Source organism: Cydia splendana, chromosome 8, assembly GCF_910591565.1.
Source record: "Cydia splendana chromosome 8, ilCydSple1.2, whole genome shotgun sequence".
Classification (NCBI taxonomy): Eukaryota; Metazoa; Arthropoda; class Insecta; order Lepidoptera; family Tortricidae; genus Cydia; species Cydia splendana.
Window position 1 is genome coordinate 7,664,759 of NC_085967.1, and position 1,123,734 is coordinate 8,788,492.

Genomic DNA, 1,123,734 nt, shown 5'->3' on the forward strand with positions numbered 1-1,123,734 from the left:
GCTTATATACATACGCCCGTAATATACATATAAATTCCGAATTCTCTCTAGAATGTTTTAAACGTACGCCGTTAATAAATTTCGTGGATCAAAATAAAATATTTACATATGAGTACTTCCTTTTAGTGGATAATAATTAACAAACAAATGAAAGATATTTGACAGTCTGTTTTAAAATGAACCGTCATATTTTCGCCCTCCCGTTATAACTTCGAAATAAGAAAATAAGGTCATCAATCAGCAAAGAGCACGAACAAAAACTGCAAATTAATCGCGAGCGATACAGACTGACAATAAAGTGGAGACGTCCCAAATTGCGGGCCACTTCGAGGCGTAAATAAAAATCGTGGGTCGTCGAAATTAAGGTTCCTACGAGCGTTGTCATTAGGGCCCGAATAGGGTTGTATCCCGGTGGTTGTAATAAGTCATGTCTGCCGCAGGACCCGACGCCCTCGACCCTGTCCCCCACGCCGTGTCTCCCCTGCGACGCCCGGAGAACATTATCGCTCGCTAAGTATCGCCAACAGTCAATTTAATGGACAAATAGCCCGACTGACCGAATGAAACAAGTTTCTGATTTTGCCCAAAATCTATCACTTACGTTAGTGCTTAAGTAGTTTAGGTAAGGTAATAATTTGTTTCGGCATGATTATGACAGGTGGTTAAGGAGAGTTTACGAAGCCGCATTGCGAACTTGCTTACTTAATTGTACACTTAAGAACATTTATAAGAATTATTCATTACCACTCAGTTTGTAATATTTGTATTTAGAACGATTACGATAAAATTAAATTGAACCAAGTAAAAAACCGTTCCCCGTTTATCTTGAGTTAGTAATTTGGAGGTGCACTTATTCCCTGTTCGTACTTATCCATGTAAATACCTCACACACAAATCCTGAGCGTAAGCTTGGGGCACTTTCCTGGGTCCCCGGTATCAGTTCGGTCCATAAACTACGTGCCTCCCGTGCCCCACTTTTCCCCCGATGTGTTCCTCTTTGCACCTCCTTCCCCCATCCGTTCTTTCGTTCGTGAACATAAGCCCGGCCATTTTTTAAAATGCGTGCTTCGGACCACGCCGTTACATGCTATATCGACTCTTTGAAGTGTTCAACTTTTATTTCTTCCGTAGGTGTGCTAGGATTCTTTTGTTTCCCACGCTGCGAGTGATATATCGAATGGCGCACATGTGAGTTCTGTGAGAACGTATATACTAGTATATAGAACATTGAAACGTTTTTAGTCCTAACGCGTTTTTTTCCTTGTTTGTTATAGTTTTGAATTTCGAACTAAAATGAACTCTCGAAACTCGTTTCGAAAATACATTACTATAAGTCTGTATCTTTAGGTTTTTAAATAAAAGTAAACAGAATCTACCCTCAATTGGCTTCGCAAGCCAGTTGCGAAAACATTACATGATCAAATAATGTAAATAGGTTAAAGTCAGGTCGTTCAGTGACAGATCCAGGCGGTTTTGTGTTTGGTTGGTTAACCAATAAATGTTATAACTACCCGAAAATGTACAAATTTTTTGTTTACTTTTATTTAAATACCTAAAGATACAGAGTATAGTTAAAGTAACAAGGTTGAAAAAAAACATATTAAACACCGGGTAAAAATATTTATTCATTAGTTTTAGGTCTATACTTTTATTTTTATACATATAAATATTTCACCTAACACAGAAGATAAGTGTAATAATATTATGAGTACGCATTATAATATTCTATGCATAAACTACACATTATCTGCCGTAAATGTTAATCGTAAACAGATTAGAACAAGCGAATCTGCCATGATACCAGTTTAACCAACATTAAATTAATTTTGGCAGCGTCATGTAACGTATGAGGCAAATAATTGCAGCGATTAAGTGGGTTCAGATAGCTGATAGGATGTCTGAACATTTTGAAAAGTTACTACTATAGCTTTAGATTGTGTAATGTAAGTAGCGTGAGAGTAATTATTTTGGTTAAAATTTTAATATTTTATTTATTTATTTAATCGTATGGCATTATTACATTATACAGATAAAGAGAAATCTTAAATCTACGTCCAGAGAATTAATCCACTTGGTAGCTCTTTCTTTTATCAGGTCTTCCGGGGGGCCTCCTCACCATCGATAAGTAAAATTAATAAGTAGAAGTTTGTTGTAACCGTATTTCAATATTTAAATATATTATTTAAACTTTATTGCACAAAATACAAATAAAATGTAGGTACAAATGGCGGACTTAATGCCTAAAGGTATTCTCTACCAGTCAACCGTAGGGCTAAACAGAGATGTAATAAAAATGGTGCAAGAAGAAAAGTAAGAGAATTTAATTTGGAATTATTTAATAGCATCAAAAGTAAATTTACAATATAATCACAAGCTAACATTAAAAACCTAAAGTTGCCTGGGGCATCGTCTCCGATTGCAAACATCTGAAAAACAATAAACTACATATACAATACACAAATAAAAATATTAAAAATATACAATTAATATACTACTACATATTCTCACATACATATTAATATATTACGATGGATACTCCCTAGGTACTCAGCAGTTGTTTCAGCAGATGTTTATGCAGCATCCTCTTGATTCTCTTGAATATCTAGATTCTCTAGGTTCGTAATCAAAGGAATTACAACAATGAACCCGTAACGCTGCCTACTTATGCATTCTGCGTGAAAACTACCAAGTAACAGGATGGAAACTACCACTAACAGCCGCGTGGTAGTTTTTGCGAGAGGTTGTCACAGGCATGACGGGTCGTGGCCTCTTGAGCCGCAGAAGTGTCGCGGAGTGTGGCAATTAAAACTTGCGAATGTCAAGTGCTTGCGAGGTCGCATTATAGTTTTTTTATTAGTAAACGTTGGGATTTGTGGGGCATTTATGTACTGTGGGTCGCGTAATTGCTGTGGGGCATTGTTTTCAAAAAGAAATGTCGGTGTGATTATGAATTTAAGTATCCACACTGGGTTATACGAATGTTTTGTATAAGTGTGCCTTATTTAGTGAGTTTGTCGCCAACCCATTCTCTGCCCGATTCGAACTTTAAGATTCGTCAAAAACTACGTCTAGATACGATATGCATTAGATATGTCAATGTCAAAAGAGACTTTTTGTTTGAAGAAACGTCACTTTTGACACTCACATATTATCTAATCCATATCGTATCTAGCCATTATATTTGACGTATCTTAAATTTCGAATCGGGCCGTAAGTTAAAACAATAATAGGTTGTCATTCTTTTATGATGGATTTCTGCTACGATACGAGCGTACTACTACTCACTACGGCGTAGCGCTACGTGTGTAGCTTAACAGAAAAAAAAACTATTACTTAACTAGGTACATTTTGTTTAATTCAACTTTATTCAACTAGTGAACAAATGAAATTATTGTAACAGTGCACGTTCGAATTGGCCTGCTAGGCATAATATGCTTTTTGATATTGGCCAGATAGTAGGGCATATGCTAAATGCAGAATAAAGGTACTGTAGCGAAATTACTAGGTATAAAACTAAAGGAAAATGTCGAGTTTTTTAATATAACTAAGGTGGTGATACTAGTGCTCGACATGCTAATGCCCAATAGATGACACCCTGTCACCTCTATTGACAATGACTTAAGTTTCACGATGACATGTACTGGGACCGCGTCGAGCACCAGTACCACCACCTTATTAAACATATTTAGAAACTGGAGCCACGATAAGATAATTTAAATAGGTACACCGTGAACACATTCTGCATTTCACCTGGATAGGTAATAGTTCATATTTAATAAAAATTGCACACATAAACTATTTTACGCTCACTTAAGTTGGTTGTATTTATATTTAATTTTTAACTCAAATAAGAGTATCCCAACATAGCTAATAAAACATCGGCCATTTTAATCGTAAGTGCAGACACAAATTACTCCCGCATTCATATATGATTTTTATGTTTGCACTACGTTAAAAAGCAATCGTATCCCAAATATCAGCATATTTTAATCCAGAAAAGCCTTTGTGCAACATGAATACGACTGAGCTTAATGGTAGGTACCTTCTTGCAATTGACACGCCAAAATAAATTAAACGTACACAGTGTCACAAAAAGTTATTATCATGCAGATTTTCGGGAAATGGGTTGAATGTTTATTATTCTTTTTTGTTCATAAAGCTTGCTTTTGTTTCTCGTTTCTTTTTCACGTAGGTATACTTAGGATATTTAGTCTCCATTTCTTTAACTTAATGATGGAGCACGCTTTTATCACATAGTAGTTAAACACCCATAACATCATTAAAATCAAATGTCAGGAGTTAATGGCTCAAATCTCAACATCTAATCTAACCCCCTTATTCATAAACGTTTACTAAAGTTGACAAGCCGATAATAATCGTTTGTCCCTTTCCGACGTATAGGTATGATGGAAAGGGACAGACGATTATTATCGGCTGTAACCAAGTGTAGCAGTTTTCCCATTACTACCTAACTTTTAAAAATGTAGGTAAAGTATATAGATGTGATTCAAAGCAACCTAGGAAAAAATGTCCGATATTTCATTTTGTCGAATGTTTTTAAGTAAGGTCTTTTCAAAACTTGTATTTTTTTGGAAAAGCCATCCATAACGGGTTTGGTTTGTTATCTTATACCACAGAATAAATAATAGTACTAGGTACAGAAGACTCACTCTCTAACAAAACGCGTCTGTTACGATCAGCACAGATATGGCCGCTAGGTGGCGACAGCGCCACGCGCGGCTTATGGCTTTCCCCAAAATTGGGGCCGAACGGATGTACTTTTAGCTACCTGTAGCAAAGCGACGAGATTGCGGAGTGAGCCACGCCTGCTTATACCTTTAAACGAGCAATTCTTGTATACTTATTTATTTATATATATATCTCGGGGATCTCGGAAACGGCTCTAACGATTTCGATGAAATTTGCTATATGGGGGTTTTCGGGAGCGAAAAATCGATCTAGTAGGTTATCTCTGGGGAAACGCGCATTTTTGAGTTTTTATATGTTTTCCGAGCAAAGCTCGGTCTCCCAGATATTCATTCTCAGAATTCGACGTTATGAAAATAAAACTCGTTCAGTCTAATCAAAATTTGGCTAATGAAATGAAACATGCATTGACAAACAATGTTTCGAGGTTGCGAATGGTAACCCTTTTGTGACTAGGCACAATTTTGATACCCCATTCGCATTGATCACTTATGCATTTGTCGATTTTCAGTTTCCTCTTCCCTCCGTACGTCGCAGTGCCTTTTTTAGCTCGCTTCATTCTTCCATTTAAATTCGAGAGCTGCTCGGTCAACTAAGTACAAAAGCCATAATCGCATAACGATTCTTTGTATTTACCATCCAATGCGGAATCAAAAGAGAAATTCGCTATAAGCGCAGGTTAATAGTATACTTGCAATTGACACAGTAAAATACGGTAATATTCAAAAGTGGGGTTTTATCTAAGGGAATCTGCGACTGGGAGTGGCAAGAATCAATTGTTCGGCTAACGGCCGAGGCGATAAGCTAAACTTACGACGCCTTTTGTACCGCCGATTCTTTATTGTGAGTGTTGTTGGGGAGCGCAGCGGAAATAATTGGAATAGGATAATTAAGTGAGTTTTATTGAGTACTTTAGAACTTTCCAAGAACAGAAATGATGACTTAAATTATAAAGTAATCGGTACTTTAATTAAGCATTCATGAAGAAAACTAGTTGGAACTTATTTTCATTAGTTCATTACAGTGTATTTAGTAAACTACAGTTTCATACATCTTTACAGTGGTAACAACAGTGGTAACAAAGACGTTAAATAATACGAAGCTCTTGATAATAAATAATGGTTTCCTTTCTGAATGTTGAATACAGTAAATTAGCATATCAACCGTCCATTTAAATAAGTACTAGCATTTTATTTCGCAACTTTTTAACTGCTGGCATTAGGCGGCCAAAAATGGTAACCTTTTGCACCCGCGGGTATCTCAGGAAGCCTCGCCGCCCGACGGGTCATTAGGCAAAAATAAACGATTATAACCATTTCAGAAAATGGTGAAAAAAAATCTTTTTGCCCAATTTAAACTCTCGTGGATACGGATTACAGCTAAATGAGAGTTTTAGACAAAGTTCGTCGATAGGCAACTCGTGCGCGTAAATGTTCCAAACTGGTTGAACTTCTGACCCAATTTTAAAGTAAGTACATACACATCATAATAATTCCCGTTATTCGGTAAACTGACTTAGTGCTAGCAGATCCGTCGTGCTCTAGTTTCGTGGCAGTATATAATTTGATAACGTCATCCTTGAAAACCGTAACATTGATTTTATATGTATTAAACCGAGGAAGTCTTTGTCGCGCATTATATTTGGTTAGTTTAGATATTCTACTGCTTATTAGGAATTGTGTAGAATACATTTTAATAATAAAATAATTAAGCATAGTGGCAAAGCTAAAGAGTAAAGGGAGATATAAAAAACAAACATCGCACTACGTAACGTCTATAGTCAACGAACATTTGACCAGAAACATATATTTTAAATTCTAACTTCAAAAATATCCACGACAGAGAACGAAAAAATCTATTTTTTTAATTCTCCGTCGTGGAATTACCCATTACTATTATTTTAAATGAACTCACTCTAAATTGACAAAAAGAACATTTACTATCAATACAATTAATCGTCAATCTGCATAAACATCAATTGGCCTCATCATCTTTATCCTATTCTCCAACCCAAACCTACTTTAAGTTCCTTCGAGGCCAAAATACATCTCTTCTCCACTTGTTTTCATACATATTATTAGTTGAATGTTATTAATTATTTATCTGTTCAATTTGTTACCTGATTACGGTTAATTAGATCTCTCATTAATGTAAATGTTATTGCATTTAACGGAATGTTTACAGGAAATGAGTCAAAGTATGTTATTTGACATAAGTACGACGGTGTACTCAGTGCTGACCGGTCGTGGTATAGTACAAGAGCAAGGTATTTTATGAGTAAAACTATTTGGTCAACAATAAATTTGACCACTATGCGCATGCATCATTTTATGTGCATCATGTGCATGCGCTTCAGTGTAATTGTATATTGTGTATCTTATCTTATTGTTTTCGGGGGCCCTTGCGGATACACTTCGACCCATAGGGATCTTTTGTGCAGTTACCCCCTAGAAGAGATCCGTCAACTACTCAAGAGCTTTTCCCACCATATCCATGTGTCGGATGATGGAGCTCATGGGTAGCGTTTTAAAGTCCTTTTGTTCCAGGTATCCTGCTCCAAAGTCCTTCATTCTTTGTCTGGCGAGGGCGTGACATTCACACATTAAGTGTCTTACTGTCTCTTCCTCTTCGCCACACATACGACAATCGGTGTTGTCAGAGTGTCCCATCTTGGCCAGAAATCCTTTGACCCCGTAATGGCCAGTAAACACCCCCGTTATGATTTGGAGTTGTCTTTTGCTAAGTTTCCAAAGCTTTTTGCTCCAGCCGGAGTCTATTCCTTGCATAAAGAGCTTTGCATGCTTTAGACCCGTCAGACTATCCCATTCTTCCTGGTGTTTGGTCTTGGTATGGTCTTTAATAGCCGTTGTGATGGTTCCCTGTGAGAGCCCCACGAATGGTTCCGGACCTATAAGGTTACTTACAGATCCGGCTCTGGCGAGTTCATCTGCATTTTCATTGCCTATGAATCCCTCGTGCCCTGGGATCCATACCAGTTGCACTCTGTTTTGCCTTCCAAGCTGGTTCAGGGCTTGGACGCCATTATATACCAGTCTAGAGTCCACTCTGGGAGCTTCGAGCGCTTTGAGAGCGGCCTGACTGTCGCTGAGTATATAGATATTCTTCCCTTGGGTTCGCCTAACTATATTCTCATGGACACAGGCAATTATAGCGAATGTCTCGGCTTGGAAGACAGTGGCGTAATTGCCCATGCTTATACTACTACTAAAGTCATTTGCATAAATGCCTGCCCCCGTACCAGATTCTGTCTTAGACCCATCTGTGTACCATATGATGTCGTTTTCATCAGAGATTGGTGCTTCAAGACCTTCGGTCCACTCAGCCCTTGTTGGAATTTTAACGTTAAAATTCTTATGGAACACAAACTTGGGTTGCATCTTATCGCAGCCCATGTTCGTAATCCTTTTCATGAAATTGTCACATTCCATGTTTGTGTGTTTGGTCTTTGGCTTGCTATCGCTCCAGAGGCCTGTTAGGGTCAACCTGTGTAGCGATTTCCGCGCCTCAGATTGTATCACTAGGTGTAGCGGCGAGAGGTCTAGCAGTACCTCCATCGCCGCTGTTGGCGTCGTTCTAAACGCGCCAGTAATAGCCATGCATGCCGTTCTTTGTATTTTCATAAGGGCATCCCTGCATGTGCTCTTTAGTGTCCTTGGCCACCATGCCAGGCATCCGTACAAGATGATTGGTCTTACCATCATGGTATAGATCCATCTTAGTACCTTTGGGTTTAGACCCCACGTTTTGCCATAAGCCGATCTACACATTCCAAACACTCTAAGTGCCTTGGTGGTTGTTAGTTCGACATGCTTTCTCCAGTTCAGCTCTTTATCTAGTGTAACGCCTAGATATTTCACTTCATTGGACATATCCAGTACCCTTCCATAAAGCTTCAGCTGCTTCATGCCATTAAGGGTCTTTTTCCTGGTAAACGGTATTAACACTGTTTTGCCTGGGTTTATGGAGAGTTGATGACAGTTGCACCATCTCTCCACTTGCTTCAGTGCTTTATTCATGATTTCCGATACTGTTCCCGGGAATTTCCCGTTTACAAGAATCACTAAATCATCTGCGTACCCTACCGTATGTATTGGGCCTTTGTTTAGTTCTTCCAACAGTGAGTTAACTACCAGACTCCAGAGAGTTGGTGAGAGAACCCCACCCTGTGGACAACCCTTCGTGGCCGTAGCTAATATTTCATCTCCCATAAGGGAGGATTTTATTAGTCGGCTATTTAGCATAGTACCAATCCATCTACAGATTGTTGGTTCTATGCCGTGTTTAGATGCTGCAATATTGATTGCCTGATACGTGGTGCGGTCAAATGCCCCCTCCACGTCTATAAAAGTGGCCAGACATAGTTCTTTGTTCTCTATCGCCTGTTCCGCTCTGGTTGTCACCAGGTGTAGTGCCGTTTCAGTCGATTTACCCGGCTGATACGCACACTGCAATTGGTGCAGCGGATGCCTCTTAAGAGGACCATCCCTTATGTGTCTGTCTACCAGTTTCTCCAGTGTTTTGAGGAAAAACGATGACAGACTTATCGGCCTGTATGATTTGGCTTCTGTGTAATCTGCTTTGCCCGGTTTAGGCAAGTACGTTACCTTTACCATCCTCCACACACGCGGTACGTGTCCGAAGGCTATGCACGCTCTGTACAGTCTACCTAAGTGCGGTATTAGTACATTGGCGCCCTCTTGTAGTAGTATGGGGTAGATTCCATCTGGCCCCGGGGCTTTGTATGGTTGAAATGTGGATAGTGCCCATTGTATCTTATCGTGATCTACTACCTTTTTAGACGTGTCCCAGTTGTATCTGGTCGTGCTGATGGATTGTTCCATTGCACCGGTTCCATCGTCCGTTACGCTCTGATGTATTATCGAGCCTGGGAAGTGTGTGTCACACATAACTTTGAGGGTTTCTAGCCCCGTTTCAGTCATTCTTCCGTCACTTCTTCTAATGGAAGTGAGTGGAACTGACTTCGTTGCAGCTAGTGCCTTTGTAAGTCTCATGCCTTCCGGTATGGACCTGATTTGATCGCAATGGTTCATCCATGCTTTCCTTTTTGCTTTCCTCACAGCTTTGCTGTATTCCGTGAGTTTTCGCGCGTAATGCTCGAAGTCGTTGGTCCTTTTAGCATCATTGAAGACAGCCCTGGTTTCCTTCCGGAGTTTTGCAATCTCCGGGTTCCACCAGGGCACCTTCTTCGCCAGGATTTTCTTTTCCGGGCAGTTGTTTGTCCAAGCTGTATAGACAGCTTGTGCTATTCTGTCTGTTTCAAGTTCTATGTCAATAATAGAGTTTAACTTGCCTTTAGGGTCTCCCAGTTCCACCTCCAGGTCGCTTTTGAACGCTAACCAGTTGGTGTTCCTGGGATTCCGTTTGCGTATAGTTTCTAATTGGATTTTAGTCTTATACCTGAAGCATATATATCTGTGGTCCGATAAAGAAATCTCCCCAGAGACATGCCATGAGCTAATCTTATTACTCGCGTTGTTGGACGCTAGCGTTATATCAATAACCTCCCCCCGCCTTGCATTGACGAATGTCGGTTCATTGCCTTTATTTAATAGTTGTAAAGAAGAGCTTACCAGAAAATCCAGTACCTTCTCTCCTCTTCTGTTGACATCCGAGCTCCCCCAGATGACGTGGTGAGCATTTGCATCGCAGCCGATGATCAGGTCGGTGTTCGCCTGGCTGCCGTAAGCAGCGAGATCCCTCAGTTGCCCAGTGATTGGATCCGCTGCCTCGTAGGGAAGGTAGGCTGATGAGATGATTAGTGCCTTACCCCCCCCCTTGTTTTGGATCTTGACCGTAGTCAGATCCTTGGAACAGAAAGCATGTAGAAGCAGAGCGTCAATGCCATTTTTAACATAGATACATGTCCTCATAGTACTCTCAGGACAAACATATAACAATGTCCCGCCAGTACCGTTTAAGCCTCTTATCTCGCCTTTGTAAATGTATGGTTCTTGAATAAGAGCAATATCGAATTTATCGCTTTTTAACAGCTTAGCCAGAAGGGCAGTGGCTGCTTTATTGTGCTGGAGATTAATCTGTACGCACCTTAAGCCCTCCATTGCGGCGTTTATTGTTTGGTGGTGCTGAGATCAGCAGCCACCTCCTGGACCGTGTCGTCGAAGGACATGGGTGACATGGTACCCTCCAGGTAGAGTTCCGCCAGACCACGCAGATCCTCTGAGCCCGCCATCGATGAAATCGGTGACGATGCTCGAGACATGCGCGGTCCAGCATGGTCCTCTCCTAGCTGCACCATGCCCCCGGCCTCCTCCGACTGATCCTCCGCCACCTCCACAGGTGCGTCACCGGCTGGTGGCGCCTCCCGTTCCGGGGCCCCCCCTGTCGCCACAGCGACCGTAGCCTTCTGGGCTACCTCCCCCCCCTCTCCCCCCTCCCTACACGGCTCGACCTCAGCCCCCCCAGGCCCCTGCTCCCGCGCTTCCTCCAGAAGCTTGAAGTGGCTGGTGTCGAGCCCTGTGTGCAGAACGTAGTCGGCCTCCTTGATGACGGCGGCCGACACCCGGTCCATCAGTACGATTCGCCTGGTGCTCAGCCCCGACCCCACGGTGTCGACTACCTTCCACTCGCTCGTGCGCAGCCTAGGGTTCCTCCTCTGCAGCACCCTGAGGGCTCTCGCCATGTCCTGAGTGCCATCGACCACCGTTCTCCAGGCCATCTTGACCGGTTTCGGCAGATCTTTGGCACTCACGACCTTCAGGCGCAGCCCGGCAATCTCTCCACCTCCGATTACCGTGCTGAGCCATGCCGCGGATTCCCTCCCCTTGCAGGTGACGTTGAGCGCGCCCCCCACGAGATTGCCGAGTGTGATGTCGGGCATTGGTTCTTCGGCCTCGTCAAGAGATAGTAGCAGAGCTCCTACGATGGCCGGCATATGCTCCTGCACCACTTTCTCGGCAGGAAAGGCCACTGGGACGATGGCCATCTTCTCGCTCGCCGTGACTTCCGCGAACGATCCCCCTACCTTCGCTCTCTTGGAGTCACCAGCTAGCAGAGATGAATCGCCACTGGCCCCCAGTGACCTCTTATTCTGTGGCCTTCCCGCTCCGTTTGTGGAGGGTCCGGCCACCGATTCCGCGTCCGTTCTAAGTCGCGCCTTCGCACGCCTCTTCTGCCTCCTGGATTTAGCGGCTCCTCCACCCGACTGCACGTCCACGCCCTTAGGCATGGCCGCGCTGTCGAGGGCGCCCGGAGCAACGCCAGCAGGATTTGGAAGCGGTGCTCCCGTTTGCCTCTTGCAGTAGGCCATCGTTCCGCTGCCTACTCCTCCGGCACCTGCGCTAGTCGGTCCCCCTGGGGGAACTTGCTCGGCGCGAGTGGTACCTTTGGAGTGGCCTGCTCCACCATGGCCTCTGCCTTTCGCGCCGTGCGCGTCCTCCGTCCTCGCGGACCGCCAAACCTTACCGCTACCTACTCTCGCGTTCCTGTCAGGGACAGGCCCACTAAGAGCTGGTGCAGCAACCTTTGCGCTATGCGCCTTTGCCTCATCCCGTACGGGTCCGGCTTTTCCTCCTTCCGTCGTTTTTGGTATTATGTTGTCCATAAACCACCAGTGAAATTTTCAGCAGCTTGGCTCCCCACCCTCCTCGGAGCCTCACATTTGGGATGCTTTGACGCATCAGGGATACCAAGCTGATATAGCGTCCCAAAGTGCGTTGCCCATGAATCCGCACGGTGCCAAAACCCTAGTCAGCTCCACAGCCGACATGGGAGTCGTGCTCCGCCGATTACAGACCCCTACACCCCAGGACACTCGCCATGCGGCCATCTGACTGGACACAACAGCCGATCGATCTTGACTGGCTAGGTCTAGACCTCCCGTGTGAGATGAATCTAGAGCCGAAGGAACTTCTTCTAACGGGGATAACGACAACAGACCCCCGCTTCGCGCCCGCTCCCAGGATCTCCTTCTCCACCCGTACGGGTCCCCGCGCACGGCACAAACACGCGGGTGGCATTCTACCGCTAATCATCCTTCTTTGTGGATGAAAAGCCCGCTGCGACATGCCACATCATCGCTTACGGCTGATTACGTGGGATATGGATCGTTATTTGCGGCCACCAATCTTCCCGCCCCTGCATGCTCGCCTCCGTCAAAGGAGACGAACCTACAGTGGCTTTTCGATGTTGGCACACAAATACAGATCCATCTGAGGGATAGGGATGGGTTGGGATTGCGTGAAGGGTGTTCTTTGCACTGGTTCACTTACCTGGCCCCGTTATAGATGAAGTCATACGGATGACATCATCGACTTCCGAGCCCGGCGTTCGATCCGTTGCAAAACTCACCCTGAGATAGTTCAACTGGTTGTTTCCGTTCTGCCTGTTTCTACGGTAGAACCAGGCAGTTAACAGGCAGTAACCTCGGGAAGGAGCACAACCAGTTTTGCCTCGAGGATCTCCGCAACTTGTGCTCCCCCCGAGACCATTCACCATGCCAACTACCGGACAGGTAGCTACCATAGAGACAGACCCATCGCAAGCAGCGACCGGCCGCAAATTATTCCTTGCATATGGACCCGCCTCCGCCCCTGTATATTGTGTAACTTAAGGTACAACTGTACCCAGCTACACATGGATTAAAAAGTAAATAGGTAAGTGGGGTAATTTTTAAACTTTAAGAAATATGTTTTTGAACGCGTTCTTCTTCTTCTTCTTTTCCTAAGCCTTATCCCATTATCTGGGACCGGCTCTCCTTGTCTTTCATCATAAATGTATTCCTGTTAAGGTTCCCAACCACATAATAAAATTCTGAAGCTCGCGTTCAAATATCAACTCTCTATTGCTCAAAAATTTATGATCAGTTTACCCCGCGAATCAAAGTAACCAAATATGGGACTGGCTTAAATCAACCAGTTGTAAGGGATGATGTTTTTGGTTAATATAGTTGAATATGAACAAATTTGTACTTTTGAAGTTTTAGTACGCCTCCTGGGTTATCAAGCTTTTCGATATCTTTAGGATACCTACGTTTACCAACCCACCTGCTAAACAATGTTCAATACCTGCATTTCCTCAGAAACATCCTCGCGTGTGCAACGACATTAGCTCTTGGTGTATCAGTGCGCAAGCCAATCGAGCCATTAGCGATATTGCACCGTTTGTTATAATCCTATCCACTAAAAGTGGACTGCATCAAATGCTGCCGCGTTGTTGATTGAAATCGAGGGATTTAGTTTGTTAACTGCTTGGGTATAACGAATTTTGTTGAGCCTTGTTTTTAACACAACTTCTTAACATGGTGTCAGTTATAATAGCAATTTTTGAAGTGAAAACATCTTTAGCGGCGCTGAGCACTTTTTGAGGTGGGGAAAAAATGATAAACTCGAGACAGCGTAAGGCGTAACGCGTCTCTCCTCTCTTTCTACCGCACGGCAAATATATGCCTGAGCCTGCTGTTTCATGTAGGCGGCGCAGGGCGCTTGCGTGACTTATGTTATGTGTGACGGACAATGTCATTGTTTTTTAATTTAAATGCCATCTAGTGAGTTTCCCTCAAACTGGTATTAATATAACGGTAGTACCAGTAGTACCCACAGTGATGTGCTTAGGGGTTTCAAGTAATGCGACGATACAACGCTAGATGGCGTTAACCTTAATTATACATAGTGCTGCAGACATTTTGCACTATATGGCCCTGTTATTAATATTTTGAGTTACAATGTCGTTGAGTTTTCACTTCTGCCGGCACTCCCGGAGTGCTACCCGTTGTTTTTTTTTTAATGGAAGGTACTTAAGGGTTTTTTTTTAAGTCAGACTAACATACAGCAACCAGGCAATTCAGTGACAGCAGTATGAAAACAGAATACTTTTTTGGTATATTATCTAAAATTATTTTATGTTCGTTACTAATTGAGTTCTACACCTAGTAACACCTAATATTCTACATCTAATATCACGGTGGAATATGATGGAATATGCATTAATTCTAATTCAAGATTTCATCAAAAAATTAAAAAAATCCTGGAACCAATACTTTCGTCATTATTAGGATTGCGTTAAATTTATGAGTTTCAAACAGCGAACGCGCGGAAAGGGATTAACTCTTTTCTAATAAAGCTAGTGTAGGAAAACGCTCGCAATTTGGAGTGTGGCGTGAAAATAAAAGTGGTGTCCGTCGCGGGATATATTTCATTTTTTATCGCGAACGCGGGCAGCCGCTAACTCACGCCGCTACTGCACACGCGGCCGAATCGTGCGCAACTATTTGTTCTAGAACCCACTAGAATCTATGCTCGTATCGAGAATTTAGATATAGTAAAGTCTGCGCGATTCGGGTAATGAATTGGAGATTAACTAGATACGATATAGTAAAGATATATTATCTTCACTTTTTCATATCTAGTGAGTCTCTAATTCATTTCCCGAATCGAGCCGAGTGAATTTTCTGTGTTGCAGCTTAATATATTAACTTGATATTACCGCGTTTGGTGTAAATTTATGGAAACAATTTATTGAGGTACCTAGTTTCATGCTTTAATCATATTTTTACACGTTAAATAAATGTCTTAATTAGAAAACGTGCTGTCAATTTGTGCGTTCTTATTTTGGATATACGTGTAACAGAATTCACAAGAGCAGCATAATATATTCGTTGACTAATTTGAGACATTTATTTAAATGAACATTAACTAAGATAAGACATTAACAGAGTTATGCAATTTATAAATTAGTTTTCTACCCAAAACAAGTGATTTTTAACTTGTAAGTACAAATTAATTTACACTTTTAAAATTCGAAACTGCTAACGTTCGATTATTTTTACGTTATAAATTATCTCCTTTCGACGTATGGCTCACACAAATCGAAGTGCTACAACAGATTCTCTTTTAACCGTGCATTTATGTGCGCGCTACGTCGTAGCATAATTATACGTCATAACGTCGGCGTCTGGATGAGAAGAGCAGGATTTTATATTATAAGATTGAAATCAGATTTTAATCAAAACATATATGAAAATCTTTTACAAATTCTAAAACAAAGTAAACGAATTTCATTTTATTTAAAACACCCATAGTACTGCGACTAATGCCGCGGCAATCGCACGGTTTGGCGGCGACATAGTTTTTTAGAAACAGTCCATATAAAGTTAGCTTTATACGAACGTTTAAGCAAGGAAAAGGATTTATGTTAAACTTGAAGTTACTTTACGGACTACTTCACTTTAAGGATTGTAAAAACAAAGCCGTATACTATACCGGCGGTTTAATGCTTTTTACTACTTGCAGCTACCTGCATAGTTCATTAAAAATAATCGCCGTGTAAAGCTTTCCTTACTTATTAACATTTTTCCTTATGAAAAGGTTTTTGAATGATTGCATACCGGTAAAAATGTACGTGCCCAGTCACAATAAAATATGGGATCTCCTAGCATAAGCCCATTACCTATATCTCTTTGTAACCACTACCAAATTGTCGTTTAATAACCGAATTGCTGTTAACTAGTATAATAGTTGTCACTTTTTTTTAAATTCTATTTATTTATTTCAAAAAGACACTTAAGACTAGGTATACTTGACGACCGGTCTGGTCTAGTGGATAGTGACCCTTTCTGCTAAGCCGATGGTCCTGGGTTCGAATCCCAGTAAGGGCATTTATTTGTGTGATGAACACTAATATTTGTTCCTGAGTCATGGTTGTTTTCTATGTATATAAGTATGTATTTATCTATACAAGTATGTATATCGTCGCCTAGTACTCATAGTACAAGCTTTGCTTAGTTTGGGGCTAGGTTTGATCTGTGTAAGATGTCCCCTAATATTTATTTATTTATACAATATTTTTGCCAAACTGAGACAGTTTGTTGGCGATTAGTGCGCTCTCAATATTAAATGTACCTACTTACTTTCTTGTTATAAATACATACAGAGTACAAAACAATCTGTAGGTATATATGTACTTAAGTTTCCTAACAATCATAATTTCTTAATACACACTTTTTAGCTATCGTGTGTACCTACTTACTTCAATCTTATTTAAATCTTGTTCAAACATATAAAACTGTGTCCTTGCGTGTCACGTACCCTTTTGCTCTAAATACCATCGCACTACGTTATCCGGTCGAGTCAGAGCACTAGCATTATCGGTAAACACCAGAAATAACAATTCAAACATAAAACATTCGTGAAATTCTACCGCAAATTCTGTGGTATTCCCACTTAGCGTACACATGCGCGGTCGAGTCCAAAACGTAAACTATTTAATCAACTCATGCAATATGCATTCGCCGAAATTCTGTCTCGTCCAGTCCATCAACTGAAGTCCTTATCGACGACGACGGCTTATCATCAACAGGTCCGCTGCCGGCTCGTGCGCTGTTATCTCCTGCTACAAATACTCACTGACTTAGCAGGCTAAAAAGCTTCTAACACCATTTTAGACACAGTCTAATTTCGACCTCAATGCGAGTCCGTAGAGCTCATAATTTGAACGACAAGTTACGATGCTCGTATAACAGTGGATAAATGTACCCTATAGCGTATGTGTGACGGGGCCAGTCGCCTAATGCGCTGAATTCACGACAATGTAGACAGGTCTTTAGTAAATTAGTACTAAAGTCTATTGATATCGCAATAAAACAGTCATAAAGTGAGTTGACTTAAGTGTATTGCATATTACTAACATTAAATAGCTCAATGAAATAATCTCAATATAAAAATTAAAACGTTTCGCGGAATTTTGCTTTGCTGTAGCACTTTGTTAGACGTATAGCGGTTGCGTTTAGAATCAGTTTATATTGATATTACTTTGCGCTCGGCTAATACTAGCAATTAATCTCGCAACATGTTAAAATTAATGGCTGCATTCGCTAATTGATTTTGTGTTAACAGAGACATAGTACTTAAATACAATGTAAAATGTCCACCTTGTTACTGGTTTATGTTCGTTTAATTGCCCTACAGCATGGGACGTTCATTACACCAGTTTACGAGAGTGCTATTTGACAAACGACCGCGCAATATTGCCTATATATTACACAAATACCAATAACATTCGATTATATTATAATGGATTCTGATGTTCCGTGTGACTGGAACCTAAATCATATCTGTCCCAGGGTAAACTATTTGAATAACTAGATTACACGAGAATGGAATGTAAGTAAAACTATCATTCATTCGGCTTTTGAAGCAGATATAACTAATATTTGATTAGATTTATTATTAATCTGCTTATATTTAGGTGGTACATAGGTACCTATACAGGGTGATTGGAAATTCGCCATATTCCTTGAAAGGGGTTATTCTATGGGTCATTTGCAATGATTTAAGTCCAGTCAACCAGGGGTCAAAACTCATTGGTTTTCAAGTTATTTCAGTTATTAGTTTATTGTTTAAAAAACCCGCCTTTCGACTAAAAAGTGGTAATTGTGAAAAAAACTACTCAAATTTGGAATTAAAAAAAAAACATTCATCTAATAGCCAATAAACTACTGATTACGAGAAATAAAAAAAAATGACAAAACTTTCCAAAATTTTCCAAAAAAAAGGATTTGAAGTCACAATTTTTTTGTAATTTTCCCAAGACTTTGTAACATTTTAAGGCATTACTTAAAAAAAAAGTATGACACTTTGCGTACAAAATACAGATATGAGTTCCTCAATTCCTCAGCTTTCCAAAAAAGTACGAATGTCGACATTTTCTCTTAAACTTTTTAAAATAATAACAATAATAGCAGAGCAGGCGGAAGATTTGACCTAGCGTACGTGACCATTAATCGGTTGTTTATGTCACTTTATTATCTCCATGGGCTTTATTTGTCCCTTAATCGGTTCGTTTATATCATTTTAGTATCTTCTTGGGCTTTATTTGTCTTCTTTACCTTATCTTATCTTATTTTCTTGGGGTAGGGGTCACATCCTTGCCTTCGGTGACACAAACTAACTAATTAAGGGTCATTAGGGTAATTAGTTTCTACGTAAGCATTTTTTATCTTCGGTACCTTATCTTATCTTATTTTCAAGGGGTGGGGGTGCTTTCCATGGAGTAGGGTTGGGACTAACCGAGCCTTATTTAATATTCGTGCAGTAAGTAATCAATCACTTAGTTTCAACTTTCTTTCCATGGAAAGCACTTCCACCCCTTGAAAATAACATAAGATAAGGTACCGAAGACAACACCCTAAAAATTTAAATCGAGAGGACGGGTACAAATTATCGTCTACTTGGGGACCAGTGATTCAAATGTTGAAACCAGCGGATATATCTTCTGACCAGTGTACGGATACTGTGAGTGTTGCGTGTCGTGCCGTGGACAATAAACATTAAACTTTAACGGGTAGCTGCAATTTCTTTGTCTTCCCGGAACATTTTTATAAACTAATTTCGGGTAGTTTAGTGTTGTTTTATTAATATCTCCGTTGACATTTGTTGGGACGTCAGTCTTTCCGTGACCACAGCTGGTGCAACTCAGCTGAAACGTCGGAATTAAAGGTAAAAACAATGAAATTATATCGCGCTAGACCCGTTTGTGTAATTAAATATGTGTACAAAACGCGAGAGTTTAAAGTGTTAAAAAACTAAAAACTCAAATAACTTGAAAACCAATGAGTTTTGACCCCTAGTTGACTGGACTTAAATCATTGCAAATAACCCCTTTTAAGGAATACGGCGAATTTCCAATCATCCTGTATGGTACGGTGGTACGTAGGTACATAAAATGCAGGTCATTAATTTCGCGTTACATTATTATTGTGCAATAAAGTTTAAAATAAATAAATAAACTTAGAAATTGTATTTAGGAAACGTGATTAATAACAACATATGTTGCATAGTTAGGGATGTTCGTTCTTTTATATAAAAGAGGATCAAAAAGTACAGATTTTACTTTGATGTGTTTACCTATATGTATTATCCGAAGTATTTAGGAACATGAGTTTCAATATTAAAGTAACTTTACACTTTTATTCGTTTTTTTTTAATGTTGATATGATCAAAACAGTTAACATTATTCAATATTGTTCGTTTGAGTACATAATACTTTCCTAACTAAAGGGAAATCTGCTCATCTATCTGTACATTTAATCTCTGTAGGTACAACGTATTTCAGCGACATTAATCGCTGACAATTGCACCTCAAGATAACCACCATAACTTCGGACCACTTAGCCAACAATGTAAGGGAATTGAAGAGTCGCCGGTGCCAGACATTGCTTTTAATTACGCTCCTTGCTCTGTTGAAACTGCACTATGGCGGATACGCTAGATTAAAGGGAACAATTAAAAATGTATGAAGTATTTTTCTCAAAAATGGACGGCAAAGTCGACGTTGCCGTATAAAAATTTGGTCGCGAAGTGCGGAGTTTATGGTCAGTCAAAAATTAAAAAGTTAAAAACATTGCAGTCTCGATTTTGGGACTGCAATGTTGCATACAAATTCCATTATTTGTCGAGTTCCAAACTTTTTAAAAGTTTAAATGGCCATATCAAATGAAGGCACAGGCCCATTAAACAGCCAAACAGATGATTAGTAATAATTATTATAATGTTGGTATCGCGACTATTTAGCTGCCTCAAATAGCTTGGCGTATTTTCGGCAGAAAAATACACTTCTATTTTAAAATTTAAAAAATAAAAAGGCGGCAAAGCAAACTTTTTCAATTGTTTCTACTTTTTTCTGTGAAAATATATATGTAAGAACGTTGCTTCTGTAAAATATTCCTATTATATTTATATTTGTTGCACCATTTTTGAGAAAAGCACTATATATGACTCGGCTGGAAGGCTACTTGCTGGCTTCGGATTCAATTAAACGGACTCCCAAGGTCGTCCGTTTAAAACGAATCCTCAGCCTGCAAGTAGCTACTTCCGAGCCTCGACAATAATGTACTATTAATACTTTAATCTTACAAGTATTAACTAGAAACTAGAATCACGCACGAAATGCATTGGAAGAAACAAATAAAAATACTGCCATTTTATGTATGGGTATCGTACTTGTAGGATTTATTTTGTAATAATTTCATTTTTTATATGTTTTCTTTGATTGAAAAAAGAAACATCTACATATGTTATAAATTTATTTACTTTGGAGAATAAATCAGAAAATTTTACACCTAACAAAGAAAATAGTTCTTTACCCATAGGTTACAGGAAAATTATAACAAGGTAAAGCCTGCGTCGATCTTCCGACAAAAAAAATCTGAAAAATAATGTGTTAAATATACAGGTACGACTAGGGACGCGAGCCCGACTCGCAGTTTTTCACACTCACTTATCGAGTTTACATAATGTTGTTATATAATTTAATTTATTTTCGAGACTCGTATAATATTGGCGTGAAAAAAGTGCAGGCATCATTATTTTTATACATTATCTTCAATTTCTGTCTTTTTTGTCATAATTCATGGTTTTGTCACTGACTGTACATATTTTCCAGAATCTCTAAGATGTCAATCAACCTTGGTGGCCCGATTGTGAGATGAGGTAAAACAAAGTTCACTTTATAACAACGATTTATTCTGACTCCAAATATATATATCAGTGTAGGTATGCGAAGGTGGCTTAGATGGCAGAGCGCTGGAGTATCGATCCAGAGGCCGTGAGTTCAAGTCTCAACCAAGACAGTAATTTTTCCACTTTTAAATTTATTCTAAGCTTAGGTATCAGAAGGTTACGAAAATAGATTTACACAAGGACAGGACCTAACTACAGTGTCCTAAGAACATTTTCGCGTAGTAGTACAGGATCTGGTAGCTGCCCTCTGTGACCTATTTAAGAAATTCACCCTATATATTTGACAATAATACAAATGTGTGTATAGATGAATTTAGTGAACCCTTCAATACCTTTCAAAGACCCCCGGTATTTACCTGTGGATTATAAATAGCATATCGTCCAGTCTATACCGAGAAGTATCACTAATTGTCGCATGCCTTTGAACCCGTGTCCTAGCACGCTAATCGACCTACTGTCAAACGCACTTGCTCCTTCCGAGCGATCGTCCAAACTGACCCAACCATTACTTGACACCTAGACAAACAAAATACATTCTTATTACCAAGGCTTAAGAAACAGCAAGCCTGCAACATTTACCTTGGCCTAGCTGTCACGTCCGCTGCGGTTGATACGGGCAAAAATGGACTTAAAGTCAACACTATTACAAGGTTACGAAGTGCTTGCTAAGTTGGTTGAGTGTCTTAAAATGAATGTAATGTCCACTACATTGCGTATCGATTTCAGTACCAAGAAGGGTACTTGTGTGATGGCATTTGTAAAAAAGTTGGTGATTCTGTTTTATTGTATCTCTCTGGTTAATGATGACGATTAGATTGTGTACCTAGGTGGTGATTGATGTACAAGGTTTGTGTAGAACTTGTGTTTGTGTTGTTTTCTTATTATGCAATTATTGTTTATGTTCTGTATTTATTCTGTCATGAATTTTGTATGTAAATAATATATCGGGATGAACATTCTCATTGGTGCACATATTTGCGGTCTGACAACAGCTGACATCGGCCTGCCAGGGCCCGCCGCCGCCGTGTACGTCGGCGATCACCTGACCCCAGCAAATAAGTTATTACTGAAGCAGGCTAGACAACTGAGGCTGGAACACAATTATTCTTATTGACCGAAGCGAAGCGAAGGTCTACGTTTTGACTCGGGCATTTTGCTTTCGTATGTCCGGATGTTCTCCTCTACAGGTCGCAATTCTTAACCGATTCTCGTGAAATTTTGTGACCGAATTTTATGACTAAATAAAATTTTTTTGTCAATCCGGTTTTTGGAAATTTTTAAAAATGGCGGAGTCGTGATACCTGGCGCCTAAACAAATAGTCGTATCGATATCATAAGACTTTTTTCTTTTTGAGACATGTTTACAGAGTTAATAGCAAAAAATGCAGAAAAAAATTATCGCTGGTTTAGGCGGTATTTAGATATTTAATTTTAACTAATTTTAATTTGAGAAGGAGTAGCTAAATTTCGTCAACCCATCTAAGAACTATTTGGCTCAGTTTGTAAACGTTCGCTTTTTCTGTTTGCACAGAGAGTCTGGGGTCTGGGTTCGATCCCCAGTAATTGTATGCTGGGATATTATAACATTTTGTATTTTTTTACACATAAATTTCGTATTGTTTTTCTTTAATTTACTTTACACCGTGTTTTTATTGAATTCCGTTAATTTCGGGGTATAGTTAAGTACGTTTATAAGAACTAAATGGCATAGTTAATTTTCAAAAAAAAATTTTTTTTTTTATTTTCATTTTTTTTTTTTTTTTTTGTTTAAAAAGTAATTAAATGTAGCATATAGCGTTGTTGTAACACGGGCATTACATTTAACTCAACCAAACAATTGAAATCTGTGACATATCAATGTCATTTCGTACATCAATCGACCGAGATTGTACTTAAGTTTAGTAGCAAATGTATGAACTCATTCTAAACACTAATCAATATGTAAGCCGGCCCTAAGGCAAGTGTACACGCTTGTAGAGGCCTTATAGTAAAAAAATAAATTATGGATTATCTCCGAAATGGACTTAATTAGAACATCGGTGTCTTTGAGAAAGTTACTTGATTTAAGCTCAGGAATGCACCCTTGAAATTAACGGAAATCAAAAAAAACACGGTGTATTTAAAGCTCTTAGCACCATGTTATTTCAAGCTCTGCTCGCGAGGTCTACAGCTCACAGAGCCACTAGTCTATGGATACGCGACTGCAAAATTTTCGTCCGAAAAACCGACCAAAGCAAAGTTATAATAATAAGTAACGAATCTGATCTCAATAGGATCAAGTGACTATCTATAATACTATCGATTATACATCTATTGTTGAACCTATATCCCTCTGTCATGTTTCACATTCTGATACATATATTCACATTCTCTACCGGTTTAAAATGCACTCAATATCATTGTATTTTCCATTATATGGCCGTTAAATTTACACTAATGCTACGTTTGTATAACACTAGTAACACTACAAACATTTTACTACGTCGATATATTTTTTGTGTTCTGTTACGTAAATACAATGCATGCACGTCTTTTAAATATATTATTCAACACTATAATATATTTTTCCTTACCTATAACAATGTGTCAAAATTAAACCCATATTTTAATTTATTACTTCTGACTGGCGTTATGTACTCAATAAATCTAATATCATGTTTAGAAACTTTTTTACTAACTGAAAATGGCTAATACGGTTTTTACTGGTTATTACCAAAATGTGAGGGGATTACGAACAAAAGCTAGTGAGTTTTTCTCTAAAGTGGCTCAGTCAGACTATGAATTTATTTGTTTGACGGAAACCTGGCTAACTCCAGATTTTTTTGATGGAGAATTTTTTGATTCGAGTTTTAACGTATTTCGATGCGACCGGTCAGCGGAGGAAAGTGGCGCGATGCGCGGCGGTGGCTCAGCGGTGGCGGTGCGCGCGCGCTGCCAGCCGGTGCACCGCGATTGGCCCGTGCCGCCGCGAGCCTATTGTGATTGTGTATGGGTGTCTGTCCCGCTCGACCCATGTAAACGAAGCGCTCACAATACACAACAACAATCCTTTTTTCATATAGCCTGTATTTATATCCCTCAAGGTACTGGACATAGGGACACACTAAAGTCATTTTTTGAAATAGCTAGTCACATTATTGTTGAAAGGCCGAATGATTTATTTTTGATTACCGGAGACTTTAATATACCGGAGGCCGAGTGGCTGGCTCATTCGTCCCCGGGAATGCTTTTAATGACGGGACACACTTACACGACAAGAATAATGCACGATTTTCTGTCATTCACTGAATTAAAACAATTTAATTGTGTACATAACGTTAACAATCGCATTCTCGACCTTATTTTTTGCAGTACAGATTGTACAGTCGCTGCTTGCGACCAGCCACTCACGCTTGAAGATAATCACCACAAAGCGTTAACTATAGATGTAATTTTAAGATTTGAACCCACTCTTAAGCCGATTCCTAGTTTTATTTATAATTTTAATTGTGGTGATTATAGCAAGATTAACTTGGAGCTATCTAAAATAAATTGGTACTCACTCTTTGAAAATAGTGATTTGACTGGCTGTGTTAATAAATTCTACGATATTTTAAATAAACTTATTAGTATTCACATCCCTAGGCGTAGGATTAATATGTCATCGTCTGTCCCGGTGTGGTACACCAAACCTTTAAGAAAGTTGCTTAGTGAAAAGCGTAAGTTTCATAGGTTATGGAAAAAATACCGTAATCCTTTGGACTACGAGACATTTAAAATATTACGTAAACGCGCAGAAAAAATGGAATTACAGTGCTACAACGGTTATATATCATACGCGGAAAACAAAATTAAATCACACCCGAATTATTTCTGGTCGTATATTAAGTCGATTAATACTAAAAATAAAATACCAAAGACTATGAAATATAAAGACCGCACGTCCTCAGACGGTGCAGAAATTTGTAACTTATTTAATGATCACTTCCACTCCGTTTTTGAAAAGTCAGATACTCATTTTCGAGTTGATACTTTGGTGCCACCAACTGAACCCTTAATTGACGCAAGTAACATATATATTAACCGTGCCATTGTCCATAGACTATTGAATAAAATCAATACCAACAAAGGTGCAGGCCCTGATGGTATTCATCCAATTTTTATAAAAAAATGCTCAGCGAACTTATCATCCCCACTCACTATTCTTTTCCAAAAATCAATTAAAACTGGTTGTGTTCCTGAAATTTGGAAAAAAGCTTTCGTAACTCCTATCCCCAAGGGTCAAGTTAGCCAAAATATTGAACAGTATAGGCCGATTTCAAAATTATGCCAATTTAACAAAATTTTCGAAAAGATAGTCACAAATGAACTGTCCCAAGTAGTCAAAAATCATATTAGCCTTAATCAACACGGTTTCTACAAAGGTCGTTCGGTAGACACTAACCTATTGACTTTCACTAGTGATATCTTAGTAGCGATGGATGGAGGCGCAAGTGTAGAGGCCGTGTATACAGACTTTGCCAAGGCTTTTGACAAAATATGTCACAATACACTTTTACTCAAGCTTTGGCACCTTGGAATACACGGAGACCTATTCCGCTGGATTAAATCATATATAGAGAATCGAAGCCAATGTGTTGTTCTAGCAGGTTACGCCTCTCAATGGAAGTCCATTAGTTCCGGGGTACCACAGGGATCTCATTTAGGCCCTTTACTGTTTACGCTTTTTATTAATGACATAGATAAATATATTAAAAATTCGAAAGTGCTGCTCTACGCAGACGATACAAAAATTTATAAGATAATTCATTCTATTGAAGATTATTATTTGCTCCAAGATGACTTAAAAAATCTAGAGACATTTTGTACCCAAAATAAGTTATTTTTAAACTTGAATAAATGTTATGTTATAAGTTTTTCTAAGAAAAAAAAATAATCTTAATTATAATTTCACATTAGGCAACAATCGTCTGAGTAGAGTAACACAAATTCGCGATCTTGGAGTTATTATGGACTCAAAACTATCGTTTATACCTCATCTAGACTCGGTTATAAAAAAGGCGTACAAACAACTAGGTTTCATTTTACGATTAGGAAAGCCATTTAAAAATAGTGTCACTTACAAAATCCTTTTTAACAGTTTTGTCCGCAGCCACCTCGAATTTGCCTGCGCAGTTTGGAAACCCTACCATAATGTTCATAGTGATAGAGTGGAGCGAGTACAAAAGAAGTTTGTTAGAACCCTCGATTTTAGAACTGGTCATACTCACCTTAACTATAATGAATCTCTGACACATCATAAACTCCAAACTCTTGCTAGTCGACGAGACTGTGTAGACTCTGTCCTACTTTTCAAAATATTGAATAATGTGTTAGATGTCCCCTCACTACTACATCAAATACATTTGAGAGTTCCTCATAGACGTCAGCGCCAATGTCAGAAGAAAAAAATGTTTTCCATTCCCTATAGTAGAACATGCTATGTAAAAAATGTATTTATGAGACGTGTTTGTAAACTTTTTAACGAAAATGAAAAACTTTATAGTTTAGATTTGTTTAACTGTTCCATAAATTCACTAAAACGTGCTTTTCGGTAATTAGTTAAGTATGTAATTTTTCATTACTTATGTCTCTTTCCGGTAATTTTAATCAATACCCATTAATTTCACTCCGACTCTCGTGAGTATACCTATATGTTCAAACTAATCTAGTACCTTATGTTTATGTTACTTTATTTTACAGACTGCAATTTTTATATACATATAATAAGGAAACTCCAGGTCTTAATTTAAGAAATATTTTTGTAAACCTATTTGTAATCGACTGTTTGTTTCTTCTTAAATAAATAAATAAATAAATTTGAATACTAGTGACCCGCACGGGTTAACAAATTATACACCTAAACCTTCCTCGAAAATCACTCTATTGATAGTTGAAAACCGCATGAAAATCCCTTCAGTGATATAACTGGTAGGTTCATCTATCTATCACCGTAGCTTACATCTAAGGTAGACGTTCGATTGCTCGTCACTCAGGCCAATTCAAACGCACATTTTGACATTTAAATGATGTCATTAGACATGAATTAGACAATTGACTAATGTTGAAACAGCTCGCCTTGTTTATTATAGTTATTTTCATAGTGTAATGTCATATGGTCTTCTGGTTTGGGGCAAAGCAGCTGACATACAGACTATATTTGTCTTACAAAAGAGAGCCATTCGTTCTATATATAATTTAAGGGTGCGTGAATCATTAAGAGAACTTTTTAAAGAAATTAATATTTTAACTGTAGCTTCCCAATACATATATGATAGTATTATTTATGTTGTTAAGAATCTAGACTCCTTCACTAAGAATTCTGATGTCCATAACTATAATACTAGAAATAAAAACAAGCTTGCTATCAGAAAGTTTCGTGTTCGTAAAGTACAGAAGTCATTCGTTGGGCAATGCATTCATTTTTATAACAAGTTACCTGAGGATGCTTTAAGATTACCCTTTCCAGCTCTTAAGAATTACTTAAAAAAGTCATTGATGTTGAAGGCTTATTACAGAGTCGAGGACTACTTGACAGACAAACATGCATGGTCCAAACCAGAAACTGTAATAACGATAAGTAGCAATTAAAAGCATTGTATTATGTGTAGAGTTAAAGGTGACTCAGCTCAGGTAAGAAAGCACATCAGATTGTATGAAAGCATCTCATAACAATCAGTCAGATTCATATAATATGTATTCTCATTTCTTTTATTGGTTTTATTTTCTTTTCCTTTTGTAAGAATTTGATATGTTTTCTGAAAGAGCTACGTATTTGTATAAAGTTATGTACTCACTGAGTATAATTGCATGAATTCTATAGTAATTTAAATTGTATTTTTCTTAATTACTCGTACTGCATGTTAATTATAAGATGTAATAATGTTTTGAAAAGATGTGTCCCGCCGAGTTTGTTGCCGGTCCTATATTGGGATACCCTCCTCCAATTGAGGGGGGATTTAAATCTTCTCGGGGCAGAGGTGTACGGTTGAAGCCGGTAAAGGTTTATTTGACGTTCATAAGCGCATTGTAATATGCCTACTTGAATAAACTATTTTTTATCTTTATCTTTATCATTTATTGATTATTGTTGAGTTTATTTCGCTCGGACTTCTCCGTGAGCAAGACGCATGACAAAATTACAATTTCGATATCTGTTCGATGTCAAAATGTAAGCTTGCATCGGCCTCACTGTCCTAGTAACATGATCTTTAAACTCACATAATTAAAATGAAATGCTCCACACAGGTGCCCCTGCGGCAGTGAAGTCGATGAATTAGGACACCACGGGCTATCCTGACAAAAAAGTGCTGGCCGCTTTTCAAGACACGCCGCACTGAATGACATAATCCGCCGGTCTCTTGCATCCGTCAACGTGCCAGCTCTACTGGAGCCAACTGGCATAGCTAGAGATGACAGCAAGAGACCGGACGGTATGTCCCTGGTTCCTTGGGGTTTGGGAAGGGTGCTAGTGTGGGACGCCACCTGCGTTGACACTCTGGCCCCTTCCCACCTCACGGGAACCAGTCACCAAGCTGCGGCGGCTAAAGCGGCCGAAAAGCTCAAATTCCAGAAGTACAGGGGTCTCGGCCCCGAGTATATTTTTATGCCATTTGGGGTTGAGACCCTTGGCCCGTGGGGTCCTAATGCCCTACAACTTTTTAAAGACCTTTCAAAAAGGCTCATTGACTTCACTGGTGACCGAAGAGCTGGCAGCTTTCTCGCTCAACGTATTAGCTTCGCAATACAGCGGGGAAATGCTGCCAGCGTCCTCGGCACCATGCCAAAGGGGCCCAATTTCTTAGACGTATTTTATTTTTATTTTATTTTATTTTGTATTAGTTTTTAGTTTTAATTTAGTTTTATTTTATAGATAAGTTAGTTTATTTTATGTATATTATTTTAATGTTTGTAATCTAATCTACCTTATAAATAAATTATTAAAATGAAATGAATTAAAATACGAGTATTTTATTGTCTGTTGAGGTGACAGCAACTAGGACGTTTACCTTATGCGATTAACGCTTTGCAGTACCGGCCCGTGAAATATTACTTATGTGTTTTAAGTTTTTCCTGAAATATTTTTATTATGTATGAATCTGGCTAACTTTAGGACGTGACGATCTAGCCAAATATATCTTTTGATCACTATCAAAAGTAATCTATTTTAGCCGGTATTGTATAAGTAAAAAAGCCATTATAATAACAAATTAAACAACACTATACTCTGTATCTTTAGCAAGTAGATGGTAGATGAAAACATTATACGATCAAAATAAATAATGTAGGTTAAAGTCACTATTCCAGGCGGTTTTGTAATTTGGTCGGTTACACATACAACAAATGTAATAACTACCCGAAAATTTTCAAATTGTTTGTTTACTTTTATTTAACTAGACCTACCTAAAGATACAGATTATAATTTGATCGCAGACCGAATTTACCGACAGTTTAGTTTACCGGTATTGAGCATTAGTAGCAATATACTAGTGAGATTGGGATGTAACCCGGAGATACTCGAACCCGCGATAAGTGTCTTTAACACTAATTAATCCGTCTAACGTCGTCCAAAGCCGGAAACGTGTCTGGGATTATTGATATACATCATGACGTCAATCAGCAATATCAACAGTAACTGATTAGAATCCAACAGCATCTTCGGAAATGGAATGTCATATATTAATATGCAAGTATATATATAAGTACTAACACGTAAGTATGTATGTAAGTCTGTATACACGGTGGCTAAAAAATAACTGCATTCCCGTTGCCAGGGAGATTTTGGGATTATACTGAGCAACTTTTACTATGGGACCGACCCCGACCCCGAAAACGCGAAAAAAAATGTGACTGGCATTTTGGCTGTTCCATATTCCATGGGAGCTTAAAAATTATTTTCACGATTTCGTGGTTGGTCCATAGTAAAAGTTGCCCAAAACCCAAAACCTCCCTGGCAACGGGAATGCAGTTATTTTTTAGCCACCCTGTATGTATATTACCTATGTTGGTATAAGGTATTGCTCCCAGTAACATCATATTTTATTATAAGTACGAATATAGTAGCAACGCAAGGTGAGCAATAAATACAGCAAAGAGCGCGTAGGATACAATAAAAGTGAATTATTTCCGCAAAACATAAGCGCATTCTTATTTTTTGCGGTGCAAATATTACCTTTCCTTTCGGATGTTGGCGAGAATTTGGGCCCCGAGGTCGCGTATGTAATTTTAATCGTCACATAATTTCTAAATTTCTAGAGGCATCCTTAAGGTTTTCCTTTCTTCAATCAAGAAGTCGTAGAATTAATAAGTAATTACAAGATTAAGGTGAACGGGTTCAACCAGCAGAGTTTTTGAAAAATCATAGGGCTTTTATATCATAATACGGTTGCCAAATATATGTATATCAATTTTGCGGCCTTTCTCAAGTATCTTCATCACAAACATAGGTCTAAAACGCACCTTATTTGTAACTATTTGTACATAAAGCTTAATATAATAGCTGAATAGAAACATGAAAATTGCTTCTAAAAATGCGTAATTTGATTTCTGATCGAACTCTTTTCTTTTGATCGATTACTTTTTCTCTTTTATTTTAATCGATTACTTTTTTTGTTAATACTAACTAAATATAACTATTCAATAACATTGGTTATCCCGGTTATCCGTGATCCTTGGCACGCACGGCCTTTCGCTCAGTGTCAGCGAGCTACGGTCGTAGAAGGACTTGGACTCTGGGCGCCTTAATTCTAATAATTCATATCTTATTTAATTTAGGACTTTATTAAGAGAACTACGAAGTTTCTTTATGCCAGTTACATAAATTAAAATAAAGGTTATATTAAAATGCATTAGTTATAAGGTACATTAGCTGAAGTTTGTCAGGTCAAGTGGTAAATTTACCAGACAAAAGCAACTAAATTTGTAAAATGAATGATTTTTTGAAGTTTAATATTCGCTGGATGTGTTTCTTTTGTTCCTTAATGTATTATAATTTATTACACAACTTCTGATATCTTAAACCGCTGAAAAGTGCACTGTTGTATTTAATGTTCACTAGTTCTGAATCGTTATTCCCATCGACCAGCGCATCGCCTCTGAAGAATCTGAGGGCCTACCGCAAACCACGTTCGACGTGTTGCCTCTCTGTCGCACTTGTAAATTCGTACGTAAGTGTGACAGGGAGGCGACACGTCGAACGTGGTTCGCGGTAGGCCCTCTGATTACGTATAGCGATAGCGGTACAACCTGAAATTCGGGAATCACCTGCAAATGGTGTTTAAAGGTATGAAAATCGGCACGATTAATCTTTTGGCCATTTGAATCAATTTGACCCGTAGCACCAAAAAAAACAAACGGTAAGGAGTTATGACGTCATCTTTTTTTGTATGAAAAAAAAACAAATTTTTGTTCAGTAACCTATCGTGTGTGGTATTAAATGAAAGGGCATTTTGAACCGGGTCTAAAAATATATCACATTATTATATTTACGTCACTTGCATTCAATTAAAATAAAAATAATTTTCAAAACATACCAAATTTGGGCTCCTCCAGATACGAAACCGTTGAATTATTTTTTGTAAAATATACCTCAAGTAATACCCAATATCCTCATAGTCATATCTAACCTAGAATAGAAAATACAAAAAAAAAGATGACTTCATAACTCCTTTTCGTTTGTTTTTTTTTGGTGCTACGGGTCAAATTAATTCGAATGGCCTAAAGATTAATCGTGCCGATTTTCATACCTTTAACACCATTTGCAGCTGATTTTGGTCAACCGCTAGTACTAGTACAGTTGTTGCGGAAGTCCGTGTTTGAAACTTGTCTACCTCTATCCCCTGCCACTCCAATAGTGCAAGATAGATTAGATAGACGAACATAAGATAAACGATGGAAATTAGTTCGAAAGTTAGTTTGGGGCTAGGTCAATCTATGTAAGATTGTCCCCAAAATGTACATAACCCCTTTACATAATCTCGGGACCATGAGGTCCCGGATATTTAGAAGGCGTGCGTGGGGCTGAAGCCAACACGCATAGTCCCTATGGAAAAGACTATTTACTTTAAAAAGTGACGTGACCATAACCGTCTAAATCATGCGATAGAGCGGTTTCGCACTACGTCCGATCCGAATCCGATCCGAACCCGTGAATCGGATCTAGTGCGTAACTTACCATAGAAATAGTTCTACGGCTACTACGGACGATATTTTCACGGGTTCGAATCGGGTTCGGATCGGACGTAGTAAAATTTACATGATTTTTCGATAATTGACATTGCGACAAGCACCACGTTTAAATATATCTGTGAATTATCTGGAAAGCTAGTTATTATCCAACCACTTTTTCTGATTCGTCTTTGCGTACAGTGTAAGAGTGAAACAGATCACTGTGTTATGTCTTTCCTGTAGACATACACAAGAGTTAAGGGCTCTAAAGGTTAATTTTCTTATTTAACCCTTATCCACGTGAAAAAGTCCTCCTTTTATTTAGAGAACTATATGATAAAATCATTGCTTACATGCCCACAAGCTGTTAACTATTGCGCACAGGAGAGAAAACTAGTGTGTTATCGCGAACAGCACATTTTTCTCTCCTGTGGGCTATAGTTAACAGCTTGTGGGCGTGTAAGCAATGGTTTTTTTCATAGTTCTCTAAATAAAAGGAGGACCTTTTCACGTGGATAAGGGTTAAATAAGAAAATTAACCTTTATAGCCCTTAACTCTTGTGTATGTCTACAGGAAAGACATAACACAGTGATCTGTTTGACCCGTAAGTGCTTTTACTACTACTACCGCCTGCGTTCTGAACCCATATATTTAGGTACGTTCAAACCTTTTACTTCTTAGAAGCTGTAAGATGACAAGAAATACGTTCCTTTTCCGGATTAATTTGACCCATAATGACCCCTATATAGTCCTCGTACCGTAAAACGGGGTGAGTAGGTTTCGCGGGAAGAGGTGGGTTATGAATGGGGAGAGAAGGTTTGAGAGGGGGGTGAGAAGGGATTTTAAGGCTACTGCTACAAAAATAATGTGTTCCAATTTAAAATGGAGCTATAGTAATACGCATAATAAAAAAAAATCGATCCAACAATCTTCCAAAATCACCTTTGTATGAAAACCCCTCTCACCCCAAATACGAGGCACTACGGGGTGAGGTGGGTTTTCCTCTTTATCGTCAAAGTTATGAAATGGAACTACCCAAAATAAAATAAAAACTAAAATACAAACGTCCGGAACACTTATTATATACACCATTAAGTTTGCATATGTAAAAATAAAATGTTATCGAGGTTTGAATTTCAGTTTTGACCCTACTCACCCCATTTTACGGTATATAGTTGTTACGAATCTCAACTATCTCATTGCCACAGTAACTAGTTATCCCGAGTCGAACGCTCGCCTGACCTTCGTGAACGCGACTCCTGAACTCAGGCCGCAAGACGGCTATATCTGGAGCCCGCGTCAGCCAATCTTAACCTAGCTATTAACATGTAAATGAAGAAGCTCGAGGAACACGCTACATTGCCACGTAATCGCTCTTGACATACTACAGACGCATCGAGTTTTATCTACTATTTTTTAATCAAGTATATGAAAAATTAGTTCATGCATGATTGCAATGTTAGTACATATATGAGTATTTGTATGTAATGCAAGTTTTACGTTGAGCAACTAACGGCTCGATTCGGGAAATGAATTAGAGATTCACTAGATATGAAATAATAAAGATATGTGACGTTCCACGGCAAAAGGTACCTTATGACGGCTGGCGCCGCGATTCGGGAAATGAGTTAGAGATTTACTAGACATGAAATAGTACAGATATATGATGTTCCACGGCAAAAGGTACCTTATGGCGGCTGGCGCTTACGTCGCATAGCGCCGCAATAATATTGGAGCGGCGTTAATAATAGCGTAAGCGCCAACCGCCATAAGGTACCTTTACCCGTGGGACGTCACATATCTTTACTATATCGTATCTAGTTAATCTCTAATTCATTTCCCGAATCGCGCCGTAACTGTCCGATTAGAACTTTAAGATACGTCAGTTAATAGATCTAGAAACGATATGGATTAGATGTGTAATTGTCAAAAGTGACGTTTTTGTTTGAAGAAACGTCACATTTGACACTGACATTCTAATCCATATCTTTTCTAGATCTATCAACTGACTTATGTTAAAGTTCGAATCGGGCCGTAAGACTACGGTGTAATTCGGTACGGTTGTTATGCGTAGTGGGGCAACATGCTACGCGCTACGACGTACCACCGCAGGAGGAGCTAATGCGTCACACTTAGAGCGCCATTCGAACGTATTGATTAGATGGTAGAAACAGATATACTCCTAATTGTACATCAGTGGACCTTATTACACAACGCATAAGGTCCACCGATGTACAGTTAACAGTGCGAGCGATGGTACTGTCAGTGTATTTCGCCAGCGACAATCACATGCACGATGGAGATGTATAGGTATCTAATGTAATGCTAAGTCAAGATCAGATTTGTTATCTCTAATGCCAATCATTATTGTACTCCACCAACAAACGTGGTCACGAACATGGTCTAATAAAACATGGTCTTCCATTCCCAGAGTGACACGGGCCTACGTCACAATAACATTGCCACTTTATTTCAACATAACATGTTACATGGGTACATTATACCTATGGTTAATAAGTTAAAATATTTCTTTATAATTTTATAATTTTTATTTATATGTATTTTAGCTTAAATTTTACAATAACACGTCATTTTTAATTACTCGTTAGCAATATCTTCCGATTCACGAGAGAAATTTCAGACTTTCGGGTAATTCTGTTTATACTACTGGCAACACAGGATAGCGCTGTGCACATTTGACAATTCGGATCTAGATAACTTCATGCCCTGACCGTCATCCTTGTCGAACGCGTGTTAATTGTTATTTCCTTCTCGCTCAGTGTCAGCAGTCGCAGTGTTTTCCAAACTTTTCACGTCGTAAGCTTGGTAATTAATGTGTAACTGTGAATTAGTTTTTCAAACGTTTGTCTTGTATAGATAAATAAAGTTTAATTTAATACATTAGATTTGTTTTATTTTACTATGTTTCTACATGAATAACTTAAAATTAATGCCGTTAAAATAATTTTCACCGTTGGTTAAAATTCTCCCACATTTCAAAGTTTGAGAACCTGTAAACAGCATGATGACGTAGGCGCGTGTCAGTTAGGTCATACGCGAATCTCGGAATGGAGTACCAGGCGGAGTATATTATTATACCATGGTAACGAAATCAATAAACATCAATTGACGACCGGTCTGGCCTAGTGGGTTGTGACCCTGCCTGCGAAGCCGGTGATCCTGGTTTCGAATCCCGTGTGATGAACACAGATATTTGTTCCGGAGTCATGGTTGTTTTCTATATAAGTATGTATTTATCTATATAAGTATGTTTATATCGTCGCCTAGTACCCATAGTACATGCTATGCTTAGTATGGGGCTAGGTCGATCTGTGTAAGATGTCCCCAATATTTATTTATTTTACTTGAATAGCATCTTTAACTGAAAATACGCACTTGTATTTTCAGTAATTGTATACTTCTTCAAGAAGCAGCATATCGCCATTCTACAGTCCCTTGCGTAACGAGGCGACGACCGTTCCAGTCCCAGTGATTGCGACTTAGGTGTCTCTCGGAAGTCTTGCAACTTTGCTATTCTCGGGCCCAGATATCGATTCCAGTGAACTTTCGACCGACTTAACAACTACCGGTGAGGACGATTGATTTGTAACATTTTAGTCGAACCGCTTGACTGTTTTGTAATACCACGATATTTACTTACGTGAAACAGTGGGTCTGCGAGCTGTAGACCTTGCGAACCACTGTAATATTTTCATCACACTCGCTCAGTAAATGTGGAATTGCACGCAGGTTTAGCGGAAGTTATAGAAAAACCGTTCTCCCTAGGGAGTTATGAAGTTTCTAGTGCCATAATCAAAAGTTTTTTGTCTTTATACTTAATTTTTTATCGCAAGTGTGATGAAAAACATTGTGTCTAACTCGGGGCGTAATAATATTGCAGACTCGAGTCTATAAATCGCTCCGGCAAGCCGTCGCGATTTAACTTACTCTCGTTTGCAATATTCAACTTACGCCCCATGTTGCACAATGTACTATTATATGCGCTCCGTATACAGTACAATAATATCTTCAGGATGTTGTTAAAGCTGCCTCGTCGCTGCAGTGCGTCAGGCATATGGATGGCTTCCATGCCATCAGACGCAAGAGGGTAGCCTCTTTGCAGCGACGAGTGAGAGACATAATGGTGGCTGGACGCCTTGACAGTCCAATATTAAAATATTGGGTCAGTATTGTGACGGGTAGGGCAAAGTAGCATTGTGATTCCTGTGGTATAATTATGTATTCACATATGTTTACTAACATGTAGTTTTTTAGTTTAGATATAAGTAGAGTAACCCAAATATGGATTCTAAAAATTTGATTTTTTTTTATATCTCCGCCATGGTGATGATGATGATTTATAAGCTTTTAGCGAGCCATAATTATACTATGAAAGAAGGCGCTCGGCAAACGGCTGAGGGAGGCAACGGGCGACCCCCGCGCGGGCAGCTTTCTCGCGCAGAGAATTTCAATTGCAATCCAGCGCGGGAACGCTGCCTGCGTGTTGGGCACCCTCCCGAGGGCACCAAATTTTGATAGGTATTTTTAATTTTTAGTTTTAGTTATTTTAATTGTAGTTAGTTTTAGTTTTATATTCTTGTTTGTCTTTTTTAATTATTATTAATAAATGGATACTATAATCATTAGGCTATTAAAAAAAAAAAAAAATTAAAGATAGTAGTATATTCAGTATTAGCAAATGATTTAAGCCTCACCAAGCAAAACTTCAACAATCCTAATTAATTTTAACTGTACATCCGACTTGATGTGAGAATATGAAAATATCACAGAAAGTATTAGTATAAAAATCGGCCAAGTGCAAGTGGGAATCACGCACAAAGGGTTCCGTACCATTACGCAAAAAACGGCAAAAAAAAAACACGTTTGCTGTATGGGAGGCCTATATTTATTCTGTTTTCAGTCATTGTTGTTATAGCGGCAACGGAAATAAATACATCATCTGTGAAAATTTCAACTGTCTATCACGGTTCATGAGATACAGCCAAACAGACGGAGAGTGGAGTCTTAGTTTTTACCCTTTGGGTATGGAACCCTAAAAAACGTGTTTAAGGACAATATGAATATAAAACCATTCTCTAAGAGACAAGATAAACTAGTTTCCAGAAGATGTTGAATTGACTTGTCTAGTTCAGTGCATATCCAACTACCTATTTTAAGTACCACGTCATAGTTGCCACGTGTAGGGGAAGGTTGTTATTATTGGACCGGCGCTTTGAATGGACCATCTAAATATTTTAAAACCTACGCATGCTAGATAGAGATAGACAAGGTACAAAGTATCCTTGAGCGATCCAACCGGCCCCACCGCTTCCTCAGGAGCGCCGCGCTTTTCGGCGACGAGTGACGTGAGCAAGTGTGTTTCGAGCGTTGGCGATGTAATAATTACGCGAAAGAGAAACGCAAGAAGTGTCATTATATTTGCATTTGTTTGAGTGTATTGACGTATGATGGTTATAAATCTATTAATCATTTAATTTATAATAATAGTTTCTGGCCAGTTATTTTCGTTATTTTTATTTTTTGTTATTTGATACCTAGTTGCTATCAATGGACCGCATGTATATCCTATCATCGGACCGGTCCAATCATGGCAACTTTTTTTTCAGTTTTAAATATGACATCTAAAGAAGGCTGCGTCATACGTCATGTACTTATCTTGCATTTATATATTTATAAATACTCTTAATAAAAAATAAAAAATATATGAATAGAAATAAAAATGTCAATTTCTATAAGTCTCCTTGATTGGACCATCAGCAAAAAAATCCTAAGTCCATTGATGGTGACTACGTGGTCCAATCAAGGTCCGAACAAGGCAACAGTGCGAAAAATCCTTTTCACGTTTTTTCTCCTAAATTATTAAACTGTATTAATTTGTCTGTAAGGTAACGAATAGATATATTTCAATGGTTCAAAATTATCAAACTTGTTTTAATTTCTTACATGAATTGTGTAAATTATAAGGCAGCGAAATTAAGTGGTCCAATGATAGCAACCTTCCCCTAAAAATAAAATCTCGCTCATCGTACCTCCTACATTTTTTATTATTAAACAATATCGCGCATTGGCATCGTAGATGAAGAACAGCGTCTCCGGAGGATCAACTGCTATCAGTGAGATTGGTCGAGTTGCGAACTTGGGAGACTTATAAGACTTATAAGCAGCTTCTATCCTACTAAAAGTTCGTATGCCATTTTAATAATTGCTATATGTCCTTTGAGTAATATAACTACGACGCGGTAAACGTTATATGTGGCGTCTGACTTAGACCGACATGTTTGTCTAGTCTACTTAATTGCTGTATGTTCATTGGAATAGATTTCTCCCAGGGATAATGTGGTCTTATCAAAGTGTTCTTGAATTATTTTGTTTAGTTTCGTAGTAGGTAATCTGGTGATTAGTGTAAAATCATATTATTTTGAGCTAAAGCCTGACCAGTAATATATGATCATTGTCAAGAGGGCGCTGTTATACTGTGACAGTTCAGTATAGTGTGAAAAAATTAGTTCCAATGAAATTCTGCAACATGGCGCGTGATCCTGGTCAGGCTTTACATTATTCGTATTGAGGATTTTGTCATGGTAATAAACTTTTAAAACTAGACGCTGAATAAAACACACATATTATTTTTACAAACAAAACGACCAGCGAATGGGAAAGGTTTTCAAATTTTTTAAATATTTATTAAAAAAATGTTTTATTGGTACTCCATATTATACACATTCATTTTAACTAATACTGAATGCGTAATTAATATTTTTATGTCCATTGATCACTATCATTGAAACATGGCGTTATGCAGATTTGTAATAAATGTAAATATTTATGGTTAAAAACGTTCCCTAATTATGCATAATAAATTATATGACAATTCCTAGGATATTTGAAGCGGTTCCTGTGTATTGACTTGTAACAAATGGTTCAAGTTTGCTCATTTATTTACAATAATTACTCTATGGTATTTGGCGACAATGCTCCGATGCTCGGGCAATATTCATTAATATTAGGGAGATATTGTATCGGTCTACCTTCAACATTAATTGCGTTAAATATTATTTAGAACCGAAATTTATGACGTCACGATAAATATTATCATTATTAATTGCTTGGTGTGAAAGTATTTTATCGTATATCAAACTAGACAAAGGGTCAAAAACGCTTTCGGGTGCTAAGTACCCAACAAACAATTAGGCGACACTTAGCACTTATTTTATCACCTAAAGACATATAACGGCTGGAGAATAGCTATATACTCTAAGCTTACAGGCTCTGGTGACATCAAGGTCTTTAAGAAGTCCATGTATAGCTTTAAGATCCACAGTAGCCGTTTTGGCCGCTATAATGGATCTTAAGCAGCTAGTGTTATAGCTCAAAGTGAATTCTACCACCTTAACATCTATATGAGTAATAAGCAGCTGCAATTTTCACTTAAGGTTCTAAACAGGCGATAAAAACTCTTTTATATCTCCGTTACTCGCAATCGCTTCTTAACTCTCTTGTCTCACTTACAGTCGAAAAGAGAAGTTATGAGTCAGTTTTATAGATCATGTAGTCGCAGACGGGCGTTATTCAATACCTTAGTACATCTTATAGTGTTATTAGAGTCTTACTTACAACCTAAGCCTATAGCGCCACGTTAATATGACCGATGAATCAATAAGCAAAACAAAAACTGTTAATTATAACGTAAATACTTAATAAAAATCGATAATTTTACTCAATATAGACATAATGTTAGTATTGTTGTATTTAAAACCGGACTTCACGTATATTGTGTAATTTTGCGAAAATTAAATACGGTGGACCACAATTTAAAAAATATTATATTCAGATAAATATGCAAAGGATCAGAGGCCCTTTAAAATTTTGTTAGTAATACATATAGCTATTGACAGTGTAATTAATTTCGCCATCATAAATCCGCAGATAACACCGGCATCGGTGAACTAAAATAATTATTTGCTTTTATTTATCCGCCATTACATTTCACTTCAAGCTGTCACAGTGCAAGCTTACAAATAATAATACAAAATGGAAACATCTGCAACCAAAGCAGTCAGGGTTAAGGAAAAAATGTGCAATTACCTTCTTGAGTGTTACAAATATTGACTTTAAATGCTAATATACCATCATTACCATCTAAAACTGAAAGTATCATCTATATAGCTCTACACTACTACTCAAACAGTTAGTAGTCGCTTATTTGGCACCCTTTTAAATCCTAAGTTGTTAATCAACGCTATTACAGCACTACTTTAGCGCTCTTCTACTACAACAGTTTGTAGTCACCTATATGCAACCCATATAGCTTCTAAAGAATTAATTAACACTATTGTAGCTCCACTATACCGCTCTTATGTCTCTTTTTTTATCCCCTAACCCTACTGTAGCACTGTTATAAATCTTACGGTGATAAAATTTGTGCCCAATCCGGGGTTAAAACGGGGTTATAGCCGGCTATAACTCCTATTTTTAGAGTACTAACAACACCTAAAGAGTAAATAGGCGCTTATATAAATCTCTTGTAACCCTTAAATTTAGCGCCTAATGTTAGTTGGGTATGTACGGTCAACTAAATGGAACCTTGGGCACAGAATAAATAATAGTACTAGGTACAGAAGACTCACTCTAACAAAACGCATCTGTTACGATCAGGACAGATATGGTCCCTAGGTGGCGACAGCGCCACGCGCGGCTTATGGCTAGCCACCAAAATTGGTGTGGAACGGATGTACTTTTAGCTACCTGTAGCAAAGCGACGAAATCGCGGAGTGAGCCACGCCTGCCTTGGGGTCCCTCTGTCAAATCGACGTTATAAATGGGAAGGAAACTATCAGTACTTCTGAACTTATAGTTCTACTAGTTTCTCCCCGCAACTTCATTTGCGTAGAGTGATAATGATTGGTAGAAACTATCATATTGGTAAGTATAAGAGCTAGCCACGGCAACAGGTATGCAATTTATAGAGCAACGAAATCCCTCTAGTTAGTATGCCATACTATCATTATTAATTAATCCGGGCGCCTGGCAGCTGTCTAGCGGTGGGTGTGGGAGTGGATGGGCAACAAAGTGGTTGTAAAATCAATTGAAGGTGTGCAATTTATAGAGCTATTATATCACACCAAACACAGAGCTCTATAAATTGCACACCTTCAATTGATTTTACAACCACTTTGTTGCCCATCCACTCCCACACCCACCGCTAGACAGCTGCCAGGCGCCCAGATTAATTAATAATTATAGTATGGCATACTAACTAGAGGGATTTCGTTACTCTATAAATTGCATACCTATTTCCGTGGCTAGCTCTCCCTCTATATGTCCTTCTCCAGGTCTCAAAATATCTCCGTACCAAATTTCATCTAAATCGATTAAATCGATGCGTGAAGAGGTAACATATAGACAGACTGATAAAACGACAAACAGTTTACTATCGCATTTATTAGTGGTGGCACAGGGTTCGATTTTGTTGCCTATAGGTAGGATGACTGCTATAGTTATACTACATAGTAACTGGACATTCCTAACAAATCAGAAAGAAGCAAAATTTGTATGGCAACTTACAAAATCGTTCACGGCTTTCCCGCATAGACGCCGTGTGAACGTTTTAGGACGTTGCCATACAAATTATGCTGTCACTACGGGCCAATTACTTTGTAGTGGCTTATGTAGTGGTGGAATTATTATAGCAGTCACCCTACTACATGTGAATGTGTAAATAGAATTCTGGGTCATTTCACATTAAAGAACTCAATTTCGTTTTCTTTCGAGCATAATACGGCCGTCTATAATTATAATGTGCTTCACTTATCCATGGGTTCGATTTTCACTCTTACAATTGTAATCAAGTCACAATGAAGCACTATGAATATGCTATTGAAAGAGCTAGCTTTGTTCAGCGAAAAAATAGAATAAGTCTGCAATAATGCATGTTAATAGCAGTGTTTGATCAATTTGTTTATAGTTTATTGTTTGAACAGCTAAGTTGAAGCTGACTGATGAATATTCTGTATATGAAGTCTGACTTGAGCTAATTATGACTCCATGACACACCCTAAAATTGTAGATTTCCATGGTACATCGACACGGTAGGAATGTTGTGGTATAATTTGCGCGTTTGCGCGCCTTGTTCATAAAGCATTAGAAACCCCAATTAGTGAATTTATGTTTTTTCCTTTTCATAATATACTATAGCTTGGCCTTGCAGCGCGTTTATGAATAACACCATAAGTCTGTAAATGTCATGCTTGTAATTCGTACCGGACTTGGTCCAACGATTACATTCAAAGAAGCCGACAGTGGATGTGGGCACTGTAGTTACGTTTTGATAACACGATACCTTCACTTCATTGGAGATAACAAATGACAGGGTACTGGTTGGATTCTGTAGTTTCTCCGTTAGTTTTACAAAGCTGGCATGTGAAAAGAGCAAAAAAAGAGATTTTAAACTGAGCATACTAAGCAGGTGATTGACAGATTTATGTATAGGTAATTTCATAATTAAAACTTTGTAAAAATATCTTGTTTCAGTTGTTATATAATTTAATTAATCGATTTTATCGGATACCACTAGGTAAATAAGCTCCTCGTCTAAGAAGTTTTTGATGTATTGTTTCTTGTCAAGATGGTAGTTTATGGGTACCATTTCGTATGCTTGTTTAGAAGTAACAATTCTACAGCCGTTCCATAATAAACCACTTAAGTTTAAGCACGATATAAGCGAGCACCCTGTGTGGCTTCTTGCGAGATATTGCGATCAAAGTTTACAACATTATTGGTACGTTAACAACAGCTGGATCTACAATTCTACACGCATCATAGAATTAATATTTAAAGAAGCGATACTTGGTATTTCTATTTAGCTTTATGCATTAATTTCTCAATTGGTTCTGAGAATTTGTTGACATAGTGATAGCGGTACAGCCAAAAATTCGGGAATCAGCTGCAAATGATGTTAAAGGTATGGAAATCGGCACGATTAATCTGTAGGCCATTTGAATCAATTTGACCCGTAGCACCACAAAAAAAAACAAACGGAAAGGAGTTATGACGTCATCTTTTTTTGTATGGAAAATAAAAAAAAATTGTTCAGAAACCTATCGTGTGTGGTATTAAATGAAAGGGCATTTTGAGCCGATTCTAAAAATATATCATATTATTATATTTCCGTCACTTGCATTCAATTAAAAGAAAAATAATTTTCAAAACATACCAAGTTTGGGCTCCTCCAGATACGAAACCGTTGCATTATTTTTTGTAAAATATACCTCAAGTAATACCCAATATCATCATACTAAATATTTTCGAAATTAATTTCTTGGGGTTAGATATGAGGATATTGGGTATTACTTGAGGTATATTTTACAAAAAATAATGCAAATTTGATTAATGAGTTTTGAAAATTATTTTTATTTTAATTGAATGCAAGTGACGGAAATATAATAATGTGATATATTTTTAGAAGCGGGTCAAAATGCCCTTTCATTTAATGCCACACACGATAGGTTTCTGAACAATTTATTTTTATTTTCCATACAAAAAAAAGATGACGTCATAACTCCTTTCCGTTTTTTTTTGTGGTGCTACAGGTCAAATTGATTCAAATGGCCTAAAGATTAATCGTGCCGATTTTCATACCTTTAACACCATTTGCAGCTGATTTTGGTCAACCGCTAGTACTAACATTCTTCATGATAAACTTCCAAGATTTTTACGTATTGCCAAATTAACTAAAACGGGACTTGATGTCGTATAAAGATAAAAGAAGGTCGAAATTACCTCCCACATTTCGAAGGGGACATTGCCTTCTTGGTCCCGGAGAGAGACTGGTTAAGTAAAGTGTTGTACCTATATGTAGTATTAGCGGCTTTATTTGCTAGTAAATAGTGGAAAAGCATAGTTAAAGTATTTTTAATGATAACATGCCTGGCGTAGTATCGGTTTTTTACCTATCTTTTAAGAGAAATATATCACCGTTGTGTTTTTGTAAAAGATTTGACTTGACGTGCCTATTAGACTTGCGATTGCGCTCGTAGTATGTGTATGTGTTTTGCATTTTCCGCTCTGAATAGTCTTTACGATCTGAACATTCGCAACTAACAAAATACAATTACAGATTACTCATTAACAAATAGGTATATCAACTTAATGGGCACATAAACAGCAGCCTGTAGGGACCGACGAACATTTATCAACAAAAAGTGGTAATTTTGTCGAACACATTTCTCGCCCTGCCAGTTACGACTACCGTACTCGACTTGCTTTATAACTTTTACGAGAAACCTAATGTTAAGTTGTTTGGTCGGCAGTTTCATTATGGGGGAAATTATCGTGATGGCAAGTTTCATTCATGACATGGTCATCAGCCTGTGGCAGGTAATGCTGGTAATAGGGAATATTAGTCAAAGCTCTGCGTAGGTGGCACAACTAGCACATACAGTAAACAAACATCAATGACACATCATGCATCACTACGTCAATCACATGGCCTACCGTGAAATACGACAATCGAAAGTTCGGTTTCTGCCTCTCTATCACTCTTGCATATTCGAGCGATAAAGAGGCAGATAACTAAATTACGATTTTCGCGTTTAGAGTCTGGCTACTGAAATATTACACAAAGTTTTGGCGGGAAATTCAAAAAATCTTGGGCTGGTCACACTTTGTGTAGTAGGAATTATAGTTTTGGTACTAAGCAATATTTTTTATTTTCTGTGCACGCGTAAGGTACCTAAGGAAATAACTTGAAATAAGTTAAATATACGTTGACGTGCACTCAAAGTCAGCTCACATAATTTCTACCACTATGTAAGGTACAGTCAACGACAAACACATATTTTTACGTTCCAATGTTTTGATTTTATTGATATTTTCCAGAACTTCTAGTTTATCTATTTCTTTACACACTTGTCCTATTTATGAGATTCAGGTATTAATAAATTCACGTACTTTATCAAAGTTATAGGCAAATGTTAGAACTAGTACTTAAAGTATCAAAATATTAATAGAGCACCAACCTACTAAATTGTTTACGACTTGTAAACATTGCAGTTTTTCGTTATACAACGCTTCACGTCGACTTCGCACATTGTCGTAATTATTTACGAGCTTAAATAATAGTTTGCGGACCTCACTCGGTACAGTCATTATTAATATTATTTAAAATAAACCCCTTAAAAACCGCGAACAATTTGAATTAATTACATAAATTGACAACTGACTTTTAGCTTTTTTTTAAATCATAGACAATTGGTGATACAACAATGAAATATCCGTCAACAATATTTGGCTAGCCAGACTCTACCGGTAGGCCCTTGTTAACAAACCGCCTTGATGCATCAATGTCATATTTTATTGTCTGTGAAAACTTGTCAAAAAATAGTTTAAGGCACAGTATGTATAAGTTGGTCTATGAATTTACTAGAGTCTCGGTAGTGCTGCACTCTGGCGACAGAACATTGCAGCAATATCCCCTATTACCATCCAGGTACCTCATACATTGCAGTTTGCAGTCAATAAATTTAGATCTGCGTTAATGAGTGCGACAAGGAAGGAAACAATGCGCATATTAATCAGACAATACAAATGGCGGGTCTTATTAGGTCTGACAGTGACAGCAGTAGAGGCGGGAATGCTGTTTTGCGTGTTGCAGCCGCATTCATCGTTTTTCTATTATGTAAATAAATAGGCGTTACATACGAGTAGGATGTTAGAACAACGTAATCGATATGTGTAACTGTGCGCTTAGTGAGCAAAACCTACTGATGTTGAAATTAAAGCGGTATCATGTTTAATTTCGTAGAAGGATATAAAATACGAAGCTTAAATTGAAGGTAGGTATTCGAATTGTCGTAACGTTGGCAATTTACTTGGAGGTACCCCATAAATATCGCAAAGAGTCAATAATTTAGGTCTGTAGAGTGCGACATGGAAGGAAACAATGCGCATATTAATCAGACAATCTCAATGGCGGGTCTAATTAGGTCTGACAGTGACAGAGCAGAGCGGGCGGGAACACTGTTTGCGTGTTGCAGCCGCATTCATTGTTTTCGCGGCATTGTCCCGCCTGCTTTGTCCTCTGTACACACTGTTTATTACTATTGACTATCTAGTTGGATATTTAATATAAAACGTGGGTTTAATAAAATTTCAACACACTTGCTAGTAACGTGGAACTTATTGAACCGCTTTTAGGCTCATAATCCTAGAATCCTAATGAAGGAGAAAGATTTGATACTAGAAGTCTACGATTAATTACCTAACATAAGGGGACTGGCGGTACCTATCTTATATTATGTAGCATTTTAACAGAGAGTTGTAAAGTTTTATCGAAAATCAATTTGTATGAATTCGATTGTTAATTGTGTGACTTAACATTTAGCTACTAATATTACTGTCAAAAATATTGTCTAAATAGGGTAGAATTGCCCAAATATAATTTGCACCGACATACAATTTGTTCGAGATATCAAAACAGAATTACACATTTTGTCAACCATACTATATTTTAATTTATTATATAATGTATTATTTATTTATAAGGTAGATACAAACATTAAAAATAAAATAAACTAACTTATCTATAAAATAAAACTAAAAACTAATACTAAATAAAATAAAATAAAATTTATTATATTATATTAAGATACTCGTATAAGTCAATACATGTAAATGTTTGTTTAGTTTTAATTTAATTTATAGTTAATTTCAATGTAATGTTTGTAACTACATATATTGTACTAAGTAAATGTGCTTTTGATTAGGAATTAAATGTATAGGCCTGCCTGTACTGCCTGTTGTCTGTTCTTTATTTAATCATTTGTGTCTTTCACTTCTCTGCTATTATTATCCTGCACCAAATTATAAGTTTCTGTCTGAGAATGTGAGAATGCATTACAAGTCCGCCATTTGTTCTTTCTGATATTGTGCAATAAAGGTTAAATTAATAATATATTTACAACAATTAATTTATCTCACAAAGGATACATTTAACAATATGTAACAATATGTAATATTTTTTTAATTATTTATTTAAACTTTATTGCACAATAAATGAAGAGTACAAATGGCGGACTTAATGCCAGAAGGCTAGGCTAGGTAATATGTCTTAAGAAACTAAAACCCGTTCTGAGCCATGCCGGGTCCAAAGGTCCCCATCACACTAGCTGAGCAGCGTTACCTCGCTGTATGGCGATGGAGACCTGTTGTTGGACAAGCCATGACTCAACTTTCTAGCTTTAGAACAAACCTATTAGACTAATAATTTTAGATATGTTAAAAATAAAGGTGCTGTATTTAATAGCCACTGTACGATTAAAATAATTAAGACTCAATTTCTAAATAGTCTGTTCTGTATAGTCATCAAACTGATTACCGATATGTCAACACACGTCAAAATCAGGCAATGTTTTGTTTAATTACTGAAAATTTAGTGATAGAGAGCACCTGCGTGAAATGCGCTTAGCAATCGCAACGCAAGCACACAATGGATTGCCGAACCAATCCGTCGCTGCTTGCGACAGACGTATAAAACCATTGTTGTAACCCAACATCATAGACTAGGAATCCTCTAGACCGAGTTTAGAGCAATTATTTCATGCAACCGATGATGCCAAAAATGCGGGGGTGTGCGGGACGAGGTGAACGAGATCCCGTGCCGTGATTGGTCCGTTCAAACGACGTACGAGTTCACGGACGTCACACAAAGACACTTTCGACTCGAACATGGAGTAAAATTACCGTATGCGTGGCAGAAGGGGTAGCGCGACTATGCTCAGTCTGGAGGATGTTTTGTCTATGCCCAACATTGAGTTAAAGCTAATGACAACGAGTGTTATCATTACTGTAAAGGAAAGGGGCCCACTGATTAACAGTCCGCCGGACGGTATCGGCCTGTCAGTTGTTCGGAACTGTCAAAATTGTGTTCTTACACTTCTTACTGACAGGCCGATACCGTCCGGCGGACTGTTAATCAGTGGGCCCCCTAAACGAGTATTAACGAGTGTTATTACTTTAGTGAATTCATTTATTTATTATTTATTTAAATTATTTGAATTGAATTGTTATATAGGTAGGAACATACAATAACCTAGGATATGTAATACTTGACTCTAATAAATAAAAACATCGTAATAACCCAGAATAAAGTGAAACGAAAATCACAAGTATGTTAGCTTGTTATCATCTATCTTCTATTCCTACGAGTATATCATATATAATCTCTACGTATAATATCATAAATATCAAAGTAACTCTGTCTGTCTGTTACCTCTTCACGCTTAAACCGCTGAACCGATTAAGATGAAATTTGGTATGAAGATATTTGAGATCCGAGGAAGGACATAGAGTTTTATCAATTAATATTACTTTGACGAAAGTGATATTAATTGATACTGATCGTATATAAAAACTTCAATCGTATCTATGCGGTTCATCATTTTTAGGGTTCCGTAGCCAAAAGGTAAAACGGGACCCTATTACTAAGACTTCGCTGTCCGTCCGTCCGTCCGTCCGTCCGTCCGTCCGTCCGTCCGTCCGTCTGTCCGTCCGTCCGTCCGTCCGTCTGTCTGTCACCAGGCTGTATTTCACGAACCGTGATAGCTAGACAGTTGAAATTTTCACAGATGATGTATTTCTGTTGCCGCTATAACAACAAATACTAAAAACAGAATAAAATAAAGATTTAAATGGGGCTCCCATACAACAAACGTGATTTTTGACCAAAGTTAAGCAACGTCGGGCGTGGTCAGTACCGTTTTTTTTTGCATTTTTTCCGTTTTTTTTTATTATGGTACGGAACCCTTTGTGCGCGAGTCCGACTCGCACTTGCCCGGTTTTTTTTGGAAATCCTAATATTCATCATGTAAGCTATAAGACATTCATTACTGCGCACAAGCATCCTCCGAGGATTATTTTAACGTCTCTCCGCCCAGAGACCTATAAAAAGGTCTCCTGTTCCATTCTAATTTCAACTTTGTGTTGACAAACTAAAATTTCATTTTGCTTGGCAAGGTTTGACGTATGGGCGGCTAGAGGTAAACCAGATCGTCGGTCGAGATCATTTGCAACCATCTGTGTTGTCTGGTACTAGTCTCTAGTACATTTCCGACATTTAAGAACTCTTTTTGCCCCAGCGGTCATCGGTTTTACGATCAATATGTGCTACTTCCAATGCAACTGGAGTCTGGCAAAGTGCTATCTAGTCTCAAAACTATAAAAAAATATAAGTACCAATATTTGATAAGTCACACTTTATAAGTATAGTTCCCATTTTTTAATTCCCTTAGACTCACTTGCTCCATCCCACTAACCCGGGGTTAAGCGGTTAAACCGTTAACACAGTGTCAAATTGTACTGGTAAACATCACACCAGGTTTAACCGGTTAACCCCGGGTTAGTAGAATGGTGCAAGTGACGCTTATTTTCACTTACCTATTTACGTTACATGTTCGTTTTTGGGTCACTGACATGTTTGTACCAAATTTAAATTAAATCGGTTCAGTAGTTTCTGAGCAAATTGAGTGTAACAGACGAATGAACAGACAGACACACGAATCGTATAGCCCGTCTAAGTCAACACTGCACCAACTTTGGAGTGACAAAGTGTGTGACAAAGTTGTCATTATTAACGCCTTATATTCATACTAAATTTGACGTTTATCACGACACTTGCACACTGTCACTGCAAAGTTAGCTTGGCCCGACTCTACAGGGTTCCATTTTCCTATTTCGAGGTACGGAAGCCTAAAAATAATGGACAATGATCGATCAAGCATTAAAACAGTATTAAAAAGCGTGTTCATAATTTTGAATCGAATCCATGTAATTGATTTTATTTATTTCACAAATTGAAACTGCCATGATTTCCTTCGTCACTGCGAAAAAGTATAAAGAGATCCAGCTTTTCCAGGTTGCATGAATCAAAATATGATTGTATGACGTGTGGGCCTAAAAAAACTTCAAAAGGACACTTCGACGCTATGCATATCCCTCTAATTCAAAGTTACAATAATCACCTGTTTGACAATCGATAAGTACATGCTATCGATGATAATTGACCAATAATTCATGTAAATTATGGCTTCAGCACATCATTTCTTTCCCTTATCGGTGAATCAACAGCCAGTGCGTTGAGATATGACACATAATCACCTAATATACATAATTCACAGCATCCACAATAGAGCATCGGCATAGACCACGGCATTGCGCATATTAATCAGCCTATTTCAATGGCTCTAATTAGGGCTGACACTGACAGAGTTACACTAAGCGGTGAACATTATACACACCACCTCCATTAGACCGGCGAATAGAAATAACACACCATTCTCCACCTTAAAGCCACGTGGTAAAAGTTATTACATTCAAAGTACGTGTAAGGTATGTTGGCACAAATTACAGGATACCTTCGTGTGGTGCGCTGCCTATAAATTCGACCGTCAGGTGTTTCTCAGGTGTCAACAATTTTAGTTACTAAGAAAGGTCCAAGATTGCAAATTAGGGCTGTTTAAATAAGTCCGTGAAAGATGGTGATCAATTGAATAGGTTAAACTGTAAATAAACGAATTTTTCGTAATGTTTTACGGTTCCGTACCCAAAGAGTAAAAACGGGACCTTATTACTAAGACTTCGCTGTCCGTCTGTCTGTCCGCCTGTAACCAGGCTGTAACTCATGAACCGTGATAGGTAGGCGGGTGAAATTTTCACAGATGATGTATTTCTGTTGCCGCTATAAGAACAAATACCTACTTAAAACAGAATAAAATATATATTAAAGTGGGGCTCCAATACAACAAACGTGATTGTTTTGCCGTTTTTTGCGTAATGATACGGAATCCTTCGTGCGCGAGTCCGACTCGCATTTGGCCGGTTTTTTCATATTATTGTGCGGCGGGTACATAGTAAATATCTGCTGGCGTGTCTTATGCTTCGGAAACCACTTCCCCAAAGGAGCCTATTCTTGGCGCCTATTTCACCAACTTGACACTGACAATTTCCTGTACATTTCTGGGTCGGATAAGTAACGACGGTAGAGCTCTGTCCCACTGAGGTCCAGTTTTTTGCGGGAACGGCTTTCTGCATGATCGCGTGAAAGTTTACTTGTTGGACCAGCAATGTACGGGAAATTATCAATGTCGGAGACAACAGTTGCCAGCGTGGTGACAGGGGCCTGGTTTTATACAAATTATTATAAATACAACGAGGTCAAAGAGATATCATATGTCCGTCTGGTGCATTAAAAAAACCATTATATATATAGGTATAGGTCTTTTTGAATTGATGATCATTTGATCAATAAATTTAAGGTTGAACAAATTTTATATGTGAAGAGTTGGTGAAGAGTCTCTCTATTATTGATAGCTCTTTACTCGTCCGGTCCGCGACTTTCTTACTAAGAGAACCCAATTAGCAATTGTAACTTTTTATTTTTAAAATAATTAACAATTCTTAGATACTTCAAAGAATTTAATCTCAGTTTATTCAGTTCTACTCAGAAATAAAAGAAAACTTAGAACCATTTTCTGATTCGTTATTTGAGTTTATAATTCAGCTCATAAACTTATCTTAATCCACTGGTTTTTGCTTTTAGTATATTATTTTCTTGTGCAGGTATGAGAAATGGTTTTGAACTATGACACTAGTGACCTGCCTTCCTCAAGAATCGCTCTATTGATAAGTGGAAACCACCTGAAAATCCGTTCAGTAGTTTTTAAGTTTATCGCGAACAAACATACAAACACACAAACAGACAGACGCGGCGGGGACTTTGTTTTATAAGGTGTAGTGATCAGAACTAGACATGAGTTTACTTCATCCTTTATTTGTCCTAGCATATTTACAAAACTTCCGGGATGTTTTATTTGCAATGAACTGAGCCCCGCTTACTTGAACAACTAATCAAACTTCAAAATGCGGCCATTAACAATTAAAGAGCTCTTCTGAACTAATTAAAAATGAGCATCGTCATTAAAACGGGCGCTTCTTCGACACAATTTGGACTATTTAAGTGCTTACGCGACCCGCTTCTGTCCAAGTCTGAGTTCAGAATAAAGAATTAATTATGAAGTGGAGAAGGCCAAGTTGGCGACGACGGGCGACTTGCGAGTTGGAACCGGTTACAATTTGTGGGAAAGTCGCAGGTGTGACTCGGGCCTGAAAACTTGGACTCCCGTACACACGCTTTGTTGCCTTCGCGGATGATAAAGTTGATTTGAATCACAGATTGTAGGTGTATTATAAACTTGCTTTGTCACACGCTTTAGTTGAAACTTATTGTCGCTGGGAGTAGGTAGTTGTTTGCTTTATCTAAGGTACCTATCTATCGTAAGTAGAGGGAACGTTAAGTCACGACACGTTTACATACGCATGGCTTTACTCTCTTGCAAGGGTAGTCAGAGACAAGTAGGCACTGTCGTGCTGTGAATAATACCTGCTACATCTGCAGCGTTTTGTACGGAATAGTAGAATAGGACACGGCGGGCGGGTTGTTCGCCAGAGCCATTCCCTGGGGACTATGATAGTGATTAAAAATGCTTACTATTGATTTTGTAAAGTTCTCCTAGAGCTTTACACTCAAATTATTTGTGGCTGCCCGCACTGAAAAAAAAACCTGGTACTGGTAACCAGAATCTGGTTAGCTGTACTATATTGTCTTGTTGTATATGTGACGACAGGACACTTTGTAAACATAACCAGAGCCTCTACCATCAGTTTTAACATTGACATAACGCTCACGTCTACGTAATTTACTTTCTGTACATCTCGCTTCCACTATTGCTCGCATATGCGAGTACGAGCGAGATGCATAGAAAGTAAGTTACGTAAACGTGAGCGTTATGTCAATGTCAAAACTGGTGGTAGCCGTACAGACCATTCTTGTTAAATTAAATTTGTTAATTCTATGAAGTGTATAGTAGTGGGTATAAGACTTTTAGTAAACCCAACTAGCCGGTCTGTTAATGGTTACTAAATAATACAGTAACATATACGTTCCTGTCCTGTTGTTATAACAAGGTATTCAGTATATGTAACTGAACGATTTGTGCGGTGTACTGGTTTTATATTGTTCACGTTACCAGAACGCACTGTGCTAATGGGGCTTCTAAGCGAGCCATATGTTCACTGCAATATGTGGCCGGCAACTATTGGTGTCCTCTTACTCACATGTTAGAGAGGGACACTAATAGTTGCCGGCCACATATTGCAGTGAACATATGGCCCGTTTAGAAGTCCCTTCAGCACAGTGGGTTCTGGTTACGTGAACAATATATAACCAGTACACTGCTCTTCTAGTAAATACAGACAAGTTTTTAAGCACACTTATTTTTATTTTATTTTATTGATCAAATAAGTAACACAGCATTACAGTAAAACCAAGGCACTGTGACACTACAAAAGAAAAAAACATTTTGTCTCCACAAAGAAAACAATAGACACAAAAATTACATGACAAATTAAACATTGGATTTGGGCGACGACGTAACAGCGTGGCTCCGTAGCGTCGTCTGACTCGGCGTAGGATTCGGCAGGTTGCCCCGGAACCGCCGAAACACCACACCCTTCGGCCAGAAGTCCGCGCTTGCGATGGTGTCCTGCAGAGGCCGCGGCACGCGCACTACAAATGAACTGAAGTGCACATAGTGACGCGACTGTAGCTGGTGCACCCTCAGCGTGTAGCCAGTCTTCCGGCGGACGTACTCCACCACCTCGTCGGCCCCGGCGGAGTAATGCAGGCGAGACACGTAGAGCGCCTTACTCGGTGTCGCAACTCGTAGGCCAGAATTAACCGGCTCCGCAGTGCCACACAGAGTTTTACGAGGCGCCCTGCGCGCCTTGCGTTTCCTTTCCACCAGTGTGAATCCCTCCTTATCCACATCGGTGCGGGAGGACTTTTCCTTAATCGGAGCCCGCACATTTCACTGTGTCAGCAACACGCAAACAACACGCACTTGTTAGAATATTGTTATTCTATGTACAAATTGTATTACGTATAAAACTGACCTGTTTCTCTTTGACGTTCAATGTTGATAATATATTACACTATTTAAACACTTAACACAACATTACTTGAATTTTACAGAATTTGCTATTTATGTGGGTAGGTACGATACGAAACCACCGTTGACAAGAGAAACAGTAAGTCTGTTAACTTACTACTTAAATTTGTAAACTACTTTGAAGTAATTATATTTTGAATTAATATTACTGATTAATAATTATGTATAACGGAGTTTATTGAAAATATATTCTAATCTCTAGTTTTATTCTGCATGATTCGATAAATGGACGAGGTACATGAGAAACTACTTCTGTGACGTCACTTATCGAATGACAAATGGCATGATCAACCAGTTGCCAGGTAGAAATTGGTATAAAAGGGACCGACCCATCCATTACTGATCATTCTGCTTTGAGCATTCTGCATTCTGCTTTGCCCTGCAGCACTGAGTTAATCATCGCCAAAGGAATATTGAAAGTTAAGTAAATACTATGTTGGTAATTATTGTAATAATTACTTGATTAATTAGATGGAATAATTAATTAATAATTAATTAAATAATCTCTTACTGAATTATAAACTAATAGTGGTTGTATATATTAGTTGTTGATGATAAGGTGAATAAATTGTATTATTCAATTTAATAAAACAGTTTTATTTTCAATTACATCTGTTTATTATTTTATTTATCTTGCTTAAAACTTAAATAGTATCCAGTTATTGATTTAACAGTTTTACATAATTAATTATGAATCAAGGTAAATAGATAACATCCTGACAAGTTATGCCTTGAAAGTAATTATTGATTATTAATTTTGAGTTTTAAATATATTTAATATTTAAAAAAAAAAATATCCATTTATCTAACACACTTATACTATACACTTGTACTAGTTTACAATAAAATTATGGACAGGATTTACGTAAATAAAACATCGACCGGCCGGAACGTAAGACGCTGGCGTAATGGCTGCCGTTCTGTGACTTGCGCAATTCCTTTCTCCGCCCCCCGCCACCCGCGCATACACCGTGGTGTTGGCACAACATGGGCACAACTGTTTGATTCGTTCAGACTACAATGCATTATAGTAACCACAACATAATAACTTGTAACGTGTACACTCGTATCTTTATTTTTACATATCAATAGTTAGTGTTACGATGCATATATTAAACGAGACAAACGTTTAATATTTACAACACTTGCATCTTTACATATACAACGAAATTGTAAGCAGTACTAAATTGCATTTAACTAGAATTAAACAGTGATGTTTAAAAAACAAGTTTTACACGATACAACATTTTTTGTTATTACTACCGGATTTTAGTAGGTATAACTATATTTTTAATTACTATACGTTCTGGTAGTATTGTAGAAAATTATTTTTTTCGGTGCGATTCGAACTTTAAGATACGTCAATTAATAGACCTAGAAACGATATGGATTAGATGTGTCAGTGTCAAAAGTGACGTATTTGTTTGAAGAAACGTCACATTTGACACTGACATAGTATCTAATCCATATCGTTTCTAGATCTAACTGACGTATCTTAAAGTTCGAATAGGGCCGTGTATAATAAATTTCATAAACATGTTGGTACAAATACGGATACGCAAGCAATAAATCTTTTTTCTTTTCATTATAGTTACAAATGAGTCATCACCTGACGAAACTTGTTTGCTGAGAGCTTATCAAAAAACATTACCCTCCTTCTGGCGCAGTCGGGTGAAAATAATACTTAAATGTAAAGCAATAAATTAGCTCTTTAGCAATATGACTGCCTGTTGTCTGCTTCTATCTTTAATCAACTATTTTTCCTTAAGTTGTATCTAAGTTATGCCAATAAAGAGTATCCTATCTATCTACATTTACATTAAATAATTGAAATCACTTTAAACGCTGACAGTTTACTCAATATAATTCAGTATAAATTCAACAAATCCTTGCACATAATTTACACACCAGAATTTACTCAACTTGTAAGAAGTTATACATTATAAATTTAATTTTAGTCTCTAGTCTATTCTAATCTAGTATCTTGAGAGGACTAGCTACACAAATAGTGAGAAACCGAATTCTGTATGAGTATGGTATAAGTCTGACAATCTGTATATTTATTTCACCTAAACTGGATGACTTCGACGTGCCTGGTGGTGAATCTGTCGCGATCCCCAGGGTTGCCTACGTTCCCGTCGGTATAATGTAATAAAACGTCATCTTGTGGAATGCACTGGAGATCGGGATGTGATGAGGATTCACTGGAGGGTTCGGTCATTTGCGTCGGACCCAACCGTTGAGGTAATTAATTCGATTAATTGCTTGTCATCTGTTGATTGTACTATGCAGACATTAGTCAAAACGAGCCTTGAGCTATGGCGCAATTGATTGTGGCTAATAAGTATCTGTCAAAAAGGGAGAGTTGACCATGTTAGTATCCCAAGGTAATTTATGTAATAATGTCTTGCGTTTTCGCTGAGCATGTAATATTAAGCCACGAATTTCAGATTTATTTCTAATATTTCCATAGCAGACTTGGTACCAAGATAAGGTGGTTAGGTTGAATCTTTAAATGGATAAAGGACTCGGACAAGCATTTACGTGTCATATACTAAATAAGCTTTTTGAGCAATACCTACCAAGACGCCTTGATAAGCGTTTCGAAGAATAAAGTGGTTTTTATTGAAAACAAATTTGTGATCTTCGAAATTACCCCGGTCTGCGAATTTGCTTCGATGCACTATTGAAATACTTATTATATTGCTATGGAATACTTATTTCAGAATATGACTGGTGTAAAAATCCATGAAATATGATTGTATAAATATCGTACGAATGGCAATTATCTACAGGAAGTACCCCGTAGATAGGGCATGCTGGCGCGGGACAACGAGCGAAGGACACACGATTACAGCTGACAGTGCAATTAATAAGGGCAGATGGCGATTGAACACGCGTCACCCGCTCGACCGGTATTAATCATAGGTGCTGGAGTTTATTCCGTGTCGATATTGCTATCATAGTTACCACTTCCACAAACCAACATGTTTTATTTTTGGGTCGCCATAAAAATATCGTTTTGCCCCTGACAACTTCTTGTACTTAATTTGATTAAATACAGCAGGTTTAAGTTTTTTAATAAAATAAAATTTTAGATTATTATAGAATTATGAATGCCTGCTTTCAAGTGATTCTAAGGAATAGATCTGGGGTAAATGACAAATTTCTTAATTAGTGATCGTAAAGGCCAAGACCGTAAGAGTCACAAAAAATTACATATTATTTTAATTTTTTGTGCAATTTTTATGAAAATAAAATAAAGCTAGGACCATTATTTCAAAAATGAATTCCTTGTCCCTAAATTATACGAAAATGATATTTGTATAAATAACTTGCCCTAATAGTTGCTAAGAGCAGGCAGGCAGGCATTTGCTGAATAAATGTTGAAGTTGAAGTTGAAGACGAGCCGACCCTTTCCTCCCTCTTTTTGGGGGGTGGGGGGTAGCCACGGCACGATCTCATGGCTACCGGGCTAGATCGGCTTGTTTGCTTGTTTGACCCAAAGAATAATTTTGCCAAGCGGTATCGCATCAGACATACTGCACTTACCCCACTACTGTTTCATTTGCATAATGCCCGCATTGAGCTTACTCCATAGTATAAAATATATTATTAGGACTATTGGTCACAAATCGACCCAGTGCCATGACTGGGTCGATTTGTGAACAATAGTCCTATAATATATTTTTTTAACGAGTAAGACTCATTACTACCTAATTTAACTTAATCTAACGATTCTGTAGTCTGCACTCAACACACCCGAATACAGAGAATGTTGACAGTCTGTGAAAATTAAGTTACCAAGCGCCCAGTCAGAGTTCGGTGTCCATTTGATCTTCCATTGGCGCTTTAAACTTTGTAATTGAACCGTAAGTGAAATGGAACAGAAAATGGACAATACTGTTGCTTAAATTTAACGCTAATAAGTGAACTCCAGTCGCAGAATTGCCGTGATTATGAGGGACGTTTGTTATGGTTATGGTATAATATTAACATAACCATCTTAACCAGGATCCAGTTGAATAGAAACATACTTCTTAGCAGTTATTAATTGTATTCGTTAGAAAGGACGAGGCAAGGGAATCAGTCTTCTTGGATGTGAATCTATGTTCTTTTTCTTTTTGCCATCGTCATTTTGTCAATAACATGCACAATTCACAAGTGAGCACATCGCAAGGCAGGGCTGGGTCAAAATGCGGTGGGGTCCTCGTGGATCCAGATCACTGGCTCGGTGTGATTAAGTACTATCGGGTGCAGTCGAATATCAGCACGCCAGGTTAGCTACCTTTGGCTATAATATATAGTGCTTTCGACGTGTTTCTGCTTTTAGCATCTAGCGTCGAGTGTTCGTACATTCACTGCGATGTGGCAGAAGCCGACCCGATCCGGCCCGGTCAGCTACCGTCGGATGCTCGCGCAGCCGCTGCGGTGCGGCGGCAAACGAGCCATATACCTATATACTATTTTAATTCGAAGTAACTTTTTCCCTGAACATTTAATACTCAATATAGGAATAGGAAAACATTTTTATATAATTATTGTCCTATGTTTGATAGCAAGGTACGCAAAAATAACCCTTATTTTGTTATACGTATCTTGCGTGCCAGCCTTGTTTGTGTGCCTTTTAGAGCACATGTGCCATTTGCTAGCATCATGCAAAAAATATGACAATGATGAAAGGATGACAAATGCAGGTATATAATAAAAAGCATATCGAGTAAGTACTTACACAAATGTAGTGCAGCGTGCACCAAGACGGTAATTCCATCAACCGAGTGGCAGTGATCTCCGCGCTTATCGGGCACCTGTGGACTTGAATAAAGCCGTCCATTTTGAGAAATGGACCACTCTGTGTCAACCATTTGCAGATTGTAACTAGATTGCTTCCGTTACATGCTCCGACTGGGCATTGCACACCAATCGTGATCGAGGGCACTATGTTTTCGCTATTAAAATTATTCAGGTAGGTACGGGTCACTAAGGCTTTTGTTTTTAGTTTGGCAGGTGATTGCAAGATCAAAAAAACTGTTAAACACTTACATTTAAGTTTAAGTCATATTATATACTTAAACTTAAACAAGTTTGCCAATTAAATTATACTATTCGGCAAATGCTTTATTATAAAATTTTAATCAAACTTGCGCTCTGAAATTCCTTCAACCATTTATTCCTAAATAGCCGCTCGTATGTTACTGCTAAAATATACAATTTCGCGAACAAAGACTAGGCTACCAGCAACATACAGGTGTTACCAACTGCGTCTCAATTCCGAGCTTTACAAGACCGCAAAATCTGTCCCCGTCGAGCGCCGCTGCCCAGCTGCACTTCAAAGTAATAGACGGCTCTGCTAGCCTGGTTTTAATTTCGGTACGTTTTGATTTACGGTGTCCATATGAAAGTGCGAGCTGTGCGTACATCTTTTAAAGTTTGGTCTACGAAGTAACAAACGTCAACCCCTTGGAGATAGGTTATGAGACGAAGTGCGAGCGGCAGGGAAACTCAACCGGTGATGGCGCTATAACTACGCCGCCTTTTCAGGTCCATAACGTAGAATTAGTTCAGCTATTCATTACACGGCGGCACGCGGTGCGATGTTGATTGCTTATTGAACTTGTTGATAGTTGACGGGAATTGCTATGAAGGCGGAAATCGCAAATTGAGGTTAATTTAGAATTCATAGAATGCAGCAGTTATGTTCCATGTCGCTATTTTAACGCTTCCAGAAATTCTAAGGTTTATCGTTTATTTGTTACGAAAAAGCTACTTTCAAGTACCTAATTCAACTCGTAGTATTTCTTTTAAAACAAAGTATGCCTTATCGTCTTGCCGGTCACGCAGGCTTTTCTAAAGGTATGTTATCTCGAAGAAAACAAATGTTCTGCATGGTATGCTGTTTATCTATTTAGAAATTTAGGTAGTGGTAGGTACTATTTATTGTGATACAGTGGTATGTTGCATTAATGTAATCAATTCCTCAGTAATGACTAAAGCAAGTTTTAGTCAGAGGTCCAAATTAAGCTACGACTCAGTGACAGGCCAATATGAACGTACACTGACATCAGAATTAGATGTAATTCTGGGGGCCAATTCCAGAAGGCACATTTGACGTTTCGATGGAATATCCAGTTGACGCGGATAATTCGTCACTTGTCGAATTGCGTACACTTGCCATCTGTCAGTGAACTATATCCTCACTAGAGGTGGGGCGTTGTACTGAAATAGTTTTTGGGACAGGTTTTTCTTAATGGACGACTTTTTGTTTGTCGAGTATTTAAAAGCACGGACTTTAATTTTCAAAATATAACAAATATGAAGTTGCCAACACCTCGTACCTCCATTCTTACCTTTACTTTAAGTAAAATATTTTTTTGTTAACTGACAGTCGTACGGGTATCTGTTGGATCAAAAAATAATGGAAATAATTTTTACATTGTTAATATGTCATTTGATTAATGGCCTTGACTCAAAACGTCACGATACGTCGGATCCCTACTAATGAAAAGTCGATATTTGCATAAATAACCCTTATTTGTAAGACGCTTAAGTACGGTAAACACTTAAATTGCCTATTTGGGGTGGTACACGTAAAACTGGTATTTTCATAGAAACGTACTTTTGGTACGCATTTTGCCAACGTGTCCCAGCTCTAGTTAGGATCGCAATGGATCGCAAGTTGTTGCATTTGACAGCGTGCGATCGTAACTGTCAATGAAATCACATCATCACTAGACTTTTTTGTCGATGGGTATGGCCGCCATATTTGGATTTATGACATTCAAAAGGGGATCCTACGGCATAGAGTAAACTGCATTCTTATTTTTCTACAATATTTTGATTCTTCTACTGGACGCAAGATGGAGTTAGCATCTTGGCGTTATAAAAATAAACCGCAAGAACATGACATACAGTTGCGTGTGGTTGCGTGGGTGTAGATCTATCATGAAAACGAACATGACTGTGACAATTGTCTATGATTAAAAAAATAATTGACAAATATCATAAAGCAATACATATACTCCAAAATGGCAAAAAGAAAACAGATTTATTATAAACATACTTACAAATGATATAGGTAAAAAGTTTGATTTGTAAACCAATGGTCGTGGGTCCTAACCCCGGCTATTATTAACAATGAACTTGTTGTAACTATCTTAACCGATTGCTTTTCGGTGAAGTAAAATATCACGAGGAAGACGGAGTAGCTACTATAAGGTATATATTTTTCCCCTCTGGGTTAGATGGCAGGGAGAGATAGTGAAGAATGCCTGAAAATAAGCATTTATTTTGTTGTTAGACTAGTTTTCTTTTATAAAATTTTTAATTGTCACAACAGCAAGCTAAAAGCCCTAAGCCATGAGCCAGGGTATGTTAGGTGCAGGCTTAGGGGCTAATCTCGAGGAAACCGGAGCTTCGGCGACTAGCTGCCAACTTTCCCAACTCACTTTTACATCAGCTCCTTTGATTAATAAATTCAGGTAAAATTCGTAAGAACTAGTGCCTGTGCCATACTCTACATTGGACGCTATGCCTAATTAGTTGTTATTAATGTTGAATTTTCAATGGCATATAAGACACCGGTCGTATACCGACTTAGAAATTTGGATTTTCTCAGTTTGAATGAATAGCAAACTGGAGAGTTTTAGATTAATTTAAAACTTTACTTATTATTCATTTTAGGTATTTTGTGAAGAAAGGTCTTCACAGACATTGACAGAAAATCGGGAAACACCGGCCAGGTGCGTCAGACCACGCAAAATATGCCTACTTCTTTTACCATGTATATCCATATATCATTAAAATACCGTCTTCGCAGCACTACACTTCAGTCCTTTTATTAGAAAAGTAATATGTTTACTTGTTTAGGTACCTATATGTAAGTAATTTTGTTCTGTGAAACTTATTGTTTGTGTTACGAGACTTACGAGTAGGTAACTTTGGCACAATAAAGCCTAGATCCCAATAAGGCCTAGTTTACCCTCTGGGTTGGAAGGTCAGAAGGCAGTCGCTTTCGTAAAAACTGGTGCCTACGCCCATTATTGGGATTAGTTGTCAAGTAGACCCCAGGCTCTCTCTTATGAGCCGTGGCAATTATGCCGGGATAACACAATAAAGAATATTTGGCTAAATAGTTAAATCCTTATTTGATTAGACTCGTGTATTTAACCTACTCGTATTTTGCCACCTAGTAGGCTCGAATTGGTTGTTATTTGTGGCTTTCCATAAAATAAGGGCACGTCTTTATGCTTCAAGTGCAATAAGGACGTTTTCATCAGAAATTCCAATAGAAATTGGACTAAATTGAACTAAAAGCCACATTTTTACAAGTTTTTATGTAGTTTCACTTTCACCTGTCCCGTTGTCTGTTTGTAACAATCAAACCTAAAGACCCACTTTCCGGATGTTCAATGAAGCTGAAAATTTGCATACATAAGTAATCAAGTTTTCACAGATGTTCCGAATAAATATAGTTTTTTCAAAGGACTGTCTCATTTCAATCGTATACAGAGACAATCATACTATCTTTGTCTTACACATTACACTAGTACTAGCATCCAAAAGAAAAGGACGACTATAGTTTTCCCGGTTCTTACTGACTGATAAATTGGTTTGACCAACTATATAACATTGATGGATCAAGGCGGTTTGTTTACAGAGGGCTTGCGGCGAAACCCGAAAATCGAAATCTCTTTATCTGCCACTCTATCGCTCGGATATGCAAGAGTGATAGAGAGGCAGTTAACAAAATTTGGAATTTTGTGTTTCACGGTAGGCCCATTGTTTGTGGTAATTTTTCCGCAAAGACGAAGTACGCACGATAAACGCCAAAAAGTTAGTATTTAAATGTTTATGATATTCATTTAAATCGTCGTTGGTGGTTCTTGCTTGTGTGAGTTCTAATGTCACTGTACTATCACCTGCGTACTCAACCTTCACGTTATATTTTTTTTTTTTAATATTAACGCTGTCATAGTAACGAAAATAATAAACACGTCAATCGAAGTAAAGAATTTAATATCCAAGAAAAAAATGCTGAATATGTAAAGCATCATTTATTATAGAATTAAAATGATATACCAATTATACGGGTTACATCTTAAAAAAGATGATTATCTTGAAAAGGATACACAGGTGAACAAAGTTAAGGTAAAATAGGTACATAATTCACTCGGCTTGCCTGGCCCACGCATGCTGCACCTACCACGACCACAGCCCGTAGAAACCTGGGGGCCCGTAGAGGCGCAAACCGGCGGAGCGCAGCGCAGATCACTTTAAAATTATCAATGTATTTTCTTCCCTATTTCAATTACCTTCAGGTATAAATTTAAATGCTTTGAGACCGACTTCGGAGCATCACGGAGGATTGTTACTCCGTGGCATCGAGGAGCACGTTAGAGGATACCGCGGCGGTAGGCGCCGGCATGCCGCGGCATCCCCCGGCATGCGCCGAGGCCTCCCGCGGCGTGCGCCGGAGTAGCGCCGGGACGACGGGGGAGAACTCGTGCACACTAGTCACTAATCCCTTGTGATAGAATACACGCGGCGGCATTTCCCGGCCTGCGCCGAAGTGCTCTCTGGTGCGCCGGCCGCCAGCGCTTGGGCTGTGCGCGCTCGCGATATCGCGGGGGATTTCACCTCGCCGGTGAGCGCTGCGCGGCGTAAATCCTCCTCGGTGATCTGCGCTGCGCTCCGCCGGTTTGCGCTGGCCTTTATACCTATATGCTTCTGGTAATGCTCTAGGTAATGGGACGAACATCCACTTTGGTGGACACGTTCAGAAAAAGGAGAATATTATACAATGAGCTTTATTTCCATATGACCCAAGACTCTTTCGAAGATTTCAGAAACCAATATCCAGCAAGCACCGTCTGGCTTTCCGCTTGGAAGATATGGAAATACAATGCACGTACCTACATATATAAATATGTGTAATCATGTGCCGAAGCATATTAAGTTATTAAGAGGAAAGGGGATGACCGGTTCTCCATACAAACGTAGTCCCCATTTTCCTTTCTGGATATTTATATTATGGAATATAGGTAGTTAGCCATCAACAAACTGTAGTGCCCAATGCATTTTGCTACATTGTACAAATTTAGATTTCAGTTTGTCAGGTTTTGGCATTATTTTCTTCCATCAATCCCACGTTCTTCAGTGTTCATGTGTACAGATTTTTTCAGTTTCAGGAACGCGTGAAAAGAGAAGTTTAAATAAAAGAGAAGAAATTTCCGATGGCTGTGGGAATGTAACAAAATTTTAAAGTAGCGATTTAAGATAATCAATCATCTACAAACACGTTTTCGGCCACAGCGAATACGTTCACCACTAAGAATGTCGGTGGTGCGCTCTCAAAGTAAAAAAAAAGAGTAAGTAAATATTAACTATTAAGCTCATTACACGAATTGTCTAACAGTTACAAAAATAAACTACATACTTATTGGGAAAAATATTTTGTTTGTCGATAATAGGTAGTTGAAATTTACTAAGCACTGTAAGTTTAGGGTTCCGTAGCAATAATGGCAAAAACGGAACACTAACAGTTTCGTCATGCATCTGTCTGTCTGTCCATAATATGTCACAGCAATTTTACTCAAAACTATAAGATAATGAAGGGAAGGTCACTGTGGGCAAGTCCGTCTACAAGGCAAGCCCGTCAACATCAAAGAGATACCTAATCACTACGTTTTAAGAGACGGGACTTCCATACTAGCGACTGGAATCAGTTTTTGTCAGTCTTTGGTTCTCCAACCATACCAACATGTACGACAAAGAACTGTCAAAGAACAATAGTACCAACATAACAGAGTCCAGGGCTCGGAACCGGTATTGATACACCGGTTAATATCGTTCATAAACCGTTATATTATTTCGTTCATTAATAAACCGGTTAATTGATGGAACGCGAACTTTAAAATTTAGTTCTCTCTTCTAACCGGTTAGTTGAGAGAACCAAATGTTTTCGTTCTCGAGGATCGATATAATACCGGTTAATCTCAGCCGTCTACAATATTAATACATTATCCGGCTACCCGCTCTAAGTACTCGATCTCGATGTTGACTTGACGGTGCTGCTTGCTGACTGAATTGTTTATTTTTAGGGTTCCGTACCCAAAGGGTAAAACTATTACTAAGACTTCGCTGTCCATCCGTCCGACCGTCCGTCCGTCCGACCGTCCGTCCGTCCGTCCGTCCGTCCGTCCGTCCGTCCGTCTGTTGAAATTTTCACAGATGATGTATTTCTGTTGCCGCTATAACAACAAATACTAAAAACAGAATAAAATAAAGATTTAAATGGGGCTCCCATACAACAAACGTGATTTTTGACCAAAGTTAAGCAACGTCGGGCGTGGTCAGTACTTGAATGGGTGACCGTTTTTTTTTGCATTTTTTTTCCGTTTTTTTTTTAATTATGGTACGGAACCCTTGGTGCGCGAGTCCGACTCGCACTTGCCCAGTTTTTCTTATTTATACTTTTTGGGCGTGTGAGTTTTGACTGTTGGTGTTGGTGGTGTTTTGTTACATTTAAAATGGATTCACAAAGTTGTAAATATATCGCTCCTTGAGAAACATAACGTCATTATCCAAAAAATGGGGTTTTTGAGTTAATAACGCCATCTAGCTCGTATGATCGTAACGCACGCAATACGAAGACACGTATCGCCCTAGCTCTATTAGAACCGCCAGAGGGCACTAATGTCGTTATGGAGAATAGAGGGAATAGGTGCCTGTCTCATAGGAACAATGTCATTAAAGGGAAGTAAATTGTATTTTTTTGCTTAGTGACGGTTTTCTATGAGATTCAATGGTAAGTACGTCAATTTACATAAGAAATAGTGTATCTATACGTACTATGTCACTTTAAACTTATAATATGGTATCAAAATCAAAACTCAATTTAAAGCAATATCGTACTTTTCCCTTTAAGGACACTTGTACTTTTGAATTTAATAGAATAGAATAACGTTTTGAAATAAGTAAAGTGACATTATACCTATAATGACGGTTTTGCTTAAAACTTAAAGCCATAATGCTGACTGAAAATAAAAACGTACTGTTCTTTTACTTTAAGTGACATTGTGATTTTAAGAAGCTGACAGAAGTTTTAGCAGGTCGATCGTCATTATCTGTGTAGTGTCAATATGCTAGCTTAGTTTACCATAGCGACAGTTGGCATGCTTAAGTGAAAAATGTCGTTTTAAGCTTAGAGCCACTACAACTGGTACAGAACGCTTATAACGGTGTGGTTAATGAATGTCACTCGTTGTTTAATGTCACTGTGTTGTATTTTTTCTATAAGGTTCATAATAGAGTTGTATTATGGGTACCTACTAGACGACTATTTATAATTAGATAGATATAGCCACATTACGAGCCCTATTGATCTAACTGTGGAACTAGGTTGGTATGTGTAAGATTCCCATATTTATTAATTATAATATAATATTATTTATGTGTTGTGTGATACTTTTTCATTCATCAAAATTAGCAAGTTATTTTTGTGATGTCTGTTATGTTCCAATTTTATTTCTGACAAGGTGACACAAAACACACATTAATTATTATTATCACTAGGTAGGTACTTACGTATTAATTACTCATAAAACTATTGTTCTCTTACAGTAGAAAATGTCTCAATGTGTCTTGAATGACAAAAAAGTTTAAAGCTATTTTAATAAAGTTAATACTACTGTTTTAGTTGAAACTGTTAATAAAGTTAATACTTATGATGATGAAGAATTCGTACCTCCTTCAGAAGAGCTAGTTCTAATAACGTAATGTGTCGCTTGTGAGTTTTTTGTTGTTTTTCCGGGTTGGTTTAATTTTGCTACTGGCTGTTTCTAAAGTATTTATAATGTTGTTATTTTGAATTTGAACTTCTGACTGTGTATTTGTGGTATCTCTTCTTGTAAGGTGTCAAAATTACTTCGTAATTCTAAGGTAAACTGATCGTGGTTACAAATAAGAGTGTGTTTCTGTTTAGGTGTTTTGCCTATTTATGAATTAATTGCTTACGGTGGATTTAAGTCTTAAACTTTATTTTTGCTCTCACGGGTCTGTGATCGGAACTAAATTTAAACCTATTGATGTACCTAATACCTACATAAATAAATATCTAATTAAACTTTTGTCAGATGAAAATATTATTATATAAGTAGTCAATTACGTGTGTGATATTCTGCCAGGCGAAGTCCAGGTCCAGCGACTTTGAAGTTTTTTTGAGAAAGAAGGAATTACTTATCTACGTTCATGTTTCGACCAAAGGCAAATGGAATAGACCTAGAACTACGGTCGTTTCTGCTGCCAAGGCCATATGTGGTCCAACTATTTATGTGTGCTTGATCTGACTTCACCCCTTGGTGGTTGGTTGTCCTTACAATGGTCCATGTTTTCTGCTTTTCATCAGTAGATTTATTTAGAGGGTCATAATCTCGTAATACTCTTCAATCTTATCATCGCAATGTGTAGATGTTGATGCGTAGGCTTTGATTGCGGTTAAGGTAGGTATATAGCTTTGGGATTTGGGATATGCTTAACGTCAACACAGCCACCTTGTCGGAGTAATTTGATAATCCGACAATGTTGTCCTGCCACTTCTTTTTGACGACAAATCGTGTGGGTATCTTCCGCCGGGTAGTTTCAAAGTAGCGCCAATAATAGAAAAGCTAACGGAAAAACGTCTGAGGTGGTACGGTCATGTACAGAGGCGTCCTGTAGACTACATGGTTAAGGTAGCGCTCGATATTTCAACGACGAAGCGAGGACGTCGAAGACCACCTGCCACCTGGCTGACGACGGTTCAGCGAAACCTGAAAGACCTCAATATAGACGCCGACGTTGCACTCAATAGTGCAGAATGGAGGAAAAGAACAGGGAAGGTCGACTTCGAGTAAATGAGAACAAGGCCTAGCAGGATGATCTTGTATCTCTTCTATCTATCTGGTATGGTAGTATGGTATGGTATCTTCCGCCCGGGGATTCTTAGCACCACTTTTACAGGGTACTTAGCGCCGTAACGAGGAGCCGTACATGTCAAATGAGATTGGGCCATAAGCCCACCATGCTGGTTCAGTGCGGGTTGGTGGATCGCCAGAGGCTTGTTTGGTATTCCACAGGGTGACCACGTGCAGGAGAGGCTGGTCTGGGGTCCGTTACATGACATTCGGGCCCCCTACATCGCATCCCCCAATTGTTTATTTACTTTGGTAATTTTTGATCGTAAAAATATAGCCAAACAAAACAAGCTAAGAATACTCTAGTTTTAAAGAAAAACTAGTCTTATTTGCTAATTTTTTAAGACTGAAAGTCGCTTACTTTAGTAAATATTAATTAACATCCATGTAAAATGATTCTATTTGCGCTTTTTCTTTGAAATAAACGTTAAGTTATATCAAATAACTGGATATAGTGTCACTGTTCCATAAATTGAATCAATATTGCGAAGTCGTCATGTGACATTAAGCAAAACTAAACGGAATAGTGACATTACAATTTTCTTTTAATTGAATTATCTTAGAAATTAAACAAAAAAAACACAGTTTACTCAAATGACTCACAAGATTAGTTTAAAATCTAACAAAATATAGCAAAAAACTCTTTCTTTTATCTCTAGTACGGCAGTTTTAGACGTTTGAAGATTTCGAAAATTTTAAAGCTCTGTACCCAAAAAACACGTTTTTCGCTTAATGACACTGTGTTTCTCAAGGAGCGATATTCCGGACAGTCAACCATTTTTCAATGAAGAAGAGACCGATAATTTCGATTCTGACAACTGTGAGTAAAATAAGTGGGTACACATTCTTTGATAATCCTAGTCTGAAAGGATATAACGCTCTGAATTGTATTATCAGCTTCTCCTCCTCTCCTCCTTGCATTTTGTATGCAAATTAAAAAGAATATGAAATGTTGGTGGACGTAATTAAGCAAACAATGCTGACACGCTGGCGTGCAAATTATTTATTGTCTATAGATATTCATTTTGAATTTTGTTAATCCTTTTTAACCGAGTTCCAAATCCCAAAGGAGGAGGTTATCAATTCGATTGTATGTTTTTTTTTTATGTTTGTTACTCCATATCTTCGTCATTACTTAATTACTGGACCGATTTTGAAAATTATTTTATGATTGTACGTATATGCATACAGATTGGTCCCGTTTTTGTCAAAACCCAGTTCTGATGATGGGATCCATGAGGAATCGAGGGAACTCCTCAAATCTTAAGGGCATACATATAGTGATTTTTGGGTTTTTATCAACAAAATAAGCATATACATCCAAAAAAGTGACATTTGATGAAGTGGAACTGCTGATGATGATCAGAACGGAACTCTTCAACGACGCATAGTTCACGTTTGGCGATTTGTCGTCTTTGTTATGTTTGTTAAGCAAGTTAAGTTTTTAAGCCACATTTTTGTCAAGCTCGAGTTCTGATGACGGGATCCATGAGGAATCGAGGGAACTCTTCAAATCTTAAAGGCATGCGTATAGAGATTTTTGTATTTACATCAGAAAATCAAGCATTTTCATTAAAAACTGTCGCATTTGATGAAGTGGAACTGCTGATGATGACTAGAACAGAACTCTTTAACGACGCATAGTTCACGTTTGGTGATTTCGAATTTCGATTTTGACTTGGACTGCGACCCGGACGCGAAACCAGAACCGGACTCATACCCGGATCCGGTTCGGACCTGGACCCGGACCTGGACTCGGACCCGGATTCGGACCCGGACTCGGACCCCGGACTCGGACCCGGACTCGGACCCGGACTCGGACCCGGACACGGACCCGGAACTGGATTCGGACCCGAGCTCGGAACCGGACTCGGACCCGGACTCGGACCCGAACTCGGACCCGGACTCGGACTCGGACCCGGACTCGGACCCGGACTCGGACTCGGAACCGAACTCGGACCCGGACTCGGACCCGGACACGATCCCGGACTCGGAACCGAACTCGGACCCGGACTCGGAACCGGACCATGACTCGGACTCGGACTCGGAACCGCACTCGGACCCGGACTTGAACCCGGACTTGGACTCGGACCCGGACTCGGACCCGGACTCGGACCCGGCCTCGGACTCGGACTCAGACCCGGACTCGGACCCGGACTCGGACTCAGACTCGGACCCGGCCTCGGACCCGGACCTTGACCCGGATAACCACTATGATACCTTAACTAAACATGGGGGCCACTTTTAGGGGGTCAATGAGAAAATTTAAAAATAAAAAAGTTCAAACTAAATCGTGTTGATATGTATCAAATAAAAGTTGTGAGAATCCAAATATATTTTTTTTATAATTTTAGGATAAACATTTTAGAAGTTATTCAAGTAAATAGGCAAAAACTGACCATTCCTCCCTTTATCTCCGACACTACTGGGTCTTTCAAAAGTTTTTTTGAAAAAAAATCATAAAATAGTTCTTTACCTATTAGATGACAGGAAAATCTATTAGAAATGTGCAGTCCAGCGTGAGGCGGACTTAATTACTTCGTTTTTGATCCGACCCTATGGGTTTTTCACTCACGTTTCACATAAAAAATACATTGTTAAAAATTGTGTAATGTTACATTTCTAATGTACGAACGAAACCCTTGCAACGCGAGTCTGACTCGCACTTGGCCGGTTTTTTTTTTTTAATTTTCAATCAGATGGGCTAATTGATGGTGGCAAATATGAAACTGATTAGTTTTCTTGTATAAATAAATAATTGGTTGATTTTAATCAATAATAAAAATAATTAATAATACCTTCTTCTATAATCATTCTAAAGCTGCTATAAAAAAAATTATTAAATAAAATTATAAAATAAAACATCTGAAACTATTATTTATTAACAAACAGGAAAAACATGTAACAAACATGCACTAATTAATTAATAAGTAGAAAAGTAATAAAAAAACAATAAACAAAAAACACATATTTCGGCGCACACAGCGTACTGCAGGACGCAAAAGGATTCCTACGCAGCGATACGCTTCGCTTTTTCGAGGAAAGCACTGATATTCTGCCGGTTACAAATAATAATACTCATTTTATCTTGCTGCGACGTTTTCAATTTAACCGGTTTATTTCGTTCCTCAAGAGAGCGTAATTGGTGTAAACCGTTATTTCAAACAAAAGAACAGTTCTTTAACCGGTAACCGCAAACGGAAACGAAATCCATTTCGTTCCCGGGCAAATGAACGAAACCGGTTTGAGCGTTGAGAACGGTTTCCGAGCCCTGTAACAGACTTAAATAGTGTAGTATGCTACATGCTTGCGTATTTTATCGATATCGATAAATTGGGGAGGGTTGAAACATAGGCCTGGTTAGGCATAGGTTAGAATCGATCACTGCGCACGACGGCCTTTCAGTCCTGCTTGTGACCAGTTAGAACTGTTTGACGGGATGACGAATAGGAACAGATTTGCCGTGTGACCAATAGCTACAAAACTATGATGTGACTTAATGACTGACGCTGACGCTTTTGTGATGATGCTGATGATGTGACTTTTTTTTGAGAACTCAATTTACTTGTGAAGAATTGAAACAAATAATTTCGCTTTTGGCGGTGTGACAGGTTATAACAAAATTTTGGTGTGACGAGTTGATGCCTGAATCCTTTTTGCATGGTGTTAGGTACTTTATTAAATTTTGATCTCATCAATAATTACCTACGTGTAATTATTTGCCAAAAAAGGTTTACCACCCCATTTTCGTAGTATATGGGCGACTTGCCTTTGTATTAGAAAAATGGTGTTTATTTCTAATCTACACCCCATATTAACAAGTTTAAAGTACACTTTTCATTGTCTTGATTCGTTCCTTTTAGGAATTTGACTACGAACATAATATACGCACCCATAGATTGGCTGATATCATTACTAGACGGACTTCCCTTAAACTGCACGGGAAGTCCGTCTACTCGCCAAATTAAAAAAAAAAACTATTGTTTTTGCTTAATTTGTGTTTGAAATGATCTGTCACTAAAGCTAAACTATTAATCGAACGAGCGAGCGAAGCGAAGTACTTACATTCGACTTTGAACACGCGGCTGGCTAGGGGCACGTCCTGGCATTTCGATGTTTTTAAGCTGAACTGGCAGAAGATAGTTTGATACTCAATAACTTAAGTAAATTTGTTCTAATTTAAATGAAATTAGGTAAACGTGTAGTCGAGGGCATTATATTTTAGTCATTAAATTATGAGCAGGCCCGATCAAGGGGTTATTGAGCTAGAAGAGCTTAGAAGGCCAAAAAGCTGTTTGTAAGAGGTCTTGCTATTCTGGTAATTTTAATTGCAAGAAACATGGTCGAGTTTGGTATCAAATGAAAGTGCTTGGTTTACACTTTTATAATATCGTTTTTAAATTTACCATTTTGGAATAATTAGCAAGATAAAAATAAAATAAACATAAGTATTTGACATTTGACAGGAAATGTTTCAGGTTAGCACAGATACAGTTTATTTTTATCTCTATGGTGGTGACTTAAGTCCAGGGGAGGGACAGCCGTATACAAAGCCCTTTATTCGAAAAAATAGCGCCATCTATATTACTTAACGCTAAACTTTTTTTTGTTAATATGGCTTCACTTTATTTCGTCAGAACGTCTTAAAAGTCTTGTATCCAGGCGGCTTAGCACGGTCGCGTTTTTATCCCTTGTCACCATGCCTGTCACGTTCTAACAAGTATGTAAGTGCGAAAGGGACGCGCATAGTGATAGTCGATAAAAATGGAACCGTGCTGAGCCCGCAGGGCATGAAACAAACAAATAAACATCTGATAGAACAGATTATTTATCGCGTTGCCATACTTGCCATGGAGGCAATTGTCACAAAAAAACAACTTTGTCGAATAAAACTCAACATATTATAACACCGTATTTATAGTCTGTACTACGACATAATTCATATAAATAAAAATACTTTCAGTTTTACAATGTTAAAAGAAACAAAGTTTTTATACGCCATCACAGTTGCTGAGAACTTTATTATCAGAAAATTCAGAAAAAATCAGGGCGGGTAGATTCACAACCTGTGCTGCGTTCAATTGTGTTTTGTGGTCAATTGTGTGTTATTCCAGCCGTGTATGATAGGTACTTTATTTACATCAACAGTCAAGTTAAAAGTACCTAATCTGTTTTCGTGTATTAATAAATATCCTGAAGCCTTTCTTCAAAGTCGAAGTTTTTTACGTTCGCAACATAGGTCCTTAGACGCTATTTATGCCCCTTCACCCCTGATATTGACGTTGATGTTTCTGGTTAAGAATTACAGATGGCGCTTCAAAATTGATGCAAAAAAGTTCCACTAGAAGTTCTCTTTGTCCTATACAGGGTGTCCCTAGCCATTGGACAAAGCCGAAATGTACATATGCATCAGGGTATTTAGAACCAGTATACAAAGTATCATAACAATCGGTGTAGCGGTTACGAATAAATTAACAAATTACAATTTTTTTACTTTGGAGCAACCTCTGTGTCAATAGCTCCTGAGGTAATAAATAGTATAAAACCTTCTTGGACCGTTTTGATTATCTTTTTTATTTATGACATTAATAAGATTCTGACTTTTGACAAATGTCATCATTGTCGCACATTTTCAAAAAAATGCCAAAAGCACTGCCAATGATTAATACAGTATGTTTCTTTTTGTTGTCGATTATTGTTAATAACTTTTGTATGATATTTTTTTTTTTAATTAAAATAATAATAACCGTTAGAGCATTTCTGCGAAGTAACCCTACGTGGGATATCAGGGTTTGTCCAATGGCTAAGGTCACCCTGTATATAGATGGTCAAGCAAATCTTGTCAGTAGAAAAAGGCGTGAAATTCAAATTTTGTATCAGACGATATCCCTTCGCGCCTACATTTTTCAAATTTTGTTCTATATATAGATGGTCAAGCAAATCTTGTCAGTGGAAAAAGGCGTGAAATTCAAATTTTGTATCGGACGATATCCCATCGCGCCTACATTTTTCAAATTTGCCGCCTTTTTCTACTGACAAGATCTGCTTGACCAACTATATTATACATACTACTCTTTGCTTAAATCTGTCAGTTGCCGCCTATAGTGCGACATAAAATAGTAGAAATTAAATAAAATGGAACTCAAAAATGTCCATACTAAATTGTTGCCATGTGTAAGCATTTTACGTCAAAAATGTGACAGTTACGTAGAAACTGGCGCCCTCATTTATTTTCTATTATTTTATGTCACTATACGAGTGCAACAAAGTCAATCGCTATATAATTTTTGGTTAACCGCGAGTTCTCAGTTCGGGGCGAACTACTAGTTATTAAATTCTTCACCGTATGCGATTACAAGCGTTAATGTAGGTTAATAATTAACGGAACTAGATCACTCCAAAGTGAAAAAAAAGTATGCCGGTCTTGCCCACAGTGACCTTAAGTATATTTAATTTTGTAAACCTCTACTTAGGTTACAAGTTCAACCGGTTGGTGGTGGTGAACCGATTTGGAAAATTAGTTTTTAGTTTGGAAGTATATACATAGTTCCAAGTTGGTCCCGTTTTTATCCCAGTTCTGATGATGGGATCCATGAGGAATCCACGGAACTCTTCGAATCTTATAGGCATACATATAGCGTTTTTTGTGTTTTCATCAATAAAGCAAGTAGGTATTTACATTCAGTTTTTATTTATATCAGTTAAAGTGACAATTAACGAAATGGAACTGCTGACGATGATTAAAACGGAACTCTTTAACGATGCATAGTTCACTTTGGCGATTTGTACTCTTGGTTAAGTTTACTAAGCCCGTAAGATTTATAAAGAACATTTTTATCAAGGTTTAGTCTGATGATAGGTTCCATGAGGGATTGAGGGAACTCCTCAAATCTTATAAGCATACATACATCGAGTTTTGTATTTTCATCAACTAAATAACTAAGCATTTACAGTTACAAAGTGCCATTTGATAAAGTGGAACTGCTGATGAAGGCTTGAAGTCGGTTTTACTTTTTTTAGGGTTCCGTACCCAAAGGGTAAAAACGGGACCCTTTACTAAGACTTACCGCTGTCCGTCCGTCCGCCCGTCTGTCACCAGGCTGTATCTCATGAACCGTGATAGCTAGGCAGTTGAAATTTTCACAGATGATGTATTTCTGTTGCCGCTATAACAAGAAATACTAAAAAGTACGGAACCCTCGGTGGGCGAGTCCGACTCGCACTTGTCCGGTTTTTTCTTAATTATCTTAAGCCTTTTTACGTAATTATATACTTTTTTCGACTTTTAAATATTTGACGCTGTCATGTTTTTCGAATAGTAAAATAAACATGTCAAGAGAAAAAATAGTGATCTTATTTATAGAAATCTACTAAAGTATGAATAAATACCTACGCAAGAGTAACATAACAACATAAAATGTACTAATTAAGGTATTTGCTTAAGTATAATATCGTGTAGGTTGTTTGTGTTATCCGCCTGTATTTTAGGATTTCGTTATCTATCCGAAACATGCGCACCCAAGTTATTTCCATGTTTTTGTCCCCCAAAACCCTGATCGTGTGAAGAGATTTTATTTACTTTGACAAATAGAGCATTTGCATTAACTACAGATATGAAAAAACGGGACCCTTTAGGTATCACTTCGTTGTCCGTCCGCCTGTCGGTGGGTCTATCCGTCCGTCTATCCGTGTATCCGTCCGTCCGTCCGTCCGTCCGTCTGTCAAGACCCTTGATCTCGGGAACGGGTGGAGGTATCGAGTTGAAGAGGAATAAAGTAAATACGAGTATTATTATTTACTAGGTATACAGTATGTCCAAAGGAAGAGTGCTATGATAAGCAGAAGTAATTTTTTAGGGTCCGGTACCTCAAAAGGAAAAAACGGGACTCTTTAAGGATCAATTCGTTTTCCGTCCGTCCGTCCGTCTGTCCGTCTGTCCGTCTGTCCGTCTGTGAGTCCGTCCGTCTGTGTGTCTATCTGTCTTTCCGTCTGTCCATCCGTCCGTCTGTCCGTCCGTCCGTCTGTATGTCAAGACCCTTTATCTCGGGAAAGGGTGGAGGTATCGAGTTGAAGAGGAATAAAGTAAATACGATTATTATTTACTGTACAGTAGGTATGTCCAAAGATTTTCAAATCTTTTATATACAGGTACTTATAGTATATTTTTTCCACGACAAAGCATGTTTTCATGAAACATTTCCCGAAAACGCGTAAAGAGGCACAATCCACCTGATGATGCCGACATGGCTCCCAGCTTCAACTGCCACAAATGCGGTCGCAAATGCCGGTCCCGCATTGGCTTATACAGCCACGAGAGACGTTGTTCCTCGCTTACAAACGCTGCATAAATCATCTGTCAAGATGTTAAAGGCCTGAATGATGATAGTATTTTTTTTAAAAAGCTTTTATTAGGTAGACCTGTATGTAACTAACTATGTAATGGAATCTAAGGTAACTAATTTAACCATCTTCCAAGGATCGTAGCGTCATGAAAATTGGCAGCTGTATGTAGTTTTGATGACAATACAATAATATTATGGTACTGTCGAACTGATCTGATGATGGAGACAGCAGGTGGCCATAGGAACTCTGTGATGAAACAAAGCAACCTAATTGTGTGTGTAGGGAACTTGTCCATGACAAGTATTTAATAGGTGTTTGGGCTTAGGCTTTTAATTATTTATTATTTATATCCTCCCGGGTGGGGAGAGACGAAGGAAGAGACATTGACCAAATTCCACACGGGCAAAGCCTTGGCCACAGCGAGTATATAATTACTCCACCTTATAAAACAAAGTCCCCCGCCGCGTCTGTTTGTGTGTCTGTTCGCGATAGACCCAAAAACTACGGATCGAATTTTCATGCGGTTTTCACCTATCAACGGAGTGATTCTTGAGGAAGATTTAGGTGTATAATTTGTTAAGGTATTGTGTAACCCGTGCGGAGCCGGGGCGGGACGCTAGTACCAAAAATGGCGTAGTTGGTGTCAATTTTACGTAGGTTTAGGTAGAGAATCTTCAAAAATAAAACAATAGATACCTACAAAGCAGTTGTTATTGGCCCGTCTTTATACACCTGTATACAGTTATACATACACCATACGGAACATTTCATTTAATTGGATGGGTGATGGGAGGCATGTTTGACCTTATAAATGACTGTGCCCAAACATTTCCGAAACATATCGAACGTTTTAGTTGCAGTTTTCAGTAGTGTAAAATAATTGGTATATTTATAGTCCCTCCTGTTATAAATGTAAGTATAATATATTATTTTTTAAGGTTCAATGGACTGGCACTGGTTTCACCAAGAACGATGAGCGAGAAGCGATTGGAGCTACAAAATAAGAAATGAGTTGGCGCGCGAGCAGCGAGAAGCGAGTATAGTTCTGGTACTTACTTCTGATAGTTTTGTCGCCCGGCTATAAAGCGAGTGGTCGAATACGAGTTTGACGTTTTAAACACTGTATTTAAGGTTAATAAGGTCTACAAGGAAATATCAGCCTTCGTGAATTAAGTATTGTAACCTTAGTCACAGAATAGAAGTACAATGGAACCTCGATAGCACGGATCTCAAGGGAAACGCCAAAAACTTCGTGTTAACGAGGTTTCGTCTTATAGAGGGCATCGACTTAGAGAGGTTCTTGTAGGTTTTTGTTCGTCTTAAAAACGCATTAAAAATTCGTATTAGGCAAGTAATTATAGAAACGTAGAAATACAGTTTCTTTTTTTCGAGTTACAGAGGTTCGTTAGTAATATCGATATAGATGTGGTAAAACAATACGACTATTTTTTCTAGTTGCATGGTCTCTCCGACCGCCAAGCGAACATCGCTTCGCGAGTACCTACCGCTGAGCGATTTTATCGTTGACAGCTTTTATCGCTGCGAGTAAAGAGTGTAATAGTGCACTGCCTTATGGGAATTTAGTTCAGATTCGGAAACCGCTACCAACTTTTAGTATGTTGTTGGACATGGCATTGGGTCTCGAAAACTGCCGGGAAACAGCGGCGCCGACCATCTACTTCATTCAGCCTCGATTACCCTTTTATAGAAGCAAATTTTAACTACGAGCGTAGCGAGTAGTTCGAAAAGTGGAATCTTGAGTGTTGCAAGGGCTTCAAGGCTGTGAAGGCTGGCAGTATTTTTCCTCTGATCCTCTGAAATACATACAGGTCAGCCCTCTGGTCATTTGAAACCTCCATAAGGCATCTTGCTAACTCATAGAGGCGACGCCCGCTAAGCCCCTAACAGTTACTCTATGGCCTGAGGGTTTCAATGTTAGAGAAATTATGTACTACCTACTGCTTTTTATTTCTCTTAGAGTCTGTGCGGAGAGAGACGACTCATAGAATGTATTGATTCCCTTATGTTCCACGACTCTTCTCTTTCCGCACAGAGTTTATAGTTTACATTTGTAGTGCCAGGCAATGATAATAAAGGTCTAATTAATTTTAATCTTTTGCTCGACTACGGCAGAATTTGCTGTCTATGCGTGCATGTACTGTTTACATGAAACTACTGAACTTATTTAATAAATGAGGTGTCAATTCATTCGTGTTTGTAGCCCAGGTGACAAAAGCCACATTTTAACCAACTATCAAAGGAGGAAGGTACAGTTCGTTTGCTTGTTTAACAAGCAAATTCAATTTATAAATTAAGATTCCAGTCGAAAATGTCGTTTTCATGTATTTTATGTAATGTCCTTTCATTTAATACTCGATAATTAGAACAATTCTTTGCATAATAAGAGCGCATTAAGATAGAATTGTACAAATACAAATACAAAAATAATAGAAATGTTGGCGCGCTTTAGTTTTTTTTCTACAACTTTCACAGTTTTTACCGGAAATTTAAATTGTAATGTATAGTTGAATAACTGGTTTCTTTAATATTATACGCAACATTTTATTAACGTTTTTAGTTTAGCCAGGGGTGCGAAACTCCTGACTTCGGCCAAACTCGGCTCCGCTCGGCTCAGCATTGCTCCGAGCAATTATTAGGGTTGGCACCACTTGACTTCCTTTTGCATGCACGACCACAGATAAGATAATCACTTGAATTTTGACAACCCTAAATAGCAGAAAGAGATAGTGCCATATATTAGAAAGGGATAGCATGATTCGACCCTGAACCGCTGTCAAACTTCGGTTTTGTAGGAAGTTTCCTTTCTGTACGATAGTACTATTATTTGAGTCGCTTAAGTTCAAACTCGGGTAAATCCATCTGTCAGATTATGCGATTTTGGTATTAAGGCGCGGTGTGTAGTAAAATGCGCTTTTTTGTCACCATATTTACAGACTTTTACAAGGATTTCATGCATTATTTTCTAGTATGTATAACTTCAGTCCTTGAACTACGTTATTGCTTGTCAGAAACACGACGGCTCATAATTTTCTCGATAGAATCTTAAGTTGAAAACATGCCTAACACTGTCTTTATTTCCTTATGTTAGAAGTACTACGACGAAAATGTATATGAAACTTACTTCAGTCGATAGCTTTTAAGTAAATCTTCATTATTGCTTGTCCTTTAATCGAAACGTTAATGTTTTCATTCATCATTTGATGAATTCAACATTTTGCTTACTAAATTACACCCTACGCGGCAATACCTTGCGCCCATTCCTCACGCCAGTACGCCCGTGACCACTGTCGGCGTCGGACCTATGCTAGTTTAGCGGACGTTTCATAAAATGGCTAATCACAGTATAAATACGCAAATATGTTATACACACAATGTTTTTCAACATGCTTACGAAGAAAAGCAAAATAATTCTTAAATACGGTGACATTTCAGACATTCGTCCGTCATATTGTCATTTTATAACAAGTTGGGCAGCAAAGGCACACACCCATCTAACCAATCCGGAATTCAGTCACGATTGATAAATTGTGTAAACATATTTTAAAAAGCTATAAAATTAATCAAATTGAATAATTTTTAAACATAGATATACAAGATTCAAATATTTTAGACTGGTCATATTTTTCATAATATCGATTTCGACTGGCAAATCGTATTACTTTTTGGCAACCGGGTTTTTTAACCTAATTAGACCCCGCTGAATCAGAATTTGCCGGTTGCTTGATCGAATTCTTGACCGGAAGTGAGATATTTGATATTAAAGGACCCTTTTTTTAGTTTTCGTAAAAACATATTTAGCAAAACATATTCTATTACATAAGTAATCTGCATAAAATTGCCTACAAGAAAGATTTAGTACAATTTTTTGCTAGGATCAATATTCAAAGAGATATTAACGCGGGAAATTCAATTATAATCACTTCTAAGGTCCCTTTTTTTAGTTTTTCGTAAATAACTCGTAAACGGTGGCCAATATCAAAAAATGTTGTAAAACGTTAATAATTTACACAAAATTTTGTACAAAAAAGATTTAGTATACTTTTCGCAGGGATCAATATTTAAAAAGATAATAAAGAAGGAAAGTTAATTATAATAAATTCTAAGGTTCCTTGTTTGTATTTTTTCGTTAATAATTTGAAAAGTATGACTCATTGCAAAAAAAATCTTATACATAAATAACAACTTACCCGCTGCTTTGTCTTTTTAGGGTTCCGTACCCAAAGGGTAAAACGGGACCCTATTACTAAGACGTCGCTGTCCGTCCGTCCGTCCGTCCGTCCGTCTGTCACCAGGCTGTACTCCCATACAGCAAACGTGATTTTTGACCAAAGTTAAGCAACGTCGGGCGTGGTCAGTACTTGGATGGGTGACCGTTTTCTTTTTGCATTTTTTCCCGTTTTTTTTTTGCATTATGGTACGGAACCCTTCGTGCGCGAGTCCGACTCGCACTTGCCCGGTTTTTTTTAATATTGATCCTAGCGAAAAGTGTCCTACATGTTTCTTGTAGGAAATTTTATGTTTATTATTTATGTATAAGATTTTTTTTGCTATGAGTCATACTTTTCAAATTATTAACGAAAAAATAAAAACAAGGAACCTTAGAATTTAATATAATTAACTTTCTCTCTTTATTATCTTTTTAAATATTGATCCCTGCTAAAAGTGTACTGAATCTTTTTTGTACAAAATTTTGTGTAGATTATTAACGTTTAACAAGATTTTTTAATATTGGCCACCATTTACGAGTTATTTACGAAAAACTAAAAAAAGGGACCTTCACCTCCCCCCCCCCCCCCTCACCCCTACACCCTCAGCACACCCACTAAGCTCGAGGACATTAAGTATAATTATCTGGACACCACAAGGTATAACTGTGCCAATTTTCAAAATTATACGAATTATTTCCGCAGATTTTTTTTATTTTCTAGAGCTATTAACAAACTCGAATGTCGAAGTAGAAGTGTTTTTTGTCATTACAATCTTTAAATGCTTGACTTTTACTCGTCAATTCAAAATTAGAAAAATAGTAAGTATTACAGTTAGAGTTATAAATTGTTATAATTCTTTCTTGTGAAGACAGCTAATTTTATGTACTTATTGGAGCTATGCATAACTCAATAGTCCCACAAATTATCTTAGCTTTGCTAGTATTCTTCCTTATTTTCACTACCTACTTGCCCGAAATTGACTGCTAGAGTTAGACCAAGTCTGCAACGATTTTGATAGCATAGGCAGTGCAAGTGTTATTCATAATTTCATAGAAGATTGACGTTTAAAATAACACTTGCACTGCGTGTGCAATCAAAATCGTTGCAGATTTTTCTTGGTCTAGCTCTATTACATTTTTAATGTCTATTAGTACAAGTACTATTTTTTGTCTCATAATAATTTGGTATCATTTGATTAGATTCTCAGTTTGTCGCGGTATACACTTATATTGTATATAATTAATAATTATTTACACTCACCGTCTTACCTACCATTTTTAATTTCATTAAGTACTCATCAAAATTCGAATTTGCTAATAAATCTTATTCAATATTAATTGCCGGAAAAAATCCCGGAACTGACAATTCAGAATACCGATGTCGTCAGAATAAGGACGTAGACGTGCTGCGCGGGAATGGTGCGGTGCGCCGCGCGGGGCGCCCGCCTGCCCGTTCTACCACGCGTCTGCTTCACCCCCTTGAAAACGTAAAACTCGAGTATAAGAGCGCCTTAAGAAAAGGTAATAGGGTAGATATTTGCTGAGAGGGTCGAATGGATTTACCCGAGTTTGAAGTTAAGCGACACATTTATTCTGTGGTTTAGCTATAAAATCGATATACACCTACTTTTTTCATAAAAAATGGTATTCCTGTGTTTACAGCTCTTAAACCATATTTTTTTTCTGCAAACAATGTTTAGGTGACTTATAATACATTTCATTTCATAATTTCCACATATTTGGTCAAATTTGGATTTTTTTGATATCAGTGTATGCCTTGAGATGTCATCTTTAATGTTGTGGTACATTTCTTTAACGTCCGACTTTTGGTTTGGTTATAAAATCCAAATAATCGAATATTTTTTTACCTCATTTTGTTTATTTTGTAAATAGCTCTTAAACTGTTGTATATTTTGGTACACACTGTATAAATGAAGTATAGAATATTTCATTAGCTTTCATTTAATACCCCACACGTGTATGTGCCATGCATAGTTTGGGTGCAATATGCAATATTCGCAACGAGACGGGAGTCATTTTGATGATATCATTCCGCTGAAGGCCTGAAGTAGATGGCCGGCGCCGCTGTCTCCCGGCAGTTTTGGAGACCCAATACCATGCGCAACAACATACTAAAAGTTGGTAGCGGTTTCCGGATCTGAGCTATCTCTTCGACTGTTTCCCATAAGGCATAGTACTTTAAAGAGAGTCCTCGTGCAATGTGAACAGCCAGCGATCAACTATTAATATACCTATCTATCTCTTTTACCGACACGGAATCTCTATCTTATCGCTTACGGGTCATTTTATTTAAAGTTGTCCCCTACACTTTTGACATTGGAAATGTCTTTTCGTTCGCTCCAGTATACGGTCCGATTTCACGAAAAAGTGCGATCCCCTTATATCTCGGAAAGTTGTGAAGATATGATATTAAAAAATAGGCTCAAAAGACGCATAATCACGAGAGCTGTAAGGTGCATAAATAATTATTCGAGAAAGTCAAAAACAAAAAAAGTTAGGGTCGAAATAGTGAAAATAAAATTCAATTTTTTCCGAATTTTTGATTTTGGTGCTCGATAATTTGGAAACGAAGAATGATATCAAAAATTTGAGAAAAACGGCTCTGGACAATTTAGTCAGCTACAATTTGAGCCTAAAACAAAGACGATCGGGTTAAGGGTTTGCCCTGTAGCCTAACCTTAAAATAGTCAAAAAGTCAGAACGACATTTTTCACAGGACATTTTTGACTTCATGTTTCGCAGAGTTCGTTATCGGTGTTTGTTGTGAATTATCGGGATTATGACGGCAGAATAACACTTGCACTGCGTGGGCTTTCAAAATCGCTGCAGATTTTTCTTGGTCTAACTCTATCTATCCTGTTTGAGACGGGCGTAGATAACGCACTATTCGACAATCTATGCATTATTGTGGTGGTGGAAACAGAAATAGAAATAGAGGCAGAGGCAGAGGCAGAGGCAGAGGCAGAGGCAGAGGCAGAGGCAGAGGCAGAGGCAGAGGCAGAGGCAGAGGCAGAGGGAGAGGGAGAGGGAGAGAGGGAGGGAGAGGGAGAGGGAGAGGGAGAGGGAGAGGGAGAGGGAGAGGGAGAGGGAGAGGGAGAGGGAGAGGGAGAGGGAGAGGGAGAGGGAGAGGGAGAGGGAGAGGGAGAGGGAGAGGGAGAGGGAGAGGGAGAGGGAGAGGGAGAGGGAGAGGGAGAGGGAGAGGGAGAGGGAGAGGGAGAGGGAGAGGGAGAGGGAGAGGGAGAGGGAGAGGGAGAGGGAGAGGGAGAGGGAGAGGGAGAGGGAGAGGGAGAGGGAGAGGGAGAGGGAGAGGGAGAGGGAGAGGGAGAGGGAGAGGGAGAGGGAGAGGGAGAGGGAGAGGGAGAGGGAGAGGGAGAGGGAGAGGGAGAGGGAGAGGGAGAGAGGGAGAGGGAGAGGGAGAGGGAGAGGGAGAGGGAGAGGGAGAGGGAGAGGGAGAGGGAGAGGGAGAGGGAGAGGGAGAGGGAGAGGGAGAGGGAGAGGGAGAGGGAGAGGGAGAGGGAGAGGGAGAGGGAGAGGGAGAGGGAGAGGGAGAGGGAGAGGGAGAGGGAGAGGGAGAGGGAGAGGGAGAGGGAGAGGGAGAGGGAGAGGGAGAGGGAGAGGGAGAGGGAGAGGGAGAGGGAGAGGGAGAGGGAGAGGGAGAGGGAGAGGGAGAGGGAGAGGGAGAGGGAGAGGGAGAGGGAGAGGGAGAGGGAGAGGGAGAGGGAGAGGGAGAGGGAGAGGGAGAGGGAGAGGGAGAGGGAGAGGGAGAGGGAGAGGGAGAGGGAGAGGGAGAGGGAGAGGGAGAGGGAGAGGGAGAGGGAGAGGGAGAGGGAGAGGGAGAGGGAGAGGGAGAGGGAGAGGGAGAGGGAGAGGGAGAGGGAGAGGGAGAGGGAGAGGGAGAGGGAGAGGGAGAGGGAGAGGGAGAGGGAGAGGGAGAGGGAGAGGGAGAGGGAGAGGGAGAGGGAGAGGGAGAGGGAGAGGGAGAGGGAGAGGGAGAGGGAGAGGGAGAGGGAGAGGGAGAGGGAGAGGGAGAGGGAGAGGGAGAGGGAGAGGGAGAGGGAGAGGGAGAGGGAGAGGGAGAGGGAGAGGGAGAGGGAGAGGGAGAGGGAGAGGGAGAGGGAGAGGGAGAGGGAGAACACAAAATAAAAACTTATACAGAGAAACATAAAAAAGAAAAAGTGCCACGAAATGGTCTCACCTCAGCATGTTGCTGGCGGCTGCTAGCAGATAGCTGATGCTGAACCCTGGCAGTACCTAGTGGAGCTCGGGTTTAATACAACATAAACACACGCTGTTTTGGTCATCGGACTCGTCTCGATGAGCACTTAGGAGAGTAGTACCCAAGATAGAGCTGATGCTAAACCCTGGTTGTACCTAGCGGAACTCAGGTTTGGTGCAACATAGGCACACGCTGTTTTGGACACCCGATTCGTCATGATGAGCACATGGTAGAGCATTACCCAAGATAGCTGATGCTGAACCCTGGTAGTACCTATTGGAACTCATAAACGCTGTTATGGTCATCTCTCGTCGCGTCAAACTGCTGTCAAGAAAATTTCATATCTTGCAGCAAATGGGCCGCTGCCGATCACCACTTCTCGAGTTGACTACGGATTTGTAATAATTTTCTTGTACTTTGAACATTAATATATCCTGCTTATTAATCGAAAAATGAAATATGTACCTATACTTATGCACCACGGCGACAATTATTCAAACTTGGATACGCGTGTGGAAATTTTGCAATTTGTTTGTTCACATGCGTTATGTCTAGGATACTTGTGTTAGTCTAAGAATAAAATAATTATCATTCAACGTTGTAGTTTTATTTTGTAACTTTTTCCTTATCCAGACTTTCTCGTCGCTCAGCTACAATATTTTTTCGAATTCCGTAGATTCATTTCCAATGTGCTCGATAGTCGTGTGAGGCACGAAATCTGTGAATTTTTTTTTAATATGGGAAATTTTATGTTATTTCTACTCAGAATCACGAGCTCTTTCTATCCTAATAGAAGAAAAAAAGTGTGCCAAGGTTTTTATTTCCATTCCGGTACCATTTTTCATAGACTTTGTATGGCAGTCACGGAATGTAAAGATCGAAAATTTTATGGGAATTTCAGGACACTTTTTTTCTCCTATTAGGATCAAAAAAAGCTCATGATTCTGAGTAGAAATAACATAAAAAATCCCAAATATGAAAAAGAAAGTGTATGGGACAACTTTAAATAAAATGGCCCTTACACGTCCTTGAACTAGTGCATATCCATCCATACTAATATTATAAAGGCGAAAGTGTGGCTGTCTGTCTGTCTGTTACCTCTTCACGCTTAAGCCGCTGAACCGATTTATTTGAAATTTGGTATAGAGATTGTTTGAGTCCCGAGGAAGGACATAGGATAGTTTTTATTTCAGAAATCATCCCTTAAAGGGGTGGTGTTTTGTATGGGGACTTAACACCAACTGCACAACAAACTTTGTCAATAGGAACTGTCCCGCCCGCGCGGTGTAGTACCGGCGCTGGTGCACGATTTAGTTGGGTATAGAATAGGGTTTACTAACGAATGGGCCAAAAACGTTTCCCAAAGTATCACATCCCAAACTATGTTTCCCAAATTATCATTTCCCAAAAAAATGTTTGGCAAAACAACTTATCGCAATTTTTCAGTTAGCAATAGTCTTTTTTGGCAAGTTATTGTTTAGCAAATAATTACTTGGACAAGTTTCATTTTACCAAGTATTATTTAGTCAAATAAGCATAACATTGCATGGCATACAGTTTACATACCAATAGATATTTTTATTTTTGTTTTATTTGAAATACTTAATCCCGACCTTGGTATTTTTATCATTTTGGTTATGTTTTACGCATAGGGGGAAGCGGGGCAAATAGGCACAAGGGGCAGTTTTGAACACCCACACTAATTCCTTAACTAAAAATTTATGTTCACCTTCTGCAACACTAAAACGTGGCTTTGTATGTGTGATTGAGGTACCAGCTTCGGCACATCTCTCCTGCCAGCCGTTGCCGCTTAGTGCGTGAAAACGTGTTTCCGCGGTCGCATAGTAAATAAATTATGATTTTTTTATCGAGTTGTGGTGCGAAATTTTAGACTTTACCGGATGAACATCATAATGAGCGCTTAGTACGTTTATTCAGTAATAGAGTAAGCTTATTATTTTAATAGTATATTTTTAATAAATTATTTTTCATTTATTTGACCATTGGGGTACTTTGGTACAATAAAGATTGGGGCAGTTTTGAACATGTCAAAGTGCCCCTCTAGTGTATCTAAGTGCCCCTGCCAGTTTTTTTGTTGTGAAATTTTTTTTTACTGAATAGTGCGAACGTATAAAGAGAAAAAAAAAAATGACAAAGAAAAGTTAAAACAACCAAAGTAGCTTTTTGTGAAAAACTGACACTGATTTCATTTTTTTGTAGTTTTGCACCTGCTTAATAACTGGTTGTCAGCACTTTTTATTTTACTTCGTGTAAAAAAACGCCGAAATAACTATATACCAACATGACAAACATAATTAACTTTAACTTACGAATGTAACATATTGAATATAAAATAACTTATTAAAACAAACTAAAACTACAAAGAAATTAAAATTAAAACTAAAATAAAAGAAACTTACCTATAAAATAAAAACCTAATTATAAAAAGAATACCCCCTCTAGCAGGTCCGCCTGTGGCATGGTACCCATTACGCTGGCGGCGTTTAATCGCTGAACCGCCAGGGCGATTCGTTGCGAGAAATACGCGCCAGCTCTGGGGTCCCCTGTGGCGTCAATCAGCCGCCCCGACAGGGCCCTCACAAAGGCCTGCATGTCGGCTGACCAAGGGCCCAGTGTCTCTACCGCGAGCGCCGCAAACTCGTAGTCCTTAAGTAAGGACGAATATTTGCGGCGCTTGAGAACCTGGGCCTGGTCAGCCGCGCCGCCGGCCTGGGTGCGGGTCGCCTGGATATGGGACTGTGCGAAGGTATCTACGCACGTTGCGTCCCACACCAGGGCCCTACCTAGTTTCCACGGCACCAATGTGGCCCCGTCGGGGCGCCTGCCATCGTCCCTCGCCATGCCCGCGGGTTCGAGAATCGCAGGCACAGACGCGGTGGCAAGCGACCGACGGACCAAATCATTGATGGTACCGTGGCGAAATAGGCGGCCGGCGCTTTTGGGGCATGAAAGGCCATGTCGGCCCAGCTGATCGACGTTTTTGCCACAGGCGCAAGTGTGAGGGACACATATTTTGGACCCAAGCCTTAAGCATATAGCTATTCTCAAGTTACTTGGGTCAAAAACGGTGCCTATTTGACGGGAAGGGAGTGCTCGTAGCCAATGGCCCGACTCGGGGGCTGATACGGCTAGAATTCGGGCACGTTCGAAGTCGTCCGGACTATCCTGAAGAAGTGTGGTATGAGCTGCTTTTAAGGGAGGGGAGTCCCAAGCCCGCTGAATGTGACGGGCGACTGGGATGTCCTCACCCGGACACGACTCACACCAGGCCTCCCTGGCCTCACTTAGATTCGCTATCTCATCGTCAGGTATCTGAGGAAGGTTTAAAATAATACCGACGAGAGATAGCGAGCCGTATACTGAGGACAGGAACGCGGGTAGAGCCAAACTGGCCGAAGTGCGAACGCCCAGTCCACCCAGCCTTATGGGTAGAACCGCTTGGGTCCATGAACTATTGTCGAGATGAATGTTCAGTGTTTTGGAAAGGCTTGCCTGAAGGGAGGAGTCTATGGAAGACAGGATGGACGGAAATTTCCAAATTGGGCAACTGCGGAGTAAATACATAAATTTGGGTGTAAATAAGCAAAAACGAATGATGAAAAGAGCCATATGGGGATTTATTTTAAATAGGAGGTCTGATGTATTATTGAATAAATTTAATTTACAGTTAATGACGGGTGCGATTGATTCGTCAAAAATTGGTGAGCCTAAAAGGGTGAGGGATGTTTTTGAATGAATGGAAATATTAGGTAAAACTGCGTTAAAATTTGTTAGTATATCTATTTTTGTATTCAATGGAACGTGATCTGGAATAAAAATTTCGCATTTAGTGAAATTTAATGCAAGCCCGATTTTCGAAAATTTATCTATGATAGATTGTATATCTTGTAGTACGGTTAGTGCGTCTCCGCCAAGGGAGCCGTCATCTAAGTACCAACAATTGAATTTTGAATTTAGACTAGAGATGATGGGGTGAATGACCAAACTAAAAATGGCAGGCCCAAGCGGATCTCCCTGTTGGCAGCCCATACTTGACAAGATAATATCATTTCCAAAAAGTAATTTTGAAGGTGCTCCGTAGCATTGCCAAATGTATTTGTAAAGTTCTGGTAGCTCTTTTTTTACTTCTGCTAACAGAGCACCGCGGTCGACCGAATTAAATGCATTTTTGACATAACTGTAGTATGTTCTAATAGCACCGCACTTAATAGACGTTTTGTAATGTTTAAAAAGTTTACTACTGGTCAGCTAACTGAGTTGATCTGTAAAGTGTGCTCTGCGGGGCAGTTTGAAACACTTACGGGGCACTTTGATTCACGTGCCAAAGTACCCCAAAACGATGTATCAAAGTGTCCCATGTAATGTATCAAAGTGTTTAGAGTTCATTTTGAGGCCTAAAATCGATTTCAAAAAAAGGTGTACCAAGCTGCCCCGCTTCCCCCTACGGATGTGATTAGTTGAACCATAAACATTATAATTTTTAAGAAAAAAAATACCGATTTCTATGGGGGCCGGTGAAAGATTATTGTAGATGGTGCACTATGTAGAAAAGGAGGTAAAACCACCCACTTTTCTAGTAGCATTTCGTTTCTGTAAGGGTCTTAGTTCTAGCCTAACCTAACCCACTTCTCTGATAGCAGTTCGGTTCTGTGAGGATCGCAGTTCGAACCTAAACAAACCCACTTTTCTAGTAGCATTTCGTTTCTGTAAACCTACCCTAACCCACTTAACGGCTTTTTTGGAATATAATATTAGCCAATAAAAATCGTAATTAAATAATTTTTTATCCTAACAACATTTGACAAAGTAAAATCATGCCAAGTGATAATTTGACCAAATAAATTATATGCGAAGTGTAACTTTGCTAAAGGTTCCTTTGGGAAATGAAACTATTGCGATAAGTTTGTTGGGAAGTGAAATTTGGCAAAAGGTATTTGGCCCAAACGTAAGTACACCATAGAATAGAGATAGTTTGACTCCCGTGGAACGACAAAGGGTTATTTTCATTCAAGAAATCACCCTTTAACTGATTGAATAAAATAATAGCTACCTACCTAAATTAATAATTCCACGCTGACGAAGTCGCGGGCAAAAGCTAGTATATATATAACAGTAAGCTACAGAGATGAGCCACTGAAAATATCATTGATACACAATTAGACACCTAACCTATTTTTGTAAGGATATATTATTATCACTGCCAAAAGAAGGTTAAAGGTGCCCTCTAGCGTTCCGGGAGTGGGCAGTCAACGTGAAATATGTTCAAATGCTGGAAAGTGCAGGGGTCAAAATGTCCATACGGAACCGGCTGTCTATGTGGCAAAAAGTAGGTAGGTTAGGTTCGTTAGGTAGCTTCAGATGCCCGAAGGGCAAACCGCCGAGAAATAGGAGCCCCGCGAAGCGGGGCTCCGTCTAGTTACGTCTAGTTGCATAGACAGCCGGTTCCGTATGGACATTTTGACCCCTGCACTTTCCAGCGTTTGAACATTTTTTAACGTTGACTGCCCACTCCCGGAATGCCCTCTAGTAGTAGAAGGTATTGTCATACAATGAATGGTATTATAATTTTTTTTTTCATATATATACTATGGACATTCCTCGATGGCATCAAGTTGCAACCGGAAAGCGATGATCACACGGCAAATCAAATCCTGAAGACTATAGCAGCCACGTCAAAGAAAGATATACCTATCTACCTACCTACCTACCTACCTATTAAAAAAAATGTTTATTCTTTCTCATTTGATATGTAAGAATGTATGTCAATAAGATGTTATTAGTTAAGACTGCGTCGACCGTCCAATGGCACCCTCATTGGGGCAATTATGATTTCTAAAAAATACAAGGCAATTAATTAAACTATCATATAAATGATCATATTAATATAATATGGGATCCTATTTGAAAGCAATTTTACAATCATGATCATACACGCCATATTTGTTAAAATTGTTGTTATTTAATTACCCTATGATTAAAAATTAAATTAAATTGATTTAAGACCAACAAAGGATCAATTTCGTCATTTTAATTTTAATCTTTCAACGAATGTTAGTAGGCATACACACAAATTTATTAACTAACTACATATTTACAGATGATGGTGTAATAACAACAATTTTGTGTGGTACTATACAGCACGTCCACGGATGATTTTATTATTTCTTTTGCGGTACATATTCATGAAAAGAAATGTACTTTTATGTACTTATGTTTTAAAAAAATGTACTCGCACGGTTTTGGCATAGCGACATACAGGTCGTGATCGTGCTGGGTAGATACTGCCTGGCACGACCACACTATATTTATGGTTAATTTAATGTCAAATGAATACAAAACAAATGTACTCAAATTGTACTATGTACAAGCAGATCAAAATGTGACAGTCATACTGCAAAAATCGCTGTCATGATTATAAAAGGTGAACCTAAGGGCTGATTTAGACGGCGCGCGAACTCGAATGCGACTTTCATTACATTTTTTTTGATCGGCTGGTGGCATCGTTTCCGCCATTATAAACGATGCTCCGATACAAATACAACGCTGCTCGTCGCAGTGCGGCGTAAACGCCATCGACAATAAGGTCCCTTTACATTGATGATCCCACATTTAGACATTATGCGCGCGCGAACTCTCATGAGATTTTAGTTATTTCAACCAGCCGATCAAAAAAAATGTAATGAAAGTCGCATGCGAGTTCGCGCGCCGTCTAAATCAACCCTTAGGTTCACCTTTTTAGAGCACCGTACAAAACTTTGTTCACGGTGCTCTTATTTAATCATGACAGCGATTTTTGCAGTATGACTGTCACATTTTGATGTGCTTGTACATAGTACAATTTGAGTACATTTGTTTTGTATTCATTTGACATTAAATTAACCATAAATATAGTGTGGTCGTGCCAGGCAGTATCTACCCAGCACGACCACGACCTGTATGTCGCTATGCCAAAACCGTGCGAGTACATTTTTTAAAAACATAAGTACATAAAAGTACATTTCTTTTCATGAATATGTACCGCAAAAGAAATAATTAAATCATCCGTGGACGTGCTGTATAGTACCACACACAATTTTAACAAATTTGGCGTGTATGATCATAATTGTAGGATTGCTATCAAATAGGGTTCCATATATATGATCATTTCTATGATCTCATTGCGGCCTTTGTATTAGAACAATAATAATCCAACCTAAATTTCGGGTCGACTATTGAGTCCAGGACTGCTGCCAAGACACTTGATGTCCTAATATTTAAGGTGAGGCGGCACCAAGCATAGGTCCCTTCGTGCATGGAATACTGCTGCAACCTATGGGACGGTTCCGCCAAGTATCAGCTGGCAGCCCTGGACTCGATAGAGCGCCGGGCTCATATACTTTTTGGCGATGGCTGTCAAATCAAAGTTACAAAGTCTTGTTCATATCATCGCCGACGAGTTACATGTCTATCGGTGTTTCTAGGGAGTGCGCAAAAGAATTGCACGACCTGATCCCAGCTTTCCCTTTCCGGACGTCCAGGCGCGAGGAGCGAATGCACCCGTTCGTTGTTAATATTCCATTTGTCCGCACAAAACGATTTGCCTCATCTTTTTTGGTAAGGACGATTAAGGAATGGAATGCGCTTCCGTCATCTGTGTTTCCTGGGAAATTTGACCTCGGTCTCTTTAAAGCAAGCGTGAATAGGCTATTACTTACTGAGCCGGTAAGCTCCATCATCTTAGGCTCTGTTTTCACTTTCCATCAGGTGTGACTAGAGCCAATGCCCGTTCAGTTTATTATAAAAAATATATATACAAAGAGTACTATTGTATTATTTCAGTAGTTAGTGCCTTTGGGTATAGTGCGACATAAAATAGTAGAAATTAAATAAACTGGAACTATAAATATTCAATACTAAATTGTTGCCATGTTTAAGCATTTTACGTCAAAAAAGGGATAGTAACGTAGAAAGTGGCGCCTTCATTTATTTTCTACTGGTTTCTGTCGCACTGTAGTTTGAGGCAGGAAATAGCCAATATTACGCAAAACCCTGCGTAGAGGGCGTTACCGTCCGTGCATTACATGACATGCACCGTCAAACTATTTGTATTTGTGCATTACCTGTAATGCACGGACGTATCGGTCCATGTCAGTAGTGAAGGAGTTAGTGTTAATAATAATAGCACAACCCAGGGCCTATCACTCTTGGCCATTCGATCGACAGAGAGGCAGACAACGAAATTTCGATTAACGCGTTTTGCGGTAGGCCATCTGTAAACATAGGTACTGTAAACAAATCACCTTGATGCATCAATATCATAGTGAAAATTGTGAAGAAACTCCGGGGGGTCAGGGCTTTGCACATAGCAAGACCGGGCCGGACCCGCACCGTGCCATTCCCGAGCCCTGCATGGTGATGACATAACGCTTTGCATAGAAAACGAAGTTCCGGAAGCTCCGGCCCGGCCACAGCCCGGTCTAACATGAGTCATCCTAAACTGGAAAAAAACCGGAAAAACTAAATTTTGTGAAATGATCGATAAGCATTTGATTTTTTCCGGGATTTTCATCCCTAATTCCACCCAGTAATAAAAAAACGGACTTTTCTAAATATGGTTAAAGTACAACTTGGTTTATGAACGTGAATAAGCATTTTTGAGCGTTCATAGGTGAATGTGTGGAGCGAGCATTATTTGACGTATAGGTGTGGGTTTAACAAAAAGAACGCTTGTCAATAAGGCGTTCGTGCTGTTAAAATTCAATTAATAATAGCCTTTATCGACCATCAACAGTGTAGTCCCCTTTTGATTGATGGAAATTGTCACGTATAGTTCCACTACTCGCCGCCGCACCGTGAATAGCGCGTTAGTTCATCTATCGCTCACAAGATGTCATTAATTCCTGTAAACGTATATACTAAAAAAAAAAGCTTTACTCTATGCTATAAAATACCCTTTCGCACGTCAAAAACTCCAAGATGGTGCCCAAGCCCATGGACAAAAAAGTCTAGCGATAGTATCCACACCTGTCAAAATTTGACATTAGCAATCCACAGTTAGGTGACAACGAAACCAAACCGACGTAACCGACATACCCCGAGTTCAAAGTTATAATAAACCGTATAGTAGTAATAAAACAAAGTTGATTTTTTCTTACTTATTTTTTCGATCGCATGTTTGCGATAGAATGCGATTCGACGAACATGCGATACAATCAACTGAGGATATGAAGTGGATTTCAAATGTCAGATAAGTACGTCTCGAATTAGGCCCCTGATATCAGTGTACATTCGTATTGGCCTGTAACTGTCTGTTACATACTGGCAAATAATATGTAATTGAATTTTTGTTAATATTTATACTACGCTACGAAGTGATGCAAATGCAGTAAAATTTTAATAACATACTATGGATATTGTATTGTATGCTATTAGGTACCCATTCTGGGTTAATTCACGGTTTTACGATATTAACTCGTCCAATTTATCTAACAATTACTTTATAACAATCTAAACAGTTTGAGAAGTATTTCATCAGCGAGGATAATATGTTTCACGGTAATAGGGTATTTGACTACTAGTCAAATCAGTTCCTTTTTCCGAATTGTCAAAACGATTTTGCTACTATGGAATTTATATGAAACACTAGCATGTGACGTCATAATCAAATTACCTACTCTTTATAGTTTTATACGGGTTTTAAAATAGAAATTGTGTCTAAAAACAACTGCTGTCTACGTTTTTCTATGAATCTTCTGGTGCTTTATTTCATGCATGGTGAAAAATAATTTATTTTAAATACAGTCAAATACCCTATTACAGTATTACAACTTTACTCACTAAAAATGCATAATGCTTATGGTTAAAATTGCGCTAGCTTAATGAATATAATAGTTAATGCATGGAGTCTGACGCTTAGTTGCATAAAATAATTGTTCGAAGTGAACATAGCATTCAGCTGCATAATAGAAGATGCAGGTTGAAACAAGAATAGAACCCTTGGCACAGTGGTAACAACGTCAGCATATTTCGATATTGGCTTGCCAAGTTTAACCTGACATCTTATTCTGGGCGTTCACAAACCTACCAGTGTGCAATAATATTGAAGATTGAGGTTTATTTGCTTTGCAGGTTCTTATAACGAGTAATCGATAATTTTATGATAAAACATGAGTTATATACCTATCTACAGCAAGATAAGAATAAATATTTTAGTACTATTCAATTTTTTATTAGAAAAACCAAAAACATAAATCTTACTCAATCAAATTAAAAATTTCATTATTTTTTAAAAGAGATTATATTTTATTACGTTTAATAAAACCGACATAAAACTCCGATCCGATATCAGTCGTCGGATGACCTTTGGAGAAAAATAGTAGCTAGAAAATGCCGTATTTTAATTTCCCTTTCTTTCTTTTGAATAACAAACAATAATGACATGTATTAAACTGGGTTACTCACGTATATTAAGTTGTCGATTGCTCGACATGTTTCGCTCCATAACGAGGAGCATCTTCAAATACGACTCGAATTAAAGTACGTGAGTGACTAGATATATTTAAACTGAAGTTTTGTTATTAAAATTAAATTAAATGTTTGTATGAAAAAATATTAAAAACCTTTTTTTATTTCTTTACTTTTTGCTGTTTTGTAATCGTATCCGACATAAAAGGCCCGCGCAGCAGCCGGTCTAGAGCGCAGTTTAATCCTCCGAGAATGACTCACTGTTACATTTATACCGGGTGTGGCCTGTAATATGAGCAAAAAATTTAACTGTAGGCTGTACTCCTCATACTGATCAACATTGGTTCAGCAACTTTTAAAAATAACTTGCGGTTTGATTTTTATACACTTTAAAGTTTATTCTAAGACGCAATGTATTGCGAATTTTGTTATGTTTAAGGCGTGACAAGCAACGTCAATCACAAATGATATGGCATGGCGATGGCGTCCATTAAAGATAATATTTATTTTGTATGAAAAATAGGAAGTCTTAATACTTCATAATTTTTAAAAGTTGTTGAACAAAAGTGTCACCGTTTGAGGAGTACAATCCATGTTTTAATTATTTGCTCGTGTTACAGGGCACACCCGGTATTTGATTTGGATTGGTACTAACTGTACTTAGGTAATGAATATTCGTTTCTGAATATAGCCCTAAAAGTACACATTTGGCTTAGCTCAGTGATTTGAAAGGAAGGATTCAAGCCTGGAGGTGTTACTGTATTTCGTGTAAAATATTAAAATGAACGGTCGGGGTGGTTATACAAATCTTTAACAAAATAGGTAGCAAAATTTAATTTTATTTGAAGACAATGTACCTACTCTGTACCCAACTACAAGAAGGCTAATGATTTTAGCAGTCTATAGTGACCACCGCAGCGTCAAAACTTGGTAAATTAGGAGTCAATTGATTCATTTTCATGACGCGGGCAAAGGCAAAATTTTTAATCAACCTTGAAAGCAAAGGAGTTTTATTATCTACTAGCTTTTGCCCGCGGCTTCGCACGCGCAGGAGAGTTTTTTTAATAATCTATGTACTTTAATGGTTTTAGGTATTTTGAATGTAAACAAACCGTTTAAGATGATAATTATTTTAATAAAACCGGGCAAGTGCGAGTCGGACTCGCGCACGAAGGGTTCCGTACCATAATGAAAAAAAAAAACGGAAAATAAATGAAAAAAAAAAACGGTCACCCATCCAAGTACTGACCACGCCCGACGTTGCTTAACTTTGGTAAAAAATCACGTTTGTTGTATGGGAGCCCCATTTAAATATTTATTTTATTCTGTTTTTAGTATTTGTTGTTATAGCGGCAACAGAAATACATCATCTGTGAAAATTTCAACTGTCTAACTATCACGGTTCGTGAGATACAGCCTGGTGACAGACGGACGGACGGACGGACGGACGGACGGACGGACGGACGGACGGACGGACAGCGAAGTCTTAGTAATAGGGTCCCGTTTTACCTTTTGGGTACGGAACCCTAAAAACGATGTTTGTGTACTGTTCAATTATTAGAAGGTATATATTTGTAATCTTATAATTTTGTAGCTCAAAAAATTTACTTTAAGGGATTGAATTCTCAAAAGTCTGGATCACGTGTGACTGTAAATCAGCGTGTATGTTACAACCGTCTATGCTATCTTCGTAATTAGCATTCCCCACCAGGGGCCATAGTTCACGTCGGCTACGTTATATTTTAATTTTGATCCCATTTTTGTAATTAGCGTCCCACAAAACCATGGAAATGATACCCATATTGATATTTTGAAATTTCAACCCAATTGCACCCCCACCAGGGGGATGATTGTTCACTTCGGCTACGTTAATTTTAATTTTGATGCCATTTTTGTTATTAGCGGCTCAAAATACTATGAAAACGATACCCATATTGATATTTTGAGATATCAACCCTATTGGGGACTTTTCCCCCTCTTAGGGGCTCAATTTTTAAAAAACCTGAAACACGTGTTTACTCATTTATCTTTAGGAATACTCCTGTGAAATTTGGAAAAAAATAGTCTAACTTATCTTGTTTCCCCATACAAACTTTGGACCCCCATTTCACTCCTTTAGGGGATGAATATTGAAAAATCCTTTCTACTAAGAAAACACCTTATAAGGTCTAAGTGTCCACTAGGACACTTAGACCTTATAAGAAATCTAGTTGCCAAATTTGGACTTTCTAGTCCCAGCGGTTTGGACTGTGCGTTGATTTAAGTCAGTCAGTCAGTCAGGTCTTGCACGTTTATATATTTAGATTACGAAACTACCATAGTCGGGTTAGGTAAAGAGTGTTCGCGTTCTATGTTGAAGACTGTTGAGCGTATGAATAAATGTTTGGTGCCACAAATTTTAAGCTCTATAATGTTTACTTTGACGTAAACATCAATGGAGAGAGCTACACAAACCTCGATATTGGCCAAAAGCAGAGTAACCAACGAACACACGAGATTTTCTGTGACTTTTAAGACCACTTATAGAATTCCATAACAAAGGTGTTTATTATCCCCCTTTATTTGACTATTGTTGTTGAAAAAATAATATAAAAACCAGTCCGTGTTTTTAATTGTCGTCTGCAATTTTAATATTAACGAGGTCTTTATCTTTTCTTCAATCATGTAATTATATAAAGTGGATTCAATTTTCTTTGGCACGTTCGATTTAAAAGGGTATAAATGACATTGATATAATTATACTCTTTATAATAGGGGGCGATGCGAAATGCCACGTTGCACTTTACAATTATGTATGGTTGTATTAAATTGTTAGGTTAATTATAAGCTACGAGTAGGATCACTTCTATTATTATCATACGTCGTCCTTTGATAGATAAACTTACAATGTAGGTAAACTAACTTTGGCACATGTCTACTTGAGTTGAATCAAGAAAAGTCTGCAACGATTTTGATAGCACGCGCAGTGCAAGTGTTATTTTAAACGTTAGACTTCTATGACATATGTATAAATAACACTGGCACTGGGTGTGCCATCAAAATCGTTGCAGACTTATCTTGGTCTAACTCTAGCAATTCTTGGAAGCAGTAGTACATCTTCGTACAGTTTGAATGTTTGCGCGTCTTGTATTTACGCATTAGGGTTCCCCTTGAGTAGCTAGTATAATCTTAAGCTTAGAAATAAATTAAAACTAAAAAATTAACTGCTCAGGCGGGCCTTAAACCTGCGATCACTAGTCCATGCTCTGCCAACTAAGCTACTGAGACCACACCCTAGGACAGCGAAGATTTCCACCATATGCACCTTAGGGAGGGCCTAGCGACATCTACCGTAAGAATATAAATTGGAAATTACCAGTAACGATGCGCCAACCCATACTACGAGTAAATTGGCAGAGCATGGACTAGTGACCCAGTGTCGCGGGTTTGATCCCGTCTGATACAATTAATTTTTCCACTCTTAATTTACCTATTTCTAAGCTTTAGTATAGTTTGCAGACGTTTCTTTTACTTTTTGCTTAATACAAAATTAAATTAGTATAAAATTTACCTAAGATCTAAAAAAAAGGAGTTTCGAAAAGGAGAAAGAGGAGGAGGAGGAGGAAAGGAGGGTTCGAGTTTTAGTTATTACTTATTAGATCTGTTTCCAATATGATACTGATTTGTCAGTGTCAAAAGTGACATTTTTCAACCAAAAACGTATATTGGAAATGGATCTAATAACTTAAACTCGAAACTCTATCTATGTATCTAAATTTAGTCTTTAGGTTCATAAATTCTTTCCAAACTCCGAGAAACATGTTAAAAATAATGCTAGAGGCCTACTTCTATTAAACTAATTGAAATTTTACAACCTGACTTTCAGATCCATATACCTAACTCGTTTACAAAACTAAAAAAACCCGGGCAAGTGCGAGTCAGACTCGCGCACGAAGGATTCCGTACCACAATGCAAAAAACGGCAAAAAAAAGGGTCACCCATCCAAGTACTGACCCCGCCCGACGTTGCTTAACTTCGGTCAAAAATCACGTTTGTTGTATGGGAGCCCCACTTAAATCTTTATTTTATTCTGTTTTTAGTATTTGTTGTTATAGCGGCAACAGAAATACATCATCTGTGAAAATTTCAACTGTCTAGCTATCACGGTTCGTGAGATACAGCCTGGTGACAGACGGACGGACGGACGGACAGCGGAGTCTTAGTAATAGGGTCCCGTTTTACCCTTTGGGTACGGAACCCTAAAAAGGTTTTTAAATGCGTTATCAAAAGCGCCGAACAAAAAATAAAACCTGCAGCATTTTAACTCGGAGTTGGGGGAATCTATTACGGCAACCACTAATTTTGGCGTGATCCCTGTAAACGTGGTCGTACCGTAAGCCCGCCAAGTCCCGGTACATCATACCGCCCTGACACACGGCTTTGCTATTTGATAAAGTACCTGTTCACATATTTTATAGTACAAACATGGGTTAAAATTTATTATAAGGTGACGCTTTATAGCGACACGCGTTGGAACTATTTGTTTGTTCAGCGAGTTGTCGGGTATTTTTTAAGACATTAGCTACTATTACGTGTGTTTACGCATTTTTACCAAAACATTATGATTAAATTGAATAAATAAATAGGTATGGACAATGTTAAGTACCTACATAAATCGATCTAGTCCCACAGTAAGCTCAATAAGGCTTGTGTTGGCTAGACGACGATACATAGTAGATAGATTTATACCTATTCGTATAAAAATAAAATATTTGTAAAAAAGGAATGGTTCAAATAAAAAAAAACGGGCTTCTATCATTTTGGCAGCATTCAGGCAGGGACACAAATATTTTTTAATTCGTTAACATTGATTGACTGCTTTGGAGATAAAATATTGGACCCGGGAAACTTAGATTCCTTAAAAAACTCGTATATTTCATATTTATTCATTTGTTTATAACTAAGTATATCAGGAACCTTGATGGTAATAATTTACATTTACAATTCTATACTATGTTGTTTGTAGTAAGAAATGCTACAAAATATTTAATAGGTAGCATTAAGTTTGAAAAGTGTTAAACGTTCAAATTCCTTGACTGTACTTTTAATATACCTACAAAAGTAATGTCAGTTTGAATTTCATTTTGAAACAAATTTGCTCAAGATTGAAATAAACGTAATTCGCCAACCCACTACTTTATTCAACAATAGAAAATTATCAAATCACACTGGCGCCTCATAATCCCTACCTAATCAACCTGACTCGCCAAAGGGAATAACTTATTCGATTTATCCGCTAATAGAGCTACGAATAAGCAAACAAGATTAAGTTGAAGTAAGCGGGCTTTATAAATTTATGAAGGAAATCCTTTAATTCCCGAAACTGATGTTAGCATTTTAAGTTCGCCTCACGGGAAGATTGTAGGAAGTTCGTTAATCCGGCTCGGTGCTTGCGCAGCGCTGGACTGGCTTTTCTATGTGAGGAAAAATTCCTTATCTAATATTTCTCGGATTGCTAATGAAATTCTATTTTTAAAATACTAAAGCCGTAGTCATCAAATTAACCGCCTAGTTTATACGTAAGTTTGGCGAACCTAAAATGTACCATACTTTTCTGAAAAAAAAAAAAAAATACGATTTTGCTTCTAAAAAAAAACGTTATAAGTACTACCGCTGTTGTAATACTTAATAGTTTTTTATATTGTAACAAATAATGTTTGCAGTTTTATATTTTATAATCGTTTAATAGCTTAAAGTTACAACCTAAAATCTAATAAACACTTCTAAATTATTTCCACGTATCTGTATACAGCAACGAATTCATGTCGGTCCTTGATGTGAATTATGATATTTCCATGCAAAACCAAGTATGAAATACAACGTAATTTAATCCAGAAGTTGTATTTCGCAGAAAATGTTTAACTTTTTGAATTATTTAACTAAAATTTAGGACATAAAACCAGAATGATGCAATTATGTAACTTTTGAATACTTATTAAATATTTATTTCCTCGTTGTCACAGTCATAGTACGGTTTGATACTCGTATACTTAAAATGATGGAGAGCCTGAAGCGTATTCTGATTGTAATAACAGGTTACGAATTTGATCTGGAGGCCAATTCAAACTTATATTTTGATATCTAGATGATGTATTTTTGTTATCATTCGCCTGTGCGTCTCGCTCACGTCAATATATGTACGGACAAGTCCCAGCAAAATACATGCGGGAATGATAATGACATCAAATGATCTGTCAATGACAAGAGTGAAATTTCTTGAACCAGTAACGAGCATCATCGCGATCGTTCGCGGAGCTATTCCAATATTTAGGTTTTAATTTGATATTTCTGTTTCTGGAAGTTATGGACTTTATTGAAACAATTGCCCATATTTTTGGTGTATACAAATATAGGTACTATGTCAACACCCCAAAGGCTTTCAGGAATGGAAGATATTTTTTTTATTTACAGTACATATGGTCCTACTTTCCCGCACTAGTACGGGAAAGAGCACTTTCCGTGCGTATGTCAAAAGTTTAAAGGGCCATATGTACTGTAAAACGTTGTACGATACACGTGCGAATAGGTAATTTGCGACTCGTGTCGATTTACAACACTCCCTTCGGTCGTGTTTTAATTTATCGCCAGTCCACTCATTTCGAATTTCCTCTTTCCCGCACTTGTATCGTAAATAACTATTTTCTGCGTGTATCTATTACCTTGTTCCGTAAAAACCCGTTTCTAGTGAAAACGTGTTTTTCCTAGTTAAAACTAGTTTTCCATCCAGCTAATAGTTATCTATAGATACGTGACGTAATGATGGTTTTGTGTTAGCGGTTTGTTTACATTATATTGATGTTACTAAACGTACCTGCTCTTTGGTTAATGTATAAAGAAACCCAAAAGGATTATCTGTCAGTATTAAAAGTGAGCAGGTACTCAAATGCAAGTTCAGTTATTTTATTAAAGTGTCGTTTTATTTCAACCGGATAATAGCGCGCGGGCGATACACGGCAGAAAGGAGATTATCTTGGATTTAGCAATACAATCCACCAGTCCAATACATAAAAGCGCAATCCATTAAATACTGGGCTACATTGTTCCGTAACTCTGTTTTTGCAGAATTGGAGTTTGTACGAGGATGCAATCGAGTCGAGCAATCTGTATTACATCAAATTTGATTATGGTCGATATTTTTTGTATGTGTTGGTTTTTGTACAAACTAATTTAGCCAATTAAATATTATTTCAAAATTAAATTAAATACGATTCGTATACATATGTAGACACGCTCGGATTACCATCATCATTACCTAGCCTTTATCCTATTTAATTGGGCTCGGCGAATTATGTTTTTTAGGGTTCCGTACCTCAAAAGGAAAAAACGGAACCCTTATAGGACCACTCGTGCGTCTGTCTGTCTGTCCGTCAGTGACAGCCTATTTTCTCAGAAACTACTGGACCAATAAAGTTGAAATTTGGAACACATAATGTAAGTTTGTGAACCAAAGACGGACCTATAATTAACCAAATGAAATTACCATTCCCATCTCCGAAACTACTGGGGCTAAATTTTTTGAAAAAATACACAAAATAGTTTTTTACCAATAGATAACAGTAAAAACCTATTAGAAGTTTGCAGTCAAGCGTGAGTCGTACTTAATTACTTCGTTTTTGATCCGACCCCTACGGGGTTTTTGAAGACATTTCACTCACGTTTCACATAAAAAAATACATTGTTAAAAATTGTGTAATGTAAGTACGGAACCCTTTTAACACGAGCACGACTCGCACTTGGCCGGTTTTTTTCTTCTAAACTATATACCACTATAGTTTATCCACCTTCTTATGACTTTGAACGTTACACATCACATGACCGGGGTGCCACGTAATGCAAATTGCCCTTGATTTCTCTACAACGGTCAAACACTGTAAAAACCATTATAATCCAGAGCTAAACAGGTTAAAGCTGCACTAACTCTATTACACCGCTCCCCGACGCAGACAACCCAGTATTTTAAAGTTATACCTATATATGAATAATAAGGTGGCTCCTAATAGGGTTGACTGGATTAGGTACCTAATGGGTTATTATTATTTGAGGCCAATTTATGTCCCTCGTTATGGTTTAGATGATCCTATTGTACGATACATGCCGTAATGGGTTATTGGAAAATTATTCACAATATAATCACTTTGTTTTTTGTACAAATGAAAATAGTATATTTTTAAAGGTTTTGTTATTAATTGGTTTTGTATTACATATATAACGAAGTAAACGTTAGTAGATCTCTTAATACTTATTGAATTTTGAATTATCATTGGAATTATTGTTTTACAATTTGACTAAAAATTTTATGTTACGTTTGACCATTGTCATCTATTTAAGCAGTACTACTTATTTAATGGGAGAACATGTTCAGAGCAATGCCATGTTTTGCCATGTTAGGCAAAGAAGAGTAACGGCGCGATTCGGGAAATGAATTAGACATTCACTAGATATGAAATAGTAAAGATATGTGACGTTCCACGGCAAAAGGTACCTTATGACGGCTGGCGCTTACGCTATTATTAACGCCGCTCCAATATTCAGCCGGGTCAATGGTACCTTTTGCCGTGGAACGTCACATATCTTTACTATTTCATATCTTGTGAATCTCTAAATCATTTCCCGAATCGCGCCGTAAGTTTATGGTAACTTATTTTATTAGGTCAATCAACCTCACAAATGATTGTAGCATAAACGTTAAGTATTAAATCTTTAATATTAACCAATTATAAATACGAATGAAGCACTAATTACAACAGTTCTATAAGGCTATAGACAGTGTTTATAAATCTTACCTTCATTTAAAATTCATTTCATAATGTGAAGTAATTATACTTAGAATACACTAAGTATATTATTCAGTACCTATTCATTTAGCTAATAATCCTCTTGTCGGTCTTTCAAAAATTAATCCCAATCTATAAAACAAATAATCCAGTGAAATTGTAGAATTTTGTAACGTGGCTCTTCTGCGTCAAATCCGGTAGTTCTGATTTTTTGCAGATTTATTTATGATGTTGGCCCAATTAATAATCCAAGTTTGTGACCTTGAGCGCCGAACGCAACTTTGTCAAAAATCGAAAAACCTGCGAAAATTTCGGTTTTTATTTAGTTTTGGGCGATTCTAACCCTAAATGACTAGTTTTTGATAGTATCTTGCTTAGACGTTTTTAAAGAAGACCAAATTTACTACAATACGAGATTAGAACTGTCTCTGTAGATTGAAAAGTTTCCGAGATAAAGGCTTTCAAAATTTAGATTTTTTTGAAATTGAGCTCGTAAGCTAAGTGAGTGCAGTGAGTATGCACTTTTGACTCAGGCGATGCCGCTTGGCACGATTGTTCCTAAGGTCAAACAAAGCTGATTTGGCCCAGTAGCTACGAGAGCGTACCGTGCATACCCCCCTAAAAGGGAGGGGAAAGGTCGGATTCCCAGGTCCAATCTTTGCTATATTTCTTCCTACTCTTAGGAGCTAGGGCACGTTATATATCATTTTCATATAATTTAGGGATGAAAACATTATATTCATATTTTTAAAACGCCAAGTTGAGTGTTTTTTTAAAGATTTTTAACTTTTGACTTTGGCTATAATTCTATGAAAATCGTCACTCAATCCGCTTCATATTTTTACAAAAAAATGTATGAATGCCTGATTTGAAGTGATACTTTATAGAATAAGGAAGCCCTAAATTATATGAAAATCATATATAACTTGCCCTAGTTGCTAAGAGCAGGAAGAAATATAGCTTAGATTGGGCCTGGGGATCCGACCCTTTCCCCTCCCTTTTTGGGGGGTAGGCACGGTACGATATCGTGGCTACCGCGCCAAATCAGCTTTGTTTGACCTTAGGAACAATCGTGCCAAGCGGCATCGCCTGAGTCAAAAGTGCATACTCACTGCACTCACTTAGGTTACGAGCTCAATTTCAAATAAATCAAAATGTTGAAAGCCTTTATCTCGGAAACTATTAAATCTACAGAGACCGTTCTAATCTCGTATTGTAGCAAATTTAGTCTTCTTTAAAAACGTCTAAGAAAGGTACTAGCAAAAACTAATCCTTTAGGGTTAGAATCGCCCAAAACTAAATAAAAACCGAAATTTTCGCAGGTTTTTCGATTTTTGACAAAGTTGCGTTCGGCGCTCGAGGGCACCAACTTCGATTATTCATTGGACCAACATCATAAATAAGTCTGCAAAAAGTCAGATCTACCGGATTTGACGCAAACGCTAAATGTGTAATTTTACTGTATTAAAAACGGCAAACAAAAATGAAGCTTTAACGAACCAACTACAAATATATACCTATTACTTTTAAGAGATGCGTTCCAGATTATCGACTCAGTACCGTCCGCACAGAGTTAACATTGGCAAAATAGCTCAGGGCATGCGGAATTGCGTAGTGAGATCAATATGCCTTAAGCCCACTACATATGCGTATATTGTAGTGTAATTGCCAACTTATGTTGTTGATGTAATCACGTTAATTATCCTCACCCAGTGGGGTGTGAACATTATTTCGACTGCCAAACGCAGAGGTCGGTCACAGAGCTAGCGACATTTAGACTGCCAATTGTAATAAAAAACATAATTATATTGGTCGTTGTATTTAGATACCTATATATATCAATGATTACCAGTACGAATATGACAGACGGACGGTCGGTCGGTCGGTCGGTCGGTCGGTCGGTCGGTCGATCGGTCGATCGGTCGATCGGTCGATCGGTCGATCGGTCGGTCGGTCGGTCGGTCGGTCGGTCGGTCGGTCGGTCGGTCGGTCGGTCGGTCGGCCGGTCGTTTTGTCTACGTATCAGCGTGTCCTGTCCTGTCCTGTCCTGTCCTGTCAATCGCACGGTGTTAAAAAGTGATATATATTTTATCACGTGGATAAAGCCATCCATAATAAACCTGCTGATTGTCAACGGAATTGACATGTCGTTGAACTAACTATAATAATGTACATTTGTGAGTTTTATTTCGTAAGATGTTATTATTGAAACACATATGTTTGATATTAAAAGCCAAGCAGCACTTACTCGTATGTCGATTTACAACATATACATATCGACGCTGGAAAGGAGAAATTGGATAAGCGACACGCAGCTAACTTTACGGGGGAGCCAAAAAACTGCAACCCTTTCTATAAAAAAAATCATTAAAATTCATTATGATGACGAATTTCTTACATGAGAGACTTTATATGGTTATAGTGATGTATTCTACATTATCCTATTATTATTTTATCTTCAAATGAGTTATTAAAGAATTTAGTGTCGCTTAAGCAAAATGATCGTAAAAATAAATTTTGGTAAATTTATCTTACCAACATGTTTCACAAGAAATAAGTCAGGTAAAAAAGTCCAAGCTAAATTTGTCATCAGAATTGATCGAGTAAAAACGATCTTATTGCAAAATATGCTTATTTTATAGTCAAGCAAAAAAGTATATACGTAAAATTTGACATGAAACACATCAAGATAAATTATCTAATCACTTTTTAAGGAGCAATTTCAAACTCGATAAGCTGCTTAAGCGACACATTCAACCTATGATACATCTACATTCTATGAGTTTTATAGTTATCGACCATAAGGAAATGGTTGTCATACCTACGCATGATAAATAAACCGGGCAAGTGCGAGTCGGACTCGCGCACGAAGGGTTCCGTACCATAATGCAAAAAAAAAACGATAAAAAAAGCAAAAAAAAAAAACGGTCACCCATCCAAGTACTGACCACTCCCGACGTTGCTTAACTTTGGTCAAAAATCACGTTTGTTGTATGGGAGCCCCATTTAAATCTTTATTTTATTCTGTTTTTAGTGTTTGTTGTTATAGCGGCAACAGAAATACATCATCTGTGAAAATTTCAACTCTCTAGCTATCACGGTTCGTGAGATACAGCCTGGTGACAGACGGACGGACGGACGGACGGACGGACAGCGAAGTCTTAGTAATAGGGTCCCGTTTTACCCTTTGGGTACGGAACCCTAAAAATACCCTTTAAGGAATTTGTATAGCTTTATTTCAAATAATAAGTTATGTAACGAGTCTTATATAGGATAACAAGTGCCAACTTAATTACAAGGTACCAGTAAGAATGGGAAATTTGTATTTGAAACTAAAATAGGAAAAAATATAATCTCGTGTATAGTTTAGATTAAAATATATGTAATGTTATTTTATCTACTTATTTCCCTAACTTGGCATTTTTTGAGTATGAAAAATAATAACAAAAAGAAAGTAAGTTAAAAATTTACTAGGTAACTTCCAACAAAATTTAGGTAAAATGGAATAAACGACAAAAGTTTTATATCTGAAATTAGGTAAATGATCATAAACGCCAAAAGTTTACATTTGACAGTCAAGTAAATTTATCTATATGACATTAAAACCTATTATTCGGCCAAGTAAAAATAGTTAACCGACAGTGAAAGGTTAGTTGTCATAAGGCAAAATTATCCAAGTTAAGGTTAAGCTGAACTGGCAAATAAGTAAAAAACTCTAAGGTTCATTACATAGAATAACTTTTCATCTAATCTCCACTTTTCAAAAATTTGTTGAAATCGAAGTCGTTTAGTAACTTAAATGTACCAGTGATTCTCCAAATCACCGACTGGATAAGCGACACTAAAGTCGTCAGACTGGTACGAAACCTAGTCCATTCGATGCAGAAAAATCGGGCGATTCCAACGATGTATATAACTCAATATCTCTGAAAATGTCGCTTATCCAATTTCTCCTTTCCAGCGTCGATATAAAAGTGTTTTAGGGTTCCGTACCCAAAGGGTAAAAACGGGACCTTATTACTACTGTCCGTCTGTCTGTCTGTCCGTTTGTTTGTCATCAGGCTGTATCTCATGAACCGTGATAGCTAGACAGTTGAAATTTTCACAGATGATGTATTATGTTGCCGCTACAACAACAAATACTAAAAAGTACTGAACCCTCGGTGGGCGAGTCCGACTCGCACTTGTCCGGTTTAAGGATGACTCACGTTAGACCGGGCCGTATCCGGGCCGGAGCTTCCGTCGCTTACTTTTCTATGACATGATAGGCGATCACGTGATGCTTTCCATAGAAAACGATGCTCCGGAAGCTCCGGCCCGGACACGGCCCGGTCGAACGTGAGTCATCCTTTATTCTATAAATAATTAATAATGATAAACTTTAAATACGAGTAGACTCATGGTACATATATTTATATATATACCTACCCACATTGAAGCTAACATTTAATTTTACGTAAGTACCCGTGGTCCCGCAAACATCCAGATTTGATAACGGTGGAGATCGTTAGTATAATTTCACTGAGCTCTGAGAAATTTCATGCAGTTTGCGTCTGGATTCAAGTGTGTTTACTTAGAATTACCATATCGACCACTGCTCATTTTCAATTTACGAGTATCAGTTTTCTATTTATATTTACTTATCGTGTATTTTTTCTATCTCCTTCACACTTATCTGCACGCTGTACAGTATGTGCCTAACTTATGTACCCACGGGGATACTTATGTTTGGGTACTGACTGTACTAAGCATAATCGTTTTTACTGTTATTAGTATGACGTACAAGTTATCTTATTATCTCCCTTCCTTTTTCTCTTTCTTCTTATTGGTATACATGCTTTGATATAACGAAGTAATGTTAAAGTTGGTTTATAAACTTATTGTGGAACTAGATCGATTTGAGTAAGATTGTCCCATAATATTTATTATTTATTTATTGACACCTTGCGAATTTATTCTACCAGATTTTTGATGAAAAACGCTACTACTAACTCATATTTTGTTATTGCCACGCGCTTCCAATATAAAAACTACAGAGAATATAGAACATAGAGAATAAAGTCAATTATAGAGAGTTTAACGGCCTTCTAACTTAGTCAGTAGTGACTGCCTGCGAAGCAGAAGGTCCCGGGTTCGAATCCTGGTAAGGGCATTTATTTGTGTGTTAATCACGAATATTTGTTCCTGAGTTATGGAAGTTATCTATGTATCTAAGTATGTATTTGTCTATATAAGTATATATATCGTCGCCTAGTACCCATAATACAAAAAGCTTTGCTTAGTTTTTGGGGCTACATCGACCTGTGTAAGATTGACCCCAAAATATTTATTTGTCAGCACATTACTCTCTATGTATCACACCAATGAAAATCGCTAGCAAGGTGCACTGCGAGGCGTATCAAATGCTTATCAAATCAATAACATTAACTAAGTTGGGAGTTTTCAACATTCGAAAAGAGCTTCTGAAGAGTAGACTAAAATTGTTAAAAAAACAATATTCACAAACAGCCAAAATCTAATTATGTGCTTTCTAAAATTAGTGTGAGAATCGATTGATCAAGTCATAGCCATAAATGAAGATAATATGGGCCCGATTCGGATTTTGAAATAGACATCTATTAGACATCTTTTAGACACCACCAAGATACGATAACGATATGTTTAAGATCTAACCTGTCAAAATTGACATTTGCGCGATTCTGGAGATACCCTTGAACGATTTCCATAGGATATGACTTAGAGATCCAATTCACATCTAATAGATATCTTACTCTATCTAACGTAAAAGTGACATCGGTTGCGCGAATTGCGCTGCAAAAGAGAACTAGTTGATATCTAAACTATAACGTAACTAGAATGGATGTAGTACGTGTCGTCTCTTGTGAATATCTTGAAGTTCGAATACGGCAGTGAGAATAGATTGATCAAATTATAGCCATAAATTAAGATATAATGTAGTTTACCACACGAGGAGTTTTGTTCACACCAGGGTAATTGCAAACCACGGAACGTCTGTTCTCTAGGACAATGACATGTGATGATAGTTTAAATTAACTGACTAAACCACCCAAAAATAATAATACCATATAAATGATAGCTTGATTAGCAGATATGAAAAAAAATTACTATGTACCTACGTGATCGCGTATTGTTATTTAATAAGTAGTTCTTAATTCCTCAATGTGAAGATTTGACGTATCAATACCGTTTATAAAATATACGTCTTAATACAGTATATAATATGTCATAACGAGCCTTTTTATAACATCAACAAAAATAAACTAAGTTAGTTATTCACGGAATAGATGCGAAGTTTGACATTAAACACTGACACCAAAACCCATAGGTAAGTAAATACAATCCCTGACGTCAATCCGCTCAAAAGCGAATAAATCCCATTGACACCGCAGACGATTTTATCAATTTCATTCGTAATACGTTCGGTTGGAATTGAGCGAAGTAGCTAATCTGATTTTGGAAATCATTGTCGGCCAGCGTGAACCGGTGAAAGCATAAATTGTGATAAAAATATGCAGATATGCTTTTGCATAATTATACATGTAGTCAATCAAAATGGTTACGGATTTCGTGGAGTTTGATTTTGTACTAATCACAGTCATTTTTATACTTACCTAGAATTTTTTCCAGCAATAACGAGGGATTGACGTAATGAAACATCGGTAAACCTGTTATCGATAAGCAAAGCAAGTCAAACATCAATATATGTATAAAAGTAAAGTCGAAATACCATTACCCTATTTAGAACCTTACTTTAAAAACGAAAACTAATGTATATATAGTAGGTACCTGTGTCATTAAAAATTAGTAATATATTAAAGAAGATACTCGTAGGCTATTACTATTTCGCGGGAGATATTTTCTTAAACGATGTAAGTTATTTTCTATTGGTAGAGTTCCACTAGAGAATTACAGTATCCTTTTTGAGGATACTGTAATTCCGGTGAGCAGTCGGGTTAAGAAACTCGGATTAGTTTTAGATTCCAACCTTTCCTGGTCTGGTCAGCTCTCGGAGACAAGTCGGAAGGTCACAGGTATACTTAGAACTCTATATAAATTTAAAAACTTTCTGCCTGTAAGCACGAAAAAAATGTTAGTGCAGTCCTTAGTGTTACCAATAATTGATTACGGGGATGTGTGTACTACTAATGCCACCCAGGAATCACTCAATAAACTAGACCGTCTACTCAATAACTGTATTAGATTTATATTTGGACTTCGTAAATACGATCATGTCTCCTTTTACCGCCGGCAGCTCAACTGGCTCTCCATCCGTCGTCGTAGGTCCTTTCGGATCCTTTGTATCCTATTTTCGATCCTGTTTGAGCCTTCTGCTCCTGGATATCTCAAAAGTAAATTCGTCTTCGATACTCCTCGTCCAGGATGTGAGCTGCGTACCTCCCGCGTTCTCAAACTGACCATACCTTCTCACCGTACTGGTTTTATGACTAATTCTTTCGCCGTCCAGGCTAGTCGTCTTTGGAATTCACTCCCTCTAAATATTAGACAAGCTCCAAGTAAGTTTTCTTTTAGGCGGTTGTTGCGTAAGCATTTGCTAAAACAAGAGTTCGAATAATATCCATCATTATTATATTTATAGTATGTATTGTATAAATATGTAGTAGTTTATATATATTTTATTTATTTATGTAGTTTATATGTATAGTTTGCTTTTTTTATATTCACTGAATAGGTATATTTCTCTCTCTGCACCAATTGTAGATGTCTGTTTGGCCCTATGGTTGACTGGTAGAGAATGCCATTTGGCATTAAGTCCGCCATTTGTACATTTTTGTATATACTTTGTGCAATAAAGTTTAAATAAATAAATAAATAGAGTTGAGGCGTAGGCGTTGTATTGGTATCGATTACAGTTATGTCGATATTTCATTTAAATATTGTCTATCTCACGATTTTTGCTAGTTACCTATTCCTATCAAAGTTATATATATTTTTTTATTTAACGGGGAAAATATCAAAATGTGCTACTTTAAGCGGTTTCCACTGAAACCAACTATACATGCAGAGATATAAAAGAGCTGGTTATTGATTTGTTTTCGCTTTTTCTCGCGGAGCCCCCACAGAGGCTTTGCGGAGCCCTAGGGGTCCGCGGAGCACACTTTAAAAATGGCTGAACTTGACTAACAGAACTTCACATAAGCCGATGAATATTTTAAACACTTTTTTAATTTATGCCACAGGGAGCCATAAAAATATTTGCCGTAAAAATCTATTTTCTGGTTTGAAATTCTTATGACACACACACACACACACACACACACACACACACAATGGCACAGCCATTGTAACTGTCGGATGTGTTGTTTAAACCTTTAATAAAATAAGAATTTAATAATTTATTTACTTACTTAAAAAAAGTAGACAATCGGCCACTAGCTTCGTCCTCTTCGCTCAAAACAATAGTCTTCGGCAGAAGACCTGAAACTACTTAGCTTTAATAGCATTTTTCGCTGACATTCCCATATATTACACGAATGCCATTACGAAGTCGGTGAATACTCGTAGTTTAGGCAAATAGAAAACCAGTAGCGAAGGCAAATGAGGTCATCTGTTTGGGAGAGGGTAGTAATTTGATCCCTTCTGTGTTAATGTGTCAGTTCATTTGTGCCTAGTGCCCTGATAGCTGGCTTTATAACCACTCCGCCATAAGTACTTTCACCTACAGTGAATAGGGAGATTACGTTATCTAGTTAGTTAATTCCTAGGTGATTGTGTCAATTACATATGGTCCAAATTGCGGTGCGTTGTTACACCAGAGAGAACATGAGCATTACAGACCGAACATAACAGTGAAATATTAAGTACATAGTACATATCTGCGATAGTAGAATAGAAATGAACTCTGTAGGGCAATTCGATGTATTACTAGGTTTAAACTGTTATTTATTTACACGTGTGAATCTCGCATGTACCTATATATAAGATGTTTGTTAGATTACGAGTAAGTGAGCTTGTATGAAAAATTGCAATCGATACTCGTACAAAACAATTTATATTTTATGGTGTTCGTCAGTAGTTGAAGTAGTTGAAGCGCTGGTGGCCTAGCGGTAAGAGCGTGCGACTTTCAATCCGGAGGTCGCGGGTTCAAACCCCGGCTCGTACCAATGAGTTTTTCGGAACTTATGTACGAAATATCATTTGATATTTGCCAGTCGCTTTTCGGTGAAGGAAAACATCGTGAGGAAACCGGACTAATCCCAATAAGGCCTAGTTTCCCCTCTGGGTTGGAAGGTCAGATGGCAGTCGCTTTCGTAAAAACTAGTGCCTACGTCAAATCATGGGATTAGTTGTCAAGCGGACCCCAGGCTCCCATGAGCCGTGGCAAAATGCCGGGATAACGCCAGGAAGAAGGTGTTCGTCAGTAGTTCCACTTTACTAAATAATACTTTCCGAGAGCAAATGCATCAGTTACTATCTATATGAAAAAATATTGTAATAAACAGTGATTTAAAGAGGTGTGTTTATAATATTTAAAAAGTGTCCTCTGTTTCTCCAGGACTCCATCATCAGATCCTGATTAGCAAAGAAAAAAACAAAACAAATGTAATAATAATAGGCATACGAGTATTGAGAATACAGTCGTCGCGTTGCGGATATTATCTTATGTGCCTATTAACTAAAAGAAAATACTTACCTGATTTTTATATGTCATAGTGTAAATTTCCAACATTGTTAGCAAGTACGTTCCGTAACTCGTTCAGTCGTTAAAACTGTCACAGAACTAGTTTACAAGCTTTTATTGAACTTCACTCCCGTGTTAGTTTAGTACACTCGGGTAACATTTTTGAAGACGATTTTCATCCACTTGCATTTTAGTTTACGTACGCATGTCAAGAGATATATAATCGTTATATTATGTGATTTCACCATCTACTATTCATAATAACATGATTTCTGTTAATTAAACATAAGCCCATAATATTAAATTAGCGTATTTTTTTATTATCCACAACAGAATGAAGAGTTAAAGAGTTAGGTATATTCCCATAATAATATTTTATACTAAAAATCAACAGATTGATTGCCACCACAGCCTTATTAATATAAGCTAACCGCATCTCGGTTTGATAGCGATTAGTATAATAATATTTACATTCCGAACTAACCGGTAAAAATTTAAGGTAGGTATTTTGAGAAGACTATAACTCAAGAGTTTAGAAACATTTACAGTTTTTTAAACGCGTTCGTTTAAGTAAATGAAAATATTGCAAATAAAACATCGGGCAAACAAATTTCAAAGCTGCGATATGATACCGGATCTTATATATATGTAATCAGTATGTATGTATGTGTTGTCAGTTAACAGTGTAAAATTATGGTACAATTATAAATAAGTCGATAGTAGAATAGAATAGAAAATAAATATTTGGACTTAAAACGCGTACCTATATCAAAGACATATGTAACTCCGTATAAGATGAATAAAGTCTAAGGAAAAAACGTGCCTCGGAAGTCAAGAAAAAGTCATTCTCGGACAGATGGCGCATACACCTTTGGCCTATCCTCGGCTAGATGGCGTGACGACACCGTTTCATATTTAACAATTTTAACACATAGGTATCAGTGAATGAACATGGGTCAAAATGATATAAAAATAATAAAATCATTTATCCATATATATTAATTTTTTGATAGTTTTATACGTTTTCATTTTGAGTTTTGGTCGTGTGTCGATAGATGGCAGTAAATTTACTGTGCCTACAAAATTTACTATGACAGGACCCCTCTATACTATCTATTCTCTTTGCCTATATGTACACTAACGCCCGTATCCGAACAATGCGATGCGACATTTTTGGTTTAAGAAATGTCACTTTTGATACTGATAAATCGATATCGTATCGCTGTGACATCTTATAAGAATTGTTCGAATACGGCCGTTGTTTACTCAGCCACTTTTAAACATTATACTAATCCATGTTAAAGGAAGTACCGTAGACCGGGGTGACTTTGGAAAATTTACTTTGATAGATTTAAAACGGCCATAGAATTACCATTGTTCATTATTTACTGAAAATGTTCCTGTAACTAGTTAGATTACTATATATTCATATTCACCTACTGTAAAAAATCTCGCATAAATATATATTATGGCTTAAAAACTATGATTTTAAAGTCGCCCCTGCATTTGAAAGTCACCCCGGTTAATGTATGTAATGTATGTAATTGTACTACTCAATAGGATATCCTGTTTAATTGATTAAAGATGTCACTCCGGTTTACAAGTACTTATGTACTAAATGGTATACACATACATACATATATATGTGGTCACAGACAGGCTCTTGACGTACATTAATATTTACTTGGCGGCTGAATTATGTAAGTAGATGTGTACGACAGTATTTTATTTGATCTGACAGTTATAAATAGTGTTAAAAACCAGACAAGTGCGAGTCGGACTCGCCCACCGAGAGTTCCGTACTAGTTAGTATTTGTTGTTATAGCGGCAACAGAAATACATAATCTGTAAAAATTTCAAGTAGCTATCACGGTTCATGAGATACAGCCTGGTGACAGACAGACAGACGGACAGTGGAGTGTTAGTAATAGGGTCGCATTTTTACCCTTTGGGTTCGGAACCCTAATTAGCATTGATTTGCCTTGAATATATAGACAGGGTGAAATTGTATCTCTGGCCATATTCTGAGGGGTGGATATGTAGGTCATACTGAACAACTTATACTATTGGGCCAACCCCGAAACAGATAGAAAACATTGACTCTGGGCCCGATTCGGATTTTGAAATAGACATCTTTTAGACATCACCAAGATAAGATAACGATATGTTTAAGATCTAACCTGTCAAATTTGACATTTGCGCGATTCTGGGGATACTGTTGAACGATTTCCACAGGATATGACTTAGAGATCCAATTCACATCTAATAGATATCTTACTCTATCTAACGTAAAAGTGACATTGGTTGCCCGAATTGCGCTGCAAAAGAGAACTAGTTGATATCTAAACTATAACGTATCTACTAATCTAATCTAATGGAATGGATCTAGTACGTGTCGTCTCTTGAGAATATCTTGAAGTTCGAATACGTCAGTCTGCACATTAACTCACATTTATAGACGGGTCTAACGCGAATTTTATTCAATTACCTTTATTTACCGACGTTTCGACACAGGTTTCACTGGTTTAAATATAACATTGACTCTGATTCACCGAAATGTATGAGACGGCAGGTTTGGTAAGAAATAACAATTTTACACTATATTTTGCATCTAGATATGGTCCTGACACTACCTGACACGTTTAAAATCTTTAAAGAATGTTGACTTAAAAGTGTATTTTATGTCACTTTGAATTTCGCAAATGAATTGCGTAGCTATCGTTGAAGCATTAAAGATGACTCACGTTAGACCGGGCCGTGTCCGACCCTTTCTTTCTACGTTCTTTAGAAAGCATCACGTGATCGCCTGTCATGTCATAGTAATAGTCATAAAGTAAGCGCCGGGAGCTCCGGACCGGACACGGTCCGGTCTAACGTGAGCCGTCCGTTATCAGTGTAAGTGGACCGTTCAGTCTGTCACTTATTTTATCGAGGAAATTGATAAGTACCTACATTACCCGTTTGCCGCTCCTGCAACGCTGCGTCGGCAATGCTGCTACTATCGTAGTGTTACCTTAAGAGTCCCCAGCAAGCTCGGCTGAATTTCACCTTTCCATACAAACGGAGTTTCGTTCTAATTTTAAAACTACCTACGTGTTGGATTGTAATGAAACTTTGCACATACAATGACAGGAGGTATATTTAGTTGTGTAATTAGTTCTTATAGCTCCAGTTTATAAAACAAACGAAATAGAGCAAAAACAAGTTTTGTACGAAAAACCTAAATTTGCTGTAGTTTTTTAACTATGGTATCTACTACATAAAGTAACTACAGGACTAGATATTATTATACCTTATCCTTTTGTAAGTACAAAGTTTCACAGCAATCTAGCTAGTAAAATGAGAGCGAAACTACGTTTGTATGGAGAACCGAGATTGCTGGGACTCTTAAGCCATTTTGACATTAACAGTCCAAATTATATTTATACCACTGCTCATGCACATTTGCAATACCCAATTTGAACACTCGTATTCGCATGATTAGGTTCTTAAACTACACAAAAGTTTGAGATTCTATTATTTTACGACAGTACCCTTATTCATCTCTTGTCTTCTTCTTAGCCCTTTTCAATCTTAGAGATGTAGGCCTCCTTAAATTTTTGCCATTCTGGTATATTTTGCTCTCTATGTACCCATCCAGCTTTTCTTTTGATATCATCATACCAACGCATTTTTGTTTTTTTTAAGCTTCGTTGCCTAAACACGCCACTCGACTGAAAAGCTCTCTATTATATCACGGTTGTATAATAGTACATTGTGCAACATGGGGCGTAAGTTGAATATTGCAAACGAGAGTAAGTTAAATCGCGACGGCTTGCCGGAGCGATTTATAGACTCGAGTTTGCAATATTATTACGCCCCGAGTTACACACAATGTTTTTCATCACACTTGCGATACAAAAATTAATAAAGACAAAAAACTGTTAATTATGGCACTAGAAACTTCATAACTCCCTAGGGAGAACGCTTTTTCTATAACTCCCGCTAAACCTGCGTGCAATTCCACATTTACTGAGCGAGTGTGATGAAAAATACTATTATCGTAGATGTTACAATATTGGGGTGAAATAAAAAATGAAACAACTGATTATTGTTTGAACAATGTCCATATTATATTTATTACCACATACACACGGCACGATGTGAACCTTGTCTTAAATCATTGTATCATAATAGGTATATGTACATTGCACAATGTGTATACATACATCGCCATACACGCGCGCCCCGAGAGGCTGTATGATTATATATCTCATAGTATTATGTACGTTATATAATGTAATATTCCCATAAGTTAAAGTGCACTGGTGCACGGAATCGGGGCGGCGGACATACCCACCGCTTTTTACAAAATGTTTTGATATCATTATTTTAGTAAAGAGATGACGTAAAAACTAATTTATTTATTTTATTCAATCATTATGATTTATATCCATATTGTATACAGATTCATGTAACATATAATACACGAAGAAATGACGAAAATATTGCGTCGACGTCGCGACGAACAGCCGCGACCCGTTCGCCTATCGTTATCCTTCTTTCTCTAATATTTTAAATGTACATGACACCAAATTCGAACGTATATAAATCCAAATTTATTTTAATGTAAAATCTTAGGTAATTGATTTTTATTGCTATAGAAAATCAGTCAGCACGCGAAGCACGCAATCGAGAAGTAACCGCGAGAACGAAACCAAGCGGGCGGCGTTGCGCGGGGGGGGGGGCGGGGGTGCCGGGTGAAGAGGGGCGGGGGGGACACAGGCGCGAGCGCCGGCGGCGGCGGCGGCGACCGTCACCGCGCGGTCGCCGCCCGGCGCGAGCTCGTGCTGCTAGCGCGTCGCGTGCGCCGCGAGCGGCCGGCGAGCGCTGGCTGGCGGTGCCGCCGCGGCCGCCACTGCCCGCTGTTTAAGTGACTTCTCATCATATATTCTATACCCATAGACACGCTCTGATGGTGCAATGAAACAACCGATCGGCTGGGGTCGGTTCGTGCGGAGCCAATGCGCATCCGGTTCTACGCGAATAAGTATACCTTTGGTCCTTGAAACATTAAGTTGGCCATCGCCGAATATGCAAAGCTACTTGATCTAAGGCCGCCACGGCGACTCTACGAACTTTACCAGTCTGTCACGTTATTAGATTAAAATTAATTATTATCTTTAATAACAATATAAAGTAGGTCAAGTGTAAAATAATGTAGAATGTTATTATACAAAATATAATAAATTATCTTTTCAATTTTATATATAAGATAAGTCGCAATATTAGGATCATATAACGAATTTTTTAAAATAAATTTGAGATCTCGCTTATTATTACGTAGTCTTTATCGTGATATAGATCACATTTCTAAAAATGATGACTGAATTAAATCAACTAACGCATATACGAGGAAGCGAGAAAGCGGTGCAGCGGCGGCAGAACGCCAGGGCACATTCATAGAGGCGTCGGTTCACGGCGCCGAACTATCAAACTGATATATACTTTATATAGGTTAGAAAGTTCGATGCCATCGTAGTCGTGTCTATGTTTGTACCCCCAGGGCATCTCCCGCGCCTTTCCGCGGCAACTAGGGTCACACTAAAGAAACAACCTCACATACAGTATCAACAAACCATTTCAACAACAATGAAACTAATCCATCGTCAAGCTAATCCTGATTGCAGCTCGAATGAGTCTAATTTCGATCAGATGGTATCGGCTAACGTCTTTTTACATGCGGCTAACTATGTAACTATATACAATGGTAAGTATCATCGTCTCGATGCATCGCGGCGAACCGATGGCTTCTCACGAACGCGGCGAAACGAACGTCTCTCACTAAAATGTTTGTTTGTTTGTACTCGTACTCGCACGGGGACAAGCGGCCGTGTGCGCTTCTCCTACATTAAAAAGGTCGGTAAGAAAATATAATTAGAGTGAGGATGTGAGAGTGAGAATGAGTCGGCCGACGGCGGAGGGGAGCGCGGCCGCGCCGCCGCCGGCCCGGCCTAACAAGTATAACATCTCATCGTAATAATTAAATATCCTAAGAAAAAATGTCTTAATTACCTATAACACCGTAAATATAAAACAAATAATTACGTTAATTTGTTAGGTATGATATCGATTTTCCGACCGTCCTACAGACTCACACCTTTCGATTTCATTATCAATTTCCTAGCTAACGTTTAACAACATAATCGCGGTCGCGTCTCCTGCGGTGCGGTGTGTGCGGCTCGGTGCGGCCCGGCCCGGGCGCGCTAGGGCGCGCTCGGCGCCGCTCGGCCAGGGCGCGCTCGGCGCCGCTCGGCCAGGGCGCGCTCGGCGCCGCTCGGCCGGCGCGCGCGGCGCTGTCACCGTCGCGTCAGCGAACCGACTCTCGGCACGAACGAAAAAACGCAAAGCGAGCGCGCCGCCCGGCGACGAGCGCACTCCGTCTAACACTCCATTATTCAATTAACTACATACTCATAAGTAATAAATCACCTTTAAAAAGAATATTGATTTATTTCGTATGATTTTCAATATTTTTTTTTGTAACAGGAAACATTTATATTTATAACGTATTTATATAATAATAGCATTTAAAAGATTGTTTATTATAATACCTAAAATTTAATACCTAGATTTATAATATTAATGTTTAATTGATGTAGATAATGTGTAATAATAGTAATTAATAGTAAATAACGAACGAATGAATGCAACCGAGTGCATATGTGTGTAGCGAGCAGGCGGCTGCGCAGGCGCGGCTGCGTAGCAGCGCGTAGCGCGTCTACGGCGTAGCGGGCTACGACGCCACCTACGCGCCTGTCTGCAGCAAACTAGATAAAAGTGGCCGATAAAAATGTCTTCAGTACCTAACGAATATGATTAATGAATTGACTTCATATTTAATCTATTACCTCGAACCTGCGCCTTTGGCCGAGTTACTTTTTGTGATATCCCTGTCTTTATTTTATTGAAATGCTTGTGTCGTGTGACTTTATTATCTGTACGAAAATTTATTGTTTATTAATAATTTGATTAAAATTGTAAATACAACTAAGTACGGTGTGACGTCACAATCTAGCGACGCCTCATTACTCATTAACAGTGGTCTTACATTACGGTAAATACAATCGTAAGAAATAATGCAATATTTATTACGTAATGCACAAAATTTTCATTTATTATAATTACAATACCTACTTTTAAAGGTACAAGATAGAAACGAATTATTATCTTAACGCGATGAGAGATATTGTGAAACGTTCCGACTTAGCTTCCCGACCGTCCTTATGAACCGTCTATGATCATTATTATCCTTAGGATAAAATTTTATATCATAATACATAAATATTAGAAAGTATGTATACGTAGTATTTTATCGTAACTAACATAGTCTTATACAGAAGTAATCGAGAAACTGTATCTACTTGAAACGGAACAGCGGTTCAAAGACGTGATTTTATACAATTCGAATTAGGCGAAAAATAATTACATTCATAGGTAAAATATGCGTAATATATAGTAGTATAATAATTATTAATATTTGACATTAATATTAAAAATAGAATAAAATATGTGTTGGTGGACGAGCTAGGAGCGTGGCGCGTGTGCGTCGAGCCGGCGCGCCTCGCTTATTGTCACGTGGCCGTCCGGGCTGCGGGCCCGCTGCGTCGACGCACGCCGCCGCCATGCTTGCGACACGTTAGAACCTCCATACAACTGCTCTTCATTTTCAAACTCCTACTCATTACAAAAGCTTGTTCCTAAAAAATTGTGACCCGTGAAACGCGCTCGGTGGGCGACGTTATAGTACATGCCAAGTAATTCTGTGTCTAGAAACGAAGGTCCCGCGCGCGTGGAGGGACATTAAGTTACATCTTAAAACTGTAATTTAACTATGAACAATAAAATAGTGAAGATATATCTCCCTGCGATTTAACTGTCTAGATGCATGTTTATATAATTATGAAATGTATTTTTTTGTAGTTTAATCCTTTAATATTCTGACAACACATCTACGGTACAGTTGAAAGCGAGAAAAGTTTGAAAAAATACCTGTTTAAGTAATAGACTATCTCTCGTTCACACGATAAAAAGTAGATTATTATTATTTACAATAGACAGGGTCTCCTCAGGGTCTTCGGGATAGGGGGTGGGTTTAAGGAAGGAGGATAGAGGGGGGTGGTGTTGCGGTCGACGGATCGGTCCGCGCGGTGGTCGGACGGATGAGACGACCGTCGCCGGCGCACGCGGGGCGCCCGAGGGGCACGCGGGGCGGCGCGGGGAGAGGGCGGCGGGGGCCGGTCGAGGAGATGTGTCGTGCGGGGCTGCCGCGGGACGTTACGCGACGCCACACCGCTCGCCACCTGCGCATACGACATATCGTTTCACATACTCTAAAGTCACATAATATTTATATAGGTACTCTAAAAGTAACCAAAAAAACCAACATCCTAGATATTAAATATTCAAAGAAAGTAATCTGGTACTTTCTTGAAAGTCAAATCCACTCGTGTTTTACAATGTCCCCCCTAATTCGGAAATACCTAATACTTAGATAACAATTAGATAATGGTAATCAATCAGTCTACTGTACAAGTTATTTGAGAATAAAAAATAAAAGTGTAAAAATAGGAGGACGATGAGTTTAACGCTAAAAATACTTACGTAAAATATTAGTGCTGAGACACTTTCAATGGTATCCATTGGTAAAAGCCGCAGGAATCAGGGGTCCCTGAAATGAGGAGAAAATGCCATCAAGTACTCTGTTTTAATCCAATTTTACTTTAATCCGAAAGGAAGATTTTTGACATTGCACTTAATGTCCTATCCGTTTCAATTCAGTTTTAAAATAAAGTCGAACTGCAAGCCATAATTGAATGGAAGTATAAAGCGTTCAGTCGAACATTATCCTCTCGGGGGACAGATTTAAAGGTAGTAAGTTTGGTGTTCGCAGTCGATAGAGCGGTAGAGGCTTGGTGGCCAACAAAATAAAAACAGTGAGCGGATGAGTTAGAGCTGCGCGCGACCGCTCGCCAACGGTAATTACACCGCTTGTTCTCCTTGATTTACTGTTATTGCCCGGGGGGCACTCCCGTTACCTAATAAGACCGTTTTACACCCGGGAACCACATGCGCCGCGGCCCGCCCGACGCCTGGACCGTTCATTCTCTCATTAGCGACATATTTGTTTTGCCCCGGCGATTACGGACGATTGAGTTAATATCCCATTTGATATATGACGCGCCTGCAACGGAAGGGTAGCTTATAGCCTCCGACCACCCGAATTAAGCGTCGAAACGTTAGCTCGTAAGTCTACGTCTACTTAAGTCAGTCCATCATTAGCAACTAGGCCGTTTTCGGTTTAAGTATCCAGCAAATGAAAGGAGCTTCCGCTCTTGAAAAATGTGTTCGAGATACGAGGACGTGAGGAGTTAAGATCTCGCCGGCGGCCGCACTGGCGGGCGCCGACAAGCAATGAAGACTGATGGCGTCTCAGAGAAGCAGTTATGGAGCGTGGTCGCAGTTTTAAAAAGCCATTACCCGCGGCACTGCACCGCGTAGATTGCCGCCCCGCCCGCTCGTCCCGCTCATATTTCGGAACACTTTATAATCGCATCTCTCACGCTTCACTCGCTCGCTAACTTATGGTGATTATGCTTTAAGAGCGACAAGGAAGATCGGTTCCATAATGAGATTGGACCGTCTCGCTAAAATTTTAGAGTGCCGTCGGCTGCTAATTGCGTCTGCGGTGCTCGGCGCGCAGCTCCAGGCGCGCGCGGCGCGTGTCCCTGCCCCGCTCATCAACACACCCACTAACTAACTGCTAACCATTTTTTTTTGTTCACAACGCCTCGACATTTTACTGGGCTCTGCAAATGATTGTGGCTATAAAGAAAATGCAAAAATGATTTCAACATCTCGAAGCGCGAATCAAAAGCCCCGAAGAAAAACAAAACAGAACAAGCATTAATTTGAATACCGTGACAGTTGAAACTTCCCAAACGAGGACAATTTTAGGAATTGCTGTCATTTGAATCGGCATTGGAATAGGCATTTTTGAACTCGACGTAATAAATTAAAAAGTTAATAACTAAGTTAACAAGTTTTAACATTTGTCCGTGATGAAAATACTAAATTGTTAATTTGTTTACTACCTTACCCAAAGGTTATTATCTAATATAATATAAGAGTAGATACTTAATATTTTATGATATCATAACTTTAAAATACGAGTATTTAAATCGTTCAATACAGTTTACCCTTCATTAAACATAATTTATTATTTTAATTAATAGCACAGTTATAAATGAAAGAGTAATAAAACTGTACACAGTTAACGTAGTAATAAGTAGCATATCCTAATAAAGTTTTAGCGCCCGAACCATTTCAGTTTGAAAGAAAGATGTTCGAAGCTTAATGATTTTTGATGCACATGTTGCACTAGTGCCAATCTACAATATTATTAATACATGTTTTAATGTTTTAATGTTTTAATGTTTATAATACATTTGTAATACATTTAAGTAAGCCACATAATATCGTTAGAGTTTGTGAAAATAGTATTGTAAGATTTGTAAGTTATCATGATCAAGTTGCAAGTTATTATAAACGAAGATATTCCGTACGTTTACCCAGTTTTCCTATCATAAATTCATAACTCATACGGCGCAATTCGGGAAATGAATTAGAGATTCACTAGACATGAAATAGTAAAGATAATATCTTAATATCTCTAATTCATTTCTTGAATAGCGCCGATAAACATAAACCAAATGAATGAATGAATGAATGCGAATGCAGCAGGATCTTACCGGGGTGTAATTGAGGGGCGCGCGGCTGACTGCGATCGCGGGGAATCCAGAGGGCTGGGGGCTGGCGGCCTGTACGTATCCGACGCTGTCCGCGGCCGAGCCGTACACGTCCAGCGCGGGCCCGGGCGAGCTGGCGGCGGGGAAGCCGGCGCGGCCGCCGGCGGCGTGTGGGGACGCTGGTGGCCCGAACCCGGCGGCTGCCGCTTGGTAGTTGTTCATCACTGTGGATGCAGAAGCACACAATGAAGACGTAGTTGAAGGGTGAGCAATTCGAAAATTGGCTCTTAGCACACTTTTGAGTGTAGTTTTATAAATTAAGAAAATTAGATTTCCTAGTTCCAAAGTTCCAAATTTATGACAACTAAGAACAATTTTCTGTATATCGATTTTTCCTTGAATAGGTACTCGATTTAAATTGCTCGTCCTGTATACTTAAGTGATCAGTTTTTTTAAAACAATTGACAAAAGCGTAAATCCAATCCTTTTTACATTATGAAAACAAACCTTCAAGCAGTCGAGGACATAATGGATATTCATATTTATGCAAGACCTTTGATTGATTCTGTTTTATGAGTACTTATAAATGCAAGGAAGATAAATTGAAATATTATAGGTTGTCATTAATAATCTGCATCGATTGGCCAATTACAAGAATATCGATTGTTTTGAAATACGGCCAACTGTTGCTCCAAACATTATATCATAATGTCACACAACATTTACATACATTATGTCTTGTTTCACTTATGGGGTTAAATCGGACAACTTATTGTCTCTTCGTAGTAACGAGTAAATTGTATATAATATTTGCATACCATGATACTGGTTCAAGTTTGTATTCAGAGATTATGATAAAAGATTGCCACGTGTTGCTAAACAAACCGAAGTAAAGAAAATATATTCGATTTAGTTCAAACATAATTATGTACTCATATTACCCGGTACACGATCATCTTATAATGGGACAACAATCTTTTTACCCCGGCGGAATTTTTATTTCAGTAAGGCCCTCAGCACACGGCGTCGTAACGTAAGAGGTGCGTAAGCGTGTCGTAATGCGCGCGTAGAACGAAGAGGAAGAAGAAGAAGTTCAAACAAGTCCGCACACGAAGCGTAGCGTATGAGATTTCTGTCGTAATTACGACAGTCGTAGTCTAATGCTGGCGTAAAAAACAAAGCGTAAAGAATATTTTATGAAAACAGTTTCTTCGTAATTAATTAACATGGGTGATAAAATACAAAAGTAAGATCGTCGATACATCCGCCGAAGACATCTGACGCCATGATTTCAACACTAATGAGATTTCACTTATAAACCTATTACGCTTATGCGACGATTACGCTTACGCGCGCAGAACTCTATGCGCCTCGTACTCGTAACGTTTTAAGATATGCCGTGTGCTGACGGCCTTAGTATATGCGGGCAATTGCACTAACCACCATTAAGCGTAAATTCGTTAGCTAGAAATGACTTGCTTTTAGATCAACTTTTAATTATGGTTTAAGTTTTATAATAATGTTTATCGTAAATTAATAACGTTTTAAAATTGAAGATTTGTATGATATGAGTTTATAGGTATACCTAAACGAGCGATTGACGAAATGTTATGTCAATATTTTATTTTATGAATCCCTCGTTTTTGTTGCGACGAAATTAATAAATTTAGATTAAACATTCTACAAAACTGTAACCATTACTTTCGACCGTATAATTATCTAGCCTCATAGCCATTGTATGGCCATTTCTAGCGTGTTTGTGTGTAAGTTTTGTGTCACATTGAGATATATAATGTGTAATATCCCCTACAGACTTACGGCCAGAAAACTCTGCTAGGTATACTGATAATTTTGGAGAATTCAGCGAATCATCCACATTCACGGCTTGTTCTCATTTATATTCTCGTCACCATCCAGCATGCATGTTTGTATGTAGGTGTAAGTGCGCCAGTATAACCATTGTAGTCTCATAATTACCTAAGCCCTAGCGACAGTGTGGTGTCATTCACTTGCCCGTGAAATCCCTTTAAAGTAAGAAAAACTCGATAGCGCCTGGAGACTCCCGAGGCCCAAATTGTTAAGACAAGGAATTCATTACATACTTCTTTCCCGGGAGTTTTGAGTCTTCTCGCCGTGAGTGTATAAAAGGTTTAAAAGAGTTCTGAAGTAATAGTTAATTTAATTACAAACTCACTACTCTTCTTACTATGTATTTAAAAATAATCAAAACTACAAGCAAAAAATTTATATGATTATGAAAATAAATAAAATAGTTTCCATTTCAAAAAGTACCTTATGGGTAATGCACAAGACCATGGCACACACTGACACTTGAGACACTTTAAAACAATTATTCTGTTCTACATAGAGCTCCACCACGAAGTTTAGGGTAGTATTATCATAAAAATGGTGTAATATTTTATGTATTATCTAAAATAATTACACGTACTAACAGAAGAAAAAGAAAAAATATTTCCACAAAAGGAACAAGAAAGACAAGTAAAGAAGTCGTTACACTGTTTCCGTTCTGGTGAGTTGTTGGTAATTATTGGACCAAATAAAGTTCGACATAAGCAGGTAACTAGTACAGAACATCTAATGTGACAAAGAAAACAGAAATGTAGAAACGACTAAAACAACATTAAAAGACACAAATACAAATACCTACAACGCTGATATCTCAAGCGACCAACGTGGTGTTATTAATGACTGTAATGAAATTTTGTGTTATTTCGTGTAAATTGTTAAACCTGTAGGTACAAAATGAGTGACTGCTTTAAGCGTCTAGTTAAATTTGGCGTGTTTTGACAGCGCTTTATTGTATTGTTGCGACAATGCGTTGCGTTAGTACAAAAGCAAAGTTTAGATTTAAAAAGTGGTGAAATGGGTGTGTTCGTGTGGTTATTGAAGTACATGCGCAGGATTGGTGGCGGACGGAGCGGCTGCTCACCTGAGAGCGCCTGCGCGAGCAGCGGTGTGTTGTTGTTCGGTGTCAGTTGGCCGTTGGTCAGGTCAACTGCAAACATACACACGGTTCGCATTCGCTCCATGTTCGAGTGACGCGCACTCTCGTTAGTGACACACACATCCATGACTGAACCATCGCATTTTTGAATTTCAAAAACTTGCCACCTCGCTCGCAACACCTCATCTTTTCTCAATTTAGCATATTGAACGGTAAAGTGACTATCGATGTAATCCCAACTCAATATTAAAGTTCTCCAGAGCGGATAAAGTTGGAGCGCGTAAATGCATGAATAATTTAGCCGTTGGAGACAGATGCCGTGCTGACGAATGAGGACAAGGAAGACTCCCCGGACTCAGATTATGTCGGAACAAAAAATATCACGTATGTCACGTGCATTCAAATGAAAAAGAGTACTCCGAGTTTCGCGGGTATAAATCACAGAGGGCGAAAAAACTTTTACAAACTATCCAGTAAATTATCCGACGTGAGTTCTCGCTGGCACGCGGCGGTGTGCTTATTGAATAGGGAAGCCATTAGCATACGGGGCACGTCGCAGCGTCTTGACGCCGCGCCCGCGCGGCTTACGCATTCCGCGGGGGTAACTTTGATACAGCTTGCCGGACTACGGCGGCGGGTGCATAACGATTGCGACGGACGCAATATGTCCACGTACCAGTGATTTATTCTCCGTCTGAGACTAACTTGTTATGCCGCTTACTAAATTAGACCAATTACGACGATTTGCAGCGAATTCAAGAAATGAAAAGTAGTCGTGATAAAATATGTATTATCAAAACGAGTGAATGTTTATTTTGGCAGAAAATCTTACTTATCAAGTAGCCGATTAATATTCGCTTGTCATTTTTTGCTTGCTCATAGTGTTACCATTAGCCCTATCGGCTTGTACGACAAATTTAATTTTTGTCAGATGCGCGAGTTATCATTTGGTGTGAAAAATGGAGGTCCGCGGTCGCACCAGGTGATTACCGGCCTGCGAGTGACTTTGCGAAAAAAGTACAATATAAGTAATGGAGGATGAATGATAGATGGCGTCGCGAGCCGGGCGGCCGGCGTGCGTCCCGTTCGTGCCCGCGACTGCGCCCGCTTCCGTTCTCGCTCGCGCTCTGCTCGGCGCGCCTCTGCTCGTACTAAAATGCTGACACGTTTTAATAACATTACTTTGCGTTGCGAGAGGCTATTTATTTTAGGGTTGCTGTGTACCAAAATATGAAGTGGAGTGTTAGTTCAGACACGTCCTTTGGTCGTTAGCGCGCCGATCAGTCAAACTTCATTTTTTCTCCATTACTATATGAAATAGGCTTTCTATTTAAGTAGCACTATTTATAACGAATACCAATATTTTTGCGGAAATAATATTTCTTTCGTCTGTTAAATCGGGAGGGCTCAAGGGACGATAAGAGCCGGTGAAACATTTGTTGAAAATGTTTAGTTACACACTGAACTCAAAATAATTAGGCGATTGAACCACAACTTCCTATTGCATGCTTTAGTTTATATTTCGACTCTCAATCCCGGACGCTAGTTATATTTGTATAGCTATATAAACGTTCAGCCTTAATAATCCGGCCGCAAAAATGGCAGTCAAGTGCCATAAATCTTTATTTATCCGTCTCAATCATAGACCATGGGTCGGTGGCGATCAAAGTCACCGCCAGGATCCGAGTCCGCCGACCTCAAATAATTTACGATTCAGTTTACAAGCACAGAGAAGCAACTCTGTTGTTAGTTCTAACGCCGGTCATATCTGCGTCCGACGTTAACTTCCAACTGGAAACTTGTGGGAATCACGATAAAATTGCGATCTGTCTTGGTTTCGAAATTGCCTACCGCGAGCAAGAAAAACACCAAACGGCGATAAGTGCACACTGAAAAAAAAATGAGCTAGCGAGCACACATTAAAGTGATTTCATTAAGATTAACTGCTATATACAATATCAACTAATGTACCTACGTACGTATGTAACGTACGAACAGTAAACTTTACTGCTTGGTTCGATAGGCTCATATGGAACTGTTTAAAGCATTAAACGTAACTGCAATTTCAATTGTTTTAAACGATTTTTTTTTCAGTGCACGCATGCATAACAATCTACATATGTACATACTTTAAAATTTGATATGAAATGTTAAGAAAAAATTATGAATGTTTTCGTTATAAAATTTTACTATATAGGATAGGATGTACCTAATAACTACATTTTACTTTATGCTGCACTCAATTAAATTAATTTGATATGTTTTATAATGCATATGTAGATATATCGTTACCTAGTACCCATAGCATATCTTAGTTTTGCTTAGTTTGGAGTTAGATAAATCTGGGTAAGATAGTCCCCAAATATTTATTTATGTATTTCTTAATAACAGGTCAAAAGTAACGTTTCTGGTAAATGAAATGTAACTTTTGACACTGACCGATCATATCCATAACAAATCCATATCATATTCATAACCTGTTACTACAATCAGAATACGCCTCCATTTTACTCGTATGATGTGTACCTACTTAGTTGACCGCATACCTATACGTATTATCTCTAAAGGGGCCCACTGATTAACAGTCCGCCGGACGGTACCGGCCTGTCAGTTAGAACAAAATTTTGTCAGTTCCGAACAACTGACAGGCCGATACCGTCCGTCGGACTGTTAATCAGTGGGCCCCTTAAAATTCACATTTAAGATCTCGCGATCTGTCAAGAGGCCGTTAATGGAAATGTAGGCTGTCTCAACTCCGCACACTTGGGTCAGCGTGTTAACAAGATGAGTGATGTGCTAATATTCGCCAAGTATGTTCCACCTTCCAGGTGAGCATACATCTATAAATTCAGGAGCCGTCCTGCGAGAGCTATTCGAACTTTCATAATTGCGAAGTTCGGGGGAAACTTAATAATTCTTCTTCAGAAGTGGGATGACGGCCGAATGGAAATATTCACAGAGCGTACTCGCGTAACACCCGCCCTTCAAGCTACTATATTACTTACAAGTACCAGCTTTTTATATCCTCCACGCAATATAAAAAGTTTTACATGAAAATATTTGGATGGTGTGTTGCGGAGTTTTTGAGTTAAATGGTGTGTGGGGAAGTTTTACTTTGAGTTAAACTTACAAATTTTTATTACGGCGTATCTATGCTTTCAAAGTGCGGAGTTAATACGTATAAAAGATGTATAATGTGCCGTACATCGCTTCATACATTAAACATATTGTACCACAATGTATAACCGCATTCTACATTTCTAAGGAGCATTAATAAAACAAAGGTATCTCGAGCAACAATGCAGTTGCAACAAAGCAGCGTAAGTTAACGCTCCCACAGCGATGCTCGTAATCGCGGAGGGCATCACTCGTCGATAACATATGCGCAATTACCGACATTCGCTGTCGGATTGAAATGTTTTATATGAGCGGTTACGGGAGGCCCATCCGCACACGTCTTGCCGTAAACGTATATTTAATAGACGCCATCAATAACTCCTCGAGATGATACGCTTTGTGGGTTTTCGCGATGGTTTAGCCGTTGGGACTTATCTCAATTGCAAATTAATCGAATTTCTATGCTGGGTGGCCGAGGAGTGGCCATCGCGCACGCGCCAACGCCCGGATTTGTAATTCAAAGAAGCATGCGTCCTTTCTTTAAATCTCTCCCCGGACTATATTTTAGTGCGGTTCGCCGCTAATTCAATAAGCTGTTTACTTTGGCGCGGTCATGCGCACCTACGTCATCCTGGTTCAGTCATGGACACGAATGTTAATCTGTACAAGTAAAGCGACATTAAAGAAGCAAAATGAAACATAGACAAACATTTTTAGTTAAAACCCTTTAACACACGCTTCAAGTACTCAAAAAATGCTACTTAATTGATTACTATCTATAAAATTGGTTAAAAATTTTCTACATTGTTTTAATACAAATTTTAACGATACTCTCCATCAATTTGGATTTACTACTACATTGTAAACTACAATAGTGAAATAACGCAGAATTATTCTAGACTAGTTTTATAAAAATAATTTGTCTATTCTAGTTGCAATTTGTAAATTAATTTTAACATTGTATTACAATTTACCTAAGGCACAACATTGTTCAAAATACAGTCTAAGTCTATGTATCTTAAAACTAAACAATAATATTCAACACGCTATAAAGAGTTTGCACCACCAATCACAAATTATGTTGACCATTTTGCTATCTAGTCATTTACAAAGAACAGCTCTACCAACTGTATCAATTACTGATAAAAGCAAAGTTTTGCCATCCTGTTATTTAGCATTAAATACATGGGGCCCTTAATACTGACACTAGTTTTGAAGCTTTGCTAAATTACATAAAATCAAATAGTCCACCATTATTTTAAAACAATCTAGACTATTAATACCGATTGAAAATCTTCTAATTTAAAATTGGTTAATTACGATAACAGATCTACAGACTTTTGATTACTTTGACACGCTTAAACGTTTCTATTTCTTAGTCTATTCTAGTTTCTATCAGAATTCACTAAAAACTAATTCAGCATTATGTTTATCTATTGAAAATCTACCACACTTGGATTTTAACGTATGAAACTTTAACAACAATTTATCCAACGATATAAACTATTCTATATTTTCAAAATGGTATAGTACCTTACTGATCAACTCGATAATGTTCAAATAGAAAATTACTCGCCCTAGTTTCGTCGTCGTCACACTCCATTCACCATACTGCTGTTTCTCTTGTTTTTCTCTCCACCGATTTTTTTGTTTATGCTCACTCATATATTTGACAATTTGTGCTATAGCGTTCGTAAATCCTCTATCCCTTGCAGGGATATGAAAGGTAATATTACTTTCGTTGTAAAGCAGCAGTGTGGAGTGTAGAGAAAGCTACGTCGACGAGTGCTATTACGACACAGAACGCCAAGGCTTTGGCTGGGGCATTGGTGTTACCAGAAACCTGACGCAAGGAGACGAGTGGCTAATGCGCACGAGAGCGCTACCGGACCGACCATGCAGGGGAGAAAGGATTTACTACGCAAACATCCCGGGTTTCTGCGCTGAATTCGTGCGCTCAACTGAACACTAACTAGAAGAGATTAGTATGCTAATAGTCACCATTATGGTCCCATGGACACACTTCCATTCGGTGAAACACTACATTAAAGTTTATAGGCGATGGAGCTCGCTAGACTAGCGTGTTTATAGTCAAAATCTATAGACATCCATAAAATAAAATAATCATCTAAAACAACAAACTAAATTATAAATTCTGACCCATCCAAACACAGCACTCGTGATCTAAGACAGCGATGGATGGTCGCCGGTCGCTATGATCGACAGCTATGTCTATATATGTACATGATGGACTAAGAATGGTCAAAAGTAGCCGGCGTCTCGAGCCACGTTCCGACCAAGCAACAAGCACTAAACGTAATAGTTACTAACACAATTAACGGTCAAATATCTTAAATTACAAATGGAGTTGGCACAGTTTGCGACACGCGGCCACTCGCCGCCTCGCCAGCTAATTATTTGGATTCAACCCGACGGCTGTGTGACCCTTTAAGGGATTTTGTTTTAATGCGCTAATTTCGCTGAAGCATTGACTTGAAACTTTTTTAAACGAATCGAGAATTTAATCCGCTGTCTTTGTAGGTACAATATATGAGCAATATTTTGTCGGAAAGGCGAAGCTGAATAATTCAGTTTTGAGTTGAAAGCATTAAAGTGGCCGAATTAGGTAGTGTAGGCGTCTTCGGTACCTAGATAGTGCATTCTGGGGGTGAACGTGTAGAATGCGAGGAATGCGGATTACGCGTGCGAGGCGGCGGCGGCAGCGGTCACCGGGCGTCCCCGGCGGTGACTAGTGCATGCACTCGGATTGCAAGTTGCACGCTTACCGGCCGGTTGCGCAGCGGCGCGCCGCGGACACCACGCTGCTAGTGCCGCATTGGATGAGTCAGAAAACGAAAGCCACCGTTAGAACACATCGAAATTACGGCCGCGGTGCGCTTTCCTGAACCCATGTAAGGAGTAATCTAACTTCACCACTCGCTAGCCAACTCCTCGCTAACACACTATCTCTTCCAGTTATTTTGGTCGCAATCGATATGCGAACGACCGGTAAATAAGTGAGGCCGTGATTGACCTGTATTACAAAACGATCAATTGGACAATAAGCGATAAACGTTTTGCTTAATACAACGGCAATTTCCTTTATTTTAAAATATAGCGACTTCACAATATGACAAACTTACGGATAATGATATATATAAGACGATATGTTAGAACAGCGATAAGAACATTTCTATTGACTTATTATTAAGAAATAGACTTATTGAAATATGAATTTGACAAGTGTTTACATTACAATGTTAAAAGTAATGCGCCGTTGACGACGCTATTTCTTATAATATAGGTACCTAATTATTTATATAAATGGTATGACTTCCTGAGGGAGACCGCAATTTCCTGATTAAATTCGAAGTGAATTTGCTCAAGTGACTTGCAACGGGCTATATGGGCGAACCTAGTCGGGCGATCATCGGCACACATCTGCGAATCCGGGCGGGCTCAAAGTTATTTATAAACCCTTAGTTTTTGCGACATTGCATTCCTGGATCCGCGGCAGGGTGGCGGAGGGAATTATACCAAAGAGATATTCGTTCGAGAAAAGTTTTATTTATGTTCTTAGATGTATCCGGGAGCCGTTAACGGGTGGTGGTGGAAATAGGGAGTGGTATAGCGACGTGGAGGGCTCCCCGGGAGTACGACCGACGATGCGCTACGAGCCCTGCCCGAGCACCACCGGGCTAACGTACTCGGCGCCGACCAAGAGCCGACTTTCCGCCGGGATAACTCCTACTACACCTGCGGCAACAAAAAATAAGGCTACAAAGCTGGTCACGCAGTCACTGACCGCTCAAACCAACTCACATGTCTGCAAATAAATCAAAATTTAAAAATAAACTGACAAAAACCAAATGTGTTTTGCAACTTATGCGCTGATCTACCTACTTGAACATAAGATGAAAACAAAAACCAACGGGTCCAAAATATATCATTACTCTTAGAAATAGTATGAAAAACGGAGTATATCGCCCGGGGCTCCACTCATCGAATCTTTATGGGGAAACTTGGAATTGATAGTTTCCTGTTTACTATTTTCGGGGTATTTAAAATTGTTTGCACGCACAGACACGGAACGATAGACTTGGCTTTATTGGGTTTTTGTACCCGTATTCAAACTATCTGCATCACGCACTGCCACGATGCGGGGAGGGGGCATTTATTGAATCAATCAAACTATCACAAACATACGGTTATTTACTAATATTTCATTTGGCGTTAGTACATCTAGACACGCACTGGGAACTCAAACGGAGTCAATATGTAGTCCAGCTGCCCGGAGTTTGATTTTTTTGGAGGACGGTTTGGTACATAATAATGGAAGTACCATTAGGGCTCCAATGATACTTCCAAGCATGACGGGCGCGAACTGATGCAACCGTTGCATGTTATAATATTGCTCCATCCTAAATAGGAGTAACTTATTTCGTCTTATGGTAATATAAACCTTATTGTTATTTATGACTAGTTTAGAGGATGGCGATAAGGACGGTCGCTCACTTCGGTGATAGCGATTTAATGATCAAACATTAACTTATAGTTATGTAGTAATTTTGATATCACACTTTAAATTTTGACAAAACGTAATTGCGAGGTTTGGTAAGCGATGGCCAATGAAGCACATACTTGCCACAAAAAATTGACAGTTAGATATATCGTAAAAGAGCGGTACATAAGGCCGAACCAAACTGGATGCGTTTGCATAGGTACTCCTAATGTGGTTCGGTCTTTACTGCCCTTGAAATTCGTTGCACCGTTACATGAATACAATGAACCACTCCATAACAACAATAACACGAAGAAGAGCATAAAATAGTAGCATTCAAAAATATCATACAACAATAACAATAAATTTTATAATTACTTCATTTTATATAGAGTCGTGTAAATATAATTATAATAGAGAAATTACTTTTCGAACAAAAAATACACAATAGTTATTAATGTAGGTATTATAGTGAATACAAGATACAAATTTAGTAATAAATTATATTATCAAGCTCGATAAAGTTTTTATTATTTATATACGATTGGCATAGGAAGTGAGAAACTATCTAAACTAGTCTAGCTACGGGAAGCTAAATAACAAAACTGCTAAATGTACATTGGTTAGAAGTACTCATCCTCTAAACTTAGTAATTTGAAATTAACGGCTAGTAAGTAACCTTTCTACTACCTATCCCTTAACTATCTAGGTCAGATTATTTTACTTATCTAACTTTAAACTCTTAGTTAAATACAAATCTAAATTCAGACTGACAATAATACTACCTACGTGTATATCCAACGTCAATTTAAACTCCATCATAGAATTAAAAAAAGAGCATAAAATAAGAATTAGAGAACGTTAAAAACTATCATTTGGTACAGAATGCGTCTTGTAATATTATTGTTGGATAATGTATGAAACAACGAAGACAATGACAAATGACTTTTATTCATTTTATTGTACGAAAGTACGGCGCGGGCTTATGCCCGTCATTTCGTATGCATGCACTGGGACATAGAAGCCCCTACTACGAACTAATACAAGCAGTCGAATATAGCTAAAAATGAGAAGCATACTTTTCTTATGCTTAGCTCACGCCCATGTCGGGTAACTGTTGGGACAATGTTCTTGTATAAATGTCATCTTCTGTACACAGTTTGTCAATAAAGTGTTTCTATTCTATTCTATTCTCAATGAAAGTCTAAAAATATAGCCCTGTCAGAGTTCCTTATAAAAAGGTCTTGTGTAGGTAAGGTACCTGATCTTTGAAATCTAATAGCAGTAGGTATTATCGTCAGTCAGGCCTAGCCTAGTTTCTAATGAATTCGAAACTATCATCTACAAAGTGAAATTGAAGATTTCCTGAATATATGGACTATTAAAAAGACTACAAAGTGCCTAATGCGTCTAGTTATTATAATATCTATTTGGTATATTATAGAGAACTACATTGATACTAAATTTAAATCTATTATTTTATATGTATATCTACGTGTATTAAGTAGTACATATCTAAGAAGTCCTGAAGAGCTATGTAAAATTTTTTTATGCATATGATGACTGCATCGTTTTAGCGTTGACTGTGACTTTTACTACATTGTACATTAGAAAAAAATAATAATTGTCTCGCCTGATGTTCAGAGATATGAAAACCAACAAGTTTCTGGCAAAATTTCATTATTCGTTCTACAAGTTTCAAATACTGGAATTAACTACTTATGTACGTATCATTAATTTAAATGTGACTGTCTTAAATGTTTGGCGCACTTTAGAAGCTGATAAATACAAATAATGAAACACTTTTTTACTTCTCGATAGCAGTTTCGCGCTCGTGGTAGCACACAATAATTTCACCGAGTTATTTGCCATCGTAGTGCGAACTATGTGTAAACTATGCCCTTGCGACTCGCATCTTTTCTGGCAACTGAGGCGGTGTATTAAAATGTAGAAGCAGCGAAAATTTCTTATTATTTTTCGAAATAGGTTTAAATCTAAAATATGTTCTAGTAAAAATATTGTTATTTTTTTCATTATCCCAGTACATATATTCGTACGTATTGCAGGTTAAAATATAAATATTCCTGTGGCAAAGTCAACATGCTACTCTATTAATGATGATGGTAAATACACACATGCCATCGATCTCATTATGATTTCAGCAGCGTAATGTAGGTATGTCTGGGGGTGTAATTAATTTATGATGTACTTAAATATCGCTGTAGATGACGTTACCAATAAGCTGGCGTGTCGGCGGAGGAATGCTAATGGCCGTAATGGACCTACATTAATTGCGGGCGGTCGCGCGGCATACGCACGTTGCGGTCGCGGGCCCGCGCCGGTCGCCGGTCGCAGACTACTGCTACCCGCCGATTCACAGTTACTGGTACCAAGAAAATGATACCTACCATATTATATAATACACGCTCTTTAAATGTCACCCTCAATAATTAATCTTTTATTTAATGTAACAGTACCGTTGGTATTATCTAATTTTGTTTTTGTAATAAGTAGTTCTTATACCGTGATCGAGCGGCTAAATTGCCTCCGTAAGACCATTAAATAAAAAAGTTCGTATGGGACACTGTAATTATTGGGCCGGTTCTATAGTTAAATAATATTTACAACTAAACGAACGCCTACAATCAGTGTCATTTTGTGAGCCAGCCTGTAGAAACGTCTGACTCGCGTGTCGTAAAACGCTCACTCGAAAGTAATTAACGCGGAACGATTTGTACGACTAATACGAAAGAAAAACTACCCTAAGCGCGGTCACCGACTTTGCTGCGATAGCATCGACCACCGCCAAGTTCTCCAAACAGACCGCAATCGAATACAAACTGAACTATGGTTTACGCGCAAATCTCTCAGTTAGAATTCTCAATTGAATTCGCGTTTTCGGATTCTGTATGCTGGGCGGTGTTGGGACCAAAAAAAGTGTAAAGTCAAAGCTTAGTGGCGCAATTATAGCTGAGTGAAGGCGGCTCAATCACGGAGTGTGGACAAATAAAGAGGAGAGTATTTTTACAGCTGTGCTCTGTTACGGCACTTATTAGGGAACCCCCACTCGCGCCCTATATCGAATCGCCTTTCAATGCAACTCACTGACCTCAAAAGTATCGTAAGAGTCAAGCAAAAATTTACATTCTGGCCTCATTTTGGGCTCTACTACCGACCTCAGGAGGACTACGTTTAATTAGTGGAAATTCTTTTTCGTCGGTTCGAGATTTACATAGAAGTCACCGCAAAAAGGACGTCACTTTTTCAGTACTTTTGTTTGAATCTGTTTAAATCTCTTTTAAAAGCTTTTGCTGTTAATGAGGGGCCGGCGATTGTGCGATACTAGTCCGGCGCGAGCGCGGGGGCAGACTTGCGGGCGGGGGTGTGTGGAGCGAAGGCAAACACGGTATTTGCGCTAGAGTGTTTGCACGACGCGTAGCATTTGAGAATCGTTAGGGCGACTCGTTGGTAAACATCGAGCGAGGTGCTCACGATTGGCCGGATTTTCTAGACAAAATTCTGGAGATAAACAATAAACATCATTTCTCAAAACATGGACGTTTTGTAATTGACAGCTTGGCAGATTTATCTAGATGGCTCAGTCGTTTTTAAGGGTGTTAAATTGTTAGTAAAGTTGTTATTAGTGAAAGTTTACACAAATGAAAGTTTTGTTTTAGAACAAGTTAGTTGAAATCACAAATTAGAAGTAGTCACCACAATTACGAGAATCAGTGCTCGGATGCGATTTTAATGACGGGATAGAAAAAACTAAAATAAATCTACGGCAACGATTCGAAATATGTATCCAACTATAGGTATCTTGTATCGAGTGACAAGTGGTCCGTTTAATCCGATATCTGACGCACTTCTCGTTGATCGAGTTACAAAACGGTCGAGATATCAAATGAAACGGGGCCGAGTGTAGCGCGACAAATGGAAGCGAATCGTTGCCGCCGGAAGTTAGCGGTTAGTGGAATGCATTGTCGCAGGCGCGAGTTCACAGATGCATGGCGTGTACATTGTAGACGCCGCTCAACTCGAGCGGATGGTAAGGCAAGAGTGTCGCCAAGTGGTGGTAGTGATTGCCGGACAGTTGGTGGTGCAAGCTCGTCAAGGGATTACCTGCAGGGTATGGCAGCCCGAAGCTAGGATAGCCCGAATAGCTCCGTCCTGCCGCGTAGGCGGCGTATGCTGCGGGGAAACCTGTACAACAAACGAAACACATTAAACAACCGCTTTGTAAAGCTCCGCCGTGAGAAGCAAAGGTTAATTGTCAGGTTGCATGCTTTCTTTGAAACTTTGGAATCGATTGTACAAATGTGTCGACTCTCTTTTCTTGGCCGTGATATTTAAAACTTGTTCTATGTTCCTAAAACTTGTCCTGGTGGCCCAATTCTAAAATAGAGCTGTCTCACTGAAAACATAGGTAAGTGTATCGTACATACTTCATCGTACGACATCGTTTTGGACAATGTCCAGCGGAATATATTTTGTAAACATCGTTTCATGTTGCGCACTGTAAGTGAAGTAACGACGGCTTTATTAAACAGCTACAGCGTCGCTAATACTGCATGTCATTAACAATCTATCTATGCGTATCGTTTTGCTAAACAAAAGGTAATTACACTATTTCAAAACATGACATTAATACTAAAACAACTAGTTATAACAATGGTACCATGGTTTCATTAACATGTAGGTATGTACTAAAAATCTACTTGTTCATCACATTTCCGATATCAACAAAGTCCGGCAAATATAAAATGTAAAATGAATGATGGCCGGACCCGTCCACAGCGGCTGATATGATTACTACACCGGATCGTTTATCATATTATTGCCAATCAAAATAGTGTATCTGTCAGGCTCCGCGATCCATCATACGGTAGATGGACGTACAGCGCGACAGGCTGATGTTCGATAATTCATTAATTAAATGTACTAACACCTACTAACACTTAAACTGACTCGCCGAGTTAATTATTACTGCCATAATCCATTTCCATAACCCCAATAAGGACAAGTTCATTAATTAACATCGAAAAGTTTTTCGAGAGACATAAAGGACGCGTCATTCCAATGAGAAATGATCTGAGAGATGCAGGGTAGCAGAATGAAGTGACTTTGGTAAAAAAATATGCAGTAAACTTACCGTCAGGAAGAGCACCCAATGACCACATGAAATCTAGAAATGTAAAAACATTTACATAAATCGATCGATTCTTACACTTAGAAATGTGTCAAATTGATATAATAAGAGTTATTTGACATTAATGTGCCGGGAGACACTATTTTGCTTGGCGAAAAGTGTTGCTAATTATTAGATAATATCAATACTGATTGTATAAAGAGTGTGGAGTTATAATTAATAATGAATGTTTTGAATAGCGTTCATTGAAAAGTGTTCCGCCACCGACTGTATGATCAGTGGCTCAGGGGGTATGTTAGTTATGTCATCAATGATGATAATATAGTAGCTAATTTAACATGTTAATCTAATCTACACATTGTTAGTCTAACGCTAAACATGTTAAACAAACAGACGTTTTCAAATATTTTGGAAATGATATTTATTAAACTAGACTACCGATTACCTACTTTAAACGTTAATACAATTAATTCTATTAGTTGACGAGAACTACGATTATAATACAAATTTCAGTGTATCATTATAACTTTACTGCTTTAAGAACAGAAGGGTCTAAAAAATCTACACAACTAAATCAAACAAATGATGAACACCTGTTTAGTCTTAAATTGGTATAATATAGCATATAATAAATAATAAGAATACTAAATATGAACATCTATGGTATTCGATATTTATCTAAAATTAGGTGACTATACATACACACAAAGATGCTTTTAAGTACGTATACTAGGTTTGAAAATCATATTATTATGACACAAGTTAGAGAAGAACAGGTAGTTCCTAATCGTCTAAGTGATAGCACAAACCGCATAACATTCAATGATAGATAATACCTCTTGTTTCCACTCATACATTTTTTTCAAAAGCCGACATCAAACTGTAAAGCTATTTATAGTAAAAAGCTAAATAATAATAATATAAGTTAGGAAAATATGGTTTGTAAGTGACTTCACCAAGTATCCGTAATTACTGGCGCGACTAGATTCTGTGGCTAGAAGGTAAGTTAATATGGATGGACATGTGGCATGGCAAGCTGGTTGAACCAAAAGGCTCTCTCCAAAATGTATATCATATTAAAAACTACATAAAAATTTAAAAATACCAGGCTCAGTATTTGTAAAATCTATATGTAAATCAAATCGAATTAAGCGCCTACTACCTGGTAGAAAAATATTGCTCTCTATCTCCCTAAAATTAAAATTGATCCCTAAAATAATGTTATTTTGTATTAATTGGATATACGAACTCCTTTCTATGGATCTTCTAAATTCTGATTAGTACACAATTCGAAAATCTGCTAACTAACTGATTTACTAATGGCATTACTAAAATAAGACACTTTAAGATATTATCAGTTTCCTTAGAATTATAAACTTTGTCGGTCGGAGAGAAAGTTGTAGGAATGTAATATATACTAGGAATATATAGGAAGTTTGCCGCAAAGGAGAAAACAAGCGGAATGATATCATCGATGTGAATTTTTTTCCCATAAATTTCAAAAGGGATGGTGCGGATGTTGCTGGAAAAGGATCGCGGATCAGAGGGGCAGAGCGGCGGGCAAGGTTGCGTGTGTCAGGGGGGAGTAGAGCGCCGGGAGGTCCAGAGCATGGGCACCCAGCAGTTCAGAGACGGAGTACGTCAGGGGAGGGATAGCGAGCTGCGCGAGCGCAGGACGCGGAGGCCGCGGGGCGGGGCGGAGAGCAGCGAGCGCACGGCGGTAGGCGGCCGCGTGCGCAGAACCTCCGCCGCCCGCGCCCGCGCCCGCCACCAGCAGCTGGGCGGGCGCTGGGAGAGGGTAAGGAGCGTACCGGATTCCGCTGGCACCGGCCACCGCCGCACTGCCTAGCAACTCACCGTACGCGCCGCGACCGGCGGCTCTCGTCTTCGCCAGATTCGCTGGTAGCATAACTTCTTTAGGTTGTGCTTTCTTGCATTCCACCTGAAACAAGTACGTATTATACATTTTAACGCTTAGAGTAAATAGAACAATTAATTGCTTTTAGACTGATGTTAGGCCGCTTAACAATTGACTTTACAGAATAGCGAAAATGCTTCCTTGGAGCGGGAGTTCGTAGAATTATGGAAGAAAAGGGGCGACGAAGCCGGTCGACAATCCGTTATGCTTCACGGTTCGACTAACAAATTGAATTTTAATTTGCTTTATCAAGTCAAGGAGCTTATCATTAACTGCTTATTATGCACTATGACAAATTTTACGAAATCTGAAGCAATTGTTAAAAATTATGTTCAGATTGTACGAACTGGTGTTTAAATTGCGAATATTACAAAATATTTACCTCTCAAACAAAAGTTAAGTAAATAAATATATAAAATAACCCCAAACAAATGCAAGAAAGCTTAGTTTATTCGTTTCATAAATTGTAAATATTCAACATTAATAATATTTATTTGTTAAGTAGTTATAGTCAAAACGTTTATAACGTTCAACGATCAACCGGGTACAACGACGAAACTTCGAGGTTCTGCTTTGGTACAATATGAGTAGGTATTTAATCTTGGTTATAGCAACTTTCGGTTATAACGACCATAATCCATCGGTCCCTACGATCGTTATGTGGTGTATTTTGCTTTAAGGAAATTAAACATCTGATAGTTCGTCTTAGTACATTACATAACCAATTAAACACAGGTTAATACGAGTTGCTATCGTGTGCACCTTTGTAGTTAACTACATTTTAATATCCACAAAATAATTAAATTCAAGCTTAATCGATCCATTAGGTAATTTTAACGAACAAGATAACTCTCTGCAGTGCTTGTATCTCCCCCTTCCGAGGTGGAGGGCAGGAGGCAAGTATAAATTACCCAATCTACGCTAACCCAAACCTTTAGCAATAGAATTTTCGCTACCAAGTAGCAGCGTTACAGAAAAGTACATAGGCTTAAATAATGTTAAAGCCAGTAGGATAAATCACTTACTTAACTCTCCCCCGATCCTGTTCCGAAGTTACGTTCCATTCAAACGCGAGTTCCTACTTGATGAATAGTTATCGTACAACGCTTGACAGACAAGTAAAAACTTTCCAGTTTCATTTTTCATAGCGGTGCATAATCGCGGTCGACTATATGTGTGTAGATGTAGCTAGGGCAGAGGCGGTGTAGGTAAGTCGCGTCCACATTTGTCACGCGGACGTCACGAGCCGACAAATGAAGGCTTTGCCACGGCGTTCGCACACTTTGTGCACTTTGCACAACTTTCTGTGCCGACGTGGAACTACGTGCTCTTGCATTAACGCCGCGAAGTGAGTGCGCCGCCGCCGCAATGAGTGTCTTTCCGCCAAGTTTTATGCCTAGATAAAGCTGATTAATCAAAACGTAAAATTAAAGTTTGTAACAACCTCGGCTTTAAGTAATAAAACGTGCACATATTACGTACCGCAATGAGATCTTAAAAGTTTATATATATTCGAGGCTTTCAGGAGTTGTATTACTTAATTATTAGCTTGGATCAAAGTTGCAACATAAAAAAAGTTAAACAATACGAAACAGAGCTAAATCGTTCCGCAACATGAACGGTATTCTTCGATCGTCCGCGACATAAAAATAGTAAGTGTCGCCATTTGTCAGGTCCGATAAAGCTTTACAAATGAACCGGCGCCTACGCCAGTGGCGGCCGCCAGCGCCGGGCCCACCCTCCATTTGTTCCCCAACACGCAACCTAGGGGACATGCCAGATAAATGCCACTCCACTTTAAAACTAAGACAACACGACTTTTGAGATTTGTTAAAATTTAACGATCCTACTTTGTTTCGTGACCTCGGAACCGAAGTCAAGCCTGGAGAATTTGAGCCCAGTGACATAACAGAACTCCCGCAGGTATGCTGCAGCATTATTCAGCGGAAAATGATTTAATTTTAAATTTATCTACAATTCGCCAGTATAGCCAAGAAGAAAATTCAGCCGGGGATCCGACGTTAATTGATGTCGCGTCGCTGGCGGGCGAGCGAGAAACAAAAGCTCACAAACAATTCGCATTGGAGTTCGCAATCCCGATCAAGCGTTCCGAGATCGCGACGCAGTTAAATGACACGAAAAATAACAAAGGTAAATTGTATTTAGCCCCCGCTAGGTAGGCGACGTATCGATCCGACACGGATCGAGTAGTCCTCGACGCTGCCGATGCCGACGCGAAAATGTCGGTTTAACCGAGCGGACTTAAGATCCGCTCCGACGCGCCCTAGCTTAATGCGCCCAACCAGGGTCTTTCGCCCAGAAACTCCGCGCTTCTAATCCCAACGATGTATGAGAAATTTAATTGTTTCGCAGGAAAACGCCGCGCTTCATGCTCTACCACACTCACTGAACATTCGCGTATGAAGGTGAATTAATACGAATCTGAAAGCAGTCATTAAATTTTCGCTCGATTTGTTCTGGTTGAAAGGCTTTTAAGGTAAAACAGTGATGTCAATAAGGTTGCTTGCAAATGATTTGGCCTACCTTTTTGAGAACGTCATTACATACGTGAATTTGAGTAAATACCAGCACAATAGGGCAGCGTTTTTCGACTTGTTACGTTAGCATTACGGGATTACGTGAGAGCTTGCGGAAGTAATCGGGCCCCGGTTGATGTTTTTTTTCATTCACCTTTATGGACCTACCATTGAACATAAAAAAGCGTCGAAATAAAACGGCGAAATAAAATACTCAGGAGTTTTGCGAATAAAAAGCCCTGGGGTGTGTTTAAGTAGATCCAGGACGGAGTCGAATTTTATTAATTCTCGTATTGGCTGTATATTGCGGGGACCGATGAGTTATTGCCGACCCTGCTCCTAACGGGGACCTCAGGAATAAAAGACACTGAGATTAAGACATTCACTGCCAGCAACCCGCTAGGCGGGTTCTATGTTCGTTGGCAAATGGCGATTTTAATGGGAAAAACCATGTTAGCGGCTATGCTCGTAGTCCGCGCTGACAGTTAACTGATCGAAAGAGATATCGTAAAACGATACAGTGGGAATAGGGGCCAAAGCAAAGTAGTAGTAGTTGTCTGTACGTAACAATCAATAGTCAAGTAGTAAAAACTAGTTAGATCCATTGCGTCGTGTGCTCTGAGTATACCGTCTAGGGTTATGCGGAGTACTACTGATGAAACAAAGTCTTGTGGTTGTGGACATTACTTGAGATACCTACCTAGCGTAGTGCACAGTAAGAACTTGTAGGATAAAGCAACTTCACCGACTTGGGTACAAGCTCACCGAACCAGTCGGCATGTGTGTTGACGTTAACTGCATTTTATAAGATTTCGTGTTTGTTTTCTTTTACTAAAATTTCTGTTTCCTTTGAAATTCTTGCGGCGGTCCTCGGGCAACCAGCCAAATAGACAACTTTTATAAAAGGATAAAATATTATGGCCATTCTTAAACGAATATGAATTGGTACACGTTGAAGTGACATTTGATAACTTCTGAGTATACATTTAAGTGAATACTCTAGGTTGTCTTAATAAACTGAAATATGTGATTTTATTCGTTGTCGTCTAAAATGTCTACTCTATGTAACAATCAAAAAGTTCGAACTATAACGTTCGAACTTTTTGATTGTTACATAGAGTCGACACACTGATAAAAAGTCAAGGAACAAGCGTCACATTCGGGGAGAGTAATGTGGTGCGGGCGAAGCGTACGGAACATACGTGAGATAAACGCAGTCGACGGGGGAGGTGCGGGGTAGAGGGGCACCGGGGAGGAGAGGGCGCTAGATAAGTTTATCAAGGAAACCTCTCGCCTTCGTATTGACAGAGCGCGTCGCAAGCGCGCCCTGATTGCCGCTAAACGGAAGCCCGAACGTGGGAACCGGGAACAGCCAGGTTTTTCCAAAATACTCGATAAAAATACTAAATATCGTCGATCATTTTGGAAGATGTTCAAGAAAACGCCTAATATTCGTATGTAGTATATAGTTATTATATTATAGAATTAATAGCGATGGGAAAACAAATAAGCATCTTCTTAAACCTTACTTCTTTTTAGTTATTGTGATACGGGAGTTTTCTGTCGCTAAACTACAAATAAATTAGCAATTATTAGTATTAAATATGCTTGTGTGAGTCTAGCTGCTCCACTCTCCAGTGCGCTATTAAATACACCGTACGTGTAAAAAGATCTACTATTTAAGATAAAGTATTATATGAGCTTCATTATATCCTAGAAATCGACGAGTCATAGGGCTTGTAGGTACATTTAAGCTACAGGCAAGATTACGTAAGAGATGACTCACAACTTGCGTTCAACAGGTCACAGCACAGATAATGAAATAGTCAGCCGCACCTCAGGAGCTCTTTCCATATTTACCTAACCGTTGTCGGATAAAATAAGACAAGCGCGAGTCGTGAATTTCAGCTCTCAACTCTGTGTTTACGGAGTGGGGACGGGGGCCCGATGGGCTGTAATGCGAAATTCAAATCAGATATAAGCGATCGACGCTCGGCGCCGATAAGCGGTAACGTTACCTGCAATGCTCCGCTGATAGCCCTCCAGCCAGTCTTATATTGAAGACGTTTTATATGGAAACGTTAAAAATAAATTTAAAATACGATAAGCAGATTTTACGCGCTCAGGTGACCTTAAACGCGTGGTGAAATATATTAGATACATATTTTTAAGCTTGTTACGAATTCTAAATCTTTAGTCTTTTATTCGTAATAATATATTAGCAGTTTTAAAGGATAAAAACCTAAAGGACTACCGCGCTTAAAGCGGGTAGGTGCAGTTTTATTGCGTAAGCTCCAAATCGGCCACCAAAGTTATGATATAATGTAACTAGATGCAAAATAAAAGAAATCTATGAGTTTTTTCAAAACTACGAAAGGAAAGTGTTAATGGATAATTAGAAATAAATAAAATAATTAAATATTATTAGCATTAATACACAAATTGACTTAGCCTCCCACTAAGCTCAAGACAACGACATTATATCACGCAGCTTGTCATTTCATAGTGTGAAATCTACTACTACAAATTTTAATATATTTTTTTAGATATTTTCTCTTATTTCGTTAACTAATACGAAATATTTTGAAAGAATGTAAGATATAATCACAATGGTAACGAGAAAGTAGGTGTTGTGGCATTAAACCGTGAGTATATAACTTTAGTTTCCTGTTCGCAACTAATAACACCTGAGGCTCGACTATCCCTAACTTCTCCGACGCTGGCCATGCAATGATTGCAATGGTTGTATTTCCTGGAAAATTATGTAGTATTCTTATCATCATCAGCGACAGCGTCGCTCGTGGCTATATAATCCGAAAAGGGACAATAAAACACATGCGCGATGGGGGTCGCCTCGGCGCGGACCCTCAATGTACTTTTATTTGGTTACAATTAATATTAGACTCAAGAATACAACATAAACTGATTCAACAAAACTCTACTTTCTACCTACTCGTATATACGAATCGCCCAACGATAGACGCGGAAATTTCCAGCGATTTAAAAACAAACTGAATAAAATCACTTCAATTATTCAACAAATAGTCGGCAATCAGTTATGGCCTCAACATCACAAATTTAGCTCGTGTCACATTAATGTTGAATTTCAAATTACAGTGGCATACTTGCCTTGCGATTCGCCGTCATATAAATGTTAGTTAGGCATTAAATATGGAGGGTGGTGTAGAACGGGGCCTGCAACATTCTGAGCAAGTGTAGCACCCGCGGCTATTCTGAGACATCGATCGCAATCGATAGCAATCGCGAGCCGCGAAGCCCTCGGCCTGCCGCGGCCGCTTCGACGCTCGCTGATTTATTTATTTTTACATTTTATTTGCGCTTTTCGAGTTATGGAGCATAAAGTAGAAGGCATGTAGTAATGTTATAAAATATTTTTTGACACAAATATTGTTGTTGTAATTTATTGGTATAAAATAAGTTAGGAATGTGAACTTCGGATTATTTAAATTAACTGTTAAGACTCTGTATAAAACTTATATATTTAAGTTAATAGTTAAGTGTTGAAGCTATGTAACGCTTTGGTGTAAACTGTAATTTTACTTATGTTTCAAATAAATAATAATAATAAAGCGTATGGGCCCTGCCCCGCTGCTGGCGGCACCCTAGTTGTATTTTATTTTAATATACAATATCCATATTGTTAAAAACCCTTACTTAAGAAAATTTATAAATGAAGCATTAAGGTATTTTTAAGGGTAGGTTATTTCACGCCAACGTAAAACCTGATTGTTTATACTTTAGCACAGGAAAATGCTTATTCCAAACAAGAAATTTAATGTGATTCAATATTCAGGCAAACTTAAAAATCCATTGAAAAAGCAATTACAATGAAAGCATAAGTAACAAGAAAAAATATAACTGGTAACCACTCAACAGTATTAGCCGTTTGCAAGTGAACATGATTACCGCGGACTCGTTGCTTAACTAATCTTAAGAGGGTACTTGGATGAATGAGAATGGGATAAAACGATGCGGAATGAATATCCGACACTTTCACGCCGATTATTCGTTTCAAATGTAAGTAATCAAATTTTGTGTAAGTATTAGCAGACTTTTATTAATGGGTATAAAAGTATTTCCATGTATTCAATTGAAATGCCCCGGGAATGAATTCCTCGAGGAGATTCAAATAAAATTGCTCCGATTGGATGCAGAACCTGCATTAGCAATAAAAGGTACTCGTTCCTGAATGCAGGCAATGCTTAATTGATACATATTGGCGCAAGATGGTGGTGGTTGGTGATACATAGTGGTGATTGAATTCAAATTACACTTATTTGTTTTCCTTTGGTGTGACTCTTGAAGTTATATGCAGGTGACGTAAGATTTTAATGAAGGTGATATTCCAGGAGCCCGCACTAAGTTTATGCCGTAGGTACCTACGTACATATCAGCTGCAGCAATTAGTTGGCAGTAATTAAGTAGGTTAGAGCAGGCGCCGCCGGCACGGCTTGTCAGCCGGTGCCGACTAGATTAAGGTCTGAAGCACGTGGCCTCACCGCTCGTAACTTGTTTTGCATGAATCTGTACGCGACTTTCATATGACTCCCGTAGGAGTCTCCGCTCAGCACCTCTAATGTAAATGAAATTGTGCGCAAGAAGCAAGAAACAAAGCAGGGCTTCTTACCCGCTATTTATCGTCGCTCGCGTCTCCTAACTCCCACGTAATGGGAATGTGGAGACGCCGAGCGCAGTAATGAACCGGCCTGCCCTAACGTATGGCCTTTATTGATGACGCCCGCGCCCTCAACACTCTCGCTACTTTATTGTCTCGCTACGCAGCGACACCGTTTCAATTACGCGCGGCTTCTTACAATACTTTATGGTGATTTAATAATTTGTCGCGAGCTCCCATTCGAATGATTCAGTTAGGTGCCTACGATAATACTGTGTCATTTGGGTACACTGAGACAAAAAAACTAACAAAAACACACTTAGAATTACAAAAATAAAACTTAATCCGGGGACAAGGAGAGTCAACTAATAGGAACAAATTGACTTTTGCAATTTCCATTTAGTAGGAAATACAACTTCTATATTTGTAATTTGAAGTATGCTAGAGTCATTTCAGAAATTTGGTTTTGTTATTCCGAGAGGTGCTTTAGCAATATCGGAGGTGATGACGTCATGGGTGAAAACTAACCGTTTTGTAATTCTAAGCGTGCTTTAGCAATATCGGAGACAATGACGTCATAGGTTTTACTAAACTGTACTGCGATTCCAAGCTAGCTGTTGTTATTCTAGAGATAATGACGTCACAGGCAAAAACTAAACTGTTTGCAATTCCTCCGCCCCTAGCAAACGGGCGCCGGGAGAGCATGTCGCGCGCGTGGTAGCTACCCGTCTCTATTTCTGTCTGTATGAATAAAAAAGCATTTGGTAGTATATCTCTGTACTAAAGAGGCACTATAAAAGCCTGTCGAGATATTCTACCCATTCCTTTCTTATTCATACAGTCAGAAAGAGACTAGTAGTTATTACGCGCGCAACATGCTCTGGCGGCGCACCTGTGCTAGGGAGGTTGGAATTGCAAACAGTTTAGATTTACCTATGATGTCACTAGAATAACAACAGCTAGCTCGAAGTTGCAGAACAATATATTCCTGTAGACCCCAACCTACACAGTATAGGTCGCGGGTTAATAAATAATAAATTTATTATTTAACTTAAGTATGTTTTAAACAAAGAAGACACGAGACACGCCCGCCCGACATCCGACACAATACTAACTCTAACCAAATGAACGTAGCAATAGCAAGTAGTCAATTTTACTAAAATCACTAACATTCGTTTCGCTGTGTTGGTATTACAAAACTCGTTTAGTGATTGGTACAACAATGAACATAAACACAACAAGTCTATCTACTAAATACCAGTAAACTTTGTAATGTCGCTATAGTAACAACTGAATTGTTATTTTAAATGGGGTAATGTTATTCCCGCGAACTCGTTTTTTAGATATTACAAAACTATGTTAGTGAGACATTTACTAAAATCATAACTTGAAATCACAGATGCTTTTTTCCAAAAATCACAAACTTTACTAGTAAAAATCGGAGAATTTTAGTAGTAATAAAAATGGATTGTAACAAATACTGAACTTTGTTTAATGCTCCATTTACTAAAGTCTGTTTGATGAAATTAGATTTAGTATTACTGAGCTGTTTGTAGAAATAAATAAATTTTACAGAAATAGTGAAACTTCCATGATTACTACTAAAACTTCATTTTTTCCCCCAGTACAGAACTGTTTATTAATTCCTGGTGATGATTTTTCTCTCAGTGTATTAGTGTGTGATTGTTAAAAGTTCCACCCGTGTCAGCCGTCCTTTACACCAGGGGTATGCAAGTGTAAGCGTATTGGATAGGTATGGCAGGTTCGTGTGCGCGATGCCGTGCACCACCTGTGATTAATTAATTTTCTTTCACGCTTCGAATTTAAGTCGCAATCGTTAACGGCAGGAAAGGCCTGTTGAGCCATAATTTACGTCTTCGCGTTCGACTGGAGTTGGTCGCGTCATTTGGAAATTGCGTGCCAGGTGCCTTATAACCATTAAATTTATATTGTACGTACATAGGAAATTAGGCAGTTGTTCAAATACTGACTGCCGTGAGATTAGAATCGAACTTGTAAATTTTCGTTAAAAAGCTTCGATTATATACAGATCAATAATGTAAGCCTAACTTTCAATTCATCGATGTATTTTTTGGATTAAATTTAGGTAGGTACGTATTTTTGGATTAATTTATATCATAATTTTATTGTGCAGGAGAAAACGGTTCTCGGATCTCATTAGCGGGAAGGTATTGCACACTGCTAATCCGACAGGGGATTCATGGTAACGTAACGCCTCTATTATTAATGATACAGATATGCTCTGGGACAATTCCCAGCCCAACTTTAACAAATGTACATATGAGTAACCAAATATTTTGCGGCCAAATATATTTGTAGACCAACGATAAATTCGTACGCGCCTTTAAAAATTGGTAGGAGCATTACGCATAGGTACTTTTCACTCATTAAAATTGTATGTTGGAATTGGTAAGTACATACAATTAGAGATGTTCTGTAATTACATAATAAGTAACTATGAAACTCGTTACTAAAATATATTTGAGTTGTGACGTTATCAGTGATCACTAGAATAACGTCAATGGACGTTATTGTCAAGGTAATCTATCTATACATATAATAAAGCTGAAGAGGGTCGAAAGTCTGTACATGGAAGATATTTGAAAAAAAGTTGGCTGGGGATACTTAGAATCGATAACAGAACACGTTCCAAAAGTTTTTAGAATTTTTGTCTGTTTGTCTGTTTATCTGTTTATCTGTTTGTCTGTTTATTTGAACGCGCATCACGTGAAAACGGCTGAACGGATTTTGATGAAAACTTTACTAATCTGTCGAGAAAATTCCCGGCCAGGTTATAGGCTACAAAAATTCAACCCCTAAAAGGGGGGGTAGCCACAACACTCGATTGACTTAAGTTTGCCCCTGAATCTTATGGCGCTACTTAGGAAGGAGGGGCAAACTTTTTGCAAATATGTGCTACCACTATTGAGTACCCTGGTAAACTAACAGATGATGGCGCTGAATTTAATACGTTGTGACATGAATAAGCCACCGAGGAAATATTTTGCCAAATTAACTCAAAATTTAGAAGAGGGGGTAAGGATATCAAAAAAAATAATTGAATAGTTGATTTAATAAATTAATAATACAACAAAATTAAACGACAGTAAATTAATTGCCCCTCATTGCACAGTGCCATCTTTTGGGGAACTGAGTAAACATTAAGTAATCAAGAAAACTAAAAATGAGTTTACATAGTTACGTAGTGGTAAAATAAACACACATATCAACATGCGTATAATTACATAATTATTTAAAATTATAAATTTTCTCCATCATCAATTATACCTAATCGTAATTATATCACACCCATATTAAATCCATATTCATACGTAGGTATCGCCTCCTTTATGCACTTAATAATGGCCACGAAGGTGGGTACTTTGAAAAAAAAAACATTGACCTCTGTCATTTGCAGTGCCGGATTAACACTTTTAGAGTTTTAAGCAAAATAAGCACTTGCTTAGGGCACCACGTCTAGGGGGCACCAAAACCGTCGGCAAAAAAACGCGCAGGCTGCATCAGCATTGCAGTCGTCGTGGAGTAGGTACCTACATGAAACTTTTATACGTGTACAAGTACCCATCTAATAACGAAGGGTCGTAGGGATCAAGTAAGAGAGTGAGGGTACGTAAGAAAATCTCCAACGTAGGCTTTCGATTTGACCTTACGAGGAGGCCCTTAAAGTCATGGAAAAAAATCTTGCTTTCGGGCTTGCGGCCAGCCGATTTTTTCGACATAGGTTACCGATTTTATAGCGAATTTTGCTCTCTTGCACGCCAGATTTGTCGGGCAAGCCGAGTTGCTCCTTAGCCGCGATCCTGAGACCTAACTGTCAAAGTGTTATAAGGGGCCCCGTAAAAGCCGAAAACTAAAAGCATCCCATCAAGTAGCGTTTTCGAGTGAAGCCAAAGAGCGAGCAGTAGAAGAGTCGTGATTACATGCATAGATTCGACTTCACGCCACTCTTTTGCAGTTCGGCGTAAGGTCTTATGCGAGGTCTTCTGCCTTATGGCAAAGTTGATCTTCTGCCTTAATTACACTTGGGCGTGGATCCAAATCCAAGCTTTCCTCTTTCGCAGCTGGGCCTTCTGCCTTGCTCACACTTCACATTCACTTGGTCAGTTCCAAGCTCTGCTTTCTTGCATCTTTTCTGTATGAGAACAACCTCGCTGAGACCCTTAAACATTGAGCCCTATGCGAAGCTAGGCTGATAGAAAACTGTCCCATCCCTTCTCTGTATGAAATCCTGGATTCGCGCCTGGTTGGGAGTAAAAGTAAAAATGTACAACTGTCTATCAAATTGCGTTTTTTATATCGAAAATTTTCGCGCTCGCTTCGCTCGCGTTTTCAATAACATTATAAGATATGATAAAGGTGACATTCGGGTGGCGACTGCAGTAGCATTACTCTGTTGCAACATTACTGCTGCAGCACTGTCGATTTTCGTAATAAAATGATGTGACTGATTTCCATACTAAAAGTAGAAATGTACAACTGTCTATCAAATTGCGTTTTTATATCGAATAATTTTCGCGCTTGCTTCGCTCGCGATTCAATCACTTTCTAACATATGGCGACTGCAGCAGCATTACTCTGTTGCAACGTTACTGCTGCAGCACTGTCAATTTTCGTGATAGAATTATGTGACTGATTTCCATTCTCAGCTGTAATGCGGCAATGAACGTGACTCAACTTAGGTACCAAAAAAATCAATGTAATCTCGATGACCCTACGGAGAGGGGGCACCATGGTCTAGAAATGTTTAAGGCATCAAAATATCTTAATCCGGCACTGGTCGTTTGCGGAGTCAAACGATTTGGGACTCGCATTTTATACGCATTACCATGCCTTCCCGAAAAAAATCGAATCATTCGCGAAAGTCTCGCAACAAGAGGCACGTGGTCTTCCTCAGGAGTCTGAAGAAGACCACGGTGAGTGGGTGTCACTCTTAGCCAGGCAGGCCGCTTCGCTTTCGCTCGCGCGCGTATACCTTACTGTATCGTCTGATATAGGTACATCTACTACTCTGTCGTTTAAATCACGTGTAAAATTTGAATAAAGGCGAAAGAAACTATTGATTTTGGAGTGTAGTTTTATTTAGTGGTACCTAATTGTAAAATATTTTATCTGGACTACAGTCCTCCAGCATATCCATCTGTCAACTTTACTTCAAGTTCCGCCTCCAGGGGAGAGGGAGAGAAATTAGGATTAGAAATTAGCCGCTTACTGACACAGACCGAATTCCACGCGGGCGGAGCCGCGGGCACAGCTAGTCATAAATAATATTTTTGATTTCAGTGACATTTAGGTATAACTAGGTATAACGGCTGTTCAAAAGTAGGTAACTTTTACAAAGAATCAAACTTTAAAAGCAGTTTTATAAACATAAAAGCTAGCTAAGCCGCGGCAATAGTGAGTCTCAAAGAAAAGGGGACTGTCACAAAACTCTTAATACTTATATAGAAAGCGTAAAAATGGCCGAATCGATAAAGCTTAGAAGAAGCGAGCCGGGTCGTGGTAAAACGGAAAGTTTATGGTAATCACGGAGCAGAGGAACCCGTGATTGATTGTTCGACGGGCCACAATGGCGGGAGAGAGTGCTGAGTCGTGATAGACGTGTCTCTCCAACACGCATATCCAGCGGCCGGCCTAACAATGGAGCACTCAGAACAAGTTAAGCTTCATTTAAGTGAGTCTTTTAATCAAAAGTTAAGCTCGGATTGGCTAGTGACAACGGCCGTATCTCCATCTTAATTTAAAGGGTTAAAGGTCGTGAGGCGTAATCCTTATCTGGGGCTATCAGCGCCGCTTAGGTATGTAGGACATTCTTTAATGCGCAGTAACGACAAGGGTGCGCCCGGTCCCGCACCAGTTAAGACACTAAGAGAAATGGCGATCGAGGATCCCAAGATTTAAGTGGCAGTTTCAAATGTGCCTACTTTTAGTGTTATTTCCTAAACGGAAACCATTTGTTTGCCTCATGCTCGATCGAGGAGAAAAATATACGCAATACCCAAGATATTCCCCTAACGTTTACGCGAGGATGGCCTAAAGAAAAATGTATTTATGTGCCACGCAGAACTTCGGTTTTAAAGTGTTAATGAATATTGAGCTTCAAAAATATTAAAAATAGTAGATTTATATGTATCGTGTGAGGCGTATCTGCCATAAAAAAACTTGCCTATGAATCATCGAGTCCTGTCACGTTGTTTTGGGAAACCATTAGTTAAACGTCCAATAAAACGCAACGCGTATAGCGAACGAAAAATAATATTTAGGGAATTCTTTTATATCGCTAGAGTTATAAAAGTTTCTTATGCTCGCAAGTTTGAAGTTATAAAACTCGTTGAACGCATGCAGCTACGAAGGAAAAATATAATCAATTTAGCTGAAAACTGGAAAACAAATTCATGAACTCGCGAAGTGAAACATATCCGTCTGGCTCTGAAAGTGTCATCAGAAACAAACGTGCCTTTCCCCTAGTATTTATGTTTGGCGTCGAATGTTTACAAAGTTGATGCGATAGTATTCCCGCAGAGGTGGAGTTGGCGTGTTTTCATTTGTACAGCAGCGCAGGTGCGACTTCATGAGGCACCTACATATGCATAAGGCGTGTCGACACTGCTTCTGCCGTTGTTGCATTGATTGCTTATCGACTACCTACTCGCGCAATAACTATGAGAACAAGAATTTTATATCATATCGGTAAAGAGTTTAACATACTGGTGTATAGGACTGAGGGTGACTTACTAACCAATGTAACATGTAACACGCGCTTAGTAATACCACAATAATTTCATAAAACACGCATTTTTACTGCCGCAAGAAAGTCACGGTATCACCCTATCACTCTCGTGCGAGGAGGCGGTGCCGCTATTAGCTTAACGACCATTTTAATATAAGAGATGACATATTAAATTTACGAGGGCAGCTACCCGTAACGCAAACCTCGCGTTGACGTGCCATGACCCCTCTGTCTCCTTTATTGCTGGAAATATAACTATCGGAAGTGTTTATGATACGCAAAAGTGATTGTTTGCATGCATGAGAAATACTTTGTCAAAATAAATTATTTGATTAACAATTTTCTCCAACGCACAAATTACATGAAAACCCAAACACATAATATTTTTCGTTAAATTCAGGAACACATTACTGTTAATGGTATTTTAGCAAACATTGTCGACATACACAAAATACTTTGTTACTTAGCAACTTTGAACATTTTATTGGAACACGACTCGGTTTTAAAAACACCTTTGTACTATAAATATTGAACTTTTACAATTCACTTGATAAAGTAATTTTATTCGTTGATAGCATTATTGATGCAAGGAAGCATTCATCTGAAATTACAATGATTGAAAATATTACCCGTAACATTTACATAACACAACACAAATAAAAAATTATATAGGGGTAATCTTTGATAATGCGACCTAGTTTCACACTAAGTTCATTAAGGTTAGTGTTGTTTATATATCGCCATACTATAGGCCCAACCCTTCTTAAAACAAATCCATGCTCATCACATAAATAATGTCGTGTTAGGCGACGATGTCTTCTTGGGTGTGTAGCTGTTAGTAACCACATACACATACTGGACGTAGTCGCATAACACGGTCCGTTTTGTCCAGTGAAAACAACGGACGTATAGGTATGGGCAGCTTTACAGTTGTGGCCAGTTGCCCTATACCACCTATTGTTATTTAGGAACACGTCTCGTTATAGGAGAAATAGTTAAGGGTGGGGTAAATCATAATGTCCCATTCCATAGATTGCGCCTTGCTTTCGAAGTGCAATGTTAGGTGAAACATTATTCGATTAATTTTCGCTGTGGCTGCGTGTGTAGGTACATTACGCGTCGCAAAAGAGCCCGATTCATGCACACCTCACGTTTCGCGGAAGCGAACCGTAATTGCTCTAAAACGCCGCCCATTTGTTTGATGTCTTTGTTCCTTGTTTGCACCACTAAGGGTACATCAGGCGGTACTGTACTCTTACGAATTCAGACCCGCGAGTTTCTACACCCATTATGGCGGAGACAATGGGTGACACAAAAAACAAGCATTAATAATCAGGAATATGCATCGGCTGGGGGCGGGTGCTGAGGAGACTTTACAGCGACAGTGAAAGATGATCCCGGTGAAAACTTTTAGTGACAATGAAGGTGGGGGTCTGAATTGCGGGTACGTTTTAATGAGTGTTCGCGGATTTTCCTCGTGAAGAGTGAAAATGTGTGGTATTGTTAACAGCTAATGCTTCTTTACACTCTCCTGTTTATGAGTACCTGTCCCGAGTTTTGTGTTTAAAAAAACATTCATTGTACGTTTGAATTTGCGTGTATGGCATTATTGCGTCTATTTCGTGATTTCGCTATACGATTGGTCGGAACGCCCTCTATGTCGCGTTTTATTCTCTAAGTAGCTCAGGCTTTTATCAGGTACTAGATGACGGGAGCTCTTAGACGCAAAACCCCATAGTCACATTTATCCCGGTATATAGTTACTTTGAATTAAAACTATCTGAGTCTCGTTCATTGGAATCTTACATATATTATTCATCGTCCTATCTCAGGATTATGCCGAAAACTTACTATATAATACTGGACAACGGTTGCGTGTTGTTACAAGTTAATCGAGGGCGAGGTTTACTGCGTCACATGATTGTAATGGTGCTGTAAAGGGTGAATGTAATGTATTGCGGACGGCTGTAGACGACAAAGTACAAGTAAACATTACGCAAAAGGTTTGGCTAATGTACGGACGTGTTGTTTCGTAGAGAGAGAGAGAGATAACTTGATTAAACCAAGAATTTCGGTTTTAATTGAAGTACTGATTTGAATTTGCAAGTTTCTAATTCTTTGTAAATATTACTAAAACATAAATAATTTAATATACATAATATCGAAAGTGAAATCTCCTTTTTCATTCAAATACAGTCCACCAACCCTTTCTATCTTTTTTACTAATTGTCACCTAGGAGCTGAGAATACTGGTCATAACATGAATAGAAAAACCGCGTTTTAATCAAAGCCTTTTAGAAAACTTGTTTTAACTATGACGCCTTTATAATGGGTTTTTAGTGTAACAAAACTGTAGTAAGTACAATACTTATGTAGTAGAGTAACGTTTTAAAGTACAATTCAAGAAAAACGTATTTAGTTGTGGTGACATCTCGAATACACGCGTCGCGCCCCTCTCCGGGAAAAATCTAAACACAGTAAAAGCTGAGTTTACTGGTGTTTTATTGGCTCCGCTTGGAACAGCGCCAGCGCACTTCTTCGCTCCTAATTGATATCTGACCGACAATGTTAACAGTGGGATTGACTTGCGCTGTGCAGACGATTGCATGTTTGTGTTACGATTCTTGAATTTAAGCAAATGTTCATGATCGTTGAAAATATGTAAATTCTAAGAAAAAAATGTGACCTTGAGTTTGACAGCTGTACTGGATGGTCAGGCGCCATATGTTTTATGGTAAAGTACGGACCCTAAGCACGCAAGCAGCATAATTATGAGCGTGAATAGAGTAGGAATAGGCGGAACGTACAAAATTCTTCGCGCTTAGTGTCCTTACTTTAACCAAATTATCAAAAACCCACTTATGACAACTGCCGGCCTAGCCAAGGTGACAATCACTATCACTTCGACAATGAAACGCTTTGTCTCTGTATAACTCTTCCATATTAGTGCGATAGTGACAGTAGCGTTACGATCGCTACGGAGCGTAAGCGATTGGCATGTTGGTTACGCGGCCAGTTACGATAAATAATGCATGAAGATTTCTGTACATCTCATCTTCATCACATTCATTTTAAAGTAAATATGTAAAAAATCTGCATACACAATTTTACATAAATGTTATTTAACATAACGCATCAAGTTGTGATACGTAAGAAATACTTACCATTTTGTTGTTGATTTCGTGAAAATGTATTTCGCACACTTTATCTACTATGTCTTCACTTTGAAACGTGACGAAACCGAAACCTGAAACAAAACAATAAAATGTTAGAACTAGGTAAGTATTATCTTTTATAGCAGTTATTGCGAGATACGTTCCAACTGCGAATATAAACTACTCGTACTAGTAGTAAAGGTAAGTTTGCGCTTCGAACATTTCACGATTCGACAAGTCGCGCTATTACCGGCTAATACCCCGGAAAATAAGTTATAAAACTTAAAGTTACCTGTGAGCACCGACAATATTTAAGTTAAAATTGTCTTATCTCTCGGATCGTTTTAATTAAGTAAAGGAAATTTGTGTCGGACTAGTTTCAAAGAAGCGCGTCAGTCGGTTTTCGACAACAGCTATCGGGTAATCGGGCGGTAGGTAGCCGCGGCGCGTGGCGCGGGCAGGCACGACCGCGTTCGTACTACCGATTTCATAAAACACCAACTACCTACTTATGACGACAAACTATACAATATTCCTTCCTTTAAACGTTCCTAGATTCGCTGAGCCGCAGCGCCGGACAACTTCGGCGATACGTTCCGCATTCGACGCATAAGATCGCTCAAGTTCACCCCCTTATGGGATTCATGAATTACAAATTGCGATTTCGAGTTTCGCACTCGACATCCGAATTGCTTTCCGATATTTACTCTATACTCTTAGATAACTTACTTCAGAGATTGAAATGTGTCACAGGAATAGGTCAACTCGACACGAAATGCCTAAATCGCGTAATCACCTGACACGGGCAAGTTTCCGCTTAAAGTGGCAAACAAAACACGATGATGAACCGGCGTGTTTCGGTCAGTTAACGATGAAGACACACACACGCAGACGTGACGTGACGCCTCCACTACGACAAATAGCATTAGCGAGCCGCTCGACAAACAGGAGGTGGCGCCGCGATTATGCTGACACGTAGGTACCGAGGGCGCGACTCCCCTGTCTCGCGCAAAAACTTTCTAGTTCGTCCCATGTCCACATGTTGATATGGGCACGTGTGAACAAGTCGCCCGCACTACACATGATGCGAGATCACCGTCTCGCTGCATCAGGAAGGGGAAAAGTAATTTTGAAACGGAGTCACATTCTATAAACAAACCATGAACCGCTGTTTTCAGCCTCGCCAATCAATACCCGTCAAATACTAACTTTCGAGAAGGGAAATATGACAATTTGATAGTCGATAATTCGGGTTTGTTAATATTAAGCCCATCACCTTTCACGACTGTTCTGCCCTAAACAAACAGCGCGAGCTCTGCGATCGGCGAAACTAGGACGCATTTGGTATTTCGCGCGCGAACGGGTGGCTTTACGATGGAATTGAGGCAAAGATAATAACACCCTGAAAAGCAAATAAGGGTTCCCGTCGAGTTTCATAGATGATGGTGTTTTTTTAATCCATCGTGCATATAAATGCATCAGAAAAAGTTCTGTACAAACTTTTTTACTGACAACTTTTTCGCAGTTCTTGATAGCTTTTTGATATTATTGATATTAATTATTTTATTAGTCATTATTTTATTTTATTTTGTTGATAAAACATTTTGAGTACAGTGAGGACCTACATATATAGCCGATGTCACATTGATGTCACAACATATATAGCCGATGTCACATTGATGTCACAACATATATAGCCGATGTCACAAAATGAAAAGAGTTGGTAGAATCGGCAAGCATAGAATCGCGGGGCGCTACGATGCCCTTATTTATGCGGGTCCGCAAACCGAATAAAGTAGGAAGCAACAACGGTCCGTCTGAACTTATCTGCGGGCCAATGGCTAAGCAAATATGAAATAGGATCTCCGAATCAAACTAAATGAAGTTTCACTAAGTACGCGAGTTAAATTCGTCAATGTCAGTGACCGCATAAAAAGTTTTGGGTTTCGTTTTGCTTTTGTGTGGCCGCTCTAGATAAATGGGCCGTTTTCAAGAAATTCGTCCGCGTCACTTCTGGTAACAATGGGGAAGATAAATATCACTGCGTAAGAAAGGCTCTCTGTAAACATAATTATTTGAACTTGTAATTGTAGCTGTGAAACGCTAATGAAAGTTCTCGAGCGGCGTCGCTCCAGGAATTAACTTTATTTTTTCCGGCTTCAATTAGACTACCTTTATTTTTTAGGAGGAATACTTTAATTAAATCCGGAAGCTTACAGGTGATTTGCGAGCAGTGCTTTGGACGTTCGGTGAAATAAATTGAGTTTGCATCACGGATCGAGATGTTCCTACTTATATTAATAGCGGGCTCGCACCTGTGCGGGTGGTATTTCCTATTTTAATATGTAAGAAGTGGGGGGGTTGTAAGGCGAAGATTATGAAAGTGTCTTCCGATATCGGGTATCTCGACACATCTGTCGGGCGGCACGTGGTGCTGACAGTGGGCGGGCCGCCCGCCCCGCGCCCTCGCCCCCTATCGGGGCCACAGGCAGTATAATCTGCCCCGGCACTGTATGAAACACCGGCCGGTGGCGTTTATGGCGCTATAATAACCGTATAAAGTGCGACTTATTGTAGGCGTCGATAACGGACGTTATATACAACCTTAGGCCTCTTGTTCGTGCCCTCTGCGCTGACGTTTTCGTCGTCGAAACCTTGTATTTTTTTATGGTACCTTACCTTTCTACAATACCTTACTAATACAGTTATGATTTTTCGAAAGTTAAACAAAAATTTAGTCCTAATATTTCAGGTTACGTTTTGAATTGCCATTTATTTACATAATTGCAATTGCCAGCTCATACAATATATAAGTGTTAAAATTAGCTAATAAATACATGGCCCCCAGAATAAGAAAAAAAAATGTGTGATGAATTCCTTTCGAGAGAATTATCAAAGTCTGTTAGGGGCCGAAAAGGTATTAGAGAACAGCGTAAGGTCAGTCAGGACAATTGTGACTATGGGGCAAATGCAATTACTCTAAAGATAAAAGGAGTCTAGAACTAGATCCACATGGCACACTTTCGCCAGTCATAAAATACAGGTAGTTAACCAATGGTGTGACTGGCTCTAGCTCTAGACTTAGTTCTTTTAGTTTTAGAGTAATTGCATTTGTCCCATAGTGAAATTGCCTTTGCTGACCATACCTATATGAAAATTTAAGAGCGAATTGCAAATTGATACTCGAAATGTTATTTTGCTGCCTACACGCAGACTATGCAAAGTGATCAAAGTAAACTAGAGCGCAAGTCATTGAGGACAGTGGACTGCGCGCGAAAAATAAAAGTAGCATTCTATGTTCGCGGTAACTAACAAGTTTTCATTAGGAGCGCGCAGAACAGCACTCAAATGAGCAGCAAACTTGCCCAGCCGCGCTCCGACGTCCAAACTTTTGTTATTGTTTCGCTTCATTATTGTAATACGAAATACGCAGCAGTATAATTAAGAGATGCCCTAGAATTGTCCTCGCCGACGTAATAGTTGGCCAAAACTTTTATCTACTAGCTCTCATCGTGACAGAATGTTTGCTGCGTAAATAATTGCCATTTTTCTTTTGCGTCCAGCTAATAATAACAAGTTAATCGTAATAGTTATTAGGAATGAGAGACTGTTAGGAGAAAATTGGCCACGCCATGTCTAAACGTCGTGGCGAATTCGGGCCTTATTATTAGATATCGGCTGATTGTCGGCGGTTGATTAATTAATGGCTTACGCATAGCTGCGGGGGAGTCGTACTGTTTGTCGCCAAGTCACTATTACTTGCTAGAGTATTCATAGGCAAATACAGAAACAAACTATAATAATGAATCTCTCTGCTTTGCCTTAAGGTTGACTGGTAGTGAATGCTTTTGACATTAAGTTCGCTGTTTGTGCTATAAGTTTTTCTTTTATGCAATAAAGATTAAATAAATATATAAATGAAGAGCTAAAATTTATAATGCAGTTCACAGTAACTTTTCTATTTTGTACCTACAAATAGCTCCAGCCAAATTAAAAATTTGTGAGTCGCGGATATTTGAATTTTATTCGAGTGTGTTCCAGCTCAAACAAAGATGGAAAGAAGCAGACAATAGATTGTTATGGAAACAAACAGTTTATCAAAATTGGAACTTTTAAGGTAGTAGCTGATTCCAAGACAAATATGTACAGAGATTCTAATGCATTCTCGGCGAAGTGAAAACTGTGCGTAAACTTTCGGCTGAGCGAAGAGATTCAGCAGATAAAAGCTGTTGTAAAAAGAATTGGCTCCTCTTCATTTTCTCTATTGTGAAGTTGAATGGAACACGAACAATCAACTTTCCCGTCTAGCTGATTGTGTGGAGACACCCTTATTGTCTACCTTCAGGTAAATAAAATAGAAACACAATTGGCCCGGTACTCGGTGCGTCGAGATGCTCAACTTTTAAATTCCCAAACTTGACTAAGTTATTTTTATTTACTTTCATTTATTTTGCTCGTTTCAGTGTTAAGTTGCTGGTACGGAATGTTTCGATGGTTAGTGCTCCCCAGTGAACAAATAAATTTTCAGAAAACTTGTCAAAACATATGAACGAAACTACTTAGGTGCCATAAATCAAGCACACGTAAAATTATTTAGAGCGATACGTTAATACACGAGAAATATTTGGTACGTTACATCGAGAGTGACCGTTAGGCCGCAGCAGAACAATTTATCAAAGGCGACGGAACCCTCGTCCAATCAGTTGATAGCAATGCCATAAATATTTACTTTAATAAGATTCTGTCCTTTCTTTCGCGACCCTGTTGTTTTACGGCACACTTTGCCCTAGGCTTTGACTTGCAGTAGCCAATATTAGAAACAAATACCATGTAATTTTCATGAAACTTTTTCAATAAAATGTGAAATTTTCGGACTAAAAATTGCCATAAATTGATTTCATAGGTATTTCTAAATGACAGTACGTCTTAATGACTTCCGACAATAAATAAATAAATATTATAAGACATTTTTTACGCAAATTGACTAAGCCCCACGGCAAGCTCAAGAAAGCTTGTGTTGTGGGTACTCAGACAACGATATATATAATATATAAATACTTAAATATGACTCAGGAACAAATATCTGTATCATCATACAAATAAATGCCCTTACCAGGATTCGAACCCGGGACTATCGGCTTCATAGGCAGGGTCACTATACTCACTAGGCCAGACCGGTCGTCAAACACAATAAGTTACGTTCTTCTTGAAAACGGCTCAAATAAAGCATTACTCAAGTTTTCGTAGTATTACGGAAATGCCAGAAAGACATCATTAATGCTATCCTTAAGCTGCTAAGACGCCAGCATTACTAGCAGCGTATGAACGTCCAGATAGTCGAGTATGATTGTTGTGGTCACCCCGGATCGCGTCTAGATCGCGCAAAGCGCGTAATCCCGCGGAGAATACGTGCCTGCAACTCAAGGGATGGGATTTGCGGGATCATCAGGCAAGACGGGAATTCCCCCGTTGGTCTCGACGTTGCTCCGAGTCTGATCTGCGTGTTCAATTGCAAGACAAACTCGATAGTGTAATCCCTACGTCAAACTATCATCCTGTTTGTTCTTGTCATATGCAGCCGGAAGAAACCCGATGTATGCGGAAGGTTTACTTTGTAGTTGCTGGTATGCTATTTCATTTACTAATGTATGTGTAATTTATTCAACTTGTCACCAGAAAAGTCCTTGACTGCATATAAAAATAATAGTCTGTCACTTCACTGCGTACCTAAAATAAGATTCATAAAGCTGGGACGCAAAGTTAAAACTGATGACAATGGTACAGACTCACATAATATTCCAATATTAATAACGTCTCACACAAATCCCACAAAGATTGGGCGTTCATATCTACATTTATAATTCAAGCGCTGCGAAAGAGAAGTGCATGATTCTGATAATATCCTTTTAATTGCGTAGCGTGGGAGCATTGTGATGCCACGAGCGTACGCTCGGGGAGGGAAGGCGCTCACTTGTTAGCGAGACTGCGGCGGGAAAACCAAATATTAACAATTGAGGAAATGCAATCTGATTAAGATTTAGAAGGGAACAGTATGATGTTTAGTAAATGTATTACATGTATTTTCCTATCAAGGAAATGTATTTTCTTTAGTGACTGTCTTAATATGAGTATATTACATTCTCTGGTGGTCTTACATAACATCATTTTTAAGTTTTCTGTTTAACTGATTAAATGACAGTAAAATAACATAAGGGAGGTACTTTGTTGTAAAAACACAAAAAATGAGCCCTAAAATTTTCAAATTTATTTTAGCTGAAAAGAAAAACTTGAGAACTGAACGTAGACAATTTAACCCATAGCGATACGTATCTCTAAAAACTTTTCACTCGAAAAAGAGTCGACCGAAAGTTGTCGGACGGGTCGTATTTCGAGTTGTCCTCGGTCGAGTTCTCGAGTGACCGGCCCGGGTCAGCCGTTATTGCGAGAACGCTTATTTGCAGAACACTAGAGAACAGTTTTCGTGCTGATTTTGGCAATATACGACTAACGGTAGTGGTCGGTGTGTGGTGTGAAAACTTTTCGGATTGTGTTTCGAACGGCTTACAAAATCGCCTATATTGTGATGAGAGTTTTATGCAGCCACATTGTTTGTCCAAATTTTCTACGACACATAACTATTAAGTAGGATAGGGTAAACTAAACTACCCACTCATTCAGCAGCAGCACTCTGCAGGGTGGATTGATAGTAAGTTCTTACAAAAATATATGCCATTGGCTAGTACGTACTTTTATATTTAACTACTACACTTAATGAAACACATCAAAATGTATGATATTTGTTTGCATATTTTTGCCGAAGTCTCCTAAGAAATGAATCAACTCGCAAACAATAATGCACGTGACTAGAAGTGTGTTACATCACGTGTCTTCTCTCCACATCGTTTTAATCACGGTAAGAAACTCCGGGCATATGTGGACACCCTAATTTCTGTAAGTACATCATATCAGCTCGACATTCACCAAAGAGCCACTTGTGAAACCACCCTTATACTTAAAAGTCGATACATTGAACGCTTTGATCCGCGCTTTGTTCCGGTAAGGGCCTGCACACACGGAGGCATAAGTGCAGAGCGTATTTGCGCGCCGCGATTACGGTGGTGCAGCCGTGTTTACAGTGGAATATTAAACGAACGTTAATGAATGCTTAGGGTTTTAAGCTTCTTTCATTTTAAAGTGATTTAGAAAAACTTCAATGGTTTTTTAAGGATTCCATCCCGTATAAAAGCTACCGACTCTTCGATCTCGATATTTAGTATAGGTGCAGTTGTATATATTCTTGTGTCATGTCAATAAATGGCTGTAACATACGGACGGACAGACAGACATGACGAACCTATAATACATCTACTAGTTACTATCACAACAAACACCACAATAAACAAATAAAATACTTTCGAGGTACTAAATTAAATAATTAATAAACCTATAACGAGAAACAATGCACTTTTCATGGCAATAAATAATTCAAATCCATTAATAATAATAACAAATGATCCTGTGATCATGACGTAAAAGTTTTGGGATTATAGTATATTTAATTGGTCGATGCTCGTCCATTGTGTTAAAATGTTTGTAGTGAAATAACGGAATTACTTACAAATGAACTGGCTCGTTTACATTTCGAAAAAATATTTTTATTTGTTTCCGTTCCTATTAAGAGAGCACGCAAAATGGCAGTTTTTATATTGAATTATTACACGTTTTTAACAAAGGCTAATGACATGAACAAATTAACTCGGAAACTAGACTATATTTGCAAGGGCAAACTCTGAGAAAACCTTAAAAAATTAAATGTGGCTCGATAGAAAAAAATCAGGAAAACATGTCTAATTTTCATTTATATTCAATTGTATATCGTTACCCTGCATACCATAGCAGTATAATTATAGTATAAAATAGCTAATGATATATCCGAGAGATTTGACTAGCAAAATTTAAAACGGAAGTTTACTTTTAGAGATATTGAGGAAAAACGTCAAAACCCGCGCGATCGCGAAATCTTGCCTTATCTTTTACTTTGCGTTGTTTTATCACAGAGTTCCCATGGCCACCTACTGTGTCCATCATCAGATCAGCTCCATGTCATCATAATATTGCATTGTCATCCGATTTACATATGTATGCAAAATTTCAGCTCGATCGAATATCGGGAAGTGGGTCAAATTTAGCTTCCAAGATTCAACAAATCAAATCCAACTCCAGAATAAATAACAGGATTAAATTAGCGTAATCAGAGTTGTAATGACGGAATCGGATAGGAAATTTACAGGTAGGTCGCAATAAAGACGCGCATAAGAGAGAGTTAACTGCGCAAAGTAATCGCGGCCGACCGTTGTTTTACGGTCCGATTTTGCATATCCCAACATCTGTTAGAACAATAAAACCGAAAGAGACGCCCGGGTGTTGTGCGGCGTTGTTACTTGTTATCCCGTCCAAAGCTATCCTTTAAAAGCTTAAAAACTTGTTTTTATAAAATGCGTTTGATCTATTTTAATGTAAATTACATACTATGTGTAATCTAAATGATTGTGGATTGAAATTACAAGATGCACCTAAATAATTCCCTTGAACTAAATCGTAACTTATACGTGTTTTTATATAACTAATACACATGTGTGTGGTAGAAGCAATGCTCAAGATTTAAAAATCATTTATATGTAACTATTTGCGTTTGAATTTTTGTGTCAAATCTTTCATTACCTTCTTACTCAACCATGCAGTTTTCTCTTAACAGTTGAAAAAATGTACCTTAAGTTGAATAAAACATTAATGTGATCAGAAGTTATATATGTAATTTAAATTTTATTAGATAGCCAAAACCTCATATCAAAATGATATAGCTTATGGCTACGCAAATATTTACGAAACTGACAGGCTGATCTGGATCTGATCTGTCGACACTGACAAAAGTGACGTTATTGTTGAAAGAATTGTCACTTTTGACACTGACAGATCAGATCCATAACTGATCCAGATCTAATTCATAACCTGTTATTACAATCGGAATACGCCTGTGACTTTACGAGAATAAAAGACCGATGCGACATATATATTATAACATAGCAATTATAAAACGAGCTATGAATGAATACAAAATAGGTTTAGCATGATCGCATCAAATTATTTAATCGTATGACATAGTCAATATGCTCAACAATGCCGATGCACGCTATTTTATAGCCATCGTAAATAGGTACTTAATAACGATGTTCCTATTTACCGACGTTCTTTGAAAGCGAGCCCTCGTTAGTAATACTGCGATAAACATTGTCTTCAATTAAATATTATTGAAAGGAACTTAAGTACATAGCCCTTTTATTTACTATAAACGCCTAAAGGAGTTTAGCTCGGGAGAAATTTAAAATAGATGTTTTTAAAAATTGCAAACTCTCTCGCATTTAAATTTGAAAAGTTGGCCGGGACCGTTCGGTTCGGTAACGGTAAAAGGGTATTACTTATGAATCAATAGTTAATGAGTATCAATGGGGGGCTTTTGAAACTCGCCAGCCTCTCTGTGTGCATTCTCGGCGCATCATTAATATTGAAACTTACTCTCCCGTCCATTGTCTCTCGAGTGGGCCTCTTTGTATAACTATAAAGCAACTTCCTTGCCCAAATGAAACTACTCATTTCCTTTGCAAAGTGCTTCTCTCAAAAATTATAATCGGATTGGCTTTCACCGAGTCTATTTTACAGTTTTTATCTGGTTTTAAGAATGTCATTCGAATATGTTTCCTTTAGGAACACAACTTTAATTGAACGTAGGTACTCTTGACATAAAAAAGATACCTAAATGATGTCAGTTAGTTATCATTTGCGCGTTCATTTTGTTCGGATTTGTCCATACATGTATTAGCGCGAGCGAGACGCACGAGTGATTTATCATCATCAGCACTAACTGACATCATTCAGATTTCGTTTTGATATCAAGTGTACGTTTGAATTGGCCTCCTTGGTTACTTTATGTTTCGTATATGACATCTATTTCAGTTACAATAACAGTTTTGAATGATTCACGGTTAGTTTCACTAGACTTATATTGACCGGGATCCCGCATTCTTCAGTTACCCGTGAACAAGATAAGACAATACAAAAGGTAATCACAGTCCATAACCCGGTCGATATAAATCTATTTCAGTTTATAATGAACTCGACTAATAATAAAATCTATGCAGATATGTAGTTCAGAAATGATGTAGTGTGTGTTGCACGTTGTTCTCATTCCTATATTCCAACAAGAAAATGTAAAAAGTAAATAAAATGCATTATCAGTTGTTTTGTAGAACACTGCAATAAAAAATAAATATATCTGCTCATTTTTCTACGAACTTTTAGTTACTACACTGCACGCAAAATGCGCGAAATGTTGGAAATAGAAAGCTTTTTTCATATCGCGTGAAATGGCTATGGCAACAAATATACTATTTTTCCCATGGAAACTATTTTAATTAAACCCGTTCGGTTGGAAGGAGTTTATAGGGGGACAGAATCGAGCGGGAGCCGATAGATTGGGAATGTTCAATTTGGGGGCCTCTCGATGAAGCTTGGTGGCAGTAATTGTCGTAGTCATTAACATTTACGATAATGACCCGGCTGGGATTGACGTCGCTATCTCCGATATCGTGCGCCGGAGATATCGTCAATCCCTGTGCGCGCAAACGACCGCGACGGATTGATATGTCATAAGTGACGCCAACGCCGACGGCGACCTATTTGTGACGAAATTAACTCTTATTTGATAATCCAATTTCCCAGTAACGACAGAAAAGATAATTATACATATTTGAGGCTTATCTACTTTACTGAATGATCACATTTTCTGCCCGATTCGAACTTTAAGATACGTCAATTAATAGATCTAGAAATGATATGGATTAGATGTGTCAGTGTCAAAAGTGACGTTACTTCAAACAAAAACGTCACTTTTGACACTGACTTATATAATCCATATTGTTTCTAGTACTACTAACTGATAACGTATCTTAAAGTTCGAATCGGGCCGTTTAGTCATTCCTTACAGAGCATGTTGCTATACAAACGAGATGTACTACGAGTAATATTTAAATAAGATCATGTAGAATAGTTTATAGCCCTCCGGCATGCTTAAATCAAAGCAGGAATCATGATTTACTTAAATAATGACCATTGTACATGGATAGGTCCTATTCTTGATTTTTCAAATTGTTTGTCTTGAAAATTGTAAATAGTAGTAGTAAACTCTTTATTTTACAAAAAGACATATTGAAAATAAGTTTTTGGCAAAAATTTCATTTTTGGTACAAGCTTTTATCGCTGACTGTACTTTTCTTACGACAGACAACGAATACTCATTGAGACAATTCTAAAAACCCCTAACACAATTAGGTTGCGTTGTTTCATCACAGAGTTCCTATGGCCACCTCCTGTCTCCATCATCAGATCAGTTCGACAGTACCATATTATTGTATTGTCATCAGAACTACATACAGCTGCCAATTTTCATGACGCTAGATCCTTGGAAGATGGTTAAATTAGTTACCTTAGATTCCATTACATAGTTAGTTACATACAGGTCGACCTAATAAAAGCTTGTTAATAACATACAATTAGTAAGACGTACAAAAGCGAACAACTTATCCCTTTGAGGGTTCTCTAAATTTATTCAAATAATAAGTAATTACAACTAGTAACAGCAAATTTTCTTATCTGTTATATTGAAATTCTGTCCTAGAAAAACAATCTATCAAGAAAAAATCACCGTATTTCCAAGAAAAGGTTTTCTCTTCTACAATCACTTTGTTGGAATCTTATTTTTACTAGCTAATGAGTAGCTGTTAAGATTTACAAATTAATTGGAAGTTTAGCATTAAAGAGATAAAAATCGCTTTTGTACCTACTAATGATGTCTGCTTTTTCCTATCTTGTTTTTCTTTTTTGTTTAATAAAGTGTTTTAGTTTTACTAGTAGTAACCGTTAAAATGTAATTATTTACATTTTTGAAGTGAAAACTTCTTTAGTGGCGCTGTGCACTTTTTGAGGTGGGGAAAAAATGATAAACTCGAGACAGCGTAAGGCGTAACGCGTATGGCGTCTCTCCTCTCTTTCTACCGCACGGCGAAAATGTATGCCTGAGCCTGCTGTTTCATGTAGGCGGCGCAGGGCTCTTACGTGACTTATGTTATTTGTGACGGACAATAGTGATGTGCTTAGGGGTTTCAAGTAATGCGACGATACAACGCTAGATGGCGTTAACCTTAATTATACATAGTGCTGCAGACATTTTGCACTATATGGCCCTGTTATTAATATTTTGAGTTACAATGTCGTTGAGTTTTCACTTCTGCCGGCACTCCCGGAGTGCAACCCGTTGTTTTTTTCTTTAAATTAAAGGGCTGTAAAAAGGAAAGAATCTTCTTGTTAAATATCATAGTCATATTTACCGCTCTAGGTCATTTATTTCAGGCAGTTGGTAAAAAAACTACGTGATTTTCTAGTAGATAGGTCTGAGTTTAGGAATTAAAAATAGTTTATACTTATTACATTTTATTTAACATTATGCAAATTAGCATAACCAATTCTTCATCAATGCCCGTAGCTGACCATAAAATACTGTCCATAGTTTATGAAATTTGTAATTATGTATGTTAGTTTATAAGGTTAGTTTATATGGGCATTGTTGCCTGAAATAAATTTTAATATTAATAACTTTACCTACCGCCGCAGTTAAATGGAAGACCAATATTTTAAGATTTTATAACTTTCTCATCCCCAGTTTTATATTTTTTTAAGGTTTTATAACTTTCTCATCGCCAGTTTTATAACTTTTTAAGGTTTTATATCTTTCTCATCGCCAGTTATAGCTCATTACTCCCTAGTCGTATGAGTATTGGTAAGTCATTAAGGCGGAGACATCTGGCGAGGCCTGCATATGCATGATTCGCGCATATTAATATCGGGCTCACGGCATCGATGCTCGTTGCATAAGACGCCGTAGTTATGAACTCTGCATATGGACATATTACAATATTCAACACTAATTAATCGAGTCTTTTTATGCTTTGAAATATAATGCACATATTAACAAGTACCTACCATATCTGACAATGCGTACCACAAATTTTATTTATGATTCAACGTGTATAGGGTACTCATAAGTACCTACAGGGCACATTTTCCTAAGGCACTTTTTTTATGAAAATCTGGGCCTCCAATTGTTTTGTATCGCGGTTGTGGCGTATCGCTAGCGTCTATACATGAACGGACAAGTACCATCACGCACCGCGATTGTTGCGCCATCTAGGGTCCTAGCTAAATTGGTTGTTCAATACTCACGATATAGAATTTCCAATTTAGCAAGAACTCTAAATGGCATAACAATCCCGTGTGCTGACGGTACAAGCGAAATGCACGCGCGACGGTTATCATTTAGATATCATTTTGATGTGACGATGTAACTGCCCTATTCGAACTTTAAGGGCCCGATTCGGATTTTGAAATAGATATCTATTAGATATCTTTTATACATCACCAAGATACGATAACGATATGTTTAAGATCTAACCTGTCAAATTTGACATTTGCGCGATTCTGGAGATAATCTTGAACGATTTCCACGGGATATGACTTAGAGATCCAATTCACATCTAATAGATATCTTACTCTATCCAACGTAAAAGTGACATTGGTTGCCCGAATTGCGCTGCAAAAGAGAACTAGTTGATATCTAAACTATAACGTATCTAGAATGGATCTAGTAGGTGTCGTCTCTTGTCAATATCTTGAAGTTCGAATACGGCAGTAAGATACGTCAATTAATAGATCTAGAAACGATATGAATTAGATGTGTCAGTGTCAAAAGTGACGGTTTTGTTTGAAGAAACGTCACATTTGACACTGACAAATCTAATCCATATCGTTTCTAGATCTATTAACTGACATATCTTAAAGTTCGAATTGGGCCGTAAGTTGGCATTGGCCTCCGTGAAATAAAATAGATGTATAATTTTTATTGTCGGCCTATGGCTCGATTCGGAAAATGAATGAGATTTCTACTAGACTTCAACAAGTTACGATACGGATAATTTAAAGATATTTGTAAGATAGATATGTCAAATTTGACGTTTCCGCGATTCTGGAGGTCCTCTTGAACGATTGCGACAAGTTATGACTTAGATATCCAAGTCACATCTAGTCGATATCTAATGTTGATCTAGTTGATCTCTAAATCGTCTCAAGATCTTGTCATTATCTCGAAATCCGAATAGGCCTGATAATCACTTAACACATTCAACACCAAGAACCCGACTGTCGGGTACACTGTTCGTAGCGACTACGCGCTACATACGACGAAACCGTGGCTACGCGCTACGAGCGTAACCCGTAGCACTTAGTGGTATTGAATGTGTTAACTGTAGTGCTATCGTGCAACAGTGCTACACCGTAGCATTTCGTAGTCTGTAGCACGTTTATGCCGTATGTTAACGGCCTTTGGGCTCTTTGGGCTCGAACAATGCTTCTAAGATGTCACAGCAATACGATACAGATCTATCAGTGTCAAAACTTTAGACCAACCAACCAACCAATCAAGTTTGGCTTCGCAAGTCAGAGCGGTCCATGTTCCTCATTAAAGCATTTGGAGGAGTCGCCGTCGTCCGACACGGCGAGGAGGACTATAAATATATACCCCTATATATATTAGTGTTAAAAATAACGTTTTTGGTTGAAGAAATGACGTGACGTGTTTTTTTTTAAAGCTCTGAATGGATTAAGGGATATTTGCATCACTAGCGCACAGAAAGGCAAGCACACTACATTACCTTAAATATATATTAACTTAAATAATATTATGCATACTATTGGCGAGAGGTCGCACAGGACCGAGAAAAGTGGCGCTGTCTTGTGTCGGAGCTCTAATTTTGGGTCGCTTAACCAACGGAGTAAGTAAGTAACTAATGGACTTTTTTTTATTAAAGAGCCACAGACTTCCACAAATACAAAGCATCTAATCAACCACAAAAGTCCACTAAAGAAAGAGGAGTAATCTTAGTCTTAAAAAACTTTTCAAAAAACTTGATAGCAAGACGGTTTTCTGTTTGAGCGTCAGAGATGCGGATCCACGTCGAGTACACCATGTAAACACAGCACCCTCAAATGAGGCTTTTGGCTGTGTACACAGTGCGCTAGCGAGCGGGTAACGCGTAAGTAGAAAATAAGGATAGGATCTACTAACACATGTAAGAGTTATATTTAATGCTCCTCCTTGTGATATATTGATTAATGATTACTATGTAATCTTAAGAATCTTCCAAAAAAGCTTTTACACAAAAAATAAGTTTTTGGCAAAAATTTAATTTTTGGTACAAGCTTTTATCGCTGACTGTACTTTTCTTACGACAGACAACTAATACTCATCGAGACAATTCTAAAAACCCCTAACACAATTAGGTTGCGTTGTTTCATCACGGAGTTCCTATGGCCACCTCCTGTCTCCATCATCAGATCAGTTCGACAGTACCATATTATTGTATTGTCATCAGAACTACATACAGCTGCCAATTTTCATGACGCTACGATCCGTGGAAGATGGTTAAATTAGTTACCTTAGATTCCATTACATAGTTAGTTACATACAGGTCGACCTAATAAAAGCTTGTTAAAAACAGAATATTCCCTCCGAATTAACATTCATTATATGCTTCTGATTTTGAATAGAATCAGGCGTTACTTTGCGGAAATCAATATTAATTAAAACTAAAATATTACTTTGCTAATCCACGAAAAGATAACGTGCTAGTCAATCAGTGCTAACCCGTTATACTTACTTGCTTATTTTTGCGGTGGGAGGATGGGAACATAAATTGCATGTAAAAAATACCCAATCATAAAACTGGGCGTTCTAAAGCTAAAGTAAAAAAATCTAATTCCGCTCCGCTCACCGCTTCCTCTTTCCCAAAGCCACCTGCCCGCTCGCCCTCGGCGCCGCATCACCCCGTAATGATACGTCTCGAGAGATGCAACTCGAGGCAGCCTCGCGAATTTTAATTACGTCACGCACGCATTTATGAACTGTGCTTTATTCTTCTTTACCAGGCTTTAATATGACATCGTGAAGTCGAGCGGAAAAAAACCGGCCAAGTGCGAGTCGGACTCGCGCACGGCGGGATCCGTATCATTACGAAAATAACGGCAAAAAAATCACGTTTGTTATATGGGAGCCGCACTTAAATATTTATTTTATTTTGTTTTTAGTATTTGTTGTTATAGCGGCAACAGAAATACATCATATGTGAAAATTTCAACTGTCTAGCTATCACGGTTCATGAGATACAGCCTGGTGATAGACAGACAGACACAGACGGACAGCGGAGTCTTAGTAATAGGGTCCTGTTTTTACCCTTTGGGTACGGAACCCTAAAAATTGATGAAAATTGTTGTAAATTACGAGGGCTGGTCCGAAAGTTGCAAGCTGTTCCGGCTCTACTGAGCGCTCTTCAACTATACAATTTCAAATACAACTACCCATACAAAATTAAGCACCTAGGCTTAACACGAACGATACGTCAGTCATTTCAACCCTCAAACTTTTCTTCAGTTAATAAATGAGTCAGTTCAACGGAATTGTGAATCGATACAGCCCATTATTACTTCACCAACTACCCATATACCCTATATTAGTGTAGGCACTGTAATTACATCTGTAGTATCAGTACTAACAATTTTACCTCTATAAATAGAGTTGTACATAATTTAAATATGAATTAATGTTACTAAGTGACGTTACTTACGTACTACGCACCGTGGTCTACTTACGTACCTACCCATTTCATAAACAAGTTTGCGATTTATAGAGAGTTTCTAACTTCATAATTATATCAACCGTTTTTACGTGGCTGTATCATTATTATTATAATACTTGTGAGCCAAATCATATTATTTAGTCGCTGGCTCAAAGTTGTTGGTTTTCCTCGCCCATTTTATTTGATTTACTCGAGCATGCCTAAGGAAGAATTTTATTCGCAGAAATATCAATGTGTACACAGTCAGGTAGCCACCTGACTTCGTGTATGGCTTCGTGTATTGATGTAGGCCCATAGGTATATTTATTTAGTAATAAATACTTACATTATAGTTTTAGGTATCACACTCATGTTTTCTTAAGATACGCTACGTAAATTGCACAAAATTTATTTTACACCAAAATTAACCATATAAGTACCTTGACGGCCTCCTAGCCTAGTCGGTAGTGACCCTGCCTACGAAGTAGGAGGTCCCGGGTTCGAATCCTAAGGGCATTTATTTGTGTTTATCACAAATATTTGTTCCTAAGTTATGGATGTTTTCTATGTATATAAGTATTTATATATAATTATACATTATATATATCGTCGTCTAGTACCTACAACACAAGCCTTATTGAGCTTACTTGAATTGTCCTATAATATTTATTTATATTTATTTATTATTTATTTATTATACCGGTTTATTCGTTGCCACGCTGTATATTGAGTGTCTAAAAGGTTATTGAGTTTATACCTAATTATAGAGATTATAAGATTATACAAAACGGTCTTGTTTTTCCTCTGTAATTAGTATAAAATCGGGTCTACAAATTGTACAACATAATATCCATAAATATATTTATTATTTGAAGATAAGTAAAAATGTTCAAGGGGTATGCAGGTGTGTTGAATCCAACTGATCCCCTCGCCCTGGGGAGTCAGAAAGAAATATCGTAAAAACTCGTGAATATTGCAAACAATTCGTGAAGTTGTAAGTACCTGAACATTTTTCTCTTTCAAGTATTCGCGTGCTGGAGTTTTGGGGCTACATTTTGTATCTAAATGTGAGATAAGGGCGTACTTGAGAGCGTGATGCACTAACGAAGGAAAAAATGAAGCTCTCCAAGCCTCTCCACTTGAAAGAGGGCACCGTCTCTCAATAACTCCAAATAAAAATATTTGGAAAGTATATGTTTATTTTGCGAATGTTAAACAATATTTGGAGTGAAATCTATGTTAAGGTGTTTTTTGACTGCATAAATACCAAGAGCATTATACAGTACAGTACAGTATTAAGATAGCATTATACAGTAAAAAGTAGGTACATATAGGTAATTATGAACGTAGGTCAATAACAAGAGCGCATATAATACGTATTGTGCAAACACAAAATAAATTCTTTCAATTTTACAGCATCAAAAGGCACAAAAACAACGTGGAAACATGTTTACGCTAGTCACAAACTTCTCGCCAAACGTTCAAGTGAAATTTGACAAAAAGAAGAGTAAGTAGGTACAGATCTAGTTTAATAGCGTGTCATTTTATTTAGTGGTTTAATGAAATCAATATATAGTAAACAACGATATTAATAATATATTATGTGATGTTAAGCAGGCCACTGACGAGCCTTCAAAATGGATGCCGTTACAATGGATTCATCCAAATGGACGGCATCCTAATATTAAACATTGTACGTTTTTGACATTCACGGACCGATTTTGGATTGCAGCCATGCTATTTGGACTGTTGGAAGGCTCGTCAGTGGCCACCTTAAAGGATGAATCCATTGTAACGGCATTCATTTGGAAGGCTCGTCAGTGGCCTGCTTAACATCACATAATATATTATTAATATCGATACTAAGTTAATTTAAGGTCGCGAACCATGTCATGCAATAAATAATGTAGGTTTACCATAATTATGTTAACTATCTAATACTACTTACTCGATTTCCAATATAAAATGCCTGCTATTTATACCAAAGCTCAAACCAACATCAAGTATGAACTATACACACGATGCGCGTTACCGCGTTACTTACACCTACGTCCCACAAATACTCTTTCGTGCTGGCATCAAAACATACAAATAATCAAATTTATAATATGTAACAGTACCTATCTAGAAAAATAAACACACTCAAGAGCAATGAAAACAGGCCGCTTTACATGAATATTTCCACATCATAGGTGACCCGAATTAAGTAAACAAATAAACGGACATACTAATTGTTTAAAACTAATATCACTACACCTTATAAGTCCCCCGGCGCGTCTGTCTTTTTGTGTGTTTGTATGTTCGCGATAAACTCAAAAGCGACTGAATGGATTTTAATGCGGTTTTCACCTATCAATAGAATGATGTTGTTGAGGAAGGTTTAATGTATAATTTGTTAACCCTGCGAAGCCGGGGCGGGTCGCTAGTATTCAATAATTTTGAAGTAACAAAGTAACATATTTGTTACTCCATATATTATTATGTTTCAGAAACATACGTGTCCTCAACAAGTTTTCAGCTCTATTAATAATTACTACGGATATTCAGGAAGGCAAATACATATCACTAACCTATTTTGTCAAGGATAAAGATCCGGAGTGTCGTAAACTTTAATGCAGTGCATAACATCGCAGTTCTGTAAAATAATTTCCACAGATGTCGCTGTTGTCACCGGCGTCATAAAGGAGGAATATGTTTACAAGCCGGTAGCTCGTCAGCAAATCCACCGTTGCGAAGGCGTCTTACAAATTGTCGCACCCGCGGCTACGCTGCGTTATGAAAACTTGCCACAGGTAAAGAGAGCTCCGGCAAACAATTTGTGCTCCGTTTACACTCTGAATAAATATACTTGCTTAAGTGTTTACCATAGCACAAAGTTCTCTGTCGATGACGATGTCCGTGATGTAAAAAAAGGTATATTTAGAGACAGTCAATATTTTCATCGAAACCAAATTATACCTATATACAATGTATAAAGTTATTTTTTTGAATAATATTCCCGATAGAGTACGCCGAATATTATATACGTACAAAAGCAAATTGGTAAAGGTGCCATGGTGTTGGCTAAATTAAAATCTTGAATATTCGACACGGACACTAAATCAAGTCACTAAATTCCTACAACAATTTTCAACAACACGCAAACCTAGATAATGTGGAAAATTTATACATTCGCGGTCCCAGCACGGTTATTATTTATCTTTATTGTATTGTAATTGCTTTTTACAAATAAAGCGGAACGTCGTACACGCATACGTCTATTTTAATCGGCCCCCGAGGAGCCGTAATGACGACTCAATTAAAGCAATCCACCGTAAAGCGTTTACTGTAATAGTCCGTTTAATACAAATGGCGTCTTCAGTAAATATTATAAACAGTTATTGGCGAGTCCTTGTATTTATGTAAATAATTATTTTCTCCTTAATTGCTTAGTCGAGATAGCTCGTATTTCACCACTAATGAACTCAAATGTAATGGATATTTACAAGGTACCATAGTGGAGAAAAGATGTTGTGTTCGACCAAACGAAGCCAATTTTGATCTATTATGGACCCGAAGCGTAATCGTGGGCTTAATTTTCATTAAGCGGAAGAATGGAAAGTTGTATAATTACTCATAATTGCTAGGAGCGAAAACGTTAGGATAAATGTCGATTTATGCGTGCTTTATAATTATGGCAATTATTTCAGCAATCCAAGGACTGGCTGAAATTGCTTAAAAGCTTTTTCCGGAACAAATGTGTACCTTTTTAATATTTGGCGGTAATATTTGTTCATTTGAACATATGGTAGCTTAAAGTAGCGTATTCTGTACAGGCCTGTTAACGTCAAATTTTATGAATAGTAGCCTTATCAGCTAATAAAGTAGAGAAAAACAGTGGAGTTTATGGCGGACTGAAGAAGGGCTATAATTGCAGGTTGAGGTGGTGATACCTGATACGTCGGCGTCAGTGATTTGTTGAAACTTTAATTACAGTGGTTGTAAGTAAATAATTAATGGGGTCGGGCGTCTTATCGTTGATCAGGAGAAGTTGCGTCTTGAGGCAGCGGTGCGTAATGTATATAGATGTATATACCTAACCTACTGAAATAAATTATTCAGCCATACGTTTAAATGACATAGGTAAGGTAGACGCAATATGATTAAATTGTTTTGAGATGGTACCTGTTGAATAAAACGTAGTTTTTTAAGATATTCCTTACGTTGTTGCTTTGTCAATTTATGTATATGCATTCTTATTTTTGTTACAGTGCTCTGCGCTATGCTATGATGATAGTATATCATAGTATTTACATCATTACATATACATTCATATTCAATCAAAACAAATTAAACTAAAGCTCAGTTAGTTGAATCAGAATCTTGATTAACAAGTGAATACATGTAATTGGATAAGGGCATGCCTCTGAGCGACTTGTAAAACAGAATCAGACTTATTTTAGTACTTTTTAATTTAACTTCATGCGCTATAATAACAATTTCGCTGCATTAAAAACGTAACCTTATAAGTAAGCGGGCGATCGAGGGTTCGCGTTATGACTGTGTAGCACGATGTAGATAATTACAGCAAGCCGAGTGGCGGAAACAGATCAAATATATACACGCACACCTCGATCCTGTCTAAAAAAAGAAATAAAATATTCAGTGAGTCGGACTCCACTTAGACCGGGCAGATTTCTGCAGTTATTGTAAACACATTAAGGTACATAAATTAAAAGGAGCTATCAATTCCAAGCAGTGTTTGTTTTCAATAACACTAGTAATATTTAGTTATTCCTTTTTCAATTTATGGCATATCTAATCGTGTTCCATTATTAAATACACACGTACCTACCTATTTTTCTTATCAAAATTGTACAAAATTAAACAACGCTCATATAAATATATACGATATACTTATATATAAATAACTTGCTGAGATATCTTAGCTGCTATAAATATGGACCAGCTTGCATGATCAAACGCGCAATAGCCAATATATCTATTTTCCACCCCTAATTCTATTTCAAATTAAACCCTTCGTACGTTTACATTACTTTTAATAAAATTGGATCACTCGACCTTTGCTTTAGTTTTATTAAATATATAGACTTAGGTACTAAGTATGTCCTGGCCTATTTATATCAAACGGCAATCCATGCTAACTCTCAGCTTAGTTTTATAAAACGTGCGTCCAAAACAGCTGCACTTTCTAGTTAAACTTTGTAAATGCTAAGGCTAAGTCCTTTTATCTTTGAATTTATTCAGCCTTTAAAACTTTTCTAAGACTCGAAAGCGATTAAGGAACTGGCAGTCGCGCGCAAGATCCTGATTATTCTAAAGTGTGAGTCGTAGAATTTTTAAAAAGCTCACGGTGCGCCGCGTTGGGTAAATAGTTCTGTTGTAATCTTGCACTGCTGTTCTTAAGCTCAAGTAGATATGCAATATTTAAAGTTGAAAGAGTTTTAGTGAGACATATGTTACAAATTGAAGGGGAACACGAAACAAGTTGATAAAGTACCCAGGTAAAACCCGATACGAAAATTATAAGTCAAAGTTGTGGCTAAATGTATACCGCAAAGATTCCGGGTGCTTGTTTTTGTTGGCGCGTCAAGATTTAAATCAATATCGGCCATAAATGCAACGTGCCGCGAATCTTTCGGGAGATCGTTTCCTTAACTCCACGACGCAATGAGATCAAAGCTGTCACACCGCGCCACTTTTACACAACTTTTGAACTCCTAATGGTTGTAACATTGTGGGAGTTCAAAAAAGCAATTTCGTGCTTGCCGGTCTAAGGTTTATGTTAATGCCGTTGTATCCCGTCTATAGCTTTGTTTAAAATTGTGCAATATTTGTTTGGAAACTACGCCCGTGGTTTTCAGGTGCCTTACACAATGGGCGTGGAAGTTAGTTCCAGAATCTTTGTTTGGATAACGGATACAGCTTGAAATAGTGGCCGGTGTATTTTATAAAGTGGTAACTGATTTTTACTTGTGTATTTTTATTTACGTAACTGTATATTGTAGTGGTGTAGTTTAAGTTTTGCAGCACGTCGAACGTGGTAAATGTGCGAGGTGGAAGCTGGAATGATGTTGTACAAGTGAGCAAGCTGTAACAATAATGTAATACAGATATAGCCTGCGGGAACGTTGGGCGGACGACGGCGGATTCCGGCCCCGCTCGGCTTATCATCGCTGATAACGCGCGCCACATACCTAACTTTCTACCTATACACGACGGTATTTATCTTGTGGATTTTCTAATATAATTTCGAAAAAATAAATTGAACGGTCGGTCCCACTTAAAATATGAGAGTTTGCATGTTTAAAATCATGTCTAATGACCATACCAAGTTGATAATAAATTATAAATATAAATTTGATGACATTGACACAAAATATTGCGTCTTAATAAAGTAAACGCAGTAATTAGTAATGTTTACATAATTGCAGCTCTGTGGTCGAAGAAGAAATGATGAGATTTTGTGTATATAAGAACAAAAGTAGGTATTTTAAATTGACAGCTAGTAAACTTAAAAATCTACACTATTTTATAGGAACACATTGGGTACGGCTTTATCAAAACTAACGTTTCTTGAGATAAAACAAAGCCTGAATGTATCGGCAAGCAACTTGAATGTAGCATCATTAACCGTACCTATTACTCGTCCGTGCATTGTTATCTTCGTAATAACAGCCCTTATAAGACCACTCAGCGTGAACCCCTACATTCGCCATAGCTTATCGTCTCATCTTATTACGAACTGATCCCCTTTTTATATACCACAAACCAGGAATACCCGCTTATTTCCGAAATTAGTTCCCAACTACAGTGTTATCGAAACTTGTACACGGCTCGATTGGTCCAATTTGTGTAATATTACATAAGTTCTTGATTAAATTTAATAAAACCAAGACGGTTAGCTAATTGCGCGCGCGAAGTTTGGTTAACGATGGTTCGATTCCGGCGCGTTTGCGGTATTTCCGATTCTTGATTTGACGACATTAAGTGAGGATCAGTGGCAGAAACATACAAATATAGAATACATTCACGCTAATACTTCTGCTTTGTAATAATTAAACTATTTATATAATAGTTTAGTTGAAAAAATATTATGAAACGAATAGATTCATTACTTTAATCTAAAAAATAAAGCATTTTTTTAATGGAAGATATGCGTCTATAGCTAATGAGGTATCAATCGCTAGTGATATTATATTTTTCACGTGTTTAGTTAGTAGTCACTAAGTCTTGCATCATTCATTACATGTCAAGTTTAGCAATCCCTTACTACATCAAGAAGCAAAACGATAACATAATATACAAATACATAGGCAACAAGAAAGGGCTACTTAGATAATATAACACTAAGCACATATTATTTTTTAAGAAAATATAATCGTTTATAATTGTTTTGAGGTACCATCACCCACACTGTTAACTGTTACAAACAAACCTTATTACAAAAGTCATAAGGTCACCGATGTTCAGATAGGAGTGTTGCTGTTTGTATTATATCGTTTGGCTGTCATTTGAATTTCAGAAGCGGTATCGTGGTCGCATTTTTATCACTTGTCATGCCATGCGTCACTTTCGCACTTACATATTTGTTAGAACGTCGCAGGAATGGTGACAAATGATAAAGAGCCGACCATCTTAGCCCTACAGGATTGCTGGCAATTTGAAAATGTTATATCGAGCGTTAAATAAAAAGTGACGTTAAAATAAAGAGTGACGGGCTAATTAGGTACCTACTACAGTTTTCTCTATTCTATAAACTTTCAGTTTGCCCCTTGTATGTAGCTATAAAATATGTAGCTAAATTGAGTCCCAGGTTTTGAAGCATTAGAGTTCGATAGACAATTGAATACAACTGACACTATTCTTGTAGTTTCAAAGTATAACCAACTGCCAGAGGTCATCTATTAATAGATTTGAAACCAAAGCATCATAATTATTTGCTCTGTTAGCCTAGAGGCTAAAATATAAACTTTCATGGTCGGGGATAAGCCAAAGGCGTTATGATTATGCAAATTAAGTTGCGCCGCGTGCTTTCAGTTTTGTCACTGAACCACAATTGAGCCAATATGATTTAAATAATACCCCGAACACTTAAGAATATTGCTAAATTTTAAAACTCACACGGGACTTTAAAATAATATTATGAGTGAAAATCGAGTTAGTTTAAATCAATATATTGAATCAAATTATTATTTTCAAATCTAAGTTGTGATTATTGAAAATCTTCTTTTTATTTTTTTTACAAAATAGCTGATTCATTGGTGCACATCGTACATTTCACAATATTTGGAATTATCTGCATCAAACCTTGCGAAAAGTGCGAAATACCGATCTCACCCTCTTTTAATTAAAACAATGAAAAAATTATTCTAAAATCGACCAACCCGATTCCGACAATTCCATTCGCGCGAGTCACCTAAGCCCAACAAAAGATCCGTTTTCCATTTTAATTCTATGTCACGTTTGCGATTGAATCATTTGGGAAATGTGGGACCGAAAATGAGAAAGCCCAGCGAGTGGATGAAATGGTACTTGCGTAAATGAGATTTATCAACGCGGTAGATTTGGCAGACGATTGCCCGTTTTAATTGCCGTACGATGTTCTTCGCAACCTTGGAAGTTCGCAAACTTGTTACACTGCAATAAGGTTGCTACGATTGCATCAATATCATGTTGTGTGTTTCATAAACACTGCCAGTTACTATTAAAGTGTATTTAATATTCTCCGACTGAAGCAATTAAATCACTTCATACTGGCGCCTGGGGATCAGAGCACTATCATGTTAATATCAGTTTAAAACACGTTGGCAACATTTTGCCTCGTACCTACACGTAAGTCTGAAACTAACACGGATAGCAACACCGGTGCGGTTGTTGCTTATTAAACTTCGCTCTACCTTCTACTAGTAATAATCTACATGCGTTTATTCTACATCCACGCGCTCCGATACTATTAAACAATTAATTAAATTGCTCGTTGTCTTACTACAGGCTATACAGTACAGGCTATAGGCTATATAAGTATAAATACAGGATCTGTAATGTTGATATTACCAGTTAAGATATCAGTGAAGAAGTTCCGAATACCTACAAGTAAATAAAAATAAAAAACTAAAATACATAAAACCTAATGATTTTGGGACTGTCTCGCATTTGATGATAACATTTATTGATATAATTATTTGAAACCTTATTTCTTTGACCTAGTTTTGCATGAGAACACATAAACCGTACAATTGAAGCTTCAAATTAGACTGAACCCATTAAGTTAATCAGTACATCACGTTGAGCGAGAGCGCATATAAATAGTTCTCTTACAGATGTTCATTAAAGCAGTTAAACAGTAGCTTCTAGAAGCTGAACAAATTCCACAAGCAAGTCAGCTCTGACTCCTGTCTAGACTACTACAACTTAGAGCACTGTAGAAACAAAGTGAAGCAAACTTTAACTAAGACAACTACTTTTACATACAATATTCTCGGGGACACACTGACTTTTGACTTTGCATGTTTAGTAAACAAATCATACAGAGCAAAGAACATCGAACACTTTGTACCTATTGTCAGATTGGGATCGCAGACGAAAACACTTTTAGACTTTAATCAAAAATTCGTGGCCAATAATCAAAGAACGAAGAAAAGAAAAAACAAAATGATGTCTTTTTCGTTAACACAAAGGCGTGAAACCGGCGGACCGTGGACAAAAACAGTAATGGATTCGAACTTATGAAGCATAATTTTATCAATTAACGTTTGGGAAGCATAGAACGGACCGTCGAAAAACCTCTCACCTCGAAAGGCAAAAGCAGAACGGAAATAAAACCGGTATTAATTTAATTGAAACTCCTCTTCATTAGTTTCAGTCGTGCAGTTGAGTGGGCAAACAAATAAAAATGTTTGATCTCACCAGTTATGCAATTGGAACGATATTCGAATCGTAACAAACGGCCGAGCGCTTCGATGGTTATGGTTTTGCGGCGGGGAGCTACTACGAGTAGGTACCAACCGCTGCTTTCATTATGCAACTAACTTTTTCCTGTATCATTTGCTAAAAGGTAATAAATACGCAAACTCAAGGTACGCTAGTTATATCATTTCTTTTAGCCAGATTATATCAGTGGCATCGAGTAACTGACCAGAAATGGTTTGATATGAAAATTTTATACATTTTAGTATAGTACCTATGTGTGCATAACGTTTTACACTTGATATTCCAAATGTTAATTCATTATAAACATGAAACGACTTAAAAGTAACCAACCAATTCAATTTAGATAGCGTTTCGCTTCCTGGCAAATTTTACTCTGTCTTCATAACTTCATGTTAAACAAAATAACGCTATAAATATCTCATTTCAATAATGTACTACTTCTGATGAACTATTTGGAAGAGATTAAGTAAATAGATAAGAGTTTTGATTTTATTATCTAATTTATAACGTAGGGTACCTATGCGTCGAGCTTAACGCAAAGATAATATTTTACAAACAAAAACCCAAATCGGCCACAATAATAATTTATAGTTAGAGAGATAGATATATTTTATTGATAAAATTATAAATAACTGTACACTTAGGTCACTTAAAACAAAAAAAAATATTTTTATAAACGATATGCTTATGAACATTGTATTTATACGGAGGAAAAAGTAAGTACCTTTATGCACTAAACAAAACATTCGTTGGCCAATATTCATCCAGCACGTTTATCGGGATCGCTCGCAGTGAATAGGCAGTTCTACCCCCGTACGTTCTATCCGTGTTCGATTTTATGCCTCTGTTATTGTTTTCATACAAACACCTATTAAAGCTTTTGACCGACTACAAAAGCTGGCCTCCGCAAAAAAGGGGAAACGTATTTAGGCATTTTCGTGAAATGTAAAACGGTTTTCTCGATTTGGACTAAGCGGTATATTCGACGGCTTTTAAAAATGAGTGTGAATTTTCAACTTTTATGAAGGGTAAATTTAATTGTGAAACGGTAGACAATGGGGTTAAAGCGTTAAGCGGTGTTTGTTTTAATTACCACTAAAAGGCTAAAGGCGTCTGAGATATTATGCGCAATTTAATGGCCAGTGAACAAATCCTAGTTGTAGGAAAGTTTGTGCTTAAATCATGAAAGCATTGTGAATTCTGGATTAAAATCTCTTTCAGTGTGTAACGAGTTCCTAGTAAACTGAAACTTTAGTTTTATGAATAATTATTATTCTCATTGAAAAATGTTGGTGTGAGCGGCTCTATCGCTAACAATGTATTCTCTAATAAGCCGAGCCGAGATCCGAAGAAGCGCCGGCATCCGTCAAGCGAACACTCGACTCCGCCGAGAGGCCTACTGCGTTCGTTAGCGGCAGCGTGACGAACTGCTGTCCCACTCTGTCCCACTCCTCGGCTCTTTTCATTAGGAAGTAATTCAGAGTGGGCACTCTTCCGCTTCATTCCTCCACGTTTGTGTCTCGCAAGAGTGCCTCGTGGCCTCGCTGATTCAGGTAAGGCTTTTGTGACGAGATTAAAGAGAACACATTTCCTTAGTGGTGCAGCCGTGTTCTCGGAGCTATATTTGGAATTAAGGTTGCTTCGTTGTTAGTGTAGTTGGGAAGTTGATAACTTGCGTCGTACGTCTCCGGTGTCATAGTCGCGAGACAAGCTCGACTTTCTTACTTGTTTTGGAGTCGTCTTAATTCAATAGTTTTACCACAAATAAATGTACGGTAGAAAAGCAACGTTAACTATTACTATGATGAAAGCAAATGTAGCGCAAGTATTATATTGGAATGTGTGTTGATAAATAATGTGCAGTGTACCTGTGCAAAACCAAATGCGCGCGAGTGCGACGATTAGGTAAGTACCGTGATTAAATACTTAAGGTTAAATGTCAGTCAAACTATTTATTTTTACATAAGAATTAATACTTCTACCTAGTTTCATTTACTCCCATCCTAAGCTTAAACTTTGTCAACGTAAAATATGATTAACAATGTTGTTCTGGAAGATCAAGTGCGTATTATACAAACCTGACGTATCTATAACAAATACTTCTTGTGTTGTAATCGTAGATCAAGTATAATAAAACTAATAAACTAGACTTATACCGACCGGAATATGAACCGTGATTACCTTTTGTATCATCTCATGTAATGCATGCATGTAACTGCGTCGAAATATCGGGAGCTCGAAAACAATACAAAAGGTAATCACGGTTCATGTCCCGGTCGATATAAGTCTTGTGAAACTAACCGTGAATCATTCAAAACTGTTATTGCAGCTAAACTGTAAAAAACGGCCTTACAAGAAATTCTATGAAGTGGGAAACGGCAGTCTCGCACGTTTCACACTGAAATTACTGAGCGAGCCGTCACTTCAGTGAAATTACTCGCTAAAGCGGCGTGTGATGCAATTTGGTAATGCACTTTTATCCCGACTGCGGACATCTATGTAAGGCGGTTAGAAACCAGCAATACCTCTAAACGACACTGCCATTACGTGTGTAAGAATTTTTCTCACTTATTTTTTTTCATATTCGGAGAGATAAACAGTTTTAAAGTTTGAAATTGAACAAAGTAACCCCATTTTACGGTAGTGTCCTAATTAAATTAAAAACAGAACTCTAGACAAAAATTGAGATTAAGAGCAAAGATATAGTTTCAACTGCACTAAAATTACTAATATATTTCATACCAAAGGTTCAGGCATGTTAGTACTTTTTACAAACTTTACCTACCTTACTTATACTTTAGTCAGTGGAATTTTACTGTACTGTTCTGAATGAATCAGATAATTACTGTTTTTACAAGACGTGACTATAACAGTAAGGATTTTTTTTCTTTGAGTAGCTTCCATTTAGATACTAGAGATAACGAATGACCCAGTAAATACAAAGTTTCAGTGTTAATAGGGCTGCATTAAAAGTAGCATAGTATTTTACGCAAGAGGCGTATCGTAGGGATCAATCGGCGGTTATCGAGGAAGAGATCGCTGCGCGTGTGTAGGGCATGTAGCGCACTATCGCGCGGCGATCGCGCGCGGTATTAGCGCCATTCGTCTTTGTCGTACCGTTACCTAATTTGAATAATCGTCGGCGACTAAGGTGAGAATACCTAGTGAATTGCCTCACACCGTACGAACCCTCCCGGCAACCTGCAAGAAGCAATATGTCTTCCAGATTGGAACTTGTTTTTCTCCAGTCAAACATAAATTCCTTATTTAGATGCCAGCTATAGAACCCCTATAACTCCGAATTCAGCAGTAACAACAGGAAAATAAGACACGTAAAAAAATACAAAAGAGAAATGACAAAAATTCGAAGTGAGAATTTTCTCATTACACCACAAATCAACTGTTAAAACAAATATTTAAAAAGAGAAAAGAATTTGCAGACTACAAAATGCTCCTCATCCCTGGCTACTGCGAAATGCGAAATCCGATTTAATTTATTTTTATCGCGAGGCTTTATAATTTCATTTTCGCACTTTCCATTTCGAGAGCGCCGGCGCCGCGGACCGCTGCTCTATCCGAATGAGATCTCTACGAAATCAGGTACAAAAGAACGATAATGAACGCTCACAGCTCGCTACGTAATCTAAATTATTATACGAGTCGAAATTCTTACTTGGCAGCGAAAGAAATCAACTTTATCTCGGTACCGGGAGATGTTTAATAAAATTAAAACGTCGGAATAGGGCTCTGTAACAGTATTCCGATTCTAATTTTCTCTCATCTCTCCGAAAACGCGTTTTATCTTCTGCTACACATAGCCAGTTCATTTCGGATGAGCAAGAAACTCTGGTGTTTTTGTTAGACAGCGCCAACGTAAAGCATAATTCATTACCTACTGTAAGGGCTGATTTAGACGATGCGAGAACTCGCATGCGATTTATAGGTAATCATTACATTGCGGTTTTTGATCGGTCGGTTGAACTGGACCTAACCAATTACAGTCCGCAATGTAACTAAAATTGCATGCGAGTTCGCGCGCCGACTAAATCAGCCCTAAAAGTAAAAATGCTTGTGCCGCACAGTGCCGCTCACTGGTGGAATGCTGCCTTTACATGCACCTTTATTGGAAATTAGTATGTTATATGTAAATATAAGTAGCTTGTACGGAATACGTAGTCCAACAGAAGTAACCAAATGTGCGTCGTTGTGTGCAGTTAAGTCTCAGTTCCCTCCCTGCCGTCGTGTTTTAACTTGTATCGTAATGTACTAATTGTGATCAAAGCGAAGCGAAACATCAAGATGGCAGCGTTATGGCGAGACGTGCTAGAAGTTGGTTTTAAAATAACTTATATCATGTAATGAAATACGATATAAGAAAGTAGAACCTTGATAGAGAGTTTTAAAAGTAATAGTGACATTACTTTACATCCAGTCGACACTTTGGCTATTACCTTTTCTACTCTAATTGCGTTTCATATTACTGAAGACGAGCTAAGTTCAGTATTTTATATCCTAAGTAATAAGATTCCGTCGGGATGCGACCAGATGATGTCTGAGCTGAACTCGAATTTTGTAGAACATAATCGGGCTGAGTAACGTAGACGTCTCCCGAAATAACCGTTTCGGTAATCACGAATTGTCACACCAGTGAACTGAGCTGTAATTAGGCAAATGCACCATGTAACGTGAAGTGTACGGGGCGGGCGCGGCCCGCTCCCGTCGCAGCTCGCTCGCTTCGCAGCCGTATTGTTCCCGTAATGATTATATAACCGTACTTTTACTACGCAATTAAAATTTAAGCGTTCCTAAAATTGTACGGAAGATTGTACTGTGCCTACCTACTCTATTTCATCTCAACCGACCGTGGCGGGGCACGAAAGGATGTACCCGAAATCGGACTTTAATGTTAAATTCAAATATTAAGAAATGCGAGAGCGAATTTGTTAAAATATGATCCAAAGACATTGTAAACCTAGGTATCATGCCATTAGCAGATGAAACTTAAGGCGCAGTAGCGAAGCTAGTGGATTATTGTCAAGGTAGCGAAATATGAAAGAGCAGCATTCTGCTGAGGGGCGACAAATCCAACAGAAAAGGTTAAAATGTTCTCGGCGGTAAGTTCGTCAGCAATACACTCGGAGTTTATAAAGCACCTTATTCGAAATAACAACGCGAAACGCTGCGGATGTCTAACTTAAATAAGATTTAATATTCCTATCCGACAGGAAGTTTCTTGAAGGAGCGTGTGTAATCAAAATCTGCACTGGGAAAGTTTGAGCGGGAATCTCCCAGCAATTGCAGAACCAAGTTGCCGGTAAAAAACTGAAATGAACTTGTCGCTTGAAACTAATTTCATTCCCAACTTTGTGTTTAGTTTTTTCATGTTTTGCAGCTTTTTTCATCCCAACTTGTTCACAGCTTAAAAATCAATTTCTTGAAAGTTAAGGAAAGGGCAAGTTGTGAGGTGTTTACTCCGGCCCGCGACACTGCTGTGTGAACGAAAACTTTAACTTACTCTACGTACAACGGAACTTTCTTTCCTAAATTAACCAACTTTAAGAAAATATTTGCGAATAAGTTTCGTTGACTTTAAAGCGGATAACCGCTAAAGAAAAAGTAAAAAGCCATAAAAAAATTATGATTGTAGAAAAACTCATATGGAAATAAAACTGTAAATTATTTTTCTATTATATCCTGTATCTGTCATATCTTTCTTTTGTTATCTCTATAAACAAGTCGAGGTTTCCTTATAATAATCCCTACCAAGAAAGGTCGCAACAAAAACTGTAGCCGCAGGATCACTGCAAGTTATAAAAGCAATCTTATAAAAAATATAAGCTGAGCAAAATTAATCCCGTTTTGTTGATTATCGGGGTCGGAGTGAGCCCTCGACTGGAAATATTAAACGTGACTAAGTACGTTTACGACAGAGCGATAGTGCCCCTTGTCCTTCAAGAGCGCAATTAGTCCGCTTTTTGCTGCACTCGGATGCTTTGAGTAATGATTGGACGCTGAGAGCTGCGGTTGTTTATGCTCGCAACAAACGCTGATTTATAGTTGTTCTAGCGAACCATTTAGGCACATGACAACATCATTACATGTAAGACCAGCACTTTTTGAACATTGTTAGTTTTCTTTCTTCAGCACTTAATAGAGAATTGCGTTTACCGCTAAAATGTGGTCCAGTATCAAACGATTCTATGAAATCAGTGTATGAATACTCCAAGGAATAGCTTAAACTGTGACGGCTAAAAACAAGAAGACTCTAGACTTTCCTTCTGCGTACACAAATATTTATCCTGGCAAACTCGTGATGCTCCGCTGTGTAGACGGATAAACAAATCGCCAAGCAAATGGGTCACCCCATTTATTACCGGCTTATAATTTTCTAGTTAGTCAATATATTGACGCTGATGAAAAAAAATATGAACGTCATAATGTTTTCGATAGTTATGCTTCTAAATTACTAGCAGGGGCTTGGAAATGTTGATATAAATTTACCATAAAAATGAGACGGAGACGCAAACGTAAGATGCAAATCATATAGCCGGACTTAAGGAACTTGGCAACGAACGTGTGGTGGTGGCAGCAAATCTGTGCGACAGGCTTATCAGCTGATTCACATCCCCGCCGCATACAGGGCATCCGGGACAATGGTAACGACAGAAGCTAGACGACTATGCGACTTACATATTACGGTATGGTGACCGCGCGTTGCATATTATTATACATATAATATAACCAATTACTGTCCTAGCGGCGCGATTCGGGAAATGAATTAGAGATTCACAATATGTGACCTTCCACGGCAAAAGGTACCTTATGGCGGTTAGCGCTTACGCTATTATTAACGCCGCTCCAATATTCAGCCGGGGCAATGGTACCTTATGCCGTGGAACGTCACATATCTAGTGAATCTCTAATTCATTTCCCGAATCGCGCCGTAGATCTTTAAAACGCTCATACTGTAGTAAACGAGTAAATCATGGTTAATAAAGGTACACAAATATTGTTTAGGAAATGAAGCTAACTCTGACAAGGCCGCATAGCAAATTTGATAATTTTTTACTGAGATTTAATAAAACTAGAACAATATAGACGAAATTGAGCTGACATGCCGATCTCGTTCACAACACAGAACATGCAGTAAACAATACCTGCGAAGGTAATGTAACAGTTAAACAGGAAGAGTACGACGTTAACAACATTTTTTCACTTGTAGGTCGTTACAAAAATACAGATAACAGCGCACGTGCCGTTTATGGCTGGAAACGTTGAGGGAGACGCGAGCACAAAGCGGCCGAGATTTATTGGTCTGCCGTAAACGCACGTAAGAGGAAGTTTGTTTACTCGCGCTCGACGAATCGCAATATCTAACGTTCAACTATTTCCATCAATTTGTTCTACCAAGAAAGGAAAAACTTAAATTGAAGCGATTAAATTGCGCGCGGCTCGTGATTGATTCCTCGGAGCGTGGCGCGCCCGCGCCGATGGACCCGCGATCGCGCCGTTGCCCCCATTGTATCCTTAGATTTATTTCTATTTCGCTGTTTTTATTGCGTACTCAGAACTTATAACGAAATAGTTACGGCTGTTAAAAGGTTTTATTGGTTAACCTTCGGCGTGTGTGGTCATAAAATAGATTCGTAACCAGAGAAGCGTACGCATACCGATAGATTTATAACTGAATCACGTGAAAAAGAAACAAATTTGCCCTAAAGAAGGATATAAAACTAGAGGTATAGAGGAAATTTATTGGAAAATTGTGCAAATCTCCGTATAATAAAATATTTTCTATTGAATATTGTATGGAAAGAGTTTTACGGGTCTCACTCATTTCACTCTATTTTACTACCTTTTTATGCAGGACCTCTGTATCTTGGAATACAAAACAGCTTAAAGCTATACGGGGGTTTAGGATGTCGCTTGGGGCTCACTTACCTGAAACAAAAGAAGGGTTCAATTAGAAATATGTAGCAATCACATTTATTATGTTATGTTACTTATCAATTATGTTAATGTTTTGGCAGCGCGCTTCACCGTAGCCATTACATTCTAACAAATAGGTATGTAAGTGCAATGTGACGATACAAGCGCAACCATCATATTCGGCCTGCTCACATCTTTTGTCACCCATGTTCTATGTTGTTATAGCAGACCCCATATATAAATAATATATGTAATGTTTAGTAATAAAACATTTGTTTCGTTTTACATATGTACGATCAAACAACCTTTAGTCTCGAGCAAATCCGATATCGCCAACCCCATAGTTACACAGGTTATTGCTATTCAACAGCGTTTGTACTTAACAAATTTATATGCTGGTAAATAATGGAGGCGTATTATCGGGAACCGAAGTCCTAGTGGTTATTAAAATCATGAATGTCACTAGAGTGATCGTTGCAAGCGGTGCCCCTAGAGCTTGCGAGCAAATTCACTTAATTTACCTCTCGCGTCGGCTTCGAGCCCTTCCGCTAAAACTTTACGCACTTAATAAACTCCAAGACGAGTTAAAATTCCGCCGGTTTAGTAACAATCGTGTCGGAACGCCGTTAACTCTGCGCTCGAGTTATTAATAAGAAACACGCCTCGCCGCTGATTGCTGTCCCTTACATTTTGTACATCTTAATTATTGTCTATTTAGACGTTTTTAACTACGTGAGTTGTGTCGTTTATTTATGAATATGGTAAGTAGTATTAACTTTATTTTACCAACACAATTTGCAGAAATCGAGGTACAAATGCGAACTTATCCCCAAAAAGGGATCTCTTCCTTCAATTAGAGAGTTGCAAATACTTGATTTGTAACTCTAAGAAACATTAAGTGGAAAATTATAATTAGATAGACAAACTTACGGAATGGAAAATAATATTTTAAAAAGTTTACAACCATTGTGTCCTAAAATCATTAAAATACTTAAATAACATTATTGAATAATATACTTACAAACTATCATGCTCGTATATAATACTACCTACATTACCTTAGAAATCCGAAAACAAGGACTTGAATAGTTAAATATTATAATCAATAGTTAGCCTTTAATAATGTATAACAATATTACTTACATATTAAAGTTCACCGACCGTTAAAACATGGCAAGGATTCTGTATTTGTAATCAAAACAAGACGAAATTAGTACTCGCGGTGCCGTGCGTTGTTTATATGCAAATCATTTTTGAGTGCACGTTAGTTCGGTTGCACTTGTTTAGCATAAGCAAATCGCACTCTCGTGTGGCCACTCTCGCGCGGTGCCAAGATTGTTGACAATATTACAGGGGCTCATTTTATTCGAAAACTTGACAGGAAGGTGACAATATGACTCCCATGTTATACCATATCGATATTTCTGTGGCAGGTAATGATATATATGAACGGCCACGTTTTGAAAGAGTATGTCGATGAGTCTACAAAATTTGAGTTTAGGGTGCTCTTGACCTGGCATTTCTTCAGGATTTCCCCAATCTGATCAGAGAAAGTCCGCCGAGGTCTACCTTTTCTAACTCCTTACATGCTTACATGTTGTAGCTGTTGTAAAATATTTAATTACACAACCGGGTCTACCGCGATATAATTTCATTGCTTTTACCTTAAATTCCGACGTTTCAGCTGAGTTGCACCAGCTGTATTCACGGAAAAACTGACGTCTGTCGTGACGTGTCGTGACGTGTGTAATTAAATATGTGTACAAAACGCGAGAGTTTAAAGTGTTGTATAATGTAATAATTATCATGAATTAATAGATATAAATAATAACATTACATATGCTGCACTTGAAACTTAATCCTCAAGTTATTTCACTTATCGCCTTCGTTCAGCTGGTAATGTTGTTCCGCCGTTCTTCTAATGGACTGCGAGAGAATTAATTGAATAAACTTACGATACCGGCGTGTTTGAAAGCAATATAACTTTGTTTTTAGTTTCCTGTCATATTGAGACATTTACTGTAATACTTGTGGTGGAGTCGCAGAGAAATAAAAATGAAAGCGCGGACGAAGATGATTATATTTTGGATTATGAATTCAGCCTATATTATACGTCCCACTGCTGGGCCCAGGCCTCCTCTCATGCGCGAGAGGGCTTTGGCTATAGTCCCCACGCTAGCCCAATGCGATATTATGCAATATTTTGGATAATGATGACATTTAGTAGAGGAACATTAATTAACACTTCTAACATTTTGAGTTTCCCTATCACTAATACTTAAGGGAACACAAGGCGATACCTTGATCTTGAAAAAAAAAAAGAAATATTTTTGATTTGTAGAATATTTTTATATAAATACTGAGACGTCTCGTTTAATGGACTGCTATGACTTCTTTAATGCCGCTGATCATTTTTAAATTTCTTGTCACATCAACACTAATGACTTCCAAAATTTTATACCGACAGAACTTCTAAGAGATAAGCAAGTTTTTTTATACCTGAACTATTAAGGAATGTTAATTACTGAATTGTATTAAAATCACTATCATACACATAACTATTAAGGAATGTTATTACTGAATTGTATTAAAACACTATCATACACATTGTTATTAAGTAAAAATAGAAGTAAGATTAGTTTAAAGTTATAAAGCAACTCTTAATATCTTTACTCATCACAATATTCAAATAAAGCAATAACAAATTAGGTTGCAAACTGAAGATTAAAAAAACCGGCCAAGTGCGGGTCGGACTCGCGTTTCTAGGGTTCCGTACATAAGTCCAACTCACGTTTGACTGCACATTTCCAATTCGTTTTCCTGTCATCTACGGGTAAAAAACTTTTGTGTATTTTTTTCAAAATTTTAGACCCAGTAGTTTCGGGTGTCATTCTGAATCCCTAACAACGTTTGTCCTAAAGTCACTTGCCCTAACTGGTTTGTCCTAATAGGCACATGCCCTAATGATCAATTGTCATAACGATTATTTTCCATAATGTAAGGTTCTGAAAAATGGTTAGGTTTTAGAACTTGCTGCCACAAAAGTGGGTTAGGTTAGGGTTAGAACTGCGACCCTTGCAAAAAAGAAAATATGCTTAATGACATTAGGATAAGTAATCAATAATTAGGGAAACCAAAATTAGGGTTTTTAGTGTTAGGACAACTGATCATTATGATAAACAATATTAGGGAATGCAAAGATAGGAGAAAAGACTTTAGGGATTCAGATATAGATCCGTAGTTTCGAAGATAAAGGGGGGAGGGGGACTGGTAATTTTTTGGCTATTTTCTTAAATAACTTCGAACTTATGTATTTTAAAATTATAAAAAAGCATGTCCATCTTTGGGTCACTAATGTACATATGTGTACCAAATTTCAACTTAATTGGTCCAGTAGTTTCCGAGAAAATAGGCTGTGACAGACGGACAGACAAACAGACGCACGAGTGATCCTTTAAGGGTTACGTTTTTCCTTTTGAGGTACGGAACCCTAAAAAGGGTGTATCATTAGTTTGGTACTTCGACTTTAACTCAAAATTTTCTTGTGTCAAATTGTGCCTTATCTCCGCAGTAAAATTAAGTAAGTTGCCGCAACTAAGATATTCTCCGCCACTAACTTAGTGTCTATAAAAGTTAAAATAAGCCCCGCTGCGGACGACTCCAAATAATAAACGAGCGGATTAAAGATCGCTTAAATATTAAGATTAATGAGATATAGCTAGCTGTTAAAACGGAGTTGATCCCTATTAATTTACATACTTTGTTAACTTTCTAATTTAAAAAAAAAATTACGTTTTCATCTTCTCAATATTGGTATTGATTTAAGCGATTATGTACAATTAAATAGGCCAGTCAAATTAGATTTATTCCAAGAATTAATTCCCAGCAAGCTGGAAACCGTCTTAATACCTTCAAATTGTTTGCTCTTTTTCAGTTTTTTGCTTGTAGTTCAAAAACGGTAGGTCCAACGGAAAATTTGCTGTAATCATAATAAATAATTACATCTGAGGATCCGAAAGGTACCTTAATATGAATGCGTAGTCAATTTTTTTTTACAATAAAAGTACGTTAACAGTAATACAGTATGATGATGATCTGCCGTATTCGAACTTCAAGATATTCAGAAGAGACGACACGTACTAGATCCATTCTAGATACGTTATAGTTTAGATATCAACTAGTTCTCTTTTGCAGCGCAATTCGGGCAACAAATGTCACTTTTACGTTAGATATCTATTAGATCTGAATTGGATCTCTAAGTCATATCCTGTGGAAATCGTTCAACAGTATCTCCAGAATCGCGCAAATGTCAAATTTGACAGGTTAGATCTTAAACATATCCTGATCGTATCTTGGTGATGTCTAAAATATGTCTAATAGATGTCTATTTCAAAATCCGAATCGGGCCCTATGTCTCAAAAAGCACTTCACAAATCTCGTTTAATGAAATCTTTAAATAACTATAGAAAATTATTAACTACCTAAAATATCAATTATTTTAGAAATAACTTACAGAAGCGATGTACCTATATAAGAACGAAATTACAATTTGATTGCAAGAAACTTTATGAGATTTATTATGGCGTGGTTTACATTAACTGCGTAGGCGACGTTAAACCTCTACGCCGTAGAGGCTACAGCTCGTAGCATGCGGATTCTAAGGCGCATTCTGATTGTAATAACATGTTAAGTAGCGATATTCGGATTTCAAAATCTGTTGAGGAGACCAATTTGATCTTACAGTCATGAAAGCAAGTTAATATTTTTTTTTAAAGGAAGCTTATTAATAACGAACAAAATGAGAAAAAATAACTAAGCATTATAATTAAAACTAAACTATACCTACAGGGCGTTTTTTGAACAACTAGCCATATTGTGCGAGGTGATTATATAAGCCATACTGAAAAACTTTTTCTATGGGACCAACTCCGAAATCTTAAAACTTTTTTTGGCCGTTTCATACATTTTGGTCGAGTGGATGTCGACGTTTTCTATGGGAAGGCCAAATCAAATTTTTTTTTAGGAATTCGGGGTTGGTGCCATAGAAAAAGTTGTTCAGTATGGCCTAAATAATCACCTCGCACATATGGCTAGTTGTTCAAAAAACGCCCTGTATTAATATTGATATGATACAATCGCTCGCACTTATACAGAATGGCCAAAAATTAAGTGCGTTGCCAGGGAGGTTGTCAAAAAATTTGGCTATTTTATACATTTTGGCTGGTACATTTTCTATGGGAGGATACATTTTTTTTCGCGATATCGGGTTGGTCCCATAGTAAAAGTTGCTCAGTATAATCCCAAAACCTCCTTGGCAACTGGAATGCACTTATTTTTTGGCCACCGTGTATATATTTTTAGTGTACGCGAGGTGTCAAAGTTACGACTTGAAGTGCATTATGCACGTGATCAATGGTGCTCGCGAGCTTTTAAAATTCTTTAGGTAGGTATATCATTCCTCGCGCCCCGCTCGATAATGTGATCAAATCGACATGAATTCGAATTGGCCTCCATATACCGTTAAAAACTCATACACTGATTATATTTTTACGATTTTTGTTCTTCTCTTGTTTGTTTACGTAAAGCTAAAAGTATTCCTAAAAGTATTGATAGTAAAATCTCGAATATAAACAGTACATGTCATTATAATTAACGAGTTGTATGTATATAATCATAATAATACAATGTACTCAACATAACAGAAGGATTACCTGAGGAGAGGATAAAATACAGGATTATTCGCGTCTCCATGCGCGGCACATTGCTTGTACAGTCGCCATCAGATATATCGGAGCGGCCAAGGTGTTCATAATATCTGAACACGCGCCCTAACGCCTTGACAATAGAGGCGTGTTCAGATATTTGTGAGCGCCTTGGCCGTTCTGATATATCTGATGGCGACTGTACGAAGATTACATGTAGGTATCTAAGACGCACGTTAATAAAATAATGCGCTGGCACATGGACTCTCCCACGAAGCCTTAAAGTAAATTATAACTTTATATTTACGATTGCTAGCTGGCTTAAACCGAGCTATGATTAACAGGCCGATTCGAACGTGCACAGACTTCGAAATGACATCGATGATGTCGTGCATGTATTGGGGCGAGCGAGAGATATAAAAAAATGACATCATTCATAGTTTTTTTTAGTCTTTTTTTAGTTATTTTTTTGTAGTTATTTATTTTTACATTTCTTGCCTTTTTATTTTTATTTTTAAAATCATTGTATTTTTATTTTAAATTATGTAATGGGTCTATTGCCTGAATAAAGAAACATTCATTCATTCATTCATTCATTCATTCATTCATTCATTCATTCATTCATTCATAGATAATTCTGATGTCAGTGTAGGTTCGTTTTTTACAAGTTGATTTCGAGACCGAAACTTTATTGATTGAACTATTGTTTAATCGTAAAACTTGTTGAAGTTCTGAACCAGTGTGAGAACTATGGTTAATACGCGATTACAAAAAAAAAATCGGTACAATTATTGTACATACCGAATGATTTCTTATATTCGATCTTGTTATACGATAAGTGGTATTTTGGGGCCCAAATTGAACCTATTTTTTGTAATGCTTTAAGGTATGCCTTAAAGTACAATATTACTTAATACGTAGTATTAACATAATATACCTATTGTAAGTATAGGTGGGTAATAAGCTTCACATATTATTAAATGAATATGTAGTCTTTCATGGTATTAAATATTTATATTAATTTACATTTGATTATACAAATCAAAACAATTTTCCCACAGGTATAAACGTCTTATTATACGTACCTATTCGGACACACACGAGCTCAGGTTGACACCCACGCTCGGCTACGTAAATGGACGGAGAAAATTGCGTTTGCATAACGTTGATGTTCCCAGAATTAAATTAGTATGTCTGAAATTGTGAGTTCAACGGGAACTCATTTTTTTACAGTGGTCTGACGTGCAAAGTTAGGCCTCTTTTTGTTAATATAATTTTAATAGGGTAACTATCTACTCTTCAATGTTTATATACACCTATAACATGTGTTATGTATGTGTATTATGGTTATTTTTGATATGAACAAAAAGATATAAATATCAGTACACTTTTTCAGAGATTACCATAAATTAAAATTAAATGTTAGGCAAGGTCTTCTAACGGTATACGGGTAATGTCACTGGACGTACTAGCTGCCTAATTTGTACTTATTAAAAAATCCAGCACATTGTACCTACATATATTGAAGCTATCTGAGATTATAATTACATAATTATATGTTGGTATTATAATTATAATCCTAAACACGTCTCTAATACGATTTTAATACACGGCTAATTTATATAACTTTTATTACAAATTGCATAAAAGTTTTCAGCCATGAATAGCAGCATTTAGCTAAACTACATTATATCTAAGAGACAAAGTTGGGTACTAAAGGTTAAGTTAAATGGTAAAGTCAAGCAATTTACGATAATTATATGAAAATTGATTTTGACAACCCTAACGAGTATTTTCACTGAAGTCCTAACGTGGTCGTTCTTGTCTAAGTGACAGCATGATAAAACGGCGTCCGTCACTTTCTATCCCGCGGTGTTAAATAGTAACAGTTATTTTATCACGTGGATAAAGATGGATAAAGCCATCCATAATACGCCGGCTGGTCCAAACAAATGCAGAATAACATTGACAACGCATCGATACATACGCGTACGCCTTATTTCCGCGGAGGTTATAATTTGCAACACACCCTGCACTTATCAAGAACCACTAATAGTGTGGTATTAAATGAATGACACATTATTAACAGCAAAGAATAGAAGCTAATTGGAAGATACGTTGATTTTAACTGTAAGTTTTTTAACGACAATTATGGTTCTTCTTTAATGTTAATTTAAGTATTGCTACTACCAAAGTTCATTCACAAAATTTTGTGAATAAATTATAAAATCCGGCCAATTGCGAGTTGGACTCGCGCACTTAAGGGTCCGTACCATTACGCAGAAAACGGCAAAAAATCACGTTTGTTGTATGGGTACATTAATATTTATTTTATTTTGTTTTTTGCTGTTATAGCGGCAACAGAAATACGTCATCTGTGAAAATTTCAACTGTCTAGCTATCACGGTTCTTGAGTTACAGCCTGGTGACAGACAGACGGTCAGCGGAGTCTTAGTAGTAGGGTCCCGTTTTTACCCTTTGGGTACGGAACCCTAAAAACAAGCGGAGGTTCTCAACAAGCGGAGAAAGTAGAACAAAACTGTCGACAGATGGAAGTATTTTTTTAATATTCGACTATACAATACGGTACGATAAACATTGAGTATATTTTTACACTAGAGCTCGCTATCTCTGACTAATAATAAATATAATAATTATCATTTTAAATACGGTAAACGGCCTAGTGCTTGACATGCTATGCCCAATAAATGACACCCTGCTGTCCTCTCTCTTGACAATGACTTTATTGAATTAAGTTTAAACATTTGTTTTCGTGTTATAAAGAAACGAGATGCAACACGTTTGTGGTATGCATTAAAAATGATGGTATAAGAAGTGCATTAAAGCGCGTTTAACCAATAATACGTGTATGCAATCTAGACATGTTAAAGTAGGACTCGGAATGAATCTATTGGTAAGTCGTCCAAATCTATGACCTCCGTGAACATAAACCAGAGAAATAAGTAAATACTGAAACAGCAACTTATACTCTGTATCTTTAGGTAGGTACTTAAATAAAAATAAAAATAATTTGTACATTTTCGGGTAGTTATAACATTTATTGATTAACCAACCAAATACAAAACCGCCTGGGTCAGTCACTAAACGACCTGACTTAAACCTACATTATTTGATCATGTAATGTAGGTTAAAGTCAGTGGCTTAAGAAGCCATTTGGGGGTAGATTTTGAGTACTCTTTTTTAAATACCTAAAGATACAGACTATAGTAAGTTCCGCCAGTATAATGCAAACTGCCGACGTATTGGAATTGAAATTGGAAAGTTGGCTCTAATTAAAGATTCCCGGATAGGGTCGCGACGGAGGGCCGCCACGTGAACGCAATTTCTGCGATTAATGGCGCGAGCCTAATCCAACTAAGCAGGCGCACAGAATCTCGATTAGAACAGTGATCTCAAATACTCGTAGAAAGCAGAATCTAGGCCTAACATAAAATATGGCTGACCTTAAATTCTTTTTTGTAAAGTTAGTACCTATGTGTGACATAATACCTAAGTAAAATATTCATTTGTTATTTTACAATACTAATAAACTAAAACCAAAACAGATGTCATTCAAAATACCTATTCATAATACCTATATCTCATCATCATTCATTTACTATTATTTTGTCGGTGGAGTACTTATCTTCCAACTTTCCCTATTTCCCTCTCTTGCGCCAGCTCGTTGACTTTTTGATACGATCTATCTGCCAAAAGATATTTATTGAGAAACAATTAGTATTTTTTTCAGTTTAATTCTGCAGTACTACATATTTTAACATGTTGCCTTGCGGAAAAGATGAGATTTCTCCACTGCAGAGTTAATGCCACTACACTCAGCTTTAATAAACATGGCGTTAATAATAATCTTAACATGAACATTCATAACAGGTCCAGGTAAACGTATAATATTTTTGCTAATCGTTATATCGAGTGCATTTAATAATAGTAGTTTATGTGACTGCTACATAATGAAAGGCATTAAAATACGAGTGTGGGTTTATGAAACGAATGAAATGAGTTTCATAATAGTATCACACGAGTGTTTTAATGCCTAATTATGTACAGTTACATACACTGCTTTATCTACACACATATTATAAACTTTCTATGATATATTCACTAACCTCATATTACAGCCGACATTGGGGCACTTTCCTCTCTGGCGGAACTCGCGGATATGAGATGGCGTCTCCGAAATATCTTTATCGTACATTTTACACGAAACTTTTGTTATAGTTACTTTAAAAACAACAAAACAAATTATTTTTTACTTACAAACTAATTAAAAGATAAACTGTACGTCAAATGGCGGCAAATGAAAACTTTTTTCACGCATGTCACGCATCCGTAGTTTTTTTTTTAATTCAGAGACAAACTAGAGTCGGGGTCGATTACCATATCGTCCGATACCAACTTACAAGCGAGATTTGTCAATATTGTATGCAATTGACATTTGATTTCGAATAAAACGTCATCTCGACTGATATTAGAATAGGGGTCAAATCAAATTGCTTTTTTTTTCAGAGATGTTCGAAATTTGAATTTCATTACCAAATCGATTTTGATATAGTAATGAAGCTATTACCACATTTTCACAGATAAGAAATTTGCTGTAACAAAACAGTTTATCGTAATGTGGGCCATTATTTACGGATTTTGAAGGCATCATAGAGAGTTTATGATATGTGTGTAGATAAAGTATATTATGTTCTTTTATCTTAATACTATTTTGCATACTTGTGGTTTACTGTGCACATCACGTATACTGTGGCTGGAGATGAGTACTACCGAAATTCGATACGTTTCTCACACGTCTATCACCTTAATTTTCTTGAACTATCGATTTCAATTTGATTCAAATCAATTTGAGGTAATTTTATTCATACAGTGGGAGTAGTCCAACGAATTTATGGACTTTTCCAGTATGAAATGCGTTGGAAATATAATAATCATCATCATCATCATCTCAGCCATAAGATGTCCACTGCTGAACATAGGCCTCATAATAATGAATAAGAATTAATTAAAATAATGATATCAACCCTTCTAATTGTATTTTTTTATGGAAACTAAAACAACATATTACAACATAAACTCATGGTAACGCTGGTGATATTCTGCTCCGTAAGGCCATATATTCGTACATAAGTGATACTATACACTGAGCATTTGTATTGGTTCTCAAAATTGGTTGTTGTTTTAGAGCAGAGTACAAATAAAGGTTATGGCTTAGTTATCCATCAGTTTCAGTCCATTACTATTTATGAATTAACTTCTTTTTAGGGTTCCGTATCCCAAGGGTAAAAACGGGACTCTATTACTAAGACTCCACTGTCCGTCTGTCCGTCTGTCTGTCACCAGGCTGTACCACATGAACCGCGATAGACAATTGAAATTTTCACAGATGATGTATTTCTGTTGTCGCCATAACAACAAATACTAAAAAGTACGGAACCCTCGGTGGGCGAGTCTGACTCGCATTTGTTTTTTTATAATTGATAGCCGTTCTTATAATCAGGATCTTCATTTAGAAAATGTGTTTTTCGTAACGTTGCTAGGTAAATAAGCGTCTTTAAAAGCAGGCTTTAAACAAATAAAATTACATGAGCTGCTAAAGCGTTCGAGGATATTTACAAAACTTTCAACAAACTTTCAACAACTTACAAAATTTCTAAAAAAATAAAACATAATACAGGGTGTTTGGTACATCGTTTGAACAAATTAAAACGACAGATAGGTTGAGTCATTTGCTATCTTCCCAGGCCTAGAAATTTTTAATATTGTGCCCGTTTTTTTTTCAGCTCTATACCAGTTTTTCTTAATATTTCAAACTTTTACTTGCGCAGTAGTAAAAAAACCGTGGTCAATTTTTTCTTCTAGGCATGAGTAGATAGCAAATGACTCAACCTCTCTGCCGTTTTAATTTCGCAAACGATGTACCAAACACCCTGTATACTTTGAGACTTTGGTAATCTCATAAAATAGAAGATGTTTCTATTGGTTATTTCTTTTATTAAAATGTTTAAAGTTCCCTTTCTATAGCGTTTATTTTACGAATACGATGGTTAGCCAAGTAGAAGCTTCGTTCGAGTGTTATGTGCTTAACCGATACGTGGTAATTAATCTTCTTTGAAATTAACTTGAACTTTGATCATGACGACGCTTATTAATTGCAAGGCACTTGCTAGAAATTTTGTTCATGTAGGTAATCAAACATATATTTTGAAATGATCACGTACAGGTAGGTTACTACCAGTTTTGTCCATATTTAACTTTATTTTTAGATTATTTGTAATAAGAATATCTGACGTATGATTCGAAGATACATTGTTTACTTGGTTAAAAAATGTGAATATATTTTATTCCACGTATAATTAATAGAATACCACTATTAACAAACAGTTGCCAATGCAATGCAAGAAAGGCTTTACTTAAGTTACCGTAAAATGGGATGAGTAGGGATTGCGTGGAGAGTTGGGTTATGAATGGGGAGAGAAGGGATGCCAGGGGGGTGAGATGGTTTTTAAAGGCTACTGCTAGCTAAATAATGTATTCGTATTAGAAATGGAGCTATAGTGATATTCATAAGAAAAAAAATCGATCCAACAATGTTCCAAAACCACCTTTGTATGAAATCCCATCTCATCCCAACTACGAGGTACTAGGGGGTGAGGAGGGATTTTGTGTTTATCGGTAAAGTTAAGAAACGGAACTACCCAAGATCATAAAAAAAACTAAAATTTAAACGTCCGGAACATTTATTATATATACCATTCAGTTTACATATGTAAAAATAAAATGCTATCGAGGTTTGAATGTCAGTTTTCTCCCTACTCACCCCATTTTACGGTACTACATTCGTCTCGTTCTGAATCTAATCCTTTTTTCTTATTTTTTTCTTACTTAGTCATATTAATGCAATTTAATCATTCCTTGTTGTACAATGTGCTTTTAAATATATTTAAAAGGTGCCTAAAACATTCTCCAAGTATCTCCCTCACGTTGCATGATGGCGGCATTGTGCAGACGTCAGCGATCAATCAACCGATTGCCTGGCTCATCTATCACGCCATGGACTTCGCACCAAATGGCGGCTAACTGACGAGAAATTAGAAAACAATTTTCACCTACTTTGCCGTGGAAAATATTTAAGGCTTTGCTTTTAGTGCGACTTATACAGTAACGAGAAAATAGGTATAACAAATATCTTTATTCATTTCCAGAAAAGGTAAAAACATGTTGATTTGATTGAGTAAAATAAGATGAAGAGTTCTTACTGAAAGTTAATCTATTTTCTTAATAAATACGCATTATTAAATATGATCACGAATTGAATTGAATATATCGAGAATCCCTTCAAATTACACGTATAGCCTGTAAATATAGATATGAGGAAAATCAGACTTTAGATGCCATATAATAACGTGGATGTACGTAATATAATTACAGTAGGTATTAATAATCAACTCCGTATAGAGGGTCGTCTCACGGTAATTTCAGTGACTCTTCAGATGTTGCTTAGTTGTGTGTATTGAAACAAATGTTTTGAAGGTAAATGATAAAGCGACGTTGTGTTTGTAGTTTTATAAAAACAAAAGCAGCGAATCGATTCTACGGAAAAATACATTTGTTATGGCAATGACGTGTCACGTAAGCAATATAATACATTGTCCTTTTGAACAATACATTACCGGGTAAAAAACACAGTCATTTGTTAATTTCACCGATTTTCTTAGCTTTACAATTTAATAGCAGAATTTGAAATGAATTGAAATAAATGTAATCATGCTCCAGTACAATTGCAATTAACATAATCTACTTAGGGTTTTGCTAGAGAACGATCTTTACTTAAAATATGCTTACCAATATTATTGTGAAGGTCAAAATACATTTTAAGAACAATCTTTATTCATAAGTTTGTGCGTTTTTTGGTTAAGAAATAAAGTATAATTATTAGGTACTACTCGTAAGTACCTATATCAAAACCTGTACACTCAAATAAAAGATAATCGTACCTACATTACATGAGAATAATGTATATGCTACTAGTGAATGACAATGGGTATTGTTTTATACCATTTAGTCGCTTTATTGCAAAACGTTTCCGGGTCATAAATTTTACCCTCAAATCCTATTTGGATAAAATGCAAAAATGTTCGGAAAAAATTTAATCACGCGCGGTAATTTCTACGGGACGTGCCTAAATCGGACGCTTTTATGATGTCAGACACTTCGCGTTAAATACGAAGGCTTAAAAAGGGTTGACAGCGAGTAGCCTTGTCACCTGGCAACGCTGGGACATACCGCTACCTTCATCATACGGCGCGGCCGGACGTTCATTGATAATTAATGGGCGATGCCACTGTAACGAAAACAAACGACTGGCGGCACGCGCACGATAACGATTAATATCTTTGCGGGCGCAGCAAAAACAAACCTACTCCTGGCCTTGGTGTGATAAATCATATCTCATCGAGGCGCAAAAATAAATGAAGCCAATGATAAACGACGACGAATTCATGGAGTACTGCAATAGTCCATTTGAAAATTTTAACTCTCGAAGACACTTAAAAACAACATTGCGCCATGGATAGAATCTTTGACGTCAGGACAAAATTAAGGGTGAGTGATGAACCGAAAAATAATCTGGGCGGATATTATCACAAACATTTTACGTTCACCGTCAAATGTGCCTCCGCCAATTTAGCTCATGGGCTAATGGAATCCATTTATTCCTTGAAAAAGCGGCATTATAGCCGACGATTTTACAGCCAATAAGAAGGTGACGTTTTGCGTTACGAACGTTGCTGTTAATAAATGTTAAAAGCGCAAGCGATGTTGTAAATTGCGAACAAAGTAAACATTTTAACATAATTCAACAAAGTAACATTTTTATCGAGGAATCGTCTCAATCACGTAATCTCAAAAGACTCTTATTTGATTTTACGATAATGGTCCCAGGAGCGAGCATCGGCCGTCCCCAGGTACCCCCTATATCCAGCCTCGGAAATTGTGTTAGCCACATTCGAGGACCAGGAAATTAGAAACGTTGAAGGATGTAATCGAATGTCCTTCTCTAGCTTTGGTATACCTTTGTTACCCTTACCACTCTGGTTATACAACAAGCTAATCAGTAAATGTGAAAATGTAAGTATTCCTACATATTTCACATTTAAAAAGAAAACTGAATATATATCGAACGGAAATTAAAATAAAATACTTTTTGGATAGGATCCATCCTACTATTGATTGAAATAGGAAATAAATAATTAAAGGTTTTTCCTCAAATCATAAGTAAAAGAGGTATTCCTATATTTATTACAAAACATTGTGTTCAATCTTGGAGCTTAATTGTATAATTTAAACAACAATTATAAACTAAACCTGGTGAATAAATTATTTTCATTGCGTTTTTTTAAAACAAGATGTCGGTTCTGATTCGACAAAAAAACCGAATGTTCGTCGTGCTAATTTCTGGAATACTTTGTGTTCGTTAGACCGACGTGACTCCGGTACGGTCGCCACCGACCGACTGTGCTAATTACGTTAGTGATCCCCACCCACCCCCCAAAGTAAACGACTCGGCTTTCAGTGTAAACAACCACTCAACTTTACCAAGAAAAATTCGCAAACCCACTTATTCACGTCTCTAAGGTATACAGCGACAAAACGTATACGTTTGAGAGTTCGTTGATGTGATAAGATAAATTTTATTTATTTTGTTTCAATGAAAACACTAAGTAAAAACTATTGTTTGAGATTTACAGAAAAAAAGAAGAGTTATCTTCTAATATGTACTTAGTTTCGTGACGTCACGTCTACGTCAATTTAGAAATTTAAATACATATCACGTTACCATTATATTTATTCTTTAATATGCAATCAAAATATTATATTATGTTTATGAAACACACAAAAGAGGAGAGAAAAAATACGAAAAGTCAAAATCTGTAACAAGACCTGTCCTGATATTATATTTTCCAATTTATTGATCCCCTAGGATATTGTGTTCGGTTTCGTTTCGGTACCTAGAAGTTTTCAATCCCTCTGCGTTTTGGGAGTTGCACTCGACAATCTTATCAGGGAGGGAGGGAGGAAAGATTTTCCAGTGTCCGGTGCCCTCTCACCTTGAAGGATTTCCCTCGGCGCAGAAAGGGGCACCGATACTATTTCAAATTATGCGTATACCTAGTCCGCCTTTGAGGGCTTTACTATTCATAACGTTGCTTTGTTTCGTTTTGTTGGAAATGTGCGTAGGTTTACTGGTGAGATTTTAGCTTCATCCCTTATTGAAGTTCAATATAAAAGGGTAACGAAATTTGTTTAATAGAAATGTCCATTCATTTTTCATCGTATATCATCATAAAATATAACCAAAGCAATAATAAAGTTATAACGTAAAATGATTACAAAACAACTTGAAATAATGAGAGTGGAGAAAAAGTTTTAATCCTCAATCGCGTTAGAGACAGCGCGGCCCTCGCCGATGATAATGCCATTGCAATACTCGAGATCCGATTGTATTGGCAAATTGGATCAAATGCAGCGTTCGCCGTGCAAAAGATAAGGCACCCGTACAACCCGTGTAGTTATACGGGCCGTAATATCAAGTCGTGCTATCGGGCCCTGACCACCGGCTCTAATCGCTACATACAATCGTTTTCTCAGTATTTTTTTATCCTACGGGCAATTCATTTGTTCTTGATAATAAACTGCTTTATCTGTTTCTGCTCTTTTATGAAGTCTTTGCACTAAGCTTGCAAATACTATGTATTATGATTTTTGTATAGGCGAGTTCATAAATATGTTTACATTTCTTCACCTTAATCCATTGCAATAAACTCGACTATTATGAACTCAACTATTCTAGTCCAGGTACTAGTCTAGTTTATTTTATTCATTTACCTTAGTTTCTTTTTTAGTGTCTTGGTATTTATGTTATATTCCCGATATAATTTGGTAATGGTGAAATTAGAATATCATAAAAAAGCATTGAAAAGGGAATGGAAATGAAGTCTCATGCTACTCCTGATTGTAATTACAGTGGCCCTATCACTAAATCTGAAGTGGCAGCGGCGATCAAAAATATTAAAACAAATAAGGCTTGTGGGCAGGACAACATTTTCCCGGAGTTTATAAAATATTGTGGCCCCCGCACGCAGCAATGGCTGGCATCATTCTTCACAAAGATGATTGAGTCAGGAAAAATCCCTGCCCCGCTTAAATATGCCAAAATAACCAATATAGAAACCGGCAAAACCAGCGGATAATCCTGAAAGCTACCGACCCATTGCACTCCTGAGTGTGACATACAAACTTTTCGAGAGAGTCCTCTACAACCGAATCGCGCCAGCAATCGAAGCGCAAATTCCTCAGGAGCAGGCGGGATTCCGCCCTGGCCGCAGCTGTAACGATCAAGTCCTGGCGTTAACCACGCACATGGAAAAGGGCTTTGACGAAAATCTCAAGTCCTCCGCGGCCTTCGTAGACCTCACCGCCGCATATGATACCGTCTGGCGCCAAGGACTGCTGTTTAAACTACTGAAGGTCGTCCCCTGTATCAGGATATACAGAATAATAGAAGACGCCCTCACCAACAGACCCTTTCAAGTATTCTTGGGTGACAAAGCCAGCCGAGCTAGAATTCTCAATAACGGATTACCTCAAGGATCGGTGTTAGCCCCCATATTATTCAATCTTTATATACATGACATCCCGGATACCCGGTCGAGAAAATTTGCCTACGCAGACGACCTTGCCCTCGTCTCACAAGATCGAAGTATAGAGGAGACAGAACGCACCTTGCAACAGGATCTTTCCACTATGAAGGATTACTTTGCCCGATGGCGCCTACGCCCAAATGGATCCAAAACCGAAGTGTGCTGCTTCCACCTCAGCAACCGCCTAGCCAGCAGAGAACTCAACATCCGATTTGGTGACACAGTCCTGACCCACAACCCTCACCCAAAATATCTTGGAGTCACACTGGACCGAAGTCTGACATATAAAGCCCACATGCATAATGTCGCAGCCAAACTGAGAACCCGAAACAGCATACTTCAGAACTTAACGGGCACCACATGGGGAGTGTCAGTGGACTGCTTAAGAACGACCGCTTTGGCTCTAGTCTACTCTACAGCAGAATACTGTGCCCCTACGTGGATAAACAGTGCCCACACCCAAAACGTGGACAGCCAACTTAACCACATCATGAGGCTAATTACCGGGTGCATGAAACCAACTCCTGGACACTGGTTACCGGTTCTCAGCAGCATTGCCCCACCACACCTCCGACGCCGCCAACACCTCCAAAAAGAAGTCGACACAATTCGTGCAAGGCCCGACCTACCGACCGACCGACTTAAGAACTTTCAGATCGCCAAGACCCCGAAATCCACCAGCCTTACTCGTGCACGAGCCCTCGACTGATTGGAACGTCCAAACCGCCTGGATAGAGGAGTGGGCAGCAAAAGACGAAACCGTAGATCTATTTCACCTCGAGCCCCGTAAATTCCCGCGTGGTTTCAAAGAGGCCCGTCGTATCTGGTGTTCCTTAAACCGTATAAGAACCGGAATAGGTCACTGCGCCTACCTGCGTAAAAAATGGGGCTGGACTGACGCTGAGAAATGCGACTGCGGAGACCCTAAACAAACCGTGCACCACATGGTTTTCGAATGCCCCATAACCAAGTATGACGGGTCACCCATGGATTTCAAAGACCTCACGAGCGACGCTATCGACTACTTACGGAATGCTAAATTTAAGTAATGATATGCATGTTAATATTTCAAAACACAGTGTATAATGATAGATATTACCTACTAGTAGAAGCAGCCGTGCGATCCCGCGACCGTCGGTTTAAGAATCGCATGCCTTACCGCTAGGCTGCCAATGCTCATATTGACTCATATGTAGTATTCAGGTATGTTGATAAAGTAAAACAAAAATGAATATTTTGTTTAAATGCATTCGATTCAAAACAAACAATTGGAATGACAGGTTTAAAAACATCGCCCCAAAATGGTATAAACATGAATAAAACACAGATAAGACAAAATAACAATATCGCAAAACATTGCAACAATTCCCTAAATGTTTCGCATGTTACAAAAAAATATATGTAATATCGCGTCGTATCAAACACAAGCGCCGACGGCGCATTCGAGCCATTGTTTTTGTAACAACGAATATCATTCAAATAAACGAGAGCGCTGTTACGCAGATTATTACTGCGCTATGGAGGCTCGTTACTAAACACGATAAAAATATGAAAAAATCAAACTCGAGCTTACTATTTCAATACGAACTGAAATTAATGCGAACCTTCTATAATGAGTGAAGTGTCGATAAAAATATCTATATGACATGTAACATAATTATGTCGGCATGTAATTGTCAGCTACTACATATTAGAAACGAATCATAATGTTTCGATGTAACTAGCTCAGCCGGCGTATTATGGATGGCTTTATCCATCTTTATCCACGTGATAAAATAACTGTCACTTTTTAACACCATGGGATAGAAAGTGACGGACACCATTTTATCACGCTGTCACGTAGACAAGAACGTCCATCATATCCGTACAGGGTGCCTTAGCTAAGTTGACAATCGCTTGCGCTACGACAACGAAACGCTTTGTGGCTCTCTGTCACTTCCATATTAATGCGACAGTGACAGTTGCATTTTGTTCGCTACGGAGCGTAAACGATTGGCAATATTGGCATGTTGGCTACGCACCCAGGAGCGGGATAAGTGGCGTGCACGTGGCAAGAAGTTTAAATGCTGTTGAAGATAATGTTCAAAACGTGAGGATCAATATGAAAAAAAAATAGAACGTTTCAAAACCGGCGACCATTTTCGGCAAAACCCTGACTTGTAATATTCCCATTTTTTAGGGTTCCGTACCCAAAGGGTAAAACGGGACCCTATTACTAAGACTTCGCTGTCCGTCCGTCCGTCCGTCCGTCCGTCCGTCCGTCTGTCACCAGGCTGTATCTCACGAACCGTGATAGCTAGACAGTTGAAATTTTCACAGATGATGTATTTCTGTTGCCGCTATAACAACAAATACTAAAAACAGAATAAAATAAAGATTTAAATGGGGCTCCCATACAACAAACGTGATTTTTGACCAAAGTTAAGCAACGTCGGGAGTGGTCAGTACTTGGATGGGTGACCGTTTTTTTTTGCTTTTTTTTTTTGTTTTTTTTTTGTATTATGGTACGGAACCCTTCGTGCGCGAGTCCGACTCGCACTTGCCCGGTTTTTTCCATATTATGACAGTAATTGTGATCAAACAGCGGCTCTCATTTGGGGGTGAATTTTAAATGTGCGAGGGTGTCCCAATCAACTATGTATGAAGAGGTCCTATCCTCGCACAGCGTTTGGTCGTTTCACGCATACTGGAAAACCTCATTGTGTCCAGGATTGTCAGGGAGGGTTGAACAGTAGAGTGGCTTCAGACTATGCCTGAACATTAACTTGTACAGTCACCTGCAATAATTTGTGACTCTTCGAAGGCCGCAAAAATATGTGACACGCTCTTATGGCTCTACAAATAAGATCGTGTAAGATATTTTTGCGGCCTTCGTTGTGTAACATATTATTGCAGGTGACTGTACATAAAAAGTAAATGTTTATAAAACTGTCACTTAAAATGAGTCGGTACTGTTTTTTTAAGAAATCTAGTTTTTGCAAAGTGTTGATTGTCACTTTTTGATATCCGCCAATAAATATATTTAGACTAGGCCCCATCAAAAAGGCATATTGCACTAAGTAACAATAAAAATATGTTTTTTTACGTAATAGTGGAGTAAACGAAGCAAGATGTTGTATGGAGACCCATGCATTAATTCCTCAGTCGATGAAATTTTGCTTGGTTATTGTATAGTATGAGCCGAAACTAACATATGAAATATCCAAAAAAAAAAACACTCCTAAGTTAGGTTTTTATACGTAAAAATACAAATCTGTTTATATGTTGAACCGAGTAATTCCTCCGTCCAAAATTAATTTACCAAATAAGTTATTTGTATCAGCATGTGATACTAGAAAAAAATCAAAAACTTTTGTCAAACATGAGAATATTTTTTTATGATAATTCCTTTTTTTGGTGCTCATTTTCATCGGAAAATTGCTCTGTCAATTTTTTCTTCTTATATGATCTTAGAATATAATTTAGCGTAGAGGGTAAGAAAATCCAAAAAAAATGCATACCCAAATTTATGTATTTTAGAACTATTAAAAACTGAGAGTGGAAAATTTCTCAGCCTGATTTCTTTTTAAATATATACTGAGTAGTCACGTATACACTTAAATCCAAAATATCCAAAAGAAATATCATCCAGGACACCGAAATTTTGGAAGCGAAGATAAATCCATCCCGCGGTTACGCAATAATGTACCGTCTTCCTTTAGCAGTTTAGTGCAGATTAGCGTCCTTGTGCTTCTAGTACGACCCGACCGCGTGACCCGCAGCCTGCACAACTTAATGGCTCCTCTACACGATGGGCCAGCACCGGCCACTCCAAGGGACGCAGCCATGCGGTAGAATGAGATAGCATCATCACTTGCTCCCTCTAACGCTTAAATGCGTCCCTTGGAGTGGCCGGCGCTGGCCCATCGTGTAGAGCTGTAGAGGAGCCATAAGAAGGGAGTTGTCGTTGTCACTAGTGTGTGATTCTTTACACTACATTTAGTGTTTTTTTGCGTTTTCTTTGTACCGAATAATAGAATTATATTAACGTAGTTTCATATAACTTTGATTAGAATAATATCACGCTATCACGTTTTTTAGTATAGAAAAGCAGCAAGCCGCCACCGCCGGGTAGTATAGGGCGAGGCGCGGCGCGCGCGCGGGCGGCGGCCGGTACCGCTCACGCACCCCGCTTGTACTCCGCTCCCTACACACTGTTCCCATTATGTTTCGTTTTTAATGCGCTCGTTATTTTTTTGGATGTTTTTATAGATGAATGGAAAGAAAACTGTGAACTTAATTCAATAAATAAAATGGATAGAGAAATTTTCCACAGCGAGTAAAAAGGCAATTTCTGAAAATAGTATAGTTACATGGTAATTTTTTTGGATTTTCATTTTGTAGGTATAAAACGGCAATAAGCTGGCATTCCAGTGAAAAAATTAGACTGAGCAATTTTCCGGTCCAAGACACACCAAAAAATTATATTTTATTAATATTGGTATTTCTGCTGGGATATTTTTTTGGATATTTCATATATTGTTGCAATACGTTACATGAATATGTCCGGTGAAGAAAGTTTGAACGGAGCATTTTTCTGTAAAAAGATATTAACGATTTGAGACTTTAGGTATTTACTTTAATTCTATTATTATTATTCTTTGGATATTTATACAATACTTATTATTTATTGATACTTTATCATACTGTAAAGTTTTTTCTGGCTGAGGAATTACTGCGGGGTCCACTACCTTTATTTACTACATTATAAATTGGTATTAACTCTGAAACTACATAGCCGAATTCCAGAAAAGTTTATAGGAAATTTTGGTCTCTAAATAGGACCAGGAATACACTGTTAAAACCTTTCAGTTAAACACAACGAATACATATAACTTTTCACCATACCAGCTCGGAAAGACTTACTTTGCACTTCAAAAACGGATAGCAAAGTTGCACATGTGAGGCAAAGTAATCAAATGCAAATTTTGAGTTGTTTTCTTATGTTTGCTGGTAGAACTGACTTTTAAATGATGATTTTGGATGATAAATATTTAATAACATTCATTTGAATTTGATTTGGTTTGATTAAGTTTGATATTTTACATTTAATATTTGCTTCGGTTGGTGTGGTGAAAAATTTTGTGTTTCACTCGGTGGCAAATTTTGTTTAACCCTCGTGCTTTGAAACCCTCGCAACGCTCAAGATTCCATTTTTCGAACCACTCGCTACGCTCGTAGTTCAATTTTGGAATCTTTCGCTTGCTCGGGTATTAATATTAGCACGAGCGGTTAAACAACAACTTTGCTCCCTTGTAAAACAAATAACTATTTTGCTTCATCTCCGCGATCTTTCTCACTCCGCGGGTGAAAACTCAAGGTAAACCGATTACGTGGTAAAAATTCATAATGTTATCTTCATGTTGAGTACCTAATGTTTAGTAAGTGGGCTTGGCTATTACGCGAGTATTTGCGTTTACGTATATGACAGAAAACAATTTTTTGGCTGATAAAAATGCCGCGTTTTTTCCTGCTAAGAAATGCTTTTGCTAAAAAAGTCGAAAATCGAAATCCGGTGTAAATTCTGTGCTTTGCTATTAAGTTAAACGTAGTTGCAATGACCAAATAAATATTCTAGAACCTATCTTAATCAATATAAAAACATTTGAATAATTTATGAAATCATCCATTTGATGACATCTTAGTAATTTGAACGAATCTTATATTTTATTAAAGTTTTTATAGAAACTGATGTTGGTATGTACATATATTATATCTGAATTCAATAAAGACCAACACAAAAATAATAACATTTTTTTACTATACCCCGTTTTTTTAGCATTAGAAAAGACTACACGATCTTGACATGTTTTTTTTTATTAAAAAACGCTTTAAAAAAGTTTATATTTATTTAAAGCTTTTTTAATAAAAAAGACTTGTGAAACCTATTACTTATGAAACCAAAATATATAAAGTTCTAATGTAGGTATACTAGAAGACGAAGCGGTGATATGCCATGTCCAAGTTGTTGTAAAATACTTAAATAGATACTAAATTCAAGAAAGAAATTAAATCTTAAAAAAAATATTTATTTATTATGTCAAATAGTTCAAATCACAATATGCTTATCCTAAAACCTACAAAAAAAAACTATAAAATGATAAAATAATTGGGAATACAATGATATTTTACATATGGACACTGCGAATGTATAAATTAAAAAGTACGTGTAGCAAACAGTGTCGGTAAGACAGTAAAAGCAAGACCCACGTTTTCACGTGATCGTTTATTTCGATTTTATCTCCCAGAGATAAGTGAAGTAATTGAATTGAAAGGAGCTCTCATGTGACAATGTTTGCATTTTTGCGATTGCAACATTTTAAGTTTCACATATTTACAATATACCTACTCATTTCTTTTTAATCAATTCTTGTACCAAATAAATATGTTAATATATTAATACATTTTTATAATAATCTCTTGTAACTCAATAATGGCAAAAGCAAATGACGCAAATATAATGAAGCCCTCAAGCACTTATTGAAAACAAAAATCTCAATAGAAACCTGGTAAACAATACGGTACCAGCTTAAGCTTATCTCCCTCGTTGACTTATGATATCATTATTTCCCTTTTTGCAAAAATTTACGGAGCAAAAACAGGCGCATGGCGTGAATACTAATTTTTTCGGTCAATATATTGATATCGGCGCGCCTCAGGCCTAACGTAATTGCCCCCTCGTAGTCAAACTCTATTCGAAATAAAACAGATGCAAGGGTTTGTGTATGTATCATTTTGCCTGTTTTTACTCCGTTTCCTAAATTATTCAGCTTAGCTGCTAAATAAACTCCGCAACACATCCGTAATGTAACGAAAGCTTGCTTAGTTATTTATGGAAAACCACGTTTCATTGTGGGTTTTAAGCCTTTGGTGGGTTTAGTATAAGGTTTTTATTTTGTTGATGATAATTCTATTTTATTATTCCATTTTAAATCACAGAATATTAAGTCCCGCTAGCTCAGGATGTATGTCTAGAATTATTAATGTACATATCGTGTTTTGTTTTAAAAAGGGAAAATAATGCCCATTCGCCGTCACCCTCACATAAAACTGGTGATTTAGTGGAAAATACCGCTTATTTGCATTGCCAATACATCTCTCCGTGGGCATAAAACATGTGAACGTAAAACCGGATGAGCGAAATAAGATATAAACGGCCGCTTGCACATGGAATCTCAGATTTTACAGCCGTCTTATATATCTTAAAGTGAAATATGGGACGGATGTCATTTTAGTCAATCGCCTGAAGTCGACGGCCCGGCCCAAGTATTTATCTGTGAAACGTCTTTGGTGTGTTTTGACTACATAGCTCATGTTTAAAGCGAATTATACTTGCATAAATTGAAAATGTCTCCTTTTATTTGGTTCATCAGTAGCTTTCAAAGTAATATCCGCGGATGATTATCTTTCATAAATATTTAATTCTGAGAAATTTGCTTTGAGCGCGTTACGTTGAAGAATTTAATAATTCATACGTACGAGCCATAAATTAAATCAAAACCTTAGGAATAGATAATGCGATCTCTTGAGGAAAACAGGATTGCCGAAATCTGTGCAAACAGGATAATGTAGACGTAATCGTGATGGACAAACAACGCGACAACTGAATAGCGCTCTTAAACGAACTGCTTTTAGCATTGTTTGTGTTTCGATTTACAGAACGAGTATTCAAATAGGAATTCTATATAAGGTTTTGAGAAAATAAAGAGTTATTTTGATGAACTCGAGACACTTATTATTTTTCTTTTTCTATTCTGGTATAAATAATTACGTATCTGTTACGTTTGTTAATTTAAGGTTTCTATTCTGTTGATACTTTTTGTGACAACTACATAGGTAAACGCGTTTTGACTTAAAACTGGTTTTAATTGCAAATAAAAAACAAGATAATTGTTGAATTATTGTAATATTGTAAGAATTAAAATAATTGCAAAATAATTGCACTGTTGTACATATTGAATTTTTTTTTAAAGTGGGCTGAATCGAAACAGTTTTAGAAAAAATCCTCCTACATCTTTGTAAGACGACAGATTTGAAATTTTCTCCCATCTAGATGTAGATTAAATTACTGAGTACTTATGTCATAACATGATATCGTATGGTATTCATAATGCGTAATGTAAATGTTACTTGTAAGCGTAAAAGTGTTGGAAATTATTGCAGTCGGGAAATTGCTGGAGAGAGTGTAATACGCATCTGCAAAGATAAATACTGAGGCCACTTATTCCCGGTTTTCATTAATATGAGGCCGGTACGTAGAAAAGTAAGCCACTTATAATGACTATAATTTGATGATTGAAGTTACTTAATATACACGATCTATAGAAGACGTATTTCAATTGATAAGTTAAAATAATGAAAACTAATGTTTTTTTATGCCACTTATCTACATTGTAAACTGTATTATTATTTGCACTCGTAAAACCAACCGTTTATTGGCTTTTGTTATTTAGTTGAAACACAAAACCAGGAATGCGACTAATAAAATTGTGATATGCAAACTCGTACATAAAACCTCAGTGGCAGTGGCAGGGATTGCTCATTGTGGATGCGCGCGCCGGAAGCATAAGTTCAAATGGCGGGATCCTGCCCTTCATACATACTTGAGTGAGCCCGCTTTAGTATCGTAAAAATTGTAATTAAAATTCACATCCAAGCGTCGTTGAGAGCCAGGGAGATAACTATCCTGTGTGTGCGTCGGTATAATACCTATACTTCCTTCTTCCTCGCGTTATCCCGGCATTTTGCTACGGCTCATGGGAGCCTGGGGTCCGCTTAACAACTAATCCCAAGAATTGACGAAGGCACTAGTTTTTACGAAAGCGACTGCCATCTGACCTTTCAACCCAGAGGGGAAACTAAGCCTTATTGGAATTAGTCCGGTTTCCTCACGATGTTTTCCTTCACCGAAAAGCAACTGGTAAATATCAATGATATTTCATACATAAGTTCCGAAAAACTCATTGGTACGAGCCGGGGTTTGAACCCGCGACCTCCGGATTGAAAGTCGCACGCTCTTACCGCTAGGCCACCAGCGCTTCTATAATACCTATACTTATTATATACAATACTTTTAGGTACTAAAGCACAGACAATATAAAAATGCAAATAATTTAAAGTACATATTATGGACGCGGCAGATGAAATTAAAATAAAGAAGTATTAAGCATATTTTTTTACAGCGATTATATTACCTACTTTGTGTCCTTTTTCCGGCCAATTCGAACGGACACTGACTCAGAATCGACAATCACAATCTTGAAATGTATACGTAATACAAAGTAGGTAATAATATAATCGCTGTAAAAAAATATGGTTAATAGTTCTTTATTTTAATTTCATCTGCCGCGTCCATAATATGTACTTTAAATTATTTGCATTTTTATATTGTCTGTGCTTTAGCTACACTTCGCTGGCCCAATGCTACATTTTCAAGATAGTTGAAATTCAACTTAATTTCACTGTGACAATGTTTAAATTTCAGTTCGATAAAAGAGAAACATAGAACCCTGTTATTGGGCCAGTGACTTATATACATATTATTTAAAGATTTGGTTCATTTGCTTGGAACAAGATGCACAAACAAGTAATGTTAATACAACCGAATTGATAACCTCCTCCTTTTAGATTTGGAAGTCGGTTAAAAACACACTTAACCGGTCGGTCGGCTTTTTAGCGATAAGACCGCCTGTTGTTACCTGGTTCTATTTTTCCGTTAAAATTTCTTTGTAGTTTTACATGTATGTAAAAGTATAACTATTGGTGCAATAAAGAATATTTACTTACTTAATTAGCATCTAATAATCAATCAAAGTGTGTGAAAACGAGGCAAAAGTAAGACATTCATCTAGTTTTATTTCCATTATTGACCCGACTGCCGCGGGCAGGGACTGCAAAACTTATATATCCATATTATCCATGTTCTATTTCCCAACACAAATTACCTGTAATAATAAAACGTTTCCATAAAAGCAAATGTTGTTTGCAATATGAAAACAATACTCAATGTAAATATAACTAATACATGTCTATTTACTCGTAAAAATTGGATAACTAACTGAGGCAGTCAATATTGTGAATATTTATTTTATATTTCAGGTTTTACTAGTCATTGATGAAAGTTTGAATAGGTAACAAAACCTGAACCGTAATAATACAACATATAATTATGCAAGTCGCACTCTTTATTTGGCCATCACGTAGGTAAATCTATATTTTGTACTTATATACTATGACAAAGCCTTCACCCTAATTAAAAGCGCGTAAAGCATTCATCAAGCGATGCTGTTGATGCGGACTTGCGCGATCTCCATGCCGACAACTGGCAGGAGATGGCACAGGATCGAGACAACTGGTGTGTACTCGTGTCAGAGGCCAAGGCTAATTTTGGGTCGCTGTGCCATTAAGTAAGTAGGAAAGCATTCATTTTGCTTGCTTAATGCTTACACTCACACCAGACATAATGCATTTAAGCCTTCAAGCGAACAATGGAACCGTCAGAACATCATTCCATTGTACGGGGCGTTATCTAAAGATACGTACCTGAAATCAAAAGTTCATGAATAGAACGCAGATTACACGTAACGTGGGCACGCGAGGCATTTAATGAAACAATAGGTAACGTTCAAAAACACAAGGCAAACAGTAATACTTCAGCGCAGCGTAAAAATACACAGATAGTTCACTTCACATAGCTGCAATCGGAAGAGAATGATATTTTTGTGAAACACCTTTCCTTTTCTTTTCTTTTTGTATCTTTGTTTAGACAAAAGCAATGAAAACAAGCGTAAAGGTGACTTTTTAATTAAAGGAATGCAGGTAGTAAGAGGCGCATTCGAACGTACAGGCCTATTCGGATTTCGAGATAATCACAAGATCTTGAGACGATTTAGAGATCAACTAGATCTACATTTAATATCGACTAGATGTGACTTGGATATCTAAGTCATAACTTGTCGAAATCGTTCAAGAGGACCTCCAGAATCGCGGAAACGTCAAATTTGACATAACTATCTTACAAATATTTTTAAATTATCCGTATCGTAACTTGTTGAAGTCTAGTAGAAATCTAATTCATTTTCCGAATCGAGCCGTTACACTTGACATCAAAACGATACCGATATTAAAATGATGTCAGTTAGTTATTATTCACGCGTTACTTTCGCTCGGAATTGTCCGTACATGTATTAGCGAGAGCGGTCTCGTGCAAATGATAACTAACTGATATCATTCAGGTATCGTTATGATGTCAAGTGTACGTTCGAATTGATGTGTAATGGCTCCTCTACACGAATGGCCAACGCCGGCCAATCCAAGGAACGCATTTATGCATTAGAGGGAGCAAGTGATATTGCTATCTCATTCTACCGCATGGCTGCGTCCCTTGGATTGGCCGGCGTTGGCCATTCGTGTAGAGGAGCCATAAGAAGAGAAAGGCTTCACCTTCAACGCATTTATCGGTAAGCGACTATATTAGAAAAGGGCAGATTCCAAGCAAAACTAGAAAATTAAAGTTGGCTCGATAAAAAACTGACGAAAACATATCTATTTTTTCTTTTTTTTTTCAGTTTTATATCGCTAACCTGCATACAATTGTAGTATAATATTAAGTACAAAATAGCTAGTGATATAGCCGAGGGACCTGACGAGCAAAATGTTAAACAGATATATATTTGCAGACTAAGGGTCACTTGCACCATCCCACTAACCCGAGGTTAAGCGGTGAAAATGTTAACCCACTGTCAAATAGTACTGGTAACCATGGTAACTTCAGGTTTAACCGGTTTACTCCGGGTTAGTGTCATGGTACAAGTGGCACTAATTGAGATAAAAGGTTAACCCCGCGCGGTGATCAGATCTTCCGTCACAAGTTTCGCGCGTCAGGCCTTATCTTTTATTTCCTTCTAAGATTTTCTGTTACCAAGTGTATTTAATAAGTTTTTTTAAACTATTATTCGTGTAATTAACTAACAGTTTGAAGTTTTAATTCTAAGCATAAACAACCTAAACACGATGCTATCGATTAACAATTATTCGCTACGTTTACTAAAACCTCAGCAACCTACTTTACACATTTTAAGGTGTGGTGGAAATCATTTTTCACGCAAGAGTCGGTTGATAGCGGCTAATGCTTTGCCGCGGGCTCGACCACTCCGATAGATAGGAAATGAAGACAGATTATCGCGTGACTGCGCACGCCTGTGACTATGGGTAAATACACAGACTTTGGACATAACAGAGAAATTAAATTTTATAAAATTGAAACACAATTTGATGATTACGAATAAATACTAGAATGTAAGGCCGTGCTATTTATTTTTATTATTGCAATCTAAGTCTTTGGTCAAACTGATACGAGATGAACCCCAGTTTTCTAAGAGTATATAGGAAGAAAAAGATATCTTGCATAGATTATTCTTCCTATGGTCATACATAAAAAAAAAAATATATACGCGTCGACTTGAGAACCTCCTCCGTTTTTTTTTTTCGTCGGTTGAAAAGATATCTTGCATAGATTATTAAATCTGTCTCTAGAACTCTAAATATATTGGTCAGTGTGTAAATCGCCTACAAGTTTTATTTCTGTTTATATTACACTAAAGTGTTGTGATACGTTGGATATACCTACTCTTGGAACAAAGCTATTGTAACATAAAATTTGATTTTACATCAAATGAGTTTGCACGAATGAGATATTATAAGAATAATGCCAAATAAAAATCAGGTTGAGATTTTAAAAGTTCAAATAAGGTTTATTATGTGACATTCTATTTATGATACTTGTCTTACTTTTTACACTGGTTCAAAATAACAAAAATATAGCAAGTATTCCACTCAAAGCATAATATAGTACAGTTTTATACAATTTACGACAACAGTTTGCTCTGTTTGTATGCGAGTTAATTAAAGCAGAAAAATTACGTCATACGAGCTTAAAAAATAAAGCTCACATATTGTAGCTTTTTACACAAAGCTCCTGTACTTTTAACTAACTGAAGTACTTGTGCGGGCGTAGTAATAAAATATGTAGTTTTATTTTTCATCATTTTTAAACTGTACAAGGGTACATGTCGGTACTATAAGTATTTACAGGCGCACAAATGCTACGATGGGATTTTTAACTCACATTTTGTATTTTTAAATAAGGGATTGGTGAATGAACAAAGCAATACCTTGCAGGGCAAGTAAATGAGATATTTAACTCACATTTTGTATTTTTACATAAGGGATTGGTGAATGGACAAAGCAATACCTTACTTCTATAGTAATTGCTATGTAATATAGCAATTAAGGAAAACGAAAAATCTACTCGTCTGGTTTAATTTTAATCTGAACAGCAAATGATATAAGCTGCCGTATTCGAACTTCAAGATATTCACAAGAGACGACACGTACTAGATCCATTCTAGATACGTTATAGTTTAAATATCAACTAGTTCTCTTTTGCAGCGCAATTCGGGCAACCAATGTCACTTTTACGTTAGATAGAGTAAGATATCTATTAGATGTGAATTGGATCTCTAAGTCATATCCTGTGGAAATCGTTCAACAGTATCTCCAGAATCGCGCAAATGTCAAATTTGACAGGTTAGATCTTAAACATATCGTTATCGTATCTTGGTGATGTCTAAAAGATGTCTAATAGATGTCTATTTCAAAATCAGAATCGGGCCCAAGGACGTCTGTTTGTTGAACATAAGCCATTTAAATATTAAATTATAAATATTCTTATTGAAACCCCGTTCTTTTAGCAATCACCATTGTTAACTAGTGACTTTAAAAAAATCTAACTGAACATGAATTAGCGAAGCTTGCAAATCCGAAGTTGATTAATTAAATAGAGTAAGCAGTGGTCGAGTCATTGTGACACACGTGGTGCGTGCGCGAGCTCCGTGCGTGCCAACAATCACGCTTAAACCAGCCTGAATGTTTACACATAAACAAGATAATTATAATTTGTCGTCCCCTATCTACCGCTAACTTATCGCTCTATTAGCCGCTGTTTTACATTTTTATTTACGTCATTCATGAAACATCGTTATTTGTAGTTTAAATTTTCAGGATATGTTGTGTTCATTAATTATCATTGCTTGGTATAATAGTTTTACAAGTTAACAAGGCATGGAATCTCGACATTTAATAAATACAATTTCACGGCTATTCTCGTTACTTTTTGAAACAAAGTGGAGTTTCGTTTAGAATATTGCTCTACTTTAGTTAGAAGCAATCATAATTAAACACCGTGCGTGTTGTTAAAAAAGGCTTCGAATAAAGAGCATCGTAATGCCAAAAATTATAACAAAACGCAAAACTCTCGTTTATTTTTATTTTTGGAATCATTTATTTTCGTCAAACAATTAGGCTGCGAGCGCTTCAAATGCCGCGGCAGCCCGGCGGAAGAAACTTCACGTCACATCGACTCTTGAAAAAAAGGGTTATTTTAAAAGCACTTTTTTGTTACGTAATCCCAGGCCACGCGGTCCATTGTGCCTTCGGATAATGCGCATGGCTCAGTCGAGGCGTGAGTTTAAAAATGTCATTTGCAGGGCAAGTAAATCCAGATTTGTTTTTAGCGGGTGACTTTCTAATTCCGGCGTCGGGGGAGAAGTTTCTGAAACGTATACCGTGTTCACGAGACCTGTGAGTGACCGCGGGTGGTCTCTAATCCGATCCGCGGCCGAGCCGAAACTTCTGCCGACTCGCCTCTCGCAGCGCCCGCTTTGTCACCGCTTTATAATCGCTACACACTATACAAAACTCTCTGATTAATTTATACCGCAGCCGGCATAAACTTTTGTATACTAAAACAGAACCGTTGTTACCTCGCTAATCCTTATAAATGCGAACGGCGTAAAAGTTTATAGGTATCTAATTTGAATCTGATATCTGATTATTTGGGAACGTTAATTTTCAATTAATACAATTAATCGTTTTAAGTAAACGGCATAGTAATAATTAATGTGGTAAATAAACATCAGCAGCTGAAGTTGAAATCGCAGAGCTCTTATGTATGTTGACTGGCCTTTAGGTACTTAAGTATACCCAGCTAACATTGTAAATCATTTTTTATGTAAAATTATATCTATTGTAAACTATTTATATTATATAATACAACATAAAAACTGCTTTTTTAATTGGTAAAATTTTAGATAAAGGTTAGCATATTGCATAACGTCGTCCAAGTATGATACATAGCATTAAAAGTTTCTTTTGCCTTGTCTCAAAACTAATAGCGGTGATATGATTCGCAAAGTAATTGGCAGAATTCGGGCGGATGGCTGGATGGGTAGCTTACCAGGCAATCAGCGGGCAGCAGGAGGGTTTATTAACCCGTCAGGGCACTGCGGGCCCGGCTAATCAATCGACGCTCGCGTGTCGACCGCGCTATCTGTCTTTGGCCGATTGGACCCAGATAACGCCGACGCAAGATTACCGACGTATACGGGAATAGCCCATTTATAAAATTAACTTCTTTTATCTTCCCGAATAGACAGCATTAGGAAGAGTAAATAAGTCTAAAGTGCTCCTTAGGAAATGGATAGGCCGATATGAATGTACTATCACCGTTATAGACGGGTGAATAGATAAGCATGTGTGTTTACTGAGATACAGCCAAGACTGCGGTGGCAGCATGGTTCCATTTTTATCGCATGTCACTATGCCCGTCACTTTCGCGCTTACCTACATTATGACATGCATGGTGACAGGCGATAAAAATGCGACCGTGCTACCGCTGCTGGAGTCCAATACATGTACATTTACTTACTCATCTATCTATTTAATACCTTTAAACTAGCAATTCCTGTTTATTTATATATATATATATCGGTGATCTCGGAAACGGCTCTAACGAGTTCGATGAAATTTGCTATATTGGGGTTTTCGGGGGCGATGAATCCATCTAACTAGGTCTTATCTCTGGGCAAACGCGCATTTTTAAATTTTTATATGTTTTCCGAGCAAAGCTCGGTCTCCCAGATATTCTCCACTAAATATGTATTATAAATGCCAACGTTACTTTGTCTGTCTGTTACCTTTTTACGCTTAAACCGCTTTAAACCGATTTAGTTTAAATGTAACATGGAGAAATATACTCATTCTACGCAATCGAAAGCGCAGGCAGACGCTAGTTTAACAAACATGTATTGTACATTTATTTTTAGGTAGGATCTTAAAAGTTAACACTATAACAACTACATAATATTAATTTGTGTTCACGTAAGTAGATATGTAACAACCTACCATTACCTTAATCTAGCCCTTTTTTTAATAAAAGTAGTCTAGTTATATTTGCTTACAACAGGAAATTGCTAGAGTATGATTTTGCTGTTTGATTTGAAAACAAAGCGCCACTGCGCAATTATTACAAAAATAGCACTGTTACCAAACGAATGAATTCGCAAAATACAAATGTTTTCACAAACAAAACGTCCAAATAAATGCATGCGATTTTCACTGCATATGTCATACCCAAAGATTACCTATGAATCGAAGTGCATTCAGACACGTCCATAAAGTTAGTTATCAAAGGAAAATGTTTATATTTCCCAGAATGTTCGACTATTCATAAATCACCGCTCTGAACGCCAGAGGAACAACTTACAAAGTAAAGTCGGATAAACTCTTCCTACAACTTTTTATGATATTTAAGTCATACTTTCCTTGATTAGAAGACATTATGTTGTCAAATACGAAACTGAATCTACTTAATTTGCGAGAAAAAATACCAGGAGAAAACGTTCAAAAGAGGGGGATGATTATATCTAAAGGAGCATGCATTTCCAAAACAGCGTAAAAGACCGCTCATTACCGTCAACGCGGATGCTGGACGACTTTATAGCGCCGATACCTTTAAGGTATTTACAGAACAGTTAAGCGGTCGCAATCTAGCTGAGCGCGAAAAAAAATCCCGCACCCACGTAATCCTGGTGAAATGCCCTTTAAGAGCCTCACAATTTAATGCTAAGTATCGCAATTTCAAGACGACGGTGAGTCGGTCCTCGGGAGAGGGTTGAAAAAATGATACACGTGGGGTGAAAGGGGGAAGGGGCAATCACGGTTAGTTAGCGGGGCAGCTGGTCCCGGGGCGCGATAACACTTAAGGTGGTTTACGGGGCGCTCCGACAGGCAGCTCGGCGCTTGAAACCAAGTTCTACCCGCATCCCACTGAGATATCGCTCGTTTACCCGCTAACCGCTTGACCGTTTACTAAAAAACTATTAATACATGCACCCGATTGTACAATACAGCACTGAAAAAGTTTTACATATTAAATAAATGTCTCCATTTGAATTCGCCCGCCCGTGTCAAAAGTGTAACCCCAATAAAGATCATAACGTAAATTTCCACTTGATACTTCGTTACAAATTCCAGTATTAACGCGGTGACAAATGACGTTTATAATCACGTAATAAACAAGTAAAATTAAAATTTACGCAGTGCTGTTAACATAATCAGTTTATTAATCAAAATGTGCATAGTTCGCAGCAATTTATTGGGCAGTCTGAACTCGTTAAGAGGATGAGCGCTAAAGCTCTCCGCTTAAATTATGCGTTTCATTTGATGTGTTTCACCGAGTGTAAACAAACAACTATCTAAATTTGAGTGGTTTCGGTATACGTTTATAACTACTATGTTGCAAACAAAAGTATAAAAGACAAATTATAGTTTATTAACACATTGAATACAGTTAAATGCAATAATGGGCGTTACTTTGCTCCTATATGACATTACCTAATTAGCGAAACGTCTAAAAACAGATTGCAGCCGTAGAGTTTAATGATTCTGTTTAGGAACATTACGCAGGGGTCGAAAGAGAAATAACAGTTGATTCAAACCCGCAGTTTAGGTTACGCGATAATCGCAGTATCGTATTCGTAGTAATGGCGGCTAGTTAATTCATTATCGGGTGCGGCAGGTGTGCGCGCGGCTTTACGGCGTCGTTACGTGCGCCCGCCCGATTGATGCGCCCCCACCCACGCCTATTCAAACGCAAATGCTATAGCCAAAAAACAATACCCATTCGATGGTACGTAATATACTTGATATTACGACACTAGGAATATCTGGGCAACACCTACTTGACAACTGGTGTTAACTGGAATGCAAATACTATCCAATTCCATTTATCTAGTATTTATATGTAATACTTATTTAAATATGGAAAACCTTTGTTTTTCATAACAATATGTGACGTCCCACGGTCAAAGGTACCTTATGGCGGGTATGGAGTTATGCATACCCCAGTAATCTACAATAAATAAGCTATCGATAACACAAAAGATCAACCTTCTAGGTTGCGTAGTTACAGAGATATGATTTTTTGAAAATAATGTTGTGAAATGAGCAACTTTACGATAGAGAAGTTTTAAGTTTAGCCGCCTAAAAAACTATGTTCCTGAAGTAAGTTACATAGTTGACTACAAATAATAATGCCTTATATATCTGAGATTAAAAAAATATTGCGACTTGTTCTGTAATGCAAATAGAAACTTTTGATATCGACTGATTTATGTGTATACTAACCAATCTCTTGAAAATAAAGTTTTATTTCATTTTCACGATTGATTGCAATGAGCTCTCAAGATTTAAATTTTATCTATTAGAAAACGACACTGACAGACAGTTTAAGCAAAAAACAATACCGATTTAGAGGTGAAAATGTATTTTCTGACTTTTTCATATAAAATCACAAAATTGAATATTTTTACTTTTAATGTGACACACAATCAATTTTTCTGAGCACATATGAAAGAAATTCTGTCATTCAAATGAAATAAATCCTAAAACCCCAACTAAATACTATATTTAACCCCTTATGCCACTTTAAACTTACATAACAATAACAGTATTTGCTCCATACATTTACGAAAAGGTACCTTATGGAAATAAATCTAATAATACATCACTACAAAATATCAATCATATTATAGTTTATCTTTTATGAATAGAAAATATTAATTTACATTAAACTGCCCCCAATTTAATTAGTTCTTCGTCATAATAATCTTAAAAAAGACCAATAATTTGTATGTAATGAAAAGGTACCTTGTGGTCAAGTTACATGATGAGGCATGATGATGATGGAACAGTTAGGATAAACTAATAATATTTTGGGGTTAAGATGGTATAAATCGTCTATTTCTTATCAATAATATATTTCGGTTGCTATTGAAGATAAGCGGCATTGAGGTTCAATGACCTCAGATATTCCATAAGGTAATGCGTCGGGTATTGGCATTTTTCAGCAAACCAATGGCTGATTTACTGCATGCGACCAAACCAAATGAAGATTATTCTAGTTAAGAAAGACTTGACGAGAGTAACTTTGGTATAATAGCAGTCTACTTGGATTTGTGATGTCGGTCTATGTACGGTTATAATATTTGCGAGGCGCCCCAACCAGAACTAAAATTATCAATTTAGTTTTGCAGAATGCTAATACAGTTCTCTACCAAACTTCTTTTCCCGTATTGACTAGTTTTTTTGGGAATTTTCAATCTTTTTTCCATAAGGTACCTTTTCTACTAAACTCTGAGACGACATTACTAGGCTTATAACTAACTTATAACAAAAATAAAAACAGGTAAACAAACGTTAGGCATTAAGGTTTCAGATCACACAATAAAAAAAAATTGAGCATTTTTTCACCTCTTTACAAAACATTTAATATCTCCGAAACTAGAAACCCTCATAAGGTACCTTTTCCCGTGGAACGTCACATATACTTGACTATAAAGTAATATAGTAGTATTCGCTGTACCTAGTTGAATTACTTTCCGAATAAATGGAGCGTAGACGAATCAATACAACGAATTCAATTTACATTTCTCCGTACATCACTGACGTATCAATTGTTCAATCTAAGCGAAGGCTGATAAACGCACAGATCTGGCGATCGCTTTCCGATGAAAAAGACTGAAGATCCATCGATAGGATGCGCGAGTCCCAAAGTGAAAAATGTACATTCGGATGGCGTTAATTCGTTTAATTTCCGGTGAGATGGAGGGGCGGGGTGATAAGCGGGCGGGGGAGAGCGGGACGGGTCTCTCAGATTAATTCCGCGCCAACGCCGCTGCGATAAGGACACTGAAATAAATTGAAAATGTTCCGAGATTGATTTGAATACTCTCGAGGATATATCGACGGCGGTCGACGCAAAATGACCACCGCACTCTTATCACATTTCTTCGAGACTTATCTGGAAAACTGCGGCTCCAATGAATAAATTAAACGCCTCACCGTCTTAAATAAGTGGAAGTTTAATTGTGTTATTTGAATATCATGGGCCACAATATTCAATTTATTAGTGACATACCAGGCTTTAATACATAAATTACACTATTACCATTTTGCGTAGGATATAACCATTTTCCGTCCGGTTATAAATAGCTGAATCTGAAGATTGACTATTAAATGGTTTATAAAATGACAAAATTAATGTAATCGGTGCGAGTGAGCCGAGATGGGACATCGTTCTAGGATTCCGTGCGCAGAATGTCAAATGAACTCGGGGTCTGCCGACCCAGGACCTACCATTTACATTTAGTGTCAATACCGATTACTAGATGGAAAACTCTGGGAAGGTAGGAAACTTCAAGATCAGAAAATTCAGTGTCAAGTAACTACAAGGTTTTACCATTTACACTTTGTGTTTGATTCAGCTGCGGTCGTAAAGGTAAATAAGACAACGAAACAACATAAACTTGCAAATGAAGACACGCCACAACGAGCATCCAGTCAGTCTCGTGTTTCTGTGAAAATCAGAGAATCAAAACGTCCGAACATGAAACAAATTGATTGCTGTGCGGAGGCGCTCGACAAGCGCCGAGCTCGCCGGCAGATTGGTAATAGCGCATGCTAAACTTATTAGCCAAACGGAAAATGGCATTAGCAGACGTACAGCCGTCCAGTCTGCCGTGAAACTTCATTCTTATTTCAGAGTTGACACAGCCGCACGTAAATGATTGTTGCAACCAATCAAACGCGAGCTAATCTGATTCCAGTCAGCTTCAGGGAACTGTATTAAGCTGACCGGTTTAGAGTTTGGAAAATATTTTCCTAGAGAATTTTAAATGGGACAATAGAGTTTCGTTTCATAAAGATTACGGATGACGTCCGGTAAAATGGGCACTTCCAAACGCTAAAACAATTTATCCGGAGTAATCCCAAAATGTCAGATGATAATAAGAATGACATTTGGAGCTGGCCGAGCGGTTAATTCTGCAGCAGCGGCCCATTGTGACACGCGCTAAACCCTGTTGCCAACGGTAAGCCCATCAGGTGTTCGTTGAGAGCCTTCAACCTCACACTTCGTTTGCAAATGCAGTCATTTAAATGTGCTTGCTTTAAAAGTGGATCAAGAATGATTGACAATTTTGGTATCGTTTTGGCAATTGACATTGTATTCGGGTAGATAAATAAGTATAGGTACAATAATATTAAATATTACCACAATAGAGATGGACGCTCATTTCGGGAAGCTATTAACAAAGAACACAAACTGTGCCATTCCATTAAAACTACACGATCCATATCCCGACAGAACGAAAGCAATTATTCGCATTCAGTCAACAAAGACGTAGTAGAGAACTGCACAAAGAGACCATTTCATAAGTCGAAGCGTCGCTGACGATACTTATCTGAGCGCAACTAGTGATGCGGTAAATCCTGAACGTACACTTCGGAACTATCCCTTGTTACGTTTCTGAAACCTACTACTTGTTCTATCCGACAGCCACTTTAATATTTTATTCTATAGTCTGTCTAGCAATATCCGTCAGTAGAAAAGAGCCACAAAAATAAAATGTATGCGCGAAGGGGTATCTTCCCATAGAAAATTTGAATTTCGCGCCCTTTTCTACTGACACTCTTTTCTACTGTTTGACCGGCTATATATATCCATTATTATTTTTGGTCCAAAAATCTATTAATATTTTTGTGTAGCTTTTTAAATAAACGACAGGAAATTATGGAAATTTATTGAGGGCGCCAATTAACTTTAACAGGCAAGGCAACACCATGCGTATATCTATATACCCATTGCATAAGTGCGTCCTATACGTTTGCTATTTGACAGTTGACGTTTGCCGTTGACACATATAACGGATATTTTCGAGTAACTATAAAACGTTACAATAGACAACGTTCTTTTTCGTGACATTGTTTTATTTATAAATTTTATAATTTTTTATTTTTTATTTTCTGTTTTTAATGTTGACGATCTTTTAGTGAAAGCCTTTGTTTTATTCTTTTGTGTAAAATACTTCTTTAAGAAATAAATATATCTAATCTAATCTAATCTACTCACCCGGAATTTCAGAAGGTTATTCATAAACATCTTTAAAACAGATCACTACCTTGCCATCTTGAAATTTTGGTCAACCGTCTTTAAAACACGTTTTATGCTATCTTCTGAGCTACATTATATTATACCTACTTTTTATTTTCTTCGAAAGAAAACTCATTAGGTTAAAACACAAGAAATTTAAAATAGAACCTTTGTTTACAAAAATCTCACAAAAAATGATTGTCGTGACAAGACAACTGGTGTTCCCATTATGATTCGCTTTTACTTCCGTTTATTTAATTTATAAAATTTCTTGTTGGACTGTAAATATGTTTTCACGATTTAATAACGACGAAACTGAATTGTGACTATAACTAGTAGTGGTAGTTGGTTTTAGTGGAAGATTCTGCCCACACAATTCCCTGTGAGGATTATGGCAGAGAGAAGAAAGTAAGAAGATTAATCCCACAAGGTAGAGAAGCGGTGGAATTTATTATAAAGCGGTTTCGTCGGAGGCTTTAGTGCGATCCCGGTTGGTGCATTCGCCTGGTTATCGATGTGGTTGCTGCATGAAATGTTTATGTTTAGTCTTCGTTTATTTAGTTTGAAAAATGCGCTCGTGTTTTTTTAACATTTTGCTCAAATTTATTTACGATATTGGAGTATTTGATAGTCTTTTAAAGGGAAATTGTGAAAGGTTGCTTCAAAAACTGTACTTTATCTACTTTCGAAATACTGTTTTATAGAAAGAAGTTTTTCATTCGGTAGATTTTGAAAAACAAATTATATCAAAACCTTTTAATTGACCGAAGCGAAGCGAAGGTCTACGTTTTGACTCGGGCATTTTGCTTTCGTATGTCCGGATGTTCTCCTCTACAGGTCGCAATTCTTAACCGATTCTCGTGCAATTTTGTGACCGAATTTTATGACTAAATAAATTTTTTTTGTCAATCCGGTTTTTGGAAATTTTTAAAAATGGCGGAGTCGTGATACCTGGCGCCTAAACAAATAGTCGTATCGATATCATAAGACTTTTTTCTTTTTGAAACATGTTTACAGAGTTAATAGCAAAAAATGCAGAAAAAAATTATCGCTGGTTTAGGCGGTATTTAGATATTTAATTTTAACTAATTTTAATTTGAGAAGGAGTAGCTAAATTTCGTCAACCCATCTAAGAACTATTTGGCTCAGTTTGTAAACGTTCGCTTTTTTCTGTTTGCACAGAGGGTCTGGGCGTCTGGGTTCGATCCCCAGTAATTGTATGCTGGGATATTGTAACTTTTTGTATTTTCTTACACATAAATTTCGTATTGTTTTTCTTTAATTTACTATACACCGTGTTTTTATTGAATTCCGTTAACTTCGGGGTATAGTTAAGTACGTTTATAAGAACTAAATGGCATAGTTAATTTTCAAAAAAAAAATTTTTTTTGTTTTCTTTTTTGTTTTTTTTTTTTTGTTTAAAAAGTAATTAAATGTAGCATATAGCGTTGTTGTAACACGGGCATTACATTTAACTCAACCAAACAATTGAAATCTGTGACATATCAATGTCATTTCGTACATCAATCGACCGAGATTGTACTTAAGTTTAGTAGCAAATGTATGAACTCATTCTAAACACTAATCAATATGTAAGCCGGCCCTAAGGCAAGTGTACACGCTTGTAGAGGCCTTATAGTAAAAAAATAAATTATGGATTATCTCCGAAATGGACTTAATTAGAACATCGGTGTCTTTGAGAAAGTTACTTGATTTAAGCTCAGGAATGCACCCTTGAAATTAACGGAAATAAAAAAAAACACGGTGTATTTAAAGCTCTTAGCACCATGTTATTTCAAGCTCTGCTCGCGAGGTCTACAGCTCACAGAGCCACTAGTTTAATTAGAATTAGATTTTCATGATTGTATATTTTACTACTGTACTTAGTATGGTCAGATAGCTAAATTAAAGGTTGCTTCAAACTTAGAAGTCAACAAAAACATTTACCAAATGCACGATCAAAGTTTATCGCGCACAGTTTTTAGCTATCGCGTGCTTAGAGCAAACCAATTCGTTTTAGGCAAGTGCCTGCGTAAAAGGTCATTACAGAACTAATCAATAGTTTCATGCTCTACAAAATGTAGTTCAGCCTAAATGCCATGTCTTCACCTGTGCAAATGTCAGTGAAGGAACTGTCGGCGATGGTGTTCAAGGTGACTTTGGGTGAAGGTGCTTATGTTGGACCTAATTGAAAGGCAATATTATTTGTCGCAACTTTATTGATACACACGTACTACGTGTTTTTGAGGCTATCAAAGCCATGTAAAAAAATTACTAGTAATAATTTTTATTTATATATAAAGGGTTGAAAGATTCAATTTATAGTATCATACCTCTTATATAATATTATATTACATAATATTATTTTTAACTAAAACAGTTGAAGAGTCGGTTTGTCAAAATATATTTTAATCTCAATCAATGCAAAGTGCGAATTCAAATTCCGACGCCGGCATGGTATTCTATTCTAATCCTGTTGTCGCTGTCACATTACAGACACTAAACCATAGGCATATCATCCGCAGTGACATTCCAACATGAGGGGAACAAATGGATCTGACGTTCAGTAAGTAGGCACCTATTTTGGCGACCTTAACTATAACGTAGAAGGCATTCGGGTTATCGCCAATTATATACGGCTCTGACAAACGCAAGAGTCTCTTACTAAAGTGACAATAGACCTCTATTCAGGGTACTAAAAGTTTGCTCGAATACATGAATAGAAATCAGGATAATATCTGTATTTTTGGCAGTTATGCAAACTTAGAAGTTTTTATCGGTTTCGCATTATTGAAATCATACGGGATAAATTAACTGGACAAAGTTTATTTTAAAATCTTTCGCACGGTTCCCGAAATACAATTTCCATAACATATGAGTTCCTTTTATGATTTTACTATAGCATTTCCCTGGTACAACAAATTCATCGGGATTCTTACGAAATAGAATAAGTTAAACGGGAATAATTTACAGTTTCAAACTATCTAGACTGAAGTAATGGGGTTCAGTTCTATAGGAGGAAGTATTCGCAGATGTGAGGCAGTAGTAGCAAGGGTAAGGGTAGGTGAGGAGGGGTGCCGTCGGCCCTGACGGTGTAAATAATTGCTCTGTCGAACACACCTGCCGGGAAAGAAAATTAAGCAAAACGCAATTTGACTGAGTGATGAAGCACCTACAGCGCTGGATCAGTTTAATGAGTTACCGGCGAAAAATTACTCCTGATTAATAAATTCATTATCTCGACTCCATTATAAACAGCTTCAATTCAACTGTAACGAATTAATTTCTAAGGAGCTAGTGTAATTTACTGTAGAAAAAATATCTAAAACATATATATTATTAAGTTAATAAACAATTTTAGACATTACTTTTACAAAACCTTAACCGTTGGACTTGTACCTAAGTTTATAACTACATAGAATCCTTAAAAACAGCTTTCAAAGAGTTATTCTTAACAAAGTTGTCTCTGCACATGATAGTACGTACTTTGTTCCGAAGCAATGATCCGATAACATTTCGACGTGCGACACACGCTGCGCGATAGCGTTTATGTGCTCATTGCATGACAACCCCTCCTTAAGACCGCGATACTTACACCAATCAAGACCCTAGACCTCGTAAAACAGACTATTTTATCAAAATTACTTAGGGATTACTTTTATTTCGGCCAAATAGCCATTTCAGATAATTAGCTTTAGCGTTTTATAGTGCGCTAAAGTAAACTTTGTCACCAATTTTGTGTTGGGTAAATTGCAGAGGTAACAGCCTTTCACTCGGGCGTTTATTGGCAAATTCATAAACATCGACTCGCAAATAAAACGGTTGCGAGTGTACTTTGGAACGTTAGCGAGCCAACACGTTCCATATTTTCATGGGATTCAAATAAAAATAAAGTGGATGACCACGGGCTGGGCGGTCTAATTTAATACAAGCGTTGCATGTTCTGTCATGCGGCTGATGTACCTGCTTTCATTTTATTGCTTAGGAGGGTAGCCAGAATACAAAAATGTTACACGGGGCGGCGCGTTTGACAGCTGTTAAACAGTTTTATTATTGCCGGACGAACATCGCAGCGCGTATTTGCATAATTGAACGCCCACTTGGAGCCACTAGCTTTGTTATACTTTGCCGTGCCATTTGTCATATTCGCCGTATCATTTATGCATGTTGCTCGTAACGAGAGCTGCGCCGTTTTTCTGGACCATTCATTATTTCTTTTGTTGTTTGCTATCCCGCCCAGTCTTGCCCTTACTCGGACGACATAGATAAAAGTAACATATGTCGACTGTCCTCCCTATTGACACAAGCAACCGCATTTTTGTAACATGAAGTTGAAAGGGCTTTAATCTGGAATTCAGTCAGGTAAAATAAACATTTGCTTTTTGTTGCGCTCCAACAAGTTAAAACGGACTGTGATAGCTTTTGTCGCTAGAGTTTAGGTAAAAAACGAAACTCTATTTTTCAACGAAATTGCTTTCGGAAAAGGTTGTGCGAAATAAAAATTATGTTCGGCTACCGCGGTGACAAAACATTGATTGAAATGTGACTGTATTGGACCCGGGGGTTTAAACGAATAAAACTGCCTGAAATTACCATTGACAAGGATAATAAATCTTCATCTATAAATATTGGACTTACACTAGACTGATACCTCTATTACATTGCTTATCATAGCCACGCATCAATTAATCCGTATCTTTCCTTGCGCAAGAACTTTGAAAGCCGCCGATCAGATCAGGGAATAATAAAAGAGCCATAAAATAGGTGTAGCCAACACAAAAAGCAGGCGTTATCTCGAACGCGTAAATGTTTAATGGAACGAGCCACTCGGAGCGTTCGTGCGCAGCTCGCGATCCGATTTTAAACTGATGACTTTTAGGAGCTGGTACGGAAATAGCTACTTAAGGTCGTGAACTGCTGAGCACTTAAAAGAAAACACTATCAAGTCATTCAGACAGGTACTGTTAATTAAAAAAGCTCTCGAGAATCATTTAATTCCAGTTATTTGTAACGAACCAAATATCCATCCATAACGAATAAAATAAATCCTCTGAGCACGTTGTTTCGAACCTCCGTTTTTTAGCTTCGTTGACTGTTTGTTATTAAAAGAACCACTTTCTCTGTAATTTTGGATACATTAATCAAGAAGCTATGGACATCAAACAGCAATGTTCATTGTCAGAGAACAAAGATTACAAAACATTCATAGAACGAATGTGATTTTTATCATTCAAATGCTCACATACGCTTATTGTGGAAAAGAGCTTTGTTGCAGGGACTTTTCTTTGTTGATCCTCTTTCGACAATATTCAGTTATATTATTAAAGGTTTCCTTATAACATTCATATATTATAAACTTTACGAACCATGTCGTGTTGAGCTAAACGTACCTATACATAGGTCTAAACTAGGGATGTACCGAATAGTCGGGAAAGCCGACTTCCTCATTTGTAGTCGGCTATTAGTCGGCGACTAGTCGGCAAAAATGGCCGATTAGTCGGCACTTTATAACTGACAGAAAAACAGGGCAAAAAGAAATAAACAGCAAATGTATACCATAAGGTTTTCATCTGTTTTACCCAAAATTCCTATTTAGGGTGCTTACGAAAACTTATGTTCGAATTATTGACCGTGTGGTCGCTTTCTTATGTCCGACTGTCCCGTTTGTCATAATTATAGTAAATTTAGCCTTAGGATTTTTTTTATCTATTTTATGTTATTTTTTAGCGTTACTCTAATACTATACGATGAATAGCGCAACGAAAGGGGTAAAACGATTGTTTTTTAAGTGCATCTGAACCTACCTTAGACGAAGCTAATGATCTGGCCGACTAGCCGACTAATCGGCCATCCGAGTGCCGATTAGTCGGCTAGTCGGCCAAATCAATAGTTGGTACATCACTAGTCTAAATTAAATGGTTAAGTTACACGTAGTTGCTACCGCGGTTACATTACGGTTTCGTATTAAACAACCTTATTATTGTCCTGAGGGCACTGCGAGTGTGAACTGAAGTCTCAGAGGTGGCCGAGCTGTCGGAGCGAGACAGCCGGCCAGTCCTCGGGGCTCGCTACACGAAACCCCTGATAGTTCCGTGGTTTACTAGACAAGTTGCAAATTTGTTGCTAGCGATCAGAGAATTGAATATCAAATAAAGTTTGTCGACGTTCAACTCTCCGTTGCATCTGCAGATTTGTAGTGCTATTGCATAACTATTTATTCTATAATATTTTTATGGCAAAATAAATAGTGATAAAGCGAAAAAAAAAGAAATTAAAATCAGATGGCAACATTCAGGTGAACAATTTTCATTTTCTAAAGCAAAGTTAAATAACAACAATAAATTATAGTTTAAATTATAGAAAACTATTCATAGCTGCTCCTTTTCTTTGTTGCATATGTAGGTGTATGACACAAGATTTCAAATAACCCCGGGCTCCTAAGTGAAAAATGAGAAGCGAAATTTGACAAATACTATTTATAGCCCACTACAAAAAATAGTTTTCTACTTCTGAAATGATATCTGGAGAAAATGAGTTTTTAGAATCGGAGAGTAATAAAATAAAAATGATTTCATATTCGACTAAGTGTTGTACGACGTTTTGGTAGTTGTTCACTTGGTAGCAGTCAATTATAACCTTCTATTCGATTTGATGCTCGCTCGGTCCCTTGGGCGGTACGGCGCTCGGTTTGGCCAGCAAAGTTTAAATTAATTCAAGATTGACACATCGCACCTCGTCCATGCTCGTATTTTTAATCCTTTAATAGCTAAGCAACTTTCATATCTTTATTTGTCAGATACTCAAAGTATTTTTTTGATTTAACATCTAGTTACGCGCTTTTTCATTGGAAGCAATAACATATTATTAAACAATTCTGTTTATTTAACTAGTATTAATTAATACATTAAGCTACGTATAAAACATGCTATTAACATGCATTGTTTACTATTCGTTGATCGAAAACTAACATTACACAAAAAAAGTGTGTAAATGGTAAGTTATTATACTGTATCAACGGAGGTAGCTAATATTTTTCGGCGGTGAACGTGCACTCGCATACAAGACAAACGAATAAATCTGCTCGTCGCACACATTCGTTGCGTGCTCCAGTCCGTCTCGGATTTATGGGCCAAACCTCTTACAGCTCCATCAAAGCTTGCAAAATATTTACCTGACTGAACCATCCCTAACTGAAATAGCAAACGGCAGACAGCGTTCATAAAATATCAAGCAGTTTTGTACTCGTCGCTAATACGAAAGTTAATATTCCATCCAAATAGTTGGCTATTGGCGTTGTTGTTTTCCAATTTTGTTGTCAGAAAATTGCGAGCCAAATTTACGTTTCCACCATTTTATTGCGATCTGTGTATGTACTTTGGCAAAGTAATTCTTGTATTTAGTTATAGAGCAAGTATTGGTCACCTGTAGAATAGTAATGGCCATAAATGTCGGAATAAAGATTATTTTCCATGCTGCAGTTGACGACGGTCATTTTAATTCCCTAAAGATTAATATGATTTTTCCAACAAAAGAAAATTATTAAAATGTGTTTCAGTTAAAACGAACTTAATCACTATGGTGGACATGACGCGAAGCGCTCGGCTGTATGTTGGGAATGTGTTTTAATGTAAATTTCCATTTGGCCGGTTGATATGCGCGAGCGAGTGAGTAAATTCGCAACGAATCACGTGTGACATTCAATTGACAAGCGAACAAAATGTGTAAATGTAGTGATGTTGTCGGCGCCAGAAAGTTTCATTCGCAGTGTTGTGACCCTCCACCCGCCGCCTGGCGCACTCGCGAACCTTCAATGACAACTTGAAATGTATTAAATTGATCACCTAAAGGGACCTGCACTCGTGGTCGTATCGAGCGACGTAGCCAATTAAATCGGTTTTATTCAGTAAATCACTGCGTCATTTAAAACGGGGCATTAATATTCTGCGGTTTTTGAATTAATGTTTTAATTAACTTGGATTGGCAGTATCAGTAGGGTCTGCGCGCGTACGCGTTGCGTTTTTCTTTCAGTTGAGCTTTAGACAGTAGAGAATAGGATAGCCAGTGATTATAATTATAAGTATGCAGCGGAGCTCGGATCGTCCCTCGCACCTGTTGCCGCTCTAAGCATACGTACGAGTTGAAAGTCCGCCTCGTAGACTTTAGTAGATATGTAGTTAGGTCTATATTTTGAACAAATTTTGTGAAGCTTGAATAAATGAAGTGTAATGAATTAGCTTATTACCGTTTTTGAAGTGAAAACTTCTTTAGCGGGGCTGTGCACTTTTTGTGATGGGGAAAAAATGTTAATCTCGCGACACGTGACCGTAAGATTCGTAAGACGTAAAACGGACACGTGACCTGATCGAAAAACTGTTACAATGTCATTGAGTTTTCACTTTTGCCGGCACTCCCGGAGTGCAACCCGTTGTTTTTTTTTCTAGTAACACGCTAAGCAGTAAGACACATATGAGTACTTAAGTGTATGTCAATGGAACTGAATTTACAAAATAATGATCGTAACTTGGGAAGAAAGGTGACTTCTATATTACAAAAGTACTGTAAGGACTTGCTGCGTAAGTTTTGAAATCCATTAAAAGTTCAAGCAATGGTTGACCTATTAATCCAAGCGAGCTGATGTGTTTAAAACATTTAAGACCCCTTTAACAATGGATAAGTTTTGATCGGTTTATTATTCAACGTATAAAATAGAGGGTGCGAGAAACTTGGCAATTTACTTGTGAGTTTTGACATAAAATAAAATGTTTGCTCACTTCAAAGTCAAGTAACGCTTAGTGTGTTGGTTTAGAAGCTTGTTCCGTGTATCGCATGTCGGTAGAATTTGTCTTACTCGCGGTGCATTGCGTTATACCCTGTTACACTTTACGGTGTTCGCTTATGGAACGGCGTGGCTAGAACAGTCGGCAGTAAAACTTTCAGTGGATTGTTACATTGAAGCCAACTAAATAAAGGCGGGGGTAGGTTCTCGCCAGAGCCTTTTCATGGGCGTCGCCTTTATGCCGATTTTATGTTGCATGAGCAAAATACAGCTGTAATTCCGACACGGGAAAATGTATATTACGGCGAATCCTTAGTAGAATCTGGCAGGCGAGTATAATACGGGGATTTCTTGAGAGACCCCCGGGCTAGGTGAGGGTAGGCGCGACTCGAGTTTGTTACATAAAAATCCCGTTACCGCTACGGAGGTCGACAGATTACTTTCTTGTTAAGAGGATGAAAACAAGAGTTAGTTCACTTTCGACAAGGAAATAAATAAGAAAGATTCTTTCTTTTAAAAGGCTCTTTTACAGCGAATTCGTTAAGTGTAGCTGAGAGGCTGTTTCTGGAATATATTCCATTTACTGTTGAAGGCTCATACAGGCCAATTCGAATAAGATATTTAACATTTCTTCAACCAAAAACATTACTTTTGACACCGACGGATCAGTACCTATCATATAGGTAACAGATCGAATAACTAAAACTCTCTCGAACTCGAACATAAAGCTACATTAAAATTCACTTATGTGGAAACTACCACCGTGTCTTACCATCACCACGACCCAGAGAGGTTACCGATGATAAAATCTCGGCGGGACTCATCATGTTTTCAAAAATATATGCCAAATCCACTCATTAGATGCTGCATTGTCATGCTGCAAGACCAATTAAAGATAGATGAAAATATAGACTTATTTATCACGTAACTGACACAGGTCAATAATTATCATCAATGGAAAAGCATCACTGATTCCGGAAAGAACCATCAAGTTCTGATTTGCATTCTACAATAGAACGTATAGAATGATATTATTACGCTACAACAGTGTTCTAGTGCATGTAAAACAATTCATATTATATTCCAAATTGTACGAAAGTAATCAGTCGGTTTATTCTGTGTTCTGGAATGATCTCCCGGCTGCGGCGGCAAACACGCAATTTGTCCTCGGCGTTAAATCGACCGCAAACAAAACGGCGGCGCCGGCGCCGCGCCATCATTCACCTGTGGTCGCTCGTGATAATGAGATGGACCTACTGTTCAACATATTAGGCTGATTGCAATTGTGCATGCCGTACGTAAATCGACAGTACCCAGCGTTCTTGCTTATTGGAATAGATTTTCATTATCCAGACGCCGTTCCGAGTTGCGTAATCCTGTTTTGTAATGTTTTTTTAGTAGGTATGTGAAATAAATGTGTGTTAGTAAGTGTAAGTACGCAGTATACATATTTAGTACTAGTAGTTTACGTAGTAAAATATTAAAGAGTTAACTTTTCATAATAAATGTATATGTATAGTAAATTATGTTGAAGCTGAATTAGTAGCCGAGACTATTAGGCCTATTCGGATTTCGAGATAATCACAAGATCTTGAGACGATTTAGAGATCTACTATATCTACATTAGATATCGACTAGATGTGACTTGGATATCTAAGTCATAACTTGTCGGAATCGTTCAAGAGGACCTCCAGAATCGCGGAGACGTCAACTTTGACATATTTATATTACAAATATCTGTAAATTATCCGTATCGTAACTTGTTAAAGTCTAGTAGAAATCTAATTCATTTTCCGAATCGGGCCGTATAACCATTGAAATATGTTTCATTTCCAGAAACCAAATTTCAACGAGATTTTTCACCCTGCGAGATATAAAAATTATATTAGAGGCCCTAAAATATGAGTAGCCTTAAATCATTCTAAGTATCAAAAGATTTCACCATAATTTTATTATGAAAAAAGTTTAGAGGAAGTCATTATTTTAAGGTGCAGTTTGAAATCCTGAACTAACTTCTTCGATAACCACAAGCGACATAAAGAGATTTTCGCGATCGCGACTTGCTACTAAATTAATGGGATAACGCTCTTTAGGCGTTAAGTTTTACCGCGTGTAATTAACTTGGCCTTAGTAATTAAGATGGTTAATAAATGGCGTAGTAAGTCGCTTTGAGATATGCCTGGAATCCTTTAATATAACCAAAACAAGCACAAATAACTCGCGTTAAAGTGTTCGTGTTAATGTGACAGAAGGACTTGGCATAATGCTTTAGTGGCTAAGTTGTCGCGGAGGTCGCTTAATTACGCGAGTGCGTGCGATTATCAACGCCTTAGTTTTACAAAAGTTTTATTGAGGAGTCCCTTAATAGGAATAAATTTAGATAGCGTTTATTTTTATGAAATGGTTTCAAATAGCTATTTCATAGTTTTATAAGTAATGCTTATAGAAAATATTGTTGAACAAACATGCTTGTTTTAAATTATGTTAACTAATAAATTTGTTCATTATATTATTTAATAACTTAATTATCTTCCGTCATTCTTTCTGTCATTTCTGATTGCATCATTCTATTCAATTCATTGTCAGTAGTAATGTCATTTCTAGTGTCATTACTCTGACATAACTCCAATACTGAAGGAAGATATTTAAATAAACTTCATTACTTGCCGTCATTCCTTCATGCCAATCCCTACACTATCACTAAAAATGTCATTCCTTCAAAGTAATGTCATTATTCATGATAGTGTCCGGCCCATATTAAAGCCTCGCATTGATGAATAAATAAAACTTTAAGTACTTATTCATAACTAATAAGTTTTCTTAACACAAATACATAAACACAGAACAAAACAGTTGATAAATACACGTCCGTACGTTCTTTGTTAACATTATTTAAGCCAGTATAGTAAATAAATTTAAAGTCTGTAAAACATATTGATACGTTACAAATTAATAGTCGAGGGGTAAAATCTAAATCGTATTTATTAGTTGATAGCCAGTGTTCCGTCTTTTGTCCTTCGGCGTGACAATGTGAAGGTTGCAGTCAATTTTCCTCGGCCCCAGAATGGATGGCTTTTCAATTGCTGCCACTTTATTTACCTTGACTCGGTAAGGATGTCTACAATAGCTATTCTACTGTGTCATTTCCCGCACTCACAATTTTTTTATCCATCCCTTTTCGATAGGAAGTGATTTGCTAAAACATACTTCTAATGTACATTGTCGAAGCGTCGGACCCTTAATGCTCCATTGACGACCAATTCGAGGTTTCGATTTATTGCTATCTATTCTTAAGGAGGCATTGTTGTACGATCCAAAGGAATTATTGGATGATAGAGTCCGACCGCGTACGTGATTCCATTGGTCTGATTACACAAATATAATGGCGGTAATGTTCGCTACTAAATAAGAATTAAATAATATTAATTTAGCTACATAAAATTGTATTCAATAACACTATAAATATGCTCACTTCAATGCTATTTTCAGTGTTCAATATTACAAACCGTAAAATCTAAATCATTAGCGAAGTTTTTACCACTAGACGTAAAATATGCACCAACTAGTTGAATAAACCACTTATGTATAACTACCGTCCGCTGAAAAACAGACTAACTAAATTCTCCAGTATTTTCCATACCACTACTCCCCGCAGGGATCTCAATCCTCCACTAACGTGTAAATTAACTTGTTACTTGTTGCAACAGGGAGATATGGCTGCCCATCGTCGAATGTACGGTCTAAGTGTGCGGTTATGTATTTCGAGGTAAGTTGGAAGTGGTTTTAGGCTGAATTTGATTTCAGTTGAAGTGTGCGGTCGAAGATTATAGTTTAATCTACCCACAGATAGAGGATTACCGCAAGCTGTCACGATTGAAGATAATATATAGTATTAATAAAAACCGAATGTGTACAACGACCTGCAAAAATGCATACCGTAAAACCACCCAGCTGTATTCTAGTCCTAGAACTATGGTCCACAAGGTCAATATGTAATTAAGTATCAATAGTGCCAATACCAATGTTTATCTTGGTTTTGTACGAGTTTTTTCTGCCATTTATACATACATTTTGCTTTCAAACTTCGATTTTCTAATAAAAGTTACACATGAACTTATTTAAGATAATTTTGGCCCGTAGTTGGGAACTCTTGGAGTATAGTTGGGTGGTTTTACAGTTAATTCCATTCATAATGTGGGTATGCACTTTTGCACCTGTGTGTATAGCTGTGTGCAATAGTCCTAGTATATCGAACGAGATAAATAAAACTATTGTCTCAATGAGGAGGTGTTTTATTTATGGACCTACAGAAGATACCAAGTCAGCGAGATTCAGTTAGTCAAAATAATTTTGAATAGGTACGTCAACGTTGTACCTAGGTATATAAGATACCACTATGTATTTAAGTTGTTTAAGCTTTAACTAAATTTCTTCGTAAAGGGTCAATATTTAAGATAAGACATTTATCATTTATTTTGTCGCCTGGTTATCACTTTAACAATAATACGCGTGTGTTTATCGCTACCTTAACTATTGTGTAGTGTGTACTATGCTTCATTTATTAAAGTACACGACCATGAACTGTTCACTGAATGAAACTTTTAAGTTTTCACTATGAAGATTCTGACCAAATTTAACGAAAAGAAAACATTCGATAAGAACTTAAATCCTTTCTACTCAGTCTTGAAAATATACAAAGAGGCGCGGAGCAGGTGATTACGGAGCGGTCCCAGAGGGCCTACCGCGAACCACGTTCGACGTGTTGCCTCCCTCTCACACTTACGTACGAATTTACAAGTGCGACAGAGAGGCAACACGGTGATCGTCGTTCGCGGTAGACCCCCAGAGCTCGCGGGCTACATCCTCTCATATGCAATGCAACGGGATGCATTCTCACTCAACCGCCGCCTTCCCGGGGGAGCCAGAGACTCGATACCGTATCAATATATCAACATTCTATTTAGAAAATGCAGAAACAAAAATGGTACGTAGTAACGCCGATTCTTTTCCGCCGTTGAGTTGAACTTCTCGTCTTTATGCTTGTACAAAACCGTAGAGCTTGCTCACAACGCACACACGTGCGTTATTTAATTGATATTGTGTAGGTATTGAATTCTTGTTTTGAATAAAGTATCGATCGAATACCTTTTGAGGGTAGCATAAAGTGTACAACATTAATATCGATAATAGTACTATTAATAACGTTAGAATGATATGGAGGCCGATTGAAAAGTACATTTTGATATCAATATGATCTTGTTATTATTCGCGCATGCGTTTCTCTCGTACGTGTTCGATAGTAAATAACATAAAGTAATAAAAGTAACCCGAACAAGCCGGTTTCCGAAAAGGCTATATTACCATAGACCACATCCATACGCTGCGGCAAGTTATACAGAAGACCGAAGAGTATAACTTGCCATTATGCTTAGCGTTTGTGGACTATTCGGTGGAAACATGGGCGGTGCTTGAGTCTCTTCAGCGATGCCATATTGACTATCGGTACATCGAAGTGTTGACAAAGTGTTTGTATAGTAACGCCACCATCCGGTCGGTACAGGAGCAGAGCACGAGGGCGATTCCATTGCGAAGAGGCGTAAGGCAGGGAGACGTTATCTCTCCGAAACTGTTCGAAGTTGTTGACTCGTACCACCTACCTAGGACAAGTAGTCCTAGGTAGATGTAGGTCCAACTTCGAAAAAGAGGTCAACCGCCGAATCCAACTCGGTTGGGCAGCGTTCGGGAAACTACGTAATGTCTTTTCGTCCGACATATCTCAGTGCCTCAAGACGAAAGTCTTTAATCAATGTGTGTTACCAGTGATGACTTACGGCTCCGAAACGTGGTCTTTCACTATCGGCCTCATCTCAAAACTCAAAGTCGCTCAACGAGCTATGGAGAGGGCTATGCTCGGAGTTTCTCGACGTGATCGAATCAGAAATGAGGAGATCCGTAGACGAACTAAAGTCACCGACATAGCCCACCGGATTAGCAAGCTGAAGTGGCAATGGGCAGGCCACATTGCACGCAGAGAAGATGGCTGATGGGGTCGAAAAGTGCTCGAGTGGAGACCACGGACTAGCAAGCGCAGCGTAGGACGTCCACAAACAAGATGGACAGACGACCTTGTTAAGGTCGCCGGAAGACGCTGGATGCGGGTCGCTTCCAATCGGCACGTATGGAGGTCCAAGGGGGAGGCCTATGTTCAGCAGTGGACGTCTTATGGCTGAGATGATGATGATGATGATGAATAAAAGTAAATAAAGAGTGGTAACTACATACATCAGTTTTCTTACCAAAACGCGCGTTATTTCGTAGTCGACATCTAGCGTCATGTAGCGGAATTATCGCGGGACTCACGGACGAATGAGCAAATGATATCATTTTGATGTTAAAATGTAAGTTTGGATTGCGCTCATGTTAATTTTCAATATGAAATACATTAACAAGTGGCTTTGTTATTTTAAGCAGATAGAATGGGTGACCTCACTGCCATGTTAATAAAGCAATAATTATGATGTATTCGCGGTGGAGTAATTTATAGCTATATCTAAATCGTCAAATTAATTCAAAACATCGGTAGGCGTTTTCGTTACATTTATCGGAATGCGTGTGGTCATTTTAATGATTATTATGAGCGGTTGTGTTTAGTACCTACTATTACAATTACTCACACAAATATTAAATAACATAATTATTTTACTTATATAACATCTACTTCTCAGTATTCGTGTACAAGCCGGTGTACTGATGTTGTAAAATGAATTAATTGTAATACACGTAATATTAACAGGGCGGTTTGGTTTCCCGCAAGATGCATCTAAGCTCGATGTGCTCGCTCCCCTGGGACGCTCCCACGTGCCGCCACTTAGCACTCGGCGAATACACACTTACGAACTTATAAGACAGCCCAAACAACTCTTATTGTACACTCATAAAGACCAATACCGCATACTCTGATTCACGGACTAAGATAGCAAACTTTACAGAGTCTGAGAGCTCTGCTCCAGAAGCTTACTCGTGTTGGAATTGCCTCGACGTGTACAAAAATAGCGAAAGTGTTCGGTGAATTGAATCCAATACGAAACAAATATAACATTTTAGTGTGTTGTGTTTGATTCGAATGCAATTTATGATTCGCAGTTACAAATACGTAACAGTCCGGATACGTGCAAGTTATTTTGTTTCATTTGTAAAAGAAGTGTAAACTAAGAGAGTTTTAAAAGAAATATCCCAAAACACGACAAACAGCGAGTAGAAGCGCTACGTTTCATACCCCTTTTTTTGAGTGAATCGAAAGCGATCATTTATGATTCATGCGATAGGCGTCTTTACCCATTGCGAACAGAGTCGAATGAAATATAGATAACACTACTCTTATGCAAAGTGAAAGGTGAAATTTTCACGGTAGCAGGGCACGCACGCGACGAAATGTGTCCCATAGGCGCGTGTTCTTTACCAAAAAACCGAATGGAATCCGCCCCACTGAGATTGGTTCCGCTAGTTCTTTTACCTTTAATATTTAACAACTTGGTGACTCACACATCGCGTTCACCTTTTATAATGGCATTTGATTCGAGCTTCACTGCCACTAACAGTCATTGCCGTAACCTAGTGGTATGATAAAAAAAAACACTTTATAATGCACGGCCTTGCAAAATAAAAACAATAATACCGACTTTATCACACCAGCTCAAAATTTTAAAATTTAATTATTAAAAAAGACAATGGATGAAGGGATGCCATTTATATTTTTTTTATCAACGAAGGTCGTAAATAAAAGTAAAGGGTGCTATTAAACGCATTATTCGCGCATATTTAACTTACTGTAAAGGTTAAAAGGATTTTATTTTACGCATTTTCTACAGCTTTACATAAAAATCACCCTACGAATTAAGTCCCTATTCAACACATGATATACAGGCAAAAAAACGGGCACCAAGCAAACAATTGGAAATCCTAAATATAAGGCAGCAGTTTAAAAATTATATGATTAGCAAATATTCGTTTTATGCAAAACGTTTGGGAGCCTGTGTAAATGCGACCATTAATTTGACTAGGTACGTTTGGTCTCTAAATTAAATACTTATATATAAATATAATACGAAAACCATTGATATATACCTACACTACATATAAAAGTAATATTACCCTATATATCCCTATATTATCCCTAAACTGTTATCCCTTAACTGGTTATCCCTAAACTGTTCGAAAAAATTATCTACGATTCACTTTTTTACGCAGTTCGACCGAAATTGGTAAATCAGCAACATGGGTTTATCAATAGACGTTCCACTGAGTCCAATTTATGTCAGTTGATTGATTTTGCGACGAATGCAATGGATAAGGGCTATCAGGTAGATGTTATTTATACCGACTACTCCAAAGCATTCGATAAAATTTCTCATTCTTTGCTTATTCAAAAATTACAAACTTTTGGAATTCACGGTAATCTTTTGAGATGGCTTACCTCCTACCTGCGTGACAGAACGCAAGCAGTTGCTATAAAGGGGTACACTTCTAGCTTTGTTCCCGTATCTTCAGGCGTACCTCAGGGATCCCATTTGGGTCCATTATTATTCAATATTTACATTAATGACGTTGTTGATTGTTTCAAATTTTCTGATTTATTATTATATGCCGACGATACTAAAATTTATAGTATTATAAAAAATAGCGATGATTGCATGAAACTTCAAGCTGATCTTGATAGACTGACGTTATATTGTTCTATGAATGAGCTGTACCTGAATGTAGAAAAGTGCTGTGCTATATCATTTACAAGAAAACGCAATAAAATACAGTATAATTATTCTTTAAATAACAAAACGTTAAGAGTTGTATCTGAAGTGAAGGATCTGGGTTTAAATTTCGATAGTGAACTACAATTTATTTCACATATTGACAAAATTTCAGCGAAAGCATACAGAATGATGGGATTCATTTTCCGCCAAAGCAAGGATTTTACACACCCTAAGACTCTGCAACTTCTATTTAACGCATTTGTTAGGTCAAACTTAGAATACGCGACTACAGTCTGGAATCCTCATTTCAATGTTCACATCCACACAATTGAAAAAATTCAGAACAAATTTATTAGAACAATGAAATATAAATTTAAATCTTTTAGCACTGACAATTTAGAGTCTCTTCAAACACGTAGAGAAATTAGAGATCAAATTTTTTTGTTCAAAATCTTACATGGCCTTATTGATTCACCTAATCTTTTATCTAAAATTTCAATTCGCTGTCCTAATCGGCGAACTCGCTCCACAAACCTTTTTGCAATTGACTTTGGGCGCACTACATATGCAAGAAATAGCTTTTTAGCTAGAGCGTGTAGAACTTATAATGAAAAATTTTCTGATATTGATATATTTCATTTATCATTACAACAGTTTGTTTCTGCAATAAAAAGTACAGTTAATGGTAAAAATAATATCCATTAGTAATTATGTTACATCATACTTTCCAATGTTCGCATGTTGTTTTTATGTGTGTTATTACATCAATTCAAGTTAGGTATTCGAGTTATGCATGTTGTAAATAAATTCTATTAATGTTAAAGTAGGTTTAAGTTTGAATTGTTTTAATGTTAGATTCTGAGCAACATAACTGTTATTATTCATTAGTGGAAACTGTGTGGCTTGTGAATGTGTTATCTGATTTACTATATGTGTTGTTTTTGCCTGTTTGTTTCCCAAAGGTTTAAATAAATAAATAAATAAATAAATATAAATCGATATTATCGCCATACCGACTGAAATACCCCAGCAAAGAAATATGTTCAAAATGACATCATCTTCCTCGCGTTGTCCCGGCATTTTGCCACGGCTAATGGGAGCCTGAGGTCTGCTTGACAACTAATCCCAAGAATTGGCGTAGGCATAGTTTTTACGAAAACGACTGCCCGATGGCAGAAGGTCAGATGACCTTCCAACCCCCTCTGGGGTTAACTAGGCTTTATTAGGATTAGTCCGGTTTCCTCACGATGTTTTCCTTCACCTAAAAGCGACTGGTAAATCAAATGATGTTTCGTACATAAGTTCTAAAAATTTCATTGGTACGAGCCGGGGTTTGAACCCGCGACCTCCAGATTGTAAGTCGCACGCTCTTACCGCTAGGCTACCAGCGCTCTATATAATATGTTACAAATATATATTATTTAAATATGTATAGGTAAGTAAACGGTATACAGTTTACCTGATCAAGCTCACGCGGAATAGGGACCACGTGAGTCACCTTTTACGCTTAGTCACAACCGTTGCAGGTCATTCAACTCGACTCAAATCACTCGGCAAGCATAAAGCTATTGTTGTGATTTATAATTCAGGCGGCGGGATATTTTGTCGTCTTGCGGTGCCTCCGCCCGGGCCTTCGGTACGAAAAAATAGATAGTAAAATGTATTGAAATGGCTGCGGGCCGGCTTATCCGGTTGAAAGTCAATGAATATTTGATTTCAATTTTTTTCCCAACGTCGCCGTGAAGTATTCACGATATACCTAATTTGATTTTCGCCATTCCGCCCGTTCGTCGGGGCAGTTTGCATTCATATTCAGTTTGAATACGCGTTTGGGTTGCCTCTTGCCCGAGTTTGATACAAATAAACAGGGATATTTTTACATTTCTTGCTAGTATAACCCGACCCAACTGATTACGTTTCTGGGATAATAACCCATCCTGTGTATGAGCCTATATCAGGAATATTTACAATAAAAAATTATACTCTTGAATTACATAATAATATTCGAATGGCTCTTTACATAATGATATTTGTGTCTCACAATCTTGCGAAGCGAGAAAGGAGGTAATTTCAATTTCAATTTCAATTTATTTATTTCATAAAGATAACAATGATCTTAATAATCGTAATGTCATTGAAAAGTAAATTGAATTTAATGACATATTTACTAACCATTTGAACACATGTAAATATTCATAACTCATAACTCATTTCTAATATAGGGAAGTACGTATTAATCGTAAGCTTTTTTAAACTAATTACCGAGTGAGGAGTTTTCATCAGGCCGTTACGCAAAAGGGGCTAAAGTTGGATTCAGAGAAAATCGTAGGTAAATCATTTTGTCTTAGCACGACAAAAAAAGGTTCGTTTTCCCTGAGCTGGGGATGAACAGGAATGGTTTTTGCGAACTTGCACAAATGACGGCGCAACGATATTTTACCCAAGCTGAATATTTGGGTCAACCTGTTTTTGCGTAATAGGGATTACAAAAGCAAATTTAACATTGTGTTTGTTGTAACTGTTGCAAGGGAACCTTCGTTGGCAACAAAAGATGGCCGGCCTTGATACATTTTCCACGGATTTTAATTAAAATCTTACGCGTTGTGGGGTTAATGAAACTGACTGAATATAAGTCCCGGCGAGTAGTAATTTAAGATAAAATATAATGAACACCGTTACACATTTAATTACATACAGTGACAGCTACGTTGAATGGTAAATTACAATGGTTGTATTATTTATTTTAAAAGTCTTTACGCCAATCCTAAAAACCGAATGTTATACTAATGGACCACGAGCAAGCAACATGTTTTCAAGACTACTTCCCCTGAGGCGCAAGTACGCGAAGCGGCAGTTGATGTTCACGAGGCTTCAATATATATTTTTCCATGCCACCGGATATCGCCCGGAAAATAAACTACTGATAGAATTAATTGTACCTGACTTGAGGTCTAAAAGCAGAAAACAAAATAAAATTACTGTTCGCAAGATAAATGTTTCAACGTTGTTGATACGGTTTTCAACCAATTTTTCCCTTTCACCCGCACTAGATACCTACAAAGAAATCTACATAAGGAAGCCATACATTTTATTCGGGCGTCGATTTGTTATTTATTAGCCGGGAATAGTTGCAATACGAGGGAGGGAACACAATACCGAAATCGGTGAGCCTATTTAGTATCGATACCACCTCGAACCTCCGTTTCGCTTCGTCTGAGCTGTAACCTCTACCAGCGATCCTTGACCTCCCTTGCCTCTCTGGGGCCCTTGGTATTGCGTGGTGAGGGAAAGTTATCTGTACGCTATAATATGTCTTACTCCACTGGCCGTGCTTCATCGAGCGTTGGCGTCTGTATTTATCCGTAGCTAGGTTACCAACGAAGACTTTGTGGCGAAGACGGCCAGTGAAATGAGGCGAGACGAGCACAAAAATGATATGTTTCCGTATGTGACATGCAAGCCTTTGGAAGATGGCTGTTTTTCTAAGGAATATGTGACATGACAGCTAAGCGCTTATGCGTAGTGATGTGCCGTTCCCGGATATATTTCCCCAATTGTGTGAGGAATATTCTCGCTTGGTTAAACATACAAATGAGGTAGGTAATATATCCAGGGACGGTATATTAATATAACTTGTGCGCTACTTTCAGATTATTATCTTTTAAGTTAAGTTTCTTTTACAACCCACAAACTTTATGTAATTAAATTATTAATACTACCCACTGCTAAACATTAAATGGTTGTTTGGTATACCGATTTTATAGAAACTACCTGTTACTTACTAAATTATATGAGCAGCCCCATTATTTAAATGTAACTTCCATTTCGAATTGCTTGTACAATTGCAGACGCAGGTCCACTCACACATGTGTAGGCAGGGTTGAAACGAAATTCAGTTGCGTGATTCTAATGGTCAATTAATTATTTGTAAGCGAGTAGGTATAAGATGTTACAACACGCAAACATACAGTTTTTGACCGCGCACCATTGAAATTACAGGTTGACCCAATAAAGGTTTTTTTTTTTTAAACTTATTTATTTTATAAACCCAATAAAGGTTGATCGCTTGAAATATTTTATGGAAGTTTGTATCGTTAGGTACTCACCTCTGTGCCTATTGGTCTGTTTGTCGAACATTAACATGGCGTCCTCGATCTGCAACAAGAAAAAAAAAGACATAAAATAAAGTTCAAATCCTGAAAAGATCGGGGGGAATACAGCGAAAAACAACGTCGTACGCGATTTTAGCCCCGCCCCGGCAATAAAACACTCCGTCGCTGTAATAACGAATAAGCACCGGTACAGAGTAAACCACACGCTGCAAATAAACTTTGATAAGCGGGGGCGAGCAGGTAATAACGTATTCATAGAGAAATAAATGGAAAGTCGGCGGTTAGGACACGAACAATACACGCGAGGAGAGATGTGCTGTCAGCGGCGCGCGCGCCGCGCGGGTTGCTCGCGCTCACCAAACTCGGCCGCGAAGGAGCATTTTTAAATTCCCTATCCGGTTACAAAACAGCAATAAATCTCTGGTGCTAGGTAGCGAAATAGCATCGTCAATATTCATGTTTAGCGTACGCATTCTACATTCATGTTGGCCGTTGTAAATTCACTGCTTTTCAACATTTTCGAGTACGTTACTTAGTCTATACATATAAACCGTTGTCATATATTTTTTTGTAACATTTTTTCCTCGTCGAATTGTACTGTAAGTATTATAGTAAAAAAACAATGTTAATTATAGCTTGATTTTGTTTCTAACGATAGTAATACCCTCCAAAACGCAAAAATACAAAGTTTCTGAATAAGGGTTTGCTTAAATTGTCTATTAATTTATTACCTACTAATGTTAAAAAAAACCGGCCACGTGCGAGTCGGGCTCACGTTCCAAGGGTTCCGTACATTAAGTTACGTTACAGTAACTACGTTTTAGTCACGCTTGACTGCACATTTCTAATAGGTTTTCCTGTCATCTGTAGGTAAAGAACAACAGCTTTGTGAATTTTTCAAAATTTTAGAAATTATAGTTTTGGAGATAAACGGGGGGGGGGGGGAGGAATGGTCGGACAGACAGACAGACATATGCACGAGTGATCCTATAAGGGTTCCGTTTTTTTCCTTTTGAGGTACGGAACCCTAAAAATGTGTCCGTGGAACACAATTGGACAAGTTGAGTTTGACAGGCGAGTACTGCGGGTCTATCTCGGCGCAGGCATTGGCGGCGGTTCCCTCGGGCCACATTAGGCGGAAGGTCGACGCTACGCACTCCCGATGATCGATGCCCAAAACCCGTAACAGGTGACCTTACCCTGAACGCGTTGCCTCCCTGTCACACTTACGTACGAATTTACAAGTGCAACAGAGAGGCAAGAGGCGTGGTTCGCGGTAGACCCTCAGGTGACCTTTCGCTGTATTATTCCTACCTGTAGAAACGTTTGTTTAGCGGTGATTTGTTTGAGTGGGAATTGCGACGCTTTTTGTTTCACATGTGAAGTGGACAACCCTTTTTTGCGGAGAAAGAGTTGTATTAAATTGTGCCGGGTCGAGTCGACTTTTGTTCTGAGTTTTGCGGTAGTTTTTTAGCTAATGTGAGTTATTACGAACCTTTGTGAGCTTTCGTAGAACATTTAATCCTTTAAGCTAATTTTACTCATGTCATAAAAGAGTTTACATAATGTATTAATCAACGGAGCCTAATTGGCTCGCAGATATTTATCAGAGCTACAAAACAACTCGTCTTTAAATCTTTGTCTTTCAAAAATAAATTAGTGGCCATTGAAACGTTTTATTAGAGAAGTTTGGCGTAAGGCAATCTTGTAAGGAAAATGAGAGAATTTGTTTCGTCAGGCGTCCGCCCGCGGGCCGCGATTCGACATCCAGTCCCTCGGGCGACATTATAAATAAAGCAGCCTATCCGACACGCCCATACTACCAAGTTTGGGGAGTGCGTTCGATATAATAAGGTACTTATGACAAGTACCGTTTTTGTCAAAATCGTAATTTTTAATAAAAACTATTCTCTGCACTTTTCTTTAGCAGTCTAGTATTCACCAACATTTCTAAAAATGCCAAACATATTACTGTTGCGTTGTTTTTCTAGAGTTAATATGGCTAACCTTTGATTTTTGTCTTAATAATAAAAGACTAGCTACTTGTTGAAGAAGAAGAGCTACTTGGGAACTAAAATAATGCAAATAGTCACAATATTAAGCTTACAAAAATTTTAAAAGTGGAAAAATGACTGTCTTGGGTGAGACATGAACTAACGGCCTCTGGATCGATACGCCAGCGCCCTGCCATCTGAGCCACCAAGACCTCATCCATAGCCAGCAAATCTTTCCATCTAATTATGGGTCAAGGAGACCCTAAATGTCGCTAAGATTCCACTTTTAAATTTATTCTAAGCTAGCATCGTTCGCAGACGTTTCACAATATCATCGGGAAGACATGAAAATGTCGATGTATATGATTATAGTTATAGTTATATTTTTTTTAAAGGTTTTAGTTAAAAGGCATAACATACTAGAGATTACGAAAGAACCGTTTCCTTGGTTTTCAATTCACCACTTTACTTCGCTACTAACTCAGCGTATATTTACACGGCTTCGATAACTCCACGAAGATTGTGATCTAATGCGGTATCGTAACGGGCAATTTGTAAGGTCTGGTACTGTTGTCGCGCTCTAGCTTGTCGGTGTAACGGGGGTGCGACAAGGACAGGTGACTGGCACGGCATGGGCCGCTCCCTAGGGTGACGTTAGAGAAATCGAACTTGGCTTGATCGACGCGGCCTCTGCAGTGTCTTTCGCGTTAATGATCTTATGTTATCTATCTAATTGATGGATTTGATTTTAAATGTTAACTTTATTCTGTGATATAACGTTAACGTAAGAGTTTTGTGGTATTATTTTAAATTTATTTAATTAGTTAATTTATGTTTTGTCCCTTTTTACAAAAATCTATTGACTTATGTATTTGTAAGACTAACGACAGATTAAGACAAACGGCGCGATTCGGGAAATGAATTAGAGATTCACTAGATATGAAATAGTAAAGATATGTGACGTCCCACGGGTAAAGGTACTTTATGGCGGTTGGCGCTTACGCTATTATTAACGCCGCTCCAATATTATTGCAGCGCTATGTGACGTAAGCGCCAGCCGCCATAAGGTACCTTTTGCTATGGAACGTCATATATCTTTACTATTTCATATCTAGTGAATCTCTATTTCATTTCCCGAATCGCGGCGCCACCTGCCGCAATAAGGTACCTTTAGCCGTGGAACGTCACATATATTTACTATATCGTATCTAGTCAATCTCTAATTCCTTTTCTGAATCGAGCCAAAACCATTAATAGCGAATTGAGGCTTGTATAGCGTTTACGAATAACGCTATATGCTACGCTACATTGCGCTACAAGGCGCTACACCGCGACACGCTGCGTAGCAAGTTGGATTCGTAGCAGCATGTTTTCGATTTGTAGCCAAAACTGCTCGTAGCGCCAAGACGTCAATTGAAATCACGAGGCACTTTCAGATTGCAGTGCTTCTCGCACGCGCTCCAATAACTGCGAATGAGATGTGTTATCATATGATATGATACTTCTCGCAGTGCAGTTTGAGCGCACCGAGTAGCGTAAGATCGATTTAAGCTGCCGTATGCGAACTTCAAGATATTCACAAGAGACGACACGTACTAGATCCATTCTAGATACGTTATAGTTTAGATATCAACTAGTTCTCTTTTGCAGCGCAATTCGGGCAACCAATGTCACTTGTACGTTAGATAGAGTAAGATATCTATTAGATGTGAATGGGATCTCTAACGGCTCTATTCAGAAAATGAATTAGATTTCTACTAGACTTCAACAAGTTACGATACGGATAATTTAAAGATATTTGTAAGATAGTTATGTCAAATTTGACGTTTCCGCGATTCTGGAGGTCCTCTTGAACGATTTCGACAAGTTATGACTTAGATATCCAAGTCACATCTAGTCGATATCTAATGTAGATCTAGTTGATCTCTAAATCGTCTCAAGATCTTGTGATTATCTCGAAATCCGAATAGGCCTGTGTGTTAGTGTAAGGCCTGAGTGGACGCTCGAAGCGGAGCGTTCGGCGGGGCGTGCAGCGTGGCGTCGGGCTCACAAGTGATTTGAGCAGCGTGCACTAAGGCCGCTCCTATACGTTTGCATTTGTTTACATGCACGCCGCACGCCCCGCCCCGCTGCACGCTCAACTAAAGCGTCCACTCAGGCCTTGCACTTAAGCGAGACATGTGCAATAGCAGGCGTGGCTCACTCCGCGATTTCGTCGCTTTGCTACGGGTAGCGAAAAGTACATCCGTTCCACACCAATTTTGGTGGCTAGCCATAAGCCGCGCGTGGCGCTGTCGCCACCTAGCGGCCATATCTGTCCTGATCGTAACAGACGCGTTTTGTTAGAGAGTGAGTCTACTGTACCTAGTACTATTATTTATTCTGTGGCAATAGACGCAAAGGCCTGAGGATGACGTGCTCAGTAGTGAATGGTAGGCTAATAAAAATGCCATAAATTCTTAGACATCCATTATTGTCAAATAAATTAAGTCGGTACATATAATACGAAATATAATATGTATAAAATGTAATAATGTACCTACTATCTTCTCTAGCTCTTAAATAAGTTATGCGCAACAATGTCTTCGCGAAAAGGCCGTCACCGCCAAGCAAACATTTCACTTAGTGAAATTTTCGGATCTAGACACGCGGCAGCGTGTCAAGCCAAGTTCAAGCAAAGGAACTGGCTAGCCAGCGCCGAGTGTATCTTTACACGAACCACTTGGTGCCACTTTTGACCCTTCTATAACTCAAAACATATTTAACGTAAACACATAAAACTACGTGTGTTTAATTATATCCATAAGGACATCTAGAAGCCTAAATTTCATGAAGCTAGCTCAAACGGTTATAAAGATATGAAGGTCAAAAAGTCGTAAATTTTGGGACTGACTGACTGACTTATAGTACCTAAACCTAACCTACTTCCAGATGACCTAGAAGGATGAAATTTGGAATCCAGCTCGGTTATTGTGTGTAAGCGTAGGAAAAAATCGAAAAATAAAAAAAAGTTAAAAAATAGGGGGGGTCCCCATACAAAAAAAACATTTTTTATTGTGACTGACATATAAGTACCTAAACCTAACCTACTTCCAGATGACCTAGAAGGATGAAATTTGGAATCCAGCTCGGTAATTGTGTGTAAGCGTAGGAAAAAATCTAAAAATAAAAAAAAGTTAATAAATAGGGGGGGTCCCCATACAAATTTTTTATTTATTGTGACTGACATATAGTACCTAAACCTAACCTACTTCCAGATGACCTAGAAGGATGAAATTTGGAATCCAGCTCGGTAATTGTGTGTAAGCGTAGGAAAAAATCTAAAAATAAAAAAAGGTAAAAATAGGGGGGGTCCCCATACAAAAAAATATTTTTTAATTGTAGCGTTGGAACCGTTACAAGCAGATATTTGAAACTATCCCAATATATGTATTATTATATTTGCTATATAAAAGAAATATAAAAATAAAGTTAAGTCAAAAAATAAGTGGTGTCCCCATACAAAAAACTTGTAATACGCGCTAAACGACCGGCCAACGGCCAAGTCAAATCTAACCTGCTTTAAGATCTCACATTTTTTTTAAATAACAGCAATTGTTATAGGTATCCAATAAAGCAAAGAAATAGAGTTTAATACTTGTTTATAATGTTATTTTGTTCTTATAAATACATATTTGGATTTTGCATAGAACTTGGCACTCATTTAGATCTCCATTCTTTTTGCGGCGAACCCCACAGCCAAGCATAATATTTGTATTGAACTTGGCTCTCCTTTTTTACATTTATGTTTTTGATGGTATCAATATACAATTATTATGTAGCTACTCGTAATAAAGGGCGCAATCCCGCTAAATGTCGCCGTTTCCCTACAAAGCTGCCGGCCCTATTATTATTTTACTTAGGGGGTAGGCCCCGTCGTCCCCTGAGATACCTGTCGCTGTAATTTACTACGTGTAGGTACTTGTTTTAAGAATACCCGCTTTAATTCTTCTCAGTTTCCCCTGTGTCACCGTGATTTAATGTAATTTGGCGAATTTTATCTCTGTTATTGTTGAGTTTGTGATGTTTTAAGACTAAGCCTTTGGCTAAATAGGTTTTGATACATTTATTTTACTTAAAAGGACTGACTGCACGATTCAAATTTTAAGATACGTCAATTAATCGATATAGAAACAATATGGATTAGATATGTCAGTGTTAAATGTGAATGTTCTTCAATCAATAAAGTCACTTTTGACACTGACACATCTAATCCATATCGTTTCTAGATCTATTCATTGACGTATCATAAAGTTCAATTCGGGCAGTAGGTATTAGATTTTCACAGCCATTTTTTATTACTATTGACATATTTATTCCGCTTAGGTATTATAAACTCAAAGAGTAATGACACTCTTTAGAGACAATCAATGAAGTAGGTAACAGACTAGTTTGGCTTGGAGCAGCACACTGAACAGTCGACTTATTGCATTAAAAAAAAATTCGATAGGTATGTAAACAACAACAGAAGCTAAGTGAACGCGTGTTTGTGCCGCAGTCCATTAAAAGCTAGCATGCGATATCGCGAAGCGCCAACATTTTGTCAGTTGAACTAATATCAAATCAATCACGGGTATGTTTGCACGCGTTTGTATCGGCACCGGTTTAACCCAGCACATGCAAGCGAATACTGGGCACTGCTTTAGCAAACACTTATCTCGAACAGTAGCACGAACGCAAAAGCGACCTTGCTCACATCAAAATAGAGTTCAAAGTTTAAATTAAGTTGAAACTTAGGTGAGATTATACGATCAACGAGAATTCGTATACAGAGTTAGTTATGTAAAATGTAATTGGTTTGTTTAATCACCATAATGTAGGTACTTTGTTAAGGGATCAATCTGATATTCAACACGACACGGCTCACTACTGAAAACTGTATTTTTTTAATTTAGCACTTATTGAGAGCCTGTACAGTCTCACTGCTGGGCAAAGGCCTTTCCCCGCTTTTTCCATTCCTTCCTGTGTTAAGCAGTCTTCGGCATTCTTTTAAAAAGGAGTCTAGCTCGTCTCAGCACGGTTACTATAGTAACTTATGTCAAAATAATATTAAAGTATTATAGAGAGATCGACAACGTAGTCTGATAACAATAACCTACAAACTTATGTAATCTTCTTATTTTATTGAATATGTATTCAATCTCTTTCAGGCCATGTGAAAATGTAGTTGATTTATTTATATTCTAAGTGGATTTTCACGTAACTTTTGTCGTATATCACTCGATATCTTTCGATTTCTAACACGCCACGTATTAGAGAGGTGTTGCTTAATATTTTTGTATCTCTTTATTTTTATATAGTTTTGTTAAATGCCACAGCGAATCCTGCACTTCAAAAGTGCTTCATACATTAAGCGCTACTTGACATAAGGATTCGCTCCAATAGCGGTAAGGCGTGCTTATACGGCACATAAAGCTGTATCATTCCTCGGTAACATTTTCGAAAAACTATTTAACCTTATCAAAACTGATACTACATATGACGCAAAGCATCCAATCGTCGGACGTAGTGCCAAGTCGTAAATAAGAGCGATTTATAAACGATGCGATGATGGCGGTCGTATTGCAACTACTTCGAACATAGATATCTAAATGTACCTTATTTATGAAACTTAAACAATTTAGTTGATTTTTTATAGATATACCTAATAATACATTTAAAATGTTACGTAATAATTCTTTGAACCGGCACTTATATTTGTTATCACTAATGGTATTACTGTATAACTAATTAAAATTAATTGATACAAAAAAATAATAAGAGGATTATAATTATAGTTAACGATTGATATACGTAGTAGTAACTAGATATCATTATTATATTCTACTCTACACGCTCCGTATTAAATGTAAAATATTATTTGATAATTCATATCCACGATTTAAATTCAAATTCAGAATCCCAAAACGCCAGCTCATAGATTTATGGTTCATAAATCAGCTTTTACATATTAATTTCCTAATATCCTGACATTTTTATAACGAAATGAGCTTCCATTACCCGGATATTACGCAATAATTCCTTATTATAATTTCAAACTGCGTTATTACATTTCAACAGAATTTTGCACGATCACTTTAATTTTGCTTAAACACTCACAGAATCAATCACTCAACGGTAATATTGCAAATTAGTGCCGGTTGTTGTCGAAAGGAACTTTCAAACTATGCAACCGTTTTCTCATGACGGTCAGTGGTTACTTTAGCAGTTTGGGTAACAATGGTCTAGTAATGGTCAGGCTCGCGTCCATCAAAATACCAACAATGTTGGGCTAACAATGCTGCTTGTCTGTTATCTTGGTTTACACTGGACGTGGATCGTCCACATTTATTAAAGCTGGATTTTAGGAGCGCCGTTTTTTAACGCTTAAGTTTTCGTGAAAATATTGTGAAAGGGTCTGTTTCACTCGTTAGTATACCAGTGAAACATAAGTACTCTTTATGTTTACGTAGTTGTTATTTTTTCAAATTTAACCCAAAAAATCAAGTGTGGAATTTTTTGTGTATTTCTTCAGCTATACAGCCTACGTTAAGTGTTGCAAGGAAAAGTTTTAATTTGTTGAATTATTTCCGCGGGGTTGCGTTCCCCGGGCGGTTCTCAAGTTTCACGCCTCGGCATTACGGAGCCCGCGGCGACCTAATGGGACAAGCCACCTGGTCTTAAAGGCGACATAACAATTAACTTGAAGAAGAAAATATTAGTAGAGCTAATAAAGCCACTCAGATACACTCCTGCCCCTGCCCTCTATAAATAACACCCTTTCCGGACAGACGCTCTAGAATTTTGTCGCATTTACTTAATGATTCTCTAAGGAGACGACTCTCGGAAGAGGACAGCGGAATTTTATCCTGTGTTTTTATAGGCGAATTGATTGGGAGCCTCACGAAATAATCTCGGGATGGGATTAGTTTTCTTAGGAAAGTTTAGGGACGGCCGTTTTCTTATTTAACACTACTGGTCGCCCACTTTGTTTTAAACTCTCTCGGCACCTTTGCTTTCTATTCAAAATAACTTAACGACTCGGGTAAGAGGCAAGTTTGAAGTGAAAATTTAAATGTAATAGAAAAAGAGTTGGAGTGGGTCTAGTGATGTAGGTAAATTCCTCCACACTTAAATTGGATGGCATAGGGTACCTGTATTTTTTTTTATTGAATATAACATGGAAATATAAAATATGCTTACCACAATACAAAGATTCGCCAAACTGCGGGGCAGTTTGTTGGCGATGAGCTCGCTCTTTTTATACATAAGTACATCAAAAGCAGGTACATAATTTTGCACTGTCCTACCGTCCCAGCGTAACCCTTTCTTATTAACTGTATGGACTCTTCATTTAACAAACGTACGCAAACCTGAACTTATTAATTAAAAATGACAGGCAATGTTATCGTTTAATTATATCATTGGGATTCTACGATCTTTCATATTTACACAATGGAGACTACAGACTATTTTAATGGTTCATTCTATAATTAAATTTATACATACGGAGAAAAATTACAGTCCCAAGTAATTATTAGGTATGTTAACGAGTATTACAAATAAAAAACTGCCTTTTTTTAATTAATTTTAAGTAGGTACAATCTACAACCTGAAGTTAGGAATATGTTCGAAACATTGTAATATACCTTATACTTTTTTTGCGATAAATGGCTGTGACATGCAGACAGACGGACGGGCGGATGGACAGTTGAACGTGAAAAACTATAATGTAAGGTGTCCTTTATTGTCCTTTTGGCTACAGAACCCTACAAATCAATATTTAAATACGTAAGTATCCACTGTAAACTGTGGCATAGAATGTTCACGGGGTCAATAAAAATCATCCGTTGCTTTTCTGTGAGCAAATAGCTGCGAAAATTCTAACAACAATTACGAATTCCTCAAACCGTGAAGAAACCAGTGAATAAAATATGAGAGAAGTTTAGGGAAAACCGAAAACGTTTTTCGTATTTGAATAATCACTTTAACAAACAAAACTCGGTCGAATCCGCTTCATTACTTATTAACCTGCGCTTGAGTACCGAGACAAGCGGGAGCGAACGGGACGACACCCCCGGGGAGCCCGATCGAACCCAAAGATGGTTACCGTTCGGTTTTCACCTATTCTGTTCAAACCACCGGGACTTACAATAAGATCTCTGTAACCTTTAAATCCGTTTCAAGCGAAACACGAAATTTTATTAGGTTTTAAGTTTAAAGATCTTTTGTCAGTTTTGGCTATTGGTAGGTAGGCTAGGTACTCTTCGCAGTTTCGTAGAACGGTATAATTTTATATTGCAGGCGTAGTACGTAATATCTTAGAGAAATAAGTAAGTAAGTAGTACCTAGATAAAAACCCACTTAAGTTTCAAGTGAGCTTTGATAATACATATTTGTAATAAGATTTAAAATAGATAAGTATTCACTTTTAAGAGAGTTTTAAACTTTATAATAAGACGTTTCACCATACCTCCATATAAATTATCATTTAATAAGTAAGGAAACTGGTACCAGAATGCAACTTTATATTCTAAGCACACAAGACCAGGTACCTACCTATGATACCTACATGCTTAAGTAGTAAAAAAATAAATGTGTTTTTTAAATGTAGCTACAATCTTGAAAATGTTTAATGATACCAAATAGGTAAATAAAACTTTCCAATGTTGTGTAATAAAAAAAAATACATATACAAGTTGGTTTCCATTAAAAACAAACTATCAATTACAGTCACTTACTGCCATTAGCTTATTTATCCTCCACACACGTTATTTTAAATCGAATAGACATCCAATGTCAATAGAATTACTAGGTATTGCTCACTCTAAACAAAATCTATAAACGGGCTCGCGTCATATTCGGTATTGATTTAATCTCAACATTAGGACGGAAGCAGAGTAGCAAGCACTTTCAAGTTTGTACCTTTTTAATTACAAAACTTCTCCTATCACGCGACCTGAATAAAAAAGTCATCGTTTTGAGCAAGCGACTCCCTGTTAATGATTAGGGCATTCTCCAAACTTTATGAACACTTCAAAAGTTAGGACGTGGTCTGCGACTCTCGCCCGATGTTAATTACCAACTTTTTAAAAACTGCAACTCATAATAGACAGGCCGGGTAAAAGATGAATGATGTGTAGGCCTTTTTGCTGGCTTTCTTTTTCCCTAAAAAAGTTAATGAATGATCAGGAAAAAATACAGCAACGTGGATTTGACAGCAATTCTGGTATGGGAATATCTAAATTCATGGCAACGCGGATTACAGAGAAAATTAATTACGTAGTTAGTGAGGAGGTATGGTTAAAATCTATCAGACATGCTCGGACGTTGATAAAGTGTAGCCACTTATTACACTTTGATATAATCCGCTAAAACTTGTACTAGATAGTTGAATTGATTTAGTATATTGGTTGGTATTTATGAGCACTCCAGGTGGTTACCAGAGCGGAGTGAAAGAATGCAACAGACTGACAGGCCTATTCGGATTTCGAGATAATCACAAGATCTAGAGACGATGTAGAGATCAACTAGATCTACATTAGATATCGACTAGATGTGACTTGGATATCTAAGTCATAACTTGTCGAAAGCGTTCAAGAGGGCCTCCAGAATCGCGGAAACGTCAAATTTGACATATCTATCTTACAAATATCTTTAAATTATCCATATCGTAACTTGTTGAAGTCTAGTAGAAATCTAATTCATTTTCCGAATCGAGCCGTGAGCATTCGACGGGCTGATACGATCGCTGAAAGCATAATGACACTACTGAAGTTTCACTCGTTAGTGTTGATGGAGACCGTTGCCAGTCATATGAGAAAACCCACATTTTCATGTGCTCGGTTTCATTTTCTAAATTACTTAATGTTGACAAAGTAAGTATCAGAGCAAAACTAAACACAATATTTTACTGTTTACAGTAAGCCGTCGTGTGTGATCGAAACTGTTTAATTCTATTTAAAATAATACCTATAAATCTTAAATATTTGAATTATATTTGTGACCGAAATAAGTTATATTTAATTGAATACTGGAAGTATGAGTTAAACAAATGACACCAACAGAGACATTAAGGACTTTTGAACTTTTAGAAGCGCAAAACAATACTTAACTGAATAATTTCCTTGTCAAGTGATTTCTCGGATTATGTCGCTGACACTCTTCATCTCGCATACTTGCTATGAATAGAATCGACTACCATTGTGATATTTTATTATCACTGAGCAAAATGCAGTAAAGCGAGAGATATTGTTAAGCCCTTACAATGGAGCTTCTGTCGTCTTAGGGTCCAGTGCGCAAAACTTTAACAAGGATCTCAGTTCCGTTGAAAATGCCGGACGTTTGTATACGAACTACAGTAGGTATCTATTATCTGTACTTTCAAATATTTACATGAAGACGGGAGAGATTACGATAAGTAGTATCGTAGCGGGTATCGTCGCTGTCAGACAGGGCGGCATCGTGAGGACGTCGTCAGTTGTGACGTCACGCTACCACGGCCGCGCCCACGCTCCTTTACTCCAAATCTGCATATAAATCGAATATCGATAATGACGTCACTATCGCATGAATCCCGAAATTCGTTCAGAATCCGATAAGCCCTGCCGGTGAAAGCCCTAATCCACAGAAGTTTGGATGACCCCGATAGGGGATGGACCTACCGTCTTCTATTATGTAAATTATCAGCCACATGAAACTTTCAACTATTTATCCACTATGGCTTCTAAGTTTGTGGGTAAAAGTTACGTTATTGACTAGCAGTTGTATCTTTTGATAGGTTAAAGTTCGGTTATAATTACGATTGAATTGATTGAGAAATAATAAGTAGGAACTGTTATATAATTAAGTTTTATAAAATTGCTATGGGTTGCAGTGCTCGGCGCTATCAATGAGTTTAGAACTACTGGTAAAAGAAATTAATTAGTTTTGTTAAACAAATTTATTTTTACGGTTCACATTAGTGGTTTTTGTCATGTAAAATGTAATACAAGCAATGCTCTATTGGTACTATAGTAAAATTTCCTATGAAAAGAAGAGGTCGTTGTGCCTGTGGCGACAACAGCTGTTGGTAACGATGGGTGCAAACGAGTCGCGTAGAAACATGACCGCCGACCGGCAGCCACTGCCCACGCCGCGCCCCGGCCGGCGCAAACTCTTGCCAATTATGGACAACGTATGACATTGCTTTAATTATTACTCGTGTGTGCTGTGGATAAGCTCCAATTTAGTTTTATATTTTATTTTGAATAATTAAGTAATTATTTAAAATAATATTGTCTTCGGTTACCGCGATACTCATGAAATAAAACTATTGAAACGGATTATAATATCGCGTACCTAATTGAATTCATACTACATCCCGACGTTTCGAACCCTTTACAGCGTTCGTGGTCAACGAGTGAGTGAGGAAAAACTACTACTATAATTAAGTAAACTTATAAAGACGAGGGAAATTGACTGTATTTAACAAAACAATACCAATGTGAACTACAATAGTACCCTTTTCTAAATTTTGTAATTATGCAAAAAAAAAAAAGAATAATTATTCATTTGCTCGGCACAAATTGACGATATTGCCAAGTTGCGGGTTGCCTTTCCCAGTGGCGTATTCTGGGAAAAGTTATTTAAGCGGCCTTCTATTGAGTGCATGTAACTTTGCTTTTAGAACCCAAGCACAGCTGGCTAAAAGTAATGCAAGTTAGTGTGATTGGCCGTTCCTTTCCACGGTTCCTGTTCTGTATAAAAATAATGTTATTAACAGTGTTACGTAGCTGGACTTTATTGCAAATGTAAATTAATGTTCTTTTTTTTGTTGTTAGTAAATAATCTTTATTGAGCACTATACAGTTAAAATTACACAGAAAATGACGTATAGTTAAAACTACAGCTAGGTAACAATAAGCGGTCTTAACGTTCAATCTCTTCCAGACAACCTGTCTATTCACGAGATTTAGTCTTATGACTAATGTCTTTATAGACCCAGATATCATCACTGAAATTATGTGTAGGTAATTAATAATTAAATATGGTAGGCGGTTAAGACGTAGTTTTGAGGCAGCTACCAACACGCTTTGTTTTCATAGGGTAGTTTTACCCTGACCCAGTTTCATTTTAATCTATCTCTTACCTATAACTTTTTATTGGCAATGGCCTATTACGACCTACATTATCAACATCATCATCTGATTTTACTATTTCCAGTCACGTAATCTTGAACGACGAATATAAACTTACGGCTGGCACACTTCTATATGCTTAGAATAGGGACCCGAATTCATATGAACGGCGAAGTGAGAAGGAAATATATTTCCCTGAAACTTTTTCAATAACACTCCCGTCGTAAAATATCATGTCATTTTGCATAGCCTCTTTAGCCTTTTTAGATTTTTTGCCTCCAAAGCTCGCACCCAGGAATCAGCCACTAAGACAAATATGAATAGGGAAATGAATTATATGGCAAGCTCCTTCGGTGTGACGTGTGAGAGATTGCGTCGCTTTGCGTCGACCTCTGAATTTAACCAGTCGTTTGTGCGCCGCGCAAAACTTGCCTCGAGGTCACATTAAGCGGATTGCCAGCTTCAATCAAAACCCGCCTTTTTTCGAGATACTATAATATACGCGTACCTATATAACAAACCTGGTAACATCGAATACGTAAATATTTTTTGTCGGTCTGCTCTACAGAATAATTTACGTAATGAACGTCCAAATTGCATGTATTACGCCAAGTACGAGCTATTTTATCAAGCATATTTGCTTAGGTACCTAATTATCATGTTCGGTGTGTATTCGGTGCACTAGGACAGAAAATAAATAAGCAGCTTAAAAGTGAAGCAACCAAAATCTAATGTTGAGCTTTAGACTTAATTTAGTATTAAAGCTGCGCTTAGGTAGATTTATTAAACGCTTCCCGCGTTAATGCATCCCGGTAAGCCTTGAAAAAAGACTAGCCTTTTTCCATGCGACTGACCATCGGTCCGACGGTCTATCGAGCCGTGGGATCCCTTGCTGATAAATTGCGAGTCTTAAAACCAGTGGCAGGTAATTCTGCACAAATTCCTGTCGCTAGCCCTCCTGCCTTGGAAAACTTTCAACGATTACTTTTACTTCTAATTTATGTCCCTGGGTACCGATAAAATGGTAGCACGGGAGCCGAGCACAGGTGAGACCCCGACCAAATTCCCCACTTTAATTAAAAAAGCGCCGATGAGAGTCACTGCTGAAAGTTTTAAATATTTTCAACTTTATAAGTAGGTATGTAATTACGAACAACGATTTTTGTTGCACTTGGTTTTACTTACTCGAAGGTGGATTGGTGGTCTTAAGTCTGAGGGCCTGAATGAGGGCTTACGTGAGGCTGATGAATTGGCACACATTTATCACGCGCGGCGCGGGCGTGGCACGCTCCGTTGGGACGTGAACTTGCGTGAGGGATCCCATTTAAAATCGAACGTCTTTGCTCCAAGAGACGTAGGTACATACCATACATTTTAAAAATATCGTAACAAAATATTTCCCTATACGACCTTGCATAAAACTTGCAACGGTAACTGAAAAACCAATTTTAATTTATCGCGTCGGTAAAAGCACCAATGATCGACGCTGCACCAATGTTCGACATGGCACTTATGTCAAAGTAATAATATAGTTTAAGTTTGAACAACGATTTTTTTTCTTTATTCAAAATTAATTCCTGTCACTTTGACCTAAAGTACTTATGTCGAACACTGGCTAAAAGTGTCGATCATTGGTGGTTTTCCCTTAGTACTCAATTGAAAGAGTTTTTCATTGGTTGTTAAGGCACTTGTGAGTAGTGGGGCAGAGAAAGCGAATATATCTAGAAGATGCTGCTTAAAACCTACCACTACTGTCAATATAAGTTATCACTTGACACGTAAATAACTTTTATTAATAAAATAGCACGTTTTTTTACAAAAGTCATCGTGTCAGACTCTGCAAGATAGATACAAAAATAACTCATTATATGATCCAATCGAAGTGAACCGATTTTCCTCATCAGGGAAACTATGACCGCAGCCCTTTTCGTACGTGATGCTTCAATGTTTTATTCCTGTTTGCCCCTTCCGTCGGACTGATTTTATCGCGGGCCCGGATAACTCCCGGTGATGCATAAGGGAAGTACACAATCACTGTAACTTGGGATTACAAGTGAACATACCCTTAAAAGATTTAACCGATTCTCCATATACCTACCCTTTGAAACAAATCCCTGTCCAAATACGTCAGTACGTTAGGATTTGTATTTGCGTAGCGGGTCATGTGTAATTTTGATTGGCATTTGAAGTTTTATTTTCCTTCTTTTCCCGAAAGCAGTACCTACCTATTCCCGTGTTATGTGTTGACGTTTTCGATTTATTTTCCTTGACAGAAGGATGATTTACGATAGGGAACATTGAAATTTAAGAGAAGAAACTTGTATGAATAAAATGTTGTTATGTTTTTTTTTGTGATTCTCTTTAGTGTTTAGTGTTAATATAGTTTTGGTGACCGAAAAATTTAGAAACCAGTCACGCTTCTTATTTCAAATACTTATTACTAATGTAAAATAGGTGTCCGTTAATAAAGACGTGATTGATGTAAGGTCTGCTATAAATACCTAAGAATTTTAGCGGATGTCATATGTAAAGTATGTCATTAATCTAAAGCAAATATTGACGATATCTACTCGTATATACTTATATAGTAAGAAAATACCGTAACGCATACTGCGAATACCGTAATTCATTTATTACAAATGAAATAAAGATGGCGAGATTGGCTGGATCAGAACGCACTTACACAAATTTTGTTCTCGTGTCTTCGGCGATGAATAATAGATGTCGGCCGCACCGGCTCGAACTCTCCGATACCATGCGTACACAACTGATATTGGTGCGGTCGAGGCGAGTATAAATACCGCTTTTTCTATCGGTACTTTTCTTACGGAAACACGAGCACGTGTAAGTATAAAATAGGCCTGTACAAGTCCATGTGAGTAAAAATCAAGATTTACGTTACGACAGTTTTAACACTTTTATAGTAAGATTTAAGTATCCATAGTGAATCTGTAGATTAAAAATGACATCATTATACTTAAGTGAATAAGCTATTGTTCTTTCATGTGCATAAATTAAATTAATCAAGTTGTATGTATCCATTTATGCATGCAGATTCTACCGGTATTGTAACACGGAATGCGTAGATAGGAATTATTTGAACATTTGGGCTGGTACTATTGCGGTGCCATCGGCTACAGTCTGTTCCGAGCGGCGGAAGAGATTTATGTACGGTATTCAATACATCTTGTTTAAATAGAATCTACGCAATTCGCGTAAATCTGGTAGCTGTTCCATTAATCTGGACATAAAGTCGTATTACGGACGTTCATAAAACAACAGAAATCGCACTCTTAAGTAATACTTAGGCACTTAATACATTTTTCATCTCATATGAAATAGTGCGAGAAATCGTTATATCTAGGAAAAAGAAATATTTTTATAGCATGCAACAAATATATTTAAAAAATGGCCCTACATTTCGTTGAGTTACTTTATAAGCGAAGCACATCGGGCCAGGCGCGGCAAGTGCAAATGGCGCGAAACGACAATTTTAAAGCACAACATTGAATATATCTGGTGTTCGCACGTGCGCGGCGATTACTCGGTCCCCGCTCGAACTGAGCAAGTTGTATGCTGCCGCTTTTAACGCATTACCATGAATAATATATACTCAAATTGAAATGTCGCATTCGTGTCGCTCGGGCTGCCTATCTGCTCTCGCCTCCCGGCTGCCGCCGCCAACCTCTTTCTGTATTCTGCCCCTCTCGATTTGCCAATAGGCTTTACCTTTTATCGAAATCCTGATTTTCTCTTTCAATTGTTTTAGGACTTCTCTGTTATAGTAATACTCCTAATGATTCTATAAAGGCTCCAAACTGCCCGATATAAATTTATCAGTCGTAGAGATTTCATGGCAATAATAATTTTAAAATTAAATCGACACCTTTAACACAGCTTAAAATAAAGCGAAAGCTCTATATACATCTTAATTTCCTACTTCTATTTAGGTTGTTAAAGTAAACCAAAATTAATTATCAAGAGATCCAAAGGCGAAGTAACAATATAATTTTGAAAATTACTTTTGCCAAATAGCCCTCTCTTCTTTACACCGCACTGAGTGAAACGGAAGTACCACAAATTGCCGCTTTAAATATTTAATCTGTGAAGAAAACGGATTAGCGAGTAATTGTGGTGAAATTAATACATACGGAATACAATACAGAGTAAATCGTGCAGAGCAAGTAGGAAGGAATTTATTACGGTCCCAATTATCAGCCTTACCCACGATCCATGCCATTCATTTTGCCAATTAGGCAAAATTTCTTTAGAAACTATTAAAAGGGACCTTCCGACATCCATCCCTAAGAAACGTATAAAGCAAGGGTCATCTTCAGAAATCAAAGCCGGGCCGGTCTTATTTGTGACCTGGACTCGACTGTCCTACTTGGGCGAGATAAGGCCGTATATTATAATATAATAAAGTTTATACTGTTAAGGACGGCTACCTTACTCCATCTCGGGGTTAAGATAAGATCTCCATTAGTTGCAGATCTCATTCATCGTGTGCGTGGAGCCAACTGAAGGAGCCTCGACCCGTAATTACACTTATAGGGGCGCGCGCAAACAACAGTCGAGCCGAGCCGCCACCGAAACGCGATATGCGGCTTTATTCCTTAAGCCATTAATTCTTCGATTGTGCAGCCTAATAATTATTCCCTCTTTAGAATAAGTAAATAAATACTGTGAGGAAATAATATGTTTGCTACAAATGGTTATGTAAGTTATGTTAATGCTTTATTGAGTAACATTTCCAGAAAGTAAAATTGCACGGAGCAGTCTAAGCTCAAAGTCTAGTGGGTTTTTAAGCTCTCAAGGAAAAGCGTGATCAAAGAGAGTCTGATGTCTTGTGTGACTTTAGTGGATCTTGGACGGGCTCGTGAGTGCTAATCTTGGGGGCGAGCAGGCTCTCTAATCCGGGCACTACCGCTGGGCAGAGGTCGGTATAATACGCAATAGGCATTAGTATTAGTACCGAGTGTTGCGGGCGCGTCCGTAATCAGATTAATTAGATGATTTTACGGGCGTTATTAAAAGTTGAGCCGACTAAAGCGCGGCTCTGTTACCTCTGCCAAGATAGCGGGCTTATGCGCTACGTACACTACTTAGCGGATATTATACACACGCCGGGAATGCTCTTTAATGTTTTAGTATTTTCGACTGAGGTTGCGAACTCTGTGCCGTTTTGTTTGTGCGCCGCAGTGGGCGGCTGGAATAATTCACTTAAGCTTAACTGGGAAAGATAATTAGGATTCTACGTCGGTTGATGCAAAATGAACGCGAAAAACATGGTGGAGGATTCTTTTTTTGCACTCATTCAGAAATTGAATTTTATATTTGTAGACCAAAGTTTTAACGAGATGAATTTTTTTGCGTTTTTTCTGCGTTTAGACATAAAATGAAACTGTGGATTCTTCTTCATAATTAGATATACCTAGAGCTTGTATTAATTACAATGTAAACGAAGTTTAAGTGTTGAGGTTGACTCAATTAGAAACTCATTTTCACTCATTCTTAGGGTTATTATACAGGGTGTCCCTAGCCATTGGACAAAGCCGAAATGTACATATGCATTAGGGTTTTTAGAACCAGTATACAAAGTATCATAACAATCGGTGTAGCGGTTACGAAGAAATTAACAAAGTACGATTTTTTTACTTTGGAGCAACCTGTATGTGTTAGTAGCTCCTGAGGTAATAAATAGTATGAAACCTTCTTCGACCGTTTTGATTATCTTTTTTATTAATGACATTAATAAGATGCTGACTTTTGACTAATGTCATCATTGACGCACATTTTCAAACAAATTGTCAAAAGCACTGCCAATCATTAATACAGTATGTTTCTTTTTGTTGTCGATTATTCGAAATAACTTACGTTTGATAATTTATTTTTTATCTTTTGTTCTAATTTAAAAAAATATTACTGTTAGTGCATTTCTGAGAAGTAACTCAAGTAACCCTACGAGGGATTTCAGGGTTTGTCCAATGGCTAAGGTCACCCTGTATGGATTATGGATCTCCAGTAGTAATAAGTAGATCGAAATTAAAAATACACGTATCGCCCTCCATCAGCTGTTTTTCAAAATCGCCCAAGAATTTAGATATCCTCGGATTATGAGCATCGGAATAGTTCACAATTGACAAAAAGTGTGGTATTTATAGACAGTTACATAGGTACAAATGCTGGCTTAAGAATGATGACTGCTTGGAACATACCTAACTGCTTTTGATATCGTGATAACCTCATGCACCGCGATTACCGCGTGTCACTCTGTTAGGACAAGGTCTAAAAAAATTACACGTCAAACTATCCATAGCTTCGATACGGTTGCAAAATTACGAATTCAGAGCTCACAGTGGTCTGTATTATGCAACACGTGACAATGTGCACAAACCGCCCAGCAGATAGGTCTCTTAACAGCGGATCACGGCCGGCTGGACTGAACGCGCGACCGAGCACGGCCCGTGTGCTGTCAATCATAAAACAAAAAAAAAACCGGTGAAATTTCAGTTGCTAACTCTCTGTTTAGTATAGACGTGCGACCATACTAGCTGGCTTTTAACGCGGCCGCAAACCCAGTTGCATAAAGCCGCTAAAAATGGCGGCCGTTCGGTGGATTTAATCAAATGTCACCAGTTCTACTATGTAAAAAAAATAGTCAAGTGACGAACACCCGTACGTTAGTTCGAACTGAGTAAGTTATATTTTATTATTGCATGATAGTGAATTTAAAGCTGCCCAGGAAATACATTTTTCTTTTTACTTCATTGACTTCATACGTTATTTGTTTAGTTAAGCTAGCATTTTATGAAACCGTTTCTGAAACATAGCTTTCAACTTTTAAGCCTGTTAATTTTATTTGTACTTGTTAAATCTACTTAATATACATATAAGAACGCGGTAAGTTAGGATAATAGGCAATTAGGCACTTACATTAGAAATACCTAGCAGCCTTGCTTAATCACTTTATCTTAACTTTACGAATTACCTACTACTAAACAAAGAATATCGGTAAAATGACTTTTATTTGTAACCTTCTGTAACTAGACCGGTGGACTTCACTCGCACATGTACGCCTGGCCTCATGTTCCAATCACTTGCCGAGCTGAACAGACATTGGTTGCTGCTTAAAGTGTGGCCTTGAGATTTGTAACAAGTATGCAAAATCCAAGTTCATAATTATACTGGTTAACACGTTCCCTGCCCGGGTGCCCCCAATGTGTGGTCAAGAAGATTTTTTTCATGAGTCCGTGCTTCCACTATGTTCACAACTTCAAAGTGGAAGCATAGTTGAACGTGTGACTTTGTCATATCATTTTGTATGGGGACAGTCGTCATCATTGGCCTGCAACATCAATAAGATGATGGTTTAAACAGCGTCCATATTAAGAGTGCGGCGAGAGGAGAATGCCGTGCCCGGTGACGAAGGTGGGAGAGCGGCGCGCTGGTATCTCAGTTCTCGCCTATTGTGAAGAAGGCTAAACCACGCTTCATCGTGTGCAGCTACCCCTTCACCCAGGGTTTTCCTCCAGTGGTCGCGATCTTCAGCCTCCCTTTCCCAGTTGGTGGGAACGATCCGGAAGGACAACATGTCTCGCTTTGCGCTATCCTTAAAACGAAGGACAGTGAACGTGTTAATATGAAGGGAACTCTCGGCAAGTATTGGGAATAAATGGTCCAGTACGAGTCGATAATGCACCGTGCACCGATTCGTCCGGCCGGTCCATTCTTTTGTTATTTCCTCTTTGTTCCGCGAAAGGTGGCGGTATTGTTTACCCACCGGAATGGCTCCAGATTGTGCTAAGAGCCGAGATTAGCGACAACGTGATGTGTGTGTGTAAGTACCTTAATTTAGTTTCGATAATGCGGAAGGAACGTAGAAAACGTTTTGTGTGAAGGTAATACTCTTATTGCAGTATGAAATTTTATCCTTGTATTTATTTTATAGAGTACATTTTGTAGGTAATTACGTGGAGTATTTTTTGTATCGTACCTTTTTGTATATAGTTTAAATAAAAAGTATGTAGGTAGGTAATAATAAATAAACTAGTAAGCGAGAGGGGCAATGAGGTTACATCAAGGCTTTTTTATGTGTACCTACTTTAAATGCAGTTTCTAACAACGACTCTCGGTTTAAATCAAATCGATTACATTTATTATTTAAATATCTTCCAAAAATCTTACTTCTCAAAATTTTTGGTTGATTTATTAGCATAGCCGATTGGACACCATCATTATTGTAAAAAGAAAAAAAAACCCATTGGTTATAAAATGAAAAGTGAAATGGTATTCTTCCTTCTACATAATGGCTAAAGAAAATTATCGCTGCGACTTTTACACAAATTTTAATTTCATCACAAACTACTTAGCTTACACACTCGCACACTAAACGTTCCATAATCTCCGTCGGCACACATGCATTCCCTCAAACTTAATAATCCCCACTATTAGTTCAATGCACTACAATTACATTGTGCTTCTAGGTGCGTACTGGGCGAGAATTATGCAAACCTTCAATTGGATTAGGCTCCCTGTTTCCTGCGTCTGGCGGCGGTGTGTGACTGGACTAAGGCTGTTACGATCACTAAGACGATCATGACTTCAGTTACGTCTATTATCTCGCCGAGTGCCGCTATATTATGGAGTAATATGAAATATATTTAATTACACAAACGGGTCTACCGCTGTATAATTTTGGGTAGTTTAGTGGTGTTTTATTTTTATCTCCGTTGACATTTGCTGGGACGTCAGTCTTTCCGTGACCACAGCTGGTGCAACTCAGCTGAAACGTCGGAATTTAAGGTAAAAACAATGAAATTATATCCCGGTAGACCCATTTGTGTAATTAAATATGTGTACAAAACGCGAGAGTTTACAGTGTTATAATATGAAATAACTGACATAATATGTGTTAGAATTCATATTTGAATGTATAAAAATGATTTTAAATTATGTTATTTTAATAACATTTGCTTAAGAGAAAAATGACTTATTAGAAGTATGTATGTTACAAAAAAGTTATCTTTCGTTAACTAAATTGCCAAATCGATTTGGAGGCAAGTGAAAAATTACATTTGACATCTGAATGATGTAATTTTGTTATCATCGCGCTTGAATTTCACTCGTACTTGTCCGTTCATTTTTAGATAGAAATGGGAACGACGATGTATTTTTGAAAAAGCCGGCTAGCCGAATTCATTTTAAATTGTCAATTTTCACAATCAGCTAGCCCACTACGCATAATTTTGTCTTTAAATACAAATAAGTGAATAAACAGAGTAAAATATGTTTTATTAATATTTGTTGTTTAATGAATGTTTTTTATTTAATAACATTTTAAAATATAATAAAAACGCTTAAATTAAAAACTTAACTATAAAAAAAAATGACCTAAGTTTTAATTGATAGCTTAACATTTTCATATCTGAATGATTCAATATATCTTCTTCCTACGGTGGTCTGCTGTAATAAATCCTCAAGTTCTCAAGTACAAAATGATGTTTTTACTGGCAATACTATATCAAAATCTTAAGACGGCAGTTACAAACTAAAATTGCGAGTTACAAGACAAACTTCGATGAACATTCAGTAAGTTAAAATAAAATACACGTTGAGTTTTGGCGGTTATGTAAGTTTAAATGGTAAGACAGATTTATATTTTTATTACATAGTTAGCTGCATGTATATTTAATGGCTGGTAAGATTAGCTGCAAGACCCGAACACAGCGTAACAGTTCCGTGAAATGGGCGTTATCACTGTCAATATTCTTGATAAAATGAGTGACGGATTGAAAGGTTTAATCGTGACAGCAATAGGTACCTATGCTGTATATTTGTGTACACCAGTATGTTCTCGTATAAAAACCTAGAAAGGTTCGGGGAAAAGCATGGGACATCATTGGAGTTTCCTATAGCCTGTGGTGTCTGATTACAGTTAGATTTACATTCTAGATGTGTCATTCAAATAAACCGAGAGTCGATATAACCCCCTGCACCTTACGTATTTCATGATGTACTGACACATTATACCGGGTGTTTCCTGTAACAGGAGCAATAAATTAAATGTAAAACATGGAAAATATTTCTATTATTTGAAATTTCCCGCAGTCGGAATTCCCCCTCTGCACCTTCGTCTAAATGCTGGGCTTGTTGCTCTGATATCTAATTATTTGAAAAGTTTGAAACTTGAATTTATAAACTCACTGCCAATTACTTGGTTAAAGAAAACCAATCGCGGACTATGAATGTTTCGTGTCTGATATTTACGCTTAATTTCATCGAAGCAATTGCCCGTGGGTATTTAATCCAAGTTTAAAATTAAATTCCATCCAAAGTCTCAGTGGAAAAAACACAAAAGGGTAGCGGATATATAATGGCTTATTTAATGTAGGTACCTATATCCTTTCCGCGTGCCACGCCGCATTATCGTCGGGTGAAATGGACAGTCCGGCCCCTTGAGAAGCCCAAAGGGTTCGGTTTTCGTAGGCACTCAATAATTGAAGTCGTTGAAATTCCGAGCGGATTGTTGCGGCGCCACCTGAGGGAGGGGTGGCGGGGCGTTTAACGGGAAACAATAACGTTAATGTTTATTATAATGCCCGATTTATTGGCGATTCTCATTTACGGTCCACGCTCGGAGTTAAATTCGCGCGGGCTTATTAACGCCGCACGCGTTGCGTAGTCGATTTTACTGCGTGGTACGGCTTAACGGCAGGCCTAGCTTAATTAAAACTAAAACGACACTGTAAATACATTGCTCTGCCCCTTGTATTCATCTGCTTTAACCAACCTGCTCCGTGTTCTAATGATCTTACAGCCGAGATTGGGTAGAGGCCCACGGAGACCGTGTGGCTCCACGATGTATAATAATTGAGCAAGCATTAAAATGATTGAGGTGAACCATTCCCAGGTAAGTAATAGAACGCGTACCGCGGTAAGCTCGCAATTATCGGAGTTCATTAGTATGGGCTATGTATTTTTCCCCTGTTAAAGTTTCTATGCGTGGTTAAACTATTTTCAGGGGTCCGCGGTGTGACATTTTAATCCGATAATATCGCGCTATGTGTTGTGCACGAGTTTGTAATGAGGTTTTGTTGTTTAACTTTACTAAGGCTATTTGCGTAACGTTTATATGCGTCGAATGCGACACAACTTAGTTAAGTCCCAGTTTTCGTGCTATTCAGATATCAAATTAGTCTCGCATCGTCGCCTCTATTCTTGACATTACACAGTGTGGCTGGTAGAAATATAACTAAAAAGTAAAAAAAAATAGACCCGAAAAGGCTATAATTTTCTTTTGCCGGTCAGTGAAACTTTTTTGGTGAAATTTCCTCGTACATAAATGCAGCACCCCGCATCGAATTGACGGGCCGCTGGCTCCTTCGGGGTGCGGTTAGCTGAATTCACGTGCAAATACATCTCGGCGTAGCCCAATGTGCTAATGAAAGGCAATACATTATTCAACCTTTGAATTATACAGTGGCATGTAAATCGATATTTGCACCGCATAACCGCAATTAGCTACTGAATGATTTGGTGAATGCCGATATAATTGAAAAGTACACTTATACGAGTATGCCGGATTTGTTTCGCACTTGTGTTTTGTTGAATCAATTAATTATAATGTAATTTTTGCCACCATTTAAATTTTCTTAATATACTGGATTAATTTAATTTTAAATTAATGGGTTTATATTTTATTCAATCATCCTTTAGGTTATTTTTATATCCACTAGTTTATCTAGCAAAAGCAAGAGGTTGATAAATAACTTACCGACAAAATTGACTATAATTATAGTGCGGAAATGTATATGGCGATTTGCATTGATTTAAGTATATTTTTACAACATTTCAGTGAGTTACAAGTTACAACTCACATAATAATTTTATTTGATATATTTATCTTTGACTTGCTTTGCTTATCGACTGGTTAGTCGATGTTTAATTTTGTCAATCTCTCTGTTTTGCTAGAAACAGTCCTAAGTATGGTTATTTCTATTTTAGCCCAAAAGTCTTTTATTTTACTTTAAATGTTTATATCCGATTTAAGTGTATATTTTAAAATCTACGTAAAAGTAATTGTTAGCAAAGACCATGCCAGAACACAGTCCGTTTAAATCAGCAGTTATGAAATCATCGGCCATCAACATTTTTCGGAAACAGTCAAATAAGCGTGGGCAAGCATTATTAAAAAAAAAGCGAATTGGAATTTCCGTTCCTCTGTTCGGGCGTTGATTAGTTCGGTAGGTAACAAAAACTATTCCCAAACGGTGTGCAACAAGCGATGTGGAAAAAATCGATATGAGAGGGAGGCCGTGCTATCTGATTGTGGGACGTAAGGTGCAATCGACGAGATGCGTTTCACAGTGAGCGCGCACCATTTTTAGGGTTCCGTACCCAAAGGGTAAAACGGGACCCTATTCCTAAGACTCCACTGTCCATCTGTACGTCTGCCCGTCTGTTGGTCTGTCCGTCTGTCCGTCTGTCCGTCTGTCCGTCTGTCCGTCTGTCCGTCTGTCCGTCTATCCGTCTGTCCGTCTGTCCGTCTGTCCGTCTGTCCGTCTGTCCGTCTGTCCGTCTGTCCGTCTGTCCATCTGTCCGTCTGTCTGTCTGTCCGTCTGTCCGTCTGTCCGTCTATCCGTCTGTGCGTCTGTCCGTCTGTCCACCTGTCCGTCGGTCCGTTTTTCCGTCTGTCTGTCACCAGGCTGTATCTCATGAACAGTATTTCTGTTGCCGCTATAACAACAAATACTAAAAAGTACGGAACCCTTGGTGGGCGAGTCCAACTCGCACTTGTCCTGTTTTTAAATGATTACTGTCCCTCCATCATCCCGGGGTGCCGAACGTAGCTCGAAACCTATAGGACTTGCGACATTGAACGTCATCATTGATTGTAAATGTGGCTGAAAACATTTTAATCAAGATTCATTCCAATAATAGGTACCTACCTACTAATATATAAATCGTCAAAGACTACATAATTATATAGGTACCTACTAGGGTGGTTCACGTTTGTATGGGAAAAATTCAAACTCTAGTTAGAAGAAGCGGCACCCCCTCATTTTGTTACACTTGTTATGTTGACAAAATACGCCAAGTTTTGTAATCTTATCTCAACTACAAGGGGGTGCTACAACACTTTGAAATTTTTCAAAGTTGTATGATATCCAAAAAAAAAAGTATTTATTATTCAGAATTTTATTTAAGTATCTGGTTTCACACTATTTGCACATGTGATTTATAAGTTTTTAAGTAGAAAAACATTTTTATTTCTATTTTTTATAATTTTTCAAAAGTAAGATTTTTTTTTTTTAGATTTTTATGTAAGTAGTGGTTTTCACATTATTTGAAAGTGTGATTTAAAAGTTATTAAGTAAAAAAAAAAATATTTCTAGTTTTTATGACTTTTTTAGGCGAAATTCAAAAAATCTTACTTTTGAAAAAATAAAAAATAGACTACCTACTATACAGAGTGCCTAAAAACTAAGTGCATTCCCGTTGCCAGGGAAGTTTTGGGATTATACTGAGCAACTTTTACTATGGGACCAATCCCGAAATTGCTCAAAACCTCCCTAGAAATGGGAATGCACTTATTTTTTAGCCACCCTGTATACATATAATAAACTGGTGAGAATATAAATAATGTTAGTCAAATCATCACTTGACTCCATAGTAATACGTTGTATGAAATCCGTAAGACATTTTACGGTTAAAGTACCTAATTTTAAAGGGAAGTATGAATAAAAACGATTTTCGTTTATTAAACCTACTAAGTTCAGCCCATCGCCTAGCCAATACCTCTCGACTCATAACCATTGATTGCTCTGCACAATTGGACCGAAGCTCGCACGCACTAGTCCGCTACAAAGAACTGTGAACCAATTACAAAAAAGAGAAAAACGACTTCGAAGATTTTCATTATGGCAATGGAATGCCAGGTCTTTTACTCTGGGCCGGTTCATAAAGCAATGCAGTTGGGTTTAGACAGGTACAGTAGACGTTGAAAATATCTTTACACTTTTGCACCTTACTCCTTTGTAATAAGGCGAAAAATGTCAACATATCTTTGGCGTCAACTGTACTTAAAACAATATGACCGTAGATATTGTTTTAAGTACAGTTGACGCCAAATATATGTTTACATTTTGTGCTAGTATCCGATATTTTTTGTTTTAATTATGTATTAGATTTTACCAAATTGTACTAATTTAGCTTTACTATTTATTACGCTTTGCTATACATAACGATAAACAAGAACAAAAACCGACAGTGCAACAAACGTTGCCTATTTTTTTTTTAGCAGAAACGTGCCCAAACAAACAGGGCCAAAACTCGTCACTTGCGAAAACGAATTCATTCGTCGGATATGTAAAATGCTAAAGCATTCATCTATTCGCTCCGCACACTGGAATTCATGAGAGAATATAGAGCACACAAAACTGCCGCGACAGCAAACCTCACTGCATCAAACAACAACCGACACATTTGATTAAAATAAATAAAAGGGAATCATATGGCACGAGTGGCGCGTCCTTCCACCCCACCCGTACCGTGCACACACCGGCGCTCCACGAATGCACATACATCACCACACACATCTAGATAAAATTTTAAACTTTACATTGTGATACTGCATATTATTTATGACAAAAAAACATTCCAACAATTCTCATCTCCTATTTCAAAACAACCTAGCAATAAATTAAAATGCATGTACGCGATGTAACAAATCAAAATTGTATCATGCAAATACGTGAAGTGCAAACCGTCATAAATATCTCGAACGCACGTCGAATACAAGTAAGACGCAACGCTCTAAAACGGCATATCTATTCTAAACGGAAGCTAGCGAAGTATCGAGTTTCAAATCGTACAGAAAATCTAGATGTTGGCCATGCTCCAATCGAGAAGTGATCATATCTGTCAATATTCTTTGAGCGTAAGATCCGTTTAGACCGTTCTCTACTACACTGTAAAGGGAAGTTAGCTAAAATAAGCTGATTCTGTGTGAACCAGGGCTTGGAACCGGTATTTTACTAAAACCCCGAAATAGCCCAATATATTGCATTATTTCATCCTCTTTAGGTAGGACTGAATCATGTATTTAGGTAACAACTTTGTATTATTAGATTGTCCCATTAAAAATTAAATAATAAACCAAAGAACGGAAAAGAACGTAATAATACCGGCATTTTTGTATGGACCAAATACCGGTTTCCGACACCTGGTGTGTAGCAATAACTGTGTGCCGAGATGTACTACATCTCATTATTAAAATCGTATTATCTTACGTAATGTCTTATCTATAAGTTGAATCATCGAGAGCGTGGAATTGCATATGTAGTAGTATTGTTTGTTTACAGGCATTCTATATTTGAATTTTCTATTTTCTTGTACTATCAGCATACAACCACTACAAATGCAATTCCATCTTCTCGATAATTCAACTATACCTACCTACCTATTATCTAAATTTTATCATAATATATTATATAGTACATTTCAATGAAATAAAACTTGATTTGAATACAACATAAAACAACGAGACTTTGTCCTCAATCTCCATCTAAATCCTAGCTGACTCCCGAGTCTCTCTTAATCTAATTATGACAATTCACTGAGTTACCACTTCACAGGGCCTTGGCAATTTCTTTTAATAAGTTAAAATTTTGAGGGCGTCCAAAACAACTTTTTAATTAAAGATAATCAGGCTGAAATGTCAGCAATAACGCGGTGTCACGGAGGCAAACGCCAACTTCATAATTTTGATGCGACTCCCGTTGACGTGCCGACGGAAGGAACACGTTTTATTGGTAATTATGGCAAGTGGTGAAACTTAACTTTGTAGCGGAGTACTTCGCTCGAGAAATGCACATTTGCGGCGTTTGTAGGACTGTAATGGCTTCTCCGTAGTTTAAAACAAGGAGGATTCTCGACGCAGTTAGGTGATTGCTCTCGTTAGACTGCGTCGCAAGGACACTCGACGGTTCCTATGCGAATTCCAGTCTCCTTACGTGGATTATACGGTACAGCCGTGCGGCAGTCGACTGTTTTGCATAGATACGTACAGTTAAGTAAGTACGTAGGGCACAATCTAAACAATTTACTGTCGTAAACTACAAACTCGCATGTTTTGGTACAGTCAGAGCAACGGCGCCCGTATATTTACGGTACTGTCGAGTTGTCAAGTTGCGCGGCAACATTTGGCCGACATTTACATACAATTTCATATTCATATCAGAATTAGGTGGCTGGCGTGTCTAGGCCGCACTCGATACGTTGCGGAGACGAGTTGCGGAACTAGCCTGTAGCCTACTGTAGACTCATTTTTATTGCTGTAGAATGTGCATTATAATAATATATTTTTTAATTTTCTAATGTCGACATCATTTAATAATATAAAATTTTGGTTGTAATTTAAAAAAAATAATTGGAGTTTTAATTTTGGTAAGCATTTACTATTTTTGGGATAATAATGATTACTTTAGTATCATTTGATTTAATAGGATAGCAAAATGTAAAAAAATATTATCTTATTTTCACATTAAAATAGGGTCTTAATTTTGGTTATCACTTACTAGTACACGTTTTTACGATACATTTTACTATATCTGGTGATCAGTTGAATACCAGCCATACAAAAGTACTTCCCTAGTTAGGTATATAAATTATTCAAAGTATAATATTTTTTTTGGTATCAAGTTAAGTAGGTAATTTTATTTAAATTACGCTTGTAACTTGCGGGCTTAAGCCCATTAACGCGCCTAATAATAGGTACCTTCATCCGTGTGAAAGCAGACCTCTGATTACATCAATCATTCAACATTGTCTGATTTAATTAAACGTAGAAATATTAAATTAAAAGGCAAACAAAACAAAACAAAGCGTGGCTTTCAATGGCTTTATTTAGCACGATAGGAAGTTACAATAACTTGTGCATTGCTGATGCGAATAAGAGAAACGGAAGATAAAACAGTGCAAGTTATATTGAATAAAAACTTTACTCTTGCATACTAATGCTAAAATTTGTATTCGACTGAGTTTGCTTGACTTTTCATTAACTTTCTCGTTTCTCGCGGGCGAGAAATGAAAATCAAAATAATCATTAAGTCTGATTAAGCGTCTTGCAAATCGCAGTTGTAATGTTTTCTTTGTTAATATTAATTAGCGATCGTTTGGCTTTATCGTATTGAATTAAAAGGAAATGGTTCATTTAAAATATGATTTCCTATTAAGATAAATTTATATTTATTTCAGGTAACATTTCATCTCACAAAGTTATTAATCATAATACTTCATCCGGACGCCCTGGCGAACCTTTAACCAGCATCAATTTAGAAATAAATTAAGACCATTCCTCTTCCTTTCTTGTTACTTAAACAAAAGATTTTTTATCTTCGTTCATTGCTCTGAAATGTTCTAAAAAGTATATTATTAAGTACTTGAAAGCTCATCAAAAACAAAACTAATAAAAACCTACTCCCATAGAAAAAAACAAGCTGTTTAAAATTCAACAACCACCGAGTAATAAACGCGTTGACGCGAAGGCATACAAACTAGCGTTGCACTTAAGAAATAGCATACAAAACCAAAGACAAGGGATGTCGTGTCATGCATTAGGCGAATTAAAAAGTTCTAGTACTGTAATAGAGCTGCCACTGAACGAAGGGGTGCAGGTGCGATCATTCTAAACGTTAATCACAGTGAAAGAGTTGTTGGAATCAAACGTTCTAAACGCGCCGGCTTCAAAGGGCGCGAAATGAGCATGTTCACAGTGGAACGAATTCGAATAAGTAGCAAGCGGGCGGGCCATGAGCACGAGCAGGTAATCGCACCGACCGGTGCACAAATAAGTTTTAATGTGATGAGCATCGAACTGCGGGATACCTCGTACCGATAACACCATTCAGAATCCATTTCATACAAATAGCTTCTGTATTCAATTGAAATTAGCTGAATGGGAAATGAAATTTTATTGTAGTGTGATATTGAACAATAAAGATAAGGTAACGGGGTTTGATCACGTTTTATGATTTGAAATATTTATTAAATAAATTGTAGGTGACTTTTGAATAACATAACAATTACGTATTCCTTACATATTTCAAACTTCCATCGAATCACAAAAGGCTCACAATCAAATCAATCCCCGTTGCGCGTCTATAGTTTGTACACAAACTATTTTGTAACTCATAAAATATTAAGTTCCGTATAAAGCCACAACGGACGAACGCGCCATACCTTTCAAAGCCGTAACTGCCTACACACATTTAGGTTAGAAAACCTCCGGCAAGAATTACTAAGGTCAAACGTAATAAATTTAGTTTTAGGCAGCAAACTATGCGGTCAGAGATTTTCGGGGGAGCTCGGCCTTTGTTTTGTCGATGCCTACTTTATTCCATGTAATCCATTAAGACACATGACGAATAGTTGGAGGGGGGAAGGGCCATCGACAGCCCTCTTAACTGCCCGATGCCGTGGCAAAGATTTGTAATGTGTTTACGAACCCCTTTTTGTAGGACAGTTCAGGCCGGGATGCGGTTTCCTAAAAGGCTATTTGTTATGATTTCAAACAAAGTCCTGTCAGAGAAAATAGCTTTTGTGTTTTATTTTCTGAGCCGGATATTTTAAGACCCTTACACGCAAACTGAAACAAATGCTTAGTGCGGGTACAAGACGGCTTCGATTCAGGGATTTGTTTGCGTATGTGGGGTAATAAGTACGGCCGCTTTGTATTTACGCATGCTTACATATTGCGCGGAAATTAAGTATTTTGTTTAATATACATATAATATATCATGCGGCTATACCTATATATAATTATATAAGAAATATCTTATATAAAGATACAGAATACTGTATCCTGGTTTAATTTGGAAAAAATATAAATTCTGAGACATCGGAGTGGGTAAGTCAGAGATGCGAAATAAAGCAACATATGAAAATCATATTACGCCTAAAAGGCAAAACAAACCTATTGCCACAAATCATTCCGATCTAAGTGAGCATGACATCAAAGAGGAGGAATATTCTTATTTTTTTGCGTAGAGTATTAAAAGGCCAAGAAAAATTTCAATTGAATAAGTATTTTGTAATGTGTAACATGTGACCCAACAAAAACATAAATGTGATATGAGAGGCAAGTTCAATCTCAACTTTATCTGGATATCTGTGTAAATCATTTAAGCTACTAGGCCAAGTTTGGTAATTGTACCGGTATCGGTACCAAACTTGGCCTAGTAGCTTAAATGATTTCGTATGATTCGGGGATGCAGCGGGCGCCGTATGGTTCCATTTCTATCGCCTGTCACTATGCCCGTCACTTTCACACTTACATATTTGTTAGAACGTGACAGGCATAGTGACAAGCGATAAAAGTGGAACTATGCTGCGCCCGCTGAATTCATTTATGGCATCTTATTGACAGCATTCCGAAGAAAAAACATAAAATATTAAGAAAAACTCTTTTTAATCCTCTTAGCGCTTAAACAGCTGAACCGATTTAGATTAAGTTTGGTATATAGATAGTTTAAGTATCGGGGAAGGACATTCCAAAAATCATCCCTTCAGGGTGTGAAAAAAGGATTGGAAATTTGATTTAGTAGACTTTGATTTAGAAGTTATATATATTGCAACCATTACGCATTCAATTATTAATAGAAAATACAAATTCATTTAAATTGTAAAAACCCAAACAAGAACAATTCTACCCAATAAGAATTGTGTTATAGATATCTTAAAAGATAAGTATGTACCAAATAATCAAGACTTGTAACTTAAATTCTACTCAATGTTGTTTTTAAGTTCTGAAAAGATGTTTCCTCGAATATAAATAAATCACTCTCAAGGAAGTTGTAAAATTGCTTTATGTTTTTCCCGAAAAGAAACAGAAAAGTAATAACTTTTCAACCAATTACAACACTCTACTTACATTAATCCAGTGAACCCGGCCATTTTTCCCAAAAAGAAAAGTTTCAAAACAACTTACCCTCCGAAAGAATCCCGAAAAAAGCATAAATATCAATGGTGAGGAGGGCTCAAAAGCGATTTAAGCCTTAAGTAAGTCGGTAGGACTGAGAGTGAGGCCTTATTAGAATTGACTGGGGCGCGAGGGGGACAAACATGCCGAGTGATACATGACATTCACGAATAATCAATATGTAATATGACTTCTCAGCGCAATGAAAACTGTTGTCCTTCACCAGGAAGTAGCCTTATGGAAAAAAATCAGTCGAGCAACGCTTCAATCATAAATTCCGAGGGATCCGTAATTTCCGCAGGAGAGGGTTGTGTGATGAATAGTTATGTTGACTACCAAGAAATTATTCAAATTTATTTGCCTTCATTGTTAGGTATGTTTTACCTGTATTTTTGGGTATATTACGAAACAAATAAGTCATTATTCACATATTGTGATTATTCACATTAATCACACACACACAATCATTTATACTTAAATAACAACAAGTTGGCACACATTGTGGGCAAAATACATGATAAAGCCTTTATTTTGATATGATAATAAATAAACGTCATAAATACCACACCAAAATTAAATTAGCGGATTATTTGCGTACGCAAACGTTGAACAAAAGATTAAGCGTTTCCAACACGCGCTTCCTCCCAAAAGACTAATACGTTGTGTGGCATAATTACTTTAGGCAAAAGGGGCGCCAGTTTAGGGCAAGATGAAGAAGAATCGCAGGTGTAAATGGCCGTCTATTGCGCTTTCCATCACCAGCACTGCGGGTCGCCCGAACCTCGGCAGGATCACCTCAAAAACAAGCTAAGCAACAAAGAGATGTGGTCGATTTTGGCACAGTTAGCGAGGTATGCCCGAGAGCGAATTCGCGCGGCGCGTTTGTGGTGGAGCTACGTTCCGGACAGCGGAACATTTAGAGCCAATTCCCGGCTGGCTTGTTGTATGAACAATTAAGTGTGCCAACCTGCTCCCGCGCGGTAAGAAACGTAATGAATGTTTACTGCTTCTAAGTGGTATGTCTAATGCTTGTAACGTTAAACGTAGTGAACTGTCCTGAACTGCCGCCACATGATACTCAGTTTGCGGTTAGGTAGACTTGATACATTTGGAGTTTTAGACTTGTTGAATAATAATTAGATACTGTTTTTTGAACCTAGCGAACTTACAAGGTTCTTAAGCTAAATTAAGATATATTAAAGTCGGTAATTTCTTGTTTTACACTCGAAAATTTACATTTAAGAACGTGTTCTTATTAAGTAAATTATAATAATACAAGGATGTCTCGCTTCAAGCTAATTAAGACTAGTAAAAATATTGCTTTGTATCCAGCAACGAGCGAAATTTAGGCTTCTAAGTAGAACAAATGTAAGACTGTGACAATGTATAAGTCAGTTAGAACTTACAAATTAATATCAAATTGATCAATTTTCGATATCACTTAAATGAACATCTTGTCGTATAAGTATGTATACCACTAATGGCGCAAGATAGATACGTTGCAAATAAGTACATAATGACAATTCAATAAAATATTATAATGATAGTAAAACGCAAGGTCTACTTATTACATATTAAAATGCATGTTTTTTATAGTTTGTATTTAAATAGCTTTCCTTGCGTTTTACTCCCATTTCAAACTATATCAAAGGAACACATCTTAAAAACTTTCTCAATAATTCAAAGGAAAATTCTCACCCAAGCATAGCTATTAAACTGGAGCTCGAACAACTTACCTGAAATAATAAAAATAAACATATTATAGGGAAGATCCTGCTCCATCGGGTTTAGAAATATGTTGTTTAAGTAGAACAAAAGCCCGTTTGGCGTAATGAGCGTTGCGTGCGGCTCCGCGCGCGTCAAACATGTAAGCAAACAATTTAGGCACGGCTGAGTAAATACGACTGCGAAATATCTTTGCTCGGGACCCGTCTGAGCAGACTAGCGCCTTGGCACAAACTCCGAGCGGATACGTTTTAAAATATAAATCTGCAAAGTTTTATTTTAACGATTATTGAGATGCAGTCTGGATTTTATGTGGTAAGTATTTGCGCATAATATATTAGTGAATACGCCGAACAAACTTACTAATTTTGCGTTCATATTGGAAAATCGGGGACTCGTGAGTATGATCTTGTAAAGTCCGGGAGCTCTAAGAATTATATTCGGTTGTCCGGTAGATGATGCATTCCTGTTATCCCTCATTAGGGACATAGGGCTCGCAGAAGAATCCTCCATTTGTCACGATCTTGAGCGGCTTCTTCCAGCTCTTTCCAGCCGAGTCCAGTTGAGCCAGCCTCTTTCTCAACTGATCGCCTCCATGTAGTACAAGGCCTCCCCGACCGCCTACTGCGGGCCGCATGCCAGCGGAGACCCTGCTTGGCCAGATGGCTGTCCGGCCTACGGAGTACGTGTCCGATCCAGCGCCATTTCCTTTCGAGGATTTCCCTTCCTATGGGCTTCTGTTCCGTCATCTGCCATAGTCTGACGTTTGAGATGGTTCGTGGCCAGTAGATCCCTAGAATGCGTCGCAGGCATTTGTTAACGAACACCTGAAGACGATTGGTGACATCTTTCCTCACAAGCCATGTCTCTCCGGTAGAATCGGACGTAATATAAAACGAAAATGCATTTTTGATTTAGTTGAAGTCTAATACACCAAGAAATAATTTAGCTTAGAATATATGTAATATTAATTTGATATTGATTGAGAAACTCATCGTGTAAGGTGCCTTTAAGTATTAATAAAAAAAGCCTTGGGCTGTTTTTAATTGGAAAAATAATTGACGGAATGTCATGATGATGGTTGTAAGTTTTGTAATTTGTTGAGTAGATACAATTATGAGATTGGTTGTATAAAATAATGGTTTTAGTAAATATTGTGTTTAGTTTAAGTTGTCCAATAATTCCGTAACATTGACAATCTGCCGTATTCGAACTTCAAGATATTCACAAGAGACGACACGTACTAGATCCATTCTAGATACGTTATAGTTTAGATTTCAACTAGTTCTCTTTTGCAGCTCAATTCGGGCAACCAGTGTCACTTTTACGTCAGATAGTGTTAGATATCTATTAGATGTGAATTGGATCTCTAAGTCATATCTTGTGGAAATCTTCTTCTTCTTCTTCTTCCTTGCCTTATCCCTTCATTTGGGGTCGGCTCTCCTGGTCCTTAGGCGCCAGGACCACATGTCCTGGGTTGTCTCTGTGTTCAGCTGTGCCCGTTCCAGATCTTTGGCTACGGTTGTCCACCACATATCTTGTGGAAATCGTTCAAGAGTATCTCCAGAATCGCATAAATGTCAAATTTGACAGGTTAGATCTTAAACATATCGTTATCGTATCTTGGTGACATCTAAAAGATATCTAGTAGATGTCTATTTCAAAATCCGAATCGGGCCCAATACCTTTAAGTTATCTCACTAGCTGGTAACACATTCATTGCCACTAAGTGCTACGGATTACGCTCGTAGCGCGTAGCCACGTCTTTGCCGTATGTAGCGCGTAGTCGCTACGAACAGTGTACCCAACAGTCGGGTTCTTGGCCCTGAATGTGTTAAAGGACCCGACGAAATTAATAAAGAGGAAAGCTGTAGAGTTTTACCGTTCCTATAAAAATGATCATCACTTATTTTCCGTACAATAAGAATGCTAATTATTTCGAAAAAGTCAGTTTTATGGCAACACGACATGAGATTATGAATGTGAAAAGGAAATGTAGTGAAATCGATCATTTTGTGACTTGCGCCTATTGTGTTCGAGGCTTAGTACGGATCACCTCGAAATAGCGCTTACTCATCTTTTTATACGTACCTGTGTTAGTAATATTGCAATATTTAAATATTTTGCTAATGTGAAACCTGACAGAGCAACGTTTGTTATGGAAAATTAAAATCATATTTATATACCGGGTGTGGCCTGTAACATGAGCAAAATTAAACTGTAGGCTGTACTCCTCATACTGACCAACATTTGTTCAGCGACTTTTAAAAATAACTTGTGGTTTGATTTTTAATACACTTTAAAGTTTATTCTAAGACGAAATGTATTGCGAATTTTGTTATGTTTAAGGCGTGACAAGTAACGTCAATCACAATGATATGGCGTGGCGATGGCATCCATTGAAGATAATATTTATTTTGTATGAAAAATAGGAGTCTAAATACTTCATAATTTTTAAAAGTTGTTGAACAAAAGTGTCACTGTTTGAGGAGTACAATCTATGTTTTAATTCTTTGCTCGTGATACAGGCCACACCCGGTATAACATACTAGCGACCCGCTTCGTCTACGCACGGGTTAACAAATTATACACCTAAACCTTCCTTAAGAATCACTCTATTGATAGGTGAAAACTGCACGAAAATTTGTTCAGTAGTTTTTGAGTTTATCGCGAAAATACAAACACACAAACAGACAGACGCGGCGGGGGACTTTGTTCTATAAGGTGTATTGATAGTGATAAAGGTAGGGTCATCAGCTTAATGTTGGGAACCTATTAAGCCATGTGGGTAAATAGACTTGAAGCGGCATTCCAAAACACATACTGTCATTTGAATTAACTTTGATATCATACACAGTGTGTGACTCGTACAATTGCTACAAAGGGGATGCGTTACCAGTAGTGTCAAAAGGTTACAGATCGGTTTGTTAGACGATAGTGGACGACCACTTCTTCATACAAACACTTGCACTGCGTGGACTATCAAAATAGCTTCAGACTTTTCTTGGTCTAACTCTAAGTCTATTTCCGTGATTAATGTAATAAAAATTATATAAAACAAATTTGAACTAATTAACTGAAGGGAACCTCAAAGGGCTCCGACTAAGTTCCGGATTGAGGCGGTTCTATTTAAGTAACAAGGGAGAGGTTTTGCGACAAAAGTGTACGCGTAAACAGATTATCTTTATAAGTTATTCGAGAGCACCGAAATTCAATCCGTCTAAAAGGTGCGTGAACCATTACATTCTCCTACAGTCACTTACGTAGGATTGTTCTACTCTTGCATTGTCATTCTTTATTGTTAAAAAAACCGGCCAAGTGCGAGTCGGACCTGCACTCGCGCACGAAGGGTTCCATACCATTACGCAAAAAACGGCAAAAAAATCACGTTTGTTGTATGGGAGCCCTGTCTAGCTATCAAGGTTCATGAGACACAGCCTGGCGACAGACAGACAGACAAACAGACGCACAGATGGACAGCGGAGTCTTAGTAATAGGGTCCCGTTTTTACCCTTTTGGTACGGAACCCTAAAAAGGCTGTTGAGATGATGTCTCACTGTTTGACGTTGTGAATACATTTTACTCTTATTTGATTTTATCAATTAGAAAATTATTTCACGATATTTAGATACGTATAGTCTAAACTAGTGAAGTACTAATAGGACTCCCACCCTCCGTACCGCAGGGATTCCGTACAGTCAGACCATCTTTTAATGTTTATCTTTATCATACCGAGGTCGAAATTTGTGTGTTTCGGTTGCCACTGTGTAGTGCAATGAATTCAGTGTTTTTTAAGTAGCTGAAACGTCGGAATTTAAGGTAAAAACAATAAAATCATAACGCGGTAGACCCGTTCGTGTAATTAAATAGGGGAGGACGGGCCTTGTTGTAACAGTTTTTTAAAAAAGGCCTGTCTTGTCTAAAATATGTATAATTTTATGATTTTGAGTAAGAGGGTTTGTAAAGTATTTATCTAGGCACTAATTCCGATAAAAAATGATTTAAAATGTTTACACATCTTTTACACCAGACACTTTTTGAAAAAATGGGAGTTGTTACAACTTACCCCATCTTTGGGGCTAGTTGTAACAGGCTCGGGGCAAGTAGTAACAACTAAAAGAATGGCAACATCTATAAGAATGAAAAAGTTTTTATTGGTTCACAGTCTTGTATTATTCATTGTTATTCGATCCTATGACACGCGACCTCCGGATCGAAAGTCGCACGCTCTTACCGCCAGGCCACCAGCGCTTCACCAAGCAGCAGCGCTTGGGCAATGTGCAATGCTAGAGTAAAGAAGAATAAAAGAATGCACCAAAAACCGCAAGTAATTTGTAATGCACTATACAACGAGTCATAATAATATTATATATGCAAAAATATGCACAATTATTAGAGAGCAATAAAAAATATACGCACACTAATATATTACAACGTGCCCCTGCTTTGTGTTACTACTTGCCCCATGGGCCCATTATGTATATTTTATTAAATATGTCAAAAACTATAAGCTATAGAAGTATTTAAATAAAAGCAAATGAAAGCCAATTAAATTTACATTGTAGCAATGAAAACACAATGAGCAATTAATTTAAGTTCAATTGCCAAAATCAACATTTTCGTAAGTATTTTTTTTCCAATACCTGTTCGAAACAGAGCTCGTGTGCACATCCACTCGCTTCGATGTGTGGCGGGGCAATAGCGGTGTTTACGTTATTCCTCGAGTTATAAAAAAGTCATTCAGCAAAAAAAAAAAATTAAAATGTTTTTAATTCCCCGTCAAAATTGAGCGTTACTACTTACCCCTGTTACATTAAGCCCCCAGCTCCCATATGTGTACAAAACGCGAGAGTTTAAAGTGTTATAACCAAATTAAATTTCGTGTAGTTGCATTCTGATTTAAAATATGATTATAGTTTAAGTAACATTACATATTTTCAAATCAGAATAACTGTTGTTTTGTCCCAGTCTGTCTATATTATCTACGGTGAAAGGATTGATCATAGTTCGAATCTAATAAGGGCATTATTCAATTTGAAGAATACTAAAATTATAATCCATAATGGTGATTAGATTAGAAATATACATAATTATCTTAAACCTTACAAGTATGTTAGCGGCTAGTGCACGTGCTACAGCTATAGTGTATCATTTCACTCCATAGCATATCATTTATGATGAATTATAGAATTTATTACATGCCCGTAGCTTCAACACTAAGCTGCATGTAATCGGCTAAACAAAACACTAACGCATTAACATACCTCAGCACAGAATTTCACTAATAACAACCGGATTCACAAATCTGCAAGTTGGGGAGCGTAAATAGAAACAGTCGGCGAAACTTCGCTGCATTAGGCCACAATACGTGGGTTGCACGATTGCGCATATATTAGCGTCTTGTCCTTTGGCGAGATATCTCTGGAAGTTTGCCGTAGCCCGCGACGATTTACATTACTTCCGAAATAGTAAGGCGCGCTCGCCAAGCCGTACAACTAGTACCCGGAGCTTGCGTTGCTTCCGTGAGAGCAAACTAATTTGTTACTACAATGTAACGACACGCTTCGTGGCCTTTGAATGACAAGTATGACTATACTTAGATGTTTTTAAGGCAGAAAGTTATAGCATTGCCTCGTTCCTGCCAAAAAAATTAGGTACAGATTTTACAAATCTGACGAATGAACTAAGAAGATTGCTGCGAAATCATGACGATAAAATGCCATAGCTTAGTTAGATATCTAGTCTAAGATACTCTTTCCATTCTTCTCTCCTTTTAATTACCTGCTACTTCTTAACTGATGGGAAGTATGTAGAAATGCGATTTGCTTAACTTAGTCATAAAACAAACTATGTTTCAAAAAATGTTTAATCTGTAACAATGAAATATCCATAAACATAAAACCCAAATAGGTATTTTGTCTGAAATCGTTAAAAACAAGTAGACGATAAGATTAAGTCGGAAAACACCGCAAGCCAACCCCAAGACCGCGGCACACACAAGAGGCGCGCCGCAAACGTACACGGGAACTATTTTACGTCGCCAAAAGAATGCGGAAAACGGCTAGTAAACTTCTGTCTGTGCGTCGCGGCCGGGAGATGGCGGCTGCGTCCGGGTCAGAAACTACGGATTATTTTACTGCGAGTTATTTGTCAACAAGGGTATTGGGGCTAAAGCCAGCGATACTTGAGGATGTAACAAATAATATGTACTCGTACTGAACATGCTGTTAAACTACGCTTGTAGCGCTACGCCGCAGCACGTATTTAGCTAGTTAATATTAGTCAAAACAGCGTCCATTCTGCGTTGAACATAATATATGAATTGAATATATATATGGCTCACGAGCCTGACGAGGCGTAATAATGTATTGGGATTTGCTCTCAATTGGTTAATATGTTAAAAGAAAGAGTCATTGTCTTTTTGAATATCTGTAAAAATAAAAATAAAATAGTAGTATGTATGATGTAAGGTAAGTTTTTTTTGTAAGTAGATAATTTAGGAATAGCTTACTTAGGTACATCATTAATAATAGTGAGCCGATTTTTGACCAGATTGCCTGTTGAATATCTCGACATGATAATGATTTTAGGCATCTTGAACTTTGACATCGTTTTTTAATAAATATTTATCTACGATACCTTCTCAGACCGACAATATTAAAAATTGTTGGAAGTCACAATAATTTAAACCCAAAGTTATTTTAAGTAACCTCTAAAAGGGGACTAGGTTAACATATAAGAATCATTCAAACATTAACAAATGACATTAGTAATGAAACTTCAACAAAACAAACGCCATTTGTACGCGTTTCAATAGTATTCGTACCACAAAATAAACGCGGTTTCAGAAATTAATTAAACGAATTATTTAGTCAACCAATGTAATGGAAGTCAACAAAATAGGTTATTTGTAAATCGAAAACAAAGATCATATTATTGTAGAAATTAAAGGTTAACAGAGCAATACTCGTTTGTGTTAACGAGCCCAAAGCACTATCTAATCAGAGCCGAGTTGCCAAATTACGTGGCTGGTATAAATGTCGGCTTACTGTAAGCTCGCGATCTGCGATACTAATACGTATGTAGAGCTGCGGCGTGTCTAAACCCAGCTCCCAACCTACTGCTTTCAGTCGCTACTGTTAACGTCTTAATATAGTTTTAGGGATAACACACAGACACAGACACAGACAGAATATCTCTAAGATGGTTTTTTGTTAGTAGAGTAAGGCACTTTATTTGTATGCAGAAAAGGTATTATCGCTTACTTTAACTAGTTAAGTTTAGTTGAATAGTTTACTATGTAGTTGTAGTTAGTTACCTATGTAAGGAAGAGCGGTGTCTCCCAACACAAGCATTTATTTTGCTTACAGGGAGACTCCATCCCTTTGATCATTTGTACGTGTTTTTATTGAATAAATAATTTTATTTTTTTATTTTTTTTAATTTAATAGTTGAATTTTTTTAAGCTGACCGTGTAGAACTATGAGCTCTCATAGTGATAAACAGTCAGTCACTTCAAACGTAAAAGAACCTGGTAAACAAAACAACTGTCATTGCTTTTGATGAGTAAAAAACACCTGTATTCTTTTAGGTATATGTGTTCGTTGTTACTGTATATGTATCACAAATCTCACGTTGAAGTTTAATAATTTAATTTATACCACGTTTCTCTGATATATTTTGTAAGGATCATTGTTGTTAAAGTTGTCACTTAGTCAGCGCACGTTTTCATAGCACTTAAAACTTTCGACATTACCTTTCTTCCGATTGACGTATACAATCAAAACACTTTCTTTAGCATCCCTTGTAATCCGTCCGGTGATGTCACGAGTTTCGACCCGGACAGGCGGACAAGCCCGGCCCCGATTGGCGGCGGCTAACTTATCACTTAGTCACGAACAAATGAATCCGAGGAGGTTACCGAATTAATAGTACGGTGCTGTTTCGATAGCTTCTTGCCGTTAGTCCTTTATCGTGCTAGTCTCGATATGGCTGTAATTTATTCCGCAGAGAGCCAAATTAAATATAAAACGTCGTTGCGGTGTATCACTGTAAGTGACTGTGATAAATGAAGCCATTAGTAACGCGAGCTGTACTTTTTTCGGTTCATCCGGCGGCGTCGACGGGCCGGGGGTTGCGGCGAGCGGGAGTTTGTGGACAATTTCATTAGAAAACGTTATAAGTGTGTCGCCGGGTGACGGGGTGACGCGGGTGACATAGAGGGGGGCGGCGGCGGGGCGGAATTACAAGCGACGCGATAAATTTTGTCGCCTCGCGACATTAGGCTCACGGCGAGATAGGGACCGGGACACACCGCACGGCGGCGGCGACACAGCGAACGGAACGCGCTGATCCTTGAAAGAAATTAAAACAAGGAGCGCACTTGGCGAACAATAAAAACGTCCAATAAATCGCAGCTGCTGTCGACGTGTGTCCTGCAGGGCTTTATGAGAAACTCTTGTGCCATTGTGTTCCGCTTTACCTGCGTTTCATGAGATTTTAAGGCTTAACAAATTTACATTTATACATGTAGCTAATAGTTAACAATTGCCTTTATATTAAAATAATGGTTATGATTTTTTAAAGTATTCATACGAATATAAAATAATGCTTTATTAATTACTCTTTATGGCGATGCACGTTTAAAATAAATATTATTTATTCTTGCATAACGAATTGCCCACGTTTTGAAAACGACTAGAGACGTTACATTCAGCTGTGGTCCACGAAGACCAGCTATAAAGTTAAAAACAAAGTAGAAATAAATAAACATTAAACACAAGTACTTAAGAGTATTTCCATTAAGGGGCTACAACGTCGCATGTTCGTACCGACAACGATTACTTTGGAGGAAAAACTAATTACGGTTGACATAGTCTGTAAAGAGGGTAGGTGCGCGCCCAGTCTTTATAGGGAATGTCGATGATCTTGCAGAGATAAAACATTTTAATACTTGACGTTTAAAATTTAATTTTTAAATTTGAAAACTTTTACGTAAGAATGTACCTATGTGATTTTCTTTTGTTTGTATAAGAGGAGGACGTGAGAGACTGTCATTATAAAATAATAATTTTCAAAACTTTTTAAATTAACTTAATGAAGTACCTAATAGAGGATTCACCTTCAATCAAACGAAGTCGTAGCACAATAATGAGCGTCTCTTTAGTGGATGCTATCCCAATCATTTTGTTTTGTTTACCTAATAAACCTACATAATTTATGTTTAAGCAATATTTTCGTCTCCACCCCTTTTGTTGTGTTATTAAGAATGAATACAATTCTACCGTAAATCTCACCAATAAATGTTCAGTAAATAAAACAATTAAAAATATATGCGTGTACATTGCTGCCTGCATGTGGCCGTATGATTAGCTCGGGCACTTTGCTTTATAAGCTCTCTTTTGAAGGCATAGAGATTGATTCTAAATTTAACAATTTGTTATGGCTTTGAACTGGTTTTGACACGACCTTGAAGATCGTCTTTCACTTCATTTCGCATACTTCCAAGGTTTTATCATAACCGTAATAAATCTGAATCAGGCTCCTGGAGGTCAGAGGAGGCATTTTGATATGAAGATGATGTCATTTTGTTGTCTTTTTGTTATCATTTGCGCGAGTATTTTTCTTGTACTGTTTATACCATCATCCACACTGTTAACTGTACATCGGTGGACCATAAGGCATAAGCCTTTTGTAATGAGGTCCACCGATGGACAGAGTTAGGAGTGTTGCTTTTTGTACATATTATTGGCGCTAGCGCGACGCACGGGACTAACAAAATGACACTAGAGTGTAAGTTTGAATCGACCTGGGGGCCGATTTTTTAATTTCGACCGCTCGATTTCGTCACTCGAAAATCGATGGAAAACAGCGAAATGCTAATTTTTTAAATACGAGCGATAGAAATTGGGAATTTTCAATTCTATTAGTAGAATTTAAATGCCGGGTACTGGAGATATTATTGTACGAAATACACTAAATCGAGCGGTCGGAATTCAAAAATCGGCCCCCTGGTTTAATTTAAGAATTATTGTGTATTTAAATCATTCATGGTTATACGAGCAGAATATGTAAATTAAAATCTTAATTGAGTACTTTTTTCATTTCTACGCATATAAACAAGGTGTACTAAATTTGTTCACGACACGATGACAACATGCAGTGCATGATTCATCTTTTCTTAGATATTTCGCCACGATATTTTTTTCTTTTTTTTTTCTTTTAATAATAAATAACTTTTTGATTTCATATTACCTAATTTGTGTCGAAAATCATGAAGGCGTAGTACCTAGTAAAATTTGTTAGTACATATCTATTTTGTTATACACCAAAAAATCAATAAATTAATGAAAATATTGCAATCATTCATCCCTATCTGTGTTATTGTCTATGTTTTTTTAACTTATGTCCGATAAATATCGAGAAATAAGAAATGATTGCATGTGCACTAGTATGTAAAATTAGTACAAATAAAAATATAATATTCTACTTATTCTATTCTATTCTATGCTTTATTTGCTTAGTGCTTGACATTTCCTTAAAAGTAAGCACCCATAATATTATTTCCTATCACTGGAAGTTATTTACTATCTATAAGAATCACAAAATTTTGATAAAACTAACCTATTTAATACATTATGTCTTTAAATAAATTACATGTTTTTATATGTAGGTGCTCGAAAATAAAATAATAAATATTCCTATTTTTCAAGATATTTTGGGTAGACGTTACCTAGGTATACCCAATTATTTAGTCCATGTTTAAATGTTTCGCACAAACACCAATCTAACTACAAAGGTACATACTACATACATGTCTTATTTCCAATAGGTAGGGACTTGTAAATACGTACGAATAGAACGTGTACAGAAAATGATTATGATTAATCAAATCCTGGAAATATAATATATTTCATATTATATTATGATGATAAGGATTCGGGTCTGGAGCCCAAGGAAATTGTAATGGTGTTATTGGCATGCATTACTGTACCCTCACCCTATCGACATTCAGGGCTCGCCCGTCCTGCTGCCAAATATATTTATCGCTTTCACCAATTAGATTTTTACTGCTTTAAACCTACAGAGAAAAAACTCTACCAAGATACATTATCTAATTCCATTGCCGAGGATAACAGTAAAGCAAGTTTTATTACACCGACGTTGATGAACGTAGGCCTTTTTATTGAGTTTAAAGGCGGCATTAGGAAGTATTTAAAGTTTCGTGTTTCACATAAAAAGTCTAAGGGCCTGGAAGTTAATTGAAATATTTTTATAGGGAGGAAATTAGGTCCGTCCGTAAATCGCATTTTGATTTTTTTAATCCATTTTTTTTTCTTTTTATATTAAATGTACATTGTAAATCTAAATAAATTTTAGAGAATTTTGTTTAGAAATTCGTGCAGTCAGCATGTGTAATTGTAATTTTTTTTGTAATACACCTTTTTAACTATAAAAATAATGATGTGTTGTGGTATATACGGACACCTTTGGTTGACTGTATTCAATGCTGACTGTATGGATCCATGCAAAAAACTCAAATAAATAAATGCTGCCAATGAGTGACGTCACAGGCTTCTTTAAGACGTACGAATGAACATAATATGAAAAAAACGCATTTAACCAATTTGTAGACCGAAGTGAACCGATAAGTGTTCCGTGAACAAAGTTTTGTACGGAACACAAAAAGGAAAAGTTACAAATAAAAAGGGCTCTCTTTACTTCTAAGTTTTGCTCATTGTCTTTCTATATAACTATTTAGTAATAAGTTATAAATTTCAACATTCAATCACTTCCCATAATTCCGTACATTGTTGCTTACCGACATTAAATAAAATGTAAAAGTTCAATTCGAATTAAATATGTCTTCTGTATTCCGACGCCACCCTATTTCTCCTGGAGGTATAGTTACCTACGTATAGAACTTGTGACGCATTCAATTTGAAATCACATTATGACTTTCCAACATGCAACTCAAGCTTTCTATTCCTTGCTTTTATATTGAATCTTTCTAAGTCTACGTTTTCAATATGACGCACATACATGGCGTAGTATAAAATATGTATCGGGATGCTACTACTGTTACGAGACATAGGGAAGGAAAATATGTATCCTGAAATTGCTGCATATTAATTCAGTTTACATCCGGGTTGTAACTGGTCGACTGTCAATTTAAATAGGTACCTACTTGGAATTGAGTTCACAATGAAATAGTTCACATAACACTAAAACTTATGATTTAAAATTAGTTACAAATTAAATATCCAAGTTTAGATGATTGCCCTGTAAGTGTAATTAGCTATATGGTTGGATGGTTGAGATGCATGTAAAAAAAATTAAAAAAAACACGCGAGGGGCGGGGAGGGAGAGGTTTTCTTTACTTTTGAGTGTAGGGTAGGTTGTTGTACAGGGACAATAATAATAAATAATTATAAATGAATGTATAGGTATTATTTTAAAATATTTTTTAATATCATCCACGAAATACATATATGTAAAAGCTAATGGCATAAACACTTCTAAGTAAGTATTACATCATATAGATAATTTCACCAAATTCCACTAAATTCAGCAAAACCAACATTGTATTATATACTTGTCGCTTCAGCTAACAGTTTTAATCCTGGCAATTCAGTAAAGTACATGATATGAAAGTAAATGAGCAAGGAGAGTTTTGCGGGCCTAGTGTCACAGAGCCGGAGTAATTCCATTAATCTTATACATTAGCATAGAGGGGACAGGTCGGCGCCGTTTGATCTGTGATCTACATAGCTTATACACTCTTAATACTACATATTAATTTTCATAATTAATTACCTATTCTAAATGCTACCCAATTAAAAATACAAGGATCTTTTGACGATAACCTCCTCGTCAACCTTTTCCTTCCCATGTTATTGTTTTTAGAGTTCCGTACCCAAAGGGTAAAAACGGGACCCTATTACTAAGACTCCACTGTCCGTCTGTCCGTTTGTCTGTCACCAGGCTGTATCTCATAAACCGTGATAGCTAGATTTTCACAGATGATATATTTCTATTGCCGCTATAACAACAAATAATAAAAAGTACGGAGCCCTCGGTGGGCGAGCCTGACTCGCACTTGGAGGTTATTTTTTATGTAAGTATCAATTTCTTCTATCGAGCTGTGCAATAAAGAGAATTTGTATTGTATTATACAACAAATAAATACAATATGCTCATTAATTAGTATCCGGCGTGCCCCTTATATGCCACAATACACATTTATGTTTACCCACGAGCGAGTAAGAATATTGTTTACGTACTAAGAGGGGACAAATAGGAATTTAAAAACTATTTCTTGTGTTAGGGTGGTATTCCACTCGTCCAATATTTGATCAAATTTTACACACAATGCACATTTGATCAAATATTGGACAGGTGGAATACCATCCTAAGTCACTAAATGGTACTCAGTCAAGGTTGCAATTTTCTCCTTACATACCTACTCGTAAAGTCATGGGTCGTAGCAATAGGTACGCGAATCACGATACCGTCATTTATATACGAATTTAGTTGTACCCAAACACTCGAATATCCCATCGAGGGCCATTCTACGTTCTCGTTTGTTGAAACGCCAAATCGAGCCGTATTATTCTAATTCTCTTTCCCGATAGCTTTGGAAGAAGCTATTTATTTGCGCCGGAAGCCCAATCTGCCCCTTCAGAGTTGAAGCAACTCTGTTTAAAACTTAAATGATGTCTTATATTATGCTTTTATGCTAGCGTGTTTTAAGAGCATACGTCGACTGTTATATAAACACAAAAACGTTGATCTTAGTACATCAGCCTACGTGTCAAATAAAATGTATAAGAGAAAAGAGAACATGATAGATGACAACACAAATTTGGGCATTGGGAATAATAAAAAAACGGCAAAAAAATCACGTTTGTTGTATGGGAGCCCCACTTAAATATTTTAGTACTGTTCTTATAGCGGCAACAGAAATACATCATCTGTGAAAATTTCAACTGCCTAGGTATCACGGTTCATGAGATACAGCCTGGTGACAGACAGACAGACAGACGGACAGACGGACAGTGGAGTCTTAGTAATAGGGTGCCATCTTTACCCTTTGGGTATGGAACCCTAAAAATCATTAATAAATAATCACACTCTAGGTTTGAGCACAGGTTGCTCTGACAATAAATTACAAGAATGAAAGGGTATAACTTTTCTTACATATCATGATAATGTAACATCGGAGCACATGTGGAATCTTTATTTCTCGCGGGCCGCAGAAGTGAAAGATATTCCAGATATAAAAACATGTGCCCAATGCTAATAAAGTTGGGCAATATCGAAAAGGTGTTTTGTATGAACGGTTTCCAAGGGAGGCCAAAAAAAGGGACATAAAACGAAAAGAAACGAATGTGGAAATATGGGCAGTATTTTATTTACTGCATACAATCGAACCTTTATCACAGAATGTATCTACAGTGTTTTGTAGTACGGCGTATTTGAGGAAGTTCAACATAAATGTTATTTTGTGAAGCAAAATTATAAAAAAAGTTGTGCCTTTTTTTTGTCATTATGCTGGCAACTACGTACTGATTAAATATATTATTGTATTCTTTAGTTTTACTATGTTAATAGTGACGGCCTATAAGCTTAGTCGCTCGCTTGATCGCTAGTGACCCTGCCTACGTAACAGGAGTTACCGGGTTCGAAACGTGGTAAGGGCATTGATTTGTGTGTTTATCGTAAATGTTTGTTCCTGAGTTATGGATGTTTCATATGTATGTAGGTATATAAGTATTTAAATAGTTATAACTATATATTATAGGTAGGTATGTACATCTTCATATAGACACTTGTCTTATTGAGCTTACTGTGGAACTAGTTCGATTGGCGTAAATTTGTCCTATAATATTTATTATTTAATGTCTTTTCCATCACGGAACAATGGTGTTCCGGATATTTGGGAGGTGTGCAGGGAGCCGAAGCCAACACGTAGAGATTCTTTTGACACTTTAATGAAATGTAAGGGATACACCGAGCAGATACATGCCTGTGTCATGTAATGCATGCATTGCAGAGGCAGCACCCGCCATTATTAATATTTATATTTAATGATAAAGTTGGCTGTGTCGCTGAGCTGTCGTCGTTTTATATTATTCGTAGTGATGATTTAAGTATTCAATGTAAACTTGAGAGCAAGTTCTCAATAACATAGAAAATATGCAACAAAGAGCCAATAAGCTGATCTAGAATTACCGAATCGCATATACCATATTACTTACATAGTCCTTACACTCGCTATGCGTTAGTGCTTGCACAACAAACCAATTTAGACAGCCTCAGTTGAGCGAAATTGCACATCCCATGTATGAAATGTAATAAAATGTACATGTTTAGTTCATATTGCCTAATAGGATTTTGTCAGGTGCTAGTATATAAAAGGAAATAAACACCTATACATAAAAAAATTATTACTTTCCAATAGTTTCACAATAATATGTGAATAGCTATTTTATAGCAAACTTAATATGTTTGTCTTATTGCATAAATATACGGAACCCTTAATTTTTGCTGTGGTCCAACGAGCGATTAGTTCTTGATGAAGTGATGAAATTTAGTACTTACCTATTCATAGTTTGACGTCCATACATATCCCTATTGCGGCTAAATGAATTGGTGTCGAAAATTACTTTACTTAAAACGAATCTGATAACAAAATGAAAAACAAACGTGTAGATTTTCAAGGAACTCAATTCGATTCCCTCGCGTTGTTCAGCCGATCATAATCAATTGTATATTAGCAACAAAGACGGCGAAGCGTTCTATCGGTAAGGCTCAATAATTGGATTCGAAGGAAAGGAATTTTAGCGAAAAAATGTTCGACAATTTGTCAGTCAGCTAGGCGGGGATCTCAGCGACATGATCGTGCTTCATCATCGTTTTTTCGTCAAAGTATCCCGCCCCTACTCGCGGTGATACCAGAGAATTCTTATTACGCACTCTGGATACATTCTGTGTATACTTTTCCTTAAAAAGAACTTTAATTCCCCTCGCCAGTCCTAAATAGGGGAAATCGAGCAGCTTTATTACTTTGGGTACGCTTGCTTTTGTTTTGTTTTACGATAAAACACGACGTTACAACATTGTGCCGTAAGTGAGGGATGTGGAGCTGCTTCATGTTATGACGAGATTTTTATAAAAATGTAGGTCGCTACGCTACTGTAACTAACACTGATGAGAAGAATTTTTGTCATAAATATCGTAGTAGGCAATTTCTCCTGTATGAAAAATTTGGATAGGCTTTTGGATTCACCTCTACCTAATAATAAAATGATGTGTTTATATAACATAGTTATAAACGTAGATATGATAACTAGTCTCTTTTTGTTGCCCTTAAACATATACAACATAATATTTAGCCAAGATTACGGTTATAATATAATAATATTATGCTTAACGCTTCTTTTATATTTTTATTATTATAGTATAGATAACTGTTATGTTTTGATAGCTCAATGCATTTATATGATTGCAAGCGGTAGTACCTACGCGAAGCGCAGCACTCTGTACCGCGCGTGAAAAATACCTTTTCATCCAGGGAATTCGTGCAGAGATGCCGAACTCTTATAAAGCGAAGCGAGAAATAAAGAAACCGAATGATGGAAAAAAGGAACGGACTGAGTCTTGCTCGCAACGGCCGTAGATCTAGCTGATTGTGAGAAACGCCGTGCCGCACCTTGAATTATTTGACAGTTTGAATTGTCACCGCTCGCCCGCTCTGTTATTTTTCGCACTTACCCGCCTCGCACGCCGAAAGGATAATGCGTAAGTTATAAAACATACCGAAACTTGTTACAATACACCCGTCGCTTCGTTTTGTATTACCACTTCGGATGGTAAGAGAATAATATATTCCCGGTAGACGCGTGGTGCAAAATACATACTTGCTTCGACGTTTTCCTGGGGCGGTCGGAATTTATGTTTTATTTATAAAATATCGTAATACAAAACGTTTTAATAACTATGATCAGTTTATACACAATTAGATAAGTCTATATGTATATTAATTGTCACTTTGCTAAACAACAATTTAATCAAAACGAAATATGTATGGGTTTTACTCGCCTTGTCTAATCGATCAATCATTCACACTAACGATTAAGTAACTAAATGTGTTTAGGTAGTTGTTCATCTAGCTTTTAGTACGCACAGAAGATAGTCCTAAAGTTGTTCGGATAAATATACTGATCCACGTAGTTAGGAATGTCATTTGCGTTAGCTTAGCTTGGAGGTCCTCGAAGTACCTACCTACATATAATTTGTGTGCAGTAGAACGATCCTCTGAGAGCCACGCAGGATCCATTAATTACCCAAGCAGCCCGCCGCGTGAGACGTCAACCTTCGCCATGCGGCGCCTGCCCCACCCCACCTCCGACCGCTTAAACCAAACCTCCCACCTAAATCCCAACACTGATCTTTTCTCAAAGAATTTTTTCCACAAAGCCGTCATAAAATGAATGAATTAGCATACCTAATTGTCCCTTGAAATGGGAACAATAAATGAAGAGCCCCTCTGTAGAATCCGAGCGGATTTCTACGAGGCAATCAAAATTTAAGAATTTTTTAACAGTTCCATCCACATGAAAATCCTGTATTTTTAAAAGGGAAAGTTAATGCGAGAACAATAAAGTGATATAGGGCCGAGATGATGAGAGTTTTGCGGAATTTAAACACTTTGTCGCGTTCTAGAACGTTCTATAACGTTAAGTATGGGAAATTATAAATGAGTAGGCAGAAAAACGGTGCAAAATAATTATTTATTATCACGACCAGCTCAGTTGGTAAAAAACGGGTAAATGTCGTGGTTCGCGCTAATACTTTACTTTATTTTAATTAGGTAAGTACTAGTTCTTAAGGTAGATTTTTATGAAACATGTAACGTATTACGTTACAACTTTGGTTAACGTCAGATAGGAAAAAATAAAATAAATATTGTGCCGGCCGCGAATCAGCTTTGCGAGCTTATAAAATCGAGTCCGCAAAGTCGACTTGGGGAATCTCCTCACACACGCGTGAAAACAACCTCTTTCGATTCTGAAAGAGCTTTGAATAAGACGTCTCGGGCGCTCTGTTGTGAGCTGATTCAAATGCCTACGTTGATTTTTTCATTTTAAAGGCGACCCTTTCTTAAGGAGTTCGGATAAGTTAAATGAAATGAATAAAACGCGTTCTTTATATTTATCGTTATTATCAATTTTGCTTAAATTTAAATAAATCATAACGGAACTTGAGTTAACAACTTCATGAATTGTTCAATTCGTATAACACATTTCCTAATTCCTAACCCTGTGATTTGATATAGGTCAGAATCACTAAACTTCTATGTAAGGAGTGCAAATCATGATTATGCAATGTTACGCATACTTATTTGTCAAGCATTGTGTTGCTCTTGGTGTTCCATTTAATTCACACTACGTAGTGATGCGCGAACATTGAATAATTGAGTACCTTAAAATTAACCAAAAGATAATCGGGCAACATCACAGCAGCTTTTGGCGGGAGTGAATTCCGGGACTCGATTCGTATTTTAATTTATTTTGTTATTTTGCAAATGATCGGCTTATGATGTCCCATCGGGTCCGAGTATTGTAACAGGATGAACTAGTCGATGCGTGAACCGTATTTATTAAATTTCACTGGAAGATTTTTTATTGGGAAAACCTTTTAAAGGATTTTTTAACCAGTCGGATATTGCGATCCGATGAATGTTTTCCAAAGAGTAGACGTTTGAGATACCTCTTTGTAACAAGTTTGCGGGAAAAATATTTTTATAGTCTTAATTTTATGGTTATTTTTCAATTACTTAAGTTATGTAATATATTATTTTCTTATTTATAGCATTATAACACAGTGTAAAAAGTAGTAGTGGTCCGTCGCCCCTCGTCGAATGACTGTATAGACCGCGGCATTAGGTACATCTTATATATATATATACATAATATATATATTTATTGAACTACATAGAAATGCAATCTAAAATATGTAATAAATGTTAAAAAATATTGCTTTACTTACATCTTAATTAATCATGTGTTCTGAGTTTACTCAAGGAAAAGTAGGCCTAAGCCTTACAATTAAATAAAAAACAAACAATCGACACAGGCGCATCGTCTACTAATGTATACTTTTATTCTGCAAACATTTACATAACCTATTTAAAAAAGGGCTTTATTTTTTCCCTACTAGAAGATCAAAATTTTATTGCCGGTATAAAAAACTAAAACAATGAAATATGAAAATAGTATGTACATAATTATTCGTATCCATAGTCCATAGGCTACGGTGACTGCTTACCATCAGGCGGGCCGTATGCTTGCTTGCCACCGACGTGGTACAAAAAAATCGATTAAAAATTCTTTGTAATCGATTACGTGCATACTATTTTTTTTTAAACATATTAATTTCCTCGTAGATGATTTGAAAAGCAGTATGTGTCACATGATAGTAGAATTAATTCCACATTGGTCGTTAACACTTGAATTTCTCACTATGCTCAGAATTCAATGTACGCCCACGCCGCAAATATGTAATTTTGCTCTCTTGTAACACAATCGACTATGTAGCTTCCCCGTTGCACTGTTAACAACATTACAACAAAGTATACACAACAGGTAAATAGGCAATAAAAATAGTGAAATATGCATTCTACCATAAATTAACAATATTTATCCGAAAACCCCAATAAAGCTTTTAGTTACCGTGACCTGTTCTCGTCACGTCCTCGAATGGCAGACGTATCGCGACGGAGCCCAGGGCGTCGACAATTACGAACAGGACGAGTACTAGACTTCTAATACAAATCGCTCGCCCCAGGGTTTATCCGTACCTCCCCACCCAACCCCTTCGGGTGCGGACGCACTTAGGACGAATCAAGAAAATGTAAGGCTTAAGCGCTCTTGTTCACTAAATTTAAGGCACGTTTTAAAAAAGTGGAAATGTTTTTTAAGACCGGCTTTAGGGATCTAAGTATATGGATTAATCATTTTAGGAGATATCTTTCTGATAAATATATTGATCATAACGTAAAGTAATTACTATCAAAATACATTTGAGAATATATTTCACTAGCTTCTGCTCGCAACTTCATCTCTGTGGATTCATAAAAACTATCCTGTCCTTCCCCGAGTCTCAAACTATCTCCGTACCAAATTTCATGTCAATCGGTTTAGCAGTTTAATCGTGAAGAGGCAACAGACACAGGCCTATTCGGATTTCGAGATAATCACAAGATCTTGAGACGATTTAGAGATCAACTAGATCTACATTAGATATCGACTAGATGTGACTTGGATATCTAAGTCATAACTTGTCGAAATCGTTCAAGAGGACCTCCAGAATTGCGGAAACGTCAAATTTGACATATCTATCTTACAAATTATCCGTATCGTAACTTGTTGAAGTCTAGTAGAAATCTAATTCATTTTCCGAATCGAGCCGACAGACACAGAGTTACTTTAGCAGTGTGTGACAATAATAATATACTAGATTCTGCCCATGACTTCGTTTGCGTAGAAATGGTATATCCATATACCAATTCCACCTCCCTTTTCACCCCCATAAGGAAGGTTTCCAGGGTGAAAACTATCATATGTCCTTCCCCAGGACTGAAAATATCTTCATGGAAAATTTCATCTAAATCAGTTTAGCAGTTCAAGCGCGAAGAGTTCACAGACAGACAGCTAGAGCTATTTTCGCATTTATACCATTAGAATGAAGTAGTACTAATTATAGTATTATATACAATCACATACCTATTAAAAATACATAATCTAAACATAAAACTAATTAAAAACTAAACTTAAATATAAATATAAACTAAATATGTATAAAATATATGCCATTTGGCATTAAGTCCGCCATTTGTACATTTTTGTATATACTTTGTGCAATAAAGTTTAAATAAATAAATAAATAAAATAAACTACGTACTGAAACCCGTCCCGGGCTGCAACCGACGCAAAGGTGCCTATCACGCTCGCTACGTTGCCGCGTAGGATTGCGATGGACAGCCTCTGCATCAGGAAAACACCGGAGCGGGGGTCAAGGCCCCTATGATTTATATATATTAAAATTGATATTGTACATTTAAAAATAAAATAGGGATTACTTGTATTATCATATTATAGGTACTAATACTACTAACTATGTTAAATATACTAGTATAATGTTTCTATTTTTCCAGTTAATCTCTTCTAGTACCGCCACACCCCAATGCCGAGAAAACTATTACATCATTGTCCCACCACATTCCGATTTTATTTCTCTCGGCGAAAGCTCTTGTATCAACAGAATATACGACAATGTAAATGTTTCGCTGCGACTTTCCGAAACTCTTTGTTTTTGGGCAAATAGAGGAACAAGACGGATTTGAATGTAATAAAAGCACTTTTAGTGACTTGTTTTGGTTAAAATACGTAATCCACGCCCGAAAACTACACTTAACAAAACAAACCTTAACGACAACAAATTTATGTTTCGCAGCGAAAGTAACCATTAAAGAAAACTTTAAAAAATGGTGAATTTTAATAAATCTTTCTTTAACCATATTACGACTATTACGAGACCACTAATGGCTATCTGGCCATGTGAACGATTTAAAAGAGTATTTCAAACAAGAAGGAGGAAATATTAAATTACACCCTAGTGAACCATATTTTAAAAGAGAAGTTCCTTAAGGGGTCATTACGTGGTCCTGTAAAATCGTTCGGAGCGTAATTAGTTCGCCATTTGCTTAATATATTGGCACTCCTGCTAGCCGACTCGCTTCAATGCCAATGCAAACGAAAAAGCAAAAAAAGAAAAGTCTATTTAGAAAAATGTGCTCGTAATCATTAGAGCCCGAGCTGTTTGAGTTCATTTTCGCAAGTGCATTTTATTTCTGAATTTTAATTTAATCTGAAGCATAATTTAAATGTTTGTTATCATTACAGAAAATAAAGACGCTACATTTAATCAATCAGGGCTGTTAACTCTCCCATTCACCTTTCACCCAAAATTATATCAATCTGTTATAGTTCGTTTTTTTAGCATTAGAAAGAAGGTATGCGATCTTGACATGTCTTTAATTTGAAAAACGGTTTTTAAAAATCAGTAACCATTACTTATGAAAGCAGAAGAATATAAGTGATCGTATTAGATTCGTAATTGTTACATATTTGCCGTGACTTATTTTTAAAACGTGTTTTTCAATTAAAAGACACATCAAGATTGTTTACCTTTTTTCTAATGCTAAAAAAAAACGAACTATAGGTATATTGAGTTCGTTTCACTAGAATTAGTACAGTGTTTTCTATCATCATTGCAGTAAGTTTGAGTTGATTCTAACACAATTAAGTATGCTACTGAAATTCTATGTGTTTGTTATCTATCACAAATGTATCTAAAGCGCACTGACTGCTGAAAGATTTTTAACTTATCCGTTTTGTGAAATCTAAACTTTGGTAATAACATGAAGTAGGTCGGTAATGTTGTAGCATTTATTTCCTACTTTATGGATTGTAGGAGTCATAAAAACCTCTAATTAGGTCGCCATTAAGTTAATATAATGCCATCGAAAAAATTCAAGTTTCTTTCTTAAAGTAACTTTGAGGCAGCCCGATAAAACTTAAGTAGGTAGACTCAATTCTTATTAAAAAGTGTTATTCGTTGCTTATGGAACGAGGTTTATTTCTGCAATTTCTGCAGTTTCTTAAGATAGAAGCGAAGAATACCATTTTAGTACTATACCTAGTATCAAACTCATGCGAACATAAAACAGTTATGCAAAAGCCTATACAAATTACATGCCACAACTCGAGTGTCGTTGGTGGCCAGGGCTTTAGCAGCCTTCGATCACCCGTCAGCGCATAACCAAATTAGAGCAATTTAAGTCAGGAAATTGGAAGCGCTATCGGCCGTTCGATGCACCGCCGTTGCAATGGGGTGCGCCTCCGCCACTGGCATTTTAGACATCCACCGTTTCAGCAACCGTGGCTAATGTCTGAACAATGCACGAATCTGGACAGACAGATCCGAACGGACCCGAAGATAAACGACAACCGTGGCGCGTTGTAACAACTGATTGATATACGGTTTGCGATGATATCGTACCTATAGAAGTAGGCTACAGCTAAGCCGAATTCCGGGCCCGCTTCAGTTACAGTTCGAATGCTGTTGACAGTAAGCTATGTTTAGTTAGTGTTGCGAGCGATAAGAGACGAATAGGGATCCAGTTACATTTGTTTTTTATAAACCTATCAGCTGAATCTGTTTACATTTTTCCCGGCAGTTGTTTTTTAAGTGCTAGTCTGTAAATGAAAGCGGAAATTGCTAGGATGTTATTGAATTTGCTTTCAGAATGGGTTAAAATTAATAAATGACTTACAGCTATGCAGAAACATTTTACTTGCGTCTCTGTTTATTGTGTTTATTTTTAAAGTCGCAGTATTTTTTTTTAATGTATTGCCAACAAAATATAGCACTAAGGCAAACTGAACACTTTAACTGATCTCTTTCAGTAAATATTTGAGTATAATATGAAAGTATAAATTGACATAATAGTATAGGTACATTAACTACAACATCTTATAACGCAAGGTGAAACAGATATGCCTAAAAGATTGTATATGTTTAAAAAAATGTCCTTCCGGGAAAATAGGAATAATTATACCTAATGCACGTATATTTTTAAGTAAATATAAATATTTATCATTTCGAGCATTAACATACCTATATTAAATTTAACATTAAATACATCACGTTGTAAGGCAAATATTACAGGCTTGCCAAAGCGGGTCGCCGTTGTTATAAATATTCATTAATATTTTTGATGAGATTGGCCGATATTTTCGCTGCATGTAAGTTTGTTACGTCATGAATATGGGTATCGAGCTGATAATAATCTGTTTGATGCGGAAAATTCCGCAAGCGGACCGGAACAGTTCGATTCGAGGAAGGGCATTGCGCGGTTGTATAGCTAATCCGGATGAATATGTATAGGCTGTGTATCCGGGTACGTTTTTATGAAATTTTGTCTTTTATTTTTAGATTGTGTGTTAATACTTATGAACTACATAAGTATTCTTGAATGAATCATAAATATTTTTGTCATTTAAACGTTTTAACATACATAATATATTATATTTATGTAGTTGCAAACTAAAAAAATACAATGACTCTCCAAGAGACGCTAGTTGTTAATTTGTGATATAATATAACTCCATCAACATATTTGATCATGGATATCTTGTTTTCTCACCTGAAACATTTTAAGTTTGTTCATAAAACTCAACAAAGCAACTCGCACAAACACCTGCTACGCCATTTGCAACTGTGTACGGAATTCCGGCATGCAGTTGCAGTCAAGAGAACATGTCGATAGCCCATACAAAGTTAAGGAGCATAAGTTAAGATAATAACAAGTAATCGTGCAAGTCGGAGCACGAGGCAACACGCTTGCGTACGAGCTCGGAGCGAGCCGGTCAGAGTTTGGACTCGCTCGACGGCTAAAACAATGGCGAATCAAGCATGCAACGGAACTTTCTCAAAGACACCCTCTTGTGCGTGCGACGCTTAGCGAACGCTCGGTCGCTAACTTTATATTGGTTAGGAAACTTCATCGTTAGCTGAGCTTAGAACCAAACATGAGGCGCCAAATTTGCAAGAAAGCAAATTTTGTTAATTATTACCAAAGTCAAGAGTAAATAGATAACTTTGCTTTACTGAAATATTAATGAGCTAAGACATGGAATATAAGTATAATATAGATAATTCAATGAAAAAGAATAACTCATTTATCATGCATCGCTAAATATAATCATAATACAAAGGGATACTCGAAAAACCCGTTACGCAGAAAGTATATTTTTATTTAAGCAGCACATCCAAAATTGTTGAGTATAAAGTTGTCCGCTTAACATTAAATAAGATCGTTTTAGTGAAGCAGATAGACAGATAAAGACGGCATACATTTTCATGAGAACAGAAAAAATAAAATGTAAGCAATCTGCGGCAAACTTGTGAGGGCTAAGAGTCTGTTGAGATTGGCAGACAAGAAGACTCGGGGAGCAATGACGCAAGCGACACGGGGTGCGCTTCGAGATGACACCTACACCCCGACCCCTGGGGTAAACATTACAAACAACAAACTTGGCTAGATAACACTTAATCGTCGCAGTCTGCAGAGATTACACCGGTCGTTCGGCTAATAAATTTTTAAGCATCTCGGAGCCGGTAACCGGCATTCGACTTCCAAATGAATTTGAACGCTAAGTTGGTACTGCTTGAATGCTTAAAACAAGTTCAAAACTTCTGAAAAACGAGTAAAAATTAATATACCTAGAGCTATTATGCGAAACACAATATACTAGAAGAATGTGACGCATGTTGTAACAACAGCAAACTATTTAATTTTGTTGGCAAACAACTTAAAGTAAACTGTAATTAAGAAGATCCTTTTCATAAGTGTAACAATTTACCCAAAATGAATTTATGAGACGAGGTTAGGGCGCGTGTTCGTTATTAAATTACAGAAATGTTAATTTCTTCAACGTCTTTCTTACACATATTATTCATAATTTCTAACGGCTATTAAAAAGCCACATGAAAAGCTACTCATAATTAGCGTACATAATTAAAGCAATTAAAAATCTTAAATTTTTTTACGGATTTGTTAATGTTTTTTATTTAGGTGCCGTTAAAATCAACCAAGGGAATCTATTTCTGTCATCTTAATAATTACCAAAGATTCATTGATGATACAAAAGTCATACAATAATTTGACAACTAATGTAGATGGCGTTGTATGGCTCCGTAGATCCGGGGAAAAGTTGACGCTTTAAAATTCAGTTCCTAGAAAATATTTGGCATCGTATTTCCTCGCCATTTTCTTTAGCTGTCAAACTGATGGGAACACGTAATGATTTTTTCTTTAACTTCACATATTGTCTTCTATATTTATATTAATGTGAGAATACACCCTCTTTTTGTATTATAGTGCTGAAACCGTCTTTATTTTACTGGACCACAGCTGTGCCGATTAAACCGAAGGCACGTTATCTCCATAACTCTTTAGCTTAACTCCTTAGTTCCACTTAAAAGTTCCAAATGGAGGGAATTTTATGGAAGGATGATGTCAAGGGAATATCTCTAGAAGCGACCGATAGTAAGCGTGCGATAACGAACACTATTGAAGGGAATGAAAGTTGCACCGACCGATCGGGCCATAAATACTACTAATACTTGAAAGGGCACTGCCAAGCAGCTTTCATCAGAAAATTCTCCATTATCTGGAGGAAATCGTTACCGGGGTTGAACCCACCCTTCGGTCCCGACCCAACGTGCTCCTTTCATTTACGGCGGCGTTGCGTGCACGCGTACCCGCGGCCTTTGCTTCAGGTGGGCGTAGTCATTGTGTTCGGTATTTAAGGGGCTCATTTGATATTCTGAGACAGTTTGCATTCGGAAAGCTCGCACGTGGGGTGGGCCGGGGCCGTATCGAGACATCGGAGCCACGGAGCACGCACACATCGCCAGTAGTGTCGGGAGCTGGCCGCACCGGGCCGGCTCTCGGTGCCGCACGTGCCGCGTCGTGCCGCCGCCGGCACGCCACCTCGCCTCGTATCGTAGCTGGGTCCCACGCACACGCACGCACCTAGATTGCGCCGAGCTACTGAGCTCATTGCGCAATGTTTATCCACAAATACACTAATGAAGGCACCTACAAAAGCGACTGGATTGTTAATTAAACTTGCTCAAAATGTGACACCCTTACGAAATGATGCCGAGTTGGGAGCACAGTGCACGGCTTGAATGTTATTGAATTAATTTGTAATCAGAATTCTCAGTGTGCGTTCTTGGATGTAATAATGGTATTAATTTATTTTGCCGCGTTGGAAGTACCCTTTAGGCTTGTTATGTAACGTTTTGTATAAGCGTTGGTTTTGATAGTAAACACAGCGTGTCAAGGTCGACCTAATTTACAATTGACCTCAGAAGCCTTGACAAAAAATGAAATCAGAATAGAAGTATCTAGAAGAAATATCCAGAAGCCGGTTTATTAAAGCTCTACCTACTCGTATGTACACCGTCCCGTTAAGTACACACCAGCTGGTTTTCCTTCCTCCCGTTTAATTAGATTAATTGCGGTTACACAATATTTCGTAGACGCAGAAAGTAATTGAAAAGACCCCATCATTAGGCCTCCGACTAAAAGGAATAACCATTCCCTTAATCATTATTCTTAAAAGTCTTCATTAAATTCCTTTTATCTCTCTCAGGATATTTCCTTCGCTCGGCATCAATCACATCGAAAAACTCGTTGGCTCGTTATTCTAAACTCTAATAATAGGTAATGAAGGTCTTGATCGGCCGGCGCGGGCGACTGGCAGGCACCGATTACTTTGAGAGCCGGCACAATGACTCCCCGGCTGTAGCCAATGTTGAATTCTGAAAAGTCCCTTAGTCTGCATCCACGATGGATACGGGGCTAATTACGACGAAACTTTTGTAGATAGACACCTGCGCTGCGCGGCCGCCAGACAAAGACCAACTTATCGCAGACTTCCAGGCAAGCAGGCGCGGATAAGGCGTTAATGGAATATTTACTTTAATGTCAAATACCAAGGCTCGGTTTTGCCCATCGCCGTGCCGCTTTAGCGACGACCGATGGTGTTAAGAAGGCAGCCTCATTCAATGTCGATCTAAGACAATGATGAGACAAAGCAAATCGTTCTTTGATCGGCATCTTTGTATTAATTGATATTGACTTCAACATTAACAATACAGTGTAAATGTTATTTTTGTACTGGTAATATAGTTATGCAACTTTTGAATTTAACAGGATTGTACGGCGTTAACTCTCAGTTTTTGCATATTTTACTCAGTATTTCATTCATCATATTATGTTCTATATTATTGGTATCCAACAAAAACTACACAATCGCGATTTTTTTTATCTGATTTGTTTATCTTCGGGACCGAAGCATAGATAGAGAGCCAACTCTATACATCAGTTATATTACTAAAACGCTGGTTATTTCGTAGTCGACATCTAGCGTCAAGTAGCGGATTTATTAGTACCGCTACTTGACACTAGAAGTCGCGAAAAACCAAAAATATAATGCTCAACAATTTTTAGCTAATATTATAACTGGATTAACCGGAACTCTATTTTCTACTCCTTCTGCTTGTAGTATTAGTTGTAAATTGTTGAGAAATACACTTTTCTTCAGTCACGACACACGACATTGTATCCATCCTTATTATTATTATGACCGAAGTAAGCGAGCATGAAATAGTCATAACACAGTTTGCGACTTTGACAGACACGCCTAATTCGAGGGTAACGTGTTTAATATTATGTGCACGAAATGATTTAGCTACGGGCAAAATTAGGGTTGGCTAATAACAACTGAGACATGACAGCGCGAATTCAGTACACTTTTCCAAAAAGTTCGATGTAAATTAAATTTCGCGAGTGAAGTTGGCATAAGTTTGCGCTCTCGACGCTGACATGTCTCACGCAACATGTCAACATTCCTGCGTCTTGCTAACACATATGAGATACAGAAAAAATATCAAATACGTAATAACTTAAACTATACAGGGTGGCTAAGGATAACATTCTATTTCTGACCGCAGCTGCACTACTAGTACGAACGCGTCGGTGTTATTGTCAATTTCCATAGTAAAATGAATGGTAGTGCTGCTGTCGTTGGAAATGGACTGTCACCTTAAAAAATAACTGCATTCCCGTTGCCAGGTTTGGTTGGTCCCATAGTAAAAGTTTCTCAGAATAATCCCAAAATCTCCCTGGCAACGGGAATTCAGTTATTTTTTAGCCACCGTATATAAAATAAATGTCGTCTTTGTTCCAATAAGTTGGCGGCACTCACCACCGGAAAATAAGAATCGCTACCAAACATTTCAAACTAAATGCAAGAAACGAAAATGTACACACTACTTTCTAAGGTTGGTATTCCACCTCACCAATGTATTTGTACAATGAGCATTGCATCTCACTCTCTCATTAAGCAAAATGTGAGACGCAAATACACATTGGACCAAGATATTGGATAGATGGAACACTATCCAAATATAGAAGCGCGTCCAAAACAAGTGATTTTAATTTGACGATTTTTACGCACTATTGTTTGAGAAAACGGAACTTAATCGCGTTAAATTAAATTTTAAAATTAGGTACCTCCGACGTTTAGAGGACTGCTTTGTCTCCGTGGTCTTGGAGAAGACTGGCTAAAGTTGACATCAACATCTTCTAACTGCCCGAGTTTTTATAACTACCCGCACTTGGTGTTGTCACCCGTACGATATTTGGTTTTTCAACCAGCGATAGAGACTTCCGGTTCGAGCGCCATCTTGATGGCACACGTCGGGATCAATTGCTTTGTTTTTTGCTCATTAATATTGTTTAAAGTGTTATATCGATAGCCTATTATACAGTAAACTAATGTGGTAGTGTGCAGTGAATGGAGAATTTATCTTGAAGCACGTTTAACCATCATTTTGGAGTCAACGGCCGGTTGTCCACGTGTTTCTTGTAAAGCCCGCTATCGCTTTACAAGAGCTATCACCGTACACTGTCTTGTACTAACCGTACAATCTCAATCGTTTTACCCTGCTACTACGACCTTGACACTGGCGAAATAGCCCCAATGGGCTGAAGCCATAATTTTAAAAGAATGAAATGAAATGAATGAACCAGCGATAGGTATACGTTTTCGCTTACATTTACTAATCATTGGATACAATGTGGATGAGATTCTAAAACCATCGTCCCGATTGAAATTGCATTGTTTTTTGAAGTGAAAGCTTCTTTAGCGGCGCTGGGCACTTTTTGAGGTGGGGAAAAAATGATAAACTCGAGACAGCGTAACGCGTTCACGTGACCGTAACGTTTAGATGGCCACTCATTTAGATGGCATTTCAATCAATAAAGAAAAACTCAATGACATTACATAAAAAAAGGTTCTAATCTTGTACGGGTTGAAATACGAGGATTTCACAGTTACATTCTAACTTTATATCACTCAAATATAATTCAATAAAGCTACATCTTGATGAAATCGCTAATAAAAGTGAACTCTAGTACTGGTGAATAAAACTCAAAATATCATGACCAAATATAATTAGATGCGAAGTCTGCAAGGTAACTTTACAATTGCTATTCGAATTTTAAACAATTAACGCTACAAATTTGAATTTCGAATTTTAAACAAACTCACTGACCAGCAATTTCGGAACTAAAGTTTTTCAATAGAAAGGAGGATGGGTCAATTATACATAGTGCTGCAGACATTTTGGACTAGTCATTAGTTTTCACTTCTGTCGGCACTCCCGGAGTGAAACCCGTTGGTTTTTTATTTCAATGGCTTCCCGAACTTTTTTACTATAGAAATGACGATCCGTGTAAAGGATTTTGGGGTTATACATACAGATCATTCCTGTGATTTGTCCTGGCTAATAAATAATGCACAACAACGGCAGAATTGTTTACTTGACGAGTTTTGACAGTAGATGGTAGGTAGGACCAAAGCGTACATGTCGCAGGTGTCAAAAATTGTCAAGTGAACAAGTCAACCGTTGCTGAGCAGACCGATCAGAAGAGTCTTCCCCGCGATCACGGGGACAATGCCGATGTCGAAACATCGGAGGTGATTTTAAATCTTAATTATACGCGATTGTTTAAGCCCCGTTTTCGTATCATTGCTTGTCGTTTTGATATCCTATAGACAACATTACCTTTAACTTTAAAAACCTATTTATTGAACCAGGACATAAAGGAAGAAAATTCACTTACCGGGCCAAACTGTTCGAAGTAATTCTTTACGTCTTCCAGCGTTGTGGGTGCTGATAACCCTCCTACGAAGATTTTCTTTGTCCTGGTCACCATCTGTAACAAAACATTTATATTCATTTAAAATATGTACCAGTGACAATAATTGTGACAAACAGATACTGTAAAACCGGTGACTTTAAAAAAATTGGTTGTCTATGGCAGATTTCAGAGAAGCGCTGGTGGCCTAGCGGTAAGAGCGTGCGACTTGCAATCCGGAGGTCGCGGGTTCAAACCCCGGCTCTTACCAATGAGTTTTTCGGAACTTATGTACGAAATATCATTTAATATTTACCAGTCGCTTTTCGGTGAAGGAAAACATCGTGAGGAAACCGGACTAATCCCAATAAGGCCTAGTTTCCCCTGTGGGTTGGAAGGTCAGATGGAAGTCGCTTTCAAAAACTACTTAGTGCCTACGTCAATTCATGGGATTAGTTGTCAAGCGGAGCCCAGGCTCCCATGAGCCGTGGCAAAATGCCGGGATAACGCGAGGAAGAAGAAGAAGTCTATGGCAGATTTCAATTATTCACTAAAGTGGCAAGATTAAGTGCAAAACGAGAAGTCTAGGGGAAAAATCGGTGTTTTTAATAGATTATATTTTGAAGGCGTCCTCGAATTTAAATGTGACCCTTACAGCTTACAGTGTGCATATTTGAGTTCAGTAGTTACTTATTGCTGTTCGCGTTGACAGTTTTAGTAATTTAATTAAAAAAAAACATAACGATAATGATGAGTTAAATATTTTAGTCGGGACCAACTAATCTGAGGGCTGATTATTGAATTTCAAGCGCTCGATTTCTTGATTTTCCCTTCAATACATCTCCACTACTAGGCATTTAAATTCTACTAATAGAATTGAACGAGTTGTCAATACCACTAGATTCCCAATATCTATTGCTCGTATATCAGTTTTCCACAGACTTTCCAGTGACGAAATCGAGAGCTCGAAATTCAGAAATCTGCCTCCTGGTCGCCATCTTCATTAAAGCTCGGTATGTTTGAGGATTGCAAAGTTTCAAGACTGTGCGCCGTAACAAGCGGGCGGACTAGAATCTTGACCTTACTTTATAAAATTGCAGTACATTTTTATTCTTTATTCTGCTAGGGTTTCTTGTGAAGTGTAGTGTTACTATGTAATAAAACTAGATCAAGAGAGAGAAACATTCTTATGTTAAATGAAATTCACTAAGCGTCATTAAATCAAAATTAAGCATACATTTAATTGCTTGTTCCAATTAAATTTGTCATCGTTAATTGTCTGCCCTATAAATTTTATACATTATATGTTACTCTATTTCTGTGAATGTGTCTATTTCTGTGAATGTTGCACTAATAAAAATGTAGAATTTTGCTAATACAATAGGGGATATTACTGCAACGTTTTGCCGCCAGAGTGCAGCACTACCGACTCAGCAAATTCATAGACTAACTTATACATACTGTGCCTTAAACTGTTTTCACAGACAGTAAAATATGACATTGATGCATCAAAGCGGTTTGTTAACAAGGGCCTACCGGTAAACGCGAAAATCGAAATTTAGTTATCTGCCTCTTTATCGCTCGAATATGCAAGAGTGATAGAGAGATTAGATAACGAAATTTAGATTTTTTGTTTCGCGGTAGGCCATGTGTCATTGTGGTTTGTTTACTGTATGTGCCACTAAGGTGCCACCTACGCAGAGCTTTGCCTAATATTCCCTATTGAAAACGAGTGGTCAATACCAAAAGATTCCAAATTTATATCGCTCGTATTTTAATTTGAAATTAGCAATTTCGCTGTTTTCACCGATATTTGAGTTGCGAAATCGAGCGATCGATATTCAAAAATAGTTTTCACCAGGGAATACGCATTTTTACTAAAAACGGGTTTTTACGGTTGCTGTATTATTATGGTATGTTTATTAATAAAGATTGTTTACTAATGCACAGTTATTTTACTGGCTCTCAGTTAAAATGGCTTTAAGATTATTTTAAGTACATATATGCATACCTACTTTAAGAGTAAAAGCGTAGACGTTTATAGCGGATTTCATTATAACGTCAATATCGTTGGCTCGTTGTCAAAGGACGAGCCTGTTTCTTCTTGAATATTTATGCCGGTAATAACGAGCAAAAAAAGCATGCGACTAGCTAACAATGGGGATTTTAGGTATTCGGCGCCGGTGATAGAGCCGGTAGTGGAAAATAAAAACAAAACTGCACAGAAGCCAACAAATTTTATAAACTTACAAAAAGCCAGTTATTTAATTTAACTTGTAACATTGTTATATTTCAATTAAAGTTTTGTGCTTCGGTAATGGTTTGTGTTTTGTGAATATCCAAAATAACGTCCTAATCCATTCATTGGTAGTTTTCGAAATTAGGAGATTTAAGTGCCTTTATTTAAATTACTTTGCTATCCCCTTGAATACAATTGCATGACTAGTCAGTATTGACGTTGTTTTGACTACCGTTGATGTACTGACTAGTATTCCCGAATACAAACGTTGTTAATTGTGACATATTACAATCAGCATGTACGGTTTAACGAATTCGCACTTCTATGTAGATATGCTCACCACTAGAAACTAGACTGAATTAACAGGCGACTGTTAATTGTACCCCACAAGTAATGTTTGTAAAATGCAACACGCTAGAAAGTTATTAAAATATGTACCAGTAAAATTTTAGGTAAATAGATTTTCTGAATAAATTGTGTTTTCATTTGTTAATTTAGCTATAAAACCCGAGTTTTACCGTGTACAGTTTTTAGATAGCATATTTTTATATTGCTGTTAAAAGATTTATTACATATATTGCGTAATATAAATTGAAAATAAAAATCAGTCCTTCTGGGGTATTTGCAATAATTTACCTATATTTATTATATTTTTTAGCGTTCTTACGATTCCACTTCCCAATATCCTAATCTCAGTAAATGAAAGTACTAAAATTCTGACGATAAAATATAATAAATGGGTAGAAATTGAATATAACAAGATTCGGAAACATAATGTAACTAATATAAGTAAGTGAGGCGCTTCGGAGTTCTGTGACGATCCCAAACGAAATCACACTCAAATATAAATGACAAGAAAGTGCCTCCGCCCGGTCCGCTACGTGTCCAAGTGGCGGTCCCCTCCCCAGCATCCCCGTCTCTCCCGTAAATCTCGAGTGTGACAACATATCCTGCTTCCCCCGTGTCGGTTTCTGTATAAACCATCGATTTTATTTTTTGTGAAACCATTTTTAACGTTCTTTTGAACTTAACCTACTTCAATTCAACTTCAATAATGTGGCGCGTAATATATGGCGATATAATTGTATTTAGACCATCGATCACTTACATAAAAATCATTTATACAAAATTTAAATAGCATAGGTACCTACTAATTCAAGAAATGATCTTACTTCAGTAACGCATATGCATTTTTTCCATTAATGTAAATGACTGTTATCAAGTAAACGATTTTGGAGGATAGTAGAACTCAATAAAAAAAATATCAGAAAAGATTAAATCATCCCACCGTAATCCCACGGATGAGATCGATGTGATATTCAAAATAAATAAACCAATGGGCGATAATATCGCGCGTGGGACCGATTTGTCCCGTATCGATAACTGGTCCGATCTTGAATGGATCACATTTCGCTTCATTCATTCGTTCAATCGATATTTGCGATTTTAATCATTGATATGGGAGCTGATACATTAAGGGTAATTAATAAAATACCTATTTGATAGAGCTTAACTGTTAATTAATTGTCAAATCAACAAGTATCACTAAATTGACTTAAACACAATACTCTCGTTGTCAAATAAGTTTAACCAAACGTGAGCCGCAAAGAGCAACTTTATTTTTTCGCTACACCGTAAATTGAGTTAAATAATTTATAAAACAATAAATAAAAATTTGATAAAGCGGCATTTATTAGTGGGATTGTAAAGGGCGGCCCCGCGGGAGCGAGTGTCAGGTTTACCGGCGCCCGTCAGCCGAAACTGTTGGCAATTACCTTAAATGTGGACAACGCAGTTTACTCCACTGGGAAAATTATTATTCACCGCATATCCAATTTTTGGCCTACCCTAATTGGGTCGCAACCTGTGATTGCCTGACGTAATCGCCTCCACAAGTCATGTTTCAAGAAACCTGGTTGCTTAAGTAAACTTCATTGCTGATTAAATTAATTACTTAAATGAGTAATATTTTTTTTTTATAATAAAAACAAAAGCGATGAATAAAATGGTTTCTAAAATTAGTCCACGTCCTAGCGTCATAATTCAAAATTTTCAAACATGTTTACGGCAGATACAAGAGCGCCGCTTGGCCAAACGACATTATCCGCCCCCTCGTTAACAGGAGTCGGTCACCGCAGTCGTTTCGTTGTGAAAAATACAACAATTTAATTTAGTCTAACTTGACCGGAGGCGGCGGCAAACACCGAACGGTCGTAGCACGACAAAAACATACACACATCAATTACAACACGACCACCCGAGCCACGCCACGAGCGTCCCTCGCGACCGCGGGATCGCAAGCGCGTCCGCGTGTCCACGTTCGCACGACATCCGTTTGCAATATCCTGGGCCATTTCCAAATAATAATTTAATACAACAGAATTCAAATGCAAACTTATATGTACACGCATGCATAATAAGGATGCTTATTTTGACACAAAACTAGATCGTCACAGCTCAGCGCATTTAATTTGTATTTCATTCTAATCTCAGTTGCCAGTTAAAAATAATAATAATTTGGTACATTGGAATTAAATTAGCATAGTTTGTGACTCATTAATTACATAAACATAAGATTTAACCAACACACTAATTTAACCCATTAAAATTTTTAATTCTATTCGGAATGAATTGTTTGTAGCTGAATACAGGCGTAATTGGTTGAACGTTGTTGGTTGTTACACATATATTACCGTCGCACTTCTGTTACTCATCGCTTGCTTCATTCATAATATTAGAGCTCCACTCTAGCCAGTGGGTGTAACAACGATGTCACTAAGAACATGTACCTCTTTTATTATTGTACTTGTCGTAACAGATATAAATGTATCGATTATATATGTGACTACTGTAACTACCCGAAATTATTCATAAGAATGATTTGAAATCAAGTTGAATGGAGCTCTCTGACTATATGTTGTAAGACTGATTGCCGTGATTATTGTGCTACGATCTGATTGAACTACAGTAGCAGGATTAATGAATATATCGGTCACATTAAAACCGAACATTCATTATAATAATAGCAAATTTATTTAATTTGTATTATACCAATACATTCTGATACGTGGGTATTAAAGTTAACAATATACATAATTCTAAATTAGTGTTTCGGTTGAAATATAGGGAAATAAATGCTTACGTGGATTTCGGATATTATTCACCTGGAAACGCGTACGAACTCTAACTCAATTCATAATGTGCCATGCACGCTGCGTCGGTGAAATTTTTATGTTTCCACCTGTATCCCCCAACGCTCTGCATCTAAAGGTATGCACCCAACGTCAGCACTCACGCTATTACTTTGAATGTAAAACCATTTTAAACTGTGAAGGTTATTTGATTAATCTCTTTTTATGATGCTTTTGAAATTAGACTCTGTATACCTTATACATTTAGTGATTACATGAATTATTTATTTTCACAGTGCAGGTTCGCTGCAATGCTGTGTAAATTTTTTGAAGCAAAAAAATAAATAAAATGAGTGCTAATATATTTTTATAGTAGGTACACTTATTTTCATGAATTTATATTTTCATAAACAAGCATGGTCATATATTATTATGATATGGATGTGACAAAGTCCGGTTAGGAGGGTATTAATTAGTTTCCGTCCAAAGACAATTTTGCGATCACCCGTCGCCACACAAAGGTCGCTCCAACGCTGACGTTGCGTTTTATTTTTATGTTTGCTCCCGGCGTCTGGTCTGCCTATCCATTCTTTGTCTTCCTGAATAAATGCGTGCTTTGAGCTACACGTTTTTCATTATTAGGTACCTACAAGATTTGTGACTTGGAACTTGACCTTTTTGAAATACAAGTTCTTTGTCATGAACCCTACCATTATAGGTACATATGTATATACTGCTATAGGTATAAGTAGTTGTACCGTTCTCCGTTCTGTATGGGAAATGTACTCGCACGAGAACTTTCCCCATAGTAGACAGAGAACGTTGTCGAAAACGGCACATCTATAACTATAGGTATTATTACAGGATGTAACACATCTATTATAACTGTAGGTAGGATGTAACAAAAATAGCGGGGATCCGTTTAAACCCCATATTATGTAACGTGTACTGATTTGGAAAAAGAAGAAGAAAAGTTTTTTTGAAGCGAATGTTTTTTTGCCCTTGTACCGTAAACCGGGGTTACTTTGATTTGCGGGTCGACTTTGATAACGACTTCCCTCCGCTATTAAAGTGCTTGTTTTGACGAGTTGGAAAATACCTTCGCAGTTGTTTTTTCTTTATTAGCAACACTGATAGTTTCTTCATCGCCCAGTAACCGGATGCGAGTGTAATATTATTATTTCGTCTTGAAAAAAAATAATAATAGCGGGTACGCATTTCTTCCTGGTTTTATTGGTTGAAAAACTTTCACTATATTTGTGTCAGTAATTAAATACATGTAATTTTATAGTGTCTTAGGTTAATCACTGTTTATTCGTGAGTTTATAAAAAAATACCTGTGTTCGACAGCCTACACATGCGCACATAGCCGGGGAATCCATGGGTCGGGGTGTCTTTGATCACTTATACGTGGTGAAATTGATCAAAATACTAAAGTAACACCATGAATTATTTTGGCAACTTACGTTATTTTTATGTATCTTTTTCAATAATAAATAGGTATCATTTGAGTCAGTGGAAGAGATAGAGGTTGTAGAATTATAAGTTTGTATGTAAATTCTGATTATAAACATTCTTTTACCCGTTTCTATTGTATGCAATTAACTTTCTGTGTGGAAATTGGCTATATTTAATCCTGCGTCTTTACTTTAGGTGTTTTATTATACGTGTGTAAGGCCACCAGCCCACCAGGGTATTAATTAATTCTACTATTAATAAATATGCATTGTTTTTTTTATAGAAACAATGCCAGAGATTTCAAAAAAATATCGGGTAACGATACTACAAAAAATACCAAGAAGAATAACTCAATGATGCACTCGCACACATAGTGGCGGGCACAAAATCTATTCGTGCCGCATCGAAAGCATACTATTTTTTATAGAACTTTATACAACAAGTATAAAGGCAACATATCAAAAACCCGGGTGCACAGAACAAATTTACTGAAGCCGTAAAGCTTGCAATTCAAAAATCAGTTGCTAAGTGAGATAATAAGTTAAAATCCTACGTTATTTAGAGTAGATAATGTAATAAGCGCTTAAAGTTATTAATTTGTATCATTTGGTATGTTATCAAAGTAACCCCACACCTTAAAAATATAAATAACTTAAAAAGTACTTAACCGATTTTTATTTTTTTATTTTTACGGGCTTTTTAGCGGGTCTACTTTAGATTGTCAGCAAAAAAATTAGTGGTTTCAAAGTAACCCCATTCTCAATATAACTTTGATCGCGTTGTTTTTATTTATTTCTGACAAAAATATAAGTCCTAATTTTTTTTTATTTGGCAGGCGGAAAGAAGAGAAAAAACCGATTATTATATTTTTATTTCATATTTTTACGTATATTAGGATCGTCAAAAAATGGTGCCAAACTCTAAAATTGATCAAAGTAACCCCGGTTTACGGTACTTAATTTAATTTCGTTTAAAAAAAATATTTTCTTTTTCGAAATTAGAATATGACACTGAATAGGCCCTTAAACAGATCCCCACTATTTTTTTGTTACACCTTGTATGATGTAGGTATATATTTTTATAAAATTAAACACATTTGAGTATGAAACTACGGTGGAAATAAAACTTGTACCTATTAACTTAACATATTTCTAAGTTCGGTTTAAGTAGAAGTTAAAGAATTTATCTACATTACAAGTTCCGACGTTTGTGTGAATATATCGCAATATATTCACAATATTACGTAAGTTAGGAACACATTTACCTTGAGCGCAGTGAGCATTCCACATAGATAGCAGATGATCCCGTCTCGTCGTGCCGCACACCTTATCTGGTTCACAGCTCATTAGGTCCGCACGGAGCGGCTGCGAGCAGACCTGTGCCATTTGTAACAATACAAGGACCGCACGGATGGCAAATGGTGATTCCCAGGGCTTACCGTGCCAGTCTCGTTACTTCAGTCGCAGTCTCCCTCCATGCGACGTGAAATAACTGCTCGGCTAAGGCGTGCGACATCAACCGACGCAAGACACTAACCGCGTACGTTCTAAATGGCAGACATTAACAAAACGTTATTGCTTCTCGGCTTCACTAGCACTTGCACAGTATTAATCTCTATCTCGTTCTGATGCTCACTATCTGACGCTTTGTAGACTAGTTAATTCCTAGAATAGCTAGACTTGGCTCAGGCACGTATTGTTATTCGAAGGTGAGACGATTTTGGTATAGATAATCGAGACTGTGAAGTGATATTAATGCAAATGTTTGTACCTAAAGTACCTACCCTTATTTGCGTATCTATTATAAGATTACATCGACCATTTTTACAATATTTTATGCTCAGTTATTTTATTAACTTATGCTGTGAATAAAATACAGGGCGTCCCACGGCTATGTCACATGAAGCGAAAGTACCCTGAATATTGTAGATGGAACATTTTACTGAAAGAAGACATTATTTTAATTTAAAAAACAATTTAAACTGCATTCATAGATTTTTAAATAATTACATGGTTGAACCAGGAATCGAACCTGCAACACGAGAAAAAAATTACCATGTAGCTTTATCATACCGATCGAAAGGCTTCATTCATCATAAGGATTATTTTTTTTCTAAATAACATAGTGTCAGAAATAAAAGGAAGACCATGAATTATAATATTTTTAATTCAAAGTTAATAAATTTAATTTATCATATGCTCAAAATGAGTCCCATTCTGTTGAATATTAAGTTATTCAATGTTAAAATTCATGGTCTTCCTTTTATTTCTGACACTAAGTTATTTAGCAAAAAATAATTCTTATGATGTAGCCTTTCGATTGGTATGATAAAGCTACGGAGTAATTTGTTTTTCTTGTGTAGCGGGTTCGATTCCCGGTTCAACCATGTACCTACCTAATTATTACAACATCTATGAATGCAGTTTAAATTGTTTTTTTTAATTAAAATAATGTCTTCTTTCAGTAAAATGTTCCATCTACAATATTCAAGGTACTTTCCTTCCATGTGGCATAGCCGTGGGACGCCCTGTATATACTTAGGGTTTTTTTTTTCAATATCTGAGAAAGCAAGCACAAACAAGTAAATACGAAAGAAAAAGCGAATGCATGTAAATGAGCAAACTTCTTAGAATTACGAGTACGTCGTGAGCTGAATAAATAACGACTGATCGATGGGTTGATAAAGCCCATGATTTTTTTAAGAAGATTCTATGCAACGGTAGAAACATATGAAGTTCGTATCTATTCTGAAGCTCAGATGTTATATTACTCTTACTTTTTGGATCTTACACTACTTGTTTCAAATTTGTAGCAATCTTTTGTAAGGTACGCTCTAGTAGTTTTAATATTTCACTTCAAATATCTATTTAGATAGGAAGATAGCTAACTTAAATATCGAAATGCTGTTGTTTAAAATCTCCTTTGATAGAGGTACACGCTCGTACACAAGGGGGACAAAACAAAAGGCACATTTTAGCCGTCTAAAACGTCATCGAAACCCATTCAAACACATTGAAATGACTCCATTTCCGCTTATGTTTGGCGTTTATATCGTAGTAGGTGTGCATGTACTTGCCTTTCTTTTTGCAGTCTCGCCCAATGAGTGGATGAAAGCGAGACGTCAAGCCGCATTGCCGCTTACTCCCCCATCTTTGCTAAATGCAAAAACCTACGCTCATGCCCTAACCTATTGTTAAGACTCGCTGAGAATGTTTTATTTCGAATATGCAGACAGGAACGCTGAATATAATATCGACACGAGAATCAAAGACCGACATAACTGCGCTAGATTCCTGTAATTTGACGCGGTACTACGTAGACTAAATTATGTCTGATTGAGTTTCAAATAAGTGAAATTCAAATAAACATTCCATGGTAGACTACACTCAAGATTTATCTTCTGAATCTGAATTACATACCAAGGTGTGTGGTAATGTTTGAACACGCAAAGCAGAAACAGAGATGGGGTTTCTGCAATTTATGAAGAACTTTGTTGTAATAACAGCGCTGAAAATCTTCGGCTTTTGTTATAAATGAATTCTTGAATATGGTTCATGAGAAGTTTTGTAAGTACCTAAGTAAATTATAAAGTAAATATTTCATCTCCATTACGAGTAAAAGGGAAAGGACATGAGGTATTTCGTGTTTATTTATTTATTTTTGCTACGCATAATCAAATAAAACTTGATTTTATGTTTCGAGTCAAATTATAAGCGGAGGGGAGAGTGAAATAAAAAAGTGAATAATGAATGCGGAGGCCGAAACCGGGACCGCGCGACCGGAGCAATTATTTTGTTTCGAGTGCCATCAACACGGTACGTTCTTTAAAATTTTCATACATTAAGCAAATGTCGAGAATTTACAACAAGGTCCTAATTGTACGAAGCCTCTGCAGATACACATTATACAATAAGCCAGGAGATTACGGGTTCAATTAAAAAAATCGCTTTTATTTTCACATTTTTGGCATACAGTTAATATGTATTACAGTCTACCTATACTAAAATCAGAAAATCTATGTAATGTTAATGTTTGACCGCGTGTAAGTATGTTTCTGAACGACTGAACCATTTATTGCTCAAAGCAATAATAATACTCTGGTTGTAAAATAGTTGTACAATTTTATCAAAGTTGCGGTTTCAACATTAATATCAAACAGTGGCAATATTACTGTTTACCCGCTCAACTTTATAGCGCTATTAAATTTTAGAGAAATTTGTAAAGTGTAGATACCATTTTCTTCTTTACTTTACAAGAAGTAATGGCGTCCCGAAACAACTTCTTGGCGTTCCTTCCACACAAAACGTGCTGGGAAATGTATGGCACACCATTCGTAAGAGTGAGTAAATAAATACAAACTACAGAAACAAGTGTCATGTATGACGGAGGCTGCCTGCAAAACATGCAATCCGTATGAATGATTGCCGTCTGACTGAACTCTATGTGCCTTGTAACCGTATTTTTTCCGAATCCCTACTAAAAGAAAACGATGTTCCCGATATAACGACTATGGAATCTGAGTCGTGTTATGTAGGTGTAAGAGTAGTATTTTGTATGACACATGAGGCATTGGGTTGAGCGTATTCGTCTCCACATGGGTCGATAGTGTTGACGAACAAAATAAGCTCCCCTAGGGTGGGAGCGGTGTCAAGAGGCTATAGGATTAAACTTAAACTGGGTTTGCCCGCAGTTTAATTACACAAAAGGTATGTATTCACGTGCGACTTGTGCAAATGTACTGTTCCCTGACACTAAGTTAGAAATTAGTTAATTAAAGTGTACTTATGCGTGGCTTCGGTGCCAGAAACCAAAATTCAAAACGAATTTAAATCTTGTTTCAATTTCACACTCAAACGAGAGAAATGGTTCATTGGGTTGTAAAACGGAACGGTATAAAATAAGTTTTGTTACGTTGAACTTAATAAAATTCGAATTAACAAAGTTGTGTACGAAAGCAGCATACGGAGTAATTGAATATAACAGTTTTGTTGTGTGTGTGCGTTGTAAAGTATAAAGGCCGCACACACTCCACGACTATACTAAATTGTGCGTGGCACGGAAAACTTTTACAATTTTATGGCAGGGCAAGAGCAGGTCAATAAATTCTTAGCGTTCCTCTCAAACCAAACTTGCTAGTATAAGACGCCGTATTTTAAGATTACGGTACCATAATCCCCATTGAAACTTCATAATTGGTCATAGGAGAATTTCATTGTATGAGATATCGCTTTGCTTTTGATAAGGCTTCGCGTGTTTGTTCTGATTTTATTTGTCAGTTGTAGAATAAACTTGCTTTGATTTAGATAAAAAAATCTCGCTTCTTTAGTAATTTAATAATATTTTCTCAAATTAATTTGAATATTGAAGTAAGAGTACCTAGATAAAGTTTCTGCTTTTCCGATTATCGCGTGTACCTACTTAAAGTTTGCAATACTCTCTCCTATTGGGACTAGTATAAGAATGTCTGAACAACAAGGTCTTTAAAAGTAATTCAACATAAATATCAAATTAGACTTATAATTTACTTAAAGTGCCCTAGACATTTTACTAAAATTACAATAACTACACCTAAACATGAGTGTGACGTCATTTACAGTAATATTATCGCATCTCAACAGAATGGACTAGACTAAGGGCTCATTTAGACGGCGAGAACTCGCTTACGAGTTTCATTATAATGCGTTATTTGATCGGTCGGCTGAATTAATGTAACCTTAATCATGGTCCGCAATGTAACGAAACTGGCATGCGAGTTTCATTACATTGCGGTATTTGATTGGTCGGCTGAATTGGATGTAACCAATAGTCCTCAATGTAACTAAAATCGCATACGAGTTGGCGCACCGTCTAATTCAGCCCTAAACGTCCAACTTGAATTTGAACTTGGTCCTTGGCAAAAACTATGTTTAAACTTGATCGCTACATAATAAAATTTCCTATTAAAAAAAACGCAAAATAATAAACTATCCTATTAAAAACACAAGGGGTTTTTATGAGTAGTTCCAACATTGCGAACATAAAAGTACCCACTGTACTTGCGGTGCTGACGACGTTTCCGACCAGCTGACACGGGGCAATATGGCGGACTTCCGCGACCGCGAATAACGTCACGTACACGGCTTCATGTTTGGGATTTTGAATATTTTTTACCTTTCGTAAGGATTTCCATTGGAAAGTATCTTCCAAGTGCAGATTGAGCTACTGCAAAGATAAGCTTTGGCTGCAAGTTATCAGTTATACACACTATGTTTCTTATACACTGTGGCTAAAAATTGCATTTCCGGTGCCAGGGAGGTTTTGGAATTATACTCTGCAACTTTTACTATAGGGCCAACCCCGAAATCGCGAAAAAAATTTACCTGTATACATCTTATATTGTTAGCTGACAGGCTTAGGGCCAGGTGCACCAACCACTTTTGACAGACTGATCAATACCGCTCAGTAGTGAACTATGAAACGTCCCAAACAATAAAATTTTGCGAACGTTTTAACGGTGACAGGCCGTTTGGTGCAACCGACCCTTAAAATTACATTTAACTTTTAAGTATCATATAATACGACATCTGTTCTGACCTGACTTAAAGGTTAAAACAAATTGTGGTACGTGTTGACAATCTTATTTGGATTCACGTTCTATTTAGCTTTTCGTAAATACCAGAAAGATCACCGCCTAATATATCGCGCGGGGTAAGGCAAGGCTCCGCTTGGCGGTAGCTTACGATAAATGCGTTAAGATCGTGGCTACATTTGGCTTTAGCGTGCTATTAGACGAAACTCACGTCACGCAAGTAAAGCCTTGGCATTATTTAGCTGAGTCTTACTCATTTATTATGTCCTAATTGTGACTAAATTATTTTCAGTTTGTCTGAAAGAGGTCGCTGATTAGCGACCTATTGCTTCAAACTTAGCGAATTTCTTTCATAAATATTAAATACATTTTTTCTTCAGAAACTTTGTGAACTGAACTTAAAATCAAAATAATAATTGTATAAGTAGGTACCTGCTTATTTACCTAAATATTAAACGTGAAGATAATACTGCAGGTGACTTAAAAATACTCTTGTTGATTAAAATTGTTTTTGTAGAGTTGTTTACCATTTAAAATGGATTTTAAATAAACGTATTTGTGCTTTCTCTCGCTTGATCTCTAGGCACATGTATGTGTGCCATTTCTATTATTAACTTACTCAAACATTAGAAACATAAAAAAGACAAGAAAAATATTAAGTCGATCCGCGTTCACCAGCTGCCAAATTGAGGCTTAAGCAGTGTTGCAGTTAATTGTAATAAGCTTCGAGCTAGATTGGGGGCCGCCGGTGTGGGAGGGGGTGGGACGTGAAAGGGGGAGGGGTAGAGTGTTGCGCAGGCGCATGGCAGCGGGTACTCGAGCACGCGTCGACACTCGAGCGCCCTCGAGCCGGTACTCGGCGCTCGCCGCGTCGAATTGAAAAGATACCTACGCCGACACCGCACTGAATATTCGCTCACGTATCAAAACCGTAAAATGCAAATCTATGCAGTGCGGTTGTCTAGAGTGCTCGCCGCTCGCGGGCGCGATTCATCAAATACCACGGATTATCACAAATCCAGCGTAGATATGTTTTCATAAATAGTTTAAATAACACTTTAAACTCTCGCGTTTTGTACACATATTTAATTACACAAACGGGTCTACCACGATATAATTTCATTGTTTTTACCTTAAATTCCGACGTTAAGCAGTTAAGTTAAAGTGTGTAATTAAATATAAATAGTTTTTGCTACTGTTTAGAACTCTATAATATTTATATTTATTAAAAGTGACTATTTTTTTATTTGAAAGCTTTGAAATGGTACTAATTAAGTAATTAAGTCTGGATTTAAATTTGATGAGTCAATGGTCAATGTTACGTTGCTATTCATAACCTATTAATTATAGTTAATAAGGCAATTTGTTTGTTTTTATTATTCTGACTAAACAACTTACTCATGTATATGCTACCGATATGATATAACATAACAGTGTTGTATTAGTTAAAAAAATTGGACCCATACGGGTTTTTATAGACAGTATAGACACAGATGAGTATTGTAATTCATACGATATGCAGTCCGTATTAGCGGGAGCCCGAATGTTACCAGAATAACTGCGTAGACTGTATGCTTAGAAATATTGATAATATGCCATCGAAAAATTACCAAATTTTCGGAAACTTCTCATATTTTTGTAAGGGAATCGAATCTATTTCGAAAGTGAAAGTTTTCTTTGTTTGATGTGAAATTTTCCTTAATTTTCCGAGAACTTTTTAAACTGTTTGGAAACTTTCTTGCACATCTGTACTTATATATAAACACGTACGCCAATACGAGCCTGCATTATTAATTAAAAAAGTTATATAACTATCTACCTTTGAACTGCGCTCATAATAGGTCGTTCTTTGTTTTTTAGGGTTCCGTACCTCAAAAGGAAAAAACGGAACCCTTATAGGATCACTCGTGCGTCTGTCTGTCTGTCCGTCTGTCACAGCCTATTTTCTCGGAAACTACTGGACCAATTAAGTTGAAATTTGGTACACGTATGTAAATTAGTGACCCAAAGATGGACATCTAACGTAAACAAATGAATTTTAAACACGAGGGCCACTTTTGGGGGGTAAATGAGAAAGTAAAAAATAATCGTGTTTTTTTTTATAATTTTAAAATAAATAGGTTAGAGGTTATTAAAGAAAATAGCCAAAAAATAATCATTCCCCCCTTTATCTCCGAAACTATTGGGTCTAAAATTTGGAAAAAATACACAAAATAGTTCTTTACCTATAAATGACAGGAAAACCTATTAGACATGTGCAGTCAAGTCTGAGTCGAACTTAATGTACGGAACCCTTGGAACGCGAGTCCGACTCCCACTTGGCCGGTTTTTTATTAGCAATTTTAATGCTTTAAACGTGTTGCATATTGTGTTGTATTATTTTCTCACTAAAAGTACCCACTTATTACCAAATTGGTGTCGGAAAGAACGTCTACTTAGCCCATTCTAATTTTATAACATTAATATTGTTAAATAAAAGTTTCACTTTAAAAAACCAATACTTATTAAAATCTTAATTTTGGTCCTCCGAATTTCGAATTTTAAATCTAAATATAAGATAACGGATTCCTTTGTACATTTATTGTATGTTGTTTATTTGGCGTATACACGAAATCAAATTACAACATCCATCTCGCTGGCCTAATAGTGTCCCGGACACGTTAATAGAAAACGCAAACGAATGCGGTGCGACATGAGATGGAAGCACGGGGTCACAGGACGCGTCGCCTGTGTTTGTACAGTACCTACCTATGTATGTATCTACGCTACTCCAATTTATAATGCGGACAAGCCACACTGAAATGGATTTACAGCTGCAAACCTGCTTGCCTTTGATGAGGGTCTATTTTCAGATGCGGGCCGAGCGCACCGCAACGTTCCGATATTTCCAGCCGATATATTATTATTACGCTCGAATCCGAATCGATGGCATGTTATAAAACTTATTACGCACTCGTCTCCCCGACGTTTCTTATTTGTAAACAGCGCTTGGGTAACTTCTCGCGAGCGGTCGATGATGTTTGATGTCTCGTTAAAAATAAAGACGACCGTCAATTGACGCGAATAAATCCGTAACTAATTTGTCGACTGACATGGCGAGGGACGTGGTAAAAATAATTTTTAGCTGGTTTCGACATGAGTTTGTATTAATAAACGTTCAAGAAGCGAGGCTTACAAAATTGGTGATCCGATAATAAAAAATCACTAAGGATTAAGCCACTGGAAGCCATTCGAAGTGGGAGCTTATACGAATTCAATATGTCAGAATTCGGCTTGAGTCTTCACCGTGGAGTTCGATGGTGTCGCAGTCAGATTCAGGTGGCATGTAAAGTTTCGTGTAATCCACTGTAGGTGAACTAAAGTCCGCAGTGTCTTTTAGGCACGCCTACTCTGTATGCAAGCGTTTTCCTGCACATCCGTTGTACGCGACCGCGGCAGGACTTCCGTACACAAAATACTATGTTTATGTCGAGTTCTTTTAGAATTCCTCGTCGCAGTTGACTCTTCGTGCCGACAGCGAACCGGAAATACACATACTTTTAACTTTTCGCTGGGATTATCAAATTCCGTACATTGTATTAAGTTAACGTTGTTTTGATACAAATGCGTACGGAGCTACCATATGAAGTTTACAATTCAAGGCTTGTAATGTAAGATATTATAATTATCTTATTTTTTACAGTTACCATTTCTTGTATGGTTCTTCTAAGCATAAGTATGACTACGACAGGTAATGTAGGCCCGCTAGTATCATTAAAAACGCAATAACCTCAGTCTCTTGGATTATCGTATGATGTGCCAGCCAAGCCGTATTCGACAAATACATATAATATATATCGCTTCACATAGAGCTGTGCTGCACCTTGCTAGTTTTCACGCAAGTGAGTACATACGCATAATATCCTTGTTTACTGACACGTAAGATTGAATACCAAACAGAGTGGAAAGGATTAATAAATATGTATTATTGTGGCTAAATGGTCTTCCAATTAACGAAATGAGGATGTCTTAAATTTAAAGTGTCACATTAACAAATAAATATGCGAAGCGTAAACCATCACGCTAATATTTAAGAAGGTACATTGTTTAAACATTATAAATGTACTTACCTACCTCGGGAAATATTTTTTGAATAAAATCTTAGCCGATATAGGTATCAATAATTAATATTTTCTCCAAAAGATCAATTTATTTGGTATAACTAATCAAAGTGTAACCTCACATTTTTCGCAATTACTAGAAACGAAGCCTATCGAAATCGCATAAAGGTTATTAGTGGAGAGGCCAATTCGTATAAATTACCTTAACTACCTTATTTACGATTTTCGTAGGACCAAAAAGGTTTATACCGACAAGTGGTATTGTTGGAATCAGCATGGTCTACTTATTATCAAAATGCATGTTGTCGCTTCTTAAAGTGGTAGAATGAGTTTTAGTGACGTCATAAAGTCGGCAGTACAAAAAATTTTAACTTTAAAGAAAACATACCATAGGGGGTACCAAATGAAAGAGCTTTGTGAGTAAATTAAAATATGTAACATAGTATAACATTTTCAGTACTTGGCCTAACAAATTGGAAGAAAAAAGAAGAAAATTTCACAATGCAGAGTTGATTTTGAACCCTGATGATTCCAACAATACCAATTGTCGGTATAAACCTTTTCAGTCCTACGAAAATTGCTCTTCTTCAACTTAGCCTCTTCACTATATTAGGTTCACGTTACTCCTGCAAATAAGCAATGTCAATATCAGTCTCTTATAAAAAACAGTGACGGATTGAACGTTGTAATCACGACAGTAATGCAATTTATCAAGGGATTTGACAGTGACATCTCCCAATTCCTGCTATTGCAACCTTATGCGCCACTGCAGCAGTAACACTGCTGCAGTCGCAGTCTGATAGTCTGAATGTTACTTTAAAACTATCATCTGCCTATCTATACAAACTTTATTGAGCTTGACTAAAGGACTCCCATAATCTTATTTATTTTATAATTGTCACAAAAACAAGCGACCAATCATCGATCGATATGTCGATATTTAATAATGCTGTCACGAAGAAAATTTTATTAAGATACTAAATTTTTATACTTCTAAACACCTCTTATTTTATTTTATTGAAGATCAGATCAATAGTATAAGTAATATATAAGTAAACCTGATATTTTTATTAACCTCATACTAAGTAAAATCACCGCCATCGCCGCTATACGTATTGTTTTTACCCACTTAGTGTGGGAGTGGCTTAACAAACGAGTGAATAGCGTAGTTCGAGATATTTGCCACACTAATCTCCATTTTAAGAACGGTCGTGCGATCCTCGAGCCTAGGATTACGGAACTTGCGTGACACTAATTAAGTTGGAATTAAGGCCGAGCCAGTATCAGGAGCCGCGGCGCGAGTTATAAATGAAAGGGTATTACGCGTGTTTACTTATTACACCGAGCTCATAGGAAACTGATAAAGCGTATAATTTTGTTACTATTTTCTACCAGAACTAAGTGTAAATTTCATTCGAAAGCGTGACGGACGTACGCGTTTGAGTTAAGTTTCATTTTGCATGGGATTTTGAACAGCGCGCCAAGCTCCTTCTTTCGTTTTTGATTTTCTCGAATAATTCTTTTTGCACCTTACAGCTCTCGTGAATACGCGCCTTTTGAGCCTTTTTTGGATATCATTGAAAAAGATTAAACTGGTGGACTGTATGATTGATGAATAAAAGAGTGAGATTTTACCTTGCAAATTATGTATTTAATTATGTTTTATGTTAGTATTTACAATGGATGAGAAAACACGTTTGACATGACTATCAAATCGAAACCAAAAATCTATGTGACAATCACCTTTTTCTTAATAAATTCGAATTTGGATAACTTAAAATAAGAATGATAATACTCTAAAGAGTATACAACATCCTGCAAATGTTTGTTTTCACTATTTCGGCCATAACTTTTTTCGTTCTTGACTTTCTTGAATAATTATTTTTGCACCTTACAGCTCTCGTGAATACGCGTCTTTATAGTTTTTATTTAATATCATATCTTCACAACTCTTAGAGATATAAGGGGATCGCACTTTTTCGTGAAATCGGAGCCTATACTGGAGCGAACGAAAAAACGTTTTGCGAACTGAAAATCCGGTACAAAATGAGACTTAACGCAAACGTGTACATCACGTCACTGTAATTTCGGCTATATATTTTATACGTCGACTGGAAGTGGCTGAATATCTTCATATTATTTTGATTCTTATTGATTATGATTTAAACTTTATGATTGAGAAATTGACCTATAGTTTAAACAAAAAATTATAAATGAACTTCCCAGAAAAGGTAACAGAAATTGCACCAAAATTAGTCACCTGCCTATTGTATCTACAAGATAAAATGACAAAATTGTATAACTTTAATATGAGTCTTTAATGATAAATGATAATATAAATACATGCATATAATTTGTTTGAAACATTTTATTCACACTAGCTTTAGTCAATTGATCTGTAAGTATAAATAATTTTAGCTGAGCGCCAGTTACGAATGTAAGGTATGTGATTTTATTTTTAGACAGCATCATATTTAATCGCTGATACCATTCAACAGATACAATAAATATATTATAAAGTGTTCTTAAATGTGGTTCTTCAAATTTCTAAGAAGTTTTAAAAAGATACACCTACTTAGAAGTTACAATATAGTTAATACGTTTTTCTCAAAGACTTGTCAATATGATATTCCCATAATCCTTTTGAAGAAGCGTAAGTCAAACACAAATCCTACTTTACTGTCACTTGTGTTAAAGTAGGGTACTCACTTTGATGGCTTTAGGGGAATCGACAAGTTTTGCAACTTCGGTATTTATCAACTTTCCTATTAAGGGGCTTATTGACGACATCGTTACGTTGTCGATTTAATTATCTGCGGTCATGTCGGTAGAATAAAATCGAGGATAAACGAAAGAAACGGAAAATAAAGGAATGAAAATAGAATAAGGCAAAGATCGGACATCGATTGAGCGTGGTATTGGGGCCTCGAGTATCCGATGTAAGCTGCGCCCGATCGCCTAATCCCTGTGCTCGGCTAACGGCAGCGGTTAGGCCCTCTACGTAAATTTGTGTAATTTGGAATCCAGGCCAAGTGCCAAGGGATCGGGCGGCTTGGCGGCAATGGTGATTGATATGACGCTGTAGTGAGCAGCGCCTTGCCCAGTCTTCGGGCCGCGGCCCTGTCAGTCTCAGACAGCGCGTTGCATTTATAATAGGTTGCTAGCTTCTAATAAAACTATAAATAGATGAATCATCTACTTCAAAAACTATACCTATATTAATTTTGTATCAAACAGAAACGTCTGCGAATGATGCTGATACTGGGCTAGCGATTCAGTGGTCGTGGGTTCAAGTCCCACCCAAGACAGTGAAACTTTCCACTTTCAATTTGTTTCTAAGTTTGATACCTACATTGTTCTAGTTTGTAAATCATGGAACTTTTTAGTAAAAAAGATTGTGCATTTTCCTGTAACTATGGATTTTTAACAAACAATATTGTCATGAAACAACCAATATTTCTTATCAATTACGAATGTCAATGGCGAACTTGCAAATACACCCCGAGTATGACGGACCCCAATCTTCATCTGTACCTATATATATAATTTTTTTGTGGGACATTTTGTAAGACAACATTACACGTTAATACCAAGGATAATTATGCGAAACTAATGTCTGTAACAAGCACAATTTTGAATCCAGCATGTGTGCGCCTAGTTACAGAGCAAAACTTTTGATGCGTCGAGATGCAAATTTCAAATTCTGGCTTCCACAACGCGTTTAAAAGCGATCCATCTCCATTTCATTCTATACAGAATTTATATTACTCGTACGGGCTCCACAGGCGATCGCTCCTCGTACCGCCACGCCACGAGAAACTGAATTTCAAATAGCTACGCAAAACCTGCGGTTGCTCCAGCGCGCTCTTCAATTTCGCCATTAGTTGCCTTCCGCTTCCCGCAAAATGTATCGTGGCCGTACATCGCCGGCCAAAAAATGGACAGAGTTAAGGGGGCTGGCGATTTTATGGTACAAAGCCACTGTAATTAACGATCGGATAAAAGAGCATTGGAAAAATGAAACTATGTAACTTACTTATTTTTGTTTTGCTAATTTATATTAATTCATATTATAGTCCTACCCAACCCGTCTTTCTCTACCCTTCACTAGCGTTGTGTTCTTTCTGTAGCTCATTACTGTTTTTTTTTGTAAGTTTAAATTTTTGATAATGATAATAAAGTTATTATATTGATAGGTGAAGGTTAAATTTAGTTTTCTTAGTGCCACTCGCACCATCCCACTTACCCGGGGTTAACCGGTTAAATCTGGAGTTACCAGTACAATTTGACACTGGGTTTACGGTTTAACCGGTTAACCCCAAGTTAGGGGGATGGTGCAAGTGGCGCTTAGTGACTCATTTATTAATGTTAATTTTTTACGTGGTTTTGTAAAAAAATTACATGAAAAAATGAGTCACTAAAAAAACTAAATTTAACAAAATAAGCAATGTTTCTATGTATATTAATGTGTCACTGATGTCTTTTTGTATTAGAGGAAAAAAAAAACAACGTGCAATTAATTTTAAAAGAAGCAGACTTTTAAAGGATTGTTCCCAGAACTATCAAAGATGCACCAACTTGGTTTGCTTTTGTTCCGTAACACGTGAATTTTTGTATATTGTATATTAAAATAATAGGGGGCAGTAAAGTGCTTGTGATACCCACTGGAGTTGCCACCGCCCGAAGGCTGGGGTGATCGCTTACAGGTAGGTCATACGCTTTTTTGCCACCGTCGCGACGTTGTATGAAATAAACAATTATATGTAGGTTGACATAAATATTTTCGTAATTAGTTAATGCATAATATGTATATGTCGTAGGCCGATCGTAAGATCAGGCAGATCGTAATGTTCCTGTGTAATGTTTTGACGATAGTCACATTAGACCAATACATAGGTAGGATAGGTTCGTTAGGTTGCTTCAGATGCCCGAAGGGCAAACTGCCCAGAAATAGGAGCCCCGCGTAGCGGGGCTCCGTCGACTCAGGGAACGAGTCAAAGATTTTCACGTTTCACGATATGCCTAGGAATTTCACGATATGCCTGATCTTACGATCGGCCGCCGAAATATATACACATTTAGTTAACTTACTAAGCGAGCATTTGTAAAACACGCAGCTGCGATAATAACAGTACACTAAGCCTAACCCTTGAGGAATGTAGTCGAGTCAGGAAACTAAATGGGAAACGAAATAATAGCAGCGAAACCACCTTCAGTTTTGTAAATTACTATAAACCGTGGAGAGATCGTGGGCAGAATTCATGATGGCGGTGCCGACGACAATAGGCTTAGATTCGGTTGGGCGGCCCGATATCTAGTGCGGATGTGAGCTCTCGCCGGCCATTAACTTAACCCGTTTTATAACGACATTTCACGACTGTTGCAATAAATACGATTAGAAAATTGACTTTAAAAAAAACGAAATAAATTGTATGCTCGAACGTAACCTTTTCTAAAATTGATTTGCTTGACCTTGTGACACATATACATTTTCGTGACGGGTACTAAAAGATAGAGATATTTATAAAAGTTATCCGACATTCTAAGAAAATCAATAAACCGATTTTCTATGACTACATATCATATTTAAATAAAAGTTAAGACACTCAATACAGTGTATTGGAGAAATTAGTTGGATGCTTTTTAAGTACAATATGTATAATAATACAACATTCTTGAAGAGTATCGGTATTTTATAGAGTCTAAATATATTAATTATTAATTTATTTGGCAGAAAGACATAAATTAGGTCAGTTAAAATCACTAATTACAGCCAATATTATGTTAAGTATACCACAAGATTTTTTTATAATGTTTTTTGATCCAGTTTTCGCAACATTAACATCACTCGATTTATCGTCGATTAAATGACAGTAATTGTACCATTCTTATTTTACCACATACTCGATACTTAACATTCACAAAAATAACCGAAACAACAATGCCACATACTATCATAGCGTACAAAAGATCGCCCTCAATTGTTACGGAATAGATTGGGCGGCGATATCGAAAGAACTACGGCTGAAAAGGACGACCTCGTTATTATTTGATAGACCTCATGATGAAAATCCACGCGACACGCAACTTCCCCGGCGTTCACTCGTCAGAATAAAAACAACAATGTATGGCATTCTGTAATCCACATCGAGCGACCTAGCCGAGCTTGAGCCATGAATACGAATAAAGAATGCTAACAGCCCGCCGAACGAGACAATTCCTTGACAAGCTATGAGGAATTGGCCTTCATCACGCACAAATTTTCGCAAAAAGCTTCGGGTATCAGCGTGAACGTACAAGCCCGCGGCGCGGCGATCGTAAACGGTGACGTCGAGTACCTTGCACTGACGGTTAAAATCGAATTTCAACCTTTTACCGGTAAACGGTGCGAAACGTTGAAGATTTACGTACCTATAACGCTATCCTATTTACAGACTAGCAAATTGTATTTGCCTAAAGGTCGAATGGAGGCAATATCGTGGACGTCGCGACGGTGTGGGAGGGGGATGCAATAAGCGGAGCGGCCAGCGGCGGAGCCGTCGCCAATTTAAAGAAAGCCCATTGAACCGAAAGACAAGCGCATTGGCGGCTCACGAGCACCGTGCCCGCACCACCCGCTTTCTAAGGCTCCTCATATAATTTTCAATCCAGCGAGCTCTAAAATCGATTGCTCTTTGTAAGTGCAAAATAAAACAAAGGAGATAACCGCACGTCGCTAAATTAACTCTTTATTTGCTAATTTCCTCGGAAAGAGCAAGTTTTTCTGTTTTAGATTCTAAACAAAAGCGCGAATACATACTCGTATACATTTCTATGTTTCTACAACACTGTGTAAGTGACTATTCTTGAACTCTAATTTATTTTGACAGTCTTAAGTAACTAAGTAATAAGTCTAATTTCCTTGTTAAATAGTCGATTGATGTGGTTTAATACCAGTCAAACCTCAACTTTCATCCATATCAGAGGGATATCGGTATTGATGGCAGAGGATTGGGTAGTTCCATTCGTAGCCATACCGTTTCATGCGAAGACCGCACTTAGGGGGCGAGTGCGTAATGTTCGGGCTTATCTGTCTCCTTGATGCCACTTTAATGAAAGGGTTTGATCGTAAATCTACATGGCTAAACTTAATAGACTGTCCTATTGGGTTTTGCTCGGCAACGGTTAGTAATTAATGTGCCGTCATAGAGTAAGTTTTATAATTAGGATAAGGTACGTACCTATTGCCAAATCTCTTTAATAACATAATAACCAGATCGTGTAATTCAAACATAAACTGTAAGACTATAAAAACTTTTGTCATATAAAAAGCTATCACGATTTAAAAGGTATAAAAGGATGACTTAATCATTTTCTATATTTAAACTAACTGAAAATTTGATTACATCTCATATTGTTAGAACCGTACAGTTATAAGTAGTTAAAATATGGGAATATACATTTTTGCATTCATGTTATACCACGATTCAAAGTAGTTTGTTACGATACTTATTCGTTTGTGTTCATTATCATACTGCCATAAATTAAATAAACATGCAGCCGAAAATTCTTCAATGTTATAAATGTCAGATAATTTGTACTGGGAGCGTTATTCAAAATTAAAAAGGTCTTAAGGTACTCTAGGTCTATGGGGTCCCAGCGCGCATAAGTTGTTCGCAGAAATCGCGAAGCGTCTGGTTGACGTAACTGGTGACCGAAGAGCTGGCGGCTACCTCGCACAACGTATCAGCATTGCGATACAGCGAGGAAATGCCGCCAGCATCCTTGGGACAATGCCTCAAGGGCCTATTTTAGATTTAAGCTAGTTATTAATTTCGTTTAGTAGTACCACTGTATATATATTGTATGTAAATAAATGATTTGATAAAAGGTCTTATGGTTTTGTATTTTATACCTATGATACGATCAGTCACGTTTATTAGTGCGATGCAATACGAGTCATATCGAGGTCATATTATAATAATATCAAAACTATTTTTACTATACGATAGATGGTTAAAATTTTCATATTTATTAGTAGTATTAGTATTCATAGTAAGTATTCAATCAATATAATTCTAATTTTGCATAAAAAACTACTATAAATTATAATAATATCAATTTGCATTTGTTTTTAGTTGCATAAAGAACAATTGGTCAGTCACGTCATATAAAGATTATATTTACAAATAAAAGTAGCTAGGACCCGCCAAATAATTGACGAAGCCCCGCTTGGCGGAACTTCTATTGCCGCTCTGAGGGATAAAAGGTTAACTAACAAATCTACTTTGGTAAACCGATGTTCAGTTTTTTCTTGCATACCATAATATGTTTATGGAGCTAAGATATTTTACAAATTTTAATCGTACCCCAATACTTATTTTATGACAGTAGATTTTAATCAAAATAAACATTCATATATAATATACTCGTATATTCACAGCAATGGTTGTAATGTGCAATGAGTATTTTATTATTTAAACATGATGTCCTATGACTTATAATTTTTTTTGTATAAAAATGGAACAGTACCCATGTTAAATAGAAGTAAGCATGTAAGTTTAGCATACAAGCCTAATCGAATGTACACTGACATCAGAATGATATTGACATCTTCTTCTTCTTCCTAGCCTTAGTCCCATCATTTGGGGTCGGCTCTCCTAGTAATTCTTCGCCAGGACTGTCTGTCCCGGTCGTCTGGGCTGGTATTTTTGATTTATTTAAGTCCCTATTTATAGAATGATATTGACATAATGGATAATATTTTTATACAATTTATTGTACGGTCAAGGAATTAAATTTCGATACCATTTTGGTAACTTGTCACAGTGACAATAGTATGCGGTCCCTAGGGACTTTTATATTGATTGTCATTGTGACAAGGTACGAAATGGTAGGTACTGAAATTAAGTTCTCGAATATTTTTCAAATGTTGTCAGCTTTCGTTAAAATATGTTTTATTTTTATTCAACTCAAATAACAAAATCTACGAAGACAAAGTCTAGGTCATTAGTTTATAAATTTAATACCACTTTTTTATAATGTTCTAATTGTTAGGTACTTGCTAGTATTTATGAATATTTAAGTGGCCCTTAATAACAGATCCACCATTATTATAAATGTACGAAATTGAACCTTATTGCAATGATATAAGATTAACTGGAATAAGTTCATTTATATTTTGGTGGTTATTTACAGTGATAGATTATTCAACAAGGGCATAAAGTGGCCCATTTTATACAAGGCAAATTCTCGGTCCGAGAGGAAGCGAGTGCTGATTTAGGTCGAGGATAAAATTGAAATGTATGCCCGATTTATATACTCTGCTTCTCACTTCAATTGCTAGGAAAATAATATATACAGAAATATCAAATATTTAAGGTTACTTTACCGTATTTATTGAAGACTAAAAAAATTTGTACTAGGGTTCGCGCATGGCCACGTGGAGAGAAGAGCACCATCTGCAGCAGCAGTGGCAGTTTGTATGGCAGATTTTGGACTTTATTATTTACACAATAAGGCTTGTAATAGATGATTTTACTTTGCGAGCATGAGAAGTGATAAAATATTATTGCTTGAGATTAAGCTATACCGTAATTATGCGTACGATAAAAAAAACCAACAAACAAAATTTAACACACTGCTCGATTCGAACTTTAGGATACGTCAATTATTAGATCTAGAAGCGATATGGATTAGATGTGTCAGTGTCAAAAGTGACGTTTTTGTTTGAAGAAACGTCACATTTGACACTGACAATATCTAATCCATATTATCGTTTCTAGACCTATTAATCTTAAAGTTCGAATCGGGCCGACAGTACCCATATATTATGCCTGAATATTATTTGAGAGATGAATTTCATGACAGCATATTTTATGTGAAAGTATTAGTAAGTACTTACTTTGTAAAAAAAGATTTCCTTTATACGTTCAAGTAATAAAATGTCATAATAGCTTTATTTTTTATAAAATCTGCCTCTGGAAAATTGAAAGCGCCGTTATGGAAGCGCAGTCAAATTTTACGATCCGTTTAAAAGTCTACGCTTTAAGCGACAGTGCGGGAGATAGTTAAAAAATAAATGACATGAGGCGTAAAATCGCAACATATTATAAACATCCAATTTTATACAAAAAAACTATTGCAGTTAACTACTAATTGCAGCTTAAAATCTCATTAAAAAGTTTATGGAAAGTTTAAATTTTTTCTCATTCATTTTTTCATGAAAGTTATTTGTGAAATACCAACGCACTTCAAAATTTTATTCATAACTTTTATTATCTTTTATATTTTACTTTACTAATTCAACCTTAATATTGTCTCTCAATACATTTCACCCTCACACTTTGAATCGACTCACAAGGGCTCAGCCTACGAGGGTCGGGCATAGCTAAAAGTATTGATAGGTAGCTGTAATAATCCCAATCCGGACGCATGAAGGTGAAAAGGCGAAGATATCGAGGTCTAAGCCGTGTAAACACCGAAAGTTGTGAATTAATAACGATAACCTCAACCCTAGCCCCCCGAGGGAGCAGTGGGCTTGTAGTAATAAGAACAAACTACAAGTAATTATAACAAGAACAACTATTATTAATTTAAAAACAACAGGTTAAAGAGCTTGTTTCCTGTTTAATCTGCATGCAACGGTCAATTAAAAACGGCTTCTTGTTACTTTTGTTGTTGACTTAAGCACTTATATTGTGTTTAATAGAAATGTGCGATTTAATAGAAATATTTCAATGTTAGTTTCATTCTAGGATAACAGTGAAAAATATACTTTATCGTTTCCATTGCAATGTTTTCATGTTTCAAAAGAATAAAATTAAGGTGTCATCCTTAGCATTTAAAACTTTAATTAAAATAAAGTTTTACAATAACTACGCGCATTTTTATGTTCTTTATTATTGAATTGCTACTCGCATTCTTTCTCCTCTAGATTTATTGTAAAATAGCAACAAAAATAACGTGATATAATTGTATCGGTTAAGATTTGTTATGAAATTTTTCCTTATCCTTTAACATTAATGCCACTATAACATGATATCTCACATCCTTCATATACCACTAAGTTAGGTGTGCGTCAGACATTTAAGTTTCATCTATCATCATTCCCTGCTCTTCAATCATTACTGTTTACTTATTACTGGAGACAAGAACACCAAATAGCTGTTAAGCTTTACTAAACTTCGTAACAGCCTATGGTATTAGGTTAGCTACTCGATGAAAAGGATTATTTGGATGATGTTATGGTTTTCCAAACTACTTATGAAGCGTAACTTTTATAAGACCTGAGAGAGTATAGGAAGTTTAGGTTGGCCTAACATGGTTGGATAATAATCAGGGATCGTACATTTTCCAGCGTTTTTGGTGCACGAAGTGTTGTTAACGGAATTGGTATAAATAATTTCAACCCTAATGATTAATTAGCGTTTATTACGTTGATATTAACCTTAATTTACCATTTCAGTTGAAATTATCTATACCAATTCCGTTAATACCACGCGAATCGATTTGGTGCAGCGGAGTGGTGTTAACGGAATCGGTATAAATAATTTCAACCCTAATGATTAATTAGCGTTAATTACGTTAATACTAACCTTAATTTACCATTTCAGTTGAAATTATCTATACCAATTCCGTTAACACCACTCTGCTGCACCAAAAATGCTGGAAAATGTACGATCACTGATAATAATAGACACCTGTGTAATATAAGAAAATGATTTCGAGGTGACACTCTTAAATTGTACAAAGTAAAATTATTTACATTATGTATAAATAAAAATAGTTATATTTTTACATTACGTTGCTGAAAGGCCAAATATGTATTTAGATCAAACTAGATAGGTATCATTTTATTTACATAAATACCTACAAAAACCATTACAAAACACGTAAACATAATTTCAAACCATTACAAAGATTTATTTTCTCTTATGATATGGCATAGTAAGATTTCATAAAATAATTAAATGAATGGGTTATATCGCGTCCAAAATAAAACATGAATTGTCGTATGAAAAAAAGAAATATATATATATACATTTTTTTCAGGCTTTTAACCTGTCAGGCATTTTTTATTCACATGTATGTATCACGAGTGCCATGACAATAAAAGCCTAAACTCCGCTTCATGTTAGATATTAGTAAAATTGTCCATTTCCAATATAGTATCTCTTTATATGGTGCTGTGTTGATAAGCTTATATATTATCATGAAAAATCACCCATAGCATACACCCTCGAGAGATCTCAATTTACTCAGACAGAGTTCAAGATCCTTTTAATGTTTATTATTGTAGTGTAGGTACCTACTAAAAGTTTTAACTTAAGTAATTTAAAGTTAGTGTAATTATAATCTAAAATCGTACTAGCTTCTAGGTTATAATCAATCTCTAAAATCAACAGGTATATATGTCGTAGGCCGATCGTAAGATCAGGCAGATCGTAATGTTCCTGTGTAATGTTCTGACGATAGTCACATTAAACCAATACATAGGTAGGATAGGTTCGTTAGGTTGCTTCAGATGCCCGAAGGGCAAACTGCCCAGAAATAGGAGCCCCGCGTAGCGGGGCTCCGTCGACTCAGGGAACGAGTCAAACATTTTCACGTTTCACGATATGCCTAGGAATTTCACGATATGCCTGATCTTACGATCGGCCGCCGACATATACACAGGAAATGTTTGTGATTTTTTTTATATATACCATGATTACGGGAAACTACAAAATATAGGGTTTAGTGGAGGAAGCGAGGGGAGGCCTTTGCCAAGGAGTGGGACAATAAATTAGGCTAATAAAAAAAATACCATGGTTGATTTTGTGAGCAGAGGCAAAATTTGATTGTAATATGGTTAAAAAAAAAGATATACTAACAATCCTATTAATTTAAGTCATAAAGTAATGTATTCAAAATTGTTATCAAAATAGTATGTTAACAAAACAATTTGACCTTCCTTTAAAATATCCATTACCTAACATGAAATTCAAATTAACTATGAGCGTAACATAGCATTGTTACACAAATCACTTGTTACTATTACCCATCTCTGTATAAAACAATTATTTCTATGTTCTCGTATTCAGGGAAGGTCACGCAATAGGAATATTACGGACAAAACGACGGCATCCAATAATATAAACTAGCATATCGTCTCATACATTTAGAATTAACTGGTTATCAATAGGAAATGTACTTTTATGTAGATGAAATATGCATTAACTAATTTGATTACATACTTGAAATTAGTATTATAGTTACTATATCAGTACCTACTAAATAAAAGTAAATTTTCACGAATGATTAAACTGGATAAATTCACCGCGCAAAATACAATGTTGATTGGATTTGGTATGTCATTAATAAAACTCATACAAGATGTGGTACATTTCTCAACTGACGTTGATAAAGTATGACTGCGAAATAATTATATTTCATTGAAGATATTTAATGATCTCTAACAATATACCGATCCACGCACTTTTATCTAGGTTACACTTGAGTCCATTCAAGAATGTCACCTACCTATATGTGTAATAACTTATACATATGTGTATTTCATATCATAGTCATACAAACTGAATGTAACTGTAGATATTTTAATGTAAGTAAAAAAAGAGAGCAGTTAAAAAGATTGTTACATGTTTCAAGTGTTATTTTCTGCTTTTTAGACGAGAATAGCAACATATCGCTGGCCCAATATTACAGGGTTCTATGTTACATTTTCAAAATAGTTGAAATTCGACTTTCGAATGTTACTATGACAATGTTCAAATTTCAGTTCGATAAAAGTGAAACATAGAACCCTGTAATATTGGGGCAGCGATATGTAGCTGTATTAAAACTACTAACTTCCGTCAAGAAATAAACGTTATCAAAACAGACGTCGACCCTCGAATTTAGTTTACCATAAAATGGCCCACCGACGTAATTTGAGAAAATAGTAGGTAAACTTGAACTGTGAACAGTTAATATCACCGTTGCATGCGATCGCACAATTTTATTTCGACCTAATAGTGTAGTTATTCTTTTCTTATCGTTACATTCGGGTATTACATAAAATGTTAGTTCATCAATTGAGATCGGTCGGTTGGATTACCTCGTTTAAATCGTATCTGTTGAAAGTAACAGGTCGATTGATCTGTTTGTTGTTTTTAATCGAGGAGGGAAGCGTCTCCGCGGCGCCGCCCAGCAGATACGAACCACTTGCGGCCGGCAATGTGCAGCGGCGCGCACTTCAACTTTACAAAACTTTGCGCTCCCGAAATAAACTTTTTCCAAACGGTACCAATCGATCACTCGAACACCGGGATGTGAATGTGGCGGGATGATGATGATACTAACCCTGATCGTCGCGCAGGTCGGGTTCTTGTGGATGGGTAGCACTGTAGTAGCGATAGGTAGCACTGACTTTAGCACTTTGGTCATGTAAAGTCGTAGGGGTGGTCACGTGTTTGCGCGGCGCGGGCCGGCGGCGCGTGTGGAGCGACGGTCGGGCGCGGGCGCGGATGGCGTGTGTCGAGCGACGCGGCCGCGGGTAGTGTGACGCCGCCGCCGCCGCGGGGCCGGCGCGCACGCGTCGCCGCCCAGCGCACGCCCCGCGCCCCCACCACCCCGCATCGACCGCCGACACCCTGCCCGCCTACCACCACCCGACCTAGGGTTGCCGATCAACCTAGTCGTACACGCTGAGCGCTCAACTTTCAAAACTTACTACCACAAAAAAAAGTTATAATCCTACGACCGACGGTCAAATTACTTCAGCATTCAAAAAAGTTTATTAATTGGGCTTTAACCATTGTTTAAATGTTTCTAAATAGTATTTATAGATATGTATATCACGCAAGATGACAGACGTGAGTTTGATCTAAGTGTCAGTATGTCACCCAAGTGCAAGACGCCGGCGGCGATAACCCTACGCCCGACCGACTGTTTTTCTCTCGGCACCCGAGCGGGGGACGCACCTGATTTTTTCCGTGATATTTTTTCCTCCCTCCTCTTCGCGACGCGATCCGTTCGCTTTCATTACGGTTTCGAGTTTGATTTATCACCGCAGTAGGTCTGAAATATTCTTACAAATAAAACTGGGTGTCGATCGCTAGCCTCCCAATTAGCATCAATTGATCAAACGGTCATTGATCGTAAAAGTAAAAAAAAAACCTGATATTTTTTTTATTAGCAAAAGATTAAAAAACATTTTACCCGATACGAAAAAAAACACTTATTTAGCTATAGAAATTATTCCATAAATCAGCCTTAATTATGAGAACGTAATTACTGCAGAAACTCTCGAAGAAGTTTTTCGTATTTGATAAAAGTTTTTCTTCAAGGGTTGTTCGTTTAACCGCGTTCCGATAGCTTTTCCGCAGCATGCTAAAGGCTGCGTAGCACATGCCACGTTCGTAGCACTGCAGACTACGGCGTAGCCGGGCGTAGCGAATCTCCCACATTATTTGACCAGTCCGTAGCCGATTGGTATTCGCCGACCACTCCGTTCCTACATCCCCTCACCGACTTAACATATTTGGCCACGATTCAATTTTAATGTTTTCATATTTGTGTCATAACTTTCGGTAAAGGGGAAAACAAAAATTACCTCCACCACAGACGTTATTTGTAAACGCTTGACGTCTCGGCATTTTTATGCAAAGTATGAGACACCCTTGTTCCATTTTGAGAAATTGTTTAGGTAGCCGGTACGGGGCTTGTAAAACAATAGCCGGTATGAGTTTTGATATGAAAAGAGCCGCGATGTTGCGCTGAGATTGTGCGGTTTCGTATACGCTGCAATAAAACTTGCGTGACACTGACGGATCTAATATGTAGTTCCACAAATCTTTTACATATTCGCTTGTGAAGTAGGACTTCGTAGTGGAGCCGGGTCAGTTTGGCGTATTTTTAATTCAGCTATAACATTTGATGGACGGAACATTTTTGTGTGGCAGAGTTTCATCAAAAAAGGGGTAGGAATTAAAAGTAATCGCCGTCAGAGCATGGCAGCAGAGACATGAAAAATAATATGCATGAGTACCGGCAGCGGATGTGGGGCGATACCGGGGTTCGGATCTCGGAGACCGCGCTGAACGCTTATGATTTAGCTTCGCTGTAAATATTTGCAAGTTTATTAATAATCCGTTATGAATAATGATAGTAATTATATATTATTACAAAAGTCTGTTACTTCATCGCACAAATACTTAGACGATATAACCAAACGGAGTACCAATTAACAGGCGTTCCCCTCTGTCGAAATTAGGCGGCCAACGGTCATACATATTGTATGGACTGATGTTTATCTGACATGGCTATTTTTACGTTACGTTTACATTTGACGTGCCCCTCCCCCGCAAAAATGGGCAGACTGTTTTGTACCGAAAATTACAGACAAGGCGTCTCCGTTTGGTTATATCCTCTAAGCAGAATAACGTTGATATAGATTTGAGTCAAACTGTAGATTATAAATTACATCTGACTTTAATTAACATAATATAACGTAAGTTTTTCCTCTCTATCACTCATACCTGACTTTCTTTAAAAAGAGGTAAAGTACAGGGGTACTAAACAGGCGGCACTTTAAAAACTTCGACAGAGACTAGTATTCAACGAAATTTAAATGTAGTTATGGTCGTCAAAAGACGTTGATTTACAAGAGGTGCCAGCAGCTAAAGGAATGAATGAAAACGTCTATATGTGTATCACATTAACCGATAAAATGGTGGCGCTGACTGTATACCGTATGAAAGTTCAGTTCTTTCCATTCTTTTAAACACTCGGCTCGATACGGAAAATGAATTAGATTTCTACTAGACTTCAACAAGTTACGATACGGATAATTTAAAGATATTTGTAAGATAGATATGTCAAATTTGACGTTTCCGCGATTCTGGAGGTCCTCTTGAACGATTTCGACAAGTTATGACATAGATATCCAAGTCACATCTAGGCGATATCTAATGTAGATCTAGTTGATCTCTAAATCGTTTCAAGATCTTGTGATTATCTCGAAATCCGAATAGGCCTGATTGTCATAGTTAACAATAATTATATTTTTACAATTGTAGTTGGATAACTAACTTCCTTAAAAATATTTATCCTGTTAACTGTTTAGACCTCATTAATGCAAAGATTTGATCATACATACATATTAAAATAACGTGGCCTATTTTCTTTTACAATACTCTTTATTTTTATTCTCCAATATTAAACGAATTAATTAATTACCTTTCTTTCTTCTTTATATACCCTACTAGTCCTTGTACTTTGGATGGTCTCAATAAACTGTATACCTATTCTTATAAACTCAAATTGGGTGCATAGGCACATTATTGATTGATCAAATAGCTCGTTTCTTTGATTAGTATCACTAACTACCCCAATACTCTTTAAAGCTCTCAGCCCTATAGGTCTGCGTCTCCACAGCTCGTCGCAAAACGGCCAGTGTTCCGTCCACTTAAGTACGTAAGCGGGTGCACAGCCGGCCCTAATTGGATCACAATCGGTACCTGTTACGTCAGACACGCTCCGTAGGGCAGAGTCCCTCGGGCGTCCCACTTGTCTTATGCCTTTTCTTCGGGTTAATTCGCTTTAGCAATTTTCGATTACATTAAGGATCTGATTTAGTAATTTCCTCAATTAATCTTCACAAACAGAATCATCATCATCATCATCTCAGCCATAAGACGTCCACTGCTGAACATAGGCCTTCCCCTTGGACCTCCATACGTGCCGGTTGGAAGCGACCCGCATCCAGCGTCTTCCGGCGACCTTAACAAGATCGTCTGTCCATCTTGTGGGTGGACGTCCTACGCTGCGCTTGCTAGTCCGTGGTCTCCACTCGAGCACTTTTCGACCCCATCGGCCATCTTCTCATGTGGCCTGCCCATTGCCACTTCAGCTTGCTAATCGGGTGGGCTACAAACAGAATAACCATAACTAACCGCAAAGCCTGTAATTAACTGAGTAACAAAGTTAAATCGGCGGGGATTACCACGATCGGCGGCTTCGATAGTGCAAAACAGATAAAACTCTCATCAAATACAATCAGCCGGCGCCTGGACACGGCTTACAGCACTAGGCCTGGCCGCCATTTCCTCCGAGAATTTCATTACCACTAGCTCGTCCAGTAATCCCCGCCAGGCAAGTGCCTTAATCTACCAGCTCTCACTTCGATTCCGACTCTAAAATACGCCACTTGTTTAATTTTTACGTATAATCCATTTTTAATTGTCTTCTCTCACTTGGCCATGATTAAATTTCCGAAGAGAAATTAATTAGAAAAACAACTTTCAAAGGCCGTCAATGTGACAATAGATTGTATCGGTGTTAATTTATTAAATAAAGCCGAGTTTAGAAGACTTTTGTTTCTGATTGATGTAATTCGTGGATTAAGATTTCAGATAAGCAAAATTCTCTGGTATTGTGGGAGAGTGGAAGTCCAATCAGTGTTTCATCAAAGTTTAAGTACTATTGCGTCGTCTACTTAATTTAAATGCTAAAGCACATTTGATAGTAATAAATGCAATTCAGTAACATCTCTGACACTGTGGTTGCTAATTATTTTGGGTTATCCGCAGATGGTCTAAAACGCAAAATGACTAGTCTGTTGTTTTGCCTAAATCGCAATTAGTCTACATCGCAAACGGTCTAGAACGCAAAATGCCCGAATATTTTTTTCCGTTTTATCTTAACTTTATAGCGATGTCGACGGAGCCCCGCTTCCGCGGGGCTCCTATTCTTTGCTGTTTGGCCTTCGGCCATTTGAAGATACCTAACGAACCTAACCTACCTATGTAAAATGTGGTGATATAAAAATTGGGCATTTTGCGTTCTAGACTGTTTACGATTTAGACTAATTGCGATTTAGGCAAAACAACACACCAGTCATTTTGCGTTCTAGACCATCTGCGGATAACCCATTATATGTAAAAGGATCAGAGTTTAAGTAACAGATTATTTACCTCACGTAGGTATAGTTGAATTATCGAGAAGATGGAATTGCATTTGTAGTGGTTGTATGCTGATAGTACAAGAAAATAGAAAATTCAAATATAAAATGCCTGTAAACAAACAATACTACTACATATGCAATTCCACGCTCTCGATGATACGACTATAGTAGGTTCGTCCATAGTCTAATAAAACATGGTCTTCCATTCCCAGAGTGACACGGGCCTACGTCACAACAACATGGCCGCTATATATAGCGCTATCGCATATTATCATATAGCGCTGTCGCATGATGACGTAGGCCCGTGTCAGTTAGGTGACCTAGAAAAGACGGGAATGGAGTACCAGGCGGAGTATATTATTATACCATGGGTTCGTCGAAGTGTCGGCGTATGATAGGAAGGGCGACACGTGCCGTCGATCGCGCAGGCGAGGCGGCGTGAGCGGCCGCGAGCCGCGCGGTTTAATCGAAGACTGCAGTTACGATTAGTCGATGATTAATGCTCGTACGGCGACGCCATCTGCTGAATTAATTGCTTCATTTCCTCTCGACGGCACCAAATGGCATTTTGTATTTCGATTCGTAAAACGTCTGCCGTTTTTGTAGGACGTACTACAGTCGTTCAGTCTGTTCAGGTCTATTATGGACTTGGTGATTTATCTTTATTTTACACCGTACTGCTATTTTTTTATAATACATATACAAAACCACCCTAATATTTACGATTAACATGTTTGTAGGTAATTACTTATGAATTTTCATGTTGTTGACTTTGATTCCATGTCTTATTATTAATTTACGGAGAAGGAAAAAACAAACAAGTGAGTATACGGGCAGTGAACAAATTTACGCCTCAAGAACGAGTTGGATCCTTTGTAGGCTTCGGAAGTTTTCACAAAAGAGGGCCCGCATGATTTGTGAATGCGTGTAATTTTTCAAACGTCATATTTTTTGTAACGGTTTTCCGAACGTTCATATAAAGTTTGCTTTTGTACCGAAACGACTTTTGGAAATGTTTCTTTCATATTTTCCGTATTTTTGGTTAGTCAAAGTTCCATAGTTTGTCTCGGGAGCACCGGTGGTTTTGCTAGTTTGAGAAAGTTTTCAATTCTATTTTATTTTTAATTCTGAAATACCTTTTTAAACTTTATAATTGAAGTTTAAGGTTACATTCAGTTTGCGCCTGCAGAAGCAGTTATTGTTATTGCAGTGCTCGCAATCACAATCAAAAAATTAACATTACACGTTAGTATAATTTTAAATTGAACCTATCCTATAACAAAATTAATCAAGAAGGAACAAACCCATAATATTGTTTTCGTATACCGCGATAGTTACTCGTGAAATAAAACTATTGAAACGGATTATATAAAAGCAGTAAAGGGTTCGAAACGTCGGGATTTAGTATACGAATTCAATATACGTGATATAATCCGTTTCAATTGTTTTATTTCATAAGGAACAAACCCATTCCGTACACCCTGGCAATAAGCTCAAGCGAACTTGATCAGTTTAGCATGTGGCTTGTCCGTGTCCATTTCAAAGCGCAGGTGACGAAGCACCGAGATGAGTTATGGCACAGAGGGGTATCTCCGAACGGGTGATCCTATGACGGCACGAGCCGCAGAAAGGCTATCTGTTGATGGCTGTCGTTGGGTGATCGACTGACTCTACGCCCGCTGTAGACGGGCTAAATGAATTTTACTGTCTGCATCGTTGAGACAGATATTGCAGCAAAATTGAATATCACTTGAGGACATTTTAAACTAAATAGTTACTTATATTGTAGTTGTATTGAACAAACTTTGGACAACTGAAAATAATGGGCATTTAAAAAAATAAGCTGAATAAGTACGTCACTTAAAACTTCTTATTCATAAAACTTATAAAGCCTTAATAATACATCATTTATTTCGAGTAAGTTACACTCATATCTTGGTTCGTAAAAAATAATTCTAAATTATGTATTTAGTACTTAAACATGGGAATATTAGTACATCTATATCTTTAACTACGAAGTACATATTTTTCTTATCAGTTGAGTACGGCATATGTAGCCGACTGCAGCGTAGCGAATAAGATGAGTCCAGCCTGTCCCCTATCATCTTCATGATGATGTTGGGGCTGGCGCTTAAGATGAGCATCTAAGGCCCACTTGCACTATTTTGGTAACTCGGTGTTAAGCGGTTAAACCGTTAACCCAATGTCAAATTGTACTGGTAACCATGGTAACTCCAGGTTTAACCGGTTAAACCTGGGTTAGTGGGTTGGTGCAAGTGGGCCTAAGAAACTTAAGGTGACAGTCCATTTCCAACGACATAAGCACTACCATTCATTTTACTATGGAAATTGACAATAACACCGACGCGTTCGTACTAGTAGTGCAGCTGCGGTCAGAAATGGAATGTTATCCTTATTTAAATAATATGCTTGGGAGTGAGTCGCATGAACGAGCGAAGAAAGATCGCATCATAAGTAAACTTCAACTAATTTTTAATAATAAAATACACGTGTTTCAAAAACCAATATCACAATCTTCATTGTAACTGAACGGTACATCTGATTGCATTAACCTCTAGACACAGAAACGACCTTGTTTGATAAAAGCACTTTCACGGTTGGCGGCGATGCACTCATATTTCCGGATTTCATTCCCCCGCGCTCACTATATTACACACAGCAAATCCAAATGTCATCATAACGTAACCCTAGCGGTGCTCCCTGTAGATTGTATTAAACAAAAGGGAATTAAATAGCAGACAGCGCGGTGCGCCGAGCCGCGACCGGCCGGGTATATGAACCACTTTATTCCGCCTTCTATGCTGTATGCGCTCCTAGTACCCAACATATGTCACACACCACCACCGTTTTATTTTTTTATGTAACCGACAACTTTTTAAGGTGACAGTCCATTTCCAACGACAGCAGCACTACCATTCATTTTACTATGGAAATTGACAATAACACCGACGCGTTCGTACTAGTAAGTAGTGCAGCTGTGGTCAGAAATGGAATGTTACCCTTAAGGTGACAGTCCATTTCCAACGACAGCAGCACTACCATTCATTTTACTATGGAAATTGACAATAACACCGACGCGTTCGTACTAGCAAGTAGTACAGCTGCGGTCAGAAATGGAATGTTACCCTTAAGGTGACAGTCCAATTCCAACGACAGCAGCACTACCATTCATTTTACTATGGAAATTGACAAAAACACCGACGCGTTCGTACTAGTAGTGCAGCTGCGGTCAGAAATGGAATGTTACCCTTACCCAACGTTTGATTAAATACGTAAAAATCACACGAATGTCACACTGTGACTTACAAAACAAACTGATTAGGCGAATCAACACTAGCAGGCGTTTTCGATTACCATCCCGCCGTTGAAACAGCAGCTGATTAATTAGCATAATCTGGTTTGGAAATAAACAAAGTTAATTTTGTATAAACATTTGCCGTTTTAAATTCGGACCGTGAAGCGACAGCGGGATTTTTTTAAAGGGTGTAGTTCACAGTATAATTATTTACACTTAATGATTGTTCGGGCGCGGTCACTGCTCATTACCATTTGTAAATGAGAGAGAAAAAGCACCGGTCGGCCATTAATCAAGAGAATGGAGCAACAACACTGGCTAATACACTTATCAAGTTTAATTCAATAATCCGGCGCTCGCGCTGCCCTCGCTGCCCTCGCCACTGGACTTTTCGTAACGTGAAAAATAAGTGGGAAATGGAACGCACGACCTAACAGACTAATCCCAATTAATTGCGCAGTACTGCCTAGCACAAGAGAATTCACCGGACATTTAATATGTGTATTAAGGTTGGGGCTCAGTAAAGTAAACGTACTAGTGACATGCTTATGACCAATAGATGACACCTTGCTGTCGCCTCTATTGACAATGACTTAAGTTTGAAGATGACATGTACTGGGACCGCGTCGAGCACCAGTACTCAAGCTTACTCAAGCTAGTTCTTATTATAATTTCTTTTAGAATAATGTTAGAGCTGCTAGGTACAACTGAAGTTCACGGCTTACTTGCTACATTTAGAATATACTACTTTTATATCAGTATTTAGAAAACACCGATATAAAGTTAGCCGGCCGAGTATGACATAGTAAACGGCTGAGCAAAGTGAGGCCGCTTAGTAACAAAAGGCTGGCAATTCTATTTAGACTGCGGCATATTTCATTATACATAAGTTTTGTTAAAAAAAAATGATGATACAGTTAAAAAGTGATTATAAATTTTACCTAAATATTAAATCAATAGTTTGTACTTATACGGCAGATGTCTGTTCTGTGTGCGCTTATTGAAACTGTATTAAAAATCGGTATTAAGCCATGTGACATACTGCCGTATTCGAACTTCAAGATATTCACAAGAGACGACACGTACTAGATCCATTCTAGATACCTTATAGTTTAGATATCAACTAGTTATCTTTTGCAGCGCAATTCGGGCAACCAATGTCACTTTTACGTTAGATAGAGTAAGATATCTATTAGATGTGAATTGGATCTCTAAGTCATATCCTGTGGAAATCGTTCAACAGTATCTCCAGAATCGCGCAAATGTCAAATTTGACAGGTTAGATCTTAAACATATCGTTATCGTATCTTGGTGATGTCTAAAAGATGTCTAATACATGTCTATTTCAAAATCCGAATCGGGCCCATAAAGTTCATAAAGGCATGTACTTATATAGTTACTGACAATAGTTAATTATTTTAAGTATCCACGTATCCAGAAAATAAAAGTGCTTTAAATTCGTTGAACAAGCTTAAAGGTGCTGCGCAACTGTGAAATTGTCCATAAATTAACTCACAAGGGGTCATCCATTAATTACGTCACACGAATTTCTAGGTTTTTTGACCCCCCCCCCCCCCCCCTTGTCACATTTGGTCACATTTGGCAAACCCCAAATCGAATTAAGTAAGTAACTAAGTATTATTAATATTTTATCAAAATATTTTTGACGATATAAATATTAGTAATTTTATAACCCAAAACTGCTTAGGAAAGAAAATTAAAAGAATAAAAACGATTATCGTTTTAAAAACTTGTTATTTAAATGTACAGCGAATAAAATAATTAAAAAAAAAAAATTCGGTTACTGATGAAGTTAAAGTGACGTCACAAAGTTTGTGTCTCCCCCCTCCCCCATGTCACAATATGTCACATTTTCTTGACCCCCTCCCACCCCCTAAACGTGTGACGTAATTAATGGATGACCCCCAAGTGATAAATACGCTAACAAAAACTATGCTAAATTATTACAAGGCATAAATAAGAAGAGTCTACGGCGTAGCACCGTAGCACCGTAGCACCGGTCTACGAGCGCACGTAGCGCCATTTAGAACACCGTGTACAGAAAATTTGGTACACTTAAACTCTTTAAAACTATTATCATAATTCTATAGTCGTATTACGTCAGCAGCAGACTTTAGAGACTCCTCGCTAGAATTTCGCAGTTATTCTCTAGTGTTAGCCATTTTCGGCACATCCTGTAGTTTATGGGTTACCTCCTGGCCTGTACAACAGTTAATAAGTAAATAGATTTAAAAATATATAAAATGAAAACATGGGGAACAATAAAATTAAGTACAGATGTTAAGTATAGATTACATGTCATAATGACATCAGCCGTGATCACAGAAAACGTGATTCTGATTTCAACCTCAACGTACATAAAGCCTTAGTAAACGTTTCATTAACAAGATGTAGTGCATAATTATTTTCCATCGTATTTTCACGGAAACGTACGAACGTGTCGTTGCTATTTCAGTCAGTCTCGGTACAAAAAGTACTGAGGTCGACTGAAGTAGCATGACAAATACGAACGTTTCCGAGAAAATACGATGGAAAACAATTATGGACTACCAGGCCTATTCGCATTTCGAGATAATCACAAGATCTTGAGACGATTTAGAGATCAACTAGATCTACATTAGATGTGACTTCGATATCTAAGTCATAACTTGTCGAAATCGTTCAAGAGGACCTCCAGAATCGCGGAAACGTCAAATTTGACATATATATCTTACAAATATCTTTAAATTATCCGTATCGTAACTTGTTGAAGTCTAGTAGAAATCTAATTCATTTTCCGAATCGAGCCGTACATCTTGTTGACTAAAAATTTACCAAGGCCTTATGTACTTGAGGTTGAAATCAAAATCACGTTTTCTGTGATCACGGCTGATGTCATAATTATGACATTTATCATAAACAAGGTGAAATAACGACAAAACACAAATGACGAAATATACCTACTGAATATTATTACATGTATGCTCTATCGCCACTTGCACCATTCCACTAACCCGGGGTTAAGCGGTTAAACCGTAAACCCAGTGTCAAATTGTACTAATAACCATGGTAACAGTTTAACTAGTTAACCCCGGGTTAGTGAATGGTGCAAGTGGCTCTTAGTGACAGATTTTAGCGATGATTACACTACTACTACTAGTACTATAACCCTCGGCGATTTCTGCCCATAAAACAGTAAATTACCCAATTTTTAATCGAATATCACAGACATTCTTAAATTTCTAAAATTCAGCAGTGCCCCAGTTCTAAGAATGGCGAACTAAGGTTTCGCGATCCAATTTCATGCCTTCCTGAACTCATGCGCCAATGGTCTACCCACTAGAGAAATTTCACTAACACAAAGTTATGATTAATTGAGGCAATAACATGAAGACTGCTACATTGTCCTGCCGAGATCCCGGAAGACAAAGAGGTTAAGGCGAAGTCGGTGCGCCGGCATTTATTCTGTTAAGTAGACATTCTGCCGTATTCGAACTTAACACATTCAACACCAAGAACCCGACTGTCGGGTACACTGTTCGTAGCGACTACGCGCTACATACGACGAAACCGTGGCTACGCGCTACGAGCGTAACCCGTAGCACTTAGTGGTATTGAATGTGTTAAAATACGTCAATTAATAGATCTATAGTCTGTATCTTTATTAGGTATTGAAATATAAATAAAAAAAAAAATTTACATTTTCGGGTAGTTATAACTTTTATTGGTTAACCAACCAAATACAAAACCGCCTGGATCTGTCACTTAACGACCTGATTTTAACCTACATTATTTGATCATGTAATGTTTTCATCTACCCTCAACTGGCATAAGGAGCCATTTGTAGTAGATAGGTTCTTGTTTACTTTTATTTAAATATAAAGATACTTACAGACTTAAAAACGATATGGATTAGATGTGTCAGTGTCAAAAGTGACATTTTTGTTTGAAGAAACGTCACATTTGACACTGACGCATCTAATCCATATCGTTTCTGGATCTATTAATTGACGTATCTTAAAGTTCGAATTGGGCCGATTGGCTTCTTTTACGGCAACCTTGCCTGTCCAATAATTAATGTATGTATGTATGTGTAAACTCTTAATCGTACAAAACATACAATACGAAATGTATGGCACAGGATAGGCTGTACAAATGCGAATTTATCCCTTTAAGGGATTTCTTCCAGTTAACCTTTGAGTAGATGAGAATTGATGAAGAACGGTAGACAAATATAGCACTGACAGGCGTGGCTCACTCCGCGATTTCGTCGCTTTGCTAAAGGTAGCTAAAAGTACATCCGTTCGGCCCCAATTTTGGGGTTTGCCATAAGCCGCGCGTGGCGCTGTCGCCACCTAGCGGCCATATCTGTGCCGATCGTAACAGACGCGTTTTGTTAGAGAGTGAGTCTTCTGTACCTAGTACCAAAAATAATAGATAGTATAGAGGGGTCCTGTCATTGTAAATTTTGTAGTCACTGTAAATTTACTGCCATCTATCGACACACGACTAAAACTCAAAATGAAAACGTATAAAGTTATCAAAAAATGTATATATATGGATAAATAATTTTATAATTTTTATATCATTTTGATCCATGTTCATTCACTGATATCTATGTGTTAAAATTGTTAAATATGAAACGGTGTCGTCACGCCATCTAGCCGAGGATAGGCTAAAGGTGTGTGCGCCACCTATTCGAGAATGACTTTTACTTGAATTCCGAGGCACGTTTTTTCCTTAGACTTTATTCGTCTTATACGAAGTTACATATGTCTTTGCTAGTACTATTATTTATTCTGTGGTCCCGTTAAGCTAACTTTGCATCGCCGAATATCACAACGTGAGAGAGTGTCATTACAGACGTCACATTACTTATAAAAAAAACCCATCAAGTGCGAGTCGAACTCGAGCACGAAGGGTTCCGTACCTACGCAAAAAACGGCAAAAAAATCACGTTTGTTTTATGGGAGCCCCACTTAAATATTTATTATATTCTATTTTTAGTATTTGTTGTTATGGCGGGAACAGAAATACATCATCTGTGAAAATTTCATTTGCCTAGCTATCACGGTTCCTGAGATACAGCCTGGTGATAGACAGACAGACAGACAGACGGACAGACGGATAGCGGAGTCTTAGTAATAGGGTCCCGTTTTTACCCTTTGGGTACGGAACCCTAAAAATAACATTAATGATGACATTTATTATTGCAAATGCCATGCAATTTCCGACTTTAATCAAAGTTATTGTATTTTCTACGCTATATTACATCTAGCATGTGATTTTTCAAGTTTACAAAGTTACTTCAATTTATTTTGTGTATTACATGTGAAATAGATTCACAAAACCATTTGTAGAAGTTTACATTTCTGAGCCTGGTTAAATAAACGTTACGGCTATATTGAAATTACTCTGAAGCATAGTTACTCTGTGCTTAGGGTTAAAATAGTTGTAATTTACGTTAACCCCCATTCCAGCGCCATATACCGGGTGTGGCCTGTAACATGAGCAAAAAATTAAACTGTAGGCTGTACTCCTCATACTGACCAACATTTGTTCAGCGACTTTTAAAAATAACTTGGGGTTTGATTTTTAATACACTTTAAAGTTTATTCTAAGACGCAATGTATTGCGAATTTTGTTATGTTTAAGGCGTGACAAGCAACGTCAATCACAATGATATGTCGTGGCAATGGCGTCCATTGAAAATAATATTTATTTTGTATGAAAAATAGGGAGTCTAAATACTTCATAATTTTTAAAAGTTGTAGAACAAAAGTGTCACCGTTTGAGGAGTACAATCTATGTTTTAATTATTTGCTCGTGTTACAGGCCACACCCGGTATATTTGACTGTCGAGAGACTCAGTAATTCATAACATTCTATGTGTGACCCTACCTTCTGTTAAACTGAGATTACTATAAAATATACAAAAGTTAATTACGCCACTAAAATATGTAACAAGATAAGCTGTTTTAGTTGAGCGCGGAGGTTATGTCGGAACGAGTTTTTAATTAGTCAAGCAGGTTTCATTACTTAACGCCGCCGTTGCCACGTGTTGCTCTCGCAGACGCAGACGAGCACAAAAGTTTAGATTTTTCTCAAAACAATAGATATACACGGCACTGCCGAGCGCTGGATATTCCTTACAGCAGTTCCGACTTTCATACCGAAGACAAAGGGACTTCCTACGTACCAACAAAAACTCATCCACGCCAGATGATGTGTCTATGGCGAGAAATTGCAAAAAAAGAAAAAGTAACTTCTACGTGCCGCTACGTACGCGTGGAATTTTCAAACGAGTCGTTTTTCCCCTACTTTTCGTTGAAGAAAACTGTACCGGATGCGAGAGGATAGACAAAAGGGCTCTCTATACTTTGTTAGATATCTGGCGCGAGTAAAAGCGAATGTAGATGAGCCTTGCCCCGCGTCCCCGCCGCGCCCCTGCTTAACTACAAACACAAAAGTCCTTACATAAATCTTGTCGTGCCGAGAACTCGCTCGGCGCCGACTCACCTCTCGCAGCCACTACGCAGTACAGTCGCCATCAGATATATGGGAGCAGTCAATGCGCTCACAAATATCTGAACACGCCTCTATTGTCAAGGCGTTAGAGTGCGTGTTCACATATTGTGAACACCTTGTCCGCTCCGATATATCTGATGGCGGCTGTACGCGCGCTCCCCTCGCCGATGAATTCGATAACACGACAAATTAGAACGTTGCTTCGCGCCCATGCGAATATAAAATGATAAAAATGTGGATTTGCCGCCATAAAGCTCTACAGTTTATTGGGTTTTACGTGAGTGGCTCCCTTATTTTTAAGACACGTTTTTCATAAAAGAAGTCTAGTGAAAAATCTTTGCAAAATTCGTGCGTAAATTTGCGTAACTACCAATTTAGAACACCTTTTATCTCAGACTTATTTCAATTCGCGCTTAAATGTTATTATATCATAAAAGTTAAGTAAGGCGATGTACCAAGACAACAATGAGTCATTAAACTAAATTAATGCGGTCCAGACACTATCAGTAGGTAAGATATAAATAATATTGATATTTTTATGTTCTTATCCTGTTTTCATATCATTTTTTTTTTCGTACCAATCACTAAACTTTCAATAGTAATTGTGTAAGTCATTATTATAAATAGTGTCGGAACCGCAAAATTACATGAGTAAAATTTGGCAGTTAATCACCAATAACACTAGTATAACTATTCCAAGTCACAATAGTTAAGAAGCGCTACCAATTTGGTCTTACAAACATGCAAGTCATGAAAAGAATATGAAAATCTACCCTATGCAGCAAGGAATAAGGTTGGAAATAGCTAGTGTAACGCAGTGCCCGTAGTTGGGTTGATTTTACACGTTCGTACTTGTGAAGTTTTATGACGGCAAACCTTACTACAAGTGATGCCCTGGTTTTAATTAACGATTTCCTTGGAACTCCCGTCACTCGTTCTGAGCAAATTGAGCGCGAGTAATGTATGCCCTCGTCTTATTATTAGGTTAATTTAGTTATTCACTATTCCTATTTGCAGTACGGTAACAAAATAACTGACTGTTTGTGCGAATCGATCTCGCGCAACCGGAGTTATGTACCATTACGCAATTGTTTGTAAGGATAATATTTATTCACGAGACAAATTTTTAGATTTTTTACTACCTAGTTATACAATATAATTTGCTTGATCACCATGTTTCATGTTCAGGTGTTTAAGTGTTTACGAGTGTATTACCGTTCTGAGAAATAACATATATACTTACAAAAGAAAACACGTTACAAGATTTTTGAAAATACTTTCTCTATAAAATACTATCAACGATAGAAAGCTAACGGCATGATGTTTTTGTTTGAAGAAACGTCTTTTTTGACACTGCCATATCTAACCCATTTCGTATCTCGACGTAATATTTGATGTATCTTAAAGTTCGAATCGGGCAGTAAGATGTGCTATGCGGTGTAAAACGCGCATTTCTCAACAAGCAGCAAAAAAATCAAAAGGTCACGAAGTAAAATAATGGAGAGAGGTAAATTTGACATTCAGTGCGTTGATTAGTCAGTAAAGGAGCTCCGGAGATTGGCCGCTCAGCCCGTGCATCAAATATTCTACAAGTTTATTTCTACTAAACGCTCACAATGAAAATGAGACTATAAACTTTCCTTGCGACGCAGAGTGATTCTATTACGAATATGAAATGTTATTACCTCGGACGGATTATAAGCAGGAGCAGGTTTTCACAAATGAAATTGCTTCCCTCCTTTGGAATCCATTTTAGGGATGAATGGTATAATTCTTACGAGTAAAGACTTTGTCAAGCGGGGCGCGCATTTGTTATAATGAAACCATCTTATTCATTGAGCCTTCAAATGGTAGATTTACTAGGCAGTGTTTTACTTAAACAATGTGTCACTTTGATTTTATAAAATAAGTCATACAGTGGATGAGTAATTAATATTGATTTAATTTAAATTATTTACCCACACACATATAAGTCAGGGTATTCATTTATACAGGGCGAAAGTTTAACCTCCAGCCATACTCTGCGTATTGACTTTATAGGTCATACTAAACAACTTTTATTATGGAACCAATGTCGAAATTACGAATAAAAATTTGCCTGTCTCATAGAAATTAGTGGCATCACATCACCCCGGAATGTATGAAACAGCCAAATTTTTTTCGCGAAAGCTGCATTGGTCCCATAAAAACAATGTACGCAGTAGTGACGGAGAGTATGTCTGGTGGTTAAAATTTCATCCTGTATATAAAAAGGCATAATACGGGTATTAGGTACTTGAAGTGTTTTTGTCTGCATTTCTTCTTGTCTCTATATACCTATATTTTTTATGATTGTTTAATTGTACCAGAATTTTATAAAGTGAATGCAAAAATAACACTATTTATATTTAATAAGACACATATTTAATATATTAATACGTTATTTAGGATCACATAAACCTTATAAAACAACAACAGCAAACAAGCCATCATGAACATTATACATACCGTGGCGAACGAGACATCATTACATCCGTAAATCGACTTACCTGAAAATAAAAATGGTTCCATGTTAATAAATTCTAATTGCAATGAAGTCATAAATTGCACTTATGTAATCCCGTATTCACGACTTGCAAACTCGAACGCCAACCGGGCGTGATTAAAGGCATAATTCGAGTTTACGACGCAGCGATATGTACTTAGTCGCTCTTACCTACGAGAACATAATTCCCTGTCACGGTTTTATTACAATTTAACTCCTCTTCACACCTGTAATGGCACGTAATGTCGGGCAGCCATTACTTCAAGGGTCGAAAATGATAAACACGTTAAGTTCCGGACGTTAAAGGCTTTCGTATAAGTGTGAAGCAGTTTTAACTGCCGCGGAGTGAGTAGGTTTTTTACTGGAGTCACATAAATGACCTCATTGGTTTTTTGGGCGTAGATATTAAGGCCATAAAATGTTTGTTTTGGACAATATTTATAAAATATATTATTGTATATCGAGCGAAACTGGTTTTATCCCACTAACATAATAATTTTAAGAGATGGAACAAAGACTGTCTCAAGTGCAGGTACTTGTCTAATATGTTTGTAAATTTAAATAGTAATTTACTTAAATACTATTAACTCAACCCTAGTATTTATTTGCTGGTGTCAAAGTACGGTGGGTACGTATCTGTTACGTACAAAAGTTTTCATATCAACAAGTTAAATAGTAAACTCAAACTAATAGAACTTACACATCAAGTTGGTGTGAAGTGTATGATAAGTTTAAGTACCTTTAGTAGTTCATTATGTCATATACATACCTGCATGAGATGTAGGTATCTTTCTTTACATCGGTTCAGTGAAGCCCCAAAATATATTTCAAAGGCGAAGTGCTTACAACTTTCTCCACCTACTTAACCCATTAAGTTTAGTTTAAGCTGCGGTTTAAGTGATGTTCGCAGGTATAGTTCTATTGTTAATGTTCATTGTAATTTTAACTGTTGTTATATTAAATTAAGTTTACCTTTGCTACTTTGCGTCGCTACATGTTGTGAATTATGCGCGTGTTTTTTACAATAATCGTTAATATATTTGTTTGTTGGGTTTGTGTATTAAATATTAATATAAAAGAAATTATGTCGATTGTATTGTAACCATTCATTGCATTTAGACCATTCTTAGGTCAGTGTGTACTAATATGATAGGTATCACAGAGTACAGCGGCCATGAAATCAAGTTTATGGAAATACACTAAGAATATACGTATATGTAAGTTCTAGAACTTTTACTTACTTACTTACTTTTAAATACTTAGAACATACACACATATTTAAATAATTACATACTTACATATTTTGGCGCTGTCTACTGTGTATTATTATTTTAAAATAATATAAAACTCATTAAAGGTTCCGTCACAAAGGCGCGTTTTTCGGGCGAGCGTGAGCGCGGTGTGAGCGTTTTATATGTAAAAGCGGCGCGCCCCGCTCACGCGCCGCCCGCAAAACGCGCCTGTGTGACGGAGCCTTTAGGAGGTGTAAATTTTAAGTTCATAGTTATCTACTATCAACTACACATCGATTTGATTACCCTTTATTTGACATTTTCACATTACAAAGTTATTGTGCGTAATTCTTTGACCTCCACTTACATTAATATAAACATAAGCTTAATCTAAATTAAGAGGCGCGCAACTCTAAAAATCTTTTCAATACACTGTTGTCTGCTTTAACCGTCATTAGATCATCATTAGAGCTATGATAAATCGCCTATCACTTCTACCATCAGCAGTTGATTACGAAACGGCCGGTGCAGTGGTGCGTGAGGAGCCCTGACGCGGCCCGCGCCCTGCGTGCCTCTGACAGCGAGAAACAAATCGCCTACAATACATATATTAGCCAGACCCCATATCTGTAATCTCTAGTAAAACCCATTTTCTAAGCACGCAATACGCTGATACGCAAAAACGAATGAAAATAAACTCCTTGAGTTATTAGGTTTTGTTCACCAACAAATCTGATAAAAATACGCTTGTTTTTTAATAAGCTGTTGAATTTTTTCTGATCACTTGTACAAAAAGCTGTACTCTAGTCGCAGCTAGTTCATAGCAGCCCTGGTAACATTGGTTGTATGTTTGTTTGTTAAGTATATCTAAGCTCCAACATAAATGTAAGGAGTAGGTACTAATCAAAAATGCTCGTTAATAATCAACGTTAAAAACTGGACCATAGTTTACTTTTAGGACTATAGTTACCTGAGTTTACAGTGACCTAAATACTAAAGCACAAATAAATATTTCAAAGATTCTTGAACCCCGTAACATTGCAACGATTAAAGCATTGTTTCTATTAGCTTTCTCATTTTTCTTCAAAATTTATGAAGTATTTTCGTAAGACGCTATTATTGGAAAATTATTTTCTTATTAGCTCTTGAATAGGCATATTAAGAAAGTCATTTCATCCCATAATTCCGCTAGCCGCATCGTATACTCTTTGACAAATTAGATTTTTGCTGAGTATTGCTGGCTAAGACGAAATTACTGCTGACTTAGACTCAAGTGCAGGCTTTTAAACGTGAATTAGAGACCGCGTCGCTCAAGCGTTAATGGCATATTATGACGAAGCGGTTGCCGCTTGTGAAAATAATTAAGTCTTTTCCACTTTTTCGATGCAAAAATCGTTACAGACAAACCGCTTTACCTGCACCCTTTTTGAGATAAATTGGAAGAACAAATTTAATTTCTCGCATCACCGTTGTTTTTCCTGGTTTGAAACTTTGTTTGTGAAATTATTTTCGTATTGAAAAAAACACAGGAAGTGTGTTCGGACGATGATACGTCCATGAATTTTAATGTATCTGCGCCGTACCCGCGCGGCGGTTTAACAAACGAATGTTGAGGTTTTGTCTGTGGACGTACATAGGTAGATAGGTCGTGTTTAGCAAGGGTCATGTTATACATTGTAGGGCCCTGTGGCGCAGCACAACATAATCGGGTGCTCGCCCGCCATCTGCCGGAAGTTTTACAATGTTTATGAGCTCCATCGGGAAGCGTACATAAATTCCGACTATTGGACGTGTACAAACGATAACGCGATACAATGGTTTAACTGTATTAAGCCGGGTAATTGCTTATGTAAGCCTAATGTATTAATGACTGTTTGTTTTGCAATTAAGAGTGTTTTCATTTGTTTGGTAGCTGCCAGTTTGGTCAGTCATATCATATGTTAGCTTGAAAGGCAAATGTATAAATTTTAAATTATATGCTGATGTTTTCTTATTTTTCTTCCATACTTGAACAAAGCTTAACGTTTCATGAATTCATTGGCCGTAGCATAAACTTGACATTTAGTTTATCGCTCACGCTATAGGAACGCATGCTTGCAGCCCAGTTAAGTTTGTCATGCACGGTATGTAACAGGAAAATATGGTACTTGCATTGAACTATAATTTTTCGCTTGCTTTTTTGAGGGAAATATTTTAACTACGTTAAAGTATTATAAATCTGGACACGGATACTATTGTCCGTATATTCATTCATTTTTGCATCTATTAACAGGTGAACGAATTCTCATTATGCCATGTTCATCAAATTTTAGTCAAAAACGATTTACAAAACAGTTGCTTTCCATTTTTAAATATTCAAACTCGTGCGATGTATTTATATGGTACACCGACTATTTCTCTGTAGTATTTAACCGCAACTTTTTCTCTTCTTTATTTTAAATCCTGAACAACCTTCGCGTCGCAACAAAGAAACAACTTCCACACACAGCTGTACTAAAAACTAAAGGTAAAACAACGGTCTCAATTTATGGACAACTCTATCTTCAGAGACGAGTCCCAAAATTATTTTATATTCAGTATTAATCCCGCAACCCGGTCTCGAGCACCGTTTCTTCCATACTTTGCAAGATTTCCGAAAGAAAGCTGCTTCGAGAAACTTCGATCTCAACTCCCGTGTAATCTTACTTATAAAAATAAAACTTTTACATTAACTGATTCTGAATCAGGGGTGAGCAAGTTTGGAAGGTAGGCTGAGGCCGCGTCGGTCGGCAGAGGCTAGATCCAATCAGCTGGAAAATGGAAACAAATAAATACGTGCTTAGTAGTTTGACTCGATAAAAGTGAGATGCAGGGTCTCAAATTTATGGAAGAGTTGGGCAGATAATGTGAAAGTTGGCAGATAAGACAGGCTTTGTCGAGCTTGAGCGCGCACTCGGTACGGTTGAATATTCCCACTCTCAGGACTTCCTGCATACACACGTTAAATGTCGACTACGAAATAACTCGCGTTTTGGTAAGAAAACTGATGTATGGAGTTACCACTTTCTTTACTTATATATTACTCTATGATACACACAATATGATACATCATTTAATATATAACTCATAGTTATAGAGAGAAAGTTATAATATAACCTATGTAGGTATGCAACACATTTGTATGCTACATCTACGACGGCTAAAGTGTATTTCAGAGAATAAAATTTATTTACCGAACCTGTGTTTTTTCTATTTCTCAATTATAACGCTTTAGAGTTAGACCGAGATAAGTCGGCAAGGATTTTGATAGCACATGCAGTGCAAGTGTTATTTTAAACGTCAATCTTCTATGAAATCATGACGTATAAATTTTATAACACTTGCACTGCGTGTGCCATCAAAATCGCTGCAGACTTATCTTAGTCTAACTTTATCGTTTTGAACGTGCTGTATTTACCTAGATTACCCACTATGCCTTCCTCTCCCCTATATGACTGTGTAGCAAAACAAGCAAGACATTAATATTGAAATCAAAAACTACTCTCGGCCCAATTCGAACAATGTTTATAAGATGTCACAGCGATACGATACCGATCTGTCAGTATCAAAAGTGACGTTTTTGGTTGAAGAAATGTTTTTACGGTGAGATATATATGTAGTACTATATTTTTGTTATTTTTTTGACATTTAGATTTTTTCCAAGAAAGAATACGGCACCATTCTGCGGGGGGGTAGTTTGAAGTTATTGATTTTTAGATTAGTTTTATTTATTTTTAGATTTAGTTTTTAAGTTTTGTAGGTTAGTTATTTAATTATGTTTTAGGTATGACTTATGGTATTATTTTGTCTCCAGAAAGAAATTAGGTTGTTATTTTTTATACCATGTTACAACAACTCAATGTGAAATTATTGTTATGAATAATTACAATAAGTCATTAAATATATATATTTTTAGATGTATAGACAATTCATAAAAGCTTGTTTCTAGGCCTACTTGAATAAAGAATATTTTGAATCTAAGCTGTTTCAATTCGAACGTAACACATACCCCGGCTTGCGTAATAACTTATTAATGTTGTTAATAAGGACAGTTTCTACAAAAACAAGTTGAAAAAAATATATATTCTATCAAAAACATCAGCAATCTGTCAATAAATATAAAAAAATAGAATAAGAATAGGTAAGCGCTTATTTTCGATGTCAGATTTTTCCCTATCTTTGGCTGGCTATACGTGTCGTACTTGTGCTGAGGCCGGGTGTAATTAAGGTGCAAGGATATCCGAAGTCTGCCGACTAGAGGGTCTCGAGGACCCTTCAGTGGTTGGTTGTGTACTCAGAACCAGCAAGTGTTGCGTAGGCCGCCTTTATTCCTCTATTTTGTGCGTTCAAAAGATTCCAAGCAAGCTTAATTGGGTTGTAAAAAGATTTTCTTTTAAAATTCTGCAATGTTACTTTTAATGCACCGTAAAATAAATCTGAAATAACGTGAGACAGTAAGTAACGCTACTAAGTTTATTTCGCTTTGTCAACATAAGAGCCAACTTTATGAATAAGACAGATAAAGTTTAAAACCTAGAGCGTCTATAATACGAGACGGTGTCGTTAAAGCCAGAGCTAACTCTGCGCGCCGTTACATAGCGCTCCTAAATAAACTAGTGGATGGAACAGACAGAAACATAGAATCCAATCTTATTACGATTGCCCAACTTATATTCCACATTACATTAATTTCTCCGGAGACGTCTCGCAAACTAACGAATAGCAGCTGCCCCGGTCGGTCGCATGTTTATTGAGAAATTGCCTAATCTCGAAGAGCTACAAAACAAAACCACATCGGAAATGTTGAACTAAAGTATTTCTTCTCTCCAAGGATGCTAGTTGTACCCTTGTCTGCGCCAACCGATCACACCCTTAAGGCTCCCGAATTACTGTCCGGGTTGATTACCGCCCCCGCCCCGCCGTCGCCGCGCGAGCCCTCGTGCCCCGGGCCCTGCGTCAACTAATATTTGTGTTCCCTACTTATAATTTGTGCGCTGGAAAAGTTCGACAAACACCAGACATTTTATTAAGTATAACAAAACTTTCCGTAAACTTCTGTAGTGCGCTCTGGGATTGTTTATTGACGTTGCCTGATCGGATCATTGCCGATCTGCAATTGAATTAGGCATCTCTAATTACCTGAGCGCGATTAACATACATTAATTTGTGGGGTAGAGCATAATAAGACGGTGTACGTTTCAGAATAATAAATCTCATTTGAATAACTCGTAAAACCTCTTTAATGAATTGCTACCGACTTTAATAAGTAATAAATATTTATGTATGTGTACGCGTTCCTCGGCGAAAATAAATTTCAATTTATCGCCTCCTCTGCTTATTCTCATTAGAGAAAAAGATGTGAAAAATATTTTATTAGCAAACATCAACGAATATTTCTATCGTAAATATCCTCTTCACACGCCATAAAGGTACACAAAAAGGCACAAGGTTTTAATGCTCTTACCTACATTCTTGATTTTTCACCAAAACGGAAAAATGTGTTCATTGGCGCGAAACGAAATCATCGTCCCAAATACGTCCGTGAACAACTGAACAACAAAGACAGCCTCGGTACGTGTTTTACATAATATTTTTCTTTAAACAGGACAGGATATTTACTGGCTCACACATATATGGGTTTAAGGGGTAAACAATGAAGCTGCAAATATGTGCTTGCTTCAGGCAAGCAGTCGATTTGACAGCACAATACAACCAATTTAGGAAGTAGTATTGTCCTTATATTTGAAAAGGTTATTGATTTTCTTTTCATTAATAGGCATATCGAGCCGACATACCACTTATCTATGGGTATGTTCTTATGGAGGTAGGGGTCATGGATGTATAATGTGAACCCTATCGTGTTTACATTGTCTTGCAAAGTTAAGTTATTTTTGATAATTATGTAAATTAACATTGATAAAAATTTAGTTTTATTTTATTTAGTATTACTTTTTAGTTTTAATTTAGTTTTATTTTATAGATAAGTTAGTTTATTTTCTTTTTAATGTTTGTACCTATCTACCTTATAAATAAATATTTCCACAATTTGAAAATTAACAAATTTGTTTATCGCGTTGAATTGATTGGCGTCAGAATAGATAAAATTATATATATATATATATATATATATATATATATATTGCACTATACCTATATGTAACTAAAAATTGAACGTTGTACTCCAGTCATATTATGAACCGGAAGTAGAGCGAATTGGAAATAATTTATAAATCCTGATGTTTTTAGTAAAACGGATAAATCATAATTCTAGTATTATATACAAATTAGAATCCAACAAAATATCGTTATACAGTATGTACCAGAACAAAAGGCCAAGAAAGAGACCCATTAATGTTTAGGTCATACTGAGCAACTTTTACTATGGAACGAACCCCGAAAACGCGGAAAAAAAAATTGACTCTCCCATAGGAAATTTCAACATCAGACCAGCAAAATGTATGAAACATCCAATATTTTTTCCGCGTTTTCGGGGTTGGTCCCATAGTAAAAGTTAGTATGACCTAAACATTAATGGGTATCTTTCTTGGCCTTTCATTCTGATACATACTGTATGCTTTCCGGTACAAGTATGTATGAACCTATTACAAATGTTTTAACTGTAGGATAATTATGAAAATATGTTTTCTAGATTGTTTAATAAGCATCTAAACAAATTTAAGATGCTACGTTATTTAGAAGTCATAAATTCTTATGACTGAGGGTTCTGATCTGTAAACTACAGTACAGTAAAATTGCAGGTTTTTTGTTACCATATTTAGCATGTATCATTCCCGGTTCATACAGGTTATTATTTAAAATTAGAATGCAGTTCGTATTATTTTAAAAATAAAATAACAGTATTTAAAATACTTCCCCTCCTTGTGGCAAAGTCGTGGGACGCCCTGTATATCGTATTCTCGCACGATAAATTTGCACGTTTAAATTGATTTTCCCATACACAACCGAATTGTTATACGTAATCGGGAAGTAGACCGTTGGCTATTAAAAGTTCGCATTATATATTTTCCGTACAATCCAGTTTTACCCCAATCAGTATCTGACTTGTTAAATTAAAAAATGGGTTAGTCATAATAACGCAACACTCGAGGCAAAAGTTCCTGTAGAACCTGTGTGTATTTTTCTATTAATCTTTAGATGTAACAAACATTTCTCAAATAAATTAATATCATAATAATATAAACTTGTCTTATCTTAGACGAATATATAATATATTTTTAGTGCGTCTCTATTGCGAAATAATTTTGTTTACCTGAATTAATACTTTACTTCTACTTGTTTACCTTTATACCTACCTACATTTCAACTTGGGAAGCCAAGGGCTATCTTCAGATGTTTGCGTGGATATTGTGAGTGGTATTGACAATCATTAATATACGTCTGGTGGGTGGTTTGAAATAGTGATTTCTAACCCGAACTTTTTCAAAGACTCTTTGTGGGGTAAGAACACATTTATTTCCCTGTTTTAATATTTTACTCTGACTCCTGATGGTTGACTGGTAGAGAATGCCTTTAGGCATTAAAGTCCGCTATTTGTACATAATTGTAAACCTAAAATAAGTATAGCCCAGTTGAGCCTTGTACTTATTTTGCATAAATGTCTATACAAAGTGACCCTTTTTTATTGCTTTTAAGTGTATAATTATCTCCTTCAATCACATAATTAATGATATCACTGATAATCTTCTTAATTATTACAGGCAAATGCATAATTAGCGAATGATGCGCAAAATAGTTTGGAACTCGTGTTAAACAGTTGGTAAATTTTGAAACATGGAATAAGACTGTATTTATTTTATGATGCATTTAATTTTGCTCTGTGCAAGTTAAACGAACACTCCGGCTTGTAGCACCAGCATTCAGAATAGAAACTTGCGAGATGCTTTCGCAAACTTATCCGTGTGATACAACTCACTTTCTTTACTCATTAAGTTCATTACCGAGGTTCGGCGTCAGGTTTTTGACGCTCAGTGCTTAATTTCAATATTGTATATACTCATTATATATACACTTTGTGTTCCGCCCCTTTCAGTGTAAGCAACAACATCTCAGAAATGCTTTGAACGTCGATGTTTTTTGTTTGAGGTAAATAATTTAAGCACTTGTGAAAACTTTGTACTCTTGAATCTTGATTAACGGGGCTCAATTAGGTGCTTCAAGTTAAACATCTTAAACAGCGCTTTGTGTAATTGTTGACGAATGTTTATCGGATACGTACTTTCCAAAAGCGTACATAAAATGTATAATTTGGAACTTTCATAAACTCTCAATTCCGTTTAAGTCTCTCTGAAGCTCTTATTTTGTTAAATAAAAATATGTTTACAGCGAAGGATACTTTTTAATTTTGAGAAGTGCATTATGAAAAAGGGACACAGGAGGAGTTTCGTAAAAAGAGTCTTAAGAAATCTTAGACACATAATACAATGTCTGAGTTTAAGACTTAAAATTCAAGATTTTAAATATTGCAATGTACTTTGTCGAACTGCAGTGCGGGCTCTGTAAATTCCATTTAGCTAAATAGCTTTCGAGAGAGATAAGAATCTAGCCATACAATGCTTCCCTGCATCGAGTGGCAAACTAAGAAAATTGAAAAGAGAGTCGCCAAGTAAAACTGCAACGTCGATAGTCCGATTTCAGGAAACCTGAGATTTCGAATTACTAACGTCGTAAAATTTGAGAGGGCGGTAAACACTTGGAGTCTTTTGAAGGTCGGGCAAACTTTTTGTGAGACAATCCCCTCGGTCTCGCAATCTTGCTTTTAATAAGTACATAACGTTCCTGAGATGTACCTGTGAGGAGGGGATTTACATAATCATTACCATATCTGGCGCACTGGCACGCGTATTATGCCCGGGAGGTTAATAATGCTATTTTCTCGCCACGTTTTCACGTTGCTATTTCACGTTATCGACCCTCTTTATCTGCGTCGTCATTGTTACTAGCCACTCGCGGGACGAAGCCTGCTTGCCACTCTAATATTCTATAGTGGTTTCATGGCGATTTACTTAATCCACTTGAATCTAACCTCTTCAGGTTCATACGACGATGAAAATCTTTATTAATATTGCACTAAAGTGCCGAAGAGTGTAGAGTCGTTGCGAAATGATTTTGAATGCAACAGAAAGGAATACTGCCTTTACAGAGGGGAGCGGAATCTGTTGAATAGAATAATGTAAGTGTTTACCGTGTTCGTAAGCATACACGGACGTGTGAGACGGTGCGTGCCTTCTCACATATGCGCGGAAGTCAGCTCCACTCGTTTCGAGTCTCGGTGCGTCTTTCAAAAATAGATACCTAAGTAAGCGCTCATCCGGATCAGTACTTCAAATTACTTTTTGTATGCTGGAATGAATAGAGGAATTGAACCGATAAAATTGTCCGCATTGTTGGTAACGAATGTGTCACTTCCAGCCGAAATGTGAACTCGAATTTTAATGCGTAAACCGCTTATTTTATTTACAATGCTGTGGAAAATAATCTTGTTCGTTTTCCGGTGGAACAATTTTGATGACAAACCGATCTTTGAACTGTTTCTGTTACTAAGAGTAGCACTATTAATGTCTACTTATCTCACACCCTACCTTCCACTCACCTTGTTTTCCTACGTCAGCAGTCGTTAATCATATAAATATGATTTAGTGCGTAAAAGTAAAAGCTACAGATTCAACTCGCACAATAGCCGATAAATCTAAAGAGAGGAATTATTTCTGTTTCTATGTTTATGCGATATCGCCGTCTCTAAAGATAGCTAGTTCACAAACTGCTGATTGCGCGCCGTGAGATGCGATATACTTAATAACAAAACTATTACAGAAACTTTATTATATTTTGACATTGTAATAGGAAAATAATAAGGCTGTCTTGAAATCGGGCTCCATTCTTTTTTTGCTGCGAAGGCAAGATTGGTATTTCGTCGGATAAAAACAAAATCTCGTAGAATTTTCACTTGGGCGGTTAAAAGCGCACTTTGTCACAGAAATAGGGAGTTTTTCAGTAGCACAGTTACCTTTATAAGGATTTAACGTCGCAGGAAACGGCCGTCTGAGTATACGAGCGCAGGGGCGCCCTCTCGCGGCTGATAACAGAATTATCCGAATGACGCCATCTGTCTCTTAAATGTGCACCTTAGTTTTGGACGCTATGGCGATGGGGCAACCATTACGAAGCCAGGGCTTAACAAAAACAAATTTAATACTTTCTTTTATAGCTACCAAATGCGTAATACAAATGTTGAGGGTTGAAGTATGCTGTGGCTAAATTATGTGCTGATATAGACTTACCTCCTTATTCATAATCGTTTACTAAAGTTGACAAGCCGATAATAATAGTTTGTCCCTTTCCATCATACCAATACATCAGAAAGGGACAAACGATTATTATCGGCTTGTCAACTTTAGTAAGCGTTTATGAATAAGGGGGTAAGAGTCTCTTTTGTCATTATCTCAGCTTTTCTCAGTTAAAATTTTACCATGGCACATCATACATACCACGACATAGCCGAAAAAAAGGGAAAAACTAGGCATGTTATAGGCACATTTCATATAAAAAAGAGACTATGAGGCTGTCCATAAATTACGTCATCGTTTTTTGACGATTTTTGAACCCCCCCCCCCTAAAATCATACACAAATCATGCTTCAAATGACCCCGTTTCCTCCTACGTCATGCTACCATCATCCGAAGTCCAGACCCCCCCCCCTAATTTGAAATGACGTAATTTATGAATAGCCCCTATCGGCCCGATTCGAACTTTAAGATACGTCAATTTATAGATCTAGAAACGATATGGATTAGATATGTCAGTGTCAAATGTGACGTTTCTTCAAACAAACACGTCACTTTTGACACTGACACATCTAATCCATATCGATTCTAGATCTATTAATTGACGTATCTTAAAGTTCGAATCGGGCAGTATTTAGCAAAGTTTTAAAATGTAATCAAACTGTAAGTAAACGTTGTGATTTTTCCACGGATATATATTTTAGCAAACATGGAAAAACCCGGAAAGAAGTCAAAATTTATTCAGTACAAAAAATAATATGTACCAAGTATTCCCGCCAACTAATTTATGTACTAGTTACAGTAAGTATATAAATTCCATGATGACTGGAAAAAACGCTAAAGCATTGCGGTTATATGTGTATTATAAACTCTCCATGTTGCAGTTTAAACCGCATAATGCATTAACTGATTACTACAGCGATCCGTCTTAATGCGTCCGACATGCTCCACCCATCGGCGAACCCGCAGCACACAGAATATTTAGTACGAAACTAAAACTTTAGGCCGTGAGGCCAATTCTGTATTAAAATTTGTTAAGCTTTTGATCTGGTTATGATATTACATTGACGATCCTTCACTGACTGGTGCACGACTTTCACCTTGACCAGTGGATCTCGCGCGTAGCGATCAAGATGTCTAATAACACGACCCGCAGTGCATTTCGTACCATAAGCCCAGTGATCGTATCGTATCAATATCATAGGGTGCTATAGTTATTGGCCGGTGTACAGAGTGGCCCATTTAGATCGATCAGTATGGGAAAATCCGAAACTATAAGACATACGACGATCTTTTCTTAGGAACCATGTCATCGATTTTAGTAACAAGAAAATCTGCATTCATACATTTAAAAAAATACGGATTCGTACGCCGCTCCGGTGAGCGGGACATTGCTATATACACACATAGCGCTGTCACCCATACAACGGAGCGACGTGCGAATACTTAACTGCGTTATACTTAGTATTCTTATTCAGCACAATCACCAGCAGACAAACTAGCACCCCTCACTTCACTCCGCATTGTGCGCTTAGATTAAATCACTGCAATTCTCATACAAAACTGTTTACTGCTGTTAAACTCTACTGCGAGCCAGAGCCCCTGTTCACTTGCAGTTGATACCTAAGTCGATTGGTACACAAAGTGTTAACACTTGCCTTGATATTGGAAAAACGTTGGCAAAGACGTAGTTTACAACGCGCTAGTCTCCGCTCGGTACGTGACACATTTCTGCTTCAAGGATGTTTGAATGCTTAATAATAAGAGCGTCTATTCGACGCAAGGACATGACGCTGCGATATTGGTAATTTCAGTGTAGTTGTTAAGCTACATTCACAACATTGTGCCTTTATTAAGCTTAGAATAAATTTAAAAGTGGTAAATTTACTGTCCTGGGTGAGACTTGAACTCACGGCTTCTGGATCGATACGCCGGCGCCCTGCCATCTGAGCCACCAAGACCTCATCCATAGCCAGCAAACCGTTCAACCTTATTATAGGTCAAGGGGGTCAGTGGCCGTGACCGCTAAAAATAAATAATAATTATGTGTTTTAGATATCAATGACGTACCATCATTTTTACATAAAATATCTGGGAGGCCAAGCTTTGCTCGGAAAACATAAAAACTCAAAAATGCGCGTTTTCCCAGAGATCAGACCTAGGTAGATCAATTTTCGCCCCCCAAATCCCCAGGAAGGTTTGATAACAGGTTGATTCTTCAGGGTTTGCAGAGTATAATCTACCTTCACCCCTTTATTTAATGTTTAAATTCGGATTAGACCTCGCAAAGATGTCGCGTGTGTGGGATAACCTGTTGTGTAACCCGCCGCTGAGAAAGTTAGAACGAGAAAACGAATATATTCTGCTACAAAATAGATAGGATAATTCGCCAGTAACTAGCCACCGGCCAATAACTGGCCACTCTAAACTAAAAGTGAATTCTATTCACCTATAAACAGAATTCATTTTAGTATAAGATTTCAATAACTGGCCAGCCTTCAATAACTAGCCACCTTATACTAAACTGAATTCTATTTATAGGAGAATAGAATTAATTTTTAGTTTAGGGTGGCCAGTTATTGGCGAATTACCCTACTCATTATTCTAAAACTGTTGTTTTTAGGGTTCCGTACCCAAAGGGTAAAACGGGACCCTATTACTAAGACTTCGCTGTCCGTTCGTCCGTCCGTCCGTCCGTCCGTCCGTCCGTCCGTCTGTCACCAGGCTGTATCTCACGAACCGTGATAGCTAGACAGTTGAAATTTTCACAGATGATGTATTTCTGTTGCCGCTATAACAACAAATACTAAAAACAGAATAAAATAAAGATTTAAATGGGGCTCCCATACAACAAACGTGATTTTTGACCAAAGTTAAGCAACGTCGGGAGTGGTCAGTACTTGGATTGGTGACCGTTTTTTTTTTGCTTCTTTTTCGTTTTTTTTTTTGCATTATGGTATGGAACCCTTCGTGCGCGAGTCCGACTCGCACTTGCCCGGTTTTTTATTTGTACAATAGTCCACTACCATTTTCAAGCAGAGGCTCTTAACAAGCTGTTCTACAGGAACTTTTGCCTCGAGTGTTGCGTTATTATGACTAACCCATTTTTTAATTTAACAAGTCAGATACTGATTGGGGTAAAACTGGATTGTACGGAAAATATATAATGCGAACTTTTAATAGCCAACGGTCTACTTCCCGATTACGTATAACAATTCGGTTGTGTATGGGAAAATCAATTTAAACGTGCAAATTTATCGTGCGAGAATACGATATACAGGGCGTCCCACGACTTTGCCACAAGGAGGGGAAGTATTTTAAATACTGTTATTTTAAAAATAAAATAATTAATTAATTCTATTCTCCTATAAATAGAATTCAGTTTAGTATAAGGTGGCTAGTTATTGAAGGCTGGCCAGTTATTGAAATCTTATACTAAAATGAATTCTGTTTATAGGTGAATAGAATTCACTTTTAGTTTAGAGTGGCCAGTTATTGGCCGGTGGCTAGTTACTGGCGAATTATCCTATCTATTTTGTAGCAGAATATATTCGTTTTCTCGTTCTAACTTTCTCAGCGGCGGGTTACACAACAGGTTATCCCACACACGCGACATCTTTGCGAGGTCTAATCCGAATTTAAACATTAAATAAAGGGGTGAAGGTAGATTATACTCTGCAAACCCTGAAGAATCAACCTGTTATCAAACCTTCCTGGGGATTTGGGGGGCGAAAATTGATCTACCTAGGTCTGATCTCTGGGAAAACGCGCATTTTTGAGTTTTTATGTTTTCCGAGCAAAGCTTGGCCTCCCAGATATTTTATGTAAAAATGATGGTACGTCATTGATATCTAAAACACATAATTATTATTTATTTTTAGCGGTCACGGCCACTGACCCCCTTGACCTATAATAAGGTTGAACGGTTTGCTGGCTATGGATGAGGTCTTGGTGGCTCAGATGGCAGGGCGCCGGCGTATCGATCCAGAAGCCGTGAGTTCAAGTCTCACCCAGGACAGTAAATTTACCACTTTTAAATTTATTCTAAGCTTAATAAAGGCACAATGTTGTGAATGTAGCTTAACAACTACACTGAAATTACCAATATCGCAGCGTCATGTCCTTGCGTCGAATAGACGCTCTTATTATTAAGCATTCAAACATCCTTGAAGCAGAAATGTGTCACGTACCGAGCGGAGACTAGCGCGTTGTAAACTACGTCTTTGCCAACGTTTTTCCAATATCAAGGCAAGTGTTAACACTTTGTGTACCAATCGACTTAGGTATCAACTGCAAGTGAACAGGGGCTCTGGCTCGCAGTAGAGTTTAACAGCAGTAAACAGTTTTGTATGAGAATTGCAGTGATTTAATCTAAGCGCACAATGCGGAGTGAAGTGAGGGGTGCTAGTTTGTCTGCTGGTGATTGTGCTGAATAAGAATACTAAGTATAACGCAGTTAAGTATTCGCACGTCGCTCCGTTGTATGGGTGACAGCGCTATGTGTGTATATAGCAATGTCCCGCTCACCGGAGCGGCGTACGAATCCGTATTTTTTTAAATGTATGAATGCAGATTTTCTTGTTACTAAAATCGATGACATGGTTCCTAAGAAAAGATCGTCGTATGTCTTATAGTTTCGGATTCTCCCATACTGATCGATCTAAATGGGCCACTCTGTATGCCGGCCAATAACTATAGCACCCTATGATATTGATACGATACGATCACTGGGCTTATGGTGCGAAATGCACTGCGGATCGTGTTATTAGGCATCTTGATCGCTACGCGCGAGATCCACTGGTCAAGGTGAAAGTCGTGCACCAGTCAGTGAAGGATCGTCAATGTAATATCATAACCAGATCAAAAGCTTAACAAATTTTATTACAGAATTGGCCTCAAGGCCTTATAGTTTTAGTTTAGTACTAAATATTCTGTGTGCTGCGGGTTCGCCGATGGGTGGAGCATGTCGGACGCATTAAGATGGATCGCTGTAGTAATCAGTTAATGCATTATGCGGTTTAAACTGCAACATGGAGAGTTTATACACATATAACCGCAATGCTTTGGCGTTTTTTCCAGTCATCATGAAATTTATATACTTACTGTAACCAGTACAGGAATTAGTTGGCGGGAATACTTGGTACATATAATTTTTTGTACTGAACAAATTTTGTCTTCGTTCCGGGGTTTCCCATGTTTGCTAAAATATATATCCGTAGAAAAATTACAACGTTTACTTACAGTTTGATTACATTTTAAAACTTTGCTAAATAGTCTCTTTTTTATATGAAGTGTGCCTATAACATGCCTAGTTTTTCCTTTTTTTTCGGTCATGTCGTGGTATAATGAGCCATGGTAAAATTTTAAGTAGGTCCTGAACTAATATTGTTCCCTCTTGACACACATTTTAATAAAATGCTGAGAAAAGCCGAGATAATGACAAAAGAGACTCTTAGTCTATATCAGCACATAATTTAGCAACAGCATACTTCAACCCTCAACATTTGTATTACGCATTTGGTAGGTATAAAAGAAAGTATTAAATTTGTTTTTGTTAAGCCCTGGCTTCGTAATGGTTGCCCCATCGCCATAGCGTCCAAAACTAAGGTGCACATTTAAGAGACAGATGGCGTCATTCGGATAATTCTGTTATCAGCCGCGAGAGGGCGCCCCTGCGCTCGTATACTCAGACGGCCGTTTCCTGCGACGTTAAATCCTTATAAAGGTAACTGTGCTACTGAAAAACTCCCTATTTCTGTGACAAAGTGCGCTTTTAACCGCCCAAGTGAAAATTCTACGAGATTTTGTTTTTATCCGAAGAGATACCAATCTTGCCTTCGCAGCAAAAAAAAGAATGGAGCCCGATTTCAAGACAGCCTTATTATTTTCCTATTACAATGTCAAAATATAATAAAGTTTCTGTAATAGTTTTGTTATTAAGTATATCGCATCTCACGGCGCGCAATCAGCAGTTTGTGAACTAGCTATCTGTAGAGACGGCGATATCGCATAAACATAGAAACAGAAATAATTCCTCTCTGTAGATTTATCGGCTATTGTGCGAGTTGAATCTGTAGCTTTTACTTTTACGCACTAAATCATATTTATATGATTAACGACTGCTGACGTAGGAAAACAAGGTGAGTGGAAGGTAGGGTGTGAGATAAGTAGACATTAATAGTGCTACTCTTAGTAACAGAAACAGTTCAAAGATCGATTTGTCATCAAAATTGTTCCACCGGAAAACGAACAAGATTATTTTCCACAGCATTGTAAATAAAATAAGCGGTTTACGCATTAAAATTCGAGTTCACATTTCGGCTGGAAGTGACACATTCGTTACCAACAATGCGGACAATTTTATCGGTTCAATTCCTCTATTCATTCCAGCATACAAAAAGTAATTTGAAGTACTGATCCGGATGAGCGCTTACTTAGGTATCTATTTTTGAAAGACGCACCGAGACTCGAAACGAGTGGAGCTGACTTCCGCGCATATGTGAGAAGGCACGCACCGTCTCACACGTCCGTGTATGCTTACGAACACGGTAAACACTTACATTATTCTATTCAACAGATTCCGCTCCCCTCTGTAAAGGCAGTATTCCTTTCTGTTGCATTCAAAATCATTTCGCAACGACTCTACACTCTTCGGCACTTTAGTGCAATATTAATAAAGATTTTCATCGTCGTATGAACCTGAAGAGGTTAGATTCAAGTGGATTAAGTAAATCGCCATGAAACCACTATAGAATATTAGAGTGGCAAGCAGGCTTCGTCCCGCGAGTGGCTAGTAACAATGACGACGCAGATAAAGAGGGTCGATAACGTGAAATAGCAACGTGAAAACGTGGCGAGAAAATAGCATTATTAACCTCCCGGGCATAATACGCGTGCCAGTGCGCCAGATATGGTAATGATTATGTAAATCCCCTCCTCACAGGTACATCTCAGGAACGTTATGTACTTATTAAAAGCAAGATTGCGAGACCGAGGGGATTGTCTCACAAAAAGTTTGCCCGACCTTCAAAAGACTCCAAGTGTTTACCGCCCTCTCAAATTTTACGACGTTAGTAATTCGAAATCTCAGGTTTCCTGAAATCGGACTATCGACGTTGCAGTTTTACTTGGCGACTCTCTTTTCAATTTTCTTAGTTTGCCACTCGATGCAGGGAAGCATTGTATGGCTAGATTCTTATCTCTCTCGAAAGCTATTTAGCTAAATGGAATTTACAGAGCCCGCACTGCAGTTCGACAAAGTACATTGCAATATTTAAAATCTTGAATTTTAAGTCTTAAACTCAGACATTGTATTATGTGTCTAAGATTTCTTAAGACTCTTTTTACGAAACTCCTCCTGTGTCCCTTTTTCATAATGCACTTCTCAAAATTAAAAAGTATCCTTCGCTGTAAACATATTTTTATTTAACAAAATAAGAGCTTCAGAGAGACTTAAACGGAATTGAGAGTTTATGAAAGTTCCTAATTATACATTTTATGTACGCTTTTGGAAAGTACGTATCCGATAAACATTCGTCAACAATTACACAAAGCGCTGTTTAAGATGTTTAACTTGAAGCACCTAATTGAGCCCCGTTAATCAAGATTCAAGAGTACAAAGTTTTCACAAGTGCTTAAATTATTTACCTCAAACAAAAAACATCGACGTTCAAAGCATTTCTGAGATGTTGTTGCTTACACTGAAAGGGGCGGAACACAAAGTGTATATATAATGCGAATATAAAACATTGAAATTAAGCGCTGAGCGTCAAAAAACTGACGCCGAACCTCGTTAATGAACTTAATGAGTAAAGAAAGTGAGTTGTATCACACGGATAAGTTTGCGAAAGCATCTCGCAAGTTTCTATTCTGAATGCTGGTGCTACAAGCCGGAGTGTTCGTTTAACTTGCACAGAGCAAAATTAAATGCATCATAAAATAAATACAGTCTTATTTCATGTTTCAAAATTTACCAACTGTTTAACACGAGTTCCAAACTATTTTGCGCATCATTCGCTAATTATGCATTTGCCTGTAATAATTAAGAAGATTATCAGTGATATCGGTAATTATGTGATTGAAGGAGATAATGGTACACTTAAAAGGAGTAAAAAAGGGTCACTTTTTATAGACATTTATGCAAAATAGGTACAAGGCTCAACTAGGCTACCAATACATATTTATTTTAGGTTTACAATTAAGTACAAATGGCGGACTTTAATGTCTAAAGGCATTCTCTACCAGTCAACCATCCGGAGTCAGAGTAAAATATCAAAACAGAGAAATAAATGTGTTCTTACCCTACAAAGAGTCTTTGAACAAGTTCGGGTTAGAAATCACTATTTCAAACCACCCACCAGACGTATATTAATTATTGTCAATACCAGTCACAACTCACAATATCCACGCAAACATCTGAAGATAGCCCTTGGCTTCCCAAGTTGAAATTTAGGCAGGTATATAGATAAACAAGTAATAGAAGTAAAGTATTAATTCAGGTAAACAAAATTATTTCGCAATAGAGACGCACTAAAAATATATTATATATTTGTCTAAGATAAGATAAGTCTATATTATTATGATATTAATTTATTTGAGAAATGTTTGTTACATCTAAAGATTAATAGAAAAATACTTTGTACATACGATTACTCATTGAATTACATGTAGAAAAACATTTTCCTTTTCTTTTTTTTATTAACATCCTTTATCAGTTTTATCACAGAAACGCAACAAAAGCTTGACAGAAAAAATTGACACTAGAAAATATTGGCGAATAACGCTAACAAAAACCCAGTCTCCAAAACTACACGATACCTACGTACTCAGTAAAATGAAATACGTAGTCGGCACCGGCCTTCGGAAAATGGTTTAATATCGAAATGTGATCACTTAGCGCAATCTCTTACCAAAGAAAAAACACAGAAAATTCACGAATGTACTTAGCTTTTACCAAAAACCGAAATATGTTTCAATTTTCATGAAACACACAAAAACAGTTGGATAGGCGGCCCAATCCATTCCTTTTTTGTATTAGATGAATGAGTTTTGCGCTTTTTCCGCTACATGCGTTGTGCTCAGGATTTTATAAAATATTGGAATATATTATTCAAATTACGAGTGTTGGCAATCCATCCGTTTTATGATTGTATGACTGTTACCAATTAACCCTTAAATCGTTTCTTTCTATTTTTTTGTAGAGTTTTAAGATATTGAACGTATTAATTAACTAAATTTGAACGTACCTATGTACATAGCTTTACCAAACACACATAGATTTATCAAACCTAGAAATAATTAAGTATTCATGGAGATACGGCTATAGAATTCTTCGACGCTGCAAAAGCACCCAAGAGGAAAATATTTACGCTTTTTCGAAATGCAGAAATCAAGTAACAAGGAATCGGTTTTAGCGTGGAGCGTCAGGGCTTGCGAATAAAACGAAAGTACCAACGGTGCAGTAATAATGCTTACCTTCTGAAATATGAGTGAGGCATCCAAGCATGCCGCAATGCTGGCGAATCATCGGAAATGAGCAAGTAATTAGTGCAGGTTTTGATATTTCGTAAGATTTTTTTTGAACCATTTCATCGTTGGTTACTTTCGCGAGTTTGATCAGAAACGCATAGATGCCTTGACTTATAACTCGTTTTTTTTTTGCATTAGAATAATGATAAATAATCTTAACTAATTAATCAATTGAAGGGCAATGGCTATAACTGGAGGCAATAGGACTACGGCAGGCAGACTGTCCCTAAAGGAAGCTAGGACAGGTGTTGCATTCGCCGTAGGATAGGGAGCCCTTGAACAGTCTACATGTAATTATAATTCCTTGCTCCTGTGGAAAAAGCTATATACTGACTAGAGACTAGCCGAAATATTTCCACCAGATTATCCGAGCACATACGTAGTTTGAGCAACAGGGATAGCCGAGACTCTGCGGTAACGGAATTAACACGTATTGGATTTGAATTCGACTCAATAGGTATATCCGTTTCGAACCGTTTTTAACCGTGATTGATGTTGATCAGTGCCTCCTGGCTGGAAAACTGTTTTAGGTGCTAAGTCAGTGTGGACTAATCTTTAGGGCCACTTTTCACTTGCGTTCCAGGGATAGCCAACTAACTCAGAGTTATCCATTTATACAGGGTTAAACTGCAAGTTAGTTGGCTAACCCTGGAACGCGCAAATGGCCCTTAGCGAGTGACGTAGTGAGTGTTGTGTGCAACCCTCATTTGACGAAAATGCCGAAACGAGGGTAGTTTCTCACCTCCCCAGCCGCCGCCTATGTCCGTGCCGAGCAATCGGTCGCGGAAAGCTGTAGCCCGCAGTCTGCGTCGGTCCGTCAACACATTCTCCCGTTAAAGCTCTTCGTTATGGAGCGAAACAAGTCGAGCAATCTTCGCCTTAAAATACGTGAGTGACTCGTCTTGATATATGATAATATATTTAATGTCTGTTTCACGGAAGTTTTCTAACTCTATGTTGTTACTCTAAGTTTATTAACTACAAAGATATTAGAACTCGCAGTTCAAATCACTTTCTATCTAATTTAATATTCAAAAATAATAGCTTCATAAGTGTAATTACACTAAAATTGTTTGCCTAAATAAATGTAGCATGAATTTCTCGAGAATATTATAATTGTGATCAACTATAAGTTTGATTATAGACGCTGCTTAATAAAGTGGTATCTTTGTTTTTATTAAGTCGCACGTTGTCGTCCCCGATCTAATCACGAGCAGTCCCGTGCGTCATTTGCCTGCTCCTCTGGTGCAATGCAAGTTTGATTTCCGTATCGGGTACTTTTATCAAAGCGTTATAGGAAATATATTTGTAAATGTCACTGAACCTTAAAAAAATACATTTAATTGTAATTGTAATTGTTGTTGTTGTGTGAATGAATACTACTAAGTATTAAAAATATATAAAGCAAGATTGTCCTCTCCCTGGTTCCAGCTTTATCTAGCACACCCGAGGGTAAGGTTGCCAGAGCGAACGAAGCCGCACTGTGTTGACAGCGAGGTACCTTCATTTGTTCCTTAAACTTTCAACACAATGAATTCTTATAGGTGGAGCTGGGGGCTTGTTGTAACAGTTTTAGGAAAAAGGCCTATATTGTCTAAAATATGTATAATGTTATGATTCTGAGTATGAGGGTTTGTAAAGTATTTATCTAAGCACTAATTCCGATTATAAAATAATTTTAAATGTTTACGCATCTTTTACACCGGACACTTTTTGAAAACCTGGGAGTTGTTACAACTTACCCCGTAATTGGGGCTTGTTGTAACAGTTTTAGGAAAAAGGCCTGTATTGTCTAAAATATGTATAATTCTATGATTCTGAGTATGAGGGTACGTAATCTAAGCACTAATTCCGATTACAAAATAATTTTAAATGTTTAAGCATCTTTTACACCAGACACTTTTAGAAAAACTGGGAGTTGTTACAACTTACCCCGTAAGTTTTTTTCAATACCTGGTCGAAACAGAGCTCGTATGCACATCCACTCGCTTCGATGTCTGGCGGGGCAGTGGCGGTGTTTAGGTACGTTATTCCTCGAGTTATAAGAAAGTCATACAGCAAAAAAATAAAATTAAAATGTTTTTAATTCCCCGTCAAATTTGAGCGTTACTACTTACCCCTGTTACATTAAGCCCCCGGCTCCCCTCTAATACCTAATGATGCACAATGTGGCACCTCTGGAGATACATAATCTTACCAAGGCGGATCATACATTTGTTTACGACACGCAAACCCTAAATAAGCTTGATCGCACTTTACCCTACGAATAAAACCTAATGCTTAGGATATAAGCTCCAAAGTAACAACTTATTTATGCCAAAAGCAAGGCATTAAATATCGCAAGTAACAATAAGAAGCGAGATCGTGGAAAATCACCGGGTAGCGAGTTGCAATTAGCGGGCGAACACCCAGCGGAAATAAATAACGATATTTGCTTCCAGCCGCAGATCCGGGTAAAAAATAAGTTAAGTATTACAAGTTACTTACCGACACGAATATTGAGTGCTCGATCAAAATTATGCTTGGTAAGTACAAGTTGCACTGAGGACAATATATTTATAATCTAGTATTTTTATTAACTTACTGTAACACTGTACGTATTTGTGCGATTTTAGGGATTATATTTCTGTGTCGATAGACCTGTAATAACAATATGACGAAATTATACCACAACGAGCAATATTGGACAAAAAAAACCGGCCAAGTGCGAGTAGTATTTGTTGTTATAGCGGCAACAGAAATACATCATCATCTGGGAAAATTTCAACTCTAGCTATCCCGGCTCATGAGATATAGCTTGGTGACACACAGACAGACGGACAGTGGAGTCTTAGTAATAGGGTCCCGTTTTTACCCTTTGGGTACGGAACTCTAAAAAAGCATCCCAAATACCTACACCAGGAACAAAAAAGTTATGTAAATGGGTGAATTAAAAAAATGTGTGCGATGTTAAGGATCTGTTATTATTCTCAAGATAATTGATTCCATTGTGTTACGACAATTAAACAGTTTCTATTTAAGGTAATTACATGCATGAAAGAAAGTGTGTTAGCATATGTTTATGAATGAAATACATTAAATATAATCTTTATTTATAAGGTAGATACAAACATTAAAAAGAAAAATAAAATAACTTATCAATAAAATAAAACTAAATTAAAACTAATACTAAATAAAATAAAATTAAACTAAAATTTCGTATCACAGTGGAAAGGAATTAAGTTAAGACTAATAAGCTTAATTACGTGCATGTTTTTGCAATATACCAAACTACTCTCATTTACCTACTGACAATATATCTAATTATTCAAAGGATGGGACCGAACGGCTACGACTTAGGTCAAGTTTGTATTTCGTAGGTTTTTAATTTTAGTATTTCTACTGTATCGATGTATTCATAAAATTATTCAAAGAAAAAATAAATTTACAGTTAGACCATGACAAGTCTGCAACAATTTTGATTGTACACACAGTGCAAGCGTTATTTACACGTCATAATTTCATAGAAGTTTGACGTTTAAAATAACACTTGCACTGTGTGTGCTATCAAAATTGTTGCAGACTTGTCTTGATCTAACTCAAGTTGTGTTGGAAAATTTGGAAACTTTATCAGTAATAAAGACAATATGGCAAACATTTTTGTTCTCAAAATAACATATACTCATAACCGCCGCATGAGAACAATGTCGTTTCCTTTACTCTCAGCTATCACTAAATACTGGACTGAAGTACTCGTATTTAGAAGTACCTACAATATCAATTAATATAAATTACAAGTAGCCACTCAATTGTGATACAATCATTGCAAAATTAATTCACATCGAGCATAGCAATCGGTAAGTTAATAACAATTTAGAGTAGGAGGCAAAAGCTTTATTATTCACGAAGATGGCGCCTATCTTGGTGCCCACTTAATAAACGCTTTAAATACATTTCGACAGAATTTAATTTACAAATTCGGTGCTGGGCAGTGAGCGTTTGACGTGGCGGGAGATTCACTAATGGCGACTACAGAAATGCAAATAGAATTGATTGGCTGGTACTCTGTACCTCACTTCCCTACCTGCCTTAACGCTCCGGATTTTCCCTACAATTCAATACATCCTTATTCAGGAGTGCTTTGAGCAATTTCGATGATCGTACAATGCATGTGAAATGATATAGCGAGAAAGCGGTGGTAGAGTATAGTGCGCCTTTAGAAAAATAACGTCTCTGTTGAATGTAATATAATAATAATAGGTAGGTAAATAGACTTAGCTCACGAGATTACCGCCATGTGGGATGTTGACTCGACGATCATTGTTCCGATAGTTGTGTCAGCGAACGGTCTCATAGCGAAGAGTCTCGACCAACACCTAGAGAGACTCTCGCTGGGTGGTTGGACCAAGGGTTAGATGCAGAAGGCGGTAATTTTGGACACGGCGCGTATAGTACGTCGGTTCCTCACTCTGCGGCCCTGACCACCGGCAGCTTGGGCAAAGCCCCGCTGCCGGCGGCACCCTAGGTTAGGTTTTTTATAATGTGTTTATATATTTTTGTTATTTATTTATTTATTTATTTAAACTTTATTGCACAAAGTATATACAAAAATGTACAAATGGCGGACTTGTTATGTTTTGTAAGTGTTTTTATATTTTACTTTTATACTCACATTGTAAAATCCTAACCTAAGACCCTAATAGAATAAAGAAATAATAATAGGTAGGTAAATAGGTCACAAAAATATTTTGTCCATATTATTTCTGAAAATAATTAAAATTAAGTATTTCTTCAGTGATTTAATACCGTACAGTCAGTTAATGCACCTACCTACATAATTTTGTAACGTACGTTCTTAGTTTTTAGGGTTCCGTACCCAAAGGAAAAAACGTATGACTCCACTGTCCGTCTGTCTGTCAGTCATTAGGCTGTATCTCACGAACGTAGCTAGACAGTTAAAATTTTCACAGACGATGTATTTCTGTTGCCGCTATAACAACAAACAATAAAAACAGAACAAAACTAATATTTAAGTGCTCCCATGCAACAAACGTGTTTTTTTTGCCGGTTTTTGCGGAACCCTTCGTGCGCGAGTTCGACTCGCACTTGGCCGGTTTTTTTAATAAAAACGTGAAAATAAGCAGGTATTAACCAAATCAGAAAACGAAAACTACATACGGGACGTAACGTAACTTAATCTGGCTTGTAATGATGGAAGCTAGACTTCCAGATTTTCCCTCCTAAGGGGCCTGCCATCGATATCAAGTTACTTTATTATTTCAATTGGCAGAAATCGACTAAGCTCAGAATGGAGGTCATTACAAGAGGAATTTACTAGCAATTTCATTGCCGAAAATGTTTCTCAGACCTACTAGCGTACCAGCAGTTTAGTATTTCATGTTGCTGTGTTACATTTCACTGTGGGTCGTGTCGTAATTCGTAGTCGGCATATTTACGCATTGCAAACACGTAGATGTTTAGCTAGGTAGACCGCGATAGCTACTAGCCCTTTGCACTGCAGTATTCAAATTATATTCAACTAGAACTCTCGGGAATGGATAAGACTAATGGAGTGATAGGTTTCGCTGGCCCTTACGTGGTAATTTTTTTTATGACATTATGTTTTTTTTATTTAATTAAATAATATAACTGTGCTACTTAAGCTTATTGTGTGGGTATTTTTGCAAATAAGTTGCTTACGTGAGTTAATTCTGTTGTTATAATTCGCAAATAAAATCTAAGAAACATAGACAAGAAATTAGTCCAGTTTAAAAACTTTTTTCATAAAAACTAATGTCGTCTATGATTCTCGTTTTTAACTGGTTGAAGATGAGCCGTAACCAATAGGTTACAGCGCTTTGAAATTATTTACCAAAGTTAAAAATTTGTTCGCGATGAATTGTGGCGCCACCTATTTAAAGTTTTTTGATGGACAAGTTTTTCATACACATAGATTGTTCTCCTTACCTCTACCCTCCATACAATAGGTGTTTGTAGCATTTCTGTCACTTTGACTACTCATTTTCACTTCATTATAATATGTTATTATTTACATGTTTGTCCTTCAATCACGCTAAAACGGCTGAATGAATTTCGATGAAATTTGGTGCACAGATAGTTTATCACTAAAGCGGTTCAATGCAGAGGAAGGGAGGGAAGCAGTTAAACGAATACATGCGGACTAACGGCTCGATTCGGAAAATGAATTAGATTTCTACTAGACTTCAACAAGTTAAGATACGGATAATTTAAAGATATTTGTAAGATAGATATGTCAAATTTGACGTTTCTGCAATTCTGGAGGTCCTCTTGAACGATTTCGACAACTTATGACTTAGATATCCAAGTCACATCTAGTCGATATCTAATGTAGATCTAGTTGATCTCTAAATCGTCTCAAGATCTTGTGATTATCTTGAAATCCGAATACGCCTGTAAATCGCGGGAAAGTTTAGTCAACAACATAGTGTAGAATTCAACACGTAAAAGCATTTATTATACAATATTTATAACTAGGTACTCGTAAATACCTTCCAGTCTGACATTTCAATAACATAATACGTAAGTACGTATAAATAAGCCTCTGGAGTACCCTTTGGGAAGGTTTGAAACCTCTCTAGCGTTTAGTATTTCCAAAACTGATAGCTTGCACTTATATCAAATGTGGACCCACTTCCATTATTGGCAGTTGCGTCTTCCTGTACAGAGACAAAGCAACGAGTTGACAAACTACAATATTGCAGTAGGTATTTGGAGAGCTTACCAGTATAATACGCGATGACAAAGCGCCGTGAGCCGTGCCGCATTTCAAGCTCCAACTTATACGGCTAAATGGGAGTAAGTAGTGATGCAAGACAGGCTATGACAAATTGATTGAAAAGCTAGAAAGACGCCTTAAAGGTTATCAGTGAGACGCCTCATTCTGCTCTCGTATGTTTCTTTTCTCTTAGTGAATGTGTTAATTACCTATACAGGTTTTTGACTCTTGGAGACCCTATACATCTCTAAGGATAATTTGATAAACTATATAATCTTATAGTTCTGACACCTAGAGACATTTACTACTCTAAATATTATAGATTTTTTTTTTGTGTTTTTGTATCTGTATTTTTTATATTATTATTATAGTTTTTTTATGTAATTCGACATTAAGAGACCATATACATCTCTAAGTAATTGTAATACGTTAGTTTGAATTGGTTGTTGCAGTTAGTTGTATTTTATAAAATTGTTGACGTGTAAAAGTGCTCTTGTGGCCTATTTGCTAAATAAATGTTGAAGTTGAAGTTATCGTTCGATTTTGGAAGTCTTTTACTTATTTTCATGCAAGCGACTGATCTGATCTGATCGAATTAGGTTATACATAATTTACATCGGCCACTTAAGATTATCTTGGGATAAGAGGCTTGTTTTTATTTTATGTTTAGAAGTTTAATCAGTTTCATAACAGCGGTATTATGAAACAGATTAAGCTTCTAAAACATGGCATGGATTTTCACCATAGCTGTTTGTAATGTTATTTACTTAATCAATAAAATTACGAATTGTTGACCTAGCTTAGCAATACAATAACTCTAAACAGCGGCAAGTAAGCTTAACTTAAAAAACAGCGCTATTTTATTGTATAAAGCATTGTTTCTAAGTTATGGCATAAAGTTTAAAATATAATAGCGTGAAGAGAGTTTACGGTCAACGAGCGACTAGAAATTGGGTTTAAATAAACGAGGTGTAGTCTCGGTATCGCTAAATCTTATTTAATTGAATGATAACAGCCGCAAGACAGTACTCTGTTTATGTAAATTTGAGTCGGTTATTAGACCCTCGTTGGAATGTTTCGATTAGTTCATACTAGTATAGAGCGGAGTGCCAATGTTTTAATCATAGTTTTAGCTGTCAATAATTTTAATATTTATAGCTCATTACCGCAATATCACAAAGCTTTTAATGCATTTTGAATTTAATAATTAAGGGAAGAGTATTATGTAATAAATGTATGCAGTCATTTATCCGATTATTACAATTAAGTGAAGGGTTATACCCCAGCCTGGTAAATAACAAAATAAATGCTTTATGCTCTATGCTTGTAGCGCTACGCCGTAGCCTGCTTTCTAGTCTGCTTGTTGTTAAAATAAAAGCAGATAGTCTTATAAAATAGAACCAAATACTTGATGTCTATTCCATATACATTTTCCCCTATTTTAAAAATTGCTCTGACTAAATCTATCCTACTTATTAACATTCTAAAAACAATTTCATCCTCACAAAAGGGGTAAAGTGTTTATATCACAACACCTATTCAAACGGCCGAGGAGAAAATTTGCATTAAATCCATTTACAGCGAAGATTATGCCTCACGGAATAGTCTGCTCTGCGGCGCCGTATTCCGTAGGCAGTATTGCAACGCACAATACACGTCGATTCGGATTACGCTATCGGCCGCCTCGTAAGTGGCTACGTAGCCTCAAATAGGCACTTACTGACACCACAATGAGACACCTCACAGCTTCCTTAGCTAGATCGCGCCCCAAGATTGTGCTATCACCACCGATACGCGTCGCTTTTACGCTATAATTGAATTAGATATTACTTACGTTAGCGCGTTCACCCATCAATATATTGCTTTAGACGGATATGTAAACTGATAATGTTAGGCGTGAATATTTGCATATGATTAGTGTGACGTGTTGAATACGAAATCATACGCATTGTTTAAGGTTGATAGGTGTATTCGTGCCTACAGACATTATTTATTAATATTAATATTTCTAAAAGTAGGTAGAATATTTTTTGCGGGTGGGTATAGGTTATACATATAAATGTAATATCATATTCTTCCTGTTTTAGTTTATTGTATTATCAATAGTTTTGGCCGATCTCATCAGCCTTGCGATATATTCAAACTACGTGCATTGAATAGTTATCTTTCGTTTGCGTTTTATTAAATTTCCTGACGACGCCGCTTTGAACGTTATTCCTGCGTCGACCGACCTAAACCTTTATAAACGCTCGTAACAATTTTCAGTTTTGAAATCGATACACGGCGAGCAGAATGCCAGGCGGTTAGCATCAAATTCTATGCACATTTTCAGGAATAGAGAAGCAATTTTCACTCAATCCCTCTCGACAACAAGTTCAAACTTACGCTGCGTACGTGCGTTCGTATCAATGGTATAACAAATAGGCTGATATTTCGTCAGAAATAACCCGAATCAAGTTTCAGTGCGAAAGCTTTGTGTGTGGCAGGTGAAAAAGTGAGAGGCTTGATTTATTCGCCCCGGCGCCGCCTAACGCTGGATGATTGAACGGAGAACGTGTTTATACATCGGCCAAACCGTGAAATATGACAGATGAAATACGTTTGCAATCCTAATGTTTGTCTATTTTGAAAAGTCAAAGTCAGAGAACTCCTTATACACTGACTGATTCACTCGTTCCGGTCCTCTACAAATTAATATAAACTGTATTGCACATGTAGACACTATACATATTATTGGACATACGGCCTGATTCTAACTTTAAGATACGTCAATTAATATATCTAGAAACGATATGGATTAGATGTGTCAGTGTCAAATGTGTGGTTTTTGTTTGGAGGAACGTCACATTTGACACTGATATATCTAATCCATATCGTTTCTAGATCTATTAATTGACGTAACTTAAAGTTCGAATCAGGCAGATACATAGTGGTATTCAAAAAAATAAATTAATAATCTTGTATTCTCAGCCTTGTTCGACGTACTACTAGAATGCCAGTTTCTTTAAAATAATCTTGTTACTTTTTGAGTTGCACTTTAGATGGCGCTGTTACACGAAAACGTGATAATTCTGAATGGCGCTATTTCAAGTTTTTTTAATAAATAAAAGACAATTTGATAGTAGAGTATCCAAAACAGACGATCTATTACAATAAGTGAACGAATTGATTTTATTGCCAAATTCTTACTTCTTCACTACAGCCACAAGTTTAATAAGACTAAAGTGTTTTTTCTTTCCGGAACATGAAAGAAAATCCTAAGAAAAAGCTACGCCTACATTCAGCGCTAGGATACGAGTACGTTAGTGAGTCAATAAGAACTGGTGTGTACATACGAATAAAAGAAAATGTATACAAATCCCGACCCAGCTAATTTCTAACAGCGCCACACAATGAATTTCAGCTTACGAAATTCACGCGTGCAAGTAAGTAATAGATGCTCGCTATAATGTGTGTGGCTGAGCGTCGACAGTCGATATCGACTTTGATAAACGAGCTAGTCAGTGTCGCCACAACCAGCCGCGTCACCTACTTTGGTGCATTGCGGTTCTTACTTCTTACCAACACGAGCCCTGCCCATGTTTACACTCCATCCTCGTAGGTTTTATGACTACTAACATAATATTACGTCCGACAAGAGTGCCTGTGGTAGTCCTTTATTTGTTTGATACAGTTTATCGAATGTAAGTAAGTAGAATGTTGTAAGCAACTTGTGATTTCTCGTTCGCTTCCTATTGCGATGTTGTTTTGGTCGTTGTTTTCAAGAACTATTAGGTACTTTAAAAAGTTAATGTATTTGTTGATTAGCTGATAGTTTCCCAATCAAATTATACAATTAGGAAAATCTTTCAGACATATTTTTTATTCTTAACATTCCGATCCGAACCCGTTAGAGTAGTCTTGAAAACTTGGAACATTAAGAGAGTTGAATGAACTGTTAAAAATAACATTTGCTTTATGCCAAGAATAATCTTTGTAGTAGTGCATTCATTAAATAATAATAATTAATAAATAAAAACTTTTTACAAAAAAAATGAAACCGACTTCGAAAAGGATGAAATAAAATATTATCCTTTTTATGTCTATGCGTTACCAACTGATATGTTTGAAGTCGGTGCCAAGCCAAATTTTGAAGCATACCATGACTTTGGTGCGATTCGATAAGGATTTACCTACGTTGGATTGCCTTACACGACGACAATGTACCTACAGAATGTACAGTCGACGTTAAAAATACGTTTACACTTTTCGCCTTATTACAAAGGAGTAAGGTGCAAAAGTGTAAACATATCATTGACGTCGACTGGACCTAAGAACACACCTCAGAACACACGATCAAACCTTCTTGGCGCAGTCCGTACCATGTTTGTCGGCACATTAGTGTAAATATAAATGCATTTTTTTGCCGTCGTATTTTTTAAAGAGCATTTCTTACTAATGCTCGAACAGTCTATAGCACGCAAGTGTGGGATTGGGACTGAGTTATTTCCCTTATCCAGAGGACTACATTTCAAAATATAAAACAATTCAAGGAATTTACCTTCTTGACAAATTTTACCTAAAGCGGTTCAGTTGTTTTAGCCATGAAAAGGCGACAAAGAGGCAGACAGAATTCTTTACACATTTATAATAGTTATTAGTACAGTTCTAATAGGATTTATAGCCATAAAGCTGATTATTTTTGACTGGTATTGTTACTACTTGGCTTGGCACCGACTTCAAACATATCAGTTGGTAACGCATAGACATAAAAAAGGATAATATTTTATTTCATCCTTTTTGAAGTCGGTTTCATTTTTTTTTGTAATAAGTTTTTGTTTTACCATTTTTCGTTTAACGCATTATTAAGAGCGCGACGCATGAATGAAAAACAAGATCATGTTTAACACTAAATTCGTGTACCTATTACTTTAGTAAATATGTAATCAGGAATTTTCTCGAGTCCGTCTGGGAAATTATAATTCCTGTCAACTAAATCCATCCGCCCGCCCCGCCACTGACCCAATCCCTCAGCCCCCCGATCACTCAACCTCACAGCACATCAACCCCTGATCCAGGAACCCCTCGATCCTGAACCAGCAACCCTTCAACCGCCATTCCCCGACCCCTTAATCCCAGACCCCTTAAATCCTAACCCTAACCCCCGATCAGTAGCCTTACCAGCTTACCACGAGTTTGAGATTGATATATTCGCTAGCATGTGTGTAACTTACTTCCTACGCATCTCGCTCGTACTAACCTTAGTGTGAGCGAGATGCATAAAAAGTTACATTTAGATGCATAAGACGTTAGCGAATATGTCAATGTCAAACTCGTGGTAAGGCTGCAGACAGTTGCAGTACATCAAATTGGTGGTTTTCGGAAGCAAATGCTCGAGTCACTTTAGAAAACCCCGAAATCACTTAACACGTGCCTTTTAAAAATTGAGGAGTTCCCTCAATTCCTCATGGATTCCATCATCAGACCAGAACCAAAAATAATACGGAAACACCTTGGAGGTAACTTCTTCCAAACAAAAAAAGAATTACTCAAATCGGATCACAGGTGCCGGAGTAATCGCTGAACATACTCACATTTAAAGAAATCATCATCATTATCATCAAAATAATCATCATCATCAGGTCTACTTCATTAAATTGGTGGTGTTCGGGAAAAAATGCTCGAGTTGCTTAAGAAAACGCCCAAAACACCATGCATGTGCCTTTTAAAATTGAGGAATTCCCTCAATTCCTCATGGATCCCATTATCAGAACAGAACCAAATTAAAATGGGACCAACTCGGGGGTAGCTCCTTTCAAACAAAAAAAGAATTACTCAAATCGGACTACGGATGTCGGAGTAATCGGTGAACGTACATAGAAAAAAAAAAATAGCCACAACCGAATACAGAACCTCCTCCTTCTATGAAATTGAAGTCGGTTAAAAAAGGGTTGTACACTACAACTCCCACCTAGCCAAATTTTCTGAACACATTTTACACTATTCTATTACACTACACGTTACACTATACTAGGGGCACTCGCACCTATGTAGGTATAATAAAAACTATTATTGATTTGTTGCCAATATTTTGTTAAACTCAGAGCATCTCACTCACACTCATTCATAAGTATGAACGTGATACACGGTCAGTAATGTTCAAAAAATCATTCGAATAGGTATCCATTTATAAATTAGGAAAAGTTATAGTTGTATTTTGATACCATTAGTTTTATAAGCAACAATTATGCCAGTGACAGAAGATCCCGCTATAATCGAGAAGAAGATGCCTTTTTAATACTTTCTGGTACCAAAATATATTCTATTCGGCGAGTTTTCGTTATCGTTGCTTAACGGTAACAGAGACGACCACCGGAGGCTTTCAGCCAACTAACCGATAGCATTTGCATAATATTGAAGCGTTTCCAATACGGTGCCCTGGGTTCATTAGCCTCATTGATCGGATTACGATATCAACCATATGTAGATATCTATTTAATACTATTGAAATTAGATACCTGCAGATAAATCGTTTATACTATGCAATTTCCTTAACGTAGTAGGTAACTGACGCTATTTAGCAACGGTAATAAATTAATAATTAAATAAGAGTTTTTTGTAAATCTCATACTAGAAATACATTTATTCCCTATATATAACTCTTCTGTGAACAGTCAAATGTCAAACCTTTCGAAATGATTCCAACGAACTTATGATCATTGTTTATTCACATATGCACATGTAGGTATCATCATTCGCTTGCTCTTATCCCATTCATTTGGGGTCGGCGCAGCATGTCTTTTTCTTCCATACCTCTCTCTCGCTCGTTATCTCATCATTCACTTGCGTTCGTTTCATATCATCTCTCACACAGTCCATCCACCTTTTTCTCGGTTTTCCTCTCCCGTTACTTCCCTCCACATTCATTCGTAATACCTTTTTCGTCACATGGCTTTCATCCCTCCGCATCACATGCCCGTACCACGCTAGGCGATGCGCTCTTACTTTTTCTACTATAGGTGCAACTTTCAGGCTTCCTCTTATATACTCATTCCTTATCCTATCCATTCTTGTCACACCACACATCCATCTTAACATTCTCATCTCCGCTACATGCAACCATCATCCGCATCTTTTCATCCGTCACCTTTAGGGCCCAACACTCTGATCCATACATGACGACAGGTCTTATGATGGTTTTATAAATTTTACCCTTCAATCGAAGAGGCATTCGGGCGTCGCAAATGGTTCACGTGACCTGTCGCTATTTCATCCATCCCGTGCTAATCCGGTTTTTCACGTCACGGTCAATATCGCCATCGCACCTGGTATAGTGCGAACTGAGGTACTTGAAGTCGGAGCAGACCGGCAACGTAACACCATCAAGTTCCATGGCAGCGAAACTGGAGAGACCGCCGAAATCGCAGAACATATGTTCAGTTTTAGATCTGCTGATCTTTAGGCCAACATTTTCCAGTTTATGCCGCCATTTCTCAAGTCTGCTCTGTACCTCGAGTCCGTCTTCACCCACAAGCACAATGTCATCAGCGAAAAGCATACACCAGGGTGCCTCCTCCTGTATGTCCGACGACAGGGCGTCCATAATAAGCAGGAAGAGGTAAGGACTTAAGGCCGATCCCTGGTGCAAGCCTACCGTGACACTGAACCTGTCGGTGGTGCCAGCAGCTGACCGGACGCGTGTACAACATCGGTTGTACATTGACTGAATTAGCTCCACATACTTCCCAGGCACGCTTTTCTCTTTCAGAGCCCACCACAAAACCTCTCGGGGTACACGGTCGTATGCCTTTTCGAGGTCCACAAACACCATATGCAAGTTCTTTTTTGCACGTCTGTATTTTTCGCACAGTTGGCGAAGTGCAAAAATGGCGTCTGTTGTACCTCTCCCTGGCATAATACCCGAATTGATTTTGTGTTATACCACCACTCTCGTCTCTCAGGCGTCTCTCTGTCACTTTTTCCAATATTTTCATGCTATGTGACATGAGCTTTATTCCTCTATAGTTGTTGCATTCCTGTACATCCCCTTTGTTGTAGGTATATTTGACCGAAATAAATACCATATCTAAATTATGGATTTAAATAAAGCGATATTTGTAATAGCTTTTTACCTTATTATACAGAGTGGATTTTTTTTATATAGAATAAAAAAAATGCAGTTTTGTTTTTCTACTTAATAATAAAAGAATGTTTCCTTTTAGTAAAATGAGCTAACTTAAGGTTCTAAGGTACTTTACCTCCTGGGTCTATACATTTTTTTCTACACTGTATACTGTTACCAAAATTAAATGTTTAAAAAGTACACACACAATTACAATTTATAATTTTACGCAGAAGCCGATTCGATAAAACAATAGTCAGTATGTTATGTCATCATAAAAATAAATTGAGTAACCTGGTAACGACTAGGTACCAGACAAGAAATATTTTGTACTGACAAATTAAAAAGAAGTTTTTTTTTTTAGATTACCGTTGCAGTGTTGATCGTGCACAGATGCACATAGATTAGTGACCACTATAAGGCTGATGGCGTGATGGCGATTGGCTTTTACTCGGTAAATAAACGCAAGCTCCTGCCCGCACATTCTCATTGCTTATCGAACACAGGCGAGCTAATAGCTCAACTTAACCACCATGTAGGTGACCTTGTAATCGATAACAATTATGCACAGCCAAAGAGGGTGTTTATAATGGATTTACTGTGCGTCCGACTTGGTTAGCGAGTCGAATAACATCTCTGCATAATATTGAATCGTCAGCGATACGGATCCTGTGCTCATTAACGTAATTGATCGGCTTTCCGCTGGTCCAGAATCAATCGCACGTCCCGTCATTGATTTGCATTAATTACTGAACACCGAATGTCACATACCGTCAATGTACTCATAAAGTAAATGGTTTTGATGAACTACGCATTTGATTATAAATGAAAGCCGCGGTGTCATATTTTTGGACATAAGTATGCCATTACAATAAAGTCGTATTTTATTCGCATAGTGCAAGCATCTGACTTGACTATTAGCGTTGTTTTCTATTGATCCTATAAAAAATGCATAAATAACTATCGATTGTTTAAAATTTAATATCTGTATTAAAATAATAACCTCAGTAATTCAAGTAAGAAAACGAGTACGAAAATGTCATCATCAATATCGCGTGAGTAACGTTAAAACATGTAGTGAACCTAATACCTTCCGTCGCGAAACAAACAAGGCAAACAACAATGAGGCTCCGTTTCAAAACATACAACTTTGACATCTGCCAAACCAGAACAAACACAATCCAGCGGAAGGCGGTGGTACACACCCGGTTTAAATCAAATAACTGTATTGCTTTTAGCTTTGTAAAGCTTCAAGTGCAATAGCGTCAGTGGCGGATGTTCCCCCGTCTCTAGTCTGTAGTCTATGATATTGCTCTCCGCCCTTTACGTGTAGCAGGGGTCTGAAGACGGCAGGCGCGAGCACGCACGGCCCGCGCCCGCTCACCGCTCGCTCTGCGGAGATATCGCGAGCGTGACGCTCGACTTAACTGCTCCAGTTTATCCCTTTAATTGCCTTTTTTCTGGAGAGCCGAGAGAGAGCCGGTTCAAGCGCGCCCGCCATATCTCCTCACGTCGTAATTACGGAGACGTCTTATGATAAATCTGCCGTAATTTGCATGAGATAGCATACGCTCTCAACTTTCACGCGGTCCTTCCTACTCTTGTCGTTTATTACATTAAGGAACGTTTCCAAGAATGAGAATGAGCTATTTAACTACTAACTAGATAGCGTTAACTACGTCTTGCGGTTTTAGTGCTGGTTGAGGATTTTTCTTGTACGATAACTGTGACATAACTGGGGTGAACGAAATTTGGAGTTGAAAATGGTAATATGTATTATGTAAAGTTTTGTTCCATGTTCTGTCAAATTATTTGTTAATGACAGCCACATTTATTGTTTTTTATATTTTTATGATGAAAATAATCAAATTTTTGGCAGTCATGTCTTGACATTTTGTCCTATCTGTTGAACTTTTGTATATTTCCGTGAGCCAATTTTGCAAGTGTTTCCAAGAGAAAGAATTTTATTAGCGCACTGTGCCTTCATACAATTTTGCTCCACGGATATAAGACGGTAAGAGGCAAACAAAACAGACGGCACAATCTCCGTGTTGCAACGTAGCGGTCGAGCTGACACCCCAAGGCTCTTCGGCAATCTCGACATTTTTTCGCAGTTGCCTGTAGGTTGGTGAGCGGTGAAAATTGTAGAGTCAGCGCTGCCTGCTTGCCTTCCGCCGCCGCCTACCGCGCCGCGGCGCTGACCGCCGTACGCTGCGGACTGCGACGGCTATTTGTCGAACGATGCGCCAAAACATCGCATCGCAATCGCCGGGAAAATTATTCCTCGCCAGATTGCAACTTTTTGAAGGTGAATTTACTTTGCAGGTTGGAGTTTTATGCTCCGCGGATTGGGAATTGAGATTGTCTTATCTTCTTGGCAACCGTTTCAATGCCATTTCACGTTTCGATAATGCGGATGGGCGAGTAAAAATAAAATGCCAACAATGTTTAAAAAAAATATGTTGCTTTTATTTATGTTTTTTTCTTAGCAACCCACTGATTTTTTGATAGCTTTTTTAATACAGCGTTACGAACCGTTTAGGATCCAAACTTGATTTGCATCACACACAAAACTTTTTCCAATTTTCTCCCAACATTTTAAACGTAGTAAAAACCGTCACACGAAGCTCACAGTAAAACCTCTGGTCGATAAACTTATCTTATTACAGTGGAGTGTTCAATGATCGTTCTAGCGGACGGGCGGGCTCTTACGATGACACGTCATTAGTACCGCTTAGCTTCTGGCCCGGGACGTACTAGGCAAATAAAGTGGAGGAATAAGACTGCTTCCAGTATATGACCTGACTACTAGTGTTTTAATTACAAAATTTGCAGTTATAAGAATGAAACATCTTTTTAACTTTGTGTTATTTTGTTTTGATCCATAGGTATGTATATTAATATATGTTTTCAATGAAATATTACAAAGTTATGTGTGACATGTAAGATGATGATTATGCACTACATTTGAGACACTATGAACAGACAGAGTACAAATACGAAAACTTTATAATAAAACGACACAACCTTTTTAATTTAAGTTCGATGGTATTTATTAGCTCTGTAAATAGTGATACCTGTGCCATTATATTAGAAAATAAAAGATTGCAAACATGGCAATCGTTGTTAAAGTTTTGCTTGCACCTAACCAATATAATTAGAATTACGTCGGTGATTCAATTTATGTAGTAATTTATAAGTAAACATATTCTGACAATATGTTTTTAGGCACCTACTAAGAGTTGGTACTTAGCCCTAAGTACCTGTACTTTAATAAAAAATAATTCATGAACTTGATGACACATTCAAATAAAAAAAATCAAAACAAATCAATATTTTTATTGTTAAACAGTACAATTTTTACATAAAGGAAATGTCTGGCGGAACTCAAACTAGGCTGAGCCTGTATCATGGGGCCCTGGAGTGCAAAGCAAGTTTGACAATAAGATTATTATGCTAGATATTAACAAGAGAGCATTAACTATAGAATTTATAAAGTAATAGTAATAGGATAAAAAATAAACGCGCATGCAACTTGTATGGTGTGTGAGCGTGTGCATGTGTATGTGAGTATGTGTGTGTGTGTGTGTGTGTGTTTGTGTTTGTGTGTGCGTATGAGTACATGTATGAGAGAGTTAGTACCGGCGGATCAACTGGCGAGAAGAAGAGACTCCGCATCCTCATAAGCACGACACGAGCCACTTTTTTACAATTGTTTTTATTTTCTATAATGTACAGTTTTGGAGTTCAAGAACATAGATTAAATTAAAACGAATTCATATTTTTCACAAAAATATTTTTCTTTAATGATTATTAAAGGATATTATATGTAAAAAGGATCGCAGACCTTCTATTGTTTACCAAAAAGTTTTAAATCATAATGTATTGTTTGTCCGCTTTTTCATTAGTCATAATTTGTTTGGTTCAGAAACGCGTAACTTTTAAGGATTGTGATAAAAAGAACCAAACTTAACCTAAATAGGACAAATTTATGAAAATCCTGATAAGTTTTACGACTAATGATAATATGACAAACAATACATTATGATTATGACTTAAAACTCAAACAAAGGGAGTCTCGCAGACCCTATCAAAAAGTTCTCTATAAAACTATAGTTTTTGTTACTTACTGTCAATTAAGCTGTTTAACAGACCATGGGTATCACAATATTGATCATAGTTTTCAAAACCGGTATCTAAAATCTAAATTAGTGCTCGTAACTCACCGCCTATATTCAGTAAAAGGAGTGCCAATACTTAAGAGCGAGAGGTAGTCGTGAGCGGGTCGCTGATGAGTCTGTAACTGAGGAGCAAGCTACCCATCATCTGCGATGACACCCTATTAACCCAACGGACTGGGCTTGCTAACTTACTTTGCTAATATGTTTTGAGACGTACACCTCGTTACCATCTCGCTGTAGGCATGTTTAGCAAGTCGGTAGATTTATGTGGAACGGACATATAATGTCTCGCCGGGCCCTGTAAACTGAGAGGCTGTGTTATAGAGTTATTTATTCACTGGCGCGTGTTCCTTCAGTTAAATGCGTACATACGATGTCAGGAGTAAATTATTAAGGCTTTTCAAAATGAGCTGAATAAATTGGTAACGATTCATTAAACTACTTTAAAGAGATATTTAATGTTGTGATTCTATGCAGTACCAATTTTAATTCAATTAAAAGTCGTTAATGGCTAAAATGTTTGTTATGTATTAAGGACCCGTCGTAAATAATAATGTTGAATAAAATGTTTAAGTGGCTTTGTCCCTTTCACATTTCGTCCTCGTCACTGGTGGCCAATTTAAGTATTAATAAGACGACAAAACGTGACCCGGGCACCGGCCGCCATCCATCAGGGCCACCCGTCAAGTGGCGGGCGAGCGATTAAAAAAGTGTACCTAACCGATGTACCTAGCGGCAGATAGGGAAAGGTATTTCGGGACGCCCGGCGGTAAATGTTTTAGACAAGGGTGAGATTAAATATTAAATTTGCGGTTAGGAATTTTGGGTTGAAAAGTAACGGCGTTGAGCATGCGCAAACTTCTCTGATCCCCGGTCGTTTCAAAATCCAGTTACCATCGCTACATCCGGACTAAAAACAAAAGCATATAATTTTAACATGTTCTAGAACGGCCGGTAGACTGTAAATTAGGTAATGATTTCCATGTGTGTTAACGAATTTAGTAGTTGGGTGAATTTTGAGCGCAAATAACCCAAACATGGGCCCCGAAGTTGGTAAAGGCACGTCGTGTGCCAACGCGATAACGTAACTAATGATTGATATACTCTTACGTCTCTGTTCAAACTAATGACAGGGCGAAGGGTGTTGACTTTCAAGTTATTAATTAATACAGCTATTATTTAGACAGAAATGATTACTTACACATTCGCTCCAGTTTGGCGTTGACGGCCCTAAAAAATTTGGATGTCAATGACGTGGCTCATTGGATTAATGTACTTAGAACATTAAAAACATATTTATATTTATTTTAAGTATTGCTAGATTTAATCGATTCTTTGCATTATACCACATTTTTCACTTAATCCACGATTTCAAATATAACTCTAGTTCTATTTAAAAGCACTCAAACGACAGATAACTCGGTGGAAATGTAATCTGGCTTAAGTAGATGCGCGTTAATCAAAAGTTGCTGAAATATCACGCACGAAATAGAACTCAATCTACATAGGATGGATTAGAAACATCGCGTAGTTTAGGTACCTATGCCAGAGATGTTTTTATACAATTCCTCAATATAATTATAGATGATCCCAATGAAATGAGATTGCATTGAGAATACCTACTTGATATACTTCAAAATTTGATATAAATCATTTATTTACATATAATATATATACAGTGGTACTACTAAACGAAATTAATAACTAGCTTAAATCTAAAATAGGCCCTTGAGGCATTGTACCAAGGATGCTGGCGGCATTTCCTCGCTGTATCGCAATGCTGATACGTTGTGCGAGGTAGCCGCCAGCTCTTCGGTCACCAGTTACGTCAATATTAGTACTGTGCTAAAGTACATATTTCTCGCACTCGAACAGCGGTAGAGAAGTATTACTATCGTAAGTTTAAAATATAAACCGTTCGCCGTAGCATAGATATGACAATCGCACGCAACAAATTAAAAGAGATGTCATTAATTATTATGGGCCACAACCTGTATAAATGTATGTAAATGATTAACTCTACGCTGGAGTAATAAAACGCAAGTTTTTGAGTTTATGTTGACATGCGTAACTTACAAAATTATATCCGTCAGTTCCGGCACAAAGGGGCGCGAGTAAAAACCTTATACGACGTTGAAAGTATTAAAGTAATAGGTTGACAAGAAGTATGTTAGGAATTCATAAAATATACGAGAGAAAGCCAAGTTATGAGAAGGTCTCAACATGATTAAATGCAATTTCTTTACAAAGTATGCTCCTTGCGCCCCGTGCTGGAACTTTTGCTTTCAGCGGGCAATGTCGAAGAAGCGATTGTTTAAGTATTAAACAGCATGTTCGCATGTTTGCGTGTGTACTTGTATGAAATTATTTCCCCGTGTTTTTTTTTGTTTAGAATCCTTTAAACGATGTAGGTAAATGTTTAGATATACTATGGATGGCGTATTGATAATTTTGTTGACTAACATCGAATCTTTTGTTTTGAAACCTTAAGTTATTCAAATAATATTCGAGTAATACTTTGAGTTATATCTAGGTATTATTTGTAAGCCGCAGTGCATTACGATATTAAGTTATAGTTAGTACATATGTCATTTGTTATACTTAATTATATAGTACTCCAGGGCGCCAAGATATTAAAATTGCAGCACAGTTTCAGATCAGCATCAATGTATAACAATGCATACGTAGTCAATTGTATATTTTTTAGTTTAAGTAATGAAAAAAATTACTAGTTTTTTTTATAACCAAACCTTGTCAAAGTTATATACGTCATAAACCAATAAATTGTATCAAGATAATCTGTTTATTTATTAGCTTTGCGGAGAATTCGTAGTTGCAAATGATATGCAGCGCTGGTTGCAGCTTCACTCTGCGGTCGCGGGACTTATGCCCCGCTGGCCGGTAGTTATGAGTCCCGCCTAGCCCGTAAGTCACTCGCCGCATCTGTCCCATTCAACAGGCTTACCTTTATTAACTGCAAGATTTTAGTACTCATTTGCTGTTTTAGATAAAGTTCAGTCTTAGTTACTGTTCAGGCCTTCTGTAATGGAGTTTTATAGATAAAACTTCTCAGTAATTGCGTAGCCTGCAAGCAGTTTTACTTGACAAAATAAAATAAATAAATTATCAGGTTTTTATGTTAACAAACATACGGTAGTATTTTGATTCTGCCATATATGATTATATTCTAGTTGGACCAGGAAAACAAGTTTATTTCTTATCAACATAGAAACAAGCATATATACAAGTTTGGTCACATGTTGTCTTCGTAAGATAAATATCTAGAAAATAATGTACTTGACTGCAGTTTCTGCTTCATACGATCATACCTCGTTTACTATTCAACGGTAAGAATTGGAAACAAAAAAAGTGCTTGCATGCGCCCAACCACACCCAATTTACCGATTCCGTGAAGCACTATCGCATAAAACCTTACAATTTCATTAAATCCTCCCTAAATAGTTCTAAAGAACTTTGTTATTTGGCTGTCAGTCAGCTTTTAAAAGCCCAACAACAAAGTTAAAACGAAGTAGTTAAAAAAGAAAACACAAAATGCTTACAAAGTCGGAAGCTCGGCTCTCTTCACTTAAATTACTTGCGATTACACCGACAAAACGTTTAATGAAACACGTTAAATCGCGCCAACTGGGCCCCGCCACACCGCGCTCGCGCCGCCTGCCGCGCCCACCGCGCCGCCGCCGCGCCATTCCGCCGCGTCGCGAACAGCGCGTCGCCGTCTCGCGCCCTCTACGCGAGCCATACTTCTCCAACTTCGCCACTTACTGCGGTAGGTGCGGGTAGTTTTTCCTCAAATATCTTAGCCGTAAGGAGAGTTGGAACTACTTCTGCAAAGTCCATTAAAGAGTATAAACTCACGCCACGGTGATTACAAATGCCACCGATTTTGGCGACCGTTTCGGGCTCGATTAAAGCTTTTTAATTGAAATGACGGTGGATAAACTTTGAGTAAGCATTGATTGCTGAATAGAAACGCGATAAGTGGGTGTAGCCACGTAAAAGGTGGCGTTGAGTGGACTCATTTAGAAAGCTTTATTTGATAATGGTACCCTTCTGCTTGAATAGAAAAAGTTTTAAAGATTTTATGAAATTATTTTATTTAACAAGCAACTCAATGCACTTTTTAAGTGGATTGTTCTTGTTACCTACCCTGTTAAATGAAATTTATTATTATCGTTCTTCAACGAACACTAAATAAGTCTGCCAGTCAGAAAATCCTTAGTATGTAAAAAAGAAAACCTAGATTAAATTTAAACCGAAGCTAACAATTTGCAGACGCTGTTAAAATTAAACGAATAGATATTATTTTATGGAACGCAAGTCAGCGCGTCGTATAAATATGTAAGCGAAGGAAACGCTGACGTCTGCGTTCCGCCGCGCCGGTGCGGAAACCGCGTCAATTAACTTGGCCGCGATGACATATTAGCCTTTGTTCCCTCTCCCTCTCCGCATTCTCCAGCTTGGAACCTCCGTATAATCCAGATACAGATATCGCCCACAAGTATGCAACACCCGCGATGCACCACAAATCTTGCTATGCATTATTTTATACCCACTCGACCTGCACTTCCCCTTCGGCCCGCAATAATTTTGCCAAAAAGTTAGCGATTATAGCAAGCAGTCACCTGCCAGATGCTAGACAAATTAAGTTTCACTGAATCAAATCTAATTGAATAGACCCACTGTGAAAATACAAAGTTTAGTGACTGTCAATGTCAAACAAAGAAGATGAAAAAAGTTTTTTCTTCCAATTCCATTTTCCTTCACGATTCCTCTTTCAGTCTCTAAAAGTTTTTAAAATAAGAGGTTTTCGCAAGAGTCTCAATTATCGATAAAGACGATATTAAAAATTCGTTTGTTTTGTTCTCAGCTTCCGCTTGAGAGCGGTGTCCCCTTTTTCCATTGTTTGCGCTAGAAGGGAAAGCAGAAGCGCCGACGATAATCAGAATTTTAAATTTTCAGCCCCCCTCAATTACTGACAACGTCATCCAATTTATGATATATGCGTATTAACCACCTAATTAGGCAAAAATAGAGTGAAAATTTACATTTTGTGTAAGCAGCAACGTAATATACTAACGCACTATTCATTTGTTACTTTACAATAAGTCCTAAATTTTTATGAATGGTATCCTTGATTTTACATGGAACGGAAAAATGTATTCAGATATGTACAACCATTTAGTTAGACAATTACATTGTACCGTACGAGTAGCTCATTGCGCCCATGGCGGAATAATTTAATATAGAACGTGTCTTTAATTTTAGTTTTATTTATTGCAGTTCATAACGAGCGCCATAGATTGCTAAAAGCAGAGTGTTCACGGCACGAAAAGGCTATAGTAGGATCTAATTTCGACCGCCATTCCGAGACCCCTCGTTATCACGGGCGATCTATACACCCCGTCGAATTTCCATACCTACATAGTTGCCGTTTGGTAGTGCTGTGATGAAGGAACATGCTCTAAATTTATTCGTGAGCATTACACTGTAACATGTACGAGGCAGTGCTCCCTTAATGTATTCATGTAATTCGCATAGTCGGCATCCCCTTTGACCGGCCACGCAACACCGCACTGGCTCGGATAGAGTAATACAACGTGATGTTTTAAAACCATCCATCACGTTTAATGTCTATATTATGAAAGAAGGAGCTAGCATGCTGGCGATCTTTTTTATATAATTTGCGGTCCCTCTTGGCAAGAAGGTTGTTTCGACTTTTGATTTTACACAATTTTGGAATGATTGTACATAGTTTAATCTACAGTTTGTGCATGTGGCAATGGGATTTGATTTGAAGTTTTATATTGTATCCCCTAAACTTGGTCCGAATTTTGCCGTTTACAGAGAATAAAAGAAGTTTTCGACATAACCTACTGGCTTGATGATTTCATAATGCTCTTAATTATTTTGAGTAACTAGGTTTCCATATTATAGTAATAAAGATGAAACAATAAATTTTAATTTGATATTTAGTACAATCACAATCCACAGATCACCCGAGGCAGAGGCAGACCAAAAATGAGATGGCGAAACGACCTGGACTCATTCTGTGGCGACTGGCGGGAGCATGCACAAAGCCGTGACGAGTGGCGAAAGACAGGGGACGCCTTTGCCCAGCAGTGGGACACAATATAGGCTACAAAAAAATATAGAACAAATTCCAGCATTATATATGAAAATAACAAAACAAAATTATCAATTACACAACACACAACAGCACTAATACAAAAGCGAAAGCCGCCCAACTACCCTTATAGGGGACAAATAAAACCTCAAGTTTCAGCTACTTGAATGTAAAAACGTTGCGATGCGGCCGAGCTAGCGGCGGCGGTCGCCAATTTACATTAAATGCGGCCAGCCCCGACCAGTGATAACTCACACTTACTTACAGAAGCTACAAAACAAGTGTCCAACCGGCTCCATGGCGAATTGCCTTGCCATTGCCAATTGGGGTCGTGATTGGGATGTTTTGGACCTAATGAGAACAACATTTAATGGGCGGTTCGCTTTTTGTACTGTGAATTTAACTCGTCAAATTCAAAATTCACTAAATATGTAGTTATTTCAGTAGAATAGACTAAAACACTTCACTAGACTTTATACAGGGTGGAAAGGCACGACGATCCTTCCCGGAAGTATTAGGTCGTTTAAGTGATACAGAGACTATTGGTAATGGTAAGAATCGTTAATTGAGTAAAAAATAAAAATTGCAAAAATACTACTTTTTAACTGTGGTGATAACCCTATAGCATGTGCACATGACGGCTAGATTAAGGATCTCCGTCGGGAAAGCTCGGGACTTTACACTTTTTTCCGATCGTTGACACTATCGCAATGATGTATGAATGACGCATAAATGTCAAATAAATCAAATGCATGCAAAAATATTACAAACAATTTTATTACTTTCTTAGATAATTACTTTTTTCCAATATTTAATACTATCTTCTTTTCACATACGGTGTTCAAATGTACCTCCGTGTATTACAACGCCGCCGCAGCCCGTACCCGAGTATGTCGATGCACATGCGATATAGTGTATGCTCTTCGTCATTTATCCTCCGCAGAAAGCACCAATTAGCCTTTGTCTCATTTCGTCCGCAGTTTCACATTCCGTTTGGTTTGGTACACCATATCTTTTACACAGCCCCACAAATTTAAATAGCCACGAGCATCTAACATTTTTATTTGAAGAATATGACATTCAATAAGTATAGTTCAATGAAAATTTAATTTCAAACATCAGACGTCTTGTCTATTTCCTACCACGCAAGAAGGTTTGTTAGTTTGGTATTGAAGAAGTATTTATTCTTGATTTATTCTTAGTATTTCATTTTTGCAAGTTCATTTGGTGCAACTAAGACAACCTACTTGTTATTTTTAATTATTTTAGATAGTTTCCAATTATTCGAAAATAATTTTGTGAAACGTGTTAAGAAACTAAAACCTTTTTATCAGTCAAGGAAACCAGAGATATTTATAAGACGATTGCGTACTTTTGAGTGGTTGTCAATGTCACCATTTGAACTGTCGTTGTAAACAATGTTGTGGTTAGTATTATTAATATTAAGGAATAACATAACTATTTCATTCAAGTATTGAACAAGTGGAACCACTAAGAAAGCGAAAATCCTGCAATGATTCTTACCGTGCTGTAAGCAGACCTAAAAATGGTTAGATGGCAACAAATTAGCATAATTTCCTGTCGAATACTGATTGTTTACAAGTAAGTTCATTGACCCTGTCACCTGTTAGGGTTAGAACAAAGTAGTTTTTTGCGTGGATGTTTAAAAGGTCATAATTTAGAAACGGTTGCCCATAATAACATAGTTTCTATGGAGAAAATATAGAGCTTAGGCTAAACTATCTCCCATTTCCGGAAAGGATCGTCGTGCCTTTCCACCCTGTATAATAAGTTTCATCTTATGTAACCATTATAAAGCAATTCAATTCTAAAATTATTTATTCACCGTTTTGAAAATCGTAACGAAGTAATAGTAAATGTTGTTATGAAGTAACTTTGCACAAAATGAATTATAACCGACTGATCCCTGTACAGCTGTCATAACCTCCATACGAATAAATCTTCAAACATTCCGCAGCTGAATTCAGAATTACCTATTTTATGCGGTTTTTAACGTGGTCGCTTTGAGGAGCCCCATTTGCAACTATGTTGAACAAAACGGAATAATACTAGACGCCGTGAGCCTTTGATATTAAATTCAATTTCATGCATTTATTAATAAATAAGCTAAAATTGAAATTCTGGAATGGATGTAAAATTTGGCACGGCGGAAACGGTTGTATATAGGGGTGGATGACATTGAGTAAGGTGCCTAGCGCATGTAAGGTGCATAGGGTTCATTTAATAAAACCGGCCAAGAGCATGTCGGGTTCAGTAGTTAGTTGAAAAAAAAAATCGTCCCTACTTTACGTGTAGAGTGTGGCTTGGCACCGACTTCAAACATAACATTTGATAGCGCTTGTAAACCTGCAGGTAGCAAATATCCTTATTGAGTTGTTGCGGTGATGATGATATCAAAACAAGCAGTTTCGTATCTCTGAACAACTGATGATGCTATTTCTAAAGCTTATTAAAAACTTTCAAGGAAAACTATAGCAAACGTGATCGGTTAAGACGTTTTTAGTTTTTGCAAAAATTCTTCAACTTATATTCTAACTTTCCTTGATGCATTAGTTTGTAATAACTACATTTGAATAATAATAAATAAGTATCTATGTGCACAGATATCATAGGAAATAGAGTTGATACGTTATTACACGATTCAATCAGGGGTCGGCCTCTGATTGAATCGCATCCAGGATAAGGATGGCCTCAAGATCACCGCCCGCATACTAAATTGTTAGCCCTTAGTTATTTATGCATCGTAAGCCAACATCTTAATAGCGAGCGAGAGTTATGTCCAGCCTAAAATAATATTTTGTGTAAATGTTTGAAAATAAACAAGCAGCGTTCAAGCGGTATACTTTACCCTCATAATATGTCGTAACTTTGCAGTACAAGGTTGCCATTTTGCGGCGATTTAATGTCGGAATGAGTTTATTTACTCTAATGGCAAGTTTAAGTTTCAATTTATTGCTAAACACAATGATATTATAAATCACTTACCTTTGGATGTGCTCTTCTGGGAAAGGCCACTTTAGGATCAATCTGGAAAGAAAATTCACCATTACATTTTATGAATATTATAGTCTTTATTATGTAAATTTGTTTCAATATTAAGCGGAGTTGAAAATGAACGTGGAAACGAAATTTTCCGTCGAATCATAACATTTTACAGCGTAATTATTTTAACTAGATCGTAAGCAGAGTGAATAAAGGGTGGGAGTCACGCAACACTAATTAATGAATGTGAACTAAAAAGACTTTCTCCTGCCAACTAATCATAGGCCACACGTCGAGTTCGGGACGAGCTCGATAAATTCGCATCGCTAGCGCGGCTGCATCGTCCAGGCTCAAAATCCAGCTAGCAAAAAATCATCGGGCTGAAAATCCTGCGCCGCGGTCCTGTCACTCGATTTCGGCCCTCGTCTTTTTCATGTAACCGAGCGCTAGTATTTCATACGTAGCACTGTTTAAGCCCTCAGATTTTCTCCGGCCGCAGCCGCAGGTCTTTTTACTCGTATCGCGTCGCCGCTGACCGTTATAAACGCAAAATATAAACCTAAAGAAGCTACCTTTGACATTTTTAGAGGTAAAATGCTTCGTTTCCACTCGCGTTGATCATTTTGTCGCTTCTGCGTACTTTACATTGCAGCGGGTTTTATGTTTTAAAATTAGTTTTAGGTTTTTTTTTGTTTAATGTATACTTAGTAACGTTAAATCGGAAAATTTTTAGGAAATATAGCTGGATAAAATATGAATCTCGCCGTCCCTGACGGGAAATTATTAAGCAAATCAGAAATAATATTGAAAGGCACGAAAAAAATGTTACCGTAGTTTGTAAAATATATATTCAAACTTGAAAAGAGTTTCTGAAAAATCTTTTAAATGCTATACACAATAGATGCGCAGGCTGTAGGCATCAGCGTCCGCGTAATTACGAAGCAAGCGTAAGAGAATAATTTAAAAGATTTTGCCCAAGAGGACTGCATTATTACAATATCAGGGAAAACGGCTTTACAGCGTCATTCATACATTCTTAATTATTTAATTATCTTCTGAGTGCGCCACGGAACACCGCAACTGCAGAAAATCTACCTCACTTATTTGATTAAATTGGATTTTGAGAACGAATTAAAATTTTCTGGTAATTTCATTATGCAGGGTATTTAACAAGCTTATTTTATTGTTCTTTGCAATAATTATGATAATTTTTCGAGTACGGGGTTACTTTAAACTGGGATTATTTATATCATTTCAGTAAAGACAGGTCTTCAATTCCAAAACATCTCTTACTTATCATTAATGTAACCAATAACTATTTCTTTATACTTGTATATTGGTAGGTTTGGAGAAATTATAATACGTATATAAAAAATAAATAAAAAAAACATACACACCGCAAGGCCCCTAATAATTCGAACTTGCCTGAATTTCAATAACTTTTAAATTGGTAGATTTTATGTTTAATAATTATACAAACCTATTAACATATTAAAAGTACCTATGTCATCGCAACTTATTAAACGCTTATTATGTGGCCACATAAACCCTCCACACAAACAAAAAGAGGACTTGTAAAATGTAGCAAAGCTTTTAACCCCACGCAAGCAATTTTGTAAACGTTGTAAAATGACCACGAAAGTACACAGAGCAAGCAGAAAAATCATAAAACCCCAGATGGTGGCGTTAAAGCGATTAAGCGGGTCGATGATAAATTTTAACGAGTTATTTTAATGGAGGCGATCGCAGTCAGTGGCTATCCGGCAGCCTGCGTCGATAGAAAAATAAAAGGTAACATGCCAAAGGATATTTAATTTCTCGATTTATTTTGGTGCGTAAATTTTCATAATAATTTTAATCGCAAATAATATTGACTGTAAATATGGAAAGAAAATCATGGTGGCCGAGTACGACTTTGAACTTTGAATAACAAACGTGCCACGTGCGATGAACGATTGTGCGATAGATCGCTATTGCAATAAACTGTTGGTCGACAGAATGTTTCCCTGTCGAACGTTTGTTCGAAAGATCGTTCGTTATTGCGAAAAACGGTTGTTCGACATATCGGATCGAATGTTTCCGACGACTCCGATTTGTCGAACAAACGTTCGTTGCAGAACCGTTCTATTAACCAACAGTTTCTCGCACTAGCGATTAGTCGCACAATCGTGTATCGCAAGTTTGTAAATTTGAAGTAACAAATCACATTCATACCCATAGTGAGAATCTGTAATCCTATTCTACATATATACACGACAGTATTGTTCTGCATCAAATTAACGCATTATTCCTAGGTAGGTATATTAATTGAAGATGGTGATTGAAAAAAATGCTAAATTTAATTTATAAATAAATTAACTATAATTAATCATATAATTTCATTTTATTAAATTGGTTCAACGGCTAAAGCGTGAAAAGGTGAAAAAAAAAAACAGAGTTAGTTTCGCATTAAATAGTCAAATTTATTAAATTGAATTGACAACTATTAGTAGAACACGATTTTACGTTAATTGTAGCAGGAAGACGGGTTAAAACGAGTAGATATTAACGTCTTCTTACTTTATGTCATATGCGAAATGTCAGGACCACTAATTATGAGTGTATGCGATTAAATATGATATCACATTACATTACGATAGAGGACGCCCTATTTTTTACTTCTAAAAAGTAGCCCCGCTTTTATCTTTTAGTTGAAGAACCAAATTTATAAAAGGCGAATTCTTTTTGGAATTAAGGATAAATGTGTACGGTCAGTCAACGAAAACCAAGTACCTAAAAATACAGATAGGAGTTAGCGGTCTAAAAATAAAATAATCAAGTGTATCATCGGACAGCAAACGAGTCCCGATTATCCCACAAACGACTAAAGGAAGTTCCTAAAACAAACATCAAGACACTCGAACTACTCCTGCGCAAAAATGACAACGAAACATCCAAACGAATGTGACATTTTGATATGGAGCCATTTGCGTGATTACAATCGACGCAGTGGCGCACCCTCCTTAGCCACCTTCACCTCCCCCTTCCTACAACTTCCCTTTGCGATAAAGATTGACATCGCCGCTTTTAAATTTTAACTTATCCTATGTCAAACACCAGAAACCAAACCAAAGTATACCATAAAATCGACTTGCTAAGACCGAGATTCATTTGCAATTCCATCGAATTTTAGCTTGTCATCGTAAGGAAAGATTGTAGGAGAAAGCACATTAGTAGGATACCACTAAGGTTGGAAAAGAGCATGTTAGCTTTATGTAGTCAGAGCGATGTCATCGACATAAAGTCGATTATGTTAAATTTTATATTGAGCAAACACAATATCGGTGTCTCACGCGGTGAACACGAACGCCCGCAAAGTGGGTGTACAAAGCGTTTGCTCACTTTTTCACGGATAATGTGTGTGAATTCACTAAACACATAATCCTATTGTACTTCCAGCGAGGTCAAAGATTACAGTTTTATTGTTATATGAAATGCTACGATTAAGTACTGTTATGCTCTTTACTGTGAATATATATTGTGGTATTTTGTCATTTACAGTCCATTTAAATACTTTCGACTTATCGTTTAGCAAGTTATTCATGGCATAGGAAATACACTATTACCTAGATGGCTCAATATAATAAATGCGAATTGTGAAGATATTAATATATTTAGGGATCCATGTTCTTTTACTTTACCTGGGAAATTTAGTAGTTTCAGTATTTAATAAAAAAAAAAATACCGAAATCCGATCTGAAGTTACAATTAAATAATATACGGATAACTTTCTATAAAGCCAATCCAATCCAAGTCCAATTATGTTTCAGTGAGTGCGAATCAGGGTAGTTTAAACTCACAATAATTAACAAGCATCCGGCGCTTCGGTCAAAATTAGGTAGCAGCTGTAGTGCACTTTAAGTTACACATGTAGCGCTTAATGACGCAGGTATACTGAGTGAAAATGTTAACTAAAATATACGTGCAGACGACACGTAAATGTCGCAGGGGCGGTATTAAGTGGGGACCGCATCATTCGGTGTTCAGTCAGCACCGCGCACTCTAACTCCGCCTAATTGGAACGAATTTGGCTCTAGGTGCAATACTCGAGTTGGCTCAAGATTAGGGCGGCGAGCTATTGCAAGTATATTCCGGACCGTTCCCTCTGAAATATTTGATGTGCAATGTGCGACTTGCGAGGTTGCGGCCCGTGAAGTGCCACCGCTTTGCTCGCGCCATCGCCCACGTGCGCTTCCACTAACTTGAATTAAATTAAGAACAATATTTACCCCCGCAGCCAAGATAAATGATATTGCACCGTTTAGCTAGAGTTTATGCTTAGTGACGACTTATTGTACCCACATTCTTAGAATAAGCTAGTGAAGTGCCTCCGCAGCGCCACGACGAATTAATATGAGCCTTGTTGAACAGAAAGAGAAGTACGAGTCTGGGAACCACCTCCAGAGGCACAATTTAACGAGCCGCGACTTTACCGTGTAGACAAATTGCCGCGTTAAGAGGCAACATTAAACTATGCCATTGTTGTAGATTTTGCGATTTTTAAATACGTATAAATTTATTTTTAGGGTATTCATGAGATAAAATCAGAAAATACTTTACGCCGATGGTTAGCAAAATCGGCTTTGGTTTAACGCTACGAAACCAAGCCATAGGTAATGACACCGCCAGGGAAGAGGCTCGACAAACGTCATTACTGGGGCACGCATAAATATGCAAGGCAGGTAACGCACATTTTCATGCGACGTCGCAAGAATTTTATCGCTCGTTTAATTCTGTAAGAAAAAAGTGGAATTCTTCCCGGTGTAACACGAGACAGGCGGCCGCGTGGGAACCGGGACACCGGCTCGAGCCTACTCCTCACACCTAAGTGCAACCGAAATATATTCTCTCCATTTTGTCAGATATTACTTTCTCTTAAATACCAACGTCGAAAGCGTAAGCGGCGGATGGGAAGAGACGTAATCTTATCCATCAGTCGAAAGCTCATTCGTCGGGCGCTAATGTGGGTGCTTCGCATACCTAGTTAGACGCACCTATTAACGTGTATTTTATTCATTGCCCTTTTCCTTCACTGTTTGTTTCACGTCGGCCACTGTGAGCACAGTGACCGGACTCTAACGAGGCTCTTTTTTCGTAATACCTTTGCTAACTTCCTTGCTATTTATTCAACAGTTGTAAGTTTATTCATTACTAAAGCGTCTAGACATTCCCAAAGACCCTCGTGCCTAATGCTGTAAGAGATTGAAATAATCTCTTTGTGGTTTTAGTTATAGGGGTTTAGCAGCAAAAGTTAGCTGTAGATATAGTTTATAGTCAAATATTGTCAGCAACAGCTGCATAAAGGCCAGTCACGACGTTAGCTAAGTCAATGTGACTTGAGAACTCTTGGGACTGAGACCACTCACTATTCCCTTCGAGTTACGAGAATGTCACCACAACGTTTAATTCTAATCGAAGTTACCTAGTAGGATTTAGTTTGTGGATTGTTTATTATTTCTACAATAAAAAAAAGAAAATTGTAATACTACTTACTATTACCAACTATTACTAAGTTATTACTTTCTATCTTTTGGAGCGTGATAAAATCGCACGCACTTTCAAACCAGAGGTAATATTTCATACGATGTTTTCGTAAAAACTGATGCCTGTACCAATGTTCTTACGCCTGTAGTGTGCCATGACAAAAATCAGGATGGCGCTTAGAAGATGATGATTCTTGTCATTTCGCGTGTTCTGGTTTAATTTTCACAAATAATACTTTATCTTCGTCACATTCAATGTATGTAGACTGTTACAAGTCTCCGCAACGCAACAAATCAGAATGTCGCAAGAAATTAAACCTCGGTGAAAGCATTTACAAAGCTTAGTCCTTTGAGACTTAAAGAAAACTACGAGCTGACGATGAAAAAACATCGTCTAGTTGCGTGGTGGTGTTGGTCTATCTACTAGGACTGTGCGGGCCGACCGGTAGCCATCCGCCGCAGATATTTGCAGTCAAAACAGACTTAGGGCGCTGGCTCCACTCTGCGCATGTCACTCCGCCTCTGTATTATTTAGTAACTCCAACGAGCTTCCGATGTTACTTTATTCTATTGTGCAACTGTATCTATGCCGGTTCCTGATGTCCGAGCTCGGGAAGTTTGCTCCGAACTGACACGACTCGGAGAAACTTTTCGTGCATAGAATGAATGCCTGTCAGCCAAACGTAAACAGAACTGAGATGCTTAGCCGGTGTGTATAGCGCTTGCAGTTGGATTTGGATATAAATTATAAGCACAAATGGTTTAACCGTTTGTGGGGATGAAAAATAGAAATTTGTAAATATATTTTTATAAAAACTGACGCTGTTAGATTTTTGAATGCATAATGAATTATCTCAGACTTCAATATCGTGTAGTTTGTGTTGATACGAGTGTAGATATGGCCACGTGGGTGAAGCGAGGGCTGTTATTCGGGGACCGGGTGCAAGTAAAGGACTATATTAAGCATTCCAGGGCCCTGATCTCGTCAGGTGAGCGCGCCGCACGGTACATGAACTCAACTCAAACTTATTATTTCAGAGCCGCATACAACTCCTTTGTTTTTCGTCTACAACCCAAACATTTATGTATAATATCTACCGACGGTATCTAATCCTAATATTACATTCTATAAACATTTTGTTATTCCAGGACTTGAAGGTACGTATTTTTATTTAGTGTCAGACCGTCGACACTTTTATAATTACTTAAATTATTGCGTGGTTAAAATTTGTATCAAGGCCAGTAAGATTATTATTTACGAAGAAAATTCTCCTCCATTTTTGCAGTTGGTACTACGTAGCAGTGTTGGCCGAAAGTTAATGCGAATTGAAAATGTTGGCCATTAACCATTATAAATTGAACCTTAAACCGTAACGGACGATTACAGATTACGGTTCAATTTATAATGGTTAATGGCCAGCATTTTCAATTTGGATTAACTTTCGGCCAACACTGCTACGTAGCGTAGCGGCATTTTTTGTTTTACCTGGTGCTCTGTAAAACCTGCCCGTTTTAAAACTGCCTTTAAATCGTCCATCATTAATGAACTCGTTATAACGTTAATTGTTGCCACAATCGCGCCGTGGCGGGGCATTAAAAATGTATGTACACTATTTAAAGATTCCCATTTCGCGGTACTCGCGTGTAGGCGATTTACGAACGCGACTGGCCCAGTGCCCATTAAGGCAGATTACGGACGAAAAAAAACCTCAACGAGCTCTTGGCGTTATGAGTTAATTTTGGAAGAATAACGCCGGCGTCGGTTAGTGTTTCCCTTTATTTGGTGTTCCGGCCGCTCGGTTTGTTTAAACGGGTAATCCAGTGCAAAAACAAGCCGAGGCCTGTGCAAGTGCGGTGCTACAAATGTATGTTGCTCGCAATTTTGGCTGAACGTTATCGCCAGCGATAAAATCACTTAGCGCCTCAGAATAACCAGTAGAGCCTAGTGCTAACTGCTACTTACATAAAAAGCGTACTCTCACTTCACTTCTCAGGAGAGATAAAATTGCTACTTAAATAAGTTAAATATCAGAACGCGACTCTATGTCAATGCCTTCTGATATTTTTAATGATGCCTACGGACATCTAAAAACAATTTTACTAACTATTTGTGCACTGGATCAAACAAATATGTCTTTTATTTAAATATAAGTCATTAAATTACTAATTAGGTGCACGAATAGAGGCATATGCGCAGTGGACGACAAGAGGCTGAAATGATGACGATGATTAATACCAAAAAGAATAGATAGTATAGAGGGGTCCTGTCATTGTAAATTTTGTAGTCACTGTAAATTTACTGCCATCTATCGACACACGACTAAAACTCAAAATGAAAACGTATAAAGTTATCAAAAAATGTATATATATGGATAAATGATTTTATTATTTTTATATCATTTTGATCCATGTTCATTAACTGATATCTATGTGTTAAAATTGTTAAATATGAAACGGTGTCGTCACGCCATCTAGCCGAGGATAGGCTAAAGGTGTGTGCGGCATCTATTCGAGAATGACTTTTACTTGAATTCCGAGGCACGTTTTTTTCCTTAGACTTTATTCGTCTTATACGAAGTTACATATGTCTTTGTTAATACGGAGGATGTAATTGACATGAAGTTGAAACCGATAAAATAGATATTGAATGCCCAAAACTAAATATTTTGCTGTAACTTTATGAAACGACGTAAAAACATTATGTAAAAAGTATAGAAATACATTTAAGTATTATATCTACACATTAAACAATATCAAAATGTATGCTTGTAACACCTTGTCACACAACATTCAATAAATAACGTCTACCCAAATGCACGGTAGATGGCGCTGCGCTGGCATCGTGATACATCGCGCAAGCGTTTGTCTTTAATGGTTTCACAACATGTATTGTACATCAGTGTGTGAACCGTTCGCTAGATGGCGCCGGCGTCGAGATACATCGCGCAAGCGTGTCTTTCGTAGATAGTGAAGTTCTTAGTTTGTTCGTCATGTCCGTCCGTCTATGTGTTACAGCCATTGTACTCGAAAACTATAAAAGATATTTTAAATAAATGTTAACCAAATTTGAAATGTATCTAGGTGTATTTTGTAGCCACTTCTTAACTTAGAAGTGAAATTTATAAAAAACACTTCTAGGGGAGCCCACCTTACATTTAACAAATAGGAAAATCTTGTAAAAATCCACCAAGTTAAAAATAAATTTACCTACAGGGACCGTGCGCGTTGGAGGGTCTGCCATCCTGTGGCCTGAATCGGAAACATATGTGCACATGTACACTGCCAAAGCAAGTGCTACCATCTACCGTTTTCATCGGCACTTTTCCTTGTGCATAGTAGGTTCTGCCATCGTGTGGGCTACATTGGAAGCATAAAACACATTTACGCCTCGTGCCAAAAATCTGACGGCTCATATGCTGCCCTCTATAGTTCATGCACAGGGCCTATCGTCTTTTTTAGTTGCGCTCTTCTTCCTACTGACAACAAAATACTGATGATGATACTGACTAATTAATAAACAATAAGAAAAAACGTAGATAAGTACTAGTCTAGTCTTTTTATTTCTTTGCATACTTGTGATCATTACCTAAAGCTTTCACAAGGGCTACTTTTTCGATAGGTACTGTACGGTTACCATCAGTTTGTCACTAACATAAACGCCGTCGAGAACGTAATTTACTTTCTATACATCTCGCTCGCACTCGCATATTAGTGTAAACGGGATGTATAGAAAGTAAATTACGTTCTCGACGGCGTTTACGTCAGTGACAAACTGATGGTAACCTTACAGGTTGGTAGACGTTGACTTTGGTCTTGTTAAGGATGAGTCACGATATACAGGGTCATGCTCGGGCCGAGGCGCCTGACATGTCATGTTCTATGACGGCTGATCGGTGATCACGTGGTGCTTTCCATAGTAAACGAAGCGTTGGAAGCTCCAGCCCGGCCCCGGACCGGTCTAACGTGAGTCATTTACGTTGTGAAGAAAACCTTGGAATTATGACTGTCTACACATATCGAACACCAAATGAAAAAATAGAATAGTTCGTAATTTAAAAAACTTTGCATTTGAATATAAAATGCAACTGTTACTAATGTCTAGCGGATGCTCCATATTTTTGCAGGTGTCGAAAAGAAAAAAGGAAGAATGCGTGCCGAGCGCTTACCCTGATTCTGCTTACAAGTTATGCAATAATTCAAATTGCTTAATGTATATCGCTGCACAAAAAGCTACTTCATGGTCTGCATTGGAAAGGATTTTATTTCTATGGCGGCGGCGATCCCTCTGCAACCACCGGGTGTCGTATTTTCGAATTCAACCAGAGAGCGCGGAACGTGGTAGTTGACAATATGAATTTATGATTATGGGAATGTAAAAGCGTTAAAGGCGAACGTGATTCGACGTCGCAGTCATTCGTACACAATCAAGAAAATTGTAAAATGCAAAAATTATTATTAAATATTGGTACTTCGGCAAACATGAGAATTCTTGGGAGGTTTCAACTGTCAAGTCTGGCAAAATACATACATAACAAAACTGATCAAACATTTTAGCAGTATATGTGTGTGTGTGTGTGTGGATAGTTATGTTTGTTTGTGTCATGTCATGTGTTCCACCGTAGCGTCAAAATTACTAAGATCCCAGAGAATGTCGTCTTCAAACTAACGTCATTAGAAATAGAGGTGACAGCTATTGGGCATTTAGCATGTCGAGCGCTGGGCAAAAATATGAAAAGTAAAGAAGGCCCGTTCTTATTATAATTCCGAAGCCGAGCAAAAATGTGTTCAACAATGAGCATGTGCAATCGCGATTTGTGCACCAACTAACTGGGCCACTTAGTAAGGGCCCGTAAGGTTCTTCTTTACGAAGTAATATGTAAGTCAATGTCGTTGGGACCTGGGAAGATGTTAATTAAGTTGAATATGAAGTCAATAGATGAGTTTTTATGGCCCGGATTTTATTAACCGGCTTTGAAAGAGGAGGATTTTTTTACGAAGTTAAAAACCGTAGTCAGGTTAAAGCTTTCAAAACTTGTTGCTAGTCCTAGGGATAAACTACTTTTGGCTATGTAATAGGTACTATGGTACCCTTATATTAGGGTGATTCACTTTTGTATGGAGAAAAAAAAGTTGTAATATTTTTCCTGACTTTGCTCACCAATGGAGTCTCCCCACACTAAAAACTATCTATTTCAATTTTCGAAAGAATCGAATAACGTTTAGAGGTTGCACAAGTTGAAAAGGTAGAGTAAGAACCCCATACATTGCATGAAAATAAACTATGTTCTAAAATGACAAAATATAATGAACTGATACTAAAATCGAATGAGAAAACTGAATTTTGCGTCTAAAACACGATAAAAGCACTTTTCCTTTGGAAACAGGTGGAAAAACTGAAAAATCTTAATTAGAACATTTATCGAGTAACCAAAATCCAAGTTTACTACTAATTTTAAAATTTATTTATATGTAGAAGGTTCAGTATCACACTACTCTCCGCTTGGATGGTATCCGCTTAAACCATTTTCTACCCTCCGATGTAGAGTCGTTGGTTATTTGAAAAATCTCTGTTGATGTTGTGCAACCTCTAAATGTTGACCGATTTGAATTTTTTTTAACGTATAATATTATTTTATCAATTAGAACAAGAATTCAAGCAAAGTCAGATGAAAATCGAAAATTCGGAAAAATGAAACACCCTACCTTATATACCTACTTTTGAAGATTTTGTAAGTATTAGCAAAGTGTTATCTCTAAATGTTGTATAAAATTTAATGTTCCTTAAACATAATAGTTGCTCGTTTAATATAAAACAAATAACACAATTCAACCTTTTTGTCTTTTACAAGAGCACAATAATAATAATCCAAGCTATACATGTATAGGCATAGCTAAGTTTAGTCTCGTTAAGGCTCACTAGGGCCCCACACAGTTCCGGCCGCGACAAAAGGGAACCCATCCGGACCCACCGACCGGCGGGAAGAGGAATTTTTAATTGGCCTCGATATAAAAAGCCTAACTTACCTATGAAAGTGATGCTTTTCATGACGCAATTTGATAGCAATCTTTTAAATACCCAATGAAAAGGTTTGTTTATTAATAGGTATTCATCTTGGTCATTGCGAGAGATATCCAGTTGAATATTTACATAGGTATTTGTGCATTGTCATAGCAGTTTCATGCTTAATATTAAAATAACATGAAAATTACAGAACATTTCACATTTAAAAAGAGTAAATTATATATTTTTTAAAGAAATGCTCGTTTTACACTGGTCATTTATTCGCGATCAATCTTTCCCACTTAATATTCGTTTTTGTAGTGGCCCTTTCAGAATCTTCTTAAGCGGGTTTTACGCTCAGAATCTTTTTCAGGGCCAAAAAAAGACTTTTTGAAACCACGGGTGACCATAGGACTGGCTCATTCCTAGGCCAAAGAATAGGCATTGCTACTCAGCGTGGGAATGTAGCCAGCCTTATGGACTCTTCCGCAGGGGACAGATCTGGGGGACCTAAGAGAGGTGGGTAAGTTTTATTTATTTTATTAGTTTTAATTTATTTAGTTTTTACTTAATTTTAATAATAGTTTGTAAGTTTTTTTATTGAATAAATTAGTTGTTTTACTGATAACCTACCTTCTAAAGATCGCATTTCGAAAGCCTATATTTAGCTACATCATCACCAGTCACCTAATACAGAATGTTCCGTTGCCCTGTGAATGTTTGTGTCATATGAAGCAAATGCAATCGGAAGTGTACTAAAGGTAGCTTCAGTTTTGGCATCTTGTTGCTTCCGGTGAAGTGTCTTGGGATGTTGACATTTGATTGTGTCTACGAATGTCTTTGAGCTACTAAGCTGTATGTCTTTTGCGGTTATCTTTGCTATTGGACATGGCATCTCTCGATTGCCTACACCAGATGAAATGAGATCTATCTATCTAGAGAATAACAAATAATTAAGTATCTAAAGATTGTCCATTTCGGACGGAAAATACACTGCCTCGGGCGAAACTTGAATTCATGACTGCGGGATACCCAAGGCCCCAACGTTGTCTGTTCTCTTTGACGGTGCAGCAACTAGTATCACTTCTCTCTACTCGCTCTTTTAAAAATGCCATTTGTCAAAAAAGGACAACCATACTGTTGACAAGATGAACTTCAAATCAAGGTGTTGCCGTTTTTGGTGGTTTCAAGCGGTGTATGTGTGCGTAAAAGCGGCGTATGTGTGCTCTTTTAGGGATGTGAAAAGTCGATTTTAATCATGTTATATAACGATAAACGCTACACAGCGGAACGAAATAGCGATTATTTGAAGCTTCGATATCTTCGTGAAAAATAAACATAATTGAAATGCTAATGGATAATGAATATATTATAATATAATTCAATTATTGCGGAACATATATTTTAGTAGGTATTTATATATTGTAATTAAATCTGAACTTTCCGTTCGTTCTGCTGGGGCGTGACGATAAAATTGTGATCTGATAACCACGATAAAGAATAAAAGCGTTTTTTGTTCATTTTAGGTATCGTTCAAGTAAAATTAAAATTGCAAAGAAATGTCGATAGTTTATCGATATGACTTTATCGACATGGCTACAGCAAGGTAGTCACATTGTTAATTGTACATAAAACTCCATCCTTAGGTATATTATGTCTATGGGGATACCACTGATACCAGTCCGCCGCTCACCCAAATGAGCTATGGAGACTTCCTTAGAGACGCAGCGACTAAGGTAATATTTATTTTGGGGTATTTAATAGTAAATTTTCGTATATTTAGAATGGGGTTTATTAATATGCTATTTAATTATACAGTATAGTGTCAAGAGTGATATTTTCCTAACGGTACCTATTAATAATTTATATACAAGAGCTGATCCTTGCACTTGTGCTGTTTCACATAAAAAGTAGAAGGGTCAAACAGATCAGTGTGTTATGTCTTTCCTGTAGACATACACAAGAGTTAAGGGCTATAAACGACAGACATACGCAATAGTTAACAGCTTGTGGGCCTGTAAGTAATGATTTTATCATAGTTCTTTAAATAAAAGGAGGACCTTTTCACGTGGATAAGGGTTAAATAAGAAAATTAACCTTTATAGCCCTTAACTCTTGTGTATGTCTACAGGAAATACATAACACAGTGATCTGATTGACCCAGAAATAGTAATGAACGATGGATACTAGGACCAGGCCACGTGTAGGTACCTAAATTAAGGAAACCAAAGATAATATTCGATTTAAAAAAAAATAGCCCGCATTGAATTTATATCGTAACCGCCACTGACTTAATATTAGAAATAGACACACAGAGCGGAACAAAACGTCAACAAAATGTGGGTCAGAATGACATTAGCGGCAAATTTGCATTGATGATAAAAACGCCTACGTACATTTTGAGTCAAGATAAATGTTTTGTACGGAAAAGAACTTACTGTCGTAAGCATTAAGTGTCAAATTTGCTAACATTAGTACCAACACTGTTAAAACTTTAAGTCCGATGGCACTAAACGTAACGTCACCATTGTATTTACGTCAAACAACGTCAAACGAGAATAATGAACGAATGGAGTCCCTTTGGTACATTTTAATAGGTATTCCTGTACAGAAAAACCAAAGTAATAAATGAAACAAATTTAATTTGATCGGGAGTTCAAATAAAATTAATTCATGGTAACAGCCCGTGTAAGTTATCATAAAACAACTTTATTTTTAATAAGTATACGTCTTTAAATACTATTTTCCTTGAAATAAATTCAACTTATTAAATAACTGTGTATTTTAGATCTACATATACTCTTCGCACTTTCGTTCTTTGCAATATAGTGCACGGGGACATTTAGGTCGTTACTGGTACTGATTGGTTATGGTCTTTATCAAACAAATCCTGAGGTTGTCACTGTGTTCAGACAGGTTTAGCATTTACAGTTAGTCGATGTAAGCCCTTATTGGTGTGTATATGTCAGAAACAGGGAAATGGGCCGAACACACAAGTGCCGTTTTGCTTTGTTTAAAATTGCATCACCCCTATCTCTTGCTATAATAGCAGTCCACTCTGCACGTCACATAGGTTTTCTTGGAAATCTTGAATTGAAACATAGGTAATATTATATCTTACGAATTCCATATAAAAATAAAAATAAGTATTGACCTCACATCGACTCATTAGATTTTTGTTCCTTCACATCCCTTCTTTGGTACTAACAAAATAATTTATTCAAAACCATGAAATTACCACCAGATTACATAAATTATGTAATGCTATCCAAAGAACTAACCGAAAGAAATACATTCCATGCTTTTTTCCTGTTTTATCATTGTTATTTTTGCATATTTTTACGACATTGTTGACAACTTCACATTTGAGCGGTCCATACAAGACTAAACGAAAAAGTAACGCGTGATTTGTTTCAACGTTAATTTTGCGGGGCCATTTTTTGCGGCTGATTGGGTATCCAGTTCTTATTCTATATCAATGGTAACCGCTTTTTAAACTTCGTTAAATTAGTTCGAAACGTCACATTGCGTTAACGCGCCGGTCGTGCGAGTAACAAAGTGCATCATATTTTCGAACGGCGGTTATGAAGCCGCATAAAACATCGAACATTTCCCGCGTAAGTGAAAATTTTATTTTTACGCGAAATATTCTGACGGCGTAATTTAAACGTCCCGTGATTTAGAGCGTTACGCTGCGCCGCATCAAAACTCAGGAGCGGCATGCAGATTTTAAGAATTTAATATTGATAAGAAATTCCTCTCAGTGGCTCGCGCTTATTCTTTGGTACGATGACAATGCATAGGTAGTCACATCAATATCAAATAAATACAAATTTTAAAAATCTGAATGCTACTCCAGTAACTTTAAAATATTACATTTTTTTATTTTATAAAATGAGCAAGGTACAGTCGCCATCAGATATATAGGAGCGGCCAAGGTGTTCACAATATCTGAACACGCGCTCTAACGCCCTGACAATAGAGGCGTGTTCCGATATTTGTGAGCACCTTGGCCGCTCCGATATATCTGATGGCGACTGTACTTTCCAACAAGCGTTTCTGTAGTCAGTAGAAAGTTAACTACTGTAGGTACCTACTATTTATTGGTAATAACTAATAAGGTATTTAGATATATTTTTATTTTATTTAGTATTAGTTTTATTTTATACATAAGTTAGGTTATTTTTTTATGGGAAATAAAGATATATATTTACAATTTTACTTAATAAAAGGGGTTGATACGGTATTAATGAACAACATGTTCAAAGCGATTACACTATTTTGTGCTCGTACGAATAAAATATATTCGGATACAAATAATAAGATGGATAGTTACTTTGACGCTATGTATACAAATATTGTTACGGATCTAAAGTTGCGTTAGGTACCTACCGGCTCGATTCGGAAAATGAATTAGATTTCTAATAGACTTCAACAAGTTACGATACGGATAATTTAAAGATATTTGTAAGATAGATATGTCAAATTTGACGTTTCCGCGATTCAGGAGGTCCTCTTGAACGATTTCGACAAGTTATGACTTAGATAACCAAGTCACATCTAGTCCATATCTAATGTAGATCTAGTTGATCTCTAAATCGTCTCAAGATCTTGTGATTATCTCGAAATCCGAATAGGCCTGTACGTCGATTCACAAACGCTATTTGGACGAGATGAAAAACATTTGTGTCCCATAAGGAACCTACGTCTACGGTCCTTTAACCGTCGCATCGATTCTAATATAATACAGTGACTACAATGCATGACTTTTTTGTTTTTGGAAATAAAATTATATGTGTTTACTTTTAGGGAAAAATAATAAAAAAAATATACAACGCATATTTTGGAAAATAAAAGGTTTTTTATCTGTGTTCCATATGTGGAACACCATGCATTAAGGTATAGAGTATATACATTTAAAAATATATGGCACATTTTCGTTTTTACATGTTCCATTTCTTTTTGTAATGTTATCAACAGTTTTTATGGTTGTGGATTGCTTTTAAGTGACTTTTGTGGATTTAGCTACCTTGCATGATGTTTTTGACGAGATTTTTGTATTTTTACTTAGTCCTGATGAGGCCAGCTTGAAGCTCTACTGGTGATGTATTACCAGCATCAGCATTACCAAAACTTCTGGTATTGTAGGTAGACTTTACAGAATTAGAGTGTAGGACGTGCAGGTGATCATGGAACACATTAGTGACCTATTATTAAACTTGATACCGACTCCGAAATTCTGACAGGTGATTACGATGTATGGAGTTGTGATATAGTTAAAAATAAGTCATATGTAACTGGCGTCAGCTCAACTAACTCAGGACATGACGACCGACTATTTTCTGAGTCGCTAAATTCTTCAGAAGCCTGATTTATTGTTGCCCGCATTATTTCAAAGATGAATTCACTATCGGCACTCGAAGATCCCATCATCCAGATCCCGATCATCTTTACTTGCAAAGGATTGATAAAAATGATAAATAATGCTCATTATCTGCATTCCGTAAGGATTTACTTTCGCATCATCTAAAAACTATTCATAAATATTAATTAATCAGCTGTTGTGAGCTCTAAAAAAAGGTTAACGATTTTGAGTCTTATGCCTTGGACAGAAGTTCTCAAATGTATACATATTTTAACGTGAGTGTGCCGTAAAACCATAAATAACCGTTCCTACAGATTACGCCAAACTAAAACTTATGCCAACGTCATAAATACTCTGACAGGTGCAAGCGTTCCTTACTTAGTTTGTGTAAGTAATATGAACCTCAATGCATGGTGTACCAATACGGGAACGTTTGAAAAATATTGCTCGACGCTATCTAAACATTGCACAACTATAAAATTAAACTTACCATCGAGTAATATACAGTTTAACAGTCACAATATATATTTTTTCTTATTGTTTAACTTTAAAATGATTTTTTTGTCGCACTTCGAAACTTGTCAAAACTGATTTTTGCACCAACTCCCGAAATTTGACCGATCGTCCGACACCTTGGATATTTACTGCTACCTAGCGGCAACACCCCGAACTATTATAGTAGCCTTGACTGTAAAGTAACCTTCAAGGTATAACAGATGTCGCTGCCTACCTGATTCTTGACACAATTCGCACATATTTCGGTTGTGCCATATATGGAACTGTATGCATTGTAGGGTTAATTACAGCTTTAACAACAAATAAAATTAAAAGAATAGAAAAGTAACTAAATATTTTGTATTTATTATTATATACGGTCCGGACATAACTTTATTGTTGAGATAATAAGAGCGTGTTAATCATTTTAACACATTATCTTGACTCAACCTTTTAGTGTGGATGACGTAAAAATGAAATCATTTTGCACACATGATAATGTAGTAAATAAAATAAGTTTTAAGTAACTGGATATAGTAAGATACAAATTGATGAAATTTCACTTTTTACTCTGACAGATCTAAACCATAACTAATCCCGATCTAATTTATAACCTGTTATTAAAATCAGGATACGCCTGAAACACACTGATAGTTTATAACTGCACTTCACGAGTCAACAAGAGCTACTGTTTATTTTTAACTATTTTAAATTACAATGGTGACGTGACCCTGACGTGTGACATAAACGGGAAAAGGCACATGTGCACGCCGCCCGTTGTTCAATCGTAAATATTGTATAAATATTGATGACGCAGAAAGCAATATTGTTCAGGCATACTCCCGAAAAATGCCCGACAATTTACGACCTAAAGACATGCGATTAAGTTTTGCGCTTGGTAACGGCATTTAGCCGACATTGAAACCAATTTTAATATCGATAGGTAACATTTTCGTGACGCAAAAGACTTGGTTAATATTATATAGGTTTTATAGATGTTGAAGAGACCTTGATATAGCCTATGACTGTTACTTGAGCAATACTTGTATGAAATCCTAAAAGTACGAAATAATATTATATAAAAATTAATAAATAAAAATAATAGAGTGTCATTAAGTGATACCGTGGATCACATTAGCCTCAGTTTTGATATTAACGGTTACAACAGGTTAACTTTTAACAACAAAATAATAACGAGATTATATTATAAAACAAATTATCGAGTACGGCGCCGTGAATAATTTAATTAATACGGTTTAGAGAGGGCGACGAAATATCATTTCTGCAAGGTTTCACCCGAACCACCTCGCTATCTGAAAAGCTGTAATCTAATCCTCTGGATCCTGTTGGAATTCCTTGAATACCGTAAGTATATGCTTATTCTTTGACAGGTGTGTGTAATAACTGTTATAGTATAGAGATGGAACTACCATAATACTTTTACCGAACTACCATTTACGCGCTATTAACTAAAAGATCAAGTCTAACCTACCAAAAAACAAAGTAACTAACTGCATGACAATAGATATATACCATCTGGCTAAGATGTATCGAACCAATACCTATATTATTGCTATGTATGACAACTATTGCTAATAGTCTCAGAAAAAGCTAAAAGTACTAGTAGTACACGGCAACAGCATAATAAATAATATGAAAACATTCATTGTAAACAAATACCTACTTAGAAATCCACTATTGCGATCTTCCGCGTTCGTTTTATGTAAATTGAGAAAACGCTCTCTCTTCCCGCTCGATTTGCGAGGCTTCGGCTAATCTTCCGCCAGTCGACTACAATTTAATCAAAGTAAACAACGACGGGCGCTGTAATTTATCTAGATTATTTCGTGGCGAGCGATAGTAATCGACTTTTTTCTCCATCCGTACACAGAACGCGCGGAATGGGAGCTCGTAATGTGTCTCGAATCCCAAGATACAAAGATGATTATTATCTACATAAAAAGCTAGACGTTATATGTATAAATAGCAGTCTTATATGTTTGCTGCGGGATTTGGCGTAACTATTTAGTTTTATCGAAATAGTTTGCTATAATAAAGCATTCGCAACAGTTGACCCATACGTCTGTTTCAGGGACGAGAGTGAGTGCGTGATAAATGGCCAATGTATGTAATAAACGACCGCACTTATGGTTTTAGAATATGTTATTTAAAAATCACCCCCGCTTAAATAATAAGTATTGTAACATTGAATGAATAAAAGTCACTATTTGAGCCTCACTTGCCTTAAAAAGTAGGATTATGCTGAAGGCATAATACATTTAGAGCTCAATAGTAGGCATATTCGATAGACATAATTTTCTGTTACTTAGTACTAACAATTTATGTCGGCCATCTAAGCCCTCCGCTGAGGAAGCGACTTACACAAATGTATGTCACTTTGAGTAATGTATGTAAATAAAATCTCCCAAGAAATCATGGCTTAAATCGCTTTGAATAATATAACACGCGTTGGAGTAATGATTCAATCGTAGTAGATTCTAACGGCCTATGTGTTAATTAGATACTCATCCGATTGTATGCTTGCTTAGGAAGTACAGTACAGCTTTGTGTATTAATAATTAATTCAAGTTTTTTTTACACATTCATAGATATTTCATAACATTCTTACTTGTAAATTCTTATTAGAGCAGTAATTACATACCTTTTTGCCGTCTAATTCGTGTGTTCCTTGCGCTAATACTTTATCTACACTACCAGGGTCTCCAAATGTGATAAAGCCAAAACCCCTGCAACAATAGAAAAACACAGGTTAGTTCAGTCAAATCAAATAATCATCAGTGAACATAGCACATATAATAACAGTAGTATCTTCTAGCGGCCCGTCATAAAGAAAAATTGACAGTCTTTAAATCCACGGTATTAGAAAATAAAATTACATTTACTTTGTTTCAAAATGGAAAGAATGAAAACAGAAGCAATTTTGTTACATTTAATAATGATATAAATTTAATTGTAGGTAATTAGTACTATACTCTGTATCTTTAGGTATTAAAATAAAAGTAAACAAAATGTACCCTTAAACGGCTCCTTAAGTCAGTTGAGGGTAGAAGAAAACATTACAGGATCAAATAATGTAGGTTAAAGTCAGGTCGTTCATTGACTGATTCAGGCGGTTTTGTAATTGGTCGGTTAACCAATAAATGTTACAACTACCCAAAAATGTACAATATTTTTGTTTACTTTTATTTAAATACCTAAAGATACAGACTATATTACTTAGTATCTAGGACTATATTGGGACGCGGGAGGTTAATAATATTCACATAAAATAAATGTAGCGTTTGTAGACTCTTAAAACAAAAACAAAAAACACAATATATGATTACACGACTTTGTATTTTTGAATATGTACAGTCAACGGTAAAAATATGGATGTAGACAACTTACTCAAAAATATGTCCCATAGTTCTTAATTCGCTGACATAAGAGTTATGGGACATATTTTTGAAATGATTTGTACACCCATATTTTTACCGTTGACTGTACCTACATATAGTAGGTATTTTTGTTTAATAAACTCTTACAATTTTTACATATGTATTATCGGCCCGATTTGAACTTTAAGATACGTCAAATATTACGATTAGGTACGATATGGATTAGATATGTCAGTGTCAAAAGTGACGTTCTTGTTTGAAGAAACATCACTTTTGACACTAGACGTAGCATGTAGTATCTAGACGTAATATTTGACGTATCTTAAAGTTCGAATCGGGCCTTATGTCTACGAATCATACATTCGGTCAATAAAAACAGGTTGTAGGTATTTTTTTCATACATTCGTCAATTGCTTTTAAGTGTCTATTTGTCCTGTCTTTTATTGATTGGTTTTCCACCGATTAAAATAAAAACCTAAGGACACATCTGATATTCCAGGAATTGCACCTACAGAACATATTGCTAACAAACCCAAACGAATCTACAATTATTACTCATTTCTCATGTTTTGAAAGTGGGTCGTTGTTGTTCTAAGAAGTGTGCAGAAAATGATACGTTTCTGCTATAGAGCATTTTACTTTCCAAGTACGTTTTTTTATTTACGATAAGCAATTAATATTTGATTTTAAATGAAATTGTTGTACAATTTCCATTCTGATAATTACGAATAGGTAACTCCCCGTTCCACAAATAACGATGCTTTTAGTTAAATTGTTAATTGAAAGTACCCTCAAGGAATACTATTGAGGTTTATACTTAATCGTGTTGTTTTTAGGGTTCCGTACCCAAAAGGTAAAACGGGACCCTATTACTAAGACTTCGCTGTCCGTCCGTCCGTCCGTCTGTCTGTCACCAGGCTGTATCTCACGAACCGTGATAGCTAGACAGTTGACATTTTCACAGATGATGTACCTATTTCTGTTGCCGCTATAACAACAAATACTAAAAACTGAATAAATTAAAGATTTAAATGGGGCTCCCATACAACAAACGTGATTTTTGACCAAAGTTAAGCAACGTCGGGCGTGGTCAGTACTTGGATGGGTGACCGTTTTTTTTTTTGCTTATTTTTTCCGTTTTTTTTTTCATTATGGTACGGAACCCTTCGTGCGCGAGTCCGACTCGTACTTGCCCGGTTTTTTAAATAAACATGTATTTTACTTTCCTCGTGTTCGAAACTCGGGTGAAATACACTATTTCAGTCTCGGACTATTAGCCAAAACAACCTTGACAGAAATTCGTGGCTTTCATCCCTTAGTTAACAATATACTATACTCAATAGACGAATCTACTAGCTCAACAAAATCTCTGTACGAAACTTAAACTTACGTAAAAGTACGTAACAGGTAGAGTACAAAATGAGAAATTTCTTCAGTGTGTACTGTCGTCGGAGAGGAGACGGACCGATAGGAGGTGTCTCTCTGATTGCGCTCCGCCCGACTGCTGGTTCACAGTAGTAATTTTATAAACAGTTCTTGAACTAGTTGCATAAACGTTTATTTTTTGATATCTGGAGACCAATTCAAACTTATATACCTACCTAAATTAACAACAATATGTCATTTCCCATGTACAGAGGTGGAAAATAATGATGGCGTCCAGAAATTCCCCTAAATATATTTGGCAAGAGACCAGAACGCACGAGTTTCCGAAGGAAGATGCTCTAATTTTTCGCCAACCCTACCAATGAGCTACGACTTTGCCCTGGAAAATCTTTTAAAAGACCTGGGGTAGGGAATGAAAATCGGTAAAAAATTGCATATAAATTACCGGTATTTCACATTCCCAGTTGCAGTCCCTAACCTAGAGGCACAGTTTAACTCTTCTGCGCTGTTCTTTCCATTCCGTAGAGCCGGTGCATTTACCCAGGCTAGGTAACACTCTTGCTTCTTAATTCATTATAAATAGTTTTGTCACATATTGATTTAAAGGTTATTTTCAGTTCCGGTTGAGTTAAAGGTTAAATACATTTAACCTTTGATAAAATCGCCGCGTCATAATTGTAATTTCCATAAATAAATCAAAAAGGAAATATTAATTGTGTAACGCGAACTTTCCCAAATATATCAATAAACTATGTTTAGTTCACATGGGGCCTACTAGATGGCGCCGATTTCGACGTAAACATTAGCGATAATTATTTTCCCGTAGTTTCAAAAATCCAAAACCTTGCGTAACTTGTGTTCTGTGTTGCCTAGATTTTTATGTAATCATAACGAATGTGCAAACTAAGATTAATGTAAATTTGATAGCTTCCAGATCCTAGGCAACTTTTAGTTCCTTACGCCTTACAAGATGGCCTTACTAGTACCCAATGTTTTGTTCTTAAACCCAATGTTCCTGGAGTCTTAAAATTATGATTTCAAGCATTTCATAACACTTGTATTTTTAATAAAACATAGCAAATGTTTAGATCTTCTATATGCACAAAGATGGTGTTAGTAGGCCTATCATAACTCGTTTCTGAAACCTGTAAAAAAATACAGAAAATCATGTAACATGTTCCTAAAAATATATTGAATGTATCTAAATAGTTTAACATACATAAAAACAACGCGCATGTTCGTACAATTTAACTGTTTACCAATTCGTCACTAGATGTCACTGTACAGAGCGCATACTAATCCTACATGGCGGTGTTAAGATTTTTCCTAGAATAAGGACCCGATGCACCGAATATTGTAAATGTTGAGAATTAGTTAGGACTGCGAACACTCTGCGTACCATTTGGAACTTAGTGGGCCTTCTTGACTATTAGTATTAAAACCTAATTAGAGTATCCCGCGTTTCCTTAGTGTTCGGCAGTTGTACTTATTGGACGCTGTTCGGCCTTAGGAGATACGTTAGTTTAGTTATTATTAGTGTAATTGTAATTAGCGCCGACTGGAATAGACTCCTGCCATCGTAAAAACGCCTTTGATTTCGCCTTCATCTCGCACGCCCCACCTCTCGGAGAAATCTCCCCTACATCTGGCGCACAACGTGAGGGCCGTGCCGTGACATCGCAAGGTATATGCCTGTCGAGACACGAAGAGCGAAGCTATTGCGGCAAAACGAAGAGATGGCAGTCAATTTGACAGAGAGCCAATTCCAGCAGTTGCTAGGAGCTATCGCGACTGCAGCAAGACCAGCTCCGGCTCCACCCAAATCCAGTTCCTTCGCGAAGGCTACGTTTTCGTACAACGGCGAACGTGATCCGACCTGCGTGCAAACATTTTTAACAGCGGCTTCCTGCTTCAAACGCGTTGGCAACATCACCGACGAAGACGCATTGCAGAGTTTGCCACTAGTCTTGACGGATGCGGCAGCTGTTTGGTGGAATGGTATGGGAAGCGCAGTCAAGACATGGAGTGATTTTGAGAACAGACTCCGTAGAGCATTTGCACCCAAGAAGCCTGCATACATGCTCTATAAGCAGATTTGCTTGGCGGAACAAGGTCCTCAGGAGCTCACCGAGACCTTCGTTGCCAAGAAAAGGGACTTGCTGGCACAGATGCCAGAGCCACAACTCCTTGAGACTCAGCAGCTTGATATGGTGTACGGGTCTCTTCACAAGCGGATCAAGGAGAAGATTCCGAGGGAAACTGTTCTTTCCTTGGATGCCCTTCTGGAAGCAGCACAGTCGGCCAAAGAGTTGCTGGATGACGAACCCCCTCTACCGCCAACTGTCAAACCGAAGGAGCGTATCAGGTGCAATTACTGCCGAGTGAAAGGCCACACGGAGGACGTGTGCCGTAAGAAGGAGAGGGAGGCCGCAACACGTGCAGCAACCCGAGGAAAAGCTGAAGCGCTGCCACCAGCCACAGCTACAGCCTCTACTACGGCGACGACACAGGCTCCGTCTCCGTCACAGCCCATCTTTGCGTGCTACGGTTGTGGGACGCCAGGCGTAGTTCGAAGCAGATGCCCGAAGTGTGCCGAAACTAAGAAAACGACCAAGACGGAACGCGTCGATTTCTGCGCCACTGGCATATTTGAAGATGACTCAATGGACATACGCAAGCGACCCATCATTGGCATCGGCATTGGACCAATTACGGGGACAGCGTTCCTTGATACGTGTGCCAAGAGCAATGTGGCGTCATATGAACTTTACACTTGCCTGAAAATGCGTGGCTACCGTATCACTGTCGACCACGCACGAGTGACGCTTGCCGATGGAATAGGAAGGTTGCAAGAAGTCCTGAAGGTGAAATGCGTCGTAAACGTGTGTGACCGCGCCGTACCTACCAAGTTTATCGTGTTCCCTGGGAAACGGGATACACGAACACTCCTGGAGATACCTTTCCTACAGGATGCTGGCATCATAGTGAATGCGCCACAGATGACGTGGCACTTCATTGACAACCCCACGAACATTTATGAGTTGGGAGAGGAAGATGAAGAGGGGGCTTCATCGACCTACTGGTCAGACCCTGCTGTAAGTTATGGCGGTCAGATTGTTTAACAAGATGCCTACAGATTATGAAGTTTTAAAATGCGCCGCAACTTTTAGAGATAAGTTAAAAGTATATTTGTTAGAAAAATGCTGTTATGACATTAGTGATTTTTAATGTAACACTTATTATTTATTGTTGCTGACATAAACTTATATACTTAATTGATTATTATTTATTTATTTTCTTACTTTATTATGAATTTGCTGTGGTTGTTTGTTGAAACGTTTAATGTCATAATAGAATTTATTTATTGAATAATCATGTATGTTTCGCATGCGTTTTTGTTTTGTTCACTAGGTTAATCATAATTGTATATATGTATATTGAATATTCAAAGACGATGTAAATTGTTCTTGAATAAAATAAACTGAAACTGAAACTGGCCATGGCATAGCAGCATCGGCGGTGTCAGAGAGCGCTCCTGCGGAACACATTTCTTCAATGCGCTGCTCAGGAAGGTCATTTCTTCAACGAGCATTGCCATTCGACGCCGATCTACCTTCCAAGAATGCTACCGTCCTCTACCAACTGATCCCGATTACATTCACTGATTTGCCGGAAGTACTCGCTCCCAAAAGGACGAAACCCCTACACTTCCTAGAGGTCCCCCTATTTGACGGCTACTCTCCGAGGTTTGTGGATGATATGTACAAATACGCACAAAAGGCTCTCACCACGACGGAGATCGAGTTATCCCCACACTCACGGGAGTTGTTCCCGGAACCCAGCCGTACTTTGTAAATGATGGGTGCCTCCCAAAGTTTCACCCGGTAACAGACTATAAATACGTGCAGTCTTACCGAAGAGAAGGTTCCCCTAAAGACTACCCCTGAACCAGCAGTCACGAGTGGACGTCCACCCAACGGCCTCAACGCAACGAAGACTTTCCTGTCACCGCGCCGGGTCGTCTGCAGTTCCAGAGGGGGAGACTGTAACGCGAACTTTCCCAAATATATCAATAAACTATGTTTAGTTCACATGAAGCCTACTAGATGGCGCTAGTAGTCCCCGATTTCGACGTAAACATTAGCGATATTTTATCTTTCCCGTAGTTTCAAAAATCCAAAACCTTGCGTAACTTGTGTCCTGTGTTGCCTAGATTTTTATGTAATCATAACGAATGTGCAAACTAAGATTAATGTAAATTTGATAGCTTCCAGATCCTAGGCAACTTTTAGTTCCTTACGCCTTACAAGATGGCTTTACTAGTACCAAAGACATATGTAACTTCGTATAAGACGAATAAAGTCTAAGGAAAAAGCGTGCCTCGGAATTCAAGTAAAAGTCATTCTCGAATAGATGCCGCACACACCTTTAGCCTATCCTCGGCTAGATGGCGTGACGACACCGTTTCATATTTAACAATTTTAACACATAGATATCAGTGAATGAACATGGATCAAAATTATATAAAAATAATAAAATCATTTATCCATATATATATATTTTTTGATAACTTTATACGTTTTCATTTTGAGTTTTAGTCGTGTGTCGATAGATGGCAGTAAATTTACAGTGACTACAAAATTTACAATGACAGGACCCCTCTATACTATCTATTCTTTTTGCTAGTACCCAATGTTTTGTTCTTAAACCCAATGTTCCTGGCCCCAATTTCACATCGGTGACAGGTGCGACGAATTGTAAAATCACTGTTGCTGACGTCACAGGCATCCATGGGCTACGATTACCACTTACCATCGGGCGGGCCGTACTCCTGTTTGCCACCATCATTGTATTATTTAAAAAAACTTTATTATATCGGATAAAAACAGATATTTCTCTTGCGAGGTTTCTGACAATTGTCAAAGATTTAGAAGAATTGTAGGTAATTCTTGACAGGTAATGAGTTATATGTCGGAATTTCGTGACAATTGTAGTGTTTCTTGTGACAATTGTCAGAAACCTCGCAGGAGAAATATCTGTTTTTATCCGATATAATAAAGTTTTTTTTAATAATACAATGATGGTGGCAAACAGGAATACGGCCCGCCCGATGGTAAGCGGTAACCGTAGCCCATGGATGCCTGTGACGTCAGCAACAGTGATTTTACAATTCGTCGCACCTGTCACGTTGGTGAAACAGGGGCCTGGAGTCTTAAAATTATGATTTCAAGCATTTCATAACACTTGTATTTTTACTAAAACATAGCAAATGTATAGATCTTCTATATGCACAAAGATGGTGTTAGTAGGCCTATCATAACTCGTTTCTGAAACCTGTAAAAAAATACAGAACATCATGTAACATGTTCCTAAAAATATATTGAATGTATCTAAATAGTTTAACATACATAAAAACAACGCGCATGTTCGTACAATTTAACTGTTTACCAATTTGTCACTAGATGTCACTGTACAGCGCGCATACTAATCCTACATGGCGGTGTTAAGATTTTTCCTAGAATAAGGACCCGATGCACCGAATATTGTAAATGTTGAGAATTAGTTAGGAGTCGAGACTGCGAACACTCTGCGTACCATTTGGACCTTAGTGGGCCTTCTTGACTATTAGTAGTAAAACCTAATTAGAGTATCCCGCGTTTCCTTAGTGTTCGGCAGTTGTACTTATTGGACACTGTTCGGCCTTAGGAGATACGTTAGTTTAGTTATTATTAGTGTAATTGTAATTAGCGCCGACTGGAATAGACTCCTGCCATCGTAAAAACGCCTTTGATTTCGCCTTCATCCCGCACGCCCCACCTCTCGGAGAAATCTCCCCTACAATTGGAAATAATATCGTAGGTACTGGTTTTGCTACTTTTACTGTGTAGACGGCGACACTAACGACGTTTGTATTTATTTTGTTCCAGCATTCAAGTTTGTTTGCAAACTTTTATAAGTAATGAAATAAATTAAAATGATAACTTCTGCGTCTACGACTGTATTTAGAAAGAAATATTTATAAATATATTTGGTACCTACATCATTTAAGTTGTTTTCGCACTGTTCGTCAAAAAGGTATGGTATATAAGTATGCCCTAAGCAAACATAAACCAATTTGATACATACGAATATTTATCAACCTTGATCTTTCCTAGCTGAAAATAATTGATATTCACGACGCCTTAGTTTTAGCTTCTATCCATTGCTAATAAATGATCTTTTGAGATCATGATATCGTGATTTGCTGAAACCCTTGGAGTTGCAGGCTGCCAGAAAATGGTCAATTGAGTCATTTAAATTTGAAAATCAATTAAATTTTCCTCTTTTCGAACCAATCAAAATCTCCTTTTTAGTGCGTTGAAATCAAAATCATGTACGAAATTGGCACGCATGCATTCGATTTATTAAATTGGACAAGTTAACACAGCGTATTTTGGAATAAGCGGCCAGCGGCTCGCAAGCGATAAATAATAAAAAGCCTTCTCCACTTTAGGACTTGCAAAAATCACAATTTATAGAGCATTTTAATTTCACTTAGCCGATCCATATTTTACATGTGGCGGGCGCCCGACCGTGCCCGGACTCGAATTAATACTAAATTGAAATTGTAAAAATGGAAATACAATTTTCTTGTTGGACCTCGCCTACCTTCCTTTTAAATATACGGAAGATGTGTTATCTCCTCGCCGAGTTACTTTCAAGCGTGTGTAATTCAAGCGGAAAAGGAATGTGAATCACATTATATTGAGTTTTTAGTTTTGGGGCGAGAATATATTATAGGTATATGTATATTAAATATAAAAGATAGATTGGGGTTTCAATGTTTTAGCACGATTAATAATAAAATAAACCTCAATGTACAGATCAGTCAAATAAGTAAATTAACAAAAATAACAATGTAAATTGATTTTAAAATAATGGAAATGAGTAAATTCTTGACTAATAACTATTACGCAACGGCAATTTCACTTTACGACCAATATTATATTTAAAGTGAGGCACGTATAATATGAATAATAATATGATTTAATTACGGTACCTTATTTTCTTTGTTACAAAAATAATATGATACTGGCATTATAATCTCATATTTATCATAATCTTGATATTTTTGTACTTGCTCACATTTTTGATGATGATTGTTTTATACTTTACTTTTTCATTTTTAAAATGACTTATATTTCAAATTTCTGTGGCAAACTTCATCCACTTTGGCTTTTGACTTATGCTTTTCTTTATTCCATTAAGGTATATAAATTTGCAATCTAAAAAGTTAACCCAAAATTGAGTTATGACCCTTTTTCTAAAATGCTCGCATCACAGTCGTATACACCCTCGAAACCGTATTAAATCAGGCAGGTCTTTATAAGATTCATGACTTAATACACTCGGCACTCATATTCGTATACAAAAACATGTAGAAAAGGGCGCTCGTGTTGGGAAATTGAAAATAACGAGAACCTCCGTTCGCACCGCGCATCATGCCGCCTGTATGCGCCGCGACCAACAACTGGTGACCTATGACCGGCCTTTCGATCTACCTTATCTCCTCTGATCTTCTCATCGATATGAGACGCGTTGGGGCTCAGGTGTACATGGTAGCACTACGGTAGCTCCGAGTGGAGAGGCCTGTTACCGCATACAGTTACGTCCTACTTATCTTTAAGGAGACGATGCCTTATTTTCATCCACTTGCTATAGGAACAACTCAATTCACTTGTCTATCATTAAATCTTGTGACGATTTTATGAACCTGTTACTGCTTTGTTTTGAACTTGTTTCTTTGATTTGATTGTACATATCTAAATTAGCATTACTATTAAGTGAATCACTAGTGTCAGTTCAGCGGGAGCTGTGTTGTGGTTTCCTGTCCCTCTTCGGTTATGCACAATGGAGCTTAAACGGCTCAGTCGGTAGCAAGCGTAACCGCGCCCTTAATTTATGGATGGCGAGATTTTGATACTGCAGCTCCACTAGTTATCTTGTTATAACTAAACGAGTCCGGTTGTGGCTACCCGTACCCGTTGACGCACTTGCAAATAAATCCCACAATTCTCTTTTTGAATTTTTAGTACTTGTGTACCTACAACGCGATTTCAATGTGGTTTTTGCTAGTAGCAAAATAGCAATAGTAGCAGATTTAACTCTAGTTTTTTTCAAGAAAACGCTAGTTAATAAGTTTGGTATGCCAGTTTTCTGCGAAATACAGAGCAATAATTACTAACCATTGATTCATTTTCCGGCATTGCTAAATACAATTATTGGACAAAAGTTCATTAATATGCCCAACCCGCAGTAGAGTTATTTCAAATGAGTCTATTGTTTTCCGCGGCATTAGGTTAGGGCCGAACTATCGGAATGAGTCCGATAATCCAGTCGGCTATTGTGTTTGGACAAAACTCCAAGAAAATAAATATAGGACGGGGTAGAGGCAAAAGCCGAAACCGCAACGTCAGGAACAAATAGCGGTAACTCCCGTATTCATGGCTCACGGCTGCAGCTTCAGAGGGAGCCGATAGCAATTACCGACGGAATTAATATCACGCCCCAAATGTTGCTCGCACATTTATACGTATCGAGTGCAATATTGTCTCCTTTATTAGTTGCCGGGACAAATGCCGCCGCTGTCGTAATTCCACCCTTATTTCGGTCTTCGATTGCCTCCTTTCTTATTTAATCTTGACGATAATTAATACTTCTTACGATCTCTCCCGTTACAGTTCTGGGGTTGACGTGGTCACCTTTTCAATTTGTATTAGTTTGATGTAATTAGCTCGCTATTAGATTACGCAATTGAACGGAATATATGATTGAATGCCGGTACAATTCGGGCAAACGACGCCGGCGCGGCGCGTAAATGCTAGCAGTTTTCAAATGCATTCACCATTGTGAACGTTACTGTGCAAGTATTACCCACATAATCCGGAGCGAAATTAAGTAAGTAATCCAATAATTAATCTAAATGGACCGTACAGCCGAATGGTTCAAAACAATCAGCCCTGCCGCAAAATACGTGCATTAAATGAAGCGAATCGCCGCCTCCGGGGATCCCTGATAAATTAAATTGATTAGAATCCGTTCGATGCCGGCCGGTGGTGTAGCTGTGTAAAAATAAGGCCCACTGAAAAACAGCCCATGATTCTTGATCGGCCCTTTTGCACCATTATGTTCTGAACTTCTTATTTACAGTATCAGGTTATTTTCTATTTTTTAAAGGTTGCTCACTTTAACCGTTTTTGAATGTGGTAATAAATGCACGTTACCTCAATTCTTAATAGAGCTTGATACTATACTACAAAAACTGAAAATTAGCTCCGGGGACGATTACAATATGGAAAATTTGCATTAGACAAGTACTGGACTTTTATAAAACACCATATAACTAAGTACTTATAATTAAAATAATAGTTTTATATTACTTTTTTTTTATAATCTCAAAACATCAACAGTTTTTCGTATACTTACACAAAATACTCAGAAGGGATAATAAACATTATTCTCTAGCTAGACAGCAATTACTCTCGCCCTTCAAACTCGCTCCAAATCTGCCTATCGCCGACTACCTAAGTATACCTGTCACGTACTCGCAAACATTTTAAGTATAGCACCAAAGTGTTCAATAAAGAGGAGCTTTTCACAAATTCCGTTCACGTAAGCTTTAACTGGCGATTAAAATTTAAGCTCGAATTTAGACGGCCTAATCTCAGCGCTGCACCGTTTCACTGCATTTTCGTATAATTTTATATAATGAACTCGTCAGTTATCTATCTAGGTTGGCCAAGATGGGACGGGAGTGCAGCTTGTCGCCATGTCGCTGCGACTGAGCTTATCTGTTGCGGCACACGCCCTGTATCTATGTTTATTAGCAGCCTACTACCCTAGTATGAGCACAGAACCCTCGCGTCTTATGCTTGTGTAGTTAACAAGTTTGGCTTCGCAGCTATTGCATTGTGCTTCAGGCTGGTGCCTGATAAACTACGACCTTTGTCATCGTAGACGACGGATGATATATTATGTGACATATAAGTGCGGTAACTTGTCTGTTAGGTATGTCTTATTGTGATTGTGATGCACTCGAACTTGTGCCATTGTTTGCGAGCATTGCGAACTATACACGTTAAGCACTTGAACTACAGTATATCAAAATACCTATGATATGAAACTCCATATTACAGAAGCTGGTAGCTTTTGAAGTGTTGCAAAACACATTGTAAATAACTGTAACAGGTTTATAGATAACGAAGCGGTGTGTTTTAACTTCTAACGTCATGTTTATAGAAAAAGAAATTAAACTGTTCTTGAGTTCCTCATAGTTTGATTTCAGGTTGCGCCTTTCGTCGATAAGGCTAAAATGATACAACATGGATACAACTAAGATTATAGTTACGGTTAATTCAAAGGACTTCAAAATGTTCTTCTAATCACAATGTTACTGTAATCAATAAAATAAAACGCGCACGACTCATGACTTAATGGATGACACTAACTGTGGCCAAGAAAAGATATTCTAACTCACGTTCCTACTCTGCCTTAAAAACGGCGTAATACAAACGTTTATAGCAATTCATGTAGCTCATCAAATAATTCATCCCTATATTTATTTGTTTGCAGTCTGCATCGAGCCTTGTTTGTCGATTGTGTACAAGGATACCGCGATAGAGGCCATGTGTATACTTAGTTAATAATTACATTAGCCCGTCCATATTCCGGTTTATTGATTATGTATACAGTATTTGCGTGTACAACCGTCGCTTGTGGCAGTAACTGAAGAGTGGCAACATTGAGTGTTAGATCAAGACACTTGATTGATTAACAGTTTGTAGACACAGTAATGTCGCATGTCAGATACAAAGTTCAACGCATATTGTGGCTTTATTTCATTTAGGTTTGTAAATTCGAAAATAGAACACCATGGTTGGCTTTTTATTGGATATAAAAGTAACACCCTTCTACTTTAGTTTGTTGTATGGGGCCCAATACATTCCAGGACTCTTCTCTTTCCGCACAGACTCTATCTTTAGGTAGCATCCACATACTTACAATTACATAATTTCGATTTCGTGTAATCCTTTGTCCATCAGAGGGCATGATTCGGTTATTATGATACATGACACAACACCAAACGAGAAAATATTAGGGATACCTATGAATTTTATTTCTCTGTTATACTGAATCAAATCTTCATGCTATTTCTTGGGCATTTATATAAAGCGTATCAGATAATATAGGCAAACACTTTATGTGTAGTTTGCCTGAAATATACACTTATTGATGAGCTCGACGGTATACCTATTCATGGCACTGGTGTTTATCGTATTAACTGCGTAATTTTAAAGCATTCATAATTCTGCTTATTTAGGATGCAATGCTTTTGCAAAATACATTTTTATTTTACGGTGCCTATACATTTTTAACCATTTTAAAGCTTAGAGGGAGAATGTTAAAGAACGCTAAGATTATTTTTCTTGTACGCCAATAATGTTTAATTGTTTAGGTATCTGCTTAATGCCTTTGTATGAAGTTGCAAGTGTCGGCCCGATTGAAACTATAAGATACATACGTCAAATATTACATCTAGATACGATATGGATTAGATATGTCAGTGTCAAAAATGACGTTTCTTCAAACAAAAACGTCACTTATGACACTGACATATCTAATCGATACCGTATCTAGACGTATCTTAAAGATCGAATCGGGCCGTCTGTCATGGAAAATATTTTTCAACCCCTTTTTAATCACCTTTTAAATAAGAGAAACATTGTGTAATTTTACGAAGGTTCAAGACCCTAAAGTTTCCGCAACAATATTTTATCCCTTTTTTAACCCTCTTAGGGCCACTTGCACCATCCAACTAACCCGAGATTACCCGGTTAAACCTGGAGCTACCATGGTTACCAGTACAATTAAATATGACACTGGGTTGACGGTTAACTCCGCGCTAGTGGGATGGTCAATGTCTGTTTACAAAGTTTCAAATTCCTAGCTTAAAATAAAACTTGTACCACATATACAATGTCATCCCCGTTTTAACACCCAGGGTAGAATTTTTCAAAATCGCTTCACTTCGTTGATGAGTCAATCAGTTAGGACATAGGTACCTACGTATTTTGTATATATAGATTATGTTAATTATGTTTTCAAATACTTATTCAACAAAAAAACATGTTTCAGTATGTTTTAGGGAAATCAGGTAAAGTATTCTATCGTATTTCTTATCCAACTCCCTCGCATAATGGGTGCTATGAAACCACTATTAATTCTGCACCACAAAATATACATGTTCTGTATAAACAGGATATTTTAATTAATTGAAATACCATCAGTGGATTAAATAAATATTGATATTTTGTTGCTTAATTATTTTATGACGTACATTCGTTGACAAATAATTTTGAAAATGTGATATTGCAACTGAAATAAAATATAATGTTTGATGCCCGGGCGCGACAGAGATCGCTGTGGGGTTGTCAACAATTTAAATTAGCTCATTGTGGTTTTATAATTGAACTATAATTTTTAGATTGACCCACAAAATGGGAATGAAAATATTTCAGTAATTAATGTTAATGTTTTAACAAAAGGCATTCGTAGTAATAAATTTCCGCTAAAGCCCTACTTCAGCTTCGAATGTTTAGTTTTCAGACACTCAAAATCCAGTAGGCAATGTAATTAATTCGTGGTGGGTAGCGGAGGGCTCCCATCCTGGATTAATGGATAGGAATTACAAGCGCACACACAGAACATTATTCTTTACGTTTGAACTTGATTGCTTTCCCTTGTATGTAAGCTGTCACTAAAACCGCTGAACGATACTCGTATCCACTTAAGAAGTATCTGATGTCATTTTTTAAGGTTGCAATAGCATCTTCTATGAGCTTTGTTTTATAATTATGTATTTTACTTTTATTAATTGTGCTCCCACATTGGCTGTTACAAAATGTTATATAACATCGTGTGACAGGGACAGCATGATAGTATTTGTAGTGATTTATTTTGTCGTTCGTGTCACACGACGTTATACTACATTTTATAACAGCCAATAGAGCACCATAAGTAAAATGTTTAAAAGAAATGGGAGCTAGAGTTACCATCCTACACGTTAAGTATTGAAGTTTTTTTCTATCCGTTAAATATCCATGGTTCAAAAACATTGTATAAGAAGAATAATTACTTATTTCCAATTGAAAGAACCGACTGTTAAATGCTTATATAGTTTTAAATTGTGTGTTTAATACACTAAACAATTGTTAACAGATTATTAATAAGTTCTAGTTAAACCCCGATTATCACACCATATAACGTAACTAATTATACAAACATAGTTAACATCTACATTACAACCATACTGCCTTGCCTGTTGCATGCCGTTTATGTAAAACACCTAACACAAAATTAACGCGTTTTAATAAACCGGAGAGGTAAAACGAGCCAGACACCTCCGTGGCACCGACCCGCTCTTCGAGAGAGAAGGTCGAAACCTCAGGCGGGTTAAAGGGAAGCCTGCGACGTTTCTCCGAAATACATTAGCAATAGCTACCCATTAGGACAGCATTATTTGACCGGCAGAGGTGGCGTGCTTGAGGGCCATTTTGCTTCAACGAAATTTACACCAGTAGATATCCAACCTACCAGACAGTCAGATATTAAAACGTCTGCAGCTTTTGTGCAGGAAACTAACTGGAACCGTTTAAAACGAGAGCCTTAGTGTTGGCGGGAAAGATAAAAGTTTATGACTTATACATAAAACGATTTTCAAATCATATTTATGAGTGTCGTCCGAACATCTGCAATAGCTAGTTTGCGAGGAAATTGAAACCGTAGAGTGCATAACGCTTTCACGAACAATTTAAGCTGGTATTGTGCTCAGAACGCCGCGGACGATGCGCTTTTTGCGATGGTCAGCGGTTCCGGCCAACTTTATTGTTGTGTTTTGTGTGTGCCACCCTCTGATATCTTTTGTTGGAATGTTTGTGCAATTTACCTCATACCTGATAAGCTCGAAGTTTTGCGAGATTAACAAATAGGATTCTTTCATAAAGTAACATTGTATACACAAGTTTTGAAAGTATTTTTGTAATACATAAGTATGGAGTATAGAATTATTAATTGGGTATACTCGTACTTGCATTCAGAATAGGTAGGTAAGTGAAAGCCACAATGCCAAAAAAAATATTCGTACTCTCTGTAAGAATGGTATTGAAAAATATTGTGTTAATGTAACAGCTAAGAGATAAGATGTTATTAAATGCAAAAAACTTCTATTAAAGTAGTCGTAAACAATGCTTTTAGTTAACTGATAAAATAACTACTTAACGTCCAAATGACAGTGGCTGCAGGTTAAGTGTGGCTGGCCTTCACATTGGGATCTGTTTGTTTACACATTGATTAGTGTTTATATCGAGATAAGGCATTTGTTACTAAACGCAAGAGGCAAGGAGCAAATGTATGAACTCTCAATAATTACTAATCAATGGATAAACAGGCCCCAACAATGTCAAGACCAGCCACACTTAGGTACCCGTATGCCACTGTAATCCGTATTGATCTCATAAATAATAATATTCTATTTTACATGTAAAATTATTCGCATATAGCTCTTACGCTCCCTGCTAGTTTATAGATTCGTTCATCATTTAACTTTAAAAACGAAGTTTGGTTTACGTTCGACGTAGTAGAAGGCATAATCCTCGCAGCATCGCACTGCGCAGTCACGCTCCGCAAGTCAAAGTCTTCTATTGCAACTAAAACGTTCCTTAAAATGCATTAATCATAGTATTCCGCGCCAATCTTGCAGAAGAGTTTCAACTCTATCCCCATCTTTATAAAGTTTGAAATTCCTATTTTACATTTTGCGTGAACTTGAACGTACCGCACGCTATATCATGCTTCGGCTTCGTTCCTACCGGATATATTTTGCATTTTCTTTGAGGGTGTTGCTTAAGTCACTCACGGTAAAGTACGTATTATTTAATTCTTTACGAAGTCTTTTGATTCGAAATAGCGTGTAATATAATAGATTTTGAGAAGTCAGAAGCCGCCCAAATAAACATACGTACTTATTTAGCATACACATACAAAAAAGGGTTAAACGATTTTAAGGCTACGTGAAAGATATTTGTTATATTATTTTAATACATATTTAACCAACTTACTTGACTTAATTCATATGAATATTAATCGGTAGATACCTATCTAATCCGATACGAATATTGCACTCATAATAATTTTGAAGCCTATAAGGACCATCATTCAATCCTAAAAAATCTCATTTTCATTATCAATATCAGATTGATAAAATATAAATTGTAACAATTTCATTTTCCTCACACTGCAAGTAATGTCAAACCAATATCCAATCAAGTTGATATTGTTATAGTTTGAATAACGCTAAAGCTAAAGTGTAAACTGATATTTTAAATGTCGGTAAGTGGCCATGTCCATAAACATAACATTGAAAACCTCATCCATTTTAAAGGATTATAACGCTTATTTAAGTATCAGCGGTACTTACCTACTGAAACATGTAAACGACACTCACGCGAAGTTCACTTTTTCGTATTTTATAAAGAAATTCAATCATTTCTTTAACATAGTTATTTACATTAAGTTATATAGGTAATGTATGTGTCATATTGTTCAATAACTTGTTGCCATTTTGTAGGTAATTTATAACTAATTGGATATAATCATTTACTAAGTATATTTATTTCATAACCGTCTATTTATATTGTAATGGCCTTATTTTATAATTTACTAGTTTAATAAAATTTGGAACTTCTACTCAAAAAAACTCCGACAATCCCTTACTGGGATCCGAACCCAGGTTGGTTGACAGGGTCATTGTCTACTTGACCAACAGGCCGTTTTTGTTTTTCTAAAAATCTGTTTGGAGTTATTGACTTGAGTCTTCGATATTTTTGCACACATTATAATTTATTTAAGGTACAATGTCGTGTCATATTGTGTAAAATCATATGTAAAACGCTATTTTTATGATAGTCAGACGATTAAAAAAGATCGATATTGTCGTTTATCAATCTCTAACTAGAGAGCTCCTCGTTTCATCACAAGCTTGATTATAATTTAACAATTCTCAACAAAATCAGGTGATCTTGTTGAGAATTGTTAAATGGAAGAAGGTTCTTAGACGAGCATCCACAATCATACTAATATTAACTGAAAAGGGCCATAGACTAAAATGAAACGGTCCTTTAATTTTCCCAAAATTACCCACGCGCGACCTCCGCATTAATTCGACAAGGAGAATAGAAGAGGCAGCAATCAAAAGAACTAACGGCGGTTCAAACGAGGCATTTCCATACGCGAGGGGGGCTTCGCAAAGTGCAAACGACACGATATTAGTTCGCAACTGATTACATTTCTCGCCGCCTTCGCTGCGAACGACTCACAATGAAGTAGCGACGAATAAACTTCATTACGCCGAGTTAAGCAATGGGAAATTATAAGGAGGAATTTTCGTTGAACGGCAGCGGTGGCACGTACAACACATGTTCAACAGAATACTTCGGGGTTATGGCCCAGGGCCCTTATAGCGGACGCGACTCCACCGCTTACAGTCACAATGAGTTTACATTTGTCTACGCGGAAGTTAAACACCTGGAATTTTCTCCAAGCCCTTGTCGATAGTTTTCCGATAAAATTCAAAGTTAACATCGAAAGGTAGCCCTGGTGTAAAGCGCAAGCCGCTTTGAGCGGCTCGGCCGTCGACCGTCGCAGCAGTGGCAGTCCCTTGCGAAAAGTAAATAGTGGGGTCCAGCAAAGGGCTTTACCAGATAAGATCTAAATCAGTCTTTGTCTCGTGCTAAACGCTATCCTTTTGAGAGATTTTCCATCTTTGCGGCAGCTCTAGCGTATATTGTATTGGATGTCGAAATTGAAGGCTTCAGCGCATTTTCTGAACCACTTTGTTCGGAAAATGATTGTGTGAAACGATTTGGCATGCAGTTCTAGTGTGATCAGAATTTTTAAAATCGTGTTATATAATTTTTGTATATTTCGTACAGAACAATATTATGATATATTACTCAGCTTTAAAATCCGGAAAAATATATTTTCATAAAAATTCTAAAGTAATGCTTGTAATCACAGTTTAAGTGAATTTGCGACGAGGGATCTCGGCAGTAGGTCGGTCAAACAGCAGAGTTCACGTTATGGTGATTTCACATATTGTTCGGAATTAGGGTCTATGTAGCGCATGTTAGGTACCGTCACAAATAAGTTTTAATTAATGGAGTGGCACTTAGAGACACGCGCGCCCCGGTCGCTTCTATTACACGCATGTTCGCTCGTTGGCCCTTACACCAGACGATACATTTACTTTTTATATTTATTTAATTAATTAACGTTCAGAAAGTTTGGAAATCGTTTTTTTTTAATGCCGGGTGGCAACAAGCATTGATCGATGAGGAAAATAACAAAAGCAATTCCAATTAAAAAAGTAGGATAAAATAGATTTATGTATAGGCGATAGTCGCCGTAAATCTAATACTAGCCTGCTCGCTCGTCTTATTCCCGTCTATAATTGAAACCTGTTATCTGCGAGAAGCACAAAAGCGTAAGAAAAACAATTTGCCGACATAACTAATAACAGGAAGTCACCTCGTTACTCACAAGTGAATGGTACGTCGACAATCTCGCGAGCGCGCCCTCCACTTCTCAACTTAATGAATGAGAATAATTTTGCCAAAATACTTCGGAGAGATGGGACACACGCCCCGGGAATTTTTCAATTTGCAAACTGACATAATGTAATAAGAGTTACACCGTGAGCATGCCGACGCTGCGTAATTAATAACCTGTGAAATATTACCTGTTACAATAAATTTAGAGGATAAAAGTTGAGTGATAAATTTAAATAACAAGATAATGGCTCGTAGCCGGGACGAGGCCGAATACTTGGGAATAGTTCGCGTCGGTGATAAGTAGGTGTGTCAGGCGTTTTAGGGGATTCGCAAGTTTGTTCCCGTGCCTAATGAACGCGTGAAAGCGGAATAACTTCGCGAAAGCTTGAATAATGTATGCTTTAACGAGATGTTTTTCTTGAGGGAATCTCATTAACCCACTTTCTGATTGTGTGAATGTAAACTTTGGAAACTTCTTATTCTTAGTGTGAAGAATCTTTTACGAGTTCCGTAAATTAAATCACCTTCAAATTAAACTAAGTGTGTTGTTTGTTAACACTCGCTGAATTCTAGTCGGTACCGTTGATTTTCATTTTGATATCGTGAGTATGTGCCCAAGTAGACTTACATAAGGTGTTAACATTATGGCTAATCTATTTTTATTTAGATTTGCTTTAAAAAAAATCAATTTAGTTGTTCTATAACATCATCAAAATGTTTTGAAGTTAATATAGATATGGCACTCTCCGGTTCATCAGCCAAAATGACCGTAAATAGGTCTTGCGCAGACTGTGTGAAATCGTTTAATCAAGGAAATGCTAAATGCTTACTATACGTACCTAGTACAGTCAGTGTCATATAGTAGGTAGATAGTATTCAAATAGTTCGGTACGCCATACAAATAATATGGCTACCTACTATATGACGCTGACTGTACCTCCAAACTTAGATATAAAGGAAAAGTGGAACAATTACCAACAATTATATTCTTCACTACTGCTACACAATCACAGCTATTAGTAAAAATGTTATGACTATATGAGCAATGCAGTTGTATCTTTGCCGAAATAGAACCAATATAGCATTTTAAATATTCACATAAAATCCTTCGCCCGGCGTTGTTTAATCGGCGCGTTAAATTCGAGAAAAGTCGAGAACACATCAAATATTAACTCGGCTCGAGCGTTGTTTCGGTAAATGGGATGATATCGCGATCGTCCATCTAAATACGGTTATTTTTAGATAAAATTTAAAAAAGTGCGAGAAAACGATTTGGTAATTCGTGTTTTATTGAAAGCCGGGCGACATAAAATCGTTCCTTTTCTTGAATCCCCTCGAATCACCATTAATCAAGTGGAACTGAAGTTACGCGCTACCTCCCGAATCTAATTTCGCAAACAAAGAAAGCGAAAATCGATCTACCTTTATCAATCAAAACTGTTTGAAAATTCTATTCCGTTAGTTCGCAATGCGGCGGCGCGCCATGGAGACAATTGGAAAAATGTATCACGAATAAAAAGTCGAATCGGAATGTAATATCGAGGGGACACGGCTCCGAATATTCTTGTCAAGTGAAAATAAAGGGTCAGGAAAATACAGTGACAGGTTGTGAGTGGACAGTGGTCGTCCGAAGCGGGCACAAGTTTCGAATAAATAAACCCGGGGCAAATAATGACGTCATCTTCACGTGCTCTGCTCGCTGTCACGGAAAAGAGCACCTGCTCTTATATGACACATTTGTGACAGCGAAGTCGGACTATTGTTAATTTCGAAGCCCGGGCGCTACTTTTTCGAGAAAGAAGTTTTGTCATGTATAATATAATATTGTGCTATTTTGAGAGGCTGTCAACCCTCGCATAGTAATAGAACTGCGATTTTTACGATCATTTTGGATTTTAAGGTTGCATCAGTATATTTTCTTCCCACGGTAAATTCCTACGTACAAATGACTTAACGAACATGGGCAGGGATACTTGTATATATAAATTTTGACTATAACCAACACTCATATTACAATACATATTGAAAACAATACAAGAATATATGTTTAGATAACGAGAACTAGTACCGGACATAGAATACATAGATCATACATTGGCATTACATTTACATGACATAGGTCATGTAAATGTTAATGCCAAGTTTCATGTAACTTAAGCATGCCGTTTTAAAATGAAAGCGTAACCTCGATTGTATGGGAGCAGCTTTTTTGCTTTAGGTTCGTGTGACTCTTAAAGACCAAAGTGACTGACATACATAGACTGCCTTTGTTTGTTGAAATCTTCGTGTGGAGAGAGGGGAGGCCACAGGCATAGTTAGTTAGTACTTAATACCCAATAACGCCTAGTTTCCCCTCTGGGTTGGAAAGTCAGATGGCAGTCGCTTTCGTAAAAACTGCTACGTCAATTCTTAGGATTAGTTGTCAAGCCGACCCCAGGCTCCCATGAGCCGTGGCAAAATGCCGGGATAACGCGAGGAAGAAGAGAGATTTTTTTATTAAGTTTTTTTTTATAGTCAGGGGTGTTTGAAAATAGCATTCCGCACAGTTCAAAAGCAGGAAAAGGTTTTATTTTACAAATTCAAAGAAGTGCTAAAACAGAGCACGCCGCGGGCTCATTTCCATAGCATTTGACTATCCAAACATATCAAACACCGCCCAGCTCCCACTATCTTCTACTCCAGACTTCATTGACTTCTCACACTTGAGAAAAAAGCAATTCAGCCGATTTTATACAGTTGATAGCTAGATTTGTTTAGTGGTCGGTGATAAGCACAGGCAAAAATGAACGAAGAATAAAACTTTAAGATAAAGGAATTAAAAAAAAACATTATTTGAGTTTCCTTTTAACATTTGTTGAAGTACTGACAGAATATTAGACAATTTTTTTCCAAGTCAGTGGCAGACAAGTACCTAAACTGTGTAAGACGTTTAAAAATTAGTTGTAGGAAATTCCCGTGAAACCGCACCGCACAGTGCATGTCCATTTAGTTACCAAGGGCACGAGAAAAAATATCCTACCGGTGGCGAGTGATGCGGTGGTAGAATGCAGCCGTGGGCATCAAATCAAATAGTTCTTATGAGTACAACTTATTGTATAAGCGAGATAAGGAGCAAAGTGTCCTTAGACTTAATTAAAGGTTTATTAATATCGCTTGAGTCAGGGATTATCGGCGACTCCTACAGCGTGCCTCTGGATCGAGTCAAAGGGCTTCCTACTCGATATCAAGATACTCCTAGTTAGAAATAACAGCAATACTCGTGACGTTTATTCGAGACTAACAAAATAATAGTATGCTGCAGTGTTTTGGATTCCAGCGTGGTTTTACTTCGAAGTAGTTTTTACTTCCATAACGGAATTGAACATGACGAGAAAATGTCAACATCGAAGATCCCAATACTCTCTGACATGGTCAGTTGTGTATAGGAGGAAAAAAATTCAAACCCTATTTGAAATTTTATGGGTTTTAGAAGCACTTTAATTGCTAAGCAGGATTAAGGCTTGTGCTTATCACAAATTAGTAACAATACTAGATGTGAATATCAAATATAAATAAAATACGTATATTAAATCCATATCTAACACAGACTTTTAATTTCCCTTTCAATAGTGTAGATATTAAATAAACTCTCGTAATAAAAGCAATTTCCATTATTGCAAGCAACAAAACTTTAATAAAAAAGCCAACAACGCAATACTAGGTTTAATTAAGGGCATATGAAAGTTTACTTCATTGAATAGAGTTCTCATTATTAGGCACCACAGTCCCGAACGCTAGGTATACAATATGTTACATAGTACCACAGTTGGAATGTTAAGGAAGCAATATTATGCAAATCCGCGTGGAAGCCGCAAATATAAAAAGCTCTCGTTCGCCTCACACTTTGCATATCAAGGCTTGCATCTGACTGATACCAAGATGCCCCAGGAGGAAAAAGTGAAAACCCTATTTGAAATTTTATGCGTTTTTAGAAGCACCTGAAAGCTCAATGAATGGGAATTTAGGATAATGGTAATCGCAATCTTTGTAACAATATTATTTATTTATTTATTTAAACTTTATTGCACAAGTTTACAAAAAATAAAAGAATACAAATGGCGGACTTGACGCCTTGAGGCATTCTCTACCAGTCAACCATTGGGCTAAACAGAGACAGTTAGTTAGGTGCAGGATTGTAAATACTGGATATGAAAATAGACACAAGTCGCTACTACTATGATACTATACTTTGTTATTTGTAGCTTTATTAAATTAATTAGCTCTATACTATACTTACCTATTTACACAAATATATCTACATTTTAAATATACCTACGTATATACAAATTCAATATATATAAATAAACATACATATACTTATACATATAACAATTATGTACCTAGTGTGAGATATCACGTACACAATTAGTCGCGAATGCTTTCGCTTTTTGAATATTAGAACTAGGTATTTTTCTGCACTGAAAATATTCTTACTGCTTATTAGTTATCAAACACTATAGGGCCGAATGTCGAATCATTGCACTGCATGTAGCTGTATTGTATTGTAAGTGAGTGGTTGTAACGTAATAGCATGCACTATATTATCTGCGTATGATCTGCTCAACGAACCACAGCTAATTGTTTGCAATACTTCATCAACTGCCTCATTTAAATTAATCAATCAACCCAAGCAGCGTAAACGATACAGGCTATTGGACAATACATCATGAGGCAAATTTGTAGTGTTTAAATAAATTATAGCCACTAACGTTCTAGGTAGAATTCATTCCAAGATAACAATCTTCAATGTCGAACAATGGGACCATTATGTGACTAGCGACGTCTTGTTGGATATGAGGGGAACCACGACCCACCTATGAATGCGAAAGCCGAACTTGCAATAAGATGTTATTGTAGGTTGTGTAGGATGTATTTTGATCGACAATAGCCAATGTTATTGTGGTAGGGCCTTAAGATGATTAGCTTTGGGGCACACATTTGCGAGCCTGGACAATAGAGAGAGGCTTCATGTAGATTTATCACGGTCTCGATTATATACGATGTCTCTGTTAGATTTATAACCCGCGGCTTGACATGTAAAAGACTAATTACTGTAAGACAAAAGAAACCCCTTTTTACTTTACTCAAATTGTCTCGTTGTGCAGAATGGTAGTAGATACCTACTTACATATTATAAGCTACTTAAAAAACGCGATAACAAATTAGTTTCATGTCCATTTTTAAGGTCGAATGTGTTATTAATTTATTCGTTAAAATCATTAAATATAGGATAAGCGACCTGTACGGATATGATGGTCGTTCTTGTCTAGGTGACTAAGGTGACAGCGTGATAAAACGGTATCCGTCACGTTCTATCCCATGGTGTTAAAAAGTTAAGACAGTTATTTTATCACGTGGATAAAGATGGATAAAGCCATCCATAATACGCCGGCTGAAGTAAACACTATCACAATTACCTACATACATAATACACTGTACTGCTTTCCGGAAGTTTGAACTAGATGGTAATGGGTTGCTCCCTTACGAAATTCCTTTTTGTCATCAAAATGTATTGATAGTTAATCTAGACATTAATTAAATTAATTACATAGGTATTTAAATTATTTTCTACGATTGCCCATCGCTAACATAAAACGATTCTCCTTAATATCGCATAGTAAATGAAAGTAGCCCTCTCAAAAATCCGTATCAGACGGATTATGCATAGCCGATGCTTCGTATGTAGGCATCAGATTCGGAGCATTGTTATGCAAACTCCGTGGTTCGGTTTGCTAGCGTCAGTGTACAAGACAAAGCGCCGCTGACGACCGACGTCGACGTCGCCCGCTATCAGGGATCCTGTGGACGCAACTGCTCGAATTTCGTTCTTGTTACGTCACTATGTCATCGTTCGCCAATGGATGTTGTACAGACGTTTAACATGCCGGTAGCAATTTTGATTTTGCTATGTCAACTGGATTGTTGATAGGATTTTGCGTTTTTATTTTGTGTCTTCCGTGAGCTGACATGTTGTGAGTTGACTTTTGAAATATGTAATAGAATAGATTGGAATACGTGTGTTAGTCTTTCTAGATGTGAACGCTGTCGTACGAATTAATAATTTAGAATGAAATGTTTTCATATGTGATGCATAATTCTTTACGTTTTTAGGGTTCCATACCCAAAGGGTAAAAACGGGACTCTGTTACTAAGACTTCGCTGTCCGTCTGTCCGTCTGTCTGTCTGTCACCAGGCTGTATCACATGAGCCATGATAGCTAAGGAGTTGATGATGATGTATTTCTGTTGCCGCTATACCTAACAACAAATACTAAAAACAGAATATAATAAATATTTGTGGGGCTCCCTTACACCAAACGTGATTTTTTTGCCATTTTTTGCGTAATGGTACGGAATCCAATCTCATCCGTGCGCGAGTCCGACTCGCACTTGGCCGGTTTTTAAGAATCCTAATTATCAGAAAGGAATATCACTTAGATGTAACGAAACGTTGCGCATCCGGACTAGCGCTAATAAATACCTACACTTTATGACCTTTTCCGGGATCAACAGGCTCCAGCTCCTCACGATCGTGACTTACATCTGAACCCTATCCTCAAAATGAGTATCGGAAATTTACATCAGCCCGTAATCCCGTACCGACTGAGCCTTTATTGTAAACGGAGTAATTTGAATTTCGTCTTTGATATTTAAATGAACCTCTACTTGAGACACTGCCTTAGTTATTTGAGTTTTTGTAAAGCAATCAAGTTTGTTTATAAGAGTTCGTGTAATTGTAAATCTGATTCTGTGAACTTAATGCATAAAATCACTTGCCAATCTTTGATGAGACAATCCCGCTTTAAACTGAATGGAATAAATAATGTTGAAGTTTCAACCAATTAACTTTTCGAGTTCAAGTAACTGTTAAATACTCCTATTTCATGTTTAGATGCGTTGTCAATAAGTGTTTTTTATATAGTGACATTTCTAGTCTTATTCAAGTTCATATTGATTTTTTTTATTATATCACAAAAGTACCGTTTATAATGTGTCACATTATAAATATTTTATTTTATAATGTGACACGGTAAAGAGTTTTCTGGATGTACTATTAATAAGACGCTTTGTATCTTATACTACAAGGAGACTTCATACCATTTTCGGTAGAATCTCTGTTATTTGGGGTCATAACACATAAAGCGCCCGATTTCCATGCTGATAACGGTTTGCGTGTTCGATGCCCTTCCGTGTTCTAAAGTTTTCAGCCGAACCGTCTGTCCTGAGATCGAATCGATATCGAATCACGAATGTTCCAACACGAATGAATTTAATATGATTTTGAATGTTGCATTTTTCATTAGGTACTCATATTTTGACATTGATTAGTAGGGACATACTTAATGCACTAATGACATGGCATACATTGTAATAATGACATGGCGTACTCTGATCAAATGTATAACCCGTTTTTAAACTCAGAATGCGCCTCCTCGTCAATATTACAATCATCATATAGGTTAGCGGCGGATAAAACCAATAAGTAAGGTTGCCAGAGCTCAACGAGGGTGCGGAGTGTTAGGGTCGGCAACGCGCATGTAACGCTCTAGAGTTGCAGGCGTACATAGGCTACGGGAACTGCTTACCATCAGGCGGGCCGTATACTTGCTTGCCACCGACTTAGTATAAAAAATCTGTCAATCAAAAATGTGAAATACCTCTAAATGTAAATGTATGTTACTAGTTCATCTAGTTCATTTTACAAAGGCACTGTAAAATCTGCGAATGTAAAACTACATTCTGTATTAAGGGTACCTAGTAAAGAAAAAAATCCAAAGAGTGTGAAATGAATCCCGAAGGCGAAGGCGAGGGCTTAATTAACACGAGTTCGTAATTCCTTTACCGCGCCTGGCACACACAATGTTTTTCGTCATACTTGTCAGGAAAAAAGGGGAAAAAATAGAACTACTCCCTAATTTCGGACTCACATTACAGCCCTAGGTCAAAATTTGGGTTATACGGACCTTGCCTAGCAAGTGTGATGAAAAAAGTCTTTTCAAAGAATGAACTGCGTAAGCGTGTATGCTAAGTACGGCGGTTTCAATAAAATAGATCGAAAAATCAGGAGGTCAATTTCAACGTTAAGGATATGCATATGTATTGTATATGTATTTTTAATTTGTTAATTTTTATTTGCATGGTAATTTGTCTGTTTTCGATGTATTTAGTGATAGGTTTCTTTCATTGCATTTGCAACACCTACTGACATATGTAAATTTATTAATTTCCGCTACCCAAAGGTTGTCTGGAAGAGATCGCTTTTTAGCGATAAGACCGCCTGTTGTTTACCTCTGCTTGTATTTCTGTTTTCTTTTGTATTGTCTTCTTTTATTGAGGTGTGCAATAAAGAGTATTTGTATTGTATTGTATTGTATTGTCAATTTAATCTGTCATTTATTATCATTTATACATATATATGTTTGCATCTCGCTAAGCCAATTTTGGAACTAGATGTCAAGCAGACCCCAGGCTGCCTCGCACATAATGACGAAATTTTAGATAATATCCATGTTTTGCGACATGTGAAAATAAACTACTAAATATTATATATAATACTAAGCCAATTTTAATGACGTAATGAAATAGAACGGTTAATTACAAAACTGTCCACAAAGTCACGGTAATGAGACAATAAACGTGATTAATAAGCGGTCAATCGTGTCTCTTTAATTAGTGAACCACGTAATTTACTAAAACCATGCACTAAACGCGTCAAACCAACTATTGACGCGGCGAAACGCGTCATTACTGCGCCACTTTACATTGGCTGTATTTGACATATTAAATATTTTGCGTTTGCTGTAAAAAACAAGATGCTTGGTCAAACACTGATTTATTTCAGCTATGTGATAATATCTAAGAGTAAGAACTACCTAGAGGTACATATTGTTATTGTAAATCTACAACAGCTTTTGACATGGAATACAGTATACAAACATGAATTTTTTGCCGTTTTTTTGCGTAATTTTTCGGAAACCTTCGTGCGCGAGTCCGACTCGCACTTAGCCGGTTTTTATTTTTATTTCACCAAACATTCAACAATAACACGCCTAGTAAAACGTGTATTTATTGCGGAGGCAACCAGGCAAGCGAATCGCTTACCTTAAGATAGCTTATAGCGCTCACGTCACGGCGCTATCAAAGCACCGGCCGTGGCTCAACCCTCCCGCCGTCGCGGCGAATGTAAACAATCGCCGCTAAATCGTGTTATGATAGCCATCAGCCATTAACACCTCGCCGCGATGTTATCACTGCAGTGACATCACTATACGTGTCACTGCCGGTTCGCGCTTCACGTAATTGCAGAACAAATTGGATTTAGTTTAAAATGATAGTTCGTTTACAATTTTATGTTGCACACGTTTATAGAGAGATGTTTAAGGAATGCAATGTGCATATTTTGTACTTTGAACGGCAGTAAGTCTACTTAGGTGACAAGAAGACCTGGATGGGGTATTCAATATTTGGGGTATAAAATGTGTTCTTGAGTTAAGGATGTTTTCAATATAATCTAATAATGTACTTAACTATCTACATATTAAGTTGGTGTATTATCGTCTTCAACGTCATGTAGTAAAAGCTTTGCTTAAGTAGGGCATAGTCAATTTGTATAAAATATTTCAGATATTGATTACGTTTATTTATTAACTGTAAATGGCTGATGTTAGATGTTTGTATAGATAATTTTTATTCAAACGCAGAGTTTTTAAATGAGCATTGTTCATTAGTAAATACACATTTGGATCTTTGATGCGCTAATAACAGAATTTATGCAAGAACAGATGCAATTATTATGGTTTTGACGACCATTCTGGCTAGGTAGTGATCCTGCCTGTGAAGCCAATGGTCCTGGATTCGAATCCCGGTAAGGGCATTTATTTGTGTGATGGACACAGATATTTGTTCCCGAGTCATGGGTGTTCTCTGTGTATTTAAGTATTTATAAATATGTATATACTTATTATATATATCGTTGTCTAAGTACCTACAACACAAGCCTTATTGAGTTTACTGTGGGACGTAATAATTTCCTATAATATTTATTGTATTTATTGATTTGTTATATTAAGTTTCTGTTCCTTTTACTGAGAATAGGTTCAGTAGGATATTCTTAGGATGTGCACTACGCTTTAAAAATGAATTCCTACTTATGGACTTGTTGCACTTTTTATGACTTTACTAATAAAGTTGACACACTTTAGAGACAGCAAGTTGCGAGCGCAGGTATGTCGTAAAAGTTTGTAATTAATTTATAACCCGAAAATGCTGGAAAATAACTGTTTCAATTCTCTTTTCTTAAAGACGCCGAGTGAATCTTGAAAATGTAGATCTTGTCATATTAGACAGAAAGTCAGCTGCTCTGTATTTTTTTATATATTTATTTGGGCAACATACAGCACATAATAACACAACAAGGTAAATTTATATAGTTAGAACATAAGAAAAAACAATTTCCACTTATAGTTATTACAAAATTCCTTTGTTCCGAAGAAGAAAGTACAAATTTTATTAGGTATTTTGAATATAATAGAATTTAACAGTAACATTCAGTAACGAGCACGATTAAAAATATAACAAGCATAATTTAGAATTTGGTAAATACCAAGCATAATTTTCAATTTAGAATTTGTGAATTAATAAAAGAGACACTAATCTGAATTTATAATACTCGATGTAAATATAATGGCGTTGACAACTTTGACTAACTGAGTTCAGATTGAAAATTAGATCTAAGCAGCAATTACATGGCAAGCGAGAATATTGCAAGAACACGACAACGTGTCGACAAGGCGTCGTGTTAACACGTTAGCGTGCATTCTTTCGCAGCGTTCATTAGCATAACAAGTAGTTTCGTTAATCAAATGTACGAAATTAATAGCGGAGTTTAGCGCCGGCATTCCGCCCTGCGATCACACAGCTATTACAAATTGCCAGCAATTACCTGCCCCTCACCTTTAGCATGCATGGCCGGATTTTTTGCCAGCACGGAACATAACTATAATAGTTTACACTCGGTACACGTGTAGTTAATGAATATTTGTTTGTTTTAGAACAATTTAATTTTACAGTCGAGGATCGGTTTATGCAAATACCTTATGTATATTTATGCGTATTGTGCAATAGTTTTTATTACATCACTTCGTTACGCCTTATAAAACAACGTCTCCTGGCGCGTCTGTCTGTTGGTGTGTATGTAGGTATGTTCGCGAAAAACTTAAAAACTACTAAACGGATTTTCACCTATCAATAGCGTGATTCTTGAGGAAGGTTTAGGTGTATAATTTGTTAAGGTTTTGTGTAACCCGTGCGAAGCCGGGGTGGATTGCTTGTTTATTCATATAAAAGGTACAAAAAACATGCCAAAAACAATACTAGTTGTACGTATGTTATTGATGCGAATTTAACATATAAATATAAGTACTTACATTATTATTTAAACCATATAATATATTATAATATTTTGTAATAATATAAACAAACAAACAATATATCTGGAGTCAGGTATCACGTGTTATGTGTACGAAGGGAAATTGTTTAGTTAACGTAAACTAAGGGCAACTCCTTATGAAATTATATTTTGATACACAAATGGATTGGACTTTGTCGAAATCCAACACTACACCAACTTCAAGGAGTTATGCTTACATCTCCCCTGCTTCGGTATGTAGATCCGCAAATATTCATTTTTACTCACTCAAAGGCGTATAAAGCTCTCCATTCCTCATCCTTTGAATGATGTTATCGCGATTTCCCAAATGTTTCGCTCTTTTTGATCTAAATTCTTTATATTTGCTTCGCGTTTTGCCTTTTCCTACCACACATAGCGATTCTTTTGTAGTACGATAAGGCTTAATAAAAATCGAATCTTATTCGTAGCGCAATGCACTAAGAATAGCATGGGGTTTGTTGTTAGTCGACTGTCTGACGACCAATCAATACCCGGCGGTTACACAATCATGTCAACCTTATACTTACTCGTTAAGGAATATACAGTATGATAAAAATACAATTGTAAATCAATTGTCGGGGTTTCTAGTATAAGGTATATATTTATGCGGACTTTTCAGTTACATAAATACATAATAACCATTTTCTGACAAGTTTAGTTTAACTTAACAGTGCTTTATCAGGAAAATTGTTTTAGGACTGAGTTTTAAAAAACTCGTTTTAAGAAGTCTTATCCGTGGAGAAAATAATTAAGATATTCATGCGATTATAAAGTGAGGAAAGTGACAAAAAAGAAAACTTTAATTAAGCTCTCCAGAATCATTATCAGATAACATTATTCATTAATTTTAAATGGTCCCAAAGCCTGGGCCGATGCCTGATAATTTTTGCCGAGTTCCAGGCGACAGGAAATGACGTAAAATTTATCTCCAAACCAGAGGAATTACTTTGTGCCAACTTCGCGCAGATATGGAAATCTGTGCAGGTTTATAACTTTCGTGAAAATTGTTTTATTTTTCGATTTGTTATTTTATTAACTTTGGTAGCTAATTTAAGAAGTTTGTTTATTAGGCGTTATTAAATTGTTGAGACTTGTGGGTGGAGGTTTTAAGGATGACTTACACTAGACCGGGCCGTGCCCGGGCCGAGGCGTCCGACATATCATTTTCTATGACGGCTAATCGGTGATCACGTGGCGCTTTCCATAAAAAACGAACGGAAGCTCCGGCCCGGTCTTACGTGGGTCATCCTTTATGGAGAAATCATTAGTAAAAGTTGACAGCGTTAACAAACTGTCACTGACTGGGCGCGCTAGTATTTATATGGGAGGGACGGTCGGCCATAAACCGAAAAGAATATAACGCATTCAAATATCAACGAAATTTTATCAACCTCCAAGCATCGGGTCCAATACGTTCGGGTCGTTTATGGCATATTACAGACGAAGACTCGTCAGCTCTCCGGCGGAAAAGTCAATTCGACGCAGATTACGGGACGACTGAGGAGATTCTTACTAAAACGTGAATGTTTGTAGACATTTCAGTCGATATGAATAAAAAGGACGCGGCAATTGAATGTAATTTACGATTGCATCATGACTTACATTTTTGATTTACATGGATGTATTCACCTAAATAGTCAGTTTTAGAATATTTGTAAATCGAGAAAAAAACGAATGAAATATATGCCGGATACGCGCCAGTTAAATTTTTATTCCTTTAAATTGTACTATGAATCAAGTTTAATAACTAGCCTAACAATATTCAATAAGTATACATAGACAACGGTCCATCAATATCCCATAGTCTGTAGTTTACTAGGAAATATTACACGCGTATTCGTTATCAAGCATTGTGTTCGGCCCTCGGATACACACACTGAGTAAGAATGTGATAATAGTTGCCTGCGGTTCATTTTCTACGCGCACTAAGGCTGCGATTCCATGGGATTACGATATTTTTCTTGATATTCAGACAAATATAATACTAACAGGTTTTGTTAATAATACTTAATTAAGTACCGGGAAAAATAGGTCTAGCAATGCAAGGGACTAAATTTAGTGTTATACCTACCTTATTTATATGTATTTAAAACTTAATCCATTTTTAACTATCCTTTAAATATTTACTGCAATGGGCGTCTTTTGGTTGACCAATATCGTTCCTAAAGTAACTCTATTGGATACCTACTATAATAGTTAACAAAGTTTGATACCCAAAAGTAAATTAATCAATTGCTAGGTATCTTACTGTTATTATCTATGTAAGTGTTTTTTTTAACTCATTTGTTTTTCGGTTTTTATTTACATTTTTATATTTACACAACCTATGTTTTGTATAAAAAGTGCATATATTTTTAGTGTGTCTAATAATTTATCCCTTTTAAAACAATATAATTAAGATATAGAAGGGTCAGGGTGATCGCAGCCTAAGCGTCCACTGAGTGGGCCGTGTAACTCCATGGGCGCGTTTCGCGACGATGTTCTATTACAAAAGGGAATTGGATCTTGATTCATTGGTTCGGAAAATCGGCAGCGTACCTTGATAATTTCATTTCTGTACAATTTGACCGCGTCCGTGGTCAGACGATTCTTGGGGCCCTCCGCGGACCCGAACACAATATAGGGACTCCCCTGCGGTACTCTCACACAATACTAAGCTTTTATTGCCTCCTTTTACAATCTCCCATTACCTCCAAGGCTCTGCTACTGGGAATTAGTTTTGTTACAGTTTTTTTATTTTTCCTTTTGAACGGTTTTCTATGGTTCGGACAGTTTTTTTAACGTTATCGTTTGTAAATTTATAACATTTTTACCAGGTTATGCAGACAGAACACCATTTCATACACCATATAATAGGTACCATACATACTACTGATTAATGTTTACAATACAGGAATACCTTCCTTCCGATGATCCTAAGAAAATAGTTGACTAACCGGTGAGAAAATCTTGATATTATGATAATTAGGCTGGGAGAGATCGCTTATTGCGATAAAACCGCCTGTTGCTACCTTTATTTACGTTGTAAACCTATTACTGTTATTTTTTTCTTTTGTGGTGCAACAAAGTATTTACTCACTTTCTAAACTATTCTCACACAACTTCATGGAGGGGTAATTTTAGCAACATATGCACGTGTGTATGATTATGTCTCATGACTTGTTGACCTACCCCCGAAACTACTGAGCCGTTTATGATAAATTAAGTGTTAATCGATTCGTGTTTATGACGAAACAAGGTAGACGACTTTTTTTACGTAAAAACTGTATTCAGGTTAAAATTTTCCAAACGTTTTGCATATTAAGCATTTTTCCTGCAATATTGTTTTAGATAACAAACCACAATCGTCCGCTATGAAATCTAAGTCGTTACGATTGCAGTAAGAGCAATGCAATCGCCGGTGGCGGTATAGCATCAAAATATCACATTAGAGACCATTATACCTACTTCAGGGCGATCCCCGCACATACCTGGCTTTTACAGATATTGTGTTAGTGAAAATAAACGGAGGTATTGTAAATACACTTGCTGGCAGCACAAATTGAAAAATTTGTAAAATTCATGAATATGAATAAGTGTTCCGTAGACGTAAATGGGACATCAATTATGCAAAATGTATTGCATTGATCGTCGCTGCCGCTGCGGTGCAGGTTCGGTGCTCTGCGACGCGCACAATCAATACTCATCATGTTCGTCAATTGCATACCCTGCCGCCAGGATTTTTATCGATATTTTACATTATTAATGTTTATTGTGGAATGTTATTTTAATTTTCAATTGCGCCCTTCAGCTTAACCCTAGTGATATTTAAATTATATATCGAAAGCGTTTGATATTAATAATATTATACTTATTTTATGTAGGTTACATTAGGTGGTTAGAAAATAAGAAAGTGCTTTTAAATGATTCATTTTGTAAACCCTTTAGTACATTTTATAATAAGAAATAAATCTTACACAAACTATATTTGCTAATCCATCCATCATTTAGGTGTATCCATCGATTATTATAGAACTTAAATCTACTTGCCTACCTTACATTCAATTTTGTATGGTTAAATGAATTGTGACGTCCCACGGTCAAAGGTACCTTATGGCGGGTATGGAGTTATGCATACCCCAGTAATCTACAATAAATAACCTATCGATAACACAAAAGATCAACCTTCTAGGTTGCGTAGTTACAGAGATATGATTTTTTGAAAATAATGTTGTGAAATGAGCAACTTTACGATAGAGAAGTTTTAAGTTTAGCCGCCTAAAAAACTATGTTCCTGAAGTAAGTTACATAGTTGACTACAAATAATAATGCCTTATATATCTGAGATTAAAAAAATATTGCGACTTGTTCTGTAATGCAAATAGAAACTTTTGATATCGACTGATTTATGTGTATACTAACCAATCTCTTGAAAATAAAGTTTTATTTTATTTTCACGATTGATTGCAATGAGCTCTCAAGATTTAAATTTTATCTATTAGAAAACGACACTGATAGACAGTTTAAGCAAAAAACAATACCGATTTAGAGGTGAAAATGTATTTTCTGACTTTTTCATATAAAATCACAAAATTGAATATTTTTACTTTTAATGTGACACACAATCAATTTTTCTGAGCACATATGAAAGAAATTCTGTCATTCAAATGAAATAAATCCTAAAACCCCAACTAAATACTATATTTAACCCCTTATGCCACTTTAAACTTACATAACAATAACAGTATTTGCTCCATACATTTACGAAAAGGTACCTTATGGAAATAAATCTAATAATACATCACTACAAAATATCAATCATATTACAGTTTATCTTTTATGAATAGAAAATATTAATTTACATTAAACTGCCCCCAATTTAATTAGTTCTTCGTCATAATAATCTTAAAAAAGACCAATAATTTGTATGTAATGAAAAGGTACCTTGTGGTCAAGTTACATGATGAGGCATGATGATGATGGAACAGTTAGGATAAACTAATAATATTTTGGGGTTAAGATGGTATAAATCGTCTATTTCTTATCAATAATATATTTCGGTTGCTATTGAAGATAAGCGGCATTGAGGTTCAATGACCTCAGATATTCCATAAGGTAATGCGTCGGGTATTGGCATTTTTCAGCAAACCAATGGCTGATTTACTGCATGCGACCAAACCAAATGAAGATTATTCTAGTTAAGAAAGACTTGACGAGAGTAACTTTGGTATAATAGCAGTCTACTTGGATTTGTGATGTCGGTCTATGTACGGTTATAATATTTGCGAGGCGCCCCAACCAGAACTGAAATTATCAAATTAGTTTTGCAGAATGCTAATACAGTTCTCTACCAAACTTCTTTTCCCGTATTGACTAGTTTTTTTGGGAATTTTCAATCTTTTTTCCATAAGGTACCTTTTCTACTAAACACTGAGACGACATTACTAGGCTTATAACTAACTTATAACAAAAATAAAAACAGGTAAACAAACGTTACGCATTAAGGTTTCAGATCACACAATAAAAAAAAATTGAGCATTTTTTCACCTCTTTACAAAACATTTAATATCTCCGAAACTAGAAACCCTCATAAGGTACCTTTTCCCGTGGAACGTCACAATTTATTACTTTACCTATATTTATAACTATTGAAATATCTGTATTCAATGATATTATTCCCTTTAGACTAGCAAATGCTTCTAAACAAAAATGTTACAAAAGTACACCTATTTGAAACCGCACTCCCTGCATCGACTGACTATAACTACAGTATATTTTCTAATAACAGTATGAACTTTTGCCCAAAGATTTGTTCCGTACAGCAAAGTTTTATTTTAAGAGTTAAGCGGATGTCTCATCATACTAACTGTATTTAAAGTCCAAGAAAAAAAATCGACTCAAGTCTAAACCTCAGGCAATATGTCCGTCCGACCGACGGCGGTCTGCATGTAGTGATAGAAAGGTTTTTTCTTCGTGATAAAGTATTTTATCTTAAATAAACATATTTTCCGGCAGCATTTACAACCAGCGATCAGCTATGCATCTTTAATTCAAAAGGCATTTATCGTTAAATAGTTGATCGCTATTTACAGAATATTATGTGATCACGCCAATATAATCAATATTTTTAAAACATTTCGTTCCAGATTTGAATGGACTGATGCAGTTAAACAAAATACGCTTTGTAACAGTGGAGAGAAATGTAAGTACAACCAATACCTATAATCCTGTTCCCTATCTTGTAAGATAGCTAAAGCTAGATTTAGACCAAGAAAAGTCTGCAGCGATTTTGATAGTCCACGCAGTGCAAGTGTTATTTACCTATACGTCATAATTTCATAGTAGTTTGACGTTTAAAACAACACTTACACCGCGCGGGCTATCAAAATCTCTGTAGGCCAAGCACATGATTGGCGCGACAGTATCTCGCCGCGAGATAGACTACCCGTCTTTTTCTAACGGCGCGATTCGGGAAATGAATTAGAGATTGACTAGATATGAAATAGTAAAGATATGTGACGTTCCACGGCAAAAGGTACCATAGCCCCGACTGAATATTGGAGCGGCGTTAATAATATCGTAAGCGCCAGCCGCCATAAGGTACCTTTTGCCGTGGAACGTCACATATCTTTACTATTTCATATCTAGTGAATCTCTAATTCATTTCCCGAATCGCGCCGTAACTGTATTAATTAAAGAGGGACGGGTAGTCTATCTCGCGGCGAGATACTGTCGCACCAATCATGTGCTAGCCCGGCTGCAGACTTTTCTTGGTCTAACTCTATCCTACTGTTTGTCCCCTGTGCCTTGCGGCTAAAAGTCCTGACGCAGCGTTCGGTGAGCGATGTCAACTTCGAATTACAGGGCATGGGAATTCCGAGCACTTGCGCCCGCACTTCTCCTTGCACTCAAAGCTTTGTGCTGTGGTCGGTTTTTACGCTTTACTTGCAGTTCCGATAGGCAAAAACATGTATAGTGAATTCAACCACGACTGCAGAGGAAAGACGTAGGTACCTACGTAATGAGCTAGTAAATTAATGTGAAGCTACTAAACTGCTCTATATTTACATCAGATTTAAATCAGAATATTATAAGATCGTCAAGCGCATTTCAATTTCAAAAAACCAGTTTTGATTTTGAATCTAACCGGGGAGCCGGCAGGCCTCGTCGGCGATGGCGGGATAACTTAGACTCCTTCTTGAGAGGCTGGCAAGATATTGCACTAAATAGAGACGAGTGGAGGAAGAGGGGGGGAGGCCTTTGCCCAGCAGTGGGACACAGTGGGCTCTGAATAATAATAATATAGTCTTGATTTTATCTTGCTTAGATTCAGCGCGGCAATATCTGAATGACAGCAAAGAGGACTGACCCTTATATCAAATTAAAATTATATATTTTTAAATTGGTGTGTGCCTCCAGAGGCAAGACTTGATGTGTTGCTACCACTTAGATTTGATATTATGTTATTATATAAAACATAATACCTTAAACCGGTTAAAAGCACATATCTGCGGAAAATTTCAAACTGTATAAATTGTTTATACAGATGTCAATCACAATAAAAAAGGAAAAAACTGAATATTTAAATTTCATACTTGTTAAATTTAAAGCGAACAAAATTAGGTAAAGCGGAAATTTTAAGTTTACTAGGTATGAAATAAAATTTCTGATATTTAAAAGAGTCTATTAAAGTAATGGCATAGTTTTTTGAAACTACGCAAACATGCATTTTACTCAGATAGTCAAGACACGTTATTCTTATTTCCTAATCTGTAGTATGGTGAAAGTACTTTATAAAATGTAGTTCATTAAATAAGAGAATATTCTTCAAGATTTAAAAAACACACTAATATGTAATTCAACTTTATGTCATTGTAACACAGTCGAGTTTTCAGTGACAATGAAAATGTAATCAGCATTACAAAGTATAAAGAAGTGAAGAGTTAAAACGTGAAAAGAAAATGTGCATTGGAATGAATTCTGCTACCCGGGTAGCTGCCACACGTATCTTTGCCACAGTAGACATAAAAGTAGTAGTATTAAAGCGTGTTATCAAAAAAATATACTAGTATGAAGCGCTGGTGGCCTACCGGTAAGAGCGTACCACTTTCAATCCAGAAGTCGCGGGTTCAAAACCCGGCTCGTACCAATGAGTTTTTCGGAACTTATGTACGAAATATCATTTGACATTTACCAGTTGCTTTTCGGTGAAGGAAAACATCGTGAGGAAACCGGACTCATCCTAATAAGGCCTAGTTTCTCCTCTGGTTTGGAAGGTCAGATGGTAGTCGCTTTCATAAAAACTAGTGCCTACGTCAAATCATGGGATTAGTTGTCAAGCAGACCCCAGGCTCCTTGTGCCGTGGCAAAATGCCGGGATAACGCGAGGAAGAAGAAGAAGTATGCAGTTGTGAAAATTGCTTCTTAAACAACAACCAGTCCGTTAAACTAGGTACGGCATAATTAGTCAGTAGGTATTTACGGGGCCGCTACCCCGGCAAGCTGTTACTTCAGAATGCAAGCATGCAGGAGCGCTAACTATTTCACAAATTCTTAGACCACGCGTCACCTCGCACCTATACCATATGGATGTCCAGTGGAGAAAGGTAGTAACGATAAACTAGGGGCCATTCATTTATATTATGATGTTTAAAATTTGAATGTCATTCATTCGACGCGATCGCATTTTATTGCCTGTCACCATGCCACGTTCTAACTAGTATGTAAGTGTGAAAGGAACGCGTGACGCGACAGGTAATAAAAACGCGCCAGGCTACCGCTGCTGATCATGCATTCAAGGTCACCACGGTTGCCATACTGCCACTGCATCTACTGCGAATTCACCGTCTAGGCATTTACTTGAAGATTGCACATTGCACAAGCACAAAATTTGTAATCTCACAAAAATGCACCTAGCGACGCGTGCATCCTACAAATGAAAGACCAGCCTTATAATTTTGCCTGCAAACAAACGATGGAAGTAATTTAGTCAGGAACTGCAAGCAAAAAGCTGAGTATGATATTCTAGGGTTGATGTAAGAAGCCACTAACTTTGTGACTATATTAAAAGTTGATGGCTACCGGCTTAGTTACTTTTATTCGTTTATTATTTGAGTAGGTACGGTAAAGTAAATACATCAAAGAAAAACGTGTTAACGTTATAAGCGAAGTGTGAAAATTGACCCCGAGCGACTCGCGTCACCTTGAAATTGCGAAGTTTTATCTCTTTTTCTCTATCCAATTTAACTTGAATGTTGCAAAAACTTGTAATTTTTCCTTTTAATAAATGTAACAACAATAGCAATAACGAACGAAAAAGAACGATATTTTATGGAATAAAATGTAATAACGTGATGTAAACGCGATGTTAATTAATTAAACTGAATTCCGAAGAAATACCCAGAGCCACGGATTTTTCTGACGAACATAAAAGCTAATACGTTTATCAGTCTGAGCTCATTTCCTCGCTGGAATTTTAATTCTCTTAACGCTTTGCCCGAATTAAAGTTACGGCGAACAATATAATTTTTATTGTCCTTAAAAATTACTCCTTTTAATGAGAGCCTTTTTTCTGAGCTTAAGGAAGATGGGCATTTGGAACGTAATATTCGGATGGCATTAAAAGCAATCGAATCGTTACAGGCGGTTCCAAAGAGTTTCTGCAATATCCCTTCGCCTGCGAGCCACTCTATACAGGCACGTTCCGTCAATAATTTTCTTTGAACATCACAGATCTCGTCCAAGAACAATCGACGCGCAGTAAACATCGAATAAAGCGCCATGTCTATATAATATCATTTTTATCTGTTAATTTTTTTGTTTTTCGTCGAATCCCGTTCTACAAGTGGGCAATAATTGAAAACGAAACTGTTGTGAGGAGGCGGGACCGTGAGACACAGTATAAAGGCGCTCAAAATAGATTGAACGTATAAAATTTTCAGTTGAAATTCGCACGAAGCGGCGCCGGGGGAGGTGCTGTGTATCTTTTTACTTTGTGACCTCACTTTTTATTCCATTAGCGGGTGTGTGGGACCCTCTAGCCCTGTAGCCAAATATCGCGGAATAATAAAAGCGATTAGTAATGATAATGCGTTGCACAACACTCGCTACGGCAGCCTAACTGTATTAAACTTGCGCGCTATGAAATTCGCGAACGAACTCTTATTGCCGCAGTGCATTAGTTTGTTTTAAACTAGCCTAAATCGAGTCATAATTATGGAGAGTTCGGAAAACTTACCTAGAATCAGACGTTAAATATATTTAATTATTTATACACCATTTAACTGAAAATGAACTAAAGTATCTTTGACGTCTGACCCGTAAGTGTCCTCTAAGGGCCCGATTCTGATTTTGAAATAGACATCTATTAGACATCTTTTAGACATCACCAAGATACGATAACGATATGTTTAAGATCTAACCTGTCAAATTTGACATTTGCGCGATTCTGGAGATACTGTTGAACGATTTCCACATGATAGGTATGACTTAGATCCAATTCACATCTAATATATATCTTACTCTATCTAACGTAAAAGTGACATTGGTTGCCCGAATTGCGCTGCAAAAGAGAACTAGTTGATATCTAAACTATAACGTATCTAGAATGGATCTAGTACGTGTCGTCTCTTGTAAATATCTTGAAGTTCGAATACGGCAGTTAGACAGTATCTATTTGTGTATGTCACAAAGTGAGTTAATTTGAAAATTTTCATGGAATTCAAATATAAGTACTTTATTTTTCTGAGACGCAATTTTTTCCAATTTGCATCGTGGTTATTTCCGAAAGTCAAGATATTTTTTTATTAATGTAACCTCATCATCGATTTTTTATCTATAGTCAAAACGGATTTGGTAGGTAGCTGATTATGTAGGTGAATTAGGACAAAATTATTGCTTATTTTTTATAATAAATTTTAATACACTCTATAACAAAATAGGTATTAGAAACAAAATACATAATTGCACTTTGTACTCAAAATATTAAAGAAGAAGAAGTCGTGTGCTATAGTAACTATGTTTGTGTTTATAAATTTCAATAAAATTATTTCTTGTGTGTAACTTACATTAAACCAAACTTTTAAGACGAAATGTAAACCATTTTAACAAAAAAATACACTTTTTTATCCTCTCGTCGTATTTTATCTACACAATAACCCGCACATTGCATTGGTGGAACGAAGACTTTATGTTTAATCTTATTTTCCCTATGAGACACATTGCTGTTCGTTGGTTGCAGTCAGAGAGGAGCAGCGCGATTTTCTGTGACTACAATACAATTCCTTAATACAGCAAAGCTCTGTTATCTCCAGCAAATAAACAATGTTAAGTATATTGATTGTTTTTTTTTTCAAAGTTTCGTGAAGAGGATGAGAAACATATTCATATTTTTTTTTAGGGTTCCGTACCCAAAGGGTAAAAACGGGACCCTATTACTAAGACTCCATTGTCCGTCTGTCCGTCTGTCTGTCTATCTGTCACCAGGCTATATCTCATGAACTGTGATAGCTAGACAGTTGAAATTTTCACAGATGATGTATTTCTGTTGCCGCTATAACAACATATACTAAAAAGTACGGAACCCTCGGTGGGCGAGTCCGACTTGCACTTGTCCGGTTGTTTTATTATGATTTACGAAGAATACAAAGATAACTAGTTTAATGACATACGTTTCTCGAAATAGATTATTTGTACACATATTTAATTACACAATAACGGGTCTACCGCAATATAATTTCATTGTTTTTACCTTTAATTCCGACATTTCAGCTGAGTTGCACCAGCTGTGGTCACGGAAAGACTGACGTCCCAACAAATGTCAACGGAGATATTAATAAAACAACACTAAACTACCCGAAATTAGTTTATAAAAATGTTCGGGGTAGACAAAGAAATTGCAGCTACCCGTTAAAGTTTAATGTCTATTGTCCACGGCACGATACGCAAAACTCACAGAATCCGTACACTGGTAAGGTAAAAACAATGAAATTATATCGCGGTAGACCCGTTTGTGTAATTAACTGTGTGTACAAAACGCGAGAGTTTAAAGTGTTAGATTATTTGTATATCTAGGTTGTCAGAAAAAATCATAATGAAGCACATGCGAACATTTGAAAATTAATATGTAGTTACCTACTTCACGAATGCCGAATCTGTTGCTAGTAATGAGCTTTAAACCTGTTAAGCATAAACTGTCTAGGTAGCTATTTAATCTGCAAATAACACGAGCAAATACGCTTAAGCGTGCAATGTATCATAGTGGGTCTAAATATTTACATGTTTATCCGTTAAAATTTACTCATGGCAAAACATTGTGTTTGAAAGTACAGGTATACTATAAAAAACTAAATATTACTCTTAAATTGGTTTAATATAAATTAAAAATAATTTGTTTCTCTCTGTAAATAAATAATGTATTAATAGTGAGGGAGATTCCTAACGACACACCTCAAGAGCTATTATCAAGGTGGAATCATAGCAAGATCAAAACCTTACCGAAAAATTAAAACAAATTCGGCCTCTAGATGTATATTGCAATAGAGCAACGAAAATGCATGTTGTAATCAGGTATAACACGATTCCAAGTGGATATTTATATTTATATACCCAGCGTACAACGCTATCGCTCTTACACAAAACTTTTTATTTCCGTCTATAGCAAGTCAATCGTCTGCAAAAATTTTTCAGGCAAACTTTAACAGTGGAGGCAATCGCTCCTGAAATTCGAAAATGAAATCGTACCAAGCGTCGCAAAGATTTATCGATGAACGTTCCCAACTTTTGGGGCATAAAACTTATGACATGTAATCATATTATATTCCATTCAAACCTAGCGGCGTGAGTGCCTTTTATTTTAACTTTCGTGAAACTATTTACAGAGGCTTTGTTTGCTCTCTGATTTATAAATGTGTGTGTTCAACCGAATACAGAGTGAGCTGCCGGATCAGCGTTTAAAACCATTTGAAGGATTACACTGCCATTTAAATGGTTGTTGATTAGCATATTTAATGTAACTATTTTATAATATTTTGCATACTTTAGTAAGTATGTACTTGTACTAGTAGGTAGGATCTTAAAAAGTAACACAAATCAAATTTAACCGCGGTAACTCGCGGACCTTGTACAACATTCACATTCAAACGAAGAACGGCATTCAAACTTTAAGTAATAATAAAATAAAATAAATAGGTATCTGTTATTGATTTGTTATTCTATAATTCATTGTCCATCTAAACTAACGAACGCTAAAATAAAAAGAAATTAGAAAATATTATTTTAATACTGGATATGAAACGATATTAGCTGTTTCACTTTTATTATAAAATAGATACCAATCTCTCGAATAGATTGTATTAAAAAATTAAAGTATCCGAACGTGCGCAGGTATTGAGAATCGAAATGAGCAAAAACTACAAGTTTCAATGCAAGCGCAAATGAACTCAATAATGTGTGGAGGGATAAAAATATCAGATACGGATAGAAATTCAATTAAAAGTAAGCATTTCATTTCGCTTATTACATTCCACATCGTTACACGATCTAGAGTTTACACATTTGCTAGGTACACTACGTGTATTTTAATAGTTAAATATGATGTTATTAATGTATTTGTAAATATTTCGCTATACAAAATTTATAAAGTCACAAGAGATAAAGTCAATAAAATATTTATGTAAAAAACCAATTGAAAGATGAGAACCTCCAATAGGCTAGTTAACAATTTTTTAATCAGTTGATCCGGTTTGTTTTGAGGATCAAATATCTATAAGGAACCCATTGCATCATTAATACAAAATTCAGAAACAACAGTCAAAGTCTGACAATCGTACACAACGAACAAAATAGACTGGTAATATTTTTCATAAAATCGATTTCGACTGGCAAATCGATTAAATTTCGATTGGCGAATCGATTGGTATTGGTATATGTTAGTTTGTAAGGTATGTATCTATGGGCCTTAGTAGCCTGAAAATAAATGCTTTTCATTTCATTTCATTTCAAATCATATTACTTTTGGCAACCGGGGTTTTTAACCTAAGTAGACCCCGCTGAATCCGAATTTGCCGGTTGCTTGATCGAATTCTTGACCGGAAGTGAGATATTTGATATTAATGGTCCCTATTTTTAGTTTTTCGTAAATAACTCCTAAACGGTGGCGCACAGCAAAAAATGTTCTATTAAACGGTACTTTATCGTAACGTTACACACTTAAAGGTGACAGTTCATTTCCAACGACTACCATTCATTTTACTATGGAAATTGACAATAACACCGACGCATTCAGTACCGGTAGTGCAGCTGCGGTTAGAAATGGAATGTTACCATAAGTCGTCATGGTGGAAGTAGGTATGGACAACAAGCAATTGCTGTTTTGACGGTGAAAAATTGCATTTATGTATTGCTAATATACTTATTTATTATTCAATGAAATGAAATGTATGTTCTTAAGTAAGTAATCGAATGTATTTTCTTTTTTTCATTTCAGAATTTTAAATAATATTATATTTCGGAACTTTACGGCCATTTCTTTTTGTGATAAATTGCTCATTTCCTATCTAATTCAACATGTGACATCATCCCAATTACAGACACACGAACGTAGCCGCCTAATAGAAATTTTAAATACAAATCTCTTACTCGCTCTACATATTTTATCTAATTTTTATCAACGAAAACTACATACTTAGATAATAATATAATATGTTACGTAAATGTTCATGCCAAGTTTCATGAAATTTAAGCATGAAGCATTAAAATGAGAGCATAAATTTGATTGTATGGGAGCGGCTTTTTGGAAGCGGGTTAATATGACTTTTAAGCGGGAATGGGAATTTTATTCGTCTCAACCGCGTGTGATAGCTTGGTCTTTTAAAAATACATATTTTAAAACAGAAGTTTATTTTTTTCTGCTACCTTTCTCATGCTGACAATATTGTACAGGTTGATGATGTTTTTGCAGTTACCAGATGTATACTGTATGTCAAAGTATGTTAAAACAGTTCTCAAAAGAGGCAAAACTAGTTACTAACGAGTGTTTAACCCTTTTCGATCTGGGGGACGATTTCTGAATTTCGACCGCTCGATTTCGTGTATTTCGTTCAATTATATCTCCACTACTAGGCATTTAAATTCTACTAATAGAATTAAAAACGAGTCGTCAATACCACTCTATTCCAAATTTATGTCGCTCGTATTTCAAAAAATAGCATTTCGCCGTTTTCCACCGATTTTCGAGGTACAAGATCGAGCGATCGAAATTCAAAAATCGCCCCCCTGATATCGAACCTTCATAGAATTTCATTGGATCGTACAATATAGTCGCGATTAAAATATGCAGCGTGCAGTGCTGAGTTAGATCTTTTCATAGTAAAACAACAACCTACTGATCCATTCCCGAGTATTCGAACATCTCCTCCGATGTTCGAATCTTATTCCAACAGATACATTTCTGCGTACGAGTACATGCCGTCCGCAGCGCCTGGCGGATTAAGCGATGCAATACGCGACGCAAACAAATAGACCACATTACGCGTGATTGATTCGCGTGTCAAAACGCTAGCGATTGTGCTTCCTGCTCGCTGACTTTACTTAGGAAATCGGATACCTTAGAGATGGAGGATATTATTAGGAATTACCTATTAGCAGAAAAACCGATAACTCATAAATTTAAGAAGTGTTCTAGGTATTTGCATACAGACGCCTCATACTGCTCTCGTATGTATTTTTTCTCTTAATGAATGTGTTAATTATACAGGATATTGACTCTTGGAGACCCTATACATCTCTAAGGATAATATGATAATTTGATAAACTATATAATCTTATAGTTCTGACACCTAGAGACATTTACACCTCTAAATATATATATATTTTTTTTGTGTTTTGTATCTGTATTTTTTATGTAATTCGACATTAAGAGACCATATACATCTTTAAGTAATTGTAATACGTTAGTTTGAATTGTTAGTTGTATTTTATAAAATTGTTAATGTCTTGTTATTATTTTTGCTTGTATGTAAATTCAATGTTGACGTGTAAAAGTGCCCTTGTGGCCTATTTGCTGAATAAATGTTGATATTTGATATTTGATATTAGAAACATAACTACTAATTGTATATCATTGTCAACACATAACTATATCAGTTGTTTGTCACATACTTGAGAGGACCTCCTTAAATTGAGAGCTATTTATAGTAAAACCCAGCTTTCTATTTCTTTTGTGTGGCGAATATTTATATGCGTCGCGCTTTTACTCTTTTATTTATATTCATTTATAATTTGTAACTAAGTGTAAGTTTTTCATCCATTTGAAATAGTAAGGTACCTGATCCATGTAAAGCTCATCTTACTTATTTTTAGACACAAAAATGAAACTACGAATTTTATGTAAAAAATAACATATGAAATCATTTATTGAATCACTGAGTAGCTTTGGCTAAGAAAACAATGTTCAATATTATCTGTAACCGTTTTTGTAAAAAGGATCTAAAGAATATTTGTAATGTGGGCTTTGTTAGGTAATGGGCCTTACATGGGTGAGGTACGTTAGTAACATATTAAACTTTATTACAAAAATTATCCTATTGAAGGCGAATTTAAACCATAAGAATAAAAAAACATTTATTCTTATGAATAATCTTTGCTAACAATTCTTCTCGTACCTAATAAAAATACTTAACCAAAACTTTACGAGTACCTACATTTATTTTAAAAAATATGATCGCATTACAAGTTACGCCAGATAATAATTATAATAAAGACGAGTTAGTAACAATTCTATCTCTTACTCAATAATCACGTTTTCGAAGTGTGTAAATATTAAATGATCTAGATTCGATTAGCATTTAAGCGTCTATCCGACTAAAACCTTGGAAATAATGAGCACTTGTAACAAAGGCGCTATCTCTGCGTCTGTATTGATCTTAGCATTAGGTGCTTAAGGTGCTTACCCAACTCCATCTTTACATTATTTCAACGGATCCGTGGACGAATGCCAATAACAACTTGTTAATTTCACTAGTGGTTCTCGCAAAATGAAGGCTCGGACTCGTATTTCCAACTCATGAAATATTTATAGCGGTATAAGCAATCCCACCATTGGAAGTCTAGACGCAGTGTGAATGAGATGAAATGAAATATTATCGACTCAGTACAAAACTGTCCTCGTGTTTATTGCCGCTTTAAAGTCAGATTTAGAGACATAATCCCTTAGTAATACTGAGGATTACGGTTATATATTATTAAGACAGAATCTTTCGTTGTATATGAAATATCGCCAGCATGAATGTACGTGCTAACATGAATGTGTTTATTATGTATCACGAAACAAATTTTTGTCCTAGGTTTTTCGTAGGTTTTTGATACATTTGTTGGGTGGCTTTGGTCAAAAACGTGCTGCGTAAAAGTTTTTTTTTATTGATTGGCCATTAATATAATATTAGATTTACCTCCACTCTATCCGACCACCTTATGCGTGCTTTATTATATTCAATTTAGGTTGAAAAAACAAGAAAACTTTACTTTAACTGCTCTGACACTACGGGTCCTGGAAGAGCCCCTTGCCCTTCGAAAACACGGCAAATTAAATTTTAGAATTTGAAACATACTAATTAAGCTCTAATATTTTTTCTTCCTAGTTTTACGTTACACTGCACGACTAGCGAACTGAGGAATGCGAGCCAGTCGTGCAGGAACGATAAAACTTTTTCCGTCTTAGTTGCGTTAGACTGCACGACTGGCTCGCATTGGTCGCGCACAACGCAATTTCACATATTATATTAATGTATCTACATATAGACGGTCAAGCAAATCTTGTCAGTAAAAAAAGGCGCGAAATTCAAATTTTCTATGGGACGATATCCCTTCGCGCCTACATTTTTCAAATTTGCCGCCTTTTTCTACTGACAAGATCTGCTTGACCAAGTGTACATAATTTTTTTTTTTTTTATATATTCATTTATTTGTTTAGGGACTTTTAATCTTAAGATTACGACAGTCCCATCGTACCTTAAACTAAATTACAATCATCTACGGCCTGACAGTATACTGACTAACATAATTATACACAAATAAATATATCTCCTTTGCCTCTTCAGAGATTGGTGCCGCCAAGATGCTTTGAAATGCGCCTACATCTAACCTATTAAGATTTAGTGACTTCATCAACAATTGTCTATTACCTTCGTTCCGCACACATTCCACCAATACATGTTGAACATCCTCTACAACATTGCAAGCTTCGCAGTTTGGGGATGGCACTTTCTTCATCATAAAAGCGAACTTTTTCAATGGAATGTGTCCTGAACGAAGTCTTAATCCTATCTTAATTAATTTCCTACTTAACCTAGCATTCATAAACCAAGGAATATGAGGAGGTTCACACTGCATAGTCCTGTACCATATACCTTTTTCTTTACAACGCTCATCAAAGTGTACTTTCCATATCCCACGTACTTTCTTATTGTATTTATGTAATTTTTCTGTAAAGTCTGGTGTAATGTAAACTTCGGATCCAATTGTGCAGGCTTCTTTGGCTAAAATGTCAACCTCCTCATTTCCACTTAATCCTATGTGTGCGGGGATCCATTGCAGTCTCAAAGACATATCAGTAGGTAAAGAGTACAATTTATCAAGCACAGTGTAAGCAATCGCTGTACCTCTGTTTCCAGAGGCGCAGCGAGCTACATGTTGCAAAGCACTTTTACTGTCCGTAAAAATGACGATATTTTTGCATTTTAAACTAACTGCATAAGATATAGCCTCCGAGATCGCAAATAACTCCGCCGACATAATACAAATTTCTGAAATTATGTTGTACCAGACAGAATCTTTCGTTGTATATGAAATATCGCCAGCATGAATGTACGTGCTAACATGAATGTGTTTATTATGTATCACGAAACAAATTTTTGTCCTAGGTTTTTCGTAGGTTTTTGATACATTTGTTGGGTGGCTTTGGTCAAAAACGTGCTGCGTAAAAGTTTTTTTTTATTGATTGGCCATTAATATAATATTAGATTTACCTCCACTCTATCCGACCACCTTATGCGTGCTTTATTATATTAAATTTAGGTTGAAAAAACAAGAAAACTTTACTTTAACTGCTCTGACATTACGGGTCCTGGAAGAGCCACTCGCCCTTCGAAAACACGGCAAATTAAATTTTAGAATTTGAAACATACTAATTAAGCTCTAATATTTTTTCTTCCTAGTTGCGTTACACTGCACGACTAGCGAACTGAGGAATGCAAGCCAGTCGTGCAGGAACGATAAAACTTTTTCCGTCTTAGTTGCGTTAGACTGCACGACTGGCTCGCATTGGTCGCGCACAACGCTATTTCACATATTATATTAATGTATCTACATACATAAATGTAAACACAAAATGGATAATCTAGTTGGAGCAATTAAACTTCAAATTACAAAAAAGAAAAACGTACAAGGACATATTGACTGTTTTCATTATTATTGTTATTGAGTCCGTGAGCTGATCCCATATCTAAAGTTATCATATCGAATAGGGAGAGTAAACATTTGCAGCTGACGTAGCCGCGTGCAACACGATGTCGGACAAAGCGTAAGTTCGGGTACATTCCGCCGATGGGAGAGCAATCTTCGTGAGTGGTAAGTAGTCGGGAGTGATCGCAGCGGACTGTGCAAAATCACAGAGCATAAACATGCAGAGGCATCACTCAACGTGCGATTGCACAAACTGATTTGTGACCCATAAAACACTTTACACTCTCGCGTTTTGTACACATATTTAATTACACAAACGGGTCTACCGCGATATAATTTCATTGTTTTTACATTGAATTCCGACGTTTCAGCTGAGTTGCACCAGCTGTGGTCACGGACAAAGAGTATTAAATCACTACGTGGTCACGGAAAGACTGACGTCCCAGCAAATGTCAACAGAGATATAAATAAAACAACACTAAACTACCCGAAATTAGTTTATAAATGTTTGGGGTAGACAAAGAAATTGCAGCTACCCGTTAAAGTTTAATGTTTATTGTCCACGGTACGACACGTAACACTCACTTATATCGCGGTAGACCCGTTTGTGTAATTAAATATGATTTGTGACCCACCATAGAACGTTTTCACAGTGTCATAATAATTTTACTTTTTAAATCAATATAATGCCAATGACGCAGTATATGTGAAAAGGTTTCACAGTTGGACAGGAATCAAGTTGTTCGATAGTAGAATAAACACTGACCATTTATTAAGTAGGTAAATGAATGTGAGTTACAATCGAATTTTGGTAATATTTCAAAATGGTGGAGCCATGAGTGTTGGCGAAGTCTACAGCTCACAGAATTTCTAGTACTTATACATCGTGATAACTGAAACTCACTAGTTGTAAAAATAATGAAAAACAAAAAAATCAACGTTGTCTTATTACTAGTATACGTTTTATTATGGCTCTGAACTTGATTTAGAGTTAATAGACCAAGAAAAGTCTGCAGGGATTTTGATAGCCCTCGCAGTGCAAGTGTTATTTTAAAAGTCAAACTTCTATGAAATCATGACGTATAAATAACACTTGCACTGCGTGTGCTGTCAATCGCTGCAGACTTTTCTTAGTCTAACTCTAGTAATTATTGAGTTTTGGTTGTCACCTGACAAAATTTATAAATAATAAGTTTGACTACGCTGCCCGTGTATGATCTGTGGCGGCTAACAATTCCGTTCGTACCACGTCACCGCTCCCGATCGGATAAAGCCTCTGTGCGGACGAGCTCGATGCTTATACTAATATTGCAAAAAGATAACCTATTGTGAACCAATAACTGAACAGACTTAGTTCGATTGACTATTATTATGTGTGTACCTTAATGTTATAGTTGACGGGAACTTTTCAAAGTAAACAATCAAATGTTTTGGACAATCTTAAACATATCGACTACTTCCATAGTAAGCAGAGGCTTGTGTTGTGGGTACTAGAGGGTGATGAACTTACATAGGTACTCAGTTTGAATGTAACGAATCAATTGAAATTTCACGGGCTGCACTATTTTATACATTATACATACATACATATAAAAAATAATTGAAATAAAAGATGCCAATTACGACTCAGCTTTCAACTTTGAACAACTTAAATAAAATCAAGCATTAAAGGGTTTACCAGTTTTATTTGATTATTTACCAATTACGTTTTGAAAGCATTTATTATCAAGTGGAAAACTTTAAACTTGCAGAAACTTTGAATACTTAAATAAAAACTTAAATTTAATAATTTACCTGACAAAGAAAAATGTTATGAATGATATGATTTTAGCAGTCTACGAGTATTTGTGTATGTTTGTTTCGTGTGGTCCACCATAGTATCAAAACTACAAGGCCGATTCAGATGAATGGAGGTGTTAATCGATTCGTTTTTATGATGCGGCTAACATACTGCCGTATTCGAACTTCAAGATATTCACAAGAGACGACACGTACTAGATCCATTCTAGATACGTTATAGTTTAGATATCAACTAGTTCTCTTTTGCAGCGCAATTCGGGCAACCAATGTCACTTTTACGTTAAATAGAGTAAGATATCTATTAGATATGAATTGGATCTCTAAGTCATATCCTGTGGAAATCGTTTAACAGTATCTCCAGAATCGCGCAAATGTCAAATTTGATAGATTAGATCTTAAACATATCGTTATCGTATCTTGGTGATGTCTAAAAGATATCTAATAGATGTCTATTTCAAAATCCGAATCGGGCCCATAGGCTACATTTTAACTGACTTTAATAGAGAAAGGGTTTTTTTTTACCAAAAACAAATAGTCTAATGAACACAGTTAATGTTAACCTAGAACTATCACCATAAAATATTAATTAATTATTATTATTTATTTATTAATTACTCAAATAAGTGACACAGCATTACAGTAAAAACCAAGGCACTGTGAAAGTACAAAATAAGAATAGATACAAGAAAACAACAACAAAAAAACTATAAATAAAAACCAACGACAAATTAAAAATTAGATATGGGCGACGACATAACAGCGTGGCTCCAATTAAATTTAGAAATAAATAAATAAAATAATAGAATTTAGAATTTAGTGGGCAGAATTTAGAAGGTGTACCTATTTCTGTGTTTAATATTTATGGACGCCTGGAGGCACTCTGATTTTAATAAGTAATAACAGCAGGCGTATTGTATTATGGAATGCTTTATTCACGTGATATAAAATGAGTGTCACTTTTTAACACCACCCGAATCGAAAGACGGATACTGTCATCATCACGCTGTCTCAAGGACAAAATTTACCTTTTTTACGTTGGGGAAATGCGTTTACGCATGCCACCTGGTCCGGGGGAACCAGGGGGATGACGGACTAACCAGTGGAGGACTATCGTCTAAAACTACCAACGAGTGCCGACTCCGCTAAGATGGGTGCCGCAGGGTCGCTATCAGCATTCGACCACGTGCGCCCCGGTGGGCGGCCTGCAGGCCGTGGGCATGTTGGGTGCCAGTTGGTCAGCACCCCAGTCCTGTAAGCTTTTAACCGCGGGGACTCCCCCGGGGGCCTGCGCAGCCCACTACGGCGGAGGCAGCGCATAGCGCCTGGCTCTGCCCCCAGCCGGTCGTCGGCGGGGACAAAAAAAAATGACCTGTGCCCTGTTTATCAAAAGCTTGTAAATCCATTTTTGACAGCTTTTGTTATTATTATTATTATTATTATAGGACATTTTTTACACAAATTGACTAAGCCCCACGGTAAGCTCAAGAAGGCTTGTGTTGTGGGTTCTCAGACAACGATATATATAATATATAAATACTTAAATACATAGAAAACAACCATGACTCAGGAACAAATATCTGTATCATCATACAAATAAATGCCCTTACCAGGATTCGAACCCGGGACCATCGGCTTCATAGGCAGGGTCACTATCCACTAGGCCAGACCGGTCGTCAAATGTCCGGTCGTCATGTTAGAAAGGGACTTCCACTTGTATTACAAGTTACAAGTTTTTGATGAACAGGGCACTGATGTTTCGTATTCGTTTTATTTCTGGTTGAAGAAAAGTCACTTTTAACAGCTGACAGATGATATCCGCTACCAATCTATATTGGTAATGGATACCAATCTAGATCCAATTCATAACCTGTTATATCAATCAAAATAAGGCTCCCGATTGTAATTGAATTCCTCCAATATCTCATGTACGTCGATCAAAGTGACGGCACTTTTTAGGCTTGAGCTCAAATAACATGGAACTTGGTTTCAATTCTCAGAACTCTGAGCCTTAGAGCATTTAGAGTGGAGACGTCATGGCTGTCATTTTCTGTACGAAACAGTCTGCTAATTTTTGCGGGGGAGGGGACGTCAAATGTATTGCCATTTCTACATGATTTGTACGTAACGTACAAATAGCCATAAAAAAGTTTGCACAATTGTGCAAGTTTTTCGGCAGAGGGGTAAGCTCTTAAAGGCGACTCCAGTTATTAAATGCTCTAAGCTCTGAGCTTACCGAAATATAGCCGATGTGCCTACTGTGCCTACCATCATATCATAACGATAGTGGATAGCCTCATACGATGGCCGATTAATGAAGCCAGCACTGTGGAGCACAACGTTCCTGTAATGGTTTTACGACGAAACGTTTCAGTTAAAAGAGGTAGCGGAAGAATAAGCGGTACAGGGAGTAGCAAGACGGCTTTATTTAGGCTTGAACTCAAAAAAAATAGATATCGTGATATCAACTCTGAGAAAGCGCCATTAGCCGAAATATGGCCGGTTTGCCTACCGTCATATCATAACGATAACGATAGCCTCATACGATGGTCGAATAATGAAGCCAGCTTTGTGGAGCACAAGGTTCTTGTAATGGTTTTACGACGATACGTTTGAGTTATAAGAGGTAGCGCAAGAATAAGCGGCAACAGGGTGGAGCAAGACGGATTTATTTAGGCTTGAACTCAAGAAACAGGAATCTTGATATTTTTTATTTTGAGAACGCGGAGCTTTGGCCGAAATATGGCCGGTCTGCCAATGAAGCCAGCATAACGTTCCTGCGATGGTTTTACGAAGATACGTTTGAATTATAAGCTAAGTTTGAAATATAAAATGAGGGGCGTTTTCCCAGACTTGATTAGGATAGCGGCAAAAAAGATTAGAAAAAACTTACCTATCTAAGCATAAATTTGATAACTCAAATGTTGTATGTTAAGCGAGATTAATTCATAATATCTAATAGATCAGTTTGTTGTCATTGGAGCTATTAAACTGGCCAATCAATCAATTCGGAAATCATACGATACATCATTATGTATTCATCTCTGACACTACTAATAAGAAGTAAGAGATATATAGGTATTTATTCTTACGCGTACCTCAAGTGATGTTGCTATTGCACACTCATGCGATATTTCGGGATAAAAAATGTAAAAAGCCTGCAGGCGCAGGAAACTGCAGTTCCCGCTAGTTAAAACGTTTCCGCCAACGCCATTACTAGTGACTTGGTCCACACGCCAGTTCCTCTCTCCCCGCTAACTTCGTCCCTTTAGCGCAGCAGACTCGACTACTTGATTATGCATCGCGCTACTTCCGACCGATTACCGAACTAGTAATGAACGTTACCGCATAGAAAGTTCAATATTTAATAACGGACTCTAGTTACTAATAATTAATAATGACCATGTAGTTATTGCCTAGATTCTTCCCTGTACTGTTGAGGGTATGAATTAGTTCGTACCCAGTACCCATATATTGTTCGTATGTTCCTCCTTTTGTTATTCATGCTTAAATATTATATGATGGCAATAATTAACATAGCAGTCACATATATTTTCAATTTAAGATTTTGAGAGTTTTATTATAATTTAATTTATTTAAAAGTGTCAAACGTGACCTTTTTTCTATGAAGAAACGTCACTTTTTACAGTGACATATCCGATCCATATCGTATCTAAAGCTATATATAATATTTGACGTATATTAAAGTTCAAATCAGGGCGGTTGGCAATGAATACGTTAAAAGATAACGCTTTTAAGGCCTTTACACAAGCACGTTAGCGTTACAAAAATGCTTATAGATCTGGTACGCTACGCGCTACGCAATGCTACGACGTAGCAGTGCTGTGCGCAATTTTTTTATACGTATATTAGATGTATCATGTTAGATATTAGATGTATTGATTGCAATCAATAACAATAAGCGGATATTTATTTAATCTTCTCATCTGGTGATTATACTAATAAGTACTTAATAAAATAAGTCCACTTTGAACCACAATATAAATCCACACAACACTTACAAACGGCGTACATGCGCTGATCTAATTGCTCGTAAATAGATTAAGGCGTCTATCAATTAGCAAAATTAATTTTGGACGCAACTATTCCCCACACTTGGTGCCGAAGTGCTGTATAATCGTAGTGCTGTATGGACGTTTGTGACGTTTTGGTTAAACTGGCCGAGGCCGCACGTTCCGTACCCCATCACCCCATCAGTATCGCAATACGGGTGTGCGATCGGTCAGAATAATGCTTCCTCGGTACTAGTACCGTTATTATTTCGGATAATTATCTGTGTGAAAATTGGATTTTTTTTAAAATATGCAGCCACATGATACGACTACATGATACGACCACATATTCTAAGGGTAGTATAGGCTCTAATAAATTAATAACTTTACTACTTTCACTTCCTTTTAAAATAATTCACCACGCAATGTGTCACTACTTTGTTTTTTTCAAAACGTCACACTTACTGACCGCAATGTACGCAATACGCCCTATAGTAGTGAATATTACGCTTTTAAATTAATTAATTAGTTTACGAAATTTTCTAAGAAAATAGATATCAGGCACCAGTAACCATCGAAATCTCATTTTATAAAGCTACTTGTTCCCATTTGACAAGTCTAAATCAGTAAAAGTCATTGCATGATAATCGTATCCATATTTCACACTTTCACACTTTTATTATTCATCTTTATAAAATGGGTTCCAAGTATAAACACACAAAAGATGGATTATAACAGCAACGCGTTATGTAAAGTACCTCACAAAAATACAGAAGCAAAGCCAAATCTACGTTTGTGCACATTGTATTAGTTAGTTTAAAACGTCACATTGAACAAAAAATACAGTAAAAGACTGACGAATATTCTTTTAAGGTTGCACTCGTCATCAAAGTGAGGACTAGTCTCAAGATTACCGCGACTTAAGTGTATTGCGCGCGGCGGCGCGGGCGCCGGGTCGCAACCGGCAGAGGGGGAGTATTCCCAATCCCTCTCATTTAAACACCGCTCCATTCATCTGTAGGTATTTGCCCAAGCGATTTCGACGAAGGATCTCCCTTTTATGACGCTACTTACAGCCTCATAGTGATTCGCGGTTTTATTTCGGACGCCTCTTGTAATGGGGCGTACATTTTTCATGCGGCGCGAAAAGCGAACGAAGTAATCTTTGCATTTACGCCGTGATCCTTTATTGATTTTAGATTTTTAGTGGAAAGCGAAACGAATGAAACGGGCGTGAATGGAGACGCGCCCGCTCAAAGCCGCTGTAAGCCGAGGTATGATATAAATTCCCATTCAGTCGGGCGTATATCAGAAAACCCTAAAGTTGCCCGCATGTTTGCACGGGCCTAACTAGTTCGCCGATTAACGATTCCCGGCTAATTCAGAAATTTCAAGTCCCCAAATGAATTACGAAAATTTTGCCATTGCTAAATCATAATCATCTGTTCGGCCTCCCCGACAGGAAATAGGCGTCTTAACTACAGAAACTTGGACCATAAAATTATAATAAAGGGTTTTGTTTTTACGACTAGAATAATTTGCCAAAAGTTGCTTTTCAGCATTTTAATATCTGCCACAGATCAATTTAGAAATAAAAATATTAAATGCATTGTTGTACCTCTCTACATAGGCACGACACATTCCTTCTGTTCTTAATGAACACGCTCATTTCCTCTTATACCTTCCCAAAAAAACAAAGAAACCGACCTATCATTAAAATAAATAAAAGGAAATAAAGCACCAACCGCAAATTATTTCACTTACCCACCTACTTCTTTTATAAAAATGCGAACGACGCATTAAATTTTGGGGAGAAAGGAAACTCCCTTGTAAGCAATATCGAGCAGGCAAATTTTTCAGATATTGCCTTCAGGTAGCGCACATTTATTATGTACCCGAATATATTACTCTTGATTCATTGACTTTCGATATTGATTTACTTTGCTTGCATAAGCTGTAGTTGGGGAAACTCCGTGGCGAGCAAACTAAACGGCCTTTGATCTGAAGAATTAAGGGCGGGTTCGCGCGTGCGTGCCCTCGGACAAACAATACGAATCCGCACACGAACCTTTCCGACTTGCTAAATCTGTGAGGTGTGACCGTAAAATGCCATAACCGTTTCCATAACACTTCAAGCTTACGTTTATTATATAATTAGCATTTTTTCGAAGTAAACATTCAATGATAATTTGCAAGATACACAACCACCATTAATATCTTTGTTTATGGCCGCAAGTTTGAAACTGTTATCACTTTGGGGCGCAGGGCGACGGTACATCTCGGCCTTTTCCGATGTCCACTTGATTTACGGTAACGATAAGGTGTCGACCTGAAAACTTCCGTGCTTCCCTTGGACGCGGAACACTGTCGCAAAAGATTTAAAACCGAAAAAATAGCACCTCAGATATTACCTCTTTCCCCATTTTCATGATTCAACTTTATGGTATCTAAGTTGAAGATTTAAGATAGGTGTAAAAGTTGAAAAGAATTTTCAAGTTTAAAAGTTAGTTACAACTTTGGTTTTTGGCGCGAGCAATTTTTTATAACAAAGTGACAGCTCGTAAAGTTACTATCAGAATTCCAATAGTGACTAGATTGCTTTATGTGAATTTATAGTTCCGAAAACACAATCCAAATAGGTACCTTATTCCAATATTTGAAAAAAAAAAACTTGAATTTTTTCATAGTGTAGTAGCCCGCGAATACTTACCTACTTGTTAATTCAAAGATAAAATTTAATTTGAAATCTCAATTTGGTTATTAATCTAATCTGATTCCAAATATAAAATATCTAAATGGTATCATAGCTCAATATACTACATACAATTTCCAACGAAATGAAGTAGGTATAAATAAGGTGAAGCGTTTAATTAACAGGGATTTAACGTTTATCCCGAATATAGCAATAAGCATAAACAAAAGACGTTTATGTTACATTTGGCTGAGAGGCAGAGCCCCGTAATAGCTGGCAGGCTGCATTCAGATTCAGCTGAGCCGCTTCAATATCGGTTCTCTGGATATTATTTCAGGGAGGGGCGAGGGGTAATATTGAGTTGTGAAACCGACGATTTACCTAACAGGAGACGCTGTTTACCGACGAACTTTACCTCGACACTTTGACAACTTATTTCTTGTCTAGAGAGTTGCTAAGCCACTTGGTTTGTTTATATAGTGGCTTGATTGTTGTGCGGTTCGATAGTGTTTGTAATAGCTGAACGAGATTGCTTTTATTGCAGAATTCATGTAAATGAAGTTTGGACAAAAAAAATTGACTAGTTAAAAATGCGTACATAAGTGAATGCCCTGTTCATTAGCCATTGTCAATTACACGCAGAACATCCCTATTTAATTTTATTTATTAGGTTTCATTTTACATTAAATTACATATTTACAAATAAAATAATAAAAATCTGAATTAGTTAATCGAGGGTCAATGAGATATGTAGCAAAATATTCGAGCTATGTCCACCTGGCTTTTTAACCGACTTCCAAATCTCAAAGAAGGAGTGATTATCAATTCGGTAGTATGTTTTTTTTTTATGTTTGTTACTCCATATCTCCGTCATTACTTGGCCGATTTTGAAAATTCTTTTTTTGATTGTATGTATATGCATACAGATTGATCCCGTTTTTGTCAAAACCCAGTTCTGATGATGGTATCCATGAGGAATCGAGGGAACTCCTCAAATCTTAAAGGCATATAATAATGATTTTTGGGTTTTTATCAACAAATCAAGCATATACATCCAAAAAAGTGACATTTGATGAAGTGGAACTGCTGATGATGATCAGAACGGAACTCTGCAACGACGCATAGTTCACGTTTGGCGATTTGTCCTCTTTGTTATGTTTGTTAAGCAAGTTAAGTTTTTAAGCCACATTTTTGTCAAGCTCGAGTTCTGATGATGGGATCCATGAGGAATCGAGGGAACTCCTCAAATCTTAAAGGCATGCGTATAGAGATTTTTGTATTTACATCAGAAAGTCAAGCATTTTCATTAAAAACTGTCGCATTTGACGAAGTGGAACTGCTGATGATAACCAGAACAGAACTCTTCAACGACGCATAGTACACGTTTGGTGATTTCGAATTTCAATTTTGACTTGGACTGGGACCCGGACTCGGATCCAGAACCGGACTCATACCCGGATCCGGTTCGGACCCGGACCCGAACCTGGACTCGGACCCGGATTCGGACCCGGACTCTGATCCGGATTCAGACCCGGACCCGGACTTGGACCCGGACTCGGACACGGACTCGGGCCCGGACTCGAGCCGGTACTCGGACCCGGACTCGGACCCGGACTCGGATCCGGACTCGGACCCGGACTCGGACCCGGACTCGGACCCGGACTCGGACCCGGACTCGGACCCGGACTCGGACCCGGACTCGGACCCGGACTCGGACCCGGACTCGAACTCGGACTCGGACCCGGACTCGGACACGGACCTTGACCCGTAAAACCACTATGATACCTTAACTAAATAAACCACTATGATTACCTACCATAAAATGTAGGTATAAAGTATGATGATGCCAATCTTATTAGCCCCTCCCGCTCAAACCCCCGTACACCGCCCGTACCGCATGCGCCGTTAAGTGGGTTAGGGTAGGTTTGAACTGCGATCCTCACAGAACCGAACAAGGGTTAGGTTAGGTTAGAACTGCGAGCCTTACAGAAACGAAATGCTACTTGAAAAGTGGGTTTGATTAGGTTCGAACTGCGATCCTCACAGAACTGAACTGCTATCAGAGAAGTGGGTTAGGTTAGGCAAGAACTACGACCCTTACAGAAGCGAAATGCTAGTAGAAAAGTGGGTGGTTTTACCTCCTTTTCTACATAGTGCACCATCTTCAATAATCTTTCACCGGCCCCCATAGAAGTCGGTTTTTTTTTCTTAAAAATTATGTAGGAATTTAGTTTAGCAACTATAGAGTGGATACCGAAATCCTCACTCATTGTACTCGTCCAAACGCTTAATTTAGTTGAAATAATTCGAGTTCTATTGTTAAGTTCCTAAATTTGAAGTCTAACATTTAACTACTTACAATTCAAAGGTAACCGCAAATTTTGGAACGAGCATGCCTCTACATAGAACAAAACTTATTTGCAAACCGATAACTTTTGGCGGGAGAGCCGGCCAGTTCACGCCGCTGCGCCAACTGAGTGACCGCCGCCATTCCAAAGTTGGCTGTGACAAAAATGAACTGCCCTGTGTTATTTTAGAAGCAATACTCACTCATAGGTACGAGTACGTACAATACTTATATTAATTTTCATTGACGCTAACTGAACTTTTTTCGTAGGTAAAGGAATTTTAGTAATTAGTGGGATCTTGCTCAGCACAGGGAGGATTGGAAAGGGACACGGGGGGCCTTTGCCTAGCAGTGGGACACCCATATAGGGTAACAAAAAAAGGAATTTTAGTAAGTAGTACTATAAAATAATTAAAAAAAAACATAATGCAAATTCTATGTACATATTTAAACTACTACACCAAAAACTAATATTGACTAATCAGTAATTAATGTTAATCCTGTTAATTCTTTAAACGTAAATGTTTCTGTTGCTGTGTGTATATACGTATATATAGATATTGATTTTTATGTTTGTTAGTACCCTATATGATTATTGATTATGCCATGTTGATAGGTTTATAACCTGATAAAAAACCGGGCAAGTGCGAGTCGGACTCGCGCACGAAGGGTTCCGTACCATAATGCAAAAAACGGCAAAAAAAAATCCAAGTACTGACCCCGCCCGGCGTTGCTTAACTTCGGTCAAAAATCACGTTTGTTGTATGGGAGCCCCACTTAAATCTTTATTTTATTCTGTTTGCTTTCGTGAGATATAGCCTGGTGACAGACGGACGGACGGACGGACGGACGGACGGACAGCGGAGTCTTAGTAATAGGGTCCCGTTTTACCCTTTGGGTACGGAACCCTAAAAACGTAAAATCCTATTGTAGAACTGACCCTATCCTATCCTAGAACTTGGAAGTTTACTATGGCACTACCATTTACTAGTTCTAAGGCAAAAACTAGTGTTAAATATACTTACTGCATAAAAACTATACTATAAAAAAGTTGGAATTTTGCATAAACAAATTAAATACTTCTTGTAAACCTTACTTTCCTTATTCTGCTGGTACCCAAGTTAAATCTTTTTTTTCCGTTTTCGTGAAAATATTTGCTCAGCGATTACAGTAAAATACCAAAATCCTAGCTGAGTATCCTTACAAATTGAATGTATAAAGACGTACCTCGACCGCCTCGTTGTTGGATCTTTCATAACCATAACTTCTGTGATTTCGCCGAATTTGCTAAAGTAATCCCGAAGGCTTTCTGGAAAGGAAAGAAAAAAATTGGTTAAACAATGTTCAGTAAACTTTTAATAGGAATCGGAAAGTTCAATAGTTAGATGAGAATGGAGACGCAGGCTATATTTATAACAATATTTTTGTAGTTCAGTGCATGAACTATATCTTTTTACTTTATGCGATGGAACATATGAAGCCCGTAGAGTATCGACATCGAGTCCGGTGGCATTAGCTTGGCATCCACGTAAAGAAATCACTTAGCCAAATTGAATATGATTTTAATCCTGGCAAATACCGCGTGCGTGGGTAAGGGGAATGCTAGTTTGAAAAAATAAAGTACACGAATGTATGTTGAATTTTATTATCAGAGGGTTAGTGTATTTTCCGAATACGAAAAGTTACGAAAAGTATTGGTACAGCGACAAAGAACGTTCATGGTACATTCACTCAACACTTCCACACAATAGAAGGGTCGCGTTTTGTAACGTCGAAGCCTTTTCGATTCGCAGTCCATAAAAGTAAGACGATAAGAGCCGTTCCCTTCAAATGACTGAAGGAGTCGTCAGGCAGAATGTTCGAGAGCGCACGCTCCGCAGAACCGTTCCGGTTGTTTATCGTGTCACGAGAGATTTGCTTCGACAGGGAGCTCGAGTATTTAGTATCGAGTTTCTCTATTTATGTTGGCTTGTTAAAACGTCTCGAATGTTTGCCTTAAATACATGCAAGGAGCATCCGCGAGATTTGTTTGCGGCCGCGCCGCCCTAAGTCTCACTAATGGATAGGGTTCCCTATAAAATGAATATTCTGATTTTACACGTTCACGTTTTAGACCTGCTTTACATAATTTCCGGTCAGTGACTAACGCGGTATTTTGTCGAAAATATTCATTTAATTTAATGAAAGTAAAAACAACTCACATGTATGCGGTGGTTCTTTCTTAAAAACCAATGTACCTACGTTCAAATCAAATTATAAATATGGACCAAGTATCCTCTATTTTCATCAAACAAAAACCCCACTTTGTACACTGACATATCCGATCCATATCGTAATATACCTAATATTTGACGTATATTAAAGTTCGATTCAGGCCGTATTTGTATAATTTTGCGAAAATCATTAGATTTTGCCTCGCACGCTCAACACGAATATGATCCCGTGAACGGATGCGAGAAAGCTTTAGAAGATACTCTTGCGCTGCAGTGGGATTGTCAGTGTTCATTTTAATAGTCACAAATTTCTAAGTCATATGAGCCCTCAAGTTTGCTAATATATGAATGCATGGGTCGATATATCTATGTTACTCAATTTATTTTACCTAAATTAATACTGTAACTATAAAAATTCAAAAATTAATTATGAAAGCGCGGAAACAGGGGAGAGAATTGGAGTGTAAGACCAAGTCACGGGAAGAATTTACCTACCTCGTCAGTCCTCATAAATTATTTCGAATTTATTGTCTGTAAAAGTAATTGAAGTATTTTATAATTTTTGCTGTGAAGAAAGTTACATATAGGTAGTTTTATAAGTAAGCTGAGCGACAACCCTGCATGCAGTGCGTTGCAATTTATCGCGTGGTTAACTATAACTTTAACCACTTCCTAAAGTAAACATCCATACCTAGTCAGCTAGTCGTATATGTATTTACTTCTGTGCAACATCGAAATGACTGCGAGCGCTGCATTTACTTGGCATACATAAGCATACGATCACATTCAGTGCGTGAAACCATTTCGGTATAATTAAATGCGCGGTAAACATCGTGAGGAAACCTGCATACATCTGCGAAGAAATTCAAAGGTGTATGTGAAGTCCCCAATCCGCATTGGGCTAGCGTGGGGACTATAGCCCAAGCCCTCTCGCGCATGAGAGGAGGCCTGTGCCCATCAGTGGGACGTATATAGGCTGAAATGAATGATGATGAATGAATGAAATACGCGGTGTTATTGGAATGCAGAGGGCTTGAACGTATCCAAACACCATTCTTTTTCAGCTGCATCGTGTAGAACTTCCCGATTAATACCTAGTAGGTAATTAAGTACAAACAGGCCAATCACGAGAGGCTTATTGCGGGATACATTCCAATTTAAAGTTGCCTTCAATCCGGCTGCCGAGGCGCTTGCAAAACCAAATGTTGGGCCATGCTTTTAAAGTCGATTTTCGACTTGTTTAGAAGTAAACTTTTCTAATCTGACCAGGCGGCCGCGGCTTTAGGGTCCGCACTTCGGAACAGTAATGAAAAGTAACGATTGCATGTTGACTGTACCATTAATCACCTAGGACATACTGCTACGGCGCATTTTACACTTTTTATTCGTCTTTGTTGTGAGCGAAGTGACCGTGGGTAATGGAACGTGCATTGGTTTAATTCAATTATTACATTATTATGCAAATTGGGACATTGGGAATTCGTCAAAGTTTTTAATCACATTTAAATTCAGAACGAAATGCATTCACTGCAGAAGTTCTGTAAATATAAGCGAATAATTCAAATTTTCAGGTTGTAAAATAACTTGTTTTCTGACAAACAGTCGCTTTGATTGCAGTAACAACAGGGGAAGAAGTTTATGGTTACAAAACAATAATTTAATGCAAGGTTAATGACGGATAAGACTTTGACATTTTGTCTTATTTCAACAATTATTTCGTGAGTTTAAATGACAAGAACGCTAAGACTCCTAATTACTAGTAGGAAACTACTTCTACTTACATAAATTAAGGCTCTGTGGCTAATTTGGACAAAAATGTATATTTAATATTTTAATAAATATGTAAACAAATATTCTTATAATATTTAATTATTTATTCAACTTCGATATTGTTAAGTCAAGATTTATTTGGTATTAATTAACGTACGCGAATCTAAAATTAACCAATAGAAAAATCGCTACTAAATACATTATAAAAAGGTTATAGCTATAGCTAGTAATTCGATAAGTCTACAATAGGGTATTTTACTGTATTTAAAATAAATTATTTCACACCACGCATGAAATAAATCACCAGATAATTCTTAGAAAAACATAGATAGCAGTTATTTTTAGTTCTATTTAATAATTCGGGTAGAAATATAAAAAGTAGGTCAATTGACCGTGACGTCATTATATAATGTTTCATATAAATTCCATATTAGCAAATCCTTTTGACAGTTATTATAAAGAAACTGATTTGACTAGTAGAAGAATACCCTATCGTATCGTGTTCGTTACATTCATACAAATCAGCCTTACAAAGTGTATGTATATTTTATTTAGATGAAGCCTACTAGGCAATACTGGGGAGCCAGTGCGAAGGACAGCGGGGTAGATTCGGCACAGTTGCTCAACCACCATAAAATTAGCATTTGGCTGGCGAGTAGCGTTTCCATCCGAACACAACTTGTAGCGGTACCTGAATTATTCGACCGCACTTCTCGAGAGATTGGAGATTTTGTACGTCTAAGAACTACACGGACATTCGGGGCTATCGCGGGGTATTTGTTTGCATTTTATCCCTTTTTCTTTTATTCTGGTTCATTCTCAGATAGTGCCATGGGAAGCTGCTGCGCGGAATTACATTGCAGTATAAACAAATCAATTTAAGATAAGTTTCTTAAAGTAATATTTTGTAAAAAATCTTATTTGATTCAATTCAATTGGTTGTTTATGTAACCTAGTAACATAATATTAACACAACGTTTCACACAAATTTATTAAAAAATTTAAACTGGACTTTGCAGACAATGATTGCATTTTATATATGTTATGTAATATATATTCGTAATTGCTTACGATTCGCTAAAACCAAGAATAGCTTTTTACATACTTGCACTCAAATATGACGGTAAAACTAATTTATCCTAGCAAGTCCAGACTAGCAAGTGTTCCATTTATTAAGTTTACTGCGTTTAACTTTGCCCCTTAAAACAACATTTGCTCGCCGGCTCACCTCCAAGTAAGCTTTAAGAGTGCATTTAACATTTACTTTTGAAATGAAATGAAAAACTATATTTTCAGGCAACTAGAGGCCCATAGATTATAGCCCATATATTACAAAAATATATTTTAAAACTAAAAACTACAAAACACATCGTGGTTGCGATGTATTACGCAACCCCGCAGTGTCAGGGTGCCGGGTGCCGCGAAACCGCCGGTATGAAATTATGAAAGTAGGCAAGCTTAAGAACAGGGCCTTCTTAGACGCAGGTACCTCATTTAAGTCAAGTTATAAAAAGGAAGTGATACTTCAAAACCTACTGATTATCCTCAAAAAGCCAGTCTATAATTAATCAAAATAACATGTACTACTGTTTTGTAAAACATCGATAAAATCTTACTTGCGGTAATGAATCCGCAGCATCATTAAATTGCTACTTTTGGAGCACACGGAAGCCGCGTATCGCATATCGGTAATGACGTAGCGCGGCGTACCTACTATAATATTTTATATCTTTTGTCGGTGCGCCACGCAGCAGTTGCTCAACCACCATTAAATTGGAAGTCGCCATATTACTGGAACTAGCGCGCCGCTGATATACGTCTATATCGCAGAAGCACTTTAATTATTACCTCCGAGCTCGAGCGTACGTATCCAAACTTAGTCAGTTTAACAATAACGGGTAGTTTGATTTTAAGATTTATCTCTATTTAATAACGATCTTAAAAAAATATTCGTCATTATTATGAGGCCTACCTATTATGTATTAAGTTGCCATATTAGCATATATTAGGGTTCAGTAAAGTTCAGATTAATTTTTACATTTTACGATCTATCAAATTTGTTACCAGAGCCGGCATTTGAACTTTAAAATTGAGAATTTGAATACCCACCACATGTTTTCTTTGACATAGGTCAATATTAGCGCGATGTAATGTCAAATCAATAGGTGACAATAAATATTAAATTTCTAAAGCTATGCCGGTCGTGGAAATTAAGGGGAGAGGCCTTTGCCCAGCGGTGGGACACTCAAATAGGCTAAGAAAAAAAAAATGCCGGTCTATGTACGAATCTTAGAAACCGATAGTAGTGTGGTACTAGTACAATTGGCATTAAACGTACGTACCAGTCTATGCGTCAACAATAGGTATCGCATTCTCTAGTAGCTTGACAAAAAGATAGTTCTATAAGTATGTAGTAAAAATATGACTAGGGGATAATTTTGAACGCAAACTGTGGATATATTCGAGTATTTGAAAAAGTATTTGTGAGAATTATGACAGATACTTTTGGTACGGCTGTTACGCATGTTCTGGATGCTAGGTACATTTATGAGGCGAATATACATTGGAGCCTATTTACAGCTATCCCCCATACGAGTCGAATAAACTCCTTAAATCAAAGTGAAATAAAACGAAATTGTTAAATTACTCAAATAATGACATGGAAACATTGTGGATCTACAAGTATTTTCGTAATTTAAATACAAAATAATATATTATTACATCAGGATTATCCGACGGTTATCCATGATTTTTCAAGCGGACGAAGACCTTGGAAGCCTTTTGAAAGTGAAAGTATTTTCTAGTCAGGAAAACGTTCAATGACTGAAGATTGTTCAGTGACCATAAAATCGAAATTCAGTCGGGCTCCGTTCAACCCCTTACACTACACGTAGATACGTACAGATAACATCAAAATTGTTTACAATAATTATTTATTCAGGACACGTTCTCGCAATATCTACAGCCTAAGTCAGTAGTATATCAAGGCTGGTTTAGATCTAAAAAATAGGGGTATCTTTTGGTGTTTTTTGTTTAAGATAAATGCCAGTGCTGTTGCCGTGGCTTTTGTGTCCATTGACGTGCAAATTCGAGTTTTGTTCGGCCAACTACTACTACTAGTCGGTGTCAAACCTTACTGAGCACGGAAACGCATTCATTTTTAAGAACCAGAACAACTGTGAACTCAGATAACACATAGTAGCCACGGACCTTTAGGTCAGATTTATACTGGTAACTTCTGAATTAAATCCTCGCCATTGGCGGCTAGCGATGAGAATACCTAGAGAGCCAGCGCCTGAGTCAGGAACTCGTTCAATAAATAGTTGTGTTTGTCTTTGGTTTGGACACTGGACAGTCGTGTGTCCACATACATACACACAATTGTCTAAACAGTATCGTGTGTTAGTTACTAAGATACGAGAAACCTTAGTTCAGTGTAGCATAGTTTTTAACTAGGAGAGACCGAGATGGACGTTCCCAGGATAGTGTTTCGACAGTAATAACTTTGTAAGGAAGAGAGATAGCAATTATTTGGAAATGCATAGTAATAACATCCCTTAACGAGCATCGTTTGCAGCCATTTAACTCATTTCCTAGAACTTGTTACTTGCTGAAGCTGATTTTCACATTTCATTTTTTTATTGAAATAATATGCTTTACTTTCTTGTATCATTGAAATATACTTTATACAGATTAAATAACCACCGCTCTGACGAACCGGACAATTACCCTAAGAAAGGGTTATTTGTCAATAGAATTGTCAGGTATCCATTCTCGTCAAGTCATCCAAGAATAATACCGCGAATTCTTAAACAACTTGGACTTGAAATACCCCTAATTGGCAGTTTTAATGTACTAACTTTTGTACGGAATTCGACAGAAGCAGGCAACAACTTGTCGTGGTTGGTGGCGGAACGAGGCGTCTCTCTAAATGAAAATTTTCAATTTATTCAGGATAATTATACTCACCTAGAGGCGTATTCAGATTGTAATAACAGGTTATGGATCTGTCAGCGACAAAATTTCTTCAACCAGAAATCAAAACAATATCAAAGCCGTAACAGATTGTCAATTCAGAATCAGTTTGAAGATTTACCACTACCCTTGCAACTACACTACGTTGGATAGGGCCTAGGGCGTATACCCATTTATGATAATTTGGTCAAACGCAAATAGACGCTTTGATTTGTATATTTTTGTCATTTGTACAGAATAAGGCCCTTTTTATATATTTATTTATTTTTCGATTTATATTTGTCCGAATTCACCGGCGACCGAGTTGGAAATTTCGCGCATTTCGAACGAGGGCCCGATATCGATGCCGCTTGCCCAACCACCATAAAATTGGAAACTAGCCCGACAAATTCGGCCGAAATGACCCGACGCATCCATCACATTGAAACAGTACGATATTAGCTAAGTGTAGTTGGCAAGAATAGCAATAAGTGTTAAAGAGTTAATTGTTCATAATAATAATACATTTTAAATTATAAAATCTGGTACGTTGGTCTATGACTTATGATGCCTTTAAAACTCACCTATTATGCCTTGAGTATTGCGAGCATAGAAAAAAGCTATATATATGTTTTTGTTATATCGGCCAAACTTCGTGTTCACTATTTTCAAAAATGTCTTAAAAAAATGTAACGGTAGAAAGCAGTTAAAAATAAGCTAAAGTACATTTTTGCTTCTGATAAACCTGAAAAACATATATAATTATTGTTATATTTATTTCCGTTTCGCGAATATTTATTCGCAAAAAACTATACCACATAAATGTCTTATTAAAAAAAATCGTTATGGCCATAATTCTGATTATTTACTTATGCAAATTTTGCGTAAAAACCGTAAAGAAATTACTCTATAATAATAATGTTAGTTTTGGAACAATTTGTCATGATATTTTATAAATTAATATCAATATCCGTTTGTCATAATGTCCCAGAGTCATTTTAGCATTTTTTAATTAGAAAACTTATTTTATGTTATCAAATTAAAGTTCATGTCATTTTAAAGACTATTATATCCTAAAGTTGACGGATAGAGAATTTCATTTCATTAGTATTTGAAGTCCGTTATTTGTACATTTTTTATCAAAACAAATTAATAATAAAATATCGTTAGTCAGTCCACGAAAAGTCTGCAGCGGATTTGATAGCCCACGCAGGGCAAGTGTTATTTTAAACGTCAAACTTCTATGAAATTATGACGTATAAATGACACTTGCGCTGCGTGGGCTATCAAATCCGCTGCAAACTGTCCTTGGTCCGACTCTACCTATCATTGATTTTCGAACAGTCATTAAAATCATCTCACACACTTGAAAATGAAACAAAAAATGTTCTGTTGCTGAATTCGCAGTAGTAATGAAGCAATCAATCAAAATGTAAACGAAAACAATCCGCATCGCATATTTTATCTTTAACAATCCTTGCCCAACCGAACCAATTAGCGTAAAAACCTTTCGTAGTACAGTCCAATGTTATAAATTTGGCACTTAGCCTGACGCAAATTTTCACTGGTGTCAGCAAATAAAGTGTGCCGCAGCCATAGTTTCCGACTGGATGCATTAAATCTACAATATCTATAACATTTTTCAGAGCTTCTGTTGGCCATGCCGTTCTTGTCACATATTGTTAATATGTACCTACATATAATATTGACTGCGATAAGCGTTCACCTATTTACATTTTTACATATATTTTCATTGGTTTATGACCCACTTTATTTATTTTTTATTATTGTTTTACAAATGAAAATCATCTTTACATGTCGTAAACAATTCATATTATCTTTAAACTTTGTCAGAAATCGCGATTCGAAAATAAAATCAGAACAAAATAAAAACAACGAAGCGGTGCATTACTTACTATTACTTTTAACGTTTATAGACTACTTTAAAATTGTGTCCTGTGAATAAAAACTGCACGTTAAATGTGTATTCGACACGTGAGAAGAAAAATGCCAAAATAATATGTAGGTTTCCTAGAGACTTACGACCATTCTCGTTTGGGATTCTGTATTGCGGCTGGCGGAGAGCCAGCCACGTACGACACACGTTTGGGTCCGTGAAGCTCTCACTCGCTCCGATACCCGCGTATTTCGCCACACAAACACTGTTCAAATTAACTTACCTAAATACCAGTTTTTTAGAATGCCTAATACCGTCTTCTCAATTGTGTAATAACCATTATCTTTTGTTCTCCCAAAAAACGAAATGAAAGTAAGTGCATCGCACAAACGTCTTTTTCACTGTACGTACCTAACCTAAACAGTGCGTCTCAGGGTATATTCTTAATTAAATAGGTACCTTGATTAATTTCTACGACATTATTAGGGTTAGTATAGGATATTTTAAACAAGAAGTTGTCGAATAAAATAAAATAGGTAAATAAGGACGTGGTTTGGTATAAAATATACTGTAGGTGTGTGATAGTAGGATCCTTCTTTCCTTAGTGGCTGACAAGCCCTTGGCTGGTTATTTTATGCGTGTTTATTCAGTTTTAAAATAGGTATTGCAAGTTTAGGTAGAAAAACAGCGTCTGGAAATAATACTTATGAAAATCACATATCATCCAGGATTTGTTTAAAAAAATCGTTGTCTCTCATCCAAAATATTTGTTTTCAGGGTCTTCACTTCGCCAGAATTTTTATTTTGCCGTATTTTTTTTCCCAGTTACACACACTCATTAATGGGATGAGTACACGAAATAGACAAAGGCTTGTGGCGAGCCCTCGACGAACCTTCAAAATGATAAAACATGACTTATCAACCCCGAGCTTACACTCAAAACACAGACGCGGCGGCGCGAAAAAAATCCTGCTTACATCAAAGTAATTGCGAGCGAAAAACGCCACAGAGTCGAGGGGAATGTTGTAAAAATCACGACGACGTGTGAAGTGTCATCTGCTTCGTCTCAGTCGAGTGGCGATCGGTTGTTTTTCCCACTTTCGATGAGCGCCGCGGGCCGGCCTCGAGTCGAGGACTCTCTCCGATTTCAGCGGCCCTGCAACGGGCTCTGTGTTTTATGAGGTCAAGAGAGGGCCTCCACAAAAAACACGTTCCGCGATAAATTACGCACTGACACATTCAGATTCGCCCATAATATACACGATCGTTATATATTGCTTTTACGATTTCCTGCGGCTGTTCGCGTTATATGTATTTGTGTTTTTACTCAACCGCCTGTTGTTGTACATTTAGAGAGCCACAATTCTGAACAATAGTTTGTCAATAAACAATTTTAGATGACAACCGTGTATTAATCGTTCTCTTGTCATTGTTACCATTAATTAATTTGGGAAAGCTTAATTCAATTTTATAACTCCTCTATTGTGCGATTGAAACGTTAATTAGTTTAAAACGTTATCCGTTACATTAAGAATTAATTTGATTGCTAATTTGGATCAACATTACGTCGATGAGGGAATATAAATTTTGATTGCCCAATGTAAATTTTCCATGTTTTATTTGCACTTAATTTTCATATTATCTATTTGATATTATTGACACAAGCTAACTAAATCTATGCTGGTGTGTGTAATATGAATGCACCTGATATAAATATGAATTAGTACGTATATTTTCTTTAATAAAACGTTGTATTATTGTCGATATCCAACAAACACGCCATATTCATATTATAAAATATACATATTTATGGTTATATTTATGGTTAACTAGTACAGAATGCCATTTAGCATTAAGTCCGCCATTTGTACATTGTTGTATATATTTTGTGCAATGAAGTATAATAAATAAATAAATATTTTTAAACATAACTATACCAATAAACTCAGCCAGCAATCGCAACCACACCGTTATAATGTTGAAATATCGTCTAATGTAATTTTTAGCAATAACTATCAAGCAAGTGCAGATGTTGTTCAGTTTCAATTTAAGGGCCCCGCCAGAAGTTGCCTACGAGAGAACTCCGACGAACTTTGTTACTCATGACATTGTCAAGTAATCTCCGACCGCCGCCGTACCTAACAAACAATAATAACTAGTTGGTATATAGCTATACATATTAGTAAAACTTTAATGGTTGTACTTTTCGCTGCGTTGTTTTATAACAAATGATATTTTAGGCACATTTGTATTTTGCTTGTTGTATGATTTCACTCCAATTACCTACAATAAAAAACTGTCCCGTTTTTATTGCTGTTAAGTATACTTTTCTTCTAGTTGGTATCATGTGTACAGTTAGTCTTGACTGGAAGCACTTACGTATTGAATACAAACAGAGGTTTCAAATATAAAATAAAGTGGATAAGTAATTCCACATTTGTTAAAAAATAACATAAAATTCATACTTAGATTTAAATATGAAAATCGTGTCTTAGAAGTATGTTTGTACACATAACAACTGATTATTTTCTAATACACCGGTTTAAACGTTACAAATAAGTGATATTTAAATATAACCGGTTACATAATTTTATTAACTAGTTAACAGAATAATAGTAACAGTCCCGGACCAAAGATAGCCGCGATAGCTTTGTTCAGCAGTTAATAACAAAGCATCCAGATATTTTGGTACCCATTTCAATTTAAGGGCCTGGTAGAAACAGAAACTTATCTAACTCCTGCCTAAAGTTTGCGAGAAACTCTGGTCCTTAGCGGCATTGTCTATAATCTGTAAGATACACTTGCACAAACTAAAATATTTGCTGAATAATCTGTATATGACACATTGCGTTAGTAATAACTTTGCGTGGAGATATAAATTAGTTTCTAGGCAGAATTTATATTAACATGTTTTATCTAAAATTTTCATTTGAGTACATTTATTTCTATCATTTGTCACTGTTATGCTTTCATTGGCTCAATTAATAAAGATTCGTCTACTCGTTACGACTCCATTGATTTGTACCTGTCAGATATAGCAAAACATCCTCATGTTTTTCACGCCGCATTTTTTATCTCACATTTGGTGTTGCAGACCACAGCGTATTATTTTGTTAAATGCATATACATAATTATATAGTTACTATAAATATTTTACAACAGCCTAGCCAAAAATATCGAACTACTTACAACAATATAACTGAATAGTTTAGACCTGAAATCAAGCAATAATAATATAAACTAACATTCAAATTTCAGTTTTCTGTTAGACTATGTCTTGTTTATATACTTATACTTCAGTAGTTCAACTAAGCCGAAGTTCCAATCGAGACGTTTCGGACTGTAGTGCCTCCGTGACAGCTTCAAGTAATCCCAGATGGCGTTGCTGGGGATGAATTAAAGTCACTCAGCCCAGCCTGCGAGCTAGGAACTTAGCGGCCCGAAACTCCCGTTTTGGAGTCGGCAGATACTGTTTTATTTGTCTTTAGACGATACAAGTATACATAGAATTATGTCTGTTCATTTCAGTGGTGAGACAAGTTGACTCCAAAATCCCCATTTTTGTTGAAAGGGTTATAATAGTCAATCACAACATAACTAAATGTATAGTATAAGTAAAAAGTTAGTTCACGGTAATATTGTAATAATATAACTATTTAGTAAATTAATCAAAATTGAATAACAAAATAATAACACATTCATGATCATCATCTTCGTAGTGCCGTTTTTTTTGACACGATTCAGACAACCATATGAATAATAATTGTATATTACTACCTCACACCAAGACGACAAGTATGTTTTTACGTTTGAATGTAAACCGTAATACAATTTACTCCAAATGGTGTGAAAATATCGCGTAAATTACTACATATTTTTGAGAAATATCCATCTTGATAAACATTTATACACGTCGTTGGATCATTTTTTTTTTGTTGTTGGTCCATTGTCCAGGGGACAATTAGTAGTGGCACATTTTCTTAGATGACATGTTATATTACGTTCTACTAACAAAAAGGGTTTATAACTACCACAACACATTTATTCGGCACATTTAAATATGTACCAAAAAATGCGAGTTTTAAAAGTTGTCCAGTGGAACGTAACCATGGCAACGAGCAAGCAGAAAAAGTTGATACACTTACTTCTTAAAAAATTATCCGTGCCACAAAAATATACACACCAGGGTTGTAGCTCGTGTTTGGTCTTAAATCGTACCGTGAAATTCACTAAACAAGCAAGGTGTGAAAATGCTAACTATTGTTATCCATAAAACAACCGTAGCTGTCAAAATAACTAACTGTATCATATGCCCGCGTGAGCGCAACGCACAAACACAAGATCTTGGCTAAACAAACAACATATACTTTTCGCAGGGTTGCCTGTGGGGATTAAGGAAGGAATATTTTGTAGTTATTATGCCTATTTATACATGTTTTTTTTCATAAAAAGGTAGGAGATGACGTGTCACAAGATATAATACAAATATTAAGTTAGCCGTATAACTGAAGACAGATTGTAATCAAACATCGTAACCATTAGGATATTTAAAAAGAAAAGTAGGTACATTACAAATAATTGATTGCCATTGTTACATACCTATAATACAAACAGCAACACTCTTAACTGCCCATCGGTGGACCTTATGCCTTTTGTATTAAGGTTTACCGATGGACAATTAACAGTGCGGGCGATGGTACAATATTTACGTGATTACCATAAAAAAGGCTCCGCATTACCTGTTCAAGTAGGTACATATCATAAAAACTCATCTGAAGTTCCGGGCTCGCAAAAACTCCCTATATTAAACTTGCCAAATTTGGCTTATCTCATTTTTGTTAGGGCAACCCTAAACCTAACAACGTCATTTTCGGGAGCAACATTATAAACAAGTAAACTTAATATTAGACCACAGTGACACAGTTTATTCATGTCACCAGGTGTGGAGACACAGCCTAACGCCCCAAGTAACCGCCATATTATACGTTTATACGTATTACGATATTCAGACGCATTACACTCAACTTTACGACTCGAACTGAGGTGGAAAGCTTATGTTTATGAATCTTTTAACATCTTTTAAAATCCGTATTGCGGTGTATTTTATGTCGCCAGTCTACATTATTATGCCGTCATTACTCGTGTGAGACTGTTTTGAGTGGATCAGTACACCGTGAAAAAATAATGATTCCCTCGTTAAAAAAACGATTAATTAGCAAAAAAAATGTATTGATAAAATCAGTTAAAAGTTATTGGCAAAATCAGACTAAACATTTAATAAGATTGTATACAATTCTATATCGGGTGGAACAGAACGAGGAACTTTTATGCAAAAGGGGAATTGATTAGGCTACTTTATTTTTCACTTATTAATCAGTTTAATCACGTTAATATTTCTAACCATTTTAGAGATACAGTTTTTTAAGCATTAGTGCAAAAATCTGTATGTTTCGACCCTCACAAGTACATCCTATTAATGACATGACATGTGTCAATTTAAAATGTAGATAACTTTGTAGGTTTGTCACTGACATATAAATATTTCAATTAAATGATTTTGTTTTAATTTTTAATCCAGCTTTACGATAATAATAACTCGATTGTAGATCACTTAGATAACACTATCCTTTCAGCTCAGTCTCTAGAAATGTACCATCCTGTATATTTTCTCTAGATATGGAAAGTTTAAAGTAGGTAGGTACTGAAAATCCTATTGAATTCGTATAATACGAAAGCACATCTCCCTCGCGCATAATTTTTAAATGCTAGGTGCGAATGCACACACAAATGAGATTCGGTATAATTTGATACGTCAATGTATTTTCGAGAACAAGTCATCTAATTATAATAATAATCCAGCCCCACCTGTATTTTCATCGACATTGTAGCCGAAACGCATTTATTATTTATTGTCGTGCATTTAATTGCCAGTTCTATTTTGAAATGTAATTTATACAATTTATGGCACCCGTTCATTCTACGCTTCCTACAATCGCTGTCTGTTCCCATTCACAGTGGTGATCGCTAAATGCGTCCCAAAATTAGCAACATATAGCTTGCCAGCTCATTTCTCATGCCGAAGACAGGGATGGATAAACTGGATATATGCGATTACACTATAATATCCAACTGATTATATAAATCATGGGACGCAACAATCGTCCACTTAATCACTGCCTACGGGAAGGCGAAATTACAGACCACGCAAATTGTTTATGTATCGATTTGCGCGCTCTGCAAATTATGACGATTTATGAACTTGTTAACAGATTCAGAAATGTCATTGATGATTGTTCATGATTTAGAATGTCATATCTTAAGGATGTTAACCAGATAAAGATGTTAGGAAAGTCTACCATTAAAAAGCCAACCAAGTGTGAGACGAACTCGGACCCGAAAGTTCCAACTCACGCTTGACAAGTTCCTATTATTTGTTGCTTGGCAGTTTTTTTTTTATTATCGCCTATACTATGCACCTTTTTAAAGCTGTCCTGCCCTTCAGCCAAACACGTTATTATCTCCTGTGACTATATGTAGGTATACCTAAAGTGCTAAGTAGACAATGCTCTTAATAATAATGCTCTTCGACAGAATGTAGGTAGATTAATATTAAGTGACGTCTGTGCAGAGACTGCACGGTGCAGTTCTAGGATGTTCACACATGTTGAATTTCCTGACTCGCAGCTCTGCAGGGACGCTCCAGCTAATGTCTTCAATAATTTTGGCAGGTTTGCTTTAGTCTCAGGATGGAACATTGTGTGGATTAAATTGGATCTGCATTAATGAAAAATTCCTAGTGTTTTCTCCTTTTTGTTCGTGCTACTTTTCAAATCAAAATCAAGGTGTTTCCAAAATATTTTCCTTTTTTTTATTTGGTTTGAGCGAAGTTAGGACGTCAGATTGAACAAATATCTTGTTTCCGAATAAATGCTTGTTAGTCAATTGTGAAAAATTTTACGAATGAAACATTGTTCAGCCGGTGATCAGGTGTAAGCGGGTTTACTCAAATATTTTGTACAATGAAAGCAAGACAAATACCGTGGCCACTCTTTCTGGTCGGACTGAAGCATGGCCGGCCGTCACGCGATCTAACCGCACCGCTTCCACGAGAAAAACCTTGATAATATCCACTGGTTACTTTATGAGCCTCGTATAATGTGATTTATATTTAAAATATGGATTTTACACTATGTGATATAAAGTTGCTTTTAAAGTGACATGACAAGCTTGATATTCGGTCAAGACATTAACTGATTGTATTATAAGGATACCTATAGGATATGTTGTTAAAAAATATTTTTATTCCCATCCTTGTTTGTAACTGGGGAGTCATAATACCCCATCCCTATTCCCACTAAATCCACTACCGTACCATATTTTATTTTTCTAAATATTATATGTTCCATTAAAAGCGTACACCGAAGTGTGCCATGTAATATAAATATAAATACACCGTCTGTCCTCAAAATGAATAGAACTTGTCAGGAATTGATAAATTCAGGTCAGGCGTCTATTCTTGAAGCACCAAAAAAGGTTTGCGGTATGTTTCGCCGCGCCGTCGGATAGTGCGCTGTCCCCGACCACTGATTTTGTTACTATAATAGACTTTGCCTCACCTATTGAACTTGGTTATCATTGTTACTATTTTATTTTTATTTTTTTAGAAGTAGGAGAGGGTGAATTTTTTTTACGGATGACGTATGCCGTTGTACAGTATAGGTATTATTCATATGTAGTCATTATATATTTTTTTCCTTAAACCAAAGCATTAATATTATTTCAAAGATTTTAACTGATTGTGAATTTGTACTATCGACTAGGCAAAGAGGTCTTGAATATGAATTAAAAAAAAACCGGCCAAGTGCGAGTCGGACTCGCACACGAAGGGTTCCGTTACCATTATCTATAAAAACGGTCACCCATCCAAGTACTGACCCCGCCCGACGTTGCTTAACTTCGGTCAAAAATCACGTTTGTTGTATGGGAGCCCCACTTAAATCTTTATTTTATTCTGTTTTTAGTATTAGTTGTTATAGCGGCAACAGAAATACATCATCTGTGAAAATTTCAACTGTCACGGTTCGTGAGATACAGCCTGGTGACAGACGGACGGACGGACGGACAGCGGAGTCTTAGTAATAGGGTCCCGTTTTACCCTTTGGGTACGGAACCCTAAAAATACACATCTGTTTCCTGGTAAATGTATTTCCCAGTAACACTGTATATAAAGAAGTATGTGCTTGCATATAGATACTGTAGCTTCTGATAATACATCACTACACAGGCTCAATAATAACATTGATGTTAGCCATATTATAGAAAGCAATCTTGTCCAGTGAGCTTTGAATGTGGCAGTGAAATATAATTTCGATCGGACGGCAATCAGGGCCTGTTGAAGACGGCGCGTGAGACGACTTGCCAAAATATTAAACGTACTCTCGATGCCCGTTCAACCCTCGGCCATTTTATTTTTGAAGGCATTTTAACACAGAGACACGCATCTTAAATATAATTTATAGTAAATTACCTCCATAATTAGGTACATATCTCTACTCTTTCATGTTGTTATTTAAAAAAAAAAGTTTAGACTCAAAAAATTAAATATAGCTTATTGATAAAGACAATCGTTATTAACTTCTAATCAAATGATCCAACATAGCCAATATTGCCAATAATTTGTTCTAGTAAATCAATCTTAGGGAAACTCGAAGAAAATCTAATTCAAATTACAGAACACTGGAAGCGCAAAGTCAATAGGAAGGATTCTTAAAATTGCATCGCTAGTTAGACATTGCCAAGAAAATTTTATCTTGGTCACTCAAAACCTTTGAACGGTTAAGCTATCCAATTACTCCTGTTTATAGCAATTTGAACTTAAGAAGTTGCTGAAATAGAAAAATCCTTGGAAGTGTAGCTGTATCATGGCGGGCAGAATAGATCACTCCCCGTAGGAAGGCGTCAATCGCAGGGTGATTTATAGAGAGCGGTGCGGGCGTCGACTAAACTGCTCGGCGTTTTGCTCGTGCTGCGCCGGCAAACAAGTCACTCACCTGCCCTGCCGCTCCCTCATCGAAAATGCGAACCCTATAAAATACCTTTAAAAACGGATACATTTTAAATTCCGAATAGTCTACCGAAACATCGCCGGAACTTCCAGACATGACGTGCGTGTTAACGAAACGTTCGCATCATATTTCGCATGGAAATTTTACAACTTTATATGAGCAATTTTAATATTAACAAGTCATTTTGGTTGGTTTTTAAGTCGGACTGCTATTTTAATGAGAAATCGTGCCGATTTCATGCCAATTCAGCTTATACTTCTGTTTTTAAATATCGCTTGATGAAAATGTAAGTAGTGTGTCTACTTATTTGTCAGTACTCCAAAACGACTATACCTATCCATGTAGAGAGTTAATTATTTTACGAATTTTGCGTGTTTTCATATTCATCATATTATATCAGCAAAAACCCAGTGCTGCGTAAAACTCAGTTCCTATATGTTTTTAAAAATAAAATAAAATGTAATTGGAAAATATATACGTTTTACGGCACTGTTAACTAACTTCTTAGAAATGTAACAGAATAGAAACGCTCTACGAGGAAATTAATAATTTGCAAGGCGTCTTTTATGCAAACTTTAAACGCAAACTTAACCTAAGAATTCAATTAGGATTGGGTTGGCAATAATTGCGCGATCCGGGAGCGCACTATTGCAAAACTTTACATCCCGTTGTTAACCTTCTATTGAAAACATCTTAACGTTATTCGTAGTTCTACACCGGGGTTATAAATTGTTACAATGCAAACTACTTACAATTGAACAAAGTTTAAATTTAATCTCCAAATGCAGACAACATTTTCAAATTACATCCCGCTTTAATTAAAGCCGAATTTCGCCTCTTTAATTAATACGACATCGATTGTACAAAGTGACAAGTTGTTTCAGCCATTTGTTCACATTTTTGTCATTGACCACCGACGTCGAAAGATAATAAAACGAAATGACAATCGCATTTAAATGTAAATCAAATGCATCTAGATAAAATGTTTAAGATGTAATTGAAACATTTTGGAGCATTGAAGAAGTTTTTAGTTCAATTTAGCGGCAATCAGGACGGCCGCTGAAGACGGCGCGTGAGCCGAATGGCTAAAATATTAAATGTGCTGGAGTGACGGGTGCTGCGCCCGGCACCGGTGAACGCCGGACGCACCGGACGACAGTTCAGACTTACAACGGCTTACAATCCTCATAATGGTAAATAAATGATAGTCTACTGTTGAGTAGATTATATTCAAGTCCAATTCGATTCAAACACTAGAATCCTTGAAAGGATTTATACTCGTATTAGAGCTAATTTGCTATGAATTTAGCCCAGTCAACTTCTTTTTTGCTTTTTGTTTTGTCAATCTAAAGTTTAGTAAATACTCGTAAAGAAGCTAACTCCATACAACGCTACGGGAAATTCAAACCCATCCAACATTTCTTCGGTCTCAATGACGGTGCAGCCCTACCTAACCCGTCTACCTCCACTCTGCACTAGCGCCATGTTTTTGTTGTTGCTCATTCTGTTTTTTTTTTATAATTTTACATTTTTGATGAATAAATATTAGTTGTCTAACGCTACGGGAATCGTCAAAAATATTATTTTCATGTTTTATTTAGTTATTTACCTACGTATAAAAGAGAGGTTCTTGTTTTGGTTCTAGTGTTCTGTGTAACCAATAAATCATTTTTCATTCTCATTTTCATGGAAACTGTAATAACGTTGACTTGTATAACCCCTACCTGAAAGTGACTTTACAAGTCACCTCATATAGGCGAGTAGGTGTGTACTTACGTAGTTGTATATAAAATTCAGATGTTTTCACAAACTGCAGGTAAAATTATTTAAAAGTAATCTTAAGCACTTAGAGAATAAGAAAAATGCGAAAAAGACGTGAAGGAGCAATAACTAAAACAGGTAGAGATAAAATTTGTGACAGAGGCAAACGAGCCCAGCCGAGCGTATCTCACGAATGCAGCTCTGCTGATTTTAATTTAATTCAAGAAAATATCACGTTAATTAATTCGTTTAGGGAAATTTGCTGTTTATTTAAATGAGGGGTGACTCTTCACTCGCAGACAATATCAGGATTCCATTACACTACTTAATGGAAGAGGTAAATGAATGGAAGTTTGTTGATTTCAATTTACGTGGATGTTAATAAGTACTTTTTGTTTTTATTATCTAGAACAGAAATTAGAATTAAGTAAACTTAAGTTATAAAATTCAAAAGTTTCATGATAATACTGTCTAATTCACTTAAGTATTCATCTGCGCTATTGATTTATTCAGCAATAAAGCTGACTGAATTGTGCTATGAAATATTCACTTTTTATTATTTAAATGAATAGATTGGAATCAACCATTCGTGATTGTGTCCAGTGCGTTGTTTGGCTTGAATGTAGTGACATCATTAATAATGTGAAAAACTCATCCAAGGGCCTCATCCGGAAACAAGAATTGAGTACCAAAACGATATTTACCTTTTTATAATGGACATCGGTGTGTCACTCTCGAATACATGAAGCTGTGCTTTTGAGAGAACAGGCGCGTATAAACCGCACGTTAAACATAATGTTAGTTCAGCAATACACATTTGAAAATAAAAAGCTTGTAGTGTGTTACAGTCAAAATCCGCCGCATAGGAGTCTATGCAAACTACAGTATATAAAAATATGTTATGGATATTATTGCATCTGGCTTGCGCCTATAAGCATCTTGTTTAATTAAACTTTACTGTACATAAACGGAGTAGAAAAGACCTGTAGCATTCTCTTCTAGAGTATTATGTGTGTAACAAAATAAACATCAACAATATACACAGATGTTAATACCATTATCATCATATACATAACAAAATAAGACGAGATTTTTTTAAAGTTCAAATATATAAAGTTCTTCCTGTATTTACGAATCGGTATATTATGTAGCAACAAATTTCCCAAATAAACGTGCCTCAGCATATCACCGAAGATCAAGGTAATACGCGAGAATTTATTATTTTGACGATGTGCGACAAATATTTTTTTTTCATGTTACCTATTTTATACCTTATTGTGCAGCCTTGAACGGTTATTTTCACCCACTAGACGATATATTTCCCAAACCGTGAAAGGTTTAGCTTTTCATAAATAGGTATGTTTTATTTTTTAGGTTGAATTGAATAATATATAATCTATTCAACGCCTAAATGGTATTAAAATTATTGATTATTCGCGTTAGTGTATAAGTAGGTAGTTATATCCTATATGTAGAATAGGTCTGTCCAGTAGTTATGTCCTGATTATATTCAGCGCTAGATTTTCGGTCCTACTAACATTAATAACCTAAAACCGGCCAATAGTTGAGTGTGCTCAGAGCATAAAAAGGTCAACCACGGCGTTGCATGAACAAGAGATTTCCTTTGGAAGGATTGGTCCTTAGGACCCAAGGATGTATTTAAGAAGTGGAGCCAACCAGATTTTTCATGCAGGTGGGGGGTGGGGGGATTTTTAAGCGTCTGCGACGTCTGAGGTTAATAATTCTTTAAGTTTACGTTCTAAGTCAAGTTTAGTATCATTTTCAACTAAATCAAAGATGTAGACATAGATTTCATCCAAATCGGTTCAGCGTTTATTGATTTCCCATACAATCCTACACCTTACCTTTCATTTTTAAGGGATTTTTTTTGGAATAAAAACTATCCTATGTTCTTCCCGGGACTCAAACTATCTCTATACCGTAGACCGGGGTGACTTTGGAAAATTTGGGGTTACTTTGATAGATTTAAAACTGCCATAGAATTGCCATTATTCATTATTTACTGAAAATGTTCCTGTAACTAGTTAGATTACTATATATTCATATTCACCTACTGTAAAAAATCTCGCATAAATATATATTATGGCTTAAAAACTATAATTTTAAAGTCGCCCCTGCATTTGAAAGTCACCCCGGTCAATGGTACCAAATTTTTTCTAAATCGGTTCAGCGGTTATTGAATCCCCATATAAATTTCCACCTCCCTTTTTACACCCTTTAGGGATTATTTTTGACATTAAATACTTTTAATATCAAAAATAATCCCTAAAGGGTACTTCCTATGTTCCCTGGGACTCAAACCATCTCTATACCAAGTTTCAAACAAATTGGTTCAGCAGTTTAAGCGTGAAGAGGAATAAGTAAAAGTACTTTTTTCATATTTTATGTGTTTTTACTTCGGAATGGTGCCGGAATGATATCATAAATGAATTCGGCATCCCCGATTTATACGAAAACGATACCAAACTTGGCCTACTAAACAAACTAAAATGATATAGATATCAAGATAAAGTTGAGAGCCCCCCCCCCTAAAAATTTACATCAAAAATCTCGGTGGCTCCACTTCTTAAATCCATCCTTGGGTCTTAAGGACCAATCCTGCCAAAGGAAATCTCTTGTTCATGCAACGCCGTCGTTTAGAGCTTCCACCCTCGACTACAAGTGTAACTCGGGCTTATTCATCTAGAGCTCCGTTTTAATTCTTCATCCTCTTCTTCATCCGACATTATAGTTTTTGTTGTATTGGCCACAAGTTTATAGATTCTATATTTTTTTAATTAATGTGACATATTTTTTGTAATGAAATGAATGATGATTAAAGGTCACCCAGCCTAGTTGCTAAGTGACCCTGCCTACGTAGCAGGAGGTTCCGGGTTCGAATCCTGGTAAGGGCATTTATTTCTCTATAAATAAATATTTTGAAACTTAAAAAATATGTTGCAATTATTATTAAAAATATTTCTTAACGATTTCAGTTTAAAAATATTTTATAATCATATTATGAGTACTTGTAAACACAAAATGGTAACTTTCCACTCCTTAAATTTCTAGTGGAACGCTAGGCCGACGCAATCGCGAGCCCGCCGTCTTACTCTATTTGCTTCATTTTCAACGAGATTCGGATTGCCAAGAAGTTTTGCGTTCAATTTTTATAATATTACCTGCTTTTCTTGCGATACACGGCTCGTTTCAGTAAACGGTTTTTCAGCTTAGTCGATTTGGCGAACGTCTTCATCATTCGTCAATCTTATTGTTTTATGCGAAAATTTCCCGAGCTCTTTCTGAATCTAAATAGGGGAACGTTGGCAGGATTTGTGCAGTATTCTCGGAACTATTATGTTTTATGTCAGCACAAAAAAGTTACGTCAACATTTTTAAAGCAAATTTTTTTAAAAAGGCATGAGAGGAGGCCTGTGCCCAGTAGTGGGACTTATATAGATACGTCCCACTACTGGGCACAGGCCTCCCATGCCTTTTTTTCAGCCTATGCTGAAATTATTATTGTTTTAAATAAAATCACAAGCGTATACAAGACAACCAATATTCTCTACAGTCCCTATCGCTATTAAATTTTAAAAGCATAGTCCCACAACGGAAACTTACACAGGTATTACAGGCCCAATTTGAGTTATTGTTTTTTTTATGTAAAGGACTTAAATAAATTATAATAAAACTGTCAATGAACTAGCAAGAAACTCTTATTCTTTATACCTATCCTTAATATTAGCGATGAACGACGAACCTAACCTCTGGAACCGATAACTAACCGCAGTGACCCCATCTCTCGTAACATCATCTGCAAGAACAGTTTCGCATGCAATCTGACACTTAAAACCACTTGGCTGCGATTTCTTGGAAAGTTAGTGCGCTCGGTATGATACCCGTCACACCCCGCTTCCGATGGACCCAAATCGATGAACTATAAATCCATTGTCTAAGTTTGCACAGACAGTGCTCCTCTCTGGACTCAGAAGATTAATTTTCTTAGTTTAGATTGTTTCGTGACCCTTTGTGCAGGCGATAATTGGATTTTCTCGACTATCTGTGATCTAGTTACCTACCTCTTGACTTAAGTGTAAAATTCATCCAATTATTTCACCGCAATATGCATGACAATGGCGTGTATGTAAAACGTCCGCGTTAAATTCATGAATCAACTAAACTGAGTAAATAATACATAAAACAAACTCCAAACTGTTGAACTAAAACAACAAAGTAGGTAACCCATAATCCAAAATCGAAACGTAGGTAGTTAGTGCCGAAATAAAATGTTTCGTTGCGCACAACGCCCAAACCACGTCGAAATTCCAAACGATAATATTATTTTTATTGAAAGAACGTTGACTTAACATTGTTGGTATTTTATCCCTGCAACTTGGTTTCTACCTTTTCACGACAGGTGGGTAGCAACAGCAATAAAACAGTTCTGTTTTATGAGCATCGTCGTCAAAGTCAGCTTAGCTCTGCGCGTTTCGTCGCGAGATTATTCTTTGCTCGAACATCATAACAGCTTTCAAGCGTGCAAGCGTGGTTTCTTAATTTTATGAACGCCAAGTAATCTTGCACGCAATTAACAAAATTACGTGTTCTTAGCAATATGCAAAAGCTCTGCAACATCAACCGAGTCTCGAATAATCAGAAAGATGCTTCGCGCGAACTTAGCGGGTGTGATTTCGCTCTTATTACGCTAACTAGACATTGGTATGTTTCGCACTGACACAGACAACTGCCAAGTAGGTATAACCTCCTTTTCCTTATTAATAATGTTTGTATCTTTAAATTTTTACGGATGGGTATTTAATAAATTACTTATTTAACTAAGTTACTTGTGTATACTTCTTTGTTCAATACTTCCGCAAGTCCAGTTCATAAAATAAACTTTTAACAAATATTAAACTTTTTAGGACAGACGTTATATTAAAAGGTAGTTTTTACCCGTCGCCGTCGTACAAAACACCGCCCGTCCATGGGTAATTGATACCTACGTGGTGAACGTACCTTTGAATAAATAAGACGATTGATATTGATCTTTTCTAATTGTGTTGCGGCTGTGAATGTCGACCGACGGCCCCTTCATTAAATATTACTTAAAAGGGATTGTAAGTAACTTGTTAGAAAGAATAGACGGGGCTTATTGGTGCCATCTCTTTTACGTTATTTTGAAATTCAGGAAAAGGTAAGTCGGCGAGTTGAATCGACCGAGTTCAAATAAAAGGTTAGGTTAATGTAGGTCGACTTTTGGTTTCTTAATTGAAAAGGCTTGTCCTTACGAAATAATTTAAATCTATCTACTTTTACATCATTTACTTAAGGTTTCACAGCCAGAATGTCATATGTCCAAAACACAATACTCACCCAAAATGCAGATCATAATAGCATCGTTACTTAAACCTCGAGACATTAAAGTGAAACGAGGACCCGTTATTATTAAAATAACTTTTAAACTTGTCATTTTAGTTGTCAACGACTAAATCATAAATAAAGTTCGAGGGATGAAGTTTTTAAGGGACTTAGTGGGGAGTTAAAAAGCGGTGCATTTCATGCGGCAGGTGACCGGCGCTTTATCAGCGCGGTGCAGCCCGCGGGTGACGGCATTACACCGGACTGCAGTACTGCACGCTGCGCCGGTCTACCTCTATTAGTCCTTGCCCGTCCACGATATACTTTGGTCTCGCTAAGACTGAAAGATGAATGTATTTTGTTTTGGCACCGACTACTAAATTTAAACGGTTTTACGAGGCTTCAGCTAAGCTTTTAAAACCTGTATTTTTAGTTCTTCGTATTCTTATTAGTCTTTCTTCATTAGGTACTTAAGTATAATTCTTTATATTATCAAAATATTAACGTCTTTTATTTGCTCGTTGTACGTCTTATTATATGTACGAGTACCTATAGTTGTGACGTCTGGTAAAGGTAGTTACCATTTTGTCGCTTGTCGATATGAGCATACGAATATTATATGTTCAAGTAATTACGTCGTCGTCGCCGTCTTCGAAACGTCGGAGGTAAATCTTAAATACGCGATTAAGTCCCGTTGTACAATTTAATAATGTGTAAGACCCGTGAAAGGTTAAATCAGTAATTACATTGTTATTGTTAACAGTAACAGTTTAGGTAATTTTTTGAACACAACAACCGACAGTAAATAAATTTTGCATGAAAACAGTACATACTAAAGTTTCTATATTATTTCGCTCATTTAGATGACTTTAAATATTCTATATCAATTATTATATTACAGGCATTCGATAGCGATCTAAATTAAACTTAAAAATTACCTAATATTAATTACCGGCCTGTTTCATATATCTTTTAAGAACATCTTTGGATGTACGATATCTTCTAGGAATGCAATAATAACTGCTGTAAGTATACTTTAAGTACTTTAATTGGTCAGCATTTGCTTTATGAGTGTTGTATCTAGATGAAGAAGTGTATCAGTGCAGTGGGATAGCCATACTGCTGCTCCGCACACTGTGGCGGCTGAGCTGAGCCACAAGATGCGGGCTGGCACACCTATCGCCCAGGACCTCCGCGAGAGGATAATCGGCTCATTTATAAAGTTTAGCGGGACAAAGCTGTGCGAGTTTTTGATTGAAAACAAACTTAGAAGGGACGGCCTCATTTGAATAAGTATTCTGCGAATAAAGTGTGGCTTTATGTTTTCCTTTAGGTGTTTTTTTCCTTTTGTAATGCAAAACAATGTTCCACCTTGTTTAGGTACAGCACGCTTTATTTTTGAGTGAAAGACTCTTTTGAAGTAAAGCTTTACGGTATAAATTATTTCATTTTCATAGCATTGTTCTTAAAATACTGTCTTTTGAAACTTTATGTGACTTTAGGCAGGCGAATCTCAGCTGATTATTTAGAGTACTACTTAAAGGAGAGGTCAACGTTTATTAATTGGAATTATTAAAAGAACTTCAGAATTAAAATAGTGGTCGTTCTTTCAAGCCGTTATGGGTATATACGTAGGTAAGGTCACTTCAAGTGGTCAGTGCTCGTACTTCATCACTACACCTTATAAAACAAAGTCCCCCGCCGCGTCTGTCTGTTTGTGTGTTCGCAATAAACTCAAAAACTACTGTACCGATTTTCATGCGGTTTCCACCTATCAAATTGCGTGATTCTTGAGGAAGGTTTAGGTGTGTAATTTGTTAACCCATGCGAAGCCGGGGCGGGTCGCTAGTTATATATATTGTCCAAGTTCATTAATTGCCTGGTTGCGCTTTTCCTTTGATAGGAAAAGCGAATGGCGTATGTACAAAAAAAATTGGAAAAATGTTGCGTAGTAGACGACGCAAACCTGTTTCATTTATCAGTTATATTTATTTATTTAAACATGATTGCACAATACAGGAAAATACAAAATTAATAGCGAGCATAATGGCAGAAGGCATTCTCAACCAGACAAATAGAAATAATTTTTCGGGTTCTGTAACAAAAATAAAACCTGGAAAGTCATCATGGTGTGTCCATCCGCCCGTATGTCACAACCATTTACATAACTGGACAAAAGCTCTAGCGGTCCACCATACACGAAAAAATGTCAGTCATATTTGAATTAATGGTATTAGAAAATAGAATTAGAATGAAGAATAGAATCATAGGTATTTTTTATTTTTTTATCAGGTGTGTCTCATGCAGCCGGCCACCGGACTAAAAGCAACTCTGTTCCATTTAATAATGATCCTAATTTCATTGGAGGTCATTTGTACTAGTATTAGGATTTGGAACCCCAAGAGGTCAAAGCTAACCCCGAAAGCTGGCAGTTAGTTTGCTATACTATCCTTATTAAGTACTACATCCGGGCGTTAGGTAGGTGCTCGTACAGGCCACTTGTAGGATTCAAAATAGCCCCGGAAAATGGTACATTATTGTACCATTACCCTAGGGTGAACCCCTCCTACTGCCTCCTTCTTTAACAATATATTTATGGCTTTCTTTTCTTTTCTTTTTTTCTAAAATTTCTAATTAGTATGGAAATTTGAATTTATTTGTTCGAAATCCAACTCTCTTGGTCGGTTATTCTATAATTTAAAATGTTATAGAAACCGGTAACACTTTATATCCTGAAAATAATAGATTTTACGAGGACTTATTATGCCCGGATACAAAAAAAATATAAAAATACTCTTTGTTTTTTCTTTTAATTTTGTTTCAACCAGAAGCGTCTGCAAACGATACCACAATGCTTAGAAATAAACTGTTTTTGGAGACTCCTGGATACCAGTCTACCGCTTTACCAACTACATAGGTAAGTAACCGAGACTTACCCGTTGACAGCAAATATTTCGACTATTTAACTACTGCAAGAGTGTGAGACTATTCCACTTCTTCTTTATTTTTAAGCAATGTCCTTGTTTTTTGTCTCAAAATCAAATACAATGTCCAAGAAAATTGTTAAGTAGTGGTAGCAAACACATTTACTCCCAATCCGGGCCGCTTAGTTCCGAATTAGCACGTACCGGCGGCGCAGTGATGTTGATTAGACAAATTTCGCGCGGTACAGCTAACTTGCTTTCAGATTAGCGGCTCACGTCCGTCAGTCGGTCCGGCGCGCAATTAGCGGCCTGATGCCGATGGGACGACAATTAACAACTTCGTACGAATTCCAACTGTTGGTGAGGCAAAGAAATTTAAGGCTTTAAATGGTAGTGTGCGGAGTTTGTTGCTCCAGTCGGTTTAAGGTGATCGGCAACTGACACGGAAAAGTGTTACATCGACAACGAGTCAATGTCCTAATTATTTATGCCAACACTTGACAATAGTTTTTCACATTAAATGCAAATAACTTAACAGCCTGATGCCGTTTACATTACAATTTATAATACTAGCTTTTGCCTGCGACTTCGTCAGCGTGGAAGTATTAATTTAGGTAGGTAGCTATTATTTTATTCAATCTGCGTTTTGTTGATTCCTTATACAAACTTCAACCCCCCTTTTCACCCCCTTAAAGGGTGATTTCTTGAATGAAAACTACCCTTTGACCTTCTCCGGGACTGAAACTATCTCTATACCAAATTTCAACTAAATCGTGCACCAGCGCCGGTGCTACACCGCGCGGGCGGGACAGTTCCTATTGACAAAGTTTGTTGTGCAGTTGTTGTTAAATCCCCATACAAAATTCCACTCCTTTAAGGGATGATTTCTGGGAAAAAACATATCCTATGTCCTTCTTCGGGACTCAAACAATCTCTATACCAAATTTCATCTAAATCGGTTCAGCGGTTTAAGCGTGAAGAGGTAACAGACAGACAGACAGACTTCCTTTTATAATACTACTAGTATGGATTAATTACTCAATAATTTCACTGGCTATTCAATAAGTTTAAGTAGCCTATCCTGGAGAACATCCGAAACACTTAGATTGCGAACCCTCTGACGTCATCGAGTTTAATTTACACTCCAAAGAAAAATAAACTCGAGTGATGAATGAAAGCACATTATTGAACTCATTTCTGTCCTATCATCAATCTTTGCGGTATTGAAATTAGGAAAAGTACCACACCTAATTTAACACAATTTATTTTCTTTGAGGATTGAAATAGTATAATACCTATCTTATTTTCTTCTAGATCAGATTTGACGTAGAGCAAAATTACTTAATTAAAATGGAAATTTTTAATTTGACTTCTTCGATTAAATTCTGGAATCATTCTGGAATAGAATATACCTTCCTAAAAGATACTAGCAGTAAATACATATAAAAGCAGTGTGCTGTAAAACAATACATGTGCTCTATACGTGGTCTAAAATTTATGAAATCATTATTTATAAAACAAAAAAAAACTATTTCATATTGTTTTTTTTCTACTGTCACACTTTAACTTTTGCCTTTTACCAGAAAAATGTGATAGTTTGATATTTTAATATGAAGTTCTGATTTGACATCGTCATTTATGACATTATTTTCTGTCATAAGTAAATCTGATTCTGTTTTGTCCTGGAAACGGAGTACTACGAGTATGTTAGACTACAAAATACAAATACAAAATACAAAATACAAAATTCTTTATTTCTTTTAAATACACGTGGCCATGGTTTAGGGGATGGAGCCGCCCGGTAAGCAAAGAATTGCCTGTGTTGGGAGGCACCGCTCTTCCCTAGGTTAACAACAAACTTTTTATCTAAACATAAATACCTAAAAATATAATTACCTAAAAATATAAGACTAGGAACAGTAAGAACCACACAGACTTGGGTTAGTAATAATACAAAGACAAACACGAAAGAGTACAATACGGACCAACCACGCCTAGCAAATACACTACCTACGTCAAGATTAGCTGCAGGCTGCGGGCTGATTACGTCGCCACGTATAAAGAGGCGAGATGGGCGAGATGAGCGCTGTACGTGGCTTTCTTTCGAGAACTTTCTATGGATGATGTCGTGCATTCAATAACCAGATTTTTAAATGAAAAAAAAAAGATTTATCAGGATTTATGCATAAATAAATAAATGTATGCATAATCGACGACATACATGCACTAGGTACGAAGTGTAACAATGTCACTCGGTAATTTAGTCAGTTAATTGTTTATCAGCAACGGACAGATATATTTTTTAGAATAATTTTCAAAAGAAATGCGTGATGACTAAAATTGGTCCCAAAATTTGGATACGTTATAGCTTTTAAATTTGACCTAAAAAATCCCGCTTTGTAACTATGAAAGCCTGTTGTGTACTCGTCACTATAAAACTACGTGCGTGAGTGCACTAAACGTACGCAACCAGATTTATTAAAATTCTCGCACCTATATATCGACGCGAGCTTTTTATTGGGGCAATAAATCTATTTTTTGTAGCCCTACCTGCCAGCGCAATCGTACAAAAAATATTAAGTTAGTATCGGAATAACAAAATAAATGAAATAAAAGTGGCCAATCGCCTGTTCAAAATGAATTGCAAACAATATTACATTTTGGAAGCAATCTACGTTAAACCAAAGGGGAATGATGTGGCAGCTCTTTATATTGCAATTTTTGTGTCCAAACAAAACGAATTTGCCGCGCAATCAAAGCCGGAATCCGATTGATGACATGGCGGTATAATTGTTTCGCGAAATTGAAAACATTGCGGCTGGTTTCCTCTGAAACACCTTGCCTGGCGCCGCGGGCTTCGTGGCCAATGTGATGCGTACTATGATAACGATAGAAACTTGTGTTCTACCGAAACGACGATAGATATATATAAAAGCAGTTTAAAATTAACGGATATGCAAAACGTAGTTAGTATCACTGTTCAAATACTAAGCTATGTATACGTCAAGCGGTCTCTAAGAAAAACGCCTATAACCTATTAACAGCACCCAAGTGATCTCATAACTGCTTCTTGTACAAAGTTTTGTACGAAACAACCACACCGTTCTATAGGTTCTATAGGTTCTCTAGGTTCTATAGGTACTCAGATATTCAGTGCTGCTTATCTAGTTCACGTAGGTAGGTAGGTACATATAATTATTGAGTAAAAAGGCCAGCTAGGAATTTTGTTCAGTTATAGGTACTCCTGTTTAATGTCATTAGGTCCATATTTATTGCGTTTGTTTTTTCTAATCGCATTTTGATAACTGTAGCCTCCCCATTCTTCACCACGTACAATGTCAATAATTTTCAGACTAGGTACAGTCAAACAAATAGATCAAACGGGCTGCATTAACATGCAGCTAACTCAGAGGCCATTACTGTGCATAAATCAATCATGCAACTACCATTCAACTCATTATTGGAGTTACCATTCATTGAGGATTAATCGTGATGGTCCATTGGCATGATGTTTGTGAGACGTGCGATATTACGGAACAAGTGTTTTGAAATGTGTCATAAAGAAAGACTTTATAATACAGGGTGGCTTCAAATTGGTAATACAAAACACTTTTGTGAACATACAAACAATGCTATTTATGTAATTAATAATTTTATATTTTTGTACGATGACCTATAACTTTCATGTTTGGCAATCTGCTGTAAATGTAAGTTGGTTAAATAAATGAAATGAAAACTTTATTGTGGCTCAGTTAATGCCAAATAGTATACTACATTACCCCGTTGTTAAAATTAGCTGTATTTTATAGCTAATTTTCTAATTAAACGAATTATTTAAGTCCCGAGGTGTGGTTATCCCACATTAAATACCGAACTGTCATATCAGTCACTCTTATTTTCTTTGACAAGTGACAATTATTGATAAAACACGTTTGAAATTGTTTAAACTTCTTTGTTTATCATTATGTTCGTTTTAAGGTGACAGTCCATTTCCAACGACAGCAGCACTACCATTCAATTTACTATGGAAATTGATAATAACACCGACGCGTTCGTACTAGTAGTGCAGCTGTGGTCAGAAATGGAATGTTACCCTTAAGGTGACAGTCCATTTCCAATGACAGCAGCACTACCATTCATTTTACTATGGAAATATAACACCGACGCGTTTCGTACTAGTAGTGCAGCTGCGGTCAGAAATGGAATATTACCCTTAGTCATCATACTTAGTTTATCCCATTTTTTAAGCTTCACATGGTTATCACGTGAAGTTAAAAAATTTGAAAAAACTAAAACTAAAAATAATAGTTTTAATTATTTTAAAAGCGTCAGACTTAATTGAGGGGCTTAGTTTAGGCAAGATGTGTGTAAAACATTGATCGTATGGCAAACATTGTGAAATTAGAAAACATGTAAGTAATTAAATAATATTAATAACATTCATTACACGATTCGACTTCAAACATGATACCTAGGCACGTATACATATTTATATATGTAAGTACTAACCTATATAATTTATGTGCAAGTTTGTCTTATCAATAATCACCATAAACGTAAATGTAAATATGAGTATTATCAGTTCATACAAGCCCATTCAAACTACGGTGAATATTGCGATATCCAAATATCTAATACATTATATGTATATCCTTAAAACAAAATCGCGCAATCCTATCAAATCGGTGACAAGCACAATAAAAGTTTACCTATAAGCAATATTTCATCCGTAAACCAATGTCACACTCGACTTCAATCTCAAATGGTAATATTTTATGAAGCGATTTCCTACGTAAGAGTGTAAGTCAGAAACGGAGATGAGTTATACGTAGAAGATTCCCCTAGATTCATTATATCGTATTTTCATGCAAGTAAGTAAGTTTCATGCTAATAAGAATCATTGCTTTGGCGTTCATGAAAATTCGAGGTTATTAGAGAAATATGCGCTACAAGTTTAAGAAAACACTGAGAAATTCAAGAATATGTTGTTTTTAAGTATAGAGTATTTTATTCTAATTACCTATTTATATTCTGCTCCAGAATAAAGACATCGGTAGATAAAGAAAATTTTAATAATAGTGTCTTATTTTCATAGCCGATGAGCAGCTAAAATAATTTTACTAATTAAATCTATACGTACTACTTACTCGAGCATTTTGAGCAGTTTGTTCCATAGTGTTTTCAGTGGGCAGGTATTACTATGCGCGGTCACGGCGCGACTTACCGCAAGCTCGCTAACGCCACCTTGTGACAATGCTCTGAACTAAATCACGTCGTGGGACAGCGCTTCTAAATCACACTATTTTGTTAATGATTATTAGTATTATTACGCTCTACTTTGTAAAATAGACAGTCGGTTTTGCTTTTGTATTTGATTTTTCACTTTGTCTTAAACGATATAAGTATCTACTTGTGTTAAGATTTAATTTAATTTCAATGATACTCAAAAGCAGCCCAAAGGTCATTGTTTTGATTATCCACTAGTTTATTAATTCGTGGTTTTGATCACGATTGACGGTGGGTTTGATTAAATTGGGCAATATAATTTAAATCGTATTTTGTTCTTAAAATGACTTCGTCATAATGTAGCCACGTAACAGAGCCTACTTCGTATAATTATTTAATTCTCGTATGACAGTTTTTCCCACAGAAATGCAAGATTACTTAAAAGCTATTGATTTAAATCCGTAAATTAACATCACAACTTGTCGGTGATAAAAATCGACGTGTTGATGGACGCCATTGCCATTTAGCAGCTTATTCATCTCATAAACAATTGCCTAATGAAATTGCAAATTTGAATATTGTGCAACAAAATTCATCAAAACTAGTTGGTGTTACGTACTTCTGTTTCACGTGCATTGTACACGAGGTAAAGACACGAATAGAGGAGTAAATTCCAACATTTCTGTTTAGAACACTTCTAAAGCATATAGGTACTTGTAAGTAGGTATATACGTTAAATGGTTCTTTCAAAAATATTGTAATGTAATTATGTTATTTCTAAAAATATAATAACTATAATCATCTATTGTGAATCTATAAATTGTAAATATAGATGTCAATCACAATGAAAAAATCAACAATGATCAACTCTCGCCAACGTGGGACTCGAACCCACATCCTTGGATTGCCGGTCCAAAGCGTTGCAATATGTTTATAGATTGTAATAATGTGGTACGTCCCACAATAAAAATGGAAATTATATTAACATTTAAGCTATTGTAAAGGTCCTTAAAAACCATAAATTTTACTTTTTTAATCGTTTCTGCAAATTTTTGCTACTATGTAGGTGTGATACGGCATACGTTACTAATGACGTTTTAACCTGTCGTCTACCAAGCTGTCAAAAAAAGCACCCCTCTATCTACCCCGGCCGGAGATCTCCGTCAATTATTTTTCACCCCGTATTTGTTACGGCCGGAGGTCTCCGGCCATTTGATCCCCAGTCGAAAAGCAGTTTTTTATTAATGAAATTAAAGCTGCTTTTCACCTGCCAATTATCTCGGGTGCAAAATAAAAATCGGTCGTAACAAATACGGGGTGGCCAGCGCGTGTGGGAAGCGGGAGACAAGGGCAACGAACAATTGGCCGGAGATCTCCGGCCTGGGTAGACGACAGGTTAATTGGGTATTCTAAATTTGCGACAAACGAGTCCAATAGTTCCCGACATACAACTGTTCAATACCTACTGTTAGCGCTCTGGCAACCCTGCCAGCTTCGAACCAACCAATGATGTGTGGAGATGCAGCCCAAGATGCCAAGACATGTACGGCGAGATCAGCGGCCAATCAGAAAGTGCGATGCTAGCGCCAATGTTTCGCCTATAAGACTCATCCCCAGGCAGCGGACCACTCTCATCTCTCTCTTTCAATCTAACCACCATAGCTAACGCGCGTGTCCTAGACTTATTATAAACGAACCTTGTACATTTTCACCATTAAAAGAATGGTATATTTTTTAATCATTTGTTTTATTTAAATAGCCCAAAAGGCTCAAACACCTACCTATAATTGATCAGTATTAAAAACGTGCCACTGTAACACTAAATACTTAACAGGTTTGTTGAGTGGGAGTTTGTTTTTTTGCTTATCATGCGATTTTACTTTACCATTTACCATTCCTCGTGTACACCGGGATAAAGCGAAATAGCCGATAATTAAATGATGACGTAGAGCGGTGCCACTGACGGGCGCGTGGATTATTATGGTGATTTTGAGTTACATTTATGAGTTGATCACTTATGAAAATCTAAACGGTTTCATTCAGTTTGTGCTTTTGTGACGTCACGTTTATGAAACGTTTCCAAGTTTATGAAATAGTTCCAAACGGTTTTCAAGTTAGTTGATTAAAATATAATATATTGATGCATATACAAACAGCTTTTCGCGATTTCATGGTTACTGAACCTCTTGAATGATTAACTACCAGTTATATAATATGTACCATATGATTTTATTGCACAAAATAAAAATGTAAGCAGCTTTTTTAGTTTTAATTTAGTTTAGTTTTATTTTAGAATAGTTTGTATTTAGAGTAGCTAATTGTAATTTTAAGTTATTTTTATTGATTGTTTGTGGCATGTTTTGTACTTTATTATATGAATGAATATAATGTAAGAAGGAAAAACGTACGGAAAATCTAGTTTCAAGGATCTCTATTAGTTGAGGATCAAGTAGACTATAGCCGCTAAGCCCGAACGCGAACGTCAGCAGAATAGATGGCTTGATAACACCCGTGTCAAAATAGCAGACGTCGCGTTATCATATTCAGTCAACTTCGTGACAGGATAATCTCCCAGCCAAATCGAATTTCCAACTAATCGAGCTCTATTGTTCCACTAATCGTTGTAAAATTGCTGAAGAAAAATACTTCAAATTCTCGAGTAAGCTTAATAGCAGCGCAGCGTTCGTTATTTGTTGTACATTGTATCGAATTACAATTTGTTAAATCCCTTAGGGATCTTAAACTGAGATCCGTAAAATTAATATATTTAATAAGGGTTTGACGCCAGATATTGATTTAAACAACTTCTAATTTATAGGCGCCTGGACAATGGGTACCTACCTAAATCTTTGTACCTTTTTAATCCAATATTGTATATTTAGGGTTCCGTACCTAACGGTTGACAAACAAAACCTTATTTACTAAGCGTCCGCTTCGTCCATCTGTTTGTCTGTCTGTCTGTCTGTACATCTGTATATCGGAGGGCTCTTTATTGGGTAAAGATTAAAATCTCAAACTAGGTATCAGAATACCTAATTTAATTGACAATCATACTGTAATAAATATGTATAATTAAGTATGTTAACCAGAAATAGTCCATTTGCTTTCATATAAAATTTTAACTTCGTTTCTATATTTTAACTGAATATTTTACAACAATTTCCTTGAAATCAGTCAGACTAAAGAACGACGGCGCAAGAACCAGATATACATACAGACGTTTAAGACTCAATGCTCTTGAGCGACATTCAAACTAAACATATGTTTTAGTTGTATATTTATTTTACATTAACTACTATCGTGTAGCTCGCAGGCACCAATATGTACCTAAGTACACACGAGATGCACTGCGACTCATATTAAGGGGCCCACTGATTAACAGTCCGCCGGACGGTATCGGCCTGTCAGTTGTTCAGAACTGTCAAAATTTTGTTCTAACTGACAGGCCGATACCGTCCGGCGGACTGTTAATCAGTGGGCCCCTTTAAATGCCGCTCTAACTACTAAAGAGTTAATTTAACATCTGTATTTTAAAACCCACACTTTATTTAATAAAATACTTTGAATTAGAACTTTACAATTCGACTAGAAACAAACCCAACAATAACTAACTGGCTCTGTGCACTACTAACGCCATTTAAAAAAAAATCTAAATTGAATCTACAAAAAAGTTCTAATTATTAAACATGTTAATCAAATTTGAGAATCGGTTGAGAAATGCGACCAAGGGCTAACCATGATGTTCTTATTGCGATTCAGTTTAGGACCTGAAACTGAATTTCTAAAGAACGGAGCTATATAGCGGCGCGATTTGGGAAATGAATTAGAGATTCACTAGATATGAAATAGTAAAGATATATGACGTCCTACGGATAAAGGTACCTTATGGCGGTTGGCGCTTACGCCGCTCCAATATTATTGCGGCGCTATGCGACGTAAGTGCCAGCGCCATAAGGTACCTTTTGCTGTGGAACGTCACATATCTTTACTATTTCATATCTAGTGAATCTCTAAATCATTTCCCGAATCGCGCCGTATAAGTCACATAACTCCATCGTCATCATCCTGGCGTCAATCCCGGCTGCGCCCCGCGCGGGGCGCGAGGACCCGGGGTCCGCCTTCCGAGTCCTTCGTGTCCACTTTGCCCGATCTTCGGCGTCCCTGGTGGTGAGTCCGTTGGCACGCATGTCCTCCTTAACGACATCAAGCCATCGCTTCTTGGGCCGTCCTCTTCTTCCCGTACCGGGAGGAGGCGGCATGGCCAGGCATTTGTTACCCACGTAACTTGCCGGTCTCGTAAGTCACATAACTCCGTCCCTTAGCAATTCAGTTTAGGTCCTAAACAGAATCGCAATAAGGACATCATGGTAAGGCCCCAGTAGAGGAGAACATCCGTACATACCTTAGAGGATATAACCAAGCGGAGTATTCATTAACAGGCGTTCCCCTCTGTCGTAAACAGGCGGCCAATGGTCATACACATTGTACTGACTGACGTTTATCTGACATGGCTATCTTTACGTTACGTATACATTTGACGTGCTCCTCCCTAACAAAAATCGGCAGACTGTTACAGTACCGCAAATTACAGACATGGCATCTCCGTTTGGTTATATCCTGTAAGGTACATACGAAAGCATTATGTCCAAGCTGAAACGTAGATTCGCTGCGCTCCGTCAATTAACTTAGTAATTAAATTTAAGTACTATTTATAAATCAGTTTGTTTCTTTACAAAGCACAGTAAAATTAGAACCCTTTCCATCCACAATTAGCATAAATTATCCGTCGAAAGTATAGTACTCAGCGCGGATGACAGCGTCGTCAATAATGCATGCGGCGGTCTCCGGCCTAATTGATTCCTGACGCGACGTGCGTGCATCACTGGCTCCTCGCGAGTAGCTGCCCCGGGGCCCGCGCGCTTCATTACCTACGCTCTTATAGGATCACGTGCATGCGGAGATAGTGAGTCGCGTACAATCCCTTACCTCGTAACGAACGCAGTCTATGTCATGTAAATATGTAGGTATTTTTTTCTTGACTCATGTTTTTGATTAATATACATCTACCAAGATGCCAATATCATTTGATATTTGCCGGTCGCTTTTTGGTGAAGGAAAACATCGTGAGGAAACCGGACTAATCCCAATAAGGCCTAGTTTCCCCTCTGGGTTGAAAGGTTAGTAAAGTTGGCAGTCGCTTTCGTAAAAACTAATGCTTACGTCAAATCATGGAATTCGTTGTCAAGCGGACCCTAGGCTTATGAGCCGTGGCAAAAATGCCGGGATATCGCGAGGAAGAAGAAGACATCTACCAAGATCAAGAGGATATGGCATACGAGAGGGAGAAATGGAAAATACTCCATCAACAAGAGGATACCTCTCAAATTGAAGAAGAAGACATCTGAATGTATGGTTTAATTAGCCCTGCAACTCCAACGACTTTCAGCCGTATTCGAACAATGAGATACGTCAAATACTAGATATTGAAACGATATGGATTGGATATGTCAGTGTCAAACAAGTGTCAAAAGTGACGTTTTTGTTTGAAGAAACGTCAATTTTCATTCATACCGTTTCAATATCTAGTATTTGACGTATCTCATTGTTCGAATACGGCTGCAATTTGGTCTGAGAGGTGTTCGCTAGTGCACAAGCAAGGCTAAACCAATTCGTAAGTTGGGTGAAAAAACTACTACTGTATCTTGACGCAGCATTTAACTTTTAAAATCTGTTATTGATATTTTATTGCTCCTAGCAAACCCGCTCGTAAAATGATGTACGTATGAGCGAGATAGCATGGGACGGAATTATAACAAAATGAGATGAAATTGACATCAATTTGTTCGTTCAAATGGGCCTCCAAGTGAAATATCAATATTATTACAAATTTAACCTAAAATTATGTTTTCTTATCAGATTGCAATAATAGTTGTCCAACCCTAAATTAGTGGCAGAAAGCGAGTACCCGGCCGCAGCTAATTGACATTCAGAATACATACCTCCGCAATCCCACTAGAGGCCATGATCTTGAATGGCGTGACACAGCGGTCCACGCTGCGTCGTTATTCCGAAAACAGCAGGCCTATTATGGATAGCTTTATCCACGTGACAAAATATCCGTCACTTTTTAACAGAGCGCGAATGAAAGTGACGGATACCGTTTTATCACGCTGTCACGTAGACAAGAACGACCATCATATCCGGTCAATAACGATTTCAGTGATAGTAATTGTAGGACAATTTTTTTTACAAGGTTGGCAAATGATTTTTTTATTAAGTACTACGGACTGCTACACCAGCTTACCCTACACCAACGCCAATACTAAATTTTTTTTTTAAATATCAGTGCGATAAACCATAAATGCTTACGTATTTCGAAACCTGATTCGGTGGTACTTTCATAGTTATAATATATCTTCGTTCTGAAATTTTAGACCAGTACCAGTAGTGATTAGATCTGATCTCACAAAATTAGTCTTAGTCACAAATTCGAATGAGCCACATTGATATTTAATTGATTATTAAATAATCTAAAAGTGTGTAATATTGAAGTTATCCCATCATTTAGTTCTAAACGTAACGGATGTAAACACGACAGTATTTACCGGCCTATCCGTGACGTTCACCCGAGCACTTTAAAATCTGAATATTTTAATATTAAAAGTGATTAACATTGAAATGAAAAGGTCCTAGGTTTATTTAGATTGCAGATTATGCCGCAATCCGACTTGTTTACAAAGTTGTGGGGAGCAGAATAATTCCGGCGATCCCTGCTCGTAATGACAGACGTACGTGACTTATGTAAATAATGGCGACAGCGAAGATCAGTGGCCGTTACACGTTCTTATAGCCGTAATCATATAGTTTGAATGTGAAATTGCCTTGAATGAATGCATGTTAGTTTTGATGTGCAAATAATTTGCAGCAGGCGAATTTAGGATGGTTTTATGACTTGATAAAATAAATGTCACTTTTAAACACCACGTCATTGAAAGAGACGGACACTGCCTTTACAAACAGGCGTATTCTGATATTAATAACAGGTTTTACAGGTTACGGATTAGTTATGCATCTGATCTGTCAATCCTGTCAGTGTGAAATGTGACGTTTTTGGTTAAAGAAATGTCACTTTTGACGCTGAGGGATCAGATCCATAACTAATCCAGATCTAATTAATAACCTGTTATTAAAATCAGAATACGCCTGTAATACGGTCCTGTAATATCCGTACTCGATTCGGGAAATGAATAAGAGATTAACTAGATACGATATAGTAAAGATATGTGACATTCTCGGCAAAAGGTACCTTATGGCAGCTGGCGCCGCGATTCGGGAAATGAATAAGAGATTCACTAGATATGAAATAGTAAAGATATGTGACGTCCCACGGGTAAAGGTACCTTATGGCGGTTAGCGCTTACGCTATTATTAACGCCGCTCTAATATTATTGCGGCGCTATGCGATACTATATCGTATCTAGTTAATCTCTAATTCATTTCCCGAATCACGCCGTTATTTTCTAAAAAATGGTTTATCTAATAGGATATGGCTACCAAGACTTTGACACTGACACATATTCGGTAGCGTGAGCGTAACTTACTTTCTGTGTATCTCGCCTGTACTGGCATATTAGTGCGAGCGAGATGTATAAAAAGTAAGTTACGCAGACGTTAGCGAATATGTCAGTTTGCCTTATCAAGGCAGCAGTCGTGGTAAGGCAACCGATCCTAAAACCATAAGTATTTATGCTATTTACACGCTTACAAATAACATCTGATCTAGTCTAACCATTTATTACATGGTTGGTATGGTTGGTAGTTATTTACATGGTTGTCCATTATTTTATTGGACATCATTATAATCAAGTTTTACAACATAATATTACGCCAAATCACTCATTATCACGATATTATGCATACTGTGCAGTTGTAAAGCGTTCCTTTCTCAGAATACGCGCGCCTGCGCTGTCCGTCCGCAGTCTATATTTTGGTTTCAATTTAACTTTTCCGTCATTAAACAACATTTATGTTTAATGGTCAAATGATATTTTGATGTTGGTACGGAATAAATGTTTTCGGTGTTCGGCTAGCCTTGAACGTAGATAACAAATGTAGGTAATTCCGCAAATTAATTTTGATGTGATGGAAATTCGAGGGATTTACCCGTACTTCGGAAGTGATTCGCAATGACCCCAATACAAGTAATTTCTAATGATTCTATTTATTACCTTTATTGGCTGTAAGGTACCTTCTGAAAGTTTGTAAGTGTAGGTATTTTGCTAAAGTTTTTATTACAGGGTGGCCCAAAAATACGGTGATAAAAAAATATATTAAATTTTCATTGCACGTGTTTTACAAAACTTTATAAAAATTATCAACAACATGCACATCCATTCAAAAAATGATGGTAGCATATTTTTGGGGCATCCTGTAGATTATACAGTATCCAACCAATAGAGTTCTAGCTAACCAATTTGCTACAAAAGGACTAAAGGGATCAAAGATCCCCACTGCAAATACGGTGCGTTTTGCCTCGCTGCCTTGCAAGTGACCGATAGTTTGCCAGCACAATACAGATTTGAGCGATTCATATCATCGTCGGCATACCGGAATGTAAACAATTGACTGAGGTCCAAATTAGTGATGCCCCGAATAGTGGTTTTGGCCGAATACCGAATATTCGGCCCCTCTCTCGGCTGAAGCGACGAATATTCGGCATGACATGGGAACATTTTGAGTCACAATTATTATGAAAACTGTTCGCCAACAAAGCACAACCTTTGCTAAGATATATTTTTTGTTGAACAGAATTAATGAATGTAGTTAGAGTCAATCAAATCAGACCCATGATAAAAATAAAATATTTTGTAATCCACAAATGTTCAAAAAAGGGTCTTCGAATTCAACAACTTACCAACAATACCTACATTTTAAATAATAAATATACCTAGTTTTATTGTGTAATTTTTCTTTTTAGGTTCAACAGATATTCGGTATTCGGCCGAATGTAGCCTACTATTCGGCAAAGTGTCCGAATAGGCCGAATACCGAATAGTTGCCGAATATTCGTGGCATCTCTAGTCCAAATCTCCTACCTATATACGAACAAAGGGAGAGAGCCGAACAATTTAACATTACGGATTGTATGTAGTGAATGACACTAATGACGAATACGAGTATAGCCCAATGTACATGCAATTTTTTTATATAACTTACCTCCATATTATGAAAGAATATACAATGTATTTTAGATAATATATATATAGGGATTTTACCTGATCAGGGAGACTTTAGGTGGCTATTGATAATAAAACAAAGCAACATCATTAAGTTTGTTTTTGTTAGGATCGCGTCCATGATTGTTGACTGTTGAATAAACAGTAAAGACAGCGATAAAATCCTGTATTAAAAATATAATTAAATGATATTTGTCATAGTAATATAACATATCGGGTTATTCCCACTAGTTACCACCAAGTTCTTACCAGTGGTAACTACTGGGAATTTTTTTCCCAACTTTTACCACTGGTAACTACTGGGAAAAATAATTCCCACTAGTTACCACCAACTCGGCTTGGTGGTAACTACTGGGAATTTTTATTCCCAGTAGTTACCACTGGTAAAAGGTGGGATTTTTTTTTCCCAGTAGTTACCACCAAAATATTGTTAGAATTCAATACTAATAAAAACAGTATAAATAGTATAGTATAAATGTAGCGTGCTGTAATAAATAATTATGCGTCAGTTAGTGATTCAGTAAACTGCTTTAAAAGTGATCAAATATATTAAAACAGTTTTACCGGTAAAAGTGTAAAAACTAAAATAGAAGAGTCTCATTCTAGTTAAGTAGAAATAAACTTATTATCTGGATTAAATTTATCTTATTAACTGTAAATTGAATTACATATTTATATTATTTATAAAAACGAACAAATAAATCAGTCAAAAACCGACAGAACTGATTTCGTTTTATTATTTACAGCTACTTCATTTCGTTCTATTATAACACGACGCAGAGCTGGAATATGTAGGTATTCATAATTTGTAATCAGGCTAAATAAGTACAAGGGCATGGTTGTTATTAAAACCGCTTAGGGCGCGCTTCGGATGGGCTGACTGCTCGGACTAACCAGCATAGGCTCGCATTCCAATTACGCTCGGGTAGTATATCGCTCGGTCATGTTACGCTGGTTGGCTCGATTGCTTAAACACCCACGCTAGCGGGATGCTAATAACAATCTACCAGAGGGGCATCAGGTACTATTTTTACACTTCTTTTTTTGTATTTAACTTTTATTCTTGAGATAAATATGTTTATCGGAAGAACTAGTGGTGGCAAATATGTAAAAATAATATCCAAGGTATTTAATTAATGTTCCCTCTGCACCACAACTCTCATCGCATCTTATGTTGGCATAAGACAATGACAAAAACTACCATGATCCGTGAGCTTTCGGTCTAGCTCACAGGTGCCACCCGATAGGTAAATATAATTATTAAATTATGTCAACCAATACCATTCTTTTCGGCCATTGGGGCTGGCAGTTATGCCGAACAAATAATATTTCGCAAGGGTCAGACACGGGCGATACGGCGGTTAAGAACAAATACAAACACTCAGATCGGCCTTTTTGCACTCGTGGTATTTAATAAAAACAACACAAAAGATATTTAGGAACTAAACGATTGTTTTGCAATTATTCATACTTATATTGCAATAAACCAATCAAAGTTGTAACCTATCAAAATATGCATAAGGTATTAAGGTCCTACGTTGTTTCTTACTTTACCGTGATAAATATTAAGAAAACTTAATTACATCTATATTCTATACCAAATCTAATTGCAAAATAACATTCACATTCCCAAGTCTACCTGGTTTTATAGACGTTCGCAGTCGCATGCCATCGCCATCAGAATCAGATAAAGTACATAATTATTATTTAACTATATTTCTGATTTTTGTTTTTAGTCTGACGCCCTCTTACCCCTTCGTCGTACTCAATTTAAGGTTGTTTTATGTGATTTTAATTACTTACACGTTCTTCCAATAAACATATTTTCCAAAAGAATAAAAGTTAAATACAAAAAAAGAAGTGTACGAATAGTACCTGATGCCCCTCTGGTAGATTGTTATTACCATCCCGCTAGCGTGGGTGTTTAAGCAATCGAGCCAACCAGCGTAACATGACCGAGCGATGTACTACCCGAGCGTAATTGGAATGCGAGCCTATGCTGGTTAGTCCGAGCCGTCAGCCCATCCGAAGCGCGCCCTAAGCGGTTTTAATAACAACCATGCCCTTGTACTTATTTAGCCTGATTATAAATTATGAATACCTACATATTCCAGCTCTGCGTCGTGTTATAATAGAACGAAATGAAGTAGCTGTAAATAATAAAACGAAATCAGTTCTGTCGGTTTTTGACTGATTTATTTGTTCGTTTTTATAAATATGTAATTCAATTTATAGTTAATAAGATAAATTTAATCCAGATAATAAGTTTATTTCTACTTAACTAGCATGAGAATCTTCTATTTTAGTTTTTACACTTATACCGGTAAAACTTTTTTAATATTTTTGATCACTTTTAAAGCAGTTTACCGAATCACTAACTGACGCATAATTATTTATTACAGCATGCTACATTTATACTATACTATTTATACTATTTTTATTAGTATTGAATTCTAACAATATTTTGGTGGTAACTACTGGGAAAAAAAATCCCACCTTTTACCAGGGGTAACTACTGGGAATAAAAAATTCCCAGTAGTTACCACCAAGTCGAGTTGGTGGTAACTAGTGGGAATTTTTTTTCCCAGTAGTTACCAGTGGTAAAAGGTGGGAAAAATATTCCCAGTAGTTACCACTGGTAAGAACTTGGTGGTAACTAGTGGGAATAACCCAACATATCTGCACTTCGTCTCTCCAGCGTCCAGACGGCCTTCGGCCTTAGCGAACTCGGCGCCGTCGACTGGACAGAAACGGCTTTGGACAGAGTAACTAGCATGGCGGTCTTTGGTGTCGGAGGCCAAGATCCACTTCGGGTCGTCGCGCCACAGCAGTAAGTAAGTAAGTAAGTAAGTAAGTAAGTAAGTAATATAACATATATGATAATTGGCAAAACATGGTCGTATTAATAAATTTCATAAAACGACCAAGTTTTGATATGACATGTAATTATTGCTGAAACTTTCCTCCATAAAACTTTTCCCATCGTTTCAATATTTATTACAACGTAGTCAATATCTTCATAGTTTATTGTTCTTTAGTCTTGATATTTAAAAGTTTTCAGACTGACGCGTTACAAAATGTAATCGAATACAGGCATAGCTTCGTCGACTAGAGTACAGACAGCAGCAGAAGTTGCTAAGCGGGCGATGTGTTCAAAATTACCTTAACACGCTCTTATTCTCTTAACAACAAAGTCGCGTCAAGATCATTTTGAACACCTCGCCCGCTCAGCAACTATTGCTGCTGACTGTACCACAAGTACACGCCGACTGACACTAATGAGATGCACGGGCGACAATTTGTTTATGGCGCTCGCCTGCATACAATGCGGGGGACGGCAAAAAACTACACCGTTGCATAGTTAAAGAGCCGAAATGCGTCGGGGAATTTTCGAAGACTGTCACGCTGGTGAATGGTGATGTAAAATGGATATTTAGGTTTTGTGGCGCTAGAGGGTTGGATGGATAGTTTTGAACTACTTTTATAAATATACTTAGAGCTTATTTTAGGGATTGTTATTATTTGTGGCGACACAAATAAGGTTTAATGTATGTGGTCCAAAAATTGCACTATATATGTAGAGGTATAATATATTATTTTTTTGGAGAGAAACATCTCCAAAAGCTTAGAACCTGCCAAAGAGGAATAGAAAGAAGTATGATGAACATCACATTAAAAGATCGTAAAAGAGCAGATGAAGTAAGAGCAAAAACGAAAATAGAAGACGTAATCAAGAAAGTAAGAAAGTTAAAATGGCAATGGACAGGCCATATGACACGGGATAGTAAGGAAAAATGGACCAAAATAATTACAGACTGGCAACCACGAGACGGTAACAGAAAAAGAGGTAGACCAATTAAAAGATGGATGGATGACATCAAGTCGATAGGGGGCGCCACCTGGACCAGAAAAGCCATTGATAGAAAGGAATGGAAGCAGCTGGGAGAGGCCTATGTGTCAGATGACACGCTGAACACTAATCCGGTGAATACGATGTGTTAGTTTTTAAGTAAATTTGTTTATATATTTAATGTAATACTGTTTTAGTTTTTGGCAATAAAGGCTATTATGATGATTATGATTATGATGATAATATATTATATTACGTCTTTAATTTTTTTCTTAAATAAAAAATATGATTTGGTTGTTTTTTTTTCTATCGCTCAAAGGTTAACTGAAAAAGATCCCTAAGATAGGTTTACCTTGGTAAATTGCATATATTTTATTGTTAATGTAGGTACAGTTACGTGTTTCCATACAACACATATATGGATCAAGTCGTAAGCAATCTATTGAAGTCATACCGAAAATAAAATGCTACGACCACAATTGGGTACTTTCCTCTACTTAAAATAAATTATTTAAAGAAATAAAGCACCAGATTATTATTAGAACATAGATAGCAGTTATTTTCACACACAATTTCTATTTAATAAACCGAATAGAAATATAAAAAGTAGGCGAGTTGACCGTGACGTCACTATACTCGTTTTCATATAAATTCCATATTGGCAAATGGCTACAAATATAATGACCACCAAAAAATACTTTGGTACCCTAAATAAAAAAATCATGCTTACCAAAAAAAATTACTGAACACCAAAAAAATAAGGCCTAAAAATACAAAAGTACCACCATTTTAATTACGACTGCACTTCAAATTGTATTCAAATACCAAATATATTGAATGATCACCAAAAATCATTAATGATCACCAAATCTTGAAGACCAAATTAATGCGATATTTTCACCTAAATAAACCACTATGATTACCAAAAAATGTATACGTATTACCAAATAAAGTAAACTGATGCCAAAATTACTAGCCCCTCCCGCTCAACCCCCAGTTTGCCCGCACCGCATATCTACCTAACCTAATCTACTTTTCTAGTAGCATTTCGTTATGCTACTAGAAAAGTAAGTTAAACTGCTATCAGTTAAGTGGGTTAGGTTAGGTTAGCACTGCGACCCTTACAGAAACGAAATGGTACTAGAAAAGTAGGTTAGGTTAAGTTTCTACTGCTACCCATACAGATACGAAATGCTACTAGAAAAGTGGGTTAGGTTAGGTTTGAACTGCGACCCTTACAGAAAAGAAATTCTACTAGAAAAGTGGGTTAGGTTAGGTTTGAACTGCGACCCATACAGAAACAAAATGCTACTAGAAAAGTGGGTTAGGTTAGGTTAGAACTGCGACTGTTACAGAAATAAAATGCTACTAGAAAAAGGTGACGAAGTGGATTAATTAATTTAATAGGATAACGATATATTAAATGTTTGCACATTTTTAATTAAAATGTGGTTACAATTTTTGTGATCATTTACTATTTTTGCGTTTACAATGATTATTTTGGAGTCATTTGCTTTAGTAGGATAGCAAGATTTAAAAATTTGGTTATCATTTTACATTAAAATGGAGTTCTAATTTTGGTGGTCAGTTACTATTTTTGGGTTTACAATGATTATTTTGTTATCATTTTCTTTAATAGGATAGCAAGATGTATAAATTTGGTTATCATTTCACATTAAAATGGGGTTTGAAATTTGGTAATCATTGACTATTTTTGGGTTAATAATGATTAGTTTGGTGTCATTTCCTTTAAAAGGATAGTAAAATGTAATAAAATTGGTTATCATTTCACATTAAAATGGTGTTATAATTTTGGTGATCATTCATGATTTTAGGGTGGTAAAATAGATTTTTTTGGTATTAAATTTTACTAAATCTGGTGATCAGTTAAATAGCAGCCTTGGCAAATCGTTTTGACAGTTCTAAAAAAGAAGCTGATATGACTAGTAGGAAAGTACCCAATTCAAAATCACGATGAGATCAAAAATCCACTAAGAACCTGTCAGAATCAGTGATTGCATGTGTTTCTTACACCACGACGCTGTTTAAGCGCTGAAGTCCAAGTAAATACAGCCCTTGTGAACGTAGTTTGCATCGTAAATTGAAGCCTTTTAAACTCAAACGCGTAGGTAGCTTGTTAGGAAGCGAGGCGGGAATTTCTTCGACAGGTTTCGCACTAGGTGAGATTTCAAACGCAGTACCATACTCGAATGTGTAAAACGTCATTTGCCGTGAGTCAAGATGAATTATGTAGTTTTGATAATTCTTATTTCGGTTTCATGTTTTTCGTGGGTTAGATAATATATAGAAGCCACAGTTTTGAAATAAATGTCATCAAAATGTTAGTACTGTAACTTGAATGTTTTACCTATCTACCTATATGTTTAAACCATCTATATATAACAGGTATCTAGTAAATAATGGACAACCACCAACAAAGTTTCAGAATTTTACCTGATTTACTTAGTTTTACCAGTCTTTCTGAATTTATTAGAATATACATATATATTACATTCGATAAAGGTACCTAATTTTTACCTCCCTTGCGAAAACAATTTCAATCAGAATCAGAATCAGAACATTTCTTGGTAAAAGCAATATTATTTTACATGTCAGGAATTGGGTAATTACATATTAATATTTACAAGATATGTCACAACAAATAAAATTTTAACAAGCAGACAAGTAGGTACATTATTAAAATTTATTAAAAATGCCCAGCATTTTAGTTTTTTACCCTTTGAATACTTTACCCTAAATAATCCCTATTGATTATATTATTATAAGCTTTTGATTTTTGATAACTTCACACCATCGATGAACTTGTGCAATGTTGTGTTTGTACCTGAAACAAAAAAAAAACTTATAAGATTTTCATCATTCTGAACTTCATGTCCTTATGTTAAAGTCAAATTCTATTTACTCATAAAATCCGATTCAAGTTAGACGGTTGAACAAAAGGCACTTAGTAACTGATTGGCAATACATGTCATGGCAGCATAATACTCTGTCCTGTATTTCTTATTTATCCACGTCCACGCTATAAAAGTCGCGGCCCTGTATGTCGTACACAATAAATGCCCGTCGCGAAATCCAGTTACGTAGAGCGAGCCTCGACAGTTGATAGAGAAACTGTGTGCAACGATGAAATTTAAAAAGTCATTTATTTCGAAATCCTTTTTCTCCGGTCGCCCGAGGCGGGGTGATATCAATTTTATTTTCTGTGGCGGCTTCCAGCGGGGGTACAAGCGGGCGGTTGTTTCCCGAGCGATAACACGCGTCGCTATGCGAGATACAATAACATTAATTACTAACTCTTGCCCGCGGCTTTATACGCGCGCTAAGACTGTTGCGTCGACTGGGGGAGACTGAAAATGAGATTTTTTTTATAACTGCTATTAATTTCGAGTATTATATGCATGAACACTGGAAATGTATGCAATGATAAAACCATAACAGCCGCTAATAATAATATCGTACCTATACAAACTACATTTTAAAATTTGTTTAAATACATACGTACCTTCGCAATGCAAATGTAAACATCAGTTTAATAAATTTAAGTTATTTAAAATAATATTTATTTTATTTTATTCCGTTTATTGTTCATACTTAAGAGGGACAAAATGACAATCCACGGTTTTCTCTTTAGGTACAATACAATACAATACAATACTCTTTATTGCACACCTCACATACACGTAGGTATTTTAACGATATTTTCCACTTTTATCAAAAATATTGAGACGGAAACGCTGGCTTGGATTTTTAGTAAATAACATTTAAAGTAAAATAGAGGAATAGTAAAAAACAATTTAGAGTGGCTGGTTTATCTAAAAATATGGGATTATATTATTATATTCCAATTCTGTTTTTTTTTATGTAGCCAATATTTTTTTTTTATCTGTAATACCCATGCATGAATCGTGTAATTGAATAACTTAGTTTGATTTGTATCAAAGGAAGTATTTACTTAGATCTGTCAAAGGATACACAAATCAAATTAAGTTAGACATTTATGCCAAAAACAGAACTTGCTTCGAGCTTACGTATCTACCATAAGTATCAGTTTTAAAGGTATCCACTATTTTTATTTTTATCCATTTTCTTTGTTGGTCGACATCGGCGGATGTCCGCCACCGGAGCGCGGTCAATGCAATTAAGCTTTGATCACATGACGACATATTTTCTAGACTTCCTCGCTATACTGACGGTAATCTAATACTTAGCGGCAAAAAACATTTAATAAGTTTCAATTGATATTATGAAATAAAATAATCCATTCAAAGGAGGCCATCCTGAGCTTCTGCCTACAATTGTGCACTGCATAAAATAATTATTTCCGCGATAAATTAGGTATACCAAATTTGATCTTAATCAGTGAAGTATTACAGACAGACAAAGTTACTTTCGCATTTATAATATTAGTAGGTATCTGGTAACTATTTTAATTATATTATTTTAGCAACTTTTGTTATTGTGACGAATAAAACTAGATTTCTTTATTTTATAAAACTTTAGTGTACCTAATGTTCCACGTATTTAGATTTCTATGTTAATGTATGAATGTTCGGGTATTAATTAATATTAAACAATTATTGTAAAACTAACCGACGAATTACTACCTTAATTATGTATAGGCATATTTATGCAATTTGAGTATTGCTACAATGGGCACGCTATGGATTATTCGGTAAATGTATTCACAAATAATTCATCCTCTAGGTAAAAGCGAGATAAGCTTCAAAGTAATCTGATATTCTTACTCCGCCAGCTGAAATATTTATTTAAGAATCTTTCGATTATTTTTCCTGAACGATCGCTCATCTTTATTCGGTATATTACAATTTCAAAACGATTGACGTCAATTGGCTTTAAGATTTAAATAGTGCTGTCTTTAACCGACTTCTTTGTGTTTAGGGGGATGGCGTTATCTTCCGCTAATCTCCTGACGGTTAGTCAGTAAGTCAGGTGTCGCAAGCGTTGTTTTATCCGATTTTTGATCCGTTTGTAAACATATGTGCTGACACGGATCAGGCATGTGTGCAAGGTCAAGTTATTTACTCCCAACTTTACAGTTAGATCAGATTTTAAAGAGATGATAATGTGTCTGTGGCTGCCTGTCACGACGAATACGTAAAGCGAATACAGTCTGGCCGATCGAAATTTAAATGATTGCCGCCGTTTTATTGAATACCAATATCGGATAACATTTTGCTTACTTCTCCGACCAAATTACAAAAACAATATACGAACGGAAAAGTTACCGGAACCTCAGCGCTCTGAATCCCAAGATTTAATCAAGATTCAAATAATTTGATATCGGTTTACTTCTTGTGTTAAAATTAAACGTATCAAATATCTGACGTATGCGTGATTTGATTTTTAATATGCTTTACTTTAGATCTGGGGGACCTAAGGTAGGTGGGTAAGTTTTATTTATTTATTTTATTAGTGTTAGTTTTAATTTTCTTAGTTTATACATAATTTTAATAATTGTTTGTATAAGTTTTGTTATTGAATAAATCCATCGATCGATATGCTTTATCATATTTCGTTTTAAATCTTTTTCAAAAACCTAAGCAACAAATTATCCATTATGATTTCATGGAACAATTTCCCTTTGAAAATGGCGTTCAAACAAGAAATACTTTATATCTCTCGCCGAACAAAATGAAATCATCAGGAAAGCCTAAGAGCGTTGAGGGGCCGCGACTATAACATATTACCAGAAATTTACGTAATACTAACACCATTCAGACCCGAGGCGTCTATTACGAGATATGAAAAGTAAAACGTTTATAATACGAGCGAGAATGAAGTATGGGCGGTGGAGAGAGAAAGAGAAAAGATAAGAAAATAATGCGCCCCCATATATCATGACAATCGCCATAATTCTAGTCGGCCGGGTTGGCCAGCCGCGACCCTCTTCAGCCGTGAATATCCTGAAAACATTTAACTAAGCAAGAATGCCCGCCACGGCCGCTAACCTATTTACACACCTTCCAATTTATTTTCAATTCCATTTCATTATGAACAATGTACAAAATTATTATGTTTAATCTACATATATCACGTTGTCAATAAACAACAGATATTATTAATGCTATGCTAAACCACAGCAAAAAAATAAAAAAATAAAAATCTAAGTAGTTGTTATTACTCTTGGCAAAACTGAACTCATGTTAGGTATTCTTAAAGTAAATAGTATTAAAAATACTCGACGTAGTCACCGCTACACACAAAACTATACTCGCGGTGTAGATAATTTGGTTTTATGCCATGACCGAGGCTTGTCAAAACATAAACAGGTAAATATTAAAAACACTAAAAAGCTTGCTAAAAGTTTTAGTGCTAGGACGTGACTCCTATAAGTTATTTTAAAACTGATTAAAAATATAACTTTTTGATATTAATACGTGTTAGGAACAGATGATTTATGTGGTATTAATCTTTGACCATCGTGTTAGAGTGGATCGTAAATGATAAAAGCAACCTTGGCCTATCGATACAGAATAAACTTAATATTTGGAAACGAGCTTGAGAGAGTAAACAGGCGATATGTCAGGTTAAATAAATATAGTAGCCAATGCACTATTAATTCTGCAAAGTGATGGATGTCTACGCCAATAATTTCAGACGGATGCATCCATCAGGTGAATCGTGATTTAGTTCCGCTGAATACATTCTTAAAACTGCGAACCTATGCATTAAAACTGATTTGTCTACGTTTAAAAAGAAACTGTTAAATTCATAGTTAATCTGAAGAGTAAAACAGCGATCATTCACGAGTATTTATATCAGAGTGCAAGGCACTCGCCAGGATAAACTTCTGGTTTATTATTGCGCGTGAGATGTACTGTGAATCGTGTCAATCGTAAAATCATAACAAGTGCCTCTACCATCATTTTTGACATTGACATAACGCTCACGTCTACGTAATTTACTTTCTGTACATCTCGCTTGCACTAATATGCAAGTACGAACGAGATGCATAGAAAGTAAGTTACGTAGACGTGAGCGTATGTATCAATGTCAAAACTGATGGTAGACGTAAAGATCAAAACTATAACAATCAGTATCGACTTCCAGGTCCGGTCTTTAAGGTATCCTCTCTAACTTTAAAATGTATGGATTGGTGGGGATTTATATCCACACCTGACCCGAGCGTATTATTTTACTCAAGAATGTAAGTAATAAGAGTTAAAAAAAACCGGCCAAGTGAGAGTCGGACGACTCGCGCACGAAGGGTTCTGTACCATTACGCAAAAAACGGCAAAAAAATCACATTCGGTGTACGGGAGCCCCACTTCAATATTTATTTCATTCTGTTATTAGTATTTGTTGTTATAGCGGCAACAGAAATACATCATCTGTGAAAATTGCAACTGTCTATCTATCACGGTTCATGAGATACAGCCTGGTGACAGACAGACAGGCGGACAGTGGAGTCTTAGTAATAGGTTCCCGTTTTTACCCTAAAAATCCGAGCCCATACAATCATTAAGTACCAAATATGAGGAAGTTAGTGCAACGTTACTAAAATAAAATCCTCAATGGGCATATTATATAGGTATTAGGTAATACTGAAAATTTCTGGATTCTGATATATGAGACGACTTATTTTTTCTAAGTGGCCTGTTCCAGGAATTTTCAGTATGCCCTAAGTATATGCAAGAATGAACGCTGCACCATTTGGTCACGTAAAGAGGAAGCAACCTACGTGTTGCAAATTTAGCAGTTCAACTTTCCAACACCGGTCAAAAATGCAGAGGTAAAATTATGATTGTCAACTATCTGAAGGCTAATATTTCGAGAAAAGAGTGTAGTGAAAAAACCAGACGAGTGCGAGTCGGACTCGCCCACCGAGAATTCGGTACTTTTTAGTATTTGTTGTTATAGGTAGCGGCAACAAAAATACATCATCTGTGAATATTTTAACTGTCTAGCTATCACGGTTCATGAGATACAGCCTGGTGACAGACAGACGGACAGTGGAGTCTCAGTAATAGGGTCCCGTTTTTACCCTTTGGGTGCGGAACCCTAAACCCTTTGGGTACGGAACCCTAAAAAAAGACAAGGGCGTTCTAGTCTAGTCGGTTGTTACCCTAGGAAGCTGGATGTCCTGTATTCAAATCCCGCTAAGGGCATTTATTTGTGTGTTTATCACGAATATTGACCCTAAATATTTATCAAAGGCTTACGTAATGATTTGTTATCCACCATAGAACATTTTCACAGCAAGTGTCAAAATAAAAAATAAATTTACTTTTTAAATCAATCATAGGTGCCAATGGTAAATGTGAAACAGTTTCACATTGGGTCAGGAATAAAGTTGTAGGAGAGACAGCAGTAATATGTACTCGTACCTAGAACATACCGCTTTAAAAATTAGGTAAGAATATATTTTTGGCTGCACATTTTACAGTAGATACACAATATGGCATAGGAACGAATTCTCAGTAATAGACTCCCGTTTGTAAGTAAAAAATGATCATTCTGATTGGAATAGTTATTTCGAAGCGTCGTCATTACCGGCGTCTATTTAACCAAACTAAGTATCTTTTTCATCGCAGTGCGGCGCCCTGAGTTCCCATTCATTGCGGTCAATTCGGCGTAATGTAATCAATTGTCGAACCAATAAAATAAATCAGTCGAGACAGTTTTAATTGATACCGTTCGGTATTAACTGCGTACAGTAACGGCACACTTGTGCCGCGTTATTATTGGCCAAGAATTGCCGGCAAAAGAAAAAAAAGTTGCTTTAATTATGATGATGTGTATGACAAGTTTTGAGTCCTTATTGATGTATGTTTTTTCAATATACCCTCCTACTGCCCACCATACTCTATTCAGACAATTGAAATGTAAACCAAATAATTTGAAAAATAGAGTTGATTTTCCTTTGTTTCACGTTTTAAGTAAAAAAAAAGCAGCTTCAGTGTAACCTCAACCTATCCAGGCTCATAACTTGCTAAAATTTGAATATGTCCTTTAGGAATCACAATGGGCAGATATATTAGATACTTGTTACTTCCTTATAGTTGTATGCCTACCAAGTACATCCTGGAGAAGAGATTGGCTTGCTTGGCATGTTAGGCTGGATCGGATTTCTATCGGCTGGATAGATTAGGTATATTGGCATCCTCTAGTGCTTAACTCAACTTACTTTGCCAAATATATTAGGTACGACATTTATTTTAGCATCAGGAATAAGTATAAAATATAATAATATATTATTTAATAATATAATTGCAGTGGCGTTTAACGAAAATGACGATCCTTCACCTACTTTTTTTATGATATAGGAGGCAAACGAGCAGACGGATCGCCTGATGGTAAGCGATTACCGCCGCCCATGGACACCCAACCACCCAACACCAGAGGAATTGTAAGTTGTTACAATTATGCAATTGAAGCATAGTGTCTATATCTTTGTTAAAATTATCCTAATGTTTCAGTGCATCAATCACCCTTCCAACCCTTCAGCATTTAGCTATATGAATGGAGGATTTAAAATATAGCCGCATAGTATTTATTTTAACGAAAAATATTTATTATGTGCGCGACGGAAAACAGTTTGTGTAAAATACATGTGAACTTTTATCGTGCAGTTAAACTGTGCCCCAAAAGTGTCAGAAATATCACATTGCATTTCACGCCGACTACCAAATCACACATCGAAATAAATAACATCTTTCGGTATTTAAATCTGAATGAAATAGCTCCGCGTATTTCATTACCACGAAGTGAATGTAATGTGAGGACGAGTTCCTGTTGGAATATTTGGGTCTCATTATTATTATCAACTTTTTAATAATTTAATGTTGTTTTATTTTCACGATGGGTCTTGACCTCTTGATTAAAAAAAACGATTGTATCCAATAGACTTAAAAAGACATACCATTATGAGGGTTCAAAAAACGAAGAAGCGCTTCGAGAAAAGGTAGGTCGCCATTGCTCTTCGCTTGTGGCGATTCCGACTTTGAGTAATTTTCAGCGAGTATTGTCAAGGGTTAAACAAACAATCATTAATTCCATCTGGCATCAAGACGATGCCACAAAGTTGGCCATATGCCGCCACATGAAAAGATGTAAAAAAAAGCTGAATTGCAAACCCAGATAGTTTGATCTAGGTGAGCACGTGACGTACTATTAAAAATAAAATAATTCTTTGGATGCTTAGAGTGGTGACTGCTGTGATGTAAGGAATTAATGAATCCAATCCAAAGGTTCCTATTATCCATTCTAACTGATTCCTCCATGGTCATGATCAGCAACGGAAAAAATGTCTGAAGATGGCCATCCGGAACATTTTCATCCCACGGTACCATAACAATCACGAAAACGTGAAAAAATCAGCTATTCTATAGAAAACCTAGCTAGTACCTAGCTGAAACGTGAAACATCTTATTGAACTTATCGTGGTTTTTATATTAGTCCCACGAGAAAACTTCTGCAGTACGGCCATCCTTACCACTTTTTGGTATCATGACCAAGGAATCACCCATTAAAATGACGGTCAGATGTTAACTTTTCCACATCCAGGTCAAATTGGATACTTAATTAATGAAATTTGCCAATCAACTTCCACAAAGTCCTACGAATACATTAGGCCCGCAAACAACAGCAGGTAACAATAAAATAGTATTTGATCCTGCCATTGCATTGATTGAGTGAAGCGCGCGGATAGCTGTTTATTTACTTATCGGCTCAATTAACGAATACGCTCCAGCACATTATCGATTCAAATCTGAATCGGAGCTTTCCCACGTTAGTCGATTTTCCGTGAAAACTCAATGAAAACTTCATAACAGTGTTGACTTTACGCTTGGAAACTGATCGCGTAATGGCCTTTGTCGAGTACAAAAAGCGACTGATCCGGTCCAGATCCGCTTTGTATAGTCCGTTTGCTTTAGTCAGTTGACAACATAATTATCGGCTGTTGTGTTACAGCCGGTCAACGCACCGCGTGGAAATAGACTCGACCGCGACCGTCGCGGGCCGTATTGACATGTTAGCAAAGCGACCAGCAAGAGCTGGGCTTCTAATTGTGCCTCCTACAATCTGCTAACAGTCTGCTGCGAAATTAGTGTTACCAGATGTTAAACCCGAGAATCCTGACAAAATTGCTGATCTCCTGTTCTAAATTATCAAATCTAATTTAAATACTTTTTAACTAACTAGACTTTTTAGATAACAAGTATTACAAAGTATAATTAAGATAATGTGTGAAAATAATAATAGTTCAAGTAATACTTAAATATTCTTCCAAATTAGTTTTAGTTGTTCCGTTTGTCGAATTTTCCTGAAATATTATCCGTTTCCGGTTGAAATCCTAACAAGTTACCAAAATTCTTTCATCTGGCAACCCCTCACGTACCAATGGTAATTGTATTATCGAAGTCAGTCGTAAGACTCGTTCAGTATTACTGAAGTAGGTACTGGATAATAATGCCAATTAGTGAGTATTTTACGCTTAACCGTTAAACATCTTGTTATTTCTTGCACCTACATTCTGCATTACATAAGATAAACAAGAGTGTCAATAGATTTTACAGCGTATTAAATCCATAACATAAAATAATTCCAAAGTGCAATAAATGCTTCTCACTAGTCAGATTTGGGGCGTTCTTGAAACTACCAAATCAAATCAAGCGAATCTATTCACTTACCAAAGTAGGTAATGCACTCGTCTCATCCCACTATACCGGCTTGCACTTTGCACTACAACCGCGCATTGTGAGTCCAGCCCATCGCTACTAGATGGCGTTAAAGAAAACTTCCAAGCCCCAGGGAAACGTTAAATTCCGATACCGAGCGTTCCTCTAGATGTCGCTCAGTCTCCTTCGGTCACTCCAATCAGGCAAATGGCTATGTCATGTAATTTTCAAGGCTGAGATTTAAAAGCAATCAACAAAATAAAAGGATTTTTTCCTCATTTACTTTATAATGATGTCAGAGTCCATTATTATTTTACTCTGTTAGAATATTTGATCAAGCGTCTTCTATTTCGCTTATTATTCATTCAGCCTTCTATTGTTTCATAGAAAAGATATTTTTGACAATAGCTTGTCAAAATTCCATTTCACAATTAATCTTATATTCACCGTACATGTGGTATACACGTGTGGTATTCTAGTGTGCTTTTTTTGGGAATCATTGAGCTACGTTTACACTACCATTTTTAAAGTATTTCTGGCAATTGTAAAGCAACATGCTAGTTTACTAAATACCTGATAGGGACAAAATTTTATTCGTTAATATTTATGTATAAAAATGTGATGAATATATGTATTTATGTAAGGTTTACTCGGGTAATTCCGAATGTCGAAAACTGTCGGATAATTCCGAAAAGAGAGTTTTATTATGATGGAATTAAGGGTAATTTTCATCTGAATTTCGGAATTATCCGACATTCGGTAATACCCGAATACACCTTACAGTACCATACGTCAAAGATTATGTTTACATTTTTCGTCTTATTCAAAGGAGTAAGGTGTAAAAGTTTACGTATTTTTCACACTACAAATTATAATTATAAAGAAATACAATACGCACAGCACTTATTTTGTTTCCTGAAGACATGAACATATCGTGAATGGTCAAAAACAAGGTAGGTAACGAAAACAATTTTGATTTACTTACATTGATGCTTTTTGTAACAAATGCTTTCAGAAATCTCTTCTGTTTGGTTTTAATAAAGTTTCAATTATTATTTATTTATTATTGGAATATAATTTGCACCGTCTATTTATTTTTATTTGATGGAAACAGAGGAAAAAAAGTTACCGGTGTAAAGTGTGAACACATCTTTATAGAGATAACAAAAGACGACGTTTCTAACGGAGGACATTTTTGAATACTCGTTGGAACAGTTTTGTAGTAGGTAGTGGTTCGTCATTCGGCACGACAGCGCGCATGTTATTTTAGATGAAGTGACGGCTGACACATGTCAATTCGCGCGCGATTGATTATAATTAGACGAGCGTCGATAGGTACCGGAGGCAATTTAATTTTAACCGCGGATCTAGACATGCAACTATACATTCTTCTATAGAGCTCCTTTTTACAGCTCACTACGTATGATTCATTCATATTTACCTATTTATGTGCTTATGAGTACTATCTCACTTAGAATACGACGACCGGTCTGGTCTAGTGGATAGTGACCCTGTCTGCTAAGCCGATGGTCCTGGGTTCGAATCCCAGTAAGGGCATTTATTTGTGTGATGAACACTAATATTTGTTCCTGAGTCATGGTTGTTTTCTATGTATATAAGTATGTATTTATCTATACAAGTATGTATATCGTCGACTAGTACCCATAGTACAAGCTTTGCTTAGTTTGGGGCTAGGTTTGATCTGTGTAAGATGTCCCCAATATTTATTTATTATTATTTATTTATAATATTTTTTGTAACAAATCCCTACTTTATAACAGAAAGTAAGAACAAAGTTTGTTCGACATTTAAAGATCTTCAGGTCTGAATAAATGAGTGGAATAGCATAGACCCTTTTGTTTCAATCTGTTTCACTTTGCAGTAATTACAAAGTTAATAAAAAATTACGATATTCCGCGCCTCCTTCCAATGTTGAAAATGAACATTTTATGAAACAAACCAGCCTAAGTAACCGCTTTAAGATTAATCTTTTTTCACATTTAAGCACAACTTGGCTTAAAAAAAGTTTTGTACGGTGCTCTAAAAAGTAACATAAACCAATTTTGGTTTACCTATTTTTTTGTCCTTAATAAAACAAAACTATTAACTTTGGAATAACCTGATCTATACTTTCTTGGAAATTTTCACTGCTCGCAGGAGTGAGCGTAATGTACTCGTTATTTAATGAGCAATTTTCATGCACAACTACTTCAATAATTCAAAAAGCATTTGTTTCTGACATCGTACGTGACTCAAGAAATTAGTGCCGTACGTTCGTATTCACATAACTGTTCCGTAATACTGGCCACTCTATTTGGTCTGTATTTTTAATGAAAGAGTGACCTTTCAGTTGGTAAAAAACACAAAGTGCATTCAATTACTTGAGCGACGTGGAAACGTTTTAAATTATCACTAAGTAATGTTGATATTTAGAGTTTGGGAATAGTTAAGATTCCAGAAGGGAAGCTAATTAAGGGGAGGAACAGTTTGAAGACTACTTTTTAATCGTTGTTCGTTCCGGACAATTGTCAACAGAATTCGCCGTCGCGTTTCAGCTTGAATCTTAATTGAAAATTCAATCATTTATTCATCTGATCAGAGTCGTTAGGGCTCTTTAATGGATCGCGTGTTTTCATACTTTATTTTTACTTGCCCGTAGGTAATATTATTTGTGTTAGCGGTTAAGCACTAACTTTTTGATCGTATTGAAATGGTGGGAGTAAGTACTTACCTACTGCCTACTAATTTTTTTTCGATCGGGAATTATTAAGCTAGTACGCATGATCAAATAATCGAAGTTCTCACGATAGTGTCGGCAATAAGCACGTTCACCACACGCTAGTGATATTCTTTTATTGCCACCGTATCTACATGATGAAACCGTACTCATCCGAGCGTGTTCGCAATATTTACTTTACCTTATAATAAAATAGGCAAACAATCTAGCAAAATAATATTCCCAACAGAGTTGTACTCTGAGAAAAAACAAAAGGTGAGAAAAAGTGCATTTGAAGGGAGCTTATTGAGTTTCCAATAACGTGTGATAATGAAGTGGGTGAGTAATATTACGTTCGTGAGCCCACTGTGCTTCATCTCATATTTATAACTTTATTTCTATCGCCCTGTAGCCGTGCACGTGCTCCAAGCAAAAGTTATTTATTTATACGAATAGGAAACCGTATATTCTAATATAGATTTTGGTTGATGAACGACTTACAGATACCTACCGATGTTATTTGTTTTATGCTTATTTATTAGAAACTGAAGAATGAACTTAATAAAGCGCTTTTAATGTAAACATTAACATTTCTTAGGTACTTCATAATTTCAATTTAGAAATAAGTAGTTAAATTGTATATTTCCTTACTTTTAGGGAAATAACAAAGCTTTTTTGATACTGTGTTGGTTTCTCTTCTTTTTTACATCATTTTCTACTCTGAAACAGTGTTTTGTTTGTGTAACGGGTTAATAATAATAATCCTAAATCATGTTAACGAGCGTTCAATACAGTACAAAATGCTTCTTTGAAGATACTTATTATAAAGTCATAAAAACTCTATAAAGCAACAAGTTAATATTAAACGGTGTCCTCGATAATTGTTTAATTTACGATGATGCTATAAAGCTCAATTTTGTGGAAAACTAATCAAAATCCGTTAGACGGTGTTTTAGTGCCCAACAAATAGTAGGGTGTCTAAATAAGCTCCGCTAGCAGATTTAGAAGTTAGTAATGTTGTTCATATTAGGTAGTAAGGACTGATATAAATAAACTTGCGTAGTGATCAATAATTTGGAGTACTAAGTTGTATTTTTTTTTTTGTTCTATATACAATACAATACAAAATACTTAGGTATATCGACTGTTACTATTAAGAGTATTAAGTCTTGAACCTTTATCATATCAGTACCATTCGATATAAATAACTCGCAGTTTAACGTTCGTAGAGATTTAATTTGCAATGGCGGAGCAGGAAAAGATGAAAATAAATATATATTGCAAGGGTTACTCTTCTCGACTGATAAATATTAATAATAATTTTGGGAGGGATAGTTGTTGTTATACCTACATATGTACGAGTAGGCATATAAAACTCTAAGTACTCTATGTATACGTACGTAGGTATTATGTATCTAAATTTATGTGATTATTAATTTAGGCTACATATATTATATTGGTTAACAAATCTGATATACAGAGGTAACTTCACTCTTTAGTGAATACTCGTAGACCACTTATTTTAATACCTGTAATTTTACGGCTGTATTTTGTACGGTCAACTGTAAAAATATGGGTGCACAAATCATCTCAAAAATATGTCCCATAGCTCTTATGTCAGCGAATTAAGAACTATGGGACATATTTTTGAATAAGTTGGCTGCACCCATATTTTTACAGTTGACTGTACCTACTGCTTATTTTTATTAAGTTGTGTAATAAGGGAGTATTAATGCTGTATTTTGTTGCCTGAATGATTTGTTTAAGGAATGATCAATCCTGGTAGTAGGAAAACCTATAAATATTAAAAACCGGAATATAATAAAAATTGAGATATACCTTTTCACCTTTATATACTTACTTCCTGAGTAAAATTATGCCTTCACTTAAAACTCTCCTCAGAAAACTCATCAATACTTTTATCTGATTTAAAGTTTAATTAGATATGAAATTGGGGGTTTTAATATTAAACTGTAACTTTATTTTCGTTAGGAATTTTCGTTTCGTTTGGCTTTTTAGAGAACGATGTCTGCCATGCCGAATATGATTATATATTAGTATAATGTATTAGGAATTAGATATAGACTACTATTGGTGGACAATCGCGTATTTTTTCAAGCCAGAGATATTTTACCGTAACGTGATAGGCAATGATGTTTATGTTATGAATCAAACAATTTAAAGTTTGACTTAAGATACACGATAATATTAATCAAAAATTAATAAATACCTATCAAAACAAAGATGAAATACCAAAATGAAGTGGAAATTGAAAAAAGTGTGAATTAATATTCTCAACCTTGCAGATAACTGTCATGCTATGTATTTTATAGTTTATAATTATTTAAAAAGAGTATTACTGTGCCAGGAAGACATTTACCCAATATTTTCACACAGCGGCCGTAAAGAAATTTAGAAAATAATTGCCGCATGCAAAACACGTCCAAGAAAACATTTTCACAAATGTGAAACAATAAGTGCTATCGCAGCTTTCAAGCGAAGCCAAGAACTCAACCTTTGTGAGAATTTATTTCATTCTTATGGCACTATTATGCCGTTCTCAGCTACACAACATAAATAATAATGCGGAGCGTTATAGGGTCATTACAGAGGGAACGGGCCTCGTGACGTCAGACCTTCTCCACTACGGACGCTATGCTTGACTCCTACTGAAGACAATAGTTATTTATTAACTGCATCGCGAATATAATATCATAATACTATCATTGTGTTTCAGTAAAAAAACTAATATAGCCTTACAATTCAACACACTGTCTAGGCCTTTATTACATACATTATGCCTTCTTAATATTTTATAATATTGTTTGGACTAATCGATATTTTTTTATCATTTATTTAATCTATTTATTTTAAAATCTAATAAACTGAACTGTGTAATGAACTGTCGCCAGCGGTATTTCCGGACCGATACGACCTTCAAACCTTCAAGAAAAGAGCGTACTCCCATCTTAAATTCCGGCAACGCGCTTGCAACCCCTCTGGTGTTGCAGGTGTCCATGGGCGGCGGTAATCGCTTACCATCAGGTGATCCGTCTGCTCGTTTGCCTCCTTTATGATAAAAAAAAAATAGACTAAACGGTCTTTAATAATCAGATCATTACAGTGGAAATAAAAACTTTTATTTCATGAATGAATTTCACTGGCTAGGTATTTGGAGCTAAAACATTATAACTCATGATAGAAAGGAATCCCAATTTGCCATAAATCACAAAACGGAAAATCTCATTTTCACGTAACATGCGGACTAAAATCACCCTAAAGGGGCCCACTGATTACCAGTCCGCCTGCAGTCTCTGGCCTTATCGGGCGGCCTGCCGTCCTAGACCAATAACGTCCACAAACATAAGCGATTATTGCCGGCCGGCAATGGTCTGCTGCCACCTCTGCGACTACAGACGAGTCGTCAGTTTCCCACCGTACGGCCGCCCGCCGGCAATAGTCTGATATAATTTTGACAGGTCCATACAAATTGACAGTTCGCCAGACGATATCAGCCTGTCAGTTGACCGCAAAAGGCCACACATTAACAGTTCTACTTCAGATTTTGGACTGACGGCTATTCGAACTACGGCTCGTCGATTCCGGTCAGCGTCGACAGATATCTGCCGGACAGTCCGTGGCCTGCAGGCCAATTTACACACATATTATCAATTTATAACAATAACAATTCTCTTTTTCATATTTCTAGCACTCAAATTGTGCTTAATGTTATCATTGTTAAATAACAGAAATGTCTTAAATGTAAGTCTATTGAAGGTATAGAACGAACGAAGTAATTACACCAATTGTATCATTCGAACCCCGATACTTAACACGACGTTCTCCACATGCAGCAGCACTTTAAACCTGCACTCATAGCTTTATCCATATCGGCAAGACGGCGAAGTGGGGTAAGCCCGCCTCAACACCCAGTATCTGCTCGCCTTTGCAGCCCATTGAGGGCGCGCTGAAAGCGGGGTCATTACCTAGAACAAAAGCACGAATGCCGCTCAAACTCTAGCATAAATCGGACCCTGTTTGCTCAACGTGGTAAAGAAAAAACGCAGCCATTTTGAAAGGGCCGTCTGAAAGGACGCGCGGACCTTATACGTTTACTACGTCGTTAAGAATATATTTATTGTTTAAGTTAGCTTTGAATATATTTTATGAAGTACTTTTTTTAATAGTGTAGGTTTATTACACTGAATAAAAAAACTCTTTTTTATTTATACAGGTTTTATTCAATTTCACTGGTAAAATCATGACTTTCATCAATATTATATAGGGGTAGTCAGCATCAAAAGTGGCTTATCTAAAAATTTAATTATCTAATAACTTCACAAAAGGAGATATTACTAACCCGTGCTCTGCTTGCGATTTTGTCCGCCTGGAAATTTTTAGAATATAGCAGCCGGTTAGTACACTCGAATTAAAATTGTTCTTCTTTCAAACTCATTTCTATCTCATAATCATTTTTGGTGTAGTTTGGTTTAGTTTTGGGTGTGGAAATGTTTCACATTCGCCAAAAAATTGGTAAAAACTGTAAAAACAGAAACTATTTTTACATTTCTAAGCACATTTGGAGCTTATAACATTTTTTTAAATAATAGTTTGGTAATTACATATTCTACAATAAACAAAGTTATAAAATACTTACACGAAACCATTCCCGCACGCAAAACTCAGAGATATGCTCATAATCTAGGCCTTAAGCCATATTTGAGCTTTCGCCAGTTTTTTTTGGACAAACATTCAACATCCATAAAAACTTACATACTTTAAAATATTATCATTGCAGAATTTACGCTTCAAATAAAAATTCTTAAAACCCTTATAAGCTGTGCATAGAGATGGAGGGGTACACTGAGAGAAAAATCATTAGTAAACTAAACCAGGAATTAAAAAACAGTTCTGTACTGGGGGAAAAAATGAAGTTTAGTAATAATTATAGACCTTTCACTATTTCTGTAAAGTTTATTTATTTCTACAAACAGCTCAGTAATCCTAAATCTAATTTCAACAAACAGATAATAGAAATTGCAAGAACTAATAGAAATTGCAAAAGTCAATTTGTTCCTATTAGTTGACTCTCCTTGTCCACGGATTAAGTTTATTTTTGTAATTCTAAGTGTGTTTTTGTTATCCTTTTCTCTCAGTGTATCAAACTAATCCCCCTATAAAACTTGGAAACCAGATAAATCGCTGAAGCCCTTTATCATCCCATCGGCGCCATTATAAAAGAATAACCGTATCACACTGCAAGCGATGCATCGCCACATCCATTTCGTGGTGTCAGGAGCAGTTGCAGTTGATACAAGATTTGCTAACAATTGAATATGGCAGTAAATCAGCCGATAGCGGGACCGCCTGACCCGGCATGTAAATCGCTGCTGCTGTGGCACCGGCTTAAGTACGGGGCGCAAGGCAAGAGAGGTTGGCGTTCACGTTTTATCCGTCAGTGTGGTTCCATCTCTTTCGTTTTAACGGCTTTGCCATTACGAGTATAACTATTTTTAATTTACAAATCTATATTTATATCTACTAATCATTTGCTTAGTCTACTTAATTACCTATATCTAATTCGCTCAAAGGGATTTTTTATTAAGTGACCAGTGATCCATTTTCACTTATTTTGGGTGTATTCCAATCCAGTTGTTTTTGTAGGTGTACGAATGTATAGATTAAGTAAACTGTTTTCAAGCAATCAAATGTATTATATATGTAAAAAAACAGTAATAAAAGGTAGCACAATTTGTCAGGCACACTTACTTTGCTTGCTAGCAAGCGTGTAAATATATTCTTCAATCAGACCATTTTTATACATGGAAATAAAGTTCGTAGAATCTAACCTAGGCAAATCACCTATGCCTTACATCATTACCTGAGACTGTTTTCCTATTCTACGTGACACTATATCTGTTTTTGTGTTAACACATGTTTCCTTTTAATTAGAACGCCAATCAGTATAAGTGGGAATCGTCTTTCCTCACAAATTGCATCGCATCTCAAGCTTATCGCTTACACACAAAATGTCACAATACTTACTAGACAGTCTTGGAATTACAGACCAACCGAACATCCGCGCGTATTTTCCGTAATATGACGCGACTCTCGTTAAACTAGACTAGAACCGAGTATATCGCATTTCGCATTAGACATAATCGAGACACATGTTCCGGTGCTGGCGATCGCAGCCAGGCGAGCGTAGAATTTATGCTTGTTGAGCGTGGTTGAATAAAATTTTTGCATTGCTTTGAAGGGTTTTATGAATGAGCCGTGAAATGAGGATGCAGAGGATACTCATTGGACTAAGAAACTGATCATTTGCTTACATTTCAACTTATTAGTGTAAAAAAAATCGTATGAAAAAAATGTATGCAAAAGGACACGGAGCAGATACTTTAAGTAAAGACACCGAAATGTATTATTTATTCGAAGACCTTATTTTTACTATTGATTATTACAAACCTTATGTAGTAAATACTCTCTGTGTTCAAAATACTCGTTGAAAATCCAAAACTTCGCCACATAAAAACTGCTCACATTTTATTTTCCTGGTTTTAGATGGTGCTCACTATTTTAAGATACTGTTTTATCGACGTCAACTACAGCTCAAAGGGAATGAACGAATAGACAATTCAGAATCATACATCCATGTGCATAAAGCAGATTGCATCCGTCTTTGCAGACTGGAGAGAGACTGTTATGTTTATGAAACTGACGCGTTATCTGATGTTAGTGTATAAATCATCGAGTCTGACATTTAAAGCAAACGTGATGACTCGTTGACAACGCAAAGGGCGGACCAATTAGTTTTATCTTTTATTGTTCAGAATGGAACAGTTAATTTAATTCAGATTGTTTCTATTACAACTATATTAACCAATAAATTACATCTAATGAATAGATTTTGACATGCACATGCGTTGATGACACCGCTGTATCTGTCAATTTCCTTGATAAAATGAGTGACGAATTGAACGTCATAATTAATCGCGGTTTAATGCAATGTCACTCATTCTAGCAAGGAAATTGTCAGGCCGAAGCAATAATATTGCAACAGTTATACAGTTGCGGTTGACATCCGAATGTCACATTTAATGAAATAGATCGGTTCAATAGAAATAGAAACAAATGACAGCTAAAAGTAGGTACATTAATGAATAGTTACTGGTTACGGATCAACGAGCCCTTTCTCAGTCGAGTTAGCTCCATATAAACCGTCATTATAACAACGTCAACAGCACCTGTTGCCTCTAAAATACATAACCCTTATTGACTATGTTTAGAGTTGGTTCGCATCGTAAATATCTTGAGCACTTTTCACTGTAAGATCCTATTTGATGTGACGTAGGAACTGCCCGCGACTACAGTTGGTTGGGCATACGCCAGATTACTCTTTTTGCTCAGCACACGAGACGTATGCTTCCTTCGCGACAGTCTATGTATCGCACATTCTCTCTAGGAATGAGACTCTGAATGCGTGGAGGCGACGCGACGTCCACAAATCAGTAGCCACTTTGTTCTTTCACGGTCGCAAACCATTCTCTGCCGAGAAATCGTTATTGATCTATTTTAAAAGTGATTACTGTCCGTTTGTCTCCCATTGTTCGATTTGGTTTCTGACGACTGAATTTAGAATAGACATATTCATTGTAAGCTGAGACCGTAACTTCACGCTTAATGTGAAACTAAGTGGCGTCCAATTATGTTGAACTTTTGTTCTGTTTTCTTTTGCCGTCGAGAGAATGGTTTAAATGATCAAGTTTTTCATAAAGTTGCAGGTGGAATTTATTTTGTTTGTTAAGAAAAGTTGTTTGCCATCTGCTTAAGAGGTAGTTTTCACGAATGTCATAATTTTATAATTTTTTTGTTTCAGCTGTTTTCAGACTTCCGTGCCCTTATTTTAGGGTGTCAACTAGACCCAGCTACTTAGCCTTTGCTGTTTTACTGCCTCCTTGTCAGCAAATTGTACTCTCATTAACCGTAGGTACTTGTAGACTGTGAAGAAATATCAGAGTAAAAAAAGGAAACAGACGTGTTTTTGGTTTGGCAGGGAATCTTGTGTGTGCGAATATGACCTGGCTGATTTATTTTCCATTAACTTATTAAATAGTATACTTACACAATAGTGTAAAAGAATATTGAACCCTTAAAGGTCTGCACAATGGTGCCTCCGACGGGGCCTGGCATTCCTGAACGCTGACTACTGCCTTATGCATCACCGACGCACAATAAATCCCATTTATAGGTTCTGTACGAGGGTCTAATTCAAATTCAGATTGACTACCTAAAAGCTTTCCTTTACATAGAAGGAAATGTCGTACGTGTTAGCCTCTGCTTACGATTGCGTACTTGAATTTATTGGTTTTTAGCGATTGTGTGTGAGAACTACAAGTTAGTAGGTATGTAGGTACTGATTTATTGAGAAAATGTATACAGGATGGCAAAAAAACAACTGAATTCCAGTTGCCAGGGAGGTTTTGGGATTATACTGAGCAACTTTTACTATGGGACCAACCTCGATACCACGAAAAAAAATTTGGCTGTTTCATACATTTTGGCTGATCCATTTTCTATGGGAGGGTAAATTTATTTTCCGTGATTTCGGGGTTGCATGGTTGGTCCCATAGTAAAAGTTTTTCAGTATAATCCCGAAACCTCCCTGGCAACTGGCAACGGGAATGGGGTTATTTTTTAGCCACCGTGTATATACAAAATGTATATGTTGCAGTCAAAAGTGTGAACTGGTCAAAAGAACTTTTAACCGACAAAAACAGGCAAAACTGCTTTTGACTGAGCATGTTGGTCAAAAGTAGTTTTACCTGAAAATCATACCTATTTCTGGCAGCAGTTTCGTTTTTAGGGCGTAGCAAAAAAAACATAACCCTAACCTACCTATCTCTGGGAACAGTTTCGTTTTTAGGGCGTAGCAAAAAGAAAAAACCCTAACCTACCTATTTCTGCGAGTACTTTTGACTGATAGTAACAGTCACAATTACTATTATCCAATGATTTTCAGGTAAAACTACTTTTGACCAACATGCTCAGTCAAAAGCAGTTTTGCCTGTTTTTGTCGGTTAAAAGTTCTTTTGACCAGTTCACACTTTTGACTGCGAGATATATACCATGAATACAACTACCATAACATTATACAGGCAATTACAATCCTGAGGTCGCAGGTTCAAACCCCGGCTTCTAAGTACCAATGTTCCGATTTATTTGGAACTTAAAAGAGTGTTGTTCGGCTTACTTGTACCAATGAGTTATTCGGAACTTAAAAGAGAGAGTTTATATTCGTGAGGAAGAACAGAAGAGGAGGACTATTCCCAATAATTTCCCCCTCTGGGTTGGAACGTCGGATTCAGGACAGTCACTTTCGTAAAAACTAGTGCCTACGCTATCAATTCTTGGGATTAGTTGCTAATGGGAGCCTCGGGGCCGGCTCCAATGATCTACGCCCAGATACGATACTGTATGAGGATCCATTACTGTGAGAAAATAACGTAACTCGATTTCTTCCATTATTCATTAAAGTCTATTCTCGCACAGATCAGTAATAAATCAGTCTTAATTAGATCTAAAAACAAAAAAACCGTGGTCAGTAACGATAGGTATTTTTATGGCGATCATTAAGTTCATTTGCTTTTGCCCCACAATAAATTATGCTTCTATATTTTGGTCTTACTCTCTTCACAGACTGACGGCCCAATTCGAACAATACTTATAAGATGTCACACCGATACGATACCGATCTGTCGGTGTTAAAAGTGACGTTTTTTGTTGAAGAAATGTCACTTTTGACACAAGATCAGTATCGTGTCGGTGTGACATCTAACGGCGCGGTTCGGGAAATGAATTAGAGATTAACTAGATACGATATAGTAAAGATATGTGACGTCCCACGGGTAAAGGTACCTTATGGCGGTTGGCGCTCACGCTATTATTAACGCCGCTTCAATATTATTGCGGCGCTATGCGACGTAAGCGCCAGCCGCCATGAGGTACCTTTTGCCGTGGAGCGTCACATATCTTTACTATTTCATATCTAGTGAATCTCTAATTCATTTCCCGAATCGCGGCGCCAGCCGCCATAAGGTACCTTTTGCCGTGGAACGTCACATATCTTTACTATATCGTATCTAGTTAATCTCTAATTCATTTCCCGAATCGAGCCGTAAGACATCTTATAAGCATTGTCCGCATTGGGCCGTGATTATAAATACCTACTCGTATACCTATTTCCAGCCACCAACTCAATTTTAAATTCCCTTCAATTCAAATAACATTATACGTACCTGCATTAAAGTTTTCAGTTTTTAGTGGCACTATTTACAGGGGGAGCACAGTTTGCAAGACATTCTAAAACTTGGAAAAGAAACTGTCTCAAAGAGCCGGCCTCCTTAGAACGGCACTGGTAGAAACTTGCGCAATTCTCAGACGCAATAAATGGTACGATCAATTGCTTGGCGTACGTGGCTACTTGGGAAAAAAAAGAAACGCTTCGCAACTGTTTCATATCATAAAGAGTTATAAAAGTGCGATGTAAAATTTGCTATAAATTCGCACTGGTTCGCGGATTTAAGTTAAAGTTAAATACAACAGTAACATATCATATTAATGGAAGATGTTTTGAGTAAAATAATTCCTTGCTACCCTGGAAGTACCTACTGTAAAAGAAAATTGACTATTGATTACAATGGAGCATGTATGGCGGCGGCGGCGGTCACGTGGGGCGGGGACAGTTGCGAATACACCATTAAAATATATTTGCATCGTCCAATGATTAATGCATATTATAATGTATGTTTTCTGCTCTTCTGTGTAGAATAATCAAAATCAGAAATAAAAAATTCTAAGTCATTACATAAAGAAATTCATATCAAACAAACCACAAAAAAAGATTCCTATACAAATATTGCCCCTTACGAAGTCTATTAAAACACTGTCCTCAACTTTCCCAAACCCGAAACATTAGCATTTGCACTTAAGGCACGTGTATGCAAAGTTTCAAGACTCCTTTATTTGTAAAAAGCCTTCGACATTACGCCGACTGCTTTCTTCTCGTCCCAATCACGGCGGCGCACTCTCTGCCGGGTTCTTTAAAAACGAGACAGCTCACTCCGATGCAACCGCTACCACTGGTTTCTCGAATGTACTTCATAATATTTCGACAATCGCCTTAAAATAATATATATAATTATATTCCTTTCGAACCCGTAACATAAGTTCAATTTAATTAACCCCAGCTCACAACTTAATTTGTGGCCTTTTTTAGCGTTGTTAATGTTACACACTCAACCCTTAACAAGACCAATTGGCTCAAAACATAAGTTATATGTACAAAAAGAAACATAAAAAAAATTGAAAGAACACACATCATATGGTTATATGATATAAAAATTTGAAAGAACACACATCATATGGTTGTATGATATAACCATATGATGTGTGTTCTTTCAAATTTTTTTATGTTTCTTTTTGTACAATAAAGTATTTTACTACTACTACTACTACTACTATAACACACATTCAGTGCCAGCGCGAAAACCCGTATATATTGAAAACCTACGAACAGAGAACCCGCCTAGCGGGTTGCTGGTAGTTAATGTTTAAAAAAAATGTAGTTGTACGAGTAATGTTATTACAATTTGCTCATAAACGATCGTATCATACGTGTATTGTAATACAAGATGTAGTGCATAATTATATTCCATCATATTTTCACGGAAACGTACTACGACGAATGTGTCTTGCTATTTCAGTCAGTCTCGGTACAAAAAGTACTGATGTTGACTGAAATAGCATGACGCATGACGAACACGAACGTTCCCGAGTAAAATACGATGGAAAACAATTATGCACGACATCTGTACCTAAGGTTTTATCGTTACTTAAGCTATTGCTTTGCCGGAACGGCATATTTACATCTTTAAAATACAGCTTGGACAATGGAAAATAGAAGAGGTTCAAATTTACATTTCAAATTCAGCTGCACAAACCCTCGCAGCGACTCGCACAGTACCCTAGTAGGGGTTTTACAATACAAGTACTTACTCCAATATTGTTTGTATGGGTTTCTGCAACTCTCTGCTACTTTGAGGCCTCCGCTTTAAGCATTTCAGCGAACAAACAACCTTTCGGTTAATTAAAGCAGGACAACGTTGTTAAATGAAAATTAAATAGGCTTCTAATGACACTACAAGGCCCGGGTTTATACGTACTGGCTTTTAAACTAACTATGCCTACTCTCTGAGAAGTTAAATGTTACGTTTTTTAAGTTAATTAATTGAATCTGTCGTTACTTTTCTCAGTTCTACATTACGTAACTAAAACTATTACTTTGCTTTTCCAGTGAATAGCGTGTTACATGCACAAATAGCGACAATAAGAGTAAATAAAAGTTATAGTCTCTAATAGATGTGTCTAACGTATGAGTATACATACCTATATTCTTTTGGATAGTATCGCAAAGGGTTTTTTCCTATCAAATGCTAAATCTGAAAACATAGTTTACGTTTGAACTTTCTTCTTCTGCAGTCCATTCTCTAATAATTTGTCATTTTTTTTGCGATAATAAATTCATTTAAGTTTCGTGTCTGTTGTAGGTGTACGGTCGAAAGTATTAATTTATGCCCCATTTCGTATCTTGTCATTGTGACAATCAATATGAAAGCCGCTACAGACTACATATTGTCACTGTGACAAGGTACAAAATGTGTCATAATTTACGAGTTAAACTTTCGAGTGTATACTGAAAATTTTGTTATTTTCACATATTATGTCATAACACAGTGATGTATATTTTCAAATTGCCTTCTACATTTGATTTGAATGCGTAGTTTTTAGTAACGACCGCAAATACCCCTCATTTATGATGCAAGCAGTGCGTAACATTTGACAGCCCATCTAAATCATGACTCACGAGTGACGTGCATGCGGCTGTCAACTCAGTAAGCCATAATATCACATTAGACTCAGTACAGTGGCATATAATAGCAGTTATTGAATTGAATTGAATTGAATTGAATTGAAAATATTTATTTCAGATTTGCATCCATATTTGTTAGTATAACTTAGGAACTAATGTTAATTTTTACACCTAGTATATGACCTAATAACTATAACCTAATCTATTTTCTAAATTTAAGAAAGCCTATAACTTGGCGACTCCAATGCAATGCGCAAAGTTATTATCGACCGCTTTATCATATTAACCTACTAAGTCAATTTTTATTATATTTTAAGTGTCATGTTGCTTACTTGAAATAATTTATTTCAGTACGCAAAATATTGTCATTTAATTGCGGCTAGGATAGATAGCAGACAAGCTGTTAGATCCTACATAAATCCAAGATTGTTCAGCTTCGAACACATTAGAAATAGACCGAGACGTTGATAAATATTAGGTTTATTTAGGAACGTGACATTTGTTGAGCGTATTTTGAATAATGAAATACCTACTGAAATGAAACAGTGTCACTGGTTTGCGCAAACTTAAAGTACCTACTGGCACATTATAGTTTGTTTATTTGAAAACAAAATGGTACGTAATTGTAATAAATAACTCATTAACAACAGATGTAAAATTTTGTGCAATGCAATAATTCATTGATTGGATTAAATATGTATGCCGAAAATGCGGTAAATGTCATATTTCAAAAACAACTTGTATAGCATAAACTTCAAAAATACTACCATTCTGTAATATTATTCTAGTACATTATAGGTACGGGCATGAGATGTAATAGTCCAAAAGTAGACTTTTACATCTCATGCCTGAACCTATTATTGAGAAAAATGCTCAGATTTCTGATGAACAGTTGAATGCCGCACACAACGCCATCTATATCCTTATCAGCTCACCAATAAGCGATGCCCTCCTTGCGCCTCTAAACAACACTGCTCCAGGCGGCCATTGAAGCTATATTATATACACTTAACAAATACAATATGCTCCTTGCCGCTCGCCAATTCACCAAATTTTGTGCATTGTAAGTAGTTGATGATTTTCACGCGACTCTTGCCAGTAGCAAGCAATAGGTATATGCCTTGAATGCCGTTCAAACCATGGCCTTAACATATTTTAAGTAATGTAATAGAGTTCAAGATAGAAAGTTATTTACTAAGAATGATTTCACTGCTCAAAATTACTGTAGCAGTTTGAAAACGTAACTATTTCGGGTTTATGGGTTATGCTGTAATTAAGACGAATTTGTATTTACAAAACAACAAACCTCGACTGAAGGTAAATTCTGATTGTTACCTACCTATGCCGTAAACCCCGTGTGACATAATATAAGCTCGCTTGTCTAATGCAATGACAGAAAAATGAGTAATGTACCAGTAGGTAGTCGTCGGGAAATATATGATGAAATAACGGGTCGTGTCGCGTTTTGGTGTATTTTACGACGAAAAAGTTACCGTCAGAATATACAACCGCAGGTGTGAAGTAATTTTGCTATCTCCATGAACTCTTGATTTCACCAGTCGTAAAATTTTTACTCAAGAGATTTTATCGTTCGTCGAGTGGTCTAAAATAACCTAGTGTACTGTCGCTTACGTCTTTCGTCTGCGATGGCTATCATTGTAGTGCATGCTTTCAGACACCACCTGTTGGAGTCTTATTTATATCCTAGAACATAGATGTAGATTATGAAAACAGTATGATTACAATTTCAGTTTAATTTTCTTGATTTTCCTTTTAATTTTCGTTTCTTGAATATTATTAAAGTGCGAGTTATTTAACCCCTGATATTTAGGTATGTACATTATGTAACCAGCCATGATGAGACGTAAAGAAATATATTCTATTCTATGTATTTTATTCGATATTGTCCGTGATATAAAAGGTGTTAATAAGGATAATTCTTACAATAGTTATGTAGCTTCAAACTGTTTGACTTATAATTTAAATCCACAAAGAAATTTCGATATTTATTTGTTAAATCATCTTTGATGAAATGTATTTATGACTCTTTCATACTGAATTATACCGGCTCTACACATTAATACCTACGATGACGAAAGAGCACGGAAATAATTAGAGACGCTTTATCCAAGCAGATCGCATTCAGCATCGCATAATGAATGGAGCGTCACGGTACTCACGGTACCGTCACAGGCGAAAGAATAACGCCATAGCCCCGCGTTGGTCACCGGTCCTTCAGCTTTTCCACGAAAACTTTACTGTTCGTTCCCAAAATAATCCAGTAACTTTGTCGAATTTTGTAACCTGGCTCTTTTGCGTCAAATCCGGTAGTTGTGATTTTTTGCAGACTTGTTTATGATGTTGGCCCAATGTATAATCCAAGTTTGTGACTTCGAGCGCCGAACGCAACTTTGTCAACCCTCCGTACCAGGCCAAATCACCTTTGATTGACCTTAGAAACAATTGTGCCAACCGGCTTCGCCTGAGACAAAAGTGTATACTCACTGCACTTACTTAGCCTACGAATACAAGTTCGAAAAAATTATACATTTTGAAAGGCTTTATCTCGGATAATATTAGATGTACAGAGACAATTCTAGTGTCTTATTGGAAGCCCTAGGAAGTTACTATCAAAAACTAGTGTTTTAGGGTTATAATCGCCCAAATCTAAAAAAAATTGTGGTTTTTTCGATTTTTGACAAAGCTGCGTTCGGCGCTCTAGGTCACAAACTTGGATTATTTATTAGGCCAACATCATAAACAAGTCTGCAAAAAATCAGAACTACCGGATTTGACGTAAACGCAAAATGTATAATTTTACTGTATTAACTAAAATACCAAACCAAACCAAACGCAATACCAAACAGATAAAAAATCGGATTCATTTGTCTGCCTTGCGGAATGACTAAACACAATGAAACAAAAACGTGTCAAATGTTTCCAAACCACGGAAATCGATACGAGAAAAGTAAAAAACAAAATATTAAAAAATTTCAAACGATCCCAATCCTAGCTATCGGTGTCAAAGCACGTCCAATCAAAACGAGGTATGACACTGAATGAGGACCTTTTCGATTTTATGAATGGGCTCGCTAACTTATCGCCTCTTTATTTGCTGATTGCTGTTTGACACCGGCGCTGTGGCGGGGTGGAGGCTCGAGCGGGGGCGGATTTGGTTGGCATTTTTATTTAATTAACTTTAACTGTTACGTTTGTGGCGCGGGAGGTGGGAGGGAAACACAATGATGACTAATTTACGCGCGGTTCCAGTTGCGTTTTTATTTCCCGTCTCTATCGGAAGTGTTGCGCGGATTTTCATAACTCGGTTTAATTTGTTTTAGAGTTCCATAAAAATGTTATTTTGTTTGCAGCCTGCGAATATTTTCACTTTGCTAATGAAGCTGCATAAAGTTCGTGTGTCTAATTGAAAATGCAAGTGGATGAATACAGGCGCAAAGTTGAATACGCTTCTAGGAAAGTGAGCGAAAGATAAGGCTATAATAATTCTTCGTGAAATGTCGTGAAAGTTCATAACTGATAAAAGTTAAGTCCCTTTTCTGAAATTTTAATAGAGATTTAATTTTCGCAAGTGCCCTAACTGCTGCTGATAACGGAACTAGGTAGTGCCGGCGCCGCAGCCCCAGCAGCAGCACCCCTTAAACAATAGCCAAGATAACTTACGTTCTCGCTAATACTACCAATCCGATTATCTAGATACGAATAAAATACTTGTATTAAATGACGCTGCTGACTACTTTTAAGGAAAGTAATATTTTTATTTATTGACACCTTAATAAGCACAGCTCTCCTCGCGTAAATAATAATTATTATTATCTAATGAGTCGTTGTACTTTTTTCCTGTCTTCGACAAAGAGGTTAACGTGTAGTGTGTACCTACTAAATATTAGTGAAAAAGATTTAATTAATAACAAAACTTATAAACTATTATTAAAATATTAGTTAGTGAATTTCTCTAAAGGTCGCGTTTAAAAGATCCCTTTTGCTCGTCTTAGTTTTTTAGTAAAATCTCATATTTAACCGTCTCTTAATAGGAACATGTATACTAGCTTACATCATTTAAAAAATCTAGACCTCATTATTAAAGCTTCATCCTTTCTTTTAGACATCTAAAAGAAAGGATGTTAGACATCTAAAAGTAATATTTAGTGGAAAAGACATATTACGGAAGGCATAATCTGTAAACGACTTTGAAGAAAGGACATTTTACGATAATGTAGATATTTTCTGAAAGGGGCAAAAATAAAACCAAAAGGGATTTGCAAATAGATTTTAAGTTTGTAAAGGGATATTTTGCAAATGAAACATTATGCCTTCTAAACTTAAACTATAGGTAACTCTAAAATTAGCTATGAAACACTTAATAATTGTATCAACCGGGATACAAGTTTTATTTTACTTTTATATTTCAATAAACTTTAACCACATTTAATGTGCGGCATCTGATAGGTTCGATGGGCCATACTTACCATCTTCGCGCAGCGTATGCAAGTTTGTAATTGAAAAAGTTGGCGTCGTATTTCTGATAGCTTTTTTATTTGCTTTTGCTATTTTGTTTCATCGAACCGAAACCGAGCAGGTGCGGTTTCTCTAGTGAGAAATCATTTTGTTAGAAGTATGGTTTTCCAGGTATTGTTTTTTTATGTTCGTGGTTTTTTTTCTATCGACTATGACTATAAGGGTTCCTTTTTAGCTTCTTTTTAACGAAGAACATAGCCACAGACAAAACATCCTCCATACTGAGCATAGTCGCGCTACCCCCTCTGCCACGCATACGGTAATTTTACTCCATGTTCGAGGCGAAAGTGTCTTTGTGTGACGTCCGTGAACTCGTTCGTCGTTTGAACGGACCAATCACGGCACGGTATCTCGCTCACCTCGTCCCGCGCACCCCCGCATTTTTGGCATCATCGGTTGCATGAAATAATTGCTCTAAACTCGGTCTAGAGGATTCCTAGTCTATGAGCATAGCTGTGGTAAAAATAATAATTAAATGGCGTAAAATAGTTTCTATAATTTCAATATCCAGAAAGGAAAATTGGGGCTACCTTTGTGGGGAGAAGCGATCACGTGACTTAGCCCCCTTTCCTTTAAATATAGCGAGCAAAACTTTTAGATTTATAATGTTACTAATAGATATAGATAGCAGAATATCGTAAAACTTCAGTTTTGTAGGAATAACTACCTATTTCACTACTTACAATGCTCCAGTTAACGTAAATTGAATTCTGTGATACTGTGAACGTAAAAAGCTTTTTGAATTACTTACACTTTAACAGAGATTTAAAACTAGACAGTTTTTTTAGGAGCTTAAAGTGTTAGCGAGAATACAGTGTGATCGTTTTTTAGAGTTTTTAGTGCTCCTATAAAAAGAAGAGATTTAGTTTGCAGGAATGAAGGATTTAAATGTTTTAAATTGCAGGTCAACGATTTAGTAAATGAAATTAAATGCACCATTTTATTATTAATATATGGGAGACCGAGCTTAGCTCGGAAAACATATAAAAACTCAAAAATGCGCATTTTCCCAGGGATTTATCGCCCCTGAAAACCCCCATATAGCAAATTTCACCGATATCGTTAGAGCCGTTGTGAGATCCCTGAAATATATAAATAAATAAGGTATTAGATATTCGTTTAAAGGTATTAGATTTAAAATTTACGTCCCCAGACAGATATCATAATTGGAAAGTTCATAAAAAGCTACCTGATTAAAATTAAACTTAACACGTCAAAACTGTTGAAGTGTTAATATGGATAATTCTCATAGATTTACAAAGCGTTATCTTGCTTAACACAACTCTGAATAAATTAACCGTTTTTGTACAAACGTTAATTCAATTTAACAATTAATATCGCGCTTACACCATGTAATTAAAGTCGGAAAAAGCTTGATTTAGCATTATAAAATTCCAGTGCAAGGTGTTTTACTGGCTAGAAAAACTATAATTTTTCAATTTTCCTTCTTAACTGTGTGTGATAAGACTGAAATTTACTACGTCTCGCCGACTTGAAACGTGGGTCGTTTCATAGCCTGGCTTAGTGTATAATTGAGTCATTAGTAGTAGGGGAACACGAGAGGTGAGAATACGTCAAAAGGTGCAAGCGATAAGTAAATGCAATTTCCTTACAGACTGTGATGTTAAATAACTGCATTTATTACAGCTTGTCTTTGCCACAGCGTATCGTCTTTGTGAAACCGTTGCATGTTTGGCGAACTAAGTAAATAACGAAGCTTTAGTTTAGGTCGTGGGAAAAGTGCATATTATAACATCTTGGCACCGCCTTTACTTCATGTCCTGAGAATAAAAACTAAACGGCCAAGTACGAGTCGGACTCGCGCACGAAGGGTTCCGTAACATTACGCAAAAAACGGCAAAATAAATCAAGTTTGTTGTATGGGAGGCCTACTTAAATATTTATTTTATCCTGCTTTCAGTATTTGTTGTTATAGCGGCTACAGAAATACATCATCTGTGAAAATTCCAACGGCCTAGCTATCACGCTTCATGAGAGACAGACAGCCTGGTAACAGACAGACAGACGGACAGCGGCATCTTAGTGATAGGGTCCCGTTTTTACCCTTTGGGTATGGAACCCTAAAAAATAGCTCAACCAAACAACAATGTGTTACTGTGAAAGCACTAAAATTAGACTTATAGTTCGTTTTTTTAGCATTAGAAAGAACTTGAAAGAAGGTAAGCGATCTTGACATGTCTTTTAATTGAAAAACGATTTTTAAAAAGCAATAACTATTACTTATGAAATCAGAAGAATATAAATGATCGTATTAGATTCATAATTGTTACATATTTGCCGTAACTTATTTACAAAATGTGTTTTTCAATTAAAAGACACATCAAGATTGTTTACCTTATTTCTAATACTAAAAAAAAACGAACTATAGGTACTATCACGAAGGTTTAATGTGTGACCACCAGAGCAACCAAAGTGTTACTATTTTATCATTTGTGTCCAATGAAAGGAATAAATTAACAGCTCATGGTATGCAGGGTCATTATTAGGTCCGTGTGAAGTTAATAGTTAAATTTCACGTGAGGACGCTTCACAATGAAATACTCTGTATCCCATTTATTTTGAATGTCTATTACGTTGCACTAATTGTACCACATCGCTTATATTACACGAAAATAGAGACTTTTGATGTACTTATATATTAATAATATATCTTTTTTATCATTATTTTACATCGTTTAAAATTTACATATGATGAAACAGTTCAAAACAAAAGCTCAAATAAAAGAAAGCTTTAACTTTATTAGTACGATAAAAGCAACCAACCTTTCCTTTCTCTGTCATTTTTGAAGCAGCTGTGCATATCTTTTGGAACTATTCAATACCAGCGTGGTACCAAAGGTAGGAATCAGCAAAAACGGCGTCAGCGAAATCAGCGAAATGTATTGTCCATCGACAGAGCGGAACGCGAGCGGGCGCGTCCAGCATGGAATAGCATTCGTTTTTGGTCCGAATAGCGGAGCCAGAACTTAATTGCTCTATTGTTAATTACGTAATGTTTCAATGTTCACCGCATCGCTTGGTGACCAATTCGGAAACCGCTATTTAACTTTTAATTTCAGGACATCAATATAATGATGTTTCGTTTGCGGTCGCGAATTACCCAAACGCTGAAATTTTCTATGAAACGAGGTAATTTGGCTTTTATGATTTTCTTTGAATTTGAATGCTGTTTCTTCAAAGTTTAAATAACTTCTGCTGCATTAAATTATTTACGGGTTATTTCAAAGTGATCATTATTGCCATTATTGAATTTAAGTTTGATTTAAGCCAACTAATTTAGCGAGTGTCAAAATTGATTGGACACGGGCAGCTGTGGATTAAGAAATCAAAACGTTTACTTTTAAATGAAAGCAGGTCGTCATTAATCATTGCGGGGCAATCCAATTGGTAACGGTGAAGTGTTTGTATCTCACAATCAATTGTCACGTCGATTCTGTTTGATACAAGTCTACGGTGCCTTGTCAGTGTTGACATTGTCAGTGACTCGTGGTACGGGTACACAAAAATGCTAGTAAGGCTGTCTAGATATAATCAGTTCGTCTCATTCGCACTAATATATAAGTGGAAGAAGGACGTTCCATAATATGTAATTTAACTCATGTGACAATCAAAGGGCAAAGTGACAACGTTGGATATCTGACGTCGCATGTTTACAAACCACTAGGATACGTCAATGTGACGGCAGTTTGCGTAGATCTGATATTAACTATATACATAGAAACAGTACGTCTACCATCAGTTTTGACATTGACATATACGCTCACGTCCACGTAACTTACTTTCCATGCATCTCGCTCGTACTCGCATATTAGTGCAAGCGAGATGTACAGAAAGTAAATTACGTAAACGTGAGCGTTATGACAATGTCAAAACTGGTGGTAGACGTAAAGGTGAGATAGACGTGTGCGTCTATAGTAGATAGTAGAAACCGCAGATGAGAAGATAGTATCAATGTAGGGTAAGTAATAATAAAATAAATGTAACATTTCATTTTCAAATAAGTATTTTCTAGGGATGTACCGACTAGTTGCCGACTAGTCGGGAAAGCCGACTATCCGGCCACATTTGTAGTCGGCGATTAGTCGGCGACTAGTCGGCAAAAATGGTCGATTAGTCGGCACTTTATTAGTGAATGAAAAACAGAAAAAAATGAAATCAACAGTCAATATTTACCATATGTTTTATATTTATTTTACTAAAATACCTATTCAGGGTGCATACGAAATAGTAGTTTGTGTTACAAGGGATCTAAATGATATATTTCCGTCAAGGGCGTACATTGAATCCTGAATGAAGCGATGGATTCTAATACTGTAGAATCCTGAGCGTAATGAGGGATTCAACTGTTAACGCTCAAGACGAAATAATTTTGATACCGTGTGACACATACTGCCTTTCACATCAACTATGAGGAAAATTAAAAATGTTAGTGTTCACACAAAGTATTATGTTTCAAAAAATTATTCAAGCTAAAAACAGAATGCGAAAAAGAACATAAACAGAGTCCTAGAACAGAAAAGTGCCACTTTGATACCCCCTAGCAGGGAGGAAAAGTGCCACTTGATCCCTCCTAGTGGGGAAGAAAAAGCCCTTTTCCGAATAGGTGATGTGAAAACTTTTGTTCATATAATTGACCGTTTGATCGTTATCATAATGTTGGTGGGCTGGTGTTTTCCTCTACAGGGTGTCTACAGGTCGATCTCAACTGATTCTTGTGTAATTTCATGTGCAAGTTCGATAGTATTTTTTTTTATTATTATTCAGTTTTGTTTTGTTTTAATGGTGGAGCCATAAGGAACTATTAATGTTATTGCAAAATTTAGAGACTTAGTCAGGGCACGTTGCTCGTAAAGACGCTGACCACAGGGGATAGGTTCTTAACTGGCGACTACGTATGGGAAATAGACCCTAGACCTAGACCTCCTACAAGCTGTACTGACGGTCTGCTCAGGATCGCAAAATAAAAGAACCAAAGACAGACATTGAACGAGGATTCTTGTGATAGGTCTTTGAACCTGTAGAGAACACCTTTTAGCCAAGCTGAATTATGATGAATAGCGCAACCAAAGGACCAAAACTATTGTTTTTCACCTGAACTTATACGAAACTAATGATCTGGCCGACTAGCCGACTAGTCGGCCGACTAATCGGCCATTCGAGCGCCGATTAGTCGGCTAGTCGGCTAGTCGGCCAAATCAATAGTCGGTACATCACTAGTATTTTCTCGTACAGGAGATATTTATATCAGGAAGTAAAGGTGCCTAACAGATAGTGACGTGTTTGGTTGAAGAAAGGTCACTTTTGACTATGACAGTTCAGTATTCCTTCATTGGAGTAAAAGAGAAAGATCCCTGCAAGTTGCGAATTTCGGTTTTCGTGGTAGGCCCTCTGATCGCACAACTAAAACTCGAATTGGCCCGTTAGTCAAGTTGTATATTAGCTCGTGAGAATTTACACAATTATCACAAATTGAAACCATATTTCATATGCCTTATTTCACAGGAGCCTTGTTGAAAAAAAAAGTTTTGTTGAGTCTAGTAAAACTTGAGAAGTGTTGTTGAAATTCTTCACAAACAGATGGCGATTTTGGGGATAGAAATAGATCTATATAGCAGGTTATAAAGCTAGCCATATGCCAAATTTCATCCGAATTTATTCAGCCCTTTGCTTTAATATGTAGGTAACAATAATCTAACAAACAAACTTTCAGGTGAATACAGATACATATCAGTATTATTAAAAAATTAAAATAGTTATTTATCTTAGGTCTTAGGTTAGGGTTTTATAATATGAATATAAAAGTAAAATATAAAAACATTTACAAAACAATAAAAGATGCAAATAAACACATTATAAAAAACCTAACCTAGGGTGCCGCCGGCATCGGGGCAAGGCCCAAGCTGCCGGTGGTCAGGGCTGCAGAGAGAGGAACCGGCGGACTATCCGCGCCGTGTCCAAGATCACCGCCTTCTGCATCTGGCCCTTGATCCAACCACCTAGCGAGAGTCTCTCAAGATTTTGATCGAGACTCTTCGCTATTAGACCGTTCGCTGAATAGTTATTATTATTACAACTAGTTTTCCTTAAAGCACTGTAGCACTTGTTTGAATATAGTTGAATTAGCACGTTTACGCTCTATTTCACGATGCAATCATACATACAATCATATTTCATACTTCCAATATACCATCTGTAACTGATCATGCGGGATTTCACAAGCTATTTCATTTTAAATGGATTGGCGTAACTAGGTATGTATTTACATGAAATCATAACACGATGCTGTGTCTGATTATTAACATATGCGCGCGTGCGCGACGTGCGTAAAGATGAGCTATTTTAAACAGTACCTCATTGAACGAAGTTATTGGACGATAGATTATTTGCCCTATTGCCAAAGTTCAATTGGTACTACATGTTACGCTATAAAACAAAAGATATTTATATATTTCTTTTATTAATATTTGTTAATTACCTACTTAATTAAAAGTTCTCGAAAAAGTCTCGTCTCTAAATATTCAGAGAAATTTATAATGTAGGGGCGTTTACAGATAACCAATATTTCCTAGTTTTATTGGTCACCAGTGTCACCACGTTATTCATTGTAAGCATTTAATATTAACCTACGTCGCTATATTTACCCACATTGATAAAATGTTGTGCTCAAACAAATGTAGATAGATACATACACACGTACATACACTTCTTTCGGTTCTAACATTAGTAAAAACATAATATGAATATGATACAAGGTAAATATAAAATAAATAAAAGAGCATAATAAAAAAAATAAAGACACACTTAATTCAATCTTTTTAGGGTTCCGTACCCAAAGGGTAAAACGGGACCCTATTACTAAGACTTCGCTGTCCGTCCGTCCGTCCGTCCGTCCGTCCGTCCGTCCGTCCGTCCGTCCGTCCGTCCATCCGTCCGTCTGTCACCAGGCTGTATCTCACGAACCGTGATAGCTAGACAGTTGAAATTTTCACAGATGATGTATTTCTGTTGCCGCTATAACAACAAATACTAAAAACAGAATAAAATAAAGATTTAAATGGGGCTCCCATACAACAAACGTGATTTTTGACCAAAGTTAAGCAACGTCGGGAGTGGTCAGTATTTGGATGGGTGACCGTTTTTTTTTTTGCTTTTTTTTGTTTTTTTTTGCATTATGGTACGGAACCCTTCGTGCGCGAGTCCTACTCGCACTTGCCCGGTTTTTTATTTATTACAAGTACAGCTTAATTTTTGTATCCATTGAAGTTAGTCCTCATTTCATTTATAAATAGATACTTATTTAGTTCCACGTTCTTCGCCATAAAATGGTAAAAGAAAACAGTGGGCAGGTGTGTGGCGTTATTTATTTAGCTATTAGAGGAAATGATTTATTAGGCTTAGATCATATTCATATATCATCCTTGCACGTAATTAGCCGTTAATAAACAACCTCACACTTTGAAGTCCGATACAAGGAAACAATTATACTGTCCTTTAAGCAAAATAGCATATTGTGAAGATTTATATCAAAAACTGGCACCGTTGTCTGTATTTTCACGCTTCTACGAGTACTTATGGCATACACAAGGGTTAAAAAGAAGTAATGGTAAGTGAATTACAATAACGTTTATTTTGATAAAGGATCTCTGACATTAACAAATATAGATCACAAATAAAAAAAGGTACGGTTTTTTTTTTCACTGTTTATAATTTTTGCTACTAAAACAAACCAATTACCAATACATACCAAAGTTAAAAAACGTCAAGTTTGTTTTAAATGAAAATGTTACCTAAGCAGGTCCTAATTAGCGATTATCGGAGACATTCTTTTATTTTGAGGCGTCAAAAACTCTTCAACAATGCTGTATAATTTGGCCATAGTTTTTTATAGCTTGCATAAAGAGCTCGTTTGCAGTGTTCCAGTAATCCGCTTAAACCGCCGTTTAGCGTTAACCACCCATCCGTTTTGTGCAAGTTTTCGACTCTAACAAGACACTCTTGTTCTAGAGAAACTTCTTGCCGTGTCGCATCGTTTCACTCACCGTGTTCTATTCAGACTATCTCGACAGATTTCTGCACTCCATTTTTAGGGTTCTGTAGCCAAAATGGCAAAAGGGAACCCTTATACTCGTAGTTTCATCATGTCGGTCTGCCTGTCTACCCATCTGTCCGTCCGTCCGCCCCTCAATCCGTCCGTCAGTCCGTCAGGCCATCTCTCTGTCTGTCCGGATGTCACACCCATTTTTCTTGAGATCTATAATATATGGATTATATGGTATACATATTTGAATAAAATTTGCAACGTAAGTGTATTTTGTGATCCACTACGTGCCTACTTAAGAGGTTAATAACTATCCCTCAACCCTTATTGAGTTTTTCCAAAAAACTTATGTTGTTATAAAGTCGTAAGTGCCGTGGAGATACGCCGCTTTACTTGTTCGGAGCCCTCAACCCACCCACACGATGGTCCACGAATAGGTATAAGTAATATATATATATAAATGCAAGTAAGTAATATAAAAAAATACTTAATGTACGTGCGATTGTGTGGGTACTAAAGTATGTTCCAGACTTGTGCTGAGAAAATAATTGATTCTATGATACTATGACATGTATGTATATCTTTTGTTTATTAATTTGTGACATTCGACACACCTGTCCTTCTTCTGTGGTCTTCCTCGGACTACTGGGTGCGTAGCCAACTTGCCAATTTGACAATTTTAAATCGTGACTATGTCCCCACTGCCTTTCATGCCTTAAATAAGTACGTTAAAAAATAAACAAAATAGCAGACAAGACTTTAATTTAACCGTACGTATCACTTATTTTGCTTTAAATTTCTAATAGACTCTCGTTATCTAGTAATCGCATTCTTACCTCTCTGAATGCACAATGCACATATTGCACATAGTACAATGAATAGGGTAATTTATGTAGACTTTTATTCTTAAATCCACTATTATATAAAAGTGAATTTCAATACAAACATTATGTTATTTTAAATACTCAACAGATGAGCTTAACGCCTACCAGCCCGACACAACAGGTATTTAAATCTGTCGCCGTGAAGTAGCCGACATTACTTGAGCATAGTTAACCGTCCAGTACGGTTACCATCAGTTTGTCACTGACATAAACGCCGTCGAGAACGTAATTTACTTTCTATCCATCCCGTTTGCACTAATATGCGAGTGCGAGCGAGATGTATAGAAAGTAAATTACGTTCTCGACGGCGTTTATGTCAGTGACAAACTGATGGTAGCCGTACTGACCGCCCTCGTGAGAAGTGGGTCCGCGCCGAGAGTAACCTTTCAATACACCGCCGACGTGCCCGAGATGCAAAACCGCAGACCAAAGATAGGTGTGCGTTACCTACGACATCTCATCATCATAAATAATGTATATGGTCCCGGCGACGCCTGAATTATTCAACGTTGACGTCCACTTTATTAAATTTGTCATTTTATGAAAATATTAAGCAACTCTGTATCCACGAATACAAATTAATATGGCGCCGAATTAACATTTTCAAATTAAAAGGTTTATAAAGCGCCGGTTGCTCTTTAATTGATACTGAATCGCAGCGTGCTTTAAATACTAATTGTATTTAAGCAAAACTAAATTAATCCAGCGATCAAATCTATAAATTTGATGACATTTGGTCCAGTGATTCAATAAATGCGACAGGTTTTACTGTCTGATTTCATGCAGCAATAAATTACCAAATTGACGTAATATCAACACTGACTATCGCTCGTGAAAGCATGTTGATCCCTTTTATCCAGATACATATTACAATACTAAAAAATTTACAAAAAAAAATACAAAACACGCTTTAGCTCCCTGAATTCTTAAGAATAATATTTAAACTTGATTTTAATTTTACCCTTGATACCTAAGGGTAAAATTATACTTATTTAAGTTTATAGACAGAACAAGTTCTACTTTCAACTTCTACTTTCTTTTAAAGTAGACAGCCAGAAATCATTGCTACAACACCAAACTTAACACTATTATTCAGTGATATACAGGTACCTTGTATTTTCTAAATGTATTGAACTTTTACATTATTGTAATTTACCTGTAAGCCACAGATCTGAATACTAATCTGAACATACTTACTGATCTGAACGGACTGGAAAATACGAAAAGCTGCGTTTAGGAGATATGTAGTGGTTGGTTATAGGTATATAAAATATTAATCCTGAATGTGATTCTTCCTATTGGAAGTACATTTGACATCATTCCGGTGTTCGACGCGCGTTTGATCTTTGACAATCGCGTTTGATGTAGCAATCTTGTACACTCAGCTGCAAAAGTGCATGGCACAATTTTGCAGCTCGCTGTACATTCTAGAGCTATCATATCGTAGATATGGTATTGAAATTAGTCTTATTGCTAGGTAACATTTAAAATTTGCTTGGTATTCCACACAATATCGTTTTTGTAAAATCTTGTCGTTATCGTCATAATCTCGTGATGGAAACTGTGATGAAATTCATGAAATCAGAGTGCGAACCTGGACTGAATTAATACGAAGACGTCAATAATATAGAGTAAAACTACGCAATACACATGTCAATTACACAATATCATGGATGTTTGTATGATGGGAAATATATAAGGTAACATTTTAGGTGGATTCAAAGTTCAGGTACTTTTATATCATAAGGTTTTCTATGAAACTATTTCAACAAGTACCTACCTATCTAATATTTATCATATAAAAAATAGTAAACTGACATTTAAAAATTCAGGTACTTTAGTCACTCGGGCGATATATTTCGCAGAGCTAGGCTCTCCTTTTTTAAGCAATAGCAGTACTAAGCATTGGTTTACCTTGCCTACGCGCCGCATTGCTGCCGAAATATGTCGCGCGAGTGACTAAAAATATGTGAGTAGATGCGTAAAATAAGTTTTATATTTTTAATTTGCTAAGGCACCCCTTATGCCTAGTTTTGACTGCTCAAATATACCTACTCGCATGGCTTCGCACGCCATGAGTCGCGGTTAACCTAAAGGTGACAGTCCATTTCCAACGACAGCAGCACTACCATTCATTTTACTATGGAAATTGACAATGGGCCCGATTCGGATTTTGAAATAGACATCTATTAGACATCTTTTAGACATCACCAAGATACGATAACGATATGTTTAAGATCTCACCTGTCAAATTTGACATTCGCGCGATTCTGGAGATACTGTTGAACGATTTCTACAGGATATGACTTAGAGATCCAATTCACATCTAATAGATATCTTACTCTATCTAACGTAAAAGTGACATTGGTTGCCCGAATTGCGCTGCAAAAGAGAACTAGTTGATATCTAAACTATAACGTATCTAGAATGGATCTAGTACGTGTCGTCTCTTGTGAATATCTTGAAGTTCGAATACGGCAGAATAACACCGACGCGTTCGTACTAGGTACCTAGTAGTGCAGCTGCGGTCAGAAATGGAATGTTACCCTAACGCGCTCCTCCTCGCTTAACTTGTCGTCGCACCTACCTTTCATCGCTGGTTGAATACCTCCTGTGAAAACTAGTTTTAACTAAAATTAATTTTAATTAATTCGTGATAACTATTTAGCCTTACGGAAAACTAGTTTGATCTAGTAAAAACACGTTTTTACTGAGGTGATACGGAAAACTAGTTTAACTAAAAACGGGGTTTAGAAAACTAGATTAACTAAAAACGGGTTTTTACGTTGACCTTTTTAATTATAATTTACTTTATAATTTATTTAATTTTACTTTATTTATTTAAAGAAATAATGTAAATAAAGGGAATATGAATCATTTTATCAGATCTTCCCAATGCGTTATTAAGACGTTAGACGATGTTCCCGAAATAGGAAAGATCTAAAGTGTTCAGTCCAGCGTGCTCGACGGACTGGCCAACCGCGTTTCATTCAAGGGTTGTTGACGACGAAGAATATTCACAGGAAACTGAGTCAAGAATCTACCCTGAGGGATACATTTTCATCGTTTCTCTTTGATTTGCGTAGTAATATGGTGTCTTTACCAACAAGGATTTCCAGATATTCAACATCAATTTAGCCTTATAATATAAACTTATTTAAAACTTCTATTTTATAAGATATTAGCGACTCACTCCGTACGTCATTCCATTTATTATTTACCCATATAGTTCCACTCTTGTTCTACTTTCTAAACAAGTAAGTAAAACTTTAAAGTTACTTTATTCTATACCTATTGTATTGTAAAACATATGTGGCTGTGAGTGGCGCCTCTGTTGGTTTAGTAAGTCTCCGAAAATGTTCCTTTTATACTTAAGTCTTGGAATACCATACGATGTCGACTACAGTCCGGTATAAAGTAAATTTTGACAGTTATGAATTAACTCTTGTTATACACCGTATTTTTATTGAATTCCGTTAACTTTGGGGGTATGGTTAAGTACGTTTAAGAAAACTAAATGGGATAGTTGATTTTCGAAAAAAATAATTATTAATATTTTTTTTAATATAGCGTTGTAACACGGGCATTACATTTAACTCAAGAAAACAATTGAAAACTTTGACATATCAATGTCATTTCGAACATCGATCGTCCGAGATAGTACTTAAGTCTAGTAGCAAATGTTTCATACATTACATTCGTACTAAACAATAATCAATGTGTAAACAGGGCAAACAGGCCCTAAGACAAGTAATTATTGTTTATATCTCCGAAATGGAGTTAATTAGAACACCGGTGTCTTTGAGAAAGTTAGGTACTTGATTTAGTTCCGGAATGCACCCTTCAAATTAACGAATATAAAAAACACGGTGTATATGACACTAAGGCTACCAGTTAAACGGTAGGTCTTAGCTTCGTAAATATAAGGGTCAATTCATAACTGTCAAAATTTACCTACTTCTTTTAACCATAAGAAGACGATATGACGTCCGACTTTCAATCCGGAGGTCGCGGGTTCAAATCCTGGCTCGTACCAATGAGTTTTTCGGAACTTATGTACGAAATATCATTTGATATTTACCACTTGCTTTCGGTGAAGGAAAACATCGTGAGGAAACCTGCATACATCAGCGAAGAAATTCAAAAGGTGTATATGAAGTCCCCAATCCGCATTGGGCCAGCGTGGGGACTGTAGCCCAAAGCCCTCTTGCGAGTGAGAGGAGGCCTGTGCCCAGCAGTGGGACGTATATAGGCTGAATGATGATGATGAACCATAAGAACGACCACCATACAACAAAGTGATGCAAAGCTATTTGACCCATATTGATCTGTGGTAACACACGTGTGATACTGAGTCTACGAACCAAATTGAGTTAGTGTCACACGTGTGATATTCGGACGTTCCACGGGTTAACTTACACCGGCTATAGACTTGCATAATTCTCATGCGAAAGAAAACGTAACTCTTTCTTTCCTATAAATATGCCTAGCGGCTAAAATTGGGGTAAAATAAAAGTAAATTATATTAGAGTATGGTCGTTCGATTGATGTGGTCGTGTCACGCTATTGCAACCTTATTGACTTTTATCATAGAGAAATATAAGGAAAGAGTCCTAACTCCATACATCAGTTTTCATACCAAAACGCGAGTTATTTCGTAGTCGAAAACTAGCGTCTAGTCGTGGATTTATCAGTACTGCTAGTTAACACCGATGTTACGAGTGTCGCGACTGACGAAAAATGTATTTCTAAAACAATTTACAACTAATATTACAAGCAGAAGAAGTTAAAAATACGGTTCCGGTGAATCCGGTTATAAAATTAGCTGAAAATTATTGAGCATTAGACTTTTCGTTCGTCGAAACATCTATTGTCAACTAGCAGTACTGATAAATTCGCTACTTGACGCTAGATGTCGACTACGAAATAACTCGCGTTTCGGTAAGAAAACTGATGTATGGAGTTAGCACTCTTTCCTTACTTATATTTCTCTATGCTTTTATTGACTATTCAAATTACGGTTGTTAGGTTAAGGTTAGATAATAACGGCAATTTTGCAATCGGCCACGTACGCTAAGTATCTCTCATTTTATATGGCACTGCTGGCTTGCTACTTAATTTACTACGAGTGCAAGACTAGATACATAGCATAGCGTTAAGGATTACACACGATTTATTACTTTTTGACCCTATACTCTGTATCTTTAGGTATTTCAATAAAAGTAAACAAAATGTACCCTCAAATAGCTCGTTAAGCCAGTTGAGGGTAGATGAAAACATTACATGATGAAATAATGTAGGTTAAACTCAGGTCGTTCAGTGACAGATCCAAGCGGTTTGTATTTGGTTGGTTAACCAATAAATCTTATAACTAACCGAAAATTTAAAAATTGTTTGTTTACTTTTATTTAAATACATAAAGATACAGAGTATAGCTTGGTGGGGAACAAGCGATCTGTCTGCTGCGCTGTCATCATATCCTATAAACCGAAACGTATCTCTATTAAATTTGTAGATTTAAACAACTGATTTGCTTTATTTTTTACTTAATGTTCACTGTACTAAATATAAATTATATACTAGTAACTTATAGACGTATCTTATATTGTACGTAACTTATATTTTCCGAAACATTCGGAACAATAGAAGGACCCTTTAGATCGACGATGAGCTCTCTTTCAGTATAAATACGTTAGGCAAACATAGTCCTTTCGGGGCAAAAGGTCAAGAGCGACCCACATCTAGGCCCTACATTCCCACCATTCTCCGAACACAGAGGAGTCGAACACTCTGTCGAACTGTAAGCTCATGGTTTGTAACAATAGTACGTACTTAATCTAACTCTCTCTCTCTGTAACTGTATTTCTCGTGTTTTTATTTCTATGTACAATAAAGTATTTAGATAGGTACATACATACATAATCTAAAACTGTGGTTAAACCGGTTCGAGTTCGACTCGTTTACACTTAAAGTGATTGGAATACCAGCCCTGTACTGATTATTAAATAAAATGAGTGAGCTGAGGGCTGGCCTACGTAATTACGCCTATAAGAGATTGCTCTGTTACAGTTCCAAGAAGTTATTAACCTTTGTGTTGTATTGTTGTTGGATTACCTACCTACCGAAATAATGACGTCGAGACATTTCAAGTTCAACATCGCATTTTCTATTTTATTGCTAACGACTACTTATAGACCAAATCAAATGCCGTCCATTTGCGGTAGTCGGGGTCACTCTTAAAACCCTTGTTTTATGATATTCCAAATAAATCAACATACATTTTTATGGCAGTTAAAAGCCAGTCATAAAATGGTTCATCTACTTAGCAGAAACTATGATCGCCTGGTTGACGGGAGAGAATAACAAGAAAAAAAAGTTAATTCACCCTGTAATATTGTTGATCATTTAATTTTTTTACTCAAAAATATATTATATTTTATTATCATTTTCAAATTCACTTTAAAAACCTAAACACAAATAAGTATTTTCAACGACGTGCATAAAAATAAATCATAACCAGGCGTGGCTCACTCCGCGATTTCGTCGCTTTGTAACAGGTAGCTACAAGTATGTACCTACTTGTACGGATGTCCGTTCCACACCAATTTTGGTGGCTAGCCATAAGCCGCGCGTGGCGCTGTCGCCACCTAGCGGTCATAGCTATGCTAATCGTAACAGACGCGTTTTGTTAGAGTGTGAATCTGCTGTAGGTACCTAGTACAATTATTTATTCTGTGTCATAACTGTAACTTTTTTTCTTAAAGACCAAAATGAAACCTTTCTACAGAACGTCTGTTGCCAGCAGCCATCAAACGCCCACTTGTCACGCCAATGTGCCACGACGAATGCAACTCGGCGTCGAGAAACACTGGTAGCCCCGCTTTGTACCTGTCTAAGATTTTTTTAAGTGCCATCGAACTGAATGGGTCCGCGGTGGCGGCCACTTACACACGGCCCGCTTCTGAGAGAGGGAGAATATTCTCTAAAAGGGACACTGGAGAAGTGCGATCTACAGAATCCTGTGGTAAGCACCTAGCAAATTATAACAATAAAGTGAATTTTCTCTAGACAAACTTTGCATAGACGTTTTGTTTTGTTCTATTTAATTTTAATTATAGTTAAATAAATGGTTACATTAAGAGTTTATTATTTTACTTATAGCGATCGATAGCGAGTAAGGATTTCGTATGTCCGGCTATTCTCCTCTACAAATCGCATCGCTACCGATTCCCGTGAAATTTTGTGAACATGTTTGTTTGTATTTTGTGAACATTTCTTTGTCGTTTCGTTTTTTGGAAAATATTTAAAATAGTTGAAATTAGCACAAAAGACTTAAATGCCGTTATCAGGGTCTCCCCAAAGCGTGGCAGGCAACAAAAATCCGACTTAATTACGTACGTTGTTTTTGGTATGTTGTCAGCAATAAACGTGTTTTTATTTATTTTTTATTTCGGGGGAGCGTGTCTCTCTAACTCTATAGTAAACTTGCTATTAGATCACAGTTTTATAATTGTACTGACAAATACTTCTTAGCAACCGGGAACTGTATTGGCAACATTGCACCAGTGCACTACCAGGAGAGTCAAGAAATCAATCCTTGTAAATAAGACGAGTCAGTAAAGTAGGTCGCACGATGGGGTCGGGCTCGAGGGTGACGATGCCGAGCCGAGCACATCTGGCCGCTCCTCGATCACAAGCTTCTTCACCTCAGTGTTGCAGACTGCGGATAAAATTCAACTATGTCAATTGACTTGGAACTTGTGAGGAGATTTCAAATATTTAGCATACTGGCTTCTTAGATTTGTCTGCGTGGAATGGTGATGATGCTTGATAAAAACAACCACATTATCCAAATCGGTTCAACGGTTTAAGCGTAAAGAGGTAACATACAGACAGGCAGTTACTTTCGCATTTCTAATATTCTTAGGAATAGGAGTATTAGTAGGATTTTTATCAATTGATACGAGTATTATAGTCTGCATTTCTCTCTACCTTATTTACGCAATTTCAACTAAGTTTAATCTGATTAACAGCGTGCGCGTAGCAAGTGAAATAATTCGTTCTAATCTGATCCGGACACATTAAGTTAAGCGAAATTCTGTGAAAAATTTAAGTTGACTGATTACTTATACACTAAGTTACTTATAACATCATTCACAAACGCGCTATAAGCCTCAATTAGCTATTAATCGTTTGTCTTAATCCGTATTTGTAAAAAAGGGATAAAAAAAAACTAATTGAGGCTTGTACAATTTTATGATTCAGGGGGCTATACACTGAAAAAAGTACACTTACCTGCTTCGTCCCTAATCATGACACACCATCAGGCAAATAGTCAAATAGTTAGCTCCTACATGTGACTTCTAGAAATGAGGAGTATATTCACTTTATATACAAAACAATTGGCAACATTCCGCTAGCGCACTTAAACTTCAAAATGTTGAGTCAGGAAATCAATCCGTGTAAATAAGGGGAGCCAGCAATCTGAGTCATACCTGGCGTACATCTGCCCAGTGCCCACTCTGAGCGGCATAATATAGACATTTTTACCTCAGTGTGTCAACGAGAGAGGATGAAACAATATGTGAACAAATTACTTCAGTTTAACAATTATAAAAATAATTACTCACTTTAACATTTTCAATGATATGTGCTGGGTATTACAAAACAAAGCAGGAAATAATGTTAACTTCTGAAACTTTTTCTCATTGTTTGGTCTCGTTAGGTCTTCTTTGGTGTCAATGGCGACTTATTTGTATTTTTGGTGTAAATAAATTATCCAACATGTGTTGAGCTGCGTTATGCTTAGTGAGGATCCTATTTTAACGTGCAAATATATTTCTATGTCCACATGCCTTTTTAACCGACTTCCAAATCTCAAAGAAGGAGGTTATCAATTCGGTTGTATGTTTTTTTTATGAACCTATATGTACGTATGTACTATGTTGTGGCGTTAAATAAATGTATTTTCTTTCTTTCATTGCTCTCTCACACGTCTTCCCTGTTCAAACTGACAATGAATCATTTATTCTTTCTGTTTTACCTTCCTTAATTTGTTTCACGATGTTTAACCGTTCGCCTGCAATTCTATTTCACGTATTTAGTTAAAACCCTTTGTATGTGCAGTAGCATATCGTAATACATTTAATTTCAACAACAGTATTTCAAGAGCAGCACCCTTTATGGAGCTAACCGTACAAGAGAGCTCCGTCGATCATTTGCAGGAGCCTTGCGTCACGTCCAGGCCCGGGAGTCAAATCAACTAATTCAATGTGCTCGTGCGTCAAAGCTATCACCTGTCCAAAAAAACTGCTCAAAACGCGACTGAGACTAATTGTTTTTGTTGCCGATAGGTGACATTCCACGAGTTGGAATTTCATTTGATCTAGCTAGTTTGCGAGTGTTTGTCTTTTCATTAGCTTTCAGCTCTCCAGATCAGTTAGCTATTTGTTTGATAGAGTAATATTTTGAGGAAATACTGACCCACTTTGAAGGCAAACAAGGTAATGCTAGCTGTGTTTACTTAGTTCGCGGCTTTTGCATTGCTACTAATTTACCTAAACGAGTATGTGTTATAATATAACGAAAATCTTTGCTGGCAGTTAATAAAAAATCTTAGTGTTTCTGTTTTGCTAGTTCATCTGATTTCACATGTGTGTATATGTAAGTAGGTATATGTATTTGTATAAATATTTATTTATGTATGTTTATAATTATGTATTCATTATGATCGATTTGTTTTAGTACACGTACCTAATGTATCATCTTTAGTTATATAATACTACACGGTTTTGCACCACCTACAACTTATCTGCTTTGCCTGGTTGACTGGTAGAGAATGCTTATGGCATTTTGTACAATGTGTTTTATTATGTGCAATAAAGATTAAATAAATAAATAAAATCCCCCAGAGGTGCATTTTAGATACATTTAAAAAATCACGCACCCTTTAACCGAACGTTTGGACACAAGACATCGCGCACTTAACTATGTTGAATATTTTTATATTTCGTGATAGAATCCAACTTTCAAGTGCCGCACATTGATTACTTCTGAACATGATTAGCTTGATTGATTTGCTAGATACGTATTGACTGAAAACAATATGGCACCGGTACACCAATCTCCGATGGCAATTAAGACTATGCCGGTCCGTGCAGGCTGAAACGAATGGGGCTCTTCAATCAACGAATCAATCTACAATCGCGAATGGTCGCCACTTGCCAGCGACAGCTCTACAGATTTATTGCTTCAAATGGGTGGTAATTTTCAAATTTCGACGCCTGTTGATCGCTGTTCGACGGGACGCAACGCGCTACGTGACTGCACTACTTGCAAATCGGGTTCTTTGTTTACTACTGTATGATTTCCATACGCAAATGAAGCTGCGGTACAAACCGGGATTATACGTACAAAACGCGAGGTTACATTAAACAGTCTAGTTCACACCGCCGTAACTGCGTTTTTAAATGTTAGTTTTGACTATGATCTTTAACTTTTTCTTTCACTGTTCTAAATAGTGGTGATTTATTATGAGCAAAGTAGCGTGACAGTGCGTTGGCATGCATCATCTGTTAGTAATAGGCCAATTAGTGGCCTATCTTACATTACTTAGTGACATTTTGAATGTATTACACTAAAGACAAAGATTCGAACTATAATTTTATAGGAAGACATAAATTGTGTGCTCAGCGCAAAAGTAGACGCCTGTGTGGTTTTGAAGTAGGTACCTATACGAAGCAGGCGAACCCTATTAAGTGTATCGTACATGTCACAAATGTACCTCATCAAATTTTATATTAAAATCAAAATTGTAAAATTCATTGCTTGCGGCACATATAAATGTAATCTCCCTGCAAGTATAAATATTACTTATAAGTAATTAAATAGGCAATAGATGCTCATGCTTACGTATCACTCTTTGTTGCAGTACCCCGCCCGCAACCTTGTCCGCGCGCAAAAGTCGTTAAAAACTTAATCCTTTAGGGCCACTTGCACCATTCACTAACCCGGAGTTAACCGGCTAAACCTGGAGTTACCATGGTTACCAGTACAATTTGACACTGGGTTAACGGTTTAACCGCTTAACCCCGGGATACTGAATGGTGCAAGTGGCGCTTAGGAGTAGAATTTACAAACGTTCTTCCTTAAGCAATAAAACAATACATGTTTCGAAAATTTTAAGGTGTTACTTTCCAAGAATTTAGTTAGACTGTGCATTGTCTGACAATATCTTTATAACACGTCGCAAAATACTTGACTTCATTTACTGGCAGGCTATATCCAACAATGTACGTCTCCCTAACTGTGCCTCATTTATTCACTTGACCACCGGGACTTTTTGGATTCTTTATCTTTGTGCTTGACAGTATTACTTATTTAATACAGTAGGCTTTCTGTTTTCAGCGACTTCTTTGAGAGCATTATTCTGACTCAGGTGCTTGGCGAGTTTGTTAAACGTTGTTTTTTTAGTAGAAAGTAGCTTAATTTGGCGGTTAATCTATTTAAAGCATTTATTGTTTAATTTTTATTACTTATACATCATTTACTCATAGCTAATCATTCAACCATAGTAACTTTTCAGCAAACGTCTAAGTTAAAACCCCACATAGCCGGTTCTTGCGTGCAATATTCGACACATTGCTAAACTACAGAGTTTTTACTCTGGAATTCAATCGATCGACCAAATACCGCAATGTAACGAAAATTGCATGCATGTTCTTGAACTGCCTAAACGGGGCTTAAGTAATAAACCTTATTATATTCAACTTTAAACAAGTCCTATATTACATAATTAAATTTATCACATAAATACTTACCGAGTAGGTATAGGTACCTAGTTAACTTTTAATAACGCAGAAAGAAGCCAGAAAGATATCAGAATTTACGCAAAAATGAATTCTTCCATTTTCGAATAAAGTCTACAACTAAATCATCAAGTCTTATTAACCCAATAGGTACATTTTGTTTTGGAGTTTACTCATGCCAAATTTCAGAATCAAATATTAAATAAACTTAACGGTAACAAACCTCACATAAACATTACAAGTTTTAATCCACGATCTAGCAAAACTACGGTTTAATATGAAAATTCAGCGAAGGCGAATCTCGGTATTAACAGTGCTTGAGCACGTAAAACGACGTTAAGGCGTGCTTAAGGCGTGCTCATCGGTTCCGACTCATTACGAGTTTTGCTCGACTCGCACTCGAGTTTAAGCCTGGTTAAGGTGCGCCGTGATTAAGCCAAGCAGACGTTGGACGTTGCCAAAACCACTTCAGCCATCGGTGGTTCAGTAGTTGCTTGAGTAGACACCTTGTTAGCGGAGCTTAATTTTAATACGTTGTTGGTACTGTTGGCTAAATTTGTCACGTTCCTCGCAAAACATATCTATCCGGTATCCTATTTTACCTAATACCTCTCGCGTCAAATGATGGTTCCTATGACAGTTCGTTCAACTATCATTTGTTGGACTTAATTTAAATTATAAGTTAACAATTGCTTTTAACGTATTTTTATTTGTATTTTTATATCTCTAAATAAATTATTGCGCTAAACTTCCAAAAAATGTCTACAAACATTTTACTTAACAGCTACTCAATATAAAAATGAACTGACATAAGGCCTATAATTCGACCCGATAGTATTAACCCTTTTTAATGCATTATTATTTAATTAACCTTTTCACATTTGCGATATTTACGCCATTATGTATAAATAATAAAATGAAAAGGCTACAGCTAAACACTTTTGTTTATTGTCCACGTATTGTCCTTATCACAATACATAAATAAGCCAGCGTTGCCAATACAATTCAACATATAATAGAGGTATTATTAACAACTAAATGGCCAATCCGTCCGTCATGTCAAAACAAGTCCCTCGAAAAGCTTCTTCTTCCAGATACGTCTTTCAGCGATTTACCTGAAAATAAGGAAAAAAGTTCAGGTTAATTTATGGCGCTGGACACTAGCCAAACATTTCAACCACTCGTCTAATCTGGTCTTGTCGTAAATGAGCAAAAAAAATGTCTTTTAGACAGTTGTTTGGTTCCTGATCAGTTATCTAGGAGACTTGAGAGATAGGCTTAGGTGCGAACAGACAATATAAAACTCATTTATATCCCGTCATCGTGACGTACAGGGCGTGCCAAGGCGTTTTCCAATACGCTCGTTTATCACACGCTCCTCGACATAATGAGACGCATCTGAGCCGCTCGGCGCTCAACCGCCTCAACTGACTCCCGCGTCCTTTTCCTAAACATTTACGTATTTTAACATTCAAATTTCCCCCGTTATTTATATAATTGTCAAAGTTATGTCTCCGAATGATTCAGTTTAAAAATCTATCTTATTGCACTTAAATCTAAATAAATAATCTTCCGTTCAGTGTCCGTTCACATTTAAATGTTATAATGAATTTATCTTGTATTTCATAAATCAAAAGAGACGGAAATATTTAGTGGGAAAATACGAGAGAGAAAATAAATAACGTAACAAGTGTTGGGTATAATATTTTCAGAATCGTCACGGCGATCCCTAGATGATAGCGTGTCATCAGTGGCATCAAGACAAATATATTCTTTAGCCTACTTAACCTGTGCTAACCTCGATTTAAAGTAATTCTTGTACTTTGTTTTTTTTTCATAGTTATTTAAATTCGTACGTGATTTTTTTATGTTAAGAACTATAAATTAATATGAATAACATGTTTAACAAAAAAATGGACGATACCAAATCTAAATTGGGTATCTTGAGCAAATTATGTACGATATTACGTACGTACGTACGTACGATACCAATAAAATATAAATTCAAAATGAACACTATAATAATCCGCATAGTATTGCTGAAACTTCGTTTACGAAAATATTGACCGATAGTCAACATATTTAAGGAATTTATGACAAGTCAACATATTCTTAAGGTGACAGTCCATTTCCAACGACAGCTGCACTACTGTTGCGACGTTACTGTCATTCATTATCTTGTCATTCATTTTACTATGGAAATTGACAATAACATCGACGTGACGTCGGAGCAGTAGTGCAGCTGCGGTCAGAAATGGAATGTTACCTTAATCCTTTTGACAGGACTTAGGCGAAGCAAAGGTGACAAGTGAGCCGCGAATGTGAAATTCACACCACTGCCAATCAGCATGCATTATCTAAATTTAATCAAATTTCACACGTCTGTTGGAGTACGTCTGTCAGGCGTAACAAGCCGCGATATTTCTGTCCCGAGTAAAGGCAATCACTTTTAGACATTACATTAGAGAATCAAGAAGCATTAGCAATCACATGACAGCCGACTTCGGCCAACTAGGCTAACGCCTGCTGACGCATGAGACTGACAAAACAAATTCAAATACCTAGTAATATTTAAAACGAGTTTTCTATTTCAAAGACTGTTGTTCCGTTACAAATTTTAATAACATTATTCTTTTCAATGGACCGCAAAGCTCGACGGAGAACTGTTTCACATGCCACACGGAAAGTTTGTGTGGCTATTTACAAATTGTTGACGAACTCCGAAACGTTTGAAATGCCCCGACTAATTTACCACTATGCTTCGAATGATTGTTTTTCTTTTTTAGTTGTTGCTGTTTATTTTGCACTTCCGACGAACGTAGGTAGGAGGAGGTAATATGGGTTTGAAACGGTCAACACAACCGCCTTACATTGAAAAAAATCTATAGGTAAGTACATATATTTACATATCATGTTTGTTTCGGTGCTGAAGATCTGCCTTTTCATAATTTATATTTTGGGCTTTTGATTAGTAATTAAAAAGAGGTAGAAATCGTATGTTCACTTTATTCAATTTCACATGTAATAGTCTGAAGACGTTTATAATTTATTTTAATTAAATTTACCACTACATCAAAATCAATTTGTTGACTTTTATACTTTGAATACCTAATATCTTATAGCGACAGATAGGTCACACTGAAATTTTATTTACGCTTCATTATTTTAGGCTTATCCTAGGCTCATACAGGATTTAAAAATCAATGTGAGTTGATCTCATTTTGTCATCACTTTTGGTTGATACTTTAGTACGTTAACATCGTATGCATACTTAGATTACCTGCTTATTATTTAATAAAGCTAATTTGAAATTATTTTAGCATATTTAGGCACGTTCAAATTAGCTAGTGTTGGTGCGAGTTAGAAATACAATATCGATTACAAATTAATAGCCGATTTTTAACGTTCGAATGCCGCTTCAGTTCCCCTAATAATTGACGTCGGTATGTTGTTGGAGATAAACTCTAACGATGATGTACGAGCGCTACTAGTGCGTGCGTGTTCGGCGCGTCGATCACGCGGTGGAGTATTGCGCGGGCGCGGTCCTCGCGGCGTGCGCGCACCGTGACGCGCAGTGACGCACGTGTGACGCGCCAATACCAACCAATACCACAAAATATTTTTACTACAAAGTCCCCGTCACACACTGTCAGAGTGAGGTTACCAAGGACAGGCTTTTATTTCTGTAAATATTAAAATTAATGCATCATCATAAAATAATAAATCATCACGATAACATATTTGTTTAACGAGCGATATACATAGTAATGTCATTACAGCTTAAATAAACTAAACCAACGGTTGTTATTAAAAAATCTCATCTCCGAAATCATTTCGCAAAAAGGTCTGTTGGATTTTTCACACGCGGCGACATTGCGAAACAACAAAAATATTCAGTGGTAATCAAACACTGCCCGGCACACAAGCTAATATTTACTCGGAAAATTTGCGTTAATACTCGAACAAAAACTCTTCAATTATAAAGCTTCTCGAAGCTTTTTATAAAGGAATTATGTTGTTATGAATGCACCATTTTTTGATAAAATCATATATAAAAATACTAAGCGTTTCTAATAAGTTTCTATGTTATAAGGAACACATCTTCACAGGATACATCTCCAAACGTTTGGCCACAAATTATTTTACTAAGAGACCTACAACACCTCGAATCATAACGTTCAATAAATTTGAACGTTATGAAAAAACATAATTTGCGCAAATTTGACGCCTTTCATTCGGGTATGGCGCATTAAACGGCACTTAGCACATCGGTTGGTTGCTATTGCGATTTATTCGATTCCCTGTACCTTTGAAAAAACATTAAATTTGTCAGTCATGATCGCTTAGAACGAAAATGGCCCCCGGAGGGCAGAGCGCAATCGGCTTACAGCCGTTCCCTGCAGGGATGGCAGCATATGCCTAAGGACTTTATGCAAATTCATTCAAAGCTATTTTACAACGGCAATGCAAATACGCATGTGACGTAAAACTATACAAACATCAATTTGATTTAGAAAAAAACTACTGAAATTTGAGATAATTTTATTCATGTTTAGGCGTTCCAGATTGATTATGAAGTTGACAACCCTGCTTTGGTGCCCCGCCCCCACTCCGCTCTCTATGCAAACACATTAACGCCAATTTCTCTTGAACCACTTCCTCAATACAATATGACACACAGCGGCTCGTTTACATTACGCGTTTTAATAAAATAAACAGAATGACATTGAATTAAAGGCGTTTTAAGTTTATATCGTAATTTTCACTTAAGTTCTACATTATACACTAATTCATTAAAATAATACTCAACCTGCCGATATTGCCGATATTTTAATTGTCTACATATAGAAATCCTTGTTACTTCTAAATATAAAAGGAAATAATATTTATTTTATAATCATTTCCGAGCCTTTTATGGTTAAGAAAAACCCCTTAGCGAAAAGACCGCGTTCAATAATAAAAAATGTTTCATTAATGAGTGATTCAAAGATAATTCCGTTTTGACATAAGGTAAGTAGGTACTCTCTTGTAACATGCTACAGTAATGATTATTTAAAAAAAAAACTATATTGGTACATATAATCAATAAATCTAACAAAAGTTTCAAAATTGACTATAGTTAGACCGATCAGCGAACCTCATAAAATTGCCCGTAAAGCAAAGCAGAGTTACATTAATCAACAGTTCGCCGTACATTACAAAATACCTACTAACTTAAGCTTTTCTGGCAACGTAATAAAAAAAGATTGGTATATAATCCTATTCGAATATCCACAAATCCGGCAAAGGCTGCTAATATTTCGATGAAAATATTTTGATACAATATCTATTACGTATTGATTGATTCAACGGGCGAACGTTCCGTTTGCATTCTAAATTGAATATTGCTTTTGTTTGATACTTTTTTAGGATTTTGCAGCGGTAGCAAGCCGCGTCAGGGATTTCCATACGTTCTTTTAAGTCAGAATATTCTCTACATCTATTAACAAAGTTTGTGTAGGAAAATAACACAAAGATCGTCCGCTACCTATTGCTTATTAATGTAATTGATCCATTGATCGTTTAATGTCACTGTAGATACGCAAAGTTCTAATCATTTGTCTATTAATGCATAATAACTTTTGATAAATTCTGATCATAGTTATCAACATTTACATGTTCGGTTACTAATATGGCGTATGTTCCCAGCCAGCACGTGCGAGTCACGTGACCACGCGCGGTCCCGAGTCCCGACACGAAAGCGCGCTAATTGAATAAACCATGTTACTTGTAGTTTTTTACATGATTGGCTCATTAAAGTTCCTAACTAAGTGAAGCTTAAACAGCGACGTTTATTGTACGGTACTCATAAACGTCAAAAATAATGAACGGGTGACATGCACAAGCCATGATCATGTATCGTGTTTTATGTGGTTTTCCTGCCGCTTGGAAAATTCAAAGGCGGATAGTTTGTGAGGGCTCGCGTGTCATTTATTACACGGTGTCAATATTAATACATGAATAATTGAGGGTAAAATTCACCTAATAATTAAATGTGTGTGTGTGTTCATTTTATTTAATTAAATGTCGTATTTTTTTTTATTGGACGTACCCTAAAATGTTCAGTGCATTAAATACATATTATTTACCAATAGCTAAACTTTAATGAAGAATGTTTCAAAAGCAGTTTATTTGTACCACAGCTTTACCAATGCAGATAGTAAAGAGTCTTTAAAGACGTAGGTATATACTATAAGACAAGTGCGGGTTAGGTTAAATAGATAAAGATCGAAAGGTTCCAGAATGAAGATCCCGGACTGAAAGGTTAAAAGACTTGCCAGATAAGAATTTGACGTAACTTTACCTTATGTTAAGTTTCAGTGCAACTGTTTCCTGCAATTTGGCCAGGTAAAGAAACACAGCAAACAAAAACTATACTCCAGTTAATTACTCTTGACTATCAGGCTTATTCTGATTTTAATTACAGGTTATGAATTAGATCTAGATTAGTTATAGATCTGATCCGTCTATGTCAAAAGCGATGTTTTTGGTGAAAGAAACTTTAGACACTGACAGATCATATTCATAACTAATCCAAATCGCCACCATCAATGTGCCTGCTCTTCTTGAGCCGACTGGCATTATCAGAGATGATGGCAAGAGGCCCGATGGAGTGTCCTTAGTTCCTTGGAGCTTGGGACGGATGTTGGTGTGGGATGCTACCTGCGTAGACACACTGGCACCGTCCCACCTCCAACGGACTACTGTAAAAGCGGGCGGAGCGGCGGAAAGCGCCGAAATTCTAAAACGTAACAAATATAAGAGCCTCGGTAGAGAGTACCATTTTGTACCATTTGGTGTTGAAACTCTAGGTCCATGGGGTCCCAGCGCGCATAAGTTGTTCGCAGAAATCGCGAAGCGTCTGGTTGACGTAACTGGTGACCAAAGAGCTGGCGGCTACCTCGCACAACGTATCAGCATTGCGATACAGCGAGGAAATGCCGCCAGCATCCTTGGTACAATGCCTCAAGGGCCTATTTTAGATTTAAGCTAGTTATTAATTTCGTTTAGTAGTACCACTGTATAATATATATTGTATGTAAATAAAGATTTATTTATCCAAATTTAATTCATAACTTGTTATCAAAATAATAATACACCTGAATATATCAACTAATTTCTGTTGCGTTGCGTCCCTTAAATGAACTAGTGATTGGTGATATATTTCGAGCAAACACTTTTACACTTCGTTGGTAAATAAAAATGATAGCCACTAGTGAGAAGCGACAGTAAAACAAACGGAAATCGCTTCCGTATCTGACTGCCTGAACTTACATAGATCCACGTTTAATAGTGTTTAAAAGTTGCAACAACTTAACTGTTAGCAAGATTTACTGGCGTTTTAATAGCCTCTTTTAACTTTGATGGCGGGAACTACTTCCGATACTAAACAAAATGCGCTTAGTTACTGCCAACTTGATGAAAAATACGCAAGAGAAATCTAAAGACTCTCAATCTCACTGACTTTTCTTGTTAACTGTTCTTGTTGAAAACTAGTTTTCTATGCTATAAGGGGCCCTGCGGTTTCTGGCGTTCCACTGTTTTAGAAGAACAAGAGCGTAGTTTGCAAACAAGTACATAAAATACTAATTTTACGCTGCATTAATTTAATAGAAACATTATGAAGCTCTGACAAGGATACCTACAAAAAGTAATATATTTTTTTCGTAATGTAATCTTTGATGCAGCAATCTAATATCTATTGATAGATCTTAACTTTGCTATCCTGGCATAAGTATAAAAAATGCTTATAATAAGACGGATAAAATGTGAAATTATAGTACATATACATAATTTCAATCTATAGTAAGTCATCTAAACAAATGCGCAACATCTGACGATAAAAGGTGTATACGTTAAAAATAACTTCGCTGGCGGAAGATTGTGTCATTTCGGTATGTAGAAAAATGACTTATTACCGGGTGTTTCGTAACGAGGTTAGCAGATAGCGGCCAGCAATCAATCACGATAGTAATGAGTTGATCTCTCCTTGCGAGTAAGTTGTACCTACTGAAGCGCGTTTACCACATGTGGGCCCGATTCGGATTTTGGAATAGACATCCATTAGGCATCTTTTAGACATCACCAAGATACGATAACGATATGTTTAAGATCTAACCTGTCAAATTTGACATTTGCGCGATTCTGGAGATACTGTTGAACGATTTCCACAGGATATGACTTAGAGATCCAATTCACATCTAATAGATATCTTACTCTATCTAACGTAAAAGTGACATTGGTTGCCCGAATTGCGCTGCAAAAGAGAACTAGTTGATATCTAAACTATAACGTATCTAGAATGGATCTAGTACGTGTCGTCTCTTGTGAATATCTTGAAGTTCGAATACGGCAGCAAAGCGCGTTTACCACATGTGTCTTTAGTAATATAAATATAATAAGAGTTGTTTCAGAAAGGTTCACGATAATTGAAAAAAAAATGCCTAGAGCAAGTATTTTAAACGTTGAATTAATCACATTCTCAGCTACAAAGAATATTTTATGTGTTTTTATTACAATGGGGTAAAAGTGCTTTTATTGAACACATGAGGAAATAAATTATAGTTCTTTTTTTTATGGCCGTCAAAACACTACTTATTAAATTGTATGTGATATCACGACCGTTAGACCTATTATTAAACTCCAGATCAAATTAATAACCTGTTACTACAATCAAAATTAGCCTCCGCCTCCGAGTAATGTTATGAGATATCACGAAATATTTGTGCCAGATTTGTAACTATGATATTTCATTCCTTGTCGGTATGAGCAATAAAATAAACCTACTCTAGGTGTAAGTACCTTTTGAAATTCCTACAAACGAAACTGTTTTATTCTTCTTTCGGGCACCGCGTTTTAGAAAACCCGAGTAATCTACATGTTACTTTGTAAAGCTGCAAGCTTAAAAATAATTTCGTTATAAAAATAACGAAAAGTTTGATAAGGGTGTGGGTGGAAGACCTGAAACTATGGGAATAAAATTCATAACGTGCTTCTAAGTTCACCTGTCTCGTCATACTTTGGAATTTTTAAATTAAATTCTGAGTACCGCCGACTGAACAAAGTTACGAATTCTTAAAATTTGGCATCGTAATTAATCTTTCGGTTTAATAAACATACAAAAGGTCCACTCAACATTCTTGGTGAATGTCGGGTTCTTTGAATTTGTCCAGTGAACATTCTTAATATTTGATTTAAGTAAATAATTGGGGAGAAGGGCCGCCACTAGCGTCTACCGAGCGTCGGCGTCTAGTCAGCGGTATCGAAAATGGCGTCGCCGCGCATTTGCGCCAACGTTGCGTCGAGCAGCAGCTATAGGGTTGACTACACGCCGACGCTCGGGAGACGCTAGTTTGGCTGACGGCTCTAAGAGAGGCGTACAGCCAGGAAATTAGAAATAAATAATGGATAGTACGGCGCGCTAGGATATAAAAAATATAAACAGGATAAAAAGAACCCCACAGTGTGTGCAATGAGTATGATTTATCACATACCTAGCATAAATACCATTACTAATATGATTAATTTATATTTTATATACATAAATTGACCTCTTAGACTTTTTTGACAGAAAATCTAAAATCCGAAGAAAGTATTTTTCACTTTGTGTGCGGCTGTGGTCTCATTCATTTCTAAATCGAGAAAGTATTGTACATTATACCTAAATGTAATGGCCATGAAATGAAAATGTCTATCCTAATATGCAGAATAGTCCTACTTCTTGTTTCAATTAGATGTAGCAGCGAATTTAAAGGGTTCAGGCATGGCGGGGCCCTAAAAACAGGAAGGAATGTAGAGTGGGGCTTATTCCTTATTAATGGAAGGGATGACGCTAAATCTTGTAATTAATGCAGGTGCTCGCGTCGGCAAACTTACCGAAAGGATCTTCGGCAATTATCGGAAAATCGCTTTCTATAACACGTTGCGCACAAAATTATTCTACATTAATTTTACTAAAAGCTTTTCAGCGATTCTTAATGACTTTCAATAATTAGTATTAAGAAATCAATTACGAGAATGATGGCGAGACGTCCATTGCAATTATTCGTACAATATGGCGTTAAAGAAGAATTTATAGTAATTACAATACATTTAATTACTTACTGAATACATCAAGTAAACTTATGTTTTTTTATGTATGTTAGAAATGTAATGCGAATATAGTTTTTTACTACTAAATAGCGACACGATTGTGTCTACCAAAATATATATCTAGCAAAGATACAATTGGCTAGAACTCTAGTGTAAATAAGAAATAAAACAGATGTGGAAGAGGGCAAAGATACTGTAAGTATATCTCAAAGCTTTTAACAACTATCCGATACAAACTTGCTCCAGTCCTTCTTCTTAGAGAGGTACTAATGCGTTTACAGCTTAGAAAAAAAGTTGAAAGGATATCAAACTTCATACTGAGTACTATTTACTTCATACTAAGTATATTACACGTGGGAGAAAACTACACAGACTAATGTGAAATTTACAGAATTTGTCAAAAACACCTAGTAATTCTTAGTTTTTATTTTATCACTTTGTTCAAGCAAACTTTACTTCTTAAGAACTACATTCGAAGTTAGAACGCTTTCAATTTTTAACTAAAATTCTTTCAAGTTAGTATTAAATACCTATCAAGTTTTGTATTATAAAGTTTTATACCTACTTTTGAAACATTGTTTCGATGTGTCACTCAAAAATTACAAAGTGCTTATTGAAAAAGTTTAACGTACCGCGGACGTGATCTGAAAAATATTAAAATATTTCCATACGAGGTTCATGTTAATGAGGCACTGGATGTGACCTACGCTCGAGGAGTGGGTATGTGGAGCCAGTACAAATGTCGGTGGAGCGACGTCAGCAAGGTAGGACACCAAACGCACTTCTGGCGTATGTTATTGATTTTCACCGCCCGATGGGCGGGGCTAAATGTGCGCGAGAGGGATCACTAGATTGCCTCCTCATCAAATTAGAAGGGGAACCAGCATTTCTCTCAATAGCTATTCTAATAAAAGACGTACCATTAACCAACTATTTGAAATAGGTAAGGGTCCGTAGAAAAATATTCCTGCAAGAATTGTCTTCTGTACGTCAAAGTTGGAACATCTCAAGTTTTACTTTATTGATTGTCTTATTTTTGTTTCTAGATTGTTAATCATGGTCATTTATGTAAATGTCTTAACTTAATGACACGTTCAAAACGCCAAGGCAAATAAATATGCAATAAGCTAGTGTAGTCTCCGTTTCATTAATATAATTGTAGGTACCTAAACAATGTATCAAGCAATCAACTGGTCCTGTTGTATATTGTAGAAATATTCATTTCGTTATTCGTATTATATTAATCCATACTAAAATATGTATACACTCAATTTCGTCTACCTAAGCAGTAAACGAATATCTCAATAGGTACGAGTGATTTTATTACGTTATCTTGTGCTCGTTACTTGAAAAAATAGTACATGGAACCCAAACATTTCTGTTTCACAAATGTCAGCTGATGACAACTATATCCATCATCATCCACTGATATCCATAACTGTTTTATATCAATAAATTAAAATCTGAGTCAGGCTCGCTCATAACAAAACAAAATCGATTTAATTTCCTGGCATAAAACTAATATAAATAATAAATAGATCACTCTAAAAGAATATCCCATATCTTTTAGAGTCATCTATTACTGGTTAGATTTCCAGTCAATAGATGAACAAGAAAAGAAGCTGATTTATGAGTTAAAAACACTGTACAAAACGAACAATGAGACAGAACAGGCGCCATTTGTGTCATTGTTCTAGTTCTAAGAGTGAAAAATATAGCTAACTACATACTTTGGCAACCCATGTCAATGCGCGGATGCTCACAGACTGCTACATAGGCTGTATGTTAGCAAAAAATACCCCGGAAGATATTTTAATCCCCTCAAAGGTCCGTTGTGCTTGAAGCTGGGATTACGGAACTGTTCCCTTAATCACGTCGAAGTTTATTCATTAATAATCTAAACAAAAAATATTACGGTTAGATTAATCTTTCGTGTTTTTAATTTTGGACAACTTAAGCTTGCTACAAGTTAAGTATAGCCTGATAGACAGTTACGAGTTGATTTAATCGCAAATATTCTGTGGTTATATTTTCATAGGAACTGACAATGTTGAATCAAGTTGAAATTATATGACCTATATTAACACGCGTCCCTTACCTATAATATACCTATTGCTAGATTGTGCAGTTTTATTTCAATAATCAGAAATAATTAATTGACGCTAAGTGCAGACTCTGATGATAACACATGATGTCAATATTGTATTTCCATTTGAATGAGTGCTCTGGGACCGTTGAATTGGAATCCGCATGTCTGTGATTATTTTTTAAAAGTTAATTCAAATTTTTACCAGGCTCCGAGAGCTAGTGCCGTGATTCACTGAAGGTATAGTATAGTACTAAGATTTTCTAGTAAATTCTTGCATCTAGTTACAAATACCGTACCGACGGGAAAGTAAAACTCAACACAAATGATGTTCGTCCCGTGACATTTCTCGGGAGTTCAGCGGGTCAGGGTTGCGGGATGAAACGTGATCGTAACTATCTCGGCGATCGTGGAGGGAATAAGGATTGTGCAGCGGATTTGAATCCTCTTCGCCTTGTTTGTACATAACAAGCGGAAAGGTTTGTAAACAAACCATTAGGACGGTGATTCTAGGAGTGGACGTGGCAGCAGAAGTGATCGCAAATAATAATTATATAAATTGGGATATTAGCTGGGAGGTTGTTGCAATGTTTGCTTAAAAACTTTTAAACTTAATACAAAAATAATGAGCATACCTACAAATGCACATAAATAACTATTTGACAAGAAATTCTCAAATCTTTTTCATAATTAAGGTCAACAACTCACAAATGCCTTATCCCTTGTCGAACGTCGTGGCAAGTTTCTGGAAGAAAATCTTGAAAAATGATACTTGCTACGTTCTCTAATATAAGCCAGCTTAGCCAAAGTTTTAAAACATCATTAAATAGACTTTAAAGCAGGTAAAAAGCAAGTAACCCTTATCATAATGACCTACGTAATACAAAATTCAGCAAAGTTTCGTCGTTCTTTCTTTTGAGCGACCCCTAGGTAAAAGTATTATGAAGGTTTAAAAAACTTTAGTCAGGTTTTGACAAAACGTGCCATCCTTTGAAATATAAGTCAGAGAAGAGGTTTCTGCTGTGCGAATACAAATTTATCAAAATCACAGAGGATCACTTAGATCACAGCTGTATTTGGATTGAAATTCAATTTTTGCTGCCAGTAAAACGGAAAAATAAATTGAAAGGATCGGCTCGCAAATTAAATAATAAACTTTTTTTCTGTCATCTACAATTTCAAGAGAGGATTTATCGGCTTTAATCGTAGTTAAAACCCTCCGACGACGTAAATGGGTTTCAAGTTTCAGCAGAACAATAGCAATTTGGAATAACAAAAAAAGTGAAAAAGCGGTCAAACTCAGCACAATCAAGACTCTCAAGTGCAGAAACATAAATGAAGCAATTAATTATCCGCGATCCCAATTATTCTTCCTGCCCTCTCCTCCGCTGCCTGCGCACTTATATTTTTCTCTTTTCCGTTAATTTGTCGAAAGTTAATTGAAGGGATACTGTTGTAAGCGCTGTATAGCTTGAACACGGGCCGTAATGACGCGCGTGAGGAAACACAATGTCCAGCTTAAGTTATTTGTTGCAATCTTGAGCAAAGCTTTCAGAAGAAATTCTCCCATTAAGTATTTTTTAACACGCAGATTTAGTTATTACACAATTTGTAGTTAAGATATGGTACGCTAAGACTATCAAATGTAATCGGAAATAATTGATTGGTGAATTGACTTGTTTTATTTCAAGTTGAAACACTACTTTATAAATTATACCTAAACTGGCATAAGTATACAAAATAATAATTGATTTTATTTATTTATTCGTATGGCAAAAATACAATCGTTCATAATATGATATACGAGTATAGTATATTATAGCAGTACGCCCAATTGCTGGATCCATTGGGTGACATTGTTGTCTAGGGTGAACAAGTCCCCGGGGTTGCCCTGGTATTTGGTAAGTGGGCATTCGCGGATAATGTGGTCCATGCTCTGCACCGCAGCCCCGCATTCGCATGCTGGCGACTCTCTCCAGCCACATCTGTGCAGAAACTCACGACTTCTACCCCAACCCGTTCGTAGGCGATTTAACTGGCACCAATTTCGTCTGGGTAGTGAGAAGCCTGCTGGTTTTTCTAGAGGGTCGATGTTTGTCATTAGGTTGGCGGGCAAGTTCTCGTTCCATTCGTGGGCCCATCTCTCATTAACGTCGAAGGAGGTGTTTAAGAGTATCGAGGCAGTCTTATGTGGCGGTTGACGTGAAATCAGCCTGTTGGGTGGAGGGTTCTTGAGATCGTCGTAGGCGGGTAGATTTGGGTTTGGGTTATAATAATTGATCAAGGCTTCCAGTGCCCAAGGCTAGGATCGAACTAGCGTCCTCCGAGCGTCGGTCATCCGAGTCATGATAGTAAGGTTCTAGAATATTTGACCCATATTTCATGGCTTAGTTGTAGTTTCAGTACTTAGTAATATTTGATATTTCAGCGGCACCCTCAATTTTCACAAATGCATGGCTCTATATTACCAGCTGTCAATAAATGAAAGACTAGCGCTTAAATTCGTGTTTTTATGAGCGCATAGTCGTGCGTCGTACTCGTCATGTTTATTTCACCGGTTCGATCAAACAAACACCCCGTAAAAAGCAAGCAAATTTACACAATCAAACTTCTAGCTATGTATATCAAATAATTATTGAAATTCACAACATTACGGGCATACAAAACCGTAAAATTAATAACTGATTTGACGATGGTGCGATCCATTCATCACGTTCGTCCACGGAAGAAAGAATGAGCGCGCCGCGCTCTGACGGGAAACGGCATGTGCCTGGATTAGTATGGAAACCTATGTCGCCAAAACGCTGTCACAAAAATTGGCCATATTTTTCTTATTTCGAAAAGGATTATGAGCCCTCGCCCATCTCAATAATTTGAACTTTACAGCAAAGAAAATTATGTCGAAATGGCACTACGATTTTTATTTTTGTAAATTGACATTTATGCTCTATTGCTTTTACACTTGCATGGCTTTTCCAAGAGTGAATGCGATAGGATAAAATATTCGACTATGAGGTTGACACATGCGATAGGGATGTGCATGATTCGGTGTGATATCGATAAACGCTTATTAAAGATTAGTGTACACGTAAACTACTCAGGTTTTTTATACATATGTATTACTATATTTTTTGGCGACGATTAGGTACCTACTTACTTTTTAATAAAAAAATGCTCGTATTGAAAGTAATCAAGCCACCAACCACGCATATAACTGTAAGCGAGTATATAATAAAAACTGTTACTCCTTAGCACACCCCGCGTGATGTCCGCGTCCTCAGTTACGTGCTACATGTCGCGCAACCATCATCTTCCTTCTTCCTAGCGTTGTTCCGGCTATTTGCCACGGCCCGTGAGCCGGCCCGCGTCAGGCACGGAGCCTGGGGTCTGCTTGGAAACTTATCACAAGAATTGGCTTATGCACTCTTTTGTACAAAAGAGACTGTCATCTGGCCGTCCAACTCCGAGAGGAGACTTTACAGCCGTATTCGAACAATGAGATACGTCAAATACTAAATATTGAAACGATATGGGTCAAACAAGTGTCAAAAGTCTAGTCAAAGGTCGAATGTGAAGACCGCTTTAAGATTTGTCCAAGAGTGTGGAGCGAGCTTTAGACTGGCCAGCAAATACCCGGCAGTAAAATTATGTGACAGCTTAAAACTGACACCTTACCTACTCGTATTTAATATACAAAATTGACAAATATGTATCCATGGATGCAATACTATAAGAAAAACTTTAAATCAAATAATCCATTGAATAGCAATAAATAAGTAAGAACATATTTTGTACATAATATAAAATGTGCATAAGCGACGACTTTTTCGATATGATCATCCAGAGGCAAAACAAAAATAAATTATTAAGAACATGTATGAACATAAAAAAAATCGAACTGTGTATTTATACGAACATCGACATCGATAACATTTTTGATATGGTCCTCGCACTGAATAGCGCACCCGTACATGACTTTGACGCTATAGTACATTGTAGGAGAGGACGGAAAACCGCTAAAAGATGGACGAGTCGTTTGAGGGCCGACACGTTAGTGGAGGCCCTCAAATAATACGAGTCCATCTTTAGCGTTTCCGGCCGAGCCATTACATAGTGCTTTTCACGACTACTGCGAGGAAATAAGACACATTTTCATAACTATAAGTACTAGCCCGCGATTTCTCTGGTAGCAAATTACTAGCCACTGCCTGTGCTGTCTCTTGAATTTCGGTAGGCGTCAGCGTAAGAATATAATTTTCTTCATTAGAAGAACTCATTTTTATAGCGAGCGTAGATACGTGTTTCTTGTATTTTTTATTGGAGGTTGCATATGTACCAGACTGGCACAATATAGTGTAAACCTATTACTGTCTAATGTACTGTCAATGTTTAAAATCAGAAAATATATTGATTCTACCCAAAACTAGCGTTTACTATCAGCTCCACTTATTCTGCTGGAGACCAGGACCCTGGTCGTTTATAGGCCGAAATTATTATAATATTATTATTATTATTTGTAACTCCATTTTGGATTTCACGGGGCGGATTAGAGTAGTACTTAGGTGTTTGATACTATAATGTGTTAATGTTTTTAAATATTTTGTGTTAGGTAATAGAATATTTTTTCTAGTTTTTCTTTTAATGCGATTTAATTTGTTGGCGGATTTTTATGTCTGGGTACAGTCAGGCATAATAGTTTATAATATAAATTTTATTTTATGTACCGAGTACAGACGAGTACAATAGTAATTATGTATGTCCGTAATAGTTTAAGAGGGCGTATTGGAGGTTGCATATGTACCAGACTGGCACAATATAGTGTAAACCTATTACTGTCTAATGTACTGTCAATGTTTAAAATCAGAAAATATATTGATTCTACCCAAAACTAGCGTTTACTATCAGCTCCACTTATTCTGCTGGAGACCAGGACCCTGGTTCTTCTAATATTTTTTAGTCAAACATAATTTACACAATCCAGTTCAGTAAGTATTTTCAGATCCCGCCGTTTTTACTTTTTTTATCACTTTTAAGAGGCGTTTTTCTGTTATTTGTTTCAAACCGACTCTAAACTTAGAAGCGTGTTTGTTAAAAAAAAACACAAACAGCTACAAAAGTAAAAAAACGCCTTAAGCGTGAACTGAATGGATAATTGTTAAAAAAAAAATAACTGAATGGTTTTGACATTTCTTTTTTTTTAAACAAGAAATTGGTCCTATATATAACCTAATTTTATTTTTGAAGGAAAAAGTTGCGCCAAAAAATACCTTTTATTGATTTTTATGTTTTAAATGGTACTCATTGCTGTAGCGAACCGTCACCAATGACAGATGATGATAACAATGAAACATTGTAGTAGTGGTGGTTCAGGTGCTACAGCTATTGCCTACTTTCCAGCTTGGTTTTAGACCATCTTTTGCCACATTTCCGAACAGTGGCGTGAAAAGTAGATATCAACCTTATCTCATTTACATAAATTTGATTTTTGCACTAAACAATCCAAAAATCCTTGCGGAAACCGAAAATGTAAAAAATATTGAAATATTACTTGAAATAATACTTACCGATGATATGAAATGCCTCCATATCTAACATTTATTGTTCGGCTAGCGTTTTTACACTCCAAAATGGAGCAGCGCGGCATATTTGTAATTATTTCTAATTTTTCTTGGAATCGTTTTCACATCTGACATCTCAAAAGCGCCATACTGAATTGACACACGACTGACAATAGTCTGTGGTGAAACTGAGTACAATAAGGCTTAATCATGCCACACGCTATAGATGTACGTTTCACTTCTATTACTTCTTTGTTTTGTGCGTTCGTCAAATAAAAACGTAAATCGCACGCGTTTGATGAAACCTTTTAAAATTGGCGGTGTTTTCACACGCTGCAGGATCTACTTATCTGTAGCGCGTCACATGTAAGTTGATTTGCTAAATTGACATAAAGTGTATTATTGCTTGTGCTATGTTGAGTATAGGTTGTTTTGTAAAAGGGTCGTCACCTAGTGAGGCGAATAACTGGAAGGATTGACGGCGCGCCGCAGCATTGTGTACAAAAACAATGGCCGACCTCCGCGGAGTCATTAACCCACCTCCGATGTCGGAGCTTGCAGCGTGCATATCTCAAACGTTTTAAACTTCGCCGGTGAAACTTATTTAGGGTTTTACCATTCATTTTAGTAAATTGTTACAAATTATATTTTAAACTATTAGTCTTGATGGCTTTTCAAATATGGCTTGAATAAACTAAAAGCGTGAGTTTATTTTGCTCCTATTTTGTTTTTTATAACAGGTTTTGATTGTTATGAATTAAATCTGGATATAATAACTGTCAAAAATGACATTTCTGGTTGAAGAAATGTCACAGAGACAGATCATGTCCATAGATCTAATTCATAACCTCTTAATAAAATTAGAATACGCCTGTCAGTCGACTGACCTTTGGTAGACCTTATCTCGTTACGATAAAGTTTACGAAGTTCGATTTTAATAACAGGTTATGAATGAAATCTGGATTAGTTATGGATTTAAATCAGAATACCTATTACGCCTGTGTCAGGGATGGTGCAACTAACTACATAGGGCCCGATTCGGATTTTGAAATAGACATCTATTAGACATCACCAAGATACGATAACGATATGTTTAAGATCTAACCTGTCAAATTTGACATTTGCGCGATTCTGGAGATACTGTTGAACGATTTCCACAGGATATGACTTAGAGATCCAATTCACATCTAATAGATATCTTACTCTATCTAACGTAAAAGTGACATTGGTTGCCCGAATTGCGCTGCAAAAGAGAACTAATTGATATCTAAACTATAACGTATCTAGAATGGATCTAGTACGTGTCGTCTCTTGTGAATATCTTGAAGTTCGAATACGGCAGATAGTTGATTCCCGCTCATGGAAATATCGAATTTGGTAAAATAGGTGAATAATTGTTAATAAATGTTTATTTACGCTTAGGTAATGTAATTCAGCGTTTATCGACCGTAGTACAGTCGCGCATACTGCAGTACTTTGGCCATGTCTCTAGGTGAGATAATTACTCCATAGAGCAACTGGTCGTACAAAAAAGAGTGGAGGGAACCAGATAGCGCGACAGATCACCTATGCGCTGGACTGACCAAATAAAATCCGCAGTGGGAATCCGCGTATCTGACTGTGCCAGACAGTCTGCCAACAGGGAGAGATGGCGGGAGATCGTGCGAAGAGCTGTGTCGGCCTCTACTACCGATGCGGACGTCTCAATGTGACCACGACCGCTTTGTCAAGAGCGATACGACAGAGAAGAAGAATGCAATTCATATTCATACTATCACTACACCTTATAAAACAAAGTCCTCTGCCGCGTCTGTCTGTTTGTGTTTGTATGTTTGTTCGCGATAAACTCAAAAACTACTGAACAGATTTTCATGCGGTTTTCACCTATCATTAGAGTGATTCTTGAGGAAGGTTTAGCTGTACAATTTGTTAACCCGTGCGAAGCCGGGGCGGGTCGCTAGTACAAAGGTAAAAGTAGGTCCCTACTTTACGTTCAAATCATGCTGACTTTTATAACCTTTACCTAGAAAGTCAATAAAAGAACATTAACTACCCCAGCATATTCCTCGATTACGCAACACTACATATTTCGATTTGCAAAGTTGCACAACGGTTCTACGCGGGTCTCTTATAGGTCCCGGCACGCGTCCCGATCAGCCGGCCGGCCGCGTGATCGTTCACGTGCCACTTATAGGACGAATGGGGTACCAGGTGATATTTCTCAAATATTTACTCGACTACTTATTGACCTAATTAAGATAGGAGTAGTACATTGCAAGTGCTCAGTACAGCCCCTGACAACTAATAGATAAAACAAACAATCAATCCACAACACCGCTGTTAACAATAAAATGGATGAGAAAAAATTATAAACATAATTTTCCGATATCGAAATATTTTTCAGGAAAAAGCGGAGTCGAAAGTGGACTCCTTTAACATGTAACCGGGATAAGCGCTAAGATGAGGAGGAAATAGTACCTACCTACAGTCAACTGCATCAGATACCCAGTTGACAGTGACACTCCCCCCCCCCTCTGCAAACCAATGTCTATGTGGTCAACTATCTATTTCCGCAGCTGATTGTGAAATTAATGCATCAGTAATCAAACCTACCCCTACTTTATGTGTAATATGAGCTCACTTATTTTTCTGTATCTGTAATGTAAATAAAGACTCAAAATAAACTGCTCAATAACAATTCGACATAAACTTGCGAAAATTCAATCCCTAGTGTCAATTACGTACCCGACAAGTCTAGCGAATCGCTAGAACGCGTTGAAAGGGTAGGCATAAAAGAGTAGAAAGGAACTTTTATCACGGCCTACCTATTCACCAGATTTTACAACCTAATAAATTACTGCGGAAAAAGTACTATCATTTTTAAGGCATACTAGCTTATTGTTAGTTGTATTGTAAAATTATCATCATCAATCACGCTGAATGAAAATGTTGTTTTTTTAATTAGGTACTCGAAAGTTTGGGTATTACATTTTTTCAGTGCATCAACTCTTATATTTTGTGACACAGCTCTTTTTGAAAAGTAGGTATGTATGATTTTATATTTTTAACTTGTACTTATTTATTACCCGACATTGCGATGCAAAGGAGGATAATGTGTATATTATACACCGTGTTGTTTTTTTTCAAGGTGCACCCTTGAAAAAAAAATTCCTGAGCTTAAATAAAGTAACTTTCTCAAAGACATCGATATTCTAATTAACTCCATTTCGGAAATAATCAATAATTTATTTTTTTCCTATAAGGCCTCTACAAGCGTGTACACTTGCCTTAGGGCCGGTTTTCATATTAATTACTGTTTAGAATGAGTTCATACATTTGCTACTAAACTTAAGTACAATCTCGGTCGATCGATGTTCGAAATGACATTGATATGTCACAGATTTCAATTGTTTGGTTGAGTTAAATGTAATGCCCGTCTTATAGCAACGCTATATGCTACATTTAACTAATTTTTAAAACTTAATATTTTTTTAATAAAAAGCAAAAAATATTTTTTTTTTTTAAATTAACTATGCCATTTAGTTCTTTTAGACATACTTAACCATACCCCGAAGTTAACGGAATTCAATAAAAACACGGTGTATATGATGCGCGCTTCAGAGAAATAAGTAGAATTCATAAAAATATTTAGGTTTATTTCGTTTTAAGGTAACTCAATTTTAGTAGTAGGTAGTAACAAACTTTTGAGCCGTACGCCATACTGCCTATAACGCCTATCTAGAATGCCTATAACGGCATTAAGTCCGCCTGTTGTACTTTTTGTATGTGCAATAAAGTTTAAAAATAAAATAAAATAAATACTGGGGGCCGATTTTTGAAATTCGACCGCTCGATTTCGTGTATTCCGTTCAATAATATCTCCACTACTAGGCATTTAAATTCTACTAATAGAATTGAAAACGAGTGGTCAATACCAGTAGATTCCCAATTTCTATCGCTCGTATTTCAAAAAATTTCATTTCGCCGTTTTCCACCGATTTTCGAGTGACGAAATCGAACGATCGAAATTCAAAAATCGGCCCCCAGCTCGCCTACCAGAGCCTCTACCATCAGTTTTAACATTGACATAACGCTCACGTCTACGTAATTTACTTTCTGTACATCTCGCTTGCACTATTGCTCGCATATGCGAGTACGAGCGAGATGCATAGAAAGTAAGTTACGTAAACGTGAGCGTTATGTCAATGTCAAAACTGGTGGTAGCCGTAAAGTTCTTCATTAATAGAAAAGAAGTATAAATAATGGTTAACGTCTGTTTCACTTGGTAGTTTAGTTCAATTTCTTTGGTTATCTAACAAAAAACAAATAATAACGACTCGAGTGAAGATAGTCTATTTCGCTTGCTCCACACGAAAAGTATACCAAACGGTCGTTTTCATTCCTGTAATGAAAATTGTAACTCCGGAAAATGTCCAGCCAGAATCACTGACCCAATTAAGTTCGAAACGCCATACTGTGCATTTGTTTTGAACGGTTACTGAGCGGGCACCGGATCGGTGTCACGTGACCACGCCGCCGGTGTCGGAAACGTCACGTGGGCAGTGCATCCGACGGCGATACCTGGCTGAATTAAATGTGCCGTCGAAATCGGTTTTGTCAATACACTTCGATGTTTGCTAGTTGTATCTGAAGATAAATAAGATTTTTAATTTTTAATCCTACTATTCCCACTACCTATAAATTTTAGTATCACAAAAATACGAAAAAACCTTTAAATAATTATTCAAGATAAGTACGAAAGATTGTTTTAATTTTGGAAAGGAATGACTAAATATTTTGATTTCCGCTCTTCAATACGACAGCTGATGCTGCGCGCTTTAGATAAATAGAATTCATAAAAATATGTAGGTTATTTCGTTTTAAAATTACACAATGTTACCAATAATGTACATAATTTTATAGTTCTCACTAGAAAAAAGTGTCAGTAAATAAGGTTAGTACTTACATCAAATGACGGGCAAGTGTCTCAATAAAAATGTTTTGTTTCTGAAAATGTATCCGTAATTGTATGCTTTGTTCGTAGGTGTTTCTCTCGGTTCTAAACAAAAGTATCTTTTACACAAAGAAAAAGTCTCATCGTAAGAAGCAAAGAATTTTTATGAGCATACTTTTGTCGGCGTGGTGGCGATATCGTTAATCCTCCACATTGTCAAGCACCTAGGTATTTCCACGCTTCTTTAAATTACCACTTTTATTTTAAAAGGAGGCAATTTTTCGTGGGACCTAGTCGTAAATTAGTTGGATAGTAGAAATAGGCTTCTAGTAAAACTGACGCAGTAAGACTGAAAAAGGCTTAGAGCATCTAAATGCTCTAAGTTACTAATAACTGGAGACATCATGGCTGTCATTTTCTGTACGAAACAGTCTGCCGATTTTTGCGGGGGAGGGAACGTCAAATGTATTGCTATTTCTACATTTGTACGTACGAATATCGTAAAAATAGCCGTGTCAGTCCATACAAAAGTTTGCACTATTGTGAAAGTTTTTCGGCAGAGGGGTAAGCTCTTAAAGGCGACTCCAGTTATTAAATACTCTAAGGAAAAAAGTAAACGTTCCGTATTTTTACATCCCAACAAACAAGCATAGAAGATCTCAAACGCCCTCTACTTTCTTAACAACGGGGTTTTCAAAATCAACTTCTGCAAAGAGAACCAATTTTCGCGACAAGTTTTATTTGTTTTAATACAGTAGGCCTTTTACGCAGTTAGTACCTTTCAACCGAGAAGCGAAAGTATCCCTTATTGAAACTTAGTCCCACTTGGACACTTGCACCATTCACTGACCCGGGGTTAACTGGTTAAACCTGGAGTTACCATGGTTACCAGTACAATTTGACACTGGGTTGACGGTTAACCGGTTAACTTCGGGTTAGTGGGATGGTGCAAGTGGCGCTTAAATTATTAAGTAGGTATACTTAATGTCGCTTGACAGTTGCGTATATATGTAAATAAATCAACATTAATTCAATTCTTATTCCCAACCAAAATATTATGCAAACCTCAGCACAAATCCATAAGCATGCCGTATTAAAAGAGCATTTTCAGCGCACATCGCAATGTAAAAAGCCATTTGAAAGAACCTTCGAAGATTATATGGGTTAAGTAGTGAGTCATTCATTACGCAAACAATGTGTCTCCGCGGAAAATTGCACATGAGCGTTGCGTCATGCCTGTGAAGGTTGTGCACATGCAGTTACGCGCGCTGCACTGATAAACCTAGATGGAACTGTTTCATAACTAATAGTTTAACTTTCTTACCCATTAATTTACGATCATTATTAATGCGTAATCTATAAAACGTGATAAAAATATTTACACAGATCCCAAATAATTAATAAAATAAGAGTAAAATTGGTGAACCATTGGTGGATTTTGTCTTTGCAATAAGATTTACGAATTGTTATTTAACTTTGTGGGCGATGGTAAGTGTTTGTAAGCTTTAACTAGTTAATTATCTAACCTAATAACTTTAATTATTTCGATTTACAAATAATAATGATATTTGAACCAATTTAACAGAACTGGAATAATTATCTAATTAATTGGCGACTAAAGGATATAATTATATAATGTTCATTCATTAGAATATTTAGAATAAATTGACAGCATATTAAATTTGTAGTTTTTATTTCATACAAATAACGTCTGACTCCTAATCAGCAGTAGTTTGTTAAATACTGCATATTATGAGGCAAGCATTTAGGCTGTTTGCTTAAATCTCTACGTGCGCGTTACGACAGCGCTTCTTTTAACCGCTTTTCATTTGCTTCAGTATATGGGGCATGTAGCATAACAACGGTTACTAGAGCAGGCTCACTTGGCAGCGGCGACGCGAGCTCGCTGTATCATGTTATCCCTCGCCAGCCGCCTCTGTGCCAGGACTTGGCATCCTCGACGCGGACAATTTGGGCCCAGGCCGAGCTACCTACCCGTTATTGGATTGTCATAATTTAACGTTGTATCGGCGTAACTGCCAGGAGCTATGGGGATAAACTTGCCCGTGGCCAAGCCAGATATTTGATTAGTTTTTAGTTTTGAATCGAACGGGTATAGGTTGTTTTGATATATCAAACAAGTCGCCGGTACCTGAGGATAGTGTTTTATCGTTGAAAAATATATATATGGCAGTCACACCCATTATGTAGTCAAGATATACATATTGTAGGTTAGTGTGAATATTCATCGAGTGTAGCTTTTTCAGGTTTTATCACAGCAAGAAAAAAGTTAACTGAAAGGAAAGTTCAAGTAGCTTTATATAGGCTGGCAATGACTGGCATATGAAAGACATTTTTTGATATGACTAATGGCGTGATATTATTTAAGTATCTAGATATAATAACGTTGGTATATTCCTAGCAAACAAATAGATAGGTACAAAAGCATTAATTTAGCGACGGGCGTGGGAATCGCGCATTTATTCGCAGCGCACAATACTGACCGAGCTCACATAAAAAGATGCCACAATGCAAGAGACTGCTCACCGTCCCAGTCCGTAGCTCGCAAATGAGGGCGACAGGCTGGCAAAATTTAATATTTATGACCCAGTATTAGAGCTAATTTCGCTAAATTGGTGTGTTTACCTTTGAACTGCTTATTTACATACCTAATATTTTATTAATGATTTAATTGAATCGCGGTCCGTGTATTTTGTTATACAATATTTCAGTTTAAAAGATTCGTTTGTGCCACCTACGGTTATTCCATTTTCAGCTCTGCGGGGGAAAAAGAGGAAAAAAGTTATTCCATTTTCACCTCTGCGGGGGAAAAAGAGGAAAAAAATATTATCTAAGTTCGTCTATAAGTTGGAATTTGCAATATAAGTTGATTCAAAAACCAAGCTAGTTAAACATTTAGCCATCGTTCTATCAACCAGTGTGAAGAATACCTATTTATTATAAATATTATTGATTTTATGTTTATTTATTTATACGTTATAATTTATATCTATTAAACTATGACACAATCATAAAAATAGACATTCACTATCGTAATACTAATCAAGATAAAGACCGAAGTCATATATAAAAAAAACCGTTAATCCCTTTATTGACAATGTAAAAAAAAATAGGAGTGAGTCAATGTCATGTTCTAAATTCTTCACCATTAATACACTTTCGACAAACATGCGACTCTTTTAATAGGTTGCTAGGTATTCTGCACGAGACGCACTTAAAACTTCGCGTAAAAACTGTCTAGGAAGCAGGAAAATCATAATTTCATTTCAACGCCGTCTAATTTCTGTCGGCAGTCAAGGAGCTCACGTGTTAAAAGCAATTTCCATACAAATGATGTCTCCGCAATCTGTCTGGGGTTTAAGCAAGTGCAGCGGCCATTAGGGGCTCGATGCCGCACGCCCATTAATTTAATAGCAAGTTTTCTTTGCGGCAGCTATTAACCGACTGCTCTCGCAGACTAATTCTTGGGAGGTTTAACGGCAGATTTACGCGGCGCTCCCTGCGTCGCGCATTGAGCCTTAGTCTAGCTGTGATCATATTATGGCACAAAGCCTTTTACTTTTAACTGAATGTTCTTAGGTTGTTTTAATTGAAATCGATTTAAAAAAGGAGATTAGGTGTAACTATGACATTCGTTTTAGATAGTGTCATATTTAGAACGAGTCGAAATCCTTTGTTGGACATACGAGCTTTCTTCGAGAATCTTCACAACAACAAATGCCCTTATTTAAATTTAAATAACTAAAATAGTTTTATTAGGGTGTGCCTGTATATAACTGAACTTAAAATTAATTCTCATTTTACAACAGCCATAAACTGTTCGTTACGCCAGTTTATAACTTTATATAGTTGCAATCACATACTCGTATTTTATTGGTCAATTAAAAGTTGTTACACCAACTAACCAAATTATAATCAATTATTTAATTGTTGTTGTATGTCGGTATTGAAGTTAGACCCACAGTAAATTAATCAAGTAATAATAAATTGTTAACGTTTGAGCACAAGAATACGCTTCTAAGCCCTTATTTGCAAATTTAAATATCAGGAATTCCAAATTCTCGTGACTAAAATTACTACTTTGAACATAAAACCAAGCTTTCTCTCCCCGACACTGCTAACCAACCCCTTATAAATCTTTGAAACTACGGATCTCATTTCAATAAAACCTTTACATTCACGTAATTAATTTCCTCGAAGCTTTATCTTGGTGTCTTCAGTATATTTACATAATTGCCAGCCTGCGAGCGAAACCGCAAGCAAAATCTACCTATTTAATAATTTAATTTACACTTTAAGTCCGGTGAATTTGCATATAATTCCATTGAAAAGAGAAAATACATAGAACGCACGCTTACCTCAGTGCCGGAATGAAATTAAAAGTTATCTTACAGCGGTAGAAAGTTGAGAGCGTCGCGAGATCCAGTTGTGCTGAAGAGATTAGCGGCGCGGCGGCGCGCGGGCAGCTCTGGTTACATTATCAATTTACAGGCTCTCATCTACAGTAGAGCCACAATAATATGGCCGGAAGGAATTTTTGCACCTTGTGAAATGAAAGTTAGTTTAACTTTCATCATAGCGTGTTTTTAATATATAGGTACCTTGGCTACCTATAATTTGTGATTGGCACATGTTTTCAACTTACCATAGATTTCTATATTATGACGATAATTTATTGTAGGATAATAATGATAATTATTTGAGGCGTAGGGCAGCGACCTCCGTTCCGGATCTTTCCTTGTCCAGCAAATATCGCTGGCCGTGCAACGCGGCAATGCCGCTAGCATTTTTGGCACGTTTGGACCAGGTGACAGTCGGAACGGGACATAGGCCTATATCTATACATAAGTGCCCGTTAGGTTTACTTCTAGTTTTAAATTCATAAGATTATAGTTTATTTAGTTTTTAGTATTGATCTGTTATTTTTGTGGTCTACTTAAATTTAAATAAATGCTCATTCACTTATTAACTGTAGTCTATTTAATTATCTTTAAGAATTATACGATTGTACGAGTATGCCGTGTTTTAAATGTGTGTGGGCATCCAGTTTAAATATAAGTATACAACCATGTACTAAATGAAATTATTTGTAGTTCTGATACTTTTCAAGAAATAGTAGTAGGTATTAAAGTTCATTCTTATAAACTTCTAAACACAATATCGTATGAACTTACCAACAACCTTCTTTAACTTTGGAGTACTTAGTATCAAACTATTTATAATACTGTATTCTTTTTTAATTTACAGAATTGTAAAATTATTTTTAGTTATGAAGGTCATATATTCATCTAATAAATATTATACGCATAAAAACGCGTCCAAAACGAGTATGAGAGAAAGCAGTGTTTAATGGTGGAATGTATAGATATAGACAGAACAGAGAACAGATTTCGCCCTGTCCCGGCCATAACAATATCAATATCACACTGGCCTGAATGCTACCAGTCTAAATAATAATGGCCACGAAATTATCAATTACCCGCTCGTCTACAATACCTAATAGACACTGATTACTATAATTAGGGCAACGACATATCTCTAGCTACAGGAAATGTGCTTAAGCGGCCTAAGGTACATTTTGTCACCGTCACAACAGCGTTAAATGAAGCAATTTCCGCTCCTTAAATTGACTCCCCTGTGAAATTGGTTTTGAGAAATGAGCTTTGGCATTATTTGAATTGTTTTACTGAATTGCCTCTGTTAAATGGGGAAACAAAAATGCTCTCTTGTAACACTTCTTAATCATAATGTGATAATTTAGCGTTTCGTTTTGTTCCTTAAAGAAGGATTTATTTTTGTCATTGTTTTGTTTGTTCGATTCTAATATTAAAAATTCAAACAAACCGGCGATACGATCATTGCTCGCGGGGCGGATCTCACGTTTGATGTCGACAAAGAATGTTAACTAACACTCATTCATTAGTTAACTGGAGCTTGTCGTCATCTTAGCGCATTTTTCGTTCATATCCGTTTTGAATTTGTCACCCGATATTAGTATGCTGTTGCGGGTAGCAGCCTCAGTTGACACTGCGGTCGCCGTGTGTTTGTCTCTCGTCCCATGCCTACATACCGTGAAATCATTCTTCGCACCTACTCTTCCCGGCCTTGTCCTTACGCACCTCCATCTTCACGCGTGCTGGTTTTTCAACTTGAGTGCGCGTGAACGAATGCACACAGTGCTCCCAAACCACCAGAATTAAAGAGTTCACCCGCAGGGAACGTCTTCCGACAATACCGCCGCCTCTCATACTTGGCTGGGTATCCTAACAAGTGTTTCACACTTTGTCTTGTTATGCTAAACAGTCTTGATTTGTTTCCCTCAGCTTTGTTCTCTTTGTGCGTAAGGTTGAGTTAAATACTTAATTTTAAAATTAAGCTGAGCCTCAAAGTTTCTCAGAAAGTAGAAAGCGATCTTACATTGTTAAACAATTGAAACCTACAGGGTTTCACTTCACGCTATTTTATTGTCGTCTTTTTGCCTTTGTAACGGCTGAAGGTGTGAAGTAAATAATAAATATACGCCTTATTAGGTACAAAGGTTGTGAAGTTTTGCGAAGCAAAAAGTCAAGCAAAACTTTATCCAGATATAAATACCTACTATTTATTATTTAATGATGAGATACAATAGATTCTTTGGAAAAATAACTTAGAAATAAGGTAAGAGGAGGTATACCCCAAATCAGCTAGCATGATTTGCTTTCTCGCGCGCGACTCCATACATCTAGCGTGACTTCGAATATGAAAGAACGCATCTTATGCTAGCCGGTACGTTAGTTTACGAAAACAAAATCTGCTTAATACCACACTAGTCTCAACATTTTAAAAGGTTTAAAAAGATTAAGGTGTTTTATTTGTCTTTCTTTATCCAATGGATATGGCAAAATACATTTTATATTTACAATACGAAACAACTGAGAGTACCTGTCTTGTATATTCACACCATACTGCTCTGCGCCTGACGTGACCCCGCCAATTATGATGAAATCTCCGAAATTTAATTCTTCTTTGAAGCTCGAAGGTAAATTGCCTTTTCCAAGTTCACAAACGATTAGACGAAACAGGCTGCTAATGCTAGTTTTTAGTGCGGCGGACATATGAATGGAGTTAATTGTCGCCTAGGCGTGTTAAGGCCACAGATCGTTCACCTACTAGATGGGGCATATAAGAAGACTCGTATGCTTGCGCACTGTGCGGTTTAAGAGGAAATTTTTTCCCTACCGTAGACGCTCCGGCTGTAGAATGAGCTTTCTGTCGAAGTTTTCATGAAGGACTACAGAATGGGGCAGTTACCTACTTCAAAAAAGGAATGCACAGGTTTTTAAAGGAGCGGCAACGCTCATGTAATACCCCTGAAGTTGCAGGCATCCAAAGGCTACGGTAACCGCTTTACCACCAAGCGGGCCGTATGCTTGTCTGTCACTGACGTGATATAATAATAAAAAGAACGTGACTGCGCAATCTAGTTGCGTCCACGTGTACACTACGTCATGTCAGTCATATGAATTACTAATATCAACAGTAACTATGATATGATATGATATGATATGATTTATTTATCTTACAATATACAATGTAACTTAAAATTACACATGGAATTATGCATATAATATATTACAATTATGTATAAAGTTATATGGGGAGCAAAGTTGGAGGAGGGTGACATGCCTCTAATGACTCGCGGTGAAATTTACGAGTAAAGAGCGCCTATATATCGTCACCGGATTAAAGGTTGTAAGCTCTTTTTAATACGGAGTCTGTCTGAGGCAGTCGACGGCTGAGGCTGACGTTTGGCCGGCGCGCGCGACGCGCGTGCCAGTTGGCGGGGCACCCCGCCGCTAATCAGTGGAAGGACCGCCGAAACCGCGACATTATAGCACTTACAACTTTTTCTTTAACGTCACAACTATCATTTTTAGCGTTCCGTAACCAAAACGCGTCAAGTTCCAGGGCTCTATGCGGAAGGCAGAAGATCGGCCAGGTTGGAGAGCAATCCAAGATAAAGCGACTTAAGGCGGTCATGACCCTCAGTCATGAGGTTTCGACTAGAAAGAACCAAAATACAAAACACGGAACCCTTATAGTTTCGTCATGTCCGTTTGTCGTCCGTCCATCTGTCTGTCCGTATGTCACAGCCATTTTACTCGAAAACCATAAGCTATATTTTAAAGGAATTTGGAACATAGGTGTATTTTGTTTATCAATGTGAAAAATTCATTTCCTTCAAATATTTTTATAGAATATCATTTGATGTACCGATACGTTTGTGTTGTCCCATGTGTTCGACAGACATCTCGGGACTCGTACAATATGTCATACATATCTTGTGCAGTTGCATTAAAATGTACTAACTACAATAGTATTATCATAATATATCAGCGTGATTAATTTTTGACACTAAACTAAACAAAAGCAATACGAATAATATCAACAGTGAATAAAGCTCTTTCGTAAAGTGGTGAAAATTATTCAAATGTGCTATCACGACGTGACATGCCCATTAACGAACGAGCAGAATGCATTTCAATTAATAATCGTAAGCGACACAGCACAATACTTAAAAACATAACGTCGTATGTATTCGCTTTATGTGTAGGACTTACGTCAGAAAGCATCTGAGGTAGGACTACAATAAGCCAAAGGTCATTGTCAATACTATAAATACAAATGAAGTCCTCATTCCAGTACAATATGGTGCACTGTCGAGTACGACGCTCTGGTCGTTGCATATTCGCTATAATAGGCGATAATCGAGTGATACTCGAAATTGCAGCAGCCGATTTTCTGAAAACGGCCTGGATCCGGCTAAAGCTGCTACAATTTGAGACTGCTACTTTAATAATAATATAATACTTACACATTAATTTATCTAATAAACAACTACTAGTTCGCGGGCTCAGCCTTGCCTGTCCAACTATGTAAATAAATCTAATAATTAATTAATTATAAGACTTAGCATTAAGCATATATGTACCTGACATGTAAAATTATATTTTTATCAATAAAGAATTGAATTGAATTGAATTGAATAATAATTCAGCGTATATACGTCCCACTGCTGGGCACAGGCCTCCTCTCATGCGTGAGAGGGCTTGGGGCTATAGTCCCCACGCTAGCCCAATGCGGATTGGGGACTTCACATACACCTTTAAATTCCTTCGCAGATGTATGCAGGTTTCCTCACGATGTTTTCCTTCACCGAAAATCTATAGTGGTAAATATTAAATGACATTTCGTACGTAAGTTCCGAAAAACTCATTGGTACGAGCCTGGATTTGAACCCGCGACCTCCGGATTGAAAGTCGGACGTCATATCCACTCGACCACCACCGCTTATTGAGACCGCTACTGAATTGTTTAATTTAACATTGAATAAATGACATCGCAACTATGCCGCCCACAATCATTGACAGAGAAGATAATTTATTTTGAAAATAATATTATTTTTTTTAAATAGAAACTCATAGTTACCGCTAATTTTAAGAGATTCCGCATTAAAAAAATACTTAGCTCTTAATGTTTCATAAATAATAGATATCTATAAGTAGAATTGTGTTAATTAAGTAAGTAGTTGTTTAATTAAAACACTTTTTCATCACACTTGCTCGTAAAAGGCGTTATTACACGCCTGTGCGACACACACGGCGATGCGGTCCGTAAATGGTAAATTTCGACCTTGGGCTGTAATGTATTTTTACACCATAGGCATCTAAAAAGGTTTTAGATTGGTTTATCAGATATTAATTATTTTAAAGTTTTAACTGAGGCTTTGTATCAATTGTTTAAACTTGCTTTTAAGGTGTTTTACTTTACATGCATGTCATAAAAATTGTTTGTTTGAATTTGAACTTTAACAGATGCCAATAGAGTTCAATATTATAGCTGCAATATATGGCTTTGTATGAACTAGACTAGAGGGTTAAGTAAAGTAAGGTAAGTTCTAGTGCTACGACTTTTGAACGAGAAACCTGATTTGCAATCCGATTTTATTACTTTTACAAAATAGACGTGACAATCTCACAAAAATCTAACTACCCCTACTCAGTACGACAGTTTCAGTGATACATATCGTGCACTTGTTTGTTCTCGTTACTATAACATATCAATGTTTAGATATCATTATGACCTGCTTACAATTCAGAAAACCCGACTCGGTGGGGAAAGTCGGACCTGCCTTAAATGCTGAAACAGCAAATGTACAAAGAACATGACGTAATGCTTGCACGTCGTGGTGCTCGAGGCTTTAAGGGCCGTTTACATTTTTCACCGTACTAATTTTATTTGACCCGCCCTGAATATATTATGTCCTATTATTACGCCCACCCTCCGCAAGCGTTTAATGCCAACAATGAGAAATTTTTCCTCCCTTAAATGTTAAACATTAAATTCAGCTGAAAATGTTAAAAATCTGATATCATTACCTTTTATTGCTCATTAAGGTTTGCTTTTATTTTTCCTTTGGGCGTTAAACAGACACATTTGCCAGGGCCACGGTGTCAATGGTTTTAAGGAGCGTTTTATTAAATTATACTTGGCTTTTAATAAATAAGACAATTAATTTTGTAAGTTAAAAGCTTAATCCGAGGTAAATATTAGCACTTTTACCGTTATGTATTATCATTTCAACAGGATTATAATCTTCGGCACCTATCCATAATTTATTTACATCGGGAGCCGGATAAATTCAGCCTTTTCTTTTATTCTACTCGAAAACATTCTCACAATTAGTTTTTACCGTTATAATTACACTTATTTAACACTAATTTAAGAAACTTCACCTGCCTGTGAGATAAAATGATTCTTCTATAGGTATAACAAGAGATTCTCTAACTTAATTTAATTAAAGCTCGCTCCTTGGAATGTGTTAGTTCGTTCGCACCTATTAACCAAAAAAATTGCTACGGCGTAGCACTCGTAGCATTCTAAACCTTCGCGGTAATTTTTAAAAATTTTTTACCTCATTATATACGGTGATAAATTTAATTATCGGGTGGTTTCGTACACGGCGTAATTCCAAATGTTCAATTATCTTCTTAATTTTAACATTAATCTAGAAGCCATGTTCATCTCCTGCTTCCGCATATTTATTTTAGAGCTGACTGCTATTTGATATTAAAAGGTTTTTATTCGTATACCAGACTACAGTCGTATTTGCTTGAACTCCTGTACCTCTCTCTTCTCTCTCTCTGCCCGATTCGAACGAATATTATTATAATATAATAGATAGAATTTAAGATACGTCAATTAATAGATCTAGAAACGATATGGATTAGATGTGTCAATGTCAAAAGTGATATTTTTGTTTGAAGAAACGTCACATTTGACACTGACATATTATTATCTAATCCATATCGTTTCTAGATCTATTAATTGACGTATCTTAAAGTTCGAATCGGGCCGTCTCTCTCTAATAACTTAATAATATTTTTACTGGAACCCAAAGTTAAATTTACGAAACGAAACAATAATCTGACTGAACTTACATTATTTCCATCGTAAAGAACTGTGTAAAAGAATTTCTCGCGCGAATTGGTGCATAATTCTACCTGAAACAAGAAAAAAATGTATTAGTGCTGTGTTATATATAGCCTCCTAAGGCCCTAGGTAAGGACCTAACAAAACGGACGGAACAAAACAAATACGACTCTGTTCCAATTGAATATGATTTAAATTTCATCGAACTGAATAAGTACTATAGGAAGGCCTATAGTACTTATTCAGTTCGATGAAATTTAAATCATATTCAATTGGAACAGAGTCGTATTTGTTTTGTTTCGTTAAATTTTCAAACAAAACCAAAATCAACTCTATTCTCTGCACTAAAGATTCAAATTATGGATTTTTCATTTGCATGGCTGGGCCTTAGGAGGCTAAAAGATAGGTATGCACAAAGAGACACACTTCAGGACGATCATGCAGGTTTTTTAACGTTTTCCTCAATAATAACGCACTTAAACTTCATGAATAGAACTTCCTCACCCTTTATGCTGTCAATGTAAAAAGATTTTATTATGTATAACGTGATCCTCTGGCCTTCTCATTACGTGGCTGTACCACCTGAGCCACGTTACCCCTAATTCTATGCCTGGCTAATATTTAATGGGAACGAACGGTTACTGCGATCGGTGACGCCGGGCGGCTAACTGGCAATTAATCGCTAATCTAAGGCCAAGTATTGGAATTGCCTGAGAGACGAGATACAAACGCTCAGAAAAACCAATTTAACTAAGGCCTCGAGACCTTTAACGAGTGTGTGTAATCAAAGAACGCACTTAAACTGGTTTGCCTGAGCGTTCGAACGTTTGAGCCAGGAAAGCGACTGAAAGGATACCCAAGGTGTCACATGCATGCTAGTCTCGGTCATCACCAATTTATGATATGAGGCCACTTATGCAAGGAATAGACTTTTAACACGGAGTTGATAAGGATTGCTTGTTTCTGTTGCTTATTTCTGCAAAGTTAAAATTTTCGACGTCTCTGTCATTAAAAAACCAATGTAGATTTTTTCTAGAATTTTTTGTTACGTTTGAAAAGTCGCTATCGCACTGTAATAATTTTGACCCTTCTTACTTTTTTTTATTAATTTGTTTTTTTTTTCGTTATTTCTTTGTTCTAACATTCATTATGTGTTAACGTGCAGTCCGACGAAATAAGCAACACCCTAAAGGACTCTCCTTAAGACATCATTATTATTGCCTATAAACTGTACGTACGTTATTAATTATCAACGTCATTGTCACGACTTTCTTATTTCTAGTTAGGCCAAGAGACATCTAAATTATCATGATATACATAGCTGGCATAAATTAAACCTTATAAAATATAATTGAAACATATTCAGACACACTCACAAATAACGTTAACGTTTAAAAACTACCAGCCTGCAACAACACATGCTAAAGCAACTACGTAATGAAAGTGTCACTGAAATCACGTCCAAAATAAATAAAAATAAATGGAACTTAATTAACAACGTATTAAGCATTCAAACAGGCTCATGTTTACACATGTTAAAACGGCAATCGCATTCGTCGGAAACTCGGGAGTTAATCCTGCTTTCAGTTAATCCAACATTACAATTGTTTTATCTAGTAATAAATAAATTACTCCCAATAATCTAGGGAAATAAAATAAACAGACAGCGCATTAATTACTTGGCATTTAATCAACGACCCGCTCGCACGGCATAATGACTCGGATAGGATAAGACAGCTGAAATTCGCAGGCACTCATTCGAACCAATCCAATAATAGCGTGCTTCGATCGTTCCAAGTATAACCGGCCGGGAAGCCTCGCTGCGGCCTGCGGCGCTAATGGACCCACTGTGACATTTGTTTTTAAATTTAAACCACTCACTGACCCACTCTGCCAGACAGTTCCCAAATTATCATACCCTACTGCTTCGGACGATCAAAGCTACAAATAGCTAATGGACATCATAGTCGAATTTAACTTATTTAACCTGCAAATGAACCATTTAGTTGTGATATATTAATGCGGTTTTAATAGAATATTAATAGTTTATACCGTATTTAATATAAAATTGCGGTCATAAAGCTTTTTAGATAATAGAACATCATTTTCTAGGCTATTTCTTGCCGTCGCATTTTCGACGTTTCATTTCCTCGTCGGCAACGGGCGTGACTTTGACGTCTAAGTAGTTTGGCATTGCTATTAAGAAAATAAAAGCGCACTTAGAGCGTCGGCATAAGCCATGTACTTAATGCTAGGTAAATGACACGAGGAATGGGGAGCGGGCGTGCCGGTGTGGCGGCGAGGCGATAGCGCCGGCTTACCGGGCTCTATCGCCGGGCGCACCCGCCACAGCCTTAGCGCAAATACGCGCCGCCGCACCACCCTGCATTTTGCCTGCGATTGCACTCGACCTCGCTTACAATAAAATAGGACAACACTTAAACGAAGTCACTACATTACTTTTACGAGGCGAAAATGAGAAATTCATTTTCCACTGGCTAGTCTCTATAGGACACTTAAACTTCATCTTAGAAATAAAGAACGTATAATTTCCTCCGTAAGGCAGAGATTCATAAAAAGTACCGTGGAAAATAAACATCACTTGTATTTCAACGCGAGCATCTCATCTAACGCGGCGCCAAGCTCGCGTTTCTTAAGATGCTCGCGTATAGTAAGTATACGTAAACAACGTCCGCGCTGTTTACGCGGCCGCGGCTGCCCATCGGTTTACGAATGAATACTAACATTACGATATGAAACGGTCACGCATTCTGTGCAATGCTTAGCAAAACGCGGTTATGAAATATTCCTATTAGTACTTATACCAGCGTATATATATTATGTGCAAATACATACAACGCAAATGCGTATAATATTTAAAGTTTCCGTATTTCCTTTTTATAAAACAGTGTATTTGATCTATCAAATTTGCCTTCGCTATTAGCTCTAGTCGTCGGTCATATTAGATACCTACCTATGCGAGATTTCTGAACTCCGCATATAATATAAAGTGTTGTTCATGGTCCTAACGTGGAAGATTTGAACTAGACGTCAAAGCCTCTATTATCAAACCAAATGTACAGTATGGGGTCCTTCAAAAAAGGAGTGTACAGCTTTTTAAAAGATCGGCAACGCGCATGTAACATCTCTGGAGTTGCAGGTGTCCATAGGCTACGGTGACTGCTTACCATCAGGCGGGCCGTATGCTTGTTTGCCACCGATGTGGTATAAAAAAATAAAAAATAAAAATAAAATCGAGGGGAAAAACACTGCAACGAAAAATCGTTACCTATTGATATGAGGTTTGACAGATAACATAGTGTACCTATCGCAGAAATCACTGCACTGCGTTGCGACGTGGCTGTCTTGTAAGGCTAAACAAAACAAACATCAGTGCAGGGAAATATGGCTGAAAGCCCGACAGCCGCGGCTCGCGCCGTCTCCCGCGAATACCTCTTACGCCGTCTGAGCGCCTGTTTCTCTGTCAATTACCACCTCATTACCATGCTCGCTAAGCTCACCTGGAGGATTCACAATTGTTCACCCGGAAACAAGGAATATTCTTTTAATCCACAAATTGTTAAATGTGGCCAATTCTTTAAGACTATATTCCTGATATTTTCAGTCTTTTTTCAGCACTAATGGTTTTAACCATAATATTATCTTTTCCTTAGAGAACATTCGTTGGTGCCAAGGCAAGGGAGCGAATATCTTAACTACTACAAAACAAACAAGATAAGGTGCAAGTCTGGCTCAGGGTTACACATGTATGCCGCTATCGGAGCATTTTATAGACACGACTCAGTGTTGTTGTGTGCGTGAGCCACGAAATACGCTAAGCAGGTCAACGTTCTTCAGGCTGATGATAATATGCGTTGTTACCACATATAGATATAATCATACACTGCGCTGACAGTGATCGATTGTTGAGAAGACCTCAGCTTGGGCAAACATCTCCATATTGAGGCTGAAGACAGAAAAATCTCCTGCCGAAACGATGCATGCTAGTAAGTCGGTGCGTGATAGATCGCGTAGTAAATGATCTCGACAATCTCGCAACAATCGAAACGTTAAGGTACAAGCGATTACACAGACTTTTATTATCTATAGGAAAACTGGTAGTTCAGAAGTACATACAACACAATAATCCTAAATACCTCATTGAGAGTGCAACCGCCATAGTTACCTACATTTCATGCCATAACTAATATCCTCTCGTTAATCTAATTGTATAAATATGTATAAGAATTGTTTATGACAATATATTTTGATTTTACGACGCTCAATAGCAATAAAATTATTATCTCCTAAACATTAAGATAGCTTGCTTAATTTATAAACTGAAATAGATAAGTACTTGTCGACATAACGTATGAATAATATCATAATTAAGATTTTCGATACCATGTCTGGTCCTAAATGAAAATAAATATTAATTTAAGTCACTAATGTAACTATGAAGGTACCTACTTGCATTTATTTGTTATATTTTTTAGTTTATTTTTCAGTATAGTTACTACTTCCATTTCCAATTAAGTAGTGCATTCTAATTCAAGGGATGAAGTCTCGGGATTTTCAGTAAGGAAGAGTTGGCCAAACGAGTGCCGGCGTTTTCGCGGCTACACTTCGAGGTAACGTCACATATAACAAGTGCCTATTATTTTACCATTTTTAATATATACGTATAAATAATTATCCTACCTATGATACCCATGTATGGTACCTATGGTTGTCACCTAAGGGTCTCTGTTGCTAGGTCTATGTAGCCATATTATATCGAAAAACTATTTTTATAATTATCAAAAAAAAACTTGAACGAGATTACCTATATCTTCACAAATATTGTTAGCTCACAAAATCTAGTCTTCGTTATTTCTATACACGTAAAGACTCACAAAATGTCGTACTTGCCTTTCTCTATTTACCACACACACGACTAACCTCTTGTCCAACGACAACGGTCATAAATTGCTGTAAAGATAATTAATAAGTAATGCTTGAGCAATAAATATTATAACATTAAACTAGGACATATATGACGGTACAGATCAATTTTTTTACATTTAACCAGTTATTATTAAGGACCAGTTTCTCTTTGAGTGCTTATGCCAACTATACCTTATTAACAACTGACAGAAACGGTTATTTTGCTATGCACTCACATATATTTCTGCTTTAATGCTTCCAACGACAGACATATTTATTCCGCTCCCGTGTTTTATTAAGTCAACTTATGAGAAGCGCGAGGCGAAATTACGGGTCTCAAATCTATGACTGATTGTAAGGACAATTTATGGGCTAATATATTACAATAGCGGTATCTGGCGGTGAAATGCGCCACAACGTGGAGCCACATTGTTGCTCCAACCGGCGAATTATGCAATAAATCCTCGGATGCGGACAACGGCTCACTACTAAGCCGATCGACGAGATTGTATACAAGATTTTTAATCGCAATTTATAGCGACTACATCCTTATCACATGGTAATAAGCGCGAGAACCCAGCCTTTACTATCCTACTGCACCGTATCGTCTTTCATTATTGGCAACCATCGACCGCGAGTTTCCGAACACGTGCTAAATGATAAATCATGTGTTTCACTGCCGCCATAAAATCGTGACAACATATTTAACACTCAAACTCGGTTAGTAACAGTACCTAACGTTACAAAATTTATGTTTGTATGAAAAATAATCCTGTTTGGTTTTGTGCGTAACATTTGTTTAGTCGCCTGCAGCTAAGCGATTGTCGAGAAAGTCGTGCCTCTCTGATCAGTCCAACATCTGATACTTCTCCGAAGAGCCGACCAGGAGCGAAGTGCTAACGGAAACAAATGAACTGTTGCTGAAGGCTATCTCGAGCTATATCGCGGCGTGAGCAAGAAACAACCTTATCGGCTTGTGATAAAGTTGCATTTGGAATAGAAGTGTAAAATAAGCAAACAGGTCTAGTTGCTTTCAACGCACTGCATTGCATTCTATTGCATAGCCGCAACGAAGCGGTTGGAAAGACATTTGACACGTCCCCGTGACAATAATATGTGTGTGTAAAGCGGAGCAAAATACAAGTAAATAGGTACGACCTACATAACACGTCCACGCACCTTACAAGACCTCTGGTATACAGTAACAGTCATAAGTGTAAATATATGTGAGAATATTTCAGTTATTAAATAATCTAAGACGGTATTCAATTCCAACTATTGATATATGTAAAATTATAGTACAGTACAAGAGTAACGAATCAAAGCGTCAAAAGTATCTACAATAGCTTAAGGCCCGTAGGTTCAGGTTCTTCTCTCACTCTCAAGGAGCGTAAGCGTGAGCGAGATGGCTGTGCATGCCCGGGAATTTTAATTATTTGGAAGTTTTAATTTATAAAAAATGATCTATGAGTTCCATCAAACATAACGTAACGTAAGCTGGATATATATATATATATGTATATATATATATTTCTTACATAATCTTGCTTATTTTTAGAAAAAAAAAACATATTTTTAGCTTAAGTGCAAAAATCGATACACATTTTTATATTTTAAAGGTGCGTTTTAGACCTATGTTCGTGATTTTTTTTTCGTGATTGTTTAAAATCAGGATTCGTATCGTTTAAGTTACTAGAGAAAGGCCTCAAGATTGCTAATTAAATTTTTGGCATAGATGATTCAAATAAGCACTACGATTTTTCAAAAACTGTAATCTCTGAACCTATGGCACCTTTACAAAAATACGAATAACAATTAGATTTTGACAGATACTTTACTCTATATCTCTACGAACCGTAGAGATATATTTTCAAAAAAGTGCTAAGAGTTAGACCAAGAAAAGTCTGAAACGATTTTGATAGCACGCAGTGCAAGTTTTATTTATACGTCATAATTTCATAGAAGTTTGACGTTTAAATAACACTTGCACTGCGTGTGCTATGAAAATCGTCGCAGACTTATCTTGGTCTAACTCTAGCACTTTTTTGAAAATAATTCCAGGATGGCAGATACTTTTGGAGCATTTGTTTCATCCGCTACTTGCGTAATGCTCCACTACTTAAGTAATGCTGACCGTAGGACATTGTTCAGAAACGGCGACTAAAAATCCTGGTAAGGGCATTTATTTGTGTGATGAGCATGGATATTTGTCCTCGAGTCATGGCTGTTTTCGTTAGAAAATTATATTTAAGAATTTATAAATATTTATTAGTTATGTTTTTCGTTTTTAAGTACTGAGAACATTACCAATTTATATGTCGGAGCGTGACTTCAGAAGGACGTATTGCAGCGTTATAGTTCATAGTTTTAGACGCCTTTATAAAATCGATTAGCAATGTTGAGCTACGTATTACTTGGCTGTAACGGAATAATAAAGTTGCGTAGAGAGTACTCGTAACGCCCTCTATTGGCGTGTTGTTGAACTAAGATGACAGGTAGAAGGCTTTGGAACGTCAAGTGGTACACTTGGGTGAAGTTAGGTACGAGTTGGCATTTTTGTCGTTATGTTGGTAGACCGGTCGAGCAGGTTTGCCTACTTGACTTAAAGGCGTGAGCGGGAGGCTCCTCGAGCAGAGCCGCGTTAGTGATCGGACGTTAGCCAACCTCGTGCCTAATTCGCCACGTTCCTGAAGGCTTATACCTGAAGGATTATTCTGAAAGCTTATAGATTCTAACGTTCTTTAACCATTGAGCTAAGTGTTTTATTCCAAGTGTTATTTTGATTTCTTACGTGTGATTAGAAGGTTACCTTTGTAAAATAAAGAGAAGAAGTGTTGTTTTGGAAAGATGTGTCCCGCCGAGTTTGTTGCCGGTCCCATATTGGGATACCCTTCTCCAATTGAGAAGGAATTAAATCTTCTCGGGTCAGAGGTGTACGGTTGGAGCCGGCCTAGCTTGATTTAAATAAAGACGTGAACGATTTTATGCGATCCTTTTATTTGAGTTTAATCCAAATACATTCCTATAGTGATTAGTAGGCACTAGTATGGTTAACAAGTCCGAAAGTTTATTTCATGCACTGGTAGCATACTGAGTTGGCTGTGAAGTAATACATTGAGATACTACGCCTACCCGCCATCCTGTACAACACCCATGCTGTGCACTCCGTCATATATAATAATGTCCTATAATATTTATTTATTTATATTACCCCGGCTATAGGTAATGCCCCAACGTCATAGTTTTCAAACTCACCCTAAGATCGTCAAACGTTTATTTAATGACAATTATTATTAGTTGCATATAATTTTACGATATTTATATAGCCAAACTATATTGGTACTAGATCAAACTTCGTACTTTCTTAAATTCATATCTGCCTACGGCGTGTGTGGGCTGATGGGGAGCGGAGAAACGGTGCTCATATTACCCCGGGTTTCTATAATAGGATCTATATCTGAATCCCTAAAGTGTTTTCTCCTATCTTTGCATTCCCTAATATTGTTTATCATAATGATCAGTTGTCCTAACACTCGTATACCCTAATTTTGTTTTCCCTATTATCGAATGGACGATTTCTTTTTGTCCTAATATGTTTTTCCCCAATGGCACTTTCCATATTGAGTATTTATCCTAATGTTATGTAGCATAATTCTTTTTTTGCCTAATTATTGTTAGGCCTAAAAATTATATATCCTAACCATCATGTTACCTAATTTTACTTAGCCTATCATTGCTTGACCTAACACTCGTATGCCCTAATTTTGATTTCCCTATTTCGTTTCGTTTTTACAGTGTTCGCAGTTCTAACCTAACCTAACCCACTTTTGTGGCAGCAGTTCGTTTTGCGAGGATCACAGTTCTAACCTAACCTAACCCACTTTTGTGGCAGCAGTTCGTTTTTGCGAGGATCACAGTTCTAACCTAACCTAACCCACTTTTGTGGCAACAGTTCGTTTTTGCAAGGATCGCAGTTCTAACCTAACCTAACCCACTATTGTGGTAACAGGTCGTTACCATTCATTATGGAAAGTAATGTTATGATAATTGATCAATAGTAAAAGTAACTGTCACAGTTCTAACCTAACCTAACCCACTTTTGTGGCAACAGTTCGTTTTTGCAAGGATCGCAGTTCTAACCTAACCTAACCCACTATTGTGGTAACAGGTCGTTACCATTCATTATGGAAAGTAATGTTATGATAATTGATCAATAGTAAAAGTAACTGTTATGACAATTTATCATTAGGGCAATAGCCATTAGGTCAAAACAGTTAGAGCATGTTATTTTATGCCAAACATTCTTAGGGATTTCGAAGAATATGGTAAAAATCATTAGGAATCTTGATAGTTATGGTACAAATGCTGAGGACAAATGAGTCTTAGGCTAACCATTACATTATGGAAAATATTCGTTATGACAATTGATCGTTAGGGCATGTGCCCATTAGGACAAACCAGTTAGGGCAAGTGACTTTAGGACAAACGTTGTTAGGGATTCAGAAGGACACCCCTATAATATCCCAGGTTCCCCTTGTGCAAATTTGTAAGTGCGAAAATAATTTGCGTATTCATAATCTGAATACGTATGAATCTTATTTATGGTAAATAGTGCGTGAAACATTAATCAGTTTAGCAAAATCATCAAAGCCATTCGAATATACCCTTTTGCTTCGTTTATTAATTACACGGGTGAATCGGTTCTTCCCCCCCTCCATTCCGGGGCCCCTTCACCCCCTCAATAAGGCAATAACTTGTTTATCGCACGACTGCGGAAACTAGATCCCTAACTCCGATCGGAAAATATCCTCCGAATTTCCGTCGCACGTTTAACACGTTAATTTATACGACATAAACTGACAAAGTTTCCACGGGAAGAATAATTAAGGATATCCGTTAAAGGAAAGGTGTATACATTTATTATCAAGATTTACTTCCCGAAACCCAACGTAAGTACTTATCCTAAAATCGATAAGATATTTTTTTATACTTCGCAAAACTCTTTCGACTCGGTATCAATTAGCACTACCGACCTTGGTTATAAGAGCCACCCCACACTAGCGTCTCCCGAGCGTCGGCGTCTAGTCAACTCTATGGCTGCTGCTCGACGCAACGTTGACGCACTGCGCAGCGACGCCATTTTTCATAGCGCTGATTAGACGCCAACGCTCAAAAGTCTAGTTTGGGGGGCCCTAAGAGAGAAAATGTCCCCATTTGTCCGCTCCAACTCGTCACGTTTTAACATATTATTACATTATTATACATTTTTAATTATGTTGGATACAAGTTTTCATACACCTACAAAAACTGATATCGATTCTACATGAAAATTACTCTTAAAGTTACGACTAGGTTTACATATTATCATAAATATGAATATGGTACGCGTAGAGCTCATTTAGACGGCGCGCGAACTCGCATGCAATTTTAGTTACATTGCGGATTGTTGGTTACGTCCAAATCAACCGACCAATCAAAACCCGCAATGTAATGAAACTCGCATGCGAGTTATCGCATCGTCTAAAAATCTATTTTAAGAGCCCATCAACGTGCACACTAGCGCCACTGCTAAATAATCGTGATTATTTAAATTTAACGAAAGATATTTTAAAAAAGGGGACCGCTACGTATACTTTATTTTGTATTTAATCACCTTTTGAATACATCAGACTAGTTTTTATGTTGCTGAATTCGTATGAACTCAAAACAAAAACGGCCGTTTTAACTTTGGATGCATAGATTGACGAATCCAGCAACATAATAAAAACTACATAGTTTCATGTATTCAAAAGGTACTTAAATACAAAATACAGTACGTAGGGCCCCCTATTTTAAACATCTTTCGTTAAATTTAAATAATCACGATTATTTGGCAGTGGCGCTAGTGTGCACGTTGATGGGCTCTTAAATATTTCATGTTGTATTAAGGTCGTTCATACAACGAAAGTAAATACTTACCTATGTTTGCAATAATGGTGCAAATACACGACACATATTATTTACAGCCTAAACTGCGTCATATGTCTTATTTCGCTCGATGTAGAAATGATTCGATGCATCGCAATGTCGCGTTGCTTGAGAACTGGGGCAAAGACCTATCATAAAGTTTGATATCTTGACTTTGATTTTTTCTGATAAAACGTTAATAGTAATTCCTTATCTCGTGTTCCAATTGATTGTGGGTGCACCGCGAGGTCGGGCGACAGTGCATCGGAGGGAAGGGTGCGGTCAGGGATGACACTCAGTTACGCACTGATATTCTCTTCAACTATAATGTTACATAGGTACATTTTTAAAATTAGCGTTAGAAAAGCAAACTGCCAGTTATAACCGATTTGTCGTTTTTAATATACCTAAAACACAAATGAAACTTATGTATGATTTTTTAGCTATGTTAATAATAGTTTGATTATTATAAAATGTCGCCATTATTTTTCTGCAAATAACACATTTATACGTAGGTACACATCAAAGTAATAGTCTGGGACATTTAAGAAAATTTGTGAAGAAAAATTTTTACTGAGCGAAAGTATAAAAACGAATAATTTGGTTATATATTACCCAACCTAAGTAAATCACGCGGTAAAAATACATCTAGAAACGTTTACATTTCACCTATCCTATAAGGTAAGAAATACGTATAATAAAAATCGAGGTAATATTTGAGTAAATCTGTCAACCCTAAGGTGTAGGCACGGCGCGGGCAGCGGGGAGAGCTTCCGCGCCGGCACCGGAGATTGCGTCCCAGCCTCCCGCGCAACCGTCTAACTCAATCATCTGCGTGAAAATATCGAATAAAACTTGCTCCCGGCGACACTTTTAACTGAACGCATGCATGGAACGAACCGTGGACTACAGGTCGATTCATAAGAGCTGGCGCGAGGTTTTGTTCTAAGCTGTCAGTGTTTCCATAGAATTACCGCGTCTGCTTTCGTGAATCAACTTGTACACCATAAATAGGTCCTCACCGCAGTAGTTTCGGGTACAAAAACATAGAATTTGCGTTTCTTTTTTCGCTCCAATACATAGGTAATACATGTCTACACCTGCAATTTGAATTGTAAATATTATTACAACAATAAAATTATTAAATATAATTTTAATCAACATTGCTGCCATACAACGTGGCAATGCTGCCAGCCTTCTGGGCACGGGTCCATAGACGGCGATTTATAGTTTATTTTTAAGTTTAGTTTGTAATTTTAATTTTAAGGCCTTTTATTGTTTGTTGTTATACTACATACTTATTTTTACTAATAAATTATAATTTATTGCTGACTTTACGCCCCCAAAGAATTAGACTCGTTAAAACGAATCATGTGAGCCCTATCTCGAGGAGACTACCTACTAGTAAACAACGAATATTTCCACTATATTATACTTTCTGGCTTCATCTCGTTGGTACTAAATCATTGTATTATCATGTGTATGATTTACACTTGCAACACTTTTCAAATGGATACAACTTAGATATAGGTTAAAATTGACTTAGAAGATTTCATAATCAACATTGTATGTTTGTCAGTTACATAATTAGTTACAAGTAAAATTAATATAAATGTTAAAATGTACTAAACGAGATTAACAAATATATTGAAAGCGGCGTCGGAGGTTACTGTAATAATAAATTTATGAAATAACGATGACTTTGCGTTTACTGGCGGTGCGGTGTTACATTGCAAAGTTTAGACAAAACATCCGCACTTCGCTCCTTTTTCTTGACAGCGACGTCAAAAACAAGCGTGCGTGAAGGTGAACGCCTGAACATCAATCAAGTGGGATGATCTATTTTTGAACGGTCGACGACTACTTTGTAACATTTTTACTACCGGAATAGTATTCAAGTGCATTGATCATGGCACACATCTTAGAGTGACGCCTGTTCGGTACATTTTTCTTATAATTTACCAATGCTGAGCTTTTGAACTTATGTATATGAAACTTACTTTTTTACATTATAGTTTTACTTGTAGGATATTTTATTTTCGTTCTAATATAATTTATAAATTATACTTCTATGATGGAAATAGTTAAACCGCCTCTCTAGGGTTTCTGCTCGAGAATTCTCGAGGCGAGAAATCTCGAGAAATTTGTCTTTCGGCGAGGCGGGAAAAAAAAGACTCAATGCCTCGAGACCTCGAGAAATAAATCTCTTGTCAAAAGAAAACACGCGTATAACACTTGATGTGTCTATAGTGTATTTCTTTGGGTAGTTAAATAAATGTAAACAATGTTTTTTTTTACATTTTCCGGTACTTCAAACATTTATTAGTTAACCAACTAAATAAAACACTGCCTTGATCCGTCGCCTATCGTTCTGGATTCAGCTGATTTTCACGTTTTGAAACTTTTGAACTACTATTATGTGTAAATGAATTCGTCTCGTTTTAGGTTCATAACTATACTTCGTTATTTTCACTTAAAACTTCTGTAAGTATGTCACATCGAGTTAAATTAATTGCCTAATAAAATATTGTATTGTGGTTTGTATACATTTTGTTAAATAAAAATAACTAATGAAATACACTATAGCATATCACATCGCCGCGCCGGCGCGGACGTCTGCTTTTGTTGTTGAATTTTTGATAATTTGTAGTAGCAGTAAAATTGCCATTTGTTTGATTTTTGATCTAACCTAGCTACGACTTAACTTACAATAAAGCAAAAAAAAACAGTGTTTTTTTAAACTTTCAAAATTTCTCGAGATACTCGAGAAACTCGAGAAATCGTGGTCGAGAATTCCCGTGCCTCGAGAAATAAAAAAGGTCGAGAAACCAGAAACCCTACGCCTCTCCCTTTGGCAACTGATTGAGAAAAGTATTTATAGATGTTAATGTAACTGGTCACACGAATTCCGGTTTATAATGCCGGTACTTGTGTTTTGTTTTCATTCGGTGTTAATGTCTACGAGCACTAAAATACAGTGTCTTCAGCACTGCTGTCAACAGCAAATTGGTCAACGATGGACAAGTTATTATTAGTTTTTCGTCGAGATAACGAGCCGCGTATGACAACGCGTTAACCGCGAGACACAAAATCACGGAATATGTTCGTTTGAAATTCTCAGTGAACATAGAAATTGTGTGCATGTCTTTAAAATATTAGACATTGTTACAACTGAATAATCTCGTTTGGAAAATTTATTGCACGCGACTTAGTATTCAGCGGTTGTTATTTTAAATATAATTATTATCCTTCATGTAAAATAAGAAAGTGCGTTATGCATACGACTGGTACCAAATAAATTATTAACGAAGTCAATATTATATTTGGAAGGGATAAACCGAAAATGAAGTAAATTGATAACCAAATACTTAGATCAGCAGTCTTAATCAAACTGTAAAAGTGTCGGGCTGGCAGTCACCGAGTCGGACTATTGGTATATAAATGGACAAGATAAGTAGAAATGATCTTCAGACTTTGGTGCTTATCCTTTCTGCAAAGACGACCAACAATATTTGAGGTTTGGAATGTAGCCAAAATTTGATTTTAATGTCAGCTCATACGCACATATACGATTGTTGCTTTAGAATTTTTCGTTGAAGACTGAGACAAATAGTTACGTCTTCTTTGTGTATAAATGTGTAGACATAAAGTAACTTAGTTAAGTTTTACTTTATTTAAAGTGTGGCTAAAATACGACTTTATGCATAAAAAGATTATGCCTATAGCTGACCCTTCTTTCCTTCTGAAGAAAATATATGTCAATCAAATAAATAAGAATAATGGGTATGCATTTTTAATTAATTACTAGTTAGGCACATTCGAAATGAACATTACAATAGATGTGTCTATTACACAATTAAAGAAAAACGATTTTAATAAAAGATGTATGACAAATAATAATGACATTATTTTTCCAGTCATAAATATCCTGGCCGGTTTGGCGAACGGCACAAATCGTCGGTCGAATATTTATAAATACGGTAGCGGAGTTGGTAATACGGCTCGACAGACAGTTGCTAAATTTCAATGTGCTCTATTTCGAATTTCTAGCTTCGGCTTTCATACCGTCAGAGAATAGCTCAGCGGTGACTGTTCGCTGCCGAGGGACACCCGTTCCGCTTCAAGATTCCGATATGGCGGCTTTGCTATAGCATCCTTTTCTTTGATTAAAATACATATTTACTATAGATAAATACAAAAAAAACTGGGACATAATAGGACGTAAAAATTGAACGCAAAAATCCTCTCAGCTCTGAGATTGACTTCGCAATTCCATAGGCGAGGTGTCCGATTCACTCGGTAGCGTTCGACCACGTTCGACGCAGCAAAACGCGCCAGTGTGTGAACTGCAGCCGTATAAAGTTCGCAGAGCTTCCAAAATACCCTAAAGCCGACATACATTGTGGACCATATTATTCCGCGCACTTCCATTTGGGTTCAGTAAGAACTACTCAGCCAAATTTTTGAGTTATATTCACATGAAGTGAAGACAGTTTATGTTATCGTCTGCTATTTTCTATGTAGATGCGATTTCGCAAACTCTATATTATAATATTCTTGAAGACGACAAGAGCTGTTGTCGTACGAGTATTATGCAGTATGACTTTTAGTGTTATTAATGAGCACCGATATTTTTTATTTAATGCTCTTAGAGGATGTTTTATTAGCCCAAGAAATATAATGAATGAACAGAACAAACTACTTACATTAAGGTTCTCGTAATTCTATAATATACTAATATAATGAAAAAAGTAAGTGTGTGTAGTCAAAAGGAAATGTTTTAGTTGCTGGGGTTAACACAATTTATTATGCATATTAATTATATATTTTGCCATCTTAATGGAAATAGGTAACGAAGCCCCTGTAAACAAAGCTTAAAAATTAAATCAAAATTGCCAAAAAGTTTGAAGGGTCGTATTGGGCAATAAAGGCGGTGGCTGACATTTAATAGCTAGTATGTTCGTGAGAGCATGCTTGGGGACGTAATTGCGTTTCTAGACGCAGTGACATCGTTCCGCGTCTTTATAGGGCAATTACTGCCGTTATCTGGCATTGATATTGCATCTAATTTATTCATGCTCGCATTGGAATAAATACATGCCAGCTGCACTGACCTCCCATATCCATTTCACTGTTAGACTTTTCGCATCCTATACGAGCGGCGCGAGATGTACGATTACCATACAGCAACTATTATTCCCTAAGCAAGCCAAGAGCGGTTTAAAATGGAACGTGGAGCCAGCACATCGAATGAAGCCGCGGCTCTGGTTTTAATTAAATGCAAGGTTTTTGAACACGTGATCCCGGATTCGGGGCACGCGTGTGTCGTCTACCCAAAGTTAAATTCTGAGGGAGTAGATTATGTTTGAATATTTTATAGGAAAGCGGCAGTAGATAGTGAGATATGCAAATTTCGAGGTCATGCCTTGTTGAAATCCAATTTTGACGTTTTGCGTCTCAGTTTACTTACTTTTTTCGAGCCGCAGTTTTACTTCCTATTATTTCTTTCCCGATTGTGCCGTGCTCGCAGCGTGAGCTACAGCAATTTGCAAATTGAATAACCAGATAATTCTAGTACCCATTACTTGTTCAGATACTTCTGCAACGTCATAAAGATTGAATTGTTATAAAACTTGAATTATCCTAGTCGATCGCGAAGGCACTCAAAATTTAACGAAGTTAGTCAGAGCAAAGTTAGATTATTATTAGTGTCCGACCGAAGGTTCGGTTTCGGTTTCGGTTTCGGCCAGTTTCGGCCAAAAAATCATGTTTCAGCTGTAGTTTCGGTTTCGGCCAAAAAACGGCCGAACCTTTCGGCCGGGCCGAAACTTACGAAATGGTACTTCGTACTATGAAACTAAACTATGTGACAAAGACCAAAAGTTGGGGATGGGGAATAAGTAGGACAACAATATTGATATGTACCTACATATACTGATTCATGTATAGGTACAGAAATTAATTGGTTTATTATAAAATACAATTCCACTAATGAGGGCGCCACTAGACGGTCGACGCAGTCTTAAGAGGCTGTTAATACCTATAACGCGCACACTGTCTAATTCTAATTGTATCGGAGTAAATGAGATAGCACTGTCGTATGTTACTGGGCCTGGGCAAAGGAATAATAAGAAAACTCATCATCTTCCTCGCGTAATCCCGGAATTTTTGCCACCGCTCATGGGAGCCTGGGTTCCAATTGACAACTAATCCCAAGAATTGGCGTAGGCACTAGTTTTTACGAAAGCGACTGCCATCAGACTGACCTTCGAACCCAGAGAGTAAACTAGGCCTTATCGGGACTAGTGCGGCTTCCTCACGATGTTTTTCCTTCACCGAAAAGCAAATAGTAAATATCAAATGATATTTCGTATATAAGTTCCGAAAAACTCATTGGTACGAGCCGGGGTTTGTACCTGCGAACTTCGGATTGAAAGTCGCACGATCTTACCGCTAGGCCACCAGCGCTCAAGGAAATATCTAACTTTTTAATACAATGGACATTGGTTGGAAACGGCTTTGACTTCGCATGAAAGTTCGCCTCACTGGGGCACTTCGGACGTTTAGGCCCAGGTGAAGATCGGTACCCGGCCTTGCGATATTGTCAACAAAAAATTCGCGCTCGCTGCGCTCGCGTTTTTGGTTGACCCTGTATCTACATGTTAGCTTGATTGACTGGTGAATGAATAGAGTTAGACCAAGAAAGTTCTACAATTATTTTGATAGCATACGCATACGCAGTTCAACTAGTGCAAATGTTATTTAATACGTCATAATTTCACAGAAGTTTTGACGTTTAAAATAACACATGCACTGCGTGTGTTATCAAAATCGTTGCAGAATTATCTTGGTCTAACTCTAGTAATTTTCTTAAAAAACTGCTTAAGTAACATCAATTTCAAGGACATTGGGTGTTGACAGCCCCATAATATGTGTGTAAAAGCGGTTTTATGACATTTTTTCAACGATTTTAACAAGTCTACAAAAGGTTCGGTTTCGGTTTCGGTTTCGGCCGAAACTAGAGCCAAAGCCGAACATTCGGTTTCGGTTTCGGTTTCGGCAAAAAAACATGTTTCGGTCGGACACTAATTATTATTTAGGTATATTTACAGGCTGCAGTAATTATATTACGGCGTATTTTATACAATCTATAGGCCTATGATAAAAGTATCATATGTAACGATTGGGATGGTGGGACAAATTAAACATTTTCATGTCCCATATGACAAATATGACTCATGTCAAAAAAATCTCAGCTATCATCACTCAGTGGGGTGGAATGTGGTTTTATAGGTAATTTAATGCAGTGATATACAATATAAATGAAAAAAATATTAATAAAAAACTGTGTTTGTCCACACTACCCAAATACCATAAAACGGGGTGAGTAGCTTTCGCGGGGAGAATTGGGTTATGAATGGGTAGAGAAGGGTTGAGAGGGGGGTGAGATGGGATTTTAAGCCTACTGCTACAAAAAATAATGTATTCCAATTTAAAATGGGGATATAGTAATACTCATAATAAAAAAAAACGATCCAACAATCTTCCAAAATCACCTTTGTATGAAAACCCAACTCACCCCAAATACGAGGGACTACGGGGTGAGGTGGGATTTCCTGTTTATCGTCAAAGTTATGAAATGGAACTACCTAAAATAAAATAAAAACTAAAATACAAACGTCCGGAACACTTATTACATACACCATTCAGTTTGCATATGTAAAAATAAAATGTTATCGAGGTTTGAATGTTAGTTTTGCACCTACTCACCCCATTTTACGGTACCTATGTGAATAGACACAAACTTCAAAATCCGATCATCTTAATAGAAATCATGTGATTAATATAAGATTCAGTGCTAAAAGCACTTGTTTGAATTTACTGCATTGTATAGACTAGTTAGATTTGTGAAAGCAAAATGATATGGTACGCTATTCGGACTAAGGAGAGACTCATAAGCCGGTCGGGCTTGCCAACTTCGATTCTTGGTTGTTTCTTTAACCAGAAACGATTTATTCTCTACAAAATATGGCAATACAGCTTAAACTTTATAGGGTCTGCACCCGTATTCCTAAACACTATTTTAACAACTTTTTTGAAGTGAAAACTTTTTTAGCGGCGCTGTGCACTTTTTGTGATGGGGAAAAAATGTTAAACTCGCGACAGGTCACGTGACCGTAAGATTCGTAAGACGTAAGACGGACACGTGACCTGATCGAAAAACTGTTACAATGCCATTGAGTTTTCACTTCTGCCGGCACTCCCGGAGTGCAAACTGTTGTTTGTTTTTTTCTGAAAGTTAATGCTCCTACAATTTACACTATCAGTTATCCTGCCAAAATATTTAATTTTCAAACGGTAAATATATTATGTAATCGAAATTAAATGTAAATAAAATTAATATGCATCATTAGTTTGAATAGTTTATTTATTGTTGATCGAATTATTTACCTACAAATTGTCACAACATCATAATAAAGATAAACTTAGTAAAAAATTAAATTATCGCGGCTCGATAAACTGTCTAATATCATTAAAGATTATTATGTTGCTTGAATATAGCTTGCCTGAATAGTGAGTGATGTTGTGACATCAATAAAAATGTCATCGTTAATTCTATTGGCTTTACAACATCCACTCACACTCGTTAGAGAGATATGAATAATAGTTTACCTTTGAAACTGGGTTCATATTATCATTTGTTTCTATGGCGTGGCGGTTGGCAAGTTGGCAACGCATCTATTGAGATTGAAAAATAATTTGAGTACATATACATAATTATTATTAAATGCACCAGTGGTATGTTTCTAATTGACTATTTATAAAAAATAATCCAGCTCTGATTAGTTATAGGTCTGATATTGTGGGTCAGATCCAAAAGTTGGATACTGTAGATTATCTCCTGAAAAATATACCCGACGTAGGTAATGAATGGTTGAATTAAATGTTTGAATGGAGGAAACGTAACGTTACATAAACGTAATGGAAAATTGAAAATAGTAGGGTCACTTTTTCTCCTATTAGAATCAATAGTGCTCGTGGTTTCTAAGAGCTCATGAACTTACAGCAATAAAAAAATTATGACAAAAATTCCATTTTTGGTACAAGCTTTTATCGCTGACTATACTTTTCTTTCCACAGTCAACTAATACTCATCAATACAATTCTAAAAACCCTAAACACAATTAGGTTACGTTGTTTTATCACAGAGTTCCTATGGCCACATCCTGTCTCCATCATCAGATCAGCTCGATGGTACCATAATATTACATTGTCACCCGACTTCCATATGACTATACAAATTTTCAGCTTCATCGGAAACCGGGAAGTGGGTCAAATTTAACTCGCAAGATTTGATTACAGACCCACACATAGACAGACAACGGTAAAACTAAATAAAAGTTTGTAAAAAACGCCCAAATTCAATGCATAACCCGGTTATCGATTAATTTACATTCCTGTAGAAAATACCTTATATAAGTTAAACATTTTCAAAATACTGTAATGTATCTAATGCTACTTTAATAAATAATAAAAATAGTTCTTATCGCGTCATCCTGGCACTTAACTTAGATTTTGACGCAAGAGTCAACAGTGCTTATCTATAACGAAAAAGCAAATTTGGTTTATCAAAATGATAAAACCTGATTTTAAACAACGGTATTCACAAAATCTGGTGACTCCGGGCTGTGGGAATATTCTGTTACGAGCGTCTTAAGCACACATTTTTAGATACCAAACTTTTTTCCCTTCCGACCGTTTATAAGATTAATAGGTAGTAGTAGTACACAAATCTCATATTTGCCAAGTATGCCTACTTAATGTCAAATATTTAAGTATGTGTTACGAAGTAACATGAGAAGGGCGTTACTGGAATGATATTCTTGGACGCCATCCTTGTTCAATGCGACAAATTGCCATGTAATGCAACAATAAACTTAAGTACTCTTCATTTATATCCCTCCGTGCTCATTAGTAGGCTGCACTCTGATGTAGTAATGACACTTCCGCATACTCGTATATGCCAGAGTGTATTGATGAATGTCAGCGGCTGCAGTAGGTAATCCCTTGTGATTGGACTGACATCTGATTCGCCCTGACGCGAATGAACTTGCAGGATTCGATTATTTGCTTTTAATACCAGCTCTACGAAGGATTACGCCCTTTGAGGTGAAACCGCGGTGAAGTCATGTAAGCCGGTTGGATGCTGCGGCTTTTACCGGCGTTATTCAAGCATTTTGTACAACATTTTCATCTACCATCTATTGATAAAAACCACACTTCACCTCAATGCATTAATTCAAACTAATGACTTTCTAAGATACCTCATAACACATTGATAAATAAAAGCTTGGATATTAAAGTCTATTTGCTATGACTCGTCCCATTGTAGGACACATCGTTTTAATTGTCAATCAACTGACTGTGCCCGAGTACACTGATTGATTGAAAAAAAAATGTTAATGTATGTTTTATGGGCAAGTTGATATTTGAAATATCCTTAATTATGTATACTTATCTACACAGCTTATTTTATACAGCGTGTATTTTTAATTCGACCAGTTATTCCACAGTTAGTTAGTATAAATCCTAATGAATTATCTTAAATAGGTACATATGTTTTATACATACCAAATTTCAGGATTTTCAAGAGATTTAAAGCTTTGTCCTGGTTTTTTTTTGTGTAGGTTCTGAATATAAGTACTTGTATGTGGTTAGACGTTACAATATAGTTTTAATTATCAATTTAATTACTACAATGTTTATAATTTTGCAGTAGGGAACTTGGTATGGTTTAATAGTTTCAAATGTTTCAATTCAAAGTCAGACACAAACTTTACAAATACATTAACAAGTTTGACTTAAGTAATTACAAATACAAATCATTTATTTCCATGAACATTTACAATCAACGTGGGTCTTATTATTAGTTATGACTTGTGACAAGTAGGTATATTAAACTAATTTTGCAATTTACTGATCTCGCGGTAGATTAATGTATTAATTTAGAATTCTATCTCATGGTGTGGCGAACCGCAGTAGGCGGCTTAACTCGACATTACCCATATCAACTGGGTAGTTAGCCTACAGACTACCTTAACATAAAATGACTTATAAACGTGGCAAAATATTGTTGAAGATTAACTTTCGAACAAAACAAATAGTATCAGATGCTTTTAGAATATTTTTTACCAAGAAACGAATTGATTTAATTTATAAAAAAAAGTATTTCATTTCAGTTTTATAATTTTCAGGTATTTATCCATGGTTCCCTAGTTATCATTTCATATATATTGTCAATGAAGGGTTGATATTAGATTTTATTAATTTCTGCTACTTAAAGGTTGTGGAAGTGATTTTTACCAATAAAACCGCCTGTTGTTTACCTCTATTTCAGTTGTATTTTTTGTATTATTTTTTATATTGCAAAGTACAATATATTTGTATTACGAAGTATTGTATTTGCATTGATATTGGTAAATGAACTAATTACCTACCTAGGGATTACCTACTGCAGCCGCTGACATTCATCAATACACTCTGGCATATACGAGTATGCGGAAGTGTCATTACTACATTACAGCAAGGGTCGTCGACCTAATAACTATAATATCATTATATATTTACCGATTTATCAAATTATTGTAGCAATTCTTCAATCAAGGAATTACTTGCATATTTGACTTCAATGAGCGAACAAAAGACGCCTTAGCGTTCAAGACCTAAATAGGAACTGTTTTGTAGCCTAGAAGCGTCTAGCTAGGTAGTGACGCACGCGCTATAGGAGCTCGGCGACTTAAGTGTTTCTTTCCTGCCACGGAAACACACGGTTAATTTAGTCGGTACCGGTTTAACTCCGACTCTTTGGGGCTATTTAGAGCTGGCAAGAACTGATTTTTACTGCTCTAACGGAAGATGCTTTAAAATGTTAAATTAGTTTACCGAGATGAGTAGTTTAGTCGTGAAACGCTTTCAGGTCTTTGGTCAAGTTGCACAAAATTTACTCGTAGGTTCTCAAGCTGTTTTTGACAAGATCTATTTTGTTTACGACTAAGTACTTACCTAGTATGAACGAAATTATTAAGTAAATATTTATTGAAATCTGCACAAAGCATTTATACACATTGATGGTTAAAAACAATATAATAACTGAACGGCTTGCGGTATCTTTATTTTGTCGACGACAATGTGTGTGTCAATAAGTTACAGGATTGCGACAGCTATTATGTCGTCAATATGATGTTATAACACTTATAACATGCTGAATGTTTGATTATTATCGAACGTTTCTTTTGAGTATGAAGCTTTGTAAAAAATAGACTAGCAAACAACCGTGCGCTCGACCGCGTAAACATTGGTTTAACTTGACGTCTCGACAGTTCCAATAGCTGCTCTTTTATTTTACTAGCTAATGTTCGATATGAACTTCTATTTATTGTTCTGAGAGGTCATACATTGACTGTAATTTATTTTTCATAACTTACATATTCATTTAGAATTCTTCATTCAATACAATACAATTACCCTTTATTCACTGACCCATTTCTAGTTTTATTTTGTTAATTTATCACTGTTTTTAATTGTCACTAGTCTAGCCAGGTTGTCGGGGTTTCCAACAAAACCCTCCGATAAAGCTTTCCAGTCTTCTCTGTTTCGAGCAGTTCTTATCTACTTTGGTGGGAAATCGTCTTCCCATCTCGTTTTCGGATGTCCCTGACCTGACCTCTCTTCCTGTATATAGGGAACCAATTGGTTATATTTTGTGTCCTTTGTCTATTTTTGATCTTGACATGTGAACTGTCCACCTCCATTTTCTTTTTCTTATTTATCTTGCTGCGTCTCTGATTTTAGTTTTCTTCCTGATTGTTGTCAGTCTCCATCTGTCATTTATTCTTATTCCTAGCATGCTTCTTTCGATGCCGTGTTTTGTATATTTATCTTAGTGCATGCCCATGTTTCACATCCGTATATCAAGCATGACAGGTGTCGTAGAGTTTGGATTTGATTTTCACTGGTACCTACACTTTCGTTTTTCATTATCTCTTTCATAGACCAGTATTTGTTCCATGTGTTATTAATCCTTCTGTCTAGTTCTTTGAGCATTTGACTGGTGAATTCTTCATTCACTGTAGTATTTACTAAATTGTGAATGTAAGACAAAGAAGCCGGACTTTTTTTTAGAATTATACATTGACTTGGTCATAGATTATTTTACAATTTAACTAACTCGCGTTTAACTTTACCGTTGACAGCTTTATAGCAGCAATGCAACATTTTCGTTTTAATAAACCTGCCTCTCGCCTAGTTAAGTATATATAATATAGTTAATATCTGATGATAGATGATAGATTGCGAATCAATACCTATTTAACCCTAACCAAGACTATATTTTACATAAATGAACTCTTAAGAAACTAGCACAAACGTTGATACTCAAGCGCAACTTATTAAACGTGAATCCCAAACAACGTGGAAACGTTTAACGTTGACATATTTATGTACCTAATCTCGGCAGTTGCCAGTTGCAAGGTTAGAAGATCCCTAGCCAATTACAATTGAGGTTCGTATTTGCTAACTATTTAAAACTTCAATTAGTTGGTATATCCGGGGAAGTTCCGCGCTAAAAACTATCTAACTGGCTTCAAGTAATTTGGCACTGAACACAAAGTGGGCAGTGGGCAAGAATTGGACAGCTGACCACAGCATTAGCACATGCTGGCTCGTACTTCTCCATTGCTGCTACTTTCAACTTAATTAGTACATTAGGACTAAACAGATTTTACATGAGAACGTTGCCGAGCATTAAACACAATATACACAAAGTTTATCGAATGACGGATATGCTATGCAAGACCACTTAATTAACTCGGTGCCTTCATAAATTAATTAAATTATGAAAGAAAACGAGGAGAATTTAATATTGATGATTGTATGATGGACTCTCTTAAGTTGAATTCATATACATTTTTAAATATTTATTTGTTACAGTGGCAGAAAAAATGCATACCCAAATTGTAGAAATATCACTACAATTATTATATACCTAGCCAGAATATATCTCTGTCAGAGATATAGCCAGCGGCCAAACAGAAAATGTCAAAAAATCTAGAGACGTATATGGGAACCCGTTTCTTTAAAATTATTATTACAGTAAGAATATCACGGTTTATGTAATACAGTATTTGCAAACATGTCTAGTACAGATACAAGATATATCAGATACAAGAAAAATATTCGAATCCGATCGCGAAAGCCTAATTTACAAAACTTTTTTTGTATAAAATATTTGTTCATACGTTTCGAGCCGTCTGGTGAACTCACGTCAAAGACATTATTCTGTCCTTGGCCTTCCATGTTTTATTGAACGATATACGTAAGTATATTGCTGTATTCCTAACTAAACTTCACGAAGGTTACAGTTGATATGTTGCATGCACTATTGATATGTTTTCGGACCGATTTATGGTGGAGTAATGCGTCCGATGTTTTTTTTAAATTGTAGTCAGTTGTTTCGTTACGTCTCCAGTTATGTCGTGAAATATAGACCTAAAATATACATACCTACTACTTACTTAACCTACTCCTTAAACACACATACAACACATACAATAGACTACCTATATTATGTTATTTCATTATTATTTGTGTTGTAAAAAAGCGGTGGTGGCCGAGTGGATATGATCCGACTTTCAATCCGGAGGTCGCGGGTTCAAATCCTGGCTCGTATCAATGAGTTTTTCGGAACTTATGTACGAAATATCATTTGATATTTACCACTAGCTTTTCGGTGAAGTAAAACATCGTGAGGAAACCTGCATACATCTGCGAAGAAATTCAAAGGTGTATGTGAAGTCCCCAATCCGCATTGGGCTAGCGTGGGGACTATAGCCCAAGCCCTCTCGCGCATGAGAGGAGGCCTGTCTGTACCCAGCAGTGGGACGTATATAGGCTGAAATGATGATGAATGATGATTGTTATTTACTAAGTTGAGATTAGCATGTTATTTACGACTTACGTAGCATTTATTTTATAAATTATTTACTTGATCAATAAGCTAACGCTAGCTGGCGCGGTTGCACGGAGCGGGTGAGCAGGTTTACGAAAAATAGTAGCGAAAAATTGTTTGACGACCGGTCTGGCCTAGTGGGTAGTGACCCTGCCTATGAAGCCGATGGTCCCGGGTTCGAATCCTGGTAAGGGCATTCATTTGTATGATGATACAGGCATTTGTTCCTGAGTCATGGTAGTTTTCTATAAATATATATTATATATATCGTTGTCTGATGAGTAGCCACAACACAAGCCTTCTTGAGCTTACCGTGGGGTTTAGTCAATTTGTGTAAAAAGAATGTCCTATAATATTTATTTATTTATGAGCAACGCTAAATGGCGCGGATGCATGCGACGGATTTTACAAACCCTAACCTTATTTTCAAAGACCTATAAAATGATGTCTTTCGCAAAGTTCGGCATATTGTCATGATGAACGCGGAAAAAATAGATAATAAGTAATCAGCATTCTGAACATCTTATTTTACCATCGTTCGAGGAGCTCAAACTGCTACTAGTCACTGTTAACCAAGAACATAACATTTTAACCACCCCATTATCACACCAACTTGTAAAATATATTATGTAACACAAGGTGAATTGCATCACACAGATGGGAAGAGCAGTTCAGCTCAGATTACTGCAATCTCTTATTATTCAAACATCGATGAAGTACATCTCTAGCTCGAAGAGCACAAAATGCGGGCGGTCGCGAGTGTCTGGGAGCGTAGCATTTTGTTACATGTACCTAATCCGATTAACGCTGCGACGTCTGCGCCCTATGCGCCTTGCACGTCTTCCGCATATAAATACGGTTCTAGTACTAGAAACTGCTCAACTAGACTATATTTGTAATTTAGTAGAGATTCGATTTTACTAATTTTCGAACTGTTTATTATACGACATTTTATTCCTATTTTATTCTTGAAAAGCCCAAGTTCGACTGCCTACCAGAATTTAATACAGGCTATACATAGTTTATGGTAATTTTTTTTTCAGAAGGAAAACTAGATTAGACTTCAGTCCAAGCGAATGTAGATCTTGACTGTTATTAATCTGGGAGGTCTCAGAGGTCTTTGATACGGCTTGATGACTACGACTGATGTCACAAACTAAGGGATTAATGTCTTCTACTCGTAAAACATCGAACCGCAAATGGCAGTAACAACTGGAAACGGTCTACGCTCAAACTGTTTAATGTTTATCTTTGTCTACTACTAATACTCAGGCTTTTTATCGATGTATAAGTGAGATAATGAATTGTCTGTACTAACATATTCCTAATATTGGCTATATTAAACAAGTATCCACATATTCAAATGGAGCAGAGTTGGGCAAAAATTAACTTGAATAAGAATAAGAATAAAAACAGAAATTTTATTCTTATTCAAATCGATTTGAATTAGAATAATTCTGGCACTAGTTATTTTAGAATAAAATTAAGGTGAATAAATCATGTGACTTTTATTTTAAATGCGGAATAAAAAACAGAATAATTATTCTAGAAGTGGGCCTATTCTAACTAAGGTTTTATTCAATTAAAATGTTATTTAGAATTAAGTTAATTTTTGTTGTACAATTGGTTATATTTTGTAAGTTGATTTTCACCCTTCTATTTAAAAGTCGGATTGATTTGATATTTGTTACTTCAGTTCTTTAGTTTAGGTATAGTACACATTGAAGAGTTCCGCTATGCACTATCTAGTTTTATCAACCGATCAGGGTGCTTAGCCAACATGCCAAACTTTGACGCTCCGTAGAGTTGCGCATAGTCTCTCTCTATCACTCTTACATATTAGTGCGATAGAGAGACAGATAGCGTTTCGTTGTCGTAGCAGTCGTAGCGCAAACGAAAATCATTAGAGGGCTGTCCATAAATTACGTCATCGATTTTTTAACGATTTTTGACCCCCCCCCCCCCCCTCCCTAAAATCATCCAAAAATCATGCTTCGAATGACCCCGTTTCCTCCTACGTCATGCTACCATCATCTGATGTCCAGCCCCCCCCTAATTTGAAATGACGTAATTTATGAATAGCCCCTAGGTACAATTTAGCTGTTTTTAGCGCTTTCTGTCTCTATCACTCTTACATATAAGTGCAATAGAGAGACAGAGATAGCGTTTCGTTGTCGTAGAGCAAACGATTGGCATGTTGGCTACGCACCCAGAACAGCTAAATTGTACCCAAAGATTTGGTTATTAAATTAAAACAAAAATTGACATCTTGGCTAGGCACCTTGGGTGCATAGCCAACAGGCCAATCGTTTACGCTACGACAACGAAACGCTATCTATGTCTCTCTATCGCACTAATATGTAAGAGTAATAGACAGAAAGCGCTTCGTTGTTGGAGCGCAAGTGATTGGCATGTTGGCTAGGCCCCCAGAACAGCTAAATTTACGTAATGATTTGGTTATTAAAATAAAAACAAAAATTGGCATCTTGGCTAGGCACATTGGGAGCGTAGCCAACATGCCAAACGTTTGCGCTACGACAACGAAACGCTATCTTTGTCTCTCTATCGCACTAATATGTAAGAGTGATAGAGACAGAAAGTGCTTCGTTATTGGAGCGCAAGCGATTGGCATGTTGGCTAGGCCCCCAGAACAGCTAAATTTACCTAATGATTTGGTTATTAAATTAAAAACAAAAATTGTCATCCTGGCTAGGCACCTTGGGTTCGTAGCCAATATGCCAATCGTTTACGCTACGACAACGAAACGCTATCTCTGTCTCTCTATCGCACTATTAATATGTAAGAGTGATAAAGACAGAAAGCGCTTCGTTGTTGGAGCGCAAGCGATTGGCATGTTGACTAGGCCCCCAGAACGGTTAAATTTACCTGATGATTTGATTATTAAATTAAAAACAAAAATTGTCATCTTGGCTAGGCACCTTGGGTGTATAGCCAACATGCCAATCGTTTGCGCTACGACAGCGAAACGCTATCTCTGTCTCTCTATCGCACTAATATGTAAGAGTGATAGAGACAGAAAGCGCTTCGTTGTTGGAGCGCAAGCGATTGGCATGTTGGCTAGGCCCCCAGAACAGCTAAATTTACCTAATGATTTGGTTATTAAATTAAAAACAAAAATTGGCATCTTGGCTAGGCATTTTGAGTGCGTAGCCAACATGCCAATGGTTTGCGCTACGTCAACGAAACGCTACCTCCGTCTCTCTATCGCACTAATATGTAAGAGTGATAGAGACAAAGCGATTCGTTGTTGGAGCACAAACGATTGGCATCTTGGCTAGGCCCCTAGACCAGCTAAATTGAACCTAATGATTTGGTTAGTAAATTAAAAATAATACGGTTACTAAAACTATGCGTTATGCGACAATCAATTTGTAAGATTTTATTCCATAAAATAGGTATAAATTAGATAAGAGACTTACTACTATTACATCTACCTAACTATACGTAATTAGTACCTATACGGTACCCGGACTACATTTTTATTCGTGGAATATTATTTCGATTAAAAATCATGATTATATTTATTTGATTAAGAATAAGTTATTCTCATTCAATTTTTTCTCATACGAATTATTCCCGACCAAAATTATTTGAATATTTTTGACGGGAATAAAATCGAGATGATTTTATTCCTACGAATTCTTATTCAAATAATGATTTTATTCTTGAATGCCCAACACTGAAATGGAGATGCTACCGTAGGATTAGAGCCGCAGTAGGTGGTGCGCCGAATTCGCAGACTTCTATTACACGGCTCAGTTGGCTCGGCGGCAGATTCAGTTCATCATAAGCCAGCTATCGACTAAGGTCAACCAGTATAACTGTGGCCTGGCAATCTAAAAAACTGTACGCAATCTAAGATCGCAATAATGCTGGTTCACCTATAAATAAAGATCGTTGGCGTTTGATAAACGATGGGAATATGGAGCCTGGCCCTGCAGCGATTACGCTGTTAGCTGTTCACACCAATGATACCAGCCGATATCTTAAAGTCATAACTTAGCCTCGTATTCCAAACGATTTCTCGTAAATATTTATACGATGCGGCCTTCATTCTGAAAATACACTGACATTTAACAAACAATATAAGGCAATGTAGGAACATGAAAAAATGTGCAATAAACACTAAAATACATCACAATAGGTACATACATGTAACAACAATAATAATCGTGCTCTTATCGTAACCATGCATAGCGTGACATCGACTGTTAGACGCTCTCTAAGAGTATCTACTAAGCTCTGTACTCAAGCGCTACTCTACTGTGTAAGAATGCGACCGGTGGTTCCCGGGAAAGAGCTATTTATGCGTGATGTTCCGCACTGTTGGTGTCAAGAAGCTTGCGACAGGGCATCAGCGGTACAATCGACAAAATATTTCTCTCCGGAATCACGACGGGCAGACTGTATAAATGGAGTGCCTCACTTACCAAACTTCGGAGGATGGCAACTAAGGTGCTCCACCACAATTACCGCTTGCGTAACCCTGGGGAAAATATTTTCTCCGTGAATCTAACGTGTAAGTTATTCTAATTACAACGGTTGGTCTTATAGATAGGGCAACTTTACTGGATTCAAATAATACTCCGTGACTGGGTGTGACTCTTAACTCTAGCATGCTGGTCTGTTACTGCTGGACCATAGATTAAGGATTGCCTTTGCATTGGGATTTTATACTCTAACGTGGTATACTCTGCTTTTTGTAAGTATTTGAAAAAAAATCTGACACATAATCTACTTGACTTTAAATAACAAAATAAATAATTGTAATACTAATAACCGCTAACCGGTTGGTACTAGAAACTGATTCTATAAACTAAAACACAATATTTATTCTCTAGGAGTAAATACGGTTTTCTAACACACAATTACAGCAATTTAATGAGTAAAAAGGTAGGTAATTTAATATTGCTCGGCGGTAGTACAATAAACAGACTACGACAATAGTGGAGATAAATAGAAGTTCATAGGTATTTAATTATAGACTACAATGGAATAGGTTTTACAGAGAAGTAAGTGAATGATTATTATTATTTTCCAATAGAAATATTACCATTTATTTATAGGAATTGTATGTTCACCTGGAAAAGATGGTAATTATTAATTATTAATACATAATACACTTCGCAAATAAAATAATTTTATATTCCTGTCGATCTTAAAAACGGATAAATAAAATATTTATAAATCATCAAATGGCGTGGGCCTTGAAACCGTTTCAGTTAGGTCGGCGAACGCGCACTAAAGTCGCTTAAAGCACATTGTGAGTCAAACAAACAAGCATTGTAGGGGCAACGCAACGGCGGCGCGGGCGCGGCGTCCGGCAGAGGCCGTGGTCCGCTCATTGAGCGCTCGCCAATTGAGATAATGGCCTCGAATGCAGATGATTACTGACCCATTCATTGGAAACTAGCTGTTAGTAGCTCGCTGCGTTAGCGATTTATATCATTACGCAACGATAGGGCACTTCTATTAAATTAAGTTAACGCTGAACACTCATACCGCTCCCGGTGAAATGTGTGTTTACCTAAGCCCGATATATTAGTTTGTACCTGTTTTAATGGTTTGCCAACGGAAATAATATAATATGTTGAATAATTTGTGGTTAAATAACCAATATATACATTATCACACTGGGATAAATGTATGGCTAGTAAGACAATCAACCGAAGTCGTTGTATGGGTTATATGTATGTGTTATGACACCCTAGAGACTATAATATCTTAGTAGTCATGATATCTTGCTTTTCGATAGTCCTTGGCTCCCAGTGGTTATATTAGCATATTAATGACAACAATATATCGAATGCAAAGCCGGCTACGATCCCGCGGACGGAACGCAGCTTGTAATTTGTCAGGAAATGCAAATTTTCTCACTGAACTATGTTCTGTGTCAGAACGCTAGTTAGCAGTTATTAAAGAAAGTAGAATATGTGTACTCACTAAAATTTTGATCAATGTTTTAAAAGTTTTCATGTCAAGTTAGCAGTTTTAGCGGTTTATTTATTGTACCTATAACCGACACTGAAATCGCACCCGCTCGGTATTTATGCTTCGTTGAGTTTATTACTGTCAAATACATTTGTGTTTAATTGCATTTATGACAAATTTTATGTCATTAGAGTGTGTAATATAATAACATTCAGTCATCGTCACAGCCTAATGATTTACGCGCTAACTTTAGTCGTAACCGAGATTTACAGTGTCATACAAACAGCTATTTTTGAATCGGACCGGCCTCTTCACACTTTAATAATAGACACGAAATGTTAGAGATATTTCAATGGCTAAGTCCAGTTCCTAAAAAAATACTATAATTTGAACTTAATGTAAACTTCGTGGTGTTTTGCTATTAAGAGTAATAATTAATTAATATTAAGGTCATTTACGCTGATTTTGACGATAGTTACTTATAAAATTTTATCGAGTAATAATTATTGAAAACTTCTAATAAACATTATCAGGCACAATATAACTGAATTATGAAGTAACAGTTTGTTTAAATTAACTAAGACAGTTCCATGAGTACAATATCTATCGGAGCTTTAGTTCCTATAAATATTGGCACGACGGCACAGCCGTACAAATGTCAGCACAGAGTGAATGGACTCAAGTGTTTCTTTTTTTATTTCTGCATACGTCCGCATGCACGTGCCAACAAACCATAGAACCGCTAAACTCCTAACAATAAAATACTTATTCCGAAGTCTCGAAATAACATATACAAGTATATTAATGCTTGTTAAAGTTTACTTAAGAGCCTTTATGGATTGGGACAGAAATAAACTAAACCTATGAAGCAGTTAAGATTACATTAGATCGTTTTGGAACGACGTTTTCTACTGTTGTAGCATTCCCGGGGAGCCATTAGGTTCGCGTAAACATGTGTTACGTAATGAAGTTCAATGACGTGACACGCAGTTGCCTTGATCTGGCCGAGTATCGTAAGTGGATTAGTGCGGTGGGCTATCGCAGGGCACGCTGCGTTGCTCGCTGCACTTCATGCGCCCGGCGGAGGTCGCGCGCGCAGATCTATTGCACTAGGCATAACCGCCTTAAATGTATTTGAAAAGTCATTGAATTTTGTGCCTTGTTACCAGACAGCAAGTTACACAATTAATCAAATGCAGATACGACAAAATTGCCATAGGTACGCGAAACGACCGCAGGCGGGGATACGACTTACTAAGGTCGTTTCACACTACATCTACAGTGCCTATGTGATATAATGTTAATTACCTAGTAGTTTTATGTGCATTTCCTGATAACTTTACTAATGCGAACTAGGCTATTTACCACACTTCACGGTTACATTCCATTATACGAATGCTACAAAGCTTTTTGAAGTGCATATTATTATGTAGCAGAGTCTGTGCGGAAAGAAAAGAGTCGTGGAATGTATGGGGCCCAATACATACTTTATTGTTGGTACCTAGTATTGTATGGACATCATATTCAATACAAAGGATACAAGTACTACAATTTGAACTGTGATTTTGTAACGAAGGCTCATATGTGGATTTATATTATACATATGGGGTAAGTAGATAATGATAAAGCTATGCTATCGACAACTATACCTATAGAACAAGTAGAGATTAATTGAACACTTGAACAGCTTATCAAAGTAATAAGGGGCAGTACTAAGAGGATGAGAAAACTAATATATGTAGTTTCAATATTGAATAGGTATGTTGTGTATGTTAAACAGATACCTCAACCTCACTGTCCAAAGCCCTAGATTACGCGGGCGCGGTAGGCCTAAGAAGCGCTGGCTGGACGTCACGACAGCGGACATGGAAGAGAACAATCTCACACCTGAGGATGCCGATGACCGGGCAGAGTGGAGAAGATTGGGCAGGAAACCGGACAATGGCGCTAGGCCGGGAAAACGCTAGGTTGAAGAGATTGAATAGGTATGTTAATCTAGATAGATTAAGATTAGATTGAGAAGTTATATATGTACTAATATCGATGAAGCTTACTCAACAAGGTATCCTTCCTATGTTATAGATAGCAATATGCAGTTTCACGACTAGCCGAGTCATGATATTTTCGAAAAAATCGTGTTACCTATCGAATTAGTTTATTAGGGCGAGCGAAGCGAGCCCTATCACTATTCGACAATCTATGCATTCTTGTGGTACACTTTACGGAAAAACTACTGCACTGTTAGGTTTGAGATTTAACATAGTAACTTAAATTCATGTCTAGATGTGTTATCCAACATAAAAATATCATTTTATAAACCTAAAAAAATAAAATAAAGGAATAACACTTTGTATGACTACTAACGCCATCTGTTGGAGAAGTGTTGAATTAACATTCGTGCTAATGTTAATTATTTGTTTTTCCGACAGATGGCGTTAGTAGTATAAAATAAATAAATAAATATTGGACATTCTTACAGAAATTGACTAAGCTTGTGTTGTGGGTACTCAGACAACGATACCTATGTGGTGTTTTCAATTTCAATATTGTTGATGGCGCTTACGCCATTAACAACGATTAATACAAAAGTGGGTTAAAATTTTGGATTCCGACCCACCTCGCTTCGCTCGGTTTGATTCCCAATTTAGCAATTAAGTTCCTGTGAATACTGGAGAACATTCAATCTTGCTGTATATTCACTGCGGAGGTCAATTTACTCGTATGTTCTGCTAAAATTATAAATAAAGATAAGCATATTAATGCAAACTTCAGTGGCTTAGGGCCGATACAGACGGACTACATCCCGACTGCAACTTGCATGGGAACTGCACGCCGACTGCACGCCAATTACAACGTCGGCGTGCAGTTCATCAAAATGACCCAGAACCCTGGCTGTACCTAGTGGAACTCAGGTTTGGTGCAACATAAGCACACGCTGTTTTAGTCACTCGACACGTCTTAATGAGCACTTGGGAGAGCAGTACCCAAGATAGAGCTGATGCTGAATCCTGGCTGTACCTAGTGGAACTCGGGTTTGGTGCAACATAGACATACGCTGTTTTGGTCATCCGACTTGTCCTGATGATCACTTGATAGAACAGTTCCCAAGATAGCTGATGCTGAACCCTGGCAGTACCTAGTGGAGCTCGGTTTTAATACAACATAGGCACACGCTGTTTTGGTGATCCGACTCGTCTTGATAAGCACTTAGGAGAGTAATACCCAAGATAGAGCTGATGCTGAACACTGGCAGTATTACCTAGTGGAACTCAGGTTTGGTACAACATAGGCACATGCTGTTTTGGTCATCCGACACGTCTTAATGAGCACTTGGAAGAGCAGTAGGTACCCACGATAGAGCTGATGCTGAACCCTGGCTGTATCTAGTGGTACTCAAGTTTTGTGCAGCATAGACATACGCTGTTTTAGTCATCCGACTGGTCATGATGATCTCCTGGTAAAACAGTACTCAAGATAGAGCTGATGCTGAACCCTAGCAGTACCTAGTGGAACTCAGGTTTGGTGCAACATTGGCACACGCTGTTTTGGTCATCCGACTCGTCTTAATGAGCACTTAGGAGAGTAGTACCCAAGATAGAGCTGATGCTGAACCCTCGCAGTACTTATTGGAGCTCAGGTATGGTGCAAAATAAGCAAACATTATTTTGGTCATCTCACTCGTCTTGATGAGCACTTAGGAGAGCAAATTATATTATGTGTGTTTATGTGCGGAGCAGCGTGATTACCGCCAGTAGGTGTCGAGACGGGATAGTTTTTCGCTCAATTGTGTGGTGTGGACGCAAAATAATTTCAAGGACATTGGTTCGCTGACCCAACATTATGTCGGAAAGCCAGTTGGCTTCCTTACAAAAAGTACTGGGCGACCCTGTAGGATGTAATAAGCGGAAATTGTATATTACGTGTGGATGACATTGGTAATTTGATTTTGTCATCTGGACACGATGGACAAAGTAAAAGCTGTAACAGACAGGCGTACCGGACAGCGACCGGGGTCCGGTTTGTATATTTCTTTCTTGTTCTCACTTATAGCAGCGTCCTTAACGGATTTATTACATACTCGTACCCACTTGATCGAACATGGAACAAGCCTCGGACTGGATCAAAGTCGCGGTCCGGTACGTTTAGGTAGAAAAACGACGCGAGCCCTTACAAAGCTCTGCTTTTTGCTAGTTAATATTATGTTTCACACGGTACAGTAACCATCAATATAAGTTTATTGGTACAAACTCTAGATCAATAATTTACTATAGCGAGTGAACTGTCGACGCAGTGGAAAATACAATTATTTATTTATATACAAACGCTGGGGACGTCAAAAACCACTCAGTTACTTAGGTAGTTACATATTAAACAGACTCTTTTCGACAGAAACAAATTATTAAAACTATTTTGTACCATATGTGCTTTTCATAATCTGATGTCTGTAGAGACGACCATGATCCTCAAGGAGGATGTCCAGCTTTCAATCAGAATGCAATATATTAAAGCGAGGGCCAAGTATTCCAAAATATGCATTTTGCTTTTAAATTGTAGGTACCTACCTACAGCTAAAAAATGTGATGCCCTACGACGCTGCTATTGACATGCGTCGAGTGCGTGCGATGTGTGCGCACTGGGTAGTGACGGCTGCGAGATATTGTGTGTACATGAATGGGTGGATTGTACCCTACTCACATTGCATCGACCCCTAATGCACTGCAATCTATAACTGATAGCTAGAGAAAATCTAAGCGTTTTATCGTTATGACCTGACTGACTTTAGATACATATTTTGCCTACATCAAAGTGGAAGATAGTTGTACTTGGTAGGTACATCTCGATATCGTAGGTACATCTCGATATCGTAGGTACAGTGGCGTTCAAAAGTGCATAGATAGATGTTGACCGTAATGCCTCAATATTACGGTTGAAACATCTTCATGCACTTTTGAACGCCAGTGTACATCACTGATTTAAACTTTCACGATTATTAAACATTATCAAACTACACAACGTAACGTGTAGTGTTGTGTGTCGACAGAGTAACATCCCTAGTGCGCAAAACGTTCAAACTGATAAACAAAACCAAGTGCGGGTAGTTCGAAAAACTCGCGCGGCTAGAAGATGTTGATATCAACTTGAGCCAGTCCATGGTCTAATAAAACATGGTCTTCCATTCCCAGAGTGACACGGGCCTACGTCACAATAACATTGCCACTTTATTTCAACATAACATGTTACATGGGTACATTATACCTATGGTTAATAAGTTAAAATATTTCTTTATAATTTTATAATTTTCATTTATAATTCGCTCCTTGAGAAACACAGTGTCATTAAGCGAAAAACGTGTTTTTTGGGTACAGAGCTTTAAAATTTTCGAAATCTTCAAACGTCTAAAACTGCCGTACTAGAGATAAAAGAAAGAGTTTTTTGCTATATTTTGTTAGATTTTAAACTAATCTTGTGAGTCATTTGAGTAAACTGTGTTTTTATTGTTTAATTTCTAAGATAATTCAATTAAAAGAAAATTGTAATGTCACTATTCCGTTTAGTTTTGCTTAATGTCACATGACGACTTCGCAATATTGATTCAATTTATGGAACAGTGACACTATATCCAGTTATTTGATATAACTTAACGTTTATTTCAAAGAAAAAGCGCAAATAGAATCATTTTACATGGATGTTAATTAATATTTACTAAAGTAAGCGACTTTCAGTCTTAAAAAATTAGCAAATAAGACTAGTTTTTCTTTAAAACTAGAGTATTCTTAGCTTGTTTTGTTTGGCTATATTTTTACGATCAAAAATTATCAAATTAAATAAACAAAGGGGAGGATAATAATTGGGGGATGCGATGTAAGGGGCCCGAATGTCATGTAACGGACCCCAGACCAGCCTCTCCTGCACGTGGTCACCCTGTGGAATACCAAACAAGCCTCTGGCGATCCACCAACCCGCACTGAACCAGCATGGTGGGCTTATGGCCCAATCTCATTTGACATGTACGACTCCTCGTTACGGCGCTAAGTATCCTGTAAAAGTGGTGCTAAGAATCCCCGGGCGGAAGATACCCACGTCATCATCATCCTGCTAGGCCTTGTTCTCATTTATTTGGGGTCGGCCTTCCCCGTTCTTTTCCTCCATTCTGCACGATTGAGTGCAACGTCGGCGTCTATATTGAGGTCTTTCAGGTTTCGCTGAACCGTCGTCAGCCAGGTAGCAGGTGGTCTTCGACGTCCTCGCTTCGTCGTTGAAATATCGAGCGCTACCTTAACCATGTAGTCTACAGGACGCCTCTGTACATGACCGTACCACCTCAGACGTTTTTCCGTTAGCTTTTCTGTTATTGGCGCTACTTTGAAACTACCCGGCGGAAGATACCCACACGCTTTGTCGTAAAAAAGAAGTGGCAGGACAACATTGTCGGATTATCAAATTACTCCGACAAGGTGGCTGTGTTGACGTTAAGCATATCCCAAATCCCAAAGCTATATACCTACCTTAACCGCAATCAAAGCCTACGCATCAACATCTACACATTGCGATGATAAGATTGAAGAGTATTACGAGATTATGACCCTCTAAATAAATCTACTGATGAAAAGCAGGAAACATGGACCATTGTCCTTGGTGAAGTCAGATCAAGCACACATACATAGTCGGACCACATATGGCCTTGGCAGCAGAAACGACCGTAGTTCTAGGTCTATTCCATTTGCCTTTGGTCGAAACATGAACGTAGATAAGTAATTCCTTCTTTCTCAAAAAAACTTCAAAGTCGCTGGACCTGGATTTCGCCTGGCGGAATATCACACACGAAATTGACTACTTATATAATAATATTTTCATCTGACAAAAGTTTAATTAGATATTTATTTATGTAGGTATTAGGTACATCAATAGGTTTAAATTTAGTTCCGATCACAGACCCGTGAGAGCAAAAATAAAGTTTAAGACTTAAATCCACCGTAAGCAATTAATTCATAAATAGGCAAAACACCTAAACAGAAACACACTCTTATTTGTAACCACGATCAGTTTAACTTAGAATTACGAAGTAATTTTGACACCTTACAAGAAGAGATACCACAAATACACATTCAGAAGTTCAAATTCAAAATAACAACATTATAAATACTTTAGAAACAGCCAGTAGCAAAATTAAACCAACCCGGAAAAACAACAAAAAACTCACAAGCGACACATTACGTTATTAGAACTAGCTCTTCTGAAGGAGGTACGAATTCTTCATCATCATAAGTATTATCTTTATTAACAGTTTCAACTAAAACAGTTGTATTAACTTTATTAAAATAGCTTTAAACTTTTTTGTCATTCAAGACACATTGAGACATTTTCTACTGTAAGAGAACAATAGTTTTATGGGTAATTAATAGGGAAGTACCTACCTAGTGATAATAATAATTAATGTGTGTTTTGTGTCACCTTGTCAGAAATAAAATTGGAACATAACAGATATCACAAAAATAACTTGCAAATTTTGATGAATGAAAAAGTATCACACAACACATAAATAATAATATATTATAATTAATAAATATGGGAATCTTACACATACCAACCTAGTTCCACAGTTAGATCAATAGGGCTCGTAATGTGGCTATATCTATCTAATTATAAATAGTCGTCTAGTAGGTACCCATAATACAACTCTATTATGAACCTTATAGAAAAAATACAACACAGTGACATTAAACAACGAGTGACATTCATTAACCACACCGTTATAAGCGTTCTGTACCAGTTGTAGTGGCTTTAAGCTTAAAACGACATTTTTCACTTAAGCATGCCAACTGTCGCTATGGTAAACTAAGCTAGCATATTGACACTACACAGATAATGACGATCGACCTGCTAAAACTTCTGTCAGCTTCTTAAAATCACAATGTCACTTAAAGTAAAAGAACAGTACGTTTTTATGTTTAGTCAGCATTATGGCTTTAAGTTTTAAGCAAAACCGTCATTATAGGTATAATGTCACTTTACTTATTTCAAAACGTTTTTCTATTCTATTAAATTCAAAAGTAGAAGTGTCCTTAAAGGGAAAAGTACGATATTGCTTTAAATTGAGTTTTGATTTTGATACCATATTATAAGTTTAAAGTGACATAGTACGTATAGATACACTATTTCTTATGTAAATTGACGTACTTACCATTGAATCTCATAGAAAACCGTCACTAAGCAAAAAAATACAATTTACTTCCCTTTAATGACATTGTTCCTATGAGACGGGCACCTATTCCCTCTATTCGCCATAACGACATTAGCGCCCTCTGGCGGTTCTAATAGAGCTAGGGCGATAGGTGTCTTCGATTTGCGTGCGTTACGATCATACGAGCTAGATGGCGTTATTAACTCAAAAACCCCATTTTTTGGATAATGACGTTATGTTTCTCAAGGAGCGAATTATGTATTTTAGCTTAAATTTTACAATAACACGTCATTTTTAATTACTCGTTAGCAATATCTTCCGATTCACGAAAGAAATTTCAGACTTTCGGGTAATTCTGTTTATACTACTGGCAACACAGGATAGCGCTGTGCACATTTGACAATTCGGATCTAGATAACTTCATGCCCTGACCGTCATCCTTGTCGAACGCGTGTTAATTGTTATTTCCTTCTCGCTCAGTGTCAGCAGTCGCAGTGTTTTCCAAACTTTTCACGTCGTAAGCTTGGTAATTAATGTGTAACTGTGAATTAGTTTTTCAAACGTTTGTCTTGTATAGATAAATAAAGTTTAATTTAATACATTAGATTTGTTTTATTTTACTATGTTTCTACATGAATAACTTAAAATTAATGCCGTTAAAATAATTTTCACCGTTGGTTAAAATTCTCCCACATTTCAAAGTTTGAGAACCTGTAAACAGCATGATGACGTAGGCGCGTGTCAGTTAGGTCATACGCGAATCTCGGAATGGAGTACCAGGCGGAGTATATTATTATACCATGAGCCAGTCTTCTCCGAGACCACGGGGACAACGCCGTCCTCGAAACGTCGGAGGTAAATCTTAAAACTTAAATACGCAATTAAGGCCAGTGTACATGTCCATTAAAAAATCTGAAATTTTATAGATGTTACATGTTTGTTTCTTAATCACACAAAAGCGGCTGAATGGAATGAAATTTAATGGAAGTTCAACCACTTAAATGTGGATGAACTCGCAAGCAGTTAGCTAGAAAGTACAAATTAGTTTCGCAGTATAGGTATAGGTACTTGCATAGTGACAATGACGACGTTATATTGGAAATATTATAATATACTTTTAATAGTTGCAAATATCTAAAAAAAACAACCATTAACAGTTGTTTTAATGTGAATTTAATATACCACCTTAACTAAGATTCAATGTGCATTTTACATTTATTTTTTGACTTCATGATGAAAACTAGTTCTTTCATTGCACTCTTCCGCGACCTCCCAGCTCCCTTGTTTAGCTATAATAAAACTGACATCAGTATGCTAGTTATCTTTTAGATTAATGCATCTGTTTAGAATTTCTTGATGTATATTTTAACCTGATATACATAGGTATTTCTTAAATACATTGTATGAATTTAAGAAACATTTACTTGGACAACGAGGTAGATCGCATTTTTTAAAACTTAGCTTTCCTTCTTACTTGTCCCTGAATAGAATCCTTACACTTTTAATAATAACGTCTTAACAAACATTCTCGACAAAGTCGAAATGTAATCCCTATTTCAATGCTATCGCGCTCGAGAGGGGAACAATTTCTATGCCTAATCAAATATTTGCCGTCGCCTCTAGAAACTTTCGTAAACGGCGGATTGTTGCGCCTCGACGCCTACAGCGTACCTAATAACACTCGAAAGCCAAGCGTCAATAAAAAGTATAATCCATATAACCCTTAATCAACACGTTTTGGTATAAAATATACGATCATTAAATTAATTAGATAAATGAGCGTTTTCCAAAAAAATACATTTCATGTTTTCACCTCATACATGAAAAAATGTGTCCCAAAATTTTGTATGAAAATATATTTTTACAGTGCATCACGTTCATACAAATAAAAAAACTTTCCATACAAAAATGTGACGATCTGGAAAGGAAATCTTGGGACACATTTTTTCATGTGCGTGAATGTACAAATGTTTCTAAATAAAATGAGCCCAAGAAGTCAATATTTTGAAGACAAGAATGAAATGTAAATTTTTTTTGGAAAACGCTCAAATATAGCGTTTTGGGGTGTTAATAAAAACGATGGGTAAATATTTTTAAGACACTGCGAATAGTCCATTGAAATAGTAAAATAACGCCACCACATTTTTTCAGAGTGTTAACATGACTTACTACTAAGCCAAAATGAGAAAATAAAATTGCCCTGCTTCCGTTCTCATTTTGTCGAGCATCCTATGACATTAATAAGTTTAACTATTCGTTACATTGCCCAAGTTGGGTCAATAAAGACTAACAAAGGGGTCTAGTATGACGTTTGGTTTTTAAACTAAAGTAATAAAATCGCGCAATGTTATGCAAATAGAAGTCTTTCCTTTATTATATTTTTAACCGACTTCAATTTCATAGAAGGAGGAGGTTCTGTATTCGGTTGTGGCTATGTTTTTTTTTTTCTATGTATGTTCACCGATTACTCCGACATCCGTAGTCCGATTTGAGTAATTCTTTTTTTGTTTGAAAGGAGCTACCTCCGAGTTGGTCCCATTTTAATTTGGTTCTGTTCTGATGATGGGATCCATGAGGAATTGAGGGAACTCCTCAATTTTTAAAGGCACATGCATGGTGTTTTGGGCGTTTTCTTAAGAAACTCGAGCATTTTCTCCCGAAAACCACCAATTTGATGAAGTAGACCTGATGATGATGATTATTTTGATGATAATGATGATGATTTCTTTACAATACATGTAAGTATGTTCAGCGATTACTCCGGCACCTGTGATCCGATTTGAGTAATTCTTTTTTTGTTTGGAAGAAGTTACCTCCAAGGTGTTTCCGTATTATTTTTGGTTCTGGTCTAATGATGGAATCCATGAGGAATTGAGGGAACTCCTCAATTTTTAAAGGCACGTGTTAAGTGATTTCGGGGTTTTCTAAAGTAACTCGAGCATTTGCTTCCGAAAACCACCAATTTGATGTACTGCAACTGTAGCCTTACCACGAGTTTGACATTGACATATTCGCTAACGTCTTATGCATCTAAATGTAACTTTTTATGCATCTCGCTCACACTAAGGTTAGTACGAGCGAGATGCATAGGAAGTAAGTTACACACATGCTAGCGAATATATCAATGTCAAACTCGTGGTAAGCTGGTAAGGCTACTGATGGGGGGTTAGGGTTAGGAGTTAAGGGGTCAGGGATTAAGGGGTCGGGGAATGGCGGTTGAAGGGTTGCTGGGTCAGGATCGAGGGGTTCCTGGATCAGGGGTTGATGTGTTGTGAGGTTGAGTGATCGGGGGGCTGAGGGATTGGGTCAGTGGCGGGGCGGGCGGATGGATTTAGTTGACAGGAATTATAATTTCCCAGACGGACTCGAGAAAATTCCTGGTTCAGGGTCGAGGGGTTCCTGGATCAGGGGTTGATGCGCTGTGAGGTTGAGTGATCGGGGCGTTGAGGGATTGGGTCAGTGGCGGGGCGGAGGATGGATTTAGTGTAGTAGTGACAGGAATTATAATTTCCCAGACGGACTCGAGAAAATTCCTGATTACATATTTATTAAAGTAATAGGTACACGAATTTAGTGTTAAACATGATCTTGTTTTTCATTCATGCGTCGCGCTCTTAACAATGCGTTAAAACTAAAAATCGAAAAATAAAAACTTTTTACAAAAAAAAGCAAACCGACTTCAAAAAGGATGAAATAAAATATTATGCGTTACCAACTGATATGTTTGAAGTCGGTGCCAAGCCAAGTAGTAACAATACCAGTCAAAAATAATCAGCTTTATGGCTATAAATCCCATTAGAACTGTACTAATAACTATTAACTGTGTAAGTAATTTTGTCTGCCTCTTTGTCGCCTTTTCATAGCTAAACAACTGAATCGCTTTAAGTGAAATTTGGCAAGAAGGTAAATTTCTTGAATTGTTTTATATTTTGAAATGTAGTCCTCTGGATAAGGGACGGGAAATTACTCAGTCCCAATCTCACACTTGCGTGCTATAGACTGTTCGAGCATTAGTAAGAAATGCTCTTTAAAAAATACGACGGAAAAAAATGCATTGTATTTCCACTAATGTGCCGACAAACATGGTACAGACTGCGCCAAGAAGGTTTGATCGTGTGTTCTGAGGTGTGTTCTTAGATACAATCGACGTCAAAGATATGTTTACACTTTTGCACCTTACTCCTTTGTAATAAGGCGAAAAGTGTAAACATATTTTTAACGTCGACTGTACCTACAGAAAGTACGTTCATTGTCGTCGTGTAAGGCAATCCAACGTAGGTACATCCTTATCGAATCGCACCAAAATCGTGGTATGCTTCAAAATTTGGCTTGGCACCGACTTCAAATATATCAGTTGGTAACGCATAGACTTCAAAAAGGATAATATTTTATTTCATCCTTTTTGAAGTCAGTTTGCTTTTTTTTGTAAAAGTTTTTATTAATTATTTTATCTGAAGTCTGTTAAAGTACTTATAAAGATAAAGCACACAAGGGTGGGTTAATGTGACTGATTTATAAATCAGTCCAGGTGGGTCATGGTAGCGTCCAGAACATATGTTAGAAGCCCTATATAATAATTATCTTCATATATTTGATACTAAGAAGAGAAATAGAAAATCAAGCACAAGTCGGCAGTTACTAATAGTTTTACGACTTTCATGGTATATTATGCCAAACGAATAGTGAGTAAACGTATTTCACTGCATTCTTGATATTATCATGACACCGAGACATGTGTCTTGGCTAGCGTCCAAGTACTTTCTCTTAAATCGTGATATTATTTCATTAAATTGTAACTTACCAGCCGTTTGAGACGCTACTATGCATTAGCTATAAAATTAAGTACCGATCAAAACCTATAAAAGTTTAACGTCGGATGTTTTGGTTTTGATAGTGCACTTGGTCGGGACACGAGCTAAACTGTTCTTTATAGAAGCGTAGTAAAATCAAAATTGTTGGTAATTTTGTTGGTAAAGGAGGGTTGGTTTTGGACTAGTACGAAGGCGCCCGAGATATCCATTAGGGCCCTGGAGTGTACGGCAGCCATTAATTGCGGCGGCCGTATCTCCGTGACACCCTCGACTCTACCTGGAACAATACGCTTTTTCTCAGCTCGAGTCTCGACATTTTCGGATTCGGCAATTCTAAATAATAGCTCAATCAAACGGCTCGTGGCTAATTTACGACGCTCGTATATTTAATTTTGAATTAAATTTAGCGAGTTGAATTTCTCTTAAACGTATTTCACTATACTATAGTGTAGGTCATAAAACAAGCCCGTGTTTTGTGATTTCAGAGAAGCAAATAAAAACTAAAAATATTTCTGTAATATCATACGTAGGTATATAGAATATATAGAAACCTGGCGTTCGTTAATTGATTAGATGCAATTCAAAGACGCTAAAGACAGGGACAGTGTCAAAACATAAAGAGATAATATCACTCATTGTTTTATTAAACGGTACTTGTCACTCAGTAAGAGGAGCTCACGGAATGCAAAAGTAATTACTTGAGCCCGCATCAAACTTACTATACGTTTAAATTAAGTATTGCGTGACATATGAACGGTCTAATTAACTTCCTCTTTATCTAGATGTTGGTACACGCTTTGAAATGCCAGTCACGTAACATTCATGGTTATTTCAGATCTATTTACTTGTGTCGGTTTTACAATTTTTGTTGCACATGCTTTACGCATCTAAATTTATGTTATTTGTAATTATAAAATAAGTCTATGTACATACATATAAGTATTGTTGTCTATCGTGTTAAAGGTTAGTCGACATACTTCACACAGAACACGCAATTCATAAATAAGAAATGACTGAGGCGCATGACAAGTAATCATACTCGTATTATTTTAACCGGAGAAACAGATGGAGCATGTATATGAAGACAATAATCCTCAGCAAATGCGAAGATAATGTTTTCTCTTAGAGTAATTTTACTACATGATAATAAAAGAGATTGAGAAAAATCTCCCATTATATATATAATAGTGGAATATCTGTCGGCTCCAACTCGTAATGTACATGTTTATCCCTCACACACGACTCCGTGAGACGGCCGAGAAGTCAATAAAATCCTGCTTAGCATTTCTTATTTACAAAACAATCTGAGGCCATAGAAAACGACGCATGTATCTCGAACAAGATTTTCCTTCTCCGTATGATAAGTCGTCCGCAGCGGTCACGAATGTGTGAATCCACTCAGCCAGCTGTGGTCGACGGAATAATGTTTCCAAAATGAATAACAGAGCCATATCAAAAGTCGATATCATTATTGTGATGTTATCGCTCTCATACAAGGCACAGTATTAAATATAATGGAGATTTTTAAGTGTCTTTGAGTTTATAATATGGTGACAATTCAAAGGATGACTCACGTTAAACCGGGCCGTGTCCGGGCCGGAGCTTCCGGCGCGTACTTTTCTATGATATGACAGGCGATCACGTGATGCTTTCTATAGAAAACGATGCACCGGAAGCTCCGGCCCGGACAGGCTCGGTCTAACGTAAGTCATCCTTAATGCTTGCTTTTTATTAGGTTAGGTACTAAATAAAAATCATTCCGGACTGCGAAGATAAACGTATTCAAAAAATGGTCTATTCCTCTCTACTTTGGACCATTTCCGTTTTTATACATCTAATGACAGTTCAGAACCCTTGACATCAAATAAATCGGTTCAATACGCGTAAAGTAGGCAATCGCCATTCAGTTAAAAGACTTACGCAACTCACTCACGAAGCTACTAAGCACTCGTGTAATAAATTTTCTAAACACTTTATGAGAAATTTGTGCTAATTACAGTAACTTACAGTATATATTAAATAAATAATAATAAAGAATAACATGTAGGTTAAGTCGATAGATAAATCATGGACATTTCAAGTAATTAAGGCCGGGATAACATCATATTATATGTATTATCGCTAGTACAGCTCTTTACGTGAAACGACACGAACTTGGCCGGTTTTTTCACTGCTCCCGAGAGTAGCAGCCCTACGTATTGAATTGACATTAATTTCAACTTGAAACCTCCACGCGTTCCTGAGAAAAAATGTCCTTGACAGACGGACAGACGGAGATCACGTTTTTTGTAAGGGGGGCTTCTCCTCATGTTGAAATATTATTTTTATTTTTTGTTGTTCTATAACGGCGAAAATATCAAATGTATTTTTTTTTCATGTTATGAATGTTATGATACTAACTTGATACTAATTGATACGTTTCGCGTGCACTAATTATTTAGTTAAGGGGCACAAAAACCTATCAATATTAAGTCGTAGATATCTGTCAGATGTCGTCAAAGTCAATAAGGGTATTTCGTCGGGTGACAAGCAAAAGTCACTAAGTACTCTCAAAAAATTAAAGTAACAATGCACTTTATTACACTTGTAACACGGTTTATTGTCCAGTAATTTCAATGGTGTTAGTTAGTGACTTTTGCTTGTCACCCGACGATTTATTCACTCGTCACCTCTTAAATCGATTATCAAAGCGCTTTTATTTTTATCCTCCTTTAAATTAAGATCTCAATTTATCACTCCGTTTCTTTCAGTAAAAGACAGCGATAAATGTAGAAAATATATCTAGAAGCATCACTGTCAAAGGGTTCCGGTTGTCGACAAATTTAAACAATTCCGTTGTCATAAAAACCACAGGAGCAAATATTTATTACAGAAAAACCAACAGTTAATTTCCTTCTTACCTTTGTAGGCGAGTCGTTTCAAATCATGGTGGAATCTAAAGTAGAGCAATTTATCTAGGACGACTTTACCCTTTGGAATAAATATAAACTGTAGTATTTTTTCTGTATATCTTGACTTTCTTGTTTACTAAATGTATTTTCATGGTAGAAATTCTTTGTTCATTTTATACAAGTTGTATTTTTTTCTCGTATTCTGATTTCGAAGCTGAAAGTCCTGGGCTCAAATCCAGCTAAAGGACATTTTTTATTTGTGTGATGAGCATGAGGAGGTATGCATCAATCTACACAAGTTTGTAGGTATATCGACGTCTAGTAAAGAGCATTAGGCTACCATTCTATGAAAACTTAACAAGTGATGTCTCTAAATATAGAACAATGTGACTGTAACAGATACTTTTGAACGCGAAATCTAGAGGTTTATCTATATTTGGTAAAGTTATCTAGGGTGGCAGGGTGGCATGTATACGTTTGGCACAATGTTTCATCTACTACTATTGAGGTTACTGCGCCTCTAGTACAAGCTTAGATTTATCATCTCTATATATAGTCTGTATCTTTAAGTATTTAAAAAAGAGTAAACAAAATCTACGCTCAAATGGTTTCTTATGCCAGTTGAGGGTAGATGAAAACATTACACGATCAAATAGTGTAGGTTAAAGTCTGGTCGTTCAGTGACAGATTCAGGTGGTTTTGTATTTTGTTGGTTAATCAATAAATGTTATAACTACCCGAAAATGTACAAATTATTTGTTTACTTTTATTTAAGTACTTACTAGAGATTTTTGGTTTTCTGGTCGGACGTCGGATATATTTTACGACGGCGACGATATAAATTATCATAAGGGTGTCAATTAAACCTAAACACGTTTTGGTCAAGTGAAATTTCTCATATTTGAATATTGGGTCCCAAATATAAAAACTACGTCTCTTTACCCTCGCTTCACGCTCCCGTCAATTAGCATGTCGTTTCAAGATACACTGCACTTCACAACAACTAGTCTCCTTAGGTCACAATTCATATAAAACTTGAGTAAGATATCCACCTTACGGTTTAGTTTTTAGGGTTCACTATTTTGTGTCAGCGCAATGGAAATGTGGAATTTAATGGTTAGCCGTGGCAGGTCGGCGGCACCGTGAAGTCGTGTGCGCGACATATGAGTAATGACAACAACGCAGTGGCGTGTGTCGTCTAAGTCGAACGTTCCCAGATGTGAGTCCATAATGCGCGGATTGCAGTTATGCAAGCCTCGAAGAAATGTTCGTAGTGCATGCGAGGATTCCGGCTAAGATTAAGGTGATATTAAAGGCGCTACATATATGTACGTTGAGAATACTATAGATGAAATCAATAGTAGCTTATATGAACACTTACACAGTTTCTCCTTTATGTTCAGTTTGTTTAAGAAACATATTGCACTATACAATAAAGGTCCAACCGATAAGAGGTAGTGGGCATTCCAACTTTAATGTATTGATCTGATATTGCGAGTTATGTCAAATCAACATCAAATTAAGGTCTAATCTATCGGATTTTTGTACAATTTGAGCCTAAACGGCGGCGGCGCAAGTATTTCATTTGTTTTAGCTCTACTTAATATATTATATATTTTTATTATTTTTCCTCCGAAAACAGATAAACCGCAATCGTAAGACTAAGACTATTTAAAAAATAATGCGACTATGCTATCAATTATCAGAGATGATATCATTATTTACATAGCATGTAGTCCATGAAATTGTTTTGTTCACTACGCACTTAGGTACTGCTGATGTAACTTATCATTCATAAAGATTAAGTACAAAAACAAAATATCACAAAAAAATTTTAGAGAATTATCATTCAAATACCATTTTGTTACCTTCTTTTGATTAAATAATATTATTCAACACTTTAGTTCTTACCTATCTAAACTGCCTGAAGGGCGAGCATATTAGTAGCTCCCCATGTTACCAGTACACTATAAATAACCAACACTACGGGGAACTCGCATTAACCACATGTGCCGTATCAACAAAAATTTCTAAATTGTTCCATAGCGTTGACTGACGTTTCGTCGTCAGCGGCGAGCTACAAAAAATTTTTTTTTATAATGTTGCTCAGAGCCGAAAAAGAGTAATCAAGTATATTGGTTGCGCCTGCGAACATTTGATGGATTGCTTTACAAAGATATTAAAACCCGAGTACCTAATCATAAGAAAAATCACTGGCAGTCTTGAACATAAGTGAACGGTTCATTAGGTATTGGTTAGTTTGTTTCAGTGACTGCAAAGCGACTTGGCCTTACTACGAGTTCTCGAAGAACCGGATGATACGGTCTCTGGCAACCATTACCTGCTACGTGTGCTGTCATTTATGTTACAAAGTCAGTTATGTTAAAAGTGTATTATTATGTTACAATAGTAACTGGTCCTTTTGCTTGCCTTGAGATACCTACGTTTAATATGACAAAAAGCGGGTCTATATTAATTCGCATAACGTAATTCTCCTAATTCGATTTGGCATAACGTATGTTACGCATAATTTCTAAATCGCATAACATTATTCCGCATAAATGAGTACGCATAATGTTAATGCGCATAACGTAAATTGTCATAACGATGACTTGGGATAAATATAATAAGCATAAAGTTACTTTGTATAATTATTAAATGGTATAAATATAAAAGGCAAATAAACAAAAATGTAGACAGAGCGGCTTGAATTAAGGTTCAGTAGATTCAGAGAACGAAGTTTTAAGTATATTATATAGCGCTTTTTTAGATCAAAAATATCACAATACGGTTGCCAAAAATTTAATTAGCAATCTTGCGGCCTTTCTCTAGGGACTTCAGCGATTCAAATCCTGAGTTTTTGACTGTTGCTCGATATAAAAAAATCACTAAAATAGGTCTAAAATGCACATTTTAAAAAAATTTGCACAAAAAATCAAAATATGAAAATTATTTCTAAAACCTATTAAAAACAAATATTAATAATAAAAAAAGAAGAACACGAACTTACTACAGTTACTACGCCTTAATAATGTTTTACAGCAAAAAGATTATTATTTGTTGCAAAAGCTTTGCTTTGTTTCGCACAATCCTGCTAACTCGAGGCTAAGGTTGTGAACCTGACCTAACCGAGTTGGTTTTGCCCTGATCCATCTAATTCTCTTGCTTTATTAAATTATGCTAATTCATTTTATGCCAAATAAAGTTATAGTTAATAATGTTATGCATATTTAAATTATGCGGATTCATTATTATGCGCAATAAGTGTTATGCTTGTTTAATATTATGTCTGTTCAATGTTATGCACAATTATGTTATGCCAAAACTGTTATGCGAATTCATATTATGACAATTAATGTTAGGCGTATTAAGAGGCACCCACAAAAAGCAAATAACATGTGCGTGCCGACAAGGCCATAAATTGTCGGTCCACCACTTGTCTTTTTATTAGTTAATATCTGGGAGACCGAACTTTGCTCGGAAAACATATAAAAACTCATAAATGCGCGTTTTCCCGGAGATAGCTAGATCGATTTATCAGCCCCGAAAGCCCCTATAAGTATAGCAAATTTCTTCGAAATCGTTAGAGCTAAGAGCCGTTTAAAGGTATAAGATAAAGACTTCTAATAATTAACATAGTCATATTCTTTTATCTATATTTGTTAATAAATTTACGAAATTTGCAAATATGTAAATAACTAAGTACCTATTTTTGTCAAACTTTTATCGTTTGGAAACTGACCTGAAGCTCTAAATGTAGCGTAGTGAATATGTTAAAAAAATAAAGCTATCGCAGATGGGACCTTAACAGGGATTTTTTTCAGCTAAGACCAGGGCTCGGAACCGGTATTTTTTTAAAACCCCGAAATACCCCCATATTATGAATAATTTTATGCTCTGTACGTAGGACTGAATCATGTAATTAGGTAACAACTTCGTATTATTAAATTGTCCCATTAAAAATGAAATAATAAACCAAAGAACGAAAACGAACGTAATAATACCGGTATTTTTGTATGGAGCAAATACCGGTTTCCGACCCCTGGCTAAGACGGTATCTTCGGCGTTAACGCGCTCTAAAAACAAACAGAATAAACCGCAAGCTCGTCGTTTATTGCCTGCTAAAAGTTAAACACTATTCAATGATTTATTATTTTTATTCTATCTTGATTTATACGAGACAAAGAAGTGTTCGCACGCGCGCTCTATGTCTATTTGCGGCCAGGCCAAAATAGACCACAAAACGAAACTTGTATCCGGTTCCTATAAATGGTAAAGCGGCTCCCAAACTGCTGTTTTCTAGCGCAATGCCACCGCACGCTTTGTAGGGGGATTATGCTACGATTTGCGGTAATGCGGTCGACTCTTCAGCTCACTCGCTACACTCTTTCCTCTTTGACCACTTGCTAAATCTTTTGGCTGTCAGATCAGTAGAAACCGGAATGGAATAATGTAGAATACCCCTTTGCCGCATAATACTCGGATATCCTTTGAAGCAACAGAGAAGCAAAGCTATTTTCGGAATCGACCTTCGATTTACACTTCACTTGATGTAATTTGCATTGTGTTCAGGTGTAATCCTAGCTCAGATTTAGATCGCTGTTTTGTTTCACTAGTTCCGTTCCCCTTTGTTTTATTTCATTAGGTACCTATCTACATACATTTTGTTAACCCATCTAAAACATTATGCTAAATATTATGTAGGTAAGGTCAGTGAAACGAGAGCATATTTTCGTAGTGCTAGTATAATGTTCCGGTGAATATTTTTAGGCAACGTCTCCGAGTAAAATGAAACACAATCCTTTTCTCTACCACCTGCTGAGCGCTCAGACCGTTAACGAAGTACTGGGATGTTTTTTGTAGTGCGCTGTCAACTTCAGCTCCGGGGCTTACTGAAGCGCGGCACTTGCCTTCTATAATTGTGAAAAATAGAACTGTTGGAATAGTTTTTGAGGTATAATTCATTTGGACAGTACAAAACTGAACTCTGAAAAATTAAAATATTTTCCCCTGAATATCTTGTAATTAACTGTTATTTAATATAATTTTAAGTAAATATAATAAGTAAACATTTATTATGATTTCTTTGAACCTAGACAGGTTATATGTAATGTTATACCTTTAAACGAGCAGTTCTTGTATATTTATTTATTTATTTTTATATATATTTCGGGAATCTCGGAAACGGCTCTAACGATTTTGATGAAATTTGCTATATGCGAGTTTTTGGGAGCAAAAAATCGAACTAGGTCTTATCTCTGAGAAAACGCGCATTTTTGAGTTTTTATATGTTTTGTTCTCCCAGATATTAATGACTAAAGTGAGGACGCTAAGCACGAAGATTTTTTGTACATTGATCGGCCTGTTCCTATCTCTATTGCACGCGCGTAATTATATTGCTGTTCCGCCCATGACGCTGGGGGTCAACGACACTGCGCAAGCAGGACAGCAATAGAATTATGCGCATGCGATAGAGATAAAAACAGGCGGGTCATTGTACGAAATTATCCAAGCTTAGCGTTCTTACTTTATGAAAACAAATCTAGCTGGGTAACGTATTTCTGGTTGTATAGTTACAATAAAACCAATACAAGTGTACAATAAAAGGGTTATTGTTATTAACCAATAAAGCCCGAGCCTATACTTAAACCTAAGTTTTTTTACTGTTCTTTTGGCAATCAGTAAACATTCTTTACTTCGCATCGGTATTAAGAGAGTTACACTTACAATACCATACTTTTGAAAAATATGTAGATCCATATTATGTGACTCCTATTCGAGTACCTACATGCGTAGCGTCTCCACTGCACTGTGCTTGCGCCATTCTATCATGATTCACTCGGACTAGTCGGTCTTGAACTTGAAGATTCGAATATAAACCTACTTTTTAAATTGTCAACACGAAAATCGACCTGATTGCCTCTCTCTCCGCGTACTCTCGTGAAGTTCACTCGGAGTGGAAATTAAATAAGGACAATCCGTTCGTTCTGCATTAGAGATTTGCCTGCTGCATAATTCAGCGTATGCAAAATGTCTGGTTTAATAATAAATAGAGGCAAAGGTGAACTTCTCGCAATCGACGAAGGAATTGAGTTGTGACCCTTTCAGCAACTGAAAGGGGTGCGCAGTCTTTTGTCTTCGGAGGAAATTCAATGATAATTTCCATCATCTTTAGAATAGGACGACTTACGTCCTACCTATAAAACTAATTTAGCTTCCATTTAAATGAATAAATTCAGTAACTAAAACAATTATTTAGATATGTAAATAGCTTTATATTTAAAAACAGATTAAAACTGCCCTAGAAGCCGAGAATATGATATTCATCTCATTTTGAAATCACTCGTCCGCCAACATATCAATAACGTATTCATATAGTACGTACCTATGTCGCTCCTAAAACGGGGACCCGCGATGATAAACACAGTCGAATATATTGCTACAAAAACGAGTTACGGTCGATAGACAAGCTCATTATCTCATTAAACACTCGCAGGATTTGTAAAGCCGATCCATTGATTTGTACAGAGTCGCGTAATGCTCGAGCTAGGCTAACAATCGTATTCACAATTTAACCGTAACATGTTTAACGGCGATGCTGCTTCATCTGTATTGTGTTAGGAGCAGGCCGAGTATTACTATAGAATACTGAGCTCAGGCGACACGAACACTGACAATACCAGTGTAACTGTAATCTTGTGATCCTACAAATATTCTGAGGACTCCCACTTAAATAAACTGGTTACCTAAGTGTTAGGCTCGCATGCACTTGGTGAGCTATTGGAATCGCACCCCAAGCACGCGTCGGCGGCCACTAAACTAACGTTTCTGGGACAGATTTTACGATTGCCGACACGATCAGTTCGCGTTACTACCTACTACGTTTTTCTTATTAGTAGATAGGTACTAGACATTAGACATTGCTACAAAAAAGCGGGAAAAAGTATTACCAATTTTCCACTACAACTACTTTTATTGATTGAAGTTGGAAAATTATGTCCCATTAGTTCTACTTAACAAATATTGCCTTTGAGTATTACTCTTAAGGAAACCTCCGGCTACATATAGATCTACTCAGTTCAGTAGGTACAGAAAAAGTCCTACCCGTAAAACTAGCAGGATTAGTCCAAAAAAAAGATTGTTTCTCGAGTGTATAATACCTACAGACGCGGTCGAACGTTAACCAAGGGCGTTTACGTAAATTGAAGCTGGCAATCCATACCGGAATTATTACCTATATTATATTTAGGCTTAGGTATTCTAGGCTTCAGTATTCCGGTATTATTATATTATAATATATTTAGGCTTAGGCTTATTTTTATGGAAATGAACACGTCATAATATGATCTTGTCCGGAAATTGTAACTTTGTAATTGTTTTTTTAGGCTTAGGTATTCTAGGCTTAAGTATTCCGGTATTATTATATTATAATATATCTAGGCTTAAGTATCGCTTTTCTCAAAATTTATCTGAAAGATGATTTGTAGCGCCGCGAAAATGAGATAGGGAAGATGTACATGTATTGATTCAATCGTATCAATCAATCAAAGTCCTGATAACAAATGCAGTGTACCTACCTGTCTTTTTTGTAAAACTACATGTATTAGAGTACAGATTTCAATCATCATCATCATCATCATTTCAGCCTATATACGTCCCACTGCTGGGCACAGGCCTCCTCTCATGCGCGAGAGGGCTTGGGCTATAGTCCCCACGCTAGCCCAATGCGGATTGGGGACTTCACATACACCTTTGAATTTCTTCGCAGATGTATTGCAGGTTTCCTCACGATGTTTTCCTTCACCGAAAAGCTAGTGGTAAATATCAAATGATATTTCGTACATAAGTTCCGAAAAACTCATTGGTACGAGCCAGGATTTGAACCCGCGACCTCCGGATTGAAAGTCGGACGTCATATCCACTCGGCTACCACCGCTTATACAGATTTCAATACCTAATGCTAACACGCGGCCAATCTAGACAGCGGGAGTCAGTTAAAGAAGCCGCCTTTGTAAATTCCGGAGTCAAAGCGTGTCAATGATATGTCAGACGCGAGAAGTGAGCCAGATAATGGAAACAACCTTTTGTCTAGCAACTATTTACTATGAAACAGCTTACGCTTGCAACACGGGGATAATGAGTTTGTACGGTGGAAATATAAAATAGAATAACTTATCTCGCTGTTGCATACAATTTAACAAAGAGGTGGGCGCTTTTATCTGGATTTAAAAATGTCTTAATGGTGTTAACAGTCCTATTTAGTTGATTAATTTCATTTTAGAAGCAATTATGATGATTATGAATGAATACGTACCTAACTAGCTTCGTAAGACCCAATGACTCCTATTACTATAAAATTAAACACTATCATAACATAACAGTCCACGCGGGTGATTTTATTTAAATACGAATTACACTTTCTGAGAATTGTCATTTGAAAGTAGGATTATTTATATAGGTATTTTATATTATAAGGACCTTTTTTGGACACTATCATTTGTTTTATTTTTGCCTACAAATATACACCGTGCTCTTTAGTGGGACATAACATAACGGTCAAATGGGAAGACTTAGAATCATGAGCATTTAGCTACTACACGGAGTAAATTTTGTATCGTCGTTAAAACGTCGTTAAGCCAAGAGATCAAGTCACCCACGCTGAGTTGGATTCGTTTCCTTCCGCTCTCATGGTGTTTTAAACCAAATTGTCTGCACGAACAACTTGCTCTCTAATCTCTCATCGTCTCATTAGGGAGCCTGTTGTTTGAGGTATACCATTTGAGTTAAGGATGACTTACGTGAGACCGGGCCGGGGCTTCCGGCGCATCGTTTTCCATGGAAAGCATCACGTGATCGCCTGTCATGTCATAGAAAAGTAAGCGCTGGCTGGAAGCTCCGGCCCGGACACGTCCCAGTCTAACGTGAGTCATCCTTTACCCAAGACCCAACGTCATCTCGTGTAATCAACTATACATATTGCAACTTAAGAAAAAGGATGTTTCATTCCGGTGTAATTAATTTGTTTTTATAGGCATTAATTTATGAACACCTAAGATCTGTAGTTACCTATATGAACCTATTCTATAAGTATTATGCTTCTAGTAGGTAGGTAAAAATAAAGTAGAAAAAAAAGCTTAGATTCGTACCTAATCCACAGAAAATATACGAATAAGAGATTTTGGTAGTACTTATGTTGAACCATAAATTCGTTGCTTGTTGTAAAAATAACTTGTCGCATTATATTTCGGTTCCCATCCAAGGAAAATCCCATCCATAAGTCATATTTTTACACGTTGAGTATGATCATAATACCTACTCTGTCTTGTATTTTTTTTTGCTGTCCGATTGTTACTAGGTAGGTAATATCGCAAATGTATGTTAAAGGAAAAATCTCTGGGTTCTCAAAGAATTAGATAATGTCGAGTATAAAATAACGCCTGTCAGTATTTATCACTTATCACTGAGTTGTGATTGATTCCCGTACTGTATATTTAAACATTTAAGATTACCGAAATATATCTTAACTACATATTTGTACGGCGCCGCGATAAGGAAGACTATCCGACTATCATGCGATAACAGGTAACAAGTTACAAATTATCTTATCATCACGGCTCTGGTAAGGTGTAAACAAGCGGAGCAAACCTAGTTCGGGGAGAAAAAATCAATGAATTCCATAACTTAACACATTTAGAGTCACGGCTAGAACCGGCATGAAAAATAATGTATGTACATACCTTTATTTTCGAGTAAGTATACCTACATGATTTTAGTGATGCCTTTTCTATTTAGAGCCAAATAATCGCCGAATTAAACCTTATATTTATTGATTTCGTTTTTCTAAAAAGAAAGAAAATAGTTTAAAATTGAATTATTTTAGCGTTTCTGGCAAATTGTTACATATTGCTTGTGAACTAGAAAAGATATGGCCGGATGAAGCATTACACGGTGCATGATCGAGGGCTGATTCATGATGCTACCGATATAGAAGCGCGGGATTGGTCGATCCGATAATATCCAAAGCATATTGGCTAGTAATCGCCGATGCAACGCCCTAGATATCTCCAGAGAAGAACAAAGTTGGCATAGATAGAGGGATCAAAGTGCGGCGTGGGCGCTCGACCCAATACCGCGGGCATCACTTGCGCTGCGCCGCGCGCGCAGACCTTTTGCATTGCACACGCGCAATTAGTTTAAAATTAATTGATGGCCTTTATTACGGGTCTAGGGGAACGCTAATGGACGTACAATTATACGTTTATACTGAACTATGTTATGCGCAATGAATAATCGCGACAATATTTACTATTACGCGCTTTATTAAATATTTATGTAAAGATAACATAACCGTTAGTGTATGTTTAAAAAAAATTAAAAGCTATATTTATTGCGATATGACTGTAAATTATAATAATGATTTTGAGTTAAGGTTCCTTTTGATCTGGTTCTAATTCTAATTCCGCTTTGAATTTCATGCACACAAGGATTGGAATGAAACAATTTGAATATAATTTTGTTTTGTATTTAAATATCTTACAAGACATCAAGTACAAGAATCAAAACTTATTGCCAATTGGTACGGTGTGAGCATAACCTAAGTTGACGGAAACGCGCCGGTCGGTAGCGCTCTACCTAGATTGAGGTTATGTTGTGATAACCGTTAAAGGGGAAAAGCCGGTAATGGAAAATGTTGCTAGAGTTTCCAACTGAACGGTTGTAACAATAGGGATGAGATTCGCTTGAGAGTTGACAACGTGAGAGGTCGCAGCGGCGGAGGAGCCTGCGCGCGCACCTGGCATGGCCGCCGCCACACACCTGACTCGCAATACACCTCGACTTCACAACTCAATTACATCATGTTCTATAGCAACTCCAAGTCATTACACGCGCCGAAGACGCCGAGTACACCCTACACAAACATCTCACCGAATATCACGTGCACTCAACGAACGACACCGGTATCTATTCGGCTACATAACACGTCTAATCAGCTGATAACGAAACTTTTTGGTTACCGGTGTTTACGTGCCGAATTTTAGTACATCACTGAAAACGCGAGAGTTCCTATTGAGTAGGAAATGGTTTTCCGCGGTGCGGCGGGCGGCTCGGCCGCGCGTGCATCGGATGCACTTTTCGTTGCCGGCGAGCGTACCTGGACTAGTCTGCCAGCTGAGTCCTCCGACGAACATCTTCCTGCAACAAACATTGCGATTAGAGTCACGAGTCTCCGGCGGAGATGACAGCCGGCGAAGGGACAGCGGCGGCCACGTACCCGGGGTCGTTCGGCACTTCAGCGGGGCTGTGTGCCGCATCCTGATTCTGGGTTTCCATGGACTCGTGGGCCGGCGTGGGGCGGGCGCACTACGACTACGAGCGAGCGACGGCGCGGCGGGGACGGCTCCCGGAGTCGCTCGGTTGACCTACCGACTACCGGCACGAGACTGGCGCGCCGCGGCGCACCCCTCCACGCAGCCGCCCCGCTCCGCCGCTCCCGCTCCCGCGCCGCGCATCGATTCATTCACTCCGTACACAATTATTCATACGGGCCGGCACGACGGACGCGCGCTCGGCGGCACCACGTGAGCGCGCGGCACGTGCTCGGCGCTTGCAGCCCTCCCCCCTTCCCGCCCGAGCCGTCTCGGCTCGCACGCCCACCACGCACCTACGCGCGCCAAGCCACCCCCACATTTTGCACAACAATACTAACGATTACAATTCGGAACTTACCTAAAAGTTTTATAACTTTTCAGGTCGTCTTTAACTTACACTTGGAATCACAAATATTATTTGCATGTTTAAATAAAAACCATTTATAACTATTTGGCAAATAAATATGTAGGTACCCATGTAAAAAAAAACCATTTTGTACTTTTGACACACTAATCGATTATCTGACGATCGCGAAACAGTTCGTTTACCTTTCTGATGCAATGCAACGAAGTGACAATGATAAAAATCGTAAACAACGCGATTACCGTGATGTAAGGCGAGGCGGCGTTGTGAAATCTGCCGCCGACGTCACTGTTACGTACGTGCGGCCGTAGCGGGCTACGAACGTGCTACGCAACCTGCACTCAATCGCCGCTACGTGTGTAGATCCGAACTTTTGACAACTTAATAACGACATCGATTGTTTGAGATCACTTGTTAATGTTTATTAACAGTTGCTTTGAATTTGGAGTTTTGGAGCAATTGTCATAAGTATTGTACTTCTTAACTTCAGAAATATTTTTTGATCAATAATCATCTCGAAAATCGAAGATATTTTTATAAAAAAACGTGTTCGGAGATTTATTTCTATAGACTCAGTTTGACAGAGATCATAGACATATAGATAATATAGATCGATAACGCCTATTTATACAGCATTCTGTAACATCATATTTTTTGTCGTTTTAAAATCGAATATAAAATTAAGTGCGTGGCTCAAGGCTCAAAAGTATTGATTTTGTGAATGTCAGTAGGTATATATATTGACCATCAGTACTCGGGAGTCATATTATATTCGATAATATTAACAGCTAAGTACTAGTACTAGGTTACGTTTAAACAATTTCTTAGGGGATTAAGTACAATATAACTTTAGTCAAAATATTTCGCCGCGCCATTTCAATATTAGAATCGTGTTTCTACATGCCAAGTAAACAGTATCCGAATAATAACAGTACCGCTGAAATAACAACGAATACATTTCGGTCTAGGCGTTATGGCTCATTTAAATTATTCGTTTGATGATCGTTAAGCCGCCCGAGGTGGCTGTGTTCGTGGAAATGACTACTTCCAGCCATTTGTTAAATGGCCTGAGCCGGCCTACCATTGCTAATGGCTTATATATGTTGATAATCCGAACCCGGCCTAATACGACCTTGTTTACACTGGTTTTGCGGTTCCTTTATGAAGAAGTCAGTCGACGAAAAACGTAACTGTAAGCCTGGGGTTTATACGGCTCATCAAAATGACTATTAGCACATCACCACCATATCGTAACCGCGACACATTTTTCACTTTGACGAGTCCCATTGACCCGCATAATACAGGGGGGGGCAAAAAATAAGTGCATTCCCATTGCCGGGGAGGTTTTGGGATTATACTGAGCAACTTTTACTATGGGACCAACCCCGAAATCACGAAAAAAAATTTGTCTGTTTCATACATTTTCGATGGTCCATTTTCTATGGGAGGGTACATTTTTTTCGCGATTTCAGTGTTGGTCCCATAGTAAAAGTTGCTCAATATAATCCCAAAACCTCCCTGGCAACGGGAATGCACTTATTTTTTGGCCTACATACATTACGACTTTACCCAGTGTAGGAACCCTTAGAAACCCGTCAGTTACAAGTAGACTCAAATTATCCGACGCGAAGGTACCTTCTTCGACTTTTAGTTTAGTTTAGGACTTGTTTAGGAGAACACTTTGTTATCATTTTCGACAGTTCTAGGCGGTGTCTAGTATATTGTGACATTGAAATAATTATAGCACTTCAACTTTTGAACTGTCTGACAATTCGCCGATAACATCGCCATATTTTTAAACGAATATTAAGTGACCACTAATGCTCACAAAACATATGAAATTATACAAAACATAAACAGTACGTCGACTATAAAATTATACAAGCGAGAAATGGTTTGTTGACACATCATTTATTACATCCACAAGCTCGCAATAACAAAGGCAGTCTACACTTACAACCATAAGTCGAGTAGTCTAGCTTGTACAATGTAGATACTAGTGTTGAACGACTTACATAGCGCTCTACACGACGAGATAAGAGTAGGGGTTTGCTATAACATTTGCATTTCCACTAATTACCCATACCTACTGGTATGGGTATCAAAATAGGCTAGTTTTCTGAAGAGTAATAATTTGACAGCAATCATGATCAAAAAAACAAGAGCATCATCATGTCCTGAAGATTTCGCGTTAAAACTATTTTTAAACTGGCATAAACGTATAATACTCATACTCATATTTTATTGATAATATAAATTATTATTTTTAATATATTAGTATATTACGACGTCACACAAATTCGTGTTTAAACAACAATTACTCTTAACTGAACCTATGTATAAAATGGGAATTTCGCACATTAACGTTTTAGATGTAACGTTACATTTCGATGTCATTTTGTTATCATTTTAAATACGTTCGTAAGTAGGTACTTGTATTGGCGCAAGCGAGAAAAAATCATTTTGACATCAAAATGTAGGTTCGAATTGGCCTCCAGGTTAGCAAAAGTGTAACAACATAGTGAGAGTGTAGAAAGTGTGACAAATGGCAACAGGAATGAGTAGGATTATTTTAATTTTAATTTAAAAGGAACTACACTATTAAGTATGGGACTAGTACAACAATTATAAACGGCCCTGCCTACAGGACGATCATATTACCTTCCCTCTATTATACGCACGCATGGGTGCCCTCAAAAGCTGGCATCCTGTCGCGTCTGCACGACGGACTAACGATTCAACAAATGTTCCATTATTGTAAAGAGAAATAGACCTCGACAGTTGGCTCGTTAAAAGTAAAAATTTTACAAGATTTTCGATAAGCATTGTTTTAATAAATAAATAAAATTATAAAATTTCATATATGTAGAATAATGAGAATATGAGGATATCATATATATAGGTAGGTGGGCAATTTGAAGCCCTAAAAATAATAAATTAAAAAGAATTAAACCTAAACGGAGTCATACATAGATAATTGCATAGAAGAGCGTTTTTCCAGTGTGTTTTCCTTACTGATTTCATGACAGGTAATCGATAACGTTTTAAGAAGAGCAACTACATTACTCCTCAGATAACTAACCTAACTATTATGCGGAATAAATGTGACAAGAACAGTTATAAGAAACAATATTGTGTGGTTAAATAAATTTACTAGTAAGTCTAACGTTCAGACACATTCAACATTACACACATATTCCACTAATACAACACATTGCAATTAGAGAATGCATTAAGAAGTAATACTATCGTCTAGGTAGTATTAGTTAAGATAGGAATCATTAACAACATCAATATCTGATTCTAATCCTTTACACAGCCATAATAACCTACAACTATTTATTTAGTAATAAATGAATAATGTAGGTAAAGATTTATTGAAATGCCTGGCTATTAAAAAAAAAGAAGATTCCAAAATACGGCCGAAGTCCTACTAGGTCGATTCACGAAAGCTGGCACGAATGGAATAAATGAGTGAATGGAAATATTTGTGTAACAGATAAACCAATATAATGATAACTTTGGCTGCATACCGATAGGTACAGTCACGCTCCGCGATTGTTACGCCATTTAGGGTTCTAGCTAATTTGGACATTCCATAATGTAAGTAAGGAACAACCAATTTAGCTAGGACCCTAAATAACGTAACAATCGCGGTGCGTGTTGGTAGGTACATGTGTCAGTCACACAATGATAGAAATATTATTATTTCTATTTCGTTTTGTTTATTCCATTCGTGCCAGCTTTCTTGAATCCACACATTACATTACTTAGACACAAATACATTTAGAATCAAACTCAGGTACCTATCGTTCAATTAATGTATCTTTATCAAACACATCAACACATAATACATTGTGGGTTTGTTTGTTTTGAATATATCACAGAAAATTACTTCAAGTTATTTAACGACCATCCTGGTTAAAGTACTTAGCAAAGTATTATTTACACATTTTGCTTTACTGTTTTTGACTACATAGGAGCAAAAAATAGGAATACATAAATATAGTGAATATTGATTTGTACCAATAAAATATTATGTTACAAAACATGGATGTATATTCGTCAGCCGGATTCATGCTACTAAATAAGTTTATGGTTCGATGACTACCACCACTTGCGAAGTTACACTTAAGATTAGCGAATGAAGCGAATAAAATGAAATCGACACGTAAAATTGTATAGAGTCAATTAAACCGCGTTATAATTTGCGTTGGAAACTGTGCCTACCATTGGCATAAATGGGGCTGGTGTGACTCCCCTCAGTGTGTGTGTGGTGACCCTGAGCAGACGGTCGAACATTGTTCTGGAACGCTATTTCACCAAATATTTATATTATAATATATATAAAAACAAGCGAGGAGCGGAAGATTCGTAACCTAAAAACTTTTTATGGGTTCCAGTTCGAACCATTATAATTATAATCTGTGAGTTTTTAACCTCATTCCGAATTTAAAATGACGTTGACAGTTTCATGTTTAAACACGACTGTTGTTGTGTGACAGGCGTCTGTCCACCGTCTATTTTTGCCATTTGCTTTGTCTTGTTGTCCTTTTTTTATTTAAGCATGTATTTCTTAACAAATATCCAGATATTGCTCAACATCATGATGAGTAAGTCTAGGGTTTTTCCCAGATCATGACTCTTTTTAATCGTAAAAAACATCCTGAATTATTTTAATACTAAGTTCTAAATGGCACTAAAAGGATTCACGCCGGACCGGACATCTATTATCTCAAACTAAAGACAACTACGAATGATATCGCAGTTGCAGCAATGCAGGCGTGGTATTTTCGGAAAAATTGATCGCAGTTATTCTGGAAATAGTATCGCCTCCCCCTCTTGGGGGGAGCAGGGCTGTTATTTCAGACGGTCTCCGGTCATTCGCTCGGGATAAACCAGTATAAGTGTTAACTCGAAATCCGTAACAAGTAATGGGAACTATGTCGAGTCGATAGTTCGCCTACGCTCGTGTAGCTAAGGAAATACCTAGCCAGATCTGAAAGTCCACCACTGCGCCGCATCCGAGGAGACTAACTTTAACCCAGGTCACAATGAAACGAATTGTGGACGGCCTGATCGATGCCCCAGTAGGTAGCTAATTCTAAATACGGAATAGGTCGGATTCGAGGAACGAAAAGGGTCATTAAAATTCCAGCTAATATTCTACTCCGGTCGCAAATCCGCTCACGCTTGCAACTGATGTACTTATATTTAATAAAAACAGTAATATTACCACCTGCTTGCTAATTAGAGTATCGCTTTTTGTTTCTTGTTGTCTTATCCGTGTAGCTCAAAGTAAATCCGATCCCTCCATATAAACTCTTGTATGTTTTTTAAAAGAATTACATTAATTTTGTAGGTATACAACTCATCTAGAAAATAAGCCTGTTTGGAACGAAGTTCCTTATCGGACGGTTTGCGGGGGCTAGGCGAAAAAAAGTGTAAGATTTTGCCGTCAACCCATACTAGTGCGATAGATGCAAATGTCAAATATTGGCGTCACAAGCCATACTAGTGCGATAGATGCAAATGTCAAATATTGGCGTCACAAGTCATACTAGTGCGATAGATGTTTTATCCTTCTCATCTTAGTGATATCTCGGTTGCATTATAACGTAGCCCCGTTTATGCTTATCCCAAAAATTGGCGCCGATACTAATTAATTTACGACAGTAAATTACCAATTATCTTTCGTACACAAGTTACATAATATGTGATAGTCCGATAACCTCATAACTTTTCCGCGCCGACGTTGTAGGCATAATTCATCAACGTAAAGAAGTTGACTTAGACGCAAGTGACTTTCAAATCTTTGAACAAGACGAATATAGCTTCAGTTTTGATTGTTAACGTTCTAATAATGACAAGATCAAATTGATATTTTATAAAACGACGACTTTGTAATCTTAGTATGATATAGGTATACCTACCAGCGGCCTCACGCTTCCTTCGATCTAAGTATTTGGTTTGGGGTCGTCAGGTGATAACCCCGTATCACTAGACGAAATTAGTCGCTCCACAATAATACCTACGTCTCAAGTGTCGATGGAATTGTTTATTTTATGGTCATGAATAACGCATGATGTTGATAAAATACAATACTATTTAGCAACTGTAGCACATCGAGAGTATGAAACTGACCCGCAAAAGAAACGAAAACGTAAAACGAAAACTCGGCTGCAAAAAAACATTGAATTGAAAATTGCGTCGGTCCGCCAACGTGGTCTCCTGTTGAAGCTCCTCGTTATGGAGCGAAATATGTCTAGCTATTTCTGACTTTAAAAACGTGAGTGGCCGGTTTTAATATAATATTTTGTCGAAATGCCTTTCCAAAAAGCTTTTGCAGTAGGTACTCAAGACCTAAAATTCTGCCGACAGTGCTGAGAATCCTGAAGGCCCTCAACACCTGAGGATTAAAATTGCGGAATTCGGCTTCCGAATAGACCATCCAAAAATATGAATCATAAAATAAGAACATATTTTCAATGCAAAACTTCTACAGATCATTATTATACATAATGTGTATAAAACATAATGATGTTCTGACATGCATAGACAACACCAATGACTCACTAACAAATATTTGTATCACACAAATAAATACGCCGCTGGGGTTGGAACCTAGTGATGGTGGCTTTGCAGGCAGGGTCGGTACTAAGCTAAAACTACCAACATTTCAAATCTTACATTTTTAACAAATAAAGGGAAAATTTTAATAATTCACGGGCAATATTTCAGCAATTAGGTTTTTTAGGAAACACAATGATAAGTTATAAGTCGCTACTCTTCGCTAACGAGATGCAAAACATCAAGTTTGGAAAAAACTTGGTCAATAGAAAAATATTCTCATTGAAACTACTGTTCTGTTTTACAAAATGTAGATTGCCATACATGCGCGAATGGACGAAAATATTGTTTACAAAAATATGTCTGTATGTATTCTGTTTCCCATGTAATGCCTCCTATCTCGTAATAGTCGACTTAGCTTTAATTATAACTAAAAACCTGGTATGTTACATTTATTAAAACTACATGCGTCACCAAATACTTGAAACTTACTAATAAAAAACAATACAACAATAAGATTAAAGCTTAATTATTATAAACACAGCCAACTTATTTATATTAATCAGTGACAACGTAGTTTAAGACGCAAAGCATGTCTAAAATAAATACAACAATTGTAAAATATTGTCTTAAATTGCACGCAAGCATCAAGCTAATGGTCGCTACGCGGCAAAGTCCAAATCTGTAACGACCATTCGTAACAACAATGAATATTGCAACTAAAAGCATAAATAAATAAAAAATTAAAGCTCACAAATATTAAGCATTTTACAATCATAATATAATAACTTGTTACGATCATTCGTAAAAACAATGAATATTGCAACGAAAATAATACAAAAAATAAAGCTTACATTATATTAAGCATTGCCACAAATAAAACGATGGCTGGGAAAAGCCTAGTCTTTTGGTTTTATAAAAATTAAAAAGTACAGCCAAACAACTTATAAAAATACAATATAAAACAATTTTAACAATCTAATAAAAAGCCGCATAAAAGCAAAGCAAAGCAGTCTTCTTGATTAAAGCATATAATTTTAGTCGAAGATATTTTTGGTTCACGGCCCTTATTTTTATAAGGAAATGAGATAAAGTAGTTAAAAAGAAAATATACAAAACTATTTCCACGTTCTAACTAGTTGCGATAAAATCAGTGACGGATTTTGCGTCCATTTTATTTTGACATCAACTGTAGCTAACATTTATGAACAAAGCTTAGAAATGATAATATTTACGAAACATTTACTAACACTAACCCCTTTCTAATAACATGTAAATAAACGCCAGCTTACAAGCTATCCAAAACGATTCTTGCCCTAAAATACAATGAAAAAGTATCACATATAAATAATACTGATTTACAGTTATTTGTACTCTAATTTGGCACATATTATAATAAACACAACCTTCATTTAACCAGACGATAGAAAGTTACAATCCAGTCCTAAAGTCAAAGAGTACCGTAAAATTAACGATAATTTTATGGCATCCAACCACAAGGATTTAAATATTCTTTGACTTAGCACTTAATTATAGCTCATCACATTCTGATTTAGCTTACTAATAATAATAGACTTCAGTATTACACAACTAACCGATCAGGTAACTTAAGAGGTAGTTAAATGAATATAAATCCAATTAAACATGTCTCGAATTAAAAGTGTTCACTCGTACTAAGTGAAGTGGTTTTCCAAATGATTCAATCAATAGAATTTTGATCATGATACATTTAAAATTACTCTACATTATGGTTCATATTATAAAATAGCTTTGTAATTTTGAATTATTATTTCTCGTTATTACGCCACGAGAATGTTAAGCTTCAATACACAGTGAAACAGGAAATGCATTAATAAATAGTTACCTTAATAACTACATTTTGAGATCATGAATTCGAGAATGATTAATTACTTGGGAATGTTGGAATCTAAGCTAATTTTAATTTTTGTTTCCTTGGGCGTTCTCGGCGTTCGACGCGAGCAAAGCGGACAGTGTGGCGTGAGTGGCGCTCAAAGTGCCTGACGTGGGACTCGTTATGTTCGAAGTAGGATTGATGATGGCGTTGCTTAAAATCGTGCTGCCCGAGCTTACGATGGTCACGTTAGGCGGTGGGGTAGACCCGTTAGCGAAACCCGTAGACAGCACCTTTTGTGTGTTATGCATCATGAAAGATTTAGCGGCGCCGGCACTTCCCAGTGTGAGAACTTTCTTGAGCATGACCGAAGAGTTACACGCGTTGTCGATCATGTCCTTAGTAGTGGAAATATTGTCGAAGTCTCCAGAGCTCGCTGTTACTACGGTGCTTATTTTAGGAGTAGTCTGCACCGCCGGCTTGACTGTGGTAACGTTGAACGACATAGCGGAAGTGACCGCTGTGCGGTTGAGAATGTTACGAGAAACGATGGCGTTGTGCAAGATGTTACCAGTAGGGAAAGATTTGGAGGAGACGTTGACGTACTGGACTGGAGTAGCGTTAGTAGTTCGAGTTCCGAAGCCGATGATAGCGCTGGCGGTGCCTTGAGACATTACGGTGCTGAATGTGCCAGTTTTCGTGTTGATCGGGATTCTGAAATGAAACGTAAGGATTAGATGAGACACATCTTTAGCGCGTACGTTAAAAGGCATATGCGTGTATTTTTTTCACTCTTTGACCGGCAAACAAGTTATCTGACGCGCGTGACTGCAGCCCAATATCAACCTTAGTGCATTCGGACAAGTTTCAAGACGACGAGATCACTCAGTCTCGTTGTACAAGAGGGTTTGGGCTATACATGGTGGCCAAAAAATAAGTGCATTCCCGTTGCCAGGGAGGTTTTGGGATTATACTCAGCAGCTTTTTCTATGGGACCAGCCCCGAAAACGCGAAAAAAATTTACCCTCCCATAGAAAATGGACCAGCCGAAATGTATGAAACGGCCAAATTTTTTTTTTCGCGATTTCGGGGTTGGTCCCATAGTAAAAGTTGCTCAGTATATAATCCCAAAACCTCCCTGGCAACGGGAATGCACTTATTTCTTGGCCACCCTGTATACAGTCCTCACGCTGAAGGTGGATTGGGGACTTCATACGTGAATTTTTTCATAGTTGATAGTCTTACATTAGAGTAATGTGAATGCAGACATGTTAATATCTGAGCAATGATATACTGACCCGCGGAGCACCTGCGACTGCGGCAGGCCCTGGATGGTGACGGACGGCAGATGGTGCACGGTGCGCTGCGGCACGCTGGTGTAGTAGTGCACGGTGGAGCCCGTGATGCGCGGCGCCTGGATGTGCGCCACGGGCACGCTGTGGATCATGCCGCTCGTGGTGGACGCCACGGTGATGCATTTCGTTTGGTTGCTGGAATACTGAAGGAAGAGACAGCGAATTATGTCTATGGTCGTACGTTACGTACTTTGCCGGGATGGGCACTAGTTACCCTTTATAATCCACAATTTCATCACATCACTACCGCTTCACCCACAACGCAACGGTAAATAACGTTAAAAAACCAGTTTGACTTTGGAATTTATTGCGCGAAAATACGATAAATAGTATACAACAACTGTAAAGTATTTTCAGTTTTAGTAAAATAATGAGACGAGTAAAAATAAATTTGTAATCAATACTTACGTTGCTAGTATTCAAAGTGGGCCCCAAATCAAACTCGTCTCCCACAAGAGTGATAGTATCCGGATTGGCTCCCGTCAACTTTTCAATAGTTTTCCTGGCGTCCGCGTCACTCTCGATATTGCCCAGATTTCTGCTGAGAAACTCAATATCAGACTCCAGCAGACCATCAACCAGATGATTCTGATCATCATCTTGCTTGCACAGAGAGAAATCTTCTTTCTCCAGTTTCATATCCTCTACATTTATTCCGTCAATGTCATCGATGTTTTCGACTTTGATATCCACATCCAAATCCTCCACCTTAATCCCGTCTACTTTCATTTCGTCTAGATCTTCAACTTTGATTCCGTCAACTTTGATATCTTCAATATCTTCTACTTTGATATCAGTTAAATCGGTGTCATCTTTGTTAGTTGGTACGTCAGCGAAATCTCTAGTATTATCGGTGTAGCGTGATGCATCGAAGGAGTCGTATGTATCTTGATCGGGTTCGAGTTTGACTTCTGATTTAAACTTGGGGTCATCATTGCTGGTGGAGGGTTGAGGGCTGTCTGGATTACTAATGTCCCCACTGAGGGCCCTTTTCATTACATATCCTTTTATTTTTCTGAGCATGAATGGTGGTACTTTGAAGCCCGTTAGTTCGCCGAGCATTGGTAAAGAATTGTGACGGTAGGCCTCGCTGTTCGCTAGTTCTTCTATATCTTCGAGTACCTATGACAACATATTATTATTACAACTTTAATTAATGTAATTAGAAGGTTTATATAGTTTTATTTAAGAATGATTTTGGAAATCTCTTACAGGTCGTTAATCAGGTAAGACAATACCTATTTAATAATAAGGGGGCATAGAATATAACCTGCACGAGTACACGTCTATGGATGGTATTCCATCTGTCTAATATCTTGGTCTAATGTGTATTTGCGTCTCGCATTTTGCTTAATGAGAGATTGAGACACAATGCACATTGGACAATGAAATTGGACAGGTGGAATGTTACCATCCTATCACATTTTCCCTCGAATGGCGTAACTCCAATGTCAAGTCGCCCGGATGTATGAAGTCGCGCAACTTGTGTCAAGATATGCTAGTCGTGCTGTGTGATAAGAACATTCATGCACACAAGCTTTAACTATAGCCAACACAAGTGTAAACTTTTGTTTCTAAATCCGTATACAAAGTTGCAGCATTTTCAACAGATTTCTCGCTCACACTCGTACCGCCCCGTTCTGATGATGACTATAAAATGGTGGCTCACAGTTTTCTGGAGCCAGTTTTTTTTCGATAATCGTTATTATTGCGTCGTAGTCGTTTTGGACAGATTACCTATTCACTTCGTGCATGACTGTGGCACAACCATAATGGGTGTGAGACATATTGCTTATTTGACAGTGGCAGCTGCCAATTTAGTATGAAGATGTCCCACGAAAGCGCATATTTTCACCACATCGTGCGTTGGCGTCGCTTGTTTCCCCACTACCAACTTCGTACATAGCCAATAGCAATAGTGAATTGTTGCCTTAAGGTCCAATTTCTTTGTCCAATGTCATTGCGTCTCACTCTCTCATCAAGCAAAATGTGAGATGCAATACACATTGAACAAAGAAATTGAATAGGTGAAATACTATCCTTACCATGATGTAGGTTTTGCCGCCGACGGCGTTGACCAGGTTGTGGCTGGCGATCCACTCCTTGTCGGAGCTGTCCGCCGGGTAGCGCAGCAAACCCGCGTGGCGCGTATACAGTCGACCACGGCAGTTGCCCAATCCTAAGACCTGCAAACAAGCGATTATTTAGTAATTTCATTACGTAATACTGCCAGAAGTTCCCAGTAATCATATTATAGCACTGTAACAATGGTTGTTAACTGGTGGTCCCTGGCTTAACCTTTTGACAGCCACAGTCCGCTTTGGCCGTCATCGGTAAGTCTTGCAAAGGACGCCAACGACGGCTACAGCCGTCAGCTTCGCGAATGCAATAGGGACTTACGCGGGATTCCATAAAGTTCGATTTCGCTTGAATAATCGCGATCGCCTGGCGTCCGGGGCACGGCAAATTCCTCCGCGTTCATAAGGTTAAAAAATGCTGCAGGCGTATTATGGATGGCTTTATCTACGTGATAAAATAACTGTCACTATTTAACACCGGATACCGTTTTATCACGCCGTCACGTAGACAAGAACGACCATAATACCTATCCGTGCTGATTGATCTCGTAGTCTCTTATCATTGAAAGTTAACTCTTTCGGCTCGACCACGAGCCGCCGCTACCGTCGCCAGTGCGCAATGTCGTGGCCGAGCCGTTTGAGCGCCACGCGTATCATGTACGATGCTTCATCGTAAACACATTTTCTAATATATCCCATTTACACCTTGGGTGCTCAGTTCAGTTTACTAAAGGAAAGAAGCAGAGACAATACACAACAGTCCTAGAGTCAGACCGCAAAAAGTCTGCAGCGATTTTGATAGCCCACGCAGTGCAAGTGTCATTTTAAACGTCTATGAAATTATGACGTATACATAACACTTACACTGCGTGGGCTATCAAATCCGCTGCAGACTTTGTTTGGTGCAACTATACTTTCATTTCAATATTATTAATATCTGGAGAGCTCTTGTTAGATATCAAAACGTCAAGTACACACTTTGGGAAAGTGGAGAAATAACCTGGGAGAGGTGAGGTAACTCCTTGAGGTTGGGATAATGACCCCAAACCCACAGATTATGTTTGGTTACCAAATCACATGCTAGACCTAGAGTTCTAGTAGGTACAGTACATTTGTACTTAGTAAAAATCTAGAATCGCGCTTTTAAGATTTTTTCAAATGCTCGGTTTAAATTCCGTAAGAATTCCGAATCGCGCTAACATGATTTAGGATTAGGACCCAGAAACATTAAGATACTTCTCCAACAAATACATATTCTGACAACAAACATAACAAACGAATAATAGTATTATTACTACTATTCGTTAGTTAAGATATATATGTTTTTTGTACATTCACATGCTTATAAATCTGCTATTTACCTTGTGAGCGTGGGACCCCATAATAAACAGCGTTTCCTGCGTCAGCCTATTCGGGTTCCATTTCTCAGGGTCCCTGTAGGTCGACAGCGGCAGGGGCGATGAAGACCCGCTGTCTGAAGTCTCTTCCTGCTTAATCTTCCGCCGTTTGAAGCATGCGTCGAAATCGGCCTCGGACTCCTTGCGTTTTGTATGCGAGGGACTCTGTAACTATTGTTTTTAAATTATAACCTAAGCCATGGCCAGGGGTCGGCAAATTGTGGCTCGCAAGCCGGCTTTTGGAGGCTTAATTACGGCTCTTCAAGTCACTGAAAACAACACTTGCGGATCTTTGAGATTGCCAAAAACTGGGAAGATCATTATAACCATCATCCTCCTCCTAGCGATGTCCCGACATTTTGCCACGGCTTAGGGTGGTATTCCACTTTTCCAAGATCTTTGTCCAATGTGCATTGTCTCACATTATTTTAAGCAAAATGGGAGGCGCGAATACACGTTGGACAAAGATATCGGACAGATGGAATACTATCCTTACATGTTACTGGCAACCAAATGCCAAGAATTTACATAGGCACTAGTTTCAGTTTAAGTGCCACCTGACCTTCCAACCCAGCGGGGAAACTAGGCCTGATTAGGACTAGTCCGGTTTCCTCACAATGTTTCTTCAAGCTCAAAAGGGGTTGTGCACAAATCACGCGAGATTTTTTCGGCTACTTTTTTACCCCTTCTTTAGTGATATTTAGTGAGGTTCTAGAAAAATACACGTGAGGTTATACTAGGGCTCCCGATATCCGTGCTACACGCCAACCCGTGCATCCGTGTTCTTAGCCCCGGCGGTGCTAAGCGTCCCAATTACACGAACCACGGATCTACGCCCGGCTCCGGAGCCACGGACTTCGGCTCCGTTCGGGTATTGAATACACGGCGCCGGCGGACCGACTCCCCGGCCGGTTCGAGTTTAAACAAATATTTAAGAGGTATCATTATTAAATGTTAAAACTTGTGTTAGGTATGTATGTATTCTTCGTTCTTATAAAGAACGCGATCGATCGTCATCGTCACTTTACGTCGAGAACGGGCCGAACCCGTGTGTATTTAATATCCGTGATAAGAAACGAAGGAGGACAATTTAAACGTTGGGAAGACGACATAAGAAAGATAGCTGGCCCTACATGGAGACGAACTGCAAAAGACAGGATAAAATGGAAAGGTTTAGAGGAGGCCTATGTCGAAAGACAAGCTGTAAAAAGGAAGAAACGAAAACCGGTTGCCGATTCACTTAGTTAAGAAATTAGATATATAATATACAGGGTGATCAATCCAAATGGGTCAGTATGGAGAAGTCAGAAACTATGAGAGATAGCGGAATCTGTTCTTAGGAACCATGGCTTCGATTTTAGATTTAATAATAATGGCATTCAATTTTTTTTTTAATCTATCATTCATAACCGGGATTCGAACCTGGTCAATATTCTTGTTGTTTGTTTGTATGGCAACTTTTAAACGATGCGTGATAGGTGGGGGGTACTCGACCAAATATCATAGAAGGCCCCGAGACAAAACAAACTAAATTAAAAAAAAATCAAAATGGCTGATTTTTTTTTAATTTTTTCATGTTGGTCCGAGCGCGCTGAGATTTGGCATGCGGTGAGCCTGGGGGCCCAAGATTACCATGTCAAAAATTTTTTTTGGAAAAATCCAAAATGGCGGCGGACACGGGCAAAGTCAAATTTCCAAGTAGGTGAAGCGAGCCCGAAGGGCGAGCTTCAGGACGGGAGGCCGAAGGCCGACCCCGGCGGAAGGCCGAAGGCCCGGAGCCTCCACCCCAACTCCCAAAACGCGAGGCCGAAGGCCGAGCTGCGTGAATGCGGTGCTTCCAAGCGTTCTACCAAGTCAGCTGTCTTGATGAGCGAAGCCGGCGGGCCGAAGGCCGAACTCCGCGTAGGGTCGAAGCGTCACACGAGAGGGGGAAGTTGGAGCTTAAACACGACCCAACACTTTTCCTATTGGGAGTCGCGTTTTGGGAGTCGGGGTGGAGGCTCCAGGCCTTCGGCCCTCCGCCAGGGTCGGCCTTCGGGCTCGCTTAACCTACTTGGAAATTTGACTTTACCCGTTTGCGCCGCCATTTTGGATTTTTCCAATAAAAATTTTTGACATGGTAATCTTGGGCCCCCGGGCTCGCCGCATGACATATCTCAGCGCGCTCGGGCCAACTTGAAAAAATAAAAAAAAAGTCAGCCATTTTGATTTTTTTTTATGTAGTTTGTTTTGTCTCGGGGCCCCCTATGATATTTGGTCGAGCACCCCCCACCTATCACGCATCATTTAAAAGTTGCCATACAAACAAACAACAAGAATATTGACCAGGTTCGAATCCCGGTTATGTATGATAGATTTAAAAAAAAATTGAATGCCATTATTATTAAATCTAAAATCGACGCCATGGTTCCTAAGAACAGATTTCGCTCTTATAGTTTCTGACTTCTCCATACTGACCCATTTGGATTGATCACCCTGTATAGAGTAGTATAAAAGAAACATACTTAGTGCAAGGTTCGAATCCCGGTTATGTATGATAGATTTAAAAAAAAATTGAATGCCATTATTATTAAATCTAAAATCGACGCCATGGTTCCTAAGAACAGATTTCGCTCTTATAGTTTCTGACTTCTCCATACTGACCCATTTGGATTGATCACCCTGTATAGAGTAGTATAAAAGAAACATACTTAGTGCAAAGGTACCCACACAGGCTTATTTTTTTTAATACACACACGGGTACACGGATCCTAATTACCCGTTCCGAACGGGCCACAAATCCGGTTTCGTGTAGCACGAGAACGGGGCCCCGGCAACGGGTACCCGAAACCCGGACGCGACCGCGAGCCCTAGGTTATACCCCCTCCCCCAACGTGATCTGTCGTGATTTTTTCGTGACCCCTACTATCGAACCTCGCGTGATTTATGCACAAGCCCGAATATACTTACACTGGTTTGTTTAATTTTGCTGTCTGCGCTGTTGGAGTCATCGCTGGTGTCGGACGGGCACGGCGCCGGCTTGGCGGGCGTGGTGTACAGCAGGCGCGTCGCGTCCAACATGGCTCGGCAAATGGCTCGCACCTGGGAGGAAATATTAATTGTACTTTACTTGATGCCTAGTACACTTAATACAGTAGGGAGGAAGAAGCCTTTAATCTAGCAATACCTCGCAATGTGTTAGAGTAAGACCAAGAAAAGTCTGCAGCGATTTTGATAGCATACGAAGAGCAAGTGTTATTCATAAGTCATCAATTTCATAGAAGTTTGACGTTTAAAATAACACTGGCACTGCGTGTGCTATGAAAATCGTAGCAGACTTTTCTTGGTCTAACTCTACATAGACATGCTACCAAAACATTCACATCAGAAAAGGGTCCTTATGCTTCATACGCAATAAGGACCATTCTATCAAAATTTCTGTTGGAATTTCGGATAAAATGGTTCTTATTGCACTTGAAGCACAAAAACTCTTATGTGATAGAAAGCCACATATTAAATTTAACTAGTTCCATAGAAATCTATGTTTAAATAAAACCGGGCAAGTGCGAATCGGACTGGCACACGAAGGGTTCCGTACCATTATCTATAAAAACGGTCACCCATCCAAGTACTGACCCCGCCCTATGTTGCTTAACTTCGGTCAAAAATCACGTTTGTTGTATGGGAGCCCCACTTAAATCTTTATTTTATTGTTTTTAGTATTTGTTGTTATCACTATCACAGTTCACGAGATACAGCCTGGTGACAGACGGACGGACGGACGGACGGACGGACAGCGGAGTCTTAGTAATAGGGTCCCGTTTTACCCTTTGGGTACGGAACCCTAAAAAAATTACTATTAATGATTTGCAAAATCATAAAAAAGAAATATTGCTGAAAATTGATTAACTGAAAGCATACTCCAATACACACAAACACCTTATAACAAGTATAGCACACGTATGTTTGCAAAGAGGGCTAAAAAGGCAATAGAAAAAAACATGAATGCTTGCTTTATTTGAATAGACTAATGGGATGCAATCTATGCTATTATCAGTAATAAAATTACATTAGCAGTAAAAGGTGATTTAATTCTACAATACCATTTACTAGCCACAGATTAATATGTAGTAATTTTATTCAGCTCAATATCAACTTATCACTAACCTGATCTTCACTAACGGACTCATCTCCCAAGTTCAGCCTAATATTGTTTACTGCAGGTACAAAGAATTTCTGAAACATACAATATAGTTATTTGTACAACAAGAGATCAAAGTTTGATATTTCTTCGAGTGCTTATTTTGAGTCCCGTGCAAGCGAAAGATTCTATAATAGATTCACGAGCGTAGCGAGTGAATCTAATGTAGAATCTTGAGCGTAGTAAGGGATTCAAAAGCGCACGAGATGTAAATAACTTTGATCTCGTGTAGTACACAAAATTTTTTACCCTAAGCAGTGAGAACATACCTAGAGGGACAGAGATAATAGAACCCAAGTATATCGAACTTGTATTAGACCCCGCATGTTGAAATGACATTTGATTATAAAGGTCACTTGAATGTCATTTTGTCTCACTCAGTGAGCAAAATGCGATTTTTTCACCTCAGCAGCTTGAACAAGGGTACTTTGCTTCTTAAAAACAGTGAGCAAAAGCTGCTGAGGTGAAAAAAACCTTTACTCATTTAACACTCCGCAGCAGTGGGCCAAAAAACCTGATAAAAAGTAGAGTTATTTATGAGTTACACTAATTGCCGCAGCATACATGTTAATACTGTTCTTGAAAGACATTTAAGTAGAATTTTCTTTCTGGCTATAAATACATTAAATAGAGATTATTACTAGTTCTTTAACCCTCCCAATCTCATACACATGGTACTAGTTTGTATAAATTGAGTGGGCCAGCAGCAGCTGGGATTTAACAGGCTACACCCACCTATCTAAAGTAGCGCTGGGCCGTGACCTGGAAGATGCCCATCAAACGGAAACATGGTCGCTTAAAATCTACTTGGCGCCGTTCTGTGAAGCAAGAGCTGGGTGTATTGGGGATGGGGTGGGAGGAACCTACCCAAGCTGCCCAGGATCGGAGGCAGTGGAAGAAAAAGATTCGAGCCCTATAGGGCTACCCCAGGGTATACCCCAGCATGGGGTAACAGGATGGAAAGAAGAAGAACACGAAGCTTAAGCTATCTGTGACAGCATTTGACATTAATCCTGAAATGCTGTCCCGAGAACGCATACAGTCTTGCACAGGAACTCTCCCACCATCTGTGCGCTTAACGTCTTAAACTCATTTCTGTCGTGGGTACCAGAAAGTGATCTGTTTGCAAGTCAGTGGACGGATGTGTGTTGTATGTGCTTGAAGTACTGTGAGGTGATGGATGGAAGTTGAATATTTTCTTTTTTCTTTAATAATATTTTGAATTGTACAGTGCTTTAGTTTATAACTGTTATGCTGTATAACTTTTTGTAATAAATAATAAATAAATTAACCATTAGGTAGTGTTAATAGTTAGCAATTAACTGAATAACTTACTTCCAAATACTTTTTTATCACTTGATCAATTTCCCTGGTCACCGCTGACTGTATGGTCTGCCGCAGCATGTCTAAAGACTTGTTGGCACTGGCCCGGAACTCGGCGATGGGCCTGGAATGGGGCTGCACTGGGCCAGGCAGGCTGAACCGTCGATGCATTGCTGCTAGTGTGTTAATGGCTATTTGCCGTGTGATTGGCTGCTTCTGTGAAAGAAACTTGATATCTGACAACTGCAATGAGAATATTTTCACTGTGTTTAGACTTTTTAGCACAACTACACCATCCCACTAACCCAGGACCCTGTACTGGTAACCATGGTAAATCCAGGTTTAAACAGTTAACTACGGGTTAGTGGGATGGTGCAAATGGCCCTTAATGGCAATAATTGAAAAGCAATTTTTACCTAGAGAAAGAGAATGTAAAATCTGAACAAATAAAACATAATGGAAACAAAAGAACAATTTTTTTAATTTTTGGTATTCTTTTTCATGGACTAGTCAAGAACTAGGTAGTACATTTATTGATTTTATCACATTTTTGCAGCCACTTTTCAAAATATGTACGCTCTAAATTACTCACTGAATTTAGTCACTTAATTTTCGAATTGTTACAAGATTATTTTAATTATTTTAAATCAAAACATGGCTTACCGTTTGCATGGTGCATGTAGTGTTTGGACGAACAGTCAACGTTTTAGTAGGAGCTTGGAAACTCCATGAAACAGTCGCTGTATTTTGAGTCTGGCTTTCAGAAGCAGACGCCGTTGTTTCAGTGTTATTCCAATTCTTTTGAACCACCATTTCGTATGTAAATTTATCACGACTCTTTACAAATTATCTGCAATAAGAAGTTTGTAACATAATATTATGGGTTTAATTTATAAACACACTTAATTTTATAATTTAATCGAATGATAAATAAAAACAATTACGCTTTAATGAAAAATATACGGCACTCCGCTTTGATGCTCCATCTTCAAAAATATCAATCAATCGTTCGTAGTGATGTATATCAATATGACAAACGTAGGGCTATAATTGTACCGTAATAAATCTGGTACAAAATTACGGTTTAATAACGTATTCATGTAAAATGAGAAACATGAACGATTTTTTTATTTATTATCAATATGTAGTTTCAATTACGCTTCACTACACCTTTTGTGTTATAATAGCACTATTTATAGTATTTTTTTCCTAATACGATGAGACATGAGTGGGAATAAGCTAAATAAATATTCTTAATTTTTTTTAACAATATTTAAATGCGCACATTTTATAAATCACTTCTATAATAAATGTTTTGGAAATTAATGCAGTAAGTGGTACGTGTACCTGTACCACAACATAAACCATAACCATAACCATAAACATTTGCACAAGCACAAACCCTTGTGCTTGTGCTTGTGCTTGTATAATATACTTAAAGACGAAGTCTAAGCGAGCTGTCACTGTTACCACTTTTGTTTAGTGTACGATTAACAATGTGAATATTGTGAATCCACCTTGCTGTAGCCAGAGTTGGGCAAAAATTAACTTGAATAAGAATAAGAATAAAAACAGAAATTTTATTCTTATTCAAATCAATTTAAATTAGAATAATTCTTACACTAGTTATTTTAGAATAAAATTAAGGTGAATAAATCATGTGACTTTTATTTTAAATGCGGAATAAAAAACAGAATAATTATTCTAGAAGTGAGGCTATTCTAACTAAGGTTTTATTCAATTAAAATGTTATTTAGAATTAAGTTAATTTTTGTAGTATATAGTTTTTTTTTTATACAATTGGTTAAATTTTGTAAGTTGATTTTCACCCTTCTATTTAAAAGTCGGATTGATTTGATATTTGTTACTTTAGTTTAGGTATAGGTACACATTGAAGAGTTCCGCTATACGCTATCTAGTTCTATCATCTGATCAGGGTGCTTAGCCAACATGCCAAACGTTGACGCTCCGTAGAGTTGCGCATAGTCTATCTCTATCACTCTTACATATTAGTGCGATACAGAGACAGATAGCGTTTCGTTGTCGTAGCACTCGTAGCGCAAACGATTGGGTGCCCAGCTAAGATGCCAATTTTTGTTTTTAATTTAATAACCAAATCATAAGGTACAATTTAGCTGTTTTTAGCGCTTTCTGTCTCTGTCACTCTTACATATTAGTGCAATAGAGAGACAGAGATAGCGTTTTGTTGTCGTAGCGCAAACGATTGGCATGTTGGCTACGCACCCAAGGTGCTAAGCAAAGATGACAATTTTTGTTTTTAATTTCATAACCAAATCATTAAGTGAATTTAGCTTTTCTGGGGGCCTAGCCAAGATGCCAATCGCTTGTGCTCCGACAACGAAGCACTTTCTGTCTCTATCACTCTTACATATTAGTGCGATAGAGGGACAGAGATACCGTTTCGTTCTCGTAGCGCAAACGATTGGCATATTGGCTACGCACCCAAGGTGTCTAGCCAAGATGTAAATTTTTGTTTTTAATTTAATAACCAAATCTTTGGGTACAATTTAGCTGTTCAGGGGGCCTGCCAACATGCCAATCGCTTGCGCTCCAACAACGAAGCGCTTTCTGTCTCTATCACTCTTATATATAAGTGCGATAGAGAGACAGAGAGATCGCTTCGTTGTCGGAGTGCAAACTATTGGCATAATGGCTAGGCCCCCAGAACAGCTAAATTGTATCCAAAGATTTGGTTATTAAATTAAAAACAATAATTGTCATCTTGGCTAGGCACTTTGGGTTCGTAGCCAGTATGCCAATCGTTTGCGCTACGACAACTAAACGCTGTCTCTGTCTCTCTATCGCACTAATATGTAGGAGTGATAGACAGAAAGCGCTTCGTTGTTGGAGCGCAAGCGATTAGCATGTTGACTAGGCCCCTAGAACGGTTAAATTTACCTGATGATTTGATTATTATATTAAAAACAAAAATTGACATCTTGGCTAGGCATCTTGGGTGCATACCCAACATGCCAATCGTTTGCGCTACGACAACGAAACGCTATCTCTGTCTCTCTATCGCACTGATATGTAAGAGTGATAGAGACAGAAAGCGCTTCGTTGTTGGAGCGCAAGCGATTGGCATGTTGGCTAGGCCCCCTGAACAGCTATGCCTAATGTATGGTTATTAAAATAAAAACAAAAAATTGGCATCTTAGCTAGGCACATTGGGAGCGTAGCCAACATGCCAAACGTTTGCGCTACGACAACAAATGCTATCTTTGTCGCTCTATCGCACTAATATGTAAGAGTGATAGAGGCAGAAAGCGCTTCGTTGTTGGAGCGCAAGCGATTGGCATGTTGGCTAGGTCTCCAGAACAGCTAAATTTACGTAATGATTTGGTTATTAAATTAAAAACAAAAATTGTCATCTTCGCTAGGTTCCTTGGGTTCGTAGCCAATATGCCAATCGTTTGCGCTACGACAACAAAACTCTATCTCTGTCTCTCTATCGCACTAATATGTAAGAGTGACAGAAACAGAAAGCGCTTTGTTGTTGGAGCGCAAGCGATTGGCATGTTGACTAGGCCCCCAGAACGGTTAAATTTACCTGATGATTTGATTATTAAATTAAAAACAAAAATTGGCATCTTGGCTAGGCACCTTGAGTGCGTAGCCAACATGCCAATGGGTTGCGCTACTTCAACGAAACGCTACCTCCGTCTCTCTATCGCACTAATATGTAAGAGTGATAGAGACAAAGCGCTTCGTTGTCGGAGCGCAAACGATTGGCATCTTGTCTAGGCCCCTAGACCAGTTAAATTGAACCTAATGATTTGATTAGTAAATTAAAAATAATACGGTTACTGAAACTATGCGTTATGCGACAGTCAATTTGTAAGATTTTATTCCATAAAATAGGTATAAATTAGACAAGAGACTAACTACTATTACATCTACCTAACTATACGTAATTAGTACCTATACGGTACCCGAACTACATTTTTATTCGTGGAATATTATTTCAATTAAAAATCATGATTATATTTATATGATTAAGAATAAGTTATTCTCATTCAATTTTTTCTCATACGAATTATTCCCGACCAAAATTATTTGAATATTTTTGACGGAAATAAAATCGATATGATTTTATTCCTACGAATTCTTATTCAAATAATGATTTTATTCTTGAATGCCCAACACTGGCTGTAGCCATGTCGATAAAGTCATATCGATAAGCTATCGACATTTCTTGCAATTTTAATTTTACTTCAAAAGTTTAACGATACCTAAAATGAACTAAAAAGCTTTTATTATTTATTGTGGTAATCAGATCACAATTTTATCGTCACGCCCCAGTAGGGAACGAAGGGAAAGTTCAGATTTTTAATTACAATACATAAATACCTACTAAAATATGTGTTCCGCAATAATTGAATTATTTTATTATATTCTAATATATTTATTATTCATTAGCATTTCAATTATGCTTATGTTTAACGAAGATATGAAGGTTCAATTAATAGCTATTTCGTTCCGCTGTGTAGCGTTTATCGATATATAACCTGATTAAAATCGACTTTTCACATCCCTAATAGAGCACACAAGCAAATCTTGTCAGTAAAAAAACGCGCGAAATTCAAATTTTCAACGGGACGATATTCCTTCGCGCCTACATTTTTCGAATTTGCCGCCTTTTTCTACTGACTAGATCTGCTTGACCAGCTATATACGTTTTTACGCACACCTACACAACTTGACACCACCTAAAACGGTAGCACCTTGATTTGAAGTCCATCTTGTCAACAGTATGGTTGTCCTTTTTTGACAAACGGCATTTTCAAAAGAGCGAGGAGTGCCGAGGAGACAGAAATGATACTAGTTGCTGCGCCGTCGAAGTGAACAGACAACGTTGGGGCCTTGCACAAACCCAAACTTAATAATGTTACCAGATGTAAATATTATCATATGTACTATCAGTGAATACCACCCGTATTCCATCTGTCCAATATCTTGGTCCAATGTCATTCATCTCACTCTTTCATTAAGCAAAATGTGAGACAAAATACCAATTGGACAAAGAAATTGGACAGCTGGAATACCACCCATAGGCAAATTCCATAGATGGTAGGATCCCATAGATGTACTATACGCGTGCGAACGCGAGGGACAGAACATACGCAATGCGACAATGTGATTGGTTGGGTTATTTGTTACCCACCATAAATCATAATAAATTTACGGTGGGGAATAAATAATAATAGCGCTTTCTCTGCTACTTCTACTGAAAGATACACAAGACTATCCCGTTCTGTCCTTAGAGGATATAACCAACGGAGACGCCATGTCTAAAATTTTCGGTACAAAATAGTCTGCCGTTTTTTGCGGGGGAGGGGTACATCAAATGTATAGGTACGTCATGTCAGATAAACGTCAGTCCATACATATGGTTGACATGTGGTTGACCATTGGCCGCCTATTTTCGACAGAGGGGAACGCCTGTTAATGGCGGCTCCATTGTTAATTACTCCGAGGTTCTGTCCGTTCTCCCCACCACTCATGCCCAATCCATACAATACATCTAGATGGAATGGGAAATGGGGAATTCAAACTTCTATAAAATGATGACGTATTTATATTTATAAATAACACTTGCACTGCGCGGGCCATGAAAATCGTTACAGACTTTTCTTGATTTAACTCTACAAATTTTGATTTCGTGTCACACAAACTCCATAGGTACCGTAAAACGGGGTGAAAAGACAAGATTTTCAACTTCAAAGACGATTTTCGCCAATAACCCAAATGTACCGACGTTGATACAAAATGCTAAGATAAATTGATTGCCTGAATTCAAGTTACTTAAAGATTCTAAGACCTTATTAAATTAAATATGAGTTTACTATCAACTTGACATGTATACTTTTATCTAAGGCCTGGCCAAACAGCCGGCGCGACGCAGCGCCGCGTCCGCGCCGCGCGACCGCGGCACATGCTAACAGGTTACCGACGTCAAACAGACTGCATCCCGCCGGTATCACGCCCCGCTTCTGTCGCACCCCGCGCCGCGCTGCGCCGCGCGGACGCGGTGGCCCGCCGCGTCGCGCAAGGTCACATCAGTCGGATCGGACGTGAAGCCCCCTCCAGACTATGCGCGTGAATCGCGGGCGAAGCCGCGAACGCGAGTGTGGAGACGATTTCGCTGTCTGCGAAAATCGACTCCACACACGCGTTCGCGGCTTCGCGCCGCGATTCGCGCACGAGTGTCGAGGAGGCTTTAGGCAGCGAACGGTGCGCCGCGTTCCCGCACGGCCGCGCCGCGTTCGCGCGCGCGATGAGGGCGTGTTGAGAGCGTGAGGCCGGCGCATTCCGCGCGCGCCCTGTTTGAGTAGGCATCGCGTTGGCATCACGCGGCGCGGACACGGTGCTGCGTCGCGCCGGCTGTTTGGCCAGGCCTTTAAATAACTCATTTCTGCTTCGCTTATATTATTGGGAGAGAGGTCAGTTATTCTGTGGATAATGTGGTTCATACCTTATTATAGTGATGAGTATGGAGTATTTCTCCTCGTTCATGAGGTCCAAGCGTAGCTGCCAGCTCTATCAGATCATATGCCACCACCTGTGTAGAAAATAGATTTATGACCATGGGTCACTAAATTATCCCTAGCCTGTTTCATATAACACCTCTATAATATCTCAAGGCAAATGTATGAACATTGTAACATGTAGTTATGTGTAGGGATAAATAGCCAGAAATTCATACTCACAGTAAGATACCACATATATATAATTATATACCACATATATATATAGAATTAGAAATAAATACTCGGATTACGCCACCGCAATGAGAGTACATAATATAACATCCCTTAGTTATCGCCGAGAACTTACCGATATCTTAACCCTTTATACAATTATTAATAATATTATTGATGCTCCGTTTTTATTACATTCACTTTCCTTCAGAGTCCCTCGACGTTGTGAACGTGCTTGCAGGAAAAAACCCCTCTTTTACATTCCCCGTAGTCGGACTGCTTACGCAAAAAATAGTTTTGTTAGAAGGGCGTGCAGGTTGTACAACGAAAAATTTCTGAGCCTTGATATTTTCTGTGAGAAACTTAATAGATTTAAAACACTATCTATGCAGTGTAATAACTAATAACCCAAATGTTTAGATTGGCGCTATAACGAAATAATCTCAGTATTAGATGTTACTGCTTTTTATAATTTCTTTATTAATAGTTAACAAATCCTGAGAATTCAGTTTGTAAACAATTAGTAACAATACCATAAGGTTGTTATAATACTCTTATATTTTTATTCTCATCATTTTTTTCTTTTCTTTTTTTTTGTGTTTTGTTTTTGCACGCACAAATAGCTCTGTTTTACTATGTAGAAACTACTTAATAAGCATGATGTTAAAATATTTTCATTAAGGAAACTGTAAGTCTAGTTTTAAGAAAAGTTCCAGTGTTATATATAACTATAAAAGACTGTTTGTTTCTTAAATAAATAAATAAAAAATATATATAAGGTATGCAAGTCTGCATAAGATAGTCACAATTCTCTATGTCTCAGAAAGTCTCATAAGTTAAACCTTTGCACCAGATAAGGGGTGCGGTGACCTGGTCGCAACCAGTCACATCTATACACGGATCTGATGGCACACAGTTCTATCTGTGTTCGCAAACCTAGCCGCGCTAGCCACAACCAGTCGGATCCACAGCCCTAACGTATATATATGTATCCCAGTCGCAACCGGATACATCTATATCGATCCCTTGGCACACTTAAGGAGTGTTCGCAGCCTAGCCGCGCTAGTTGCTAACCAGTCAGATCCACAAGGTCTATGTATCCTGGCCTCAACCAGATACATCTATATATTGGCATTAAGTTAGGGTGTGCACTTGTTATGTCTGTCCATCGTGTAGGGAATGTGGTGCCTTAGTCGCAACTAAGCACCTCAAGCCTATTGGTAAACTTTTAGACCATTCTCTTTATAAGACAAGGCACAAGTCGGCAGACGCATCTCCGACATGACCTGAACATACACAAGCACACCCTCTGCCAGTAACACAGCTATATAAATAAATATATGAAAATATGTGCATGGGACTAACCAGTCCTCTTTTAAATACATATACTTAGCTTTGAAAGACGATGGTCTCGCTGTACGAAGCTGGCGTCCAGTACACGTACCACTTTATACAAACCACTTTATATTAAGGACTTTTATTTAATGAATCAATCATAAGTTCACAAACTAACTCGCAACTTTCATACGAGCGAAAAAAGAAGTGTGGTTTTCTTACCATAGACAATATAGAAGCTGTTGCCAGGTGTAATTAGGGCATGCTCCCGGGAATTCCCGGTTCTCAAATTCCCGGGAATTCCCGGGAATTTCATTGTGTCGAAAGAACCGGTACTGAAGACCCGGTACCGGTACTTCCCGGTTCTCATCAATATGCGTATTTATTCCCATTTTAATACTAGTACTTTAGCTCGGGACATTAAATCACATTTAATAATGTTGCTATGAAACGGGGGACCCAAATAACCCGACAAATTAACCTGGTAAAGTAGGTATTCCAATCGATATTACGTTTTGGCTCGAGTAAGTAGGATATTAGGTACTTATATTCGAATATTCATCTTTCTTTCTAGGAAGTTGGTTTTATATGAAAAAAATCCGTGGTCGGGTCATAGTGCTGAGTGCATCGACTACGGGGCCTCCCGTGTAACTCGTAATGCCATGCCCATCAGGCGGAGGTAAACCAGCGATTCGCAGGGCTGGTGGCTCTAGCCTATAGCCAAGGTTTTGCGATGAAAGCGCGTGCAATAATATTGACTTGTAGTGATTAGGTATTGGGAATTTCCAAAGGGGCGTAGCGGAAGATTTACAAAAATGTGAGCGAGCATAGGCAAAGTCTCAAACTGTAGAGGGCCGTGTGCAGGTTGGTTTCGTAAAATAGGTTGGAACGCTAGATTTTTTGATAAAATAAGTCATTTATCAATACGCATGTAATAATTTATATGAAAATAAGTCATTCATAAAGATTGTACACTAACACAAACAATTTCTTAAGTATAATCTTAATATGCCTTGAGAACCGGGAAGAACCGGGAATCCCGGTTCCAGCCATGCCCAGAACCGGGAAATGAAATTCTTGGTACCGGAACCGGTACTGCATGCCCTAGGTGTAATACATCGCGGAAGTCCGCGACACCAAATGATAAAAGTAAAAATTTTGATATCATTTCTTGAGTCTTGGTTAGTTAGTTCAATTTTGCATTTGTGAAATAAATTTTTACCTACCCAATTCAGAGAAAATCAAAGAAAACTACCTGTTTTCTCCATATCCTTAAAACGAGGTCGATAGACACAAGAAAGGGGTGAATAGAAATATTAAGTTTTTGTTGTCATAGGCATCGAATTTGGTCATTATTATGTTGATACTCTATTGGCAAATGGTATATATATAGAGTCAGACCAAGAATAGTCTGCAGCGGATTTGATAGCCCACGCAGTGCAAGTGTTATTTTAAACTTCAAACTTCTATGAAATTATGACGTATAAATGACACTTGCACTGCGTGGGCTATCAAATCCGCTGCAGACTTTTTTTGGTCCGGCTCTGTTAAACAGCTATTTCACACAAAATTATTTTTTTGTGACTTTTAACCCCCAAGGCGTGTCTTTACACCCCTTTGTTGTATCTAATCACCCCCTATGGCGTAACTATTCACCCCGTATGCGTGTCCTCTGACCCCTTTATCACGTAAAATTGCTTGTTTTTCGTTTTTTGCAAAAAAAAATGCTTTTTTATAGAGAAAATTAGTGATATTATTTATTATTTAGGTACTACAGATACTATATTACCAGGTTAGCTAACATTTACTTAGTTAATGTCAAAACATTTACTGCTAGAACAAAGTTCAAACAGGCTTCATTTCTTACCTCGACGAGACCTTACTTTAGAGTCAAAAAAATCTAACTATTAGCCAGTTTGATTAAAGGCCTGGCCAAACAGCCGGCGCGACGCAGCGCCGCGTCCGCGCCGCATGATGCCTGTTCAAACAGGGCGCGCGCGGATCGCGCCGGCCTCACGCTCTCAACACGCCCTCATCGCGCGCGCGAACGCGGCGCGGCCGCGCGGGAACGCGGCGCACCGCTCGCTGCCTAACGTCCGATCCGAGTGATCCGACTGATGTGACCTTGCGCGACGCGGCGGGCCGCTGCGTCCGCGCGGCGCAGCGCTGCGCACGCGCCGCGTGGACGCAAGGGGCCGCGCGGCGCGGGGCGCGACAGAAGCGGGGCGTGATACCGGCGGGACGCAGTTAGAGATGGGCGAAATGTGTCAGTAGAGGGAAAAGATTGATATATATCTTTTTACCACTGGGATATGTATCACTCTTTTATATCTTTATATCCGTGTGTATCAGTTGTCCCGCTCGTAACTGTATCGACACTTACTGACTTTGCGTCATCTTATGAATGAGAGAGAGACAGAATTGTTATTATAACGTGGCGACATTTTCATTTTCATTTTGTATCATGATGGATATAGATTGGTACATGCACAAGGAAGCTTGATTTGGTTCGTATTGTCATGCGCAAGAATATATTTGCCTAATAAAATACCTTATTGCTTTTTGTTTACATTTTATTAAATGCAATGCAATTTAACTCATTAACCGAATTAATAACTCATCATTGCAATTTGCATTGCATCCTGCGCGAGCGAGTAATACTATACTATCTACTTCTCGTTCCCGCGGAATAGCGAATGACGCGTCCGAATCCGCCTGAACGACCGCTGTCGCTCGTTCGTGTTATGTTACTTCGGTCGACGCGCGACCGAGTCATCGCTTTCGCTTTAGTAAATCGTTGCCGAGGGAGTGAGCGGTACGGATATACTGATACATTCGGATTCGTAAAGACAAGAAGAGTGATTCATGAAACGAGAAAGATATATATCTTTTTTATCTATCTGAGTTACCCATCTCTAGACGCAGTCTGTTTGACGTCGGTGCATGTGCCGCGGTCGCGCGGCGCGGACGTGGCGCTGCGTCGCGCTGGCTGTTTGGCCAGGCCTTAAGTTCTTTTGGTATCAATGTTGAGAATAAATAGTCTACTATATACGCATTCCAAAAAATCTAATTTTAGAGTTGTACGTTTTTAAATATAACAACTTGAAAGAAAAAGTTCAAAATTTCTGTATTCACCCCGCGATTTCTGTTGACCCCGTCTTACGGTACATATTTATATTTGAAGGACATCACTTAACGTCAAAATTAACAAAAACTATCGATAATTACTCAAGCAGCATCGGTACAAGTGGACGGCACTATTATAAAAACTGAGTCTGTGACGTATATGTGAAGCAGGCTGACGCAACTAGGAACAAAAAAAAGTTTTGTATGGAAAATAGTGACCTAACCATAGCCAATAAAGCAAAACAAAACGTCAGTGCTATTTAGCTGTCAAGTCAACTTAGTCAACTGTCAGCCATATTGCTTTGCTTGTCATGGCGCCTTGCATGTATTACTCGCGTATTTCTTGGAGTTTAATTTTCAAAATCCTTTACCATTTTTAAATACAATCAAATGTGATAAAAACATATAGTGACTTCATAGATTTTGTGTAAATGCCACCGAAAATCAGAGCCTTTAAATGCGAAATATGTGGCAATTTCTACACTCGCGATGTTCCCGAAAAAAGGAAATTCATGGCGAAATTCCCGTTGGATGAAGACCGGTAAGTATTGCTTTAGATACTTTTAGCTTTATTTTGGTGTAAACACACCAAAACACATCGAAAATTTGATATTTCATATCCTTTTCATTGTCAACTAGGGATGTACTACAAGTATCGATAACTTCAGCTTTGTTTTTTTATCAATGTAAATAATATAGTAAGATGAGTGAAATTTCCTGTTAGAATTTGACCAAGAAAAGTCTGCAGCGATTTTGATAGCCCACGCGGTGCAAGTGTTATTTCTACGTCATAATTTCAAAGACGTTTGACGTTTAAAATAAACACATGCACTGCGTGGGCAAGGTATCAAAATCGCTGCAGACTTTTCATGGTCTAGCTCTATCTTGCATGCGATATGACTATAATTAATTCTCCGAAAATTTTCCCAGATCTATATCTTCCTTACAGAAACAGAAACAGTCACATAACTTCCCATTTTACAAGCTTTTATTTGCCTTCACCTGTCCCGTAGTCTGTCAAATCTTCGAGCTGATCTGATGATGGAGACAGGACAGGAGGTGGCAATAGGAACTCTGTGATGAAACAACGCGACCTAATTGTGTTAGGGGTTTTTAGAATTGTCTCGATAAGTATTAGTTGTCTGTCGTAAGAAAAGTACAGTCAGCGATAAAAGCTTGTACCAAAAATGAAATTTTTGCCAAAAACTTATTTAGAATCTTCCTTTCACGCTACATTTTGCTTGCAAACTGTAATTATATAACACATTTAAATGTTTTCAGGTGCAAGCAGTGGGTCAAAATAATTGGGAACGAAGACGGTATATCTTCCCATAGAAAAGTTACATGAATTAAAATTTGTATGCGCAGACCATTTCGAAAAAAAGCTTTTAATAAAAAAAACAATCAACTTAAAACGTCTGCCATCTGCCATACCTTCAAAAAATTTAAAAGCTGATCCACTTCCTGATGAAATGCTGCTTAATTTTCCTTGTCATGTTTATTCGAAAAGGAACATTCCTACGAATCTCGACCCTCTGGCGATCGGTGACAATGAAGTTTATTCACTACCCCAAGTAGAAGCCATCGCTGGGCCTAGTAACTCGGGTAAGTTTTAAACCTTTATTTGACAGTTATACCTACCTCTTTTAGATGAGATGAGTGATTTTAATTATATTTTTACACTAATTTTTACAGAATCGTTCATGTCTGGACAGCAGCTGCCATCTCAAACCATACCATTAAAAAAGCTTGAAGCTATTCCAATCGCTGATGAAACTCTGCTGAATTTTTCCAATAATGCTTATTCAACATTGTTGATAAAAGGAATGACAATGAAGTTTCACTACCTCAAGTAGAAGCTATCGCTGGGCCTAGTAACTCGGGTAATTTTTAAACCTTTATTTGACAGTTATAACTTATACCTCTTTTGGATGAGTAAAGGATTTTTATTATATTTTTACACTTTTAATATTTACAGATTCATTCATGCCTGGACAGCAGCTGCCATCTCAAGCCATGACATTACAAAAGCTTGAAGCTATTCCAATCACTGATGAAACTTAGCTGAATTTTTCCAATAATGCTTATTCAAACATTGTTGGTAAAAGGAATGACAATGAAGTTTCACTACCTCAAGTAGAAGCTATCGCTGGGCCTAGTAACTCGGGTAAGTTTTAGCTTGTATTTGACAGCTAAATCTCTTGAAACGTTTTCCATTAACATATATCTAAGGACGGGCCTTAGGGCACTATGAATGGTGCTAGTGCTAGTTCAGCGGTGTACCTCACGAATTATAGCCAATAGTGCAGTCTAACGCAACTAGTTGCAACCAATCGCGCGCGCTTGATGCGAACTCATCAACCAATCGCAGTTGGTTGATTGTTGACTGCACGATTGGCTCGAATTCGTGTCTGTGACACAGCTGTACTGGTGGCACATTCTTGTTGCCCGTAAGGCCTATCCTACGTTTTCAGTAGAGTCTGGCTACTGAAATATTACACAAAGTTTTGGCGGGAAATTCATGTTGGAAAGTGTCTTCGTAAACTAAAAGAATCTTGTAACTGCATAAGCGCACGTGGAACAAGTTTAAATGGTTGAATAAATAAAGAGCTTTTGTTCGCGTGCGTGATGCCGTCACGGTTTCTGGTATATCATATGATAGTAGAGATTTTGAAATGTGTGTAGCGTGCGTACAAGGTAAGGCAACTAGGGTCCCCTTTCCTAAGAAATCTCTCAACAGGGCTAAAGAGGTCCTGGGCTTAGTCGCTACCATCTCCCTCATTCAGCGGTGCGAGGTATTTCTTGCTTTTCATAGACGACTATTCTAGAAAGACGTTTGTGTACTTTATAACTAAAAAAGGTGAAGTATTTGATAGGTTCAAAGAGTTTAAAGCTTTAGTGGAGAACCAGACAGGTAAAAAGATAAAATCGCTACGTAGCGACAACGGAGGATAATTCACAAGTTCTGCTTTTCAGGCGTATCTCAAGAGCAATGGCATCGTGCATCAAACCACTGTTCCTGGCTCCGCTGCTCAGAACGGGGTCGCTGAACGCGCGAACAGGACCGTGATGTGGGCTGCAAGATGCATGCTGCAAGATGCGGGCCTAAGCAACGAATTCTGGGCGGACGCCGTTAACATGGTCAAAAACCGCTGTCCTACGAAAGCTGTACTGGGTAGCACTCCTGAAGAAATGTGGAGTGGGAAAAAGGTATCTCTAAGTCATTTACGTATCTTTGGTTCTGTGGCTTATGCGATCACTTTGAAGCGTTCAAAATTAGATCCGAAAGGCAAAAAGTACATTTTTGTTGGGTATTGTCAACATACAAAGGGTTATAGACTCTTATAATAGTGACGGAAATATAATAATGTGATTTATTTTTAGAACCGGCTCCGAATGCCCTTTCATTTAATACCACTCATAATTAGTTTATGAACAAAAATTTTTTTTTCCATACAAAAAAGATGACGTCATAACTCTTCTACTTTTTTTTCTTTTGGTGCGACGGGTCAAATTGATTCAAATGGTCTAAAGATAAATCGTACCGATTTTCATACCTTTAACACCATTTGCAGCTAATTCCCGAATTTCAGGCTGTACCGCTAACACTAGTAGTGAGTGGTAAATCATAAATCATTTATTTTTCGTGATAATCTTGTTTTACATACAAAAGTAACAATGATAAGGTTAGACATAGGTAGATAATTACATATTGTTTACCATGAAATGGGCTCGCCTCAGCATAATGCCGACCCGAGAGTCGGCGCTGGTCTTCCGGCGAGTCCATTTTTGTGGGCTACGATCACAGCTGTGGTACGTCTGATAATGCCAATTTGTCATAAAATTCTCAGAGTACGAGCGATCGAACGAGTACGGTCACAATACATGATGGCCGGCCGATGCAACTTATATTCCAGAGGAGGAGAGTACGGATACTTCGGACAGTTCAACGGGTTCTCCACATTTTGGATTCCAAGCGGGCACGTGCGATCCAGATGCTCCACGGACTATACAAGAAGCACTGAGTGGTCCAGATGCTGACAATTGGAGGGAAGCAATGTCTTGTGAGTACAACTCATTATAAAAAAAAAGAACATTTTATTTTTCTTCTCATTTTTTTTATACTTTTCGCTGAGGTACCTACACCTACAAAAAAAATGCATGAGTAGCCATTAATACCCACTACATACACATATAAAAATATTTGCATAAATCTTCGCGCGTCATGTCAAAACAAAACCTCCGCGAAAAGTATAAAAAAAAACGAGAAGATAAATAAAATGTTTTTTTTTATAATGAAGTATAAGGACATGATGCAGGTAAAACATATACATTTTGTAGTCTATTTTATTGTTGTCAAATATAATTTTGTTTGGTTTATCTAACTTGAACAGTTTCCAAAATATGACACTTTCAATGATACACTGATTATTTTACATTATCCTGAATAACTCGAAAACAAAAGAAGATCGAGGACTTATATTAAGCATAGAGAGTTCTTAGGATCTGCCAGTACACCACCTGAAAGAATGACCAAATCCGTCGTTGGGGGCACTTCTTGTTCGCTTAGCCTGCTAGACCCTTTGAAGCTTGTGGGTATGCTAGAAGTATCTTAGAATTATGATGATCGGTCAGCGAGCGAGTGAGTGAGTGTGTCAGTGTCGAAATTAAGGAACTTTGACGTACAATAATTCTTAAACTACAAGTTCAAATTGAATGTTTTTGAGATTATATGTAAAGCATGTTAAGCCCTATATGTAACTGAAAATTTAGGGTTCTAGCTTTAGCCAGCACAAAATTACAGGACGTCGAAAATGGCCTGAATCGCTTCAAGAAAAGGATGGTACGGCCGTGCCTCTTTGTTTTGCTCGACTTGGCGGGGGCACTGCCGTGCCCCCAGATGGAAGAGTGTAAAGTGTTCGCCTACTCCTATGGAAACAGGATTTAAGTTACCTAGGGGCAATCAAAGAGATGATACCTATGATTATAGAGTAGTAGTAGTAGTAGTAATCACTTTATTGTACACAACACAGGTTTACAAAAATAAATTACAGCAATGGAAGTACAAAGGCGAACTTATCCCTATAAGGGATCTCTTACAGCTAGAGGTCTTGTAGGTTCTCTTATGTATATTGCTATCTGTACCCGATCAGACATCGCATACGCAGTTAGCTACTTGAGTCAATTTAATGAATCATTTACTTACAGAGACCCACTGGAAAGCAGCCAAAAGAGTCCTGCGCTACTTGAAAGGTACCTTGGATCTCCGTTTGACTTTTAAGAAAGGCAAGCAGCAGCTGGACATCACCGGATATGCGGATGCAGACTGGGGCAGTGACGACGTGGACCGCCGGTCGTACACGGGCTACGTGTTTAAAATAGATGAGTCAGTAGTTACTTGGGAAAGTCGCAAGCAAAAAACAGTTAGCCTTAGCTCTACCGAAGCCGAATACTGCTCTTTGTCAAATTCTTGTAAAGAGGGTTTGTTTATTAGTACATATCTGAAAGAAATTGTACCGACAATTTTCAATGACAATTAGTCAGCGCTAAAATTGTGTAGAAGCTCTTTACATCAGCGGTTCTCAATCTTTTTTTTTGACGGAAGCCTTTTGGAAAGCGAAATACTTGATGGAACCCTACAATAAAACAATAGTTTTTAGAAGTGTGTTTTTTGCATAGTAAAATTTTTCGAGGCGACTAAAGCATAGTGTTCTAAATTCTTGCGGAACCCCTGCAGGGGTGTCGCGGAACCCTAGGGTTCCGCGGAACACACTTAGAGGATGGCTGCTTTACATCATGCTAGGACCAAACATATCGATATACGGCATCATTTTATTAGAGAACTTGTAAATAGTAATAAGATTACTATTGAGTATCTGAATACTAATGATATGTTGGCAGATATACTGACAAAACCGTTGTGTAAAGTTAAACACAGTAAGTTTGTGAGACAACTCACATTACTGTCATAGGTAAATGCATATAACTATGTATTCTATGTAATAATTGTGTTCTTAATGTAAATACCATCATGGTTATTTGTTGGTTTAGTCAAACATGATAGTGATTACATGAAATTAAAAGACTCGTTTATTTTATAAACATTTATTGAATTCATAATGTGGAAAACTGAACTTTGTTGATACGGTGTAGCGAAAGTTCAGTGCATATGTTTTTATTAATTTACTTTTTTATTTATTAGAAGTGTAGGTAAACCGCAAACAATTGAATGAATGACATATATTGACAACTAACTTTTAACTTATCACCAAAGACAATTGGTGATACAACAAGGAAATGTCTGTCAGCAATATTTGGCTGGCCAGACTCAGACTTATATGCTTTGAATATTTACAGAATCATACATGGTCGAGCAACAGCTGTCAAGTCAAAGATTAAGTCACAAAGAAATATCCCAATCACGTACAAGGAAACGGTCTCACAGTTCAGGCATAAATAGAGTTAATAATGTTAATATACTTGGTCAAGCAAATTTTGTCAGTAGAAAAAGGCGGGAAACACAAATTTCCTATGGGCCGATAACCCTTCGCGCCTACATTTTTAGGGTTCCGTACCCAAAGGGTAAAACGGGACCCTATTACTAAGACTCCGCTTCTCCGCGTCACCAGGCTGTATCTCACGATCCGTGACAGCTAGACAGTTGAAATGTTCACAGATGACGTATTTCTGTTGCCGCTATAACAACAAATACTAAAAAGTACGGAACCCTCGGTGGGCGAGTCCGACTCGCACTTGTCCTGTTTTTGTTAGAGCAGTTGCCCTTGCATTTTTGGCAGATGGGCGCACAAGGGAGTTTATTGCGTCTGCATACTCTGCATATGCACGATCTCCTTTGGCAGTCTATAGCACAACCACATCGCGTCAACTCTGTACACACTTTCCAGTGCTTTTCTTGTGTAGTCCAATTTTTGAACATTCAGACTCTTTAGCGTGAACTACGGTCAATGAGGCTGTCTATGCTGCTGAAAGGTTACGCGCGTTTTTTAAATTTGCCGCCCTTTTCTACTGACAAGATTTGCTTGACCATCTATATATGATGCACCAGTCACCTGCAATAATTTACAGGGTGAATGTAATAGGTCCTACTCAGCAACATTTAATATGGGACCAACCCCGAGATAGCGAAAAAAATTTGTCGCTCCCATACAAAATATCCACAAAATGTTAAATTGGTATTTTCGTGTAAGCAATACATGTAGACAGCAATTCCTGCCGTAGTCGAGTAAACACATTAAAATGATATAGTTAGACCCTTATTGGCCCAGGGCCTGGCACTAGAAATATTAGAAAAATGTAAAGTTACATACCAGTACAGTGAACTGCGAAAATGCATGGATAAATTATGAATGAATTCATTGATAAAGTCGCCATACACTTTTACGGATACAGTACTTCTTAATAATTATCAACATTTTACAGTACATTATGGCCCTTTAAACTTTCGACATAACTATGCACGTGTTGTGCCAATTACTGCACTAATCATTTTTTAACTTACAGACCCACCTATATCAAGACAGTCGCATTTACTGGATCATGATTATTGTAAAAGAAACAAGAGCAGCTTCCAATCACCTAAAAGAAAAAAGTTATCTGCTACTACAGGTAAACTCTGCTTGTGTTTCTGTTTTCTTTTGCGTTGTTTCCTTTTATTGAGGTGTGTAATATAGTATTTGTATTGTATTGTCAAGTTTGAGTCCTGATGATGAGATCCATCAGGAATCGAATGGACTCCTTAAATATTATAGGCATATATAGGTATTGTGATTTTAGTTTCACTTCAATAAATCAAGCATAATATATATGTGTAAAAAAAAAATGTTTAAAAAAACCGGCTGAGTGCGAGTCGGACTCGCGTTTCTAGGGTTCCGTACATAAGTCCGACTCACGCTTGACTGCACATTTCTAATAGGTTTTCCTGCCATCTGTAGGTAAAGAACTATTTTGTGTATTTTTTTCAAAATTTTAGACCCAGTAGTTTCGAAGATAAAGGGGAGGGGAATGGTAATTTTTTGGCTATTTTCTTAAATAACTTCAAACCTATGTATTTTAAAAATTATAAAAAGAAAACATGTCCCTCTTTGGGTCACTAATTTACATATGTGTACCAAATTTCAACTTAATTGGTCCAGTAGTTTCCGAGAAAATAGGCTGTGGCTGTGACAGACGGACAGACAGACAGACGCACGAGGGATCCTATAAGGGTTCCGTTTTTTACTTTTGAGGTACGGAACCCTAAAAACGTGGCATTTGATGACATGGAACTGCTGATGATGATCAGATTGAAATTCTTCAACGACGCCTATAGTTCACTTTTTTATCATTAGAAATAAGGTAAACAATCTTGATGTGTCTTTTAATTGAAAAACACATTTTAAAAATAAGTTACGGCAAATATGTAACAATTATGAATCTAATACGATGTTTTATATTCTTCTGCTTTCATAAGTAATAGTTATTGATTTTTAAAAAGCGTTTTTCAATTAAAAGACATGTCAAGATCGCTTACCTTCTAACAAGTTCTTTCTAATGCTAAAAAAAACGAACTATAGTTCACGTTAGGTTTTTAGCAAACATCTTAGAGATGGTAACTCCTTATTACCAAATGTAATAAAATATTTTATTCATAATTACAGAGCCATCTACATCGAGACAGTCGCATTTACTAGACCATGATTATTCTAAAGAGGAGAAGAGCATTCATTCTCCAATCACCTAAAAGAAAAAAGTTATCTGCCAAAGGTAAACAGTACTGTGTATTTACATAAAGATTTCAAAATCAGAAGGATCCTTCCGTTGTTTTTCAGGGTTCCGCACCCAAAGGGTAAAAACGGAACCCTATTACTAAGACTTCTCTGTCCGTCTGGCACCAGACTATATCTCATGAACCCTGATAGCTAGACAGTTGAAATTTTCACAGATGATGTATTTCTGTTGCCGCTATAACAACAAATACTAATAAAAAATAAGTTCATAAACTAAAACCCGACTACTACTGCTAATCGTGCTGTAAAAAGCATGAAACAAGATATCACTTGTCACTTTATATTACTTTTGCGAGGGTGTCGTCAATACAGAAATGCACGCAGAGCGCCGCATATATCGGGCTACGCCCGACTGCTTTGGCTTTGGAACGCGTACACCGCGCCACGTACGTTGGGCTACGCCCGACGCTTTTAGTATATGACGCTCATAGTACATAATATATATTAACGTTCGTGACTTTATGACCTCTAGAGGGCGCCGTGTTCAAATTGTTGTGACGTCATATAGCCCATAACCAGCGGACGACTAAGGGCCAGTTGCACCAACCACATTTGACAGACTGATCAACGTCAGCCCCAGCGCTTTACTATGAACTTTCCATACATAAAAATTTAGCGAACTCTTTAACGATAGGTACGAACAGTTTGGTGCAACCGAGCCTAAGACGCTCGAATGACATATCGACATATCGTTTGTCAAATTATAATGAGTACTTTAGAAGTTATGAGGGAACAGATGAACATACATATATACGAGTACATACCCACATACATAAAAATCGGTAAAAATCATAACCCTCCTTTTGCGTTGCCGTAGTCGGGTAAAAAGTACAGAACCTTTGGTGGGCGAGTCCGACTAGCACTTGTCTATGTTTGTTACTCCATACGGCAAAGTGCGAGTCGGACGCGCGCACGACGGGTTCCGTACCATTACGGCAAAAAAATCACATTTGTTGTATGGGAGCGACGCACTTATATATTTATTTTATTCTGTTTTTAGTACTTACTTGTTGTTATAGCTTCAATAGAAATACACTGTGAAAACTTCAACTGTCACGGTTCATGAGATGTATCTCATCGCTGGCGGCTGGCTTGCTAGCATCTCCAATATCTCCATCTCCATGTAGCCTCGACAGCGATTTTTCAAACTTTTAATCTGCATTTAAATAGTGTTAGGTATTTGTTGAAATTGAACTGCTCATGAAAACTAGAATGAATGAAAATCCTCTAAGGCAGCGGTCAGCAACCGGCGGCCCTCTCACTTGCAGCCCGCAAGCCTCCCTGGCTATTTTGTATGTAATATTGACAAACGATAATGACTAATAAAGTCATAAATATTAACAAAGTGCGGCCCGCGTCAACTTCGTTAACTACTATATGGCCCTTGGCTGCTAAAAGGTTGCCGACCGCTGCTCTAAGGCAGCGGTCGGCAACCTGCGGCCCGCGGGCCGCATGCGGCTTGTGAACCTGTTACTTGCGGCCCCAGAGCCGCCTTGGCTATTTTGTATGTAATAGTGACAAACGACAATGTCTCATAAAGTCATAAATATTAACAAAGTACGGCCCGCGTCACCTCCGTTAACTACTATTTGGCCCTTGGCTGCTAAAAGGTTCCCGACCGCTGCTCCAAGGCATAAGATTTTTGAAAGTCTTGATGCACTATGGTTGAAAATAATTTAAATGGCATTGAAAATTATTGATTTCAATTTATATTTTATCAGAAATAAAGAAGTATTGTGGTATTAGTATATTATGGAAATGAACTATTTGATCTTTATTTTTATGTTTTTGTTGAAATAACTCGGTTAAATAAGGTATATATTTTATTTTTACAGATTTACAAGTGACACCACGAAAAAGAAAATTATTAAAAAAAATTGATGTCTACAAGCAGAAAATAACAACATTGCGTGAAGGAAATGTAATGCCGCGCATAAAATCATTAGCTCTGAAGACCTTAATCACTGCGTATTTACGCAACAACCGTAGAAATGGATGCGAGGAAAGAGATGGAGTCCAATTGAAAAAGCATTGGCAATAGCAATTTACAAGAAATCTCCCAGGACATATCGTCATTTGTTACAACTGGTGGCCTTGCCCAGCATTAGAACATTGCAAAGTCAACTTCAAAACATGGAATTAGAGCCGGGCATCAGCCCGACTATATTAAATCATTTAAAAAAGAAAGCCACAGCAATACCTGAAAAAGATAGGCTGATCGAGCTACTTTTTGACGAGATTGCTTTGAAAAGGCGTCTGATTTTAAACACCAGATCAGATAAAGTTGAAGGATTTACGGATTTAGGAGAAACTGGATACAGAAGTGCAGAAGTGGCAGATCACGCCTTAGTTTTCATGGTACAAGGTTTACATAAAAAACGGAAGCAACCGATAGCCTACTATTTTGTTAAGGGGACGATATCAGCGCAAAACCTTGCTGGTATTATTAAAGATATAATAAGGGCACTTGCTGATATTGGTTACACGGTGGTTACCACAGTATGTGACCAAGGACCCACTAATATTGGCAGTTTGAATTTACTCAAAAGGTGGTGTGGCATCCCAACTACTACCAATTATTTCATATTGGATGATAAGAGAGTTTATATAATGTTTGATATTCCGCACTTACTGAAATCGGTAAGAAACAATTTTCATAATGGAGGAGAAATTGTAATAAACGGGAAAAAAGGAAAGTGGTCTCACCTATGAGAAGTGGCGGAAAAAAATAAAAGTACCTTACATTTCAAAAAACTAACAGCCCTACACGTGAATCCTACATTTCGATCGAAAATGAAAGTAAAACTAGCTGCTCAAGTGCTCAGTAATACCGTCGCTGCTATTTTAAAACTCATGGCTGAGAAGCACGATGATGATGATGTTGAGAAAGCTCAGGAAATCTCGGATACTGCCCGTATCATAGATATACATTATCAAAAGGTCACAGCAACAAGGTACATCAAAATAATAAAACAATAAAAACAGCTTGTCATGGATAAAGCCAATCACTTAAGGGGCCCACTGATTAACAGTCCGCCGGACGGTATCGGCCTGTCAGTTAGAACAAAATTTTGACAGTTCCGAACAACTGACAGGCCGATACCGTCCGGCAGACTGTTAATCAGTGGGCCCCTTTAGAGTTAGTCCAAAAGTTCTGTCAAAACGAACCTACAGATTCCTTATTATTCGTACATATACGTATAATTTAAAAATTTATTAAAAGTGAATTCATTCAAATTTTTTGACTTGACTGCAATTCTTTAATTAAGATTTCGTATACCAAATTGCAATTGGGTACTTTTAATGTACGGGCTCCCAACTCAACTATAATATTCATTTCGAAAAAAACCATACCTCAAATTCATTATTTATTTTAGGTTTGTATAGTAGAAACAATTTCTTCGTACGTTAGAAACGCGCATGGTACACCATTAATATAGCAACAATGTTAGTTTCCAATAGGTTACGGTGGCAAAATCGAGAACAAAAACTGTCTAAAAATTGAATTTAACAAGGAGCAGGTACCAGGGCCTCATGAGTTACGAGAAGGTGTCGTTGACCAACCCGCCGAGACGCGTACAGTCGCCATCAGATATATCGGAGCGGCCAAGGTGCTCACAAATATCGGAACACGCCTCTATTGTCAGGGCGTTAGAGCGCGTGTTCAGATATTGTGAACACCTTGGCCGCTCCGATATATCTGATGGCGACTGTACGTGTATGAAGGTATCGCAGCTGCTCGGAGGGTAACTTAGCTGTATACCTGTGATTTGTTTAACTATATGATTCTACTAGTTTAAAGTGCATTTTAGAAATATACAATAGGGATACGAGTATAATCAATCTTTTCAATCTCGTACCTCGCTTAGACAATTCTCTATTATAACACGATTGTATTGTACTATTAACGTAATTTTCTTTCGCAGTTTTGGAGTGCGCTGGTGGCCTAGTGGTAAAAGCGTGCGACTTTCAATCCAGACGTCGCGGGTTCAAACCCCGGCTCGTTCCAACGAGTTTTTAGGAACTTATGTACGAAATATCATTTGATATTTACCAGTCGCGGTGAAGGAAAACACCGGACTATTTCCCATAAGGCCTAGTTTCCCCTCTGGGTTGGAAGGTCAGATGGCAGTCGCTTTCGTGAAAACTAGTACCTACGCCAATTCTTGGACTCAAGGCTCCTATGAGCCGTGGCAATGTGCTGGGATAATGCGAGGAAGATGAATTCGCTTCCGCAGGTTTGCATAATTCGCACAAATATCGTTTTATGACAGAGCGTTAGCGAAGGTCTGCAGTCAGATTTTCCGGATGTTCTCTGCAGGTCGTATTTTTAATCGATTTTCGTCTGATTTTCGTGAAATTTTGTGAGCCGGTTTGGTAATTAAGTAGATTTTTTTTCGTTAGTAAGTACTAAGAAAATTATAGGTACTTAACCCTACCTTTGGTTACTACAACTAGCGTAAGACAAAGACAGTATGATTCTCTCTGTATATGTTTTAAATGTGACAGTCCCGTGCCAAATTATTAAAATAGGACATTCTATATCCACTAGACTAGTTTGTTAATTACCCATTTACCCGTTGACTGTCGGAGGGATTTATTTTCAAAGTTTTTATTGTACATAAGAATCATTTTTTAATAATTATACGCAACAAAATTCGATTACAATTTTTTATTTGTTAATTCAAATTAAAATGGCATATTTACAGACCGGGCGTACATTGAATCCTGAACGAAACAGGATTCTAAAATAGAATCTTGAGCGTAGTAAGGGATTCAAGTGTTTATGCCCAAGATGGAAATAATGTTGCTACCTATGGCACATACTACTTTTAACATCACCAATGAGGAAATTATTATATACTAAAAATATTATTTAACCTTAAAAAATATGCTCCTGCTCCCAGCAGGGAAGAAAAGTGCCACTTTGATCCCTCCTAGCGAGAAAAAATAATACATTACATACCGAGGGAGGTAAATTCGTAAATGCTCCAGATCGCAGGTGTTTGTGGCCCGAGCCGCAGATGAGGGCCATAAATATGCGATCTGGGGCTTTACGAATTACCGCCCGTGGTTTGTATAAAGTTTTACGTCTTGCCTTGGCCAGGAAGTGAGATTTTCTTCCCGTCGCTTGGGAACTACTATTCGAAAAAAGGGGTTTTTCTTCTCTGCTAGGAGGGATCAAAGTGTTACTTTTCTTCCCTGCTAGGAGAGATCAAAGAAACACTTTAGTTCTATAGGACGATTATTTTTTTGCATATATTTTTAGCTTAAATCATATATACTTTGAATTCATCGCTTCGTTTAGAATTCTATGTACGCCCTCGCCGTAAATAATATGTCATTTTGCTCCATCCTCCAAAATATTTCTGGTCCACATTTAAGTCCAACCATGTACCTATTAGTCCACTCAAAGAACACTTTAATAACGTACGACTTAAATGTGGACTCGATCCTAACCTGAGTACGAAATTTGTTGACAAGGAGCCTATGTTTCAACCATACCCATTTTATCGATATCGATAACATTTTATCGATATCGATAAAATACGCAAGCGTGTAGGATACTACACTATGTAAGTCTGTTATGTTGGTACTATTGTTCTTTGACAGTTCTTTGTCGTACATGTTGGTAATGATTGGATAACCAAACATACACACAGCTAATCAAATCGCTAGTATGGAAGTCCCGTCTCTTAAAACGTAGTGATTATATTCTCTTTGATGTGAAGTGACGGAAGGAAGGAAAGGAACGGCACAGCTCACGGCTCGGCTAACAGTTGTTTTTTGGTGCTAATTAATTAATTGGTAGGTGATTTTCTTTTATTTATAAAGCGTTTATTTTACGAAGATTATTCACTTCTTGTGCTAAACCCCTAGTGACAGTTATGATGAGTAATAGACTGATATTAATTTACTCTTATTACACCTTACACGATCCCGTCGTGATGTGGCCGATTATACTCCCAGAAACCGAATGATAATGACTTCATACAATTGGTCAGTCAAAATTATTCTGTTATCAATTACTATCAAGAGACAGAGCAGTTGATTCGTGGTAGTCGGTAGGGAACGACGTGTCCAATTGGTTATATAGTTACTATTGGTAAGCAATTTGATTTAGACTTTCACTAATTCAGTTTTCCTATAATAAACTTCTTAACATGTCGATGTTTACTAGATACTTTCTTTTTTTAGACATAATACAGGGACTTTATATGGTAACAACTTGAACTTTGTACTGGTTATTTGCTCAGCGACAACCTGTTCTCAAGGTTTCTCCTTGATTTACAATTGTAATTGACCATGTAATTGACATAGAATGTTAAAAAATCGAAGTTCAGTTGCCTGTTGCTAGTGGCAGTGAGTCCCTTGTTCACTAAATACTTGTAAATAATAAGCATGTAAGTGTTTTAGTGTTTCTGAGTTCTATTTCTTGATATTATACTTTTTATTACTACTTTTAGTGTTTAAGGCTAACAATTAGGAACAGTGATTGGTAATATATTTCTGTAAAGACTGCCTAGAATTCATAGGTAGTTAAATAATAATACTGTATGGTAAATAAGGTGATGATGTAGCATTCTTTTCAGAATTCATAAGCTTTATTGAGTCAGTTTGTTCATTTTGATACCTAAATACAAATGTTTTACTTACAAAAGTTATCAGTGTTAGCACAGTCACTGATAATAAAATTGTTATCAAGATGTTGTATTAAAAAAATCAATAGAATTATTGTAGCGGTTTAATTTGCACTATTTCAATTTTTGTATTTTAAATGAAGCGGTGGTTGCTGAGTGGATATGATGTCCGACTTTCAATCCGGAGGTCGAGGGTTCAAATCCTGGCTCGTACCAATGAGTTTATCGGAACTTAAGTACGAAACATCATTTCATATTTACCACTAGCTTTTCAGTGAACGAAAATATCGTGAGGAAACCTGCATTCCCCAATCCGCATTGGGCTAGTGTGGGGACTATAGCCCAAGCCCTCTCGCGCATGAGAGGAGGCCTGTGCTCAATTGCAAATCATTAATACATAATATCCGAACTATGGTGCCCAAGTCTTTTTCAGTTTTATTATTCTATCATTAAAATACTATATTATATGAGAAATACTTTTATCTTTAATAATTGACTTTGATTCAAAATTGCTAGTCAGCATTTAATTTATTTTTAACATTCTAGCCGGACATAATGCCTGAGACACAACCAATCACATTATCAATGTTATCATTGCTAGTCAGGGTAATAATGTCATATGTATCTAACCAAATCAGATATTCATGATATATTTTACTCCTGGTATCATATACTATTATTTAAGCAATATTTGCTGGTAGTAAGCTAGTAAGTCTTGTACATAATAATTCTAGGTGCTAAAAGTGCTAAAACTAACAAAAATGATACAACTAGCAAAGTTTCCCTATATTTAATATTATTTGATTGTTTCAAGAAAACATGATACAACTTCAAAGATTAATTTATGGTTGTAGCTGAAACACATAAAAAGATATATTTTGCTCCACTTATTATTATTTTTTGTATCTCCTTAGATATCACGGGCCTATAAATCCCGGTCTTTTGATAGGCTTGCGTGGGGATATAGATCCAACACGTAGAGGCCCTTTGGAGAGCTTTATTGTCATGTAGAACGCCTGCTGGAACCCGTTCACAGACGCAACAATAGACACCCATGAACCGGTCGCAGCAGGCATTGGGACTATTGTAGAAAAAGTGAACAGTATACCGGTCTATGGATTGATGTTTGGGTGGACAATGAGATTGGGCTATTGTAAAAGAGGTCCGGACACCTGCCATAACAATGTTAACACCGTCATCGAGGCAGGCGGTGACTCGCCGCTGACTAGATGGGCCCCTGAAACTGCCGTCGTAAAGACGACCAGGAGCAACATCGGTGTGAGCGGCTCAGGGGTGTCGAGAGGTGTGCGCCGCTTTCTACCCAGTGGCTGTTACCAGCCACTGTGCCAACTCGCGTCTTATGCATCTTTCACTTCCACCCCTGGAGCATATAGCTCTAGCGACTCCTCTCTGGACGGCCAATGAAGGCAAGCCAGAGCTGAGAGTCCTGCGGGTCCCCTTGGGGTCCACTCCGACCGACGAAGACACGCCGGAGACGGAGACCCTGACCGACTCTCGGGAGCACTCGGGTCCGTGGGGTCGTTACTCCCCAACAGCTCGCCACAAGCTGCCCTATTATTTTTATTCTTATAATGTGTAGTAGATAAATTGGACTGTATTATGTAAGAAGCAACTCTTTAAGTTAAAACCGAGAAAATGAGATTAAATATTAAATATTACAAGTGGTTGTATAATAATAATATGTTTTTTTTAGGAGTGGAAAAAAATCTTTATTAAATCAGAATAATAATAGGAACAAATGTCATTTCTAAACTAAACGATAAAGTACAATATAAAATAAAGATATTACAATTAAAACTTTACATTAATTTAAATCATTAAACCACAATTACTACATTTTTTTTTTATGATTTTTTACTCTTAAGCCATAGAAATACCTACCTACTTATATAAAGATTTAGCAAAATTTCGCTTGATTCTTTAATGTCACAAATATTTTTTTCCATTGATTCTTAGCTACCATATATAGCTAATATTTTATCACTTTAATACGGGAGCGCGATGTGAAACGGCGGGGCACTAAAAAGCGAATGAAGTCGGGAGCGGGTAGGCAATCTACCTTAAAGAAAAAAAAAACTTTTAAATTCTCAAAATAGTGTGAAATGGCATGCGCTACGCGATACTACATGTGTCTCTTATGCTAATATAGAGGACGAAACCGAGTATAACATAACTTAAAGTTATTTACAAAAAATAATGCCAACTACGTATTAAAATAATTTATTAAATACTTTTTCTAAAAAACAATCAAGTAGGTACTTACATTATTAATTGATATAAATTACCTATTCATATATTGTGCAGAATCATATTTCTTTTAATTACCTATTTAAAAAAATAATCGTCTGAACAGGGTTAACATGATTATGATTAGCTGTCTAATTACAAATTGTTAAATATTTTATAGACATTGCATGTCCGTTTTTATTGTGAAACACGCTTTAACATCGCGTGACTACTAATATTACAGGATCTATTGTTTTAGAATTTGATGGAAGTAGGTACCTAATAAAAAAACTTGTTTAAGTATCTACAAATATTCAAACTTCCGAAACGCCGTACACTTACACTTATGGGCCTTAAGGCCCTTACATTTCTTTTGAACATTCAATTTAAGTAACAACATTAAATTTAAATACTTAGGTACAGATATTAAGTTACCCTAATAACCCCAAATAATGAGACCGTAATCTAGCGAAAATTCAACACATCCATTATTTTCTCCAAAAACACATTTTAATTCTTCTAAGGTAATATTAAAAAATATTGTACTTTTTGTACATAATTTCTGTGTAAATTATGTACAAAAAGTACAATATAGTATAGTAGGTATAGTTCAAAATGAGTATGTACTTATAAACTTATTTCGCAACATTATTTTAGTAGCGGCTAATAATTGTTTAATTTGAACCACTATTGAATAGTGGAATTATTTATTGAAGATATCTACTCATTCTTCCATAGTGCCATTTGAGATAATGCGCCCTATCTCATTTTGTGATGCGCTTTGATACATTTATCTTCAAAGTTCAATATAGTAAATTTGCCTTAAACTTGTTATTTTTATCTTTGAATAACGTCACATACGCGGTATCTTTAGCAACTAGTATTGACACGACACGTACACTCTTATCACTTTAAATAATAGATAGATAGGTACCTACGCTACCAATGATGGCAATGATACATATATTTATAGGTATTAGTGTTAGCATGACACATGGTAGTTGTTTCACTTCTAACATTTTCTTCGCCATATAATCATAACTAATAGGCGTCTTTAAGATAGGTGATACTTTCCAATGGGGTTGGCCGGTGGAAGTTTTTAGCAGATGGCGCCATCATAGCTTGCCCCGTCAATCCCTAGAATTGTGTCAAATTTTTGTTTTTTTAATACCCTGGATGCCAGCTCTTTAAGCCAAATCTCATAGAAAAAGGGGCAAGCTATGATGGCGCCATCTAGGCAAACCTTTGACAGTTGCCAACCCCATTCTGCAAATGCCTTTGTAGTTACTTTTATGTAGACTGACGGTAATGCGAGACCGCAAGGGGAGCGTGAATTTATAAGCGCCCTATGTAATTATTCGATATGTCGGTAGTTGTTCTTTGCAAAGGTGTATCCTTTTTCCCAAAATATCAATCAAAATTATTAGAGAAAGGGTCTTTACTCTTTATCTTGTACACTTAAGTCAGCCATTTTTATGCTATTCCAATAGACGCTATTGGGCAAGTAGCTCTACCAATTGTATTAATAGCTAGCGCGTTCATTATCAAGGTTACTATTGCGAGTGATTGACCTACCTATGTTATAATATTATTGCTAGTAATGTGATAAGGCTCGTAACCTTTGCTTAAGAGCGTAGGGGTGTTCGATAATCTAGATATAATATATAATAATATCCAACAATAACATAATAAACGCGGCTGAGTCTATTATATATAAAAAAAAGAATTTTAGCCACCCGCTGCTAGTAGTACTTAGGGAGCACGATTTTGTATAGGGTACATTTATCATAGCTATACTTATAAGCTACATTGAAAATAATTGAAATTAAAAAAAAAATACTGAAACTAGAATGTTAAAGCGAAGTGCTTTTATTAATTAAATAAAATCAGATAATATTTGTTAGTCATGTGTCAAGTACATACCTATTTAAGAAAACATGATAATAATGTATTATGTGTTTCCAAAGGTTTAGTTAGACTTTATAAAGTTATTAAACGTAAGGAAAATAACCACCAAAAAGTTACACGCCATCCAGCAGCAGTCATTTAGCATCGATTCGTGAACAAAATAATAAATGCAATAGTCAGATAATGCGTCGAATTTTGACGTAGTATAAACAATTCCATATTCACATTATTTTCGTAGCGTTATTTTATTATTGTTACAGAAAAACCAACATGTCGAAAATCAAGGCTGGACCCGTCGTTGACATCCTTGGTGATGAAATGACCAGAATCATCTGGGACCTCATCAAGGACAAGCTAATATTGCCCTTCCTGGACATCGAGCTGCATACCTATGACTTGGGCATGGAATACCGTGATAAGACTGACGATCAGGTCACAATCGATTGCGCCAACGCAATCAAGAAATATAATGTTGGCATCAAGTGCGCCACGATCACTCCCGACGAGAATAGAGTAAAGGAGTTCAATCTCAAGAAAATGTGGAAGAGCCCGAACGGTACCATCCGTAATATCCTTGGAGGTACTGTCTTCAGGGAAGCTATTATCTGCAAAAACATTCCCCGCCTCGTCACTGGCTGGGAGAAGCCTATCATCATCGGCCGTCACGCTCACGCCGACCAGTACAAGGCCACCGACTTCGTTGTCCCCGGCGAGGGCAAACTAGAGCTCATCTGGACTCCTCCCTCTGGAGAGCCTATTAAGCACGTTGTAAACGAGTACAAGGGTGCCGGAGTTGCTCTTGCCATGTTCAACACTGACGCATCCATTGTCGACTTTGCGCATTCCTCATTCAAATTCGCTTTGGACAGGAAATACCCCCTGTACTTGAGCACCAAGAACACCATTCTCAAGAAGTACGATGGACGCTTCAAGGACATCTTCCAAGAAATTTACGACAAAGAATACAAGGCAAAATACGAAGCTGCCGGCATCTGGTACGAACACAGGCTGATCGATGATATGGTCGCCTACGCCATGAAATCGGAAGGGGGTTTCGTGTGGGCGTGCAAGAATTATGACGGTGACGTCCAGTCGGACTCTGTTGCTCAGGGTTACGGATCTTTGGGTCTCATGACCTCCGTGCTCATCTGCCCCGACGGCAAGACAGTGGAGGCCGAAGCTGCTCACGGTACCGTGACCAGGCACTTCCGTTTCTACCAGCAAGGAAAGGAGACTTCCACCAACCCTATTGCTTCCATCTTCGCATGGACGAGAGGTTTGCTACATCGCGCCAAGTTAGATGATAACGCTGAGCTTAAGAACTTTGCTGAGGCCCTCGAGAGCGTGTGTATCGACACGATTGAAGGAGGCGTCATGACTAAAGATCTTGCTATTTGCATTAAGGGTATGAATAATGTAAAACGGGCGGACTATTACGAAACGTTCGAGTTCATGGATAAACTGGCCGAAAACTTAAAGAAGCGCCTTGGCAAATGACTGCCTGAAGCGAAACTCTAGATTTAAGAGTTTTATACTATTCTGTCTCAAAATGGGATAAAGGGTACCTATTTATACATGTAATGTAATGCTGAATTTATATGCTTTTATTTATTTGATGGTATTCATATTTTCTTATTTTAATAAATATATTTCATTTACGTTTTTATCATGCCTTTATTGTTCATAGGTATCTTTAAGCTGCTGCTTAATTTTTACCTTGATCTAGTATAAGAGGGACTTAAAACAGTTGACGTAAATAAAAGGAACTTAACAAATGACATCCATTATATTATGTAGGTATGTATATGCCAACCTGTACAAACAGGCATAAACAATTAGTTATTTATTCGATTTATTTACGTCAAGTGGTTGAATTGACCTGAAAACCTGGAGGCCTAGCCAAGATGACAAACATTGATTGAAAACGCCAATTGATAAATAATGTATGTATGTAAATAGTCACGTGACTTCGTAGCATTTGTCAACCCGATACATTTTTAGGGTTCCGTACCCAAAGGGTAAAACCCTATTACTAAGACTCCGCTGTCCGTCCGTCCGTCTGTCACAGTTGAAATTTTCACAGATGATGTATTTCTGTTGCCGCTATAACAACAAATACTAAAAAGTACGGAACCCTCGGTGGGCGAGTCCGACTCGCACTTGTCCGGTTTTTTCTATTCGTTTGTCGATGTACGATTTGGCTAGGCCTCCTGTAGAGATAAAGTAAAAAGAATAAACTGCACTCCAGCCAGTATTCAAAAAATGTATGGTATTGCACAGTAAGGTAGTCGAGTTTTATGCAACAATAGGCTGTTACAGCGATAAATTATGCACAAACCTGAGAATCGCCTACGGAGAGTAAATGCGTTATAAACAACACATGTTACTACTAAAATATGCTCTGTAGCCCCAAGTTCCACATTTTACGATAAATATCATAGAGTAAGGATAATATTGAGCACTAAATGGTTTAAACGTAAGTAGATGTAGAAAATAGAAATGTAGATTGTAGATCTCGAACCACATTTGAACTATCAAAATCTTAACTTGATAGACATTAATTTGACATTGTCGCAGTACATCTCGCTCCTACTTATTTATATTAGTGCACGTGCACTGCAAGTTATGTCAAAACAGAATCAAATCAAGTTGGCTTTTTAGAGTTCAAATGGAACTCATGTGGTAAGTCGTAACCTCTCATTCCGTTGCTCTGACGCGGCCGACCGCAAGCACGTTATCTAGACGTCCGGTGCATTTGCCTCACTCACAAATCACACAATCGTCTTGTTCAAATGTTCCTAATCCTAATACACATTGACCTGGAGAACACTAACAGATTTTCTTATACTGGTCATATGGAAGCGATGCGCAGTGTTTTGAAATAGACCAGTTGTGTCACATCCTCAACGCTTTGGCTCAGATAATAAATTGCTTATGACGACCAGTATACTATTAAGAATAAGTTCCTTTAGTGCTTAGCTGTACGGCCTGCAAAGGGGAGATTTTTATTGTGTTTACGTGTTTTTAATACAAGGGCGCAAAGCTAAATTATTTAGTTAATATTATAGCGGAGGAGGGGTTTCGAATGTGTATTATACAATGCACTTATAGGCATGTAAGTTTGTTTCAAACAGTGTGCGCATTAACCGTTGTTATTCGGTCACTTAAAACACTAAAGAAACATAATTTTAACTAACGCTCTAACAAACAAGTTTAAACTTTAGGTAAACAAATAATAATATTACATATCATGAATACAAATACGTGCGTATAAACAGTTTACAATAAATAATAATAAAACAGTAATAGTAAGGAAAGTCGTCAATTTAACGCAACGCTAATACGGTGCAAGATTGATAATTTAACTTATGGTCCTTCGAGCCGGATGGTAAGAATTCGAACTTGGGAATTGTCTTTTTAGGGTTACGTACCCAAAGGGTAAAAACCGGGACCCTATTACTAAGACTCCGCTGTCCGTCCGTCCGTCCGTCCGTCCGTCTGTCACCAGGCTGTATCTCATGTGAACCGTGATAGCTATTAGGCAGTTGAAATTTTCACAGATGATGTATTTCTGTTGCCGCTATAACGACAAATACTAAAAAGTACGGAACCCTCGGTGGGCGAGTCCGACTCGCACTTGTCCGGTTTTTTATAATCAATATAAACATCTAGAGATTAGAGAGGTTTTAGAGTAAGTATCTTAAGGAGATGAATGTCCAAATTAATGATATTTCATAAAATAACTAGTGGAATCAAAATGAAACATCTTGACTGAATCAAAATAGAAAACAAACATACTTACCTACTTAAATCAAATCGAACTATAAACTCAAATAATATTATATTTTTACAAATCGAACGATTCCCTGTAGATGCGAGTCAGCAAATAACTTTTCTTAGTGAATTACCGGAGGCGGTTGACGCGGTTTCCCCTACACGATCATCGAAACACAGTAAGCAGTAAGACTGCACCAGCTCTTAGTGTGCTTAGTGCCTTTCTCCTTTGAGGTGTAAGGCGGCCCTCCCGCCGTTCTCCCTCCGTTCGAGAGGGCCATTCAGAGTCGGTTCGCGAAGCTCTCCGTGCTTGCTGCTTCAGTTTGGCGGGCTTAGCGTCAGTCAACAGTCGTGCGGTGCTGCCAACTTCGCGGACACGCTTGGCGGGAACCGACTCGCGGCAACAACCGACAATCCACCCCAAAGTTTATGTGCGCGTGAAACATGTCTATAAAATCAGACTATTTGATGCTTTTGCGATGGTTCATCGTAATAAATATTGCTGTGGTAAGCATTTATATATGTGTTTTTTATATACTTAAACGTTACTTATGAAAATTTGCAGTTACTACGTAGTTTTATGATTGTTACCAAATATTTTTATTTTTTCAATAATTATTAAGTACCTAGGTACTTTAAACCTACATTATAATATTTTATGGGATAGGTGTAAGTTATTTATTATTTATCTGTTGTAGGAGGTACCTATACCACATCGTATAGCACAGTCATAATACGTCTGCTTATTTTAAAGTATACCGGTCTACAGTTTCATGAAAAATATCAAGCAAGTTAATGGCAAACATTGGTTTCACTATTGAATATTGATACAACTGTTTTGTCTATCTCATCTACTTGCCTAATATTCAGTACCTACACGGTCGAAGGCAATAAATACAAAGCTTGAATTGCTATAAACTAACTTATTTATGTATTTAGGTACGTGTTTTAAGTTATTTGTATACCTACAGTATTTTTTTACAAAATTGCTAGTCTTCCTAATATAACTCTAAGTATATATCTAGGTAGGTACAGGATGTTAGGTATAGGTACATTTATATTAAAACCTTATTACTTAATCGTTTGATGAATGCATTTGAAACCCCTAAGCACATCACTGTGAGTACTACAGTTATAATATTAGTACCAGTTTGAGGGAAACTCACTAGATGGCATTTAAATAAAAAAAGAAAAACTCAATGACATTGTAACAGTGTCGGTCACACGTGACGTCACGTCTTACGTGTTACGCTCTCGCGAGTTTAAAATTTTTTCCCCATCACAAAAAGTGCACAGCTATGCTAAAGAAGTATTCACTTCAAAAAAATATTTCAATAAACAAGTCTATATTTCAAACAGCAAATCACATTAAGTACGTTTATAAACTAAAACAAGAAAAACATAAAGAGTCTGGGCTAGGGCTGCGGTAGGACTGCCCCGTCGTCAAAGTCAAGGATCTTTTAAATAGATTTAAATCATTTAAATCCATGTCGTGTCCCAAAAAAATTAATAACTAAATATAACTATAATTTACGTATCTCTATATCACCTGTATAACCTGAAACTTGTCCCAAACGAACGAAATGTTCCTAATTATAGTGAGATTGGATAGAACCTAGATAGAAGCAGGCGATGAAATTGATAAATACTACATACGACTACACAACTAAGTATTATTAGTTAAGTAATTTACCCACGCTACAAACTAAAAGCGAAACAAAAATCACTAATAAGTTTTTACTCTGCCTTTAACCTAATTAAATAAGTAAACTGTTAATCAGACCATTCAGTCAGTCAACAACGTCAATCTTCTATGAAATTGGGACGGTCACTTAACACTTGCACCCTCTGGTCTATCAAAAAACTTAGCTTGGTCTGACTCTAAGTGCCTATTAGGTACCTATTTTTAAATTGCACGAGTTACCACAGTATTTAATTAGTCACACTCAATAAAAAAAACCCGTGAAACATAAATCTAACTCCACATTTAATTTATCTCCATCACTAATCAGGTTTTAAATGCCGTTCAAAACGTTATCTTCACATCTAAACATACATTAGTCCATTACAAACTTACGATAACTAACTGTAATGATTGCAACACGGTGTCTGCTTGTACTTGCACTTGCTTCAAATCGAGTCTAAATCGTTCTTTAAAAGTGTACCTACTCGTAGAGTCGTAGCTACCGGTATTTTCGTTCATTGCCGTGACTATAGAATACATGCCATGTGAAGCACATTTAAACTCGTAGATATAAAGACCCAAACAAAGGAAATACATACATTATTTACAAATATTATAAAGTAACGAAAGTAAAATGTTTCTGTTTTTATGACTGAATTACTACATAGATTTCGATGAAATCTACCATGTAAAAAGCTTAAAATTACTGTCGGAAATACACAAGTGGTGGAAAAAGGACATAGACGGAATCCCACGCTTATGGGACCACGGACCCAAAAGACTTAGGTAATACTTAGAAAACTTCCACACACAGTATAAACAAATGATTGTGCTGATATTAGGCTTATTATTAACCGGGCAACTAAAATATTAAACAGGAACTTTCACTGGGGCTATAATAATATAATTTGGCTGTGCATTAATATTTTAGCGCCAATAAATTTATATTAGCCTCAAATTTAAGCATCATATTATTAAAAAAACTGGCAGCAAAATCAAGCCACCCAAAAAAATTATAGGCAATTTAAATTGATAGGCTGGCGTCTAAAATAATAAGTTGGAAACTAATATTGTAAAGCGATCATAAAATTTGGTTGTTGTACAGAATACCTAAGATACCTATAGGTATACATAAGCTTGAAATAGTCCATTTTTAGGGTTCCGTACCCAAAGGGTAAAACGGGACCCTATTACTAAGACTTCGCTGTCCGTCCGTCCGTCCGTCCGTCCGTCTGTCACCAGGCTGTATCTCACGAACCGTGATAGAAAATGAAATTTTCACAGATGATGTATTTCTGTTGCCGCTATAACAACAAATACTAAAAACAGAATAAAATAAAGATTTAAATGGGGCTCCCATACAACAAACGTGATTTTTGACCAAAGTTAAGCAACGTCGGGAGTGGTCAGTACTTGGATGGGTGACCGTTTTTTTTTTGCTTTTTTTTTCGTTTTTTTTTGCATTATGGTACGGAACCCTTCGTGCGCGAGTCCGACTCGCACTTGCCCGGTTTTTTAAATAATTTAAACATAATGCATACCTAGTACTTTAAATTGACAAATTTCCTAATCCACAAAACACCACAAATTATACTTATAGTCGAAATTCCTAATCATGAAACACCTAATGGCTATTATACCGTTAGGTCTTTAAATGTTTAATTACTAATTTCAATAGTTATCACGGTGTTCTGCAAGAGTCAAAAGATAGGTGCGACGACGAGCGAAGCGAGGAGGAGCATGTTAGGTTGACCGTGTAGTGATCAAACAAAATATTTTAAAGAACTTCATTTTAATAGATAGCCGTTTTCTTTATAAAATGTGCTTCATAAAATGGTCTCCAATATAATAATTCAGTTGCCAGATAAATATTTGGTACCTGCCTAAAAATAAACAAAAGCTGTAACGGCATTAAAATGTTGTCTCATATTGATATATTTCAAGGCTCTGTTTTTGTTGCCAATCTATTAATTTTAGTACCCATTTCTATTTTTTTAAACTACTCAAATTCGATTAATTAGTTGACCGGTTAAATACGTGCCCTGATATTACAGATAGTATTTTCCCAGCCAAGATTTCGTGTCCTGGCGGTTTAGGCATGGTCAACGTCATGTCGTATACCAGTCGTAGTGCTTTCGATAAGATATCGTCTCACCGACAAAGCACTGGCAAGGCTACGACACACGGCAGAGAACCGCTAGCCTGCCATATCAATTACTAGAGCCGCTCGGGTGCACCCAATTACGGGCTCTGGTTCACATGATTCCTATTCATCACCGTCTCGAGATTGCTCGCCGATTAAAAATCGATTTAGCACTCGGTGCAGTATAGCATCGATAAGTTACTTAACGAGATTACGTTGATTAGGGATTATTGATAAAATTCCTGGATGATGTTCCTGACTAGAGATGTGTCGTCTTCTTGACAGTCGCTGTACTTTAATGTCGTGTTGTCGTGTATAAGACTAGTGTGTGTCTCCTTGGATCCATGTACAGCAGTCAGTCCATAGCATGCGTGTCTTCCCTGCACAATCTGATTACTTCTACGTTACCTTAAGAGTGAAGCCTGAATAACTCAAAACTAAGGAATGCAAATCGGTTATTTTTTGTATGGAAATAACCGTGGTTTCGGTTAAAAACCGATTATTTCCATACAAAAAATAACCGATTTGCATTCCCTACTCAAAACCGAGGAAAATGCGCATGAGGAGACGTATAGACCACCCATAGTGGGTGGAAAAGGGTTGAAGTAAAAGAAGAGACTACCCTTGACCATGGAACGCCTTAGTGTTAAGAGTCATTTGTTTCACCCCATGTATATATTTATTTTGGCAAACATATTCGGAAACGCAACAATATTCAAGAAGTCTTCAAAACTTGTAACTATGAAATGTATGTTAAGCTTATGTGTATGTTATGCTTATATTTTGTAGAGCGAGAAGAGACCTATTTAGCACATAAACACGCTTCAGCAGCCTCATTGGACACGGTGCAATTATAATATAACATTGATTATTTTGACTACATGCAAAAAAAAAACTCTACATGTTATTAGTTGCGAGATATTAAGGAAGAAACATCAAAACATCTTGCAGTGCCATCTTGTCGTGTTACAATTGCCATTGCCGGTATTTTGCTATTTAGGTGAATCCACTTTTACCACACAATTTGGCTTAACGAAGATTGTGTAGGTACTATCAGATGGCGGGTAAGCTGAAGATAGCTAAAAGACGAGGGGTTGTTTTTTGAAATCTAGATGGCGCTACTTTAGGGACTTATAAATATGTCTGATCTATATTTTGTTAGACGTTTCTAATAAATCTCTTATATTGCCAACCATATATATCCTATATTGCCACCTATAAACTGAACTTACTGAGCCATGTTGATTGTGCCAGGATCAGTCGTGTTCCGGATCTAACGTCGGGTTTTAAGACCAACCGCTAAGTATAAAGATATTAGATATATGACAATTAAGGTTACTCATGTAAGCTACTATATTTTATTATACTTATTATACTTATATAAGATCTGGTCTTATTTATGAATGTTAGGTTATTCCAAATACTTCGCTTACTATCGCTTGGGCGATATCAGTACAAAACCTTTCTACGATTAGACTATGCTGCGATGCCGCGAAAATTCACTGATCTTCGGTTCTTATTCATATTATTATACTTTTTAAGCAGTTACTAGTTTTTGAGACCATGTTACACGTATTTGATTCTTTATAAGTACCTACTTCACCTACTTGACTATATAATGAGCTGATGCAATCACTAAAACTGAAGTAGCTACTGTTGAAAAATGTACAAAAAGTCATTAAACTTATATCACGGAAACTATTAAACTTCACTTACAGCTAAATAACTAACAATTACCCATCACACTTTATAATTATTACATGAGCATCATTACTGTCAAGCTATTTACTGGAATAGAATGCCCACTTGCAGCGATTCATGAAAATGTAACATCGGAAAAAAATATAGGGTGGTTTTCCGCTACTCAATGAACTCATACAGACATATTACATAAATGCATTTGTTTTAATTTAATATGGTATGGAATAAAATTGCGGGGCTTCATTCGGCATGGTTATGTGATCACTTGCGACATGCCGACTATGAGCCTTTTGAATTTAATGAAAACTAAATTGGAATCATTATGTGATTCTATTCGAAATAAGTTGAAATGTGGTAAAAGTCGCGAAATTCGAGTTTAACTATTAACTAAACTAAGTTGATAGTTGAATAATACTGGTAATGAAAAGTACATAATATAAATTGATACACAGAGAGCAGTGATATAATGAATATACCTACCTATTACAGTTAAAAAATATATTAATTTCACAACAGCTTGACATACTTACCTCTACATATTTAAAGGCTGCTATTTAACTGATCACCAGATTTAGTAAAATTTAATACCAAAAAAATCTATTTTACCACCCTAAAATCATGAATGATCACCAAAATTATAACACCATTTTAATGTGAAATGATTACCAATTTTATTACATTTTACTATCCTTTTAAAGGAAATGACACCAAACTAATCATTATTAACCCAAAAATAGTCAATGATTACCAAATTTCAAACCCCATTTTAATGTGAAATGATAACCAAATTTTTACATCTTGCTATCCTATTAAAGAAAATGACACCAAAATAATCATTGTAAACCCAAAAATAGTTAATGACCACCAAAATTTGAACTCCATTTTAATGTACAATGATAACCAAATTTTTAAATCTTGCTATCCTATTAAAGCAAATGGCTCCAAAATAATCATTGTAAACGCAAAAATAGTAAATGATCACAAGAATTGTAACCACATTTTAATTAAAAATGTGCAAACATTTAATATATCGTTATCCTATTAAATTAATTAATCCACTTCGTCATCTTTTTCTAGTAGCATTTTATTTCTGTAACAGTCGCAGTTCTAACCTAACCTAACCCACTTTTCTAGTAGCATTTTGTTTCTGTAAGGGTCGCAGTTCAAACCTAACCTAACCCACTTTTCTAGTAGCATTTCTTTTCTGCAAGGGTCGCAGTTCAAACCTAACCTAACCCACTTTTCTAGTAGCATTTCGTTTCTGTATGGGTCGCAGTTCAAACCTAACCTAACCCACTTTTCTAGTAGTATTTATTTTCTGTAAGGGTCGCAGTTCAAACCTAACCTAACCCACTTTTCTAGTAGCGTTTCGTATCTGTATGGGTAGCAGTTGAAACTTAACCAAACCTACTTTTCTAGTACCATTTCGTGTCTGTAAGGGTCGCAGTGCTAACCTAAGCTAACCCACTTAACTGATAGCAGTTTAACTTACTTTTCTAGTAGCATAACGAAATGCTACTAGAAAAGTAGATTAGGTTAGGTAGGTATGCGATGCGGGCTACGGGGGGTTGAGCGGGAGGGGCTAGTAATTTTGGCATCAGTTTACTTTATTTGGTAATATGTATACATTTTTTGGTAATCATAGTGGTTTATTTAGGTGAAAATATCGCATTAATTTGGTCTTCAAGATTTGGTGATCATTAATGATTTTTGGTGATCATTCAATATATTTGGTATTTGAAGACAATTTGAAGTGCAGTCGTAATTAAAGTGGTGGTACTTTTGTATTTTTAGGCCTTATTTTTTTGGTGTTCAGTAATTTTTTTTGGTAAGCATGATTTTTTTATTTAGGGTACCAAAGTATTTTTTGGTGGTCATTTATATTTGTAGCCATATTTAAATATCGGAAATATTAGTGCCTTACGGTTTTAAAATTAACATTTTACTTTTAATGTATATTTTTATTTACTCTTATGCAGGTAGTGTACTTTTTAGTCGACAGGTACTGTCTTTGTCTTACGCTAGTACTAGCACCTTACTGAAGAAAGGGATGAGCATATTTTCCCTGGTTAGACTATTCAGCCTCACTCAACTCACATCCATTTCGCTATTTCTTGGTAACAGAGATGGCAACACTAGCCGGTAATTGGGTGCTTCGCTCCCGGCGTTCCCTAATTACGGACGCGATTCCCACGCGAGCGGATAGATGCGGCATTAGGTAAACTTATAGATCACTTACCTTTTAGACGGAGCATGTAATGAACGTGATAACTCGCGTTTATCACGCATTGACGCGCATGTACAGTCGACATTAAAGATATATTTGCACTTTTGCTGCAGTTTTGCACCTTACTCCTTTGTAATAAGGCGAAAAATGAAAACATATCATAAGAATAAGAGCGTAGATCGCTCATTACAGATTTCTTATGAATCTTAAATTTGCAAGCTGAAGTTGCGTTCATGTTTACGATTTGTGGATATTTAGTGGTTTGTGGTTCATGGTTAGGATGCCATTTACATTAAATTAATTAAAACAACAATCTCAACAATAAGAATTGTTTAACTCAATATTAAGTTTTACGTGGGTCCTGGGGTGATCTTGTACAAAATATATAAATGGCACTTGGCTAAAGTACCACTACAATATTGGCCCGTGTCCTAGCAAATAATATTACAAGTAAAATAATTCTTTGCGGAGTCTTTGGGGGTAGTCTCTGAGTATAGTTGATTATTAGATGAGCAACCGCCTAAAGAAGTCACTACTGCAAGTTGAACCTTTTCGAGTATACTTCAAAGTCGCTTTTTGAACGGTTTCCATCCGGCCAACTTATGGATTGCAAGTAGGTACACGTAACTTTAATCCCAATTTCATGATCGTAGGTGGGCTTCAAGTCGGATGCAGTAGTTAGCAGTAATAGTTAGGTGCGCATAAGTTTAACTACTTACTGTGAAACAAATTGAATTAGGTAACTACGGACCGACATGGAACTTTGTGACAGTGACAATTATAGACAAAACAGTACGGTTACCATCAGTTTGTCACTGACATAAACGCCGTCGAGAACGTAATTTACTTTCTATACATCTCGCTCGCACTCGCATATTAGTGCAAACGGGATGTATAGAAAGTAAATTACGTTCTCGACGGCGTTTATGTCAGTGACAAACTGATGGTAACCGTACAGGTAAAGTACAGTCAGTATCAAAAGTATCTATTCATTTCAAAAGTATCATTCTCTAATAGCTTAACAAAAAGTGTTATGCCCTTATATGTAGAACAATTGAACACGGGGTTCTTGAATAACTATTTAAAAACTTAATCAAATATCTATATATTTTTTTTTTAATGTTCAAGACATAAAAGGCTTTTTTTTATTTATTAATATGTAGAATAATTGCGATAGATACTTAGCTACCTTTGAATGCGAACTGTAGAGATATGCCTCTATTTCGAAAAATATTCGCGAGTGGCGTGGCAGATACTTTTGGCGCGTCGTGATGTTAAGGGGCCCACTGATTAACAGTCCGCCGGACGATATCGGCCTGTCAGTTAGAACAAAATTTTGACAGTTCCGAACAACTGACAGGCCGATACCGTCCGACTGACTGTTAATAGTGTTAATCAGTGGGCCCCTTTACTGTTAAGTACAGCCAACATTAATTATCTATTTACAAGAGACTCCTCTCTGCAAACTGTATGTTTAATTAATGTGTAGTGTTTCGTTATTGGTACCTACATACATGATTTATAATTAGGTTATTATGTAGGTATTGCTATAATTAGGTACACCTTGTCGTTGGATTATGTTCTATCTATAAATATTAATAATGATTTAAAAGTCCCAATTCCAAAACTCTAAACTACCTTATCCTTAAATAATTGAGTTCGACAAGTTTTTTTTAAATTATTTATTTAATTTAAACACCTACATACGAGTACCTACATAATATCTATAGAACCTACCTACCTACCTATAGAATACCTATAGAATTTTTAGTTGCAACACTAGCGACATCGCTTCTCTTTTTCAGACATATTTTTCAGAAACGAAACCTTTTACTTAAACGTTTGTATCTTTTTCATATAATTTTAAAAAGTTTTGTCGGATATTGAATTATGTACCTGTGCTACGTAAATTTTATCACGTAGGTATTACTTACATATAAGTACCTACCTACGTATGTCTATGTAGGTATATCTAATACCTATATCTAATATATTTATTTTCTGATTGCGCCGGTCCCACACGCATAAAGGATGACTCACGCTAGGACGGGCCGGGCCCGGGCCGAAGCGTCCGACTTGTCATTTTCTATGACGGCTGATCGGTGATCACGTGGTGCTTTCCATAGAAAACGAAGCGCCGAAAGCTCCGACCCGACCCTGGCCCGGTCTAGCGTGAGTTATCTTTATACGGAGATTGACTGTTTTTAAATAGATAATGCAAAGGCATTAAACTGTATGTTTAATGTTTTCATTCCATTTAACGACTTCTGTGTGCGATAATTATTGCTTTATACGGGTATTGAAAGTTTATAGCACACGCGTGCGTATATACCTACATACCTACCTATACCTACATATTTAGTTTTCCGTATCTTTAAGTTCTACAGAACGTATCGTTCTATTCTGAACGTATTTAATCGATTTTATCGGTTTTCCATGAATGGACTTAAAAGAGTTTCTTCGTGTTCCTGGGCTAAAAGGAAACCATAAATGACTAACGTGATTTGTAGGAAAAGTAATTATGGTACAGAGTTTTATTTATTTATTTGAATTTTATTGCACAAAGATATACAATTATGTACAGATGGTGGACTTAATCCCAAAAGGAATTGTCTACCAGTCGACCATGAGGAAAATGAGGACTAAGTTTATATGAAAAGGCGATTTCGCGCGGGTCCTCCAATTTCGGCTCTGTACACGCTTGCGGAGACTTACAGGTTACGTAGGTACATCGTACATCTGTCAAAATAAGTCAATGTTAGCTGTTTGTCGAATAGTTAAACATACACAACTATTTATTTTTATAAATGTAGGTATATACTTGTTAACTTAATGATGATAAAAATTACTCGGTCAGCAATGAACGTTTCTCTATTCTGAATAAACCCCTTTCAGGTTTCGTTAGATATAAATGTTATATGTACCTAGTTAACAAGTACAGTACATTTATAAAAATAAATAGTTGTTATACTACGCAAACGGGGAATTGTTTAGGCTACGTACAAGAATATCCTATTAGTGACATTTTACTTTTTAATCCAGCTTTACGATTATAATAACTCGATTGTAGATCAATTAGATAAAATCCTTCCAGCTCAGTCCGTAGAAATGTTCCATCCTGTATAGCAAAATAAATTACAGTTACACTGAACGTTACATTACACATTAGATTAGTACCAAAGCGTTGTAGTAATATTAGCAAAAACTTAATAACCCAGTCGGTGACAAGAGAACTGCGTGAGTAAAAGCTATTGACATCAGGCGTAACCTTATTTTCAGTAAGTCAGTAATAACAGACGTTACGTTAACGATCGCCGTGATAACGCCATTTGCTTTTAACCTTAATTATGCTAAAGAGGTAGATAAGCACTTTAAACTCTCGCGTTTTGTACACATATTTAATTACACAAACGGGTCTACCGCGATATAATTTCATTGTTTTTACCTTTAATTCCGACGTTTCAGCTGAGTTGCACCAGCTGTGGTCACGGAAAGGTTATATCGCGGTAGACCCGTTTGTGTAATTAAATAGGTAGATAAGCAATAATTACTTAGTAATGCATCAATCCCGCGCAATGATTAAAGTATATTATTAGTAAATAAGTAGGTGGTGTTGATGAGGAAATTACTTCACCTAATATTATATAGAGTACGTATCTATGGCTTATACACACGTTACCTACCTACTGGCTTATACATATGTATGGTAGGTATATCAGCAATGACAACTTAATGCTTCAGTTATGTTACCTCCTTTCGAACAGGAGATCATATATTATGTTCGAATCGTGATCTGTAACGATGAGTTTCTCATTAGTCTCATTACACTCGAAGTATGTAAAGATGTATATGTAAATGTCTTTAACTCGCAATAAACCTGGGAGCAGGCATTATAGTACCCATATTAAAATACCCATTTCCATTTTAAACGAAAACCGCCAGTCTGCAGTTGTCAGTCTTCTGGCTAAGGTCAAACGATTGCTTAATGTGCACTATTGACTTAATCCTGGGCAGACACATATATATTGCGCCCGGAGGAGTTAAATAAGTCTGTCGAGATCAAAAAGATCCTGCAGCTGTTCGAAGTTGCAGGTTTGGATCGAGAGTTGTAGTAGACGGCGATCACTATAAATCAGGGATGGTCGTAGTGATACATAGGCAATGGAGCCTAATATAGCCCCTAACAAGAAGAAGAAGAAGAAAGTCAAACGAAGTCGCAATTAAAATAACATAGGAAGTCATAAATTAAAAAAGTCAAATTAAACTTTCCCAAGTGAAATATAGAACGAGTGCGGATTTCCTGGTACCTAGATACCCCACTTTAATCATCTTCATTCAATGCTAAGCTAATTCAATTCCGATACACAACAATAAAATTCTTATTAACCTTGTTAACCAACTCATGCGTAGCAAAACATATTAACCAACTCAAATGATATCACGCACGTAGCGATTGGTATCAACATCAACTAGAAAAACGGTCTGAGAAAGTGATTTGCAAAAAACATACAAAAAACCATATCACATGTGTTTTGCGTCGTCACACGGTCAATAACCCTATCCAATTATCGTTGCATAATAGGTTCTTTTTTTACAGTGATTAGATTGACTTTTTCAAGCGCGAAGCAATTTATGATATAGTAACTTCCTCCAGATAGTGTCAGCTCGTATTTATCGAGTAGCAGATGCTTGTTATTTGTCTTGGAGAACCGATATTCAGCTTACGAATTCTAAAAATGCTGACTTGGTGCTTTTTTAGAACATCTTTGGCAAATAGAGATTATTTGTTCGACACCAAGATATAAGTTGTCTGTTGGAAAGAGGGTCAGATATAATGGATACTGTCAACAACACCTAATCCTCTTGGAATACTTATTGGCTACCGTGTTGATGTAGACTACAGATTACGAGTAGGTTAGTGTAGTGGAGTGTAGGTATATCGCTAACGTCTAGTACGTCTACTAAATACAGTCATAGTTTCTTCATTGGAACAGTAATTATAGTTTATGAAATACCTTGTTCTTTTATTCTCAGGATTGTTCATAAGTTTATAAAGTAGGACAAAGGGACAAAGATATATTAGGTATAACAGATTCTAATAAAAAATAACGTATTTAAATATTTTAAAGGCGTACTTATCGATGTATGATTCAAGTCCCGTCATGAGGATTGTTTTTTCAACGCATGTCTTACTTATTGCCAACCGCTTAATACCTAACTATTCATTCAATCTCTGTCATTTATAAACTGATTTCAGAAGTCCCTACATATTTTGTCCAAATTAGAACCGTCCCAGTTTTAGACCTCCTAAAATATTACAACCAAATAAAAGAAAAAGCTGGTGTCGTGTACGTATCAAGAGGTCAAAGCTATGGCTTATGAGAGGGAGAAATGGAAAATACTCCACCGACAAGAGGATACCTCTTAAATTGAAGAAGAGAGAGAAAATATTACAGATAAACATAGATTATTTTCTAAAGTCCTTAGTTCTTTGATGCAACTTTAAAACAAACGTGGTTAGATGCATCACACAGATGTAGTTTTAAACATTTTCAGTAGGTAGTCTTATCTGCCACTTCACTTCTTAGATACTTAATTACCAAAGAAGACAGTTATTTAGTTTCATCACATCTCATCTCACCTAGTCCTTATAAAAAATCTCACTGAATAAGTTAATCTATTTGAAGATCTAATCTCAAATAGGTAGTCGAGGTACAATGAACTGTTTAACGTGGAACTAATTTCGATTCGCCATTTTCTTGATACAATGTCTATTGTGGTCTACAAATTAGGTCCAGGTGTGTTATTGCCAATGTTTAGCGAGCTGAGGAGGCCTATTCGAATGTCACTATCATCACTCACAGAACATCACGCTCGCACCAATATGCGTACGAGCAGGCGTGGCTCACTCCGCGATTTCGTCGCATCGCTACAAGTACATGCGGCCTACACCAATTTTGGTGTCTAGCCATAGTAGTTGCCGCGCACCGCGCAACGGACGCCTGCTCGCGCTTGCGCTACCTAGCGGTCATATCTGTCGTAATAGACGCGTTTTGTTAGAGAGTGAACCTTCTGTACTACTATTATTTATTCTGTGGACTCTGTGGTACGATACGAGGTACGAGCAACTAACTCATTGCGTTTAATTTACTTATGTATTGAAGTTCGGAGATATAGCTTCTACAGCCTAGGTCCCGGGTATAGTGGCTCTCTGAACGATCAGTAATATCAGTAGTAGGTATGCAACTGTTGTCCGATTCATTCCTCAGCGTGATTAGCCTATGTATTATGTTTCGATATCGATTACAGATGACGGAGATAAGTATTGTACATTATCTATTCATTTGCAGTGTATGAACCTGTCTTTGGAATGCCATTTTATCCGATTCATGATTGCAATCGACGCGACGCTTGAGAAGTTGAGATAGATTAGGAGATCGTTGTTGTTTTCTTATACCTCTTCCCCTATTTAGTAAACCATTCAACCCCTACACTATTAATAACTAAATAAAATAGGACGAATAGGGTTACCAACACAACTTTCCTTAGTATTTTTATGCAGTTAGTTTTATATGATACGAATGTAATGTGCCTAATATTGTCTAACTAATGATGCTGACCAGACAACCAAGTCGTATACCGAGCCTGAGTTGTGATATATACTTATCTACCTATTAACATTCTCATAGTCATATATATAAATAAGTATATCTCATGCAGCATGAAATTCTTCTACATGTCAATACTTATACGTTATTTTGAGAAAACTCGTCGTTTCCTAACCAATCATGGGTCGCACTGGACGCAGTTAGGTATGTATGAAGATTGAAGAATTAGATGGCCGAGCACCGGCCGACAATGGTGTCAAACACGGTACGTGTTACGTGAGTCATCCTTAATTCTAACTTCAATCCACGTTAGTAATTTTATGGTTTTCCAATTACCTCGTTTCACACTTGCGTTAACGGTAACGCGCGAGTTATCAATAGTAACGCAGTTCTGACCGTAATAGATCACTGTTGTTTGCGGTCTGGAATCTGAAATTGTTTTGGGCGTGAAGCTTTATAGAGTAACTTTCGTAGACTTCTATATTCAACCTACGGTTTAGACTGAATTAAACATTATTTCCTTGTTAAAAAGTTTATATTTATATGCAGTAACACACTGTCTGCTCATTTAAGCATCACGCAGGCCCGTTGTTTGCATGAAGTATGCGACAAATTTAGCTTATTAGTATGGGCACCGGGCCCTTTATTTTTCGGGCTAAGTGGGCCCTTAGAAAAATGTGTACAAAATTATACTTACCTATTTAAAGTGATAAGCACTATTCCGGGACGCTTTGCCAAACAAACTAAGTATCTTCCTTTACATAATAGTGCGTAGATACTTGAATTAATTGCCCTGATAACCTTTTATAGTTTACCCATTTTTGTAATCGAGCAATTAACTATTGCGCAACTTGAATTAATGAGTAAGTAGGTATGTAAATATAAAAATACCTCTTTATTTGAGCTTCTATCTACAAACAGCTCGATTGATTTTAATTTTTAAATTTGCCGTGAGTTTTTTAAGCTTGTCTCCGTTACGATCTTATAAATCTTTAAAGGCTGTAATACTTTTGGTATGGTCAATGTGGAGAAGGCGCCATATAAAATTGTTAGTTGGGAAGACGCTCGTATCATGTATACATACTACGCTCAGACTTAGTCAGAAAGGAAGAGTTCTGCTCCTTCTGCTCTGCTGACCTTCTGTTAGCGTAGCGTAGCTGTGTAGCGTGTGTACAAGCAGTTAGAAGCAAAGCAAGAGCTTGTAGACGGTCTTACATCTATGTTTGGTAGCTAAACGTCCTGACTTTTTTTTCGGACAATGACCTGTAGTGCAAAATAGACAACGTTCCATCTCTTTCAATGGATTACTTACAGTCTATTTCCAATGCGAGGGTAACTCTACTATTGTCTTAATTATCATAATTAACGATTTTGATGAAGTACCTAACCTAGGTTACTTTTGCAAAATGGAACCCCCGGGTGGAAGAAAGGGAAACAGCATAAACTATAAATATGTAACTGTTACCTACTATAAAATAAACAGTTAACAAATTTACGGCACACATTGTGAGACCTAAGGACCGACGCGCTATCAAGTCGTTTAGGGCATGGCACATAGTGAATGGCTGCCTACGGATTCCCATTGCTCAACTAACATTGTTGATACATTTAACAGGACTTTAAATCTTACTGCAACGAAATACGGTCCATCAAAGCTCAGCAGCACCTGTTAGCCAGAGTCGAGCGCTACATCCAGTATAAGTGCGCTCTCCAATCACGCATAGCTATTACGAATCCTGAGGTCATATTTCTATTGGTTTAGCGTTTATTAGTGAGAATATACGGCCTGGTCAGTGGTACCGTTGCACCGTCAGTGGTCCGGGTCGTGCCTTCGACCCCCCGTGCCCTATCGATCCATATACTAGGCCCTCCAGCCAATAAACTACAACTTTCCCTTGGCAGTCTAACCTAACAGCTACGTGCAGTAAGGATATTTATGTTTCTTGAAAGTTGAATTATACTGTGTGAAAAAATATAGATTTTTTTTAAAGTAGCGTCTAAATTGACACTTGATTTGACACTTGTCCCGTGCGTAGAGCCATAAGATAACCTATTTAGATTTTGGCACCTACAAATTTATAGATTATTATTTACGTTTTTTGTGGCCGGTAGCTGGTTAGTATATTATCAATGCATTGTCATCGGATCTATATATCCTTACCTCAACTTAATCTAACCACCGGAAGTGCGTGAAAATCTATTCTTTACATTTTATTACAGGGGGTGGTAAAATTTTAGTTACCTAAAGGCGTGTAAAAACACCATGGAGTATGGACCCGTGTTAGAACGAGTATACAGGTAATAATCGTTTCACATAGGGACGAAATGCTAAATGCAGTGAAAGGGTTGAAGTATTGCAGACTATTAAAATCCCTCCCGCCCTTGTGTCAACTTGTCCATTCTGAGTGTAATGTTGATTGAACTGTTCGGCTTACCACTTTTTGCGGGATACTTTTGCTTAATCCTGTGTTGGTTTAGTTTTTGTCGCCGGTTTAGTTTTTGTGAATGGCGTTTAATTAAATAAGCGTTACATAGCGACAGCCGGTATCGTAGACTGATAGCAAAAAGTGACTGATATCGATTTACGAGACAAAAGGATGACCACGCGATACGGTTGCTGGAGACATTCCGAGAATTTGATTATAATAATCTCTCACCCGAGTCTCATCGAACGAGACTGTAAACAGTATTCATATGTTAATGCGTACCTATTTAAATATTGGTACAAATGGCATTATTATAAATACGATACAAACTAGCATATCTTATAAATGTAAGTACCTACTTAACCCCTGGAGCGCCCCAGAATTACCGTAGTATGGAACTCCTATACTAGTTACCAGCACACGTGTCTGTTTAGGGCGCTCCACGGGTTAACATGAATTTTGCTTCTATGACGATGTGGGACAAAAAACTATTTACAAAAAAAACTGTCTTCAAAAAGGATAAAATAAAATATTATCCTATTTTAGTATATGTGTTACAAATTGATACGTTTGAAGTCGGTGCCCCAACCGAAACAGAACCCCCTTCTTCTTAGAAAGGAAGTCGGTCAAAAAGTAGTTATTCCCAGTTTCATCCGTAACCAAAATATCTGTATTTTATAAGTCTGGCATGACATTGGTCGAAGAAGTCTTACAGTGTCAAGGCTAATAAGGTCCATCACAAAATGGATTAAAAAATAAAATTTCTAATAAGAGTTTTTTTTAATGAAAATATTGTCACCCCGGCATCGATCATCACTCTGACATTTTGTGAAGCCCGTCGTGACAAATAGGTAGTGTTGTATCAATGATAATTATAATCATCGTGCTGATTAATAATTATTACAATTACTTACATTAAGTCGGACAAAAAGCCGCGTTACAGTTAGCCAAGGATTTAGAACCGTTAAGAAGATTTTAGAGTTCTCGGTAAATTATTAGAGCTCTCGTCCAAACATGTTTGTTGTTTAGTATTATTATCTTGTTAATAATCAGTTGTCTCGTTCAGCGCGCGTTCGAGTTCCTACCCGAGTAGGTAAATAATGTTGACGTTTAGGTTAGGTTTATGTCCTAGGTTTTGTTTCGTACTAAGCCCGAACAGAGGCCGGCTTGTGGAGTTGACTGACGTAACTAATATAACATATAATAATCGATTACATCTCTATAAATGTATAAATAATTATGTAAATGACCAAAACCATTTTTCGACATGTTTAAACGTAACGGTCACTCGTAAACTACAATACAAATCATAATATTCTAAACCACCTTATGAACTAATGTAAACCTACATAATGTGAATTGAGTTGAAAACTGTCATAGAGGTACATCCCAGGGACTTTTCCTGTTTCGCAAAGCTAGGGATTAAAACGAACTCATACCCTCCGCACAACATCTTCACGAAGTTTTGAAACATAAATAAAACTTATAAAATCTTGTGACGTTTTTTGTTCTTAAATTAATGACTAGGTTTTGAAAAATACCTAATTCATACAGGTATCATTATCAGTTTAGTAATATTTATTACTTCCATTTCGGTCATCCAAAGAAACCTGCATATAATTATTTACAAAATGTTTGCAAAATTTAAAAACAGCCAGTGAAAAATTTTGCCGTCTTAGCTTTCAGTAATATGCGTGTCTGCGGACAGACTTGGACAGACACATTTGTGCCTAGTTCGCGCAATAAATTGTCAGATTTATCTACCAGACACATCTGCCAGATAGATCTGATGGTCTATCTGGTAGATGGACACAAGGTCTGTGCCGACTTGCTTACTCTTGAGAAGTATGTATTATATAGGCTGATAATGATCATTGTCATTAATCATAGTAGATTTAATTTAACGTTGGTTATGTGTATGAAGATGTCATCGGTTAAGACTAATATTTGAATAATAAGTAGGCAGACAACTTAGGGGTGTAGAACAAAGTTACGTGCAGAGTATCGACTCTTGTCATTCAAACATCTCAAATATCGGACCTTGTATGATTCCAGAAATCGATGTTGTTTGCAATACGCAGTCGAGGTAGGCGAGGGTGGTCACCCCCTCTATAAATCACTGTCCGAATTACAGCGGTACTATAATATTCGTAATCCGGTGGTTGGACATGCGGTCGGAATAGGGCACAATCGCCCACAGCGGGGTCACCCTACACGGATCAGGAATTAATTGAAATTTGAAATGATTTGTCATTGTTGATTTGTTAATTGTGTTGATGAGTAACGACGTAACACTTGTTGATATTAAGATTGATGGAAAAACAAGGATGTTTTGTTTTTCTTATGCTTTAAATTAAAGTAACATAATATGCATATAGCAAACTTAACGTTCTTCTGTCGTGTACCGTCTAGAACTATGCATGCATCCCAACTAACTACTCTACAAAACACAATTTGATACTGTATACTTAACCACCTAACGAATTTCTTTGTAGGCTTAGCTACATATACTTACCTACTAGAGTAGCCTATTAGTGTGTGACATTATGAGCCGTGTCGTGTATTAAAAACCGGCCAAGTGCGAGTCGGACTCGCAAACGAAGGGTTCCGTACCATTATCTATAAAAACGGTCACCCATCCAAGTACTGACCCCGCCCGACGTTGCTTAACTTCGGTCAAAAATCACGTTTGTTGTATGGGAGCCCCACTTAAATCTTTATTTTATTCTGTTTTTAGTATTTGTTGTTATAGCGGCAACAGAAATACATCATCTGTGAAAATTTCAACTGTCTAGCTATCACGATTCGTGAGATACAGCCTGGTGACAGACAGACGGACGGACGGACGGACAGCGGAATCTTAGTAATAGGGTCCCGTTTTACCCTTTGGGTACGGAAACCGCCTTAGTTCCGCCAGTTTATTTGAATGGTTCGCCGGTTCGGGTCGTAGCGTCTTTCAAGTACTTAGGCCATTATCTAACGGAGAACCTTCGCGACGATATGGACATGGAGCGAGAGCGCCGCGCGCTTGCGGTCCGTTGTAACATGCTGTCGCGAAGATTCTCCAAGTGCACCACTGACGTAAAAATTACTCTATTTAGGGCATTCTGTCAGTGCTTTTATACATGCTCACTATGGTGTAACTACACCAAACGCTCATATAACGCGCTCCGGGTTCAGTATAACGATGCGTTCAGAATACTCATGAAACAACCTCGCTACTGCAGTGCTAAGACCATGTTTGCTGATGCGGGAGTACCTGATTTTTATGCAATCATGCGGTCCCGCATAGCTTCAGTCTGGACAAACGCATGGCAAAACTCGCAGCAAAATGATATTCTGGCGCTGTTTACTGTCAACCCGAGCAATAAGATCCTAAAGCACTGGACAGCCGTGCACCTGGACGAAAATAGCAAATAATATGTAGGTATAATAATTTAACAAGGGACTTATAATTTCTGCTTCATTGTATTTTAAATTTTATATTATTTTATAGTGTTGTATTTTATTGTATTGTACTGTATGAGTTTAAAACTTGAAATAAACAATATTATTATTATTATTATTATTATAAACCTAAAAAAACAAAAAAAAAAGCAAAAAAAAAAACGGTCACCCATCCAAGTACTGACCACTCCCGACGTTGCTTAACTTTGGTCAAAAATCACGTTTGTTGTATGGGAGCCCCATTTAAATCTTTATTTTATTCTGTTTTTAGTATTTGTTGTTATAGCGGCAACAGAAATACATAATCTGTGAAAATTTCAACTGTCTAGTTATCACGGTTCGTGAGATACAGCCTGGTGACAGACGGACGGACGGACGGACGGACGGACAGCGAAGTCTTAGTAATAGGGTCCCGTTTTACCCTTTGGGTACGGAACCCTAAAAACTGCACAACAAATTCGGTAATACAGTCCTGTAGTTCCCTAATAGAAAGGCATTAACGTTAATACCCTATTATAGAGTACGAGCGAGCTAGGGAAAGAAGATCAAGTATTTTGGTAGCCGCAAGCCGCAAAAGGGTCCCAAATAATACGAATATTTTGCTTCGTTTAGAAAGTTTGTAACTTGCGTAACATAACTTACCTGGCCGTAATAATAGTATTCGTGATTTGATTTACAATGCCGATGTTGAGTTATTGTTAGTAAAAAATGCGATTTATATAATAATATATTCCAAGAGACTTTACGGTACAAACTATGATTTAACTTTCGATTTTATCTGTAAGTGTACTTTTACAGTAATATCAAAAAGATCAGTAGGTATTTAATACCGTAGATACCATGGTAGCGGAACTTGACTGTGGAGAGTATCGCTAAAATGGTAGGTTTTATAAGACAATCAGCGTCAGCGATTTCTATAAGAACACGGGTGCCGACGGGAAAAGCCACATCATCTTTTTGAAAAATAGCTTCTTGAGTAAGGCTTTTCTCTTGAGCATGTTTAAAATAGAATAAGTCGATCGTCTAGACGGGTCGGAGGGTGCGTGCCCCGGGGAGATAGGAAAATTGTAAAGCAATAAAATAATATTCAATCTACTTCACAAATAGCTCGTAACTTGTAAAGGAATGAGGGAGTGCCGGCAGGACTTAAGATCCTGATCCTGTTACCGCGAGTGGAAGAACGAAACATGTGCAGTCTGATCTATTTATGTACGAAAAAATATATTTCAGTAGATTTAATACTGGGCTACTTACTGAACAAAAGAGGAGAAAAGACTTAAATTATTTTTATTTTAAGTATGTATAATGGTATAAATGAGATTTTACCAGTCTCGTCGTTTTGTTTGAGACAAAGTGAGTACGAATTGCAAGCTTCATTGTTGGGATAGATAAGGCATACGGTATTTATTACTAAAGTTGCCTATTTAATTCTGATTTATTTTCAATTTCTTTGTAACATTATTATATATTTACAATAAGAAAAAGTTAAATAGTAACTTTTAAAATGTAATATTATAACGAAAACACCTGAAAACTTATAACTCCTATAAATACCTAACCTAAAATTTTCACCGTAAAAATTCAACTTGAGCAAGGTAGGTAAATTATTCTAGTCTAGGTGATTTCACGTTAATTCTGATTCTACGATAAGGGGAAAGTTGCAATCATTTTTCGCTGCGCGTTGCATTTTCACTCAGTCGTGCTAGACGGACCCGATAATGATAGTATAGGTGAAACGTAAACCACCGTCAAACCCACGGTCCAATGAACTAAAGCGTCAAGTTACATTAATTTAGAAGCCCTCAACTGGAGAGCTAAAATAAGTACTTTTCCAATATATTACGAGCTGGAGCGCAAAATAACTTTTCCAAACTGCGGTCCATCATATAAGACTTGTTGGACATTTATTATAAAATCGGGGCTACAAATGTTTCTTAGTCAGTTTTAAGTTCTATAGCCTTTTCTTGTTATTTATGATTACACGTCATATTTCACCTTGAGTAACTAATACTGTAACAATTTTGAAATTGTTTTTTTTCTGTCGAAGTCGCCGCAACTGGTGCTTGATAGGATTTTTCTCGTTACAAGCCTATTGTTAACGTTGAGCGGAATCGTGAATACGCGGCTAACTGCTACACTTAACGGTTCAACTTTGACATATAAAAGTGAGAAGTTCACACCAAATCCTAACCCCGTTAAGACCCTTTGTGGCCGGAGAACAGATGGCGGAAAATTAGATAAGCACGTGTTATTAGCCTTTCATAATAGATAAATAGGAGATATTTATAGACGGCATAAAGATCTATTATCGATTAGATAAAATGAAACCTGCTGACCAATTTCTTAATTAAGATAAATTTACAAGGAAAGTTAAATATTAACTCTCATCCCATTTTTGGGAAATATCTTCATAAGTATTGATTAGTAGCAATATTATTTGCAACACAACCTACAATTTCAGACGAACACTAAATATACTTGGTCAAGCAAATCTTGTCAGTAGAAAAAGGCGCGAAATTCAAATTTTCTATGAGACGATAACCCTTCCCGCCTACATTTTTTAAATTTGCCGCCTTTTTCTACTGACAACATTGACCAAGTATACCTACCTAACGAGTTAGGTTTCTCACATTTCTTTTTCTATGAAGTATTTTTCTCAGGCATTCTCTAACAAACATGATTTAAGTGGCTAAATAAATTGCCTTAGATAGCACGATGATCCTAATTAAAGACATGGTCCGGTCAACGCTGTAAGCCTATGGCGGGCTAATTGCCGGCTTCCTCATATCGGCATTTAACCTACGTACTACGCACTTACCGACTAAAAGCCTCTTCAGGGTAACCGTTCCAATCGCAACGTGGGTGAGAAGAGCTCTCGGACAAATCAACCAAAAGCTCAGGGGGCCGATTATGAATTTCGATCGCTCGATTTCGTCACTCGAAAATCGGTGGAAAACGGTGAAATGCTAATTTTTGAAATGCGAGCGATCGAAATTTGGAATCTAGTGGTATTGACCACTCGATTTCAATTATATTAGTAGAATTTAAATGCCTAGTAGTGGAGATATTATTGAACGAAATACCTACTCGAAATCGAGCGGTCGAAATTCAAAAATCGGCCCCCTGTTTGATTATTTTGAATTATCGCTCGAACTTGTATTATTAGTACGAGCGTTATAATGCGTTAATTGCAAGTGATGTCAAAATGAGATGGATATGTAGGTATGTGAAGGTGTGTGAAGGTTCGATTTGAGTGATGCTTCATGCTTAAATAATTATTTTACCTTATTTCCTCGCATGTTTGGAGAAAAGCACTATATATGCCTCGGCAGGAATAGCAATTCGTGGATTCGTCTTCTTTGTCGAAACTCATCCACGAATTGCCCTTTCCCGGCCTCTGCAATAATGTACTATAGTATGAACTTACATTAAAATATAAGAAACACGGTTACAGAAAGAGTGAAGTATTTAATACTTAACAACAAAAGGCAAACTTACTCATCCTTATTAGAGTCGGACCAAGAAAAGTCTGCAGCGGATTTGATATTTAGCCCACGCAGTACAAGTTTTATGTATACGTCATAATTTCATAGAACTTTGACGTTTAAAATAACACTTGCACTGCGTGGGCTATGAAATCCGCTGCAGACTTTTCTTGGTCTGACTCTACCTATCTTATAGTAGTCAACAGAAGTGATATTAACTGTTAAAGTACAGGTGTTAAAGAGTTTTGCCTGACAACTTTTTATTGTTCTCAAATGGATGGTGAATTTGGTAATTCACTAGCATAGTGTATAGTAATATGTAGCTTCATTATAATTCTTATATTAATCAAGGTAATTGTTTTATTAGCGCGGTGCGTCATCTGCTGACCTAAAAATGATTCCGTCGTTATCAAACAGGGTTGAACCTCTGCCGCCCTGCCTGGCTATACAGGTTGTATGTACCTACTGTATGATAAATATTATATATACATTTTTTTATTCGCGGCAATTTTGATATTCTGTTCGTTACCCAGATAACGGATGCCGACTGACCCGGATGACAGGTCATGTTATACTAGTTCATTCGAAATCTTGACTCGTACGAATAAAGAGAATACATCACGGTCAGATAATGAGAAGCATAGCCGCTAATGATTGCATAGTCCGATAAAATTTCGCATGATCACGTTTTTAATGTAAATATGGACTTTGGTTATTTTAAATACTTTTATGCTTAAAAACAACTACATATTTAAGTTGTTCAACTAAACTAAATATGTACATGATTAATTTTACTTAATTCAGTAGGTAATGTCTACTAGACAAGAATTTTAACATTGATAGAACAATGATAGAAGACGTTTTTGAGGTATTATAATATGATCTAAGGTTAATGTTCATTATGAATTCATATTTTTTGTGTTTAATTGAAATTATCAGTATTTAAAGAATCAAATAACGATAATTAGGCCTATATACGCTAAATTTCGTTTCCATCCAATGAATTTAAAAACTTAAATTAAACTTTAGTTATTTGTACAACAAGAGATCAAAGTTTGATATTTCTTCGAGTGCTTATTTTGAGTCCCGTGCAAGCGAAAGATTCTATAATTAATTTAGAATCTTGAGCGTAGTAAGGGATTCAAAAGCGCACGAGATGTAAATAACTTTGATCTCGTGTAGTACACAAAATTTTTCACCCTAAGCAGTGAGAACATACCTAGAGGGACAGAGATAATAGAACCCAAGTATATCGAACTTGTATTAGACCCCGCATGTTGAAATGACTATAAAGGTCACTTGAATGTCATTTTGTCTCACTCAGTGAGCAAAATCGCATTTTGCTCACTGAGTGAGACACAATCAGTGAGCAAAATGCGATTTTGCTCACTGAGTGAGACAAAATGACTCAGTGAGCAAAATCGCATTTTGCTCACTGTTTTTAAGAAGCAAAGTACCCTTGTTCGAGCTGCTGAGGTGAAAAAATTATTAACATAGATAAAAAAAAACTTTAAATAAAGTTCGTAACTATGATACCTATCTCGCCGGAACTTCGGTAACAGTCCGTATATTAACTCATTAACTCTAAGGTTAGCTGGAAGAGATCCCTTATAGGGCTCGCCTTTGTACCTAAATTAATGTGTGAACCTATTTTTGTACAATAAAGTAATTAATTATTACTACTATGTAATTATCAGGTACCCTACCCTATTATAGCTACCTATTACAAATACATAATAATAAGGGTTAGTACTCCGTGTCTAGCCGTGTGTACCTACGACCTAACAGGTGTCTAGACTCTAGGTACTATAACCTGACATTATGTATGTAGACACGCTAGAACGCCAGTCTTCAAAACTAGATTATAGCTCAATGACGTGACTAGCAAAAATATCCATGCAATCTAGATTTGCGACCTATAAAAAAGCACGTAGCGCTACTTGCATTATTTTTACTCTACTGCATGACCTGCTTTATATCCTACGCTGAAATGAGGGTTAGTTGGTGCTTAAATGGAACTGTGAGAATAAGCTTTTCTATAGGACTACTAAATTTAATATGTACATTCATTAAGTAACTAACAGATCATGAAATATTAAGTACTTACCTATACTTAAGTATATAACTCTAAAGTTCGTAATTTTGTTTTTTCGAATAATAAAGAGAATATAATTAGTACCGTCGCTATCAGATATATCGGAATCACAAATATCTGAAAACGCCTCTATTGTCAAGGCGTTAGAGCGTGTGTTCATATATTGTGAACACCTTGGCCGCTCCGATATATCTGATGGCGACTGTACCTACTTCCTAGTGCATACCGATATTATTTATATAATCTAACTAAAGTGGTATCCAGACGGGACTGATCAAATCGGTTGATTTGATCAGAAATGAATAGTATTTGCATCCGCACCTCCTGATTCGATCAGGCAATTGAATCAGATTGGCGAAAAATTTACTAATCTGGATACGCCATAAAAAATCTGTGTTTTAAATACCTATAAATATTTATTCAGTCAGAGAATCTCTCCCAGGCGTCAGGTTCGTTAGTAATTGGTATGTAAGAAGAATACGAGCTAGAGATGTATGGGCGCATTGACAGTGGCCAAAGAGGGCTCGTGCGCGGTCAACGACCACGCGGCGCACGCGGCTCTATTCTCGACGCTGCGCTGGCGCAAGTGTGAGCAAAGTCAAGGCCGTACTCGGCTGACCTGACCTTTGAGGTCAGATATAGTTTTAGTTAATTTTCTATACTAGAAATAATTATTGGCATCAGCTAATGCAAAGATGAAGCGATAAATAATATCGTCATGGCTCTATACTTGTAGAGTTTTAAAAATTGTGAGGTTTTTTAATGTTAATGGAATTTTAACGGGCTCTTAAAAGCGGAGGAGCTGTTACAATAAATCCTTATACAGATGTTGTGCATAATTGTTTTCCTTCGTATTTTCTCGGAAACGTTCGTATTTGTCATGCTACTTCGATCAACCTCAGTACATTTTGTACCGAGACTGGCTGAAATTGCAAGACACGTTCGTACATTTCCGTGAAAATACGAAGGAAAATAATTATGCACTACATCTGTACTGATCAACTGACTGACTACTTACGATAAGGCGGGTAATGTTACTTTTTAATGTTTTTGCCTCAGCTATCATATTATATTAATTAGGACCATATTTATGCAATTTGATTTAAAGCTTAAATTCTCTTGAAAATCTTGAAATTGGCCCGTGTCGGTACACGGGTAGCAAGAATTCTAGTTAATTTAGATGTATCTATAATTACGAGTATGTTCCTATCGCAGATGACTGCACCTAGGCATTTCTTAATTGAATTTTTACTAATGGAAAACATTCGCAAAACGTAAAAATACTTTAGAGAGGAATATTTCACGATGCATTTTTTATGTCCCGTTCAACATGCTACTCGCAGCTTCGTACATAATAAAGCTCGCAGTGTTCGCACGCACATTAGCTTCCGGTGCATGATTGTCGACCTGCAATTCAAATGGTTTCTATTACAGCCCAATAAAGTACATATTCGATCACCCAAATCCACCTTCATTACGATTGCAAGCCATAGAATGCCTCGACGTGCGCGTAGGGAACGGGTCTTAATTGGCAAACAATGCATTGTTTATGCCTTATGCCTCAAGTAGGCACATAAGTTATCTCCTCAATCTTTCATAATATTGAACACTATGGAATTAATCAGTTCATTGTGTGATTTCCGTTATGCCCATTCTCGGGGAAAGTCACATAAGTATAAATGTTTAACGGTGCTCGCGAATTGTGAATGCGAATTCCCATGGATATATCGTAGGGTCGCCTTTATTAATTATTTATAACGTGACTATACTAGTTTCTTGGAAATTTGTCCGTATTTTACTAATTCCGAGCATGTTTTACTGGTGCGAATGATCGTGTGAATGACCGAAGAACTGATTGTTTGTGTTTACGGATGTGGATATTGAGTTTTACTATTATGACCGCGCGCAGCATAGTTAGCTCCCGGCAAGAGTAATGACTTAATACGTGGCAATTAAATGCAAAAAACCTGTAAAATAATGACATGAATTTATAGTTTTTCATTGTTTTAGTGCAAACTATCTCTCTAGGTGTAGGTAACCATCAAAGATTAGGTTCTGCTTGATGATTTCAGTAATATAGGTGATTTCAGTAACACCAAGTAAGGTTAACTACTTATTTAATTATAGTATTCATCGTTTGCCTTTCGCTTCTAATCGTAAATAGGTACCGTCAAATAAATTAATTAACTGATTAAGCAGTTAAGGAGTTCTGAAACAACAGCTTGGCTATCGAATGGTGTAGGTAAAGGATGTACCTAACTGAACCAAAAAAAATATTACGAAGAAGAATACATTATTAATATGAGATAAATAACTGATGTTGTGCGTCATAGCATGTTTTTTTTATTTAAAGAACTATATATAGGTCAATAAAACATTTATTTACATACAATATATATACAGTGGTACTACTAAACGAAATTAATAACTAGCTTATATATAGATGTTAAAAAATAAATGGCGTCTAGAGCAAGAGACTCGGGTCAATAAATCATGTTTGTTTCCACAGGTAGCCAGCACTTATCTATGAATATTCGATGGAATTGCAATTCGTAAGATAAGATAGAATCATTATTACGTTTAGATTATTAATTTTATTGCCTTAGAAGCAGTTACTAACTGGTTTAGTGGCGATCAGTTCGATATTCGACGCGTGTGATCTCGTTTAAATTAAAATGATTAAGTTCAATGACTGTCCGAAATGAAGAAATTTGGAGCAAAATTCCTTTGCAAAATAATGTCTGGGGATGAAGAAATGCAAACAGGTATTGCTGGAATGTAAGTAACATAGGTATACTTAGGTTGTATTAATAGTATCTTAAATACACATTTCTTCACTTTGATTCATTGATATGAGATAACAGGTAGCTAAAGTATTTACTAGCAGTGACTACATATTCAAACCTATTTATGATCAGAATTATAGAGTAACAAGACGGATAGTCGGATATAGGATTTTAATTATTTTAACGAAAAAAGCATTAACAATTTAAGAGGTTTTAATGCGTTAGGTACTGGAGGAACACCGTTATTTATTTCTATTTATTCCAAGATTAACATAAATATCTTAAATTCCACACTGGACGCAACATACCCTTTAAACTTTTTGTTTTGACGCCAGCTTTGTCAATGGTGACTTGCGGCTACCGGCTACCACAAAGCACAATATTCACTTGCGGTCTCGCCATGTCTATTGTTCTTCGAGTTCATATAAATTTTATGTTGTTTTGTCTTACCATCACCTACAAAGTTTTCTTTCTAACTTGGTTCGCTACCGACATAAGTTTTAGTACACAGTAAAATGTTCATAAGTTTTAGTAATGTTCATAAGTTTTACTACACAGTAAAACATCTTGAGCACAAATATAGACAGTTGCGTTAGTTAACTTACAGCTTATTTAACAGTTCCAATTGAGTCGCCGTTTTTAACAACCAAATAAGTAGGTAGAGGGGATATCTGTAGGTAAGAAAATACACCTAGGTATCATGAGACATTTAAGAGAAGAATTGGAGTACTTATTGTTAAAATTTCACTGATACCTGTAAAATTTCCCCCGCTTTGCGAACTAAAACTCGAATGTCCTATTCGTCCTTTATTTTTTCGGTGTTAATGAAACGTGAAATTTAAGGAGCTCTATGGCTCTTGTTTATGGTAAAATATTGCAAGTGTTTCAAAACTGATGATAAATACTTATTTTACAGGATTTATTTATTTTATGCTATACATCCCATTACTGGTGCCATGTCCATCATAAGGGTGTTTGTTTACTATATAATAAAAAGACATAAAACAGTAATTTTTAGTCTTCAGCGCCTTAATGCTTTAAGAAGTCAGAAAAGCAAGAATAATAGAATCGTAAACGATATTCCATTTCATTTCGTACTGCAGTATTACTTTCATGAGAAGTATTAAAGTCGGTTATGAGTGTTGTGACGAGGCTCATTAATGGAGCGAACATTACGCGTGCATCTAGCCTTTTATTAACTTTTTGTAGAAAGTCGGTATCCTGGAAATACAGCGATAAAAAGTAAACTAAGGCCTTCATCCAATATGAGGAATGAAATGATGCACTAAAGATATATCTAGTTCAGACAGACAGAATGATATTCTAAAAATAAAACCAAATAAAAATACGAAACAGAAAATAGCACCATTAAAATACATACCGGGTGTGGCCTGTAACACGAGCAAATAATTAAAACATAGATTGTACTCCTCAAACGGTGACACTTTTGTTCAACAACTTTTAAAAATTATGAAGTATTTAGACTCCCTATTTTTCATACAAAATAAATATTATCTTCAATGGACGCCGTCGCCACGCCCTATCATTGTGATTGACGTTGCTTGTCACGCCTTAAACATAACAAAATTCGTAATACATTTCGTCTTAGAATAAACTTTAAAGTGTATTAAAAACCAAATCATAAGTAATTTTTAAAAGTCCGTGAACAAATGTTGGTCTAGTATGAGGGGTACAGCCTACAGTTTAATTTTTTGCTCATATTACAGGCCACACCCGGTATAAACAGTTAACTTTAGGTACTTACCACTAACCAGACCAGACAAAGTTAGGTAATTGATCAGCAAGGTATAGGTAACTCTATTTTACGAATATATTACTTACTGACTTAGTTTGCCATTATACATTTACTTTTAATTAATCCCGGATCCGGGATTAGTAGTACAAATAGTAGGTACCTAAATTACACATAGGTACAGTCAGTATCTGGCACCCTCGAATAAATAAATATGTACTTAAAGATATGTAGGTACATCTCTAAGTACATCAAGCGTTCTGAAGTATTTGCTAGTCTAATTATTCTACATGTGTAAGCAGAGACATCTCACTTTTTGTTAAGCTATTACAGAGAATGGTAGATACTTTTAACGCATAACTAGTCTGATACTGTAACTGTACTGTTGACTGTACAGTCAACATAAGTAGATAAGTACCTACTTACCTAAAGTTGGCGGGTTTTTTGGCAGCTAAAGCGAACAGCTTGCTTACAAATTCTAGTGGTAGCCTCATTTGTTTCGGGTGTAGGAATGTTAGCTACATGATATACCTGCATCGTCCGCACGTAAAGGTTTGTTTATGGCACCTGTTTGCCGCATTATTCTCGTCATGTCGCGATATAAGAATAGCGTTCGCGGTAACTTTCTCAAGCCAAAGAAACAGTTAACCTTTTGTCGAGTTCAATGTTACTTCATCACCAGTATGGTGCTCTATTCTGCCTTGTTCCTTTAAGTTCGCAGGAATCTTAGAGGTCGCAAGAAAGTAAACACAATCGTGCTTGTCACGCTCTCATGGTCGCAGTAATAGGAAAACTCACATTTCATTTTCTTGACAGATAAAGTCTGGTTTCAAAAAAAATAATTGCGTTATAATAGATCATTATGTCATCACGGAATGCTGTTGTATAATTATAGCGCCGGGCTATGCAAACGACGGGCTGTGGATGTGTCCTAAGATAATACCGTGTAAAAAGTGCATACCATACACTTCGCGTACAATGCTCTTTTATCTTCACGAAGAGCTATTTCAAAGATAATCGTATGTTTTGCAAAGTATCTAATTATCTCATTGCCCCTAGCTAGAGTTAATTAGTACACTAAGTGGAAACCTTGGCCAGATAGTGTCTTTTAAACTTCTTCGCAGTGTTTTTAAACAGCGTTCCTGATAGATTAGACACTAATTAATATACACCAAATAGTCAAAATATTAAAAAAAACCGGACAAGTGCGAGTCGGACTCGCGCACGAAGGGTTCCGTCCGTACCATGATGCAAAAAACGGCAAAAAAAAACGGTCACCCATCCAAGTACTGACTCCGCCCGACGTTACTTAACTTCGGTCAAAAATCACGTTTGTTGTATGGGAGCCCCACTTAAATCTTAATTTTATTCTGTTTTTGGTATTTTTTGTTATAGCGGCAACAGAAATACATCATCTGTGAAAATTTCAACTGTCTCACGTTCGTGAGATACAGCCTGGTGACAGACGGACGGACGGACAGCGGAGTCTTAGTAATAGGGTCCCGTTTTACCCTTTGGGTACGGAACCCTAAAAAATGCTAAAAAAATCTCATGCATTAATCTTTCATATCTGTTATGTGGTAAAAAATCGTGGGATCAACCTCGGTGCAAAAGATGACTGAATTTCTGTTAGGATCCTTATCATACTCGTACTAGAGGTTAAATGACACAGTACAATGGAGAAAGCAATGTAGCGATATGTTGTTAAAAACTCATCAAACAGGATTTCTTATATTTCCAACATCATTATCACATCAAGTTTCTTTTATCTAATTCGAATCGCTAACTGTAGATAAAAGGACGACGCGACGCCGATATAACAATACCTGTCATCTTATACATATATCATTAACACTACATGTTGACTCCGAAGTGTTAATATCTAGCCTATTGTAGATACAGTTAGGGGTAATTTAATCACAAAATGCACTTATGGATTCAAACTGATCACGCGCACGTTGTTTCTGAGTTTTCCCACATAAATCATACAGAATTCTAAATTATACGGTATATTCACGAACTGGCACGACCCATTCTCTAGATATCTGAGATACCTTATGAGTGGTTGGGTACCTAATACTGCTTGCAAGTTACCAGGAAATTGATGTGAGATCTTCGTGAGGTCATTTACACGTTGATCTGGCCAGGATTTTAAAGTAGAAAAGTTTCTCTTATTTTTATCAAACAGATACGTTTGCGAGCGATATCACGAAATTTTATATAAAAAGAAAAATAGAAAAATTACCACGCCTGCTTCTGGTAAACTTCGGTAGTTCAGTTGGTTTAGAGCGATCCCTTTAATTAAAAATAATCCCTATCGTCTAATCAAAATAATTGTTGTACTGCCGGAATACTTTCAAGATTATGTAGAGTTAGACCAAGAAAAGTCTGCAACGATTTTGATAGCATATACCTACGCAGTGCAAGTGTTATTTATACGTCATCATTTCATTAGAAGTGTGACGTTTAAAATAACGCACACACCGTGTGCTAACAAAATCGTTGCAGACTTATCTTGGTGTAACTCTACCTGTTTTTATGTGGTTAAAAATAACTTACCCCGAACCTGAAGCTAACTTTTCCATAATAAATTCAGGTCAGTGTGCTAGAAAAGGAAAATACGACTGCAACGTCGTGACGGAATTAATAATTACCAATTCGTTATCGATTCTCATCGAGTGTCATATTCGTTCGATGGCTAACTTTCCTTCTTTATAAATAATAGGTGAATGTCGAACTCTCTTGAGTAAAAACAGTTTGATTAACGTCACAAAACGGGACTCATGAATTATGGATACATATCGGACCCTTCTTGCTTTCTGAATAATTCGGCGTTTTGGGTGCTGGTACAAGTTACTGAGTAGGTACCTTGGTACCTACACTACCTACCTACATATTTTCCCAAGCTGAGACGTTAAAATTTTAATATAGGGGGCGTATCTGAATTTTAAAATTTGATATCGATTTGGCGTTATTCGCTTTACGTCCCTTTTGACCAACAAATGAGAGAAGGAGATGCCCTAGGAAAAATATTAAACCAAAGTCATATTTTAAAAGTCTGGTTACGCTCTTAATAGGTCGATTATTATAGGGACCGAGGGGTGAAATAGGTACATTAGAAACTCCCTCACCAGCCTTACTACATGATCGTATGAGTAGTTATTTCGTATTTGAGGTAATTTTACTAGTAGTTTTCAATAGCCAGTTTCCGTAGGTGACGACTGCTGCCTAATAATTTCACAAGGTTAATATAGGATGATTTAGCAAATGTATGAGGAGGCGTACATCAAAGGATATCCTTATATAAGCGAAGACAACCGATTGTAACTGACAGACTCATTTCACAATTTACAGCTATGACAACATATTTTAAATGATAATTTGGAATGCGAGCCACATCGGGGTGGTTCTACATTGTGTTTTGACAGCTTGTTAAATATGTGAAATTGTGACATCAGAAATCTTGGACAAGTCTTTATTATATTGTGTCTTTATTGTGGGTTCAGTTCATTTTAAATATTTTCAATTAAATTCGGCATTTATTTTATTTTGTACAAGCACGTAGGAATTATAATTTTCACTTTTGTCACTAATTTGTTCTTGCGTCTTTTATATTTGGTAATGGTCAATTGTCATCATGTCATGAGCTGTTTTTGAAATAAGTTGAGTTTGCCTCCTGTCACCTGTACGTACTTCGGGTACATACATTTATGCAAAGTTAATGAAAAAGTGCCAAACATTCAGCTCTGACAGTGAAACGGCTTAAAAATAACTTGTCAAGGAGAACAAGCAAGGATGGTTGCAGAGTATTGCCCTTTAAACGGGTAAATATTCAAAATGGCACAGCTCACACTTTGTAAATGCAGTCAACATGAACTATACCTATAGTATATATGCATATCTCGTTTAACCTAGTAGCTGTCGCGTATAAGTGTCTCGTACCTACTGGGATAATGTGTTCTTGGATGTCTTGACTATTTTAAACTTATTTTATTTTTCACTTTAATTACCAACATGAATATCTTTTTACAACTCAAGATGAGTGATAAAACAATTACATATACAAGTAACCATATTCTGAAACACCTTGAGCCAAAAGTTCAGGTTCAGTGCTAGTATGTATGTGACACCTCCTAAAAATGATTTCTTTTGCACAATATCCATTCAAGCTAAGCGTTTATGTTGTGTGGTAGATAAAATCAAAATTAATACGACGTTATTGCTCTAATAGACACTTTGCTTTCTGTCTTAGGCTGGTTTAGACCCTACATTTTATTTTTTTAGAGTAACAAATCGAATTGACATATGCTTTTCTATTTTTCCACAGAGAGTCCGAGGTGCACTTTTGGGTGCGCAGTGCCGCACTAGCTCAGACTGCGCGGTACGGAACACACACTGCGAACACGGACTCTGCATCTGCGACCCGTACTTCGCTAAAGTTGACAACTCCACGTGTCTTGAGTGTAAGTATTTTTCACTGTAACTACACTAACTACAGCTTTTCTAATGAGCTAAAGAAAACTTGTATACGGGCATCTAAAAATCTACCTACCTACCGTTTCATTATTTTTATCAATTTAAGTTAGATAGGTACTTTAATTTACTGGATCCACTCCTTCAAATTTAAACGTTATTTGAAACGTCACAATCACATTAGGTATTTCTTATTTAGAACAAAATTTATTTACATAAGTATACCTGTACCGTCCGTTTGGCTTCGAACGAGCCACGCAAATATGGGTAAGAAATGACAAAATATTTGTCTCCGCATTATTTACCCTCGCATTGTTTCTTTGAGAGAATTCTTCTCACTAAACCAGGTTATGTACTTAAGACGTTTGTTTGCTTTCCTATCTCGGCTAAACTAAAACTGAACCTACCCATGCCAATGCTAGACCTAAAACTCCAGAAAAGAAAAAGAACAACTTACTTAAATATGTGTTATTTAATGAATAAGTTCACTCAGGTCGAATTAGATAGAAGAAGATTATGCAACGTGCCTCTGTACGTCAAACCGCACAAGTGACCATCATAGCTCTATCAAGAACTTAGCCAACACGAAGATGGCTTCGCCATTCCTTTCTCTAACTTTCATGCTCGCGTAAATCACCGACATAATGTCTCAGCACCCTTTTTATAAAAATCCCATCTTACGTTATAGCCATTTTCACTTTTATCATTACACACAACCGATGAGGCCTTTCCTAATGATCCTGTGTGGTAGTCTGCGGTGAGACAGATTACTTTCACTTAAACGGTCAGTTAACAAAACTGTCCAGTTTTCCTTACTAACAAAGATAACTTTCATTTTGCCAAAATCGAATTTCGCTTTTCAATATCGCAATTTACTTACTTTTTAACTAGTAACGAAAGTATAGTTTTCAGGGCACTAATAAAAGCAATGCCGCTTCCGTTAATGACCGTGCCATCTTGATTTCATTGTGTCAGTCTATTCAATAGTTCAAGTTTGTTTGAAGTTGGTACTATAGAAATAAACTTTGCATAGCAATTTTATCTACTTTCACTTTTGTTTTATTTGTTACTATCATTTCAGTGCTTATTTTATGTGAGGTGGAAATGAAATACAATCATCTTTTAAATATCCGGTCACATATAGCGTTTTCTATGAATAAATACCTACCTAATATTTTTCGCTATTTATCCAACCGCTTATATGGCATTGGCACGGTAACATCTTTTGAATTTTCATTTTAAAAGCAATCCTAGGTTATCGAGCGCACGTCATCGGCAGGCCGCGTCTGCCGTGCGACGCGATGCTATCGCGACATTATCACACGCCTTTATTTTGATCGTCCCATTATCCCACGCTCGCCTTACTTTCTTTTGCCCAATTCTTTCTGTCGTAAGTATCCAAATCGAGCAAACCTCACGGATTCGACTTACAAAACGGTACTTTTGCCGATTATGTTTTTGAATAGCACCTCATTCGGATCAATATCATTAGCAAAATCCGGACGTTAGGTTTGGTTTTAATTCGCATATTGTTAAAAACATTTGTATTCATAGTAAGTGGGTCGGTCGTGCTAAGAAATAAAATACAAGATTTAAATAGGGCACAATTATCGACACTTAAAGGATTTATGGCTACTGACCGCAAATGCCGCAGGGCAAGAAGGCCGACATGTTTTTATCCCCGTTTAGCTCGATCTAACTACATTTTGTGCGACTAGATGACGCGCAAGCCCGTAATCGTCAAGTTGCTGGCGGCAGGAACTATTAGCGGATGCGGTGAGTAACACACTTACCCCTGGGACCCGCAGGTCCAGTCGGGCGGCATTTCAAACGAGGCCCGACCCGGCCCGCTACGCAGCGGCGAACCAACGGGCAAACGTAACTGGCTATTCATAATTCAATGTTATTAAGCCGTATTTCAAACATATACGTAAAGCATCGTCGAGTATTCATTGAGGAACAAGAGATGACCCCGCAATCATGCAAACTCAATTTACACACGCTTATGCCCCGACGGAGATAAGCTGCAATATTTTAAAACCTGAGTTATATAACATCATCCTGTTTTTAATAACGGACCCAATCCGAACCCTTGCATGGTTTATTATGTTTGCACAATCGATCTTGCAGTTGTTCTGATAGGATCAAAATAAGTCAGCTACACGATTCAATTGTGCCAAATTGAATGAAGATCTTATTAGTGTTACAGGCCCAATAGCTTGCGCTTAATGAATTAATGATATACTGTAGTTATCTAATAAGATGGGTGCAAATTTTAACCCGACCAATGCAATTTCGCGAAGGTGTTATAGGTTTTTATTCTAAATTCACCATCCCAGTATCAGTGCACCGATTACTACTAAATAAAATAAAAATATCATTTAACGTTCTCTAAAAGTCAAAAATACTTTACATGCACTCAAATATAGGATAGGATATCCGTGATAGTTGGTATTTTAATAGACGATTCGCACACTTTCTCTATAAAGGTGCACAATTATCTGTTAGCAAACTAGTATCAAAGTGGACTGTAATTGATTGAGGCCCGCCCATTCAACAATAACAAAGGAGTTGTCATTGAATATGGGCTAAACGTCTAGTGGAGTGACAGCTGGCCCGGAGCACCCTGGTTAGTGTGCCATGCGTGAGCAATCTCTATAGGGAACGCTGTGCCTTACCGTTCGATGTAGCCTCACCATTTCACCATCATCCGTGACAGATGAATGCTGCAATTATACCTTTTAAATAACAGTGTTTCAGAGCACGATCATTGCAAAGGTATTATGTATACTATCTCTGTATGTTTAGGTACTTAAATAAAAGTAAACAAATATTTTTTTACATTTTCGGGTAGTTATAACATTTATTGATTAACCAACCAAATACAAAACCATCTGGATCTGTCACTGAACGACCTGACTTTAACCTACATTATTTGATCATGAAATGTTTTCATCTACCCTCAACTGGCTTAAGCCATCAACAGCCATTTGAGGGTAGATTTTGTTTACTCTTTTTTAAATACCTAAAGAAACGACTACAAATTAAATATAAGTACCTTTACCTACGTATACTTACATTTACTTCTTATCAGGTCAGCACAATGTATAAATGCAGGGATTAATTGCCTTTTAACGTTTTAATGGTTTTCTGGCGTGTTTAAAACTGCGCCCTCAAGAAACAATGTCTAGACTTCATAATTCAGGGTAAAGCCGTCAACGCGCGCTATCCGTTAATTAAGCCGTGTATCGCGGCTCAATGAAACACGACGCGCCAATAAATTCTTATTCCGACCCTAAAGCACCATGTGTTATTGCAATGTGTCCACAGTGCGTTTATTTGTGGAACCAATTTAAATAAACTTGTTGACGGTTACGAGAGCCCGCCAGGGTTTACTCTGAAGCTCGGTCGTCCGGTCCGGTCCACAGTAAATTGCCTGCAGCATTTGCTTGGGGACGCAATACTCGCACAATTTAATTTAAAATATAATTGGAATCGAAAACAATGACACGACAATAATTCTTTACCAGTTAACAATTTAGAAACTGGCCGACCTGGCAAATATAATTGGCGATCGAGACACGCCGTGCGATTTCGATTTCTAAGTCAGATTACTTCCTGCGCCTCCGGTTGAGAAGTAGCTTGATGCAGTTCGCTGACATGCTTATCTTTATTAAGTCTTGTTCAAAGTTACATTTCCGTTGTACATATATGTGAATTGTGTCATCTCCGTATTTACCGTTACATGAGTAACTCTTAAGTTACAGATTGGATTTTTGATTGCTTCCTGTTTTTGCTACGCTCATCCTTAGTGCAACTGCATCGCAGTTATTTTATGCAGAATCAGAATACTTATAACTGACACAGGCGAGCCTAAATCGGTTTGTTTGTTTGATTGTGAGCATAGTACAAATAACTGAAACCTAGGTATGTAAATAGTTTATATCGGATCGAGCGCATTTTCAGTGTGGCTTCACTTGCTAACGTCAATCCCTGACACTACACTAGCCGAACATCAAGCTAGATAATGTGCGATGAGTTTTGACACCACTTGAGTTTGTTAAAGTTAACTAAACGTAACTAAATGGGATGGGTGTTAAATGGGATCGCAAAGACAGAACTCCTGATGATAACTTTTATATTCGCAGGTTAAAACGTGGATGGGAACAAAGTTACTTTCGTAGGTATTGTATTACTTGTGGCATTCTTAGTAAACTGTTCGCATCCCACGATAAGTACAGTTATCCTTGCAGTTTTATTTTTTATTGCCCAGGTTTATGAGTTGCAGACCTTATCTTTGACCGAGATATCGCACTCAGGATGAGCCTTAATTTTACAAGAGATAAAACTAAAGTTTTTCTGAGTTAAAGATGCCTTTTGATATTTAAATTTTAAAACGTAAAGCCTGTTTTTAATTACCATAATACATTATATGATGATCTACTTGCCCGTTTGTACTGATATTATCACCACTCGTAATTCCCTTCCTCTTCCTTCCAGATTATCTGCAAGAAAACAGCTTAATCACTAAGGTTTTCATCTCCTTACATTGTCTTCCAAAATATCCATCTACATACCTATGTACCTATTGTATATAGCGACATATGTTTTGATACCACGAATCTGGAACATCAAATCGCTGCAACGATTAGACGTTCACGAGTGTTTAATCCGCTCTTTGACCCAACGAACAATACTGTTTCTGCATCCATTAACCCAGTTCATGGCTGTAACAAGCAGCACTTTATTTTCAACAGCCACGGCACGCTAAGCACTAATGATGGATTACCGGAATATTAAATCTTTACCTTGTTCGCAGCCATCATCATCTTAACCTGGCAAGTTTGTAGATCGTGTAAACGAGGCATTGGTGTGGCATGTTAACTGCGATTAAGTACGGATAAGTAGTCAGTCTAACACAGTCATTTTACTTTGGTGATAGGTATTTAATGTATTTTTAATATTCATGCTTTATCATACTCGTAACCAGTAAGAAAAATTTTAACAGTAGTTACCAAATACGAATTACTACATAGTTTTGTTCCAACGGAACAGAAACGGAACTATGTAAAAGTCGATTTATCAGTACGGCTACCACCAGTTTTTGACATTGACATAACGCTCACGTTTACGTAACTTACTTTCTATGCATCTCGCTCCTACTGGCATATTAGTGCAAGCGAGATGTACAGAATGTAAATTACGTAGACGTGAGCGTTATGTCAACGTTAAAACTGGTGGTAGCCGTACTGAAATGGGCATAATAATTAAGAAAGGTAAACACAGTGGACAGTGGTTATCTCATCTAATTAGCTAAATAATATCTATAGGTATAAGCTCTGCACTGCACCTGTTTAGACCTAGGTATGTGTAAAATATACACGACACCACCGGAGAGTCAGTTGAGTATAGTATTAACGTATCCCGATGGGTAATATTCGTAGAAGGAGATTTAGGGCTCGTATGATAGAACCGTTACGACGATAGACCTACACACCATACAAGGCAGACCGTCCATGGCAATGGCGGCGCAACGGAGATATTGCGGCAAGCACCATAAAAGTATACTCTAGCCTACTACGAAACGATTGCTTCCATTTACAATATGTCACTATCACAAGTGACTCACACAGTCGGCAATCACTCTTGCTATTATAAAGCAATTAAGATGTGCCTAATATTTGCTGCGCTGACGACTCCGTACGCGTAGAAGTCGTCCAACGATGACTCCATACAAACTTTCAATATACTTTTAACCCCAAACTACGCTAGACTACCTACTGGAAAGTTTCATACACATTCGATCAGTAGATTTGGCGATAAAGGTAAAATAATCGGCACAAACCCTCACACTTTACCTCTAAACCTGGGCTCATTTTCAGATTTAAGTATTGGCTGGACTATCGCTGTCAATACGAATAGGATTGCTCTTACCTAGTTATATACAGTTCCCTCTGTGGGACTGCGCTTACCTATTTATTGTGGTCATATTTGTACTTATATTTTGCGGCTAATTTTATTTGTCATTTTAAAAACTATTTAAAGTGATTACAAAAACAACAAATAGGTATCCAAAGAATGAAAACAAAAAGCCCGATATGGATATATATAATTATTCTTATTTGAATAACTAATCGTTGAAATATGACCGCTAATGTTTACTGTCATGAGTTAGGTAAATTAATTCGATCACTTTAACTTGACGTAAAAGGCACGCCCACTACGCCACACGTTTTTGTAGGCAAATAAAAAGGTACCTATAATAACCGCACACCTACAAAGTCCATATCACAAGGCCACTACATTGATAATGGTCAACTTTGATAGGTGACAAAAGTTATCATCAAAAAATTATTATCATTAGGTATATTATAAGATCGTCACATTTGGGTGAAAACATGTTTACCTGAAATAAAAGTGACGAAAATAAACAAAAACAGTTCTTTTGTTCTAATTAGATAGGTCTAGGTAGGATGTCTTCATAAGGAACCTTTTTTCCCCTAAATAAAGACACGCACATGTATAAAGGATAGTACTTCTGAATTCTGTTACCTATATAAGGAAACTTCAAACCTGTCGATCGACACTTTTTTTACTCACAAAAGATACTTCACTCACTGGATGCGATGTGCCCCAAATACCCCGTACCCCAACAACTAGGTATCAGCGCTGAATCAAATCGACCTTGACTTTGTCTCGAGATAATCTCATCAAATCCAAACGCAAAGTCACGCACATCAAACTTTTCACGGCTGTCGACGGTGTGCCAAATCTAATAAACGCATTGCCCGCCATTGTAATCCATTTTGAGATTATTGTGCCAGTTCAGCATCTTGATAACGAATGATAACTTTATTGAAGTCTGCAAACTGACAGCGGTTAACAGTTTTTTCTTCTAGGTACTTACTACTTAGCTGCTTAATTATATTTTTTTGTTTATTAGTATTTTATAAATAAAGATATTAAGATAGACGTTCTTCAGCAGCAGTGCCAGCAGTCAATTTACAAGTTAGTAGCGGAACATGAAATTTAATTTTCCACTCAAAATTGATCAAAACATGTTTTTTAATCTCTTAATGGTGATCAAAACAAGATAAATATCGTTGCTGATTTGTTGAAAGCGTATATATCTGAATAAATCACGATTAACTAGACTAGCGTAAAATCCGAAAATCATTATCATATTATGATAAATGAAAAAAAGCCTTCGTGTCCGTGTCTCATAATTAAGGAAAACTAGTGAAAGCATAAAAATAGAGATTTCTAATTAATGAGCACCTATGCAAAACAATAATTATTATCAACGTGAATTAAACTGATGTAGAAATTATTGGGTGTCAATTGGAAAATGATTCATTTTATAATTTCACGCGGAACTCGGGTTTCGTCCGTTTAAAATCGACGGTGATTATTCAAGTGCGTAAATCGCATGCATATTCATACACACACACCTATCAACTGCTTGCCAATTTCCTTATGGATGGCCGCATACCACTGTGTTATCAAGTCATTTAAATACTTCGTTGTTTAACAGTTTTACGCATTTTTCACCAGCTTCCGAGTTTTTATTTTATTCCGCTTGATGGTACCATCATTAATAATTATTAGGTGGTATTTCCTGTTAGGTGGCCAAGTAGAACATTTATAAACTATCATACACACTGATTTATTTTTATATCGAATTTACAGTTAAGACACCTTTTAAATAATTTAAGGACAGACGATGATGTTTGTGCGTTAGCAACATTTAACGTTTTAATTTAAGCTAAAGTACCTATATTGTGTTAGATAGTCTTGTTTCCAAGACAATTTCGTAACTTATACACAAAGAAAATCTAAAATCTCCGTTAATATCCTGCCCATCGTAAAGTTTTTACTCCATCTTTATATTTTACGATTTCCTGAACGTCAACAGTATTTTAATAACATGAAATTAAATGAGTATGAAATCCTGTTCCGACTCAATTATACGGAGTTGCAATTAAACTACCCGTAGAAACATAATAGGTACGTCAGTGCCTAGCGTCAGAACCAACATCCGGGTATCGTTATGCTACCTATTGATCAACAGATTAATCGTTCCATTTGTGAGACTTTGTCATTGTCTAATAAATCGTAATCCTTTTTCATCTTGTATCCGGTCTTATTAATAATTTTGTTAATTTATTAAAAAGAGTAGTATTGACGAGTTCTTACCGCACCGATTAGCTGGAGATAAGAATACCATACCGACTTTTTTGAATTACTAAATTATGCGTTTTTTCTAGTTAGGATCACGAGCTTATTTTCTTGTGAAAATCCTACCCTTTCCTACTAATCCTAATCCTACCTTAAAAAATATGCAATAGAAGTTTATTTGCATTTGTCACCTACGCACATCCCTCCATCGTTTTTCCTATTAAGTCCTAGTTTTCTAACATAAAATATATATTATACTTATTAAACAATGCTTTCCTGTTACAGCAACGCTATTGGGCTCGGAGTGCGTCGTATCGGAGCAGTGCACTCTGAAGGTGGCCTACAGTGCATGTTTGGAAGGCGTGTGCCGCTGCACCGACGGTCATCTACAGTTCAGGAAGCACACGTGTCTTTCTCGTAAGTAATTCATGACTTTGACTAACAAAAATTAAGAGATTGAAATTGAAACTTATAGTATTTAGTATAACATATCATATTTAAGTAGGTATTAAGTATGATGAGCGTTTAGGTATGTCCAAAGTGTTTTAGAAACCTCACGAGCCGCTTGCAACCCAGTACAACGTCTGCATTTGAAGTTGAGATACAAACAAAGTATTTTTAGAGTCTAATATAGAAGCAAAAAATAACGAATGCGCATAAATTGAGCCCAACTTTATTGTTCAGCAATAAACTGTCTGCATTTTCCCGAGGCCGATTACCAACATAACTATCTAACCCGCTCGTATTGTCCGAGCCAGTAAGCGTAACAATAGCATGGCATTATCCTCACAACTCCTCACTCCGATACACACCGGTAACACATCATTTACTTTCGATTTCGTTCGGTCGTCTAGCGACTCATGCCGAATTGACCAAGTCACGGAGAGTTACTGGACTGCGACGAACCGAGATAAGTCGCCGTATAATTCTATAAATCGGGAAGATGTGTGTCATCACGGGGGACACGGAGGGTTCGTGGCGATGCGACTTTTGATATCGCTTTGTGGTCTTAAATTTATTATTTTCTCTTATGTCAAAGATCGCACATATAACATTTTCTTTGCTATGAGTCGATGAGAATAAGTAGCTACTCCAATAGCGCGACAAGTGATCAAAATTATTAAACTAAAATATTGTAATTGAACTTTGAAATGGTATGTTTGCATTGACTAATAACTCATGCGAATTACTATTTATGTAAAGGACATGACGGCTATTATAATTCAGTTTTATAGTTAGTAATAGGTGCCTATAAAAGAGCTTTCTTCACTTATTCTATATATATTTTATTTTCCAATATAGTGGAAGTAGTTTTAATAGAGCATCATTTCCGTGTGCGAAGCCCGTCTGTGAGAAAACGAGGTAATTGTTCTTCGGACTGGCGGCGACTTCATGTGAACCTCTCTTATTACGGCCAATAACGCCACCATTATGATCTTATTGTGAGAATTATACCACTTATAGCATAGTCAGTCTAAATGCCTTAAATAACCAAGTTGGCTCACATACCGCGGAAAACAGTGTTAGAAGATGGTAATTCCATAAACTACAGGTAGCAAAAGAAAGGACAGTAATTAACATCTACAAACATCAAAATTACAACACAAAATATTGAAAACATTCCTACCTCTTAAAAAACCGGACAAGAGCGGTCCCGTTTTTACTCTTTGGGTACGGAACCCTAAAAAAGGCTTCCGCTCAACTTAGGAATGACGAATAATGCCATAGATTTCCGTAGTAACGATAGGTACCGTAGCAATGACTTTAAGTGTAATACAATACAATAATAGCAGTATTCACAATAAAACTTTGATGATTGGATTAACACATTATTTCCAGCACGAAACTGAAATTCTTAATTTGCATAAATTAATTATAATTGTATCACGAACTAGTTCTGAAGAATCATTGCTGTATTTAGTTCTGAAGCACGGAATTGTAATCACACCACAATATCTCCTGATTGTCCAATTCAAATGGAATAAGTAGGCGAGTAGATACTGTCCCAGATAACTGAACATCTTGTTATTATCTACTCAAAATTTTGATATTTGAATAACCACAGGCGATGACTAGGTATCTGGGTCGTCAACACATCTGAAGGCAAGTCCACACAAAAAAGCAGTCGGAACACCAACTTATGGTGCGTGCCTTACTGTTTCTGATTACCATATAATGGACTATCAAATTACCATTTGTAAATTTACATTCACTACACTTAGTCAAATTGGCGTCGTTTTATTATTATTATAGTATGTATTTGTATTGTAAAACAATCGCCGTTCGGAAAACTTGTATCATTTACATAGTCAAGGAGGTGGTCCTGCCCTCCCGCGTTTGGTCATCGGTACGATAACGTATAGTGATTTACTTAGTCTATTGGGAGTATATTCCTTGTTATCTGTTCTACTGAATTAAGTATTGGATCATTAACCACAGTATGTTATACTTGCTTGCTCACTTTTTTCTTACTGTGAATGAAATCAAACATGCAAATTAATAAGAAAAAACACGACACGCGTTACGCCCTTTACAAGACACTCGCATCCTGTAGATATATACTATTCTATTAGATATCTTTAAATTAAAATTATATTCGTACCTATGTTCTGGCAAACAAGTCATGACAGTAATAGTAGAAAAGAAACTATATGTACGATATGTACTATCTTCTTACCTCTTACCTCATCATGTTGTCATCTATAAAATTCGAACCATAACCAAAGTACGAGTTGTGTCTGATGCATCTTGCATAAACGAAAGTGGGATTTTGCTAAACTACTGTGTACACATTAGACAACTATTCATACCTTTTTGTTGGTGTTAAATACTACTTAATATAAGATAGAGACAGTATGATTATTTTTGGTTATTAACCAAAGCCAATGTATAGCTTACTACCTACTACTATAGCTAACTAGAATTCTTCAGTCTAGGATTTTGTCTGAGAAACCGTTAACTTTAAATGTTTTGCATATTCGAAACTATGACTTATTGCACTGTATATACAGAAGATAACACGTGACATAATGATGCGACACAAACAGCTGTTTACAACTGTACATCGGCTATTAGAACGTTAGCAGAGCGTCGCGTATGGTCATCATCGGGAAAATTGCTATCAACAACCGATCATTAAGACCAGCACGTTCCATGCATTACTGTAAATAAATACAACCATTTCTAGAATATATGTATGCGAAGGACTCCCATTAATATATGAGTAAGATTAGGTACTAATTATTATATTATTATCTCGCTTGCAGCTGCACCACCCGGACATGTCTGCTACAGCAATGAACACTGTCGGCTATGGGACAGAGAAAGTCATTGTGAATTTGTCATACCCAATCTCTTTGGTAGATGCTCCTGCAACGGATTTTACCGATTAACCGGCGATAAATGTGTGGCACAAAAACCGACCTTGGTCACAGAAGCGGTTGTTGCTGAACAAGAAACCGTGTTAGTGGACGCCAATGGCACCATATTAGAAAATACTGTGAGCCATAAATCACCCACGGCATCCGCATTTGTAAATTCTGGGTCCGTCGATTCTTTACGACCAGCAAACACATTTACAGATTTGTCAGAAGATGTCAAGCCCAGTAATTTACCAATGTTCACGAACAAAAACGAAATACTAAGCACACAAGAAGATAGTCCGCTAATGCAAGCTGTTATGAAAGTTCCCGAACCAACTAAAAAACTGCCGGTATCAAACCGCAAAGATGGAGAACCTAATGAAACCGTTGGTATCGATGAGTTGACTGCCAATTTACATGCAAACGATCAGCCGATCTATAGAGTTGTGACGCAACCGTCCTTAGATAAGAAAAATAACAAAAAAACCGGAACAACTAAAGACCAGCAGAAGTACAAAACGGGACATCAAAAGAAATCATCTTTGAAAGGTAACTTGCTTATTTCAATAATTAACATTACAATACAAACAAACAGTTCGTTTTCTAATAAGTAGTCTAACGTTATAATTTGCAATTTCTAGATAAACACCGTATCCGAGCAGATTCCGTAGCTGATATCGGGCCGGCCTCTCTCGGAATGCCTTGTTTAACCGACTCACAGTGCCATCTCGTTGATCCTTATACGCGATGTCTCAACAAACGCTGCGACTGTGCGTATCGGACTAATTCCACTTCGGCGTGCTCAGCGAGAAACAGAGGGTGCTTGCCGGGGACATTCCAAGTTAGTTAACCTTTTTTTATTTTATACTTAATTATTGAAGTAGGTACCTATAGTCTATGAACGTATGTAAAAACTATTCAATATTCATTTTGCAATCTATTATTTCAGTGCCGGTCGACTGGGGCGTGCATCAGTTGGTACTTTGTCTGTGATGGCCGAAAAGATTGTCCCGACGGATCCGATGAAACTTGTCAAGGTACCGGTAAAGGTCGGTAGTTAATGCACATTATCTTTTTGCACTTCTATTCCTTCTCTATTTAATATTTCAGTCATTTTCTCATAATCTTAATACACTTAGAGCATTTAATAACTGGAGTCGCCTTTAAGAGCTTACCCCTCTGCCGAAAAACATGCACAATTGTGCAAACTTTTGTATGGACTGACATGGCTATTTTTACGTTACGTACAAATCATGTAGAAATAGCAATACATTTGACGTCCCCTCCCCCGCAAAAGTCGGCAGACTGTTTCGTAAAGAAAATGACAGCGATGACATCTCCAGTTACTAAATGCTCTAAGTTAATACATACTCGTATACCTACTTTTAAGAACTAGATCTTCAAATGTGGCTCAATGTAGTCGCGTGCCTGCTCTCTTCATCGTTACCATTAGCGCCAGTAATGCTTGTTTATCAGGCTATTGGTATAAATCCCTCGTTATAGTCTAATTTAAACATACTCTGTCTTATGGGAAACGGGTTGCGAACTGGTTTAGTAGTAATTCTCGTCATATACATAGGTAATGGTCGCTCAACGGCGCTGATGGTTGGCGTCTACACGACGTTACTGCCCGTATCGCGATTTCGCATTAATGTACCGGGTTAATAATCTAGAGCGGTTAAATAACTTTATCAAGCGTAATAGCATCGCCTTTCATTGCCGTGTTAGAAATTCTAAATGCCTTGATCTGAAGTAAAATCGTCATTAACTTGGTTTTAAATCCCATCCCATACTTTGTATCATTTATAACTACAGTCATATCATTAAAAATCTTCAAATATAATAAACCTAAGTAATGAACACATAAAATGATAAGATATCATTAATTACGATACGATCATTAGAAAATTGCCTTACGTGGATGTCGATAGAAGAGTAAATATTTAACTAAGCCCTCTTTGCATCGGTTTCCTCGTCACTGACGGTCGTGGCCACTTCTAGGGAACATCTTCACTATGACAATTTGACCTAACCTCTTTCTGTATGTCGCCGAATGTGGGCACCCGTGGAGCCCTCCCGTCAAACCGGGATGATCATAATAGCGTCGGTCATGCGACTCTTGTGTCGTATGAAGCATCGATCTATCAACATAATATGAACATACCTTTCAAGCTCTCACATGTTCCATTGGATTTGCAGATGGTACTGGCGAGCGATGTCCCATGCACGCGTTCCGTTGCGGCGGCGTGGGGTCTCAATGCGTGTCGCGGGCGGCGCGGTGCGACGGCACACCTCAGTGCCCCGGAGGAGAGGACGAGAGGAATTGTCGGGCTACAAGGAGAAAAGGGTAAGGGGATGATACTTACCTACTACTTACTTGGCTGACGCGATGACCCAAAATGAGTTTTGGCCTCCAACACAAGAGCACGCCACTTTGCTCGGTCCTGAGCGGTATTATGCCAGCTTTCGCTGACGCCGAGCTCACGGAGATCTGCCTCCAGTCTATCTGCCCAACGATATTTATGACCAACAGGACGGCGTCCAGTTGGTCGACCCAAGTATGTAGGTAGGATACTTAGCATCTACCTTTTATAAAAGAGATTAAAAAGATAGGGAGAATCTCAAAACAGGTACCTATACTTGCTTACCTATACTTTGGGTTGGCAATAATTGAAATTATAATTCACCACGAAAAGCAATAAAGCTTTAAAATTGTCATGTTTTAAAGAGCGTTTTTATTACATTGTAAGCCATGCCATATCCTAATATTAATTAAGATAAATTAACCACAAGCACAGATTAATAAATAGTTACTACGTAACAGATACTTCATTCCCAAACAAAAGCAAAAATACCTACGCTATAATAGCCTACAAAACCTTAATAATAATACCTGCTGCTCAGGACAAGAAGAAATGTACCATAAGTACGCGCACAAAGAGTCGAGACTGTGTTGCCCGCCGTTCGAGTCACGTGCCAACGCGTCTTCGTGAGAATGCGCTAGGGTTGTAGCTACCCTACCTATGATGATTATTGTAATAAAACGAATGTTGCGAATCAAATATGTTTTAGTTTTAATATAATGATTTATAATTTTTTCACTTCTCGGAATTCTCTGTTATTAAAATTTTATAGTTGAAAATATGTATCCTAAATCGCGTAAATAATTTTAATAAATATCCAGGAGCAAAGCAACGGACAATCAACGGTTTTTAACCGACTTCAATTTCATAGAAGGAGGAGGTTCTGTATTCGGTTGTGGCTATCTTTTTTTTTTTTTTTTTTTTTCTATGTACGTTCACCGATTACTCCGACATCCGTAGTCCGATTTGAGTAATTCTTTTTTTGTTTGAAAGGAGCTACCTCCGAGTTGGTCCCATTTTAATTTGGTTCTGTTCTGATGATGGGATCTATGAGGAATTGAGGGAACTCCTCAATTTTAAAAGGCACATGCATGGTGTTTTGGGCGTTTTCTTAAGCAACTCGAGCATTTTCTCCCGAAAACCACCAATTTGATGAAGTAGACCTGATGATGATGATTATTTTGATGATAATGATGATGATTTCTTTAAATGTAAGTATGTTAAGCGATTACTCCGGCACCTGCGATCCGATTTGAGTAATTCTTTTTTTGTTTGGAAGAAGTTACCTCCAAGGTGTTTCCGTATTATTTTTGGTTCTGGTCTGATGATGGAATCCATGAGGAATTGAGGGAACTCCTCAATTTTTAAAGGCACGTGTTAAGTAATTTCGGGGTTTTCTAAAGTAACTCGAGCATTTGCTTCCGAAAACCCCCAATTTGATGTACTGCAACTGTAGCCTTACCACGAGTTTGACATTGACATATTCGCTAACGTCTTATGCATCTAAATGTAACTTTTTATGCATCTCGCTCACATTAAGGTTAGTACAAGCGAGATGCATAGGAAGTAAGTTACACACATGCTAGCGAATATATCAATGTCAAACTCGTGGTAAGCTGGTAAGGCTACTGATCGGGGGTTAGGAGTTAAGGGGTCAGGGATTAAGGGGTCGGGGAATGGCGGTTGAAGGGTTGCTAGTTCAGGATCGAGGGATTCCTGGATCAGGGGTTGGTGTGCTGTGAGGTTGAGTGATCGGGGGGCTGAGGGATTGGGTCAGTGGCGGGGCGGGCGGATGGATTTAGTTGACAGGAATTATAATTTCCCAGACGGACTCGAGAAAATTCCTGATTTCTATTTACTAAAGTAATAGGTACTTACACGAATTTAGTGTTAAACATGATCTTGTTTTTCATTCATGCGTCGCGCTCTTAACAATGCGTTAAAACTAAAAATGGAAAAATAAAAACTTTTTACAAAAAAAAGCAAACCGACTTCAAAAAGGATGAAATAAAATATTATCCTTTTTGAAGTCTATGCGTTACCAACTGATATGTTTGAAGTCGGTGCCAAGACAAGTAGTAACAATACCAGACAAAAATAATCAGCTTTATGGCTATAAATCCCATTAGAACTGTACTAATAACTATTATAAATGTGTAAAGAATTCTGTCTGCCTCTTTGTCGCCTTTTCATGGCTAAATAACTGAACCGCCTTAGGTGAAATTTGGCAAGAAGGTAAATTCCTTGATTTTTTTTATATTTTCAAATGTAGTCCTCTGGATAAGGGACGGGAAATAACTCAGTCCCAATCCCACACTTGCGTGCTATAGACTGTTCGAGCATTAGTAAGAAATGCTCTTTAAAAAATACGACGGCAAAAAAATGCATTTATATTTACACTAATGTGCCGACAAACATGGTACAGACTGCGCCAAGAAGGTTTGATCGTGTGTTCTGAGGTGTGTTCTTAGGTCCAGTCGACGTCAATGATATGTTTACACTTTTGCACCTTACTCCTTTGTAATAAGGCGAAAAGTGTAAACATATTTTTAACGTCGACTGTACCTACAGAAAGTACGTTCATTGTCGTCGTGTAAGACAATCCAACGTAGGTAAATCCTTATCGAATTGCACCAAAGTCATGGTATGCTTAAAAATTGGCTTGGCACCGACTTCAAACATATCAGTTGGTAACGCATAGACTTCAAAAAGGATAATATTTTATTTCATCCTTTTTGAAGTCGGTTTGCTTTTTTTTGTAAAAAGTTTTTATTAAAAGTTGTAATACGGTGCTACCAGGCCGATTCATTATTACGTCGTCAAAATTATTTAAAAATACTTTTTCTAACCCTTCAATATAATTATTAAACGTTTCAGGTGGGACCTTTAAAAAGAAGAATTTTTATTATAGGCCTTTTCCTTTGTTTTTTTGACTTTTTCACCCATCTACTGCACAATAATTACGTGGTTTCGGCATTTCGAAGCATAAGCGCGGGAAACGCGCGGTGCAATGCGGTGCGAGCGCTGAGGCGGGCGTTCGGCGGCCCTCTGTCGGTTGTATCGTCGACGATACGCCGAGCGGTAGGCATATAGCGCGTGGCCTTGAGCGTGTGACGGAGGCCTGCCACAAGGCATTCTCTAACAGACAATCACAAGGAATACCTAATACGCAACCATTGACGTATTATATCTATGGACTGGCCTTACGGGCACTAAAAATGGTACTAGTTAAGCGGTGTGACTTACCAATTCGAGCCAATCGCGCAGCCTAACGCAGCTAGTTGCGACCAATCGCGCGCGTTATGCGAACTCATCAACCAATCGCGTGCGTGATGCGAACTCATCAACCAATCGCGTTGTAGTGGTGTCACACCGCTGTACTGGCCCCATTCTTATTGCCCATAAGGCCAGTCCTGAGATTTTATACGTCAATGTACGCAACCCTTGGCGGAATACCTAAGCGGGTTCAGTGTTCGTAGGCACTTTTCGCTACATACGGGTTTTCTTATGCTATCGGCTACGCTCGTAGCGCGTAGCTCGCGCTGGCATTAAATGTGTTAAGGTTAGATATTACTATCGGTCAAGAACCTACTTATACCAGGCCTATGGAACTCTCCGCGCGAGCTCGGATTTATACCTACGATTCTGCTCCCGTTTACGGTAGAAAAGCAAGCCAGTTGGTTGCCTGCTACACGCGATCACGCACGCACGTCACCGCGCGCCGCACATCACCGCGCGCCGCACTGACAATTTTTACGATAGTTACAAGCTACGTAGGTACTATTGAATTACTTTAATTAAACATGTAGTGTTTATTACGACAAATGTACCTATAGTTAGTTAGATATCTATTTGAAATAAGTAGCTAACTTGGTAAATATTCATTTTATCGACAGTAAGATCTTAATTTTACACCGGAAAATAGGTACTCATTTATTATGCTCTGGTTATCTTATAATGAATTGCTTGTAATCATGGGGTCTCTATTATTTTTCTTTATTGCGTAACATTAATCTATATCTGATTTTAAATTACACGAAGTTAAAAAACTAATTCTTTCTGGGTTCATTGCGTGGTTTATAAGACGGCGTAAACACTGCGGTTACTGCAGGGACATATAACCTTTTAAAATTAGTATTTCGCAAACACTACCCTAACCTAACGCATAAACGGAATACTATAAATTATTGCAACTTAACTTGCTTAAATGTAGTTATTTAACGCTATGCTGTTGTATACTTTATGGCAAGTTCTAATGTCAATTTGATAGTTTGATCAATCGAATTAGAGACCGGTCTTCACACGTATAAAATTTTCTAAGCGTCGCGTCGGCAACCCTAGCGTTGTGCCGGTGCGCGCGGTGCGGGGAACGGCGCGCTGAAGGTCACTCCATTGTATTTTTGTGTAGGTATCAAACCGGTAGGTATTTGCGTTTTCTTTGAGAGATAAGTATCTGTTCGTAAGAACTATTATATAATCTGTGCTTATACCTACACTATGCAACATATATATACATACATACATATGTACTATGAATGACTATGTAAATGTAATACAGACGACATTCAAATTGATACCTACTCAAATTTAAAAAGACGTTAAAAGGGGTTAAAGATTGTCCTCTTTCGCATCAGGATTTTACGCCTGATTATGTCTATATTTATGGCCCTATTAGGTACTGTTATAGCCATAATTCTGTAGAAAAACAGATTTAATGATACATAGTTTAAATAGTCTAGAGATACCTAAATATAAACAGTCATTATTCATATTTATTTCAGATGTCCTCGCCATACGTTCCGCTGTGGCTCCGGGGAGTGCTTGCCCGAGTACGAATTCTGCAACGCCATAGTGTCTTGCAAGGATGGCTCGGACGAGCCTAAACACCTCTGCAATGAGCAGTCACGGTACGTACCTAACTTTCACAAAACTTTGAGGCTTGTACAAGTTGTAATTTTGTTCTGGTTTTGCTTTTGATATGATTCGTGATTTAATTTATCACTCGTTGTGAAATGTCTACTTTCCGCACTATCGTGAATGACTATTATTTTTGTCTTAGTTAATTTTTCTTTTGTATTTCAGATGGCGGGCCGCGGATTTCTGCCCGCTACGTTGCGGGAACGGGCGCTGTAGGAGCACGGCTGTGGCCTGCTCGGGCCGGGACGGATGTGGTGACAACAGTGACGAGATTGCTTGCACCGTTTGTAGTAAGTTGAACTTTATATAAATCAATTGGGTACTTTTCTCGGCTTAATATAAATTATATCACACTGTGCACCAAATAATAACACCAGATGTGGAAAAAATTAAACTGACATTAATGTCTTCGCGACATCCACCTTCGCTGCGGCAATTAGTGTAACTTGCTCCATACTTTGCATGGGGTCTTTAGACCCCCTACCGCAGTAAACGCGTAAAACTAAGTACGAAACATTTAGAACATTAGCGTTATTAATTATCCTCTTCTTTGTCGAATAGAAGCAACAGATATATGTATGCTGAAGATATTTTTTCCGCTTCTCTATTTACTGTAACAATTAAAGCACAAGTCACTCCCAGCGTGAGATCTAAAGAGGCAACAAAATAACAAAAGCAAGCTACAATAGAGGCAATTTCGAGTTCCATTTCGAATAAGTTCGATGCCCATGAAAATTGACCTTAGCACTGAAGTTGAAAAGGCGAGTCCAGCTGATTAAATATTTGTTCACTATGAAGACATGTGTGGCGCACATTAGAACGATTTGCTACGTGGTCCCGTTACTTGTACAATGCTTGCAAATGATGCCACATGTGAGTCTATGGTAAGGTTTAGTATAGGCAAACAGAATACCAATAAGGTGACTGCAGGGTGACGGCCGTTTATACGAATAGAAATAGAAATAGTTTATTCGTGGCAAAGAATTAACAAATAAAAAAAGAGGAACATAAAACAAATTTACACATAACATTACAATATCTGGGAGACCGAGCTTTGCTCTGATAACATATAAAAACTCAAACATGCGCGTTTTCCCAGAGATAAGACCTAGACCTAGATCGTTTTTTCGCCTCTCAAAATAGCAATCGCCCCATATAGCAAATTTCATAGAAATTTAGAGCCGTTTCCGAGATCCCCGAAATATATACATATATAAATATTATAAATATACAAGAATTGCTCGTTTAAAGGTATAAGATAACATAACAAGTAATATCAGCCACGAAATGGTGCCAACTCAGCATAACATAGCATGCATCAGCATAACATGGTATGGTATGGTGGTCTGGTATATTTAATGAATTGCAATACCTATCTAACAGTCTGTCATTTCATGTTATGTTTTTGCAATTTAACTTCTGTAACCGAATCTGCCTTATTCGCTAAAGCGACCCGTCCCGGCTTAACAAACACTCTATTGATACGTGAAAACCGCATGAAAATCCGTTCAGTAGTTTTTGAATTTATCCCGACCAAACATACAAACAGACAGACACGGCGGGGGACTTTGTTTTTAAGGTGTAGTGATAGTGATAACTATATCGTTCATTTCTCATGCTCTGAAAGAGGGTCATTGTTGTTCTAAAAGGTGTGCAGAAAATGATACGTTTCTGCACTAGAGCATTTTAGGTTCCGTTTTTTACAATAAGCAATTGAAATTTGGGTATAAATGGATTTGTTAAGTATACAATTTCCATTCTGATATTTGACTCCCCATTCCATAAAATAACTATACTTTTGCCTAAATCGTTAATTGAAAGTACCCTCAAAAAATACTACATATAAAAATGTATACTTAGTCATGTTTTTAAAAAACACATGCATTTTACTTTCCTCGTATTCGAAATGAAAAGTAGTGTTTAACTCGGGTGAAAAGGCATCATTTCATCCCTTGGTTAACAATCTTCAATATGTCGCCTGTATGTAAAATCAAAACTAACAGTAAATTTTCTTTTCCACAGGATGTCCAGCGCCACAAGATAAACATTGAATTAGAGTGTAGCTCAACGAATCATTCTAGTGAACATTCTTGACTGTCGGATCTCAACTTATAGTGCATTTATTATTTGTCGAGTGAGATCGTTCTGTCTCTTAGTATACAACGCGACATCCGAGGCTGCTCAAACAAGAACACTGCCTTATAATAATAATTTGTGACAAACGGACAAACGGGACAAGAACCTTATAAAACATGGAGAGAGTAAAGTTGAGAGAGGTACCTACTTGTTTCATTCCCTATCTATGTACCTAACTATAGAACAGTGGTCCTTAGTCTACGGACCACTGATGCGGTCTCTGTAAGGACCTGAATTATTTGTTGACTTTATTTATTAGTATCACAGGTAGTTATTTTTAAACCAAAATTTTGTCGAGTCCCTATTACTGAAAGGTTACTGCAGTAGGAGATAGTGCGCCAAACGGCAAGTATTTGCCTCTTCTCTGGCTGTACTCGTATTCGAAGCACTTGTCATGTGTACCTGTCCTGAGGGGCTACCGCGAAAACCGAAATTCGCAAATTGCGGGGATCTTACTCTTTTACTCCAATGAAGGCGTAATTAGAGTGACAGAGAAAAATGCCCGCAATTGACGATTTTCGGTATTGGCGGTAGCCCTACAGTGCCCTTTCAACTTATTTTTTTTCTGGACTTGGAATTCCACATACTTACAAAATATAAGATGTAGAGGTAAAACAAACTTTTCTATATCATTGTCTTTCTAAAAATTATAAAAGTTTGATACACTTGAAGGAAATTTTCTTTACACTGTACCAGGGTGGTATTCCACCTTTTCTTTGTCCAATGTGTATTGCATCTCACATTTTGCTTTAATGAGAGACTGAGAGGCAATGACATTGGACAGGTGGAATACCACCCTTAGACGCGTCTGTGCACGTAGATTCCATAAAATATGTATACAATTAAGAAATAACGAATTTGAATAATTTATTGTATAATTACACTAGCGAGCAATAATTTTAAGTATAGGCAGTGGCACGATAATAATAGAAATAAATAATAACAGTACGTTTAACTAGGTCATACTCAATAAGACTGAGGAGTAATACTCTGGCTCTAATTAACGTGTTTAGAATAAATATTACCACTGCACTGTAAATATTAGTAATTCGTAGGTCTGCGCTCACTCACAGTTTATAAAATTATATACACACTATTAAATAGTAGAAAATAGTGTGCATAAGAAGAGATTTCATAATATATTTTATTCACTCATCAATTTTCGCTATTTATTGTAACTGTCATTTGTCGAAATATTCGAAATAAATTTCTTCTTTGACTTCAATTAGCATAGGTACTTTTCTAAAAATTATACTTAAGTGTTCAAAAATGTTAGAACTGATTTATATGGTCCTAAAAATATGCGACGAAACAATCGAAACATTATCAAAAAAATTGGTAGGTATACCCAATGTTGCCATAACTTTGATGTACTTATCAAACTTATATATCATCATTTCATCAATATATACCAAAATTATCATAAATCGTCAACCCCCATCCAGCTCACTATAGTTATTCTACATAAGTATTTGGTATTGGACACAGACCTTGCCTTTATGCACCTTACTAGTATTCAAATCAAAAATAAAATAACTATATAATTATACCTACTTAGTTGTATAAGTAAAAATACGTGCTAATTCTTATAAAATATGTACTATGCTAACTATTCCCTTGGTTGCTAATAATTTGAACGTTCCATAAAAATTACAAGATGAAAATATCTATAAAAGATTCCTAAAGCGAAGTAACATTGTCAAAAATGTCGTAATGTTATGGAGAAAAGCTATCAAGGGTTATTGTCAGTGTGAGTCATAAGAAGTCGATTTATTTTTTAATTGTTACTTTGTTTTTATAAATATATGTATGTAGTTGGTACACTTAGCAAAGTAAAACTATGGGCTCTTTGGAACTATGTCACAGTGCACATTATAGGTACTTAGATATGTAAGTTATTAAAGAAATTGTGAGATTCGTGAGTAATCTCCTGTTGACAAGATTCTATGCCCACAATTGCATTCTGTTAAGTGACCATATATTTAAGATACTGTAAGTTAATTATAATTAATTATGGCTCAGTAATATTTATGTTCAGAATAAAGATTACCCGTAGTATTATAAAACTGGTTGTAATATAGCGTGTTTATGTGTGTGAATGTGATATTTATTAAATTACGATAAATAATTTTGCTGTTTTTGTTTTTACACCATATTGATCATCGCACCCAATCCATTAAATACCTAGGTAAGCGTGTCGAAGCCGGTGTTGATCGAAGTAGGTAAGTATTATATTTTAAAACAGTTTAAAACGTATTACAGTACCTAAATATAGCCCTTTAAATTTTCGACGTAGTTACGTAATATGCTTATTATAGCACCGGTGTTGTAATGTCGTAGCAACAGATGTAGGTACTGTAAAACGTTGTACAATACATGTGCGAATGGGAAATTCGCAACTCGTGTCGATTTAAGACAATCCCTTCGGTCGCGTTTTAAAATTCGCCACTCGTTGCGAATTTCCTATTTTTCGCACTTGTATCGTAAATAGCTATACTACGTGCGAAAATTTTAAACTCAGGTTTCCGAACCGAAGGGTAGCGTAGGTACTAACCGACCTAATTAATATTAAAATATGTAATGCAACTGCGCATGCGTCAGAAAATAAAGATGGCACCCAGCCTCCGGACCTGCAAGTGACGTAGAACGTAGAACGTCTCGAGAACACCGCAAACATCGATAACATAAAACGATAAAATATGTAACTTACGAATCACTAACAAGTGTTTCCATCAACAATATTGAGATAAAATAAAATAACACACAGGTGAGTTCACTTTTGATTAAGTACCTATATATATTATACTTACTGAAGTTAATGACATACTACCTACACATTAACCGGTAATAATGTTTTTACAAATTTACACGAGTTTGTCAGCAACACATTTGTTTTTTGCATGCTTGTCTAAGTAGTATATGGCATGACGAACTAGTAAGAACTGTTTTTATACAAAGTAATGTAACCTATATCGTGTCAATATCAATTTCGAGTAATCGAATGACCAAGTGTTTCAATACAGTGTAAGTATTTATTGTTTACGATTTTTTCTTGACTGTAAACACACACACTGAATAGTATTGTTGATGTGATACGATTCAACATGTATTCTACCTATTATCCTTCGACATCGGTAGTCGGTCTCTCGTTAGTTTAAATGGAAAATAATAGCGACAAGGGACTCATCGTTTGCTGGAGGATATCAAAATGGTTATTAGCTCCTGTTCAAAGGTTAGTCGTTTATAGTGTTTATACGATTTATATTAACTAGTAGTTTGCCCCGAATTAAGAATTCGCGGTTCGCCAAAAGCTTTATAGACGACCGGTCTGGCCTAGTGGGTAGTGACCCTGCCTATGAAGCCGATGGTCCCAGGTTCGAATCCTGGTAAGGGCATTTATTTGTATGATGATACAGATATTTGTTCCTGAGTCATGGTTGTTTTCTATGTATTTAAGTATTTATATATTATATATATCGTTGTCTGAGTACCCACAACACAAGCCTTCTTGAGCTTACCGTGGGGCTTAGTCAATTTGTGTAAAAATGTCCTATAATATTTATTTTTTTATTTATTTATTTTATTTATAGATCTATTTAATTTTCGACGCAATTGAATAAAATTAAAATCAAGATGGCTGCCTTATTTAATGATCTTCCCAACGGATCTTTGATAGGCCTTTCATATCCTCATTAATCAATCTTCAGTACGATTAGAGCAAAAATGAAGAAATTCATGAAGGCGTCCATTATTTACAATTTTTAGTTCAGATTTCTATTAAGAAGCATTTCGAATCATCAGATATATTTTTTTAACATGATCAAACCAAAAAATAAGGAAACTCAAGATTGCCGCCATTTTCAACAATTTTGACTCCTTATCTTGGTCTAGTCTAGTTCTGTTTATTAATTTTACAATTTGTATTTTCATACTTACGACTTTCGGACTAATGTCTCCATCCTTAAAGAACTCCGTAAGTCCGTATCAAACAACGCCTCTTGACGAAGACCGAACGAGTAAAGACCCGCATACTCAGTTTCTTCGGTCACGTCTCGAGACGAAACAATGACTGCATAGAGCGTCTAGTGGTGCAGGGTAGAGCCAACGGAACAAGACCGCGTAAAAGGCCACCTATGCGATGGACTGATCAAATAAAATCTGCCATGGAAAGACCCCTGAACGCATTTGCCAGAATGACATCCAACCGCTGAAAATGGCGAGAAATCGTACGGCAAGCAGCATCTGTGCCTGATGTCAGCAGTTGACCACGACACTCTGCAAAGAGTATAACGACTAAGAAGATTTTCATACTCTATTACTTTTTATTTAATATCATGTGTGTGTCATGTAGGATGTCACGCAAAAGCGATAGTTATTTTATTTTAGGTTTAGGTATATCGGTTTACTAATTCTACAAAGCAATGATTTTAATAGAAATAAATTGGTTTCAGAAGGAAACTGAAAAGATTCAAAATGAAGCAGATTAAAGTTGGAGTGTTATTTCTACTACCGAGTTGTTTTTTCATCATTCTATTACTATACTACTGGCAGCATTTGGGGCTAGGTTTTCGCCAATTTCCGGCGATTACTGCCCAGCCTCTAACCTCTATCCGGCATCACAAAGTCGTGCCCATGAAACATATAAATCTTGACGAGTTATATAAAGACAACAAAGAATCAGAAGAAAACTTTTTAAATGAATACAGAACCGGTAAGTCTCGTATCTGTCGTATCCCCTATTATGCACTTCCATGCTCGGTATCAAGCTTCAAGATCGAGTAAGGAATGTCGAGATCCGTCGCCGCACCAAGGTGCATGACATGGGTTTGGTCATTACCAAACTAAAATGGAATTGGGCGGGACATGTTGCTAGGCAGAGTGATGACAGGTGGACTAAAATGTTAACAGAATGGTGGCCGCTTTCGGATGAAAGAAGCGCCTGGCGTCCGTTGGCTCGCTGGGTGGACGACATCCGGGAAATTGCGGGTCACTTCTGGATGAGATTAGCTCAGGACCGGGAGACCGGGACAAGTGGCATACTAGAAGAGAGACCTATGCTCAGCAGTGGGCGATAAAGGGCTGATATGATGATGAGACTCCATTCAGAGAATCACCATCATGTTGTAACCAGAATAAACTTAACATTATTTTCTATCTGTATTTAATTTAGTTAGACAGACATCCATGATTTATTTGGTACTAATATCTTATTCCATCTACTTTCAGTGTACTCTATAAACACGCCAGGGTGCCAAATTCCATTCAATATGATAAATTACAGGAAGCAAATCGAAAATGAGAAAAAACATAAGCAGAAACGATCTGACTGCGGTAAACGAGCGGTTCACATAAAGAAAATTGACGGGGATCGTGTACGAGCGACGGTCAACCCTTTGGTAATGAAAAAATATCTAAGGAAAAGCGCCCGTTTTGATTGCTGTTACAGATTTCTACAGCTCCGCTCTGGTCACGAAAATACCAAAATTAAGTGAATACGCCTTGTCCAAATTATTTATTTATTTTTACTTTATTATTTTAGACCTCAAATAATGTTTTTTTTTACAGCTTTACGCTATGTGTGGAATTTAGCTCCGGTGCCACGATTTTTCTTCAAACTGATTTCATAAACGTGAGATGTGTTGAATACGATGTGAGAAATAAGACACATCCGGTATATGATGATGTTTTCGCCTTCGCCAAGAAGATGAATACGACACACAACCAACAATCTTGTAATAACAGCTACAATGTACTGATTTTAGGCATGGACTCTATGTCTTTGCCGCGGATTGTGCAGACGATGCCAAGAACTACGGATTACCTTCACAAGAACTTTTGGTTTTGCTTCCGTGGTTATCATAAGGTATTGTTTATTTTTTTACGTTCTTGTAGTTGTCGTAATCGTTATAACCAAAGGTTTTAAGTAAACAATTTGAACTTTAGTTGACCATAGCACGCTTAGCAGCTCTCTTCTACTTTAAAACCTCATTTCCGAGGATCACGACTAATAAGTTCGTTCTATGATGAAGTGCTTGCCAGAGTGGCTGAATTTCGGTAATTATTTGTATTTTCAGGTGGGTGATAATACGTTTCCCAACGTAATGGCAACATTGACTGGCCACAGCATGCCAATCATATCCTCAGAATGTCAAGATCAAATGGACCAGTGTAACAAAATGTTAATGTGGAGTAAATTCCAGGATATCGGATACGTCACAGCGTACGGAGAAGACTTCTTGCGTTTACCTGATACTTTCAGTAGGCGCTATGCGTTTCAGAAACCTCCGACCGACCACTATATAAGGCCATTATTTATCAAAGGCGAGAAGGAGTTGAATAATAAATCGCTAGTTTGTGCAGGAAAGATATCCGCTGGCCAGCAGCTTTTGGATTACGCTGCTGATTTTGTAACAACGTATCGAAATGATCGCTTCTTTGGATTTTTTTGGATGAACTCATTCAGCCACAACACGAACAGTCGTCCTCAGGATGCAGACAGACTACTGGAGAATTTCTTTAACAAAATAACGTATACTGGTATTCTAGAAAATACGTTCGTTATTTTTTACAGCGACCACGGCATTAGATTCGGACCACGTCGTATAGAATTAGAATCGTACTACGATGAGCGGTTGCCGTTCTTTTTTATGCGACCGCCGACAATGTTCAAAACCCGGCGATGGAAAGAATACAAGGCGCTCGCGGATAATCAATTTAAATTAGTGACTCCCTACGACCTGTTCAACACGTTAATGAATATAAAGGAGTTGTCTACATGCAAGAGTATGTCCGATGTGAGCTTTTCTCGCGGCTGTCCGAATTGCCACAGTCTGTTCACGCCAGTTAAAACTTCACGGACGTGCCGCGACGCTGCCATTCATGATAAGTGGTGTAGTTGTCACCAATTGTATCCCCTAGATAATAACGATGTTCAAGGCATCAAGAGCGTGCTACTAGCGGTGTCTCATATCAAAACTTTAATTAAATCTATAAAAACAAAACATTGCTGGAAGTGCCTGGACGTGTCCCTCAAAAACGTCATTAGAATACATTTCTATTACGATGGTAGAAAAGATAATATCTATTATGTGGTTGCATTCACTACGGCGCCAGGTAACATGTCTTATGAAGCTGTCGTGAACAAATCGCAATTAATCGGACCTCTGAGCGTTATAACGCCGTATAAAGGTCAAATAACCTGCACAAGAGACATCCAAGAACTAGCAAGAGCGCGATTGTATTGTACATGTGAAAAAATTCAAAATTGCACTTAATAATTGTGATATCTTTTGATCATTGAAGTTATCTGTATATAGGTACTGCAGGACAAAGCACTATACCGGGTGTGGCCTGTAACATGAGCAAAAAATTAAACTGTAGGCTGTACTCCTCATACTGACCAACATTTGTTCAGCGACTTTTAAAAATAACTTGTGGTTTGATTTTTATTACACTTTAAAGTTCATTCTAAGACGCAATGTATTGCGAATTTTGTTATGTTTAAGGCGTGACAAGCAACGTCAATCACAATAATATGGCGTGGCGATGGCGTCCATTGAAGATAATATTTATTTTGTACTAGCTGAGGTACCCGGCTTCGCTCAGGGAGCTGACATGAGAATTGTGTGGTGGTTGTAATAAAAGGATAAACTTGAAAATAAAAAAAAATAGGTTTTTTTTCTAAGTACAATACCTAATACCTACTTATATGTACATTTTTTTTATTTCCAACTCGAGAGCCACCTACGCATAGTTGACCGTGAGAAAAGCATAGGGAATATACCTATAATAACTGGAAGTGTTTGTCAAAAATCTCCTGAGAGTAGAAGGCTTCGAATAGTCCACAATGTTCTAGAATATTCCACAACATTTGAGTGTGTTCTGGAACACTCCACAATGATCTGGGATCCTGGATTTTAGGCTATATTTACGAATATTTGATAACATTCCAGAATATTCCGGAATGTTCTCGAACATTCGAACCTCACAACTTTCTTGCTTTAAATATATACCCCTACCAATAATAGGTAGGTCCAACCCATAAAAAGGCTTCGAATGGTCCAGAATATTCCACATTTGAAAGTGTCCCGGAATGTTCGACAATGATGTAGAAAGTTCTCGAATACTCGAAAACATTCCAAAATGTTCTGTAGCTCCACCCATACAAAAAAGGCTTCGAATGGGCCACAATGTTCCAGAATATTCCATAACATTCGAGAGTGTTCTGGAATATTCCAGAATGATCTGGGATGTTCTCAAACATTCGACAACATTCCAGAAAGTTCTGAAACATTGTAGAATGATCTCGAATACTCTCGAATGCTCTTGACTGTTCTAGAAATGTCTAGGGGTAATTTATCTTCATAAGCACGCCTTTCAGATAAAAACGGGAATCTTCTGCGTGGAAAGACAAAAAAGGCTTCAAATAGGCCACAATGTTCTAGAACATTCCACAACATTTGAGTGTGTTCTGGAACGTTCCACAATGATCTAGTATCCTAGATTCTAGGCTATTTCTGAATATTCGACATCATTCGAAGGTTTTTTGTAGGATCATAGCTACCTAATGTGGTAACGTAGTGAGAAACTGTTCTGGAATATTCCACAATGATGTAGAATGTTCTGGAATATTCGACAACATTCCAGAATGCTCTGGAATGCTCTCGAATACTCTCGAATGGTCTGGAATGTTCCAGAAATGTCTAGCCTCCGAGACGGCATCGAATGTTCCAGAATATTCCACAATATTCGAAAGTGTTCTGGAATGTTCACAATGATCTAGAATGTTCTCGAATATTCGCCAACATTCCAGAATGTTCTGATGCTGTGGAATGCTCTCGAATACTCTCGAATGTTCTAGAAATATCTAGCCTCCGAGACCCGAGACACCTCACCAGGTACAAATTTTTGTAGGTAAGTATATATTTCACGATCTATTCTGAACTTTCCTTCATTAAGTTAAGGTTCAAAATCTCAAAAACAAAAACAACTGCTTCTGGGTCTCAGAGGGCGAAACTTTCAGCCCTTATATCTTCAAAAGCACACCCTTCAGGTAAAAACTGAAAACTTCTTCATGGACGGGAGATAGAGGGCTACCACCCCATATAGCTTCCTTGATCGTATCGGGATTAATTTCTGAGTTTTAGCGGCACGCACATTGTACACTTTCTTTTATTATATATATTGATGAAAAATAGGGAGTCTAAATACTTCATAATTTTTAAAAGTTGTTGAACAAAAGTGTCACCGTTTGAGGAGTACAATCTATGTTTTAATTCTTTGCTCGTGTTACAGGCCACACCGTGTATATGATGTCACTGCCTTAGAAATTAATAAATGGAAAAATAAAATGAATTTTTCAGCAAAATACCAGGCATCATATGGCATGGAGGACAGCAAGTAGGAAAGCGGACCCTGGCAAAGGCCGGGATAACGCTAGGTAGAAGAAGACCAGGCATCCGATTTAACACTAAAAGCATACCTGCCCTAACCTTATAGTTTTTAGGTTGGCTACATACGATTAAGATATTGAATAATTGAATGTCTGTCGCTTATGTGATTATTTCTTCGCTAAACTGTGATAAAGACCAAGTGCGATACTTGATTTTTTATTGTACACAATATACCATGGCACCTAATAGTCTCATCATTTTTGTTCCAATTCGCTTTCCCAAGTGTATGATACCTAATGCTGCAAATTAAGTAGGCACCTCTGGTAAGTTAACATTGTGGGCCTAGAACTACACTCCAGACATACGTGTTTCAACAAAACTGTTCCTGAGCAGAGGATGCGTTGCGCTAACTCTTAGAATCAAGCAACTATTAATTAATTGTACCTAATAGTTGGTTACTAAGTTCTGTTCCTGTAATAAAGATTATTACATTAAATATACCAATGAAAAAGCAATAAACTAAAAAAAAAAGAAAATACAGATACTTGATAGATGATAATGTACCTATATATGTAAATATTATTCAAAATTACCTCCTCAGGCACGAACACAGAAATGGAGATAAATGGCGTGGGAACTACTGAAGTGGTAGGTATACGCATATAAACTGACCTTCCAATCGAAAAACCTTGTTTACAGACAAATCAAATCAAGATTTTTTTAAATCTATTTCCTACACCATAGCAAAGCCCTAGGGGGAAATACATATACCTACATTTGAAATGAGGATCTGAGCTGAGAATTTAAACTTTGTTCTTGAGTGGGTACCTACCTAAGATCTTCCCCAAATGGCAATTCATAAACTTTATTGCAAAGACGTAAGGTCCATTTATGGGCAGTTAATAGTATTAGTACGGAGAACAAGGGCTAATTATACGCTTTATGTAATTCCAGAATTTTATTTCAAAATTCTAACATTTAACAGGGAAAATGAGATAAATTATACAGTTTGGCTGTTCTATAATAATTGTCTATTGTTATTATAGGCTTTTACCCCCTTATTCATAAAGCTTTACGGGACTGATTTAGTTAAATTATGTTTTATCCCTTTCTTACTAATACATACCGAAGTCAAAATGAGATGACAGATAAGGACACGATTATTAGCTAATTCAGATAGCGCGTTTATGAATAAGGGGGTTTAGTATTACAAGGATCCGTTAGACTGCATGTATCCCCGATACTCGCATCAAACCTCATGGGCGTCGCCACTCGCCAGCGACGCGCGACGGACTTTATTTGAACTAACATGACATTGACAAAAGACTGACGGAATTTTATGAAACTAATCCCTAACAGCCCAACTATTGATCGATGATTAAAATTACTTAAGTACCTATCGTACAGTCAGCAGCAGAAGTTGCTAAACGGGCGAGGTGTTCAAAATGATCTTGACGCGACTTTATTGTTAAGAAAATAAGAGCGTGTCACGGTAATTTTGAACACCTCACCTGCTTAGCAACTTCTGATGCTGACTGTACAGTTACAGTGAACTTTACGGCTACCACCAGTTGACGTTGACATAACGCTTACGTCTACGTAATTTACTTTCTGTACATCTCGCTTGCACTAATATGCATGTACGAGCGAGATGGATAGAAAGTAAGTTACGTAGACGTGAGCGAATATGTCAATGTCAAAACTGGTGGTAGCCGTACTTAATAAAGAGTAAAATGGTAAACACGGCGAATGGGTAGTAATATTAAAAAGAGCATATTTAGATTCCTTTTGGAATTTACATTAGGGTAGTTATAAAACTTTTAGTTACATTCAGATAAAAAATATAAGTGTAGACAGTGCTAAATCGTAAAGTCGAAAAATATTTAATGTTTTATCAATTATATATTTTTCATATGGCGACAAACGTTCAAAAAGAAGTCAACATTACATTTAAAAGTGTAACAATACACCACCAATACACTGAAAATATTGTATAGCACCAAAGTAAACACCACAGAATATTCTACTAAAATAATTTACTTTGTACATATATAGGTATTTATTAGGTAGGTACTTCTCAATACCTGATAAGTTAATAATTTACAATTAGTCTATAGAATACCGTAATATAATATGCCATATATGGACATAGGTACTACCACAAATTTAATGTATGGTATGTATTTATGGTTATGTAGCATAATTTCTAAAATCAAATATCCTAAGTACGAAATTCCTAAAGACAGAACCTCGAAAATCAAAATGTCTAATGTACGAAATTCCTAATGACGCATGTCCTACGGTTAATTAACCTATTTTTTAAATGTCTAAAGTACAATAATGCTAGTGCACGAAAATACTAACAATCTTTTTTCCTATGTCCAGTTGCCCTAAGTTTAAAATGTATAAATTGCGAAATTTCTAACGACATTTGTCCTACGTTTAGCTCCCTCCGGCCGTTTTGGCAACCAAGTTTCGCAACCAGTTGTTAAAAAAGAATAAATCATCCTGTTACGCAACTAGTTGCTAAAAAAGAAATTCTATTCCTGAACCAAAACTAGCGTAGATGACAGTGGAGTTTCGCAACCAGTTGACGAAAAGGAAATAATTGTCTTTGTTTACAACTGGTTACCGACTGGTTAAATTGCGAAATTTCTATTGTCCTACGTTTAGCTGACCTTAGCTTAAAGAGTCTAACGTACGAAACTTTCTTTTCAAAAAATATTTCCCTTACAACTTAACTAGACGGAGCCCTGACATTTCCTACTTACCCAGAGTTGACGCGGGGCTCCCATTTCTGGGCGGTTTGCCCTTCGGGCATCTGAAGCTACCTAACGAACCTAACCTACCTACCTACCTACGCTTTTTCCCCCAAAGTGTACTGTATTCACGGACGTCACACTAAACTAAATCAATAGGCAGGTAGGTTAGGTTCGTTAGGTAGCTTCAGATGCCCGAAGGGCAACCCGCCCAGAAATAGGAGCCCCGCGTCATCTCAGGGTAAGGAGGAAATGTTCTCAGAAATATTGATTTTCAATATATTGTCATTAGGCTTTTTGAACTTAGCTATTTTGAGCACTAGACATATTGACTTTCAAAGTATTGTCCTTAGGCATTTTGTACAAAGAAATATTGATTTCGAAAGATCGTTCGATTAAAAGTGTATTAGGACATGCATCTTTAGGAATTTCGTACATTAGACATTTTGATTTTCGATGTTCTGTTTTAGGAATTTCGTAAGTACTTAGGAAATTTGATTTTAGAATTTATGCTATATAACCGTATTTATGTAGGTATGTGTATCTCACTTCAAATTTTTTGATTGGTTGATAACACCTATATTGAAAGTTGATCATAAAATAAAACATTTTAGAGTTTTAGATTGACACTTAGGCTGTCTTTCCGCCTCAGCGGAAATTAGCAGAGATGAAAGAAGACGTGTGGTTGACTCTCCCACTTCTCCTCTCGTCTCTGCTCATTTCCGCCTCCCTGAAAATGTTCAACTTTGAGGTAATTCTAATTAATTTATAGCCACATTGTTGCCGAGGCATGAAAACATGGCAAGAAAGGCATTTTCTGACGACGCGACGTACGTAGATGCCTGGCTGAGGCTTGCCGAGGCCTGGCAAAAGGCTTTTCGTTTTTGATTTACGAACAAAATGCGACAATTTCCGTTAATGTTTAAGAAGAAATACAATTGGTATACTTATCAATTAAACTAGCACTCTCTGTTTCGTTAAATTATCAAACAACAAAAAATACATAGTTACCTATTTATAAATTAGTCTCTCTGTATAATTGACTTTTTTATTATATTACACATTAGAATCCTATTCTATGAACGGTTAATATAAATTTTAGTCATATTTCAATATTAGATTCAGAATTTATGCAGTTACGAAAAATTAAATATACCTACCTAAGCAGAAAACAAAACAAGTCCATCCAAAGTTCGCTCTATTAACTGGAATACATCATGAGATCACTCAATCAGATCATACCAAAACTTTTTAACATACAATTAAACAATACTTTATGTTAGGTCATGGACATAAAAAAATTAACTGATAACCAGACATCGTAAATTTTATAGCATTTTCGGTGCAGCGGAGTGGTGTTAACGGAATTGGTATAAACAATTTCAACCCTAATGATTAATTAGCGTTAGTTACGTTAATATTAACCTTACTTTACCATTTCAGTTGGAATTATCTATACCAATTCCGTTAACACCACTCCGCTGCACCAAAAATGCTATAGAATTTAACGATGTCTGCTGATAACTATAAAATATATGTTAAAGTTAGACCAATAAAAGTCGGCAACGATTTTGATAGTATACGCAGTACAAGTGTTATTTATACGTCATAATTTCATATCAAGTTTGACGTTTAAAATAACACTTGCACTGCGTGTACTATCAAAATCGTTGCAGACATATCTTCGTCTGACTCTAGTAACCAGTGTAACTGCGCAAATCCTACAACAAATTATACCTGCTTGATCAGAATCAGAGATCTTTACAAATTGACAATAAAAATACCCATACTCGTAATTAAGTATTTTCCTTTGCTTTTGTATCTTTTACCTTCCAATCGTTTTATTTACGCCAATGAACTCAAATAGGATCTAATCGTTTAGGAGTTAGTCACATATTTTCCTTTATAACATTTGTTTTTTGACACATTAATATAAATGCATTTTCATTTCAAGCTTGCTATTATATTGGCAATGCTCACTAAGGTACAATATTTCACAAATTAAACGTGCCTGAGATTTTTTCTGGTACTAAATAATGATACGCACGCTAGTAGTAGGTATAGTATGTATGCTATGTGCGAAGTGCATCATAGCCGCTAGGCAACCTAGCCAACACGGGCGTAGTATAGCCCTAACACCTAGTACAACATAGGATAACTTACATAATTCTCAGCTCAGCGGGTATCCATTAGCCTGTAAGTCTATAGATTACGCTAACACGCTCTTAGGCAAGAGAGGAGGCGTCCGGGGGAAGACAACGAACAGCGAAAGCTGGAACACCGAAAGGCCCGCGCCGACTATATTTGGAAGCTGAAAACAAAAAGGACTTTTTCAATACAAACAGGTAAGATTTCTAGACTACTGATCGTGCGAAAAATCTTTCGGCGCCAAGGGGGCTGCCGCAAATATAGAAATTCAATCCACGACTAGATCTCTATCTCTATCGCTCTTGCTGCTTTAATGTGACAGTAAAACTATTTTCGAAGTACGCGGTAGACTCTCGTGAACCGTTCTGTAGTAAGCTCTTTGTCTAGTAGGACTCTATGAAATCGGACTATCACATATTTGAATTAGAAAAATACCAGTACTCGTAGTTTCAATGTGAACTTTATCACATAAGAGTAAGGTATGGAATTGAATGACGTTCCTATGTTAAGCGCGTTTAAAACAGTTTAACACTTACCTAAACCTAAAAAGTAATTAATACTTGTGTGTGTGTGTGTGTGTGTGTGTGTGTGTGTGTGTGTGTGTGTGTGTGTGTGTGTGTGTGTGTGTGTGTGTGTGTGTGTGTGTGTTGTCGTCCTACCCCATTAATACTTACAATTAAATAATTATCTTCCTCTATAACACCATAAAGGAACCAGAGACTTGACACGAAGAATGACATGAGGATCATAGGGAACGGGAGACATTCTGTGCTCTTCACTTTTAGCACATAGAACAGCTTGCTCATTGGAGCTGCTATCGCCAGCAGTGTGACGAGGCATGCAACTGTTCCTGAAATATAAATGTGGTTTTGTAAAATACAAGTTGAACTAACAATGCAGGGTAGAGTTTACATATCTTAGTCTATCTATATAGATAGAGCATGCGTAATGAAACAGAGGAAATAGTTGTGTATCACATATCATACATATTCTGGTTTTGTAGATAATTAGCAACCCACCTCAGCTTCGCACGGGTTAACAAATTATACACCCAAACCTTCCTCAAAAATCACTCTATTGATAGGTGATAACCGCATGAAAATCCATTCAATAGTTTTTGAATTAGGCTTTTTTATTTATTATATTTAAGATTTGTTATAGGTATTTTAGTTTTAATTTTAACGTTTTTTTTTCATTTTGTTTGTTATTAATAAATAAATAATTTAATTATTAAATTTAAATAATAAATATTAAATTTTACAAATTATATTGCAACATATCTGTGATTGCAACTTACTTATAACCATTTAACAAGACAACCAAAAACAATTGATATGATATAACAGTATGCATTTCCTTGAAGGATACTTGTGGCCAATATCTAAGGGTGGTATTCCACGTATCCAATTTCTTTGTCCAATGTGTATTGCGTCTCACATTTTGCTTAATGAGAGAGTGAGACGCAATGACATCGGACAAAGAAATTGGCCAGGTGGAATACCATTGTCTCAAGTGTTTGTTTCTTTAGGCATAAAGTGGACAGCAAATGCATTTGTATTCTTTTTGTTTATTAATTGTTGGCATTTGTTATATGTTATAATGTAACTAATGCCAACAATTATTCATGCAATTATTCATGTTTGAGAAAACTGTGATATTTTCATTTTATTTCAGCATGTCTTTTGTCATAGCATGTAGTTTAACTAATTTACCTTTATCCACACTATTTTAAAGACAATTCATATCCCTTATTGTAAAGCCATTAGGTTCATTAGTGTGTACTTCGGACGGTGTGTTAATTATTGGTAAGAAGTATTTATTTAATTAGTCACACTTATTGTTGATTTTAACCAACTAGAGTGTGACTGATTATGTTGATAAACTTCTTATAATAGGTAACAGCTAGAAATGTCATTGTAATTAAGTTTATCTAAAAAAATGATATAATTATACATTGAAATTCATGTGTTATACTGGCTAAGAGTATAATGACATTTTATCAATTTTTGGACAAAATCTCAACATCCAATATCTTTGGATGTCGAGGTTTGGACCACCCTGTATATTAACTGCTTATAATTGTGTAATGGTAATAGTAATACTTCTATATATTTTTCATGTCCAAGATAAACAATTGCATAACAGTTAATGATTAGCTTCATCAACCTAATAATAAGAAAACTTCTGTGATACTCAGACAAACATAGATGAGAATGGGTCATGCACATTTTTTTGTTATGGAGCAAAACTTACTGATTAATGTTCAACTTAAAAAATTTGAATGGTCTCTATTATAATAACATATTTTATTTAATAATGATTATATTGGAAATTAAAAACAATACATAAAATGAAACTAAATAAAAATTATAAGTAATGTGAAATTCCCTAAAATCAGCCAATAAGTCTTAAAACATAGTAGTGCCTGTTTAAAACATGTTAGAAATAGTAGTACCTACTTAAAACAAAAGAAACAAGATTTAAAGGTGGCTTACCCAGTCGGCCGAGAAGAGTTTCTTTATCCTCCTCAAATCGTAAATATCCTACAGACGAAACCACCAGGCCCATTGTAAAGACCATCTGCTTGAATGTAGTGGACTTCTTGTAGGTATACATATAGAACACAAGGGAATACAATGTCATGAGTGTTATTCCTATTATATTTACTAGTATTATCTTACTATCATCCTTGGTAATCCCATACATGAGCCATAAGGCTGATCTGAAATATAATTAAAATATATATATAATGAATACTTTGGCCGTATTAATTTAGCCGACAAGCCATATGTTTGTTCCGGGACTCCCTCTAGTCGCATAACAACTTTTGTCATATTTTTAATTGTCATAACACTTTAAAATGTATGACACAATATAATATGACTTTTCATTTGTATGCGCAATGATGATTATGACACAAGTTGTTATGCGCATCAAAGATATGACTTAAACTTGTATGCAACCCAATATGGACCCGTTTGTTCCGCAACATGCTGTCCTCGTAAAGACCCAAGCGCTTATTTTTGCGCTTTTGACGTTGGAACTTTCTTTTATTTCTATAAGAGTTCAAAACTCGAATTTAATTTGTACTTGTACAAGTACGCGGGGACTTAGAAGTTAAAAAAAAAACTCCCTTACAAATACTGTTTAAACAACTTACGCTAGAACACCGGTAAGAAAAGGCAGTGGTGACGCTTCAGCTGTAGACCTATTAACCACATATTGCTTGCACACTAACCTGGAAAAGGTAGTAACATGTTTAAACTATTTACACAGTTGTAATTCATTCAAAAATCGTGTGTATTACTTTAAATGAAACATACATTCCTGACAAAAAATTCAATACTGTTGTAACGACGGCTAAGCCGCTAATAAGTTCCTTAAATTCAGACAAAGCCATATCGAGAAATTCAAATTAACGTTTACATATACATTCCCACGTACTCATAATTTTAAAACGGAGACAATAGCTTTAGCCAGTTTAGCCGTGTTATCGCTATTGACAACATCGACACTAGACAGAAAAGTGCTTGACAGTATACGCTGTGATGTGACACTGATCACACTGTCATCAGTGTGACAGCTAGCCTTCAAAGTGACAGCTAAAATTTGGATTAAATAGCGATCCGATTTCGCCGCGTAGCCAAGATGCCAATCGCTTACGCTCACTGTCACTGTCACACTAATATGCAAGAGTGATAGAGAGACATAAAGCTTTTCGTTGTCGAAGCGATAGCGATTGTAACCTTGGCTAGGCCGGTTGGGCTAGTAGGCAAATAAATAGTATAAATAAATTTTTAAAAAAATTTCAAATTTATACTTGGTCAAGCAGATCTTGTCAGTAGAAAAAGGCGGCAAATTTGAAAAATGTAGGCGCGAAGGGATATCGTCCCATAGAAAATTTGAATTTCGCGCCTTTTTTTACTGACAAGATTTGCTTGACCAGCTATATCAGATTTAGTCCAGTTTCATTTACAAAATTAAATTGCATAAAATCATTTCTTGCGTAAAAAGGAATGGGCGTCTCAGGCTTTTGCTGTTCCATACTCTGCTATACACGCTGAACAACGAATAAATAAAAAATCCCAGGTGATTTCTGATAAATTTAGAAAAACAATACTTCTTTTGTATTATAACAATATGATAACAATAAATTTTATAAACAATAAAAAAAAAATATATATTACACTCTTAGAGGATATAACCAACGGAGACGCCATTTCTAAAATTTTCAGTACAAAATAGTCTGCCGTTTTTTGCGGGGAGGGGCACATCAAATGTATAGGTACGTCATGTCAGATAAACGTCAGTCCATACATATGGTTGACAAGTTGTTGACCATTGGCCGCCTATTTTCGACAGAGGGGAACGCCTGTTAATGGCGGCTCCATTGTTAATTACTCCGAGATTACACTACATTTTCTGTTAAATGAAAGAAAAATTAGCGTTTTTATATATATGCTGACTGATCTCATCTGTCAATTTGGTCATTGATGTTGTTATCTATCCATAGTATCTATACTTTGCGTAAATTCATTTATAGTTTAATACGTATATTTATCGTAAAAGCTAAATTATTTTATTCAATTGCAGTCGATTTTGTTAGTTAAATATAGGAAAGAAGAAAAATACCATGTGCTCCTTTTCAAAATGAGTAGTTTGTAATCAAGGACGATGAAGGCGTTTAAACTTATAGTCCACCAAAACAGCTTCAGTCGTGAGTTTTTTGCATACCGTTATTTATTATTGCTTGAGTATGTATTATTTCATGTACACATTAGCGATAACCTATATAACTGTAGTACTTAACGGTGGTAAAGGTTAAAAGGCAACAACTTGATTATACTAATAAAACTACATTCTGTATGAATTAATAAATAATATAGAATAGGCACAGTAGGAGTAGGACCACGCTAATTCGGACGGGCAAAAAATCGGCCGTTGACAGATTACAGAGGTTTCTAAATTATTATTTTCAAAATTTAAACAAATGATGTTTAGATATGTATTAACATATCACACTGATTAAACTGAGGATATAGATTACTAGCAGTAATAACCAGCTAAGTATACTCCTCTGCTTTACATTTTTGCATTACATTTTGAAGGCACCGAAATTTAAAAAAATAGTGACTATCAAATTCATTAACTTCAGGCCAAGACCGTTTGGATTACATCAATCTCTGGATTAGTGAGAGTCTGGATTACCGAGGCACTACTATAATACACTTTCAGACCTGTTCAATTCAATTTGCATCTTTTTTATTTAGCACTGTGAAATTCAAAGTGTATGATATTTAAAAATATGGCTAAATAATACAATCTGTTTATTTATTTACAGCTGTGGACTTAATAATCAGTTTAAAAGATTATCCTGGACTCAAAGAGAAAGACATAGTGGAAATATACCACCCTGAAAATGACTATCCCAGGCTGCTGCTACAAGTCATTAAGGATGCCCCAGGGAGAGGCAGAGGTTGTTACCAATCTTTAATCCCTTGGGTATAAGGGTTCCTTGTAGGCTTAACAATGCTTTACTCTGTTAATGTCAGTGAAAGTGTCTCCACTTACTGAGGCACTGGGCCGAAAGACTTGACCAAAGTTACTTACAAGTTAGTCTGTACGGAAATAGAAGAGTCAAGGAATGTATGGGGCTCAATGCATTCCACAACTCTCTTTCCGAACAGTCTCTACACTAATACTATGTATGTGGCGCAGCAACCTGAAGTTGATCTTGCCCCCCGACATTAAAGACCTCCATGCTACTCTGTCCAAAGCCGTTTCTGTCCAATCAATGGTGCTGAGATCGTCAAATTTACAAAATCTTTAATTTTAAAATTAAATAGTCAAATTAAATTTTTTTTTTTTAGTTAGGGGTTTAGTATTGATCTTCAATTCAATAATGATTGTATACTTAAATATTTCTCTAGATACCATCAGTGTGGAGCAAAGCATCGCAACAACATTCCAACTGCGGACATTTGCCGACGTTTACGTGAACATAGTGAATGTGCCAGATGTGGCACTGGACTCCGTGGAACTCACCTTCAAGGACCAGTACATGGGTCGCTCCGAGATGTGGAGGCTGAAGAATCACTTGGTATGTTCTGTGGCTGTATAAAGGTCTTGAAGAGGATATTATACAGGTGTACCTACTGCTACTCAGGACCAGTCAACTGTAAAAGACTAAGTATACCAAAAAAAATTAACCCTAACATGTTTCTATTTTATTAAAGGTTAGCACATGTGTGTACCTCAACAAAAAGATCGAGTACTGCGGCGGTGCCATCAGATGTCAGGTCTACGAAATGTGGTCACAAGGCGACCGCGTGGCTTGCGGGGTAATCACGGAAGACACCAAGATCGTCTTCAGATCGTCAACTTCTATGGTATATCTGTTCATACAGATGTCCTCTGAAATGTGGGATTTTGATATACACGGAGACTTGTACTTTGAGAAGGCTGTGAATGGGTTCCTTGCTGAGCTTTTTACGAAATGGAAGGTAAGGAATGTTCATTACTCTACCTACTATAGTTGAAATTTTTTAAGCTGACTATTTAGGACTAGAAGAGCTCGTAGTTCTAAACGGGCAGCTTATAATATTTCAACTATACGTTTTAAGTTTTTTACAAGAAGCCGTACCACGAATTGACATTTGCCGTTTACGTTAGCGACTGATGTATTGGTGCGATAGAGAGGGAATGCGATCGATTCCACGCAGTCGCTAACGTAAATGTCAAATGCCAACGCGTGGTAGAGTCTGTGCGGAAAGCGAAGAGTCATGGAATGTATGGGGCCCAATACAATCCACGACTCTTCTCTTTCCGAACAGACTCTAGCCGTGAAGGTCAAAATTAAATGATTTTTGTTAAACTGGCAAAAAGAAATGACGTGTTGACATGTGATTTTTACAGAAAAACGGTAGCAACCATGAAGTGACAATTGTGCTATTTTCAAGAACATTCTACAAGGCTAAGTCTTTGGAAGAGTTTCCACAACATATGAAAGAGTGCCTGCAGAAAGACTACAGGGGCAGGTTTTACGAAGACTTTTACAGGTATTTAGTAAAAATATCCGCCAGTCTAGCTTATATCTGTAAATATTTTATTGCTAAACTTTCTCAACATTTGTTAGTATTAATGTCGCAGTCAAAAGTGTGAAAACTGGTCAAAAGAACTTTTAACCGACAAAAACAGGCAAAACTGCTTTTGACTGAGCATGTTGGTCAAAAGTAGTTTTACCTGAAAATCATTGGTTAATAGTAATTGTGACTGTTACTATCAGTCAAAAGTGCTCGCAGAGATAGGTAGGTTAGGGTTATTTTTTTTTGTTACGCCCAAAAAACGAAACTGTTCCCAGAGATAGATAGGTTACGGTTTTTTTTTTTTGCTACGCCCTATAAACGAAACTGCTGCCAGAAATAGGTATGATTTTCAGGTAAAACTACTTTTGACCAACATGCTCAGTCAAAAGCAGTTTTGCCTGTTTTTGTCGGTTAAAAGTTCTTTTGACCAGTTCACACTTTTGACTGCAACATTAACATTAACACCGCCAAAGACGTCAACTGACGCGCGAGCGCGCGACTACAATCCAATATCAACCTTCGTGCAATTTGACAAGGTTTACAATGCCGCGCCGAACACGATAAGCGTGGCGTGCAAAGGGATAATGAAACGGGACAAATTAACGAAACTATGTGAAATATGAATTTTGTAATTTGAGTTTGCCAATTTAATGCAAAGAGTACGTATACAGGGTGTTTGGTACATTGTTTGCCAAATTAAAACGGCAGATAGGTTGAGTCATTTGCTATCTTCTCATGCCTAGAAAAAAAAATTGGCCATGGTTTTTTTTACTACAGCGCAAGTAAAAATTTGAAATTTACGAAAAACTGGCATAGAGATGAAAAAAAAAAGTTCGCAAAATTAAAAATTTCTAGGCCTGGGAAGACAGCAAATGACTCAACCTATCCGCCGTTTTAATTTGGCAAACGATGTACCAAACACCCTGTATAATCACTAACTTAACCCTTTACCAGGCTAAGGGATATATATTTCCCACATACGGCATTTCAAGCATGTGTTCTATTTTCGATCAGTAAGACTGAAATTCGATTATAATTTTAAACTGTCAGTCTGGTAAAGGGTTAACCAATAAATTGGTTGAGAAATGAAAATAGACAAAAAAACATTGGTCGAAATGGCACTACACCACTTGACAACCCTGTAAAAATAATGAGCTTAACATTAGGTTAGAAAGAAATACAGTGAGACTTCTCTAGGAAGTACTTTTACACAGTACGGTCAGCACCAACCTATAGATATATAACTGCCAAATATATCGGATCACATACTTATTTCTACGGTAGCAAAGGTGTTTCACGATAAATATTTAGCCACTTTCGCTTACCCTATTTGATCCTGACTGTACACCTGGGTATAGTGATATCGATTAGCGACTTTTCGGAAGGAAAAAGGGATATGTAAATGATAAAGCTTTTATGACTGGTCAGGCAAAGAAACATCTCCTTTGTTTATCTGAACTACTCTCTCTTAATTATACAGAGTGGCGGTTCAAAACGAACGTTACGAGGACTGGTCGAATGTGCTGCTGCAGCTAAGGAGATTGTTCACTGACTACCAGAAAATCGTCCTCCAATACCATGAGCGGCCTAACATGGAGATTCCAACAGCTATCAACTCAACTGCGGCGCAGGGGAACTTCCTTGAAGTTCTCAATATGAGTTTGAATGGTGAGAATCCTTTACTTGATGGGTATAAAATTATAAAGGGTCTAGCAGGCTAAGCGAACAAGAAGAGCCCCCCACGACGGATTTGGTAATTCTTTCAGGTGGTGTACTGGCAGGTCCTAAGAACTCTCTATGCTTAATATCAGTCCTCGATCTTCTTTTGTTTTCGAGTTATTCAGGATAATGTAAAATCATCAGTGTATCAATGAAAGTGTCATATTTTGTAAACCGTTCAAGTTAGATTAACCAAACAAAATTATATTTGACAACAATAAAATAGACTACAAAATGAATATGTTTAACCTGCATCATGTCCTTATACTTCATTATAAAAAAAAAACATTTTATTTTTCTTCTCATTATTTTTTATACTATTTTTATACTATATAGTTTCCGAGATCCTTGTTCGATAATGTTTTTTTTTTGACATGACGCACGAAGATTTATGCAAATATTTTTATATGTGTATATAGTGGGTATTAGTGGCTACTCATGCATATTTTTTTTGTAGGTATACCTCCGCGAATAGTATAAAAAATAATGAGAAGAAAAATAAAATGTTTTTTTTTTATAATGAAGTATAAGGACATGATGCAGGTTAAACATATTCATTTTGTAGTCTATTTTTTTATTGTTGTCAAATATAATTTTGTTTGGTTAATCTAACTTGAACGGTTTACAAAATAAGTCACTTTCAATGATACACTGATGATTTTACATTATCCTGAATAACTCGAAAACAAAAGAAGATCGAGGACTGATATTAAGCATAGAGAGTTCTTAGGACCAGCCAGTACACCACCTGAAAGAATGACCAAATCCGTCGTTGGGGGCACTTCTTGTTCGCTTAGCCTGCTAGACCCTTTAGTCAGATTTGCAGCCCATAAAAAGCTTCAACCAGGTTAACTAGATTGGGTATCTACCTTTTCAATGGACATTCCACTTTCATACTATTAAAGTGCATACTCCAGTTCTAACAAATGCAGTGCTAGCTATTTTTACGAGTGTGTCGTGTCGGGATACGGAAGCAGTTAGCGAGGCTTTCACAAAGAGACGAATTCGCGGCATTTAGAGTCCGATTCGGACGCTGACACTAGGTCCGTATCCTTTATATTGTGGTGTCATTGACCAAAACTGACACCTAATGGAGTTTGAAAATGAGTTATACGCCCAAGCTTGTAAAACGAATTCTTACAAAACATGATAATAAAATGTAACTGTTTTACAAAAACTTATATCGGTCTAATTTGCTTTCAGTATTCGAAAAACACTACCTAGACAGATGTTTCGACCGAACCGGTCAGCTCAGCGTAGTCATAACACCCGGGGTCGGCGTGTTCGAAGTCGACAGGGAGCTGACAAACGTCACCAAACAACGAATCATAGACAACGGCGTCGGCAGCGATCTGGTCTGCGTCGGCGAACAACCTCTGCACGCCGTTCCGCTCCTAAAGTTCCACAACAAAGACAATAACCTCAACTCTATAGACGATTACTCCATGCCCCATTGGATCAACTTGTCATTTTACTCAACTAACAAAAAAGTAGCATACTCTAATTTCATTCCAAGAATAAAATTGCCGCCTCGTAAGAGTCAAGAGCCGCTTAAGAAAATGTATGAAGATGAAAGAAAAAGCAAGCTTTTGAAGGAGGACGAATATATGCACAATTCTATATTTGATTATGATGCGTATGACGCGCAAGTGTTTCAACTGCCACCGGCGCACAGCACTTGGTAAGTCTTTTTTTACGTTCACATTTTACAACCAAATTGACGTTTGAGTTAACAGAAATATAATAGGCCTTATTTCATTGCGACAAGGCTTGCTCATTGTCACTTAATTATAATTAAATAATTGCGTTCTTGACATTATTTGACGTTAGGTTGCCGATAACGCGGAAAAATAAGTACATATGTAGCGAAAAGCGCCTGCGAATAGAAGACGAAGAAGTGGTTTAAAAGCTTGCGGGTATCGCGTTCCCAATTTAGGTAACCACCGGAAGTAAAATGAGACATATTTAATAAAGAAACATCAGGTTCTATTTTTCGATGAAATTTTTTTTGGTGATTTTTTGTACCATTTTTTTGCTATAGATGGTCAAGCAAATCTTGTCAGTAAAAAAAGGCGCGAAATTCAAATTTTCTATGGGACAATATCCCTTCGCGCCTACATTTTTCAAATTTGCCGCCTTTTTCTACTGACAAGATCTGCTTGACCAAGTATATTTACGCAAAATATGTCAAGTTAAGCCGCGGCTGACCAAGAGAAGTTGAAGCTACTAAAAGTCAGCTACCCCTAAAGAGTAGGTAGGTAGTTTCATGCAGTCGGCCACCGGACTATTATTAAATGGAAAACTTTCAAGTTTTTGTTTTTGATTGTAGTGTGCAGAGAGTTGCTCGGACTAAGAAGACCTCGGTAGCCGGCCTGGAAGGCTTGAGGAGGAGCCCGCCTGCGTCCATCACACACAGGAAAATGTCCGATCCTGACATCCACCACAGCCTTGGAGACATTCTGTCTACAGGACGTATGTATATATGTACATAATACATTGTACGAATTATCCTCCTAAAGCCCAGTTCTACCCATGGTACTAAATATTTCAATGTAATTTAAACCCTTTTTTCAATTGGAAAAGAGTTGCATTTCCTTGGTGTTGTTCGACTACAAACACATTTTCTACACTATTGGTTTCATATCTGCTACTTATTTTTGTATGATGGGCGTTAGGAGGTAAAATGTATGTTACTAACACATTACATGTTTTCAGTCAAACGTTGCGATTCTGGTTGTGACACACCAGACTCGCCCACCGGCGCGCGGCTTTCACCACGGAGTTCCATCTCAACCCACAAGCCCGTCATAAGAACGGGACGGGCGCTGATTAACCCCTTCGATCCGTCACATGTCACCGTCAAACTGACTAGTAATAGGCGACGGTGGACGCATATATTCCCTAAAGGTGAGTTCTTATAATATATTCTCCGGTTTTGACCTTAGACTCCCACTGCTACCACGGAAAAGAATAGTTACATAACCTGTTCATCATATCATTTCTACACTACATTCAAGCCATCAGCCATATAATATTTTAATGATCAACAAAAACGTTACGAACGAAGCTCTTTCCTTCGTATCGACTGGGAATGCAGTGGGTAGCTGGGTACACTATATGGTTACAATTATCGGGCCAATTCGAGGTCTAGTTATTCGATCTGTTTCCTATACGTTTCCGAAAAAAAAAATCAGTTTAGGACTACGCTGTTTCAAATTGATACCTATTTTTCATTTACAATTTATTACAGGTCCAACTGGAGTTTTGATTCAGCAGCATCACTACCAAGCGCGACCGGCCGGCGAGCCTCTGTCGAGAACCGAAAACCATCGCGAGAACACACGTGAAAGCCATCGAGAGCGCCGGGAGAGCCACCGAGAAAACTTGCCTAAAGAAAATGGGTCGCCAATGATCAATAACAACCATTCTATTTACCAGGTCGATGGTGAGTTTATTTGTTATAAGATATGTCTAGGATCGACTGCAGAATTTACACAGCAATACCACTACCAATCGCGACATCAACACTCAATATATTGCACTCTAGTTAATAATGTAAAACATGGAAGATATTTCGATTAGTTTAAATTACCCCGCAGTATAAAATGGCCCCCTGCACCTTATCCATGTTTGTGTCATGTGATTTTTTTCTATAATTTAATTAATTCAGATATTTTTCGCCAAGTTTTGGAAATTTCTTCGACTTTCACACCTTATAAAACAAAGTCCCATGCCTCGTCTGTCCGTATGTTCGCTATAAACTCAAAACCTACTGAACGGATTTTCATGCGGTTTTTACCTATCAATACAGTGATTCTTGAGGAAGGTTTAGGTGTATAATTTGTTAAGGTTTTGTGTAACCCGTGCGAAGCCGGGGCCGGTCGCTAGAGTATACTAAAACCATTTTTTCCTTTTTAGGCAACATAATATCCCAAAGCCGCAAACGCATGATCAGTGCTTCAGGTGCCCTTAACATTCTGGGCACAGTGTTAGGACCGCCGTCCACCAACAACGCTTCCCTGGCTTTGCTATGGGGCGCTACTGGCGAGCAGGAGTGGACGCCCGCTCTTACTACAGGTCAGTACAACACAATGTATTCGTGAGTGAGTTTGAAATGTATGCTTGCTTTCGTTTTTTTTTTAAATTGAAAGCCTATGATAATACTTGGACGTTTTAGGTAACTGAAAACGATTTTTAATACTAATTAAATCGTGAAGTTCTTGGATTTATAAACTGTGTAACATACCGTTGATCATGTATTGCCATCAATCATTTTAAGTTTTAACCAATCATTATTCAGCCATTTTGGGACGAGTCATGCCATGCGAGTTAAATATAGTAGAGTATGTGCGCAAAAGAGAAGAGTCGTGGAATGTATGGGGCCCAATACATTCAACGACTCTTCTCTTTCCGAACAGTCTCTACTTATTTTTTTTTTCATTTGGATACTCTAAATTTTGGAAAAAGTCTAATAATGCTGGCCAGCGAGGCAGATAGATCGCTTGATAAAAAAAAACATTTTAACAATGATTTTTTTCTCCGCCTCGCATTGCGGCTTCAATGGACTTTAAGAAATCCAATTACAAAGTAAATTTTCAATGAAAATAATCTGTTGTTTTATAAAATTGGACCCTATTTTATAAAACTACAAGAACTCTGAACTGACAACACCACACAGTCAAAAAGTCTCTCGTCAATAGACTCATTGAATCCCGTAAGATTTATAAGTTTTATAAAATAAGACACTTTATTAGACATTCTGTGAGCAGGTGGTGGCCACACGGTTCCATCGACCCTGTAATTATGATTAGTGGCAAGTCATGCTCACTTCCATACTAATTGTTCACCTCATTTCTAATGTTTCATGATATCGTCGCATTGATACCGCGTTGGATGTTCGGGGACAAAGCGAACCGAGCCATAGGTTTGATATTTAGCTCATTTATGTTTGCATCGAGTAGATAACGCGTAGATATATTTATAATATTTATTATGGTCTCCTGTGTCACCACCGCGTAATTTCTTAAATACTTTTACCAAACTGAATTTAGACTAGAGGAATATTGTCAAAGTATGTAGTCAGTACATTTACTACCATCTTTCGACACAAATGATTAACACTTAGAACGCCATTTGACTTTGATCCTTATTTTTTCAATGATATGTGTTACATTTGTTACATGTCAAAAAGTATCGCCATCTACTCGACGATAGGCCAAATGTATGGTGCCATCTTTTCGAGCGATGGTGGCATACCTGTATGATGATGAAAAATATGAATCAAAGTCAAATGGCGTTCTAAAAGTGTTAATCATTTGTGTCGAAAGATGGCAGTAAATGTACAACAATATAATTATACGCGTGCGATAGAGATATTGCTATTTCTCAACGATGAAAGTACGAGTAGGAAACATGGCGTGTAATAAAAAAATACTTATTCAAGTCTTACGGACCTATTTTTAAAACTACAATATAAACTATTTTTCCCTGTGGTCATGAGCATTTGTTTCGACAAAAATCTGTTCAGTACCTATTGTTGTAAAAGCAAACCTACATCCTTGAAAATAAGGTCGACTTATACTGTGATATACATAAATGGTTTAAGATAAAACATTCTTGCTGACTAGTGTCGCGGTGTGATGCAGGGGCCGTGGGCGAAATAAACGCTTCGGGTGATATTTTAGTAAAGTGTCATTCTATGGAACTTGCTAACTATGTAAACAAACCGCCATATTGAAATTGTCAAAGAATGATGAATTTACTAGTGACTTTTGTTTACATAGTTAGCAAGTTCCATAGAATGACACTTTAGGTAGATGCAAGTAGTGTAGAAATTTCACATCAAGCCGATTGAAATTTTATAATATATATGCTTCTAGAACATTATAAACACTGCAAAAATGAAGCTTATTAAAAAAATAGGAATATAAATACAATGGGTTAATGTATAATTTGTCGCACATAACATTAGCTGCAACCATAAATATATACGAGTACTTAACTTAAAGTTGCATGCTTACCAAGATTACACTCTCATGGCCGGTTTCGATTGAATGCCTAAAAGAAAATTTAATGCCTTGTTGAACTGACATTTACTCATCACATACTCATCTCTCATCTGTTTCCAAGCTTTTTAATATCGATCTGGCTTTTCTTATAACTATGATTATATTCACTTGTATGCTTCATATAGCATGAATTAGGTTTACAATTAACACGATTTTTTGTAGATATGCCTTTCTTTACATACACTAAGTGTAAACTGAGACAATTTCATAAAGTCCTGAATAGTTCAGACATAACGATTTGTCATAATAGAAACTGTTTATAACGATGTCAATGTTTAATTGTTTAATTTACACTAAAATATTGATGTTTAATGCCTTTTATTATTCAGTAACATTACAGACATTAAACTCCCCTCATTCGCGAAATATCATCCACTAAATACAAATAATATAGGGTAATTCGCCAGTAACTGGCCACTTTTAGTAACATGGCCACCCGAAACTAAAAATTATTTCAATCCACCTATAAATAGAATTCATTTTAGTATAAGGTGGCCAGTTATTGAAAACAGGCCAGTTATTGAAACCTTATACTAAAATGAATTCTGTTTATAGGTGAACAGAATTCATTTTTAGTTTAGGGCGGCCAGTTACTAAAAGTGGCCAGTTACTGGCGAATTACCCTAGTTGATCCGATTGAAAATGAGTGTTGCAATCTTACACATATTCAAATTTTCATTTTACAAGACTTGATAAATAATATCCAATATTAATACATAAATTTGTCGTCAAATCTCATGATCTTATTATTTTGGGCAGGCGTGGACTGGAAATCGCTCACCATCCCAGCTTGCCTGCCGATCACAACCGACTACTTTCCTGACAAGCGGTCTCTTCAGAACGACTACCTGGTGTCAGACTATAACCTGCTGCCTGATGACGTGAATGCCGACTTCGCACAGAACAGGGCTATTTATAAGGAGCCTTTGACTACTATGGAAGTTTTTAAAGAGTTGGTGTCGCAGAGGTTGGCGCAGGTATGTTGAAATGAGTGACTTTGAGTGACGCCTTTTTCTTCAGATCTTCTGCCGGACTTATGGCTAGTTACTTTGTTGGTGTTTAGGTACTGTCAAAAATAGAACAACGTATTATATATATCAATTATATCAAATTTATTTATGACAGGGCTTCCAATTAATTGTGGGCGTGAGCGAGAGTGATGTGATTGAAGCACATTGTCCGTCAACGCCGGCGCCGCCGCCTTCCAAGGTATGTATAAGTTGTAATTTTACATCTATACTACATACTTTTAAGAGCACGTACCTATTCAATTATATCTGTCTTGTATGTAAGCACATCCATAATTGTGCCAACGCGTGTTGTGACAGTCAATCAGGATTCAGATAGCGTTTCCGTTTCATCTTACAGCGTTCTCATTTGAACCTGTCAATCTTTACCAAATATGGAGTGCGACGCCATTTAGTGAAACTAAAAATACATATCACTTGATTAGGTACTTGCTCAAGCTCGTACCAAAGAGAATTTAGACTAGAGGTATTGTCAAAGTAAATTATGTAGTCAGTACATTTACTGCCATCTTTCGACACAAGAGTAGGCCAAAAGTATGGCGCCATCGCTCGAAAAGATGGCACCATACCTTTGGCCCATCCTCGAGTAGATGGCGATACTTTTTGACATTTAACAAATTTAACACATATCAGTGAAAAAATAAGGATCAAAGTCAAATGGCGTTCTAAAAGTTTTAATCATATGTGTCGAAAGATGGCAGTAAATGTACTGGCTACATAATTTACTTTCACAATATTCCTCTATTTCAAATTCTCTTTGCTCGTACCGTACCTAAATGTATTAGCATCTTTCTACCAACGTAATTTTTAGGTTGCACCACAACACAGCAAACCGGTCAACCAGGCGCCCACAAAGAGGTTTCTACTATCCATCGGCAGAATTTTCCACAAGCTGACCCTCGTTGGCTCCACCATCACAGTCACAAGATACAGACCAAGGTAAACCTACGCTATTATGTTATATATTATGTGTTCCGTACTCTACGTCAGAGATGTTCATTGAGAGAGTAACGCGATCGGTGACCGATAGATGCCGCTAGCGTCTATGTAGTCGCTCCGCCCCACGCCGTGACGTTGTTCCGCTTCCCCTCACTGCAATCCGTTGCTCGCTTCCCGCGACTCGCCGCCACCACATTATTGTTTCGTCGACCGTCTGACCGATGGTCCGCAAATATTTTTTTGCGTATATTTTTGCAGCATGGTGTTTTAACATTTCCGATCCAAAGCTCGGTCGATTAAATAGTGAGATATAGCAGAGATCGCTACTACATATTAGTCTTTTGGCGGTCTCGCGATCGAAGTCATCGAACGGTGCTTTTCGATTCTACCCACTTTTTTCTTGCTAAACATTCCATGCTGCTAAAATCGTTACCGTTAACTCGCATTTTCGAGATCGAAGTAGGAAGTGCGTCAGTAGTTTTCGTTAACAAGTGGTAACGCAAGTCGCTCCGCATCGGAGAGGGAACGTGCGGTCATCGTGCCGGCGGCGGCGGGGGCGGCGCGGAGGCGGGCAGCCTGCGCGCGCCGCTGCCGGGTGCCGCGCTTCGCCGATAAGGAGGTTTGGATTGTCACGAACCATCCGGTGAGCCAGTTTAATGATATTTTAGTTTTATTGGCGTTCAGAAGTTACTTCGACACTAAAGGACGGTTCTCGGGCAGGTCGTATTAACCTGGGCGTACCTCGTGTCGTTAGCTGCGACGCGACCGGGGCTCCCCTGTCCCGCCCGGGCCCCGGCCCCCGCGCGCCGTCGACTTTCTTCTGCTGTCGTCCAAGGTGACCCCGAGACGCCGCGACGCTGCGGGCCGGAGCCCGAGGTGTCGCGGTGCGGGGTCCGCGGGACGCCCACTACTGTTGCTGCAGTCGCGATGCGGACGCTTCCAGTCCGCGAGAAACGCGCCCGCTCCTGTTGCTGCAGTCGCGGTGCCGACGCTTCCAGCCCGCGAGAGCAGTCGCGGTGCGGACGCTTCCAGGCCGCGCCCGCTCCTGTTGCTGCAGTCGCGGTGCGGACGCTTCCAGTCCGCGGGACTCCGAGAGACGTCACACGCCCGCTCCTGTGGCTGCGGGCGCTTCCAGTCCGCGGGACTCCGAGAGACGTCTCACGCCCGCTCCTGTGGCTGCGGGCGCTTCCAGTCCGCGGGACTCCGAGAGACGTCACACGCCCGCTCCTGTGGCTGCGGGCGCTTCCAGTCCGCGGGACTCCGAGAGACGTCACACGCCCGCTCCTGTGGCTGCGGGCGCTTCCAGTCCGCGGGACTCCGAGAGGCACACGCCCGCTCCTATTGCTGCGGTCGCGGCGCGGGTGGATCGCGGACCTCTCGATCCCGTCCTGGCGCCAAGGTGAAGGCGGACCGCTTCTGCGTCCCGACTGCTCGAATGGAAGGAAGGTAAGTTACGTGGAAGCAGTGGAAACGCTACGAGTACAGCGACGATCGCCGCGTTGGTTGCCGTCCGTCATGACGTCGCTGGTTACCTACGCGCCGGTGGTGGCCACCACGATGGCGCCGCCGAGGGCAGCAGTGCCACCGTGATGATGCGTGCAATTACGAGCCAGCCATCGGCGCCTCCCGTGCGGGTAACGTCCGTCAAGCGCACCGGCGCCTGTCGAGCTGGCCGCCACGACGGCGCCTCTCGCCTCACGCACCTGAGCCTGGCGACGGTGGCCGCCACGATGGCGCCGCCCGCTCGATGACTCTGCCCGCCACGATGGCACCGCCCGCCTCACGACGCACCAGTGCCTACCGAGCTGGCCGCCACGATGACGCCTCTCGCATCACGCACCGATGCCTCCCAAGCCGGCGGCGGCGGCCGCCACAACGGCGCCGCCCGCCACGATGGCACCACCGCCTCGCGCACTGGCGCTTCTCGAGCTGGCCGCCACGATGGCGCCTCTCGCCTCACACCAGTGCCTCCCGAGCCAGGCGGCGGCCGCCTCACGCACCGGTGCCTCCCGAGCTGGCCGCCACGATGGCGCGTCTCGCCTCACGCACCGGCGCCTCCCGAGCCGGCGGCGGCGGCCGCCACGATGGAGCCGCCCACCTTACGCGACAGCGCCTCTAGAGCGGGCCGCCACGATGGGTCCTCGCCTCACGCACCAGCGCCTCCCGAACCAGTGGCGGCCGCCATGATAGCGCCGCCCGGCCTCACGCACCGGTGCCTCCCGAGCCGGCCGCCACGATGACACCTCTAGCTTCACGCACCGGCGCCTCCTGAGCGGCGGCGGTTGCCATGATGGCACCGACAATCACGTCGAACCTGTCCACCGATGCTGCAACCACGACGATGTCGTCCCTTGCAATGGCGCCCATGTTCTGTTCGCAAGAATACCACCGCGAACTTACCTGCCGCCGATGCTGCCTACCAAGCTGCGCTGGGCGCCACAGTATCAGTTTTGTCCTGTCCACATGGTCCCATTGAGGTACGCAGGCGCCTATAGCTATGGTGCCATAGCACGAACAGACCGCTAAGCTTTTGGTTTCGGTTAAGGAGTCCTCCGGCGACGGCAGACAAGGTCGTAAGGAGCCTCGTCCTAGCGTGGCTCGACTGCCCGGAGTTGAAAGCGGTAAGATATGTCGATACTCAGAGGAAAATACGTCGTGTTCCCGGGTTTCATAAAGGTGCTGATCGACGTAGGGCCGTGCCGCTTCGAGGTTCCTATGACTTCTCGAGGCCATGGAGTGATCCAACCGAAGAACAGCTAGCGACAAGGCCCTGTGCGACCGCTCAAAACCGAGGTGAAAGACATCGAAAAGGTCTGCAGACTTCACATAATTATCTCTGCTTGCCCGCGCTCTCCAGCTTAAGTTCCGTCTTACAAAGACGAACTCGTGCGCCAAGCCCATAATAAACAAAATGGGACAAATAAACCCGCTGCGCCTGAACAAGCTTGAGTTTCCGGTGCTAAGAGAAAGGGGCCAGGGGGACTCCAGCAGTTTCCATCTGTCTGTCTTTGACTTTATCGAAACAGTTTTGTTACGCAAGCGCTAAAATCGATTTTAGACTTGATTTCATTAGTTCGATTTCCTTAAAAGCATGCTACCATACCCCTATACTAGCTCGATATAGGGTGTTTCTTCGGGTAAAGCGAATTAAACTATCACGCTCCTAGACATCACGTGGGACACGCGGCACAACACCCCGATTGAAAGTTTTCTTTTTCGCGACATACAGGCCTGCCTTGCTGCCGAGTTTCTCGCAGAAATGAGACTCAATGCCTCCTGTTCAGTCTCAAACTCGCAAACTTTAGTTCATGGAGGAAGGTGACACCTTCGCAGTCCCCAGCAACACGAAGCTGCCGAAAGCCTCGCGCCACTTTCTTCCTCATCTTATGCAAGCAGTCCGTTACAACCTCCAATATTGGTAGACAATGTACGAGGTAAGGCCCTTACAGTGAAGAGTAACCGTCAACGGGCCACATCTGCAGCGCTGACGACAGAAGTGTAAACATACAACCGCACCACTACAGTATACATAAAACGACGGCGACACTACATCCCCTCCGTTACCACGGCTGTCGCAAAAACTGCTGATGCCAGCAGATCGTCTACAGGTCGCGCTGGTTCCTTGCTACTTACCAGGTCGGTACAACCCCCGAGGGCGACGGTTTATCAAGAATTCACTGCGCGCCCGAGTGGCAGCTACGCCCAGAAGCCACCGAGACTATCTGCGCCTGATAGGCGCCTTGTTGGCCAGCCTCCGATTTCGAGAGCCTTCGCACTGTGTCACGGTATTTCTTAACAGACTCTTTGAACTGCTACCACGTCTCTTCTGGCAGCTGCCGGTGATACGACTTGGTATGGATGTCTCCACCTCCCAGCCTAGTCTGCTACCTGTGACGGCGTGATAAGGAGAGCCTTCACGCAGCTGTGGTAAGCTTGCAATTTACTGGCGGTCCTAGTGAACACAGCGTCAGACCGCCCTCCCGCCCGCCCGACCGCCCTCCTGTCAGATAGGACGCTCCAACACCGAGCTGGCGTGACTGGCGCATGCATGCAACATGCCAAGGGCTAACGCTACATAGCGAACGAGACGCAACTCTCTAGGCCGCCTGTACGCCCACAATGTAGAAATGGTCTTCATGGTGCATCAAAAATAAGATCGACTGCCAGGTACCTCTAATATCCAGTGAAGTAGCGAGCTATCTCAGACATATATGTCTATTGCCCATGTTAGCTTTCAGAACGAGACTTGTTCATAAGCCTGTAACAAGCGCTGTATGTGAACCACTATCGGACACTATGCCTTCTTCCAACGCCATTAATAGCGAGACCAGCGCCTCCCAAACCACCAGCTTGGGACGCGAGAAATCTACTTGCCCTAATTTGAATAGCCCTACAACGTACCTATATAGAAGAGCTGCCGCATTTTTACTGTTAGCATCAGGCCGCAGGGTCAATGACCTTACTCTACTATACTGTAGCCCGGGCAATTACATAGATAACGTTCACGCTATTATTTTGTGTCCGAAATTCGGCTCTAAACCAGATAACGTGTCTTACCGATTGGACTCTTAGAAGCTCCGGAATAAAGTATAGACCCAGTAAGTAGGTAGTCTGGGTACGTCAACTTGTGAGAATTACACAAAATGTTAGGGGACACTGCGCTTTCAGCCACAGTCTCATCCAAGCCGGCCTCGCTTAAGATTGCTTTCGATCCACGATGTACTTAATCACTAAATTAGCTGGAAATCTATCCAATTAGCGATATTTTGGCTTAAGTTAATTGGGAACATGACTCTTCTTTAGACGATTCTATCGCCGAAATTCTGCGGATTGGATGCGATTTCGAATGAGAAATCTCTCAAACCAGTTTAACGTCAGATTCGAACCTGGGATTACAATTTAAATTCACAATTTCCTGTAATGCATCATTATAACGAGTCACTGTGATTTCATGGGTTGCAATAAGGCGTATATATTTATTCTTTCTCTGAGTTCTATGACAGTAGGTGTAGCCCTAACGCTTGCACGCCCGCTGACTCGCCACCAGGAGATAATAAACAGGTCTCAATGAACATCTCTGACGTAGAGTACGGAACACATAATATAAAAAATTTACCTTCCAATAAAATTGATATTATGTTTCCTTCTACGTCAGAGATGTGAGTAATGCCTTCCTGGCAGGCTACTAGGCTACTTTTATGCCGACGGTACTTCTCCTCAACAATGACATGGTGGCGGCGAGTCGCGGGAAGCGAGCAACGGATTGCAGTGAGGGGAAGCGGAACAACGTCACGGCGTGGGGCGGAGCGACTACATAGACGCTAGCGGCATCTATCGGTCACCGATCGCGTTACTCTCTCAATGAACATCTCTGACGTAGAAGGAAACATAATATCAATTTTATTGGAAGGTAAAATTTTTATATATTATTTAGACCAATGGATTTTTTTCTAATCTTGATAATGTTTTTTTAGGTAATATAAGATTAGCGAGCTTAATTAAAGCTGCATTCAAGTGTGGTGGCATCTTGGAATGTGAACTTGGAAATAATTCCGTAACTATAGGTACTTAAAATGGCTCTGGACTCCACTCCGATGTTCATCGTTGACGGTTGACAAGCAATCTTGTCTATATTAGATCTATGACGATTTACACTAGAGCATTTAGAAGTAATTTTCACTTATAGTGTGTATCTTTAGGTACTTAAATAAAAGTAAACAAATAATTTGTACATTTTCGGGTAGTTATAACATTTATTGATTAACCAACCAAATACAAAACCGCCTGGATCAGTCACTGAACGACCCGATTTTGAACGACCTACATTATTTGATCATGTAATGTTATCATCTACCCTCAACTGGCTTAAGAAGGCATTTCAGACTCTTTTTTAAATACCTAAAGATACAGACTATAATTTAATTTATTTATTTTTAATTAATATTTTCGGTAATGACTCTGTATTTCAGACATCCGTACCCGCCGTTCAACATCCACTACCGGTACCGGTTCCACGCGCCGAACCACGACACGTACGAGGTGTCCTGGGTGTCCTTCACCACCGAGAAGCTGGAGAACTACAACTGGAACTACATGGACCACTACATCTGCACCCGCGGCGACACCGACTTCGCGCTTGTCGAGGTTCAACTTTATTATACAACCTTAAGGGCTGAATTAGACGATGCGAGAACTCGCATGTGAATTTCATTACATTGCGGCTTTTGATCGGTCGGTCGAATTGGACGTAACCAACAGTCCGCAATGTAACTAAAATCGCATGCGAGTTCACGCGCCGTCTAAATCAGCCCTAATGTAATTTTATAGTTCGTTTTTTTAGCATTAGAAATAAGGTAAACAATCTTGATGTGTCTTTTAATTGAAAAACACGTTTTAAAAATAAGTCATGGCAAATATGTAACAATTATGAATCTAATACGATCATTCATATTATTCTGCTTTCATAAGTAATAGTTACTGATTTTTAAAAAGCGTTTTTCAATTAAAATACATGTCAAGATCGCTTACCTTCTTTCTAATGCTAAAAAAACGGAGTGAGTGAGTGAGGGTGAGACTTAAACTCACTGTAATTTTTCCACTCTTAAATTTATTCTAAGCTTAATAGCATTGTTCGCTGACGTTTCTGCTTGTTAAAAATTAAAGTTTAGATGTGATAGCGTCACTTTTCAACACCGCGTTATTTTTTCCTTTCATCAATACGTCGAAATCCTGTGATACCTAAAACGGTTTTTATACACCGTGTTTTTATACACCATATATAGATGGCGCCACTGCCATCCGCAAGCAGCAAATTTGAATTGCTCTGTATATTTTTTGTTTATTTTAAATTATTTTGTGTGTATTAAGTGACATATTTTGAATATTTTAACTAATAAGTGATATATAACAGTACAGTGACATAAAAAAGTGACAATGGCGAAAACTAAAGCCAAATGTAAAGAAAATGGCAGTGATGAAAATTTGATGGCCGTTATCATGGATTTGAAGATGACAATCATTGAAATGAAACAAAAAATTGATAGATCATGTGATATAATGGAACGTCAACAAAAAGATCTGGATAAACAAAGGGAACAAAATACAAAAAAAATATTTATACTAAGTAAAAATGAGCAAACTGACCTTAGTACGATTGAGTCTGAATTGCCATTACTAAATGACTCTGGTCCGGAGGCACTAACTTTTATTAACATCACATCGCAACAAAATACACACGCTGCAAGTGAAGAGTTCACGGTAACCAGGCCCGAAACAATTACACCGACACGGCCCCCAAAAGCAATGCCGTCAGAAATGCAGCGGCTGCGGTCTCGTCCCCGACGTAAGTTGCAGTCAGAAACTCTGATAGCACAACCACTGACATCACCAGATGACCCTTCAACAGTGCCAGCAGTCCGAGCGGCACCACAGAGGTCTGGGCCCTCCGTGTCCGCGAAACCTGCTGCCGAACGGGCGGCACCTGCTGCAGGAGCTGTGTTGAGTGAGTCGTGTTCGTCCACAAATTCCTCAGCGCCAGCCGTTCCAGCTACAAAAGCCCCAGGGGCCCCAGGGCTCGCATCAACGGTTCCAGCGGAGCGGCTAGAGGGTCTGCGGGCGGCTGCTCCACGCTCTGTTAGCCTTCACATTTTTAACTTAAACGCGGAAACGACACCCGACGAAGTAATTAACCACATAAAGTGTAATATGCGCATCCAGGTCAACAGGTGTGAGCAGCTGAAGGTCACCAGGGGTCATTATTCTTCTTTCAAGGTCGACGTGCCGGCAGACAAAGTAGGTGTTGTAAGAAGTCACAAACACTGGCCGGCCGGTGTTTCCATTAGGCACTTTAACACCGTCGAGCCAAAAAACTTCCATGTGAGCAGCGGCGACCGACCACCAGGCTAACAAGTTCGTCTAATTTTAAAATCCTCCATCAAAATGTAAGATCGATTTGCGGCAAAACTGGGTTGATAGAACTACTACTACAGTCTGAGAATCCCGATGTGTTGGCCTGTAGCGAAACTTGGTGCAAATCACGTGAAATCGAGCGAGTGAGGTTAGGTGGCTATCAATTGGCGGGTAGCTACTGTCGCTCGAACATCGAGCACGGTGGCGTGGCGCTGTACACACGGGCCGATATTGCGTACCGCCAGCGAAACGACCTACAATGTTTAGCAATTGAATTTCATTTTGAATTTACTGCGATCGAAATAAATAATTTAAGCTTAATTATAATTGTAATATATCGCACCGGAAATGGAAACCTTGACATGTATTTAAATAATTTGGAATTGCTTTTAGACAGACTCACTAAAGAGAACAAAAGTTATATTATAGTCGGTGACCAAAATATTGATTACATGTCAGATAATCCACTGAGACGGCGGGTAGATGAAGTTCTACAAATTTTTATGACCAAAAACTGTGTCAACTTTCCTACCCGTGTGTCCACGCACAGCGCGACTTCCATTGACTGCGGGCTAGTGTCTCGTGAGTGGGGAGGGGTCGCGGCTCGGCCGCTTGACACTCCCATCAGCGACCACAATGCCCAGGTCTTTACTCTGCCCACCATGGAACCGCAACGTACTCACAAACCTAACTCTTTCATCCAAAAGAGACTATTTTCAGACCAAGCGATTTTAGGATTTTATATTGACATTGAGAATTATAATTGGAATTTTGTATTTACGACGCGATTTCTATTGACTATAAATTTAATAAATTATTTAATGTATTAAGGTACTATATAGATATTCATTTTCCACTCAAAAACATTTTGCAAAAGAAAGACAAGCATGTACCTTGGCTCACAGATACACTCTCGACACTTATATTAAACTTTAATGATTTGACTGAAATGAAACGCCAGTACCCAGACCTCGAATATCTCGCGGAATGCATTAGCTATCAAGCTGATCGCATTAAAGCAGAGTCATTGACCGCCCGCCGGGATCATTTTGCCGATCGTATAGTTAATAGTAAAAATCCGTCGAAAGAAATGTGGCGTGTAGTCAATGATCAGGCGTCCACAAAACCAATTCGGCATACTATTTCACTGAAGGATGAAAGAGATAGCGATGTACCAGCTTTACAGGTGCCCCAACACTTAAATGATCATTTTCTCTCGGTGGGGTCTAAATTTACATTGAATATAGATAAATCGAAATCTATACGCTACCTAAATCATCATTTACATAACACCGACGTACCTGACCTAGTTTTGCCTACAGTTACTCTCACAGACCTCAATCGTGCGTTGAAGTCTATGAAAAAAACGCGCGGGACCATGGATATATATGACATATCGCTGAACATGCTCGAGTGCATCTGGCCGGTTGTCGCGGGGCTACTATTAAAACTCGTTAACACCATGTTTACATGCGGCGTTTACCCCGACGTACTGAAAAGCACTCGAGTATGTCCAGTATACAAGGGAAAGGGGGAAAAAAGCGCCGTGGACAATTATAGGCCCATTACTATTGTACCAAATGTATCCAAATTAATAGAATCTGTTCTATCCAACTGTATAATGCACCATCTTGAGACAAATAACCTACTGACAGACAAACAATTTGCTTACCGAACAAATAGGTCCACCACAACAGCTGCATATAAAATATATGACTGCATAACAACAGCGTTAGATGAAAAAGACAAGGCGGCAGGGGTATTCTGCGATCTGTCAAAAGCGTTCGATGTAATTAATCATGAGCTACTCTTAGAAAAGATAGGGCAGTACGGAGTCAAAAATAATGCTCACAGATTACTTACATCGTTCCTTAAAAACAGACGACAGACAGTTCAAGTCAAAATAGAAGGTAAGAACATTAACTCTAAAGCCGGAATGTTAGAACTGGGCATACCACAAGGCTCGTCGCTCGGAAATACCTTGTTTTTAATGTTCATGAACGACCTTCCTTCCTCTGTTGCCGAAGGTATGATGGCACTGTTTGCTGACGACACAACCGTGGTGGTGAGGGCGAATACATACCTACAGCTGGAACAAAAGATTGCAAATACATGCAGCCAACTCCACGAGTGGTTCTCGGCGAACGGCCTCATCCTTAATGTCAATAAATCAAACGTATTGTTGTTTTCAGCCAGTAGCCAGGTTAACATTCCGCAAATGCAGATTCCGATACCGCGCTGTGATTCGTGCAAGTTCCTCGGGTTTACTATCGACGCCGGACTGAAGTGGAAGGAGCACGTTAACAACTTGTGTGAAAGGCTGGGCAGTGCAGTATTCGCACTGCGCAAACTGAAGCCAGTTGTTCCCAGTGACGCATTGCTCCAAATCTATTACGCCTATTTTTTTTCACTTATGTCCTATGGTATCGTCCTGTGGGGGAACTCAACACATTCGGACAGAGTGTTTAAACTGCAAAAGCGAGCCATACGCGTATTGGCAGGTGTAAACTCGAGGCACTCGTGCAAAAACCTTTTTAAAGATTATATCATTATGACGCACTACTCGCTATATGTGTATGAAGTCATAATGTTTACACGCCGTAATATAGACAGTTTCAAACGGTCTAACAACTCGTGCAGAATAACCCGCCAGACCGGGCGCCTGCTGCCTGTGCGGCGGCGACTAGCGCTGCTCGACAAGTCACCGCGCGTTATCGGCCCTGCATTCTATGAACGCCTACCCGCTAGTCTCAGAAATGAAACCTCCATTGATATTTTTGGACGCCGACTCAAAGAAATGTTAATCACAAAATCGCTGTATTCTGTTAAAGAATACACTGACATGAAACGCGATTAAAATGTAAATATTTTTCTATTATAATTTAATCTGACATTGTTATATTTTATTGTTTTTATTTCTTATTGTTTTTAGCTGTTTGTTTGGAATTTTATTTAATTTGACTTTGCAATATTATTAGTTATTATGACATTATATTAACTAGGGTGCCCTAGCATTATATACATTTTGACCGCTTTATTTTGACATACATAGGTAACTTTTTGACATTTAATATTAATATAGGTACTTTTAATTTTTATTATGATTATTTGATTGTTTTATATTTTTTACTTATTTTTTAATTATTTTAATGTATTATTATTATCTTTATTTATTTTTCGTCTTACGTTAGGTTTGTTATAATATGAATATAAAAGTAAAATATAAAAACACTTACAAAACAATAAATAATGTATTATTATTATTATTGTTTACAATCTGACGATCTTTTTGTGAATTCATGTTATTTGGAAACATTATGACATTTATGACATTGTTAAATATCATGTAATTTTCAATAAGAAATAAATTAATCTAATCTAATCTAATCTATTGAATTCCGTTAACATCGGGGTATAGTTAAGTACGTTTATAAGAACTAAATGGCATAGTTAATTTAAAAAAAAAATTTTTTTTGTTTTCTTTTTTGTTTTTTTTTTTGTTTAAAAAGTAATTAAATGTAGCATATAGCGATGTTGTAACACGGGCATTACATTTAACTCAACCAAACAATTGAAATCTGTGACATATCAATGTCATTTCGTACATCAATCGACCGAGATTGTACTTAAGTTTAGTAGCAAATGTATGAACTCATTCTAAACACTAATCAATATGTAAGCCGGCCCTAAGGCAAGTATACACGCTTGTAGAGGCCTTATAGGAAAAAAATAAATTATGGATTATCTCCGAAATGGACTTAATTAGAACATCGGTGTCTTTGAGAAAGTTACTTGATTTAAGCTCAGGAATGCACCCTTGAAATTAACGGAAATAAAAAAAAACACGATGTATTTACTTGTTATAACGAATATTTTCCGTGGGTTTTATAAGAATATTCTTAATTTTTATTATCTTTGTCCATGCGCCTATCTAAAGTAGAATGCATCTCGTGCATCCCAGGTATATGGTCAATCGGTTTTAATATGTCATCACAAGTATTATTTACGAATTTGTTTTGATTTTTGGTATCTCTGGCGCTCATCAGAAAGATATAGACTGAAGGAGACAGTTACACAATGGCACGGATTTTTAGTGTTCCGTACAGGACTTTGTTCACGGAACACTTATTATTAATGAAGTGAAATATTAATGTAGTTTCGTTTCCATATGTCGGTAACTGGTGATATTATTTCTGGCGCTCATCAGAAAGATATAGACTGAAGGAGACAGTTACACAATGGCACGGATTTTTAGTGTTCCGTACAGAACTTTGTTCACGGAACACTTATTATTAATGAAGTGAAATATTCATGTAGTTTCGTTTCCATATGTCGGTAACTGGTGATATTCTTTCTGGCGCTCATCAGAAAGATATAGACTGAAGGAGACAGTTACACAATGGCACGGATTTTTAGTGTTCCGTACAGAACTTTGTTCACGGAACACTTATTATTAATGAAGTGACATATTAATGTAGTTTAATTTCAATATGTCGCTATAACTGGTGATATTCTTTCTGGAGGTCATTAAATGTTTAGAAATTAATTTACATATTGTTTAAGTACTTATAAAACATTTATTCATTTATTTAAACTTTATTGCGCAAAACAAAACTTATCGTACAAAAGGCGGACATTCATTTTAGCTACCTATTACCTAAGTCAATAGCTAAAATAAACTAACATTCTAATTTTTTTCAGGCTCTCAAATACTGGCGGTTCCGCACTCTCCTACTGCCGCTACACAACCCAGCCACCAAGCAAATCCTTGAAGACGAGTCTACTCACTGCGACATTTACCCCACACCCACGCGACAAGATTTGGACCAGCTCACGGACGGATTCCTCAAGATGACAGAATCCTACTTCAATAAGGTCAAAAGACCTAATAAGCAGAGGGTAAGTGTTACTATAGTCGAATCAAGAAAGATAATAAATTAAAAAGTTAATGATTTTAGAGGCAAATCTTTCTAGGCTTGACACGTTAACATACAGATTCAGAAATCATTTTTGAGCGTTAGTTCATTTATTTCGACGGTTTATATAACTGTCTGATGTAGTACCTACTGATGTCAATGGCACTATGAAATATTTGCTTCCATTATAATATTTATTACTAAATCATTGTCTTGAAACAATTATAAAAAAACATATTGATAATTACTCTACACTGTTACATAATTGAATTCAATTTGATTTTAATAATATATGATAATTTTAGTTATATACAGATATTACTCTGCATAAATTGTATATAAAGCAGTTACTGTACATAAATGTTATGTAGCATGACGATATTATTTGCACAAGTAATGTAGATAACGCACTGCATGTATGTATCAATGCACTAAACTGTTTTAGTTCGTTTGTATGTTTGTATCCCTTAACCAGTGCCCGAGTATTTTGAGACTTTTCTCTTAATAACTTACACAGTAAACACTAGATCGAAACTCAAACATGAAATTGAAATATGTCCCGAGAATGTGGTGTTGTAACGCACGCGATCTGTTACCGAATGATCTACATTTTTATGTATTTTCCTTTCCCTTTACATGCCGAAAGGCATAAACTGACATAATAGCAAGAACTTTGTTCGTATTGTTCATAAAATCTTTGCATAGCTACAGCAGGAATGTAAAATAACACAATACTTCCTTTTGGCGTTCGCCAAGTCACCTTCTTAAACACGTGTTTATGTGAATGCAATGAGTGTATGCAACATTAAACACTACTTTGTAGTTGTAGCCGAGTAGAAATGCTATGACATAAAGTAGTGTAAACTGAGAAAATCAGAACTGTGAAGAGGCGGTGCCTGTGCTTATAAATTCATTAGGCATCACTGATTAAATCACTGTATGTCATAAAATGATGATGACCAAAAATAAACGTCACTTAACAAAGGCGCCTATCTATCTTTGAACCCATTAAAAGCGTACTGAACAAACGCTACTATTGAAAAAACTTAAAAACATTGGCTATGCAAGGATTAATCTGACTCTTGACTGTTGGATGTTTTATTTAAATCTCTTCGAAATGCACGTCATTAATTTCCTGTTTGGGTCCGAAAGCATGTTATTAACTCGAAAGCTAACTGTAAAATACAAATTGGCGTCAATCGGTGGAGGATATTAGATCAAAATTCCAAATTCGAGTACAAAAACGCCTCGCGGCCGCGGCTCTCAATTCTGTATTGATGCGTCGCGTTGAATGAGGCTACAGTTGACGGGGAGGGGTGTAGAATAGCGGATTGAGTTGTGGTGGCTTCAGATGGCGCTCGGCGGCTGCGACAGCGCGCTCACGCGGCGGCGCCACTCCACCTCCATCCTCAGGCCCAGCGCCCAGGTACTGACCGGCACACACCGGCCTAACGAGCGAATGAGACTTGCACCCGACACTCACCACTTTTGTCGACGCGGAATCACATATCAAACACTATAAGCTGTACGGATAACTTCGGTTGTGATCGTTGGGCATATAGATGTTTTTGTACTCCTTTTAATAGATACACAAAATGACTAGACACTTTTTACGGTCATCCTCTGTAACGTAATTTTACGATCGGAAATTCTGCTCGAAGGCTTGAAATACTTTAGTTGACCGCCAATAACGTTCGTTCTTTCTGCCGCGTCAAAACAAAAAAAAAATCGTAAGATGTTTGCCCCTTTTTTGCGATTTCGCGTCGATAATTGTGGTGAGGTCCGAATCTAGTATTAGTGAAAATGCCTTTTAGATTTAGCCCCCATTACAGATCATTTTATAGCGGAGTGGCGTTCTAAGATCACTTTCCGTTACATTTAATTTGTTAAACCAATTCAACATATCTGGTTTTAGAGTCTTTTAATGTGGTATACGATTATATTTTACACCCTGAGTAAGAAAAAGTCAAGTATCCTTTGACTTTCCTTTTAATATTCTCGCCCAAAGTAACTCAGTTAATGTTAAAATTTTGTAAATAGTCTCTCAAATACAAAAATACAAAATCTTGGTTGACAAAAGACCAAATTGTGTACTCTAATCATTCCGCTCGTTAGCCCGCCGAACGACAGACGATTTTTATTTTTAGGACAATCAAAATTTTCCGTTATAAATACTTTATGTTTCGTGGCATATTCTGCGCACAGATTGTTTTATTGGCTCGACTAGAAAAAAAATAAACTGGAAGAAAAATTAACATCTTAAAACCGGCGATTGGCATTTTAATATTCCCTGCACACCATTTTAACCCTCAGAAACTAATTGTAACAAATCTTCAACATTGACAGCCGCAATACTAAATTTCTTTGAATTACAATGTATATTTAGTAGGACGGGTTGGCAGGCGCATTTTCCGTAACCTACACTTGTTACTTTGAGTACGCACCGTATTTAGGTACCGTTGTAGGTACTATTTATACCAATCTTATTCCAGATTTGGAGTGGACCGTGCAGAAGTGTAAATGTGAAATGCGTTATAATTGCACTGCTTATTATAAAATTATGCGAATAAAATGCACGGATTGCACTTAAATAATGTGATATTGTTTGCTGGCTTATTTTTAATTTATTTTTCAATGAATTGTCGCCTGTGTATGTCGATGTCGAACGAACATAGCGAATCTGGTTTTAGAACGCGTAAAACAAAAACAATGATAGATGTTTCTAACAAAAATAGCAAATTTATGCTAGTTCACTCAAAATTGTATGGCTGATACTTGCGTTTATAGTAGTTTATATACGGAACGGATAAAATTCAGAGCTTGATATTAAGACACGAGGACAGTTATCCGTCATTACAAGTTTCTAAACCAATTTTATGGTCAGATACTAAAAGTTCAATCTGCCCTGAACCTGAATTGTCATTCTATTCTAATACAAAACTAAATAGAACGAGTAAGTTTGGACAATCGGATTGTCATTTTAGTATTTTGGATATAAAACATAATAAATACATAAAAATATACCAGTGTTCGTATATTTTTATGTATTTATTATGTACCTAAATTGTAGAGAAGCGTTCTGCCTTCGGTTAAAATTCTACTCGTAATCGCCAACAATTTTATGAATTTATGTTCGTTCGGCGTCGCCCTGGCCGTCGTGTCCCCATGTTAACGTGTGCTGTGGTGTCAGGGCGGAGTGAGCTCGCCGTTCCGCGAGCGCGTCGGCAGCACCCGGCTACCGGACCGGCCGCGGCTGCGCGTCGAGGCTATGTCAGTACCGCACCAACCCGCAATGCTTACATACACAGCTATACCTTATTTCATTAAACCGATCTGTCATAAGTGAAGCCAAAGCCATATTTCCATCACTTTCGCTCTATCGGCAACCGAGTGAAAGAGACGGTTAACATATAAGGCAACCAGGGCTGGTTACTGTCTTCTATCTAAAATTCTATACCATGATATATCTATCCACGCTCTTTGAAAGAAAAAGATGTATAATAATTTAACCAAACAAATAACTTTCCAAGATCGTCTTTTTTAAGCGTCGGATATTCCGTTTAGCTTTGAGCTCGCAACACACAAACCTTTACTCTGACTATTTTAATAATATTTTCGAATTACTTTATGTAGTGACTTCGTTAAATAATTAAAAAAAAGAGAATAAGTACAGGTTAGAATAAGTTTCTAAGAAGTATTTATACCTAATGTTTAAATAAAAAAAGTAGTTAGTCGCTTGTAGCGGGCATGGTTTGCGGTTCTTTAGATAAAATCACCACTTCATTCGCTTCTTATGTACTTATTACTTTTATTTATTTTATGTGCGTATATTTTATTATTCATGTGCCTATTATATTTATGTAACCTTATTTACCTATATATTTATATACTGATGTGTCGTTAACTGTCCTTTTTGCAATTTATGTTGTTGCACCTTTTGACAGGGTTAAATCTACAGCTGGTTTCTTCCACTTTAATTTTATGGACTAAAGCAATTTTCTTTTACAGATTTTGTCACGATTCTATTAACGAATATTCTTTTATTTCTATCTTATGCTATCATTGAGTGGAACGCTTGTGAGCCCCCTTGGTTGCTTGTACCTTTACCTACCGAATGTTTCATTGCAGCAAGTTTCACCTACTAAGTCACTAAACACTAGTCAGAGCAACAAGTAAGTAAGACCAACGCTTTCCTCACTCATTTCTAGATTGTGACTTGTGTATATTTTTTTGTTTCTGGTTGGCATTTATGAAGCAAAATATGTTTTTTTCGTCATTTCGACCCGCCTGCAAAAAAAACCTATGCAGGGGGCTGATTTTTGAATTTCGACCACTCGATTTCGTGTATTTCGTTAAATAATATCGCCACTAGTAGGCGTTTAAATTCTAGTAATAGAATGGAAATCGAGTAGTCAATACCACTAGATTCCAAATTTCGATCGATCGTATTTCAAAAATTAGCATTTCGCCGTTTTCCACCGATTTTCGAGTGACGAAATCGAGCGATCGAAATTCAAAAATCGGCCCCCAGGGTCTGTTATCTCTGCAGCAGACTGTACTTTAGTAGGTATGAAGATGGATTTTGTCGACAGACACAACGATTGTTTGATGTCACTGTGTACCTCATACAATCTCATCGGTGTTTTTAACCCTTTCCGCCCGGTCTGATCGTGAGATTAATTTCAATTAAAATTTGACACTTGTTACTAAAATTCATTATTATTTTAGCAAATCTAGATTTTCCGGTGGAAAAGGGTTAATTCAACAAATAATATGTTTAAATCACAAGTTAATCAACTAATAATTCAAGTCAATAATTAAAACAACTTTTGTTTCTGACATGTCAACCAACCTTGCTTCTGCTGGAAATGGCTTGCGAATCGCATTTAAATTATAAACTGTGGTTTTACAGCCCATTTGAGAAGCTAACACTATTTCTATATTTCAGGGCGGCGGCGAAAACTGTTTTAGAGAGGACGCAGTCACAAACAGGCGAATCTGATGACACATACGATGACAGGTTTAGATGTTTAACTTGCAATTATTTTATACAGTTGTGGTTCTGTTTTAGGGCTCTTGGGTTATGCATAAGTATTGCGCACTAACTACCAATTTTAATCTCTAATAAAATGCTTCCTATGCATCAAATGCTAAGCTTAGTCTTAACTGATTTGTTTATTTATTATTAATTAATTCGTTCAATTTGTTTATTAGTTGATTGTGCAGTCGAGATCAAATAATTAGGTACACTTTCATAGGCAGTTGGCTCAGGAGAAATGTATAAACTCTGCCATACAAACCTGTGGCTACTAAAGTTATCCTTTTCGATAAAACCCTCTTTGAATTCCAACGTTCTAAGAAATCTAAGGTTACTAAGTAAGTACATAAGAGGCGGCCGACACAATAGCTGATCGTACTTTCAACTTCATCTTTTCAACAGTATTAAAAGTATTAGAACAAATTAAATTATTTTTAGAAAATATTCAGCCAGGGGGCGCCATAAGCCTTCAGTAAGAAGTGCATGTACATACTTGGAAAAATTCGACCTATGCCGCTGTGGCCCGGTGGCCGAATGGCACAGGCACCTGCCGCGATAGCAGAGGACGCTGGTTCGATTCCAGCCTGGGGCACTGGAGGCCTTGGTCACTTTTTCTTAGTATATGACACAAATTGAAAAATCAACTCACAATCTCACAGCGTGGTAGAACCGAAGCTGAAATCGACTGCAACGCTAGCAGACATCGTGGAGCGCATGCGGCACCCACAGCTAGGCGTGGGCTTCCTACAGCAGACCGTGAGCCTGCCGTCGCACGCCTTTGTCTCCATATACGCCATACACTGGCTCCAGGCCAATGTAGAAGGCGTAACTTATGAGAAGGGCACGCAAATCATGGAGGTAAGAGTGCTTGACATTTACCATCTTTTGTCGCTCTCATTCAACAGGGTCTCGCTGTGATCATCAGATTGTTGAGGAGTTTGCGATACCCACAGCTGGGTGTTGGCTTCCTACAGTAGACCGTGAGCTTGCCGTCGCACGCCTTCGTCTCCATATACGCCATACACTGGCTCCAGGCTAATGTGGAAGGCGTAACTTATGAGAAGGCCACGCAAATCATGGAGGTAAGAGTGCTTGACATTTACCATCAATCTTTTGTCGCTCTCATTCAACAGGGTCTCGCTATGATCATCAGATTGTTGAGGAGTTTGCGGCACCCACAGCTGGGTGTCGGCTTCCTACAGCAGACCGTGAGCTTGCCGTCGCACGCCTTCGTCTCCATATACGCCATACACTGGCTCCAGGCCAATGTAGAAGGCGTAAGGCGTAAGTTATGAGAAGGCCACGTAAATCATGGAGGTAATGGAGGTACATATTATTATTTTACTTCATGTCTCTTTCTTTCTCTGTCTCTCTCTCTTGCATGCAGCACCCACAGCTGGGCGTGGGCTTCCTACAGCAGACCGTGAGCCTGCCGTCACACGCCTTCGTCTCCATATACGCCATACACTGGCTCCAGGCCAATGTAGAAGGCGTAACTTATGAGAAGGTCACGCAGATCATGGAGGTAAACTTGCCAAACAAAGAGATCCTGGCGCTCTTATTCACCAAGGTCTTCTGATGAAACCCAAATCGTCGGACCACCTCTTAATAAAATGTTTATAACCTATCTTATACACACCACACTGGCTTCAGGCATATCATGGTGGTAAAATTGACATCATTTGACATTCTCTAAATTTCTTTCCGATCTCATCCAAGTAATTCTTGGAATGAACGCTCTGTTTTTGATACTTTCTCACAATTTTAATATTTTCTTCTTAAATCTACCACATAGAAGTAAAATGTACAATTAATTCTATCCACTGCACATTTTGTGCCAAAAACCGGTCGTCTTTAGAATACATCGACGACATGTAGGTATGTAAAAATGTTTGACACTTGTTTTCTTTTTCAGAAAATGTTACAAGAGAAAATGATATGCCACGCTTCTGGCGACACTACCAAGCGTTTTGTCGTTGGGTACTACATGTATCACATCCTGCCTCAAAAGAAAGACAAAGGTGAGAGAAACACAAACAAATATACTAATAAAAATCAAATTACAGTGGCACCCTGAATAAGACTGACTTAACTCACAGCAGTTTAAAAATAGTTTTTTGTGTAACAAGAAAACAAAGTTGGTGTTTAAGTATCGAGCAAAAGAATCTAAGACACGGCGTGCAAAAACTTATGCCTCGTGTTGCACAAACAATTTTTCACCTCAGATGATAGAACATATAGAAGTAAAATAGTTTTTACAGTACATACGGCGCTACTTTACCGCCCTAGAGCGGAAATTAGCACAATACGTGCCTATGTCGAAAATTTAAAGGGCCATATGTACTGTAAAACGTTGTACAATACACGTGCAAAAAGGTTATTCGCAACTCGTGTCGATTTAAAACATTTCTCGTAATGTACTTTTTCACAAGTGTGATGAAAAACATTGTGTATGACATCGACTTTCGTTAACAATTTTAGCCATATTGCCTTATTGCTGGTTGGCTGGTTGCGAGCTCCTGTAGCAGTTTGCAGTCCGTCTAATGTATAATTTTGCCCCCAGACCCAACAGACTACGTCCGCCCCCTCGGCGACCTCCAAAGCTTCGAGAACGAGTGGATGGAAGTGGAAGTCCTCGGGCCACGGTCCCCGCTCGTGCCACACGAGTCCAGCTCGGGCGCCTTAGACATCTCCGGCTGTAGCCCTCAAACTGATCTCACCGGCGTGCCAGCCTTCCTGTGCGACAATATCGACCCCGACTACATGCACTGCGACAACGATAACGACAGTTAGTAGCATAATTTTAATAACTATATGTACTAGCCATCAGTCGGTCGTCCCCAGAACGCCCTCTTGTCAACCCGATCCTCTCCCATTCTGAGTAGGTGATCGAAGATTCAAGTCTGTGGGATTTCGTTTCGCCGATGATATTGGGTTCGGCTACTAACTCCTCGATCTCGGCATTTTTAGGGTTCCGTACCCTAGGGTAAAACGGGACCCTATTACTAAGACTTCGCTGTCCGTCCGTCCGTCCGTCCCTCTGTCACCAGGCTGTATCTCACGAACCGTGATAGCTAGACAGTTGAAATTTTCACAGATGATGTATTTCTGTTGCCGCTATAACAACAAATACTAAAAACAGAATAAAATAAAGATTTAAGTGGGGCTCCCATACAACAAACGTGATTTTTGACCGAAGTTAAGCAACGTCGGGCGGGGTCAGTACTTGGATAGGTGACCGTTTTTTTTGCCGTTTTTTGCATTATGGTACGGAACCCTTCGTGCGCGAGTCCGACTCGCACTTACCCGGTTTTTTCCGGATCCTTCAGGTTCCGTTACCTCTTTGAATAATGTAATGAGCTAATGAGCGAGAACGAAGCTACAAATAAAAAAGGTGCCCTAGGACAGACAACAACAATGCCAGCCCTTTAAGCCAAATTTCATAGAAAAAGGGGCAAGCTATGATGGCGCCATCTATGCAAACCTTTGACAGTTGCCAACCCCATTCTGTCGTTGAACTATTTGATTCAAATGCCGTTTCTAGTATCCAATCTTAAATCGACTATATTTCTTTCGTCTATGATACCCCCAACCATGACCAGAAACACGAAACTCCGTATATACAAGACCATAATCAGACCGATCTTGATGTACGGATGCGAAGCCTGGACCCTAACACAAAAAGAGGAATACGCGCTGCTGGTGGCTGAACGGCGGGTCTACCGGAAGATACTGGGACCCACTCGCGGGGAAGATGGCTCGTGGAGGATACGCAGGAACCAGGAAATCGAAGATCTGGTGGCCGAGCCCAACATAGTAGGAGAAACGAAAGCCTCAAGACTCCGATGGCTCGGGCACGTGGTCCGTATGGGTGAAGATCGAGCAGTTTGGAGAGCGTACTCAGGCCGTCCAGGATGGTCGACGACCGGTTGGGCGTCCTAGGTATCGCTGGAGCGATGAGGTCGTGAAAGATCTAAACGAGCTCGGTGCCGTCGATTGGACAGAAACGGCGCTAGACAGAGAAGCATGGCGTTCCTTAGTGTCAGAGGCCAAGATCCACTTCGGGTCGCTGCGCCACGGCAGTAAGTAAGTAAGTATGATACCCCCAAACCCGATCAGATGCAGAATGACAATTATAACAACAGTCAGTAGCATCGACTAAACAACTACCTAAAGTCTACATCTACACGGAAATACATACAGAACGTTAAGCTAATTTGATGGTTTCGCTCACGGGATTTAAGTCACTCGCGCGTTTCGGAGAGCCCAGGTCTCCATTTTCAAGCACTAACAGTGCTTGAGTGAGTAGCGGTCACGATGGGCGGGCGTCACGTACTAAAATACGATACGTGGACGTTTAAATTCGATTACTTACAGAACGTATCGTGTAACTGTATTGGCAGCTTGACTAGATGGCATTCAATATAGCTGCTATAAGTACTACATTTTCCTTGTCATTTTGATGGTCTTGCCTTGAGTCGGTATTATTTATGTATTTATTTTATTTTATTTAAAATTTAAGTCAGGCAACAAGGCCCATATTACAAATACCTTACAGACTAACATACATATGTTATAAACTTAAAAACTAAACACTATTTATGCGACAAAACGGCGTGGCTCCGTTGAATCGGCTGTTCTTGTGTCGGATTCGGCAGTTTGCCCCGGAACCTCCGAAACACGACACCCTTCGGCCAGAAGTTGGCGCACTCGATGGTCCCCTGCAGAGGTCGCGACACGCGCACCACAAAAGAGTTGAAGTGCACGTAGTGGCGCGATCGAAGCTGGAACACCCACAGCGATATTGAGATTGGTCACTATTGAGTGATGATGGCTACATCACAGTCAAAAACCATGCACCGAGTCATGATGAAAAATTTTGGTATTATGTATGAGACTAGGTCGAAATATGATCAGAATCCTTTCTGTCCACATTGTAAATATTATTTCTACTTGTTTCGTAATTCAGTTTGTGTATGTGTTATCACAGCACATTACATTTAATCATGCTTGTTAATTTGTATATACAATAATTAATTTAATGCACGTTACTGATATCAATTTGATTATAGTAATTACTTTATTAAATTAAATTAATGAAATGATAGCCTTTTCAACGCTTAGGTACAACTACATATACCCGATAGCACAGGTTCATTGACATCGAATAATTTATGTGCAGAGTTCTTCGTTTTCTGATTAAAATAAAATACGAATGTTGACTAATTCAATAAAGGAAATAGCAGAAAGTTGTCAAGTACGTATGTAGAGTCAGACCAAGATAAGTCTGCAACGATTTTGCGGTGCAAGTGCAAGTGTTATTTAAAACTTCAAACTTCTATGAATTTATGACGTAAGTATGAATAACACTTGCACTGCGTGTGCTATCAAAATCGTTGCAGTCTTACCTCAGTCTAACTCTACTTACACCATCCTAATATTGGTAATATTTGTTGATGACTATGTCGTGACCAGATCTTAGAGTTGATCATTTCATGATGTGGCAATAATTTCAGGAAATAATCGGTTGTCTGCGATATAATTTCATTGTTTTTACCTTTAATTCCGACGTTTCAGCTGAGTTGCACCAGCTGAAACCAGTTGCAGCTGTTAAAAATCGCCACGTAAACAAATCCGCAATAGCTGAGCACTTGCTGACAACAGGAACGAATCACTGGATTGAGCTACATAAACCCAAAGTCCTCTCCAACGAGCGACACTATTATCCGCGGATCGTGAGAGAGGCGATTGAAATTAAAAAACACCCTAAAAATTTCAACCGAGAGGACGGGTACAAATTATCGTCTACTTGGGGACCAGTGATTCAAATGTTGAAACCAGCGGATATATCTTCGGACCAGTGTACGGATACTGTGAGTGTTGCGTGTCGTGCCGTGGACAATAAACATTAAACTTTAACGGGTAGCTGCAATTTCTTTGTCTACACCGAACATTTTTATAAACTAATTTCGGGTAGTTTAGTGGTGTTTTATTAATATCTCTGTTGACATTTGTTGGGACGTCAGTCTTTCCGTGACCACAGCTGGTGCAACTCAGCTGAAACGTCGGAATTAAAGGTAAAAACAATGAAATTATATCGCGGTAGACCCGTTTGTGTAATTAAATATGTGTACAAAACGCGAGAGTTTAAAGTGTTATTATAATCGGTTGGCCACGTCATGAAAGAGTCAAACCTAATCTAACCACACCATGAAGTGATCAATTTTAAAATAGCAGTCCATGAAATTTAATGATCTAATTCTACATAATTCTTCATACAGCAGCAATCTTCTTCTTAGTCGGCGTCTTCATTGCTGAAGGTCGTGTCTAGTTTGAAGAGTTTCCAGCAGCAATATAAATGTACAATATTTGGGCGCGTTTGAGCAGCAACTAAGAAAATCTGAAGAAAAATGACTTAACTTCCCATTATTGTCCTCAGTGCCACTCTACAAGAACACACATCTGGATATCGATGTGAACAACAAGAGTGACCGCATTGAGTGGGGCCATGCACGCTACCAGGCTACATTCAGGCCCGACCAAGCTTATGAGATGTGTATACAGTGGGCCGTCGCGTCAGGGAACATTGTCGCCGAACTGGTGAGTCACGGAATACAGAATCAGTAACTTAATAACTTTGGTTTTCCGTTGCGTGAAGAGTGCTGTAGCATTGGGGGTTAATGCAGCATCAAGACATTACATAAAAGTCGATGTGAACAACAAGATCGACCGTATTGAGTGGGGCCATGCACGCTACCAGGCTACATTCAGGCCCGACCAAGCTTATGAGATGTGTATACAGTGGGCCGTCGCGTCAGGGAACATTGTCGCTGAGTTGGTAAGTATCATAAAAACAGACAGTACTTTACATGTTTGATTTGAGTATCAAGACATTGCAGTAACCACAATATTTTACATTTAACTCATCTAAGAACCATCGCTGGCGTAACATGTAACTTTATTAAATACTGCAACCAAATGGCCAAGCAGTTTAGAGGCAAAAGGGGATATGTATTTGTATGCACAAACAAATAAATTAAATAGCCTCTCACCCTAAATGCATGTATCGTATCTGTTTTGTCTTGGGTAAAAAGTAACTATTATTGTGAAGGTTTTAAATTTAGTTACTATTATTTTAGTTAACCATCCGTTTGCGTTCAAAGTCTATCGCTTTACATTGATAATATTTTTGTGTCCGATTTGTATCCTTAAATATAAATCATGCAATGTAGCCAACGGCCGACCAGTAACGTTCCAAGTAGTTTCTACCCTTTGATCCTAGTTTCCTTTCTCCAGATCTTTGGCTGGGCTCGCAAAGCTCAGAACTGCCGGCTACAGATGGTCCCGATCCCAGCGGACCCTCTCGCCTTGCCATTCACGCTCAAATCGGACCCACTGCGCGGACCGATCTACGTACCGCTCAACGAGGAACCTCTGCTTAGGAACAAAAACGCGCTGTTTGAAGGTAACTGATATCTTTACCTTATTTGAGTCGCCTAACTTCAAACTCGGGTAAATCCATCTGTCAGATTATGCGTTTTTGGTATTAAGAAAAGGTAATAGGGTAGATATTTGCTGACAGGGTCAATTGGATTTACCCGAGTTTGAAGTTAAGCGACACATTTTATCTTATTGTTTTGGGGGCCCTTGCATATACACTTCGATCCAACGGGATTTTTTGCAATCGCCACCTCAAGAGCTGTCTTGTGCCCACTCAAGAGCTTTTTCGACTATTTCCATGTGTCGATGGTGAAACTCAAGCCACTCAAGGTGTAACTAGCCGTAAGCCCTATCTATAAATATAAAACATTTAAGTAGTAAAACGCCTTTATTATGAAAATGAATTAGTCTTTATTCATATTCCAATAAAAATATCAAAGTTAAAACGTTTGAAAACAACGCCATCTGTACACCGCGAAGGGAATTAAGTACATAACAAGTTACGTATTGACGTTGAAGCGTTATCAACAAATCATCTAATGTTTAAGTAGTTGTGTGAGAAATTTCATAGATGGCTCTAAGCTATGATGGAATCGTAGTCAATCAAAAGTAAATCTTAAATGAGAAGCGCAAGAACTACACAGATAATGTGTCGTTACGACTTTTTGTTCTAAAGTATCAAATGTCTGGGTTACAGAGCGTGTCTGAACTACTTCGTCGGGCCAAAATAAGTCTTAAATAAAAGATGTAAGGTTGATTTTTGTAGATAATTCATTGAAAGTAGGAATGATTTCCAAGGTGAATGTGTCTGAACTAGGGGTAGAGTGCAGGTGCGCCTGTACTTCAGACATAATTCTTGGAAGAAATGTCTGAAGTAGGCAGGTGCGACACAGGTGTTCTGTCTGAACTAGCGTGTCTGAGTTAGCAAAAAATCATATAAAAGGGCTGAAAGGAGGGGTCGCGTATTCATTCATTCTTCAACCAACGGACTAACAGTGACACTGGTTTTCGGGCGTAACGTAATACTGGTAGGTGAAGTTTCTCTGCTACTTTTTCTATGTGTTTGTTTTTACTTGGAATTATCCTGGTAAATTTAAACTTGGAATTTGTGTCTTTGTTTGGTTTTACGGGGACTATGTCGTCGTAACGCTAGACTTGGATTTTGGTAGAGATTCTTTACTGCCAAGTATGGGATGTTAGTTTTGTGAAGTTTTCTACATTGTGTGTTCTAAGTGCCGTCATGTTATGCAGGGACAATGTCGTTGCATTGCATAGCCGGGGCTTGGGATTGTGTCTCTGTTTGATTTTGCGGGAAGAAATTCTCGTAACGTTAAATATAGATAACAGTGTTTAAGGGAATTTCACTTTGTTTATAGTTAATTGATATTGTGAGATCTTAGTGTTTTTCTATGGGGTAATTTTGCTATTTTAAAACCAGATCATTGTTTGGACTGACAGTTTGTCCTGCTAAGCATTCAATCCACCTAACGGTGCCAAAGGATTGGATGGTTGGGAGTCTTTTGTTCCGAGTTTGAGAGGACTCGGCGTCTCTTTTATATCAACATAAGAGACGAATTATCTCACTAGTCTCAAGGCCCCCTGTTTAGATGGATGTGGGGACGTCACGTGCGCGTCATTGGGTGTAAATCCTGCCCACTGAAGTCGACAGTAATTGAGACTAGGTCTCCTGTTAAATATATTTATATATTTCGGTGCTCCGGTTCATACTAGTGCTGGTTGCGGGGACAGACTTCTGTCGTGACTGATATTACACTTAGTCTTTGTTGCGGCAGAGTTTCCCTCGTGATTGGTGCGTGTGTGTGCTAGGGTACTGATCTACTTATATACACGGAATAGGGCGACTTATTCTTATCCACCATGCCCGCGGGCGATAAGGAGGGAGTCAAATACACTGGCCTGTAGGTTGCCTTCTCGGTTTCGCTTGCCGAACTTTACAGTTTCTCGTAGGGACCACACTTGCGTATATTACAAAGCATTAGGTCGATGGTAAGAACGAACTATGCTTTGAATGTACTAGATCAGGGACAATGGGTAGGGTTAGGGTAGAATCACACACTCATTTTGTTGTTTATTAGGGTTCTTTTTAGTTCTGGTCAGTAAAATTGATATGGTTGATATATATTTCTCTTTAAGGGTTTAAAAATATGGTTTCTTTATCCTAAAATACGAGTGGTTAAAAGGTAAAGGTTCTACTATCTTCTTATTTTCTAATTTATATGGGGATCATTAACGGTTTTATGAAATTTTATTTCTATTTCTGGTTTTCTGGTGTAGGGACGAGGTACTGAGTAGTTCAACCTATTTTTCATGGTATTTCATAAATACTTAAATATCAAGCTGGGTTTAGGAGTGCAGGCTAGTCTGAGATGGAAGGATCGAAGATTGGTTCTGTTTTAGGGACCCCTTTGGCAGACAAGAGTAGTCCATTGGGAATTTTGAGTGAAATAATGCTCATCTTGATATTTCAGTCTCATAAAACATGTATAGTTAGCAAATAAACTCGGTACTTCGTTTATACATTTAGAGGACTAGGAATTCTGTCTAGATTATCAGCTCTGGGGAAAGGGATTAAGGGATTAGCATCCCTAGCTTTTGAATATAAAAAAGATAAGTAAATTCGATGACTGATGAATACTTGGCGCTTCTCTTCGTCGTCATCTAGGTACGCATAGGTTCCGGAGCGTTGGTCATAGCCCGCCTGGCTAAAGAGGTAGGGTAGGTGCTCCGATTAATGTTGTTATCGGACTAAGAGCTCCCAGACCTGCATCGAAATATAGAGGTGGTAGTCGTTTAGAAGATGATAGTTAAATATAATTATCCTTAAAATGCTAGGGAGTAAATGAGCTTACCTCAGGAGTGCTGCCTCTATAGTACCCCGGGAGCTTAATAGGCGTAGCAGGATTTTACCAAAAACATTTTTAAATTCATATTATATTTGAATATTTCATCAATAACATTTATACCTCTCCTAGAGATTCGTTGAATATTCTGTGTCTGTGACTCAATTAAAATTATCATTAAATTATTCTTTAAAAACATAATAAAACATATCTTCAGTACCATAATCATTTGCTTATAATCTAGGTAAAATAAAGTAAAATTGGAGTCCAAAATATAGTTGTTACTCATTAAAGAATCTAGGGTATCTCGGTTCACTTCAGAGGGGTCCTAACTACTAGACTAGACGATCACGTGGCCAATTATTAGAATAATTAGGGAATTATGTATTTATATACCTATTTAATTTATAAAGATTAAGGGTTAGAGGGTGGAGAGAGTTACAAAGGGCAGCGCTTCGGATTCCTTCAGTTCCAGATAGCCTGTTTCAGTCCTGCATTTTCAGTCTGGCGAGGGCGCGACATTCACACATTAGGTATATTACTATACCTTCATCTTCGCCACACTTTCGACCTTACTTGTACTTATACTTTACACATCAGGAAACGAGTAGGTTGGTGAATTTACGGCTTATAAAGCGTTTGTTTTTTCGTCATTGATGTTTTCATTTAACTTTTTAGTCTACTCGAAAAATAATACCACTTTTCCATCTACATCTATTTGATCAAGGAGTATTATCCTTCCATTTTGGTAATCATATAATATAAGTAAATCATGGTGAAAGTAATGGCCGGGGCAAATATTATTTTACTAGTCAAAATTACAGTTTTTTGTGTACAAAAAAACTCAGCATTGAATTTACCTTTTGCTTCATAATTTGTGTTATTGTGGTCTAAATTTTCCTGTTATTGATGTTGTTCAGCCGTTATTTTACGCGACATAATAACCGGCTGCAATATGTGCTATGATGTGGCACTGACGTAAAAGTATGTGTAAAATCTTCATTATACCTATGTAAATCAAATTTGCATTCATTCATTAAAGTAGCCACTACCTTTTGCGTTTGGGTGTTCTACCTGTCCAATGTGTATTTTGGCTCAGATTGTGCTTAATGAGAGAGTGAGACGTAATGACATTGGATCAAGATATTGGACAGATGGAATACCACCCTTATTGGCACAATTTGGTCAATATTGTTTGATTGCATCGGGATTTTATATGCGATAAGAATTGACCACGACCTCACTTGATAGTGGGCAACAATACACCTTATCAACTCACCACAAAAATAGATTCCTACCTGTGCTAAGTATTAAATTTTTATCATTTTCCGTAAATACGTATTTGGTAACTAGGTAATTCTGTTATTTATTTTGTAGCTGGTTCACTGCAGTACAGGCAAAGGCCCCCTGTAATACTCTTAAACTATATTCGGAGAAACAAAAATTTATTTTAATAACGTACTATAACATTTGATATTTCGGAATCACTTTGCTTACGAAAATATCCCAACAAACTTTAACCTCTTTTATTTCTCTAGGTTTCCCAGAAGACACTTGGCTCGAGCGCCTATTCCTCTTCCAAGAGGCGATAGTCGGCCGGTTCGGCTTCATAAAGTGCACCGTGGAAAGCACGTCGCACGCGGCCGGCGTCGGCGACCACCTGTACGTGCACGTGACCGGCAACATGTTCATACTGATCATCACCACGGTCAAGAGCGAGCAGAAGGCGAGGGGCACGCGCCGAGCCAACAAGCCGCTCAACGCCAGCAGGTGATATACAATATTATTTTATATGTCGGTGGCAAATAAGCATACGGCCCATCTGATGGTAAGCAGTCGCCGTAACCTATGGACAGTGCATACTTGATAGCTCGAGCAACGTACAATAGTGGCTATTAGAGGGTTTCATCGGATCTACTACGGACTACAAAGAAGCAAAAAGTGCCTTTTTAGGGCTCCGTACCCGAAGGGTTAAAACGTGACGTGACTCCTCTGTCTATCACCAGGCTGTATCTCATGAACCGTGATAGCTAGACAGTGGAAATGTTCACAAATGATGAATTTCTGTTGCCGCTATAACAATAAATACTAAAAAAGTACGGAACACTCGGTGGGCGAGTCCGACTCGCACTTTTTTTTCACTTGCTGGAAGGGGTGAAGTGAAACTTATTTCAAAAGCACGATTTCATCTTTTTTATGTTTCCATTCCACTATTGTGTCAGTGCTATTTTTGTACGTAGAAAAAACAAAAAGATACCTGTGCAGGTATAAAAATAGTTTGGCAATCTATTGTCAACTTGGCGACCTTTTGTTCAGCGAAAACAATTACCTGACTGACAACAGTACTCGGACAGGTTAAGTATTGCCAGAACAATAACAAACTAGTTCCGACCATCAACGGCCCAATTAACTGACAGATTTTAAGCTTTATTGCAACTACATAAGGTCCACCAATGCCCAGTTAAATGCCAAAATTACCAACGCACGTGTTTATACCTAAAAAGTGAAATCGTTGTCAATTTCACTGTGCATGCAGTTATTGACTTTATTACGCGACGCTTAAGTATCAAAATGGTGCACATTTTCTCGAGGACTTGGGGTCACTCTGGGATTCTGATAAAGGGATAACTAGCAAAGGTGTGATTTCACAACCCGCCTTTTGTTAGATTCTAACAAAAGGAACTCATTGAAGACAACACTTTGACTAAACATTGCTGTTAATTATTAATTCACCTATTATTATAACGGCGAAAAATCGTTTAGAGTGCGTGCCTTGGTGCACAAAACAACGACCTCATCTGTGCCCTGTTTATCAAAAGCTTGTAACTTGTAATATGTACAAGTGGAAGTCCCTTTTTGACAGCTTTTGTTAGAAAGGGATTTCCACTTGTATTACAAGTTACAATTTTTTGATAAACAGGGCACTGGTCGTGCCCCTCACTCGTGAGGAATCGAGAAAGAAAAAGATACATATTTTTAACAAGCCACTACCTACGTCTTCGTAGAATTTGCCTACGCGCTTATCACAGAGGCATGAGGGCACAAAGTACGTCGTACAATGCACACTTGTTCTAAAATGTATTACATTTGTTATCAGGTATCCTGTGCATTTAGAAGCGGCGCCCAGCCCGCACGAGGCCTACATAACGCGGCACGTCAGCGGCAAGAACAAAGACGACTACGACAATAGTCGACGAGTAAGTTTAGTTACCTTTTACCAAATAAGAGGTACAATATGTTTATTATCCTCCTTGGTACTCACTTGGGTGCCTAGTCTGCTCAACGACCTGATTCCAAGAATTGACATGGGCACTAGGGTGTACGAAAGCGACTGCCATCTGACCTTCCACCTTCCAGCCCAAAGGTTAAATTAGTGCATATTTGCACTAGTCCGGTTTCCAAATATTTTGTTAATAAATTTAATAAATAAAGAAAATGGGAATGGGTAGAATTATGAAAATAAAAGTAATTAACATTGGAAGAGGGAAGTGTGCTACAATAGAAGTCCATTTTCATGTACCTATATCTAGAATAGGCGCTAGCCCTAATTGGCCTTATCAATAGTGGTACATTAACAGCAAAAAATGGAGATACATTTGTTTTATCTCTAGCGTTATCGATGCAAAGTGTAGTTACCAACTTTGTAGATCTGTGTAGGTCACTCCATTACTGGTCCTTGTTTTAAATTGAGTCCAGTGGAAGTGTATTTCATATCAAATAAATACTGCACTAGCTTCTGCCATCGATAATATGCCCATAACGCCAATTAGGCTCATAAACGACACATCTACGCAGCCGAAATTAACCGCGTCTCTTTCGAAAAACTAATGTGCAATATTTATCCCCGGGTACCTACTTTAGTTAAGGTTGACTACTCTGTCACCGAAACTTTCAAAGAGCATAAATGTCACCTCTCTGTTGCGTAAGGGTGGTATTCCATCTGTCCAATGTGTGTTTGCGTCTCACATTTTGCTTCATGAGAGAGCGAGACGTAATGCACATTGGACAGATTGAATACCACCCAACGCTGTCTCACATAAAATAAATTTGTATTTCAACTATATACTTACTCTAATGCTATAACCACATGCGTAATTTTAAATCCACAAGAATGCTAATTTGCTTGTTGCCAAAACGTAAATAACTTCCCACCCACGTCGCAAAATATACTGATGATTACAAGTCCAATATTTGTTTTCAGATGGGATTCCTTTGGTCTTGGAATCACATGATATCGAAGAAGTGGAAATGGTCGCAGTACCCGGCGACCGGAGACGAAGCCTTCCAAACGCGAATGCTGCGTGACTTCAAACACTTCTGTGCCAACCAGGAGCAGCGACTGAGCCAGTTTTGGGATCAGTGCTGGGCGCTTCAAGAGAAAGCCCACGGAATTGACTTAGAATAATTATTTTTAATATTGAAACCAAAAATATTTATCTATTAAATATAAGCATTTTTTACGATACAATCTTGTTTTATTATCATTCAATAAGCTACTAGGCTGTGGTTAGTTCGGAACTTCAACTAGTGATTGATTGTTTGAAAAATCGTTTCTAAGTTTAAGCTACCAAAAATGTACCTAGGCAACTCTCGCCTTAAAAAAAAGCTAGAGCATGTGTAGTTTATTTCGAGCGCCAGATTAAACAGACGCCATATTATGAAGAGCTTAGGAAAAGCGCGAGGTCAACCCACATACAATTTTACTTGTAAAATGCTACGACGTTAACCTTTTGACCGCCATAGTCCGCTGTGGCCGTCAGGGGAAAGTCTTGCCAAAGACGGCTACAGCCGACAGCTTCGCCAATGCAATAGGAACTTACGCGGGACTCCGTAAGTTCAATTTCGCTTAAATAATCGCAATCGCCTGGCGTCTGGGGCACGGCATATTCCTTCTTGGTCTGGCGTTCAAAAGGTTAAAAGCATTGAGTCCTACACCATTTTATAGTTAACCAGTTCATGTTCATCCCTAAGGTTGGTATTTCACCCTGTCCAATTTCTTGGTCCAATGTGCATTGCGTCTCACTCTCGCACTAAGCATTTGTGAGACGCAAATAGGTGGAATATAAGTAGATATTTTTAATTTACACGAGTAACAGGGCGGTCGCGTTCTCATGCTAAATTATTCAGTATGGGAGCGCCCATGAGTGGTGACCGCGATATGCTTGTAGTCGCCGAGATCTGTGTTTCTGCTTCGAGTACTTCTTTGGGTAGGTACCTACTTTGCTGCAAATTCAAACAAATATTTATGGAAGAAAAGTTTATTGCTTAATAAACCTTACACAAATAGTATAAAAATAGTTTCACTAACAAACTCCGTTATTATGCTCTTGTTAAAATCCCTATGAGGAAATTGTGCGTTTTAAAAAGTTTTTATGAACATTACATAACTACGAAATATTAAAGTGTCTTTAAAGGCACGTACAAAAAGAATGCATATATATCACACATAGCATATCATTAGACTTATTTTCCTCACAGGTATTTTGAATACTTTTTATCACATTCTAAACATTATCAGTTCAATTCATATCACATACACCAGTCCAACGTTGAGCATAATTCTGAACATCGCCAAATTTCTACTAAAATACTTAAGTAATTTTGACCTATTTTTCTCCTTTACATCATTGGTATGATACTTTGATATGAATACATGAAATATTATACTATACTACTAAAATGGCAGAAGAATTCTTAAATTTAAAAAGTTAAGTTAGTTCAAGGAATATTGTATAAAATATACTAAAACAAAATTGACAAGACTTCATCAAATACAACAAACTCATTTTCACTATTTTGTTCATGGAATCAAGGTACCTATACTACCTATGCAATGAAAAATAAAAATAACTTAAAAACTATTACTTCAATACAAAATAAAATTAAGCTCATACAGTTATTGACTAAGTAAAACTAAATCAAATGGAAACAAAAATCTGGCAAAATTACATGACAAGTGGCAGTTTCAAAATTCACAACTAGCACTTATTTCAAGTTACTAACTTATTAGGAGCGAGGCTTTAGAAAGTAAACTTCTATTGGCTTTACTATTTTGAGATAATTTGTGGGCCAATTAAACATAGGTTGTATGATGCCCTGCCACTGCTATATTTTAGTATTATTGTGAATAAAACTCACAAGTAACACTAAGTTTAACTAAACATTTCCTATATTAACAAAAACATAACATAAGTAATATGGAGAAACAAATTATGTAGGTGTTAATGTTGCATTGTTAATTAAAATAATTTTCTTTAAACATAAAGCACATGAGAAAATAAATTACCTGTTATTGGTAAATATATTAATGCACCTAATTAAATCATTATCTTAATAAAAAATATTACTGTATGTAAAGGAATTGTTACTGTCTATAAAAATATCAGATCAATTAATTCAGAGCATTTAGACTACTGTGGATGTCATGATTGTGCATCAAAGCATTTCAAGCAGGTAAATAACAAAGTAATAATTACCATTATAACTATGATAAATGCACCAAGTAATAAAAACTTCCTTTGCCACAGGCCTGGGAAGGAAATTTCTAGAGGTGTAGGTAACAGGGTGATGGTAGGATCTAAGCTACCCATGTGTTTGATTATTTTAGGAGGCCCCACATAATCTGCAATTATAAATACATAAGTATTATCCTATTTTGTGCTTTATCATTATTTGTGACCATTTATTATGTAGCCAAGAGGAAAATTAATATATAGTATGGTAATAATTAGCTTACCATATACAAATGTTTATCAAGTTTTGATATAATTGAATGTAATAACTGTGGCCCTAGTGAAAACGGGTACAAGTCTCGCGCAGTTTGTGTGTAAAAGGGCATAAGTGTTATGTGGAACTTACGCCCTTTAACAACTGCGCTGCCTGAGACTTGTACCCTTGTTCACTAGGGCCACAGGTATATTTATATGTATATATGTAACATATATACTACAGTAATAATGTATCAAAAATCTCTTGTAAGCACATTAATCTAATAATCATTATGAATTTCTAGCTGCATATTCCAACAACTGCAACCACTTTCAACTAGGTATTCAAATTATTAAATTAAGATTTGTTCATACATTTACGCTCGCACCTCTTCAGAGATCACAGAAAATGCAGAATCACATAAAACACAGAATTAATCTAAAAAACAAAAACTAAATGGAACTAAGATTGTATTAATCTTGACAAATTGGTAGAAAATCAAGCAAATGCAGAAACAAAACTTATTTCTTACTGCCAAATACAAGGAGTCTGGTCAGCATACTGGTGATGCACGGCACCTGCTTCTGTTGGTGCATAGTTGGCATGTCCGGAGTGTTCGACTCATAGTCAAGAGCCACTTTTTGACAAACAAATGTTAGCAGTGTCAGAATGTCTCTATCAGTTCCAGCATACCGCAGCTCCTCACACAGTGCTTGCATGAACCAGGACCCACGGGTAGTGTTGCGCCAAGAAAAGTACCCAGGCACAGTAGAAAACACTATCAGAAAATCAGCATGAATAGGGATTCTGTAAGTTGAACTGGACAAGCCATCAGTTTCTGTGCGATTTGAGGTTGCTAGAGTAATTCCACCATCAAGCTTATCTCCTTGACAAGCTTGGATAAAGAACAACTTTGGTTTACCAGCCAATGATGGGCATTTATCAGCCGTGAAGTAGTACCACAAGTTGTCTGGCTTGTAGTGTGTATCCTTAGCGTACAGCATACCAAGTTCGCCATGACTCAGCACTGCAATAAGCAGGCAATCATTATCGGTGTGATCCATTCCAGCAAGGTCTTGTATGTACCTATTGATGTCTTCAGATTTCAGATTGTGGCAAACCGTGACTCTAAAGCCAAGGGCCTTGAGCACCTTGCTCAAGTTATCGCTGTCGACGTTCGTTCCCGTGCGCGATTTGAGGCTATGAATATCAAAATGCTCGTGGTTGAAGATAATGGCCATGCCGCGGTTTTTGTGGTTCATGTTATAATATGCGGCATTTCTGTCAACAGGCATTTTTGCCACTTGCCGTATGTATGAGGAGTCACTGCTTCCCCACGCGTCGCCTTCATCTCCTCCGCCGTTCTCCCTTTGTTCTTCTCCGTTACTACCATTACCATTGTTTTCTGGTTTTGGCTCCGACATCGTAGTTTTCTTGACGATTACTATAAATGAACTATCGCACTTGAATGTCCCAGCACACAGTAAACGCTTTAAAGTGCACAATAGATTGTTGCAAATTGAAGTTAATACACAAGTTTTGAAAATCACCACCACAAGGTGACGACACAAACAACTTTATGAAAAGCAAATCAGTTTTGATGGCCAGTGTGCCCAGTGTTGCCACTATCACAAAAATGACATTGCGTCTTCGCATGTGTTATCGCTTGAAAAAAAATATTGATGTGGTTAGAGAGCGGCATGAGAGCGGTTAACTAATGGTATGACCACTATAAAAATAAAAATTTCGTGAAGTATAGTCAGCAGCATAAATTCTATTCGTGGCTTAATGATGTTGATGATAAAATTATGTGCTCTGCTTCTGTTCTCAAAAGAGAGGAGCACTAAAGCTTGTAACTGTTTAAAGTTGTATATTATACTTACTAGCGACCCGCTCCGGCTTCGCACGGTTTATACAAAACCTTAACAAATTATACACCTAAACCTTCCTCAAGGAACACATATTGATAGGCGGTGTATTGATTTAGTACGACAAATGAAACTCTTCCAAATAATTGATAGTAGGTGATTTGTTGACTTCCAGTGTTCGAAAAGACGATTGGTCAAAAGTAGGTACGGTAGCTTATAGGTATGTAATAAGGCCTATTGTATAATAAGTTAATAAGGCCTACCTAGAAAATAAGGAATCTAACAGTGTAACCATCTTCGTTATTAGAACAACATATAAGATGATATAATTAAAAGTTAACAGCAATCTAGTATATACATAAATTATATCTTATGTAGGTACTTCTTACGAATTAGCCTTACTTATAAAAGTTTCGGTTAATAATGCCTATGTGCATCACGCAAAAAACCTAAACCATTTAAAGCAACGGTCGGCAACCTTTTAGCAGCCAAGGGCCAATAGTAGTTAACGGAGGTGACGCGGGCCGTACTTTGTTAATATTTATGACTTTATGAGACATTGTCGTTTGTCACTATTACATACAAAATAGCCAAGGCGCCTCTCGGGCCGCAAGTGACAGTTTCGCGAGCCGCATGCGGCCCGCGGGCCGCAGGTTGCCGACCGCTGATTTAGAGTAACGAATTTTCTGAAAATAAACGTAACAAACAATGTATGTAGCAATTACACGTAATAAACAATGATGAGTGCTTTCTAAATAAAGGTAATTATTGAATAATTTTTCATGCTGTCACACTTTTTCGAGATCATAAAAATGGACAAGGCCTTAATAAACTACCAGGCCTTATTTTACTACCTTGGTACGCGATTTATCTTTTAATTGTAAGTAATAAACAATCTGACGCATGAACATATTGTATTTTATTTGTATAATGGTCCAAATTTACTAGGAACTATATTACCATTACCTGAGGTTAAATAAAATCTATATTTAATAAATAACGGTTTAAAGCGATTTGAAGTTAGGTAGGCCTTATTATCCTCAGGTAGGTACCTTATTCTCAAAATAGGAATAGCGTAGCACCAACCAAGTCATTCCATCAATTCAGAATGAACTTCCCGTGTGATTGTTTTCATTAGTAGTTGCCCCAGCAACATGAATCAGCTGCCCTAACCATTCATGTTCTGACTGAAGTTTCATAGCACAATGTCTATATTCAAAGTAAAACAGTGGTGGTCAAACAATGATTCACGAGGAGACCAAGCTGAGGTGGGAATCCAAAACGGTGGTTGTTTTAAAGTGGACAGATTTAGCTCTCATAGCGATAGTGACTGTATTGTTACTGGTGAAGGATCAATACTTAAACTTTACAAGCCAAGTGGTCAAGATGCATCGCATATTCTACTAGAAAATAATTTCAATTTGCCTATACTACAAATTGAAACTGGGAAATTCATAGCGTAAGTGCTTTTCAAAGACCCACCATATACCTACAATTTAACCGTTACCTATAATTTTACCGCTACGTATTGATACAAAACATGAATCAGTTAAACTGAGAAATGCTTCATACGTTCATAGTGTAATTAGTGTAAGTATAATTATTAAAATTTCAGTCATTTTTAACTTACAGTGGAAAAGAAGACAGACAAATCTTAGTTCTGCATCCACAAAGCTATGCCGTCTATCAATTAAACAGGAAGGAAGGCCATACAGATGTCGGTAAATAATTCAAGTTTTATTTCGGGCATTTCAGTTCGGTAGCTACAGTTAACTTAAAAATAAAAATGTGACGTTCTAACGGTACCTTATTATGGCAGTTGGCGCTTACGTCGCGTAGCAACGCATTAGTAATAAATTAGTAGGCGCCAACCGCCATAAGGTACTTTTACCGTGAAACGTCACAATTTGCTTGCACAGTATATATTTATTTACAACATGCTAGATTACCCTGAAAAATGCTGATGTCAATAAATGACAGCCGATTCAACGGAGCCACGCCGTTTTGTCGCATAAATAGTGTTTAGTTTTTAAGTTTATAATATATATATATGTATGTTAGTCTGTAAGGTATTTGTAATATGGGCCTTGTTGCCTGATTTAAATTTTAAATAAATAAATAAATAATAATTGTTGGCTGAGTGACGTTCACCAGTCCTTCGTTAGTGGTTATTGCAAGTAGTCGTAAGTTAAAACGTGTGTAAATAATTTTGAACACGTTACCTGCTTAGATAGAGATGCTACACTGCTGTTAACTATAACCCACTATTTTCAGGAGATCAAAACGCCCTTGAATCGGTCGTGAAGCATTCGTTCACACGTCGAGCCTACAGCATAACATGTGGTCCCTTCGGGAATATTAAAACAAGGGACTTCATATGCGTGCAGGCTCTTGACGGTACTCTGAGCTTCTTTGACCAAGACACGTTTCTCTTCATGTGCATCTTTAACGATGTTATAATTCCTGGCCCCGTGTGTTACGTAGCTAGCTGCGATTCTTTCGTTGTTTGCAAGTCGACGTGGGTGTTAGAAATATACAGGTACTTAAATATAATTTTACAGAGTTTTGGTTGAAAATAATAACTAAACATAAAATAAAAAAATAAGGACTTTTCAGTCGAAAGAATGTTACTCAATATACCTACTTAGCAGCATTCTTCAATACCTACCTATACTAATCTCATGTACTTAGTAAACTACCTATGCAGGAATCTAGACATCATTATCAAAATCAGTACAAAAGCCGACAGGTACCCCTTTCTGTAGTCTCGTGCTAAATGAGTGGTAATGTGCCGCAATGAGTTTCAGCTTTAACTGTCTCGTAATTTTATAGCTATCAGCAATTGAGAGAGCTCAGTGAACTAACCGCCAGACAAAATAAAAAGAGCATCCCGCAATGGGTTTACAATACCGGCGAGGAAGTGACGTCGCTACAAGCTATCCAGGTTAGTTGTTATCTCGCTATAGCGCTTATTAGGTACCTACATCTTGTACCATCGCCCACACTGTTAACTGTACATCAGTGGACCTTATGCCTTTTATAATGTATTTTCGATTTTTGAGGCCTTATTTTGATAATAAGGCCTACAGCTTTTAAGAAGTAGAAGGTAACATACATTAAAGAGTCCAGCTAGAAAATTTGGCTTTCAAGATCACACAATATTAACTAATTCGCAAACTAGCAAACAAAATCCTGCAAAAAATCCTAGCAAAAAATTAGTTGATTACGCAGGTATTCATATCTCGAAAAACACTTAACAGTGCGGTTCAGGTTTAATAGCTCCATCTAGTGAGCGTTTCGTAAACGAAATAATAGGTAGGTAGGGTCAATATTCAAAGAAAATCAGTGCTATCTAGCCATATTAGTATACAAAAAACATACCGGCAATAACACATCATTAACAATTTTGGTCTCCTCCAGACAAGCAGCAATTTCTCAAGCATCATTGCCCTGGGTGAGAGACATCTCTACTGCTTCCAAGACAATGGTCTCATGAAGTATATGATCAAGTTTGATTATATGCCTATTTGTTTCAACGCGTATCTAATTGGCTGGTATTATGGTAAGTTGTTAAACACCTTCAATTCTATTAAAAAAATCTCAATTGTTATATACCTACTTTGTCCTCTTGTTAACAGACCTAGGCAACGAAATAGTTCTTTTTTTTAGAACCAGGATCCCGTCTCCTAGTAATGGTCACCTCTGAAGACTCCAAGCTATTTGTGTACGAAAACACCACTTTACTATGGTCCTGCGATCTGCCCCATTTTGCCATATCAATATCGCGTTGTTTCCTGAAGTTGCTACCAGGTGGCGTTGTCACACTCTCCAATAATGGTACAATTCAAGTTAGCTATATGGGGACGGAACCTGATTTAAATGCGAATGCTGGGTCGATGATAAATGATGTTATGGATCCAGAGGCGGTGCAAGCAGAGTTAGATAATGTTGAAGAGACGCTACAGAGGATTCTGGAAAGTAAAGAAGGTAGGTACGATTGCTTTGATATTTTAGAACAGTAGGTAATGTTTGAATTGGGTGCGCCAAAGTTCATATATTATAAAATTGTAAATTCGATTATTGAAACTCCGAAAATGTATCTCATACAATTTTACATCCTAATGATCATTATACATTTTCATTTTAAACAATACTCATTGGAACTTCGAATTTCTTATATTCATAATGTCATTCTACATAAATATCTCTATTACTAAAATTTATGCATATATTATTACTCGACATATCGATTTCGACATATTTGATTTTATTTATAGCAGCTTGCACCTGCAAATAAGAAATAAGAAAAAAAAGACAAAAATAAACAGAAAAGTAGGTCAAGTCAGGTTAAAATCCTTCCAGAAAGGTGGGTTAGGTTAGGTTAGAACTGCGACCCTCACAGAACCGAAATGCTGCCAGAAAGGTGGGTTAGGTTAGGTTAGAACTGCGACCCTCACAGAAACGAAATGCTGCCAGAAAGGTGGGTTAGGTTAGGTTAGAACTGCGACCCTCACAGAACCGAAATGCTGCCAGAAAGGTGGGTTAGGTTAGGTTAGAACTGCGACCCTCACAGAACCGAAATGCTGCCAGAAAGGTGGGTTAGGTTAGGTTAGAACTGCGACCCTCACAGGTGAAAAGTATTGGTAATTTACGTTTCGCTCTGTAAAAATGATTGTGTGAAATATGTTTATGAATAAAGAAATTCTTACAAATAACATTATGGGCACAAATACATTCTCAGTGATAACATTATGAGTAAAAAAAAACGGAATATGTATCGTTATGAATAATGTAGGTAGTAGTACAAAAAACTACTAAAAAAAATATATGAGAAACAATTTTCGGAGAAATGATGATTATATCTACAAAGCGGTATTATTAGAAATATTCGAACAATAAATTGTATATGAGCCAATATGGACCCGTTTGAATTGATTGAATGATCAAGCGTTCCGCGGTAGGTATCGACTCAAGCCTGCCGAAAATTAAGCTTTCTGCTAATACCATTACGATTCAATTTAGATTGCGGCAAAACTTGTCGCTGCCGATTGCGGTCGGCATCGTTATTAGGTACCTATATTGGAAACTTAGGTAAATTGACTCTAGCGATCTTTGATAGCTTAGTTAGTTATTAAGCTAGTGCTGGGTAAAAGTTGAAGTTTCGCATCCTGCTCGAGATATTTTTTTACTTTACAACGTCATTCACTAAATTCTATTTTTAGGGTTCCGTACCCAAAGGGTAAAACGGGACCCTATTACTAAGACTCCGCTGTCCGTCCGTCCGTCCGAACGTCGGGAGGGGTCAGTACTTGAATGGGTGACCGTTTTTTTTTTGCCGTTTTTTCGCATTATGGTACGGAACCCTTCGTGCGCGAGTCCGACTCGCACTTGCCCGGTTTTTTTTATTCGGTACACTAAAATGACATTTCCTAGTATGAACATAAAATGTCATTTCATAGTATGAAATGTCATTTTAGTCTACCGAATAAAAAAATAGACTTTAAGTACCTACCAAATTAAACCATTTCGATGTTCAAAGTAATTTATCATGTTTTCAGAAATAAACGACCAATATCCTACAATAGACAAAGTAATAACCATAAAGGCTGACGCCGGAAAACCTGTCCAAAATCTATTCCAAGAATTCACGCAAGACGACGCCTTACACTTATGCCCAGTTGTCCTCATAATAACATGTGAAGACCCAAAGATGCTTCAAAGTATTCAGATCACATATGTGTGTTCTCCGCCCTTTGCCTGCTCCGAATCTGTGATATGCTTAGACAGTATAAATGGCACTGAGATTGTAGAAACTCAAGTATTTATGTCCAGTGAAGCGGATATATCTGATACGTTCGTTCGAATTATGCTGACCGTTACGGATGCTAAAGGGAAGATAGATGTGCTGAATAAGAAAGTGTTATTGCCGGCGAGTTTGTATTGCACGCCTAGCGGAGATGCTCATGAGGATAATATAGTTTTAAATTTGACTGTGAATAAACCGTGCATTAAGTTTAATGAGATATTTACAGGTAAGAGGTTTGAACTGTTACGACTACATACGCGTTCCTATATTATATTACCTACTATTTATGCATCTTAACGAACTTCAATCCAAAATGTAACTTTATAAGGAATAATTCCAATGCAACGCACGGTTACGGAATGCAAGAAGGGTGAATGTGTCTTGACTTATTGCGAAGCGTGCGCTAAATTAGGATTAGTTATGCTTATTGTAATTGAATTAACTTTTAATTTACAGATTTTTCTGAAGAAGAAATGACAGAACATGGTGACTTATCAGAATCAGTAACTTTCACTTACAGGAATACGAAAAGCAACGTAACAGTTAGGGCAGCGGAAAAACAATACTCCGTAGAGGCGAAAGAATTTTCAGATATTATTGCGATATTAGACCATTTGGTTATTAAGCTATCTGACCATTACGCTAGGATGGACACGGCAGATTTTCGCTATAATTTTCAATTCGACTCTGAATTGAGCAAGCAGATTATTGTCAAGTTGCTAAAAAGTATCGAAGTTCATGCAAAGGAAAGAATTAAGTTAAAAAGCTCGCAGGTAAACAGTTACGATACGAGTTTGTTTCTAAGGCTAAATAATGCATCTACTTTATATTACCAAATTACTTTTCAACACTAAAGACGCCTAAAGTAAGTCAGTCACACAATGCTTCCATAAAATGCTAAAAGATCTATTTCAGTCTCGCAATAAAGAGTTTGGCGTGTGACTCATTGCTTTACATTACGGTATCCTTTCAATAGGGTTAAAACAATATTTAAATAATTTCATTTTTCTCTTTGTATCATCGTCAATATGTACGGTTAACTGTCCCTTCGTATATCTCAACGAGTAGAGACAATACGAATAGTTTAGTGTGTTGCTGTTAGTAGAGCAGAATAAAATTTGCTTTTCAAAATTAATAATAATTATGTTACAGGATGAACTGAACGTACTTCAAAGACAGTTCACGTTAGTTCAGAAAAGGCTATTGGTACAATACGGGTCGCTCCCGCCAGGAGACTGCGATCCTTTGGAGTATCTCATGAAGGACACTCACAGTAGATTGATTACATGTGTCAACGATATTATACAGGGGAAGGAAGCTGTTTCTAGGTAAGAATATCTACTTAATAGCAAAGCCAAGTAAATTAATAGACGTGCGAAACCGAAAAAACGTTTAAGTTATCATCACATCAATGATTTACACGACATATTAACATCAATGAAGTAATATAGTTAAAAATTGTACCTACGTAGACAACCCGTATAACATATTCTTGGCGTGTGGGGCACGAAATGTACTGACTTTGTAATGCTTTGTATCAAGTCCATGGCGGCGGAAGGTTAAATAATGACACATTAAATCTTGAAGGTATACACGGTGCATGCACAGTTACGCTTAGTAACAGTATAAACGCTAAGTAATTTGAATGATTTGGTAAAAGCTGCGTGTTTCGCTTCATCGCAATTAAATAGATTGTTGGTAACTGTTATTACTCTATTAAGTAGTTTTATTTTTATTTTTCAGAGCAAGTAGCACTGTAACTGCAGTCGGAAATCTCATCATGCGTATTTTAAAACACACGACGCCGGATACTTTTAAATTAAAATTGATCGAGGAAATGTTGGCGCTAAATTCGTTATACGAAGATTTTCAGGTAAGTTATATTTGTATTTCAATAAAATTTGTCTTTTGGGTTAGTTTAAAATGGAATATTACTTTTAGGAGTTGGAAGAAACAGTTACTCAAGCATTGTCGTATATTGTCAATGACGTGTTGAAAAAATCAGAAAAGGATAGAGAGAAATTAGCACCAGTCACTGAACAGGGGATACTGTCTCATATCAATTTGAAGAGGTTTTTGAAACAGATTAAAATGATCATGGATCGAATATTTGAAGAGGCAGGGACCGGCGAATCTGAGGCTAATAAAAAGGGAAAAGTGATACGTATTGAAGAGTTTGTGGAGGTGTTATAAATTTTATATACCTATTAAGCCACATTGGGACTCAAGTTTGTTAAATATATACATTTTATCTTCATAGACCAAATATTATTGAAATATAAGTTAATTGTGTAAGATATACAATGTAAAATTCGTTATCACCTTAAAAGTTTGCATAAATAAATATGAATTTTCTTAAAATGGTAATATTTATTTGCTTTGCCAAATTCACTTCCTGATATAAGCGGTTATCCATACATTAGTAATTAACGTTAGTGTGTGTGAGTGTCCTTAGTTCCTTGGAGCTTGGGACGGATGTTGGTGTGGGATGCTACCTGCGTAGACACACTGGCACCGTCCCACCTCCAACGGACTACTGTAAAAGCATGGTCTAATAAAACATGGTCTTCTATTCCCAGAGTGACACGGGCCTACGTCACAATAACATTGCCACTTTATTTCAACATAACATGTTACATGGGTACATTATACCTATGGTTAATAAGTCAAAATATTTCTTTATCATTTTATAATTTTCATTTATATGTATTTTATCTTAAATTTTACAATAACACGTCATTTTTAATTATTCGTTAGCAATATCTTCCGATTCACAAAAGAAATTTCAGACGTTCGGGTAATTCTGTTTACATTACTGGCAACACAGGATAGCGCTGTCACATTTGACAATTCGGATCTAGATAACTTCATGCCCTGACCGTCATCCTTGTCGAACGCGTGTTAATTGTTATTTCCTTCTCGCTCAGTGTCAGCAGTCGCAGTGTTTTCCAAACTTTTCACGTCGTAAGCTTGGTAATTAATGTGTAACTGTGAATTAGTTTTTCAAACGTTTGTCTTGTATAGATAAATAAAGTTTAATTTAAGTAATAGATTAGATTTGTTTTATTTTACTATGTTTCTACATGAATAACTTAAAATTAATGCCGTTAAAATAATTTTCACCGTTGGTTAAAATTCTCCCACATTTTAAAGTTTGAGAACCTGTAAACAGCATGATGACGTAGGCCCGTGTCAGTTAGGTCATACGCGAATCTCGGAATAGAGTACCAGGCGGAGTATATTATTCTACCATGTGTAAAAGCGGGCGGAGCGGCGGAAAGCGCCGAAATTCTAAAACGTAACAAATATAAGAGCCTCGGTAGAGAGTACCATTTTGTACCATTTGGAGTTGAAACTCTAGGTCCATGGGGTCCCAGCGCGCATAAGTTGTTCGCAGAAATCGCGAAGCGTCTGGTTGACGTAACTGGTGACCGAAGAGCTGGCGGCTACCTCGCACAACGTATCAGCATTGCGATACAGTGAGGAAATGCCGCCAGCATCCTTGGTACAATGCCTCAAGGGCCTATTTTAGATTTAAGCTAGTTATTAATTTCGTTTAGTAGTACCACTGTATATATATTGTATGTAAATAAATGTTTAAAAACAAATTAACGTTCGTAAAAAAATGGAATTGTTTAGTAGTATGATATTTGCATAGTCATGGCTCATGCAATTGTTGGGACAATTCAAAACTTCCCGATAGGATCCTGTTGTCTGTTGTGTTGTGTTCCTACTATTGCGATGACTTCCATAATGAGATTAGCCTTATGATATAAGAATATTGTAATGTAATCTAAAACTGTAAATAACGCAATCTATTCTTTAAAATTTAAATAAATAAAAGCTCGTAAAATTACAATCTTCAACAAGCTTTATTACTTTCCATCACACAGACGATCAATATAAATATTATTATGTATTCACTCATTGAAACCTTATTTTGTAAATAAAAAATGTTAAAACGTTTAGGCGACGTGCATTAGAGAATAAAGAACCAAGTTCAAGTACAGGTAATGTACTAACAGAAGCAGGACCTTGTCGCGTCATTTCTTCTTGGCGTCTTTCAGGCCCGCGCCGGCGTTGAACTTGAAGAAGATTATGTCACCGTCCTCAACCACGTAGTTACGGCCTGCAAGCAACGAAACGGGGATATAGCCGTGAATTAGAGTTAGACCAAGAAAAGTCTGCAGCGAATTTGATAGCCCACGCAGTGCAAACGTTATTTTAAACGTCAAACTTCTATGAAATTGTGACGTATAAATAACACTTGCACTGCGTGGGCTATCAAAATCGATGCAGACTTTTTTTGGTCGAACTCTACTTCGTTCATTCATCTATTTGTCTCACTATCGTTCCAATGTGAAAGATCAATACAGAAACAAAAACACATTTTCGCGGTAGCCCCCCTCCTCATCCATGTTTCAAAGTGCATGACTTCGGTCATGTTGAATCCACTCTCGAAGTCGGTGCATGCGACCCGGACTTCGTGTTGTTTTGTACCTTATGCACTAGGACAGTAGATTCAAATTACCTTGTTGTCGGTATTTCCCGGCAGACTTGCAGGCCGCTTCAGAGCCTTCCTCCTTGAAGTCCTTATAGTGCATGACTTCAGCCATGATGAATCCTTTCTCGAAGTCGGTGTGGATGCGACCCGCGGCCTGTGGCGCTTTTGTGCCTTTCTGTAATGAAACAAAAAGGGTAATAAAGTAACTGATACTGTAAATGTTTTATTGACATGTGAGCTCTAGGGGCCTACTCGCAGAAGAATTTTTATTTATACTACGTCGGTGGCAAACAAGCATACGGCCCGCATGATGGTAAGCAGTCTCCGTAGCCTATGTACGCCTGCAACTCCGCACCCTCGTTGAGCTCTAAATGTTTGTATTTTGTAACACTTGAATTATGATGTTAGAGTAGTCTATAATTTCCACATTTAGATAAATAATAATTGATCGTGTAAATTTTACGCCTTCATCTGGTCTGTGGAATTTGTATTTAGGTAAATGCATGGACTAGAGATGTGCGCCGATGGCAAAATCATCGGCGGCGGCGTCCGATGATTTTTTGACCGGCGGCGGCGGCGGCGTGATCGGCGTGAAATCGGCGTGGCATAATTTTTGATACTGCATGAGAACGTGGCTGTAAAAACTCTACATTAAAGCTTTCTGAGTATTTACTAGGCTATCCAAAACATGTTATGAGTAGGGATGTACCGATTAATCGCCGACTAGTTGGGAAGGCGACTATCCGGCCACATTTGTAGTCGGCAAAAATGGCCGATTAGTCGGCACTTTATTAGTGAAAGAAAAACAGAAAAAAAAAAGAAATCGACAGTCAATATTTACCATAATATATGTTTTATGTCTATTTTACCAAAATACCTATTCAGGGTGCATACGAAAACTTTTGTTTATATAATTGACAGTTTGATCGTTATCGTATGTTGGTGGGCTGGTGTTTTCCTCTACAGGTCGATCTCAACTGATTCTCGTATAATTTCATGACCAAGTTCTAAAGTTACATGATTTTATTATTATTCAGTTTTTTTTTAATGGTGGAGCCAAGGGGAACTATTAATGTTATTGCAAAATTTAGAGATTTATAAACAGGGTACGTTGCTCGTAAAGACGCTGACCACAGGGGATAGGTTCTTAACTGGCGACTACGTACGGGAAATAGAGCCTTGGAAATACCTCCTACAAGTTGTACTGACGGTCTGCTCAGGATCACAAAATAAAAGAAAGACAGAAATTGAACGAGGATTCTTGTGATAGGTCTTTGAACCTGTAGAGAACACCTTTTAGCCAAATTAATATGATGAATAGCGCAACCAAAGGAGCAAAATTATTGTTTTTCACCTGAACGTCCTGAACTTATACGAAACGAATGATCTGACCGACTAGCCGACTAGTCGGCCGACTAATCGGCCATTCGAGCGCCGAGTAGTCGGCTAGTCGGCCAAATCAATAGTCGGTACATCACTAATTATGAGTGTTTTCTAAATTATTGTCGAAAATTATATCCCATCACTTGGCATTTGGCAACCATTTCTTACTAACCTGACGGTTACCAACGGTATGTTTAAATATTAACATAAAAATAATATATATATAATAAACGCTACATTTTATGCATACCTCCAATTTTCTTGACTTTAGTTCACTGATTAAATTGACAATCAAGAGACTAAAACAAAATGCGTTCTACAAAAAAGCTGTGCGATAAAATATCAAATAATAACCTGTGATCCAGAAACTAGATCTTGTTTAAATTAACGCTAAATCGTTATCACAGCTAACACCGCAACGACAAAAATGATGCTAATTTGCTTCACTGGCAAATAATAAACGAAAAAGCATAAGGATCTTCAAATTATATGTCTGATACTATCTACTCACTACGCAAAATGCAATAAGGTACGTTAGGTATCAAAATTTCCCACGCCGATTATACGCCGGTCAAATTTATCGGCGGCGGCGGCGTGGAAAAATCATCGGCGGCGGCGGCGCGGCGGCGCGGCGCACATGTCTAGCATGGACAATAGGTTTTGGTATTCAAAATAAATGAGGCATTTCAGAGTAAGAAAAAGTAACTAGAGTTAGACCAAGAAAAGTCTGCAGCGATTTTGATAGCCCACGCAGTGCAAGTGTTATTTATACGTCTTAATTTCGTAGAAGTTTGACGTTTAAAAAAACACTTGCACTGCGTGAACCATCAAAATCTCTGCAGACTTTTCTTGGTCTAACTCTATACGGACTGTAAGGAATGGGACATGTGATCCAAGGTCTAGGGCCCAAAATGACAAGGGCATCAGATTTTACACAGGTTTTCAACTTATCAAAACGGATAAAGTTCAAGATATGGTGGGAAATATATTCCCACAGAACGTAAATGATTAACGTCGTACGACCTTCCAATATGAAGTTTTCAACTGGTCATTTACCTGTATAATCCAGGCCTTGACCTCGTCGGCGCCGGCGGTGAAGAAGTACTCCAGCTGAAGAGCCTTGTAGCCTGACACGATGATTTTATCCAATGCACTGAAACAGCGAAACACTATATGAGCAGGCTAAAAATATTATTGTACAAAGCTTCTAATAAAAAAAACAATATAGACGTCTATTTCCTGAGTGGTAACGGTCATTGTTAAATGACAATTTCCTTTACATTTCGGTCGGTCAAATTCAAATTCAATTTTTAGGGTTCCGTACCCAAAGGGTAAAACGGGACCCTATTACTAAGACTTCGCTGTCCGTCCGTCCGTCCGTCCGTCCTTCCGTCCGTCCGTCCGTCCGTCTGTCTGTCACCAGGCTGTATCTCACGAACCGTGATAGCTAGACAGTTGAAATTTTCACAGATGATGTATTTCTGTTGCCGCTATAACAACAAATACTAAAAACAGTTTTTTTTTTGCTTTTTTTTTTTTCGTTTTTTTTTTGCATTATGGTACGGAACCCTTCGTGCGCGAGTCCGACTCGCACTTGCCCGTTTTTTTATTGCATATCACATTACACATTATTAGGTGGCTTATAAGTTTGAAGGTGGAGTTTCCATGTGTCACCCTGCAAGGGCACAGCAATATACTTAAGACTAACATGCATATAAACTAACATTATTAATCATGATTAACTTTAAAAAATCATTCACATTGTAATAACATTTGTCGACTAAAAATGTATTAAGCTTAGAATAAATTTAAAAGTGGAAAAATTACTATTATTGCTATTATTTGCTGGCTATGGATGAGGTCTTGGTGGCTCAGATGGCAGGGCGCTGGAGTATCAATCCAGAGGCCGCGAGTACAAGTCTCCCCAAGACAGTAATTTTTCCACTTTTAAATTTATTCTAAGCTTAATAGCATCGTTCGCAGACGTTTCTGCTTGTTAAAAATTAAAAATGTATTTATATTAAAGTCGGATTGGCAAGTAATGATGCTACCCAGCATCAAAGTTTGTTTGTTAGGGTGGTATTCCAACTGTCCAATTTTTTTGCCCAATGTCATTGCCTCTCACTCCCTCATTAAAGCAAAATGTGAGATGCAATACACATTGGACAGGTGGAATACCACCCTTTGACCTACTATGTACGGTGAATTTTCATTGCCAAGTGACTATCACGGTCAGGATGATGAAACAGTAGCCATTTCTGGCTATCCTTGTATTTAGAGTTGTCAATGGTAAGAACTTGTCATTATACCTGGTGATGCCGTGTTCCTTGAGGAAGGCTTGCCTCTCTGCGGGCTCCATGTCCATGAGCTTGGTCTCCAGCACGCCTGAGAAGGGGATGAGCGGCGCGCCCGGGTCGTTCTTGTCGATCCATTCCTTCAATTTGGGTAACCTACAAAATTATATTGTAATATACTTATTAAAAAAGAATAAAATAAAATTTTCGTTCTGGTACAAGCTTTTATCGGTGACTGTATTTTTCTTTCCACAGGCAAGTATACTCATCGAGACAATTCTAACAATCCCAAACACAATTCGTTTGCGTTGTTTTATCACAGAGTTCCCATGGCCACCTGTCTCCATCATCAGATCAGCTCTATGCAAGGACCGGAAAACCCCTCTTTACGCTTAATCCTATCCATTCGGTAACCCAATCGATTCGGTTACCGTATCATTCGGTAACCCTATCATACTGTTACCTGATTGTAATGGTAAGCTTATTGAAACGGTAACCTTAACCTTTAACCGAGTTAATCTCAAAACCCCATCGCGATAGGGTTTTTGTTAGGGGTTTTTAACAGGTTTTTATTCGGTTATGGTAACCTTTATTATCGGTTGCTTATACGTTTGCAACATCCGTATTTAGTGATGTGCCGTCAGTAAAATACTAAAAAAAAAAGTTGTTTTATTAATTGTTAACTTTCTTCATTTTGTTTTTTTTACTTTTTTGTTTATTTATTTACTATAATTCATTTATTTCATTAATGTTATTTATTTTATTAATAATATTTATTTTATTAATGTTATTTATTTTATCAATGATATTCATTTTATTAATGTAATTTATTTTATTAATAATATTCATTTTATTAATGTTATTTATATGATTAATATTATTTATTTATTTTGATTATTTTGTTTATTGTATTTATTGTGTTTATTTCGTTCATTTCGTTCATTTCGTTCATTTCGTTCATTTCGTTCATTTCGTTCATTTCATGTATTGTTTAGTATGTGGTTTCAGTGACAGAGTTATTCATACTGCGACCTGCGACTTTCTGCATTATATTCAATTAGAATGTTATTCTGAATTAAGTTAACTTTTGTAGTACAATGTATATAATTTGTAAAATAAATTTCACTCCTCTTTTCAATGGTCGGATTGATTTGAATTTTTTTAGCGTAAAAGTTGTGATTGTGATAGATAGGTAGGTACATTTTTTTAGGAGCTTTCGAAACGGTGATGATAATTTGATAATGAAGCTACATAAAAAGTAAACTGCGAAATTATAATTATGATGGTTCAATGTATATTCCTTTGCCAATTAAGTATGTATTTTGTTTATTATTCTTATCAGCCTTGAGGTCTTACGTATGCTATCTCTTTCACACATACGAAAAGTGAATGAGATAGCAAATTACAGCAGGTAAGAAAAGAGTCCTACGCTTATCACTAGATTTGCAGAAAGTCGCAGATCGCAGCATGAATTATTGTATTGTATTATTTGGCGTGTTTCCACTTGAGACCGTCATTTATTACTCATTGGCAATAACAATAAGATTTAGTCGTGGCGTGGTGAATTTTTTGACAGCATTTGTGATTTGAGACACGTGCGGTAGGCGGTGTGTGAAACGATATTAATACCTATTGATTTCCGTCTAATAATGAATGCAAATTTTAAATATCAGCTGGACTTTTAAAAACACAATGAGTCTCGGTAGTTACTCGGACACTGAAACTACATACTAATGCCTATTCCCATCTGTGCCCGGCGGAGAGAAATAGGAATACACCATATCGAGCTATTCCTTATCATACCTTTAAAAACACCTTTTTTAGGGTTCCGTACCCAAAGGGTAAAAACGGGATCCTATTACTAAGACTCGGCTGTCCGTCTGTCTGTCACTAGGCTGTATCTCATGAACCGTGATAGCTAGGCAGTTGACATTTTCACAGATTATGTTTTGCTATTGCCGCTATTACAACAAATACTAAAAACAGAATATTATAAATATATAAGTTGGGCTTCCATACAACAAACGTGATTTTTTTGCTGTTTTTTGCGCAATGGTACAGAACCCTTCCTGCGCGAGTCCGACTCGCACTTGGCCGGTATTTTATTTTTTACATTAAATTAGGCACAGTGAACCATTGAAGTGTTTCGCTATCCACCATCCGGTCAGATCAGCTGAATTGTACCTGATGATTTAGTTATCACATTAAAAGCAATACGGGTATCGACCAATACAAAGACTATGCGGCAGTAAATTAAAGTAATAAAATTAGGTATAAATTAGACAAGAAACTATTATTATTTACTTCTATCTATACGGCACCCAGACTGCATTTTAATCCAGGAATATTATTAAGAATATAAAATCATGATTACATTTACTTATTATTGGAATAATTTTGATCGGAAATAAAATCAACATGATTTTATTCTTAGGAATTCTTATTCAAATAATGATTTTATTCATGAATGCCCAACACTGCTTACTAAGTATGTATCTATTTAATTTAATCAAAATTATTTCACCTAGGTACCAATGTTACAGATACTCAATAAATATAATGAATTCTGGTATTAATGAAAGATTTGAAGTATTAAAATATGGTTATCACTGCTATAGATAATATATATATTTTCTGCTCGCTGCATTAAGCAAAACAAGGTAAATTACGACTTTTAGCTGACACAACTCACCGCATCTGAAAACGTTTAAAAGTAGTTGCTTATTATAAAATAAGCCCATAATAACTACCTACTATGTCATTTGTCAACAATGGTTAAATATCTACCACACTACCACAATCCGGTAACGCATGTATCTTTATCACAAAGTGATTTTTTTCATCACTCTATCTAAAGATAAATTATACCTACCAGTAAAATTACTAGTTAGGTTAAAATATTTCCTTAAATCAGTCTTTACTATGTAGGTACATACCAAGTTTGAACCCGAAAATAGAAAAATAATATCTAAGTAGCATTAAAAATACAACTAAATAATAGCAGATATTGCTAGGATAGGATGGTGTTTACTTGCAGCAAGCCCTTTTCTAAAAATTCCAAACTAGAATTGCTCCGAAATGAACAAAAACAATAAGAACACACAGGTATAGAGATAAACAAAGGAATGGCCGCGCTGCGGCTGTCGCTCCAAAGTAATACTGTAATCGCTCAATAATGTTTTCAATTTTAGCTTAAGGACTCAAAGTACAATATTGTTTGAATTGACAATAAGCGAAGTTACCGACAAAAAAACATGTTTGTGCTGGAGACTTAATAGACCGCCCATGCCAACCACGGTTATTCAATAATAAGTTCAATTTAAGTGTGCGTAAAGATTATAATCGTTTGAACTGGTTCAAAACCTTATTATGAGGTAACTGAATCGACTGGGTTTTTATTTCGGTTACCGGTAACCGAGGTTAACTCGATCTGATACGGTTACCGAATCAAAGTGTTACCTTATCAGACGGTTACCGTTATGGTAGGGGTTTTTATAACCACTTTTAAAATAACCCTATTAAAAACCCCGGTTAAGGTAACCGGTTCCGGTCCCTGGCTCTATGTCATCATAATAATGCATGGTTATCCGATTTACACGAAATATATATGTATGCAAAATTTCAGCTCAAAATGGGTGGGTCAAATTTAACTTCCAAGATTTGACCCATACATACTAACATAAGGTAAACGTACTGATGCTCGACGCGGTCCCAGTACATGTTATCTTGAAACTTAAGTCATTGTCAATAGAGGTGACAGCAAGGTGTCATCTATTGGGCATTAGCATGTTGAGCACTCGTACGTTTACCTTACATACTAATAGGGCAAGTTAAATAAAAGCTTGTAAAAACACATCTTCAATAGAAGATATAACGTAACACCTATAATACCTAGTCTTACTTACGCAAAATGCACATTGTGTGGCAACTAGAACTCGGCTTACCATTTATTCTTCTTTCTAATGTAATCCTTCTCAGACAAATTGACCAGATAAAGCGCTGGTTTTGATGTGATAAACAAATATTTGTTTAGTATTTCTATCTGTAAACATAAAATAACCAAGTTAATAAAAAAAATACCATTTGATTTGTCGGTTGTGGTTCTGTTTAATGACTAGTAGAATGTCATGTCACATTGGTATTTTGCAATAGATAAATGAAAATGAATAAACTTACATCAGCTGCACTCCAGTCCCCGAATCTTATATGTTTCTTTTCATCAACTAAAACCGCCTTTATTCTTAACAGGGCGTCCTGCAACAAAAAAATATATTATAAATTATACGAATTCTTCAGACTTGCAATGGGTATCTTCGAGATAAAATTTAGATTCTAAATAGTGATGCGATTAACAGAATATGCAATCCAAACGAGACAGTTAGGGTAAATCTGACACTAAAAGAATATAGTTCTCGCAGTCACCGCCGCGGCATACGGTGCACTCTAGTTCTTACTCCTCGTCCTTGAGGCGCACCTCCTTGCCGATGGTTTTCGAATTGTATGGACTACTCACCGTCAATGTAAAACCGTTGTTAGATCAAGTACATACGCCTCGGTTTTGCATGTAGCATTAACTTATTTCAAAACAAATATAAATAGAAATGTACATATTCCGGCTTGAGTTTCTTGTCACTGCCACGGCCCACAGTGCGCTCTAGCTTCTCGAGCGAGCTCATGAGCTGCTCCTCATCCTTGAGGCGCAGCTCCTCGGCGATGGTCTCCAAGTCGCGCACGGGGTTCACCTCGCCGTCGACGTGGATCACGTCTTCGTCGTCGAAAGCGCCTGGATATACAACATTATTTTAATATTTGGAACTAACAGCAATACACTTAACTGACGGAAAATAGGTATTTCATACACCCTTCATAATAAGTTTATACTATAGTGTAAATAACATTATTTGCGGTATTTGACACATTATGACTGACGTATATAGAGATGTAACTAACGCAAATCGATTGTCACAGCAAGCGATTACGATTGGATGGCACGTAGACTGAGGTATCGAATTGTGACGTATAATGAATTTTTATTTGAGATTTAAATAAAGCTAGAATTATGGTTTTCCCGCAAGCTACCGGTCGGTCGGTGTATTTAATACACCGACCGAGTAGGTCGCACCCATTGTCAAAATTGAAACTAACTGGGGATCTATTTTAAAGTTTATTTATGTTATTTCTGTGTTAAATTTGTTGTCTGTTAAGTGACGATAAATATATCCATATTTACAGTTAATTATCCACCTTTTCCTTATTTTTATTAAAAGAAAAATAAAAAATTCATATCGATTTACTTAGACGACTACCGATTCATAACGGTGGTGTCCGGCCAACCCTAAAATTAAAAAAAAAAAAAGACGTAGAACGTAAACGTTCGCAGTGCAGTTGTTTTCCTTTGTGATTTCGATGTGCAAAACATTTTACGTAGTATTGCTGTTGTGAGTGACAGACGTCAAATACCGTAAATAATGTTATTTACACTATAAAACTTTCATTAAACAAAACACTTGTTTATCGCCAACTGTACCAACAGGGTGATATCATCAAATTCAGATCAATATAGCTATTAGAAGGTCAAAATCGACATGCAAGATTTTATTACATTGATGAGTGTGTTAAATCATTGTATTATTTTTTGTTTTAGTCTGTAGTTGTCTGGTTTGTAAGTGCAAATGGTTTCAATAGCCAGATGCCATTAGAAACGAAACATAATGTAATGATAATGTGTAAAAAACGTACGGCAAAGATTAAAAATGGCGTCGCAGGCCTTGATGTGGGACAGGAAAGCGTTGCCCAGCCCCTGGCCCTCCGCCGCGCCCTTCACGAGACCCGCGATGTCCACCACGTTCAGGAACGCAGGCACTTTGCTGGAAACAAATACAGATTATAGGACACTAGCTTTTGCCCGCGACTTCGTCTGCGTGGATTAATGACAGCAGCTAAAGTAGGTATAGCGCCTAGATAATGCTAATAGCAATCATTAAATTCGCGCATTGCTTACTTCACTTATTAGGCAATTCATTAACTCTTTAAATTCCACCCCCCTTTGCACTCTCTTCAGGGATGATTTCCGACATAAAACTATCCTATGTCCTTCCCCGGGACTCAAACTATCTCTAAACCAAATTTCAACTAAATCGGTTCAGCGGCTTAAGCGTGAAGAGGTAACAGACAGACAGACAGACACACTTTCGCCTTTATAATATTAGTATGGATTTGTACACAACGATTTAGAGACGACTCGATCGTAGGCTAGTGTTACCGCTAGGTATACAAGATAAACAACATAGAAAGCATCCATGACTAAGTACAATATTTGTGCCCATCACATAAATGAATGCCACTACAGCTTATTCATTAGGTACCTGTACCTACCTACTAGCTAGGCTATGCAAGACATTGAATGGAAGCAGATTTAATTATTATGAGTATTTAGGTGCTTAGCACACTGCATCCATTTCGCACGTCGGATCGAGATGACTATAATACGCGCTTAGCGTTATCTCGCTCAAACATCGGAGTGACGTGCGAAACGGATGCAGTGTGCCATGCGCCAAAACGGACCAAACAGAAATGCGCAAGATGAATAATCATCATAAACTCACCTCAATGGTTTGTGATATTCGCAGAGGAAGTCATATCGCTCATCCGGCACCGGTACCCTGCTTGCTGAAAGAAAATAAATGGTCAGACGTCTCCAAAATTTAACACAAATATACCATCAGTTAAACATACGTACCAGTGATGAGATTGTTCACAAACGTCCAGAAATAAAACCACGGGATAACTATCTTTAAATATTAGATTAACACAAAATAACAGAAACAATTAAATAGTTTTTCTTTAACATTAAACGAAAACATCAACTCAACGTCAACTTGGGTAACTAGTATGTCACCTGTAGCAAAAAATAATTGTCTAAGTAGCTAAATATCTAGGTATAAACTAAGAAAAGGTGAACATATTAAATACAGTAACATTTAGGTCGAATCGTAGACGATAAGAGACTGGAACGAATTTCCACTGCTACTGGAAGCTGTAGACTTTAACTCAGAATTAGACACCATCCTCTTCGAACGATGGTGACATATAGGATATTTGGAAAACGGATTGTCCATGGCTCTCAAGCGTAAGCCGACATTTATCATTAATTTGCACCTAGCTTCAAATACTTCAAGAGCTCTCAAATACTTTGGCAGGAAACTCTTATCCGTATGAGTGTTATGCGTTTTTAGATAAAGCGCTATATAGAGCAGACCTGAAAGCTGTATATTCAAGCCAGGGTACTTAGGTCTCAGCACATTTACTGAACAACAAGCTTCGGTAATTATGTCTCCTACAGTTTGTTCCAGGTAACCAATATGCGGTAAGTTCTTAAGAGATAGCTTTGGAAACATCTTTGCATCTTTAAAAACAACTACATTATAATACAACTGAGGTTTAGCCAAAAACTTTTTTAGGCAAAGGGCAGAACAAAACAAATAAGTATTTCTGTGGTAGTTAGCTGCAAACTTATTACTCCCTCTTTCTATCTTTTGTGCTGGTAAGTTTTCGGCATAGGATACGATACAAATGCCATTTTCGTAAACAAGTGAAGGGTTGATTCTTTTGACAACTGTAGGGATTTCTGGAACATCCATCTTTCTATGAGCTAAGTAATGGTCGGGATTATTAAGAACCAACCTCAAGTGCTTTTCGCAAACCCAATAATACATATATTTATACTGCAGTACACCTTTTTTATCAACTGGGAATTCGTTGTGTCTCAGAGTATTTTTGGAGAGACAAACGGGACACAGGTTTTTATAACAAGACATTCTTTGTTTGAATGCTTCGTTCGAAACACACATGACGCCGGCAGGTACAATATTTGAGTGAGCTTTGTGCAAGTAATGACAAATCTCTAGAGCTGTTGATTCAATCCTCACAACGGCATCTTTTAAACACTGCCATCTGGATTCGTTCCCGTTTAAAAGACAAAGGTTTTGAATGTCTTCCTTCACAAAATCCCTTACACTCATACAGTTTTTAGCCCAGCTTATAAACCTGTTTTCAATAAAAGATCGTGAATACGGCGGTTTATACTTTATGATATCTAAATATATCTCATTCTGTGAATTGTCTAGGATCGTCATTTTGTCACTAGAAAGATCGAATATTAAGAGAGGATAAAGCCCGATACTTAACAATTCCATTGCTTCAGGTGCACTATCAGGAAAGCCATCAAAGACACAACCGTTCGTAACTGTGCGGTGATCGGTAGCAACAATCTGAACAGCTTTGATAATGAGGCCTGTTTCAATACATTTTCCTTCTCTTAATTGCATCTGCATTTGTTCTGCTAATTCGATCCAGTGCATATTATTTAATACATGTCGAATAGCTTTACCTTTTGAAATACAAATCAAACCATATTTTTTTGCCAATTTCATTGCTAATTCACTTTTTCCACACTTTGGCGGTCCAATTACGCTGAACCTTAAAGGGTATTGAACAAAATTAGTTATATTATTGTTTACAATATATTTCAGTGGATTAAGTCTGAACTTCTTCAAGTTTGTTATACCACTGATGAAATAAATGTAAGAACGGTGGGCAACAGTGTAAACCGTACCTTTAGTTTTCATTGCTTTATAGGGATTAATTATGGTGTTGGGGTTTTCAAAAATATGTACTGGACACATTCTAATAAACCTGCTAATAAAGTAAAAGCCTTCTAACAGAAGTCTTTCTGCTACATCTGGATCAAGTATAAATGTTTGCTCAAAAAAGGATTCGGATCTATTTCTTATGGTTTTAAGCTGGGCTGAAACTTTTCTCAAAGTTTTATTTAATGACTTTGTATTATTAATAGGCACTATCTTAATTTTTTGTTCTTCCGCAGGGTCTCTCAGATTATCAATGTTTCCGTCGTCAATATCATAAATGCTGTCTATTCTGGCTTCGATTCTATCGCGAGCATCGCTAGCATTTTCCCAAGTGCTTAAATCGACTGGCTCTGGAAAAATTTCGACTATCTCGTTATAGTACTTCATTAAGTCAGATTCCTGTGTACCAGCTTCTATTTTAATACTTTCTGTTGACGGTGGTTTAATAGGTTCATCTTCTGCTACAGCAGCGTTTACAATCTCATCTAAAATTAATTTACAAACGACTTTCTGAGTTATAGATGACAACCATTCACTTTTTTCTTTGTCAAATTTCAGTTTAGCTAAATATTTTGCTTCAGTCATTTGAGCTTTCCACGTTTTGTATATATTAGGCGCTGTCCTTTCTTGTACATCGTCTGAACTAGTACTTACATCAATAATAAGATCTGGAATGCAATAGCAAGCTACCATATCCTCAACATCAGATGCCATTCGTGGAAACCCATCTACTACAATACCTGTGGAGCAAAATGGTTTTTCAAACCATATTCTCTTTAATAATTTTTGCAACAAAATCGACAGAAGTGGTGTTCCTTGCTCAAAATAATTATTTAACATGCGTCTAAGCTCAGTCTCTTTTCCCATTAGATCAGCTTCGAGGTTTTCTAAGTTTTCTTCGCCCACTTGTATTTCCACAGCATTTTCATCTTCAGTTGATGTATCAGTGAAGCTGTTTTCATACTTGCGACCAATTTTCTTGAAATGTTGCGGTAATAAATAGTCGTTCACAAGTTCAACAAAATCGACATGAATTAAACCAAGTTCTTTGGCTATGTATTTTGCTATTGTAGTCTTCCCACTGCCAATACATCCCATTACACAAATTCTCAAACAAGGAATTTGTTTAAACGGCTTAGTGTATGACTGATACTTAGTAACATCTTTTGAAAATATTTCATTTAAACAATTTTCATTCGAGAACAGATGGAGTTTGTTGTTGTATTTGATAGAGTATTCAGGTTTTCCTTCCCATAATACGCCATAATCATAATACGCAATGGGGCAATAAACATTCGTTTCACACAAAAAATAAGGCAAATTAAAGGTACTTGTATCCTTTGGTTGATCCACGTCTTCGTCGAGATTTTCTATATCCTCTGGTTCGCCAGGAACACACGGCAAATAATAGCATTGACGTAACTTTAATAAAACTTCTTCTGTAATAGCAACATCAGTTTTATTCTCGAGCTCTACCACGATGTGGCATTTGTTAGCTTCTTCAATTTTAGATTGAATTTCATTCCAGTTTTCTCGAAATTTATCAATTGCTTCAGTAAATGTCGTTATTTCAGCTGTTAAGTCTGAAACATCAGCAGCATTTTCTGGACTATCATTAAAAATATCATCCAAAACTTGGGCCTGGTGATCATGAATAATAAATTTTACAACTGAACGTGGGGAATGTTTTTCCTTTAGTTTAATCTTTATTAATGGATCATCGGCTAAAACAAATCTCTCTTGGTAGAGTTTAACGCTGTTTTCAATATTTTTATATTCTTTCATAAGTTCTGCCTGTATTTCTCTGTTTTCTATTAACGCTATTGTATAATCCGGCATGAAGCCCGAATCTATTAAAAGTCCCCAAAATACTGGATCTGACGGAAAATCATCAATGACCCATTTTCCATATTGTTTTTCATTACATGTTGACTCAGCCACCTCCTTATCAATATTGTCCAAAATCTTGTATAATTCAGTCACTAACTCCTCAGCAGTGGGGTCAAGGTCTTTTTGAAGTTCATTTGCGACAATGTAGGCGCTAATTGCTTCAGTAACATCAGTATCACCTAGGACCGGTAATGCTGGATTTTCTGCTGGAATAATCAAGTGATCAGGGGCATTTCTCAACAAAGTGTCTTTATCAGCAATAGCTCGTTTAATTTCCTCCACATCATTGACGAATGGAAGGGTCAAAAATTCGTCCCGATATTTCTGAAATTTGCTTAAGAAAGCCAGGTCTAGAGGGGATTCATTTTCTTTTACTTTTCCTTTTTCTTTTTCTTCTTCCTTTGTTCCTTTTTCTTCTAGGTCTAGAGGGGATTCTTTTTCTTTTACTTTTCCTTTTTCTTTTTCTTCTTCATCTTCCTTCGTTCCTTCTTCTTCACACGAGCACTGCGCATGCGTTAAGTACTTATCTAGTAAAGGGAGGTATTTTTTGAGATTCATCAAAGTTGAGTCATACCAGGCATTTAAATCTTTCACTCTTTGAAATTCAGTGGTTTGCCACAATGCAAATCTCGCATCCTCTATTGTTGCAATTATATCAGCAAAAATATTTTTTTTAATGATTATTTCTTTCTTTTTCTTTTCTTCTTCATATAATTTATTGAAGTTGATGTATTGTGTATCAAATAGCCACTCAAGACATTTACAGATCATTGTTTTGCCTGCACTTTTAGTGCCGACAACAATAGCTCTGCACGTCGGCTCTAAATATGTTAATTTCAGAAAAGGCCGAGGGTTTCTGCAAAACTGTATCATAGACGATAATGTAGACAAAAGATATACTTGTTTCAGGAAAGTAACAGCAAATTTGGGGTGTCCTCTTTTTGATATTCTTTTCTTGAGTTCTACAGGACATCTATTGTACCATGGAGATGCGTATCTATTGAAACTGATATTATTACTACGAATTACAGCCAATTCTTCCACAGTTTGCCAGAATTCCTCCAAATCATCAGAAGGATCTTCAAGATACATAGGTTCTGGGATACAAACTGGTTTGATAGACAAGAAAAGAAGCTGTTCTGAAATTTGTTGCATCATTTGATAAACTTGAAGACAACCATCTACTTTAATGATAGTTGCAGGTTCAAATTGTTTAAGTTGACATTCTATATATGTAAGGAGATGTTTCCTATAGTTACACATCTGTTCCACAGAATTCTCCTTGAAATTCATTGGTTGCCTACAATAATACTTAGAATTAACAATATGATTTTCTTGTCTGTGAGAAAAGTCTACATTAATATCACATTTAATGGGCCATCTCAGGTCTGCTTGAATTCTACTAGAGATAGGTTTATAAACAGTAGATAAATTTCCATAATTCAAATAAGTGTTTTGTTTTTTTGATACAGCGTCTGCATCTGAGCTTGTCATATAAATTACAACATCTGGTTTTAGAGGCAACTCCATAATCTGTTTGAACTGTTCTAGCAATGCAACTTTTTTAGAGGTCATGTATGGTTTATTGAATGAGATCATTCCAGAACATGGGTCTAATAAAAATTTTGGTAATTCAACTGGAGGTTCTTCTTCTTCTCCTACATCTTCATCTTCAGGTTCCTGTTCTTCTTCAGCTTCCTCCTCTCTGTTATCTTCTTCCGCTACCATTTGACTTCCGAGAGAAGTAGTCTCATCTTCTTTCTTCCGCTTTTTCTTTTTCTTCAAATTGAGTATAACATTGTATAGAAAATCATTTGCTTCTAATATTGAATCTTCATCATGTAAACTACCAAAAAGGTAATTCTCATTCCAACTCGTAGTCACTAGCGGTAGTCCTGACATCACATAACCCCTGTGTTGGACAGCCGGTGATTTCATCTTTTCTTTAATGATTGGGAAAACTGTGTCATACTTGCACACCTTATTATCTCTCATGTTAAAGTCCATACATTTACCAGTTGAGGTCTTCTGTTCCATTTCATCTATTATTACATTTTTGGGGCACAAGTGAATGCATTTGAGTTTTTTAGATATAGATTCACCCAGTGTGTATGCCCCAACTCCAGGCTTACCAAGAATGAGAAAGCAAGTAGGCTTTGAGTTGAGGAAGAGCTCTTGAGCATCAATATCAGTCCAGGCATTATAAAATTTTGTCTTTTCTGGAAGGGGGGCATCAGTGTTATTCAATCCCAGCACAGCAGCACCAAGAGGTGGAATTTTGGTGTCAAGAGAGTAACTTGGACTGTTTTTATTTAATAAATCAATGCAGCCTCTAAAATTAACACTTTTATCAATATTAACATCTTTTAAGCCACATTTGTCATCAACATCTAAATTATGTTTAAATGTTTCAAATCTTATCATTGTAATATAAATATTTTTTTAATATAACTATCAGAAGTGACTGTCATGTGACAGCTGACTTATAATCAACTTTTTTTTCTATAATTTTACAGCCAGTTTTGTTGTCTCAAAAACTAAAATTAAGTATGCAACCTTTAAATTTCTAAAGATATTCAAGACCTAATCACTTATACTCTTGGAGGATATAACCAATCGGAGATGTCTTGTCTGTAATTTTCTGTACAAAACAGTCTGCCGATTTTTGCGGGGGAGGCGCACGTCAAATGTATATTTAACGTAAAACTAGCCATGTCAGATAAACATCAGTCCATACTGTGATGTTCACTTAACATCATTAATCTAGTTTACTTTTAGAGGAATTATATTTATTATAGGTAAATAAAACAATTTATTATTCGGTCCATACAGAGCGCCCGTAACACAGCGGCCGCCATCATGCGCACCAGTGTTGCCAGCCATCTGCTTATTTATTGATGAACACCACATCTCTTCCTTTTTAACAAATTTGAAATTGTAGGAGAATACATAAAATGAATCATTGTACAGTACTGTACAACCAAAATTAACTTGCAACACAACACATTTCTAATCAGCATTTAGCTTTAACCAATTGAGTGATAACAATTTGAACAATGCATTTACAGACACTGACATAACTATTAAACTCTTAAATCACGACACACTTTTATAACTCAGTGTTTATATAATGATAAATATGAAGAAGTCGATACTCCGATTACAAATAAGTAAACTTACAGCTTTCCACATAGTCTTAGAAACCTTATTCCTTGTAAATATACCCTTTAGTATACAAAGATAGATAAATAGAGATATTTATTTGCATACCAGGTATTTTACATACATATACATGGACCCTGAAAAGGGTGTAGTAAAATAGGAAGTTTACAATATCACAAGTCCATACATATGACTAAACTACTAATAGTTAATTAATTTTCTAATTGCTGTTATAAGTAATCAAGTAACATATAAATTTTTAAAGTAACAACTACAATACAGATAGCCTCTTTAATATGTTTACAGTCTGATTACAACTATATATTATCTAGCCAGCCATCATATGTTAAGAACAATGAGTGATGTTAGACCACAGTACAATATATATTTTTACTAGAGTCTAATATAGTCCTTAACATGGTTAAGGTAGACTGCTCACTGACACATCAATAACATGTAACATCTGTAACAATAACTGTTTCTTACTTATTAGTATTTACATACATGACATTTATTATTATTATCTATTTCCTCTCTCTTTCTTTAAAATTAAATTGTATTACAATGTATACTAGCAATTATCCCAATAAGCCTAGTTTCCCCTCTGGTTTGGAAGGTCAGATGGCAGTCGCTTCCGTAAAAACTAGTGCCTACGTAAATTCTTGGGATTAGCTGTCAAGCGGACCCCAGGCTCCCATGAGCCGTGGCAAAATGCCGGGATAACGCGAGGAAGAGAGAGTAGGTATACTAGCAATTATCACACACATATAAAATCAGTTGTATATTAACCCTCTACAGTTAAATACATGTAGAATATATTATTTTCATAAAAATACCATGCAATAATTTAGTAGTTTAAAATATTTATATAGGAGCCAGTTACCTTATCAAATTCCTAACATTCTATTCCATAATTTTAATCAGTAATCAGTCATTAGTTGCTTTCATAGGTACATACATAAGGTGGTACATTTGAATAAGAAACAGTTATGAACCCTGTATGGGCACTGCAAATAACAACTTTTAGTAACTAAAACTCTTAGCTTGCTACATTCTATAAAATAACATTTTATATTATTTAGTTTAGGTAAAACTATTAGTTTAAATGCCACTTTTATTACCCCTATAAGTATTATTAACAACTTGTACCTAAAAGTGTTTAATGCGACCAGATTGTCAAAAGCATCAACAAATAGTGAAATTGTAACGTAGTATACTCGTAGCTTTCTTGGACAAGCCGGAGCTTTAGAATTTTCCTTTGCACCATAAAAATAGCATATTTCAAAATAAATAATAAATAGTGAAAAAACATCTCAACAAGTTTCACATAGTTTTAAATTCCTGTATCATACATAGTTCTACAAGTAAATATAAAGATAAATATGCAAACTTAACGCAAATGCGCTATAATCGTTAAACATATCTTTAGGCTACAGACTTCTGTCACTTATCTAGTGAGAACCACTATAATCTGTGCATAAATTTTACATCATTGTTCATAAATAATTATGTATAACAGTATAGTTACTTACTGAAAATTTAAATATACATAGTTAAATATATCTTACTATGACTTTGCTGTTATCATATTAACAATGACTGCACTTTACAGATGTGTAACACTGAAAAGCTTATGTAGTAAGGAATTAATATGCTGAATATCTGGTCCAAATCCTGTGTTGGTATATCTATTAACAAAACTTGTTTATTTACTACTTGCCTTTGTTGCCTAATAGGTACTCGTGTATGAATATGATCTGAACTTGTAAATTTTAATCAGTTGTCTGGTCATATAAATATATACAATGTCGTGTCGTATCGTTATTTACTTAATAAAGAATCCAATACCAAACTTTGGAAACACCAAACAGGACTCCACAGACCTTTCGCCAGAAATCTGAACAAGCGATATACTGTACCGCACATGGTTTTGCATTACATCCCAAATGGACTGTTTAGCACGTAGCCAGTTGTCAGCCGCATATTCCAACATATCTTTGGCATTGTCACACTTACCCTATTTCCAGACATTTAGGGTTGTACAATATACTTTCCAAACATGGCTCGTAACATACCATATGTGATGAGATCTTTATACTTCACGCTGCTAAGCCAGTCTCCATTTCTGGTCACTGATATTTCTTCGAAAATGTCGTACAACACCTATATAGACGTCTTGCAAATATAATTATATAGTTAACAATATTGTACTTATTTTAGTTGCTAGTCTGAATGTGTTAAACTATACTTTTTTATATTATATTTAGGACATATTGTGACATATCCATGATTTTAACACTTGCAACAACATCCAATGTCTACATTTTGCTCCGTAAGTTTGGAAAATCTGGTGATGGTCAAGAAACCTGAAAACTTACACAACCTGTTAGTCCATGTTTGCCACAAAACTGTAACGAGCACAGTTACACATTCCTGGAGTACATATAAGAATCTAGTAGATTCAATATTGTCTTGAATCTAATCTGGAACATTACTTTTATTTATTAACATTTAACTAAACACACAACATTGTTCTGAAACAATCTCTATCTGTCAAGTGTCAAAAGTGACACATCTGTGACATCTGACAGTAGCAATGGACTCTATAGTACTATAGATAGTTTAGCCAGGGACTGTCTCATTTCAACCATAGAGAGACAAAATCATACTGTCTTTGTCTTACGCTAGAACTAGCACCCAAAGAAAGGTTGAGTAGTTTTTCTATTCCATGTTACTAACAAATTTGTGTTTGCCAGCTTCACATTACAGGATTTGTTAAGAACTAATAAAGTACAATACAACTCACATTCACTTCTTTACGTTCCATTTACTCATGGTATTAAGTATATTATTTATTACATCATTAAATGTTGCTATTACTTTGCAAACTCAACCATATGAGTTCCTTAACATCATAATATATGTAGGTATGGAAATTTCCCATTAACCATCTTGTTGATTCATGATCAACCATTAGTTCCCATCATTTTATGGGGTTGATGATGTTATCCTTTACGACTTGGCGTACAAATCGTTAACATCATCATTTCGGCAACAGCCAGTAGTCATTTTGACATTTTTCGTTTCAAACGATTTTTTCCCATCATTTTATGGGGTTTATGATGTTGTCTTACAACTTGGCGTACAAGTTGTTAACATCATACTTTCGGCATCAGCCTAAGCCAATAACTTGTTGGCATTTTTATGTACATATATATGTACACACAATCACTGCAATCGCTCATAGATCTTGAATTGAATAGCCTAGATGACAAACATTGTAATTAATTATATCATTTGTGCCAGTATATTTTGAGAATCATTAATGTTTACATGAGATCCGTTAAAGGTCAACACAAATGTTCTTAGTTTGACCATCATACTCCAAGCACAAAACAGACTTTACTATGCAGTACCTACAGCAGGTACTTAGACCTTTTGGAAATATGGAAACAAGTAAATTTATATTTTGCTGGTGAATATGTACATCGTTTATAGTTTGCAAGGCAACTACATAGGTACATGTATTCTTGCATAAAATGTAAAGAAGTATTTGAAACAGAAACTGCTACAAAATACAAGTTATTATTTTATAGAACATCTTGTATTTTACCATATGAAATAGATAAGGAATCTAATATTTGATACAATTATCCATTCTTCCCTTTTAAAAAGAAAAATAACTTTTAGTTATAACTTAATCTTGTATTGTATTTCCATATACTTAGGTATTTCTATATTATCAAATTAATTTTGACGAATTGCTCTATTATTTCAACAGACTGTATTATAAAATTCAACATTTGTCATCTACCAATGTACTTTATTTGGTTGAATGTCCAAAAGAACCATACACCATTTCCTAATCCTCAGACGCCTCCGAGTTACACCCATTACAGGCATCTGAAAGTCACTCATATCTTGTATTTCTCACGATTTCATTGTTTTGTACTTTATTTTGTTCTGATATACATGCGTTCGTTTTGCAAATCGTCGGCCCTGTTTACAAATTAACCAATATGGCGCCAATATTTCATCAATTTGCAATTTGCGAATTTCATAGGTACTCACGGTTTTACCTCGTCGCCACTTGTGATGTTCACTTAACATCATTAATCTAGTTTACTTTTAGAGGAATTATATTTATTATAGGTAAATAAAACAATTTATTATTCGGTCCATACAGAGCGCCCGTAACACAGCGGCCGCCATCATGCGCACCAGTGTTGCCAGCCATCTGCTTATTTATTGATGAACACCACACATACAATGAGTATGATAATTGCCGCCTATTTTCGACAGAGGGGAACGCCTGTTAATGGCTGCTCCGTTTGGTTATAATCCAAGTTTATACTCATGATAAACAAATCTATACATATAACAGACTTTTCCCAGTGATGTGGTGATAGTAGAAAACCCATGGAGAACCCCTCATACATAAATTATAAATAGCTACCTCATACAAAAAAATAAAATTATAGCTCTGCAAGTATAAATGATATATTCCAAATTCGAAATAAGGTGTGTACTTCTGTAGCAATAGTGTATACTGTACTTAAAAGAGTTAAATAGAAGAAAATAATAAAAAATGGATACTTATTTTCATTAGGATCAATGGTGCAGAAGGGGAAGTTCTCTGCAGCAGCCTGGCTTTTGGTCAGAACATTGAAGAATGTAGACTTGCCCACATTGGGTACTCCCACAATGCCCACTTTCAAATTGGTACCCACTCTACCAATCAGAGGTTTCCTTTCAGGTTCTTCAACTTTTTTAGGTGGCATCCTGGAATCAAGATATATATTTGTTTTACACACTACATGTAACAACCAAGAATATCATACCTACTTCCATAAAGCAGACCATGTTAAAAAGTAAGGCCAAAATACAACTGTATCCATCACTATCCCAATGTAGATATTACATTTAGTCTAATGAAGGGGCAATACTGCAATGCATGTGTGTGATTGAATGTAAAGACAATGAGTTATCTGATTAGCTAATTGAAATGAAAAAAATATACATAAACAACTGATATACCGCAGTTGCATACCGGTTAATTTGTATAAAAATATAGCAGTATTTGGTCCCTGGTTAAGATGGCTGACTATGGTTGTTTGGAACTTACCTTCTAGACTTTATTTCTCTAAGATTAATATCTAAGAGCTTATTGATTGCATTACAATTAGTGATGTACTGACTATTGATTTGGCCGACTAGCCGACTAGCCGACTAATCGGCGCTCGAATGGCTGATTAGTCGGCCGACTAGTCGGCCAGATCATTAGTTTCGTAAAAGTTTAGGTGAAAAACAATAGTTTTGCTCCTTTAGTTGTGCTATTCATCATATTGACTTGGCTAAAAGGTGTTCCTTACAGGTTCAAAGACCTATTACAAGAATCCTCGTTCAATTTCTGTCTTTCTTTTATTTTGTGATCCTGCGAGCAGACCCTCCGTACAGCTTGTACATAGGAGGTATTTCCAAGACTCTAAGTATTTCCCGTACGTAGTCGCCAGTTAAGAACCTATCCCCTGTGGTCAGCGTTTTTACGAGCAACGTGCCCTGTCTAAGTCTCTAAATTTTGCAATAACATTAATAGTTCCCCATGGCTCCACCATTAAAAAAAAAAACAAAATTATAATAAAATTATTTAACTATAGAACTTGCACACGAGAATCAGTTAAGATCGACCTGTAGAGGAAAACACCAGCCCACCAACATAAGGCAACGATCAGACAGTCAATTTTATGAACAAAAGTTTTCGTATGCACCCTGAATAGGTATTTTAGTAAAATAGACATAAAACATATGGTAAATATTTACTGTTGATTCTTTCTGTTTTTCTTTCAATAATAAAGTGCCGACTAATTGGCCATTTTTGCCGACTAGTCGCCGACTAATCGCCGACTACAAATGTGGCCGGATAGTCGGCTTTCCCGACTAGTCGGCGACTAGTCGGTACATCCCTAATTACAATTAGGAAGACAGTTTTTCAAATAAAAATAACTTTATTCTGACAACTAAAACTTGCATTTTAGGCGATAATAAGTAAGGATTGTGGGTAAAGGTAGTTAACATTGTATATGGAGCCTAAATAACACATTCGGAAGAACTTTGTTGCTTTGCTGGAAACATACGTTGCGGTCATAAGGACTCTTATTCTTAACCAAATATAGACTGGTTTTATCTTATATAAAGTTATAGATCTTGCAGGGTTTAAATTTGAATGTGTAATAGTTACTTTAAAGCCTTCATTTGAAATAATTACTAAAAACCAGGTTTATTTCTGATAATTTTATCTCAGTCGACTAACCTCTAACCTAACATAAATACTTAAAAAACTCACCTTGTAGATCGTATAAATTACACCAAATACTAAAGTAATTCACTTAGATTATATCCTACGTAAGTTTCACACGAAAACTAGTATTTTAAGAGAGATAACCATTCAGATTTGATGGCAAAACGCCGAATTTTCGACGTATGGAAATGAAAGATCTTGAAATGTGTCAAATGTCAAAATTTGTTTTTTAAAACTTTGTCTATAGATTGATGAACATACTGCCAAAATGTTCATTTGATTCATTATTTTATTTTATTTTTATTTTTAGATGCCAAATAAAAATGTTGACTTGACATTATATACCTATTCACCTAAAGTGTAAACAACGTTATTTACGGTATTTGACGTCTGTCACTCACAACAGCAATACTACGTAAAATGTTTTGCACATCGAAATCACAAAGGAAAACAACTGCACTGCGAACGTTTACGTTCTACGTCTTTTTTTTTTTAATTTTAGGGTTGGCCGGACACCACCGTTATGAATCGGTAGTCGTCTAAGTAAATCGATATGAATTTTTCATTTTTCTTTTAATAAAAATAAGGAAAAGGTGGATAATTAACTGTAAATATGGATATATTTATCGTCACTTAACAGACAACAAATTTGACAAAGTAATAACATAAATAAACTTTAAAATAGATCCCCAGTTAGTTTCAATTTTGACAATGGGTGCGACCTACTCGGTCGGTGTATTAAATACACCGACCAACCGGTAGCTTGCGGGAAAACCATATAATTCTAGCTTTATTTAAATCTCAAATAAAAATTCATTATACGTCACAATTCGATACCTCAGTCTACGTGCCATCCAATCGTAATCGCTTGCTGTGACAATCGATTTGCGTTAGTTACATCTCTATATACGTCAGTCATAATGTGTCAAATACCGCAAATAACGTTGTTTACACTATAATACTAAAAACTAAACACGGTTAAACCGTCTTTAAATAAAAACTTTCTCTTGCTTTAATTTTAATGCCTTTTTAGGGTTCCGTAACTCAAAAGGAAAAAAACGGAACCCTTATAGGATCACTCGTGCTAGCCATATTTCAGTGGTGCTAGCTCGTGCTTCTGTCTGTCCGTCTGTCACAGCCTATTTTTAGTGTTCCGTACAAAACTTTGTTCACGGAACACTTGTTTTTATATCGTTTTAAGATGCAGATTGCAGAGCCCTCTAATATAATGCTTTTAGTTGATAGGGTACCTACTTAACTAAAAATCGCTCTTTGGCGTAGGAAAACATCCTTAGAAACTCTACTTTTCTCAATAAAGCCTTTCGGAAGTCAGATTCATAGAAACTAGTGCCTGCGTAATTGGAATTATGTTACCGCATCTTACGTTGCCGTTACCAACTTCAGGCTTAGCTTCCTTTTGTGTGCCATGGCAGGAAGTTGTGATGATGTTACTAACTTACTATTGTTATTTCTCTCCTTAATAGTAGTGAACTCTTTATTGTACAAAAACACATAATAAAAGTAACAAAGTAGGTACAATTAGGAAAAGCGAAGTACAAAGGCAAAATTATCACTTTGACACCTTTGAGTAGATGAGAGGAGAAAAACAACTTTATTTTATTTATTTGTAGGTACAGTCAGTATGAATTAATTGTGTTAAGAATTTGGTTAAGGTAAGGTTTTAAAACTACCTAGGTACCTTCATTTTATAAGAAATATAATTTAAATTCAAATAATAATCTTTATTTCAACATAATCAGACAAATAATATATTATAATAGTTATCTCATTAATACTAAGTGGTGAGGGCTGCCCATGGTGGTGACATTGGCTGAGGGTTCTGGAGGTATGACATGACCACAGCTGATATTGACAGCATGAAGGAGCTAACAATCTAAAACAAAAAATATCAGTTTTAATACTTTATATTATATTAACATTGTAGAAGGCTCTCAATTACCTAGCTGTCAATAGATGATTAAAAATAATTGCAACATGCTAGGTGTGTTTTTTCATATATTGGAAATGGGGCAAATGGGGCTGAAAATGTACTTTTATTCAGCACAAACCATGACCATGACTGTATAAAATATCTGGCACAATTTTATTTGTAGAGCGATAAGAGTGTGTCACCTATGTTTGCGGACTTCGAAGAGTAACATATTATTGCAGGTGTGATGTGACTATACTTCATAAGGCACAGAGCACATGCTAAAATTATAACAACCTTCAAGCTTTTTGCTTCGAATAATAATATTGACCTCTGATATCCCTTATATAAATGATATAAAAAAATATTTGTTTGGACCAACTAATGCACAATACACTACTGTAACTTTATCTTACACACATGATTCATAAGCTACAATGAAAACTTTAATTTTAAATTGTTAGAAACTCAATAAGCACCTGTTTAGTATCATCAGAAACCCTAGAGTTAGCGAAGCTGATGCTGGAGCAGAACACAGCAGTCCATGCACACCACTTCAGGCGCATCATGAGACCGCACATGGAGAACACCATTCCTTAAACAAGAAATTGAAGTTGTACATAATTATCCGAACAGAGTTGGAATGTCATAACACAAGGCAGCTGTTATCATTAGGGTTCCATTACCAAAGGGTAAAAACGGGACCCTATTACTAAGACTTCACTGTCTGTCCGTCTGTCTGTCTGTCCGTCTGTCTGTCTGTCCATCTGTCTGTCTGTCTGCCCGTCTGTCTGTTCATCTGTCTGTCTGTCAGTCTGTCACCAGGCTGCTGCTGTATCTCATGAGCCATGATAGCTAGGCAGTTGAAATTTTCACAGATGATGTATTTCTGTTGCCGCTATAACAACAAATACTAAAAACAGAATATAATAAATATTTAAGTGGGGCTCCCAGTGATTTATTTGACATTTTTTGCATAATAGTACAGAACCCTTCGTGCGTGAGTCCGACTCGCACTGGGCCGGTGTTTAATAATAATCTGGTGTGTTATATAATTTCTAATATTGCTTGTATCAGGAATATTTTTATTACAATAATAATAACTAAAGTATGCAATTGCTGATTTCCTCGAAAACCAAATATGGGGCTATTCATAAATTACGTCATTTCAAGTTAGGGGGGGGGGGGGTCTGGACATCGGATGACGGTAGCGTGAAGTAGGAGGAAATGGGGTCATTTGAAGCATGATTTTTGGATGATTATAGGGGGGGGGGTCCAAAATCGTCAAAAATCGATGACGTAATTTATGGACAGCCCCTATGTGACGTCACACCAGGGGGGCAGAGGTTGCCAAATGTGACAACGAACAGGGAGAGGTCCAAAAATTTACAAAACCTTTGACCCTCCTTTTGTAAATTTTTTCCTAATGACAATCATTTCAACTATTGAGCCCCGAGGAGGCTTGAACTCACGACCATGACTTTTTTGTGCCAAATTAAGGGTCAATAGCACAAGTTTTAACAATTGAGGTCATACCCAAAATGTTCATATAGTCCGTGGTGAGATCCTCAGCAGGGGCCGACGACGGCGGTGGCGGCTTGTAGCGGCGCTCGCGGTCGGCTCTGCGTGGATCTGAAGTTAATTGCATCTGAAACCATTACAATTAAAAAATCTTATTATTAAAGCCCTTGTTGAATTAAAATGCGAACGGCAAACTTCACTACTTACCTTTTGAAATTTAAGGATTGGCCCACAAATAATTAAAAAGTATTAAAACCCGGATAGCAACAAAACAAATAAATTTAATCTTAAATATCTTTAATTTAATTTATTCATGCCTCATTGTAAAACCTAGCATATAGCATTAATCTTATCACGAAATCGTCAATGTCATTGTATTTATGTCATGGCGACAGCTGTCAAGTGTTAAAGTTATGAAGTCCGAATTGTACCGCACGTTTAATTGTAGAATAGCCGTTTCGATCAAAGAATATAATACTGTTTCGATCAATTTGATATGATTCTAAACAGCTTGAAGCTTTTTATTAAGTTTATTCAATAATACTTAGGTATACCAACATTTCGCGAAATTGTTGAACCCATTCACCACCTCATAAAAAACGATTTTTAAACATATCTTAGATTCTAGGACTAGGTCTAGGACTAGACTATTCTTAGATCTTAGAATTAAACATATCTCGAGGTTATAGACGTTCCAAAGTTGAAACGCTGACCTTGTACAAATTGTACAAGTTGCATTTAGGGCCACCACACCCTAACGTCTCACGATCGTCGGCGTCTATTCAAATCTTACAAATCTACTGCTTCCCGATTGCGCACCACGATAGACAACTGATGGCCCATCAGTGATGGGCCTTTAGCCACTGTTTACTGGGGCCTTAAAAGCCGTAACAGACTACCGTAGACTTTTAAGGTGGTCGCCGTACGTGCGTTAAGGACGCAGCTATAAGTAGAACGAACGAGAACGAGATATTTTGACCGCATCAAGGTCGCGGTGCGGTGCGGTAGTCTGTTACGGCTTTATGTTTAGTTCGTTTTTTTTAGCATTAGAAAGAAGGTAAGCGATCTTGACATTTCTTTTAATTGAAAAACGCTTTTAAAAATCAGTAAGTTAGAGTCTGTGCGGAACCTAACACCTCTCTACCATGACTCTGCCTTAACACGTCTAAATACATAAAAGACGAATAGGACATTCAACTTTCAACGCGCAAAAGGTAGAAATTTTATAGGTACTTATCAGTGAAATATACGGGGTCAAGCTAAATAAAACCCTTTAAAAATCCTCCAATTTATTTCTGAAATATTTCATGATAGAGCTGTTTACAGTTCAGTTATTAGTTCTTATGACAATATGGCATATAAATAACACTTGCACTGCGTGCTATCAAAATCGTTGCCGACTTACCTCTGTCTATAGAGTTAAAGTTAGTACAAATTATAATATATAGAAGTAGAGGTAGGTACGTTAAGGTACCTACTACTCGTGCCAAACAACAAAAAAAACTATGCTTTTACCTAAACCAGTACATATCCGAATAAAAGCCCAAACAAAATTAATAATGGTAAAAATATGCAAATCCTCTCAATTAGTGTAACTGCTGTAAAAAGGTAGAATTCGTGTTGGCTCGTCCGCCATTGGCCGGTGGCTGGACGGTGCGCACGCCCACCGCCCGTGGCGCGCAAGCCTGCTGTTTACATGTGAAATCTTAAATAATACATTTATATTAAAAGTGGACGTTTATATGCCATTAGGTATGATTATAGGTAGATGTGGAAATAGAAATATCTTCGGACTGAGAAATTGAAATTCTAGGTAAAGTCGGACCAATTAAGAAAAGTCTGCAGCGGATTTGATAGCCACGCAGTGCAAGTGTTATTTTAAACGTTAAACTTCTATGAAATTATAACGTATAAATAACACTTGCACTGCGTGGGCTATCAAATCCGCTGCAGACTTTTCTTAATTGGTCCGACTTTATACGTTTGCGCAGCTGATGTGTAACATGTTAAATATCAAAGAGTATCTGCTGATTGTAATGGAGAGGTAATAAAGCCTAAAACAACGAACCCTCTAGTTTGACAACCGAAACAGATGGTGCTGTAGGTATTGCTCCGACAGTGACATCAGTCCCAACGCTATGCCCACACCCAGCCTACGCTATGACTAAATTGATAGAGGGTCATAATCATAACGTTTAATTAATTTGCTTTGGTCACCGTAAATGATCTAAGGCTGATCTAAGCCTAGATTAGTAGGTTCAGTATTTAACTCGGAATAGGAATGACGATATCGCTATCGTATAGGTATAGGTCTGTGCTCAATTATTATGATAATATCTGGAAGACCGAGCTTTGCTCGGAAAACATATTAATATTCAAAAATGCGCGTTTTCCCGGAGGTAAGACCTAGCTAGATTGAATTTTCGCCCCCGAAAACCCCCGTATAGCAAATATCATAGAAATCGTTAGAGCCGTTTCCGAGATCCCCGAAATGTATATACCTAAATAAATATACAAGAATTGCTCGTTTAAACGTAGGTATTAGATTTATCAGGTACCTATAGTAGTATACCCTATAATGGACACGGAACCAGTAATGGGACAAAAAAACACAATTCCTCTAAAATAAGTATATAAAAGTAGTTTATAAACACTGGATATATTTTTATCATAAATAAGAGTCCTAGAGCTGATTATGTTTGAATTTTTATTAAATTCGGTTATTTTTTAAGAAATGTGCGTCAACCCAAAAGTTGTCGTGCCACTGAAAAAAAATATCACTAAAAATTCTTAACAACTTCGCTAAGAGAGGTGAGTTAATTTATTAAATTTTAATTAATTAATACTTGATGAAAACTAGAATGTGTTTTGTTAATTGCATTTACCATGAGATAAGGTATACAACACACTATGTTGTGACTCCACAGATGTAAAAAAAATAGTGGTATTTGGCCCAATCCCATTATAGGAGCTGTAAAACTGCATACCTCCTATGATGGGACAATTGACATAATGATGCTTGCCATGCCATAATTTCATGTTTTAAACAATACAGAAGTAAAATGTAGTTACGAAATATGTCAACCAGGAGGTATTCTCGGACTTAGGATAAATTAATATCGTTTTTACAAACTTTTATTTAACTTGCCTTGTTAGTTAGTGTGGGTCAAATCTTGGTAGCTGAATTTGACCCACTTTTCGATTTCCGATTCAGTTGAAATTTTGTGTAAGTACGTAATTAAGTATGCAAATCGGATGATAATGCAATATTATGATAACATGGACTTAATTATCTGTATCATGTGTATCTGATGATGGAGACAGGAGGTGGCCATGGGAACTTTATCGCAATAAACCCTAACTAATTGTGTTTGGGTATATTAGAATTGTCTCGATGAATCTAATACTAATTGGCTGTGGAAAGAAAAATACATTCAGCGATAAAAGCTTATACCAAAAATTGATTTTTTTGCCATAACTTATTCCCCATTTCATAATTTTATACTGATAGAGCAATGTCCATTATAGGGGGCCCATTACTGGATCCATGTCCATTACCGGGGGCCCATTACTGGAGCTTTGGTGTCCATGACTGGAGAAAAAAAGCATAGTTTTAATTTGTTAATTATGTGGAAACTCATTGCAGTATCTTTGATACAACACGCCTAAAACATGAAAGGCGGATAGGACTTTCATCTTTTAACACGCTAAGCGGAAGACCATTTACATGTACAAGGGAAATATCATAAATACTCCAAATTTCCTCTTAAATGTCCCATGACTGGTGCGGTTACTATATATGCCTACTATGATTGGGAGTGCCGAGTGATGTACTTCACAGAAAACTTATTAAACTTCCTAAAACCCTTATCCGAAAATTGTTTTCTAGTTCCATTATAAGCCCTCTGCGGAGAATACTAACAGTGACTCACTCACTGTTGGTGTCTCCATGTTGAAAGTCTCGTAATATTCCATTCGACACCTGAAACTCTCATTAACTTTGACAAGGGTTCCACGAAGGAAAGGAAATCAGACTAATAATAGCAATTTTAACCAATACTTCTATTAAAACTGAGTACCATTGACTTTTTTTTTTGGTGCTTCAATAGCAGCTAGATCAGCAAAAAAGGTAATCTAGGCTCTAATAGGTAGGTACTTTATTCTGTTCTTACGTAAGAACTTTTTACGTAAGAAGCTAATAGTGTATAATTACTTAATGTCAAAACATATTTATTTCAGTGGGTAGGTACCTACTTCGTAAGGTTAATGGCTTCGTAAATATATACAATCATACAAAAAATTACTTAAATATATCTAACATTAATAAATAAAAAACTACAAAACTACATAAAATATTTTAATCTAAAAGACCTCCGCGAGATGTACCGGGTGCAAAGGTGCCCATCACACTTGCCGCGTTACCACGGCAATATTAGGTACTTATTAAGTATACTTACAAAAAAATTTACAAATTTAATTTTTACGTTCAACTATGATTTTATTAAGTACTTATGTATCCAAATTAAATAGAAAATACTTAAAAAAACGTAAGTTCATTTTTTATTTTTTATTATATTAACAAAACTTTTTGAATCACATACATATTATTTTCCTAATTTGTTGCCTTAGTTATCCAAAAATAAATTACGGCGATTTCTCGGCGAGGGTGACACCTCCAGCCCATCTCATCATCTTAATTTCTGTCATACCTACCTACTTTTGTTTTGGATGATTTGGATTTGTGTAAAATAGTCCTTATAATGTTTATTTATTCAAATTAATAATTTTCTGTGAAAAATGCCGCTCCAACTCAGCAATCATTAAAATTCATCCATAGCAAGAAATCATCATAGCACAAATAAAAAGAACATAATTCAATGGAAACATACGTGAAGACATGCAATTATCCGAGCGTGCACCAAGCGTAACGCGCAGGGTAGGGACGGGCGGTAACAATTAACTAATATGGCGGATTAATTAGCGGATATCTCTTTATTACTATTGTGCATTTATCGTTATTCATAGTATCTACCTACTGTTAATATCAGCCGGCATAGAGCCAAACCAAGCTAACTCTGCACAGACTTTGGAATGACAATATGTGGCAGTGACACCATCAACGTCAAGTTTCTATGAAAAATATGAGGTTAATGGGTTAAAATTATTATGGCTCCGCTACACTTGGCAAGTCAAAGTCGGTGCTTAGTTAGCTTATTTAGTCAGACTCGCATCAGTGCCTACGATTCTTAGGTAATTTCGCAACTTAAAGGCTGCTTTCAAAAGCATCAAGATACGCAAATAGGCATTGTAACTGCAGGTGTCTGAGGCTAACAAGCGGCGTGCATGGATACGATGCACGCTCTTCATTGTGGAAATCAGAGAAATTGAAGAAAATGGGAATAAAACTCACGAAGCCAATCGTGCCTAGCAGCGCACCTTATTATCTATTGTTTAGGGGATATTCTCTACTAGAGTACTAGAGTATTCGGCTAGGTACTTTGTACCTGACAGTATGATAAAAATTTCTCACGAATCATACACTCGTCTAACCCTACGAGTATGTTGAAACCATCGCATTTTCCACACTTCACCTGCTATTGCCAAAGAAACTTCTAATTATGATTGGTTACTTCCTTTCCTCTTATGTACGGCGGGAATCGGATGTAGATATTGGATCTTTCACAATAATCTCGCTAGCTATCATGACATAATTAGATTATAAGTAGGCATGGAAGTCCTTCAAAACCCCTCAATTTAGTGGCATTGAAGAAACCTACTTAGCAATACACCTGCATTATATTTAGTCCCCGCTCATGCCCATTTCCCGATTAGGCAGCACGATTCCAAAAACTGATTATGTATTTATTCCGCTGCAATTTGTATTTTTTTAATCTGTAGATTCGTTGGTTCTGAATCAGACATGATTGTTGCAAAATTAAGTCAAATTACGTGGTGGGTCTAATTTTATTAGCGATTTGAGTTAATGCTCGTCATTACGCACGGGATCGTCGGGAGGTTAAAACTTTAAAACAATGCTCGGGTGTTATAGGATATTTATTATTTAAATCGTGGTATGAGACGGTACGAGAGTTAAGTATAGATGAGAGCGGCTGGTAATTCGGTAATCAGTGGTTGCAAGTTCACGGCGGGACAAGGTCGTCGGTCCAACGAGATAATTTAGGTTAAGCACCGGCGTCTTGCTGGCGGCTCCTCAATAGTTCATCGTCATATTGACCCAATTCCAAGAGCTATGTGGTAGTAACGGATATTCAAGGGAAGGGTTGTTGCCTTTAGGAAATTGTTGACTTGCCCAATAGGATCCGAATATACTTAGGTAATACCAGAATCACCTAAATCGTTTCCTTGGTTTCTTTACGGTCTTGTAAAGGTTTTAAATGTTCCAATGATGTTGGCTATGTGGGTACCTAAGTCCTAAAAATAGTAAAATACCTAACGGTCTTCCGAGAACATCATAAAATATATGGTAAGTACCTACTTTGTATTCACTCTACCCTTATACAATGAGGGCTCACACCTCAATTTTATAACGTCTTTTTGAAAGGCGAATTTAAAGAAAATGTGTCACGTGCTGTCGTCGAAATCTAGAGGGCGGAGTTCCTAACACTACAATGAGGATCCTGGGGTGCCTAAGGATTCCTAATTCCAGGGTGAGGGTTCCGTTTCCGGGGCCTGCTGCTTGGCAAATTGCTGAAGAAAGGGCCCCGCCGGCAGCCATTGTGAACCGATTGCTGCGACAAAACATTGTTAACATCGTGTAGCGGATCAACTCTTTTGTGTCGTTGCGCACTCCTTAATTATGTGGAACAATGAAAGGGTCATATTTTCTATTTAATTTACAGAGGGCATGTACAGCGTGATTATTTTACAAAAGTGGAATCAAAACTGTGGCAGATTTATTGACTAGACATAAAAATCGTATCAATATCATGAATCTACAGGGTAGGTATGTGGTAGGAACCTAATATAAAATATTTTTGATTCTGCCTAGTGTTAAGTTAGTATGGAGGCTTAGGTACCTACTGAACAATATATTATATATTATTTTCAAAACAAAATAAGCGAGAAACTAACGTAGATTTTAATCATCTAAACATTCTAAACGTTTACATAGTAAGGATTCGGTTATCACACTTACGACGGTTAGGTTTGTTTTATTTATTCATTCAACGTCTCAACAAGGTGTTGAACTGTCTGTAGTCGCAGTTACCTAGTTTTTTGAGTATCCGGGCATTCAGAACGATTTTTACGTATTTATGAAAAGGATGCGGCCAATGCATCCTTTTCTTATTCACTAAACTTAACGACAGATTTCATAAACATGTAGAAAAAACCGCAACAAGCTAGAAAATGATTTATTATTCAACTGAAATAGATGCCATATACCTACAAAAGAAAAGCACGACTAAACTGCACAGTCTCAAAAAAATATCCAGGTATATTCACAAGGTTACCTGGGCAAAGCATATCAAACTCCGAAGTGGAGCAACCTGTAACCACGAGCAGCGCATGTGGTGGCGCGCGAGTGTACCTCTATTGTTCCCCCATGAGCAGATTACTATAATCATGGCGTCCGTAATGTGGTAAATGATAAGGTGTGCTCTAGTGCTCAAAACATATGCTTTGTAACTCATTCGTTCCACCAGGGCACCCCGGTTTGAACTGCTTTGTGTAAACAACCCTTAAATCGAGGTTTCCTCCAACGGTTGGTTAGTGTCGCAAGTAAAGTTAGGCTAGACAAACATTCCACTGACAATAGACCTAAAATTAATGTACTGTACTACACACTTAACTACTTATTTTATTCTACTTCGTGTGTTCTTTGAACAAATTAATATTACATTACTTTTGGTTGCCGCGAGAAAGATATTGGACATACGAGCATTCTCGTGTAGTCAGACCATTTTTGAGATTCTCCCATCTATACAAAATAATGTTTTACTTAGATAAAAAAAATCAACAATGTTTAAGACTTAATAACCAAACTTCGGGAAACACTGACATGTCAATAACTTCGACTTTATAAACGTGAGTGACCTGGTTTAATATTTTTGTGACATAAGAAGAAACAAGATTGCGTAGAAATAATGACTGTGAAGTATAACGCATGTGATTAAACTCAGCTGTGTGGAATTTATTTTGTGCAGAATCGCGAATAGGAAGAAACAATAATGGCATAAACCTCGTATAATCCATAAAATATTTGTTTTTCTCTACAAGATCTCGACTGCATAGGGGCTAGTATAGGTATTTATAGAATCACATCAACAGATCTGAATCCGGCTGCCATACCAATTAGCAGCAAACCAAAGGCAAAACCCACGCTACCTAACCATAATGCGAAGCGTCTCTAATCAAACCTAATTAGAACCACTAGTAATTCTGATCGCCCGCGGGCTTCCTAGTACTTACTGTATGTGCACATGGGCTTAGGTACTGCGGTATAACCTACATAGATTGCGCGGATCAATCGAGGATCGGCTCATTATGCAGCATCCACGAGTAGACGCCGCGGCCTGTCATTACGCCAAATGGAGGCAAATTGTGCACATCTAACGCACTGCCGCTCATCATGCCGACTGCTGGTAAAAGCGTGAACTCGAATCGTTTCAGCAACAAAGTACCTGTATGCTAATGTCGGTACGCGGCGTAATGTTTCGGCAGTTTCTAACGCATTGGCGAAGCGGTGTACCTATTGACATGGGATCTGCCAATGTTGCCCGGGCTGATTTTACAGTTGAAATGTAAAAAATTAAAAAATAAAATTTTGTTTTTATAGAACCAGACCCGGGCAACGTCATTTAAAAAACTTATTAAGTTTGATTTGTGCATTTGCTTCCACTAATAAATTATTAAGTTTAAGGTACCTAACTTGAGGCATAGTTCAGATCAGATTATTGAGGGTGGCAATCGATCCCAAGGTACTAGTTTTGGCTTAGTGTGGATGAGGTATTGTATGTATCAAATTTTTTCACAATAATAAGCTAAAAAGAATAAACCAAGCGCTTATATATTTCAAGGATATTGCATTGATGAAGACATACGTTTGCGGTATGTAGGTGAAGGAAGACACACATCAATTCGCATTCATAAGAACGCGAACGTCATTAGAATTGTCGTGAGTCTGTAATTTGAAGTAATTTGCGTAATAACCACAACCCTTGAACACTTTGCGCGGGTACCTTTGTAAGCGAGACCCAATTATCTACATACTTCATAGGTTTTATGAACTCGTAGAATGGACAAGAGAATAGAGTTATCAATCAAAAAATTGTTTGGTAGAATAGTACGTAAAACCACCAAAGCTGGCGATAACTGATCAAATATAAGTTTGATAGGGATTGACATAACTATAAGACATCATTTGCTGCCACGAGCTTTGGGGAATCCACTGGAATACTATTAATTTTAATATGGTGAAGATTTGTATGGCAGTATAGCCTCTGCCCGCGACTTAGTTAATGTATAATGACGATAAAAACTATCCTTTGTCTATCTTAGGATTCAAACTATCTCCATACCAAATTTCATCTAAATCGGTTCAGCTGTTTATCGTGAAGAGGTAGGTAACAGAGAGATAACCAGAAAAAGTTAATTTCGCATTTATAATATTGTATAAAAATTACTAATAGGGATACCTAGACTAGAGTAGGTACTATTCGATTCATATTTCAAATTTTTCATAGATGATTTGAAAGGCGTAACTGGCTGATGATGATGATCTGAATGGTCACGGATATGGATCATGGATCATAGAGAGATTAGAGAGTATTAAGTATAGGTATTCATATATATAGAATAGGTACCTACATGTATTAATATTTGTAGATACTTTATCAAAACTGTATTTTGGATTAACGTTTAAGTAGGTAGAGTTAGACGAAGAAAAGTCTGCAGAGATTTTGGTATCCTACGCAGTGCAAGTGTTATTTTAAACGTCAAACTTCTATGAAATTATGACGTATAAATAACACTTGCACTACGTGGGCTATCAAAATCGCTGGAGACTTTTCATAGTCAAACTCTACCTATTAAGTATTCAGTTTTGTATTTATTAAAGTCAATGACATCATGCTATGCCATTAATGCGGCTGATAGAATAAGTTGAATTAGAGCCACTTGCACCATCCCACTAACCCGGGGTTAAGCGGTTAAACCGTTAACCCAGTGTCAAATTGTACTGGTAACCATGGTAACTCCAGGTTTAACCGGTTAACCCCGGGATTAGTAAATGGTGCAAGTGGCCCTTAGCGAGTTAACGTAGGTGCTCGCTTTGTTCGACAATTTCTGATCACATTGCCCTTAGGCGTAATAGCCTAGTCATGAAAAGGCATACTTACTCGAAGTTAGGACATTCCATCTAAATGTCAATTTAGTGTTCGAAGAGACAAGCTTCGAATGCTTTGGTGGCGTATTATACGGTATAGGCACATAAAAAGTAAATAGGTATGTATGTGATATATTAATAGAATATATATATCCCTTAAATGCGTCGTTATTAGGATTAAAATTGTCGGTTGTGATTGGGATTAAAATTTCAAATTTTATCTGCATATAAATGCAATAGCCCTGTTTAGTGGCAACCGCCATTAAGTTACGTCACAAATCACAGCATTAAAAAATCGAAAACATGTTTTTATGATTAGTCTGTTAGGGTATAGACATGTAGGTACTTAAAGCCTTTTCACACAGAGAGTTTAGGGCCCCACGCAGATTAGGGACTTCTAGCACACCATTTAAATTCTTCGCAGGCGTATACGGATTTCGTCACGATGTTTTTTTTTGATAAGATAAGATAAGACCTTTATTTGCATACCAGTATGTTACATATAGGTTACATAATGGACCCGGAAGGGTATAACAAAACATTGTTCATTAACTACTTATTACTAATTCCAACCAAGAACAAAAAATATTTTAAGTTAATAAAGAATAACTTAGCATCATTCATCATTTTGTTATAATTATAACTATACTTATGAACTAGAATGTACTAAACCTACACTGAGAGAAAAATCATTAGTAAACTAAACCAGGAATTAAAAAACAGTTCTGTACTGGGGGAAAAAATGAAATTTAGTAATAATTATAGACGTTTCACTGTTTCTGTAAAGTATATGTATTTCTACAAACAGCTCAGTAATCCTAAATCTAATTTCAACAAACAGATAATAGAAATTGCAAGAACTAATAGAAATTGCAAAAGTCAATTTGTTCCTCTTAGTTGACTCTCCTTGTCCCCGGATTAAGTTTATTTTTGTAATTCTAAGTGTGTTTTTGTTATCCTTTTCTCTCAGTGTATATTGTTATAAATTATCATCCTCCATAAATTCAGTTATTGAATAGTAACATTTATCCAGCAGGCATTTATTTTAGACGGTTTATGAAGTTTGAATCTGATTTTTCAGTTTTTAAATATGTGGGGATATTATTATAAATTTTTATGGCTCTGTAATATGGTCCGTTTTATATATTTCCAATTTAGGCTGCGGGAGTTCTATGTTATGAAGTCGTCGGGGGTTTTGGCAGAAATTAAATATATATGTAGGTATGTAGGTTCTTACGGACAAATGTAGGTAGTAGCTATTTCCAAAATGTATAGGGAGGGGAGGGTAAGTAGGTTTAGTTTAAAGTAAAATACCTAAAACGTTTTGGATGTCAGTGCTGTGGCCCCACAAGAGGAGATCTTCTCCTAAGCAAAATATATTCCGTCTATACACAAATTTCGAAAAAGTCCATAGAAAGTATTCGAACAACAACGTTCAACGAACGAACGAACGAACAACGTTCTACACAGTTTAAAAATAACAGCTTTAACATGAGTGTCATGAAAAATATTACGTATCTAAGGTGCAGTAGGTTCAGAAAACGGAATTTAAAAAAGTCGCGAGTCGTAGCGCTTTTTTGGACCACAATACGGCTGCCATAAATTTAATTAGCAAATTAGGCCTAGGTGTTTCTTTAGAGTCGATTCGAATCCATCTTTGTTTTTGAATACGACGTTGTTCACTATGTAGACAAAAAAGCTGATAATAAAAACGGTAGGTATAATATTTACTGGCTGGCATTCTATAGAAACTTACAGAGAGACTTACGGCTCCGAAACGTGGTCTTTCACTATCGGCCTCATCTCAAAACTTAAAGTCGCTCAACGAGCTATGGAGAGGGCTATGCTCGGAGTTTCTCTACGTGATCGAATCAGAAATGAGGAGATCCGTAGACGAACTAAAGTCACCGACATAGCCCACCGGATTAGCAAGCTGAAGTGGCAATGGGCAGGCCACATTGCACGCAGAGAAGATGGCCGATGGGGTCGAAAAGTGCTCGAGTGGAGACCACGGACTAGCAAGCGCAGCGTAGGACGTCCACCCACAAGATGGACAGACGATCTTGTTAAGGTCGCCGGAAGACGCTGGATGCGGGTCGCTTCCAACCGGCACGTATGGAGGTCCAAGGGGGAGGCCTATGTTCAGCAGTGGACGTCTTATGGCTGAGATGATGATGATGATGATTCTATAGAAATTGTAAAACCGTCGATTGGCCAGTTCTACCATTAACTAGTACTAGTAGTAACTATAGTAGTATCTAGCCTTAACAAATGAATTACCCGCATCGCGGCGTAGAGTAACAAGCGAAATGACATCAAATATGAAAATTATTTTTAATCGTGTCCAATTGGCGGGACGCTGTAACTGGCTAACCACTGGGCCGCTGCTAGCCGAGCGTTACCTTAATTAAACGGTAGCTGACAACCGTTGTGTCAGACCACGGACGCTCTACCCAGTACAATACCACTTCCGAATCTACATATTCATACCTATGTCAAGTCAATAGCCTGACCTAACTCAATAGAAGGACTTGATAAAGAGGTGGTGCGCAGAATTGGTACATATTAGTGCTTTGGGGTTTGGCATAATCGGGCCAAGCACCAAGCATATTATAGGGGAAGCGAATGGCTTGCCTATTATGCTTTCGGATGACCACGAGCAGTTGATTCCTTTGGGCATGAGGATTTCTGTATTATGGCGTATCAGGCTTGTGTAGTATTAGGTAGGTACTTTTCCAACGATGAATGTATCCTCCATTAAGGTTCTATATTCCATTAAAATTTTTGTAGAACTCTTACCTAAACAAAGCTATAGAGGCATCGCGTTACCACCAACACACACCCTCTAGTGCCTGCAAATTTAATAGCTACTGTAATATTTCAGCCCACTTACCTAGAGCAATTTCGCGCATTAAGCCACTATCGTACTGTAATTACGTATATACGGTCGAAACAATACGAAATAATAAAAGCGGATCGGGCGTAGGCCATTTGCATTTCCGTCAGTCGAGTTACAGGAGGTGCTTTTCCTTTCTGATGCAGCGCCGCCACGGAGGGCAGAGAGAGAGGGCGGAGGGCGGCCTCCGCGGTGTTCTGTGCGCCTGATACTTACTAAATGATTATTTTGATTACGTTTAATTTGCATACGACCGGAGTGTGCGCCCCAGGCCAGCCGACGCCGTAACGACCCCGGTACTTTTCTGTAATGTTTTCGCCATTTTCAACAAAATTCCTCACAAATCGTATAATTTCAGGCTTTATCATGGTTATTACGAAGAAGCGCCCGTGGTCCTCGTACCGTCATAATAGGCCGGTCGATGCTTAAATTCATGATAACTACGAGTAGGTAATCAACATAGAACCTGCCCCGGCAGGCTTAATAACCCTCGTCTTCAATTATTGGTAATATCAGACTCTTAAAAGTTTGTAGGAAGCTGACTGACGAGTCAGGTCGGTTGATGGCCTCGTATTTATTCTAAGGACATTGAAATCTCGTTCTGAATTATTACTTATGAAGAAGTATCACCAAGTAATTACACCTTAATGCAGGAGGCTACCTATTTTAACGGTTAGGTTAATTTGCCCAAGAGACCGCTAGCTATTTCGCTTAATCTCTCAGCCAATTTAAGACTTGTAAAGAGCTCCTTATTCCTTACGACTAATTCGCGAATAGAAACCTTTTTGTATTCAGGCGAATTCTGTAACTACATTTTATACCGAACACCTTGTAACAACTGTTCTTATTAGTGGAATTCGTTAGGTATATCATTCGTTATTCCCATTTTGGAAAAATATGGTTTTATAATGATTATAGGCAAGTATATCGTAGACCTCACTACTTTTGAGATCCTTGATTCATTTTTCGTAACTAACGTATGTGTTCCTTCGAACCGGACATTGCGCATCGTTATAAGCTGCGTAGCTACCGTGCAGCGCCCGCGCATTGGCGGTGGCCGGCCCAATCGGCGCTGGCCACGCCCCCGCGCGTAAAACTATGCGATGAGCCTTAAGGTTTGATGAAGATGGACCGCATGCCCTTATGTGGATAAGATAGGTATAGTCTTTATTAATGTATAAGTTTGATTCTCTGTTTATTCTACACTTCATATATAAACATATCTACTCAAATGAAATTTAACTAACATCATAGGCTACAGGCGTATTCTAATTTCAATAAGAGGATGTGATTTGGATTAGGTAGATATGATGTGATTAATTTAGTTTTAATATATTATTATAATATATTCTGGTAAAATAATAGCCGCGACATGTCGGTACCGTAAAACGGGGTGAGTAGGTTTCGCGGGGAGAGGTGGATTATGAATGGAGAGAGAAGGTTTGAGAGGGGGGTGAGAAGGGATTTTAAGGCTACTGCTACAAAAATAATGTATTCCAATTTAAAATGGAGCTATAGTAATACGCATGATAAAAAAAATCGATCCAACAATCTTCGAAAATCACCTTTGTATGAAAACCCCTTTCACCCCAAATACGAGGCACTACGGGGTGACGTGGGTTTTCCTCTTTATCGTCAAAGTTATGAAATGGAACTACCAAAAAATAAAATAAAAACTAAAATACAAACGTCCGGAACATAAATTATATACACCATTCAGTTTTCAAGTTTTCATATGTAAAAATAAAATGTTATCGAGGTTTGAATTTCAGTTTTGACCCTACTCACCCCATTTTACGGTACTCTGTATTTCGCTATCACGTAACGCCTCTCCTGTAATGTTAATTTCTGAAATAAATATATTTTTAATTTGAATTTGAATTTGAAATCTAATTCACATCCATCATTAAATAAGAATATGCCTAAAATGTTTTTGTTTTGCTTTCATTATACTTTTGTGCCTATGACAGCTGCCAAGTAAGTAACTATAAAGGACGACTCACATTAGACCGGGCCGTGTCCGGGCCGGAGCTTTCGGCGCATCGTTTTCTATGGAAAGCATCACGTGGTCGCCTGTCATGTCATAGAAAAGTAAGCTCCGGAAGCTCCGGCCCGGACACGGCCCGGTCTAACGTGAGTCATCCTTAACTTTTAGAAGTCATCAATTTCACTAAGTTTTTCCACGCACTGAGCTAAAATAGCCCCTGCTAACACCAATATTGGGATGGAGTCGAGGATACCTAACATTCTAGGATACCTATAATCAGAACTCTGAATTCCCGAACTATATATAAAACTAGAGACCCGTTGCGGCGTCGAAACGCCGCTAGTATACAGGAATTCCAATAGTGAAATGAGTACTTAGAAAACTTTTGAAAAAATAAAAACCGACTTCAATACAGATTGAAACGCAAGACTCGGTAAAAACCACTTGTTTGTTAATTATCTTAAAAAATACTGAATAGATTTGGAATTTTTGAAATCGATTCATAAACAAAAGGGTTCTGCGCGAGCAAATATTACAAAAAGACAGCCGAATTGAGAACCTCCTCCTTTTTTGAAGTCGGTTGAAAATGAAGCCTCTTTATCGATAATAGCTATTGGTATGGAGCGTATTCAGCGGTCAGTAAGAATACCGAACTTTAACTATCCATTGCTGACTATTAGAGGACTCTTATGTAAATAGATGGTGCACTATGTAGAAAAGGAGGTAAAACCACCCACTTTTCTAGTAGCATTTCGTTCCTGTAAGGCTCGCAGTTCTAACCTAACCTAACCCACTTTTGTTCGGTTCTGTGAGGATCGCAAACCTAACCTAACCCACTTAACGGCGCATGCGGTGCGGTGTACGGGGGTTTGAGCGGGAGGGGCTAGTAAGTTTGGCATCGTTATACTTTATACCTACATTTTATGGTACGTAATTATAGTGGTTTATTTAGTTTAGGTATCATAGTGGTTTTTCCGGGTCTGAGTCCGAGTCCGGGTTCGAGTCCGGGTCCGAGTCCGGGTTCTGGTCCAGTTCCGAGTCCAGGACCAGGTAAGGTCTATACTCTAAATCATAATTAGATTCCAAAAAAAGTAAGACAATGTTGCCACTGCAATAATTTGTTTGTAAAATAGTAAATTCCTTTTTATAAATAAATACGCCAAGATAATTTATTTATTGGTAATTTTACTTCTACGATTTAAAAAACTACTTTTATTTACTTATTTTTACATAAATACAAGACGCGCTATGTTGCCATTGGTTACTTTTTTTGGAATCTAATTATGATTTAGAGTTTAGGTCCTGTCCCAGGTCCAGGTCTGAGTCCAGGGCCAGCTCCGGGTCCGAGTCCAGGTCCGGGTGCGGGTCCGAGTCCGGGTCCCAGCCCCAGTCCCAGTCCAAGTCGAAATTGCCAAACGTGTACTATGCGTCGTTGAAGAGTTCTGTTCTGATCATCATCAGCAGTTCCACTTCATCAAATGCGACGGTTTTTAATATAAATGCTTCATTTTCTGATGAAAATATAAAAATCTCTATACGCATGCCTTTAAGATTTGAGGAGTTCCCTCGATTCTTCATGGATCCCAACATCAGAACTCGAGCTCGACAAAAATGTGGCTTAAAAACTTAACTTGCTTAACAAACATAACGAAGAGGACAAATCGCCAAACGTGAACTATGCGCCGTTGAAGAGTTCCGTTCTGATCATCATCAGCAGTTCCACTTCATCATATGTCACTTTTTTAATGTATATGCTTGATTTGTTGATAAAAACACAAAAATCACTATATGTATGCCTTTAAGATTTGAGAAGTTCCCTCAATTCCTCATGGATTCCATCATCAGAACTGGGTTTTGACAAAAACGTAATCAATCTGTATGCATATATGTAGATACAATCAGAAAAAGAATTTTCAATATCGGTCCAGTAATGACGGAGATATGGAGTATCAAACATTAAAAAAAAAAGGACATACAACCGAATTGATAACCTCCTCCTTTTAGATTTGGAAGTCGGTTAAAAATAATTGAAGAAGCGTAAAATAATTGAAGATTCATAATTTGAATTTGGAACCGAAAGTCTATACCCGAACCCAAATTCAAACTTTTGTGGCTTCCCTGTCATTCAAATTGGACAACAGAATGAGAGAGAAACAATCCATGTATTAAAGGTATTAAAATATTAAAGTTCCAGGTCATTCCAGTTGATCAAAAAATCTTGGAATTCGACACTGTCAAATTGTTGTTAGGTCACGAAAAAAGTGACATACTTATATTTTAATACCTTAAAAAATCTACACGAAAGGTACCTACCTATTTCCCGTTGACATAGAATCATAATTATCATAAAGTTATGCAAAGAAGCAACAAAGTCTTAAAATAAAAGAAGAAATCCAAATCCAAAACCCTTAAAAGTACCTGAAACGGGTGATTTAAACGTCACTGTAGGTATTTATGTATGTATGCGTGTCTGTGATGCCAAAACGGCTGGACAGATCCCAATAAACGGGTAGCATGGGAACCCACAAATACTTTTTAGGGTTCCGTACCCAAAGGGTAAAACGGGACCCTATTACTAAGAATCCGCTGTCCGTCCGTCCGTTTGTCACCAGGCTGTATCTCACGAACCGTGATAGCTAAGACAGTTGAAATTTTCACAGATGATGTATTTCTGTTGCCGCTATAACAACAAATACTAAAAAGTACGGAACCCTCGGTGGGCGAGTCCGACTCACACTTGTCCGGTTTTTACTATTATGGTTATGACTATTTTGCCCGCAAGAAGTTCGGCACCTTCTAGTCTAATAAAAACCGGCCAAGAGCATGCCAGACCATGCTCAGTATAGGGTACTATAGATTACACCTCTCTACCAAGTTTTATTATTGTAGTGCTTATAGTTTCCGAGTAAATCGACTGTGACATACGGACGGACGGACGGACGGACATAACGAAACTACAGTTCCGCTCCGTTTTTGCCATTTTGGTTACGGAACCCTAAAAAGACATTGTGATTAATTTATTTTTATTTTTATGCAATTTAGTCAATATGCATATGACGTTGTAGTAGCACGGAACCTTCCTTGTACAAATTCAAATCGCACTTCATCGCCTTTTTTTTCCGCAAAACTTAATATTCACGAAAAAGTGTTCATATCAATATTTTTATAAGATAATAAGTAGAATATAACCTAACAAAATACTACTGACATAATAGTCACGAATAAAAAAGAAATTAGAAGTTGTCACGTTGACACAATAATATTATGATTGTCAATCATTATAGGTAAACAAAAAGCAGAATTAGTTTGTATTTTCGTACATGTTAAAGTGTTGCGAATTATATGTTGCCGACTCAAAACATTTAATCATGCTTAACAACTTTCTACAGGTTTGAGTTCTATTCATGTTTTTTTTATTTTGACACCTTGAGTCAAAACACGATTCACAGGTCACGTTGATTTGGTTTGGTCGGTTAGTGCACAGTAGTTGTTTAAAATTCATTTTTGAGCACTTTTTCGTCCAAAAATTAAAAAAGTAAAAGTTTTATGCAACTCTCCAGCATGAGACGAATCTAATGACATATCATTTATTAAAATCGGATCATAACTGTAGATCTGATGGGATGTACAAAAATCGGCTTCGCGTAATGTATATAAAGGATATTCTGTTGACGTTGAAGGATATTTGTCAATAGAAGCGCTGCAATTTACAGTTTTTTTGTTCAGGATTTTGTTGCTTAGTCCTAAACGTCTACATCGATTTCTATGGATTTCTGGGTGTGCTTGGATGTGTCCTCAATTCCTCGGTTGGACATCAATTGGACCCAGTAAGGCTCTATTTTTTATGGTAGAGACTTAAACGGTTTGAATTTGATGCAATGATTTGTGTATAAGATGGGTCCCTGAATGGTTTAAATTCATAGGTATTACACTTCGTTAGGTGGCCATGCACTGAATTGCACTGGGAGAATTCAGTCATGAACTGGGGCGATTATACGGGAGTGGCGTTTGAATCTTTTACATGATAGGATACCTACTTACGGCTAATATGTCCTACTAGAAATAGCGATATTATAGAATGACTGCCAAGTTTTGCTATTCTACTGGCCGTAATCATAAAACAATATGCAAATTCATGTTGTCCATGACGCAAAGGAGTTGTCAATCAAAAAATAGGTAGGTATAAAGTCTACTACCTACTAAGACACCAAAGTATTTATAGTACCTACAGGCAGTAAAGCACGACTCACCTACATCCAAGACCCCATAACTTAGGTCCAGCGCCATCATCTAACATATGATTGGGGACAATTGGGTCCATCGCTGTGGGCCATGGTCCGATTGAGCTTTTCAACGCGACTCGACATCCGGGACATTCCGGCACTTAATGGCATAATCGCGCCCCACGGCGTAGCGCGTTCCTTCGGACTAACGTGCAGAAGATGGACCACTTGTAGTGCTTTTCAGGCTTAGAGTTAGACCAAGATGACATATTTAATTACACAAACAGGTCTACCGCGATATAATTTAATTGTTTTACCTTAAATTCCGACGTTTCAGCTGAGTTGCACCAGCTGTGGTTACGCAAAGATTGACGTCCCAGCAAATGTCAATGGAGATATAAATTCGTTTATAAAAATGTCTAGAAGTCTGCAACGATTTTGATAGCACACGCAGTGCAAGTGTTATTTTATATGTCAAACTTCTATGAAGTTATGATGTATTAAATAACACTTGCACTGCGTATGCTATCAAAATCGGTCCAGACTTCTTGATCTAACTCTAAATAGATAGATGACCATTTTCTGTTCTCTCTTACCAAGTTTGTTTGTGCTAACAAAATTGCTGTTAGAAAACAGCTTTTAGCTCGAAGGTTGAGGGTTGATATGGATGAGTTTCTCATAACTTATGTACCTACAAAATATTTTTTGATGTTTACAAGACGCTTTACGAGAACATTGCAAGGAAATTGGACCTAATCTCAATAAGGCCTGTTTGCCAATTTGGGTTGTAAACTATTTTCTTCTTTTCTGGGTTGGACATTTCAGCTTCCTATTATAGTAACAGCACCAGTCATGGGACATTTAAGAGGAAATTTGGAGTATTTATGATATTTCCCTTGTACATGTAAATGGTCTTCCGCTTAGCGTGTTAAAAGATGAAAGTCCTATCCGCCTTTCATGTTTTAGGCGTGTTGTATCAAAGATACTGCAATGAGTTTCCACATAATTAACAAATTAAAACTATGCTTTTTTTCTCCAGTCATGGACACCAAAGCTCCAGTAATGGGCCCCCGGTAATGGACGTGAATCCAGTAATGGGCCCCCTATGATGGACATTGCTCTATCAGTATAAAATTTTGAAATGGGGAATAAGTTATGGCAAAAAAATCAATTTTTGGTATAAGCTTTTATCGCTGAATGTATTTTTCTTTCCACAGCCAATTATTATTGTATTAGATTCATCGAGACAATTCTAATATACCCAAACACAATTAGTTAGGGTTTATTGCGATAAAGTTCCCATGGCCACCTCCTGTCTCCATCATCAGATCAAGTCCATGTTATCATAATATTGCATTATCATCCGATTTGCATACTTAATTACGTACTTACACAAAATTTCAACTGAATCGGAAATCGAAAAGTGGGTCAAATTCAGCTACCAAGATTTGACCCACACTAACTAACAAGGCAAGTTAAATAAAAGTTTGGAAAAACGCTATTAATTTATCCTAAGTCCGAGAATACCTTCTGGTTGACATATTTCGTAACTACATTTTACTTCTGTATTGTTTAAACATGAAATTATGGCATGGCAAGCATCATTATGTCAATTGTCCCATCATAGGAGGTATGCAGTTTTACAGCTCCTATAATGGGATTGGGCCAAATACCACTATTTTTTTACATCTGTGGAGTCACAACATAGTGTGTTGTATACCTTATCTCGTGGTAAATGCAATTAACAAAACACATTCTAGTTTTCATCAAGTATTAATTAATTAAAATTTAATAAATTAACTCACCTCTCTTAGCGAAGTTGTTAAGAATTTTTAGTGATATTTTTTTTCAGTGGCACGACAACTTTTGAGTTGACGCACATTTCTTAAAAAATAACCGAATTTAATAAAAATTCAAACATAATCAGCTCTAGGACTCTTATTTATGATAAAAATATATCCAGTGTTTATAAACTACTTTTATATACTTATTTTAGAGGAATTGTGTTTTTTTGTCCCATTACTGGTTCCGTGTCCATTATAGGGTATACTACTATACTAACTATCAGCAAAAATGGACGACGGACATGGCAAAACTACATCTAGTTGACTACGGAACCCTAAGAACAAGTGCCTACGCCAAATCATGGGTTTAGGTCGCGAAAAACCTCGGAGTAGCAAGCGGTGGCATTAAAAAGCAGGGTTGAACCTTAGGAGACCATAATCCAAAGTTTTCTTGCTGCATTTGTTCTAAGCTACGCCAGCAAGGATGACAGAGATTGCACGGGCGGACAGCGGCGCGGGTAGCGGGGCGGGTACGAGGCAAATTGATTTGTTGCTGGCGGCCAGTGGTGCACCTGATCTGCACCAGTGAGATGGCATGAGGACTGCTATCTCTGGCTGTTTTGCTCATGTGACCTTCTTGAGTAGAGTATTTTTGTTACCGTCTTTCGTTAAGTAGTTTAATTTTGTTCTGGTTGCCTTTGCTCTCTATTCAACGCTTCGGCTTCGATGTTATAGTTGTTACATTTTGTTCCCTTGTGAGACAACAGCAGGCGATTCAACGGTTTGTAAATGTTTATATATAACTTAGCCATTAAGGTATCTGTTACTTTCTGAAAAATAGGTCTTGTAGCCTATTATTATTATTTATTATGAGCCTATATTGTCCCACTGCTGGGCAAAGGCCTCCCTCTTATTTCTCCACGTATATCCCTATATATTTATAGCCTAATTCAAATAAAATAAAAAAACAAATAAGCAAACCTTGTAGTCACCATAGTTATCACGAGCTGTTTCTACAACACATAGAATTTGCCTCCAATCGGTGGTTACATTGATTCCAGTCTGAAGCAAACGACTCAACGTGTTTCCGCAGCGCAACTTCTGTGGACTGTACACGTAATGGATGGTAATAGCTTTGATTTTCCACGTCGCAATGGCGGGTTTTTTATTGTCCCAACTAGTGTTTTCTGCATAATGGTCGCTAGGCTAGATTATAGAGCCGCCGCAGTGATAGCCGTGTTTCCGTGGGACTGCCAATGGTAACGGGAACGTATTAACAAAAGGCGCAATTTATTGCGCACCTACTACTTTCTAACGGCAAATGACAAAGAACTTGCATATTCTATGTGCTGTCTCTGGTATTCATGTGGAAATGCTTTAATATCGATTTATAGAAGTCGCAGCCGTAGTGTAACAACAACATGTCAAAGATGCCATTTTTAGGGTTCCGTACCCAAAGGGTAAAACGGGACCCTATTACTAAGACTCCGCTGTCCGTCCGTCCGTCTGTCACCAGGCTGTATCTCACGAACCGTGATAGCTAGACAGTTGAAATTTTCACAGATGATGTACCTATTTCTGTTGCCGCTATAACAATAAATACTAAAAAGTACGGAACCCTCGGTGGGCGAGTCCGACTCGCACTTGTCCGGTTTTTTTGATTACTTTACTGACATTAAAATTAGGGTATTGTTATTATCAAATCATTTGTGTATTTTTTCACCACACCAGCTTGGAAACGCTCTCTTTATTCTTCAAGAACAGATTGATATGGTATATTTAATTACCACGTAAGAAACGAATCCTAGTAATTGAATTTTAATTGTTTGTAATTATTAGGGTTATGCTCAGTGGACTTCTTCGATTTAGGGTGACAGCTATTTCAGGGCTAACATAACAAGTCTTTTCACTATAAACTTGGACATACAGGTACGAGTATAGACGCGGCCACATCACGACCAAACCAAATAAATTCCCACGTGTCTATAAGTACCTAATACTAGTACTTACTATCTAAATAAATACCTATGTAAAAACCTTTAACAGCTTACACTCGTGTAGGTACACAACTTTTTGCTGTTTTATTTAGTTTCGTCGTGACAAAAACATTAATACTCAGAAAATGTATTGGCGGTTTTGTCTCATAACTATTTTCCCTAGGTGGGCCAGGATAGATGCGTACTACATCAGTTGAGTTATAGGCCTTAATCTGAGTAAGTACGACTCTAAGGTTGCCAGTTTCTATTTAATTCGGATTCTAAATAGGTTCCCTAATAAATAGGGCATTTTCTAAGTTATCCAAGTTCCTAAAATGTTAGGTTATTAAAATCTCAAATTCCTAGCACTTCCGAATTATATACCTAATTTAAATAATAATACAATAGTAATGTTACTAGACGTATCAATTAAACCGTAGAAATTACTTATTTTCAGAGAATGGCCGTAAATACGACGACTACGACTACGACGTAGACGTTCATATTTTTAGGGTTCCGTACCAAAAGGGTAAAAAACGGGACCCTATATTACTAAGACTCCACTGTCCGTCTGTCTGTCCATCTGTCTGTTTGTCACCAGGCTGTATCTCATGAACCTAGACAGTTGAAATTTTCACAAATGATGTTCTTATTTCTGTTGCCGCTATAACAACAAATACTAAAAAGTACGGAACCCTCAGTGGGCGATTCGCACTTGTCCGGTTCTTCTTTTTATTTCCCATCCGATATCGATTTCTAGATTTCTACTTAATTAATTTTAGCATGACTAAATACACTTATCTTTCTGGTGAAACTTTTAGTAGGTAACTCACATTGGAATAAAATGAAAAAATCTGGAAATAATAAAGACCTTTTTTATAAAACTCTCTATCAATACTATAATAAAAATTGGGGAACTAAAATAATAATGTGTTACGGAACTATCGCGTAAACAGGTGCTCACAAGAAATCATAACATGTACCTTCATAATTGAACATGGTGACTACGTCAATTGCCGTTCTATTTCAAAACTAAGTATGTTAATTACGTTATGATATGATCTTCGTCAAATTTGAGACAATTTGGAGTAATAAAATAAAGTTTTATGTCGCATTTACTTTGATGCGGTCTCTATAACCTGTGATTATGGGACAAAGGGACTTTCGGTCCCATGTCAGACCCATTAAATACTCCTTCCTATCACTTTAATGGGTTCCTAATATTATTTAACCACAGAAAATTAACTAGCAATTTTACAAATAGCGCTGCGAACAAGAATATTTACTGTTTAATAAAATAGAAACGATTATGTAAAATTCTAATCATTATTTTATAATCAAGACATACCTACGATTTAGAACATTGAATCTGAAAATTAATTAACTAGATGGTTATTTTGTCTGTACGTGATATTATGATTCTAAACATGGGTTGTACAAGACTAATAACATTAGACACATATAGGTACCTACCTTCTCGTACTTATCTACATGTACTTAGGTAGTTAGAAGGTGTATGTATGTAGTACTCTATATATCTTCTGTCTTGTATATGTATACTGACGGACAGGAAATAAATTTACAATTTAGGATCATAAGGTTGAAAATTATTTGACAAAGTTATTACTTATCGACTACGATTTCAATGTAGTTCTACTACTCACCGGAAGATGGCGCTATTACTAATCCTTATAATGCATCCTTTTAACCTTTATGCAGGCGTTGATGGGTCTTTTATGTCTTTCCTTAATATAAATAAGGTATTTTACCAAGCATAATTATTACGGTGATGACAGTTACAAGTAATACGCTGTGGATATACCGACTAATACAAATTCTAACCACGTTCGTGCCTACCGTCAAATTATTAATACAGGGGAAATGTCAGGCCACATTCAAACAGTCATACATCAGGTGCACCTAATTGACTCTAACTACCCATTAGATATATGTAAGCAATTACTGTTTGCTACCTATCTATTATATGTTTAATTACGTGCTTTTTCTTGTTTAGGGGCGGGTTCAAAGCATGTCATTAGTTGTTGCACAAATGGCGAAAAAACCGTTCGGTTGGGCCCCGCCTCGGATCGCCATACATTTGTATTCCTCGGGCCGCACCGCTGCGGCGGACCAGAACGTAACTGTGCCGCGACATGCAACCACCCCCAGTTAAGGGCTACGAATGTATACCTTCAGAATTTTGATGGAGTTTTCTATTGTTATTATTACATAATGATAAGTTTATATGATTATTTATTGTTATTGTACGAATTTAGCGAGCTAGCGTGGGGCCCATGATTCTACACGCGATATGGGACTCTTTTGAGAGGAGACCTAAGTATCACACTATGCCCAGCAGTGGAGTGTATATATGTATTATCATCAGCCTGGCGATGATGATGTGAGAAGATAAAAATAACTGGATTTTTAATTTAGAACTTCTGAGTCATAGTGTGTAATTTTTTAATTTAAGTCTTGTTTTATAAAACACAGCATGATATTAAGTATTAGGCAGTCGATTTGTGATTAAATTAACACTTAAATGCACTATGCATTTGCCAAATGTCTACAAAGCATTATAGACAACTCACAGATTTAAAAAAAGGCTTACGTTCTTGAACGCACCTTTATACCAAACGTCAAGTAGTAGGGTGATGATTTAAGGGTTAAATTTACGCAATATTTTTAATTTATAAAAATTACATTCGTTTTAAGATGAAAAGTCGGAAAGCTTGGAAAAATCCAGAAGTTGATAATTTTTAGTATGTGATTTTGATCGGTGTTTTCGGGGTTTGTAATTATTTTATATTTAAAAACTTTATCATAGGGGGTCATCCATTAATTACGTCACACGAATTTCTAGGTTTTTTGACCCCTCCCCCCCCCTTGTCACATTTGGTCACATTTGGCAAACCCCTCCCCCCTAGTGTGACGTCACATTTTTTCTACGAAATCGCCAAATCGAATTAAGTAAGTACCTAAGTATTATTAATATTTTATCAAAATATTTTTGACGATATAAATATTAGTAATTTTATAACCCAAAACTGCTTAGGAAAGAAAATTAAAAGAATAAAAACGATTATCGTTTTAAAAACTTGTTATTTAAATGTACAGCGAATAAAATAATTAAAAAAAAAAATTCGGTTACTGATGAAGTTAAAGTGACGTCACAAAGTTTGTGTCTCCCCCCTCCCCCATGTCACAATATGTCACATTTTCTTGACCCCCTCCCTCCCCCTAAACGTGTGACGTAATTAATGGATGACCCCTAGGTTATATCACAAATAGTGTACCTTTCTAATGGTAGTAAAAAAAATCATATATCTATTACTGAATATTACATATTTATATAAATATGATTTAGCCAATTCAATTGCTAACACTGATTTCGCAGTGAAAATCGAAGTTATATTTTGACATTGGAAATGTCTTTTCGTTCGCTCCAGTATATGGTCCGATTTCACGAAAAAGTGCGATCCCCTTATATCTCGGAAAGTTGTGAAGATATGATATTAAAAAATAGGCTCAAAAGACGCATAATCACGAGAGCTGTAAGGTGCAAAAATAATTATTCGAGAAAGTCAAAAACAAAAAATTCAATTTTTTCCGAATTTTTGATTTTGGTGCTCGATAATTTGGAAACGAAGAATGATATCAAAAATTTGAGAAAAACGGCTCTGGACAATTTAGTCAGCTACAATTTGAGCCTAAAACAAAGACGATCGGGTTAAGGGTTTGCCCTGTAGCCTAACCTTAAAATAGTCAAAAAGTCAGAACGACATTTTTCACAGGACATTTATGACTTCATGTTTCGCAGAGTTCGTTATCGGTGTTTGTTGTGAATTATCGGGATTATGACGGCAGAATAACACTTGCACTGCGTGGGCTTTCAAAATCGCTGCAGATTTTTCTTGGTCTAAATCTATCTATCCTGTTTGAGACGGGCGTAGATAACGCACTATTCGACAATCTATGCATTCTTGTGGTGGTGGAAATAGAAATAGAGATAGAGGCAGAGGCAGAGGCAGAGGCAGAGGCAGAGGCAGAGGCAGAGGCAGAGGCAGAGGCAGAGGCAGAGGCAGAGGCAGAGGCAGAGGCAGAGGCAGAGGGAGAGGCAGAGGGAGAGGGAGAGGCAGAGGGAGAGGGAGAGGGAGAGGGAGAGGGAGAGGGAGAGGGAGAGGGAGAGGGAGAGGGAGGGAGAGGGAGAGGGAGAGGGAGAGGGAGAGGGAGAGGGAGAGGGAGAGGGAGAGGGAGAGGGAGAGGGAGAGGGAGAGGGAGAGGGAGAGGGGAGAGGGAGAGGGAGAGGGAGAGGGAGAGGGAGGAGGGAGAGGGAGAGGGAGAGGGAGAGGGAGAGGGAGAGGGAGAGGGAGAGGGAGAGGGAGAGGGAGAGGGAGAGGGAGAGGGAGAGGGAGAGGGAGAGGGAGAGGGAGAGGGAGAGGGAGAGGGGAGAGGGAGAGGGAGAGGGAGAGGGAGAGGGAGAGGGAGAGGGAGAGGGAGAGGGAGAGGAGAGGGAGAGGGAGAGGGAGAGGGAGAGGGAGAGGGAGAGGAGAGGAGAGGGAGAGGGAGAGGGAGAGGGAGAGGGAGAGGGAGAGGGAGAGGGAGAGGGAGAGGGAGAGGGAGAGAGAAAATAAAAACTTATACAGAGAAACATAAAAAAGAAAAAGTGCCACGAAATGGTCTCACCTCAGCATGTTGCTGGCGGCTGCTAGCAGATAGCTGCGCGTGTGGAAATTTTGCAATTTGTTTGTTCACATGCGTTATGTCCAGGATACTTGTGTTAGTCTAAGAATAAAATAATTATCATTCAACGTTGTAGTTTTATTTTGTAACTTTTTCCTTATCCAGACTTTCTCGTCGCTCAGCGACAATATTTTTTCGAATTCCGTAGATTCATTTCCAATGTGCTCGATAGTCGTGTGAGGCACGAAATCTGTGAATTTTTTTTACTATTATTCGTAGAATCGGCAAACAATTATGTGATACAGATATTAATTTCGGGCAAAAAGAAAAAATCATGCATTTAAGGGTTAAGGTGAGTGGTTCAGACCTTGAACTTTGAATGCGAAAATCAAGGGTTCAAAATCGGAGCGGCCAAGGCGCTCATAAATATCTGAACACGCCTCTGTTGCCAAGGCGTTTAAGAGCGCATTCACACATTGTGAACACCTTGGCCGTTCCGATATATCTGACGACGAATGTACTATAATCCAAAGTGTAAAGCAACGACACAATTTTTATTTTGTTAACTCCACAGTGAGTTTTCTTGTGATTATTTTATTATTCACTGGACGAGCTCACGAATAACGAAGGCCCCCAGTACCGTGCTTAGGCATTGACGTAAAAATATGAAGTTAATAATGCTCTAGTTACTAGAGTCTAGTAGGTACCTGTATCTAATAAAGCGAGCGTGGCAGCACCCGCGACTGCGGCGCGCGGCGGGGCGGCGCGCGCCCGCCTCCCAGATGGTATCTCGCTTAAACGGACACTATCATAGAAATTAGGTAGCCCTTAAGTTTATATTTTTTATATAATTTACTAAGGTTTTGTACTTACATCTGGCTTCACGTGTTGGTTAGGTTCAGAATGGAAATTACGACGTAGGGCGATCGAACAACTGTTTTTAGTAGGTACCTACCTGCCTACCTAGGTACAGTAAGTTTTTTTAGGTACGATTCGTAAGAACCTCGCCTGCCTTAAATATCAAGAACGAAGTGGGCAAGAACGAAGCCATAACAATTTAAATAACATTTGTAAAGATCAAATTGGCACGTTGGATGGAACTTACTATGGGACATCTGGTTTATTTCTTTTATCCATATCTAAAACAAAAGCGAAACCACATTTAAATAAGTACCTACCACTAGAAGAGGCCATCTAGTCTAGAAAATCCGAGAATTATTAAATCTTTTCCCAATCGTATTATTTTTAAGTAAGTAAGCTCTTTATCTGCATTAAATGTGGTAACAAAAGGTCTTAAATATTATAAGTAGAAAAAGCATTACACATTTAGCACATTTACATTTATTTATTTATTTTATTTTGATACCTATGTTTGATAAAGAATACAACGTCCGCACGTGTTCAGGAATGGTGCTGTGGCCGCTGGTGGCGGCAGCTGGGAGGGTTCGGGCGGCAACGTCCCGCCTCGCTGTTTGTGCTGCGGATAAAGGACTGCCCGACCCCGTGGAAATCGTAGTTATGCTACTTATTTGCTATAAACATCCTACAATAAAAAGTAATTTTTCGAATGTGGAAATAACAGCAATCTGCATAATTGTAGTAGCTCTACTTCCGGGTCCGCGACAGCTTTTGACTCCAGCAAGTTCCGGCGATTGGAGGGTTATACTACCTAAAGATATAGATAGTACCTACCTACCTAAAGATTTCGAGATTTGATAGTAGTTAAATATTCGATCATATATACCTAGGTATTATTTTGATGCACGTGGTCGAATGCTGATAGCGACCCTGCGGCACCCCATTTAAAGCGGAGTCGGCACTCGTTGGTGGTTTTAGACGATAGTCCTCCACTGGTTAGTCCGTCTTTCCCCCTGCTTTCCCCGGACCAGGTGGCATGCGTAAACGCATTTCCCCAACGTAAAAAAAAGGTATTATTTTGATCAATTTTATAAGAATGTACCGTTCGCACGTGTTCAGGTGCGCGTGCACGTGTGCACAAACAGCAACACTCTTAACTGTCCATCGGTGGACCTTATGCCTTTGTAATAAATTCCACCGATGGACTGTTAAGGCGCTACGCCCTGTTTTTGGCCGTAAACTCTTATTTTCTAGAGTATATATCTTCTTAACGGTTCAACAAAAAAATATGAAAAAAATATATGTATATGAATCTACGTTTTATGTACAACATTTGTAACGTTTGACTTTTTTCCAGTGTGGGCTATGGTACGGTGCTGCGGCCGCTGGTGGCAGCTGGGAGGGCGGTTAGGGCGGCAACGTCCCGCCTCGCCGTTTGTACCGCGGATAAAAGACTGCCCGACCCCGTGGAAATCGTAGTTATGTTACTAGTTTCTGATAAACATCAATAATTAACGTTTATATCATTAAGGTTAAGTTAGAAAGAATAGAAACGACCCGCCTTGCTGATTGTGTCCCGAATAAAGAACTAAGCGAAGTACAGTCGACGTCAAAGATATGTTTACACTTTTGCACCTTATTGCTTTGTAATTAGGTGTAAAAGTGTAAACATATCTTTGACGTCGACTGTACCAGCCAACCAGAAATTCATTATCTTTAACATTCGGAAACAGAAGAGACAACTTTTAATTTTCCGTATTTGTATGTGTTAGATCTGGGCGTAAAAGGAAACTATGAGAAGTTCATGCGAAGATATATATTGTCTAGAGAATATAAGCACTAATACAAATTTAGTCTATTCAGCAGCAAGGTCGAAAGAATGTGACGGCGTCACGCACGCGAACAAAAGCTGTAGGTATATTATTCAAACATTTGAACTTGTTCCACGTGCGTTTATGCAGTTACCTATAAAACAAGATTCTTTCAGTTTACGAAGACACTTTCCAACAATATGACCTAGACTAGTTCGTTATGTAGCTACGATTTTTATGGTGACAAACTTATTTATACTTTATAGCACGCGTTGCGAGGAGTGAAGTAGCAGCGCCCGCGCCACGCCGAGCAGCTGAGAGGGCGGCGCGGCCCGCCTTGCTGATTGTGTCCCGAATAAAGAACTGCCCGGCCCTGACAGCCCCGTGGAAATTCGGTTCGTTATGCTCCTTACGCTTACGCGATAAAAGTGTAGTTACGACTGAAGTTTTAGAATTCTATAACTCTAAATGAATACCATTCAAGGTTGTGAGTATTTTATATTATTGGTGGTGATGTTTTCATTAAGGTAAAAGTACGGCCAAGGTAACTCTCTCCTCCTTCCTAATATATTCGACTACTCGTATCTGCTGTGGTGTTTAGAATACGGGAGACAGTGCCTCATAAGTTATTGATAAACAGAGTGGAATCTGCGTCATCGTGTAGTACACGGTGTTCAATCGTTCCCGCAATAATACCGAGCGTATTTTACAACGCTCCATAAATATGGTCAATATGTCGAGCGGCATTGTCGATGCTGACAAATTGCCCCTCTCGCCTGCCGCATTGTTGCTCACCGAGCGAGCGACTTTTGTCGACCCTTTCATGTCTCTCGCGCCACAATACCGAATGACTTTGCCGACTATCATACTCACTCCGACCTTTTGAGAGAATGTTGCAAATCGCTTTTATTATGTCTTGTGGATCGCGAGGATTCTACGGTTTTCAATTTCGAATGATAAATGGGTTTCCTCTTTTTCTTTGTATATTTGGCAATAACTTGTATAGTCGATAATTTTACAACAAAAGTGTTTGGTTTGTGGATGGCGACAAAGGGTCGGTTGGTCGGGACTAGTGATATTCAAGATCAAAGCAAATAAAAGTTTTAATTTTGATTCCTATTATTCGATTGGTATGTTGTTTATTTTTTGCTTAGATATCCATTATAAAAACGACCTACTACGCAAGGCACAGTATGGTTGCCTACCAAAAAAAACACATTCAGAAATAGTAAGTATTATCTAACCAACTGTACGTACCTACATGTTTATTTCAATTTAATTTGAAATGTAAATAAGTTCTCGATATTATGGGAAATAGGTACATGTATACTTAAGGACCTACTGTACTACGAGTATATATAAGCGATTTAAGTCCGTAAAAATAATTTATAAAATTGGGTTTTTATTTAATACCGGTACTCATTGCACTTGATCAAAGAGTAACCAAAAACTTTGCGACAAGAGGTTAAAGTTGTTGTTAAGTCCTCATGCCAAAGACATATGTAACTTACTATCTATTATTTTTGCTCATGCTTATATTGATCGCTGTACAAGCGAAAGATTTCATGATTTAAGCACGAGCGTAGCAAGTGGTTCGAAATCTGTAAAATTGAGCGTTGCGACCGTTTCAAGGCACGAGGTTAATGAATAAATTAATGAAAATAATTAATCCCAGAAAACATGAGCAAAAGATATGAAATATGAGCGCCGCGCCGCCAAAATCTTCGCGCCGCCGCCGCCGCCAAAATTCTGCGCTATCGGTGTGGCATCGGCGTGACCTTGTTAGATACTAGAGTCTGTCTAAGCTAACTTTGCACCGATTTGAACAGAACAAAGTGAGGGAGTGTTATTATAATATAAACGTCATATTTTCATAGAACTTTGACATTAACGATGATATTTACACACGTTGTCGTTGCAAATGCTATGCAGATTAGTTTGATCGGGAATTTATTGCTTTTATATAACGTGCTAACAAATTAGGTACCGATATTTTAAGAGATGGTACTTTATATAAAAACAATTAACTTTAAATAGAAATCAAGAAAACTTTTCATATCATATTTTTGTTTTATTTACCGAACAAAAATATAAATTAAGATTATATCTAAAAATAATCATTACGTGCATTTAACCACATAAAGAAAAAAATACATAGAGTGCTCACTCAGAAAAGTCTAATGCTCAACAACTTTCAGCGAATATTAAACAAGGATTAACTGGAACTTTATTTTCAACTCCTTCTGCTTTAATATAGTAGTAGTAGTAGTAGTAAAACACTTTATTATACAAAAATCAAAACAAAACAGGAAAAATAACATTCGTCATTAGTACAAAGGCGAACTTATGCCTTTAAGTGATCTCTTCCAGTTAACCTTTGAGCAATATTAGTTGTAAATAGTTGTTCAATACAATTTTTCAGACATTTTTGAAATTAATATTCTTATTAGGGTTCCGTATTTCGTACCAATATCAAGTTGATATCAACTGCAAAAAAGTTTCTTGAAGGGGTTTTTATAGGCTTTTAATATCGTACATTTAAGTCACATTCACTCATTGATTCATTCATACTATTTTTGCGATTAGTAGGTGGTCTGTGCGAGCAGTGTGTGTAATCATTCACCTCTCCTGGCGATACGTACATATAATAACTATTATATTTGACTATAGCTACCCGCACTGACTTCGCACGGATTACATAAAACCTTAACAAAATGTACACCTAAACTAAAGCTTCCTCAAAAATCTTTCTATTGATAGCTGAAATCCGCATGAAAATCAGTTGAGTAGGTTTTGATTTGAGTTCATCGTGAACATACATTCATATAGTTACAGACAGACGCGGTGGGGGACTTTGTTTTATAAAGTGTAGTGAATTAGTGATAGATTCAATTAACAGTAACCTCACAATATAAAGAGATGTTCATTATGCTGCTTATCTACAGTTAATGCCATGAAAAAAAATTTTCCTACCATAATTCAATAAATTAAATGAAATTAAATTAAATGAATTAAGGTTTGACTTCTCTTCGCATAAACCAAGTTTTCAAGGCTACGCCGCCGATTCGCCGCCACCGCCAACCAATTTTGACCGGCGAACCACCGCCGGCTAAATGCCTATTGGGCGGCGCTAGACGTGCGCGCCGGTCGAAAAAACTTGGGTGGCGGCGCGCCACAAAAAAATCCACGGCGGCGGCGTGGAATTTTTCAACTTTTCAATATTAAGACGTATAATGAAAAGTCATGCTTAACCCTTAAATCGACAAGGGAAAAAAATCTCAAAAAACTGTGTTAGTATCATTTTTTTGGTGTTATTATCTTATTATGTGGTTGTTTATTGTAGAAAAATCATGAAAAAAATCTAGAGAGAGAGAGAGAGTCTTTATTTGTGAAAACACAGGTACAATTAATGATCTTATATTACAGTTTCGTAGTCTCACCATGCTCTGCCAATAGTGGCGTACAAATACTATAATACTACTTATAAACATACAACATGCATTATTTTAAAATTTACAATTTGTAAATTAAATATTAATCATTAGAACATAGTCACAAAATTTAGAACATAATCATACTTAAGAAATAAAATTTATACATACATTTAATTTTCATTCAAATAGTCGCTTATTTTATAATAACATTTTTCGATTAATAGTGCAGTCAGTTGTTTCTTAAATTGTGATAGTGGTAATGTTTTTAAACAATCAGGAATTTTATTATATATTCTGGTTGCCATTCCAAAAATGCTTTTCCGCATCAATGTGGTGTTCCGTTGCTCATTGTGCAACTTCTGGTCATATTGTGATCGCGTTGGATATTTGCGGTACTCTGAGACTTTAGCGAACAAATTAAAGTTGCATTTAACAAATGCTGCCATTTCTAAGATATAAATACACGGAAATGTTAAAATTTATAATAGTTTCGAAAAAAACATAGGTATGTCAAATATGTTGGATGTTCTATTTGGTTCATTACGTTGCAATACGACAAGTAATGACTTTTTAAAAGGTTTTGAAACACCTAAAATCCCTCTGTTTAATTCATATTCATATTCATAAAAACTACCAGAAAACGTGATAATTTTACTCTTCGCATACTTGGCACAAGTGCCTTGTAATCGACAACGGTTAAAACACTGGACATTATACTTTGTAAATGTGTTTTACCCATAGGTACATGGTACATACAACACATTTTTATGTAAATAGTACTGCCACATAATAAATAGTTAGTATGGTGTTGGTGCGACATAAAATAGTAGAAATTAAATTATATGACCAAAAAAATTCCGTAAGTACGTAATTATTGCCATGTTTAAGTAAGTATTTTACGTCAAAAATGTGAGAGTTACGTAGGAAGTGGCGCCTATTTCAACTATTTCTTATCGGACTATAACCTATTACATATTTTAACACTGCATAATACTGTCTTATAAAAAATATTCGGCGCGAATTTTAATCTACCGGCGGCGGCGGCGGCGCGCGGACTCCTTATGGCGGCGGCGCGCACGTCTAATTTGAGATTATAAACTACATACATAATAAAATACAATTAAATCAACAAAAAAAAAACAATTAAATGAATCAAATGCACGCTATTAAATATTTATCATTCAAAATCATCACCTAACAGCTAATTTTACCAGCCAACATGAAAACGGGCATTCTAAGATCCGGATCTTAAGTATTTACAACTTTACAAGCGGGCCGGACAACGTCCTTGACGAGTAGCGAAGGAACGAATCGTGGTACTACTACAACCGGTATTGGCACTTACTTATTACCGGTAATAGCTTTAGGAGTAAACTATCAAATAGTGGTATTTGTTGTCAATTGGCTAAACCGATAACACTATTGAATACCGGTATTCGAATACCTCTATTCGGAGCTTAAGTGATATAAATACCCAAATTCAAATTACACCGGTTATACCTCAATAATAACCTGTAGTCAGAATACCGGTAACGGTCCCTGGTTTTAAGTGCATTTTACGTTAGTAGTTAAAATATCCCTACAAACTCAAAAACATTTGGTTTAAAATCATACTGCACAATGAATCTGTGCCCCAACAAAAACAAATTACTGTGAAAATGGAATAAAAACCCTCTCTTCGTCCCCTACTATTAGGAGATGATGTAGCGATACTTGCGCAGACGCAGTTGCGAGACATTTCGTACTCCGCGTCATTTGAAACAGTCGACATCCGTGACTGTTATAGGACCATAAACCTTGTGAGCGACACAATAGAGTTTTAAATCATTTTGATTGTTTTGGAAGTTTCGTTGTAGTGAAATATAATCTAAAGTAACCGTGACGGGTGAATAGGGCATAAAAAACATATAAATCAAAGTCAAAAAGGCATGGAGAATGGGCATCGCGGGCCGCGGGTAGATTGTCACCAGCTGTTGTTGAATTTCGGGGGCTTCGGGCTCTGCTACAAAGCTTTGTGCTTCCCATCAATAATGAGGGTAATTTTCGGCATTTTGTCACATTAGCGATACCTATTGTTGTTTGTCTTCTGATGTAAAATTCCTACTGGTTGTTATTTTTTGCTTACTTATTAATAAGCAGGTTTGCGGATGGGATAATGTCCTTTTAATTTAATATAGTGTAATTCAAACATTCCCCTAAGTAAGTACGTATAAATCTACTTTTATTTTATAGACTCACTAGCTTTTGCCCGCGGCTTCGCACGCGCAGGAGAGTTTTTTTAATTTTGTTTTTTTTTTTTTTACGGACTGAACAGTGACTGACCTTAGTCTCACCTGCTGGAAAGTGATGACAAGGCCGAAGGTGTAGGGTTGTAAAAAAACGGTTTTTTTTTTCTGACTTGAGAAAAAACATGAAAAAAAACCGTGAAAAAAAAACGTTTTTTTTCTGGAGTAAGTACGTTTTTTTTCAAAAGTATGAAAACTCAAAATTTGCAAGGCAGTTAATACTTTTATACGGTTGTTTTACTTGTTTTAGACTTTATGTCAGTTTATGTTAACCATTAAACCAATTTAATTTAACAACTTTGATTAATAACAACATAAATGAAATCTGTAGTGGTAGTTATCGCAATTTACTGTTGGCAACACCAACGCCTCTCGTCGCCGCATCGGGGAATTCAGGAATTCCCCAAAAATTACTTAGTTTTAAGTTACATATACAAATAAATCACGAAAAACCGTTATTGTGGCATATTTTTGTTCATCTGAAAAAAAAACCTAATTCAGAAAAAAAACCATGGTGCCAGGTTTTTTTTTCATAAATTTGAAAAAAAAAACATTTGTTTTTTTTTTTCTATTTGCAACCCTGCGAAGGTGTAGCTCACTATTTCAGTAAAAACTTATTCACAGTATTCACTCTTGACTTGAAGACACCAATTGTAATTATATCGATTAATCGAGCTCCACTTATTTAATATAATCTAATGTACGTTTTGTACCTAACACCTTTTAATTTATATTTTTTATTTATGTAGTTGTAGCCTTTTGTACCTATAGCACCTCCTTATACACTACATTAGTGGTTCTCCCTTGGATTGCTAGAGGACGATAAACATTGGGACTCAACTTTAGAGGAAGCTGCGTTATTCTCCCTTCAAGCTGCGTGAACTTTTCATAATAATGTTAGTTTTTTGTCAACTTACTGACCCGTTAAGTCTCTGGGAAAAATATTAGGACAGTCTTTCGGACGACATTAAACGGCAACTTGAGAGAGAATTGCAAAATGGTGCGGAGTTTTACATGGATGAAGTGTATCAGTGTGTGTGATTTGCTGATACCTAGCGGAGGTGTCACGGTTTACCTCGGGGTGGGTTTGCTGATACCTAGCGGAGGTGTCACGGTTTACCTCGGGGTGGGCTTGCTGATGCTGATACCTAGCTACTGCTTCTCTGTGTACATCAGGGTTCATTTTTTGGTAATTGCTTACGGCAGCTTGGTGATCTGATGATTTGTTTTGCATATATTTATTTGCGGCAGCTTTTAGTTGTTTGTTCCGTGTAGTATTCGTGAACCTGGCACGGCGTTTTTTAGTAACTGTTTTGGTAGCGGTAAGCGATAATGATGAGTCTGATTCTAAATGGGGTGGTAATCTCCTCATTCCTTCTCGTGGTAATCTTCTTGGCAACCACAGAGAGGAGTGAAGAAGGGGGCTCTGATATTGTGGGTCTTACGAGTAATTCACTGCGAATATATACGTCAAAATGACCGCTAGACAAATCACTTGAAAATTGGCCCACCGGATTTACCCACAGTACCCACTCTCATATATAGCTCATTGTTGCGGTAAACTTCGAAAACCCACGGAAACAGTTGTCCTGCCGCTACCAACTCGCAGAGACTACCGTAAGTAAACGGGCGCGACATTTCAAGGCAGTATTCAACGGAGCTGGAGTAATTATCACCGTTACTGTTATGAGACATAATAACAAACTCCTCCCAGTTGGCCACCACGTGACTAAAGATTTGCTCGCGCACTTCCCTGGCCATCACCTGCGTATCATACAGAAGATAGGAGATGGCGCGAAATAGCCGGCCTAGCCAAGGTTACAATCGCTATCGCTTCGACAACGAAAAGCATTATGTCTCTCTATCACTCTTCCATATTAGCGCGATAGTGACAGTTGCATTTCGATCGCTACGGAGAGTAAGCGATTGGCATCTTGGCTACGCGGCCTGACAGGCTCCATCTCCAATTATAGGTACTACGGTGTGAGCCAACATGGTCCCATCAATATCCAACGATTCAACAGCCATTGTAGGTATTAGTGAAATTTTCCCTGAGCTAATAGCTAAAAAAATTTACTTTAAGGCATTGCATTCTCAAAAGTCTGGATCACGTGTGGCTGTAAATCAGCGTGTATGTTACAACCGTCTATGCTATCGTCGTAATTAGCATTCCCCACCAGGGGCCATAGTTCACGTCGGCTACGTTATATTTTAATTTTGATCCCATTTTTGTAATTAGCGTCCCACAAAACCATGGAAATGATACCCATATTGATATTTTGAAATTTCAACCCCATTGCACCCCCACCAGGGAGATGATTGTTCACTTCGGCTACGTTAATTTTAATTTTGATGCCATTTTTGTTATTAGCGTCTCAAAATACTATGAAAACGATACCCATATTGATATTTTGAGATATCAACCCTATTGGGGACTTTTCCCCCTCTTAGGGGTTCAATTTTCAAAAAACCTGAAACACGTGTTTACTCATTTATCTTTAGGAATACTCCTGTGAAATTTGGAATAAAATAGTCTAACTAATCTTGTTTCCCCATACAAACTTTGGACCCCCATTTCACTCCTTTAGGGGATGAATTTTGAAAAATCCTTTCTTAGTGGACCCCTAGACCTTATAAGGAATCTAGTTGCTAAATTTGGACTTTCTAGTCCCAGCGGTTTGGGCTGTGCGTTGATTTAAGTCAGTCAGTCAGTCAGTCAGGTCTTTCACGTTTATATATTTAGACTAGCTTTTGCCCGCGGCTTCGCACGCGCAGGAGAGTTTTTTTAATTTTGTTTTTTTTTATGGACTGAACAGTGACTGACCTTAGTCTCACCTGCTGGAAAGTGATGGCAAGGCCGAAGGTGTAGCTCACGATTTCAGTAAAAGCTTATTCACAGTATTCACTCTTGACTTGAAGACACCAGTACGGTTACCATCAGTTTGTCACTGACATAAACGCCGTCGAGAACGTAATTTACTTTCTATACATCCCGTTTGCACTAATATGCGAGTGCGAGCGAGATGTATAGAAAGTAAATTACGTTCTCGACGGCGTTTATGTCAGTGACAAACTGATGGTAACCGTACTGAATTGTAATTATATCGATTAATCGAGCTCGACTTATTTAATATAATCTAATGTACGTTTTGTACCTAACACCTTTTAATTTATATTTTTTATTTATGTAGTTGTAGCCTTTTGTACCTATAGCACCTCCTTATACACTACATTAGTGGTTCTCCCTTGGATTCCTAGAGGACGATAAACATTGGGACTCAACTTTAGAGGAAGCTGCGTTGTGCGATTCTCCCTTCAAGCTGCGTGAACTTTTCATAATAATGTTAGTTTTTTTTTCAACATACTGACCCGTTAAGTCTCTGGGAAAAATATAAGGACAGTTTTTCGGACGACATTAAACGGCAACTTGACAGAGAATTGCAAAATGGTGCGGAGTTTTACATGGATGAAGTGTATCAGTGTGTGTGATTTGCTGATACCTAGCGGAGTAGGTGTCACGGTTTACCTCGGGGTGGGCTTGCTGATGCTGATACCTAGCTACTGCTTCTCTGTGTACATCAGGGTTCATTTTTTGGTAATTGCTTACGGCAGCTTGGTGATCTGATGATTTGTTTTGCATATATTTATTTGCGGCAGCTTTTAGTTGTTTGTTCCGTGTAGTATTCGTGAACCTGGCACGGCGTTTTTTAGTAACTGTTTTGGTAGCGGTAAGAGATAATGATGAGTCTGATTCTAAATGGGGTGGTAATCTCCTCATTCCTTCTCGTGGTAATCTTCTTGGCAACCATAGAGAGGAGTGAAGAAGGGGGCTCTGATATTGTGGGTCTTACGAATAATTCACTGCGAATATATACGTCAAAATGACCGCTAGACAAATCACTTGAAAATCTTAGTCGGCCCACCGGATTACCCACAGTACCAACTCTCATATATAGCTCATTGTTGCGGTAAACTTCGAAAACCCACGGAAACAGTTGTCCTGCCGCTACCAACTCGCAGAGACTACCGTAAGTAAACGGGCGCGACATTTCAAGGCAGTATTCAACGGAGCTGGAGTAATTATCACCGTTACTGTTAATGAGACATAATAACAAACTCCTCCCAGTTGGCCACCACGTGACTAACGATTTGCTCGCGCACCTCCTTGGCCATCACCTGCGTATCATACAGAAGATAGGAGATGGCGCGAAACAGCCGGCCTAGCCAAGGTTACAATCGCTATCGCTTCGACAACGAAAAGCATTATGTCTCTCTATCACTCTTCCATATTAGCGCGACAGTGACAGTTGCGTTTCGATCGCTACGGAGAGTAAGCGATTGGCATCTTGGCTACGCGGCCTGACAGGCTCCATCTCCGATTATAGGTACTACGGTGTGAGCCAACATGGTCCCATCAATATCCAACAATTCAACAGCCATTGTAGGTATTAGTGAAATTTTCCTTGAGCTAATAGCTAAAAAAATTTACTTTAAGGCATTGCATTCTCAAAAGTCTGGATCACGTGTGGCTGTAAATCAGCGTGTATGTTACAACCGTCTATGCTATCTTCGTAATTAGCATTCCCCACCAGGGGCCATAGTTCACGTCGGCTACGTTATATTTTAATTTTGATCCCATTTTTGTAATTAGCGTCCCACAAAACCATAGAAATGATACCCATATTGATATTTTGAAATTTCAACCCCATTGCACCCCCACCAGGGGGATGATTGTTCACTTCGGCTACGTTAATTTTAATTTTGATGCCATTTTTGTTATTGGCGTCTCAAAATACTATGAAAACGATACCCATATCGATATTTTGAGATATCAACCCTATTGGGGACTTTTCCCCCTCTTAGGGGTTCAATTTTCAAAAAACCTGAAACACGTGTTTACTCATTTATCTTTAGGAATACTCCTGTGAAATTTGGAATAAAATAGTCTAACTAATCTTGTTTCCCCATACAAACTTTGGACCCCCATTTCACTCCTTTAGGGGATGTATTTTGAAAAATCCTTTCTTAGTGGACCCCTAGACCTTATAAGGAATCTAGTTGCCAAATTTGGACTTTCTAGTCCCAACGGTTTGGGCTGTGCGTTGATTTAAGTCAGTCAGTCAGTCAGTCAGTCAGTCAGTCAGGTCTTTCACGTTTATATATTTAGATTAGAACATCTGCGAAGAGATAAGTCAATACCTTATCGAGCTTTCTAGGCCTATGTTTTTCAGATTAACTTAAGTCTTCATTGTTTAGGTATTATTTGGACATAATAAATTTAATGACAGAGGTACCCACTTTTTATGTACGTTTTTGTTATTGATTGTCGTGTTTGTCGTTGTTGTAGGTAAACTTTTAAAATCTCAAGCATATTAGGCCAGTCAAATTAGATTTTTTCCAGGAAGTCATTCCCAGGAAGCTGGAAATCATCTTAATACCTTTATTTGGTTCTAAATTAGTATAATCCGAGTTTGCTCCATTCCAGGAGTACTCGTAGTGGAACAAATTTTGCTCTTTTTCAGTTGTTTGCTTGTAGTTCAATATCGGTACGTCCGACGGAAAATTTGCTCTAATCATAATAAAAATGGACATCTGAGGATCCGAAAGGTACCTAAATATGAATTCGTAGTCCAAGATTGTAAAAAATGGCCGGCACTTTGAATTTATTTTTTGGTAGAATCGTATTAAAATCCGATTTTTTTTCACCAGTGTCTGATTCCCAAGAACCTTGCTGGTATATGTGGTTTTGTCAATCCAAGGTAAAATGTATCTCCCAAGGCTCCCGAAATTTATCCACACCTCCTGGGATGGAGCAAACTCGGATTATACCTACGCATTTAGGACCAAATTAAGGTGTTAAATTGATTTCCAGCTTGGTGGGAATTAATTCCTCAAAACGCTTTTTGGATCTAATTTGACTGGCCTATATCTACGTACTGTAAAAAAACATCTCAACAAATACCTATCGTCTAAAAATAAATTGTGCCATGCAGCTCAGGAGCCTAACGTTATATGGAAACGTAGGTAAGTATTAGCTCCCTGTGTATTATTTTAGCGACAAACCTGTAATTTTGCGGTTCCACCATTCGAATCGGCAAATTTGAAGCATGTCTTCATTACGTATGCGTGTTTGAATGTTTTAGCAGTATTTGATATGATTATTGCAGGTTAGACAGCTTTATGCAACCTGCGCAAGTAGGGTAGGTGTCTTGAAAAATATATACATATCTACCAAACTACATACTTAATTGCGTGAGTAGTTTTTATTTTTAATTTAGCAAATATGTGCTCGTATTCTGGTTGCGTAAAAGAGTACCTGTACCCAATCTAAACACTAGAATATTAGCCATAGGGTGGTATTATTATTTGTGCAGACAAGTAGATATTAATGGAAAGATATGTAGAGTCAGAGCAAGCTAACTTATGTTAGCTTTGGTTGCCCGGTGACTACCAGTTTACTTAAGGTTTTTATTTTCAATATTTAAATCTTACCTTAAATATTTAAATAATACATATATAGAGTGTATCATTATTTGTTAGATACTTCATAAATATGACACTTTTTCGGTGATCAAAACATGATTTCCTTGGCTGTTTTATTTTAACTTGTTTTCTTACGTAACCTATGTACCTGTTTAGGTACAATATACTAAAATTTAATAAAAAACGTTATATTTACATAGTCGCGTAATTTGTATGAAACGACGCCGTTGAGCTTAAAACATATCCCACGTCACATAACTAAATTAATTAAGTAAAATACATTATTATCGTTTTATAGATTCATGGTACAGTTTTGCATGAACTTGCTACCATTGCAGTCCATATGAAGAGTAACAACGTATTCAATTCATACATCGACTTTTCTTCAGCAGATCTAACCGCTTCCTGGCTCTATATTCGTACAAGTAACGCGAGAGTGGGTGGATCGAGTACCTGAGCTATCCAGCGTAATGTACAACCTTAAAGTTCATGCGAAATCGGAGAACGATCTTAAACTGTTTCTACCGAGCAACAATTCGCCCGCGCTCGGTAATCGATCGGAACGTCACCCCTGGCATGTGCGGTTACCACGTCCAAGACGGTTGCGGTCGTGGACAAACTCGAGCGCCATCTGCCGGCCTAATTACTTCCTACGCTTTCAACCAACTCCGGCCTATTGTTGAAGCCCCAGTTAATTTTTTTAAAAGCCAATTACGCAATAAGAAAGTAAGCCACACAATGAATTGAAAGAACGAGAAAGTCGGGCGGCCATATTTCCCTGCCGTGAAATTGTCAGTTTATTTTCTAACCGCAATTTATTTTTTGAAGATAATTGATACCACGCGAAGAGTTTATAGCGACAAGCTGTCGTAAAGGTAAAATCATTCATATGTAGGTAGGTAATCATTCTAGAAACGTGGCAAAGGGTTTACTGCCAACTGAAAGGGTAGATAAAAGGCAACAGCACATTTCACTGTTTCATGGTATTCACTATTTATTCTCAGTTGACTCCTATCCCAAAAACAAAAATAGATAGAGGTAGGTATGTACACCCAAGAGCAATAAAAACAAGCCACTTAGTATGGAAATTTGATGAAAAGTGATCCATTTTATTGTTTTTGTGTACCTACCCATACTTATTTATTTACCTTTTATTGTTCTAAAACTAATTTTAATAAATCTGAAAATAGGATAGTATGTAAATGTTTCAAAATTAAACGTAAAAAAAATTATAACTTACAATAAAATTGTTTCCTTACGTCGCGGCTGCTACAAGGGAAAAGTTCAGCTACTGCCCGCTAGATGGCTATATCCAAACTGTACGGTTATATTATTGTTCGTTTGCATTATACTACATCTGTGTCAAAAGTTGGAAACCGGCATCTTTTCTGTAGGAAATACGAAAGTTAACGATTTGGATACATTTTTATAATACATACTTTAATCATACCACTTTTAAGAAATAGGTTAATTTTAACATGCCTTGAGGATAAAGTAAGAAAATTAAGCTTTAAGTCCGTTTATTTTATGTATAGGATATACGGCGCAATAATTAAGTAATAAACACTTTATTGTACGAAATAATGATGGTACCAGTAATTATACATTAGAAAGTACTAAGGCAAACTGTTCCCTATACCTACATGTATCATATCTAATTTACCCACCTGACGAAAGGCTTCGTAGGCAACGCAGGCACGTTGCGGATTTGAATTTATCAACCTTTTAAATGACTTAATTCTAATGTTGTCAATAATAAATTATTATTTTTTATTTAGAAATGTCATATATTTAATACAAGTTTATAGAAAGTGTAGGTACCTAAGCAGATTCGTAATAACATAGGTAATAAGCATATAAAAAAGAGATAAGAACAATAAGAATATGTTTACACAAGCTAGGAATAATAAAATGGTTCGCACAATTTATTTTTCTAATTCTGAGTAGAAAAAAAACACAAAATCTAAGTATACAGCAAAAAGTCACAAGTCCAGTTTTTTCCTTTATGTACAAAAATAAGCAAAGCACGGGTTCGTCGTATAATATATGTACAAAATTCCACTAGATGCAGTCGCAGTGGGCGGGACCGTATTCGGAACGGGAATTGATCGAGTATTGTCTGCGGCAAATAAATAAAACAAATGAATTAGAGAATTAATCCCGGCTTGCGAGGGAACAGTCGTGTCGTGGCTATAAATAAATAAATGACAATACAGGCAGGGCTGAGGTTTCCTGTAGATAGGTATAAGAATTCTGTAGATAAGTAAAATATAAGAAGGTAAAACCAGGGGCTTACGTAGAAGTAAACAAGTCTTAACAAATAAATAAATATTATAGGACATTCTTACACAGATTGACTAAGTCCCACAGTAAGCTCAAGAAGGCTTGTGTTGTGGGTACTTAGACAACGATATATACATATAATATGTAAATACTTAAATACATAGAAAACGACCATGACAGAAACAAATATCTGTGTCATCACACAAAGAAATGCCCTTACTGGAATTCAAACCCAGGACCATCGGCTTCAAAGGCAGGGTCACTACCCACTAGGCCAGACCGGTCGTCGAAAAGAGTCTTTAATATACAAGTATGTATTAAAATTAAGGTAGGTATTAACTGATCTGATCTTCCATATTTAATGATATACACGGGTCTCATGCGGTATGATTTCATTATTTTTACCTTATCTGACGTTTCAGCTAGGTTGCACCAGCTTTGGTCACGGATGACTTAGGTTACGTCCCAGGAAAATGTCAACGAAGGCATTCGTGTGGCTCCCTATATGTCGTAGTCAGATCGTATAATCCGCCGTATTACATTACGGCTAGCCGTTATCAAAAACAGGGGCGTTTTGAAATGCGGCGGTTCGACGATTAGCCGGATTGTCATTGCGATACGTTCTTCAATAAGGCGGCCAACGTTTAGCCGCATCGTACTACTATTTTAGATTGTAGAGTGACCAGTTCTTTCGGTCGCCTACGTAACCGGAGTTTGACAATGTTTGCAATTTAATTTATTTTTACCATGGTCCCACCGCACTACATGTGTTTCTTTTCCAAAACATTTCCTTCACAACTTAAATAGACGGAGCCCCGCAAGCGGGGCTCCTATTTCTGGGCGGTTTGCCCTTCGGGCATCTGAAGCTACCTAACGAACCTAACCTACTTACCTACCTACGCTTTTTTCCCCAAAGTGTAATGTTTTCACGGACGTCTCACTAAATCAATAGGTAGGTAGGTTAGGTTCGTTAGGTAGCTTCAGATGCCCGAAGGGCAAACCGCTCAGAAATAGGAGCCCCGCGAAGCGGGGCTCCGTCTAGTTAAGTTGCGAAAGAAATGTTTTTTGAAAAGAAACAGTCCGACGAACTCCAGATTTGATGGACACCCCAGCGTTTGTCAGGCAGCGCCACGGGTGTTAAAAATGGGAACTAAAAACTGTCAAAGCGGCGACTAATGACTCGCTGTATTACATTACGGCTAGCCGTGTTGAAGAACGTATGGCGCCGAATACATTCCGGCGGATTCTCATTCAGCCGCATTCAATCCGGCTAATCGTTAAACCGCCGCATTTCAAAACGCCCCTGTTTTTGAAAACGGCTAGCCGTAATGTAATACGGCGGATTATACGATCCGACTGCGACATCTCCACTACTAGGCATTTAAATTCAACTAGTAGATTTGAAAACGAGTGGGCAATACCACTAGATTTCCAGTTTCTATTGCCCGTACCTATTTCAAAAATATAAATCTACGTTTCCCACAGATTTTCGAGTGACGAAATCTGGCGCTTGAAATTAAAAAAGCGGCCCTATGGATAAACAACACTAATCTAGCTGAAAATAGTTTATAAAAATTTTCAGATGTAAAAGCTTATAAGAATTAGGTAGGTACTCTACTTATAGCCTCAAATTTATTTTTCAGATTTCGCATTAATTAACCGCCATGATGATTCAATAAATGGTTTTATTGAGATCCGTCGCCTAGTATTTATTTCACAGGTTAGCCACGCCATAAAGCTAAGAAAATTATAAGCTTAGCTTAAGAATAGGTAGTTGTTAGTCTCAACGAAATCAAAGCAATCGTTAAATGAGTGTGCATTACTGAACAGTTCCCTTCAACGTAATTAATTGCTTAAAACAATGCAGACCAATATTAAATCAGCACCAACTGTTAAGTCAGTGATTTAATTATGCTCCTTCAGTGATTTAATTATGAAACGTCCAAACATTTAAGCATCCAACGTGTTGGCTCTTCTCGAGCGATCTAATTCGATTAATTTATTTCAGCCACCAATTAACAGAACAACGGAAAAGCGACCGAGCGTAGAAAACGCGAACAAAATACGACTATTTATTATTTGTTCATTGTGCCGCGGGCACAGGAATACGCCGGGGCGGCGCCGCACAATGCCCGCCATTATGGCCTAAAACAATACCCGGCTTTATTAAAAAGACATTCAATAATTTATTTTATTCGCACCGGTTTAAAACAAAAGTGTTCAATACAGGCGCGCCAATAAAATATAGAAAAATCCTAATTGATATCGCAAACATTTCACACAAGCCGCATTGAACAGTGGAAGAGGGCGTGTGCGAAACCGCACAAACGGTTAAGCTATTCAAGGAATGTTTGAACAATTCGAGTCGCGCGCCATCTGTCGAGAGAGATTGAGACATTTTTGCGAAATAGTGACGTAATTACACACTTCCGCTTCCGGCAGCGCGTGCGCAAACGACGCCGCCCCCGCCCACTGCAGCTTTCATGAAATTTAACACTATTTCATTCACAAAGCTGCTACATTCTCTGTAACGAGCGGGGCATTAGGTACCTATGTTTCATTAAACATTTTTATGGAAGGAATTTATAGGGCTTAGCGCGTTGTATTTCAATTCGACTTCCGGTTAGGATTTGAAATGTTGAGTGATTTATTAATATCCTTACATATCAATTTTATTATATACAAACAGAGGATAGATTTGGTTAACAGTTAAATAATACCAGCCCTTTTAGTTACTATAGGTAGGTATGTAATTCACTTTTACCTATAGTTAGAGCAAATAGGTCAGACATACACATACAGGGAGAGATAGGGCAAATACCTACATACGCCCAGACAGACGACCTAAAAAGGCCAGTTTTAGTTATCATACATATAAATAATTACACACTAAATGATATTACCTACTTATACAATTATGTAAATAATACTTATACACCTGTAGAATACCTACCTACCTGAATTACGTTATGTTGTTTACTGTCCATTGAATCTATTTAACCTACAAATAATTGTACGTTTCTCGGAATGTCACCTTTCAGGGTTCAGTGGGTGGAATGCCCATTATTAATTATTAAAGGTCTCACCTGACAGTGACATCGTGAAACTGAGAGATTTATTTTCCAATGGAATGTCAGTTTTTGCCGTGACCTACGTTAGACACAAAAAATGTCGCGTGCATTAGGTATTATGCATGACACAAATTAATTTTTATTTCTTTGTATGTAAAACAGATTACTTAAAAGGGAGTTCTCCAGTCAATCAATTGATGGAATGAGTTATTTTAACTGCATTTACACTTTGAAGTAATGTCATTTCTTATTTTGTACCGCGCAAGCATAAATTTGTATTATTTAATTAATTTTATGGGCGTTTACTGTTTTTTAAACGTTTTCGGAAATTTTGTAAGGTCATAGGGATAAAAAGTGAGTGCTAAAATTAATGTATTACAATCTACTGTAATAAAACACTAAGTAGTAGGTATTAAAACCTATACGTACGTAACTGGACTTTTTTGAAACCGACATGTCAGGATTTTAAGAGGTATACTCACATAGCCAATATATTTAAGGAAGGTAGTTACCGCATGTGTCCTACATCCATATAAGGCGGTTGTCTGATTGCCGATGGTCCCCGATTCGCCGCCGCCGACAAAGCTGGCATTTGCATCCACTTTGTCATTCTTGTCACCGCTCTGTCTCATTCCTATTCCGCGTTTATCCGAATGTGGAGCTATGGTAATGAGATTCAGACGTTTCCGACTTTCTTTTATAACAATTTGTATACGGCATTAAAACGCAACTTTGGCAATGAAGCACTATTTTTCCGCTCCGTAGAATAGTCTGCAATATTTCAATCGTCTATGTAGTTGTTGGTACAAATGTTATGTAAAGCGTCATTCATTCAGATTTATATTAGCGTCAGCATTGATGTTTTCGAATAACAAGCACATTGTTACATATTTATTAGTTTACTCTAGCAATTTAGATGTAGAAACTGATGTCTTTAATAAGTAAACAAGTATCCTAAATGGCATATAGGTATATTTATTTGATAGTCAACTTACAGATAAATAACAAACAAATAAGTCTTAACTTTTAGGATCATTTATGGTAACGAAATACATAATAAAACTTTTTAAGCAACATAACAAAAACAGCCATAATGGAGTCCGTAAATATAAGTCCGATCGCTAACAAACATCAAAAGGCCACAAAGAGAAAAGTAATATTGTGTCGCAATAGGAGATTGCTTTAATCTTTAAAGTCCACAAACGAGGGCTGATTGAATGCTCCCCTAACGCCAAATGAGAGAGCAGTTTCCATTTTATTCAATAGATGCGTTAATTTGCATCATCTTTGTGCATAATCAACTCTTGGGTCACATTTTACCCTTAGGGTTAGGTTTATAAAAGCGCTGTAAAACATGAGCAAATATGAGTGGGTATATACCGAGGCTTCATGGGGAAAAAGTTAGAGTAATTTCTACACGCTTGATACCAATATTTTAGGTGTGCATTTTCTTATTAAGTTGTTTATATAAATTTATTAGACAACAATGTTAAAATAATACTTACACAAAACCTTAAACTAACAACTAAATACTAAATATAAAATATCTCTCCCAAGCTACCCGCTTCTGGAATGGACCCTAGAATGAGTATAATATGACTTAAGTTGTTTACAATATTGACACGAACGAACTGACGAGTGACTGTGACAAACTCAGAACCAGCCCAATTGCTGTCATTATTTTATCATTTCACAAAAAGACAGTCAGTGTATTAACAAATTTTAAATTCACCCGTTGTGTGCGAACCCGACGCCCCCTGCCTTTATTGGCTTTCCTTTATTAACCAGTGTTTGATGTTCGAGCGACGCGCAAGGAAATAGATAAATTGTTTGTTTTCCTCTGCAATATCAATCCAGTCAAAGAGACGGCAGGGTTTGGGGTGAGCGACGTGTTAAATCTCGAACAATCGAGACGTGATTATTGTACGCCGTGTTTTCACCTTTTGTAAAAACCGGGCAATTGCGAGTCGGATTCGCGCACGAAGGGTTCCGTACCATAATGCAAAAAACGGCAAAAAAAAAACGGTCACCCATCCATATTACAATAATATATGTAATAATTAAACTCTACTTGACTGCATGTAATATTAATGATTTAGTATTGTTTACCTAGTTTTGACATTGTAATAAAGGGTTTTTTTTAGCTTTAAGTTTGCATGCCATATTTGGCTAAACATGTGATACTAAATTAATTTACTTTTGACATCTGTACGCATTTACCATGTTTAAGCAAATAAATATTTCTATTTCTATTTCTATAAGGACTGACCCCGCCCGACGTTGCTTAACTTCGGTCAAAAATCACGTTTGTTGTATGGGAGCCCCACTTAAATCTTTATTTTATTCTGTTTTTAGCGGCAACAGAAATACATCATCTGTGAAAATGTCAACTGTCTAGCTATCACGGTTCGTGAGATACAGCCTGGTGACAGACGGACGGACGGACGGACGGACGGACGGACGGACAGCGGAGTCTTAGTAATAGGGCCCGTTTTACCCTTTGGGTACGGAACCCTAAAAAGCAAATACGTGTGTGGAGTGGTCTTCTTTTGTTTAAATACCTACTGAAACAAACGAGGCTGAGAGATGTTGCATATTTTTGAACGACGACTGTTTGTTGAAATTATTTAATAACCTGACCGATTTGTATGACACTTTACTAAGAATGATAGGTATAGGTACAGGTTCGATGAAGTCATAGAAAACTTCAAATAGGTAGATAGGTCTAAATGGCACTTTATCGAAACCGAGTTCTCAATTCAAAATGACAAAGTGCTTGCCATAAATTTAACTAAATATTACATGATAAATGATAATATAATATGATTTAAACCATAACAAAAGAGATAGGTAATTAAACTTCAATAAAATGAACTGGCCACAGAATTAAGATTATTAAACTCATATGACATACGACATCTTGACAGTATTAGAAACACTCGCTACAAATATCTTTTCAAACGCACCGTTAACTCTCCTCATTAAAGCGTAACATTAAATTATGCTCCAGTCAAAGGGTTCCCATTTCTGTGATTAGTGTTCCGAGTTTGGTGGAGATTTATCGTCTCCCAGAACGCGGCGAGTGTCAAATGGCGGTGATGGCGGATATGGCAACGTATGACGGACTGCTGCGGTAAATTAAAACATTTTAACTTGACAGTCGGTGTCACGGTTATTGTGAACATGTTTTAACTGGCTTCTGTGCGCGATGAGACGAACTGGCTGGAATATGGGTGCCGTGGATGCGCTGTTCTTTAATGAATATTAATTTATATCTACTTTTAAATCTCAAGAGCAGTTAGTAGATAGCTCCAATCATATTTTCTTTGACAAATAGCTCTGTATAATTTTCCCATGTCGCTATCATTATTTATATAGCGGTGTGACTCCAATATATCAACAATACACTTAGTTACTGTGTTGGCTGAGTGACCCGAAATGAGACTTGACCTCTGACACAAGACAGCGCCACTTTTCTTGTATAAACAATAATATGTAAGTAAGTAGTTTGTATCGGAAAAATTACTACCTACTTGCCTTAAAATTTTAACTATATATTTTGACTAATTTACGTTGCAATGAAGACGAATATGATGGACTTGACTAGGTCAAGAGGCACAGTCACTGACTTTAATTGTTGAGCCATTTATAGGGTTTACTTTACATTGGACATTTCATACCGTTAGTATTGACAACCAAATTAGCTTGAACCCTAAATGAATTAAGATTAAACTGGGTATCTCCATATATTTTCTGTTCCTGGTGCCGCAATATGTCACAGGAGCAGCTACTGTTTTATGAAAGGCGCTGACAGTTCCAATAGTCGCGTCCTCACAAAAACGAGCAAGAGACACCGCGCATCGTAGTCTTTTAGACAAGAAGTGTAAACGGATTCGGAATTGAAGAATTAATGAGCAACGATTCACTTTGCGTAGGTATATTCATTTTGGTTACATCTTTATTCGAATCGAATAAGTAATTAATGTTTGACAGGAGCATACTGAAATGTTTTAACCTGGTACTAATCTGATGATGATGATTGATACACCTGAACGATTTCGGCCACAGCGACTGTGTGCTCTGGAGTAGGCATTTTTTGATTCGCGTTATTAGAGTGTAGCGCCCTTAGGTGGCTCTCGTACCCTTATCTTCCTGCTAACTACTCGAGCGCATTTTGGGCACGTCAGCACACCACCTATATAGTTATAGGGAATTGAGGTTGGCGGCCGAGCCTTAAGCTCATCTAGTTTTCAGTCGAGCTCAGTATGGCGTTCAGTCTCAAAATCGCTGACTCTAATTGTTACACGAGTAGAGGAGATATAGAATTAGGTATGTATAGGTATGTTGTATGTGTAAGGGAAGTAAGTTACTGCTTGCTTTGTAGCCCGACATTTCCCTTTGCATTTTGAAGTATGGCAGATTAATGTGAGTTCGAAGAAGTCGATATTATTTGTGAAGGGGGTCTAAAACTCGTGATTTACTGCGAACGGGCAAGGCGGTTAAAAAGTTGTAAACTGCCTGTGTTTCCGCCGCTGCAACAATGTTTATCAGACGTTTATTCATGGTTTCTATTCCATACATATACAAACTATGTAGGGAGGCAACGGGCGACCAACGCGCGGGCAGCTTTCTCGCGCAGAGAATTTCAATCGCAATCCAGCGCGGGACCGCTGCCTGCGTGTTGGGCACCCTCCCGAGGGCACCAAATTTTGATAGGTATTTTTAATTTTTAGTTTTAGTTATTTTAATTGTAGTTAGTTTTATATCCCTGTTTATGTCTTTTAGTAATTTATATTAATAAATAGTAGCGTATTATAAACTAGGTATGAGGTAGGTACTTATTATTCGCCATTTTCTTATTATCTTAAGGTCGAAATATAAACAGCGAAAATAATTTTGACCCAGCTAAACAAAATTAAGTAAAGTGCAAAGGGCCACTTACGTAGTGGAGTGTAAAAAGTGTGTGGTATGTTTGTATAATTAACCATACCCCGAAGTTAACAGAATTCAATAAAAACACAGTGTAGATGGTTACATTTTTTTTTTTATTTTAACTTCTAAACTAGCAGCTCATAAAATACACCCAAGTATGTTCCAAATTTCATTAAAATATATGTACCTTATTGTTCTCGAGTAGGTATAATGGCTGTGACATACCTACGGCCAGATAGACGGAGGCAATTTGATAGACAGACTGAAATAACGAAATATATATATGGATTCCGTTTTTGATATTTTTGCTACGAAACCCCAATGACATTTGCTAAGGGCTTATTATTATTTATTTATTACAAAAAAGTTATTATGGGCCGCTTAACTTGTTTATGAGCTTTTAGGTCATTTGAACTCATTTCTAAGAATATAATATTTCGGAATTGTATTAATTAATTATTTTATAACTTTATGAGTATTAAGTAAAAGGTCAAAGTATAAATAATTAATTACTTATACAAAGACCTTTATTATTATTTTTATTAAGTAAACATTTTTTTATATTTGTATTACAACAGCTCCTTTTTGTAATTTTAATATATCGTTCCTAAGTACTTTATTTAATTAGTTGGTTAAATAGGTAGACAGTTAATTAAGATAAAATATCATCTAGATCATTTATTCAAATCAATCCACGTTAAATTAATGAAAAGAAAATGAAAATTAAAGGGTGAAAGTATTTTGACAACACTACTGTTATTTTAAGTAAGAGGATAAAGCTCGTAGCCATATTAATAATTAAATATTACAGGGTGAAATTGTTATCTCTGACCATACTCTAAGCGGTGGATATATGTAAGTCATAGTGAACAAATTTTACTAAGTATGGTCCCAGAGTTTGGTCAGAGTTAACATTTTCGTTCTGTTCAAAAAGTTTGAGTTTACATTGTCCCCGATATAGTCCGATGTGGTCTAATTTGGTTGCCATTTTTTTTACCGGGCACTCGGGCAGTACGCAAGCGCGCTTTCCAGGAAGGCGTCACACGTGCTGCGCCCGCGCCGCCGCCGCGTCTCTTTGACCCGCCGCGATTTATGATTTCTGAATGAACCGATCTGGAGCGACTTTTAGAATTAATAGGTAAGGCCGTTGGCTAATATTAATTAGAACATATTTATTTTGGCTTGTTGTGGGTGAAAAGGCTGATGAAGAAACTTTAGAAATCGTAAGTTATATCTCAACACTTGAAGTAAAGTTGACAGATGGATATGCTAGAGGACTGTAGTCCAGATAAAATATTTTACAGTTAGGTACCACTAAATAAAACTACACTCCAAAATCAATACTTTTTTTCGCCCTTATTAAAATTTTACACGTGATTTTAACGACAGAGTAGGTGTATATCGGACGGTACAGTAAAGGGGCCCACCGATTACCAGTCCGCCGGACGATATCAGCCTGTCAGTTGACCGCAAAAGGCCACACACTAAACAGTTCTCTGTCAGTTTTCGGCCTGACGACTTACACGAACCGATAGTGTGTGGCCGCCTGACGATTCCAGTCAGCGCCGACAGATATCCGCCGGACAGTCCGTGGCCTCGAGTCCAGTCAAACACACATCATGAGGTAGCCGGCCGGCGATCGACACACGTTACAGCATTAGTAAATTCTACTTTATTCCTAGTACTTAAGAGTTCATAGTCCCTAAAATAAGCATACGACTTTTTGTCTTCGAACATCACGGATCCAATACTTAATTTATGACGCTGATATTTGCTTGTAATTTCATACACAATTTTAAGGCCAGTAGACCTTATTAACCTTAAATACGGTAGGGCTTCTGTCAAATTGAAATAGAATCAGTAAAAAAAAAAACAGATATGTACGTTAGTAAAATTCAACTTTAATTCTAGTATAGTTAGAGTTCATAGTTGGTTCATAGGCATCATTTTAATTTTAAAGCATGAATACAACAATGCGAAGGTTGCATAGTATCTAGTTTGTCAAGACTTTTCTTTATTTATCATGTTGTTACCTCGCAACTGTTGTTTACTGTCAGTCAAAAATAAATGTCATAGAGAGAATTATAACATAAACCTTATTTTTTCTCTATTAATTTTAAATGTGACATGTTATTATAGTATTTGCATGGCTTATATATTTGAAAATACAGACTTGATTATTGATTGCTGGAAGAGTAAGTAACCGAGTAAAAAAGGAGCAAACATTGAAAGATTCAAATAGGGAAATTAGCGTCTCAATATAACAACACTGGTTAAAATTTTAATAGTTCTCAAGACAACGCCGGGAGGTATACCTTCGATGGCGTTCACGGCAGCTAGCAATGAAAAGACTAGCTATTGTGCGTTTTGATTCCGCTATAAAGACACGTGGTAGAAACACTAGCGCAAGTATGGAGGTACCTGCTTAGACAAGAGATAAGACCTACGCTTGAAATTCTTCAGCTACAAGTGGGATCGGAATTATGACATCATTAATTCATTCCGTTTTAAGTTAAGAGAATATCTGGAGCAAACTGTGTTCGGAGTTACAGAGCGTGGCGTGGCGATATTTCCTACCCGAAATTCTCGTAATATGTGACAATTATTACAAAAAAAGGATATGGAGTCACAAGCTGCAAGCGGTGGATTCAACATACTTTTACTTACACCGGCTCTTATTTAGGTACTATCTATGTATACCAAATTGAAAGAAATGAAAATACTTTACTGTTATGTTTTTGTTATATTCATTCTACTCTTTTAAACCTTTTCTACATAATATTAGGTCTACTTGGCCGTTACCCGAGTGATTTTTTTGTTTGATACCTTGTAATAAATAATTTGGCCAAGCCCGAGATAGCTCGAGGCATTAGTGTTCCGCTCGCATCGTTATATTTTACAGAGGTTGTTTGCCTGTTTTTAGGATTCCGTATTCAACTACCCTATAGGAACCCTTATAGTTTCACAACCCTTGTAGTTTTTACTATATATTTAATATATCATTAATTCTTCTTCGGCGGGAACGGACTCGATTAGATGCATAGCCTGCATCAAAAGTACGTCGCGGGGACGGTAATTTATGTTTTGGGAAAGTATCCTATGAAACTCAGTGACACATTCATCCTCGATGTAATCATTTGCAAGTATATACGAAAAGCGAGCCATTGTATTCGACAACAACCTAGTGCGTAGGTGGCACCTTTGTGGCACATACAGTAAACAAACCACATTGACACATCACACGTCACGTCACAAGAAAATCGAAATTTCGTTATCTAATCTCTCTATCACTCTTGCATATTCGAGCGATAAAGAGGCAGATAACTAAATTTCGATTTTCGCGTTTACCGGTAGGCCCTTGTTAACAAACCGCCTTGATGCATCAATGTCATATTTTATTGTCTGTGAAAACTTGTCAAAAACAGTTTAAGGCACAGTATGTATAAGTTAGTCTATGAATTTACTGAGTCGGTAGTGCTGCACTCTGGCGGCAGAACATTGCAGTAATATCAGGGGTGCGAAACTCCTGACTTCGGTCAAACTCGGCTCCGCTCGGCTCAGCATTGCTCCGAGCAATTATTAGGGTTGGCACCACTTGACTTCCTTTTGCGTGCACGACCACAGATAAGATAATCACTTGATTTTTGACAACCCTAAATAGCCGAAAGGGATAGTGCCATATATTAGAAAGGGACAGCATGATTCGACCCTGAACCGCTGTCAAACTTCGTTTTTGTAGGAAGTTTCCTTTCTGTACGGTAGTACTATTAATTATTCTGTGGTAATATCCCCTTTTAACCAGGTTTCACTATAGTAGTCAAAAATATGTTTACATTTTTTGCCTTATTACAAAGGAATAAGGTCCAAAAGTGTAAACATTATCTTTGACGTCGACTGTCCATTTTGATGAAAAAATTAAACTAGTTGAAAAACATGAAACTGAAGGCTCTCGACTGACAGCAGATGACGGCCAACAGGCCACCGGCCGGCTATCTGATAATGTGTGTGTAAATTGGACTGCAGGCCACGGACTGTCCGGCAGATATCTGTCGACGCTGACCGGAATCGACGAGCCGTAGTTCGAATAGCCGTCAGTCCAAAATCTGAAGTAGAACTGTTAATGTGTGGCCTTTTGCGATCAACTGACAGGCTGATATCGTCCGGCGAACTGTCAATTTGTAGGGACCTGTCAAAATTATATCAGACTATTGCCGGCGGACGGCCGTACGGTGGGAAACTGACGACTCGTCTGTAGTCGCAGAGGTGGCAGCAGACCATTGCCGGCCGGCAATAATCGCTTATGTTTGTGGACGTTATTGGTCTAGGACGGCAGGCCGCCCGATAAGGCCAGAGACTGCAGGCGGACTGGTAATCAGTGGGCCCCTTAAGGTATACGCACGCGAGCGAAAGCGAAGCGGCCTGCCTGGCTAGAGCGCCACTCACCGTGGTCTTCTTCAGACTCCTGAGGAAGACCGCGTGCCGTTTGTAACCTCAATGCGTTGCAAGACTTTCGCGAATGATTCGATTTTATTCGGGAAGGCATGGAAATGTGTATAAAATGCGAGTCCCAAATCGTTTGACTCCGCAAACGACCAGTGCCGGATTAAGATATTTTGATGCCCTAAGCATTTCTAGACCATGGTGCCCCCTCTCCCTAGGGTCATCAAGATTACATTGATTTTTTTTGGTAAATTGAGTGACTTTTTTTTGGTAAATTGAGTGACGTTCATTGCCGCATTACAGCTGAGAATGGAAATCAGTCACATCATTTTATCACGAAAATTGACAGTGCCGCAGCAGTAACTTTGCAATAGAGTACCTAACGCTGCTGCAGTCGCCATATCTTAGAATATAATTGAAAACGCGAGCGAAGCGAGCGCGAAAATTTTTCGATATAAAAACGCAATTTGATAGACAGTTGTACATTTTTACTTTTTAGTATGGAAATCAGTCACATAATTTTATCACGAAAATTGACAGTGCTGCAGCAGTAACGTAGCAACAGAGTAATGCTGCTGCAGTCGCCACCCGAATGTCACCTTTGTCATATCTTAGAAAGTAATTGAAAACGCGGGCGAAGCGAGCGAAAAAAAACGCAATTTGATAGACAGTTGTACATTTTTACTTTTAGTATGGAAATCAGTCACATCATTTTATCATGAAAATTGACAGTGCTGCAGCAGTAGCGTAGCAACAGAGTAATGCTGCTGCAGTCGCCACCCGAATGTCACCTTTGTCATATCTTACAAAGTAATTGAAAACGCGAGCGAAGCGAACGCGAAATTTTTTCGATATAAAAAACGCAATTTGGTAGACAGTTGTACATTTTTACTTTTAGTATGGAAAACAGACACATCATTTTATTACGAAAATTGACAGTGCTGCAGTAGTAACGTTGCAACAGAATAATGCTGCTGCAGTCGCCACCCGAATGTCACCTTTATCATATCTTAGAAAGTAATTGATGCGATCCGATAATCGACGATGGCGGAGAAATCCATCCATTTTAATTCTATGAATGTTAATATTCTGAACTTTTCGGGGGGGGGGGGGGGGGTTTGAACCCCCAAAACCCTTCCCCTGGCTACGCCCGTGTGCTAACGTGGTTTGAATTATACCGTTACTTCAAATGACAACATGTTCACATAACAATTACATATATTTAGATATATCGGTGAAAGGTAGGTTGTAAAGTTGTCGTAACTTTCCACACTAAAACGTCCTATTGGTCATAACTACATTGCTATTGTTGTAGGCCTTTAGTTAAAAGCTCCTTTGATGTGTCTGCCGGTGGTCGACAGCGTCTGTGCGACATTAATCCTCAAAGGAGTGACTTGGAGTTAAGCACTTGGAACATTCGGCAGAACTAAGTATAGGCCGGATGGAATACCTCTAAGCCCTTGAACAACAATGTAGCTAGTACTTTATTTTTAGAGTTTAACAACTGTATGATTGTAATGACAAGTATATGTTCTCAAAATGCTTTCGAGAGTCTGTAGGTAGTGACAAACAACACAACTCTTATCTAAAATGTTACAATCGGAAATATGCTCAGAAGTCCTCAATTTGGCAAGCGGGCTATTCTACTGGTGAACGCGTTTGAATTCTTCTTTGCGATAATACCTAACCTGTTACCTAAGTTGTTACACATACGAGAAAAAACTTAATGAAACTGTTAATGACAGATCAAACTAATTAAAAACCTTATCCCAAAACATCTACTATTTTAATAGGTAATATACCTAATAGACAATTCTAAACAACTAGGCCGTTAATTTTAACGCCTTTCGTATTAACTCATAATAAAGCTACCAGCACGATACTTCATCATCTGAAACTAGAACTCAATGAGCCATTCGCGTAATCTGATCTGTTGGAATTAAAGACCCCATCGGCGTTGTTACGCTCCGTCGCCCCGGGTGATTTATCACTTATCAGCTGAACTGTGTTGCACATGAGCATGCAAACACACATGCCGAGATAAGGCAATTATGCTGATGATCGTATTTCGCACACTTGTAGTACTTCGTTTGCTCCTGCCGTCCGCATACTGAGCGAGTCATTTTGATTAAGCCGGTACTGTTGTCCTTTATCCTACTACTGTTATAGGTGGTTACTTTATTTTATTCGATATAATGAACCGTTAATAAAAAAACATGGTCAACTTATGACTTTTGTCAGCAGTGAGGAGAGTGACAATACAAGAATAATAATAATCAATAGCCAAACCGACATATTTAAATATAAACTTTTACCAAACTTAAACCAAGCTTTTCTAGCATTCCTATTTTACTTATAGCTTACCTAATAGAAACTAAATGCACTTATGTATAAGGACAAGGAGCCGTGCGTTATTAAGTACTGTTCTGTACTGATTCATGACTCTTTATTTCGAAGTAGGTACTTTCCTGTCAGAAAGTGACGTTTGCTCTATAACTTGTTATTTCAAAGTACTTCCGTGTCCGAAAGTGACGTTTGCTCTATAACTTGTTATTTCAAAGTACTTCCGTGTCCGAAAGTGACGTTTGCTCTATAACTTGTTATTTCAAAGTACTTCCGTGTCCGAAAGTGACGCTTGCTCTATAGTGTCGTTATCCCTCGGTAGATGACTATCCTACTTAACTGAACACTTCTGTTGGAATGACAAGTAAGCATTTTTGCATTAGCTTGGCAAATTGGCAATATTATAATGCATCATACAAGTACCCGGCCATGTTCCTTGCTCTCGAGGGTATTTTAAACTGTAACCGTTTTCCAGACAAGGGAGAGCACATGCCTAGAATATCAAATAGAATCTCCCTCATCGACTCCAATCAGTTGACGATAATTCGTTTAGGGGCTATAAATCTCTGTTACTTTAAGGGTAACGACTGTATATTAAATTACGAAAGGCAAGCGAGGATAATACTGTGCTTGATATAATTATAAAGGTCAACGTATAATTATGTTATCTCACAGATTGTTTATATTTAATCTTATCAGTAGTGGATTACATTCGAGAAATTACAAAATATACGGGTGCGCACACAGAGAACTTGAAATAGGAATTCAATTATCTATTTAGGTATATAAAAGTTAAAACAATAGTCATAAGTAACTGACTACGCTCGCTACGTTTGAGAGAGAGAGAGAGAGAGAGAGAGAGATAGAGAGAGAGAGAGAGTAAGAGAGAGATTTTTTTTTATTAACACCACCATTTAACAGTTTACATTTATACTGGGTCAAGCAGATCTTGTCAGTAGAAAAAGGCGCGAAATTCAAATTTTCTATGGGACGATATCGTTTCGCGCCTATATTTTTCAAATTTGCCGCCTTTTTCTACTGACAAGATCTGCTTGACCCAGTATATAAGTTGACATTGACATTAAAATATTAGAATCTTTCACTTGCTCGGGTCTTAATATTAGCACGCGGGGAAAACAGAATGATTGTTTTCTTCTTAAAAATATACAATTTTGATCGTTATTCACTGGAGTTGCCAACCTTGATTTATTTGATGGTATTATCAGCGTTCCAGCAAGTCGTCAATAACTACAAAATGAAGTACAGTCAGCATCAATAATAGCAGGTGAAGCAAGGCGCCAAAAATATCAGTCACCCTGTACGGATATGATGGTCGTTCTTGTCTACGTGACAGCGTGATAAAACGGTGTCCGTCACTTTCTATCCCGCGGTGTTAAAAAGTGACAGTTATTTTATCACGTGGATAAAGCCATCCATAATACGCTGGCTGGAATACTTATAGAACATGCATCTTTTTGTTAAGCTGTTAGAGAGTTGTAGATACTTTTGTCGCGTAGTCTGATGCGGTACTTTTTATGCTGTCTGTATCTACAGTGGCAGTGAGCGACATAACTCACATAATACATTACATATAATATGTATAATAAAATGTAAACATTGTTAAGCAGAGGAAATACAAAACAATGATGGTGTGATTGTGATCATCAGGGACCACCGCCGTCGCCGTTAATAAAGCGCAGATTAGCCTAGGCCACGAGCGGTAATGGAGTCGGCAGTGTGCAGATGAGCTCGGTTTTTACGGCACGAGCTTGGCCACCCGCAGAGGCGACACTCCGCTCCCCTCCTCATTATTGTGGTTTCAATTCACTTTTTACGACGCTCGCCCTCTTTGCGGTTCTGGCTACCGTCTAGAATGACGTAATCAACTGAATGGAGTACGCGAATTATTTGCTTTTCGCAACTGCGTAAGGTTCATGAAGCACGATGCTTCTGTCTGTTGATGACATGCTTTTAGTGTCGTCTGTGTAGATAGGATAGTCTAAGTACAAAGTACAAATGAATTTCATTTGGTACCCTTGTGAATGGATGACATTATTAAAGGTAGCGGAATCAGCGGCTGTGGTAGATTTATTAGGGCCGGTAGATTTTAGCAAACAGCTAGTTTTTTTTGGGATTTAATCTTTCACGTTTGATCTGATGCATTAGGTATATTTACGAAATATTGTTTGGTTGCGACATAATATAATTATATTTAACTATACCTACATATATTTATTTGATTGCGGGTTAGGTACCTCAATGTTATGCCGTCAATCCAAATTAAGTCATTTTCTATTTGCAAGTGTGACTGTATATACTGATTGATGAATTTAATATACTTATTCATTTATCCGTCCGTCCGAGGCGTCCGACACTGGTCCGACATGTAATTTTTTATGACGGCTGATCGGTGATCACGTGGTGCTTTCCATAGAAAACGAAACGCCGGAAGCTACGGCCTGGTCTAGTGTGAGTCATCCTTTAAGGTAGGTAAGGCCAATATGGCAAAAAGGTCGGCATATAAAACTTATTGCTGGGCCCGGAAGACCGTCATAGAGCAAGAACTCTCGTCAGGTATACGTACGTCGCTCAGACGCAGTCAGAAAGAAACAGCTTCAGTCCGTCTGCTCTACCGACCTTCTTTAGATGCTGTATGTGTACAAATGCAAGAGTTAAAAGCAACGAAGGAGTTTGTAGACAGTCTTCTCCTGTAGACGGGCTTCCCTTATAGACGGTCTTCCGCACATTGTCCTTATGTAGATAACTCACCCAGTAACCATTGTATCTTGATTTATGTAAGTAGGTACGTAGATGAAATTACCTACCTTCACCATCATCAATATCATCATTAACTGCGTCCCGGTGCCCATTTATTTTGCTGGTCCATTTCAGTATCGTGTTAGTCGGCGCTCTCTGCTCGTCCTTATATATTAATTAGTACTTACTTACAGACGTTAAAAGCGCGACCATCCTCCACCCACACACTATAGGTATAATGCGCTGTTGTTGATTCTTTACAATTTTACAGGTTGACATCATGGTGTCTATTTATGTAGTAAATAGTATAATTTTTCCATTTAAACTAGTACACTAAGTAATTTTATTGTTATAGATCCTATTATTGGATATTGAAATATCAGACATGAGTGACATGACAGATGTACCGTAATTCATTAAGGGCAATAAGTCAATGAGGGTAAATTCAACTATGTGCCTAGACGCTATTTTCCTAAGTCATTACTCAAAGCTTTTCAAAGACAGAATTAAACACCTTTTGAAATCTATTGTAGATTAACTGTATCTGCCCCATTGAAATTGTCCTAAGTGACATAGTTACCTAATTAATTATTACTAAAAAATTGCTAAGCTTTAAATTGGTTTTGATGGGATAATTTTTTAATAAAAGGACAAATACCCACTCGGAAAAATATCTTTAATTTTTATAAAATCAATATCAGGCATTTTTAATTCGCACAATTTTGTACAATATACAATAAAGTTTAGATATTATTTAATTACATACATCTTTCCAAGCCAACAAAATAGCACAATAATGGACAAATACTTGTATAAGTATTGGACAAAACTTTTAATGGTCTTTGAGGACTAACAACAAAACATGGGCAAGAAACCCATTTTTTATGTTTTATTTACAAGGGATAAATACCTACTCGTATGTCAACTTTGTATGAATATCATCATCATCATCATCATTTAGCCTATATCCCACTGCTGGGCACAGGCCTCCTCTCACTCGCAAGAGGGCTTGGGCTATAGTCCCCACGCTGGCCCAATGCGGATTGGGGACTTCACATAAACCTTTGAATTTCTTCGCGGATGTATGCAGGTTTCCTCACGATGTTTTCCTTCACCGAAAAGCAAGTGGTAAATATCAAATGATATTTCGTACATAAGTTCCGAAAAACTCATTGGTACGAGCCAGGATTTGAACCCGCGACCTCCGGATTGAAAGTCGGACGTCATATCCACTCGGCCACCACCGTTGTGTATGAATATATAGTTACATAATGGTAGTTAAAACACTAAAACAAAAGTACTTAGGTAAAATGTCCCAATGTTTATCACTAATTCAATCAATTCATCCGTTGAGACATTCTAATAACTGACAACCTGTTTGTCACCTGTATTATTATGAATTATGGATGGAGAGGAGAGCAGTGTGTCCTGCACTAAGACATTTTACCTTAGAGGTAGTATTTTTAAATGATTTTTCTAAACATCAATTATCAGGCAACGTTACGCGAGACATTTTCATTTGTGTCGATATTTGATCTAAACATCATTACACTCTGTGATTAACTGATTATAGTATACCTAGGGGCTGTCCATAAATTACGTCATCGATTTTTGACGATTTTGGACCCCCCCCCCTATAATCATCCAAAAATCATGCTTCAAATGACCCCATTTCCTCCTACTTCATGCTACCGTCATCCGATGTCCAGACCCCCCCCCCCCCCTAATTTGAAATGACGTAATTTATGAATAGCCCCCTACCTACTTAATAGTGTTTTATTCGCTGGGATGATAAGCGTCCCGAGGTTTATTCGAATAATAATTACTTGTTATAAATTTGTAATGGATATCGCATCATGTAGGTACTCATAATGGATATCTATCAGCTGTCGAAAGTGACATTTCTTCGACCAGAAATGTCACTGTTGACATTTGACAGATCATACCCATTATAAATTCATATAGTGTAGGACTGTCTCATGGCTCCTCTTCACGTTGGGCCAACGCCAACGCCAACGAGGGACGCAGCCATGCGGTAGAATGAGATAGCAATATCACTTGCTCCCTCTAACGCATAAATGCGTCCCTCGTTGGCGTTGGCGTTGGCCCAACGTGAAGAGGAGCTATCATTTCAAACATAGACAGAGAGAATCATACTATCTTTGTCTTACACTAGTACTAGCACCCAAATGAAAAGGATAGGTATAGTTTTTTTTGTTCTTATTTACTGACAATTTAGTTTGATCAACTATAGCAAGAAATGACTATCCGCGTGATTGATTATCTGTAGAATCCAGTAGTTTAGGCAAATTCAAGCTACTCAACGTGTCATAGAATTATTAGGTGTAATGATATTAAAACCAAACATCTAGGTTTGTGTGCACGTTTACAGAATTAGTTGCATATGAGGACTTAGGTAGGTAAATGAAAGTGTGACACATATGTATCTACAAATGAATTGCGCTAGCGAATGACAATCTATTAAACAATTAGGTATCTAGTGCATATTTAGTCTCGTATATATTTTAAGAGTAGGTAAGCACAAAGTCAGATTTTTTGGTCAATATTGATAATTCCGTTGGCATATTCATTGACCGTACAGTTCATATATCTAATTAATATTGCAAAGTCAATATACCCAGCAGTCCGGCTTAAACTACCATTAAGTTGAAGCCATATTATTCACAAAACTACATGTAAAATCGTTATATTTATACATACATAAATTACAGGCAAGAAAATAAGCATTATTAGCAGGGTCCGACAATAAATTCGTTTTCATTCATATCAATTGAGGTATTATTATATAAAGTAAAGTAATAAATAATGAACTGTAATTTTGGACTAAAAGAGTGATCTACTTATTCTAATTAACCATACATTTCTTACTATGTATATCATTAAAGTTCTATACTGTACAACACTTAAGTCTCACAACAAATACACAACGGCTGCAATACCGCATTGTCTATTTTACAGGAGCACGTTACTATGTACAATGTTCTGATATGTGGTATGTACAGGCCCGGGCTCGGGGCGCGAGCGGCAGTATCACAGGAGCGGTGCGTGGTGCAGCAGCGGCAGCGGCGGCGCGGGCGGCGCGGCCGCGCGCGCGCGTCACACCAGCGAGCCCGGCTTCACGTCCAGCGGGTGCTCCGGCGACCGTCCGCCCACGCCGCCTTCCCCTTGGCTGTTCTCCTCCGAGTCCGAACACGAATCCGAACTGCCTTTTTTACCTCCGTTATGCGTTTTCACATGTTTCGCCAGGTGGTCTGACCGCATAAATCTCTTATTGCACACTGGACACGCGAACCTCTTCTCTCCGGTGTGCGTGCGCAGGTGCCGCTGCAGCTCGTCGGAGCGCGTGAACCTCTTCCCGCAGAATAGCCAGTTGCACACGAAGGGTCTTTCGCCTGTGTGCCAGCGAAGGTGGGCTTTTAGGTGGGACGTTTTGCCGTACACTTTCCCGCAGCCGGGTATGTGACAACTGTGAATGTTCTTTTTTCTTAGATGTGCGCCCGCGGGGCCCAGCCTCTCTGCTTCTTGGCAGTTGGGGCAGTCGCAGGTGGCTCGGCCGGCGTACCTACGCTGCGACCGGGGAGAGGGAGCCTGCGCGGGTGGCGCCGGCGAACCTGGCCCGTGCAGTCCGAACGAACCCTGCGTCGGCAACACGGACTTGTATGCGTCTTGAAGCAAATGCGGGGCAGGGGGTAGTAAGTGGGCACCACCGGATAGTGAATGCGTTAATTGCGAGTAGTCTTGGCCCGCGTAATTTGCCATTTGTCCTCCGACGTCTAACCATCCGCTGTGAACATCCCACCACGTACCGCCGACGGCACCGACGCCGCCCATTTCGGCAGCTTTTAAGGCACCACTACTGCCGCCACCACCGACGTTGAAGGGCCACGATTCATAGGGGTGTCGGGAGTACATCGAGCCGAGACTCGCACTGGATTCGCTTTTGCCTAGGAGTTGATCGCCAGATGACGGGAAATACAGGTCGTTTCCATAGGAGGGTGGTGCGGCACAAGATGTGGGTCCTCGGCCGTAGGGGGTGCAGGCGGGCGGCTGCGAGCGCGGTGCGCCGCCGCCGCCGGGCGGGGAGTGCGCGCCGGGGCTCTTCTTCCACGGGTGGAAGCCCTTGCCCACGGCCGCGTCGGCCAGCGGCGGCGGAGATTTACTCGACAGCTTGTTGCACTGCGCCGCCAACATCGCCAGGGGCGTGCCGCGTAAGCTCGGGTGTTCCTGGAAAGACAGACAACGGATAGTTAATTAACGAGATCGAAAAAAGAAGTCCTACGAGTTTAATTATCATCAACGGTGGGTTTAAACCGTGAGAACAGGCCCGAGTGTCGACTAAGATTTATGGCCTAATTTATATGGGAACTAACGTGGCGTTCGGCTCGTGCCCGGGGCGCTGAGAAATAATATAAATAAATTATGAGATGGTTGTAGTGTATTTACAATTAGGCGGCGGTGACAGCTCCCGGCCGCTACTGCGAGCCGCGGGACGTCGTAATTAATAAACGCTACCCGCGTCACTGGCCTTCCAATATTTATTATCTATTCATTAAAAAAAAAAACGTTTTTATGATTTCTAAGTAATATTAATTTAGAATAAGTAGATATTCTATTCCTATATACGATTAAGTTAGAGAATTTATTTGAATATAATATACTGATAGGCGTAAGCACTGCATTCATAAATAAAATTAGATCCCTAAGCACGTATAAAGCTAGAATAAGGGTGTAAAGCATAATCCATTCACCGTTGTTCATTTCAGCGAGTTAAAAATAAAGGTGAGCACACAAGGAACATCCGACCGGATATTTCACCCCAGCATGAGACACAAAGCGCCGATAAAAAAGTTCCATTGTGAGCAATAATAATATAATCCAGGGATCCGACACCGGGACACGGGGAACGGGGTGCGGCCACGCCCTGTACATTGTGATTGGCGCAGCTGTCGTGCCGTGTGTACGCGCCCTTATTCCTCATACTTGGAAAACTGAACCAGCGAATGAAAGAACAAATTTAATGAACGTTGAACATTTTATGAACTAGAGTCATGCCATGTTCGGAAAATTATCCTTAAAACAGAAGCGCTTTTTAGGACTACTTCCTTTTTTATACAGAATAACAAAACAGTCTCGAGTTTTTGTGAAGTTGTGTGCTAATAAATGTTAGAGTAAAACGAGTATTTCTCACAAATGTGAAGGTTGATGTTTTAATCAAGTTTTTTAACTAGTGTAAATAAGCAGCTACAGACGTTAAGACAGGTTTATCTTGCGATATCCGCATAGATATGAGTAGATGTAGGCCAACAACGGCATAAATACGACTGCCCCATAGCCCATGACAATTACGATTACCATAAAAAAATAATAAAACCATATCCAATTGCCACGGCGGTATAAAGTCGTGAGAGTTTACTCTTTAAGATATGTATATGTAGATAATAGGGTACCTATATTATTAGGTCTTTGATCTTTAGGCGATTCATAATCAGCTAGCATTTGTTCCGTCAATATTAAAATACCGACTAAATAAGTAGCCGACTATTTACGACCTACCTATGTGGCCAAGGCAACTATGAGTCAGACAAAATAAGTATTTTTCTTGCTCAATGTTATAGTTATTAGTCACTTAATAAATGAAATATGTCAAAATTAAATCCAGTTTCTTTAGATCTTTAGAATTCAATAGGTATTGAAAGAGTCAGTCGAAATTAAACCTCTGGCTTTATTTCAAGTTGGTTAAAATCATTTTCTGATCCATTGAGGGGTTCAATTTAGATACATATAGACACCTCTCGAAGCAATTTTGGGATAATATTAGAAGATGAGTGGTAGAATGTGTTCTGCCTTAGTCGGCGGCGCTGTCATAATTACCCTAGGCATTATGCTCCATTTGGGGCAGGCGCGGGCGCACCAAAACAGAGTGATATCGGTAATTGGTCGTCAACTGGCCGCCACGAGATTGAATCAAACCGTGGCGCCTCTCCGGCGCCGTGCACCGCATTACAATGTTGATGGCTTTTTCCTTGTCAAAAATGACGAAGATCTTTTGTCATAAAAAAATAAATAAAACACAAAGAGATTCACCGACCATGTGAGAGTCAATGAAGTCGGGTCAGGTAGCCAGGATGGGATAGGTTTGTTCATTAGGTGATTTTCAGTTTGAAATCGAGAAGTAATTAAGGTAGGTAGACTAGTTATAACAAATAACGTGAAAGATACGTCCTTGTAATATTTTTTTACATTGGATGTGATAGAGATGCGGCATGGGGAAAGCCTCAAACAAGCTGGACTAGAGAACGTTGTGTTAGGAGACACGTACAAATAGTCATTGCGAGGATCCTTGGATGTGGCTCCAGACGTCATTCGTCTGATTTGAATAAATGTCAATGAAGGAAATAGGTTCCTACTTCCCGAATACAATCAAAATGTTCATAATACAAAACAAAAGGAAAACCAGCAGAAATAATACATAATTCTCGTATGGGTCTCTAAGAGTTACGAGAGCCAGATCATAATTAGGCTAGCTAGTAGAATTTGAAAGGGTACCGGATGTATCAATGACCGCGTGGATCGGATTACTTAATTGCAGCCTTTAATGCAGTAGGCCAGCGCGGAGGAAACTCCGTGCCGTGCTGTGGGAATGCATTCCTCAATGACTCAGAATATTCAATCATATCAGAAGCCATTCAGATGCTGGCATATTCAACTAATATTTAAACAGATCTGTAAGTGAGTAAAAGATTCTTCCACATTCATATTTACAAATATAGGTACCATACTTGGTTGGTACTTAATGTTTAATTAATTTAAATAATAATTTCACTGAAGCCACAGTCCTATACAGGTTGAAATTTTAATCACCAGCCATACTGCGTCGTGACTTTTATAGGTCATACTGAACAACTTTTATTATGGGACTAATGCAAAATTCGCGAAATAAATTTGGCTGTCCCATAGAAATCAGCGGCATCACATCAGTCGGAATCTATGAATTAGCCAAATTTTATTTCGCGATTTCGGGATTGATCCCATAATAAAAGTTGTTCAGTATGTCCTACTTACTTTGTGATAGACAACAGACAACCGACAACACGCTCAGGGTCGGTTTACTAAAGGCAAATGCGACAGTCGTCTCAGAGTAACGCCGTTCGCACCTGTACGGCTACCACCAGGTTTGACATTGACAGATACGCTCGCGTCTACGTAAATTACTTTCTATACATCTCGCTTGCACTAATATGCGAGTACGAGCGAGATGCATAGAAAGTAAGTTACTTAGACGCGAGCGTATCTGTCAATGTCAAAACTGGTGGTAGTGCTTCTGTATTCAACTCAACTCAAAATATACTTTATTAGTGTAGGCCTAGCAACAAGCTCTTATGAATATTGTTGCCATAATCAGCATTACTGTCATAAATCTCTTACTATTTATCTGGTTATTATTAACTTTGCTATTTTAGACTAAATTGTGAGCTTGCAGACGTGTTTACCTACGGATTCGCAATTTGTAAGTTCAAGGTTTCATGCAATAACAATGACGTTTCATTGCATTTGCAAATACCTAATCGTAAGCAACTAATATCAGTACATTAGACGGGTCATGCGCCTTTCATCAGTTCATCACTTTCTCTGTTTTATCATGCCCACTTTTAACCATTGTCTTTTGAAATCATGTCACATTTCAGCATTTTCTTGTATCGAACTTCAAATGACGTCATCTTCTAATATTTTTAACAAAATATGTTATTCACCAACCAAATTTCCAATTTTCTCTCATATCGCAAATAAGTTTAATATCGTGGGCTGTAATTAAATTAATGTGAGAACCCATAAATCGTGAGTTAAACCTCCGCGGCACCGGCGCGGACGCAACTTGCCGCTGATTGGCTGATTTAAAATTATCCACCAAAATTATGATGAGCCGAAATGAATATTCAAGCGAAACGCTTATCCCGATGTGTTATTAAGATGATCGTGAAGTCGTTACTAACCAAATTGTATTTCATAAAATTCATAACTATACTTATGAGCTAATATTTTTAGACAACACGTTATTCGAGATAATAAGGCTTATCGTCTCATACCGCTCATATTAAATAAGATTATGATAATAATATTTGCTGATGCCAACATAAGCCAATAATGTACGAGTATACATATTATATTATAAGTTTACCTGCTTGAATAATAAACTAATTGACCTTTTGAATAAGGCGGTTAAAGCTATAAAAAATGCCTAATTTTTTTACCTTTCTAAAGTTTATAGTTTGAAGTCAATGATTTTAATTAAGTATAAGTAAAAACTCTTCTCTAATCGTGTGTGATAAATATCTTACACATTTTATGCAAATAATATGAATTACGATAGGTTTATATGTAGACAAAATGACTGTCTATTTAACTCTGATTTGGTGATTTCCAATAATGTGCGTCACTTTTGGTCTTTGAAATATTTCTAATTTAACAATAAGGATTTTATATCTCGCAAAAGCCCGTTCTAATTCGCGTCAAATAAGCCTGCGGCAAATTGCAGACGGCTAATTGCACAATTAGGGAATTATCGAACGCGTCCGGGGTGAAACCATACGCCATCGCTGTCGCCCCGACACCCCGGCTCCTATTCTAATGCAAATAAACGAGTTAAATTATCGCCTAATAATTTATATCAACATGACGGGATAAGTGATTTCGCAGTGGCTATGGACGATATTTTAACAGACAAAGTTTTACTTTTATCTTTCAGCTGCATCTTTGTAATACATATCTGTGTCCTCAAGATGCTATCAGATACAGGTTTATGTTGTTTACAAGAAGGTACCATCTTATTCTTAATACATTTCGACAGTCGGAATCACGACTCCGAAATCACCTAGTCGTCATATTCTGCTTTGTATCAGGATTCGAACCCCATTTCTTATATACTCCTGCTTCCATAGGCTAGGAGGCCGTCAAAAAAATAATTTCCGTTTTAATTATAATTATTGGGGGCGTTATAAGTAGCTTGTCGTCGATATAAGTATTGTCCTAAGACAAAATTATTTGATTTCCTTCTCATATGAAAAGTGCCTACTTATTGATTTCCAGCGAACGAGAATTTGTAAGTAAGTAGCATCAAAATACGATCATTAGGCTGCAAGGCAAGGGTCGGCGCCTGTCATTTGAAACTGACTGGGGGAAGTATCGATTAACTCTTCCTGTCTCTGCTATGTGAATTTCACAGCTACAATCAGGTTTATGGAGTGTTGGGCATTGTTAGTTCATTAGCAAAATCTCTCCATAAAAATATCTTTATCTATTACATAAATACATCAAGTTTTTAAAAGTTTATTAACATATCGTCTTAGTTAATTTGATATTTATTAGCTATTCTGGAGGGCCCAACCACCCTCAAGGACTTTGTTGTCTGAAATAAACGTTGTAACATCATATTTGAGAATCTCTGTTAGCCCCCACTGAAGACAAATATGTAATAAAATACTTAGTATAAAGGGTTCGGTTCGAATCCGGTCTTTATGACATAAGGTTTACTCGGGTAATTCCGAATGTCAAAAACTGTCGGATAATTCCGAAAGAGACTTTTATTATGATGGAATTAAGGGTGATTTTCATCTGAATTTCGGAATTATCCGACATTCGGTAATACCCGAATACACCTTATATGATATATGTATTATACTATTCTTGTTCAGAGTAAAAAAAATGAAATAAAAGATTTGGAGACCATGGTGGCCTGCAGTACCGTCTTTACCATAAGGGCACACGGGGCCCGTGCCGTGCCGAAGGACAGAGCGTAACAGTATATTTGATTACTATTTGATTACCCATAATAAATAGAAGATCATAGTAGAAAAATGTTAGTTTAATTAGCTTTCTTTACTTTCCAAGAGGGCCCCAAATTCTTATGTGCCCAAGGGTCCCAGCATAGTTTAAGACGGCCCTGGTGGCCTGGTGGGGTGTGTGATAACGCCAAGATTGCGAATTCAAGTCCTACTAAATAGTGCACTTATAGGTTTTAGCCCTCTGACCAAAATATATAGAACTATCTCAAGTTACTAAACAATATAAAGTAAAGAATGTTTCTTTATTACGTCATATTTATTTCCCGCAGTCGAAACTAAATTTAATGACGTTTCACAGTTTGGCGGTGATGGTCTAAGTGAGTAAAGCGTGAAACCGCGTAGTTATCCGCGGCCATTAGACCGACACCACATGGCGATCGCGTCAAATTGGGCCGAAACAAATTATTTATTTAAAGGGAAATTACCGACTTGTGACGCCGCCCGACTTTGACGCATGCCCGACATGTGGGGGACCGAGTTTTTGTCCAGATTCGGTATTATGTTCTATGGAATATGGAATTGTAGGGGCATAAGAGAAGTTTTTTTCGATAAAATATTTGTCTTGCTACGTTTAGGGCCAACGTGACCATAATGTTTATCGAGTGTCGATCGCAGCACGTCTCAACTCTCATCTAACGCATCCATCAGCAATTTGGGCAGATTACGTATTGTTTCTCCGCGATTATCGGAACGTTTCAATAAAATCGCCGCCTAGTCGGTAATGTGAGCGTTTAAATTTGATAAGTCGATGAAATTGTGTGGTAATGTGTCGGACATGAGCGCCCACTCGCTGTCGAGCCCCGAGGCTCCGCTAGTGCTCTGTCGAAAGTAACATTATAGCCAGAGCGCGTTCTTTACTTTAAAAAAACTTCTGCATATATGTATATAATCTTTTATCGTAGATATGTTTAAATATAACAAAAACTGGCGCTTGGTTATCCAACATACACAGTGCACATAGACTTTATACTTATAATTACTTACCTAGTTTATTATTGCTACATACTAAAAAATAGATACTTGAATGTTACATATACGCTTATAAAATATATCACAACGCATACTGTTCTGAAATGTGATTAAAAAAACAATAATTTTCCATCGTACGAGTATCCTTTTCAAAAAAAGTGTCGAAACACCATCCAATTTAGAAGGACATTTAAACCGTCAAAGTTCTGATCGAAATTACCCACCAATATTTTGCGTGACGGAATTTGCTACACAAATTTTCTGAGTGAGACCGACCTTCACCGGCTGGGACCAGATAATAGGAGTACCAATTTGAGAAACCAGTTTCAGACGAATAAAAAACAAGCGGTCGAATGGAAACAAGGGACTCCCTTCCACTTTGGCTTTTGTGCTGTCGCTTTGTGGCAGAGCTACAGTCAACATAATATAGCTGCTTTTTTTACTCTTAATTACTCGAATGTTGAATCAAATTATTTAAGTGGCCGAGAACTGGCTCAGGTACATTTATGATGTTGGAATAAGGTTTAGTCTTTTGCCACAAGCCACATCTTAAAACAATTATGATTCCGGTTATTTTACACTCATGTAATAAAACACTAACAGCAGAATACACGGACAAGAAACGCATAAATTTGAAAAGGATTCATTGCCAATGAGCCATGGAGTGAGCCGAGTTTAAGAATTAGTGAAAGACAATCACCCGGTCCAGAATAGAATAGAATAGAAAGTTCTTTATTGTTTATCATTTTTGTTACATACCTACAAATATCCATCTATCCCTCGGTGTTAAAAAGTGACAGTTATTTTATCACGTGGATAAAGGCATCCATAATACGCATGCTGGAGCGGTATTATGGTCGCATTTTTATCACCTGTCATGCCATGTGTCACTTTCGCACGTATATATTTATTTTGTTAGATCGTGAAAGGCATCTTAGCCTTACAGAGCATTTTTATCTTTATCAGCAACATCATCTTCGTTTTTACATACATATTACTAGCTTCTCCCCGCAAGTGTCTGCGTGGTATGATGATGATATAAAAATTATCCTATGTCCTTTCTCGGGCCTCAAACTATCTCTATACAAAATTTCATCTAAGTACCTAAATTTATTCAGGGTTTAATAGTGGAGAAGTAAGAGACAAACAGACAGAGTTATTTTTGCATTTATATTAGGTATTTATAGAGATGATTTAATTACGGTAAAAATAAGCTTACTTGAAAGCAAAAACAGTATAATTAAATATGATTATGATCAAGAGGTGACAAAATCAACGTAATAACGTCGTTGTCACAATAAATGTTTCGATTTACCCTATCGACGCAGCTGACAAAAACTTAAACACCCAATAATTACACCTAGCATACAATGATTATAATAATTAATACCGACATCAAGTAATTCAATCATTATAGCAGAACAATGGCAATTAAAATTGTGAAATTAATTGCACCGAGACATGGCATGGCGAAGTGTGGAGCGTTTTAAATTTCAGGGTCCCTTTGACAACTGAACCACAGAGGGGCCTTTAACAGGAGCAATAAATTAAACTGTAGGCTGTACTCCTCAAACTGACCAACATTTGTTCAGGAACTTTTAAAAATAACTTATGTTTTGATTATTATTACACTTTAAAGTTTATTCTAAGATGCAATGTTTCGCAAATTTTGTCATGTTTAAAGCGTGAAAGCCAACGTCAAAGACACTGATTACAGCGTACAATGAAAATAATATTTAATTTGTATGAAAAAGTATAAATCAAAAGATTTCATAATTTTTAAAAGTTGTTAGTCAAAAGTCATATCGTTTGAGGAATACAATATATGGTTTAATTATTTGCCCGTGTTACAGGAAACACCCCCGGTATATAATACCAGATACGCTCAACAAAATAAATATTGGACATGTATACGTACAATTTAGTATCTAATACTAAATACCTAATACCTATAAAGTTTTCTTGGGTCGATCAAATTAACTGAGGTTAGCTGGAACAGATCCCTCTTAGAGATAAGTTCGCCTTTTACTATCTAATGTACTCGTATATCTGCTGTTACCTATCCTTGTTTCGTACAATAAATGTATTACTTACCTACTAATGTCGATGTTACAGTATCCTTTGCGTATTTGTAAACCGAGGTGACATTAACTTTCAATACAATTACTTATGAGTTATGATATTTTAACAAAGTCCAGTTTTTTTGTTGTTATCCTGCCTAAACCTATACCCGATAGATATGGTATACCAAAATATCCATTCGTTTAACACTGAACAAAAACTATAGCGATTTTTACACATAATAGTGTGCAAAACGTTCAAGTTGATGAACAAGACCAAGTGCGGGTATAGGTAATAGTAATATAATATATGTTGATGACAATTTTAGCCAGTCTTTCTCGGATACCACTAGGACAATGCCGTCCTCAAAACGTCGGAGGTAATTTTAAAACTTAATTATATGCAACTAGCTGACCCGGTGAACTTCGTTTCACCTAACAAATGCATACATTTGTTTTTTTTTTTTGCACGTTAAGTACGGATTATACAATCATTATATTACAGGCATTATATCAACAAATACGTATACGTACCTAAATTTTTCGGTTAGTATCTGTTGTATCGGTTCACTATTATATGACTTGTACGAAACAGGCAACATTATACTAAAATATGTCAATGTCTTGCATTCAAATAAGCTTGTGGAATATAACGCGAAGTTTTCAAATTATCATTACACACATCTTTGATTCCAAAATAATCATCATTTTCGAATTCTGCACTCCCTGAAACCTATAAAACGACACCCATGACGACTTTCATGACAAAGTGCACGGCAGACATCTTGGATTCCAAAATAGTCATTTTTTTCGAAACCGGTACTCCCTAAAACCTATAAAACGACACCCGTGACGACTTTTATGACAAAGTGCACGGCAGACATCTTAGATTCCAAAATAGTCATTATTTTCGAAACCGGCACTCCCTAAAACCTACAAAACGACACCCATGATGACTTTTATGACAAAGTGCACGGCAGACATCTTGGATTCCAAAACAGTCATCATTTTCGAATTCTGCACTCCGTAAAACCTATAAAACGACATCCATGACGACTTTTATGTCAAAGTGCACGGCAGAGATCTTGGATTCCAAAAGAGTCATTATTTTCGAAACCGGCACTCCCTAAAACCTATAAAACTACACCCATGACGACTTTTATGACAAAGTGCACGGCAGACATCTCGGATTCCAAAATAGTCATAATTTTCGAAACCGGCACTCCCTAAAACCTATAAAACGACACCCATGATGACTTTTATGACAAAGTGCACGGCAGACATCTTGGATTTCAAAACAGTCATCATTTACAAAACCGGCACTCCCTAAAACCTATAAAACGACATCCATGACCCATAACCCTGATGAGTTTCCTATAAGCAAGACCTACTCTGCGAGAAGAAAACCTGCACTGTCGGTACCCACGCATAGACTCCAGAAGTCAGGGAAGTCCTTAAATGTAGTAGGTGCCAAAATCTATAATAAATTACCTGAGGTAATAAAAAATTGAGTACCTACTGAACGACGCTTCACACGTGAACTCAAAACGTTTTGCACAACAAAAGCATACTACTCGGTGAAAGAATTTTTGGATGAATGACTAAATATGTCGAAAGTCGTAACCATGAAATGAATACGTATAGGTATAATTATAACTTTCATGACATTTCATCTGTATAATTCAATTCAATGAAATTGTGTTTAAATTATGTTCAGTATAATTCATTAATCATTATATTTAATCAAATCAACTTGCATTGAAGCGTATTGACTTGTATATAAATGTAAATTTCATTTAATATTATAATAATGTTTGTTCCCCTAATTGTAAATAATTTATGAATATGACGATGTACAATTAATACAAATAAAATATAATCTATTCTATTCTATTCATGATGACTTTTATGTGAAAGTGCACGACAGACATCTTGGATTCCAAAACAGTTATCATTTTCGAATTCTGCACTCCGTAAAACCTATAAAACGACATCCATGACGACTTTTATGTCAAAGTTCATGGCAGACATCTCGGATTACAAAATAGTCATTATTTTCGAAACCGGCACTCTCTAAAGCCTATAAAACGACAACCATGATGACTTTTATGACAATGTCCACGGCAGACATCTTGGATTCCAAAACAGTCATCATTTTCGAAACCGGCACTCCCTAAAACCTATAAAACAACACCCATGATGACTTTTATATCAAACTGCACGTCAGACATATTTGGATTCCAAAACAGTCATCATTTTCGAATTCTGCACTCCCTAAAACCTATAAAACGACATCCATGACGACTTTTATGATCAAATGCACGGTAGACATCTCGGATTCCAAAATAGTCATTATTTTCGAAACCGGCACTCCCTAAAACCTATAAAACGACACCCATGATGACTTTTATGACAAAGTGCACGGCAGACATCTTGGATTCCAAAACAGTCATCATTTACAAAACCGGCACTCCCTGAAACCTATAAAACGACATCCATGACGACTTTTATGACAAAGTGCACGGTCGACATCTTGGATTCTAAAACAGTTAACATTTTCGAAACCGGCTTCCCTAAAACCTATAAAACGACACCCATGATGACTTTTATGACAAAGCGTTTGGCTGCCATCTTTTTTTTTTACGTACAAAAATGACCCCCTGTCAACTTTCCATCGAGATTTAATCGAAAATTTAGTCGATTAATATTCAGATTAATTCAATTTCAATCGTATGTTAGGCGACTGAATTAATCGCGAATAATTTAATCGTCGATTAAATTTGACGATTTACTTTTTTATTCGATTAATTAGTCGAATAAAAAGTTATTCGATTAATACTCATCTGTGGTCAAGTCTGTCGTTTCGATTCATATGACATTTCCGTAATTTGATGAAAATCGACAAAAAAAAACGATACAATTAAAACAAAAACCAAATGACAATAAAATTAAATTCGATGTGAAAAAAAGGTTATTTAATAATACAAACAAATAATACAAAGTTGCAAAAATCGGCATTAAAATCGATTAGACTAATTCGTTTATAATCGCTACATTTGACAAACGTGATGTAACCTTATGGTTAGCCTCATCACTATAGTGCATGCACAAATATAAATATGTCAATCCGTTGTCATTACTGTCACTATTTTACAATTTTAAAATCTCAAATACGGCGTAATCTTAATATTGTGGATATATCTTGTCGGTTCGAAACCCTTTTTTAAATACGTTCTTTAATTTGAGGTGAGAGTTTACCGTATCGACGGGATGAACATCAAATGTTTGACAGGTAAGATACAAAGGAACATTTTGTATGGGAATGATTTTTCTTTCATTATTTTGTTTTCGTCAATTTTTTCAATGGTTTTAACAGTTATTCTGCTATTCTGTGCCGAGACTAATCCAACAAATCAAAAACCATGAAAATCGGTCCAGCGCTTCTCGGGTTATGGGTGCTGGAACAAACACGACTTTGTTTTATATAAGTATATAGATATAGATATAGATTATGTCCCGTTCATAGAGTTATATATTTGACAGAGGGAATGTCACTTAAGACAAACTGTGACACTGCAATGGCGGACGGTTTGAAAGTGTGCGTGTAGACGAGTGATACCATGTAGCACAAATTCTACCCTAACGATGAAACAATTAATTTCAATATCGTCCTTGTTTTCAAATATTAAAATAGGACAGTTTTACTCAATAAAAAAGTGTGCACCTAACTGATTTTATAGGTCTTGAAAATGGTCATTTTCATTTAACTTGTACAAGTTAAGCGCGACTTAAGTCGTGTTTCAGTAACGTCTAACCGTTACATTCCTGACAAAATGCATGGGATTTGACATTGACCGTCAGTCTTGTAAACGATTGCTAACTGGCCGTTTAAGGTGTTCAATTGAGTGAAAATGCCCAAATGCTCATTGTTGCACAATTACTTTGAGCAAATATTATTTTCAATACCTAATGATATTTAACTTGTAACATATCTGGTTTTAAACAAAAAATAAATATAAGGTAAATGTACTAGTGCTCGACATGTTAATGCCCAATAGATGACACCTTGCTGTCACCTCTACTGACAATGACTTCAGTTTCAAGATGACATGTACTGGACTGGGACCGCGTCGAGCACCATGAGTATGTTCACCTTACATAACAAATTAACGTTAACTATCAAACATTATTCATGTAAACGTCTTTAATCTCCTTATTATTGGGAAATTACCATACCGACCTAGTTTGAAATGCAAAATCAATAATTTAGCTATTTACCTAAATATCCTAAATGATCTCTTTCATCTCTTATATACATAATGATTTAATAAGAAGGGCATCAATTACCCTACTTTCGGGAAATTACTCTATTCAACTTACTGGTCACACTCCTGTTTCGCATTTATAAACAATGAAATATGGAGATTTTATGTACTATACCGTGATAATTGATAAAATTAGCTATGAAAAGTAATTCCGTCAATTTTTTTCTTTCGATCGGTACAATTCTTGCAGGATTTAACTAGGTACGCATGCCGGCATATTTTACATTTTTCTTGGACAAATTTACTTCACTGACGTTGCGATCCGTCTGACGGCAAATTGGTGGATGAGGGCATTGAGATAACTGTCAATGTGTGTGTGTCACGCGTAAATACTAGGAAATTGGTGGATGATGGAATCACAGTTTTTGTCTTAGCAAAACTACGTCCGTAGTATTCTAGGTCCATGGTCCCGTTTTCGTAATTAAAAATATTCATTACTTGCCTATAGGTATAGTGTCGTAATCCTACCTTTATTTGCCCTTTAGTTTAGAATTTCTTTCATATTTAACACGAGTATTGACTTTCAACACAGAGCGAGTACCTTAAGGCATATTGATAGCATTGTATAGATAAGTTCAAGGCCGCATTGCATACAAGGAATACAATGTGATAGCAGCATCGCGTGTGTCGGCACGTCGCCGACGGCCCGCTCTCGAGGTTTCTCGGAAAACGTCGTTAAACTCACGTATTTTTGGTAGCAACTTAATGCCAGTAATTTCCTCAGAAATCATTATAATTAGCTCAATTTAAACCATAGTAACAAACAAATAAAATGGTTAGACTAAAGTGTGCCGCAGGGCACGCGAGACTTGCTTTATTTCCCTGGTTGTCTATCCGATCTATGTCTACAAGATTACCTAAAACGATTAATAGCTAAACCCGTTCTTAATTTTACATCTTAGCATTATGACATTTTTGTTACATATTCAAACTTATTAAAAACTAACGACATAAGCTATGTATACTAAGAATCATACGTACGATAAGGTATAGAATATTAATAGGTATATTGTTTTTCTTTATTTTCTTTATGCCCATCGGCTCACAAACCTCCTCATGGTTTGGCCTACGATGGGTCTTGTATTAACTTTCTAGACTGTAATTTCTTTGTTTATTCAATAAATTAAAAAAAAATGTCCACTTGTCCATTTCCAAAAGCAAATGATACATAAACATTTATTTCGACTTTATTTTAATTGTTATTCGTACTCTATCATGCTATTTTTTCCCAACGTATGAATTATCGACCTTCTCAATGACAGTGTTGTAAATAAAAACCGCAATAGCACATGTCAATACAATGGCACGCTGCAATTAGTTGACATTTCATTCGCTCCTACGGTAATAGCGTGGAACTGGCAGTGGATGTGGCTTCAGTAATTTTCTTCGACTTCTGTTTCACATTTTTTTACATTTAACAAATTGAACGTGGGGTATTAATTGCTGAGAAAATTACCGACGCAGCGCCGCGGGGCCTAAACCACAAAGACGCGGCGCACTAACGACCTGAAGTCCTCGTAAAAACGAACAATTATGAATTCAAGACGTTATTTCTTTGCGAATTACTTCTAGGTAAGTACCTATACAGCCAAACCAAGTTTTCAACAACACTACCAGTAAATATGTGATATTCATATATTTATATAATAATGGAGTTAAGTATTTGGGCAACCATGCGAGCTTGGGACATGAATAACGTAGGTAGGTACAACAGACGATGTATTCATAGGTAAAGTATAAATACTTAATATTACGTCGGTATACATGTGTTAGATTTTTGCGTGAAAGCTTAGGAGGAAAATTCGCTTAAAAATATGCGCATGTATATCTAATCCATTTCATAGATCTATCGTTAAGGAGATATAAATTGTAATAAGAGATAGATCGTAAGATTTTCGAAAGCAGTTAGTCATTTGTAACAATAGCAACAATTAGGTAATAAGGCGAAACACTATAATTTGGTGGGCCGGGTTGACTAGAATGGTGTGGAACAATCGTGGCTCGAAGACTGCGGCGATTACAAGGCGCTGAGTGCTCAATCGTCACGTAGCGGCGCAAGAACAAAGCGACGTATTAAACAATTGAACGGCCACAAAAAGTCCCATAATTCAATTTGCATCCCGCTAGATGAATGTAATCGCCGGCAAGAACTGTGGGTACGGTTACGGGCCGCGGGCGGCCGCCTGAGAACGGCTTTCGCCACTTTTCAACACTTCTGTGAATCGATTACCTAGATGCTAGGTTTCTTTCCATGTTACTTGAAGTAAGTACCTCATAACACTCTGTTGATGTCGAGATTCTTGTTTTACGCTGTCAAGTTTTTGTGATGCGGCCTTTGTTCGTGTCATGGATGCATGTTGCTTGTTGCCATTGTGTCAGGTAAATGATACAATTGTTTTAAGGCCTGGACCCGAAAAGCTGTGTTGTTATGAGGTATCGATTTACAAATTGTGTATCGAGTGCATGTCGACGGTTGGTATCGGCGAGGTGACTCGCGCATTATTATGATAATGCAAGACGATGGTATCGCGCTATCCGCTCTACACAATTGAATTAGCATAGCGCGGCGTCGGCCGCGACGGGCGGTCCGGGCCACGCGACCACCTAAGTACTTCATCTCCTATTCCGCTTCGTAGATCTCTGATAGGAATCGAATCACAGCACTCGGGTGAAAGAGCCGATGATACCTTGTAGATGTTTTACATCCAATCGAAAGTATCAATAGTAGGTTTTAATTTAATCAATATCTTTTTCTAGCTAACGTCAAATAAGCTAAAGAGCCCAAATTGATTAACTGTCTAAACCCTAATATGTGTTATTAACGATTTAACGATCAAAAGTGACTCATTATTTTAGATACAATCAGTACTATGAGAGTAATCTATAGGTATACATTTCCTAGTCATAAAATCAAAATCAGTTCCCTGTTGGACTAAAACGTCTCCTAAGTATTTCATTAGCAACTGTTCGTGTGCAAGTTGTGCAACCCTCATCGTTCCCTATGGTTATGCGTGTAGCGTCGGTTCAACTAATTTTTTGTTAATTTTTTTTACTGATATAGATAATTCACGAATGTAGAGTACCTCCTGTGGTTCCACTCCTGTCCCAAACTGCATGCAACTAGGCAAATTGAGCTAAACGTTCCACACGTCTGCGCTGCGGTCACTCGCGAGTTATGAATGGTGGGTGTTGAATGAGCGACCGCGGCGACCGCAGCGCTTGTCAGCTGCGTTTATGGACGTCCAGTAATTATGCTGCACCCTACATGGACGTGCTCGAATAAGCGCATATGAATTCTGATGCTTCAGTGCTTGTAGTGCGTTGATGCTTTCAGTGTCTAAGTCACAAAAAGTTGAAAACTTAACGGCTTGAAGGTCAACAAGGGTGAAGAGCGTGTAACCTATAACTAATACCTGCGTTATTTTAAATCAATTAAGCGAGTTAAGACTTAGGTATTATCATTTATCGCTTGCTTAACCTTATTATATTGCACAAGAAGTGTACAATTTACGATAGTGTAAGTCATAAAATTACACCCCGTAGGTATCAGTTAGGATTATTCGACGTTCATGCCAATATCGTTTCTTCCTATTCGCAATTCTGCACAACCTGAATTCCACACAATAGTATTTCACCACATTCGCTATTGTGAACAGTCATTATTTGTGTACAGTAGCGATTCTTCTAGCGATTTTTCCTATTCGCAATTCTGAACAATCTTCGTTCCAAATTTGAATTTTACGCGAACTGATAAGAAATTTCTGATGTAAATACCTACACTACTACCCGCCTACATGTTATAAATACAGGTGTGGGGTTGAGCACCCTTGTTATGTATATCAACGTTATACTAACTAGCAAAAAGCAGAGCTTTGTAAGGGCTCGCGAAGGTTTTCTACCTTAACGTACCGAACCGGTTGCTGTCCGGTACGCCTGTCTGTTACAGCTTTTACTTTGTCCTTTAAAAACGTGTCCAGTCGACAAAATCAAATTGCCAATATCATCCACACGTAATATACAATTTCATAAGTGCATTACATCCTACACGGTCGCCCAGTACTTTTTGTAAGGAACCCAACTGGCTTTCCTACATAATGTTGGGTCAGCGAGCCAATGTTCTTGAATTTATTTTTGCGTCCACTCCACACAATTGATCGAAAAACTATCCCGTCTGGACACCTACTGGCGGTAATCACGCTGCTCCGCACATAAACTAACACACACAATTCCACTAGGTACAGCCAGGGTCCAGCATCAGCTCTATCTTGGGTACTGCTCTTCCAAGTTCTCATTAAGACGTGTCAGATGACCAAAACAGCGTGTGCCTATGTTGCACCAAACCTGAGTTCCACTAGGTACAGCCAGGGTTTAGCATCAGCTCTATCTTGGGTACTAATCTCCTAAGTGCTCATCAAGACGAGTCGGATGGCCAAAACAGCGTGTGCCTATGTTGCAACAAACCTGAGTTCCACTAGGTACTGCCAGGGTTCAGCATGAGTTCTATCTTGGGTACTGTTCTCCCAAGTGCTCATCATGACGAGTCGGATGTCCAAAATAGCGTGTATCTATGTTGCATCAAACCTGATCGAGTTCCACTAGGTACAGCCAGGGTTCAGCATCAGCTCTATCTTGGGTACTACTTTCCTAAGTTCTCATCAAGACGAGTTGCATGACCAAAACAGCGTGTGCCTATGTTGTATAAAACCCGAGCTCCATTAGGCACTGTCAGGGTTCAGCATCAGCTATCTTGGGTACTGAAAGTACTGATCTACCCAGTGATCATCATGACGAGTCGGATATCCAAAACAGCGTGTGTCTATGTATGTTGCATCAAACCCGAGCTCCACTAGGTACTGCCAGGGTTCGGCATCGGCTCTATCTTGGGTACTACTCTCCTAAGGGCTCATCAAGATGAGTCGGATGACCAAACCATAATGTGCCTTTGTTACACCAAACCTGAGTTCCACTAGGTACTGCCAGGGTACTGGGTCATTTTGCTGAACTGCACGCCGACGTTTCGATTGGCGTGCAGTTCCCATACAAGTTGCAGTCGGGTTGTAGTCCGTCTGTATCGGCCCTAAGTCACTGAAGTTTGTATTAATTATGCTTATCTTTATTTATAATTTTAGCAGTTCCAAGCAATAGTAACACTAAAGGCGCCATTCATTAATTACGTAAGACAATTTTTGCCAGCTTATGACCCCCTCCCAACCCTATGTAAGAAATAATAAGAATAGGCTGACCCCGTCCAGCCACCAATATAATTTATTTTCAAAAAAATATTTTTATGAATGTTTATTTGTACCTGTACAAAGGTACTTGAGCTCGTTTAATCTAACTCTGCACCGTGTTTGATAGCATAGAGTGTGGAAGTATTATTTTAAACGTCATAATTTCATAGAAATTTAAAAAAATATCGCATCTTTGTGATCTTACTTAAGAAATATGAAAACCCCCTCCCACCCCCTTGTAAGAAAAAATAAGATATGTTCGACCCCCCTCCACCCCAAAATCGTCTTACGTAATAAATGAATGGCGCCAAAACTGTATCTCGAACTGAAAATACCCGATTTAAGTTTGCTAACACAACATGACTGATCATCACATCGTCAGCCTCACAAAACATACGAGTAACCTCCGCAGTAAATATACAGCAAGATTGATTGTTCTAGTAGGTATTCACAAAAACTTAATTGCTAAAATGGGAATCAAACCCAGTGAAGAGAGGTGGGTTGAATCCAAAATTGCACCCACTTTGGTATTCATCGTTTTTAATGGCGTAAGCGCCATCGACATTATTGAACTTGAAAACACCACATAGGTATCGTATTGTCTGAATACCCACAACACAAGCCTTCTTAAGTAGTCAATTTGTATAAGAATGTCCAATATTTATATATTTATTTATTACTAACGCCATCTGTTAGAGAAAGAAATAATTAACATTAGCACGAATGTTAATTCATCATTTTGCCAACAGAATAGTATTGTAATAGTATTGTAGTAATACAAAGTGTTATTACTTTATTTTATTTTTTTAGGTTTATAAAATGATATTTTTATGTTTGATAACACATCTAGACATGAATTTAAATTACTATGTTAAATTTCAAACCTAACAGTGCAGTAGTTTTTCCGTAAAGTGTACCACAAGAATGCATAGTTCGTCGATTAGTGATAGGGCTCGCTTCGCTCGCCCTAATAAGCATTTGACACTTAAACCAGTTTTATTATAATTACGTGAAATTTGTAATAAAAGTCTAAAAACAGGAGCTTGCTTTTTTTTTATACCACATCGGTGGCAAACATGCATACGGCCCGCCTGATGGTAAGCAGTCACCGTAGCCTATGGACGCCTGCAACTCCAGAGGTGTTACATGCGCGTTGCCGACCTTTGCTTTTTTGGCACATCGCAATTGTTAGATATAAGTTACTCACTCGTATTATCTAAATTGTCAAATGAAAGTTAAAATATAACGATACCCTAAAAGCTAAATATTGTGACGTGACATTAAAGCCATCTATGACAGGCGCGGTTTAAAGCTCCAGCCCGAGTGCGAGTATTCATGGAGGCTCCTCGAGTGGTGAAATATGGCGCGGGGCTAATGGCGCTCCACGACCCTCTAATGGCAAGTAGCCGGGGAAAGATTGTTAAGTAAAGGAACTGCTTGCGCGTTTATTGTTCCTGTGTTATCGTTGTCAGTAAACAAGTTTGTAAAGTTTGAAAAGAAGATTTGTATAAGCCATATATGGCAAGCAAATGGGTGACATAGCCTCATACATATTTAATACATCAGACTGTGTGGGCTTGTAGGGTACCTACGCCAAAAATGAATATAACATAAATACACAAAAATACCAAATGTAGGTTAGTAGTGTAATTTGAATCGGAACTGTCAACGTAAGCACAACTCACAAGTCACAACATCTACATGGATTTTTCTCAATATCCTCTAGCAGGGCACAAATCGCTACAAGTATTTCACAGAAATACCAATGGTAAAGTAGAATTTTATTATTTTTGTTTAAATTTGTAATGACCATTAGTTATTTATTTATTTACTTATAAACAGAAAAACGTAGATATTTAAACGGTGTTGCATACAGTAACGGTATACAAGAAATATGTTTATTAAATTACTAACTAGTCAACGATCGTGACTAGATATGTATTGATTAATTCCAATTAAATTGATTTAATTTTCCGGCTATCGATCATAATAATTGAAAAATTGTTATCGGCAACGGTTTTTTTCGAAATTGGATAAAGCACGCGCCTCTCACGTCCGCGGGTAATTACTTAATTACAAACTTAGTGCTTGCAAATGAGACTAAATAAGTAAACAGTAAGTAGGTTAAGCTTCGTTAATAACCGTGACAGCGGCAAATGTGCTTAAGCGCATTTAGAAAATTACTACCTGCACCTAGCGTAATGTAATACAAGAAAGGGGTTGAGCGGAATAACAAAAATTCATATCGATTAAACTGAAAGCGTAACGGTACTCATTAACTTAGCTTAGGAGATCTAGGTTGTTTCAGTCCATTTACAGATTTACGACTACACAAGACAATTATTGTCTTGTGTAGTCGTAAATCTGTAAAAAAAAGATGTTCGTTGAAAATTGCATGGAAATAGGTAGTTATTGTTCAACGAACATTAGCGTCGACGTTTTGTTTTCTTTTTAACCCCCGACACAATATGAGGGGTGTTATATGTTTGACGCCAATGTCTGTCTGTCTGTCTGTGGCATCGTATTATAGCTTTCCAACGGATGGACCGAATTCGATGCGGTTTTTTAGGGTTCCGTACCTCAAAAGGAAAAAACGGAACCCTTATAGGATCACTCGTGCGTCTGTCTGTCTGTCTGTCTGTCTGTCTGTCTGTCTGTCTGTCTGTCCGTCTGTCACAGCCGATTTTCTCCGGAACTACTGGACCAATCAAGTTGAAATTTGGTACACATATGTAAGTTTGTGACCCAAATACGGACATGTAACGTAAACAAATGAATTTTAAACATGGGGGCCACTTTTGGGGGGTAAATGAAATAATGAAAAAAAAAATTTTTTCAAACTATATCATGTTACATATCAAATGAAAGAGCTTATTGTAAGGATTTCAAATATATTTTTTTTATAATTTTCGAGTAAACAGTTTAGAAGTTATTCAAGAAAATAGGCAAAAAATGACCATTCCCCCCCCCTTATCTCCGAAACTACTAAGTCTTAAATTTTTAAAAAAATACATAAAATAGGTCTATACCTATAGATGACAGGAAAACCTATTAGAAATGTACAGTCAAGCGTGAGTCGGACTTAATTACAGTTTTTGATCCGACCCCTACGGATTTTTTAAAGAGATTTCACTCACGTTTCACATGAAAAATACATTGTTAAAAGTGCCGGATTACTTAGAGTAGTAGTTTTCTTAGAGTAATTGGTGATAATTTTCTGATAAGATAATCATTTTAAATATTTAACGGTCTTACCTACTTACGAGTAATTGTAAGGTCAAATTAAAAATAATGTTTAAAAAAATATGTTAAATTGAGAGCTAGCTCAAAGTTTTTTGTACTCGTCGACTTTAATGGTTGAATTAATAAAGACTTTGTAACCAATAAGCAAAACAAGCACGTGCTTACGGCACCACGTTCAGGGAGGGCACCAAAATGCCAGGTTGAAAAAGGTGAACAAATTTTAAAATTAGGGACAGACACATCGTTTTTACCACACGATTTTTTTAGTTGTCCAAAAGCTAATTTGCAAAAATAATGGCGCGTAATTCTTTGGGAAACAATCGGTAGCAGTAGAAGAGTCGTGATTACATGCATAGATTCGATTTCAACCCACTCTTTTGCGGTTCGGCCTTAGGTCTTATGCGAGGCCTTCTGCCTTACGGCAAAGTTGATCTTCTGCCTTAATTACACTTGAGCGTGGATCCAAATCCAAGCTTTCCTCTTTCGCAGCTGGGCCTACTGCCTTTCTCACACTTCGCCAATTCAATTCCAAGCTCTCTGCTTTCTTGCATATTTTATGCATGAAAACAACCTCGCTGAGACCCTTAAATATCGAGCCCTATGCGAAGCTAGGCTGATAGAAAACTGTCCCATCCCTTCTCTGTATGAAATCCTGGATTCGCGCCTGGTTGGGACTAAAACTAAAATTGCGTTTTTATATCGAAAAATTTTCGCGCTCGCTTCGCTCGCGTTTTCAATTACTTTATAAGGTATGATAAAGGTGACATTCGGGTGGCGACTGCAGCAACATTACTCTGTTGCAACGTTACTGCTGCAGTACTGTCAACTTCCGTGATAAAATGATGTGACTGATTTCCATACTAAAAGTAAAAATGTACAACTGTCTATCATATTGCGTTTTTATATCGAAAAATTTCTGATTGTTAAAAATTGTGTAATATACGGAACCCTTGGAACGCGAGTCCGACTCGCACTTGGCCGGTTTTTTACGTATAAGTTACCTATATTTGATAGAAATCGATCCACCAGTAGTTTAAAGAGTATCTCTTTTCCAAAATCATGTACGGCGTTTTTGGCTTGATATGGGTTTTTTTGACATATAGCGTTGGGGTTTTTTAATTTTATTTATTTAAAGTGTAGAATTAATGCCATTTGTCATTATCTAGATAAGATGATACTTAGTAACATTCTTTTTACTTCACATATTATGTTGTCAGGCTAACCGTACCAAAGTAACCTATATCTGTGTAGTCACAAGGGGAAGATAGGATGAGGGATATATCCAAATTCATAACAGCCCCAACCGCTGCGTTTAATGGCCACTCGAGCTACAAGGAGACTGTTAGTTTAAATCCCTCTGCACGACAAATTGCAAACGGAAAATTTACACTTAAAAGCCGGATGCTAAGGATAATAGTTGCAATTTCCGATAGTTCTTGCACTCGCTTGTAAGGCTGAAAGGGACGCGTGCAGCGGTTTTATTGTTGAGACATAAATTTATTGTGATGGATCGGATCATTCTGGTGTGTGTAGTATTACGGGTAGATAAATAACAGTATTTTAAATATCGGTTTCAGTGGCACTGGAGAGTTCTATTATAAAATGATCGTAGTCAGTGAATTTGACCAAGGATTTGGAATATTAATGGAAACACAGGTTTCAGATTTTCAGAGTTTGTTTCGTGGTCTGTCCGTTTCACTATATATTGGCCTAAACATTCTACCCTTTTGTATGTGTTATTTTCACAAAATGGTCCGATAAAGGACAGTGTGAATGGCGCTATCGATGTCAGTTTCAATTAGCGCTCCGCGGGGCGCGGCGGGGCGCCGCCGGAGCCCCGCGGGTGGCCACCGCGAGTCTCGGCTAAACTACTAAATTAATCGCCGTCCTGCGGGTGACGTAAGTAGGGAACAGATAGAGAAAATCAAAACATTGCAGATTGTCAGAACAGATGTGATAAAATAGATTGTGCAGGGGTTCAATGACCAAAGCCATCGCTAGATCAGACGCAAAAGCCAGAGAGCAAGCGATTTTTTTTGAGTTAGGTAAACATAAACAATCCGTACCTAATCCATGCCATAATTCACCGGAAAGAGGCGAACAGATATCGTCTGAAAGAAACGCTCATGTTGTAACTCATAACTGACCATGCTTACATAAATGAGCTAGGGAACGTTTAATATCATTGGTGAAGCGATACTGCTATTATTAGAAATAAGTAAATAATGATCCGACCACAAGAATGACGTTTACAATATGGAACAAATAAGGGCTACCAGCACCATTACCCATTCTAAAACTTTAAAAGAGTTGACAATAGAACAAAGACGCCGCTTCTTAGGTAGGTAAAGTAACCTTTTTTAAGTGGAAGGCATTAATTAGTGGAGCTCTTCGAAAATAACCTTCTCCGTTGTCGGGGCATCATTTATTGACAGGGCGCGATGACGCGAGCGATGACGGCGGCGGCTCTGCCTGCCCCGTGACTTGCATCTCGCAGCTCCGTTCATTACTCGCCGCGCTTGCTCCTCGTCGGCCCACTAACAAGCCAGGCTAATGCAGTGACCTTGCAAAAACCTCTGCCAACCGATTACGATCATTATCGGGGCTTCAGAAGCTCCTGACGACGTTTAATGACTCCCAAAGGATCCTGAACCTCGTATATTAGCCACAACGTAACGCCAGCGGATCCTTCCATTAGGAAGGGCGGTAACAGCAAAGCTCAAAGCTTCGACAACAATCATCGACAGTGATTGTAGCGCAGGAGCGCGACTAATCCGCGCGGCCCATGTTTGTTCTGTTATTTTATGAGTGATTACTTTTTCAACGAGCCTTTTTATTGACCATAATACGTTAACTGCGATAAGAACTGCCGATATGGATACGATATGCTTTAATGAAAATAATAGCGCTAATTAAAAAACAAAAAAGTCGTAACATACAGGTTAAAATTGAAATCGCTCTAGTGTAAATATTCAAAGGAAATAAATAATTCATGGCAGGAAACGGAGTGTTGAGTAAAAACTATTGAATGAAAAGGCACGTCACTAGTGGAACATCTCAGTAGGTCGTAATTGTAATATTTGCAGCGTAATGACGGGCTGCGTCGAGTGGATGTGAAATTGGCCGACGCGGGCGCAGCTCGCTACACGCTAACTAATAATATTATTACAAATGGAAGATGTTGCAAAAAGTAGCTAAATTACTTACTGTCACTGTGCCGGTGTGTTGTAAATAAACTAGTTTATGCGACATGTAATATCGTGATTGATAGTTTCAATTTCGAAAAGCTGGATCAATTTGATCCTGACGTTGAAGTGGATCGATAGTCGGCGATCACGAAACTAGCTTCGAAACCTGATCCAATGCCATATGTAGATTCTTGTTGTACTGATCACAGATATTAAAAGTAAACAGACATAGTATGGAGAATCAATAACGTTGGTTTTACAATTGTGAATCTATTAAAGCCATACAATGTTACAAAGTGGCTACTTTAGTTTATTGCGAACCTACCCTACAGTGTCATGGCTCACATTCTATTGGTTGAATTGAATTGCCTACTATAACACACCTTATTCTCCAACTATTAGTACAATTAGAACCAATAAAAATTATCTACAAACGTTAACTGTAGAAAATTAACATTGCTAACAAGCAATATTAAAATTATTAAACGGTTATTTGTGGTCAGGGCAGGAAACTGCAGTTGGCTTGCGGTCGGGCCGTTTTTACACGGCCCTATGTGTGGCGAATGTTGACTTGCTTTAATAAACCGCAGTAGGGAACATGCAGTGAATAATTGCCGCTACTAGTTGATTGTACCTACAAGTCCTACAACACAAACAACGAACAAGCCCCGCGTGAACGCAAGCACCGAGTAAATTTAAATTCCCCAAATATATTTCGAGCATTGAATTGGAACGCCAATGAACCGTGCACGGCTGAAATAAAGCACAAAATCGGCGCAACATAAAACAATTAGGAAGAATCGACATAAATCGACGGTGACACGTGTAGACAGATTCGCACATCATTAACGATCTTTTTAAGAAAGGCGACACAAAGCGAGATACCGGGCATTGTTAAATTTGTCGCCACTCCGGCGCGGCGTTGACGGACGCCCGCATAAATAACTTACTAAGACAGCTTAATGAACGAACGCGAGCTACCTATCTCAATACATCTATAAATTAGTGTATGGTATGCAATAACATTCAATTAGTTAGAAAACTCGCCGGCTGATTCGAGATTCGCTAGAGCCCGCTTTAGAGATCGAACGTCTGCAACGCGGTATTCATGATAAATATCTACAAGCTAGACTAGCTAGAGAGTCGTGTATCGCAGTCATCGCGCTATCATTTATTTGCTATTTACACTCAACAACTTCCCGCATGAAATTCAATTAAGCGTCTTTCAAGAAACTCGTTATCTATTTCAATGTCTGCAACAGTGCCGTTCTAAAAACAGCAGTGTAAACGGCTTGAATCCCGTTGCGGCGCAGTAAATATAATCTCCTCGACAGCTTAATTTAAATACCTTTTGTCAATGAAAGGGTTAAACACGACGCCTCGCTGCCAGGAAAGAGTTATGAAGGGCGCTACCGAACCGTTAACGTATGTGCACAGTTTTATTTTTCAGTTTTAATTGACTGCTACGACAGCTATTTTAATTTAATTGCTTCAAACAAATACGGCACGAACGTTACAATAATAACCACTAGTAAACATTTTAAAGTATACTTTAGCCTGTAAGTGGTCGCATAATCCTAATGTTGAAGTGCGTAATCCTTCGTGTAAACCGTGGCAAAAAGCTATCAGAAGTGACAGATCTCAAGAGCACATTGTGGGGAACTCATCGTATTAGGCTAATGCCATTTTGCGTTCAACAATGTTCCGCGCTGAAACGGCATTTCCAGTCCTGCTAACTTATTTGTTCATTTATCAAAGTTCCTATCGCATTGAGATAGAGCTTTTTATTGCGTGTTTCTTGCTGGGTTGAATAAAATGGTATTGTACCGATATTCGAGCGATGACAATGCTGGCACCTTAATCCTCAAAACAGCCATTTAGGCCCGTTACAAATAAAAGTTTGTCGGTCGCCGGCGACTCGATGCCACAATGGCCATTGACGCGGCTTCACGCTGCGCCCGTGAATGGCCCAGCGCCAAAAAAACCTATTAGACACGCATAATGGACTCGATGTATAGATTCAAGAGATGACATTGCGAGTTCTGATCGATAGAAGTACCTGAGAATAACTGGTCTATGTTTAAGATGCAGTCTAAATCATTTGCCTATTTACAAACACGGATCTTAGCTTAGGGAAGCTTAACCCTTCGAGTGGCATTGTCCTCCTCGAGGTCTCTACGGTAAGTGGCGGTGGCCGCGAGACGGACAGACATAACAAGCCGGTTGAGTGGCGCCGCCATTTTGGAAAAATATACGTCAAGTGGCGGGGCCTCAACGGGTGATCATCGCGAATTTGGCGCGTGTTAGAAATATGACCGTTTCCCAAAAAAAAATCTATGAATGATATATACAAACTATATATCACTGAATTCAGCATAAAATGGGTTATTTGATTGTATACCAATGAATTCTATTCTATTTATGTGAATTATGCTAGACTTGTTCTAATCTCATATTACCAATTTTTTTCTACTTTCATGTAAAAATACGTATAGTTACGAAATAAAACAATTGATTGTAGAAAAAGCAGTCTTTATGACAAAACAATACATTTAACACGATTCACACAGTTTATTTCACTTTTTATCAGTGCGTATTCCGTTTGAATGTTCGCGGCTCGACGACGGTCGGCGCGTAATGGGCGAGGTGGGGCAGGAACATCACGTCATTTCTAACAAACTTTGTTTTACGCGGGAATTCGACCGTTAGGGAATACCATCCTTGTTTATTGACGAATGCATCTTGCAAGAGCGAGCAAGCAAGGCATAGTTTTAACGGTTTTATTTTAGGCGCGAAATGCAGCGTCGCACAGAGGCCGCGAGACGGTCTCTGCCAATTACGGGCTTGTTATGACCGAACCTTCTCGCGGCCTCTGCCACGCCGAGGCATATTTAAAAAAATGGCCGCGCCATTTGTCCTACCGTTCAACCGGAGGTGCTGCCACCCGAAGGGTTAATCAGTTTAGATATGTGTATTAGAATCTCGACGTTAAATGGATGGGTATATAGCTAAAGTATCTTAAGATGATCGACTGATTCTTTGATAAGTTTAGGTAAGTACCTACATGGAACGATTACCTCTATAGAACCTCTATAGAAAATCGAATAACTGTTGTCAAATCTAACGCTAGCTAATATTTAGATATCGCTTTGAGCTCCATATTGTGTAACGGGAACCGATGACAAATATTGTATTTTGGCGAGGGAGATGCGAGATCAATGAAACAATCGGTTATTCGGGCCTTCGGTGCGGAAGTATCAATACGGTGGCAACCACGTGGCAACACTGGAAACTAAGTATAAACTAGGTCCTCGATCAAATATTGACGTTTGGTTTGACGCCCTACTGTTAAATCCTTTCTGGAATTATTTTTGAAATGGCATGATTGAATACTTTGTGACGGTACATTTTAGAATTGATTGTTAAACATTGCCGCATACCTTATGGGTTTTATTAACAGCACAGATCACAGAAAATAGGTATTTATTAAACGTATTTTTTACATTTTTTTAACTAAATTTAGAGAGGCGGGATATTTATTTAACTTTCATAGATAGGTATTATTTTCAAAACTTTTTATTCTAGAAATAAATGGCAGTGACATACAGATGTGTAGGTAGGTATGACAAAACTATAAAGGTTCTGTTTTTAACCTTATTAGCTACGGAGGGCTGAAACCATACCGTAGCCTTATTAGGTTCGACCATCAGACTACTGACTAATACCAGAGATATATATAACTCCGTATAAGATAAATAAAGTCTAAGAAAAAAACGTGCCTCGGACGGCCAAGGAAAAGTCATTCTCGAATAGATGGCGCCATTACCTTTGGCCTATTCTCGGCTAGATGGCGTTAACGACACCGTTTGGTATTTAACAATTTTAACACATATCAGTGAAAGAACATGGGTCAGTATGGAACAATAAAAATTAAGAATCATTTATCCGTAAACATATTTTGATTATTTTATACATTTTCAATTTTATTTTAAGTTTTAATTGTGTGTCGATAGATGGCAGTAAATGTACCGTGACTACAAAATTGACAATGACAGGACCCCTCTATACTATCTATTCTTTTTGCTAATACATAGGTACTTGAAACAATTATAGTGGCCGATCTAACTACAAATACTAATACGTATTTCACTGTTTCCGCATCAGTAATTTCATTGGGCACTTACGCTTAATATTCTTATTAAATAAAACTTACCTATAACGTACCTACTTAACCTTACGTAATCTACTTTATAGCATGACCTATCACGTGTCTTCACTTCAACACCTTTCGCGGTGCCAAACCAAAATGTTATTTTTATAAGCGATAAAAACTCGGTTAAGTACCAACACAATTTTTACAATTTTATATCATGATAACTTCTTGTCTACCTACTCGTTGAGTTATTCCATTATCTTCCATAAAAAATTATTAGTAGGTATCTGCGTGGCACAGGCTCACATAAAAACATAAAGAGTCCTGCATTAGACACTTTATAACGCTAGTAAATACATAAGTACCTACTTATATAAATACCTACTGCACTTAAGCAGCATAATAACAATTTAAACAATCAAGCGAATTTGAATGAAATATAGATATACATACTTATAGCTAGTCAAAATTTACACCGACCTTTGCCATTTATAAATAGGTATTTGAAATGTAAACTATAAAAGTCCATCATCGATTGTCATAGTGCCAAAATATAAGACACCTACTATCACATAAATAAAATCAAATAAAAGTAACTTAAAGTAATTTAAACGAAATCTCCAGTCGCTTAACCAAACGTGAACAAGTTAGTGGAAATCGACCTTATCATAAACTTTTACCTAGGTAGGTATGTGGGTTACAGAATCACGCAAAGGTGGCTTGTTCATAAAAGGATAAGTTTTATCCAGGAAAATATACCCTAGGCCAGTAAAAATATGGTTGCCAAAATACTTACTCGTAGGAAAATCGCGTCGTATGTAATTTAGTCTTTTAGGCACATATGTAACGACACTGCTTTGAAAAAAAATCTGGTATCTTACTCTGCTACTCAAAGTTGAAAGGCAGTAACTCTTTATGCGTCCTATACATCCTCCTCCTCCTTGTGTCGTATTCCTCATTGCTGAGGGTCGTGTGGCCTCCACGAATTATTTTGTGGACTAACTCCTTCCACTTGCGTCCTATACATAGGTACCACATTTTTCTTTTGATTGACAGAACAAGATACGAGTTTTTTTTTCAAAGTAGTGCTGATATAGGTATCTAAGTTGCTAAAACAATCTATCTACGCCTCTAATACTCTCGAAAGCTTAACTATTTGAGGACTCTACCTATCTCCATACTATAGACTCTATAGAGTCATACCGCGGCCTGATTCGAAATTTAAGTTCGATACCTAGTCAAAATATATTTGATTAAGAGCCAACAGGAGTGGTCATTCCTCCATACAAACGTAGTCCTCGTTTTCCTCCGTGGTTTTTGAAGCTAGAGCAATGATTTTTTCAACACAGATTAATATTGTCAATATCTGTGTCGGACCGTTTTGCTTTTTTTGATATTTTTGTTTTTTAAGGCGCTAGAGCCCTTCAAAAACGGCCAAAATGGCCTAATAGACTATGCCGCAATGAGAGGCGTGGTATTCAAAACTGATATCAATTAGCCAAAAAAGCAAAACGGTCCGACACAGATAATTTCATAATCATTTAGATTTCCAAATTTGGTTACGATTGGTTAAGTTTTGGGGGAGGAAAAAGAGGACTACGAAACCTCGATTTTTGTCATTTTTACGCAGGATTTTTCGCCTCAGCTGCAGTTGTCCCTATCGCACTAATTTTAGGGGCGGAGTCAAGTTTCTAAATACGTACACAGCCAGAAAAGTGATGGGCAATAGTCGACATTTAATGTCGATAATCTAGTGATGTAAGAAGTTATCGATAAACCGTCTTGTGTGAAAATATCTAGATCCTAAGATACAAGGGGTTTTGGGTTGAGAGTAGGGAACACATTTTTGTAGTTATGATATACAATCTATTATGAACTTTTTGATTCTAATATTTCAAATTAGAAATCAAAATCAAAAATATTTTATTGCATGGTTAAAATGGGTTAACAAAATTTTTAGGTACCTACAGGCACGCTTCGTAATTGTCGAGCAATTTAGGGTCCTAGCTGAATTGGTTGTTCCATACTTACTCGTGCTCTATGGAATGTCCAATTTAGCTAGAACCCTAAATGGCTCAACAATCACGGAGCGTGACAGTACAAATGATTCATGTTCTGTATATCCTGCTCTACAATGGCGTTTATATTTAGTTGTCATGTCTATACTTCGTTTTTAAGCATTATTGAAAAAAAAATAGTAAATACTAATATTAACCACTAAGTACATAACTATTACAAAAAAAGCTAAATAATTATACGATTGCATGCTTAAAAAAGACACGTCACCTTCACTCTAATGCTAAACAAACGAAGAATAAGAACTAACAGCGATAAGACCGCCTGTTGCTACCTTTATCTACATTGTAAATCGGTTTTAGGGTTCCGTACCCAAAGGGTAAAACACGGGACCCTATTACTAAGATTCCGCTGTCCGTCCGTCCGTCTGTCACCAGGCTGTATCTCACGAACCGTGATAGCTAGACAGTTGAAATTTTCACAGATGATTTATTTCTGTTGCCGCTATAACAACAAATACTAAAAACAGGATAAAATAAAAATTTTAGTGGGGCCTCCCATACAACAAACGTGATTTTTGACCGAAGTTAAGCAACGTCGGGCGGGGTCAGTACTTGGATGGGTGACCGTTTTTATAAATAATGGTACGGAACCCTTCGTGTGCGAGTCCGACTTGCACTTCGCCGGTTTTTTTTAAATTTGTTTTTATGTTTGTGGTGTAATAAAGAATATTTTAGAGTCAGACCAAGAAAAGTCTACAGCAATTTTGATAGCACACGCAGTACAAGTGTTATTTATATGTCATAATTTCATAGAAGAGACGTTTGAAATAATACTTGCACTGCGTGTTCTACCAAAATCGCTATAGATTTTTCTTGGCCTAACTCTACTTTAAATTACAAAGTAAGGCCTAAATTATAAAATAAGGCCCATCAATGTTTTTTTTTTGTGTTTATTAAACTTGATATTTTGTCTATAGTATTAGCGGACATGGCCTCAAAATTTAAACCCGCTTAAGAATCGGGCCTTATTTCGTGCATTATATACAATACTACCCATTTTTGTGTAGTCATTATTTATACTATAGAAGCATTGTTTGAGTAGCCAATTATTTAAACAGTATTTTTTTAAAGGGCAACGGTGGCAATATTTTAAGGTCTGGATAATAAGATACAGATCTTAATAAGGATATCAATGTAAGTGAATGTTACCATGACTACCAAACAAACAAATGTGATAGAATTTGCCAGCTGGCATTGTAACATTCAGACAGTTACCTATGTACCTAATCTGAAATATGAATAAATTAGTAATATTTTAAACAGGAAAGTAAACCGAATTTTGGCCTTTTGCTGGACACAATCACAATAGTAATTTGTTTTACAAGAGGGCAAAGTTTATCGCCACCGGTTGATGCATTTGCAGCACCAATGGTAGAAAATGCAAGCTCATCATCAACTGCATAATCGACGTTTGATATGACTATTGAATCCGAGCTTTTTGATCATGAATCATGATAAAACAAAATTTTAGAAGGTCGCAGAATAGTGGATTTAAAATATTTATTTTCTGTGATCTCAAATATCAGGCACGATCATACAAATTGTACATTTGCTGATCTTGCCTTTGTCATTGAAAGACGTAAGGGTTTACACAGAGAATATATATTTAAGTGTAATATGTGCAAAAAAAAGGAAACGATACACTCTGAAGACCCAAAAAGAAAATGTTAGTAAATACTGCTCCTCCCCATGGTTACTTGGTTCCTTATTCAACCTACCTGAAATTAAACGAGTAGGTTAGTAAATTATATCATTTTACATTATAAAGTTAAATGTTTAGGTATCTCAATCACTTACTCACTGGTGGACATGGACGCAAAATTTTTGCCCATCTACTTATACTATCTTATAAAAAATGAAATTTTGAAAGTTAGCACGCTTAAAGTTCGTTTTTTTGCATTAAGGTAACAGATTTTGACATGTCTTATTAAAAATTACCATTGAAAAATAAGTCATAGCAAATATGTTAGAATTATAAATCATATTAATCATATTAATGAGCAAGAGCACCCTAAACCGGCGAGCGTGTATGAGGAATGTTATGAATGTGAAGGAAGCGAAAGTGGTATGTCAGGATCGTAGCAAGTGGAAATCCGTGGTCTCTGCCTACCCCTCCGGGAAATAGGCGTGATTGTATGTATGTATGTATTAATCATATACTTTTTTATATTCTTTTGCTTTCATAAGTAATATAAACTAATTTTTGAAAGCGTTTTTCAATAATTATTAATAAAAAGACACGTCATGATTGTTTACCTTCTTTCTAATGCTAAAAAATAACGAAATATAATAACCGGGCCTTATTTGGTACAGAACCTTGATTTGATAGGTACATCGGATATTCTGGGCCCCTGAGTTTGTTACGTAAAGGACAAAATGGTGACATGTGGTTAGAGCTGATACTGTTAAACTAGTGGTTCTGTGCGCTAAGTATAAAAAATAAGCTTCAGCGAACTCATTAAGCCTAGAAAAAACCCTACACCCTACTGCCACTTAAGTCAGTCTTGAGTCTTTGAATCAATTTCCGTAGTAGTACTACTACTACTAAGGTACTAGGAGGTAATAAGGCCTATAGTAGGTATAATAAGGCCTACCTGAAAAATAATGTTCTTACAACAGTGTAACCGTGTTAGTTATTTGAGTAACATATATGTAAAGTGATACAATTAAAAGCTAACAGCAAACCAGTACATAAATTATATCTTATGTACTTCTTATGAATTACACTCTTATAAAGTTTTCGGCTAATTACGCTTAATTACTTGAATAAAGGTAGATGAATTGCGTGCGGTCCAATAGGTAACCACAACTCACGGAGTCCAAAACAATAAGCTGATCAGCAAAGTCAAGTAAACAAAGCCAAGTCACAGTAGTAGAAAGATTATCGAGTTCCGTAAACGTAAGCCGGGTCAAAAAATTCAATCGCAACACAGTAAGTAATAAGTGAACGCCTCGTGGCAGTAACGCACGAAAAATAACATTGCAAATTGTCGGCAATGAGGCGCGCGCGGGTGCACGCGTACGCATCTGTGTGCGTGCATTACACACACAAATACAGTCTCTCACGCCCCGTCAGAGCGACGGGTATATTCAGCTTGAAATCTCAAAATTGACTTTTAGCTCAGCTCCCGATTCGTCTTAACGTGGGTACGAGAGTTATACAATATTTATGGTGCTAAGTGTACCAGCGTTCAAATGTTATTCTATTCTATAAACATACCTATCATACACCCATTAGACATAATCCGTGATCACAATGCGTATTGCGTACACGCACTGCCGACGGCGACAGTTTGACGTTGTAGTTGCCAGCTAGCGTTTACATGTGTTTCTATAGGTACATATCTACATTCATATTATAATGTAACTATAATATTATAGTACCTAGTGAGTCAGAGACTAACATTTCATAATTATGGCGCTAGATTTTTATGATATGTTTTTTATATTTATGTCTTCGTATTAAAATGTATTTATTTATCTTAATATTACTCGCACTTAGATTCATAACCCTTTATATTAACCTAAACCTGCACAACCATTTTTCTTTGAATATACAACATTAGGATCATGGGTAGGTATAACAATCTAGGGAAATAAAATTATGAGCATTAATTTTCTGAAATAGAAAACTGGTCATCAAGAAAAGTTTTACAGCTATCAAATTAACTAGGTAGGTAGATACGCCTAGAATGAAATTTAGCAAGAAATATAGCAGCCAGGTAAATATTAAATAAATATTGTTTGCAAATATTATATTAACAAATCATTAAGGTAGGTATTTAAATCTTTATCAGAAATTCTTATAAGAAAATTGTTCACGAGTATTAGGTACTTTTAATAAAAATAAATATCCTATCAAAAACTTTTAATAAGTAAGTAGCACCTTAAAAATATTTACAAATGTTTTTATTTATATATATAATAATATAATATTAAAAACTAAAATAAAAATGTACTCCTAAGCTATAAAAAAAATCGTAGTGGTACCTATTTTTTTTATAACTGCCAAGCTGATATGGTAAACATGATCAGCTGACCTACATTTAATAATAAAATCTTAACAATAAGAAACTTACGATTGTTTTGCCGGGCGGCGGCGCCGGCAGCGGCGCATACATGTCAGTTATCATCGTCCACAAACACTCAACACTCGCGCATTGCAACCAAAATCAACAAAAATATTATACAGTGCGTACTGTCACTACTCGCGGCGGGGCGTCCACATGACGTTTTGTTCTGACAGCGGCGGCGCGCGAGATCCGCGCTCGAGCCGGCTCGGGCCTCGCGGGGGTGAGACGGGCGAGGCCGGGGGCCGGTGGGCGGGGCTAGCCAATCCCAGCCTCTTACCACGCCCCGCCCACGCGCTGCCCCGCCCGCAAGGTCGCGAGGGCGTTATCGATCGTATACTGAGACTCCATTTTATTTCGGCTTCCTCGATTTGCATAAACTTTTTGTTTGAAATTGTTGCTTACTCGACGAAGTCGGCTCTTTAGCGCACCGCTATTCCGAGTGGGAGAATGGTGGTGGACATCGCCATTGGCCGCATAACAGATGAGGATAGAAAAGGAACATTGTTTGAAGAATGTCGGATATGATTGTTAATAAATAATGTATTCATGTGTGGATTGTGTGAGCTTTACTTTAACGGTAAATAAGTAAATAATGGATTTTGTAACAACTGTTAAACTTTTACTAAGTATTGCAATAGGTATTACCAATCTTTTTGCCAGCAGGTAGTAAGTACTTAAATAATATTAGTGAATAAATTAGAGTTTTTATAAGTTAGTTACCTAGATCAGTTGAGTGTGGTAGAGTTTCAAAAACCTAACTAAATTTATCATGACATGAGAGTTTAGTAAAAGTTAGCAATGGATATCAGCAAGAGATTTTTTTATTTAATCTTTAAACCTTCATAAGTACCTAATACGCAAACATAACCTAACAAAGTCCACAATATACCTGTCTATTAAACCAAGTTATCTAGCGTAGGTACCTACTTATCTGTAATTTAAAGACTCAACCTTTACAACACTCAATAGATCTAACTGCCTCTATTTCTCCAACAAGGTGTTAAAGATAATGAAATATAATGCGCATCACAAAAAAACTTCTAAACACGACCAAATAATTCGTAATGGAACTTAAAAACTAAAGGTGGTCGTGAAAAAAAAATTATGGCGCTCTTCCTGGCACCCCTGAGTTCCTTCGTCCTGCCACTTTAAGAATAGCTTAAGCGGCTAATAGTTTTATGACACGCATAACACGAGCAAATACACCCCAACATAACAAGTCAAATCCGGTCTTATTGCTTAGTAAGCAAGGTACAAGATCGTGTTAACGTGCTAACGGAAATGACAGTCGCGAAGCATTATACGACATTAGGGGTGCCATCGGGTTCATAAAATAGTGAAATTGTGGCGAGGTGCGAAGGGGGGTGGGCGTGTTCGGGATAACGAAATAAAAATGCTCCGGGCTGCTCACGGGCAGCCGTGCGAACTCCGCTTAACGCAATAAACATTTTAATTTGAACACGAAACTCACGCTGAGATGTGGAATTACAGCACGAGGGCGCAAAGAAATCAAATTACGAGGAAATTTCATGAGGCTGTAATTCTGTTTTTCCACTAGCTCGCGTAGCCTATAAATATTGTTATATACTCGTATGTATGTACTTGTATGTTCCCTAGGGAGCTAGTGGCAGCCAGGAACATGGTCGTTGTCATAAATACCTATGAGACTCGCAGTAAACTCTGTTTTATGGGAAACTGTTTGGTTTATGCAGACTTGTTAATATGCATTTCTTAATTTACACTCGCATTCCCTGCCGCTTCGTCGAAATGTACCTAATAGGTACCTACTCTCACTGATCGTGGGGGTATAATGGGAAAATGTAAAATAAATTAAAAAAAATTAAGCGTTGAGGTAGGTAATAAAATTAAAACTCAAATAAATTTACTACTTTTCAGTTATGAAAATGACCATATCATAACTGTAAAAGTAAGTACCTATACTTATTTTATTCTCTTACGGTTATTTTTTTTATAACAGCAATCGACATTATTTACCTAATAACCATGATGGTAGTATAACCATCAATTCAGACAGATTAAATTCATAAATTAGATAATTTATATGACATTCTACAAATTAATTGACTTTAAATTAAATGAATTATTTAATTCAACCGCAATATCGAAACCTATTTCGCTAGTCTCAATTATAATGTCATCTCATTAGTTATAGTTATATCTCAGTAAAACAGCACCGTTACTCGTACTAGGTACCTACTGCCGTATTCGAACTTCAAGATATTCACAAGAGACGACACGTACTAGATCCATTCTAGATACGTTATAGTTTAGATATCAACTAGTTCTCTTTTGCAGCGCAATTCGCTCAACCAATGTCACTTTTACGTTAGATAGAGTAAGATATCTAATAGATGTGAATTGGATCTCTAAGTCATATCCTGTGGAAATCGTTCAAGGGTATCTCCAGAATCGCGCAAATGTCAAATTTGACAGGTTAGATCTTAAACATATCGTTATCGTATCTTGGTGATGTCTAAAAGATATCTAATAGATGTCTATTTCAAAATCCGAATCGGGCCCCTACTCGTACCTACCTAAGGAAGGAATGGTCCGTGGAATTGACTAGGAATTTCAGTTACAGTGAAACCATTAACAGATTTGTTAGATGTATTTTCCGATATTTTTTTTTTCTTGTATAATAAATTCCGATCGTCTTTTTTCCCTGTATAAAAATTTCCGCACGCCTTTTTTCCCTATAGATATATTTCCTGGTATATTTTTTTTCTTGTATATATAAATCTGAACGCCTTCTTTCCGTATAGACATATTTTCCGATAGATTTATTTTCTTATACACAAATATCTGAACGCCTTCTTTCCCTGTATTTTTTTAACATAATGCAATATTTTATAGTCCTTCATTTTACTAGGGGACAAATTCCCGGCTGTCTTTTTTCCTGATCAGAAATTTTAAAATAGATATGATTCTTGATAGAAAATTATATAATATGTATTCGCATGTTCGCAATTTTGCCCGTTTACGTTACTACCTACTTACACTACAACATAAAAGTTGATACAGATGTAGTGCATAATTACTTTCCATCGTGTTTTATCGAAAAAGTTCGTATCTACACGTATAAACTGTATAGAGGATTAATAGGCGTACTTCTGTCAAGTGCCTAACTAAGTACAACGTTTCACTCGTTTGATTTGATTACTGATTGGTAAAATTCCTTTAAAGATAACTAACCATGATACACAAAATATTCCACACAAGATTGCAAACAGGGTCCAAGCAAATAAGAAGTTTTGCCCCTAGTAAAATGAATGACCATGAAATTTTTCGTTAAACAACAAAAATACAGGGAAAGAAGGCGTTCAGATATTTGTGTATAAGAAAATAAATCTATCGGAAAATATGTCTATACGGAAAGAAGGCGTTCAGATTTATATATACAAGAAAAAAAAAATACCAGGAAATATATCTATAGGGAAAAAAGGCGTGCGGAAATTTTTATACAGGGAAAAAAGACGATCGGAATTTATTATACAAGAAAAAAAAAATATCGGAAAATACATCTAACAAATCACTATTTCATATGCCTAACTTAGATATATGAAATAGTAAAGATATGTGACGTTCCACGGAAAAAGGTACCTTATGGCGGATTGCGCTTACGCTATTGCGGTGCTATGCGACGTAAGCGCCAGCCGCCATAAGGTACCTTTTGCCGTGGAACGTCACATATCTTTACTATTTCATATCTAGTGAATCTCTAATTCATTTCCCGAACCGCGCCGAAAATCTCGAATTTTAGGAATCCAAATTTTTACGATTTTAGATTTAGACCGGTGGTGTTGACGACCGGTCTGGCCTAGTGGGTAGTGACCCTGCCTATGAAGCCGATGGTCCCGGGTTCGAATCCTGGTAAGGGCATTTATTTGTATGATGATACATATATTTGTTCCTGAGTCATGGGTGTTTTCTATATTATATATATCGTTGTCTGAGTACCCACAACACAAGCCTTCTTGAGCTTACCGTGGGGCTTAGTCAATTTGTGTAAAAATGTCCTATAAAAAAAAAAAGACCAAGATAACTCTGCAAGCCAAAATACCCACTTCCCGTTATAGGCCTCTTCGCATAGGCAGAGATTGAGCTAAAGTGATTGAGTTCTTGTTTTGATGGTATCGACGGACGGTAGGGAAGGGGGTGGTTTGTCTGGGGCGGCGGAAATGGACGGAAGCGACCGTCGCCGGAGCTGAGAGGCCCCGTGTCAACTGCTTCCTTCATTGCTTATGTTTGGGCAAAGACATATGTAACTTCGTATAAGACGAATAAAGTCTAAGGAAAAAACGTGCCTCGGAATTGAAGCAAAAGTCATTCTCGAATAGATGGCGCACACACCTTTAGCCTATCCTCGGCTAGATGGCGTGACGACACCGTTTCATATTTAACAATTTTAACACATAGATATCAGTGAATGAACATGGATCAAAATGATATAAAAATAATAAAATCATTAATCCATATATATACATGTTTTGATAACTTTATACGTTTTCATTTTGAGTTTTAGTCGTGTGTCGATAGATGGCAGTAAATTTACAGTGACTACAAAATTTACAATGACAGGACCCCTCTATACTATCTATTCTTTTTGGTTTGGGGGATTGTATCATCTCATCTGTCTGACTTAGTTATTGCTCGTAACAATTCCCCATTGAACTAAAAAGTTGAAGAAGATATACCTACTAAAAATGTGATGACGGAAAATATGGATATACATTTATTTGTCTACCCACCTACATATATTCCATGTACGGTTGTAAGTAGATAACAATTTGGTTACCAAAATACCCGGAATTAAGAAAATACTACAAATAAATGATTATGATTATGATTACTGACTTTTTATATTAGAGTTATTAAAACAATTGAAATTATTTTGTTATGAATTAAACCGAATTAAACATTTTTTTAAATGCAGACAGGTATTTTAAGAAGTTATTAATTAAGTAAAAGTAAAGAAAATGAAAGGAAAAAATATTTATTTTCAAGTTTGGATTTAGTTTATTTTCTGAAACAATGAATGCCGTTGAAGTTCATTGCCTTCTGCAAGATAGTCATTCATAATCTTAATAACTTAACTTGTTAAACAACAATAAGGAAAACTTGCTCATAAAAACCTTGAGACAGTGTCAGAACAAATGTCGTTATTTAAAATGGCTAAGGTTAGCACAACAAAGCTATTTAGCTAAGTCGACAAATTGGCAACCTGTAATTTATCTTGACAGCCGGCTAAGTTAGTGCTAAAGCTTAATTCACACTAATATTCACATCAGACTAATAAACCGTTAGGACCTAACCTAGAACCGGCTGGTCATACAAATCACCTTATAACAGCTTATACTCGTAGTATAGACGGCAGACATGTTATTATGAATAAGTTGATTTTGTACTGAAAAGGGCAGTATTAGTGCTCTAAATCATGTAAATAGGCTTTTAGTCCAGCTTATTTCCCGCTAAAACATGTAAAGAGTTCCCTAACAAATTCCAAAAGTATGGTCTCAGGAAAGGAAGAAAGTATGGGAAAGAAAAAAAACAGAAGGGGAAGCCACTTGTCAAATGGTTGCTTCGTCCCCTTTCCCCCACTTTTGTGTCCAGGATTCAGAGAACTACTTAATACCTGCAAATGAAGTAAGTTACAATGATGACAATTTTTCATTAGAAAAATTATTGTTATTAGGGCGAGCGAAGCGAACCCTATCACTACTTATTCGACAAACTATGCATTCTTGTGGTACACTTTACGGAAAAACTACTGCACTGTTAGGTTTGAGATTTAACATAGTAATTTAAATTCATGTCTAGATGTGTTATCAAACATAAAAAAATCACTTTATAAACCTAAAACATAAAATAAAGTAATAACACTTTGTATTACTACTAGCGCCATCTGTTGGCAAAATAATGAATTAAAATTCGTGCTAATGTTAATTATTTATTTCTCTAACAGATGGCGTTAGTAGTAAATAAATAAATAAATATTGGACATTCTTATACAAATTGACTAAGCACCACAATAAGTTCAAGAAGGGTTGTGTTGTGGGTACGCAGATAACGATACCTATGTGGTGTTTTCAATTTTAATAATGTCGATGGCGCTTACGCCATTAACAACGATGAATACAAAAGTGGGTTAAAATTTTGGATTCAGACCCACCTCGCTTCCCTTGGTTTGATTCCCAATTTAGCAATTAAGTTTATATCAATACCTACTAGAACAATCAATCTTGCTGTATATTCACTGCGGAGGTGAACTCGTATGTTTTGTGACGCTGATAAACTGATCAGTCATGTTGTGTTAGCAAACTTAAATCGGGTATTTTCAGTTCGAGAAACAGTTTTAGTGTTACTATTGCTTGGAACTGCTAAAATTATAAATAAAGATAAGCATATTAAAACAAACTTCAGTGACTTAGGGCCGACACAGACGGACTACAACCAGACTGCAACTTGTATGGGTACTGCATGCCAATTGCAACGTCGGCGTGAAGTTCAACAAAATGACCCATAACCCTGCCAGTACTCAGTGGAACTCAGGTTTGGTGCAACAAAGGCACTTTATGTTTTGATCATCCGACTCATCTTAATGAGCACTTAGGAGAGTAGTACCCAAGATAGAGCTGATGCCGAACCCTGGCAGTAGCTACCTAGTGGAGCTCGGGTTTGGTGCAACATATATATACACACGCTGTTTTGGATATCCGACTCGTCATGATGATCACTGGGTAGACCAGTACCCAAGGTAGCTGATGCTGAACCCTGACATTACCTAGTGGAGCTCGGGTTTTATACAACATAGGCAGACTCTGTTTTGGTCCTGCAACTCTTCTTGATGAGTACTTAGGAAAGTTAGTACCCAAGATAGAGCTGATGCTGAACCCTGGCTGTACCTAGTGGAACTCAGGTTTGGTACAACACAGGCACACGCTGTTTTAGTCACTCGACACGTCTCGATGAGCACTTGGAAGAGCAGTACCCAAGATAGAGCTGATGCTGAACCTTGGCTGTACCTAGTGGGACTCAGGTTTGATGCCACATAGACACACGCTGTTTTGGACATCTGACTCGTCATGATGAGCACTTGGGAGAGCAGTACCCAACATAGAGCTGATGCTGAACCCTGGCAGTACTTAGTGGAACTCAGGTTTGATGCAACATAGGCACAGGCTGTTTTGGTCATCCGACTCGTCTTGATGAGCACTTAGGAGAGTAGTAGCCAAGATAAAGCTGATGCTGAACCCTGGCTGTACCTAGTGGAACTCAGGTTTGGTGAAAAATAGGCACACGCTGTTTTGGTCATCCGACTCGTCTTGATGAGCACTTAGGAGATTAGCACCCAAGATAGAGCTGATGCTGAACCCTGGCTGTACCTAGTGGAACTCAGGTTTGGTGCAACATAGGCACACGCTTTTTTGGTCATCTGACACGTCTTAATGAGCACTTAGAAGAGCAGTACCCAAGATAGAGCTGATGCTGAACCCTGACTGTACCTAGTGGAACTGTTTGTGTCTGTGTTTATGTGCGGAGCAGCGTGATTACTGCCAGTAGGTGTCCAGACGGGATAGTTTTTCGCTCAATTGTGTGGTGTGGACGCAATAATAAATTCAAGGACATTGGCTCGCTGACCCAACATTATGTAGGAAAGCCAGTTGGCTTCCGTACAAAAAGTACTGGGCGACTGTGTAGGGTGTAATAAGCGCTTATGAAATTGTATATGTGTGGATGATATTGGCAATTTGATTTTGTCGTCTGGACACGCTTTTAATGGACAAAGTAAAAGCTGTAACAGACAGGCGTACTGGACAGCAACCGGGGTCCGGTTAGTATATATCTTTCTTGCTCTCACTTATAGCTGCGTTCTTAACGGACTTATTACGTACCCACTCGACCGAACATGAAACAAGCCTCGGAAATTCAAACTGATCTACAGCCAATATTAATGAATATTACGTAAACATTCAGGTATTATACAAATAGATTTAGATTATGCTACCTACGCCTTGTCGCCTTAATTCAGCTTTAAGATTAAACCAGTAGTGTAAGGCAAATTAAAATAAATTAGGTAGCCGCTTTAATTAATTATCATTAAATAGGCAAGTTCGTATTTACAATTAGTAAATAAGCTTACAATTTTATATAATTAAGTAAACGAATATTTATTGAAATTGTTATGCATTTATCTATCATAAATATCGAACTTATATAGTTTAAAAATTGTTATTTTTAAAACATCTAATACCTAACCGTTAATTCTACGAGGGTAAAGTGGAAAATAAACACTAACGACTAAACCATACTCAAGTTAGATCTAGGTACGTCTTCCTTTAGAAGACTCGCGGCGCGATTCGGGAAATGAATTAGAGATTCACTAGATATGAAATAGTAAAGATATGTGACGTTCCACGGCAAAAGGTACCTTATGGCGGCTGGCGCTTACGCTATTATTAACGCCGCTCCAATATTCAGCCGGGGCAATGGTACCTTTTGCCGTGGAACGTCACATATCTTTACTACTTCATATCTAGTGAATCTCTAATCGAATCTCATTTCATACCTACGTTTCTTTATTTGTTAAGCGGCCATACTTCCTCGTATGCCACGCAAGCTTTCACAGTTGAAAAAGCCAATTGTAGAAGACAAAGATAAGCTTTACAGTCTCTGTATTACAATGGTACAATAGTTATTGTGATACAAATGTGAAAAGTCCGCAATTCCAAACGAATTTCGAAATTACACACACGAAATGTTTCTCACAACCTAACTACCTATATCAATCAAATATGTTAAGCTAAGCCAAGACTAAGTAAATAACTTTATCAATAGGATAAAAATCAAAGTCAGTAAATATTTAGTGATCAGGTCTCTTTAAAAAATATATATAAAATATAGTTTTTTAGAGGATCCATTTGTTTGTATGGCATTGGTTTGTGTGTTTATAATATGTATTTATTCATATCCAATTCATAAAACACTAATGGATTTTTTATTGGTGTATCTACTCGTACGTATCATAAATGATCTTAACCATCGATGCCATGAAGGCATCGTTTTAATAATATTTCCATTGCAAAATGTTCTAATGTTGCACATTTGGCCACACGCGTCGGCGCCCGCGGCGGGTTGCAGGTTCAATCCCGCTCAATGCACATTGTGCGCATTATTCATGGATAGCCCTTTCAATTGAACATTAATGCTTATTCCAATCGAAGATTGTATTCAAACAAAAAGCTTTCAGCGCGGTTTTGCATGGGCGAGTATGTATACCTACATTTATACAGGCTGACTTTAAAATACGTGTTGGTATACAAAGTAAGTAGGTAATTTTCGACAGAGGGGAACGCCCGTTAATGGCTACTCCGTTTGGTTATATCCTCTAAGTGCTACATGCATACTTAACCCAAAGAGTATAGTAAGTATACCTAACCTAAAAGGCTGTCAAAGACACTTTTTGACATGTGAAGTTTTCTTTATAAAAGTAGGAATTTTTATAGAAGAAAGTTTTTAATTTTTTTTACTAGAAATGATATTTAACAAAAACGGGTTCCGCATCAACACAATTGATTCTATAAAAAGGCAACATTTCTTTCAAACGTGTTTAATTAGAAGTAGGTAATTAAATAAAGACTCGGCAAGCGGTGACAAATAGGTGTCAAGATGGCACGAGAAGTCGGCGCCCTGCGGCGAGGACTGACAGCTAGCTAGGAGAAGGAATATTCGAATAACGTAAATGTGGAATTTTTTATACGGTGTTCGAGTCGCTTATATTATGGGATAGCGTAGAAAATACAATTATAAGTTTAGTTTCAGGTGCTTTGTGTGGCTGATCGTGATGTCCTTTGCTTGTTAGCGTTAGTGGTAAGACACCTCCTTAAGTTTTTTTTTTGCTAACAGATATCCATAGTTATGAGTTAAACTTGCATCCCCAAATGAATAAATATTAATTTTCAATTAAGTACAATCAACTTTGGAAAAACCTGACCTTGTAACAAACTCGAATCCTTTATGCAGCAGTGAGCAGACAGATCTATCTGCAACTGACTGGATAATAAAATATCTTTGAAGTTTATCACTTTAACAATAACAGCAAAAATACTCAGAAAATTATTGTAAAATATCTACTTTCTTGGCGTCATTATGCATAAAACTTGGACATTACAATATCTCGAATGGACACTGGCGCGCGCGTGACGAATGCATTTCGCGCCTCTCATCGACCACAATGGCTCGAATCGATGATCGGCATTACCGATTTCGTCATTCGATATTCGTTCCGATATAATTTCTCGATGTCGTGCCTGGAACATCGGAATTGTGGAAAGCTTAGCGGCTTTAGCGGAATCTAGATTAACATTACCCTTTTCATACATTTTATATAGAGCCGTTCTTAGGTACCGTTCCTTATCATAACACACTTAGGTATTTAGGAAAATTAGGTATATTACAGGCCCAGTAAAAGTAACATAAATAGATAAGTAACGACACATTCACAGTTCGTTACTGATATATAAACAGATATAAGATGACGGTACTTACTAAGATCTTCATGTCCTTATGATCCGCGGACACGGTGTCGATACTAACCTGAGAACAGAAAATTACAGTTAGATTTATGCAAAGAGAATCCTTTAAATTATTAGAGCAAACAATCAAGACTCCTAAGTATTAAATCTTTTTGTCACAGATTCACGGATTGCAGTTCGCATGGATCATTTTTATCTTATATATAGGCATTAACTATTCATGACCATCTTAGATACATTGATTACCTATAGATGATTATTTTAACTTACTAAAATGACAAATGTATGTAAAAGCAGTCCATTATTAAATGTTTTTATTTGAAAAGGCTGCTTATAGATCTCATAGAACATGAACTTGCTATAGCTACTAATAGTTGTTTTAAAAACAATCCCCATCAAAACAACACATTTCCCATCGTCCATTCCGAAAAAACAGAAAACTAATTAGAAAGTCCCTAAAAAAGACCTATCATAAGTCGGCGTACACACTGAGCGAATTTAATTTGGAGCGTTTTTAATTATGGCGGGAGATTCGTTCGCTGGCTGGTTTCGGCGCCGCGGCGGCCGCCCTGTAATTATGGGCCGGTAATTGCGAGCGCTCGGCGCGTCCAGTGTATCCTAGCCGAGCAACTGAAACTAGGCGGCTTTGGATTTTAACAGTGTAAGGTCTTTTATGGTGCGCAAATTTGCCAGGGTGCAACTGGTTTTCAGCATATACATAAATAGTCGTCATTATATTTTTATGTCTTTATTATATTCGACATACTGCACACAACTGGATTGAGCATATTTTTTTCATCAATACTTTCTGTGTGTATTAGGAAGCCAAATAAGTGCTTTTCTGAATATTTACTGCGTATGCATACAAACTTAGCCACAACTTTAAACATTGTAACTTATCTAACGCATACTTGTAGACCGGAAAACATGCTCTTCATATCATTACGTGCCTCATATTTTTCATAGTTTAAAAGCGAATGATTAAAAATGTTACGCAAATGCTAATGTGTGCGCTTAATTCTGCTAGTGTATTTACCTTTGCTCATGATTACATTTTCGATATTTTAATCTACCCTCATAATATAACACCAACTAGGCCCTTCATCCAAAGCAAGAGTAAATTGCATAAGCAATCGACACTCGAACAATACTCACATACCGGATACAATTATCATGATACGGACCTAATGCAATAAGTTTAGGATAATAGCACTTCTAATGTATTATAATTGCCTTTTAGGTAATATTATGCACTCGGCCACTGCTTTCTAATACTATTTAAAAGGATTGTGTTTAATAACGATGACTGGCCGGATTGATCTAAAAAATATTTTAAGTATACATTATAATAATTACAGATTAGGCCGATGACTAATATGCACTACTGATGCACCTATCTACTGTTTGGATACGTTTTTTGTTGGTTAGTTTTATTTTCACCTGCTAAAGCGTTACTTCCCGAATACTTAGGTTAAGTAATTGAACAAAAGCTCAACTAAATAAATGTTTATCACGATTTCGTGTGAGCATAAACAAGTATAGAAATATACAATATGACAATATGCATAAAAGTTACATACCTAGTAACTAGAATAAGAACTAATAAGTTTATTTACACACAAAAATAATAACTACAAAAAATTAAGGACGCAATGTTAACTAAACTACCTACCTGGAGAAAATATCTCGGTACGTTGTGAAATATAATGTTGTTTATTGAATATTATGCATAGAAGAGACACATAACTATCAGGCAAGTACCATAAATAATGCATCGTTTATGTATACCTATCACTAAAATTTATCCCCACTTTTTAAGTTCGCGTTTTGTAGGTTAAGATTTTTTTTGCATTTTTTTTTACAAACCCCGTATCTTCAATTCGCTTTTATTAAATATAGCTACATTACCTACCTTTACGATGATAGGAGCAAAGTAGATGCTATTTCAGCGCGTGTTCTTAATTCACTGTAGGTATAAAATTCTCGAAATACAGGTATTTTTTTATTTTCTCGCCGCTTTTTCTGATTCTCTGCGAATTCCAACACTAAAAATTTACTCTCGATTTGCTTTGACTAATAAGGAAACACGATAGTGCAGGTGCAGCAGGTACCAGTCTTTGTACTGTTATGAGACGATTGCACGTCGGATCTAACTTATAAAGTTCACTGATTTTCCCCAAACCTACAATTGTCAATATACAACAATGTTGACAGTTCGAAATGTAAGTGCTAACCGGAAATGTAAAGATGGCCATAAAGATAAATCTGTCGGTTTACATGTGAAGCACGATGCACATTTGTTGCCACTATCACTGCATGATATGAACTCAGGCTATAATAATTGTGTCACTACACGTGTAAATTAGCTGGGGCTTCTAATAGTTGAATAGTTAGTTTATAATTATAGCCCCGTTTCTTCAATTTTTGGCACGACATTTATAAGTCGCTTTTTAGGGTTCCGTACCCAAAAGGTAAAACGGGACCCTATTACTAAGACTTCGCTGTCCGTCCGTCCGTCCGTCCGTCTGTCACCAGGCTGTATGTATCTCACGAACCGTGATAGCTAGACAGTTGAAATTTTCACAGATGATGTATTTCTGTTGCCGCTATAACAACAAATACTAAAAACAGAATAAAATAAAGATTTAAATGGGGCTCCCATACAACAAACGTGATTTTTGACCAAAGTTAAGCAACGTCGGGCGTGGTCAGTACTTGGATGGGTGACCGTTTTTTTTTGCATTTTTTCCCCGTTTTTTTTTTCATTATGTTACGGAAACCTTCGTGCGCGAGTCCGACTCGCACTGGCCCGGTTTTTTTTATTTATAGCTACATTACCTACCTTTACGATGATATGAGCAAAGTACTTAGATTTTGTTTCAGCGCGTGTTCTTAAATCGCAACGTAAGAATTCACTGTCTAAAATTCTCGAATCATGGGTATTTTATTATTTTCTTCTTCTTGTCCTTATTAGTCAGTGCAAGTTGAGAGTAAATTTATAGTGTTGCAATTCGCAGAGAATCAGAAAAAGCGGCGTAGGTACTGATTCTCTGCGAATTGCAACACTAGAAATTTACTCTCAACTTGCACTGTCTAATAAGGACACACGATAGTCCAGGTGCAATAGGTACCATTCTTGCACTATTATGAAACGATTGCACGACGTATTTAACTTATAAAATGCGCGTGTTTTCCTCAAGTATTTCCTCAAAACCTACAACAGCTGTCAATTTGCAACAATGTTGACAGTTCGAAATGTAAGTGCGAACCGGAAATGTACAGATGGCCATAAAGATAAATCTGCCGGTTTACAGTACACGTGAAGCGCGGTGCACATTTGTTGCCGCTATCACTGCATCTCTGTGATATGAACTCGGGCTGCAATAATTGTGTCACTACACGTGTAAATTAAGAGTACCTATGATTTGTTTAACACTTTCGAGTAAACCAGTACGAGCTTTTTTCACTCATGCGAAAGTACTCTTTAAATCAGGATGGATACGGTTTAAAATTAAATTAAGGTCTGTTTTGTTGGTGTGGGTGACCAGTACAACGTTTCTGGACACCGGCATAGCGGTGACGCCAATAGCACTGAGCAAAAACGAATTCATATAAACTATACATAACTGGTATTGAAGAAAATAATTAAAATTGTTTTACTTAAAAAACCAAAATGTTTAAAATACATACATCTACTTTGTTAAACATACATGTTTACCTGCCTCGAATTATATTATTTAGGGCTAGTTATTTCGTTTGCAAAAAGTTTAACTTTTCATTCAAATAAAAGCCAACGATTTTCTCAATTTAGGTATTAATTAATAGTACAATAACATCACACGAACATTATACAAATGTAAATATAAAATGTAGCAGTTTACTACTCACTGAATATCAACTACTTAATTGTTATTAAAGTACACAGAAGCACATAGAAACGAGTGAATTATAAGTAGGTAGGTACCTATTATTTATTCTAATCAATATCACCTTTCAACAAAATAGGAGATTATTTCAAAGAAATGCTAGATTAGCAGTATGGCTGGAGTCGGACAAAGGAAGAAACGGCGCGATCGCATTGTAGACCGCGGGAGGTGTTTGTACGGTAATCACACCAATTAAATATTTTTATTCCGTACTGCTTTGTGCCTTTGTAGGCATTTCCACGGCCGTCTTTTGTTTGGAGGCAGGGAAGTGACACGGCAGTTTTTTGGACGTTTTTGTTAGCTTTTGCTTTTAACTGTTAATTAGTATGCTGCTATTATTTTAAGGGGTGAAATTAAAAATAGTAAATATTAAAATTAGTATACAAGATTAAAAAGTTAATTAGATGAAAATTATATCAAAAATATTCGTTGTCATAAACCATAAATAGACCTTTACATATAATTATTATTATGTTTAATATGATATAAATCTCATTACTTGAATGTACAAGTCTGATGTTTATTCTGCGTAAATCAATAATATAAAAATAAAATTTGTCGTGTCGAAACGTAAACCTATCTAATCATAAATAAAATTAAAAAAAATATTTAGATGGAAATGATTAGTAGGTACAGATCTTAATAAAATACTTTTATAATAAACACACAAGAACTGAATAAAAACTGTCTTTATGCAAATAATTTCATAGATTTATTAAAACGCTGCAGCGCAGCTTAAATTCAAATTCTTAAATAAAATAAAAATCCTACCAACTCTAAAAATGGCAATTTATGTACTTTCCCAAGCTTCATAATATAAAAAATAAAGCATATTCTCCTAATTGGATTCCAATAAGCTCACTGAATAAAATCAAAATAAGAAACACCTTTCGTAAACAAAGTCTTCTATGATTTAAAAGCGTTACCTCATTGAAATAATGATTACTCCCATTATGGTTCACGGGGTGCTCCCCATGCTGTTGATAATACGCACAATGCATATCGGCCCATCAGAGTTTCCACAAAGATGACGTCACATCACACGCGAAAATCCCAAGAAAATTTCGGAGCAATTATCTTAACGGATTGATGCGGCGAACGAATCTCGCCTACTAATTGTAGGATTCGGATTTTGGTGTTGCGCGGAGCTGCGTCTCGCTTGCACATCGTGCGTCTCGGTCGGGCCGCGTGGCCCCTCTACGTGTTTGTTTACGCGGGGCGGGCCGTAGGGCGGCCGACGCTGAGGGCGGAGGCTACGATAATGCGATTTTTGAATTGAATCACAGTTTTGAAGCCTTTCAGTTGGTCCTTAGCATAGATTTTGTTATTTAAAAAACTTGACCCCCTTTATTGTGGCATGTTTTAAAAGCACCTTTTTTGCTTTGTGTTATTCTAACTCAGTGCACAATGCATTTGTTAATACAAATAAAGTAAAAATAAATCTTATTTTTAAATACAATTTCCTGCCTATCCAATAGATCGATGTTTTTACTGGTTTTTACCAGGTTGTACTTTACGTACTTTTATATCCAAAACACTTCCAATCCTGTTACCTATCTCAGTAAATCTAGCCTTCTGAAGTAATCTTCTTCCTCGCGCTGTCCCGGCATTTTTTGCCACAGCTCATGGGAGCCTGCGGTCCGCTTGGCAACCTAGCCTAGCCTAGTAACCTTCTGAAGTAATAAGACAGCTAATTTCCTCTAGTTTTAAAAACTCTGACGAAGCAAGACTACCAGAAACCCATGTTGTGGCAAATAAATTATACCTACTGACACAAAATGCGACCATAAAGATTTTTTGAACGGTTTTCACCATGAAGAAAAAACATGATAAGTGTTCACGTGCGTTTAAAACTTTAATGAAGGGTTAAAAAAAGAAAAATTCCTCGAGCACGAATTTGGGCGGAAAACTAGTAATTAAAATGAATAATACTCCGATATCATAAATCATGAAAGCCACGTGGAAAGAACATGATTTATCGTTTCACTCGACAAACGAGGAAATGTTATTATTTGTGTTCTGTAAGTAGGTGAATAAAGGAAAAAGTGAAGCTGGTTCAAATGTTTAACCAAAAAAAATTACATATCGTGTAAGTATGTAGGTAGGTACTATGATTGATTGTTAGTAGCACACATAACTTCACAAGTCTGCTTACGATTTGACGTACATTCATCTATGTACTCTATCCACTTTTTCTTGAATGTTCCTGTGGCAAACATCAAAATCGTTTTGAGATTCGGATTCGGACGGAAATGAAAGAGATTTGTTTGTTTGTACAAAACTGAATTTTAGCAAACAATGACAATATTATATTGTAATTAAACAAGTACGAGGGACGTAGTTAATTAATTAATAATACTCGCATAGTGTCAAAGATATCTACTTACTATGCAAATATGCCTTTGCACGTGTCGAATACAGCTACCGTCTCGCATGATTTACCTTAATTTTGATCATAAGCAATTACTTTTAGTTCAGATATAATGAATGTACGTTTTTTCAGATTCATAGGTAATAAATGTTTCCGGTTCATAATAAAGAATATCGGGATCGTTTCCCTCGCGACTATTATAAAAATTGGTCCATTTTTTATCGTCCCCAATCTGTGCGGGGGCGGATACGGCTCGTATGACAGGATACACTTTCCTCCACTATTTCTGCTTCCAATTCTAAATTGTGATATGTACCATGGACCTACAAGGCTTATACTACTATATAGATTGAAACAGTTGTACTGATATCACGCGAAATCTACTCGTGTTCGTAACAGATGCGCCTTTGATTTGTATTAACGGAGTACAAATTGCTTTTAATAGAAGACGTCATTAAATTACATGTAATGTACTGTTACATGTAAAATGAATTATGAGATTTTGCTTCTATTTTTACCCGACTACGGCAAAACAAAGAAGGGTTATGATTTTAACCGGTATGTATGTAGGTATGTGCATCCGTTCCCATCCCTCATACTTAAAACAAATATCATTACAGTAACAAAGTCTCGAGTTTACCTACTAATGAATTACCTACAGTAAACTTTTTCTTTCGGCAACCATTACAATTTCTGTACATAATGTGTTTATTAAGTCACGGTAACCATGACGAATCATTACGAATAAGAACGTGCTGGAGATTTTTCTCCCAGCCGCCTACGGACTAAACCCCTCCACCCTGTAAAGTGTTTTGTTGCCAGAAACTCGGTGCTAATACTAGTTCCAGTGGCTTTATCCCTCTAAGCTTGCCCAAAGTCACATAATTAAAAAGTAAATAGCCTCTCGCGCGTAGACTAAAGTTGCCGTAGATGTCTCCAGCGATAGGGGAGTATTTTGTATGGATTATAGAATAACATGCGCAAATGATAGTGATTACATTGCCGTGGGTGCCGCGCGTGCGTCGTAATTATTGTAATCTCGCGCACGCTGCGCCGGCGCGGCCCTCTTACTACTGTTACTCTATTGTTCCTGTTAACACTTATTCACAAAGCTTTCAACGAGGTTTGGGAATATGGAGCTGAATGAGCCGCCGCTGGGGTTTTCAGAGCTTACGTCGTTGTGGGTATTGCGTCACGTGTTGCTATATAGAAACTAGTATACAGTTTGACTTTGTTATGTTGGACAATACTCTGAAAGAATAAATGAATATGTAGATTATGTAGGTACTACAACTTGTACTATGGGGCCAAACTAACAAATTATGTTTGTTTACCTACTTTAGTTATGGCCCCATTGTGAAAACTGCTCAGTGTGACATCTCAGCGTAACGTTAGACATAACGAATTCACCCTATATAGTATAGTAATTGTGTTTAACAGTACTTAACTAGATGCTATTTCAGAAGTTTTAGTTATATATCCGTATGTCTTGACTGACGCATCAACTCAGAACCAAAAGTACAAAAGCTACTTAGAAAGTTGAAATTTCCACTTCAACTTACTTTTTACGAGTGCTTGTCTGAAAGTTGTTTGCTGCTCCAGAACTGCAGATAAAATAACATTCGCTGACAATAATTTGTGAAGTTGAGTTTGTTCATTAATACCTACACAGAAAAATGCTAAATAACAAAATTAAGGTAAGGTGGGGTAAGACTAACATAGTTTATTTTGCTCGGGGCAAGACAAACAGTATGAGGATTCCATACAATTGATAGTCTTATCCCGGTGATAGTCTTACCCCACCTTACCTTATACGTATTAATTTGTTTTTTTAGAATTCTAATTGTTTCACTAATGACAAGCGTCACAGTCACAGTTCCTGGCAAGCTCGTGCACAAAGCGACGCACGCGCATCTGGCGCACCGCCCTCCGCCCAGCCTCGCAACTGCCATGCAAAAACCTTTATCCTACGATCTACAATGACCCATCGCCAACAAACTGCATATGCACATATGACTTTGTTTTCGTTTTTTACTCTTGTTTAGATTCATGGAGCCTTAAAAAAACAAATGCATTCAATATTCAATTCTAACACTGTTTTATTTGGATTCAAATTGAACGCAGTTTTTATATACGTTTCACTTTTATGTTTTTAAGGTGCGTTACATTATTTTAATTATTCTTTGTTGTTATTGATGGAATGGATTAGGGTGGGCGTGGCAAAATTGGAGAGTTTTTGTGAATATAATATTTGTTTCGACATGTTAAGTTACGGCGTCTATAATCATATACAATGCTAATTGTATACATATACCTAACCAGCTAACAACTGAAAGTATCTACACCAATTCTGAGATGAATCCCCATACATTTTTGACATTTAATCGTGGATAAAGTAGAAAAGTAGCATTACTGTTATATTTAATAACAAGGTACCGTTAAAAAAAAACTTAATACTTTTTAGTTGTTTACTCTTTGGAGACTGACTATTAAAACAGAGGTATCATCCTTACAGCGGTAGCTGCTATTGCGACTAGGGTTGCCAACCGTACTATATTATATAGTATTGTACTATATTTTGGCTCTCTGTACTATATACTTTTGGAAAAATACTATATAATATACAGGGTGTCCCAAACTTATGGGACATGAAGGGGAAGTACCTTAAATATCGTAGATAGTGTATTTTGCTCAAAGAAGACTTTATGTTATTTTTAAAAGTTAGTAATTCTGCATTCATAGATTTTCTAAAAATTACTTGCTTTGTCTGGTAATCGAACCGACTCAAATGTCAAAAAAAAAATCACCCTAGTTTTATGATGCCAATCGAAAGAATAGCTAAAAAAATAATAACTCTGCTTAAGTAACATTGTATTTTAAAAGAAAGGAACAACGTGAAATTAATCATTTTAATTAAATTAAAAACATACATGAAACTGCCGTAGTCAATTAAGTGGGTATTTTTTTGTAAATTAATTAATTAAATGCTCAAAATGTGATCCCTCTTGTCTTACGCAAATCGCCAATATTTTAATGAGTCCGCTGCCTGTTGATTTTCTTATCATTTTATGGTGAAATATTTCTTCTTTTGGGGATACGTGAAAGATATGCTATACAAAAAGCGATACGAGAACGTGGACGAGTTGCAAGCAGAATTGTGCCATATCACATCGAGTGTTCACCATAAATTTCATGACAAAGATCACTTTATTTCATAAAAATAGGTATAACCTCTATGTTTGTCGTTAACATACTCTATAAATACTAACGTAGTGGGTAGAGCTTACTGGTTCGAAAGGGTGCGTCCGGTTGCAATATTACACCAACTTCCACTTCATTCACGCACAAGCACAATAAAGTTTCGGATTACCATTCCTTATGCAAAAGGTGCAATAAGTTCTTGAACTATTATCACAGAAAATGGCATTTTTGAATTTTAAAATTCAATGCACCGAAAAGCGCAATGAGTGACACTGCTATACAAGATTGAGATATGACGAGTTATAGAATCGGACGATTATATTAAAGCAAAATATTGTGATCTGGATGGAATTCGATTTTATCGAACCGTAGATAATCTCCGGCGATACACTTAGGTACTGGCTACCTAAACGTCCAATATTCATTCAAAACACGTGTGATCTTTCGGGCGTATTGTTGTCATGGATTCCGCTTAGCCCCATTCAGATCTTTGTCAACGGTTAGATATTTGACGACCGTTTCCTATGCAAAATCTCTTGTAATCCCGGAATAAAGATATCCATCAGATATCCATCTGAATGCTTCCGCCGAGAATGGGACGACGGACAATAACGCGTCGAACACGAGATGTTCACTTGACGGGGATATTGAAACGTCATCCTGAGTGTTTACAAGCATAATGGGATTAAGAGTTAAGAGCGATTGTGTTTTGAAATATTGCAGTTTATTGTTGCACTACTTGCTTACAGAACCGTGAGATTATTTAAGCTGGGATTTGCATGCAATTACATTTATTTAAGTAAATTTACCTAAGTATTGCAATAATTTGCTCTAGACGAGAACTGAAATTAGCAAATTAGTCTACAACGCTGACCTATTCAAAGTAGGTAAGTTCGTTTAGTGATGCAATACATAAAACGTTTACAAAGTATTATTAACTAATATTTGTATTGTCTGGATGAGGTTACTTATATGAAACACAAACACATTCTTAAATAAGTGTCCGTGAGTTCAGCCAGTAGAGTTTTTGAAAAATCGTAACGCTTTTTTAAATCATAATACAAAAATATGAATAGCAATCTTGACGCTTTTTAAAAAAAAATCATGAATTCGTAACCGATTAAACAAATTTACCCTATAGAAAAAAGTCGCGAACATAGTAGGTCTAAACTATATAACACACACCTTTAAAAATGTGTAACAATTTTTCCACAAAAACTAGAAATGTTAAAATTGCTTTAAAAAATATTTTTGATCGAGCCCGAATCGATATTTTAATAACATTTAATAACAATGATATTCGCGATCCCGGGCACGCGCGCTCGGCTGTCCGCTCGGTGCTTAGCGAACTGCGACCTGAACTGTACTTACCTACTTACTGATCTCACGGCGCCTTAATTAGATTCAGTCTTCATATGACTTTACCGTTGAGGTGAAAATATGATCCTAAATGAGTTGCATAAAGAAAGACTACAGATGTACTATTTGCGGAAAGTTTCCAATAACTTGGAAAAGTTCTCGGATATTTTGGAAAACTTCACAAGATATAAAGGAAGCAACTTGCACATCTGTAAGAAGACTACGCAAATAAACATGATCTATATGTATTTTGAATAAGTATGGAACCAGAATTAAGAATAAGACGTAGATACTGGGGTAAAAGGAGGCATGCCATCTTAGGTAGGTATATCATAAAATGCATTTATGTATCGTTTGCGTGTGCAGCGCCGGGCGCACTCGACTCGACGAGCGTAGCGCACATGACAGCGAGCGCGCCGCGACGTGCCAAACAACAAAATAAACCAGCCAACCCGTGTAATAATGGTGTTTCCACCCTGTAACAATAACTACATAATAGTCGAGAGCTTTTACGAGCTTTTGTGAGGTTGTCGAAGCTTCCACTTGGCATTTTTTGTGTTGGCCTCCGCGCGGAGCTTTCGCACTATATTTTATGATTGTAAACTTGTATTTATTGAATAGTTAGACATATGTATACTCCCGTTTTTGAAAGTATTAAAAAGGATTGGCCCTTAAAATGATTCTTTTTTGTGGCTTGTTCGTATGTCTGCTTCAACGTTTACCCTTGCAAATGGATATCTTCGGTGTAGATGACGGATCATAATTCATTTATCGAGTAATAGCTTAGTTTTAATTCAATGGTGTAGGTGTAACAACTTGACATCCCACCGTGGCCCGAGACAGTGACAAACAACCCGAGCCATATAAGAGCACACTTCATAAAAGCGCTCAATATGAGACCACGGGTCGTATCCGCACGCGTGATTAATTCAACCAATATATAAGGGAAAGATAAACTGGACCATTAAAGATGTAATAGCGGTTACCGAGGGAAAAAATAAATTGAATTATTAAGTGCTTACGTTATCAAATACGAAAAGTAAAAGAAAGCATTTACTTTGCTCCTCTCCAAGTTTTATGCTAATAGTAAGTACTTATATCCAAGACAAGGAATTCACATGAAGTCGTTCACTTATTTATGAGATCCTACATGTAAAATAAATAACAAAATGACAAAAACGTAGCTGTAAAATAAAACCCATCATATTGATTCGAATAATATAGGCGAGTGGAAGACAGAGGGCACGTCGCGGCGAGCATGGCGCGCTGTGTAGATAAAATTAGCGGCCATTAAACCGCGCAACACTCGAAAGACTTTATTAATTTACCGCAACGAACTACGCCTCCAAATACCCAAGATGGCCTAGCGATAGATTTATTAATTATTAAGCATTATGGTCCCATATCGTTCCCGGACCATGTATTAATTATAAAATGTGCTCAATATCGGAGTTGGAGATTGCAACAGGGCTGTGTTGCGGCAGTAAACGAATATACTTTTATCAATTTCTTTACATGGAAAGTTTTCCTGCCCCCCTATGTTTGCACGCATGTACCGGAGTCGTAAACACCATTTTATAACTGATATCTATACTTAAAGGAGTTTTATTGCTTTCCATCAGCTTAACCGAGTAACCAAAGCGGAGGTGAAGCAGAATTTCACAACTAAGTTAATTTCCAATATAAAGAATACCATTAAGGTAAATTTAGGACGTTTAAACTTTAAAGAAGAGCACGACGGCGGGTGTTGGGTGAGGGGAAGGAGGGGGTCGATAGCCGCAATAAATCAAGATATTATCTGCGCGCGAGCATTACGTTGTACAACCTCGCCGATACTAAAGGGTGAGTCGCCGGCCCTGACGGATATATGGACGTGAGCCTTATGCTGTAGGTACTTGCGTGTGCGTCCATGAATTTCAAGTACTAAAATAACAAAGGCGAAGTTTAGCCATTTCTTGGAATTATCAGAATCTAAATACATTTGTTATGAATGCTGGTGTCCAAATTAATCATAAACTTGCACCCAAACGTATATTTAAAAGATTTAAAACCATATATCCCAATTTCGAGATCTAAAAGAAATAGTCAATGATGCTACAAACTATAATTACATACTGCAGCTTATAATTTCGTAGCCATTCATTAAAATTCAACTAAAGACGAACAAAGTTCACAGGAACACAAATCAAATGCAACTCGCCGATGGCCGGTGGCTCCATAAATCAGGGGCGCGCTTAGGCCTTCTTAGCTTTTCTAGATAGAGATTTATCCCGTAATAACATGTTGTTTTTCAGTAAATCAACCGCCGAATTATCCGGTAGAGGAGGCATGATTAATCGATGGGCTGCCGGGGTAATGGCGCTGCCCGGAGTCGCGAATAGATCGCTCTACATAGTCAACCGCCAGCCCTATGTCAAGTTGAAGGTCGATAGACAAGTGTTCTGGAAAACACGACTTAGTACCTACATATTTTGCTAAATTGGAATTGGGTTTCTACTTAACTTTATCTGTATTTCATGAAATTAAATTTATTGCAAAAACCTTTTCTGTTTACTAATCCAAATATTAATACGTACGTTAACTTTAATCGAATGAAAAAACATTCTGTTACCTTCAAATAAATTGAGTTTCTTTTGGGTGCTATAGATACAGATGCAATCGTAAATTTATCGGAATTCTACAACAAACATGATGTTTTGGCAGTATGAATAAACAACAAATATTGTATAATTCATGTGGATTTAATTTCGTTCCGCCCATTGTCAGTTTCCAATGGCGATTGTGTAAATACAACTGTAAGCATATGAAAATACAATTAAACAGGTTCTAACAGACGAATAAGTATCCGAGGCAGAAATGATCAAAATAAGTGAGCCCTGGGAAAGCTTCGGCGGCCATCTCCCCGCGCAGTCGATATCGCCAGAAGAATGCAATTATATTAAAACGAGCCTTTGCCCATTCAGCGCTCAGTCGACATGATCTCATCGCGCTGTAACTGCTCAACGATTAACTTTAATTAAACGCTATCTTTAATTAAAATTACACGCGCCTGACCATATTTCATATAAGTAAATAAAATACTTTTGTAGTGCATCTAGGAAGTCTTTATTAAGATTGCGATTGCAAAGAGGCGGGGTAGGCCACTTGTTCGAGAATTTGAATAATTGGTGTATTACAAGTTCACGTTATTAAGTTAGAGCCAAATAATACAGGCATTCCATCATTGAATTACAATGTATTGTGAAGCGGGTAGCTGTATGTGTTTGCCAACTATTAGTGCCAAAAAACGCGTCTAATGTTGTGTTTAGTTTAGTCGAGAGGCCGAGCATAAATAATAAGACAGCTTAAGTGTTTCAAAAGTTCTTTACATTTTTTCTTCACTTACCAAAATTACCAGTAGTGCTTCCCAAGTGTTACATATAATATGAACCTACATACCTTAAATCCTTTACCTATGCACATCAAAAGGAAACCAAGTTTATGGTACACTACTCTACCTAGTAACCTACCTACCCCTACCTACTAGTTCAAAAAATATTCCTCAATTAGATGAGAAATCCGCAGAGATTGCAAGTGGCCGGAAAGGTGCGGAGAATGCAGACCGCGAGCCAGCGTCCGAAGGGCGTCCGAGTGCCGAAGTTTGCATACACTGCGTATCGGCCATATTTCAACCGTAATGATAGCGAGCGAGCGTGATAATAATTGTTATTACTATGATCCACATCTGCTATTATTTTATAATTGAGGGCTTTTGCGTGAAACCCTGCAATTATAAGAACAGCCTCAAGCAACGTGCAACGAGGTGCGCGCGTTTTTGCCTCCTTCCCTAAATTATGATATATTTACTAAAATTCGTTCCCGCCGCATTCGTTGGATAAATCTTGACCGCTAATACGATAAGGGAAATTTATTCTCATTTAAGGCTATCCTTTTGCAATTTAAATTATGAGGTGGCAATCGTTTGCCTTGGAAACATTTTGATGATGGATTCACTCAAAAATTAGATTCATTTTATGGTAATTTCTATTTAATCAAAATATAAATTGTGTGATATCTATGTATACCTAAATATGTATATACATATTATCTTATTTGCTGATATTTAATAGATTAGCCGTTCGCTCAGCCTTCAAAAGTTTAATCGGCCAAAATCTACACCGTCTTCCTCTTCTTTCCCTTTGAAGGTCTGAGAATGGAGAGTTCATTATTTATTAGGAATATTAGTCAATTTTTATTTAGTCGAAAAAAGCGGGCAGCGACGGCGGGACGGGCCCGCTGCAATTAAGTGCGGCAACCCTGTAATTATGGACAGTAAATTTCTGGATGCAGCCTGGACGCGTCGGCGGGTACCTCTATCTGCCGCGAGAGGATTAGCTCACCCGTTGGACGCTTTTAACTTTTAGATTAAGCTCAAGAAATTAGCATTCCTGATTATTGTTGTCTTAGTTTTTGGATGTGGTGCCAAATTTGGCTGCATGGTACCTAATATGAAGCAGCAGCAAGATATCAGTCAGCAATTTCTATTATAAATATACTTGGTCAAGCAGATCTTGTCAGTAGAAAAAGGCGCGAAATTCAAATTTTCTATGAGACGATATCCCTTCGCGCCTACATTTTTCAAATTTGCCGCCTTTTTCTACTGACAAGATCTGCTTGACCAAGTATACTTTTTCATCGTTTTCTTTAAATAATGCAACCAACTTTAAATGCTATTACATTCTTTTTTATATTTTCTTTGAACAAACGACTGGGCGTGATTATTTTGATTCGTACAATAAATGAGTGACGTAAACAAAACAAGTAAAATACCTAAATATAAGAAAAACAAAAACTTTGACACGACAAATGATTCCCTACACAACTACTAAACTTTTTATAAAAATAATGAGGAGAATTTTAATTTTCACATTAGCATTAATTTTACAGCTATCATTCGTAGACATATAATGAAACAAAGGCTCCCCTATCATGGAATACGTAACCGTTAAAATGTCGAAAACTTCTTGTAGTGGACTTGTCCGGAAAAAACTAAGGTTAATTACATGAGGGCTCTATCGCGACCGCATCGCTGCCTTCTAATTGTCTCTCCTATTTAAATAATTTTGGGGACTAGTCGTTTGATATTCATATACGTTAAGTTTTCTTGCTTTTATGTATATTAACCGTATTTTTATTATTAAACTCGATTTCCGTGATCAGTTTGACATATTACCTACTTAGGTACATATTCTTCGATAATTTGTACGTTGTCTAGAAAATGTCGATATGGCTATAACTATGTCGTATTAAAATATTTAATGTGGTAAGTAATGAAATCTTTACTGTTTTAAATGAAGATACTTTGTAAAGAGAGATAACCTCTACAATGATTTACTGGATATTCTTTCGTTAGATCAAGTGCAGAAAATATTAATGCATGAAACTACGAGCACTATAAGGGGGCGTTATCAATACGTAATAAATAGCTCGTCAGAAAAGTTTCACGTCGATATTCATAACAGGAAATGGGTAGATAGTTCATATCTACGCTGAAGCGTGTCGATCTCTGACCCTCATTCATTCACAATTAGGCTCATGTCGTGACACACAGCGTGTCGCTGTCGAGATTTGGTCACAATGGCCTTCCCGCCATGATTCGGCGGAATGTCGAACCATTCATACGTACACACGTGCCTCTAACTAGGTGCTTACACATGCATGTGGCACAAGTGGTCTTGTTCGTCAATTACAGACAAGGTGATCAAGGCAGAAACTCACTTTCTCTCTGTTCTGTTGGTATTACGAGTAGGAACAGTTGAAAGAAATGTCTTATGTCCTTTTTCTAACGATTTTGGCTACGTTTCACCTAATTAAATAGCACTTTGCTCTCGAAGCAAGCGCCCTTACTAAGTAATTCTAGTTAGGGCTAACAATCGTTTGACGAGCAGCAATTTTTGTTGCTCTTTTGTTATTTGTGTTTTAATTCTTTATATTAAATTTAAGTAATGTGTTTCTACCAAAAGACCAAGTGAGCTCTAAAACTTAGTCAGTTCTAGTTTAGTTTGTTTCTGATTTTCTATCATTTTAAATATCAAAACAACGCGAGGTATTAATCGAATGAACACCTATATGTTCTGAAAATACCTTGTACCTATTACACAACGCTTAACATAAATCAGATATTTCATAACCAACAATCGCCCGTATAAAAGAGAATCATTTTATTTCATCAATAAAATAAATCGTGTCAGAGCAATGGACTTTCCAAAAAGAAGAGAGGGCCGGGCCGGGCCGGCTGCGCCAATGGCGACCTGCGACCTGCTATTTGCATACAATGCGCGTGGGCGCAGGACGCATTCCCGCGCGTGCGCTAGAGCAGCCTACAAATGCTACATGCCTGTGTTGAACGTCACGCATGCATTTCATTTACGAAGGTCCGTTAGTAAAAATGACAGATTAGTAATGATCTGGGCTTGGGCTGTTTTGGCTTAGTCAAATTGCAATTCGAAGGGGTTATGGCGAGCCACTTATGAACATTTTGCAATTGATTTAAAATTGTAGGTACCGTACCCGGTTCACTTACGTGAAACGAATTAAGTATATAGAATGCAAGCCCACAGCGACACACTCACATACATTCGATTTCTCTGGAATGCGATTTAACCTACGTTTTGCTGGTTTACTTTTAGTCATAATGTTAATTTGAGCACCCAAAATTTTTACTCACCATTTATATAAAATAGTAATTAATCTAGGTGACTGGTGGAAGACATGCTAAAAGAGATTCGGAAAGAGAACCTGAGAATTAGGTACTCAGTCAAATCAGAACAGAGAGCCCTCTGGCGCAGACATACAAGGAGATCCGACTCCAGCTAAACTGGGAAGAAGGATATTAGGCAATCTTGGAAGTAATACGCTCAATCGTGACGTTTAATATCAGGTTAAATTTCCTTATGATCTAGTCAAAGTAACTAACACCTAAATGAAGTATTAGCCAATTCGTAGGAAATCCCTGCGATTTAGGTACCATTTGAGTATATAGTTATTAAAGTTAGTAACTGACCAAGGCAGGGCATCGAGGCTGTGATTATTTAATGGAGTGATTTGGTTAAGTACAGGAATTACGGCATCTACTCTTCTTAATAGTAGGTAGATTATACCTACCTATATAATTTCTTAATATTGCAGAATGTGACTAGTATTCAGTAACAACCAGTAAAACCAATGTTATTATATGACATTAATTAGATTTCTTATTGACCCCATCACCCCATGGTCCATGTACACCTACTAATATAAATCTAATAATACAAATAGTAGGTTAAATAGGCGCGTCGCCATGGCGCACTCTTTTTAACAAGCTTCTATTAAGTCGACCTGTATGTAACTATGTAATGGAATCTAAGGTAACTAATTTAACCATCTTCCAAGGATCGTAGCGTCATGAAAATTGGCAGCTGTATGTAGTTCTGATGACAATACAATAATATGGTAAAGTCGAACTGATCTGATGATGGAGACAGGAGGTGGCCATAGGAACTCTGTGATGAAACAACGCAACCTAATTGTGTTAGGGGTTTTTAGAATTGTCTCGATGAGTATTAGTTGTCTGTCGTAAGAAAAGTACAGTCAGCGATAAAAGCTTGTACCAAAAATAAAATTTATGCCAAAAACTTATTATGTACTTAAATCTGAATCAAAAATGTACCCACGACTAAATATTTAACTATTAATTTCCTTATCTCAGGCCACTTAACATTGCAAACCATAATTTAGATTCGATGGTTAATTTATTGGCATAGTACCGACATTTAGGTATACCTACGTATTTTATTTATAATAACGTTTTATGAAATGAATGTAACCTACGAGTATCAACTGCGTTTTACGTCCATGTAATTCACCCCGAATGTCAGTATCGGGCATTTCCAGCCAGGGCCGGACTGCATTGCAGACTGCAGTTGCCCGCGAGATTTATTACGTAAGAGGTCTCCCTCGACGCTCGCATCGAATCACGCGCATTGATTAATGTGCCGCCTGATCTATTTACCGACCATGTGACTGCTTCAGTTGAGGTTTTGTTTTACAAAGTAAACATTAATTTCATTTGGTGGCTTAATAAAACCAAAAAAAACTAAGAATAGGATAGTTGAAATTCACATTATTATATTGTAATAAAAGATCCAAAATGTAAATGATAGAAACTAGTAAGACCTTAGGAGTTAGCGACGATACGTAATGTAACTTTTTGCGGTAATTGATATGCTAAATTAATTTTAGGGATTTGCTCACATACGAGTATTTATAGTCACTACAGGTGGCATGGTTTGTAGAGCGAAAGTCTCAATTTTTAAGAACTGAAAATGTATAGCTAGTATGATTAAAAAAAATTAAAGTTAGTGTGATAGCAACTCGGTTATTTTAATCTCTAATTTTAATTGTTGTTCGATGTATGTATATGCCTACCTAATAAATAAATCAAATATATGTACATATATACAAATAAATATCAATACTCACTCGCATAATAGCAAACATTGAGTCATGCAAATAAATAATGAAAACAGGACCAAAATAAACTTGCATAATTCATTTGGCCCATAAACACCAAGTTAAATCAGCGCTGTAGATTAAAGTACTGATTAAGGGAAATTTCCCATGGTCCTCTCATGCCCTCACGGGGTAGCTAAACTACCCTAAAAGTGCCCCACACAGTCGGGGTACTTTGGGTTGTTGGGGTTCGGGACACGGTTCGCGAATTGACCGCATTACGAGCGCGACAAAGCTGGGAGCTCCCCTAGGACCATTTATCAAATGATCATTTGATTTTCTTGTGTTTGATCACTGAGCACATTAGAAGTTGCGATGGAGCGCGGGTGCAAATTTGGTAGCTTCACTTTTGTTTATTTAATATTTTTTTATGTGAATTAACTTTGGTAATTCCAGAGATAGAAAATTCAAATTGGCATTGAACATATTGTTGAACAATATCAACTTATGGTATCTATATATATGTAGTAGAACATTTTTTAAATACTTACTACTGAATTTTATTTTTGTTTTACGTGTAACATACCTGTGCAAATAATCATAATTTACCTATAAAACCTATAAAGGTCTAAAATTGGAATCACTTTAGGTTGGCAGTGTAAAGGCTCTTAATGAAGAGTAACGGAAACAGAATAATATATAATTGTGTTAAACTCATTGACGTTGCATTCCAAGCAGTCAATTCAAGTTCAGCCAGAATTGAACCTCAACCGATCGGCCTGCCAACCACCGCACCCAGGAACCCAATCCGCTCGTCGACTTCCGCGCACCCTCGCCCTCAGTTAGGATACGTCTTATAAAATACGATCTGTTTTGATTGTGGCCTGGGGCACAAATCAATTAGGCCCCTCGGCCCCCCGCCGCGCCGAACCAGTGGCTCGTTTTATGACACATCTCACAACCGACGATTCATTAACATTCAGTTTATCACGACCAATTGACGCTAACCGATTTATGGACTTAATCATATTGATTGGTTATTTTAGCTTAATTATTTGATTACCTAACCTAAAGATTAATAAAGTTTTGGACTTAAAGCTGTCGCTCGAGATTCACAGCTCTGTTTTAAGAAAATTATGGTACAGAGAAAATTATTAATTTCGCTGATACCTACAATACTTATTTTTATCTCCGGTGGAATTTGAACAAGATATTTTAAAGACATTAAGCAGTTTGTTTCAAAACCAACCATCAAATTATAAAGTGACAACACTGTAGTGTCGTCCCGTTTTCTTATATATATTGGTTTGAAAGGGACGACACTACAGTGTTGCAACTTTTTAATTTCTACTCTTATTTGCCAAGCTATACTTAAAGCCGACGTGAAACAGTGCCTACTATTCTCAACACAGGTTAACTAACCAGTCGTATCGTAATCGTAAACCCATGTCACAATGCAATATCAAAGGATAGTTAAGTGCGTTGCTGTTTACGATAAGAAAACTGTTATTTTTAACATATATTATAGACTTAAGTTTAAGATGACATGTAACTACTTGGACATTTGATGAGCTCTCGAACGTACAGTCAGCATCAATAGTAGCAGATGAAACAACACTCCAAAAGTATCTGCTATCCGGAAATTATTTTCCGAACAGAGATATATTATCTCTTTCGCATTCTAAAGTATCTGTTTCAGTCTAATTGTTGTTTTTGTTAAGCTATAGAAAACGGTAGATAGTTTTGGCGCGTAGTCTGATCCGTTACCTTATCTGGTTACCTATAGCCTAATACGAAGTTCCGAATAATAATTGAATATCGACCAATAGGTGTGAAAAGAGTAACCGACCTGTCCAATACAATTAATCGTTTCAACTTAAACAATATATCGTTACATCCGTAAGCTATAACTGTTGAAAATCAAATTACGCGCCGCATTGAGATTTATTCGATAAACCATCTCATAATTTGATAGCATCATTAACCATATCGATTTACTATTAATCTTCAATTTAGTGTAGGATCTAATATAGAAAATAATGACGTAATAGAGGCCGCCGGCATTGGGGCCCATTCCCACGCCGCACACTGGCTGGACCTCAAGGCCTCGCTGATGTTTGTCTTAATTAATTTTCCAAAACCATTTAAACAAATAGTTTTAATAATATACGCCATTTAATTATTTATAACCCCGTTACGCCGATGCTTAAGCGCATAAAAGTAATTTTGGTTTGCATTTACGACATCGAAATACTGATTAAAGATTAAATTAATTATTAAGGTGGTAATACAAACACATAAATATTATGGTGTAAACTTAAATTAAATTTGCCAAATAACACGTTAACGTAATAAAACTTGACTTACATATGTGTTACCAGTGTTAATGTATTGTGATATTTATTCGTGATGATATATTCGCAGCAAGTAATGAATACCCACGACTGTTCTGTAGCTCGCTTAGTTAAGAATTTCCCCAGTGTGCGCTGGCCCGACAACATTATTAAAGCTGGAAAATAAATCAGGTTTCGGTAATCAGACGTCGACCCAATCCTAACCCGCTTCTTCGCAATATTTCTAAAAGCTATTACAAATACATTTATATTACCACACAAAAAAGCTCTCGAACAATTTTCGCCACATAATGAGGCTATTATGTGGAATTTTGTTTTACCAACATAATAACACCGCCTTTTATTCGGGCAATCCTGTCCGAAGGACCTCGTGTTTTAAAGGACAGTCCTTCGTGGCTTGATGAGGTTTTCGTGCTAAAATTTTAAGACTAAATTGGTGCCATTATGTTTTTAACGTGGAGGATTAAGACTGCGGTCAAATCGGCCGTTAGCCTTTGCATGAAACCATTCTATAATCTGCTGAATTACTTAGCTAGTAGAAAAATCGAGCGAGACAACTTGTTTTTGCTGCGTAATTATATTAATTGTCGATCAATTATATTTATCTCAGTGTCCTTTTAAATAAATAAAAATAAATAAATATTATAGGACAATTTTACACAGATCGACCTAGTCCCACATAAGCTCAATAAGGCTTGTGTTAGGGGTACCAGACGACGATATATATACACATATAAATATAAATACTTATATACGTAGAAAACATCCATAACTCAGAAAGAAATATTCATATTATTATATTTATATATTATTTTAGACACTAAACACTTTTAATTGAATTTAATTGAAATATTATTCATGGGTTCTATTTTAATGTAGCTCGGTCAGGTTGGTTGGTAATGGCTAGCTCGTGAGCTGTCTATTATGCTGTCACCGCGCGCGCACCCGGTCTGCAGCTCTGAACAAAGCATGCGCTGTAAAACGAACCTTCGTAAGAACTTCCTATTTCAATGGGATCGCATTCAGAATCTAAAATACCATACCAATACAAGTATCTACCTTCGCTCTAGTGCAAGAGAGCGCACGAACAAATGCTTTGTACCGGTGTCTAACTTTGATCCGTGAAGTATATATTCGAAGTTATGACTTATGACCCATACATGGGGCCCGATTCGGATTTTGAAATAGACATCTATTAATAGACATCACCAAGATACGATAACGATATGTTTAAGATCTAACCTGTCAAATTTGACATTTGCGCGATTCTGGAGATACTGTTGAACGATTTCCACAGGTTATGACTTAAAGATCCAATTCACATCTAATAGATATCTTACTCTATCTAACGTAAAAGTGACATTGGTTGCCCGAATTGCGCTGCAAAAGAGAACTAGTTGATATCTAAACTATAACGTATCTAGAATGGATCTAGTAAGTGTCGTCTCTTGTGAATATCTTGAAGTTCGAATACGGCAGATAGCCTCTGAAGTCGCTTGGATCATTATTCAGCCAAGAACACTAAATCTGAGTCCAGATTAAACCTGTTTTGAGGCATTTAAAGCATCAGGTATGATGAAGATCTATATTACGAACTATATTATATGTATACGAACAGGGGGCAAATTTTTGACGGAATAGGACATTCAAGTTTATTATTCGATTATTTGATATTTGATATTTGATATTTATTGAAATTAAATTTTACAGCATTACAGCTAACACCAATGCACTGTAAAATTAAGTAGTAAAATTAAGTACCTAATTAATAATAGAGCGATTAATAAGCTAGCTATTGGGTGTTTGTTCGCAAAAACGTAAAAAATCTTTAACAAGTTTATGACTTTCGTCGGCAAACAAGTCGGAGTTAGGTGCAAAAGATAAGAAATTATTAAGAAGTGTCCGGGAACGGACAATTGCAGAGTACTGGTGTGCAGTCGTGTGAATGATTCCATTATCTAGGAGGCGATGGCTGCGACAACGTAGGAAGTTGTCGGGAACAAAAAAGGTAGTCGTTTTTGCCACCAAGTCTAGGCAGTCTGATTCTCCCCTTAATAATGATTTTAACATAATTAAGTACCAAACTTTTCAGCAAGTAACTGCTTAAATAGAGTTTATTTCTCATTGACATTGACTAAATAGTATTTTCAGAGAATATCAGAGGGGCTACCGCGAAAACCTAAATTCGCAAATTGCGGGGATCTTTCTCTTTTACTCCAATGAAGGCGTAATTAGAGTGACAGAGAAAAATGCCCTCAATTTGCGAACTTCAATTTTCGCGGTTATGGCCCAGAGACAGATACCTAATATTTAATTTAACTACTGGTTCATTCTTACCAGTAAACAGTGCCAATTTTTCTAGGCTGAGATCAATCTGCAAATATGTACTTTATCAAACTTAACTTTTAAGTTCCTTCACTTTCACTATCGGAAAATTGTCTATATTGTTCTGAGTTTCTATTCGAACACATGAAAAATTTTAATTTATAAACACGTATTTACCTTCTATCATGCCAGATATAAATTGTGTAGTCGTATTAGATAATTAACATCATTAGGTGTATCTGTATAACTCGGCTGGTCTCCTAGTAAGGAGGATAATTGGCGATCGGTGCAATTTATGTGGATTCACGCACTTGTGGAATTCGCCATGCTTATTCCTTTTCCCACGGTGTTAATGGCAGAACGTGCTTATGGATTAATTTTAAATTGCATTCTAATATAACATAAAAAAAAATCGAAAAATTATTGATCAAATCGAATATTTAGGTAAGAGTAGAACACCTCATTGATCCTGCCTTGTCCAGTGAGAGGTTTTGCTACGTTCCTAACCCCTGTGCCAATCTTTCTTAAATTTTACCTTATAGATAAGATAAGATAAGGAAGTTTGTTGTATAGACAGATTTATATAGATATCCCTTTAAGTAGGTACATAATTTATGACTTCATGAGTAACAATTATGTAAAATTCTAGAAATTCGAGGACATAATTTTTTTAAGTGTATTTAATTTTCCTTGTTTGTAACATAATAAAATATTAACCAAAATGTCTGACACAACGAAAAACAATTTAAGTATACAAATTAATGTTTAACATAAAACTAGCAAAAAGCAGAGCTTTGTAAGGGCTCGCTGAGTTTTTCTACCTAAACGTATGTACCGGACCGCGACTTTGATCCAATCCGAGGTTTATTTCATGTTCGATCGAGTGGGTGGGTATGTAATAAGTCAGTTAAGGCCGTAACACACTATCGCACCGCCACCAAGGTCGCGGTACGGTGCGATAGTGTGTTACGGCCTTTAAGAACGCAATTATAAGTGAGAGCAAGAAAGACAAATACTAACCGGACCCCGGATGCTGTCAAGTACGCCTGTTTGTTACAGCTTTTACTTTGTCCATTAAAAACGTCTCCAGACGACAAAATCAAATTGCCAATATCATCCACACGTAATATACAATTTCATAAGCGCTTATTAGATCCTACACAATCGCCCAGTACTTTTTGTAAGGATGCCAACTGGCTTTCCTACATAATGTTGGGTCAGCCGTCCTTGAATTTATTTTTGCATCCACACCACACAATTCAGCGAAAATCTATCCCGTCTGGACACCTACTGGCGGTAATCACACTGCTCCGCACATAAACACACACACACACAGTTCTACTAGGTACAGCCAAGGTTCAGCATTAGCTCTATCTTGGGTCCTGCTCTTCTAAGTGCTCGTTAAGACGTGTCAGATGACCAAAACAGCGTGTGCCTATGTTGCACCAAACCTGAGTTCCACTAGGTACTGCCAGGGTTCAGCATCAGCTTTATCTTGGGTACTACACCTAAGTGCTCATCAAGACGAGTCGGATGACCAAAACAGCGTGAGCCTATGGTGCAACAAACCTGAGTTCCACTACGTACTGCCGTACCGGTGGAGGGCGGAAGCGAGGGGGCGTGGGGAGCACCCAGACGCGGAGGAGGCCGAGAGGGTGTCGCGGGCAGCCGCGGAGCGCCTACGAGAGCGATGGAGGGATGCCTTGGAGGATAGCCGCTATGGAACCCGAACCATAGGGGCTATTCTCCCGGTAATGGACGAGTGGGTGGACCGGAGCAAGGGGGCCCTGACATACAGGGTAACGCAGGTGGTGTCCGGACACGGCTGTTTCGGACACTACCTGCACAAGATACAGAGGGAGCCGGGGCCTCAGTGCCACGAATGTGGAGCGGCGGACGAGACGGCCCAGCACACTTTAGAAGAGTGCAATCGCTGGGCCGTGGAAAGAGCTGCCCTCATGGCGGCCACGGGGGTAGCGGACCTCTCGCTACGCAGCATAATAGCGGCGATGCTGGGTAGCGAGAGGAAATGGGAAGCGGTGGCCTCCTTCTGCGAAGAAACCATGTCACAGAAGGAGGAGGCGGAGAGGGTGCGAGAAGCGGCTGCTGACGCGCTTCCTCTCCGACGTAGACGGCAGGGTCGAAGGCAAAGAGCGTATGCTCGCCTCGAGCCCCAGTAGGGTCAGCGGGTACCGTACCCGCATTGCACGGCCCCATACACGTCGTCGGAGGAGGGGGGGATCAAGCGTTTCTGATCCTCCCCCATTGTGAGGGGGGCCCTGGCGATAAGCCGGGGCTGCCGGAGGGCGCCGTGGTGGAATGTCAGCCCAGTCGGTCCCAGTGCGCCCTCACGAACGGCAGAGAGGGTGAAACGCCGGAGTGGGTTTAGTGGGTAGGGCCAAATTCTCCCCCTCTCTTGCCAGGAGAGGGGAAAGGAGCGGCGAGTCCCACACACCGTGCATAAACGCCGTCCCACTCCGTCAAAAAAAAAAAAAAAGGGTTCAGTATCAGCTCTATCTTGGGTACTGCTCTCCCAAGTGCTCATCGTGACGAGTCGGATGTCGAAAACAATGTGTGTCTATGTTGCATCAAACCTGAGTTCCATTATACCTAATGGAACAATGGAAGTACCCTGCCAGGGTTCAGATCCGCTCTATTTTGGTTACTGCTTTCCCAAATGCTCATCAAGACGAGTCAGATTACCAAAACAGCGTGCGCCTATGCTACACACCACCTGAGTTCCACTATGTACTGCCAGGGTTCAGCATCCGCTTTATCCTGGGTACTGCTCTCCCAATTGCTCATCAAAACGAGTCGGATGACCAACAGCGTGTGTCTATGTTGCACCAAACCCGAGCTCCACTAGGTACTGCCAGGGTTCAGCATCACCTCTATCTTGGGAACTAACTCTCCTAAGTGCTCATCAAGATGAGTCGGATGACCAAAACATAATGTGCCTTAGTTGCACCAAACCTGAATTCCACTAGGAACTGCCAGGGTTCTGGATCATTTTGTTGAACTGCACGCCGTCGTTGCAATTGGCGTGCAGTCGGCGTGTAGTTCCCATACAAGTTGCAGTCGTGTGTCGGCCCTAAGTCACTGAAGTTTGTATTAATATGCTTATCTTTATTTATAATTTTAGCAGTTCCAAGCAATAGTAACACTAAAGGCGCCATTCATTAATTACGTAAGTCAATTTTTGCCAGTTTTTGACCCCCTCCCTCCACTATGTAAGAAATAAATAAGAATAGGCTGACCCCCTCCTTCTCCCATTCCCCTATATTACCATATATTACGTAAGAATCTAAAGGAAAAATTGAGTACCTACACGTTTGGTTTGTATTAGTGCTTATTTTTCAAAAAAAATTTTTTTGAATGTGATATACAGTAGAGTCCGGTTATTACGACGCCAAAGGGACCGCTGATATTACGTCGTACTAACCGGACGTCGCACTAAACGAACTGCCAATTTTATTTTTTAATCAAAATAATTACTTCATTTTATATTTATTAACCTGCATACATCTGCGAAGAAATTCAAAGGTGTATGTGAAGTCCCCAATCCGCATTGGGCTAGCGTGGGGACTATAGCCCAAGCCCTCTCGCGCATGAGAGGAGGCCTGTGCCCAGCAGTGGGACGTGTATAGGCTGAAATGATGATGATGATGATGATATTTATTAATAATTATGCGATAATCAAAGAAAAAAAACATATCTTTTAAAATATTTAGTTACGTTGGTATTACAGCACTTTGTCTTAAATGGAGGGACTTGTGTTTCGAAGAAGCCACTTTCAAATGTACGCATACTCACTCGTCATCCGAAATCCGAATAAAAAGTCGTCATTCTTGGGGATCTAATCAAGATGACGTTGTTTTATGACACACCTCCCGTGTCCATCATCAGATCAGCTCGAAGGTACCTAGGTACCAAAATATTACATTGTCACCTAACTTACATAATTACGAGTATGTGTGTGAAGTTTAAGCTCAATTGAATAATTTGATTGATTGGGTTTTATTTAGTTTGCAAGATTACGATTATTACGAAAAATCACAGGACTATTTTATCTTGCTGCATATAGGCAAAGGGGGGAGGGGAGTTGGGTGCGCGGGACGGAGTAAGCTTCTTAACAACAATTTATTTGTTGAAACTACGTCGCTCGTCGTTGTAACCGGACTTGACGGACGGATTTTGAGTCAATTTCCGTCGTTAAAACCGATCGGTCGTTATAAGCGGAGTCGTAATAAACGGTTGTACTTTCATAGAAGCTTATACTAAAACCAAACAAGTGCCTATACTTACGTCGCTATAAGCGGTTGGTTGTTATATGCGAAGTCGTACTAACCGGACTCTACTGTATGTACCTGTACAAAGGTACTTGAGCTCGTTTAAGCTAACTCTGCACCGTGTTTGATAGCATAGTGTGGAAGTATTATTATTATGTATTTTAAACGTCATAATTTCATAGAAATTAAATAAAAAGTCGCATCTTTGTGATCTTACGTAAGAACTATGAAAACCCCCTCCCTCCCCCATGTAAGAAAAAATAAGATATGTTCGACCCCCCTCCACCCCAAAATCGTTTTACGTAATAAATTAATGGCGCCAAAACTGTTTCTCGAACTGAAAATACCCTGATTTAAGTTTGCTAACACAACATGATTGATCAGTTCATCAGCGTCACAAAACCAAAATTGACCTCCGCAGTGAATAGGTATACAGCAAGATTGATTGTTCTAGTAGGTATTCACAGAAACTTAATTGCTAAATTGGGAGTCAAACCAAGCGAAGCGAGGTGGGTCTGAATCCAAAATTTTAACCCACTTTTGTATTCATCGTTGTTAATGGCGTAAGAGCCATCGACATTATTGAAATTGAAAACACCACATAGGTATCGTTGTCTGAGTACCCACAACACAAGCCTCCTTGAGATTACTTTGGGGCTTAGTCAATTTGTATGTCCAATATTTATTTATTTTTTTACTAGTAACGCCATCTGTTAGAGAAGTAGATAATTCATTATTTTGCAAACAGATGGCGCTAGTAGTAATACAAAGTGTTATTACTTTATTTTATTTTTTTAGGTTTATAAAATTATATTTTTATGTTTGATAACACATCTAGACATGAATTTACATTACTATGTCAAATTTCAAACCTAACAGTGCAGTAGTTTTTCCGTAAAGTGTACCACAAGAATGCATAGTTCGTCGAATAGTGATAGGGCTCGCTTCGCTCGCCCTAATAATAGCTAAATAAGCATTTCCAAATCATTCATCAAGGGATGTTGTGTTATTTTCAGTGTTAGCTTGTGAAAGAGAACCTTTGACACGACACTCGGCCCTGTGTGGCACTGTGGCACGGTGCGGCGCGGCTAGGGTTACCAGATGTCAGGAATTTTCCTGACATGTCAGGAATTATGGCCGTTTGTCAGGAATGCGGCCGGAATACGAAAATGTCAGAAATTTTTATTAATTAACAGACTTTTCTATTATGTACCTAAAAAAGTACGTTATTCAAATTTACTGACATAAATCCAAAACAAATCAAATTTAAACAATGTATCAAGCATACATAGATAGAGTTAGACCAAGAAAAGCCTGCAGCGATTTTGACAGCCCACGCAGTGTGTTACGGTTAGCCCCCCCCCCCCTCCCTTCCCACAGTCTCCGATATTAAAAATAAAATAATAATCATTTATTTCGGACGATCCAATCCATAGTTGTTAGTAACAAACTTACAAATAGACTTAAATTAATATGCGCGTCAGGAAAAATATTCTCCGGAATTTTGACAGGAAATCCCAAATTTAGATCTGGTAACCCTAGGCGCAGCGCGGTCCTGTGTGGCGTGGCGCGGCGCGGTCCGGCGCTACGAGGATCGGGAAGGACGTGCGCGAACGCAGCGCTCCCGCCCGACATTATCCTTGTAATTGGTGATTTTGTGCAATTTATGGCGATTCACGCAATTTACGAGCAGCGGACAAGTGGGCGACTCTCTTTCCCCGACTGAAGCAAAATTGAACCGAAGTTTCAATTAAAATTTTATGTTCAGTAAATTACCTGAGAATTACTTTTATTCCCTAATAATAAGCAAGTACCGCTTGGAACCATACATATCATTTATATAACCTATGGAGACCGATGTTTAATTTTAATGGCAGTCATTGTGGTACGCGTATAGCCTCAAATTTTCTCCGACCGTTTCATGGGCTAAGCACTTGTTTAGTATCAGACCTCATCTAGGTAAAGACCGACACGAACAATCTACGTGATAGGCGCCGTACGTATCCATCGCTTTAAATAGATGTATGTAAACGTATTACTTGTAACACATACGCCTTTTGAAATGAAGTCGACGTGTAGTTAGTATTCATGACAACCGATCCGCGAGAGCCTATGCGCAATGGAATTTTGTGACACAGCTTGTAATATTTTAATGAAATAATTGTTTGTAAATGATTACATGTTAAGTTAATGTGGCCCTTCGGCAATAAATTGCACGTAATTTAAAGAGATGCTCGGTGCGCGAGCGCGGGCACGCGGCGCGGGCGCGCGGTCAAGTTAAATATTGCATACATAATATTTCCATGTTTCGTATCACTCGATGCAGCTGCAACTACGCAAATAATTGTCAGCACACTTTTTATAGCAGTAATGTGATCAAATCATTAATACTTGCCAGTCACTAGTCTATCATACAATAGTTATCCTGAAAGGTCAACAGGCTTGTTTGAGTCATTATTTATGGGGTGGCAATTCACGTACTTTTGCTATTTATCTAATCTTTGAGTAAAAGGTGTTTTCTTTAAGTATTTTTCTAGGTTTAATATTTATAATAAATAATAGGCTAGTATATTAGGTAGGTAAGTACTGACTTATTGTATCCACGAAAAGTACTTAATGACGAAAGTAATTCCTTATACCCATCTACCTAGTAAGCGGAGAGAATGTTCTGAATAACACATTTTTAATATTCCAATTTCGGAAGTGAATTATTAACAAACCTGGTTACGCAATGTAAACTAGTATACGCTTGAATATTAAGTATATCGTCATAACGCGTGATCGACTTTTCATTTAGGGAAAAAAGTTTCCCTGTATTCTGTTACTTGATAGATATTTTAATGTGGTGGATATGAATTATGCAAAAGTAGTAACTCGTCAATGCAACATTTTGTAACTAAAGATTTTATTTCAAATTAAAAATGCTAGTCACTAAGTAGCAACATATTTTTTTAATCTTTGTAGTTACAAGTTACATAAGTATATGTCATTCATGTGTGACTGAACATGGATATGTATAAAAAGTTAGGTAGTGTTTGTCATAGATAACAATTTTGAAAATACACAAGTATGTAGATAACACATAAATGTAAAAAGACGAATTGTAAGCCTCTATACGTGCGCTATTAGTTAGGTTAGGTGTGACAAGTCGCCTTCGATGTCGGTCGAAGCCAGTCCAAAATAACCAGAGATAGGTATCCGCCGCTCTTATGACAGCGCAGTCGATATTTATGTCGCGCGGCCCCGCCCACCACCGTGGCTCCATTCAGCCTGTTTGTATTTATTTCGTGCCTATTTATTTGTATTTGCCTTCGCTTTTGAATAATACATGAGCGGAGCGTTTCCGTCGTGTGTAGGCAGCATGACGCCGCGCCGGCAGCTCGCGACCCTATGCTTCTTTGGCACTTTTTCGGATACCGCAACTCCCAAAGACGCCTTTTAGAAACGGTCAATGACTTTAACATTAAATCTTTAAGGTCTATTAACTGCCTACAATCTCACGGAGTTAATTATAAAATTAATAATCGATAACAGCGCTCGATTCTTGGATGTTACTTTATTATTTGGAAGGTAAATCACATAGCTCGCTATCGCGCGCTGTATCGATTGACCACGCCCCCGCGCGATTTACAGCTTGCGTCAACCGGCCTGCGGTGATATCACGCTTTGTCTCTCTGACACATCATTCTATACACCTTGCTTAATGTCTTGTCCTAGGTAATTCGATGTCCACGGAGAACAGCGAAAGTGACAGTATCTGATGTGTGACGCGTCGGATTGCGATTGAATTTTGCGTCACCTTACAAGAAAAAATCAACTATATTAGGTTAGGTACTTGTCCTTCGTTGTGACATATCAGATTATATATGCGTCGCATCGCTACAAACCAAACTTAGCCGCATTTGTACTAATAGATCTACCAGATCATCTAGTAGTTACATTAAATCTCTCATACGTTTTACGTATGCAACTATAGGTAGGTACACTAACTAAACTCAACGCAATGCAACAGACATGAACCCACGCTGCACCAACGGAATCGATATATTCACTGAACGTAGGTAATGAATATTCATCACATTTACCTGCCAGCGATTTGCTAAATAAGCAACTTGTGATTAGGGTGAGTAAAAAGTAAATACCAAAGTAAGTACCTACCTAATAGTAGCCATAACGATAGCATATAAGTAAGTACATAAAAAAAATCGAATGTCAATAATCAAAGCTGACAATACCTACTCGTACTTAATATTTAAGATTTTACAATCGCCAAATTCAATGTCCGTAGTAACGGAATGGCAGTGTAAGCAAAAATACCTACACTTATATCCGTAACTTTTCGGATGCTCTATATATGATAGATTGGTATCTACCTATGCATATACATCTAAGTATTAACTTAAAATATGGCTCAAAAAGTTAATTTTTAAGTTACTTAGAGGCATTGCTAAAGATTAAAACTTATTGGTTCGTTTTTAACGTGAAAAACTAATATGTGCCTCTGGAGCACATCTAACGATGCGTGAACACTATAACTAATCGTGAAAAGTCTACCTACTAACCATAAGTATAAACAGTAAATGTCCGTATCATAGCAGTCGACTCTGATGCCTCTGATCCTGTGTAGATCGGCCGGACGGACGCATCTATAAATCACAAACGTCGCGTGCACAATCGTCCACTTTGTATCCGTTTACCTCTAATGAACTTATGTAAAGACGTTATGATACCTTCAATTATGCATCGGCAACGTGCAATTGTAGAATGTTCGTAATTGCGGCTTATCTATGCGAGTTGCTTACTACAGTTACATTACGAAATCAGCTAATGGTCTGTCAAAAGCAATTACTTAGTAATGATATAATTAATATTCCGTTTGATCCGTTATAGACTAGACTTTAGCTCGATCTACTTGAAATGCATTTACGATTATAATTACTACAGTAATAGATTACTGAAAATTTACAATTGTGTATGTACTCCTTAGAAAACGGATCGAATCATGAGAATCATCTATTACCTATTGTATCTAAGTACTTACAAAATAACGGAGTTTCAATGCATTGTATCTATAATAGAATCTCAACAATAATGAATAGGAAAATTTATTAAAATGTTATTAGGTAAATAATAGCACCAGTCATGGGACATTTAAGAGGGAATTTGGAGTATTTGTGATATTTCCCTGATATATGTAAATGGTCGACCGCTTAGCGTGTTAAAAGATGAATGTCCTATCCCTCTTTCATGTTTCAGGCGTGTTGTATCCAAGATACTGCAATGAGTTTCCACATACTAAACAAATTAAAACTATGTTTTTTTTCTCCAGGCATGGACACCAAAGCTCCAGTAATGGAACCCCGGTAATGGACGTAGATCTAGTAATGGGCCTATAATGGACATTGCTCTGTATAAAATATTGAAATACGGAATAAGTATTAGCAAAAAAATCAATTTTTGGTATTTTGGTATTATCGCTGAATGCATTTTTCTTTCCACAGCCAACTAATACCCATCGAGACAATTCTAACATACCCAAACACAATTAGTTTGCGTTTATCGCGGAGTTTCCATGGCCACCTCCTGTCTCCATCATCAGATCTGGTCCATGTTATCATAATATTGCATTATCATCCGATGTATAAGTCCGACCATACCTCCTGGTTGACATATTTCGTAACTTCATTATACTTCTGTATTGTTTAAACATGAAATTATGGCATGGCAAGCATCATTATGTAAATTGTCCCATCATAGGAGGTATGCAGTTCTACAGCTCATATAGTGGGATTGGGCCAAATACTTACCACTATTTTTTTACATCTGTGGAGTCACAACATAGAGTATGTTGTATACCTTAATCTCATGGTAAATGCAATTAACAAAACACATTCTAGTTTACATCAAGTAATAATTAATTAAAATGTAATAAATGAACTCACCTCTTTTAGCGAAGTTGTTAAGAATTCTTAGTAGTATTTTTTTTTTGTGACACGAGAACTTTTGGGTTGACGTCAATTTCTTAAAAAATAACCGAATTAAATAAAAATTCAAACTGAAACAGCTCTAGGACTCTTATTTATGATAAAATATAGCCAGTGTTTATAAACTACTTTTAGAGGATTTGTAGTTTTATGTCCCATTACCGGTTCCACGTCCATCGTCCATCGTCGGGGTGTTATAGTAGGCTACAAGTTACACTTTGCAACATTGTCTTCCCTTGCAAAACTGTTGCTGGGGTATGTTGGTCAATTTTGTACTAAAGAAAATGACTTATAGCAGAAGGGCTGTTTAGAAAACTAGGAGGGACGATTCAGTACTTTGTTTCCCTACCGGCCGGCAGTGAAAAATTATGCCAGGTATTCCTACTGCGGCTGATATCACAGACACTTTACAAAATCTACAATACATGTACAAAAACAATAGCTCGACCGTATTTAACGGTTATAATTCTAATTTCAAAACCGAATTTAGTGGTTAAGTGTTCTCAATAATTAGATACAAAACTTACCCAACCATCTTTGTAATCGCAGTTCGGCCACGGAATTTGACGGACAGTATAATAGATAACAACAAGAACACGTGCGGCATCGCATGCCGGCTCTCATCAGCGACCGACTTACTGACCGCGGTGGCAAAAACGCTCACGAACGCTTTTAGAACAACTACTCATATTAATTGAGCACAGATTTAAGACTGTATGAATCAAGCATTGGCTAGTTAGGTAACATTGAAGCCAGAATTAGAATAGATTGAATATCATGTCAACATATGGCGTCGTCATTTTAGAAAGAAAAAATAAAGTGGAAACTACCGTCACGCGTACCTATAAGGAAGGAGGGATAGTCTTTACGTTACAGTATGGAAATTAAAATCATACAAAACAGGTTTTAATACTTACATACTTTTAAGTTGTATTAATGCTCTACCCCGTTTGCAGTTGCGATCCAAATGTAAAAGTGTCATTTGGATGACGACTGCTGCAACGCATGGTCTAATAAAACATGGTCTTCTATTCCCAGAGTGACACGGGCCTACGTCACAATAACATTGCCACTTTATTTCAACATAACATGTTACATGGGTACATTATACCTATGGTTAATAAGTTAAAATATTTCTTTATAATTTTATAATTTTCATTTATATGTATTTTATCTTGAATTTTACAATAACACGTCATTTTTAATTATTCGTTAGAAATATCTTCCGATTCACGAAAGAAATTTCAAACGTTCGGGTAATTTTGTTTACATTACTGGCAACATAGGATAGCGCTGTCACATTTGACAATTCGGATCTAGATAACTTCATGCCCTGACCGTCATCCTTGTCGAACGCGTGTTAATTGTTATTTCCTTCTCGCTCAGTGTCAGCAGTCGCAGTGTTTTCCAAACTTTTCACGTCGTAAGCTTGGTAATTAATGTGTAACTGTGAATTAGTTTTGCAAACGTTTGTCTTGTATAGATAAATAAAGTTTAATTTAATACATTAGATTTGTTTTATTTTACTATGTTTCTACATGCATAACTTAAAATTAAACCGTTAAAATAATTTTCACCGTTGGTTAAAATTCTCCCACATTTTAAAGTTTGAGAACCTGTAAACAGCATGATGACGTAGGCCCGTGTCAGTTAGGTCATACGCGAATCTCGGAATAGAGTACCAGGCGGAGTATATTATTATACCATGCTGCAACGTTGATATGGGCGATGTCACTGTTACTCTCCATAATAAAATGAAAGAAGGATTGGACTTTCTAAACAATCATGACAGAAATGCGGCAGCGACAGCAACGCTTCTGCCGTCGCTAACCGAGTGTAACCTTTAGACCTTTACAGTTCAAAAGAACCCAAAGTAAACTTTCCTTTAATCTATTTCGACATTTAACTACTACCCACCTAATAGCCCTAAAAAAATTATAGGTAAGATTTCACAAGGTAGACAAATGCTTCACCTTATAATTGCTAACAGCATGTAGCTATAGGTACTTTGTATCTTTAGGTATTTAAATAAAAGTAAGTATACAAATAATTTGTAAATTTTCGGGTATGTTATAACATTTATTGATTAACCAACCAAATATAAAACGGCCTGGATCTGTCACTGAACGACCTGACTTTAACCTACATTATTTGATCATGTAATGTTTTCATCTACCCTCAACTGACTTAAGGAGCCATTTGAGGGTAGATTTAGTTTACTTTTATTTAAATTCCTATAGATACAGACTATAAAAGTAGGCACGGCGATTACACGTAACCATGACAACGGGACCGTCTCTTGGGTCTATCTTCGCCACTCTCAGTTTATGTGTTCATTAAGTGCCCCCAGTCTATTTATACCCCATGGCAATTGTCTGCGGACAGGGGAGTTTAGAAAGCCTCTTTGTCTATACTGTCGACTTTGCATTTTGCTCTCCCTTCTGAGGATAATTAGCAAGGATAAGGAATGTCATACATATAGATATTATGCATCTCTGTGTTGACATGATGGACGTTCAAAATAAAGCATGTTTAGTGGAACATTAGGTAGAGGAAATGACAAATCTGACTGAAGCTGAGTCTCATAAAGAAAGTTCAATGGCCAATTTTCGAGATGAGCATACGACATCTTCGAAAGTGTATCTGTCACAGATGTATGATTAACGTGTCACGCCGTTCACATTCCACGGCGGCGGCCGCCCGCTACAAGTTCATCCCATTTAAATTTAGCACGGCGCGTGCCGTCTTTGGGCGTCTCGGGGGGAGGAGGGTGTGGGGAGCAGTGGGCGGGACGCGGTGCCATCACTCAAGTGACGAAAATTGACGGAAAATGGGCGGACACCGCTTGCCCGCGACGTCTTCAATTACCGCGTCCCGACGGTCACCGCCGCACTCGACAACGGCATCGGCATCGGCAGTGCATAATATCTTTTCTAAATGCGGCCACGCTATTATTAAGTTCGGTTTAAAATGCCCGCTACTAGACAGCACTAAATTCGTGAGCTTGCTGCTGATACAGCAATTTGCAGCCTTGACTTTGAGTACGAATGACATTTTTGGCTACTACAAGCCTGCGCGCCACCTACCACGCGCTTAAAATTTGTCGGTTATTCGTCGGATTCAATCAATCATATCGTGTGAAAAAAAATGTGCAACATAAACCAAAGCTGTCGTCTGCACATATTAAGTCGTTGCTATTAAACACACCGAATCCCGGAAGGCGTATAGCAGGCAGCTAGAAGCACACTCGCTGCGCAATCTCGAGCGATATCTTCAACGAGGATTATTGAGATGCAATCTAGAAGCCATCGATCGGTCGATAATGCGGCCTAACTGCGCGCGCGCCATTGCGCAACCACTCATCAGATCAATCCGTCGATACGTCCATGATACCTTTATTAAGTGGTAGCCAGTGGAAACTTCTGTTTCAGTCCTTGGTACTCAAGAAACCAGTAAGCATTTTATCACAATATTACACGCCGATATACTCAAATATCTAAATAATAAACAAAACTCAAAACACCAGACTCTTTTCAAGAATATGTTGGATCGTGGAAGACCACAGCAATTTGTATTGTGTTCAACCACAAATGCGTGCAAATATCTGTCTCATACAACTGTGGATATTACATATTTGCATATTATTACAAATAAATCTGTTTTCGCTGTATATTTGCTTACGTTCTCTCGAGAATGAGCGAACGGAGGAAGCCACAGTCAGTAAAAGCTCGACGATCGATTTTGAAAATTGCCCATAATTAGCATGTATCTCACTCCGGACGACTGTGCGTTTAAAACTGGGATCTCGACCACAGGCTACATATTCCAGTAGCGTTTACCGAGTAACGGCAGGCGAAGGCGATGGACACAAATTGCCAGAGGAGCTGCCACTGCGCAAATTGTAGGCCGCGGGATCGATTGTTCCCGGCGAAGAGCAGCATCCGCCCTCGTCCTTCCTGCGACCTGCTGCTCACTCGCCAGCCGGTGTTTACTGGATAATTGGCGACCTTCCTGGTCCTACTTCAATACACACAGCTATGAATAAATGTAAACTTCGCAAAACTGACATATTACCTATATCTTACTACCTTATTAAGCAAACTATATGTTAAATTTAGTCCCTTTCTAACAAACACAAATGTCAAAATGACGGATAAGAACAAATGATTGTCAATGGCTTGTTATAGTTGACAAGTGTTTATAAATAACGCCATAAGTATCGACCGTTCTTATCATTTTTATTTATAATTAGTAGTTACTTGTCTAGCTTGCTTAATCTGATAACAATACTAAGCAAGCTTCAAAGCGGTTTGACATGTCTCAATCTACCGCTATTGGTTTCTCTGGCACGTATAATTACGCAGCTGTTCTTCGATCCAGCTTTGCATTTGCCCTTGAGGTACGCTATAAAGGCACCCAGTGGTCGCGCTTGCGGATAATTTATTTTGAATCTAGATAATGCGTCTTGTAGTGGCGGCATCGGTATTCCGAGTCACGTCCGAGACATTTGATCGTGTAACTAGGAGTGTGGTGTTTGTGCTGGCAACAAGCTCGGCGGGGAGGTAATGGTGGCGTAATTACGCAGGCATTATCAGGTGACCCCATATTGCGGTCGGTTGACCGGTACACGGGCCGCCGCGGGCGCACGGCTTGTGCGAAATGGAACGTACAACGTGACTAATAAATAAGAAATTTTATGTTCAATAACACTCAACGCATTCGATTTTTGAGAAAAAAATATTTTGAATTTCTACCGTAGGTCTGTCATGTAATATCAAAGTGTCATCTGACTCTCAGTTCAAACAAAATAATGGGCGTTGTTTGCTACATTTCATTTACAATAAATTGTTTCGAACAACATTTTGTTCTTTGATAAAAAGTGAAACATTAAACTCATATTGCACTGAATTGTGAGTCGTCTGTCTGTCGCGGAGTCTTTGATGTCTCAATTAGTAACGCGAGCGGGTAATTGTGGCGAAAATTAATTCGCTCTCAGCTGAGCAGGGCGCGCTGGGGGAGGGGGGGGGGCGAAAATTGCTGCGAACGAACGAGGACAGTCGCCGCACACAATTACGTTTACAAATTGTCTTGGATAAACCAAAAACTGGACGAAAATTTAAGTCTAATAGGGATGTTTCCACTACTGTTGTACTTCAAATACATTATTTCAAACTGTGCACGAAATAAAGCACCTGATAATTATTAGACAAACATAGATAGCAGCTATTTTTAAACACAATTTGTATTTAATAAATCGGATTGAAATATAAAAAGTAGGTCAGTTTACCGTGACGTCACTATACTCGTTTTCATATAAATTCCATATTAGCAAATCGTTTTGACAGTTCTAAAAAAGAAGCGGATTTGACTAGTAGGAAAGTAGCCTATGTACAATATGCGCATTTTCCGTACAATAAAATACATACAGTATAGTTGTAAGTATATAATATGTATGTATAGGTAAACGGGTTTCATGATCCTACCGATCTGAAACACGTGCAATTTTAAATTACTTGGCCAAATATTAAAGTTTTTGGCGTTTGTCAAATAGTTCTAATAATATTTAAAAAAAATATTGGTTTAAAAAATGCATAGGTACTTAAGTTATATGTATTTTAAATTTTAGCGTTAAAAATATTTATTAGGTCATGTACTTGACCAAAAAAGTTACAAAATAAATGCCTCTGACCGACAAATGCCTACGCAACCTTTGAATCTATAGGTAGGTAGTTAGTTTTTAGGTTAACATCCATGTTTTACTAGATTCTCATTTTTCTGTGTTCAAACATCGATGGCTATTCACAGCTGTTTGTAGTCAGTATCAGGGCTGTAACAGTATAATATTGCAAAGTACCTAACTACCTATAAAATGTAAACAAGTGCATCAGTAAATTAAGGTGGTAAAGGAGAGTGGGTTTCTTCCGAGAACAGTACGCCAGCCATGCACGCTCAGAACCGGTACCTTGGCGAAACAAAACAATAAACGCATACCGCCGTGGCCACACTCATGCTCTTATTCATATATGCGAGTGCACTCAGGTGTCTGTACGTAGTTGGGTAGTTTATGAAGATCTCGTGGTCAACTTAATCGACTTTAAATTACGGTTGATTAAACTCTAAAGCCTTTGTCCAGCAGTGGACGTCTTTCGGCTGAGATGATGATGATGAAACTCTTACGTGCGTAAGTAAAAATAATCGTTTCTAAGTCGCAATTTCACTGGTGTCCATGTTAGAGCGTACTAGTACTAGCCATAACTATTAGGTAAATAGTGTTTTTTTCATTTTACTCTTTTCCATCAACGGAATCGTTTTCTTGGTAATATCCTAATCCGAAACCGGAAGTGACTTGCTTACAGACCGTGTAAGTTTTTCACACCCACGTATATTCGGAGACGAGCCTTAATAAACCTATTACGCTTCATTACCTAATGCCGACCGGAAGACAAATATTACTCGCTCATCATTACAACCGCAAGCTCCCCTTTCTGTAAAATATTGCAATTCACATGTTTGTTGAATTGTGTTAAAGGGACACAGTATTAACACCTTTATTTCTTACTGGGTAAGAGCTTATTTTTTCGTGTCGTGAAAAAGAAAACGGCGTTTGTGGCCATATGATAAATGGCGGCGGTCATTTCCCGCCGGCCCCCATTACAGTTGTCATAGCATATGGCTGATTTGCCCCTGTATTGGTATGGGGGTTAAGCTATTGTTTGTTCTGTGGCGAGTTCATATCGGTTTTATTCAGGTAACACTGTCTGTATCGACAGGCTAATCGATAAACGATTTTACCGTTGATTTGTTTTGCTTAGCTGCGGGTATACGATATTTATAGTGTGATAACAACAAAAAAGCATTCATTTTCTGAAACTAGTAGACAAAACAAACCCTCTCATTTTTGGGACTTAAAAAACGATGAATGGATGTAATTTATAGGACCGTAAAGTTCTCAGCAAATAATTCTACAGATGGGTAAAACTGTAAGTGTGTTGTTCTACTTCTAGTACCTAAAAAAATAGCATTACAAATTACAATACTTCTTCATATTTCCCGCACGCTTCTCAAACAGACACTTGCAAATAAATCTATATAACACTCTGTAGCAATATAGCGCCACATTGGACGTCTAAAGGAGCTGAAACATTCCGTTTACTGTATACCATAGACTAAGAATCCTCCAGACGGAGTTTAGAGCAATTATTTCATGAAACCGATGCTGACAAAAATACGGGGGTGCGGGGGACGAGGTGAGCGAGGCCCCGTGCCGTGATTGGTCCGTTCAAAGACACGGACGTCACACAAATAAACTTTCGACTCGAAAATGGAGTAAAAAGTAAAACTACCGTATATTGTGGCAGAGGGGGTAGAGCTAGTTATGCTCAGTCTGGAGGATGTCTTGTCTGTGACAGAGGGGAACGGCAGCGATGAATTGGAAGTCGAAAGCAATAAAAGTCACATTAAGTCGAGAGCGAAGAAGCGGTGACGCAGCGCGAAGATCGGATTCAATTTGTCTGTGCTGACATCACATGGTGCAGGTATTTCCCAATACATGAGAAGCTACATAGAACTGATAAATTCAGCAATAGTTTAGCGTCGCTATTATTTTAATTATTAATTAAATTCCGTCAGTGTCTCATCAGCAATGATCGTACATTTTCCAGCATTTTTGGTGCAGCAGAGTGGTGTTAACGGAATTGGTATAGATAATTTCAACTGAAATGGTAAATTAAGGTTAATATTAGGTCATTACCTATGAAATTGGCGTTTTGTTCGGAGAATTTCAACTAAACACGAATTTCCATACAATTAATTTTGCGGATATTTTTTTGATGGCTAATTCAAACCAAACAAAATTTTTCCAGTAATTTTTGACACCTTTAAGGTATGTTTTCAATATCTCCATTTCTTGAAAATTGGTACCATTAGAAAAATATAAGTAATTTTAATACTCGAACCGACAGCACATGAAAAGACCTATTTTCAAGGCTTAATTCTGAACACTTAACAATAAAAAATAACAATTAATTGTATGTAAAATCGTTGTTTATTGAGTGCACTGTAGTTTTATTGTAATTGTGTATGTACTTTTGTAAAAAAAAAAAAACTAGGATCAGACTTATATCTATGAACAAAAACGCCAATTTCATAGGTAAGGACCTAATATTAACGTAATTAACGCTAATTAATCATTAGGGTTGAAATTATTTATACCAATTCCGTTAACACCACTCCACTGCACCAAAAATGCTGGAAAATGTACGATCATTGCTCATTAGGGTGGAGCGAAATCCAAAATTCTTGAATATAGCAATGGAACCCCTCTAAAAGGATGTCTATTTTTTATTATTTAAGGGAAAAATAATTAAAAAAATATTGGTATATACTTTTAGCCCTCTATTATTCGATTATATATAGCAATATATATATATTTTTAATAAATTTAATTTATGCTTATTTTTTTAAGACAAGTTTTATTCATTAAATAACATTATTTTCATACAGATATACTCGATTCCTATACTTATTTTTGTTTATAACGTATATTTTTATGACACGGTAAAACCACGTAAATAGGGGTTTTATGGAAAATGCCCTTTAACTCGGATATTGTGCACAAATTGGAGTTTACAACCCATAACAGAATCGTGAAAACTATTTTGAACATGATAAGATAATAAAAAGAATACTAATATAAGTATATATATGCCTAACATACGTGTGAACATGGCCCAAAAAGGGCGTAAGCGACGCCGAAGGGCGAAATTTGACGCTTATTTAAACATATAAGTAACCCTTTTTTTGCAGTAAAATGATACTTTTCGTAATCAATAACATCGTTACTTAATAACTCATATAATTTTTTTACACTGTAGCATTTTCCTTGTAAATTGCTGTTTAATATGAAATTTTGAAATTATATTATTGCATAAATATTAAAAAATGCACTAAAATTTTGGTAATAACTTATTATACGCTTATTAAGTATTATATAATTTCAATAAAATGTACACATATTAGTGAAATAGTATATTTTAATAATTGATGAAAAACCCTTATTAATTTCTTTAGCGGCCGAGTAGAGGGCTAAAAGTAGTGTTGATTTTGAAACTTGATATACGGCGCGATTTGGAAAATGAATTAGAGATTCACTAGATATGAAATAGTAAAGATATGTGACGTTCCACTGCAAAAGGTACCTTATGGCGGCTGGCGCTTACGCTGTTATTAACACCGGTCCATTATTCAGCCGGGGCAATGGCACCTTTTGCCGTGGAACGTCACAAATCTTTACTATTTCATATCTAGTGAATCTCTAATTCATTTCCCGAATCGCGCCGTATGCGTCTAATAATCACTATAATCTACATGACAAACTGCAACTTTTGGTACCGGTTCCACATTGATAATCAATTTTTTTTGTCCATACAAGGACGCTCCACCCTATTGCTCATCAGATCCATAACTAATCCAGATCTTAATTATAACCTGTTATTAAAGTCAGAATACGCCTGTTAGTTTGGGTTTATGAAATCTAAATGCTTCTCTAGAGTCTAGATCAATTTTCGTAAGTTGTCCCCCTGTTACTTGTTTAATGAATTCTAGTTCATATAAGTAAGTACCTATTATAAGGTAATTCATAGTAACAAGGACAATAAATTCCTTGAACGTACATACATGCTAAGATTGCTGGAAATAAACCACTAATGTCGTCATAAAAACGCTTTGCAATCTTACTGAAATTCTGTTTTACATTGCCTTTTTAGAACTGTTATTACAGTTTAAAATGTTTAAATTACACAGCACACATACGTACTAACTAGATCTGAAAAATATGACAAGGTACTTTTATGGAATACAACGGAATAGGAAAGTAATTTAAGTATCGAGCTCTAAGTCAAAACGCCTCTGGTAAGCCATTTAAATAATAACTGCCTTTAATTACCAACCTATTAGACACGACTGGAGCTGAAGCCTATTTCAGGTGTTATTTGATTAAAATTTTAAAATACCGCCTTACAATTAAGTCCGGTATACAAGGTTCTACGATTGTATGGATAATTTAGTTACTTACTTATTCTACCAAGCGGATTTAAAGCCGCGGCCTATAATCAAGGAATAATTTTAGCCGGACAAATAGGGAAAGGACATAATTACTGGTTTATTGAATTTAATTAAAACTAGATCATAAAGGTGTCCACTTTCACGCGTACGAGAACAAAGAAAATTTAGGAACTTAAAATTTATCGCCGCCTAGTTTATAATTATTGAACTGAAATTATGTACACAAACTTTGATATAGCCGGTGACATGTATACGGGTATGTAAATGGTAAAAGGCACCTATTTTGTGATGAATAATATAGCTTTGGTGATGTTCGATTTCTTGTCACTAAAGACATACCCCGTTATTCATAAAACTTAGTAAATTCTTAAAAACCTCTTCAAAATGTTATCTCTTTCTAACTAATACAAATAACGGATAGGGACAAAGATTATCTACGGTTTGTTAGATTTGACAGACATTTAGGAATAACGCCTTTAACGCCAATATACTTTAAAACCATTTCTAATTGAATCATATACTACTTGCGTTCGTTAAGTTGTGGTAGGCCGAAGCCTATATAACAATGTTTCGGTTTGATTTGGTTTCTATTAAGTGTACCTAATCGTGTAATCATAATTATAGGAACAGGAATATAGTTTGGAACTTAAACTGTTGACATGGTTTACACTACAACAGTCCTTTATGAGACGGCAGCTACAAGCGCTACTTTTAACGTTAACCGGTCCTTGCAATGTACTTACCTACCTATTAGTTAGATTTAATCCGTTATCTTTCAGTCTTCAATATTTTCAGATTTCATAAATCATTAGAACACCTGTGTCTACGATAAATCACTAAACGCCGGTTGTAATTAAAAGGAATACAGGTAAGATTTTGGAGCACAAAGTGTATAATTAATTTTTGTTTCTTAGATGAATCACCGATGATTAGAGACGAGGCCAGGATTTCGTGACCACTTGTATGGACGCAGATGTTTACGTTATAATTGCTGTTGCACTTAATGATCCGAGACGGCGGTCAACATCTGAAATCATTAATACACCGTCTGTAGAAATGGACGTCTGTGGCGCCTCAGTCTTAGACAGGTAGGTTGAAGATAATTGTTTAATGGAGCGCACAACAAATGTTACCTACTACATGGATTATTGTATACGTAATCTTGTATACCAATTATGTAATAATGTATATGTACATACGAGGTGGATGTGATACATCACCAATATTGCCTTAACAACAGTAAGTCGAGGTAAACCGCAGACTTCAAGCCAAAGTAACAAATCAGTCGAATCCCTGATACGTCTAAATTTACCATTCATCTTCGCCAAAGCCATAAATAATGTCGAGGTACGCTATGAAATTGTTTTTTCGCACTTCTTTATGGGTGTATTTATAAGAAAATTATAATAATTGTGTGCGCCATAATTACCTGATGTAATGTAAGGCCAGCAAAATATAGCGGCCAATTTGAATTTATGTAAAATATCGCGCAATAAATTTACATTTTAATACGTCCCTCATGGCCGGCGTGGGCGCGATATCTCTGTTTAGAATCAGAAGCTCGTATCTGGAAATTGCGAAGATCGATCGGTGACGTGCCTAGTCAATCATTCCCAGCTGTATGTTCAATACCAAGACGGTACCTATCTACATAGAGAACTAGATAAGTTGGTACCTATGTCAATTTTGTAAGGTATATACGGCGCTTACATTTAAACTTATGGCATTATTTAGACTTATGGCACTATTATTAGTGGATAGTCGTTATTCCACAAAAGTAAAGCACACATTATTTTAAATAACAACACCAGGTAAGTTCTTGATTAAAACATAACTGCGATCGTCTTAACTTAAACGTACGAGTAATTCACGAGTAGATAAAAAAAGTCAACGTAATATCGTATCTGGGTAAAACATTCTTATTATGATAATGGTTAATTCTTGACATATTTTATATAATGCAAGCCCTAGGCGAGTTGGCCGACACTATGTCTAATAAATTTATGGGCCTTCATTTTCGAGTTGATCGGCGCTCGAAATTATAATCGTCGTGCTCGAGGCGCGGCGAGCCCGGCCAGCGCCCGCGCCGCCGCGCGCCAAGTCGGAGTTCACTGCACATTTCACCGCGGGATTATTTATCAGCCGAAAGAGACGTCTCTTCGATTTGCGAAACGAGTTTGATTTGATTTGCGTAAGTACATAGATTTGTTTCCGAAAGTTGAGAATATTTGTTTATTATCTAATCTTTATTGCATATAATGTGAAAGAAAATTTATCATACAAAAGGTGGATTTAAGTATGTAGTAGGTACAAAGTAAATTAGAATATAATTTTAATATTCGTGAAACAAATACCCCCAATTTTGGTGCCTTTCAAATCCACATTAGAACTGGTTGTCTCCTTGTCTCCGGTATCCTACTTTCGGGAAGAGACTAGAGACTCTTGTTTTACTGTGTGTGTACGTGAATGATCCAAATGTCATCCTGTGATTAGAAGTTGATTAAAAGAAAACACGTGAAAATTGTATTAGATCCGACCCAATAGAAGGTTAAATCACAAAAGACCCTACTAGCACTTGAATCCTTTAAGCCAATTTCCACAATTTTTAGCATTTTTCAAAAAACGACAAAAAAATATTTTTGTACTATACATAGGTACTCACAAAATTTCACGAGAATCGGTTGAGAAATGCGACCAACATTCGGACATCAAAAGCATTTTTACCGAAGCTGAAACGGAGACCTTCGCTAACGCTCGGTCAGTTAAATTTAGAACTGTGTTAGAACCTAAGTCCTGCAGAGCTCGTGTTAAAATTAGAAATAAATATGCTCGAGACGACTATGTACCTAATTTTCCTGTATATAGGTATTTAATAAGCAAAGAAGATAACTATTTTATTTTACATATCCGTTGTTTACCTAAAACAGTTGTTGACACAATGAGTAAACAACCAAAATAAAGTGAAAAAACTGTTGGTAGAAAGAGCATAAATGTCGTTATACACGCCGAAGTGAGGAAACGACATGTCGCGTTTAATGATGTAGAAACATCGGGGCCGACTGGAGCAAAAGTTAATGCCATCCAACACGCATCACTGTAACCTCCGACTACCCGCATTGTTACAGATAGAAAATCTTACAACCATCAAAATCTTTATGCCATTGACATACGGTTTCATTTTACCTACATTTTTCTTAAATGTTTATTCATTACAACCATGTTCCCATAACACCGCTAATTTAAAAATCCGAAACCGCATTATTGTTTTTGTCTCTGCGCGATTCGCTTTTCCTATGTGAACGCATTCGTTACATTTTTCATGCTCATTACACCTTCTAACTGCTTAATGACTGCGTATTTTCTATTTAAATGTGTAAAGCAATTAATTGTTAAGAATAACGCTAAATCGCGGCCATTAAAGTAATGATTAATCGTATCGGATCCAGCGCGTTGAGTGCGTCGGATCTGAGTGCGGAAATGTTCGCGCACGTGCGCTGCGCTCGCCGCAGCCTCCTAGCAAAAAGCAAATGGCTGTTTTATGGAAATAACACCATTTATCTCGTAAAATATGCTTGACGACAAAGCGACTTGTCCAGGAAAGGACTGCATTCATTATCTCCGTTCATGTGAAAGGGTACAGCGTATATTGGTTAGTTCGGAGTTCAAAAAAAGCAGTATTAATGTGTCGGTATGTAATTAATTGGGGCGAAAATTTATGTTTATGCAATAAATAGATGAGACATGAATACTTACAACTTCTAGATGTTTAAAATACATTTCATAATGAACATAAGATGATGTACTGATACCTACAGTGAAATTTAGTAGGTTGTGGATATGCAACTTTGTCAGGAATTTCGAGTTTCTAGTTACGCAGCAGCACATTACAGTTAGCCCATTGGCACAAATACCGCTAAATGCCAGTTTCACACTTAGTGATCATGATCTCATATGATTTACAACATTGTATAAACATAAGCTCAACCGATATGACTCTTAACCTTATTGACCAGTTTTATCGGAGATCAAGGGTTAATTGAGAGAGTTTGAACGCTAATTAATATATAACTAAAAGATTATCAATCAAATCCGAATCTGAGTGAATCAAATATGCACTTTTGTTGTAGTTATAAGCCTTTTTCCACAATGGGCCATCCACCTAACACTATTAATACAACGTGATAGAAGAGTTCTTGTTCAAACTGTTCTACAATTGTCGCCTGGCTGACAGAACAGAATCACAACAATAAATACCTGATTAGCCGAATATGGCGTCTAGATTGATTAATTGTAGAATTGTTAATGTATTAGCTACAGAAAGTTTAAGTAGACTTCAGCCTATAAAATCCTTTTACTTAGAACGCTATCTTAAAACTACCTAACTTTTCCGTAAACTAATCAATTAAAGCGTAAGTAATTGCTTTGCCCATTTAGTTATCCTAGTAACGTGGTTATCTTGACCAACCTCGCCCGTTGCATCGCATGTCTAGCCAGTATATCGCTACGACGGCAAAAGTTCAGCCGACAGGGCGAACACTGACAACGCGAAAAATGCTATGATTATCAACTTGGCCATCAAGTCATTATCGGCAGGGTTAATTTTTGAATTTTATACGATGATTACACTTAAAAAAGGTCAGTCGGTTTGTTACGAAGCCTGTATAGCTTCTCTATATTTGCATTCGCCTGATGAAGTCTATGTTCGTTCTAAATGAAATATAAAATTAGATTATTTTTATGACTCGAAAATGTCTAGCAATTTAGTATCAGAGTTAATATTTTTAACTTAAATATTCTAGTCAATGCAGCATTTTATCGCCAATTTTAGTGATTCTTAGGCGCAGAACTACAAAATGTATCTATCGAGTACCTACCTCCAGTTGAGTTCACTAACATATTTACAAGCTAACGTTCTAAAAATATATTTACAGGGCTCTAGGACTCTGACAATAAGGTCGTGTAAATACCTATATCGGGTGGAACAGAACGAAGGACTTTTATGCAAATGGGGAATTGTTTAGGCTACGTACTTTATTTTTCACTAATTAATCACGTTAATATTTCTAACCGTTTTTGAGATACAGTTATTTAAACATTAGTGCAAAAATCTGTATGGTTCAACCCTAGCAAGATAATCCTATTAATGACATGACATGTGTCAATTTAAAATGTAAATAACTTTGTAGGGTTGTCACTGATATAAAAATATTTCATTTTAATAATTTTGTTTTACTTTTTAATCCAGCTTTACCATTATAATAATTTGATTGTAGATCACTTAGATAACACTATCCTTTCAGCGCAGTCCCTAGAAATGTTCCACCCTGTATATTGACTAAGTCCCACGGTAAGCTCAAGAAAGCTTATGTTGTGGATACTCAAACAAAGATAAATATAATATACAAATACTTAAATACATAGAAAATATCCTTGACTCAGGAACAAATATCTGTGCTCGTCACACAAATAAATGCCCTTGCCGGAATTCGAACCCTTCGAATTGGCTTCACAGGTGGGGTCACAACCCACTAGGCTAGACCGATTGTCAAAAGATGTTTGTGAACTCGACCGTACCTATCTAAATGAGCATGAATTAACATATGTACTTATATCAGATTATGAGATTAGCCTCAAGACTAAGATAAGAGGTCCAATAGCAGATTCTTTCAAAATGTCGCATTCGACACGCTCATACGACTAGACGTGTGTTAAACACGCAACAACTATAATTTGGCGCGTTTGGCGTCGCTAACCGTCGGCTCGGAAGGCGACGGAAGCCTGTCACAGGCGCAATTACAGTACCGAGAATCGGCATTAGTTCGGACTGAACTATTTATGTAAAATAAGAGCAACCGACCAACCTCTCGTACGGGGAAACGGCGATTGCACGCATCACTCATTAAGCACTTTAGAGCAATTTGAGGAGAGCAGAAAAAGTCGGACGGGACGCCGCAACATCGCGTGGTCAATTAAAATGTTGCCGCTCGGCTGCTGCGCCGCGCTGCGACCAACGGTATTTTCACGTACAAAGCGGCAAATTAACTCCGTCCAGTTCCACGGAATTGCTCGTATCCTCCGCTATTTAAATAAGGTACTGTAACTAGCTTTATTTAGCAAGGTGCTAGTTGTCGCTGCAGCTTTCGACTACGCGGTGCTTGCAACATTTTCAGCAATTCGAAGTTGAACATGTTCGGAATTGCAACGTATGTAGTTATCCTAGTTAATACTAGTGTACATAGATCTCAAAAACCGGCCAAGTGTGAGTCGAACGTGCGTTTGATTTGTAATTCTATACCATGACAGAATGTTTTATATTTATATTAGATTCAGATTGAGATTGTTATAAAAGCTTATTCCGTGTCTTTCTCACATTTATATAAGATTTAGTTTTATCTAAGCCAATTTAATAGATTATTTCATTATTTACAAAATCTATACACCTACATAATCTGGCTCGTGATATGATAAAGTGCCGGTAGTGTCTTAATTCAATTAAACACCATAAAAGAACAAGCACCGTTCGGTGGCCCATTACACCTGATGCAGCAGAGTGACTGGTTCGTCACTCATGACTTTCATTCTACTTGCTTTAATCTAGTTCAAATCCGTTTACCTACGATCAATCTGATAAATACGTCAGTTGGTTTTGCGTTAGCGCGTAAGGGTAAGTATGAGAAAATATGATTCCAGTCTAATATCAATGCGTCAAAATTTTAAGTATTCAAGAATTGACCTCCTGAGTGCGCCTACACAGCGCCTGCCGCACCAGTGTTCAAACAGCCTTCGAAGTAAAAGGCAGTATGTTTCACTACTATTTCAGAACACTTACGTTCTTTCATAAAACGATATCACTTCCGGACAAACGCGTTTACATATTTACATTTAATGCAATTCAACCTATTGTAGACACTTACATGTGAAAAACTAACAGTCAGGTATAATAGTACCACATTCCTGCATTTGTTATCGTGGATGAAGTAGCAATTTATTACAAGGCCTAGCGGATCAGCGTGTGACTTGGGATACTATTTTATACGGTATTTTATCAAAATCTGGGTAAATGTCTTAACCAGGGGGACCCAGGCTTTAGCTCCTCTACACGATGGCCCATCATACTGACCCACTAAGACGGGCCAGCGTTAGAGGGGGTACTTAGTGGTGTCGGGTGGCTTATGGCGCGGCGGGATCAAAGGTACTGAGCCAGCGATGGTGCGTACTCAATGTACGCAACTATCAACACGTGGTCTCTCAACCATCGCATGGCCATCTCGCTGGTGCAGCGCTGAGCCATCGTGTAGAGCCATATAATAAAGGTAAGTTAAAACTGAGCGCATATCTTGCCGACTGTACGCGCTGCCCTTCCTTCCCCATATGCCCTTACCGATAATATGTACTATTAGTAACAGCACCAGTCATGGGACATTTAAGAGGAAATTTGGAGTATATATGATATTTCCCTTGTACATGTAATTGGTCTTCCGCTTAGCGTGTTAAAAGATGAAAGTCCTATCCGCCTTTCATGTTCTAGGCGTGTTGTATCAAAGATACTGCAATGAGTTTCCACATAATTAACAAATTAAAACTATGCTTTTTTTCTCCAGTCATGGACACCAAAGCTCCAGTAATGGGCCCCCGGTAATGGACGTGGATCCAGTAATGGACCCCCTATAATGGACATTGCTCTATCAGTATAAAATTTTGAAATGGGGAATAAGTTATGGCAAAAAAATCAATTTTTGGTATAAGCTTTTATCGCTGAATGTATTTTTCTTTCCACAGACAATTATTATTGTATTAGATTCATCGAGACATTTCTAATATACCCAAACACAATTAGTTAGGGTTTATTGCGATAAAGTTCCCATGGCCACCTCCTGTCTCCATCATCAGATCAAGTCCATGTTATCATAATATTATCATCCGATTTGCATACTTAATTACGTACTTACACAAAATTTCAACTGAATCGGAAATCGAAAAGTAGGTCAAATTCAGCTACCAAGATTTGACCCACACTAACTAACAAGGCAAGTTAAATAAAAGTTTGGAAAAACGATATTAATTTATCCTAAGTCCGAGAATACCTCCTGGTTGACATATTTCGTAACTACATTTTACTTCTGTATTGTTTAAAACATGAAATTATGGCATGGCAAGCATCATTATGTCAATTGTCCCACATCATAGAAGGTATGCAGTTTTGCAGCTCCTATAATGGGATTGGGCCAAATACCACTATTTTTTTACATCTGTGGAGTCACAACATAGTGTGTTGTATACCTTATCTCATGGTAAATGCAATTAACAAAACACATTCTAGTTTTCATCAAGTATTAATTAATTAAGATTTAATAAATTAACTCACCTCTCTTAACGAAGTTGTTAAGAATTTTTAGTGATATTTTTTTTCAGTGGCACGACAACTTTTGGGTTGACGCACATTTCTTAAAAAATAACCGAATTTAATAAAAATTCAAACATAATCAGCTCTAGGACTCTTATTTATGATACAAATATATCCAGTGTTTATAAACTACTTTTATATACTTATTTTAGAGGAATTGTGTGTTTTTGTCCCATTACTGGTTCCGTGTCCATTATAGGCTATACTACTATACTACTTTTACGACTGATCTGGCCTAATCAGTAGTGACCCTATGAAGCCGATACATGAAGCCAACCCTATGAACGCATTCATTTGTGTGATGGACACAGATTTTTGTTCATGAGTTGTATGTAAATATTTAAGTATTTATAAGTTATATATATCGTTTTCTGAGTACCTTCCCACTACATAAGCCTTCTTCAGCTCACTGTGGGCCTTAGTCAATTTGTTATATCAACGACAACTCTATTAGGTGCCTACATTATCAGTATATTGTAGATAGTTAGTACTTACCTACATATCAAGCTTATGTAATATCTACAATGTACAATGGGGAGTGCTCGGAAGAACTTTTTGATTTGGTGCCATCGCCATCGTCTCGTTTCTATCACCGCACCTCCCGCCAAAGGAGCAAAGTTCATCCCCACTTCTTAGATACATGGCACACCAAGAATAAGCGGGCATCTCGCTCGTTTCTCCCCAGAACGTGCAGAATGTGGAATGACTTGCCTCCTGAGGTATTTCCTTTGCGCTACGAGATGGGATTCTTCAAGAAGCGGGTATTTAGGGTTCTCAAGGGTCGGCAACGCTTAAGTGGCTCCTGTGATGTTGCTTATGTCCATGGGCGACGATGACCGCTTCCCATCAGGCGGCTCGTTTGCTGACTATTACATTTAAAAAAAACTACCTACATATCATCAAGTTTAATGTGTTAATGTTAAATTCCGTTTATTCACATACAAGAAGTAATTATAGCGTTTTTATTGTTTGAAGTGTTTCACTATAATGGGAATTAGTTACTACAAGTTTCTGTTGACGCCGCCAATTATCAAATACCATTGTAATAATTACCGGCTCGTAGACCTCGAGTACAAATGGATCGGTACATAGATCACCTCGCAGCTAATAGAACCCGTCCGAGACGCATCAATCACGAGCCACCAACAACAACGAAAACACTGTTAGTTTTGCCGCTGAATTATTAATTACATTCCCACAAAAAACGCACACACGACGCCGAAACGCATAAATTTCTTCCTTTTTCACCGCACAAAGGAGCCGGGCGCCCCACAACAACGCTAAACAGATTAGCCGCCCGACACGGCCGTCGCGGCATAATTTTTGGCGCCAGTAGTCCTGCCTCTAGATTAAACTAATATGAAAAGGAAATTGAGTAGAAAATGGACGAAGGCTCTATGTGTCATTAAGAATTGGTTCCGCCGCTCGAAAGCGCCGCCTCGACCTAACTTATTTGAGTTCACTTAATTGAATTAGCATTTCGGTAGTTTTTATGAACTGCTAGTAATGTTCCGAACGAAATTTAATGGCCTATTTTTGGTTAATAACAATAACGTTTATGTGACCGGACTGACTAAATAATTGCCTTAAGTTCTTTATGTGGGCGAGCGAGGGAGTATTATGTATTAATTACTTTTTTATGTTTTTATTCGGAAAGTTACCTGCTCGAATAGCCTAAATATAAGTGATTGTATAAAGGATGACTCACGTTAGACCGGGCCGCGTCCGGGCCGGAGCTTCCGGAGCTTCGTTTTCTATGGAAAGCATCACGTGATCACCTGTCATCTGTCATAGAAAAGTAAGCGCCGGAAGCTCCGGCCCGGACACGGCCCGGTCTAACGTGAGTCATCCTTAAGAATTTATATACAAAATCTCGACATCGACATTATGAGTTTGACATTCTGAATATTTTATTAATCTGTAAGTTGTTGTAAAACTACATAAAAGTATCAAGTAAATTAGATGCTATGAGTAAAAACTACTCAACATAAATTAACCCTGTATATCATACGATATATTATTCATGAATGACCAAACCTCACCTACTCGACTTATTCCAACTAAGGAAGATAAGTAGTTATTTGTTTTTCATGTGTGGAGAAACTTTATACGAGGCTGGTCACCCCTGAGACCGTATGAATAGTAATAGAGGTTAAGACTCTAGGGACGGAGGATGGGTCCCGCCGTAATGCGCCGCTTATGGTGCGTGCTAAATCGACAATACCCGGGGGTGGCCAGCTAACAAACCGTTTTATGAACGCCTCTTTTGGGCACAGCTCCAATCCAAACTTTAAACAACTTTTATACCGTGAAGAGTTCAGGCCATCTTAATGTTTATGTCACGCCTGGATGTTTTATTTTCTGATTTGATATAGTTTTTGCTGTTATTGTATAAGGTCCTTAATAAGCAACACAGAAGCCGGTCAGAATTAGATTCGGTATATTAGATGATCTGTTATACTTTGCACAGATTTTTGTTAGCATTGTTAATAGGTAACTAACTCAAACAATAAGAGCAACAGTGAACTTGTTCTTTGCTTTACTCTATCGAATATGATTCAGAGTGATGTATGGGTATAATCAACCTTTGGCGCGTCGAAATGTGTGCCTATAGTAAGTGTGTGTTAAGGGAGTGCGGCCGCGTTTGCGGCGGCGCGTACGCAGCACTCACATTCATGAGCAGGTCCGGAGAGGAGGAGCCCTTGCCGCTCATGGCGCCGGCCGGTTCATGTCACAAACTCACAGCACTCGCGGCGGCGCAGGCGGCGCGGGCGGTCTGCGTGCGCCGAGCGACGACTGCCGCGCTAAGGCCCCCACCGCACAGCCCAAGCCCCCACCGCTACCGGCTGCCACATTTCTCACTATAATTTGCGTGCTGCTCGTTTTTTACCATTATTACTCCCTCGTTTTGTTTTACGTATTATCGAGTGCATCCCGCTCGCACCGGCCGCCATGCGCGGCGAGCGACGCCCAGATAATAGCCGCGCGCAATTACCGCGAGCAAGCCGGCCAGCGCCGACACTGCCAACGCCATCTCGTGTCGGGAGGCGGAACTAAAAGTTGCCAATTCTTTGCAAGTATCTTTTGTATGATAATAAACTTACTATAAAAATATCCTTTTATAATGATATGTAAATAAATATACACATAACAAATATCCTACACACAGATAAATAAAACAATCTGAAATCTAAATCTTCGGCCTAGTAGGTATTAGTTATACTATACCAATATACCTACATACTATATTTATCTACCACTAATATGGTTATGGACAACCCAAAACACCATCTATATAATACATCTGCATCCGGCATATGCAAATACATAAGTGCGACTGCGACGCAATGATATTGAAATCATGGGATCGTTCGAAAGACTTCAGATGCAACTAGAGTAAAATCACCACCACCACCAAATCGGCTCAGTAGTTCTAACGAACGAACATACCCACATCATACATAAATACAGCTGGTGGAATAAAATCTTAACCAGTAAAATGAAATAAATGTTGAACAATCGTAAACTTAGGCACATAGTAAAGTTATAAATGAAAAAAAAACTGTAACGTATAAAAACTAAAATTTGGGCATTTGTGCTGAAATGCACGTTCGTTAGTGCAATGTAGCCAATGATGGATTGAATTGATTACCTAATGTAATGTTACCTTTACAATTTTATTTTATAAATATTATGTATAACGAAAACCAAAGCCTACGAGTTTCGTAGCACTTCGTAGCCATTGCGTAGCGCGGAGCCAAATTCATGACCAAAGCCGTAGCAAGCTGCATAAGTACACAACGTTTGTACGCTTTTACGTGGTTACGTTGTGTAATTTAATTAAAGCAAATAATAATCGGCGCGATTCGGGAAATGAATTAGTGATTCACTAGATATGAACTAGTAAAGATATGTGACGTTCCACGGCAAAAGGTACCTTATAGCGGCTGGCGCTTACGCTATTATTAACGCTGCTCCAATATTCAGCCGGGGCAATGGTACCTTTTGCCGTGGACCGTCACATATCTTTACTATTTCATATTTATTGAATCTCTACCTACCGAATCGCTCCGAATGTCAGTACACAACCACAAGTTAGTGTCATGTCTATATTCAGAGATTCTCGTTTGCGCATTCATATATAATTGTCATAAATTAACTGGTATGTATTAAATTTACACTTCTGAATGCATTTTACAATGAGTGGCTTCGTTTTGAATCCCACTGTTTGAACTACACATGTACTCTGGCCCACCACGCGTAACTGCCGTAACAGCGATTGGAAAACTCACGAAATTGTAAATTATATATTTATATTCGAAACTGGTTTTCTAATTGCTGTTACCTACGCGTGTTGGGCAGTGAATCAAGGTTTTGAACGCCATTTCATTGGTCGGGCTTGGGCTATTTTTTGTCTCGAGAAAGTAAGTTGATAGAAGTGAAGTTGACATGATTATGTGGTGATGTTGCACAGAATATAGCTGTTGTCTTACAAAATTTGGTACTTCTGTGGTTTTCTAAGTAGAATGGGGGTATTTAGGGAGTAAAATGGTCGTTCTTTATTATCTATCACTGTGGCTGTCACATTCTAAGGAGTGACACGTGACACGACAGACGATAAAAGCGTGACCATCGTGTGTATGTATACTTTTAGACTCACTGAATCGTAATACTACTGAACTGAGATTTCTACTTAGGATTGGGATGATTTGGATGGGATTGGGGATTGATTCAAAATGTCAAACAATATTATTACGATATTATAATATTTATTTAGAAATCATTTTAAATGCACTACTTAACATAGAACATAGATAACACTTTACCAACAAGGCACGTCAAATAAGAAACTAACTAAATATGTACATACAGTAAATTACATTATAGATCACAATAAACTTTCTGGTAACTCGTCAGAAAATATTCCAACCAACATCTTTCCAACAAATCATACGATTATGACCATGACATTAACTTTTGACAAGGAACCTTTAGCCTTCCCATCCCATTAAGAAAAATACATGCAATTACCAAAACTCCACCATAACTTTAGATCCACAACATAGTCATATTTTAAATTAAAACGATTCTTCACTTATTGTCCAAGCGCTACAGGCGGCTGGAGATTATAGTGTCCCTGAAACATGGTATAATTATCTTTCGTAGCACACTGGTAGGCAGGGAAGTGCGTTGGATACTGCCGGGTTGTGTCCGGCAGGGTTGGGTACTGGTAGACAGGGCGAGTGGCTGCAACAGTAGTCAACGGTCGCGCATATAGTGTCTCTTGCCGCATGTCCGGCACCCAGCCTGCGCTCGCGCCGCTCCCAAACACCATTCCACTGTTGTAACTGACACTAGACACATTCGGCGCAACTGCTCCGTAGTTTAGAGACTGAGGCATGGACATCTGCTTCGACGCAACACTCACAGCTGGCACAGTTCCATAATTCGCGCTGCCTATTGACACAGCTGGCGCTTGCTCTACAGATCTCTGCTCAGTTTTCTCATTAGTAACCTTAGCAGATTCTTCATTATCTTCAGAGTTAGCTTTCTTAGGTTTCCTCGTCATATTCGCGTGCGTTTTAACATGCTTAGCGAGATGATCTGAGCGCATGAATCGCTTCGTGCAGAGTTGGCACGCGAATCTCTTCTCCCCGGTGTGCGTGCGCAGGTGCCGCTGCAGCTCATCAGAGCGTGTGAATCGTTTGCCGCAGAATAGCCAGTTGCATACGAATGGCCGCTCGCCCGTGTGCCAGCGGAGATGGGCTTTCAGATGCGAGGTTTTTCCGTAGACTTTTCCGCAGCCGGGCACGTGGCAGACGTGTTCACGCTTAGCACCGTCTTTGCCGTAGTTAGGTCCGAGGCCGGCGGCTTCTGTCAAACAGTTGGGGCAACGGCACTTGGCGCAGCGGCGCTGGAGGTCGCGCGCCTCTTCGGCGGCGGCGGGCGGCCAGTACGGGTACTGAGGATACGCTGGCAGCTCCCGCCAGCCGCACCACGCGCCTGATGAAGCACTGCTGCATGACGAGAGGTCTGAAGCCGGTGAAATTGCATCGCCGCGTCCACACCCGTATCCGTAACTGGGCATCATATTCATCATCTGCAACAAACACCAAAAATATGTTAATTCACTATGTACATACTAGCTTAATATATGTTGGGTCACGCTCGGATTAAGTACTAATTAAAAAACTAATTTGTAACTCGCCAGTAATGAAGGTATGCAATCATCTATTCCGAAATTCGCAACAGTCATAATTCACAAAAGCGTTCAGATCAGATAAATTTAAATGTTTCGCTAATAACTCTATTAAATTACTGATCCAGCCTTAAACGTCAAAAATAATAGATTGCCAAAGGCTACGAGTAAACTAGGGAGGCAATAGAGTTAGGGCGGACCTGTTGAGCGGGCGGATCCACGTATTGCATATCCGGTGACGGTGGTGACAACGTAGCGCGACGAGCCTTCAACTGGATAATTACAGGGCGGCGCACCGTTCGCGTCGAGACGTTTTTAATAACTGGCTTCGGATGGAGGTAACGAGCGGTTGTCGCCTCGTCCCGGCCCCCGCCCGAGGGTAGCGCCGCGCGCGCCACCCCGCGCCCGCGAGCGCTCGCGCAGCCTCCGACACCCCATACCCCACCACACCCCACCGTGACTTATGCCCCTACTCACTTCTTATAAGAAGAAACTATTCACATACGTGACGTCACTTGATTATGTTGATCTATGTAGATATTATGAATATCGTGATTGGGTATTTTTATGTATAAGTATTGCTTCGAAATTTACATTCAGCGATTTATATTAAAATTAAAAACGAATTACTTAGAACATTATGTATACCGACTTCATTTGTTATACATTGGTTGACATTGGCTACCTACTTAGCTTTGATTTGTAGTACATGACATATAGGTAGAGGTTGTTTGTTGCCAGGAGTTCAATTCAGATAGCAATTTCTTGATAGTAGGTACTGATATATTTATACTCGTACATATCTGAATAGTTAGGCCTAACTGTATTTTATTTACCTATATTTTTTGTTTAATTTCTATCTTTTTCGAGTGCATAATCCGTACATTACATATTGAATAAAATGATTCACCGATCCATAATCCTCCGCTCCGGCTGTTAAAAGTGTTACGAAAGCGTTTTATTTTATTTACTTATTTAATTCTCAGTGGATCTGGTCAAGCTTGTTCTGATAGCCATCTACCTATATAATATTATTCTTCTGTTTTGACTCTCACGCAGCGCTTAATGTTTTTAATTTTTTCTCTATTTCGGTCAGCAGTTCGCGGCACAGCAGTATGATTTATGCATATCCGAGGCCAAACCTTTAATTACACGTTGTTAAAATATGGCAGTTTGTTAAATCGTTCGAGATGCTTTTGTTTTACTAAACGCCGCTCTCTTAGAGAGAACTACTTTTCCTGTGTTCCGCCGAACTTATTAAGTTTGCCTGCCGACTGGGTTTGTTCTTTTTATTGTTTTACTAATGCTGCGGTTTGTACAATAGATTTGTTCTATTTAATTAATAGGCATTGCCCAAGATTATAGATTTAAAAAAAATATAAAGGTTTTATTTGACAAGAATGAAAAAGTCTATCGGGTGTGAAATGTTTAGTTAGCTTCTCGAACAAAGCCATAAGCTAGAGGATAAATGGAGGATGTGAATGATAAGTATGGAAAACTTGAAAAGATTCTTCTTCGTTTAAAAAAAAAATTGTCTTTCAATAGAATAATACCTCAGTATTCATTGCAGCAGGAAAAATATATAATAGGTATTCCTTGACATCATAATTAGGAAAAGATGGACTAAATGTCACAAGCATTCTCTGCTAGGTAGGCTAGGTAGCTTAATTTAATAATAATTTGACATCGGGCTAATATGTACCTATTATTAGCCCGATGTCAAATTATTATTAATCTTTTATGAATACGGATTATATATAACTATTATAATTATTTAAAATTATCTTAACTACATACATAAATGTTTTATTTTGATCAATAAGTTTTTAATTTCATTTATTCATAAAACTTTTTTTTCGTTGTCATTAATGACAATGACTCATTATATTTAAAGCTAACAAACAGTAAAACTACATATGTAAAACTAAAAAAATGGGAAATAATAATTCAATATTAAATATAATATTCTGAATGAATGAAATTTAAATTAAGTTTTTGGAGTTTTAAATTCTTACGTAAGTAGGTAAGTATACATATGGATGTATTTATAATTAATGTAATTACCTACTGGCTATATGCATAGACACAAATTGCCTATTTATTTAAATATGTTAATTATTGGCATGTCTAAATCTAAATAAAATATTCGTAAACACTGAGTGGGCTCACAACCACTATACTACATCATCATCAACCTTTTCGATCTTTAAACCATAACATCTTAAATCACCTCGCGGCAGTCTCACCCTTTTATTACAGCCCGTAAAATACATTTCCACGAAAGCGCTACTGTACTGTAGAATGGCCAGTAATTGTCACGAATGCCTCAGTAACCTGTCGACATGTTTACGACAGGATAGAACAATAGCTGCCGGTGCCGGGACTAGACAATGCCGCATTTCGCTACTGTGCCCTAGTCGGTGTCCGAGCCTCCACAAAGCCCACATGCAGTGGACAAAGAAGCCTACTAATGCGCGATGATCGCTCTCCTAGCGCCATAAATCTTGAGGGCTACTGCGTTTTTGTAAGCGTGCGAACCCAAAAAACGCGGGCCCTTGGACACTTGCGACATCTTCAATCATTTACAAGGACGGCATGTTGCGATATATGATGAAACGAATCGCCGACTTCCTTCAATTTACTTCGATGGTATACGGTGATTTGAATGCTGATTGTAGTTACTTGTTTATAAGTTTTATAACCTACTACTTATTAAAACGTTTTTGAGTTGTCGGTAAATACATACCTACATAATACTCGTATTTATCAAGAGAAAATCTTTACACAAATCATACGGGTCTAAAGCATGCAAAGCTCTTTATGCAAGGAATAGACTCCGGCTGGAGCAAAAAGCTTTGGAAACTTAGCAAAAGACAACTCCAAATCATAACGGGGGTGTTTACTGGCCATTACGGGGTCAAAGGATTTCTGGCCAAGATGGGACACTCTGACAACACCGATTGTCGTATGTGTGGCGAAGAGGAAGAGACAGTAAGACACTTAATGTGTGAATGTCACGCCCTCGCCAGACAAAGAATGAAGGACTTTGGAGCAGGATACCTGGAACCAAAGGACTTTAAAACGCTACCCATGAGCTCCATCATCCGACACATGGATATGGTGGGAAAAGCTCTTGAGTAGTTGACGGATCTCTTCTAGGGGGTAACTGCACAAAAGATCCCTATGGGTCGAAGTGTATCCGCAAGGGCCCCCGAAAACAATAAGATAAGATACACAAATCATTCTAGTTCAAGTGCAAGCTCTATAGGTACCACATCTGTAGCTAAGTTTACTGTTTCCAGACAAATAGAACGATACATGTGTAGGTAGGAATAGAAAACATCCCAGGCTCAGAAACGTAAGTGGCCATCACACAAATTTTGGTCCTTACCAAGATTTGAACCCATAACCGCCAGATTCGTAGACAGGGTTGCTAGGTAGGTACAGTCAGTGTCATATAGTAGGTAGCATCCAAAGTATTCAAATAGTTTGGTACACCATATATTATTATGTAATATGTACGGCGTACCGAACTATTTGAATACTTTGGATGCTTCCTACTATATGACGCTGACTGTACCTACACACTACTTAGTTAAGGAGTCATCCATTAATTACGTCACACGAATTTATAGGTTTTTTAACCCCTCCCCCCCTCCTTGTCACACTTGGTCACATTTGGCAAATCCCTCCCCCCCTGGTGTGACGTCACAATTTTTTTCAACGCAGTCGGCAAATCGATTTTTTTGTATTATTCATATTTTATCAAAATATTTTTGACAAGAAATATTAGTAATTTTATAGCCCAAAACTGATTAGGAAAGAAAATTAAACTAGGTAATAAAAACGATTATCGTTCCAAAAACTTGTTATTTAACTGTACAGGGAATTAAATAATTTAAATCCATTTTCGGTTACTGATGAAGTTAAAGTGACGTCACAAAGTTTGTGACTCCCCCCTCCCCCTTGTCACAACATGTCACACTTTCTTGACCCCCTCCCTCCCCCTAAACGTGTGATGTGATTAATGGATGACCCCTAATACCTAAGCTAAGGAACCGCGTCTTCAAAGTTTTCTTATCTAAGTTTGAATGCGACTCTTGTTCATTTCCATGCTCGCATTGAATTGATATTGATTCCAGACGCATTTCAAGCTGCGGGTCATTTCCGTCGAGCCTCGGATATTTTACACTAATTACAGGTTTCCAATGTCGTGGGCGGGTAATTAGTGCTATTGCACGTAGTCCTTCACTTCCTGTCTTTTGGCGGCATGAATGGATCTGTACGAAGAGTTGCACAAAGTACCGACGTAGTGGTGTCAGGTTGCCGGCCATTGTGTGCCGCCAGCCGAGCTGGCACCCACGCCAATGGCTCGGCCAATTAGGTATATTATCGACTTCATCGAGAGTAATAGTGCCGTTTGTTAGTAGGTAGTAAGATCTTAGAAAATATGCACACAACGTTATCTTCTTACTCTACAAAACGGTTATAACAAAGGTAATACCTACTTATAGGACACTTCTTCGTTTTATAACTATACGGATTAGCCGTATGGCATAGTTGTACTGAAGTCCATCGGCTGTTTACACTAAAAAAGAGATGTGTAGACATACGTATTTTAACAGGCAGCAAATCCAACCGAGAGTTGTACAGAGACTCTTTTAAAAATTTGGTTTGCCCACTCTTTCTGAGTTTCTGCACTGTTTATAATAGAGCTCTGCAAACTAGTTCGCTGGCATGTAAATAAATCTCCTGCAAAAAATAATTTTAATAGCAACAGACTAAACTCAATGTTTGCTCACGATAACGACGACGATGACGATTTGACGATGTTCGCCATACAGGGATAAAGTTCGCCTTTGTTGTATTTAATTTACTCTGTAACTGTGTTTCTCGTGTTTTTATTTCTATGTACAATAAAGTATATACATTACATACATACATACATACATACGATATACCGACAGGCTCCTATTGCTACGAAAGCAATCTACCAGCGTAGCACTAACTATGTGGCTGCTAAGGTGTTTATACGTTGCCCGTAGAAATTAAGGCACTCAATGACTTGAAATTCTTGATAGAACTTAAACATTTTGTCATAAAGTCATGCCCGTACAGTTTAAGTGAATATTTTAATATAAACTGTTATTTAATAAGTATGTTCCTATACCCACTGGGTACAATTGTATTGCTTTTCTCTGTATTGCTTAACATCAACATTTAGGTACACATACAATTTTAAGCTTGTTAAAAAAAACTTAACCAGATGTGTAATGTGGCTACGAATCAATTTGAATCAGGATATTGGATTGAATTGGTTCTCGGTAGCAAGTATGGAGTAGTACGTAGTACCTAACCTCTTTTATACAATTGTCTCCAGTGGTAGTGTAGTAACAATGTAGAGCATTTAAATGATGATGCTACATACCTCTACTACGTGATCGATTTTAATATTTAAGTGGGCATTCCAACTCTATGTTACGAATTAGGTAGTTATATGACAGTAGGTAGTAAGGTAGAGTAACGTATACTTACCTCTAAAGGAATCTGGGTAAAAAACTAACTCTATGTCTATCTTTTGTTGCAATGTGAAAAAGTGGAGACATTCAAATAAACTTGTTGCATTAAGGAAATATGATCTCAAATCCATCACAAAGAGCACAAAAACCCAGAATTCGAGTTTAATCGTGAATAAATTTAATATCGGTATTGTATCGAGGCGGATCTCATGTTATCTGATCGGAACTTCGCTCGGTTTCGCAAGGAACCGTAAAGGAGTGAACAGCGGGCGTTGGCTTTGTCGAAATGTTCAAATGGAATATTTTTCCAACCTCCTATATCAACGAAGCCTGCGTTATCAATCTGAACCTTAATATTTTGCAGCAAAGTTACTAATTGAATCTTACAGTTGAAGAAGATACGATTGCATATAAAGTAACCGTCAGAAATGTAACAAGATCACGCGAGTACCTGTCGCACAATGAGCCGCAGGTTCGCACGAATCCCTTGTCATTTTTGTGAAAAAGTGTAACTTTTTTGAAGTGCCTTGATTTCGGTTTGTCAAAGGTTGGGTGCATTAGTAAAAACTTCTATCTATGTGGTTTTTTTATATGGCACTAATAATTATGGTACATACTTAAATTACTCATAATTAAGTACTCAAACTTTGAATGATTTTTTCTTGTCCACAACTGAGCGTTAGAACCAATATTTTTAACCGACTTCAAAAAACTCGCCACGCTCGTGGTTCAATTTTGGAATCTTTCGCTTGCTCGGGCATCAATATTAGCACGAGGGTTTAAACATCAATGTCAATATCTAGAGAGGAAACTAGGAACTACGTTTGTATGGAGACGCGGTCGTTCACTATTCTCTTAAAAGTGTTGTTGTTAAGTAGGTAGTAACTTAGTTTGTATCGCTCTAAAAAAACTTTCCAAGGATCTTGACCAAAAGCCAACATCTGAAAGCGGAATAAATGCCAAATTTAAATGGTTCGATAAGCAGACAACGAATGTCATTTATAGGCACAATACAAAACTATAAACATGAATCTCCACAAATACTCAATCTAAACATAGTAAGTCAAGATCAACGCAGTCATAAAAACTTGAAAGGTAAAATTCTGCGGATCGGGCGCCCTGCCGCGCCGCGGTGTCTTCAATCGCTTGAAACGCTTTGCAGTGACAGCCGAAATTGCCCTGTACATATGTAAAAACGGGCCCGTTTGTTTTACAAAACAAGCCCGGACAGATATGACGACGGTTAATGACACATTTGACGCCGTCGCTCATTAAGCACTTGCCGTTTTTTTCGGAAAGGTCAGTTTTTGTAGTTGTCCTAAACTTTTATAGACTGTCTATTTCAAAAATCAAGATAACCCTAATAGCATTTTCTTGTAGGGATTTTGTTGGGACTTTGTTTACGTATTAGTTGGGCAACCGTTATATTTGGCCGTACGATTTGCTGGAGGGCCCTCGACAAAGGCCCTCCCGAAGATTCCCAACAGAGGGCCATAACAGTAATTTTTTCGTTGGGCCTATTTAAATAAATCATACAATTATTCAACGGTGGTGGTTTTGGTTGGGCCGTGGTTGGGCCTATACACATTTGTTTGATGGTTGGTTAATTGTTACATTTGGCCGTACGATTTGCTGGAGGGCCCTCGACAAAGGCCCGCCCGAAGATTCCCAACAGAGGGCCATTAGAGTAATTTTATCGTTGGGCCTATTTAAATAAATCATACAATTATTCAACGGTGGTGGTTTTGGTTGGGCCGTGGTTGGGCCTATACACATTTGTTTGATGGTTGGTTAATTGTTACATTTGGCCGTATGGCTTGCTGTAGGGCCAACTGCAAAAAAATAAAAAAGGGCAATTTTTTCGTTGTGCTTCTGTTTGCAAATTCAACAATTACCCAACGGCAAGTCAGGTAGGTCGGTAGGTAGTCGTGCACCAGGTTGAAGGCCCAACACAGCTTGTCCCACAAAGGGCCAACATTGTAACTTTAACGTTGGGCCTTGTGTAGGATTCTTACAATACTACCGTAGGTAAATAGTTGTGTAATTTATAGTGTGCCTACAGTCTAATTATGTAATGGGCTTTTGTTTACGAGTCCTACAGTTACCCTACGTTAAGTAAGTGGTTGTGTAATACGACGTTGGGCCTTTGCTGATAAATATTACAATTACACTACGGTAGGCAACTAGGCATTGGTTGTATCCACATGAAGGCCCTCGGCTAGACAGCAGTTGTTGTTAATCTTCTCTGTATCGTTCCAATTTTAGTATATGTACTGCCGAAGCAAGTACACTTACTATACACTCTAATTTGTATATATACTAACCGCACTTCGAAACTTCGTAAGCGAGATTTATGTTTTTTGAGATTTAAATTGAGAAAATGTTGGTAAAATACAATTTTTTAAATTTATGTATAAATTTTATAGTTATAGCTATTAGATTTATAAGTTACTTTTAAAAAATATTATGATTATATCCGGAATAATCGAGAAAATAACTATAACTTCGATGTTTGGAGACAGTAACGCCATCTAGTGACGCCACAAGCAAACTCAACTGGTATTGTTGGGCATCAGTACCACAGCCAATATTGGTAAATGCGATATTTGTGCTCACTGGGCCAACGAATGTTATCGTTGTTTAGCCACCGGTACCAAAATACACAAAAGCCCATTGTTAGGCGTCAGTGCCACAGCCAATGTTGGTAAATACGATATTTGTTATCATTGGGCCAACGAATGTTATCGTTGTTTAGCGAACGGTAGCAAAATACACAAAGGCCCATTGTTGGGCCTCAATGCTACAGCCAATGTTGGTAAATGCGATATTTGTCGTCATTGGGCCATCGGATGATATCTTTGACTAGCCAATGTTACCAAAATACACAAAGGCCCATTGTTGGGCATCCGTGCCACAGTCAATGTTGGTAAATGCGGTATTCGTCACCATTGGGCCAACGAATGTTATCGTTGTTTAGCGAATGGTAGCAAAATACACAAAGGCCCATTGTTGGGCCTCAATGCTACAGCCAATGTTGGTAAATGCGATATTTGTTGTCATTGGGCCATCGTATGATATCGTTGATTAGCCAACGTTACCAAAATAAACAAAGGCCCATTGTTGGGCATCAGTGCCACAGTCAATGTTGGTAAATGCGATATTTGTCATCATTGGGCCATCCGATGATATCGTTGATTAGCCAACGTTACCAAAATACACAAAGGCCCATTGTTGGGCATCAATGCTACAGTCAATGTTGGTAAATGCGATATTTGTCGTCATTGGGCCATCGGATGATATCGTTGATTAGCCAACGTTACCAAAATAAACAAAGGCCCGTTGTTGGGCATCAATGCTACAGCCAATGTTGGTAAATGTGATATTTGTCGTCATTGGGCCATCGGATGATATCGTTGATTAGCCAACGTTACCAAAATAAACAAAGGCCCATTGTTGGGCATCAGTGCCACAGCCAACGTTGGTAAATGCGATTTGTGTCATCATTGGGCCATCGGATGATATCGTTGATTAGCCAACGTTACCAAAATACACAAAGGCCCATTGTTGGGCATCAATGCTACAGCCAATGTTGGTAAATGCGATATTTGTCGTCATTGGGCCATCGGATGATATCGTCGATTAGCCAACGTTACCAAAATAAACAAAGGCCCATTGTTGGGTATCAGTGTAACAGCCAATGTTGGTAAATGCGATATTTGTCATCATTGGGCCATCGGATGATATCCTTGACTAGCCAACGTTACCAAAATACACAAAGGCCCATTGTTGGGCATCCGTGCCACAGCCAATGTTGGTAAATGCGGTATTCGTCACCATTGGGCCAACGAATGTTATCGTTGTTTAGCGAACGGTAGCAAAATACACAAAGGCCCATTGTTGGGCATCACTGCCACTGCCAATGTTGGTAAATGCGATATATGTCATCATTGGGCCAACGAATATTATCGTTGTTTAGCCAACGGTACCAAAATACACAAAGGCCCATTGTTGGGCATCTGTGCCACAGCGAATGTTGGTAAATGCGATGGTGGGCCAATACAAAATTAATGTTGGCTACGGAACGAACCTCATCCCAACGTTTTCCCTACTGTTGGCACCGTAGGCCCCAACGAAAATGCTACTAGGGAAATTAGGGTCGGTCATTTAGACGATGCGAGAATTCGCATGCGAGTTTCTTTACATTGCGGTTTTTGATCGGTCGGTTGTATTGGACGTAACCGACAGTCCGCAATGTAACTAAATCGCATGCGAGTTCGCGCGCCGTCTAAATCAGCTGTAAAGAGTTTTGAATTCGACTCTATAAACACGTCACTATCGAGTGTCGAGCGTATCTGTCTTACGACAATATCGAGTTTAGTCAAGTTTAGTATCCGATGCTGCCCTGATAAGCCAAAAAGCGCTATCTCAAAAGAAAATTCATTGCTAACTTATACTTTAGTTTCTATTACTGAGAATTCCATTTTCAAAATCATTTGTTTTTGAGATAGCGCTATTCGGCTTAGGAGGGCAGAATGGGTAGTAAACTACCTACGTAGAAACCACTCATTATACCTAATCTAATACCTAGGTATCTACTAAGTGCCTGCTACAAGTATTACTTTTGTAATGAAAAGTAGTGTCTAACTATTGGCGCCCTCACTCGCCACCGCCCTCGAACAGACGCCAGAATATCTCGTCAGAAATGGGCGTCTTTCATTCCTTGGTTAACAATCTACTGTACCTCAACGACGTTCCTTCTTTCTTACTTTTCAGCCAAGATCTGAAAGGCCCAAGGTCCTAACTATAGTACTTATTCAGTTTGATGAAATTTAAATAATATTCAATTGGAAGTCGCATTTATTGTTTCGTCCAATTTTCAAACAAAACCAACTCTATTCTCTGCACTAAAGGTTCAAATTTCAGTGGCAAATTCTGGATTTTTCATTTGTATGGCTGGGCCTTAGGAGGTTTAAGTTTGTAAGATTTTCGCATAGCTTAGTTGACATGAACTCTCGCTTTGTCAAAACGGTAACGAAATAATATGCCTTTTATGTTTTAGAAATTTTATTACACCATAACACGCGACACAAGACATACATTTTGTACAAACATTTCACATAATAGTGACAACTTTTTCCTTTACCTAGAGGAATGTAGCACTCTTGTTTGCGAATAGCATAATGATCTAAGTGAAGAAACAAAGTGTAAACGGGTACTATCAACGGAAAGTTGTATTAGAAGATGTAGATAAAAGATGTGTCTAAGAACAATCAGTGCCTCGAATTTGACAGTTTAAATAGATGTCGCTTTACGGCCGTGTGACAATTCAGCACATTTTTTTCTTAGCCCAAATCTAACAATAAATAACTAATTTATTATCAATAATACAGACTGGAAAACCATACAAAAGTGCGTTCCATAGTCTATTGACTGCCTGTGTAACAGTTTATCTCTGGAATAAGAATGATACGCAACATATTAGGCCAATCAAATTAGATAAAAAAAAAGCGTTTTGAGGAATTAATTCCCAGCAAGCTGGAAATCATTTTAATACCTTCAATTAGTCCTAAATGCGTATAATCTGAGTTTGCTCTATCTCAAGAGCTGTGGATACATTTTACCTTGGACTGACAAAACCACTCGATGTAGAAGGAACCCACCTTCAAGGTGGCTGTAAATCAAACACTGGAAAAAAAAGTCTGATTTAAACACGATTTTACAAAAAAAAAGTGGCGGCCATTTTTTACAATTTTTGACTAAAAATTCATATTAAGGTACTTTTCGAATCCTCAGAGTAAATTTTTATCATGATTAGAGCAAAATTTCCGTCGGACGTACCGTTTTTGAACTACAAGCAAAAAACTGAAAAAGAGCAAATTTTTTTCCACAACTCCTGGAATGAAGCACACTCGAATTATACTAATTTAGGACCAAATGAAAGTATTAAGACGATTTACAGCTTGCTGGGAATTATTTCCTGAAAAAATCTAATTTGATTGGCCTATATAGAAAGTATCACTATTAGACAGCAGATTTCAACATGCCGGTTCAACTAAAGGCTATTATGGTCGCATTCAAGGGCAAGATGAAACTTGGTTTTCTTAATAAGGCTTCTCAACACTTTGACCGCCAATGACGGTTACAGTTAAATTAATATCAACCATCGTGCATACCGACAGGGGTGCGAAACTCCTCCCTCCGGGCAAACTCGGCTCCTTTCGGCTCAGCATTGCTCCCAGCTTATTAGGGTTGACACATCTTGACGTCCCTTTGCGTGCACGACCACAGATAAGATAATGGCTAGAATTTTGACAACCCTAAATAGCCGAAAGGGATAGTGCCATATATTAGAAGGGACAGCATGATTCGACCCTGAACCGCTGTCAAACTTCGGTTTTGTAGGAAGTTTCCTTTCTGTACGGTAGTACTATTAATTATTCTGTGATACCGATAATGTTTACGATGACGCGTTGTATACAATAGGCGTGTCGTTCCAAATATTAAATTGGTTAATTATTCTAATAAGATACCTAAATCTAATTACCTTATTAGGAACACCAATATGGTGACCAATGTGACCATTATATGCCTTCCGTACTCCCGGTAACCCACTTAACTAATCATTGGTAGAACGTCAGACAAAAGAGAATTTAGACTAGAGGAATATTGTCAAAGTAAATTATGTAGTCAGTACAGTTACTGCCATGTTTCGACACAAATGATTAACACTTAGAACGTGCGATCTTTTCGAGCGATGGCGCCATACCTTTGGCCTAGTCTCGAGTAGATGGCGATACTTTTTGACATTTAACAAATTTAACACATATCAGTGAAAGAATAAGGATCAAAGTCATTTGACTGGCGTTCTAAAAGTGTGAATCATTTGTGTCGAAAGATGGCAGTAGATTAACTGACTATGTACATAATTTACTTTGACAATATTCCTCCATTTCAAATTCGCTTTGGTTAGACCGTGACATTGCAAGGTTTACGAATAGACAGTTAATTGTGTTCAAGATAGTACTGGTAGGGCGATAGCGCTTTTCACAGACATAATGCATTCGTCTCTCTCTTAAGCACCAAATACCGTCCAAAAACTTGCATGCGTTTTTCGTTACATTGCAGTATTTGGTCTATGATCTGTATTCATTATAGGTACTCTGTAGTTAGCAATGTATCGAATATTGCCTGCAGTTTCTTGAACCATCTAAATGGGGCTTTACTCACATATTTGCCAGAATAAATCGTCTTGCATTTGGATGTCAGCTGTTTTGCACACTCAATTGCTTTCATGTTCAGTCAGCAGCAGAAGCTGGTAAGCGGACGAGGTGTTCAAAATGATCTTGACGCGACTTTATTGTTACGAGAATAAGAGCGTGTCAAGGTAATTATGAACACCTCAGCCGCTTAGCAACTTCTGCTGCTAACTGTTCCATTTCAACTTTATACACTTGCGTACATTGACGTATATATAGTTGAATTATCGAGAAGATGGAATTGCATTTGTAGTGGTTGTATGCTGATAGTACAAGAAAATAGAAAATTCAAATATAGAATGCCTGTAAACAAACAATACTACTACATATGCAATTCCACGCTCTCGATGATTCAACTATACAATATAAGGACTGGCCTTACGGACATTAAAAATGGTACTAGTTCAGCGGTGTCACTCACGAATTCCAGCCAATCGTGCAGTCTAACGTAACTAGTTGCGACCAATAGCACGCGTAATGCGAACTCATCAACCAATCGCGTTGTAGCGGTGTCACAACGCTTTACTGGCCCCTGTCATGCCTCATTATTATTGCCCGTAAGGCCAGTCCCTAGATATATATGTCAATGCTTGCGTAACAATAATTATAAATAACGAAAAGGAGATACATACGAATATAAATTGCAACAATAGTGGTAGTTAGATCACAAGATTTCTTATCAATACATAATACAAGTGTAAATATACAAGATATACAAATCAAAGATACTTTGCGACAACTTTGTTTACATTAAATTACATTGATTTGTACGGTGTAAACCAAAATCTAGTGTAACATACGTTACGTTGCAATGCAAAACATAGCATATGGAAAAGGCATTAACCAGGCAGCTAAGAAAACATAAAAGAGGATGCCACCGCGATACGATGCCCGAAAAATCTTAAGCTCGATTAAAAATTACTTATATGAAATAGCAATAGAAATTCGATTCGGTTCTTGAACCTATACAATATATAAAATAATAATATTTGCACATGTATATAAATCGGCTAGTATTGCAGTAAAACTACAATGTAAGTTTATGTTACAGTTATAAAAACTGATGAGTGATGAGCTTAGAACTTCATTCGCGTAAAACGTAAACCCGTAATATATTTACTTCATTTATTTTGAGACAATGCTCGTATGACCTGACAAGACATGGTCGTGTAGACAATAAATCAAAATTGTCTTTAAATATAGTACTAGAAAAATCGAATCATTAATTTTTAACCACACCAGCTCTTGAGTGTTCAAAAACTGATGAGAAATTTATTCACATGTGGGGCAAAGTAATCAAATGCTGGTAGAATTGACTTTTAAATGACGGTTGATAGATATTTAATAACATTCATTTTGAATCGATTTGCTTTGATTATGTCTGATATTTTAGAGTAAGTATTTTCCTTGTGTTGGTGTAGTGAAAAATTTTGTGTCACTCGGTGGCAAAATTTATTTAACCCTCATGCCCTGAAACCCTCGCAACGCCCAAGATTCCATTTTTCGAATCACTTGCTACGCTCGTAGTTCAATATTGAAATCTTTCGCTTGCTCGGATATCAATATAGCACGAGAGGTTAAATAACAACTTTGCCCCCTTGTAAAACAAATAACTATAATATCTGTTGGTTATACAGAGTTAAGATTCAGTATTGCTTATCCCAACATAAACTTTACTATTTTAAAGTCTGATTCTCAAATTAAGTCCATTAAAGTTAATTTCTTATGAAATTCTAAATAACATTCTTATTCGTCGACAAAATAACTAAATAAATGCATGTTCATTCTGGGACTCAAATACAAAACCTGTTCCGCCAGTTTACGTTTTAAGCAGAGAACTTTAATTCAATGGTAATTATCGCATTATCTAATGCAATGAATACATTTGTTCAAGGAAAGGCTTTTAATTAAAATAAATATCGAAGGAAAATGCAGAAAGGAATTAATTTAAACGGATAGGTGAAGTTGGATGGCTCCGAACTTAAACTAAATGATAAGGGCTAGTCACAGTAACCTTATAACTCGTCTCGCAGCAGAGTGTATCTGTTCTTGGAGGGAGCTAGCTTCTTGAACGTGGATTCGGGTGGCGTAGTCACTTTGACGTCGTTACTGTCTGCTATTTGGTTCGGGTCCGGGCCGTAGTGGAATTCCCTGGAATTTAATAAGGATATTGTGTTATTTCTAAGTTGTTTTATTTGGTTTGTCCTACTCTATCGTAAATATCGTTACAGTTTGAGTGCCCAAGATTTAAGTTTCTGATTCAAATCAAACTAGACTACGTAAGTATACTTTGGCAAACCCACTTTGACAGTAGAAAAAAACGCGAAATTCAAATTTTCCATGGGAGGACAACCCTATACGCCTACATTTTTTAAATTTGCCATCTTTTTCTACTGACGGAAATGGCTTACTAAACTATTGTTATAATATTCAAGTAGGGTGGAAAAAAACAGTAGTAATAATAAACAGGTAGAGTTAGACCAAAAAAAGTCTGCAGCGATTTTGATAGGCCACGCAGTGCAACTGTTACGTACGTCATAATTTCATAGAAGTTTGACGTTTAAAATAACACTTGCAGTGCGTGGGCTATCAAAATCTCTACAGACTGTTCTTGGTCTAACTCTTGGTAAATTTTATCTCCAGTAGGTACTTAGCTAACCTATGAACCTATGAAGTCGGGGTCAAAGAATACGATGTAGGTACATTGGAAAATATACCTAGAGTCAAATAATGTTAAGGTATAAATTCGCTGTATTTTACAGTCACGCTTAATTCGGTATTGACGCGCGGATTCCACGGTTGACATTATTGTACTAAATAGCTCGACCGTAAAATTGCTGCAGGTTATACAATATGTCAACAAAATAACTTACTACTCACGAGTTGTTAGTGCAGAGCAGAATAAACTAATACGAATAATTACGTCGTAATACTCGTAATATTAATGATGATGATAATTCATCATCATATTATGGTCTTTTATTCACATTCTTAGATACCTACGCGAAAAAACTGGTAGAACCCCGTGTACCTACAGATTTTTCACAATATTTAACAGTGGAATCGTCATAATATTTATTAGAGGAATTATGTGACAAGCAATGAAATGGAACGAGTTACTGTTATCTTTCTGGTTAACAATTGAGTACATGAATCTTGTAGAAATCTGCGGTAAACATCATTCCTCTTATATTAAGCTACCTTTTGACGAGAATTTGTTGAGAAATGCGACGTGTAGAGAACAGCCGCCGCACAGAAATATTCGTACCAAAGAACTTTTGCTGCAGCTAAAACGGAGACGCTTTGGTCACGCTACGCGCTCACTCGATCAATAATAATGAACACCTACCTATGTAGTTTCCCCGAGTACAAGTCTTGCAAGAACTGGAAAAGCTTCCCGGGCTTCTCCATGTCGCTGTAGTTAGGGAACAGGTACATGTGCCGGAACGAGTCGATGGCGATCAGCGGCAGGTCGGACACGGACTTGCCGAGGTGGTGCAGCGGGTGCTCGAACCTCACGCCGTCCGCCGTTAGGAAGTTGATGTTCTCTGGAAATTGTTTTTATTCACTTTTATATGGGCCATGATTTTACCCGCCACCAGGGGCATTCCACGAGTAGGGCATGCTTCCCGGTAATATGAGAACCGGGAATTCCCGGGAATTTTATAGTGTCAAAAGAACCGGTACTGAAGACCCGGTACCGGTACTTCCCGGTTCTCATCATATGACTAGTTATTCACATTTCAATAGCAGTAATGTTTTAGTACTTTAGCTCGGGACATTATATAACATTTAATAATGGTGCTATGAAACGGGGGACTCAAATAACCCAACAAACTAACCTAGTAAAGTAGGCATTCGTGCAGGCAGGCCGTGCCGTCATAGTGCTGAGTGCATCGACTACGGTACGGCGGTGTGGCTCGGCCCAGGTGGAGGCAAAGTGTGCCGGTTAATTTCGTAAAATAGGTTGGAACGCGAATTTCTTAAGTGTTTGTTTATAATAAAATAAGTCATTTATTAATTCTTATGCAATTATTTATGTGAAAATAAGTCATTCATAAAGATTGTACGCTAACACAAACAATTTCTTAAAAGTAATCAAAAGATGCCTTGAGAACCGGGAAGAACCGGGAATCCCGGTTCTAGGCATGGCCGCCTTGAAATTCTTGGTACCGCGATCAGTACTGCATGCCCTATCCACGAGAATGTCGCTTACGTAACGGTATTCTTCTAATTCTTCTGAAAATGCTGAGGAAGCGATATCGGGTCTGGTATTATTCAAGACTTGGCTAAAAAATGGGCACTTATGTGCTTTCCAAATTCGATTGAGGTAGCTGCCATACAAGGCAAAAGCGGTACGTAAGCAACATTATCGTGGAATGCGCGTACATGCGAACGACATTGTTATATAGCGGTTACTTTATTCAACCCTTAGCCATATATTTCGAGGTAATAATAAATATAAAACATACTGAGCAATGTTTACTTTGGGATCAACAACGAAATCACGAAAAAACTTGGCTGTTTGACATATTTTGACAGAATGCCTAATAAGGGTTCAAAAAAATCCTGTATAGACTTTTACTTGACAGCAAGACAAGTACAGGAGTATGAAATATAGCATAATACATATACAAGGCCGAACAGCATCATATACTTCGCTGTCACATTTGCGTCCCTGTATTTTTTTTTTCAAAACACTGAAATGATAAGAGTTTACTCACGTTTTTCAGACACTAAATCTCTCTTAATAATCTCCTTATATCTCTTCACACTCTCCGTGTCAGTAGGATGATGGAACAAGATGAGGAACGGCAATCCCTCCTCCGTTAATTCCTCTGCGTTCTCGAAGGTGATCTCCCGCACTAGAGGGATGCACTTCTCTTGCACCCATGTGTAGAGCTCGTCGAAGTTTGTGAGGGAGCCCTTGTAGGTTTCATCCGGCTCCTCGGACACTTTTCGGTCCGTTCTAAATACGACAATTGGCTGGCCTGCAATAGAAATATTATTTAACAGAAAAGAATTTGGAATTTAAAACTGGACAAATGAAAAATTGCATTTGTCTACGCAAGTTTTGATCTGTGAGTGGCTCGATGATATAGTCGATAAGATTACAGTCACTTGACACCTTTGGCATAGGAATTCAAAGATGGATGATGATGATGATGTGGCATTATTGTTTATGAAAGTATTATTGCTCAAATTTGTAACTTCCTTGTTGCCAACGGCTTTGTCACAATCAAACGAGTGATGGTATGTATATTAAGAATGTGTTACTCTAGGTATATTGCAATGTCTTCGTTATTCATTCCATTGTTAAAGACAAAGCAAAAACTGTAGTATGATAGAGATAAGGTAATACGAGGTAGAGGTAGGTAATTACGTAATAACTTAATCCTTTGTTTATATAAAACAAGAACAGAACGTGCGTAAAAGCCGATAAAATTTTATTGGCATAGGTACTACAAGCTGGATTGTTAATTTAAAGACAAGAATTCACTTTGTGGTTCGTGTTAGGTTGTATGGCTGCGCAATTTTCATTTGCGATACATACTTATAACGGCAATTCATTTTCTGGTTTAGGTTTGCATAGTGTATTATTATTCATATTAAGAAAATAAATCCAACAATAATCTTTACACACAAAGTGAATTTGCAGCATAAAGAAAGATTTGAGACACAAATATTCAGGCAAACAGCTGGGCAAACATGGGTGCAGAAAGGCTATGTGTGTTGTATTAGGATTAGGTGAGACCGCGACGTTTTGAAACACAGATGAGTTGAATTTTTAATCGTTTTTTTTAGTTACCTATAACTTTATAATGTGGTAGTGTTTTGGCTTGTATTATGTATGTTCCGGAAGATAATTAACTAAAGATTGAATTAACAATGAACGATGCAAGTCATTGCTTGTTGTATGCGTTTGGGATGCAATTTTATTGCTACTGAGAGTAATGACAGAATTTCAAAGAGATTGTTTCAACTGTCCTCGGTTCTATTTTGTATAGCTGAATTGACATAAGATGAAGTTTAATTTTGTCTTTTCTAAATATTTTATTTTAGCGTGTCTATTGAGTACCAAAAAAAATCAGACAGAGGTTTGGCAAGCCAAGAAATATATGATGACTACAGAATTTGCATCTAGTAATGTACCTTAAACGTTTCGTGAAATTATCATAACCTTGCTAAAGGCTCCACGAAGGAAAGAAAAACAGACTAATTGGTTTTAACTAATTTCGTTTTTCTGCAATTAAAAATGATTTAGATTGAAGCAGTTAGATCATCAAAAAAGATAATCAAGATTCCTTAATGTTCCTTAATGAAAACAAAACACGCTAAAAATAAAGGAATAAAAGACCAAGACAAAAGTTACGTAAAAAGTTCTGTGCCCGAGTTACTTATTTAATTAATGTTCCTTTGTTAAGTCTCATCCCACGTAACATATACAAATACTTTATTAATAACGCCAAGTTACATGTCAGGTACAGACAACAAATTAATAGTGTAGAAATTGTTACGTTAAAATATTATTTTTAAATATTTAAAATTGATAGGGAGTACTAATAATATATGAATGTTCATTTTTGATTTTTTAACAGTATCCTCTAAACTAATGTATTATTTTTCTAATATACATCCTTAGTTAACATAATCACTGTACTGTTTCAAATCCCCTCGACCCCTGTTTCATCTTACCTCGGTATGAGGGGAATTGAAACAGAATGATTTGTTCGCGCAAGCGTTTACACTTACGCTTTAGATGATATAATGTCAAACTTCTTTCAACTCTTCTCGATCTCCCCTATAACAAACCAGGCCTGACATTACGAAGAAAAGTTTCAGTTGATATTTATTAATCAGTTATCTCACTGATGCGGATCCGCACGACGCTGTGTGTGCTTGGCGTGTGAGCGAGACAGCGCCTAGCGCCAAGCGGGTCAGTATCCAATGTGAAATCCTTGGCATTGACTTGAATAACTTTAAATATTACCTGCTGGATGCATTTGTTGCGACGCATCCCCAAAGCCAGCATGGAAAAGGCACTCATCCTTGAGACTAGCAGCCACCTTCCGGAGCAACTGGTATTCCTGCTGGTCCCTGCGATCCATGTAGGCGATGATATGCCTCTTGTCCTCGCTTAGGTCATGGAGCTCTTTGAGAGAACTGAACATGATGACGGGATCGGTCAGCTGTTTTTTGATAAAATCCGAGAATGCTTCTACTGATCGCTGACCTAAAACATATATAGAATAATGTGGTTAATTAGAAATACCCTATAACCACTTGACCGTCCGGCCCGCGAGACTGTTTTCCTCTCAACCGTCCGGGTTTTTTTAGCGACCCGCGCCCCGACTCATGCAAATTGCATTGTCTAAGCACCTAGCGTACACTGCCATCTATATTTTTAGCTAAGCTATTTGGTTAGACTACGTTGTTCCATCAAGAGAATTATAGTTCGTTTTTTTTAGCATTAGAAATAAGGTAAACAATCTCGATGTGTCTTTTAATTGAAAAACACATTTTAAATATAAGTTACGGCAAATATGTAACAATTATGAATCCAATACGATCATTTATATTCTTCTGCTTTCATAAGTAATAGTTACTGATTTTTAAAAAGCGTTTTTCAATTAAAAGACATGTCAAGATCGCTATAGTAAATCGATACTATAGTAAATAATGCCGAAATATTCCGTTAGATGGCTCTGAAATCAACCGTTCCTTCTTCCACCCCTTGGGATAGTAAGGTTCCCGCGGACGGTTAAGAGCATATTGGTTTCGGATACTATGCTATCGTCGGATGGTCAAGTGGATAAACCTTTCATAGATGGTTTTGCCTCATTTGTCCCTTTAAAATTAGATTTGTTTGAAAAAGACTAAACATTTTTAGGGTTCCATAGCCAAAATAAAACGACGAAGCGGCACCCTTGTAGTTTCGTCATGTCAATCTGTCTGTCCATCCGCCTGTTTGGCTGGTATGGCTTTTTATATCGTATGGAAGATACGGAACCCTCCATTATGCGTGGCCCTTAGAGCATTTAATAACTGGAGTCGCCTTTAAGAGCTTACCCCTGTGCCGAAAACTTTTGTATGGACTGACGTTTATCTTTACATTTAACATGCCCCTCCCCCACAAAAATCGGCAGACTGTTTTGTACAGATACAGAAAATGACAGACAAGGCGTCTCCAGTTACTAAATCCAGTTCAACAAAATATTTCATATCATGTAGATTATATTGCAAATACTGTGTAAAATAAATGTCAGGATGAGGACAACTAGGAAAAAGTTACAATATAATTTGTAGGAGGAAAAGAGTGTTTATGATAAACTTCATTAATTTCATTATAATATATTATTTAAATATTAGAATGCAAATCTTGCCTGTCTTCCTGTTACCTTTTCACAACTAAACCAATAAACAAATTTTAAGGCATGTAGAGCTGTGGTCTCAATTATTAACTACTCACACAGAACCAAGAAATCACTAACCACTTAAGATTATAAAGCCCAATTTAGACGATGCGAGAACTCGCATACGAGTTTCATTACATTGCTGTTTTTGATCGGTCGCTTGAAGTGGACGTAACCAACAGTCCGCAAAAACTAAAATCGCATGCGAGTTCGCGCGCCGTCTAAATCAGGCCTAAGGATAATATTGCTGTTCAAATTATGTAATGTAGTGTGTTATCCTAATCAGTAATTTATGCGTAAAAATAATGAAGTATATGTGTATTAAACAACAATTACAAATGAGGTAATAAAATAAACTCATAAAACATGTTACTGTTTATATTAGCTGCCTCAAATACAACTAGCACTTTCAACGAATAAGTACACCTATACCCATTTGGTATATTAACAGTACAACCGCTTCTTTTAGTGGGTCTGAAAATAGCCATTTGTATAACATAGAATTTAAGAAATAATCCTGGACTGTTGTAAAATAAAATGGTGTGAGATGCAAATGGTGAGGCTTGTTGAAGTGATTCACAAATAAGTGTATTTGTAGTAAAGGCAAGTCTTTGTAAACACTTCACAAAGAATCTGTTGAAGTATTCAAGTGTCTAAACAAAACACATACCTCTGTATTCTTTTTTTGCAGGCAACCCATTACGGAAAAGCTTCAATGTGGGATACTTTGTGATATGAAACCTGGTTGCCACCGCTCCTTCCTTGTCACAGTCCACCTTCCCCATGACCACCTTGCCAGGGTCATATCCGGCTTTGGTCACTTCGTCTGCGGCATCATCAAATATAGGCATCAGCATGTTGCTGAATCTACACCATTCGGCGTAGAAATTGATAAATACCACCTCATTGGAAGCTAAAACAAACAAATAAACTTAAAGGAATTTGGATGGAAAGATGAATGTTATAAACATTTTTTGTATCCTATTGTCTCAGCTACTGATGTGAAATCAAAATTTATAATTCAGAACAGAACATTCTCCAGAATTTAGATCATTAACAGAGTTTACACTGTATGTGTTAGGTATTTAGACAGACCCTTTTAAATATGAATTATAGTTAGGGAGGCGAGGTAGCTAAATGGCGTAATTCAACGGCGCCGTCGAGACCTATCAAAATCGAAAGATAAAATAATTTCGAAAAGAAAAGCTCGTATGGCAAAAACCATTTTAGCGGTGGGTTTGGCGTGTACGGTTTTTCAAAAATGTTAAAAAAAACAGTTACGTGGGCATTCTCGAGCGCGTCAGATATTCATACTACGTATGCCCCGAGTGCCTCTGATAACAACGGTATACTAATCTGCCGGTTTGCGTGGTGGGGGTAGGCATATAAAGTAGTCAAAAATGCAAAAAAAAAAAATTTACTCGAGCGCGTCAGATTTTCGGAAGGGGTGTTAAGTAGGCCCCAAGGAAGCTTCCTTTAAAAAAACTGACGATTTCGGCGTGACGATAAGTTACGATGAATTTTTGAAAATGCAAAAAAAAAAAGTTTTTTTGAAATACTCGAGCGCGTCAGATTTTCATAGGCGAGGTTTATCTCGGTATCCTGAAAGCATATTTTTTTAATCTGACAAAAATGTTGGTGGGTTCTCTTAATCTGACCGAAAAAGGTTTTTTGGTTTCTTTTTTTTCCTTTCTTTCTTCTTGATAAAACGGGGAATTTAAGAATGACAATAAAATTACCTTTTTTGTTAATTTAAACTTTTTTTTTGTAAAATGTATCGTTCGCGACTTATATGCCGCAACGCGTTCTTAGGGAGACGAAATGGCTCCTCCACACTTCCGGTCATGCGGAAACCGGCAGATTTTGTATTTTTAGTAAGTTTTAGATTATATTCTTCAAAATAAAAAATAAAAAAATCGTGCTCGAGAATGCCGGATTAACGTTTTTTTTTACAAGTTCGCGACCCTATAACTCGGCGGCGTCAAAGACTTATCGTCAGATTAGTTAAATTTAGTCTTTAAACACTAAAATCAACCCCCAATATCTTAATCTGAGGCGCTCGAGTATTTCAGACTATCCATTTTTTTTTACTAATCTGATCGTCTATCCTAGGCGCGCGTCACTACATATAGAGCTAAATACTTTACAAGGTTGTTCTATTAGGTCTAAGGTATCTCTCATATCTTAAACTGCCACGCTCGAGTATTGCCGAAAATTCCCCTATTCGCCTCCCTAACTATTAGACCTTATACTAAATTGGTCACTATACTAACCTCATCAGTAACCAAATTATGACGGGAATTGTCAATTTGATTTGTTTACGCAACAAATATTTGAGTAGACACGGTATCATGATATGCGGAAAAATAAAGAAACAATACTCACCCAATACCATATCCAAGTTACTTTGCGTAATCTGTACGGCACCGCTATCGGTCGGGTTGTAAAAACAGTGGCAAATCTAAAACGTAACAATGTTCAATGATGATATATCAATTAGTTAACGAATCAAAACCATAAAATCAACAATTAAACCGTGGCCAGGCCGACGAAATGGCAGAAATGTACATTGTAATGCCATGATTTTCTTTAAGAATTTTATAACTTACCAAAACTAGAATGCATGCTAGAAATTTGTAACTACATAAATTACAACCACGTCTACTCATTTTTGGACTATTTTTTGAGGTAAGTTTCCAATTTCCACTATTTCCAGAATAATATTCTGTGCCGATTACCGTCAGCTCAGCGCCCCGGTTTGTTGGCAGCCTGAACGAAACGTCATATATCTCTAGTCTGTCTTGTCTATGGTTCGATAAAAATCCTTCACACGACAGCGGTTTAGAAGCGGTTAAGACGGAGTAATGTGTGGTAGTACCAAAGACCTTTTATTATAGAGTTATAGATATAGATGGTCAAGCAAATCCTGTCAGTAGAAAAAGGAGCGAAATTCAAATTTTCTATGAGACCATAGAAGGTAGGATCGTATAGAAGTGGTATACGCGTGCCTCCGTAAGGGACAAAACATACGCACATGCGACACTGTGATTGGTCGAATTCACTTGTTGCCCACCATTATCCTTACAAAAAAAAAAGGTGGGGAACAAATAAAATGTGAGACTGTGACAAAGACAAACAATAATAGCTCTTTCGCTGCTACTCCTACTGAAAGATACATAAGACTATCCCATTCTGTCAGTTACCCCCACCACTCATGCCAGATCCAGGTATATTCTAGATTCATGTATGAGACGATATCCCTTCGCGCCTACATTTTTCCAATTGGTCGCCTTTTTCTGCGTCTGCTGACCATCCATATATAGACGGTCAAGCAAATCTTTCCAGTAGAAAAAGGCGGCAAATTTTAAAAATGTAGGCGCGAAAGGATTTCGTCCCATAGAAAATTTGAATTTCGCGCCTATTTTTACTGACAAGATTTGCTCGAAGACCGTGCACTTTATGCGTAAAAACGTGCCAAGAGAGATCAAAATGTAATCTTATTAAAAAAAAACAGAGTAAATGGTAAATGTGTATTGTTTTTGTTACATACTATACATTCATGAACACATAAATGTACACACAAAAATAAACACCTAAATGATACATAATACTAATAAGTATTACAATGTTGAACTCGTCCCTTCAAGGAATCTCTTCCAGTTACTCGATTGAGCGTATGAAAATACAGTAAAGGGCGGACAAATACATGAATACGTATGAGATTGCTGAAAAGGTTAAACATAATACCTACATGAATAGAATAATATTCTCCTTTATGAGTAAGACATAAAATTAGGTTTATCTGGACATTAAAAGTATTCAAACTCAAATTAAAATAGGTACTACCATACATAAATACTTTTAAGATTTAATTTCTCAGTCCTTACATTACATTCTTACTCATAATAGATGCATATTGACCCTAAAATTAACTCCTTTCCAGGCCGCACCAATCTACAGATTTCCGAAAAAATCCAATATTCAAATTAATCCAACTTTGATCATTCATTTGAAGACAATTTCCGGAAAGTACAATCTAATTTCAACCTTAAATCAGAATACTAAAGTTGAAATTTTATTAGCGCGTATGTGGTCGATAAATCATACTATGCCTGGAAAAGAGTTAAATATGGAAACCCTAGACCCCCTAAACCTAAGTTCAATCAATCAACCAATATTTTATTTGTCATAATACGGTTATGTCATAATATGGGATCTTAATCAAATTAATAGTACATGTGTATTCAACCAGCATGCAGACGAACAAATATTGCATCCTAACATGAAACTATGATATAAATCCATATACATTGTCTCAATAAAAGAGATTCTTTTTATAAAAAATAAAAACTACTAACATCACTATGTCATGTATAAAATTCATAAGTGGACGGAAGTAAAATATATTATTAGTAACATTAGTAATAGTAACACTGACAGCATATCTAAAGAATAATACTTAAATATTGTAGGTATGTAATTAATAAGGCGGCAATGCCAAAGGCCTAATAAATTAATTCTAATGCATATGTGTAGATTCTATTTAAATGAACTACTCTCCGACTATGTTGTGGTCATTTAAAATACTTAATAACTAAGAAAGTTTTAAGGCACACAGTTTCTAGAATATTGTTATTTCTAATATAAAAAATTGGTATTCAGTCATTACAACATATTTCGGGTGTCTATGTTTGATATAATTCATATAATCATAAAAAAAATTAGCACTTGTTTATAATTGGTATGTGCTTATTTGATTTCATATAATGGATGATTTACTATAAGTGGTTTTCACATTTAAAACATACTTCTCTTAGGCACTTTTGTTGGGTTATGATATGATTTTATAGTGCCCAACACACTGACTGATAAGAGAATGATAATTGCCCACCTTATTGCTAAATTACAACATAAATTGTATCATACAATACCTATACTAAAAGTAAAGATTACATTCAACCATTTTAAATAGTTAGATCTGCACTATATTTTTCAATGATATTCATTGCATTATAAAAAAAAAGACGGATAAAATAACAGTGTATGAAATTTTATCATAAAATACCCTTTGGAATGTAATGTAGCTTTCCTATAAAGTTTAAAAACCACTTGCGAAAACTCTGTTAAATAATTGGAAAATAAAATCAGACTTTCTTAAAACTATGGTAAATGGACGGAAATTATAAAGTTTTAAGTTTCCAATTAATTATAACATTTAACTAAATATTAACTGTTTGGCTATGAGGATAGCTCCAAGAAGAACTGCATACATAGGCTTCACTGCATCACTTGCACTCTGCAACACAAAAAAAAGTCATTTAATCACAAATTCAATATGATTCTTATTAGAATACTAGGGCTTGGTTTCAAAGGCTATTATATCTTTGTATATGAAGTACTGAGTAATGGTTGTTTGAAAACAACCACCAGTGAAACCAGTGTTGAAACATTGGTAAATAAAGGTAAGAAAATAAATTTGCGATAGACCCGTCTATAAATGTGAGTTAACCATTACTCAGTACTTGTACAGTAAATAATTGTCATAGAATAATTTTGTTATCTGTAATAAGGCAGTGATAGTCAAACTGTGGCCTGCGAGCTTTTTAGGTGGCCTGCCAGATGATCCTGGTATAGACAAAAAGGTAATCTTGCCATCCAAACTTCACCTTAAAGCAAATTCATCTTGCGTTAGAAGGCGAAGCCGTCTTTGTGGCCCTTGAGAAATGGTTGAGAATAGCTGTTAGGGTCAGAGTCTGTGCTCCTGTCCTTTATCCTGCACTACCAACTTCAATATCCAAGCACACAGCATGACAAATGAAAACATTGTAACATAGGTAAGAGTATAATGTAGCCACTTACTATGATATAGTAATTACACCTATCTCCTTGACAACAATCCGAACATTCCCAATCCTGATACCAGATATGGGTGCAGGTGGGCATGTACCGCTGCCTGGTGGCCGCGCATTCGGTCTTGCTCGAACAAGTCTTCGATATGTAGTACTGCTTCTTCGCCCCTTGAGACCAATAAGGCGGACTGCCCCATTTTATCTTAGTCAAACATACATCTTCATAATCTCGACAAGTCATTATGGTTTTCACGCATTTCTCATTGTTATCTTCTTGGTTTTCGCAAACGTAACATTCCAGCCCGAACACTGTAAAGAAACAATGGTAAAAGTCACCGAACTTTTAATCAAGACAGTGATGTAAACACGATGTGTAATCGTTCACCTTACCTACGATAACCGAAATAACCAGCAAAGAAATAACTGCAAATATATTATGCCAAATCATGTTCATCACGCTGTACCACTAGCTCACGGATAAAACAATATTTTATTTCAATAATTTATGCCACACCCGAATTGAAATCAAACAGCTCGCAAGACAGCGTCTCTGCCGTTGGGGGTCATCCATTAATTACGTCACACGTTTAGGGGGAGGGAGGGGGTCAAGAAAATGTGACATATTGTGACATGGGGGAGGGGGGAGACACAAACTTTGTGACGTCACTTTAACTTCATCAGTAACCGATTTTTTTTTTTTTAATTATTTTATTCGCTGTACATTTAAATAACAAGTTTTTAAACGATAATCGTTATTATTCTTTTAATTTTCTTTCCTAAGCAGTTTTGGGTTATAAAATTACTAATATTTATATCGTCAAAAATATTTTGATAAAATATTAATAATAATTAGGTACTTACTTAATACGATTTGGCGATTTCGTAGAAAAAATGTGACGTCACACTAGGGGGGAGGGGTTTGCCAAATGTGACCAAATGTGACAAGGGGGGGGAGGGGTCAAAAAACCTAGAAATTCGTGTGACGTAATTAATGGATGACCCCTTGAGATGCGATTGCTATGTTGTTTGACACTTTGACATTTGAGCAGCAAAGTGAGTGTTCTTGGTTTTTCAGATTGCGTTTTAGGACCATCATGGAGCGTTTTATTTGATTACTCAAATAGACGTAAGACCTATTCACACTATGATTAGTGATTAATACTTTTGTTTAGTTTTAGTACTTTTACTCGTATCAAGAATTCGAAAGACTATACTGATAGTAGAGGGATATAGGTATATCTTGAGACTTTTTATTTATACAATCAATACATAATATTTACATTCACATCGTTCGAATTAAAAATTCACTAACGATACTTGCACTCGTACTGATCACGATGTAAACAGGTCTTAATATTGAATGGTGCATTCGCGGGGAGTGGGTGGGGAAATATTTTGACATATTCTGTAACTTTAGCAAGCTAGATTTTCAAGTGAATTTTCAATTTAATATTAAAAATTAATTTACCAAAGAATTCAAAGCTCTGTATAATTAAATTGCGTAGTTCCTAAAATCTAATGGAAGGCATTTTATGGAAATGGACGAATTACTGGAATGGTAATAAATACAGGATACTCATTCACATTTCAAAACAAGCCATTACATCAAACATATGTGTCCAAAAATTGTTTTTATGTTGTCATTGCTTATATTCTACAGGTTGGCAAACCAGGTGGTTCATCTTGGACAATGGTATCCTGTCATATTATAAATCGCAAGAGGAAGTGAACCAAGGATGCAAGGGCTCAGTGAAAGTAGCTGTGTGCCAAATAAATGGTGAGTTGGAAGTTGGAAGCTATTACAATCATGGTCAAATATTTATCTATCTATCATTACTTCATAAACTTCTAATTTGTCGTTTTTTCATTGTTTGCTTTTGTCTTAACCCACAATATCTGACAATACAATAATTACAAAGTTAACAAAGACTTCTCATTGGTTCATTAAAAAAGGTGGTCAACACGCTTGTGATATTTCTGGAAATGCAATTTCCTATAGGTCATGATGTTCACTTCAACTCACAAATGTCAGATATCAAAAAATAGCAAATAGTAAGTATGTAGAATATTCTACTCAAAAAATTATGGTCACAGTTGTTCATTTTGTTACCTTTCCTAAAAGTGGTTGACAACTCGGTATTGTCAATTCAGTTACTAAAGTATTACCATAAAAATTAACCTCTTGTCCATGAATGATAAGGACCCTACCCAAATTTCTAGTCATCTTTTTGCATATTTTTGGAGACCATTTTTCTGTTCTATACAGCACAACCTAGGTTTAGCCCACGATTTTTGACCATCGCACACATGAAAGGTTCAACAATTCTTTAATTATTAATTTTCAGTGAACCAAATAGATTCAACTCGAATGGATCTTGTAATACCGGGCCAGCAGCACATGTACCTGCGGGCTCCGTCTCCTCAGGACAGGCAGAAGTGGCTTGTGGCTTTAGGCAGTGCTAAAGCCTGTGTAGACTCTAAGGGTGACTCAAAAGGTAATTAAAAAAGGGATCTCTGGTTAAATCACTGGCTGAAAGCTAACTTTTAACGAAAAATTGGTACAGGTATTGTAGTTGTAGTTTCAGTACTCTGGCAGTTTAGGAGACATTTTATGACAATCTTGGGAATAGCTACAGCAAGCTGAATTAATTAACACTTTCGCAACCGGGCAAAAAACGGCGCACTACCCCAGAAACCGGTCGTCTATATCTGCGTACAAAACAACCCGCTGGGCGGGTTGTCCGGCATCTGAGTAAAGTTTACGAGTGCCCGAGAGTCGGGTACGCGGTGTCGAATGTGTTAATTTATAAAGTGGCCATGCAATTTTGAGGCTGGATGCACTACTAGAAATCGTCGGGTGACAAGCAAAACACACTAACTAACATCATTGAAATTATTGGACAATAAACCGTGTTACAAGTGTAATAAAGTGCATTGTTACTTTAATCTTTTGATAGTACTTAGTGAGTTTTGCTTGTCACCCGACGAAATGGCCATGTGAATTTAGATCAACCAAATTATTACCCTATCCTAGAGGTATCCTTTCATTCAAATTTTAATAAGGGTAGCCTAGCCTTAGGCTGCTAGACTGTATCATTAATAACTATTTCCGTAACGTAATCCCCCCATAACATAAGGCCTGATGATGTGATGAGTAATTCTTCATCCCATAATACATATGAAAATACAAAAGATGTTATGATATATTTTTCAGGGTCAGAAGATCCAAATTCCTTGGGGCACAAGAAATCTGAACTGAGACTGTACTGTGACCTGCTCATGCAGCAAGTGCATGCGGTAAAGAGTGCAGCTAACACGGAGGGTGGCCCTGAAGTTCAGGTGAGAGAACAAAATAAGCAGAATTACTTATTATTATTATTCTATAAGCAGGCAGGCAGTTGTGACAACTGATATTGCCTGTAACCAATAATCATTGACAGTTATCATTGACAAATAGATGTATTAGTTACAATATTTTTTTTGCAAGATAAGTATATTTAAGTGAAGGTTGTGTCCAAATTCGAAAGCTGAAGTAGATGGCGCTGGACAGCCCATATATTATGCGGGAACTGGGTTGCTGAGTACTAATGTTCTACTGTCCTGCATGGTGCCACTTATTGCATTGCATTAGATGACGTAGAGTATGTCCTAATATTCCTTTGTCTATCTATACATATTAACAATGGGATTTTCTCTCGAATATGGTTTATCCTTCGGTAGTTATGCACGAAAAAAGTATCTACCTATTTTGTATGAAATAAAGGGATAATATATGAAACAGTCTAACTTTATCCTGGAGGTAAATGTGTCCCTAACTAATTTCCGAGAGGTCATATTTTTTAACGTATAGTTTCTGTTTATTTTAATTTATTTCATCTCCTATGATATTGCGAATTGATGATGAAGTCCTATAGCATGTAAGACTATAGTAACTATTATTAACCCTTTAAATTGGGTATCAGAAATTCTGCAAAATAGAACAAAGTTCAAAATCATGTGGGAAATATATTCCCTCTGCATTATAAAGGCTCACAGACTTTAAAAAATAATTTCAGACCCTAGAAGATGCCTCAAGCCTCCTATCTGCTACCTGCGACACCTTCATCAGAACTCTGGAAGATATAATGAAGCTTACTAGCGGTCCCACTACACCTATGACAGCACCTTATGAAATGCCTATACCCAATCTCGCTATGCCCAAAAATGGCTCAAGCAAATCACAAGTAAACATTAAAACACCTAGACAAAGTTTAACAAGATCTGTATCACAAGAAAATAGATGAATTGGATCTTATATGTATATTAACATAACCTAAAAAAGATTTCTAAGAATATTTTGACATCAATATGATTCTAATTTAAACTTTCACGATTATTAAACATTATCAAACTACACAACGGGACTTAACGGGACAACGCCGTCCTCGAAACGTCGGAGGTAAATCTTAAAACTTAAATACGCGATTAAAGTCCCGTTGTGTAGTTTGATAATCAATATGATTATTTGTACTCGTATTAAAATAACATGGTAGCATTACATATTGAGCACATATGTATAAAAAAAGTATTTTTATAAAATGTGATGTATTGCTTTAAAATGTAGGTGTTAATTTCCAAGCATTCCTATGTAAAATAAAAAACCATGTATCTACCAATTGAAATGTTTATAGTTTGAAGATAGTATTTTAGTAGTTTGTGGAAACATTGTAGAAAAAAATGTATTGTACTTAGATTAGATTTAGTTTGGTGAGTCTTTGTTAGGTATTATTTTGCGTGGCAAGTTACGGCGCAACGTTTCGGTTGCCTGGCAACCTCATACTTTGATTCGACGACCGCTTTTCTCTTATATGTACTTATTTATTGTATCCCAAAAACTGGAGTGCGTTTCGTTTATAAAGAAGTATCGTTAACTTGCTCAATATTGCTTGAATAAAAAAATGAATTGATTGGGATGGTAGGCAATCTTATGCAAGTTTACGGCAGACTCCTGTAGCTGGTATGGGAGCTCGCATGCGAGTTCTCGCAACGTCTAAATGAGCCTTGACACATCTGTAAACCCATATATGTTTTTGATCTACCTACCTATATATGTTTCACGATTGTATTAGGGTGGTATTCTATCCGTCCAATATGTATTGCGCCTCACATTTTGCTTCAATGAGAGAGTGAGACGCAATGACATTGACCAGGTGGAATACCACCCTTATATATGTCGTTTCCTTTTAAGCTCTACTATGTAGGGGAAGGCTACTTTGAAAGTTTTTAACCCTTTACCAGGTTAAGGGATACATATTTCCCAAATACGTCACTTCAAACATGTGTTGTATTTTCGAAGAGTAAGACTGACATTCGATTGTCATTTTTGAAATGTCAGCCTGGTAAAGGGTTAACGTATATTGCTGAAGTGCAATTGAGTCGCTTAACTTCAAACTCGGGTAAATCCATCTGTCAGATTATACGATTATGGTATTAAGAAAAGGTAATAGGGTAGATATTTGCTGAAAGGGTCGAATGGATTTACCCGAGTTTGAAGTTAAGCGACACAATTATTGTTTGTAGATTTGTTTCTTCGTCGTAAATCGTCATTTCTGTATGGTTGAGTACCTATTGGCTTCATTTATCTTAGAGAAGCTGTTATGATTCTTGTGTGATGTTTGAAAAGTTAGTCAAGAAGCGATCTCTCGTAGTTTGATCTATGGCACATGTGCATAACTATACTTCTGTGATAACTGTAAGTATAACTTGTTTAAGTTTTTATCACAAGTTATCATAATAATGATATCATAGTGCATACGGTGCACCGTAGTGCTATCATTAGTATTTGAATAACTTCATAAATTTTATGCATATTATTGTTGGGCTCTAACAGAGCATTATGATTATTTTATTTGAACTGACTTGCTTTTCCATGATTTTTTCTATGACAATGTGGTGTGAATGATATGTTGTTTTGTAACATTGCTTTGTGTACCCATGTTAATTATTAGAAATAATATAATTATTAATTCTATTTTCTAACTAAATTCTAAGTTAAACAAGAAATTACTAATATAATAAAACGAAAAACTATAACAAAAATGGTTTTAATCGTAATCTTACACATTCAGCACTTATAGGAAATAATTATGAAAAAAAAGCATCTTCTGAAATCACCAACTGGGCACTCCAAATCTTGATACATTTTTTTCTTGAGCATCTAGCTCCATTCCCACTTTCTTCCTCATGTAGAAAATAGTGCAGTCTCTGTTTGTACATAATACCTCTTCATGAAGACTGCCCTGACATCTTTGACACTCTGTCCAAAGACTTGAAAACTTATCTTGAAGTTGTCTGAGTTTGAATATCTCAGTAATATAAAGTTGCCCTTCCTTGGGCGTACAATGATTGCACAAGGCAGATTTCGAATCATTAGGCATAACCGTTTTACATCCTATGCATTTCTCTCTTTTCTTGGTAAAGGCTGCCAAAGCACCAACTTTAGAAGTGACCATAGCTTTAGTTCTTGTATGTTCGCCTTTGAGAAGCAAAGATTCAGCCTTTTCTCCGAGAATGGGCTCAAAAATTCGGAGCAATGGCTTTGACAGTTGATTTTCCAAATAGTAATTAAAATCTATTGGTACACTGTTCTCCAGAACATATATGGGATCTTCAGCTTTCATATAGGCTGGAGTGTTTTTGGCAGCACAACAAAGCACATAAGGAACTCTGTCTCCAAGTTTTGGCGCGGTTCCGGGATCACGTTTTTTCATTTTGTTTGCCAATTCAACATGAGCCTGCTTAGCAGCATAATCATTCTTTGTCAGTTCTTTTGTAATTACAAGTTGTGAAATATCTATGCGGTTACAGAGCAAATCTGCTATAATTTGTTTGGCATAGTTTACTGCTCCATCAGGATCTCTATCTATCAGTAATTTCTGAAGGCATGTGCTCATCATGTTTGAGACAAGTGGGCAATTGTCTCTTCTCACAGTTTCAATACCCTTGCAGTCCATTTTATCGTATTTATCTGTTCTTGTAAAATAAAGACCAGCATACCTTTTCTTGTTTATAAGCAGGTATGGATAGTAAACTTTTTCAAATTCAAGTTTGATTGGCTTTACAAATTGTGCTGTGACAAACTCAGCAGCTTCACTGCCCAATTGCATGCTCTCTTCCAGAGTTTTCACACCAAACTTGACCATGACTGAATCAGTGTCTCCATAGATAACTACGGCATCTTCCTTGTAGCCATTTGCTTTAGTATATTTCTTCTCAACTTCTGATTTAGTGAATTCTATCATTGTCCGTCCATAAGCAGTTACACTGCCTGATATCTCTAAGCATGGCAACTTACCAACCTGTGCCCCTGTGAATCCATACACAGAGTTGGCACTTATCTTTAGTGCCAACTGTCTTCCATCCAGTACAGATCGTTTGAAAGGATCTTTTTCATTTTTTAAATCTGCTTTTGCTTTTTTCCTAGCAGCTAGCAAGGATTCCAAAATTTCTGGCAATAGACCCTTTCTGACATTTGCCTTGACAAATATATTCTTAGATGGTGTTGTTGTAATATCATCAGCACTTAAGTTTAAGTCTTTTAGTGCATTTGGGGGCACCAAGGTGGTGTAACACAAGTTGTGAGCCATCATTATACTGGGGTATAGAGAAGCAAAATCCAGAGTTGAAATAGGATCAGCATAATACCCTTTTTTTGGTTCAATGACAGTTGCTCCTTCAAATTGATCATCTGATCCTTGTCCGTGATAAGCAGGCATGAGATATCCAGCATCTTTAGCCTTTCTTAGAAGCTGACTCACCACTTTAATCTGTTGCCCCCTTGTGAGTAAACATAACAAGGGCACACCTGTTACTCTAGCCATTTCCATGTGATTTATTATGCACATTAGTTTGTTAAGCAGTTTTAAAGGCAAATATGCATCTTTAAGACAGTACATGGCCAGTCTCCTCCTGGTTTGTTCATTCTCATTCTGTAAATCACTAATGATACTGTGATGAACATCTTCTTTCTGTTCCTGCAGAAAGTGGTAACTTACAGCATTTAGAGTGTATGATCGCAATTTATAGTCCCTCACAAGTACAAGCAGCAAATCAAATGGGACCCTGCCCTCAAAATTAATACTTTTGTTCTCTCTGCGCCCCATTTGCTTTGATTGAAGAATTGAATCTTTAATTACAGATCTAACATTTTTGATTCTGCCCAAAAAGTCAAAGTTTTGAACTTTCAGATGTTTTGCACGGTTTATGAGATAAGGCCAATCAAAATTGCTGATATTGTACCCTGTTATTATATCAGGATCTAGTTCTCTAAAAAAATCAGACCATTTAGCCAACATTTCAGCCTCTGATTGAAAACTGAGTACTTGGGATCCAACAATGGGGGCACAGGTATTGAGTGTGAATACATTCCTGAGGTATGGTTCTAGTTCGCCTTGCCGAATAACCATCGAAGCAATCTGAATCACAGGATCATGATTAGGCTCAGGAAACACTCCTTTTCTTCCGGCACATTCAATATCAAAACTCAGTATTTTAAAAGGAGCTACTTTAGACCATTCTCCTTCAGGCTGGTGAGCAATGAAGGCATTCCATGCAATATCTACTTCAATTTGACATCTAGATTCAGGTTTTAATTTAGTGTTTTGTGTTCTAATTGCCCACTTAGCAGCAGGAAGTTCAATCCAACTGCAGCCTACTACAGAAGTGTCCACCATGAAACGAATATCGAAATCAATATTGGTTTCATAAAAACTCGGATCCATCAAGCCAAAGGAAGGGGGTGTCCGGTCTATTAATCTTTTAGCAGCAGCAATGAGCTTAGGTAGAGCAACAGAAACTCTTGCAAAAGTTATATCAATATCTCCTTTGTAGTGCATGATAGACCGTGCCTTAATCAAGCGTATTTCCAAAACTGCTTCCTTAATATTATCTTTATTTGAGCGTAAATCTTCTAACAGGGCTTTATTTAGATTTACTTTCATATCATGACATGATGATTCAGTAAAATTCAAAGGCACTGTTACATAAAAGTAAGGTGTAAATCCATGTAGATGACAACATACTGAGTTACCTTCCATGGTTATGCCATACATTCTCATGATGGGTACTGGGCCCAATTGAGACCCAGGCATGCCTGCAATAGGTTGTCCTATGTAGTGGTCTATGTCTAGCTGCTGAAAGACTAACTTATCATGTTTAGGATCCATGGCAGGTGGAGGTGGCCGGGACCATTTAATATTCGTAGATTGATTTTCTGGTCCGTCACCAATGACTTCTGGCGAGTCAAAATCATGGCTGTCCATACCTGCCAGTTGGTCCTCGAAGCTACAAGGAGGCTCATTGTCGTCGTCATCGTCGTTAGACTTAAACCTCTTTATTGGTGGCTTACTATTACTAAACGCTTTCCTTTTGTCCATTGATTCAACTTGATTTGATATCTATGCCGCGCGCGCTTAGGTGATACACTACGATAATCCTGCAACGAAATGTTACTGTTAAAAAAATATTCATAGCCATTGCCTTTCATAATAAAGATGAAAATTACTTGAGTACCTGCTACAAAAAGCTCCAGAGCGCCTTTGCTAATTTAGTAATTTAGCCAATTTTATTATTGAAATAATGTTCAGTTTCGCTCTTATGCTCGGTAAATAAAGCGGGAAAAATTATTATTGTCTTGTAGGACATGACATGTAAATTGTCAGGTCATTTTTGACATATTGTGGGAGTTACCAGTGACTGTAGAATTAAACCCATTAAATAAACGGATAATAGACAAAATCTATATATATCTTAAGAAAATGTAGATTTTTACAATTATGTACATTTCTCCAGTTATTTGAGTTTTTTTATATCTTTTTGTCCATTTTCTAGCAAAATATAAAATACTTAATATAACTATATCAAAATTGTTCACTACTTTATGATTTATAATTAATTAATTATACTTATATTATACACATTATTATATAAACTATTGAAAGTTGTTTTTATGAGTAATATACAATAAACGTTACAACACAGGAGGCAATACAAGCATAAAAATCACAAATTTGGGGGACTTACGAGCCAAATTTATATGGCAACACAAAAAGCTGTTTAAGATAGGTGCTAAAACGTTATTAAACATGTTCGCGGTCTCGTTGTATAAAAGGCGTATAACTTGCAAGAAGTTTTCATACAAGAGGAGCAAGTAAGTAGAGTCGGTGCGGAAAGAGAAGAGTCGTGGAATGTATTGGGCCCCATTCATTCCACGACTCTTCTCTTTCCGCACAGACTCTACCCTCTTTGTCAGTAGATTTCTTTTTTAATTTGCCGCCTTTTTTTACTGACAAAATGGGTGCGCCGGACTGTATGAACTGAAAGCACAAAATTATAAATAACTGTATCTTGCTATCCCTTTCTAATGTATGGCACTATCCATTTCGGCTATTTAGGGTTGTCAAAATTCAAGTGATTATCTTATGGTCGTGCACGCAAAAGCCGCAAAAGGACGTCAAGGCAACCCTAATAATTGCTTGGAGCAATGATGAGCCGAACGAATGCTGAGTCTTCATTTCAGCTTAGTAGGTAGGCAGAAAAGCTTTCGTTATGTTTTCTTCTAGTTCTAGAGGTCGCATTTTCTCCGGATTTTCGTGAAAATTATTATCATCATTTTAGACAGGAAGACAAGAGAACTTTGTGAGCAGGTTCGGTAATTATTTGGAAATCATCAAAATCATGGCAATTTGTATAAAATATAATATTTTTTCCTCTACAGCCATAGATCTAGTATTACATAGATGAGCTATACGCGTGCCTCCGTGAGGGACAAAACATACGCAAAGCGACAATATTAAAAACACGTTTTAACATTCCTGACAACATACCAAAAACAATCTACGTAATTCGGTCGGGTTATTTGTTGCCCACCATAAACCATACTAAATTTTTGGTGGGGAACAAACAAAAAGTGAGACTGTGACAAGGACAAGCAATAATACCGCTTTCTCTGCTACTCCTACAGAAATTTCCATAAGTGCATCTCGTTCGGTCGTTTGGCCCCTCCCCCGTGTCATCTCTATGTTATTGTACCTCTATGTCTACAGCTCATGACTCATGAATACTACAGTCTGACAAAAAAAGAGTAGAAATTAAAAAGTGGCAATACTGTAGTGTCGTCCCTTTCAAATCAATCTATGAAAACGGGACGACACTACAGTATTGCCACTTTTTAATTTCTTCTCTTTTTTGTCAGACTATACTTATTAGGTAGGTATAGTGTAAATAACATTATTTGCGGTATTTGACACATTATGACTGACGTATATAGAGATGTAACTAACGCAAATCGATTGTCACAGCAAGCGATTACGATTGGATGGCACGTAGACTGAGGTATCGAATTGTGACGTATAATGAATTTTTATTTGAGATTTAAATAAAGCTAGAATTATATGGTTTTCCCGCAAGCTACCGGTCGGTCGGCGTATTTAATACACCGACCGAGTAGGTCGCACCCATTGTCAAAATTGAAACTAACTGGGGATCTATTTTAAAGTTTATTTATGTTATTTCTGTGTCAAATTTGTTGTCTGTTAAGTGACGATAAATATATCCATATTTACAGTTAATTATCCACCTTTTCCTTATTTTTATTAAAAGAAAAATGAAAAATTCATATCGATTTACTTAGACGACTACCGATTCATAACGGTGGTGTCCGGCCAACCCTAAAATTAAAAAAAAAAGACGTAGAACGTAAACGTTCGCAGTGCAGATGTTTTCCTTTGTGATTTCGATGTGCAAAACATTTTACGCAGTATTGCTGTTGTGAGTGACAGACGTCAAATACCGCAAATAATGTTATTTACACTATAGCAAGTACCTGGTAGCAGCTGAATAAAATGCTTAACGGATTTACATAGCGTCAAGTCAATGCTTCGAGCAACACCGGCTTCCGACACATCGGAAGGGAGGGGCCCAAGCGATATCTCACCGTACAAATCTTTCTGCCATTTTTCGCGGGGGGAAAGGTGCACACAGTCGCACTTCTCACACACTTACATACAAAATCCAATCTGTAATGACGACACAAATACATAGAAAATGACACACGTCAAAGACAAATCTTGCAAACCTCGATCTCTTTTTGTGTACGGACGAGTGACAAGTGTCACAACGAAAAAGCGCGGGAAACGTGAAACGTGGCGGTTGTGTGTTTTGGTTTCTCGTACATTTAATTCAATTTAAGATCAAGGAATTGGTAATTTGTATATATTTTAGATAGTATTACATGTAAATATTTTTGTTTTCTGTATATATTGTGACATTCACTCATATTAGGTAAGTCTTTTGTAATTCTTTACAATGGGGGAGGATGATCCTCCCGACCCTGGAGGAGAAAACCTCCAGGTTGGTATAAATATTGAAATAGAGTCTAGCATGGATACTGATACATCTGTAAATAATAAAAATGATTTAAAAAGAAAAGTATATAAAAATAAGAGGTGTAAAGATTGTAACAAAAAGAGAAAGCGAAATGCTGGTGGGGAATATGTTTGCGAGTGTGAAATTGTACAAAAGACCCAAGCTCATTCTATAACAAATACTGACACAAATAAAGTAGTTTCTGATATTCAAACAACAAAAGTTGGCAGAAATTTATTTTCAACAGCTGATGTTGCACCGTTTACGGTGCATGTTCAATTAAAACAAACTGATCCAAACTCGTCTCTGCACCCGGTGTCTTTTGGTAGGTTCTTAGTGAAAAACGGCTTCAAAAATATTATAAATGGCAGCGTGAAACGTATTGGTAGGACAAGAATTTCCATGGCTTTTGCAAATCATATCGATGCTAATTTGTTTGTAACCAATCCTCAACTTGACAACGAAAATTTAACAGCATACATACCATCATTTACAGTAACGCGCATGGGCCTAGTCCGTGGTATTCCATCACAGTGGTCCGAGGAGGAAATAGTGTCCAACATTTCCGTGCCCACTGGGTGTGGAAAAGTGCTTAAAGTTCGGCGTTTGAATCATAGAGTTACAGTTAATGGTGCCGTTTCGTGGCAACCCTCTGAGACAGTTGTCCTAACTTTTGATGGTCAAGTTTTACCAAAACGGGTATTCTCATGCTACAACTCACTGCCTGTCGAACTGTATATCTTTCCCACAATCCAGTGCTTCAACTGTACTAAATTTGGTCATACGAAAACTAATTGCAGATCTAAACCCAAGTGCTTTAAGTGTGGTCAATTGCATTCCGGTCATACCTGTTCAGTGGAGGAGGACGATGCCGTTTGCTGCCTTTGCAATGGTTTCCATTTCGCCACGAACAGGGCTTGCCCGGAACACAAGAGACAGAAGGATATTAAAGTAACTATGGCTAACAGTTGTATTTCTTATGGTGAGGCTGTTAAATTACATCCAGCTGCTTCAAAATCATTTGCCGATGTCCTTCTGACACAATCACCCCAACAGCCACAGTCTCAGCCAAATTTACATCGCAGTGTCAATAATCCAGCCCCGGGTACAACCATGCAGTCACACAGTTATAAAAAGACAACTTTTTTGAAACCACGTACAGTTAAAAAACTTATAACAACAGGGTATGATGCAGCAGCTCACAATGCTTTAGTTAAAGAATATATCATTCCATCTCCTCAAAATGGCTGTGCACTACAGCAAGAGTCTCCTAAAGATAATGTTTCAGTAGCTGAGGAAATACAAGCGTTAATTGATCATTTATCTCAGCCTAATGTAAGAATACCGTCCCACGTTGCCCCCATGCTTGAAGAACTTGTCTCAACTATTAAAAATAATGGCCAAAATTATACAGTGGAACTGCAGAAGTGTAATAAATAAAAAACAAGATTTAATTCATTTATTAAACAAATTTCAACCATTTGTTTTTGCCCTCTCTGAGACATGGCTCAAGCCTGGGGCTCTTCTTAGAGTCACGGGATATTCATGTCTCAGAGAGGACCGTCCTTCGCGACCTGGCACTCCTGGCGGATGGGGCGGAGTAGCTCTACTTGTCAGGAATTCCATATCATTTTCACCTTTTCATCTTCCATCCCATAGCGATGATTTTTCTATTGTTGCTGCCATTGTAAATAACATCTGTATTATTTCTGTATATATTCCTCATCCCTCATCATCTATTTTTGTTGAGCTTGAACAAATAATTTCTTCTCTTCCTAGGCCCGTTTTAATTTTAGGAGATTTTAACTCACATCACCAGGTTTGGGGTAGTTCATCGTCTAATTATAATGGAGATCGCCTCATTCATATCATAGACCAACACAATCTTTGTGTTTTAAACAACGGTTCTCCAACCCGCCGAACAGCTCCAACAGAGTCAATTAGCGCTATTGATTTATCAATTTGTTCAGTTGATCTTGCGGCTTCTCTCACTTGGCATACTCTGGAATCAACATATGGGAGTGATCACTACCCTATCATTATTACATTTCCATCTTCTATTCCGCCATCTCCGAAACCTAGCCCTAGGCTTAAGTATAATTTAAGTAATGTTGATTGGAAACTTTTCAAAACCCGTGTAGAGGAGAAATTGTTGTGTTTACCGTCCATAGATGATAGTAATGTAGTTAGTTGTTCAGTTGCATTAGCTCAGATAATGACTGAAGCAGCTGATGAAATTTTTCCGGTTAAAAACAGTGCATCAGGTAAAATACCTTCTCCGCCTTGGTGGGATGATGATTGCACACAAGCTATCAGAAACCGTAAGGAGGCTGAAAGAAAATATTGTCATTTTATGACAAATGAAAATTTTGAGACATTCATGCAAGTTGCTCGTGAGACAAAAAAATTGTTGCGAAAGAAAAAGTTCGAAGGCTGGAAGCGATTTTGTTTGTCTCTTAGTCCTAGCGTAAAACCATCCATAGTATGGAATAATATTAAAAGATTTAGACATGCTTTCAATGAGTCCTCTAGACAGATCCTTCCTCCTAACCTTGCTACACAGTTTATGGATAGATTAGCACCTGCTTCCGTCCCCGAAGAATATGTATTTCACCCTGCTGCCTTTTCATTTGACTCATGCTATTATAATACTTTAAATGAGCCTTTTAAAATGGAGGAGTTAAAAGCTGTATTAAGTGGTTTAAAAGATACTTCACCTGGGGAAGATGGAGTTCCTTATTCCTTTTTAGCAAATGCTAGTGATGGTATTCTTTCTTATTATCTAAATATAATAAATTCTGTTATCCAGTCTGGTAAAATTCCTGATTCTTGGAGATCTCAAATAGTTATTCCTATTTTAAAGCCGTTCAAACCAGTGTCAGATGTTTCTTCTTATCGTCCAATTGCCCTTTCCTCAGTATTTGTTAAAGTAGCAGAACATTTAGTTAAAAACAGACTAGAATATTTTGTAGAAAAAAACCAATTACTTTCTCATAGTCAATTTGGCTTCCGAAAAGGTAGGTCTA

General features: G+C 37.4%; 17 protein-coding genes and 3 long non-coding RNA genes across 38 annotated transcripts; 9 read left to right on the forward strand and 11 right to left on the reverse strand.

The window, feature by feature from the left end:
* Positions 1-75,748: 75,748 nt before the first annotated feature.
* Positions 75,749-91,513, forward strand: LOC134793228 (uncharacterized). Its single transcript, XR_010144517.1, has 3 exons — positions 75,749-75,868; positions 77,719-77,828; positions 90,879-91,513. It is a non-coding gene; the product is annotated as an uncharacterized LOC134793228 (long non-coding RNA).
* Positions 91,514-120,773: 29,260 nt separating this feature from the next.
* On the reverse strand, positions 120,774-695,512 carry LOC134792767 (RNA-binding protein Musashi homolog Rbp6). Of its 6 annotated transcripts, XM_063764091.1 has the most exons (15): positions 695,150-695,487; positions 695,030-695,070; positions 503,315-503,396; positions 440,548-440,632; positions 420,506-420,547; positions 322,454-322,546; positions 255,779-255,827; positions 159,728-159,810; positions 142,561-142,645; positions 140,707-140,739; positions 139,677-139,757; positions 127,922-127,987; positions 124,975-125,195; positions 122,828-122,894; positions 120,774-122,526 (listed from the first exon to the last, which is right to left on the reverse strand). In XM_063764091.1, the coding sequence occupies exons 1-14, from the start codon at positions 695,206-695,208 to the stop codon at positions 122,853-122,855; spliced, it is 1,062 nt and encodes a 353-aa protein (XP_063620161.1). In that variant the 5' UTR covers positions 695,209-695,487; the 3' UTR covers positions 120,774-122,526; positions 122,828-122,852. The 6 variants fall into 6 exon arrangements, with proteins under 6 accessions (XP_063620161.1, XP_063620162.1, XP_063620163.1 ...); XM_063764092.1 differs by lacking the exon at positions 140,707-140,739 and having other exon boundaries at positions 695,150-695,507; XM_063764093.1 differs by lacking the exon at positions 127,922-127,987 and having other exon boundaries at positions 695,150-695,504.
* Positions 467,835-639,417, forward strand: LOC134792775 (uncharacterized). Its single transcript, XR_010144475.1, has 2 exons — positions 467,835-467,875; positions 639,287-639,417. It is a non-coding gene; the product is annotated as an uncharacterized LOC134792775 (long non-coding RNA).
* Positions 695,513-702,395: 6,883 nt separating the features above from the next.
* Positions 702,396-715,408, reverse strand: LOC134792754 (uncharacterized). Of its 2 annotated transcripts, none has more exons than XM_063764058.1 (10): positions 715,310-715,408; positions 715,029-715,215; positions 714,378-714,581; positions 713,009-713,077; positions 711,812-711,943; positions 708,827-709,027; positions 707,433-707,573; positions 705,796-706,509; positions 705,331-705,530; positions 702,396-704,746 (listed from the first exon to the last, which is right to left on the reverse strand). In XM_063764058.1, exons 2-10 carry the CDS (start codon positions 715,176-715,178, stop codon positions 704,119-704,121), a joined length of 2,439 nt encoding a protein of 812 aa, XP_063620128.1. In that variant the 5' UTR covers positions 715,179-715,215; positions 715,310-715,408; the 3' UTR covers positions 702,396-704,118. The 2 variants fall into 2 exon arrangements, with proteins under 2 accessions (XP_063620128.1, XP_063620127.1); XM_063764057.1 differs by having other exon boundaries at positions 708,827-709,033.
* Positions 715,409-726,873: 11,465 nt separating this feature from the next.
* Positions 726,874-729,349, forward strand: LOC134793229 (uncharacterized). Its single transcript, XR_010144518.1, has 4 exons — positions 726,874-727,153; positions 727,244-727,431; positions 727,527-727,715; positions 728,525-729,349. It is a non-coding gene; the product is annotated as an uncharacterized LOC134793229 (long non-coding RNA).
* Positions 729,350-740,680: 11,331 nt separating this feature from the next.
* LOC134792755 (isocitrate dehydrogenase [NADP] cytoplasmic) lies at positions 740,681-746,786 on the forward strand. The gene is made up of 2 exons (XM_063764059.1): positions 740,681-740,738; positions 745,391-746,786. Exon 2 carries the CDS (start codon positions 745,401-745,403, stop codon positions 746,625-746,627), a length of 1,227 nt encoding a protein of 408 aa, XP_063620129.1. The 5' UTR covers positions 740,681-740,738; positions 745,391-745,400; the 3' UTR covers positions 746,628-746,786.
* Positions 746,787-749,003: 2,217 nt separating this feature from the next.
* On the forward strand, positions 749,004-806,818 carry LOC134792764 (sortilin-related receptor-like). Of its 2 annotated transcripts, none has more exons than XM_063764087.1 (10): positions 749,004-749,411; positions 783,587-783,722; positions 792,196-792,327; positions 795,177-795,821; positions 795,914-796,113; positions 796,222-796,309; positions 797,472-797,619; positions 802,417-802,542; positions 802,718-802,842; positions 804,575-806,818. In XM_063764087.1, the coding sequence occupies exons 1-10, from the start codon at positions 749,349-749,351 to the stop codon at positions 804,601-804,603; spliced, it is 1,692 nt and encodes a 563-aa protein (XP_063620157.1). In that variant the 5' UTR covers positions 749,004-749,348; the 3' UTR covers positions 804,604-806,818. The 2 variants fall into 2 exon arrangements, with proteins under 2 accessions (XP_063620157.1, XP_063620156.1); XM_063764086.1 differs by having other exon boundaries at positions 749,006-749,411; positions 796,222-796,321.
* A 509-nt stretch (positions 806,819-807,327) lies between these two features.
* On the forward strand, positions 807,328-812,276 carry LOC134792763 (uncharacterized). Its single transcript, XM_063764085.1, has 5 exons — positions 807,328-807,455; positions 809,140-809,399; positions 809,915-810,176; positions 810,254-810,551; positions 810,763-812,276. The coding sequence occupies exons 2-5, from the start codon at positions 809,162-809,164 to the stop codon at positions 811,960-811,962; spliced, it is 1,998 nt and encodes a 665-aa protein (XP_063620155.1). The 5' UTR covers positions 807,328-807,455; positions 809,140-809,161; the 3' UTR covers positions 811,963-812,276.
* Positions 812,277-815,068: 2,792 nt separating this feature from the next.
* Positions 815,069-822,492, reverse strand: LOC134792757 (sugar transporter SWEET1). The gene is made up of 5 exons (XM_063764061.1): positions 822,311-822,492; positions 822,148-822,225; positions 821,483-821,709; positions 819,662-819,837; positions 815,069-819,150 (listed from the first exon to the last, which is right to left on the reverse strand). The coding sequence occupies exons 1-5, from the start codon at positions 822,385-822,387 to the stop codon at positions 819,049-819,051; spliced, it is 660 nt and encodes a 219-aa protein (XP_063620131.1). The 5' UTR covers positions 822,388-822,492; the 3' UTR covers positions 815,069-819,048.
* Positions 822,493-823,491: 999 nt separating this feature from the next.
* Positions 823,492-868,457, forward strand: LOC134792758 (GATOR complex protein Iml1). 5 transcript variants are annotated; one of them, XM_063764062.1, is made up of 28 exons: positions 823,492-823,704; positions 824,329-824,463; positions 824,918-825,087; positions 825,224-825,490; positions 825,903-826,045; positions 827,553-827,740; positions 828,995-829,472; positions 830,121-830,263; positions 830,507-830,698; positions 831,042-831,236; positions 831,710-831,868; positions 832,701-832,715; positions 834,619-834,836; positions 834,985-835,068; positions 835,699-835,826; positions 841,796-841,970; positions 848,436-848,633; positions 850,002-850,076; positions 851,841-851,920; positions 853,599-853,670; positions 854,348-854,546; positions 855,604-855,709; positions 856,252-856,476; positions 860,128-860,288; positions 860,985-861,153; positions 865,528-865,759; positions 867,087-867,186; positions 868,191-868,457. In XM_063764062.1, exons 1-28 carry the CDS (start codon positions 823,662-823,664, stop codon positions 868,392-868,394), a joined length of 4,554 nt encoding a protein of 1,517 aa, XP_063620132.1. In that variant the 5' UTR covers positions 823,492-823,661; the 3' UTR covers positions 868,395-868,457. The 5 variants fall into 5 exon arrangements, with proteins under 5 accessions (XP_063620132.1, XP_063620134.1, XP_063620135.1 ...); XM_063764064.1 differs by lacking the exon at positions 851,841-851,920 and adding an exon at positions 852,779-852,822; XM_063764065.1 differs by lacking the exon at positions 850,002-850,076.
* Positions 868,458-870,902: 2,445 nt separating this feature from the next.
* Positions 870,903-872,299, reverse strand: LOC134792777 (caspase-1). The gene has a single exon (XM_063764112.1). It carries the CDS (start codon positions 872,119-872,121, stop codon positions 871,219-871,221), a length of 903 nt encoding a protein of 300 aa, XP_063620182.1. The 5' UTR covers positions 872,122-872,299; the 3' UTR covers positions 870,903-871,218.
* A 1,364-nt stretch (positions 872,300-873,663) lies between these two features.
* On the forward strand, positions 873,664-880,696 carry LOC134792776 (protein PTHB1). 2 transcript variants are annotated; one of them, XM_063764110.1, is made up of 11 exons: positions 873,664-874,024; positions 874,198-874,286; positions 874,840-875,104; positions 875,398-875,509; positions 875,986-876,127; positions 876,235-876,552; positions 878,124-878,597; positions 878,828-879,144; positions 879,524-879,699; positions 880,115-880,244; positions 880,313-880,696. In XM_063764110.1, exons 1-11 carry the CDS (start codon positions 873,771-873,773, stop codon positions 880,562-880,564), a joined length of 2,529 nt encoding a protein of 842 aa, XP_063620180.1. In that variant the 5' UTR covers positions 873,664-873,770; the 3' UTR covers positions 880,565-880,696. The 2 variants fall into 2 exon arrangements, with proteins under 2 accessions (XP_063620180.1, XP_063620181.1); XM_063764111.1 differs by lacking the exons at positions 873,664-874,024; positions 874,198-874,286 and adding an exon at positions 874,629-874,748 and having other exon boundaries at positions 880,313-880,694.
* Positions 880,697-882,224: 1,528 nt separating this feature from the next.
* LOC134792792 (obg-like ATPase 1) lies at positions 882,225-906,735 on the reverse strand. Of its 2 annotated transcripts, none has more exons than XM_063764139.1 (11): positions 906,596-906,735; positions 904,853-905,034; positions 893,158-893,218; positions 892,292-892,419; positions 891,160-891,335; positions 890,729-890,806; positions 890,497-890,594; positions 886,568-886,708; positions 885,315-885,411; positions 882,903-883,050; positions 882,225-882,500 (listed from the first exon to the last, which is right to left on the reverse strand). In XM_063764139.1, exons 2-11 carry the CDS (start codon positions 905,031-905,033, stop codon positions 882,415-882,417), a joined length of 1,194 nt encoding a protein of 397 aa, XP_063620209.1. In that variant the 5' UTR covers position 905,034; positions 906,596-906,735; the 3' UTR covers positions 882,225-882,414. The 2 variants fall into 2 exon arrangements, with proteins under 2 accessions (XP_063620209.1, XP_063620208.1); XM_063764138.1 differs by having other exon boundaries at positions 893,158-893,214; positions 904,849-905,034.
* On the reverse strand, positions 893,226-899,580 carry LOC134792782 (adenylate kinase 9-like). Its single transcript, XM_063764117.1, has one exon. It carries the CDS (start codon positions 899,512-899,514, stop codon positions 893,533-893,535), a length of 5,982 nt encoding a protein of 1,993 aa, XP_063620187.1. The 5' UTR covers positions 899,515-899,580; the 3' UTR covers positions 893,226-893,532.
* A 1,536-nt stretch (positions 906,736-908,271) lies between the features above and the next one.
* Positions 908,272-910,351, reverse strand: LOC134793231 (protein Asterix). The gene is made up of 4 exons (XM_063764798.1): positions 910,209-910,351; positions 910,017-910,128; positions 908,960-909,075; positions 908,272-908,444 (listed from the first exon to the last, which is right to left on the reverse strand). Exons 2-4 carry the CDS (start codon positions 910,126-910,128, stop codon positions 908,346-908,348), a joined length of 327 nt encoding a protein of 108 aa, XP_063620868.1. The 5' UTR covers positions 910,209-910,351; the 3' UTR covers positions 908,272-908,345.
* Positions 910,352-975,709: 65,358 nt separating this feature from the next.
* On the reverse strand, positions 975,710-1,078,129 carry LOC134792791 (transcription factor Sp9). Of its 4 annotated transcripts, XM_063764134.1 has the most exons (3): positions 1,077,741-1,078,129; positions 1,022,339-1,022,386; positions 975,710-976,837 (listed from the first exon to the last, which is right to left on the reverse strand). In XM_063764134.1, the coding sequence occupies exons 1-3, from the start codon at positions 1,077,780-1,077,782 to the stop codon at positions 975,710-975,712; spliced, it is 1,218 nt and encodes a 405-aa protein (XP_063620204.1). In that variant the 5' UTR covers positions 1,077,783-1,078,129. The 4 variants fall into 4 exon arrangements, with proteins under 4 accessions (XP_063620204.1, XP_063620207.1, XP_063620205.1 ...); XM_063764137.1 differs by lacking the exon at positions 1,022,339-1,022,386; XM_063764135.1 differs by lacking the exons at positions 1,022,339-1,022,386; positions 1,077,741-1,078,129 and adding an exon at positions 1,027,178-1,027,547.
* A 1,784-nt stretch (positions 1,078,130-1,079,913) lies between these two features.
* On the reverse strand, positions 1,079,914-1,096,187 carry LOC134792793 (transcription factor Sp5-like). 2 transcript variants are annotated; one of them, XM_063764141.1, is made up of 2 exons: positions 1,081,469-1,081,730; positions 1,079,914-1,081,169 (listed from the first exon to the last, which is right to left on the reverse strand). In XM_063764141.1, exons 1-2 carry the CDS (start codon positions 1,081,496-1,081,498, stop codon positions 1,080,165-1,080,167), a joined length of 1,035 nt encoding a protein of 344 aa, XP_063620211.1. In that variant the 5' UTR covers positions 1,081,499-1,081,730; the 3' UTR covers positions 1,079,914-1,080,164. The 2 variants fall into 2 exon arrangements, with proteins under 2 accessions (XP_063620211.1, XP_063620212.1); XM_063764142.1 differs by lacking the exon at positions 1,081,469-1,081,730 and adding an exon at positions 1,096,058-1,096,187 and having other exon boundaries at positions 1,079,915-1,081,169.
* Positions 1,091,834-1,108,861, reverse strand: LOC134792790 (endoplasmic reticulum resident protein 44). 2 transcript variants are annotated; one of them, XM_063764133.1, is made up of 8 exons: positions 1,108,697-1,108,861; positions 1,108,317-1,108,615; positions 1,104,843-1,104,918; positions 1,103,128-1,103,370; positions 1,101,035-1,101,277; positions 1,098,768-1,099,034; positions 1,097,393-1,097,591; positions 1,091,834-1,096,194 (listed from the first exon to the last, which is right to left on the reverse strand). In XM_063764133.1, exons 1-8 carry the CDS (start codon positions 1,108,758-1,108,760, stop codon positions 1,096,059-1,096,061), a joined length of 1,527 nt encoding a protein of 508 aa, XP_063620203.1. In that variant the 5' UTR covers positions 1,108,761-1,108,861; the 3' UTR covers positions 1,091,834-1,096,058. The 2 variants fall into 2 exon arrangements, with proteins under 2 accessions (XP_063620203.1, XP_063620202.1); XM_063764132.1 differs by lacking the exons at positions 1,108,317-1,108,615; positions 1,108,697-1,108,861 and adding an exon at positions 1,105,067-1,105,243.
* An 850-nt stretch (positions 1,108,862-1,109,711) lies between these two features.
* On the forward strand, positions 1,109,712-1,112,677 carry LOC134792794 (pleckstrin homology domain-containing family A member 3-like). Its single transcript, XM_063764143.1, has 5 exons — positions 1,109,712-1,109,864; positions 1,109,967-1,110,083; positions 1,110,652-1,110,801; positions 1,111,521-1,111,645; positions 1,112,362-1,112,677. Exons 1-5 carry the CDS (start codon positions 1,109,825-1,109,827, stop codon positions 1,112,587-1,112,589), a joined length of 660 nt encoding a protein of 219 aa, XP_063620213.1. The 5' UTR covers positions 1,109,712-1,109,824; the 3' UTR covers positions 1,112,590-1,112,677.
* A 1,696-nt stretch (positions 1,112,678-1,114,373) lies between these two features.
* Positions 1,114,374-1,117,763, reverse strand: LOC134792784 (DNA polymerase delta catalytic subunit). The gene has a single exon (XM_063764120.1). It carries the CDS (start codon positions 1,117,717-1,117,719, stop codon positions 1,114,456-1,114,458), a length of 3,264 nt encoding a protein of 1,087 aa, XP_063620190.1. The 5' UTR covers positions 1,117,720-1,117,763; the 3' UTR covers positions 1,114,374-1,114,455.
* Positions 1,117,764-1,123,734: the final 5,971 nt, after the last annotated feature.

Excerpts from the sequence above, each read along its gene's own strand:
- LOC134792767 (XM_063764091.1), bottom strand. The coding sequence starts at position 695,208 with ATGGAAACCCAGAATCAGGATGCGGCACACAGCCCCGCTGAAGTGCCG. Across the intron at positions 695,071-695,149 it reads GAAGTGCCGAACGACCCCGG|GAAGATGTTCGTCGGAGGAC; the intron begins GTACGTGGCCGC and ends TGTTTGTTGCAG. Across the intron at positions 322,547-420,505 it reads CCAGAAGAGCACATCCAAAG|ATGGTGACCAGGACAAAGAA; the intron begins GTAAGTGATTTA and ends GTTTTGTTACAG.
- LOC134792754 (XM_063764057.1), bottom strand. The coding sequence starts at position 715,178 with ATGGTGGTTCAAAAGAATTGGAATAACACTGAAACAACGGCGTCTGCT. Across the intron at positions 711,944-713,008 it reads AGTCCGTTAGTGAAGATCAG|GTGCGAGCCATTTGCCGAGC; the intron begins GTTAGTGATAAG and ends ATTTCCTCCCAG. Across the intron at positions 706,510-707,432 it reads GCGGCAAAACCTACATCATG|GTACTCGAAGATATAGAAGA; the intron begins GTAAGGATAGTA and ends ATGTTGTCATAG.
- LOC134792755 (XM_063764059.1), top strand. The coding sequence starts at position 745,401 with ATGTCGAAAATCAAGGCTGGACCCGTCGTTGACATCCTTGGTGATGAA.
- LOC134792764 (XM_063764086.1), top strand. The coding sequence starts at position 749,349 with ATGTCTATAAAATCAGACTATTTGATGCTTTTGCGATGGTTCATCGTA. Across the intron at positions 783,723-792,195 it reads CAACTCCACGTGTCTTGAGT|CAACGCTATTGGGCTCGGAG; the intron begins GTAAGTATTTTT and ends TTCCTGTTACAG. Across the intron at positions 802,543-802,717 it reads CTCTGCAATGAGCAGTCACG|ATGGCGGGCCGCGGATTTCT; the intron begins GTACGTACCTAA and ends TTTGTATTTCAG.
- LOC134792763 (XM_063764085.1), top strand. The coding sequence starts at position 809,162 with ATGAAGCAGATTAAAGTTGGAGTGTTATTTCTACTACCGAGTTGTTTT. Across the intron at positions 809,400-809,914 it reads TTTAAATGAATACAGAACCG|TGTACTCTATAAACACGCCA; the intron begins GTAAGTCTCGTA and ends ATCTACTTTCAG. Across the intron at positions 810,552-810,762 it reads GCTTCCGTGGTTATCATAAG|GTGGGTGATAATACGTTTCC; the intron begins GTATTGTTTATT and ends TTGTATTTTCAG.
- LOC134792757 (XM_063764061.1), bottom strand. The coding sequence starts at position 822,387 with ATGGCTTTGTCTGAATTTAAGGAACTTATTAGCGGCTTAGCCGTCGTT. Across the intron at positions 821,710-822,147 it reads TTTCTTACCGGTGTTCTAGC|ATCAGCCTTATGGCTCATGT; the intron begins GTAAGTTGTTTA and ends ATTATATTTCAG. Across the intron at positions 819,151-819,661 it reads AGGAAGATAATTATTTAATT|CTTCCAAATATAGTCGGCGC; the intron begins GTAAGTATTAAT and ends TTTTGTTTTCAG.
- LOC134792758 (XM_063764062.1), top strand. The coding sequence starts at position 823,662 with ATGAAGGCGTTTAAACTTATAGTCCACCAAAACAGCTTCAGTC. Across the intron at positions 851,921-853,598 it reads CGGCTGCGCGTCGAGGCTAT|GGCGGCGGCGAAAACTGTTT; the intron begins GTCAGTACCGCA and ends TCTATATTTCAG. Across the intron at positions 855,710-856,251 it reads GCCTCAAAAGAAAGACAAAG|ACCCAACAGACTACGTCCGC; the intron begins GTGAGAGAAACA and ends TTTTGCCCCCAG.
- LOC134792777 (XM_063764112.1), bottom strand. The coding sequence starts at position 872,121 with ATGTCGGAGCCAAAACCAGAAAACAATGGTAATGGTAGTAACGGAGAA.
- LOC134792776 (XM_063764110.1), top strand. The coding sequence starts at position 873,771 with ATGTCTATATTCAAAGTAAAACAGTGGTGGTCAAACAATGATTCACGA. Across the intron at positions 876,128-876,234 it reads TCTAATTGGCTGGTATTATG|AACCAGGATCCCGTCTCCTA; the intron begins GTAAGTTGTTAA and ends TCTTTTTTTTAG. Across the intron at positions 879,145-879,523 it reads TTAAGTTAAAAAGCTCGCAG|GATGAACTGAACGTACTTCA; the intron begins GTAAACAGTTAC and ends ATTATGTTACAG.
- LOC134792782 (XM_063764117.1), bottom strand. The coding sequence starts at position 899,514 with ATGATAAGATTTGAAACATTTAAACATAATTTAGATGTTGATGACAAA.
- LOC134792792 (XM_063764139.1), bottom strand. The coding sequence starts at position 905,033 with ATGCCACCTAAAAAAGTTGAAGAACCTGAAAGGAAACCTCTGATTGGT. Across the intron at positions 892,420-893,157 it reads GAATATCACAAACCATTGAG|CAAAGTGCCTGCGTTCCTGA; the intron begins GTGAGTTTATGA and ends ATTTGTTTCCAG. Across the intron at positions 883,051-885,314 it reads TCAAGGCCTGGATTATACAG|AAAGGCACAAAAGCGCCACA; the intron begins GTAAATGACCAG and ends GTTTCATTACAG.
- LOC134793231 (XM_063764798.1), bottom strand. The coding sequence starts at position 910,128 with ATGCAATTAACTTCAGATCCACGCAGAGCCGACCGCGAGCGCCGCTAC. Across the intron at positions 909,076-910,016 it reads GGACTATATGAACATTTTGG|GAATGGTGTTCTCCATGTGC; the intron begins GTATGACCTCAA and ends TTCTTGTTTAAG. Across the intron at positions 908,445-908,959 it reads TTTCTGATGATACTAAACAG|ATTGTTAGCTCCTTCATGCT; the intron begins GTGCTTATTGAG and ends TTTTTGTTTTAG.
- LOC134792791 (XM_063764134.1), bottom strand. The coding sequence starts at position 1,077,782 with ATGAGCGGCAAGGGCTCCTCCTCTCCGGACCTGCTCATGAAT. Across the intron at positions 1,022,387-1,077,740 it reads CTCCGGACCTGCTCATGAAT|GTTAGTATCGACACCGTGTC; the intron begins GTGAGTGCTGCG and ends TTCTGTTCTCAG. Across the intron at positions 976,838-1,022,338 it reads ATAAGGACATGAAGATCTTA|GAACACCCGAGCTTACGCGG; the intron begins GTAAGTACCGTC and ends CTGTCTTTCCAG.
- LOC134792793 (XM_063764141.1), bottom strand. The coding sequence starts at position 1,081,498 with ATGCAATACGTGGATCCGCCCGCTCAACAG. Across the intron at positions 1,081,170-1,081,468 it reads TGGATCCGCCCGCTCAACAG|ATGATGAATATGATGCCCAG; the intron begins GTCCGCCCTAAC and ends TGTTTGTTGCAG.
- LOC134792790 (XM_063764133.1), bottom strand. The coding sequence starts at position 1,108,760 with ATGAACATGATTTGGCATAATATATTTGCAGTTATTTCTTTGCTGGTT. Across the intron at positions 1,103,371-1,104,842 it reads TAACTTGGATATGGTATTGG|CTTCCAATGAGGTGGTATTT; the intron begins GTGAGTATTGTT and ends TGTTTGTTTTAG. Across the intron at positions 1,097,592-1,098,767 it reads AGATTTAGTGTCTGAAAAAC|AGAACATCAACTTCCTAACG; the intron begins GTGAGTAAACTC and ends AACAATTTCCAG.
- LOC134792794 (XM_063764143.1), top strand. The coding sequence starts at position 1,109,825 with ATGGAAGGCATTTTATGGAAATGGACGAATTACTGGAATG. Across the intron at positions 1,109,865-1,109,966 it reads ATGGACGAATTACTGGAATG|GTTGGCAAACCAGGTGGTTC; the intron begins GTAATAAATACA and ends TATATTCTACAG. Across the intron at positions 1,110,802-1,111,520 it reads CTCTAAGGGTGACTCAAAAG|GGTCAGAAGATCCAAATTCC; the intron begins GTAATTAAAAAA and ends TATATTTTTCAG.
- LOC134792784 (XM_063764120.1), bottom strand. The coding sequence starts at position 1,117,719 with ATGGACAAAAGGAAAGCGTTTAGTAATAGTAAGCCACCAATAAAGAGG.